The sequence below is a fragment of the Chlorocebus sabaeus genome, chromosome 1 (genome assembly GCF_047675955.1).
Source record: "Chlorocebus sabaeus isolate Y175 chromosome 1, mChlSab1.0.hap1, whole genome shotgun sequence".
NCBI lineage: Eukaryota > Metazoa > Chordata > Mammalia > Primates > Cercopithecidae > Chlorocebus > Chlorocebus sabaeus.
The window spans coordinates 84,902,125-86,055,557 of record NC_132904.1 but is presented as its reverse complement, the minus strand read 5'-3'; the positions used below and the strand labels follow the sequence as shown (position 1 = coordinate 86,055,557).

The 1,153,433-nt window shown below is 35.8% G+C and overlaps 3 protein-coding genes, 1 long non-coding RNA gene and 2 pseudogenes across 15 annotated transcripts; 4 read left to right on the top strand and 2 right to left on the bottom strand.

Annotated features, from left to right (window-relative positions):
- The first annotated feature begins 9,908 nt into the window (after positions 1 to 9,908).
- Positions 9,909 to 179,289, top strand: NOX4 (NADPH oxidase 4). Of its 8 annotated transcripts, none has more exons than XM_008020466.3 (18): positions 9,909 to 10,094; positions 10,728 to 10,823; positions 51,040 to 51,150; positions 52,768 to 52,852; positions 62,443 to 62,540; positions 65,964 to 65,991; positions 73,072 to 73,144; positions 77,833 to 77,913; positions 102,065 to 102,281; positions 104,222 to 104,386; positions 104,522 to 104,584; positions 131,686 to 131,746; positions 150,543 to 150,624; positions 163,496 to 163,615; positions 165,510 to 165,618; positions 168,181 to 168,249; positions 169,763 to 169,863; positions 178,905 to 179,289. In XM_008020466.3, exons 1-18 carry the CDS (start codon positions 10,038 to 10,040, stop codon positions 179,023 to 179,025), a joined length of 1,737 nt encoding a protein of 578 aa, XP_008018657.3. In that variant the 5' UTR covers positions 9,909 to 10,037; the 3' UTR covers positions 179,026 to 179,289. The 8 variants fall into 8 exon arrangements, with proteins under 8 accessions (XP_008018657.3, XP_037861293.2, XP_072876347.1 ...); XM_038005365.2 differs by having other exon boundaries at positions 169,766 to 169,863; positions 178,905 to 179,125; XM_073020246.1 differs by lacking the exon at positions 77,833 to 77,913.
- Positions 179,290 to 204,034: 24,745 nt separating this feature from the next.
- Positions 204,035 to 321,883, bottom strand: TYR (tyrosinase). The gene is made up of 5 exons (XM_008020465.3): positions 320,986 to 321,883; positions 309,428 to 309,644; positions 272,936 to 273,083; positions 213,080 to 213,261; positions 204,035 to 204,645 (listed from the first exon to the last, which is right to left on the bottom strand). The coding sequence occupies exons 1-5, from the start codon at positions 321,802 to 321,804 to the stop codon at positions 204,419 to 204,421; spliced, it is 1,593 nt and encodes a 530-aa protein (XP_008018656.2). The 5' UTR covers positions 321,805 to 321,883; the 3' UTR covers positions 204,035 to 204,418.
- On the top strand, positions 205,289 to 206,071 carry LOC119626531 (chromobox protein homolog 3 pseudogene; annotated as a pseudogene).
- Positions 321,884 to 442,375: 120,492 nt separating the features above from the next.
- On the top strand, positions 442,376 to 1,007,299 carry GRM5 (glutamate metabotropic receptor 5). 4 transcript variants are annotated; one of them, XM_008020459.3, is made up of 10 exons: positions 442,376 to 442,582; positions 460,147 to 461,007; positions 656,212 to 656,461; positions 860,126 to 860,361; positions 906,821 to 907,067; positions 913,296 to 913,464; positions 918,815 to 918,941; positions 943,271 to 944,210; positions 986,333 to 986,428; positions 1,002,131 to 1,007,299. In XM_008020459.3, the coding sequence occupies exons 2-10, from the start codon at positions 460,347 to 460,349 to the stop codon at positions 1,003,041 to 1,003,043; spliced, it is 3,639 nt and encodes a 1,212-aa protein (XP_008018650.1). In that variant the 5' UTR covers positions 442,376 to 442,582; positions 460,147 to 460,346; the 3' UTR covers positions 1,003,044 to 1,007,299. The 4 variants fall into 4 exon arrangements, with proteins under 4 accessions (XP_008018650.1, XP_008018654.1, XP_008018651.1 ...); XM_008020460.3 differs by lacking the exon at positions 442,376 to 442,582 and adding an exon at positions 444,558 to 444,744 and having other exon boundaries at positions 1,002,131 to 1,005,890; XM_008020463.3 differs by lacking the exon at positions 986,333 to 986,428.
- On the top strand, positions 891,448 to 892,475 carry LOC103248192 (small ribosomal subunit protein uS2-like; annotated as a pseudogene).
- A 79,046-nt stretch (positions 1,007,300 to 1,086,345) lies between the features above and the next one.
- On the bottom strand, positions 1,086,346 to 1,151,905 carry LOC140712627 (uncharacterized). 2 transcript variants are annotated; one of them, XR_012094358.1, is made up of 6 exons: positions 1,151,730 to 1,151,905; positions 1,144,356 to 1,144,469; positions 1,135,276 to 1,135,366; positions 1,119,466 to 1,119,553; positions 1,103,103 to 1,103,207; positions 1,101,192 to 1,102,376 (listed from the first exon to the last, which is right to left on the bottom strand). It is a non-coding gene; the product is annotated as an uncharacterized lncRNA (long non-coding RNA). The 2 variants fall into 2 exon arrangements; XR_012094359.1 differs by lacking the exons at positions 1,101,192 to 1,102,376; positions 1,103,103 to 1,103,207 and adding an exon at positions 1,086,346 to 1,087,400.
- Between the last annotated feature and the right edge of the window lie 1,528 nt (positions 1,151,906 to 1,153,433).

The following is a 1,153,433-nucleotide window of genomic DNA, read 5'->3' as shown; positions in this document are numbered from 1 at the left end:
GGGACAATCTAATATCATGCTGTCTGGGATATGGAAACAGTTAGCTTTTCTACCCTCTGAAATCTCAAATTAGGGGAATTTTATTCCATTAAATTGCAGATCACAGGCAGAGAGATTTTCCATTAGCAGAGCTTTATTTTCATTGCCATTTGCAAATGGGCCATTTCTTGCCTAACTTTATTTCATATCTCTTGTAACATTTTGCTGAAAGTTCCAAGTAGCAGCCAAAATGTACCAGAAATACGACATTAAAAAAGATCCTGTTTCCCTAGGGCTACAGCTTGGTAATAATGCAGTATGTTTCCAAGTTGCCACATGTTTTGTAATGGCATATCAAAGGTCATCACTGTCTAGCCTGCAGGTCCTTTCTACCTGCCACCTAATGTGCTAAACTAATGTCATGTATTTTGGTTTTTCTTATGGCAATGCCCCACTTCCAGGAACCAATTTCTATAATAATAGGCTATAATAAGTTAAGCAGCTATAACCTAAAATACAGTGCCTTGAATAAAGCAGTTTATTTCTCTCTCATAACAGTAAAGAAGTGAACCATATAAGTGGGTAGTTACAACTCATTTACAACGTCATCTAAATTTTTAATATCTTATTTCTTCATTATTCTTCAGATAATATCTTTCATTATCCTTCGTTGTCCTTAAATCATGCTTAAAGCATATTTCCAGCCTGTGAGAAAGCAGAAAAAGGAAAGTGTGGAAGAAATTTCCTTTGTAAAAGGACATACACATCTCTTCTGCTCACATCTCATTTGTAGAAACATGGTCAGTGTCTAATCGTGACTGAAAGAGAGGCTAAAACAAGTAATGGCTAGTTCACAGGTATAATCCAGCTGAAACTCAGGGTGTTTTGTTGCTAAATGAAAGAAGAGCAGAATGATGGAGAACTTGCAGGCTATGTGCTACTCCAGTGAAATTCCACTGATGTGAAGACATTTGGTTAACAAATAATTGCATCACCATGTAATAATTGAGCATATGTAAATTTTAACAAGGGACTATGAAAGACCACAGGAGGCATAGTGCTGCCTTCTGTAGGAGACTGAATCAAAAGGGTCTCCAGGTAAAAAATGGACAGAACTGAGAGAAAAAGTAAAAAGGAATAAGGTACAAAACTTTCTTCTTCACCAAAAATTTCAATAGTAGAAAAGAATGTAGAACCCTAAGATGCAAGATTATTCTCCTTTTAAATGTTTGATCTTACACAGTAATCTTTCAAAGATGTTGAATAGTCCTGATAAGCTAGGCTACATATAATAGAATATGTTACTTAGGGGAGTGAATTCTTAGGAGGAACAGTAATGAAATATGACAGGCATAACATCTAAAGTACAGATATTACATTCTATACCATGTAGGTAATTTACCTTTCTAATAGAATCTTATTCCTATAAAAGTTTTTCTCTCAATGTAACACAGTATTGAAGTCCAAGGTTAGAATGATAAATAATTAAGAGAGGTGCTCAAGTATTATTTTTTAAAAATTAAATATTCATTGATTAAATAATGAACCAGGCATTGTTCTTGGCCTTGGGGTTACAAAGATTAATTCCACAGTTTTTTTGACCTCCAGTTGTCTGATTCCCATGAGGAAGACAGATAAGCCAATGTATTATACAGTGTGATATGCACTAACATTAGAGACATTTAAGCTATTATATCGATATAAGAATGATCCGACTGTGAGAATGGAAACGAAGACAAAAAATACTGTGAAATTCCCAGTCTTAAATTTTTGGAGAGAAGGAAAGTTTGGCTGAAGGCTAAATTCCATGCTAGATTGTTGAGGAAGAAGACAAGACAAATGTGAAGTTTATTTGTTTATTTATTTATTTCTCTTATTCCTGAACTTCTTCTTTAACAAGTTCTAACCTAAAACATTTGCCACACTGTTGGCAATTAGAATATTTGATGAATGCTGAGTTTTCATTTTGAAAATAACCTAAACTGTTTTCACATGTTAGACAATTTATTTATTCATTTGTTCATTAAATATATTTTGAACACTTACTATGTGCCAGGATTTATGTAATGAAGAAAAATTTCTTGCTCTAATGCCAATACAGCCTCTAGTACACTGAGCTGCAGCCAAAGGACAAGGGGTGTAAGTAAGGAAATCTCTATTCCATGGCTCCTACAAAGTGGACTGCTTGCAAATGACCCATAGTAAACTGCTCAGGAAGCAACTAGCTGCAAATAACTAGCTACAAATGCCACTTGCAAGTGCACCCTCTATTGGAGAGGTGAAGAAACCTCACCGAGACAAGCCTTATACTGTAGTGCTTCATGAAGTTAGACATTATCAAAAGCCCATTGAACTTCTGATTCAAAAACTTTCTAGCATCTGGTGTGAAAAATTTCTCAAGACTTCAAAATAGGTCTGTGCTTCCAGAAGGTAGCTATCGGTGCTTTGCAAGAGGCAAGTGAAGACCTATCTAGTTGGCCTTTATTGAAGGCACAATCTTGTGTGGTATCCATGCCAAATATGTAACAACTATGCCAGAGGACATTCAACTAGCATGCCACAAACATAGAAAGCATGCTTGAGAATCCCCTGTGATGGGAAACATTTCATATCCCTCGACCCTCCTGCCAAATTTCTTCCTATAATTAGTCATTCTGAACATTATTTTTTTTCCCATGGGGTCAAAAGGCACCCAAATATATGCTTGCAAGTGGAAAAACAGGGTATAGAAATCAGTTATTTGCAGTTTTTCTATTTTCATTTGTATGTGAATTTTTAATATAAACGGGGATGTGAAGCATTAATGCAAGTCACCATACTTCGGTGAACAAGTTTCAACAATTCAACCTTATAGCAATTATAAATAAACCTGTTAAATTATTCTGGACATTTGGATTTGCATTGGGTTGGCGAGTAAATTTTTTACTGACAGCAACTAAATGATGTTTGTATACTTTTTATCATATACTAGATTCTTTTTACTATACTTTTCTAAGTTGTCCCACGTGCAAATACATGTTTTTAATGGTATCTGTCTTCTGTGCTGTTCCCACAGGTTTGTTATTAAAATACATTAAACAACAACAGAAACTTCTTTTCCTCAAAGTACTTGTAGTCTAGTTGGAGAAACAGCCTAGAAAATGAACCAACAAATGTGGTACAATAAATGCTCTGAGAGAGAGTGGCACGCAGTGGACACAAGAGGTTCCTGATGCAGCTGGGAAGAGTCTATGTGGGCCTCTAGCAGGAGAAGATACTGGTCTTGAGTTTGGAGACTAAGCAAGCATCTCCAGGTAAAGTGTGCCACGAAACAAGAAAAGCATGCACATAAATGAAAATGTGAGAAAACAGGATATGTTTGGGAAATAGAAAGAATTAAAGAAGTACAGAATATCATATTAGTGTAAAATAGAAAATGTCAGTGTGAAATAATTATTGGAAGAGAAGTCAGAAAATTTAGATTCTCCTACTGTCTTTCATTTCTTTCATTAAAACCATTACTGAGCCCCTACTGATGTTCCAAGCCCTGTGTGTGACTCTGGGAAAATAAGAATGAACAAAACAGATATGGGATTTGCCTTTGGGAAGTTAGCAATTTAGTCAGATATAGACAGATATAGATATTAATCAAATAATCTCATCAATAAATGTATAAATAAACACTTTCCAAGTGTGCAAAGGCACAGTAGCATGAAGGTGCTCAGTGAGCTCAAAGAGCTGAGAAAAAGGCTTTAATTTCCTTTCTATAACTAAAAGTTATGAGGCTTTCCAAAGCCTCTTTCAATTCCACTGTTTTTATGGCCGTAAAACTCATATTACTTAACAGGGGTTCTAATAGTTTGGGTTTAAGATTTTCATAATATATTCAGAAAGTAAAGTGAGACTATAAAAGTCCAATCATATTTCCTCAATACTTTAAAGTTGTTTGAAGATGCAACCAGAAAACATGAATTCAGGTATTAAGAATATTTTTTCAGACACTTCTGTTTAAAACTTTAAGAACAGTAACATTTCATACACGTACAGGAATTACTGTGTTAATAGCTGTGTTCAGGAAATGCCATGCAAGATAAAGCACAAATGATATCATAAACAATAGACACAACAGTCTTTTGAGAGTATGCACTGTCTTGGCAACACAAAGGCCTTCTGGTAAATCTCTACACACCTGGGATGACTGGGGAAAGTTGCCAACCACAGCTGCATTTGTGGCCTTAAATGTTAGAACTAAGAACAGGTAGAAGTCCTGGTTCAACAATGACTACATGAAGTGGAGGAAGGAGCAGGGGTATTCGCTCCTGGAAATCTACTACTTAATATCATGGTTACCATGGGCAAGGTAGTTCAAGTTAGTTACTGTCCATATGCCTCAGTTCTGTCACCTAAAATATTAGAATGAAGAAAATAGTGGCCTTACCTACCTTCCTACCTTATAGATTTGAGGAACAAATAAAGAAAAACAATAAGATGGTTGCTGTGAAATGACAGAGAGAAATAGAAAGAGAGGAGAGAGAGAGAGTTTCTTTGGAAGCTGAAGGCAGTCAGTATTTCTTACATTTATTTTGTAAAAAATGAATTTTGTTTAATAAACACAGAAGCAAATGGTATTTTTATGACTGTTGTTTTTAGTTTGCATTTTAAAAATTGTCCTAATTGCAGCAAAATTTGACTAGTCTGTGTTAGTTTCTATTTATTTTTTCTTTTTTTTTAAACAGCTCTATTGAGCTATCATTGGTATATGATTTTTTATATATTTAAGGTGTACAATTTGATGTTCTCCTATACATATATACTGTGAAATGATTACCATGGTTTTTTCTTTCTGAAATTTTATTGGTCTATGAAATCCGGAAATTTGGAAAAGTGTTTGATGCAGGGCAATTCTAAACAAAAAATCATTACTATTCAGTTTTATTTGACAAGCTTTCACTGATCATCTTCATTTTGAAATTCTTAAATAGCCTTCACATTTGTAACCCTTGTTTTCCAACAAAGTATGTGGTCCTTAAGGGCATAAGGACCTCTCCAACTTTTTCAGAATTTCTCAAGGAGCTAACCTAGCCATGTGGGTGCACGGTAGACATTCCTAAATGACTGAATCAGATGATGGTCTACACTTGTTTTTGTATAGAAATGAGAATGAGTCACTGTCTGGAACTTGTCCCCTGACTTGGGAATGTTAAGCCTTTGGACCACTTTTCCCTGGCTCCCTGGTGGGCCCTTCTTCCTTGCAAGGGCCTCAGGGACATGATGGAGTTTCCTTTTCTCTTTAATGTCCTTTTCGGTTACTCAGACCTCTAGAATTCTTTTACTCACTCTACAAGTTTATGCTGCATACTGGGATGGAGCTTTCCTAGGTTCCTCTTTTCTCTTCCTGAAAAAACACACAGGCTCTTTTTACGTTGAATTTTAATACTAATCCCTCCTGGTAATCAGACATGAAATAACAAAAATGGTAAACTATATCAAGTTATAATGGTTAAGAAATCTTACCGAATTCTATCAGGCCTGTTTCCTGGTCTATAATTTTTGACTTCTTGATGGAAATGCTAACTAGGAATCCCAAACATTTATTCTTCAAGGTGAATTTCTTCAGAAGTCTTATTCTAAGGCTAGCATATCCAATCAGAGAAAGAAAATTAAGATGATCTAGGTTAATTTAGGTGCTATCCTAGGCTAAATAATAGCCACCTAAAGATAACTTATCCTAATCCCAGGAACTTGTAAAGTTACCTTATAAGGAAAATGGAACTTTGCAGAAGTGATTACATTTAAGTATCCTGCATAGGGAGATTATCCTGCATTATCTGGGTGAACCCTGAATACAATCACAAGTGTCCTGGCAAGAGAGAGGCAGAGGTTGATTTGACACCCACACAGATTGAAGAGAAGGAGGCAATGTGACCACTGAGGCAGAGAGTAGAGTGATACAGCCACAAATCAAAGAATGTCAGCATCCACTAGAATCTGGAAGAGACCAGGAATACATTCTCTTTAACACATCAGAAAAGATGCTGCATTGGTCATGGTGGCTCATGCATGTAATCTCAAGACTTTGGGAGACTGAGTCTGGTGGATCACTTGAGCCCAGGAGTTCGAGACCAGCCTGGACAACATGGCAAAATCTTGTCATTACAAAAACAAAAAAAACAAAACCAAACAAACAAAAAACGAACAAACCAAAAATGAACCAGGCGTGGTGGTATGCACCTGTAGTCCCAGCTACACTGGAGGCTAAGGAGAGAGGATCACCTGAGCCTGGGTGGTCAAGGCTGCAGTGAGCTGTGATTGTACCACTGTATTCCAGCTTGGGTGACACAGAGAGATCTTGTCTCAAAAGAAGAAAAGAAAATATTGTGATGCGGTGAGCACCCTGATTTTGAACCAGTAATACTGATTTCAGACTTCTGACATTCAGAACTGTGAGACGATAAATTTCTGTTGTTTTAGCCCATGACGTCTGTAGTGATTTGTTAGCACAGCCATAGGAAACTAATAGAAAGGCCCACTTGTCTTAAATTCCTATCATTTAAACTGTGGGATTGGTAACATCCATTTTAAGGGGTTCTTGCCCCATTTCTTTACTTTTTCTGGTAATTGTCAAGCTGAGCAGAAACTATTTTTACATTATCAGAGTTACACTTGAGAAATTGGGATTTGAGAAAGGCACAAAAAGAAAGATGATATACTTAACCACTGTTCTTTCATCTAATAAACATTGTGTAAATTCCTACTATGTGTCAAGCTTTGTGCTAAGTCCTAGAATAAAAACGGAATAAGACCAGATTTTGTCCTTAAGAAGTTCAGTTGAGTAGGAGAATTAGACACACATATACATATAATTAAGTTAATTAGTGGAAAATGCAGTAATGATTATGTGCAAAGAGTATTGTATTTTTTCTCTTTTTTAACAGCTGTGCATTTCATATTTTGAAAAACACTGTCTACAAAGGAGTTTCTGTGTTTAAGTAATATATAATAGATCAAGAACAGTTCTAACCGCCAATCGGTTTTACAATTAACATAGGAAGATCAGTGTTATACCACTAGCTTACCATTATGTCAGCCAAAAATCAAAGGTATCTGTCATTTGAGTTTTTATCGTGAAGTCTGTTCCTGGCAAAAGTGTGATTTTCCTTATGATATTTTAAATACTGATGTAGCTGCAGAATGCTGTCCTCATTACTTTCAAGAGTGGCCTTTCCTAGTTTTGAAAATACAGCCACTATGTCATTAAACAATCTGGTTGGCCAGGCGTGGTGGCTCACGCCTGTAATCCCAGCACTTAGGGAGGCTGAGGCCGGTGGATCACCTGAGGTCAGGAGTTCAAGAGTAGTCTGTCCAATGTGGTGAAACCCCATCTCTATTAAAAATACACAAATTAGCTGGGCGGGTTGGCACATGCCTATAATCCCAGCTACTCTACTTGGGAGGTTGAGGTGGGAGAATTGCTTGAACCCAGGAGGCAGAAGTTGCAGTGAGCCGAGATTGTGACATTGCACTCCAGCCTGTGCAACAAGAGTGAAACTCCATCTAAAATAATAATAATAATAATAATAATAATAATAATAAAACAATCTGGCTTAGAGAAAATTGTATTGCAAAGAACCTCATTAACGAGAGTTCCTGCATAACAGGACACTAGCTCTGTCCCTTGGGGATGACTTGGAGTACTGTTTCCTGGTAAAGCAACATAAACAAACCTCAGGCCCCTTTTACAGAGTTATGAAATGATAGCCATAGTTAATAACCAACATTTATATAGGCATTCTATCATTTTACTAAAGAATTTTACAAAAGTACCTGATTATGGGTTGCTTTAACTGTAAGCAAACCCAGTTTCATTACCTCAAGCAAGTTTCTTCATTTCTTTTAGCTTCCATTTCTCTTTTTTTTTTTTTTTTCTTTTTAGACAGAGTCTCACTCTGTCGCCCAGACTGGAGTGCAGTGGTGTGATCTCAGCTCACTGCAACCTCCGCCACCCAGGTTCAAGTGATTCTTCTGCCTCAGCCTCCTGAGTAGGTGGGTCTACAGGCACCCACCACCACGCCCGACTACTTTGTGTATTTTTAGTAGAGACGGGGTTTCCCATATTGGCCAGGATGACCTCCATCTCCTGACCTCGTGATCCACCTGCCTCGGCCTCCCAAAGAGCTGGGATTACAGGTGTGAGCCACCGCACCTGGCAGTCCGTTTCTCATCTTTAAAGTGAGAGTGCTAACACACACATGGAGGGGCTACTATGAGAATGGAGTGAGATTTTGTATATGAAGTAGCAAAGGCAGAGCCTGGGACTTAGTAGGTACATTATTAAGAATTGGAGCCATTTTAAAAATCTTTTGTCTTTTTGTTATTTTTGCTGTTGTTCTGAAAGTCGCTTAGCTTTTAAAAATGGTCTCTTATTTTACTATTGTTGAATTGCTTCACGCTTCTCAACTCATGACAAGAACCTATTCTGCCAATGAACCTCCTGCCCCCATGTATTGAAATTAAACCTCAGGAGCACCAGTGCATCCCAGAATTTGACTTCCCTCCAGTGGTGAGACTCCTTGGGTTCTTTGTGTGCTCTTTCCCTGATCCTTTACGTGTCACATGGTTAAAAAGAACATAGTATTATTTATAAATAATATGCTCTCTAACTTTAGAAAGATTCAGGACAGCTTTCTGGATTTGGTCATGCATGAAACAAGAAAAACAGCCTATTAGAAAGTTGTATGAAGTCTATCAGGGACTTGATATGAATTCATTTTGATTTTTCAAACTATGGACTGCAATCAATCGGTTCATTAAATTAATTGGAATAAGTATATTGCATATAGTGAGAGTGGTAGTATTTTTTGAAATTTTAGTTTTAATTACATCCTATGGCCTATGTTGTAAGATTTTTTTTTTTAAGAGTTTAAAAGCCATTTGATTAGGCAACTAGTAGTAAACTTTTTCTGTCTCTCATTAGTTGTTAAATTTGGAAAAGTTTTTGGTTTAACAAACCTTTACTGGATATCTATTTTGCATTGGATATTTTTCTACATGAATGACATTTTTTTTCTCTCTCTCTTTTCTAATATTGATTTGTTGCAGTGTCGGATAGGTACCTGGGTCACCTCCACACCCTTCTCACTCTTCACTGGGCCTCTGGTACAAGATTGAGAGAATTCCTATTACTTACTAACAGACTGAGTAGTAAAACAAAAAGATTCCCAAATACAGTGAATCTAAGTTCCCCTAGAGCCCCTAAGAATGACATCAGCTTTAACCATTAATTCCCTGGGTTCTTCTTATTCAGTAATGTCTTAAAACCTTTTTATCAGTATGGGATGGGTGGGCAAGGGGATAAAGAAACTGGTGGCTAGTGGGAAGCCTTAGGTAAGTGCTATTCGGGGGGCTTTAGTTTGGGAGTGGGATAATTTGCTGAGGAAGGGTGGGAGAAATGTGAGCTAGTGCATAAAAGGCTGTTTCGGGATCAAATTTCGTTACCAAGGCTCTTTGAGATGAACTCTTTTGGGGGAAAACAACCAGTCCAAAAGAGCTGGATGTGTATGTGTGTGTGTATGTGTGTGTGTGTGTGTGTGTGTGTGTACGACGGGGCAGCGAGGGTCCCCACTTTAAGTATGAGTAGCATTGTTCACATGTTTGCCAGTATTTTGGAGCCTGGCAGGCCGGGCTAGAGGCTGCGGGGGACGCCTCCAAGTTCCCACCCGGGACATCCTGAACAGCAGCAGCCACAACAACAGGCTCGCCCGTAGACAAAGGGGCCGGCGCGGCGGAGCAGACTGGTGCAGCCTGGCCCTCGCGCTCGGAGCGCTGGGCGTCGGGGCAGCGGAGTGGGCAGAGCTGACCCGGTGCGGGTCGGAGTCAGGGCACCCGGAAAACCCGGCTCTGGGTAGCAGACCCCGCCCGGGCTGGCTCGGCGCCGGGTCTTCGGGCTTCCCCTCAGTCTTTGACCCTCGGTCCTCGCTCAGCGGCCCCGCAGGCCGTGCAACTGTAACCGCTGCCCCGGCCGCCGCCCGCTCCTTCTCGGGGCCGGCGGGCACAGAGCGCACCGCGGCGGGGCCGGCGGCATGGCTGTGTCCTGGAGGAGCTGGCTAGCCAACGAAGGGGTTAAACACCTCTGCCTGGTAGGATGGCGGGCTAGGCTCTCCGTGCGTTTTCTCTGTCCTGCAGCGATTTTGATTCATTCTCTGAGCGTGCACGGGTGGGAAGCTGGAAGTGGAAGTTTTGCCTTAATTCGAACATTCTCCACTAACAAAACTTTATGCTGGAGATAACAATGAACACTCCCCCACCTCGCGCCTGTCCCCAAAATGCATGAGAATTTTTCTGCACATTGTTGAGAGAGGAGATGTGGAGGAAGAGAGAAGAGGTCATTTTCAGTGAACACAGCTTTTCCTTTACCCTTTAAACATTTTTGCTTCCTTTGTTCTTTTCCCAGATTACTTCTGTTCGCTTGGGGTATGGTGATGTCATTAATTTCTTAATCTCATTTTGTATGGCAGGGGATAGCTGTAAATCATTTAGGAGGCCTATTTGCAACCCAAATGCTTAGTCTCAGGTGAAAGGGCCGGGTAAAGTCAGATTTGTTTTCCTCTGAGTGGTTTTCAGCTTGCTGGTTAATTGAAAATGCTTACTGCAGTTACTGGTTTAGGTTCCATTGAAAGCACCGTGGCCAAGAATTTACCTATGGTTTCTATTCATCAGGTAATAATTATTTTCAATTTTTGTTTTCTGTCTCTCATGTCTGATTGGTTTAGCTTATCTGGCTGTCCATGAATGTCCTACTTTTCTGGAAAACCTTCTTGCTGTATAACCAAGGGCCAGAGTATCACTACCTCCACCAGATGTTGGGGGTAAGTAAGTTGAACTTGGATGATCTGGTGGAATGGGTTTAACACTGGCAGACTTTGCTACAGGTTTGGTCAGTTCCATTCTTTAAAGAAATGTGCACTCTTCACTTTAGAAACATTCGTTGTTCTCTAAAGTGGTCACATTTTCTTGATTTATCATTTACGCTTGTACAAGTTAGAAAGACTGACTCTCTCAAGAACCAAAGGTTCACTTCTGCTGAAGTGAAACGAATGAACCTGCCAGACCAGGTTATTGGTGCCTTAAAAAAAATTGCTACTTATTGCCAGCTGCTAAGTATCCTGAAGGATCTGATTCACTAGAAGGACCAACCAATGACAAGCTTTTAATTTACTCTTATCAGTGCTTTTAGCCTGCTCATGAGCTTATCCAGAGGATTTCTGCACTGTTTGCTTTTACTGACAACTCTCACAAAGTGTGGGTCTAATGGGGTTATTCATTTCTGGGCAGTTCTCAGTACTTGTTTTGGGTTAGTGGCTGATGATATTCCAGAATTCTAGTATAATATGAGAAAGATACTGGGCAAAACATTTTTTCTGATTTATTTTATGTTAATATTTTTCTTTCTCTCTTTTCTATGATGTTTCTGATTTTATTCTTCCATTCCATCTCCTTCTTATTTGACTGCTTAACAGAAGATAGTGTCACTGAAGGCATATTGCTTTGTACAAGGAGATTGCATTTTGTTTTGTTTTGTTTTGTTTTGTTTTGAGACAGAGTCTTGCTGCAGTGCCCAGGCTGGAGTGCAATGGAGTGATCTCGGCTCACTGCAACCTCCATTTGCCTGGTTCAAGCAATTCTCCTGCCTCAGCCTTCTGAGTAGCTGGGACTACAGGCACATACCAGCATGCCTGGCTAATTTTTGTATTTTTAGTAGAGATGAGGTTTCACCATGTTGGTCAGGCTGCTCTAGAACTCCTGACCTCAAGTGATCCGCCTGCCTCAGCCTCCCAAAGTGCTGGAATTACAGGCGTGAGTCACCAAGCTCGGTTGAGATTGCATTTTCTAAGCAACAAGCAAAAAGTGTAAAACACTGCAAAAACTTAAGGAACCTGAAAAAATAGATTTTGCATTTTGGGGTCGGGGGAGAATAAAAAACACATTCTGCTTTTTTTTTTTTTTTTTTTTTTTCGTGGTTTCATGACTACTTAAAATTAAGATGAGTTCAGACAAATTCAGTGGAACCAGCTCTCCATTCTGTGCTTTACATGGACAGATCTTATTTATCTGTAATTCTCAGTACCCAGACTAGTGATTGGCACATATTAAGCCTGCAACAAGTTGCAGTTGAATTAATTAATTAATATTTATACAACAAAGTAATATCATAATCTGTTGATCACATACTTTATAAAGTTTAACTTCTAGGTTTTAAGCCAATGGGTTGGAAAAAAATAGTCTGTAAAGCTAAACCTATTTTATTGGTAACTCTTCAATTTGAATGTTTATTTCTTTCATCCACCCAATCCAGGAACTGTCTTGAAACCTATACTTTTCAGATTGGCACCCAGAGAGTAAAACCTAACTTTGCCCCTCAAGTTGCTTTACAATGTAATGGAAAAACCAACAAATAAATAATTGTAATTCAATAAACAAGTGAAGGTTTCTTCTAATAAACACATGACGTTTGATAACTTTTTAGTTTTGTTTTCTAGTATTTCCCCCTTAGGTGTAAGTTAATGAATAGGATGTTTTTCAGTGGAAGTTTTATCACATCTATTACATAACTTGATGAACAACTTGGAGAAAAGTCTTTAGATATACAATAGTAAAATTTGCTCTGGGTCATGAGGTATTTGTATTAATATAAAATCTAAGAATTGGAAATTTATTGCAATAACCTAGAAAGCCATAACTGATCTTTGGATTTTAGCTCTGTGACATAGTATAAACTAAAATAACATCTTATTTTTTTAAAAAATAATTGTTTTGGAAACCAACACTTTAATTTTTATGAACTTACTGTATAACAGAATTTCAAATTTATTTTGGTAATAAGTCAGATATGATTAAGATCACATACGCACAGAAACATAAACCAACAAATTTGGAAAACATTTAAAACTGTGTTTCACCTCTCTATCCCACTTCACTGCTCCTGCTTGAATGATAGGCTAATGAGCTTCAAGGACTGCTGGCACATAGGGCTTAATAAATATTGATCAAGGGAATGAAGAAAAAAATGACAAAAGGACCAAATAGAAGACTAGGAGCAAAAAGGATAAGAAACAGATTCAATAAAGGAGAAGTTGTCATAAGTTAGTTTTCATGAACACACAAGAATAATTATAGTGAACTGATATTTGAGCTATCTAGTAAGTATTCTTCATTTTACCAAGAATCACTGTGGAAAGGAATGGTCTTTCTATATGCTGAGAGATGAAATATGACCTATAAACTTTTCAGTAATTACCTGTTATGAACTTTCTAGTCATTAATTTATCTAAGCTATTTTGGAATAGGTATTTTCAGTCTGTATATTACTTTTAGTTGGAAAAGAAACTCCTACAGTTTTATAATTTATGAAATAGTGTTTAATTTTGTGTCCTAGGCTTATCTTTTCTAATCTTATAATGACTCTTGTATTATTTCATAGAGTAACAATTTGCAGGCACTTTTCAAATTGCAAGGAAATATAGTATAACAAAGAGATAGAATTAGTTTTTAAAGAAATATTGCTGACTCTCATGTCTTACATTTTTAATAACTATGTATTATGAACTTAGCATCTTAGGGTGGTGCATCTTAGAACTTTTCAAACACTTGGTCCCGCTGCTATAGACATGTGGGATTCCTGAAGAGAGTCTAGGTATAAGTCTCTTTTAGGTGGATTTTAGGTTTGTAAAAATCATGATGTTATCTCTGGAAATGTATTTCATTGTACCATTTAAAATGCAAATAGAAATAATACTTTCATTGCTGAACATTTTGGTAATAGCATTGACTATAAAGCTGCTATCATTCATCTGTGCAAGGTAAGGTAATAACAAAGTCGTACTAGTATTATAGGCAGGAAGGACCCACAGAGTGTGGTCCATTTATTGGAAGACACAGCCAATGAGAAGCAGTTAATTCTTGGTAACTGCTTGAAAATCTCTATTTTCTTTTAAGAATGACTTTTTATTCAAATGTTTATTTATACCTGTGATATGCCAGGAATTTTACAAATGTTTTGTTTAAGCTAGGAAACTGTTCTCTCTGTTTTACTTATGGGAAACATGGGCTGAGGAAGCTGTATGACTCACTCAAATCCCTTTGAATGGTCGGTGTAGGAGCTAGGATTTGAATACATCCCTGTCTGGCCTCTGCTTTTTGTCATACTACATAGCTTTTCTGAACAACTTCACTGGCCCTTCTCAAATACTTATACCACTGGTTAGTATTAATTTTTACCAGTACTGGCCAACAGAAATATTCAGCAAGTCATATATAGGTAATTTAAAGTTTTCCAGTAGCACATTAAAAAAGAAAAAAGAAACCAGTGACATTGATTTTAATAATACGTAGCCAACTAACCAGGCAGTAAAAGGGACATCGGGACATGGGTAGTCCTCTTGCTCCTCTTCTACTAAGCAGGAATTGTCAACAGATGTGAAGTTGTGGAACTACAAAAATCATTGGTTTGGGAGGCCATGGTGGGAGCATTGCTTGAAGTCAGGGGTTTCAGACTAGTCAGAGCAACAAGTGAGACCCCATCTTTACAAAAAAATACACATACACACATACACACACACTCACACACACACACACACATTAGCTGGGCGTCGTGGCACATGCATGTAATTGCAGCTACCTGGAAGGCTGAGGCAGGAGGACTGCTTGAGCTCAGGAGTTTTGAGGCTGCAGTGAGCTATGATTGGGTCACTGTACTCCAGTGGGGGTGACACAGCTTGACCCTTCCTCTAAAATAAATAAATAAGTAAATATTATTGGTATAGAAGTATAAAAATCTCCCTGGCTTCTGTCTCATCTTCTGACTTTTCTGGAGGTGAAAACCTTTGAGAATGAAGATGAAAGTACTTACTTCTCAGAACTAGAATATCCACTTTTATTTCAGGGTTACTATTCTCAGAATAAAATTAAAGACTAAAAAAATATATATGAATTGACAGAAAAAATAAGATCTTAATTGCTGGAAGATAAAATAACACGGGGATTAATATGTTTTATTGTGGCTTCTCATCACGATTATCTTTTCCCAGACTGGTCTGATCCAGACTGGAGGCAACATGGTCACGGCTGGTTTATGCCTGAATTAATGTGCTAGTCAGACTGTGCACTTCCTAGGAGATGTTTAATTGTGACATGTCATGAGTTTCGGAATCTTAAAATTAGCTAAGAGGAAAAAAAAAATCTATTGAGAGAAGCCAAAATGAACAAACAAGCAAACAAACAAACCAAACAATAGCCTGCTCCACTGCCCCATAGCAACCTTTTAAATAAGGGTAAATAAGGGATGTCATTGATTGCTTAAGATTAAATCTATTTTTCTTTATTTATTTTCAAGGAATGGAAAATGTAGTTGCTTGCACTTCATAGAAAGTAGTAACAGGTTGTGTTCAACTCTCAGAAATGTAGTTTTCTTTCTTTTTTTTTTGGAAATGCTGTGGCAGTTTAACTCAAAACATCATTTATAGGAGCTCCTGAATTCATGTTTACCTGTTTTGAGTTGCATTTTTTACATTTTAATAATTAAAGCATATCATGTAATTCCCATAAACATTTTAACTTGAAAGAAGAATGATTTTATGATATCAGAGTCAATGTGTCCTAGTTTTATATATATATACACACACACACACACATATTCAACATGTCTTAGTTATGTATACATATATTTTTTCCCTCCAAACTATTCAATTTCAAACTAGTTATTTTCATGGTGTCATGATGAGATTTTAATTTTAATTTTGCTTTTATTCACAAATATTGTTTTAGTTCTGCTGCATGATCATGAAGCTTTTTTTTTTTTTAAAAAAAAAAGAAAACAACTTTTATTGGAATGCCTATGCTCTCTGGAAGAAAGCTATGAGCATTCAGATTCTTTCTTTTTTTTATTATTATTTTTTTCTTATACTTTAAGTTCTAGGGTACATGTGCACAAAGTGCAGGTTTGTTACATATGTATACATGTGCATTCAGATTCTTTCTAGTGAAACACTGGGATTATCTTTCTTTAGTCAATCATTATCCATTAGAAACATTAACTAATTTACCCTCTCAAGAGTCCTAGAAGTTATATCATAACATTTTACAGAGACAGAAATCTGATGTCATGTGTATTTCTTAAGGTCAGAGGCTAGAGTCTCTGGACAAATGGACCTAGGACTTTAAGTCAACGTTGGTTTCACAGCTGGCCTGGGCAGCTTTAATTCTGCTGATAATTAATATATGGTCCCTGTTACTTTCAGAAAAGATTTGGTCATTAATTCCTAATTATACAGACCATAAAAGTAACTAGTTAGAGTTGCTCAGGCACATGTTATGATAACAATTCAGGGGACATGTTTAGACGAGTGTTATTTTGCTTGTTTTTATTCTTCACATTCTGCTATTTAAAAACAATTTTCTTCTTGTTTATTGGCAGAGGAAATGGGTTATATTTCTTTGATGAAATTATATTCTTTATCTATTTACAATAGACACTGATTCATAGACTTTTAGACTTGGAAGGGAACCTTGATATCTTTACTTAGATTACTTTTCATTTTCCAAAATGGAAAAATGAGATTGAAGTGATTTGTTCACTATCACCTACTGAATTAGTGACTTGTTCACTATTTAGTCTATTATTCTCCTTAGTCCAATATTAGCCTGCTATAATGAACAGCTGTATGAACACACACAAGAACATTTTAAACCCCACACTGTATGGACTACTCGCTTTACGTTTTAGATGAAATGATCCTTCAAAATGTTTAGCAATTTAAGAAGCTAGGGAAAATGATTGATTTACTCTCAAAATAAAATATATTTTTAGTATTATAGTTGTTTGAGACTTGTTGATAAATTGTGAAGCAATTATGAGACATTTTTATTTAACTTTTTTCTGATTTCACAATATTTATCAGAATTCTAAGGCTCAATATTTAACCTCGTTGTGATATATAGCTAAACGCCAACTGCATAATTCTCCTTTATCAATATCATCCCAAACAGCATAGAATTGGAAGTTAGAATGAATCTAAAAGATAGTCAAATCTTTATTTTTTAAGAAATAATATCAATAACAGATTGAGATCAGTGATAACTGGCTAATAGTAGACATTAGTCTAAGAGCTTTGCACTGATTAATTTACTTAATTCTCTCAGTCATAGTATGGAGGGCATGTTTTCAAGTTTTTGTTTTGTAGCTGAGAAATTGAGTTAGAGGGATTTTTTTTTTTTTTTTTTTTTTTTTTTGAGACGGAGTCTCGCTTTGTCGCCCAGGCTGCACAGTGGCCCTGTCTCGGCTCACTGCAAGCTCCGCCTCCCGGGTTCACGCCATTCTCCTGCCTCAGCCTCCCGAGTAGCTGGGACTACAGGCTCCCACCACCATGCCTGGCTAATTTTTTTGTGTGTTTAGTAGAGACGGGGTTTCACCCTGTTGGCCAGGATGGTCTCGATCTCCTGACCTTTTGATCCGCCCATCTCGGCCTGGATTACAGGCATCAGTCACCGTGCCTGGCCGAGTTAGAGGGGTTCTATAACTTGCTAGTGAGGGACAGAGGCAGGACTCTAGCCCAAAGATCCTGGTTCCGGAACTTGTATTCTTGTTTCATAAAATTTTAACTGACAAATGCAAATTGTATTTTTTGTGTACCACATGATATTTTGAAATATGTATATACTGTGAAACGGCTAAGTCGAGCTAATTACCATGTATATTACCTTACATGCTTACCTTTTTTTGTGATAAAAGCACAAAATCTACTGTCTTAGCAATTTTCAAGAATATATTGTTATAAACTATAGTTACCCTGTTGTACAATAGATCTCTTGAACTTATTCTTCCTGTCTATCTGAAATTTTGTATCCTTTGAATAACAGCTACCCAACCCCCTCCCATCCCCACCAGCTCCTGGTAACTACCATTCTACTCTCTACTTCCGTAAATTCAGTTACATTCTTTCTTAGATTCCACATATAAGTAACATTATGTGGTATTTGTCTTTCTGTGCCTGACTTATTTTACTTGATGTCCTTCAGGTTCATTAATGTTGTCACAAATGACAGGATTTCCTTCTTTTTTTGTAAAGCTGAGTCGTATCCCATTATGTATATATACCATGTTTTCCTTTTCCATTTTTATCTGTTGACGAAATTTGTATTCTGAGCCACTTGTGCTCTGTTGTCTCTTTGCAACATTAATATTAGGTTGAATCATATAGAATTGCCATTTTGGTAGATCAAAAACAAATATCAGCCATTGTATATGGCTCAACCTAGTAGCAACTGTTACCATTTATTGACTATATATCATGTGTCAGACACAGTTCTTGGCCCCTTACTTTTATAATCTCATTTAATCCTTATATTTAATTGAATCCTTGTAACAACTGTAGAAGATAGGAATTATTGCTTTTTACAGAATTGAGAAGCTTAGATTAGGAACTATTTGCTTTTTACAGAATTGAGAAACCGAGATTCTGAGTGGTTCGGTAACTTTCTGAGTAGTTAGGTTACATAGCTGACTAGTAGATAAGCCCAGGTTGAACCCACACCTGTCTGAAACTGAAGACCATGCTCTCAATCACTCTGCTTTCCAGGTGAAGTTCTGAAACAAGTAGTATTAGAACCTGGAATTCTCTACTCTTATCTAAGGTCCTTATACATTTTGCCATGGTGGCACTGAATATACTGTTTGTGTTTCCCTCTGTTTGCATGTTAGTGTGTTTTTGTATCTGCTAAGAAGTATTTGATCAGAAGTAAATGTAAGCATATATTCATTATTCTTATATATGCAGTGGACTTGTATAACTTATATTTGAGGTGGACTTGTATAACTAATACCTACTCTGTTAGTTTGCTAGGGCTGCCATAACAAACTACCACAGACTGGGTGGTTTAAAGGAAAGAAATTTCTTCATAGTTCTATAAGCTAGAAGTCCAAGATGAAGGTGTCAGCAGGGTTGGTTTCTTCTGAGGGCCTCTCTCCTTGGCTTATGGAGGACTCTCTTCTTCCAATGTTTTTGCATGGCCTTCCTTCTAGGTATCTGTCTTAATCTCTTCTTATGAGGGTACCAGTCATACTGGATTAGGGCCCATCCCAATGAACTCATTTAACCTTAATTACCCCTTTAAAGATTGTGTCCAAATATAGTCACATTGTGAGCTAAATTCAACTTGGTACACCTACCAACTTTGTCAGTCTTCCTCTGGAAGCTAAGCATGCATTTTGAGAAGTTAATTTGAAGTTAATGTAGTTTTTTTTTTCTCCTTAATTGTAGAAGCCCAGCTGGGCACTAGCATTCCAGAATGACATAGCACAAGGGTCCTTCCCAGGACCTTTTAGGAAGGTGTTGCAATGCTCCTCCTTAGAGGTTTGTCGAGCTTTATTCTTAGCCCCACCCTACAACTATTTTAAACATGCTCTTACACAACCCTTTATTCCCTCCATGACCTCGAAGAAGAAAATCAGGTGAATTAGCCCCTCTAAGGAGTAGCATCAATATTTTATTTTGATTTTTTAGATTTTGACATCAAGAGTATGAATTCAGGGAACTGACTCCCAGAAAAGGAAGTAGTGAATATTGAGGAACTACTTTACCTTGCACACCACTGAGGCCAATAATAGCAGCAGTTGTCGTAGCCCTAGTCCTAGTCATAGTTGTGTATACTTTCTTCTGGGCAACACTCAGCCTGGAGGGAGAGGAGCCTGTGGAACTGTGGACTGTTCTAGTCCATTTACCCGCTTTGATGGATGAATTTCATAGAGTTAAATGCTTTCTTTATGGACTCAGTGCAAAGCTGAATGTGGATTGTAGGTCCTCTAACTCCTGGTCGATGTTTCTTCATGTCCATCATGCTAAGCATTGTGTTTATCATAAAACTGATTTTAAAATTGCCTAGGTAATTCTGGAGAGAAAAATAATTATAATTTCTTACAGAAAAGGTCATGGGCTTTGGAGCTATATGGATATGAGTTTGAATTGTGGTTAAGCATTTCTCTCCATTTGTGATTTTGATATACTATTCTCTCAGCCTAGGTGTAAACCCTACTCATAAAATAGGGCTTAAGCCCTACTATTAGTTTAGATGGAACGATAGCATGAGAAAATACAGGTGAAGTGCTTAGCACTTGGTACATAGGCATTCAGCAAATTGGTAACTATTACTATAAATATTAAATAATGGTAACTAGTATTAATAGCATCAATACAATGAATAGGACCAAATGGTAATATTGTATATTGTGTATGTGGGGGGTGTGTGTGTGTATATATATACATATATATATGTTAAAAATAATTCAGAGACATAAAGATGGAAGGGATTTGCTGAGCATACAGATGCTGAGCATATGAGATGACATCTAGGACAGAGATTTACCCTTTGATCTATTATTTCACTGCTCACAAGGGTGCTTGATAAATGGATGTTTGATGATGAGGTTGTATGTTTGCTGGTCAGTAGGAACATGTTACCTTCAGTCCTTTGGTTGACTTTTGGCTGCCTCCCTGATCCTCTGGAGAGAGGAAGGCTATTTGCTGCAATTTGTTATTGGCACAAAGTTTGTGGCAATTTGGCTATGATTGCTGGGTGGAATTTTAGTTTGAGGTGGAACACATTTCATTCAACAAAACATTATTTAATAGTTTTTATTAAGCTTCACTGAATCTTGGAATTTTCAACAGATAAATAAGATAAATTAACTATCTCAGATTACCATAAATGTTAAAGAAAATTAAAATACATAATAATAATAGCTAAAGCTAGCTTCCATTGCAGTCTTTTCATGGGCCTAACATTGTGCCAAGTTCCTGTTATGTTCTTTGCTATAGTCTCCACTATCCTACAAGGTAGGTTCTATTCATAAGAGGAAGTTGAAGAACAGAATTTGTAAGCAATTTGCTTATTGATTATAAGTACCTAACATGAATCTATTATATACTAGGAGCTCTAAAAGTGTCAGTCGTCTTCTTTCCTCCCTCTGCTCTCATCCTTCACAGCCTCATAACATAAGTCACCTTGCTGTTTTATACCCCAGGAAAACATGATGGAAATATTCTATTCACCTCAGAATATTGTGCTGAGCATTATGACTTAACAGATAAGAAAGTAGTTTGAAGAATTAAGTTTCACAGATGTGAAAGATTGTTGTTATGTAGTGTTTCTGTCTCCTATCATTTCACAAAGCTTTTAAGGCTGCAGTCATGGTGCCATAACATTGCTCCCCTGGACATCATTAAGGAAAGTTTGGAGACAGGAATGAAACGTTTGTCTTCATGACAAAAAAAAAAAAAAAAAAAAAAGGCAGTCAACCCTTAGCATGCAATATGCTTTACCTTTGCAGTGTGACAGTTGAAGTAGGATCATGACAGTCTGTGACATATTGTAATTAATAGTATAACAAGTATATACAGTTGACTCTTTAACAGCAAAGATTTGAACTGCTCAGGTCCAGTTACATGCAGATTGTTTTCAACCAAATGTGGATTTGTAGGATGTGAAACCCAAACATACTAAGGACTGACTTTTTCTGGAGGCCAATTCCACGGGGCCCACTGGGGCACTTGAATAGGCACAGAATTTGGTGTATGCGGGGATCCTGGAACCAATCCCCCGCATATACCAATGGACGACTGAAAGAGCAAATTACATAGGTAGAGAGTGAGTCGGTGCGATTCCTAGAATTACATCCTATTGCAACTTTTTGATATAATAAAACTCAAGCAATGTGATAAAAAATGTCTAGTGAAAAGTAGTTTACTTTCAGTTCCAACAATGAGACTAAAGGAAAAGTAAACAAAGGAAAAGAAGGACTTTGTTCAATCAGTAGAAATTATGTTCATCTTTAGAAATTGGAAAGTTGAATTTGGCAATGGGTCTCATCTCTAAATGGAAACTATCAAAGGTTTTCATGGATATGGGAATCCATGAAAGGATTGTTCAAGGTCTCCCAACCCATATCAAGACTTTCGGAGGTCTGATATATTTTAAGGGAAGAAGACATGAGTGACACAACCAAAGTATAATTTTATATAGCTGAGAGTTTTTTTCTAATGGAGGCATTTTAACAATAGGGTATAATTAAGAAACGATTATATGGAATGCCTTTCTGATTATATCTCTTTTCTTTATGATTGAATTTTCAAATTGCAAATAATCTCATTAACGTGATCATAGAAAGCTCAGGTCTGGTGGGAGGATCTGGAGTGGTAGTGATCCAAACAAGTTTCTTTTATCCCCATGCTATCCTATACTTTTGATTCTCTTTGTAAGCTTACTTTTCTTCCAATATGCCTTCCTTTATGTGCTTTTCCTTTAGCATCTTATCCCGAATAAAATCCATGCTACTCCACCTTATATGAAAGCATAGATTTCCAAGAGGATGAAGATCTTATAAGGTGAGAAAGTTGTAGAACAAGAAAATAACCACCTATTGAGAATACTTAGGAGATAGGGTGATGAGAGTACTTTTATTTCTCACTGATTTTCCTTGGCCACATTTCATTTTTTTTTTTAAGATGAAACAAAACAGGATCTCATTATGTTGCCCAGGCTGGAGTGCAGTGGCTATTTACAGGCATGATCATAGTGCACTACAGTCTTAAACTCCTTGGCACAAGTGATTATTCCCTGGGGTTGGAGATTGACTTGGACTGTGTGAAACCCATCACAGAACTGTTTTACTATTTTGATTTTGTACATTTTTAGAAAATATTAGAGTGAAAAAGAATGAGTCAAATGTAAATCTTGGAAGAGTTATCAGCTCGAATATCAACTATGGTAGTATCTGTGAAAAGTTGAGAATATCAATGGGAGTGGCATGATATCATGAAAAGAACATGGATTTTGTGGTAAATTGATTTAAGTTGAAATCTCAACTTCAACTCTTAACAAATATAACTGTAAGTGATTTATTAAAACTTTGAAAGCCTCAGTTTTCCCAGTTTTCAATGGAGATTTATATTATTAATTGAGCCACATGAAAATTTCAATATAGAAACATTTTGACTTACAAAAATGACAATTTAGGATAACCTGCGTTTAGTTTAACATAGTTTGATCTAATATATCACTTACAAGATTTTTTTTTTTGGGGCGGCGCGGAAAGTGGCAGGGAAAGAAAGGAAAAGATTAACCAAGGTGAGGAATAAATGAGTGTAAGGCCCTCAGGAAGTGTTAATTCCCTTCATCCTATTGGCAGGTTATAGTAGACAAATTTATGACAATGCTAAGACTTATTTATTTCAGAAAACGTCTTTGGAGTTAAGAATGTTTTGAAGTTGAAATTTGTTTATAAACATTTGTTAATGATTATAAAATGATTATAAAAATTTCTAACAGCTGAAAGAAAATACCTTCTAGTTTAGAGCAAAGCATGCATTTTGAAGTGATACGAAAAAATATTTTGCCAATGACAGTCTATATTATTTTCTTAGTTAGAATTTCAAAAATATTTAAGCTCATGGGTAATTGCTTCCCAGTTGGCTATGGTTTCCACATTTTAGCTCCCCAATTCTTGGTCTTTTTAAAACCTTCTGTCAAGCAGCTCATACATTGAGACACGCCTGAAAAGGACCCATTTTATAGGACAGTAACAGTGAATTATTTCCATAAAAACAAAAAAAATTAAAAACTTTTTTGATACCAAGTACAGGATGTTTCAAATTAAACATATACCTCAATTCATAACACACTATCCTCATGGTTCTGTGCAAGGCTCCCTTTTACTTTCTTCATCATTCATTCATTTATTAATTTACCCATTTAATCATTCTCCATTATCCAATCCCACTCTCCCAGGGTTCCCCAGTCCCCAAGCCACAGACAGGGACTGGTTCCTGGCCCGTTAGGAACCGGGCCACACAGCAGGAGGTGAGCAGCTGGCAGGCAAGCAAAGCTTCATCTGTATTTACAGCGGCTCCCCATTGCTTGTATTACCACCTGAGCTCCACCTGCTGTCAGATCAGCTGCGGCATTAGATTCTCTTAGGAGCATGAACCTTATTGTGAACTGCACAGGAGGGATCTAGGTTGCAAGCTCCTTATGAAAATCTAATGCCTGATGATTTGTCACTGTCTCCCATCATCCCCTAGATAGGACCAGTTAGTTTCAGGCAAACAAGGTCAGGGCTCTCACTGATTTTACATTGTGGTGAGTTGTATAATTATTTCATTATATATTACAATGTAATAATAATAGAAATGAAGTACACAATAAATGTAATGCACTTAAATCATCTTGAAATCACCACTGCCCCCTCCACCAATCTGTGGAAAAATTGTCTTCCCCAAAACCAATCGCTGGTGCCAAAACGTTTGGGGACCACTGCATTCTCCTCCTTACAATAGCAGTCTTTCCAATGTGCTTGATGTTTATCCTTTTTTGGGTGTTTTATGTATATATATCTTCTAATTCACGAAAATGGCATTGGATCATAGGACTTATTTAGTTTCCTAATTTTTCTCATCTGGTATTATATTTTTGAAGTCTATTTATGTGGCTGTGTGCTTCTTTTGTTTCTTGCTTCCAACTGCTACATGGTATTCCATAGTTTACATCTACCACTTTTTATGTATCCATTCTTCCAGGCACGTAAACTCAGATTACCTCTAATTTCCTGCTGTTTCAAATAGCATCATCATTAATATAAAGGATACTGTTGTAATATAAATATTATATGGTAGTTTGTTGGTTTTGCCTACTAGATTTTCTTTAAGAAAGGAGCACAAATATGTTGTTCATTTTGCTAAAAAATAATATTTTTTAGTTGCTTGTTATAGCAGTTGAATTTAGTCAGATTAGGATAAATATGAAAATAATATCAACATATGGAATGAGTTTACAAATATTAAGATATTTGATTGTAATAACTAGTTTTCAGCAAGAAAACTAAAGTATATTGTGTGACATAAGGAATGAATGTAGTGAGTATTTTAAGTATGATTTAACTTCTATATATCTTTCTTATGAACTGCACATAATAGTAACCATTTAAACAACAAAATGCTATATATATATAATATTTAAATAAAAAATATAATAAAAATATATAAGAATAAAAAATATAAGAGAGAACATTAAAAGCATAGGTGCCAATAGTGGAATGGATTTTCTTAAAAAATAAGTAAATAAAAAAGTAGAAAACAACTCACCCTAACTGCCTGAACGGCAAAGTACAGTATAGTAGATAGGTTGTACCAACCCTAATGAGCAATCATAGATTAGGAAGGTTGTGAGATGGAATATGAGTGGAGATGTTTTGTTTTGTACATGGCAGGATATTAGGGTTTTTTAAATTAAAATTTTAATATGTGTTAAAATAATTTTTCCAAAATTGTTTGCTAAGTGTCTTAACAGCACACAAGAAAAGCAAGCCATAAGAAATATAGTATAGAAATATGGTATCACCAGGGAACCAGAGGTTAGATAATATTTAATGTGTGGGGTCGATTAGTAGTGTTAAAGGGTCAGAAATTTTTGTCCCTTATGCCCTCCCAGTGCCTCAATATTTCTTCCCTACATTACCTGGAACCCCTCTTATTTCTTAGATTGCTATAGTATAATATCAATTATTATAATTTTGTCTCTTCCCTTTTCCTATTCTATTCTGTCCTGTCCTGTCCCATCCTGTTCCATCTCATCCTAACCTATTCTGTTGAACCCTGCACTTTACATTAATATATCCTCATTTATCAAAAGTCTAAAGAAAATGGATCAGCAACTTAATACCCTTCTTCTGAAGGATTCCATCCTAAGCCATTAAATATTTTCAGGGTAATTTTTAAAAGTTGATCATGCATTTTCCAATATGAACATAATGCAAACCATTAGGGAAAAATGAAAAATGCACAAAAGTAGAAATGGAAAATTTTTAAATATTATCAATATTTGAGGACAATATCATTCTTCAAATTGTATTTTTAAGACTTGCCCACTTTATTTTCTTAAGAAAAATAATTTTTCTTATAACTGTTTTATATTTACTAGTTGTTTTCCTATTTATTAGAGAAAATAGAGGAAAAGAAAAAAATGTTATGTATATCATCACTCACACATAACCACCATTAACATTTTGGTGCATTTCCTCAGTACAATTTTTTTATTTTTTTATGTAGCAGTGTGATCATTCAGAATCAACAGTTTTGTTTCCTACTGTAAAATGTAGCATAAATATCACATTAGATTTATCTCTGTTATCACAATCTTGTTAATAATATTTTATTTATTTTTAATATTTCACTGAATAAATGGAACACAAAACTTAAACACTCCCATATTTCTGGAAATGTAACTGACTTCTGTTATTTTACCGACCTAGAAACTGCAATGAAAAACTTGATTATGCAGAATACCTCCTCTGTTTTCATATGTCCTTTGGATATGTTATTAGATTTTCAAAGTATATTAACTCATTTAATTTTTTTATTGTGAATTTGTACTGGTTATTTATCCATTTAATTCTTGGTACTTAATTATTAAAATATATTAAATTTCCAAAGAAATACCTGATTCTGTATATTAAACACTGATGATACAATAGAAAAAAAAATAGAAACTTCCCTCTACATCTTAGAAGTAACCACCTGAATCTCTTTCATTTGTGTTTATGCCTATATATCAATGCCTGTATATGTAGATACACATATATACATGTGCATATTATTAATTCAGTAATCTGGATGGATATTACTATCTCATTTCTATTATGTGAGGCTTATTTTATCTTTAACCACTTCATAGTGCACCATAATGCCATAATGTATACCATAATTTATTTTGCATTTCTCAATTGTTGGACAACTTTAATTTTTTTCCTTTTTTTTTTTTTTTTTGGATATTACAAATCATAGGGCAGTGAATATCCTTGTAGAAATTTACTTGTACAATTAGAAAAGTGTTTCTGTATGTCATTTTACTTTTTAAAGAAATTTCAAGATGTGATGTAGTGGTCTCACTTAATATTAGTTTTTTAGAGAAAAAAAGATTAAATTTGAATTGCATTTCCTTTGTCTTTGTAAAAACGTGGCACTGATGTTGTGAAACTTTTATTTGTAACATTTGCAAACTATGCGATGATTGTCAATTGGAGAAAAGGGGACTATAAATATATCATCTTACATTTCATTTAATTTATTAGGTTGGTGCAAAAGTAATTGTGGTTTTTGCCATGGAAAGTAAAAACTGCAATTGATTTTGCACCAAACTAAACATTATTTTCCCAACAACTGAACTAATGTGGTCCACTGCATGTTGGCCAGTTAAACTCTGTGAAGGGTTTGTCAGAAGAATCTAATGCTTTAACATGCATATATCAGGAAATGTAGGAAAATAGTCTGCACAAAATTATCCATTCATTTAGTCCATCTTAACTGAGTACCTACTGTGTTAGGTATTTTGGCTCTTTCTTTGCATCCAGAGTTCTTTCTCTTTGAATTGATAGCTTATTTTGGAGGCAGTGTTTTATTTTTTTCCCCAAGGAAAGACTGGATGAGTCGACTACATTCAAAAGTTGAAAGTAATAGTTAAAAGACGTGCCGAGTTAGCTAAGATTGCTAGTATTTTGAGGACAGAGATAGAATTTAAAAACAATTGTATAGATTCAATTAATAAGAGTTAATAAGAAACAGGATTGAGTTCAGGAGGATCAAAATAGACAATATGTTTAAGTAGGCTATGCTTAGCAGACATGAGAAAAAAATCTTTATATTGAATATCCTGTATTCACGATATGAGTTTTAATATATATCATTATGGATAGTCTGATTAAAATTCTAATCAATGAAGAGGTATCATTGCTATGTGTGTTTTCTCTCAATTTGTTTTTGTTTGTTCAGGCCACCAGTATATCTGTTTTGGCTTCTAATTTTCGGAGGAATGTTGAAAAATTAAACATGGTTTAAAGATAAAGAGCAATGAGACAACATTTTGGAATGATTGTGTTTGATGAGATGTAGCTGAGAGGTAACTAAACACTCAGTAATTGTGATCAGATGTGCTGGACCCATGATGTAGGAGACACAAAGCCTGTTTCAGCTATCTAGTCAACCATGCTCTGCAAAACACTTTCGACTTCTCCATGCCTTCTCCTGTGCACAGATAATTTCTGTAGAGGGAGGAAAATGTAAGAGTGATATAAAATCAAATGCTCTGTAACTTTTGAAACCTTGTTGTTGAGCCTTAGAAAAGTGTATAGAATAAGGGATGGGCATAAATATTGATAGGAATTTAATAGATGAACTAAAAAAATTTCCACTTCAATAATATTTTTCAGCCAACAAGGTAAAACCATTTTCACTTGGTCCATTTCTATAAGGAAAAGTGAAAGCAGTGTTTACTGTTGTATAAATTCTTCAACTCTAGGTTCTGGAGACAAGTGTCCTTGGTAGAGGTCACAGGTATTAATTGTGATTAAAATTTCATAATCCTTTTCACCTGGTGAACTGTTCACTAGACAATATTGTCTTTAGAAACCCCTGGCTGTGTTCATATGCAATTCTGAATCCCATTTATGTTGAACTTTAACTTTGCCAGACAGACACAGAGTCTAGAAGTAAATGTTTTCTGCCCTCTGTACTTTTGGCACAGGAAAGACAAGGTAGACAAAATTGGGGCAATAATATCATGTTATAATATTGCTTTCTTCTCTTTCTGTAATAGCTATGAGTCCTTCTGACTTGTAATAGCTTTTCTAGGGAAAAACCACATTCCCACTGAAAATGGAAGAATGTCAATTTTAGAAAGGGTAGATAAAAATGATGACATATAACAGAAAACATTTCAGTTAAGCATAAGGAAATCCGGATATAAAGTCAAGATGAATGATATATTTTTGGTAGCCCTTTTAGTTTTATGAAAAAAAATTACACAATTTTTTTTCTTTAGAATTGATAGCTTCTTTTGGGGACAGTATTAAGGGGGAAAAAAAAAAGCAGATTATACATGAGAAGATAGGTCAACTTGAGTCAAAAATTACATCATAGTTAAAAGTCTCCAGGGAAGCTAGTTGACAGAAATGAGCTAGGATCATTTGGAATGAGTTATAATTTATTATGCCATTAAGGTACATACATGAGCTTTTGGTTAAACCCCAGGAGCACTGAATTGGTAGTTTATTTTCAGAAATTTTTAAAAAGAAATGATTGCTTCAGTTATTGTTCATCATTTTCTGGTTACTCACGACATGTTTTTTATCATTCTTTTCATATGAAACCTTATCAAAATAACCTTATTAAAATAGGTAATAAAGGCCAGATGCAGTGGCTCATGCTTGTAAACTCAGCACTTAGGGAGGCCAAGGTGGGCAGATCACTTGAGGTCAGGAGTTCAAGACCAGCCTCACCAACTGGTGAAACCCTGTTTCTGCTAAAAATACAAGAAATTAGCAGGGTGTGGTGCTATGCACCTGTAATCCAAATTGCTCAGGGGGCTGAGGCAGAAGAATAGCTTGAACCTAGGAGGCGGAGGTTGCAGTGAGCCAAGATTGCTCCATTGCACTCCACTCTGGGTGACAGAGTCTATCTCAAAAAGCCAAACAAACAATCAAAAACAATCGAAAAAGGTAGGTAATCAGCTTTTTAACCAGTCCTTCACTGAAATGTCATTTTTTATTCTTAAGTGCAGTCTTGTTCCCATGGAATGCCTACTATATTCAAAATTTATATCTCCATTATAATTTATTAATGATATTAACGAAACATTTAAATTAGGACTACAGTTTTGACTTATATGCATAGGAAAAATATTTTTTTCTGATCTTCTGCCACAGATCTTTTGATTACTATATAGACAATAAAAATATGCTTACCGTAGCCTTGGAAAATTGTATAGCCTACTTTATGTGGTTTCTCTTTTTGTTCATATATCTGTCTCTTGACTATTTTTGTTGACTTTCATTGCTCAGAACATATTTTCCCCAAAGAGTACTTATTAGAAACAATTTTATTTATTAACAATCATGCATTTTTGAGATCCTCAAAGGTAAGAGGCAGTTTGGGCTTTGCCAGTTTCCTGTGCAGCCACTTGCTAGCTTTATGTGGGAGAAAAGGAGATAAATACATAAACCATTACAATAGAAAGAATTAAGTGCTCTAGGAGAGATATGGTGAAACGCAAAAAGGAAACACTGAGACAGATGCTCCAGATTTGTCTAAATGTATGTGAAAGGGAAATTTGGAGAGTTGTAAATGAGGGTGGAGATAGGGATATGGTCCCTAGCAAGCCATTACAGAGAAAGTGACACTGGGGTCACTTTCTTCTGTAACTGAAAGAATAATAAAGAGTCCATCTGGTAGTTATCATGGGGGTTGGAAGAAGTACAATGCCAATACAAATAGAAGGGATAGCAGCAGTCTGAGCTGTGGATCTGTAGTGTCAACTGAGATAGGTAGTAACAACTTGGGTTGGCTAATCTTCATAATGCATCTGGGAGCTAAACTGAGGCATAAAATGTAAAAGTATATGTAGCAAAGTAGCCTAATAGTATCATCAGTTAGGCCTGTTTACAGACTTGTAATATAAGTTGGGACAAAAAAAAAGGAGGTTGGAATAGATCATCTACACAGTCTCATGCAAAAGCTATAGTGGCCTTGAAAATTTTCTTTAATTGGGTGCTGTTCCAGAGGAAATCCCAGCCTCTGAAGTGGTGGGATAGAGAGTGGAGGGTGGAGGCAGAGCTGCTGAGCCTGAGAGACAGGATGGAAAGAGTATGTCCTGAGTTCTGATTCCAGATCTTAACTAGATTTCCTGGGTAATCACTTTTGGTATTCTCTTTTTCTAAAATAAGGGCATTGAAGGATCATCTCTTAGCCTCATTCATTCATCCACCATATATTTAGAGAACACATAGTAGTTGCCTAGAACTTTCTTTGACTTCTTTAGATAAGGTGAGTGAAATAAAGCTCAGTTTACATAACTGCAATGAAAATATCACTTTCCAAAGCTGTAGCTGGAAAGGTAGCCTGGAGATTTGCAGGAAGCCATGCCATAAGTTCACATAAATTCTGAAGCGAGTTTAAATGTGTGGATGACTAGGGACACCAGGATGATGATAATAACTTCTGTTGACTTCTTACTATATGTCAGGCACTGCATTAAATGGTATATATGCTCACTCAATACATACAATAACCCTTTGGGGTAGGTGTATTATTTTTTTTTCATTTTGCAGATGAGGAAAACAAGACTGAGATAAAGTCACATAGTTGCCTAAACCCACACAGCTAGTAAAGGGGCTTCATATTCAGGTTTGTCTGACTTCAAATTGTCCTATAAATCAGTGAGTGCTGATTTAGAGCCCCCACCCCGCTTGAGACCTCAGGAATAAGACCTTCAGAAGTGCAGTAGTAGAAAGTGGTTTATTTTAAAATAGCCCATCAGGTAATAACTATGTACAGTCCAATTTGGGAAGCCTTTGTCAAGATTTACATAAAATGAGAGGAAAATTTGTTGATTGGGTAACAGTATAAGCAACTGAAAGAGTAAGAAAGTGTAAAGATATGGAAAGAGCACTAGACAAGGTGTCCAAATTTGCAACTCTGTTTTGGGGAGCGATGCATTGCTAGAGAAGTGATACACATCATGGAGAGGAGACTTGGGTTCCCATTCTTGCAGCTTTACAAACTAGCAGTGTAAACAGAGGCAAAAAGAAGGTTGAACTCGATGACTTGTAAGGTGCCATGAAAGAACTACAGACTTTTTATTCTAAAGCACAAGAGAATTAGGCTTTGTATAGGCATTGTTTTGTTTGATTAAAATTTTCCTTGGGATAGAAGAGTCAATAAAATTGATCTCAATGAGCACACATTTACATATTTTTAGACAAACACCAATGCCAAATCAGAATTTTAAAATATTTTATCACTTTTAAGGTTTCATTATTTTAAATTTTATTTTCCTAATTGTTGAAGCACCCAGAAAAATGACCAATTATTCAAACTAACCTCTCTGGCCTTTTGAAATCCCTTTGAACAATACTTTAGTGTACATATTTACATGTAGAATATCATCTTATGTTCCCGTAATTTGTTGAGAAAATTCCCAGTTGAGAGCAACGTGTTCATTTGAAAGTTAATTTATCAAAACAGGTAGTTTGTGAGTCCTCTCTAGAGTCAGCTATTTCACAGGATTTGGTACATTTTAATAGCTTTGCCAAGAATTTGGATGAAAATGTGGAGAACATAAATGTAAAGCTTTCAGGCCTTGTGTGGTGGCTCACTCCTGTAATGCTAGCACTTTGAGAGGCTGAGGTTGGAGGATCACTTGAGGCCAGGAGTTTAAGACCAGCCTAGGCAAAATAGCCATACAAAAATAAAAGTAATTAGCCAGGTGTGGTAGCATGCACCTGTAGTCCCAGCTACTCTAGAGGCTGAGGTGGGAGAATCAGCTGAGCCCAGGAGTTCCAGGCTGCAGTGAACTATGATTACACCATTGGACTCCAACCTGAGTGGCAGAATGAGACTCTGTCTCTAAAAATAAATAAATAAATGACAATCAAATAAAATTTCCAGCTGAGGCAAAGATGAGAGGGAAAAATATAAGAATATAGGATTCACAAACAACATAATAGAAAAGGTTAATTCTTGCATTTATGTACCTTCTCTCACCCACTCCCATTTTTTCTTTTGAGTATAGGATAAAGGGATCATTGTTTAATGGGAAATTCATGTGAAGAAAATCTGTACGTTGGAAACTCGAGATGAGCCTTTATGTGACATACTTTCCCTGAAAGATAACACAATCTTAAAATTAGCAGATAACATCCCTAGTAACAGAGATGATAGTCTTCAGTACTGCCCTGTGCAATGAGCTTTTGTCAAGAATGTGCTGAATATTGGTGCACAAAGATGATGGAGTCTTAAAATTATATCAAGAATTGTAGAGGCAACTAATTGTATTTAGCATGGAGAAAGCAAGACTGGATTAGGAAATTATACCACTTTTATCTTGAGTTTTTGAATGTCTGTCTTAGGAAAATTATTATGTGGAGTAGCTCTGTGGGTGGAAGTTAGAGAGACACACATTTCATCGTAGTGTAAGAAAACAAAATAGAACAGTGGAACAGCCTGTTGTCCAGAAGAATTCAAACAGAGTGTAAATTACCTTTGGTTGGGGACTGTCAGAGAAGTAGTTTAGACAGTGGGTGGGAAGTATGATATGAGCTAGGCTCTTTCAGTTTTCCAGTTTTAGAATTATATGTTTTAGTATTTAGCAAAATAAATTTACTGGTAAGTAAAATATTTAGTCACAACAGAATCCCTTCTATATGTAACTCATACACAATTAACTTGAAATGTGGTCCTTGTTTCTAACAAAATTTTACTGGTGTGATGATTAACTACACGAAGTAAAGTAATTGCCAAAATTACTTCCTTACAATCTGTTGTCCACACTTCACTGAGAATAATCATCACCAAATACTAATCTCTTCATGCCACTTCCTGGCTTACAGCACAATCATTCTGTGCTATGGACTGAATATTTGTGTCCCCCCAAAATTCATACATTGAAATCCTCACCCTTAAGGCAATAGTATGAGGAGGTGGAGGCTTTGAGTGACTTGGTGATTAGGTCATGAAGGCAAAGCCCTCATGACTGGGATTAGTGTCTTTATAAAAGAGGCTTCAGAGCGCTAGTTAGCCATCATGTGAGGACGCCAGCAGAAGGCACTGTCTATGAGGAAGTGGGCCCTAACCAGGCCCTGAATCTGCCTTGATCTTGAAGTTTTAGAGAGAAATAAATGTTTGTTGTTTATAAGTCACCCTGTTTATGGTATTTTCTTAAAACATCCAGAGCAGACTGAGAGAGACGCTCTGAAAACAAAACAAAACAAAACAAAACAAAAAAAAAACCACAAGATAAAGACACGTTCTTTTTTTTTATTTTTTATTTTTTGAGACGAGTCTTGCTCTGTCGCCCAGGCTGGAGTGCCGCGTCGCGACCTTGGCTTACTGAAAGCTCCACCTACCGGTTTCACGCCATTCGCCTGTCTCAGCCTCCCGAGGAACTGGGACTACAGGCGCCCGCCACTAGGCCTTGCTAATTTTTTTGTGTTTTTTTTAGTAGAGATGGGGTTTCACCGTGTTAGCCAGGATGGTTTCGATCTCCTGACCTTGTGATCCTCCCACCTTGGCCTCCCAAAGTGCTGGGATTACAGGCGTGAACCACTGTGCCCGGCCAATAAAGACACATTCTTAATATAACCTGTAAAGTCTAGCATGTTCTGCCCTGACCAGCTTCTTCAGCTTTATGTTCCATCATCCTTCATTTCCAAACCAAACATATTGGCCTACTATTTATTTACTATATATGCACCATGTTTTCATTTGCTATACATCACTTCTCATGCTGCTTTTTCCCTGCATGGATGTCCTTATTTCTGGCTGACTTCTGGTTTTATTCTTCAGATCTCAGTTTCCTTTTTACTTTCCATTAATCAAGGAAGGCTTGCTGATCTTCCCATTTAGATCTGATTTCCTGTTACATGTATTCATACTCTGTTTCTCATTTATCACTGTTACAAATTGTATTTGCTTATCAAGTTATTTGATTAATGTATTTCCTCTACTAAAACATGAGCAGCCTAAGGGAAAGGGAATTTTATGTTTTTAGTTCACTATTGAACTCATAGTGTCCCAAATTATGTGCCAATCACAATAAATACGTGTTCAATTAATAATGTGAGTGGAACAGATAGCACGTACTTTAAAACACAGAAAAAAGTGTTTAGTGAAAGGATGTGATTCAGTGACCGTATGGCAATGAGTTAACTCCATATACTGTCTGCATTTTTCAGACTGTTTTTACTTTTCACAAAAGTCAACATAGTGAAACCCCGTCTCTACTAAAAAATACAAAAAAAATAGCCGGGCGAGGTGGCGGGCGCCTGTAGTCCCAGCTACTCGGGAGGCTGAGGCAGGAGATTGGGGAAAACCCGGGAGGCGGAGCTTGCAGTGAGCTGAGATCCGGCTACTGCACTCCAGCCTGGGCGACAGAGCGAGACCCCGTCTCAAAAAAAAAAAAAAAAAAAAAAAAAAAAAGCCGTAACAGGTAGGATTATTATGTTATATTTGTTTTATAGGTAAGGAAATTGTATCCCTCTCAATTAACTATTTCAAGATTAAAATTTATTAAGTAGAATATTTAAGATAAGAAACTGTTTGAGATTTTTTAAAAAAAATGTAGTTGGTATACCTAGATATTATGCTCTTCAATAACTTACTTTAAATGGCATTTAAAAATATTTTTCTATAGGATTGTCTTGGTTCACGCTGGTGTAACTAAATATCATAGACTAGGCAGCTTAAGCAACAAACATTTTTCTGTTGCTTGGGAAGTGCAACACTGAATCTACAGTGTCAATAGATTCAGGGTTTGATGAGGGCCCTCTTCCTTGTTTACAGATGGCTGCCTTTTTGCTGTATGCTAACCTGATGAGAGAAGGAGGGAGGGTACTCTGGCGTCCTCCTCTTCTTATAAGGGCATTAATCCTTTTGCTGTGCAGAAGCTCTTTAGTTTAATTGAATCCCATCAGAGTGAACAGACGACCTACAGAATGGGAGAAAATTTCTGCAGTCTATCCATCTGACAAAGGGCTAATATCCAGAATCTACAAAGAACTTAAACAAATTTACAAGAAAAAACAACCCCATCAAAAAGTGAGCAAAGGATATGAACAGACACTTCTCAAAAGAAGACTTTTATGCAGCTAACAGATACAGGAAAAAATGCTGATCATCACTGGTCATCAGAGAAATGCAAATCAAAACCACAATGAGATACAATCTCACACCAGTTAGAATGGCGATCATTAAAATGTCAGGAAACAACAGATGCTGGAGAGGATGTGGAGAAATAAAATGCTTTTAGACTGTTAGTGAGAGTGTAATTTAGTTCAACCATTGTGGAAGACAGTGTGGCGATTCCTCAAGGATCTAGAATAGAAACACCATTTGACCCAACAATCACATTACTGGGCATATACCCAAAGGATTATAAATCATTCTACTGTGAAGACACATGCACATGTATGTTTATTGCGCCACTGTTCACAATAGCAAAGACTTGGAACCAACCCAAATGCCCATCAGTGAGAGACTGGATTAAGAAAATGTGGCACATGAACAGAAAACCAAACACTGTACGTTCTCACTCATAGGTGGGAGCTGAACAATGAGAACACATGGACACAGGGAAGGGAACAATCACAAACGGGATTGTCGAGGAGTAGGGGGCTAGGGGAAGGATAGCATTAGGAGAAATACCTAATGTAGGTGATGGATTGATGGGTGCAGCAAACCACCATGGCACATGTATACCTATGTAACAAACCTACACGGTCTGCACTTGTAGCTCAGAACTTAAAATATAATAAATTTTTTTTAAAAAAATAAAGACATTAATCCTATCATGGGGACTCCATTCTCACGACTTCATATAATTTTGTATCAAAGGCTTTAACTCCAAATACCATCACATTGGCGACTAAGGCTTCAACAAATGAATTTTGGAGAGAAACAGCATTTAGTTCATAACAAAAACTAAACTATGTTTTATTTATATGTCCTCATTTAAAATCTATTTGTAGTTTTAAAAATTACATATGGAATCCTGAGTTAATTATGTATCTTAGACACCTTGACAGGTGGGACTTGAAATTTGAAAATAACACTTCCATCTAGTGACAACTAACCTGATTAAATTTAAAAACTCTGGAATAGCTGGGAAGGGTAAAACAAATCATTCACATAGAATGGACTGGACACATAACTTAGAGCAGTCATTTTTTAAAAAAATAAACACATGAGATAACTGATGCTTATGAAGCTTATGGATTAATAATGATCAAACAAAACAATCTGTTTAGCTAATAGAATATTGCCCATGTAGTAACTAGATAAAATGTTTTCTTATAATCTTGCCACTTTAAAATGTGTCCATCTCCATTTTCCTCACTCCACTGCTTCTGAATGAGAACATTTTGTACTCTGAAAACCTATTAAAAAGAAGTTTTCTTCTTAGTTTTAAAAACTAACTATATTCAGGAACAAACATGTATGAGAAAGTGGGTTGTTGGTAAAATTTCCAGTTGGATTTTGCAGAATCGTAAAGAAGTTGATGCTAAAATAAACTGTATTTATCCCAAGGGGATACTTAAAGCCACTTTGAATTAAATTACTGTGGAATTTAATATAAACACAATAATAAAACACTTCCAGACATGCAATACATAGTTAGACAATGAAGATATATACAGATTTTCTTTAAAGCATTGACTCTCAAAGGAAATATGGATGATTTATTTGTATCTCTCTTTTTTTTTTTTTTTTTTTTTTTGAGACGGAGTCTTGCTCTGTATCCCGGGCTGGACTGCAGTGGCCGGATCTCAGCTCACTGCAAGCTCCGCCTCCCGGGTTCACGCCATTCTCCTGCCTCAGCCTCCGGAGTAGCTGGGACTACAGGCGCCCGCCACCTCGCCCGGCTAGTTTTTTGTATTTTTAGTAGAGACGGGGTTTCACCGTGTTAGCCAGGATGGTCTCGATCTCCTGACCTCGTGATCCGCCCGTCTCGGCCTCCCAAAGTGCTGGGATTACAGGCTTGAGCCACCGCGCCCGGCCTTGTATCTCTTAATTCCTGAACTTTTGTGACAGATTTTTTTCTGATATATTTTAAATTAACTATTGTTTAGCTACATTAAAACTACAAATACAATTGTCATATACAATCCTTTGAATTAAAGTGTTCTTATCATATGCAAATGCCAGATCAAAAGAGATAATTATTCTATTTCTCTGGAACCCTATATAAACAAGAAAAACCTGTCACTCTCAAATGATAATTATTTTACTGATTGAGATAGAAAATTATATTTAACCTTCTTTAGATAGTCCAGAGAGTATTATGTCTATTTGTCCACTTACTGGTATATCCATTAAACTGTATCCCTAAGGTGTTCCAACTTAAGATGTAGAAATAGCCTAACTGGACATATTAATTACTTTTTATATCAGTCAATGAAAATTACTGCTTTCCTGAAAACACTATTTATTATCCTGTCTCCCTTTCAGGAACTGTATTTCATATGCTGACAATAAACACAAAGTTGACATTTTGCCAACAGTTAATTTGGAAATATCAAGTGCATGAACAAATTCAAGATAAGAAAAGCACCTGTCTTACACATATTCTTAGTCAGTGTCATTAAAATAGAGTTGTTTTGTGGCCTACTTCAGGAAATATATGCAGATATGACCCCATCCCTTGTTATATTTTTGTACACTGTTCATCTAAAAAGTGTGGATAGTACCAGACAACAACAGATGACAAGCTAGCAAGAATATGATTCAAACTTGTTGCCAAAAAATATTGCATCAATACCAAAGGGGACTGATTCTTTGAAAATTACATTGTGTCATGTGATTGTAATTAGCTTGTATGAAGCACAGCTGATCTCGGATGTAGAATTCAGTGGTAATCCAGAGAATAGTGTTCCTATTATTATTAATAGGAATTATTGCTATATGATAGGCATTAAATTAAACAATTTAGATACATAATTATTTTTATTTGTTTACATTAGACAGATATAATCTGATTACTAATATTCCTCAGTTCCTATCCCAATTTGTTAATTTAGGCATGATCCTGCTTTATTTTATGCAAATTACTTATGATATAATGAATATCTGTACATACAACTAGAATTAGAACATTATACATAATTTACATCTATATATTTGGTTATCTCATCATATATCTATATTTTTCTTCTCTCTTCTGGCAAGAGATTACCACTATTGTGAATTTTGAATTTCTCATTTCTTTGACATTGAAAAAATAGTTTTATTTTGCCTGTATATTTAATGTATTACTTGTTTTGATTGAGTTCCAACTTTTTATGTCTTGAGAAATCCAATGCTTATGCTAATGTCCAAAAGGTTAATATATTATGTTCTATTAAAAGTTTTGAATTTTGATTTTGATATTTAAGTTCTTAACTATTCAGGAACTAATGTTTTGGGGTGGTTTGAAACGAGGATGTTATGTGATTTTGTTTCTATATGATAACCAATTTTTTCCTTCATCGAATAGACTCTTTTCCCATTAATCTGACATGCCCTTTCTGTCACATATCATAGTTGATATATATATAGTTGTTTACGGGTCTTTGTTCCATTGGTCAGTTTATCTATCTATACACAAGAAACACATTCTGAATTACTGTAACTTTATAGTAAGTTCTATTATGTGAAGGCCAAATTATGTCTCCTTTTCTTTTAGTGTTTCACTTTGTTTCTGCTGTTTTGCATTTCTGCATACATTTTAAAGTCAGCTTGCCAAGTTTTATGAAGAAAACCTATTGGAGTTCGATTGGAGTTACACTGAGTTTGTAAATCAATTTTGAGAGATTGGCATCTTTACAGTATTAAATCTCCCTACATGAAACATGGTGTATTAGTTATCTACTTAGCCCTTCTCTTACGTTCCTTTAGTTCCTTGTTTTTACATGTGTCTTGTGGTTTTGTTTTTTTTGGTTAACTTTTTTACTAGACAGTTTACATTTTTTATTACTTTTATAAAATAAAATCTTTAAAATGTTTAAAAAAAATTTTGTTGCTGTTATATATTAATGCAGTTAGCTAGTTTTCTTTCATCCTTACTCTCCCTTGCTCCCTTTTTTCTTTTTTTAAAAATTCTTTCTTCCCAAAAGGGGCAGAATAAAACAAAGGTTTACTAAGGATTGCATTTATTGAATAGAAAACGTTTTAGAGGCATGTTACAAGTAGTTTGTGACTGAATTTCCTCACATAGTAGTATTATGTTCTCTCTTGGCAGATGAGTAATGCAAACATTAGAAAATTCAAATAATTTTTTCATAACTTGAAAGAGATAATAGTGGGATTTTACTGGTCAATTTTACTTTAAGATCTGTGACTTATAAGATGCTCTGTAACGAGGTTTTGTTCCCCTCATTTCACTTTCTTCTGCTCCATAATGTTAATATTGGATTTAAATATTTTCTTCTCATATTTTTTTAAACTTTTATTTTAGGATCAGTGGTACATGTGCAGGTTTACTATAGGATAAATTGTGTTTCATGGGGATTTAGTGTACAGATTATTTTTTTCACCCAAGTAATAAGCATAGTACCACATAGTTTGTTGAATGTCTCGCTTCTCCCACCCTCCACCCTCAAGTAGACCCATGTCTGTTGTTCCATTCTTTGCATTCCTATCTAGTCAATGTTTAGCTCTCAATTTGTAAGTGAGAACATGTGCTTGGTATTTGGTTTTCTGTTTTAGGATAATCACCTCCAGCCCCATTCATATTTCTTGCAAAGGACATGATCTTGTTTCTTTTTATGGCTGTGTAGTATTCCATGGTATATATATATATACCATATTTTCTTTATCTGGTCTGTCATTAATGAGCATTTAGGTTGATTCCATGTCTTCTCTTGTGAATAGTGCTGTGATGAATGTATGTGTGCATGCGTCTTTATGGTAGAATGATTTATATCCCTTTGGGTATATATTCAATCATGGGATTGCTGGATCAAATGAATGTTTGGTTTTAAGTTTGTTGAAAAATTGCAAAACTATTTTCCACAGGGGCTGATCTAATTCACATTCCCATGAACAGCATGTAAGTGTTCCCTTTTCTCTGCAACCTTCCCAGAATCTGTTATTTTTTGACTTTTTAATTATAGCCATTCTGACTGGTGTGAGATGGTATTTCATTGTGGTTTTGATTTACATTTCTCTAGTAATTAGTGATGTTGAATATTGTTTTCATATGCTTGTTGGCCACATATATGTCTTCTTTGGAAAAGTGTCTTTTTATGTTCTTAGCACACTTTTTAATGAGATTGTTTATTTTTTTTGCTTGTTAAGTTGTTTAAGTTTCTTACAGAATCTGTGTACTAGGTCTTTGTCATACGCATGGATTTCAAATGTTTTCATCCATTCTGTAGGTTGTCTGTTTATAGTTTCTTTTGTTGTGCAGAAGCTGCTTAGTTTAATTAGATCTTATTTGTCCATTTTTGGTTTTGTTGTAATTGCTTTTGTTGTCTTCATCAGAAATCTTTGCCAAGGTCTATGTCCTGAATGGTATTTTTCCTAGGTTATCCTCCAGGCTTTTTATAGTTTTAGGTTTTACATTTAAGTCTTTCATTCATCTCGAGTTAATTTTTATATTGCTTTACATTTAAGTCTTTCATTCATCTTGAGTTGATTTTTATATTGCTTTAAGAAAGGGGTCCAGATTAAATCTTTTGCAAATGGGTAGCCAGTTATCCTAGCACCATTTATATTGTTGCTAGGAGGATATAGTTGCAGTTATCCTAGCAACATTATTTCCTATTGATTGCTTTTGTTGATTTTATCAAAGATCAGATGGTTGTAGGTATGCAGCTTTATTTCTGGGCACTCTATTCTGTTCCATTAGACTGTGTGTATGTGTACCAGCACTATGCTGCTTTGGTTACTGTAGTCTTGTAGTATAATTTGAAGGCAGGTAATGTGAGCCCTCCAGCTTTGTTCTTTTGCTTGGTATTGCTTTGGCTATTTGGGGTCTTTTTTGGTTCCATATGAATTTAAAATAGTTTTTTTCTAATTCTGTGATGACTAGCATTGGTAGTTTGATAGGAATGGTATTGAATCTATAAATTGCTTTGGCCAGTATGGCCATTTTAACTATAATGATTCTTCCCATTTATGAACATGGAATTTTTTTCATTTGTTTGTGTTATTTCTGATTTCGTTCAGCAGTGTTTTATAATTCTCTTGCAGATGTCTTTTACTTACCTGGTTATTTGTATTTCTAGGTATTTTATTATTTTTGTGGATATTGTGAATGGGATTATGATTTTGATTTGGCCCTCAGCTTAAACATTGTTGGTGTATAGAAATGCTACTAATTTTTGTACCTTGATATTTTTATCTTTAAACTTTGCTGAAGTTGTTTATAAGATCTAGGAGCTTTGGGCAGAGATTATTGGATTTTCTAGCCATAGAATCATATCATCTGCAAACCAAGATCATTTGAATTCCTCTCTTCTTTATGGATGTCTTTATATTTTTCTCTTAGTTGTCTGCTCTGTCTAGGGCTTCCTGTATTTCCTGTATTATGTTCAATAGGAGTGGTGAGAGGAGAGAGGGCATCCTTGTCTTGTTTCCATTCTCAAGGGGAATGCTTACAGCTTTTCCCTTTTCAAAGTGATGTTGGCTGTGGGTTTGTCATAGATGGCTCTTATTATTTTGAGTTATGTTACTTCAATGCCTAGTTTGTTGAGGGTTTTTAACATGAAGCAATGTTGAATTTTACTCAAAGTCTTCTCTGCGTCTATTGAGATGATCATGGTTTTTTAATATTTAAGTTTATGTGATATATACCATTTATTGATTTGTGTATGTTGAAGCAACCTTTGTCTCAGGTATAAAGCCTACTTGATTGTGGTGAATTAACTTTTTGATTGCTGCTGGACTTGATTATTAATATTTTGGGGGGATTTTTGCTTCTATTTTCATCAAGGATATTGGCCTGAAGTTTTCTTTTTTCATAGTATCTCTGCCAGGTTTTGGTACCAGAATGATCCTGGTTTTGGTACCAGAATGAGTTAGAGGAAAGTCTTCTCATGTTTTTGGAATAATTTCAGTAGGAATGGTACTATCTCTTCTTTATACATCTGGTAGAATTTGGCTATGAATCTGTCTGGTCCTGGGTTTTCTCTGACTAGTAAGATTTTTATTATTGATTCAATTTTGGAACTTATTATTTGGTCTGTTCAGGGTATCAATTTCTTCCTGGTTCAATTTTGGAGGGTTTATGTTTCCAGAAATTTCTTCATTTATTTTAGGTTTCATAGTTTGTTTGCATAAAGATGCTCATAATAGTCTCTGAGTGTTTTTTGTACTTCTCTGAAGCCTGTGATAATGTTTCCTTTGTCATTTCTGATTGTGTTTATTTGGATCTTCTCTCTTTTTCTTTATTAGTCTAGCTAGCAGTCTATCAGTCTTATTTATTCTTTCAAAAAATCAATTTTGCCATTTGCTGAACTTTTGTATGATTTTTCCTCCTTCAGTTTCATTCAGTTCAGCTCTGATTTTGGTTATTTTTTGTTCCCCTAGCTGTGGTGTTAGGTTGTTAATTTGAACTCTTTCTAACTTTTTGATGTGGGTGCTTAGTGCTGTAAACTTCCTTTTCAACACTCCTTTAGCTGTGTCCCAGAGATTCTGGTATGTTGTATCTTTGTTCTTCTTAGTTTCAAAGAATTTCTTGATTTTTACCTTAATTTCATTGTTTACCCAAAAGTCATCCAGGAGCCGGTTATTTAATTTCCATGTAATTGTATGGTTTCAAGCAATCTTCTTAGTGTTGAGTTATATTTCTATTGCATTGTGGTCCAAGAGTGTGGTTGGTATGATTTTAGGTTTTTAAATTTTGCTGAAAATTGTTTTATGGCTGAGCATGTGGTCAATTTTAGAGTATATGCAATGTGCAGATAAGAAGATTGTATATTCACTTGTTTGGGGGTAGATTGTCCTGTAGATATCTGTTAGGTCCATTTGGTCAAGTGTCAAGATCATGTCTTGAATATCTTTGTTAGTTTTCTGACTCAAGGATATGCCTAATAATATTAGTGGGGTTTTGAAGTCTTCTGTTATTTTCGTGCAGTTATCTAAGTCTCTTCATAGGGCTCTAAGAACTTTTTTTATGAATCCGGGTGCTCCTGTGTTGAGTTCATATCTACTTAGAATAATTAGGTCTTCTTATTAAATTGAACCCTTTACCATTATATAATGCCCTTTTTTGTCTTTTTTGTTCATTGTTGGTTTAAAGTATGTTTTGTCAGAAACTAGAGTAGTAACCCTTGCTTTTTTCTGTTTTCTGTTTACTTGGTAGATTTTTTTCCATCCTTTTACTTTGAACCTATGAATGTCATTGCATGTCAGATGGGTCTGTTGAAGACAGCATTCAGTTGGCTCTTGTGTCTTTTTCCAGCTTGCCACTCTGTCTTTTAATTAAGGCATTTAGCCTGTTTACATTCAAGGTTATTACTGATATATGTGAATTTGTTCCTATCATCATGTTGTTAGCTGGTTATTATGCAGACTTTATTGTGTAGTTGCTTTATAGTGTCAATGGTCTACGTACTTAAGTTTGTTTTGCTGTGACTGGTAATGGTCTTTTGTCTTTATATTTAGCACTCCCTTCAGGATCTCTTATAAGGCAGGTCTTGTCGTTAGGAATTTCCTTAGCTATTGCTTGCCTGAAAAGTATCTTATTTCTCCTTTGTTTATGAAGTTTAGTTTGGCTGGATATGAAATTCTTGGTTGGGATTTTTTTCCTTAAGAATACTGAATATAGGCCCCCAATTTTGACTGTCTTGTAGGGTTTCTGTTCAAAGGTCTACTTTAGTCTGAAAGTATTCCCTTTGTTGTTTGATTTGCCCCTTCTCTCTAGCTGCCTTTAACAGTTTTTCTTTCATTTTGATCTTGCAGAATCTGATGACTGTGTTTTGGGGATGGTCATCTTGTATAGGATCTCACAGGGGTTCTCTGCATTTTCTGAATTTAGTGATAGCCTGTCTAGCAGAGTTGGGGAAATTTTCATGAATTATATCCTCAGACATGTTTTCCAGTTTGCTTACTCTCTCTCAGGGATGCCAGTCAGTAGATTTGGCCCTTTTACTTAATCCTATATTTCCTGGAGGTTTCATTCATTCTTTTTTCTTTATTTTTGTCTGAGTTAATTTGGTGAACTGACCTTCAAACTCTAACATTCTTTCCACAGCTTGGTGTATTCTGCTGTTAATACTTGTGATTGGATTATGAAATTCTAGTAGTGAGTTTTTTAGCTCTATCAGATCAGTTTGGTTCTTACTTAAAATGGTCATTTCATCTTTCAGTTCCTGCATCATTTTACTGTATTTCTTAGTTTCCTTTGATTTGGTTTCAATTTTCTCCTGAATCTCTATGATGTTTGTTTCTATCTATGTTCAGAATTATATTTCTGTCATGTTAGCCATTTCAGCCTAGTTAAGAACTATCGCTTGGGACCTAATGTGGTCATTTGGAAGTAAGAAGACACTCTAGATTTTTGAGTTGCCAGATTCATTCTCATCTATGTGGACTGATGTTCCTTTAGTCTTTGAAGTTACTGTTCTTTGGATGGAGTTTTTTACAATTTTATTTTCTTTGATGCCTTTGGAAGTTTGGTTGTGGTTTAAGGTAGGTTCAGTAGACTGACTTTATTTCTGGAAGGTTTTAGGGGGCCAAGGATCAGCTCAGCACTCCTGGACTGCATGGTTAACTCTGAGCAGCTGTACGAGGCCCCCAGCTTCAGTCTCTGGCCCTTTGAGGTTAGGAATCTGATTCACTGGGGGGCTCAGGTGTCCCAGTCTACTGGCCACAACTATACAAAGCTGGTGCTGGCAGGGTTCACTCCTGTAGGCTTGGGTGGTGCACTGGTGGGAGTGAGCCTGAAGTGGTCCTGTGTATGCTCATGCCTATGGCAGTGGCAGTGTGGCTGGTGCAAGGCGGTGGCAGAGGCAGAGTTGCCAGCGTCCATGTATGCATTTGTGCTGTTGGTGGTAGTGTAACAGGGCACTCCTGTGTCAGCAAGGGGTTAGATAGTGAGCTCTGGATCATCTGTAGTGGCACAGTGAGATGCATTCACACACATGTACTGGCTGGGTAAGGGAGGTGAGGTCTGCCCACATGGGGAGAGGGAGATTGTAGTGGGGCAAGGCTGCAGGTTGGCTAGTGTGCATTGTCAGGGGCTGGTCTACTGGAGTTCTTCAACAAACAGGCACAGTCTTCCAGTGAAGGAGCTATGATGATAATCCCTGGGAAGCAACTTGGTTGGGCATCGGAGGCTGTGCTTCAAGCAGGAACATACAGCCAGACTGTACCCAGGAGAGGCCAGCAGACAGGGGATGTGCAGTTTGAACTGGTCCCATCCCATTTGCAACACCACCGTGCTCTCCTTAGGTCCGACAGTCTCTCAAAGGCTGACATCACTTAGAAGGACATGGAGAGTCTTGGGGGATGGGCACCCTGGCCATGCTCCACTGCAACTGTTCCTGTGCCAAACCCTCTAGGCTCTGCATAGGCTGGAATCCTGTTTCTTCCACCTCTCTACCAACTCTCTCTGTCAGCTCAAGAGTCTGTAGGAGTTATAGGCTCTCTTGCTGCTGGGACTTTTGGAGGTTCCTAGTGAGGACAGACCACTCCTCACCTATTTAACTCACTCCTTCCCCAGGAGTTGCTGGGGTCCAGGAACGAGCCCCAGTGCTCAACAGCCCCCTACAGGGCTCCCAGCTTCCTCCCCAAGTTCAGCCCACTGTCTGTGTCCTCACTTCACCCACTCTCAATGCTTTCCTGCTGAAGATCTGCTCAGAGTTTGCTGGTCTTCCCCATATCCCTGTCTCTCAGTGTGAGATGTTCCTCCTGGCTGTATCTAGTCAGCCATCTTGGGTCTCGTCCTACTTTCTTTCAGACTAAGCCTTTAGTCTTTTCAAAATCTGTTAATAAAAATATTTGTGCATTTATATTTGTCAAAATATATGTATTCTAATTTATTATTTATTTCTATTCATCCATTCATTTATTCACACAAGACTTCTTTTTGAAGCTTGCTTAGATTTACCTTCTTGCATAATTTTAATTTTTAATTATTATAGTAATTGCATATATGTATAAAGTACACATGATATTTTGATACAAACATGCAATGTGTAGTAAGAGTAGTTGGCCTATCTATTACCTCAACCATTTATCATTTCTTTATGTTGGGAAAATTGTAATTCCACTCTTAGTTATTTTGGAATATACAGTAAATTATTGTTAACTGTAGTTGCCCTATTGTACTATCAAACAATAGATATTATTCCTTTTAATGGGTACTGAGTTCATGTACTCATTAACCATTGCCTCTTCCTCTCCCTACTTCCCGCTCCTCTTCTCAGTCTATTCTCTGTCTCCATGAGTTCAATTTCTTTTTTTTCAGCTCCCATATGTGTATTCACTCAGGATTTATTGATTGCCCAGTTTGATGTATAGAGTTGCCTATAGATTCTGGGAGTAAGAATAATATAACTAGGAATTTTCTTGAGATGCCTGCTTTTTGATATATATATGTGTGTGTGTGTGTGTGTATATGTGTGTGTATATATGTGTGTGTGTTTGTGTGTATATGTATATATATGACTTCATCTTCTTGATAACAGTGGGGAATTTTCAGTGACCACTTTGTAATATTTTCCATGATACTGCAAGCTGAGCAATTTAAAGTTATTGGTGGACATACAAGCTTTGTGAATAAAATAGCCACAAAGATTGTAAATATTTGAACTAACTTGAGAGTTGTAACCAAATAAAATGCTTATCAAAGCATGGTATCTGTGTTTAAAGATTCAGCTCAATTCAACAAACATTTACTGAATACCACCATTTTGTTAGGGCTGAGGATATATAGCTGTAAAAAAAAAAAAATAATGATGCTGCCTTTGAAAAACTTACTACCTGGGTGCAGGAAAAGAGTAGAAAGGAGGAGTAAGCCAGATCCTAGAGTTGAGAGGGAGTAGTAAGGAGAAATGAGGTACCTTTGGCGTTTCTGCTTCCCCATGGAATGTCCTTGTGATAATATATAAGAATGAAGGTAATACATAGAAAGTCAGAGAAGTTTGAGGTCTTATAAGACACAAACACATAAATTCATATTATCAACTAAAGAGGAAATGGTGCTGGCTAGGACTATAGGGGTAACTCGTGACTAAGTAATAAATAATGTAGTCATGCTTGATAGAAGATGAAACCCAAGACCTCTGTTTAACTAACATACTTTACTGGCAGCTAAGGATAATGTATATGGCTTACAGGAGCCATTGGAGTAGGCTTTTCTCATGTCTCTCAATTTAGTATTTATCCTTCCATATCCTTCAGTACATTTTTTGCCTTAGTTTTAACCCTGAGATGAAAAGAGTCGTAGAGTCCAGCGTACAGAATTCCTTTTCAAATAGTTTGACTTTGGACAAGGTATACAGCTTCTAAGATCCTTATACAAGTCATCTGTAAAATGAGTATAATAGTTCTTACTTCACAAGGGTTTTGAAAATATTTTCATTGATTCATTAAAAACACTTAGCCTAGTGACTGTTCTGTATTGGATGATAAAGAGATGGTAAACCTGTTTGTTATACCTTCCTATGTCAGCTTTCTATACATGAGATCTTTATTGTCCTTGCTTTGTTTTTTAGTTATGCCTAGACTATTTACTTTTGTATTTTTAATATAAAAATGGTATTTTTAAAGCTACATTTGGCCAGTAAGTTTTGAAATATGCAATTACATTTACTTGCTATAATTTAACGGTTGCCATTGTTTCATAACTTGTAAAGAGTACAGTTGGCTAAATAGCCTTAGGTAGTGGTGTTCAACGCAGGTGGTATATTAGAATCATCTGGAAAGCTTTAAAAAAAGTCCATGTTCAGGCACTACCCAAAGTCATTGAATCAGGATTTCTTGTTGTGGACCTAATTATTGTTATTTTGTAACAGCTCTTCATCTCTGATGTGGCAATAATAACATCTACTCAGCTTGTCAGGGTAGATCTGATGATTACATTAAAATATATTCAAAAGCAATTGATAAACAGATAATTGAAATAAAAATGTAGGGTAATATTAAAACATTTTAGAAATACTTACCCTGGTCTTGAGGGGTTTAACATTTACTTACAGAAAAAGGTTAAATCATAAAAAATTCAAGGTAACATGTCACACACTAAATGGAAGTAACAGAATAATTATGCTGGGAATCCCATCCTAATAATACTGTGTAGGCAATCCTTAATGTATATGAGGCTGTGACCTTGTCTAGTACTTCTCAAATATTTATACCTCAGTTTCCTTTAGTGATCAAAGAACAAGAACAATAACCTTATTGGGGCTGGAGAGGGTTACTAGGAGGGAAGTCTTATCTAGGATGGTTGTCTAAAACCATTTACCTCAAATGTTTGTTCATTCATCAAGTCATTCAACAAAATGTTTATTACCTAATATGTGCCTTCTGGACATTTTCTTTTTAAAGGCAATTTAGCAGCACGATAAAGTAGGGGATAATAGTATAAATGCTGGAGTCAGAATATCTGGGTTTGAGTTCTGGTTCCACAACTTTCTGATTGTCTTATGTTGGGTAAATTCTTAACTTCATTATGACTCAATATTCCTTTTCTTTTAAGAAGAAAGATAATATTGTTAATTACTTCCTAGGGTTGCAGAAAGAGGTTTAATGTATTAATAAGCATAAATTGATCCAAACTATGTGTGGCTAATAATAAGAAATAGGTGTGCTTTTGCTAACATCTCTGCGTTTTTATTCCATTATATTCTTCATTTGTTGTAGTATGAACATAATGCTTTCAGTGTGAACATATGAAGATAATGCTTTAAGTTAGCTATCACCAAATGAAAATGGTGCTTAAAATAATGGATATATCATCCTCCCAAGATATAGTCAAATATATGAATCTCAGTTTTTTCAAGGCACCATCTTGTTTAAGATTGGTCATTTTTAGCAACATGGATTATCTAGAGGATGTTATGCTAAGTGAAATAAGCCACGCAGAGAAAGACAAATACTGTATGGTCTCACTTACATTTTGAATCTAAAAGAGTTGAAATCGTAGAAGTAGAGAGTAGAATGGTGGTTACCAGAGGGTGGGGATGGGAGTGGACAGAGTATACAAAGTTTCGGTTAGAAGAAACAGGTCTGGTCATCGATTGCACAACATGGTGACTATAGTTAATAATAGTGTATCATATTTTTCAAAATAGCTAAGGGTGTATTTTAATTTTAATCTTTTTATTTTTTGAGACACGGTTTCGCCCTGTCACCCAGGCTGGACTCCAGTGGCATTATTAACATGACTCACTGCAACCTCAAGCTCCTGGGCTCAAGCAATCCTCCTGCCCCAGTCTCCAGAGTAACTGGGACTACGGGTGCATTACACCATGCCCGACTAAGAGTGGATTTTAAACATGCTTACCACATGACATGCACCTGTAGTCCTAACTACTCATAAGACTGAGGCAGGAGGATAACTTGAACCTAGGAGGAAAGGGCTACAGTAAGCGCATATGGCACCACTGCGCTCAGCCTGGAAGAAAAAGTGAGACCCTGCCTCAAAAAAATAAAATAAAATAAAATAAAATAAAATAAAATAAAATAAAATAAATAAATACATAAATTTATCACAAAGAAATGATAAGTGTTTTGGGGGATGTATATGTATAATAGCTTGATTTGATCATTTCATGATATATACATGTATTAAAACATCATATTGTACCCATACATATATAATTATTATTTGTCAATTAAAAACAAAATAAAAATTTTTAAAAAGATTAGAAAGAAGATTAGAGACATAATCAGGGAAGTACAGAAAGCAATGAGTGCACGTATACCAGTGGGTTCTTGCCTAGTTTCCGGTCAGGAAAGAACTCTAGAAGAGTCGTGCTTACTATGTGACCAGAAAGATGAATAGAGTTAGTGATAAGCAGAGCTTGGAAAAAAGCTGTGGTGTGTAAATGGGTGGGTTGTGTGGAGACTGAGAGTGTTCCAGAGAGAGAGAACACACATGAAAAACTTGCTTGAAAACTGACGTTATCAGTGAACAAAGGGTCCAACACCACATGCATGTGGAGGTGCAGTATATACAGAAACTCTCAAGACTCTTAACAGCCAGAACAGTGGGTTAGGGGCAGAACAAGAAATGGAGTTTCTGCGGGAACAGTGTTTACAGGTGATTGTAACATTATCGTTAATGCGAGGAGTACTAGGTCTTAAGGCAGTGCAGAACAGAAAGAAAACAGTTGTTCATAGGGGGTTTTAGTGAGAGGAAAAGGGAAGACTATTCAAGGCTCTTGAAGGAGTTGGTATTTGGCATGATTCTTAAAAGAGCAATAGGGTAAGACCTGTAGCTTGTAGAGCCAGGTCAAGGCGTTACTATTGTCCTTAACTGTGTGCTGACCTTGCCTTATTTGTTCAGCTAGGACTGTGTCTAAGCAGAGCCTCCGCATCTGTTCTTAACCTCAACTGCAGCCTTATCCTTTTACCCATGTGCCGAATACTCTTGGCTTTCCTCCGAGGATCACAGAAGGTAAGAAAAAACAGTCCTAGTTACAAATTCCAGCATAAAAATCAAGTGTAACAGTCGCATATTAGTTTGTTTAGTTTTCATAGTCTGACTTTTGGCTGGAGTGATTTCTTCTAAGATGATGGTAAAAGCCATGTCACCTGTCAAGTTGATCTGTGAATTATTCTGCAACACCAGATAAGGGCAGATGATAATCGTAATATTATTAACAGGTATTTCCAGCACTATGCTTAGTATTTCACATACACGCTGGCAAATACTTACAGGGATTCTGGAATCAGGTATTGTTAGTTTCATTTCACACACAAGAAACCTCAGGCATAGAGGCTTTGAGTAACTTCGAGACTAGTGAATGGCAGAGCTAAGGTCAATCCTAATTTGAGTTCTTTCCATTATGTCATGTCTCACTGAGATTCTGTATTTTCACTTAGCTAAATCTAGGTGAGCAAACTAGAGTCCTTTGGATTCTGAGCAATACACAAAATGATTGCTGGTGTTGGCAACAACTTATCTCTGCTTAACACACGTAGTCATTCTGAAGCGTGTAATAGGCTTGAGAAACATGTCTTGATTAAATAGTGATGTCATTTGTTATATGTAGTGTTGTAAAATGAAGTATGTAAGAAAACAGGAAAACACTTAGTCATTCTGCTAAAACTCAACAAAACTTCTTTTTTGTCTTTGTCTGTGTTTGTGTATATGTGTGACTGTGTGTGTATGCATCTTGATTCTTCTTCTGTAAGATTCACTAAGCAAGGCACCACTGGATAGATAATGATATTTTAAAAGGAGTTGTTAACTTGAGACCACTTTGATGTTCTATGAATTTAATATATGCAGATTTACTCTAGGAAAACTTCTCAACCCTTTCTACGTAATTATATTTAGAAACTCTTTCCTTTTAATGCAGTAATCTGTGAAAATAACTCTACGTTGCCTACCATTTAAACTGCTAAGTTTTGATCCCTGTGGTTGGCTACTGGCTTGGCTTGGAGAAAGAGAAGATAAGTGGCAGGGAATGACAAGTTCCCACCTAAGTCCCTCAGTATTAAATAATTCTTAAAGATTTGCCCCGAGTGTGAAACAGTCATTCAAAGGTGCTTGACATTTTAATTTGTTACAAGATCAAGCAGGCATTTCAAACTATAGATGAGATTGCTTCATTTTAAAATAATCTTATTTTTTGACTACAAAAAATAGATTTCCAAACTTAAACATTCCAGAAATATGCAAAATGATCAGAGAAAGTTTACTCTCATTTTATTCTGCCAGAACAACCACTAATGACAATTTGTGGAAAGTGCCTGCAGATACACTAACATATAATACCATTAATGTTGATCAATATAAGATCACTGTGTAGTTTATGTTTTGTAACTGTTTTTTACCTAACTATGTGTCTTAAACATCTTTCCATATCAATTATATAGCCTTCTCACATTTATTTTTAATGGTTTAGGTTTTCCATTAACTGGATAGATCCTAATTCATCTCACCAATTTTTGATTAATAGGCTTCTGACATATTTTAAAAATTTTGACATAATGAACAATGCTATCCTGAATAATTTTTATCACATTTGTTGCATTATTTTTATCATAGTAAATGATTTTTGTTTAGGTTCCAAGCAGGAGAACCAGGAGATTGTTGGATAAAAGCAGAACTTTCCATATTACCTGTGGTGTTACTATCTGTATTTTCTCAGGTGAGAAAGCCAAAGTTATTAAATAATTTGTTATAATTACACATTTAAAATGTAAACATTCCAGACATATGCAGAATTATCAGAGAAAGTTTTCCCTAATCATATTCTTCCGGAACAACCAGTGATGACAATTTGGGGTAACTGCCTGCAGATATATTAACATATAATGCCATTAATGTTGAACAACGTAAGATCGTAGCGTGGTTTGTGTTTTAAACCACACGTAAAATTATACATGGAAAATGTGTGATTTTATTGTTCTGTACATTATCTACTGTCAGCAACTTAATATTTTCTTATTAAATAGCTTAGCAGTTCTTTCCATGTTTTTAGAAAGGGCTGTCTATGGGGAACTACAGAAAATGGATGTGCGTTATGATTTTTACATTATGATATCCAAAAGCTGGCCCCAAAACTGATAATGACTATTTCCTGAAAGTAAGTAATTTCACTTAGAAATACTGGAAGAAACAGACTAAAAGTTTTCAGGTCTGAAAGTGATGATATGATATGAGTTTAAATGCATGAACCCTCTATTTTATTTGTTTATTTTTTTTGAAACAGGGTCTGACACTGTTGACCAGGCTGGAGTGCAGTGGTACAATCTTGGCTCACTGCAACCTCCACTTCCCAGGCTCAAGCCATCCTCCCAACTCAGCCTCCCGAGTAGCTGGGACTTCAGGCGTATGCCACCATGTCTGGCTAATTTTTGTATTTTTTGCAGAGGCGGGCTTTCACCATGTTGCCCAGGCTGGTCTCGAACTTCTGAGCTCAAGCAATTTGCCTGCCTCAGCCTCCCAAAGCACTGTGATTATAGGCAGGAGCCACCATGCCTGGCCAAATGAATGAAAATTAGAATGTGAAATACTCATTAGTAGATTAGGATTCCATCCCAAATTATATGTGATTGATGTTTCTTTGGTATTAATATTTGGTAGACAAACAAATGTCAAAATTTGCGAAGCTTTATCCTGCTCTTTTCTAAATTAAAAAATAAAGCAATGATCTTTGTATTATTATAAATCCTTTTAAAATACATTTTGATCCTGAGCTTTTAGATGATACTTTTCAAATTTTTGGAACAGAAAGTAAGAAACATAGTGATGAAGTACATGGACTCTGAGGAGTCCATGCATAGGTTCTATCCCCAGCTGCCCTTCTATTTTAATGTGTGATGTTACCTCTCTGATCCTCAACTTATTATTATTATTATTATTATACTTTATGTTCTAGGGTACATGTGCACAATGTGCAGGTTTGTTACATATGTATACATGTGCCTTGTTGGTGTGCTGCACCAATTAACTCGTCATTTACATTAGGTATATCTCCTAATGCTATCCCTCCCCTCTCCCCCCACTCCACAACAGGTCCCGGTGTGTGATGTTCCCCTTCCTGTGTCCGGGCGATCTCATTGTTCAATTCCCACCTATGAGTGAGAACATGCAGTGTTTGGTTTTCTGTTTTTGTGATAGTTTGCTGAGAATGATGGTTTCCAGCTACATCCATGTCCCTGCAAAGGACACAAACTCATCCTTCTTTATGGCTGTATAGTATTCCACGGTATATATGTGCCACATTTTCTTAATCCAGTCTGTCAGTGATGGACATTTGGGTTGGTTGCAAGTCTTTGCTATTGTGAATAGTGCTACAATAATCATACATGTGCATGTGTCTTTATAGCAGCATGATTTATAATCCTTTGGGTATATCCCCAGTAATGGGATGGCTGGGTCAAATGGTATTTCTAGTTCTAGATCCTTGAGGAATTGCCACACTGTCTTCCACAATGGTTGAACTAGTTTACAGTCCCATTAACAGTGTACAGTGTAAAAGTGTTCCTATTTCGGCCGGGCGCGGTGGCTCAAGCCTGTAATCCCAGCACTTTGGGAGGCCGAGACGGGCGGATCACGAGGTCAGGAGATCGAGACCATCCTGGCTAACACGGTGAAACCCCGTCTCTACTAAAAATACAAAAAACTAGCCGGGCGAGGTGGCGGGCGCCTGTAGTCCCAGCTACTCCGGAGGCTGAGGCAGGAGAATGGCGTAAACCCGGGAGGCGGAGCTTGCAGTGAGCTGAGATCCGGCCACTGCAGTCCAGCCCGGGATACAGAGCAAGACTCCGTCTCAAAAAAAAAAAAAAAAAAAAAAAAAGTGTTCCTATTTCTCCACATCTTCTCCAGCACCTGTTGTTTCCTGACTTTTGAATGATTGCCATTCTAACTTGTGTGAGATGATATCTCATTGTGGTTTTGATTTGCATTTCTCTGATGGCGAGTGATGATGAGCATTTTTTCATGTGTCTGTTGGCTGCATAAATGTCTTCTTTTGAGAATTGTCTGTTCATATCCTTTGCCCACTTTTTGATGGGTTGTTTGTTTTTTTCTTGTAAGTTTGATTGAGTTCTTTGTAGGTTCTGGATATTAGCCTTTTGTCAGATGAGTAGATTGCAAAATTTTTCTCCCATTCTGTAGGTTGCCTGTTCACTGTGGTGGTAGTCTCTCTTTTGCTGTGCAGAAGTTCTTTAGTTTAATTAGATCCCATTTGTCAATTTTGGCTTTTGTTGCCATTGTTTTTGGTATTTTAGACATGAAGTCCTTGCCCATGTCTATGTCCTGAATGGTATTGCCTAGGTTTTCTTCTAGGGTTTTTATGGTATTAGGTCTAACATTTAAGTATCTAATCCATCTTGAATTAATTTTTGTATAAGGAGTAAGGAAGGGATCCAGTTTCAACTTTATACATATGGCTAGGCAGTTTTCCCAGCACCATTTATTAAATAGGGAATCCTTTCCCCATTTCTTGTTTTTGTCAGGTTTGTCAAAGATCAGATGGTTGTAGATGTATGGTATTATTTCTGAGGGCTCTGTTCTTTTCCATTGGTCTATATCTCTGTTTAGGTATCAGTACCATGCTGTTTTGGTTACTGTAGCCTTGTAGTATAGTTTGAAGTCAGGTAGCATGATGCCTCCAGCTTTGTTCTTTTGACTTAGGGTTGTCTTGGCAATGCGGGCTCTTTTTTGGTTTCACATGGACTTTAAAGTAGTTTTTTTCCAATTCTGTGAAGAAAGTCATTGGTAGCTTAATGAGGATGGCATTGAATCTATAAATTACATTGGGAAGTATGGCCATTTTCCCAACATCGATTCCTCCTATCCATAAGCATGGAATCTTCTTCTACTTGTTTGTGAATTCTTTTATTTCACTGAGCAGTGGTTTGTAGTTCTCCTTGAAGAGGTCCTTCACATCCCTTGTAAGTTGGATTCCTAGGTATTTTATTCTCTTTGAAGCGATTGTGAATGGGAGTTCGTTCATGATTTGGCTCTATGTCTGTTATTGGTGTATAAGAATGTGTGTGATTTTTGCACATTGATTTTGTATCCTGATACTTTGCTGAAGTTGCTTATCATCTTGAGGAGATTTTGGGCTGAGACAATGGGGTTTTCTAAATATACAATCATGTCATCTGCAAACAGGGACAATTTGACTTCTTCCTTTCCTAACTGAATACCCTTTATTTCTTTCTCTTGCCTGATTGCCCTAGCCAGAACTTCCAACACTATGTTGAATAGGAATGGTGAGAGAAGGCATCAGTCTCGTGCCAGTTTTTAAGGGGACTGCTTCCAGTTTTTGCCCATTCAGTATGATATTGGCTGTGGGTTTGTCATAAATAGCTCTTATTATTTTGAGATACGTTCCATCAATACCGAATTTATTGAGAGTTTTTAGCATGAAGGGCTGTTGAATTTTGTCAAAGGCCTTTTTTGCATCTATTGAGATAATCATGTGGTTTTTGTCTTTGGTTCTGCTTATATGCTGGATTACATTTATTGATTTGAGTATGTTGAACCAGCCTTGCATCCCAGGAATGAAGTCTACTTGATCATGGTGGATAAGCTTTTTGATGTGCTACTGGAATCGGTTGGACAGTATTTTATTGAGGATTTTTGCATTGATGTTCATCAGGGATATTGGCCTAAATTCTCTTTTTTGTTGTGTCTCTGCCAGATATAGTATCAGGATGATGTTGGCCTCATAAAATGAGTTAGGGAGGATTCCCTCTTTTTCTGTTGATTGGAATAGTTTCAGAAGGAATGGTACGTGCTCCTCCTTGTACCTCTGGTAGAGTTCAGCTGTGAATCTGTCCGGTCCTGCACTTTTTTTGATTGGTAGGCTATTAATTATTGACTGAATTTCAGAGCCTCTTATTGATCTATTTAGGAATTCAACTTCTTCCTGGTTTAGTCTTGGGAGAGTGTATTTGTCCAGGAATTCATCTATTTCTTCTAGATTTTCTAGTTTGTTTGCATAGAGGTGTTTATATTATTCTCTGATGGTAGTTTGTATTTCTGTGGGATCGGTGGTGATATCCCCTTTATCATTTTTATTGCATCTATTTGAATCTTCTTCTTTTCTTCTTTATTAGTCTTGCTAGCGGTCTATCAATTTTGTTGATCTTTAAAAAGAAACAGCTCCTGCATTCGTTGATTTTTTTGAAGGGTTTTTTGTGTCTCCATCTCCTTCAGTTCTGCTCTGATCTTAGTTATTTCTTGCCTTCTGCTAGCTTTTGAATGTGTTTGCTCTTGCTTCTCTAGTTCTTTTAATTGTGATGTTAGGGTGTCAATTTTAGATCTTTCCTACTTTCTCTTGTATCCATTTAGTGCTATAAATTTCTCTCTGCAAACTACTTTAATTGTGTCCCAGAGATTCTGGTATGTTGTGTCTTTGTTCTCATTGGTTTCAAAGAACATCTTTATTTCTGCCTTCATTTCGTTGTGTACCCAGTAGTCACTCAGGAGCAGGTTGTTCAGTTTCCATGTAGTTGAGCGGTTTTGACTGAATTTCTTAGTCCTGAGTTCTAGTTTGATTGCACTGTGGTCTGAGAGACAGTTTGTTATAATTTCTGTTCTTTTACATTTGCTAAGGAGTGCTTTACTTCCAACTATGTGGTAAGTTTTGGAATAAGTGTGACGTGGTGCTGAGAAGAATGTATATTCTGTTGATTTGGGGTAGAGAGTTCTGTAGATGTCTCTTAGGTCCGCTTGGTGCAGAGTTGAGTTCAATTCCTGTTAACTTTCTGTCTCGTTGATCTGTCTCGTGTTGACAGTGGGGTATTAAAGTCTCCCATTATTATTGTGTGGGAGTCTAAGTCTCTTTGTAAGTCTCTGAGGACTTGCTTTATGAATCTGGGTTCTCCTGTATTGGGTGCATATATATTTAGGATAGTTATCTCTTCCTGTTGAATTGATCCCTTTACCACTATGTAATGGCCTTCTTTGTCTCTTTTGATCTTTGTTGGTTTAAAGTCTGTTTTATCAGAGACTAGGATTGCAACCCCTGCCGTTTTGATTGACAACAGGACTTACCTCACAGATTTAAGACTAAAATGAGAAAATGAATAGAAATTCTTAGGATAGAATTAGTAATTGTAATATATAATTGCAAGGGTTAATTATTTCAGAGGCATAGCATGGTATTTTCACCTGACCATTATTTGATGACATAGCTGTTTTGATAGTAGGGCCATTTTGACTCAGGAATGTTTTGATACAACTATTGCCAAGCAATTATTATACTTTTAGCTTTGTAAAAAATTGCCAAGCATTGTCAAAACAGGTAATTTCATTATTTTATCTCTGAATTTCTTCCAATTGATGGTTCCACCTCTGCAGGTGATATGTGGAGAGAGGTTGAGGGATAGGATTAGTACTTTAGTGAGGGTGAGATAAGGACCGAGGGTGTAGAAAGGGTTAGAGATAGATTAGGGAGAGGGAAAGTGAAAGGTCAGAAACAGAGGAGGATCAGGAAACCAGCGTATTCATGACTTGATTTGTTCTAAACTGTCATCATGTCCAAGTATTCTGGTTCTACTGGAGAGCAACCAAGTGACTGAGATAGCATGAACTTGTATTACAGAGGATTTGCATTCTGTCAGTCACTAGTGGTCTGACTTTCGCTATATTACCCTTCTTTACTTCAGATTTCTTATCTGTAAAATAGGGATGACTCTACTTACCATATTGTTTCATTTTGAGAATAAAATGAGAAAATCTGTGCAAAGTGCTTGGGCTAGCTGCTTCCTTGCTGCCTAAAATTAGAAGCCCCAAATTCTTTTGACCTAAGAGGTCCTTTAAAAAGGTGAATATATCCCTTAATGATGTATTTTCTATAGCTGTTACCTGTGACTTTTTTTTTCCAGAGAAATTCAGAAAGGATAGTAATTCTTCTACAGATGACTTTGCATTTTGTAACCATAGAGTATGTAGTTAATATATAAACTTTTAATTTAATATCAAAGAATTATTTTACTATACATTTGGGTATTGATGAAGCTATATGACATGGAGAGTTTAGTTTAAATAATATTTTATACCTGTGCCATTGTTGTGTCACACCTAAACATCCTTTGTTTTACTTCTTTGGAAACTTGTCCTTGCTTGTTACTTAACTCATTTTAGCTTCCTGTCCATTTTTTTTTCTCTTAAAATTTTTTTAAAGACAATTTTGCTGTAGGGCAGATTTAGGTTCACAGCAAAATTGAGAGGAATATATAGAGAGTTTTCATATATCATTTGTCCTCATGCATGTATAGCCTCCCCCATTATCAACATCCCGTGCCAGAGTGGTACAATTTTTTACAAACTTACATTATAAACTTACATGATAAACTTACATTAATTGACATATCATTATATCCTAAAGTTCATACTTTACATCAGTGTTCATAGTTGATGCTATACATTCTATGGGTTTGTACAAATGTGTAATGACCTGTACCCACCATTATTGTATCATGCAGAATAGTTCATTGCCCTAAAAATCCTCTGTGCTCTGCCTCTTTGTGACCCTCCTTTCCCATTAACCCCAGACAACCACTGATTTTCTTTTTTACTGCCTCTGTAATTCTGCCTTTTCTAGAATGTAATATAGTTGGACTAATGCAATATGTAGCCTTTTCAGATGGGGTTCTTTCACTTAGTAATATGAATTTAAGTTTCCTTTGTGTCTTTTCATGGCTTGAGAGTTCATCTTTTTATAGTGGTAAATAATATTCCCTTGTCTGGATGTACCACAGTTTTTTAATCTATTCTCCTATTGAAGGACATCTTGGTTGCTTCCAGATTTTGGCAATAATGAATAAAGCTACTGTAAACTTTAATGTGCATGTTTCTGTGTGGACATAGGTTTTTAGTTCCTTTGGGTAAATATCCAAGAGTGTGATTGCGAGATCATGGGATAAGAGTATGTGTAGTTTTTAAGAAACCACCAAACTCACTTCCAATGTTGTTGTGCCATTTTTTGCATCCCCCACCTACAGTGAATGAGAGTTTCTGTTGCTGTGCAATCTCACCAATATTTGGTGTTGTCAGTATTCTGGATTTTGGTCATTCTAATAGATACGTAGTGGTTACTCATCATTTTAATTTGCGTTTCTCTGATGGTATATAATGTGGATCATCTTTTCATATGCTTGTTTGCCATCTGTATATTTTCTTTGGTGAGGTATCTATTAAGATCTTTGGCCTATTTTTTAAATTGGGTTGTTTGTTTTCTTGTTATTGAATTTTAAGTGTTCTTTATATATTTTTATAGTAATCCTTTATCGATATGTCTTTTGCAAATGCTTTTTCCCAGTCTGTGGCTTATCTTCTCACAGTGTTCACACCGTCTTTTGCAAAGTTGAAATTTTAATTTTAAGGAAGTCCAGATTACTAATTCTTTCATTTATCATGTCTCTGACATTGTGTCTAAAAAGCCATCACCAAACCCAAAGTCATATAGACATTTTTCCTGTGTTTCCTTTGAGGAGTTTTATAGTTTTGCATTTTACATTTGGGTCTGTGATTCATTTTGAGTTAATTTTTGTGAAGAGTGTAAAGTCTATGTCTATATTTATTTATTTAAATGTGAACTCTTCCTTGTTTCGGCTCCATTTGTGACAAAGGCATTTTCTTCTTTGTATTGCCTTTGCTGTTTCGCCAAAGATAAATGGACTGTATTAGTGTGGGTGGATTTCTGGGCTCTCTATTCTGTTCAATTAATCTATTTTTCTTTTCTTTTGCTAATACCATACATTCTTAATTACTATAACTTCGTAGTAAGTCTGGACTCTTCCCCTACCTGTAACTTGATTACTTGAAGGACCTTATAAATCCTTTAAATAAACTTTTAGGCGTTTTAACATTCTAGTCCTCTCTCACTTTCATTTTTTTGTGAGTAACTTAGAACTCTAAGCCCTCTATATCTCATATTATGGGTTGTAGGAAATTATGGAGTTTCCTAGATTCCAGGTATGTCTTCTTTTGAATCATTGTACTACACATATTGTGAAGTGTAATGGTTTACTAAGCAATATCAGATCACTTATCTCATTAAGCCTTTCGCTTCTGTCACCATAATTTTACAGAGAAGTAAATTAAAGTCCCTGAAAGGCAAATAATATGGCCAAGATCACAAATTTTCCAGCGAGTTACCTGTTGTGCTTTTCAATACATTAAAATGTGGTGTTAATTCACACCTTATTTTGCTTACAAGCAAAGCTTGAGCAAGGGGGAAGGCGTGATGGGCCCGTGCACATCTCACTTTTCCTTCCTTACCCAGCCTCCTCAAGATAATTTTTGTTACCCTAGCTTTGCCAAAATGAGTTCATTTTCACATCTCTAGTAATTTCCCTAACACCGCTATTATTTCTGTGAGCTCTGAGTCAGCTGAGCACTTTGTTTACTGTGATTATTGTTTTCCTGAATTTTGTCCCATAAAGTGATTCCCAACACTTTTTCTGTTGGGTTAAGAATACTATGATTTAAATCTGTGGATTGTGAAAAATTTCCACTAGTTGAAAGTCTTTCAGTGGCCTATAATTTACCTTATGGGGTAGGAAAGTATGCAAGATACATATTAATAGCAGATTTGGAACTATGGAAGAGGTGAAAGATTTGGAATACCTAAAATATCAGGGAGGTGCTCAAGTAAATAAATAAATACCCATATCATTAGATGCATATTTATGTAAGAGTGTGTGTATGTGTGTTAGGGGGAGGATGGGTGTGTGTGTGTGTTAGGGGGAGGATGGGTGTGTGTGTGTGTGTTAGGGGGAGGATGGGTGTGTGTGTGTGTTAGGGGGAGGATGGGTGTGTGTGTGTGTGTTAGGGGGAGGATATGTGTGTGTGTGTGTTAGGGGGAGGATGGGTGTGTGTGTGTGTTAGGGGGAGGATGTGTGTGTGTGTTAGGGGGAGGATGTGTGTGTCTGTGTGTGATGGGGGAGGATGTGTGTGTGTGTGTGTGTTAGGGGGAGGATGTGTGTGTGTGTGTGTTAGGGGGAGGATGTGTTTGTGTGTGTGTGTGTGTGTGTGTGTGTCTCTTATCCCTGACTTACTAGGGTTGTTTCATTACAGCCTTTGAACATTTGGTAAACTATCTATAGTTAAGTTTTTTGTGTCTTTAAAACTTCACCTTTCCATGTAATATTTCATTACCCATATAGCTGTCAAAGTTTGACCCTGTATTTACTGAGGGGGAGGAAGAACTGAGTCCTTGACATGGAGCATATATGAAAATCCCACTAACTTGCTCCTGGTGTGATTCTGTAGGCGTGCATGTGGCTGCCCATCTGGTGAATGCCCTCAACTTCTCAGTGAATTACAGTGAAGATTTTGTTGAACTGAATGCAGCAAGATACCGAAATGAGGTGGGTGGTCTCTGTCTTCCCATTTTCCTTTCACTTGTCATGAGATGACTAATGAGGGTCTGTGATTTTTCCCTGAATATTTGTACCTTACTGCTCCTTTTGAGTGCTTTTAAAATGCAGTTGTCAAATTGAGCTTTATTCCTTTTCAATAGAAAATATAAGTAATTACTATTTCATAGTCTCTCCTGCTGAAAGTGGGAGTTATGTCTACTTTTTTATTCTGCAATGTTCAAATGGTTGCCACTCAGGTCTGCCTCTGACTCCCAGCAGCTTTTGTCTAATTCCTATCATTCAGTTGAGAGTGTCGACAGTGCCATTACAGGGTAAAAATACTTTATAACTCACATACTAGGTTTTGGGGAAAAGGAAATAAAAGTAGATTGATTATTTGTGAATCCTGGATAAATCAATTTATTTTACTTAAAAAAAATGTTAGTGAGTTTTCATGATTCATTCATTTAAAAACATTCCTCGAATTAGGTGATGTTAAATTCAATTCTGTAGCAGGCAATATCTGACATAGTGCTTTTCTCCATGTGAAGCCATCCATGAAATGAAATTACATGTGCAAGGTGCAGGCCAGAGCTTGATGAACAGCACATGCTCAACCAGTTAGGTCTCTGTTGGTTGATGCTCTCATACAGTCCTCAGGCTGCCTTTGCTTCACAATGCGAAGACTACATCAAAAACAAACTGTTTTGTGCCATTTAATCAGCATCCCCCCCCCCCTAATTTTCTTGTTCTGCAGACTAAGTTTGGTAGTGATTTATTAAAATTTTTTCTCATCTTCCCCACTCCTTTTTCTCCTCCACATATCACCAGAGTTTTCTAGGTTTAATACTGTTGTGATCATGTGCTTGACCTCCCCCTCAAAACAAAACTAATGAAAAAATAACAACAAATACAGAAACAAATCGCAAAACCAAAATAGCCAGCAACCTTTGATATAGCCCTTGTCTCTACTGGTATTTAAAAAAAATACCAACATGATCTAATTGGTCTTGGTTGGGAGACAGGCACTGATAATTTGTAAAAGTTTCCCAGGCTTGTAGAGTGCATCCAGCACTGAGAACCACTGAAAAATTCCAGCTCCTTAGCAGGCCAGTGACGGCTCTTCACATGTAATTATTTCACACCCAGCCTCCACTTCTCCCGATCTCACTCCCACCTGCTTCCCTTTCTCCTGCTGCCCGCTGCTCAAATCACTAGCTACTTGTTTTCTGCCTCTGTTACAACATTTTCTTTGTTTCTTTTTCTTCTTTTCTTTTCAGAATTCATGTCTTTAATAACTTTAATGGTTTTCTCATTTTAATGGAATAAACTTTGCTTAAGTTCCAATATTTTTAGTGATTTCAAGGTTTTCAGTTATTAAATTTATTTTCTTTGAAAAGTTATACATGCTCAATATAAAATATTTTAAAACTCTCAAGTAAACAAAGTTAAAAGTGAAAGCTTCTCCTCCAAAACAAGCCACAGTGTATTACATTTTTTTCTGATATTTTGAGTGACATTTTATGGTATATATTCCTTGGCAATTTACTTGTCTCCATAAATATACTTTTATAGCTTATTGTATCAAAATATCTTGATCTATCTCATTCTCTCCATATGACTATGCCATAATTTATTTTTAGTCTTTTTCTTATTCAGATATTTAGATTGATTCTAAGTTTTTGTTATGAACCACACTCCAATAAATGTATTTCTTTGTCCACTTCTACACAGATCTGTAGTTGTAGAATTTTGGTTTAAAGGGTTGCACATTTTTAGTTTTGATGGACAGTGCCAAATTTCTTTCTAAAAAGTCTTCTCCTTTTTTCACACTTCTAACTAATATTAGAATGCCTATTTCTACAACTCATCTCTGTTGTTTTTTTCCAATCTGATGGTTGAAAATGGCAACTCATTGTTTTAAGTTAGTATTTCCCCTGCCTTTATTTCTTCTTGTATTCCTTCTTTCGTGTCTTTCTTTTTGTTCTTCTCCCTCTTTTTAATAAATATGTATTTAGCATCTAACAGGTACAAGGCAATGCATTAGATGTAGATGAAAATAAGTGTGTGTATATATATACACACACATATTTAAATGTATACATAAATATATATGGCATATCTATTATATATAGATTGTATATTACATATTGCTGTATTGATAATTGATTATATATATTTTATATATATATGTATGTATATAAAATCAACACATACGTTATTTTGTGAACCGCTTTTGAAAAAGATGGTTTTGTGCCATATGCCCGATTGTTCTTGTTTTATGCTTTTACTCTGCATGGAAGGACTCACCCTCCAGCTTGTGACTGCTGCCCTTTCTTGATAGCCCAGCTAAATCTGCCTCACCTTGCCACTGTGAAAACATCTCTCACTCTCATGTTTCCTTTTCTTTCTCTAGCAATATTAATTGTTCCATCTTCTGGGTTTCCATAGGTATTTATTCACATTTCTATTCTTATGACTTTGTTCAGCCCATATTATATTTTTATAGGTTGTTTATACATTCAGTTTTCTTAGATCACCCTATAGCCATGTTTCTCATAGTTGGAATAGAAGTCAATTGAATTAAGCCAGGTGAGGAGCTATTCCTAGGCAAGTGGTCCTTATTCAAAGACCCCCAAATGACACTATATAAATTGTTTCCTTCTTAGTACATAGTCTGGCCTGACCCCTGATTCAATGGAGGCACAAAGAAAGGAATTCAAAAGCTTGTGAAATATTAAGCACCATGGGGATAAAAAATAAATTCACAAATCTAGTAGGGATTGGTTTTCCAGAAGGTAGAAGGGTGTTGACTATAACACATTAGAGCATAAGAGATGTAGTTTAAAGGAAATCATACAATATTATAACAATATTAATGTTTCATATTTCCAAGTAGCAGAAACTGATCTTTGTTTATCCTCACCACTTTTCACTATTTTTGAAACATAGAAAGCTCCCAATTAGTCTTCTTTGTATTGAGCTTACAATGTGCAAATCCCCTACATATTTTATTGGTTTTAATTCTATCTTCACATCTTGTGATGCAATTTCACAGTTTTGGTGAACAGAGTATATAATAATACCTTAACATCATGGCTAAGATATTGAGCTCAAAATGGTTAAAGGTAGGCTTAAAAATCAGTGCCACTAGCTTGTAGGTAACCATTAATAATAATTTCTAGGCCTTTTGAGTCATCCAGTATTTTGCCTCAGTTGGATAGATTTCTGTGAATTGGGTTTTTGCTTGTTGTAATCTCCTCTAGCATTGTGAAAATGTTATGAAACTTAATCGAGTCTTTCTCTCTTCCATTGGATAAACAGTATTTTACATGACAAATATATGGCTTGTAGATACTGCATACTCTTTATAGAGTTATATGTCATCAGTGCTTTAGTTTTTAATCACTTATTTTTTTTTCTTTTTCTCAGGATCCTAGAAAACTTCTCTTCACAACTGGTAAGTTGTTATTCTTAGCCTTTTCTTTAGATTTGGGAACATCTTTAAAAGTAGACATTATCGGGCTGGGCACGTTGGCTCATGCCTGTAATCCCTGCACTTTGGGAGGCCAAGGTGGGCGGATCACCTGAGGTCAGGAGCTCTAAATCAGCCTGATCAACATGATGAAACCCCATCTCTACTAAAAATACAAAAAATTAGCCGGGTGTGGTGGGTGGCGGGTGCCTGTAATCCCAGCTACTTAGGAGGCTGAGGCAGGAGAATCACTTGAACCCAGGAGGCAGAAATTGCAGTTAGCTGAGATCACGCCACTGCACTCCAGCCTGAGCGTGACAGAGCGAGACTCCATCTCAAAAAAAAAAAAAAAAAAAAGTTAGCCTTATCAAATTACATGACAATTAGATATATGTTACAAATATAACACATGAACAATTTGCATATAAGAATAAGTATTTGGAGCTAAAGGATAAGGTTGCAATGAGAACAGAGAGACAATGCAAACATTGGGGTGTGAATAAATGGAGATTAAAAATAAGCAAATACATTTCACTGTCATATAGTCTTCCTATCAAAACAAAATAACCGCATGCTTATTGAGGGCCTGCTTTGTGCCTGCTGCTGTGGCAAGTGCTGTAGGAGATAGTGCACGTTTAACAGGCTTCTGCCCTCAATGTATTGGAAAGGAAAAACAAGCACTATGGGTATCCATGGAGTTCTTATAATTCAGTCATTTAGTGCAACTTTTTATAATCTTAAAATCTACAACAAAGAGGAGAAACAGTCATTAAAATAAGTTCTTTCTTTGAAATATGTCTCCTATTTCATTTGTAATTTATTTTTCCTTTTCAAGCTTATTGTCCATGAAATCTCAGTCTAGACTAATAATCTGTTAAAGCACGTTTGAACATCTCAAAATTTCCCCTGATGTTAAACAATTTTTACTAAAATTCTTCTTTTTCCAAACCTTATATTTATAAAGATGAAAGAAGAAAGATGCATTTGGGGAATTTTTAGCACATATTTCAGGGCTAAGGATGATTGCAGAGTTGAGATGATCTATCATAAATTGTTGGCTGTAATACCCAATTAAGTATTAGAATTGCACATGGGACTGAGGCACATTACCCTGGCAAATGCATTGTTTTTCTTTTGAATCAATTTTATGATGAAAAATCGCAGTAATTCTAGTGCTTTCCCCATCCATGTCACAGCTATATGTTTGGATTTATAAGATACATTTTGCTTTTGTCTATAGATTTATAATACTTGCCACTCGCAATGTATTTCACAGTTTTCTCTTTAGAAACACAATTTAGTTTTGCTTATGACTTTGCTCATTGAAAACATGTTTTCATTTAGGCCTAAAGAATTGGATGAGGACACAAGTGCAGAAAAACAAAACCTTATGTATGAACCAATGTATTTTTTGGTTTACTGTTAATTTGTTTAAGAGAGAGAAAGAAAAACTTTGTTCAATATTATTTTCTGAAACATAAAGTTTAATTGAAGCCTTGGAACTTTTAAAATGCTTTGAAAAGTTTAGTTTACAAAGATACAAAATATTTGTTATGTGACTAAGATATCACATTAAGGCACTTAGTATAATTAATACTTCTTATAAGCAGATAATCTCACTACCTAGCATGCAACCCCATCATCCTATGTCCTTTCCCAGAGGTCCCCTTGAATGGTGTTGGACTTAGTAGAGAAGACACTTAATACAAATTTGCCAGGTCTACCTTAGTGTGTCTCTGGGAGAGACTTGGCAAAGTGTGTTACTAATCTTCTCAGGTATCTCGGGAGCTGCTGTCCTGTCACTACTGAACATCTCATCATACTCTTGAGCATACTATCTCGCTACTACCTGCCTTTTGTATTAGGTATTTATTGTAAGTAACCGAGAGATAATTTAAAGTATGTGACAGGGTGTGCACAGGTTATGTATAAATACTTGAGCATTTTCGAACTTTGGTATCTGTGAGGGGTCCTGGAACCAATCGCATGGATACTGAAGGATGACTGTAAAAATACTGTGTTGTAGAATAGTTTATTTCCTTACATATACTGTCTTTTCCACTTTTAGGTGAGCTTCTCTTGGGTTGGGGAGGGCTGCTTCTAGAGTATGCAGGGTCCTAGCTAAACATTTTTTTAATGGCCTCTGGCAATATAAACAATTTGACTCACCCAATTCAGCAAATTAGTACCATTTTGGTGGCCCACTCTCACATAATTTCAAGAAAGAAATACCATGCTGGCCGGCAGGAGGCATCCACTTCCCAGGTCATCAGCATAGAACTGGGCTCAGACACAGGGATCCCTAAGTGTAAATCTGGAGCTCCTAAGGCATTTGTTTGTCCCAACTGAAGAATAGCAGGTGAGAGTGCAAAGTAGAGTCTAAGGATGGTAATGGGATGAAAGACACCCTTTTCTATCAAGAACTTAATCTAACTTTGTATCACTAATACTGACTGAAACTATTCCACAGCCATCTCTGAATGTTCTCAGGCACAGCACCTAGGAAACATTAAGTTCCTGATGAAAGAAAGCATGTATGTTTTTAGGTGTTCTAGTGATAAAGAATATATATATAGAGAGAGACAGAGTCTCACCCTGTCGCCTGGGCTGGAGTGCAATGGCATGATCTCGGCTCACTGCAACCTCTGTCACCCGGGTTCAAGCGATTCTCCTGCCTCAGACTCCAAAGTAACTGGGATTACAAGTGCCCATCACCACACCTGGCTATTTTTTTGGACTTTTTTTTTTTGGTATAGGCGGGGTTTCACTATGTTGGCCAGGCTGGTCTTGAACTCCTGACCTCGTGATCTGCTCGCCTCAGCCTCCCAAAGTGCTCAGATTACAGGCGTAAGCCACTGCTCCCAGCTGATAAAGAATATTTTTATTAGTTAATAGATTTCATGGAGTTTAGTTTTTTTAATGTTATGTAGAGTCTTCTATCTCTGTGTGTTGAAATTTTTTTCATTGGAATGTAGTACTGACAAATTAAGATTGTCTTGTAGAAAATAAAGTCTTTGGCTATACAAGTGACGTAAAATATAGTGGCTAAACTTACTACATAAAAAATGTTAAAAACATTCCAATTAAGGATTTCTAAGGTAAGATTAATAGATTGAATTATTTAAACGTTCATTTAAAAATGCTTGCTACATATCTCCAAATTTGGTAGTACCTTTCATGGTGAGAATAAAATGGATAATATCTAATTTTAATTTTAAAAACCCTCATAAGCAAATATAATTATGTTTCCAATTATGTTAGGAAAATAGGATAATGAATAGATAATGGTATATTTCTGACCACACCTGGGTATGGATGAAAATAATCACTCAGGTTCATCTAGAAATTACAATGTCATGCAATTATTTATTTTAAAAGTGACTAATAAATTTAATATGCATAAATATAAAGCAATAAGAATAAACATGTACACATGTATTTTGCTAAGGAAACATGTATAGGTTTGGCTTCCTAACTTTGCCCAGTGAAATTAGACTAGCCCAGTGATTTCCAGCTGATGTTTTCAGACTCTTGGAATGTGTTGTAATAAGGCTAATGTATTGGGACTTAGCTGAGCTGTCAACCAACCCTAGCTTCGGGTGCCCTTTATTGTGCCCTGAGAGCACTCAGTGCTTAGCTCTCTTTGCAGCACTTAATGCCCTGTGTTGTAATTGCCTGCTTAACTTGTCTGTCTCCACCAGTGGACTGGGATTTTTTGTAGAGCAGAATTTATTTTATCTCTAGCATTTAACAGTACATTGTATATGCCTACAAACCGATCACTGAATGAATATAAGTCATTTGTTTGACTCTTTTATTTGATGCATAGATCTTCTTGCAACATCCCAGATAATAGGTTAGCCAGCCTCTGCTTGTTTGCTTCCAGTGGGCTTCTTAAGGTAGTTACCCCTGACTTTTTGACAACTCTGGTTTTAGTATACTTTTTTGCCCTTGCTAATTGTAAGTTCTTCTTCATTGATCTGAAATCTATTACTTGATAAATTATGCACTTTTGTCTTTTTTACTTTTGGGAAATAAGAAGGAAAAACAAATTCTTTAGATAAAAGAGATAACTTTATAAATCTGAAGGAACATAGAAAATGATCAGATTTATTCTCCTTAGTTTGCAGATGAGATTCAGTGAGATTGGAGTTTTGTCTGAGGGACAGTCACAAGAGTGTAATCCCAGATCATATACATCATTGGCTGGGTCTTCTGGGTCTTCTACTTTATCCTCAAATGACTAAAGTAAACTATTTGACCTCCTCTAAGTCTTTCCAAGATGTTTTCATGTTCTGACCTAAAAGAAATATTCTGGTCTAATAAGTTTAAGAAAATATTTAAGTTTAATCAGGTTTTTTAAATGTAATACTTCTCAGGGACTTTTATACATTAATGTACCCTGTGACTTTTTAAGGGATGGTTCTAGTATTTTTTAGTAATATAAATTAATATTTCAAGGAATTAATTTTCAAATAATACACTTTGGAAATTGTGGTTCTATTCTAAACATACTCCATTTTTCCAGGTGTTCTTTCGATGAAGTAATTTGCAGACATTCCATGACTAATCTTGGCATGTTCAGAACTATATAGGAAACTGTATGCAGACATAGAAGAACACTAATAAAGGCCCACTAAAATATTGGAAAAGCCCCTCTAACTATAATTTCACACTCTGTAGCCATCTGGGATTCTATCATTTAGTTATTCACTTGGTCAAATAAAGATTTTCTTTTTTAATACTTAAAAACAGTGAGATCAACGTCTTCTTTTTTCTCTCAAATTTATGAAATTATAATTGGAGTACACTAATTATACACATGTATACAATTTGGTTGGTTTTGATATATACATATATACACACATACACAATAGTGGAACTATCATCAAAAGTTAGATGATAAATATTTTTATTATCACAGAAAATTTTTGTGCTCTTTTATAATGTATCTTGCCCTCTACTCCTCCTAATAACTGATCTGCTTTCTGTCACTGAGGAATAGTATAAATTTTCTGGAATGTTATATACAAAGAATCATAGAGTTTGTACTTTTTCAGGGCTGGGGTGATTTAACTTCTTTTATTCATTCTAACAATTTTGTGGTTCATGTATATTGTTGCTTATCTATCAATAGTTTATGTTTTTTTATTGCTGATTAATTTTCCAGGTACAGATAAGTACCACAATTGTTTATTCATTAATCTGTTGATGAAGATCAGAGTTGTTTATAGACTTTGACTGTTAAAAATAAATAGCTATGAACATTCTTAAACAAGTCTTTGCATGGATATATGTTTGTTTCTTTTGGGTAAACATTTGGAAATGCAATGGCTGGGTTAATTTGCAGGCATGCTATTTTTCCAAAATAGTGTTTTTTTCATGCTGCTAGCTCTTTAGAGTGAACTAGACTAGTTATCTTGCTCATCTCTTACAACTAGGAAGTAAGCACTCACAGTAGGAAATGGAAAAATCAATGGGAAAGGAAGTACTCTGGGAAGGAAGTGCAGAGAAGAAATGATTTGGATTAGGTACATTAGGGAAGGGCACCTTTTATTAGGCTTCTAAAACTGTCTACTGGGAAAGTGAGGAGGTGCGAGTACTCAAGTGCTAAGAACCCATAGACTAATTTTCTTATTTTTCATGTAGTGCTTTATAAGTGAAATTTGTTTCTATTGTACTGAGATTTCGAATGTTGTTATTTTCCAGTGATTCTAACTCTGGAATCCTAATTACACACACCTGTGTTGCTCTTGCATTGTACCCAAGGTGTCTGCTTCTGCTGGTGGCTAATAGTCCATGACAGCCCTTCTCTTTCATAGTAGGTTTCTTGACAAGAAAATAAGCAGAGAAATGTCACTTTTCCGGATGGAATTGTCCCAATAGCTTTTCTTTGTAGTCTGATTTAAGATGATCTCAGATGGCTATTCAGGACTTATTGTTGCTTATGAGAGTAAACAAATGTAACTTATTAACAGTATATATAATTTTATAATAACACAATACTAAAGGAAACCATTGATACCTTAGCTGTTTAGGATATTGTTTTACAGTTAGCTATTCATTTTGGACATGCTATATATGCTAATGCTGGATTTGTAGCAATCTATCCTGTCATTATAATTTTGACAATATCTTTGCACATTTTCTTCTTTAAAAAAAAATGAAACTTTATGCCATAGCTGAAGCACGGATTTCAACATATTTTCATACTGAGAAGAAATATGTCTGCAAGTATTTTTAAAACATCAATATTGTAGTTTATTCTAGAAATCTACAATTTTTGTTCTGTGTTTTGTGGTTGTGAAAACACTTTAGGCTTTATTTTTTGTTTACAATTATGCTAGGTAGTGAAGTCTAAAAGCAGTTAATTGAAATTGAAACTGAAGGCACTACTTAGTCTCATAAGAGGAAGGAGAGCGTAAGGGAGATTTAGTACTATGGTGGCTAAAACCAAAACAGAAAGGGTGCTGAATGTTAACCCTGTCCTGTTGCATTAATTACTGATATTTAGTATACACCTCTAGAAGTAAGTACATATTTGCCATTCTGAGTAGAATATTTGGGAAATAAAAAAAGGAATCTTCTGTAAAATAGATAAAAGACCCTGATTTGTCTGAAAGACTTTGAAACTGTGCTGATTTTAATAAGTTCTGGTGTTCTGTTCTATACCACTGTAGAATGACTATAGTAAACAATAATGTGTTGTATACTTTCAAATAGCTAGAAGAAGGGCATTGAATGTTCCCAACACAAAGTAATAATAAATGTTTGAGATGATGGATGTATATTCTAATTACTCTGATCTGATCACTTTTACTTTATATGTATGGAAACATCACCATGTACTGCATAAATATGTACATTTATTATCTGTCAATTAAAAATGAGTTTAAAAAATAAAAAAGTAAAAGGCTTGTTTGAGGGAGAACATACATGTAGATATGGGATTTGAATTAGGCTTCCCACAGAACAGCATAGTATTTTGGATTCTAATGTAATCATTGTTTATACTTTTTTCTCACTATTATTTAAGTAAAAACGTACTTGTGTACATTTTTATAGTTCCTGGCCTGACAGGGGTCTGCATGGTAGTGGTGCTGTTCCTCATGATCACAGCCTCTACATATGCAATAAGGTAAGTGTCAGAGTCAATTATTTTGATGTTTATCTGTCAGGTTATTTAGAAAAAGTCTTGAGTAATCAAAGTGTTTAACCACTGTAGTGTCCTGGTTAATGGACTGTTCTGGGTAAGTAAGAGTGAAGTATAGCTGTTTCTATACATGACTTCTTGTTTCTGAAAATTCTCTTCGTATTAGCAGATTTTCTGGATTGGTAAGAAATTGTGTATGGAGATTGCATTTGATGACCAAAAGAAATACAGTTCTTCAGAATTTGAGTATCTTTCTGAAGGGTAGTGTATCTCTATGGGGCATGGGATTGAAAGCAATGTGTACAAACAGGGACCTTAGGAATTCCTAGGAATATGTGACTTAAAATTATTTTAAAGCTATTTTCCTGATATGAGTTTGTCTTGCTGTAAATTAACATGATGTTCTATACAAAACTTTGGAGAAATTTATTGTTGGTTTGCATCTGCTAAAATAACAAATTATCTGCATTCATATTGATTCTTATCGTTAAGAGATTTTGAGCAAAATCAGATGTACATTATCAGGAGCACTTTCACATGTCATTTCTGATGAACACATTTAATTTTTCAGAATATTTATAGTGTTGATGTTTCTGAATAAACTTTTTAGTTAAAGAAAGCAGAAAAAGGAATGTAACATGCATTTCCTCTAATCTTCAAAAATTTCCAATTGTTCTACTTGTTGAGATGTGAAATTCAATAGAAACACAGAAATATATCTATATATATGTATGTAAGCTTTGAAAATAATTGCCAAATAATATACTTAAATGAATCTGTCCTTATACTTTTTAACATTTGTGCACCCCCCCCCCAAATTTCACAAGTCTACTCACTACGCAAAGATTAATACTGTGCATATGTAGTATATTTTTATAGATTAAATCCTTCTTGCTCTTGTTCACTAATTCCCCTCCTCCTACCCCCAAATCATTTTTTCTCTCTTATATACCTATGTATTTTACCAAAACAGGACCATATTCGAATATTGCTTTTAATTTACTTTTTACCTAAATTTATATTATGAATGTTTTTTACATTAATAAATATTTTGTTATTATTCTCTTTACCGATGGCACAGCACATCGCCAAATAGGTCTTTATACATTATTTTCCCAGATCCATATTACTAAATGTTTTGGGTAGATTTGGGTTTTTTTTTTTTTTTTTTTTTTTTTTTTTTTTTTTTTTTGTATTTCAATTTTGAAACAAACACCCCCATCCATATGTCTTTGCATGCTTTTTCAATGATTTCCTAAGGAAAAATTCTTAGATGTAGAATAGCTGAGTCAAATTGTAAGAACACTTTTAAAGCTTTTCGTAAGAATGAAAACTTGGTTTACAGAAAGGCAACTCACTAACATTAGTATGTGAGGGTGCCAATTTTGTGGGGAGCAGTTTTATTTTATTTAGATAGAGGAATCATTAAAAACTTTTTTTTTTTCAATTTTAGGAGTTCTTGAAGGAAAATTAGAGCATCTGACATATTTATTTTAAAATCCTTGAGATACAGTTTTATCAAATGAAATGGAAAGATCAGCTTCTATTGTGAACTGAGATTTTGAATTTGCTCTCATAAGCAATTTAAGCACTTCTTAATCTTCAGAGGTTTTATGCTTTAAAACTTGTTTAAACAAGATTATAACACTTAGTTTGCTTTTCTGTAAGTATTATTGTTAGAATCATGATATTCTTAAATGAATCATGGAGACAGATATCTCTTTTATTTTACCTTTTCTTTTTACCAGTAAGAAACTAAAGCATTAGACAAATCAAGTGAATAAATAAGCCTGCAATGTTTGATTTCTGATAGTGAAATGTAGCCTCCTAATTCAAGGAGAGTTCAATATGGGTCAATCTATTAAAATAATTAATGTATCTTATTATCAGATGACAGGAATACATTTTCTCATCTCAATTGATTTTAAAATGGCAGTTACTAATATGAACTCAAATTTTGACTTAAAATACTCAGAGTAAATAAACTAAAAATTAAAATTATTTCCATTGTAGAATTAAAAAATATAAAAGCCAGAATTATGGTTATACTCAACAGTGAAATACTGGATGTATGCCTAAGAAAATCAGGAAAAAACCAGAAGTATTTTTAATTCTACCAATATTTACATACAGTAAAAAATGAAACATTTGGAATTATTAGAAAAAATGCAACAATAAATTATTTTCTTTATTTCCAGAAAAGTAGATATAATATCTACGTTTGGTAATTATTTTGGTAATTATTAGGTTTCTAAGAAAATTGAAGAGAATTATGGAAAAATTTGGTGTTAACACCAAGTAAAAGAGTTGAAAAAGGTAATTGAATATAAAACAAATATAAAAATAATCCTTCTGTCTGTTAACTATAATTAGTTTGAAAAAATGAATAAAATAAAAATAAACTACTCACAATTGCAGCAAAACATAGTATCTGGAGACAAAAGAAGTATGTTCACTGAGAGAAATATGTAGAGATTTAAATAAAGGCTGTATACTATAAAGATATAGTTCTTATTTATATTATGATTATTTTTTTGAGACAGGATCTTTCTCTCTCATCCAGGCTAGAATACTGTGGTAAGATTACAGCTCACTGAAGCCCCAACCTTGACTTCCTAGGCTCAAGTGATCCTCCCCCTTCAGCCTCCTTAGTAGTCAGGATCACGGGCACACACTACCTTGCCTAATTTTATTTTTATTTTATTTTACTTTTTTTTGTAAAGACAAGGTCTCAATATGTTGTCCAGGCTGGTCTCGAACACCTGGGCTCAAGTACTCCTTCCACCTCTGCCTCTTAAAGTGTTGGATTACAGGCATTAGCCACCATGCCTGACCCCTCGATTTATTTTATTTTATTTTATTTTATTTTATTTTATTTTATTTTATTTTATTTTGGGGTGTTGCAATTCAATAACATTCTCAGACAGGGTATTTTGTTTGTTTTTTTAATTTAGCAAAGTGATTCCAAAGTTTGTCTGGGGCACATCCAAGTACATATTTCAAAAGAGGAGTAAAAGGAGGGATGTGCCTTACTGAACATTAAAATGATTAAACTTCAGCAACTTAAAAGAGAGTGGGACTTACTTGCAAAAATGACCAACACATTGAACCAAGGGACAAAGTCAGTAAAAAGCCCTGAAAATGACCTTGCTATATATAAGAACCTGCTAGATAATAAAGGTGGCATTACAAGCTTATGAGGAAAGTCAAGTTTAATGTAGGTCTAATATGTGTAACAAATTACACATATTAATTTAAAATACTCTATATAAATGGGTAATGATTATGAACAGAAAGGTCACAGAAGAATTAAAAGTGAGTAACACACATATGAAATAATACCCCATCCTACTTATAATAAATAATGAAAACTTACAAAATTTGGTCTGAGTTTTGGGAAACAGGCATTCGTAGCCTACGGTTGGGTTTGTAATTAATAAATGTATTTTTAGAGGGCAATGGGCAGTGTGTATTAAAAGCATTAGAAAAGTGTATCCCTTAATCTTGCAATTCACATTATAATGGTTTGGATTTAAGAAAGGATCAGAGGGCCAAGCACGGTGGCTCACACCTGTAATCCCAGCACTTTGGGCGGCTGAGGCAGTTGGATCACGAGGTCAGGAGTTCGAGACCAGTCTGGCCGACATGGTGAAACCTTCTCTCTACTAAAAATACAAATATTAGCTGGGCATGGTGGCGAGCGCCTGTAATCCCAGCTACTCCGGAGGCTGAGGCAGGAAAATTGCTTGAAACTGGAAAGTGGAGGTTGCAGTGAGCTGAGATTGTACCACTGCACTCCACCTTGGGCAACAGAGCAAGACTGCATCTCGGAAAAAAAAAAAAAAAAAATTAAAAAAAAAATCAGAACTTTGTATATGTTACAAGGCATGGTAATGATATTGTTTATGATAGCAAATACTATGAGTAGAGTAAATGTAAAGCAATTGCCTGCTGCTTAAATAAGGGTTTCTCTAAGAGTCTATGGGAAGCATCATATTCATCTAGGAAGCTTTTGTAAATATTTTCCCTCTACTTCCAAGATTCTAATATATAAAATCCACCCTGGACATATGAAATAACTGTTACTCTTTTATTTTTCTCAAATGTTCTGTAGATTATGCTTGACATTCCCTGTCTTTTCAGTGTCTTTGTCCTCCCTCAGAGCAATAACATTGAGGTATCATTCTGGTTACACTGTCCAGGAAAAGAATATAACACTTTGGTCATGATTTATTTTAATTTCTCTCTTTTTGAGTTTCCCTTGAACTACTCTCAAAATATGTATTGAAAGAGGAGCATTGGTTATTTTGGAAATTATTTGAAAATTGACAATATTGATAAAATAATAGCCAAGGTACATATTAGCAGACTACTATCTGCTTCTTAGCCTTATATCATAAATCTTGAAAATAAATAGCTTATTTTTTTATTATTTCCATGTGTCTTTATTTGAAATACAAATAACTTACAAAATGTAAATTCTTACTCATATTTTTTGTCAGTTCTCTCTGTATGGTGTGTTAATACTTTGGTATTAGTAGATGAAAATCAGACATACTCATATTTTAGCTTTCTTAAATTGTGAGATATGTTTGAAAGTATACATGATATTTTGATATTTTTAGAAAGATGGAATCTAAAGTAGCATTAAAATGAATGTATTTGTTTTGCAGAGTTTCTAACTATGATATCTTCTGGTATACTCATAACCTCTTCTTTGTCTTCTACATGCTGCTGATGTTGCATGTTTCAGGGTAAGTTTACAAATATATGTATTTAAAACCATTTGTACCCTGAAATGGGGTAATGAAAGACAACTCTATAGGAAATTTCATAGGAAGTGTAAAAATGTCAAGAGTGGAAGAAATAGTTTCTCCACTATTGGGGATAGTGTCAAGAGTGGAACTGAGAATAGTGTCAAGAATGGAAGACGTAATTCTATTTTTAGCATAGCATATTGTAATGAAACCAGTATAAAGTATATTACCTTTAAAAGCAATAATTACCTCTCCCACAACCTTTTAGTTTCTAAATCTTCCTATGGATATATCTTAATATCTTCTAAAGGAAAAAATTTAAGAATGGAGAACATCAGGAATATATTTTAGTATTTGTATTTCCTGAAACTGTCCTGCTAAAGCAAGATTTATAACAATGGAATTTTCAGTTTTTCATTTTAAAAGTTCTACAGGAAGTAATACTTGCAGAGAGAGTCAAAGATTTAAAGTAACCAAAGAAAAGGATCTGTCAAAATCACCAAAGGAAAAAAAATTCATAAAGTGGAAAAATAATGTATCCTAAGCTTATTACAGAGTATACATAACATATTCTGAAAGTATGTGTATCCAAGCAGGATACTCAAAAGCATGGTGCTTAAAAGAATACATGAAGATAGATGAAGAAAATAATGTATTTTTGTACATGTGTATGTCTGTATGGCCACCAACAGTGAACGTGGTGGCTTTGGCGTGACATTCACACTTGCATGACATAATAGGTCTGGCAACAGGTTTACTTGGTTTAGCAGGATACAGGGAAGGACACACAGAATGTCAACAGGATAATGTCAGGTGCTTATTCAGTAGGAGTCCCTATAGTTGCTCAGGAAGCATTTATCCCCACTCCTTCATGTAGCAGCTCTGTTTTAAGATGAGGAACCCGTGTGGGTAGGCATGGTCTACCTTGCATTGGGTAAGGCTCATTCCTACTCCACAGGAACCTGTATCTTGGGAGCAGCATAAGTCCCCTCAAGGGATGCCCTTGGGATCAAGAACACACTGTACACAAGGAGGCTGAGGTCCGTGAGGCCCAAAATGGTTTCATAGTTCAATCACAGTCCTTTCTGTCCAGATGCATTTCACTGATAATAAACAATGTTGCTGTTAACACAGCTGACATTCCCTGTTTTTCTTAGCCTGAAATATTTCCAGGGAAACAGTTTGAAGAAAAGTTCAGACTTTTGTTTAGTTCCTTCTTCAGAATGTTTTATAATGTAATTTATCAGTACAGTGGGTCATTTACATTGATCAGATATTTATTTCAGGGTACATATTCAAAATGTTGCTTTGGATATTTTCCCCTGATTTTGGAGACTGCTGGTTAAGACAGCAGTATCAAATGGATTTACCCCATATGTCCTGGTTAGCTTTGTTCAGTACCAAGGTTCTAGAACACATAGTTGTAGAGCACTGGAAACATGGCCACACATTATAAATAATTCTCTGGAGCCTCAGGGCACCAAGAAAGCTCTTGGAAGAGAAGAGTCTGCTTTACATTCTGCTCTTTAAATGGAATTGGTTATCTGTCCAGGGCTATGCTCCTTAAGAGAAGTATGAATAACAAGACACTACTAATGATAATAAAAGTAATCTAAAATAGTTACATAATGCTTACTATATACTAAGTATAAATTCAAAATGCTTCAGATACTTTATGTTATTAAGTGCTCAGAATTTTATGAGAATAATATTGTTAAACCTCTTTCAGAGGTGGGAACACTAATGTTTAGAAAGATTAAGTAGCTTGTTGAAGTTTCCTTAACTGATGGATCCTAGATTCAAACCTAGGCATTCTGATTCAGAAACTCCTAAGTTTTTACGACAAGGCTCTATTTTTTTGGTGAAGTTGGTACTTCTGAGAATTTGATCTTAGTATTTGTTTAAATACCTTTATCTTGTCTTCTTTGAGATTGCGGTCTGTCTATTCATCTATGTATCTATATCAGATAGATATAGAAAAGAAAAATGCAGTCATTTATTAATATAATTATATATGCTTTTGCCTTTATGTTTTACTAAATTAAAACTCTGAAAAAAATCTATTTCTTTGTAAATCAAAATAGTGTCAATTTTTTTAAAGGATCAGCAGTTCAAACAGACTTCTTTTTAAAGAGGAGGATTACATTGAGAGTTCTTTACTTCTTTGGAAGTAAAAGGAATGCATATTTAAATTTTGATTTTACTTTTGTAGAACAAGGGCCACAGAGAGAAAGTGACTTTAATTTATACAGAAAAATAGTAGGTGTCTATAGGACTAATTATATATAATCAATCATTAAACTAAATTAATAAGTATTTATTTATTATAGGTAGTAATGAAGAAAGCAATTATTCTAATTTTGAATCATGTCATATAACCCATACATAATACAATAAGCATTCTACAGTGCACATTCTTTCCAGGAAATTTAATATTTAAAAAAGCAACATAGATATGCATCTAGTATGAGAAATGTTACTACTGATAACATTTTACAATTTTCTCAAAAAAATACTCTATATTGATGAAGAATTGGCTTATAATCAAGTCTATTTAAGTTATTTGTGCAAATGTTGGAAACAGACATATCTTTACTTCTGAAATACCTAGGTAACTTTGTTCTTCAACTTTTGGTTATCCAAATAAAGTACAGTTGTTCAAAGTAAATTTCTTGGATTTGTATTGAAATTTCTGTTCAACAGTATGCTTTAGGTCTGAACAGAAAATCACTATTTGCTTAGCATTAACTTCTGTGTCCATCAATGTGGTAAGTACCATAAGGTAAAGAAGAGCAATATATTGCATGATCTCTATTCATCCAGCATTGATCATTGACTTGGAATTTTGAAAAATCAATTGGAAAAGCTAGAAATATTATAAAACTGCATATTTTTAAAATGTAAACATTCATGTGTTATTTACATGAATACTAGCAATTCAGAGAATTATCAGTGTGGGCTAGAGATTTTAGAAAATAATAGGCTTAAAAGATGAGGTGATTAGACGTTGTTGACTGGTTTTCTACCTAAGCAGACTTTTACAGTAAGAGAAATTGCCTCATATGATTTTCTAAGGTCATTTTTTTCATAGAATCCTAAATTTTAGGGAAATTTAAAAGATAGCTTGATCAAACCTCTTTTAAGCTCCTCTACAATAATGTCTACTAAGTCAATGCCTAATTTTGAAGATGTCCATTCTGACTTAGGGAAAGTTCTAATTCTCACAGTGTTCTTTCTTTTTTGGTTGGAATTATTTTACCGTAATTTCTGTCTAGCTATTAAAAGTCTGTGATTCTAGAGGCCATGGAAGTTAAGTTGCCCACTTTCCTACATTCTATTCATCTGTTTCTTACATTGTGATATTTTAGATCTTAATTTTCTGAACTGTCTCTTTGAATATATTAACAATTAATATTAATTGAATGCTTCTCTTTTATCTTACTAACATTTGCTCTCATTAAATCCTCCTAACAACCTGTAAAATTATTATTATTATTGTTATTACTATTATTCTCAATGTTCAGCTGAGAAAACAGGAGCAGTGAGAGATGAGTTGATGAGGGTCGTGGCTAGTAAGTAGATTTCTAGTTTGAATCCAGGTATCAGATACCAAAACTGACATTCTTAACCACTAAGTTATGTGGCCCCCATTTGGCAACACTTCTTTGTATCCCTTTTAAAACTGTAAACCAAACTAAAAGTTCTTCGAGTATGTGATCTGATTTTGGCAGAGTGAAAGTCTCACTTTCTTGACTACAAATATTGTAATCAGTATTATTTAGGACCCAAATTTTTTGTTCCATGATTATCTGTGTCCTTGTCTTAACCTGGTTTTCATTTTTGTTGTGTATTTTAGCAATTCTCTTCATTTTTTATAAATAAATTTGTTGCATGCCACCCTGAAAAGATGACATTTCATGTACACTAAACTCAGATGTTTCTTTTTAGTTTTAAAATGCATCTTTAAAATACATTAATTTTCTTCTCCAAGATGTTAGTATAACGTAGAGATTAAAAGGGGATACATCACTTAATACCCGTATGAACTTGGCAGATAATTTGTCCTTGCTTTTTGTTAGCAATTAAATGGGATTAATAAAATCACTTATATCATAGTGTTGTCTTGGGTTTAAGTAAGGTAATGCAGCAAAGTAGGTAGAATATAGACATATGCAATAAATGTTAGCAAGAACAAATTATACCAGTACCAATACTAATAGCTTTGTAAGAATGACACTCCACATTTAACTTTGAAAAACCATATTTTTTGATAAAGACACAACACTTCTGAAAAGTCCAGATTTTCTTATTAGTAAAGTAATTTGATGAACATTTAGTGAAAACTGCTTAGCAGCTCAAAGGAATATTCCTTGATATGGCAACAATTATAATATTCTAAGGTCTCTAAAATTCTATTGATTTTTAGCAATAAAGGTTTATCTTTACAAAACAAGCCTTCCTCCTGAGGAATTTTTTGTTTTAATTTTTAATATACTTTTTTAGGAGGTTGCTGTTGGTGTACTGCATTAAAGATATTCAATTCCTAAGATACCTGGTGAAAATAAAGCAAAACAAAACCATTTCCTCTTTCCAAATATGTATAGAACTGGATATTTCTTTCCTCATTTTCTTTTGAAAAACTCATTAGAAGGAGATGCATACTGCTATTCTCGCTTACTGATAAAAAGGATATTGGAGGAAAATAAATTATGAATGTCACAGAGCCTCTGCTTAAGAGCCTAACCCAGCTCCTTTCAAAGAAATGTGGAGGGAATGCATTGTAAGTGAGATTTGGCACCTTAATGTCTGCAATCTTACCATAGTCAACACTCCCACTGGCTTTAGCTTGGAGAGTGCTGTGTGGGTGGTGATTGTATTTTAGGTCTTTCTTTGAGTGAGAGAGACTATAATGTGATAATTCTGGAAATGATAGAGGGGAAAGTCCTCCTCCAATGTTTGGATGGCAATGACAGCACATTAATAGTGTAAATATTTGTTGTGCTAGCTCTGCTGCTCTTCTCAGATCATTTTTATTATGTGAATGATACCTGAAGTATTCTTTTAAACAGAGCTCTTGCCGTTTGGTACTACTAGTTAGCAAGAGTTAATCATAGAGTATGATTTATATTCTACATGAATTTTTTTTTTTTTGAAATCTAAAAGGAGTATTTTTATGTGCCTGTTTTTAAAAACATTTATTCTTTATGCCAGGGGAACACAGTGGGCAGGCTTTGTCAACAGTGGCATTAATGAGCCCCAGGCAGTGTCACAGGCAGGTAGTTTAACAGGGAGCATCACAGGAGTTTAGACTCAAGATGTTAACCACGGTTAGAAAGATATTGTGGGGGTCGGCTTATTGTGCTGACTGGGAAATAACCTCCCTCTATTATGGCCTCGGGCCTCAGGAGGAGGATAGTAAGGAAATACTGTTAGGGGATAGAGATATTTATGCAATATAATGAAGCATTAAGAATTGCTGATTCTATTTGTTTATGTCCTCTTTTATTTCACTGAGCAGTGGTTTGTAGTTCTCCTTGAAGAGGTCCTTTACATCCCTTGTAAGTTGGATTCCTAGGTATTTTATTCTCTTTGAAGCAATTGTGAATGGAAGTTCATTCCTGATTTGGCTCTCTGTTTGTCTGTTACTGGTGTATAAGAATGCTTGTGATTTTTGCACATTGATTTTGTATCCTGAGACTTTGCTGAAGTTGCTTATCAGCTTAAGGAGATTTTGGGCTGAGACAATGGGGTTTTCTAAATATACAATCATGTCATCTGCAAACAGGGACAATTCTGGTAGAATTCAGCTGTGAATCCATCTGGTCCTGGGTATATACCCAAAAGATTATAAATCATGCTGCTCTAAAGACACATGCACACGTATATTTATTGCGGCACTATTCACAATAGCAAAGACTTGGAATCAACCCAAATGTCCATCAGTGACAGACTGGATTAAGCAAATGTGGCACATATACACCATGGAATACTATGCAACCATAAAAAAGGATGAGTTTGTGTCCTTTGTAGGGACATGGATGCTGCTGGAAACCATTATTCTCAGCAAACTATTGCAAGAACAGAAAACCAAACACCACATGTTCTCACTCATAGGTGGGAACTGAACAATGAGATCACTTGGACTCTGGAAGGGGAACATCACACACCAGGGCCTATCACAGGGAGGGGGGAGGGATTGCATTGAGAGTTATACCTGATGTAAATGACGAGTTGATGGGTGCAGACGAGTTGATGGGTGCAGCACACCAACATGGCACAAGTATACATATGTAACAAACCTGCACATTATGCCCATGTACCCTAGAACTTAAAGTATAATAAAAAAAAGAGAAAAAAAATAAAAAAAAATTAAATTAAATTAAAAAAAAAAAAAAAGAATTGCTGATTCCCAAGTATCTTCTCTTTTAGAAGCCACTTTCACAGAAGTCTTCCTTCACTCACACTGATGTGGTACAGGGAAAGGTTTGGTCATCTTACTACTGGTGGGAGGCACTTGCTCCTCTTAGAAACTCATATTACATTTCGAATGGAAGTCCCACTAGTTGTATTTTAAACAATCCTATTCTAGCACTGAGGGAGAAATTTTTTACTTTCCTCTACATTCTTTTCAGTTTCTCATTTCTTGCCTGCGTATTTGCATTGACTATGTAATTTGTTGTGGAAACCAGATACTTTCGAGAATGAATGGGGATGCTATTGATAATTCAGCATTGGCTATATAAAGACCAGGTCACATAGGCATCCTACCTATTCTGAGGCAGTGGGAGAAGTTTTAAGAGAGTTTTAATTCATGATTGGCTATATAAAGACCAGGTCATATAGGCATCTTACCTATTCTGAGGCAATGGGAGAAGTTTTAAGAGAGGCTAATGCACTATTTTAATGTAGACTTTGAGCTAGAGCCACAAAAGGAGTCCTTACCTTGAATAGGGGCTCTGCATGTGTATTTGAGAAACAGAACCCTCAAATAATACACACTGTAGGTTTGCCTAGCTTTGTCTCACTTTAGATTATTGTAATTAGATGTTCATTACCATGGTCATTAGAAGGCTGCGGATTTGGGTGTTCAGGACAGTGGTTAAAATCTTTTATAAACTCTCTGTCACTGATACAGATGACGTGTTCTAATACTTCCTAGATGCCTAGTTTCTAATGATTCTAGCATACTCGTTATCAGTTTGGTGCCCATTATTTCTACCATAAAATTCTACTTCTCCTTCCATAGGATAGGAGTTTTGAACGTGGCTACATAATCCCTAGGAATCATTGAATGGATTCAGGGATTCATTAATTGCTGAAATACATACACACATATATCTGCATATTTAAGTATATGTTTAATTTTGAGACACATATGTACATTTTTGTATAAAAGAAGGTTTCTCAACTTTCATTAGACACCCTAAAGTTTGTGTGGTAAAAAACAGTTTAAAAAAATATGTAACTGAAGTTTTTAAAGCTAGATTTTAACCAAAGAGCTATAATAGCTAATATCACATTGACACATTTTATATAGCCTGCTTAAGTTTTATTTAGAGTTAAAAACACTGGATTGTGGGAAAAATAAAAGCCACTGGGTCATTTTTTTTTCTCCCATGAAGGCTACTGGAAAGAGAACTTGTCAAATATAATGAACAACTTAATAATTGCATTATCATTTTAGAGGATAATAATTATACTATTCATAACAATTCCCTAGTTTGAGACATATTGAATATGTGACAGGGACTATTCTCAGCCCTTTATACACACACACACATGCACGCACGCACGTGCACACACAGACATTTGTTTTTTGTTTTTAATACACACAGTACTATAAGTTCTTCTATCATTTCTATTTTACAGATGGGGAGTTAAAACATAAAATATTAAATTAAAGTAACTGTCCAAAGCCACACAGCTAATTCCTGAAAAAACTAAGATTGAGCCCATGAAGTTTGACCCCTGAATTTAAGTTCTACCCTTTTCTTGAATTATTGAATTATTATTTTTTTTTCGAAAGCTTTATTGAGACAAAATTAAGATATCACAAAATCCATTGGTTCAAAGTGCACAATTCGATGGTTTTAATGCATTTTCATATTTTTCTAATGACTAATAATGTTGAGTATTTTTCCTGTGATTGTCAAATTTTTGTCTATCTTCTTTGGAGAAGTGCCTATTCAGATTCTTTGCTGCCTTTTTTTTTTTTTTTTTTTTTTTTATTATACTTTAAGTTCTAACAATGAGATCACTTGGACTCGGGAAGGGGAACATCACACACCGGGGCCTATCATGGGGAGGGGGGAGGGGGGGGATTGCATTGGGAGTTATACCTGATGTAAATGACGAGTTGATGGGTGCAGCACAGCAACATGGCACAAGAATTATTGAATTATTTATTCATCATTTAGAAAGTACCCTTGCTCATGAATGAAAAATATTTATGTCATGTAAAAATCTAGGATATATTTTTCTATTTATCTATGTAAGTTGGTGAGTATATATACATATATGTTTGCCTGTTTTGAATATAAAGTTCAGTTTTGATTCAGGTTACATAGAGTTCAAAGTTTTGAAGGTGAAATCTAACTAGCTCCGAGAAAATGGAGTAAGAAGAACATACCTTCTTTATGGTGCTGCCTTATACATGTTTCCTAAAATGTTTGACCTTGTTAAGATACATAATAATATAATAACTTTATAATATAATGTAATCACTTTATAATAAATCTAATAATAAAGTTATATTTACGTGATACTTTACTTGCCAGAATTCTTCCATGTAACCTGAAAATAACAGTGAAGAAGACTAGGATTTAGACTGGAGCAGATAAAAATGCTGTGGAAGAGATATTCTTATCAGTATTTTATTGCCAGAGTGTGTTTATAAAAGGATTAAGTCAAAACATAGCAAAGAAGGCAATGGGGAAAAGACATTATTCATCATATAGAAAAATCAATTAAGTCTACAGATTTTAAAAACCCATACCTTTTAGAATTTTGCCATGAATTTTCTCTAAATATTAGATTGCCCGTCAAGTTATTATTCAAATATGAGGGATGAATTTCATAATGGAATTCCAAAGTAAATACATTAACAAACTCGAGTAAGCATGCAATTTGTGAATTACCATAGTTTTGCTATCCCACACATTCTGATATTTTGACTTTAAATACAGTGAAATAAATGCCCTGTGTTATGATAGTGAAGAAACAGGATTGATTCCTAGAAAATCACTAAAGTAATCTTGGACAAATCAGTTTTCTAGAAATAAAGAAAAATAATTGTATTTCCCAGACCTATTAGAAGAAAAATATTAGCTATTGTACATAAAATTGACACTATGTACACACATATATATACACATATATTTTCATTGTTGTCTATATAATGTTCTCCATTTAAAAAACTTTTCTATTTTTAATTTTTGTGAATACATAGGTGTGTATGTTTATGGGATACATGAGATATTTTGATACAGCCATACAATGTGTAATGATAACATTTGCATAAATGAAATATTCATAATCTCAAATATTTATCTTCTCTTTGTGTTACATACAATCGAATTGTACTGTTTTCATCATTTTTTAATGTACAATACATTATCATTGACTGTAGTCATCTAATTATATTTTTGTAACCAATAACCATCCCCACTTCTCCTCATCTCATTCTCAGCCTCTGGTAATCATCATTCTACTCTCTATCTTCATGTGTTCAGTTTTCATTTTTAGCTCCCACCAATAAGTGAGAACATGTGAAGTTTGTCTTTCTGTGCCTTGATTATTTCACTTTATACAATAACCTCCAGTTCCACCCATGTCATTGAAAATGAGAGGATCTCCTTCTTTTTGTGGCTGAATAGTACACCATTTTTTTTAAATTTATTTATTATTATCATACTTTAAGTTCTAGGGTACATGTGCACAACGTGCAGGTTTGTTACATATGTATACTTGTGCCATGTTGGTGTGCTGCACCCATCAACTCGTCATTTACATCAGGTATAACTCCCAGTGCAATCCCTCCCCCCTCCCCCCTCCCCATGATAGGCCCTGGTGTGTGATGTTCCCCTTCCCGAGTCCAAGTGATCTCATTGTTCAGTTCCCACCTATGAGTGAGAACATGCGGTGTTTGGTTTTCTGTTCTTGTGATAGTTTGCTAAGAATGATGGTTTCCAGCTGCATCCATGTCCCTACAAAGGACACAAACTCATCCTTTTTTATGGTTGCATAGTATTCCATGGTGTATATGTGCCACATTTGCTTAATCCAATCTGTCACTGATGGACATTTGGGTTGATTCCAAGTCTTTGCTATTGTGAATAGTGCTGCAATAAACATACGTGTGCATTTGTCTTTATAGCAGCATAATTTATAATCCTTTGGGTATATACCCAGTAATGGGATTGCTGGGTCATATGGTACATCTAGTTCTAGATCCTTGAGGAATCGCCATACTGTTTTCCATAATGGTTGAACTAGTTTACAATCCCACCAACAGTGTAAAAGTGTTCCTATTTCTCCACATCCTCTCCAGCACCTGTTGTTTCCTGACTTTTGAATGATCGCCATTCTAACTGGTGTGAGATGGTATCTCATTGTGGTTTTGATTTGCATTTCTCTGATGGCCAGTGATGATGAGCATTTTTTCATGTGTCTGTTGGCTGTATGAATGTCTTCTTTTGAGAAATGTCTGTTCATATCCTTTGCCCACTTTTTGATGGGGTTGTTTTTTTCTTGTAAATTTGTTTGAGTTCTTTGTAGGTTCTGGATATTAGCCCTTTGTCAGATGAGTAGATTGCAAAAATGTTCTCCCATTCTGTAGGTTGCCTGTTCACTCTGATGGTAGTTTCTTTTGCTGTGCAGAAGCTCTTTAGTTTAATGAGATCCCATTTGTCAATTTTGGCTTTTGCTGCCGTTGCTTTTGGTGTTTTAGACATGAAGTCTTTGCCCATGCCTATTTCCTGAATGGTACTACCTAGGTTTTCCTCTAGGATTTTTATGGTATTAGGTCTAACATTTAAGTTTCTAATCCATCTTGAATTAATTTTCATATAAGGAGTAAGGAAAGGATCCAGTTTCAGCTTTCTACTTATGGCTAGCCAATTTTCCCAGCACCATTTATTAAATAGGGAATCCTTTCCCCATTTCTTGTTTCTCTCAGTTTTGTCAAAGATCAGATGGCTGTAGATGTGTGGTATTATTTCTGAGGACTCTGTTCTGTTCCATTGGTCTATATCTCTGTTTTGGTACCAGTACCATGCTGTTTTGGTTACTGTAGCCTTGTAGTATAGTTTGAAGTCAGGTAGCGTGATGCCTCCAGCTTTGTTCTTTTGACTTAGGATTGTCTTGGAGATGCGGGCTCTTTTTTGGTTCCATATGAACTTTAAAGCAGTTTTTTCCAATTCTGTGAAGAAGCTCATTGGTAGCTTGATGGGGATGGCATTGAATCTATAAATTACCTTGGGCAGTATGGCCATTTTCACGATATTGATTCTTCCTATCCATGAGCATGGTATGTTCTTCCATTTGTTTGTGTCCTCTTTTATTTCACTGAGCAGTGGTTTGTAGTTCTCCTTGAAGAGGTCCTTTACATCCCTTGTAAGTTGGATTCCTAGGTATTTTATTCTCTTTGAAGCCATTGTGAATGGAAGTTCATTCCTGATTTGGCTCTCTGTTTGTCTGTTACTGGTGTATAAGAATGCTTGTGATTTTTGCACATTGATTTTGTATCCTGAGACTTTGCTGAAGTTGCTTATCAGCTTAAGGAGATTTTGGGCTGAGACAATGGGTTTTTCTAAATATACAATCATGTCATCTGCAAACAGGGACAATTTGACTTCTTCTTTTCCTAACTGAATCCCCTTGATTTCTTTCTCTTGCCTGATTGCCCTAGCCAGAACTTCCAACACTATGTTGAATAGGAGTGGTGAGAGAGGGCATCCCTGTCTTGTGCCAGTTTTCAAAGGGAATTTTTCCAGTTTTTGCCCATTCAGTATGATATTGGCTGTGGGTTTGTCATAAATAGCTCTTATTATTTTGAGGTACGTTCCATTAATACCGAATTTATTGAGCGTTTTTAGCATGAAGGGCTGTTGAATTTTGTCAAAAACCTTTTCTGCATCTATTGAGATAATGATGTGGTTCTTGTCTTTGGTTCTGTTTATATGCTGGATTATGTTTATTGATTTGCGAATGTTGAACCAGCCTTGCATCCCAGGGATGAAGCCCACTTGATCATGGTGGATAAGCTTTTTGATGTGTTGCTGAATCCGGTTTGCCAGTATTTTATTGAGGATTTTTGCATCGATGTTCATCAGGGATATTGGAAACTGAACAACCTGCTGCTGAATGACTACTGGGTACATAATGAAATGAAAGCAGAAATAAAGATGTTCTTTGAAACCAATGAGAACAAAGATACAACATACCAGAATCTCTGGGACACATTTAAAGCAGTGTGTAGAGGGAAATTTATAGCATTAAATGCCCACAAGAGAAAGCAGGAATGATCTAAAATTGACACTCTAACATCGCAATTAAAAGAACTAGAGAAGCAAGAGCAAACACATTCGAAAGCTAGCAGAAGGCAAGAAATAACTAAGATCAGAGCAGAACTGAAGGAGATTGAGACACAAAAAACCCTCCAAAAAATCAATGAATCCAGGAGTTGGTTTTTTGAAAAGATCAACAAAATTGACAGACCACTAGCAAGACTAATAAAGAAGAAAAGAGAGAAGAATCAAATTGACGCAATTAAAAATGATAAAGGGGATATCACCACCGACCCCACAGAAATACAAACTACCATCAGAGAATACTATAAACACCTCTACGCAAATAAACTGGAAAATCTAGAAGAAATGGATAGTTTCCTGGACACTTACACTCTTCCAAGACTAAACCAGGAAGAAGTTGAATCCCTGAATAGACCAATAGCAGGCTCTGAAATTGAGGCAATAATTAATAGCCTACCAACCAAAAAAAGTCCAGGACCAGATGGATTCACAGCTGAATTCTACCAGAGGTACAAGGAGGAGTTGGTATCATTCCTTCTGAAACTATTCCAATCAATAGAAAAAGAGGGGATCCTCCCTAACTCATTTTATGAGGCCAACATCATCCTGATACCAAAGCCTGGCGGAGACACAACAAAAAAAAGAGAATTTTAGTACACCATTGTTATATGTAGCACATTTTCTTTATCCATTCATCTGTTGATGGACACTTAGATTGCTTCAAAATCTTGGCTATTGTGAATAGTGCTACAATAAATACGCAATTGCAGATATCTCTTCAAATACTGATTTCTTTTCTTTTGGGTATATACCTAGCAATGGGATTGCTGGGTCATATGTTAGTTCTGTTTTTAGTTTTTTGAGGAACCTCCAAACTTTTCTCCATAAGGGTTATACTAACTTACATTCCCACCAACAGTGTATGAGGGTTCCCTTTTCTCCACATTCTCATCAGTATTTGTTGTTGCCTGTGTTTTTAATATAAGTCATTTTAACTGTGGTGAGACAATATCACATTGTAGTTTTACTTTGCATTTATCTGATGATGTGTTGTTGAACAGCTTTTCATATACCTGTTTGCCATTTGTATGTCTTTTGAAAAATGTCAGTTTAGGTATTGTGCCTATTTTAAATCCAATTATTAGATTTTTTTCTTATAGAGCTGTTTGAGTTATTTATATATTTTGGTTATTAATTCCTTGTCAGATGGATAGTTTGGAAATATTTTCCTCCATTCTTTGGGTTAGATCTTTACTTTGTTGATTGTATCCTTTGCTGTGCAGAAGCTCTTTAACTTGTTGTAATTCCATTTGTCCATTTTTGCTTTGATTGTCTGTGCTTCTGGGATATTACTCAAGAAATCTTTGCCCAGTCCAGTCTCTTGTAGAGTTTCCCCAGTGTTTTCTTTTAGAGGTTTCATAGTTTCAGATCTTAGAGTAAGTCTTCAATCAATTTTATTTTTTTTAATTTAGGAAGAGATAGAGATCTAGTTTAATTCTTCTGCTATATTGTATTTCCATTATACATTTCAAAAAGTTTTAACATTTCCTCAGTAATTTCATCATTGACTCACTGGTTATCGGGAACACTGTAAAATTTCTGTGTATTTGTATAGTTTCCAAAATTCCTCTTATTGATTTCTAGTTCTATTCCATGGTGGTCAGGAAAGATGCTTGATATTATTTCAATTTTTTGAACATTTTGAGACTTTTTTGTTACCTAACATATGATTCTTGAGAATGACCTATGTGCTGAGGAGAAGAATGTGTGTTATGCAGTCACTGGATAAAATGTTCTGTAAATATTTATTAGGTCCATTTGATCTGTAGTGCAGATTAAGTCTGATGTTTATTTATTGATTTTCTGTCTGAAAGATCGGCCCAATGCTAAAAGTGGGATGTTGAAATCTCCAACTGTTGAAGATATTGAAGATATTGAAGTCTATCTCTCTCTTTAGCTCTAATAATATTTGCTTTACATTTTTGTGTGCTCCACTTTTGGGTGTAAAATATTTACAGTTGTTATATCATCTTGCTGAATTGACCCCTTTATCAAAATATGATTTTTTTTTGTCTCTTGTTACAGTTTTTGTCTTGAAATCTATTTTGTCTGATATTAAGTATAGCTTCTCCTCTTCCTTTTTGGTTTCCATTGGCATGGAATATGTTTTTCCATCTGTTTATTTTCAGTCTATGTGTATCTTCATAGGTGAAGTGTGTTTCCTGTAACCAGTAGATCATTGGGTCTTTTTGTTTCTCCGTTCAACCATTGTATGTCTTTTGATTGGACAGTTTAGTTTATTGACATTCGATGCCATTGCTGATAAGTATGGCCTTTCTCATGCCATTTTCTTGTTTGCTTTCTGATTGTTTTGTGGTCTTCTCTTTCTTCTTTTCTTCCATCCTGTCTTCCTTTTGGTGAAGGTGATTTTCTCTGGGGGTATGTCTTAATTTCTTCTTTTTCTATTTTTTGTGTATGTGTTGTGTGTTTTCTGATTTGTGGTTACAATGAGGCTTATAACTAATATAACCCACCTCAGGCCCACAGTGAGGTACTGCTTATGTTCATTCAAGGCCCAAGGGCTCCTCATTCAGCTTGTAGTGAATGCTTCCCAGCCTGGGACTTTTACTTCAGGATAATGCATTCCCCTCTTGCACAAGGAGGGTCAATAAATGTCATCTGAGAGCCAAGGCCTGGAATCACGGAACCCTGCTTGGTGCTCTACCCCACGGTGGCTGAATTGGTATGTAACCTGCAAGACAAGTCCCCTTCACTCTTCCCTCTCCTTTTCTCAAGCATAAGGAGTCCCTCTCCATAGCAATCACAGCTGGGAATTTGCTGGGTCACACCTAAAGCCAGAACATCTCTGAATCTCACCCAAGGCCCATGGCGAGTACTGCCTGGGTACCACTGCTGGTTATTCAAGGGCCAATGGCTCTTTAGTCAGATGATTAATCTTGCCAGGACTGGGTCCCTCTCTTCAAGGCAGCAAGTTTCTTTCTTGCCCAGGGCGTGTCTAGAAATGTCATTCAACAGTTAGGACCTGGAATCAGGGCCTCAGGCCTCTGCTGAGTGCCCTATCCTACTGTGGCTAAGCTGGTATCTAAGAGGCAGGACAAAGTCCTCTTTATTCATCCCTCTCCTCTCTTCAAGCAGAAGGAAGAGGTCTCTCCCAGAGTTGTGTTGTTTGGGCTTGGTAGAGAGGTGGTACAAGCACTCTCTTGGCTGCTCTGGCTAGAGTCTCACTGGGATGTGTGCCCCCCACATCACTGGCTGTGAGCCCTGCACAGCACCAGGACTTGCAAGGAATTTTTGTCCTTTAGACCTAGACTGCCTTTCAAGTTTATTTACAATCCCAGAGTACTTTAACCCAAAATGACAAGGCTTGCTGGGACTTAGGTTTTGACTACTGGAATGGGCAATTCCTTTTAGGCTAGGACTGGGTCTAAATGCTCCCTCTGTGGGCTCTGGCTGAGTACTTCCTGGTGTTGCTTTTCACTGTGGCGGGGCAACACTGAGTTCTCTTCTCCCTAACCTCCTTATGTATCTGTGAGTTCCAACCCAAAAAAGAAAAAGAAAATAGAACATTGTGCCATATCCTAGGTAAACTATAGTGGTTTTGGAGATAGGAGTGTTTATTACCCATCTTTATGCAGGGAATCCCTTTCACATATCACTCACTCAATATTTTCTGGATGAAGCTGAATTGCATTAATTAGTTTAATCTAGGAATGTGTTGTCCTTCTAGGCTCTTCCAATTTTCCTTAAGTATCAAAGCATTACAGATGACAATAAAGGATAATCTCTAAACTTGTTTAACTATAACCTGGACTGTCATTTTGTAACTACCATTTATATTTAGTCTTATCTAGGTAATTAGTTATTATGGCAACTAGTATATTGATTCCCATGTCAGAGGAATTAGCTTTTAAATCTTGACTATTTTGATTACATTGTAGACTGGCACAGTTTTGTTGGGGGTCTTTGTGTATCTCTGCGGCTAAAAATTCTGAAAGAAAAAATCCATGCCTATTATTATTATTATTATTATTTGAGACATGGTCTTTTTGTGTTGCTCAGGCTGGTCTCAAAAGTCTGGCCTCAAGTGATCCTCCCACCTCAACCTCTAAGTGCTGGGTTTACAGGCATGAGCCAGCATGCTCAGCCTCAGCTCTCCTGATTTGTTTTATTTCACTTTTTAGTTCTTCAATTTTTCACTTAAATAAATGAGGTGAAAAATATTATTGAATAATTAGATCTCTCTTAGATGGAATCCAAATTCTTCTCCTCCATAGTATTTACATATTTTCAATATGTTAATAAATACAATGTCCTACATAAAGTTTTTTTTTACTTTTATATCCTTTGTTTGCCAACTTCCAGTTTTGTTTGCCAACTTCCAATTTTTTGTTCATTGGATTTCTTCATTTCATGTAAAAAGTAGTATTTCTCTATAGTAATTATGGGCTAAGATCTTATGGTTTATTCACATTTGCTGATATTTTATGCTGTAAGCCAGTTGGTAGTAGGGATCGAGGTCATGTGATATTTTCTCCCATTAAAGATGCCTTATAGTTCTATAGTTTATATGTATATATGTCTACTGATATACTTAGATATAGCATATAGAGAACATTTTTATGTACATGAAGTCATTTATGCTATAAGTTGTATACATTAATGGATTTTTTTAAACTTCCAAACTGCAAGTTTATTTTTTACCCAATTTTGGAGACAGACATAGTGAACCTTAGACCAAATACTTTTTCAAATAATTTTTAATCTCAGCTTTTCTCCAGAGAATTTTTTTATATTAGCAAGTGTTTACAGCTGGAATTTTAAGGTGAGAAAGTTGGGGGAAAGGAGAAGGAAAAGGACTGTATTTATTTTAAGAAACATTTTCAGTACAGTACTGTTTTTCTGAAAAGTGAAATAATAATTTTATCCTCCACTGTCATTTTAGTAAAGCGTGAAAGCTGAGGAAATACTAAGAAGTAATGGATGCTTACTTTTTATTTTCTTTGCAAGGGGTCAAAGCTCTTCCCTTTATATACCTGTGAAGTAGAGAGGAACAGGTACAATTTCTCTTTCAGTTAAGGAAACTTAGGGGAATGACCTATTTTACTTCAGGTACTCAAGGAAGTTATAAATGTTGATTCTAAGCCCTTAAGACCCTAGGCTATACATTAGTCAGCTGCAGAGATATTGTGACAGAATCAGTCTCTTAATTTGGGGGGCCCACTGCAAAATGAAATGTGGGATTCTTTGATCAAAAAATTATTAAGCATTTGGAGATGATGACAACAGAGCAGTAAACCAATAGCAGGTTCTTTCTAAAGAGCAAGGTCCAGTGCACCTGCACAGATTACAAACACATGATGCTATCCCTGTCTTGTAAGCTTGGACAAGCCCACCGGTAAGAGCCAGACACAATTCCTGCTGTGGTTAAGCTGCAGATAGCAGTACTCTTAGCTATCAGAGGCAAGAGCCAGGAAATAAGGCAGAGGCAAGAACTCTGTTAGGCCAGATAAACAAAGTGGGGGTGGGAGTAAAAGCTTTGGTAGGGTGGGTACCCAGATGCTTAGGATTTCCTGAAGCACACTGGATTTTTAGTTTAGGAAAGCACTCTACTTCTAAATGCACCTAACAAGTAGACTTGACTCTCTTGATCATTGTCTGTTACTTAATGTTACTGTCTGTTACTTAATAACTGTCATGTTACTACATGCCATTTGCATGTATAGACCTCCTTTTTGAAGGTTGAAAATGAGCTCAAATATCTGTTAAAACCAGATGACCCCCCAATCACGTGTTTCAACAGCAATCACAACAAAAGTTGTTTATACATTTCTGGTCACTAAGTTAATCAACGAATATTTATTGAGCACTTATTGTAAGTTATAAGCACTGTTTTAGGCACTAGAAAAATAACAATGGAGCAGGATAAACCCTTGACTTTAAGAAGTGTACATTCTAGTGGAGTCCACAGAAGTTAGAGAACTGCAATAAATTTTAAAATATACAATTTGGTTTTTTTTTTTTTTTTAATTAAACTCTTTCTTTGTACTTGAAGCAAAGTAAAAATAGCTGCCAGAATCAATATATATTTTTTACCATAAAGAAAAAAAAAATCACATGATAGAATATTAGGAAAAATGTAGGTCCCTAGGGGACAAGAATTTTTTTCTCCTCCTTAAAAATAGATTAAAATACCACAAATGTAAAGGTCACATAAGTGATACTGCATTTGTGGAATATTTTTCACATGAAATTAAAGTAGGGATGATTCTGTGATTGTCCTTTTGTTAGGTGTGGTATTTTGTAATATTTATCTTTTGCCATAAAATCATGTTTTGATTGTCATAAAATCATGTTGTTACTTAGTAGGATTCATTTAACGTATTGTATTATTTTATGTAACTTTGTCACAGCTGGATATTAAAAACAAAGAAACAAACAGAAAGCAAAACAAACAAACAAAAAACACAGATGGGATAACTATAATGCCTCTTGAGGGAAACAAGGGGAAAAAAAGAAACCTATAACTTTGAAACATGGTTGAATGTTGATAGCACATGTTAAGATCCTTATGAGTGCAGAAACAATTTTGGAACCCCATAAAATCCTTTATTTCTCATGATAGGAGAACACTAGACATTTCACAGATACTTCAAAATTTCTCCTTGGAACATCATACAATGAAACTTAAAAAATTAATAATAAACACTTATATTTCCACATAGTCTGTGCAGCTCCTTTCCTCATCCCTCGCCCTGTCATTATAACTTGGCAAGACTCTCAGTTTACCATTCACAAATGTCTTTTTCCCTTCTTGTTTTTTGCTTTAAAATTATTTAGCATTTATTTATGAAAGCTACAACAAGACATACAAGAATGCTCTCTTTTTGATTCCTACATGCACTTGCTGTATTAAAACAAATTATGTGTTTATTGTTTGCTTTTAAAATCAATTCACTAGAAATGCATTAGAGATCTATTATGTGCAAGAAAGGTATTAGAGGGATGCTGAGGTTTGGCAGTGAGTGTGAATGTGTAAGGGATAAATGCATAAAATATGATCCCTTCTACTAATTCAGGAATAAACCAAGTACCTTTGTGCATCTGGCTTCCTCATATTGGAATGCCATTCTCCTATTCTCTAACCCCTGGAATCTCCACATCCTTCAGTTGCCTTCTTCTCTCTGAAGTCTTTCTGGAATTTTATAATCAAAGTTAATTACCCAGCTGTACTCTCAAGAGGTTATCATATGTTTATATGGCATTAATCATTTTGCCCTTTTTAATTATTGTTTTTTGTTTTATGTCTGATTTGACCCATTATATCTGTGCTGTGGCTATTCAATTTAAATTCAAGTGAAATAGTATTAAGAGTTCAGTTCTTCACCTGTACTAGCCACATTTCAATTGCTAAATAGTCCACTTTTCTCTAATAGTTACTATGTTGGTGATCAGAGACTTAGACCATTTCCACTATCACAGAAAGCTCTATTGGACAGTGCTACTCTAGATTGTGCATGCCTTTGAAGACAGTGACCATAATATTGAAACTAATAAGGTTCCAAAATTAATAAAATAATATGTCTAGAGAGGTATATTACAGTGGTGGTGTCGGACAAGAAGCAGGATCAAGATTGTTTGGCAAATAGACACAGAGCTTTGTGTTATCTTAGGTGGGTTCTGTTATATTTGAGAAGATTGCATTCTATTTTAAAGAAAGGCATGCATCTAAAATAAATAAAGATATCAGGAATTTAAAACACCATAAAAATCATATAGAACACATGCCTCAAATTTTAATAAATGTGGCCACAGTGAAGTAAATGCATTAGAGACATAATATCAGATTTTTTCTATCAATCCAAATACCCATAATATCTAGTCTACATTCCTATTCAATATTCTTTAGAAAAAGATTGTTGTAATGGCCTTCAAATGTAAGAATTCTAAGAAATTCTGCACTAATATCAAAGAAATGAGCACATTTATTCTTTACTCATACAATGAAAAATTAAGTTACTGCATTCAATTGAGCTTGAAAATAACACATAAAATTATTGGTTTGATAAAATATACTCCCTCCTTTTCTAAGTGTATAGCCATATAAAGCCATCCAATTTTGCTCAATATATACATTGGTTTTCAATTTAAAGATTGTCCATAAAGTAATATGAATATTCTGCAAGGGGAATAGGCCTGGTACAGAGGAAGGAGCATGGACTTTGGATTCAGACTAACTGGGCTTTCAGTCCCAGCTCTGCCACTGACTGACATTATTGTATTGGGAGATGTTTAAGTACTCCCAATCTAAGGCCACTGGACTTTACCATACAAGTTTTTTTACTGGTATATGGCCTTTCAATACTGAGTTAAAAACCTGCCTTCCAGTGAGCTTTCAGTACTCTCACCACCTAATTATAGCCAAATGACCTGGGATGTCATACTTGAGTTTTTTTGATGAATGATTTTTTTTTTTTTAATCATTGTCTGTCTTTGGATCTTATCCATATTTCTTTGGTGGCAACAGTTACAACTAAGCCAAAGTAATCTGAGCTCTCTATTCTGTTTGTTTTTGTGTTTTTATGTATATACCATCTTTTTTTTATTACTATAGTCTTGAAATAAAGTTTGAAATCTGAAAGTAAAGAAAGAAGACAAAGTAAGGACAGTTTTAATGGGTTTTAAAGACAGAGATAGCCTATGCTATGTAGCTTGAGTGTAGCTTAAAATAACACAAAGCTCTCAAAATTAAAAAGAATTTTAGAATAATATGTTCCACTTTATGTGCCAAGAACAGTACCACTGTTTGATTGGGCTGACCTGAAGAACTTTACTGTATAGTAACAACATTCACTACTCTAAGGACCTAGAGCATGGTAGAGTTATGTCCACTGGAATGTTATTATGCCAGGAGAATGGATTAACGACATTTATTTGCCTGGTGTTAGGCCCCTAAATTGTAAGCAGCCCCATTCCAACACACACACACACACACACACACACACACACACACACACACACACAAAATCTGACTTTTATTTATTTTGAACCCCTTTACAATGTCTACTTCTTTAACCATCTGATTTGCTTTGCATGACATAGGGGCGTGGAGTGAGCTAGGTAGGTTTCTGAATCCTATGCTTTGACTATACTTAATCTGTTACCTAAATGAAAGCGTTAGGTTTCTCATCTGTGTAATAGAAATAAAAATACTTACCTTGTATGATTATTTTGTTTTGAAGTTTAAATGAGAAGCAGATGTTCTAAAGGTTACTGATGTGACACTTTCTTAGCAAGTATTAATCTTCCTCCTTCCTTACCTTTCTCAGAGTTATGTTGTGAGGATTCAGTGAACTAATGGCATATATCATGAGAGGTGAAGGGCATAGAATTTGAATCAGCTCTGAATTCAAATCTTGACCTGCTACTTATCAGCTGTGTGACCCTGGGGTATTATTTCATCTTTTAAAATACTTTTATTTTTAAATTTTAAAACGGTAATAATAACCCTAGTTCATGCAGTTTTTGTGAGGATAATGTAAAATGTATATAAATTTCTCTGGGCTAGACCTGGTGTTTTAAACTGTATTAAAACACTACTCCAGTTACTATCTGTAGTTTCACTTATGTTCAGCTTCTTCGAAGATATCTTCCAAACTAGATCATGAGTTCCTGGAGTGTTAGGAACCAGATTTGACTTTGTTGAATTCTGAAGAACCATTGGCGTAGTGCTAAGTACATTATGCTCATGTCTGTTCAACTTTTGGCCAGTAGAATAAATGCTTGGGGTTTTTTCCCTACTTAACTGTCAGTCACTATCCTTCAGATGGTCAATAGGAACAAAAGGTTTGGCTAAATTATTAATGTAAAGACAGCTGAATCAAATTCATAGGCTGTCTAAGTATAATATCCCAGCAATTGTATTGTGTGACTAGAAACTTGTAAATGATTATTGACAAAAATTTGTCTCATATTGGTATAATATTTATCAATTTATCTCATACATAGGCAGTATCTACTGTATTGCTTTTTAAAAAAGTATGTGTGTGTGGTCTACTATTGTGTCATGTAATGCATGGCCCTGACATGTACTGAATGCTCCCTAATGACTTCATGATGACTAGTTTTAAGGAAGAAAATAAAATTTAAAAAAGGAAGTGAGCATAAGCAAAGAGGGAAGAAAGGAAAGTAATCAAGACGAGGAGATAGTGAATACCACCGGAGACTGGCTTGGTCATTGCTTTCCTAACCTTCAAATATGGATCTGTTAGTATAATTATGCAGTTTTTGTTTAAAAATACTATTTTTGTAAAAGCATCATAGCGATGACATACTTAAAAATATACTTTTTTTCTTTTCTTTTTTCTTTTTTTTTTTTTTTTTTTTTTTTTGAGGCAGAGTTTCACTCTTGTTGCCCAAACTGGAATGCAATGGCGCAATCTCAGGCTCACCGCAACCTCCGCCTCCTGGGTTCAAGCAATTCTCCTGCCTCAGCCTCCCAAGTAGCTGAGATTATAGGCATGCACCACCACACTCGGCTAATTGTGTATGTTTTTTAGTAGAAACAGGGTTTCTCCATATTGGTCAGGCTGGTCTCGAACTCCTGACCTCTGGTGATTAAGCTACTAAAATTAAGTATTTGGGAGCCTGAAGGATAATTTAAAAATCACGTACTGTAAGCCAACCAAGAACAGATAATCTTGAAAATAAATTTTTCCTCAATATTTTTTAAAATAATAAAATACACTGCAAAAATTTCAAGCATTTCCAAATCTTACTTTATCATGCAATATTTGCTTATGCAGCAGTGATCTTGTTGATGCTCTGTACAATCTGTCATTTTATGGATTATCCCTGTGAGGTAGATGCTAACCAGTTCTTGATAAGAGAGGCAGAACATAGAAAGTTGAATGGTTTGTCTTGGTTTCTAACAGAATAATAAACAATCAGAATAAGATTTTTATAGTGTGAGTTCTCCTGCATGATTTATCATTTTGAACTTTTTATGTGGTTCTGTCTATGGAGAAATTGAAAAGTGAGCAGATTTAGGGACTGATTGTTGTGTATACATTGTTTTCAGACCATAAGAGAGACAAAGTTCCAGTTCCAGTTATTTCTGTTTAACATTTCTCTGCAAATCAGCAAGTCTTGTTTTATCCAGGCTTGGCCAAGTTAAATATGATCCCTATATTTTTCCCTTATGTTTGGAGATCTAGCAAAATATTCATCATTACACTGTTTATTGAAGTGAAAACTTGTATGTGATTGTATGAATGCCTAATAGTCTTGAAGTAAAGGCCGTCAAATTCAGTAATGCTTGGAGAGACTACATGTATTCTTCTCTACCATATATTTATAGCATTTGTTTGCAGGGCCAACGTTTTTGTTTTAGTCCTATAGAAAAGAATTTCTTAAAATGTTTTAAGATTTTTCAATTTCTCCTTAACGTAATACATAAGCAACACTTTTTAGATAAAAGCTGTGTAAAGTTCGGAAAAGCAACAACAACAACAACAACAACAAACAATGTTATTTTCTTTTACCGTGTCCCCTGATCTCAAATCTTTTCATTTCTCTGTTTGTTTTAAATTTAATTTTAGAGGGCTGCTGAAGTATCAAACTAATTTAGATACCCACCCTCCCGGCTGCATCAATCTTAACCGAACCAGCTCTCAGAATATTTCCTTACCAGAATATTTCTCAGAACATTTTCATGAACCTTTCCCTGAAGAATTTTCAAAACCAGAAGAGTTTACCCAGAACACATTTGTGAAGATTTGTATGGAAGAGCCCAGATTCCAAGCTAATTTTCCACAGGTCAGATTAATTTTGTGTTTGATCTCCACAAAGTTTGTTTCCATTTGACTGATCAACATCACATATAAACGTGTTTTTCAAGCTATATATTCATGCATAATAGGATATTTCAGGATGTTTCAATAGTAAGTTAGTACCTATTATTCCATTACAGGTACCTGACAGTTCAATGCAAAAGATCTATAATATTAGAGGATATATAACATTTCTACTTAACTGACCATATGACCTTTGAATACAACAGCATTGGTGCTTGCAGTCAAGAGATGACAAATATTTTTCCCATCAGTTGAGAGAAACTGATTGAATAATAAAAATAGTAGTAAAAAAAATCTACTACTACTACCACAAATTATTATTTTATTGTATTATAATATTGTGTATAATATTGTAAATAGTAAATAGCAAAATCAATTTATTGAATGCTTAATATTATCTGCTAGGCAGTGTGCTAAAATGTCCTGTATGCCTAATACAGAACATTTATTAGACATACAGAATGTTTCTTACAATATTCACAATGACTGTTTGAAGTAATTAATATCATCCTCGATTTTCTGATGAAGAAATTGTGTTTACCTTGATCAAAGTCTCCAAACTAGTAAGTGGCAGAGCAAGCACGTAAACCCAAGTCTTTGACTAATATCCTTGCTCCTGGTAAATGTCCATAAGTATTCAGCAATTAGTTCAATAAGGGCCCCTATCTTCCTCTGTGCCTGTGGGAACTGCCCCCATGCAAATTACACCATTTATTCTTCATAAAAAGTGGAAGTAGGAAACAGTGATGTCAAATATCTCTATTAGGAAGAGAAGAAAGAGAAGTCAAAAGGTAGAATGAATTTGCAGATGACTTTGGAATAGTGTATTAGTCTTGTGTTTGTTATTATTAATAATAATCCTCTAGATCTCTATTAGCCTCTATAATTTTAGAACTTCTCTGAGTTTCACATAATATTCACAAATATTAGACAGGGCAGTTATGGTGACTCCCGTTTTGCTCACGTAGGACCTGATACTCAAAGGGTAAGTGATTGTCTCAAAGGTACGAGGCTGCTACATTGCAGACCTTGTCTTGCAATGCTACTCATAACACAGTGTGGGGTAAATGTTATTATATGCAGAAGAGGCATGATCTGTCTGCATGAAAGAAGGAAGATTTGAAACAACTAAAGTGAGACTTGAAAAAGTGACCATTAAGACAAGTTTTAGTTGGAGGCCTCAAAGGGATGAGAGAGATAAAGTGTGTAATTTTAGGAGAACGGTAAGCCCCACAGGCTTCTGCACTTCCCAAAGTTTGCACGTATCCTGGGATCAGGGTTAACCATGCAGCACATATTCAAAATTGTCATGGTTTCCAAATTATAAATATTATTTTATGTTCTTATTATATAGAAGTAAGTGGTAAACAACATGCCTAGAATAGTGCATTTTTAAACACATATACTATACATGTTTAACATATGTATACATATTATATGTATGTATCTTATGCATGTATTTTATGTACATTAAAAATCTAGGGTTTTCTTATTTAATAAACTTTAGACAGTTACTTTATTTCTAAAATTATCCCCAGGTTCATCTGAGATTGTTAACTCCCCTTTATTCTTTTATTAAATGTATTGTTTCTATGCCTACAGATATGTAATATATCTGTATATAGGTATAGGAAAGAATACACACTTATTTGTTCATGGTAGTTACATCCAGAGCGTGACATTGAGGGTAGGGTCTTGATATTACTTTCTGTTTTGTTTTATACTTTTGTTTGTTTGAATGATAGTGAGCATCTATTATTTTTTATTCATTTATTATGTTTTCTTATTTAATATACAAATTAAAATACTACTACCGTAATGCATGCAATAAGCAATTGGGCCGGGTGTAGATTTCTACAATATGAGTATTTCTTGAAGTATATTTTCAAAAATTTATCTTAGACTTGGCTTTGGATTTCTGGACCTTTGTGCCTGTACTGTGCCGAAAGACTTTACAGGTATATCCGGAGCAATAAGCCAGTCACCATCATTTCAGTCATAAGTCATCCCTCAGATGTCATGGAAATCCGAATGGTCAAAGAAAATTTTAAAGCAAGACCTGGTCAGGTGAGTCAGTGGTCAGTAACTTTTTAAATAGCCTTTATCCTTATGTAATTCTTGGAATTTAGCAAACATAGCATCATTGAGATAGTTGAAATTCTTAATTGGTCATTTAAAACTTATCTGTTTGTTGCTTTTTAGTATATTATTCTGCATTGTCCCAGTGTATCTGCATTAGAAAATCATCCATTTACCCTCACAATGGTAAGAAATGTATCTCTTGCTTTTTCACATTTGTAGGGTGCTATGCATCTTTTTCTTTTTTTGTGGGTCCTATCTCATTCTAAAAGGTATTCAAGGCTATCATAGTATTCTTGGTGTTTAAGTAAGCCATCTTTTTACAAGGAAAATAGTTATCTGCTCAAGAACTTAGTAACTATTCTTTATTATTTTTTGGCACCTTACATTTCAGGAAGTAATGAATTAAAGCATATTAAAGCTTGTTGATTCAAAATGTAGGCCAAGCACAATGACTCATGCCTGTAATCCCAGCACTTTGGGAGGTCAAGGCAGGAAGACCACTTGAGCCCAGGATTTCAAGATCAGCCTGAGCAACATAAGGAGACCCCATTTCTACAGTAAATTAAAAAAAAAAAAACAAAAACAAAAACAAAAAAAACCAGGTGTGGTGGTACACACCTGTAGTCCCAGCTACTAGGAAGGCTGAGGCAGGAGGATTGCTTGATCCCCCGTGTTTGAGGTTTCACTGAGCCTTGATCACACCACTGCTCTCCAGCCTGGGCAAGACAGTGAGACCTTGTCTCAAAAAAGAAATACATATATCTGTCTATATATATCTATATATGTCTATATATATATAGATATATATAATTTCTTGAATATTTACTTTTCTCCTCTTATGGAGTATTTTAATGTATATGGAAATCTAATATTTGCACAGTTTTCTTTAGAGATGCAATTTAGGGGAAATACAGATACTCTGGGTTGAGGTGGAAGCAATAAACAAAACAGGCAGTGTTTAGAAAAGGTAAATCTAGTGTAATGGGAGAGAGAATGGGAAGTAAAATTATCAAAATCAAATAGAGTAAATAATGGCATGTGTGTGGGGAGCATCTAGCTAAATAATGGAGACCATCAAATGTGATTAGCTAATCAGCATATCATTTAATATTATTATAAAAATAACATGAACTCATTATAAATATTTAGATAATTCACAGATATAAAATAAAATAGAGACTTAAAAAAATTTTCCCCACTTCCCAATCCTTTTCTCTACAGTTTGACATATATCTTTCCAGATATTTTTCCATATGCTTCTGCATACATGAGTTTCTAACATTTGTTTGCTGGATCATATTGTTTTGTAACTGGCTTCTTGCACTGACTACATATGATGGACATCCTCCCATGTTACTGTATGTGTCTCATTCATGTTAATGACTGTATAATATTCCACAGTAGGAAAGTACTGTAATTTATTTAATATTCTCATTGATGATGGATATTTGGACTTTATTCAATTTCTAAGAAAGATAATTGAGAACAGAGACCACATGTTTAAACGTATACCTAAGAAGGATAGCAAAACTATTACATATATGTTGTAAAACATGTTCCCATCTGTCTGCATCTATACATCCCATATATATGAAATTGGTAACATGAAAATAGAAGGGAATAATTGAAAAGGGAGAAAATATACAAGTAAGTTTGTCTTTACTTAAATAATTTAAGAAATTTGGCCTAATCCTGGGTTCATAAGAAATTTACTTCAGATTGCCCTGGCCAGAACTTCCAACACTATGTTGAATAGGAGTGGTGAGAGAGGGCATCCCTGCCTTATGCCAGTTTTCAAAGGGAATGCTTCCAGTTTTTGCCCATTCAGTATGATATTGGCTGTGGTTTTGTCATAAACAGCTTTTATTATTTTGAGATAGGTTCCATCAATACCTAGTTTATTGAGAGTTTTTAGCATGAAGGGCTGTTGAATTTTGTCAAAGGTCTTTTCTGTATCTATTGAGACAATCAAGTTGTTTTTGTCTTTGGTTCTGTTTATGTGGTGGATTATGTTTACTTATTTGCATATGTAGAACCAGCCGTGCATCCCAGGGATTAAGCCGACTTGATCTTGGTGGATAAGCTTTTTGATGTGCTGCTGGATTCAGTTTGACAGTAATTTATTGAGGATTTTCGCATCAATGTTCATCAGGGTATTGGTCTAAAATTCTCTTTTTTTGTTGTGTCTCTGCCAGGCTTTGGTATCAGGATGATACTGGCCTCATAAAATGAGTTAAGGGGAATTCCCTCTTTTTCTATTGATTGGAATAGTTTCAGAAGGAATGGTATCAGCTCCTCTTTGTACCTCTGGTAGAATTTGACTGTGAATCCTTCCAGTCCTGCACTTTTTTTGGTTGGTAAGCTATTAATTATTGCCTCAATTTCAGAGCCTGTTATTGGTCTATTCAGAGATTCAACTTCTTCCTGGTTTAGTCTTGGGAGGGTGTATGTGTCCAGGAATTTATCCATTTCTTCTAAATTTTCTAGTTTATTTGCATAGCGGTGTTTATAGTATTCTCTGATGGTAGTTTGTATTTCTGTGGGATCGGTGGTGATACCCCCTTTATCATTTTTTATTGCATCTATTTGATTCTTCTTCTTTTCTTCTTTATTAGTCTTGCTAGGGATCTATCAATTTTGTTGATCTTTAAAAAAAAAAAAACAGCTCCTGCATTCATTGATTTTTTGAAGGGTTTTTGGTGTCTCCGTCTCCTTCAGTTCTGCTCTGATCTTAGTTATTTCTTGCCTTCTGCTAGCTTTTGAATGTGTTTGCTCTTGCTTCTCTAGTTCTTTTAATTGTGATGTTGGGGTGTCAATTTTAAATCTTTCATGCTTTCTCTTGTGGGCATTTAGTGCTATAAATTTCCCTCTACACACTGCTTTAAATGTGTCCCAGAGATTCTGGTATGTTGTGTCTTTGTTCTTATTGGTTTCAAAGAACATCTTTATTTCTGCTTTCATTTCATTATTTACCCAGAAGTCATCCAGAAGCAGTTTATTCAGTGTCCATGTAGTTGTGCCGTTTGGAGTGAGTTTTTTAATCCTGAATTCTAGTTTGATTGCACTGTAGTCTGAGAGACAGTTTGTTGTGATTTCTGTTCTTATACATTTGCTGAGGAGTGCTTTACATCCAACTATGTGGTCAACTTTGGAATAAGTGTGATGTGGTGTGAGAAGAATGTATATTCTGTTGATTTGGGGTGGAGAGTTCTGTAGATACCTATTAGGTCCAGTTGGTACAGAGCTGAGTTCAATTCCAGAATATCCTTGTTAACCTTCTGTCTCATTGATCTCTGTAATATTGATAGTGGGGTGTTAAAGTCTCCCACTATTATCATGTGGGAGTCTAAGTCTCTATGTAGGTTTCTAAGGACTTGCTTTATGAATCTGGGTGCTCTTGTATTGGGTGCATATATATTTAGAATAGTTAGCTCTTCTTGTTGAATTGATCCCTTTACCATTATGTAATGGTCTTCTTTGTCGCTCTTGATCTTTGTTGGTTTAAAGTCTGTTTTATCAGAGACTAGGATTGCAATCGCTTGCTTTTTTTTTTTTTTTTCCTTTCCATTTGCTTGGTAGATCTTCCTCCATCCCTTTATTTTGAGCTCATGTGCATCTGTGCATGTGAGATGGGTGATCTCGCCCATGTGAGATGGGTCTCCTGAATACAGCACACTGATAGGTCTTGACTCTTTATCCAATTTGCCAGTCTGTGTCTTTTAATTGGGGCATTTAAAGGTATTCAGTTAGGAAAAGAGAAAGTCAAATTACCCTTTTTGCAGATGACGTGATTGTATATTGAGAAAACCCGATCATCTCAGCCCAAAATCGCCTTAAGCTGATAAGCAACTCCAGAAAAGTCTCAGGATACAGAATCCATGTGCAAAAATCACAAGCATTCCTATACACCAATTACAGACAAACAGCAAGCCGAATCATGAGTGAACTCCCATTCACAATTGGTGCAAAGAAAATAAAATACCTAGGAATCCAACTTACAACGGATGTGAAGGACCTCTTCAAAGAGAACTACAAAACCACTGCTCAACGAAATAAGAGAGGACACAAACAAATGGAAGAACATTCCATGCTCATGGATAGGAAGAATCAATATCATGAAAATGGCCATACTTCCCAAGGTAATTTATAGATTCAATGCCATCCCCATCAAGCTAACTATGACTTTCTTCACAGAATTGAAAAAACTACTTTAAAGTTCATATGGAACCATAAAAGAGCCTGTATTGCCAAGATAATCCTAAGCAAAAAGAACAAAGCTGGGGGCATCATGCTACCTGACTTCAAACTTTACTACCAGGCTACAGTAACCAAAACAGCGTGGTACTGGTACCAAAACAGAGATATAGACCAATGGAACAGAACAGAGGCCTCATAAATAACACCACACATCTACAACCATCTGATCTTTGACAAACTTGACAAAAAAAAGAAATGGGGAGAGGATTCCCTGTTTAATAAATGGTGCTGGGAAAACTGGCTAGTCATATGTAGAAAGCTGAAACTGGATCCCTTCCTTACACCTTATACAAAAATTAATTCCAGATGTATTACAGACTTAAATGTTAGACCTAAAACCTTAAAAACCCTAGAAGAAAACCTAGGCAATGCTATTCAGGCCATAGGCATGAGCAAGGACTTCATGACTAAAACACCAAAAGCAATGGCAACAAAAGCCAAAATTGACAAATGGGATCTAATTAAAGTAAAGAGCTTCTGCATGGCAAAAGAAACCACCATCAGAGTGAACAGGCAACCTACAGAATGGAAGAAAATTTTTACAATCTACCCATCTGACAAAAGGCTAATATCCAGAATCTACAAAGGACTTAAATTTACAGGAAAAAAATCAAACAACCCCAAGTGGGCAAAGCATATGAACAGACACTTGTCAAAAGAAGACATTTATGCAACCAACAGACACATGAAAAAATGCTCATCATCACTGGTCATCAGAGAAATGCAAATCAAAACCACAATGAGATAGTATCTCATACCAGTTAGAATGACAATAATTAAAAAGTCAGGAAACAATAGATGCTGGAGACGATGTGGAGAAATAGGAACACTTTTACACTGTTGGTGGAAGTGTAAACTACTTCAACCATTGTGGGAGACAGTGTGGCGATTCCTCAAGGATCTAGAACTAGAAATACCATTTGACCCAGCAATCCCATTACTGGGTATATACCCAAAGGATTACAAATCATGCTACTCTAAAGACACATGAACACATATGTTTATTGCGGCACTATTCACAATAGCAAAGACTTGGAACCAACCCAAATGTCCATCAATGATAGACTGGATTAAGAAAATGTGGCATATATACACCATGGAATACTATGCAGCCATAAAAAAGGATGAGTTCTTGTCCTTTGTAGGGACATAGATGAAGCTGGAAACCATCGTTCTGAGCAAACTATCACAAGACAGAAAAGCAAACACCACATGTTCTCACTTATAGGTGGGAATTGAACAATGAGAACACTTGGACACAGGGTGGGGAACATCACACACCAGGACCCTGTCGTGGGGTGGGGGGATGGGGGAGGGATAGCATTAGGAGAAATACCTAATGTAAATGACAAGTTAATCAGTTCAGCAAACCAACATGGCACATGTATACATATATAACAAACCTGCACGTTGTGCACGTGTACCCTAGAAATTAAAGTATAATAATAAAATAATTTTACTTTAGAAATTAACCTTCCCTTGTGTTGGCAACTTTATTTTGAAAATCATTTCTTCACCATAACATTAAATAGAAAATATAGAATAAGAAAAGAAATTAGTTGCTGAATGCAAGTACAGAGCAGCAAGAGTTTTTGTTGTTGTTGTTGTTTTTTAAACTATTTTTCAACTTAAAAAAGTAGAAAGAATAGTATAATGAACCCTTATGTATTCATAAAAAATATAGAGGTTAGTTTACTTTTTAGTATATACTCTATCACTGAAAACCTTTTTGCTATCTGAAAACAGTATATCAAAGAATTTTTCACCTATGTTCACACTGAAGAGAGGCTTCTAGATCTAATTTCTTTCAGCAGGCCCAGGCCCTTTTCACAAGGCAAAAGGAAAATACAAAAGAAGTAGTGTGTAGAGCTGGAAGAGCTTTAAGTAAGTCCCTTCTGTGGCCTGGCCTGCTTCTTAAGAGGTGTTTATGTTAACAGATGTGATAGCCCTGTGGCCAGCTTGAGGCAAAGATGGGAAGAAAGAAAAAGGAAGAACGGAATGTAGGTACAGACAAGAGAAAACGAACTGGTGGTAGGAGACAGTTAAGAAAGGGAAACTAAATTGTATGTGAAATAAAATAGTCATAACTATTCACATAAAGGGCAAGAACTTTAGAATTCAGTTCCAGCTCCCTCACTGGTTACTTCTGTGTCTGTGAGTGTATCTCTCAACCTTGCTAAGGCTGAGTTTCATCATCTGCAAAACAGTGCTAGTGATTCTTACCTGACAATATCAAAGGGGCATCTTTGATATTGTCAATATTAGTTTATAAAATAATGTGTATAAAACCCTTGGCATATCATTAGTGGTCAATACTTGGTAATACAGATATTATTATTACATCCATAATTTTAAAAGACCTGGTTTTAACTTGGTTATTGCTTTTATTTCTGAAATTACACTTTTTTTTGAGAAGCAAGTATAAGACATGAGCATGTGGCTTTTCAACTTGAAAATGAGAAACTGGGAATATGAAAGTAGTCCCAGTTATCTGAAAATCTGTCATGTGGGTGAAGGGTTTGATGTTTTCTTTTCCTTTGGGATCCCAATAGGCAGAAAGTTTTAGGAGAATACATTTTTATTTAACATAATAAAGACATTTATAACAATGAGACCAGTCTAGAAATTATGAAGAGCTATCTCACAAAAGTGTTTGCAAGGATATTTGTGCTAGATCAGGATTTTTCAATCATGGCAGTATTGACATTTTGGATCAGATAATTCTTTGATGGGATTTTGTCCTGTGTGTTATAGGATGTTTTGCAGCATCTTTAGCCTTAACCCACTAGAAACCAATAGTCCCCACTGTGACTACCAAAAGTGTCTCCAAATGTAGCCAGATGCCTTTTGAGGGGCAAAATTACCTACAGTTGTCAACCACCACATTAGATTAATAGTTGTCCAAAATAGCTTCCAGTTCTAAAGGGCTTCAGGATGTTGTTTCAGCAGCCACTGTGAGAAAGGAGAATTTAAGCACAATAGAGAATTTGAGGGATGGGAGTGCTTAGCCTGTGTTCTGACCAATCATATCAGTGAGAACAGCTCATTTTCAAATGATCTCTGTTATGAGGATTCTGCTAAAGTACTCATATAAACATCATTATCTAAAAACATATTTTGTTTATTCAACTAGAATCCTTTGTAGAATTCCATGAAAATTATTTTGGTTACCACGAGCTCCTGAATCTTTCATGTGATGTAGACCTTTGAAAGAGAATTTGATTATTTTTAAAACTCAGAATTCTTTTTTTTTTCACATTCACTGTCATCAGTGCCCAAATAACAGTTGGATATGAATCAAAAGGAAAAGTGGGATAGCAGTATAAAGATCTAACAAGTTCGTCAATAATTAAAATGACATGAGGATACCCTCATGTACTTGATATTTTTGTCATATAAATGAAAGGTTTGTTTTCTTCCCCTGTGGAATCTCAAAGTGTGGAAATAAGAACAGTACATTGTTCTTGGAGAACAAATATTGATTTAGTGACCACTTTGGGAAATAATAATGTTTGGGTTGATGGAAAAGACAAGAGAGCTTTTCCTCACCTCAAGGAAGCTCCATTAGTTATATGTGACTCTGGAGCCTCCCTGTGGGTTGCCTCCTACAGGAAAGGACATCTCACCCTGGGCCTTGACTCTTGTGGTGGCCCAGGGAGCCCTCATTACGAAGGCTCTGAGTCCACTGCAGGCTTGTTTCGGAAGATTCAGGTTCAGAAGTGCAAGAGATGAAGATAAAGAAGTTGGATGTCTACAGTCTATATCCATCATAGTTTTTCTTTTCTTACTTTTTCATTTAAGAAAAAAATTGCCTTATTTCTTCTGGTTCTGTAAGAATCTTTTACCAAAATGACAGAGAGGAGAAAAAGGGATAATTTTAGTAAAGCAGGTTATTGGAGACCACTTCTTCCATTCTTTCAAAAAAAGACTGTTCTCTGAAAATTATCACAGATAGAGGGGAGGGGGCATGTGAGGAAGGGAAGGGGAAGGGAAGGGGAAGGGAAAGGAAGGGGAAGGGAAAGGGAAGGGGAAGGGAAGGAAAGGGATTTTTCAGTGGGAAATGCTGCTTAATATATAGTTTAATATGCATAGTGCCTACTAATGTATTAGTGGTTTTGAGGAGTTCTTTAATATATAATCTCATTAATTTTTTTTCTTCTTTTTTTTTTTTTTTTTTTTTTTTTTTGAGACAAGGTCTGCCTCTGTCACCCAAGCTGGAGAGCAGTGGTGTGATCATGGTTCACTGCAGTTTGGACCCCTGGGCTTAGCTTCCTGAGTAGTTGGGACTACAGGCACATGTCACCATGTCTGGCTAAATTAAAAAAAAAAAAAATTATAGAGATAGGGCCTCTCTATCTTGCCCAGGCTAATCTCAAACTCCTAGCCTCAAGCCGTCCTCCTGCCTCAGCCTCCCAAAGTGCTGGGATTATAGGCATGAGCCACCCCATGCCACCAATCCCATTAAATTTTGTTCACTCATTAAGTTAATGCTTTCTCATCTTCCCACTTTTTGGTCTTATCCTGGGAACCAACCTCATTTTATTCCACATATTCACACCTTAAACTCCACCCATTCTCTTTGAGTTCTCTGGGAACTCTTACTCATCCTTCACATCTCATCATCATATCACTTCTGCTGAGCAGCCTTCGCTGACCCTCCCTATTAGATTAAGTTTCCTGACCTTTCCTTTTATGAGCAACCCATGTGCACTCTTCAACACAATCATTAAATTATTTGTTTAATTATTATCTGTTTAGACCATAGACCATAAGCTCCATGAGCCCTTTGAAAGCCCTTTGAAAGATGAATTCATAGCACAGTACCTGGCACATAGTCAATGCATATCTGTTGAAAGAGTAAAAACCACCTAATATAGAGTTCAGGACCTAGCTTGAAAGAGCTTTGTGGATAGAGATCCTCCTTCCCCCATCTCTTTATAGCACACTCTCCCTTAGAGGGTGCAACTACAGAAAAGGAAATTTGAAGGGATAAAGAAGAAAGGAGAAATACTTATTTCCAAAGTGGCTCTCATTTGGAGTAGACTGAGTCAGAATAGAGTATTTAATTAAAGTCTAATCTTTGAGGTCATGGTGCTTATTTCTCTCTAACAAAAGCAGAGGGGAAAATGTATCTATGGCAAAGGTCTTTAGAAAGAACCACCAAAGACAAATAGACACAATTTGTGGATTATATCTGGTCTATGACAAAATCATTTTTCACCTCACCTCCCTTATTCTCAGCACAAACAATAACAGAAAATTACTTACTCCTAATTCTATGCATATCTGACAAATGCTGTCAATATTTCTTTGTTTCACTTAGCACCTTGTAGATTGAAATAGACCTTGACTTTATAAGGTTAGGTTTTGCATTCACATTCATTCATATTCTAAACATCAGTTTCTGTATGTTTTACTTATGCCTTATTAAATCTCAATTCTAAATACTGTTTTCTTAAAACCACTCTATCTCATAGCTATTTTAAATTGTTACAATAATTGACTTTAAATAAAATTTTAAGGCAAAGAAATTATTTTTTTCAGACCATCTGTTTATCATGTACGCTTAGGAAATGGTTTATAGCTTTCCCAGATTTGGGAGGTTACAAGCTCGCTCATTTGTACTATCCCCCAAGGGAGTTTTTGTTTTCATAAGTGGAAAATAGGCAAACCTTGCTGCTGTCTAGACATGAATTTGGGTAAGGCAAATATTTCTAAGCTAAATTTTACATTATGCTATTATGGTAATTTACAGTCTTTTCCTGCCATTTCCTTCTTTGTCCAATTACTTCTATTTGGCACTTAGAAATGTAAAATGCATGCTTTCAAACATTTTCACTGCACAGTTGTCTTAAGAGTTCCCTTGAAGTAAAACAAAGCAATTTCCCATATGGTGATTCCCACTAAAAAGTGAGTATCACATCTTTGTCAAAGATAATAGCACCTACTAATTAAGTGCCTAAGAGGTTCTTTCACAGCTTTTGCAAATATTATATTATTTAATTCTTACTATATGCCTATGAGACATGTATTGTTAACTCGGTGATGCAGAAAAGAATGTGGCTCAGAGAGATTAAATAGCATGCCTAAAGTCAAACGTTTAGTTGAGGTAGAGATGAGATATAAACACAGACCTGTCTGGCTGAAGGCGTGTTATTAACTGTTCTGCACTGTCTCTTCTGCCACACTATCCGTCCATGCTGAGGACTTTCATATTTCTAACACTTTTCTTATTTTTGGACATCTATGTTGCTGGTGTCAGAAAACAAAAGTAAGTTTAAAATTACCATTTAGAACTGAGGTTTATTGAAAACACATATATGTGTTTTCTATAGTAATGTGAAAGCTTTGGATTGTCCATACTACTAAACTCTTTAATATTGTGAAGTGGTGACATTTGAATAAATCCCCCTGTTTTAAAAAGTCTAATACTTATTTTCATATACTGTGCCAGTTAGAAAGAATCAAACTGATAACATATACAGCTATTACAAAATCAGTAGTTTGAGTTTTAGCTCACTTTTTAAGATGGAGATTAAGTTTTTCACAGTGAAAGTACAAGTTCAAAGTGCCAAAGACAGGACACAGAAATACTATTTCTGTCAAGGTAAAGCTAAGCTTGAAGCACTGATTTTTTAGGAAGGCAAAGGTTAGAGTTTTGATTATTTAAAATGCTTCACTATTTTTCATACATGACATTGACTTCCCACACAAGAACGATATCCTAATTTGATGGGTTTTCCAAGGAAATTATGATTGTTTCTTGCTGTGGTACACTCATATTTTCTCATGGTAAAACCTCACACACGTTTGCTGCCAAGATTGATGAAAATTACAGGACTTTGTGTAGTATCAGATTGTGGATTTTGGAATACTACAGCTTGGGATGGAGACCTGTATGCTCTACTTTCTAATATTATGACTGTGGAGATGAAAATTAACATACTTAATCTTTGGTTTACTTCTTTATGAAAATGTAGTTAATGATAGCAACTTTTCCATGGAGTTACTCTGAATATTAATCAAAAACATATAATTAAGTGGTATGTGTGGTGCTTGGAATATAGTAAACCCTCCATAAATGGATTTAGTTATGGCTGTTTCAGATAATGACTGAGGGACCAAAGACATGGATTACATTAAGATTTTTTGTCTCATTTTTCAGTATGTAGTAACTGACTAAGCTTTGGCCACAGATTGATTTAGAAACAGTCATTTGGGGGGACTGATGACTTATTTGCCTTTTATGGTCTTCTAGCCTTAAGGATGAATGATATTTTAGGTTAGGTTTCCTTGGAAACAGGCTGGCAGGCATATTGCATACAGCAGATTTGTTGGGAAGTATGCTTAGGACAACAATCAATAACGATTAACTAAAAACGCAAGGCAGAACTTGAACTATGTGATACAAGTCCATAGAGGTCCCAGAAGATCTGATGGGAGCTCTGCAAATGAAATGATACCTTACAGTGGTTCTGTCTTGAATCCAGGGGGCCAAACCTTTGTAACCCCCAATTGACCAGTCATTGGATTTGATATACCTCCAGGGTGAGGCACTTAGACATAGGCAAGGAAACTTTGTTCTGTGGATAGCTATTCCTGGGGCAGGTCTCAGTAGTGAGCCCTCCCAGGCAACCTTTTCAGAACCTGGAAGAATAGTGAATGAGTGTGTTGATTCTGGAAGTTGGGCGGAGGGTGTGAAAGGAAAGTGTCTGAGCAGTGCAACACGGTGTCCATTAAGTAGCTTTTAAAAACATGGATGTTTTATGAGGTAATTCTCCATTTTTAAAACTAGAAATTAAATGTGATGTAAATCTAAATTCTAGTTTATCTACACTAATTAAACTTTAAAAATCTGTTGTCCAAACTACAAATTTATTTACATTTGAGAAGTCTAAAGCATAGAGTGTTGAAGTGACCAAAGTAACCAAAATAATACAATCAATAGCCGGAACCCATTTGTTGACTCTTCTCCCACTTTACACCTTTATTGATTTAAAACCTGTGCAGAATGTAACATTTTGTTCTTCAACTATGTAATGGATGTCTGCAAGTATTTTCCAGCTGTGCTCTGTGATTACCAAATTTAAGACTATCTACCAAATCAAATCCTTTATTAAGGTTTGCACTCACCTAATTTACCTGTATAAATTACAGATGATTGGAAAAAGTCCTAACTTATGAGAGCATGAAACCTAGTGCTTACTACAAAATGTAGCATATCTTCATATTTAGCTGAGGTAGACATTAATTTCATACTAATTTCATGGATTCTCAATTATGGAAATAATGCAGAATCTGCCTTTTAAATAGTAGTAATTAATCGATGTTTACATGAATACCTCTTTATTCTTCTGTTATTATTTTTATTCAGGAACAAACTGTCATGCGCGTCCATGTGAAGAGACCACCAAACAGACTTTGTGTGAGCAATAAAGCTGTTTAATCACCTGGGTGCAGGCGGGCTGAATCTGAAAAGAGAGTCAGCAAAGGGAGACAGGGATGGGGCTGTTTTATAGGATTTGGGTAGTTAGTGGAAAATTACAGTCAAAAGGGGTTGTTCTCTGGCGGGCAGGGGCTGGGGTCACAGGGTGCCCAGTGAGGGAGTTTTTGAGCCAGGAGAAGGAATTTCACAAGGTAATGTCATCAGTTAAGGCAGGAATCAGTCATTTTAACTTCTTCTGTGACTCTTCAGTTACTTCAGGCCATCTGGATGTACACATGCTGGCTTGGGCTCAGAGGCCTGACATTCTTGTCTTCTTGTATTAATAAGAAAAACAAAATGAAATAGTGGTAAAGTGTTTGGGTAGTGACAGTTTTTGGGTGGTAAGGAGAGAGAATGGACAATATTTCTCAGGGCTGCTTCGTGTGGAATTAGGGATGGCATGAAAACCTAGAGTGGGAGAGATGAAGCTGAAGGAAGATTTTGTGGTCGGGGGTGATAGTGTGGGGTTGTTAGAAGAAACATTTGTCGTATAGAATGATTGATGATGGCCTGGATATGGTTTTGTATGAATTGAGAAACTAAATGGAAGACACCAGATGCAAATAAGAGAAGGAGAAAAACAGGTATTAAAGGACTAACAATTGGGAGGACCCAGGACATCCAATTAGAGTGCCCAAGGGGGTTCAGCATAATTATTTGCTTGGTTGGCGAGTTTTTTGGGCTCTATCCTTGAGGGTTTTTTTACTTTTTTCTTTTTTTTTTTTTTAATGTTATCATACAGCAGGCCAGATTGATTTAGGTAAAAACAACGCTCTTCGTTTAAAAATACAGAGTCTTCTTTCTTTTTTTTTTTTTTTAGTAGTGAGTAAGTCAAGTCCTTGGCGATTTGGGATGAAAGAGAAATGCAAAGTCAGCAATGGTTTGTTAAAGAAGGATTAGAAATGGCTAGGAGAGAGTGAGTGAGATTGATAGTGTGGTGGAGATAGCTGGGGAGAGGTAGAGGGTGGCATAAGAATGGGAATGAGAATAAGAGTGCATATAAAAGTAAAGAATAGGACTTCATCAAGGTGAAGTGTACCCTGTCAGCAAAGATAATCTATCCACTTTATTATTATTGGAGTGTACCCTGTCAGCAAAGATCATCTATCCACTTTAAGAGAGACTTAAGGGTGGTGGTTTGAGGTAAAACCAGGAGATATCAGTTATGATGGTTTGAAGGAAAAGTGTAAACTGGCAGTGTAAACAAGGGCAGAATATTTCTGAGTAGTTGAGAATGGTGAATAGGAGTATGACTAGTCAGAAGATAGTAGGGAGGACAAGTTTTTGGGGTGCAGTTCAAATTGGGCTGGTGTCTGGAATGAGACTGGGGCCTAATAAAAAGGAGCATCCCTGCAGGAGCTCAAATGGGCTGTATCCTGTAGCATCCCAAGGACAGACCAGAATTCTGAGAAGGACAAGTGGTAAAAGTATTGTCCAGTCCTTTTTAAGTGAGGTGTGTTTTTAAAAGACCATTAGTCCATTTTACCTTTCCTGAAGACTGAGGATAGCAAGGAGTATGAAGGTTCCACTGAATACCAAGAGCCTGATAAACTGCTTGGGTGATTTGACTAATAAAGGCCAGTCCATTATCAGACTGTATAGAGGTGGGAAGGCCAAACCAAGGAATTACATCTGACAGAAGGGAAGAAATGACTATGATGGTCTTCTCAGACCCTGTGGGAAAAGCCTCTACCCATCCAGTGAAAGTATCTACACAGACCAAGAAGTATTTTAGTTTCCTGACACAGGGCATGTGAGTAAAGTCAATTTGCCAGTCCTGGGAAGGGACAAATCCCTGAGCTTGATGTGTAGGGAAGGGAGAGGGCCTGAACAATCCCTGAGGAGTAGTCAAATAGCAGATAGAACACTGAGAAGTGATTTCCTTGAGGATAGATTTCCATGATGGAAAGGAAATGAGAGGTTCTAAGAGGTGGGCTAGCAGCTTGTAACTTACATGGAAGAGGTTATGAAATGATGACGGAATAGAATGGACCTATGAGGCTGGAAGGAGATCCTTGGTCCAAGAACCATTTGCCTTGTGTGGGAAGAGATCGATAGGTGGAAGTTTCAGTTGGGGAGTAGGTGGGAGTGACCAATGAGAAGGAGAAAAACTTCCATGAGAGACAGAAATTGGAATGCTAGCTGCTTTTTAAGCTACCTTAACAGTGTAAGCGTTACCCTGAGTGATGGGATCTGATGCCTTTTGATGGCCCTTGCAGTGAATGACTCCAGCTTCCTTTGGAAGTAAAGCAGCCTTGAGAAGAATTTTTATTAAAGAGGCATTAAGGATGGAGGACCCTTGTTTAATGAGGAAAATTCTTTCTGCCCATATAACAGCATGGTGGTGCAGGATATGGAAGGCATATTTAGAGTCAGTATAGATATTGACACATAGTCACTTTGCAAGAGTGAGGGCTCGAGTTAAGGTAATGAGTTCGGCTTGCTAAGACATAGTGGAGGGGGCAGAGCAGTAGCCTCAAGGACAGATGTGGAAGATACTATGGCATAGCCTGCCTTTGCTAATGAGTGGCAATTAGGCCCAGTGGAATGGCCATCGATAAACCAAGTGTGACCAGGGTGAGGAACAGGAAAGAAGAAATATGGGGAAATGGAGTGAATGTCAGGTGGATCAGAGAGATACAGTCATGGGAATCAGGTGTGGTATCTGGAATAATGTGGGGGGCAGCCTAAATCAGTTAAGGTCAAGTAATTTGGACAGAAAGGCTGCAAGGTGTAGTCCTGGCTCTTGTGTAAGAATTCTGACTGCACAGTCCTGTAATTTGACTGTATGTAATGAAAAAGGGTTGGAATGAGTTAGGGAGAGCTAGTGTGGGAGCAGCTTTAGGGCTTTTTTTAAGACATGGAAAGGGAAGTGGGGAAAGTTTGATTTAGGATCTATGGAGTCACCTAGGTTTGCTTTTGTAATATAATAATGGTTTAGTATATAATGGTTTAGTCAGGATGTAAAACTAGGTATCCAAAGGCAGAAGTATCTAACCATGCATAGGAAGGAAAGGAGTTGTTGTTTAGTAGAAGGGGTTGGGGTTTGGGAGATTAGCCAGGCACGATCAGCAGGGAGAGTATGTGTGTTTTCATGAAAAATTATGCTGAGATAGGTAATGGATGAGGAAGAAATTTGGGCTTGACTGAAGTAATGGGGGCTGTCCGTGAAGCCTTGTGGCAGTACAACCCAGGTAATTTGCTGAGCCTGATGGGTGTCAGGGTCCATCCAAGTGTAAGCTAAGAGAGGCTGGGATGAAGGATGCAAAGGAATAGTAAAGAAAGCATGTTTGAGATCCAGAACAGGATAATGGGTTGTGGAGGGGTTGTGGAGGGAGGTATTGAGGATAAGAGAGTATGTGGGTTTGGCACCATGGAGTGGATAGGCAAAACAATTTAATTGATAAGGCATAGATCCTGAACTAACTTGTAAGATTCGTCCGGTTTTTTTTGGATAGGTAAAATAGAGAATTGTAAGGAGAGTTTATAGGCTTTAAAAGGCCATGCTGTAACAGGCGAGTGATTACAGGCTTTAATCCTTTTGAAGTGTGATGTTGGATGGGATATTGGTGTTGAACGGGTTAAGAGTGATCAGGTTTTTATGGGATGGTAAGGGGTGCATGATCAGTTGCCAAGGAGGGAGTAGCGGTATCCTATACTTGTGGATTAAGGTGGGGAAATAAAAGGGGAGGACGTGAAAGAGGCTTTGAACTAGGGAAAAGGGTGGCAATGAGGTGTGGCTATAGCCTAGGAATAGTCAGGGAAGTAGATCATTTAGTTAAAATGTCTCAACCTAATAAGAGAGCCGGGCAGGTGGGGATAACTAAAAGGAGTGCATAAAAGAATGTTGTCCATGTTGGCATCAGAGTTGGGGAATTTTAAGAGGTTTAGAAGCCTAGCCGTCAGTACCCACAACACTTATGGATGCAAGGGAAGCATGCCCTTGAAAAGAAGGTAATGTGGAGTGGGCAGCCTCCATACTGATCAAGAAGGGGATGGACTTACTTTCCACTGTAAGAGTTACCCAAAGCATCTGTGATGGTCCAGGAGGCTTCAGAGAAAATCAGGCAGTGTCAGTCTTCAGTCACTAAGCTGAGAAGACCTGGGAAGGAGTCAGGTAGAGGGCCTTGGGCCAGAGTTCCAGGGGCTCTGGAAGTGGCTGCTGGGCGAGTTGGACAGTCTGATTTGCAGTGGGTCCCACACAGATGGGACATGGCTTAGGAGGAATCGTGGACTGCAGGCATTCTTTGGCCCAGTGGCCAGATTTCTGGCACTTGAAGCAAGATCCTGGGGGAGGAGGTCCTGAAGGAATGCCTGACTGCTGTGGCTTAGGCATTTTGAAGTTCTTGTGTGCTGGAAAATGTGGCTGGGGTTTCTCTTATAGCAGAGGCAAGTAATTGCAACTCTTCTCTATTATTGTATACCTTGAAGGTGAGGTGGATTAATTCCTGTTGTAGGGTTTGAGGGCCTGATACTAATTTTGAAGTTTTTTATTAAGGTCAGGAGCTGACTGGGTGACAAAATGCATATTGAGAATAAGACGGCCTTCTGGCCCCTCTGGGTCTAGGGCAGTAAAGTGTCTAAGGGTTGTTGACAAACAGGTCATGAACTGAGCTGAGTTTTTATATTTGATGACAAAGAGCCTAAATGCTAACTGATTTGGGAGAGGCCGGATAAAGAAAAAGGAGCATTAACCTTGACTATGCTTTTAGCTCCAGCCAGCTCTTTAAGAGGAAATTACTGGGCAGGTGGGGGAGGGCTAGTCATAGAATGAAACTGTAAGCCACACTGGGTGTGAGGAGGGGAGGTGATAGAAGAATTATAGGGTAGGGGAGTGGAGACTGAGGAAGAATTGGAGCCTGATTAAGCCTGGTGGAGAGTGACCTGAGGAGGAGCAGACTGGGGAGCAGGGGAGAGGTCAAATGGGTCGGTAGAAAAGGAAGATTGAAAAGACTCAGTGATGCTTGGGGTTGGGACTGAGGGGGACAGGTGGGAGGGAAAAAAGGATTTGGGATGAATCACACTGGGAACAGAGACTAGGGAGGGACTGATATGTAAAAGAATGCCTGGATGTCAGGCACCTCAGACCATTTGCCCATTTTACAACAAGAATTATCTAGATCTCATATGATGGAGAAATTTAAAGTGCCATTTTCTGGCTATTTGGAATCATTGTCAAGTTTGTATTGGGGTCAGGCGGCATTGCAGAAGAAAATAAGGCATTTAGGTTTTAGGTCAAGTGTGAGTTGAAGAGGTTTTAAGTTCTTGAGAACACAGGCTAAGAGAGAATAAGGAGAAATGAAGGGTGGAAGGTTGCCTATAGTGAAGAAAGCAAGCCTAGAGAAAAGAGAAGGTAGAGACATGGAGAGAAGGGGTTGGGGGTACTTGCCCCCCAGGAAAGTGGTACTTGCCACTAAGGTGAAGGATCAAGGCAGGCATCCCCATGGTGATCAGACACCTCTGAAGTGTGGGTGAATAATCAGGCAGGCGTCCTCATAGTGATTAAACACCAAGGGAAGATTGTCTTCCTGAGTCAGTGACCGGCGCTGGAGCTTTGGGTTCGTGGATAAAACGTGTCTCCTCTGTCTCTACTGAAATTAAGAGAAGGGAGAGATTCAAGGGTGGCACCAAGATTGAAAGGAGAAAGAGGTTGAAGGATAGTGAGAGAGGCTGGAGAAGAGAGTAAAAAGAGGCCACTTACCCGTTTTAAAATTGGTGAGATATTCCTTGGACTGGTAGGTCTGAGGACCCGAGGTCATAGGTGGATCTTTCTCACAGAGCAGAGAACAGGAGGACAGGGGATTGATCTCCCGACGGGGAGGTCCCCCAATCTGAGTCATGGCACCAAATGTCATGTGCGCCTGTATGAAGAAACCACCAAACAGGCTTTGAATGAGCAATAAAGCTTTTTAATCACCTGGATGTGGGCTGAGTCTGAAAAGAGAGTCAAGGAAAGGAGATAGGGGTGGGGCCGTTTTATAGGATTTGGGTAGGTAATGGAAAATTACAGTCAAAGGAGGTTGTTCTCTGGCAAGCAGGGGTGGGGGGTCACAACGTGCTCAGTGGGGGAGGTTTTGAGCCAGGAGAAGGAATTTCACAAGGTAATATCATCAGTAAAAGCAGGAATCGGCCATTTTCACTTCTTTTGTGATTCTTCAGTTACTTCAGGCCATCTGGATGTATACGTGCAGGCTTAGGCTAAGAGGCCTGACATTAGCATGCAGGCTTGGACTCAAAGACCTGACACAAACATGCTTTCCTGACATCTGTATTCTAAGTTGTGTGATTCATTGTTTTTAAGCTTGAATAACCTGATTTCACATATTTTTCCGTGAGTCAGAGGCATGTCTAGCTGTTAGTTTGTTATTGTCTGTACTTTTACATAGCATGCCTGCACTAGCCATCATTTTTCTACTTTGTGTTTTTAATCTTTTAACCGGTCACTATGGGAATAGTTTTTCCAGTTTTCAGTGAAAACCAGGCAAAAATTGCTATGGATCTCACCAAGACTGGCAAAATTTTATTGCTATTGTTTATTTAATTTCATGGGTTTAAATGAAACCAGAAAGTCTGCAGCAGTTTTGATCTCTGGTCTTGCTCTCATCTATTTAAATCTTTAAAACTGCTTTGCTCTATGGTTTCATAATTTTATTGCTTGTCAAAAATCAGCTGGGATACATGATAGGTTAGCATGGCAACAATGTATCTTAACCATAGATGAAGCAAAGTGGTGAAAATTTCCAGAGATGATGATTAAGGTTCATGAAAAATTAATAGGACATCTGAGTTTCTTGAGACTTAAACATCATCTAATTGCTCTAGTTTGAGTTTTTTTCCAGGGGAAATGAAAATATTCCCTTAGTGTCTAATGAGAGTCTGCATGATAAGTATGAACTTTAGAAGGTTAATGTATTTCGAGTAAATCTATTGAATATCGAGCTTAATTTATTCAATCCTTATTTTTGGGTGCCTCTTTTTACCTAAGTACCAAAAGGAAATGATGAATAAAAGTTTTTTTCCTGACTCACATCCCTTCTAGCTACTGCTCCCTTTCTCAGCAATCCAGTTCCTTTCCTCTTATTCTCTTAAATCAACCAACATTTGCCCACAGCACACCATTAAAACATTTCCAGGTTCAGCAGTGACCATGTTATTGTTCAGTTTTCACTCTTCAATGGGCTTGACCAACAAGCAGTTCTTAGTACAGCTGGTCATTCACTTTACTGAAACACTTTTTCTACTTATCTGTTTTTCTCCACATTTTCTGGCTATTTTCACTCAGTCTATTTTTGTTGTTCCTTGTCATCCCCACAAGCTCTAAGTATTGGAACATACCAGTGTCCATTTCTTCAACCTCTTTTCCTCTCTAGCTGTACAGATTTCTCTGGTAGTCTCTCTCATCTTATTGATGCATTCATATGCTTTCCTGTCCCAGGTTTATATTCCTAGCCCAGATTTTAACTCTGTAATTCAGGTTCATGTATCCAGAACATTTAGGCCTTTGGCTTTTACTTTGATTGGTAAAGGAGTCGTGGGAGAGTGTGAGTGGAGAAATGACATGATATGGCTTGCTTTTCAACAGGGTCACTATGACTGCTGTGTTAAGAGTAGGTGATGGGAAGCAAGTGCAGAAGCAGGAGGTCCAGTTAGGAGCTGTTGCAGTCACACAGTTGAGGTATGATGATTTTTTTGACCAGGGTGGTGATAGTGGAAGTGGTGAGAAGTGGTCATATTCTGAATATATTTTAAAGTTAGAGTTCACAAAATGTATTCCATGGATTGTATATGTAATGTGAAAGGAAGTGAAGTCAAGGCTGACTCTAGGGTTTTTCTTCTAAGCAACTGGAATTTCATTAATTGAGATAGGGAAGATTGGGGTTGGAGAGGAGGTTCTGATGGAAATTTGTGCAACTCCACTTAGGAAGTGTTATTTTGAGATGACACTTAGAGTGCTTTCATTAAATATTTAATCAGTGAATGACTGGCATCTCAGCCCTGCCTTCCATGACCAGTTATTTCTATACATAGAGCCTTTGTATTTCACCCCTCCTTGTCTTTGGGTTTGTGGAGTAGTTGTTGCGTGGCTTGTGATCAAAGCAAAGTGAATCTGGGTATAAAATTACCCCATATACAGACACAAACAGATTTTTTCTTTTAAATGATGAACCCCGACTCTAACTTCCTTCTATTACACTGAGACCTGGGTTTTTCCAGTGTTGTGATCAAAAGATGGGTTTACTTCTCAAGGTAATCTCTGTTTGAAGGCAGTGGGACTTTGGCTTCATGTTTTGTTTGATCAGTTCCTAAACGGCCACCTCATCCACTTGTCACTTTTCAAAAATGTGTTGACATCTCTTTATTGTTCTTATCACTCCCCATGTTATTTTTGCCATTGTGGCATCTGTTTTTATATCTCTAAATTGTTATTTTAGTATTCTGTTTGCCTAAGGAACCTGAGATAAATGCACATGTTCAATCCAAGTTAATAACAATTCCACTTACATATTCTTCCAGAAACTTTCTTTTTAATATTGAATGTATTTTTCATTCAAATATACAATTTAACACTTTTTTCTTTCATATAAATGCAAAAACATTAAAGTTTTAATTTGTCAAAATGTTTACTGTCATGATGTTGCATTAATTGTGGAAGATTCGATACTCCACGTTATCTCCTCTCAGACATTTAGAACAAGTTTCAGTTGTGAAATTGCATGAGCTCCTAGCATAATACTCTCTGGAGTATTTTGGACACTAAATACATATTTCTTGAGTGAATAAATTAATTCTCAAAGAGCTGCCCACCTTTGACGTTTTTATTCATTCTCAGGTTAATTCTCCTATATTTTTCATCTACTATTTACTATTCAATTGATATTATAATATTTATTCAACTGATACCCTCTATGTGTAAGGTAATATGTAATAACGATTTAGAAAGAGTTCTTGATCTCAAGACATTTACAGTTTATTAATACAGAAAAAATAATGTAAAAATAAAGAGCTAGACTATAATAAGGAGCATAAGAGTCATACTAATAATCTAAGGGTTCGGGGAAGTGAGAATTTTCGTGGCAGGAAAAATCAGGATATCTTTATGAAATGATGGCTTTAAGATAAGCCTTGAAAAGTTGCTGGGATTCAACATAAGAAATGGAAAAGAAGTCACTCTAAATGAGTAGGCTAGTATGTGTGAAGATGAAGCGATGAGAAAATGTGTTAGTTGGTAAGTATTCGTTGAGCTCGATTAGAGTAAATAAAGGAGAAACTTGGAATATAAAGCCAGAAAGAATTTGAAACAGATGTGTTTGGCCATAGGCAATAGGACAGAAATAATATGGGTGTTTTTTCACAGGGGAATACAAAAGGTTAATCAATAGGAGATCGCTGTGATCGACGTTTTCTTTGGGAAGCCTGTTGAAAGGAAACGACAGGTGATTGAATGCTGGCAAGAGAAATAAGTGGTATCACTCAGAGAGATCTGAGTCTCTGAGGATATAGGTTCTATTTCCAGATATATGGGAATTAGAAGGAGAAGATAGTTTTGGAAGTATGAATAAGATAATAGTAATTTTAGGTACAGTAAATTTACAGTGAATTTCAGGTATAAATGTCTAACAGGCAGTAGAAAATATGAAACCAAGAACTTGGGAAGAAAGAGTTAAAAGAAAGACTTGACAAAAATGATTAAAGAACATCATATTATGTGATCACTTTCTCAGGTTTAACACATTCAGTTATTGAAAAGTTGCTATTTTGGAATCATTTTTTTAAATTTGTTTTTTATTATTATTGTACTTTAAGTTTTAGGGTACATGTGCATAACGTGCAGGTTTGTTACATATGTATACTTGTACCATGTTGGTGTGCTGCACCCATCAACTCGTCAGCACCCATCAACTCGTCATTTACATCAGGTATAACTCCCAATGCCATCCCTCTCCCCTCCCCTCTCCCCATGATAGGCCCCGGTGTGTGATGTTCCCCTTCCCAAGTCCAAGTGATCTCATTGTTCAGTTCCCACCTATGAGTGAGAACATGCGGTGTTTGGTTTTCTGTTCTTGTGATAGTTTGCTAAGAATGATGGTTTCCAGCTGCATCCATGTCCTCAAGGATCTAGAACTAGATGTACCATATGACCCAGCCATCATCCCATTGCTGGGTGTATACCCAAAGGATTACAAATCATGCTGCTATAAAGACACATGCACACGTATGTTTATTGCGGCACTATTCACAATAGCAAAGACTTGGAATCAACCCAAATGTCCATCAGTGACAGACTGGATTAAGAAAATGTGGCACATATACACCATGGAATACTATGCAGCCATAAAAAATGGAATAATTTTTTTATATTGAATAAATTCATATTTATTTAAAAATAATGTGCAGTGACATCATTTTTACATTTAATTCCCAAACATATGATAAGTTACAAACATATTTTTATATTTTGTGGAACTGTTATAAAATTAGTAGTCATTTGTGCACATTAAAAACCCAATGCCATAATGAATAAATAATTGGAAGGTAAAGGTTATACTTTCTCCAGGATATTAAAATACATATTTCTCCAGATCTGTTGTTACAGTCAAATTGTCACTTTTTATTTTTCTTACCCTTAGACTTCGGTGAATGTGTATTCTAGAATTTATATTAAGGACGACCTGATCCCAGCTTTATTTTTATGTCAAAGAAACTAAAGAGATTCAGCAACATTTTAATGTTTACAGTTAAATTAAAACTTCAAATTACCTAAAATTATTATCATAGCAAAGGCTTGTGATAAATTTTAAAGCATAGCTGTGTATGAAATGATTATGAGAGTTCTTGTTCTCTCTGTCTTCAATTATACTTCTATAGTTAGTATTCCGAAAATTTGATTATATAATCTCTTCAATGAGAAAAAAAAGCATAAATGTCTGTCTGTTTGTTTGTTTGTTTGTTTGTTTATTTATTTTGAGACAGAATCTCACTCTGTCACCCAGGCTGGAGTGCAGTGGTGCGATCTCAGCTTACTGCAACATCTGCCGCCCAAGTTCAAGCAATTCTCCTGCCTTAGCCTCCCAAGTAGCTGGGATTACTGGCACCTGCCACCGTGCCCAGCTAATTATTATTATTATTAATATTATTATTACTTTTTTTGAGACAGAGTCTTGCTCTGTCGCCCAGGCTGGAGTACAGTAGTGTGATCTCAGCTCACTGCAACCTCCACTTCCCAGTTTCACACCATTCTCCTGCTTCAGCCTCCTGAGTAGCTGGGACCACAGGTGCCCGCCACCACACCCGGCTAATTTTTTGTATTTTTAGTAGAGACAGGGTTTCACCATCTTGGTCAGGCTGGTGTTGAACTCCTGACCTCGTGGTTCACCCGCCCCGGCCTCCCAAAGTGCTGGGATTACAGACGTGAGCCACCACGCCCGGCCATCTTTTTATTTTAATATTAATATGTGCTTAACTACACATATTATTCTGTAACTTTTTTAACTGAAAAATTGCCATAAACATATCTTTTTATTCATGTTTTAGGACAAACAATAGAGCTATAGATATCGATACTTGTATTATTTCTTCCCTTTGCAACGTTTTCTAAAACAAAAAGACAGTGAGAAAACAATGAATCACCACAATGTTATCTAGCCAATATTAGTGAATCTGGATATTTTTTATGCAAAGATACTAAAATGTGATTCCAAGATCTTCATTCACGTTTTCAAACCACATATACTGAATTCATTCTTTATGTTATTCTTTGAAGCCTCCTTGCAAATATGAGGTCACATGCTTAAAGATTGTTAAAATCTGTTGTAGCGTGGAGAAGTGTCAGTGACTTATAAAGACCTCATTTCCAAGAGGTTGAGAGAAACAATATTTTGTTTTATCCATTCAAAACCAGACTGGCATTCAAAGATATTTTGATACCTTGGACTGGTACTTAGAAAAGAAAAGTTTACAGTCTCCTATGATACCCAATGAGATGTTAAACATTGTGTGTAATTACCTTTTACAATATCTGCTTTGAAAAAATTGAATAGAGACATTAATATTTGACAAAATATGTATTTTATTTTAGAATGCATCATGAGATTAACTCAAGCCACATGTACCCTCAGGCACACAAGGACAAACAATCTTTGCCTTCCATTCTGATATCTTCTTGGCTATAGATCATCTTTTCATAATTTGAGATATAGTTTACAGTGAAGGACATCCGGTGACATGTGGACAATCAGATTGGTAGCTCAGATCTCTGTTGGGTATCTTGCGTTCTGAGAGCTACAACTTTTATTACACAGAGACTCTGGCCAGCCTTCAGTAGTACATAGTAAAATCGTGGGTGGTTTTTGCAGATAATATTTTATTTGGAGGTTTGCTGATGACAAAACTGTATGCTTTCAGAGTTATTAAAAATCATAATGTGGGCTGGGTGTGGTAGCTCATGCCTGTAGTCTCAGCACTTTGGGAGGGTGAGGTGGATGGATCACATGAGGCCAAGAGTTTGAGACCAGCCTGGGCAATATAGTGAAACCCCAACTCTACTAAAAACACAAGAAAAATAGCTGGGCATGGTGGCACATGCCTGTAATCCCAGCTGTTTGGGAGGCTGAAGCAGGAAAACCATTTGAACCAGTGAGGCAGAGGTTGCAGTGAGTCGAGATCGAGCCACTGTACTCCAGCCTGGGTGACAGAGTGAGGCTCCATCTCAACAACAACAACAAAAGTTACAATGTAAATAAAACAATTAAGTACAGAGTCACACTTATAAATAAAACAATATAATTTTAATAATAAATATGTTTAAACAATGTCACTTAAAAATATTTCAATTTACTTTAATATTTTATACTACTGTTGGCAATAACAATCCTATAAGAAACACTGATTGTAAAGTAGTAGTTTGGACATTCCATGGTACGTTAATTCCAATCCTTGGACATAGATTATGTGCTTTTAGTTTGTTCATAATTTATTATGAATCAATGACAAATACCTACCTTTATATTTAGTGTTTTCACTGATTATTCAGGCTACCTTTCCTTTTTGCCTAATGAGTTGTTAACATAAGATATGGTACCTTTATCTTCATTTATTTCTCTCCTTATACCATCCCTAAATGACCTGCATTAACTAGTCAACGCAGTGAGCTCTGAAGTCTTGGACTTGCTCTATGTAACCCAATCACTAATCACAAGGTCCTTCCACTGCCGTTTTCTTCCACCTGTGCTATAACTTCAGCCTGTATTTCCTTTTAATTCATATTGTGGCATACCAATTCTACTAATGATCAACACATGCCTTTTTTCCTCCTATTTCATTTGATTTCTTACACAACTCTCACCCATTTTGTGTATCTTTGCTTTATAGAGACAGTGACCTGCAATAATTAAGAATTAACAGACCTGGATCCAAATTTTGTCTTGTCTTTTTATGGGGCAAGTCAACATTTTAAGCCTCAATTACTCAATTTTCTTATCTATAAAAGACAATTCTGTGAAGTTATTGTAGATTTTGAAAATAAATCACTTAACACTTCCCATGGCACATGGTACTTGATAAAAGCTGGGTAGTCACAGGCAGATAGATGGTCCCTTAACCATAGCCCTTAGTTTAGGTGCATCATTAGAATTCAGATTTTATGGACTTTAAAAGGTATGCATATTACGTATCATACTTAATATCTCCAACAGGATGTTAGTCAGCATGCTCAAATAAGTTGATAATTCTGTCGGACAATATTTATGTATGAGTTTTTACATAGAAATATTAGCCTCCCATTAATTCAAGTCAGATATTGTTACCAAATGAGTTATGAAAAAACCATTATTCAAATTTTAGAATTGAGGATAAGTGAGTAGGAATCCAGAAAACGAGAAGAAATTTTTCATTTTTGTTATTGTAAACTAAATTTTATTCTTTCATTTTGACTACCTGGATATTTTCTAGGTTTCCTAAATATAGGACTACAAGCACTTTTTTTACTTACACTTCTACAACTCATCCCCTTCCCCAGGTACCCTCACCACTCCAGATTTCTTCTGAGAATTAAGGGAGGGAATGAAATAGAGTTATTTCAGTAAAAGCATAATTGTTGGGCATGGAAAATCCATGTCATATTAAGAATTTTTTCTCTTTGGAATTTGTTAGGATAAGTATATAATATCTAGGGAGAAAAGGACACAAAAAAGCGTTAGTTTTTTTTCTTCCTTTGTGATTAAAAACTGGCGTTTCTTATATGTATTTTAACTTAGATGTTTTAGCAAGATTTATAGTTAAATAAAATACACTAGCAATTTTAACATGTGTAATTTATTGTTTTATGTAAGTATTTTGGGGTTTTAGAGGAATGTAAATTGTCTTATCGACCTGTTGACATTGATTCTTTTTCTTCCACTAATAAGGATCTATAGAGATTTTGGTCTGTTCCTTCCTATTATCTATTGATTTGGGGGATATGCCATCAGGATAAAAGTTGTAATTGAATTATAGTTTCATATTATGTAATTATTAATCACCATTGATTCTAGTATTTCTTTTTTAGTGTCCAACTGAAACCAAAGCAACATTTGGGGTTCATCTTAAAATAGTAGGAGACTGGACAGGTATGTAGGACATATAGTTTTAAGATACAGTCTTTGAAAATCATAGAATGTAATAATTTGAATGTGTTTTAGTATAACTACCAGCATGTATAGAGACGTGTATGTGTTTCAAGCTGTTCTCTTTTACTTATTTATTTATTTTTGGCTTGCACAGTTTTGACATCTATGTTTTCTCTTTTAAGATGCATTTTTGCAATCAGAATACCTTTGATATAAGTAATTATTAGTAATATATTGTTCAGTGTGCTTGCAAATCATAGACTTCTACCTACTTGTCAGACGTGCTGGCAATAGTGGGAATGCTGAAATGTGTTTTTAGAAAACATAAGTCAAAGTAATCAACACCTGATATTGAGATCACACAAATCTTCCAGTTCTTGCATGACATTTTTTGTGGTGTTCCTGTATATATAGAAATATCTTTGGAATAGATAATTTTAACAGCAGGCCTATTGGTGATACTTTACTTGTCTTCAGTAAATACTTTTTATTACCTGAGAGATGCATTGTAGTAAGAGCTCTGAGTAAATAAAAGAAACATTATTCACTCTTATATTAATATTTCCTTGACCCACCAGAATAATTGACAAGTGAGTACTCAGTAAATGTTGGCTTGTTGGTTGGTTATGTTGTTGTTGCAGGGAAGAATGCAGATATAAACATGAATGCAAAACTAAATTTAAATATTCTTATACTTAGGTGCTAAACAAGGAGTTGGTATGTAAAATCTGTAGGGAATCAGAAAAATGTAGATTAAATGTGGTCTAGGGCTGTAAGAGAAGCTTCACAGAAAAGACAGAATTTGAAATGAAGCTTAGAAGTCAGGTAAATGAAGAAAGATATAGGTAATTTAAGTGAAAGTCACAGTGTTGTCAAAAATCAGGAAAGGCAATGATTAAACTCTCTTTGGAAAGGGTGAATCCAATCAGCCTTTAATCAATTAAACAAAAGCAAAGTCAGTCAAACAAAATGAAGCAAAAACAAAGTCAATCAAACAAAAGCAAAGATTTTATTCTGGGTAGTAGTATAGAAAAGCCATGTAGGGCCAGCTTGGTGAAGATTATGAATGCCTCAGCAAAATATTAGAGTAACCAACTAAGGGACTTTAGGGAATTTTTGAAGCATTTGAAGCACTATGATGAAAATGGTATTAATTAGATTGCTAGTTGGACAGACTAAAATCAAGGGAAGACTTGAAGGTACTTAAAGGCAGAGGGGAAGGAGGCCGTGGAGAGGTGGGTATGGAAACTCGAAGTAATGAATTTGTGAACACAAGTTAAGAAGGTAGTATTAGAAGGAAGAACCTAATTTCTGTAAAAATCAGGGAAGGATAAGATAATAAGAAAGACATGTTTTGAAATGAGGAGAACAGTAGTTGATATAAGGAGGTTATTTCATATAGTTAAAAAATAATAGAAGTATGTATAAAATGTAATGTCTTTAGAAAGGGTAGCCAGTTTAGAATTGGAGACTTAAAAAAAAAAAAAGGAAGGAAATCTGCAACATAGGATTTAATGGGCAAACATCTAAACGAATTAAAAAGATATTTGAGCAGTAATGACTCATTCAAAGTAATGAAAAACCAGGCTTACATGGATAATTTTCAGATGGTAGCATTGAAAAAAGATCATGGTCATCCTCTGATAGATATACACTGGTGGAGTGTGAACATATGAATAATCGCAATATGCTCGATATCAGTTGATATAATCACAGTGGTTTTTTTTCCCCACTGTTCTGGAAATAAAGAATAAGGAAAATTCTTTTCTGATGAGAATCCAAATATAGTAGGAATTAAGTTCAGTCATGAATGGTAAATTGATAGAATCTATATCTGAAAGAAAACATACAATGAAAACATAGTTTAATTCATAAGATTAAGCAGAAACTCCTGATGGTTTATTATTAGCTATTGTTACCGAGTTTTTTCACAAAGTTATTTTCTATTACCAGTAGCTCATTAAAATAAATGATGTCTCACTATTTTATTCATCTCTATTAGGAACACTTAATAGTGTTAATTTTATCCTCTTTTTTTTAATGTACTATGCCACCGAGAGAAACAAGATCATTCTATTCAGAGAGTTCAGTTCCAGTCAGATGCTTTTCAATTAATAGACCTTCTTTGTTGTTGACTTGAAATATTTGTTGACTTGGAAAAAAACGTAAGCAGTCATGCAGAGAACACCTAAATAATCATGTCACTGTCGGACACTTTAGTTCAAAGAGATTTAGCTGCCTTACAATGAGACTACAATTATTGAAGGAAAAGTAGGAGCATTACCTTTGAAATCAAGAATCATTGGTTTTTATTCTAAAAGAATTGATTAAAACTTGGTATTAAGAGCAGTAGGTATAGGAAATACCAAAGAGATACCTAAGAGATTGAATATCAAAGGTTTATTTTTTAAAACCGACTGAGAGATATTTAATATGACTTTTAGTTGCTGAAATATGTTCTGCATTGGCAGCATACAGAGACTAAAGAACAGGTTTAAAATAGCTCCATAAATGATCTCTCCAAGACTAATAAACTATACCTAACTATAGAGTGCCGGAAGAGCAAGGGAAGCAACTATGCAGCACAAGACCAAGAAGCACCAAAGTCTCATAATTCTTGTCTAGATTTTCATTTTCACCAGACCTCTAGTTGCATCTCCTAAATATGTGGAAGACCTCTTAAGTTTAGAAGACCCTTAAAACATTTTAGACATGATTCAGCATTTTTTCTTGAAATGATTGTAGTAGAGTAGATGGGGTGGATAACCCAAGTCGATTTCTCTTTTAATTGAATTAATACCCCATTACTCTTCTAGAAGCAGCCATTCTTTCCAGTTTCAAACATATGGTCAGAGATTATTGACTTGATTATCATTTTAAGTGTACAGAAATGTTTTGTTACCTTCTTCATTACATATGATTAGTATTGATTAATGTCTGAGATAATGCTGTACCCTTGCTTATTTTGGTGGTCTAAATAGCCACTTATTCCACAGATGTTTGTGTTGTGCTACAACAGAATTAAATACATAACATCCACATGTAATTAATGTAAACTTTCTGCCATTGATCCCTTCAGCAGTTAATGAATTAGCAATAATTGTGAGTAAATATTCAATAAAGGACTTGTAGCATGCATCACATGACGTTTCTATGAATCTTGAGTATAAATTCCCATATTGTCTTCTGGAAAAGCTTTCTACAGTGAGAAGATATGGTTATCTTTGAGGATTAAAAATGAGAAGACAGGGTCATATGTTATTATGGATTTGCCTCAGTCACATAACATATTGACTACTCACAGTGAAGGTAATCTTAAATATACGTTTAGTTAAGGACTGGGCCACAAAAGAGTTGATAACTCTCTTATTTGTTTCTATATCACTGTAGAAGCCAGCCATGTTTCAGGCTTTATTCAGATTTCTCATGAAAAGATTAAAACAGAACATGTGTTATGTGTTTAAAGTATTTTTTTTTTTTATTTTTGGAAACTCCTTGTAAGTCAAATTATGACCACACTAAATTATATTGTTATTACTTTATTTTAACAACATATTTTAGGCCAATTACATCAATTGCCTTACACTAGATATCACTGTGAATGGCTTTTGGTTGCTGCAAAAAGCCAATAAATAAATAAATAAATAAATAAATAAATAAATAAATAAATCTTATTTGGATATATGGAATCTCACAGATTTTACATAATTCATATTCATACAATGTAAACTTTAAGGTTATAATATTCATCATCAACTGCTACATACCCAAAGGAGTGCCTGGAAGTACTCTTTTTGTTGTTACTATTGCCATGACTAGTGAATTACAATGATTAGTCATTTGTGGAAGATAATATTTAAACTATTAACTTTGGCTAATAATCAAATGTATGTTAAACAGCTACTATGTTCCAGACTGTTTATTAGTCACTGGAGATACAGCATTGAACAAAAGTGACTAAGTCTCTGCTCTTATAGAGATTGTGTTTTGGTCCATGGGGAGTTCATCATTGTTTTGGAGATGTTTTGGTGTGACTCTATCTCCTGCCATTTGGCCATGGTTTATAGATTGTAGTAGCCTCACTACTACCTATAGGGTACTACTATAGTATAGTATAGGATATAGTACTACTAGAGTAGTACCCTATGTCCTACCAGCCCCTGTGGATGGTAGTAGTTTTCTTCTACTCTCTGAATTTTTTCACCATCCTCAATTTGGCTTCTCACTTCTTCCCTCACTTGAGTCATTAGTTTCCTCTAATGAACTTCTTCCACTTAAATTATGCAGTCATGTTTCTGCCTGGATCTGCACTGTTACACAAGTTTAGAAAAGCTCTCTGAACAGAACCCCAAATCAAGAGGAGAAATACATAAGGGGTTGCATTTGCAGTGTACAGGGACTAAAGAACAGGTTTCAAATAGCTCCATAAATGAGATATTTTAAAAATATATGTCTTTAAAAAGTTTAAGAGATAATAAAAGTAAGAGAGTATTTTATATCTATAAAAATATATCTTTAAAAAGTTTGAGAGATAATAAAACTAAGAGAGGATGTGGAGCTGATAAATATAGATCAATCTGGCAGTGTGCTTGGGTTAGCTCCTAGGGCTTGAGAGGTGCTTGTCTTCCCACCTTTATGGTCAGTGAGGTCATGTCTGATAGCTTCCCATCACTCAGAGTGACGTAGTTATTCCACAGAAATTGACCAACATCATTCCCATGGTGTGAATATGTCCCCTATAATTCATATGTTGAAATTTAATCACCAATGTGATAATATTAAGAGGTGGGACTTTTAGGAGATGATTAAGTCATGAGAATAAAGCTGTCATGGATGAGATTAGTGCCTTCTGAAAGGGCTTGAGGGATTTGATTCACTCTCCTCTGCTCTTCTACCATGTGTGTTCCTTTACTTTTGTTCTTTTGCTATTCTGTTATGTAAGGACACAGCAATAAGGGACCATCTTAGAAGCAGAGAGCAGCATTTACCAGGCCTCAAAGCTGCTGGTGGCTTGATCTTGTACTTCCCAGCCTTTAGAACTGTGATAAATACATTTCTGTTGTTTATAAATTACCTAATTTGTGGTATTTTGTTATAGCAGCTCTCTAACAAAGACAATCATAAAGTAGGCCTTATATATTTATCTATTATTAGACCTGGCTATTAAACATTTGCCAGAATACCAATGGACAAATTCTAAGAAGTTTGTATGTAAAGCAAAATAAAGAAGTAAGTCAGCAGCTGAAAGGAGGAAATAAGGACAAGGATGATATAAATTAAAGTATATGATTATTTTATAATAATTATAACAATATACTAATTATATTATAATATATTTATACACGTATTTGAATGATGAGAATGAAATGGAGAGAGGAAGTTTTATATTGCTGGAGAGATGTGGGATATAGTTCCAGGGGCAAATAGAAGATGTCCAAGTTTCTGGGAGGAAAACTTGGGAGGCTTTCTGGGCCAAACTGAGTGTCAGAGATACATAGAACTTGCCTAGAGTGGGAGATTATTCCAGGAACAAAAAATAGTTTGAGTGGCTCAGAAGGGTGAAATAGCTTGGAATGTCAGGAAAATGCCATGCTATTGGGTGGCCTGGCTGGGGTGACATCCGAATATTAGGCCAAGGAAGAGCTTGTAGATCTTGCTATGAAACTTGGTCTTTTCCCGAAAGATGCTGGTGAAATATTGAGGAGTTTTAAACAGTAACTGAAATCAAATTTGACCTTTATATGGGTCACCCTGCCAGTGTTATATCAAACAGAAAGGAAGAGGACTAGGCTGGAGGCAAATACATCACATTAAAGATTTTTAATGTCAAGCAAATGGAAGACTTTATCTTTTGAGTTTTGGGAGAGGAGTGATCTATGGTTGCTGCAAGAAACCAATAAATAAATAAATAAATAGGACTGAACAATATACTGTTAGCTTCATAAAAATCATGTCATTAGGAAGATGCAAAGGAAAGGTTTGGAGATTGTACATATTGCTGTGAATTACTGAGTGCATTGGAGACCCAGTAAGTGGAGAGAGTTAGTGTACAAAAAGAGGTACATAGCAAATGAGCCTATTTCTAAATTCTTCCTGTTTCTACATTTCCCCAGAACTATGAGAATGATTGATTTTATAATGATCTGACTTGTGATTAGCAGTGGGAGATAAATGGCAAATACAGATGCAACTACCTATGTATATATCTAGATGGATCCGTGTCAGGATGAGGATAAACCTATTATATCTTAAAGTATATATACTTTGTATAATGAAATATTGTAGTTCTGGCCTCATGTGAGTCCATGTGGAAATCATTTAAGATAATGATGAAACTTAACATGGCTTATTTACTATCACAATATAATAAATCATTCAATGAATGTGAACTGGGCATAAATTCTACAGCCTCAGAAATCAAGGAAATTTTTTTATCAGGAAAATGAGAAGCACATTACATGTGTACTACAATTTAAATGCCTATCTGTTCTCAGGAAAGAGGATAAATTGTTTTTCCCTTGGTTTCTCATTTTATGAACATTAAATATATGCTGTCATGTTTTTAGTAGGGGATAGCTCACTTAAAATGCCACAGAAATATAAAAATTGCTTAGTAAATAAAGAATTCACTAGTCATTAAATTTTATTCATTCTAGCCATTTTACAAACCCAAACATAGAAGGAAATACCAAATTTTTGTTTTCTATTCAATTTTCACAATGTTCCTTTTTTTTTTTTTTTTTTTTTTTTTTTTTTCCGGTTTTTGGAGACAGGTCTTGCTCTGTCTCCCAGACTGGAGTTGATGTGGTCATGGCTCACTGCAGCCTTGACCTTCCAGGATCTATGGAAGGATCTATGGATCCTCACATGTCAGCCTCCTGAATAACTGGGACCACAGGCTCAGATCGCCATGCCTGGCTAATTTTTATATATTTTTGCAGAGGCAGGGTTTTGCCATGTTGCCCAGGCTAATCTGGAACTCCTTGGCTCAAGCGATCAGCCCACCTCAGCCTCCGAAACTGCTGTGACTACAGGAGTGATCTACTGTGCCTGGCCAAAATGTTACTTTTTAGTTTTGAAAATAAATTATACAATTGTTGGACCTGGAAGTAGAGTTATTATAGTAAAGTGATTTGTTTTTATGGATTGCTATATTTTTATTAGAATTGTTCTGTTCGTAAAAGTTGTTTAGAGTTTCTGTTATCCAGTATTTTCTACTTTATTTTACTATGTAACGTGCAAGAAAATAAGAATTATGAGGGATTTTCTTGGTAACATAATTTGTTAATCAATGTCAAAAAACATGACATAATGTACTGAATGGCTAAGAAGGCATATGTCAGTTTACCAAATGAGTCTAGTGTTAATGGACTAAGTAATTTCAAAGGAAGCAAAATGACAAGGATTTTGTGCCATTATAGTTATTATCAGGAATATTTTTAAGTATTCATTTTCTTGATACACTTGCTAATCATTTTATGTATTTGTTTGTTGTTTTTCCCTGATTCATAGTCTTGGTCTTTGGCCAAGACATCCTCTATTTAAGAACAGAGAAGACTCAACTACATGGCTGTATTCTATGGGCTTTAAAGGCCCGTATATTGCATGGCATTGATTTTATTTGCTCGGGTCTTTAGATTTGAACTTCATAAAACGTAAAAGAAAATCTCCTGTTTGTTTTTTTTTTGAGGGGGGGCAAGGAGGTTCTTGGTCTTGGATAAAATGGCCTGTTTTTTCTTGCATATACACCTAAGAGGTATTCAGTTTGTGCAGAAACTAGGAACTGAATTAGTATCGAGCTGTGTCTTGATCAGTTTGAGGTGTTTCTTCTGATGAAAGCCAACACTATTTTTAAAAAACACAGTTGATGTGACAAATGAAAATATAACAGTTTTCTTAAAAGGTGGATTGTAGAAAGCTTATTAGCAATAATGTGTTTATCCAAAAATGTCTCTGTTATTTGCCTTCACTTTCTTTGAAAGTGTTTTTTTTTCCACCCTCTTTCATTTTTTTATTATAGTTTAGCCTCTGTGGCAATAAAAGAGAATTTCTATTTTATAAGAAATCCAGTTCTAGGCATTGATTCATTGATGTATTTAGAGGCCAAGAAGTCTCTCTGTAGTTCTTTCAAAAACTGCTTTTGATTTTTTTTTAAATAGTGCGTTTAACAAATAAGAAGCAAAATAATGAGTATCACAAAATAGACTTTTATCACTCTGCTCCCCTGAAAATAAAAGGATTCATTAAATAATTTTCCTTTGTTTAATACTGTATTGTCTACCTTCAGACCTTACAGTATTTAAAAGTACCAGGTGTTGAGGCATGCAGATGGCATATGACCCTGCTAAGCTCTCTCTTATCCTGTAATCCTTAGGCAAGAAGAAAGTAAAAGGAGGGAGGGGAGAAAAGGGAGTACAGTATATTCTCAGGAGAGATAAGGCAGTATGATGGCAGTGGAAAGAACCCTGGACTGTGAGTGTTTTTGTTTTGTTTTTGTCTTTTGTTTAAGTATCTTTGCCTCTTTCTAGCCATGTGACCTTGAGACTATCAGTCAGCTGGTTGGTTTTTAGTTTCCTTGTCTACAACATAGCAAACTGAGGGAGTTGTTTCCTAATTTCTCAGTTCATTATTGCTGTAAAATGGTATAATTATTTTGAAATAAATAAATTATAAGATACAGATAATTCAATTCCACATAACGTGTGAATGATAGATAAATTTTGGTATAGTTCAGAAAATATTACAGGAATACTTTGGAGAATACATATCAAGTAGAGGATTTGTATGTTGCTTCTTTTGTTTTCCTATTGGTGTTCTTATTCATTCATTAGCTCTGGTTGTACATACATCTCATCTTCTGAAACTTACATGTATGGGTTTAGGGATTTTTTCCCCTTGTGTAAGACAGTATAAAAGTATGTTTTATGTATTACCTTGACATGGCCTTAATATTTGCAAAAAAAAGATAGTTTTATATAACCAGAGCATGAAACTGATAGGGTTTTTTCTTCTAGAATTATAAATCATTTTATTTTCTTCTAGAATTATAAATCATTTTCATTTGAATCCTAGAACCTTATGATACAAGATTTGCCTGCATATGTAATATATATAGGCAAATATGTATGTGTGTGTATATATGTGTGTGTGTGTATATATATGTAAGCATATATATACATAGAGAGAGAGAAAGAAAGAGAGAGAGAGAGAGAGAGAGAGAGAGACAGGGTCTCACTGTGTCACCTAGGCTGGTGTGCAGTAGCATAATCATAGCTCACTGAAGCCTCAAAATCCTGGGCTTGAGCAATTCTCTTGCCTCAGCTTCCCAAGTAGCGAGGACTACAGGTGTACACCACCACACTTGGCTAATTTTTTAAACTTTCTTGAAGAGCCAGGGTCTTGCTGTGTTGCTCAGGCTGGTCTCAAATCCCTGGCCTCAAGCTTTCATATATTGGGAATGTAGTCATGAGCCACCACACCTGGCCTGCCTATATCTTTAATAAGTTGCAACTGATTTCCTGGTTTATGTAAAGTAGTACTAATCTGAGTGCCTCTCATGTTGATTTGAAACCAATAGTTTAAATAGCAACTGTTGTTACTATTATAAATATTGTTACTGTTGAGTTACCATGTATTGCTATGTATTACCAAGTATTATTATTGAGTTACCATGGTAATAAAGAACATTTCCTTGTTTTAAACAAACTTTTCAGTAGGGAGATGTATGCTCCATATCTTTCTAGTTGGTATGGATGTACTCAAAGTCTCCTCTTTAATTCTTCTTTTTAGAAGTAATTTGTTTTTCTAAGATTAATATGCATATTTCTAAGGAAACTAAAACACCAAATTTTGACAAATGATTAATTTCTTTAAATACCTAGAAATAATGTGCTTCTTTCCCTTTTAAAATAATTTTGTAATTACATTCTAAATTATTTTCAAGTAGCTATAATGGCATTGAAGTTCTTTTGTTGTCTTGGCATTTTTGTGTGTGTGTTTAATAAATAGAGCTGCCTCAGTGATAATAATTTGTTTTATTCATAGTCTGTGACAAATAATAGGTACTCAATAAAATTTGTTAGATGAGTGAAAAAGTGAATAAAACGTTATTTAACTGATGAAGTTCTGATTATACAAAATATTGATTTTACTTTCAATTCTAAATTTTCTGTCATTATAGATTGGTGATATATATGTAACAAAGCAAAAATATTCAGCTTATTTAGTATGATGGCTCAAAAGGGCTTCCTTTGTTGGTTTGTTTTTTATAAAACCTCTCCACTTCTTTTGCTTTTTATTACCAGCATATCCAGGCTAAGTAGACCGTTCCTTTCCAAACTCTCAGAGCATACCTTTAGCACTTATTTACCTGTGGTGTTTGTATCTTTTGATAAAAAAATTTAGAATGTAATTACAAAATTATTTAAAAAGGGAAAGAAGCACATTATTTAGACCTCTTCTCTGCTAGACCTTTAGCCCACTAAGAACCTCACTTGGTGACTGACTTACAGTGCATGCTCAGAAATGTTACTGAGAAATTACTTATTTTAGATGTTCACATTTTGTGTTTGTATATTTAAATAGTAATTCCTAAATGTTGTGAGAAAAATCATTTGTACCATCTATTTCAAGCAGCATGTGTGTGTGTTTGTGTGTATTGTGTGTCTGCATTGGTGTGGTCTTTTCCTTGGGAGGTGGAGGAGGGGATAATACTCCAAGATCTACAATATGGGGAGTATGAATGACAACTACTCTTAAAGATATGTTCATGTGTGGTTATGTGCACATCCATGCCCTACATCTACTCTTTACACACACACACACACACACACACACACACATACACATCTACATCTACTCTTTAAATATATATATATATATACACACACATGTATAGATAGATGATTGGTAGATTTCTTTTAGATAAGTACTAAAAATTACAACTCAAACAAATCTAAAAATTAAAAATTCAAACAAGATATAGATAAAATAAAAAGCTGTTATATATTATTAGGAGCCATCAGGCAATATTTAACTGATAGAGTCCAGATGGGCATGATCAAGACGCTGGACAGCATGGCTAAAAGAGTAGTCAAAATGGATTGACAGTGACCACCTTTACATACCACAGAGGTGTTATTTATATAACATCTGGAAAGTTCTGGAAAGAGAGAAATGACTTATTGCTAATCTTTATTCTACTTAAACACATGCACATGCATCACATCCCATTGTAGTTGAGAACTTGGTAGAAGTTCTCAGTACAAAGTGGAGATCTATGAAGCACTTCTGTTGCAGGTTGGATTAGCTAGAAGCTCTGTGTGTGTGTGTGTGTGTGTGTGTGTGTGTGTGTGTGTATAACGTAAAATGCTTATTAGGGATCAATACCCATGACAGGAAAGAGAACAAAGAAAGAGAACAAAGAGGGTTTAGGTAAAGGAAGGATTTGAAACAAGGCAGGTTCAACAAAGCCCAGCCAAATTGGTGGGAAGATCTAGAGCAAATATTGCCCATCAGAGTTGCCTGCGTAGGGCTGAAATATCCTTGCCTTGTTCAGTCACTGGATGTGAGTTGCTCTGTTAGAAGTACTTGCTTTGCATCTGAGGCCGACCCTGATGGAACTGACAGCTGGAGATTGAACTGCACTCTCCACAGCTGGGCAACGAGTTCTTCACTGAAGAGGCACTTTGGGGATACTTCTCTGTATCAACTACATGACCCCTAGCTTATTTTCTTATTAATATTTAATTAAAAATAAAATCTCATGTGAATAGGAAATAGAGCAGGATCCTAGGACAGCAGGCATAAACCAGAATAGTCCCAGTGAAACAAAGACATGTGGCCCCGCTCCCTTTCAGTGACTTTAATAAGATTTCTTTTCATTCCTGGAACAAATATTCTTTTTTGTTTTGTTTTGTTTCAATAGTTTCTGAGGTAGAGGTAGTTTTTGGTTACATGGATAAATTCTTTAGTGGTGATTTTTGAGATTTTAGTGCACCCATCACCCAAGCAGTGTAGACTGTTTTCAGTATGTAGTTTTTTATCCCTCACCCCACTTCCAACACTTCCTCTCTGGAGTTCTCGAAGTTGATTATATCTTTCTTATGTCTTTGAGTCTGCAAAGGTTAGTTTAGCTCTCACTTATAAGTGAGAACACAGGATACTTAGTTTTCCATTTCTGAGTTACTTCACTTATAATAGTGGCCTCCAGCTCCCTCCAAGTTGCTGCCAAAGACATTATTTTGTTCCTTTTTATGGCTGAGTAGTATTCCATGTTGTATATATACCACATTTTCTTTATCTATTTGTTAGTCGATGGGCCCTTAGGTTGGTTCTATATCTTTATTGTTGTGAATTGTGCTGCTATAAACATGCATGTGCATGTGTCTTTTTCATGTAATGACTTCTTTTCCTTTGGGTAGATACCTAGTAGTGGGATTGCTGGATTGAATGGTTGTTTTGTTTTTAGTTCTTTAAGGAATGTCCATGTATTGTCCATAGTCATTATGCTAATTTACATTCCCATCAGCAGTGTAAAAGTGTTCCCTTTTCACCACATCCACACCAACATCTATTGTTTTTAGACTTTTTAATTACGGCCATTCTTGCAGTAGTAAGGTACCATTTCATTGTGATTTTAATTTGCATTTCCCTGATGATTAGTGATGTTGACCACTTTTTCATGTTTGTTAGCGGTTGTATGTCTTCTTTTGAAAAATGTCTGTTCATGTCCTTTATCCACTTTTCGATGGGATTATTTGTTTTTTTTTGTTGCTGATTTGTTTGAATTCCATGTAGATTCTGGAAACTAGTCCTTTGTCAGATGCAAAGTTTGAGAAAACAGGCAAATATTTTTTAAGTAACTCAAAGTTGAAAGGTGGCTTAAAGATCACTGAACCCATCTGACTCAGTTGACAGTTCAGAAAAGGAATTAAGAATAGAGGCAGACATAGGTCAAGAACTCAGGCTCTCTGACTACCAGTTGAGTGTTATTTATTTTATTTTTTCATTTTCCAAGATAAACTTTTTTCTGCTTTATTTAGGTATAATTGACAAGTAAAATTGTGCATTTTCAGGGAGTACATATCTCTTGTATACATATGCACTGTGAAGTGATTACCACACTCAAGCTAATTAACATATTCATCACCTTAAGTAGTTACCTTTCTTGTGTGTGGTAAGAATACTTAAGATTTACTTGGCAACAGTGTCTTTTCTCTTATGACCTGTTGCTGCTAAATAATGAAAACTGTATGAGTGAAGAAAGATTTGTCCCTTGGTATATCCTTTATCATGTATACTCTCTGATAATATGTCCTGCATTAAGAAGTAATCCTCAGCCTATATTGCCAAAAAGTGTGAAATAATATCAATATTATAATGCAATCATCTTACTGACCCTTTTTGGGGTACCAGGTACTGTCTGGTTCCTTGCAATATAACTTCTAATACTATTAATAGGTTACAATATACTAGGTGTTTTTAAAACGAAGGTAAACACTTAATAGAGTCTTAATCTTTAATGTCTCTTAAGGATTTCATTTTGGTGCCATTTTTAAAAAAATTAAAACTGGCAAATTAGTGTAATGTGAGCATTAAGGGAAAGATAAAAAAATTTACCTATTAATCACGAGGTCAGGAGATCGAGACCATCCTGGCTAACATGGTGAAACGCCGTCTCTACTAAGAATACAGAAAACTAGCCGGGCGAGGTGGCGGGCGCCTGTAGTCCCAGCTACGTGGGAGGCTGAGGCAGGAGAATGGCGTGAGCCTGGGAGGCGGAGCTTGCAGTGAGCTGAGATCCGGCCACTGCACTCTAGCCTGGGTGACAAAGCGAGACTCTGTCTCAAAAAAAAAAAAAAAAAATTAAAAAAAAAATAAAAAATAAAAAATAAAAATGTGAAGAACTTCTATTCAAGTACCTTTTCTTTAGGACAATCCTGCCTCCCTTAGAAGTGTTTTATATGACTTCTTTTATTGCTCTGAAAATCTAATACTCAAAACAGTTAAAATATTCATTTTTATAGAGGAGGTTATAGAGAGGCAGTTAGAGAAGATGGGTTACCTAAAGGAAAACAATGATTTGGAATTGGTAAAACCTGTTTGGGTCCCTCTAGCAAAGAATAACTCTTTCTTAGGTTACTGTCAAAAAAAAAAACAAAACAAAACAAAACTAAATAGGTGACAGTGATCACATCTCTAGATATAAAGGATCTTTAGGTTATACAAGAATAGCATTAATCAGTGTTACTTTTGTCTTTTACATATTTTTTTTCTTTCTTTTCTTTTTTTTTTTTTTGTAGTGGTAAGAGGTTTTATTTTCTTCTCATCCCAGGAATAGATTTGCATAATGCTAAATTGCCGTGAGCTGAAATCATGCCACTGCACTCCAGCCAGGGTGACAGAGCAAGACTCCATCTCCAAAAAAAAAAAAAAAAAAAAAAAAAAAAAAAAAAGGCCTACTGCTTTTTATTGTTATGTAAATCCTTATTGCATTTGGTATATTCTGCATATTGGGGTGGATTAGAGGTTAGTGATTTTCTGCAAAGGAGAACATGAAACACCTTGGCCACAAAAAGCTGTACATAAAAGTTTCAATTAGAATTGGAAAGAATATTTTATGTTTCTCATTTTTGTTTTCAAATAATTACGCATATTTTGTCACAGTTGATTAGCCAGAGAATGCAAAGTAATGTAACTGTGTGCAGTATGTCATCCAGGTCTAACAGTCTCATAATCTTTTTGTTGATTGAATGGGAGAAAGGAAGAGTGGGTGAAAGTCTACAAAAGCTTGTGTTAATTAAGATGTATCTCCTACTGGTAGAAAATCATGTTCAGACATTATCACATCGTTAGTCAGCTCATCACAGTACCACTTTGCAGAAAAGCTTTTTTTTTCCAGTGACTTTAATGAATTTCTTCTAAGAAGTCCTGTGAAAGTCCTGAGCTGTAGTATTTGGATAACTGTGCCATTTTCTTAAACAATTTGAGCCTGCTGAGAAAGTAGATCATCTGGTTTGACATTTTGCTGCAAAAGAAGTAGCATTAATATGTCTTTTTTTTTTTTTTTTACTTAACAAATAAAGCATCAAATTATTTTGGCCTTTTCCTCAGAATCAAATAGATAATAGGATGCTAATTAAATAATCGATAGGCAAAATCTGTGAAACTAAAGGACTAAATAATTATAAATAATTTTTCCATTTACTTGAACTTTGCTAAGAATAGATTGTTATCATTTATCTTTTTTTATAAAGAAATAAGTGAATAATCAATATACCTTTATGAGATAAAATTGTTCACATTTAATAATTTATTAATATAAAAATTAAATTTTTTAAAGACATGCTTTTGAAGTACTGCATATATTTTCTGTTTATGTGTATATGAACCCTTTCTTTTCTTTTCTTTTCTTTTTCTTTTTGAGATTAAGTTACATTCTCCTTGCCCAGGCTGGAGTGCAATGGCATGACCTCAACTCACTGCAACCTCTGCCTCCCAGGTTCAAGTGATTCTCCTGCCTCAGCCTCCTGAGTAGCTGGGATTACAGGCACCCACCACTACGCCCGGCTAACTTTTTGTATTTTTAGTAGAGACAGAGTTTCATCATGTTGGTCAGGCTGGTCTCAAACTCCTGACCTCAGGTGATCCACCTGCCTCAGCCTCCCAAAGTGCTGGGATTATAGGCGTGAGTCACCATGCCCTGTCTATGAACTCTTTTTGACAACCATGATAGCTATTCAAGATATGTTTGCTTGATATTCTTTGTATTTATGATAATCTGATTAAAGGATGTTCCAAATATAGGAACATTAGTTATAGATTTCCTTATAGCTTTATAAGTGACGTCTTTTATGCTGCTTTTGCTGTGTGTGTGTATGCATGCACACGTGTGCATCTGTGTATGTGTTTTTAGTCCTGTCAGCATGTCATCTGCAGAGATTCTTTTCTCCAGAATTATAGTCATACGTCCTTTACGGTTATGTAAAAAGAGAAAAACTTATCGCTGTGAAAAGGATGTCTTATATTATAGTTGTGTGTACTAAGAATTCTGATTTTTGTTTCCTTTTAACAAGTTTGGGAGAAATTCACTAAACTTTAATTTATACCATTGGTTTTCAAGGAATATCATAACACATATAGCTGTTTGATTTAACAGTTCTTTACTTGATATGTAAAGTTCTTGTTTGCTGTTGGGTTTTGGCTTGATTTTTCAAGACCCATTTTAGGAAAAGGCTCAGTGGGAAAAAAAATTGAAACGATAAAGCATTACACATTACTCATTTAATGAGTACCCCATAAATTGGCAAGTAGACTGAAAACCAAGAGTTATTATCATCAGAAAGTTTACTAGTCATTTGATTGAAAGAAATGTTAATTTTAAAAATTAAAAATAGTAAGATCAGCCCAAAATACCAGCCAATAATATAATTTAATATTTAAAAATATGAACTAATATTAAAGAGTATAATTGGAGAAAAACACATAGTATTTTTTGGGGATTTCTAGACTTCAGAGTATAAGCACATCTGTATTTGGATCTCATTAGTTCCTTCTCACCTATATTGTAAGAAATGTCAGAATTTTGAGAAGGGAAAAAAAAACAGTAGAAGCCAGTTATGTATCTCTGATTCAGTATGTTTTAGTAAATATGAAAATAAAATATACATTCTGCTTCTCAGTAAGCAAAGGCCACTTTGTGTCTGCCGTATTCCAAATAATTTAACATCTAACTATCCATAAACTAGGAAAGGGCAATGGTCATCAGGTGTATATTTTCATTATTTTGTGGAAAGGCTCACCTTCAGTTAGTGATGGATGTACTGCAGCAGAGGAGTGTTAGCTTTGCATACTATCTCAGCCTGATTGTGCGACTGTGTCAAGATGGGAGTATGGATCCATTTGCTGTTCATGGTTGATGTATGACCGTTTGGTCTCCTCTGGGAGTTATTATGATTAACCTTAACAAACAGTTTTCTCTGTTCAGTAAAATAGATGTTGGAAATATTTCTTCAACAAGTATTTATCCAGCACCTTAATTATGTGTCAGATAATGTTCTGTACCTTGGTGGCACAATACTTATCTACTAGAAGAAAGAGGGATAGAGAGATAAATACACATAACAGTAAAACATAGTGTGATAAATTCTGTGAAAGTGGAATCACAAGGTGTACGGGGAGTACACAGTCGGTCAAGCCTATTCCAAAGAGGGCAGGAGGAGAGAACAAAAAAGTAATGGAGGGATCAAGGAAGTCTTTCCATAGGTATGACTCTAGAGGTAATGCATATCTATTCCTGAAAATGTGCATACTCTATGCCATGCAGATAGCTATGCAGCATATTTCCAAGGTAACATCTAGGATTTTTTCCTTTGTCCTTCTTTGTTTTTTTCCTTTCTTTCTCCCTTCCTCTTCCCCCCTCCCTCCTATTTTCTCTCTTTTCTTCATTATGAATTCATATGCACTGAAGTTTACTAAATCAATTCTTAGCTCAGGATATGCAGTCATTATTGGTCTTTTCTTGGCTGTCATTCCTTCATTCATTTATTCATTTATGATATGACAATTACTACATATGAAACACTAACAGTTACTTAGGTTTACCCTTTTGCTTCTCTCCTATTTCATCCCCTACCTTTCCTAAAAGATAATCATTATTCTGAATTGTGCATGTCCTTCTTTTTTAATTGGTTTGTTTCATATATATCATACTTAAATAATACATTGCTTAGTTTTTTTTAACTCAATAAAAATTCTATTCTGTTATATGTAATCTGCTGGGATTTTATTTCATTCAAAATTATATTAATATGATTCATTATGTTTTTATTTGTAACTGAAATCATTCAGTTTCACTTCAGTTAATACTTCATTTTTTGAATAAGCACAAACGTCCATTCTGCCATGTCAGTGAGCAACTGAGCTGCTTCCATTTATGTTGTTCTATGAGCGGTGCTACTGTGAACATTCTCATACTTGCTAAGACACATGTGAAAGTTTCTGCAGGGTGTATCCCTGAAAGTGGAAATATTGGGCCACAGACTACACAAAAGTAAAACTTAAATGATAATGCCAAATTGTCTTCAAAAGCTATTGTACCAATTTGTACTCCCACCAGCAGCATATAAGAGCTTAGGTTGATCAACATCCTCTCCAACACTTGGTTTTGGGAGACTAATTTCTGTCAATTGAATGCTACATGACATAAATGCTAGTTAATGGTGTCTGGTTTTGATTCACATGGCACAGGTTACTAATGAGACTATGCATCTCTTAATATGTTGATTGGTCATGTATGTTTTCCCTAATGATGATAAGATTCAATGATAAGATTTCAATGATAAGATTTGATCATAAAGATATATGTTGCCATTAAGGAAAAAATATATTTTTATATTTATATATGAGAAATATGTATGTGTGAAATGTATATATTATATATATTTATAGGATAAATGTAACTATTTCAAATATTAATCCAGGCTTAATTTTATATATTTAAAATAAATATATGAATATGTGTTATCTGTATATCTATACCTATTTATCCTTAATGGCTACATATGTATTTATGATTAAAATATTATAATCTATCCATATATAGATATATACACATGCACACATACACTATATATATATATTAGTAATACATAAAATGGTGGGTAAATTTCTAATAAAGGATGGATATACAGTCAAAATGGCTAACAAAATAAACCAATAGGAAATACTTCCATTTTGAAATTATTTTCGTGACTTTTATCTTTTCACAGCTTGATGTTTATTTTTCTTTTGACAGAGCGATTTCGAGATTTACTACTGCCTCCATCTAGTCAAGACTCCGAAATTCTGCCCTTCATTCAATCTAGAAATTATCCCAAGTAAGCAAAAGGGGTTCACTGGGTTTTGATAAGGCAGTGGGTATAGGGCTGGGAGAGATTTGGGCAGGCAAAAACAAAATGTAATCTTTCTTCAGATTTCTGAAAATCCTGAATAACTTACCCTAACTAACTAAGACATCTTCTGCAGTATAATGTCTCAGGCTTCTTGAAGCTGGGTCATAGAAGAAAGACTTACTTTTAATTGCAACCCAACTTTGACTGAAGAGCTGCTGCACAGTGCGGACAACAGGCTGTGTGCATCTATGTCTGGTTCTTTTTCCTTGATGCTGTATCAACAGGGACAGTATTTCGTCGGTGATACTTCATCTGGTTTACTATTTACTATCCTTTAAACGCAAGGATTCATTTATATTGTAGCAAGTCATTTTCAAAATAACCACGGGCTAGATACGGCTTTTAACAATCTCTATATATTCTTATTTATCATATTGAAAACTGGGGAAGTGAAATCTTCTGATGCTTTGTTATATGAAGCAGACCTTTCCTTCTCATAGATGCCCCAAGCATACGTACTTGTTGAAGGAATATGCCTTCATCTTCCTGAAGGTTAAGGAAATACCAGGCCTCTTATAACACATTTCCTTCCCTAAAGACTGATGTATGCTGAATCTTGATCATTCCTATGGCATCTTGGGGCCTCCTCTATGAGTGTTTAGCTCTCTTTAATAGTTAGTGTGCAAAAGGCTAAAGAATAAATAAACTAATATCTGAAATAGAAAACAAACGCCATCAACTTAAAGGAGTAGAATTTGGTTTATACATATTTCATCTAATCACTATGCCAAATTCTTTGATTTCTTTGAGAGTTTTTTCAAATATTCGTAAACTTTGCTTTCTGGGGAAATTATTTTCCCTCTAATACTTAGCTTTGGTAATACTTAATTATGATCACAAAAATAAATATAGGATCCTAATTATAATACTTGTGTATTTTTTCAACTTTTAATCCAGGCTTAATTTTTAGCAATAAAGTTGCAATCCCCTGATAACACACACAAAGACATACATGTGCCTAATCAGCCTTGAATGCGTACTTTGGTCTATATGTACATGTTGACCAGGAGCATGAATGTGCCCAAAATAATTGATGCATGCCTATTTGTATTTTTACTTACAGTGGCTGATGGCAGAGGCTGATGATGCCTGCTTTTCTGCCTCTTAGGCTTACAGTTTGCCTAATGCCTTTGCTTGATATGGTAGTCATAGTAGTTTCCCAGGTGGTTATCTATTTACAGCTACAGGAATACCTCAGAAATATAGTGGGTTTGATTCTAGGCCACCGCAATAAAGTCAATACTGCAATAAAGCTGTCACACTTTCTTTTAGTTTCTCAGTGCACATAAAAGTAAATTTAACAATATTCTATAGCCTTTTAAGTTTGCAGTAGCCTAGATATGTCTAGAAATACTATGTACATCCGTTAATTAAAATATACTTTATTGTTAAAATTGCTTACAATCATCTGTGCCTTCATAAACTTTTTGCTGGTAGGGGATCTTTCCTCGATGTTGATGGTTGCTGACTGATTAGGAAGGTGGTTGTTAAAGGTTGGGGCACCTGTGGCAATTTCTTAGAATAAAACCATGAAGTTTATTGCATCAATTGGCTCTTCCTTTTACAAAAGATTTCTCTGTAGATTGTGATGCTGTTTGATGGCACTTTACCCACAGTATAACTTCTCTAAAAATTGAACTCAATCCTCTCAAACCCTGCTGTTGTGTTATCAAGAAAATTTATATGATATCCTAAATCTTTTGTTGTCATTTCAGCATTTTCATAGCTTCTTTACCAGGAGTAGATTTTATCTAAAAAAAACTACTTTCTTCCTGTAATCCTAGTACTTTGGGAAGCTGAGGCAGGTGGATCACTTGAGGGCAGGAGTTCAAGACCAGCCTGGCCAACATGGTGAAACCCGATCTCTACTAAAAGCATAAAAATTAGCCAGGTGTGGTGGCCCCCGCCTGTATTTCCAGCTATTTGGGAGGCTGAGGTGGGAGAATTGCTTGAACCCAGGAGGTAGAGGTTGCAGTGAGCTGAGATTGTGCCACTGTACTCCAGCCTCGGCAACAGAGTGAAACTCCAAAAACAGACAAACAAAAAACCAAAGAAAAAACTACTTTTTTTTTTTTTTGCTCATCCATAGTAAGCAACTTTTCATTTATTCAAATTATATCATGAGATTGCAGCAATTCAATCATATATTCAGGCTCCACTTGTAATTCTAGTTCTCTATTTACACTATGTCTGTAGTTGCTTCCTCCACTGAAGTCATGGACCCCTCAAAGTTAACCATGAGGGCTCAAATAAACTTCTTCTAAACTCCTATTAATTTTGGTAATATGACTTCCTCCCATGAGTCATGATGTTCTTAATAGCACCTAGAAAGTGAATAATTTTCAGGATGTTTTTAAATTTACATTGCCCAGATCTACCAGAGGCATCACTGTCCATGGTAGCTATAGCCTTATGAAAAGTATTTCTTAAATAATAACAATTGAAAGTCAGAATTTCTCTTTGATCCATGGATTGCAAGATGGATGTAATGTTAGCAGGCCTGCAAACAACATTCATCTTCATGTACATCTACATCATAGCTCTTGGTTGACTAGGTGCATTGTCAATGAGCAGTAATTTAAAAAATTTATTTGTATAAATTTATGTGGTACATACGTAATTTTGATCCATGGGTAGATTGTATAGTAGCCAAGTCAGGGCTTTTAGGGTATCCATCACTGGAATAACATACATTGTATCCATTAAGTAATTTCTCATTATTCACCTACTTCCTAGCCCCCTTGCAACCTTTCAAGTCTCCACTGTCTATCATTCCATACTCTACGTCCATGTGTACACATCATCTAGCTCCCTCTTTTAAGTGAGAACATTAAGTATTTGACTTTCTGTGTCTGAGTGATTTCATTCAGGGTAATGTCTCCAGTTTTATCCATATTGCTGCAAAAGTCATTATTTTGTTCTTTTTTGTTCCTGAATAGTATTTGATTATGTATATATACAGTATTTTCGTTATCCAGTCATCCATTGATGGACGCTTAGGTTGAATTCATTTCATTGTTATTGTTCTGGTGTGAGCTTTGCTCACTGCCTATGTGAGTAGTAACATTTTGGATAGAATCTTTTTTTTTTTTTTTTTTTTTCCTGGTGGGCTTACAATATTCAGTAAACCATGCTATCTATAAACAGACGTGTTTTCTTCTGGACTTTGTTCTTTTATTTATAGAGTACAAACAGAGGAGATTTAGCATAATTCTTATGGGCCTTAAGTTTTTCAGACTTTGTTCTTTTATTTATAGAGTACAAACAGGGTAGATTTAGCATAATTCTTATGGGCCTTAAGTTTTTCAGAATGGTAAATGAGCACTGCTTCAACTTAAAGTGACCAACTACATTAGTCCATAGACAAGAGTCATCCTATCTTTTGAAGCTCTGAAGCCAGGCATTGACTGCTCCTTTCCAACTGTGAACACCGTAGATGGCATCTACCACTTGATGGCTGTCTTGTCTACATTGAAAATCTGTTGTTTAGTGTAGTCACCTTCATCTATCATCTCAGCTAGATCTTCTGGATAATATGCTGTAGCTTCTCCATCAGCACTTGCTGCTTTGCTTTGAACTTTTATATTATAGAGATGGCTTCTTTTCTTAAGCCTCATGAACCAACCTATTCTAGCTTCAGACTTTTCTTTTGCAGCTTCCACATCTCTGTCAGCCTTCATGGAATTGAAAAGAGTTAGGGCCTTGTTCTGGATTAGTCTTTGGCTTAAGGGAATGTTGTGTTGTGGCTGGTTTAATCATCCAGACCACTAAAACTTTCTCCATATCGGCAATAAGGCTGTTTTGCTTTCTTATTATTCATATGTTCACTGAAATAGCACTTTTAATTTTCTTCAAAAACTTTTTCCCTTGCATTAGCAATTTGGCTCACTGTTTGACACAAGAAGCCTAACTTTATGCCTATCTCAGCTTTCAACATGCCTTCCTCACTAAGTTTAATCATGTCTAGTTTTTGATTGAAGTAAGAGACATGCAACTCTTCCTTTCACATGAAACTTAGAGGTCATTTTAGAGTTGTTAATTGGCCTAAATTCAATATTGTTTTGTCATAGGGAGTAGGATGGTCCCAGGTAAGGGAATGAGAAGGAGAAATGTTTGGTAGGTGCACTCAGAACACACACATTTGTTCATCATTGCAGATAACTGAACGTCAAAGAATTTGTAGCTTTGTAACTTAAAAAAAAATCTGTAAAGTTGAAATACAAGTCAAACAGTTAGAATGTATTTTATTCACAGCCACTGTTATGTATATCTACACTGAGATTTTTTCCTCATTTTTCTGGTTGAAATGTGATTTAAGACCTAAAATATGGGTTACAAAGCAACTTCCTTGCCCTATAAAATTACGCTGTGTCACAGAGTGGTATTTACAGATCATGACATAACCCACATAGATCATAACATCACTAGCATGGAGTCATTGTGCACTGGTTAGTGTAAGCTGTGGTATTTTGGATTTGGTCTGGGGTTTCTATTTAGTCAACATAGTGTCCCTATAATCTTTAACTTCCTGTTACCAAGAGACATCTAACAAATAATGAAATATGGAAATGTGTATCCTTTATTTAGGTGAAAAATATTCATGAAGAGAACTGACTGGGTCTGAAATGTATATGGATATATATATGTATGTTTAAGGGAAAGGCATTTAAAAAATATCACCTGCAATGGTGTTTGGAAACACTCTTCTAAAATATAAGAATGTTCATTAATCAATTTCTACATTTGTGAGCTCTTATTTGACCCATTGCCAAAGCCAGGGCATCCATTCTCATCAGGATGTAATTGTAGACATTGCTCCATGAAAATTCTCAGAGCATGAAGAGGTGTGACAGTTGTCAGAAAGAGAAAGATGAGTGGAAAGGAATTTAGAAAAGAATGTGCGTCTAATACAAAATGCATATTGTTGATTTATAGGTTGGAGGAAGCAAATGGAGATAAATAAACAAGTTTTATTGCTAATTAACTCTGAAGGACTTAAGTTCATGACATATGTAGACTAGAGAGTAGTTATAATCTATTTTTATCCTTGTAAATACAGCTTAGACATGTAAAATGGTTAAGTGCATCTGGTTTAATTTTATCCACAAATTACTTGCAACCATTTTGGCAATTAAACCAGCAAAACATGACCCAGTGGCTCTGGAAGTTTTAACCACAATGTATGTAAAAATATTGTGAAAATACAAGAATAAACTATTTCTACTTGGTTCTCATAAAGATCAAGTTCTCTGAGCTTCCTAATATCTGAACTGTTTAGAGAGGAATATCATTTATGACAAATTTTAGAGCTGTTCTTTTTTGACTTGGTTTGCTGCCAAAGAACAACCTTGATTGTTTGGACAATAAAAGCAATGTCCTAACTCAATCTCATTTCTAATGGGCTACGTAAAAATGACCTCAAATGGTGATTTTTGGTAATACCCTTAAACTGCAAAGCCTCAGATGACCTTTCCACAGTCTGTTCTCCGGCTTATCCTCCTTTCTCTTTCCTAGCCACGTTTTGAGTTCCTCTTCAATACATCATCCATCTTTAATAATTTCTGTTCAATCTGCATGTCTGTAATGTACTTGTCATCTGAGCCTGAGCCAAGTTCTTTTCTTTTCTTTTCTTTTCTTTTCTTTTCTTTTCTTTTTTAGATGGAATTTCGCTCTGTCGCCTAGGCTGGAGTGCAGTGGTGAGATCTCAGCTCACCGCAAGCTCTGCCTCCCATGTTCGAGCAATTCTTCTGCCTCAGCCTCCTGAGTAGAAGGGTTTACAGGCGTAAGCCACCACACCAGGCTAATTTTTGTATTTTTAGTAGAGACAAAGTTTTAGTAGAGACAAAGTTTCACCATAGTGGCTGGTCTTGAACTCCTGATCTGGTGATCTGCTCACCTTGGTCTCCCAAAATGCTGGGATTACAGGTGTGAGCCACTGTGCCTGGCCCAAGTTATTTTCATTTATAATAGTAACACATAATGAACACTACACAGGCCAGGAATTGTGCTTTATATGTATTATTAATTTAATTCTTACTATTCTTCTCTAAGTTAGGTAGTACTATTTCCCTAATTTTACAGATAAGAGAACTGAGATTAAAGAGGTAAATGCCCTACCCAAAGTCACATGGCAGAGCTGGGTCTCCAATCCAGATTTGTTTGGCCCCTCAAATAATACTTAACTTAGAAGTGGTTGGGTCATTGAGGGATTACTTCCAGGTGGCTGAAAACTGTGTATGTGTAGAGCATGTGTGTGCATGCATGTGCAACACACATGCACACACTTGGAGTCAAGGTATAAGTAGAAATATGGACAGGGACTAGAATACCTTCTGTTTTCTGAGGCAAGGTCTCATTCTGTCACCCAGGCTGTAGTGCAGCGGTGCAAGCACAGCCCACTGCAGCCTCAACATCCTAGGCTTAAGTGAACCTCCTGCCTTGGCCTCCAGTGTAGCTGGGACCACAGGTGTGTGCCACCAGGCCTGGCATATATATATAGATATAAAACTTTTTTTTTAGAGACATAGATTTCTTTCTTTCTTTCTTTCTTTTTTTTTTTTTTTTTTTTTGAGATAGAGTCTTATTCTGTTACCCAGGTTGGAGTGCAATGGCACGATCTCTACTCACTGCAACTTCTGCCTCCCAGATTCAAGCGATTCTCCTGCCTCAGCCTCCCAAGTAGCTAGGATTACAGATGCGTGCTACCACGCCCGGCTAATTTTTGTATTTTTAGTAGAGACAAAGTTTCACCATATTGGCCAGGCTAGTCTCGAACTCCTGTTTCAGGTGATCCACCTGCCTTGACCTCCCAAAGTGCTGAGATTGCAGGCATGAGCCACCACACCCGGCTGGAGACATAGGTCTTATCACATTGTTGTCAGAGGCCTGGTTTTTGTTGCACAGTCTGGTCTTGAACTCCTAGCCTCAAGCAGTCATCCCACCTAAGCCTCCCAAAGTATTGGATTACAGATATGAGCCACTGCATCTGGCCTGGACTGCCACTTAAATGACCTTGAACTTTGTTGTAAAGACAATGAAGACCCATGAAAGGATTTTAAGCCAAGCAGAAAGATAATTAGACTTACATTTTTATAGATTTTTCATGAAACTAGAGAGGTACATGAGGTACCACATGGGGCCAGTACACTAGCTTGTTGGCAATTTCATATTCAGGCAGGAAATGATAATGGATTCGTACTGTGGTAATAGTAATATGGAAGATCAGATAGGTCTAAGGGTGTTAGGAGGCAAGATTAACAGAATATGATGACTATTATGCAAGAAGGAGAGGAGGAGAGAGAGGGAGAAGGAAAGAGCTTTGGCTTTTTCACTTGAGTCACGTTCTCGTTTAAGTCCTCCATGATTGAGGGAGAGTGGTAATCTGAGCATCTTTATGTTGACTTGTTGTTCTATATTACAAATGATGATGATGGAGATACCTTCCTTCTAATGTTGCTTTGAGGAATGCCCAATGTGTGACACAATTGTTTCTTGTAAGTCTTTGTGATATTTAAAATCAGAAAGCACCTGGCCTCTTGAAAAAGTGAATTCTCATCACTATTCTCATTGTCAGCTCTGTTCTGCCATTTCTCAAAGCGATTGCTTGCCTCAGGGCAGGGGGAAAGGCTCTGTCATGTGGGCTGCTTTTATATATTCAATCCATTCTAAATCCTGTCAGAAGGGATGCATTGTCCTATCTGGTAGAGGTGGCTCTGGGTGATGTGCTCTGCTTGGATTAGTCAGGAAGGAGCCCTTTCTCTTGTGTGTCTGCCTATTTGTGGTAGTGGTTATTCCGATACAGTTTCTACAAGCACAATAATTCATAAGATTTTCCACAGTATACATATTGTCTTTCATAAAAGAATTACTATCTTTCATCTTCTAATCCTTACATTTAGACTTTCTTTTATATAGTATGTGAAATTCCAGTACTTGGATGGCAAGAGATCTAAAAGGTAGTATTCTGACTAGAGTGTGGAATGTAGTTATAAGAATGCCAAATGCTATTGATATTTGCAAAACTAGGCAAGTAGGATGTCCAAAGGATGCTGGTCCATCAGCAAGTAGTGGATCCCAACCCCTGGACTGGGATTCACAAGGCAAAACCCTGTCTTCAGGACTATAAAACTGAGGCACTGCTTAAATTGTAAAGATTTTGGCTCAGAGATGTAAGTCAAGAAGCTGTGTTAGTGCAAGGCTAATGAGCAAGCAATGAACAAGCCTTAGTGCTGACTGAGAGCACAACTCATTCCTGACTCAGATAAGAATTGGTTGAAGGATAGGGCCAAGCTGAGTCTATAACTGGAGGTTAGGTGGCCAAAATCACAGAACAAGTTGGGGAAGTAGCCACTTTCTGGAGATAGATTAAGCACAGGTGAGTCTCCATCTAGTGCCTTTGAGAGCCATTTACTTTCTTTGTCACCCTATCCTGTATTCAGCTGCCATACATCTTTTCACTCTTTAGTTTTGAGGTTTGAGAAATTTTTGTTGTTTATTTGGGGTTTGTTTTTTTATTTTTAAGCAGAAATTGTCAGTCAACAAAGTAGCCTAAAATCCTTCCTTTGTTAAAAATCTTATATTAAATGTAACAATTCGTAATGGTTATGAGAGAATAATTTTGATAGCATGATTATTTTATGGGGACTCCTTGCCAAAGAATTTTTATCCTTGCAGACTTTAAATTAATTAATTTGTAAGGCCTTGACTGAACTGAATCATTCAGAATTCCAAGAGATAAATGTCAGAGTTTTTTTTTTTTTTTTTTCAAATAATGTTGCTTTTATTTTAACATGAGATTGCATTAGATAATAATTACAAATTATTGTAAGTGAGATTGAGTTCTTGATTTGGCTCTCAGCTTGAATGTTACTGGTATACAGAAATGCTGCTAATTTTTGTACATTGACTTTGTATACTGAAACTACTGAAGTCATTTTTCAGTTCTCTTGGCAGAGTCTTTAGGGTTTTCTAGGTATAGAAGCAAATCATCATCAAAGAGAGACAGTATGACTTCTTTTCCTATTTGGATGCTTTTTCTTTCTTTCTCCTGCTTGACTGCTCTGGCTAGAATTTCCAGTGCTATGTTGAATAAGAGTGGTGAGAGCGGGCGCCCTTGTCTTGTTCTGGTTCTCAAGGGAAATGCACCCATCTTTTGCCATTTCAGGATGGTGTTGGTTGTGGGTTTGTCATAGATGGCTGTTATTATTTTGAGACATGTTCCTTATATGCCTAGTTTATTGAAGGTTTTTATCATAAAGGGATGTTGGATTTTATCGAAAACTTTTTCTGCATCTATTGAGATGAAAATAAGTTATTTGTTTTTATTTCTGTTTATGTGCAAAAACAAAATTAAACATTGGGTACACAGAGACATGAAAATGGGAACAATAGACACTGGGGAGGGAGAGGGGCAGGGATTGAAAAATTACCTACCTCTATTGAATGCTGCTGTACACTGTAGAGTACAGTATTGGTTGATTAAGCTTATGATCATGTGTCTGATTGGCAGCTGTGGCAGCTGCCTGGCATCATGAGAGACTATTGTACCAAATACCACTAGTCCAGAAAAGGGTCAAAATTCAAAATTTTGAGTACAGTTTCTACTGAGTACGTATTGTTTTCACTCCATCATAAAGTCAAAAAATTTTAAATCGAACTATCCTAAGTCAGGGACCCTCTGTAAAATCACCACCTGCACTAGCTCACTCCTTACCCTCCTTACCTGCTCTGTCAGCAACATCAGTATCTCCTGGGGGAATGGTGGAAACTACAAATGCTCAGACTTCTGAGTCAGTAAGACTCGGAATAGGGCCTAGCATTCTGTGTTTTAACAAGCCCTACAGGAAATTCTGATACACAGTAAAATTTGAAAACCATCAAGGGAGAACCATCACACACTTTAAACTCATTCCTTTTGTTTGTTGTTTCTACTGATATGATTACCTCCTGAGACTAGAATGGTCTAAAACTGCAATACCATCCTCTCTGGAGGAATAGTTAATCACACTCACTTTTTTCCTACATGAAGAGAGAATTGTTAGATGATAATTGTCCTGGAACCTTTTTTGTTTTTACCTTTATATAATACACCTCACCAAAATATTTGATAATTGTAATGATTATTATCTGATTATTAAAAAAATAGTAACTTTGAATCTAACTTTGGAGTTAGATTCAGAATGAATTTAGTAAAAGTCCTCCCCCCTTAATATAAGTGTGACCTTAAGAAAATTATTTAACCTTTTTGAGTTTTAGTTCCCAATGCAATAAAATAGGCATTATACTTTCCTATGAAATTTGTTGTGTGGATTAACAGTGAAGGTATACATAGAACATTCAGTACCAACCCTGGATTAAATGTTCGGTGAAGAGTATCCATTGTTATTATAACTTATTTTAGGTTTCTGAGGTAAGAATCTCAGGCATTTCTTGAAAAAGAAAATGTTTTTTGGACACTGAGTTTTACTCTGTCACCCAGGCAGGAGTGCAGTGGTGTGATCACAGCTCACTGCAGTCTCAACCTCCTGGACTTAAGCCATCCTCCTGCCTCAGCCTCCCTAGTACCTGGGATTACAAGCACTTGCCACCATGCCCAGCTAATACTTAAGACAAGGGTCTCATTATGTTGCTCAGGCTGGTCTCAAAATTCTGGCCCTAAGCAATTGTCCTGCCTCAGCCTCCAAAAGTGCTGGGATTACAGGTGTGAGCCACTACACTAGACCCTTGAAATTTTTTTATTAGTTAAAAGAACTGTTTAAAGTGACAGCCGATTAGAAAAGATTTTAAAAGGCAAATATTTTTCAAAACTTTACACTTATATGAACATTAAATGTTATAAATTACAAACCTTTACTTTTAATAATAATATAGTATTTATTATATTATTCTTAAATATCTAATATTTATCAGGTTCTCACTATGTTCAGGCACCATGTTAAAAGCTTTAACAAGTATATTTACATTCAGCCACATAAAATAGAAATGTAGCTTGAAACTCATTAATCTTAATGAAAGAATTAAATCAGTTTTTTAAAGTGTAAATACTGCTTTCAAGGGAAAAATTTAAATGTAAAATATGTTTATATATTTCTGAGGGGGTCAGAGAAGAAGATATCTCTTATTCTTAGAATTATCTTAGATCCACAATCCTTCATAAATGTTCTTTTCATTAGTTATCAACTAAAGTTTAAAAATGTGTCAAATTGATTTCATCTCTACTATGTTATAGCAAGACTTTAAAGAGTTGCCTGTAATTTCTACAATCTGGTTACATATGTTATGATAATAACAACATGGCATTCTTTTAAAGACCGTGTACTATGATAGGGAGAAAGTCACTGCTCATAAATGAAAGGCACTGTATTTCACACATTAATCAGATTAAATATGCAAAAAAAAGTGATTTAAGCAGTTTCAGTTTCCGTCTCCCTCAAAAAACTGGATGTCATGAAATAATAAATTACTAGTAATTTTATCTTCTTATTTTCTCCAAGAAAAGCAAAGTTTTCTCTCTCCTGGTACAAAAAAAAAAAAAAAAAAAAAAAAAAAGAAAGCATTTCAAATGAAAAACAACTAATTCTCTAAGGGCTTTAAAACCAAATTCCCACCTACATTTCCCAGCTCATAGGACTTAGCCCATTTCTTGCATCAATGCTGGGCCTCCCAGAAGGCCTGTCAGTATACTGTAGGCACTGATTGATGCCATTAACAAAATATATTTCTGATATTTGTGTGGCCCTCTATAATTCTTAGCACACTTTTTTTTTCTGTAGTATCACATCTTATTGACTCTTTTGTAGATGAAGGAAATCCAGTTTAGAGAGGACAAGTAACTTGTCTGATATCCCAACCCTAGTAAATGACTAGAACACTGAGTTCTAGTTGTCCTGTCCAGATTTATTTCAAACACCAAAGAGTAGCTTTGTGGGGAGTGGAGAGGGTGTGTGTGTGGGTGTGTAGCTCAGAAAGCAGACGAGTAGGAAGGAGGGGGCAGTGGCCAAAATATATTCACACAGCCAAAACAGTTGTAGGGAATTTGAGAAATGTACTGTTTTGGCTGGACATTTTGCTTCCCTGAATAAAATTAATTGTCTGTTACTAAGAAAGAATGGGAGGATGAATTATTATATGAACAATTAGCATTTCTATTGCATTAAGAAGGATTTCGCTATGCTCACTCACTCTCTCTCTCACACACACACACACACACTTGAATATATAAACATGAGCAGACTAATTAGAACTTCAGAGCTTCCTTTGTGACTGCTCTTTACAGCTAAATAACTATCAGTTTATAAGTAAAGTTCTATACTTATGAACAACCAGGCCAAGAGGAAGAACAGTGCCAAATTCTTTTCCTTACTCCTATTATTTTTCTGTTCACATAGTAAAGGTTTAAATAAGCATTTCTACTACTGCCATTGGAAAAAAATATTTTTTGAATTTAGACACAGTAAAGCAATTGTTATTTTATTTTAGTCCCATATAGTAATCTAATATGATCAGAGCTTTAACTTGTCCTTAGCTATCTGGCATGATCATATTTACATTACTCTATACTTTTAATTAATAGTTCCTCAAAAAAAGGCATACTGAGAAACAGATGTACTTGTTTTAATCTTGACAATTCATAAACAACATTTGTTATTCCTTTAGGCTGACCATTATGAGAATCAGTGAAATAAGGCCTGTCCTATAACAAAGTGTAGAGATTATATTCAGCGTGTTTATTATATGGTACAGAAAATTAATTTAACTTATTTTCATTTTTTCCCACCTTTGTCTGACTGCTCTACAGGCTGTATATTGATGGTCCTTTTGGAAGTCCGTTTGAGGAATCACTGAACTATGAGGTCAGCCTCTGTGTGGCTGGAGGCATTGGAGTAACTCCATTTGCATCAATACTCAACACCCTGCTGTATGTCATTTTGATCTATTTATTAACCCAAATAGAGAACTGCCAATATTTCAGACATCTCTCTTTTTAGTATAAAATAATTCCTTATTGAATTATTCTACTTGTTGATCAAGGACCTCCATTTACTGATTGAGGAGGGGAATAATTCAGTGATTCTCAACATGTGGTCTGTGACTCCCAGCATATTCTCTTGTAGAAAGATGTCGTATCACAGTTATGCACTCCTCTGTCCTTTTCCTCTGTTAGAAGTCATTCACCTCCATCCTTCATTTCTCTATATCCTCATCAGTGGTAAGTGGTTCTACTCATTCATTCAGTCAACAAATATTTTTGTGCACCCATCTGCCAATAGATCTTACAGGTATTGGAAAGACAGCAATTAATGAAAACAGAGTCCCTACCCTTAAAAAACTTACATTCAAATGGGGCAGGTAAAAAAGAAAGCAATGAGAAATATAAATAAAATTGTTTCAGAAAATATTACAATTATGACAAAAGGTAGACATTAATGGATATGGAAATAAAGGGCTGGGTTTATTGTCAAAGTATGGTCAGGCTTTTCTGAGATGACAACTGAACACATCATTCCTTCATTTATCACTTAGCAAATTTGCAACAGACTAAAGAAAAGTAGCTTCAAAGGTGAAATTGTGGCTGGGCACATTGGCTCACGCCTGTAATCCCAGCACTTTGGGAGGCTGAGGTGGGTGGATCGCTTGAGGCCAGGAGTTCAAGACCAGCCTGGCCAACATGGTGAAACCCTGTCTCTACTGACAACACAAAAATCAACCGGGCACGGTTGTGCACGCCTGTAATCCCAGCTACTCTGTAGGTCGAGGCATGAGAATCTCCTGAACCTGGGAGGAGGAGGTTGCAGTGAGTAGAGATGACACCACTGCACTCCAGCGTGGGTGACAGAGCAAGATTCTGCCAAAAAAAAAAAAAAAAAAAAAAAAAAAAAAAAAAAAAAAAAAAGGTGAAATTATCTGACCAGGAAATACTAAACTAAAACTTATTTTAATTTCAGGATTATAAGCAAAAGTTAATTGATCAATACTCTTCTGAAAACACAAAGCAAAATAGAAGTAGAAAGTTATTCTCAAATCTATTCCATTTACTTTTTTTTTTCAGAACCAAAAAGGAAATAATAAATTTAAGTGATGTGTTTGAATTATATTTTATTTCAGTTTTAAATACTAGATGTAAATTTGGTTGGTTCTTACAAAAATGATCATGCTCTAAGCTAGAAATAATTTGTTTCTGACAACACATTACAAGTTATTTGGTTACCTAATGTTATGAAAAAGGAAGACTATTTTCTTAACCTCAAGCCTACTTTTTATAAATGGGGATCCAAACTTGGAATTATGAGTTGCTGGAATGCATTACGTCGTACATTATTGTGAAATCTCTTTCTTTAATGATTTTTAAGAGGGGATAAACAACCAACTTTCTGGAATGGTTTGGCTCATTTTGCCAAAAAGCCAGGGCAAGACTGGATGACCTTTGGAGCCCTACTGAGTCTGTGATAGAATTCACTGAAAATTGAAAACTTTTTTTTTCTGAGATGCAAGGCCCGATATTATTCTGGTTCAATTTAGTTATGACCTTCAACTGGAAATGAATGATATGCATACTTGTGAATATTATTCACACTTAAATTCATTTAACACTTAAACACCTAAATTCATGAAGTATGTCATATCCTTGAGTCAATATATTACATATTAAATTCATTTAGGTCTCATGGTAAATGCTGTATCAGCTGCTAGAATGTAAATGACTGATTTTTATTGGTTGCTTACTAATGAAAAGTAAATTTTCAAAAATATAGGAATTCCTTAATATTTGCATTTGCCATCCTAATCACTATCATGTTATTTTAATTTTAAAGGGATGACTGGAAACCATACAAGCTCAGAAGACTATACTTTATTTGGGTATGCAGAGATATCCAGTCCTTCCGTTGGTTTGCAGACTTACTCTGTATGTTGCATAACAAGGTAACATTAGGGTTGTTTCTAGTTTTGCAATTTTTCAAATTAAAATAGTTATATCTTTTATATTACAAAAGCAATAAATGCTTGCCATAGATTAAACCATAGAAATTATGCAGATAAGTAGCAAGGAAATAAATAAGTCTCTTAAACATAAAATCTCAGAGATAATATCTCTTAGCAATTAGGCACACATCTTTTCAGATATGGATATTTGTGAGTATGCATATATATCTAATATATTTTAACATAGGAACATTCATTTCCTATGAAACATAGGGTGTTTCACATGGAAATGTATGCATATGGCTGAAGGTGATGAGGGAAGACAATGAGGGAACTACTGGAAGGCACCTGCTGTAACATCTTCCATCCTTTGTTCTGATAGCTCTTATCCTTGATTTGCCATCTTTAATACTTCAAATCACCAGACTTTTTGGTATACGATACAAAATCTCAACAATCCCCAAATTCTGTGTTTTATTTTTTGCAGAGATAAAGCAGGCATCTTTTCCTATCCGACCTGTAACATTTGACCTATTTATCTTTATTCAGATTATACGAGTGATACACATATGCGTCCTTGCTACAAATATTTCAAACAATTCTGATAAAGTAAAATCCTCTTTTACTACCTTCCCTACCTAATTTGTGTAAACAGAGGTAACTCTTAAGTGTTCTATAAATCCTATTGTACTATTTATATTGTTTATGCAAATTCCTTTATTAATTGATTACTATATCTTGACTATTTTTTGATATTAGTGCATATAGAGCTACCTTATTGTTTTCCCTGGTGCCAACAATTAGAGATGGTGGACCTACCTGATTCTTTTAGAGGATTTCATTGTATAGATATATCTAGTTTGCTGAACAATTCTCTAATGTTAGATACTTTTTTATTACAAAGAACGCTGAAATGGATATCATTATACATACCTCTTTGTGCACGTATTCACTCATTCAGTCATTCTATCATTCAGTGTATATTTATTTATTAACTGATTACTATCAATCTGAAACTACTCTAGGATCTGAAAAGTTATCAGGTGGCAAAATAAAATCAAGTTTCTGATCTCACGTGGTTTATATTCTAAGGGGGCAAGATAGACAACCACCAATAAATACATCGAGCATCAGGTTCTGAGATTTGGGTTAGGACAAAGGAAGGGAAAGTAGGAGTAAAGCAGCGTGAACAGTAGAGGGTGTGCTAATTTATATTGCATGTTCAGGAACACCCATCAAACAAAATGTTACAATGCCATTTGAGCAGACTTGGCTGAAGTGAATGAGCAGACTAAACACATATTATGGAGAAAAAAAAATCAAGATAGAGAAATCTAACTTCATAGGCAAGAACTCTGAGGCAGTAGTATACTTGGTGTCCTGGAAGAAGAGAAAGGAGATCTGTGTGGATGAAGCAGAGTAAGCAAGGGAAAGAATAGTAGGAGATGAAATTAGAGAGGTGGTGTCTGTGCTTTTCTGGGAAGAGGTGGATTACATAAAGGCCTCCAAACTTTTTGCAAAATAAATAAATAAATAAATAAATAAATAAATAAAAATTAAATAAATAAAAAGATTGGTTCTGGATATGTACCTAGAAGAATTAAAAGCAGGGAATTGGACAGATGTCCATAGAAGCATTATTCACAATAGCCAAAGGATGGAAACAACCCAAATATTCATCAGTAGATGACTGGATAAACAGATTATGATATACGCACACAATGTAATACTATTCAGCTCTAAAAAGGAAGGAAATTATGACATATACTATGTGGATGAACTTTGAAGACATAACGCTAAATGAAATAAGCCAGACGCAAAAGCACAAATATATTATGCTGTCACTTATAGGAGGTCCCTAGAGTAGTTTAATTTGCAAAGACAGGAAGTAGAATAGTCTCTACATATGCATCCTTGCTAAAAATATTTCAAATAATTCAGGTACAGTAAAATCCTCTCAGGTTGCCAAAGCTTTTGGGAAGGGGGAAATGAGGAGTTGTTGTTCCATATTTTTTGTAGACTATTTATTTTTGCAGGTATGTTTTACCTCTTGCATTTTTGTACAAGAGAAACCAGAGCCCATTGCTGAATAAGCAGAAGGCAGAAACAGGAAAAAGCGTCTGTTTTGTTTTGTATTTGCTATCATGCATAAGTTAAATCACTATTGTCTTTTTTTCTCAAGAAAATCATGTTCTTGATGAGTAAACTGGTACAATTTTGAGACTCTTAAGGAATAAAATAAGGAGTATTTCAGAAGGACTAATATTTAAGAATATTTGTATAGCATTTAGCATGCTAAATTTTGTATCTATGAAGATAACAGAAAATTATTCCCTACCACTACCACCATCAGACCTCATTCATACCAAGAGGCCAGATTATTGTTAGAATCTGTTATATATATTTGCATGTATGTGTGTGTGTGTGTATTCATTTTCTTACAGATATTGGTTATGATAAGCTAGGTTATGTTAAATTCTAAATCACATATGTTAGAATAGGAGAAAATCTGAGTATACCCACAGAATTTTAATAAGCCTATTCCTTTTTCTGTCCTCCCAGTTTTGGCAAGAGAACAGACCTGACTATGTTAACATCCAGCTGTACCTCAGTCAAACAGATGGGATACAGGTATGTGGTTGATGTTATCATAAATTAAACAAGCCTCTTGATAATAGATTTACTGTAGGAGCTGTGGTGGAAGAAAATTCCTGCAGGTGGTTTGAACAGAAGTTTCCTAGAGGAAGGCCTCCTTTGGAATATGTCCAGAAAAGTCATAGCTTGTCCTTGAAGTCAACCATATTATGCCTTCCATTTGTCCTTCTCACAGGGAGCTGGGGCAGACTCAAAAGGTCTGAGTCTACCCCTCCCCTCTTCACTATCACCTCAAGTTCTTCTAAAATTCAGACTACACATGAACAGCCTTGTGATTTCTTTTTATTGAGGGGATATTTTATGTGGAGAGAGAAGATGAGTTCATATACAATTAAGCTTATTTCTAGACAAGGGAAACTAAAAAATAATGACAACCGTCATGCATTATTTATTTACTCTTCTAGGCACTGTGCTAAGAATTTCACATATATTAGTTTATTAGTTTAAAACAGTCAAGCAGTAAATGATATTCCCATTTTGCAAATGATGAAACTGATATTTGAAGACAACATTGAAGAGCTGGACTGGTGTATAAATCTAGGCATGAATGCATTAACAAATTGTATTTTAGTACTTTTTGTCATACATTTTCACAATACTTCGAATACAAAATTTGAATGTTTGTCAGTTACCTCAAAACTAATCTAACCCTAATTTTTCCGGTCATATTTCTACCCTATCTGGTATGTAAAAAGTATTTCATTTTACTACTCTCACGAAGTAAGTCAATATCACTTTTCCTCCTGGTATTGCTATAATGAAGGTATGAAGCATAATTTGCATTTGGTTCTCAGTTTGCCTGCCTGGGATTCACATACTTCCTCCTTTCTCTGCAATTCACTCTGACTCTTCATATTGATTTAGATCTAATGCTCTGTTAATTGCAAACAGGAGCCCATTCACAGCCATTTATTGATAAACCCCATTTTGGAGTTCTGCTGTCTTGAGCTGTCTTGTCTAGGATCATTTCCCAAACGTATGATGATAATTTGTAGTATTTTACTTATATAATGAGCCAAATATGACAACTGTATTTGTGGTGCCAAAATACTTCAATGAAGTCTGTGTGCTGAGCCTTTTTGAGGGTGACCAATTAGAATTCATTCTTTGTCTTACATTGCAGTTCTTTAAAGATGAAACAACTAACTGAAGTCTAAGAAAATTAGCCATTTGTCAGAATGGCATTCAAGGAGATTAGTTCTAACAATTAATTCAATTGAAAATCAAGTTTTTGTACCTTTTTACCAGAATGGATTTTGTTTGTTTCTTTAAAAACAAACAAATGCAATTCAAGGAGATAATGGATTTTAAAAGAAAGTCGAAAGGAAATGATATTTTGAAATAATTGTACGTAATAGGTTGCCATTTGATACTTACATTCTTTATATCACAGCAATTTAGTGGGAAGTCACAGCACCAGCAGAAATGATGTTAGAGAACTAGGTTACTTAACTGAATCTCGAATAATGTGGTGCTTTCTTTTTGGCAGAAGATAATTGGAGAAAAATATCATGCACTGAATTCAAGACTGTTTATTGGACGTCCTCGGTGGAAACTTTTGTTTGATGAAATAGCAAAGTATAACAGAGGGTAAGTACTATACCTCAAAAGTTTGACATGTGGCTAATAAATTAATTAAAATATTTTCAAATAATTACATGAGGTTTAAAAATGAATTGGCAATGAGTTTACAAATGACAAATTCACTGAAACACTCTTTCACTATCAACAGAGGAAGTAAGGCAGGTGTCGTCCTACATTTTTGTGATTCCAAATAATTAAAGTTTGGCTTAGAAATAGTCTATAATGTATTTATGAACTAAACTTTCCTACCTGATTATACATTTGTAAAGACCTATCTTAAAAATGGGTATTCTCTCCCACAGCATATATCAGGTGATCCTAGGAAAAGTTTTCAAAATCATGTTTGCAAACAAAGAAATTTACAATTAGTTCTAGCAATGAATTCATTTAAAATCACATTTTTGGACCTTTTTTTACCAGAATGAATATGTTTTTTGTTTGTTTGTGTTAAAAAAAAGCTCTGCTTTGTAATATGCAGTCTTTAAACCTGGAATATTTCCAAACATATTATTTAGAAACTATAATTTTATAAATAATCTTGTTTTTATAGACTATGTGTCTATGATCTGAATAAATTATTATAGAAGGAAAGCTTTGATTTTAGGGCACAGACCAGTCAGCCCATTTGTCTTTTGTAAATTTATCATAGTGACAGCACTGATCTATACGAATTCTAAGAAGATACTGAAAACTATATAACCACTCACATATTTTTAGGTTTACATCTAAACAGTTTCATCATAAGTTTAAATGGTTCTAAAAGATGTGATTTCTAACATATTGCAGGTATTGACATTTTGTAATTAACATAATTTCTTCAAACATATCCACTGGAATCTAAATATAGCTAGATGATACCGTCATTTATTATAAAAATACATAAACTCTTCTTTTAGCAGTTGGATGTTTTACATCATTCTTTTTCTTTCATTGAAGTTGTATTTCTGTCCCATTAACCCATATAATTTTATCAAAATTCAATATATTTTTACATTTGAACTAATCATATTTTGATTGCTAACCTAATCCTAATCATACTTCTGCAACAATAATGTACATAAATTAAATATTTCATTTTAAAATTTCCTGTAATCATAAGACTCCAGTGTTAATTTTTACTTCTGGCTTATCATTACAATTACTTTATATAGTTGAACACTCTATAATTTTTAAAATATATTTTTATAAACATCAAAAGGATATATGATTATAAATGCACAGGCCAGCTTATTAAATGGATATTTTTTTAAAATCCAATTTAGGAATTCATGGATGAATATTATTTATTGAAGAAATCACTGGTTCAAGATGATCCCTATCTCTACCTTCAGAGATTTTGTTTTAGAAATTATAGAATGGAGCCTGGGAAGCAAAATATAAGAAGGAATAAAGTTACCCATGTGACTCAGATCACAGCCATGTTTAAACTTTTGTAGTATTACCCTTCCCTTGATGAAGTAGTTTTGGCATGAAGATGTAAGCGTGATTTACAAAGCAGAAGTTCTTTGTAATATTCAGAGTTGAAATTTAGAAAAAAACGATCAACCCACTTTTGGTTATTTTCCTCTCCCATCTTTCTCCAGTATCACCCATCTTAGATGTGATAATCTTGTCATACTCCTCTGTCTCTTGCTATGCTTACAAACATGTTCCTCTTTAATACCGTTTACTGACTTCTGACAAGAAATTTTTTGTTGATTTTCACTGTATATTGCTGAAAACTGATAGTTTCTTTGGCTGAATTCAGAAACCAAATCTCTAAAGAGCAGATTATTTGCAGATTGAAATAGATCGACGCTGTTGATTCCTACAGTTAATTCTCAAGAAGTCTCATTCGTTAGGCTGTTTATGTTTTAGAGCAGTGTGTGTGTGTGTGTGTGTGTGAGAGTGTGTGTGTGTGTGTGTGTGTGTGTATTTGGTAGTTTGTTCTTTTTCTGGAAAAAATGGAAAACTGGTTTAAGAAGAGCAAATGTGCACCATCTGCTGTTGACATTTTGTACAACACTTTGACTTTGTGTATTGGTTCTCAGCAGGGTGACTGAAATGTGTTAAACATTTTTTTGAAGGATTTTTTATGTAGCATGCTTAGGAAAAGAATGGTTCAACATTCTTAAGGTCTCTTAAACTGGACAAAGGCACTGCATAAATGAATGGTTTCGTTTAAGATGTAGCATTTTGATTAACCTCATGCACATAAATTACTGAAAACATATAGAGATAACAGTAGGAAAGACAGACATATACGTTAAGCTTTTTAAATATCATATGTTGGGCAATACTTTTTTGTATTTAATATATATATATTTTTTATTATCATACTTTAAGTTCTAGGGTACATGTGCACAACGTGCAGGTTTGTTACATATGTATACATATGCCATGTTGGTGTGCTGCACCCATTAACTCGTCATTTACATTAGGTATATCTCCTAATGCTATCCCTCCCCTCTCCCCTCTCCCCACGATAGGACCCGGTGTGTGATGTTCCCCTTCCTGTGTCCAAGTGATCTCATTGTTCAATTCCCACCTATGAGTGAGAACACGCGGTATTTGGTTTTCTGTTCTTGCAATAGTTTCCTGAGAATGATGGTTTCCAGCTGTATCCATGTCCCTACAAAGGGCATGAACTTATCCTTTTTTATGTCTGCATAGTATTCCATGGTGTATATGTGCCACATTTTCTTAATCCAGCCTGTCACTGATGGACATTTGGGTTGATTCCAAGTCTTTGCTATTGTGAATAGTGCCGCAATAAACATATGTGTGCATGTGTCTTTATAGCAGCATGACTTACAATCCTTTGGGTGTATCCCGAGTAATGGGATGGCTGGGTCAAATGGTATTTCTAGTTCTAGATCCTTGAGGAATCACCACACTGTTTTCCACAATGTTTGAACTAGTTTACAGTCCCACCAACAGTGTGAAAGTGTTCCTGTTTCTCCACATCCTCTCCAGCACCTGTTGTTTCCTGATTTTTTTAATGATTGCCATTCTAACTGGTGTGAGATGGTATCTCATTGTGGTTTTGATTTGCATTTCTCTGATGACAAGTGATGATGAGCATTTTTTCATGTGTCTGTTGGCTGTATGAATGTCTTCTTTTGAGAAGTGTCTGTTCATATCCTTGGGCAATACTTTTTAACTTTCAAAAAGTGATTATTTATTAAACCAGTGGGCATTAGTTTAGTATACTATGTAGAATACAAATTTAAATTGGATTAAACACTCCTGGCCCAGAGGTAATGATTGGTAACCCTTTGCTATGTATTCTTACAGAAGCTTTTGTAAGTTTGTGTGAGAGTATGTGTGTGTATTTATGAAAGTATATGTAAACATATATTTGTGTGTGTGTGTGCTATATATATTTAAAATTGAAACTTTAGTTTTCTAACAAAAATTGAATCTATGACAAGTAATTCTTCAGCTTACTTTGTTATTTATTTCTTTATTTATTCTTGGCTTTGCTAGGAAGAACCAAGTAACTTTTTAATGATGTATTTCTTTTGGTCGTGGACAATTTCTGTGTAATTGTACCTCAAAGTATTCTAGAGTATAAACAGACTAGGTTTAGTCTATCACGTTTACTCCTGTGACCCTGAGTCAAGTGACTCAATTCTCCTGGATCTGTAATGCAATGAGTGAATAAGCTCTCTGGAGTGATTAAGTTCTCATTATGTAAGATTCTATGTTTACAAATCTACATGAAAAAGCAAGTATGAACATTTATAGAATTAGTTTCTAATGTCTACCCCCAAACCACATTTTCTACTTAGTACCCGATTCTACCTCCACCCATTCCATCAAAGGTTATGTAGAGAGGTCTCTAGATAATTGTTGGATTGCAGCACTGTAATGCAAATTTAGTACAAATGAATTGCAAAGATTGCTTATAGAATTTGAAAAAAAAAAAAAAAGTAAGATTTCATTAAGTTAGTGAGAGTGACATTAGGGAATTCCTCAGATCACATACACACAAAGGCTATCAGAGTTAAGCTAGTTAATAATTGCAAAAGAAAATGTTAATAAAACCACAAAAATCATAGTATCCTGGGTGATTTAAAAATAATGATTTTTATTATTATTTATTTTATAATTAATACTTGATTTTATTATCAGGTATTTAAGAAATACCTTTAGGAAATCTGAAAAACTTGCCAAACTAGTTCTATAATTGCCCTGTCAAAGCCAAGCAAGAAAACAATGGTATCTTATTGCCATCATACCGTGTTGACAGAAAGTTTACACAAAGAAACAAAATGACCCAATTCTCTTTTTATTTTAATGGAAGCTACATTATGTTTCAATAGTAATTTAAATTTCATTAAGTATAAAATCATTTAGTTTTATATATTTTTATTTCTTTTGCCCACTTTAGGTTTGATTAGCTTTTTTAAAAAATTTTTACTAGTTTCTTAAAATGGAAACATAGGTCATTGATTTCAGACTGTTTTTCTTAATAAAAGTGTTTAATGCTACATGTTTTCCTCTAAACATCACTTTTGCTAACTCTTATACATTTTGACTTGTTTGTTTTCAGTTTCATCTTATTCAAATATGTTTTATTTTTATGTTGTTTTTTTCTTTGACCCATGGGTTATTTAGAAATGTTTTATTTCCAAATATGTAGAAATTTTCCAGGTATGTTTTTGTTCTTAATTTCTACTTAAATTGTGATTTGATCTAAAAATGAACTCCTTGTGATTCTAATCCTTTAAAATGTTGACACCTGTTTTATTGCCCAGAATATGTTCAGTCTTGGTGAATGTTCCATATGCACTTATAAATAATTGGTATTCCATTATTGTTAGATAAAGCATTCTATAAATGCCAATTAGTTCCAATAGGTTGATAGTGGTATTCAAGTTTTCAATATGCTTGCTGAATTTCTGTCTGCTTGTATTAATTACTGAGAGGAGAGTATTGAAATAATTAACTATAATTATGAATTTATCTGTCTTTGCGGTTCCATCAGTTTTTGCTTTATGTTGAAACTTTTTAGTTTCAGTGTTTAAATCATTTACATTCAATTTAATGAAAATACGGTTGGGTTGAAATCTAGCAGTTTACCATTGCTTTGTACTTATCTATTTGTTCTTTCTTTGTTTTATTTTCTTTTTTTACCTTGATTTGGGTTGAGTATTTTTTATTATTCCACGTTTTTTCTCTAATGTTAGCTATACCTCTGTATTTTTTTTTCCTTTTTAGTAATTGCTTCAGGTCGTTGGTTCCCAGCCTGGATTCCTCAGACCAGCATCAATTGGAATCTTGTTAGAAAAGCAAGTTCTTGAGCCCTATCCAAGATCTGCCAAATCAGAAACTGTAGGGATGGGGAGACCTACCTATTTGTGTTCTATGAAGTCTCTGAAATGATTCTGATGAAGCCAATTAGAGAAACATTCTTCTAAGTTTACAGTATACATCATTAGCTTATCACAGCCTATTTTATTTTTCATGTTTATGTTTATATTTATTTTTTAGAGACAGAGTATTGCTCTGTTGCCCAGGTCAGAGTGCAGTGACATGATCTTGGCTCACTGCAATCTTGAATTCCTGGGCTCAAGAGCTCTTCCAACCTCAGTCTCCTCAGTAACTGGAACTACAGTTGCATACCACCATGCTCAGCTAATTTTTAAAATGTATTGTAGAAATGGGATCTCACTCTGTTGGCCAGGCTGGTACTTTGAATAATATTATAACACTTCATGTACTTCCATTTTCTTCCATCCTTTTTGCTATTGTTGCATTCACCTTACATATACATATGTTATAATTCTCATTATTAGTATTTTTGTTTTAAACATCAAGCACGTATTAAAAAGATTAGAAATTAGACAAAATACATATTTTATATTTACTTACAGATTTTACTATTTTGCTGTTCTTCATTCTTTTGGTTAGGTTCAAATTTCCATCTAATTTTGTTTTCCTACTTCTTGAGTAGTTTTCTTTAGTGTACTTTATAGTACAGGTTTGTTGGCAATAAATTCTTTCAGCTTTTGTCTGTATAAAAAGTTTTTATTCCATCTTAATTTCTGAAAAATCATTTTTGTTTGGCATAAAATTTGATACATAATAGTTGATGTTTTATATTTTAGTACTTTGAAGATATCACTTCATTGCCTTCTGACTGCATAGTTTATGATAAGAAGTTCACGTTCATTCTTGTATTTCATTCTTATATTTTCTGTTGATGATTTGTAATGTGTCTTTTCCCCCAGTCTGTTTGGTTTTATGTTTTTTTTTTTGTCACTTGTTTTTAGCATTTTATTATCAATTGCCTTGGTATAGTTTCCTTTGTGTTTATTCTCCTTGAGATTTATGAGATCTTTTATTATTTATTTATTTCTTCTCCCTTGGTCTTCTCTCATGTTGGACTGCGGTTACATGTATTTTTGACTAGTTGGTGTTATCCCACGGACCACTGATGCTCTGTGCTTCTTCTTTCTTTTTCTTTCTTTCTTTCTTTTTCAGTTTTTGTTCTCTGTGGGTTTCAATTTGGATAGATTCTAATGCTGTTTCTTCAAGTTTACTTTTTCTTCAGCAATGTCTATTCTTTTATTAACTCATCTAGTGTATTTATCATTTCAGATATTGCATTCCATCTCGAGAACTTATGTTTGGGCCTTTAAAAAATATTCCATTTATTGTCTCATCGTGATTATGCTTTTCTTTGAATATACGAAGCCTGTATATCATCACTGTTTCAATGATCACGTCTATCATTCTGAGTCTGTTTCTGTTGAATGCTCTTTCTCCTTGAATTAGTTTGCTAGGGCTACCATAGCAATATACCACAGACTGGGTGGATTAAACAGCAGCAATTTATTTTCTCATAGTTCTGGGGGCTGGAAGTTTAAGATCAAGATGCAGGCAGGACTGGTTTCCTGAGATCTCTCTCCTTGACTTGCAGATGGCTACGTTCTTGATGCCTCTTCACATGGCTTTTTCTCTGCGTATGCACTTCCCTGGTGTCTCTTTTTGTGTTCAAATTACTTCTTATAAGTACACCATTCAGATTGGATTAGGGCCTACCCTAGTACCCTCATTTTAACTTAAATTGCCTCCTTAAAAGCCTTGTCTCTGAATGCAGTCACATCCTGAAGCACTGAGGGCTAGGACTTCAACCTACGGGTTTTGGAGGGGCACACTTCAGCCCATAACACTCTTAGTTATAGTTCATACTTTTTTGCTTTTCGAATTCCTGGTACTTTTTATTGATTTCTGTACATTTTAAAGTTTGAAATGTTTGGTGCCAAATTTTGATTTATTTATTTTAATAGTTTTGGACTTGTTCTGACATGCAGTTAAGTTACTCAGGTTCAGTTGTATCTTTACAAGGCTCACTTTTAAGATTTGTTAGTGGAGGTCCAGAGCAACCTTCGGTCCAAGCTTAATTTTACCAATATCCCCTCTACTCCTTGCAAATAAGGTGATAACCTTTCTGAGAATACAACCCATTGCCCTGTATTTATAGGACTTACTATTCTGGTGTGTGTGAATGTAAATTATTAGCAGTCCTGTGTAAACTCTGGCAATTATTTGTCCTGTTGATCTCTGATAGCTCTTTATCCACATTCATGAAGTTTCTTCTCATATATGAACAGATTATTAATCAAACAAAGACTTGAGGACTCTTCTCTCTTGATCTCCAAGGCGTCTTTCTGTAGATCTCCCTTCTCTTCCATATTCTGTTCCGCAAATTCCAGCTGTTTGGCCTCAGTGAACTCCGTTCTTTGTCTCCTCAGTGTAATCACCAGTCTTTGCTGGAGTTTCCCCTCTCTGTGCTGCAGCCAGTAGATTGCCTCCAGGCAATAAGCAAAGACAGTGACTGTGCTTAGTATGTTTTCTTCCCTTTTCAGGGATCATAGTTCCATGCTATCTAATAATAGCATATAATAAGTATATAACTATATAATATATGTAATATATAATATAATATATAATAATAGATATAGCTGTATAATAGGTATATAATAGTATACCTATTATTCAGTGTCTGAAAATACTTATTTCCTCTATTTGGTTTGCTTTTTTATAGATTTTTAATGTAAGAGGGTAGATCTGATCCCTATTACCCCATCGTGGCTCCAAGTAAAATTCTATTTTCACAGATTTTAGTTTCATTTTTCAAGGTAAAAAGTTTTAATAACTTTTTTTCAGTATTTACTATTAATTTTTGGTACCAGTTTTAATGGATTCAGTGTCTTTTGTTCAGCATGAGTTATTCTGAGATAATCAAGACATACTGGATTTTCCCAAGATATGAGATGAAATATTAATCATTTTGACGTCCTAGGAAGAATCAAATGCAAATCAAACTTGGGAAGAAGGTCAATTTGAAATATTATTTATTTCCTGGGATTTATTTAGTCTATCTGTTAGAGATATGTATTATTTAACTACTAAAATTTTATATTCGAGAATAATAAAAACTGCTTGGCATTTGTTACCATTATTGCAGTGCATAAATAAAAAAGAACTAGATGAATATGTTTTTTGTTTTGCTGTGAATATAAATTAGTTGCTTAAAAATACTATTTCAAATTGGTAATATCTTTTTTCTTTCCTTCCTTATTCATCACTGCTTTTGCAAATCCATGTAGGAATTTTAGATAACTATGTGTAAAGTGTACAATAAAAGAAGAATTTATGTTGCCTAGTGTGGACTGAACATCTATTCAGAGGTCAGCTGTTTAGCAATTGACATCTATCAATCGTTGCTCTTAATGAGGTTGCTGGTTTCACCAATGACAAGTCATGAAAAGACTAAGGCAAACTAATCAATCTCTGCCTGATAATAAGCATATTTGTGCTCATAGGTACATTCTTTGAATTACCCTAAATTCTAGAATGAAAAGTATGAGGTAAATAAAATATTTTCCTGGTTGACATTTTTATTTGGAAATAATTAGAAAGTTGTTTTCCATATGTAAAACAGCAAGAAATTGACTTTGTTAATACTTTAAACCATGCTAATAAAACATATTTCTTGTTACGTTCTGCCTAATTTTACACCTGATTTTCTATTTCCTCTTCTCTTGTTCTAGGAAAACAGTTGGTGTTTTCTGTTGTGGACCCAATTCACTATCCAAGACTCTTCATAAACTAAGTAACCAGAACAACTCATATGGGACAAGATTTGAATACAATAAAGAGTCTTTCAGTTGAAAACTTTTGCCATAAAGCAGGACTCTAAAGAAGGAATGAGTGCAATTTCTAAGACTTTGAAACTCAGCGGAATCAAACAGCTGTGTTATGCCAAAGAATAGTAAGGTTTTCTTATTTATGATTATTTAAAATGGAAATGTGAGAATGTGGCAAGATGACAGGTCACATTACATGTTTAATCTGGAAACAAAAGAGACCCTGAAGAATATTTGATGTGATGATTCACTTTTCAGTTCTCAAATTAAAAGAAAACTATTAGATGCACACTGTTGATTTTTATGGTGGATTCAAGAACTCCCTAGTGAGGAGCTGAACTTGCTCAATCTAAGGCTGATCGTCGTGTTCCTCTTTAAATTGTTTTTGGTTGAACAAATGCAAGATTGAACAAAATTAAAAATTCATTGAAGCTCAAATTCCATTTTCTATGTTGTGTATAAACAGAGTAGCTTTAATTTGCAAGCGCTGCAGGCAAATATATTAGATGTTTGAAAACACAGCACAAGACTCTGTATTGATACGGGTACTTTGTGTCAATATCTAATCGTCTCCACTACTTATGCTAATACCTCTATTTGATATCTGAAGACTGTATGCTAACTGAACCTTCCTCAAATGTTATTATAGTATCTGTTTTTATATATATTTTTCTTTTTATTCCTCTCTCCAGGGAAATATGCCTTCCCTTAGCATGCATTAGACATAACGATTTAATAGATCCCTTTCATCTTTATTTAATTTAACACTATTGCATGGTAATGAAAATATTCCTACTATAAATTATAAAGGGATATACATACTAATACCTTTTTCAGTATTTTTGTCTCTGTTATTGTTATTATTTTGTTTTGTTTTGTTTTTCCCAGGTAGAGTTTGTCTTAGGCTGTAGTCTCTTGGGATACTTAGTTAATTTGCACTTTGAGACCAAAGGACATCATGTCTGTCAGTAGGGACTGAATATAAGATTTATCTCCTTTGTCACACATTGGTTTATGATGGAGATATTGAAAGTCTAGCCATCTAGTCACATTCTTGATTAGTAAAACCTGTATTTTACCTTCTAAGTAAGAGGAAATATGATATCCTTATTCAAACTTAAGTTTAGAATCCAGAATATTACTGTTGCACTTTTTGGTATCCTGAGTTTCCATAGGGAGCTATTGGGTTTAAAGTCACTGTTAGAACTACACTGTGTGATCTTATAAACTTATGTTTCCTGGCTATCACATTCTTGGCTCAGAACAGTATTCCCCATTACTATCTTAAGAATTAAGGCATTCATGGCTCACGCCTGTAATCCCAACCCTTTGGGAGGCCAAGGCGGGTGGATCACGAGGTCAGAGTTTAAGACCAGCCAGACCAAGTTGGTGAAACCCCGTCTCTACTAAAAATACAAAAATTAGGTGGGTGTGGTGGTGGGTGCCTGTAATCCCAGCTACTCGGGAGACTGAGGCAGAGAATTGCTTGAACACGGGGGGCAGAAGTTGCAGTGAGCCAAGATTGTACTGCTGCACTCCAGCCTGGGTGACAGAGCAAGATTCCGTCTCAAAAAAAAAAAAAAAAAAAAAAAAAAAAAAAAAAAGAATTAAGGCATTCATACAATTTAGTGATTTTATTTAGTAGTCAGCTATCAATTGCTTTCAAATATAACACATTGTTGAAATCAGCAGTGTGACTTACCTTACCATTGTTAAAATGTTACACAAAACAACATGATAGATGCTACTGTCATTTTTTTGCTGTAATTCACCAATAACAATCAAGCATGCTAACCCATATGGAATGATATTTACTTGTAGATATTTCTTCCTCTCCTTGAAATTTTCCTTTCTGTGGAAAGCAGATGAATCCAAGAAAAGGATGGGAAATGTGGAATGCTCATGCAGATTTAGCTCTGAAGGCATATTTAATAACTAGTATGTCTTGACAACAGTTTTAGATTAAAAAGAATTTTCATGAAAACATTTAACAGAAAGAACTAGTAAAAAGAAACTTTGGGTTAGTCCAGGCTTAATGTGCAATACTGACTCTATACTGATCATAATTTATTTATGTGATTGTATTAAGGCACCTAATTTCAATAAAACAGGTAGAAGATTTTTCAAAAGAAAGATGATGTTTCAAAGTTGGTCTGCCATTCCAGATGAGCCTCCTCGCTTATTTAAGTTCCAGTAGGTGTTCAAATGTTAAATGTTAAACATAGGTCATCTTTGCTTCTGCAGGGTTTCATCTTGCATGTTTAAGAGAACTTTGCTTTATTTTGAGGGATTAATTCTCTGCGGATCATTCTTAAAATATAAGCCTTTAATCACTAATTTTGGTAGCAATAAATGTTAAAATTGAAATGGTGTCCTTGAAATTTCTATAAGCTCACTATAACTTTGGAACAAATAAAGCAGCAACATTTGTTCACAAGATGGTGCAAGTTTAAGAAAGACACTCTGCTTGTCAGGAATTAGCATTTGCGCCGGCTGTGGCTGTGGTGGCTCACACCTGTAATCCCAGCATTTTGAGAGGCTGAGGCGGGCAGATCGCTTGAGGTCAGGAGTTTAAGACCAACCTGGCCAACATGGTGAAACCCCATCTCTACTAAAAATACAAAAATTAGCCAGACATGGTGGCAGGTGCCTGTAGTCCCAACTACTCGGGAGGCTGAGGCACGAGAATCACTTGAACCAGGAAGGCGAGACGGAGGTTGCAGTGAGCCAAGATGACACCAATGCACTCCAACCCTGGCAACAGAGTGAGACTCTGACTCAAAAAAAAAAAAAAAAAAAAAAAAAAAAGAATTAGCATTTGAGTGCACAATAGCGTGAGAAGCCTTAGGAATTTGAGTTCTGGAACTATCAATGTTGTTGCAGGCTAATGGTGTGACTAAGTCAAATTACTTCTCATACATAGACTAAAATGTATCATTTCATTAATTTTTGGACAGTGTATCCTTTTGAGAATCTGATTAAAATGCTTAGTATGACATACAGCACATCCCTACAATTTTGGGGAACCTAGAAACACACTCCAAAAAGAAGCCCACCTGTTTAAGAACCTCTAAACAAAATGGCTATTGCTATATGTCTTTCTACTCATACACCTCTTTTCTTTTTCTTGTCTGTTTTTTTTTTATTTTCTTCCTGAGACAGGGTCTTCCAGCCACACTGGGATGCAGTGATGCGATCTCAGTTCACTGCAACCTCCACCTCCTGAACTCAGGTGATCCTCCCATCTCAGCCTACCAAGTAACTGGGACTACAGGCACAGGCCACCACACCTAGCCAATTTTTGTATTTTTAGTAGAGACAGGGTTTTCACAATGTTGACCAGGCTGGTCTCAAACTACTGGGCTTAAGTCATCTTCCTACCTTGGCCTCTCAAAGTGCTGGGATTACAGGTGTGAGCCACCACTCCTGGCCCAAACTACCAATTTCTATAGGATTATACCAAGACATGTATTTTGTGGACAAAAGCGTTCTCTTTATATGTTACCAAACAGATAATTCAGTAGGACTTTCCATCGGTTTTTAATCTTGCTGTATCACCTGATTTATGCAAGGGAAGGCTATCATTTTTACATATAAATAATTCTAAAAAACCATGATTCATACACACACACACACTCGTACATATATACTACATAAATCCATACATATACGTACATACATTTGGGACTTCATTTGCTTTTTTAAAAATTTCAAGTTAAAAGTGAAATGCTTGATAGTTCTTCATTCAGTGACTTTAAAATGCCAATTGGCTGACTATGGTAGTCTAGGCATTTAAAACAACAGCATAAAAGCAGTGTAGACAAGGAACAGGCTGAATCAATTTAATCTACACAGCCATGTGATTTATAAACCCACAAATCAGTGTTTACTTGGAGCATTCACAGCGGGTGATGGATTTAAATTATGAGTCATTGTTAAAGAGATTCACTGGCGGCAAATGGACTGTTGTCATTAATAGATAATGCTAGTGATGAAGAATATTCATTATATAAAAGAGAAGAAATTTTAAGAAAAAATGTTCTGTTTCTTAAGGATGGTTATACTAGCCAAAAAGTGAGTTTTCCAAACAAACCAAGGGGAAAATTTTTAAGTTGCTATTCACTTTAAGAAGTTTCCTTTTCTTGTGCTACCTAGGACTTTTTCCATACGCAGTTATATTACTGAAAATAAAATACTGAAAGTAGAAGTAGTCTTATTTTACATTTGGGAAAACTGAGGACCAAAATTGCTACAAGTCATCTATTAAGTTTGTAGCAGAGCTGAGCCTGGAATTCAATTTTTTTTTTTTTTTTTTTTTTTTTTTGAGATGGAATCTCACACTGTCACCCAGGATGGAGTGCAGTGGTGTGATCTCTGCTCATGCAAGCTCCGCCTTCCAGATCCACGCCATTCTCCTTCCTCTGCCTCCCGAGAAGCTGAGACTACAGGTGCCCACCACCACGCCTGGCTAATTTTTTGTATTTATTTATTTATTTTTAGTAGAGACAGGGTTTCACTGTGTTAGCCAGGATGGTCTCGATCTGCTGACCTTGTGATCTGCCCGCCTCAGCCTCCCAAAGTTTTGGGATTATAGGCGTGAGCCACTGCACCCGGCCTGGAGTTCAATTTTTTAAATCTCTTCTACTGAAAGGCTCTTCACCTCCCCATTACATCTTCATCTAATAAAAATATCTTGTACTGTGAGTTTGAATCTCCCTGTTAAACCCTATTTAGTGTCATGTGGAAAATAAGATACTGAGTGTTAATTCCAGATTTAGATTCAGAAAATTATACTCTTCTGACAAATCTATCTTCTTATTCTAAATGTGTTAGTCTTATATGTTTTGCCTAACATTTTCATATACCTGTTTTTAAGTATGATAATTGTGGTAAAGGGATTGTGTTCCCCAGAGTTTTGCATTGGAGAAATCTGTAATGTAGTTTCTAGGAAATGCTAATACTATAATTTTGAATTCAAGTTCATAGATGAAAATCATAACTTCACCAGGTTTCTAACCACCCAGGAAAAGCTGGTGTCAAAAGAAATAACTATTGTTCACTACTCACATGACCATAACTCACTTTTTGTCCAGGAGAAAAGAGTCAGCATTTTGTAAACTAGTGAGACAGGAAATAAATGAAATGAAACGTAATGAGATTGACATTTACTTCAGCCACCTCAGGACAATGAGAACTCACTGTTATTTCTCTTCTATATATCTTCTCTATTGTGCTAACTTTATTATTCTATTCTGTAAGACTCTTTATTCTATTCTATACTATTATATTCTTTATTCTCAAAGGACACAATTGCAGAGACTAGTTAAACTAAGTTTTCTAAAGAGAAAAAGCAGAAAACATCTAATAATTAGCAAATAGGGGTTTATTATAAGAGAAAAAAAAGGCCATGTGGATCTTTTATAAAAATTAGCAGAAAGTTTAATGTTGTTTACAACAGAGACCAACAACCTGATGCAAAGTGTTAAAAATCACATTTTGGAACTAGGAAGGGCAAGAAATGTCTCATAGGAGGAATAAAACTTGTCAGAGAAAGCAAAATCATTGAATACATCAGGACATAATAATGTTTTTCCTTTTATAACTCAAAAGATGCTCAAATACTTGGTAAACTGGCTATTTCTCTGGTTTGGAAGAATGTAAAAGAATGTGATGTTTGGCTAGATTTTAGGGAAACTTTCACATTTTCACTGACATTAGATTTTTAGCAAGAAGGTTTATCTTAGATTAAAATTATATCTAGGTTCTAGCTGCTGTTTGACCTAGAGAAGACCCCGACACTTAGATGAGAGCCAGCACTGCAAAATACTTTAATATGTATAGCAATAAAGAAGGCCAGGATGCCATGCACTGCTTTAGTCACATACACAATGCATTAAAATTCTGTCATTGCAAGGTCATATTTCACAACCCTTATCCTTCCACCCAGGGAATGAAAACCTTCTTAACAATTGCAGACATTGAGAAACACACATTAGCTCTGTTGTAACATAAAAGTATATATATTTACTTATATCAGCATATTCACTTGAACCTAGCATCAATTTTGTATGACTATGTAACTCATTTTAGTGGTGAGAAATATTCACAGTGCATCAAACAGGAGCTTTGCTTACTTGCTTAAAAATTTACTGCAGACAACACATTGGCTAAAGACAAAGCCATTAAATTTTCTAGGCTTTTGTCTGCAGCTGAACCTCAAAGGAATGTAAAATACCTTATTGCACGTGTGTTGGAACATGGCCTGGGACATACCCTACACTCTGTGATTAGATGTGCTGCACAGTTTATTCTTTAGGTCCCCAGGGACTAACAGGTTTAGGAAAATACAATCTCTTGAGTCAGCATGGCATCTTTAATGGCAGAACTGGGTGCCCACCAGGTGCAATTACACCTTTGTTTAAATAAAACAATTATCTGTTTACCGAAAGGCATTAGCAGGAGATTATATGTTTTTTCTCTTTTCATTAAAATTTGTTTTAAGGCCGGGCAAGGTGGCTCACACTTGTAATCCCAGTACTTTGGGAGGCCAAGGCAGGCAGATCACCTGAGGTCAGGAGTTTGAGACCAGCCTGGCCAACATGGTGAAACCCTGTCTCTACTAAAAACACAAAAGTCAGCCAGGCATGTTGGCGGGCACCTGTAATCTCAGCTATTCAGGAGACTGAGGCAAGACAATCCCTTGAACCTGGGAGGCGGAGGTTGCGGTGAGCCAAGATTGTGCCGTTGCACTCCTGCCTGGGGGACAGGAGCGAGACTTGGTCTCAAAAAATAAAAATACAATAAAAAATAAAAAATAAATTAAATTAGAGATGGGAAAAGTAGAAATCACTTTAAAAATTAAGCATACAATTGGATGACATGCTGTTCTACCCTGAGAGCGTGCCAGTGTTACTATTGTATTCAGCCACATTCAATGGTTATGAAGAAAACAGGCTTCTGAGAGAGAAATCAGAAAATTTGGAGCCTTCATCCATGAAATATATTAGACCACTTACGTAAAAATGGGAATAATATCTACCTCTGCTTAATTGACAGGGATATAGTGTGGCAAAAATGTGGAAGAGGGGAGGAGAAGTGTGGTGAAGAGAGAGATTTCCTAGGCAAATCTCCCTTAGTAGGCTTTTGGTAACAGAGTAAATATCAGACACTGTTGTAAGAAAGTAAAACTCAGACTTTTATGAGTTGCAGTCCATTGTACCTGAGAGATTGATTATTTAATTTTATTTTCTGGACAAGCAGGGAAACACCCACAGCAAACCAGCACCACTATCTGTCTTTGTTCCGCTCTCCACAAAGAAAGTCTTTTGTTAAATCTAGTATATGTTTTCTGAATTCCTCTCAGCTAGTTTTGGTCAGGCCCAGTGTGGCTAGAGACAGTTGTATTCACTTACGAAAATTAAGTTAAGAATTGCAGATGGTAGCATGAATTATCCCACTTATTTAGGATTTGATGGAGGAAAATTTCAGTGTTTATGAGATATTCTACTGAATTAAACTCAAGAGCCATGTCTTAGCACTAGAAATCCTTCTATTTACAAAAATTGCAAGACATTTTATCTGCTTTTTCTTTAGATGGGAATAAAGTAAATGTATAGCTTTCTTACTCTTACTGGAGATATTTTACATTGTGGGTTTTCCTCAAAGCTCATGGTATTTTCTAGATTTTTATATTTAAATAATGTGTGTATGTGCATGTGTGTATTTTTATGGTGGATTATAAAAAAAAATCTCTTGAGTGAAAATGAAATTCTAGAATAATGTGTAGCAACACCTTCCAGCTTTCATAGCATTCAACAATTTCAGGTTTGCAATTAGAGAAAGTATAGTCCTCCCATCCAAGTGTGAGATGCTCAGCAATCCAAGTTTGGCATTTGATCCTTGTTATCTAGTTAAATGGAAGTGTGGCATGATACAGCGCTGAAGAGAAAGCACTAAATCAAATTCAATATTCATAAATAATTGAAAATATGCATACATTTATATATAATTTTATTGCTCTAAAGTCATAGTATGTAGGAAAACTTTTATTGTTTTGGAACATGACACAGTGCTTACAATTGAAACAAATAAAACTTGTTCAAACATACTTAAAATCTCTTTTCATTGGGAATTATGCACTTTTGGCAATAATAATCAAGAATTTTCTCTAGGATTTTGACAACAGCATAGTGTTGTTTTCATCCTAAAGAAGGACCAGTCTTACATGTGAAGACAATAAAAAAGTAGTATTTAAGGACTGCTCCTTTGAAACACTTTGAAAATATTCTAATTTCCAAGCCACTCAACACTTTTGTGATTTTCCTTACAGCAGGACATGTAATTTGGAATGATAGAATTCTGATATTTAAATTTAACATGCTGGATTTGGGATTTGGGTTTTATTTTTGGTTTGTTTTTTGTTATTATTTTTAAATCTTGTAATTGCACCCAGTAAGATTGGAACATCAAATATTCATATAATTTTAAAATATTAAAATATCTATATATTTGCACAGAAAATTAATAAAATGTAATATGTTCATTACGAAGTTTAAATGTTGAGTTTTTATGTTTGATCATTGAGGAGTCAATTTTACCTAAACATTGAGTATATTGTACATATTTACACACATGTAAAAACTCCTGCTTACAGATTTTTGTTTATTTTATCCAGCACATCACAATCTCCCTTTTTTGAAATCTTCAAATTATGCAAAATAAAGAATAACAGTAAAGCTACTGTCAGATGTGCCTGACATTTCCTAAGGTAGGATATGAGCCATTTGCCATCAGCCCTGTCCTAGAGACCAGTGTTCTGATACCATCTGAAAACTGCTTTTCCCATCAGTAAAATGCAGATCAGACTTTTTTCTAAAAATGCTCTCTGAGAATCATTATATCTTGTGTTTCTATGTTGACCCTGACTCTCTGTAGAATTGATAATTTTATAGTGGATAGGATGAGTAAAAATGCTTCAGTATATATGACTGTGATCACTTTTAGGTCCTAAGATATGCCTAGGCTATACCAAGTTGAAATGCGTTCCTGCATCAGCAGTATGAAAATGTATTTGCTGACTGGGCGTGGTGGTTCATGACTGTAATCTCAGCGCTTTGGGAGGCTGAGGTGGGTGGATCACCTAAGGTCAGGCATTCAAGACCAGCCTGGCCAACATTGTGAAACCCGATCTCTACTAAAAATACAAAAATTAGCCAGGCATGGTGGTTCACGCTTGTAATCCCAGCTACTCAGGAGGCTGAGGCAGGAGAATCACTTGAACCTGGGAGGTGGAGGTTGCAGTGAGCTGAGACTGTGCCATTGCACTCCAGCCTGGGTGACAAGAGCAAAACTCCGTCTGAAAAAAAAAAAAAAGAAAAAAAGAAAGAAAACAAAAAGAAAATATATTTGCTTCAGAATACAAGACGTTATATTATTGATGTTTCTAAATCTATGCTCTTTACATTAAATTATTAGTCATTATTTTCTTTAAGAGTCATTCATGGATTAAATTAGATGCCACTGAGCTCTAACTTATATAGCTTTTAGAAGTAGTGACTTGTTTTGTAGGGTTTAAGCAGGTTACTTCATTATGTGGTACTGTATTTTTCTCAATCAATTCCTACCACGTTGCAGTCCTTCAAGTGATTTATTTTCAAAGAGTCTGCTTTCCTGAGATGGTGTCTTGCCCCCTGTATTTGTCCAAGCTGTCATACATTCTGTAATGGGCATTTCAACAGGTCAAGTTCAAATGCATTTAAAGGGCAAGATTAACAGTTGTGTGCTTGCATTTGCTATGTGCACTATTTGCTTTGTGTCACAATGGGGTCATGAGTACATGCTTTAATAGCACTAGTGTTGTAAAATTACTCATCAGCAGCAGCCAGCGAGAGAAGAACACAAAAGATAATTAAGGAAAAAAATATTTGAAGGATGCACAAATCAGTGAGTCATTGAAGCAAATCTCAATTCTGAAGACTAAAAGTTTCTATGAAATGCCTTCCCTTATTCGTATTGATTCACCTGTCAGAATGTGTTTGCTATGGCAAAAAAATATGAAAATATGTGACAGTAAAAGTTTCTCATCAGACTTTTTATTAGGCAAGAAAATCTCTGAGAAATCTTTTCAAGTAGCTTGTGTTGCAGAGGCCAAGTTTGTAGCTTGCTGATAAATGTGTAATCAACTGGGAGATGTAAGCATACATACCAGAATTGGCTTTGCATTTCAGATATAGACTCAACGTATTGTGTGAAAAAATACACTTAGAGTAACTACTAATTATGACAGATTTCAAATACACATGCATTTTGACAAGGTGATTTCTGAAATTAAATTTGTGTTTTATTTTGATAAAAGATAAATGGAGGTTTTGACTGGTAAATAAACTCAGATTTCAAGATTTTTAAATAGCAGTCCCTGTGCCTTGGTTTTCTCTTATAGCAATGGTAGGAAGTGATTCGTTTAGTTATTTATTTTAAATATCTAATGGGACACTTAGGAAATACTGAGGGCATAGTTACCTTGTACCTGTCTTCCAAAGCAGATTGAAACGAAATATCTAGTAATATATGTTATAACCATGTGGGCATTGTTAAGCCCTGTCTTTTGGGGCAGTTGCCCCTTCCCTCTAACCCATATCTGCCAGTCACAAGAAGAGTGCTTCAAATTAGAGCCAACAGACAGCCAGAGAGCCCTGAGAGCCACAGTTATACCCTGAAGTTGTACTATGACTACATCTTTTCTTTTGTTTTCTAATATAAACTCTTTTCCTCACCTATTTCCTTGAACCTAACTTTAAACTTGAACCTTGTTTTTCCCTGTTAGTTAATAACCCACCTACAGACTTTAAGACCCAAAGTTCAATGCCACACTTGGCAAAAGCCTATTTGTTTGGGTTTTTGGATTAATCCAAGCTCTGAGTTTGTCTGTTCCCAATTCAGTGCTTGAATTAGCCTATTATCCTTGATTCTGAGTTTTTCTCTGCCCCAGGACTCAGAGGAGTCATTGAGACACTGGCCCTTCCCAGTCACAGCCACTTCTGTGCCCATGGTTGCTATAGCTCCCTGACATACACAATGTGCTGCAGAACCCGGTGACTTTATGGTAGATAGAGGTTTTTTGTGTATCAAGTGATGTTTGAAGGGGAGTCAATTCTCATTATTTATGGTAGTTTTGTTCTATAAAGTTGCCACACAGACTGAATTAGTGAATAGCAAACCACTACTCTCAGATAGGTTGCCATGCGCCTCTGATCAAATTTCCATCAACCTTTTAGTATATAACATTATATATGTGTGTTTCTTTTTAAAGACACCTTATTTAATATATATTGTCGATTCATTAACATTGAACTCATCCCTGAACAAAGCCTATCTACTATATACATCTTTATCTATATCTATATCTAAATCTAATCCACAAGACAAGAAGACCGACTTTTTGTTTTATTCCGACAAAAGGCTTTAATTGGAGGTCCTTAGGAACACTAAACAAAACTTCACTTCACTTGGGGCTCAGCTGGGAATGTCAACCTGGAGAGACAAATGTTTGACTGCTCTGCTCATGACTGCAAATAACTATGAAAGTGCAGCAGGTATTAATTTGGGGGTCACAAAACTTTTTAGCAAGCAGGTGATTTGCAAATATGGAATCTGCATATAATGAGGCTTGGCAATATCTCTTTTTTCTGGGTGTGGTAAATGGGAAGGAAGATTCTGTGACTTTTTATATTTTTAGTTTTTATTCTTCACTTACTGGTTTTGAACCAACTTGGGCATTTCTGTAGGAGACAGAGATACTTTTCTATTTTGATTGGTCGGCTTTTATTATCATCCCTTCCTTTCTTCTGCCTTCAAGAATAGAGAAGAGAGGATAATAATTTGGACAGGGTGTGAAATTTTTATTGGTCCACATTTATTAAGGGCTATGATTCTTGAGTGTAAAGGATTATGCATATATCTGTGTGCAGAAAAAAAGTTAATATACCGGGCCTGAGACTGATATCCTTCTTAGAAAAGTGTGCTTGCAAGCTTGTCTCTTGGCTGGCATTTGGGAACTTGAAATTTCAGGACTATTCTCACTATCATAACTGATAACAATGACTGAATGTTACAAAACTTTTGTACAATTAATAAGGTTTATACAGAACACCTGCTTTTTTTCTGGGACTCTGGAATTGCAATAAGTGCTAGGCAAGACGCCTATGTGATCAACCTACAATACAAACCTTGGGCACTGAGTGTCTAAAAAACTTCCTTTGTAGACAACACTTCATGCAAGTCACAACTTGTTGCTAGAGGAATTAAGTGTATCCTGTGTGACTCCACTGAAGAGGCCTTTTGGAAGTTTGTGCCTGATTTCCCCTGGACTTCACCCCACACACTTTATCGCTTTGCTGCTTTTGCTTTGTATTCTTTCATTGTAGTAAATCATTGCTGTGAGTAAAACTATACTGAGAACTTGAGTATCCTTAGAGAATTAATAAACCTAGGTGATACTGGGTACCCCTGACACAATTTGCATGCCCCCTAGTACTTTGATCTCTCATTGTCTTTTGTTCCTGGGAGAAAAGTGGATGCAGGACCTTATCCCACATTCTCATTCTCTCTTCCATTTCTTCTATGCCATACATATGCTAGAATGTCAATGAGGTTGCTGTCATCTTTGTTGTGCTTCTTTTCTCTCCTTGCCTTCCTTTCTCAATTTGATAGACTAAGGGTGGTAAGTGCCCCAGATTTGGAGTCATTTTTTTCTAACCATTGAAAGTTTCACTTGAGACTATTGCTTAAGTCTTGTGCACCAACCTAGCTTTAGCAGAGAACCCCAAACTGGAGTTAGTCACTGACATCGCTGTTAATAGAACCTTCTCTCCCCTTTGCATATCGTTTACTGTATATTCCTCTGTCAGTTCCCTAACACAAAACAGAGGTGATTGGCAGAGCAGAATTAAAACATTATAATATCACCAAAGCCCTAATAATCCTGGCTTTTTTATCTCTTCCTTTTTCTTTTTGTTTTTTTTTTAAATTATTATTATACTTTAAGTTCTAGAGTACATGTGCACAATGTGCAGGTTTGTTACATATGTATACATGTGCCGTGTTGGTGTGCTGCACCCATTAACTCGTCATTTAATCAACCCAAATGTCTATCTCCTCCTTTTTCTACTCAACTCATCTCCTCCTGCCTTTTTCCAAAGTGGCTTGTGGTGGATGTCATCTGTGTTGGTAGAATTAGCTTTTCCAAAGTCGTCTTTCTTCTCTTAGTAATCTTTCTTGCATTCTTCAACCTATCTCATTTCATTGAATGTCATAATTCTAACCTTAACCTAGATAACAGGTTATATTCCTAGGAAAAATAGAATATACCTCATCAACTGTTCTTTATGATGGTTTTATACACCACCGGTGACCAGTTTTTCTTCCTGTCTTATTTTTTATTTTTTAATTCAGAATAAACAGTTTACCTGAGATAGCAATTTTAAGGTCAATACATGACACAGTGATGCTAATTCAATTGCTTGTCCAGGAGTTTTTAGGTTTCTGTCAAGATGACGGCTGATGATTTCTTTCAATTGACTTTATAGATTGGTATCTTTCCGGACCTGTTGAATTCCAAAACTGATCATCTAATGTGGTGGTTACAATTTCTTCTGAGACAAACTCTCTAAAATTTAAAGTCGTACTGCTTGAGTTAAAATCCTGCCTCCACCAATGTGAGCTCTGTTACCTTGCACGATGTTTTAAAAATGATTATCAGCTTTAGTATTTTTATCTATAGAATGAGGGTTACATGAGTCAATAATATATAAGGTGTCTAGGGTCACAAAGTAAATTCTAAATACTATTAATAACAATGATAATTTTACTAATTAGACAAAGATGAATTTGAAAGTCAAGGAAATAGTATGGATAGCAGGAAGGATGAGGTTGTAAAATCAAGAATGTGTGAATAAAAGTCCAGGTCTCTCTGTTTTACTAGTTGTGTGACTTTGGGAAGTTCTCTATTCTTCAAGTGTCCTCCTCATTAAAATTGAAATAACATACTCATGTCCAGGGTGTATATGACAACTACATGGCAATTATATAGTAATAGTGTTTGAATCATGTCTAACATAGAAAAGATAGAAAGGAATCTATTATAGTAATTATGAAAGAAATTGGACCAACCGGAAGAAATAAGGTAGTGAACTATAGATAGTTTGTTATTTTCTCTATATTATAAACTTATTTAGAAAAGTGTGTTTTTAAAATAGTTTTCAGAAGTGATTACATTTTCATTACAATTTCATGGGTATTTATCAGCTTGCCTGTCACCTCCAGTAAGTGTGCATTTCTTCAAAGTAGTACATGGTTTTATAGTCTTAATCATCATCTCACCCCTGGGTCCTAGCAACATTTCTGATTTTCAATAAGTTCTCAGTAACTGGTAAATTAAATTTAATTCTCATTGTGTTGTTATACCTAAAAGCCACGTCTAATAGGAAATATTGAGTATTGTTAGGGGTACTTAGAACCATAAAAATAATCTTAATAGTTTTCCTTGAAAATATTATAAAGAAAAACTAAAAGGAAACAATTATGTATATGATCAACACATTACTTTTTAGTACTTAGAAATTAGGTATTAGTCTAGTTAGAGAAAAGAACATTAGTTATTAGTCTAGTTAGAAAAAAAGGAAAAGTTAGGGAAAAAACAGACTTTCAAGTTGAATGTGAATTTTGATTTTTCCTCGCTATTATTTATGTTACTAAGTCCTCTTAATTTTCTCATTTTGAGGTTTCTCACATCTGTCCTTTTCTCCTTCCGTGGCCACCATCCTAGTTTTAAAGATAGTTTAACACCAGCTAGTTAATTCATTTTCTAGTATAGAGTAACATTAAATTCAAGACTACTAACATTAGACTACTAGCAATAAAAAATGTTTTTTCCATGTGTACTTGAAAACGTTTTTCATAAAAATTTTAGTATCTATAGCTCATGGTCTTCTTTTTTACTTAATGTCTGTGCCTACACTCAAAAATTTTTTAGACATCAACTAAGTATGTACCAAAATGAAGTTTTAGAAGATGCACACCCCGGTGACCTGTAGTTGTTTGAAGGGCAGGAGGGCTGGGTTTTTTTTTTTTTTCCCCCCTAGAAAAGCTACATTTTTACCAAAGGACACGAACTTAAAGTTCTCAACACACTCTTTTGATATTGGTCTTCAAACCTTGATTTAAGATGCACCAGTCATTTGAATAACCAGAAAGATCAGTTTAAATGTAATTACTTCCTTGATTTTTCCTTGATGCTACTACCAGGTACGTATACACACATCAAACAATCACACACACCTGGCAGTAAGCTATACCAACATGGTATGTTGGAAAATTTATCAACTTTGAGTTAAACCTTAGGTTTGGATCTCAATTTCATCGTGGCAGCATGACTTTGGGCATGCTACTAAGCCTCTTAGCATTATCAGTTTCCTTATCTTGCAAGTAATGATAATAATAAAGTCACAAAATTTTAGTGACAATGCAATGAGATCAAATATGTAAAATACCCAGATCTTGACATATATTATAAAATCCTCCCTAAGTATTAAGTCTATAAAATCTTTCATCTTCCATAACTCTTCTTCTATAGCCCTAAGCCAAATCTATCATATTTTTATAGCTTGGGAGTATAAATATTTATTATATTCTTCCTGGGCTGAAACCATCTTAAGGGCAGAACTTCTTTCTAGCTGCTTCTGTAGCCCCACATAGCCCGGTATTCTAATTTCAACTCATGTTTCATCCATTGATACCTGAAAAGATTTTTTTTCAACCAAGCTATTTTTATGAATTATTCCAGTGTTGCCTATTATTAATAACTTTTCTTTATGATCTATCATGTTATGGAAGGTCTGATGGAAATGTTCACCATCTGCATCTAAGAACATTGTCTTTTAGAGTCACTGGAAGATTGACCACATCAGAATGCCTTCAACTCATACTGAGGAGTTTTCTATAAGTAGTTCCCACTTCTCAGTGTCACTATGTTTACCAGTTTGGGTTCTCTATTTCGTTTTAGTTGAAGTATTACCTAGTTTAATGCAACCTGGACTTCTTTCAGAACTATAAGCAATCTTCACTTTTTGGAAGTCCTTGACATACTGCAGTGAGGGCTAGATCTTACTGTTTTTTAAGCATAAAGTATGTTTGTTCTGTTTTTACTTTTCTCTGTTTGCTTAGATTTAATTTTTGATGAGTTTCACTTTCATTATTCCATTTAATATTTATCCTATTCTTACTAGGGATCAGACATTGGGAATATAATTTCTCAAAATTAATGTAGAATTTGTCTTCATGAAATTTATTATCTAGTGGAAACGGATGCATTGAATTTACTTGCCAAAGTACTGAAAGTAAGGTGCAGAATAGCATGAAATAAAACTGGAAAGGCAGGCAGGGGCTAAAAAAGTAGGTCTTCATTGAGGATTTAGAATTTAACTGGAGAGAAATGTTAAGCTTCTGAAGTGTTATAAGCATCCTTTTAAATGGTCACTTTAATTGCTATGTGGATTAGAAGAAGGCAAGTGAGGGGGTTAGAATTAAGTCAAGTGGCTATTGCAGTAGTTTCAACAACAGAAGATTATGACTTAGTCTAGAACTGAAATAGAGAGATTGCTGTGATGTGACAGTGAGGGCATGTTAGAATGAAGTGGAGACATGCCAAAGTCATTGCATGTTTTAGGCAGAAATAGGACTACTGCAAATAGATTAGATGTGAGGGAAACTATATCAGAGAAGACTTCCAAGTTTATTTTGTGAGAAATAACCTGGGTACAGTTGCCATTTATTAAGCCGTGGAAGTTTGGAGGAGAAACTATTTTTTTTTCAATAATTTTAGGGGTACAGTAGTTTTTGGTTACATGGATAAATTGTGTAATGGTGAAGTCTGGGTTTTAAGTATACCTCTCACCCAAATAGTATACATTATACCCAACAGGTAACTTTGTTATCCCTCACCCTGTTGCCATCCTCCCACCTTCTGAGTTTCCAATGTCCATTATACCACTCTATATGCTTTTGCATAGCATATGGCTTAGCTCTCATTTATTAGTGAGAGCATATGGTATTTGGTTTGTTCCTGAGTTATTTCATATAAGATAATAACCTCCATCCATTTGCTACAGAAGACATTATTTCACTGGGAATTGATTTTTAGAATGATAGTAAGAGTTCACTTTTAGATGCGTTCAACTTTAATTCTTGTAGAATACTTAAGTAAATTTTAAAATGAGCAATTGGATATATCAATCAGAAGCTCTAAGGTGAAGCTTGGACTAGAGATGTAAGCTTGGGAGTCATCAACAATTCTGGAATTTTAGAAAAGAAGACTTAAGCAGGGAGTAGAATGGAAAGATGAGAGTGATAAAATCGTCCACGTGTAGTGGATGCTCTGCTGTATTGAACAGATTGTTCCTTAAGGACCACAGCATTTATTTCCCCCAGCTACTATTAGTGTTGGCTGCTGATTGCTCATAGCTGAGTCCCTCTTCAGGAACTGTGTTCACAGAAGGCAGTCTCTTACCTGAGTCTCTTGTCTGGGGCAGCTTATATGCAATGACTAGACAATGTGGAAAAACAAGTACTGAAGTTTCCTGCTTTGATGTGGGACAGTGCTAAAAGACCATCCCAGCTGCAGATAGCTGTCAGATCACCTGAGACTTCTGGGGAACCTGAAGACTACTGGTGCCAAAAGTAGTCTTAGAAAGAAGTCTCTAAAATAGGATTTTGCTGCTGGATAATTCACCAGTTAATTGGCAATGAAAACTCCATCACTAGTAGTAGTTGGAATATGGATAGCTCCTAGCATTCTATAGTGGGCAATTGTTAAAAACTTTACAGTATTAATTGATATGAGCTTATAGAAGAATTGAATGCACCTGTAACTAAAGCATATTTAGGGGTTTGGGAAGTTCAAAGGAAGTGGCTCTTGTTGAGTGCTATTGATACATTGATGCTGAAAAATGACAATGAAAGTTTAGGGATCACTAAAATGAATTGTAAACCCAAGGGATCTACAATTTAAGCTGAAATCTGGAGCTTAATCCATTGGAAAGTCTTTTAAAAAGGGGTTTGGCCTTTCTTTGTCAAAGAAACTCTCGCCTGTGCATTAGCTCATGTCCTTGAGGTTCCAGTTTCAGTCAGCTTATCTTCCCATCCTGTTTGTCCTACAAAATTCAGACTGGTTTAATCAACCCCTATAATTGTGTGAGGCAAATTTCTTATAAAAAGTTTATATGTATGCTTATATGTATGTTTATATGTTTGTACATATATTCATATTTCTCCTAGCTGCAGAGCTCCCTGAAGGGTTGGCTGAAGTTTCTATTACATTGCTTTTTCTCTTCCTTCCACTCCATACTTCTCTTAATCCATTAGCGATATTAGTTCTGCAAGCATTTTACCTTTTCTTCTTTTATTATTTCCTTTTTGATCTGAATTTTTATTTATTTATAATCATGGGATACAAGTGCAATTTTTGCTACGTTGACATATTTCATTGTGAAGTCAGAGCCTTCATTGCATCCATCACTGGAGCAATGTGCACTGTACCCACCAAGAAACCTGCCATTATCCACCCCCTCCCACTCCTCAACCCCGTGGATTCCTCATTGTCCATCATTCCAAACTCTGCGTCCATATGTACACATTATTTAGCTCCTACTTATGAGTGAGAACAAATTTTACAAACACTTTCTAAATACCACCTCCATGCAAACATCTGCCTTAGAGAACCCCAACTAAGAAAACATCAACGTCTAGAGACAGAAGAGTTGAATCTTTTGGAAATGCCAAGAAGGAAAAAGCGGAAAGGAAGAAAACACCAACAGGTGAGTTACTGCTCAGAAACCATAAGGAAAGAGTGTTTAAGTAGAAGAGAGAATCAAGTTAAATGAGTACCAAAAATGTCATCTAATTTGTCAATATGAACAGCTTTGGTGACCATGGTCAGAGAGGCAGAACAGAAAACAAACTGAAGTATGTTAAGTAGTCAGTAAGAGACATAGCACTAAATACCACAAATATAAATAGCCTTATTAAGAAGCTTGGCTATCGAAAGAAATAGGGCAAAAGCTGAGTGAAAACTCAGCTTTTTTAATTTTGGCATTTCTTGGTCAAAGAAACTCTCACCTGTGCATAACTCATTTTAGCTCATGTGCTATTAATGGAGAGTGATTTTCTTTTTTAAGTTAAGCATATCTGAATGCTGAAGTGTTTAGTACCCTACAATATGGGAAGGGTTGAAGACACGGGGAAGAATGAGGAAAACTAATGAAATAAAAACTCAAGAATTTCAGAAGGGTTGGGTTCCTAAGCTTACAAAGAGATAGGTGCTCCACAGGAAGGACACTTAATGGCAACAATGAGTGATATGGTTTGGCTGTGTCCCCACCTAAATCTCATCTTGAATTCCCACGTTTTGTGGGAGGGACTGGTGGGAGGTAATTGAATCATGGGGGCAGGTCTTTCCCATGCTGTTCTCGTGATAGTGAATAAGTCTCATGAGATCTGACGGCTTCATGTGGTGGAGATCCCCTGCACGAATTCTCTCTTCCTGCCGCCATCCATGTAAGATATGATTTGTTCCTCCCTGCCTTCTTCCAACATTGTGAGGCCTCCCCAGCCACATGCAACTGTGAGTCCAATTAAACCTCTTTCTTTTGTAAATTGCCAACTCTCGGGTATGTCTTTATCAGGAGTGTGAAAATTGACTAATACAGTAGGGAATAAAAAGAAGATGAATAAAACAAACATCTCGCAAGTGTGTAGATTTGCTGGCAGAAAAATATTTAAAATCCCACATTCCTTATTCATATAATTCAGTGTGTGTCTGTGTGTGTGTGTATATCTGTTACTGTATCTGTATCTACATATCTGCACCAAAGCACTTTATATCTTTAAAATAAACCGGTAAATCAATAGAATAACAAAAACCCTAATCAACTATTGTTGTCTCAAATGTTAAGGTGAAGTTCTCTTTCATGATTTTTTACCTACATTGATCTGTCTTCACCTAATCGGAATTTTTCTGATTTGGTTTATGCCAGGGGTCAGCAGACATTTTCAATCAAAGGCAAGTTAGTAAATACTGTAGGCTTTGGGCCATTTGGTTGCTATTGCAACTACTTAGCTCTACCATTGTAGCATTAAAACATCAATAGACGATAAGTAATGTAAATGAATGAGTTTCGTTGTGTTTCAATAAAGCTTCATTTACAAAAACAACTGGCAGGCAGGAGTTAGCCCATTAGCCATAGCTTGTAGGCACTTACCTTTGCTCATGTTATCATTTTGCTCAGATGATTGATCACCTCGTCTACCTGGTGAACTTCTGGGAATACAATTCAATTGTTAGCTTTTCTTTGAAATCTTCTATAGCTCCCCTGATGATATTGTACCCCTGCAGTATCAATTACATTACTTCAATAAGACATGGAATATTCCTTTATGATGGTATTTATAATTTTGCAATGATTTTCTCAGAGGCTTGTCTCTCAGAGTACTGTGATTTCACTGTGAATAGAGACTAAATCTTATTAACATTCGTATCTCTAGCAAAGTGCCAGGATAGAGTAGGTGTTCTATGAAGACTTGTTCCTTGAATAAATGAATGAATGATTTAAACTGAACCAACACTCTTTAGCTCAGAAGAGTTTATCCTGCTAGGGACTGTTGGCCTAGGATGTGCATTAGGTTCAAGCCCAGTACCACATCATAGGTGCTTTAATAGCCAACTTTTGTTTAGGAGCTAGAAGTCTGTTACTTCATTGATTAATATTTCTATGCCCCAAATGTTTCTCTGTCTTAAAAGTACATTTATCATAATATCATTTTATTACATAGGTACATTACTCTTCATGGTTTTGCAAAATTATTATTGAAAAACAAAATGTGTGGTTATATTTTTATCTTTCTTTCTTAAAACAGGTAACATGCTTGCTGAGTTAACATACTCTATGAGAACTTGTGAAATAATAATGAATATTTATGCACTACTGTAAAGTCTTTAGATTTACTCTTCAGGACATGTTGAGGAAAGTACTATTATTACATGCATTTTAACAATGATAAAACTGAGGCACACAGAGGTAAGACAACTCAAACAAGGTTATACAGCTAGTGAGAGATTGCACCAGGAATCAAATTCATAGAGTCTGACTTGAGATCCCACACATGTTAAAAATTTTCTCAAATCTTTAATGCACTTAGTATCACAGCCTATGCCATGTTAAATTCACATGAAGTTAAGGCTCTAACTTAAATAAGGCTCTTCAGTTCACCTTCAAAGAGAATTGCAGTATGTCTTCTTTCTTCTAAGTTCTTTACCTTTTAATTTTCTCATTTATTCTTTCTGTTGTCCTTTTTTTTAGACTCTTTTCTTTGCATTTTTAAGTCTACACAACCCTTTCCAAAAGTGCTGTGGCAGTCCATTAGAAGAGTTATAAAAGTATTCATGTGCTTTGACCCAGAGAACCTACTCCTGGAAAATAATTTAAAATAAATAAAGTGGTATATGAACCAAGATTTGCATTACAATATTAAACGAAACGATAACAACAAAAGCTAAATCAAAACTATTTAGTAGCAAGGAGTTGGTTATTACACTTCAACATAATTGAGTAAAATATAATGATTAAATTTATAATAAGAATCACCTAGAAATAACTAAACTCAAATCCAAGATAAATTACCTAAACTACTGAGCAGGCAGGTAAACTTGGGAAGGTGTTTACCCTATTTCAACCAGTTTCCTCCCTTGACAATATGAATAATACTTATTCTCATATTGGTAGCATGTAGATTATTAAATGAGTTAACATACATGAAAGTGCCTAGCACAGTTCTTTGAATATCACAACTACAGACTAAATTGTAACATCTTTGTTATTTTTAATTGAAAAACTAGAAGTCATAAGAATATGCCGTATAATCATGATTATGAAACATAAAAATTGGAAGATGAACATGAAGTCATAAGAATAATTTCTTACATTGCTATTAAGAAAAGAACTCATAAAACAAGAAAAACATGAACAATAAAAGTTTTGGTAAGGCTTTCTTTAAAAAAATACTTAAATTCTTCCCATATTGTTTTAAATAGCTAAACAATTTGAAAGCTCTTGAGGTCTAAATGATTTCCATAGCCAATTTTAATTTTCATTACATTGTACAAAATGGCAAATGATTTTCAAAATAAGCAATAAAAAGTTTATTAAGAAACAAAAACAAAACTCTTTTCACATTTGCATTTCAGCAGCTTTCAGAAGGCATCTAATCAGAGGGGGCATGGAACTTTGTTCTACTGGCATGCCCTCCGAAACAAGCGCACAATAGGTGGCTCCAGTAAGGCCCTTTTTAGGATGACAAAGAAACCCCACAAAATCAAAGCCTACACAAACAAGGAAAAAGCTAAAAACATCCGCCACTAATGCCAGTTGTTAGCCTGCTGGAGACACTGGCTGAAATGACTTGTGCCAATTGTAAATGTAATTTCTACAGATGGAGAATTATATATTTGACTTGTTGGAAAGGTTGGATACTAAAAATACATTTTTTTTTTTAACAAAACACAGAAAGATTAAAAAAGAGTGGCAGCTGCTTATTTCTATTTTTTTTTTTTCAGCAGAATGTGGCTTATAATGTAGCAATGGAAAATGATCAGAGCAGAAGCATAAAATGAAGCAATTTATAAAGGTCTCAGTAAAAAACAAAGCCATAGAATATAATGTTGATTATAATTTAATGGACCTGTCAGTTTGAAATATCAGTCATGTAATTTCTATGCCATACTGAGAAAATCATGGAATTAAAGTGATGATGATTTTATCATAGATGCTGCTTCTATACAAACAGACACCTCAAGCCTCTAGAGAAACAAAACGATGTTCTATATTGAGGTGCACTGATGGAGGGAATTACCTGTGAAAAAGGAAAAAAAAACACTTTATATGGCTCCCTCTCAGTAACAATGACAATTTCTTAAGTGGACTTTTATTCAAAATACGTTGCAAAAATGATTTAAACGTATGACCCCGGACTAAAATCTTGCCTTCAAATCAATCCTAGATTAGTGACCCACACATAGTTGTTTTGTGGTGTCCACAACACCTTGGCCCCTGTTAGGTAAGCCAGACCCACCCACACGTGTCATCTGTGGCTAAAAGTGCCCCCCAATCACTGTTATTCCTTCTTCAGAATCTTCTACTGACTATTGTGCAAATTTATTTTTCCATTCCTTCTTCTTCTTCATTTAAGTAGCTTCAATTCACATCTATAATTGACTCTAATCCTCAGACACCATTGTTAATGATCTGTTTGAAATCTGTTTTGCTGGTTATGTACTAAGTTGAGGATATACTCCCTGGTATTTATCGTTTCCTCCCACAGACTTCCACTGTGTCCATGTGTGCTGCTCCCCACTTCTTGCTAGATTTTCCTCCAGTCAGTATCAGAAATTAGACATGCTAGCTTAAGTCTGACAACTAATGGGAGTCAGAAGATGACTGCTGCTCTATTACCAAGTTTAGTAACTGTCAGGAATTTCTGATAATTAATACGATAACTTGAGAAATACTTGTAAATTTTTACTTATTGTAGATTATAAAATTAACCAAAATGTGTGGTTAGGACATGTGTGTTGTTAGGACCTGTGTAAAGTAGGATGATTTTTGCCTCTCTTTGAAATCTAAAATGGGACTAAATGAAAAGTAATCATTTGAAAATTATGTGGTCTTGATTTTAGGTTAGTCTTATACAGATATAGGTGTTTTCAAGAACTCAAATTTTTCAGCCAATTTATTTTTAAATGCATTTATAAAGTATCAGAATGTATGCTTCAGACCTTTTAGTAGTTACAGAATCTTGTGACTGAAAGGTACCCATAAAAACCCATGTGTCTCATCTTAACTACCTTCCCAGAGATGTAGGGCTCAGATGCCAGACCCAGAGAGGTTTCTAGGAGCCTGGATTGAGTAGGTCTGCCTTTAATATGCCACCAAGGGACAGAGAAAGTATGGTGTTCAAAGATGACACTGGAAACAAAAGCAGTCAAACTGAAATACTATTTGAAAATCCTAAGCAGACAAGCACAGCTAGGTATAAGGAAACTGAAGAGCTGGGAACACCTGGACAAAGTAAATAAATTTGGTTGGAAGGCTGGAAGAAAGAATGGTGAAACACTCTGAAATAATGTGGAAGAGTAATAGGGACTTTTTATAGAGCATGGTTAGCTTTGCTTTACAGTGGGGAGAGAGTTGGCAAGAACCCTGAGCCAATTTAAATGAATATAATATAGACTCACTGCTTAAATTTTCTCTATAGATTAGCCACCCAATCTAGTATGTGAAGACTTCCAGTGGTAACCACTTATTATTGTCCAAAGATGTCCATTTTGATTTTGGAACTCTGAGTATTGAAGTGTTTCCTCTTATTGAACTAAAATTGGGCCCACTATAAATTCTACCCACTGGTCCTTGACTTTTATGCTATACATAGCCATAATACAAATGTAATATCAATTGCACTTTCTTTTGGAAATCAATAGGGCCCCAAAATTTAAGTAGTAGGATTATCTGGACATCCTAATTTGAAATCTTAATAGGCAAGGAAAATGGAAATGAGTTATTTTACTAGAACTGCAGAAAGGCTGATATTCAGAGAGTTGTTCAAACTTCAAATGTTTGATTGAATTTTAAACTTTCTCTAATAAAATACTTTTAGAAGGTGAAAATATGTTAATATACTTATAATTATCATCATTAAAATATTTAATGGACACATCTTGAGACAGGCACTTAGCTGGATGTGTTGTAGAGGCTGGGCTCTTGTTCTCAGTGACCTTAAAAAATATCATCAGAGCTATGACAGGAAAGAGCTAAAGATTGTTTTCTATTTGAAGTCCATAATATATTTTGGAGCAGAAATGTAAAATATAGGGGAATATCATACTTTCTGAAGAAAAAAAATGTGTTTCTGAAGCCTAAAGGAGTCAGTTAATGTAGATTTGTCACTGTTTTATTAAAATAAAAAAGGAACCAATAAAACATATATATAAATAATCAGAAGGCAAAAATCAAAATTATTTCATTTTTGTAAAATAAGAGCACTTTAATTCACATACAAATAACAGTTCCTCATTACCAAATAGCATCCTTTCCTTAGACATGTCGGCTTAGGGGAAAATGTTAAAAGGGCTGAGTGAAAACAGCAAGACAAAGATAGGCGTGTTCTACCTGAGCTGGAAGAAGGGTACACTTTGTATTAGATTGCAATTTTGCAAATTGTCTTTACAGAAAAATACCAGCAGATATTCTGTGGGAACCTGGACATTACTTAGAGTGAGGTCACTCTAACTTTTGACCCTACTCTATTGCCTAAGCCTTTTATAAATGGCTCTGATACAACAAGTTGTGGTAATCCTCTTTCTCCATGAGGAGTGGCTGCTTTTCTTCAGCAAGCTGCTTTCTCTTGTGACCGCACAGCAAGCTCACAAGCCCTGCCAGCAAGGCAGTGAGGGCGGCTCCTACCATCGCAGCCCCAAGGAGCCATGACCAGATCCGACTGGCTTGTTCCAGATAGGACTTAATGTAGTCTTGAAAAGAGTCGGAGTCTGAAATAGAAAGACATCCCATTGTTTTTATTGTTACCACCATTGTTACAATCACCATCATTTTCAACCTTCACAGTCCTTTGAAGGCCAGCTCTACTACTTATTAGCTGTAAGAGCTTGGGAAAGTTATACCTGATACTCCAAAGCCTCAGTTTCTTCATCAGAAAAATAGGAAAATAATACCCCCATTGTTGAAACTTTTGCATTTTATAGATAACGTCCGCAAGTGATTCAGAGCCTGGTATAGAGTGTGTACTCAATTAAATGTTAGCTGTGATTTTTCCATCTTTTTCTGTAAAAGGATCTTGTAACTATTCCGATTATCAATAGAACAATGTTACATCATTAATCATTCACTAATCCAGTCTTTTAATTATTTGACAAACATTAATAGTAATGTTGGCAAATGCTCCGTAATCTTAGAAGCCTCCCAAGAACCCCAGGGCATTTGAACAATCTCTATATTCACAGAGGTCACAGTCAAATCTTGAAACAGATTTTGGCACATGGGGGTTGTCCCTCTTTACCAAGGCTTCGGTGGTGGGGGGAGCTCTTGGTTACCGGGCCTCAGGGGCACAGGAGCGGGCCCTGTGCCGCGGTACCCTGGAGCGCCCACACTCTGGGCCTTTGTTTCTCCTCGGAGATGCGCGGACCAAGAACCCTGCGCTCCCTGGTGGAGGACGGGGGCCTGGCCTTGATAGGCCTCAGGACGCTGAAAGTAAAGACTGGAGGGGCGGGGCTTGGGAGAGCCGATATCTGTATGAATAATGGCCCTTCAGGTCTGCCAAATCAAACCACCACCACCAAAACAAGCAAAAAAAAAAAAAAAAAAAAAAAAAAAAAAAAAAAACCTCAAAAGCCTTAAATGAAACTACATTGCAAAAAATAAAAACAAATGGGGGGGGGGGGGGAACAATGAAAAGGGTAAAAAAGTCGAAGAGGCAGAGCCTGAAGAATCTGTGGAAAAACTACTGGATCCAATTGTAGCAAAAGGGAAGGTGGAGCATTTCCTGAAGTGGAAAGGATGTCAGATGTTGACAGTACTTGGGAACCCGCAAAAAATTTAGATTGTCCAGAGCTAATTGAAACATTTCTTAATTCTCAAAAAGCTGGGGGGAGGGGGGGGAAGAAAAAGGTACAAAAATAAAGAAAGTCTTTATCTGACAGTGAATCTAATGACAGCAAATCAAAGAAGAAAAGAGATGCTGCCAACAAACCAAGAAGCTTCACCAGAGATCTTGATCCTGAAAGAATAGTTGGTGCCACAGGCAGCAGTGGAGAATGGATGTTTCTCCTGAAATGGGAATATTTACATCAGGCCTACTTGGTGCTAGCAAAAGAAGCAAATATGAAGTGTCTTGAAATTGTAATTGCTTTTTACAAAGAGAGAGTAAGTTGGCATTTTTGTCCAGATGATGAAGCTTAATTGTTTGTACTGCGAGAGAGATATATATAATATAAATATACACATAAATATATACACAAATCTGGGTCTTGGCTTTTAATTAACTAGTGTGGAAAAATAACTACATTCTAATGAAAATCAGTGTTGATATGTTCATTTTAAAAGTAGTATTGGGAGAGTTGGGTTTTTTTGGTGTGTGTGTGTGTGTGTATGTTTTCATCAATACCATTGGTTACTTTGAATAAATAAAAGCTTTCTGTAGTTGCTTCGTTTATTGTAAAAGAACATTTGATATCATGATGTATTATTTCCTCTGCATTAGAGAACAGCATTTCTAAATGTCGCGGAAAATTTCCATAGCCATTACTCAATCAGAACTTGCGTTCAGCCTAAGGACCATTCTGGGTTGTGTGTGTCTGTGTGTGTGTGTATGCATAAAATGCATGCATAAATGCCTTTTTGTGTTGTTTTTAAACATTCACCAAAACAAAAATCATGGGTAAGCACATGTTTTTGAGATGCCATCATTCTGAGCAACCTAAGAAATAAATCACATCAAATTAAATTCAAAATTTTCCTGAAGCCATACATTTCAAATGAAACAGATGATTCTATAATTAGTTGGACAATTTAAATGAATCATTTAAAAGCAGCCATATAAGAATCCCTATCTACACCCTTGGTCATATAAATGAACAGTCTGTTTGCAAAATTCCTAAAAGGAATAATTTTATTACTACCAACAACCTCCCCAACCAGATGTGGGGACTAGACAAATCCTGCTGTGTTTTAATTATCTAAACAAGACTTAGTTTAATGGACATTTAAATATTCCTCTAGCAAGACATTCCTTTACAAAAAGTTGAAATCCCTGTGCTATACTGACTAAAAGGTAATGATTCATGGTATGTCTAAGATGTGGCTTATAGGAACCCAATCAGATGGTTGGAGATTTGGCAGTTTAGAATCTGCTGCCATAAATGGATGAACAACTTTTATAATGTATTGACTTGGATATTTTTTCTTCACCTTAACTCATTCCTTACATGTAGACTCGGTCTTTTCAATATTCGATTTGCTGGTTCAGCAGAAACCAGGATAAACAATAACTTTGTAGTAATCAGAATGTTATCCAATTGTATATTGATTCCTTTATTGTAAATAAAGGTGAATAGTGTTGAATAGTTTTACATTACTTTAAAAAGCAACAACAGATTTTGACCACATATATTTTAAAAATAAATCTGAACAAGGAAAAGTCTTTAGCCTCCTGATTATTTATATTCCTTCAAACCACCATAAGAACATGGCACTGGGGAGAGACAGCATCCAATATGTTACTGGCTTAGCATTTCCTCTATTATCACACCCATCACATTATATTCCAGCTATCTATTACATGAATATAATTTTTTCTATTAAAATGGTTCCTTGAAGGCCAATAGTATGTTTTCATCATTGATATAATTCTAGAATCTGGTACAGTATCTGAAACACATGTGAGAGAATGAACATGTTTACTGAATGACTGAATGTGTTATTGTACCCAGAAGATATGGTGAAGGAATGTCCCTGAATGGCAGGTGTGGAATGAGAAGGGGAGACCTACACAAAGGATGTCACCCAGGTGAAAAATGTATAAATTGCCCATATTTCACTATGTTATGAGGTGGTATTTACAGTTCCTTTTAAAATTTGGTATAAACAGTGATGGGTGCTTTAAAATAAAAAAGATAAAAAGTCTTAATTCCAATAGAATTGGAATTAGGAATGTAGGAAAACAAATGTAATCATAGCATACTATTTGGTTGAATTGTAAATAATATTGTAGTAATATTGTAGTAGTGAAGACAAATACAATTCCTAGATGTGGATTTGCCCCCAAATATGATAATACTATACTAAGAAGATGAATGAAAGAACAGGGAAGCTGTAAGCGAGTTAAAATCATTATTTAAATGTGAGGAACTCTAGAGATAAACTTGATGAATTAACAGATAGTAATATTTGCCTATTATTTAGAAATACAGAGCAAAATAGCAGAATAAATAGCTAAAAGGGTTACAGTAGCTGATATAGGGGCATAAGTCTTTTGTTATAAGTCTTGGATCACTCTTTGGCTTGTAAAATAACATGCATATATTATTCAATAAAATTAAATTAATTAAAACATATGCTTAACACCTTATGTGTATGTGGGAAAAAAGTATAAGAAAAAGTACAATGGAGACTAAAACAACACAAGCGATCAATCTAACAATAAGATTATAGGTGATTTTTATTTTTGTTTTATTCTATTATTATTTTTCCAAAATAAAAAAATGAATGTCTTTTTACTGATACAAGTAGAAAGCATGCTACTAAAAGTACCTGAGGCAATTAATAGATGATATAACTATAGGAAATCCATCATCAGATAATGCATATTAAAAAAAACATACTGTTAGATAAGGATTACATAGATTAAACTTCCCTGTACATCAACAATTAACCTAAAAATAAATATAATGAAAAACAATCTCATTATCATAATCAACTACATATTTAAGGCACATAGCAGTTAAGGAGAAATGTTTAAATTTTATGTAAATATAACTATAGAATCTATTTAGGAGACTATAAGATTTGAGTAAATGAGGAAGTCTGTACTGAATATCTGTTCAGTAAGAGCAAATGGATTCTTTCTAACAAAACAATTCCTCTATAGACGTTGCTCTCTATAATGTATATAGAAGATACGTATGTAGAACATACACAGAAGATACTACAAATTTACTTTTTGACATAGCGGAAAGAAGAGGGTGCATCCGGGGCTTACCTTGCAGCAAGTCATGGCTATGTGACTCAAGTCTAGAGCAAAAATATATGTATAACTTTGGGGGAAGTTCCCTTAAAAAGAAAAAATATATCTTTGACCATTTACCTTTTCCTTTCTGACTAGCTATAATATAGATGGGTTGTTGGTGAACCCTCAGGGACTGTATAATCCAGGGTAAACCCTAGACCGTGAAAGTTACTGTTTTTAATATATATTAAAATTATTTTGAAAATGGGACTACAATACCTAGCTTAGATTGCTGTTAGTGGCTTCAACATAGTACATTTAAAACGTCCAAAAAAGTGAGGATACATAGAGGCTACATAATAAATATTTTCTTTTTTTTAAAGACTCGTCTCAAGTGTTTTCACAGCTTTTAAACACTATTTCTATGTCAGTCCTGTTCTCCAGCTTCTCTTATTATTGCTCCACTTCAATTCATTCCAAGTGGTCTCTATTTTTACTGTCACCAAGGGACTATCTTTGAAACACTTTTACTTCTCAACATCTTTAAACTAAAATTCAGACTTTCTTTCTAAGCTGCTTTTGAGCCCCAGTAGTGCACCTTTTTGTTCTTTCCCAATGTCATAATTTTTGAATCATCTTTCCCTATGTGAAGTCCTATTTTTCTTGTCATCCATTCTTTTCAGAATAATTATGTAGATTTTTGTTTTATGTGCTATCATTTCCAAAGTGCATTAACATGCCCATTTATTCACAAAACAAACACATGAAGTAGTTAGGGGCCGTTACTCTAATGAATTAGGACTCTGCCTGGGGCTATTAAACTAGACAATGTATATAGAGCCATTGGTACAATGTCTACCATATAGAAAACAACTTACAACTGCTGTTGATTCTTATCATGATAAAATAATAATTTCATCAATATTTCAACTAAATCAGCTTACAATAGGAGTTTTTCTTTCCAAACTTGCTTCAACTGCTGACTCAGCTCCATTCTCTCTTCTGGATTCTCAAACTAGTTTCTTTGTTGCCTTGTGACATTTGGCACAAATGTCCATTTATTATGATTATATCTATTTATATATATCTTACTTTTCAAGCTTGTCACAAACTCAAGAACAAGTATTATGTCTTACTTGCTTTATCTTTCATTCTTCTATTCATTTATTTAAAAAAATCACATATTCATTGAGATACACTACCTGTCAGGGGACACTCTGTGTCATTTACCTTTTCACCCTCAGCACCTGGCAAGTAAACAAATCATTTCAAGAGTAATGTTCTGATGAAGATACAAAGAGATCATGGAGAAGAGACCTCCCACATCTCTCCGTGAAGTCAGGGAAGGCACCAAGAAGACTGTCCTACTGAGTAAAAGAATGAGTTAGACTCTGAGCATATACTGTTGATGGCAATCCATCCCGGGCAGAAAGGAACAGCATGCGCAGAGGTGTACACATAGCCAAAAAGAGCTATTGAACAAATTCACAAATGATAGAAGTGTCATCAAATTCCATTGGCAGAATGGGGCACTGCAGTTACTATGAGCATTGTTTCTCCTTCTCATTTTTGAAACCAAATTTCCAGGTCTTTTGTAATGTATGGAAAGAAGGATGCTCTCAACAGAGAACTTTTCTGCTACCCAGAAAGCAAGATTACATTTATCAACAACATTGAGGACATAACCCTTCATTGCCAAAGCTTTTTGGCCTCACCTTGTAAATTAGTTATACATACAAGAAAATCACCTGCTACTCAATTTTCTAAAGAATCACTATATTCAATTATAAGAGAATGTTTTATAAATGGCAGACATCAGCTGCCCTTTTACAGAAATCACTTAAGTAATTATAAGAATGAGTACCTACTTGGATGATGAATAATAATCCCCTTGAACAAAATTATATCAAGACATTTAAAATAATTTTTTAGTAAGCTTAAAATTTAGCTATGAATAGAGATAAATTTTAAACTTCTTGAAAGTACAGCAGAACCAACAATATGGAAAAATTCATAAAACAGAAAATAGGCAATTGCTGTTACTTAGTTTAGCTATTTTGTTTTGTTTTGTTTTGTTTTGCTTTACTTTGTTTTTAGAGACGAGTCTTGCTGTGTTGCTCAAACTGGCCTCACATTCCTGGGTTTAAGTGAACCTCCTGTCTCAGCCTCCCAAGTATCTGCTGTTGTTTATTTTAGAGTCAAACTTCTCTAAAATTAACTTGGTAAATTCAAAGCTGTATGAAAATTACTCTAAAGCATTTCAAATAAATTTTGTTTATTTAAATTTAATTGGAAATAAATACCTTCAAGCCTCTAATATGACTCATTGAGCTTCTTTTCCCCTGGCTCATCCAGGCAATTTTGTTGCCTTTGTAGTAAAAAGTATTCATTTGTACACTTAGGGAAGGAACAAAGAGGTGGAGCATATGTGTAGAAGACAATATAGGGGATAAAGGGAACCCTTCTCTCTGTGCAGTGATGGAGTGATAAAGTTTTGGATTAAATATTTGACACTTACTAGCTTTGTAGTTTAAAATTAATCACTTTATCTTTCTGATTCTCAATTTACTTACCTGTAAAACAGAATAAAAATCACCCCTTCATAGGATTTTAAAAATTAGCTGAGTCAACAGTTTGTATGCTGATGTCCCTCACATTTGGATCTGAGGGCCAGACACCACTTTTGAGTTTCAGGCCTGTGTATCCAACTTCCCAAGAGACATTTACCTTGCCGTCCCATATAACTTCGTCTCACTGTATAACAAAACCATAAGCCTTCCTCCAAGTCTTTCTTTGCTCCTCTTGTTATTATATCAGTGAATTATTCTACCATTCATCAGTTTCATAGGCCAGAAAGCATAAAGCCATTCCTAATCTCCTTCATCTGGTATATAAATCATTTTCCAAGTTCTGTAAATTTTGCCTTCAAAATAATATCAAATTAATCATGCTTTCTATCTCCCTTCCTGCCACTACCACTGCAACTCAAACTACCTTTACCTCTTCCCTAGACTCTTATAATAGCATTTACACTGCCTTTCTATATGTGCTTTCCAACTGCTAAAATCTTTCTACACACTGAAGCTGCAATAATCTTTCGAAAATTCAAATTTGATTATAACCTGCTTAAAATTTATCAGTGGCTTGCATTATTCTAACAATATGGCCCAAACTCATAATCATGCCCTCCTTTTCAACTAGTTAATTCTACCTGTCATATTGATGTCATCTGAAATATCACTTCATTGACCCCTGGAGTTAGACATATCTCTACATAAATAAGTTTTTAAGCAAGCAGTTAAGATCTTTCCCTTCCATTGTAAACTTTATGAAGATAGAGACTATGTTGTTTACCATTGTATCCATTGTATCTAAGGCAATGTCTTGTTCAAAGTAGTTCTTCAATAAATGTGTGTGTAAAGAATAAACAACTCAGTGCAGACACATTAAAAAAACACCTGGCATGATAGAATACTTACAGTGTTTTAAAATACATATCCAAAAATGACCTGAGTATTAAGAGGTATGACATTTTTCTAGCAAACTTCACTTATATTAGTTAAGAGAAATGACACTTCATGATAAATATCACTTGCACTCAAATTGATTTATTGATTTCAGTCCATACTAGATAAAATGTGATGCTTAGAATGGAGAAGCTTGCGAGATAAAATCTGATCTTGGGGGTTTGGGGAAGAATAAAACCTAGGACAGATTCATACATAGAAAAAAATACTATGTAACTATGAGAAAGGCGTGAGTAAACATGACTATAAGTGTAAAATGATTTTTATATCTGAGAGTTTGACAAATGGAGAAATAGAGTCAGAATTCAGGCAGAAACAATAGTATATTCAAAAGCATGAACACAAGAAAGTCTAGCATGTTTTGGAAATGGAAACAGAGACTAAACCATAAAATCCTAAATGGAAAATCTTTGAAAAATAGTTACCAGTAAGCTCTCTTCTTTATGTACTGTGGTTTTCACAGAAGGAAGGGAAGACCTGTTACTTGAGACTTACAGGAAGCCCCTCCTCTTACCACACCTCCACCCTTTGCAAACTTCTCTGTTCTTAGTGATCTTAAGATTTTTATTGAACTGGTAATAAATTAAGGATTATAATGCACTTTCCTGATTTAAAGCATTCAGGAATAACATTGTAGAAGCATAAGGTTTTGTGCTATCTCAAAATAAATTGGTAACACTAGATTCAGCAATTCCTCTGAAAGAAAGTAAACTTTACCTGAATCTTGTAGGTAGCTATAGTCATAGCCCAGATCTTTGGATGAAATAAAGAAATCACCGTTTCTGTACAGTGGTATAAAAGGAACCATATAGGATTCCCGGTTATGTCCAATGGGTGCATTGGCTTCTGGATAAACTTCTTGAAGAGGATGGTGCCTTCGGAGCCACTGCTCAAAAATACTGCAGAGGAAAGGGTTATTCAGACTAAGAAACATATTGTGTATAAAAGACATATTTGAAAATTTTTAAAGTAAAGTAAGGCATATATTAAAATCTGGAGACATGGAAAGATATCTAATCTTTATACTTCAAAAATATTTCATAAAGTATCAGTTTATTCTTTCAGGCCTTGAAGAAGTTCACTCATTTAAAATAAATATTGAGGCTAGCTTTGAAACAATAATTTCTTAGGAGGTGAATAAAACTTACACATTGAGTTTTGAACCTTCAGAATGCTGCAAAATAAAGGTAACCATTGGTTGAGTAACAATCATAGTTACAAATTAAATATATTGCTTGTCCCAAAGAAAGACCAGAGAAAGAATATATAAAACCAAATTGGAAACAGTGCTGGAATTTGGTCACTTTTTTGTTTCTGGTGGGAGGCTTTCAACGATTTAAACATCCATGTTGTGATAGGTGAAGTGTGGGCTTAATGAGTCTTGATGGGAGACAGAGCTTACCTCCAATGATAATGGTTTAAATACTTGTACTTTGTTTCCCGGCTTTTTCTAAAGTTAGAGTATGACCATATGATAAATATTCTGCCAATCAGACATACTCATTCATGACTTTGAAACAGGAGATAGTAACACAAAGAAGCAGGGACAATCGGAAACCATCCTAGAAATGGGCAGTGGCAGTTGATACAACAATATTTAGTTTTCAGGGGCAGCAAAGCCAGATGTACCAGCAAAGGAATCCATTGCCCAAGAAGTGCCCTGTGTTCTATAGCATGGTTTTGGCAGCTGTCTTAGGTGATGCCCTTCTTGCTTATTCTCACCTGTTTCTGAATCTGATGCTCCATGATTTTGTGAGCTACCCAATAGCCTCTCAGCAAATTCTTTTCCTACTTAAATCAGGCAGAGTTAGTTTCTGCTTCACATAACTAAAAGCTTTGACTAGAACAAAAACTAAAAAGTTAAAGGATTGAAAAACTCCAGTAAGAATGGAGTAGAAACTCACGTTGTAGGATAATTTATAGGGGACCATTAACAATATGACAAAGAGAATGGCCTTGCATTGTCGAGTCCTGTGACGTACAAGAAGGAACACAAGAACTGGAGTTGGGGAACTCTCCTTGAGGCCTAGCTCTGTGTTTTCATCTGACTGTCTGACTCTAAGCAAATCATTGAACTTGGAGACTTAGCCTCCTCATCCCTAAAATAAGAGTAATAATATCTGTCCTACCTGTTTCCAATATGATAGTTTTTGTGAAAGTACTAAGTAAGTAAGCTATCGTTACTTAGCTGTACATTTTAAGCTAGCAGGTCAAAGGTCGGTACATGGTACAAAAGGTGGTATTGAAAAAGAAGTGATAATGCTTCAGATAAATTGAATACAATTTTAGAAAACCATTTTCAATATTTTGAAGCACAAAAACAAAGAGGACAAGGAAGCCAAATGGAAGAAATGGTGATCATTTTTTCCATGACGGAAAACAATTTTGTTTATTAGAGGATCTGAACTTGAAACACTACTTGTCGTCAAAGTTGGTTTTCAGTTGTGAATTTAGTGAGTAATTGGCAGTCCACTGAAAAACACTAAAAATCTGGTTCATGCATACCAAATACTTTCTAAATTAGTGCAATTATTAAATGAATATTTACTGAGTATCTACTGTAGGTCAACCTACACATAGACCTGTGTAAAAATCTGAGTTCTATAGGTTACGACAAGGAAGATTTGTAAAATTTTATAATCTGTTTGATCTTCTTTATTCTACAAAATGTGAGTTATGTTTATGCCATGAAGGTAATGTGAGCATTAATTAAAATAACACAAAATACACAGTTAAGTGCTTGCCAAATGGTAAGTAAAAGCTATTATCTTTCTCACAGCTCCTCTCTCCTCTTCTTCCCCCTCCTCAGTATTATGACTATACTGGAAACACTTTAAAATTGATGAGATATAGCATAAGCTGTAATAGAAATGCCAAAACCATGTATATGTGAGCAGTGCCTTTGGTGATGTTTATTTTTCTGATAGGCAAAAATGAGAAATTAGAAGATTTAAGATTAGTTTTTCTGTGCTTCACTTTCCTCAACACAAGAAATTAGAAACTGGCTTAACAAATAAACCCCAATTTCGTTAAAGTCCTATGATTTTATAAACTAGTCCTTTTGTTTTAACTTCTATGGTTTTCTTCTCTTCACAAAAGCAGTACTTTTTTGTTATATAAAAAAGAGAAAATATAAACAAAAAGGAAATCATATTACAAATAATTTTTAGCAGACATTTGTACTAAACTATGTATTTTCAATTGATAAATTAATTTTTTGAAATGAGAAGGAGGCTGTCTGATAATCCCTCCACCACCCCTGTCAAACTTCGACTAATTTTGGAATAGCCTGATATGCAATGAGCCACTAGATAAGGGCTTGAGGCAAAAATTGTACCTTTTGCCAATTGAGAAAAATTACTATTATAGTTCAATTTATAAATAATCTTGTTTCTGCCATGAAATAAAAATTATTTACCTAAGTAGGGCAAGGACATCAATTCTCAGAACCAAAAGATTCAATGGATGAAACCATTAATGTGCTCACCCACCTCATCAACCTTTTCAAATGAAGGTATTAATCTTGATTAAGTTCTTCACCAGTGACTCTCAACTTCAGTTAATTTCACCAAACCATGTCTAGAATAGCTCACATGGGAATACTAATGTTTAACTTAGATAATTACATTGACATTTAGGGAGGAGGGGGTAGTCATCATTTTAGCAAAACTTAATTTGAACTGAATCTAGATAGTTTTCTGAACATCTGAGCAACAGTGAAATTCACAACAGAAAAATTAGAAAAATGTAAAGATGACCACAGATGGAAATATGGAAAGATATGTTTTTTAAATGAAAGCTGGCATGGGAACTGTGATTTCAGGTCCGTAAAGACTCTGGTCACTCTTATCCTTAAAATAAGGAAAAAATAGACAAACTAATAATCAACAAATTTTCTTGGACCCATGAGAGAATTGAAGTTGTGGGTCAAACTGCCATACTCAAAAGTGGAGAGATGGGTTCATCCAGAGGCACATAGCTGAGATCTGCTTACCAGGGGCAGGAGCAGCTGGATTCCTAAAGTGGTAGAAACGCTGAAACACTTCCATGAATGACTGGAGACTGAGTCTAGACTAGTGATGATAGTGGGAAATTCCTGGGTGCTGTTGTCTTAAGGGAACTTTCACATGTTTGGGGCTTTACCTTCAGGAACTCCACCAGGTTTTCATGGTGAAGACCTCAGAAAGATACTCTCCTTATTCTATCACAGAGAGAAGGAGAGTGACCATTGTGAAATATGCCAAGGACATTATCCATATCAAAGCCCTATGATCCAGGGGAAATGGTTAGAGCCTTATCCCAGTTTCAGGAAGAGAATTCCTTTCAGTCCAGCCTCTTTCAGTTTTCCTGTCTCACCTAAGGGGAAGTAAATATAAGCCACAAGTGTCAGAGTTTCAAGGCAATAAATAGAAATACTGCAGCCAGGGAAGCAAATAGAGGGGCAGAGGGAAAAGAAGAAAAAGCTGTATTGTGAAGCCCCAATGCACTGGTCTACTAAAGGACTAAGATTTAATTAGAATATTTTGAACACTCTCCCTCCCTCATACTTTACCACCATCCAACAAAGCTTCAGTATAACAACAGTGGATTGCAGCTAAAAGAGCTGAAATACATAAACTATCTCTAAGGAAGAGTATGTAGGGGAACCTAAAACCAAGAATAGAGACAAAAACAAATACACTAGAGAAACTTGAGGCCTCTGATCTCAAAACCATAACAACTATGACAAACATTTAATCATTGTCCGACTCCTTGCCGGAATATCATAAATTTGTACACTAAAAGACCATTTACCTCAGTTTATCTTACCTAATAAAACCTATATGGCTTTTAATAAAAAATTACAAGGCATGGCAACAGAGAAGAAAAAAAATCTGAAGAGACAAAGCAATCATTAGAACCCAACTCAGATATGATATAGATTTTGGAACAATGAGACATGGAATCTGAAATAATTGTGAATAATATAAATTTTAAATAACTATACATAATATAAAATTAATACATTAGAATAACATTTCTAATAAAAAGGTAAATAATACACCAAAAAACCCATGAATAATGTAAGCAGAAAGATGGGAACTCTAAGAAAAAATCGAAAGAAAGGCTAGAAATCAAAAACACTCCAACGGTGTTGCATATATCACTAGCGTTGATATGGTCAAGAAAAGAATCAGTGAACTTGAGGCTAGGTTAGCAGAAACTTCCCAAACTGAAATGCAAAGAGAAATAATAAAAAATAATTAAGAATTGTGGGATAATTTCCAAAAAATGTAACATATGCATAATTGGAATTCCAAAAGAAGAAAAAGTAGGCAGAACAGAAGAAATATTCTCCAATAAAGAGAACTGTGGCTCCTTGAAGAAACTGCAGCCTCTAGGGCTGGAATAAGAAACATATAAGATGAATGCTGAGCATCTTGCAGTGCCATAAAGTAAGGATATGTTCAAAGAAACCACAGCCAAGAGGAGTCAACTGAAATCATTCCTAAAGGCTAAAACTGGAAGAGTTTGAGCCACAAAATAAAGCCATATAAAATAAATATAGAGGAGTCTATACAGATATAATCTATAAATATATAAGTTAATAAATGGAGAGAAATATATAAATCTATCATGTAAAAGAATTCAAATAATTATGTAGATACTCTGCCCTGAAGGTACTATATGTAACTCCCCACTCACTAAGTATGGGATGCACACAGTGACTTCTTTTCTAAGAGTACAGTATCAAAACATAGTGAAATCATTTAACAGTTTGAGAAAGTTGACCAACACTACCTCTGACAGGTAATCAAGGTTAACATTCACAATGGTAAGTTATGTTAATAGTGTGGCCCTTGTGGGGTGATAGAGGTGTGATAATTTCTCTCTACTCATCGTAAGGGTCATGGCCAACACTCCTATAACAAAAGACAGATTAACAAGAGAAAAGCATAATAATTTAATCAAAGTTTTATATGACATGGGAGACTTCAGACAAAAGAGACAAAGACCCAGGGAAAATTGTCTATTTTTATGCTTAGATTTTATGCTTATGGCCAGTGATGCAGAAATTTGACAGGACAAAAGAGTATGATCTAATGGTAATAGACTGAGAGAAACAATCCAGTGAGACCTATCTGTTTGTATTCTTTTTGACCTCTCTGTGCAGCAGTCCCTCCTCCTACATATAGGGCAGGACCTCAGAAATGAAGGTTTTATGATCTACTATCAAACAACATAGGTCAAAGTATTTCTTTATGGCCAGTTGCTACACAGAAAGATGAGAGAAGATGATAGTAATATTTTTAGGGTTTATGGCTTGTTTTGGAAAAGAAAGGTTCTAGTTTTCATGAACTTGGGGAAGAGGTTGTCTAGTTTCTATGGTTTCATTCCCAGGAGAAAGAAGGGACAGAGACTTTGCTTCTGAGGCCTTCCAATCTCCTTTACTTCAAAATACTCAGCATCCCAAGGCACCATACTTTGGGGTACATTTTGAGTCCTTATACACCTATGATATGATGTGAAGAGAACAGTGCTTTACCTCTATGGTTGTCAATCTCAAAACACATATCCCAGTTTAATCATGAGAAAAATATCAGACAAATATCAAATGTGGGACATTTTACAAAATACCTGAGCAGTACTCCTCAAAGTTGTGAAGGTCATCAAAAAACAAGGAAAGTCCGAAAAACTCTCATAGGCAAGAGGAACCTAAGGAGACAGGATGATTAAATATAATGTAGTATCCTGGGTGGGATCCTGGAGCAGAAGAAGATATTAGGTAACTACTAAGTAATCTAACTAAAGTATTGATCAGAAGTATGCAACAAATTCAAGGAACCAAAAATTGACCAATATGTCTATGGGGATCAAGGAGCAAATAGCTCCAGATGAGGCTAGGAAGGTGAACTGAGGCCAAATCATGAAGGGTAGCAGAGGCCATGTTAGGGAAATTTGTGTTTTTTTCGTAAGAGTGGTAAAAAATCACTGTTTGTATCTGGGATGGTGAATGATAACATGAACAGTTTATCATTGGTAAAAGACCAGACAGATTTCATTGCAAAGAAGGGACTGAGGAAGAGTAGGAGTTGGTGGATATGCAGGCATCAAGCGAGATAAATCAGTGAGAAAATTATGTCCAGGAAAAAAGATGACATCCAGAAGTCCAAGCAGTACAACTGAGAGGCCAGGTGCCACAGAAAATGCCTGATTTTCTGGCTTATGCTACTGAGCAAAGTGTTTGTATTACCAGATATATAAATCCCTGAAGAAGTGGAATATTAGGGGAGAATGTTAATGTCATGATTCTAGATGTGCTGTGCTGCAAGATGTTTTTGAGACATTTCAGTGGGGACGTCAGGTCATTAGCTAGATATCTGGGTCTGGATTTCAGAGTAAGATTAACTTTGGAAGCACAAATGGAGAACTCACCAACCTCTAGCTAATAACTGAAGCCATGGGAATAATGAGATAATGAAAATACAAGAGAATCTGGAGTTATTTTTCTTAGATGTCATCTTTCTGAAAGGCCAGGACAGATGATGTGACAATCACACTGTCTTTGAGAACTACAGCTTGAGATGCCTCCAGCCACTCAAATTTCTAGTCACTCAAAATTTATTGAATTGTAGTTGTATAATAGCAAGGCCAGTGCATTCCTATATTTTTTTTTGTTCTTTTTTTGTTTGTTTGTTTCTTCATGTAGTACTTGTTTTGAAGCAGTTACTTGTTAAAACAAATTTGTAATTTTTAAATGATAATAAACATTTCCATTTAAACTTAATCCAAGGCCTCAGTGTGCTCATTTATAGAAAGCGGATGGTACTATCCATTTTAATGTAGTTATGAGAACAAAAATAAGATGAGGAAGTGAAATGTCGAGTAACAATACTTCTGGATAAAATGAGAAAATATAAATGATTGACTCAGTTCTGAAAAAGCAGTAGTTTGTTTTCTTCCCTTCCAAACCCCTCATTTTACAGAGGCAAAATAAAATTTCAATCCAAAGGTCACAGTTAACGGTACAACCAATATTGGAATCAAGGGGTCTTGGCTACCACTCTGTTACTAATAATAGTAAATACCCTGTTCTCTGTGTGTTTACACAGGATGACAGGGGTGTTTCTGCAGATGCGAGTATGCATATGCTTTTACCAAAGTCTGATGTGTAGATTTTCTCTCTCTTGGAAGATGCTCTGCTTGACCTTCATCTTGAAATGTAAGCTGTTTATCCAACAGACACCTGCATTAATTAGCATTAAACACCTTAAGTGTTCCTTTTCTCAGAGGACTCAGGATTCACACTCTTTATACTCAAGGAGTAGCAATGAATACATTGCAAGATCAGGAAAGGATATGTATTAGCATAACAAATACAACGAAGGAGATAACGTGAAATCATACTTAAAAAAAAGGGCAGAGAGAAAGTAGTGAACAAAGTTGGTAAGGGACTGAGTTAACATGAGAACCCAGTTCTTCTGGTTGACCTATCTGGGCTTGTTTCTCTGACACTCCCATGTTCCCTATCTAGGTTTCTGTTCTTTCCTTCCTTTCTCTCCATGAGGAGGTTTCTGTTACTTTCTGACTAAGCTTTAAGCAATGTAGATGGAGGAGAATTTGTCAACAGGGTGGGAAAGGTACAGAAAACAGATGCTAGATTATCCATTAAACACACTCCTTATTTCAGAAATTCAGGATCACAATTACTCTTTTTTCTTTCACTGTGAGGGAACAAATCCAAATAGAGGCAGAGCATTGTTGTTTTCAAAGCAGGCACAAGTACATTGGGGGAATATTAATGCAGCCAACTAGCTGAAGAATAGCAGCTTTTTATCTTTTGCTTTCTCAGGGCCATGCACACAGTAGGTGCCACCTATTTACCCAATAATCTTGAGTTTATAATCTAACCCAGAAGACAAATTTAGCGATAAAGCAATTCCTATAAAATAAACTCTTAATGTATTGTTAAATGAAGTTTAGCTGAAAACTGTCTCCTACATATTTTAAGTTCAGCCTAAAGGTTTCTCTGTACATTGTGAACTATAATCTAAATGGACTTGTAAACAGACTATAGTCTATTCTTTCACCAATTACCGAGTTTTGTGTAATCAAAGGCTGCCAGCTGTTCAAAGCGTGTTCAAATAAGTCAAACACCAAACTATAACCAATCTGTTTCTGTACCTCACTTTCATTTTTTTAATATTATTTTTCTTTTTCTGCACATAAATCTTCTTCCACCATGTGGCTATGCTAGAGAATCTGAGCCTACTCTAGCTCAGGAAGCTACCTGATTTATGAATTGTTCTTTGCTCAATTAAACTCTTTTGAATTTAATTTGGCTAAAGTTTTCCTTTGAACGATATCTTGCTTACTATTTTATTGCTTCCATTTTACAGAAGAAAAAATTAAGTCAGAGTCTAAGAATTTGCCAATAGTAACTCAGCTAGAAAGCAGTAGGAAATCTGGGGTTCCATTTTATATTCCTGTGACTTTTATTATAACACCCAGCTGGCAGAGCTAGGACCAGAATCATGGTGCTCTGTTCCAAGTTTAATGCTTTTCCACTAACATGCAAAAAATTAGTAACTGGGAATTAAAACAGAAAGGTGGACAAGGCTTTCATGTTTTCTTCCAAGCATTAGCAGGCCTTTCAAAGCTATACACAGAAGTGAGAACTAGGCATCTTCTGATTTCACCTCACGTGACAAACAGACATTTGATTACAAAATCTCTCAGAGTATGTAAGAAAGGGTGACAGCATAGTTGTGAAACACTAACATCAGTAGTCTAAAGACATATGATTTATCCTTGTGGAATTGAAACCCTTTTTTATTCACAGGCCATGAGGACCTGTAGACCAGCACTGGCTTAGTAGGGCATGAGGTGGCAACAGATAAGTAGGTCAAAGAGAATGCCATGGACATGAGATTCTGGATCTGGGCCTAGACGTATCCATGATGACTAGCTTAGAATACCCTCCCAAAGAGGGCCACAGAGTACTTGGGAGGTGACTTTAAGAGTGCTGAAAGGGACCTAAACAGCTCATATCACAACAGGCAGTGAAAGTGAAGGGAGTTGGGGAAAGCAGTACAATATATCTTGTTATGAGCATGGGAAGAACCTGCCAGATGAACATACAAGAAGGGAAAGTCCAATTTCCACAATCACAAAGGCTTCTACAAGGCATCCTAACTTTACCCCTGGGATGTGGGAGCACGAAGAGAAGCCAGAAATACAAAACCTCCTCCTAAGAAACCTTGTTTCAAATTCCTGTTATTGGTTTTTGTGAGGCGAGAGGAGATAATCTCTGGAAGTTTCAGTTTGCTTTTCTGTAAAATATGGATAATAACAAACTGTAAAGAGCTGTGAGACATAAACGAGATGAGGTGTACAGTACACCAAGGACAGTGCCTAACATGCAGTGAGATTAGTTGTGGTCATTATACTTGCACAGAGAAGAAACCATTAGTTCTACAGCTTAATACAGGAGTCAATTTAATTTCCTCAGACAAGACATTTTATATATTTGCTATTCGGTCTCCCATCCAAGTACTAACGAGGCTAGACCCTGCTTAGCTTTCAAGAAATTGGTATGCCCATGGTATAGACATAGGCACATTTTTGCTATTTGTGAATTATGGTTTACCACAAACAAAAGAGATATCCTAAAAATTCAATAGGTCTGTGAATTTTGTTTCTTATTTTAAAATATAAACAGAGAATCATACAATATAAAGGCTAGCCTCACAGATTCTGGAGTTAGATGATTGTGATACTTAGTAATTCTGCAAACTGGGGCAAGCTACTTAACTTCATGTACTCCACTCTTCTTTTCAGTGAAGTGGGGATTATAACATATTATGAGCTAAACTGTATCCCTGTAAAATTCAAATGTTTAAGTCCTAACTCCTAATACTTCAGAATGTTACTTTATTTGGATATAAGATCTTTAAAGAGATAATTAAGTTGAAATGAAATCATTAGCATCGACCAGAATCCAATATGAATGAAGTCCTTAGAAGAAGAGGAAATTTGAGCATGGGCAGGGACAGAGAAGACTATGTGAAGATGCAGGAAAAAAGATGGCCATCTACAAGTCAAGGGAAGAAGTCTTAAAATAAACCAACCCTAGTGACACCTTGATCTCAGACTTTAATTTTCCAGAACTGTAAGACAAAAAAAATTCTGTTGCTTAAGCTACCCAGTCTGTGGCACAGGTATATCACATTTTATTACAATTCAATTTATTGCTTTATGCAGATATTACATTGTTTACAAATTGAAGGTTTGTGGCAACCCCACACTGCAGAAGTCTCTCAGTGACGTTTTTCCAACAGCATGTGTTCACGTCATGTCTCTGTCACAGTTTGGTAATTCTCACAATATTTCAAACTTTTTCAATATTACTAAATCTCTTATTATGATCTGTGATCAGTGATTTTTGATGTCACTCTTGTAATTGTTTTGGGGTGCCACAAACCACATCTGTATAAGATGGTGAAGTTTTGTGTATGTTCTGACTGCTCCACCTGCCAGCCGTCCTCCTTCCCTCCCACCTCCATCGCCAACAGTCCTTCTCTCTCTCTTCAGGCCTCCCTGTTCTCTGACACGTAGAAATACTGAAATTAGGTCAATTAATAACCCTACTGTGGCCTATAAATGTTCAGTTGAAAGGAATAGTCACACATCTCTCACTTTAAATCAAGAGGTAGGAATAATTACCTAGAGGTAGGAATAATATTAGATAAATATTAGAGGTAAAAATAATAATGAGGAAAGCATGTTCAAAGCCAACATAGACCAAAAGCTAGGCCTTTTATATGAAATGTAGTCAAGCTGTAAATGCAAAAGAAAAATTCTTGAAGGAAATCAAAAGTGCTACTCGTGAACACATAAATGATAAGAAAGTAAAACAGTCTTATTGCTGATATGGAGAAAGTTTTAGTGGTTTGGATAGAAGATCAAACCAGCTACAACCTTCTGTTAAGCTAAAGCCTAATCCAGAGCAAGGTCCCAGCTCTCTTCAATTCTGTGAGTCCTGAGAGCAGTGAGGAAGTTGAAGAAGAAGAGTTTGAAGCTGGCAGTGGTTCAAGAGATTTAAGAAAAGAGCCCATTTTCATAAAACGAAAGTGCCAGGTGAAGCAATAAGTTCTGATAGAAAAGCTGCGGCAAATTAACCAGAAAATCTTGCTAAGATAATAGATGAAAGTGACTACACTAAACAACCAATTTTCAAGGTAGACAAATTGGCTTCTATTGGAAGATGCCATGTAGGACTTTCTTTGCTAGAGAGAAGTCAATGCCTGGTTTTAAAGCTTCAAAGAATAGGCGAACTCTCTTGTTAGGAGCTAAAGCAGCTGGTGAGTTTAAGTTGAAACCAGTGCTTATTTAGTTGAAGACATTCCAAAAGTCCTAAGGCCATCAAAAATATTAAATTTAACTCTGCCTGTGCTCTTTAAATAGAAAAAGGTTTAGATGACAGCATATCTGTTTATACCATGATATACTGAATATTTCAAGTCCATTGTTGAGACTTACTTCTTAAAAAAAAAGATTTCATTCAAAATATTACTGCACGTTGACAAGGTCACCCAAGAGCACTGATGGAGATATACAAGGGGATGAATATTGCTTTCATTCCTACCTACACAACATCCATTTGGCTGCCCATGGATTAAGGAGTAATTTTGACTTTCAGTTGTTATTATTTAAGAAATACATTCTGTAGCTGACATACAGTGATTCCTCTGATGAATTTGTGCAAAATTAATAGAAAATCTTTTGGAAGGGATTAACTATTTAGATACAATCAAAAACATTATTTTTCATGGGAGGTAGTCAAAATATCAACATTATCAGAAGTGTGGAAGAAGTTGAATACAAACCACATGGATGACTTAGAGGGGGTTCAAGACTTCAATGGAGAAAGTTATTGCAGATGTGGGGGAAATTGCAAGAGAACTAGAATACAAGTGGAGCCTGAAGATAGAAACAAATTATTCAATCACATAATAAAATTTGAATGAATGAGGTGTTACATCTTATGGATGAGCAAAGAAAATGGTTTCTTGAGATGAGATTTATTTCTGGTGAAGATGCTCTGAACACTGTTGAAATGACAACAAAGTACTTAGAATATTCTATAAACTTATTTAATAAAGCTCCAGCAGGGTTTGAGAGGATTGACTCCATATTTGCAAGAAGTTCTACTGTGGGCAAAATGCTATCAAATAGCATCACATGCTACAAGAATACATTTTTTTGAAAGGAAGAGTCAATCAATGTAGCAAACTCTATTTTTTTTTCTTGTTTTAAGAAATTGTTGCATCTACTCCAAACTTTAACAGCCATCACCCTGATCTGTCAGCAACCATCAACCTGCTAGACCTACCAGAGGTCTGACCTACCAGAGAAAAGATCACAACTTGCTGAAGGTTCAGAATATTCTTAGCATTTTTTAGCATAAAGTATTTTTAATGTAAAGTATATACATTTTATTCTTAGGCGTAATGTTATTGCACCATAAACAAACTACAATATAGTGTAAATATAACTTTTTATATGCACTGGGAAATCAAAATATTAATGTGACTAACTTTATTAGAATGTTTGTTTTATTGTCATGGTCTGAAGCCAAACCTTCCATATCTTAGAGTTATGCTTGCACTGTATTATGGAAGCCCTAAGAAACAAATAGGTGATATTACTTACTACAAGGTATTATTTTTAGCATTAACTGAATTAATATATGTAAAATCAATTACAGTAATGTGTAGCGCAGAGAAGGGCCCTTCATGCCTTGGGAAACAAGAGAAAGAGGAGATAGTATCAGCTTGGATGAGGGATGAGTGGTGTCGGTCAAGGTGCCCCTTCGGTGACGCTTGAACTTAAGTTTTAAAAAATGAATAGTAGAGATCTGGGCAAAGTAATAAAAGGGGGAAAAAAAAAGCACTCTAGGAGTAGTAAAGCACAAGCATGAAGGAACAGAGGTATGCTTTTGGGACCCTGCAAGTAGATCAGATGGATTGAAAGGCAGGATATTATGTGGCTATCTGTGGGTTTATGTGGTTTAACCCAGATAATGTAGGTTTGCATGAAAGGTAATTAGTCAATATTAGTTTAAAAGCTGTGAGAAGCCATTGGAGGATTGTAAGCCATGAAGTGACATAATCGTGCCTAGTTAATGTACAATTCAATGGACCGACAGCTGAGTTTGGGGGCTCAAAGGGAGCAACGCAGTAGTAGATCCACAGCCTACTTCTACTGAGACCACTGGGAAAAACTTGGAAGCTCTATCTAGGTTTGAAATAACAGCGTCCCAGGAGCTCTATTTCCTCCTGGCTCCTGGCTAATGATGAAACACATTTGAGAGTATCTGGAAACTTTCACTGAAAAACAGCCCTTTTAAGAGAACTCGACACTCTAAGAGTAGAGATTGCCAGGAATAAATAGCTTCAAATGAAAATCCTGTTATACAGCTAATAAATTCAACTGGGGCCAATCTCAATTAATTTTAAGTGTATAGTCTAGAAGTTCTTAACTTAGTTGAGAAAAGGGGAAACAAACCCTTGGGGAATGAGTAAGGGAGTTAAAATCAGATTAAAATCACTTAAACTAATGATGAAACTTGGAGGAACTTAGTATAAGAACCAGAAAGTCCTAAAGAATTAAAAGTTTAAGAAAGAAAGGCAGTTTCAGTGTTTTTTTCTCTCCTTTCCCATAAACATTTAAGCATTTCATTAAGTAGCAGGCACCCTGCTATGAACTATTTAATGTGCACCCAGGATTGAGAGACACTGCATCAGACAGAAATTGCACTCAAATAAAATGAGCCAGGCTACACAAGGCACAGTAGTCAGGATGAATCTAGAAAAGGTCTCCTAAAGGGCCAGCCCCTCCAGACAATGCTGGGTGCAAATGAGAGGTCTGCTATTCACTTAGCTTTCAATAGGAATTACTGATGGACCCTCAAAGCCTCACCGCTCTTACCTCTGAAGTGGTGATAACAAAACTTACCTCTCTCCCTTCACTGAGTTGTCCATTTATTTATTCAATAAATATTCTATCATGTTAAGAATCATGACATGTCAGGCTCCAGTGATGTAGAAGCACAGTCCCTATCCTCACTGATCTCTCTCCATGTTGTGATAAATGCATACATATAGTGTTAAGGCAATGTAAATGATGCTTTTAAAGATGTGTATAAAGCCTGTGGGATTACAGCAGGAGCAGCTAACCAGATGGGGAAACGAGGAAGTGGTATTTAAATTGGATGAGTAAATTATGGGAAAGGTATCACATAGAATGTGTAGACCGACAGGGACCCTGGGCACTGATGTAATTGAAAAATAAAAGTGATCTGGTGTGGGATGCAATGTAGAGCAGTGCAGGATCTACAAGAAGTGAGCCCAGAAAGGTGGAGGTGGGTCACACTACGAAAGGCCTTATGCATATCAGGGTGGGGAGTCTGGGCTTGATCCCAAGGGTTAACTTGTACCTAAGTATTTTAGATAAGAAGTGACCATTCCTGGATTTTAATTTTGGAACTATAATTATAATGGATGTGTGTATTATATTAAATTATAATAAACCAAAATATAATACTTCTGTTTAGTGTAGATCATAGTATGCCAGGGGAGCGATAGTGACTAAGACAACTTCTACATATGACAAATAGCTATTACTTTTTTTTTTCTTTGCAATTCGGATATTAATTTATTACTTTTCTTTTTCTTTCTTTTTTATTATTATACTTTAAGTTCTAGGGTACATGTACACAGCATGCAGGTTTGTTACATATGTATACATGTGCCGTGTTGATGTGCTGCACCCATTAATTCGTCATTTACATTAGGTATATCTCCTAATGCTATCCCTACCCCCTACCCCCACCCCACGACAGGCCCTGATGTGTGATGTTCCCCACCCTGTGTCCAAGTATTCTCATTGTTTAGTTGCCGCCTATGAGTGAGAACATGCTGTGTTTGGTTTTCTGTCCTTGTGATAATTTGCTCAGAATGATGGTTTCTAGCTTCATCCATGTCTCTACAAAGGACATGAACTCATCCTTTTTATGGCTGCATAGTATTCCATGGTGTTTATGTGCCACATTTTCTTAATTCAGTCTATCATTCATGGATATTTAGGTTGGTTCCAAGTCTTTGCTATTGTGAATAGTGCCACAATAAACATATGTGTGCATGTGTGTTTATAGAAGCATGGTATATAATCCTTTGGGTATATACCCAGTAATGGGATGGTGGGGTCAAACGGTATTTCTACTTCTAGATCCTTGAAGAATCGCCACACTGTCTTCCACAATGGTTGAACTAGTTTACAGTCCCACCAACAGTGTAAAAGCATTCCTATTTCTCCATATCCTCTCCAGCACCTGTTGTTTCCTGACTTTTTAATGATCACCATTCTAACTGGTGTGATATGGTATCGCATTGTGGTTTTGATTTGCATTTCTCTGATGACTAGTGATGATGAGCATTTTTTCATGTGTCTGTTGGCTGCATAAATGTCTTCTTTTGAGAAATGTCTGTTCATATCTTTGCCCACTTTTTGATTGGTTTGTTTGATTATTTTCTTGTAAATTTGTTTAAGTTCTTTGTAGATTCTGGGTATTAGCCCTTTGTCAGATGGGTAGATTGTAAAAATTTTCTCCCATTCTGTAGGTTGCCTGTTCACTCTGATGCTAGTTTCTTTTGCTGTGCAGAAGCTCTTTAGTTTAATTAGATCCCATTTTTCAATTTTGGCTTTTGTTGTCATTGCTTTTGGTGTTTTAGACATGAAGTCCTTGCCCATGCCTATGGCCTGAATGGTATTGCCTAGGTTTTTTTTCTAGGGTTTTTATGGTTTTAGGTCTAATATTTAAGTCTTTAATCCATCTTGAATTAATTTTTGTATAATGTGTAAGGAAGGGATCCAGTTTCAGCTTTCTACATATGGATAGCCAGTTTTCCCAGCACCATTTATTAAATAGGGAATCCTTTCCCTATTGTTTGTTTTTGTCAGGTTTGTCAAATATCAGATGGTTGCAGAAGTGTGGTATTATTTCCGAGGGCTCTGTTCTGTTCCATTGGTCTATATCTCTGTGTTGGTACCAGTACTATGCTGTTTTGGTTACTGTAGCCTTGTAATACAGTTTGAAGTCAGGTAGCGTGATGTCTCCAGCTTTGTTCTTTTGGCTTAGGAATGCCTTGGCAATGAGGGCTTTTTTTGGTTCCATATGAACTTTAAAGTAGTTTTTTCCAATTCTGTGAAGAAAGTCATAGTTAGCTTGATGGGGATGGCATTGAATCTATAAATTACCTTGGGCAGTATGGACATTTTCACAACATTGATTCCTCCTATCCATGAGCATGGAATGTTCTTCCATTTGTTTGTGTCCTCTTTTATTTCATTGAGTAGTGGTTTGTAGTTCTCCTTGAAGAGGTCCTTCACATTCCTTGTAAGTTGGATTCCTAGGTATTTTATTCTCTTTGAAGCAATTGTGAATGTGAGTTCACTCATGATTCGGCTCTCTGTTTGTCTGTTTTTGGAGTATAGGAATGCTTGTGATTTTTGCACGTTGATTTTGTATCCTGAGATTTTGCTGAAGTTACTTATCAGCTTAAGGAGATTTTGGGTTGAGATGATGGGGTTTTCTAAGTATACAATCATGCCATCTGCAAACAGGGACAATCTGAATTCCTCTTTTCCTAATTGAATACCCTTTATTTCTTTCTCTTGCCTGATTGCCCTGGCTAGAACTTCCAACACTATGTTGAAAAGGAGGGGTGAGAGAGGGCATCCCTGTCTTGTGCCAGTTTACAAAGGCAATGCTTCCAGTTTTTGCCCATTCAGTATGATATTGGCTGTGGGTTTGTCACAAATAGCTCTTATTATTTTGAGATATGTCCCATGAATACCTAGTTTATTGAGAGTTTTTAGCATGAATGGCTGTTGGATTTTGTCAAAGACCTTTTCTGCATCTATTGAGATAATCATGTGGTTTTTGTCTTTGGTTCTGTTTATATGCTGGATTACGTTTATGATTTGTGTATGTGGAACCAGCCTTGCATCCCAGGGATGAAGCCAACTTGATCGTGGTGGATAAGATTTTTGATGTGCTGCTGGATTCGGTTTGCCAGTATTTTATTGAGGATTTTTGCATCAATGTTCATCAGGGATATTAGTCTAAAATTCTCTTCCAGGCTTTGGTATCAGGATGATGTTGGCCTCATAAAACGAGTTAGGGAGGATTCCCTCTTTTTCTATTGATTGGAATAGTTTCAGAAGGAATGGTACCAGCTCCTCCTTGTACCTCTGGTAGAATTGGGCTGTGAATCCATCTGGTCCTGGACTTTTTTTGCTTGGTAGGCTATTAATTATTGCCTTAATTTCAGAACCTGTTATTGGTCTATTCAGTGATTCACTTTCTTCCTGGTTTAGTCTTGGGAGGGTGTATGTGTCCAGAAATTTATCCATGTCTTCTAGATTTTCTAGTTTATTTGCATAGAGGTGTTTATAATATTCTCTGATGGTAGTTTGTATTTCTGTGAAATCGGTGGTGATATCCCCTTTATCATTTTTTATTGCATCTATTTGATTCTTCTCTCTTTTCTTCTTTATTAGTCTTGCTAGTTGTCTATCAATTTTGTTGATCTTTTAAAAAAATCAGCTCCTGCATTCATTGATTTTTTGAAGGGGTGTTTGTGTTTCTATCTCCTTCATTTCTGCTCTGATCTTAGTTATTTCTTACCTTCTGCTAGCTAGCTTTTGAATGTGTTTGCTCTTGCTTCTCTAGTTCTTTTAATTGTGATGTTAGGGTGTCAATTTTAGATCTTTTCTCCTTTCTCTTGTGGGCATTTAGTGCTATAAATTTCCCTGTACACACTGCTTTAAATGTGTCCCAGAGATTCTGGTATGTTGTGTATTTGTTCTCATTGGTTTCAAAGAACATCTTTATTTCTGTCTTCATTTTGTTATGTACCCAGCAGTCATTCAGGAGCAGGTTGTTCAGTTTCCATGTAGTTGTGCTGTTTTGAGTGAGTTTCTTAATCCTGAGTTCTAATTTGACTGCACTGTGGTCTGAGAGACAGTTTGTTATAATTTCTGTTCTTTTACATTTGCTAAGGAGTGCTTTACTTCACTATGTGGTCAATTTTGGAATAAGTGTGATGTGGTACTGAGAAGGGTATATAGTCTGTTGATTTGGGGTGGAGAGTTCTGTAGATGTCTACTAGGTCCGCTTGGTACAGAGCTGTGTTCAATTCCTGGATAACCTTGTTAATTTTCTGTCTTGTTGATCTGTCTAATGTTGACAGTGGAGTGTTAAAGTCTCCCATTATTATTGTGTGGGAGTTTAAGTCTCTTTGTAGGTCTCTAAGGACTTGCTTTATAAATCTGGGTGCTCCCGTATTGGGTGCATATATATTTAGGATAGTTAGCTCTTCTTGTTGAATTGATCCCTTTGCCATTGTGTAATGGCCTTCTTTGTCTCTTTTGATCTTTGTTGATTTAAAGTCTGTTTTATCAGAGACTAGGATTGCAACTCCTGCTTTATTTTTGTTTTCCATTTGCTTGGTAGATCTTCCTCCATCCCTTTATTTTGAGCCTATATGTGTCTCTGAACATGAGATAGGTCTCCTGAATACAGCACACTGATGGGTCTTGACTCTTTATCCAATTTACCATCTGTGTCTTTTAATTGGAGCATTTAGCCCATTTACATTTAAGGTTAATATTGTTATGTGTGAATTTGATCCTGTGATTATGATATTAGCTGGTTGTTTTGCTCATTAGTTGATGCAGTTTCTTCCTAGCATTGATGATCTTTACAATTTGGCATGTTTTGCAGTGGCTGGTACTGGTTGTTCCTTTCCACGTTTAGTGCTTCCTTCAGGAACTCTTGTAAGGCAGGCCTGGTGGTGACAAAATCTCTCAGCATTTGTTTGTCTGTAAAGGATTTTATTTTTCCTTCACTTATGAAGCTTAGTTTGGCTATATATGAAATTCTTTTCTTTAAGAATGTTGAATGTTGGCCTCCACTCTCTTCTGGCTTGTAGAGTTTCTGCTGAGAGATCTGCTGTTCATCTGATGGGCTTCCCTTTGTGGGTAACCCGACCTTTCTCTCTGGCTGCCCTTAGCATTGTTTCCATCATTTCCACTTTGGTTATTCTGACAATTGTGTGTCTTGGAGTTGCTCTTCTCGAGGAGTATCTTTGTGGCATTCTCTGTAATTCCTGAATTTGAATGTTGGCCTGCCTCGCTAGGTCAGTGAAATTCTCCTGGATAATATCCTGAAGAGTGTTTTTCAACTTAGTTCCATTCTGCCCCATCACTTTCAGGTACACCAATCAGACATAGATTTGGTCTTTTCACATAGTCCCATATTTCTTGGAGGCTTTGTTCATTTCTTTTTACTCTTTTTTCTCTAAACTTCTCTTCTCACTTCATTTCATTCATTTGATCTTCAATCACTGATACCCTTCCTTCCACTTGACTGAATCAGCTACTGAAGCTTGTGCATGCATCACGTAGTTCTCATGCCATAGTTTTCAGCTCCCTCAGGTCATGTAAGGACTTCTCTACACTGTTTATTCTAGTTAGTCATTCATCTAATCTTTTTTCCAAGCTTTTAGCTTCTCTGTGATGGTTTCGAACATCCTCCTTTAGCTTGGAGAAGTTCGTTATTACCCATAGTCTGAAGCCTTCTTCTCTCAACTTGTCAAAGTCATTCTCCATCCAGCTTTGTTCCATTGCTGGCGACAAGTTGAATTCTTTTAGAGAAGAGGTGCTCTGATTTTTAGAATTTTCAGCTTTTCTGCTCTGGTTGCTCCCCATCTTTGTAGTTTTATCTACCTTTGGTCTTTGATGAAGGCAATGTATTGATGGGGTTTTGGTGTGGATATCCTTTCTGTTTGTTAATTTTCCTTCTGACAGTCAGGACCCTCAAATGCAGGTTGGTTGGAGTTTGCTGGAGGTCCACTGCAGACCCTGTTTGCTTGGGTATCACCAGCGGAGGCTGCAGAACAGCAAATATTGCAGAATGGCAGATGTTGCTGCCTGATCCTTTCTCTGGAAGCTTCATCTCAGAGGGGCACCTGGCTGTATGAGGTGTTAGTCGGCCCCTACTGGGAGGTGTCTCCCAGTTAGGCTACTTGGGGGTCAGGGACCCACTTGAGGAGGCAGTCTGTCCAATCTCATATCTCACACTCCGTGCTGGGAGAACCACTACTCTTTTCAAAGCTGTCAGACAGGGACATTTAAGTCTGCAGAAGTTTCTTCTGCCTTTTGTTCAGCTATGTCCTGCCTCCAGAGGTGGAGTCTATAGAGGCAGACAGGCCTCCTTGTGCTGCTGTTGACTCCACCCAGTTCAAGCTTTCCAGCAGCTTTGTTTACCTACTCAATCCTCAGCAATTGTGGACTCCCCTCCCCCAGCCTCACTGCCGCTTTGCAGTTTGATCTAGACTGCTGTGCTAGTGTAGTGAGCAAGGCTCCATGGGTGTGTGACCCTCTGAGCCAGGGGCCAGATATAATCTCCTGGTGTGCCCTTTGCTAAGGCCTTTGGAAAAGCACAGTATGAGGGTGGGAGTGTCCTGATTTTCTAGGTTCCATCTGTCATGGCTTCCCTTTGCTAGGAAAGGGAATTCCCCAACCCCTTGTGCTTCCCAGGTGAGGTGATGCCCTGCCCTGCTCCGTGGGCTGCACCCATTGTCTGCAAAGCCCCAATGAGATGAACCTGGTACCTCAGTTGGAAAAGCAGAAATCACCCCTCTTCTGTGTTGCTCATGTTGGGAACTGCAGACTGGAACTGTTCCTATTCAGCCATCTTGGAACCTCTCCCTATTACTTTTCTTAAGATGGCTATGTTGCCTCTCTTTCTTCCAAAATATCTCTTCATTTAACATAAATTATTATCCTACTATTCTTCACTAGAATGATGCTTCTGAGGCTCATAGAATAATAAAAAATGACTGATTGCTTCAGTAATAATTTCAATTTTTTGGATGACAGTCATGCATCCAGTGCTATGCTGAGAATTTTGATATATATCATATCTAGTTTTCCAACAAAACTGCAAGAATTGTATTAGTAATGGTAGCAGTAGTGATAGTTAGCTCATATAACACTGTATACCAGGTATTATGCAAAGTACTTCACATATAGGAACTCATTTGATCCTCAAAACAACCATATGAGGTATTTTATATTTGTATTTTACAGATGAGAAAACTGGAGGACAAAAGGCATATAAAACTTGCCTAAGGTTACACAGCCAGTAAGTGTAAGTGGCAGAATCAAGATTTGAAACTTGCAGTCTAAATATGATAAGTGTTCTTAGCCTTAATGAGGTATTGTTTTATAAAAGTACTCCCATTAAAATACACATAAAAATAGGCAAACAAACAAACAGTGAGGGTTTAGGCAACTTTCTTCTATTTAGTTAGTAAATGGAGCAGTAGGAATCAAATATGAGTCTTTTGTACTTGGCACTTTCCAGGACACCAAGTGCTTCCAATTGTGTATTCTGCACATACACACACACACACACACACACACACAGTAAGCCTACATGACTTGCCCATTTTCTAAGTTAAACAGGAAAAAGAAAAACATTGAAAAAGGTCTTTGAGTAGAAAACTATGTGACATTTTACATTAGAAATAAAAACTTCATCTTTTCACTGCTACATCCATAGAAAAGAGAATAGTGCCTGTACACATTTGGTACTCAATAAATATTTGACAAATAACTATCCGAGAGGGTTTTCAGAATGTATCCCCTGGGAATCAGGAGAATATATTATGTGTTTCTTCAAAACATATTCAGAAAATAGATACTTACAAGCTATTACCACAGGCAAGTACAGGAAATGTTTATAATAAAATGAGACATCAAAAGCTTCAGAAAGCAGAGTCCTTCCCTTAAGGAATTTTCAGGGAAGAAAGCCATTTAAATCATTTATATCTATTTATCTCTTTGTATATCTTTAATAATTTATATCATTTTTATGTCTTCAGTCAAAGATCAAGAACCTGTATCTGATGGAGAAAGGTGTCTTCAAGTGCTGTAAAGTAAAAGTCATTATTCAAGGTAATAATAGTTAAGTAAGTTCAAAGTGAGCATATGTAGTACTTTCACATACCCAACACTCTTGTCATAGCAGACAATACTTTCTAGTTTCCAACATCCTCACTGAAATATTCCCAGTACTATATCCCTAAGCTGTAAGCATTGATTTTCAAGTGACATTAACAGCCTTACTGCTCTCCCCCAACTGTAGTAGATTTCACTTGATTCTGAGAATTACAGTGGAAGAGTTTATCATATATCTACTATCTGTACAGATGTAGAACTCCTTTATTTTGAATGACAAGTCTTCCCCCCAGACAAAAGAATATTATTCCTTTTGCCCTTTGTGCCCTTCAGACACAAACTCTAACACTTGTAACCTCCCCAGTAATTGACATGGTTTGGTAGGAATCCAGAGGAATTATTCTTTATGTAATAATATACATGATAATCTTCATGTAATAACCTACATGATAATCTGCATATGAACAGGCCAGGTTTCCACCTCTGCTTCAGAAAATGAGAAAAATGAGTGCTTAGTTTGGTGCTTATAGACTAAAAAAATAGTAGAAAAGTGGGCAGGCAAGAACAAAATAGCAAAAATCTATGGGTGTCAGTCTGAAGTATTTGAATTTATTTTGTATGTAATGTATATGCAATAGAAGACTATTGCCATTTGAAAAGTGGAATCGTGTGAAAAAAAAAGAGCTGTGTGAAAATAGAAAGAGTTACATGGAGGTGTTATGCAGAATGGATTTTTTTTGTTGGAGAGATTAGAGTCAGGGGACCAATACATAGGATGGGGCTAAATACCTATGGCCCATACTAAATGTAAGAAAAATCAGAGGTAATATCTGTAGATAAGACAAGAAAGCAAACAAAGTAAAAAAAATACATGAACACAGAGATGTCATCTAAAATAAGCAAAATTCTCTATGAATTCTCTATGAACTCAAATGCTTCCTTTCAAAGAACAGCAAATATTCTATGCATGAGTAAGAGTATTTATGATTTACAATTATAAAAATATACAGAACACCAATACACAAATAATTTATGTAATAATAACACTAGTATCATTGGCAATTTATATAAGAAAAAGCATGATGTGTTAAAGTCTAGCCTAATGAACAAAGAAGATAATGTAAAACATTCTTCAGAGAGCAAATTCAACTCAAGCTGACAACCTGACATCTTAATCACAACAAATGATCTGGACTGCTGGAAAAAAGGAGCCCAAGAAAAGATCGATCAAATGCTGGAAAACAGACTATTTTCTTTGCATTTTGCCCAAAACTAGTAGCTAGATATCCTCCCATGTACTTACCATTTATTTCCTTCTCCAGCCAAAATTTTTATTTACGTAATATTTCTTAGTTGTTTTTCCTTTTCTACTCTTCCAATCCTCTATTCCAATTGGAAAAATTGACAAACTAAAGTATGTCTTAAAAAAGCTAGTGATTGGAGCATCATTCAATCTGGAGTTAAAAATATTAATTGCCACTCTCAGGGAAGGAAAAATTGATTATTTTATTTTTATTAAATCTCCACTATGGAAAGGGAGATAACATGGAGGAAAGGATTTCTCTTTCTTGTGCTAATGAACAATTTGTGGAAGAGTGAGAGATTAGTGACACCCCCTCTGACAATGAACAAGTAACCAAGGTAGAACATCAACAGAGAAAACTCAGAAACATCTCAAGAAGACTCCAGAATACAAACCAAATGGACTTATGACTGTTAACATTTTGAAATTTCTATTAAAATCCCAAGTTGATTGCTTATTACCTATTTTCCCCAAGTGATTAGTAGTAAAATTCATGAAATGAGAAAGGCCCAGTTAAGAAAAATTAAGAGTAATAAGGAACTATGAAGACATATTTCACTCCACAGCCAAGTGGTGAAGGCAGAGGAATTCTGAGGGGTGGAGTGGTTGTGGTAACTCTATCAACAAGCTCCTCCTTGGGCCTGTCTGAGAAAGCTTATCCTTTTATCAAAGGTCAAAGGAGTAAACTCCTTGTTTGAAGGCTTTCCCCTACCCACTTATATATCCTTGGACAGTGAGAATTAATCATTGTTTTTATCTCCCATATCCCTGATGATTTGCTTGTTTACTTTTAAAAGCATCAGTGAGGGTTCAATTTATCATTTTTTGTTGTTGTGTCCAAAACATTTGAGAATCTGTAGTTGTCTAGAAGTGATTAGGTATAATCATTGAAAAAATATGAGTTTCTCAGAGGCCTGATCACCTAATGGACCTAGACTCAAAACTGACATAACTCAATAAAGCTTGAAAGAATTAAATATGCACTAAATACATAGATATCATTTACTGAGAAAAAAAAGAAAAGTGAACATATTTCCTTAAAGAAGTGGAAGAAAAATGGCACTTAAGAGAAGTGATTTTCCTTACAAGGGAGAGAGGAGAGTTCTTAGATATCTAAACAACATGTTAGACACTTCACAAATATTAGGGCCTGAAAGAACACTGCTCATGCATGTCCCTGCAAAGGACATGATCTCGTTTTTTTGTTTGGCTGCATAGTATTCCACGGTGTATATGTACCACATTTTCTTTATTCAGTCTATCATTGATGAGCACATAGGTTGATTCCATGTCTTTGCTATTGTGAATAGTGCTGCAATGAACATACGTGTGCATGGTTTTTTTATAATAGAACAATTTATATTCCTTTGGGTATATAACCAGTGATAGAATTGCTTGGTTGAATGGTATTTTTGTCTTTAGGTCTTCGAGAGGTTGCCACACTCTCTTCCACAATGATTAAACTAATTTATACTTAAACCAACAGTGTACAACAAACTCCCATGATGTAAGTTTACCTGTGTGACCAACCTGCACATGTACCCCTGAACTTAAAATAAAAGTTAAAAAAAGAAAGAATACTGTCATCTAATCTAAGAGTTGATAAATAAGTCACCTAGAGTCCATGAAACGTTTGAAGGCTTGCCACCCAAATGGACTTCAGAGACTTTACCGCAATCACCATTAGAGTAGTTCTACTTGTATCTGTATTACATGTTAAAATGACATTCAGTGTTGGAATTTTTTTAAAGAAGGGTTTCTGGATTTCCATTTCTGGATTGGCAGTGGGAGAAACTTCATGGATCTTCTTCTTTGCAAAACAAGCATAACTAGTAACAATTATGAAAAAATAATACTACCCCACTTAAAGTCCCTACAAGTTATTCTAAGGGTACACAGTAAATGCTGAAACATTTATTTAAGAAAGTCTACTAAAACAGAAAGAATAGTGAGACTCTGTGGCATTTGAATGATGAATGATGATCTTCTAACTTCCTCTCACTTGACAGAGATTGCGTTGAATTTATAGACTAACTTAGAAAGTATTGTCATGTTAATGATAGTTAAGTCTTCCAATCCGTGAACAAGAGATGTCTTCCTGTTATTTTATTCAGATCTTTATTCATTTCTTTCAATAATGTTTATAGTTTTCAGTACTTGTCCTAATTTGTACTGTTATTAAATTATTCCTAAGTATTCTATTCTTTCTGATATTATTGAAATTGTTTTCTTAATTTCCTTTTCAGTTCGTTTATTGCTAATGTTTAGAAATACAACTGATTTTTATATATTGATTTTGTATCTTGCAAGTTTTCTAAACTCATTCCAACTATTTATTTGTAGATTCTTTGGTTTAAGACAATATTATCTGCAGAAATCGTTTTAATTTTTCCTTTCCAGTATGGACAATTTTTGTTCTTTGTCTTGCTGAATGGCCCTGGCTTAAACCTTCAATACAATATTAAACAGAAGTAGCATAAGCAAACATCTTTACCTTGTTCTTTACATTAGGAAAATTATTTGAGTTTTTTTTTTTTTTTTTTTTTTAGTTTTTAACAAGTAAGTATGATGTTAGCTGTGGCTTTTTCATAGGTGTTCTTTATCAAAATGAGAAAGTTCTTTTTTATTCCTAGCTTGATGTATGTTTGTTTTTTAAATCATGAAAGATATTTTCTTTTTCTGTACCTACTGAGATGACCATGGGTTTTTATTTTCTTTTTTATATTAATATGGCATAATACATTTATTAATTTTAATATGTTGAGCCATCTTCGTATTCCTCAAATAAATCCAATTTGGCTTTGACATAAACATTTTTTATGCTTCTGGGCAGTTTTTCAGTATTTTGCTTAGAAATTTTTTCCATTTATATTTGCAAGTGTTATTGTTCTGTAGTTTTCTCTTGTGATGGTTTTGTCTGACTTTGTTCACAGCAAGGAACACTCCTCATAGAGCGAGTCAGGAAATGTTCCCTCCTATTCTACTTTTTTTGAAAGACTTTAATTGGTGTTCTTTAAACATGTGAGAAAATTAATTAATTAAACTATCTTGTCATGGGATTTTTATTGTTGACTTTTTTCTTTTTTTTTTGGATGAGTAGCTTGTATCTTTACTTATTACAGGTCTGTTTAGATTTCTATTTCTTCTTGAGTCTGTTTTGGTAATTTGTGTGTTTCTAGGAATTTATTTTATCTAGTTTATCTAGTATCAATTGCTGCTATACAATTATTTATAGTATTCCTTTTTAATTTTTTCTCCTGTAAAGACAGTAGTAATGTCCCTTCTTTCATTCCTGATTTTAGTAATTTGAATCTTTTTTTTTTCCCCCCTTGGCCAATCTAGTTAAATGTTTGTCATTTTTGTTGATCATTTTAAAGAATTAATGTTTGCTTTCATTGATTTTCTCTACTGTGTTTCTATTCTCTATTTTGTTTATTTCTACTCTAATCTTAACTATTTGTTTCTTCTTATTTTAGTTTGATATTTTATTTTCTTGTTTCTAAGGCTGGTGGTTATGTTATTAATTTGTGATATTTCCTTTATTAATGTAGTCATTAATAACCATAAATTTCAGGCCGGGGATGGTGGCTCATTCCTGTAATCCCAGCACTTTGGGAGACCAAGGCGGGCAGATTACCTGAGGTCAGGAGTTCAAGACCAGCCTGACCAACATGGTGAAACCCTTTCTCTACTAAAAATACAAAAATTAGCTGGGCATAGTGGCAGGTGCCTGTAATCCTAGCTACTCAGGAGGTTGAGGCAAGAGAATCACTTGGACCCAGGAGGTGGAGGTTGCAGTAAGCTGAGATCATGCCCTTGCACTCCAGCCTGCACAACAAGAGCAAGACTCCATCTCAAAAAGGAAAAGAAAAAAATGAAAATTCTCTCATTTCCACTTTTGCTGTTCTCCATGGCTTTGGTATGTTTTGTTTTTAATTTAATTCATCTCAAAGCATTTTCTAAATCTCTTGTGATTCTTTCTTTCATTCAACTATTATTTAGCAGTATGTTGCTTAATTTCCCCATATATTCATAAGTGTTTCAAATTTCTTTTTATTATTAGTTTCTATTGTTTTTCCATGTGGTTGGAGAATATACCTTGTATGATCTCAATCTTTTCAAAGTTTTAAGACTTGTTTTATGGTCTCACATGTAATTAATCCTGGAAAATACTCCATGTGCACTTGAGAAGAATGTGCACTCTGTTGTTGGGTAGAGTGTTCTATAAATGTCCGTTAGGTCTCATTGGCATATAGTATTGTGCAAGTTTTTCCTTGCTGATTTTTGGTCTAGTCCTATCCCTTATTGAAAGTGGGGTATTAAAAGGTCTCTATTATAGTTGACTTGCAAATGTTTCCCTTCAATTTTGTCAGTTTTTGCTTCATGTATTTTGTGGCTCTGTTGATAAGTGCATACATATTTATAATTCTTGTATCTTGTTCAGCAATTGACCTTTTTATCATTATATTATGTCTTCTTTTGTCTCTTGTTAAAATTTTTGCCTTAAAGTCTGTTTCGTCTGATATTAGTATACCTGTTCAAGTTCTCTTTTGAATATTTTTTACATAAAATATCCTTTTCTTTTCAACCTATCTGTGCATCTAATATGAGTCTCTTGTAGACAACATATATTGAGGTTATTTTAAAAAATCCAGTTAGCCAAATTGTGTCCTTTTATTGCAGAAATTAATCTACTTACATGTCATGTAATTGCTGATAAAATGTCATTATTCTTGACATTTTTCTATTTGTTTTCTATATATCTTATGTCTGTCTTTATTGTTCCTTAGTTCTTCCATTACTGCCTTCTTTTGTGTTAAATACATAATTCCTTCCCCAACCTTTTTGGTGCCAGGGGCTAGTTTCATGGAGTATAATTTTTTCATGGATGGAGATTGAATGGATGGTTTTGGGATGAAACTGTTCCATCTCAGATCATCAGGTGTTAGATTCTCATAAGGAGTGTGCAACCTAGATCCCTCACATGCCCACTTCACCTGCCGCTTAGCTGACAGGAGGCAGAGCTCAGGTTATACTCACTTCACCACTCACCTCCTGCTGTGTGGCCTAGTTCTTAACAGGCCACAGACCAGTAGCAGTCCATGGCCCAGGGGTTGGGGACCCCTGTTGTATGGCGCATGCTCTCATTTTTATGCTGTTATTGTCCTACATTTTATCTGTATACATTATATGCCCACCAACCTAGATTTATAATTATAGCCTTATATATTTTCTTTTAAATCAGATAGAAAAAGTAAGTTACAAACTAAAAGACTATTCATGTTGTCTTTTAAATTTATCTATGCAGTTATCTTTCACAGTGTTCTTTACTTTTTCTTGTGGATGAGTCACTGTTTAGTGTCCTTTCTTTTCAGCTTGAACTGCTTCCTTTAGCATGGTTGGAGGAAGTCTACCAGCAATGCAATCTCTCAGTTTTTCATTTATTGGGAAATTTCTTTATTTCTCTTTCATATTTGAAGAATAGTGTTGCCAGATATAGAAGTGTGGGGTCACAGTATTTTCTTTCAGCACTTTGAATATGCTAATCCTTTGTTTCCTGACCTTTATAGTTTCCGGTAAGAAATCAGTTCTCTCTTCTCTCCTTCTAGCACTTCTGTTACACATATGTTGATATAGTTAATGATGGTGCTCAGATCTCTTAGGTTTTGTTCATTTTTTAATTTTTTTTTTTTTTTTTTTTTTTTGCATTTTATTCTTCTAAGTGGCTAATCTCAGTGGAATGAGAAGTTCAAGTACTTGTCTAAGGTAATGAAACTGTCTAATAGTAGATGAGAAACTAGGGCACACATCCTTGGCTTAACCCAGTTATTTGCTCATTCCATTGAGTTAAAAGAAGATAAACTAAAAATATGCAAGCTCTTTTTAACCATCAAAGAATATCTACAAGTGGATAATTTTAGTTCTCAGAGAAAACATAGCACCTGGAAAATAACATGTCCAAAGTTACATGAATAGTAAATGGCAGGGCCGGGAATTACACCAATGTTCATCTGGTTCTTAAGCCCATAAACTCTAACTAAAAAGAATAATATAATTAAATACGAGGGAATAATTATTAATCAAAATTAAGATAGATTCAGTGTAACAATAGTGCTATGTATTTTGAAGAAATTACATATGGTTCTGTCATTATGCATTGATGATTGTCCAGCAGATACGCTGGGAAATTGGTAGAATGCCAGCTTGGAAGAAAAGATGTGGGGTCACAAGTAAGCTTTGCCTAAAATAGTATTCTGGTTTTAGGTAGGGTAAGCCCCTGAACAGGGGATCCAGGGGTCTAAAAATGAGCATTCAAGGAATTTTATGAACTCTGGTTTGACTTTGGCTTACTATTTTATTTCTTGGTCCTATTTCTTCCAACTTCTCATATATTTTTTTTAACCTAACTACATTAGCTACTTCAGTGTAGTAATATTTGATGTTATTTCCAAAGGGACCTAATTCAGTGTGAGATCTATTGTTCAGAACCAGGTGGTTGAGGTTATAGTTTTGGGGGATCTGCCTGCTTGGCATTACTTTCTCAGTGATAGAAGTTTAAATAGTGTCAACCTTTTGGGGAATAGACTAAAAAGAATAAAACCAAATACTAATGTTCTAGCCAAATATTCTACACAACAGGGCATAATTTGATTCTCAGTATGGGAAGGAAAGTGCTAAGCTTGCAAGGAAGATGTCTTGGCTGTGTAAAGAAGAGATTAGGAGAATGCTATAGTCATTGTGTTCTTAGAATTCATTTGTACTTACGTAAATGTTAGGAATTCTAGACCCATTCATTTTGGACATGAATGCAATGGTTCTTAACCCATTATAATACTGATGCCCAGACTTCCATATCTGTTAATTCAGAATTTCTGTGTTTGTGGCTTGCACATGGGTATTATTTAAAAAAACAAAACAAAACAAAAACAAAAAAAAAAAAAAAACAAAAAAAAACACCCTTTGATTCGTGCAGCAAGGATTGAGAAATACTTTTGCAATAGATTACCTATTCCGGTAGGTATGACTTAGAAAATGGATGAAACAGACATAATAACAACGTATCTCCAGCTGAGTGAGGCTGGCAAAGGCACTGGCTGCTCCCCACTCTGCTCTGAAGGACCGGTGTTTTATCAGAACCTCATAGTTGGTCTCTGGTATTAGATTTGGCACTGTATTGTGGGAATAGATAGGTCAGTCTTTGGAAGGAAGAAAGCCATATTGTTGAACCTATGCAAAGGCTTAGAAAACAGGCCAGTGCCTATTTACATTGTTTACAATTAAATGTACAATAAAAATACTTTGTTTTTCTTAAATTCATCCAATTTCTGTCCACTTGTCATTTTTGTTTCTTTATCATAATTTCATGGAAATTTTTTCCTGTATATTCTATGATGCACATTATCAAAAGTGTCAGAGAAGATGATCATAAATTCTCATTTTTTCTAATCTAACACCTAACTTAAAAATCTTTTCATACTTCACTCTGAGCCAGAAACAGCCCCAACTTATTTCATTTTTTTTTTTTTTTTTTTTTTTTTTTTTGCACATTTTCATTTGGCCAGATGTTGCCATATAGATAATAAGAGATTTCCTTTACTTTTCCTTTAAGGAAAAGTTGTTGCATCCATCAGGCTTCTAGCAAAAAAAATCAATTTTCTTTTTTGTTTTTGCCTGATTTGATATAGATAGCTAATATAGAAACACATATTTTCTCCTTCACCACCTTCAAGGTATCAGGTGTCATAATTCTTCAAGTTATAAATAGCTAAAAGAAACATAAAAAAAGTTTCTCGTCTGTGTTCAGATAGAATCCATTTGAGAAGAAAATTTTTCACCTTTCACCAGAGCAATCAATATACACCCCATTGTCATAATGCCATACCTTCAAAATGAATTTAAAGGCATAAAAATAAGTGCTGTGGAATCAATTGGCACAATCTTTTGGGACTTCGCACCAAAACACGATTGCACATTCTTAAGTTTTATGAAGAACATGATTTTTTTAAAAATCCTTATTCTCAAGGTACATTTGGGGTGTTGCTACATAGTAGTGCAGGAAATACTATATGCATGAAATTAAAGGCCTTCTTTGAGGAGTTTTTTTTTAGCATTTCTGTGTTCAGTAATTTAATGGAAGACTGCAGTAACCAAAGAAAGGTGAAAATCCCTCAGAATTCAAATTCTTTAGGAAAGAAAGTTTGAGTCATTTGATAGGTAAAGAGCCTTAGCCAGCCAAAATGCTGGCTGAGTGCAAATATAACATTTAATAGGTAGTAAAAAAAAAATAAAATGAAGTCTGCAGCAGCTATGCATCTTTTCTTTCCTGGTCCTTCTGTGTTTTCACATATAACCTAATTTGTGTCTGTCTGTGTGTATACATATACAGTATTTTTATATATTAACATTTCATGTGTCATTATTTCATATGTGTTATCAATGATATTTAATCTTATAATTCACTCTTTAGAGTACAGAATGTTTATGTAAATCATGACAAAATTTGAAGTTTATAAAACATCTCCCAGAGAGGGCTAATATGGCTATTAATCAGAAAGGAATAATTAATCAGAAATGGCTTTTGGGACTTTAGTTACATCTTTGTGGGAATAGGATGAGATAATCTTGGTTTGAAAAAATAGCATAAGTTTGTTATTGTGTGAAATTTAGCTATGTGTGGGAGGGTAAATGTGTATCAATGCCTGATAGACAAGAGGTGGACTGTGCCAGTTTTTAAGCTATTGTTTCCAGCCCCAATGATGTCCAACTATATTCCACTTTGGGATACTGGGGCTGAGAATGTGTAAGCTGCATTTCTCTTTTGCTAGTTGAATCCCTGCCAGACACCACACATAGGCTAGAACAGTAAAGGACTTGTTCCTTCTTGTTTATTTCAGTGACTGTTCTTGACCCTAAGAAGAGCAGTAGAGTCTAGCTTCCAGCTTTCTTATCAGCACACCCAGAATCAGCATTATCAGCATTCCCCTTAAGAAGTTTCAACATGCTTTAAGCCATATTCCCAATTCCCTAACACCCCTACATCCCTCTCTGCTCAAAAATCTGAGATCGAGTTCTGTAGAGCACTGGTATACTCCTAAGCTCTCAGTACCAATTCACTAAAGCCTCCTACTCAGGGGTTTGAATTCCTGCCCTGTGAGGCTCCTCCTCCAATATCAAGTGATATGAGATATCACTACTAAATAAACAATGTCCTCTTTTTGGAAATCTGAGTCCAGGTTTTCAAAGCCCTTCCCCAAATTACTAGATTCTAATATCTTTTACTACTTTATTATTTTTCCCCAGCCCTAGGAGTGGTACTGCTTCCTCCAGTGCCTATCTCTGTATTTTTTCAGTTTTTTTCACTTTTGAGTTTTCAGATTTCTATTTAAGCTATTATTTATTATTATATAAACAACTGACATTATTAAAACAACTAGCATTGTTTCTGTTTTTCTCTCATTGAATCTTGACTAATATGAAACACACACACACACACAAGTACACACACGTATCTCATTTTGTATAAAACTATAGAAAACATAGTTCTTAATAGCTTGTCAAATGTGAGTTAATGTGATTTTTTAAATACAAAGTTAAGAAAAACTTAGTAATGATAGAGTATACATTGAAGGCATATGACATAGGACAGTATCAGAAATACTTGATGTGTATTTAGAATTCATACATTTTACAGATGAAAACTTATGTTCACATATCCAAGTTACTCTAAAAATATTTGTAAGTTTTTCAATAACAAATATCGGATTTTAAATTAAAGTTTAAAATTATATTCTTGAGTTTTATTAGCAATATTTTAAGTGCTCATTAGCCACATGTGCAGATATAGGTCATTGTCTTTATTACTCATATTTCACCCTGATTCTATAGCAAACCATATGTAAAATTTTTTGAACAATATATGGCAGTTTAATGATGTCAAAGATGAGAACAGAAATAAAATGCCGCTGTTTAATTAAAATATGTGACTCATTTTGTCAGAAGATACTAGACTAGCAAGTAATATTAATAATACATATCAAAAAATACTGAAATATATAATGGAAAAACAATAGAGACAATCAATTAAACTAAAGCTGCCTCTTAGAAAAAGACAAATACAATGAATAAAGGTCTAATTAAGCTGGTTATAAAAAATTAGAAGAGACAAAAATTACCACTATCAAGAATGAATTAGAGGCATTACTACAGAACCTACAGATATCAAAAGGATAAGAAGTAGACATTATGAATTATTGTATGCCACTAATTTGACAATTTAAACAAAATGAACTACTTCTTTGAAAACTACAAACTATTAATGTTTATTCAAGAAGAAATAGATTGCTTGAATAACATTAAATTTATTAAACCAATTGAGTTTTAATTTTAAATCTTTTCTACAAGGAACATTTCTAATCTAGCTGACTTTATTGGTGAATTCTGCCAAACATTTAAGAAAGGAATATTGCCAATTAAATACAAACCCTTCTTAAAATTAAAAGAAGAAGGAACATTCATTTTATTTTATTTTATTTTATTTATTTTTCACTAGACAGGTCATCAAGACAGAAAGTCAACAGAAAAACAGTGGACTTAAACTGTACCCTAGAACAAATGGGCTTAAGAGAGACTTACACAACATTCTACCCAACAACCACAGAACATACATTCTCTTCATCAGCACATGGAACTTTCTCCAAGATAGATCATATGATAGGCCACAAAACTAATCTCAATAAATTTAAGAAAATTGAAATTATATCAAGTACTCTCTCAGACCACAGTGGAATAAAATTGGAAATCAACTCCAAAAGGAACCTTCAAAACCAGGCAAATACATGGAAATTAAATAAACTGATCCTGAATGATCATTGTATCAACAGTGAAATCAAGACGGAAATCTAAAATATTTTTTGAACTGAACAATAATAGTGACACGACCTATCAAAACCTCTGGAATGCAGCAAAGGTGGTGTTAAGAGGAAAGTTTACAACCTTTAATACCTACATCAAAAAGTCTGGAAAAGCACAAATAGACAATCTGAACAATAATAGTGACACGACCTATCAAAACCTCTGGAATGCAGCAAAGGTGGTGTTAAGAGGAAAGTTTACAACCTTTAATACCTACATCAAAAAGTCTGGAAAAGCACAAATAGACAATCTAAGGTCACACCTCAAGGAACTAGAGAAACAAGAACAAACCAAACCCAACCCCAGCAGAAGAAAGGAAATAACCAATATCACAGCAGGGCTAACTGAAATTGAAACAAAAGAAATGCAAAAGATAAATGAAACAAAAACCTGGTTCTTTGAAAAGATAAATAAAATTGATAAACCATTAGCAAGGTTAACCAAGAAAAGAAGATAGAAAATCCAAATAAGCTCAATTGAAAACAAAATGGGAGATACTACAGCTGATGCTACAGAAATACAAAAGATCATTCAAGGCTACTATGAACATCTTTATGCACATAAATTAGAAAACCTAGAGTAGATGGATAAATTCCTGGAAATATACAACCCTCCCAGACTAAATCAGGAAGAATTAGAAAGCCTGAACAGACCAATACCAAGCAGTGAGATTGAAATGCTAATAAAATTACCAACAACCAAAAAAAGGTCCTGGGCCAGACAGAGTCACAGCTGAATTCTATCAGATGTTCAAAGAATAATTGTTATGAATCCTGCTGACGCTATTCCACAAGATAGAGAGTGAATTCTCCCTAATCATTCTATGAAGACAGTATAACCCTAACACCCAAACCAGGAAAGAACATAACAATAACAACAAAAAACTACAGACCATTATCCCTGATGAACATAGATACAAAGATACTAAACAAAATACTAGCTAACTGAATCAAACAGCATTTCAAAAAGATAATCCACCATGATCAAGTGGGTTTCATACCAGGGATGCAGGGATAGTTTAACATACACAAGTCAATAAATGTGATATACCACACAAACACAATTAAAAGCAAAAAATCACATGATCATTTCAATAGACAGAAAAAATGTACTTGACAAAATCCAGCATCACTTTATGATTAAAACCTTCGTCAAAATTGGCATACATGGGACATGCCTCAATGTAATAAAAGCCATCTATGACAAGCCCACAGTCAATATAATACTGAAAGAGGAAAAGAGGAAAGCATTCCCTCTGAGAACTGGAACGAGACAAGGATGCCCACTCTCACCCTTCTATTCAACATAATACTGGAAGTCCTAGCCAGAGCAATCAGACAAGAGAAATAAATAAAGGGCATACAAATTGGTAAAGAGGAAGTCAAACTGTTGCTGTTTGCTGATAATAGGATCATATACCTAGAAAGCCCTGAACACTCTTCCAAAAAGCTCCTAGAATTCATAAATGAATTCAGCAAGGTTTTGTTATACAAAATTAATGTACACAAACCAGTAGCTCTGCTATACACCAACAGCAACCAAGTTGAGAATCAAATCAAGAATTTAGTCCCTTTTGCAATAGATGCAAGAATAAAATAAAATAAATCACTTAGAAATACACCTAACCAACAAGATGAAAGACCTCTAGAAGGAAAACTGCAAAACACTACTGAAAGAAATCATAGACAACACAAACAAATGGAAACACATTCCATGCTTGTGGATGGGTAGACTCGATATTGAAACATTCATTTTAAATGGTCACCATTACCTAGATACCAATACTTGGCAGGGCTGTGTGTTACCGGGAAATGAAGCATTATGTAAGAGCAGAACTCAACAATACTAAGTAAATACCTCAATAAAAACAGAGATTTGAAAAAAAAATCTTCAAGCAGTTAACATTTGTAGTTGGCAAATTCTTGTCACCTGTATGCAATGCTTATAGGCTAAGAAGTCTACTTTTGCAATAGGTGCTGACTTAACTATAAAGAAAGAGAGTAAAAGGATCTTCCATTGACAAGTAAAGAAACAGAACATAAGAATTAAGGGAAATTCTAATCCAGCTGAAATGAGTTAGAATGCTGAAGTTTAAATTTGGAAGTATGACTAATTTGCTTGCCATGTGAGAGAAGAAATAAAGTCATGTAATATAGAGCAATTAACCTAGATTTGGGATCAGAAGACTGTGGTTCAATTTACCACTTAACTACTTTGTACTTCAGAAGCACTTTTCCAAAACACTACTCAACTTATTTATTTTAAAAACAAATGACTGCAGGAGACTATTTCTATAATTAAATGAAATAATAAAGGAGTGTTTCCTAAATGTTGCTTTCCTTTTCATGCTGAAGCATGAAACTCCTTAAAATGATCCTCGAGGAGCCTCATTACATCCCCAATCTTATTCTCCTGTACAGTCTCCCTAGTTTACAATGGTCCAGTTATTCTAATCTATCTGTTCCTTGAAATTCTTAGTTTGTTTTAATTTCAGAGGTTTTGCACTTGCTTTTTCTAACTCAGTGCTTTGTTTAATTTCAAAACACAAAACTTACATGGAGTGCAAGCACCAGGTTTCTTATTTTTCAGGGAATTGTTTTTCTATCCAGGTCTTGAAGGCTAAAATCTTCCTTTGACTTGTAGTGGATTTTGTTTTTCTACTGTACTCATTCATGTATGATGCAGATTTCTAGGGTCTTTGATTTATGTGGACATTTTGGTCCTAGCCTTGGGTGGGCTGAAGTCTTTCATTTCTGCCCCATCATGGGCTTTAAAATTTTATCCCTTGGATTACTGAGACCAAAACCCCAACAGTGAAGGCAAGGTACAGGCCACCTTCCTAGCTCGGTACTCCTGTTTTTATTTATTTTTTCTTTCTGAAATCTGATTAGCCTTACTGTATAGAGAGATTGATATGCACGTAAAATACATTTTCCCATTATATTTTTCTGCCTTTGTACTGATCGTCTCAAGGGAATTTTCAGATTCTCATAGTTTAATATCTTGCTAGAACAGAAAGCCATATGTCAACTTTAAGAATTGCACATAAAATATCTTAAAAATAAATCAAATATCTTCCTTACTTATAGAACATGAAAAAATAGAAGGACATCGGAAATCAGAAAAGCCAATGTCCTCATTCTGTAGTGAGGATAAAAGGAAATATATGGGGATGGCATAACTAAGGGTGATGCAACTTAAGAGTGACACTACTACAATAAGGGCCTTTCTCAAGGCCTGCTTCCCTCACCTCCATACCTCAACACTGAGTACTAGAGTTAATTACATTTCAATGATTTAACTGATATGAGCAACTGTCTGATTAGTATCAAGGGACCTCACAGAACAGGGATCATTGAGGCTAAGGGATTTCAAAAATATTACTTCCATTCTCCAAAGCAATTGATTCCTGGTTTGGTAAAAGAAAACCCCACCATGTGAATCTTGCAGCTTGTTCTGGCTGTCTTATTTTAATCTGAGGTACAGGAACTGTGCTGCTTCTTTTTCTTTTGGGGAAGCACTTTTTCTTAAAAAACAAAAACAAAACTTTTTTCCTTTCAATAAATATGCTTTGTATGAGGACACAGCTATAGAAAACTTCTTTCAGCTGCCATTTCCCCTTTGGCTTTTTGAATTTAATAATATTTCTTTCCTGAGAATTCAACAGATTCTTATCCTCATTGTTATTCTAGATTATTGTGACATTTTGTACTTGACAAGATATATCTTGGGCATACTTTAGGATAAAAATAACATTTGTATTGTGCATGCATGCTATTACTTGTCCTCTGCTGTGGCAATTCGACATACAGAAATTTATTTTGATACTTCAGGAAACCCTTATGTCATCAAAATTACATTAATAAACAGTCATATGATAGATATGTTATGAATAATTTGGCAAAAGAGGTTTTCAAAATAGCATTTCTTATAGATATTTTATACATTGGTGAGTGTTCTTTAATTCATTTTTCCTTTGAGGAAAATCTGAGATAATTTCCCTACAGAATGATATCTTTTGGAATTAAAGCCATAGGTTTTATAGTACCTATTTAAACATTTCAGCATGCTTTAATGTTTTTTCTCTCATTTCTTCAGCAAATTTCACTTAAACTATAAATTCAGTCACCTGTATCTTAAAATTAAAAAAAAAAATCTTTCTAAAATACTTTTTTCTTAATTCTTGCTCCCTTCAAATGATTTGTTTTCTTATTTTTCTATTTTATCATCACAATTTTAAAAGCTAGGTCTGATTTAACATTTTCAACTACAAGTCTGTCATTATTCCCCTACAGTTTGACTTTCATTCTCACTACTTGTAACAGGCTGAATTGCTTCCCTGCAAAATTTGTATGTTGAAGTACTAATCCCAAGTACCTCAGAATGTGAGTGAATTTTATGGTAAAGTTTTTAAAGAGCTTATTAGGGTGAACTCTAATGCAATATGACTGGTATCTTTATATGAAGAGAAGGTTAGGACACAGACACACACAGAGAGAAGACCCTATGAAGACACAGCAAGAAGATGGCCATCTACAAGTCAAAGAGAGAGGCCTTAGAGGAAATTAACCCTGCAAACACCTTGATCTTGGATTTCTAGTTCCCAGAATTGTGAGAAAATAAATTTATGTTGTTTAAGCCACCTAGTCTGTGGTATTTTGTTATTGTTGCCCTAGCAAACTAATATACCACTCTACAAGTAATGTTTTTGATATGATTATCAGTTACTTCCTAATTGATACAATGACAGAACCAAAACACAGGGACTTTGAAGTAAGAGAGAAGTGAGTTAAAGTCTTAATTTTTGTCAATTAATAGCGCTAAAACTTGGAGCGAATTATTTAATCTTTCTTTGCCTCCGCCTTCAGTCTTTAAAAAAGGAAATAGTAAATATTCATTTTTAAGGATTAAAGAGAATGGTTATATGGAAATTCCTTATGTAATATCAAACAGATAATAATGAAACTCATGACACTATAGTTCTTTCCTGTTGTATAGACCAGCATGCTTCCTAAATTCAGACCACTGCTATATTTAATGACATAAATAATGGATGATTTGTCTAATATTGTTTTCTCTAACTTACACAAACTCTTCTTTTCTAATTCTTATTCTCCTAGTCAGCCCCCAGGCCCTTAAGAACTGATAACCTCCCTTCACAATTGAATAAGAAAATAGAAGTAACTAGATCAGTATATTCTAATTTTTCCAAGAACAATACATGCATCTGTACTCTATCCTCTGTCTCCATTCACGCATAAAGGAAGATTCCTCCCAACTCATGGCAAAGGCTCATCTCTCCACTGGGCTTTAGATTTCACATCTCAAATACCCTGCTATGGCAGTTTTTCATTTTTCTCCTCTGTCTCTTTCCCTGAATGTTTTAATTTTCAGCAACATATAATCATTCTCTAGTATGTATCCTCTCTCTTAAAAATAAAATCTCAAATCCTCCTTTTCCACTCACATCCCCTTTCCTGCTTTCCACTTAAAAATGCTCCTTTTTTGTGAAAACTTTTCAAAAGATTTGTTTAGAATCTGCTCCAGTCTGGCTCCTGAAACTTCCATTCTGCTGAAACTTTTCTGTTGCCAAGGGCATGAGCATCCTTGCATTTTCAGACCCAATAGATACTTTTCTCTCCCCATTTTATTGATCTCTTAAGAGCACTTGATTTATTTTTCCACTTTTTTTTGGTATATGGCTTTTGTGGCTTAATGTCCTTGTTTCCCTTCTTCCTCACTGGTCAATGACCCTCTGTCTTCTTTGCTGACTCATATGTATCGGCTCATCCTCTTAATGATGGGGTATGCCAGACTGCTTCCTTTTCTTCTGTATTTATACTCAATTCCAGGACCTCATTCATTCCATTGATTTTAAATAATGCTAAATAATTAAATTTTAAAAATTAAATGATTAAATAACATGAAGTGATTAAATAATGTTAAATAGATAAGGCTGAAACTACCAAATACATGTATATAAACTGGTTCTCTCTTTTTAGCCTGATAGTCCAAGATTCAACTGACTACTTGGCAGCCTCTTTTGGGTATCTATTTGCTCTATCCTAAAAAGACCTAAAGATGTTCAAAGACAACTTTAGTTTACTCTCTTTGCTAAATTTATTGCTTACCTGTCCTTTCTACTTCAGTAAACATCTCCACTCTTCTCTCTTATGCTTCTAATTATTGGAGTAATCCTTGATTCTTCTTTTTTCTTTATTTTTAAAATTATCATATCTATATTATCACATAGTCCATTAAAAAGTCCTGTTAGTTTTACCTCTGAAATACATGTGGTTCAGTTATTTTTTTCACAATAGCTCCATTGTCACCTCTGTGATTGAAATCACTATCATTTCTCATTTATACCAATGCAATAGAGTAATCCATGTCACTTTTGAAGTTTTCACTCTAGCAGTCCATTTGTCACAACAGCCAAGACAAGTTTTAAAAATGTCAATCTAAAAATTATTCCAGTACCTGGATTAAAATAATTTTAAGTCTTTCCTCTGTACTGTACTTAGGGCTCTGTTGATCTCTGTGGATGTCTTCAATATCATATTATGCCAAGTTCCTCTTATTTACCATATTTAGCTTTGCTAGTCTGCTTTCCAACCTTGAAACAAGACAAGCTCTTTTTTTTTGCCGTGGGGCCTTTGAATGTGTGCCTTCTGCTTCCTAAAAAAAACTTGTCCCAGAGGGTTTTCTGTGGCTATCTCTTTTCCATGGCCTCAGTGTCCCGTTACAGGTCATTTCCTCAGAGAAGCTGGCTACAAGTCGCCTATCTCAACTGGAACCTTCTCCCAAGTAATTCTTTATAAAATATTAGATATTGTATCTCATCATAGTGGTTAACTGAATTTTGTGCTTATTTATTTCTTGTCTGGTTTGCTTATGTTTCTCCTCACGGCAATGCAAATATTTTAATGGCAAGTTCCTTGTCTATCTAGTAATTGCGTGCTAAGAACATTGTTACATGTACTTTTACAATATCATACTAAAATCAAAGCTGTAACTTTAAATGGCTACAATATTAGCACCATTTTATGGCTGAGAAAAAGAAGGTCTAGAGAAGAATAAGCAGCTTGTCAGAGATTATGTAGCTAGATGTAGCAGCTTTGGGATTCAAAATGAGGCATGTCTGATGCTAAAATCTATGATCTTCATCACATGATTTACTGCCTCTTAGTCTTCTGATTTCTGGCCTTTTGATTTACTTTAGAGCCCTGTTCATCCCTTGAATCTGATATTTTGTGCTATTTCAGTGGGTCTGACCTTTGGCTTTCTAAATAATTATGATAAAAATCTATCCTACAGTCACGCTGCTTCTGTCTGCCTAAATATCCTCCTGCTATGTTAAGTATATTCCACACTGCACTGCCCCCAGGATCTCCTAATCTGCAGGAGAAGAAGTTGACACACTGTTACCTCTGCTTTGCAGAAAACTGTGTGCCTTTGGGCACATCATCTTCTCTGGGTCCCAATTTCGTTATTTGTAAAATAAACAATTTGAATTATGATCTTGAAATTCTCTTTCAGATTTCAGCAATAATGATGACAAGCCATGTTTCTTTATCCCCCTTCGTTTACGCTTTTTAAGTTATCAATATTTTAATTTAAGCAATTTAACTTTCCTAGTGCTAAAATACATTCATCCTACAAAGAGCAGCTACATTGTTGTAGGAACATGCTTTAGGTTGTTAGTAATAGTACATGATGTCTTCATCACTTGGATAGAAAGCAATTCAACTCTCTTAGATTAATATTTTACTCCACAACAAAATGTTATTGATAACCCAGTCGATGCCTGCCTGCCTGAGAGTTATCAATTACACAACACCTCATCTAATAAGTACGTAATGAATGTCTCCTATGTGCTGGTTCTACGCTAGGTGCCAAAAATGATCGACTCATAGATCCTGTCTGCAACGAACCCAAGATTTAGTGGGAGAGATAGACAAACCATGAGTCAATCTAACAAACGCAGAGTGGTTTAAGAGCTAAATCTAACAATAACATCAAAAAGAAAAACCGCTGTCAGAATATAGACAAGTATATCTGTAATGGTATAACTGCTCTTTGTTCTAGGGCATTAATTCTGCTTTAGAGAACAAATCAGGGAGCGGTTTTTAAAGCTGGTCACAATCCAACAGTGTGAAAAGAAACCCAGAAACAGACAGGTCCCCCTCTGCCATCCCATCTGATTGCTAGAATAGACTTGAAGACATTTTTCTGGTTTCCAAGCTTACCCACCCGCATAACCCTGAGATTTCTGCTTTTCTGAGCAAGCGTCAGCCTTGCAATCACCAGCAGGGAAGCAATCTGCTGTTCATTCCTGAAGCCCCGGGGACCTTCCTTGCTGCCGCCCTTCTGGTTGGGCTGTTTCTGGGCTGCCAAGTTGGCAAGGCATCTGGTCTGAGGGCATGTGGGTTAGGACAGTCTTCTTAGCAGGATGGCCCAGGGGAGGCTTGGGGAGTAGAGTAGAAGGGAAGCCTCACTGGAAAATACAGCCAACGTGTCACTCCAGAAGATGTAATTAATCTGTAGCTGAGGAGGGAGGCAGTCTAGCCATCCCTGGAATGTATTGTTTTAGATTTGCACCTAACCTAGATTCCTACACATTTAAGAGACACGCTATAGGAGAATCACTGAGGTGTTGCCAATACTGGAGAGCATTTAGAGTATAGTGAGTAAAGAACAAAAGCATTGAATATTTTTTAAGCCACTTATACTCTACTCTCTTTACAGGAGCTAGTCTTTGTTAATGCATGTTATAGTTTATAAAGTATAAACTCAGGTTCTTATGAGGAAAGTAGTGTTATTACTGCCCTTTTCTAAGTGAGGAAAATGAGGCTTGGAGATCAGCAACTTTCCTAAGATGACACAAAAGAAGCATGAAGCAGACCCAGGACATAATCACAGAACTTCTGACTCCAGGTCTCATGATCCTTCCACTATAGGATTCCTCTTTGCAGTTAGAATTTAGTATCTAGACTGTGAGCCCCTAGTGGTCGATGTCATGTCCTGCCTTTCATACCTCAGTCTCAGTTCCTAAGCCAGTGCCTGTCCAGTCAGGTTGACTCCTATGAGCCCCAGACACATCAGAGTATTTAAGAATCAGTTAAAACTGCTGGCCCAAGTTTCTGAGCATGCTAAATGGCAAATCTCCCCACCCTCCTATTTTGGCCCAGTGTTTGTTCCTCTTCAGATTCTTTTTTTTTTTTTTTTTTGAGATGGAGTCTCGCTCTGTCACCCAGGATAGAGTGCAGTGACCCGATCTCTGCTCATTGCAAGCTGTGCCTCCAGATTTCACGTCATTCTCCTGCCTCAGCCTCCCAAGTAGCTGGGACTACAGGCGCCCGCCACCAGCCACCATGCCCGGCTAATTTTTTATATTTTTAGTAGAGGATTTACTATGTTAACGAGGATGGTCTTGATCTCCTGACCTCGTGATCTGCCCACCTCGGCCTCCCAAAATGCTGGGATTACAGGTGTGAGCCACTGTACCCAGCCTATTCCTCTTCAGATTCGTCTTTTTTTTTTTTTTTAACTCTAAGAGATCATTTTTAATGCAATATGCAATTTACTGGAGAGACAGACTACTAACTGGTAGATGATTAGCGTCATAGAAGTTTTAAGCAGCAACAGGCAAGACTAGAGCTCACCACAATAGCAACAGGAGGTGACTATGAAATGATTACAATTGTGAAGTATATAGTACAGTTAATTTTTTGCAACTATGATTTAACATTGCATCCTTACATTTGTTTACATTTTCCTCAACTGCAAATGGCACCACGTATGGTCGATAAAATTTTTGTGCATGTGTTTTGATAAATCTTAATGTTTTATAATAGTATGTTATACATATACAATTTATATGATATCTTTTATGGTAGTAAATAAAAAATAGATTATTATCTACATAAATCTCATGTATTTTTGACATAACTTTTTTGATTTTTTTTTCCATTTCTTTTTTAATTTTTTTTTATTTTTTATTATTGTACTTTGAGTTCTAGGGTACATATGCATAATGTGCAGGTTTGTTACATATGTATACTTGTGCCATGTTGGTGTGCTGCACCCATCAACTCGTCAGCACCCATCAACTCGTCATTTACATCAGGTATAACTCCCAGTGCAATCCCTCCCCCCTCCCCCCTCCCCATGATAGGCCCCGGTGTGCGATGTTCCCCTTCCCAAGTCCAAGTGATCTCATTGTTCAGTTCCCACCTATGAGTGAGAACATGCGGTGTTTGGTTTTCCATTCTTGTGATAGTTTGCTAAGAATGATGGTTTCCAGCTGCATCCATGTCCCTACAAAGGACACAAACTCATCCTTTTTTATGGCTGCATAGTATTTCATGGTGTATATGTGCCACATTTTCTTAATCCAGTCTGTCACTGATGGACATTTGGGTTGATTCCAAGTCTTTGCTATTGTGAATAGTGCCGCAATAAACATACGTGTGCATGTGTCTTTATAGCAGCATGATTTATAATCCTTTGGGTATATACCCAGTAATGGGATGGCTGGGTCATATGGTACATCTAGTTCTAGATGCTTGAGGAATCGCCATACTGTTTTCCATAATGGTTGAACTAGTTTACAATCCCACCAACAGTGTTAAAGTGTTCCTATTTCTCCACATCCTCTCCAGCACCTGTTATTTCCTGACTTTTTAATGATCGCCATTCTAACTGGTGTGAGATGGTATCTCATTGTGGTTTTGATTTTGCATTTCTCTGATGGCCAGTGATGATGAGCATTTTTTCATGTGTCTGTTGGCTGTATGAATGTCTTCTTTTGAGAAATGTCTGTTCATATCCTATGCCCACTTTTTGATGGGGTTGTTTGTTTTTTTCTTGTAAATTTGTTTGAGTTCTTTGTAGGTTCTGGATATTAGCCCTTTGTCAGATGAGTAGATTGCAAAAATTTTCTCCCATTCTGTAGGTTGCCTGTTCACTCTGATGGTAGTTTCTTTTGCTGTGCAGAAGCTCTTTAGTTTAATGAGATCCCATTTGTCAATTTTGGCTTTTGCTGCCGTTGCTTTTGGTGTTTTAGACATGAAGTCTTTGCCCATGCCTATTTCCTGAATGGTACTACCTAGGTTTTCCTCTAGGATTTTTATGGTATTAGGTCTAACATTTAAGTCTCTAATCCATCTTGAATTAATTTTCGTATAAGGAGTAAGGAAAGGATCCAGTTTCAGCTTTCTACTTATGGCTAGCCAATTTTCCCAGCACCATTTATTAAATAGGGAATCCTTTTCCCATTTCTTGTTTCTCTCAGGTTTGTCAAAGATCAGATGGCTGTAGATGTGTGGTATTATTTCTGAGGACTCTGTTCTGTTCCATTGGTCTATATCTCTGTTTTGGTACCAGTACCATGCTGTTTTGGTTACTGTAGCCTTGTAGTATAGTTTGAAGTCAGGTAGCGTGATGCCTCCAGCTTTGTTCTTTTGACTTAGGATTGTCTTGGAGATGCGGGCTCTTTTTTGGTTCCATATGAACTTTAAAGCAGTTTTTTCCAATTCTGTGAAGAAACTCATTGGTAGCTTGATGGGGATGGCATTGAATCTATAAATAACCTTGGGCAGTATGGCCATTTTCACGATATTGATTCTTCCTATCCATGAGCATGGTATGTTCTTCCATTTATTTGTGTCCTCTTTTATTTCACTGAGTAGTGGTTTGTAGTTCTCCTTGAAGAGGTCCTTTACATCCCTTGTAAGTTGGATTCCTAGGTATTTTATTCTCTTTGAAGCAATTGTGAATGGAAGTTCATTCCTGATTTGGCTCTCTGTTTGTCTGTTACTGGTGTATAAGAATGCTTGTGATTTTTGCACATTAATTTTGTATCCTGAGACTTTGCTGAAGTTGCTTATCAGCTTAAGGAGATTTTGGGCTGAGACAATGGGGTTTTCTAAATATACAGTCATGTCATCTGCAAAGAGGGACAATTTGACTTCTTCTTTTCCTAACTGAATACCCTTGATTTCTTTCTCTTGCCTGATTGCCCTAGCCAGAACTTCCAACACTATGTTGAATAGGAGTGGTGAGAGAGGGCATCCCTGTCTTGTGCTAGTTTTCAAAGGGAATTTTTCCAGTTTTTGCCCATTCAGTATGATATTGGCTGTGGGTTTGTCATAAATAGCTCTTATTATTTTGAGGTACGTTCCATCAATACTGAATTTATTGAGAGTTTTTAGCATGAAGGGCTGTTGAATTTTGTCAAAAGCCTTTTCTGCATCTATTGAGATAATCATGTGGTTCTTGTCTTCGGTTCTGTTTATATGCTGGATTATGTTTATTGATTTGTGAATGTTGAACCAGCCTTGCATCCCAGGGATGAAGCCCACTTGATCATGGTGGATAAGCTTTTTGATGTGTTGCTGAATCCGGTTTGCCAGTATTTTATTGAGGATTTTTGCATCAATGTTCATCAGGGGTATTGGTCTAAAATTCTCTTTTTTTGTTGTGTCTCTGTCAGGCTTTGGTATCAGGATGATGTTGGCCTCATGAAATGAGTTAGGGAGGATTCCGTCTTTTTCTATTGTTTGGAATAGTTTCAGAAGGAATGGTACCAGCTCCTCCTTGTACCTCTGGTAGAATTCAGCTGTGAATCCATCTGGTCCTGGACTTTTTTTGGTTGGTAGGCTATTAATTATTGCCTCAATTTCAGAGCCTGCTATTGGTCTATTCAGGGATTCAACTTCTTCCTGGTTTAGTCTTGGAAGAGTATAAGTGTCCAGGAAATTATCCATTTCCTCTAGATTTTCTAGTTTATTTGCATAGAGGTGTTTATAGTATTCTCTGATGGTAGTTTGTATTTCTGTGGGGTCGGTGGTGATATCCCCTTTATCATTTTTTATTGCGTCGATTTGATTCTTCTCTCTTTTCTTCTTTATTAGTCTTGCTAGCGGTCTGTCAATTTTGTTGATCTTTTCAAAAAACCAACTCCTGGATTCATTGATTTTTTGGAGGGTTTTTTGTGTTTCTATCTCCTTCAGTTCTGCTCTGATCTTAGTTATTTCTTACCTTCTGCTAGCTTTCGAATGTGTTTGCTCTTGCTTCTCTAGTTCTTTTAACTGTAATGTTAGAGTGTCAATTTTAGATCTTTCCTGCTTTCTCTTGTGGGCATTTAGTGCTATAAATTTCCCTCTATACACTGCTTTAAATGTGTCCCAGAGATTCTGGTATGTTGTATCTTTGTTCTCATTGGTTTCAAAGAACATCTTTATTTCTGCCTTCATTTCGTTATGTACCCAGTAGTCATTCAGGAGCAGGTTGTTCGGTTTCCATGTAGTTGAGCGGGTTTGATTGAGTTTCTTAGTCCTGAGTTCTAGTTTGATTGCACTGTGGTCTGAGAGACAGTTTGTTATAATTTCTGTTCTTGTACATTTGCTGAGGAGTGCTTTACTTCCAATTATGTGGTCAATTTTGGAGTAAGTGTGATGTGGTGCTGAGAAGAATGTATATTCTGTTGATTTGGGGTGGAGAGTTCTATAGATGTCTATTAGGTCTGCTTGCTGCAGAGATGAGTTCAATTCCTGGATATCCTTGTTAACTTTCTGTCTCGTTGATCTGTCTAATGTTGACAGTGGAGTGTTAAAGTCTCCCATTATTATTGTATGGGAGTCTAAGTCTCTTTGTAATTCTCTAAGAACTTGCTTTATGAATCTGGGTGCTCCTGTATTGGGTGCATATATATTTAGGATAGTTAGCTCTTCCTGTTGAATTGATCCCTTTACCATTATGTAATGGCCTTCTTTGTCTCTTTCGATCTTTGATGGTTTAAAGTCTGTTTTATCAGAGACTAGTATTGCAATCCCTGCTTTTTTTTTCTTCTCCATTTGCTTGGTAAATCTTCCTCCATCCCTTTATTTTGAGCCTATGTATGTCTCTGCATGTGAGATGGGTCTCCTGAATACAGCAGACTGATGGGTCTTGACTCTTTATCCAGTTTGCCAGTCTGTGTCTTTTAATTAGAGCATTTAGTCCATTTACATTTAAGGTTAATATTGTTATGTGTGAATTTAATCCTGCCATTATGATATTAACTGGTTATTTTGCTCGTTAGTTGATGCAGTTTCTTCCTAGCCTTGATGGTCTTTACATTTTGGCATGTTTTTGCAATGGCTGGTACCAGTTGTTGCTTTCCATGTTTAGTGCTTCCTTCAGGATCTCTTGTAAGGCAGGCCTAGTGGTGACAAAATCTCTAAGCATTTGCTTATCTGTAAAGGATTTTATTTCTTCTTCACTTATGAAACTTAGTTTGGCTGGATATGAAATTCTGGGTCGAAAATTCTTTTCTTTAAGAAAGTTGAATATTGGCCCCCACTCTTTTCTGGCTTGAAGAGTTTCTGCCGAGAGATCTGCTGTTAGTCTGATGGGCTTCCCTTTGTGGGTAACCCGACCTTTCTCTCTGGCTGCCCTTAAGATTTTTTCCTTCATTTAGACTTTGGTGAATCTGGCATTTATGTGTCTTGGAGTTGCTCTTCTCGAGGAGTATCTTTGTGGCGTTCTCTGTATTTCCAGGATTTGAATGTTGGCCTGCCCTACTAGGTTGGGGAAGTTCTCCTGGATGATATCCTGAAGAGTGTTTTCCAACTTGGTTCCATTTTCCCCCTCACTTTCAGGCACCCCAATCAGACGTAGATTTGGTCTTTTTACATAATCCCATACTTCTTGCAGGCTTTGTTCATTTCTTTTTCTTCTTTTTTCTTTTGGTTTCTCTTCTCACTTCATTTCGTTCATTTGATCCTCAATCGCTGATACTCTTTCTTCCAGTTGATCGAGTCAGTTACTGAAGCTTGTGCATTTGTCACGTATTTCTTGTTTCATGGTTTTCATCTCTTTCATTTCGTTTATGACCTTCTCTGCATTAATTACTCTAGCCATCAATTCTTCCACTTTTTTTTCAAGATTTTTAGTTTCTTTGCGCTGGGTACGTAATTCCTCCTTTAGCTCTGAGAAGTTTGATGGACTGAAGCCTTCTTCTCTCATCTCGTCAAAGTCATTCTCTGTCCAGCTTTGATCCGTTGCTGGCGATGAGCTGCGCTCCTTTGCCGGGGGAGATGCGCTCTTATTTTTTGAATTTCCAGCTTTTCTGCCCTGCTTTTTCCCCATCTTTGTGGTTTTATCTGCCTCTGGTCTTTGATGATGATGGTGACGTACTGATGGGGGTTTTAGTGTAGGTGTCCTTCCTGTTTGATAGTTTTTCTTCTAAGAGTTAGGGCCCTCAGCTGTAGGTCTGTTGGAGATTGCTTGAGGTACACTCCAGACCCTGTTTGCCTGGGTGTCAGCAGCAGAGGCTGCAGAAGATAGAATATTGCTGAACAGCGAGTGTACCTGTCTGATTCTTGCTTTGGAAGCTTCCTCTCAGGGGTGTACTCCACCCTGTGAGGTGTGGGGTGTCAGACTGCCCCTAGTGGGAGATGTCTCCCAGTTAGGCTACTCAGGGGTCAGGGACCCACTTGAGCAGGCAGTCTGTCCCTTCTCAGATCTCAACCTCCGTGTTGGGAGATCCACTGCTCTCTTCAAAGCTGTCAGACAGAGTCGTTTGCATCTGCAGAGGTTTCTGCTGCGTTTGTTATTGTTTACTGTGCCCTGTCCCCAGAGGTGGAGTCTACAGAGACAGGCAGGTTTCCTTGAGCTGCTGTGAGCTCCACCCAGTTCGAGCTTCCCAGCTGCTTTGTTTACCTACTTAAGCCTCAGCAATGGTGGGCGCCCCTCCCCCAGCCTCACTGCTGCCTTGCTGATAGATCACAGACTGCTGTGCTAGCAATGAGGGATGCTCCATGGGCATGGGACCCTCCCGGCCAGGTGTGGGATATAATCTCCTGGTGTGCCCACGTGTGCAGTACTGGGGTGGGAGTTACCCGATTTTCCAGGTGTTGTGTGTCTCAGTTCCCCTGGCTAGGAAAAGGGATTCTCTTCCCCCTTGCGCTTCCCAGGTGAGGAGATGCCTCACCCTGCTTCAGCTCTCGCTGGTCGGGCTGCAGCAGCTGACCAGCACCGATTGTCCGGCACTCCCTAGTGAGATGAACCCAGTACCTCAGTTGAAAATGCAGAAATCACCGATCTTCTGTGTCGCTGGCACTGGGAGTTGGAGACTGGAGCTGTTCCTATTCGGCCATCTTGTTCCGCACCCCCCCCCCCAGATTCATCTTAATCCTCATTTCCCTGCCTGCCTGCCCTATCTGATCATGCTAAATTTTTTATCAACTTGTTTTGCTTGGAATGGCTCCTGCAGCAGTAACTGCACTGCTTGACTAGTGTTCGGAATAATCACTTATCCTGACAGTTCCTGCTTCCTTGTTGGAGGAAGAGTACACTTTCTTTGTCTATATCCAATACACACTTTCCTTGTATTAAGCCTCCATCTAAACCCTTTATGAAGCAGTATTTAGTACGGGTTACTTAACCTCTCTGAATTTCAGTCTATTCTTCTGTAAGTATTGATTGAATGAGTCAATTCATGTGATGCACTTAGAATTTGATGTGTAGTAAGCACAAAATAAACCCAGTTTTGTTTTTAGTTTTTTTGTAATGTTGTAACTATTGACTGTTTTCTTAAGTTTCTTTCAGCCACATATTTCTATACCTTTTTGTTTTGTTCTCTCTGTATTGACTGTTTTTACACGCAAATGTCACAAGTAAAAAATCTACTCATTCTTCATGGAACCACCAGTCATAAAATTGTATTCTGAACAACAGTATCAAACAGCTATTAATTGACTGTCTTATGCTAGACATAGTGGTAGGTGCTGCAGATTCAGGGGTTAAAGAGGACTACTCCTGTGGTCCCTATTCTTTGGTGCTCTTTTTCTCACTTCCAAATATCCCGTCCTGTTGAGCCACTATTACTGCAGAATTATATTTTGCTTTATGTTACTTAGTTGTTGACATATCTGCCCTGGGGGAAACTAGGTGGAGAATAATAGTATTTAGAGAGTACTTAATGTTAGTTGAATTAACAGATGAAGGAATGCGTATGTGCAAAGGTGTACTTGTTTTTTTTCTTTTTTTTTTTTCCTGTATAAACCATTCTTGAATGGGAATATGCAAAGAAGGAAATATTTCTAAAGCCCCTTTTTTGCTGTTCTGACATTTATCGAAGGTGCACCATCTATAATCAACCCTTTACTTTCTTCCTGAGGAAGCTATGCACATAAAAGCTTCCAATCAACTGCTAAAACATGGACAATGTGTAGCATAAGACACATACAAAAGTGAGACATGGATTTGCAAGAGTTAATTCCATGCAGAGAATTACCAAAAGGAGAATTTGAAGACCTGCAGAAATAAGGAGGAGCCATTGAATGCATGGTTCTTGCCATAAGCAGGCCATGCTAAGCTGAGAGGGCATTTCAGAAGCTGGAGCTGGACAAAGAGTAATACAGGTATGTCAGGAGAAATGCAGAACCTGGAGCTCAACTGCCTAGTAGAACTCTTTATTCAATCAATCTATGAGAGAGATAATTCTGGAAAATATGAGTCACCAGTAATTACTTTAATAAAAATACATAAAAGGAAACAAACACAATTTTAAGCAACTTTAAGAGTATAGGCAAATGATAACATATCCCTCTCTACCCTTTTGTATGTTTATTGCTTATTTATCTGTACAGTTTGGAAATAGGCTCTATTTTTGGTATTATTGCAAAAGTGTACATATCCATTGCAAACAAGTTTTAAAATTTGTAAAACACAGAGGAATAAAGTTTATGCATAATTCTACCAACCAGAGGTCCATTACCAACATTTTTATACCCTTCTCACCTCTATTAATAGATATATTTGCATTTGAATACACATGCATATGCTTTTGAAATGGAATATTATTAAATATCTTATTCTATAACCTTTCTTCCTTATTTAATAATAAATAATAAATATTTTAAAACCAACAATTATAAATACACATCATTTTAATGGTTATTGAATTTTCCATTGTATGCAAGAGTTCACTAAATGTATTTATAGTCTACTTTGAGAAACGACAGCAGAGAATATATTTCAACTACGTTTCTTAGCCAGTTTGCTAGTTAACACGCTGCAGTTGGACACTGTTAAACTTTATTAATCAAACTAAATATTGTGTGCTGGGAATTACCCTGAGCACAGAAAACTGCAGATACAAAGATGTGATAGATAAAATGAGAGATGAAATTATAATTCAAGATCTTGCTAAGTAAACTGGACAATTATAATTCATAATAATACAATTCTAATACAATGTCTTAAGCTTGGCATAAAAGGTCAACCCCCAAATTCTTGGAGACCCAAAAGACTGGAGTAAGGGCCTTACGGAAGTGGAGAAAGCGGTACTGACAAGGTGATGCTTGAACTACCTCTTGACTTATAAGTATAGGTGGAACTCCCAGTTTATGTACATTAACAAGCCTGTTTAGGAAAGATGCAGAAGCTGAAGTGTCTAGTGAGTGGCCCACACATGCTAAATAAGTATTTATTGAATTAATGTAGAATGACTAGATAAAATAATAAAACGGAATCTTCTAAAACATTAATACTAACACTACCCTGTAACATTTAGGTCAATTTATTGGGACCTCTAAGCCCCAATAAAGCACTGTATTCCTTTGCCATGCCCACTCTGGAATCATGTAAAACCTATAAACTTTTGAGAATAACATAATTTTTGAAGAATAGGTGTTCAAATTTTTGGAGAATGATAATTACTGTAACATCTTGTTATTCAGTATCAGCTAAATATTATTTAAAATACTCCCAACACCCTGACAAAGATGGTATCATGTGATATCCATTATATAGAGCAGAGACTCTGTGATTGAGTGCTTAACTGACTCATCTGAGTCGAGGTCTCTCTGACTCTTTAATTCATTACCACACTATGCTCCCTACTGTTTATAGAGAACATTTAGATTCATATCTTCTTTGATTTCTGTAACTTCTGGGTTGGTCAGGACCTCTTTAGAGACTCCCGTTTTAGCAATGGAGAAAAGTCTCAAAAAAGCTACATGATTTATCTGAACTCCCAGGGACACTAATTAACAGATTCTAAATGTAAAATAGTTTTCTTTCATTGGCCCACACTGCATTAACCACTCCTGACACATTGTTCTATATGGAAAAATTTCTGAAAATGCTAGTTGTCAGAACAGAACCCTCCAGTTAATCTCCAAGGTCCAAATGACCACCTTCACCAAAGTCCTTCCACACCAGTAGGTCTATATGCTACAAAGTCAGTAAAGAGGCCGGGCATGGTGGCTCAGGCCTATAATCCCAGCACTTTGGAAGGCCAAGGTGGGTGAGGAGTTTGAGACTAGCTTGGCCAACATGGTGAAACCCTGCCTCTACTGAAAAAACTATCCAAATTAGCTGGGCATGGTGGTGGGTGCTTGTAATCCCAGCTGCTCAGGAAGGTGAAGAAGGAGAATCACTTGAACCCAGGATGTGGAGGTTGCAGTGAGCTGAGATTAGACCACTGCACTCCAGTCTGAGCAACAGAGAAAGACTCTGTCTCAAAAAACAAAACAAACAAACAAACCAAAAAAACCCAAAAAACAAAGTCAATAAAGAGCCAAAGAAATCCCTTCTGAAATTTTATCCCGGACACTCATCTTTCTCTGAAATAATAACATATCTTTATCTTCTTCAGATATATCTACACCTGGGTCTTTCCATGCTCTTCACTATGCCAAAATATTTATAATATCATCTATGGCAGGACACACTGTAATGTGATTTAAATTCCTCAAAAAATCTGTGTTCAAAAGCTGGTTCATTTAAAGAATTCATTTAAAGAAAACTGAATTTTTTTCTCTTTATCTTCAGTTTTCTCATCTATAAACATGGACTGCAATACCTTACATAATTGTAATGAGACAATTTCACTATTATATTAATATGAAATATATATTACATATAATATATACTATAATATATATTATAGTAATATAACACATAATCTACTAAAATATATAATAGTAATATAACATATATAAAATATGATATTAATATATTAAATTATATTAACATCTATACAAATGAACTGCAATACTTTATATAATTGTAGTGATACAATTTTAGTTAATTGTAGTGAAAATTAAATGAAATAATATTGATAATAACTTAAGCTTTTGAGATTTTTGTTCACTGCTATAACCTTACTGCCTAGTATAGTGTCAGGAGCTCAATGAATATTTTCTAATTGAATTAATGAGTGAACAGATTCATTGAATTAATAAATGTGAATGAATGATTGAATAAAATATTTAAAGGGCTTAAATATTTATTGGACACATATCAGATTTCTTGACATTTTTCTAGGTCCTAGCAATCAAACTATGAACAAACTATATGTGATCCATGCAGAACTAATGGGGAACACTGTTAAGGAAACAGGCAAGTAAGCAGAGTACAGCATGATGAGGATGCACAGGGTAGTCAAGAGTACATACGAGGGTAATTTAAGTGTAGGAGGCAGACATTTCATCCTGAGGCAGGTCACATCTATAGAAGTAACATATGAAAAATTTCTGTCACAGGACCTGGAACTTAGTATGTTCTTAAATAGTTCTTCATACTTTCTACACCCTCTCCCTATCATCCAAGCTGAAGAGCATTGACAGACACCATCAGCTTTGCTTGATGACTGTTGTGGTGTTAGGGTGATTTAACAACCCAGATGCCCTTGTGTTTAGTTTTTCCCAAATCTTATATTTGTATAGAAACAGAATAAACAACTCTTCAACCTATTCTTTCTTTCAGAGTCTTCAGCCTCCTCAAACTTTTTAACCCTGTCTCCACGCCAGAGAGTGTTTTGTTTGTTTGTTTGTTTGTTTTTACAAACCTGAGAACAGCTTAGAGTTCCTTGTCAAACCTTAACCTGAATAGAAGAGAAAAATAATTTTAACTATAAATTGAACTTCTCTATTTGTAACTTACCTATTGATCATAACTAAAAGCATGATTAAGCTGTAACTAAAAATCCCAGTAAAGACCTGAAACTGTACTAATGTATTACTGTCATTTGTTCAAAAAGAGATTATCCAGTTGTAAAGTCCAGAAAGGAACTTAGAGATTTAGGGCAATTCACTCTTTTTAGAGACAATACTGCTGTATAAGAAACGAATGTTGAGACCTTAAAGCCATGAACAAACAACTGAATTAAAAAGAAACCATATGAAAAGGAATAACTTCTGAATAGCAAAAAAGTACCATTAAAACATTAAAACATTTAGTCATCACGCTGTACAACAGATCTCTTAATTTACTCTGTTTTTTTTTTTTTTTTCCTTTCTTCCTTTTTTTTTTAGATGGAATCTCGCTCTGTTGCCCAGGCTGGAGTGCAGGGGCACAATCTCAGCTCACTACAACCTTGGCCTCCCAGGTTCAAGCGATTCTGCTACCTCAGCCTCCTGAGTAGCTAGGATCACAAGCTCACACCACCATCCCTGGCTAAATTTTGTATTTTTAGTAGAGATGGGGTTTCACTGTGTTGCCTAGGGTGGTCTCGAACTCCTGAGCTCAGGCAATCCACCCATCCCAGCCTCCCAAAGTGCTAGAAGTATAGGCATGAGGCCCTTCGCCTGGCCTACTTCTTATACGTAACTGAAATTTTGTGTCATTTGACAAACTTCCCTCCAACCCACACCAGCACCAGACCTTGGTAACCATCCTCTACTCTCTAATTCTAGGAGTTTAAATTTTCTTTTGACTCCACAAATAAGTGAGATCATGCAGTTTCTGTCTTTGTGTGCCTGACTCATTTTATTTCACATACTGAACTCCAGGTTCATCCATGTTGTTGCAAATGAGAGGGTTTTCCTTTTTTATGGCTGAATAGTGTTCCATTGTGTATATATACCACATTTTCTTAATCCATCCATCGTTATCAATATTTGGGTTGGTTTTGTATCTTGCTTTATATGAATAATGTTACAATGAACTTGGAAGTTCAGATATATTTCCCTTTGGATATATGCCCAGGAGTGGAACTGCTGAATAATATGATAGTTTTATTTTTAAGAAACTGCTCTGTTTTCCCAAATGACTATATTAATTTACATTCCCATGAACAGTGTACAATTCCTTCCTTTTTTTTTTTTTTTTTGAAATGGAGTCTCACCCGGTCATTCAGGCTGGAGTGCAATGGCATGATTTTGGCTCACTGCAACCTCCACCTCCCAGGTTCAAGCAATTCTTGTGCCTCAGCCTCCCGAGTAGCTGGGATTACATGCATCTGCCACCACGCACGGCTACTTTTTGTATTTTTAGTAGAGACGGGGTATTACCATGTTGGCCAGGCTGGTCTCAAACTCCTGACCTCATGATCTGCCTGCCTTGGCCTCCCAAAGTCCCCCCCTTTTTTTTTTTAAACATAGTCTCTAACACTTCTTGTCTTTGCCTTTTTATTAATAACTGTTCTAAAAGGTGTGAGGTAATATTAATATTATCTCATTGTGGTTTTGATTTGTGTTTCCTGGTGATTAGTGATGTTGAGCATCTTTTCATGTACCTGTTGGACATTTGCATATCTTCTTTTTGAGAAATGTCTATTAACATCCTGTGCCCAATTTTTTAAATTAGTTTTTCTGTTTTCTAACTATTGAATTGAGTTTTTTATATAGTTTGAATACTAACCCTTTACCAGAGGCATGGTTTGCAAATATATTCTACTATTCTGTAGGTTGTCTGCCTATCATGTTAATTATTTTCTTGGCTGCGTGGAGATTTTTAGTTTGATGTAATCCCATTTGTCTATTTTTGTGTTTGCTGTCTATGTTTTGGGGCTCATATCCAAAAAAATCATTGCCCAGACCAAAGTCTTGGAGCTTTTACCGTATGCTTTCTTCTTGCAGTTCACAATTTCTAATCCCTATATTTAAGTCTTTAATTCACTTTGAATTGGTTTTGGATATAGTGTTAGATATGGGTCCAATTTCATTCTGCTGAATGTGGATATCCAATTGTCCCCAAATGACTAATTGCAGAGACTGTCATTCCCCATTGTTTTTGGCATCATCTTTGTCAAAATTATTGGATTGACTTATGGGCTCTCAATTCTGTTTCAATGAACAGTAAATTTGCTTTTATGCCATTACCATGCCATTATAATTACTATAGTTTGGTAGTATATTTTGAAATCAGGGAATGCAATGCTTTGTTCTTTTTGCTCAAAATTGTTTTGGCTATTCAGGCCCTTTTGTAGTTCCATATGAATTTGAAGACTGTTTTTCTATTTTTGTAAAGAATGTCTTGGTGTTTTGATAGGATTACATTGAATATGTAAATTTCTTTGGGTAGTATAGTCATTTTAACAACATTAACTTTTCTAATCTATGAATAGAGGATATCTTTTTATTTATTTTTGTGGTATATAGTTACTTATATCAATATTTTATAGTTTTCAGTGTACACGTCTTTCATTTTCTTGGATAAATTTACTCCTAAGTATTTTATTTTTTGATGCTGTTGTACATGGGGTTGTTTTCTTAGCTTCTTTTTCAGATAGTTCATTGTTAGTGTACAGAAACACTACCAATTTTTGTATGTTGCATTTGTATCTTGCAAGTTTACTTAATTTATCAGTTTTAACAGTTTTCCAGTGAATTCTCAGGCTTTTCTGTATATAAGGTCAGATCATCAGTAAACAGAAACAACATCCTCTTCCTTTCATATTTTGATACATTTTCTTTCTTTCTTTTATTTTTTTGCTTAATTGCTAATTGGGTAGAACTTTTAATACTATATTGAATGGAGGTGGCAAGAGTAGTCATACTTTATCTTTAGAGTTCACTGGGTAGTTCTAGAGATTAAAAATGGCAAAAAGTTACACCAAAAAGTGATATAAAAATGACTCTTTAAAAAGCGTTCAGTTTATCTTTCTGGTAACATTTTATTCCAGCACTATGCTTTTCTCTCTTATTTATGAGTATAGGTGGTTGTGATGTTGGTATTGGCACCAACATTTTGGTGTTCATACATGTTCTTAATACACTAATTTCTGAATAAAACTTAACATAGACTGTTACTTAATTCTCATTATATGAGAATTGCGACGAAGCCAATAAAAATCTGCCTAATGATTTTCCTGGATATTGGTCATTTTCTTATTTGATATTACGTCCATGTTCCTGTGGACATGAATGAAGAGAAGATGTTGATAAATTAAGTAAAATCCTTAATTCTCAGTTTCAGTTTCCTTATCTTTAAAACATGAAAAAAAGTCCTCTTATTTTTACCCAAGAGGATGATCGTATTATCTTAATGGCAGGTATTGATCTGTGCCCTTTATGCATTAACTATGGTGAGAAAATTACCATAGAGGGGACAAAGAACACTCCACAGCATTTGTCAGTCATGATTTGATGCTTTATTTTCTCCTTTCTTCTTGAAAAATTTCAAGAGTAGACAGCTGACCTTCCTCTGAACAGTTTCTTTTCTGCTATTATCACCTACAATTAAGTCTAAATCTTAATATGTCTAAGACATTACACATGTAATGGAAGAGGGTTAATAAGGGGAATAAAAGCTCCAAGAGCATTAAATCACATTAAATAGGATAGTTGGGCCACAGTGCACTCTGTCTGGAGAATTAACAATGTACTGTTCAGGCTGGTGGAAGAGATCAGTTTGTACTTCCTTATATGTGAGTGTGTTAGGTTCAAAAAGAGAAGAAATAATACAATTTCCAGAAGGAAAGATATATTGATGACAGATGTAGTAGGTTAGTGCCAGGCCCACATGGCCTTAAATTCCTATATCAGTTCTGTGTGTCCATCCCCCTGCTTTCTCATTTTTTGCTCTTAACCACTTTCTCCTGAAGCCTTTAGAAGGCTGCCCTTGGGTACTGGGGCCATATCTGGAATCAAGCTCCTAAGAGTTTTACATCCCCTACCTCAGGGCAACCTGTAGCCAATGGCTATTTAGCGTGGAAGTCCAAAGACTCATCTCTTTTTCTTCTGGTAGGACAAACTAGGGTATACTTTACATTCTACCAAGATCTAGTGGAGTCTGGGATTTCAATTGACATTGTACCCTTATTTTGCTTTTCTTTCTTTTCTATCTTGCCTAATCCACCTTCTTACTAATGTATCCTTATAAACACTTTCTTTATTATACATTTGCATGCAAATTCTTAGCCTAAGGTCTGTTTTGGGGACAACCTGAACATAGACAATAGACTACCATAACTTCTTAGCTTTTATTTAATAACTTAAATCACACTTGATAGGCACCCGCTATTTAAATCCAATGAGCACATACTTTATAAAGAAATATTAACCAACCTGTCAACAAATGCATGGTGAAGAAGGAAGATGGGATCGTTGGCAGATCCCTGTACCTGGGACATTGTTCCATTCATATAGATGTGCAAGGCATTGTGCATGCTGCTTTGAGAGGCATCTGCTATCCCAGTAAGTGGACTAGCAAATCCTGTTCAGTAAAAAAAAATGAAAAAAAAATTACTCTAATGACTGAAAACCCAAGTGATTATCCCATTTGATTTATAACTGTAACTTAAAGCCCAATTCAAAATATAAAATCAAAAATAAAATTCATTCCGCATTGAGACTCTTTACATTCTGGATACCCAATGTGTATTCAATAAATATTTGTAGAATTAAATGGCCTCAATTTGGGTAAAATAGACTGCTTAATCAGATAAAAGAGGCTGAGCCAGTTTGTGTTCCCTCCTGTTCCTTCTGCCTATAATTTCCGTTTCAATATGGACAAGTCATAGGAACATTTTATAATAAACAGCAGTCACTTTCACTTCAGTCTGTAACAACACCCACAGCAGATCTTTTCAGACTGTTATGTATCCCCTTGCTTTCCAGTTCTGGAGAATACTTTAAGTTTGGTTTCTGGTTCCAGAGAAAGCGTAAAATTGGTGACTTTTCACATTTCAATTCCTCTGTCACAGGAACATCTTTCATATCAGTTCATAATGTGTTTGATTTTACAAAACATTCATTTCAAAAAGAATCAGAACTCCAATAAATATTTCCGTTTATTACATCAGCATCAGTAATACTGGGGAAATTTTTAAGAAGAGCTATTATTTTCTAAATGTTGAGTATGCTAAATGTTTATTGTAACATATGTTCTTCAATCTTTACAGTAACTCTGTTGGTTAGAAATTATTATCCCTATTCAAAGAAAACTGAGGTTCAGAGAAGTTCTGAGTTTACCAAACTACCCAGGTAGAGTTGGGATTTTAATCCGTACCAATTAGACACTAAGATATGAGCTCTTGGAATTTTGTGTTCTCTCTCATATGCCCATTAACAAGAGGAAGAGGAAGGTGACTTTTTGTGCCCACTCAGGCAAAACTGAGCGTTAGGACCAGAAAAAGAAGTTTGAATAACAAAATTGAATTGTAAAGAGGAACCAAGTTGGGGGAACATAACAAAGGTCATTCAGAATTTAGAAATATCAAGCAAGCAGAAATTGTGAATAAGATTGTAATGTAAACCAGAGTTATAACAGAAACAGTGAAAAAAAATTAGGATTTAGGCAGGGAGGTTCTAGCTTTATTTCATACAAGTAGAACTATTTTATTGGCAGTATCTTCCTTATTAAATGTGCAGTTCTTAATTTTTGCATCACATGCCTTGTGCTCTCCCACTAATATGGCTCATAGTGTTTCTGCCCCTTCAGGTAGTGGTGTTTTTCCCTCCTTTTACCTCCTTTTGAACTTATTTTATTCATTCTGGGAGACCATATCAATCCGTGATCCCTCTGAAAGATTAGCCTAAGAACATGCATGTCCCTCTCCTTTATACAGTTTTGTCTATGACAACTTCTGTGAATATATATACACGACAATCTGTGTAGAGATTTTTCTAGATCTTGACCAATTTTATGTGACATTTCGAAAGATCTGACCAATTAAGTACCTCCATTTTTATAGAAATGGGAAAAAGGGCTTAGAGGGGGCAAAGAACTTGTCTAAGGTAAAATAACAAATTGGAGGTTAAGGTTAGAGCAGATACCTGTTTTAGTATAGAACTTATGCTGCTAAATACAATGGTTTACTTCCTTTGCTATGTAGCAATAAATCATGTCACTGAGGACAATGTTCTGCATAGAAGTTGTTTTCAAGATTTTATCTTTGAGTAGCACCAAATGAAAAATTTAAAACCGCTTACACTCTCACACTTTTTAAAGTAGGTCCCAAACTGATTTTTTAAATTTAAAATAATTTTAAATAATTTTTAAATTTTTTAATTTTTCATTGGTATTTAACAATTGTCGATATCTTTGGGGTTCATGTGATATTTTGATGCCTATAATGTACAAAGTATAATGATCATATCAGAGTAATCAGAATATCGATCACCTCAATCATTTATCTTTTCTTTGTGTCGGGAATCTTACGAAGCTTCTCTTCTAACTATTTAAAAATATACAATAAATTATTGTTAACTATAATTTTCCTACTGTACTATCAAATTGTTTTAATCGTAATCATAAATAGTTTCAGAGGATATAATACAAGGATATTGCAAACAGTGTCAATTTAAAATGAACATATATTATTACTTTCAAAAAATGTATCCACCATGATTGTTTGATACCATCATCCACATCAAAAACAACTTAAACTCTTCTTTGATAGTCTGTAACTTTCTGGAGTTACCTTTTTATACATGAACTTGTATTTGTATACTATTTGTCTACACAATTATATGTAAATGTTATATATGTTATGCTTAAATTATTTAAAACATATTAGTGATGATTAATGAGATGTTAGTCTAAGGATACAAAATTTTTGTTAGATAGGAGGAATAAGTTCAGGAGATCTATCACACAACATAGTGATTATAGTTAATAACAATGCATGGTATACTTAAAAATTGCTAAGAGAGTAGATTTTAAATGTTCTTACTACCCAAATAAGTATGTGAGGCAACAGATATTTTAAGTAGCTTGATTTAGCCATTTCCCAATGTATACATACATCAAAACATCATGTGATGCACCATAAATATATACAATTTTTATTTATAAATTTTAAAAAGGGAAAATAATAAGCAGCCTACCAAAATTCTCTGTAACAAAAATAGGTATATCAATTATATGCTAAATTTTAAAAAATAAATAACTGCCAGGAAACTTTGTTCTTATAAATAAGTAGATAAGGGTAAAGAAATTTTTTATACAAATTTTGCTTACTTTTTGGAACTCATTTGAGCTAAATAAGCTAATAATGATACAATCCAGCAAAAAATTAGTTTTTACAATTTGATCCATCAACTGACAACTCAAGCAAAACTTATTTGATAAAAGCAATTTCACAAATGATGAATTTATTTATAAACTACTCAACTCTTAAGAAGTTTGTTGCCTAGTAATTAAAGTTATACTTGTTGGCAAGACTAGCACAAATATTTTGGATTTCCCACTTGTCAAACACTCTGGAAGTTTTTCCCATTCTGGGAGCAGATTGTATTGCAAATGAATTCAGAATAGGTGGAAGATAGGCTCTTCTGAAACATCGGAGAAGGGAGATTTTGAAAGGAGAGTGGGTGAAGGAGAATCTTCAGGAGTCTTCTCAATAATTTGGAAAAGTATACTTGGAAGGATGAGCTACCCCTTAGAAAGTCTTTGGAACCTGCAGTAGTGTATCTATGCCACTTTGAAGATACTGCTGTAAAAAAGATTTTTAGAACTGAGTAGAACTTGGCTTAAATTCTATGTTACATACTGGAAGTATAATCTTTGTCAAGTTATTTATATTTTGGGGGCTTCAGTGGTAAGAGAGGAAGTAAATGATGTCCACTTATCAGTTGGTAGCAAGGATTAATTTTGATAGCAGGTATAAAAGCAACTAGTATACATCTGGTGCAAAGTGAATACTCCCTGAGTAGTAACTATTATTTCTCTAATCATGTTGCATGTGATAAATGGGTGCTGCTAACCAAGAATATGGTGCACTCCCAATGCAAAAGTGTATCTTTTGCTGCAACTCCACACCATTAGGTACCACTCTAGCATCATGCATCTCCCTCCTTCCTGAACTTAATTGTTCTGTAGAAACCTGGCTGCTGACTGCCCACATCCTGTGTCAGGTGTTCTTAGGTGTCTTAGGAACAAGAATGGACTTACATTTTAAGAGCGTTTTCAGCCAGGCTAGTATTTCATTATTCACTACTATACTGACCTGACAGATGTCACATTGAGAAAAGCCTCTAATATTATTAAGAGAAAAAAAAAAAAAACAGCTAAAGAAAAAGTACACAGAGTTTGTCAGAATACATTGTGATATGTGCTTAGAAATAACATAAAGCCCCAGGTTGAACCAAGATTCTTTTAATACATACCAGATTAATATAAACAGTTGTAAACAGTTTTATTATATTAACAATTTTAAATAAACTATGTATATATTGTCTCTTCAAATAGACTAGAAACACCTCAGAATTAGCGATCAAATTGTTTATTTTGATTTTTGATAATTGAAACCAGAGACTTGAACATCTTCATATTTAAAAGATAAACAAATATAAAATACTTCTCAATCTTTCACTTATGTATCCCACAGAGATTGGGAATAGGAGAGAGAATTTCCATAAAACCTACAAGGTAATTTTAGAGAGCTCTACTCTGGCACCTGTCAAGTGACAAAACAGAGAAAATGTTATGAATGACAAATAATCTAAAAATATGAAAAACTATTTTCTATTTTATCTTTTTAAAGAGTTCATTTTCTTGGTTGGTAAAGTCAACTTGAAAAAAAAAAGAAATAATTACTCCAACCTCAGTGGCTTCTCTGTCTGAGATTTGACTCTGTTTTGGAAGAATAAGTCAAAGAGGAAATTCTAGGTATCCCAAAATAGTGCCCATATATATCCAGCTTTTCAAATATCTTTCATGTAAATAATCTCATTTGAATCTCAGGGCTACTTGTGATATGAATATTATCACTACCTCAATTTTACAAATGTGAAAACTACGGTTTATAGAAGTTAAGTAACAAATAATTAAAGCTAGTAACTGGGGAATCAATGATCTGAACCATTGATTCCAATACCTGTGCTCCTGTTTGCATATACTGCTGGGTAGTGTCTGTACTGACTTACCCTTGGAAATTTCTTTGCACCATACCCCTGCAATGAATTTGTGGACTTGTCGGTTTTAGCTACCAAATTACAGCGAGGTGCAAAATGTGTTATTATCTCAACCTTGTCCAGGAATTCTTCATGGAAAGAAATTTTAATGAGCCAGTAGGGACATTGTTAGTCACAGATGCCAAAATAGCTTAATGTTCTTTGTGAAGGGCAGTAAGAGTTCCCCAAATTATGTTATGCATTAACATTTGCAAGTTACATTCCTATAGGAAATTAATAAACCCAGTTTCAGATCAATGGCAACAATAGAATTTTTTTTTTTTTTTTTTTTTTTTTGAGGTGGAGTCTCGCTCTGTTGCCTAGGCTGGAGTGCAGTGGCGCGATCTCAGCTTACTGAAACCTCCACCTCCCGGATTCAAGAGCTTCTCCTGCCTCAGACTCCAGAGTAGCTGGGATTACAGGCGGAAGCCACGTGCCCGGCTAATTTTTGTATTTTTAGTAGAGATGGGGATTCCCCATGTTGGCCACACTAGTCTCACTGACCTCAGGTGATCCACCCTCCCTGGCCTCCCAAAGTGCTGGGATTACAGGTGTGAGCCACTGTGCCTGGCCCCCAACAATAGAAAATTTCAACTAGTTGATCTCTTTTTGCTCTTTTCTTCCCTAATACCACTCTGAAAAGTTTATATTTGTTTCTTTTTAATATTGATGCTTATCTCTCATACCTGGAGATTCAGATATAACTGGTTTAGAATGGGACTCAGGCACTTGGAGTTTGAATACCATTCTGCGTCGTTCTAACATGTGACCAGGGTTGCACTGCACTAAATTAAGCTAAATTGATCTCCATTCTCTAAACCTGAGCCCATGCTTCAAAAACTTTACCTCTGAATATATGATTTCCTTGGTGTGAAATTTTCACCTTCTATATTCTGACACCAAAAATGTTTCTACCTTTAAAATCTTACACTATAAACTTATGCCTTCACATATTTTCTTACTGGTAACTCTTCCATGTTCCTTTGAAAATTAAGAAAATGAGCAACGACTTTGTAACAGTCACTGGCTAGGCATTGGCACATATATCACCTCATATAATTCCGTATTTTTCTGTTTAGGAAGATGAGTTACAGATGTTGCACTTTAATCACACCTGTTAAGAGTTTGAAATGTGAAAACGTGTGTAGTTAAATCTTCAGAAGAACAGAGCACATTGAATTTAGTGAATTTCATTTAAGTGCATTTTAACCTATTTTAACATTTCATAGTGTTTCAGAGATAGAACTGGAGAAAAGGAAATAAAAAGAAGATAGAAAATGTATATTAGTGCATCTGAAGATTTTTTTTTAAAGTGACTTTAGACCCACTGACTTATATTCCTCCAATTTACTCTCCTAAGGTGCAACTTAATTGAGGAATTAAGTACACAGCTACAAAAGGTTACGCACAATGGTTTTAGGAGGCTGTATTTGATGGCTGAATACTTTGAAAAGGCTTGTAATTTAAACTACTTACAGAAGAAATACACAACTGCAGATCAAAAAACATTTTTGGATCTAAGCAAGTCCCTAGATACACGAGAAGCGTTAACGTTCAACCAACTTCCGGTTTGCTCAACCGTGCTAGCTCTACAGCCATAAATGTAATTAATTAGCATTTTTGTTTATTAGAAAATACTTTTGACTCAGGAGATTTCTTTGATTATGAGGAATAGAGTAACGAAGCAAATGCAGTGGTGCATGAGTGTTTCATACTATGTAATTATTATAGCATAGCCCAGGGCACAAACACTACACATATTCTGTGGTTTTCAAAAATGTGGTCCCAGAGTCAGCAGCATCCCATGTAAACTTGTTACAAATACAAATCCTCTAGCCCTAACATTGAATCACTGAACAGAAAGTCAAGTGGGGACTCATCACGTGTGTTAACCAGTTCTCCAAGTGATTCTAATGCACAATAAGGTTCAAAAACAGCTGCTTTCATTCTTTTCGTTGTTTGCACAAAGACAATGATTAATCACAATGAATCATAAGTCATCTCTATAAATTCAATAAAGTTTTTTGTGTTATTAAGGTGTTTATTATTTTAAGTGGGTTTCTCTACTTGTTAATCTTGGGGTTTATGTTTTCTCTACTACTTAATTGCCTCTCTACAACAAAGATTACTGCTATTACTACACCTTCTATTCCTATGTGGTAGGTGCTAGAATGTGTTTCCTTAAGTTTTTATGGAACTTCATCTTCATAGTAACTCTGTTTTTTTTGTTTTGTTTTGTGTGTGTGTTTTGTTTTTTTGAGACGGAGTTTCGCTCTTGTTGCCCAGGCGCTGGAGTGCAGTGGCACGATCTCCGCTCACTGCAACCTCTGCCTCCCAGGTTCAAGCGATTTTCCTGCCTCAGTCTTCTGAGTAGCTGGGATTACAGGCACCTGCCACGCCCAGCTATCTTCATAGTAACTCTGCAAAGAAGTTACTATTTAACCAACTTTCAGGTGTTGAAACTAAGGCCCAAAGAGGATACGTGGTTTAGCTAAGATTATTCAGTAATGATATAGTTTGGATATGTGTCCTCGCCCAAATGTCATGTTGAAATGTAATCACCACTTTTGGAGGTGGGGCCTGGTGGGAGGTGATTTGATCATGGGGCAAATTTCTCATGAATAGTGTAGTACCATCCCGTTGATGCTGGTCTCACAATAGTGAATGAGTTCTCGCAAGATCTGGTGATTTAAAAGTGTGTGACACCTGCTACGCTTCACGCTGGCTCCTGCTCCGGCCATATAAGAGGCGTGCTCTTTTTGCCTGCTACCGTAATTAGAAGTTTCAGCCTCCGTAGAAGCCAGGCAGATGTTAGCACTATGCTTCCTGTACAGCCTACAGAACTGTGAGTAAATATGACCCTTTTTAAAAAAAATTACTCAGTCTGAGGTATTTCTTTAAAGCAATGTGAGAATGACCTAATACAAGCAGATAAGTAGCAGGGTCAGAATTTTGGCCAATTATCTGCCAAACTTCCAAGCTTTGCTCTTAATCATTCTGTTACATTTTTCAGTTAATATAAAGCCATTAGTTGCAATAAAATTTAAAATAGACAATAGATGTTCTGTTCCAGTTATGATAGTCTCTTTATTTCCCTTAATTCTTGTCATATCCATTGGAATAAAAAGCTGAAACCCAGCTTTTTCATAATGTACTTTCTTGGGTTAGAAAAGGCCCTATCATGGTGGTTCTTACTCTCTGGATGAAAACTTCATCAGCTTCCTATCACAGGACTCCAGGGCACATGGTCAACTGGATCAACCAGACTCCTATTTTAAGTATCAAAGAAGGCAAGAATTTTTGGCAGTGTCACCAAGATGTTGTATAAGACCAAATGCCCACATACTTTTGCCTAATTTTCATTCTTATCAAATTTAACTTTTTTACTAGATTGTAAGAATTTGTAGAAGGATATAATTTCATCCTAAAGGTTGCTTTTAAAAGCATTCTGTCAGGCTGGGCACGGTGGTTCATGCCTGTACTCCCAGCACTTTGGGAGGCCGAGACGGGTGGATCACTTGACATTAGGAGTTCAAAACCAGCCTGGCCAACATGGTTTCTCTACTAAAAATATAAAAATTAGCCGGGGGTGGTGGTACATGCCTGTAGTCCCAGCTACTCAGGAGGCTGAGGCAAGAGAATTGTTTGAACCTGGGAGACGGAGGTTGCAGTGAGCCGAGATCACAGCACCGCACTCCAGCCTGGGCAATAGAGTGAGATTGTCTCAAAAAAAAAAAAAAAAAAAAAATCATTATATCATTCTGCTGCTCTTTACACTTTGGATGTAAGTTTAATTTAAGATTAATATTTTCCTGAAACAATTTTTGTCCAGTTTGAGTCTCAAGTACTAGTCTATTATTTAGAATTTGGTTTCTATATTGGGCTTGAAAATTACAGTGTGTGCATCAGCATGCAAGACAGTCATTTTAAGGAACTTTTGCTATTGCAGTAAAAGGATGGTTCTAAGAAATTCACAAATACTGACTTATGTAATATTCACAACATATGAGGTAGGTATTGTGATTATCATCACTTTGTAAGTGAGGGACCTCAAGCAAGGGCAGGTTATTCTTACAAAAGTCATTTAACTAGTAAGTGATAGTGCTGGAATTTAAACCCAGGTAGTCCAACTCTTAACCACTTCTCTCTAACTGCATCTAAAACTTGGCTTTTCTATTTGGAACACTTGAGGACATGATCTCCCTTGCTAATGATCCAAGTTTTCTACCTGTTAGCTCTGTAACATTGTTAAGTTAGATACATTCTCAGAATCTCAGTTTCCTCATTTATAAATTGTGCTGACTAATAAATATGGCTTAAGACTTTTAAGAGGAATAATTAAGATAATGGATGTGAAAGGTGTTTAGAAAAGGAGGACTGTAGTGATGTTAACAGTTGTTATTAATTACAGAGGCTATCTGGTAATTTGTAAGCTTGTTTTGTAAAGATATAGGAAAGCATTTGTCAATTTTCCTTCTTTTCTTCTTTGTACTTCACTGAAACTGTTCCAGCTCATTCTTGGTGATATCAGATCAACAATAAAAACTTCTCTGACAAGAAATATTTGGTTAGGTTCCTTCATTTAATGACACTTATATTTGCCTCTTTTAATCATTTATTTTCTTTGGATTATAATGAGTTTTTCACAATCTAGTTCTTAAGTATATTAAGTTTCAAGAGGGCAGAATCTGTCATTATTTATTCCTAGTATATTGCAAAGTATCTGTACATAGTAGATACTCTGGAAATGATTTTAAATCAATAAATATGAGGCATATATTTCTCTTTCTAAAAAAAGGAGCTTTAGTTGCTGGCATAATTTTAAAATCAATTAAGTTAACTTTTGAAGATTCCCATAATGTTCTAAGGTTTATGTCTTTGAGTAAGATTGATGATGGCTTTGAATTTGACTCTTATGTTTTTATGTTATAGACTTTTCTCTCAATAGTCTCCTGATGGAATGATTAAGTGAATAGAGACAAAGCCCTGAACAACCTACATGAAAAATAGTTTTGGCATTGTTCAGCATGGACATCTACATCAGTAGATGTTAGGATAAAAGAGATAGGTGATTCTTCACTCTAAAAAAGTAGTTAATAGAAATAATTATTCACCCATAAAACATGGAATAAATTTTTGGGAAATACCATGGGGAAAGAAGAATATATAATGATTATGGAAAACAGAATAGCATGACCTTTTTCCGTGTGGTAGAAAATGGAATAACATTGGAAACTTTCAGAAAGAGTAGGGCAAGTAAGCAACGGTAAGAAAGAGAAAATTATCTATTCTTTCACAGTTAAGAATTGAGGCCTCAATGAAAATGAGGCATCCCAGGCCAGAACTAAAGTTCAGGAATTACTGGATCCTAGAGGGAAAAATAAAACAATGAGGAGACTCAGAAAGACCCAAGACATATCCGTTCACTGTGTTCAAAAAACCAATTTCCCTTAACTCCCGGATGCACAACCAACGTCACATTTATATGTGGCCCTGTGAATAAGTAGTGGTCAATAATATGTGGGCAGAAGGTAGGTGGGCCACTTCAAGGCTTGGCCCATATATTTCTCACAATTCTCCATACATCCTCATACTCTGTCTCCCAGGAAGATGGAGAAGATACGTCAGATAATTGGGGGACAGTAGACTCACTAACATAGCCATAGGAAAAGTCCAAATTGGACTTTGTATGAGCAAGAAATTCATTTTTATTGGATTAGACCATTAAGATTTTGGCATGCGTTTGTTACACTGCATAGCATTGCTTACTCTAATACGCTCCGCTTCCTAAGTGATTTAGTAATAAATGCTCACAATTTTAATAACTTAAAAGGTCTAGAGTTAGAGACTTGAACACTTCATTTCTACTGCATTTCTACTGTAGTAGAAACACTTATTTTTACTATGGAACTAATGTTTTACATGAAATTTAAAACAACACCATGACAGAACATTATGGTAAGAGTGCTTGATTTTTATTTCAAATATTTTACAAAACACGGGTAAAAGACTGTGGCAAAGACTTTTTTCACAAATACTATTTTTTTTCTCTTTTTCCTAATAAATAATCTAAATGTTGTTGGACACATGGCCACTGGTTCGAGATAACATCTTCCAGTTTAAGCTAAATGTTACCATGTCTGTTTGATCATGATAAACACTTCTAAATAATTCCTTTAAAGAAAAACAGTCACGCACTATTCTGCCCACTTTCACCCTTTCAATTAGGGTGAAAACATTAGGATGAAGATTAAGAGATGGAAGCTATGAGTTAAGGATGACAGAATTGCACTACTGGATCTTGAAGATCTAACTTCATGTCGATTCATAACAGCAAAATCAACTTCTGTTTCTTTAAAGGCATATTATTTGGGTTTTCTTTTTTCTTTTTTCTTTTTTTTTTTTTTTTTTTTTTTTTGCGGGGGAAGATGGAAGTCTCTCTCTGGACCTCCCGAATAGCTGAGACTACAGGAGTGCACCACCACGCCTACGTAATTTTTTGTATTTTTAGTAGAGATGGGGTTTCACCATGTTGCCCAGGCTGGTCTCAAACTCTAGAGCTCAGGCAATCAGTCAACCTCAGCCTTGGGTTTTCAATACCATAAAGTGAGCCCCACTTAATAGAAAGTGAAATAGGCTAATTCAGCAATATTCCATGAAATGAATGGCAGATAGAAACTCAGAAGGAACAATTTGAGCCACAGTTGCTTTTAGTGTACATACAGTAATATTTCTTACTCTGCTTAACTGCCATCCTTTAAGTGTATCACCTATAAATCTGATGCTTTTTCTTAGTGCATTTTCTTCTGTTTATTTGTACACTAAAGTCACAATTCCAGGTTCATAAGCTTTCACACCTTGTATTGGTAAGTGAAGTCACTCACTGCACAAAATCTGAATTTACTGCATGATGAAAAAGAAAAATAAATATGGTTTCAGTTAACATTATTGATGAAAGATACCAAAATCTTAGTATGTTGTATACATCCTAAAAATTATTTTATTCATTATAATGTAACAGAGGTTTTCTATATTTAACAAACATTATCTTAGTTGATACTTACATAAACAGAGATAGAACAGAAATACTATCTTTATAAATAAAAACCATGAGCTGTATGAAGTTAAATGACTTATGGAGGGTCTTGTGTCTTTAGTATTAATGATCTCTCTCCAAAAATGGTAGGATTCTCATGACATTTCTAAACATTTCTTAGTAACAGTATGAACACTATTTGATTGACAGGTGCACTCAAAGCCCAGACTTCACCACTGGGCAATATATCTGTGCAACACAATCACAGTTGTACCCCTAAATCTATAAAAAAATTTAAGTTAAAATAGATTATTTTAATGCATTGCTTAGTCTCAAATTTTTAAAGCGAATGGGATGTAGCCATTTATTTTTTGTCAAAGCAATAATTTTTATTTTATTTTTATTATACCTGGGTACATGTGCACAATGAGTAGGTTTGTTACATAGGTATACATGTGCCATGTTGGTTTGCTGCACCCATCAACTCATCATTTACATTAGGTATTTCTCCTAATGCTATCCCTCCCTCAGCCCCCCACCCCCAAACAGGGCCCGGTGTGTGATGTTCCCCTCCCTATGTCCATGTGTTCTCATTGTTCAGCTCCCACTTATGAGTGAGAATATGTGGTGATTGGTTTTCTGTCCTTGTGATATTTTGCTTAGAATGATGGTCTCCAGCTTCATCCTTGTTCCGGCAAAGCACATGAACTCATCATTTTCTATGGCTGCATAGTATTCCATGGTGTATATGTGCCACATATTCTTTATCAAGTCTATCATTGATGGTCACTTGGGTTGGTTCCAAGTATATGCTATTGTAAATAGTTCCGCAATAAACATATGTGTGCATGTGCCTTTTTTTTTTTTTTTTTTAGTAGCGTGATTTATAATCCTTTGGGTATACCCAGTAATGCGATGGCTGGGTCAAATGGTATTTCTAGTTCTAGATCCCTGAGGAATCGCCATACTGTCTTTCACAATGGTTGAACTAATTTACACTCCCACCAACAGTGTGAAAGAGTTCCTATTTCTCTACATCCTCTCTAGCATCTGTTGTTTTTGGACTTTTTAATGATTGCCATTCTAACTGGTGTGAGATGGTATCTCGTTGTGGTTTTGATTTGCATTTCTCTGATGACCAGGGATGATGAACATTTTTTTCATATGTCTGTTGGCTGCATTAAATGTCTTTTGAGAAGTGTCTGTTCATATCCTTTGCCAACTTTTTGATGGGGTTGTTTTTTTCTTGTAAATTTGTTTGAGTTCTTTATAGATTCTGGATATTAGCCCTTTGTCAGTTGGATAGATGGCAAAAATTTTCTCCCATTCTCTAGGTTGCTTGTTCACTCTGATGATATTTCTTTTGCTGCGCAGAACCTCTTTAGTTTAACTGGATTCCATTTGTGTATTTTGACTTCTGCTGTCATTGCTTTTGGTGTTTTAGTCATGAAGTCTTTGCCCATGCCTATATCCTGAATGGTATTGCCTAGGTTTTCTTCTAGGGTTTTTATGGTCTCAGGTCTTACATTTAAGTCTTTAATCCATCTTGAGCTAATTTTTGTGTAAGATGTAAGGAAGGGATACAGTTTCAGCTTTCTACATATGGCTAGCTAGTTTTCCCAACACCGTTTGTTAAATAGGGAATCCTTTCCTCATTGCTTGTTTTTGTCAGATTTGTCAAAGATCAGATGGTCGTAGATGTGTGGTGGTATTTCTGAGGCCTCTGTTCTGTTCCATTAGTCTATATATCTGTTTTGGTACCAGTATCATGTTGTTTTGGTTAGTGTAGCCTTGTAGCATAGTTTGAAGTCAGGTAGCATGATGCCTCCAGCTTCATTCTCTCTTGCTTAGGATTGTTTTGGCTATGCAGGCTCTTTTTTGGTTCCATATGATCTTTAAAGTAGTTTTTTCCAATTCTGTTAAAGTCAGTGGTAGCTTGATGGGGGATAGCATTGAATCTATAAATTATCTTGGGCAGTATGACGATTTTCACAATATTGATTCTTCCTATCCATGAGCATGAAAGGTTCTTCCATTTGTTTGTGTCCTCTTTTATTTTATTGAGCCGTGGTTTGTAGTTCTCCTCGAAGAGGTCCTTAACATCCCTTGTAAGTTGGATTCCTAGGTATTTTATTCTCTTTCTAGTAATTATGAATGGGAGTTCACTCATTATTTGGTTCTCTGTTTGTCTAATATTGGTGTATAAGAATGCTTGTGATTTTTGCATATTGATTTTGTATCCTGAGACTTTGCTGAAGTTGCTTATCAGCTTAAGGAGATTTTGCGCTGAGACAATGGGGTTTTCTAAATATAGAATCATGTCATCTGCAAACAGACAATTGGACTTCCTCCCTTCCTATTTCAATATCATACCCTTTATTTCTTTCTCTTGTCTGATTGCCCTGGCCAGAACTTCCAAAACTATGTTGAATAGGAGTGGTGAGAGAAGGGATCCTTATCTTGTGATGGTTTTCAAACGGAATGCTTCCAGTTTTTGCCCATTCAGTCTAATATTGGCTGTGGGTTTGTCATAAATAGCTCTTAATATTTTGAGATACGTTCCATCAATACCTAGTTTATTTAGAGTTTTTAGCATGAAAGGCTGTTAAATTTTGTTGAAGGCCTTTTCTGCATCTGTTGAGATAATTAAGTGGTTTTTGTGGTCGGTTCTGTTTATGTGATGGATTTACATTTATTGATTTGCATATATTGAACCAGCCTTGCATCCCAGGGATGAAGCCAACTTGATTGTGGTGGATAAGCTTTTTGATGTGCTGCTGGATTCAGCTTGCCAGTAATTTGAGGATTTTTGCATCAATGTTCATCAGGGATATTGGCCTAAAATTCTCTTTTTTTTGGTTGTGTCTCTGCCAGGCTTTGATATCAGGATGATGCTGGCCTCATAAAATGAGTTAAGAAGGATTCCCTCTTTTTCTATTGATTGGAATATTTTCAGAAGGAATGGTACTAGTTCCTCTTTGTACCTCTAATAGAATTTGGCTGTGAATCCATCTGGTCCTGGACTTTTTTTTGGTTGGTAGGCTATTTATTGCCTGAATTTCAGAACCTGTTATTGGTCTATTCAAAGATTTGACTTCTTCCTGGTTTAGTCTTGGGAGGGTGTATGTGTCCAGGAATTTATCCATTTCTTCTAGATTTTCTAGTTTATTTGTGTAGAGGTGTTTATAGTATTTTCTGATGGTAGTTCGCATTTCTGTGGGATTGGTGGCAATATCCCCTTTATCATTTTTTATTGCATTTATTTGATTCTTCTCTCTTTTCTCCTTGATTAGTCTTGCTAGCGGTCTATCAATTTTGTTGATGTTTTCAAAAAACCAGCTCCTGGATTCATTTATTTTTTTTTTTAAGGGTTTTTTTGTGTCTCTATCTCCTTCAGTTCTACTCTGATCTTAAGTTATTCCTTGTCTTCTGCTAGCATTTGAATTTGTTTGCTCTTGCTTCTCTAGTTTTTAATAGTGATGTTAGGGTGTCAATTTTAGATCTTTCCTGTTTTTTCTTGTGGACATTTAGTGCTATCAATTTCCGTCTGCACACTACTTTAAATGTGTCCCAGAGATTCTGGTACGTTGTGTCTGTTCTCGGTGGTTTCAAAGAACATCTTTATTTCTGACTTCATTTTGTTATTTACCCAGTACTCATTCAGGAGCAAGTTGTTCAGTTTCCATGTAGTTGGCAGTTTTCAGTGAGTTTCTTAATCCCGAGTTCCAGTTTGATTGCACTGTGGTCTGAGAGACAGTTGGTTGTGATTCTGTTCTTTTACATTTGTTGCGGAGTGTTTATTGATCAATTTTACAGTAAGTGTGATGTGGTGCCGAGAAGAATGTATATTCTGTTGATTTGGGGTGGAGAGTTCTGTAGATGTCTACTAGGTCTGCTTGGTTCAGAGCTGAGTTCAAGTCCTGGATATCCTTCTTGTTGATCTGTCTAATATTGACAGTGTGGTGTTAAAGTCTGCCACTATTACCATGTGGGAGTCTACGTCTCTTTGTAGGTCGCTAAGAACTTGCTGTATGAATCTGGGTGATCCTGTATTGGGTGCATATATATATTTAGGACAGTTAGCTCTTCTTGTTGAATTGATCCCATTTCCATTATGTACTGGCCTTCTTTTTTTCTTTTGCTTTGTTTGTTTAAAGTCTGTTTTATCAGAGACCAGGATTACAATCCCTGCTTTTTTTTTTTTTTTTTTTTTTTTTTTTTTTTTTTTTTTTTTTTTTTTTTTTGCTTTTCATTTGTTTGGTAGATCTTCTTCCATCACTTTATTTTGAAGCTATGTGTGTCTTGTCATGTGAGATCGGTCTCCTGAATACAGCACATTGATGTGTCTTGACTTTGCAATTTGCCAGTCTGTGTTTTTTAGGTGTGGCATTTAGCCCATTTACATTTAAGGTTAATATTGTTATGTATGAATATGATCTTGCCATCATGATGCTAGGTGGTTATTTTGCCCATTAATTGATACAGTTTCTTCATAGTGTAGACGGTCTTTACAATTTGGCGTGATTTTTCAGTGTCTGGTACTGACTGTTCTTTTCCATGTTTACTGCTTCCTTCAGGAGCTCTTGTAAGACAGGCCTAATGGTGACAAAATCTCAGCATTTGCTTATCTGTAAAGGATTTTATTTCTCCTTCACTTATGAAGCTTAGTTTGACTGGATATGAAATTCTAGGTTGAAAATTCTTTTCTTTAAGAATGTTGAATATTGACCCCCCACTCTCCTATGGCTTGCAGAGTTTCTGCCAAGAGATCCGTTGTTAGTCTGATGGGCTTACCTTTGTGGGTAACCCGACCTTTCTGGCTGCCCTTAACATTTTTTTCCTTCATTTCAGCCTTGGTGAATCTGACAATTATGTGTCTTGGGGTTGCTTTTCTCAAGGAGTATCTTTATGGTGTTCTCTGTATTTCCTGAATTTGAATGTTGGCCTGCCTTGCTAGGTTGGGGAAGTTCTTCTGGATAATATCCTGAAGAGTGTTTTCTAACTGGGTTCCATTCTCCGATCACTTTCAGGTATACCAATCAAACATAGGTTTGGTCTTTTCACATGGTCCCACACTTCTTGGAGGCTTTGTTTGTTTCTTTTCACTCTTTTTTCTCTCATCACATCTTCTTGCTTTATTTCATTAATTTGTTCTTCGATCACTGATATCCTTTCTTCTGGTTGATCGAATCCACTATTGAAGCTTGTGTATGTGTCATGAAGTTCTTGTACTGTGGTTTTCAGCTCCATCAGGTCATTTAAGCTCTTTTCTTCACCGGTTATTCTAGTTATCCATTCATCTAACCTTTTCTCAAAGTTTTTAGCTTTCTTGCGATGGGTTCAAACATCCTCTTTTAGCTTGGAGATGTTTGTTATTACCCACCTTCTGAAGCCTACTTCAGTCAACTCATCAAACTCATTTTCCATCCAGTTTTGTTCCCTTGCTGGTGACGAGCTGTGTTCCTTTGGAGGAGAAGAGGCATTCTGGTTTTTGGAATTTTCAGTCTTTCTGCTCTGGTTTCTCCCCGTCTTTGTGGTTTTATCTACCTTTGGTCTTTGATGTTGGTGACCTACAGATGGGGTTTTGGTTTGGATGTCCTGTTTTTTGTTGTTGATGCTATTCCTTTCTGTTAGTTTTCTTTCTAACAGGCCCCTCGGCTGTAGGTCTGGTGGAGTTTGCTTGACGTCCACTCCAGACCCTGTTTGCCTGGGTATCACCAACGGAGGCTACAGAACAGCAAATATTGCTGCCTGATCCTTCCTCTGGAAACTTTGTCCCAGAGGGGCACCTGCCTGTATGAGGTGTCTGTCAGCGCCTAATGGGAGGTGTCTCCCAGTCAAGCTACATGGGGTCAGGGACCCACTTGAGGAAGCCATCTGTCTGATGTCAAAGCTTGAACACTGCTCCAAGAGCCACTGCTCTCTTCAGAGCTGTCAAACAGGGACGTTTAATTCTGCATAAGATGTCTGATGTCTTTTGTTCAGATATGCCCTGCCCCCAAAGGTGGAACCTAGAGAGGCAGTAGGCCTTGCTGAGCTGTGGTGGGCTCAACCCAGTTCGAGCTTCCCTGCTGCTTTGTTTACACTGTGAGCACAGAATCACCTACTCAAGCCTCAGCAATGGTGGATACCCCTTGCCCTGCCAAGCTCCATCATGCCAGGTCAATTTTAGACTGCTGCTCCAGTGAGCGAGGCTCCATGGGCACGGGACCTGCTGAGCTGGGCATAGAGGGTCTGTTGGTTGCAAAGACTGTGGGAAAAATGCAGTATTTGGGCAAGAGGGTACTGTTCCTCCAGGTACAGTCACTCACAGCTTCCCTTGGCTAGGAAAGGGAAATCCCCCAACCCCTTGGGCTTCCCAGGTGAGGTGACACCCTGTCCTGCTTGGCTCGTCTTGTGTGGGCTGCACCCACTGTCCAACCAGTCCCAATGAGATGAACCACGTACCTCAATTGGAAATACAGAAATCACCCATCTTCTGCATTGATCTCCCTGGGAGCTATAGACCAGAGCTGTTCCTATTCTGTCATCTTGGAAACTCTCCCAAAGCAAGAATTTAAACTAAACTGAAAGTTGAGCAAAATGTCTTACGTTTGTTCTTACTTTACAATAACATAAATAGTGGCCATAAAAATTGATTGATATGGAAAATCTTTTTTTATATACTAAAAAACAAAAATAAAAAGCAACTGCTAATGCTGGTGGATAAATAAAAAAAAATAAGTATGTCTAAGAAGAATGATTACAAAGATCATTAGATATGTTTTAGAAGTACTTATACAATTAGAGATTTGGGTATATCATAGTGGCTAATATTATAATGCATATTTTAAGGAAATCTCTGTAAATGATCCATAGGTTCAGATGAATTGCATACAAATTATTGAGGAATTATTTTATTCTCTAGCACAATAATTATTCATCTCAAATTGGCAGGAAACAGAGTGATAATAGCTTACATTATACATTTTTGTATAATGTAAAATTTAGAATAAAATCTGTATTGGAAGTCCTCCCTAAGTCTTTTCTCACATATATTGATAACTGTTGATATTATCTTGGATGGTGTTACACATTGGTTCTCTTGATGTTTATGCATCAAGACAGTTCAATACATAAAAGTAAGTATTGCTCATTGCTTGACTGAAATAGGGTTCTTAATACTGCCTTTTATCTCATCTATCTATTTAAATGTAAATTTCAAATATTTGCCTTAACTTTGTCTTTTTAAAAACTTTTTATTTTGAGATAATTATGGAATTATATGCAGCTGTAAGAAATAATAGAGAGAAATCTGATGTGCTCTTTATTCAATTTCCCTCAATGGTAACCTTGAAAAAATATTATGTAATATAGTAGAATATCACAGCTAGGATATTGGCATTGAAAGGGTCAAGACACAGAATATTTACATTTTGAAGCAGTTTTGTATCTATTTTTGGAATAAATTTCACTTGTTTCAATGCATAAAATTCTTTTTATATACAGCTGAATTATATTCGTCAATATTTGGTTAAGAATTTTTACATCTGTCTACATGAGGGATATTGATCTGTCTCATTTTCTTGGCATTCTTTTATCTGGTTTTAATATCAAGGTAATACTAGATTTATAAAATGACTCAAAAAGTGTTTCCTTTTCTTCTACATTCTGAAACTGATTGTATAGAATTTGTGTTAATTTATTAAATTTCTGATTGATTCTCAAGGAAAACATTCTGTGCCTAAGGATAACTATTTTGGGAGATTTAAAATTACCAATTCAATTTCCTTTACATATATAGGGTTATTCAAATTGTCTATTTCTTATTAGATGAGTGGTATAGTTTGTGCTTTTTTAGGAATTAGTTCATTTCATCTAAATTGTCAAATGTTATGTACATAGAGTGCTCATAGTACTCTTTTATTACCCTTTTGATGTCTGCAAGATCTGTAGTGATATCCCCTGTTTGATTCTTGATATTGGTAATTTGTGTCTTTTCTCTTTTTTCCTTTGCAATCATGCTAATTTGTCAATTTTATTAATATTTCCAAAAACCAGGTGTTTGCTGTATTCATATCCTGTATTGATTCCTGTTAATTTCACTGCTTTCTGCTCCTATCTTTATTATTTCCTTCATTCTTTGTGCTTTAGTTTTATTTTGCTCTTCTAATTTCTAGAGTTTGAGTTTGTATTACTGACTTGAAACTTTGCCTCTTTCCACATGTGTGCATTTAGTACTATACTTTCCCCTCTAAGCACAATTTTATAGTATGTCTGACAAATTTTGGTAAGTTTGGTTTTTAATTTTACTTATTTAAATGTATTTTATTTTCCTTAAGTCTTTCTCTTTACTCCTTGGGTTATTTAGAAGTACTTTGTTTAGTTTCTACGTGTTTGAAGATCTTTCCATCATGTTATTGATTTCTAGTTTGATTCCATTATGGTAGGAGAACACAATCTGTATAATTCCAATCCTTTAAATTTGTTGATGTTTGCTTTATGGCTCAAGGGGCAGTCATATGTTTAGCATATGTTTTATCAGTACTTTAAATAAATGAGTATTTTTATTGTTATTGAATGGAATGTTCTATCAATGTTGAATAGATTCTTTTGACTGATGGTGTTAAGTTCTTCTGTATCACTGCAGATGTTTTGCCTAGTCCTATTGGTTAAAAAGAAGCATTGAATTCTCCAACTGTAATTGTGAATTTGTCTATTTCTTCCTGTTAGCTCTACTAGCTTTTGCTTCACATATTTTAAGGCTATTTGATGCCTACACATTTAGGATTGCTATGTCTTTTTAGTGGATTGACTCATTGATCTTGATAAAATGTGCCTCTCTTACTCCAATGATTGTTTTTTCTCTGAAGTCTAGTTTATTAGATATTAATATATCCACTTTCACTTTTTTTAAAATTTATTTTTTTAAATTATTATTATACTTTAAGTTCTAGGGTACATGTGCATAACGTGCAGGTTTGTTACATATGTATACTTGTGCCATGTTGCTGTGCTGCACCCATCAACTCGTCAGCACCAATCAACTCTTGTTTTGATTGTTTTATAATTTTTTTCCATCCTGTAACTTTCACAAATAATGTTATATCTAAAGTGAATTTCCTCTAGGCTGAATACAGTTGGGTTATTTAAAAATAAAATCTAATCTACCAATCTCTTACTTGGTATTTTTAGACCATTCACATTTAATATAAGTATCATATAATGTTATGGCTTAAACCAACTATTTTTTTTTCCTGTTCGTTACTTTTCTGAATTTTTTGGTTCATTTTTTATGTCTTCATTTGAGTTGCTTGAAAATTTTTACAAATTCCATTTTTATTAATAGTTTTTTAAAATATATTGTATCACTTTGTTGGTGATTTATCTAAGTATTATGTTATTTTTACATAATTTATCTCTGCTGGAATCCTTCAACTAGTTCAAATTAAGTGTAAAACCTTATTTGTCTTAAATATTTCTCTTATGTTCATTTAGATGAATGACATAAAATTTTATTTTTGTTTCAACCATCAAATCACAATTTAGAAAACTCAAAAGAAGTCTATTGAATTCCCTATATTTTTGCATAAGGAAGTTTTTTATTTTATCATTTCCCTTCTTTTAAAGAAACTTCTATTAACTTTTTTTTTCCAGGGCACGTCTGCTTGGTGGTGACAAACCTTTTCATTTTTCTTCATCTGAGGAGATCTTGATTTCTCCTTCATTACTGAATATTTTCCCTGGGCATAGAACACTGCATTAACAGTTCATTTTTTTCAGCATTTGAAAAATGTAGTGCCACCTTCTGGCCTCCATGGTGTCAAAGGAAAATCTGTCAGTCATTTTTTCCACAAAATCACTACTTTAAATATTTCTTTAGTTTTTAGAAATTTGTAGTGATATATTTTAATGTGGATTGCTATGGGATTTATTAAATTTGGGTTTAACTCAGCTTCTTGAATTTGCTGTTTCTTTTACTAAATTTGAGAAGTTTTCAGTCATTTCATTGAGTACTTTCTCAGAACTGCTTTTTCTCCTCTCTAGGATACTAATAACACAAATGTTCAATCATTTTCATGTAGTTATTCAAGTCTTTGAGCCTTTAAAATTTTTTTCCAATCTGTTTTCTGTTTTTCAGATTTGGTAATTTCTATTTTTCTGTCTTCCAGTTCACTGATTCTTTCTTTTATCCTCTTCATTCTGCTGTTGAACTTAGTATTGAGACTTTTACTTTGGTAACTGTATTTTTTAGTTCTAATTTTATTTTGTTCTTTGTGATATCTTCCATTTTCTCGATAAGTCATTCTATTTTTTAAAAATTTGTTTCAAGTATGTTTATAATTGTTCATTGAGGAATTCAAAAATGACTGTTTTGCCGGGTGCGGTGGCTCACGCCTGTTATCCCAGCACTTTGGGAGGTCGAGGTGGGCGGATTATGAGGTCAGGAAATCGAGACCATCCTGGCTAACAAGGTGAAACCCCGTCTCTGCTAAAAATACAAAACATTAGCCAGGCGTGGTGGCAGGCGCGTGTGTTCCCAGCTACTCCAGAGGCTGAGGCGGGAGAATGGCGTGAACCCAGGAGGCGGAGCTTGCAGTGAGCAGAGATTGCGCGCCACTGCACCCCAGCCTGGGCAACAGAGCCAGATTTCATCTCAATAAATAAATAAATAAATAAATAATAAAAATAAATGACTGTTTTAAAATCTGTTAACATGATACAAAAGTAATTGTAGTTTTTGCCATTCTGTTCAATGACAAAAACCACAATTACTTTTGCTCCAACCTATTATTTGAGATAATTTTAACATATCTGTTACTTCAGTGTTGCCATCTACTGTCTTTTTTTTTTTTAATTCAAGGATGTAACTTTTCTTGGTATGAAAAGGGATTATTATTATTATTATTTTGCAACATAGACATTTTGAGTATTTTATGAGACTTATTAAATCTTCTGTTTTATAAAAGTTTATAATCTCAACTGGGCACAGTGGCTCACACCTGTAATCCCAGCACTTTGGGAGGCCAAGGTGGGCTGAACACTTGAAGTCAGGATTTGGAGGTTAGCCAGGCCAACATATTAAAACTCTGTCTCTACTAAAAATACAAAAAATTAGCTGGGCTTGTGGGTGGGTGCCTATAATCCCAGCGACTCGGGAAACTGAGGCAGGGGAATCCCAGCTACTCTGGGAGGTGGAGGTTGCAGTGGGCCGAGATCACGCCACTGCACTCCAGCCTGGGCAACACAACAAAGACTCCATCTCAAAAAAACAAACAAACAAAATGTATAAGCTCCTGGCTTTCTCTGACCCAGCTCCAACAGAAGGGAAACGCTGTATTATTACTTTCAAGTAGCAATAGAAGTCCAAGTTCCCCACTGACGTGGCTCCCCACTAGGCCTCTTCTGGTGTCTTCCTTGCTAGGAGAGGTAAGAATACCTCATTACTTACTGCTCCTCAACTAGTTTCCCCTAATGCCATTGGGTGGCCTAATTACCACTAGACAGTGCTAGAAGACCTAACTCTCCAATAGGCCCCCTCTGACAACAATCCAGAAGGGAAGAAAAGATTCATCTTTTTACTGCCTAATAGGGATAGAATTGTAGGTCCTCCAAGTTGCCTCCATGTAAAGTAGAAGAGTGGTTAATTCCTCCCTGGTTGGAATGCAAACTGAGCCTTCTCTTACACCACCCTGAAAGGGTATTGAGGAGGCACCTTTTATAGCCTAGCAAGGGTGGAAATCTAGTCTCCCCAATCAACTTTTGCTGACTTGGGTGGGGATTGTGCATCAGTTTTTCTGTTTTTGAATTTGATGAAGTAGAGTGGTTACTGTTTAAAACTTGTCTGCACCTTTCTTTGTCCTGTGACTAGAGAGAGAAGGCTTTTGTTGGTGTTTTTTTCTGTTTTTGTTTTTTTGTTTTACTTTTGTTTGTATGTACCTTTAGGTGTTTCTAGGTTACAAGCTTCTTCAACTCCAAATCTTGAATATATGAGGAAAATAAAACCCAGGGGACTCACCATCATACCATGAGATCCCAATATTCCTAGTTGATCTGCCTTCTTCTCTCCACTATTTAGATTCTTTCTGCTTCTTTTATATACAATATCCAGAGACTGTGGTTGTATTTAGAGGGACTAATAGAGAAAAGTGTACCTACTTTACCTTCCCAGAAGTAGAATTCTGTGTTGTATGCTTTTGTTAGTTTATTTACGATTATGTTTCTGTTTGCCCACCAAAATTTCATTGTTTTCACACAAGAATTTCTTTTAGATACCCTCTCTGAGCAGCATGGTTAGTGTTGGGTCATATACCAGAGACAGGGTTGGGAGTTTATCAGAGTCCTGAGCTTTACTTTAGCAAGCTGAAGAAAGCTTTGTAGTGAAGTGGAATTTGTATCAGCCTTGGAGTCAGATGAACTTGGAATAGTAGACTTAACTGTGGTTATCAACCATGTGACTATCAAGTTCCCTATCTGTAAAATCAAGGCAAAACCTATCTCATGGTGCAGTTGCAAATTCAAATGATTTATTTGAAAATGTACAAGGCATCAGGTGCTCAACAACTACTAATTTTGTTTTCTTTGTTGCTCAGTTATAAAGTTGAGATGCAAGTATCTATTACTTTCTTACTTTAATATAGTCAAGCTCTTCAGATATCAAAGAAGTCTATTTATGTTATATGAATCAAAGGCTAATGATCAGACTTGCAAATTGAAAATAGGCCACTCTTTTTACACTAGAGATTTTACTGAACAGAAAAATCTTTTCATAGAAACAGCATCATTTTTTTCTGTCCTTGAGGTAAGACAAGCTTGCAATGAAGAGAAATATAAGCCATGAAATAGTTTTTATAGCCATATTTCTACAGTTGATTACAAAATCTGCTCCCCCACCATTACTTATTACATCATAAGAAAAGAAATGTGAATACAGTAACCAGCTATAGAGCAGAGCTGCCCTGTATGCCTGATCATAAAAATCACCTGAGGCATTTACTAAAATTAAAGTTTCCTAGGATCTAGTTATAGAGAGAGAGTGTGAGTGTGTGTGTGTATTATGAAAATACATTCTAGTTTTGGCCATGAAACATTATCAACATCAACATGTTAGGATTGCCAAATTGGCATATATGTAAAATATATGAACCAAGTGAACACTAATCACATCTGGAATCAATATATGTGCCAGATAATTTGTAACAGCCAATTAGATCAAGTTTGGGAAACACAATGACCTACTATTTACCATAAAATCTGCCTCATTTTCATAACTCAGTGTGCTTTTACTGTGGGATTTTCATTCTGTCCTTCAACTGTCCAAATACTAGAAGGTTATGTGTGGACCTCATTCTGTTGAAGGCCCTCAGGATGCACCCAATCCACTGTAGACAACCTCAACAGTCACCAGAGAGAGAAGCAAGGTGACCAGTGTACCATTGCAGGAAAACACCTTTTACCCTGCCCCCACAAAAATATGTGTGTGTGCATGTGTGCTCTTTGCATTGATAATAGGGTTTAATATATAAATAGAAATAATTGTGTGGAGATAATTTGTGTGTGTACACACACACACACACACACACACATATAAACATTATTATATGAGTCACTGTGGCTCACTGGAGGTCATAAACACCCCTACTTCCACTGCCAGACCTACTGAACCAAAACCTCTAGAGGAAAGGCCTGATAATGTACGTCATTAGCCACCATCTCTTTGGATTTAAATGTGTATTTACATATCAACATTCTTTGACATTTCATCCTGAAAATGCAGAATTATGTTTGAAATTAATAAGGTCTTCCTAGATGCCCTTATGTTTTAAAAAGAAATTATTCTACAATCCCAGGGTTTTCTTGGTTAGCAAAATGTAACCAACAGATCCCTTGAAGTCCCTGAAACTCTGAGTATTTGCAATGTCAAAACTATTTTCCTAATAATACTATGATGTGATTTGCCTTTTTCCGTGTTCACATTTGCACTGATGGTGCAAAAGCAATGGTGGGTAAACCTTCTGGTGTCTTAGCACGAATCAAGGTAGTGGCAACCAAGTGTACTGTAATTATTACATTCTTCACCAGCCATAGACTTGCAGTAAAACTGAATAAATGAATGCTAGTTTCACTTAATGTCCTTAATGAAGCAATACAATTTTTTTTTAAACTATCTTCTTTTATATGCTTCTTTATTTTTCTGTTTGACAGAATGGAACCTACATATATACTATTTATGCTGCATTTTGAAATACGTTCATCTAGGGAAAAAACACTTGTGCCATTATTTGTGTTGAGAGCTGAAATAATCATGTTTCCCACAGGAAATCATTTTGACTTGAATGTAGAATTCAGAGATAAACTGGCTATTTAGACAGGCATTTGGCAGACTTCTTATGTGAACAAAGCAAGTCTGTCACTTGAAAAAGTTAATGGTATTTTTTTTGCCAGTGCTACAATTTGAGTTTTCAAGCAAAAATTTAAATTAAGAAAAATTGATACCATCACTATGAGCTTGATAAAGTCTTCATACTTAAAGATATTTCTGATGAGATTGGTGGTGATATTAATAATGTCATTTTGAATATTGTATAATGAGATATTTTAACATTTGGAAGATTGTGTAACTCAGTATTTTACAAATGACCAATGCATGATATTATAAAATCACTAATGGGTAAAATACTCATTCATGATGCTAGACAGATCAACGGACTTTAATGTGGCAAGGACAAAAAGGTCATTTACATGATTTCAGATTTGACAGTGTAATTAAACTCTGAGAAAATTACCATTTGTGAAGTTTTAGTATCAAAAAGAAAGGATTCACAATTATCTGAAAGTGTTTTTAAAAATATTTCTCTGTATTCTGATTACATAGTTGTGTGAGGCTAGATTTTTCATCAAGTTCTTCAACAACCAAACAATAAATTATAATATATTCAATGTAGAAGTAGTCATAAAATCCAGATGTAGCCTGTTTGTAAAAATAAAAAGTAGTTTCATTCCACTTAGTATTTTAGAAATTATTATTAAAATTATATTATTTATACTATCATATAAGAAATTTATTTTTAAATTAATTAATACAAATATGCAAGATCTTTTCAGTTTTACAAATGAGAAGTAGTCATAAATATAACCCACATAAATAAAAGCTGGCAGAAATTTTTCATATATTGTAAGAGTTGTAAATGGATTCTGAAACCAAAACACTACAAATCATTAGTGTAGAAGAGTACAAAGCAGTCGTATGCTTGCATCAGACATTGTTAATTTATCTTTGATACCCTGAATTTAGGCCAGGCTTGGTGGCTCAAGCATTTTGGGAGTCTAAGGTGGTAGATCTCTTGAGGTCAGGAGTTTGAGACCAGCCCGGCCAATATGGAGAAATCCTATCTCTACTAACAATACAAAAAAAAATTAGTGAGGCACGATGGCACTCACCTGTAGTCTCAGCTACTCAGGAGGCTGTGGCTTGAGAATCCTTTGAACCCGGGAGGTGGAGGTTTCAGTAAGCCAAGATTGCGCCATTGCACTCCAGCCTGGGCTACAGAGCAAAACTCCTGAAGTCTTTTAAGTCATATTTGTTTAATAACTGCATAAAATAGAGTTATAAGTTTTGTTTGCAATATTTATTGCTAGTGTGTAGTGATATTTTTCCCAAGACTTATCCCAAGGAAGTGAGATGTCTGTATGTTTTAATGCCTGACTCTATACTTAGAAAAGAAGTATTATTTTGAGAATACTTAAATAAGTATATTTATTATATAAGAATACTTTATATTATATATAAGAATACTTAAATTACATATAATGCTTATATATAAGAATACTTAAATTATTTTGAGAATACTTAAAAAATAAGAAAAGTATTATTTTGCTTCATAAAGATCTTCTAGGACCCTCAAATGAATTCTTGGAAAATGAGATTATCCTTCTGTAAATAGCCATTTTCCACAGCAGTGAGTTCAAATCATGAAAAATTAAACAAAAGCTCTTTAGCATGGATAAATACACATTATGAAGACTGATAGCCTATGCTAAATTATAACAGAAGTTGAGAAGACTATTGAAGATTACAGAGAAGGTGGGAGGAGAAAAAGGGAAACATTTTTGTGTATGTAATAGGAGCTAGATGTACATAAATTATCATAGTAACCCAAACGTAATTATTGAACAAATTTTACAAATTAGGAAGTAGATGCCCAGAATTTTAGAACTGATACTGAAATCCAGTTCTATATGTCTTCAATATCATGTTTTCGTTGACTCTAAAGGGCTCTGCACTAATCTGGGGAGTTTCTTTCTCTCTTTCCAGTGAATCTTCCTAAGATGGTACTTGCCATAAGATAACACCTGCACCTTTTAATTCAGAGTGAAGATGACACACGGCTTACATAAATTCACTTTAACTTTCTCAGTATTCACATTTGGCAAGAACAACAAATTGCATGCCAGTATAACTAGAGGAGTAGAAGAAGGACTAAGTAGAAGAGTCAGTTTAAAATGTATAAATATATGGGGACAAATGCTGCTTTTTGTTTGTTTTATGTTTTTTGTTTTTTTTTTAACACAGCCCCAGCGATACCATTAGTGCACTTACTACTTAGAAGTTACTGAGTATCATGCAATAATACCCTCAAACTTTAAACTATTCTAAGTCCTCTCTGAAAGAAATAGAAAACAGTGACTTTCTACCACTCAGATGTCTCAACTATATCACTGGTTCTTAAGAACTCTGTTTCTGCAAAAATTAAAATGCCCCATAATCTTCAAATACTCATCATTTCTAGTAGGCTATCACTGCATGCTAACTAGAGGATTTCTAAAATAACCAGATGTGATAAACATATTCTGGTCCTCCCAACCTTCTGCTTTGGGAAATAAGATATTGATTAAGAATTTGACAGGAATTTTCATATGTAGTAATTACACTTGACTTGTGTGTGTGTGTGCACATGTGTGTGGGTGTGGATGTGTGTGTGAACCTATAACATAAATATTAACTCTTCCCTGAGAGCAGCTTCTGCCTTCAATAATTTAAAATATACATAAATATCTACAAAGATCTTATTCACAATAGAACATTCCCTATTTTGTTTCAGAATTTTAAAAACAGTAATGTTATTTTCTGATTAAAGAACTACATATAAAGCAAATCTACTTGGAAAACAATACAATTGTCACTTGTTGAATTCCCTTCATGTTATAGGAAAGGTTCTATTTGCTCTGAGAACTTGAAGAAAAGAGAAAAAAGTTACCTTTTGAGTGAAATAAGTGGAATGAGCTTATAATATAAGGACAGAGACTGTCTCCTAAATTTATTGGAATAATTACTTTGCTGAGAATGGTGCTTTAGTTTAATCAATGAAATATCCTAGGACTGTTATGAGGACAAAATAAGATAACATGTGAGAAGTATCAACGTCTGGCACATAGGAATTTTTATTGTTATTATCAGGATTATTGCCTGATCAGAATACCAATGTGGTTATCGAGGTGGTAAATCTGGGGGATTAAGTAAAACAGGCCCAGAAAGGTTTTCCTGGTCTGGATTAATCATCTTTCCAAACCTTCTGCCTCTCTCTGAGTCAGGGTACACCAAACTACTAAGTTTCTGATTCCCTCAGAATTAGTGAGGAATATACTAGGGAAGTAATTTAGCCTTCCAACTACTAGAATGTGTCACCCCATGTTAACTATCTCCTTGGCTACCCAGTTTACACAATTAGTGTCTAAGGAATTTGTTTTTTGAATCTGAGTGACTTTTATTTTATTTTATTTTATTTTATTTTATTTTATTTTATTTTATTTTATTTTGCTTGAACTAAGAAAGTCCATTTCTCAGGCAGGAAGACTGAAAACTAGATTACCTATGGAGGCTTCACTGTAGTTTCCCAGCTGGCTTTTCTCTGCAAATACACACACTATTCATGTTAAAATGTCATTAAAAAATGCAAAACTTCCACTGTTTCTCATTAAAGCTCAGAGCTCATTTACCACTTTCTAGATTGCTCCTTAAAAAAATCTTTGCATGTGAAGTGGTGAAATATTTCCTACTGAAGTGCTTGACAGTCACATTGAAATAAAAAGGACTGAAGGGCTGCAGAAAAAAATGTTAAGGTTCTAGAGAAGCATAATATCAGTTTTATAAGGGCTGTGACATGAAGAAAAATTACATTTTTAAATGATATATAACTTACTAGGACAAAAACAAGGACCAATTGTTAGAAATCAATCACAGATGTGTCAGAATCATCCTGAACATCCTGTTACTTTCCTTGCTGCCTTATAGCCAGTCACCAGAGCTTCTGATTCTATACACTAACCAACTCATCTTCATCCTCATTCTCACTACTTTAGATCTAGCCCTCATCATCCATGACTCCCCCAATAGCTCACTGACTATCTTTTTGCATTCTACTAATGCCACTAGCATCATATCTTTTGAAGAATATGTAGGATAATATCAATTTCCTGCTTAATAACCTATCACAACTACCCTTGTCGATGGCAATGTTTTCAAGACAAATTTTTCACATATACTTTTGAAGATATGAATGTTGTGGATTTTAAACATTAGGTTCTTATGGTGATGACAGCTAATGTTTAATGTAATACTAATGAATTTATAACTCTTTTAAAGTGAAGGTTTGAAAGAATCTTAGAATAAACTTCAGTTTCTTAATTTTCTAGGGATTTGTGAACATATTCCTAGAGGCCTATAATGTGTATTTTTTTCCTTCAAGAAGATTGAGAGACACCGGTATACATGGATTTTTCTAAACTCCTTACATCTCTTGTTATTTCCCACTACAAACTCAATATTCTAGCCACGTAGAACTTCTCATTTTTTGGTAACTCGTCTCACACTTTCACACCTCTACGTCATTGCATATGTTGTTCCCTCTGCTGGAAATGCCTCTCCTCCTCTTCTCTGCTCAGTGAGCAGTTAATGATATTTCAAGATCCAATTCTATTTCCACCTCCTTGGGAAATATTTCTGGTGTGTCTGGGTTCCTACCTCATTTTATATCAATTACTATTTTGTGTATTCCTTAGGTATTTGTGTGGTGTTTCTTCACTTGATGGTGAGCTTTTCAGTGAGATAAACTGTGCAAGTTATCTTTGTATTTTTTTGTACTTCCATAGTATACCATAATACCAGGTTCATGGATGGCTCTATTTAAGTTGAATGGAATTAGATTTTGGTTTATCCTAAAGAACTTCTTATTTTCCCTTGTGGGGTAGGTATTCCCTTGATGGGTCACATAGTGATGTTATCCCAGTGGGCATCTTAGCATAGTGTGGGATGTCAGACTGAATATACTGAAAAGTCTCTTCCAATAATAAGTTTCCATAGTCATAAATTGCATTTGTTAGAAAGGGGTGGTTTGAAACAATCCAAGATTGACTTGGCCCTACCTATGATTAATTTGATTTTACACTATTCTTGGTATATATAAGTTTTACAATGAAGGCAGCTTTCCTTTATTTATTATCAGTCTGTCAGCCAGTACTTAATGAGCACCTACTATAGGCAACCACTGTGCTCAGAGTTGGAAGTACACCATTAAACACCAACAAGTTGTTCCTTGTTCCTGTCTCCTTCTTCCCTTTTGGGTAACAGAAGATACCTTTGCTCCTGCTGTCACCTCATTTTTGAAACTTGCCCTGAAATCCTATCTGTCTCCAGAAACATTATTTATTTTTGGGTCTATCTTCATGAATCTTCTTTTCCATCCTCCCCTTTCCCTTATTTTTCCACTAAATGTAGGCCTTTATAATATGCTTTCTCAGAACTCAATGTATACTTACTTTGGTAAGCTAATTGCCAGAGAAGTTAATGATTGCTAACTAAGTTGTCAGCAACTAACCACAGCTTAACACAATAGTGTTGTGCCCTTTGTTGAAAAAAATGTTCTAAGTACCTTCCGTGTATTACATCATTTAATTATTCGAACCTTATACATTATTATGTTATCCGCATTTTACAGATGATAAAACTAAGACCCAGAGAAGTTAAATAACATACCCAAGGTCACACATCTAGGAAGTGGTTGAGCTAGGATCTAATCCTAATCAGTTTGATTACCTTTAATCAATTCATTGAACTTTCAGTTCCCATGTCCCACTCCCCAACAGTGCTATTAAAAAAAAAAAAATCTCTTGTAAACTCTGATATACAGGACATAATGGATAGGCAGAGATTTTCATGAGAGAAACTTTCTGTTTTAATGTGACAACTGACACTGCACAGGATTCCCTATTTAACCTAATCAGAAAACTGCTTATAATACAGACTCATTTGTATTTGCTTTATCTAGAAACATGAGGTTTTAATTTAGTTAATTAATTTATTTATTTTTGGAAAGAGTCTCACTCAGGCTGGAGTGCAGTGGCATGATCTAGGTTCACTGCAACCTCTGCCTCCTGGGTTCAAGTGATTCTCCTGCCTCAGCCTCCTGAGTAGCTGGGATTACAGACATGTGCCACCATGCCCAGCTAATTTTTGTATTTTTAGTAGAGATGGGGTTTCTGTATGTTGGCCAGGGTGGTCTCGAGCTCCGGACCTCAGGTGATCCACCTGCCTTGGCCTTCCAAAGTGCTGGGATCACAGGCGTGAGCCACCGTGCCCGGCCATGAAGTCTCTCTTATACAATTCACAAATTACACATCTTCACTATTTCAGCAATGAAATCTAAGAGGAAAGCTGAGGTTACTTAAATAACTTCCATAGACAAAAATACAACAGTTCCTTTGTCCTAGCAATGACTATGAATATTTTGTTCCATGGGAAGTGCATTATACACTTCTCACAAGACCAAGAAAAAAAAAGGAAGCAATAACTTTGAGGTTTAATCAAAAGCAACAATTCCATTTCGTGTGCAAGTATTGAGAGAGCAGGGTGTAATTGTGACATTTGACCTCTTCTCAAGTCCTATTGTCCTCACTGCTATATTCACTTGAGTAGTCCTTGTAGACCAAGACATCCCAAGACTCGATTCTATTTTGGAGAAGAAAACTCCCTGCCCTATTCATGTTGTGAGATAAAATGTGTCTCTCTGGTGACCAAAACTTGCTTCCAAATCTTGACCTTGAATTTCCTTCCAATGAAAGAAAACATTACTCCTTAGAGTCATGGCTAATTTCAGGCCTGGAGCATTGTAGGTACAAGATGCTCTAGAATAATTTACTTACCAGAGAGAGTGTGTGTTATAAAAAAATGTGTATATGAAATGGAGACATAAGAACAAGCTTGAAGGTGTACCATGGGCAAATTCTGGAACCATTGGCACACGAAGATAATTAAGCACATCAATGAGTTATATACCATTAAACAATGGAAAGCCTTTACTCTATACCATTATTAGATAGGTAGAGAGATAAATAAATAGAAAGAATGGAGGATTCTTGCTAATAGTAGAATCCTGAATATTGGCTAATAAATTTAAAAGAAGTGCTGAAGCTGAAAAATCATACATTTGTAGCCATCAATGGATGGCAACTGTAGGAGAAATTGTGATAAGAGGTGGTTTATTTACATAGTCTTAAAATGTCTCCATGTAGACAGTTTATTAAACAGAGGGAAGAAGTAATTATACAGTGGGAAAATTGAACCACATCTGGCGTAGGCAATCAAAATTAACATCTCCAACGTGAGACAGATAGTCATCATGTGCCTCCAGATGTGAGAGCATCTCAGAAAGATGCATAATGACCTATGTAGAATTTTGGTTAAAAGTGCATTATCTGGATCTAGTCATGAGGAACTATTAGATGCACTCAAAATGAAGAACATTCCATTAAAAAATGAGGAGGAAGAGGAGGAACTATATCCTCCAGAGCTGTCAATCACATAAAGACACATATGTACAGACTATGGAAATATTTCAGACTAAAGAACCATGAAAACTAAATGCTATGTGACCCTAGACTGGATTCTATTTTGGAGAAGAAAAATACTGAAAAGGATATTATTGTATCTATTTTTAAAAACTGAAATATATACAGTAGATTTGATACAAGCATTGTATCAATATAGAGTTTACTGAAGTTGAAAACTGTTCTGTGGCTATATGAGTCTATCCCTATCCTTAGGAAATACACACTAACATATTCAGGGGTAAAGAGTTAGTCTATGCAATTTACCCTCAAAATGGCTCAAACTGGGAGAGAGAGAAAGAGAGAATCAGGATAAAATGTCAGTTTGGGTAAAATATATATTCATGGTTTTTGTATTGCTTTTATTTTCACAATTCTGTAAGCTTAAAATTATTGCTGAATACAAATTTAAGGAAAAATAATTTTAAAATGTGTACCTACTAAAGAAAAGTTTTTCTTGGCAGCTCAGCTTAATGGTTTCTCACATTTTGCCTCATGACATGGACTTCATGCAACAAGGCATAGATAAGGTAAGTGGTGGGTTAGATAAAATATGAAGGATTCTAACTATTATTTATATATTCGGTTATCAGATACTTATTGAACACCTACGTGTGCCAGACAATATGCTATGTTGCGTCTTTTCTCACACACTTTGCCTACTAAAGTGTGTAAAACTAGAATAAATTATGGGAAAAAATAATTTACAAACATAAATTATTTGTAGTAGCAAATTATTTGCAGTAAATCTGCTGTTTCCTCCTTACCTGTGTGTATTAGACTCTCACTTGAAAACCACTGGCTGAGTTGACACATCTTGAGTCACTTTTTTTCTTTGACTTGAGACCCTAGACCACTGATGTTCCCCTGCCTTATTTCTGTGACCAACTCATGCTTCGTAATAATAAAATATATGCTTTTGTCACTCATGGCTGAAAACTTTGCCTGAAGAAACAGAAAAATACTCCAATTTCCTTAAAGATGTAGCTTCATTTTGCAACATCATTAATATCAGCATTCTGAGTACTATTGTTAATCCCTAAAGAGTCCAGTGGGTCACCCAATCCTCCCAGATTGTGACTTTGAAATTGCGTACTTTAGATTCGTTAAATAGGCTCTGAAATTCCCTGGTACTATGTCTTGCCTTCTTGTATCAAAAGACCAAACTGGTATTGTCCACTTCAAAGAAACTCTCAACCCACTATTGATCATCAGAGTGCGAAGGAAAGAACTTGGACTTTGGTACGTGATAAAGCTGGGTGCAGATTATCTCTGCCGCTTATTCAATGAGAAGCAATAACCAAAAGATGAATATCTCTGATAATGTTTCCTCCCTTAAAAGTGGGAATAATAAATGCAATCTTCCTTAGAGGATGGTTATAAGAAATTGAGTGAGATAATGCCATACAAAGTGTTTGACGTGGTGCTTTAGATATGGTTATTACTTTAAAAAGTTAATCATGAATATTACTGTAGAAGAATAAACCTAATTTCTGTTTACATAGCTGGAAAACAGAATTCATCTTTAGGATGAGACTCTCGTTGCTTAAATTGATTCTGGATGTAAGACCCTGAGACTATGGTTTTGAGTAAAACAAGGAAATGAACGAAAACAGTAAAACCGCTCTGCACAGTACAATAACAAAAGTTAGGGTGTAAAACAATGACAAAAAGAAATAAAAAAAGAACAAGTTAAGGAGAAAGGATTACAAAAGAGAGGAAAGTTTTTCTATGTGGTAAGGTGTTACAGGTCTTTAAGGAGGTGAGATGTCTAGTGTTAAATTTTGAGTTGTCTGCCTTGCCACAAGTCAGTGCCTATGTCTTCCCCAAACTCCTTAAATTTGTGACTTGAATGAGTGTTTTTGTTTTTGTTTTGTTGTGTTTGTTTGTAATTTTGTTTTCCTAATGCAAATTTATGAGAATGGAATGGGTTTCATGACTGGGTCAGCTATGAGCAGAGAAGAATGAACAGATGTTGAATGCAAAATGCAAGCAAGATGAAAGCATTTGTAGGAGAAATATTTAGGAGTTAGAAAAGATCATGAGATGTAATCTCTGACGAACAGAAAACTTAAGGAATAATGATATGGAGGCTTGACCTGTGTACTGTGTCCTTATTACAGTTAAATGAATGAACTTACCTCAAAGAACACAACTGCCTAGAATATTTTAAACAGAAGAAAACTAAAACATTAAAATGTAGGAAAATACTATCAGTCCATAGACTTATATCTGAAATTCTACAATACAAAATTGTTCTGGAAATGTAATTACTTTTTCTCTTTTAATGGAAAAAACTGACATCACTCACCATTAGGTTGCCTATTGCCTGTATTTATTCATAAGATGAATATATTCATATATTTCACTAAAGCGGCTGCTGCTGCTGCTGCTTCTGCTTCTGCTTCTGCCTCTTCTTCTTTCCTCATAGACTCTCACTTTGTTACTGAGGCTAGAATGCAGTGGCACAGTCATAGCTCACTGCAGCCTGAAACTCCTGAGTTCAAGTCATCAACCTGTCACAGCCTCCCAAGTAAACTGGGATTACAGGCATGAGCCACCATGCCTGACTCCTGAAGCTAAGATGTTGAATTATAAAGTGCTGACCAGTGTCAGCTAGGGTCATTGTCAATATAAGTATAGACAACACATATTCTTGGTCAACTCAGAAAATTCTGAATTCTCAAACACCTCCTCAGACTTTGGATAAGAGACTGTAAATACAAATTCAGAAAAAAAATTAAAAGTGAAAAGAAAAAGATTACCTTCCAGTGTATTTCTAAAGCTGAAATTGGCAGCTTTATCCATGGAACCAGATTCATACTGGGTCAAACTCAGGCAAAATTCTACGTCAGCTGAAGAGGGGAGCCTTGGGGTTCTGGATTTGTCATGGTTTCCAGGACTGCGCCGTAAAGGTCCCTCGGGCATTCCATTGCATAAAGACTGATGGCTGTTGTACTCCTCCAATCGGCTACAGATAATCTGTACAAAACACCCTCATGTTAAACAAATTGTCACCACCTCTGTGTCAGTAGAAGAAGGGTAGAAATGTTGGAATTTCTAATTACCATTGTTAGACTTCTCCTTAGGAGATTACCACAATTGTGTGTCTTTAATGACAGGGATATATTCTGAGAAATCCATCATTAGGTGACTTTGTCATTGTGTGAACATCATAGTCAGCGTACTTGCACAAACCTAGATTGTATAGCCTACTAAACATCTTGGCTGTATGGTAAAACCTATTGTTCCTGGGCTACAAACCTGTCCAGCACATTGCTGTACTGAACACTATAGACAACTGTAAGATAATGGCAAGTATTTGTTCATCTAAACCTATCTAAACATATAAAAGGTACAGTAAAAATACAGTATAAAATTATTTTTAAATGGCATACTTGTATATACATGACACTTACCATAAATGCACCTTGCAGGAGTAGAAGTCGCTTGGGTAAGTCAGTAAGGGAATAATGAGTGAATATAAAGGCCTAAGATACTACTTTATGGTACTGTAGATTTTATAAACACTATATATATAGGCTACATTAAATTTATAAAAATATTTTTCTTTTTTAATAATAAATTAAACTTAACTTCCTGTAACTTTTTTACTTAATTTTTTAAAACTTTTGGGGTCTTTTGATCATAGCACTTAGCTTAAAACACAAACACATTGTCCAACTGTAGGAAATATTTATATCTTTATAAGCTTCATGTTATTTAATTTTTTACTTATAAACATAATTGGAATTTTGTTAAAAACTAAGACACAAGCATATATACTAGCGTAGGCCTACACAAAGTCAAGATTGTCTATATCATTGTCTTCCACCTCCACATCTTGTCCCACTGGAAAATCTTCAGGGACAATAGCACACATGGCGCTGTCATCTCTGTGATAACAATGGCGTTTTCTGGAGCACCTCCTGGAGATCCTGCCTGAGGCTGTTTCACAGTTAACTTACTTTTTTATAAGTGGAAGAATCACATTCAAAAATAATGATAAAAATATAGAATAGTAAATACATAAACCAGGAACATAGTTGTTTATTATCATTATCAAGTATTATGTAATGTACATAATGGTATGTACTAGACTTTTACACAACTGGGATTTCAGTAGTTGTTTACACCAGCATCACCACGAAGACATGAGTAATGCATTATGTATAACATTATGACTGCTATGTCGTGACAGGAATTTTTCAGCTCCATTTATAGTAGTGTGGGACCACTGTCATATATGTGGTCCATCCTTGACAGAAATTCCATCGTGCGGCATATGACTACATTTTAAAATGTTGAAGGAATTAGCTTTTTAAGGTTTCAGAATGAGCCATGAAAGTTAAAACCTAGAACAGGATTCTAGTGTTGCATCTACCACTTAAGAAAATGATTTAACTGTCTAGACCTCATCTATCAAATGAAGATAACAATAACTACTTCACATAGTTATAGAAAATAAAATACTTATTAATTACCTATTATATATTAAGCACTGTGCCAAGTGCTGAGGCTAGGGTTGGTATCAATGGAGATAGTCATCTCTCTATACATAAGGCCCATAGCACATGGCATGACCGACAGAAAACAAACAGTAACTTTAAAAACATTAATCTATATTATATTTAGAATTTCAAGGACTAGAACTACTTTCTTTTTTTTTTTTTTTTTTTTTTTTTTTTTTTGAGACAGAGTCTCACTGTGTCACCCAGGCCGGAGTGCAGTGGCCGGATCTCAGCTCACTGCAAGCTCCGCCTCCCGGGTTCACGCCATTCTCCTGCCTCAGCCTCCCGAGTAGCTGGGACTACAGGCGCCGCCATCACGCCCGGCTAATTTTTTTGTATTTTTTTAGTAGAGTCGGGGTTTCACCGTGTTAGCCAGGATGGTCTCGATCTCCTGACCTCGTGATCCGCCCGTCTCGGCCTCCCAAAGTGCTGGGATTACAGGCTTGAGCCACCGCGCCCGGCCTACAATATATATATAACTTATATTTTTAACTTCTTCAACTTTTTAAAATAATAAAATATATATCATTTTACTGTCTCACCACACACACTTTCTAGACTTACTCCACTAGAAGGTAAGTTACATAAAGTACTCAAATTGCTAATATTTTTGTAAATTTTTAAATCAATGAATAAGGCAATATGGTATACATATTTAATCTTTATAAACATACGTGTTAGACGATAAACTCTACCAAAATAAAAACTGCATCCTGTTCACTATGTATTATTGAGTTATGGTATGGTGCCTGACACAAAGACATTTTAAGGCTTTGGTTTGAAATTCAATAACAATAAATCAATTATTGTATGAGAGGAGTTATCTTGATATTTCCATCTCATCAATGAGAAATCAGGCTTATAGAGGTTAAGTGACTTCATCAAACATATATAGTTTATAAAATTGGGGGAGTTAATATTTGAATATAGACTGTGTGATTAAAAACTCAAATCTTAACAACTATCTTAAATGAAACTTCCATTTCCTGGCTATTCCTTCCCACATAAAAGCACTCTAGTCATCTTCCTCTGTCATCTCTTGACCAATGAATTTGTTATGAACCTTCAAAGACTCCATATTATAAAATCCAATTATCCCTGCATGTCCTCATGTTAAAATAGCACTGGGCACAGTTGACCACTTTCACTTTCACAAAACACATTCCTCTGTCTTCCTCTATCTATTGATTTCTATGATCACATCCCCTTTGATTTTTGCCTTTCTCTCTTGCTGTTACTACTTGGTGTGTCCTACTAGCTCTTTCTCATCTATTTTACCTGTAAATATTGTGCTCTAGGCAGGACTGGCTATGCAATTTGCAGCACCAGGTAAATGTTGAGACCTTGGTTGCGGGTAGAGAAATCAATATTTACTTTCTCAATCTACAGGGAATAGATGGCCCACAGTCTCAGTCTACAGTGAATAGGTGACTCCTTAGGGATTGAAACCTCCATGCTAAGACTTGTTTGAGTAGGTGGGTAGATTAGTTCAGGCTGCCATAAGAAACTACTACAGACTGGGTGGCTTAAAGAGCAGACATTTCTTTTCTCAAAGTTCATGAGTTTGGAAGTCCAAGATCAAGCTGTCTGGTGAGGTCTCTCTTATGTCTTGCAGAGGAAACCTTTTCTCCATCTTCAGAAGGCTGTTTATGTATACATAAAGAAAGAGACAGCTCTGTCTTTTTCCTCTTCTTATGAGGACATCAGTACTATTGGATTAGGACCTCACTGTTATGACCTCACTTAACTTTAATTACTTCCTTAAAGCCCTACCTCCAAATACAGTCACATTGGGAATTAGGGATTCGACACACACGTTTTTGGGAGATGCAATTCAGTCCATGATGCTGAGTGAGAGGCCCATATGTATTCACCTGTGCACCATGCTAAGGCGCAGCCAGTCTAAGTAGAGAAGGCCTCCGTTTTACCCTGAACCAACAAATCATGGGACCAACACCCAACTTCACACCTCTTCTTGCTTGCACCAAGGAACCCACCAGGGTTGGAGAGTGACGTGGAATGTTGACCTCTTTCCTCCCACCAGTGGCCTTGGACAGAGGGTGAGGAAGTAGAAACTAGATGGGGCTGGTGGATGGGTTAGTGGTAGCCAAGACTCATCCAAGGAAAATAAAGAACAAAAGGTCTGCAGGACACATATGCACCAAGCATATGCTCCATTGTCCCTATAACTTCACTTATAAAGCACAAACTCAAAGATAAGATTAATAAGAATTTCAGCATCAAGACCACAGATCATTAAACCTTAAATGTGGGGTCTGCTTCTGAGCATGGAGCATCATGTGATGGCACTGTTTTTATATTGTCAACTCTACCTCCAAAACATCTCAAGTCAGGCAACCATTCTCCACATGCTCACATCCTGTGTGATCCTGCTGCTAAAGTCAGATGGTCTACTCTTCTCTGACACTGCCTGTTCTTCTCCATTCCATGACTCTGACTGTGGCTAAGCATGCCCACTTTTTGCCATGCATCTAATATCCTACCCATTCTTTAAGGCCAAGGCAAATAATTAGTAAAAAAAAACTGGCATTGTTGACTCTTACTTAAAAAGTAACTCAAAAGGGACTGACTCTGAATGTAAAAAAAATTCCAGAATCCTTCACCAAGTCATTTTTCTTATAGTTTCGTTTATATGTAGGCAGAAGAATAAACTATGATAAAAATGTATGACTACATAAGCCAAAAAGAGCTCTTAAGAAAAACATAAATTTTACCTTTTCTTAGTGTTACATAAATTAATGCATCACTTAAATTCATTGATACCTTACATTTAATAAAATAGAGTAATTAGGTAGTGAGAGAGAAATTCAAAGCAAAAGATGAAATTTAGGAGAGTCCACCCTGCCATCACTGACTGTCCACAACAGGTGCATGCTTCTGTGGGAGGCTTGGGACCACTAGGGAGATAACATTGTTCTTTACCCAACTTATACTTATTCATTTTCGTCTCTAATATACAATGATTATTATATCCCTTATAAAAATGCATCCTTCATGAAGACACATTTATTTTTAAATTGTTGTTTATTTCTTTACCCTCAGAATCTAGTTCAGTTTCCAGCACTCTGTAGATGTGCAATAAGTATTTGTTGGATGAATGAACAGAGTCAATGAATGAGCCAAAGAATCTCCTACAAAAAGTATGTGTTGAGTGCTCATTTTTCTCAGTCATGTTGTTGGTACCACCTCTACCATAGAATATATTTCTAGAACTTATTTTTGTAAACATATGTTGAGTCCCTACTCTGTCCTAGGCCACAAGGGAGCTATCTCTGTGTACACTAAAAATTGAAATTCTCACAACTACCCTGTGGATTTTTATGATTTTATCTCTATTTTCATGATGAGGATACTAAGCCAGACTGTGAAAGACTACAAAAGGCTAATGGGGTATAAAGTCCCATGTTATGATTTACTATTTTGTGAACAGTAGGTGAGGCACATAGAATAGTAATTTAAAGGTAAAATGTCTTACTGGTCAACTGTTTGCATCACATTTGAAAATAATCAAGACTATTTTATTGGTCCCCTATCCCACTGAATTTGCTATCTATAAGCATGTATAAACAAATTTAGTCATCTCAAATAGAATTGAATGGGCAGTCACCCACCATAGGTGGCTGCTACTGTGTTAGATAAGAAATGCTTAGAGAAGTTACTGTTAATTTTTGGTCACTAAGATCTAACTTATGAATTATGCATTGTGTGGTGGAGGAAAAATTGGGCTCCATAATGCAGGTAGATGTGACTTCAATTCTGGCTAGTTTTCTTACTAGTCATGGGGCAATGAACATGTTTTTTAGACTTGTTAAATCTCAATTTTTTAAAACTGTACTATGACATGATATATGAAAAGAAACTATTCAACAAATAATTTCTGGCTCAACGCTAGTTTCTAGTTTTCCTTATACTTCACAACATTCCTAAATCCTTTCATCTGTATGTAATTGAGAACTGGAACTGTTGACTGACTTGTCTTAGGAACATATGATGTTTGGAGTCAAAACCAAAGTACTAAAACACAAGTTCCCTGATTCCAAAGCAATACCCACTACATTTATTATGATGTGTTAATAGTTTAGGAATGGTTGAATGAAACTAACCTAACTTTTACATTGAATGTAGTATGTTGGATGCTTTTATAATTTTGATTAACTAGACACTACAAGTATATAGACTAAATCATTTTTATTCCTCTTTGAGTAATCTCAGGATATTTTCAAAAGATCCTGCTGCCTTAAAGACTCCTACAGCCGACTCAGTTAAATTAGAGAGGCTTGAATGAAACTATTTTTGCTGAAATGCCAACTGCCAAGTGACTAAGTGTTCAGATGACTGGAGGTATTACTAACGAGGAGGAAATCTACCCTGTTTCCAGAAATAATTTGAAAAACTCCAAACCTTAGTCTTTACACTGCATACAGGAAAGGAGGCAGGCTAGGAGAAATTGTTAGCATTGTGCTTATGATCATGAAGATTCTAGTCAAAGACCTGGTTTCCAATACTGACCCCATTAGTTACATGGCCTGGGGCAAGTTACTTAAGCTCTCTGAGTATTAAGTTTTTTCATCTGTAAATGGGAATTATACCTTTCTATCAATGATCAAATAATCTAACATGTATAAAGCACTTAGCAGAGTGCCAGGTGTAAAGTGTTTGATAATGACAGCTATTATAATTATTTTTGAAAACAAGACTATTGGGCAGGTCACCAAATTGTTTTTAACTTTGGGTGTATCACACTGTTTGAATATTCATTATTATAATATCTAACTTTGATATATCATTTAAAAATATATTATTTCCACACATGAAACTCAATATGTCAGATCCTAACAAGCCATATAAACACATTTTATTGAATCCCTTCACAGTAATTCTTTAACCTATATTCTAATTTTAGGGACAAAAATCGTCTCAGAATAATTAAGTAACTTGCTTAGGGTCTTGTAGCTAAGTAAGTATGGAAATTCACTCAAATTCATGCTAACGTGACTGAAAAGACTATACTCTTTGTACTACATTGTTCTGTTTTCCATTCCATTTAATCCTCCTATTAACACACACACAAAATAAGTACAGATGGTAATTCTACCTCATTTTTTTTCTCTTGGGAAAAAACAAAGGTCAAAGATTTTAAATAACCGGTCCATTGTCATCAACCAAATGGCAGGGGTAGAATTTGAACCTGGATGTTCTGATGATGACTGTGTTCTTTTTCTATTTCAACACAAGTGATTTATAACATATATAACATATGCTGGGGGAGGAGATCAAGTGTTCCAAGTCAAAGCAAAATGGGGAGATAGAAGAAAGAGATATATTAATGAGGAAGGTGAACCTAAATACTGTTTTCTTAAATTTAAAGAAATAACATAAACTGCCAGCTATTAAAAGCTTTTGGGAGCAATGATTTTGTTAGAGCATTAGAGGTTTATCTGGGGCAAAAAATGTAAACCATATGACATTCCACAAAATGTTTTTCGTAAAGGAAAAAGAGAAGCTGTTATTTCACTGAGCTGTTGTCATGGTTACCTAAAACCCATGACTCTCTGCTGAAATGTGACTTTTTTTCTTCCAACTGTTGGCTTCCATGTGATGTGCTTTTCACCTGATGAGTGAATTCCCTGGTCACAATTCGCTCATGTCTATCAGCTAGGAAATGTTTTTTGTCTTTGTTTCAGTTCATCATGACACCTATTCCTGATACCCCTTTTATTTTTATGGCTAGCTTATCTGTTGGTTGCATAACATTAGATCTAATCATGTTGAGCACCGGTAGTTTGTACTTAAATGTTAAGCAACCCTCCACCTCCAAATATAATGAACTATTTTAATTGATGACAAACATGGCCTCTACTTTAAAAGCTTTGGTCATTAAACAAATAAATGAGCAAACAAACAACAGACATGAATTAGGAACACAGTATTTCCAAATAAATTAGTTACCTGATTTTAACATATTTAATAGAAAACTCTGACCAATAAATATTAATTTCATTTAATTCACACTCAGCTATGTTGCAACTTGCTTCATCTTCTTTCTTGTATTCTTACTTTGCATGCACACACAGACATACATATGGAATGACCAGAGAGAACTACACAAAATATCTTATACCCAAATTTAAGTAAGTGGCTACTGTTGACATTGTTGTATCCTAGGCATTGGGAATCCAATGCTGTAAAAAACTGCAGTGTATGGTCCTAGAAATCTACCCATGCAGAGTTTAATATTTGATCTATGCTAGCACTGGAGCTAACATTTCTTTGATGTTAAATTTTGTTAAATTCAGCATGTATTTATAAAGCCTGTTACATGTATATATTATAGTCCTGTGTTCTGTGGATACAAAAATATTTAGAAATGATCTCTACGTTGGAGGAGCTGACAGGCTGGTAGATACAGACAGGCTTGAAAACCATTGCATGTAACGAAAAGTTACAAGTGCTATGATATAAATCTGTATAAAGTACAATGATAGCACAAAGGGGAGAGGGTCAACTCTACTAGAGTAACAGATGGATCAGTAAAAGTCTCAGAATATTTTCATTATGATATAAATTAAAAGGATTACATCACTGTGTCTGCCTATGTTGTCTCGGGCAGGAGAATTTTAAGGGAGTCAAAGTGTTTACATGTCAAATTATACATCTAGAAATTAGCGAGTTACTTGAACCCTTCTGAACCTAAATGGATCCTTATAAATAAGAAATAACACTGTTGACTTAAAAATCACTGCAGTCAGAGCCGCTTGGTTTTAGTCCTCAGATGTGTGACTTTGGACAATCATCCTACCATTTTAGACTTTTCTATAGTTTTTTAATAAAATGCAGACGCTACCCTAAATACCATTGAAGATCTCTCAGCTCAGAGTTAATAAATGCTATCAAATCTCTAAAATCTCAATTTTGGGGTCAAGTAAAATGATGTCTGAAACCAATAAAAAAAAAAGGGCTCTGTGTGAAAGATGAATCAGCATAGCTAATTTGGAAGGTCTTAATTAACTCAATCTAGAAAGTTTTTGATCTCATCTCACACAAAATAGTCTAGTTCTTAATTTAAGCATTCAATTTGGGCAAAGGCATTCAAATTAATGGTGTGTTTATTACAGAACCTGCATTTTTGTAAAGCGAAAGTAAAGAGATACCAAAACAATCTCCATATTCATTAACTCAATGATTCTCAGTGCTGGCTGCACATTAGAATCACAAAATGAGGGTTTAAAAATGCAAACACTTGAAGGCCCCGCATGATGGCTCAGGCCTGTAATCTCAGCACTTTGGGAGTCTGAGGAGGCAGATCACTTGAGGTCAAGAGTTAAAGACCAGCCAGGCCAACAGGGTGAAACCCCATCTCTACTAAAAGTACACAAAATTAGCTGAGCCTGGCGGTGGATCCCTGTAGTCCCAGCTACTAGGGAGACTGAGGCAGAAGAATCACTTGAACCTGGGAAGTAGACGTTGCAACGTGCGGGGATAGCGCCACTGCCAAAACAAAAACAAAACAAACACATCCAGACGCTTTTACACTTTTACAGCCTCAAGGAAGACCACCTGAATCTGAATTTCTGGCAAGAAATTAGGTGCCTTAAAATCTTGCAACAGTTTTTATTTTTTATCTTTAATGGTTTTTTGGAAGCTTCCTGGGTGATTTTGACATTGAAAACTCTGAATTAAATCAATGTTAAGCAATCAATCTTAACTTTTATAAGGACTTTATAACCAGAGAGGCTGTGTGAAGGAGTGGAAACAGCCAATGTGAGTGGGGTTTGACTGTCACCTCTGCCACTAATAATCTCTTGACACTACTAAAACACAGTAGGTGAGCAGCAAATGTTCATTCATTTCACCTTTCTTAAACTGTGATTTCCTTGTTTCCCTTCAATCATCGTCCTTCCACTCTGTTTTCTAATTTTATTTTTGAAACCTGTTTCTACACAGAATTTAATCATAGAACAAGGTTGAAGTTGATAATTGTAGCAATTTCAGTTCAGGGCTTACCCACTTGACACATTTTTTTTTTTCTAGAAAGTATTAAAATTGAACACATTCATGAAAAGAAAAAGGAAAAAGTTCCACTTGACAATAAGTAATTAGGAAAACAATACGCATATAGCCATGGATATCATCTTGTATTACACATCTCATGTAATTAAAAATCAATGTGTATCTATTAAGCTTTCCTGTGGATGTTGCAGTTTATTTTAGTAATTTAGACAGTCCTCCAACCTTTCTGGGTCAAGTTAAGCCACATAGTTAAACAAAGCATAACAACTGACTGAAAATCCCATGTCCAATCCTGGCAGTTTTTTTAAACAGGAACACAGGATATGAGAGCTAGATGAGAGTTTGCACATTATAGATTAAGGTAGGAGGTCTGAAAGCTCATTGAAATAGATTTTTTTTCCGAGCACATTTTTCTAGCCTTTCCTGCACAAAACCCATTACATTTGGTAAATAGCTGACTAATAACACCAAAAATTACACAGTGGCCATTTTTTAAATGAACTTCAATAGACTTCATTGGGATGGGGTACAAACTTGGTTCAGTGGAGAATGCGATCTACATTTCAAAACTGCAGATTGTGAGAAATTGAGTGCAAGATTCTTCTCATCTCATTCACATATTGGGCTTAATTTCATAGAGCATTGCTAGTCAAAAGTGCTGTATTAGAAAGTTTTGGAAGACAGACAGAAGAGAAGAGCTTTCCTTTAACATATGGTTTTAAATGATAAATAATTAAACACATATTTCTTTGGTTACCATTTGCCCCTAATTCAAAATGAAAAATTCAGAATAGATGAAATAGGAATTCAATTCCAAATAGTAATCCTTCATATTTTATCTAAAGTTTTCAAGGACTGAGAAAGAAAGCTAACTTCTAATGCAGCCTAAAGAAAAAGTGAGAAATGAACCAGATCCTTTAGCTAAAGATATCACAGCAGTTACATCCTTGGAAATAGGATACAGTGGTCATATAGCCAGATTATTAGAGAATAAATGATTTTTTTTTGCTTCTTATTAGCTGTATGATCTTATGCAAGTTACCTGATACCTTTATAACCTCTAAAATAGGGAAAGATTGATAAGAGCATGAAATGAACGAATGCACAAAAACACTTGCCACAGAGTTTACACATGCTAGACGTTCGATGAATATTAGCCATCTTCATTATTTACCTGTTTAAGCCTCGGGATCTTCATACTTTCAAAAATGAAGATCTAATCCAATAATTATTTCCCAAACATTCCTGATTAAAAGAATCAACATAGACCCTTAGTAAATTGTGCCTTCTCAGGACTATCTCCTGAAGATTCTGACCAATAAGTCTGGGATAGGGCCAGGAATTTGCATTTTTAATTTGTACACCATATGAATCCTGTTGTGAGCAATAATTTTATTTTTCAGAAACAGTGTATATCATTTTTTTAATCCTCCAAATATGCATTCATTCATTCATTTATTCAATTCACAAAACACATAATGTGCTATTGCCGTTTCTAAAGGCACCATACTATGTTCTGGGAAATACAATAATGAATCAAGTACTCTGTTCATTGCAGTTTAGAAACCTAGTAGAAGTTGTTAGACAAATAATTACAGAAATATCTAAAGTGTGCTATAAAGGAAAAATACAAGGTACACTGAGAGTTCTTAACAAGGCACCATTTCTATCCTTGATGGGGGCTGCAGTGGGGTGTTCAGAAGAGAAGTTTATATCCTGCCTGAAGAAGTGATTGTTAAGGTTCCTCCCTGCTCTGACATCATACATCCAGCACATCTTACCTGCCAAGAGGAGAAGAATGATGCTGGGCTGAGTAGGTTAGGATTTGCGGGGTGCTGACCTCCCATGTACTCATCTGTGCAAATGTCACACTTTTCTGCATCCCGCCAGTCCCAATATGGAATAGTGAAGTTTTCATCTCCTGTCAGCTTCTGGATTTCTTGTTCCCACCGCAACAAGAAGAGTCTATGCCAAGGCAGAAAAGCTGGTGCTTCATGGGCAAAATCGATGTCTCTCCAGATTTCAGATCCCCCAAGCAGTGCATCCATTGACACATAATAATGGATCCAGACAAAGAGGTCATAAATGTTGATATCACTAAACATGGGTGTTGACCCATTTTTCATTTGGCCATAGGTCCCTATAGGGATGACATAGTCTGAGCTGATGGTATGCTTTGCTAAAGTGAGGTAGGCAAAAAATTTATCCTTCTCTGGGGCACTCAAATCAAAGATGTTTCTTCTTACCAAGAGTCGTCTGTCTGTGCAGTTTGGTCCCCAAAAGCCAAACTTGCAGTTTCCACAGTCGAATCCCGTGAAGTTGCCAGAGCACTGGCAGGTCCTATTATAAAAGATGGAAGGCCACGACTCCCGGTCATCCACCCCTGTGAAGGGAAATTGAGGCCCAAGTGGTGCATTGGACAGAAGGATATTCTGGCAGGAACCTCTGCCTGAAAGTTGGCCACAGGGACTCCCGTCCCCGCTCCATGGTGGGCAGCATTCCTTCTCCATCAGGTTCTTAGAGGAGACACAGGCTCGAGGGAAATGGCCAGCGGAGGTCTGGAAACTCCACAGCAGGCAGTACAAAACAGCCAGGATCATTCTTCCTCTAGTCCTCACAAGGTCTGCTGAAACTGGCTAATTGGAGTCACAGACTTCTCTTTCCAGCTACTCCTACAGTGATTATCACATGTCTTGGCTGAGACCTATATAATACCACTCCCACCTCCAGCATCAAACACTTTTAGTCTTTATCTTAAGCTTTCATCCTCTGAACAGCACATGACTGACTTTTCTTTGGAATTGGCTCATATCCCACCAGTGGGATAGGTCTATGTTAAAGTGAAAAACTCTCTTCACCATTAATAGTTTAATTCTTATGGTTAGAATATTAACAATAAGATTAATAATAATAATGCCTGACCTAAGCAAACCCAGTTAATAGACTACAAAATTAATGATGATTTGAACTTGCAAATGAGAGGTAGTGTCAGGAATAGAGCTTCTCTTATTAACAAAGTTTAAGAAGTATTAAAGATTATGGGTTTTAGCTGGTTATTTCTCAGAGACCGTAAACAGGCTACAATATTTGAAGAACTCCATATGCAGAGAAAGATTGTCTTCAGAGTCCAGAGATAATTCCTTATATGTTATTGAATTTCAGTTCATTTATTTTATACAAAGTATCAGAAAAAAATCTTATACTTTTACCTGATAATCCTGATGCATTTTCTGACAACTCCTAAGGATAGCTCACTTTGATAGCTGGTTGATTTGCTTCATTGTGGGGATATCCCACGGCAAAGAGCGCACTCTCTCTCTCTCTGCTTCTCTCTCTCTGCATCTCTCTCTCTCTCCAATGCTGTAGCCATGTTGTTTTTCCTATAACTTCTAGAAATTAGGAATTTATTTGAAAATGTTTTTGCAATGTGTTTTGTGCAAAGAAATTCTCAATTAGTGAGTGAATGAAAAAGGAGAAATATATTTCTTCGCAAATATTTTTTGGTCATCTCAATTATTTCAAAAGTTCCTTCTCTGTGTATAGTGAGCTAGGGAAACTGAAATTCATGGCTAAAAATATAATTTAACTATGTTAGTTTTCAAATGAGTAGTATAGATAAGTAAATCAAACTTTTAATGGAAGAGATGTATTTGTGGGCTGATACTAGAAAGAATTGCATAATTTTAGATAATAATATGCAAGTGTTATCAAGGCAGTGCCCTTGATTAATACCTCAAGGAGTGGGCATAAGTTGGACAGACAATTCAGAATAGATACAACACCTGAGACAGGGGAAACGTGTAGAGATGGGAACTGTGTTTCATCTGTCGAGCTGGATCATTACACTCAGATAGGCCTCCACACATCACAGAAAATTAAACCTGGGGCCAATACACAGAGGGGCTTAAAGATTTAGTGGTTTGAACTAAAGTGAGCCCTTTTGTGAGCTGAAGAGTGACAAAATGAGAGTAGTCAAATCAAAGTTGCCCCTCTGAAGCTTCCTTCTTTGTCCTCCTCCAAACTTAAAGCTGGGTGGTCCACTGAAATTAATGAAAAAGGAAAAGAGGAGATCATTAGTGTTTGGGTCCTTAGCTGAAGCATTCTAGGAAAAGCCGTCACTATTTTGATGATGCCAGAGTGTCAGACTGTTCTGCTTTTTTCTCTTTTTGCTGGAGTTTTCCTCATTATTTAAAGAAAAAAAAAAAAAAAAGAAAAAAGTCACAGCTCCTCCAAACAACTTTTTTGAGACAGAGCAGGCTTTGCAGGTACATGGAGCAGTGTGTGGGTGAAAAGGAAGAGAAGTTTCCATGGAAATACTGCCTCTGGCTGGGATCAGGAAGTCATCACATGATCTCCACAAGGAGGCTTAATCTTTTCTCTCTTTCTTTCAGAGCCACAAAGAGATTAACACAAGACTTCTTGTCCCTGGGGAGCCTTGGTTCTGCATTACTTGTAACCACATGTGGCATTTCATAATTCTTTTCTATATACTCACAGACAGAATTCAACTTCTCATGTTCAATTTAATTAAGAATTTTGCCTTACACTTGCCCCACTATCAGGCTTCCAGTGAAATAACTTAGAAAGTCTTCATCATGCTCTTTAAGGGCTTTTGTGTCTGCTGTCCTGTCTATTTTTCATAATCTTTAGAGCCTGCTTAGAGGAATTACTAAAATGTACTTTGTCCTATTAATTTCCTTTACAGAGTTGATGTTCTTAAATAGACCTCTTTATTTGTCCCCAGTATAGGCCACTGTCTCCTCTGGCCTACATGTGTTGTAGTCTTCAGTCTTATTGCCAATCTTGGGTTCCTAAATATTAAATTCCATTTAGAGTGCTTTCTTCCTGACTCTAGATGTGCATTCTTTAGATATCTTCAGGTTGTAGGATTTGAAAGGGTCCTATCCTATTTTGGGAGATTATTGTATGACTTGACATGAAATTAGTGCAATGCTCTATAAAGTAGAATTAGGGGTTCAGTAAATACTCTTGAAGTATTTACTGAGCACCAACTATCAGACATGTGGAGAGATGGGAATGCTATGGTAAGCGCAACAAAAATCTCTATCACCATGAAGGATATTGTCTCTTAAAATACTATTTTAATTTTAGAAATTTGAAATAATATTTTAACTACATGTACTTTAAATAACTTTTTTTCTGGATTAAATTACTTTTTAAGTTGCTATAAGAGAAAATTAGAAATTAGGGAACAGGCAGAAGGACCTTTCTAGTCTCATGAGAGAAGGGATAGTCAGGGATAATTTTATGGGAAAAGTGACATTTCAAGTGACACTTGAGGGATCAGTAGAAGTCTGTTTGATGAAGGGGAGAAAAGTAGGAGTGTGAGCTTTCCAGGTAGAGAGAATAGCATGTTCAAAGTCTCCAAAGTGGAAGTAGGTTGGTATATTCAAGGGATTTAAGGACAGTTAAGGTGGCTGCAACCCCCAAAATGGTAGAAGTGTGATATAAGTATGAAGGTGCATGTATTGACCAGCTCATAGTCCATAAAGGCTTTGCAGCAAAATTTTAGATAATCATACATGAATTTAAAACTTGTCACTCAAGCTACTGAGGTGAGAACAGATGTGGGGTAGGGAGCTAGACTAAATGTAGAAATAACTGTTAGGAGATTATTGATATAAACCAGGCAAAAATGACATTGCTTAGACTAGAGTAATGATCTCTGGGATGGACATAAGTTAATGAATTTGAGAGATATGTAGGTGATAAATTCATGAGCAATAAGAAGCAAAGGGAAAGAAGATTTAGGGCTATATGCTAGGATTTTGGCTTGTGCCATTAACTAAAATAAGAAACAATAGAGGATAAACGTTTGTGGGAATTGAATATGGGCTCAATTTTAGATATGTTGAGTTTGAGTATAAACTAGCCACAATCACTGGTCCTCTTCTTCTGGTATTTGTATAGATTATTCACCCACTCACTGGTGTTAACCTGGTCGATCTTCCTCTTTTTCCTCACTCAGATCACTGGTATTTGCTCTTCTATTTGGTAGTAGTTTGAATCCATTTTCTGTCTTTGTTTCTCAGCCCTCCTTTCAATTACAATAGTAGCTACCATTTATTAAATACAACTAATATAATTATCTCAGTATCAAGAGCTACCATTTAAAGAAACAAATTTACTATGGAAATAAATATGCTGAAATCAGTAAAAAATAATATAACAAACTAGCATTTACTTACCTCCAAGTTTCAACATCCAGTATTTTTCTGCTTGTTTTGTTTCTATTAGTTTAAAAATTCTGGAATATTTTAAAACTCAGATAACATATTCTACCTCTAATTTAGGTATATATAGCTAACAAGAACATAAAAACAAAACCATGTATCTGATGCATAAAATACATCTCAAACAAAAAGAGAACAATAATTCTTTAATATCTGGTTTCAAATTTATGGTTAATTTAATTATCTCAAAAGTATTTTTGTCAAGATTCAAACAGGTATATACCTTGCATTTTGGTTGATCTAATTTATCAGTTTCTATTAATCTGTAAGTGTCCTTTTTTAAAAAAATGCAATTTATTTTTAGAGCAAACTGAGTTTTTGCCCTACAGAATTTCTCACATTTCAGGGTTAACATTTCAGGGTTAAATTTATCTCTATGAATTTAACATGCTCATTATCCTGTATTTTCTATTATTTTATACATTATCAATAATAATATCTTGCATTTTGTACAATTGGAATTAGATCTAGAGATTTTATTATATACAGGTTGAATTTTGTTATTGCTTTTGTTAACAATTACTTCACAGGCATTGTTATGTACTACCTACTTTGATTTACTAGAGAACATATTATCTGGTTTTCTCAGTATTTGTTTTTAAAATTGATCAGCAGCTTGAAGTGAGGTCAGATTGTCCTTTCAATTACATAATTCTTTAACAAATTTTTATATGGTTTTATTTTCACTGATAATTATATCCTACGTTTGGTATTTTATTAAAGCTTGCAAGAAAGGTTATTTTTTTTGTAAAGAATAACTTTCCTCGTTAACTATTTTGTTACCCTGTACAAGAAAAGTGGAATAAATGTTTGATTCTTGTCCTTCATTTTTCAATATTCAGAATAACAATGTGGCTCCCTAACAACCTCTAAATGTGATATATTTTTAACTATCGTGAAGACTTCTAAAGTTTTATGTATTTAGTACCTTTCTTTTGGGAGAGAAATTGTTGCATCTTTGTTTAATATTTTGCTAATTAGTGGATATTAGTCAGCCTACATTGTGATTTGTTGGTCAATGATCATCATGATTATGTTTGTGTGTGCATATGTGGAGTTCAAGAAAAAGTATGTAGCCATCAACTCTTTATATTTGAAGTTTAGACTCATTTGTTTGTTCAATAAATATTGAACATCTATTATTCCTAAGATCTTATAGTAAATACCTAGGGCATAAACAAATTGTATAAGTCACCAACCTTTAATTTGATGTTACAAAGTCAGAATCTCTGATGTAATATCCAAGGACTGCCCGTTGTTAGTCTCAGGCCCCATGACAAGAGAAAAGGGGGAAGAGAATTAGCATATATTTAAGATTTGTTCAGTAATTTCACTTATCACAACCTGAGTGTGCTCAACTCTACCACATGGGGCTATTTGGAGTTTTAAATAATTTAATAGATATTAAACATTCAATATAAGGTCTGACACATATTAAGCACTTAATAAATGTTCACCATTTTCATTAAAGACCATAAATTTGGTGCTGTTAGTGTTCATCACTATAATGCTCTCAATACTTCTGGCTATTTTTTGTCTAGAGAGCTAGGGAATAAGTATTTTATTGGATATAATTAAATATCATTGTTTTAAATTGGCCTCTCCTTTTCTCGTTAGCAACCTCAATTGCCTTTTTTTCTCCAATTAAAACCTTGTTCTTTAGGATATTGAACTTCTGCAATAACACTGAGATGTCATACTTCTATAGAATTCAGAAATTAGCACATGTTATTTCTCTTAACAAATAATGTTTTTCTCTTTTATTCCCTTGCATAATTTCTATACATACTGTAAGATACATCTCAGGTGTCATAGCTTCAAGAAAGCAATTTCTGATCTACAGCCCTTCTCTGAGGATAGGCTGGAGGACTATCTTGCATTTTCTCATTCTACTCTCAATTCACCTTTGTCATTGCACTCACCACAATGCATATAATCTACCGATGTTTCTCATGCCCTTTCTATATCATGAATCCTTTAAGAGTAAAAATGTGGTTTCACAACAAATGCCTAGAACGTTGCATGTTAAATGTATCTTTAGTAGATGGAGAATGGATGGATGAATGAATTAACAGTTCAATCTCTTCTTTTGTTTTCCTTACTTTATAAAATACATGTTCTAAAATATTTCAAACATGCAGAAAAATATAAACAATGAGCACCAATGAATTCATTACTTATTTAATACATTTTTAAATTTTAGAGTAATGGATGCACTTTTAAGATCACATAGTATCATTTTGGACACATGAAAAACAGAGCTAGAGGAGGAAGGGTAAAAGTATGAATGAGACTCGCCCTTATTTTGAATGAAGTGTCATGCAAGGCAGAACCCATCCATCCATTCAGCATAGAACAGAGAAGGTGAGAAGGCCCAATATGAGAAGAGACTCACAAAACAGAATTAGGGACGCATTATACCAGAACCTTGGTAAAGTCTAGCTCGAAGGAGGAGACTAGTGTTTATCTAGGATTTATTCAACTATCATTTTCATTCAACATTATTTATTATCCTCATTAACTATTTAGTTACCCTGAATGTCTACTTTGAGATAGGCATTTTGCATACATTTTTTTCTGATTAAATCTTCAAAACAAGAGTGTGAGGTGCATATTGTATCCCTTTATAGCTAAATAACCTGATGTTTATGCTTAAGATTAAGCAACTAGTACACTGCAGAGCCGTATCTTTCTGCATACTTCTATGTCGCACAGATATTCTATTTCATTGTGTTATCTTCCATGCTAATGTTAGTTTTACTTGCTGGTTGCATTTGACTATTCTAATCCAGCTTCTAGTTTTAGACTTCATACTTTTCATGTTCTATATTCTCATATCTGTTCTGAATGTCAGCTTTAGGTACTTGCCTACATTTTTGATAGGCTTCTAGAATACAGATGGGTCTTTAGCCACCCCTGCTCCAGTTTCAAAATGTTATTTTTAAGTGACATACAACCTCGGTCATGCACTAAAGCCCCTCCCAAAACTGATCCTCATAGTTTGTTGAAGTGTTAAGAAAGTTATGATCACCACAATGTTTAATGAATTATATTTTCTTTGCTTCAGTTGAACTGTCTATAATTATTTTAATGGTAGAGGGTATTGATCTCTGGGAAGCCAATTTCCTGATTCTGTATATTCTACTACATGCAGAACTAGTTTTGCTATCACTTAATGCATATACCACTTGTAATTAAATTCTATTAAAATTATTTAAATAGCGTTACCAAAGAGCAAAATATGCTTTACAAGAACAGCAAGAATAATCTAAGACACATTATAGAGAAAATGGGCTGGCAGGAAAATGTAACTGTAGAGTTGAAGAATGGCTGCTGAGAGCCAGCACAACCTCGGATGAATTCAGAACAGAACTAGCTGATGAACCAACATGTAGAACTAAAGTGTGTGACCTTCACAAGTTTAAAAAGCCCACTCGTTTTAATGTCAACAAACTGTGCAGATCCTCTAGCAGAAAGCACATGGCTTTCAATATTTATTGAACATAAATAATGACACCAACTGTCAGTAAAGGAATTTTATCTGAGAGCACAGAACATGATACCCCCAAAGGATGACTTCCTGGTGTGCTGAGTATTCTCAGCTGAAGGAGATTGAGAGTGCCACGAAAGCAAGAAGGTCTCTCTGCCCTTCCCCTGGCCTCTTTTCTCCCTTGAAGTGGGTCATAGAAACCAGAACTCCTCTTCCCAAAGCAAGCCATAAAACCTGGGAATGTCATTCTCTGACCTCCTTCCTTTTCCCCAGAGGACCTTCATGTGACAGGTGGGTCTTCAAGGGGAGCAGGCCTTGCTTGTTTAGATTATTCTTTACCCCAGAGGTCTAATTCTGAGCATTACAATATCTGTATCATAGAGATCATTAGACACTCAGGCACAATAGGAGTTGCTTAGGCATAGACAAAGGACAACAGGTTTTGAGTAGCCAATCAGAAATTGTGAATTGTGATAGGGACTCAGATTTGGGATAAAATAGTTTTATCTTTCGGAGTTTAAAATGTCTACCAAATTGGCAAAATTAACATACCTCCTATGATGGAAAGAAAATAATCTCAGTGCTTAAACTTCAAGTGATATCTTTTCAAATAGATGCACCAGATATTGTTATGCAAGTCAGTGGTCAAAAAGCATATTTACCTAAATAATCAATATCATGCTTATTTCTCACTCACTTTTCTCCAAATACATAAATTGCCAAACTAAGTTTGGATTTATAGAGATATTTACCTGTTAAGTTTAGCCTAAAACTGCCTCCTTACATATTTTAAGTTCAGCCTAAAGGTTTCTCTCTACAGATAAACTGAAACCTAACTGGATGTGTAAGCAGACTGTAATCGACTCTTATGCTAAACACCATGTTTTGGCCAATCAAAGGTGGACAACTCTTCAAACCGTGTTCAAATAAGGCAAATGCCAAGCTGTAACCAACTGAGTTGTGTCTGTATCTCACTTCCATTTCCCGTACTTCACTTTCCATTTTCTGTGGCTGCACTGGAGTTTCTGAGCCTCCTCTGGCTCAGGAGGCTACCTGATTCACTATTCATTCTTTGCTCAATAAAACTCTTAAGTATAATTTGCCTTAAATTTGTCTTTTAACATACCTGATGTCAACTTGTGTGCCTCCCTTAAAGTTCAGCCTGCCCTGTCTATCCTCCTAAGCTTATTTTATATGGCACTTAACCTGATGGCCTGTTGATTGCTCACAGGATTAATTTGCCCTGAAACATTCCTTTTCATCAGCTCACACTCTTATTTCTGAACAAATTTACATCCATTCTAGAAAACATTTATTTAGACACCCAGTATGAAGTACCACATCCAGAATTCAGATAAAATATGAGGCAGTGACTATTTTTAAGGTGTCACAACAATATGTATTACTTCCCTTCCTTCATTTAATCAAACATTGATTTAATGTTAATTTTTGTGCCAAGCAATGTGCATGACAACAGACGATAACAGTGACAAATAAGCCATGGTCCTTGTCCTGGAGTGGTTCACAGCCTGGTAAGGAAGTCAGAGAAATCAAGAGATAATTTCAGGACAGTTTATTAAGTGCATATTGTTCATAATATGGAATGTGGTATCAGTTAGGACCCTGGCAGGAAACAGCTGACACACTGAAGCTGTTTTTTTCAGAAGGGCTTAACAAAGAGACTATTTACAATTTTGGGAGTAGGGTTTAAAGAATCAAACAAGTGATCATGCAGTACCCTGGGCATGAGGGCAAGGGCAATGAAGAACTGGAACACAGAGAAGATCACTGTGTCGACTGAGCCAGCTGGCAGGAACTGTGGCTTACAGAAGGATGCAGACAACCACTGGCTACATGGCAGAGAGAGATTTGAGAACTAAATATCCTGACCTCAGAAGTCACTTTCTTCTGCCCTCTGATCTTCTAGTCATGCATCTCTGGGGATGAAACCACACTCAAGTCAGAGAAGCAATAAGCCCATTGATGCAGTTCTTACAAGTCAGCCTCTTGGGACCCAGAACAAGGTAGAGACAGGAGAAGAATAGGTCCAGGGGGCCAGAGGAATAATATCTAACACAAATGCTTACTCTATGCTTTTCATATCATGTTATTCATCTTTGCAACTACCTAGTATGAAATAGTTGTTTTAATTTTGCAAATGAAGAAAATGAGGTTCAGAAAACTTAAATGACTTACTCGAGGTCATGCGACTAGCAACTGATGGATTCAGGGTTCGAATTCACCAGTGTAGCTACATCTCCAGGTCTATGTATTGAGATTTATGTGCAGGAAATGATGGGACCACAAGAAAAACATGTAGCCCATATTATCTGCAAATGGGCCAAGGGAAGCAAGATTGCCATGAAAGACTTCCTAGGGGGAGATGATGTCTGAACTGAGCTTGAAAGAAGATTGGTATAAGAAAATAGAGAGGAAAAAAGGGACAGAAAGTGTTGCCCAGGTAAAGGGGGCAGCCAAATATAGAGATGACAAAATGCATTTAGGACTTCAAGTAGTTGATTGTGTTTGAAACAGAGAGGGCAGAAGTAACAAGAAAATATGACCTCTATAGTAGCATTGTGAAAAATTAACATAATTGAGGGACATTTAGGTGAGTTAAAGATTACATGGTTTATATCTCACAGTGTATAGGTATTAAGGTTCATAGCAACAAATGAATAGTATTATTTTGGGTGAAAATAAGGGAGATAGATTATTACAACAAAGACATAATGTGCTTATTACTGAAACCCATCTTTTTCACCATCGGCCCTCAATTTATCACTTTTGAGGCCTATGCCAACAATTTACAGAAGTTTTATTGTTATAAAATTTAAAACTCTTACTGCTGCATATGATATAATAATTTTGTGCCATTGATGTGGTTCACAGCTTCACAAATCCTGCGTATGTAAAAAAGTCAATCAATAATGCAAAGGCTACAAAGATATTATGAAGACTTATAGAAATTCTGTAATAGTACATTTGTTATAGTGTGGTCCCCATATCATTTACATATAAACTCTACTGCTTTTGTCAAACATGCCTCTCTTATCCAGTGGCCAAAAATATAGCCTTTTATCTACGGACATTCATGATACATAGAAATATCAAGCAAACAAACACAGAAAAAAATGGCCCTTGAAACAAAATAGATCATCATAAAAAACTAAAGTTTTGTCTTATATAAACCATTAACTTCATTCGTTCCTCATTTTCTCTTTAAATAAAATAGGGACAGTAAAATCACCTCATAGCATTACTGTTAGAATTAGATAATGTCTTCATAAAAGAAAGCTTCTGCATCCCAGATCCCCCAAATAGTCTATACATACACTTCACTTCATATTTTATACATCTTTCTGGAGGACATGCCATTACTTGACTTAGGAAGGACAGGGAAAACAAACAGATATGGTACTCTATTTCTTTGAAGAATGTCATTGGTATTTTGATGGGATTGGTAGTATTGACATTTTAACAACTGGAATATTATTATAATCCATGACATGGAATATCTTTCCAGTTTTTTGTGTTCTCTTCAATTTCTTTCATTGGTGTTTTATAGTTTTTTTGCAGAGTTATTTTAACTTCATAGGTTAAATTTGTTTCTCAATATTTTATATTTTTGTAGCTATTGTAAATGAAGTTGATATCTTGATTCTTTTTCAGATGTTCACTGTTTACATACATAAATGATACTGTTTTTGTATGTTGATTTGCTATATAGTCACCTTAGTGAATTCGTTTATAAGATCTAACAGTTTTTTAGTGGAGTCCTTAGGTTTTTCTAAATCTAACATCCTGTCGTCTTCAAACAAGAGAGATTGATTAATGGATTAAAAACAAATAGAAGAAATAAAATCTAGTGTTCCATAGTTCATCAGGGTGAATAGAGTTAATAACTATTATATATTTTAAAACAGCTAGAAGACAAAAATTTGAAAGTTCCTAGCATAAAGATAAATGTTTGGGATGATATATATCCCAATTTACCTGATATGATCATTACACATTATATGAATCTATCAAAATGTCACATGTACTCTGAAAACATTTACATCTATTATATATTAAAACAATTAAAAAATTTTAAAGATATGGAATCAAACTATATCCAGTTTTCTTCATATAGTAGTAATTCTAAAAAAAGGTAATGAGTATAAAAGAATACACAGAATTTTGAATTATGGACTCTTTTTACATCACCAATTGTATCAATTTATTAATAATTAGTAATCTATATTTGTGCTACTAAGATTCTATATCATAATATTTTTATTTTATATGCTAGGAAAACAGGGTAAGGGATTAAGAAACTTTTTCTTGATCCTTTGAGAATTTCATAGTTGTAACTAAATTCCCAGGCCTAGAATTCTCAATTCGTTTTTATCCCTTAATCCCCTAAGGATCTCACATTCGTAAAGTCTATTATATCATCAGATGAAAATTGCTACTGTACAGGAAGATATATTTATATAATGTGATCAATGGCACTGAGAAACAGAGAAAACTTGTTTCATGTCATAAGAAAGCAACTCTGATGCAGTGTGAACTTTTTGCCTTGTGTCAGTGTAGAAGAAGCTGGAGAGCAGACAAATGCCCTCACATCTCATTTATTTTATGATGGAGTTCTGGGGAAAGAGAAACGGGAAAAATACATCTACATTCACTGTCCGTCTATCCAGAGAAGCAGGAAATCTTACCTACATCATGTTATATACAACTTCAATTCCTTCCAATAGCTATAAAACCAACCTGCTTCCTATCTTTTACTCTGTCAAGAGATGATAGTTTATTATGAAAAATGAATATAAGAAGCACTGACAGCTTTCTGATATACTTTTATGCTAACTGTATGACTCAGTTTCACTTTGTTCAGGTGTTAACGATTAAATACAAAGCTTTAAAACAGGCTAAAGTGTACATAGGGTGAACTAAGGAAATCAGGGCTATTTCAGAATGACACAAAGGGAGGCTTTTCTTTGATTTGACAGCCTAGGACCTACCTCAAAGTTAGGCTAACTTGTCAAAGCTATTATTTAAAGGTTTTGAATTTTTCCATCCAAGAACTGGCTAGCAGACTTATTTCCTTTTTAAAAGTTATACAATCTTCTTTTAGTAGCTACATTAAGAATGCATAAGAGAAGATATCAGTTATAAGCTTATGATTATTAAACTCCTCGGAATTCATGTGATTCTTTCTTGTTCTAGATTATAAACATAGTATGTATTTACAGAAACATGATCTGGACAGAAAATTGATCCAGACTCTCACCATTTAAAATAAATTTAGCTTCTGGAAAAATATTTATATGTACATTAATTATTGAAAATAAGAAAGAAAAAAGTTATTGGTTCTGGAAATGAATTAAAAACCATTGCATTAATCTTTCAATCCGACAAACTTAGTTCATATGAGGTTAATAATCCAGATATAGACTCTTCATGTTGGGGTATGAGACTTTAATGTCCATGTAGGAGATTTGGTCCTAGGCATGTGAGAAAAGGAGAGCTGAAATAGAAAACCTTCTATAAACTTGGCAATGTAAAAAGGCTGCCCTTCCGGGAAGAGCTAGATGGGAAAAACACCCACCAGAACAGGAAAGTTACAGCTGCAAGTGATGGAAACTTTTATAGAGTCATAGAACCTGAGCTCACAATTTAAGAAGCATGTTGAGTTACAAGCAGAATAAATAAAATATACTGACTGGGCATGGTGGCTCACGCCTGTAATCCCAGCACTTTGGTAGACTGAGGCGGGTGGATCACGAGGTCAAGAGATCGAGATCATCCCTACCAACATGGTGAAACTCCGTCTCTAGTAAAAATACAAAGATTAGCTGAGCGTGGTGGCACGTGCCTGTAGTCCCAGCTACTCGGGAAGTTGAGGCAGGAGAATTGCTTGAACCCGGGAGGCGGAGGTTGAGATATATATACACACACATATATAAAATATATGTGTATATATATATAAAATATATGTGTATATATGGTTTTACTATAATAATTTAGCAGTATATATATCTTGCTAAATTTAATGTATATATATTTATATTTATTTATATACTTAATTTAGTATATATATAATTTAGCAAGATATATACACTGCTAAAATATTATAGTAATATTATATTACTATATTATATTACAATTAAATATTACAGTAATATAGTAAACCTAAATTAAACACAAGTCTTAGAAACCTCACAGAAAAAACAGATTATTCCTCCCCACCCCCAAATAAGACAATTAAACATATAATAAAGGAATATATCCAACGTACTAAGAAAAAATAGCATCAAAACAGAGATATCAAACAGAGAATTTCAGTTTAATGTATTATGATTTAAGAATGGAGTTAAATAAAGGTATTTGAGGGGAAAGGCTGCGAGTATTTACCATTCACAGCTTTTCAATGACAGAATGACTAAACCATGTACATGATTGTGGAGGAAAAAACTCAGAAACAACAGTGAGCAAAAATAACTAGTTAAAAACAACCTGTTTCCCCTTCCCTCATCTCCTAGCAACGAATCACTCTAAATTCTGCTTCTGTGAGGGTCTGAATATTTTAGGTACCTTATAAGAGGAATCATGCAACATTTTTCTTTCAGCAACTGGTTTATTTCATTTAGCATAATGTTCTTCAAGTTCATCCATGTTGCTGCAATTGGCAAGATTTGTTTCATTTTTAAGACTCAATGGTATGCCACTGTGTATATGTACCACATTTTCTTTATCTGTATATGGCTGATTTTATATCTTGACTATTATGGATAGTGCTGCAATAAACATGGGAGTACACATATGTCTTTAAGATACTAATTTCATTTCCTTTGTATATATATGATTGTTAGTAGTAGGATTGCTAGATTGTATGGTAGTTCTATTTTAACTTTTTGAGGAACTTCCATATTGTTTTTCATAATGGCAGTATCTTTCTACATTCTCAATGTTTCACTTATGCAATATAAAACAGTTTTAAAGATCTGGTATATAACATAGTGCCTACAGTTAATAATACAGTATTATACAGTTAAACATATATTAAAAGAGCAGATCTTAGATTAAGAATTTCTACCACAATAACAAAACAAGCACAGGCATACACACAAAGGGACATCAAGAAACTTCTGAAAGTGATGGATTTTTTTTTTTTTACCTTGATTGTGGTGATGGTATCCTGAGTGTGTATGAATATCTATCATCTTAAAATTGTATACATTAAACAGGTACAGTTTTTATTTTGTATCAGTAATATCTCAAAAAACTGTTTAAAAAGCAATTTTTAGTTTCACTGGCAGGAAAATGGTGAGTGCGTCCACTAGGCCTTCTTCAATTCTATGGTTTATCTATTAAAAATTCCTTGAAAGAATTGGAATGGTTCTCTTTGTAGTTTCCAGAATTCATCTGCTTTTTCCTATTTTTAATTTGATGTTCATGTTCATGGAAACCTAATAGAAAATTACATATTTATATTAAATTTTCTTATATAAATTTTAAAAATAACCAGATAAAAATCTGGGAAATACACTGACCATAAAAACAAGAGTGATGACAAATAATTTCAGTTGTTTAAAAATGATGTGAAATTAGAATATTATACGTAACACAGAAAATGACTTTAAACTAAAATTGTTAAGGATTAAAAAAGCCGTTATTACAGATAGAAGAACCAATTCATTTACCAGATAGCGAAACATTTTCTGAATTTGCATATACCTATTTATTGCCCCAATCTAGAATACAAACGTGAATATACCAAAAGGTTAAAAGTGTAGGAATAGAAAAAGAAAACCAGGAAATTATTAGCCAGGCTAAAGCAGTTATAACTTTATTATTATCACATAAAATAGTCTTTAAGCCAAAAATATTTATTAAAGATAAAATCATTATTTGACAAGAAAGGCAATAATTCTCTACCATACAAATTAAAGGCTATTAATATTCAGTAACATTTTATTTTATTTTATTTTTTTATTTTTATTTTTTTAAAATTTATTATTATTATACTTTTATACAAAATTTTAATTGTAGTGTTTCTGTTGTTTAATTCTAAATGTTTTACAATTTTGCACCAGAAATATGCAATTCCTTAAATATTTTTGCTCCTATCAACAAAGCCACAAAATTGAACATTGATATAGAAGTATCCTTAACTGTAGCACAAAATTTTAATGAATCTCTCAGAAAGTGATACACCAAACTTTGTTTAGTAAAATGTGGAACATTTTAATAAACAGCCATCAAGCTAGCAAAAAATTAAATATTAAAAAATACTGAATAAGCAAAATTATGCAGATGAGTTCTCTAGTCATATTGTAATAAAAGTATAAATTAATTACAAAAAGCCACAAACCACAAACTGCATATTTGTAAATGTATAAATTATAGAAGTAAAAATGTATCTCACCATATATTTATAATTGAAAAATATAAATTTTATATATCAGAACTTGGAAGATGAACAAAACGGCTTTTTGATAGGAACTCATAGCTCAAATACTATATATTACAAGAGAGGTAAAACTGTAAAATTTATTTTTTTAAATGTTAAATACAAAATGTTAGAGAAAAAAGAAAAACAGAACAAAAGAAAAAATAAATGTAAGATTAGTAATTTTTAACATATTTTAAAGGGAATATATTTTTGAGAACTGATAGGTTTCTGAGAAATTAAGCAAACCAAGAGAAAGCACAAATTAACTTATAAAAGCATTATAACTATAGATTCAGTGATCATTAAATAAAATCATAATAATTCTACCCAAAATTCTATGAATGAAATTGTAAATCTGAGATAAAATGTATATATTTCAGGGAAAATACAATTCACAATGTTGACTTACAAGAAATAGAGAATCTAAATAAACCAAAATTACTAAAGAAATTTAATCAGTATTAAAATGTCTATTTGAAAAAGTAACATTTCCTGATGGTTTTACAGTTGTATTTTGTCAAAATACCTAGGAACACGTATCCTCTATATTAATCTGTTACGGACAATAAAAATGGAAGACATCTCTGTAACTAATTATGTCAATCCAGTTTACTTTATTGCAAAACCAAATCAAGACAACAAGATAAAAGAAGACCGTAGGGGACTATCACTAATGGACTATCACTAATGCAAAAATCTCAATAAAATCAACAAACTAGCAAATAAAATTAGCAAAAAGAAGCCAAGAAATTAAAAAAAAAACCCACATGATCAACTAAGATTCATCTGTCACTCTTCTAGTTATGATATAAAATTGGAAAATTCATTAAGAGATTTTGGTTAAACCACATTTAATGTTACTTTCTGCTAAGGTTAAGCAAAAACACATGATAAAGGTGATTCTTAAGTGAATAAACACACAAGGACATGCCTAAAAGAAGAGGAGATCATACACGTCTGGGAAGGGGGGATGCATAGAGTGAATAGTAATGGTAGCAGTCCTGATCAAGCTGAACCCTACACTGGAAGAGTAGACAGCAACAAAGTTATGCAATATGCACTGCAGAAATTCTGAAAGGCTCAGGAATTGAACAGTGTACCTCTGGAATGGGTGTGGAGGGAAAACCAAAAACAACATGCTTATTTTAAAGTCTTTTTAAGATGCAGCTTGCTGCCCAATCAAACATCCCAGTTTCTGCAGAGGGTAGTGGCTCTCTCCATTACAATACATTGTCATCAGAAGCACAGACATACTCTCTAAGGAGGAACTCTGCAGTTTCTACATTCAAAGACATAAGACACAGTGGAAAGCTTTGAAAATAGAGGAACTGGAAAACGCTCCATTGACAGTTGAACTGCCAAACCTCAATCCTCATCCCCAACTTAGTTCCTAGATTTCTGGAAGCTGTTATTTATTTATTTATTTATTTATTTATTTATTTATTTTCCTGTTAGGGAAGATATCGGAAGTTTTTTTTATCTGAGAAGTCTGACCAGCTCTAGAAAACAAGTAACTATACAAATTACTAGTGGGGGTTCCCAGTGAAATCACTTCTTCAGACCTCTCCATGATTAAGCTTGTAGATTACAGTCTACAAGACTCTTCCAGGTGTCCACATTTACCAATGAACTTTAGTGATTTAAGTTTAAGTATGAGCAAACATCACCCAATTCCTGAAGAAATTTCCAACCAACATTAACAAAAAAAAAAAAAAAAAAAAAAAAGATGACAGAAACTAAAACCTAGATGCTACAAACAATAATTTATTTGGACAGAAACTCTTAGGTCAGAAGATTTCTCCATCAAAATCTAAAGAGCAGTATCCACTGACTTCAGACATTTGATTCTACAGGAAAGTATGAAGCCAGCCTCATTTTTATTTATTTACAGGTAAATTATTTTATCTGTTTGGATTCTTACAAATCTTCATCTCTTCATAGGAAGGAAACAAATTTCATAAAGATGTTGTAGGGGAGGGGAGGGACCAAGATGTCCAATCAGAAGCAGCTGCGGTCTGCCACACTCTTGGAGAGGAACGAAAGGGGCGAGTGAATACAGCACCTTCAACAGAAATATCCAGGTTCTTGCAATGGGACTAAATAAAGAAATAAGTTGCCCTCTGGAAAATGAAGAAAAGCAGGATGGGGCAATGACCCAGCCAGGAGAAACACAGAGCCAAAGGAACCCCCATGTCCAGCCAAGGGAAGTGGTAAGTGATTCAGCAATCCCAGGATATCATGGATCTTTGCAACCCATGGATCAGGAGATCCCCTTGTGAGCCCCTGCCACCAGAGCCTTGGGGCTGACACACAGAGCTGTGTGAAGTCTTGGCAGAGCAGCTGCTTAGGCATGCAGAGACCCAGTCAGCTTTACATATTCCAGGATCCCCAACAAAAGGTATCTGCAATTCAGGCAAGGTGGGAAGTCTGCACATACCCCTAGGAAGGGGGCAGAATCCAGGGAACAGAGCAGTGTTGGTCTGCGGGCCCCATTTCCACAGCCCCTCACAAGATAAGATCCACTGGCTTGGAATTCCAGCCTGCCACCAGCAACAGGGTGGAGCCTGCCTGAGACTGGCTGGAGCCCCTAAGGGAGGGGTGGGTGCCATCTCTGCTATTTGGTCGACTCATCCATTTCAGCCTGAGGGCTTTGGAGAGTCCAGATAATCTGGACAAGGAAAGGTCTCCCTCAGCAGCGCAGCACAGCACAGCAGCTTTGCCAGATTGTGGCCAGACTGCTTCTTTAAGCAGCACCCCAATCAATTCCTCCTCACTGGGCAGGACCTCTCAGCCAGGTTCTCCAACCATGCCTGCCCTCACCTATTATGGACAGAGCACTGATCTCTCCCTAGGATGAAGTGCCTGGGGTTGGGAAGACTATCACCTGGGTTGGTTAGATGACTCAGCCTTTCCAGCCTGTGAGCTTTGGACAGTCCAAGACAACAGGGCCAGAGACAAGCTGGGTCCTTCCAGCTGGGGTCTTTGACCACCCCCACTGATGTTCTACAGTGCTGACAAGGCTCTAATTTCTCCCTAGGACACAGTGCCTGAGGAGGAGGGCAGGCTACCACCTTGGCTATTTGGGTTTCTTAGCTGGTCCAGCCTGTGGGCCTTGGAGAGCCCAAACCAATTGGAGGCTGGAGGGGTCTCCAAGACAGCACAGCTACTCTACCAGAAAGCATCCAGACTGCTTCTTTAAGCAGGTCCCTGATTTTATTCCTCTTGACTGGGTGAGACCTCCCAACAGTGGTCTCCAGCCACACACTACAGGTGTGTTGGGGCCAACAAAATGTCAGTATCCACCTGGGATAAAGCTTCCAGAGGAAGGAACAAGCTTCCATCTTTGCTGTTTTGAAGACTTCACTGGTGATACCTCCAGGTATGGGAAAAACCTATGCAACTAGGGTCTGGAGTGGACCTCCAGTAAACTGCAGCAGCCCTACGGAAGAATGGTCAGAATGTTAGGAAAAAAAAAAAAAAAAAAAAAAAAAAAAACAGAAAACAGCAACAACAAGCCTCACAAAAACCCCAACCAAAGGTCAGCAACTACAAAGATCAAAGGTGGGTAAGCCCACAAAGATGAAAAAGAATCAATGCAAAAATGTTGAAAACTCAAAAAGCCAGAGTGCTGCTTTTCCTTCAGATGACTGCAACACATCTCCAGCAAGGGCTCAGAACTGGGCTGAGGCTGAGATAGCAGAAATGATAGAAGTAGGCTTCAGAAGGTGGGATAATAATAAACTTCACTTCACTGAGCTAAAGAAGCATATTGTAACCCAATACAAAGAAGCTAAGAATAATGATAAAACAATACAGGAGCTGACAGCCAAAATAGCTAGTTTAGAGAGGAGTATAACTGACTTGTTAGAGCTGTAAAACACTCTACAAGAACTTCACAGTGCAATCACAAATATTAACAGGAGAATAAAACAAGTGGAAAAAGGAATCTCAGACCTTGAAGACTATCTTTCTGAAATAAGACAAGCAGACAAGAATAGAGGGAAAAAAAAGAATAAGAAATGAACAAAACCTTGAGAGATATGGGATTATGTAGAGAGACTGAATCTATGACTGATTAGGGTACCTAAAAGAGATGAGGAGAATGGAGCCAAATTGGAAAACATACTTCAGAATATCATCCAGGAGAACTTCCCTAACCTGACAAGACAGGCCAACATTTAAATACAGGAAATGCAGAAACTCCAGTAAGATATTTCATGAGAAGTTTACCCTCAAGAAACATAATCATCAGATTCTCTAAGTTCAAAATGCATGGAAACACGTTAACGGTAGCCAGAGAGAAAGGTCAGGTCACCTACAAAAGGAAGCCCATCGGATTAACAGCAAACATCTCAGCAGAAACCCTACAAGCCAGGAGATATTGGGGACCAATATTCACCATTCTTTAGGAAATAATTTCCAACCCAGAATTTCATATCCAGCAAAACTAAGCTTCATATGCAAAGGAGATACAAGATGCTTTTCCAACAAGCAAATGCTGAGGGAATGCATTACCACCAGGCCTGCCTTGCAAGAATTCCTGAAGAAGGCACTTAATATAGAAAAGAAAAACCATTGCCAGCCACTACAAACGCATACTGAAATACACAGACCAGTGACACTATGAAGCAACCACATAAACAACCCTGCATCATAAGCAACTAGCATGATGAGGATAGGATCAAATTCACAATAGCAATACTAATCTTAAATATAAATGAGCTACATGCCCCAATTAGAAGACAGAGTGGTAAGCTTGATGAAGAACCAAGACCCATCAGTATGTGGTCTTCAAGAGACCCATCTTACATGTAAAGACACACATAGGTTCAAAAGAAAGGGATGGAGGAAAATTCACCAAGCAAATAGAAAATAGAAAAAGCAGAGTTTGCAATTCTAGTTTCTGACAAAAAAAGACTATAAGCCAACAAAGATGAAAAAAAAAAAAAAAAAGACAAAGAAGGGGCATTACATAATGGTAGTGTTCAACTCAACAAGAAGAGTTAATTATCCTAAATATATATGCAGCCAATACAGGATTACCCAGATTCATAAAGGAAGTTCTTAAAAACCTTCAAAGAGACTTAGAGCCCCACATAATAATAGTGGGAGACTTCAACACCCTGCTGATAATATTACATAGATCATCAAGACATAAAGATATTCAGGACCCCAACTCAGTTATGGATCAAGTGGACCTGATAGATATCTACAGAACTCTCCACCAAAAACCAACAGAATATACATTCTTTTTATCACAACATGGCACTTACTCTAAAATTGATAATCAGAAGTAAAACACTCCTCAGCAAATGCAAAAGAACTGAAATCATGTGTCTCAGACAACAGAGCAATCAAATTACAATTAAAGATTAAGAATTCACTCAAAACACACGACTACACGGATATTAAACAACCTTCTCCTGAATGACTCTTAGGTAAATAATGAAGTTAAGGCAGAAATAAAGAAGTTATTTGGAACTTATAAGAACAAAGAAACAATGTACCAGAATCTCTGTGATGCAGTGAAAGCAGTATTAACAGGGAAATTTATAGCACTAAATGCCAACATCAAAAAGCTAGAAATATCTCAAGTTAACAACCTGACAATAACACTAAAATGACTGGAGAACCAAGTGCAAACACACCCCAAAGCTAGGAGAAGACAAGAAAGAACCAAGATCAGAGCTGAACTGAAGGAGAGAGAGACACGAAAAATCCTTCAAAATATCAGCAAATCCAGAAACTGTTTTTTTGAAGAAATTGATAGACCCACTAGCTAAACTAATAAAGAAGAAAAGAGAAGATTCAAATAAACAGAATCATAAAAGATAATGGGGATATCACCACTGACCCCACAGAAATACGAACAACCATTAGAGAATACTAAAAACACCCCTATGCACATAAACTAGAAAATCTACAAGAAATGAATAAGTTTCTAGACACATACACCCTCCTAAGGCTGAATCAGGAAGAAATTGAATTCCTGAATAGAGACTAATATTGAGTTCTGAAATTGAGGCAGTAATAAATAGCCTAACAACCAAGAAAAGCCCGGAACCAGAAGATTCACAGCTTAATTCTACCAGAGGAACAAAGAAGAGCTAGTACCATTTCTAGGGAAACTATTCCAAAACATTGAAAAGGAGGGACTCCTGCCTAACTCATTCCATGAGTCCAGAATTATCGTGATACCAAAACCTGCAGGTGATACAACAACAACAAAAAACTTGAGGCCAATATTCCCAATGAACATCGATGCAGGAATTCTCAGTAAAATACTGGCAAACTGAATCCAGTAGCACATAAAAAATGTATTCACCATGATCAATTAGGCTTCATCTCTTGGAAGCAAGGTTGGTTCAACATGTAAATCAATAATTGTGATTCATCACATGAAGAAAATGAGTGACAAACCTGTTGATTATCTGAATAGACACAGAAAAGGCCTTTGATGAAATTCAACATCTCTTCATATTAAAAACTGTCAATAAACTAGGTATTGAAGGAATATACTTGAAAATAACAAGAGCCATACATGACAAACCCACAGCCAATATAATACTGAATGGGCAAAAGCTGGAAGCATTCCCCTTGAAAACTGGTACAAGACAATGATGCCCTCTCTCACCACTCCTATTTATTATAGTATCGGAAATTTTGGACAGGGAAATCAGGCAAGAGAAAGAAAAAAAGAGTACTCAAATAGGAAGAAAGGAAGTTGAACTGTCTTTGATTGCAGATGAGATGATCCTTTATCTAGATAACCCCATCATCTCAGCCCAAAACCTTCTTAAGCTGATAAACAACTTCAGCCGTGTCAGGATACAAAATCAATGTGCAAAAATTGCTAGCATTCTTATACACCAACAACAGGCAAGCTGAGAGCCAAATCATGAATGAACTCCCATTCACTGTTGCCTCAGAAAGAATAAAATACTTACAAATACAGCTAACAAGGGAAGTGAAGGATCCCTTCAAGGAGAATGACAAACCACTGCTCAAATAAATCAGAGATGACACACCAAAATGGAAAAACATTTCATGCTCACTGATATGAAGAATCAATATTGTTAAAATGGCCATACTAGCCAAAGCAATTTATAGATTTGGTGCTATTTGCATTAAAGCACTATTGACATTCTTTACTCAATTAGGAAGAAACTATTTTAAAATTTATATGAAACTAAAAAATAGCCCAAATAGCCAAGATAATCCAAAGCTAAAATAACAAAGCTGGACACATTACCCTACCCAATTTCAAACTATACTACAAGGCTACAGTAACCAAAACAGCATGGTACTAGTACAAGAACAGATACATAGATCAATGGAACAAAATAGAGAACTCAGAAATAAGACTGCCCACCCACAGCCATCTGATCTTCAATAAACCTGACAAAAACAGGAAAGGATTCCCTATGTAATAAGTGGTGCTGGGAGAATGGGCTAGCCATATGCAAAAAATTGAAACTGGACTCCTTCCTTATACCATATGCAAAAATCAACTCAAGATGGATTAAATGCTTAAATTTAAAACGAAAAATGATAAAAACCCTAGAAGAAACCCAGGTAATACCATTGAGGACATAGCCATGGGCAAAGATTTCATGAAAAAGACACCAATGACAATTGCAACAAAAGCAAAAATTGGCAAATGGGACACAATTAGAGTTTCTGCATAGCAAAACAAACTATCATCAGCATGAACAGACAACCTACAGAATGGAAGAAAATTTTGCAATCTATCCATCTGACAAAGGTCCAATATCAAACAGCTACAAGGAACTTAAAGAGATTTACAAGAAAAATTCGACCCCACTAAAAAGTGGGCAAAGGACATGAACAGATGCATCTCAAAATAAGATGTACATGTGGCCAAAAAGCATATTAAAAAAAGTTCAGCATCACTGATCATTAGAGAAATGCCAGTTAAAACCACAATGAGATACCATCTCACACCACTCAGAATGGTTATCATTAAGAAGTCAAAAAACAACAGACGGCGAGGTTGTGAAGAAAAAGGAAGGTTTTCACACTGTTGCTTGGAATGTTAGTTTAACCATTGTGGAAGACAGTGTAGCAATTTCTCAAAGACCTAGAGGCAGAAATACCATTTTACCCAGCATTCCCATTGATGGGTATATACCCAAAGTAATATAAATCATTCTGTTAGAAAGATAGATGCACGTATGTGTTCAACACAGCATTGTTCCCAATAACAAAGACATAGATTCATTCCAAATGCCCATCAATGATAGAATGGATAAAGAAAATGTGGTACATATACACCATGGAATACTATGCAGCCATAAAAAAAGGAATGAGATTATGTCTTTTGCAGGGACATGAATGGATCCAGAAGCCATTATCCTCAGCAAACTAATGCAGGAACAGAAAACCAAACATCACATATTCTCACTTATAAGTGGGAGCTGAATGATGAGAACTTGTGAACACATGGGGGAGAAAAACACACACTGGTCCTGTTGGAGGTTGGGTGGTGGGAGGAGGGAGAGCATCAGGAAATATAGCTAATGAATGCTGGGCTTAATACCTAGGTGATAGGATGTTCTGTGCAGCAAAGCATCATGGTACAAGTTTATGTAACTAAGTTTCATAACCTGCACATGTATTCCTGAAATCAAAAGTTGGAAATAATATAAAAGATGTTGTAAGATAAAGAAAAAATACTATTTTATATTTGCTAGAAGGCCTTTCGAGAAAATAAGGTAAAGATGGTTATTATGAAATCTTGCAATGTAATTTACTGTTTGCTGCCTCTTCATATATAGAGACACACAAACATATATATTTCAAAATTTGAGCATCAGCCTGTAGTTCATTTGATATAATACCATATCTGAAAGACTGTATACACAGTGGCTCTATTGTATTTGGGTAACAGATGCAAGTACTTGCCACCACTGAATATTTCCTTGGAATTGCTAAATCTTTATGGATATTTTCATATGAGGTATGCAGTGGTCATTTTACACATCAAACACAGCCTACATGAAGAGATGACTGCTCACGTAGAGATGGCTGTCCATTTCCTGTGTGACAAAATCCTTGTATCTCTGTATAGAATTATAAATCAAGACAAGGAATGTCTATTGTCTCCCCAACTTCTTTCATAAAAATAGGATTGTTCTACTTCAAAAGGTAATTCATGACCAGGACACGTGTTCGTGTATTTGTGTGTTTGTATATATATATATTTTTAAACAGCCCTATGTTTTAATGATCAGAGATTCTTAGCTCTTAGATGTCAGTGTCTATTTTAGAAGATGGTGTGAATATTTGTCTTTATCCATGTCCTTACAAATAAGTACCTTGGTGATAAGTTTAAGTGGCTGTGTCTGGAAGTGCTAGCCAAGTGACACTGTAAATGAGAAGTCTAATTTGGTGTTTAATAGAATTGGCAATTCTAAATTAAGTTGTCTTTTATGCTTCCTTACTAAAACTCTGTAACTCTCCAGAAGGAAAATGATTTAGAGTATTAGCCCATATAACATATTTATTTTTATGTACTGCTTTCAGACTCTGTTTGGCCCTAGGGGAATAATTATTAATATGATAGTAATTTACCTCCCAAAGAGATAGCAATCTGATGTGAGGACACCCATGTAGCCAATAAATCTAGTATAACTGAAAGGATCTATCATTGTTCTTAGCACAGACTAGCTTCACTTATGCTGACCTCAAGAATCAGTGAAAGATTTACCAGAATGAATAACTAGGGCCAAGTGTGGAAAGATGATTCTAAACAAAACGAAATGCTCCCATGTGCTTTAAGTGATGAGAATGTGTTTTCCCAGTAATTTTAACAGTTTTATTAAGATGTCTCATTTGAAATGTGTGGTTCAATGATTTTTAGTATAATCATAAATATATGCAACTATGACCATAATCAGTTTTAAAATATTTTTATCGCCTCAGAAAGAAATCCTAGACCCTTTAGCTATCAAACCCCTATACCTACCCTGCACTCCCAGCCATGTGCAACTACCAATACATGTTCTGTCTCTATAGATTTCCCTATGTACCTTTATAAAAGTGAAATCATATAACATGTGTAAATACTTTTATTAATAGTCATTCTGACTAATATGTAATCTTCTGGGACTGGCTTCTTCCAATTAGCAAAATATCTTCATTGAACAGTTACTGTATGACCCAGCAATTTCAATCCTAAGTATATATCTGATACCAATGAAAACATATTCACATGAAAATTTCTACATGTATGCTTATAGCAGCATTATTCATAATAGCCAAAAGGTAGAAACAACCCAATGTTCATCAAAAAACAAATGGAGAAATTAAATATACTATATCTGTATAATGGAATATTATTCAACTATAAAAATTCATGGCATGCTGATACATGTTACATGTTTCTTTATTGCATTCTGAAACAGTGAGGATAAAGAAACTGAAACAGGTTAGAATTGCAATTAGCACCAGCCCTTGTTGACCTGAACTTGCACTGTTGAGAGATATGCTGTCACTCTCCTTCCAAAATCTTCTCTGAAGTTTCTCAGATCATAGACCTGAGAAAATATAAGGCTATAAAATTGGCTGTGAGTCTGACTAGTTTACCGTGTTGAAGAGAGATGAAAGAAAAAAGTAATGGAAATAAATTTAAAAAACAACAATTCCAGAGGACAACTATCCATGACAATAGAGAAAACAAAAACTCTTCATTTAAGCTAGCTAGGCAAAAGTTCTTCCTATGCCCATACTATGAGAAGTCCTGTGGAGACCCAGAATAGAGAATGAAAACGGTAGTGGGTACAGTATGGGAAACAATAAAATTCCCTTCCTTATTCAATTGTCTGCTTCAAGTGTTTTAAACTTTTCAAGTTTTATATTATATTACATCTTTGTTAGTGCCATAACCCTGACTATTCATTTCTATGACACAATTAATATTTATCATTGTATTATTTTGTCACAAGGTTTAGAATTAAATTTGGTCTCTGTCATTTCTCTCTCATTTGTCTCTATCTTACTCTTTCTTGGTGAACTCTTTATTCTTATCGAGGTTAAAAGAGTTCATTGATTTCCATGTCCATTTTGAAGAACTTAATGACATATTCCTTTTGCATCCAAATTCCAACCTTATGTACCTCTCCTTTGACATTGTCAGTAAAAATTTTAGATGCAGATAATTTTTTGGAACAGTAAATGAAATTAAAGAAAATACATTCTATCACTCATTTTGTAGATCAATGAAAAACAGCCAAAAGAGGTGTAATAGCCAAGGCAGTCAGATAGAAGAAAACAAGCATCAGAACCAGTTGTCTTAACCCTTATTTAATGCTCTTAAAGCTCTTCATCTCCCACCTGTTGTAAGAAACTTCATAGACTTCAAGATATGAAGGCTTCAGAAATTGTCTGTCTCTAATCTATAAGCTGAGAACAATTTCTCCATGAATGTTTACTTAGGAAGCACTACAGAGCCCATTTGACTGAGATTTTTCTCCTACTCCATTTAGTAAATTATTAATGATCATTAATTTAGTTTGACTGCTATACCTGCAGTCCTTTCACCTCTTCCCAGAGATCCCTCAGCTCAACACTAGATGTTGGTCTGGCAGCGTTTTCATTGCATATGAAGTGGCTATTGTATCATCACACTCAACAAGTTTGTAACAACCTAGGTTTCAATTCAGAGTTGAATGTTAAAATGACTTAAAAAAAATGGAATACCCTTGAGTACCAATACCCTCCAAATCCCCTCTTCCTTCTTAATTCCTACCCTTTCACTGGTGCTTACTGTGAAAACACTATTCAAGTCAACATTTGTTTGTTGGATAAAAGCATCTGTTAAAAGCCTGGGAGAATAAGAAAAATGTTCAAGCGGTACTTGCTGGTAAGGAAGAGAGAGTAGATGTCTCTTTCCAAATTAACAGGAAAAAAAAATAAACCCTATTTTAGTTCCATGAGGTACAATGCTTACACCTGAATACAGAGATGACTGCAGAAGAATCACCTACAAACCATGGTAAAAATACAGATAAACAGGCTCCATTTTTCAGAAGTTCTGATTCAGGAGACTGAGGATGAAGTCAGAGAACTTTATTTTTTTTAAGTGCCCCCAGGCAATGCTGACACAAAGCCAGATTTGGAAATTAGTATCCTGTTGAATAACACTGGGGCTCAGGAATATGGGCAACAAAAAATATTTCAAACAGCACATCTAAAATATGAAAATACTTACATAAATACATTATATTCTTATGCTAGAGAATTTTAGAAATGAATAAGGAATGGATTCTGCTGCAAAGAGATTTACAAAAAATGTGAAGACAGGCATACAAGCAAATAATTATTAGTATTTGCATTAATGATAATTATAATTATTAGCATACATAATTATTATATATATAATTATTTAGGAGGTACAAATGCAGAGTTTTTACATGCATACATTGCATAGTGGTAAAGTCTGGATTTTTAGCATATCCATTAGTTAAATACTGTTTATTTTACTCAAAAGGTAGTATTTCATCCCTCACTCCTCTCTCACCCTCCTATCTTTGGGAGTTCTCAGTGTCCATTATTCCACTCTGTATGTACATGTGTACCCATTCTTTACCTCCCATTCATAAGTGAGAACATAGTATTTGACTTTCTGCTTCTGAGTGATTTCAGTTATAATGACCCCTAGCTCCATCCATGTTGCTGCAAAATACATGATTTTATTCTTTTTTATGGCTGAATAATATTCCATTATATATACACACACTGCATTTTTTTTTAAATCCAGTCCTCCATTGATAATTAGATTGATCCCATATCTTATAAATAGTGCTGCAATAAATATACAAGTGTTGGTATCTCTTTGATATAATTATTTCTTTCTCTTTGGGTATATATTCAGTAGTGGGATACCTGGATTGAATAGTAGTTCTGTTTTTAGTTCTTTGAGAAATCACCATACTGTCTTCTGTAAAGAATGTCCTATTTACTTTCCCACCAAAAGTGTACATGCGTTCATTTTCCTCTGCATCCTTGGCAGCATGCGTTGTTTTGATTTTTAAATAACAGTCATCCTGACTAGTGTAAGATGGTCTTTCATTGTGGTTTAATTTGTATTTCTCAGATTATTAGTGACATTGAGCATATTTTTCATGTATTTGTTGGTTTCTTGGATGTCTTCTTTTGAAAATTGTTAATGTCTTGTACACTTTTTCATAGGATTGTCTTTTTTGTATTGACCTGTTTGAGTTCCTTCTGGATTTTGGATACTAGTCCTTTTTTGTTTTGATGCATACTTTGCAAATATTTTCCTCATTTTTTGGGTTGTTTATTCTATTGATTATTTTTTGTCGTGCAGAAGCTTTTAAGCTTATTTCAATATTATTTGCCTATTTATGTTTTTGTTGCATTTGCTTCTGAAGAGTTGATCATAAATTCTTTGCCTTGACTAATGTCTAAAAAAGTTTTATTAGATTTTCTTCTAGAATTTTTATAATTTCAAGTCTTATATTTAAGTCTTTAATTCATCTTGAATTAATTTTTGTGTGTGATGAGAGGTATGGGTCCAGTTTCATTCTTTGGTATATGGCTATCCAATTTTCCAGCCCTCATTTATTGGATACGGTGTCCTTTCTCCAGTGCATCTTTTTTTCTCCCTTTGTCAAAGATTAGTTGATTTTAGGTATGTGGCTTTATTTCTGCATTCTCTCGTCTCTTCTATTGACCCATGTGTCTATTTTTATGCCAGTTTTATGCTCTTTGAGTTACAATAGCCTTGTAGTATTATTTTAAGTGGGGCAATGTGATGCCTCCCGCTTTGTTCTTTTTGCTCAGGATTTGTTTGTCTATTCAGGGTCTCTTTTTAGTTTCATATGAATATTACGATTGTTTTCTCTAATTGTGTGACAAAGGATGTTGAAAATTTGATGGGAATTATGTAAATATGTAGATTGCTTTGGGAAGTATGATCATTTTAATAATATTGATTTTTCTAGTCCATGAGCATGGGATGTTTTTCCACCCATTTGTGCCATCTATGATTTATTTCAACAGTAATTTATAGTGGTTTATAACTCTCCTGATAGAGATATTTCATCTCCTTGGTTAAATATGTTCCTAGGCAAATTTTTCTGTAGCTATTGTAAATGGGACTGCCTTGATTTGGTCTAAAGCCAGATTGTTAGAGCCAAATCAGGAATTAACTCCCATTCACAATTACTTTGAAGAGAATAAAATGCCTAGAAATACAGCTAAGAAGAACAGTGAGAACTACAAACCATTCTTCAAGGAGAACTATAAACCACTGCTCAAGGGAACCAGAGAAGACACAAAACAAATTTTAAAAAAAATTCTATGCTCATGGATAGGAAGTATCAATATCATGAAAATGACCATACTGCCCAAAGTAATTTAGAGATTCAATATTATTCTCATTAAACTACTATTGACATTCTTCACACAATTAGAAAAACTACTGTAAAATTCATATGGAACCAAAATAATAAAGGCTCATATAGCCAAGACAGTCTTAAGCAAAAAGAGCACAGCTGGAGGCACCATGCTACCAGACTTCAAATTACATTCTAAGGCTACCATAACCAAAACAGCATAGCACTCTTTGACAAACCTGACAAAAATAAGCAATGGGGGTAATAATTCCCTATTTAATAAATGGTGCTGGGAGAACTGGCTAGCCATAAGCAGAAAATTGAAACTGGACCCCTTCTTCACACCGTAAACAAAAATTAACTCAAGATGGATTAAAGACTTAAATGTAAAACCCAAAACTATAAAAACTCTAGAAGAAAATCCAGGCATTACCTTTCAGGACATAGGCACAGACAAAGATTTCATGATGAAATCACCAAAAGCAATTGCAATAAAAACAAAAATTGACAAATGGGATCTAATTAAAGAGCTCCTGCACAGCAAAGAAACTATCATCAGAGTCAAATCAGGCAACCTACAGAGTGGGATGCAATCCATCCATCTGACAAAGGTCTAATATCCGGAATCTACAAGGAACTAAAACAAATTTACAAGACAAAAACACCACCATTAAAAGGTGGGCAAAGTACATGAACAGACACTTCTTAAAAGAAGAAATTCAGGCAGCCAGCAAACATATGCCAAAAAGTTCAACATCACTGATCATTAGATAAATGGAAATCAAAACCACAGTGAGATACTATCTTATGCCAGTCAGAATGGTGATTATTAAAAAGTCAGGAAACAACAAATGCTGGTAGGTTGTGGATAAATAGGAAAACTTTTACACGGTTGGTGGGAATGTAAATTAGTTCAACCATAGTGGAAGATGGTGCAGTGATTCCTCAAAGACCTAGACACAGACTACCATTTGACCCATCTATCCCATCACTAGGTATATACCCAAAGGAATATAAATTATTCTATTACAAAGATACATGCACGCATATATTCACTGCAGCACTATTCACAATAGCAAAGACATGGAATCAACCCAAATGCTCATTAGTGATAGACTGGATAAAGAAAATGTGGCACATATACACCATAGAATACTATGCACTCATAAAAAAAGGAATGAGGTTATGTCCTTTGTAGTGACATGAATGGAGCTGGAAGCCATTATCCTCAGCAAACACACACAGGAACAGAAAATCAAACACTGCATATTCTCACTTATAAATGAGAACTGAATAAGGGGAACACATTGACACACGGAGGGAACAACATACACTTGGGCCTGTTGGGGTGGTGAGGGAGGGAGAGTATTAGGAAAAATAGCTAATGCATGCTGGGCTTGATATCTGGGTCATGGATGGATAGATGCAGCAAACCACCATGGCACACGTTTACCTATGTAACAAACCTGCATATCCTGCACATGTACCCTAGCGCTAAAAATAAAAATACTGCCTTGCAGTAGCACAAGGCAGCACAGGTTTTCCACATAACAAATGTGGAAGACTTTTAGAGACTATACATTTACATTAGGCTTTCCTGAAATATTTCTTTAGAAGATGTTCATCATGCTTAAATAGTTTGTATTCAAATAAAAAAGCCATGTTTTATCTACAAATTTCATTTTAAATGCATCTTCAGGTAATATGACCGTATTGGCTTACATAACGTGAATGAGGATTGAAGGAGGGGGATATGAAGGAAGAAGACTCAGTGCCTACTGCAGTGTGGTAGGCAAGTGGCAATAGGGTTTGAAAACCAATATTGAAGTAGAAGTGTAAAAGAAGCAGTTTACATAAGTAGTTGTAAGAAATGAATGAAAAATATGTTTTATGTGACTGAATTTTAGAAGAGAAGAATCCATCATGTAATCAATAAGTTTGCAATTTATTATTACAGAAGTATTACAGGTGCACTATAGATTATTGTAAAATATAGAACATGAATAATAAAAGAGGAGACAGTCACCCTAGACCCCTCGTGCTTTTTTTCTTTTGTATAGTTTTCTGGTTATTTTGCTTATTTTTTAAAAAATCATGGTCATATAATTTTTCTATCCTCCATTTCAAACATTACATGACATTTTTAATATTATAAAATCTATTTAGAAATACTAATGGCTAAATAGTAGTCCATAGTGGAAGTCTATCCAATTCTACTTGATATGGTAAACATCTGACAAATTCTATCATAAATTAGATATTCACATGGTTTCCATATTAGGCACATTATAAACAATACTACAAAAATATTTTTGTGCACAACCTTTTATTCATTCATATTTATAAGTTTTTTAATGGAGAGATGCTATAATGTCATGGTTAGATTTTATTTTTCGGGATACATATTAATAAAATACTTGCTAGAAACTGCCGTTACTGGCCTGTAACAGTAGCTTTTGGTATTATTCTTTTAAGGAATATTTGGTAACATTTAATACCAAGGTTTTGAGCCTAAGGACGAGGAAATTATAGTTCTTTTGGTGAATCTCTCAAAGTGTGGTAAACAGCCGATTTGAAGGAAAGAATGAGGTCAAAGAGTACTTCTAAATTGTATACATTAAGTGAAGAAAAAGTGGCAATGATTACAGCAAGGACTCTACCATTGAGAATAGGACTGGCTTTCCCAAGCATTAAAAGACAACAAACTTCCTGCTGTTTGCTTGTTTATACCTGCTGTGCCTCCCCTTTGAGATCAAACTGATAGTCCACTTGAAAACTGGATTTAAGATGTAATTATTAAATGCAACAATTTACATTTCTGGAAAGTAAGCACTTGCTTGAGAAAAATCGAGACTCTTATATAATTGACACCTTAAATTTTGCATGTCAAATATCTCCAGGGGCATCTGATGGCCTGAGTGGTGAGTTTGTAAATAAATTAGTTATAACCTGACCTGAGTGAAAGCTTTTTTTTTTTTTTTTTTTTTTTTTTTTTTGAAACAGTCTCGCTCTGTCACCCAGGCTGGAGCGCAGTGGTGCAATCTCTGCTCACTGCAACCTCTGCCTCCTGGGTTCAAGCAATTCTCCTGCCACAGCCTCCCAAGTAGCTGGGACTACAGGTGTGTGCCACCATGCCTGGCTAATTTTTGTATTTTTAGTAGAGACGGGGTTTCACTACATTGGCCAGGCTGGTCTCAAACTTCAGACCTCATGTGATCCGCCTGCCTTGGTCTCCCAAAGTGCTGGGTTTACAGGCATGAACAACCCTGTCCAGCTGCAAAATTAAATTAAATTCCTAAATTAAAATTTAAGGAAAACCAAATGATGATAAATTTGAGGAGCTATGCCATACAATAAAATAAATTTTAGACGACATGATGAGTTTGATGTAATAAATGAGTTAACAAATAACAAAAAGTCAAAAGCAAGTTGATGTGAATTTTATTGGCCCTAGTTTAGAAAAAATCATGTATTAATAAAAGCAAAGTAAGTAAATTTATATATAATTATTAAAAATATTAATTTCTCTAAACCAATGGGATCAGAGGATATAAATATATAATTCTATAAAACATAAAGGAAATGTAGTTAATTCACTAAAAGGCAAAAATCACATTTTCAACCTCACTAATAATCTCAAGTTATACAAATTATTATGTAGCTTCATTATAATTTTTTTATCTATCAAAAATATTTTTTAGAAAAGATAAACATTTTTTAAAAAGATAATGTTTATGAGAAGGTTGTGAAACAAGCTGTCTTAAATACTGCCTGAGGAAAGATATAATTTGTCTGAAATTACCGAAAACAATCTGTCAATTAGTATGACAATTGGTCCAAATACTGTTAAAGTCTCTCTAAAGGTATTAGTCATTTTTAGAAATAAGTTCTAGGAAAATAAGAGATGAAACTTATTTTAAATTTTTAGTGATTTCCTGAGACATGATTATGAGGCAATTCTGGTGACCACACTTTTAGGAGTCACTGTTTTAGAGAAAGTTTGTATTTCTACCTAAAGACATGTACAAGCTTCTTCACTACGATATTGTTTGTTGCAGATGTAAAAATTGTTACTAAAAATAAAATACCAACCATAAAAAGAAGGGTACTAGGTTGGAGTATAATTATAAAATATAACTCCGCTGTTAAGAAGAATGGACTAGGTCCTGAAACAATGTTGTGGAATCTTGAAGTGCACTGTGTCCTAAAAAAGTTTCAGAGGGATACATATTGTATGCTATTTATTTAGTTTTAAAAATCGTAAGATATTGTATATGATTTACAGGTACACAGTAGCAAATGTAAAATAAAATGACTTAGAGATAAGAATAAAATTCATGGCAATTTTGCCCCAAAGAAGGATTTCACATTAAGACTGGAAATGGAGGCAAAGACACTTAAACTTTATCCATAAATACTTCCTATTTTAAAATAGGATTTGAAGCAAATATATAAAATGAGCATTTTCAAAACTTGATGTTGGGAATAGGAGATTAATTTATCATTTCCAGTAATATTTAGCATCCATCTGTTACAAGCAGGCAGTTTTCTAGGTTCATACAATTCAGTTTAGATTCTAGCAGAGAGAGACAGTCAATAAACAAGTGACTGTAGTAACTAAACATCAGATGAGGATTAAGTACTATGGAGATAAAAGCAGAGTAACAGAAACAGAAAATTTAGAATGATGACCATAGGGAAAGAGTTATGTATTATTTAGGAGAATTAGGCTGTGACAGGGATATTTGAGAAAGGGAGAGGGAGCAAGCCCAGGAGCACTATGTAGAGGAATAGTACTTGCAAAGGGTTTGAGACTTGTATGTCTGAGGAAGAGCAAGGAGCCTCATATAATTTGGGTGGACTGATGGGGGGAGTGGAGGAGAAGGAGATGACATCAGGGAAGTAAGAAGTCATCAAGTTATTTTTATAATTAACTCTTTTAATCAAAATGTAGCACATACGGATATAAGCGAACAAATTGTAAGTGTTTGGATAGATGAGTTTTCCAAAAAAGGACATGGCTATAGGGACAAGATGGTCAACGAGACATAGCAAGGAAGCGCCACTCCCACTGAGACAGACCAAAATATCAAGTAAACCAACATTCTTTGAGCAGACCTCAAAGAGAAAACACCAAGAGTGGATAAAGAGGTACGGATTCTGAGGCTGCAGAGCGAGGAAGTTAGGAACACTGCACAGGATACCAGAATGTCTCCTAAAGAAGTGGTGAGCAAAGAGATTGATGGCCTAATTTTACCATGACCTTTTAGGATCCTAGATTTAAGGAGACCCTAGATCTCCCACGGACCTATGGACATTTGAGCTGGTAGCAGAATCTACCTGGAGAGTAGTCAGAATCAGGGCTTCAGCTGCTCTGGAGTCCAGGGGCATTTTTAATTTTTTTGGCATGAAGCAGCTCTGATGGAGCATAGCCATAAGTGCCCATCCCTCTTCATGTCTTTCTGAGATGCTCTAGCCCCAACTGACTGCCAGTTTGGAGATTTCTCAAAAAACTTTAAACAGAGCTACCATTCGACCCAGTAATCCAATTACTAGGTATATACCCCAAAGAAAACAAATTATTCTACCAAAAAGACACTTGTATGTTTATTGCAGCACTATTCACAATAGCAAAAACATGGAACCAACCACCTAGGTGCCTGTCAGTGGTGGACTGGATAAAGAACTGTGGTATATACTACATAGCCATAAAAAGGAATAAAATCATGTCCTTTGCAGCAACATGGATGTAGCTGGAGGCCATAATCCGAAACAAATTAATGTTAAAACAGAAAACCAAGCACTGTATCTTATCACTTTTACACGGGAGCTAAACATTGAGTACACATGGACATAAAGACGAGAATAATAGACACTACAGGACTACTGGGGGGAAGTAGAAGAGTGGAGCATAGATTGAAAAACTACCCATTGGGTACTATACTCACTACCTGGGCGATGAGATCTGTACCACAAACCTCAGCATTATGCCATATACCCATGTAACAAACCTGCATATATAAATGTGTGTGTGTGTATAATATATGTGTATATATGTATATATAGTACATATGTATATATGTATATATTATATATAGTGTTTACATGTATATATAGTGTATATATGCATATATATTGTGTGTGTGTATATATATGTATATGCCCTGTATCTAAAAGTTGAATTTTTTTTTTTTAATGAAAACTCATTAGTGTACCACTTGTAAAAGAGAGAGGGGAAGAAGGAGGGGGGGATGGTGTGATGGTTAATACTGAGTGTCAACTTGATTGGATGGAAGGATGCAATATGGATTCTGTGTCTGTGAGGGTGCTGCCAAAGGAGATTAACATTTGAGTCAGTGGGCTGGGGAAAGCAGACCCACCTTTAATCAGGTGGGCACCATCTAATCAGCCAGCAGTGACTATAAAGTAGGCAGAAAAATGTGGAGCTATGAGACAATGGGTCTAGCCTCGTAGCCTAAATCTTTCTCCTGTGCTGGGTGCTTCGTGCCCTCTAACATTGCACTCCAAGTTCTTCCGTTTTGGGACTCCGACTGCCTCTCTTTGTTCATCAGCTTGCAGACAGCCTATTGTAGGACCTTGTGATTGCGTAAGTTAGTACTTAATAAACTCTCTCTGTCTGTCTCTCTCTCTCTCTCTCTCTCTCTCTCTCTCTCTCTCTCTCTCTCTCTCTCTCCCCCCCCCTTCCCTCCCTCCCTTCCTTCCTTTCTTCTTTATTCTTCCTTCCATCCATCCATCCATCCATCCATCCATCCATCCATCCTATTAGTTCTGTCCCTCTAAGAGAACCCTGACTAATACCTATCGGGAGGGATAGAGGGGAAAAAAAGAGAAAGCGAGATTGAGAGCAGTGTGACACCTGAAATCTCCTTCTATGCCTCTTACCAGTCACTTATTACTATCCTCAGCACAGGTAACCACTATCCAAACACCATCAATTCATTTGGGCAGTTTTTGATGAGGTAGTTCTAGTTCATTCATTTTCATTATGTACGGCAATCAGACACGGGCGCGTGCACGCACACACACACACACGGACACACAATTTCTTCATTCTGCTCTTGCGGTTTTTATGTTCATTGTTTCATTTGAGGAGGAGAACATTTTCTAGTTTTTTACCATCGTGAATAGTGCTGTGATAAACATGGTTTTTGTGAACAAAAGGGGCACATTTCTGTTGGGAATATACCTGGGAATTACATTGCTGCAGCATATTGTTTACATATGCTTCAGTCCCACTTACTACTTCTATCAGCAGAATATGAGACTCCCAATAGCTTTACATTTTAACTTACACTGGAATTATTAATATTATTTAAGCCATGTTGGTTGGTATATAGTGGTATCTCATTGTGATCTTAATTTGCTTCCTTCTGATGGATGAAATTGAGCACTATTTTATGTTTATTGATAATTATGATATCTTCTTTTAAAAAGTAGATAGTCAAGTCGTTTCCTTTTTTTCCTTATTTGGTTTCCTTATTTTCCTTATATTCTTTGTATATCTTAAATGTGTTATTTGTCAGATATATGTGTAAGAAATATAGTTTCCTATCCTTCTACTTGTCCTTTTTACTCTCATAGGAATAATTTGTTGATCAGATAACTTTAAATTAATGTATTACAATTTATTGTTCATTTTCTTTATTAGTAGTACATTTTGTGACCCTTTACTAGATTATTACTTAACTCTAGACCACACTAATATTCTCCTGTATCATCATATAGAAGCTTTGCTGTTTTACATTTCACTTTTAAATTTAAAATCCACTTGGAATTGTAGTAAAGTAGGAATCAAAGTCTATTTTCTCTCATATGGTTATATAGAGAGAATATAATTCCATATAATTCGTTTAAAATGTCCTCTTTTCCTTTAATCATTTGCAGTGTATCTTTATCAAATATCAAGTGACCATCTATGTGAATCTTTTTCTGGACTTTTTAGTAAGTGCTAGGGGTCTGTTTAGCTTTTCTTGTACCAGTGTCACACTGTCATAATTAAAGTGTCTTTTTAGTAATCAACAAGAATTAAAATTTTTTCTTCACGTATGTCCTGGCTGTTCTTTGGGCTTTACATTCTCATATAAATTTTAGAATAATTTTGTCATTTTCTATAAGAAAACCAGCTGGAATGCTTTTCTGGGGATTATTTCAAATCTAGAGAACATTTGTAAATTGATAAATTTACAATTCTAAGTGTTTCTATCTATAAACAGAACATATTCATTGAAATACTCAATCTTAGTTATTTCAATCGTGTGTTATAGTTTTGTGTGTATGCAGCTTTGATTTATTCTTTACGTATATGTTGCCTTTTTACACTAACGTAAGTGTATTATTAAAAATAGCTTGCTCTATAGTCTTAAGGTATGTGTTTCCCTAAAATTAATATGTTCAAACGTAATCACCAATGCAATAGTATTAAGAGTAGGTCCTTTGGGGAGTGATTAAATCATTAGGTCTCTGTCTTCATGAATGGGATTAGTGCCTTTATTTTTTTTAATATATCCTTGTAAATGAGAGCAATCTTGCTCCTTCACCATGTGAGGACTAAAGAACAGGCACTCACTAGACACCAAGTTTGCTAGTGCCTTCGCCTTAGACTTCCCGGTCTCCAGAACTGTGAGAAATAAATTTCTAAATTTTTAAATAAATTACCCAGTCTCAGGTATTTAGTTATAGCAGCCTGAAGAGACTATGACAGTTTGTTTTTCTCTTTGCTGTCAACTATTATTTTAGTATTGCTCTTATATCCACTGATACTGATAAATTCAGTTATAATTATTTGTGTATTTTTTTGTAGTTTTCTAAATATATAATCGTTTTTCTATGAATAATGACATTTACACTACTTCTCATACAATTTTTATATTTTTATTTAACGTGCTGGCAAAGACTGCAGAGTGCAACCTATAAGCATTCATAATGGGTCTTCTTCACGGGGGAAAAGTTTGTACTGTATCACCATTCATTATGTTCTTCAATTTGATTAGACAGTTTTCATCAGGTTGGAGACATTTCCTTCTCATTCTAGTTTGCTAAGAGGTTTAGGGTTTCTTTTGTTAAAATGAATGCAGTTGTTACCTATTTTATCAAAATATCTTTCTGCTTCTATTGATTTTAATGTTTTTCTTCTCTTTTTTCTATTATTGTGATAAATGACATAGTTTACTTTTTAAAGTACTGATTATTGGGAGGCCAAGGTGGGTGAATCACCTGAGGTCAGGAGTTCGAGACCAGCCTGACCAACATGGAGAAACCCCATCTCTACTAAAAATACAAAAATTAGCCAGGCACATGCCTGTAATCCCAGCTACTCAGGAGGCTGAGGCAGGAGAGTTGCTTGAACCCAGGAGGCGAAGGTTGCGGTGAGCTGAGATTGCGCCATTGCACTCCATCCCAGGCAACAAGAGTGAAACTCCGTCTCATAAATAAATAAATAAATAAATAAATAAAGTAAAAAATAAAGCACAGATTATTTACATAGAGAAAAAATTACCTTTTAAAACTAAATAGTTTGCTGAAGTTTTAAGAACGTTCACAGCCATGTAATCATCACTATAAACAAGATTATTTTTATTACTGCTGGAAGTCTCCTCATATCCCTTTGTAGTGAGCACCCTCTATCACCCCACCAACCTTTAGGAATGGCGGCTTCTTTCAGTATAGTTTGTCTTTTCCAGAATGCCATATAATTTATTGTATAGTAATTATACATTAATCCATTCAAACCTGACTTTTCCACATAATATATTTTCAAGATCTATTTATGCTATGTATCAGCAATTCCTTATGGATGTAGAAAAATTGTTATTTACTGGTTGATGAATATGGAGTTGTTATTTTCTTATTATTATGAATAAAATTGCTGTAAACATTGAGGTACAGGTCTTTGTGTGGACACAACTTTTTATTACTCTTGGATAAAACAAGATTGGGATTGCTGGGCCATATGTTAAGTATTTGATTAAATTGGTTAAACTACTAATCTGTTTTCAAAACTGGCTGTGTGACTTTCCATTCCAACCAGAAGTATATAATATCTTTACAATTGTATTGAAATCCATAACCATGCTACACCCATCCCATACTGCTTTAATTGCTTTTTTCAAATGATGCCATGAAGTCATACAAGTTCTCCAAATTTATTCATATTTTTAAATTATTTTGACTATTTGAGGTCCTTTGTTTTCCCACTTAAGTTTTTAAATTGCCATTTTCTAAAAAGTCTAATGTAGTTTTGATTAAAATTATGTTGTGTGTATAGATAGATTTTGTGGGAATTGATTTATCATCTACACTGAGACTTTCAATTTGTGAACATGGTGCATAGTTCAGTTAACTTATTTTGGTTTTGATTTCTCCCTTCAATGTCTTATATTTTTCAGCACAAAAATTTTGTACATGTTTCTGTACACATTTTGTTAGATTTATCCATAAGGATTTTATGCATTTTAATACTATTTTGTGAATGATACTTTTATTATCCAAGTAATTTTTATATGTTGACTTTGTATTCTTTTTTTTCTCTCTCTCTCTCTCTTTTTTTTTTTTTTTTTTTTAAGGTGGAGTCTCACTCTGTTGCCCAGGCTGGACTGCAGTAGCGTGATCTTGACTCACTGAAATCTCCACCTCTTGGGTTCAAGCAATTCTGCCTCAGCCTCCCAAGTATCTGGGATTGCAGGCATCTACCACCATGCCTGGCTAATTTTTGTATTTTTAGTAGAGACAGGATTTCACCATGTTGGCCAGGCTGGTCTCGAACTCCTGACCTCGAGTGATCTGCCCACCTCAGCCTCCCAATGTACTGGGTCTACAGGTGTGAGCCACTGCTTCCAGCCTAACTTTTAATTAATATTTATAATTTTTGTGTTTCTTTGGAATTTTTGGTATGTTGTATCATGTCGTCTGGTAAAAAAAAGAGAAATTTTGTGACTTCCTTTCCAAGCAGTATGTCTTTACTCTCTCTGCTGTACTGGTTATAATAACCTGGCACAATCTCGAATATGAGTGGTGAGAGAAGAAATCATTGTCTTGTCCCTGATATTAGGGGCGAAACATTCCATCTTTGAAAATTAATTATGAAGTTAACTATAGGATTTTTGTAGATACACTTGATCAATTTTTGGAAGATTTCTTCTATTCCTAGTTTTAAAAAGGTTTTTTCTTATTGTGGTTATCATAAATGGATGTTGATTTTGTGAAATATTTACTTCTGCTTTGAGATAATCATATGATTTGCCCTTTCAGTCAGTGAGTATGGTGAATTATAATGTTTAATTTTTATTTTTTTTCAAACCATACATTCCTGGGATAAATTCTACTTTATGATGGTATTATACTTTTTGTATGTTACTGTATCTGATATGCTTATATTTGTTAGAAATTTTTGCATTCCTGTGATCTAAATATGATCATATACTTCATAGGCTCAATATTTTAAAATAAAATAAAGATAGAATCCTGGGCTAAATTTTGGCTCAGAATCTGGTATATGAAGCCATCACTTCACTTTAACAATATTAATAAAATGCATATATTATCAATTTACAGTTTAAATTTTTTATAAACATTATTTTATAATACCATCACAATAATCCTGCAGAAAAATATAATTTTCTTCATTTTTTTTAGATAAAGCAACTGAAATGGGGAAGATAAAATGCCTTGCCCAATTTCTTGCAATTTATTAAGTTCATTATTAGCACTTAGAGGTCTGCACTTTAATATAGCTATTATCCTGAAATATAAAGTGTCTACCTCCAAACTGATTTTCTGCTACCTCTTTGCAAACAGTTTGACTTTTAAGCTCCACTAGATATTGTGATGTAGATGGTTATTTTTGTGCTCCTAGTCACCCTGTTCTGTACCTTCCTTTTTGTCACTTCTTACCTCTGGTCCTGCAACCCTAGCTGTTTAGGGTCTGTATAATCTGCATACCAAGTCCTCCACACATACCCCAACACATCTCAGTCATCGCACCTGTTAGGCTTTTCATTCACAGCATCATGGAGAATTATATTTTATTGAATCTAAGATACCATTAGTTATTAGATGTACTGATTATAATCGAACCATTAATTTGTATACTGCTAAAAGAGAAAAATATTATTGCAAATGACACTGAAATATCTTCTTACCACATTCATTGTAATTCCACTAGAAGAAAATTCAAAATATGAAAAGATTGTTTCGATTATCTATTACTGTATAACAACCTACCCCCAACTGAGTATCTTAATACAAATAGATATAGAGATAGATATATAGATATAGATATAGATATATAGATATATCTTTCATGGTTCTATAGGTTGACTTGGCTAACCCGAGCCATTCTTTCTTGAGTTTTCTTAAGCATGTTTTTTCAATGATAGTAGTGATAGCAATAATTGGAGGAAACCAGGATAGGCATCCCATAGATGGCAGTTGATGCTACTACTGAAGGGGAGCTTAGCTGGAGCTGTTATAGAGATTGCTACACAAGACATTGCTATGTGTATAGGCTTCATACAACATGAAAACTGAGTTCAGAGAGGGAGCTTCCAAAGCATGTTTCAAGAAAGAGGAAGTAGAAGTTGTCAGCATAATTAAGGGCTGGATCTGTAACCAGCATAGCATTATTTCATTTAACATCTATTAATCAAGAAGTTACAGGGTCTCCTGATTCAAGTGCGTAGAGAAACATACTGCATTTTGATGGAAGTTTGGCAAGTACAAATATGTTATGCATAGAAATATGCCTTTTTGAGTTCACAAAAAATTGAAGTATATACATAATGTTGTTACTCGTGATTGCCTCTGGTTCTAGAATATTGAAAGAGCTAAAATTCTCTGTAGGATTAAACTTTAAAGGTTGGCATTGTAACAGATTTTTACTTTTTATGGTTTTCTTCATATTTTTGAGTACATTTTAAAGTGTATTAAAGAAATATGTTTTGAATCAAAATTGACTGACTGCCCTTTCCCTATTTTCCCAAGGCTCCTCAAAGGATAACAAAAGGGAATAACTACTACTGGAATAATTTATCTGGACATTCCTCAATTCTTCCTGTTTTTCTAAAAAAAAAAAAAAAATGTCCTTTAGAACACCACTGCTGTATTTTCTTCTTCACTCCTACACGGAAAAAACTCTTGTAATAAGAGGTTGCTTCTCTAAATCATAGTCCTCAAATTTTTTGTAAAGGAATAATTCTTGCAAAGATAAAGGAAGGCAATGGGACAAGTTAGGTTTAAACATTTTTTAATCTTTTGTATTATATGGGATGATGAGAAGAGACAGGAACTGTGGGAGTTTGGTTGTATTATTTTGCTATTTTAACATTAACTCTTAAGCAGTGAAATCTCTCCTTAGAAAGACTTTGTCCAGGCAAGGCCATGCATCAGTTAAAGTTCCTAAGATCTGCCAGACAAATGACTTCCACTTCTTTCTGCATTATATTTTCACCTAAGAATACCTTTATCCCTCAAAAGGCCACATCCATTAAAAAGGGAAGGGATGGTGTGGGTAACTATAACAGGAATACTATTGATTCCTAGTTAGTAGAAAACATAGTGATCATTATTTCTATGTGGACACTATAGGCATCAATAATTACTATTAAATTAACTTGAACTCTTCACATTTTTAGTAAAGCCCCTTTGGGTGAAGAATGGTAAATTGAAATGGAGACTTTTGCAGATTTCAAAATGAAGTCTCTGAGAGTTTGAAGATTGACATGCTCCAAATCTGTCATTGAGGACTTTGTAATTACTCTCTGTGAGTAATTTCATCTAAATACTCTCTCCTTGGACCACACTACCTTTTGAACTTCTATTCAAACATGCTATAACAGTAGACACTGGACAAATAAGAAATGGATTTTGCGGTGTTTACATTTAACTTCTTTCCTGATTTTCTGTGTGTCCATAAAACTTCAGGAGTGCCACTTATCTTTTTATAGATCAGATTGACACTGAGTAAGGTATACCTAGGGTTTCAGCCTGAGTCTGTTATGACAGGTAATAAATCACCTAAAACATCTTTTTGTATTTGATGAACAGCCAAAATCACTCTTATAGAAGCTGATGACAGAGATTATTTTTTTCTCTCAGTTAGCACAAGTTTTTACACTCACACCAATTTTAGAGTAGTTACTAGACTAATGACCCAATTCAATCAGATGCTTATGATATTTTTTGTCATCAGTTTTGTGATGATGAAGAGGATGAAATGTTAATAGTTCTGACATTTGTTTTTTCATATATTTTAATATACTAAAGAAAAAGTTCTCACCAATATTATGGAGACTTCTTTTACATTGTTTTCTGTTTGAAATAAGGGAGAAATTCAGTAACATTTATTAATAACATTTTTCTTCTAAATTCCCAGAATGTCACCACTAAGAAAAAGACATATTAGGTAAATATACAACAAATTTTTTAAACTTCAACTGGACCTTCGGTACTTCTATTTGTTTTTTTCCACAATAGATACTCGACACCTATCTCTTACACACTTTCTTCTTCTTGGCAGATAACCTGGTGTATTAGTTAAGGTTCTTCAGAAAGAGAGAAACAATATGATGTACACGTATGTGTTTTTATAAACACAAACACAGATCTGTATATATGTGTACCTGTATATACATATATGTGTGTGTGTGTGTGTGTATGTGTTTGTGTGTATTTATACACAGAATTAGCCAGAGTTAAAGTCCAAAGGCAGTCTACTTGTTGAATTCCTTCTTGCTCTGGTAGAATTCTAGATCAGTCTCTGTTCTACTAAGGCCTTCAACTGATTGTATGAGATTATGTAGGATAAACTGCATATTTAAAATTCACCAATCTCATCTCAAAAGCATCTTAATAGAAACATCCAGAATAATGTTTGACCAAATATATGGACACCATGGGCCAGGCAAATTAACACAAATTAGCCATCATACTTGGTGTCTTACTTTTCTAAAAACCTGCTGCTGCTTCAGAGGAAGGAGACTTTATACCCTTACCCCTCTTCTTTGATTTCTCTTATAACTTGGTCTTTCATCTGTCCCCCCAAACCCCACTTCTATCCCGTTATGACACCCTACTTCAGTCCTTTCAGTCTTCCCAGAAACTCATCAGGTCTCTCCATTGATAAACTTCCTCTTGACCTTTTCAGGGTTGCCCTCATTTCACAGTCCAACTCCCCATTTCTTGTGTTCTCTAATCTGACTGCACTTCCATTCAGCATAGGAAACAACTCTTACAGGTCAGCAGTAGGTTCCTAGTGGCTAGAACAATGAGTTTTTCTTTGTTCTCTTTCTTTGACATTTCTCTGTACCCTGGTCCTGTTATCTTCCTCTTCCCCATTGATTTTGGTTTTCTGTGGTTTTGTCATCCTCTAATCATTTTATCTATTTCTCCTTCACTTGTTTTTCTTCTCCCTGTCATCCCTTATGTAGATGTTTCTCAAGTTCTATTCTCTGTCTTTCCCTTTAATTTCTTTATTTTTTTTCTGCCTGGATAAATATCTAAATTTTTATGGTTTTAAATATCTACTTTAAAAAAAAAAGTGTTTCTAAATGTGTGTCTTCTCAATTATTTCATTCTCCTGTATTTTAGCTTCCTGATCTAAAAATCTTGGAGTTATATGTAAAAATTTTCATTTTCTCATTTTTCTCACTTAGACCAGTAAGCATTCCAGCAAGATCCTAACAAAGAAATACTTCGACTTGAGTCATTTCCTTCATCCTTAATGCCCAGCCATGATTTGAAACTTCATAATCTCTTCTCTGGTTATTTGGTAAGTCCCGCTGACCGTTCCCACCGCGAGTCTCTCTTTTTTGCATCTATTTCTGTAATTTGCTGGAGTCGTCTTTCTAAATATGTGCTTCTCCTTGGTCTGTAGTGATTTTTGTGATGTCTCTTCAAAATGTGGTCCATCCAACATAAGATTTATTTCTCTTTCAATTATTATTGCCATGTGATAAACCAATGCATGCTTAGTTTGTCATTTCTTAAATGAGAAAAATGAAACTTGAAAGACATAAGCCTGTGGTTGCTCTGATATCTGAAGATAGACCTGCAAATATGATTACAGTCCTGATTTTGATTTTTTGCTTATCATGCTGTTATACTAATTCAAACTAAGACAGCTTCTAAATAAACACACAAATAAGCAAATGCCATTGGCATCTGTCATGAGAAATGAGTGTTGAGTAAAGGCAGTGATAATTCAAAGAAGTAGTTGTCAGCCTGGCTAGATTATTAAAATCCCCACATGAGTTTAAAAAAACACTGATGCATAGGCATCACCAAAATCTCTGGAGGTGGGAATCTTACACCAGAATTTTTTTTAAGATCCCTAGTTGAGTCTAATCAAAAGCAGATTTCAGAACCAGCAGTTTCCCTTGCTATTTGAAGTGTACATATTTGAAAGTAGTCCACAGGATGTTATAAACACACATGTTTTTAAAAATCAAATTACTTAAAACATAACGGACGTGTTTAATTATTTACCTATGCAAATGTATGAATTTCTCTTAGGAGGAAGTATAGTATTCAGAATTGGCAAACTAACTTATTGCAGAATAGTTTCTTTGTTTCCCCCCCAGCTTTTTTGAAGTATGATTGACAAATAAAAATTGCATGCATTCACGATGTACAAACTGATGTTTTGAGATGCATATACATTGTGAAATAATTACCACAATACAGATAATTACCATATTCATTATCTCATATAGTTACCATTTGTGTGTATGTGGTGAGAATACCTAGATCTACTCTCAGCAAATTTCAAATATACAACACATTATTATTAGCTATAGCAATCATGGTGTACATTAGGCCTATGAAACTTATTTATCTTTAAATGAAACTTTGTGTCGTTTAACTAATATGTCCCCTTTTTCCTCACCCTGCAGCCACTAATAACCACCAATCTACTCTCCATTACTATGAGTTTGACTTCTTTATAAATTCCACATATAAGTGAGGGCATGTAATGTTTTCCTTTCTGTCAGGTTTATTTTACTTAACATGGTGTCCTCTAGGTTCCTCCATGTTGTCACAAAAGATAGGATTTCCTTTTTTAAAGCTGAATAATATTCAATTGAATAACATACACCATACTTTATCCATTCTGTTGTAGATGGGCTTTTGTCAATAATGCTGCTATGAACATTAGAGTGCAAACATCTCTTTGATACAGTTCTTTTATTCCCATGGCTATAAACTCAGAATTGGGATTGCTAAACCGCATGGTAGTGCTATTTTTATTTTTTTGAGGAAACCCCATACTGTTTTCTATAATGGCTATAAACAATTTACATTCTCATCAACAGTGTTAAAGAATTCCCCTTTCTCCACATTCACCAACACTTGCCTTTCGTTTTTTAAAAATAATAGCCATCATAACAGGTGTGAAGTAATAGCTCATTGCTGTTTTGATATGCATTTTCTTGATGATTAGTGATGTTGAACATTTGTATATAATATATACCTGTTGGTCATTTGTATGTCTTCTTTGAAAAATCATAGGTCCTTTGCCTATTTTAAAATTGTGTTTATTTATTATTCTTGATTTTGAGATGCATGTGTTCTCTAATATTTTGAATATTGGCTTTTTATCAGATATATGATTCACATTTTTTTCTCCCATTCTTTTGGTTGCCTTTTTGTTTTGTTGATTGTTTCCTTGGCTGTGCAAAGACTTTTAGTTTGCTGTAATTCCACTTATTCATTTTTGTGTTTGTCCCCTGTACATTTGGTGTAAAATTCAAAAAAGCATTGCCAAGACTTATGTTAAGGAGTTTGTCCTTATGTTTTCTTTTAGAAATTTTATTTTTTCAGGTCTTACTTTTAAGTCTTTAATTCATTATGAGTTGATTTTCTGTAAGATGTATTATAAGGGTCTAGTTTCAATCTTTTTCATGGGGACATCTAGTTTTTATGGTGTAATTTATAGAAGAGACTATTCTTTCCTTATTCTGTATTCCTTTTTTTTTTTTAATACTTTAAGTTCTAGGGTACATGTGCATAACGTGCAGGTTTGTTACATATGTATACTTGTGCCATGTTGGTGTGCTGCACCCATCAACTCGTCAGCACCCATCAACTCGTCATTTACATCAGGTATAACTCCCAGTGCAATCCCTCCCCCCTCCCCCCTCCCCATGATAGGCTCCGGTGTATGATGTTCCCCTTCCCAAGTCCAAGTGATCTCATTGTTCAGTTCCCACCTATGAGTGAGAACATGCGGTGTTTGGTTTTCTGTTCTTGCGATAGTTTGCTAAGAATGATGGTTACCAGCTGCATCCATGTCCCTACAAAGGACACAAACTCATCCTTTTTTATGGCTGCATCATATTCCATGGTGTATATGTGCCACATTTTCTTAATCCAGTCTGCCACTGATGGACATTTGAGTTGATTCCAAGTCTTTGCTATTGTGAATTGACTGTATATATGTGTGTTTATGTCTGGGTACTGGTTTGTTTTACGCAGAATTCTTTGGGACTAAAATGTTCCCCAGAACACTTTGATAAATATTGATGTAACAGTTTTTCTCATAGGAGCACTATTGGCATTTTGAATGTGATAGTTATGATGGTAGTTATTGCTAAGTACCTGCCCTACATGTTTCAGGAAGTTTAGCATTTCTGAACCGTGTTTAGTAAAATTCAGCAGTACTCCCCGGTGATTTCAATAATCAAACACACTTCTGTAAATTACCTAGCATTTTCAAGTCAGTGATGCCATCCAAGGTTGAGAACTATTTTGTAGCTGGTCACTAGGCACAAAGAACAGGAGATTAAGTTTGTCAATCGGGAATGTTATTCACTCCAACTCTCCGAGTCTAGATCTTCTCCATTGTCTTTGGCCTATTACATAAAGCCTTGAACTCTGCTGGTATCATAGCTAGATTTGTCAAAGACTCATTCAGAGCATTACAAAAAGCTAAAGAGGCCCAAAGTTGTCAGAGAGGTTCTGTCTTGTGCAAATATCATAAAACCTCATACCTCATGGGGACCATTGTACCAGTGACGTGGATGAGATTGTTTGGGCCAGAAAGACCTTGTGATTACATCAACTTTAGTTTGTCTTCCTCACATTTGAAACGGCCACCAGAGATATTTTTTCTTAAATCACTCATCATATTCTGTCATTCCTCTACTGAACATTCCTTTATTGGTTTTCGATTGCTAAAGATTAAGAGATTAAGATATAAATTCTTGTATGACATTTAAAATAACCATAGCATAATAACAAGTAGACTTCTTTACATACCTCAGCACCCTCACATGCATACGCCACCTCTCCATTTCTCCTTCTCTATCAATTCCAGTCACACAACCATTTTCTGACTGAATCTCATTATTTGTTAAACAAGACATATAGTTTACATCCCTAGCTTTTTGCTCTTATTACCTGGAATGGTCTTTTTAATTTGACAACCTGATGAAAATCCTACTTAATTTTTATAACTTCTTACAATTGTTACCTCCTCTGCATAAAGTTCTCCAACATTTCTATTTATCAGTCACTTTTCTGTTCATGGCTGCAGACACTATTAGACAACCTGCCATAGAAATCCACCTTAAAATCTACAAAGTGGTGCGTATGGTGGACGAAATCTTTTTCTTTTCTCTACATTGCTATCTGGGCTGTCAGAGGAGAGCACTTCTCTAGACAATGTGTCCTTTGGCATCATGCTAGAAGGCAGTTCCATCTTCTACGAATCTCTTTATTGCCCCTGCTCATAAGATAGAGTAGTTAATATAATTTGTGAAACTCAGATGTATAGTGAGCAATACTGGAAATACACTTTACCATTCTCCTTGCTCTGACCACCTCATAGATGAGTAGAAAGATCAATGGAAGGACTCTTCTCTGTTTTCTGCTTCCACGTGGTACAAACACTTGGGTCAAAGTCCTACAATTGCTTTCTAAAGGCAGGCCAAATATCCTCAATTAACCCACCCCTTATCTCTCTCTCTGTTTCTTTCTTTTTACCTGTCTCTATCCCTTCATCTGTTCTGTGTTTCTCTTTGTCTCCTTTCTCTTTTCCTATCTCTGTATGGGTTTTCTGTCAGTTTCTCTCCTTGTCTTCCTCTCTCCTTTTCCTGTAAGTAACTGGTAAATGTGGAAGATCTGAATTATTTGTATCTGGCAAAGTCAGCTCCTTCATTAGGTTGAGTGTTCCAGACTGTAAACATGGGTGAATATATAAGGATCCTATTTGATGTCTATCTAAACCACATTCTTCAATCCACTTTTACCATTAACACTGTGTGCTTTGGGGTTAGTAAGCATATGCTTTGCTGATTAAAGGGTTTTCACTTCATTTTTCTTTTCTTGTTTCTAGTTTTCCCATCAAATAGAACCAGTAGGACACCCTCCCTCCCACCTGATCTCCAGCATATTGGTGTATTGGTGGGAGGTGGTTGCAAAAAGTATTGAGAAAAAGGATGGTAGCAGCCATTTTGTGGTTATATTGATTCTGATTCTTCTAAAAATGCAGAATAAGAAAGTTTGAGTCTTTTAGAGAGCTACTATTACAAAGGAAACCAGATTCCATTTAAATAAGACTCTTTTTAGATTAGACCAAAAAAATTAAATATTGATTGGAGAAAGACACCACGGGGAGGAAGGCAGCCTCAGTAAGACTTGGTGTCTAGATGTGACATATTTGCAAATTTTTGAGTTTTGGAAGAATATAAATGCATTTGAGATTCTTTACATGCCTTTGTTTTTTTCTAATTCCCATTTTTCCAAAATACCATCCAGATGTCTTTGCTGTGGTCTTTTTAAAATGACAATCTAAACTCTTTTAAGTCCTAGTTTCTGAAAACAAAATCCTGCTTAGCATAATTTTTGAAAGTACTATAATTATTTTTGCATTTTTTTACAGAGAAAAAGCATGTGTAGTTGAAGAGATAATTTGTGATATCCATCTAAAGGTGCTGAAGGAGTCAGAGTTGTGCAGAGAAACTCAGATATTATTTGAGAGAAATTCTTTGGGTGGAGACTGAACATACTAAGATATTAAATGTTAAAAACTTCTGATTTGAATGTCTTTTGACTATAAAGAGTCAGTGATTTAATTTTTTTCCAGACTTAAATTTTCTTATTGAGAGGAGAGGTTTGATTTTTTTCCCTATGTGCTTTTTATGTTGCAAAAGTTATATTATTTTAAATACTATTTTTTTAATGGATTTGGGTGTAGGGGGCGTGGTCTCACTTTGTTGCTCAGGCTAGTGTCTAACTCCTGGCTTCATGCAATCCTCCTGCTTCGGACTCCTAATGTACTAGAATTACAGGTATGAACCACTGCACCTAGCTCTGGAATACTTTCATTCCACCTCATAGTGTTGGTTTTCCTATATCTTCTGACCAGACACACTGGACTACATGGCAAGGAAAATTTAAGACAAAAAATGAAATAATATATAACTAAAATCCCTTTATTGTCCATTTTAGACTCATCTTATTATAAACACTGAACCACCCATGCCTCATCCTAGGATAACACAAAGGCTTACTTGTAGTAGAGATTAGGAGACAACATGATAAAGGGAACTTCAGAACAACCATGATTTGTTGTTGGTCTTTTCACCAATGTATGTGTACACACACACACATACACACACGCATGCACTCCTGGTTGACCATAGATGTTGTCCTTGTCTATTGGGATGAAAGAACAATATTTGGGGAATGTTGAAGGTAAACTTTTGTCTAATATTCTCACTTTAGCTTGTCTGAAGAAATACTTAAGGAAATTTCTGTAATATCTTGCTATCCCACCTTTCCCCTTACTTTTCCTTTTAGCAATAAGAACAAATAATTGGACAGGTGAGAACTTGTCAATAGGCCATGTTTCCCCCACTGGTGGGTGCTCTGTATTCAGAAAGTCACTGCTCATGTAAGACATAGTCTCTTGTTTGAACTACATTATATTTGCTCTCCAGTGGCTACACATATTATCTGATCTTCTCCAATATACATTGCGTCCATGCAATTAACACACCATCAGAAAAAGACAGATCAATTCCCTGACCTGCCAGAATGTAACCTGTCATTCCCTCTCGCAATTTCGTGCATGAGCAGGTGCCTGACAAGGTAGATGAAGCTTGTGATATCAAACCGTGGTCCCTATCAGTATGCTTCAAGGTTTAGATTCAGGAGAGAGTAAGATGGTCCATTGTAATACTAATTTAAATCCATACTCTCTAATGCATCATTCCAGATATCCTAAATTTAGGGATAATTGAACATTTTCTTAACTGTTAATAAACTTATTCTTTGATCTCTCTTTAGACTGCATTTGTGTTTATTTTCCCCATTATTTGGAAACTAGATGAGAAGATGACTGAGGACAGGCTCTTGCTGTTCCATCTGTCTGTAATGATTATGTCCCAGATATCAGCTTACTCCATTTACTCATTCTGTCCTTTATTCATATGTCCTTTTATCTGACAATCCCTTCTCAATTTATATGATTATTTCTCTCTGGCTCCTTCTTATGTTCTAATTTTTCCCATAGCACTAATCATACTACCTAAAATTGTATTTTATATATATTTGATTATTATGTCTTCCTTTTTAAAATATGAATTTCAGGAATTCAGAATCTTGTATTTAGCTGTATCCACAAAGCCTAGACAAAGCATGATATATAGAAAACACCATATACATATTTTTTAGCTGAATGATCAAAAAGATAACCTTTCAATTATGTATCTGTCTGATACATCATCAATACTTAATATTTTGAATGTAAATGCAAAATGCTAATGCTCTCAATCATTTCAGGGAAATTTATTTAACAAAGTTTGTGGTTTAAAAATAATTCTCATTATTGAGGTTTTTTCCCCATGCATCTGATATAAGGAGAGCTACTGACTCATTTAATATGTTTTAACCTATACTTTGTAATGCTGTGCTAAATAGGAAGACCATATGTGTTCCCTACTCTCATAAATTTTACAGTCTAGCAAAACAGATAGCTCAAATAACTGTACCATAAAATGAACTTATGTGTAGGTAAAATGATACATTAAATATGCTTGTTCTAAAAAGTCTTTGGCCATCGCATCAGTATCCTTGGCTTTCTCTCCTCTCCTTCTATTTAACTTTCCTCTAATCCTATCTTTCAGTTCAGTTCTGTATGCAGTTTAACTGTCTTTTTTGACTGTCTACTCATGCCTTCAATGTCTCACCTTACATGCCAAGTGACTTTTGAAAAATGATTTCCTAAACACAGGTATATTAATTTAAGGAATTATTTGTCATCTCCCTCTGTGTTTTATCTGGTTCTTTTGGTTTTATAAGAAATTATAGAATTTCAGAGCTGGAAACCCTTACTGAACATCATAAGACTAGAACCACTTATCTTTGAAGCAGTCACATGTTTTCTGACTTGACCACAGGCCCTGTTCACTCAGCCTGAGTTGTCTGAGTGAATCATGGGGAAGGCTTTGATTCACTTTTCTGCCCTACTACCCTCTGAAGACTGTTACTTCCTCTATATTCTGGAGATGGAAAACTAAAGAAAATAAAATAAATGGAATACAAATTCTTATTTGTGTAAATTGTGATGCCAAGCACTCATATTTTCTCAACTAAGTCGCCTTTGCTTTGCTGAATTTTAGCAGCTATTTACTAGTGACAGCTCAAAATTTCTGTGTAGCTTGATTTTGGGAGCAGCAATCTGGTGGAAGGGTCGGTCAAGGCACTTTTAAATCTGAGTGTGCCTAGAAGGCACTCTTTTTTAAATTTAGGTTATATAATACAAATTTAAAAAGCAAGTAATACACCTTTTAAAATGCTTTTTTTTTTTTTTTTTGGTTTTATGTAAGATTTTAAAAATGTCAATGTGGCCAGGCATGGTGGCTCATGCCTGTAATCACAGCACTTTGGGAGGCCGAGGTGGGCAGATCATGAGGTCAGGAGATCGAGACCATCCTGGCTAACACTGTGAAACCCCGTCTCTATTAAAAATACAAAAGCAAAATTAGTCGGGTGTGGTGGCGGGTGCCTGTAGTCCCAGCTACTAGGGAGGCTGAGGCAGGAGAATGGCGTGAACCCAGGAGGCAGAGCTTGCAGTAAGCCTAGATGGCGCTACTGTACTCCAGCCTGAGCAAGAGTGCCAGATTCCGTCTCAAAAAAAAAGGAAAAGAAAAGTCAATGTGTTTATAAAATAGTACTACTTTATGAAACAATATTTGATTTCACCTTGGGATTTCATGTAGATTATTTAGGGGCAGGTGCTAAAACTCCCCACAGACTATTTCTAGGCCTTATCAATAACCAAGCAACTTAGTTGATTTGAAAATAGTTTGTTTTATACACAACAAATATATATATATGCTGCTTTTAACAAATATGTTTTAACACGTATATGCTCTTTTAAGTGGTATTTTAAAATAAATATGTACATATATACTGTTTGTTTTTTAATGACTTTTTTTGCAGTACCAATTATCAAAGCTTGAAAGCTAAGGGTATTCAAGATTTATATTATTTTTAAGTAACATTTTGTTAATGGGAAAGTCATCCATTATACGAGGATTCTTTTATTTCCTGCTTTCCCTCACTCCCTCCTTTCCTCCCTTCCTTTCCTTTTCCTTTTCCTTTCCTTCCTTTTGTTCTTTTCTTTCCTTTTGATTGAAAAATAATAGTTGTATACACTTATGAAGTACAATGTGATATTTTGATTTATGTATACATTGTAGATAAGATTCAATAAAGCTAATTAACTTACCTATCAACTCACAGACAGCATCATTTATTTGTGGTGACAATGTTAGAAATCTATTTCTTTAACAATTTAAAATTTGCAATATATAACTGCCGTCACTGTGTAGTACAATAGATCACTAAAAGTTAGTCCTCTAGTCTAATTACAACTTTGTATTCTTTCATCAGCATCTCCACTTTCGCTATCCCTTGGCCTCCCCTAACCCCTCCTCAGTCTCTGTTTTTATGATACCAGCATTTTTAGATTCTACATCTATGGGAGATTATAAGCAGTTATCTTTCTCTGCCTGCCTTATTTCTCTTTACATAATGTCCTCCAGTTCTATATATGTTGTTACAAATGACAGCATTTCCTTCTCTTTTTAAGGTTTATTATGTCCCATTGTGTGTATACCATATTTTCTTTATCCTTTCAATTGTTGATGGACACTTAAGTTACTCTCAAATCTTGGCTATTTTAAATAATGCTGAAATGAAAATGGAAGTGCAAATATCTTTTTACCATACTGATTTCAGTCTCCTTGGAAACATACTCATACATGGGTTTGCTGGATCATATGGTAATTATATTTTTAGTTTTTTGAGGAACCTACATGTATTCTCCAAAATGATTGTACTGATTTACATTTCCACCAACAGTGTACAAGAGTTCCTTTTCTCCACATCCTCATCAACACTTATACATCTTTTTTATAGTAGCCATTCTAGCAGATATGGGGTGATATCTCATTTTGGTTTTAGTTTGTGTTTCCAAAATAATTAGAGATGTTGAGCATTTTCTCATGACTCTGTTGGCCATTTGTATGTCCTCTTTTGATAAATGTATATTCAGATCCTTTGCCCATTATTAGTTTTTTTTTCTATTGAGTTATTTGAGTTCTTTATACATTTTGGATATTAGTTCCTTATCAGATATGTGGTCTGCAAATATTTTCTTCCAATCCATTGGTTGTCTCTCCACTCTGTTGTTTACTTTGCTATGCAGAAACATTTTAGTTTGATATAATCACATTTGTCTATTTTTGCTTTAGTTGCCTGTATTTTTCATGTTATATTTATGAAATCAGTGCCAAAAACAATGTCATGGAGATTTTCTCTGACTTTACTTCTGGTAGCTTTATAATTTCAGATCTTATGTTTAAGCATTTTTAAGAATTTTTTTCCATAAGTTATTGGGGTACAGGTGGTATCTGGTTGCATGAGTAAGTTCCTTAGCAGTGATTTGTGAGATTTTAGCGCACCCATCACCTGAGTGGTATACACTGCACCATATTTGTAGTTTTTTTATCCCTCCTTGCCTCCCACCATTCCCCCAAAGTCCACAAAGGCCATTGTATCACTTTATGACTTTGTATCCTTATAGCTTAGCTCTCACATATTAATGAGAACATATGATGTCTGGTTTTCTATTCCTGGGTTACTTCACTTAGAATAATAGTTTTCAGTCTCATTCAGGTTGCTGCAAATGCTGTTAATTCATTCCCTTTTATGGCTGACTACTATTTCATGGTATAAATATACTACAATTTCTTTATTCATTCGTTGATTGATGGGCATTTGGGTTGGTTCCATGATTTTGCAATCGTGAATTGTGCTGCTATAAACGTATGTGCAAGTATCTTTTTCATATAATGACTTCTTTTCCTCTGGGTAGATACCCAGAAGTGAGACTGCTGGATCAAATTTAAAATCCATTTTAAGTTTATTTTTGCATGTGGCATAATAGGAGGGCCCAACTGCATTTTTCTGTATGTGAATATCCAGTTGTCCCAACATAATTTATTGAAAAGACTGTCCTTTACCCATTGCGTGTTCTTGGCATCTTTGTCAAAAATCACTTGGCTGTAAATACTTGAATTTATTTCCAGGCCCTCTATCCTGCTTCATTGGTTGATGTGTCTACTTTTATGGCAGTACCATGTGTTTTGATTATAATCTATTATAATGTCTTAAAATAGCTTTATAATATATTTTGAAAAAAGATAGTATGATGCCTACAGCTTTACTCCTTTTGTTCAAAATTGCTTTGGCTATTCGTGGTTTTTCTGATTCCATACAAATTGTAGGTTTTTTTCTTTATTTCTGTGAAAAAATGATGTTGGAATTTTAATAGGGAATTTCATTGACTCTGTAGATAGCTTAGTTTGCATGGACATTTTAAGACTTTCTCCACTTTTATTCAACATAATACTAAAAGCTCTAGCCAGAATATTAGGAAAGGAAAGAAATAAATACAATTCATTCAGGAAGGAAAGAAGTAAAATTGTCTCTGTTTGCTGATGACATGACGTTATATACGTAGAACTCCACCAAAAAACTGTTAGAACTAATACATTTAAGTAAAGTTTCAGTTTACAAAATCAATATACAGAAATCAGTAGCATTTCTATAAAGTGACAACAAACTGTCTGAAAAATAAATTTTTTAAAAAATTTGATTTACAATAGCATCAAAAAATAAAATATGAAATTTAACCAAGGAGGTGAAGATTTATACACTGAAAACTATAAAATATTGATAAAAGAAGTGAAGAAGATACAAGTAAATGCAAAAATATCCTATGTTCATGAATTAAAATAATTAATACTGTTAAAATGTCCATAGTACCCCAAACAATTTACAGATTCATTAAACCAGTGATTTCTAACCTCAGATTCAAATGCACATGAATGGACTTCAGCAAAGAGAGGAATACCCAAAAATTTAAACAAAATTCACATGGATATGCACTTTATTGTAGAAAAGGCCTGTAATTCCGTAGAGGCATACTGGATTATACTAGTACGTATGAACTACATATGCTTAACCGAAATCCCCAATTCTGAAATCTTACTAAGATAGCAATTTATTTCTTCCTCACATAAAATTTCAGGGTAATACATAGCCTTACTTTCTGAAATGATCTCAGGTTCAGTTTTCTAATTTTTTTTCCCACCATCTTATGATGTTTATTGCTAGGTGGCACAAAAAAGATCAACATTCCAGCCAACATAGACATCCCATTCCTTTAAAGGCAAGTCTGAAAATTGTACCGTATTTTCAGTGAACTCCCAATTAATTAGAACTTAGAAATAAAATCTTCATTCTGGGTGGCCATGTGTTGAGGATAAAAGATTCTATTACAGTAGAGGAAGTAAATAATAGATATTAGGGACAGCTAGCCCTTTCTGGCACAAACATACATTGTAAAGTGCTTAGAGCAATACCTGGTAGATAATGAGTACCTATTAAATTTTAGCTATTTTAACCATGGATCTATGGTATAAAAACTAGAAAAATCTGGTAGTAGCAGAGAAGTCAAGATAATATGACTTATAAATTAATTGCCTCATGCAATATTGTCTTAGTTGTTTTATATGTAATTTGTTTACATTTTGAGTGGATTAAGATAAGCAAATCTAATAGATTTAAATTCATGCATATTTTTCCCTCAGAGCTTCATATACAATAATAGAATTGTTAGTTTACATAATTCCTATGAGCTAACTTGGATTTGTGATCATCGAAACAGCATTTTATCTGGTATGAGACTTCAGCCTTAGATATTATTCCCCTACATAGGAATATATATTCTAGATTTGAACTAAAAGAACAATTGTTCTATAGTGATTATCTTGTGCCACTCACACTCCATATTGTTCTATTCAATGCAAGAAAAAGGTTTCTGAATATTAAAAAGAAATCTCATGCCAAGTGAAATATATTTTTGTATATCTGAAGGCACAAGTATGGGATATAATATGTCAATATTTTTAAGCTATCTAAGAGTTAATATTATTACACAGATATTATTATTTATGTTAACTATTTCTACATGACAAATTTGGTAGCCAGACGTCCAATCAAGACTATGGAGCATCTTTGATTTTGAACTTTGTAAAACCTATTTATAAATGCCGTAGGAAACTAGATCCATTACTTTATACACCTGCCACATGCCTAGCACAAAACAGCATTACTATTTTCCTCATTTGGAATATTTAGAATTAAATATCATTTATTTTTTCCATCAAGATGGAAGGCAATGTGTTATAGTAAACATGACATATTAATTTAATATTTTTTATCAAGAGGATTCAAGTATTAGATTGGGAATTAGAATATGTGAGTTTTATTGTTCCCTTTTACTCCAAGAGCTAATATATATATTTTTAAAAATAATTTATAAGGGTTGGTTTCTAATTCTAATTCTATTTATAACTGTGTGGCCATGGAAGGGTGATCCAGATTTCCAATTCTATAATGTCAAAAAATCCAGTTCTAAAACAATCTAAGATTTATAATCCACACTTAATCTTTGGGGGTATTACTATGAAGGAAATACATATATTTTTTTTTAGGAAAAGGTATTGACCAAGACTTTTGCATTTCAGTTGTAAGTTACAGGAAAACAATTTGAAATAAATTATTAAAATTGGGGAGAAGTTTCTTGAAAGGCAACAAAAACATCTATCTTGAAGACACTTCATGACCAGATGAATCAGAGTGCTAGGTGCAGGAGATAACATGATCAGTCAGTCTTGGGCATATGTCCACTCTTGTGCTTGCAGTCCAAAGGGGAGCAGAAAATAAGAGTATTAGATGCCAACAGTAAAACTAAAATTAGTTTCTAAAATGCTTTTGATCAACAACTGCATCATTGATGTGAGTTATCTCCTCTTACAAGGGTAAACTTAGTGAACATTTGCAAATAGAAATACTTATGATATAATACAAATACATTAAGATTTTATATAGTATTTATGCATTTATGTGTTCTTATAAGTCTAGATAATTGTCCAAATAAAAACTCACACATTCATTTGCTAGGGCTGCCATAACAAATTCTAAGAGTTGAGTGGCTTAAAAGAAAAGAAATTGATCTTGTGATTCTGGTAGTAGAAGTCTGAAACCAAGAAGATGTGGTTGTCTCTTTCTGAAGCCTGTGAGGAAAGGCTCTGTTTAAGACCTTTCTCCTTAGCTCATTATGGCTGCCTTCATACTCACATGTCATTCTCCCTATACACATGTCTGTGTCAAAATGTACCTTTTTTTTTTTTTATAAGGACATCAATTATTTTGGATTAGGGTTCACTCAAATAATCTCATTTTAACATGATTACCTCTATAAAGACCTTATCTCCAAATAAAGTCATATTTTGAGACACTGCAATTTAGGAGTTCAACATATTAATTTGGTGTGGGGGGGTACAATTCTCCTCAGCAACTAGAATGAGAACACATTAAAAATTTCATTATTAATACATAAAGTTCAACCCTCTTTTTTCATACTCCACTCTTCACTTTACCGTTTCTAGTTAGTAGAAAATATACTATCTCTTTTTGCATGTCTTTCTCCCTTGAAATATACAGTTTATGAACCCTACCACTTATTCAGTCCAGAAGGGCTGGTCTGCATGGGAATACCTCAGAACCACAGGCTTAATGGATTTGATCTATTCCAGTAGTAGCCTTTTTTTTTTTTTTTCCTGGTGCCATTTCTTCCATCACTGACACATAATGTCATTGTTGTAAGAAGAACTCCCCCACCCACCACCCCCCTACCACACACACACATAGGTAGGATGTCCACATTGTCCACTACTCCAGTAGCTCCTCTACTAGTCAGGCAGGACTTACTCAGGTTATGGAAGGCAGGGCCAAAAAAAAAAAAAAAAGTTTTCCCCAAAGTGTTATGCTTGGTGGCCATATGGACAGTTAGTAGTAGTGGCCGTATGGACAGTTTGGTCTATCAAACTGACTGTCCTTGAGCAACTCATGCTGGTGCACAGCCCTCCACAGTCTGTGGCAATTCTTATTTGGAAAATATCCAGAGGTGCCCTCCCTGTGATTTCCAAAATCACGGTTTTTTACTTGGCATTATATGCTGAATGACTATTTCCATATCAGCCCCTCAAGACCAAAGTAACGAGAAACAGAGATTTTCAGCCTTTTTCACACATTTTTTTTTTTTTTTTTTTTTGGATACGTCTTTCTCCAAACCACACAGCTCTGGAAGTGAGCCTGATTCACCTGCCCAGACTATTCCAAATGAGTATCCCTTGGATGACCTTGATTTACTTTCTGCCAGCATTCCTCAGCCTGATTGACTTCAAGCCATGAGATCAGAGAGATTTTACTGAAATTGAGTCTCAAAAAGAGAAAGGTTGACCATAAATATATATACCTACAATATACCTGCAAAAACCAAGAATAAAACAAATTAAAGAAAGGTTGAAATCTAGGACCTGTATTTTTCTCTGAGGCTACTTGGTTTCTATGTAGATATTTTGACCCACTCATCAATTTTATGAAGTAAATAGACACTATCAATTAACCACCACAACTTACCAAAAACAATCTATTCCACACTTTTTTTGCTAGAGTGCCAAGGACCCTCTTTCGTTATGTGACCTTAGCTAGAGAAACAATCAAGAGATTTTCCCTAGAACAATAAGATGAAAAGGCCCACTCCATCAAACTTTAAAAAATATTTATAGAGATGACTTTCATACAAGTATACATTGAACACATTTCAAAATGTATTTAATTATCTGAGAGAGCCAGCAAAGGATAAAGCAGGTTCAAAGAACATTTGTACAGATTTTTGCAATCAGCCAGAAAATAAATGTATAAATAAATTTGCCAAGTTAAAATACAAAACTGGCTAATATCCTATATGCCAATTATACTATAACCTTTGGGGTTATCTTTTCTCCTATACAAAAATAATCTCAATTTTTTCTAAAAAAAAAAAAATTGCAACTTCAGAATTTTTTTTTAGTTTAATGAATTTACAATCTTTATAGAATCTATGAGTAGGGTCCTAATCAATAGCAAGGTAAATTTATGAGTACATTCACCTTAAAAATAAGAACGTTTAATTATGTGTTTTTTTAAGCAAATCATTTTTATATTATTTTTTGACTGGCTATATATGTTTGCAGTTTTTAAATACTCTTGGAAAATTTGGATAGGTCTATTAGTGCTTGAGTGTGGCACAGAAAAACATAAAATCATCTTTTTGTGTTGTTTCCATATTTTAGATATTTTTTCCTTAACTACTCTGAAGTTGTATAATGCCTGTCATAGCTTCATGAAAAAAATCAATCCTTAAAATTTTTTTCTCATAAAAAATTATTTTTTCTTCACCTGGCATTCAGGTGTTATATATGTTAATTATTACAAGCAACTAAGGCCTTAAAATTTATTATCCACTTGTATGATCACCTTCACTTTTAACAACATAGTGGACTATAAAAAAATAACAAATGAAAGAGGAAAAGTGACATCAAGATGGCACAGTAGGAGGCAATGTGCTCAAATTCCTGAACAACAAGAATTCTGTAGCCATCCACATTTAAAAGTCTCTCTGCAGTAGCCTTGGGATTTAGGTAGGAGTCTTGTGAAACCCTGGTAAAGCACAGGACCCAGGAAGACTGTTTTGAGAATGCAGAACAGCAACCAAGTTGCAGATCCACTGATGATGTTCTCAGGTTCAAACCCAGAATCAGTTCCATTCCCCAAAGGCTTTGGCTATAGCACCATTTGGCCCTGAGCCTACAACCAAAACCGTTTGCCAAGGGATCCAAAGGGAATCATGAACACCAGTGTCTCAGTAAGAAAAGATCATTTTCCTGCTGACCCTGATCTCTGCAGTGGACCTGAAACTTGTACTGTGGCTCAATTCCAGCCCAACCCACTTGAGGTTCCAGCTTAGAAGTGCTCACACCCTTGTGTGAGAGACTTTTCCGTATGCTTCAGCCAGAATCTGAGCCTCCATAAGGGGCTTACCAGCCCTCATCCCATAGCAGATCTTAAGCGAACCCAGTCTCACCTCTGGTACATCTGGTTGCAATCAGAAAACTATCCCACCTGTGCAGGGACCCACGAGGATATGTGCACCTGGCAGAGCTAATGAAACAGGCTCACCAACCTCTGTCTTACATCATATTCTGAGGGTGCCTTATTTTGGCTCCAGCTCCTCCCGCTATAATCCATGAACTATTCTGCCCGTGCAGGATCCTGCAGGGAAACACATGCCTGCCTTACTCAGTGAGATGGGCTTGACAGCCGTCATCCTACAGGAGGACCAAAAAAATCCCCTTTATCAGGTCCATTTTCTCCTGCTGCAGTGAGAGACCTATCTCACCAGTGCCAAGACCTCCTGAGAGACACACACCCATCTGAACCAAGGAGATGGACTCCCAAACTCCATTTTACAACAGATCACCAGGAGACCCAGCTCACCTCCAGCCTCATATGCTGCAGTCAGGAACCTCTCCTGCCTGTTTAAGGTGCTGCTGAGATACATGCAACCATCTGAGCCAAAGAGAAAGGCTCACAGTTAGCCATCCCACAGCAGATCCCAAAAGGGCCCTGTCTCAGCTCTGACCCTTTGTGCTGCATTTGGAGACCACTCTCACTGTTGGAGAGACATGCTAGGAGATGCATACCTATCTGAGCCAAGGAGATGGGTGCACCAACCTCTACCTGACAGCAGATTCTGAATGGGCCCTCATTCAGTTCCAAGCCCTTTCACTGCAACTGGTGAATTATCCCACCTCTGCAGGGAGCTTCAGTGAGATGTATGCCTGGCAGAGCCAATGAAACAAGTCACCAGCCTCTGTCTAATAGCAGATCCTGAGGGGGGCCCAATCCCTGCTCCAACCCGTTTCACTGCAGCTGAGGGACTACTCTGCCTCTGAAGAGTAGTGCTTGGGGGGTGCAACTGTCTGGGCCACTGGGAAAATCTCTGGCTCAAGTTTCTGGCCAGCTTTCCCACAAAGCCCAGGTGCCCCCACCTTGAGTATTCAGCAGGTCCATTTGGGCCAGAAAATCATGCTGATTACAGAGCCCATGTGAGACTTGTGGCAAACCTGTGCTTAGAGCACCAGAGCACCCTCGAGGGTTTAGATGGCTGCAGTGGTGACAGGTTCTGGTAACACAACAATCTGGTTAAAACCTGTAGAAGGCCAAATGAGAAGAATGAGCACAGCCAAAAGCAGATTTTGAAGGTTGGAATAAATATATAATCCCTTGAGGTGCATGCAATATCACATGTCAACAAGAATCAACATTAAAAGAAGTATGATGTCACTAAAGCATCAAAACAAGGCACCAGAGACTGACCCTCAATGAATGAGGATGTGTGATCTCTTAGAAAATAAAATCGAAGTAGCTGTTTTAAGGAAACTCAGTAAAATTCAAGTAAATGCAGAGAAATAGTCCAGAAACTCATCAGAGAAATTCAGTAGAGATAAATAATAAAAAACAGAATATTGGAGCTGAAAAAGACAATGAGCAAAATAAAAAATACAATAGAAACAATCAACAGTAAAGTCAAACAAATGAAAGAATCATTTAACTTGAACATAAGCTATTTGAAATTACATAAAGGAGAAGGAACAAAAGGGAACAAAGAAAGCTTACTGGATCTATAGGACAATATCAAAAACATAATAAGATAGAACTTTCCAAACATGGAAAAAGATATGAATATCCTGGTACAGGTAGGTCAAAGATCACCAATAAGATTCAACCTAAAGAAGACAACCCCAAGACATGTTATAATCAGACTCTCAAAGGTCAAAGACAAAGAGAGGATTCTGAAAGATGTGAAAGAAAAGAGGCAAATAAACATATAAGAGTGTTCAAATACACCTGGCAACAGACTTCTCAGCAGAAACTTTGCAGGCCAGGAGGAAGTGGGAACATATCCTTAGGGTGCTGAAACAAAGAAACAGAAAACACTGTCAACCACTAATACAGCACCTGGGAAAGCTATCTTCAGAAATAAAGTAGCAATAAATACCTTCCCACACAAACAAACTAAAGGTATTTATTACTATCAGACCTGTCTTACAAGTAATGTAAAAAAAAAAAAAAAAAAGAAAAGAAAGGTTGGGGCAATTCTCTAAACTGAAAAAAGGATGCTATCATGTAACAAGAAAAGTATACTTGAAGACATAATAGCCATTGGTAAAATAAGGTATATAGACAAAATATACTTACTTTAACACTTTACTAGTGTAATCATTGTTTGGAAAGCATATCTTTAGTATAAAGACTACATATACAACTACTTAAAAAGTATTTACATTAATTTGTTATGAAATAAGTAATATAAGAAAATATAAAATGTGTCAAAAATTTCAAAATCTTCAAAAATGAAGTTCAATATACATTTTTTGTTATGTGCTTTTCTTTGCATTCAAAGTTATCAGTTTAAAATAACTTGCTATGACAATAGAATGCTTTTTCTAAGCCTGATGGCAACCATAAAACAAACAGCTATAAAAGACACTAAAAATAAAAAGGGAGGAATTGAAACATACCATTTGAGAAAAAAACACTTATGTACAAGCAAAGATAATAAGGGAGAAAGAAAAGAAGAAAGGGTCTAGTAGAAGACAAGTAACAAAATGGCTGTAGTAAGTTCTTACCCATCAGTAGTTACCTTGAATAGAAATAGATTAAATTCTCCAATTAGAGGACATAGAATAGCTAAATTGATTTTTTAAAAATTATGTGCTGTCTACAAAAAACTTACTTCATCTGTTAAAAACATTGAGACTAAAAGTGGAGATGGAATAAGATATTCCATGCAAACAGAAACCAAAAGAAGGCAGAAGTAGCTATACTTGTATCAGATAAAATAGACTTTAAGTCGAAAACTGTAAAAAGAGACAAAGAAGGCCATTATGTAATGATGAAGGGGACATTATAGGGAAATGATTTAACAATTATAAATATGTATGCACTCCATATGAGAACACTTAAATATATACAGAAAATATTAATAGATCTAATGACAGAGTTAGACCACAATACAGGAATAATAGGGGATTTTAACACCTCATTTTAAGCAATAGACAGATCATTCAGAAAAAAATGTCAACAAAGATTAGTGTTAAACTACATTCTAAACACAACAGAACTAATAGACATTTAAAGAACTAATAGAGATTTAAAGAACATTCCATCCAAGAGCCTCTGAGCAGCACATGGAACATTCTACAGAATAGACCATGTTAGACCACAAAACAAGTCATACGGAAGTTTAAAAAATCAAATTGTATTAAGTATCCTTTCTGACCACAGTCGAATAAAGTTATAAATTAATAACAGGAAGAACTTTAGAATCTATACAAATACATGGAAATAACATGCTCTGCAATAACCAATAGCTCAATGAATAAATTAAGAAAATTAACAAAAAATTTTTGAGACAAAAAGGGAAACACAAAATAACAAAACCTATGGGATACAGCAAAAGTTCTAAACGTATAAATGACTAAAAACGTACAAATGATATGGTTTGTGTCCCCACCCAAATCTCTTCAATTCCTGCATGTTGTGGGAGGGACCCAGTGGGAGGTAACTGAATCATGGGGGCAGGTCTTTCCTGTGTGTGAAAGTGAGTAAGCCTCACAAGATCTGATGGTTGCTATAACAGGGAGTTTTCCAGCACAAGCTCTCTTTGCCTTATCCACATAAGATGTGAGTTGCTCCTCCTTGCCTTCTGCCACGATTGTGAGGCTTCCCCACTACGTGGAACTGTGAGTTCTCCACTAAACCTCTTTCCTTTGCAAAGTGCCCAGTCTGAGGTATCTTTATTAGCAGTATGAAAATGGACTAACACAATCAATGACACAACAAGTTGGTTGTTTGAAAAGATAAACAAAATTTACCAGCCTTCTGCTAAATTAAGGAAAAAAGAGAGAAGATCCAAATAAATAAAATCAGGAATGACAAAAGAGTCATTATAAATTATACCATGGAAATATAAAGAATCATGAGAGACTACTGTGAATATATATCAACAAATTGGAAAACCTGAATGAAGAAGGCAAATTCCTGGACACAACCAACTGACTAAGATTGTTATGAGGAACTGAATACCTGAACAAACCAATAAAGAGTGCCGAGATTGAATCAGTAATAGAAAAGTCTCCAATCAAAGGAAAGCTCAAGACCTAATTAATGGCTTCTCTGCTGAATTCCACCACACACCTAAAGAGGAATTAATACCAATCCTTCTCAAATTATTCCAAAAATCTGAAGGAGAGGGAATTATTCGAAATTAATTCTAATAGCCTAGCATTGTCCTGATAATCAAACCAGAAAAGAACACAACACAAAAAGAAAACTATAGGCCAATATCCCAATCCTCAACAAAATACCAGCAGACCAAATCTAACAGCATATCAAAAAGATTACTCCCCTCATAAAGTGGGATTCATCCCAGGGATGCAAGGATAGTTCAACAAATGTAAATTAATAACTATAATACATCATATTTACAGAATGAAGGACAAAAAAATCATATGACTATTTAATAGATAACGCATTTGATAACATTAAACATCCATTTCCTGATAAACACTCTCAACAAATTATGTATAGAAGGAACATACCTCAGCATAATAAACGACATATATGACAAATCCACAGCTAATATTATATAAGAAAAGGGAAAAGTTGAAAGCTTTTCTTGTCAAATCTGAAACAAGAAAATGTTGCTTACTTTCACCACATTAATTTAACAGAAAAATGGGAAGCCCAGCCAGACTGTTAAGCAAGAGAAATAAATAAAGGACATCCAAATTGGAAAGGAGGAAATCAAATTATTCCTGTTTGCAGATGACATAATTTTATATAGAGAAAAACCTAAAGACTGCACTAAAAAACTGTTAGAATGAGTAAACAAATTTAATAATGTAGAAGGATATAAAACCAAAATATAAATTTCAGTAGCTTTTCTATATGCTAATAGTGAACAATCTGACAAAAAAAAAAAAGCAATCCCATTACAATAGATATCAACAAAAATAAAACATATATAAAAATTTAATCAAGGAAGTAAAAGATCTCTATGATGGAAAGGTACAAAATATTGATGAAAGAAGTTGACACAAATAAATGAAAAAGATACCATGTTCATGAATTTGAAGAATTAATGTAGCTAAACTGTCCATACTTTCCAAAGCAATCTACAGTCACAAAACACCTAAGACATTCTTCACAGACACACAAAAAATCCTAAAATTTGTATGAAACAAAAATAACCTTGAATAGCTTAAGCAATTTTGAGAAAAAGGAACAAATTTGTAAGCATCACATGATCTGACTTCAAAATATAGTACAAAGCTATAGTAACCAAAACAGCATGATACCAGCATAAAAAGAGCAGCATAGAGAACCCAGAAATCCATGGATTTACAGCCAATTGATTTTTGACAAGAACAAGGATGGGGAAAGGACAGTCTCTTCAATAAATGGTTGTGAGAAAACTATATATCCACACACAAAAGGATGAAACTAGATGCCTATTACTCAGTACTTACAAAAATCAACTCAGAAAGGAGTAGACTTAAATGTAAGATCCTAAACTATGAAACTCTTAGAAGAAAAAATATACAGAAAACATTTATTTTGTGATATTGGTCTGGGCAAGATTTTTTTTATAAAACCTCAAAAGCACAGGCAACAAAATAAAAACAGACAAATGGAGTAATATTAAAAACCTCTGCAGAGAAAAGGAAAAAGTAAACAGTGAAGAAATAATCTACATTATCTACATAATGCGATAAAATATGCACAAACTATAAATCTGAAAAAGGTTAATATCTAGAATATGTAAGGGACTGAAACATTTCAATAGCAAAAAAAATCAAATAATGACTTAAAAAAGGCCAAAACATATGGATAGACATGTCACAAAAGAAGACATATAAATGGCCTACAAATATATTTAAAAATGTTCAACATTACTAATAATTAGGGAAGTATAAATCAAAACCACTGTGAGATATAATCTCAGTCCAGTTAGAATGATTGTTATTAAAATGACCAAAAAAATGACATGACTGTGGAGAAAGGGGAACTCTTGTATACTATTCGTGGGAATGTATATTCATACAGCCATTATGAAAAATAGTATGGAGGTTCACCCCAAAGTTAAAAATGGAACTAACATTTGATTTTGCAATCCCACTACTGGGCCTATAGCCAAAAGAAATGAAATTGGTTTGTCAAAGAGGTATCTGCTCATCTATGTTCATTTCAACAGTATTAAGAGCCGAAATATGTCATCAACCTAAGTGTCCATAAATGAATGAAAGGATAAATAAAATAGGATATATTTATACAATGAAATACTTTTAGCCATAAAAATAATGAAATGTTACCATTTGCAGCAACATGGGTGAGCCTGGAGGATATTATGTTAAGTGAAATAAACTAGGCACAGAAAAACAAATACCTCATTATCTTACTCATATGTGAAATCTAAAAAAGTAGAGAGTAGAATAATGGTGACCAGAGGCTGGGAAAGTAAAGGATATGGAAAGATAAGGAGATGTTGGTTAATGGGTACAAAGTAACAATTACGTAGGAGAAATAAGTTCTAGTGTTGCATTACCCAGTAGGGTGACTATAGTTAACAATAAAACACTGTATATTTCAAAATAGCTAAAAAAGGATTTTGAATGTTCTCACCAAAAAGAAATGATAAATGTCTAAGTTGATGTGTAATTAGCATATTTTTATGGGGTAGAGTGTGATGTTTTAGTACAAGTGTACATTGCACGGCATCAACAATATGTGATGTATGCCTATATTAAAACATACTGTACCCCACAAAATGTACAAGTACTATGTATAAATTTAAAATAAATAAAACTTTTTCAAGAGAAAAAAACTTAATTTCTCCTAAAGTGTGTGCTGAACACAAAAATATACCTATTTATCATGGTAGGAGTTTTATACAACAAATTGGTACGGTTGTTATTTAATGCCACCACTAATTCACTAAAGCATTAAGTAATTGGTCCTAATCACTAGACCTATAGGTGATAGAACAGGACCATCAACTCTGCTATCTAGGCCCCTAAGTCCACAATCTTTTCCCAAACCATCTCAAAAATACCTTCTTGATAATTCTCAGGAGAACTTACTAGAAGAGCTAAATTTAATGAGGTAATTATCAGGAGTTTGGTCAGAAAACTCTAATAGGATGAAAGTAAGTCTGTTTGAAATGACTAAATGAGCATGAAAGAATGCCAACTATTCTAATTCCATGTAATGGAAAAGCATTGTCTGCTTCTTTTGTGTTTTAAACTGCACAATAGATATGATAAATTTGAAAAACAAATGAAAAGAGATGCCCTTAGGGTCAGAGTTAGAGTCATTGCAACTGGTTTGAACGGATGATCAAAATTAAAAAAAAAAAAAAAAAAAAAAAAAAAAAAAGCTGGGAAGAGAGTGTTAATGAAAGAAGTACAGCATAAAGATGCAGGATAAATCTGGAGTCCTTGATTATAATCATACTCTACCACCAAATCTGCATGGCCATAGCAGATTAATGTGCTTCTGTAAGCTCCAATTCCTTATTGTGTAAGTTTAAAGTGTTGAGCTAGGTGGTCTCTAAGGCCTATTATAGCTTTAATATTCTTTGAACTCGTTTAGGAGTCAATAATAGAGGACTAACAATATATACACAGTAACATCATTTTCTTGCTTAAAAATTTTCAGTGACTCTCTATTGTAGTGTAGCACTGTCATTAAGAATTTGCTTAATTTCTCTGAGTTGTAATTTTCTTCAATTTTGTGAATATTTAAGATTATGTTTATAAAAGTATATCACAATACGTAGGAAATGGTAAGCATTCAATAAACACTGGCTATTGTTATTGACTGTAGGATTTAGTTAATTTTTTACATGACTTGAGTAATTCCCTTTGATCTGGGTTTTGTCTACTTAGCATTGTCTGTCACCATTTTTTGCCTTACATATCATACCGAAGAAACGCAAACTGCCTATAGTTCTCTTCTGTTCTTTCTTATGCCCTCTCAGGAATACTCATTTTTTTTTTTTTTCTGTAAGGGAAAAGAATAAATCTTTCATGAAATAAAGGGCATAGAAAATATATAAAAATGACCGTTCAAAGGCCCAAAGTGATCCTGGGTCTTTGTTTCTCATTCTTGACAAGTTAACATAAAATTTCTTGCATTGGTTTTCCTCTTTAGTCTAAAAATTTGGCCCATGAAGTTGTGTTGAGATGCCTGTTATTGTAAATATTTATGTGGCATTAAATAAAATCTTTGTAGCAAATACATATTATTTAATGACAATTTGCATGAAAAAACAACTCTTACAGTAATAATCTCTTGACACAAATTTTACAAATATTCTTGACTTCACTGACACTTTAATTATCAAGTGACATGTCTAGTCCCAAAGTAGAGAGTATGCATAATCAGTCAATTCACTTCACGTGTTGTCACGAATCTTAATACTGTACTCCACAACTTCAAAATTTGTCCTCTACCATTGTGGAGAGCAAGATAAAAAGTTTAATATACTTATCATTTAACATTTTGACTAATTTATTTTCTGGTGAATTTAAAACTTAAGGCAAATTTTTTGAAGAAGGATTTTTCATTTATTTTAACAGGGATACTGATATCAGCAATTAGATGTCTTTGACTTTTTCTGTCAGAATATCAATTTGCTTGATTTTACCTTTCATGGTCCATTTAATTTCATATTGAAAGATTTATTTTCTTGCCCCCCTACTACGCTGCTTCTTGTGGTGGTTGTGTCAAACAATCATCTATTTTTCTATTTCTGGACACCATAAGACTACAAAATTATTTATTTGGTTGATTGTTTGATGCTCCATCCCCCTTCAAGCCCCACCAAAATGATATGATGTAGCTTATAAGATTATTTAGATGTAGTGACTCTAGACTTGGAAACAGCATTTTTTTCCATAGAACTAAATTTCAAGAGGAATTTAATACATGGTTTATTTGAAATGAACAACAAAATATAAAATACAGACATACCTTGGAGATACTGCAGGTTTGGTTCCAGACAACCACAATAAAGAAAAAATCATATGAAAGTGAGTCACACATATTTTCTGGTTTTTCAGTGCATATACAATTATCTTTGTATGATACTGTAGTCTCTTAAGTGTTCAAGTCTTTAAAAAGTACATACGTTCATTAAAAATATTTCATAGCTAAAAATGCTAGTGATTATCTGGGCCTTCAGTGAGTCATAATTTTTTGCTGGTGAGAAGTTTTGCCTCGATATTGATGGCTGCTGACTAATCGTGGCAGTAGTTGCTGAAGTCTGGGGTAGCTGTGGCAATTTCTTAAAATAAGACAAAGAACTTTGCCACATTGATTGACTCTTCCTTTAACAAAAGAGTTCTCTGTAGCATGTGGTGCTGATTGATAGCATTTTACCCACAATAGAACATCCTTCAAAATTGGAGTCAATCCTCTCAAACCCTGTCCCTGCTTTACCGACTAAGTTTATGTAATTCTTTAAATCCTTTGTTCTCATTTCAACAATTTTCACAGTATCTTCACTGGGACTGAATTCCATCTCAAGAAACCACTTTCTTTGCTCATTCCCAAGAAGCAACTCCTTATCCATGTAAGTTTTATGACATTGTAGCAATTTAGTCACATCTTTAGACTCCACTTTTAATTCTATTTTTCTTCCTATTTCCATAACATATGCAGTTATTTCCTCCATTGAAGTCTTTAATCCCTCAAAGTCATCTATAAGGGTTACAGTTAACTTCTTCTGAACTCCTGTTAATAATGATATTTTAACATTCGCCCATGAATCACAGATGTTCTTAATGGCATCTAGAATGATGAATCCTTTTAGAAAGGTTCCAATTTACATTGCTTGGATAGCAGAAGAACTGCTATCTATGGCAGCTATAGCCTTATAATATGTATTTCTTAAATAATGACTTGTAGGTTGAAATTACTTCTTGATCCATGGGCTGAAGAATGGATGTTGTGTTATCAGGCATGAAAGCATTAATCTCCCTGTACATCTCCATCAGAGTTCTTGCTTGACTAGGTCCATTGTTGATGAGTAGTAATATTTAAAAAAATTTTTTTTTCTGAAGAGTAGGTTCCAATGGTGGGTTTAAAATATTCAGTAAACTATGCTATAAACAGATATTTTGTGATCTAGGTTTTGTTGTTCCACTTATAGGCACAGGCAGAGTGGATTTAGCATAATTCTTATGGGCGTAAGGGCCCTAGGATTTTTGGAATGTTAACAGAGCATCGGCTTCAACTTAAAGTCTCAGCTGTATTAGCCCCTAACAAGAGAATCCGCCTATCCTTTTAGCTTTTTAAATCAGGCATTGAATTTCACCTATTCTATTAGTTAGACCTTCTGAATATCTGAATAACTTGCTGCAGCTCCTGCATCAGCACTTTCTTCTTCACCTTACAATTCTATGTTATGGAGACACCTTCTTTCCTTAAACTCATGAACCAACTTCTAATAACTTCACACTTTCCTTCTGCAGCTTCTTCACCTCTCTCAGCCTTTGTAGAATCGAAGAGAGTTAGGACCTTTCTCTTGATTAGTCTTTGGCTTGAGGGAATGTTGTGACTGGTTTGGTCTTCTATTCAGATTACTAAAACTTTCTACATATCAGCCATAAGGCTGTTTTACTTTCTTATAATTCATATGTTCACTCATGTAACACTTTTAATTTATTTCAAGAAATTTTCCTCTGTATATGTAACTTTGTTAACAGTTTGGAATAACAGGCCTTTCTTTATTTATTGGCTTCATGCTTTCCTCACTAAGCTTAATCATTTGTAGCTTTTGATTTAAAGTGAGAGATGTGCAACTCTTTCTTTCATCTGAACACTTAGAGGCCCTTGTAGGATTATTAATTGGCTTATTTCAATACTGTTTTGTCTCAGGGAACAAGAAGTCCAAAGGGGAGGGAGAGTCCAGGGAAGGACTGCCTGGTGGAGCAGGCAGAACATACATACACAGCATTTATCAATTGAGTTCATGGTTTTATTCGGGCATGATTTGTGATGCTCTAAAACAGTAATGGTAGTATCAATATCACTGATCACAGATCATTGTAACAGATTCAATATTAATGAAAACATTTGAAATATTGTAAGGATTACCAAAACATGACATGAGATGGGAAAGAAGTATACGCTGTTGGAAAAATGCTGCCAATAGACTTGCTCTTTGCAAGGTTGTCACAAACCTTCAACTTGTTAAAACATACTCTCTCTCTCTCTCTCTCTCTCTCTCTCTCTCTCTATATATATATATATATATATATCTGTATAGATACAGATATATGGTACAATAAAGTAAAAAATGAGGTATGCCTGTACCTAACACCTTAATCTAAACCAACTATATTTCTGCCATGACACGTGTGAAACAAACCAATATTTCAGGAAAGAATCTCTCAGATTTTCTCTTTGCCTATCATTTGACTGACTTAGCCACTCCATTTTTGCTTGTTGTCAACTGAACAAGCAATTGTATCAACCATCAATGAATAAATAAAAGTTATTTTGAGAGGCAAATGTTTAGATTATCATACTCCTTCCATTTATATATCCCAAGAAATAAACTTGATAGGTTCCATGCTCCAAATTTTGTCTCAGCATTAAAGCACCAGCCTTGAATTTCATGTCCTGGATGCTCTTGCTGGGTAAAGCTGAACCACTGACAGTCATGCAATGATGTATAGAATCAAATAGTATTCAGGAAATACTTCAGTACTGACAGGACCATCAAACTTAAGATGAGTATTTATTTTGCGTCAAGTTATTTTATTGTCAAGTAATAAAATCACTTGATTGCTATTTTTCAGTATTTCTAAGAGGAAATCAGTGGACTCACATGGAGTGGAGTGAAGTGAAGGGAATAGATAAGATGTTAAATTTTGGACAAACTTGATAGCAGTATTCCAGGAGCAAATATAAACTTGAGAAGACATTCCTCTAAGTTGGTGATAAGAAGGCAAATCTTAGATACATGAGATGTATAAAAGTATGTGTTAATCTGAGTTGACAGAAAGTTCACAAGAATAGAGAAACAGGCAGAATAAAGTAGAATGCATAAAAATAGACACAAATTAATATGGAAGTCTATTGAGTACATGATAAAAATGGCATCTCAAATCACTGAGTCACAACTGACTTTTTTTAATAGATGATACTGGGACAATTAGTCATTTGGAATATAATTTTGATCCATCCTTTGCCCTGTCCTTAAGAATGTACTCTGAAAGGATCGGCAATGTAATAATAAAACATCACATCATGAAGGTAATGGAAGAAAGCAACAATTGTAAATGTTTTATTCCCCTTTAAATAAAACATGTTAAATTTCATTGCATTCCTCTTTAATATAGGTGTAGAGAATGGCATTCTAACTATGAGTCAAAATCCAGATACAATTTAAAGATTGATAAATTTGAATACACATGATTTCTAAAACCACTTTTCATGAACAAAAACAAAACCCACTACAAATAAAGTTAAAAGAATGACAAACTGGGAGAATACATTTGCAATATAAACACACACACACACACACATATGTATATATACATACATATAGGTGACAAATAACACAGGTTTGAACTGTGCAGGTCCATTTATATGTGTATTTTCATCTGCCTCTGCCACCACTGAGACAACAAGACCAACTTCTCCCTTCTCCTCAGCCTACTTTGTGTTGATAAAATTTGTGTAAGAAAAAAGAGACGTTAGAACACAGACACATGTCTGTTCATTTGCATGGAAAGAAATACAGGAAAAGTAAACAGAAAGTTTGATAATTTGGTTGTTTCCAGGTTTTGGCTAATAAGAATAAAGCTGTCGTGAAATTTTATATACAAATCTGTGGGTTTTTGCTTTTTTAAAAAATTTTTTAGGTGAATCCTACTAATCCAATGGCTAGAATGTATGGTATGCTTATGTTTAACTTTTGGAAAAATAGAAAAACTGGTTTTCTAGGAGATTATACATTTTATATTCCAATTTGCAGTGTATTAAAGTTCCATCCTGTCACCAACTCTTTGTGAAATGCATGTTTTGCAAATATTTTTTTCCAGTCAATGGATTTCTTCTTTCTCTTGTCTGATGGAGTCTTCTAAAGGGCAAAACTTTTAAACTTTTATAAAGACCTATTTATTCTTTTATGTTTTATGTTTTTATGTCCTATTAAAACACCTTTGTCAAATCCAAAATCGCCTATTGTTTAAATCTACATATTTGATGTTTTAGCTTTAGGTCTGTAATCTATTTTCAGTTAATTTTCATACATGCTATGAGGAAAGGTTTGAGATTTACTTTTTTATATATAGTTACTCAATAGTTTTGGGGCAACTTATTGAAAAGGTTATCTTTTCCCACATTGAATCACTTTAGTACTTTTGAACAAAAATCAGATGACCACCAGGCCTCCTTTGCAAGAGCTCCCAAAGGAAGCACTAAATATGGAAAGGAAATACCATTATCAGCCACTACAAAAACACACTGAAGTACACAGACCAATGACACTATGAAGCTACCACATAAACAACTCTACATCATAACCAAGTAGCATCATGATGACAGGATAAAATTCACACATAACAATAATAACCTCAAATGTAACTGGACTAAATGCCCCAATTAAAAAATGCAGAATGACAAACTGGATAAAGCACAAAGCGCCATCAGTATGCTGTATTCAAGAGACCCATCTCACATGCAAAGACATACATAGGTTCAAAATAAAGGGATAGAAGAAAATGTATGAGCAAATGAAAAAGAGAAAAAAAGGAGGAGTCACAATCCTAGTCTCTGACAAAACAGACTACTTGCTTTCCAAGACTTTGTGGAATCCTGAAGCATGGATTTTTATGCTACAGGAATAAATAAACATTTCTTGCTGGCAAAAATGTGTTGATTATAATGGTTCCTATTTTGATTAATAAAGATGTGTTTGAGCCTAGTTATAATGATTTGAAATTCATGGTTTGAAACCACAATTATGTTTGCACAAACCTAATATAATCAGTATTTTCCCCTTAAATGTTAAATAGAATTCACTAATGAAGTCTCCTGTTTTCTTTTGTGGGAAATTTACACACACACACACATACATACACACACACGTAAGTTATTTCTTTACTAAAATTTGAATTTGATTTTTTCAAAGTGGTTGAAATTAATAAATAACATGGAACTTTTACTTTTCAAAATATTTTCCTATTATTCCTTTAATGTTGATTTTTTCTCTCTCTCTCTCTGCAGTCTGGTAGGGGTTTATCAATTTTATTAATTTTCTCAAAATACTAGCTTTTGGTTTCTTTGATTTTCTATATTGTGTATCTGTTTTTTATTTTAATGATTTCTGCTTTTCATTATTTCCTTTTCAGTACTTATTATAGATTTAATTTGCTCAACTTCCCAAGTGTCCTGAGGCAAAAATAAAAAAGTCATTATCCGAGACTTTCCTTCTTATTTGACATAGACTTTACTTTTAATGCTTTACTTTTTCTCTGATTACTGCTTTAGTTGCATCTACAATTTTTGATTTGCCTTGTTTTTATTTTTTTCACTTAAAAACACTTTATAATTTCTATTTTTTATTTTTCTTTGAACCATGCATAAGTGTACAATTTAGTTTCCAAGTATTTGGTAATTTTCCAGCTATCTTTCTATTTTTATTGTTTAATTTCATTGTAGTCAAAAAATACACATTAAATAAGTTTGTTTTATGAACCAGAATATGGTCTAATTTTGTAATGTTTCTTATGTTTAAAATACTCATATTATGATGTTGGATGAAGAGTTGCATAAATGTCAAATACATCAGATAAGTTGACAGTGAGGTTAAAGTTCTACATATCTTTGCTAATTTTCCGTCTACTTATTCTGTGAAATATTGAGAGATGTGCTCAAATATATTTTTGGATGTATTCCTCCTTTTATTAGTATAAGATTATGCTGTTTTGTGAAGTTTTGCTGTTAGATGCATTATTATCTTGATGAATTGTTTGTAATTATAAAATTATTGTTATTTGTAATAATTTTTACTCTGAATTATACTTTGATATTAAGTTTGCCATTGTACCTTTCTTTTGATAGTGTTAGCACAATATATTATTTCCTATCATTTGATTTGTCTTTATAATTTTTTTTATTATGCTTCAAGTTCTAGGGTACATGCGCACAACATGCAGGTTTGTTACATATGTACACATGTGCCATGTTAGTGTGCTGCACCCATTAACTCGTCATTTACATTAGGTATATCTCCTAATGGGATCCCTCCCCTCTCCCTCCATCCCACAACAGGCCCCAGTGTGTGATGTTCCCCTTCCTGTGTCCAAGCGATCTCATTGTTCAATTTCCACCTATGAGTGAGAACATGTGGTGTTTGGTTTTCTGTTCTTGCGATAGTTTGCTGAGAATGATGGTTCCCAGTTGCATCCATGTCCCTACAAAGAACACGAACTCATCCTTATTTATGGCTGCATAGTATTCCATGGTGTATATGTGCCACATTTTCTTAATCCAGTCTGTCACTGATGGACATTTGGGTTTGTCTTTATAATTAAAGCAAATTTATTTTAGGCAGCACAGACCTTTGATAACATTCAACCTAATTTTTCCTTTTTGATTGGTGTTTACATCATTTATATTTTATATTATTACTAATATAGTTTGGATTACATCTCCCATCTTGCTATTTATTCCCATTTGTCTCATTTTTACTTTATCAACATTTTTCGCACTTTCTGCCTTATTTTAGATTAATTCAACATTTTTAACCATTTCACTTTATCTTCTTTGTTAGTTTATTAGTTTTTACCTATTAATAAAATATGAGTAGTTGTTCTTTAGGATTTATAGTCGTTCTTTTAGGATTTATAGTACGCATTTTTAAATTATTTAGTTATATACTCTATGTACACTGGTAACACCAGAGCACTTTATTCCTCCTCTCCAATTCTTTGTAATGTTGTTAATATAAATTTTATTTGGACATTTTTCAAAAACTCTATATAATACATTGCTATTGTTTTTGTATTGTCAATTATCTTCAAACATATTTTTAAAATAAAAAATATATTCATTAACATAATTGCCATCTGTGTTTTTTTTTTTTTCTTTCTGAAGGACTTCCCTTAAATTTTTTTTAGTGAAAACCTGCTGTTGAATTATTTCAACATTTTATATTTGAAAAACGCTTTATTTTATCTTCATTTTTGGTAGACCTATTCATTGGTCACAGAATTCTTAGGTGACTGTTTTGTTTGTTTCCAGAAGTTTCAGGATGTTGCTTCATTGTCTTCTGACAAGCTTTGTTTCTAACAATAAATAATTTCCTTGTCATTTCTATCTGTGTTTCTCGGTACAAAATATCTCCGTTTGATCTCTGGCTACCTTTAATATTTCTCTTTACCAATTTTTAATCAATTTGATTATAATGTATATTGGTCTTTATTTTTTCATGTATTTTAATGTCATTCTATGACCCCAATTATGCATAATATGAAGCAGAGTTAGTTTTTTCCATAACTCTCTGATGCTATTATTTTTTAACTACTTTTACCTAAGTATTTCATTTTAGACAGTTTCTTTTATTATGCATCAGTTTCACCAATATTTTTTCCCAGTGTGTCTATTCTCCTCCTTACCCTCCTCAGGATAATTTTCATCTCATGCAATTAGTTTTTATGTCTAGAAATTCAATTTTTCACTTTTCTGTCTTCTGTGCTTCTCTTTAAAGTGGTCATGGTTTTGCCTACTTTCTTTACCATATGGAATGTATTTTAATTCTTTTATGTTCTTGTTTACTAATTGTCACCTGTGTCTTTTTTGTTTTTATTGATTCATTTTTCTCCTTATTGTGGTCATATTTTTCTGCTTCCTTTACATCTCTTAACATTTTATTAGATGTCAGGCATTGTGGACTTTAAGCTTGATGAGTACTAGGTATTAGTTTCCTTAAATATTCTTGAGCTTTATTCTGTGGTTTCGCGGTGCAGTTCAATTTCTTAGGATCAGTTTTTTCCTTTGAAGACTGCTTTCTTAGGGTGGTCTGAAACAGTGCCATATTTTTCCACCCTACTCAGGTAATAGCCTCCTGAGTCCTCTACCTGATGCTTCATGAATTATGATGAACATTTTCGTCCTGTTTAGTGGGAACACAAACTGTATCTGGCCATTTGTGAGCTTCACAGCTTCTTCCTCTTGCCCATTTGTGGTGTTTCTTTCCTTGGTCTTGAGTAATTCCTCACACTCATGCACAGCCATTACTCAGTGGAAGATTCAGGTGGAACTCTGTAGATCTTGCCTGCTTTTTATGTACAGGCTGTAGCAAATTCCTGTAATTTTATGTCACCTTGGTATCCATTTTGAATATAAGTTTAACTTTTTCATACCTGAAGCAAGGCTTAGTTACTCTTAACACAATTTACACTTTTCTGCTTCTCCCCAGTTTTCATTATAAAAGACAAATACCTGCCGTATACAACCACATCTGGTGATCACATCCCTGTGGTATATAGAGATAACAATCTACTTGACTTGCCCCACTGACTCCCGCACCCCACATGGCCTGCACAGATACATCTTAGTGATCACCTCTTAGTTGTAGTATGACCCCACTGAATGCTTGTTCTAAACCCACGAATTCGAACTCTCCACAAGAGGGAGAGTAAATTAGTTCAACCATTGTGGAAGACAGTGTGGCAATTCCTCAAGGATCTAGAACTAGAAATACCTTTTGACCCAGCAATCCCATTACTGGGCATATAACCAAAGGATTATAAATCATTCTACAATAAAGACACATGCACACGTATGTTTATTGTGGCACTATTCACAATAGCAAAGACTTGGAGCCGACCCAAATGTCCATCATTGATAGACTGTATTAAGAAAATGTGGCACATAAACACCATGGAATACTATGCAGCCATAAAAAAGGATGAGTTTATGTCCTTTACAGGGACATGGATGAAGCTGGAAACCATCATTCTCAGCAAACTATTGCAAGGACAGAAAACCAAACACCACATGTTCTCACTCATAAGTGGGAGTTGAACAATGAGAACATATGGACCCAGGGTGGGGCATATCACACACGGGGGCCAGTCAGAGGGTGGGGGACTGGAGGAGGGATAGCATTAGGAGAAATACCTAACGTAAATGAGGAGTTGATGGGTGCAGCACACCAACATGGCACATGTATACATATGTAACAAACCTGAACATTGTGCACATGTACCCTAGAACTTAAAGTATATTAAAAAAAAAAAAAAGAAAAAGAACTATCCACAGGAAATTTCCTTGGGTAACACCCCAGACCCCTATAAAGGCCTTGGCCCATAGGTTCATCTCTTTTTCTGGCTCCTCACTTTTAGGTTGAGGGCATGGCCCCTGTGATCTTTCCATTGGCCCTTGTTGGTACTTCTCTTTTGTTGACCTATGAATAATAAATGACTTCTGCTATTTCATGTGTTTTTGTTCTGTTGCCTCCACTGTGTCTCACCTGACTGACCCACCTGGATCTAACTTTTCTCCTGGTCAAGGCTCTCCTAAAGAGTAGATATCTTGGTAGAAATAAACTGGACGAGGGAAAGAAAAGATATGCAAGTGTAACACATTTTGAGAGGAACACTTGGTTATGGGTCAGATACTTAGGCATTAGATTATTTGCCAGGATAAAAAAAAATGTGTCCCCTAAAAGGCTAACTGCAAACATCCAAAACCACATCCCTTAGATCCCCATGAGAGTAAAGCTACTGATGATAGTCACTATCCAGATAAACACTTCAATGCCAAATTAGAGCAAACAACAGTAGTTCCCTCCACTTCCACTCTATGCCACTCTCTTAGATCTGGTAACTGCCCCCCAGATTGTAGCCACCACAACCTCTTCATATTTCAATCCTGTCACTTTGATAGAGAGAATGAGTGCCAGGCTTTCTCAGGACTCCCATTCCCACACTAAAACCTGGACATTATCCAGAAAGCAAACTGGGACAATAGTAGGGCTAACCTTATAAGTTTCCCATCTTTTGGTGATTATCTGTCTTAAACAGTGGTTGGCAAACAATTGAAAACTGTTGTTTCTTATATTAGGCCCATTTTTTAAGTTGTTGAAGGTGAAAAGAAAAAATAGTCCCTGGTGTTCTATAATGGTCGTAAATGAAAAGTTAGCTGTATGGTTTAAACTAAGTTTCTCAACTTTCAATAGCTCTATCTCCTGGAATTATAAAATGAGGGATATTATCATTACCTTACAGTGTTATGGTGAGAATTAAATAATATTGACCTTGATATGGACATGGTATAATGTCTCTACTTTTTAAGAGTTTTATCAAATGTTAGTAGCTCTCTTCCACTCATTCTCCTTAATCAAAAATAAATTAGTGTAATTTGAATACGCAGTTTATCCCATAAGGTAACATAATTTGTTATTTTATGAGGAAGAAATAGAGGATAATATATCCCCTTAAAAGAATTGTCTGAAAAGTGTTGCAGCAGAAAATACTTTTTACTGTGTTTTATTAGATTAGGCTCACAGCTCCCGCCCTTCCCCCCGCAAATTTTATAGAAATCAAACAGAATTAACTTGCTGAATTAATTATCAGCATTTTTCACAATAGATATAAAACTGCTGCTCTCTCACACATGAAAACACTGAAGGCAGAGACTGTGACTATACCCACGTATAGTTGCCAGCCTCTAAGATGGACCTCATAGATCTTCCTTCTGATGCTTATCCCTTTCCTTAGTTGCCTCCAAAAATATATCAGGGCAGGTCTGTGTGTCCAATAGAATAAAGTGGAAATAAAGAAACGCCAGCTTGTGATTCTAGAGACCTTTCTGAAGTAACTTACTCTGGGAAAAGCCAACTGCCATTGTATGAGCAGCCATATGGAGAGGTCCATGTCACAGGGAGCTGAGGCCTCCCAGCAACCACTATGCAAATGACTTGATTGGCTCCTCCAGCCCCAGTCAAGCTTCCAGATGACTACAGCTTCAGCATATATTTGGCTGCAACCTCCTGAGTGATCTTGAGTCAGAATCACTAGCTACACTACTCTCAATTTCCTAATATTTGAAATTCTGTTAGATATTAAATGTTTAATAACTGAGTTTTGGAGTAATAGTTTATGCAGGCTAGATAAGTAATATTGATTCTGCTATTGCAATGTGGGTATGCTATCATAACAAATATCTAAAAACTTGAAAACTAGGAAGTGTTTACAACCTGAAATTATATTAAGAAGAGTGTTCATTGAAATGTTGAGCATGTGTTCTTTTCTTTCCTGCTACTTACAGTAAATGAGAAATGAGAGAATTAAACAAAAGGAAAGGCTAATATATGTGTAAAATGTTGAGATTTCATCGTTTTAAATTTTTAAGCTTACACAGGTAGCAAAAGATTTTTAAATTAAGACATGGCCTCTGAACAAAGAGTAAGGAAAATAAGGTCCAAAGATGCAGTAAATACCATGATTAAAAATTAGGTTTAGCTTAGATAATTTGAAGGTGGTCCTTCCAGATACACCTTTCTGTCAGGTAAAAGTCCTTCCAGTCAGATTGGGCTTCTAGGAAGGTTAGCTGTAGAGATCCAAGGTAAAGAAGGGCTTATCTTGGAGAGATTTGTGGGTGTGAATTTTACCTAATGGAATGAACTGTAAGAAGATTCACAAGAGATTGAAAAAGTTTTTAAGAGAATATATCAATAGAAACATTGCCAGCTTGGATGAAAAGGGACAGAAGGAGTACAAAATGAAAGGCCTTTGGGCCTGCTAGCAGGAAATAGGTTGAAAGGACTACTTACCTGCAAATACATACCACATCTCCTATAAAAGGAAGAGTGGTTCAGTGGAAATAAGAACCCAGAAGGGAAAGCCAAGGGCTATGACTTCTGGGCAGAAGCAAACTGACACTTAATTAAAGAACTTGCTACATTTTTCTAGTTGGATCTCAGAATTGCTAGAAACCCAGACTACTATGTGCCACTCATTTCCCTCTTTTATAGAAAAGGAATTGTAAATGTATATAGAAGTGCATGTTTCACATGTGGGAGGTATGCCTATCATTACAGCCAGAGGGCAGACTGTGGTAATAAGCGTGTAAGATACCCCCAACTAATCCCCACCTCCTAGTACTCACATCCTTGTGTATTTACTTCCCACATTCTATTATAGAAGGTCTGTGTGTCTGATACAATAAAACAGAAGAGACAAGGTGAGACTTTGGAATCTATAGGACATAAAAGACATTGAAAGTTTTCTTTCTCTCTCTTTCTCTCTCTCTCTCTCTGGAGGAAGCCACCTGTTATAAGCAAACCTATACAATTGATATTTGAATCGCATTCTCTAGCCCACGTCAAGCCTCCAGATGATGGCAGCTCCAGCTGACAGCTTGACTGTCATCTTTTGTGAGACCTTGAGTTCAAACCGTTCACAAATCTGTTCCAGGATCCCTGATCCTCATAAACTATTAATATGAACAAAATATGGATTTAAGCTGATATGTTTTGGGGGTATTTTACTCACCATAAATAGATAACTAATACACTACACGTCCAGAATAATGGTATGTGGTGAAACTGATCTGAGTATCACTCTGTCTTATTATCTCACCTGATAAAAATTGAAGTGGAAGGCAGGAAGTGTGGTTCACACCTGTAATCCCAGCACTTTGGGAGGTAGAGGTGGATGGATCACTTGAGGTCAGGAGTTCAAGACAAACCTGACAAACATGGTAAAAACCCGTCTCTACTAAAAATACAAAAATTAGCTGGGTGTGCTGGTGTGCGCTTGTGGTCCCAGCTACTTTCTGGGCGGGAGAATTGCTTGAACCTGGGAGGTAGGAGGTTGCAGTGAGTCAAGATCGCGCCACTGTACTCCAGCCTGGGTGAGAGTGAGACTCCATCTCAAAAAACAAAATAAATGGTAGAATCCATTATGATCACTAAACAACGGTAGCATCTAGACATGGTTTCTGCTACTTGATTTTCCCTGAGCTGTGTCTACAGAAGGACTGAAAGTACCTTGAACTGGTATGTTGTACAATGACTTATTGAAAACTTACTATGTTAACTTGGCTTTTACACTCCTTTGTTGTCATTCATACTTAGCACACATATAATTATTTATATTTCCCCAAAGTGTCATATTTTTAAACATCTTTATATATAATTTTTCCTTCATCTTATTACCTCCTTGTCTATCTGATAGCATTCTTATTCTCCATCAAGATGTTCTTCACATAATTTCTATAATGCCTTCCATACCACCCTAATGAACATCAATTCCTTCTTTTGCCTGTTAAAATGTGGCTTGAATATGATTCTTCTTAATAGTTATCCTAAAATATTTTTATATTCCCAGCCTCTTATACAGTAACATACACAGAATATGTTATTAAATATTTTATGGGTAAAGGAAATAATTAACAGATGAGGGAGTACCATGAGGACACCTGATGTATATTAAATATATAAGAAAAGCTCTGGAGTAAGGAGATATCATGTGCAACAAGATAGGGAAAATTATTATTACATTGTTTCTAAAAGGATCAGTACCTTATAAATTACAAGTACTTCATATACCACAAAGTCAGACTACTTAATTGTTTTACAAACTCTCAGATTCTATTATAAGAACCTAGTAGGCAGGATCCATGTCCATTATTAAGCTCCAGCATGCCACAGGTGTTTAGTAAATGTGTGCAGAGAAGTCACGAAGGGGGGAAAAGGGCTGTGTTTTTTATTTTGTAGATTATTAGTGAGAGTAGTTGAGTATAACAGTCATTGACTTACTGTATCGCTATTTCTATTTCCAAAAATCATAAATTACGTTTCATGACTAGCATATCTAGTCAAAAAAGGAGCCAAGCAATAGAACTAAGCCAAATGAAATTTCAGCTTCAGCATACTTTCTAAAATGGCACTGAGAGAGTTTAGGTAGCAAGTAGCAGGACCAGAGGAGAGGGGTTGCAGCTCACTTCTCAACACACATTTACTAAACACCTGTGGCATGCTGGAGCTTAATAATGGACATGGATCCTGCCTACTAGGTTCTTAGAATCGAATCTGAGAAACAAGAAAACGTGGTAAATCACTAATAGAATAAAGAATACAGTGCTATAAAAGATGTGGCAAATACATAGTAAATGAAAAGAGGAGAAAGAGAATTTGGAAGTGTGGTGGATCATGAAGGGCTTGATGTAGAAGGAGACATCTCAAATAGGCTCTAAAGGTTAGATGCCCAACCATATATTCCAGTCCTTATCTACTTTTTGTAAGAATCAGCATAGCACGGGATTAAAAACACCACATTTAGAGCCAGAAAGAACAGAGCTGCAATCTTGCTTTTCATTATTACTAATTATAGGACCTTGACTATATGATGTTGCTTTTCTGTGTCTCAATTTTATAATATGTAAAATGAGGATAATAATAATAGTGTCATCTCATTTTATTATAAGAGTTATGTAAAAATCTGTAGAAAAATATTACACAACCTGGCAAACAGGCAGCAAAAATGCATTGAAGTTATTATTATGGTTGTTGTTATTGTGATTTTAGCTACCTGGCGACCCACAGAGATGAACTGATCCCTTTACTCATTCTTACTGCCATGAAAAGGTGATACTTGAAGTTGGGGCAGTATTCATGTCACCATGTGAAACAGCAAAGAGAATAATATAATGTTGGCTCAGCTTTCATTGAACCTTTTAACCATACTGGCAGCACCTTTCTGCCAGAGTGCTTGTTATGTGAGAGCTGTAATCCATGTATCTTAAGTCAGCGTTTAACAGGCTTTCTTTACCTGCATCCCCAAACACTCCTAACTGATACATTGATCATCCAACAAGGCAATTTTAGAGTGAGTAAGACATAGCAGGCACTGTAAGACATTATATGATTTTGATAGGTAGAAGTAATTTCATGTTTGTTCTAGATGATAATATTTCAGAGACCCACTGGATCCCAGATTGAAAGAGAGGAAACCAAGAACTTCATACACTCAAACTGAAAGCCCATACCTTTCATTCCCCAAATATCCATGACCATGACAGAATCTGGGCTTCCTCATTCATAAGATGAAAGTAAAGAATAATACTTTATAGAACTGTTGGGAGAATCAAATACAATAGTCTATGAAAATTTTCTTTCATAGTACCTGGCAGTAGAAATTACTCATGAATTGGTATCCATTTACATTATTAAAGCAGAATGTTATTCTCTAGTGAATTTTCTTGAAAAAATTCTAAGTTATTTAATACGTAATAAATTAGGCACTTCATTTGAAGCATACATTCTTCCTGGATAGGGTTCAAATCTTCTCTTTATTTTTGGTCCTTTCCCCTCATCCCCAATACCACAACCAATCACAGCCCAACTCAGAGAATATACTTATTTTTTGTTTTGTTTTATAGAAACAGGATCTCACTATGCTGCCTGGGTTTGTCTGGAACTCCTAGCCTCAAATGATCCTCCTGTCTCAGCTCCCAAAATTCTGGGATTATAGGCGCGAGACACCACACCCAGTCACAGAAGACATGCTTATTGAAATGAACATTTTCAAACTAGCTGTAGGTACAGAACCATCATTATCTCTTTGCATATGGAGGCTGCTTCACATTTCCATTATATGGATGCAAATAAACTGAGAGTTGTTAAATAATTCTATAATACAATTTGTCCTTGGAAGTCAACATTTCTAAAAGCTAAATAGGAAAGCCTCACTTAAGCTTTTCCTTGACATATGCATTTGGTTTCTGGGTATAATGAAGAGAAACTTCCAAACTGTGAGATAATTTCATTGAAATAACTCATTTTGATTATAATTTAAGTGGTGATAATAAGGAAGAATCCTAAGTAACGGCTTTATTAGCATAATTTTTGGAAGTCTTGTTAACTCTATGTGACAGATTTGAATATAAATTAATGAATAATTTAGAGATAAAAAGTTTCTGCTATAAATTATATTTCCAGATTCTTGAAGTTATGAAGAATAACAATTAAGGTCACAGGCACTTGGATCAGATAGACCTATTCCCAGCCTGATTCTATTTCCCGTGGGATTTTGAGAAAAAAATTAATATATCTAAGCCTCATTGTTCATTTGTACAGTATTGATGATCATTGTATTTACTTAATAGAATTGTGATAATTAAATTAAAAATGTATGCGAAATGCATTAAATAAGGCTGGCATACAATAATTGCTCAATAAAAATTGACTAGTGATCTTGCGATTTGCAAGTATAATCTATTTCTCAGGCTCTCCCCACTTCTTAATTTCTGCATTGCATTAGCTTGAGCCCCACGTTCCATATTTGAATTTATCTCTAATATTGCTGACATTATGAGGAAGGTCAGTTCTCATAGTCAAGTTTCAATTTGGATTTCGGGTCTGCCGAACAATCATTCTTTGCTATTGTGGGAATTTTCCTTTATTACTTCCTGGTATTAATTCAAGTAAAACCAAATGTATTCCCCTAATTTTCTTATGTAACGAATTTAATCCTTATAAGACCCTATTGCCAAAGTAAGCACTAATGTTTACTTTTTTTTTTTTAAACAAACAACCCAAAACTCATTAATTCACTCTGCCAAACAACTGGGCCAATTCCACCTGGTCTCTATTCTTCCTCTACTTATCTGATAATAATGATACTAATGCTATCCACAACCTCCCTCCCCAACACAAACACATAAGAGAGTAGCGGGGACTGTGATTCAATGATAATGTTGATTTTTGCTTTCTTTTCTGCATTTTGAATGAAGAAAATGCAATTTTTTATAAGTTTTTATTGCCTTATATATGCACAAGTTTGAGTTGCAGTTAAACACTCATGTAAGACTAAAAGTACAGATTTTACTTTGTGAAGACCTGCTTTTGGCCTATTCTTAGGTTATAATTTAAGCAGACTAAATCATTTTCCAAGGGGAGCCCATTTGTTCAAGGAAGACCATATTTACAGTCAAAATTCATGTGTTCTTGTTATGACTTCAGTATCCTCATCTGTCCAAAGATAGAACTAGTATTTTATTTGTACGATAGGGTACTTATGATGGATAAGTTAGAAAATCAATGTTAGCATGCTTTGTAAGTTATAAAACAGAATACATGAGTTACACTGAATTGAATTAAGGCAACATGGCAGAAGAAAAGCAAACAAACAAACAAACCTGGGCTCTAAAATGAAAAGATCTCAGTGGCTGACTCAAACAAGACTTTTTACCTCCCTTTATTTCACTACTTCTCAGAAATGAGGCAAATGATAATAATTAAAATAATACCTTTTTACTGGTCTCTTATAAAAAACATTAAGAAAGATAAATGCTTTTCTTTTTTTTTTTCTTATTTTGTTTGTTTTTACAACATTGTTGGAAATAAAAAAAACCAAAAAACCTCAATACTTATTCCTTCTCTGTTTTACTTTTTTGGCTTTAGATGGTAAGAATATTGTGTGGCTTTCAACCCAGAATTCCTGTTAGTTTTGTTATGAGAGAGATGCCGGCAAATCTGCTGCAGTTGACAGGTGGCAGTGTCCTGGCCCTGAGGAACACAAGGGACAGTGCTGACCTCTGGCTTGGTTTGAACCAAGGGTCATGGGTGATGATCGTTTTAAGAAAATACTGCTTTCCTCTAATAGATTTTCAACTTTATCTGCTTGATATCACTCTCAGGGGACTGCTCAAAGTGTTCAATATGTGGGAGGCTTCCTGCTAGGGATGCCTCACAGAGGAGATATTATATCTGGTTTCTGTAGAGCACAAGGTAGAAATAAAATTTGTCATCCTGCTGCCCTTTTAAGAAAGAAGAACTGTAAAAATTCCCATTTGTGTTAATTACCTCTTATAATAAACTGATTAATTTTTGCACTAAAAATTGAATTTTGATAAGATACCAGGACTGTGCTAGTCCCTGGAATTGCAGCGATAAACCCCAGAGGAGGTCTTGGGTCCCACCTTCATGTTATTCCCAAATAAGGGAATGATCTGAGACTTCAGTTTTATATACCCAGTTTAAGCAAGGGACTTGAGATTAATAAATGTTTACTATGAAAAGAAAGAAAAGTAAGGTCTGAATTTTGAGATCCACGGTATGCTTAGAAGCCATTGTGTTCTTCATTGGGTGGAACTTAACAGGTATTGAATGGGTAGGAATGACAGGAGAGGAACCTGAAGAATAGACAGAGGCCATAGTAGAGTAGACATTCATATCATGGGATATACTTTAGGGATCTATATTATCTAAGGGCACTCGAATCGTCTCTGATACACTATACTCCCTATTTCTTCAAGGCATGTGAAATTCAAGAGCAGTCCCAGCTCTTATAAATAAGGTTCTTCTCAGGACATTGCTTTAGCCGAAACTCACCTCTTGACTGACTATATTAGTCATTTGTTTGAAGACAACCTCACTCTTCAGTAGGGGAAGACCTAGGCCAGCAGCAGCTCTTACTCTGCAACCCTCTGCTACCCTCTTCTGGTAATAGTCTGTCACTGCAATTAACCCTTCAAATCCAGGTGAATCTATTCTAAGCGTGGTTGGTAATGGTCAAATTAGGAAAAGCGACATGGGGCAGAAGACATAGCCAGATCCAGCTCCTGGCTCTAGAAAACCAAGTCCATTCGTGGAATTTGGCATCTTAAGGCTATGGCAAGAGACTTCAGATGTGGTGGGCCAGGCAGTCTGTATCAGCCACGGACGTGCTAAATTACTGTCATGCTTCCAGTAAGAGGGTAGGCATGTCAATAACAATGAAAATATTACTTTTCATTCAGCAATATTAGAAAGCACAAGCAGCAGCAGGTAGACCAGCACCTCCTTCTGTGGCCTTTCATTGTCTTCTTGTTTAAAATATCTTCAAATTTCTATGTCCATCTTGTTTCCCTTTTCTCTATAATATTCTTTTACCACCTAACATGATGTTTTTTTGAATTTTGTTAATTGAGTATGTTATTAAAAACTAAGCTCCAGGAAAACATGTTTTGTTTGTTTTTTCTTTTGTCACTACTATGTTCTCACTTATATTAGGACCTGACACCCACTAGTTGCCCAATCAATACTTTTAGAATAAAGAGATATCAATAGGAAACAACCCTCATTCATGGGGCTGTAGGTTTGAGACAATATCTGCATAATAAAAATACAGTGAGGTCTCCCAGTCCTGCTGCTTAGATAGTGAGAAAATGGGTTGCCAGAACTGAGCCCAAATATCATCAGAGTTTTGGAAAGTGTGATTGATGGGTTTGGGTAAAGTTCTCAAATGTTACAGAGCATAACAATAACCTGGGAGGCATATTTAGATGAAGATTCCTGAATCCCTACCTCCCCAAAGTATAATTCAGTAGATCTGGATTAAGGTTAAACATCTGGATTCTAAACAAGCACCCCCAAAATAATACAGAAGGCCCTCTGATGAAATTTTAAGGAAAACAAAATTAACCCATCATAGTTCAAGGTTAAAATTGTGTTTAGAAGTTAAGGGAGATTCTGCAGGTGGGAATTTTGCTTGTGAAAAAAAAGAATGGAGGCAGAAGGTGGAAACAAGTGAAGTCTAGGGGCATCAGATGATCATTGCACGCCCAATTTCAATGCTTAATAAATTGTACTTTCTGCAATTATATTCTCAAAGATTAGATTTTAGTATATAGCAAGTGATTCTGATACCAAAAGCCCAGAAGTCATACTTTAGAAATGCTGGCATGAAGGGAAGGGAAAATATTTTACCTTCTATTATGTATATGTGCCAGACACTGTGCCAAGAGACCTTTACACAGAGGTAAATATTATTAACATTATTTTACAGATGAAAAAACATGATAATCACACATGATATAACTCCCTGAGGACACACTGATAAAATAGAGGTGAACTGTGACTCAGATAAAAGGAGTCCTGAATCTGTTCCCTTAGGTTATTCTATTATGCACAATGATTGTCCTGCAGCACATACATAAAGGAGATTTATTGAATAGATAAATGTGAGGATGATTTAGTAAACAAATAATAAGTGATAGCATAGTGAACATTAAAATAGGTGAATGTGAGAAAGCCAATAGTGACCACATGGTATTCTGAACCAAGATGTTCATTTGAATCACTAATATAGTAATCTGATGTGATTAATCAATACTAGGTTTTATGAAATTCATATTTCTTCATTGACATATTTTGCAGATGAGGTCAAGTTTATTGGTGTTCAGTGTGCACAGAGGTACATACTCTTTAAAATTATTTAGTCACATAAATTTGTGACTAAATTTATTGTGACATACAGTGTCAATACACTGTATGTCACATACAGTGACATCCAGCTGTATATGGTTTTGTAACCCCTACCATAGTCAAGACATAGAATCTTCCCTGGTTTAATTTAGGAATTACTCTTCCCCAACCACTAGCTCTTACCAAAACGACAACAAAAAATCTGATTCTACCCTTAAAATTTCAACTTTATAACTTATCTTACAGATTCATCACTAATTATTTTATTTAATTATTCATCACTAATTATTCATCAATAATTATTTAGGGTATAACTTATCTTACAGATTCATCACTAATGATGCTACTGCAAACATTTTTAAAATTTTAATTTAAAATTGTTTCTTGCTAGTACCACAGCCTTGAAAGTTATTGCCGTCTTAAATTTGGTATGCTAAGCACCTCTTTTGACTTATCTTAATAACACCATGGATAGTATATATATATAAAAAACTACATCTTGTATGTTAACTTTATGTTCTGTGATTTTGTTAAACTGATTAGTTCTAGTAGCTTTTGAAAGGTATATTTTTGGGGAATTTTTACATAGACTATCATGTCATCTATAAATAAACACTCATTTATTCCTTTCAAATTCATATACATTGTCTTTATCTTGTCATATTGTTTTACTTATGATCTATCTCCAGTACAGTATTAAAGAGATTTAGAAAGAAAAAATATTTTTGACTTGTTTCTGATTTTCAAGAGATAAAACATTTATGCCTTCACTCTTAGGTGAGTTTTTTCATAGATACACTTTATTAGGCTGAGAAAATTCTTTTCAATTCTTACTGTGGTGAGAATTTTTATTACAAATAAATTTTGAATTTTTGTCAAATATTTGTGTAGATCGGTTGAGATAATTATTACTTATATTTTGTTCATATACTTAATTAAATTATTCTCCAATAATTTAATCTCCATTGACATAATGATGGATTTATAAAATTAAACCTACTTAATAATGATATCTTATGCTTTTGAAAATATATGGATGGATTCAATTTGCAATGGTGTACCAGGGAAATAGCCAAATTATAATCAAATTGACTTCAGAATAAGAAAAAAATGTGGTTATTATGTGATTATGATGGGTTAAATTCAATAAGAATATGTGATAATACACAATGGGTATGCAAAAAATAACAAGCTTCAAAATACAAAAAGCAATAGGTAATAGAATAAATAGACAATACACAATCATATTTGTGGAATTCTATGTTCCTCTCAAAATAATTGATAAAATAATTAGAAAAACATTTGTAAGGATACAGGAGATCTGCACTAAGCTATCAGCCAAGTTGACCTAATTGTTATTTATAGAACATTATAACCAAGAAAATATATAAAGCATTATTTCATATATGCACAGAGCACATCAAGATATATCATATCCTGGACCTATAAAAATATTAATAAATTGATAATCATATAAAGTATGCACATCAAACACAATGGAACTAAATCGAAATAAAGGAAAAAATGAGAAAATCTTCAAATATTTGGAAATGTAAGTAACACATGGGTAAGAAAGAAATCTCAAGGGAAATTTTAAAATATACATGAAATGGAAAGAAAAGTACAATATATTAAAATGCTAGATACAACTTAGAGATAAATTTATAGCAATAAATACTAATATTAGAGGGGGAATAAAGCAATGAATCAATGGCCTAAGGCTTCAATTTAAGGAACTAGAATAAGAGCAAATTAGACTCTAAATAAAGAGAGAGAAAAAAATAATAAATATAAGGGAATACATGAAATAGAAATTGGTACAAAAAGAATAGAAAACTAAAAACAATCAAGAAAAGGTGAAACTAAAAGCTGTTTCTTCAAAAAGATCAAAAAAATTAATACATATCTGTTCAAAAGGATCAATAAAAAATACAAATTACCAATATTAGGTACCAATATTAGGATAAAAAGGACTGCTTAGTCTTTATATATTTATAAAATATAGAAAATTTATATAAATATATAAATTTTATTAGCCTATTTATAAAATAGGCTGCTTTTTTAGTTGCATATATTAAAGGGACAATATATTATATGAAAAGGCAAAAAATCTAAATAGCCAAACAATTTTAATTTTTGTTATAGTAAAACACAAAACTGAATTCAATATTGCAACCACTTTTAAGTGTGTAGTCTAGCAGTGTTAACTATATGTACACTGTTGTGCAACAGATTTCTAGAATTTGTTTTTATTTTGCAAAACTGAAAATACATACCCATTTAACAACTCCTCGTTTCCCCTCCCCCAGCTTCTGGCAAACACCATTAAGAGTTTTACAACTTGAGCTATCTCATGTAAATTGAAACATGAAATATTTGTCTTTTGTGACTGGTTTATTTTACTTGGCATAATGTCCTCAAGGTTTATTCATGTCGTATGAGTGTGACAGGATTTCTTTCTTTCAATGCTTGAATATTCCATTGTTGATGAACATTGAGACAGCTGTCACCTCTTGGCTAATGTGGACACTGCTGCATAAACATTGGTGTGAAAATATGTATTCCAGCCCCAGTTATTATTTTGGGTACATACCCAGAAGTGAGATTGCTGGATTGTATGGTAGTTCTATTTTTAATTTTTTGAGGAACTTTCGTACTGTTTTCCAAAGTGCTGCTCCATTTTGCATGCCCACCAATACTATAAAAGAATCCAATTTCTCTGCATCCTTTTTGATACTTGTTATTTTCTGGTTTCTGTTTTTTATACTTACCATTCTAATCAGTATGAGGGGTAATCCATTGTGGTTTTGATTTGTATTTCCCTGATGATTAATGATGTTGAGCATCCTTTCCTATAATAATTGGCCATTTCTACATCTTTGGAAAATTTTTTAAAGTACTTTGCCTATTTTCACATCAAGTTATTTGTTTTGTTGTTGTCATTGTTACTGAATTGTAGGTGTTGTTTTTATATTCTAAATATTAACCCCTTATCAGATATGTGCTTTGTAAATATGTTTACATATTCCATAGGCTGCTTTTTTAGTTAGTTGATAGTTTTCTTTTGATAGACAAGTTTTAAAATTTGATGTAGTTCAATTTGTTAATTTTTTCTTTTGTTGCTGTGCTTTTAATGTAATTTCCAAGAAATTATGCCTAGTCCAATGTAATAAAGTTTTTTTCCTAAATTTTATTCTAGGAGTTTTATAGGTTCAAGTCTTATGTTTAGGTTTTTAATCCATTTTGAGTTAATTTTGGTACATTATATAAGGTAAGGGTTCAACTTCATTCTTTCATATGTAGATACCCAGTTTTTCTGATACCATTTGAACAAGAGAGTCTCCTTTTCACATTGTGTAACCTTGGTATCCTTTTCAAAGATCAATTGACCATATATGTAGGGGTTTATTTCTGGGCTCTCTATTCTGTTCCGTTGGTCTATATGTCAGTCTTTACAGCAATACCATGTTTTTGTTACTGTAGCTTTATGATATGTTTTGAAACCAGAAAGTATGAGATCTCTCGCTTTGTTTTTCTTTCTCAAGATTTTATTGGGTATTTGGGGTCCTTGGAATTCCATATGAATTTTAGGGTTTCTATTCTAAGAAAAAGGTGCTATTGGGATTTTAATAGGAATTGCATTGAACCTGTAGATAACTTTGGGTAGTATGAATATTTTAACAATAATGATTATTCTAATTCATGAACATTTCATTGTATTTGTTTACATCTTTAATTTTTTGATCAATATTTTGTAGTCTGTACTGTGCAAGTCTTTCACCTTCTTGGTTAGTTTATTCCTAAGTAATTTACTCTTTTTGGTACTATTGTGAACAAAATTGCTTTCTCAATATCCTTTTGTGAATTGTTCGTCATGAGTGTATGAAAACAAAACTTGTTTTTCATGTTGATTTTGTATCCTTCAACTTTGCTGAATTTATTAATTTTACTAAGTTTTTGTGGAATCTTTAGTATTCTACAAATAAGATTATTTCAACTATAAAGAGATATAATTTTTCCTTTTCCTTTCCAATTTGGATGGCTTTGATTTCATTTTCTTGCCTAATTGTTTCAGCTAGGACTTCCAGTACTACGTTGAACAGAAGTAACAAAAGTGGGCATCCTTGCCTTCTTTCTCATCTTGGAGCAATAGCTTTTTGTTTTAACTGTTGAGTATGATGTTTATTGTGGGCTTTTCCTAAATGGCCTTTATTGAGAAAATTTCCTTCTATTTTTATTTTGAGTGTTTTTATTATGAAAGTGTGCTGCATTTTGTAAAATGCTTTTTTTTTTTTTTTTTTTTAACATCACTAAGATGATCTGTGGTTCTTTTCCCCATTATTATGTCTCTCTCTCTTTTTTTTTTTTTTTTTTACAGTTTTTGAATTACAGTCTATATAATCTAATTTAAGAATTGTTGGTCCTGTTCACTTTTGGTTTCCATTTATTTGGATTATCTTTTTCCATCCCTTTACTTTCAGTCTACATGTATCTTCAGAGATGAAGTGAGTCTCCTGTAAGCAGCATAAAGTTGTGTCTTATTATATCCATTTAGTCGATCTATACCTTTTAATTGAAGAACTTAATCCATTTACTTTAATGTTATTATTTATCAGTAAAAACATATTCCTGCCATTTTGTTAATTATTTTCTGGTTCTTTCATAGGTAATTTATTCTATTTTTCCTCTCTTGTTGTTTTTGTCTGTGGTTTGGTGGTTATTTGTTGTGTTAAACTTTATTTTCCTTCTTATTTGTATATCTGTTGTAATTTTTTTCTTTATGAAGCTAAAAAAAGTCTTGTAGTTATAATAGACTATTTTTAACTAATAAAAATTTAACTTTGGCCACATAAAAATATCATAAAAATTTTCTTCCTCACACTCCACAGTTTATATTTTGTTGCCTTCATTTACATCTTTATCTACTGTGGGTTCCTTAGCCACTAATTGTAGCTGTTGTTTCTGACAATTTTGACTATAAACCATGATACTAGAGGAATACAAGATTTACCTGGCTCATTACAGCACTAGGGTATTCTGAGTTCGATTTTGAACTTATCTCTACTGGTGAGCTTTATACTTTCACATGTTTTCATGATAGTAACTACCATCCTTTCATTTTTGGTTGTAGTGCTCCCTTAAGCATTTTGTGTAAGACCAGTATAGTGGCAATGAATTTCCTAAGATTTTACTTGTCTAGGAAGATGTTTATTTCCCTTTCATTTTTGAAGACTAGCTTTGCTGAATATTCTTGAGTATTCTTGAGTACCATGTTTTTTCTTTTGCCAATTTGAATATATCTCTCTATTCTTTACCAGCCTGCAGTTTTATGCTTGTAGTAATCTGCTGACAGAGTAATAAGAATTTGCTGTTATGTAACTAGATGCTTTTCTCTTGCAGCTTCTGGAATTCTTTGTTTACAACTTTTAAAAAAAAAAGTTGTTTTTAATTGAAACATAGTTATATATATTTATGGGGTACAGAGTGATATTTTGATACATTAATACAATAGGTAGTGATCAAGTCAGGGTAATTAGCATATCCATCATCTCAAACATTTTTTGTATGTGTTGAGAAAATTCAACAACCTCTCTTTCAGCTATTTGACAAATGCAATAAATCATTATTAACTATAGTTACCTTATAGTGCTATAGAACCCAAGAACTTATTTCTCCTATCTACGTGTAACTTTATATGTATTAATCACCTCTCCCTATCCTCCTCTTTCTTTTACTTTTCTCAGCCTCTAATAACCATAATTCTATTTTCTACTTCTATGAGCACAACTTTACTGCAGCACTATTCACAATAGCCATGACATAAAATCAACCTAAGTGTCCATCAACAAATGAATATACAAAGAAAATGCTACACACAAACACACAATGGAACACTATATCTGGATACACACACACACACACAATGGAACACTATCCACCATAAAATGAATTAAATGTTGTAATTTGCAACAACATAAATGAGCCTGGATGATATTATGTTAAGTTAAATAAGTAAGACATAGAAAGACAAATACTGCATGTTTCACTCATGTGAGAACTAAACTTTGTCTTTGACAAATTACAGTTTGATTATAACATGGCTGAGAGAGAATCTTTTTACATTGAGTCTAATTGGGGAATTTTTAGTTTGTTAGATTTGGATGTCCATATCTCTCTCAAGTATTGGGAAGCTTTCAATCATTATTGTGTAAAATACATTTTCTGTGCCTCCTTCAATAATATGATGCTCTAAATATTTGTTCATGTAATGATGTTTCATAAGTTCTGTAGCCTCTCTTTATTCTCTTTTATTTCTATATTTTTCTGACTTTGTTATTTCAAAGGACTTGTTTCCAAGTTCAGCAATTCCTTCTTTTGTTTGAGCTAGTCTTTTGTTGAAACTCTCAATTGTGTTTTTTATTTCATTCACTGAATTATTCAGCTCTAAGATTTCTGCTTGGTTCTTTTATATGATACTTATCTTATTGTTGAACTTCTCATTCAAATCACGAATTATTTTATTGAATTCATTGAATTGTTTGTATTTTGTTGTATCCTGAGTTTCTGTAAGATCATTATTTTTTTCCTGTTAAGGTATTTCATAAATACTTCTTTTTTTTTTGGAATCTGCTTCAGAAAATTTATGTTCCTTTGGGGTGTCAAATTTCCTTGTCTTTTTATGTGTCTGGTGCCCATGGGTTGATATCTGCACATCTAGTAGAACAGTCATTTTTCCCCTATTTTATCAAGTACTTTTGTAAAGAAAGACTTTTCCCTGAAGATGGGTCCTACGATGTCAGTTGGGTATGGTGCATTGCATTTAGCTGTGGATGAATTCTGTAGTATGATCTCCATGCAGTTACTTCACTTGAAATCCTTGTCCATGATATCTGCTATTGTCTCTGTGGTCTAGACTATAGGAGTTTGTGATGGTGGTGGTGTGGTATTGCTTGAGGCTGTGTCTCTGGGCTGGTCATCATGTTGGGTGCATATGAGCACAATGTGCCAACAGGTTATGTGGTGGGCTCTCTGGGGGCCTGGGCTGTCACCACATTGACTGTTGGATTAGGCACAGGCATAGGCACAAGTCTTTTTCTTGAAATTGAGAGAAAACTGAGGTGTTGCCTGTAATCCCAGCACTTTGGGAGGCCAAGGCAGGCAGATCACGAGGTCAAGAGATCGAGACCATCCTGACCAACAGGGTGAAATGCCGTATCTACTAAAAATACAAAAATTAACTAGGCATGGTGGCACGTGCCTGTAATGCCAGCTACTCAGGAGACTGAGGCAGGAGAATTGCTTGAACCCGGGAGTTGGAGGTTGCAGTGAGTCGAGATCACTCTATTCTACTCCAGCCTGGTGACACAGTGAGACTCCATCTCAAAAAAAAAAAAAAAAAAAAAAAAAAAAAAAAAAAAAAAAAAAAAAAAAGGAGTGTCCCAGGAGAATCTCTAATTATGGACTTGTTTATGAAAAGAGCTTATTGGTATCTTATTAACTACCTGAGTAGTGGTGATTGAAAAACAAATTATCGATCGAGACCATCCTGGCTAACACGGTGAAATCTCGTCTCTACTAAAAAAATTCAAAAAACTAGCCGGGTGAGGTGGCGGGCGCCTCTAGTCCCAGCTACTCGGGAGGCTGAGGTAGGAGATTGATGTGAACCTGGGAGGCGGAGCTTGCAGTGAGCTGAGATCCGGCCACTGCTCTCCAGCCTGGGCCACAGGGCGAGACTCCATCTCAAACACACACACACACACACACACACACACACACACACACACACACAAATTATCTGGCCTGTCCGTCTGGGACATGGTGAGATTATTTTGGGGGGAGCTTGATCTAAAGTGTAGGCGTACATACGAAGATAGATATATTTGGTGTCTATGTTTGGTATAGACGTATATTAAATCTAGAGCCTTCTAGAGCAACCTAGGTCAGCAGAACCCTAAGATAAAAATATGGTGTCTGAAGAAAATGTGGTGGTGACCCTACAACATTTTAATTCTCTGATGATCTTGGAATTGCAGGAGCAGGCTCCAGTGTTCCAATAGCTCTGCATAAAGTTAATGAAAGTTAGCTGGGAGACATATTTTAGGAAGCATCCTAGTCAGCTAACTAGTCAAGCAATAAATTGCCCAACCTAGAGAAGTGGTTGACAGTATACATCTTTGGTGACATTGTTGAGGATCTTGGCTGTATTATATGAGTGGGCTCTTAAAGACAGAGATAACTAAACAAATCTGGATACCATCAGAAAACTAGGCTCATCAATAGTACAGAATCCAACATACCCCTGGAGGATCTGAGCATCAAATTGAGTAAGGTCAGGGGTATCTTCTCTATACTACCATATCAGCAGCCACAAAAGAGGATATCTTTTCTCTCATTTCTTCTTCTTTGCCTCAATGGTAAAGTAACTAGAAACTAGGATAGAGAGAAAACATGAAGGACGTTTAAAGGCAAAGTCATCTACTTCTTTTCCAGATGCTTAATTAGGGAAAATGTTCAAAGAATAGATCAACCATCTTTGTCCTCTTCTATTCTTCAAATTTCAAGTCTTTTCTGAATAGAATGGAGAGAATGACAATTCTGATATGAAAACTATGTTTTAAACTGAAATGAACTGTCTTAAGAACCCATTGTAAACAAAATAATTATGTTTTTTAACATAAGCTTCCCTGAAGGGTTCTGCCACCTTATTGGAGAGCAATAATTTTAAATAACACATTGGGAAGCATAACACATGAACAAGCAATAATTTTAATAAATATGTGTTTATATTAATACTTCAAATATTCGAGGTTCTCCAAGAAACCAATGGCACTATTTTATATTATTGTTTTCTGAGAAAAGTATGACCTTGAAGCTAAACTTTTGGATATGTATACTGAGAACTTTGAGGAGAATTAAATTATATGCAACTTAACTAAGCAGTTTAAACATGAAAAATGTATTAACCATAGTTCACTTAAATGGTTAAACCATAAAGGAGGACACAGAACACCTTGATTATACTTCTAAGGTGTTGGTATTAGATTGTTTCAGATAACTGTACCTGCATCTTATTTGTCCTGACAGGGCACAGATTATTCTTTGGCCTAGGTTGATAAACTGAACTTCACCTTTATTCACAGTATGACCTATTCCTTCAGCAGAGTCTAAACATTTTGCAGCAATATTTCAGTGCTGCTTACTTAAACATATTTCATAGTCTGAGTGCACTAAATCTCCCTTTTTAGTCCTTGCACTCATATTTCTTATCTGCAAAGGAACAAAATACTTGAGAAATCTATTTGGTCACCTTATTCTGATGATCTAGTCGTATGACCTGTTTTTCCATCGTCTCTCAGTAATTTAAAGGAAAGTCCCTATCCAAATAATCTGTCAGATAATTCCTAGACAAAATTTAGACATTTCATCTTTGATGACCACTAGGTAGAATCCCCCCTACTGTCATGTTGGTTTCATAAATATCAGTGTTCATGCTGTGTGTGGGCCGATTCAGAGCTTTCATACACCTACAGTTCTATGCTAAAAATAAGAGGAAATCATTTGTTTCCTAGGCAACAATTTCATGGAACATGTATAGTTCTCCTTTGAAGGTGTCCTAAATGGTGAAGTTTACTATTTGTAATATTAACATGTTCACTTAAAAAATACTATTAATGATGTGCTTTAACAATCATAGATTGCTAAATTAGGCAATGTTGACCAAGTTCAAACTTGTGCACAAGGAGGGCTAGGTGTTCTCTCTGTATAAACTCTATATAGAATGTATAAAAGAGGATAGGGAATAAGGACAGAAGAAAGGAAGAAAGGTAGGAAGGAAGAGAGAGAAAACAAGAGAGAAATAATCTACAAATAAACACCAAACCCATAGGAGGATTTTCAGATTAAAACAAAATGCTTAGTATGATGATTGGTAGGTATTATATGTCAAATCCATGGTAGCTTTTAAATTTTGTTAAAATAAAAACAATCATTCCTGTGTAAAATACTTAGGAAAGCACTCGTGTATCATGAAATACAAGCTCAGCGTATATTATAATCAGGCCAAAGATAACAATGAAGGCAAGACATTGATAGATCAGGAAAGGCAAATTCTTCTTTTGTTGGCTTAAGTTTATATTAATATGTACAGATATACAGCCTAGGTAAATTATACCCACGTTTGCAAACTACTTAGCACCTCCTATCTGGAAGGTTTTATATAGAGTATTTATATGCATTAACTCTTTAAATTCTGAGAACTCTAAAAGAAAGCTATCATTGTTGATATTTTAAAGATATGAAACAGATGCTCAGAGATTTTAAGTGATCATCTGAAGCTTGCACAACTAGTAAATCTAGGATCTAGAATTAAAATTAGGTCAGATCCTTGATGTTTAACTACACACTATTCCAGAGGTCCTCTGCTTTATTTTTTCCCGAGGAAAGTAGATCTAATATTTCCATAAAATCAAAAAGTAGCTAATAGAACTTGACAAAAGGATATTTAGATAAATCAAGCTATAATTTATCTAATAGAGAAAGGAATCAAAAACATCTGATGCCCCAGGCTATCAGTAGGACATAAGTCAAAATTATAAATTATTTTGTTACTGCTTTTTCTCCAGAGAATTTTGGAGCTAGGTTAAAAACACAGTTTGATAAATACATCTAATAGTGATTCATAGTATTATTATTTCAAACCTGGAAGTTTCCTGGACTCATACAGATACGTAAGAAACACATTTGCTACAGAATAAGTTCATTGAGTACTCCGGAGGAAAGCCATATCCTGTCGCTTTTACTTCTTCCTTCATCTCAAGTCTCTTTAAAAATAAGCCTCAGAAAATGATCCATTAAAACAAGACATGCGGGCCGGGCGCCGTGGCTCAAGCCTGTAATCCCAGCTCTTTGGGAGGCCAAGACGGGCGGATCACAAGGTCAGGAGATCGAGACCATTCTGGCTAACCCAGTGAAACCCCGTCTCTACTAAAAACTACAAAAAACTAGCCGGGCGAGGTGGCGGGCGCCTGTAGTCCCAGCTACTCCGGAGGCTGAGGCAGGAGAATGGCGTGAACCTGGGAGGTGGAGCTTGCAGTGAGCTGAGATCCGGCCACTGCACTCCAGCCTGGGCGACAGAGCGAGAATCCGTCTCAAAAAAAAAAAAAAAAAAAAAAAAAGACATGAAAAATAGCTCTTAAGTAAATTAAAACTTAACATTCAGCTAGTTGTATAAAACGGTAAAATTATTTCATCACATTTACAATAGGCTTTAGGCTTTCTTATTTTGATATTCTTACATATTTTACATGAAAAATCATAATAAATTTTAGTTGTCTTCTTGATTTATTTTTAAGGTGACAAAACCTAATTGTTCTTGTCAATTAAAAGCCTATTTTCTTTTATTTTTATAGAGTTGGGTGTCATCGTCCTACAGGTTGGTGACATTGTGAATGTTTTCAGTTAACAACTGGCTTGGACACAGGCATTCAACTAGTTCAACTTTTCCAGCTTATTCTCTTAGATAACAGAAGTAAATGTCTCAGTTTCCTTTGTCAGTTTAAACACAGACGATTAGAGTCATGCTGACAAATAAGATGCTCTGGGAGTTTCAGTTGATTCAATTCTGAAACTAAATATACTTTTGCTGAAATTGATTGAATATTTATGCCCTGTTAACAGTGGTTTGGCCACATTACTTTGTGTGAGGTATTATGAGGGCAAACACAGACCGAGAGAAAGAAACTTGAAAGAGTTATAGAGTTTTGTTACTCACAGTTCCCTAGGGAGAACACAGCATGCCATGCAGAGTCACTCAAGAGCAAATACGGGGACTGGTGTAAAATACACATACACAAATATATATATATACACATATGTGTGTATACATATACATGTAAACATGTATGTATGTGTGTATGTATATACACATACACATATGTATACATATACACATGCATGCATATATACATATACATGTGGATTTATATATGTGTATATGTATGTATATAAAAAATATATATGTAAAGTTATATAAAGTTTTCTTTGTTTCTATTTAAATTCTTTAGACCTCCTTCATTATTGTGAGAAATAATTCATTTTGTTAAGGGAACAAAGACAACCAGTTCCATTCTTCATTTTTCCTGTTACTGAGACTGAGCCAGCCAAACCAATATCCTTGCCATCTCTCACAAAAACCTTATGTCTTCTCTGTGCACATACAAATATCTCTCTGCTCTTTCCAATTCACATTTTGCTGCTCCTTCAGAAGGTAAAGAAAAATTTTGTGAAAAATTTTTTGTCCCTCTGATCTAGTAATTAGATCTGTAATTTATTACTCTGTGCCATTTGGATGGTATGCTTCACAATCCTCATATTGGAGCTTACTCAGAATAGACATGTAATAAGTATTTGTTGAATGGTTTCAACTCTGCTTCACGCAAGTGCCCTGTGGATACCTAATCATGAATATTTTGAGGGTAAAACCCTAACTGTATGGTTTGTCTCACATGCCTTAGTCCAATGATTACTTTAGTAAAGGATTGGACTTTACTAAAGTAGAGATGTAAAGGATAAGTAGGAAGGAGTCAGTAAATATTTTCACTTTACTTCAGTATTGTTCACCAAATTTCTAAATGTGATTTCCATTATTTGCTGACGTTCACATGATTATCTATTAGGTAAATCTACCTGGGGCATCAGATGGTTTTTAAATTTCAAAAAGTGACCCTAGAATGAAAACTAGAATGCTATACAGGAACACAATGTTGGTATTCTAAATTTCTTATTATTTCCAAAAATCTTTCATCCAAAGACTACATGTAATTATTTATTTGCCTTGTTTTATAGGAAATAGAAAAGAATTTTGGAAAAGTTAGCAATATCCATATTAGTGTTGTGCTGATGACTATAATATGCTAGTCCTGAAGTGGTTAAGTGTATAAATTTACAGTTGTTTCTCAAAGAAATATTTAAATAATTGAACATGTGCATTGTAATCAGTTACATCATATGTACTAATAGGGACTGTTGTTTATGATAGTCATTATGTGTGTCCTATAGGTACTCTTTTGAGATTCACATAAGATAATGAATGCGGAAGAGCCATGGAAAGGATTTACCATTAGGCAAATAACATGTTATATTTGTGACATTCTTTTCCAATTTTCCTGTTGTTTAACTGTAAAAACATAAGAATTTTAAAGTGTTTCAAGAGAATATTTTAATCATGGATCAAAGTTAAGCAGAAAAGAAAGAAGGAAGATAAAAGATAAAACTCCAAATAAGACAGTTTGAAAAAATAATCAGCAATGGATAACTTGGATTCTATTAAAGTTATGAATAGCAGAGTAAAATTGATTGGATAACTCAAAAATGTAAATATAACTAATGGCACTGAACATTTTAAAATGGTTAAAATGATACATTTTATGTTATGCATACCTTACCACAATATAAAAAAGATAACATGTTATCATTTTATATTTTTATATTTATATTTATGTTATGCATACCTTACCACAATATAAAAAAAAGATCACATTTTTATATTGTTGTATATTTTTATATTATGCGTACTTTACCATAAAAATATTTTAAAAGCTTAATAAACAGATTCTAGAAACATATTAAAAGTATAATAAATCATTACCAGCCACAGTTTTCCAGGAATAAAATAATGTTTTATTATTGGGTAACCTATTAACAAATTTCCCTAGGAATGATAAATCAAAATAATCTCAAAAAAATTTATAGAAATTATCAGAATTTAACATTTATTTTGCACATAATAGCAATAATTAGAGATGTCATGCTGATTGGAAAATAGCATTCTCATTAAAGCCAGAAACAAAACAAGGAAACTCTTTATTACCACCACTATACAGTATTGTCTGTGAGGTATAAGACAATACAATTAGATAAAGGAAAATAAGAGATATAAAAATTAGAAAGGGTATAAAATTATTCTCTGGAGATCTTGTAATTGTTTACTATAAAACAAAATTTTTTCAAAACTTTGTAGAGTCAAAAATATTTATAACGGATAAAATAATTAAGCTGAAAATTAATTTACAAAACCAATTAGTTTTAAGCAAAGAACACCACAAAAATATCATGAAGGTAAATTCCCATTTCAAATAAATGTTAAAAGGTAGTAAATATAACAAGCACAGGAGGACTCAATGAAGAAAATTTTAGAAGACAAAAGGGATACAAAGGAAGGTGTTGGGGAGTGCAAATAATGCTTTGAAATAAAAGGTGTTTAAATATGAAGACAGTGATTCTGCCTAAATTGTTTAACATTTAACACCATGTCAATCAAAATGCTTCGAGATTTATTCGGTAGCTTGGGGGGTAGGGAAACATAGATATATTTTCTTTTTTTGTAAAGTAAACAATCAGTAATAACCAGGAATTTTTTTAAAAAAATGAAAAGATACATACTGAGGAGAGAATAGCCTTATTAGATATTGTATTAGTCAAGGTTCTCTAGAGGGCAGAATTAATGGAATATATATATATGTACTATTATATATATTCTATATAAATTTCATATATATTCTATTATATATGTATACTTAATAAATTATATTTTTTTCTATTTCCTACAAAATTCTATTTCCTAAAAACAAGGCAAATAAGTAATTAGATGTAGTCTATATATATTATAGGAGTTTATTAAGTATTAACTCATATGATCACAGGGTCCCATGATAGGCCATCTGCAGGCTGAGGAGCAAGGAGAGCCATTCTGAGTTCCAAAACTAAAGAACAGAGTCTGATGTTCAAGGGCAGGAAGCATCCAGCACGAGAGAAAGATGTAGGCCAGGAGGCTAGGCAGTGTCTCATTTCACATTTTTCTGCCTGTTTATATTCTAGCCATGCTGTTAACTGATTACATTGTGCCCACCCAGATTAAGGGTGGGTCTGTCTTTCCCAGCCCACTGACTCAAATGTCAATCTCTTTTGGCAACACCCTCACAAACACACTCAGCATCAATGGTTTGTATCCTTCAGTCCGATCAAGTTGACACTCAGTATTAACCATCACAGATATTATATCAGAAAACTACAATAGTTTATACTGTATGATATGAACGAACAGATCAATGGACCAGAATATAAAGTCTAGAACAGTAGTGAGTAACTAGCACATTAGTAAAGTCTTAGCACTTTTAGGATGGAGAATTTTTTCAGATGCTCTCTGGTGCATCGCAGATGCTCTCTGGTGCATTGCAGGATTTAACAACATCCATGGCCTTTACCCAAAAATGCCAGTCTCTCTCCCTAGTTGTCGCAATCAAAAACATCGCCAGACACTGCCAAATGTCCCCAAAGGGGCAAAGTTGCCCTTATTGAAGACCTACTGATTTAAAAATTGATCCAAATGTAATTGGCTATTTATATACAATAAATATGACCTTCAAATTAGCAGAGAAAAAATAGATTAATTAATTATATGGTTGGTAAAAGTGGATAGAATTCTGGAATAAATAAAAATAGATCTATACCTCACACTTTAGAACAAAATAAATTCTGATAACTCACAGAATGAAATGGAAATAGATATGAAATATAAACTATAAAAGTCTTAGAAGAAAATAAACAATTTGATTATTCAAAATAATCTTTCTAAATAGGAATAAAACTCAGAAGTCATATTAGACAAGATTAAGTTTGATCCCTTAAAAATTTTTAAAAATCTCATTTTATCAACAAGATAAAGTCAAGAAATAAAGGGGAAACTAGAAAAATTTTAACTTGAATCACAAGGAGCTACTTTCCTTGTTGAGAAGACTATTACAAATCAATAAGGAAAACAGGATGAACTCAAAACAAAAACTAGCAAAGATTAGGAATGGTTGACAGAAAAATTATAGCTGGTTCTTAAGCATATGAAATAGTATTTTGACATAATCATAAAAAGAAATGCAAATTAAGATCATATTGATATATAATCTTTCTTATTTCCTTTTTGCCAAGATCACATGTGTGATGACATACTGCATTGGTGGATGTATGAGGAAGTAGCTGATCTTGAAAGATGGATACGTAGTTACTAGGAAAAGAAGGAGATAAAATTATGAGCATTTTAAATCCAAGTAATTCCTGCTGATGTGTAAATTAAAACAACTAAGGAAGGAATTTTGAAAATATATTTCAAAATAACAACTGCAAATACCATTTGGACATATTCTAGAACATATTCACAGGTGTGCAAAATTATATATTTAATAACAATATTTGTTATATTGATAATGTAAAAATTCTGAAATCAGCTTGTTTATAGGCACTGGTAAAACATTACAGTACATCACTTCAAAGGAATGCTGTACATTCATGAAACCACTATAGTTGTACTGAATGAAACCACTATAGTTGTATTGAAAAATAAAAAAATAAGATGTAGAACAGTGTGCTTAATGTGCGATACTCAATTTGTATAAAAATAAGGAACACATATACATTTCAGATACATCTGAAAGGATATAAGAAAATAGGAGGTATACTTACTTTTACTCATTAATGTATTATGTATTTTATATGGTATATCATGTGCATTTATAAGATATTCACAATGAGTAAATACAATTTTAAAATTCATTAAGGACATAGTGGCAAAACATCCACAGTCAGTACACAGGTATATCCTATGTGACTGCCTCTGTTGACTATTGAATGGAATTACCTATCACAGAATCATATGTCACCAATGGAGGTGTCACGATTTTATCCTGGGTTCAGCAGTAGGAAGGGACTGGCTAGAATTAGTTTTGGCATCTTAGACCTACCACTGGGCTACTTAAAAGGCAAATTAATCACAAGTATTGCAGGAGCATGGAAAACATGCACTACTTAAAAAAGATTTTCTGTTTTATACTTGCTATTTGAAAATAAATATTGAAGCATCTATCATGGGGATAAATCAAAATATTGTAGCACTTTTTGGAGCTTTTTAAAATACAACTTTAAATTTTCTTTTGAATTTTTATGGGGGTGGCCCGCCCTTCTTTCCTTCTTCTTTCCTCCTCCTTTCCTCCTCCTTTCCTTCTTTCTTTCTCTTTCTTTTTCTTTCTCTTTCTCTCTTTCCTTCCTTCCTTCCTTCCTTCCTTCCTTCCTTCCTTCCTTCCTTCCTTCCTTCTTTCTTCTCTCTTCTCTTCCTCTCTTTCTCTCTTTCTCTTCTTTCTTTCTTTCTTTCTTTCTTTCTTTCTTTCTTTCTTTCTTTCTTTCTTTCTTTCTTTCTTTCTTTCTTTCTATTTAGGACTATTATTCATCCTAAAATAAATCTGTCCTGTTGTTGGATACATCTCACTCATTACATAACATCTTTTTCCTACACCTTTATGTCACACTAACCATATACTATACACACTGCCGTTTCTTGCTAGGGTTGAATGTTATTATGAATCTCAGCACATCTTTCTCATAATGAAAATGGCATAACGTGGACCTGATCATTTCCACTAGAGGAAAACAGGTGTTTGCAACTCTTTAGGGCCCTTGAAGGTCACGCACTAGAATGCCTCCATTTTTCTGACTTTAGGGATCATCAGCCACCTCGATGCCATTGTTGTGTATGTACCAGGCTGCTTCTCAGAGATGGTGAGGCCCATTCGAACACAGTATAACTTTGCCGCCCTGTTTTGCCTACTGTGAGCAGAGATTCTGGTTGCATTTCTTCCTTGAAGGAAGCTCTACGACTTAGTTATTTTCCATAGTCCCTGTAAGTTTGACTCTTAACTGAGATAATCCCCAGTAGACCAATCATTAGACAAAATGAACCTAAAGCAGAGAGGATAAAGAATAAGGGAGTGAGAAGTTTTTCATTCATTTACTCTAAAAATATTATTACATGCTAACTCAGTATCAGGCATTGTGCTAAGTGTTAGAAATACTGAGATGGGTAAGGCTGAGTTGCTCTTCTTAGATACTCAAATATTATTAGGGTAACTTTCATCAAAATTAGTTTCAAAATTTCACAGAAACTGCCGGAGGCTTCATCTACTGATGTTTTCATGCATTTTAAAAACTTCATCAATGGCTACATCGTATTAGTCTGGGTGTTGCTTTTTGATGATGTTTCTTTGATATCTACTGTAATTAGTTACCACAGGATGTAGGCTCTTTGATTTCACAATTCAGCTTAAAGAGGAAAAAGGGCTTTTTCAAAACACCTGAAAGAGTTTTGCCACGGCCCTCCACTATAATCCCACTCTTCTATGTCAGTTATATATTTTTGACTTTCAGTATATGTAACTGCATACTGTATTGTGACTTTCTAACATTTGACCTCGAGATCTTAAATTTGTGTTTTGTGAATGCATCCAAAGTGCTTGTAATCTGCTCTTATGTAGCACCTGGACATAGTCTTGGCACTCATCAGATCATATTATCACTGTTTTCCCCATCAATGACTCGTAGTTAAATTTGAATTTCAGTAAAACAGCCTTATTTGTAGTGTAAGAATGTCCCATGAAATCTTTGGGACACAGAGTTATGCAATTTTCATTATGAATGTGTACATTAAAAAAATTCATTAATCTGAAATTCAGATTTAACAGCTTCCTGTATTTTGTATGAAAACTCTAAAGATGTATCATAGCCTGAAGATTCTATAATTTTATCTTTAAATAGCATTTAACAATAAAGGACATGATTTAGTCCATAGCAATCAGAATTTTAAAAAAGTAATCAACCTTTTTATCAAGTCCTGTAGTCTGGGTTATATTCTTATATCTATATCTACATACATATATAATTATATATGTGTGTGTATATATATGTATTATGTAAATATACATATAATCTGCTGTTAAGTTTTTTAACCACAAATCTGAATAGGTCTTCATTTCCATTTTTTTCTCATGAATTAATGGGTTATTGAAGTAAACGAAAGGCAACTTTAAGGATGTCAATTCATATATTCATTCAGTAAATATTAAGTGGCTAAAATGTGGCAGACATGTTCTAAGCAGAGATGGTGACATGATAGAAAAAATGATCATTCATAAAGATAAAATTGGCCATATGTTCATAGAAATAAAATGAAATTAAAATAAATAGTAAATGACTATATAGTGTGAAATTGGGTGATTATAGAAATTGGTAGAACTTTGGAACAAAATTGACCTGATTCATATTTTAAGATAGGGAATTTGTCAAGATACATGAATGAGGTAGAGATTATTAAGCTTACATCAGAAAGCCACTACTGTTTACTCTTTACATTAATTCAATGTATTATTTACTTTTTCTAATTGGAAATTGATTACTGTAATACAAGATATATAATTATCAAATAGAAAAATAATTAGGATAAAATTTTGAACCAATAATTATGGATTGGACAAAATTGAAAGCTCAAATTTAGACAGCACATGTTTCTGGTTGAATAGACCAAGGTTTCTAGGGAACTTTCTGAATTGTATTTTTCAGATTATTTAATGCAGGAGAGTCATATTTAAACTTCATTGCATATAAAAATCAAAAGCAGTTATTGGTTATTAACTTATCCCCCAGTAGCAAAACTTATGCTCCAAATATATTTCTGTTTTCTTGCTAGCTCTCAATTGGTTTACAGAGTCCATGTTTCCATGAAAGATAGAAATCTAAGTTTATAACCATTTACTCAGGAATAAATACAAGGCTATATTATTCTCTTTATATATCTCTAAATATTTAATTTATGGTGCTCAATACCTCTTATTTCTCTTCCTTGTAATGCACTATTGATAGTTTATTTATACCTAACTTGAAGGCATTTAAGTTACAGACAATTTTCCTTGGATTACTTCAGTAATGGAGAAAAGATTCTGAAAACAATTGATGAGAGAAAATCAATTTTTCTTATCATTTAAAAGGCTCATGAAAATAGTCACTATGGAAAGAAGACATGAGTCCATGGAACATCAAAAGATCAGAAGAGAGGTCTTGAGCTGAGACTCTTAGTCTGAAATTTGGAAATTTGACATAAATTTTAACCCTCATTTGATAACTTCCTTATAAATTATGAGGTTTATTTTAGATTACATAGTCCTTGGATTTTTAAATTTTTGCATAATTCTCTGTGGTATTTCCTTTCTTTTTTTCTTCCTTCTTACCTTCCTCTCTGTCTTCTTCCCACACTTCATTGTCACATTCTCTCTTTTTTCTTCTTTCCTTCCTCCCTCCTTCTCTCCCTCCCTCTCTCCCTTCCTCTCTCCCTCCCTGTCTCTCTCCCTCTCTCCCTCTCCCTCTCTCTCTCTCCCTCCCTCTCTCCCTCCCTCTCTCCCTCCCTCTCTCCCTCCCTCTCTCCCTCCCTCTCTCCCTCCTTCTCTCCCTTTCTTCTGTATCTGTATCTCCTTTTTAAATGTTTTTTCTCCTCTTTCTTCTTTTCCTGCCATTGTTTTCCATTGTTTTGAGTGACAGTGTGACATGTGAAAAGAAAGGAGATAACAGAAAACTCTCTTGGCTTTTCTACACCAAAATATTACTAAGAAGTGGGGAAAGTAATACATTCTATTAAAAAATAGAACTGAGAACAATAATTGGTAAATAGATTGCTTAAATATTCTAGGTAGTTCTGAGTAAACCCATAAATCTGTATGAGTTTAAATTTAAATTTTTTAAAATTTTAACATTTGCTTGAGGATATCGTTATATAGTTATATATGAATAAAACAGAAAAATGTGTAGTTGAAAATAATCATTAGCCACTGTATTTACAATTATATGAAATAATTTAGAAAACAATTTCAAGTAAAACAATTAAAAGCTAAGATTTTGTGTATAACATATGTGCAACTAGATTTTCAGAGCCTTGAGGTTACTGCTCTTTGTAACCTCTATACATATCACAGGGTGTAGCATATAACAACTGCTCAGTTAATATTTGCTTAAGAAGTACATGGATGCACAGAAGTACATATATATGAACAGTTGAAAACAAAATGCAAAAAATAAATATTCACTTAATTTTGAATTTACTGGACAATAAATATTTGTAATTCTATTTCTTTGTTTTTGCATAAAATATTGAATAAATTATCTTGTAATATTTTGAACACTGTAATTCCAATATATCTTTATATAATAAATTACTAATATGACTTCGCTTTTAAACATTTTTCTAGAAATGCAGTAATGTCTACTTGAGATTTTATAACAAAAATATTTTATTCTAGTATATGTGAATTAAGTATGTCAATATGCATAATTTACACAGTTTAAGAGTCAATGGGGAGGAGTGTTTACAGAGTTAGGATGCAGCATAAGATAACCGGAAATAGCACAAGTTTTGGGTTCTAGGATATGATTTTACATACTGGAGTTGTTATTTTAACATTGTATAGTAGGCAGGGTGTGGTGCCTCATATCTGTAATCTCAACATCTTGGGAGGCTGCGGTAGGAGAATCACTTGAGGTCAAGCATTCAAGAACAGCATGGGCAACAAAGCAAGACACCATCACTACAAAAAAATAAATAAAATTAGCCAGGTGTGGTGATTCACATATGTAGTCCTAGCTACTGGAGAGGCTGAGACAGGAGGATTTCTTAATCCTAGGAGTTCAAGGTTACAGTGAGCTATGATTTCCACTGCACAGCCTGAGCAACAGAATGAGAACCTGCATCTTAAAAATGTGGTAAGTGCTAACAACTTCACCTCTTTGGGTCTCGTCAGTTACTTCCCATAGTTGATATGAAGAATATTTGAGAGACATGTCTATTTCTGACATAAAGTATGCCTTAAAATTTTTACAAATCTGAAATGGGGGTATCCATTGGAAAAAAAAAAATTCTCGTTCTCAGAAAGGGTAAACAGTGCATTAATCATATAGAAGTTCATTTATTCTCATGTTGACAAATTGTGCTTTACTTGATAAAACGACACCTACAATCATATCTATGTCATTTGTGCCAAATTAATTTAAAATAAACACAAAGGGTGTAAAAAATACTGAAGAGTGGTTCTGAATCTTGGCAGTATATTAACACCATCTGTGAACTCTTTAAACATCCCTTGAGGCCTCACCTGATATCAAATAAGTCAGTGGTTTTAAAAGATCTCCCACGTGATTCTAACATGTAGCCAAAGTTCAGAATCCTTGCACTAAAAAGTCTATGTATCTGAACTCGTTGATGCTACTTTAGAATCTAGCTTGTGAAAATCTGGATTGATTGCTAGAACACATTAATTTATTCATTAAAAGTGTGTTTGTTAACCACTACATGCTAAACGCAATAGGCAGTACAGAGAATGCATACAATAAAATGCCTAAGAAGAGTTTGCATTATATAAGGCAACCTGATGAGGCAGGAACCTAATAAATAATTGCCATATAATATGATACATCTTACGCTAGGGCTTTTTAGCAAAGTTCTACGGTAGCTCAAAGAAATGATGTCCAGTCTTTCAAGGGAATTGAGCAGTGTTTCACTGGAGTTAATCTTGAAAGGTAAACATGGATTCATTAGAGGAAAAAAAGGAGATTAATATTAAATGTCTTTCAAAATGATAAAGAGTCATGATAAAAGGGAAAAAGGGGAATTAGAGATTCATGAGAACTTCTGTTCTTTCTGAATATTCTGAAGATATTCATTCCAACATAAGGCTTATAAAGCCCAGTGTTTCCTAGTTCCTGGGACTTGAATTATCAGGTTCAATTTGATGATAGGACTCATTTAAGTTGAATGATGACTGGATCTAAAGTGCTTACTAAATTATTATAAGCTAATAACTAACATTGTATGTTTGCTATTAGCAAGGCACTGTTCTAATGGCTTAGCAGGAGTTAACAGTTAATACTAACAATGGCTTTATGAAGTAGTTGTCTTTCTCTCTACTTATGAATAAATAAACTACGGTACAGAAAACTTAAATAGTCAATACACAACTAGTAAGCAACACAGCCAAGTGTCAAATCCATGCAGATTGGCTTCAGAAATCATGCTTTTACTCATGTGCTACAGAGTGTGTTAAATGCTCACCATGTACCAAGCTCTGCACTTTGCAAGTGTAACTAATTTAATCTTCACAACTAACTTATGGAACTAGCATTTTTCCCCCATTTTACAGATAAAAACGCTAAGAAAGAGAACTGAACGATTTACCTCTTCAACAAGCACATTGGCTCTTAGTCTATCCATCAATGTTTCTGATAGATCTGTGTGTCTAGCCCAGCTCAACATTCTTACTGAATCTTAAAGAAGTATAAAAAGCAAACATATAGTAACATAAAGAAGCACTCACCTCACCAATTTTCAGAATTCTGGCTTTCATTGCTTACTACATGATTTAAAATACTTACTGGCTTTAGCTCAATGAATTGCTTCTAGGAAATGTAACACTGAAAAACAACATAAATCTCCCAAATCACTAGAGTTACAGTGTGCTAAACATAACATTAGATTTCAGGTGGCTTAGAATCCTCAAGACTAAATGCATTATAAATAGTTGCAACAGCTATATCTAAGCCATTAAGGGCATAATTGTCTCTTATATATATAGTGAAACATTCCCAGGAATTCTATTAAGCAATGAGTCTGAGGTTCTGTTAGGAAGGATAAAAACTTCTGTATACCCTTACTTGTTCATTTACATGCAGTTTAGAATGCTGCTGCTGCTGCCATTTTACTTAACCTATTTTTTATTGTAAGTGAAAAATTTTACTATCTTTGCCAAAAATATTGATGAAGAATTACAACAAGACCTGGTCTCATAATTTAAATATATTTACAAAGAGATGAGCTCTACTAGACTAGAAAGTAGTTTTCAAATTTACAAGTATCTTAAAAAGTAGACTTTATGTCCCAGGCTATGTTTAGTGTATTGGCCATGCTAATGTGGGATGTAAATAATTGGAAATTAAAATAAACTAATCCTCATTCCCATCATCATCATCATCATCATCATCATCACCAAATGCCCTGTATCTGCCACATTTCAAGGACTGTATAATTGCTTCACATCTATTATTGTTTATCTTAGCAGCAATCTCTACATAGGTACTATTATTCACATTTTAAAGAAAGAAAACAAGAAATTTCCTATCAACACAAAAATAGAATTTAGAGAGGGATTTTATTTTGTTAAGTATGACCCTTTCTAGTAATCCAACACCATTATTCAAATTCTTGCCAACACATCACATTGTACTGGAACAAGAGAGTCATATTGTGAGGAAATGTGAGGAAAAAAAGGAACACGATTTGCTGAGACTTTATAGCACTTTTGATTTCCAGAGTGACTTTATGTATAACAAAGATAATTAGATATTTTTTACATTACCTTTTTGATTTTTCCATTTCCAGATAAGGAAAGAAGGTTCCAAGGTTCAGTAGGTTGTCCAAGTCCCCTACTCAAGAAAGAGCCAAAATTCAGTTTCCAAATGCAATCTGTTAGGACAGAAATCCCATGGACATTCTGCTACACCCTTGGATGAGTGTTCTATGTCTTCACCTGGGGTATAAGGGAAGTCCTTTGCCCTTTGTGATGAGACAGTTAAACATACACACACACACACACACACATTATATTTTGTGCACACAGAGTGAAGATGAATATCTCTGTGTTTGCCATACATGTGCCAAGAGTCTGCTTGGACAGAGGATTTCGTCTTGGAAAACACTGTCTAAAGGAGTTGTAGTTCCAAAGCACTAAAGGGCTAAAGACTTTTCTTACTGTATTTTTTACCAAGTATCATAACAAAAATTAATTCACAGGGTTACATTTCTAGGTCTGTCCTCCGTGAAGAATAGAAAGATGAATAAACATGGATTCATAAATAACAACTTGAGTTAAATTTCCATGGTTTGTCTAGATCTTAAATTGAAGCTTTATATAAGAGTGCATAATATAAAAAAGCTTCCTATTTTTGCTATAAAATCCTTGCTGAAGATATCGAGTTTTTAGGGACCATGTATATAAGGGTCTATATTATAGTACTATCATTTAGTAACAGCAGCAATAATAAAATTCTTTCTATGAACAGACTAAATTTCTTATATAATGATATAACTAAATATTTTCTGGTAAACCACTTTAGTCAATATGATAGGAGTATTTGTCATTTCCTTTTTCTGCATGGTTTTCGTTTTCCATTCTTAATAACATATATAATTGCCTCATTCACATCTAGAAAGTTGGCAGATTAAATTTAGTAAATAAAATTAGATAAAATTACCCTCATTTGGGAGTTGAACAAGCTGAGATATACTTAAGGTTTGTCAAGCTCTACTTCATTTACCCCGATGTCTTTTCAGTTTCTAAAGCTTGGCAAATGTTGTTCTGCCTCAGAGCTTCCACATATTGTTCCCTCTGCCTGTAAACCCCCTTAATTTTCTTCCCACTCTTTAATCAGCCACCCCTTGTTGATCACACCTCTTAACTCAAACAGAAATAGAGACATGTCACATATTTTGCATAATATACTTTTTAGGTCTTGATTTAATATTTCTGTCTTAGAATTATTTTTAATGTCCAATCAAAACAAGATACCAGTTCCCCTCCTCATGCCCTGTTATTCTTTATAACTGTACCTTGTTCTTCATTGTGTTTCCCAAAAATTGTGACCCATTAGTTAATTTATTAATGTATTCCTTACTTTAAGCCTCACAAGGACAGGAGATGAATTCTATTTCATACATCATTGCATCCCCAACACCTAGCCATTCCTGGTACATGATAGTTTAATAAGTATTTAATAAATGGCATGAATGAATAAATTTAAACATATATGCACTCACACACATATGTAATAACTTTAAGTTTTTTAAGGCCAAGCAAGTATATATTAATATTTTGTATATCATTCTATTATAGTGCTTTGTACAGTAACTGGCAAAAAATAATAGCAATAATAGATGTTTAATGAGTTCATTAAATTAATAAAAACATTCAGAAATTTTTAAGCCACTTGTAATCTTTTATTTAATGAGCTCAGATAACCACATACTTGCAAAACATTTAGAATTTTTATAACCCCCTTGAAGTCTAGAGCATGAGCTAGCTAAGTCTGAGAATCACAAGAGCAAAAACAATGTAAGAGGTGGGTAAGTGTGCCCATATTAGGAAAAGGTGCTGTCACTCAGTAGTCTTTCAGACCTCCTGCAAACATTCACATGATTTACCATCAGTGTTGCCAACTTGTACAATGAAGGGTAGCGTATAACAGCTATACCTCTATTATCATAAATATTCATTTAAATATTCTAAATATTTATTGAGAGGACTTAGGTTTTTACTCAGTGAAACCAGAAGTTACTGGAGGGATTTGATTTAAGATAAATTCTTTAAAAGATCACTCTGGATGCTGTGCTGAATATAGCCTGTACTAGTTTGGAATTTATCCCTGTAAGGCAGGTAAAAGTTGATAGTTGATGGATTCAACATGGTCTCTCTGAAGGTGGTTAGAAGTGGTAAGATTCTAGGATATATTTTAAAGGCAGAGCTAACAGTATTTCATGACAAATTATCACATATAAGAAAGGACAGAAATGGAGATTTCAAGTTTTAAGCTTTATGAATTCTGAGAATGAATGAGTTTTCCAGTCCTTTTTTTCTACTGTTCTACATAAGAATTGAAATATTTTGTTCATTAATAGCTCATCCTAAGGCAAAAGTTATACCTTTGAGCAATTTATAATCAGAACTTACTATTGGGATGTAAAATATTGTTTCTATATTCCTTTTAATTTTAGTTTTGCCTAATTCAGCACTTTACAATTAGGAGATGAAGCTATATTTTAAAATGTCACTGAGCAATTTTAAGATTATATAACAATGTTTTCCTTCTCATCTGAAAATTTTACTATTGCTCAACATGGAGAATGTCCTTCACATTTTAGCCTTTAGAACATAGGAAGTCGATATGTATTGGTAAGCAGGTATTACATTTATGGAGTGCTTTGTCATTTTTTTGACATGCTTTGACATGTCATGTCATCCCACTCTTGTCATAGAACTGGGAGACAGGTGAGAAGGAAATATGTGTAGGAAATTGAAGAGTTTAAGTGACTGAATGGCCAACATGGTAACTCCTTCTTTCCCATTCACTAATGTATTTTGATCCAGCTCCAACTGATGGAGAAAAACTGGGAGCTTGGAGTGCCCCATGCTCACTGAAAGCTAAATGTCTCATACAATGACCCAAATTTGACCTTATCTTTATTGTTAATGCCTCAGAATTGGATAAACAAATCACTTTATTCCTCGGACTTAATCACATCACCAGAATCATCTAGTCATGTTACCCTCCATTTTCTTGCGAACTCACAAAAAAATACAAAAAAAAAAAAAAAAAATTTTGTATTTCCTCACCTATGCCATCTTTCTATTTTCTCATCTATGCCATCTTTCTTGTTTTCTTGTTTTTTTTGTTTTTTGTTTTTTTTTTTTTTTTGAGACGGAGTCTCGCTCTGTTACCTAGGCTGGAGTGCAGTGCAGTGGCGTGATCTCGACTCACTGCAAGCTCCACCTCCTTGGTTCACGTGATTCTCCTGCCTCAGCCTCCCGAGTAGCTGGGACTACAGGCACCCGCCACCACGCCCGGCTAATTTTTTGTATTTTTAGTAGAGACGGTTTCACCGTGTTAGCCAGGATAGTCTTGATCTCCTGACGTAATGATCCGCCCGCCTCGGCCTCCCAAAGTGCTGGGATTACAGGGGTCAGCCACTGCGCCCTGCCACTTATTTTTTGTATGTTTGTTTGTTTAATTAAGGAAGCTCACTCACAGCTTTCCTGGCCTCTCTCCAAAGACTAAAACTTGTTTTGTGAATTGCAATCAAAGAAATACAAAAAGTAACAATGATCTCATCAGTAGACATGAAAATGCAAGAAGAAAGATGCCGTTGTAAAACTCAACAAGGTGTGGTGGTAGATAGATCTCTTTCTTTTTCTTGTTGTTAAATCCTGAAGCTATCAAACAATAACTTACCTTATTGACAAGGGTCTGGTGGAAAATCTAATGAGCATTAGTAATGAATGCATCAGCAATAAGCCCCTTGACTTTAGTGCACTCATCTTTTAATCTTTGACCCAGCTGCTGCAAGCACCTGGTTCCCAAAATTCAGTTAGGAAAATACAATGGAAATAATAATAATAATAATAATAATAATAATAATAATACTGCAATGTCTTTCTTTTCTTTAAGCCATGCAAGTAATTTATACCAATTCCTTTTCAGAGGCAGAAATGAAGTCTGTTTTTGTATTTAAAGATAATCTCAGCATATCTGACAATCCTGGGCAGTTATGGGGGTGGTGAAGGAAGGGAAGCAAAGTCGTTTGAGAAAGTAAAGACATTAAGACATTCAACTGCCAACGAAGAATAAATTTTAACGGATGTAGGAAGAATCGTTTGTAAGAAGTGCAGACAAATGCAAAATGGTATTATTAATAAGTAACATCATTAGAGGCCGTTCTTTCTAACCACTCACACCTCTGAATCATCACGGGGTTCCCTGACTTCCTAGCTCTCTCTACCCTCCAGCAGTGACGCCCCTTCTCCCAATCATTGTCAGGGATTTAAGTGCCATAGTCAAAGAGAACCTTATTATCTACCTGCTCCCCCAGCTTCTCTCTGAGTGACACACCACCCACGCCTCCCCCGCACAGCTTTCCTCCTCCCATGGCTCTCAGAAGGAATGTGAGGAGCAGGAGAGGGAGCCCAAGGCTACACTCGCCTGAACCCCAAAAAGACGAGGCTTTAAGACCCTTATTCACCCACTGAGTCTATGCCCTGGCGGTTCTGCCAACCCCCGCCGCGCGCTGCGGGAGTATAAGCCAGTCCTGCGCTGCGCTTCCAGCTGCGTCTGCCCGAGCGCGGCACGTGCTCCCGGCGCTGGCGCGAGAGAGCGAGCGCCACCGCCGCGGGCCCCGCAGCCGTTCTGCCTGCTGTCACCGCTGCCTCCATCGCCGACACTAGCGCTCCAGCTGCAGCCAAGGCCGCTACGAGAGCGCAGGAAGCCCTCGAGGAGCGGCTGCCTGGGGGCGCAAGGCTCAGGGCGCGCACCTGGTAAGCACAGCGCCTTTTTCTTTCTCTTAGCTGTAGTTACCACGGATATAGGATACCGCTGTAGCCCCTCCCCCAGTGCAGGGATGGAGAGCGATCAGGCGAGGGGCGGGAGCTGGGGCTAAAAAGACCCAGGAGGGCAGGTGGTGGGCAGGTGGAGGACTGGTGGAGCCAGGAACGCTAGGAGGTCCTGCAAGTTTAGAAAAGTCACCCTGCAAGGACGTGTGCTGTGTGAATCAGACATAAATTTAAGTCAGGAGCCTGGGCTACCGCGGCATCGCTCCAATGGGAGGTTTATGAAGATCATTTTGCTTTTATTTGCATAAGTGAGGGATTTAAGTGGGCTTGTTTCCATAGAAAACGAACTAAAAAAAAATCAGAGGAGGAAAAAATAAAGATCCGAGCCAAAGGATACGTTTGGATCTCTCTCTCTCTTTCTGTGTGTGTGTGTGTGTGTGTGTGTGTGTGTCTGTCATACCGATACATGTGCACGAAAGGCATGGATTTAGGAAGGGAGAGGGGCTCCTCTATCTTTGAGCCCATTAGGTGTTTGGGGGAGCTAATAAGAGCAGTTGCTGGTGCTTCACCCCAAAAAGAGGCAGAGAAGAAGGGACCCGATTGGGTGTAAATGTCAGTGTTCCATTTCTAAAAGGACTACAGTACTAGGAGGGAGAGGTTTTCTAGAACTGTGGGTCATGTAAAGATGGTACACCTGCAACTCTGGACCTATAAACTCAAGTTCATATACTCCCAGTGGAGCCGGGAAGACATGTTTACTCTTCGTGCCTGTATGGAACTTTGGCAGAGGATAATCACACACACACACACACACACACACACACACAGAGAGAGAGAGAGAGAGAGAGAGAGAGAGAATGAAATAATGAAATAAATGAATAGAGGGAAGAGAAGGGAGCTGAATATGACTGAATAGGCTGAGTGGGGTAGTAGAAAGAACAAGAACAGGGTGATCGGGTTTGGCATCACTGCGTTCATTCAGTTCTACCCTAGGTAGTTCCTGGACTAATCTCTAGAAAAACATGACCTTGAACAAGCCCCTTAACCTTCATGTACTCAGTTTCTCTACTGAACAATGTAGAGGATATTCTGCATTTGGGGACATGAAGGTCCCATGCAGTAGTGTTGATGTATGTGTTTGAAGATCTGCATACTAAGAAGTAAGAACGCTCATAAAATATGGATAAAGGAAGCTTCAGGGGATTCTTCCTCAAAGTACTAAAGGCAGTTGGCAAGATCCTGACTGTGCTGTCAGGATAATGCATGCTGAGAGGTCTCTGGAAATGACTGAGGAAAATCCGACCTCCAGCCTGCAGCTCAGTGAACTTGGAGTTCTGAGAGCTGTTTAGAAATGTTCAGATCCAGTCTAAAGTCATACGCTATTTTTAAGGTTAGCGTTGAGGAAGAAGGTTTGGTGGCAAGGAAAATAAGTGCCAATCCAGTTTAAAGGTTAGGTGGTCAGGGCAGCAAAAAGAAGGTTTTAAAGTAAAACATAAATGCAATGTAATCTGGGCAGAGGGGTTAGGAAGAAGAAGATAATGGATATTCCTCCTGAGACAAGGATGTCTATACTCCTAGGAGTCAACTGGGACTTACCATGTCCTTGACACTCCTTCCACCTGTCTGAGGAAGGCACAGGTGCCCTTTCTCACTCAATACAGGCTTATTCTTAGAATTTAGGGATCTGTATCCCAGGTGCTGAGATATGACGGTAAACATGTGAAAACTAAGTCCTGGGAGTGCCTCCAACTCCCTTGCCATGTGAGCATCTGTTTGCAGAGCTGGTCTACCCATCCAGATTCACCCAGGAGTCTGTGTTCCTAAAGGAACTCACTGTGCCACTTGGTGGCACCAAAAAGTTGCGCAAAGAACTCTGTTCTCTATAAATACAAACTACCACCCCTCCCTCCTCCGCTCTCTCCCCTTCCCCCCTTCCCCCCTTTCTCAGTAGCGGGGAGATTGCTGCACACGCCGCCCTCAGCTCGGCTGTTCTGCGCACGCTGAGCGGAGGGGATGAGCTTGAGATCATCTTGGGGGGGAAGCCGGGGACTGGAGAGGCCGGCTCTGCCCCGCTGATCCCTGTGGCCCAACTTTTCGGGGGGCTAGCTAGACCGAGTCTCACTGCTCGCTGCGCAGCCAACAGGGGGGTAAGCTTGCTAAGTGTCTGTGTGCCCAAATGTTCCCTGGCCAGAGAAGGATTTAGGATCTATAAGCTTGCTGAGTAGCTCATAGTTTTATTGGGGGAGGGGGACGCGGGTGGAGCGGGGGTGGCCAAAGCTGACAAGATTCAAGTCTACTCCATTTGCGAACAGCCTTAATTAAACCTGTTGGGGAAAAAGGCGCGAGCAATGGGGTGAAGGAGGGAAGAGCTGCAAGGGTTGAAAAGGGGATTCTGCATGCCTTCGCATCCGAGTTCCCGCTCTCTAAGGCCAGGTGCGCGTGGTTTCGAATGCAGAGTGTGCTCCCGCGAACCACCCGAGGGCTCGGAATTGTGAGAAGCAAAGGTGGAGAGGGAAAGAGGACAGAGAATTGCTTTTCAATAGATCGGTTAGCGGTCGCATCCTGGCGCCCGCTGCAGGAAGAGGGGGGACAGCGGGTGGTGCTGAAAGCACATCTCTCTCACTCAGGCTTTATTGCCTCTCTTTGAACACCAGCCTGAGCCCTCCCGCTCTTTCCTCTTCCATGAATTTGTCTTTCCCCTCGAACACAAAGCCAGCTAGTTATCCCACGGCGGGAGCATGATCAGCATGCCAACGAGGAAGCCCAGGCTACAGCGACTTAGGGAAGAAAACCCAGGGCAGGCCCTTGAGTGTGGAGGCTAGCCGGTGACCCGAGCCTAACATGCATTAGGACCTCTCCAGGGAAGTGACAGGTCCACCTGGAAGGCTCTTTCACCTGGTACTTGAATTTACAGCTGCCTTCATTTCCCTTCAGAGGAGTTGCTGTGTGGAAGGGAAATTTAGGAAAGGATAACAAGCGCTTGTGCTTATTTAGACACAATCTTGATGCTGCCTTAGTTGGACTGTAACATCGAGTAACCAGGCAGATAGGTTCTCCAACACTTTACTTTTCAATAAGCAATTGATACAGACCAGTGAAAAGGCAGCTTCTCCTTTTCACCTTCTTCTCCGTTCACTACATGGTATTTCATTGTTCAGAGTTTCTCAGAACAAAGCTAGAGCTAATTTGTGTCTCTAATGCTGGGCACTGGCCATTTGAAGCAGCCAAAGGTGCATTGACCAGGACTACGTGCAGCCCTTCCTCCAGTGGGACATAAGCAGGGGTTTTCTGTGGAAGCCGTAGTTGCATGACATTCTACTGTCAGCTATGGAGCGTTCAGGTATGCTACCTATTGTTAGGTGTGCTTTTTGCTGTTTTCTTTATGGAGTGCAGGGAGTTTTCTCCTTTAATTTCTCAGTTCCGTCAGTGTAATTACACATGTAAGAATCCATTGTGACTATTTCTGTCCTTTATGCATGTTTATTTCTATTTAAAAAGGCCATTGGTTTGGGACTTGAAAATACTGCATCCTGAACTCATTGGGTTAGTAGTATGTACCCCATCAATTTCCAGCCTTCTCCCCGTGAAACCTCGTCAGCACTCTGGACAGATCTTTCAAGCTTTCTTAGGAAAAAAATATACATAGCACTTCCTAAATGTCAGCTTCTCTTAAGAGAAAAAGCTTTCCCTAGTCATTTACACTCCACATGACAAAATATACAATCTAGATATTTTAATTGCACCCCCTAGAGGTTTGTGCTATCACATGGGAATGTTTTGGCTGTGGGCTATACACTCACAAAAAGCCCAAACTCTTCAATGTTCACTTATGAAAGAATATGTCGAGATTATTTGGGAGAGGAAGATGGTATTTGAATAATCCAAGTTTTTCACTTTACTTCCATAGGTAGACACAGACCTTTACTATCACTTTATAGTATACCTTATGGACATGATGACAAACACCCAGGGGGAAATTGAAAAATTCACTCATATCTATTTTATCCAAGCAGCACAAACTATCTAGACTTTGGGAATACTTGATTAACTACATACCATTTTTAGTTTGGGTTCTGATCATTAATGTTGTTGTGTTTCATGATAAAATGACTTATATCATTAAAGATGCTCACTTTTGTGACTAAAGCATTTTAATAATTCTACTTTTCTTATTTCTTTCCAAAACTCATTTAATATTTTATAGGAGTCTTACTATATTGTCTTTTACAGAATGATAATTTTAGTTAGAGAAACTAAATTAAGTGTCAATGAAAGGTAGGTGATACTACAAGTAGAAAATGTAAGATGAGGTTAATCATTAAAAATATTTTTTTGTATACCAATTTTATCCCAGGTTTTCTATCCTCATGGGATGAAGACAGAGCTACATCCAAATATTTTAACTTACACATACTTATTATATTATATATATGTACATGTGAGGTATTTTTATGTATATGTCTATAGATAGATCATGTATGAACCAACTTTATAAAATATTAGATACTACCTTTATATATGTTGATATATATATGTTATATGATAAAGCTGATTTGGTTTGTATCACGGTTGGATATATTGAAGATGTATTATTACAAAGCAGGAGGATTCTACAGTTTAGAAATATGTGTTATATTCATATTCAGAGAAATATTAATTCTACTCCTGATGCATCATTTAGTTGTCATTTTAGTCAGTGAATGAAGCTTAGGAGAACATAAGAAGACAGGAACATGAAAAGAAATATTTTTAATGTATGATGTATTTATATAACCCAAGAAAAGAAACTTCAATTTTGATGTTTGAATTTTCAATTATTTGTAAATCAGATAATATCTTGGTATTCCTTTATCTTAGTTGTTTAAAATGTGTTTCTAAAAAGCATTAAGGCATAGGCTTGCTTTCATTTCCTTTAAATCCATAGAAAGGAGATGAAAATCTATATTTTACCAGTCCAAATCATATTTTAACTATATATAACTTTTGTCAAAAGGGCCACCAGGCAAAAATCTTGGTGCAGACTCATCCCTGCTCTAATAACTACTATTTATTAAGCACATCAGGCATGATGCTAAGCACTAGGTATGTTATTTTATTTAATTATCATATCAACAATATAAGGCATTATTTGTTTTTCCTTTTCTGTTATAAAAACTAAGCTTTTTATTCTATTGTCAAAAAACAGTGCGTAGTTTATGCAGTGTTCTCTGTGGGTCAGACACTTTATTTGTGCAATTAATTATACTCATTCAGTAACATGTACTGCTATAACTCATCCCCCATTTTGAAAATAAGAAAACATATTTCATTCATATATATGTGTGTGTGTATATGTATATATGTATCTTTTACCATATATGTAAAAAGAGAGAAATAATGGGAACATATATACATATATATGCAGAAGAGAGAGATTTGATTTGTTTGGCACTAAAACTTACCCTGTTTCCATTGTATTGAGCTGCATTACTCTGTGATGTGGCTAAACACTAAACATCATGGGATTATTTTATTGTGGTTGCCAGTGAGTTGTGGTATGATTGGAAGTACAGGTCCTGGCTTCAAATTGCCTGAGTTTTAATCTCAGCTTTGTGGCTTACTACTTATGTGACCTTAGGCAAGTTACTTAAATTTATGTACCTCAGTTTCATTATTTTCAAATTGGGGGATGGATTATAGCAGTACATGGCATCGAGTGAATATGATGAATTAATTGCACAAATTAAAAAAAAAAAATAGGTGCAGAAAACCACCATGGCAGACATAGACATATGTAACAAACCTGCATGTTCTGCACATGTACCCTACATTTTTAGAAGAAATAAAGAGAAAAATAAATTAAATTAAAAAATAAAGTATCTGACCCATAGTGAACAGAGCATAAACTATCCTACCCAAGCCTTTGGATGTCCAGTTTTCTGCATTTCCTGTGTTATTACATTTAGTGTTCAACTAGCCTATGGATTGTGTTTTATTTTTATTTTATGACTTTAATGATAAAATGTAATACTGAAATAGATTAAATAACTTGTCCAATGTCCCATGGTACAAACAAAGGTGACAGAGCAGGTATATAAATCTAGGATCATCTGATTTCCAAACTTTTACTCTTATGATACTGACCTACAGCTTAGACACATATATCAATTTTTTTGAATTCTACTAATTTTGAGTCGGCAGCCCTTCCTCTACAAGGGAATGTGCAAATATTTATTTTTCTCATATATTCAAGAATATTTAAAAATGTGCAAATGCTTGAAGATAATCAAAAATCAAAATGATACATAATTGCTATCTCAAATATCTCCTTTTTTAGTCAGACTGTAGAAGAAGTGTAAAGGAAAGACATATGCAAAAATATATTTTATGCATATATGATTTTTATTGGTCTTGCAAATATATCAGATTCAAGAAAAACTCTCTAATGATTAGCTGTTCACAATAATTCTGGTTCAGGTCATGGGTTTTAAAATTTTGAGTGTAAATGTTCTGAGGAAAATGAAAACTTGTAATCACAATGATAATAGTGAGCACTTTAATAATGCAGCCTTCTTACAGTCATTATATTTTACAGAAGAATGATAAAAATACCTTTTAAAAAATGATTTGTCTAAATGCATAGTAATGTAGAATTATTCAAAGATATAGAAACAAATAATACACTATTATATCATTTGTTTAAAAATAAGTAAAATTTTAAAAATCAATGTGTAAATTACTTTATAAAGTTATCATTGTCTTGTTAAATTTATAATGAACTTTGCATTTCATATCAAAAGCAGCCTTTGAGTTTGGGAAGTATATTGTAGGATACTCTCCTCACATTCATTTCTTGTAATTTGTGATACTTAGAACTATGCATATTTAATGTAAGGCAATATAAACCTTGACTCTTACAGTTTAAATTTATCTTTCTCAAATTGAAATTTCTACCTTTTAAACAAGATAATACAGACAAATAACTACATAAACATTGAATAAGGAAGCCTATTTCAACCTTCTCTCCTTAGCATTATTTGGAAGTTTCAGGTAGAGGCTTTGTAAGACTGATGTGTCCTGATGATTGGCTCTTAGTTATGCTTTTCTTTCATGATTATGTCAACCTTGCCAGGATAACTTTAATGTAAATTAGTGTTTTTCAACTGGAACTGACTTTACATACAGGAGACATTTGCTAATATCTGAGGACATATTTGTTTATCAGAGCTGGCGGGGGGATGGCATTGTCATCTAGTGAATAGAAACCAGGGGTGCTGCTAAACAACCAACAGTGCACAAAAAACATCCACCCACAACAAAAGATTATCCAGTCCAAAATGTCAATAGTGCTTGGGTTGAGAAACTCTTATCTAAATGATGCTAGGAAACAGAGTTTCCAATATTTACTTGATTTGTTTGTATGCTTTCTGATGAATTTCTGGACATTACATAAGAATTTAATGGAAAGCAGGATCTCCAAAATGCTTTGCAACCAATGCATAAGGTTTGAATAATCAATTCATTTGTTTTTTGGGGGAGATCTCATGATTTGTTTATAAGTATGGGCTTTGGAGCCAAATGTAGTTAGATTCATGTCCTGATTCTGCCATTTATTATAGGTTTGATACTTTGGATAAGATTCTTGACCTCTAAACTTCAATTTCTAGAGGTAGTAACATAGGTAGTAAATATACCTACCTTACAGGGTTATTGTGAGACTTACATCAAATAATTATTATACATTATTTAGCAGAAAGAAGGCACTTGATAAATATTATCTGTTAATACATAAGTGGAAATCAAGTTATAGAAAGGTAAAATCACAGTCTCAAGCATTTGATGATAGGTAATATATAGAATAATGCTTTACAGTCTTCAGAGGTATACCCTTAATAACGAGAAATCAGCTGAAGGCTACAGGATGGGTAAAAGTGTAAAATCCCTGCTTTATAATTAAATTGACACTAGTTAACTGTGGATTGCATCATTTTTATTGCTTTGCTGCAGAAGGCTGTTCCAGGTCTTCATAGACTACTAAACCACTTGTTTAAATGATTTACAGTGATTTAGTGAGTTTTTTTCTACTGCCAGAACTTTTTAATTAATGGATAAAATTACAGATTTCATCTTTGTACAATAGTGTTTTATGGCCCTTTTTTTTGTTGAGGGGGTTTCAGTTAAAATGTGGCCTATGCTTTGTGGGGCTAAACAGTGGATGCTGCATTTTCTTGTTTACAAAGTCACAAATGTGTGATTGAGATAGTAATGACAATAGAACTTTGCTTAGACTACAGGGTTCTCTGTATCATTGCACCTCAGAATATCTCTTATCTATGGTATGCACTTATTTTCAGAAAAATATATCAGATGCGTTGATGGCATTTGCAATATTGACACCCCTGACTGTTTGTGATGAGGCCACTGAACAGGCAGAAGAAATCATTTTAGTGTTGAATCCTGAGCTGTGTGATTTGCTTGTGTGGAGATTAAGTTATATAAGAGACATCTGTGCCAGAAAGATGGTCAGTATTTTAGAAGATTGTTGAAAATAAAGGACAATGTGAGCTGTGAATCTGATTATATGGTAGATTGCAATTTATGGCAAAGTTTACCTATCAATATCTCTTTTTCATATTCATTTAGGATATAACATTAGAGTGTGTGGTTACCTGATGCAAAATACTTTTATATGTATTTAAAATATGTCTATTGTTTTCTATACTGTGCTAGTAATTAATTTACTATGCTAAGGACCCAGAAAAATAACACTGAATAAAGCATACTTCTGAAAATAAGTTGAGCTAATATACTGTATAATCAAACTATTAATACATTTACCCACCTTTTAGTGAATTAAATGTCACCATATTATTAGATTGTAGATCATAACATTTTAAAAGCTTTTTTTATCATTGCAAGAATTAATGCCTCCCTATTATCTATAGCATAAACCTGCCCCTTTATTTCTACTGACGTATTATCCCTACCATCTAAAAGCTATAAACTAAAGAAAATAATTTTTCTTTGAGACTTTGTTTCCTAATATAAGAAATAGGAGTTATTAGATATTTCTAGAAGTATCATTTTTAGGTAGATGTGAGATCAAGTATGAAAAAAGGGTCTTTACGTTGGAAATAAAGTATTATGGTATTTTTCTTTGTCTTTTCTTTTGCTAGGCACATGTTAAAATAATGAATGAATCTTGTGGTGAGATTGCACAGGAGAAATCTCACCACAAAAAGAAATGTCCTCACCCAGGAACTTATATAGAAGCAGGAGAGAGTAGGTCCTCACAGAAAGAATATTGGATAGTTCTCAGAATTGATTATGTTAATGAGACAGATCTGGGAGTGAATTTGATATCACCTTTTATACTCTACATTCATCAATTGTAAACTATGAGAAACGTTAATGCCAGAAATACCATCTTCAGATAATTGTGCTACAAAAATACTTTCAAAAGCAAGTAAAATGCAACATTATGATATTAAGACAAATCTATAAATAACTTTAATATCTAACAATAAGGAATAATTAAATATTGGTACACACACGTAATTGAATCCCATGAAACTGATAAAATTCAAGAAATGTTCTAAATGTGACTCCTGACTCTGCTACTACTCACTTGCTTGGGAATCCTGGCCAAGCCTCTGTACCTCTCTGAGCCTCAGTTCCTTTCTCTGTAAAATGTGCATACATAACTTATTTTACAGTTAGTATGACAACTAAATGTCATTTCATGTGAGACACTTAGCAAAATGAACAACACATGGTATGCTCTCTGTATATTTTAATTGTTGTTATAATTGTCCCCATCATTCAAATAAACTGATATGAAAGATATTTATGTTATACAGAGAAAATAAGAATACATCATGAAATTTCATATTAAATTTTTTTAATAAAAAATATATATGATTATAAGCTTAGAAAATTATATAAGCACTGATACCAAGTTGTAAACTATGATTAAAATTGTGTTTTGAGTGACATTTTGTTTACTTCAAGTCCCAAGTCTGCTATGAATCATTGGCTTTCCATGGATCTCAGTTAAATGGAATCATCTCCAGGGACCCTCTCTAATTTTATGATGCTATTTTCCTTAAACATCCTACAATATTAGCTTGATAATGAATACTGTGAGAAAGTATAAATAAAATTATCATGTGAGCTTGGATGATAGAGCAAACACTGCCAGGTGAGGGATATGGGAATAATTTAGGAAGGGACTATTTTTAAATATTAGCTCATTCAATACTCACTAAAACTCTTTGGGGTAGGTACTGCTGTCACTCCAATTGCCAATAAAGGCATGAGGCTCACAGAGGCTAAATACCTAAGGACACACTGCCAATAAATGGCTATGCCAGGATTCAAATTCAGGTCACTGGACTCCAAGCCCATGTTCTTAACAATTCTGCCATGAAGACCATTGGAACAACTGTATACCAGGAATTAGAATCAGCATGTGCAAAGCCACTGGAATAAAACAGTGTATACTTGAACAAGAGCCTAATTTAACTTGACTAGTAGGCTCCCAAGGAGGAATGGATGGAGGGAGATAAGGTCTCAAGGGAGAAAGGAGAAATTTAGAAAGCATATCCCTCAGTTCCAAATTAAAAATAATAATTAATAGTAAATATGTTGTATTACTATATTTATAAATTAGAAAACACAGATGAAGACAACAATAAAAGTACTGTATTTTTACTACCCAGAGAACACTCTATTAATGTCAATGTATATGTTTCCAGTCTTTATGTATGCATACATGCCCACCCATAATATTTCTTGAGAAAATCAAAGCATACTGTCCCTTTATTTCTGCATGATACAACATGACTACTTCACATTTTACTGCTTCTCTCCACTCACTTCACAAAAGGAAGTTTCTGTTCAAAAAATTGTTCAGTCTCCTTTGCTGATTTTTCCTTACCATTGAACCTTGGAATTCCCTGGGGCACAATCTCCGGCACTAGTTTATTTTCTCTTTCCACTTCCTAGGTGATTTAATCCAGTTTCATGGTTTACAAAAAGGACTTCTGTATACTCAGACCTTCCACATTTTATCTCCTATTCAGACCTCTCTTCAGAATTCAGCCCTTTACATCCACCTGCTCATTCAATGATCTCTTCTTGAGTTTCTAGTATCTGCAACTTGATATATCAAAATTGTACTTATGTTGTTTTGTTGTTTGCATCCACATCTTCGCCATAACATTCTCTACTGCAGCTGATGCAACTCCATCCTTTCAGTGTTCGGACTGAAAATCTTGGCATCCTCATTGATTTTTCTCTTTCTCCAACATCCCAAGTCAGCTCTAATAGCCGATCTGTTCATTCTACCTTCAAACTATATTCAGAATCCCAGCAGTTCTCACTACTTGCACTTACCATATCTTCAATCCAACCACTGTCATCTCTCACCTAAGTTAGTGCAAATTTCCTAATTGCTACTCGTTTTCTGCTTGTGTGTCCTTATTCTTGTTAAAATTTTAGGCAGAATGTGTTCCTCCTCTGTTAGAATCCTCCCAGGAAAACGTTCTCATGAAATGTCAAAGCCAAAGTCTTTTAAAGTCCAAATAGGCTCAACATCACCACATTATCTCTTGTTTTCCATGTCTTCCTTTCTCTGCATTTTAACTTTTCTACAGCCACACGAGCCTGTTTGCTACTCCTCAGCACACTAAACATAAGTCTGTCTTAGAGGCTTTGTATTTGTTTTATCCTTTACCTGGAATGTTGTTTTTCTAGAGATCTGCATGACTCATTCATTTAATTCTTTTGGCTATTTACTCAAATGTTATTTTTTCAGTTTATGCTTCTTTGGCCACATTACTCAAAATTTCATATATCTCTGGCACTTTCTATACTGCTTCACTGCATTTTGTTTTTTGCTTTTTAAACACTCGCCACCGTGTAGCACACAATATTTTACATATTTATTTTGTTTGTTGTCTGGCAAAATCCCTTAGAGTATGGGCTCCATAATGATTTGAATTTATATCTATTTTGTCCATAACTTGGTCCCTGGGGCATGAAAGGGTGTTGGTACAGAATAGTTACTCAATAAACATTTATAGGAAACACATGAGTAATGCTGATAGCTTTGATGTATTCCTTTCAGGTCTATTTGGAATTTATACTCCATGAATTGCTTGAATTTTGATTGCATATAAGATGACTTTCTATTTAGCCTTATAAAATCTGAGTAATAGCACAGTTCTTTCGCATTTCTATGTCATAATTTTTTTAAAGTATATTCCAGGTATCTAAGTTCATAGCTATTATGTGCCTCATCAGATTATAAAGCAATTACTGCAGTAATTGCAGTATAAAGCAGTAATTGCTTTATAATCTGAGAGCCGTAATTTGGGATGGATATCAGGGCAATGTAAATACACTTGTACTAGATAACCTATACACTGCACCTTCTGTGTTTCTATGTGCTGAATCATCTTTTCCCTGGAATGCTCTTTGCTGTATAGTTTGAAAGGCAACTCCTGTAAGATTCTATATCTCTGGGATGTTCAAATTGTGTCTGGGTGGCCCTTCTCATTTTCATGGACATTGGTAATATCTTTTATTTTTTTGGTAGGAAGGGGCTGTGAAGCAGCAAGGAATAGTTAAAACAATGTGTTATGAATCAACAGGCATAGGCGTAAATTCCAACTCCGTTATTTTCTAAGTGTTCAGCTAGTTTTTAACTTATCAAAACCTATTACATCATTTGTAAAATGAAGGTAATAATTCAGTTCAAACATCCCAAATTCAAAAATTGAAAATCTGAAATGCTCCAAAATTGCTGGATTTTTGAGTACCCGTGTGACACTCAAAGGAAATTCTTATTGGAATATTTCCAGTTTCAGATTTTAGGATTTGGAAAACGCTCAAGCAGTAAGTAAGTATAATGTAACTATTCTAAACTCTGAAAGATTCTGAAATCTGAATTTTGGTCCTAAGCATTTTATGTAGGGGTTTTCAGCCTGTACCTACATTTTAGGGCTGTTTTAAGGATTATTGGTATACATTTGCCACACTTACAGACACTCTCAAAGACATAGCCATTGTGTCAGAAATCTTCAGGGTATATAGAGTGTACATGGAATATAGTATCTTCCATGTGAATCAGATACATTTTTTTCTCTGAAATATGTAAGCCTTTTATATGTCTTTAAAAATAAAGTACCTAAAACATTTTCTTTTGGCCTCTCTGACATCACATACTCTCACTTTACCTTCTTTTTGGGTTGCCTCCTTTTCATAGCTGGCTTTTCCCAAACCTGGCCCCTCAGCAGAGCTTACTTTTTAGCTCTACCTTTGCAATATTTATACTTCCTCTCCAGGTGATTTCATGCGTTCTAAATATTTTATATATTGATGACCCTCAATTTACATCTCTAAACCAAAACTCTCCCCTGAGTCCAACCTTACATATTCACTTTCCTGTTTGACATCTTTACTTGGATACCTCCAAAGCATCTAAAATTTTGCATTTTCAAAAGATCATTAATTTTCTTCTGCCCCTCACCTGTTTATGTACTAGTCTATCCCATCTCTACTAATGCTGTCAAAATGCCCTAGGCTCTCAAACTAGAAGCCTAGGAGTAGACCCTGATTCCTCTCTCTACCTTACTACTCACATCTAGTCCATCAGCAAGTACTGTTGATTCAACTTGGAAAATATGTCTGACTGTGACCACTTCTCTTCATATCTACTGTCACCAGTCACAGAGAAGTCATCATCATTTCTTACTAGATTATTACAGGTTTCCTTATAAGATTTCTTCAATTGATTATCCAGAAAAATGAGCAGCCAGAATAATCCTTTCTAAGACTAAATTGTGCCAGTCATTTGCTTAAATCTCCTCAATGACTTTCTGTTGTACGTAACATTATTATTACTTTTTTTATCTTGAGACGGAGTCTCACTCTCTCACCCAGGCTGGAATGCAGTGGCACCATCTTGGCTCACTGCAGCCTCCTCCTCTCAGGTTCAAGCGATTCTCCTGCCTCAGCCTCCCAAGTAGCTGGGATTACAGGTGCGTACCACCACATCCAGCTAATTTTTCTATTTTTGGTAGAGACGGGGTTTCACCATGTTTGTCAGGGTGGTCTTGAACTCCTGACCTCAAGTGAACTGCCAGCCTCGGCCTCCCAATGTGCTGGGATTACAGGCATGAGCTACCATGCCTGGCCAACATTAAAAATTTTTGTAAGAGCCTACAACAACCTACATGGCCTGGACCTTTATTGTCTTTCCATCTTCACCTCGTATCACCATCCCTCCCATGTTCTTCATGTTCTAGTCATGTATTTTACATGACTGGCTTTTTTTCATTCTCCTGTTTCTTTTTCTTTTTTCTTGGAGATGGAGTCTTGCTCTGCCGCCTAGGCTGGAGTGTAGTGGCCTGATCTCTGCTCACTGCAAGCTCCGCCTCTCAGGTTCACGCCTTTCTCCTGCCTCAGGTTCCCGAGTAGCTGGGACTATCTTTTCTTTTGTTAACTTTAATTTTAAGTTCAGGGGTACATGTGCAGGTTTGTTACATAGATAAACTTGTGTCATGGGGATTTGTTGTACATATTATTTCATCACCCAGTTGTGAAGTCAAGTATCCACCAGTTATTTTTCCTGATCCTCTCTCTCCTCCCACGCTCCAGTAGGCCCCAGAGTATGTTGTTCCCCACGATGTGTACATGTGTTCTCATCATTCAGTTCTGACTTATGTGTGAGAACATGCAGTATTTGGTTTTCTGTCCCTGTGTTAATTTGCTAAGGTTAATGGCCTCCAGCTCCATCCATGTCCATGCAGAAAACATGATCTCATTTTTTATGGCAGTATAGTATTCCATGGTGTATATGTACCACATTTTCTTTATCCAGTCTATCACTGATGGGCATTTAGATTGATTTTATGTTTTTGCTATTGTGAATAGTGTTGCAATGAACATATGTGTGCATGTGTCTTTATAATAGAATGATTTATATTCCTTTGGGTATACACCCAGTAATGGGATTGCAGGGTTGAATAGTATTTCTGCGGTGGGAGTATAAATTAGTTCTATCATTGTGGAAGACAGTGTGGTGATTCCCCAAAGACCTAAAGACAGAAATACCATTTGATCTTTACTTTTCTTTGTATTCATCAGGTTTCAGCTAAAGTTACCCTTTAGAATGCCAATATGTAAGGCCCACAAGTATAGGGCGCTTGTATATTTTGCTTACTCTTGAATATTCAATTCCCAGGACAGAATAATAGCATATACATACTATAAATATTTGTTAAATGAGTTAATGAATAGATGAGGCATGTTAGGTGCTCAAAGAAAGATAATAATGATACTTACCAATGAATATTATTACACTTCTTTTTTACATTACTCTCTTTCACTAAATAGTTAATAATTTTTTGTTAAATGAAATAAGTAACAAATTTCACATAACTTCAAAAAGGCAATATTTTAGTGTTTTAATATATATACTGTATCTCAATATGTAGGGGTTTCATAAAACAACTTAAATGAATAAAATGCATGGGATTGATATTTCAGCTACACGAGCTGATGGGACACTAGGTCTCTCATATCACTTTTATGTTTTCACATAAAAAATGAGTCCTGTTTTGTTATTGGTTTACTCACTAACATTCTGATTTAATCAGAAATTGTGCTTTCTTTAACTTCAGATTTTTCTTTTTGTCTACAGTAGAATTCACATGACCGTGAGAATAATTATTTTAGATTTTGGGTCTAAGGAAAGTGAAAGAAAGATTTGGTAGTATTCAAATGACTTGCCAATGACAAAACTAACATTAGTCTTCATTTGTTCCTCCGTGTCTACAATGCCAACTTTCGTACCAAAACTATTTTTTTCTATATATTCCCAAATGTCTAGTTATTCTGCAACATCTGATTATTTGATGAAATATTAAAAATTTAAGCTTTTGTCGCTGTACAGGGGAAGCCTTTCTCTGTTGCCATAGGAAACAGTAGAAGGAAATAGTGAAAATGCTGGTAGGAGGGATTAGAAATATGATTCAAGTTATGTTCATTTTGTGTCTGGTCTTAAATTTTTGTAGATTTGACGACCTTTGAAACCATTAGTATTCTTGTAAAAGTGTGATATTTGCATACATTCCTGAAGAAACATCACCTGTTTTTGAAAGTCGGTGATTAAAAAGATAGTCACTTTAAAATAATTTGAGATCCTTGGCTGGCAAAGTTGATAACAAAATAAGTCTCTTACACAATTCCCCTAAGTGATCAAATCACTAATTTGTCAGTTATCTTTTACAAATTATGCTAGAATTTGCCATAGAAAATTTGAGACAAAATTTCTTTCTTCCCAGGAATTTAAATTGAAATAGATGATGACATTCACAGCTATACTAAATTTCTACCTGGCAGAATAGTTCCAAACATACATCCTTTTAGACTTTTGAGCCTTAGTGATTTGGAATCTTTTTCTGGATCAGGGCTAGAGGACTGATTACTGTGAATTTTATTACAAGACTCTGTAATTACTTTGAAGTCTCTCTGGAGGACCAAGTAGGTTGCCAGAGAATTTTCTGTCCTCACGACCTAGCCACAGAATGCCCTTGAAAATTTAATAACAAAAAGATGTCGTTTTGAATATATATATATATTCCCTGTTTAATTTATAAAGCATTTATTTAGTTGATATCTTGTATTGATTCACATAGGGGACAGCCTAGCACATAGTATCCCCATTTTTCAGGTGAGCAAATTCTGGTCCCGAGAGGTTAAACAGTTTACTAATACTTCTTAATAGAAGAACAGGGATTGAAATGTGAATATCATTTTCTCTAAAAAATGGTGCTAATTTGACACTTCCTTGCTGCCTATTTGGGGGACATTGTACTCTATAATTTCCAAACCTTTTCCTTTCTCTTCTACAGTTTGTTTAACATGAAACATCCACCTTTCTTCATTTGTTTTTGTTATATCTTCCACAATAATTAGACACAATACTTATTTATTCCTGGGAAAATTATTCAACTTGTTTGACATTGCATTTGGGGAGAGATTATGTGGGGTATTTTTGAAAAGATAATTTTATTTTTGTAATTGCATAATTAATTACATGTTCAATGCTAAATATATCAAAAGAAAAGAAAGCATAATGAAAATTTAACAAAGTTAGCCACACTTCCATTACCGAGAGATCACCAATGTTTAATATTTTGGGGTGCATACTTCTTGAAGTTTTCTGTTCCTGGTGTAGTTTTGCTTCTAGGATGCTCTGTCATCTCTGCCTGAGAGTACAGTACAGTTCTGACTGCGACACACAAGGTTTGGTTTTGTGTATTGCAGGTGAACAAATAAAGACTATTACTCTAAGCAAGGCAGAGTCAAGAAGCTACATCAGCTGCTTCATCAAATCATAAAGGAAGGAGACAAAGGAAAGTCAGAAACGTTTTTGAATTATTTTTTCTTTGTTATCTGCATCATTAAAATGTTTTTTTTGCTGACATGTATTATAGAACTTCCTCAAACTAGTTGCACTTATGTTTGTTAAAGAACCATGTTATTATTATTTTTTTCAGGTTTAGAAGATCGTGACCACATGGATCATCTAACTGAATGGTACATGGGGACACAATGGTCCTATAGAGAATACATGTGAATTGTTGGCTAATTTCTTGATTTGCGACTCAACATAGGACATCGCTTGTTCATATCTATCAGAACACTCCTGAATTTTCCCCACCATGCTATCTTTATTAGCTTGAACTCCTTCCCTAAAATGGTCCTTCTGTTGATCCTGTCAGTCTTACTTTTGAAAGAAGATGTCCGTGGGAGTGCACAGTCCAGTGAGAGGAGGGTGGTGGCTCACATGCCAGGTGACATCATTATTGGAGCTCTCTTTTCTGTTCATCACCAGCCTACTGTGGACAAAGTTCATGAGAGGAAGTGTGGGGCGGTCCGTGAACAGTATGGCATTCAGAGAGTGGAGGCCATGCTACATACCCTGGAAAGGATCAATTCAGACCCTACGCTCTTGCCCAACATCACACTGGGCTGTGAGATAAGGGATTCCTGCTGGCATTCGGCTGTGGCCCTAGAGCAGAGCATTGAGTTCATAAGAGATTCCCTCATTTCTTCAGAAGAGGAAGAGGGCTTGGTACGCTGTGTAGATGGTTCCTCCTCTTCCTTCCGCTCCAAGAAGCCCATAGTAGGGGTCATTGGGCCTGGCTCCAGTTCTGTAGCCATTCAGGTCCAGAACTTGCTCCAGCTTTTCAACATACCTCAGATTGCTTATTCGGCAACCAGTATGGATCTGAGCGACAAGACTCTGTTCAAATATTTCATGAGGGTTGTGCCTTCAGATGCTCAGCAGGCAAGGGCCATGGTGGACATAGTGAAGAGGTACAACTGGACCTATGTATCAGCTGTGCACACAGAAGGTAAGTTTTCTTTGCATACATCGAGTATCTATTATTATACACTCAACGGTTAAAATTTCAAGTTTGGGGAGACTAAACTATTCCTAATTATTTTGGATATTTTGAATTGTCCCAGTTATAACAGTACTATAAGAACAGACTGGATGACATATATCTAGAGAGACATAGACTTAAACTACAAGAGGGTGTATGTGGCTGATATTTGGTTAAATATAATTTTGTTTTAATTGTGAATTACATTATTTCCTTCTGCTATACTGATGCTGTATTATACTTCTGATATAATGATCTTTCTATATTCATTACTAGAGGTTTTTAAGCCTCTATATCTTCATTGTATACCTCATATTTTTGTCATTTCAAGATTGTTCTAGGTGCCTATTGTTTCTAATAGTTAAAGCAAGGTACACATAAATATACATTGCACTGAAGGTAGTAGCCAGCTCTAACCTAGGTATGTTGTTATAGAGAATTACCAAAAAGTTTAGTCTTACAGCTATTTTTTCAGAAGAATTCATGGTCAAATCCAAAATGGAGATAAATTAATTTTATCTTTGTGTAGAACATATTTGAGAAGTATAATTTTAAATAATTCAACATGTTTGCTTTAAAATGTATTGCTTCTTGATGCTCCAAGAATAGTGAGGAAAGAAAAATCTGACTGATGCTTTATAACAGTGAATAATAAGTAGCCCTTTGCTTTTTATGGTGTTTTAAAAATCATTTGTGTACATTATTTGTTAGTTCTTGACCAAGGCTGTTTGGAAAAAATTTGTTTTGACCTACAGAGTTTGTGACCCAAACGGGAAGACTTACTTGTTATGCAGCTCTTCTTCTAGAATAACAAAATGTATATATTAACACTATAGAGTACTGAAGAAGATACAAAATACTTTTTGTAAATCATCGAATTATTGTATTTGTTGAGATTTTTAAAATTCTGCATTAACATATCAATATAGTCCAAACATTTCAGTCCAGTAAAATGTGGAATTAAGTTACTAACTCCACTTCAGAGGTTAGGAATATATTTATGCAACACATATTATGCACAAATATATATGCAAGACAGTCCTGTGAAGGATAGCCCTTTGTTTTGTATATCACAGACTTCAATGGGATTTCAATCTGGCAAATGTAAGTATGCACAAATACTTATATAATCATAATTCAAGATGACACAATGTTACAAATCTGACTCTAAAGGAAATTGATGGGGAAAAAAATCACCTCCTGCTCGGTGGTTATGGGGGTCATGGTGGGAATCTTACAGAAGGAAATGGAATTTAACAGTTGAAATTTAACAAGAATAATACTGACAATTGGTGAAAATTAGCAGGGATGGCTTTCAGTGAACAGCATAAGAAAATATGAATAGGTGAGAAAGTAAAAATGTTTGAAAGGGCCAATTATAAAGGTATGTTTTGGTTTGCCTCAAATAAATCATACATTTTATTAGGGACTCCCTTCTAGCTTCAGAAAAGCAGGGTTTGGTCACGGTGTGGCAAATGCTAATTCAGTTGTGCTCCAAGGGAAACTCTTAGTCATGACCCTAGGCTTTTACTAGTTAAACTTGTTTTATCCTGAATTTACCCCAATAGCAATCTAATAACCTAATAAAATAAGTTATGATACATTCAAACAATGCATTAGCACATAGCTAATAAATAAATGAGACACTCTATTAGGTAATGATTACAATTTCCAAGATCATCTTAGGTGAAAAAAACAAGGTGCATTTCTGTATATATTACATTTTATTTTTTCTAAAAGGGTTTTTTATACAAACAATTTGATTGGATATTCATAGAATTGTTCTCAGAGAAGAGCAAAACTACTAAGAGTTGCTGCTTCTGAGAAGAAATCTAAGTTAAGAAATGAGGTGGAATATTTTATGCATAATTTTTATATACATACACTTTAAGCTCTATATTAAATACATAATTTACCTACTGAAATATAGCAATCACATGAAAACATTCTATTTGTGGGCAAACAAAAGACAATAGAAATTGCAATGCCAAATTAAGGCAAAATATTTAGGTTGTACCACCAGGATTCAGGAGAGAACAAACCTTGGAATTGGACATTCAAAGGCTGGAAGAAGTTCTTCTTTGCTTACTGTTTATGTGGTTGTGTCAAGAAATATTTATCTTGCTTTTATCCCAAGCAAGTATGTGGATAATGAGGTTATGTAGCGTTAAGGCTTATGATTTATCAGTATAAGAATGGCATGGTAGGAATTTTCACAAGGTGAAACTCACCTCCAGGATCAGAAAAATGAGAGTCAAACAGGATACAGCTTTGTTGGGTATGGTGGGAACTCTCCAAGATCATGCTTGTTTTTTTTGCCACTCGGTTTTTCAGAAAGTCTTGGTGGGATCTTCCATGAAATGATAGTGTCAGTTATCATCCAGTCTCTTTCTCTCACTGGGTTGAGGTGATTTTCTCTAGCATTAGGAGAATTAATCCCAGTACCTGATAATTTATCTTCATGTTCTTATAATTATTCTCCTTTGTTCCATTAATATTCTCTTTCTTGAAGAGTATGGAAATTTCCAAATGCTTTCACATGAACCATTAAGGTCTATGAAAAGATGTGATCCTATTTTCAAAAAATGTTTTTTTCTCCTAATTGCCTATGTATTTTATACTTAAACCTAACCATACTGTGTCACAGGTACCACAAGATGTTCCTTCAAGAAAGTGTATATCATTACAGAATTCCAGAGGAGTGTACAAGGAAAACTCGGTTTCAGTTTCAATGTTAATCTCTTACACTTGCTATTTCCTGTGATTTATGGCTTTAGTAGGCTGTGTGACTGGGTATTTATTTGTTTTATTACGCAGAATTTATGCCTAGAACTTCTAGGCAAAGAGATTCATAGTATAAAGCACAAGAAGAAAAAAAAGAAAGTATTTTTAAAGAGTAGATCAAACTAGCTCTTCAGCTTAGAAGAGGAAAGGAATATGCGATGACTCAGAACAAAAGTAAAATCACTTATTTTAATGGAGTCAGAACTTTGTCTGCACTAAGGAAATGTAAAGGGTCCTTCGCCTTAGTACTTTTGCAAACCTTGGTACATGTGTCCATGATGACACAGGATTGGTGGTGCTTGCTTGTTTAGCAGTGTGGCAGATTGCATTGATGACTTCCACTAATGGTTCCTCTGTATTCACATCATTTGCTTTTGACTCGATAATTCCCTTTTACTTTCATGTAGCACTGGCCTTCTGACTACTTTGACCGATAGCGCTTGGTTGACATGAGAACTTTCTTCCTAGTTTGTGTTGGAACCCTATCATCACTCTGTGAAGTATGAGAGCACCCAGGTTTTCCAAATGAGTGCATCTTAGACCAGTTGACCTCAAACATGTGAGAGCATGCAATGCAGATCAACAAAATTGCCTTCCCAACCCACAGCTAATTGCAATCACATAATTGAGCCCAGCTGAAACCCTCAACATTACCCAGCTGACTATTATTGTGAGCAATAAAAAATGCCTTCAGGATGGAGTTCAGTATAAACATATTCATCCCTCTCACTTTAGTCTCTAACTTCCCTCCTCCCAAATAAGATGCTACTGCTTAAACTTCAAAAGCAAAATGAAATAAATTACCATGTATTAATATTCTTGAAATTTGAATATGAAATAAAACATAATATATGTTGTGGGAAAGAAGGAATATTTAGAATGCTTTGCCCATACTTCTGTGGCTAGAGATGTGATAGTTCCCTTAAAGCCTGAATGTTTTAAATAGTTAAGCACTTGAATATATTTCATTATTATATTTTTTACCTTGGTCTAGTTCAACTTTATTGAGAAAAGTAATTATTGCATTGCGTTTTATACAAAAAAAATTATATTGTACTTTCTGGGTGATGGACAAGATTTCACACTTCACTAGTTTTCCTGACTTTCTTTGAAAATCTACAGTATATCCACAGGGCCTATTAGAGTGCCCATCATGTAATATAGGTGCTCAAAGACTATTTGCTGAATAGAAAAATTTGTGTTAGAAAAGTACATAGCTCACTATTTATGAATATATAGTATGTGGATAAATAGCAGGCACTTGTAAGTTTTTAGTTTTGCTTCTTTATAAAAATGAGATGTCAAAATGACTCCCTTGATTAATTGTAAAATCCTGTTCATGCTACACCTCATTTTTTGTTTTCACTGGTTCTTGAATTTATTATTTCTGTCTAATGACAGGAATGTTAATTTATTACAGCAAAAAAAAATCAGTGATGTTCTGGGGAGAAAAATGTACCAATAAATTTCACTGGTAGCATACATTAATAAAAATATTGTCTTCAGGTTAACCTAGAAATTGCAGTTTCAGGTTATGATATGACTTCCCATCAATTATTTACTTAAAAATGTGATAACAATCCAGCTTTGATTGAAGGAACTTCAGTGTGATTCATAGTCTATATGCTTGTTTGACTTCTAAAAAGTGGGAGTACACTTTTCCCATCTCAGCATTTCTACTAATTATCATTATATCAAGACAACAATTTAGCTGGGAAAAATAATAAATGCCACTGTGGAAGCTACTGAATAATTTTTTAAAGGACTTTATTTTGTTTCTCCAGGAGTTGAATAGTGCTGAGAGTTAAAACAAATTTTGGGATGATCATGGTAATAATAAAGACACATAAACTACTGTTCATTCCATAGAATGTTAACATTGGACAGGTCTCAGGCCAGCATTTAATCTTCTGTATTTTACGGTTAAGGAAACTAAGAAAGGTCACATATCTCTACCTTGCTTGTCAGATAATTAGTTGCAGAGTTGTGTCTTGGAACTCAAGATTTCTGTCCAGAACTTGGTTTCTAAAACATTGTTGGAGATTATTATGCAAGTTCCTGTGTGCCATTTTTCTACCTCTCCATTGCATTGTTTTATTCCTTCTCCCTTTATCTCAATGGCACCAATATTTCTAAACCACTGGCTGAAAGTGTTAATAACTATCTGAAATAGTAGAAGGGACCACAAATGAAGTAATTCATCTAAAAATTAGCCTTGACAGGAGATCCGCTTGAACCTGGGAGGCGGAGGTTGCAGTGAGTCAAGATGGCGCCATTACACTCCAGCCTGGGTGACAAAAGTGAAACTCTGTCTCAAAAAATAAAAATAAAAATTAGCCTTAAGAAATAGCATGCTCCCTTTGTTCTTGATCTGTAAATTAGATGAAATGCTCCTTTTCCTGGGTCATATTGAAGGTTTGCAGAAACTCTGAAAGATTTTCCTTTGGTCCACAAAACTTCTGAAAACTTGAGATCCCCAGAAATCTTTGAAATTATGGATTGATTGTATAATTGTATTGATTACCACTGACTTAACAATATATACAATTTAGAAGATGCAGAGACTTTTAGGGGGATTCTTTAGTAGGTTGGATCATGGATCCATAATCTGGGAAACACAGTGGGTAACTCTAATTGTAAAGAAACAATTTTTCATATTCACATATCACTGTCAGAAACTTTATTGCTAACAGTGAAAAAATTACAGATAGCCCTGGTTTAGAGTGTTTAGAGGGGCACTCCCTCCTCTTCCCTCCAGAAGGAATAGCCTATGGACTCAGTAAGTAATTTCTAAGAGAGTTATTGCCTCTTTCAGAGAAAAATATAGAGTCTGCTGACATATCCACATGTGTTTTGGGCAGTGTTTATATTGAGATTCATTTCTGATGATACAATTTCTGGCTTGGACTCTGGCTCACCTATAAGACACTAATTCCTGGGATAGCATCAACCTTCCTCTCTCTTAGGCACCATTGTTATCATCAATTGCTGAAAATACTAGAAAACTCCCACAGATACTCCATGTCCAGGATGAATAAGCTGAGGTAAAAGGAATTTTGTTTTCAGTGGATTTCACTGCACTGCTCCCCCATAATGTGTAAATATCTCTGGTGATTTGCAAATGTGGACACTTCTACAGTTCTAAATAATCAGATGCTTACCTAAATGTGAAGATCATATCTTAGTATGTAGCCTGTCAGTTATTCACTATTTACCCATCTTACGGATGGCAGTTGCATACAAATGCATGTTTTCCCTTGGTCACTCTTATTCCAGATGCCATTAAAACCTTTTAGCTTCCAGGTTGATAGTGTTCAGCCACTTCTGTTGAAGTCGCTTCTGCATAAGGAAAGCTGGGGAATGAGAGGGCATGCTGTGTGATGTTTATGTTCCAATGTACAGCTTGAAACACATAAAACACAGAATGAAAAGCAAATTATGCACAGTAAATTCTGCCCAACAAAACCCAAACAAGCATATAAGAGAAAGCAAGAATAAAGATCCTCAAAACTCTAGAGGGAGTATCTTGAGAATTTTTTTTCTTCCTTGCCTCCTCCTTTTCTTTCATTCCTTCCTTCCTTTATAACTTCTTACCTTCCTACCCTCCTTCCATTTTCTTTGTCTCTCTCGCTTTCTCTCTCTTTTTTTTTTGTTTGAGAGAGGGTCTCTCTCTATTGCCCAGGTGGAAGAAGAGTGGCATGGTCATAGCTCACTGCAGTCTCAACCTCTTGGTCTCAAACGATTCTCCTGGTTCAGCCTCCCAAGTATCTGGGACTATAAGAACATGTGACCACGTGTGAATAATTTTTAATTTTTAATTTTTTGTAGAGATGAGGCCTTACTGTATTTCCCAGGCTGGTCTCAAACTCCCACCTGCCTTGGCCTCCCAAAGTGCTGGGATTACAGGTGTGAGCTACCACAACTGACATTGTCTTTCTTTCTTATTTATCATTTTTCCTCATCTCCTTTAAACTAGAAGGTTTTTGTTTTGTTTTTTATTTTTGTTTTTGCAGGCTCTTCTGTAAGTCTTGTCATTATCCTGTTAATTTCATAGTGAGTAGATAAAATATGAAGATTACATTAATACTATCTTGGAGTTGGAAAAATAAAATGACTGTGCTAAAAGTAAGATAACTGACATGAGAACTAAGGATTTTACTCTGTGACTCCAAGAAAGTCACTTCAACTCCTTGCATCATTTTTTTTTAATACAGAAAGGCACTACAAAGGATGTTCTTTTAGATTTCTTCTAAGACTAAGCTTCTGTGACTTGCTATGCTCAAATTCCTGCAAACTACAGCTGGGCTACATTAAATGTTGGACATAGGGTGGGCAACATAATAAGGCTCTATCTCTACAAAAGGTAAAAAAAAAAAAAAAAAAGAAAAAAAAAAAGAAAAAAAAGAAAAGAAAAATTAGCTAGGCATGGTGGTGTGCACCTGTAGTCCCAGTTACTTGGGAGACTGGCAGGAGGATCACTTGAGGACAAGAGGTTGAGGCTGAAGTGAACCAAGTTTGCACCACTGTACTCAGCCTGGGTGACAGAGCAAGACCAGTATCAAATGCAACCAAGCAGGGCCTGTTCAAAGGAGAGTAGCCCAAATGGTTATGCAATTTGAAATTATATCCTCAGAGAATAAATTTAGTAGAGAGAAGACAAGGCATGGCAAGACCCTGACTGCTACCTTTAGGTATCTTGTATATTTACATATTTTGATTATTTAGATATTTGTAAATTCAGGTGGAAAACAGCTAGGTTCACTCTGTATGGGCAGCAGTTAACAGAGACAGCTAATTACTAAAATACAAGAGTAACAAAGTATGGTTTAATTAAAAAAGAATTTATATTAGCAGAACTGTTCAATAAAGGAATTGCCTCTCTTAGGAGGTAGTGAGTTAGATCTCTGTAACTCCTTATGCACAAACCTGGAATGGGCAATCACTTGGAGGACTCTGGAAAAATAGACTTAAACCTCAGTTGAGGAAAGAATGATATTGGACTGTTTGTTCTTTTGATAATTCCCAATGTTGACAATCAAATGCCATTGAGATCTTATTACTCTGTGAGTTGAAACATAATCACTATATATTTTCTTCCCTTCCCTTCCCTTTTCCTTTTCCTTTTCCTTTTCCTTTTCCTTTTCCTTTTCCTTTTCCGAGATGGAGCCTCACTTTATTGCCCAGGCTGGAGTGCAGTGGCACGATCTCGGCTCACTGCAACCTCCGCCTCCGAGGTTCAAGCAATTCTCCTGCCTCAGCCTCCTGAGTAGCTGGGATTACAGGTGCATGCCACCATACCCAGCTAATTTTTTGTAGTTTTAGTAGAGAGGGGATTTCACCATGTTAGCCAGGGTGTTCTTGATCTCCTAACCTCGTGATCTGCCTGCCTTGGCCTTCCAAAGTGCTGGGATTACAGGTGTGAGCCACCGCGCCTGACCACATATACTATACTTTAAATTTGGTTAGTTTGTTCATTTATTTCATAACACAGTCTGATAAAGTAGTCATTTTAGTAGAATGGACAAGGAAAGAGTGATTTTTTTCTGCAGCTAAAGTTAGTGGCAGAACAAGGATTTGGACCCAAGGCCAAGTCTTTTGAAAAAAATCTAAATCTCATTCCTTTACATTGGAGTAGGTGTGGCTCCAAGGAAAAGCAGAATGGACATCGCCTGGTTCTTTTTCCTTCCCTGGGAAACAACAACTACAAAAAACCCTATTTATTTCCCCACTGAGAGTATCTTTTGAGCATATTTTGGTGTCTTTTTATCTAGCTTTCAAAGCAGCACCTTTCCTTGCTCTCATGGAATGGGTTAATTATAGTGAAAAGAAAAGAGGCCTGTGGCAACAAGTTGACCTCATAAAAGACCTCTTTGTGAGTCTGATGATAAACACAGACTGTGCTTGGTTGTTTCTATTTACATCTCCATCACAGGCTCCACACTGTCCTTCAGATGCTGATAATAGCAGGAAGCAATATGGTACATAATTTTTTAAGAGCAGGAGGATATATTGTTAAATGATGTAGCCTTATATATGAAAGACAATTATTTGGAATTCATCAGGGCTGTGGGTTACGAAATCTCATTTTGGCACATTTGCAAATACTCCAGAAAGATTTATCAAACATTCAAATGTTGAATTGAGGAGATGTTTTGGCAAGAGGTGTAATAGTCAAATACATTTATTTTAGGGAACTTTGTAAAGTGATTTCAACCCAATGTTACATTTACACATTGATTTTCACACACACACACACACACACACACACATTCTAAAGAAAGAGATTATCTAATCCGTGTTTTTTCCTTTTATTCAAATAGTGGATTATAACTTATAAGTTATTTGTAAAACCAATTTAGAGGGTTGAAATCAGAATTTAATATAGAATACATTAAAATAGACTAGAGTAAAATATAAATATTAACATGTATTACATCATAGGTTAGATATTTTGTAAATTTCACTTTAGTTACACATAACCATAAATAGCCTGTGGGTTACCATTTAAAAGATATTTCTTCTATGTCTTGCAGCTAAAAAAATAAAATTTAAAACTGACTTACTCTACTTATATTTTTCATGATGTTCGTAAATACTTTTCTAGAGAAATGTAACCGATACACACGAATTTATTCTTCTGTGACAATGTCATTTAGTTTATATTTTATGGAGTGATGGGTTTTAGGTCTTATTTAAAACAAACAAAAACTTCATGGCAGCCATGGTAGGAAATGATAGAAGCATTGAACAACTATCTTATAGGGCAGATATTTTTATTTCAATTTGATAATAAGGAAATTAAATTTACTTATCCAAAGTCCCTCAACTAGCAAGACTGTTAATCAGTATTTGTACTCAAATTTGCCTGGGTTCATCCTACTACTTAATTGAGAATTATTTCAAAGGGTCAAAAATCAGATTCCAAAGATATATTTGCAACAAATTGTGAATTTAAGTTATTGCACAGTAGGTTACTCATTGAACAATTATACCAATTATGTAAATAATTGATATAATTTTGGTAAATGGTATATGCATCAAGATAGGACAATGGAGTGGATACTAGACAAGGAGGTCAGGAGAGTTTCTAGTCCTAGTTTTTATCAGTGATAAAGACAGTGTGGAAGCACTTTAATTTTTAATATCCCAATATAGTACACTAAGAAATAAATGCCAAAATATTATCATTTTGACATTATTTTGACATTAAACATTTACATTTAACAAATTAACATTTCTAACCCCCCCCCCTCCCCGACACACACACACAGACATACAGGTACAAGCACATAAAATATAATGTAAGGCATTTCTGCCATTTACAAGATAACTTTTTGGCTATATAAACTAGTCATAGTGCACCACATGTGCACTATGTGTAATAAGGCACAAGTTTAAATATATAAAGTAGCAATCTTCTTCCACTTTTCTCCAAGTGTCCCAAAAATTATATGAATAATTTCATTTGATATATAGTCAAGTCTAAAATTTAGACTTCTTTTGAGAATGAGAATCTTGGACCAAATACTATTTGTAAAATATAGTACGGTAATTTATAAGAGTGTGCTTTTAAAAGTATTATAAAAGTAGTTTGATGAAATGAGTAACCTACAGTGCAATAACTTAAATTCAGAGTTTCTTGCAAAAATATCTTTGGAATCTGTTTTTTGATCCTTTGAAATAATTCTCATTTAAGTAGTAGGATGAACCCAGGCCAATTTGAGTACAAATGCTGATTAATAGTCTTGCTAGTTGAGGGACGTTGGACAAGTAAATTTAATTTCCTCATTATCAAATTGAGATAAAAATACCTGCCCTATAAGATTGTTGTGAAAACGAAATATAAAGCACTTAGTATCAAGCTTGGCACATAGAAAACATTCAGTAAGTATCTTCTAAATTCTCCTGCCAAGAACCTGTCTTGCCTTATCTTGGCTTTGAAGAAAAAAACCATAAATGATGTTTCAATTCAGCTTTGCCCCGTTATAATTGAAAACATAATGGAATGGAGAATTGGTCAGGAAGGTTATCAATATATGTAGTGAGTGTTAGACTCTTACTAATTTTCCCTTTAGAAGGTAAGTTTGCAATTGCACAAAAAAAGATAGGGTGCTTATTGCTTTGGCATAAGTACAAATACACCCCACACTTTCCTCCTCCGATTGGTGATGTATGTTGAGAGGCATTATGCTGTGGTAAGATGAGCAAGGTCTGGACAATTCCAGAGCTGTGAACATGGTTATCTTTGATGTGCGTGGGTGAAGGAGATGAAACTAGAGGGGATTAAAGATGGAAACTGATTGCTATTATACTTTAAGTACTTTTGAATTCTTTTTACATTTTCAACAAGCATAAGCAACTTTTATAATGAAAAAAAAAAAGAAGTGCAAACAATAGATAGATAAATTCTTTGTAAATTTCAAATTGAACATGCTCATGCATCTTTACTAGTCCAACTAGAAACTTTGTTAATAGAAACAAGTTGTAGCACATTGAGATATGCCATGGGCCTGAGGTTAAAACCAAAAGAAAAAACATGGACCCTAGGAAATAAAACAGACAGATTACATTTAATTGCTACATTAGTTTGAAAACTAAATTAAATGCTCTTTCAGATTGTTGTAGTTCCAGTAATAACAATGAATATATAACTTATTTATCAAATGTTTATTTTCAGAAATTATAAAGGCTCTTTTATTCTATAAAGTGATATCTAGGTAGATTTTTGTGCTGTTATTAGTATATTATTAATACAACCTGAAAGTCAGTAGTCTCATTCATAGCTGCAATGAAAAGTAGATAGAATAAAAATAGAATAAAAAGATATTTCTGCATTCCTTTCCTCAAGAACAATAACAATATAAATATTTGTATTTTTAATGATTTATTCAGAAACTGTCTTCATATTGCTTTGGTTATATACCCTCTTTTCAACTGTTATATATTTGACCTTCACCAGATTTGGGTTAGGAATTCAATCCTTGCCTTTCCCTAATAAAGTTAGAGAGACATTTTTGTTAATGAAAAATAAGTTACTGAATTACATATGATAGCATTTTATCCTTCAGAGAATCTGAAAATATATAAGTTAAGTAAGACATACTGAAGTACATGTCAGTTTACTTTCAGTTTTATGGAATTAGTGCACATGTACCCTAGAACTTAAACTATAATAAAAAAAAAAAAAGAAAAAAGCTACAAATGATGTTGACAATATGTTTGTATGGAAATGATTTGATAAAACAGTAAATATGTGAAGACAAATATTGTACCATCTGGCTATATTATTTGTAATAAAATTGAATTTTATTGTTTGCAATTCTCAAATTAATACATTCATTAATTTCTTATGATTTTGATGATTGAGAATAATTGATATTTTTTGCTCAGAGGATACAAAAATATGCAAATAACCATAGATTCCATTATATATTATGTTAAAACTATAGGTTTTAATAAAATATATATGCTAAAAATCACAATACTTTAGGACTTTGTGTTTATATAAAATTGATAACAGCAAAGTCTCTTATACCTAATACATTGCCAAAAAAAAGAAGGGAGGGGTGCTTGGTGGTACTTTTACAAGATTTTGAACTTATAAAAATAACCAAAAACTTCTGCTTTGAGAGAATTTTTTGGACAAAATATAACTTTCAATGAAATACAGATATTTGTATTTCAATGCAAATATATAGTACATGAAAGCACACCCAATAGAGCTTGAGGTCCATGTGATACTACTACAAACAAATTGTTTTATTCATTAGTCTACAAATATTTATTGGGTAGATACTCTGTACTCAGCTCTGTGGTAGATACTGTGAAAAAAGTGACATGGAAGCACTTGCTAGTGAATGAGTTTTCTCAGATATATACCAAGCCACGGCTCCATAAAAATAGAACATTTCCCTTCATAGAATATGTTAATATGTAAGCAGAAACTCACAAAGCAATCTATATGGCAAGAGATGAATATGTATGGATAGCTTTGGTTGAAGTAAAAAAACAACAACAAAAAAAACCATTGTGTCGTGTTTTTGTTTAATACAATGTTATTTTATATCATTTAGAACACTGTAGATGGTGTAGTAATTCCTTTTTGTTTATGCTGTTGAATGGCTCTGATTCAGTGTGAAGATCATCAATACTGTTCCATTTGAGATAGGAAGTCTGAGTTGCATACCATTAATATCTTTTTTTTGTAAAAGAGTGAGATTTTAAATCTTCCACACTAACAGATATAGCATACAACTTTAAACAATAACCTATAAAATCCTTAATAAGTAATTAAGATATTCTCTGGTTTGTTTAACAACATTGAAATAATTTACTTTTAGGACTATTTGACCTCTCGTAATAATTGTCTAATTATCTGTGTGGAACTATGGAGAGACTTAAATAAACACTTTTTATATTTTAACCATGCTACATTTTTCTTAGTATAAATTTAACATTCTTTAACTGAATTGATTCATAATCTCAAATGTTTCTTGGTATCTGTCTCTTTTTTGAAATTCTCAATCTTATTTTTATTTCTGTTTTTTTCTGAGTCTTAACCTCTAACTTTTTCAATTCTTTTGAGTAATCAGTATCATTGATGGTTTGATTGAATTGTTTTCACTTATTTGGAATGTATCTTCTTTAAAGGAGACTGCATTATTTGTGACTTTAGAGATTAGTAATTTGAGTTTGTTTGGCTGGAAATTTTTCTCCTAGCTTCAAAACCTGTCACATACTTTTGCTTTTACCTTCAGTCTGTCAATACGTGGAAAATTAAAGCATACAATTTAAAAATTTTAAGAGGCTGAAGAGAGTATATCACTTGTGCCATTAACAGGAAAAAATGTCCTTTAGAAACAAAAAAAAGAAAAATTTAGAAATTCAAGATTTGATATGTGAAATACTAAAGTGGCCATGAGTGGAATTTTGTAGATTGCACACAATTTCTAACCATAGGCAACTCAAATAAATGTTAACCATTCCCAAGAAAGAGTAGAAATTAATGCTGAAGTAATACAGCCTGAATATGTAAAACTTTGTTACTGATCCTTTTATAAAATAAAAACAATTTAGTTTCGAGGTCAGTGGAAAGAGTGTTAATCTTGGAATTGCTTTGGCGACCATATTTTATTTTCCACTTTGGGATGACCTTGGGCAGCTCACTTAACCTTTATAAACACACAGATCCTCATTTGCAAGATGACAGATGGCTGTACCTGCACTTTCTGTACTAATGTTTTGTTATGATGGTCAGTTGAATAATCAGTTAATGCACTTTGTAAGTGTAAGGCTGCCTGATTAATTAATTATTAAATGAACACTCACTATGTGCCAAGATCTATGTACTTGGACTAGGCTTTTAAGTTTTCTTAAAAAATATTGAGCACAATACTTTGAAAATTAGGTTCTAATCAAAGACTTCATTAACTGTGTCTTTATAACAACAGAATCAGTGAGATTTTGACTGACTGGGAGAAGTTGTTAAACTCCTTTTTCACATTATATTTATGCTCCATCAGTAATTAGCAATATTAATAAAGTGTCAGATCTGGAAGGGACAGATCTGAGAGTTCTAACAGTGGGAGCACTGAAAAGTCATCAAGAAAGAGCGCAGACATTGAATTCAGATACACTTGGGTTTAAAGACCAGGTGTTGTCTTATTTGCTGGTCCATCACTATTTGCCGTGGAAATGAGGCAAGTTCCCTAAGCCTAAATTACCATATTTCAAAAAAGGGATGATTATCTATATTGTTGGCTCATAGGACAGTTGTGATCATTAATGTAGCGTAATACTTGGCACACAATAAGGGTTCAAAAATGTTATTTCCTGCTAGTATGTGTTCTTTTTCAACCTCCTCATTTTTAGAAAAGAAACTCAGGTCTAGGAAATTTAAGCAACTTGTCTAAGGTCACAGAGCTGGTGAGTAGGAGTGCTTGCACAGAACGAGACTCCTGGTGCCAGGGTACTGTTGGGAAAGTATGCTTAATATTCAGATAATATTTATTTTAAGGCACTCATTCTCACAACACAAGTATGTTTATTATAATTGAAATATATATGTATAAATATGATATACTTCTTTTGGTTTACTGTTTTTATCACTGTGTTTAAGGACATAGATCTAGAATCTATGGTTAAATAAACTAGAATTTGAGCAACTTATTTAACCTTTGTAAATCTCAGTTTCATCAATTGTAAAATGATTGATGCTGCTACTGGTAGAAAACAATTACCTGAAATTTAGCAGGTGTCCAGTCCATTTTCTGAGCACATTGCTTTCATTAATTTAAACCCAGTCACAGAAAATGAAAGTAATGGTAGACAAATGTCAAATATTTATGCAACTTAAATTATTTTTAAAACTATGCAATATTTATGGTGCGTAGTATATAACAGGCAGTCAATAAGTGCTATCTGTTAATACTATTTTTCTTCTTATGTATATTTTTGGCCTAGCCATGATTTCAAGTGTAACTTCTTGAGTCCTTTATTTGCATTTTGAATTATTCTCCTAATATTCTGGTGTCTGAGAACAACTTAAACTACATGTATAAAGTGAAAATAAGAATGATGCAAATAATATATTTTAAAACATACATGATTTCCAAATATAATTTAATAGCTAGATATTATTTCACATTTAGAAAACGAGAAAAATTTAAATCACTAATATTGCAACAGAAATAAAACTTTTTAACATTTTATCATTTCTAATTATGCACACTTTTAAAAATTAGCTACATACATAATATTGGATGTTTTCGTTAGCATTTTTTTTTACTCAGCATTGTAAGGAGCATATTTTCTCTTGTTATTCATACTTTTTATGAACATTGTTATTGATAGCATTATAATATCCTTTCTTCTCTCCACAACATTGCCAGTTTGGGAGCCCTCAGATTATTTTTTATTTTTCACAATTCCAAAAAGCACATAAAAGAACATAAATATGATATTTATCTCTGTATTTTTAAAAAATAAATAACAAAAACAAAAATAAGCAAACAGATTAAATTCTTGTACAACTTGAAAATATGTTAACAATTTTTAAGATTACTTATAACAGAAATAGTGTAAATTAAATAATTGCTGTCATAAAATGTTTAGGTAGTATAAAAACACTCGTGTTAATACTGGCTTAAGAAACAAACATTGTGCCTATCCCTTCCCATGGATAACCCACTTTAAGTTGCTTTTGAAATAAAGTTTTTGTCCTACAAAATAGAATTTTGAAGTTTTAAATAGATGTGTCCATGTATCCAGAATAAAATTTTTACGAAACTTTTATTAGACCTCATCTCTAAAGTAAATCATCCTTTAATCTTTCTTCAGTTCTACTCTTTACAAGTAATTTTTATTTCAACTCTTCCAATAATTATTTAAATCATCTAGTTGAGAAGTTTTTTCCTTCTGGACACATTTTATTTACATTTAAAATCACGCTTAGGTTTACTTCCACCAGGGACTAGTCAAATAAACATGTAAACTACAGGGGTTTTTCCATAGTATTAGAATATTTTACCTGTAATTCAGCATTCTTGAGTATAATAAGGCGTAAGATCATTGAATTTTGAATCAGATTATGTCCGGAATTGGTGGGTTCTTGGTCTTACTGACTTCAAGAATGAAGCCATGGACCTTCTCGGTGAGTTTTATAGTTCTTAAAGACGGTGTGTCCGGAGTTTGTTCCTTCAGACGTTCAGATGTGTCTGGAGCTTCTTCCTTCTGGTGGGTTCGTGCTCTCGCTGTCAAGAGTGAAGCTGCAGACCTTCCTGGTGAGTGTTACAGCTCTTAAAGGCAGCGCAAGCTGTTCCTTCCTCCTGGTGGGTTCGTGGTCTCACTGGCTTCAAGATTGAAGCTGCAGAACTTCGGGGTGAATGTTACAACTCATAGCAGAAAGGTGGACCCAAAAAATGAGCAGCAACAAGATTTATTGCAAAGAGCCAAAGAACAAAGCTTCCACGGTATGGAAAAGCACCCACCGGATTGCCACTGCTAACTTGGGCAGCCTGCTTTTGTTTCCTTATAGGCCCCACCCACATCCTGCTGATTGGTCCATTTTACAGAGAGTTGATTGGTCCACTTTACAGAGAGCTGATTGGTCCGTTTTGACAGAGTGCTGATTGGTGTGCTTACAATCCTTGAGCTAGACACAGAGTCACAGACTGCTAGTTAGCTAGATTACAGAGTTAGCTGGATACAGAGTACCAATTGGTGAATTTACAAACCCTGAGCTAGACACAGAGTACTGATTGGTGCGTTTACAATCCTTGAGCCAGACACAGAGTCACAGAGTGCTTGTCCTCCCAAATCCCCACTAGGTTAGCTAGATACATATTTACAAACCTTGAGCTAGACACAGAGTACTGATTGGTGTATTTACAAACCCTGAGCTAGATAGAGTGCTGATTGGTGCACATACGATCCTCTGGCTAGATACAAAAGTTCTCCAAGTCTCCATCCAGTTCAGGAGGGCCGCTGGCTTCACCAGGTGGATCCTGCACCAGAGCTGCAGACCCAGCTGCCCGCCAGTCCTGAGCCACCACTGCACTCCTCAGCCCTTGGGCTGTGATGGGACCTGGCACCATGGAGCAGGGGGCAGAGCCAGTCAGGGAGGTTCAGGCTGTGCAGAGCCCATGGCGGGGGGAGCTCAGATACGGAGGGCTGCAGGTCCTTAGCCCTGCCCGGCGGGGAAGCAGCTAAGGCCGCAGGGCTGGCACTGCTGGGGGACCCGGCGCAACCTACGCAGCTGGTGGCCAGGGTGCTAAGCCCCTCACTGCCCTGGGCCAGCAGTGCCAGCCAGCCACCCACTGAGCAGGCGGCTCTGCGCCCGCCTGAACTCACACCCGCCCGCGAGCGCAGCGCCGGTTCCCACCGGCGCCTCTCCCTCCACACCTCCCCTGAAGCAGAGGGAGAAGGCTCCTGCCTCAGTCAGCCCAGAGAGGAGCTCCCACGGTGCGGTGGCGGGCTAAAGGGCTCCTCAAGCGCTGCCAGAGTGGAAGCCGAGGCCGGAGGCCAAGGAGGCACTGAGAGTGAGGGCTGCTAGCACATTGTCACCTTTCAAGATCATCTGTTCCTAAGATTCTCAATTTTGAGAACATCATACAACCCATCTTAAGGACGTTGTTTTTATGTATTTTTAAAGAGTTGTTCTTTAAATATATGATTACTTTTATTGTTATTTTATTATCATAGCTAATACTAACTACTTAATATGTTCCAGCCAATGTGGTTCTATTTTATTTAGTCCTTACGATAATGCTATGAGTTAAGTACTTTTAATTACCATTTACCGGGTGAGGAAATAAAGGCACAAAGGCATTAAATAAAAGAATGTATTTATCAAAGTGCTTCCTGAGAAAGTCAACCTCACATGGCCTTATGATTATTTCTGTCTTGCTTTTTCTCCTTTTGCTGGAGAAAATACTTTCCCAGGATGGATGTTATTGATATTTTGAGATTACTGCAAAGCTCTGTAACCTCTGATAAGGCCAAAGAGACACAATATATTGTGTAAGAAATCATTTGGGCTCTCTTATAAAGGCCAATCATTCTGAAGACACTTTTATTGAAAAAGAATTTTACTGGAAGAATTAAGAAGGCAAATATCCAAGTTTTATCATTTAGGAAATACATTAGGGTCAGCGGATCAAAAAAATAAGTTTCATAATTGCACCCATTGTCATTGTATTATTTTGAAAAAAGATGAATTCTGGTTGATAGATTTTATACTAATGGCATGCTTTCTGTGTTGTTATTGGTGTTGTCTCTCTTTAAGAAAAAAGTAAGCAAGAATAACAAAGTATAACATTAGAACAGGAGTAAAAAATGTTGTGTAATGTAACATCTATAGCTTTGGTTGTCTCTTTTGTTGCTTCCCTTGGCATTGTTTCCCCAGCAACCCAGCATTCCTTAGTGTCTACTCCCCAGCTAACCACTGTACCGTGATTATTTAGCAAGGAAGTTTTGTAAACAATTTAGTGGGAAATATTGAATAAGAGATGTAAGGACTTTTTAATATAAGGCATTTAGGAAATAAAATATTTCAGCATGCCTCATCCTTACCATGCACAACTACAGTGACTTCTGTAAAATCCCATTAAGGATGCATCTGGAATAATCAAGTATACAGCATTCTGGTGTTAAGAAAACTCGAAGAAAGCCTCAGTAAACTCAATGCTTAAATTTTAACATGTGTAATGTTAATGTTCAGAGTGCTTGTGATAGAAAACTAGAAAAGTATTCTATAGATTTATTGAAATATATGCTATACGTATGTATGTGTGCTGCTATCAAATTATACCAGAATCTGAAGAACGAAGCACTAGTATTAAGGAGATTTCAGTTTTCTATCAACCTTCTCACTAAGGATGGTTAATTTATCTGACTTTGTTATATGTCACTAATTATCACAGCTTATTTCCTATTGTATTGAATGATTCTTCTAAATACTATACTGACAGAATAATCCAAAAAGTTTTTTTAACAGTGCTTCTACCAGATAACTTGTAGTTTTCCTTTTCTCCTTAACATGTTAAGCTTATTTGTATTACAAATTCTGTAATATTTTGTTTAGAAAAATGCCCATCAATGTTAGACTGGATAAGGAAAATGTGGTGCATATAAACCATGGAATACTATGAAGTCATAAAAAAAGATGAGCTCATGTCCTTTGTAGGGACATGGATGACACTGGAAACCATCATTCTCAGCAAACTAACGCAAGAACAGAAAACCAAACATTTCGTGCTCTCACACATAAGTGGGAGTTGATCAATGAGAACTAATGGACAGGGGGAGGAGAACAGGGAGGGCCTATCGGGGGGGTGGGAGGCTGGAGGAGGGATAGCACTAGGAGAAATACCTAATGTAGATGACGGATTGATGGGTGCAGCAAACCACCATGGCAAGTGTGTGTATACCTATGTAGCAAATCTTCATGTTCTGCACATGTACCCCAGAACTTAAAGTATAATTTAAAAAAAAGAAAAAGTTAACTTAATTTTCTATTACTAAAAAATTAAAATCAACCAACTCTTTTAGAGATGTACTAGGGCATCTTTCCTTTTTAAGATCATTACATTGTGTGTTTATTAAGGGTTACCAAACACTTTGGTCATGTGATATATGGCTAAAAATTATAGTACTTCAAATGTGTTTTGGGTTTTGTTCTTCTGACAAGGTCTTATTCTGTCGCCCAGGCTGAGTACAGTGGCATGATCGTGGCTCACGGCAGCCTCGACCTCTCAGGCTCAAGTGATCCTCCTATCTCAGCCTCTTTCTCAGTCCCTGAGCTGGAACTACAGGTGCACACCACCACTCCTGGCTAATTTTTTATTTTCATTTTTTGTAGAGACGAAGTCTCGCTATATTGCCAAGGCTGGTCTCAAACTCCTGGACACAAGTGATCCTCCTACCTTGGCCTCCCAAAGTGTTGGTATTACAGGCATGAGCCATCATGCCTGACAAAATTTGGTACTTAAATTGTTAAAAAAAAGATAATAAAAATTGTATTGGGATAAGTGATGCATGGATGTTAGTTATAATTAATGAGGATGCAGGCTTCTTGTAGTAAGGGGTTGTCTTTGTTTTGTGCTGCCATACCAGACTACCACAGACTGGATTATTTATAAACAGAAATGTATTGGCTCACAATTCTGTTGGCCAGGAAGTCCAGTATCAAGACGCTGGCAGATTTGATGATTCTGATTCTAAGATATTGCCTTGAATGCTATGTTGTCCTCCTGGAGGAAGAAATGCTTCATCTCACATGGCAGAAGATCCAAGGAAAAGAGGGCAAATGAGGTCTTAATTCATTCTTTTAAAATGACATTAATTCTAAAAATGAGGGGAGAGCCTTGATGGCCCCATCACCTCCCAAACTTACACCTGTTAACACCACCACAAGGGCACATTTCAACATGTGTTTTGGAGAGGATATTCGCACCATAGCAGTGATATTAAATTTTTGGGTGTTATTCATAGCAGTTGCCATAGTTCTGAGTACATGGAGGTCAAATAAATGCATACTGAATTATATTTATTTGATGTTGCATTTAAATATGTTCATATGTCCTAATGAAAACAGAAATGCTAAATAATATGGAAGTGTTTCTTTTCAAGATTCAGATGTCATGGTCTTATTTTGTAGACTAGACCAGGGTGACTAATTTATGAGAGATTGGTAAGTACTGCAACCCCAGGGTTAGAATTTTTTACTTAAAGTAGAAGTGTGAAAATCAGAAATTTTGTCATAAACTGATTTTATCTAATAAACCAAACTTCTTAGTCTTCCTTGTTTCAGTAGCCTGTTTGGCACTGTAACTTAGTAACTAATTCCTTCAGGCTTTGAAAAATATTTGAGTGAGTAAGAAAATGTAGGCCGGGCGCGGTGGCTCATGTCTGTAATCCCAGCACTTTGGGACACCAAAGAGGGAGGATCACAAAGCCAAGAGATTGAGGCCAGCCTGTCCAACATGGTGAAACCCTGCCCGTCTCTACTAAAAGTACAAAAATTTGCTGAGTGTGGGGGCATGCACCTGTAGTCCCAGTTATTGGGGAGGCTGAGGCAGGAGAATTGTTTGAACCCAGGAGGCGGAGGTTGCAGGAAGCCGAGATTGTGCCACTGCACTCCAGCCTGGCAACAGAGGGAGACTCTGTCTCAAAAAAGAGAGAGAGAGAGAGAAAGAAAAAGAAAATGTAATATGGCTTTGTCGGGGTAGCCAGTGAGCAAGCATCCAATACAAACGGGAGGGCAAAAAACTGGAAAGGAAAATTTGTCTCTGTCTCTTGAGAAGGTGGGATGAAGCCCTTTTCCTTCTGTCCCATGTACAATCACTTGGCCATTCCTTACTTCAACACCTCCACTTTGTCACATGGATTACTTAAAACATATGACTTCAATAGGATGTGAGATACTGTGAGAAGACAGAAATAACTAGTCATAAGACTAATTTTCCAGAGTGTCTTTCCCTGTTGCCCTATGGAGTTATCTTAAGAGTATTCCATTAAGGTAAAAAAAGAGTGATTAATTTAATGTATTCCTCTTCCTTCCTTCCTTCCAACGGGGCTTAGAACATGAGAAATAATCATAGATTGCACACACTGAATGAATCTCATGTGTTAGTATTTTCATATATGGAATCTCATTTTATTTCCACGTTGTCTTACAATGCAGAAATAATTGTCTTTTATAGGAACCAAGGATACTAAGGTATAGAGAAAATAAGTAATATTACAAAGTCACAGTAAACTTGAGACAAAATTTTATTTTAGATGTTTCTGATTCCAAAGACTCTTTCTGTTACACCATGCTATCTATAGTCAGTGTTCCAAATGCAGATGCTACAGAAGTGTAAATTGTCTATATGAAACCCTGACCCTCAATTCTACTCATGGAGGCAACTACTATTGGCAGTTTCACATTAAGTTTTCTAATTTTTCTCTATATTTTTTCCCCTTAAGTTTTACTTTAGGTTCAAGGGGTACATGTGCAGGTTTGTTACATAGGTAAATTGTTTGTTGTGGGTGTCTGGTGTACAGATTATTCTGTCACCCATGTAATGTGCATAGTACCCAGTGGATAGATTTTTATTATCTCCCTCCTCCTACCTTCCACCCTCAAGTAGTCCCCAGGGTCTATTGTTCCCTTCTTTGTGTCCATTTGCTTTCAATATTTAGCTCACACTTACAAGTGAGAACATGTGATATGTTTCTATTCTTGAGTTAATTTGCTGAGGAAAATGTGTGTTGCCAAAAAGGGCATGATTTTGTTCTTTTTATGGCTGTGTAGTATTTCACTGTGTATATGTACCACTCTTTTTTTTTAATCTAGTCCACAGTTGATGAGCATCTAAGTTGATTCTATGTGTTTGCTATTGTGAATAGTGCTGTGATGAACATATGCATGAATGTATCTTTATGGTAAAACAATTTACATTCCTTTGGTTGTATACCCCAGTAATAGGATGGCTGGGTTGAATGGTAGTACTGTTTTAGTACTTTGAGAAATCACCAAACTGTTTTTCACAGCAGCTAAACAAATTTATATCCCTAGCAGCAATGTAAAATGTTCTTTTTTCTCTGCAACCTTGCCAGCATAACTTCTCACAATCCATTTCTTTTCCTCCTTCCCTCTCTATTTCCATATCTTATTAAATCATATTTGAACAAAAATTAAGATTGATATTTGCATCTTCCTTTGTGACTTAATTTAAAAAACAATAATAATATATCATGAACACGTTTTGAATTCCATCTGATGCATTTTGTAAGCGTAGATCATTTCCAGGTTATTGTGTAGTTCCTATTATTATTATTATTTTATTTATTTTATTTTTTTTTTAATTTATTTATTATTATTATACTTTAAGTTGTAGGGTACATGTGCATAACGTGCAGGTTTGTTACATATGTATACTTGTGCCATGTTGGTGTGCTGCACCCATCAACTCGTCATTTACATCAGGTATAACTCCCAATGCAATCCCTCCCCCGTCCCCCCTCCCCCCTCCCCATGATAGGCCCCGGTGTGTGATGTTCGCCTTCCCGAGTCCAAGTGATCTCATTGTTCAGTTCCCACCTATGAGTGAGAACATGCGGTGTTTGGTTTTCTGTTCTTGTGATAGTTTGCTAAGAATGATGGTTTCCAGCTGCATCCATGTCCCTACAAAGGACACAAACTCATCCTTTTTTATGGCTGCATAGTATTCCATGGTGTATATGTGCCACATTTTCTTAATCCAATCTGTCACTGATGGACATTTGGGTTGATTCCAAGTCTTTGCTATTGTGAATAGTGCTGCAATAAACATACGTGTGCATGTGTCTTTATAGCAGCATAATTTATAATCCTTTGGGTATATACCCAGTAATGGGATGGCTGGGTCATATGGTACATCTAGTTCTAGATCCTTGAGGAATTGCCATACTGTTTTCCATAATGGTTGAACTAGTTTACAATCCCACCAACAGTGTAAAAGTGTTCCTATTTCTCCACATCCTCTCCAGCACCTGTTGTTTCCTGACTTTTTAATGATCACCATTCTAACTGGTGTGAGATGGTATCTCATTGTGGTTTTGATTTGCATTTCTCTGATGGCCAGTGATGATGAGCATTTTTTCATGTGTCTGTTGGCTGTATGAATGTCTTCTTTTGAGAAATGTCTGTTCATATCCTTTGCCCACTTTTTGATGGGGTTGTTTGTTTTTTTTCTTTTAAATTTGTTTGAGTTCTTTGTAGGTTCTGGATATTAGCCCTTTGTCAGATGAGTAGATTGCAAAAATTTTCTCCCATTCTGTAGGTTGCCTGTTCACTCTGATGGTAGTTTCTTTTGCTGTGCAGAAGCTCTTTAGTTTAATGAGATCCCATTTGTCAATTTTGGCTTTTGCTGCTGTTGCTTTTGGTGTTTTAGACATGAAGTCTTTGCCCATGCCTATGTCCTGAATGGTACTACCTAGGTTTTCCTCTAGGATTTTTATGGTATTAGGTCTAACATTTAAGTCTCTAATCCATCTTGAATTAATTTTCATATAAGGAGTAAGGAAAGGATCCAGTTTCAGCTTTCTATTTATGGCTAGCCAATTTTCCCAGCACCATTTATTAAATAGGGAATCCTTTCCCCATTTCTTGTTTCTCTCAGGTTTGTCAAAGATCAGATGGCTGTAGATGTGTGGTATTATTTCTGAGGACTCTGTTCTGTTCTATTGGTCTATATCTCTGTTTTGGTACCAGTACCATGCTGTTTTGGTTACTGTAGCCTTGTAGTACAGTTTGAAGTCAGGTAGCGTGATGCCTCCAGCTTTGTTCTTTTGACTTGGGATTGTCTTGGAGATGCGGGCTCTTTTTTGGTTCCATATGAACTTTAAAGCAGTTTTTTCCAATTCTGTGAAGAAGCTCATTGGTAGCTTGATGGGGATGGCATTGAATCTATAAATTACCTTGGGCAGTATGGCCATTTTCACGATATTGATTCTTCCTATCCATGAGCATGGTATGTTCTTCCATTTGTTTGTGTCCTCTTTTATTTCACTGAGCAGTGGTTTGTAGTTCTCCTTGAAGAGGTCCTTTACATCCCTTGTAAGTTGGATTCCTAGGTATTTTATTCTCTTTGAAGCCATTGTGAATGGAAGTTCATTCCTGATTTGGCTCTCTGTTTGTCTGTTACTGGTGTATAAGAATGCTTGTGATTTTTGCAGATGACATGATTGTATATTTAGAAAACCCCATTGTCTCAGCCCAAAATCTCCTTAGGCTGATAAGCAACTTCAGCAAAGTGTAGTTCCTATTATTGCAGGCTCCTTTTTAATTAAAGAGTGTAGAGTATATTGACTCTGTCTGCATTAACTTTTCTCATATTTTCACTCTCTCTGAAGTCTTTAGTAATCTGACCTATCTTTTCCTTTCCCTGTTGTCTCTTGTTGCCATCCTTAGCAACTTCCAAACACAAGTTTGCTGTCTATCTCAGCTACTGAGCTTACAATTTATTGTCAGTCACCAGGGCAAATCAAATCTGGTGATATCTCTTGAACAGAGTTAAGGTTGCTTCCTGGTAGTTAGAGACATAAATGGAGGTTTTCTCTTTGGTCTAGAAAAAGATGGTTCATAGTAATTTTTTCCTTATGCCAGTATTCCCACATCCTCACATTACAAGATACAGGAGGAAAATTGAAGCCAATATAACTCGAAGATGACTTTCTAGATTTCATTCTTACTACAACTAATTTTCAGCTTCTCCTGATAACTAACATTATATAGATTTGTGGCTCGAGGCAGATGTTAAGAGATAAACAAGTCTTTTTTAGTGGAAAAATTGCCTATTAGTGGTGTAGAGCTCATTTGATTACCCGTCCTTTGAGATATTCACCTGTTTAATAGTCAGTTATGGTTATTTAGGGAGTCTACTATGAAGAAAGGCTGGGCCAAGGTGTAGATAATTCGTTAGCAGAGTGTGAAGGTCCAATACTATATTGCAAGTCTTGATTCATACTTCAAGCTTATTGGCCAAGGTATTAGATTTGTTTTTTCCAGTAATACACACAACAGTTGAAAATATGTCATTGAAAGTTGAACAAAGTAGAAAATATTGTTTTCCCAATATTTTGGCCATAATATATTGTAATAGAATACAAATATTTTCTGTTGTTATGATCTTGAGATCGTTGAGCTAAAGAGGTGATATGATATGTGTAAACATCCCTGCCAGTACTTTATATTTAATAAGCTCTATCTCAATTGAAAAATTCTATTATTTGAAGCAAATTAAAAATGAATTTCATCTCAAAATAAGCTTCTTCATTAATCTGGTAGATGATCATAATTATTTTTGCTATGAAGATCCTGATATAAGAGTCTGAAATTAAAGGAGGCTGCAGATACCTTAATGTAGTGATGGTGTACTTGAAGGATCATTAGGCATACTCTCCTCAGTATCTCTGGCAAGGCAAGGCTAGCTCTCTGAGTCTGTATTTGTGTAATCTTTCAATGACTATCTTTGGGATTAAAAAAGATAATTGGTATCTGATGAATAACTGTATTATTTATTTATTAAGAGAGAGTCTCACTCTGTCCTCCAGGCTGGAGTGCAGTGGCAATATCAACTAATTGCAACCTCCGTCTCCCAGGTTCAAATGATAGTTCTGTCTCAGCCTCCTAGTACCTGGAATTACAGGTGTGGACAACCACACCTGACTAAATTTTGTATTTTTAGTACAGACGGGGTTTTACCATGTTGGCCAGGCTGGTCTTGAATTCCTGACTTCAGGTGATCCGCCTCCCAAAGGGCTGGGATTACAGGCATGAGCCACTGTACCTGGCCTCTAATGGACAACTTCAATATTAAGATCATTATTTTAACATTTTTATGTATTTATTTATTTAGAGATGAAGTCTCTCTCTGTCACCTAAGCTGGAGTGCAGTGGTGCAATGTTGGCTCACTGCAACCTCCGCCTCCCGGGTTCAAGCAATTCTCCTGCCTCAGCCTCCCAAGTACCTGGGACTGCAGACATGCGCCACTATGCCCGATTAATTTTCTTTCTTTCTTTCTTTTCCTTCTTTCTTTCTTTCCTTCCTTCCTTCCTTCCTTCCTTCCTTCCTTCCTTCCTTCCTTCCTTCCTTCCTTCCCCTCCCTCCCTCCCTTCCTTCCTTCCTTTCTTCCTTCCTTCCTTCCTTTCCCTCCCTCCCTCCCTCCCTCCCTCCCTCCCTCTCTCTCTCTCTTTCTCTTTCTTTCTCTCTCTCTCTCTCTCTCTCTCTCTCTCTTTCTTTCTTTCTTTCTTTCTTTCTTCTTTGTAGTTTTAGTAGAGATGGGATTTCGCTATGTTGGCCAGGCTGGTATTGAACTCCTGACCTCATGATCCACCTGCCTTGGCCTCCCAAAGTGCTGGGATTACAGGCGTAAGTCACAGCCACTGGCCTAAAACTTCTTAATTGACCCACTGTAAGGTAAAATATTAAGGAAATGACGAACATACATGGCTGGACAAAGAAAGACCTTGGTATATCTGGGACTAGAATTGTAATCTACTCTGTATCACTTTGAGACTACAGAGGTTCTAAGGACCTCAGCAGCTTTTAATCTCGGTTTGATAGCAATGCTCCATTGATTTAACATTATAATAGGTAGGATGAGTCTGGGAAGTATGGAGAATAGAGCAGAAGAAAAGTGTTCAGGGTCACGTCGTGTAAGATGGAAATCAGAGACAAAAGAAAGGGATAACAATATCCTCTGATGGTGTATGAAACATTCTTCATCATTATTCCAATGTTCTCCATGTACCCACACAATGAAAGCATGTGCGCATGCACACACATGCACACACACACATGCACACTTTGCATATACTTCATTCACGCCCCATAATAGTGCAGGAGGGTATGTGATACTGTAACTGGCCAAGTACATCACTGTTTGGAAAAATATCACTGTTTGGAAAAAAACATAGCTGGAAATATGCATGAAAATTACCTGGGAACGTGTTAGAAATACACGTTTTTGGGCCCCACCCCTGATTTTGTGAATCAGAAACTCTGGGGATGAGACATTTTAAACATATTTCCTACAAAGCATTTGCTCCTACATTTTCATTTTTAAATCTGAGACCTAGTTCAAAACCCATTTCCTGCTTGAACCCTCCTCTAGCCCCATGATAAGTGATCCACTTCTTGACATAGAAAACATTTCATACTGCACTTAGGGACCTTATAATGCACTGTTGTTTATTGCAGTTCTATTTGAGCACATTTTAACTCCCAGGCCAGACTAGTAAGGAAAGTAAAAAAGAGTAAGATACTCTTTATCTGTCTGTCTGTCTATGTCTATCTATGTCTGTCTGTCTGTCTGTCTGTCTATCTATCTATCTATCTATCTATCTATCTATCTATCTATCTATCCATCCATCCATCCATCCATCCATCTGAGATGGAGTCTCCCTCTGTCGCCCAAGCTGGAGTGCAGTGGCATGATCTCGACTCACCGCAACCTCCGCCTCCTAGGTTTAAGCAATTCTCCTGCCTCAGCCTCCTGAGTAGTTGGGATTACAGGCATGTGCCACCCCATCTGGCTAATTTATTTTTATTTTATTTTATTTTATTTTAATTTTTAGTAGAGAACAGGTTTCACCATATTGGCCAGGCTGGTCTCAAACTCCTGACCTTGTGATGCACCCACCTCGGCCTCCCAAAGTGCTGGAATTACAGACATGAGCCACCGCGCCCGGCCTATTCTTTTATTTTTAATCTTGCATAACTGCTACCTTGTAGTGGATCATATTTATATTTAAATAGTTGGTATATGATGAATATGGAGTAAAGATTCTATAATATCAAAATAGTTGAAATTATGGTTAGGGTGTATAGTGAATATTGTCTCCTTTAGGCTATAAAAACCAGCTTTTACAGGTATAGAAAGGAAATGCATGAAATGAGCACTTTCTAGAATCCAGGCATGTGTTTAGTTAAAATGTAAATGGAATAACTACTATAAACCAAGCCCCATGTGATATGCTGGGGAAAAATATTTCACCAGCCCCTCCCAGGACATCATCTATCACAAAACTCTGTTTTATTTTCTTAAGAACATTTGTCATCTCAAATTCTCATGTGGTTTAACTTGTTCTCTTGTTTATTGTCTTCCCCTTTCCCAAATCCATGAGATAGACTTTGTCCAATATATTAACAGCTGTACCCCAAATGTCAGGGGCAGCCTGGTACATAATATCCACAGAAGAAAATTACTTTTCAATGAGTAAATAACTTAAAGAGTGAGTAACATTGTGAGGAAGACATTCTAACCCCATCATAGACAAAGAAACTGAGACTCTGACAAGTCAAGTGACATGCCCAAAAAATGTAGAGCCTAGAGTTTAAGCTCAGTTTTTTCCAATTCTAAAAATTGCATTTCTTAACTCTACTGGCCATCTTCACATGATTTTTCCCCTTTAACATATCTGTCTCCAGTTTTTTCATGGGATCACAGGAATTTGAGCTGCAGTTTTTTAGTACTAACTGCCTGTACTTGAAAACTTCTCAAAATTGTATTGAACTGTGCAGTTAATCATTTTCTTGAGTTGAAATGAATACCACAACCTTGCATACCACCAGTTCTCCCAATAATTTTGGTATATATAGCCCCAGCTTTTAGAAACTTCCTTGAGAATCAAGGAAGCAGAAAGATAGGATTAAGGAAGCAGTTATCCAATGAGTTGCCAGTCCAGTGAGCTGACAGCAGGAACCTTGGCCATGGGCTGATTTTAAAGAGGCTTGTGCAGGTGATGGAGTGACCTTGTTAGTGATATTTTCTTTTTTATTTCTTCCTGCACATTTTGCTTTCTGTTTATGATATTGAGGGAAGCAGAGGACTTGTGAAGAACTTCATAAAAATTTTTCTTTTTGCCAGGACTCCAAATATCCACTGAATCCCTTCTGTTCTTTTTTTTTATTAGCTTCAAGAAACTGAGTATCAGACTGTTGCAATAAGAAATCCATTTAGTATTCACAAATAAAGTTGTATAAAGATAACTATGACCTGGAATTTAGATGGTGAAATGAGGTGGCTGTGGTCAAATGTATTATCTATCCTTCTTCGTGGAGACTCTCACAGGGAATTGGAAATGAAATAACCTTGGGTAACAGAATATCCTGGATTTGAGCCCTAATTCTGCCACCATTAGAAAACACTAATCTCATTAAGTCAGTTTTTTCTTTTTCCTGCCAAATAAGATTCATTGTGATTACATAGAAGGATATTTGAGAATTATGTGAGATAATGATTAATACAGCCCTTAGGATCATGCTTGGCACATAGTATATATTGCATAAATGTATGTCACACTTATTATTTTTAACATAGAATAATATGTAATGAATGGTCTCACAGGGATAATGGATCATTAATTCATCAAAAACTGGATAGGCATGAAGCTGGAATCGATGGTTCCTTTGGTTCTGTGTCTAGGCTGTGTAGACCAGATTATATGGGGGTTTTTAAGGGGACTACCTACTAGTGTAATTGAATGAGGACCATCATGGCCATCATTTGGCTTCGTTTTACTCCTCTAACAATGTTATCGTTTTAAGTCTCTGACTGTCAGCACCCATTGATCTTTAGTAATTCCAACAGTCTATCACTAAATTCTACTGTGGTCCACATTCTCAGTACGGACTTCTGCTATTTCTCCCATTACAGGAAAGATGATAACTTCGCTTAAGAATGTTTCCTGTAAGTGAGCATGCTCTGAACCTTCTGTGGTGGGAAATGGATGTGACATATTATTAATGTTGGATTGTTGCTTAAAATGCCTTTTGGTGCTATAAACATGAGATTGGAAGTCCAAACACCTGGGCTTAAATTCCAATTCTGCACTTACTATTTGGTGTTATCTGAGACTTTCACTACTGCACTATAAATAGAACCAGAAATGCTTAACTCACATGGTAATTATGTGGGTTAAATTCAATTAGATAAGGTATATTCAGTACCTGGAATAGTGAGAATTAACAATTGGTAATGCTTTGGCTTACCTCCGTATCCTTCCATAAACCATGCATGGCTGAACTCATCCTCTCCCTGCCCAGATTTTGCACTATTGAGATTATGAGGTACTTCCTAATGTTGCTGCAGCTGCAGCCCATAAAACAGAGCTCTTTGTGTGTGTATGTGTGAAGAAAATCATAATAAGAGGGGCCTCCAGAGCCATGTCACATCTCTCAGGCAGTACAGCCTCTTTCATTAAATCATATGAATGATTAAACCAAAGGTATCTGATTGGCCTCACTGTTTTATAGCAGAAACTTTTCTACAGGTTCTGGCATCAGGAAAAATCCTTCCACTCTGAAATTTGGGAAGTATTGAAGATGAAAGTGTATGTTTGTTGTGGTTGTTGCTGTTGTTGTTTTACAGAGTTTTGCTCTGTTGCCCAGGCTAGAGTGCAGTGGTGTGGTATTCTCGGCTCACTGCAGTCTCCACCTCCAGGGCTCAAGTGCTACTTGTGTCTCAGCCTCCTGGGTAGCTGGGATTACAGGCGCCCACCACCACGACCAGCTATTTTTTTTTTTTTTTTGTATTTTTAGTAGTAATGGGGTTTCAGCACATTGGTCAGGCTGGTCTTAAACTCATGACCTCAGGTGATCCACCCGCCTTGGCCTCTCAAAATGCTGAGATTACAAGTGTGAGCTACCCTGCCCAGCTGAAAGGGTTTGTTCTTGATATGACATTTTTCTGTACATAGCCTAGATAGTATGGAATGGTGAAAGAGAGTAACTTTACAGTGGAAAAAGCTGACAAACACTAATATCAGGTGATCCACTGTAACATAAACAATGATAAGAGTATGTTGGTAACACATACCCTCGATATGATGTAAATAAGAATGGCACTTTCTTCTGTGGTCTTTCTCCCCAAAACATACAACCCCAATGTAATCTGAGAGCAAACCATCAGACAAATCCCAATGGAAGGACATTCTACAAAATACCTGATTTGTGCTCCACAAAACTGTCAAGGTGGTCAAAAACAAGAAAAATATGACAATCAGTCATGGTTTTGAGGAGCCTAAGGAGGCACGACAACTAAATCTAGTGTGGTAACCTGGATGTGATCTCACACAAGGAAAAGGATACTAGGTAAACATTAAGGAAGTCTGAATTAACTATAGTTACTTCTATAACTATATTATTAACTTTAGTTAATAATAATGTATCAATATTCATTTATTCTTTGTGACAAATGAACCATATTAAAGCAAGATGTTAATAGGAAAATGTGGGTGTGCAGTATATAGGAGCTTTCTGTGCAATATTTACAATGGTTCTGTAAATCTACAACTATTCTGAAATGAAAAGTTTATTTTAAAATATTATTATTCTTATTTATCCTTCAAAATTCTGGGCACTCTTTTAGGAAGCCTAACCTTTAATGTAATCCCATAATCCCATAACTTCCCACTCTCCCCCATCACCATGCCTCTCCTCTCTAGTCCTTACTGTATTGTATGAGCATTTTTTCACAGAACTGAATGTTCTTCAAGGACAGGTCTTTAATTTCCGTATCCCAGTGCCTCTCACAGCATTTTGGATAGATAGTAGATAGATAAATATCCAAGACATAGTAGAATAAATTTTTTAAAATATTGAATAAATCAATGTTAGAACAAATAAATGCATTTTTTAATGAATTAGTAACTGAAGGGGCGGAAATACTAAGCCCAGCAAATGACATCAGCTGCCTTTGTACTGATATGATATTGAAAAGAACAATGATTGAGGGATCTCGCCACAGTACATTTCACATATTATTGCATCACTGATAGCATAATTACTGACAAGTGGCTTGTTTCTGAGGAGCAAGGCTCTATTCTGGGGATTGGATTTGGTACACATATACCTCTTGGTGTTAAGCACAACTATTTGGTCTATAGACACTGCATGTGCCCTGCATGTAAGCTTCATTCATTAAATCATTCAACAAATGTGTAATGGCAATGACAACAATACCCTTTATTAAATAATTATTATGTGTCATATATTGTGTTAGATACTGTATTGGATTGATTTCATCCATGCAACAAACCTGAAATTTAAATTATAATCCTATTTTTATAGATGAGGACATTGAGACAGGTAGTTTAAGTAGTTTTATTTAAAGAGCCTATCATGTGCCAACTAGTGGATATACAGCTGGGAGAGTAGGAGGCAAGCACTGGAGAAAGAGGTTCTAAGAAGTAAAAACAGAGTGCTAGTTATGGGTATATTGACCTAGACTTTTATCTAAATGCTTAGGTCACTTATGACTCTTTCTTTGTAGGAACTGAAAACCAAACATTCTGTAGATTTTCTTCTAAATCTCTTATTTTCCTTCTGGAATAGAAACTCTAAAGTGAGTACTCAACAAATAACAGGAAATGATGGTGCATCTGATACAGTGCTTGTGAGAAAAAGCATATTGTGTTAAAGGATTCAAGCTTGGAATCAGATACACTTGGACTGAAATCCCGGGTCAGCCATTAGTAGCTGTGTTACCTTGGCCAGTCAGCTTCTGCTTCCTTTTTTTATAAGTGGGAATTATCATTCTTCTCTTGAAAGGTTGTTGGAGAGATTAAGTCATAGGTATTAAGTACTTAGAGCAGAGTAGGTATTTATTTGGTAAATGGTAAGAGGCATTTTCATTACACCTCTGGAGAGGAGTAAAACACAGTAGCTGGTGGAAGGAGGAGGTGTGCTGAAGGCCAGCTTTCAATTTCTGTACATTATACTATGCCTTGTTTGAATTTTAACTTTGTTGAATGAGTTTGTCTCAAGAATGATGTTCTCAATAAAGTTTATTTTGAAGGGCATAAACTAGTATTAACAGAAGAGTCTACTTATCTTTTATTCATTGAGCATTGCTACAGACTAGAGTCATGGTAATACTCAGAAGTCCATTAGTTAAATCTTGATGGTCTGAGGGTCATACCAGAACAAGGATACACTGATGATTTTCTTATTTTTGATGGAGTCAAATGTTTGCTTACTTTATATATAGTCTCTTCTATAGTGACAGAATGTTGAAGTTTGAAATGACTTGAGAGCTCATCAAATTTATTCTGATATCTACCTCTGTGTAGTCATAAATGAGAGAATATAAAGAAAGCTTCTTGGTGTTAATGATAGTGCTAGCCTTGCTACTTGTATTTGGTAGTTAAAGTGTGTAGCTTTTCTTTCTACAAACAATTTAAAGTACTCTCCTCATGTGCTCCCATCAAAAATTTTATCTGTAGATGGCTATTATCCAGTTTGCTATGAAAAACTGAGTGGAAACAGTATTTACTTTAGGAAAGTATCTTCCTGACTGTTTTATCCCATCCCACTAGAGGTAGACCTTCGTATGCAAATACCAAATTTCAGGAGCCAATGTAGTCTTTATTGACTTGGCCTCACTAAACAAGCATGCCCACTAAAGTACACCCAGATGTGTGGAAACAGCCACATCAAAATGGCTTACTGTTATACTTGCTAATTGACAATAAGAAAAACGCTTGACTTCTCTGAATGCTAGTTTCATCCTTTTTCAAACAGGAGATAACAATTACTTTTCAGGGATACTTAAATAACTACAGACAGTGTATATAAACGATTATGCATTGGTTAGCAAATACCACCACCACAAAATATTGGAAATGCAATATTAATTTCTTTCTATAAGACTATTATTAAAGACAATAAGAATAGTGTTATTCAAAGTCCTTATATAAAGAAATGTCAGCATAAAAATTACATTTGAAACAAATTTTATGAAAATATCTCTCTATATGAAAAACCATTATTTCCATGCACATAATATGTACACATATGTATAATATATATATAATAAATGTGAAATATAAAATATGTACTATATATGTTATATGTTATAGATAAGCACAAATATGTTTTATGGTATATGTAAATATATATAATACATAACATATAGTTCTATATATTTTATAACATATTATTATGTATAGATATAATTTACATGTATTCAGTTAGTTTCACCTTAACACTAGAAAGCTCAGCACTAAAATAAATTTTTGAATATAGTGGTTTTTTCCCCCTAGATGACTGATATCTTCTTTTCCTTCCAACTGGATTTTTATTGTTTCAAAATCTGCAATCTACTCTACTAAAAACTACATTTGATCACTTTTAGAAACAGGGAGGACCTCAGTTGGCAAATGTATCATGCCTTCTAGATCAGGAGAGAAAACAAAAGCAATAAGGTTAAATGACATGCCCCCTATCTCGCATTGTTGGCTAATGGTAGAGTCAAGGTGAGAACAGCCAGGTGCTGCCTGGTATTCTTCCAAGCTGGTTTGTGTAATCACACTGAAAGGTGTAATGAGATATCATGAAGCTATTTTCTATCAAATAACTCTTATCCCTTTGGGAAGCTTTTCTAATGAAAAGTTCAATGTACATCCTCCAAAGTACTTGGCACACTTCCTGGGAAATGGTATTTAGTGCTACCTGGGCTTTTAAAATACACACAGAAGAAAGCGTTTGTGTCTGTATAGCTTTGGATTAAAAAATGAACTGGCCATTGCCTGATGAAGTATGAGGCCCCGAGATATCCACGCGTCCATGAGGGCAGACTCATATCCAGAATTTGTTTGTGTGTGAGTAGCTACATCTATTACCTAAGGAATATGTGTTTCAAAACACTGTCAACAGACACCCATTGATTTCTTCTCAGTCATGAGCACTGAGTGGCAGGAAGAAGCACAATAAAACAGCCAGCCAACAAATACCCTGCGAGTGCCACCAAAGTGATATCATTTGTTACTTCACAGTGAAGGGAAGCATAAGTAATGAAGGGTCTGCCTATACATTTTAAATTGTGTGATCTGGTGTCACTGACTTTTGTATGAACATTCATAGTTTATAAAATTATATAAGGTAGCAATCCTATGAAGTAGGTTTATGAAATTTTATGAGTGGGTGCTCATTTCACCAATAAAGGATTTGGAGTTCAGCCAGGCTAAGTGACCAGTCCAAGTTCAAATAAATATTAAGTTATGTGATATGTAAACTCACATCCTTTTGACACCTGTGCTCTTTCAGCAAAACCATGTTATATTGTGTTTCATATGATTCCATTGATTTATGTAAGCAGCAAGCTATGGTTCTAAATCGGGTTCTGGCCACCCTATGAATCAGCCCTAGTGAAAAATGGATGAGTGCAGCTCACTTGAATATGTGCAGTGGGCATTATGCCCACAAGAAGTAGGCAGGGCCAGAACCAAGCATTCAAGAGTAATTGAAGCAAAGCTTTTAAAATTTTTTAAAAAATTATTTTTAAGACGTTTTGTGGGTACAGAGTAGGTATATATATTTATGGGGTACATGAGATGTTTTGATACAGGCATGCAATATAAAATAAACACATCATAGAAAATGGGGCATCCATCCCTTCAAACATTTATCCTTGGAGTTACAAACAATTCAACTGCATTTTAAGTTATTTTAAAATATACAGTTAAGTTATTCTTGACTATAGTTACGCTGTTGTGCTATCAAATAGTAGGTCTTATTCGTTCTTTATATTTTGCTTTTGTACCCATTAATCATCTGTGCCTCCCCGTCCCAGCCCCCCACCTCCCTTCCCAGCCTCTGGTAACCATTTTTCTACTCTCTATGTATATTAGTTCAATTGAAAGAGGCAAAAAAAAGCCCTATTTTTAGGGGAAAATGAATTGAAGTAACAGCATTGAAACCAAGTTCAGGTTAGCTCAGCAAATTGTGTTTGTGCTTTTACGATGAGCCAGCACTGTTGACCAGTAACACAAATTCTGTTTTCTGTACCATGTGCTGTGATACAAACAGTCTTGGTATATCTCCATGATCTCTATGATTTTATTTCCTTAAGTAGGCTATATTTCTATTAAGAAATAAAGGTTGAGTCACTAGCAACGATTGTGAAAAGAAAAGGGAAGATAGTTGTAGTGTTGTATGTGTGATTATGTGTTTGTGTGTGTATTTGACACATGCAAAAGCATATATGTGTGTGTATATATATGTATGTTTTTGTGTATGTGTGTATACATGTGTGCACGTGATAATGGATATATTTGTGACTATGTAGCAAATATCTCCAGAATACTGACTTACTGATGTTGGGCACAGTGTCTTGTCTGAACTAGAATAAAAAATATAAGCCTTAAAGAGTCCAGTCTTTCTATACTTTTCAAATGTAATGTACTTTATAAGAATTGGGAAGTTACATGAATAAGTGTTACCTAATCTCTAACCACTAGGAATTCACTTCTAGTCATTGAGCAAGGCGCATGCTCAAATAATTTTAATAACCATCTGGTAGGATGTGATAAGTGCTGTAATAAGGTTAAAATTGTTAAGGGATCACAGAAGGAGGAGCATTGGATTTGGACTTGGGTTGTAAAAACCATTTCTCAGTAGAAATGACATTTCCCTGAACCCAGAATAATGAGCAGGGTGTTGATATGACAAGATAAGTAGCTTTGACAGTTTACAGCTATTTTTGCATCCAGAAGCAAAATAATTCTTCCCTGATAGTAGTATGGAGCAAGTCTGCCCTCATAGAGTAAAGATTTTGGAGTGCTTCAAAATACACAGAATTGTCAGGTGTGAGAGTGAGACTTGGGGCCTGAATTTGTATTATTCACTTCACTAACATGATTCTGACCAATATATGATGCTCCTAATGTGCAATGCAGAGGTCCGTAAACCAGCTTGATTCAAGCCATACATGGAGAATGAAGTAGTACCCTCCCTCTTCTGGTGCTTTTAAAACTATAAGATGAAAAAGAAGTTATTCCTTTCTTTCTAATATTCCCCTAAAGACCAAGAGTATTTGTGGACATTTGTTTTCTGTGGACCAAGTCAGGAACATGAGCAAGAAAAGCCTAAGTATTTCCTCTAAAATAGTAATTGACAAATACAAAAAAATAACACATATGTCTATCTTCCAATATTTGTCATCCATCGTATTAGACTTACAGAACTCTTACATGTAGCAAACAACATGCTATCTTAAAGTCTGATCTTAACTGTATTACAAAGGGAGTACCTATCGACTTTGTCCACAGGGACTTAGATTCAGTGAAATATGGCAAATAGATCATATAAAATTTGAAATGAAACAGCTAATGAATAATGAATGTTCTGTTGCTATTTTTGGGTAAGCGTCTGCAAACATATGTTTTTTGGGACTTTATAGGATGTTGATTTTATGCAAACTAGAAATTCTCTACCATCTGTAATAGGAAATGAGTTCTCTGTGCTATAGCTAATAATAGATAGAGCACTGAGTGAATTTTAGGAAACTATTCAAACAGTATGTAATGATTCCTTCACGTTGTTCTTTAGCATTGCTTTCTTGCTCTTTGATGATTTGGGCTGGCTAGAATGCTGACAAGCTGAAGCTCTTTTAATGTTAATGTTTGGTCAATGTAGGGCCTTGAAATATTGTTCAATTTTGGGTAAGCTTTGACTCTGTCTCCTTCTGTTCATTTGTTTCTTTTTCGTATTAGGACATTGGCTATCAAAGGTTTCTGTGCAGCAGTTCTTGATTCTCTTAGTAGATTTGATCCTAGAGAGAGAATAATGTATACATTCAATGTAGAGTCATAAGGTAATTATATTTTTTACATACCATACATTGTCCCAGAAAATACCCCTATTTGCAACAAGAAAGATCACCAAATAGGCTCTTTCACTGTGCTAGGTTAAATGGTTCAGACTCTGCTCACGGGAGCTTGATGTCAGAATTCACTGGATTAAGCCAGAATACTCTGACCTAAGGAGTACGAATCATCTTCCTCCTGCTAGGCACCTACTTCATTGGCATGAGGAATTCCTGCTACCCCTACAGATATTTATTTGCAAGTATTATATGCAGATGTATTTTACCTTCTTTTGCCCAAAGCTCCATTGTAACAAAAAGTCTACTCTTACTTTGCTGTTCATTTTTATCTTAAATTTCTTTTCCTCTGATTGTAGATTTTCTACTTCTAAATTATTTGCTTCTTCTTTTCTCTCTTCCATTCTTCACTCACTCCCTCCATTCTCTTGCTTTCCCACCCTTTATTTTTCTTTCATTGTAATTTTTTGATCATTATAAAAAATGTACCCATTAACCTATGCATTATTGTTATCAGAATGAGAGACAATGTAACTTGATACTTAATAGAACTAGCATTGGAATCAAGGTAATCTGAGGTCAAATCCAGACTTTCTTCCCTTAATCATTCTGTGAAATGATCAAAATTTTAATTCTCCTTAAATGCAAATTTATTCATCTACGAAAACATCTATGAAATAACATTGCTATAATGTAGATATAATTGAGAATAATAGCATCTATATAACAGCAATCCCATGAATATTACATAAAATAATGTATACAATATATTTAGCAGACTGCCTGGCCCCTAGTAATTCAGTTAATGGTCAAGATGCTGTAGGCTGCTTAATGGTTGGTGGTGGCAGAGATCAATTATTATGCTGTATCAAGTATATCATCCCATTTTCTTTGAAAGTACATTGCAGATTTCACGTAATCAGTGTTGGGATGCCACCATGAATGAAAAGGCAATTTTGTGCAAAGCTCTGGTTTTCAGTAATCAGTTAGGATTAATTCTTACATGTGGACAAGCTGAAGCATTCTGTAGCAGCTCCTGCCAACTTCTCTGTAATACAGACATTTTCAACTAGACACCACCGAACTAATAATGAAGATGTCATCTCTCTTATAAGTTATTCACATGATATTCACAACTGTTTTAGCCTGAACATCTTGATAAATAGATCTATTTGTTTTAAAATTGTTTTTTAAAACCCCTTCACCCTCAAAAAAATTCAAATTAATATTGTAATACCATGTTAAATAAGATTAAGAAACCTTCCTGTAAATTACTGAAAGTAAAGCTCATGCAGAATTACAGAAGTTGTAAAAGAAAAAAAAAAAAGAAAGAAAGAAAAAAAGGGCTAGTGCATTAGGAAAATTAAGCAGACACACTATGAACATTAGTTACAGCTAACTGAAGTTTTGTTTACTGAGGTTAGCAGATTCTAACTCACTGAATTTCCTTAGAAAATGGCCTCAGTTATCCTGGCACCATAAGTTATAAAGCAGCAGATATTATTTCTCTCTACAAATGGAACCACATTAAATTAAACATAACTTTTCTTATTACTCTTTTGGAAACCAAAGGAAGGAGTTACCTAGAGTCCATCAGGATGCCTCAGACCACTAAGGCTTCTCATTTTCTCATAATCATGTGCCATCCTCTGCAGATACTAGTTTTGCTTTTTCAAGCTCATGGTGTGGCTTAATACATATGGCACCATGACATGGTGAGTTGAGGGGGGAAAGGAAGGAAGAAACCTATGTTCTAATAACTATTCTCCCAGTATCTAGTGTATAGTTCTCCACAGTCACTTTGGCTCTCTGTGTTTCCACTTTGTCATCTACAAAGTTGTTTATATCAATAATTTTTAAACTTTTAACAATTATAACTCCCTTTAAGAATAACATGTCTATAATTTTGATTGGCATAAACATGAAATTTTCACAAAATACAGCTATATATCATTTTAACAATTCCGTGCCACCCTAAATCCCTTACAGTTGCATGAATTTTAGGATAAGGACCCTTATCTAGGTGGCCACATGATATCTTCATAATTCTGTGTTCCTTGGGCATTTAAATTCTTTCTCAAAAAGTTTATACTCATAGGGTCTGTTGGGAAGCAGGGGTTATGTATATTTTATACATTCTCTAGCTCTGAATTTGCTGTAAGATTTGATCAAGTTATAGTTTCTGTGGGCCATGTTTATAGGGCAGTGTAGTGATAAAATCTTAGACTTTGGAATCCAAAAGATCTCAGTGAAAATCTTCGTTGCTTCGTATATTCACACTCTAACTTTAAGGCAGAATACTCTATGGGCATGCTTTTATTGCATATAATCCTGAATAATAGGCCATGTCTTAAGACTTTGAAAATTCAATAATCATTTGCTCAATATTTGCCTCAATCCTTTGTAATGTGTATGCCCATATACATGTGTACATATATATATGTTCATATACATGTATACATATAATATATATGTCTGCATTATGTATAATATGTGTGTATATACATATATGGAGTTGTAGCTAATTGATGTTTCAATTTGAAGATATTTATTACAATTGTAAACATTTTGATTTTGTGTTTTTATGGCTTAGAGATCATTGCTCTTAGATCTTAAACACTTTTTGTATTCTGTACAATTTCATACGTACTTTATTATATTACTTAATGAATATAATGGCCATGGTTTGACTCCTAGTTTTCTCATCTGTTAACTTGATGATCTTGGGTAAATTCTTCTATTTCTCTGAGGTTAAATTTTCTCAATAGGCTGCTATTTGTCATTCAAAGAAAGTTAGGTCAATTAGTGATTAAAATAAAGCTGGATGTAAGTATGTAATTCTCAACTCCATAACTTTTTTCAAAATTGAAATTAGTTCATTAAACTTGAAAAGGTTAAGGAATACCTATTTAGGATAGTTAGCTCTTCCTGTTGAATTGATCCCTTTACCATTATGTAATGGCCTTCTTTGTCTCTTTTGATCTTTGATGGTTTAAAGTCTGTTTTATCAGAGACTAGTATTGCAACCCCCGCTTTTTTTTGTTCTCCATTTGCTTGGTAAATCTTCCTCCATCCCTTTATTTTGAGCCTATGTATGTCTCTGCGTGTGAGATGGGTCTCCTGAATACAGCAGACTGATGGGTCTTGACTCTTTATCCAGTTTGCCAGTCTGTGTCTTTTAATTGGAGCATTTAGTCCATTTACATTTAAGGTTAAGATTGTTATGTGTGAACTTGATCCTGCCATTATGATATTAACTGGTGATTTTGCTCGTTAGTTGATGCAGTTTCTTCCTAGCCTTGATGGTCTTTACATTTTGGCATGTTTTTGCAATGGCTGGTACTGGTTGTTCCTTTCCATGTTTCGTGCTTCCTTCAGGGTCTCTTGTAAGGCAGGCCTAGTGGTGACAAAATCTCTAAGCATTTGCTTATCTGTAAAGGATTTTATTTCTCCTTCACTTATGAAACTTAGTTTGGCTGGATATAAAATTCTGGGTTTGAAATTCTTTTCTTTAAGAATGTTGAATATTGGCCCCCACTCTCTTCTGGCTTGAAGAGTTTCTGCCAAGAGATCTGCTGTTAGTCTGATGGGCTTCCCTTTGTGGGTAACCCGACCTTTCTCTCTGGCTGCCCTTAAGATTTTTTTCCTTCATTTCAACTTTGGTGAATCTGGCAATTATGTGTCTTGGAGTTGCTCTTCTCGAGGAGTATCTTTGTGGCGTTCTCTGTATTTCCTGGATTTGAATGTTGGCCTGCCCTACTAGGTTGGGGAAGTTCTCCTGGATGATATCCTGAAGAGTGTTTTCCAACTTGGTTCCATTTTCCCCCTCACTTTCAGGCACCCCAATCAGACGTAGATTTGGTCTTTTTACATAATCCCATACTTCTTGCAGGCTTTGTTCATTTCTTTTTCTTCTTTTTTCTTTTGGTTTCTCTTCTCGCTTCATTTCATTCATTTGATCCTCAATCGCTGACATTCTTTCTTCCAGTTGATCGAGTCGGTTACTGAAGCTTGTGCATTTGTCACATATTTCTCGTGTCATGGTTTTCGTCTCTTTCATTTCGTTTATGAGCTTCTCTGCATGAATACCAAAGAAGGAAAAGAGGTATGAATAAAGTCTCTGTAATTACTTGATTTACAATTTAGTGACATTACATCTTGGTATGCTAATATGTCAACTTACCTTTATGTTAACAAATTCATTCATTGATACCCTTAAAATTAACTTATAAAACCTGTGCTTGTCTTATACAGCTTAAAGATTTTTTTTTTTTTTTTGAGGCGGAGTCTCGCTCTGTTGCCCAGGCTGGAGTGCAGTGGCGCGATCTTGGCTCACTGCAAGCTCCGCCTCCCGGGTTCACACCATTCTCCTGCCTCAGCCTCCCGAGTAGCTGGGACTACAGGCGCCCGCCACCTCGCCCGGCTAGTTTTTTGTATTTTTTAGTAGAGATGGGGTTTCACTGTGTTAGCCAGGATGGTCTCGATCTCCTGACCTCGTGATCCGCCCGTCTCGGCCTCCCAAAGTGCTGGGATTACAGGCTTGAGCCACCGCGCCCGGCAGCTTAAAGTTTTTTATTTTTATTTTTAGGGTGGAGGGGCAAAGAAGGAAGAGATGCATAAGGGGGATTAGACATTGATGTTACCTTTTATGAGGTGTGTAAAACAATAGGGCTAAAGGTAAATTAGGTTCCTAATTAGTTGTAAGCAAAAAGTTATCACTTGTCAGTTATTTTTTTAAAATTATGCTAAAATGCCCTTAATTAAGAAACAAACTAAAGAAATAACAGAGGCAAATCAAAATACAAGAATATTCTTTAAAAACTTACGCATATTTATTGTTCCATCTTCTAAACGTGATTTTTCTTGATTGTCTTTTACTGTAAATCATTACTTATGGGTGATAATCATATTTGTAGTGTACTGCGAAGAAACATTTTTCATGCATTTTAATTAGAAATAGCAGAATATATCAAGACAATAGAGTAGACCAAACTATTTTCTCCCACATAAGAAGTAATGAAATTTTATACTGGAGAGCTTAACCTTACGATGAAGCCAGTGACAACACGTTTGTGTTCTTTGAGTTCCGTTATAACAAACGGACTAATAATTAGTGAACTATCACTTACAGTTTTGGATATATACTATTATCAAAATCAAATTTATATGACCTTGATGTCTATATAAACGTAGCCATGAAGAATAACATTTGATGCATAAATACAGACTATGTAGTAAAACAGTTTTGCAGGAATAGTCCTTGTCTATATATAATGGAGAGAAAGAACATCAGAGGAAATGAATGACTTATGATAGAGATCTGAGCATTATTAAATTTAATTTTATTTTTAATACTTGCTCGATTATCCAGCTAACCATGTCTCTTATTTTCTTTAGTAAAGTAAACGGTTTCAAAGTAAACGTTATATATCCTTGAGTTTACATGTCAGCACTGCATATGAATTCTTTGCAGCATAGGTTCTCAAAGAAGAAATTTTGGTCCAAAGAGACTTTTTCTTCTCTATGCAACACTGTTTTTTTTAGTTTCCTTTTTAATCAAGACTCAAAAAAAAAAGAAACATGTAATTTTATTCCTTTTTTTTCCCCCCTCTTACAACAAAGATAGTTTCTTTCTGAGTATATACAATGGTATTGAAGTTTGGAATTCTAATTTTAAGTATTATTCAGGACTGTGTTTCTTTATTTGAAGTTATAGATGCATTAATATTGTGAGTGATTAAACAAGGAATGAAAGGTTGCCACTTTCACCATTCAAGTGAAGTTACTGATGACACAGCGTTAAACACAGGAAGATTAGAAAACTACAGAAACTGAGGATTCAGTCTTCATTCAGTACCTTCTTTTATTTCTCACCTTGATTTCATAAGAGTCTTCTAATTGCTCTCCCTGTCTTCACTTCATATTTGTAATGAATTTTGCATTCTGCCACCAGAGGTTCTTAAACATTGAGCTATTCATCATGCTCCTCTGCTGAAGTCCCTTTAATTCTTCCTCTTACACACTTGGATAAAACCCATGTGACCTAACAAGGTATAAAACAAATAAATCTTTATTACCTATCTAGTCTCTTTGTACTTCCCCAAGCATCATTCTTCTCCCTTCTCATCTTGCATCTATGCTGTATTTATAAAAACCCTAAATGTAAAATAACAGCAGAATGATAAGGGCAGTAATGAAAATCACTCTTGTTGATTGATTATTAACAATGTGACCAATCACTGGATTTGAAGTTTCATCTATTCCTCCACTCGAAAAATACCCCTGAACACAAGTATATGGTAATACTTGGCACTAAACTTAGCAGAGAGATATACTGGCATGAAAAGAACAGTGGTGTTATAATTCAAGAAAAAGCAAATATTCACTACTCTCCTGGAGTCACAGTCTGGTTGGAAGGATGCAAATTATCACTTAAACAAATGCAAAATTTTATCTTTGCTGTGTGCTAAAAAGTAAAGGAAGCAAGTCCTGGGAGATCCCGTGATGGGGGCATGTGGGCTAATAAATAAGGGTGGGATAGGCACACTTTATGCGAGATTTTAAAAACGATTTGAAATTGTGTAGGCAAAGTGGAAGAGAGACGAGGACAGGGTAAAGGTAATACGCAAAATGGAAAGAGCAGAAAGGGGCATGGATATGTGTAAACTCAAAGAAGGCTAAAGTGGCTGGTGCACAGAGAGTGGGGGAAGCAAGGCGTGAAAATGATTTTAGTGAGACAGGCAGGGGACAAATCATGGAAGATCTGTTAGCCCGACTTTAATAATTTGGTTTTAGGAGCAATGGGAAGTCATTGGGGGCTTTTAAGTGGGGATGTGACTGGATCTGGTATGCATTTAGGTTCTTCAGCCTGGATGGTGGAGAATGGGTTAGGAGCAGGGGTCCAGGTGGAAGCAGAGAGAGAGTTAGAGTTAATAACTAGGGTCCAAAAGAAAGGAAGACTCAGCTCATTTGGAAATAGTGGGTATAAAAAGAAATGCGTAACTTATCTCATTTAAGCCACACAACTATGCCAGAGTAGATCTTACAAATCCCAATTTGCAGATCAGTACATTGAAACTTGTATAAGTTATATCAATTTGCTTAGTCCCATGGCAGTATATGGCATAGCCAGGCCACAGAAACCAGGTTCTTTAATTCTAAACTACGTTCTCTTTCTACTATGCTGTTCTCTTTCCATATTCTGCAATGCTGTGCTTTTTACATGTTATAACATTTCATTGGCTGTTTTCTCAACTTGAAATACATTTCCATTGTATCAAATCCCTGGAAGCCTTCTTCAATGACTGCCCCTTTTTGCTTCCGGTCTCTGCTAATATCTGTCCTTTGTGCTTTCATAGCACATTATTTTTTCTTGTTGTTTTATTTTTTCTCTACTAGACTATGCACTCTTAAATACAAGGAACAGGGCTTTTATTTGTATAGTTCCAATGCCTAGTAAAATGACAAGAATATGGTAGGTGAGTAACAAAATTTAAATTAAATGAATGCTTGTGATAACAATCTACATCAAGCCCTCAAACATCCCCTAAATCCTTGGTACAACATTTCTGGTCAACGATCACTGAAGACATCCACCATTACGTTACTGATAATACATTACTGATCACCTCCTAAATGCCAGGCACAGATGTAAATACTTACTAATTTGCCATATTTAATACTCACACAATCTCTAAAAGTAGATATATCTATATTATAGATGAGGAAAAACTGAGTAACTTATCTAAAGTAACATACTCTAGAATTCAACATTAAAGGCATTCTGAATCCAGATATATTTGATGTAGATTATAATATATCCATTCCAATTACTATTACCTTTGGCCCTTTATAACTATCCATTGCTAGATGGAAAATTACACCTTGACTTTCCTGACCCTAGCTTGACAAATTGTATATTTTCTCCAAGTCAAGCAAACCTAATACAAGCAAGTGGTTCTTCCTGACTCCTGTTATTTCTGCTCTTTCCAATTCCTTCCCAATATGAAATGTATAGCCTGCTTTTAGTAGGTAATGTAATAAATTTGTCAGCTTCTGCTTAAATAAGGAGTCTTTCAACAAGCTCTGACAACTACTTCAAATTTCTTTCTTTCATACTTACATTTAAACACATAAAATTTAGTAAAATATTTTAAAAACCAGTTGCAGAATCTTACTTGTCAGCATAAATCCAAAGATAGATTTCATCTATGTAAGAGTTTTGCTAAGTTGGTCCTGCTCCCAGCTGTGAAATCCCACAGTCAGAGAAGTCAGTAATGTCCTAAGCCTAGAGGCAGTCTGGTCTGCCAAAATGCATTCCAGTTTTGGAGGTGGAATTATTGAGTTTTCAATTGCATGTAACCCATATGATATTTCTCCTGGCTTCAGAGTTCTTGATTAGACTGGGGAACCAAGAAGAGCTCTGTTTGAAGGACAATGTCTTTAAATAGAAGAGAGGCTTCTAGTCTCAAAAACATAAATATTTCATCTATTTGCATATGGGATTAAATAATTGTAGATTTAAGTTCATGTAATCAAATTCCCTTTCTCACCAACCTTACAAATTGTTTCCTCAGAAATGCTTTAGAAAGAGGAAAATAATTTTTAGTCACAAAGCTACATTTCAAATGTAGTTCTAAATGATTCCAGAGCCTAAATTCAGAACTATTTGGATCTTACCTTGTGCATGCCCACTTTCAACATCTTAGGACTGCTAAATTTTTTTGTTTTTGTTTCAGGTTAAGCATCCTCAAATTCCATAAGTTTGCCTTATATAATGTGCCCATATTTTGAACTCACCAGTAGTCCCCAATCCTGGTTAGTAAGAAAGTACTTTAAAGAAGAAAAGCCCTTTGATCCAAGTATAAGAGATTTTTGTAAGAGATAATCAAATCTATAATAATGTGAGAAGTTCAATATCACTTAAATTGCAGCATATAAATGCCAATATTAGAGACTTTTAAAATATTCTTTGCATTTAATCATCTACTACCAATAAAATCACAGGACAAACAATTTAAACTTGAGTGAAATGAAAAACCTACCTTAGACATCTCTCTTGGAATTTATCATGGAGGATAACAGATCATTTGGTCCAGCCTCTTGCATTTAAGAGGAAATTGTAATGTATTCGTTTGAAAACATAGCATTTAGTACCTATTAATATGCTAAGACCTCTGCTATTTGATTTATTTTTAATTATATCTCTTCAATACCCCAAACTCCAATCATTCTTTGATCTCAAAAGGACCTGCAACTCATTTTTCATCTTGCCTATCCTTCCGTGTTCATTATCCTTCTCAAGCTTTCACTCCTACCTTATTCAGCTTATATTTCCAGTTCAACTTTATAATCGCTTACTGGGATAACTTTATTTTCCCTTGTAAATGTATCTGCCACCATACTTGATTGGAGCAACTCCAGCTTTGGCTAATTCTACCTGTCTCCCTAATTTACACCTGTGCCTGGGCCACTGAACAGCGCTGGAGCAAACACAAAACACTACTGACTGGCTTTACTTAAATTTATTATCACAAACTTTATATGGCTTCAGTTTACCTCCGGCCAATACCACAACTAAATTTTATTAGTCTATTTACTCTCCCACTGTCCAAAATAATAATAATAAGTTGTTTAAATGGTCAAAGACAGTCAGCAGATTTCCTTTGAAATTCATCCTAGCTTTATAATTTAAAAAGAACTATTCAAAATTTGTCATTGATCTTTTAACACTTGGTTCAGTGTTATTCTTAGAGTTCTCCAGGCCATCTAGCCAGTCCTTCTTCCATGCTTTAAGAATCACCACTTTTTGCATTCATCTCAATGCATGTTATATTGTATTGCTTTAAAAAATTTTTTCTGTTTATTTCTCTTCCCCCATCATGCTGCTCTCTCTTTTAAATGACATTCCCTCGTTAGGTAATTAGATTCCTAAGGATAAGAGTTTTAAGGACTGTGCTGTGTTTTATTTGTTTTTATATCCCAGGGTTTTTCAGGAAGCCCGGCACTATATCCCATATTGTACTGCAGTTATCTGTTTGTTTGTAATACCTTCCTCTCACCCCAACTTCAATCTTTTCCTCCACAGTGAGACCTATGAGAGTAAGGCTTGTGTAGCATGTAGTTGACTCCACTGCTAGAATTATGCCTGGTACATTATAAATAGTAAGCAAGTGCTTGTTGAAAGCATAGCACAGCAAGAAAAACATAAGTTCTTCAAGTTCTTCCATTTAACATGTTTTTGCTGAGCATATATTCTGTGCTTGTCATGCGAAAAATTTTGGGGATAGTGCAGTGAACAAGAACACAAAAAAATTCCTATAAAGGAAATGTAAAGATGGACACTAAGAAAAGCAAATGAACCCTCAAATATGTTAGAGCAAGATAGGCTAGATTGGATATTAGATAAGATTCTCAGGGTGAGCCTTACTGAGAAGAGGACTTTACAGCAATGATCTGAAGGAGGTGAAGGTGCTCTCTAGATGGCTGTCTGCGGGGAAAGCATTCTGAGCAGTGGGAATAGTGCAGCATCCTTGGTAAAAATGGAAGCCTTTGGAGGGTTTTGAACAGAAGAGTGAGGTTCTCTGATTTATATTAAAATATATAAATACGTGAAAATACAGGAGAATATAATCAGTGGTAAAATGTTCTGCAATAGATTATTAAACACTCATCTGTGTTGGTTCTGTGCATTTTAGTAATAAGTGACCCAAACGAAGCAAAAGTTGCCCTTGTTGCAGATAACATATTTAGTAGATGAATAAATGAACTAATGAACTTGAATGACAGGTTGCCAAGGAAATAGCCTATCAGGATTCATTACAAAAGAGGCTTGTCTTTATGTGGGAATCAGGGACAACAAATCTAGTTATTAGCATTAGCAGCCTCTTATTTTTGAGTATTTATTTTTAGGAAACCAGAGCTCCCAAACAGGATTCTTCTGTGCACTTTACCTAATGTTCTGGAATAACAAGATCAATGCATACTCAGTTTGCTAAATACATCCACCAGCAATTTCCTTGATGCAAATAACTTATACCTTTTAATAAAAACATGTTAGCTCTTTGTTATGACTTTATTTAAAGCATAATCCTCTGGAATTATTAATTACCATTGACTTTGGCATCTTACATTTTTCTTAGCCTAGATACTGTTAGGAAAACATGCCAAAAATAGTTAAACTTGAAATAGAAATATGTTCAATCCAAGAATCTTAGAAGACAATATGAGCTCCAGGCACTCACTTTATGTCCTTCCACATGCCTTTTAAAATGTTGTTATCAACCATATTTCCAGCTCTCTAGGGAGAGAAAATAGCTCACATATAAGAAATGTAGGTGCTTTTTCTTTTAATATAAGTAAAAATTGCCCTTCAGTTAGAGCATTAAGAACAAATGAGATTTAGTATTTTTGTTTTAAAAATGACAGTGTGTTTAAAATATATGTACTTTGTTTTTGTTGACATAATTATGATTAATGTGATATGCAAGTCTTTAGATGACATTTTTAATAAGACAAGTTGCTGATGTTAGGACCGTTTTAAAGTAAACCCTTTATTTTGAGATAATTGTAGACTCACATGCAGTTGTGAGAAATACATAGAGAGGTCTCATATACTCTTTACCAGTGTTTCCTCCAATGGTAACCTTTTACAAAACTATGTACAAATATAGCCAGTGTAGTGACACTAATACAGTCAATAATAGAGCAGCACAACCACCACAAGGATCCCTCATGTTTTCTTTTTTATCGTAGCATTCACCTCCCTACCCACTACGTCCCTGACACAACCACTAACCTGTTCTTCATTTCTATAATTTTGTCATTTCAAGAATGTTCTATAAATGGAACTATACAAATAAGACCTTCCGGGTTTGGCTTTTTCACTTAGCATTATTCTCTGGTGATTTATATAGGTTGTTGGCTGTTATCAGTATCTCTATCCCCTGATATGGATATACCATCCATTGAAGTTTAAACATTGACCAGTCGAAGGATGCCTGATCTGATTCTGGTTTTTGATTATGACAAATAATTCTGCCATGAACATTCTAGCATTTTTTTGTGTGTGGAAGCAGAAGTTTTCATTTTCTAGCATAAATGCCCAGGAGAGTGACTGCCAGATTATATGATAGTGGAAAATGTAGTTTGGCAATTTTTTCCCCCCAAGAAACCTCAATATTGTCTCCTGGAGTGGTTAGGTTATTCTACATTTTCATGAATAATGTATAAATGACTGGTGGTAGTTTTATTTATTTATTTTTCATTTTAACCATCCTGCTAAGGTTATAGTGCTCTCTCACTGTGGTTTTAATTTGCATTTCCCTGGTGGCTAATAATGTTGGAATATTTTAATGTGCTTTTTTTTCATCAGTATATTCCCTTCAGTACTTTGTCCATATACTAATGTACATTCTTTTTAACCACTGAGTTTTAAGTCTTTCTATATTCTAGACAGTAATCCTTTGTTGAATATGTGGTTTGCAAATATTTTCTCCCAGTCTGTAGCTTATTTTTTGTTGGTTTTCTTTAATTCTTTTAGGGTCTTGTACAGAGCAGTTTTTAATTTTGTAGTTCTATTTATCATTTTTTCCTTTTATTAATCTTGTGTTTGGTGTCAAGTTTAAGACTCTTTGCGTAGTTCGAAGTCATGAAAACTTTCTTCTATTTTTTCCTAAAATTTTAAAATAATTTCAAGATGTACATTTAAGTCCATGATCCAGCTTCAATTATTTTCTGTATAAGACATGAGGTTTAGGTTGAGATTCTTGCCTTTTTTCTTTGCCCATTGATGATAACTTACTCCAATATCATTTGTTAAAGAGGCTATGAATTGAATTAATATCTTTGTCAAAAATCAGTTGGGCATATTTATGTGGTTTTCTGAGTTTTTTCGTTTTGTTCCATTGATCTGTGTCTACTCTTCTGCCAGCATAACACATTGTAGACTACTGTAATTATATAATAAACCTTGAAACCAGGTAGACTGACTTATTTTTCCTTTTCAAAATTGTTTAGCTAGTCTAGTTCCTTTACTTTTCCATATGTATTTTAGAATAATCTTGTCTATATCTAGAAAAAGCCTGTATACTTTGTAGATTTATACACCATTTTTTAGTGATTGTAAATGGTAGATAATTTTTTATTTTCAATGTCCACATGCTCATTGCTAGTATATAAAAATACATTTGATTGTTATGTTTATCATGAATACTGAAGCTTTGCTAAACTCACTTATCAGTTTTAGGAATATTTTTATAGATTCCTTGGGATTTTCTATGTAGACTATCATGCCATCTCGTAATAGAAACAGTTTTATTGTTTCATCTCTAATCTTTGTTTTACCTTTTATTTACTTTTATTGCCTGTTGCACTGGCTAGAACATCTAGTGCTATTTTGAATAATGGGAAGATTGGTCATCCTTGCCTTGTTCCTAATCTTAGGCTAAAGCATTTGGTCTTTCAACATGAAGTATAACGTTTACTGCTGGCTTTTTGGAGATGCTCTTTATCAGGCATCAAGCTGAGTAAATTCTCTCTCTTCCTATATTCCTGAGAGTTGGGTTTTTTAAATCAATGAATTTATGTTGAATTTTGTCAAATGGTATCTCTACATTCATTGATATGATCATGTCATATGGCATATTACATTGATTGATTTTCCAATATCATTCCAACTTGCATCCCTGGAATAAATATCACTTGGTCATGGTGTATAAGCTGCTGAATTCATTTTTATGTACTGCTGAATTCTACATAATAATATTTTGTTAACAATTTTTGTGGCTATATTTGCGAGGTAGTTTCTCCCTTCCTTCCCTCCCTCCCTCCCTCCCTCCCTCCCTCCCTCCCTTCCTTCCTTCCTTCCTTCCTTCCTTCCTTCCTTCCTTCCTTCCTTCCTTCCTTCCTTCCCTGGTCTCTTCCCCCATCTTTCTGTCTTTCTTTCTTTACTATTTTTCTTCTCTGTCACCTTCTCATATTTTTTCTCCTCCCGTCCCCTCTCATTTTTTTAATTAGTTTTCATACCAGGGAATACTTTCTTTGGTTTTGGTATCATTAATATACTATATTCTTAAAGAATATTGGGAAGTATTCCCTACTCTTCTCTTTTCTGTAAGAGATTGTATAAAATATATTTGAACTCTTCCTTAATGCTTGATAAATTTCTCCAGGGAAACCATCCTGGCCTAGAGATGACTTTTTTGAGTTTACATTATAAAGTCAATGTCATTAATAATTATAGGATGTTGAAGTTATCTATTTATATTTAAGTATTTGAGTAAATTGTAATTGTTTATACATTTCATGGAATTGATTAATTTCCTCAGAGTTGTCAAATACATGATTGTAGAGCTATCTGAAGTATTCCCTTATTATTCCTTTAGTATTTGAAGGCTCTGTATTGATGTTCCACATTTCACTCATGATGGCAGTAATTCATGAATTCATGTCCTCTCTCTCTCACTCGTTTTTCCAGTCTTCTTAGAGGATTGTCAATTTTACTGATTTTTTTTAAAAAGAAGTAACTTGATTTTCTCTACTTTTTGTTTTCAAGTTTATTAATTTTTGTTATATTTATTGTTTTTGTCTTTGTTTGCTTTGCATTTATTTTGCTCTTTTTTTGAGGTGGAAAGTAATACTACTGATTTAAGATTTTTCTCTCTTTTTCTTTTTTTCTTTTTTTAAATTTTGAGACAGAGTTTCACTCTTGTTGCCCAGGGTGGAGTACAGTGGCGCAATCTTGACTCACTGCAACCTCCAACTCCTGGGTTCAAGTGATTCTCCTCCCTCAGCCTCCCAAGTAGCTGGGATTACAGGTGCCTGCAGCAATGCCTGGCTAATATATATATATTTTTTTTTTTTTGTAGTTTTAGTAGAGATGGGGTTTCACCATGTTGGATAGGCTGGTCTTGAACTCCTGACCTCCGGTGATCCACCTGCCTTGGCCTCCCAAACTGCTGGGATTACAGGTTTAAGCCACTGTGTCCATCCAGATATTTTTCTTTTCTAGTAAAATCATTTAATGCTATTCATTTCTCAGCACTGTGTTAGCTGTGTTCCACAAATTTTGTTATATTGTCAACTTAGTTCAATGATTAAAAAAAAATTATCTTGATACTTCCTTTTTAGCCTATAGATTATTTAGCAGTGTATTGTTTAATATCTATGTGCTTGATATTTCTATTTTCTTGGTATCTTTCTGTTACTGATTCTGTTTTGATTCAATTGTGGTCAAACAACACATTCTGCATGATTTCAAGTCTTTCAAGTTTGTTGTGGTTTGTTTTCTATCTTAATGTATGTTCCAAAGGCATGTTAAAAACAAGAATGTACTCTTATGTTGGATGGAATGTTCTATAAATACCAATTAGATGTTTTACTAGATGTGTTTGTCTATATCCTCACTGATTTTACTTCTAGTTCTATCAGTTTTTGAGAGAGTGGTACAGAAGTTTTCCACTAAAATGTGGTTTTGTCCCTTTTTCTTTTAAATTTTATCAGCTTTTGCTTCACATAACTGGAAGATTTGTTGTTGGTTGCATATAACTTTAGGATTGGGTTGTCCTCTTTTTTATCATTCTATAGTATAATGATAGCCTGATGTTCATCATTCAAATGTGGCAAGTAATTAGTCACAGCCATATATAGTGTCAGAATTGTTATAACTTGATTTATGTTGCATGGTTTATGAAGCCCAGGTACACCAAATACCATTTCTTCTCTTCAGAAGTGCTCAGAGATATCCTTTGGAAGTTTATCAGTATTGTTGTTCTCATGGATTTCAGAGATAAAAACACAGCTGTAATCAAATTGTGTGTATAGAAAATGGGCCATTTTGTAGTAAAATTCTCCCACAGGGCTTATCATGCTGAGTTGAACTGTGAAACTAATACATTGAGTGATAATTAAAACAGTCCTAAAAAATGTGAAGCTGTAAGATTTCATACAAGCATACATTTACTTTGACTAGCAGCTATATACTATTGTTTCTCTGCTCTGTGAGGTTTTTCTTTTTCTTTTTCTTTCCTTCTTTGGTTATGGTTTTGATGACAATTTCTGAGAGAGATGTCAATTTCTGGAAAGTCTTTGGATGAAGGGTTCAGGTGAGGAAAGCAGCCGTATGGTTCTTCCCCCTTCCTTGACCAGAGCCCCAATATGTAATCATTCTTCTTATGCATTTACAGATATTTTATCATTTAGAATTTCAAGATTTGAGTTTTGCTGTGTACTCTTCACATGTTTGATACAACCTATATACTATTTTTCATTCCTATTATTAGAAATAAGAACTGATATTTAGAAAATGTCAAATGATTTGCATCCTACCGATTGCAGCAGCCATCCTAGTTGTCAAGTCCAGAGAATCTTTAATTGTCCTTGCCCAAGAATATGTTCTACAATATTAGTGCACACCACTTCAGTACCTTATACCATGTACCTCACCGGCCTTCTTTTTTTTCTTTTTCTTTTCTTTTTTTTTTTTTTGAGACGGAATCTTGCTCTGTCACCAGGCTAGAGTGTAGTGACATGATCTCAGCTCACTGCAACCTCTGCCTCCCAGGTTCAAGTCTCCGGCCTCAGACTCCCGAGTAACTGGGACTACAGGTGCCTGTAAACATGCCTGGCTAATTTTTTGTATTTTAGTAGAGATGGGGTTTCACCATGTTGGCCACGATGGTCTTGATCTCCTGACCTCGTGATCTACCTGCCTTGGCCTCCCAAAGTGCTGGGATTATAGGCGTGAGCCACTGTGCCCGGTCACTGGCCTTATTTTAACTCATATGTTCACCTTTGTTCTGTATAACCCATTCTTGGTGGATCTCTTATTTCATATCTTAATACATGTGGGTGCTATAATAACTGTCTCCTATTCTCTCCTCCAATTACTCTATGATTTTTAAAACTTAGTATCATCATTTTTCTGGGATTTTTTTCTAACCAGCCTCATGCTCACAACTTTCAAAGGTTAGAAGCTCTACAGTGAGACGATTTTCCTCATTTCTTTATCTCCAGGGTTTGATAATAATATATAGGTACATAATAAACATTCTTTAAATAATTTCATTTTAGTCATGGTTATGGAAAAGAATGAAAGCATAGGTAAATGTTCTGAGGATACACTAAGAGGCAAGCTATAGGTGAAGGATTCCCTAAAACAATTAAGATAACTAAAACCATAACATACAGTAACAGGGAAGCTCTATAGATATCAGTAGAACTTCACCCCACCAGTCCTTGGATCTTGATCTTATGGAACCTCATATGTACTTGAGACAATGATTTTGTAAAAAACCAAAACAAATTAAAAAAATTTCTGATATAACATAAATTAAAATCTTAATCTGAGTTAAATCCTAGTCATCCCAGGAACACCAACAAAGTGTTTTACTGTTTTGTTATATAATGTTTTAATTCAGTGGCTTTCAAAGAATGATCATGGCTAACTCTGGTGTCTCCAAGATTCTCTCAGAGGATTCACAATGTCTATATTATTGTCATATCAATACTTTGCAGCAATTGTAAAAAACCATTATAGATAATAATCAGCTAAAGTGATTAATAATAATAATAATAATAATGGGTTTTTGTGTCAGGAACCTTACCAGGTACTTAAAAATACTTTCTTTTTGTGAAAAATGCCATTGGAATTTTGATAGGGATTGCATTTAATGTGGATTGAAAATAGTTTTCCCAGAGAAATGATACTGCAACCAAATCTTTAAAAACATGGTAAGATTAAGAGAATTGGGCATGAGAATGGGATGGCAGACTTTATTCCTTTAGAGTGGCATTTATGGCTCTTGTGTATTTATTTCTTAGACTGGACCTGATATCAAAGGACTTAATAAATGATTAAGTGGAATGGAGTAAAATTGAGTACCAGATTGATGATACACATAATATTGTGATTAGAAAAAAAGTGAGTCAAATTATTAAAATGGCATTTTAAAAATATCATTGATAACAATATAAAATTTATTTCCATGGTTTTCCAGGTGTGTGTTCTTGAGATTTGAAGAAATTAAATGGAATGATTCTTTAGTATATGATGCCCTGGAAATTGAAAACATCCAAGTGCTCTCTCTCTGTTTCCCCACCAGTGCTGTAATTCAAATAAATACCTTTCTTTCTCCTATAGCTATAATAAACCATCTGAATGTTACATAGACTTTTAACCCTTTTTGATTAAAAATATATAGGTCTTACAAGTTTAAAGTGAATATCATTTAGTCTAATTTTATAATCTTTATTTAAATTTAGGAAGGCAACTTTCAGAATTAGGAGAATAAAGATATTGTTAATTAGCTGCATAATACACATTTTAGTCATATGTCACTTAACAGTGGAAATTCTTTCTGAAAAATGCAACATTAGGCAGTTTCATCCTGTGAACATCATAGAGTGTACTTACATAAACCTAGATGGGATAGTCTACCCTACACTTACTCTATGTGGTATGGCCTAGCTCCTAGGCTACAAATCTGTACAGCCGATTAGTGAAAACTGTAGGCAATTGTAATAAAATGATAAGTGTTTGCATACATAAACATAGAAAAGGTACAGTAAAAATACAATATAAAAGATAAAAAGTGGTACACCCGTATAGGACATTTACCATGAATGAAGCTTGAAAGATTAGAAGTTGCTCTGTCGAGTTGGTGAGTGGTAAGTGAATGTGAAGGCCTATGACATTACTGTATACTACTGTAGACTTTATAAACACGGTACACTTAGGCCATACTAAATTTATTAAAACTCCGTTTTTTCAATAATAAACTAGCTTACTGTAGCTTGTTTACTTTATAAACTTTAAGTTTTTGATTATCGTAATAACAGCTTAAAACACACACATTGTAGAGCTACACAAAACTATTTTCTTTATATCCCTTTTCTATAAGCTTTTTAATACCTTTACAAGTTTTTATTTTTACACTTTCTGTTAAAAACTAACATACAAACACACACATTAGCTTATGTCTACAATGAGTCAGGACCATAAATATCACTGTCTTCCACATCTTTTCTCACTGTAAAATCTTTGGGGGCAATAATATGCATTGGGCCATTACCTCCTATGGTAACAATGTCTTGTTCTGGAATACTTCCTGATGCATTGCCTGGGGCTGTTTTATAGGTAACTTTTTCCACAAGTAGAAGGAGTATACTCTAAAATAATGATAAAAAGTATAGAGTATATTATCAGAAGTACATAAATTAGTAACAGTGATTTATTGTCATTAACAAGTATTAGGTACTGTACATAACTGTATGTGTTAGATTTTATGAGATACTAAAAAAAAGACTTTTATGAGACTGGCAGCACAGGAGGTTTGTACACCAGCATCGCCACAAACACGAGTGATGAGTTGCACTATGACATTGTAATGACTGTGACATCACTAGGCAATAGGAATGTTTCAGCTTCATTATAATCTTACGGGATCACTTTGTGTATATGATTTGTTGTTGATCAAAACATTCTGGCAATAGGTGGAGCATAACTGTAGTTACTATGCACATGAACTCTTTAGGTGCCAATTAAGATAAATTTCTATATATCCTTCCCTCAGTTTTCCTTAATGATATTTTACGTCACCATTTGTCGAAACAATTGATATGATACTATTAACTACTACAGGTCAGGTGTTTTATATATATAATATATATAAAATAAATATATGTATAATAAAAATGTAAATATTATATATGTATATAATATATATTATACATATATATATATTTTTTTATACAGAATCTTGCTCTGTTGCCCAGGCTGGAGTGCAGTGGTGAGATCTTGGCTCACTGCAAGCCCCGCCTCCCGGGTTCACACCATTCTCCTAACTCAGCCTCCCAAGTTGCTGGGACTACAGGTGACCGCCACCACGCCTGGCTAATTTTTTGTGTTTTTTAATAGAGACAGGGTTTCATCATGTTAGCCAGGGTAGTCTCAATCTCCTGACCTCATGATCTACCCACCTTGGCCTCCCAAAGTGTTGGGATTACGGGAGTGAGCCACAGCACCCGGCCAGGTCATATCATTTTTATAAGGGATAAGCTACTAGAAAAAATAAGAACACTTTTATTTAATTAAAATAACCTTTTAGTAGTGCATTTCTTAGATCTTTCTTAGATTTTAGATATTTCACCAACATGAGGTAGTCGTTAAGTTGAGGACCTCAATAGTTCTCTCAGCTGCTAAATGTTCAGAAATCAAATTCACTAAGGACTCTTTTAATTTCATTAACAAACATTGCTTAGATATAATTTATTTATTGTTAACTAATCAGAATATATTTACCTAAATTTGAATCCTTATTTTTAGCCATTTAAATTGAGTAGGTAATAGAGATATGGTACTTCTGATTAATATTTCCAATATTTTCAGCTGTGTTTTTTCAATTATAAAACTAGGAGGCAATTCTAAAAATATGCACTGAAAAATTAGTCTGTGGATAGAAGTCTGCAAAATCCAACCTCCGCACACTAAGACTCTATTTCTCTCCCAATGATCATATCTTCAGAATCTCCCACATTTCTTTACTTCCAACGTTTAAAATTGTATAGATTTATTGGGTAAATAGCCCATGCAATAAAATGCCTTAGATTTCTAAGCTTTTTGCCCTGGTTAGGCCAATGTGGGGTCTTCAATAAGAATCTGGAAATTAGAAAGGACCATGACTTGAGAGCAGCAGTGTTAAAAAAGTATGTTAATATCCGTCTCACATGTCTGCTCAGTTACTCATTGATTTCAGCTCAAACCCCTCTTAGGAAGTGATTTTTTTTTCCACAAAAAAAAAAAAAAAAAAAAAAGGAGTATAAAGTGCTCCTCTCTCTACTGCAGCACAGGAAAGCCACAGACAGGAATTCACAGAAGCATCAGACCTAAGCACAGAGAAAGTCAGAACCCGAATATTAAAGAGATGAGGCAAAACGCAACTTTGGGCAAAGCTAAAGACTTTTCTACAAATAGTAAGATGGGCCCTGAATAAAAGCAAATGACATGGTATGCTCACAAAACAGATCAGCAATAATCAGACATCTCTAAAGAGTCTTGACGCAAATAAAATAGTCTCCTAGCAAGGATTAATATTTTTGTAATACCTGTAAGGTAATGACTTGGAAATTTATGTCAGACTCACAGAACATTTATCACTTGATGTGTGTATTAATATTTAAGTTAGAGAATAAATGTGCAGTTTCTTATTCCAGTAAATATTTGGTTCCAGTATTTCAAAAAATCATTTTGTTTACGTTTTGGAATCAAAAGTTCAATAAACTCTCCCAGCGTTTTGAAATCATGACGGTGAGACTAGTTAGATCCTCCATCACTTGAGAGGCTCCTATTGTTTTAAAAGACTGGTTTCTGTCAGTGTAAACTAATTACTCATCACAGGAGAATTCCAAGGCCCTAACTCTTCTTTCACCTGCCTGTGACTTTTGCATTATTCATTAGGTTTAGATTATTTAAGAGTTAATAGTAGCATCAGGAATAAAACTGCATTGCTGAACAAGAAGATGAAAAATTATGGCTCTTTGTGAAATGAATTTTTCTTAAAACTGGGACTGTTTGAAAGATGGTAAGAGATAAATGAAGGATTTTGATACACTCTATAGTATTTATGTCTTCTCTTACACAGTAAAGAGTGCAATCTTAAAGAAATATAAATTGAAGTTAGAAATCCTGTATTGAATCTCAGCTCTTCCATTCACTGGATGTATGTCTTTGACAAATTACCTACCCTGAGCATCAGTTACCTCATTAGCAAAATGGAGATAATAGATACTTATTAGAGGATGGGAGAATTCTATGACACAACGGAAAGCTTTTTCTATGTTTACTGGCACATGTAAGGTGCTCAAAATATTAACTGCTTTTTTTTTTTCTCTCCAACATCAACATTTTATTTTATCTTTTCAACATTTTTTAAATATAATTTCTTGACGTAAAAAATGCTATACATCAACCTTATCCAACCCATAGCCTTGTAAGCCACATGAGACTGGATGGATTTAAATGCCGCCCAACACAAATTCGTGAACTTTCTTAAGATATTATGTTTTTTTTTTCTTTCTTTTTTTTTTTTAGTTTATCTGCTATCGTTAATGTTAGTGTATTTGATGTGTGGCCCAAGACAATTCTTCTTCCAATGTGGCCCAGGGAAGCCAAAAGATTAGATACCCCTGCTGTACATAAATAATGGATACAACCTGATGAATTTGGAGGTAAATATACACCCAGGAAACCATCACCACAACCAATGCCATAAATATATCCATCATTTGCAAAAGTTTCTTCCAGTTTTCTTGTTTATTATTATTACTTTTTGTGATGGGACAATTAACATAAGATCTACCCTCTTTGCAAGTGTTTAAGTGTACAATACAGCATTAACTATAGGCACTATGTTTGTACAGTAAATACCTAGGATTTATTTATTGTGTATTTTAGAGCTGGCTAATTATGAGGAATATTGGCTACAAGTGGAGCAGAAACTTATCTACTACAAATGAAAATGTGCAGAATTTTCTGTATGATATCCAATAAAGTAGATGATATTCTTAAGGATGTATAAGCAGAAATGCTAAATGAAAAGGTAATAAAACAATTTTGTGCAAGATTGTTATGAGTTTATATGTGTTGACAAGGGAGGTGTGTTGATGTGCAAGAGAAAGTAATTGTTCTCTCTACCTATCTTTACCAGGGCATTTTGATGCCAAGTACCATTCATGTCAATTGTCATAAGAAGCACAGAATTTTGAGGGAATTCTAAGCAAGTTTCATCTGTCTTTCTCTCCATAGCAAGTGACTTCTCCTTGAATATCCATGGCAACAAAATATGAAAGCTTGAATTAAAATCTTAATCTTTCACTTGCAGAAATGTGCTTCTTACCTGCTGTGGTCATTTACTTTGAGGTAGTCTCAAATTCTTGCATATGACACCACTTCAAATATTCAAGACCTTCATAGCTAATAGCAAGTAGATAATACTTTTGAAATTTAAATTTCTGCATTGTGAATGGAACTTTATTTTTGTTAATGAGCTCAGTTTTTTAAAGACTTTGGCTCATGCCTGTAATCCCAACACTTTGGGAGGCTGAGGTGGGCGGATCACAAGGTCAGGAGATCGAAATCATCCTGGCTAGCACAGTGAAACCCTGTCTCTACAAAAAGTACAAAAATCAGCCGGGCATGTTGGGGTGTGCCTGTGGTCCCAGCTGCTCAGGAAGCTGAGGCAGGAGAATGGAGTGAACCTGAGAGGTGGAGCTTGCAGTGAGCCGAGAGAGATGGTGCCACTGCACTCTAGCCTGGGTGACAGAGCGAGACTCTGCCTCAAAATAAATAAATAAATAATACATACATACATACATAAAATAATATAAAAGAAAATGTTTTATGTTTAATCACCTGGGATGAAGTTCTCAAATTCATTTAAAAATGTTCCTTCATTTTCACAAAGACTTATTTTAATCTCTTCAAATAAATCTATTATTTGAGAATAAAGTCTTTCTAGACTCTAATTCTCCCCACATGAGAAATAGAATTTTATTTGATCTATTAGAAAATTAAAGTAAACTGAGAGTTTCTCCTCCAATATTGACTAGTTTATTAGGGATGAAATTATTCATTTTTTCTCTTTCCAACAGTATTATTTAAGGGTAACATGCTAAGTATGCAGGAAAAATCAGCATACCTAAGTATTTTTTTGTATTTATAGAAAAGCTTTGGAGGAAGTAAGTCTTCACTGCAGTGTAAAAGATCTTCCATTTTTATATCTGAAAAAAGTTTTGTGTGTGTGTCAGATCTACTGCTTAATTACAACCAGCACAATATAAAAACTTACTCCAGATGCTCAGTTCAGCAAACAATTATTGAGTGTTGCTTCTGTATATAATAGAGTGCTACTAATCCTAAAGAATACAATGTTGAAAAACCCAGTATCATCAACCTCCTCCTCAAATCAATTATGGGTAAAATTTACATAATAATAGCAATTAATTCATTTTTTTTTGCCAAGCCCTGTGTTCGGCACTTGGATTTTTAAATTTTCTTATAACAACCCCATGTATTAGATATTATTATCTCTATTTATTAGATAAAGAAACAAAGGCTTTGGAAGATAAGATTCAGGCTACCATAGTTCTATTTGAGAAATTCAAAAAGTGACATTGAAGAAAAGAAAGGAAATGGTAGATTTGCAAGATTCATGAGACCAAAGTACACTCCAGCCATCTCTCAATTTTTGTTCTAATTACTCTCACAGCCACAATTCGATTCTCTCCAACTTGGTCACAATTTTGTATCAGATTTTAAATATTCATTATATTTAATCAGTCAATATCTGCACACACTCATTGTAAGTATTTTAAGTTGTAATTACCTAGGAATCAATTTTTACTTTCCTCTTCTTGAGGTTAAAATCAATAATCATTAACTGGAATAATTTCACTTAAAGCATCATTAAATTTACCAAATTAACTAATCAAATAGGTGGAACCAACATAACAAATAAGCAATTTCACAAGCAGCCTTGTGCTAACTGCAACCTGAGTATTCATGTAAAAGTGTAAAACCAATGTCAGAGCATAGCTCTCTGTTCAAATGGAAGCTAGGCGCATAATATTCATAACATTATTTCATTCTTGTTATAGCCAAGGGAGGACACTATTATGATCTCCATTTTATACATGGGGAAACCAAGGCTAATGGAGGCACAATTCACTTATCAATGTTTGGCTTCAAATCCTAATATTTTACCTTATAGTATGTTGGAATCAAAATGAGACCAACATTGTCACTTTAACAGATGTGAAAATGAAACAAAATGTTATATAATACATGTAGATGGCAATGCTTCATAAACATTCATGCCCATATGAGTCAACTGAGGATAATGCTAAAAGGCAGTTTCTGATTCAGTAGATCTGGGTTGGAGCCTAGGATTTTACAGTTCCATCAAGCTCCCAGGTGATGCCAATGTTTCTGGCCCATGGGCCACATTGTGGATAAGAAGGTTTAATTTAGATCCTTGAGATATAACGAAGGGTGGTCCTAGGTGGGAAGCATCAGCATGATGTGAGTTTGTTAGAAATTCAAACTCACTGGCATCCTTTCAAACCCCTTGAATTAGAATATCTGGAAATAAGACCTGGAAATCTGTGTTTTAACAAGACTTCAAGATAATTTTTGTTCACACTACAGTTTGAGAAGCATTAATGTAAATTGCATATTGAATTTGTATTAGAAAAAGAAATTATGTCTTCTCACTCCCTTCCTCTATACCAGATTGTTTCTCCCAGTGCTGGAATTGGCTGCCATCATGGTTTATGAAACATCAAGATTTTATTCATAGTCCTCTTTCTTTATACTTTATATGACATATTTGAGAAATTTTATCTATTCACGAGCTTTAACTAGCACCTACCTGCAGAAGAATACCAAATGTACATCTCTTGTTCTAACTTCTCTTAGTTTAAGTCCTAAATGTCTAATTCTCAAATACATACTTATTTGCACAAGAATGTCCCACTGACACATCAAACTCCTTATGTCTAAAACAGCACTCATCAATTTTATGCAAGATGTCTTCTTAGTTATCTTCCTGTGTTTGATATTCCCATCCACTGCAATTATCTAAGATAGGGTCTTCAGAATGTTGATTGAATACTTCTTATGAATCACTTCTTAATCTAATTATTTACCAAGTTTTGTCTTTCCTATTTTTCTTTCTTGTATGTTCCTACTTACTTACCTCATTTAATGGGGTGAGAGAGAAGACATTAAAGAGATGAGAGATAAGAGATTTTTATAACAATTCCTGCTAAAACTTGGTATGGTTTTAGTGTAATACCATAAAATTGGGCACACCAAAGAAAATCTGTAGACAAAAAATCATGATAGAATGTAAAATTTACAAACCGAAACACAAATGATGGCCTAGGGTGTTAATTCTGAAATTATTCTATGTTGGGGACGATGCTCTAATAACTGACATATACTCACATGACTAATATAAACTTGGAATATAAGATTCATTAATTCATCCATTTATGATTTATACATACACCAATTAATATTATAAGCATTTATTGAACATATATTTAAAGCATTGTGCTAGGCTCTCTAAATACAGATTATCTGTCTATCTATCTATCTATCTATCTATCTATCTATCTATCTATCTATATTGCAGGGAGCTAACACTGTTAGCCAACTCAACAAGGTTTTTCGATCTTTTTCTCCATTTTCATATCAACTCAAGATGCTGGGAAAGCAAATGCCCACCTTCACAGCTTCCCTCACAGTTGGGTATAGTTCTGGCTACTGAGAGTTAAACAAATATTTTCTGGAGATACCTAAAACAACATCTCCTTTCTTGATAAAAAGACACAGGTTCAACTGGCATGAACCTTTATCATCTTTCTCTACTTTCTTTCTCATCTTGAAAACAAATATGATATCTGTAGATACTATAGCCACTTTAAAACTAGGAAATAACTAGCTTTAGGATAAAGGCCAACATCTCGGGAGGATAAAATAGTGGATATTTAGTGTCTGAATCCCTCTAGAAGGTGTTGATCTTCCTCCCATTTCATGTTACCCAGGCAATAGCTTTTAACCTTTACTTAATCTTCTAATTTTTAAAATTTTAAAAGCATTATTCAGTAATTTAAAATTTACATAAAAATTGAAAAAATATAGGGAGTTCTTGTATAACTTTCACCCACATTTCCTTGTTAACATTTCTCTTGTTTTGAAAAAGTTAGGAGTAAGTTTCCATTATGATACCCCATTACTCCTTGTATTAGTTTCCTGTGGCTGCATTAACAAATTGCAACAAACTTGGTGGCTTTAAACAACATAGATTCATTATTTTATAGTTCTGGAGACCAGAAATCCAAAATTAGCCTCATTGGATTGAAATCAGGGTATTTGCAGGATGGGGGTCTCCTCCAGAGAGAGATCTGTTCCTTGCTTCTTCAACTGATGTTGGTTATCAATGTTCTTTAGCTTGCCCCCATATTAACCCAATTTCTGCTTCCATCTTCACATTTTCTTTTCCTCTTCTATCTGGGTTAAGTGTCCCTTTGCCTCTCTCTGATAAGAGCACTTGTGGTAGTATTTTAGGGCCCACCTGAACAATCCAAGATAATCTTCCAGTCTCGAAATCATTACCTTACTCACATCTGCAAAGAACCTTATTTGTTATAAGACAAGGCTTAAACAGGTGTAGGTTTCAGAACCTGATACCTTTAGGGGCTATTATTCTTCTTACCACACCTCTTAATTCTCCAATATATATTTCCTATGCACAAGAACATTTTGCCACATAGGCCCAATGTATCCATCCAAATCAGTAAACAAGTATTGATGTAATATTATTTTCTAGTCCACAGACCCCACTTACATTTTCCCAGTTATCCCAGATGTACCCTTTATAGACCCACTAACCAATCCATAATCAGTACTTTCATTCATTGTTATATGTCTTTAATACCTTTCAATCTGGAATAGTTCCTTATTTTTTCTTTGTCTTTAAGGATCCTAACATTTTTAAAAATTAGCCATAGTTACTGTGTAGAATGTGACTCCATTTTTAATGTTTGTTATATTTAAGAATTTGTACGTTTTTGGCAAGAATACCACAGAAGTGATGCTGAGCTCTTCGCAGTGTGTATACAGAAGGTACACATGCTGATTTTGTTTCATTATTGATGATGGTAACATTTATTATTTAATTGTGTATTATTTAATTGTGCCTGTGAGATTTCTACACTAGAAAGTTAATAAGTATGTTATTAATAAATAATCAATATGCATTTATGGAAAGTTACTTTGAGACTATGTGAATACTCCATTTTTCATCAGTCTTTTACACACAATGATTTGGCATTCATTGATGAATTCTGCCTGAATCAGTTTTCACTGATGATTGTCAAGTGGTAATCTCTTAATTCCATAATTCTTTGTAGATTGGTTAGTTGGCATGGAAGAATTTCCTTCCAATTCCAGCACCACCCCCAATTTATATATGTATCCATTTATGTTAGTAAAATCTCATGAATTCTTATTTTACTCAAAATATTATAACTGGTCATTATTACTGTAAGAGTTAAAGAAAGGAAAGAAACACAAAAAGTGTCTCAACAGTCAAAGACAGATTTATTTTGAAGAATAAACCTGAGAGGGGCTTCTGGCCGCTTTCGGTCAGGAGTGCTGTCTTTTATAGACTAAGAGTATGTACTGATTTTGGGGTGAGGGAGCTTATTACAGACTTGAAATGTTTCTTGGTGGGGGAGAAGTTTAATGGGGCATTGGAATGTCTCTGGTTGGAGGGGAGGTTATCTCAGGGCTGGCATGTCTCTGATCGGGGAGAGGTTTATCTTACAGTTGGAATGTTTCTGATCGGAGATGTCATTTATGGTTTATGGTCATGCTGACCTTAGCCATTAGGCTGATGCCCTTTGGATTTAGGTGATTTTTGATCAAGGGGAACTTTAAGATGGCAGTGCTTGTCCAAGACGGCAATGCTCCTGCGTGGTCAATTATCACTCATTTCAGTTTGTCCCAGACTTGACTAGTGGAAGCTCCTTCAACTGGTTCTTATGTCTTTTGGACATGCCCCTAGATTACCTCTGGCACCACAGGATGTTCCCAGATCATCTTGTATTTTCCCTGCCTCAGCCCTGGAGTCAGGTACTTTTCTCCAGGAAGCTCTGACTCCTTAGTATCTAGAAACAAATAATGGGACACTGTATGCGCTCCTTGTGACTGCAGTGTAATTGCATGTATGTCCTCTAAAGAGAGTGAGATTTTAAAAAATCTATTTCTGCACTATTCACAGTGAAAAAGATATGGAATCAACTTAAGTGCCCATCAACAATAAATTGGATTTTTTAAAAAGTTGTACATATGTACCATGGAATACTATGCAACCGTAAAACATAAAATGATCATGCCCTTCACAGCAACATGGATGGAGCTGGATGCTATTATCCTAAGTGAACCAACACAGGAATAGAAAACTAAATGCCACAGGTTCTCACTTATAAGTGGCGGCTAAATATTAAGTACATATAAATGCAAAGAAGGAGACAACAGTCACTGGGGCCTACTTGAGGGTGGAGAGTGGGAGGAGGGTGAAGATAAACTATTAGGTTCTATGTTCATCTGAGCGTGAAATAATCTGTACACCAAACGCCTGCAGCACCCAATTTACCTATATAACAAACCCACACGTGTACCAGTGAACCTAAAATAAAAGTTAAAAACAATTAAATTTTAAAAAGCAAATTTATATGTACAAATAATATGCACATATGCATATATCTATATGTTTCTATATTTTATTTTAATTTTAACTGGAGCTCTATCATATTTGATCATTGTGCACACTGGTGCTTCTACTTGCATTCCAAAACTATCTCCTTTCCATATTCATAAGTTCTGTTTTCAAAAATGAGAAATATGTTTTCCACTACCCTAAATGAATTTCGTAATTTGTTCAATCCTGCCAATATTAACAAACTCCTTACCATGACAACAGAAAGCAGTGTCCTTCACTCACATGCATATTGGGTGTACCAGCTAAAAGGTGTACACAAAGGAAGGGGAGAAGTAGGGAAGGAAGAAGGTAAAAGAGGGCAGGAAGAAGGGTGAAGAAAAGGACATTTAGAAAGCACAACCCCAAAATTTAATTTCCCTGTATTAATATGCTGGTTCATAGCTGGGTCCCTACATGCCACTGACAACTGCCCACTTCCCACTGCCCACGTGTTGTGTACATCTGAAAGTTGAACTTCCAAAAAGGGAAAGAGAAAAAGGAAGAAAAATTGATCAGTTAGAACTGTTGATTCCAGATATGTGACACTCGTCATACCAATGTGTTGGCCCTACCAAAACATGCTGTTCCCTGTTCCCACTGGGCATGCCCACCCAAAGCTTGACTAATGTAGTAGTTTAATTATTTTCAGTTTAATGTTGCTGCTAGCTGTCCAAGATAAATCAGTGTTTCTTCTTCCTATGTACAGAGTAAGGCTCCATTTCACAGCTTCCTTTTTAGCTACTTCAGGCCAAATGATGATGTTTTAACCACTAGAATGCAAGTAGAAGTGATATGTGCAATTTCTGGACAAAGATATTTAAGAAAAAGCTATATCTCCTTCACCACCTCTTCACTCTTGCCTGATGGATGCAGATATCAGTGAAAAGCTAGGGGAAGCAGGGGCCATAGGATGGAAGAAGCAGGGCTTCATAAGTTATGCTATATGAAGCAGAGCCACCCAAGTTGAACTATTAGGTAGGTGAGAAAAAAGCATCCATTTATCTTGGAGCCACTATACCTCCTATGATCTATTTGTTACAGAAGCTTATTCAAGTTACACAAACTAACACAACATCTTTAACTAATATTATCTTTATAATATTATACCTGTTGAATAGTTATGCATAGTGCATTATGTGTATACCGAATAAGGTCACTTAATACAGGTTAGACATAGAAGAAAATCAAGAAATGCTTCTCACAGGACGTAATACCTACTTGAGTATTGGAAAAAATAAGCATTAATTAAACAGGCAGGAAATAAGATTATGTTCCTATTAGAGATAACAGCGTGTATAAAAGTAAGGCAAATGAGGCAGTGGATATTGTGTTTAAGGGAAGTCAAGTTTTTTGATATGACTATAACTCAAAATGTATGAAGACAGTCATGGAAAGATAAAGCTATATGTGTCATGCTGAATTTCTTTCTGTGCACGAAATTAATTTAGCATTTCAATGGAAAATACAAAGTATATACATATTCTTTCTTTTTGACATCAGTTTATTTCTTCCCTGTTAATGATGGTCTCATGTCTAAAGCAAAAGATGTAAAATAAGTTATCATACAGAATTCTTACTGCTATAAACATCCGAGCCTTGAAGAAGCTTTTAAGATGAAGCCATGTTAATAAACATTAACATCTTTATATCACATATTTGATAAAAGTTAAAAGTAATTTCAGCTCATTTGCTCTCCTCTATTTTGTTAGTACCCAGGAGCATTTTCTTAATAGGAGTTCCAGGAGATCACTGATTGGTTTCAGTAAAGGAATCACTAACATAAACATGTTATTTTGATGGGGAAATTAGATTTGATGTATTCCACAAGAAGCAGTTGGATCTTAATTTAGAGGGTAATTTGGTACCTAAAACTACCTGCAGAATGTTTAGTTTGGGGTATAAAAATACTGTCTCCAAGCATTGGGTAGTGTTTCTCACATGCTTGGAGACTTTCATCTTATTTTTCCAGCAAGTAAAAAAAATATATATATATATATTATGTTTTTGTAACATATGTTATATATATTATATATATATATATATAAAATCAGTGACAGAAAAAATATAACAATTTTTTAAAGCATAGGTGTTGTAGGTCATCTCATAGAATGCACAACTGATGGGAACAAAAGTTAAATGACTGAAATGCATTCTTATATTATCCACCTAGTTTTCTTCTCACCTGTTGTTCATTACTTCCATTCTGTATTCATTGCTGATTGCCCCTGTTCAGGCCCTTATTTCCTCCTATCTATGCTAAATAATGTCTTACTTTCAGGATTGTCCTTTGCTTTCTACAATACACCTTCCACACTGATGCTGAAGTTTTCTTTTAAAAAATCTAATCTTATTGTTACTACATCTAAAAACCCGATCCTGTCTATCCACAGCCAAGAGAAATAATTAAAGATTTCTTGTCATATCATCTAAGCCCTTTGATTATCTGACTCTTACCTACTTATTTTTTAGTTTATTTTTTATTTTTTAAGTATACAATTCAGTGGCTTTTTAGGGTATTTTCAAAGTTTGAAATTACTTGCACTAATATTAGAACATTGTTATCACCCTAAAAATAAAAACCTTCAACCCTTTGTTTTGTTTTTTATTTTTTAGAGACAGGGACTTATTCTGTCTCTCAGGCTATAGTACAGTGGTACATTTATGGTTCACTGCAGCCCCAAACTCCTGGCCTCAAGCGATCCTCCTGCCTTGGCCTCCTGAGTAGCTGGGACTAAGGTGCAAGTCACCACACCCAGCTAAGTTTTTTATTTTTATTTTTGGTAGAGATGAAGTCTCTCTTTGTTGCCCAGGCTGGTCTCAAGCTTCTGACTTTAAGTAATCCTCCAAAGTCGGCCTCCCAAACTGTTGGGATTACAGACATGACCCACCATGCTCAGCCCTTGAATCATTTAGCAGTGACTACCCCTAGTTCCTGGAAACCATTATTCTACTTTCCGTCTCTCTAGATTTCCCTATTCTGTACATTTCACATAAATTAAGTTATACAATATATTTCTGCCTGTTTAAACCCTCTCTCTGTAACTCCATCTTTCATATTCTTCCAGCTGACCAGATCTAATTGTAACATACTGTATTAATTTTAATTAGGATATAGATTGACTACTGTATTGGACATTCAAAATTAATGATTTTAGTATGACATGTATTTCTTTCTGTATAAGCCTGAGCCAGGCTTTTTCACATAAAATTCTTCATTAAATTTTCAGCAGTCCTAAATCTTTCTATTCTGTTGCTCCACCATCAGTAGACATCACATCCAAATTCTAATTCAAAGGAAGGGGAAGGTCTAACCATGACTCACCTGTAAATTTGATGGTCACTTTATTTTTGCTCTTAGGTGTAGTCTTCACTTTTTCCTTTTCTGTTGTATAATCCAATGGAGGACCTTGGTAGGTTAGGTATTTCCTTCCTCTTGGTCTGTCTTGGATGCATCTTCTATAGAAGCTGCCTTTTCTCTGTGCCTCTAGCCTCAGACAAATGGCCCATACCCTCATCACTCAGTTGTCAACATGCATCCATCAGCAGGGAGCTTTAGCTTTTGGACTCATCATATTATCTGTTGCTATGACTTGAAGATGCCCTCTGAAACTCATGTTGAAATTTAATCCCTAAAGAGTGTTGATAGGTAGGACCTTTAAAAGATAATTAGAGCACTGGGACTTTGCCCTCATGAATGGATTAATGCCATTATTGCAGGAGTAGTGTCCTTATAAAGAATTAGCTGAGCCCCTTTATTGCTTGCTCTCATGCATGCATTCTTGCATGTTAGCTGTAGGATTACATGGCAAAAACGACTTGCTAGAAGTGGGCCCCTTAGCTTCAGACTTCCCAGGTGCCAAAAGTATAAGAAATAAATTTCTGTTCACTATAATTTATCTATCTGTGGTTTTCTGTTATAGCAACAAACAATGGACTAAGATTTCCCTCTATCCCTATAAGTGGTAGGGGCATCATTTTGTTTTTATGCTTTAATAGATAAAATGCTCTTCAGAAGATTATATATATATATATAGATAGATAGATATTTGTGTATATATAGACACACATATATGCATGTATACATACACACACACACATATATATATATCTTTAGTGAGTTTTGATAGATTGTGGCTATTAAGGAATTCATTATGCTTGGCTTCTTGGATTGTCTGTCAATGTGTAAAAATGTCTTCTATAAAATATCATCTGATTGAAACACTTAGATTGGTATCAATTTTATTAGAAGTATTAAGCCTAATGGGTTGTATGACACTGAATTCCACACATACATTTTGCATTTCTCTTGGCCTAGCTGGATGGCCATATCTAGCTTTAAAAGATGGTGGAGAATACAATCTTTATTCTGGAAGGCCATACACACAGCTAAAGATTATGCTTCATGTTTATTCCATGAGAGGAAAATCACTCGATATTAAAGGAAAACCAGAATTATCTGCCATACTATGCTCCTTGGTCAGCCAAAATCATTTGTGTACACTCCTTCCACATAGAGAACGTATTCGTCTCATACCCAGGGGGGAAACTTCAAAGTCTCATTCAGGAAAGTCCATTGAAGTCCATAAACTTGAGGTTATGAGTATTCACATGTATTAGGTCTATCTATGATTCTTCATGATCCAGTGACCTACAACATACCCAAAATGCAGCGGTAGAGTAGGAACAGGATGACCACACTAAAATGTCCATCTGGCTTGTCAAATTTGTGGATATAGAGTTGCTCACAATTTTCCATTGTTATTTTTGTGTTTGTGAAGATATGTAATGATGTCCCTTGTTCAATTCCTGATGTTGGTATTTATGTCTTTTCTCTTTTTTGGTTGCCAGTATGACTAGAGTTTTATTTTTTTCTAAAAACACAGCTTTTTTTTTTTTTTTTCTTTAAACTGCTTTTCTGTTTTTAATTTCATTGATTTTTGCTCCCAGTTTTTCTATTTGCTTGTTTTGAGTTTGTCTCTTCATTCTCTAATTTGTTAAGCTAGAACTTGAGTATTGATTTAAGGTCTTTATTCTTTCATAAGCATTTAATGCTATACCTTTTTCTCTAAACATTTACCTGCATCTTATACATTTTCGTGTCTTATTTCCATTTTCATCCAGTTCTGTATTTTTACCTTGAGACTTCTTCTTTGACCTCTGGGTTACTTAGAAATGTGTTGTTTAATTTCCAAGTATTTAGAGGTTTCCCAGATATATTTATGTTATCTATTTCTATTTATGTTACGGTCTAATATACTTTGTATGATTTTTACTTTTGTAAATTTAAAGCCTGTTGAATTTCCCATTGTGTTCTGTCATGATGAAATTTTCACGTATGCTTGATGCATATTCTGCTGTTTTTCAGTCATCTATTGCATAAAATGTCACTTAGATCAAGTAGTAGCTAGTATTTTTCAGGTCTTCTGTAAGCTTCCTGACTTTTTATCTCCTTGTTCTGTGAATTACTGAGGAGTGTTGATCCAAATCCACTACAGTTGTGTGTTTGTATATGTCTCTGTTGTGTACAGGTTTTATGTATTTACGTATGTTGTTGGCTACATACCAAATTAAGATTTAAAAAATGCCTTCTTAGAGAAACGACCTGATTGTGTAGCTTTTTACTCCTGATAATATCCCTGGTTCTGAATTCTACCTTGTCTGATATTAATATTGCTACTCCAGCTTTCCTTTGATTGGTGTGTGTTCGTCAAATCTCTTTCCATCCTTTTACTTTAATCATACATACGGTATGATTATATATTTAGTGTAGTACAATGGACTGAATGTTTATGTCCACCCAAATTAATATGTTGAAATCCTAATCTCAATGTAATGGTATTTGGAGGTAGGGTTTTTAGAAGGAAATTAGGTCATGAGCATGGAGTTCATGATCTAATTCATGAATGGAATTAGTGCCCTTAGAAGAAAAGGCCAGAGAGTGAGCTCGCCCTCCTTCCTCCATGGGAGGATAGAATGGGAAGTCTCAACCTTGCAAGAGGGCTCTCACCAGAAATCAACAATACTGGCAACCTGATCTCATACTTCCAGCCTCCAGAACTGTGAAAAATAGATTTCTAAGGTTTATAAGCCACCCTGTCTAAGGTACTTTGTAAAAGTAACCTGAACTGAATAAAGCAAATAAGTTTCTCGTAGATAGAATGTAACTATGTGCCTTAGATTTTTATTCAGTCCAGCAATTTTGTAATTGGTGTGTTTATAACATTTATACAAAATACTATCACAGATGTATTTGGGTTATAATATATAGATCTTCTAGGTATATTGTATTTGCTTAATATGCTGTTTTATTGTTCTTTTTCTGACCACTTGAGTTAACTTAGCAACTTTTTAATGCAATTTTCACAGTTTTTCTTTTAGCACTTTAAATATGTCATTCTATTGTCTTTCAACTTGCACAGTTTCTGAGGAGAAGTCTTATATAATTTTATATAATTCTTTTTTTAATATACAAAAGTAGGCCAAGTCTATTGCTGAGAGTAGATATAATTCCTATTCTTATTTCATTGTATGTAATTTGACCTCATTCTTTGGCTATCTTGAAGAACTTCGCTCTGTCTTTGGTTCTCAGTAGCTTGAATATGATGTGCCAAGATATGGCACTTTTGATATTTATTGTGCTTTTTGTTCTTGGCTTCTTGGATACATACTTTGTTGTCAGTCAATAATTTTAGAAAATTACTATGTTTCACTTCTCCCTGTAGGTGTCTGTCTATTTGTTTATTGCTGGACACTTGGTTGTCCTGTGACCATAGCACTTAGACAGGCTCAATAAAATTTGTGAACTTGCTGTTTGTCTGGCTTTTTAAAAATGTGCATCGTCTAGTTCCCCAAACTACTGAGCAAAATATAGAATTTAAAATAGTTTTAAGTCTGGAGTGTCTAGTCTTCTAAGAAAAAAACCAAAACCAAAACCAAAACAAAAAAATCCTCTATATCCCTGGCTATTCTACTGTTACTCTCAGAAAAATAAAATGAAAGCTTTCTTTTGAGTCATCTAAAATAATGTGTTTGGATGGGAAGGCAACATCCTTAATTCGATTTTTGCTACTGTGGTGGCTCCAATGTCTGGCTAACAATTTTTAACTAAAAATGCTTGGTGCCATAGTCTTTTCTCCAGGTAAAGTACTTTTTCAGGGCTGCCTAATATTCTTTTTCAATCTGAGTTACAAAACCAGTTTACTCTTTGAATCTATAAGGCCTCAAATTATGACACTTTCAGTCAACTTAGATTACAAATTGCATGTAGAGAGTGTGTCCCTGCACTGTTTTGTAGAGTATCCAATCTGTGTAAACTAAATCTCCACCCCAGTGTCCTTCATCTCTTCTGGGCCTTTTCTAAAACATAAAATAAGAATAAGAATATTTCTAAACATTTCCTCTTAAGCATAGACTCTCACAGGAAGGAGTTTTCTTTCCAAGTATTAGGACAAGTTTCACCAAATATTGTCCATAATGTACTAGAGTTTTCAGCTTTCCAAGATGTGATATCTGTATCTTCACAGCCTCTCTTACTGTCTCAAAGAGAATGCCACATCTTTTATATTCTTTTAGTGAAACGTTCCATTGTATAGAATAAAGGTTTTCATACCATAAATCATTCAATTTAAGAAATTACAAGTGGTTTAAACAATATTAATAAAGTAAAAGCCAATGCTAGAAGAGGTTGGCCGGCACAGTATCATGGGGTCTAGAATTTTTCCATCCTATAATTCTGCCACCTCTACCAGGTTGCTTTATCTGCATGACTAAATAGCATAACTGTATTCCAGTCAGGAGGAAGATAAAAGGGATAGCAAGTTTATGATTTCTTCTCCTTTTGAAACATAACACAGATGTTGCAAACACTACTTCTGCTCACATTCAGTGATCAAAAGTAACATAAATGGCAATACCTAACTAACTGTATGGTTAGTTACTGAGGCTGAAAAAATAAATTTGATTCTGGGCAACTATTTTGCCTAGCTTTTAATTAGTAATTTTATTACTATTAGAAAGGCATAATAAATATTGGGGAATGACCAACAGTATGCCACATATACCCTGTTATTTAATGTAAATTTGTATCTGCTTTACCACTTCCCATTGTCTGAAATGTTTCCTTTGTTTTCCAATGTGTCAACTTATCTGTTTCTTTTAAGCCTGCATTTGTGTATCACCTCCTTTGGTAAGTTTTTTTGGTTTGTTTGTTTGTTTTGAGATGGAGTCTTGTTCTGTCACCAGGCTGGAGTGTGCAGTGGTGTGATCTCAGCTCACTGCAACCTCTGCCTCCTGGGTTCAAGCAGTTCTCCTGCCTCAGCCTCTCGAGTAGCTGGGACTACAGGCACGTGCCACCATGCCTGGTTAATTTTGTATTTTTAGTAGAGACAAGGTTTTACCATGTTGGTGAGGATGGTGTCTCTCTCTTGACCTCGTGATCTGCCCGCCTCGGCCTCCCAAAGTGCTGGAATTTCAGGTGTGAGGTACCATGCTGGACTGGTAAGCTTTTATTGAATTACTTCTCTCCATACAACAAAGATATTTTCTCCTTTGCCTCATATTAATTTTTTCTAGATTATTTGAATCAGACTGTAAGATACTGTAGGTTAGAGTATGTCTTACTCATTTTAGTATTCCTTGTATCTAGTAATGGTTTGCTACAAAGAAGATACTTAATAATGGTAATAAATGGATATAGTTTTAATAAATAGTTGAATAGGTTATGGAATGAATGGATAGATTTCAGGAATTATTAAATTAATAAATGAATGAATCAGTGACTATATGAATAAATCGACAGATTGGTAATGGTTTTAATATAGTTGAATGCATGAAGAAAGTGGTGGAATGGATGATGAGATAAGTAAATGGAAGGATTGAAGAATGGATACATAAATATAAGAACAAATGAGTGTGTGGATGAAAGAATGGATATTTGGAGGAAAGGTGGGTGGATGGTTAATCATTAAATTGATGGATAAACTGATGCATAAGTATATTGGTGAGTGCATGGTGAATGGATCCTACATACATATATACCTGAATTGACACTTCTGCCATATTGCACTGATTTGAGAGTTAGAATGGCCTGGATTTTTATGATACCTCTGCCATTGACTTTCTGAATTTTATGCACTATTTATGCATCTCAAGTTTATCTGTGCATCTCAGTTTCCTTGATTCTGAATTCATATTATAATAAATGCCTTGCAAGTTTTTGTGGGGATAAAATAAGACATTATATAATGTGACTGGCACAAAGTATGTGCTCCATAAACAGTAACTGCTATTACAGTCATCATTACCATCATCAAATTCTCAGCCAACTCTAATTTCCTACACAGCATTTCACTGATCACCGGGTGTACATGGAAATATATATGTAATCTTGGTTCTGCCTTCTAGGATCTCCTAGTATCTCTGGGCAGATAGTCCATATACATAAAAGGATTACCACCATTAAAATGAAGGGAATGCTCAATGCCAGATGACAAATTTGTGATAAAATTAAAAAGAAAAGGATCATGAATAGTCAAGTAAGTCTTGGAATGTTATGTTGAAGGTTGGGAAGTAAAGAAAGGAAGAATTTAATTAGCAGAGAGAAGGTGATAATATCTTACCCATACTTCTCATTAAATTGCAGATTATCTGAAGGATCTCAAAGGAAAAATGAATAAATAGCAAGAGTTCCATTTATCTGTGAGACAAATGAGGTCTCAAAACATTTGAATGAATGGCCCAAGGACAGACAGTGACTTTGACCCTGGCAGAGTTGCAAATGGCAGCCTCAATTCTTGGCTGCTGTGTCTCTTTGGGTTTGCCAGTGTTTTGAAAACAAGTGAAAAAAAAAAAAAAGAAAGAAAAGAAAAAAACTGTAACATTTTTTCTGAGGACAACTTGGCTATTTTGACAAAACACAAATCACCGGGAAGAACAGCTGAGCTGCTTGTATGTACATCACACCCATTTGCTTACCCACCTGTCTAGATGCTAAGAACAATATTCTAAAACAGTGAGTTCATATATGGCGCCTACTTTTGGTGTTCTCCTTTTACCCCACCTGGCTCCAGTCAAGCCTCCTTGATTTATTTCGGTTATTCTTGAAGAATTTCTCACCTAGAGATTCACAGGACCCCTAGGAACTATAAATTAAAGGGCCAGTGATATAATCTAGCAGTTACTTTAGGCCCCAAAGTCTAACACTATTGGATTGAAATCCAGACTCCACCAGTTATTAGCTATGTGTTCTTTAGTATATGCACTTCTTTCTGAACTTTTTTTCTATCAATATCATGGGAATGCTAATATCTGTTAAAAACCGCTTCTTCTAGAATATTTTTTATATAGTAATGGAATCAGAAATAATGGTTGACTTCACCTGAATTCATTTTTGGCTTACCGTTTATACTAAGAATAATACCTTAAGGTCATTTGGTTTCAGATCTGTGATGTTATTTTAGTGGACTCCTTTACTTCCATTTCTGTCAACTGCAACTCACTCTACTAGGTCACCAGCAGTGATGGGGAATCTAGGATAAATCAGCTCAAACATGTTCATCTCACACATCTTTCCAAGTTTCCTAAAATTTCTGGGTATTGTAAGCTTCTCCCAACTCATCTTGCTGCTTCCACACTTGCCCTGCTACTATCTGTTCTTAAGACTATCTAATGTGATTCTTTTAAATTAGATATTAGGTCTCTTGCACCAAGCATTAACCAGCATTCACTCAACTTTAGTTAGCAATGGATGTTCCTTCCTAGCAAATATTTGCCCTTGCCTAAAGGTGGTTTAGAAAGTCAAGCTGAAGAATTTCACAAAGCCCTTTTAATATTTAGCAATATCCTTTATGTGCATACTTCATAGTTTTGTGGGTTTTTTTTTTTGTGTGTGTGTGAGGATGACACAAGCTTATATAAAGTACTTAGAATAGGCCTGACACACAGTAATTGTAATATGTGTTAATTATTGGATGTCTCTGTTCTTTTTACAGCCTTCCAGTCATTCCCGAATTCGTTCATTCTAAATGTAATTCGACCTACATAATCAGTTCCCTACTACTTCTCTGACTGCATGCCTTTCACTTGCCCCATTCATCCATCTTACACTGGCCAAATGGTCTCTTTGCTCTTTCTCAAACACTCTAAGCACAAATCTGCCTCAGATCCTTTCCAAGTGCAATTTCCTCTGCTGAGAACATGCTTTACCCAGAGTCTGCATGGCTTGCTTCCTCCCTTCATCCAGATGTCTACTCAAATGTCATCTTATCAGCGATGCCTTTGCTAAACACCATATGTTAAACTGAGTTTAAAATGTTCTATGGAAAACAAGAAAAGAAAATCTTTCCAAATTCTAGCTGTATATATACTTTCTGCTGTCAAGAAGACTTTGTTTGCCTTCATGATTTATTCCATCTTGTCTTATCTAAACATAACAGATAGGAGTGTGATTTTTAGCAATACTCTGACCTCTTATCACATTTCCCTCTTCCTGGCTAGGCAGTGGTTCTAACCCAGAGCTCTTTGTCTCTGGCTGACTCTACTAAGGTCAATATCTGAACATTCTCTCAAATAAGTGGTGAAGCTGCTATGTGCAGCAGGGAAGGAAGGGTGTTACTGGTCTCCTATTTGTTCTTAAAATAGAGTATCTCAAAACTGCTTTAAAAAGAGCTCTAACTGTCTGACGATTAGTATATTTTTATCAATTTATACCTGTAGAACTGTGTTTACTTTAGAATTTGACATTTTAAAATCTAAAATGCAGATAAAATTAAAGTTATTTAGAAACAGTACATATATTAATGTATATAAAATTAATTATAATACATTTATATTTTTATGTTCAGCATCTGAACATTAAAAATGACAAACTGGATTATTATTAAAATTTACATAATATTATTAATTTCTTAGACATATCTGTGATGGAGTCACTGGTATTTTTATGAATATATTTTAACATGACAGCACAACTTTCTTTTGTAAATTTGCTACAATCATCTTAAAATTTATATTTTCAGTAACTAAAATTTAAATTGTTTACACATTCAATTGACATTTCCCTGAAGAGAAGAAATTACTAATATGTTATCCAAAGACACTTGGAGACTCAAAATCCTTTCACAGGTCCTGTGAGGTCAAAGCTATTTTTATATAATATTAGAATACTATATATCTCTATTTCTCATTCTTTTATGAATATACGAGAGAATTTTCTATAGCCTTTCTGACACATGGTATCACAGCATTTTAAATGTGATAGATATAAAAATCCAACTACTATGAAGTGTGACACTTTGCAAACTTTTTAACAATAAAATAAGAAAAAATGCCACCCTAGCCAGAACTTCCAACGCCATCCCCATTGAGCTACCAATGACTTTCTTCACAGAATTGGAAAAAACTGCTTTAAAGTTCATATGGAACCAAAAAAGATCTCGCATCGCCAAGACAATCCTAAGTCAAAAGAACAAAGCTGGAGGCATCACGCTACCTGACTTCAAACTGTGCTACAAGGCTACAGTAACCAAAACAGCATGGTACTGGTACCAAAACAGAGATATAGACCAATGGAACAGAACAGAGTCCTCAGAAATAATACCACACATCTACAGCCATCTGATCTTTGACAAAACTGACAAAAACCAGAAAAGGGGAAACAATTCCCTATTTAATAAATGGTGCTGGGAAAATTGGCTAGCCATAAGTAGAAAGCTGAAACTGGATCCTTTCCTTACTCCTTATATGAAAATTAATTCAAGATGGATTAGAGACTTAAATGTTAGACCTAAAACCATAAAAACACTAGAAGAAAACCTAGGTAATACCATTCAGGACATAGGCATGGGCAAGGACTTCATGTCTAAAACACCAAAAGCAACGGCAACAAAAGCCAAAATTGACAAATGGGATCTAATTAAACTGAAGAGGTTCTGCACAGCAAAAGAAACTACCATCAGAGTGAACAGGCAACCTACAGAATGGGAGAAAATTATTACAATCTACTCATCTGACAAAGGGCTAATATCCAGAGCCTACAAAAAACTCAAACAAATTTATGAGAATAAAACAAATGACCCCATCAAAAAGTGGGCAAAGGATATGAACAGACATTTTTCAAAAGAAGACATTCATACGGCCAACAGACACATGAAAAAATCCTCATCATCACTGGCCCTCAGATAAATGCAAACCAAAACCACAATGAGATACCATCTCACACCAGTCAGAATGACGATCATTAAGAAGTCAGGAAACAACAGGTGCTGGAGAGGATGTGGAGAAATAGGAACACTTTTACACCGTTGGTGGTATTATAAACTGGTTCAACCATTGTGGAAAACAGTGTGGCGATTCCTCAAGGATCTAGAACTAGAAATATCATATGACCCAGCCATCCTATTACTGGGTATATACCCAAAGGATTATAAATCATGCTGCTATAAAGACACATGCACACGTATGTTTATTGCAGCACTATTCCCAATAGCAAAGACTTGGAATCAACCCAAATGTCCATCAGTGACAGACTGGATTAAGAAAATGTGGCACATATATGCCATGGAATACTATGCAGCCATAAAAAAGGATGAGTTTGTGTCCTTTGTAGGGACATGGATGCAGCTGGAAACCATCATTCTCAGCAAACTATCGCAAGAACAGAAAACCAAACACCGCATGTTCTCACTCATAGGTGGGAATTGAACAAGGAGATCACTTGGATTCTGGAAGGGGAACATCACACACTGGGGCCTATTATGGGGAGCGGGGAGGGGGAAGGGATGGCATTGGGAGTTATACTTGATGTAAATGACAAGTTGATGGGTGCTGACGAGTTGATGGGTGCACCACACCAACATGTCACAAGTATACATATTGAAACAAACCTGCACATAAGTTATGCACATGTACCCTAGAAATTAACGTATAATAAAAAAGAAAAAGAAAAAAAATGCCACCCTTCACACTAAAAATATTTCTATATTTTCTATGGAAATATATAATTTTCAATAAAGTATTTGTGTTGGCCGGGCGCGGTGGCTCAAGCTTGTAATCCCAGCACTTTGGGAGGCCGAGACGGGCGGATCACGAGGTCAGGAGATCGAGACCATCCTGGCTAACCCGGTGAAACCCCGTCTCTACTAAAAAATACAAAAAACTAGCCGGGCAAGGTGGCAGGTGCCTGTAGTCCCAGCTACTCGGGAGGCTGAGGCAGGAGAATGGCGGAAACCCGGGAGGCGGAGCTTGCAGTGAGCCGAGTTCGTGCCACTGCACTCCAGCCTGGGCGACAGAGCAAAGACTCCGTCTCAAAAAAAAAAAAAAAAAAAAAAAAAAAAATTTGTGTTAACATGTAATAGGTTATTTAAAATCAATGAATATTTAAATTTGTTTTAGTTTTTAATATAGTAAATACCAGTAGATATTACCCACATAAACAAAAGTCATTTGGAGCATTCAATATTTCTTAGGAGTACAAAGGTGTTATGAAACTTAGAAAGTTTGAGGATTGCTGTTGTAAACTATAATGCTTTATGTTAAAATACTTTCATTGCAAATACTGATTTATCTAGTAGGTATCAGAACAAATTATGCTAAATGAAAGATGTCTTTAGTTATATTTTATATTGAAGTGTATGAATATTTAAGCCTAAGCCTTAGAGGAACAATCATTTTTATTCTTTTTAGAATATTTTCTTTGGCAGATATTTTATAAGACAAAATTTATAGAACAAGTTGTTTTTGTGATTCTTTTAATTATTTTGATAATTTTAGATGCTGAAAAATTCTATACCTTCTCAACTTCAATCTTTGGTAGTATAAAAAATATAAATTTCTAAAATTAAAAATAGAAGTTCTTAAAAAGATTCTACAATTTGAGATAGGATAAACACAATTATAGAATTTAAAAATTAGAACACTATGCACAGTTTGAGATTTCTAATCTTCCCTTTCTGCTTTTGTTGGATAAATTTGGATACTTTTTTTGTAAACTCTATTATCATTATTTTCAATTCTACTAACATTTTTAAAGACAGTATTTTTAGCACTCAAATTGTTGAACAGTTTCATCACAGACTCTCAACTGATTTTGAACAAAATGCAAACAAAATTTATATAACTTGTTTACCAAATTTATTCAACATCATAAAGGAAACTTAGATTTATGTAAAACTGACTCTTCAAAAGCTTAAATATTTCTAAATTCTGGCAGCAAATAAACAAAGAATATACTACCACATGCTGAAATTTTTCTTTTATTTTAAATTCAAAATCAGCTACATCACAAGTATTTTGAAGTTCAGTTATCCTTTGCTTATATACTTGTACTTTGGACAACTATAGCTTCTACTTAGACTGATAGAATATGATAGCTTATTTTGATATACTTATGAATTATATGCACATCACAATAAATTACAAGTATATTTCTGCTTCATAAACTTCTTTACATAGTAAGAACATTCTTTTACAATGGTACTATGTTTCACCCAAATTTACACTTTTATTTTCTTCACAAAAAATTATATTCCATGCTTATCTTTTAACTGAACTTATAATAGCATTCACATTATTGTCTGCTATTTTATCTTCAGTGAAAAAAAAAAAAGTTGTCATTGGAAAATTTATTCCATGAAGTACATTTAAAAAAATAAGTAGCATCTAGTGATTCTGCTATAAACTATATAATTAAACTGTTACAGTTAACCTATTTCACTATTACGTTATTTTTTCTTATATACACAAAAAATGCATATAAAAAATGAGAATAGTATATAAGAAAATATGCAAAATCAACACAGAACATAGTCATTTGATCGATATTAAAAATTATGTTTATGTAGTTTCTTCATCTACATGTGTTATATTGCCATCTCAGACACAGTGTTAAACTAATGAGTAACCTTTGAAACAGATGCTGAAATCTCCAGACTTATGGCATTAGGTTTTCACATGGTAAGGGATATGATTGAGACCTCCATGCTAGACGGTAAGAGTCAAAAAACCGTTGGATAAGTTTATATTATTCACAACTTCCTACATAAATGGAAGGTCAGGAAGTCTTTGCTTAAGCCATTGTGTAGAAGGGCTTTTCCAATGTTATCTTCTAGAACTTTTATAGTTTCAGGTCTTGATTTAAGTCCTTGATCCATCCTGAGTTGATTTTTGTATAAGGTGAGAGATGAGAATCCATTTTCATTTTCCTATATTTGGCTTGCCAATTATCCAAGCACCATTTGTTGAATAGGGTGTCCTTTCCCCACTTAATGTTTTTGTTTGCTTTGCTGAAGATCAGTTGGCTGTAAGTATTTGGATGTATTTCTGTGTTGTCTGTTCTGTTCCATTCACCTATTTGACTGTTTTTATACCCAGTACCATGCCATTTTGGTGAATATGACCTTCTACCCATCCATGAGCATGGGATGTGTTTCCATTAAAAACAAAGATAAATAGGTGGGGCGTAATTAAACTAAAGAGCTTCTGCACAACAAAAGGAACAGTCAACAGAGTAAACAGAAAACCCACAAAGTGGGAGAAAATCTTTACAATTTATACATCTGCCAAACACTGATATCCAGAATCTAGAGGGAACTCAAACAAGAAAAAAACAAGCAATCCCATCAAAAAGTAGGGTAAGGACATGAATAGCCAATCTCAAAAGAAGATATACAAATGAGCATAAAATGTATGAAAAGATGTGCAATATCACTAATGATCAGGAAAATCCAAATCTAAACCACAATGTGATACCACCTTACCCCTGCAAGATTGACCATAATCAAATAAAAAAAAAAAAAAAAAGAAAGAAAGAATGATAGATGTTGGTGTGGAGACGGTGAAAGGGAAATACTTCTATGTTGCTGATGGGAATGTAAACTGGAGCAACCACTATGAAAAACTCACAAATGGAAAAATATGGAACCAGCCCAAATGCCCAATAATCAGTAAGTGGATAAAGAAATTGTGGTACACATATATGATGGAATACTACTCAGCCACTTAAAGGAATGAATTAATGACATTTGCAGCAACCTGGATGGAACTGGGGACTATTATTCTAAGTTAATTAGCTCAGGGATGGAAAACCAAACATTGTATGTTCTCACTCATAAGTGGTAGCTAAGCTATGAGGATGCAAAGTCCTAAGAATGATACAATGGACTTTGGGGACTCAATGGAAAGGATGGGAGAGGGGTGAGAGATAAAAGATTAAATTGGGTTCAGTGTATACTCTTTGGGTAATGGGTACACCAAAGTCTCACAAATCACCACTAAAGAACTTATGTAACCAAATATCACCTGTTCCCCAAAAATCTTTGGAAATAAAAAGTTAAATAAATAAATAAATAAATAGAAGGTCAGTATTTAACTTTTCATTAAATGTGTACCTCTTTTTTTTTAGGACATTACTACTGAAAGGTTAATTTACAAAATAAACATGAATGCAGGTTTATCTCACAGATAAAAACACTGCAGTAAAAGAGTTCAAATTACCCTCTTACATTCATTGACAGACCGTCTTGACCTCTGCTTCCTAAACATATTTCACATATGCCTAATATATTCATTTTCCACTTTTCTCCTTTATGCAGTAGACTGGCTAGTACACCACGTACCAGATAGCATCAGCCTCTTTTCTTAACACCTCAGACTAGGAGTTACCTGTCCTTAGTCACTCATGTCAAAACACGCTGTTTTTTCAGCAAGTGTCATGCATGCTACCCTTGAAAAAAGGATGGTTAGTTATATTGTATCTCACAAGAGTTAGCCTGAAAGACAGGACTATTATCTCTCATATTTCACCACCTCTTAAAGTAAAAACATTGTTAACTGTATATTTATTTTATATTCTCTTAGATGAGATAATGGGCAAAGATGAAAGTACAAAGTAGAGATCTTCCAAAGCCATCCCAAATTCCTTTAATGCAGTTATTTTCCCCAAACAAGGAAGAAGTTTTGTTACTTCTCACATAGGTGAAAAAGATATTTAAAAGTGGATATAATGTCCAAAGCACGTAGTTGGCTCTGCTTTGAGATTAGTGCGGAACACAAGATGGGGTTTCACCATCTTGGCCAGGCTGGTCTTGAACTCCTGACCTCGTGATCCACAAACCTTGGCCTCCCAAAGTACTAGGATTACAGACATGAGCCACCATTCCCAGCCTACCCTTAATTTCTATATGAATAAACTGAGAGGGTAGGTCACCTTCTCAAAGACTGTGTAACTGTTAAAATATTCAAGCCTCAAAATCATGCTCTTTCCATTCGATCAAACTCTCTCAATTAATAAACAATCCCTAAATGAGTGCTTATCAGAAGATTGAAGAGTATTGTAGGATTAGTTCATGTTTTAAAATGATCTTCTCCCATGGAGACAATATTTTTTATTTTTACTTTAAATCATCTTCATTAATATTTCATTCATTTTAATATTTAAATCTTAATCATCTAGGAATAGATCTTATTTTTTAAATTCATTAAGAAAATTCTCATGCAGCAACATACACAGAAACCTAGTCAGGATAGCACTAATATACATAGAAATTATATTCATTCTTTCTGGTATGATCCAATAAGTTTTCCAGCAATAAATGAAATATATTAACTATTAATACTGTAATGGCAATGCAAATATTTATATGTCCATTTTCATTATAGCAAGTTGGTGAAAAAACAGGAACATACTTTCTTCTGTGATTTTATAATGATTTCTCAATCTCCATTACCAATCATTATATTATTTTAAGACATCCTCATTTTTTTCTTTTCTTCATCCCTGTTGTTTAGAACTAAGTTCAAGATCTTGTCCTCTGAGTCCTGGAACTGTTGAGATAACTTTACAACTTGTTTTCTCATTTGATGCTTCAGCACTCTAAAGTGTATTTCGTCACACACTGCTTTTTGTAAAATGGAAATATATACACATTCTGAACGTTTATGGGATCTCTTTGTCACGTTCTTTAGTCCCTTCTCCATCTGCCTTCTGCTTTACCATACTGTGCTGCTTACAATTCTCTTGAATATATTCTTCTGAGGATGTGTTCTTAATGTGAAACACCCATTCCTTTCTTAGTGATGTCACCTGGAAAATTCCTACTCATCTTTCAAGTCTTACTTTCAACAATCCTCCTCTGAGAAGGCTTCTCTAGCTTACTGTGACAGAATGAGGTCCCATCCTTTCATATTTGCATAGTATATTCTATTTTCCTTGTTCATAGCTCTTTTCACCTTGAACTGCAATTACTGATAATTACTGAGCACTTATTAAATTCCAAACAATGGACTAAATATTTTATGTATCTGCATATACTAGCTTTCTAAGTTCTCACAATAACCCAGTAAGGTATGTAATTTTAGTGTCTCCATTTTACAGATGAAGAAATAGGCTCAGATTGGTTGATCAAGCTGAGAACAAAATAGAAGTCATTGTACCTGAAGCTTTTCTTTTTAATGTATTACATGCCATGCCTCTCCTAGGAGACTATGAATTCTTGAGAATAGGAACAATGTAATATTTATATTCAATCTCTAGCCTAGCAGAGTGGCTAGCATATGATGTATGCTTAATAAACATTTCTTGAATAAATGAATAAAATACTTGCAACAAAATAATTTGCTTAATTAGAATCAGTGTACCATGATAAATATCACCTATCACTAAGATTTTAATGTTACTCTCTGAGTGCTCTACTTAGGAATTTTGTTAAGGGATTTGCATTCTGAACACTTTAGCTTTTACGTGCAAAGAGTGTGAAGGCAAAGTGTTAGGTGATTATTTATTCTGACAAAATTTTCAAGTGGAGGGGATTTCTGTGCCAATCTGCTACTCTAAGCTTTGCATTTTCAGATTCTCACTTGTGAGTAGTATCAGGAATGCCTGAATAGAGGTTTGAGTTTCTGATGCTGTTTTGTGAAACTGAGGATCTCGAGTTAGCAAGACAAAATCAGTTGAAATACAAATGCTGTTTCACAACTGGATTTTTTAAAAAATAATTTGTAACCAGCATTATTGAAGAAGCTATCTTATAAGGCAGGAACTTGAAAGAGTCAAATGGTCTTCAACTCATGTTGCATTCAGACTACTAACTAGTAACAAGGCTTTCAGATAAATATCTATTGTGCAAAGCATGAGATCAAGGTCAGAATTGCTAAGAAAATACTGAATAAGGAGTGATGAATTCTGATGAGAGAAAAGACTTTCTGTAGTGGGAGGCATTTGATCTAGGTGCTGAAAAATGTTAAAGTTTAGTAGGTGGACAGGTGGGAAGAGCACTCTAAACGAACAGAACTCCACACACAATGGAAAAGAAGCAAGAAAGTTCAGGATCCATTTGGGACAAAGACAGGAACAAGGTATGATCAGAGTGTAGATGAAATGTGAAGAAATTGGATAGAAAAAAATAAGCATTTTAAGCTAATGTAGAAGTTAAGAGTGGAGAAATAAATGTGAAAAATTATTTTCTGTATGCTGTGGAAATGCAGATTTTTTTGTTAATTTTATAGTTATATGAGTTTTATTATGTGTGCTTATATCAAGAGTTAATATACACGGTTGACAAAATTTACTAATTCTTAAAAGATTATAGTAAGACATATGTAATCATCATTAACTGTTACCATTGAACCTGAGTAATCACCATAAGATGTTTTAGTATCATGGTTTATACACATTAGTGATTAATGTATAACTCTAAGATATAAGCTGGACTGTTTGAAATATTTTATTTAGCAGATTGAAAAGAATTGCCTCCTCTCTTTTTATTCTTGAAGAATGATAATAGTAAATTCCTTCTGGTTCTGTAACTGAACAAGTTACTCACCTTCTCTTTGTTTTTGATTATGTCTGTATACAAACAATACAAAATGACTTGCTTGTTGGCTTTGTATTACCATTATTGATGCCCAGTGCCGGGGGGAGGGGGGAAACATGTGAAAGTGTTGGACAGGCCATAAATCATTATAGAAATTGTCCACATCATTTTTCAGGAACTTAGTAAATGGGAAAGTATCCCCATGTATTTCATTATTTTGGAAAGAAAAATAGATCTAAAATTCTTTTACAATCAGTCTTTTAAATTTTAATCTTTAGCCCTTGCCATTTCAGCCTTTCTCCATTCACCCATCCCAGCACCTGTTCCACCATGTACCATGCATACCACCGGGCTTTAAGGTTAGAACAGTTACAGCAAGCAGACTCAGCTTCCCAACAATGGTAACAAAATCAGCCAGGTGATTACAGGACAGACCAAAGGGGAATGACTATAGCTGTGCTGTCCACTACAGTAGCTACTAGCCACATGCGGTTTATTAAATTAAAATTAATTAAAATTAAATAAATTAAAAATTCAGTTTCTCTGTTGCACTAGCCACATTTCAAGTACTCAGTAGACACTGGTATCAGACAGCTTAGATTTATAGACCATTTCTGTCTCTGCAGAAAGTTCTACTGAGCAGTGCTGGGCTCTCATGTTAGACCTGATTATATTACTAAATTCTTAAACGTTTATCCTTTATTTAGTCTCTTTGGTCTTGTTTTTTTTTACACAACATGTGATAAGAATAATAACACTCACTTTACTTACCTTAGGGAGCACACAAACATTAAGTGAAAGCACCTTTTAGCATTCTCTAGAAGAACACTACAAAATGTCAGGTATCGCTGTATTATTTTTGGAGGACTCAAGGTTGAAGACAAGCTTTTGAATTCTTAACTAATTTTCTTTAAGATATGCAGCATTTCCATCTCAGATGGAACAGTTTTGATACGGTTGATGTAGAAGGCACTACATGACTGGTATTGTGGTTTCCTAACTCTTCCACTGGGAGGAAACAGCATTTTAGCTAACCTATGGACTTTACATTGAATAAAACTGCTGAGAAATGACCAGAATATGAACCTAATTTTAATGAAAGGACAACAGCAGGTTGGTAACCATTCTTTGAACAGTAATTTTATCTACACCATTTATGAACCAAAAGATTGACATGAAATATAACATGTTAACATAAAACGTAATATGTTCTTTCAGTAGTGTTTACAGAAGCTTATTCTTCGTGCTATGGTCAGAAGACATGCACATTTAGGTAAAATACATCTCTTAAAACCTCATAAGACAAGATGCTACATTACGAAAGTCATATACAAGTGACTGCTTGAAATACCTTTAACAGCATAAAGCATTCAATTGTATGATTCTTTCGTAATTTTTTTTTCTCCATTAAATGACATTTTGAGTTTTTTCCCAATAAATTATGTGATTCAGCAGCATGGATATTAGGATTAAGTATCCAGCATAGGCAATGTTGATATCATTGATACCAAGGAGATGTGCTTGTCTGATAGGGGCTGGCCACAGCGCCCCATGGAGCACTGTGGTAGTGCCTATGGCAAGGGCAGAGGAAACAAATGAGAGTGGAGGCTCATGTGGTTTTATAGTTTAGAAGAGGTCAGAATATGTGACTTTAAGGGGCCATCAGAGTGTGTATATTTGGCTTACATTTCTGCTTCATGTACCTTCTTTTACTTCTTTGAAGATACTGTCTTAAGAAAGAAAAAATATGATAAAGTAGGCTGTTGTAATTTAAAAAAAACAAATTAGTCATTCTCCAGGTATTGTTCTGAGAGCCTATTATCTGCCCAATTCTATGTTATGGGATTTTAATCTCCCGGCAGAGATGTGTGTATATGCGTGTAAGTGTGTGTAGATGTGTATATGCTACAATAAATGCATGAATTTTAAAAAAGTGGAATGTTGATATTTGTGTCTTGATCCTTTCTCTTTCCTCATAACCTCCAATCAGTAAACAATAAACAGGAGTCTTACAAATTGCAAGGTACTGTAATAGGCTGCAATAAATTTGATCTAGAACATCAGGGTTTTTATTTCACTATCTTTGCAGAAGGATAAATGAAGGTAATTCAGAAACATGATTGCTTTCTTCACTCTCTATTCATTTTATTCATTACACTAAAGATAATTTAACATTATAGAAAGTTTAGAAAACAGAGGGGAAAATCCTCCATTATCCATACACTCAAATATAATAACTATTACATTTTAATTTTTCTTACCATCTTCTCTATATTCCTTTTAGAAAATATTTTACAGATAAAAACAATTATGGGATAATGGATGGAAATTGACATCTGTTCCTGTTTTCTTTTCTCTTTTTTCTCATTTAAGAAATGGAAATGATTGCCCAAGGCTGAAAATATATTTTTGTGATTTATTTTTAAAATGGATACCCATTGTTTGATTTCCTCTATACATACATACTGAGAGAAAAATGAAACCACTGACATTATCAAAAACTCTGTGACTTGCCACATTAGCATTGCTGGGAATTTAAAAATTAAAAAAGTTCTCTTTCGGCTTTCACCTTTTTAACTTACTATGGAATTTACAAGAGGTAGTAGGAGGTACTGAGAAGTTAATGGTAGACATTTTTCTTTATGTTTTGGGATACGAATTTTGCATCAGAATATTCAACCAATATTCATTAAATGCATACCAATACCATTTACTCTACAATTTACCAGCAATGAGACAGTGGAAGAGGGAGAAAACCCCCGCTCTTGTGCTGCCTCCAGGCTAGTGTATAAGACATACAAATGAACAGGGATTACAATCCATCCAATGCTACTGAATGACAGTTGGAAGTTCAGAGAGCTATGTGGGCACATTAGCGAGTCCAGGAGGTCAGAAAAAGGTTTCAATGAGGAAACCTGAAAGATGTATTGGAGATTTTCAGAAAAGTGGCAGAGACTGGGTATCCCAGGAAATGGGGACAGGGTATGAGTTAGCTTAAAGAAAAAGCAGAGAACATGCTGCATTATATGTGAGTGTGTGTGTTTGTGTGTATGTGCATGTGGTGGAAGAGAGCGAGACTTTGCTGAGAGCTGACACCTGAGAAGTTGGCTGAGACATGAGTTATGTGGAGAAGAGTGGCAGGAACAGAACTGCATTTCAGAAAGATAATTCTCCCTGAAATGTCTTCTTTGTATCATAAACTAAACAGTGGCCAGAACAGTCAATATGGAGCAGTCAAAAGCAAATAGACTTAATGAAACCCATGCTTGAGAAGTGAAGTAATGCATAGTTTGTTTAATCATGTATAAATACACACTGCACACATACATACACATGCAGACAGACATCCAGGCCAGAATCAGTAACTACGATGACATTTACTGGGCACTTAATATGTGCCAACAATTGTACTTAAAATATCTTTAGCCTCACAACATCCTGGTACTATAGACATTGTTGTTTACAATTTATCGAAAGAAAACTGAGACTCAGAGGGGATAAGTTGCTACTGTCTCTCCTCTGTTAAATAGACAATATTTCTCTGACTAAAAACTCACACTGTGTCTACCATAGTATACTCTTTCTCTATTGAACTGTCAACCCAAGGGAATAATATGAGCCATTGTTGAGATTGATAAATTGGAAAAGCAAACACAAGATACATCTTATCATCCAACACAAAAAAGAGAGTCCAACAGGCTCAGTAGCAGACAGGTCATATAACCTACACACTTGCAAGGAGGCCCAGAGGTTCCTGGTATGCAAAAGTTCTTCCCCTTTAACTTCTCATACCTCCCAAAAGCTAATTTGTCAATATCCCATTTAACACCAAAACAATTTTCTTTTACTTCAACCTTAGTTCTTACCTCATTGTTCTTCAATAAAGCATTGTAAAAGCAGAGACTGTTCTGGAAATAGAATTGATTCTGGAAATGTTAACCACTGTCTTTCAGGTTTGAATTCAGCACAGTTTTTCCTGCATAGCAGAAATGAAATACACAGACTTCTACTCATTGCTTTAAAAACTAATGCATATACTCTCTTTCACACACAGACACACACACACACACACTAACCTGCCATTTGAGAAAAAGAAATTGTCAAGTGATTTTTCTCAGGTAAATAAATCCATTTTCTGGTTTTTAGTCTTGGTTTTTCCCAACACTGATGGTCTCAAAACCTGGAGTATAACTGCATTTGATTTATACATTTATACATTTACAATTTATCTTACAAGTAGTACCTCCCTTGATCCTAACGACAAACCTGTGAATTAGAATCACACTTGAATTTGGGTCAGACATGTGAGGCAAAAATTCTGTTCAATGATAACAATAAAACTGGTTTTGCTACAAAATAGCTTTTTGGGTAGCTATTCTCACAGCAAATAATGACAGAAGTAGAGCGTTTTCTTGTAATAAGGAGAGGATAATATTTTGGAATATCTGGGAGGACTCCCTGATAGCTTTTTAAAGTATTTTTTTTAATTTCTTAGTCTTGTACTTCTTTTTTGCCATTCTAATAATGAACTGCCACATGTCAAAGGATCTCACTTTATAAAACTTGTATTATTTTCAATAGTTGGCACATTATTTTCTAGTTCTGTTTTTTATTCTTATACATATTTTAGTGCAAAAAATTAAGAAGGTATTTCTGAGTGAAAACAAAAACTAAAATTTTCCCAGAGAATACCACTGGTAATTGTCTTGCTCTTTTTTACTTATTTCCCTCTCTGTGCATATGTTACACATACACACACACATACACACACACACACACACACACACTTGTCTCACAAATATCTCTTAATAGGCTCTATTTAGAAATATTTTCATTTACCTATTTTGTTTCAATCAACAGTACAGCATAGAACATATTCGTGGTATTTTTCTAAACACAGATATAAAATGTGAATGATAAAGAGTAGTTGTCTTTAACAGTGTCTAATAGATAATGAAGAAACTCGGCCAGGTGTGGTGGCTCACGCCTGTAATCCCAGCACTTTTGGAGGTTGAGGTAGGTGGATCACGAAGTCAGGAGATCAAGACCATCCTGGCTAATATGGTGAAACCCCGCCTCTACTAAAATACAAAAAAAAAAAAAAAAAGAAAAGAAAAGAAAAAATTAGCCAGGCATGGTGGCATGCACCTGTAGTCCCAGCTACTTGAGAGGTTGAGGCAGGAGAATCACTTGAGGCCCAGGAGGCAGAGGTTGCAGTGAGCTGAGATTGTGCCACCACACTCCAGCTTGGGTGACAGAGCAAGACCCCGTCTAAAAAATAAAAAAAATTAAATATTGATTACATTGATGTATATATTATTTTTGGCTCCTAAAATATTGTTTCTAATGATTATATTCTTATTGTATAGTATGGGTATTGAATAAAAGTTTTGCTATTTAAAAAATATTGCAATGAGTACCTTTGTAGATAACACTTTACATGCATTCATAATAATGTTAAAAATAATATATTTCAAGGATTTCCTTAAGTTTTGCTTTAACTTTCTTTAAAAGTCTATGCTTTATTATTTTTACATTTGGTATATTTTAACAACTAAACTCTTACTTCATAAGTTGCCTATGGAAAACTGTCTCAATCATTAATCTGGTCAAATACTTGAAGTGTTTCTTCAACTAGGATAATATTTCATGGGTTGTATGTTTTACGGTAAAATGTGTTCACTTAACAAATATTTATTTAGTGTACCTACTGTATTTCAAAATGACACACACTGGGTATGTAATGGGAATCAAGTAGAACAACGTATTGCCTTCATAAGAATTACAGTAATGAAAGAGACAAAATGAACAGGCAAGTGCAGTACAGGGTGAGGATTCTGTTGATGGAAGATATCTAGAGCTGTGGGAGCACAAAAGTAGAAGAGCACAACAATAAAGATTAAACAATTGAAAGAATGTGAGCTCATGGTGAACCAAAGTTGGTTCCCTTGGGACAACACCTGGACTAAAATCAGGGTTGGATACCTTAGGCACTGTACTTTTATTGTATAATCCTGCTCTTAGTGGTCAGAAATTGCTTTTCATCTAGGGGAGCAACTTCAGAGGACAATCAGAAAATCAAGTATCTGCACATCCACCTTCTAACTAGACAGTAAAGAGGAAGCAAAGCAAGCCATTCTGAGCTTCCTGTTTATTGGCGCACACAGTAATATCTTTCCAGATGTAAAATTAGGAAGTTATCATTTTTTGTTTCTCATCTGTTGCCTCTTCTAAACACAATTGCTCTTCAATTTTGCTCTTGTATTAATTTATTTGCACTTGCCTTTGATTGCTCTTCTTCCTTACTTCTATTACTTTCTTAGGTTCATATCTTACCCTTTTATTGTGCATTTTGAATTGTTTTCATAATTTATTTCTTTGGAATCTAATATTTGCACATAATAGAGCAATAGCTTTCTTGATTTCATATTTTCTTTTGGAAATTAGTCTATTTCTAAAAGTGAAAATTAAAAGGTTGTGTGCGTGTTAGCTGGACAGAATGCAGGAAAACCGAAATTATTTCCATGTACTAAAGACTCATAAAACTTCTAGGAACTTTATGAATTCTCAAACTTGAACCCTTACATTTAGCCAGGTTAGACCTAAGTTAACCGAGAAACATACTGCTTTCTTCTGTTAGGTGAATTTCATAAAGGTGTAAAAGAAGGACAAAATATGACCATTTCGTTTTTCAGTATCATTGGCAAAAATTTATTTCTAGCCATTGTGTAACAGTGGAAACTGAAAGCAGCAAGCCATCCTTGACCAAAGTAGTGAAACTGTAGCCACCTGTCTTTTGTGAACCACACTGGAAGCTCAATTAGAGAAACCTGCACCTGACTCAAACTGGTTTGAATACCAATATCTGATTCATTAATTGCAGAATAAAGTTCTTAATGCTTTTTAAAAAACTAATATGGGCAGTAAGAATGTTTATACCAGTAGTTTTCAAAATTAACATACAAAAAAAGCAGCTTTCTTGTTTTCTTTCATTTAAGGAAAGGACTGTCATACAGAAAGCCAACAGGTAAAATAGATAAAATTGGGACTTCTCTGGCTGAGATTAGGTTCGATTGTCCGAAGCTCCCCTCCCTTCTCCTCCACCTATCCTTTTGGCCTCCATTTTCCTGCCACTCTCCCAATCACCTCTGAGGCATTTCCATGGATTCTCGGTTTCTGCTGATGACATTTGAAAGCCAACGGCTGCACTCTCCTATTTGCCACTTCTGACTCCAGAGCTTGTTCTTACTTATTACAGTTGTTTCCAAGGGACATCTTTACACTGTGCAAATTATTTATATTATTAATAGTAGTTTGAGGAAAGATGATAAGACTTCTTGAACTTTAAACATAGTAGATATTTATTTATTGCTTTTCCTTTAGCTCTGAACAAGATTGTTCAATAAGGGGAGAGAAGCCCTGGTGACCCCTCTACCCCCACCCAATAAAGTGGATTATTTCTTCCAGTCATAATGGATTATATTATTTTATTAACCAACTAAATTTATACTAACAGATAAGTGGGTAGTTAGCAAATATAATACTTAAAGCCAGAGATGGTGTTTGGACAATAAGTTCACCAGGCAAAGAGTATGAAAGGGATATTAAAAAGAAAAAAAAAAGAAACTAACAATGCAAGGACACAATGGTAAAAAGAACACATTTTAGGTACCTAAACCTCCATGGTGTGTATTTATAAGTACAACATTTGAGTCAGGAGGTGAAGCTTGTGGGTGACTTTATTGTCCTAGTGAGGATTTTAAATTTATCTCTATGTGGAAGGCATTGGCAGGCAAGTAAATATGCTTTTTGGAAATGTTGTTTAAAGTAACTAGAGTTAACTCAGCAAATATTTCAACAGAAAAAAAAAATGAGCATACCAAAATAGAGATTTCTATAAACATTAACATGCAAGAACAGCAAAATATTAATGCAGGAGGTAGGATAAAATGGGGAAATTATTTAAGTCATGTGAGGCCTAGTAAGTGATACAGTAAACAGGAATCATTTTTTTTTTTCCCCCACAATTCTCATTACAACCTCTCCTTTACTTATACTATTAAAGGTTCGGTCTATAATATGTTTCCTAGTTCTTTGTTTAAAAAATTCAGTACGTTCAATTCATTTTTAAAGCCAAAAAGCTTTATACTGATAGACTTGTTAGATTCTTCAGTGAGTCTGCCTATGCAAAGATTTTCCCCATAGGTAAACATTCTCACTCTGATTAAAGCACAAAAAATAATAAAGCAGTCAGATAGAGAATGCTCCAGGAGATAATGTTTCATTGACTGGCAATCTGTCAGTAATGTGAATGCCATCCTGTTCTCATTTTCTCCCTGAACCCTGTAGGGAGGCCAGATTGAATAAGTAACCAACCCCCCCCCCAAAAAAAGAAAGAATTTCTGAAAATGTGAAAAACACAAGACATAATTTGGTCTCTAAAATAATTGATTACTTTGTATGGACAGATCCAGAAGAGATGACAGAAAATTTTTCAACTGTTTTTCCCCTTCACCCCTACTCTAGTAGTCCTCAGTTTCTATTATCGCCATCGTTATGTCCATGGCTACTCAATGTTTAGTTCCCACTTGTAAGTGAGAACATGCAATATTTGATTTTCTCTTCTTGCATTAATTTGCTTAGGATAATAGCATCTAGCTGCATCCACGATGCTGCAAAGAACATAATTTTAATGGGCACCTGGATTGATTCTCTGTCTTTGCTAGTGTGAATAGGACTGCAAAGAACATGCAAGTGCATATGTCTTTTTGGTAGAAAGATTTGTTTTGTTTTGGATATATACCTAGTAATGGGAGGGCTAGGTTGAATGTTAGCTCTGTTTAAAGTTCTTTGAGAAATCACCAAACTGCTTTCCACAGTGACTGAACTAATTTCCATTCTCACCAACAGTATATATAATAATTCCCTTTTCTCTGCAACTTTGCCAACATCTTTTGTTTTTTGACTTTTTTAATAGCAATTCTGACTGGTGTGAAATGACATCTCCTTATGATTTTGATTTGCATTTCTCTGAAGATTAGTGATGATATTTTTTTTTCCTGTTTGTTGACCTCTTGTATGTCTTCTTTTGAGAAGTGTCTATTAATGTTGTTCACACACTTTTTAATGAGGTTATTCATTTTTTGCTTGTTGAGTTGTTTAAATTCCTTACAGATTCTGGATACTAGACTTTTGTCAGATGCATAGTTTGTAGATATTTTCTTCCATTCTGACAGGCTGTCTGTTCACTTGGTTGATCATTTCTTTTGTTGTGCAGAAGCTCTTTTTTTTTTTTTTTTTTTTTTTTTTTTTAACTAGGTCTGACTTGTCAATTTTTGTTTTTGTTGCAATTGTTTTTAAGGACTTAGACATAAATTCTTTCCCAAGTTTGATGTCCAGAATAGTGTTTCCTAGGCTTTTTTCTAGGATCCTTACAGTTTGAGGTCTCACATTTAAATCTTTAAACCATCTTGGTTAATTTTTGAATATGGTGAAAGGTAGGAGTCCAGTTTCATTCTTTTGCATATGGCTAGCCAGCTGCTCCAAGCAACATTGATTGAATAGAGAGTCCTTACCTGATTGCTTATTTTTGTCAGTTTTCTTGAAGATTAGATGGCTATAGGTGTGCAGCTTTATTTCTGAGTTCTCTATTCTGTTCCATTGGTCTATCTCCCTGTGTTTGTACAAGTACCATGCTGTTTTGGTTACTGTAGCATTATAGTATAGTTTGAAGTTGGAAAATGTGATGTCTCTGGCTTTGTTCTTTTTGGTTAGAATTGCTTTAGGTATTCAGGCTCTTTTGTTTTGTTCCATATGAATGCTACAATACATTTTTTATTTCTGTGAAAAATAACATTGATAATTTGATAAGAGTAACACTGAATCTATAGATTGCTTTGAGCAGTATGTCCATTTTAATAATGTTTATTCTTTCAATTAATGAACATGAAAAGCTTTTTCATTTGTTTTGTGTCATCTATGATTTCTTTTAACAGTGTTTTGAAATAGTTGTCCCTGTAGAGGTCTTTCACCTCATTGGTTAGATGTATTCCTAGGCATTTTGTGTGTGTGTGTGTGTGTGTGTCTATTGTAAATGAAATAGCATTTTTGATTTGTATCTCAGCTTGAATGTTATTCCTGTGTAAAAATGTTACTGATTTTTGTACAGTGATTTTGTATCCTGAAACTTTACTGAATTTATTTACCTGTCCCAGGAGCCTTTTGATGGAGTCTTTATGGTTTTCTAGACATAGGATCATCTCATCCACAAAGAATAATGGTTTGACTTCTTATTTTTTATTAGGATGCCTTTTATTTTTCTCTCTTGCCTTATTGATCTGGCTAGCACTTCCATTCTATATTGAATATGATTGGTGAGACAGGGAATCCCTGTCTTGTTCTAGTTCTCTAGGGGGATATTTCCAGGCTTTACTGATTCAGTATGTTGTTGGCTGTGGTTTTGTTATAGATGGCTAATTGACAAATTCTAAGCATCCTAGTGAATTTCAGTCTTTGTTTTAAGCTCTTTGTAATCCAGTGTATTTTTTTATAAGCCACACACAACTATCTTTCTTTAAAAAATCAAGGAATCTGGAGATCTAATGTACTGCATAAGAACTATAGTTAATAAAATTGAGTCATAAACTGGAAATTTGCTAAAAGAATTACATAGATTTTAGGTAATTTTACCATACACACACAAAGGGTAACTATATGAGACGATGGATATGTTAATTAGTTTGAATATAGTGATCATTTTACTATGTAAATATATATCAAAATATGTTGTAAACTTGAAATATATTCAATAAAATAAAAGAATAATTTAGTAACTATTTAATTATTGCACTGTGACTCAAACACACACATGCACACACACAAAACTCCATTATGTTTCTCTCTTATGAACATTTATTGGTTCTCTAGCATCCAAACTCCTTAGTTTGTTGTCGGAAATTCCTTATAATCTGGCTGTATCTTTCTGGTTTCAAGTTTAGCCTGTTTGCTTCTACATCATTTATTCTTTTCAGAATAAAATTCTCATTTCCCCCTCCTAATAAAGTCCTCTCATGAGGTCACAGCAACAACCAACTTACCCTTCAAGAAGCGGCTCAAATGCATCTTGCTTTAGGCAACACAACTTTAGGATCATCTATTTTCTGCCAAACCCTTTTAAAGTGCCAAGCATTTGACATTGATTATTCACATTTACTATTCACAACTTCTTGAGATAAGGCTTGTAGTCTCCATTTCAGAAAAGAGAAACAAAACTGAGGGCCAAAACAGTTAAGAGTCTGTACTCGGTTGGTTGAACATGTAGTGAAAATGTGAATTTGTAGTATGGATGCCAAGACCCCAATATATGGACCTCTACATTGCATGCTGTAGTTTATTAGAACAAAAAGAGAGAGATATGGGTATATGAATGATAATGAAACCTATATGTTGAGGTAAAAGCAAATTCAATATTATTAAAATCAACTCCTGTTCTTTTGCTATTTCTCCTACATTAAAGCTACATTTTGTTGCTGGTGGGAAGGAAAGGGTAAAGTCCTACAAGGCATCAAGAGTTCCCACTTGAGAGCTTGGTGTACATCATTAACTGATAAGGAAATTACAGAAGAAGGCGAATTTTCAGGAGAGAACAATAAGCTTTGTTTTTGTTTTGGAATGTTATGAGTGAATAGTAGCAGTATGCTTTCAAAGATATGTACAACAGAAAATTAGCCATTACAGTCAAATCTAGACTTTCACATTTCACAATTAGCATTTCTATGTAGAAGAAATGGTGAAAATGATTATCTGAAAAAGATTATCTGATTGCTGCTAATCGTGAAGCTAATATATGGAAGAGAGACTTGGATAAATTTGTGATGATTTCTAGATGTCTGGGGAAATGTTCTGGGATACAATCTTCACAAATGAAAGTTATGTTTGATTAAATGACTACCACAAATTTTAAAACTGCATAGACATCAAAAGGAATTCCCTAATACATGACAGAAGACATAATATTGGTCTTAGAGTTCAGTAGTTATTTCCTAATGACATCTATATGAAGCCCTGTCAGGCAGAGTGCATCAGTTAATCTCTCAAAGCCTCAGAGTAATAACAGTTATTAATAACAACAGCAATAATGTACTCATATGGGGCCACTTGTCCTTGGTTTCCTAGGGTATTGTAAGGAATAAAGAAATTGTGCCATATTAGAACAATTGGAGTTGCTTGCTTGATAGCTGTATTGCTCAAAAATTTTTTGTCTGGGCTTCTACTTTGTATCCTATAGTTTATTAGAACAAAATTAAAATGATAGATCTGAGATAACAATGATGTTGAAACATATTTGTTGAGGTTCTATAAAAGCAAATAAAATATTGTTAAAAATCAATTCAACTCAAAACCTCAAAGTAATTTCAAACTTCAGTTGTGTCCCATTTTTTTTTTTTTTGAATTTTAACACTGTCATTTTACAGGGAAAATGATAAATCTAAGTCATCATATTATGAAATGTAAGTTCTTAAATGCTTTACTAAGCTGAAAAGTCTTCCCATAGGGCAATGGAATCACTGAAAGTATTCTTGGGTGAGAGGCTCATGTTTGATTTAGGAATATGTAATTTTAGGAGAACCTTTGAGTGCCATAAGACTAGAAACTGGTGTTGGCAGGAAGCAGGAAGCAGGAAGCCAGTCCTTAATGCAATTTTAATGCCCAGAAGAAGGAATGGATGTACTTATCTGGGATTTAGGATGAATGAGACTGGTCAAATAGTATTTCCTGCTGTTCTATTTGTTTTTACTTTGAAAAAGACAAATCACACTAGAAAAGTTGAAAGAGTGGTACAACTATATATCCCTCATGTATCATATATCATATGACAACTCATATATCCCTCACCAAACTCACCATTTTTTAACATCTTACCACACACTTCCCTTTTGCCAAATCATTTGAAAATACGCTATGAATGTCATATTTCATCAATAAATATTAAAATGTGTATCTTTTTGGAATGATAAAATTTTCTGACACAGCCTTAATTTACTAATTTAGCACAAGTCAACATTAATTTACTAATATCATTATACCCAGCCCATACAAATTTTCCCAGTTATCTAAAAGATGTCATTTATGGCAGTGTTTTATGTTTTGTCTTTGTGTTTCTGTGTTTTGTTTTTGTTTTTATGTCTAAAATCCAATTAAGGTGTATATATTTGCATTATTTCTTCATAGTCACCCTTGATGAAGCAACAGTCTTCATCACGTGAATTTTTGTGTGTAACATTGAACTATTTGAAAAGTCCTGTTTTTTTGTTCTACCAAATATCTTATAATGTAGAAAGGCCTTTTCTTATAGTATAGAATTTCTTATACTATAGAAATGCCACATATGTGGCATTATTTGGTTAAGATTCTGACCATCAAATATCTCCATTGTAAAGGAATTTTTAAACTTTGTAAAATTAAAATTGATATTATGTTCCCCAACATTTGTTAGGCCAATGTTTTAATGATCCCATGTAAGTCAATTATTACTATAGTTGTTCTACATTTACAGTTGGCATTCTTTTCTATATGGAAGCTTTTTCCCACCTTCCCTCCCCTCCCCTCCCCTCCCCTCCCCTCTTCTCCTCTCTTCTCCTCTCTTCTCTTCTCTTCTCTTGTCTTCTCTTCTTTTCTCTTCTCTTCTCCTCTTTCTCTCTCATTATTATGTATATGTGGGTTATTTCTTTAAGTTCAGATGTGTTATATTCCATTAGTTTCATGATTATTTTTGATATTCAGAGTTTTCCAATTTTGTTAATGGGGTTGCCTTTAAACTGGCCTCTGTTTTTTTCACATGTCCCCATTAGACTTTGGGCATTTCTTTATTTTCTGGCACATTAAGGTGCTTCAGGCTCTCCTTGTACTTTTTATTTCAGCCCCAGTCTGAAATAAGCCATTTCTCAAAAAAACTTTGTTTCTTATTAGTAGAAAATGACATTTAGATACAAAGATCTAAGTTTGGAGTGTTTGTTACCTCTTGCTTGTTTCATTGTGCTTTGGTCCTTTTGGAGATAGAGCTAGGTGAAACAAATGTGTGTGTGCTCTTAACACATTGTCACACATGAGTGCACTTGCAAGTGTGTTCATATTGATTGCCTCAAATGAAATTCAGCATTACAAGGTTGTTTCTCATCTTCTTCCATTTGATATTTGTATTTCTCTATTTCTATAGCAAATATTCTTATTTATCAAAATATATATGTTTAGATATTTTATTTCAGTATACTCAGAGTAGTTTCAGAATTGCATCACCAAGACCATTATCAGGAAATCAACTAATCAAATTTCAATATTTTTTCAGTTATTTTTATTTTTATGCTATACTTCCCATAGGTTTATAGTCAACATGCTGTATTTCAAAGTTACTTGAATTAATTTTTCCATATGTTACTATGTAATCAATTTTGCATAATATTAGGATTATCTGTATTTATTTTTTAAAATTTCAGAGTTTTATTTTTATATTAATTTTGAGCAGTAAGACACTGTTCAAAAGATAAAACTGTATAATGGGAGCTCTTTCTCCCATCACTATTCCCATTAAAAAGTCTTCTTTTCCCCAAACAAATGACAAAAGAAAAGAAAAAAAAACATTGCCCCTGGAGGCTGAATTGCTTTTAAAAGGTCTTCTAAAAAAAACATGAACCTGGGATGAGATCACACTATGTGAGATGATTTCAAATGTTTTCAAATCAGGAAAAAAATGGGCCACTTAAATAATGTTGCAAATAGATGCTAGAACACAAAGAAAGAAAATTAAAATTGGTTTCTCTTCAGAGTTATGGAATATATCACCTAAGGCCTGGGCACTAATAGAAGACTAAATCTGATGCATTTGGGCAGGCATATTTAATTTTGTGTTAAGAACCCTGAAGTTTAAAACTAGGCCATTAAGGTGTGAGAGAAATCAGTAAGCTTCATTGAATGATATTTGAGCAAGATAATACATAAATAAAAGACATTCTACAATCTGATTCCTTTTATTACTGAATTATTCACTCTTCATATTATATACTTTGATCTTTCAACTACTGCCACCCCAGCCTATATATAGTTATTTGCACATGGTCTGCTACTTCTCACTTCTGTACTTTTAGCCATTGCTTGCAATGCTCCTCTGACTTAATTTTTCAACTAGGAAGCTACTACTTCTTAATATAAGTTTTTTTAGCCATCAGGTACTACTTTCCCTTTTCTGTTTCTCAACATTTGTTTATTCATTATTTACTAAATGTCAGGTGTGCTCATATTGCTTCACCAAACATGTGCACACATACGTATTAGAATATTTTTATTCTAATAATATTAGACTATTTAATCTAGTTTTGTGTTTGCTTATCTGTTTTTAAAATGTAAGCTACTTGATTTAGGATAATGCTACTACATGAGGGTATCCAGTAAATATCATTAAAAGGCCAAGTGAGAATTACTAAAGAAGAATGATCATGATTTCTTCCTTCATTGTCCACATGTGCAGCTAAAATACACACATTACAACTTTTAAAAGTTATTTGCTTCAATTGTCCTGGTATCATTCGGCCTATTTTTCTTTAATGTTATCCCCAGGAGCCATGATAGGATAATATTGGTGTATCTGGTATGTTTGGGTTTCATGAAAATACAATTAATGTGGGCACCCTTATATTACTTGATTAAAAATTATTTTGCATTATAAAAATATTATTTTAAAGTAAGCACATCAGGCACCAAAGTTCCGGTGGTTAAAAACAAAATGAAATTGAGTAAACAATTCGGGCCTTCAGTGGTGACATTTAGAGAATGAAATTTGAATATATATTTGGTGATCTCAAGAGAAGAGAAATTATTTCAGATGTGCCAGAATAAAACAGAATTCTTGAGTCATCCACAGATGAATTAGTCATAAACTAAAAATATAGAATATGCAAAGAAAAAGGAAAATTATTGCAGAAGATAAAAAAATAGAGCAATTGTGAATTTAAAATATACTGCAATCAAGAACATTTTAGGCAAATATCAGTAGTGCAGAAAACAGTAAAAATTCACAGTTATGGAGAGAAAAGAGAATATGGACTAGAATCCATCCTGGAACATGTTAATGGAGACAGTTTGTTTGATACCATCTTGAAAGATGCAAACCTAATATAACTTAGGAAATCAAAAATATATGTAAGCTTTTCTAAAATTGGTGCTAATATATAGATGTAAAAACAATCCAATTTTAATATTCATTAAAAAACATTCAAATGATTGACCTACTTTTACTTGAACCCTGTTATGTGGAGGTGAGATAAGAAGACAGTGAGTAGATAAACAGTGTTTGTACAGAGGACCCAGTGTAATGAGAACGACTGGATTTGGTTCTACTACTTGCTAAATATGTAATTTTATACAAATTACTTGACTTCTCTGGGGTGTAGCTTCTTCTTAAAAGAAAATGAAGTAATACCTCATTAAAATATTGTGCGAATTAAATTAGAAAGTATATAAAAAGTGTTAGTACAATGTTTAACACTAAATACAGACACAAAAATTATCTTTTACTTTTTATTGCTGAATATCAGGCTCTGCCTCTTAAGTAAATTTTCTAAATAATGGATATTTAATCCTTCATATATGAAAAATCTAAAAGATGTCCTTACCATTTAAAATAACAATGTATTGTTTTAAAACACAAAAATCAAAATCATACTAAATACTTTCTTCTCTTCCTAAAAGGAGTAAAATGTGATAAGGCTAAGAGCTTCTTATCCAGCACACTTCTCATTGTAAATATTTGGTTCCTCCCAGCTTTATTGACATACAACTGACAAATAAAATTTTATGTATTTAGTGTATAACATGATGTTTTGATATATTGATGACATACATATACATTATGAAATGAATAAATCAAGTTAATTCACATATCCATCACCTCACATACTTAATCATTTTCCTTGTTGGTCATGAGAACATTTAAGATCTACTCTTAAAGCAATTTTCAAGTATATAATACATTATTTTCAACTCTGGGCACCATGCTCATTATGAATATTTGTAAACACATTTTATTTTAATTCAACTGTGCTGTCTAAAGTTATTGAATCATTACAACTGTTTGCCCCTTTAGAAAATGACGATGATTGTGTGAGATACAGTTTCATGCATTACTTCCTCTGTTTGCCCATGTACCCACTGACTTTGCTCAAAGACGTTAGTATGAGATTATAACAAACACCTCTTCTCATCCTCTGCTTCTATTCTGCAGTCAGCTTGGAGACCGGAGGACTGAATTTGCTTTAAAATTTGTCTATAAAATAAGAGATCCTTTACTGTATTTGAGGGCCTGGTGGGCTGTCTTGGAAAAGACATGCAGAGTCCAACAAATTTGTGTTACAGAATTTGTTTGGAAACACTTTGTTTCCTTCTAGTTAAAAGACTGTATTTTGTGTAAATATCCAGCCATGTGAATGCTGGATAAGAGAAACATTACTATAATTGTTCTCACTTGGTTCATATGTTATAATACTGCTGATAAATGAAGCTATGCAAATTGTCAGCAGAAAGAATGAAGGCTGTGTTGTCATTGTTTGTTTAGAAAATGAGAAATCTGTCAGACTTCAAAGTTATTATAAGTGTTGAAAGAAGACAAAGCAAAGATAAATACTGTATTATGTTATTAACTTCTCAAACTGTAAGATTTTGTATTCTATACAGAGAATATCATTACTAATGTCATTTACTATTTATTTGATTTTAAGTACCATAAACACAAGTATATGTGGTAGCATGTTTCATCCAAGAAATGATGAGAACATTTCCACATATTAAGGTCAAACCTAGTTGGTCCCTCTGAGCTCAAATTAAGCTCAATATTCACCTTTCTTAAAGATTCCAGACCCAAATGAACATGTTTTAGATCACTTTGAGTTTTAGTTTTTTAAAATCACTCTCAAAAATGTTACTTATTTGTTCTATAATAAATTGTAAATTATACCATAGCCAATATTGGAACTTCTCTTTCTTTAGGAATCTTCCAGTTCCTAATCTTTCCATCCTCCACTCCCTATACTTGAAAACCTAAAACAGCTAAACAAATACCATTAGTGTTCAAAGTGATTGCTATTTAATAAACTATGTCCAGGCTTTGCTCCTCTCTCAATGTTGGGCTGTTCAATTTTAATATTTCAATTGATCCAAACAAAACTAATGGAAAGGGTGAAGTGATTGGGCTTTTTCAGTACCCTTATATCTTGGTAATTGTTTATGAATAAATGGTTAATGATATTTTTATTAACATTCATAATGACTGTTTAAAGTTATACGTTTAAAAATATTATAGGTAGGTATTTTAAACTTAGCTTTTTATCCAATTCGTATTTCCATCCTTCATATCAAGTATTTTTCTTACCACGTGTCTTGTTTAGTTATATCAGTTTTCCTTGCTTTATGTTAAAAGATACTTTATTTCACATTGTTTTCCATGTTTTCACAGCTTTTCTTTATTTGACATAGTAGTAAAAATAGTAGTAAACAGAAGAAAGTATGAGAGATTGTAATGAGAAAAAACTTGATGACCCAGATAAATCTTTCTGCTATTGGCCTAATAGTCAAGCCTCTTTTTTCCTTTAGCAAATGTTTTTATTTGTTAAGTTTTCACTTAGGCTTAAAACAATATGGTCATCTGGCTAATAATAATACTCACCATACATTGACTTCTTGCCAATTCTAGGTCTTTGTTTAAATATTTATGTTGTTATTTTAAATCTCTTACAACCATCCTGCGAGGAAGGTGCTAGTCAGATTAGCAACCTAAATCTTAGGGAATTTAAATAACTTGACTAGTCACATAGCTGCTGGTGGCTGAGACAAGATTTGAGGGCAAGTCTTTCTGAAACACTTTTCACAACTGCCTGTAGTCTTGTACATGACTCCATTAATCATCAGCATCTCCTCTTGGCTCTCCATTAATAATTAGAAAAATGAACTGTGGGATTTACTTTGTAGAATAGTAAATGACAAAAACATTAAAATAGATTTATTCTTTATGTCATCTAAATGTTGTCAAAGGGATTAGAATTAGTTGGGATAGTATTTAATTTAATTTTTAATTAGTCTTACCCCAAATAAATACTATACTAATGAGGCAATCTTCTCTTTTCAGAAATCTTTGAATGTATCTTTTTAAAAAACTTTTAACAAAAAATATAATTAACAGGAAATAATATATGAACAACCTAAAATGTGTGGTTTATATGTGAAGGATATCCATCCTGTAAAATGTGCCTTCCTTTGAATGTCTTCAAAAAGAGTATTTTCCTTTTCATTTATCCATTGAAGGAGTGAGTCTGGAACATGAGTCTCATCCTGTGCCAACCTGCCTTTTGTTATAGTGAGGGACTTTTGACCATCACACTCTTCCTAATGGGGGAAATTCAAACCTTGCTCATGGATTTTCCTAAAGAAATCTATATTTAGAATCACAGTTGCTCATACTAACTAGAGCACTACCTTTGGACCTAAGCAAGCAAGATTGATCATTCCTTCTCTGTCCCTTTTGAGCAATGTAACTTTCTCAGCCTCATTTTCTTATATGCAAAATAGGAAGTCAGTAATTGGACGAGTGATAATTGTGTGTGTGTGTGTGTGTGTGTATTTTATACCACTGTATTTTTTTGTCTTCATCTATGTGATCGTTCTTCACTATTCTAGACCTTCTTGTCACCTTATACATTCCTTTTACTTTTGTCACTTTCTAACCTGAAAATTGACAGCCAACACATGCTTTGGAAGAGAATATGGGGTTGTGGAAAAAACTAAAATCAAGGTCTAAAAGTCTCAGCTCTGTCGTTAATGAAGTTGAAAGATTGGTGAAGTTACCTAATCCTTATATGTCCTAATTTTTCTCCCATGGTATGGGGACATTAGAAGTTTGATAGCAGATTTATAGTGTTGACATGAGAATTAAATGAAATTGCTAATCACAACAGTACCTAGCACAGTGCTTGGGACATAATAGGCCCACAGTAGGCAACTGACAGGTATTAATTTGCCCTTTCCTGTTCCTTCATGAAAGCTTTAGATCATAGAATTCAGCAAACCTGATTGTCTATTGGTGGCCTATTTCTATAGTCCAGTGTTTTTCTGACTTAACTTTCAACTCCTTTTAAAAGAAAAACATTTGCTTGAAATCCTACCACTAACTTACACATTTTTATTATAATAATATTTAAAATATAAAACCATTACAGTTTGAATTAGACACTAATATTTATAATGTATATTCAATTACAAGACCAGAGCAAATTTTCAAATAAGGTTTGAATACAATTAAAATCAAATAAAATTCAAATAAAATCATTAAGTTAATGTGATAGAGGATGTTATTTTTCTGAAATTAAATCACAGTGTACAACTGAATGTAGTACTGGATATACTTTTGCATTCATCATGCTTCTACCTCACCATGTTATATGATGACTTGAGTTTCTTTTCACTTAAATTATTAAAATTCTTTATTTCAGCATTGTGTCCTGGTATGATTTAACCTTCAGCTGGTGCAAATGCATCATTTAAATTTTGAATATGCCATTTGTGTTTTCCTGAAAAATAACATGACAAGTAGAGCAGCTTTGGGCACTAAAAGTGTGCAATACTTAGTTATTAGGTTATCATCCAGAAGATAAGAGCTATTAACCTTGTTAGGTTATCTTTGAAATCAATTGACAGTTTGACACATTCTTGGCGCTCATTGTGAACTCTGTTATCAAAGAATAGAGATCACAGCTTGAAAATCGTTCTGTATTAAAAGACCAATACAGGAATCAAGAAGAAAGCCTCTAGTAATTGTTTTGATGATGGTGACATTATTAAAATAGTAAAAATTAGAGAAGTGAGTGGTGTGGCAGTATAAAATGAAGATTTTTTGTTTGCTTTTTTTTTTTTTTTAAACTTTTATGATGTTGAACCCCTTTTAAAAGGAAAGAAAATTATCAGCAAGATAAAGACAGATCTTATTATCTGTCCTTAAAAGTCCTTTTCTTTTTGCTAATTTCTTAGGGTATGTTTTAATTTTAATAGGCCCAGGTCTGGTTCACTTTTATATTTCCTTCAGTGTCAACCATATGTAAGAGATGTTCCAAGCCCTTTACTGACGAAAGGAGTAATTTTATTCTCTGAAGAATATTTTAAAAGATACTTTATTTTTACCCCTTGGAGTGATTTAGGTTGCCTATGTGTAAGCAAATGAATTAATTAAATAACATTTTCAAACGTGTGATTTCTTGGTTTCATTGATTTCAATCTAGTGTAGCAGTAAGTAATGGATAGAATTAAGATAGTAAAAGTTGACTTATGCAAAATTATGTGGTGTTAGATTGATTTACGACTCAAACTAAATAGGTCTTAACAAGTAAGACTAAATTAAATATATGACATGGAGTGATAAATGAGAACACTGCTAAAAGTATTTAATTTTTTTAAAATTGAAGAAATATGTCCAAAGAGTAGTATATTCATGGATTTTGCGAGATAAGATAGAATAGATGAGCAGTTAAGAATGCTTTTAAGTTGGTATCAATACATCTGTTTGAAGTTTAGCAATGAACAGTAAGTCAGGAGAGTCCTGCTAATGTAGCAAAGACCTTTCACCAAGAGGAACTCCAGCTTATGTACTTTCACTTACACCTTCATTGCTGTTATTATTATTTTTAATTATGAGCCCTGCACTTAGTTAGATGTTACTTGAGGAGAAGGATAACACAATTCTGTTACACTGGCAAATCAAACATATGCTAACCAAAAAAAAAAAAAAAACCCAAAATATTTGAATTGCAGAGCTGAGGTATTTCCTGAAAACCTCTCAATTTTTTTGGAGTTTATTAAAAGATAGAAAATAATATAAAGTTTAAATGTTAATTACTTATGAGTGACCTTTCTGAATTGCCCGCTTGGAAGACTTTTCTCTGAGATGATTTAAAGAATCTCAGAGAGTGTGTTTTCCAAATAAAATTGATTTGTTAAAAGGTCATACACATGATTTAGAGATATGTGGGTCAAGGAAAGAAGATAACTAATTGCAAATTAAATGTTTACAGTTTAGATGGTCTTTAATGAAATCTTACCTGGTATTTTGGCAATATCAGGCATTAGAGACTTTATTTAATGAATCAACAGGGAACTAAAGCTTTCATGTAACACTGTTTTGTCTAGAGTGAATTTTAATTTGAAGTGAGCTAATGTGATATAGAAATATTGGCAACCTTGGAAAATGTCTACAGAACCCCTTATTTATAAAAAAAGTTTTAAATTACCAAAATATCATGTCCTAAATATAACAACTCTTAATATGTTGTTACATATATAGCTATTTATCTCTCTATGACCATTCTGTATTTCCATATATAAGCCTGCTTATTTTTTATGTATTTATATAACATCTTATTAATAACAGACACAACAGCAAATATAATAACTAAACTGGATTAAGTGCTCACTATATGCAAAGAATTATGCTAAGCATCATTACACATTATGAAAATTTCCACGTCACTAGCTAACTAAATATGTGCATGATACATTGTAAGTTTTGATAGCTGCATAGTGTCTTATTATATGATTATACCATAACTTATTTAGCCAATAAACTATTGTTAGGCATTCACGTTATTTCCAAATATTTGTATTTATAGATACTAACATAAGATTTTTTTAATAGTCAAGTATTTTATGCATCCAAATTTATTATGTCAGGATAAATTGTCAGAAGTATAATATCCAAACTAAAACATTTACATGTTCCTTTGAAATTTCATTATTTAGCTGTTGTATCAAAAGATAAAAAATAGAAAACAGGGAGGTTTTTGAAATGGATCGTTGAATTGTAAACTCAGTAATCCCATGCCGGTCTATACACCCAATAATACTTTGTGAGACTTCCTTCCCTACATCCTTGCTGACTCTGGTTTTATGTGTTTCAATCTTTGATGAGACTGGTCAGTCTTAAAGCCAGTCAGGTTTATTTTATTTATGGATGCGCTCAATTGCTACTCTTTCTCCTAATAGATGAGATCAAATATTAGGATATCTTAATTGATGAACCATGAAGTGTGTTTTCATGACATATATAATGTGTTACATATCAGAGATAGTAGGGAAGATATAAATAATACTATTATTTTAGTTCAAATGTGGACCATGAAAAAACTTCAAAAATATTTCAGCCCACTTTCTTCAGATACAGAAATAACAGATGGCAATATAAATAAGAAATAAGGTGAGATGTGATGTCATCCACAATAAAATAATTATCAGGTTATGACATAGAGCTGGTACAGAGGACAGAATAACAACAACAATAACTGCCATTTTCTCTCTTCTAGAGCCCTGTGTGGGGCTAGAAATTCACAAATGTCTTTCTTTGTCTTTGCTCATGATAATTCCTCAACGTGGTTTTCCAGCCCTGCTATTGGTTTCTTCTTTGCCTGTTTACATTGTACTTATCACTGGGACCCAGATCAAAGGCTAGGGTCTATTTGCAGCTTCCTTAATCTCTCTAATTAGGATTTTTATTTTTTTTTACTTTGGTTCTTTCAATATTCTTTCTCTATCTTTGTGTTCATTTTAATTCTGCATGGTTAAGTGTTGATAAAGTCATTTCTCTCATTTGTATACATATTCCTTAAAGTGGCATATATTTTACCCAATTGTGTAGCATAATCAAAACTCAGTATTACAGTGACTGGCAAAGTACATGAAATATTTGTTGAATGAGTAAGATAAAGTGTTTTATTTATAATGCTTTTCAGATAGCATATAGTATTTGAAACTCATTGGAGAATCACTAAAAATGACACTGAATTATTTCCAGGAAAAGTTTTAAGCTTTTCATTTGAAAATAGTCATGTATTTATAGCACATATAATAGCATTTTTTAAAACTCCCATTAAAAGAATGTCGTCCATTTTTATATACTTGTATATAAAATATAATTGTATAAAGCATGCTGTACATACTTTCCACATCTAGAAATAATAAAATCAGCAACTATAATCTCCCATTTTTTTTTAAGAAAACCCTACAACACTTCCCTTCATCTAGAATTGAAATGGTTTATATATCTATTTATTTTTGTTCTCTACCATTAAGAAGTTGGCAATATGAGGCCGAGTGTGATGGCTCATGCCTGTAACCCCAGCACTGAGGCAGGCCAAGGTGGGTGGACCATCTGAGGTCAGGAGTTTGAGACCAGTCTGGCCAACATAGTGAAACCCTATCTCTACTAAAAATACAAAAAATTAGTGGAGTGTGGTGGCAGATGCCTGTAATCCCAGCTGCTTGGGAGGCTGAGGCAGGAGAATTACTTGAACCTGGGAGGCAGAGGTGAGCTGAGATCTCACCATTGCACTCCAGCCTGGGCAACAAGAGCAAAATTCTGTCTCAAAAAAACAAAGGAGTTGACAATATGAGGTAAAGTTGTATTTGAGGGCCACATGATAAAAATTGCTTTCCTTTTTTCCTTGAATAATGCATCAGATTATTTACTTATTTATGTATTTATTAGAGATGGGATCTTACTCTGTTGCCCAGCCTGGAATACAGTGGTACACACACATTAAGACATCATATTGTGCTACTATTCAAAGGTATTTTGTTATCTTGTAAACTTAAGTTTATGTTTGTCAATGAGACCCACAAATTTTTCATTTTTAAAATAGGTAACAAATAATATCAAATTAAATGCATTTATTACTTTTTAGTGAAGCTCTATAAATGGCTTCTAATTAGATACAAATAGTTTGCTAAAGATGGGCCACAAAAAAATGAGAACAACTTTTCCCAGTTCATCTGGACGGAATCTCTATGTGCATAGTGATACATGTTTTATTCTCAAACACTTGGGTTTTGTTTCAACACGCCAAGGATCCTAGTTTGGCTATTTCCCAAGTTTGCTCTAAAGTAAGGCTATTGGATCAGACTGGTGTTTCAAAGAAATAAGTCAAAATGCACACAGTCAAATTTGTTAGGCAGAAAAAAGCTGTCATCTCTCCAAATGTTTTTTGGTGTCTATGTCTCTCAAGCTCAAAGAAAATAAGACATGCCAAAAAAAGGAGCATCTCTCTTAATGTAAGCAAAGAAAAGTGATAGATTCAACAATAATCTGTGCTGGGTGCAGTGACCTGTAATACCAATGGCTTGGGAGATGGAGGAGAAAGGATTGCTTGAGGACAAGAGATTGAGAACAGCCTGAGCAGCATAGTGAGACCCAGTGTTCACCAAAACTAAAAAAAAAAAAAAAAAAAAAAAAAAAATTAGTTCGGTTTAGTGATGAACGCCTGTAGTCCCAGCTACTCAGGAGGCTGAGGCAGGATGATTGCTCGAGCCTAGGAGCTGGAGGCTGCAATGAACTGTGTTTGTACTACTGTATGCCAGGCTGGGCAACAGAGTAAGATCCCATGTCTAATAAATACATAAATAAGTAAATAATCTGATGCGTTATTCAAGGAAAAATGTATAGATACATATATACATATATATGTGTATATACATACATATATATACATGTGTGTATATATACACATATATGTGTATATACATATACATATATACATACATATACACACATATATACATATATATGTGCGTGTGTATATATATACACATACTTTTACACATGCACACATATCCATATATATGGCATAAGTACAGACCTCTCTAAAAACCAATAAGGGAAAAAAATTTCATCCATATTTCTTACCATTTACTGCACTGATAACAAACAGTGTACGTTTTAAAACTATGTTGGTATATGTTACACAGAAACTTATAAATTAAAACAAAATCATAGACCCACATGTGGAATATTTCTAAAATATCTAAACATTACATTTACTGAGCTGGACACAGCTTACAATTGTTCGAACTAGTCCTTCCAATGTGTTTTGGCAAAACTTATAATTGTCATTTTACCAGTGATTGATTCAGAAAACATGTAGTGACCAAAAACTACAATAAATTTAAGGATATTTTCAAATGCTTTTGTGTTCTTGTAAATCACGGTGACGTCACCATTCATTATGAATTAATAGTACATATATATATGATAGATTGTCAATCTATAGATGAAGCTTGGTGCACTTACGGATTCACAGACTCACAACTACTCTGTGGAGTTTCAGTTAATTGCAACCTACAAGTGTGGAACCACAACGAAGTAACTGGGGCCCACAGTAACCACAGATGAAGTAACTGTGGCCCAGAGAAATGATTCACCTACAATTATATAACTGGTAAGCACCTTATTACAATTAAAACCCAAAATTCCTCAATGTTGGTCTTACATACTTTCCCCTACACCAAAATTTCTCATCAATTTTGTTGATGTCTCCGTTGAGAATCAGATGCTGTTACCCCAGGGAAATGCATATGTGCCCATCCATGTGAAATGCTGCACATAATCCTAAGAGGGTTCACAAACCTTTTAGGGTCTACTCATGAGCCCCTGGTAATAACACCTGCCGAAGCTACCACCTTAATTTCTATGTTAAAAACCAAGGAAAGAGTGGGCTACTGGGCCCTGGTTCTGAAGTTAAATGATTGGTGGAGCTTTTTAGATCATATTTTTTAAAGTATACTTTTCCCTCAGTTTTAACCTGGATCACTTGATCATCCCAATGTGCAAGTATTAATGGCTTTGAGCTATTAATAATGTTCTTAAAAATATTTTTAAGAAATCTGAATCTCACTGTTATTTCTTTAAAATTAATTGAACACACAAACAAGATAAAATAGAAAGTTAAAATCCTTCCTGTCTATGTTGGTGGCTTAACTTTGTGATGTTTTCAGTAGTAAAGCCAGTCTTTAGCTAGGAGTTCATAAATATTGAGAAGCATGATCTTCCTCCAGAGAAAGTGCTTACCAATTCGTGTGGATTCTGGTTGCCAAGAGACAAAGTTTAGTCCATTCAAATTAAGTTCAATGGTCAAAAAAATGCCAAATTTATGATAAAATGCTATCTTTTGTGGTAGAAAATGTTTATTTAAATTATTTAGGCCTTTAACATGCACTCTTCTTTTTAAATAATGACAAATGTGTGCAACTTTGAAATTGAGGGTTTTCTTTTACTTTTTCTTTCTTTTATCTTTTTCATTTGTTTGTTTCTCATTCACATTACAAATTCAAAATAATGATGCCAGACAGTCAAAAGAATCTAAGTCTGAGGTTTTACTTCTAGAATATATTCTTTCTGCTAGACATTCCAAAGGCTTTAATTTTCAATTCTGGGGTATTTGGCTATGTGTAAAAAGCCCTAGAAGAATTGAAAGAAGGCCAACAGGAGGAGGGAGCTTCCTGAAAAACTATATTGACTTCCTTCTTTTTGGTACACCTTTAGTTTTTGAGCATTCCTTTAAGTTCATCCAAACCACCCCAGGATAAAGAGGGTTTTCTTTATTTACGATGTGGTGAGGCTGACAACAAATTAGCATTGTATGCATTGAAGTTTTAATCTCCTGAAAAGAAAGGGACTACAAGAAAAGAAATTGGTCATAGCATTTTCCTGTGAATAGTTCAAACATGTAAATAGTTGAAATGTAAATATTTAATGTTAGTAAAATAGCTGAAATATAATTATCAAATAATTTATATAGTCAAAATAGATGGACTGGATTCACTCAATCATTGAACAAATATTTGCTGAGTAGCTCCCGCAGATGTAAAGAGCCATTCTAGGTGTGGGATAAACAATGAACAGAACACAGAACTGCCCTCATAGGGTTAACATTTTGGTGGCTCTTAGATTGATATCATTTAAGAAATAGATTTCTCTATGATTTAGAAGTCTGATTCCAATGGGGCGTACTGTAAGATCTGGGAAAACAAAAACAGTCATTTTCAAATAAAATTAATATAGATTTGTGGAGATACAGGTGAAAATTCTAGCTCCAATGAACCAAAAGTTGAGTTGCTAAATAGACAAAGTAGTCTTTAAGCAAATACAAAGGTATATGTGAAGATATAAAGACAAAGGATGGAAAGGTCAAGTTTTATATGAACACCATCAGTAGATATAAACTTAATACCTGGATGATATGTGTGGCTATCATTTTAAAGCAATAAGCACTTATTTTACCCATAAAATGATATCTTTTTAACATGCTAGTGGTAATCACAGTGGATTTGTACTACTTCTCAAAACTCACACTGTAGAACACAAAGTATAATTTGAAATTTGACATGAGAATAGCATCCAGGGGAGTCAGCCTGGTTTTTGACTTTAGAAGGATTTGGTTTTGAATACTGGCTCTGCAAACTGCTCCTTATGACCTTATCTGTAAGACACAGAAGTAGTTCATACATTGAGAGTTTAGAGAATCAAATGGGAAAAGGTGCAAGAGGCACCTAACATAGTGTTGTGCGTATAATAGCTAGTCAGTCAGTGGCTGGTCATTTGTATTTACAAGACCAGAATTTGGATTTCATGTGCTTGGTTTAATCCTGTGCTCCTTTGAGAATGCACCTAGCTGCCTCCAGATATAGTAAAGGGGAAAGTTTTAATGGGCAGTAAAAGAAGAAATATGCCTCACTATTTTTTTTCTTGCGGGGAGAGGGCCTGACTGTTTGAGTGTTGCTCTGTCCCCCAGGCTAGCGTGCAGTGGCACAATCTCGGCTCACTATAACCTCCGCCTTTCAGGTTCAAGCTATTCTCATGCCTGAGCCTCCAGAGGAGCTAGGATTACAAGCATGTATTACACCCAGGTAATTTTTTGGATTTTTAGTAGAGTTGGGGTTTTGTCACATGGGCCAGACTGGTCTTCAGCTCTTGGCCTCAAGTGATGTGCCTGCTTCGGCCTTCCAAATTGCTGGGATTATGGGCGTGAGCCACCACAGCACCGGGCCAGTGCCATATCTTAGAACGCTCCTGAGGTGTTTTGTGATTTTTAGGTAAGTGTTTAAACCCGTGTAACACATTACAATTGACTCAGTAAACTATTATCTATGCCTTGAAATTTGGATTAGGAATCCCTAATGGTGAATAAGGTTGTGTTGTAGGGATGCGATATGTCAAAGATCAGAGAGAACTACAGGGCAGGTCAGCAATTAAGTTGCTAATGGGGCCAAGCATAGTACAAAGTAAAGGTGGAGGATGAGGTGGGACTTTGGGAGATGAAACTAGTTTCTAAGGAAAAGGGAAAAAGTAAAATAAAGCAGCAAAAAGTACTCAGTATCTCTGATCCTTTCCTCAACTCTGAAAGAATAATAGCTCTTTTCTTGGGCACTAAAACCACATTGAGACTCAGTGGCCATTTTATAGGTGTCAGTTATTTTTATCATTATTATTTTTATTTAAATCATGATACTGTTGAGCTAATTAAATCCTTCCTGACTATCTTCAGACCAATTGATCACTTATTTGCTTTGGTATCTATCTATGTTTCAACAACATGTGTAGTTATATACAACTACATAATTTTAATAAAAACACACAATCCTTATAACTCTTCAGGTTTTTTCCTAGCTGAAGTAAAACATTTGTGAGATATTTATAGCCTCTCTCCCCCAAAATGATGTTTTAAAATTTATTTTTGTTGTGTATATTTAATATATACAAAATGATGTTTTGATAAACATACACATAGTGAAATGATTACTGTAGGTAAGCAAATTAGTATACACATCACTTTCCATAGGTAACTTTTGTGTGGTGAGAGTGCCTAAAATCTACTTTCTTATCAAATTTAATTATATAATATATATGTTATTAGCTATAGTTAATAATATTATAATGCTGTACATCATAATATTTGATATCTAAACTTATTCATTTTACATAGCTGCAAGTTTGTACATTTTTTACTTACATCTCTCCATTTTCTCTTCCTCTGTGTCCCTGGTAACTAGCGTTCTACTTTCTGTTTCCATGTATTTGACTATTTCTTAGAATCCCACATGTAAGTGAGATCATGCAGTATCTATTTTCCTGTGTCTGGCTTATTTAACTTAGCATAATGTCTTTCAGATTCATTATACTGTTGCAAATGGCAGGATTGCCTTCTTTGTCAAGGCTGAATAGTCTTCATTTGTATGTATTTATAAAATAACTATCCATTGATGGACACTTTTGTTTTCATACCATTGTTATTGTGAATGATGCTGCAATAAACATGGGAATGAAGATCTTTCTACAAGGTGCTGACTTCATTTCCTTTATGTAGATACCTAGCAGAGGTATTGCTGGTTTTATAGTAGTTATATTTTTAATTTTTTAAGAAAGCTACAAACTATTTTCCATAATGGTTGTACCAATTTACATTCTCAGAAACAGTTTGCAAGAGTTACCTATTCTCCCCACCCTGACTAACAGTGATTATTTCTTTTGTTTGTTTGTTTGTTTGTTTTGATAATAGCTATACTAAAAGGTGTGAGGTGATATCTCACTGTGGCTTTGATTTTCATTTCCCTGATGATTAGTGACATTAAACATCTTGGCATGTGTCTGTTGGCAATTTCTATGTCTTCCTTAGAAAAATGTCTTTTCAGGCCTTTTGCTCATTTTTAGTATTTATTTATTTTTCCCTTTAAATTTTTTAATTTTTTATGGGTATATAGTAAGTATATATATGAATACACATGTGAATATATATATTCATAGGGTACATGAGATATTCTGATATAGGGATACAATGCACAATAATCACATCAGAGTAAATGAGATATTCATCACCTCAGGCATTTATCTTTTCTTGGTGTTATGGGAATTCCAACTATACAATTTTTTTTATTTTAAAAGGTACAATAAATTGTTGAGTGTAGTCACCCTGCTATGCTATCAAATACTAGATCTTATTCATTCTATCTAACTATATTTTTGTACTTATTAACCATCTCCACTTTTCCTCGACTCCCCACTACTCTTCCCAGCTTCTGGTAACCATCATTCTACTCTCTACTCCATGAGTTCAAAATTATTTCAATTTTTTGCCCCTGCAAATGAGTGAGAACATTCATGTATTGATGGACACTTAGGTTTGCTTACAAATCTTGGTTATTTTCAGTAATGTTGCAATAAACATGGGAGTCTAGGTATCTCTTCAATGTACTGTTTTACTTCCTTTTGGGTACACACTTACCAAGAAAATTGCTGAATCATATGGTGGTTTTACTTGTAGTTTTCTGAGGACCTTCCATACTGTTCTCCATAGTGGCAGTAGTAATTTATATTCCCAGTTTTTTATATCCTTGCCAACATTTGTTATTACCTGTCTTTTGGATAAAAGTCACTTTAAATGGAGTGAGATGAAATTATATTGTGATTTTGATTTGCATTTCTCTGATGATCAGTGATATTGAGAAACTTTTCATTTACTCATTTGCCTTTTGTACATCTTCTTTTGAGGAATGTGTATTCAGACATTTTGCCCATTTTTAAATTGGATTATCAAATTTTTTTACTATTGAGTTGCTTGAGTGTCTTATATATTCTGGTTATTAATCCCTATCAGATGTAGAGTTTTCTAATATTTTTCCCATTCTATAGGTTGTTTCTTCACTTTGTTGATCATTTCCTTTGCTGTGAAGGAGATTTTTAACTTGATATGATCCCCTTTATCCATGTTTGCTTTAGTTGCTTGTGGTTTTGGGGTGTTGCTCAATAAATCTTTGCCCAAACTCATGCCTTAGAGCCTTTCTCAAACGTTTTCTTTTAGTAGTTTTGTAGTTTAAGGTTTCAGATTGTAGTCTTTAATCCATTTTGATTTGATTTTTGTATACAGCAAGAAAAACTCTAGTTTTATTCTTCTGCATATGGATACCCACTTTTCCAAACGCTGTTAATTTTAGAGACTGTCCTTTCCCTAATGTATTTTCTTGACTCTTTAGTCAAAAATTAGTTCACTGTTGATATGTGGATTTATTTCTGGGTTATCTATTTTGTTACATTGGTCTATGTGTCTGTTTTTGTGCCAGCACCATGCTATTTTGTTTATTGTAACTCTGTAGTATAACTGGAGGTAATGCCATTCCTCCAGTTTTGTTCCTTTTGCTCAGATAGCTTTCGGTGTTCTCAGTCTTTTGTGGTTGCACATAAATTTTAGGATACTTTTTTCTATTTGTGTGAAGAAGGTAAATGGTATTTTGATAGAAATTTCATTGAATCTCAGATTGCTTTGGGTGTTATGGGCATTTTAACAATGTTAATTCTTCCAATCCATGAACATAAAATATTTTCACCTTTTTTGTATCATCTTCAACATCTTGAATCAATGTTTTTTAGTTTTCATTGTGGATATCTTTCACTTTTTTGGTTAAGTTTATTCCTTAAGATTTTATTTTATTTGTAGCTAATGTAAATGGGATTACTTTCTTGATTTCTTTTTCATATTTTTCACTGTTGGTATATAGAAATATAATTTTTTTGTATTTTTATTTAGTATTCTGAAACTTTACTGAGTTTATTCTAAAAGGTTTTTGATGGCATCATTAGGAGTTTCTAAATATAAATTATCATCTACAAATGCAGATAATTTGATTTTTTGCTTTACAATTTAGATGACATTTACTTCTTTCTATTGTCTGATGGTTCTCACTAGGACTTCCAGAATTATGTTGAATAACAGTAGGGACAATAGGCATCCTTATCTTCTTCCAAATCTTAGATCCAAGGCTTTCAGTGTTTGTCTATTTAATAGGATAAATGACAGCTTTGGGTTTGTAATTAATGGCTTTGTTGTTGTTGTTGTTGTTGTTGTTGAGATATGTTCCTTCTAAGCCCTGTATTTTGAAGATTTTTACCATAAAAGAATGCTGAATTTTATCAAAGGCCTTTTCAGCATTGATTAAGATGATCATATTTTTATCCTTCATTCGGTTGACATGGTGTATCATATTGATTGATTTGTGTATGGTGAACCATCCTTGTATCCCTGGGATAAATTCCACTTGGTCATGGTGAATGATTTTTTTGGCAAAATTGTTTTTAATCACACTATTTTTAACACAATGAGATTTCACTTTATTAAAAAAAAACACAATGGTTTTTAAAGTGTGGAATATTAAGATATTTTCATGACTGAGGGTACAACAGATTCTATTAATTTGCTGATATCTCATTCACTAACAAGGAGGCCAGCTTTGAAAGCCATTATAACCTGCACATATATGTTTTTAAAAAATAAAAATAAGAATGCCATAAACTAATAGAGCACTTTGACAGTCAAAGTAGATTTGTTCCTATTTTCCATTGGGTAATGTGAGGTGAGGCAGGTATTGTCACTGGGCTCTCAGAAAATAAGGCTTGATAGGTGCAGCAAACCACCATGGCACATGTATATCTATGTAACAAACTGGCACGTTCTGCACATGTATCTCAGAACTTAAAGTAAAATGAGTGATGTTTTTAATGCATTGGTGAATTCGGTTTGCTAGTATGTTGTTGAGGATTTTTGCATCTATGTTTATCAGAGATATTGTCCTGTATTTTTTTTTTTTTTTATGTGTCTTTGTCCTATTTTGGTATCAGGATATTACTGGCCTCAAAGAATTAGTAGTACTTCCAATGAGTTTGGAAATATTCTCTCCTCCTCTATATATTGGAGCACTTTGAGTAGTATTTGTATTAGTTCCTCTAAAGTGTTTGGTTGAATTTAGTAATAAATCCAGTGGGCTGTGAGTCTTTTTTTTTTTTTTTTTTTTTTTTTTTTTTTTTTTTTTTTGGCTGGGAGACTTTTTCTTATGACTTTAATCTTCTTTCTTGTTATTAGTCTATTCAGGTTTTAGATTTCTTCATCATTTGATCCTGGTAAGTTGTATGTGTCTAGGAATTTACCTGTTTCCTCTAGGTTTTCCAATTTATTTGCATATAGTTGTTCATAGGAGTCTATAATGATCCTTTGGATTTCTGTGGTATCAGTTGTAATATCCCCCTTTTCATCTGATTTAAAAATTTTGACCTTCTCTCTTTTGTTTTTAGTCTGGCTAAAGGTTTGTTGATTTGTTTTATACTTTCAGAAAACCATCTTTTCATTTCATTGATTTTTTGTATTTTCCCCCGTTTGAATTTAATTTACTTCTGCACTGATCTGTATTATTTCTTTTTATCTACTAATTTTGAGTATGCCTTACCCTTGTTTTTCTAGTTATTTAAGATGTGTCATTAGGTTGTTTATTTAAAATGTATATGCTTTTTTAATGTAGGCACTTATTGGTATAAACTTTCCTTTTAACATTGCTTTTTCTGTATCCCATGGATTTTGGGATGTTGCATTTTCATTTTCATTGGTTTCATGAATTTTTAAAATTTTCTTTTTAATTTCTTCATGGGCCCACTGGTCATTCAGGAATATTTTGTTTAATTTCCACGTGTTTTTATAGTTTTCAAATTTCCTCTTGTTATTACTATCTAATGTTATTCTATTGTTCTCTGAGAAAACACTTGATATGATCTCATTTTCTTTCAATTTTGTGAGTCTTGTTTTGTGGCCTAACATATAGTCTATCCTTGAGCATGATGCATGTGCTAAGGAAAAGAATGTATATTCTTCAGTTGTTAAATAAAATATTCTGTAAATATCTATTAGATCCATTTGGTCTATAGTGCAGATTAAGTCTGATATTTCTTTATTGATTTCCTGTCTGGATAATCTCTCCACTCCTGCAAGTGGGGTGGTGAATTCTCCAGCTATTATTGTATTGGGATCTATCACTCTCTTTAGCTCTTATAACATGTGTTTTATATATCTGTGTTCTCTAGTGTTAGGCGCATATATATTTAAAATTGTTATATCCACTTGCTGAACTGACCCCTTTATCAATATGTAATGACATTCTTTGCCTCTTTTTGTAGTTATTGTCTTCAAATCTATTTTATCTGATATAAATATAGTTACTACTGCTGTACTTTGAATGTCATTGGCATAGGATATCTTTTTCCATCTGTTTTTTTTTTTTTTTTTTTTTTTCCGTGTATGTCTTTATAGGTGAGGTGTGTTTCTTGAAGGCAGCATATTGTTAGGTTTAGTTTTAATGCATTCAGCCACTCTACTTTTTTATTGGAGTGTTTAGTCTATTATATTTAATATTATTATTGATAAATAAGGACTTACTGCTACCACTTTGTTATTTGTTCTCTGGTTGTCTTGAGGTCTTCTCTTCCTTCTGTCCTTCCTGTCTTTTTGTGAAAGTGTTTTTCTCAAAACACTTTGAGAAATATTGTGAAAATATTTTGTATTTGTCTGTGTACTTATTTCCAGTCAGCTTTGTACTTTTGAATGATTTCTTATTTAATCTCTGTGTGTGTGTGTGTGTGTGTGTGTTTGTGTGTGTTTCTATTTTTTAGATTTTTTGATTTGAGGTTACCATGAGACTTGCAAATATCATAACTCATTACTTTAAACTTATGACTACTTAACTCTGATTGCAAAAACAAAGAAAAAACTAATAAAAACTCTATACTTTAACTTCATACTTCTTGTTCTTTAACTTTGTTGTTTCTATTTATATCTTCTTATACTATGTGTGTCTTTAAAAGTTGTTGGAGTTATTATTCAGACAGATTTGTCTTTTAGCCTTCCTACTCAAGATATGAGTAGTTTACACACCACAATTACAGTGTTATAATATTTTGTATTTGTCTGTGTACTTATTTCCAGTCAGCTTTGTACTCTTGAATGATTTCTTATTGCTCTTTAATATCGTTTTCTTTCAGATTAAAAAACTTCCTTTTGGACAGATCTGGTATGGATGAAATCCCTCAGGTTTTGTTTGCCTGGGGAATTTTTTATTTCTCCTTCATGTCTGCAGGATATTTTCACTGGATATACTATTCTTAGACAAAAGTTTTTTTGTTTGTTTGTTTGATTTGTTTTTGTTTTTGTTTTTGTTTTTCCTTCAGCACCTTAGATATGCCATGCCACTCTCTCCTGGCATGTAAGGTCAAGACTTTAAGTCTGCTGCCAGATGTATTGGTGATCCTTTGTATGTTATTTGTTTCTTGCTGCCTTTATGATCCTTTCTTTATTTTTGATGTTTGTGAGTTTGCTTATTAAATCTCCTGAGTTAGTCTTATTTGGGTTGAATCTTCTTAGTGTTCTATAACCTTGTGGTACCTACATATTGATATATTTCTGTAGGTTTGGAAAGTTCTCTGTTATTTTTTTCAATACACTTTCTACCCTAATCTCTCTTTCTATCTCCTTAAGCCAATAACTCTTTGATTTTCCCTTTTTGTGCTATTTTATAAATCTTGTAGGGATAGGCATGCTTCATTTTTTTTGTTATTGCTCTCCTCTGTCTGTTTTCAAATCGCCTGTTCAGGCGCACAAATTCTTTGTTCTCCTTCATCCATTCTGCTCTTGAGAAACTCTGATGCATTTTTCTGTTTGTCAGTTAATTATTCTGTTCCAGAATTTCTGCTTGAGTTTTCAAGATTATTTTTATCTCTTTGTTAAAATTATCTGGTGGAATTCTGAATTTCTTCTCTGTGATATATTGAATTTCATTGAGTTTCTTCAAAACAGCTATTTTGAGTTGTCTGAAAGGTCCCATAGCTCTGTCACTCCAGGATTGCTCATTGGTGCCTATTTAGTTTGGCAAAGTCATGTTTTCCTAGATGGTCTTAATGCTTTTGGATGTTTGTCAATGTCTGGACAAAACTAGTTTATTCTAATCGTTGCAGTCTGAGCTTATTTATACCCATAATTCTTGATAGGACTTTCTAAGTATTTAAAGGGAATTGAATGTTGTGATCTAAGTCTTTGGTCACTGTGTGCATTAGCAGGCACCCCAAACCCGGTAACACTTTAAGTCTTGCTGACTCATACAGGTGCCACCTTGGTGATCTTCAGTAAGATACAAGAGAATTCCCTGTATTACCAGGTAAAGTCTTGTTCTCTTCACTCACTTTCTCCCAAGCAAACAGTGTCTCTATTTCTCTTCGTACTGAGCTGCCTGAAGTTGGAGAAGGGGTGTTGCAAGCCCTCCTGTGACTACCATTGCTGGGACTCTTCTAGGTCACAGCTGAGGCTAGCACAGTACTGGGTCTTGCCCAAGGTCTGTGGTGACTACTATCTGGCTATGGCTGCTGTATATTCAATGCTCAAGGGCTCTTTAGTCAGAGGTAGTGAATCTTGTCAGGCCTGTGTCTTTCATTTCAGGGCTTCAGGTTCCCTTCTGGCCCAGGGTGAGTCTAGAAATGTCATCTGGGAGTTATGTCCTAGTATTGGGGTCCTTATGAATTAGCTTCATGCTTTATTGTACTATGGCTGAGCTGTTACCAAAGTTGCAAGACAAGGTTCTCTTTACTCTTCTCTCTCTTTTCATCAAGCTCGAGGAATCTCTCCCAGAATTGTGAGCTATGTTGCCAGAATTGGGGGAGGGATGACACTCCCTTTGCTGCTCCAGCTGGTTTCTTACTGAGTCACATGCACCCCAAGTCCACTGGCTCCAAGCCCAGCAAAGCAGCAAGACTGCCCAGGAATTACAGTCCTTGTGATCTAGGTACCCTTTCTAATTTATTTAGGATCTCAGGGCAATTTAACTCATGGTGGTGGTGCTAGTCATAGCTCAGGTTCCCACTCCTCAGATGTGCTATTTCCCTTTGGGTAGGGCTGGTTTAAATCCTTCCTCCTTGGAGGCTGGCTGAATTCCACCTTGCATTACTTTCCCCTGTGACAAGTCAGCACTGACTTCCAATGCAAAGTCTCAAAATCAATGCACTCTCCCTCTCCCAAGCATACAGATTCTCTGTCCTAGTACCTTGTGGTGCACTGGGGGATGGGGGAAGGATGATGTACGCAAATAAAGACTGTCTTTCCTACCTTCTTTCATGCCTGTTTCCTTGATATGAGGTTAAAGACATGCACTGTAATTGCCAACTTGATTTTTGGTTCTTATGAAGATGTTTTCTTGTGTAGACAGTTGTTCAATTTGATGTACCTACAAGGGAAACAATTGCTGGATGCTTCTCTTCAGCCATCTTGTTTCTCCTCCTGCCAAATGAATTTTTAAGAAGAATAAATGACACAGCCATTATTTACTTAATTCTCAAATTTATATTATTATTATCTTATCTTATTAAGAAATTTATTGTGATCATAACCTTTCAAGATAGTTTGACTATTCTGTGGTAGTTTTTGTTTTGTTTACTTAAGTTAAAACTTCATTTTCTTCAGAAGATAAAAGACTATTTGGCTGGCCTTCAGTTTTGTAGACAACCATGAGACTAAAAAACTGTTCTTAAGGAACATAATATCTGCACAACAAAACCTCTGATTTTTAAGCCTCTTCCTGACTGTCAGATCTGAAGTTAGAAGATGTTGATAGTGGTGCTTTGAAGATCCTCCAAAGAAACCTGTTTGCAGCCCATACATATTTGCAGATTATTTCCTAAGAACTGAAGAAATGGATTGTCAAATAACTGTTCAAGATCCAGGTCCAAAAGCCTGTTACATAAGTATTAATGGAATTTTAAATTAATTAATGCATTATATATTAATAGTATATCTTTGATTAGATAATGAGAGAATATATGACCTTTGCAAGAAAACTGAATTTAGTCTCAGATAGCTACAACAGCAGTAATAGAAACAAATACTCTCCATAATGGGGCAAGGGAGCAAGAACTTATCCCTTTCCCCTTATTTTCAATTGTTTACATTTCAGCTTTCCACAAATTTATTCTAATATGACCAAGATATCACCAGTTTGTGAATCAAACTTATGCTGCACGTTAAAAAAAAAAAGAAAAAAGTCTTACAATTCAACAACAAAAGATGGTTGCATTTTGTTTTATAAACCACCAATCTTGTTACTTCAGGAAAGCTCTATAGGGCAGTTTTACTTCTGGGGCACTACTTCACAGTATATTTATTAATGTTTTCTTTTCTACTCCTCCTCCTCTCTCTCCTCCTCCTTCACTAAATTTTCTCTTGCTCTCAGTATAATTAAAAATTAGATTTTTTTTTTTTATTCTACAAAGAGTAGGTGGAGGTAGTCAAACCTAGTGCTCAAAATAGTATAATTATTGATTATTCTATCTTCTGGAAAATGTGACCTTTTTGTTTTTGTGAAAGTTGCTAACAAAACCATTAAAAATCTTGTTAAGGAAACCTTAATTTTCTCACTATTTTCTTACCCATACCTGAATATTGAGGCAAATTGAAGATGATAATCACCTTTTTATTTTATTTTAGATAATTTTCCATGAATAATTCAATGAACAGTTTTCATTTGACTTTTAATTTTTTTCATAGTCCCCAGGAATATGCCAACATTTTTCTTTATGTTTAAGAAAAGAAGAAAAATACTGAATATGATTGCTAAGAAAAAGGAAAATTATTTTCTTGAGTCGAAAGTGGATATTGTTGATCTTTAATTCACTATGCAGTTATTCACACATTGTTTGCAGTAATCTGGTAAAGTACAGGATAAGACATGGATCTTACCTTCGGATTCAATGGAACAGAGAAACAGGGCAGCAAGGATATGTGCTGAGTCACAGAATAACCTTACCACCTGCTGCCACTGCCTTAGTCCAAGATGCCATGTCACCTCACCTGTCTTATTCCAACTGTTCTTGCTTCCTCTCCTGGATTCTGGCAGTGTCTTCTGAATATAGCAACCAAAGTGAACCTTCTAAATTAGGCCAGTCATGTTATTTAGCTGCTTAGAGGCCTTTGGTTTATATCTTTGATCTTTCACAAGAATATAAACTCCATTAGGATAGAGAATTTGATGTAATTGGTCACTACTATATCTCCAGTTCTTGGGAGAGAGAATGCTTGATGTATAGAATCTATTTCTTCATATTTTTAAATTAATGATATTCTGGAAGCATGATGTCTCAAAGATAGAAATTTGAGTACCCTCCGTCAGTCTTCAGAAGGTGATTGGAAATGTGGAAGGAGACCCTAGATCAGTGACTCTGTGAAGCAGAGAAAGTCAACTTCAGCCTTCTAGAGAAATGTCCAAAATGTATGCTAACTGGAGACGTTAAGAGACATATGACACCAACATGCTGAGTGATTTATCAGAGCGTTGGTAAGGCACAGAATTTACTGCATATGGTTCAAATAAAGATGATTCTATGAAAGGAATGTATATGGTATGTGATCAGGATTAAAGGAGCAGAAGCAGCAGGAAATCATTAATACCCACTAGGACTGAAGGAACAAGGAGATAAAATAGTATTGTGTGACCAGTGAGATATGGAACTGTAGGCCACATGCAGTGGCTCACACCTGTAATCCTAGCACTTTGGGAGGCCGAGATGTGTGCAAAACTTGAAGTCAGGAGTTCGAGACCAACCTGGCCAACATGGTGACACCCCATATCTACTAGGAACACAAAAATTAGCCAGGTGTGGTAGCACATATCAGTAATCTCAGCTATTTGGGAGGCTGAGACAGGAGGGTTGCTAGAATCTGGGAGCTGGAGGTTGGAGTGAGCCGAGGTTGTGCCACTGCACTCTAGCCTGGGTGACAAAGCACGATTCCACCAAAAAAAAAAAAAAAAAAAAAAAAAAAAAAGATATGGAATTGTAAAAGAGGGACCAACCAGTAGGAATTCTCATCAGAGGGGGATGCAGTTTCTACCACAGATGCAGTTCTGAGACGGGGAGGGGAAGGAAATATCCTGAATTCTCTCTTTTACATTGCCCTCCCCTATTGCCTTCCATTAACCCAGCAGGACGCCAAGCAGGAAGGGATCTCTACTGCTACCTTCTTCATGAATTGGCCTTCCTGGGCTCAGAGTAGGGTAGAGAAGTGTTGAGAGACTGGATCTTGAGGGGGTGAGAATAGAGAGGCACAGGAGATATCACCATGGGATATAATTATGCCTCTGATTTTCTCACTGATCAGACCACACCTAGAGCACTGGGCTCAGTTCTGGGCATTACCTTCTGACATGGTCCCTGACAAACAAACCTATTTAATACCAGTGATCATGAACAGATACGGTAGGAACTGAGGATATTAAGCTTGAGAATAGATGATTTAAGGATTATGCATAACTGGCTACATAATTTGCAAGGCCCACTGCAAAATAAAAATTGGGGGGCATTTGAAAAGTTAAGAATATTGCCGGGCGCGGTGGCTCAAGCCTGTAATCCCAGCACTTTGGGAGGCCGAGATGGGTGGATCACGAGGTCAGGAGATCAAGACCATCCTGGCTAACATGGTGAAACCCCATCTCTACTAAAAATACAAAAAAATTAGCCGGGCGTGGTGGCAGGCGCCTGTAGTCCCTGCTACTCGGGAGGCTGAGGCAGGAGAATGGCGTGAACCCAGGAGGCGGAGCTTGCAGTGAGCAGAGATAGTGCCACTGCACTCCAGCCTGGGCGACAGAGCAAGACTCTGCCTCAAAAAAAAAAAAAAAAAAAAAAAAAGAAAAGTTAAGAATATTAAAATAGCAACAGAGGAGGATTGAATCAAGCATATTGCTACTCAGATTCGCAATCCTATGTTCCATGCCCATGTATGTAGACCTGGGAATATGTCAGCCTCCATCAGGCATTTAAGGGACTGGCATGATGACAACAGGTCAATAGGTAAAGATTAGTCTGTGTCTTAAGATAGTAAAACTCACATCCAAGGAGGGAAATTTTATCAAGTGCTTTTGCTTTAAAATAAGATCAGCTGTTTCATAATGGAATATGCTTTCTATAACTGGAAAATCTTTAGGAGATACTATAGAAAGATTGAATGTTTGCAAGGATGTTGGACAAAATGACCATTATGGATGCTTTCAACTATAAAGATTGATAGAAATCTGACATTTAAAAAAATTATGAACTGAAACATTATTCTTCATTACGGACAGATTAACCTGAGCCCTCCCTCCCTCACCAACACACACACATGCATGCACATACTTATACAGTATATAATGATCTCCATGGCAAACGTGTGACAATGCAGAGAAAGAAATCAAATGCACAGAGGGCAATACAAGCCTTTACTTGTGCACTTTAGGAAGCCAAGACCAGATGAGAACCTTGTTTTCTAAATATTTCCATGAAATATGAGAGAATAAAATTCCTTAGTATAAGTCAGCCCCTTTAAGAAAGTAACAAATATCAGTTTGTTTGATGGCAGTAAATTGGAAAATGTTGCATTATCATTATTTTAGTTATACCAAAGTATGCACATTTTTAAAAATGTATTATCTTGATGGGATATACATATTAAAAAATAACATTGTGACTCGTTCTTCACAATCTCAACTTTTGAATGCTCTAATACTCTTCATTTGGTCCTTTTGGGAAGTTATACAGATACATGTTCCTCTGAACTTTGCCAATACTTACAGTATTGCACAATACTTATTTGTGACTTCTCATCAACACCCCAACTGGTTAGATGCTGTTATTTTTACTGGTTGTGGATTAAGAAATAAGTTCATACTTGGGGGGCAAAGAATTGTTACTGACTAGTTCATATTTCTAGGTTCCCCACCACCATTTCCAATAGAGGGACTTTTTCTTCTTCCCAAATAAAATTGTGCACAGATGCCAAATGCATAAGGCAAATGAAAGTAAAACCACTGTATTTAAAGTAAGCACAGTGAGCACAGAGCCCTACTAATTTAATTCCCCCTCATCTCCAATTTTAGCTTCTGAGGCAATACAAAGTGTAAACCAGTGATCTAGTTCAATGTCCTCAATTTACAAATGAAGAAACATAGCCAATAGAGGTTTAGTGACTTATTCAAAGTCAAACAGCTTATTAAAAGTAGAGTCAAGATTAAAACAAAGTCTCTGAACCCCAATGCTGTTTTCTATACACTACGCTACCTGGGTGGTACATGAATTAAATACACTACCCATCATATGGATAGAAAAGAATTTAGAATACTCCAACAGTGAGAGAAAGTGTCACTTTTGTGTACAAAAAATCTATATGCTTTCTCATTTGTTTGTTTTAATTTCACTTAGCTTATTTAATTATTCATTTTTTTCACAGGAAATGAACAGGAAACACAGGATAGATGAATAAATAGAAAATGATAAAGATACAGACAACACACAAGCTATGCAATTACAGTTGTGTGTAGGCGAAGGACTTGTTAAAAATGAATCTGTTCTCTTATGACTGCCCAGAGACTCCAGCTAGTTATCCTTATGCCTGAAGCAGAGCTTTACATACAGTGGGGAGTAGTCCCTTTTTAATTGTTTTTAAATGCTCTATGGTAAATATTTAATCTTTTTCATCTTTTGGGAACACGTGAATTGCATGGAAAAATCAAGAAGTGACTAGGAAAAAATATATTCTTATTTACAAAGCAACATTTTTTTTCCAAACATGACTGGATGCGTTCACTTGCTATTTTAGAGTATTTCAATAAAAGATTTAAACCTTAAAATTCAGGAGAACTTTAGATTTATGTTTTTGTTCCCATTCTCTAGCTACTGAAAAGAGAGAGAAACCAGCAATTTGAAAATATTTCTTGGATTTGGGATTGCGTATTTTAGGACTTTATCTGAAACAAACAAACAAAAATATGTTCTACATTTTGTGTTTTTTAAGTATTGAGCCCATTTATATGGCTATATATTTATGTGACTAGACATTTCACCTACTGAATTCTTGCTTGAAATATATTTTACATGTCTTTGATGGTTTATCATGTTCTTGCTTAAAACTGCTGCTGATTCAAACCATATAGGATATTTCTCTTTGTCTAACCATTTGACAATTTTAGACAGATATAGTCTAAACATATATGTTTGAGCATTGTTCAGGTTTTTGTCTAGTTTACTCCCTCTTCACAGTCTCAGCTAAAGAAAAAAAGCCAATCAAAACTATACCCACCACAATGTAAAATGATGTAACTGCTGTGGAAACCGTCTGGTGGTTCCACAAAAAGTTAAATGTAGAATTTACATATGAAACAAAAATTCCACTTCTAGGTATATACCCCAAAGTACTGAGAACAGAAATTCAAACAAATACTTGTATATCAATGTTCATAAAATCATTGCTTATGATAGCCAAATAAACTCAGTGTTCATCGTAGATAAATAGATGAACAAAATGTTGTCCTGTATGTTCATACAATGGCATATTTAGCCTTAAGGAATGAAGTCTGATATATGCCACAACATGGATAAACCCTGAAAACGCTCGACTAAAAGAAATAAACTAGATACACGAAAAAATTTTGTCTGATTTCAATTATATGAAATATCTGGAATAGATATGCTGATATAGATAGAAAGTAAAGACTACGAGGGACTGGGAAGGGGAAACTGGGGAGTGATTTCTTAATGGGGATGGAGTTTCCATCTGAGGTGAAGTGATTTTGGAAATAGTGCTGATAGTTACTTAGCACTATGAATGTATGTAATGCCACTGAATTTTACTCTTAAAATGGTTAACATGGAAACTTTGATTATATGTGTTTTACTACAATTTAAAAAAATAAAGTATATACTCATAATCTCTAGAGGAAAATCACAAATAGTAGGAAAAATCTTATTTGTCCTCAAAATGACTATTATTGTAGTAGGTGGGCTTCACGCTCCTGAACTTTGGGCACTAATATTAGATGAGAATGAATTTGTTATTATTGTGCTTCTCATTCTTGCTAGACACTGCTATGGTAACTGGGGTTACAGAGGTGAGTAAGAAAGGCACACCCTCTGCATCTTGGAGATACCAGTGAGTATGGCCAAGAAACAACAAGCAAACATAGAAAGAAGCAAATGTAAGTTATAAGTGCCATCATGGAAACAAGCAAGAGATGAAAATAGAAAGTATGTGTGTGTATGTGTGTGTGTGCCTGTGTGTGTGTGTGTGTGTATGTGTATGTGTGTGTGTACTGGTGAGGATGAAGAGGCTGGGAACATCCTGCTTTATTAAAAAGAAGCATGGGATTCAGAGTAAAAAAAAAAAAATAGACAAAAATTCAGAAAAAAAAAAAAAAGGCGGGGGGGATGGCAGTGTAGTCTGGCCATTCATTTACCTGGCAGTGGAAAGTAGAAAAGAAAGAATAATATGAACGTGTCTGAAGACACTTTTTACCTTAGACACCAGCGACTTTGAGGGAGGAAGTATGTGAGTAAGAACAAGATGCCAGTTTTGCTAATATACAACACGTACGATAAGTTTTAGATTGCTGTTAAATGTTGTTTGGCTAGAGAAATCCAGGATTAATAGAACCATGCTTTATAAATCATCTGTTTCCCACAAGGCTTCCAAGGCAATAATATACTCAAGGAACAAGGACAAATGAGAAATGAAAGTTCCACTTTAATTTTAGTTGGGGTAGTGACTGTAACTGCCAATTAAATGTTTTGAAAAATCTGGATTGAAGTACAATATATAAATTTGGACTCAACGTCTCCTAGAAAGGACTTCAGCTTCAAAGTCCAAGTCTTATCTCTAACAGGCTGCCAAGTTCAAAGTGATTAGGTTTCTGACCATCAAAGTACTAATACAAGGCAACTAAGAATGCTAGAATAATGGGTTTCCTTGCAGTATGGAAAGAAGGGGCCACCATACGCATATAGGTAAACTCATACTTTATAAATGTTACTCATTCACTAGACATTCTGAAATCTGAACAAACGGTTTAATATCTGCTCTTGGTGGGTGCAGTTTTAGGTTGAACTGAGATATTAAAAGGATTTTCACAAGCATATATTGAAGGAATCATAATTCGTGTCAGAGAAAGAAAATGACCCCAGACTTGAAGACTGTATTCCAATATAACTAGAAAATGAGGTACTTTGTTAAAATAAGGTATAATAGGATAAGAAGATGAAAATAGAACTTAAGGCCATACTACTTTTGAAAAACAGGCAAAAAATACCCTCTTATTTTTATGTTTTGAGCAGTCATTTTTAAGCTTGTGGAAAGATAGTTACCGAATCTGGGTTTAGGAAGATATATTCCGGGGGCTATATGTGAAAGAGGTGGTGCAGAGGAAAGAGACTCCTAGCAGAGATGGTAGTAAGCATGCAGTCATTACTTACCAAACCCAAGATGATCATTTTTATTCACATTACTAGAAAAAGAGACTAACAATTTTTTTCCATTATGTAAGAAATTATGATGAATCATGACCATTATTTTCAAAATATATCATGTGATCAGACTTTTCAGGAGCAATATTCCCTGTTACAGTTCCTAGATAGAAGACAGGGAAGAGCAGGTTTGCAAGATGGACAAAGTTGACAGGTATTTTCATGGCACATATAATTTTCTCAAATATGGAAAACATGATGTTTGTATTGAATGCTAAAATGTGGATAAGTATAGATAAGAAATATTGTCCCATATTTTCCCTCATTTTGATAACTATACTCAATATTTTAGGGCATATTCCCATATTTTCTGTGGAGTTGCTTTATAACCACTTTCTCCAGTATTGTCTTAGGCTGCATTTAGTCTCCTCAGATAATATTTTTTTCTAATAATGATGGGATTACGTGCAAATTATATAAATTACAACAGACAAAAAATTGTTTTTAAAGCTACCATTTATGAGCATCACCACTGCCAAATTTTCTGCTATGAGATTCTATAAATATATATGTGAATAAATAATTTTATTTAAATATTTAATAATTCCGAGGGACATTTCTGAATTACTAGTTTTCAAATTAAAACAATGAGGCATAGAGAGGTTAAATGACTTGACCACCTAGTAAACGACAAACCTGGGATCCAATCCTGCTTAATTCCAAAGCCCTGGTGTTCACGATTAAGTTATTCTGCTCTTCCACCTTGTAAATGGTAAAACCCTAAACAAATGTTCCATGTAATTATAATAATTTCTAATATTCACATGAGTAAATACAGCTGCAGAGAAATTGTGACATTTTAAAGTCATACAAATATTTAGTGAGAAGATAGAGCACTAGAAGCCTTCCAAACTGCTCTGTTTTGATAAAATAGCATTTTGTTCTATTTTCACAATTCTCTCTCTCTTCGTCTTATTCTCTCAGTCTTGCTCTCAGTTTCTATGTCCACTTGTGGAACTACTAGCAGGTTGGGAAAGAGTGGAGGCATGGAAGGCCAGAGGAGACTCCTGTGGTAACTTTGTGGGGCACTAGAGTGTGGCCAGCTGTGGCCTCCCAGCTGTTGGGAGGCTTTCAGGAAAACTCAGTGATGATTGCTACTAGCTAACATACACAGGATTGACATAACATTCCAGACAAGCCTCTAAGCACTTCACGAGTAATAATTTAATTTTCATAACCATCCCCATTATATAGATGAGGACATGTGGCCCTGAAAAGCCAAATAACCTACCTAAGGTGTTACTTCAGGCAAATAGAACATAGAACAACTACGAATTGAACTCGAGTATCTGCTTCCAAGCCAGGATTCTTTCCCTGTTAGCCAAACTGCCTCAAATCCTCAAAGTAACTCTTTTTATTATTATTATTATTATTATTATTATTATTATTATACTTTAAGTTCTAGGGTACATGTGCATAACGTGCAGGTTTGTTACATATGTATACTTGTGCTATGTTGCTGTGCTGCACCCATCAACTCGTCAGCACCCATCAACTCGTCATTTACATCAGGTATAACTCCCAATGCAATCCCTCCCCCCTCCCCCCGCTCCCCTCCCCATGATAGGCCCCGGTGTGTGATGTTCCCCTTCCCGAGTCCAAGTGATCTCATTGTTCAGTTCCCACCTATGAGTGAGAACATGCGGTGTTTGGTTTTCTGTTCTTGTGATAGTTTGCTAAGAATGATGGTTTCCAGCTGCATCCATGTCCCTACAAAGGACACAAACTCACCCTTTTTTATGGCTGCATAGTATTCCATGGTGTATATGTGCCACATTTTCTTAATCCAGTCTGTCACTGATGGACATTTGGGTTGATTCCAACAAATTTACAAGAAAAAAACAAACAGCCCCATCAAAAAGTGGGCAAAGGATATGAACAGACATTTCTCAAAAGAAGACATTCATACAGCCAACAGACACATGAAAAAATGTTCATCATCACTGGCCATCAAAGTAACTCTTTTTAACTGCTTAGAATAGCTAGGCAAAATATAACCTGTTACTAGCAGTACTAGATGTTCAAACTAGTAATTATTTAGCATTTTAAAAATTAATAATGGCAATTGATTAACTCCTTAATTAGCCTTTTCTGGCATGGACTCATTATCACTTTCAAATGTGGCATTCTGTTTTCATGCATATAATGGCTTCATGGAGTTCTCATTATTTACTCAGTTTTTAGCAGGGGAATATGACGTTTAGTAAGATTAAGTGACTTGCACAAGGTTACATTGCTCATATTTACTAAAACTCAAAATTTATGTCATATTTTCCAACTCTAAGTTGAGTATTACATTCTTTATACCATAATTGTGGTTATTTCTGACATAGAGAATTTCCTATATTTTGACATATATGTATTTTCTAAAAACTTACCAACATCTATTTATCATAGAAACGTAAGTTTGTTCCTGTCTGGAAAGTGAAATAGAAATGAAACAAGTGAAAACAGACAAAAATAATCCAAGGCTTTTGAACTTTTTTTCCTCCCAGATGAAGTAATTTCTTCTAAAATGGTACAAATATCTAAGTAAGTCATATAGTGAGATAATCTCAAGAAAACAACTCTCAGCTTTATGTATAAATGTCCTCAAAATTTGAGGAGGACTAATAAAGTAATAATGTATGTCTCACATCCTAGAAAAATCACTTGAGGAGCACTCTTGTTTTAGTTGCCCTCCATTGTGAGTCTTTCATCAAAATAGACCAATATAAATGCTGTAAACTTCCCAATGACAGAAACAAGAGTAGATGAAATTAATAAGCCAGTAACCATAAATGCTTTTGATTTACTTGTCAATTAATATCAATGGTGTTATCTGGCTAAGAGAGATGCTGTAAAATTCATTTGCATTTACAAAACAGGTTACCAATACAACTCAGCTTTTTCTTCTGTTATACACTAAGTAAATTTAAGGGTACTTAAATAAATTTGAATATAATTTTACAAAGTCCTTAACAGTTTTCAGATCTTGCCCTTTATTTGCTCTGGCTTCCCTCTTGTTTTATTCTCTAAAGAATTAAAGTATAATAGGATTTGAATGTGGAGAATGTGTATGTTTCTCTTCCTTGGCACCCACCAGTGCCTCCTGCCTTGCCACACTCCAGGGTTGATGTTCTCTAAAGTCACAGACTCTTATTTTGTTCATTTGCTCATCTCAGTGTCTGGCATTTAGTAGGTGGCTCAAAAATGCCTTTCAAAGTGAGTTTTGCAGAGAGATTGAAAGACATTTAAAGTCGGGTATCATTAAGACCATCTTCCAGGTGAACAAATCTAATAAGAAGTCCTACCCCATTTAATAAAGTAACCTTGGCCAGGCATGGTGGCTTATGCATGTAATCCCAACACTTTGGGAGGCTGAGGCAGACAGATTACTTGAGGTCAGGAATTCCAGACCAGCCTGACCAACATGGCGTAACACCATCTCTACTAAAAATACAAAAATTAGCCAGGTGTAATGGTGGGCACCTGTAATTCCAGCTACTCAGGAGGCTGACACAAGAATCGCTTCAACCTGGAGGCAGAGGCTGCAGTGAGCTGAGATTGCATTACTGCACTCCAGCCTGGGTGACAGAGCAAGACTCCATCTCAAAATAAGTAAATGAATAAATGAATGAATTAATGAATAAATAAATAAATAATAAAATATTATTGTCTTGTCCACGCAGGCCTATCTTTTGCTGCTTGGCAGGCTCCCGCTTTCTGACCCTTTGTCAATATGGCCCCATCGTTGGGAACATGTACTCAGAGATGGTTAATTTCCACATTCTTCCCTACCCCACCTTCTCTCCAGTGAGAATGTAAGGGTAATATTCTTTGCTCAAAAAGTTTCTGAAAGATAAACACATATTGTATAGACACAACTGAACTGAATCTTCTGATTGGATGAAGATGTATGACACATTCATGCCCCAAATTAAATTCACAATTCAGCAGCATAATCATGTATCAGTGAGAAACAACTTTTGACTAGATAATAAGAACTTCTGTTTATGAGATCTTTTATATTAACATAATTATCTTATATGTTTAATATTGCAGCCTGATAGTTCTCCTTTCCAATTCACATTTTTTCAATAAATAATTCTGCAGTGAATTGAATGGTATGCCCTACAATGATAAGTCCACATCCTAACTGTGTAAACCTGTGAATATGACCTTATTTGAAAGCACTATATACACAATATATACATATATTCCTGAGATAAAATGCATTGTGTGTAATGCATGCACATATATGATGGAATACATATATAATGGTTATGTAAGATACACATTCTATCTGTAGGTTTACATGAGTAATTTGAATCCCACACCTATAGTTCACAGACTCCTAGTATTCCACTGAAAAAGAAAGGGGAATATGCAAGCTAAAGCTATCTCCAGTGTTTAAAAGAAACCAAGGGATATAATATATTAATTGCAATAAGGTAGTACAGGTTGGTGGAAATCATACGTTCGTTTGCTCTTGACTAGAATGGTGACTCTAAGAGAGAATGACATTGGTTTGCTGCCACCAACTGGAAGTTGAGATTAAGGTTACTTATGGCTTTGAAAACATACGGTGGCATGAATTAATTATAAATAAATTATCTTTAGTTGAGAAAATGTGTTTAAAGTATGGGCTCCTGAAGGAAAATAAAATAAATAGTCAAAAGAACTCTAGGCAATGAAAACTTGACAAGTGGATCCATATATATACACACATACAAATTGACAATTGTGCATAAATCACAATGCATTTGTCTTAGTTTTCTCCTTTGTGAGGACAGTCTAGTTTTACTTCTTAACGCCTCATTATTCAACTCTCTGCCTTTCCTCGAACTTTATCTTTTTAATGCATCCTCTTCATCAGTTGGCTACTATACCCTTAATTATCTGAACCTATCTCGAGATGCTTTAATCATTTATTTCATTCTCAATGAAAGCATCTTTGATTCATTTCATAATGCTATTCCAAACCCTGAAATTCCTTCCATCTCACTTACCATGAAATCTATAGTTTTTACTTGGCCAACAATCCCTAAAAATCTGTTATGCCTTTTTAAATAAATATATGGAATGCAAGTATAATTTTGTTTTGTCTCTAAATTGCACAGTGGTAAAGTCAGCTATTTTAGGGTATTCATCACCCAAATAATGTACATTGTACCTGTTAAGTAATTGCTCATAATCCATGCTCCTTCCACTATTCAACCTTCCTAATCTCTATTACCCATCATTACACAATCGACATTCATGTGAACATGTTATTTTAGTTCCCATTTATAAGTGAGAATGTTGAATTTGTATTTCTGTGTCTGATTTGTTTTACTTAAGATAATGGCCTCTTGTTCCAGCCTCATTGCTGCAAAAGACATGATTTTGTTGTTTTTAATGGGTAAATAGTATTCCATTGTGTATATATATGCCACATTTTCTTTATCCAATAATCTTTTGATAGGCACTTAGGTTGATTCCATATTGTTTCTATTGTGAATAATGCTGTGATAAACATGCGAGCAGGCATCTTTGTGATATAATGATTTCTTTTCCTTTGGGCAGATAGTCAGGAGTGGAATTGCTGAATCAAATGGTAATTCTATTTTTAGTTCTTTGAGAAATCGCCATACTGTTTTCCATAAAGGTTGCACTAGTTTAAAAGTTTGTCACACTTTGATGCTCATCCTCTTCTCCTAACATTCTCCCTCTTAAATATCCTCTCATATCTCCTCTTTTACCAAATCAGTCCTTTTTCTTGGTTTTCTTTGATGATGACAGAAACCCTCTAGCCTCAGGGCCTTCGCATTTGCTTCACCCCTGTCCCAACCCAGAGAGTTACAGATCTATCCCTCTTTTCACTCAGGTGCATGAATAAATGTTATCATAAACAGAAGTCTGTCTCTGGCTACCTTATCTAAAGTAACACTTCCCTTGCTGTTGCTTGTCCTCTTACTCTGCTTCCTTTTTTTTTTTTTTTTCTTATTTTCCCTTTCTTCGCTTTTTTTTTTTTTTTTTTTTTTTTGAGATGGAGTCTTGGTCTGCCGCCCAGGGTTGGGTGCAGTGGCATGATCTTGGCTCACTGCAACCGCTGCCTCCTGGATTCAAGTGATTCTTCTGCCTCAGCCTCCCTAGTAGCTGGGACTACAGGTGTGTACCACCATGCCTGGCTAATTTTTGTATTTTTAGTAGAGACGGGTTTCACCATGTTGGCCAGGCTGGCCTGGAAATCCAGACCTCATGATCTGCCTGCTTTGGCATCCCAAAGTGCTGGGATTACAGGTGTGAACCACTACGTCTGGCCACTCTGCTTTATTTTCACACATATTTATTTTCCTGTTTGGTATCTTTCTCCCTTTGAGAGAATGTAAGCTCTAGAAAAACCAGGGAGCAACTTTGATGTGCTCTCTGCTACTCTCCCAAGTCTTAGAAATGGGTCTAGCACCAATAAATATTATCTGAATGAATAATTACATTCACTTTCTTACTCTTCATTTAACATTTGAGTACCTAATAACAATAATAATGGTTTTTGAATACTCAGTATGTGCTAGATACTATGCCAAGTGCTTTACATGGACCACTTTCATTTAATCCTCACAAAAACCTTTTGAAGTAAGTTGTTTGATCTTCTCTTCCCAGATAGAATGTGAGTCTGGGAGAAATTTTTAAATGTTCCCAAGTCCTCATGACTATTAAGTAGTAAAGGTAAGATTTAAACCTAGACATCCTAACTACAGATTCCAAGTTCTTCCACCCTAAGTTATACTGGCATTGTATCAGATTCAAAAGATAAACTCATTAAAAAAAAAAAAAAAAAAAAAAAAAAAAAAAAAAAAAAAAAAAACACTTTTCTCTGCCCTTAGGCAGTCTGCAGCCTAAGCGAGAAAGAGAAAGGCGGCATATAATCCAGTGGAATGAGTTGACACAAGGGGCATTTTGGGATCTTCTCAGAGGATCATCTAAATCATAATAAATAAGGAGAATTTAGCCATGCTAAGAAATGTGGAAAAGGACAGGAACCACACCCTAAAATGTGAACTACTTATACAATTCCAGAGTCATAGAAAAACCTGGCTCAATTATGAAATTTATTTTGGCTGTTTGCTTAAGAGATGGGAAAACAAAATTGAAGCATTTGGGTTTTTAGCCCTAAGTTTGAGATGCATTCAGAAGAGACGGCTTCAAAAATCTTAAGTAATTAAAAATAAACAACTCAGAAGAAATGAAAAGAAAATATCAGAGGCTATGGGAAGACTTCTGTTGAGAGCAATCAAGCAAATGATCACTTTTCAAAGGACAAAGAGTGGATGAGCCTCCCTCCTAAACTGAGGAATATTGCTGAAAAGTTAATGTGAAGACTTGGTGGCCAAATTCCCTGGCATTTTCAGAGCTCATTCACCATAATGCATAAACATGAAGGGACATAGCCTGGGTCTTTGATTTCCCTAGCTCTGCTGTGTTGCCATCACAGCAATTAGGGGAACATTCCAAGATGCTTCTGAGGTCAAAGAACATGAAGCTGGAAACGACTTCAGGAAATGTCTAAGAGATTAGAGTCAGAAAGAATTAGGTTGGAATTCTACCTCTGGTCTTTTCTAACATTTAAATTGTGTTTAGCTTACAATTATCTCAGATTTATCTAATATAAAAAGAGAAAGAAGGATATTCACTTTATAGGACTGTTGTGAGAACTAAGTGACTTAATGTATGTGAGGGGATATAACAACATCAGTCAATCAATAAATTTTAGCTATGATTTTATTATTATCTACCACAAACCATTTTTTTTTCCATTGATAAGGGATCTGACATACCAGAAAATGACTTGACCAAGCTCACACATGGATCTCACAAGTTACCCAATCCATCAGCATTCCTCTAGGGCTCTACCCACCTGTCCGCATCACCACCAGGTTATATGATTAAGTTCCATTAATCTGATAACCAGCCTAAAAGTTCTTTCTTATTTTAAGCCTCTGTTTACCATCTCCACAAAATCATGAACCTGCTTCACCTTCAACTAAATTTACAGAGATCACTTCAAATACGGGATCGAAGTTGTGGTTGGCAATACTAGGAATAACTCTAAAGTAAAAGAGCCTGTGTTTCATAAGGTGGTTTTAACAGCATCATTTTCTCAGAAAACCATCCCAAACAAGACTGGGTAAATGGCTTTTCTCTGTACTGTGGGACAGAGGCTTACCTCTATCTTAGTATTTATTCTTCTATCTACTGGAATTATCCATTTGGTGGCTCTTTTTATAATGTAAAAATAGAAACTAAGTCCTAGCCATCTGTGCATCTCTTGTTCATAGCACAATGTCTAATATATAGTAGATCTCTAAAATTTTATATAATTGAATGTTCATTTTATTACAATTAATTAATATGAGGTCCATACAGGAGGCCATTATACTATGTTTTAATAGCATCAGTATAATTACGACTGTGTAGATTTAGATACTCGAAATGATCATTTTAACCAACATGTTTTTTGGTATATAATATTTTCAGTTTTAGATAAAAATTCACATAGATTCTTTGTTTTTGTATCTGTTAAAATAGTCATCCACTTTACATATCTATATGTAAGCAGTGGTGTGTTTCAGTTTGTCACACTGACTTTCAAGAGTTGTATCCATCTGTTCCCAAATCTATGTTCAGTGATTTCACATTTGTGGCTTGAAACTGGTCATGGTAGGAGTGCTTATGCCATGGAAATCAACTAATGTTAGAAAGCAGAGATTTTTTTCTTCCTCAGGAACCAGGTTGTTATACATTTACCAGTACATCACTATACATATGGTTCTTAATACTATCCACTCTAGTCTGTGTAGTTCTGCATTTATGGTTTTTATTAATCTAAGGTAGAAGCTACATCTAATTTTCTGTCTCTGCTTCATTTTTTATGCCACCTGGGTACCCATAAATAGTTACCAGCAGAGTTGTTTATATATTTAGCAGACACTCATAAAATAAATAATTAATATGAGTCAGTCTCCATGTCTAACTAGTTATTCCTAATATATCTTTTAAAGTCTTATTACGTTTTATTAAATGAAGTAGGGAGGATCAGCTTTGTGAGTGGATCAAACTCAAATGTTGGTGGACTGGACAAAAATATATTGTGGAACTAGAAAACAATGTCTTACTAAAATTGTATATAAATGTAATCAGCTGACAAAACTTTTGCACTGCCTTATTTATGCAAAGAAATGTGGAAATAAGGCAGTTATTCATATTTTTCTTAAAAGATGTAAGGCTGAGATTGTTTTATACACATAAATGAAGTGTGGACTTATTCTCACTTCAGTTTTGTTTTCAGGATAATCCAAGATTATTTCAGGCCATTCTAGTATTATAAATAATTGTTTCAGTCCCCTAAATGCAGTTTAAATTTCAAACTGTAGGTTATTATTATAAAGTAATCTTTGGTGATAAATCAGTCCATTTCCTCTTCAGTTACTTAAGGGTGGAAATATTCAAGAAAAATGGATATGTTTTAAAATTACTGTTCTCAGTTCTTTCCCTCATAAATAATTAGTAAGTCTGCTAATTATTTTCTTCAAAATTATCCACTTCCTAATTATCCACTATTTTTTCTTCCAAATACAGTAAATGGGCAATAAATACATTTTATTGTAAAATGGTTATATTACTGTCCTATCCCAGGGTATATGAGATAAAATTCAACAGAAATTGATGGACGTCTAAATTTTAGCCAGCATATTTACTGATGAGACTTCTCCCTATACCCTCTCCCTGTCAGAATGCTCATGTTGCTCAAGATGAAATAGCCTAAGAGAGCAATAAATTATTTTGGCAGATATTCTGAAAGAAAGCTCCTGGGAAGCTGCTGTAGATGTCATTAGGATTTTAAAAATCTAAGTTTGTAGGCTAGTCAAAAAAATCTAAAGATCACAATTGGAAAACTAGGAAACTGACAAGTAACAATAATGAGAATGTACATAAACACATAACAAAAGCAAAATATGTATATCCCTTTGATTCATTTGAATACCACCTAAACTCTGATCCACTAAGAGAAATTCAGGTATAAAGGGCATTTTTGGTAAGCTCTAGGCATGTTCATACATCCATTTTTCCATTTACTCCTTTACTTGATAAGTAAATTATTAATTAGTAAACTAAGTTGTGTATCAATCTAAAAATTACTGCAACAGTTTCCAGTATCAAAATGGTAGCAAGCCAGATAGATAAATGGATATATAGTTCAAATATAATGTAACAAATAGAAAGAAAAATACATCATGTTTTGTGTGAACACCAAACGGACATAAATACCTGGGAGAAAAGGGAAAGTTTTATACACACACATACACAAACGTGTGTGTTTATGTGTGTGTGTATGTATGACATATATGACTGGATAACAGGGTGCCCATATATATTTTTGAGCACCTGTGATCCAGCAACTGCTATACTAGTTGGTTTTCCATAGTTTATTTCTTAATCTAGTTATTTTAATCTTTCAATTAATGCTACAGACAGTCAGTATTATTTGCATTCTCTTATATAAAGAAACTGAAGTTCTGGGAAATTAAGCAAACTGGTGTTTTGGTTGTATTGTGTTCCTGCCCCCAAAAAAGAGATGTGAAAGTCCAAATGCCCATTACCACAGAATGCGACCTTATTTTTAATAGGGACTTTACAGAGTCAATCGAGTTAAACATAATTATTACTATTATTAATTATTAATTATTGCTATTAATAATTATTAAGAGAGTTAAACATTATTAGTGTGGGCCCTTATTCAATATGACTGGTTTCCTTACAAAAGAGGGAAATTTGGATACAGAGATAGACATGCACAGAGAGAAGGCCATGTGAAGATGGAGGATTGGAGTGATGAATCCATAAGCCAAGGAAAACCAAAGATTGCTGTCAAACCCTCAGAAGCTGGAAATAGGCAAGGAAGAATTTCCCTACAAGTTTTAGAGGGGGCATGGTCCTGCAGTTTGTTCTTCTAGCCTCCAGAACTGTGAGACAGTATTTCTGTTGTTCTGAGACTCCTGTTTTATTGTATTTGTTATGGCCCCCCAAGGAAACAAAGTTGGTCAAACATGGGGCTAGTCAGTAGTGATTCACAATCATCCTTTCCTGGTTCCAAAGCTTACATGTTTTCTCCTTTACAAAGAAAATTATTTTCACCCAAACCTTTTAAGGATGAGTTAAAGCTTATAAGGTGGAAGGGAAAGGAAAGTGTCTCCTTTTATCGGAAAACTTTGTGAGTTCAGGCTAACTCTAAAGGCCCTCAACCTTAGCACTATTGACAGTTTGCTTTTTAGGTGGTCTTTCCTGTGCATTGTAGGATGTTAAACATAATCTCTGACTTCAACCTATTAGATGTCAGCAGCACCTCTTTCAGCTAAGACAGTAAAAAATGTCTCCAATTACCAAATGTCCCTCAGGAGGCAAAAATGATCCTCTGGAGAACCACTACCATCAGTAACTTGCTGATGTTCAAACAGTATTGCAAGCAAATTTATTTCATGCGTCATCTTACCTGATTAAGAGTAGTTGCCCAAACATGGTATTAAGAAGGAATCAGATTTTTTTGCAGATTAAAGAAAAAACATTTCGTTATGATTTTTTTGTGTCTGTTGTGGGCCCAGGAGGGGAAATATTGGGCTGTCCTTTATAAATTCTGACTTCTAGCTAGTAGTACTAGAGAGAAGAAAAGGGATGAACCCTATAAATATTTGTATCAAAATTTTAAGTTTGGTAAATGTCAGTTTATACAACTGCGTATTTTTTCTTGCCTGTTAAGAGTTTCAGAGGAGTTTGAATTTTCTTTTGCAGTTCCTCAACTTTGCCTTTTTTAGAAGGTTGATTTCTTCCAGACATAAAGGTTATTATTAAGGAATAATTTTTTAGGTTTAGCCACCCATAATTGAACTGATGTTTCATCCTGTGTTTCAGAACATTAGTTGGATAGTTCGTTTGATTAGGGTGTTTTGTCCTGGAGTTCAGGATCTGGGATGTTGCCCTTAAAAGGATCTGCAAGCCCAGACTTTTAACAAATTTTGCTCATTATGATGGTCAATTTTATGTATCAAGTTGACTGGATTACAGGGTGCTCAGATATTTGGCTGAACACTGTTTTTGGATATATCTCTGAGGATGTTCCTGGAGATTAGTATTTGAATCAGTAGTCTAAGAAAAGCAGACTGACCTTCCCGATGTATGTGGCCATCATCTAATCTTTTATGATGCCCAACAGAACAAAAGATAGGAAGGGAGGATTCACTCTCTCTGTTTGATTTGGGACACCATTCATTTCCTGTTCTCAGACTAGGACTCAAACCATTGGCCCTGTGGTTCTCAGAACTACACCACTGGTCTTCAGTCTCAAACTTGCAGATTATGGGATTTTTTTGCCTCCATAATTGTGTGAGCCAATGCCTTATAATAAATACACCTCTCTAACTAGCTAGCTAGCTAGCTAGCTAGATAGATAGATGATAGATAGATTCTCCTATTGCTTCTGTTTCTCTGTAGAACCATAAAATACTCTTATTTCCCACTCTGCCCCATCTCGACTCTTGTTTTTGATACTTGCTGTTATTTTTGATACTTGCTGTTGTTTTTGATACTTGTTATTGTTTTATTTCCTCCTTTTTTTCCTATCCCTTTCTACATATCTTCCTTTGGAAATCTTCGTTGTTATCTTCTTATTTATGATACAATGCCTTTCCCTTTTGGAATGTTCAGGAAAGTTTAAAATGCTTCTCTGAGAATTGCGTGATTTATGTACATCAGTGGTTACATGCACAAGTGTTGGAAACAGGCAAGCTTAGATTTGAGACGTGGCCTACCCTCTGCTAGATGTAGTTACTTCATCAAATTCATTAAATTCATCTATGAGATGTAGTTATTGTGTAAGTGATATATTTGTTGCAAAACTTTCATTACATATTACCTTCTATCTAATAGGCAGTTAATAATACAATTTGAATTGCCTTGTCCATTTCATTGCCTGGAGAACCTCCTTCAAAATTCTAATTCTATCCTAATGTTATTTTCTCAGTTCTAAAGCTGTTTCTTCGAAAATATTATAAAAACTAATCTTTTTTACTAGTAATACATACCATTTTAACTTCTACATCACAAGCACCTAGCATAGTGACTAACACTTAGGAACTGCAATAAATATCTGTTTAATTATATTTGATCACACAGACCTGAATTCTATAATAGATGTGAGATATATATTATTGCACAGTGTATGCCAATAAGCAGCAAATATTTTCATAGAAAAACCAATTTAAAATAGTTCACATGTTGACATTATTGTTTAAAAATAGCATCAATATTAAGAAACCAAATGATAATTACATGGTGGACTTGTTTCTTTCCATTTTTGCCTTTACAAGTGATCAGATTAGCTTATAGGAAAAAATAATGAATACCAATAGTAATAAACCCTTCAGAGTTTATTTTCACAATCCAATTATGATAGTTAATACTCATCACTGATTGTGCAAAATGTTTACTATATTATTCAATTATAATGGTTTAAAATATGATTATGATTATTGTTCACTCTTTACAGTTAAAGAGACAGTGTAATGTTAAGGGATGCACTCGAGGTCACAAAGCTACAAGTTGAGGTTGAAAATTCCAATCTGTCTACTGCCAAACTTACATTCATCATTCTTTATAACCTAACTAGGATGTGGGGTTACCTCCACTTTACTGATGAGGAAACTATTTCAAAAAGATTGTAATTATTTAATTATGTGTTACAAATCACTTTCCCCAATCCAAAACAATTGACTTCTACAATGAATAAATCAACTCAGTCTTTCTTTAATTAATTTAATTTTTTAGGTATTTTCTTAATTGTTTCAATAGGGCTTACAATATACATCTCAATTTATCAGTGTACTTCAAATTTACACTAACTTAATTCCAGATATATATATACACACACACATATATATATGTATATATGTTTGTATGTATATAGCTCCAGCTCCAGAGTTATCACGGTTGTCTACTCTCTTAGTCAGTTCAGGCTACTATAACAAAAATAGCACCACGTGGCTTCAAAAACAAATTAGTTTTTCTCACAGGCTGGAGCCTAGGAAGTCCAAGATTAAGGTGCCAACAAATCTGTTGTTTGGAAAGGCTTCACTTCCTGGTTTGTTGATGACAGTCTTCACATTGTATTCTCATGTAGGGGAGAGCAGAGAGAGAAAAAAATATATTCTTTCATTTCTCCTTTTATGAGGGCACTAATTCATTCATAAGTACTCTATCTTCATTACCTAATATTTTCCCCAAATCCCCATTTCTTAATACTCTCACTTTAGGGATAGGATTTTAACATATGAATTTGAGGGGAACACAAACAGGAGCAGGAACAATCAAGCAGTGAAGATAAAACTGATTCTGCCATTAAGTTCCAAGTTCAAGTACACAGCCAGATAAAAGTTCCAAAATTCTGAAAGTTAGTCCCTTGGAGGCACTAGAACACAGGTTAGAAAATTGCAGTGGTAGGACCAAAGAGAAAGTACCTTAGTGCCATGGACAGACCTCAAAATGAAGCAGCTGCATTGTCTGTGGTTTAAACCCAGGGTTCATTGTCACCTGCCAGGAAAATTTAGGACACAGACAAACACAAGGAGTACAGGAGCCAGGTTTAATAGGCAGAAGAGAAGAGAAAGAAAAACAGCTTTCTTTATGGAGAAAGGAGTTTCTGAGTGGAAAGGACTGGCTGGCAGCAAATGTGCTAACTTTTGTAGTCCAATTTGAGGTGGCAGTGTCTGATTTACTCAGGGCTTATAGATTGGTTCGATCAGGTATGATGGTTACACAATGCACAGGGAAGGCTGGTCTCCCCACCCTAATGTTATTATGCAAATGGGATGTCCAGTTGATCAGCACCATCTTATCTGCTCCTTACAGTACACATAGCTAACAGAGAAGGGAAAATGGAGCCGCCATCTTGAAAATGTCTAGTGCTTAATTTCTGCTGGCATTCACCCATGCAAGCTCCCAACTTGCTTGTCTGTGTCTGCAGGTCAACTTAACAGGCTACTTTTTGTTAGTAAATGATTTGGAACTGTGTTTCATTAAAAAGAAAAGCATTACCAAAGACTCTTATACCCTTGCTATCTGCCTAAGTGATTTCTTCTTAACTCCTCTATCATTCCTCTCTCTGGAGTGGTAACCCTATGTGCTGTTAAGGGATGTTGGATGATGACTCTTTCTGGCTACTTTCTGCTGAAAAGGGTCATCATGTGGGGAACATCAGCTAGGGCTCCTCTTGGGTCAATCTAAGGGTTCCTGGAAGAAAGATGCACCCATGTGTGGTTCAGTGTGAAGCTCCATTTGGAGTTTGATTGCTGTCAATCATTCCAATGGCTTGTGATACTGGTTTTCCTCCACCAGATGCCGCTGAAGTAACATACAAGTAATATACAAGTAACATTCTTTTTTGAATAAGTGGTATTGGATTTGGGTAGCTAGAGTAACTTTAGTGTTAACCTTGACTAAATCTTTTCTGCAATTATTAATTCCCTCATTACTTCTACAGACCATCTAAGACGTGCTTAAACTTGTCCTAACATCCTTCTTTTTAAACAACCAACTCTTATTTTTAGGACAAGTATTTACCATCCTTATAATCTTTTCATGACTTCCACAAACCATCTACAACATGCTCAAAGCTTCTGACTTCTCCTAAACATCCCTCTTTTAAACAACCAACTATTCTCTTTAGGACAAGTATTTGCCATACAAATTCCTTCCTTATGTAAAATATTTTTCCTTTATAACCTTCTTATAACCTTATATAGCCAGGGTGTGACATTACCAAACCTAATAAGAAGTTCTAGCAGATTCAATGATAGTAAAACTTTCATACTTCCTTTTTTTTTTTTTTTTTTTTTGTAACTGTTATCCCTGCTGTAAGGATAATAATTAAGCAAAATACTATAGCAATGGAAACTCTTTATCTGATGTTCCAGTTAGAAGGTGCTACTGTGTATAGCCCTACTGCAAATAGTAGAGTGAGTACAGCAATTTCTGCAAGTGTGGTGTAGTAGATAATTTTCATCTAAAATTGTACCTGCCAAGATGTAGAATTTCCCTTTGGGGAGTCTAAGAAGTTTCTTGGTTTCATTTTCCCAAACAAATAAACCTCCGGGTTATGGGCACCCTACTCACTTTTAATACCTGGCAGAATTTGCAGAATAATTGCCCAGAACTAGTGTATTTATCCAGATTCTCATGTTACCCGTTTCTTTTTGTTTCTTCCAAACTGCAGATCACCACTTGATTCACAAGAATAAACAGAGTTAGTCTAAAATGTAGGTAAAAAGCTTAAAAACAATTATTGTGACTAGGATTTAATGACAAATTTATGATAAACTTTGGAGCACAATTTCCCTCTCTGGTCCTCATCTTTAGTAAAAACAAATTATGATAAGACCATGTTGTTTGTAGAATAAACTTTAGCCTTATACTTGGCGTGAATATTTGCATAAAGTACAGCAAGAATAATTATCCCTACATAGGCCTTTTGGATTGGCTTTGATGGAACTCTATTCCACAAGGAATCTCAGATAAGACCTCTTCAAGCCAAGTTCAGCAATGGATTTTTATCCTCAAATACTTTACACTTAAGGTCCCAAGATAAACTTGGAGCTACTGGACCTGTTAGAAAGTGACAATCTTTACTGACCACATGTTAAGAAACCTGTCCAGAGACTGTGTAGACAAGATATGAGGCCAATCTTCCCCCCAAGATGTTTTTATCAGCTCTGCAAGTTGAGATTGACTCTTTAAAGGGGGAAGCATACACTTCCAGTCAAAGCTTTGATAAAATAACCAGTTTTTCTAATTGTGTCCTATTGCAAAAAAAAAAAAAGGATTCTTATGGCACTGATGCAAACTACTATATTGCCATAAGTTAAGATTACTCACAGATAGTTTCCGAATTCTAGAGGAACCGGGTAGAGAGAAACAAACATGCTCCAAATTTTGTTCACAAGAGTATAACTTACTCAATTATTAAAGGCTGTACATAGTTCAAAATAAGTTTCCTTGACTCTGAAAAACAAAACAAGGATCAGCAATATTCTAAGCAAAAGTCAAAAAGATTGCTTTAGCTTTCTGAGTAGAGTCCATATAGTCAACTCTTGCTTGATATTCATAAACATTTCAGTTCTTCATGAGTCCTGTACATCTTGTCCAGTATTACAGTCTTCAAAGTTATTGGAAACCTGCATTTGAGAACACCTGTTGAAGTCTTATAGCTTGATTATATCCCATCTTTTGAGAAGGAACACATCAAGATAACAATTGTCTGTAAGTGAAAAAATTTTCAGGGTAGTTACAATTAAAAACAGTACTGACAAAGAATTTTAGTTGTCTCCATGGTTTACAATAATTTTAACCTTGGTTATGATTGATAGTGTATACTGAGACATTAGAATTTTAGAAATCCCATAAAATTTTGGAACATATATTAGTATTATTCACAAAAATATAAGTTAAAGAAGATTGAGGGCTGGATGTGGTTGCTCATGCCTGTAATCCCAGCACTTTGGGAGGCCGAGGCAGGTGGATCATGAGTTCAGAAGATCGAGACCATCCTGGCTAACATGGTGAAACCCCGTCTCTACTAAAAATACAAAAAAATAGCTGGGCATGGTGGTGGGCATCTGTAGTCCCAGCTACTCAGGAGGCTGAGGCAGTAGAATGGCATGAACCTGGGAGGCAGAGTTTGCAGAGATTGTGCCACTGCACTCCAGCCTGGGTGACAGAGTGAGACTCTGTCTCAAAAAAAAAAAAAAAAAAAAAAAAAAAAAAAAAAAAAAAAAAAAAAAGATTGAAAAGATTGGACATCACTTTGGTAATTCCAATGTGATTAAACATGAGACTATTTTAAAACTTGAAATCAGGCCGGGCGTGGTGGCTCACGCCTGTAATCCCAGCACTTTGGGAGGCCGAGGCGGGTGGATCACGAGGTCAGGAGATCGAGACCATCCTGGCTAACACGGTGAAACCCTGTCTCTACTAAAAACACAAAAAATTAGCTGGGTGTGGTGGTGGGCGCCTGTAGTCCCAGCTACTTGGGAGGCTGAGGCAGGAGAATGGCGTGAATCCAGGAGGCAGTGGAGTTTGCAGTGAGCGGAGATGACGCCACTGCACTCCAGCCTGGGTGACAGAGCGAGACTCTGTCTCAAAAAAAAAAAAAAACTTGAAATTTGATTTTGGGATGTCTGTTAAATATTAGAGATTTAAAACAGTTGATGTTGTGAAACTGAATTCCAGATAGTTATAAATTATTTATTTTGCCAAAATAATGACTAAAAAGGCAAAAACATTTCATTAGCCTTTACTATTATATAAAAATCCTGCTCAAAGCCAAATTTTACCTTTGCATTAATTTGTTAATGTTAACCCCAATTTGATTAAATGACACCCTAAAGACAATTCCATCTAATCTTAACCAATTTGACCATGAGATGAAATCCTTACAAACGCTTTATAACCCATTTTGCTAAAGGGCAGATTAATGTCTTAAGATAGCCTTGCTGTGCTTTTATTTCAATGTTCAATTTATGAAAAGACCATCTTTCCACAACATGCTTAAACCTGTAGCTTTATCTTATCAAGTTTAAGATAATTCCTCATCCCTGGGCAATATTTACATTTCTATAGTTTCTTATAATCTTTTACTAAAAAACACATTTTACTGATTTTTACACCTTTCATTTAAAACGGTTTAGTGATCTCAAATACATGCTACACTGTTAACTCTTAGCAACTTTTACATTTGGTGAGAAACCTGGTTAGTAAGCAATTTTCATTATGTACCAGACATGGAGTCTAGGACCGAGACAGAAGTGTAGATAAGATCTGACTCTTTCCAGTATCTAACTCCATGTGTCCCAAGCCTTACATACCTGAAAATCAGGCAGAATACAACCTTGGAACAGTTAGCAAACCTAGTATCTGTTTTATGATTTAGACCCTCAATTTAGATTTTGATGACCGTTGCATTTTACTAATAATCCTTAAGATTATTTTTATTTCTTAAAAATTGAAGTCACATGAACTAAAACGTATTTGACTTAAGCACTTATTTTTTTAAACCAATTAGAGCTTTTATTATAGACGTTACACACAATGCATATATAGTGACACAAGCAGAAGACTCAGCACTTGTAAGATTTTTCATTTGTCAGTTTCTTAATTGGATTATTGGCTTCAGGGTGGAGCCTTTGGAGGAACTGGGCCAGGCAGCATGCATTTTTAGGGCCTAATGTGTAGGCACAGCTGAAGGCAAAGGCACATTCCCTAAAATGAAGTGTGCCAATTTATACTAGATTTTTGATCCCCTAAAGGAGGGAGATACTGTGGGAGAAAACAGTGCATTGGTTCTACCACGTATTTCATTGCAAGGCAACCCAAAGCCAATCAGCTTTATCCCTCATGGGAGTATCATCTCTCAGTCGGGGGTGGGGATGTTTCCATATCTTTCAGGTGGCCAAGAGCATGCTTCTCTGATTTATAACTACTATTTGCCATCCCTTAAAGCGTATTTCCTACCTACTTGTTACACATCAAAGCTCTCTCCTAATGTGAAGTATGTTGATACACCCGAAACTCAAAATGGTCAGTACACACAATGCAAAAGGAACAGAGCCTTTGATTTCGAGAGGGAAATATCTGCTCTTAATTCCTGGGGTTTCAAGAGGAAAAGAGAGGTTTTTTTTTTTCCCCACAATGTGGTCTGTGGCACCTCCTCTATTTTTCCCAAGGACTCCCATGGTATCAGAGGTTATCTTAGGGCCTCTCATGCATGCATTAAGAGTGGCAAGAAATAAAATGGAGAAAGATGATTTAGTTAACTGAGAAAAATTTAAAAAAAAAAATTTTCCAGAAAACAATATCCAAGAAGAGAAAAATATAAAGGCCTTTTAAATATATTTATTACTTGAATACCCAGTTTTAATTAAGCTGGGCACTCTTTAACAAAATCCCTTTCAATCCCCTGTTACTCAACTTTAGCTATGCCAAGCAGTTAAGATTTTCAGCTTTTGAACTTTACAAAAAGTAACCTCACAGATGAAAACAACAAGCCTTAATTATATTATGATGTAACAGTGAGTGTACAAGGTGTTTTTAAAGGGATAATAAGCAGCTTTTGAAACTGTCATTGCAAAATTGTGATTGAGACACTGAAAGAAATCTGATCAAAGAACTCTATTTTTTTCAGCCCCCAAGCTATTATTGTCCATCCCTGCGCGTAGGCTGAACCAACTTTGGGAGGCACCTGGTTTACAGTTTATACTCTAAAACAAAGATGATATCAGCCCCTTCTTAACATATACTTTCCTCTTGTCTGGGGATCAGACCAATAAACTAGCCACAAGGTTAAAATCCATGGCTTAGGAGTCACACAGCTGGAGGCTACAAGATTTTGACCCTCCCTTAACTGCTCTCAAGATTAGTACTTAAGATATTTTGTAAACTCTGCCCTCGATGGATCAGCTAGCAGCTCCCTGATTGATAAACTGGCTTATCTGATTTTGTGACCCTCACGCAGAAACTAACTTAGCACAAGAAGTCAGCAAACATTGTAATATGGCCGAAACTAAAACAAAGTATTGACACATGGTTACAGGTCATGTTCCCAAGGACAAGAAGCAAGATGGAGGCCTTTAGCCAAGTTTGTTAGTGATCATTTTGTTGGGCTGGCTTGAACAGCAGGCTTATGGGGTCCCAGGTCTGCATCCTAACCTAAAGTACCTTTTCTTTTGACAGAGCCATACAGAAAGACACACAAAGCACACCAGATTGTCTACAACTTAAGGCCAACCTCACAAATCCTTTCTCATTAATTAAAACTTTACAGAGAATATAAGCAGTGATCCTTATTTCTTTTACCAGTTTGCACAGAGAGAGAGAAGCCAAAAGACCAACTAATAAAAAATCTTTTACCCTTTTGCTGGCATGCCAGGCTTCTGGGTGTTTTTTCCCCCCAGCTTAACTCTAAGCCAAGCATTTTAAGGTTTGGGGAAATTAACTTCTCCCAGGTTGAATGAACATCATAAAAGGGCCATTTAAAACAGTGAAAAAAGGAAAAACACCATAGAAGAGTCTGGAGCTTCCAATTAGGGTTGTCAAGAGGCACTGCCTCTCTCTTCCTATTGGGAATGGTGTTTCCCCTATTTCTTCACTTTCTCTATCTTCTCTCTTCTCCTTTGGCCTACTATAGGAGACTTATTACTCATCTCAGAAATTCTCTGCTGCTTGCAGAGCTGTCTGTTTTAGCTGCAGTTAGGGTTTCGCTTAGGAGCAACATAACATCCCTCCGTGAGAGGTCAAATACTTGAGTTAAATTCTGGAAAACTTCTATATGCCTATCAGGGTCATTAGGAAATTGGCCCAAGTCTCCCTTTAATTGCCTGAGGTCCTCCAATGAGAAGGGAACTTGAGTCCTAGTGGCATCACCTCAATTATATAATTTCTGTGGGAGTAAGTGAGAAGGTGTTAGAATGGAAAATTTTGGAGATGGTGGAGGTGGAAGAGCTGGTGGCAAGGTTGGAGGTGGCCCCTGTTAAGGAGGACTGGAAGGGCTGGGACACCCAATAGGGACACTCAGATGGTTCCCCTGGAAGTTGCTTTTCTCATTTTGGGAAATTATTCTCTTTGGGCCTGCCTGATATAATTGCTAAAAGAGCTGGATTGATTTTGCAATGCTTGCAAAGATCTAGTAAAAAGGCTATGCCCTTGTACAAAGGAAAATGAGCTGCTTTTTTTTTTAAAGTCTCAGGTTAAGAGCAATCTCTGTGCCTCAGTATGCACTCTAGAGCAGTGCAGGCTGAATATGGCACCCATCTAGAAAGAGAAATGAGAAAAAGGCATCCCTTTAGTCTCCTTCGTTTTTGTGTGACAGAGAGTGGAGAGGAAGACAGTGGGGGCATTCCCCTTGCTGTATTCCCTCCATGGTTCCTGGGTCCTGGCACCTTGCTGAACGTGCCACTCATGGTTGCAGGTGTGACCACCAGCCATGGAACCAGAGGCACTTAGAGATTGGGATTTGTCACACTCACCCAAGTGGCTCTAGTCCTCTGCCTGTGATTTCCCTTTGACTTCCTAGACTTGTGTGACCTGTCTGGCCCCCTGAGAAATAGATCTCAAAACAAAAAACAAAAAACAAAACCTACATAATAGTTGGTCAAGGCCTCTTTAATGGAGGGGGCGTGCTAGATTGAAATCTATTCCTGCTATTATGGGCTGTCCTAAAGCATTTACCCTTAGAGAATGGTTCTGGTTAACTTCCGGACTTAAAATTCCCTTACTAATTAAGTACCATTCTAATTGGTGGCAGAATAGGTACATTAACAATGTAGGGACCAAATGGTCATTTTCCTGCTGATGAGACAGTATCAAGACTAACATTTGGTTCCGGAGGATATTTTAATCCTAGTTGTTGAAGGTAGAGTCTTCCTGTTAACAGAAGCAGCATAAAGCATGGTGTCTAGTAGAGGGATGTAAAAAGGGAGAGAATTGGTAAGCTAGAGTGTTTTGAAAGGACCAACAATGTGCCTCATGGAAAGATCCCTATTCCACTAGGTGGAGCTGTTGACCTTGAAATGCCATGTGCTCTTCAGACCAAGGGCAGAGAGATGCTCACTGTGGTGAGAGGAGACCCTCTGTTCCTTGAAAATCACAGAGATGCCTTCCCTTGAGCTGTATCCCTGGTTACTATGACATTCCCTGATCTTGCCAAACAAGATTACCTCCTTGAACTATAAAATTTCCCACACATTGCATACACAGAGAGGATTAAATAGATATGATGATCACAGACAGGAAAGGAGGAAATTATGATAAAAAGTTGGAGATCCTGTTGCCGACATCTCATCAGGGTAGTCAGGGGCTGGGGTCGGTCCAAATACCTCTGGATAACACCAGGGGTAACCCCGGCCAGAAATCCTCAGTTGAACTGGGACTTCTTCCAGCCCCATATAACAGCTAAGTTCTCTGTGAAAGGAAGCTGGTTTAAACAGGGCCAGTATGCCCAGTGACCCATGGGTACTGGGTGATGCTCCATGTTCTCCCTAGCAATCATGTCCCCCAAGTCTTGTAAGGCTGGCAGTCATGCTAATCATTTTAAATGGCTGAAAGGGGACCCATATTTGGTTTGATCTGGTTCTAAAATGGAAGCCAAAGGTCTCAGAATAAAAGGGCAGAGTTGGAGTCCGCTCCTCTATTCACCATCTCAATGAATGTTGTATGTTGTTATCCCGGACGAGCCCCAGTTATAAAGCAGCTACATCTGGGGTGTAAACCCAGGATTTGTCTTCACGCACCAAGAAAATTTATGACACAGACACACATGAGGAGTTTATAAGCAAAGGTTTAATAGGCAGAAGAGAAGAGAAAGAGAAACAGCTTTCTCTATAAAGAGGTCTCTGAGTGGAAAGGACTGACTGGTTACAAATACACTAAAATATTTAGTCCAGTTTGAGGAGGCAGTGTCTGATTTACGTAGGGCTCATAGATTGGTTTGATCAGGTATGATGTTTACATAGAGCGTGGAGAAGGCTGGTCACCCCACCCTAATCTTATTATGCAAATAGGCTTTTCAGTTGATCAGCACCATCTTGTCTGCTTTTTACAGTATACCTGACTGGCAGAGAAGGGAAGATGGAGCTGCCATCTTGAAAATGTCTAGTCCTTAGTTCCTACCAGCATTCACCTGTGCAAGCTCCCAGCTCGCTTGTCTTTATCTGCAGCTCAACATCCCAGGCTGCTTTTTGTTAGTAAATGATTTGGGATTGCTTTTCATTAAACAAAAGGCTTGACTGAGGATTCCCATACCCTTGCTATCTGCCTAAGTGATTTCTTCTTAACTTCCGTATCAAAGAAACTGGAGATTTTTTGATAAGAACTACAGATTGCCTCTCTAGTTTGGTTTGTTTTAAAGGCAGGTTATCTGTGGAAGCCTTATTTATATATTAATTTGTTTCTCTTACTGGATCTGAAAAACTTTTTAAGGAGGGATACTATGCTATATAATTACCTTTCTAAAGTCCCCTAAGTCACCAAAAAAAAAAAAAAAAATGGATAACTACCATAGAATTCAGAAATTTTACTAATGATGACTATAATTTAAAAACCAAAGTTCTCAATGGAGTTTTCTATAGAAGGATTTCTAATTAAAATGAAATTTAAGTGGAATAATCATAATACTTTTACTGAGTTGCCATTTGTTGTATCTTTTAAAAAATATGCTTCAGAGGATTTAATCTTGATTTGTATTTTTTTCTCTCTGCACATTGAGTTGTGGTTCAGTAGATGGAAGATCTAAAACATGACAATTATGTATTTAAACTGATTTAAGCTAGAGTCTAAAAAATAGAATAAAACAAGAATGGGATGTACCTCATTTTATAATATATATATGTATTCAGAAACATTTATAAATGCATAAATAAAATATTTTAAAAATGGCTTCTTTTCAGATCTTAGGAATGAGTAATTCAGTTAAGGAGGTAATGTGGAAATTTTGAAATATGGAAATACTATTCAATTTTAAGGACTTATATGGTATATTAGTCTGATCTCAAGCTGGTAATAAAGACATATCCAAGACTGGGTAATTTATAAGGAAAAAGGTTTGATGGACTCAAATTCACATGACTGGGGAAGCCTCAGAAGCATGGAGGAAAGCAAAGGAGGAGCAAAGTCATGTCTTACATAGCAGCAGGCAAGAGAGAGAGTATGTTCAGGGGAACTCTCCTTTATAAAACTATCAGCTCTCATGATTTATTCACTACCACAAGAATAGCATGGGAAAGATCTGCCCTCACGATTCAGTTACCTCCCATTGGGTTTCTCCTATGACACATGGGAATTATGGGAGCTATAATTAGAGATTTAGGTGGAGACGCAGCCAAACTATGTCATTCTACCCCTCATCCCTCCCAAATCACATGTACCTTTCACATTTCAAAACACAATCATACCTTCCCAACAGTCCCCAAAAGGTTTAACTCATTTCAGCACTAACTAACAAGCCCACAGTCCAAAGTCTCATCTGAGACAAGGCATGTTCCTTCCTCCTATGAGTCTGTAAAATCAAAAGCAAGTTACTTACTTCCTAGACACAATGGGGTACAGGCATTGGGTATACATCCCATTGAAAATGGAAGAAAATGCCAAAACAAAGGGACTAGCAGCTCCATGCAAGTCCAAAATCCAATAGAACCATCATTAAAGTTCCAAAATGATCTCCTCTGACTCCATGTCTCACATCCAAGTCATGCTGATGCAAGAGGTGGGTTCCCATGTCTTTGGGCAACTCCACCACTGTAACTTTGCAATGTAGAGCTCCTCTCTTGGCTGCTATCATGAGCTGGCATTGAGTATCTGTGGCTTTTCCAGGCACACAGTGCAAGCTGTAGGTGTATCTACCATTCTGGTGTCTGAAGGACAGTGGCCGTCTTCTCACAGTTCCACTAGGCAGTGCCCCAGTGGGGACTCTGTGTGGGGGCTCCAATCCCACATTTCCCTTCCATAGTGCCTATCAGAGGTTCTCCATGAGGGTCCTGACCCTGTAGAAAACTTCTGCCTGGACATCCAGGTATTTCCATACATCCTTTAAAATGTATGTGGGAGTTTCCAAACCTCAGTTCTTGACTTTTGTGCACCCAGAGTCCCAACACCATGTATAAGTTGCCAAGGCTTGGGTCTGCAGCTAAAACAGCTGGGATGCAAGGCACCATGTCCCGAGGCTGCATACAGCAGATGGGCCCTGGGCCCTGCCCATTAAACCATTTTTTTTCCTCTTCAGCCTCTAAGCCTGTGATGGGAGGGACTGCCATTATGGCCTCTGACAATACATTTTCCCCACTGTCTTGGTGATTAGTATTTGGTTCCTTGTTACTTATGCAAACTTCTTCAGCTGGCTTGAATTTCTCCCCAGAAAATTGGTTTTTCTTTCCTACTGCATCGTCAGGCTGAAATTTTTCCAAACTTTTATGCTCTGTCACCTCTTGAATACTTTGCTGCTTAGAAATTTCTTCCACCAGATTTCCCAAATTATCTCTCTGAAGTTGAAAATTCCACAGATCTCTAAAGCAGGGACAAAATGCCAACAGTCTCTTTGCATAGAGTGACCTATTTCCCAACAAGTTCCTCATCTCCATCTGAGACCACCTGAATGGGACTTCATTGTCCATATCACGATCAGCATTTTGGTCAAAGCCATTGAGCAAGTCTTTAGGAAGTTCCAGACTTTCCCACATCTTTCTGTCCTCTTCTGAGCCATCCAAACTGTTCTGATGTCTGCCTGTTACCCACTTCCAAAGTTGCTTCCATGTTTTTGAGTACCTTTACAGCAGTACCTCACTCAACCAGTACCAGTTTACTGTATTAGTCTGTTCTCACACTGCTAATAAAGACATACTCAAGACTGGATAATTTATAAAGGAAAGAGGTTTAATGAATTCAGAGTTGCGTGTGGCTGAGGAGGCCTCAAAATCATGGCAGAAGGCAAAAGAGGAGCAAAGTCATGTCTTACATATTGGCAGTCAGGAGAGAGAGCATGTGCAGGGAAACTCCCCTTTACAAAACCATCAGATCTTGTGAGACTTATTCACAGTCATGAGAACAGCATGGGAAAGACCGACCCTCATGATTCAATTACCTCCCACTGGGTCCTTCCCCATGACATGTGGGAATTATGGGGGCTACAATTTGAAATTTGAGTGGGAACACAGCCAAACCTTTTCATATGGAAATACAAAATAATAATAATAATAATAATAATAATAAACATGACAGCAGCTGTTTGATCTTGAATTCAGTGAAATTATTGAAATTATTAGCTATCCATAGGCTCAGGTATTTATTAATATAATAAATAAATTGTAGTCTCCACACAGTTTTACGAGAGGTGAAGTTCATTCTATCGATTCTTTATTTTTCTTTTAATTAATTATTTATTTACTTACTTACTTATTTTGATTCAGAGTCTCACTCTGTTGTCCAGGCTGGAGTGCAGTGGCAGAATCTTAGCTCATGGCAACCTCCACCTCCTGTGTTCAAGCGATTCTCCTTCCTCAGCCTCCCGCATAGCTGGGATTACAGACGCTACCACATCCAGCTAATTTTGTATTTTTAGCAGAGAAAGGGTTTCCCTGTGTTGACCAGGTTGGTCTCAAAGTCCTGAGCTCAAGTGATCTGCCCACCTTGGCATCCCAAAGTGCTGGGATTACAGCTGTGAGCCAACGTGTTCAATATTCCATCAATTCTGATTTCTATTTTCTATAGAAAATGACAAATTTCCAAGAACTCTAAAGCCTTAAGTAGTTTTATATAAATACTCATTATGCCATTGGATGCATTCTTAAGTAGGATATGATTTGTATTCAAGTTTTTTAAATAACTAGTTTGTAATTTTCACAGAACAATAAGGGTTTTTTTTTTTTTTTTTCCTGTTTTGTGTTTCACAAATCCTGAAAGTCTCCCACAGGAAATTGGAGTATTGAAGCTGAAGTTAGCAAGAGCAAAACAAATGGCCAGTATTTAAACGAGAATTAAGAAAGTCTAAGAGAACTGAGTTCATGTGACTTTCATCCTTTGTTACTACAGTCTCCATTTATACTTGAACTCAGTTTTCATCTTTTTGAAGAGTTACTGCTTTTCTTCTAGTGAAGAGAAAATAAATATGTGCTTGATTACTTGCTATTCCATACAACTGAAACCAAACTAACTTGGTTTTTAAGTTCTCAGATTCTTTTGATATCTTATAGTTTAATATCATTATTTTATCACAGAAGATGTTAATCTTTTGACGTCTGCCAAGTAGCTTTCTACAGTTAATAAATCCATAAAGTTCATCTCTTCTTGATCATCATAGTTGAAGAAATCAAGGTGACAGTTTTGGGTTTTTTTGTTTTGTTTTGTTTTGTTTTTTTGAGGCCTATTATGGTTGAGTGTGGTAGAATTTTTAGAGAATTTGTTTAAAATCATTATGATAGTCTCAAACTTTTCAAGTCTCAAAACCATTAAAAATTTAAGTTTTTAAAAGATTCCTTTAGAAATAAAATGAGATGGAGATAACACAGTCTTACTTCTAATAATATTTCTTTAAACTTGAAGGTCCCACTGAAAAATACATGTCACTTAATGTCCTTCCCCTGACTATATAAATCCTACTAAGGGACTAAATAAAATGCCACCTTCATTTAGGCTTTCCTGGAGTTCTTTAATGTAAGTGTTATTGCCTTTTACCATAATTCCTGTCATTTATTGAGGGTCAGTGTTGTGTCCTTCTTGCCCTATATTACTATTTAATTTCACAACAATTCTGTAAGATAGGTACAGTAATTTTCTTTCTTTCCCAGATAGTACACTGAGTCTTAAAGTAATTTGTGTAAAGTTACACGAATAGTATGTGCAGAAAGAGAATTGACCCCAATCCAGTAAGACTTTAAAAGTCTAGACACTTCCCATCACACTTAATTGTTTGTAACTCTCCTTTGTCAGTAAGTCGTGTTTCCTTTAAAACATTCTATTTACTTATGATTTCTAGATAGGATAACAAATTTTTGAAGCCACGTGTCTTGTCATGACCTAAGTCAAATGGTTTTGTAGGAAATACAATGGAACAGAGTCAGAAGACCTACTACCAAGTTCTTGCTCAGTAATAACTTTAAAACAATTCAGAAACTTCAAATTTAAAATGAGGAACGAATTGTATTCCAGGATTGTTGTTTAAATGTGAATATAAGGAAGGCTTTTTATAAAGTTAATTAAGTGTATGTTATTCATATATAGAAATATACCAATTTTTGATCCTATTCACGAAATAGCTGACCCATACATATTGTTACAATGAATGAATAATATGAAAGAGAAATATACAAAAATGTACAATTTTTACTCACTTTTTTCATATTACCATAATCTCTTCAATGAATATTTGCAATTTCATTTCATTTACTCATGTGCTCTGCCTAATATTTACACATTGCTTGGTCTTAATATTTTTGTTTCTGTTAAGACCTTCTTTTTTCTTTATTTCATGCTTCTTTTCTCTCTCTTCCCTGCCTCATAGAGTTCTTTGTTGGCAATCAACCAGCCAACAATTACATGCTGTCTATTTCATGCCTAGCATAAGACTTCTATTCTTGTCTAAGACTTGGCTGGCTCATGTCAAAATTCTCATACCTTCTCCTCTTCCATCTTTCATATTGAAATCTGAAGCATTTCTCCAGAAATTCCCTGTGTACCCAAACCACTTCATTAAAGGCTTATTCATTTTCTTCATTAAATACATGTATCTATTTCTCTATAAAAAGTCTAGTGTTTAGTTTTGTTTCCTCCCACCCCCACCTTTTATTCTCATGGAAATATTGAGTAATATTTAATAAAGACTGAAAAATTGCTGCAAAAAAAGAGTTGTGATTTCGGCTCTATAGGCAATCTGCTGAGAGCCTCACAGTACTAAAAGCAGATTATCTGATAATGCTTGCCATACTGATCATTTCATCTACCGAGGTAGATGAAAGGTAGATAAAATAAACGGGTAAAAATATTTACTCAGGAATTATTTCATATTAATTGAGGAAAAATATGTTCATATAAATATAGAAAGGTGATGAAAATCTTGAAAACATATGACTGACATTATAAAAGAAAGAAAGGGAAGGAGACTGGTGACAGGTAGATTTCTCACCAGTTTCTTTAATGTATGTGTTTTTCTTACATTTATTTATTACTCTCAGTTTCTCTTTTGAAATTTGCTATTGTCCATTGTTCATTTTTCTACTAGCATTGACATTTTTTATTATTAATATATCCATATCTAACTTAAAGACTTAAACTCTTTTATGGTATATCTATTTAAAATTTTCCCAGTTTTAGAAATGGAACTGTTTATTTTCTTGTTGTTGAGTACTAAGATTACTTTCTATATTTTGGATACAAGTCAGATCTGTGATTACCAGATACTTCTTCCCAGTCTGTTATTTTTAAGAGAGGAAAATGTTACATTTTAATTGATTTAATCTATTCACTTTGCACTCATAACCCCTTTTATTACACTTATATTTAGAGAGTCCTTCTCAATTAAATATTATACAAAAAAATTCCTCACATTTTATCTTTTATTTACCATTTCCATAGTACTTTTTATCCTGTAACTGACACCTAAGTTCATATACAAAAAATTCACTTTTTGAAAAAAATTTTATCTTTATTGCTTTTGACAAGTGTACACATTTTTATCACCAAAACTAGGTTCAGAAAAGTTTCAGAAAGTTGCCTAAATGTAGTTTGTACCAGTCTCTTTTATCTACTGCGAATGCTGATCTGATTTTTATTCCTATAGTTTTGTCTATTCCAGAAAGCCCTAAATGGAATCATACAGTATGAAACCTTTTGAATCTAATTTCTTTCACTTAGCATAATACATTTGGAATTTATCCAAGCCATTGCATGAATTACTAGTTTGTTCCTCTTTATTGTTGATGAGTATTCCATTGTATGGATGAACTACACTTTGTTAATTCATTCATGTTGGAAAAGACAGTCTCATGAGTACAGTCTTTCTCCTACTTAGTCACCTAATGGACTTTGGGTCTGGGATACTTTCTTATCAAGATAAAAAGAGTGCACACCACCTGTGCAGGGCTTATTGCCTTGTGTGAGAATATCTTTCTCCATTGCCAGCCTAGTATATGTCCCTTTGTTCTGTTTAAGCAAGTGTGTCAATTAGCACTTGGCCAGCTCCACTGCGGGGAGGGAATAGGGACCTTCTACGGCACTTGAGGAGTGTGCGTGGGCAATTACCCTGCATTCATTGCTGGGAGAGACCCCCTGGCCATGGGGTATTGAAAAGTATTCTCAGAATGAATTTTTCTCTGTTTCCTCTCTATGAGAGAATAAAGAGTTGTTCCATCCAGTGCTTGACTGTGTTGTGATTCCCATGATAACTCCAATACCAAAATGCAATGGGCAGAAATATTTGGAGTCCTCTCCAGGGATTGACAACTGGTGTATGGTGTTCTGCTTAATAATTCACCTATTGAAGAACATCTGTGCTTTTCTGCTTTTTCCAAATTTGACAATTTTATACACCTGGCATAAATAAATAAACATTGTGTAGATTTTCTGTGAACATAAATTGCTATTTCTCTTGGATGATTACAATACAATTGCTGAGTCATATGGTATATTTTATTTTCCCTTCCTTTCTTTCCTTCTTTCTTTCTTATTCTTTTTTTTTTCTTCCATAGAGTCTCTCTCTGTCACCTAGGCTAGAGTGCAGCAGCCACTATTTTGGCTCACTGCAACCTCTGCTTCCAGGGCTCAAGTGATCCTCCCACCTCAGCCTCCCAAGTTCCAAGTAGCTAAGACTGCAGGCATGTGCCACCATGCCAAGCTAATTTTCGTGGGTTTTTTTGGTTTTTTTTTTTTTTTTTTTTTTTCAGAAACAGGGTTTTATCATGTTGCCCAGGCTGGTCTCAAATTCCTGTGCCCAAGCCATACATCCATACATCTGCTTTGGCCTCCCAAAGTGCTGGGATTACAGTCATGATCCACTGTACCAGGCTGATATGTTATGTTTCTTAATGATAAACTGCCTTTATAATAATAATAATAATAATAATAATAAACTGCTTAATGAAACAGATAAATATTTCTCTTCCCCAGATATCTATACCATTTCGTATTCTCACCAGTAATGTATGAGAGTTGCCCTTGCTTCACATCTTTGCCAGCATTTAGTTTCTTTTTTTTTCACTTTAGTCTTTCTAATACTTGTGTGAAATTATCTAACTGTTTTTAATTTGCATTTTTCTAATGTCTAATGATGTAAATATTTTCATGTACTAATTTACCAGAGTAATTAGCATATTATTTACCTCAAACACTTGTCAAAATCTCTTCCTGCTACTTTGAAGTATATAATACCTTATTGTTGGCTATAGTCACACTACTGTGTAATAAAACACCTGAACTCATTCCTCCTATCTAACTGTAACTTTGTTCCATTTGACTGACTTCTCACCTCCACTCTTCCTTGCTACTCTTTCTAGCATCTGGTAACCACTATCCTACTCTCTACTTCTATGAGCTCAACTTATTAAGATTCCAAATATGATTGGTATCATGCATTATTAGGCCTTATGTGCTTGACTTCTTTAACTTAACATAATGTCCTCCAATTTCATCCATGCTGTCACAAATAACACAATTTCATACCTTTTTTATGACTGAATAGTATTCCATTGTGTTTATATGCCACATTTTTATCTGTGTTTAGGGAATCCCAAATCGTGACCATATATGTTAGTGAACTTAATAAATATTTGTGTTCTGACTGCTCCACCAACGGGCCAATCCACCTTGTGTGTCCTGCTCTTTGGGGCTTCCCTGTTGTCAGAGACAGAACAATATTTAAGTTAGGCCAATTAATCATTAACAATGGCTTCTAAATTTTCAAGTGGAAGAAAGAGTCACACACCTCTCACTTTAAATGAAAAGCTAGAAATGATTAAGCTTAGTGAGGAAGGTGTGTCAAAAGCCCAGATACACTGAAATCTAGGCCTCTTGTGCCAGTTAGTCAAGTTGTGAATGCAAGGAAAGAATTCTTGAAGAAAATTTAAAGCTACTCCAGTGAACACAAAAATTATAAGAATCTCTTACAGCCTTATTGCAGATACAGAGAAAGTTTTAGTGGTCTGGATCAAACCAGCCACCATGTTCACTTAAGCCAAAGTCTAATTAGCAGCAAAGCCTTTTAAGCTGATAAGTAACTTCAGCAAACTCTCGGGATACAAAATCCATGTGCAAAAATCACAAGCATTCTTATACACCAATAACAGACAAACAGAGAGTCAAATCATGAGTGAACTCTCATTCACAATTGCTTCAAAGGGAATAAAATATCTAGGAATCCAACTTACAAGGGATGTAAAGGACCTCTTCAAGGAGAACTACAAACCACTGCTCAGTGAAATAAAAGAGGACACAAACAAATGGAAGAACATTCCATGCTCATGGACAGGAAGAATCAATATTATGAAAATGATCATACTGCCCAAGGTAATTTATAGATTCAGTGCCCTCCCCATCAAGCTACCAATGAGTTTCTTCACAGAATTGGAAAAAGACTAAAGTTCATATGGAACCAAAAAAGAGCCCACATTGCCAAGACAATCCTAAGCCAAAAGAACAATGCTGAAAGCATCACGCTACCTGACTTCAAACTATACTGCAAGGCTACAGTAACCAAAACAGCATGGCACTGGTACCAAAACAGAGAAATAGACCAAAGTTCATATGGAACCAAAAAAGAGCCCACATTGCCAAGACAATCCTAAGCCAAAAGAACAATGCTGAAAGCATCACGCTACCTGACTTCAAACTATACTGCAAGGCTACAGTAACCAAAACAGCATGGCACTGGTACCAAAACAGAGATATAGACCAATGGAACAGAACAGAGCCCCCGGAAATAATACCACGCATCTACAACCATTTGATCTTTGACAAATCTGATAAAAACAAGAAATGGGGAAAGGATTCCCTATTTAATAAATGGTGCTGGGAAAACTGGCTACCCTTAAGTAGAAAGCTGAAACTGGATCCCTTCCTTACACCTTATACAAAACTTAATTCAAGATGGATCAAAGACTTAAATGTTAGCCCTAAAACCATAAAAACCCTAGAAGAAAACCTAAGCAATACCATTCAGGACAGAATCATGGGCAAAGACTTCATGTCTAAAACACCAAAAGCAATGGCAACAAGAGCCAAAATTGACAAATGGGATCTAATTAAACTAAAGAGTTTCTGCACAGCAGAAGAAACTACCATCAGAGTGAACAGGCAGCCTACAGAATGGGAGAGAATTTTTGCAATCTACTCATCTGACAAAGGGCTAATATTCAGAACTTACAAAGAACTCAAACAAATTTACAAGAAAAAAACAACCCCATCAAAAAGTGGGCAAAGGATATGAACAGACACTTCTCAGAAGAAGACATTTATGCAACCAACAGAAACATGAAAAAATGCTCATCATTACTGGCCATCAGAGAAATGCAAATCAAAACCATGATGAGATACCATCTCATATCAGTTAGAATGGTGATCATTAAAAAGTCAGGAAACAACAGGTACTGGAGGGGATGTGGAGAAATAGGAATACTTTTACTCTGTTGGTCGGACTGTAAACTAGTTCAACCATTGTGGAAGACAGTGCAGCGATTCCTCAAGGATCTAGAACTAGAAATACCATTTGACCCAGCCATCCCATGACTGGGTATTTACCCAAAGGATTATAAATCATGCTGCTATAAAGACACATACACATGTATGTTTATTGCGGCACTATTCACAATAGCAAAGACTAGGAACCGACCCAAATGTCCATCAGTGACAGACTGGATTAAGAAAATGTGGCACATATATACCATGGAATACTATGCAGCCATAAAAAAGGATGAGTTCGTGTCCTTTGTAGGGACATGGATGCAGCTGGAAACCATCATTCTCAGCAAACTATCACAAGAACAGAAAACCAAACACTGCACGTTCTCACTCAGAGGTGGGAATTGAACAATGAGAGAAGAACAAAAACCAAACACTGCACATTCTCACTCATAGGTGGGAATTGAACAATGAGATCACTTGAACACAGGAAGGGGAACATCACACACTGGGGCCTGTCGTGGGCTGGAGGGAGAGGGGAGGGATTGTATTAGGAGATATACCTAATATAAATTACAAGTTAATGGGCACAACACACCAACATGGCACATGTATATATGTGTAACAAATCTGCACGTTGTACACATGTACCCTAGAACTTAAAGTATAATAAAAAAAAATTTAAAAATAATTAATTTAAAAAATAGCAAAGCCTTGAATCTTTTCAACTGGCTCAAGGCTGAGAATGGTGAGGAAGCTTCAGAAAGAAAGATAGCAGCTAGCAGAGTTTGGTTAATGGAGTGTAAGGAAAGTAGTCATCTCTATAACCTGAAAGTGCAAGGTAAAGTAGCAAATACTATTGTAGAGGTTGCAGCAAGTCATTCAGATATAAGATAATTGATAAAAGTGGTTACACTAAGCAATACAGTTTCAATGTAGTCAAAGCAGAGTTATATTGGAAGAAGATGCTACCTAAGACTTTCGTGCTAGAGAGGAGAGGTGAATGCCTGCTTCAAGGCTTCAAAGGATAGGCTGACTCTCTTGTTAGAGATAATGTGGCTGGTGACCTTAAGTTGAAACCAGTGTTCTTTTATTGTTCCCAAAACCCCAAGGCCCTTAAGAGTTATGCTAAATCTACTCTGCCTGTGCTCTAAAAATGGAACAGCAAAGCCTGATTGACAGCATATCTGTTTATAGCGTGCGTTACTGAACATTTTAATTCCACTGTTAAGAACTACTCTTTTTTTTTTTTTTTTTTTTTTTTTTGAGACGGAGTCTCGCTCTGTTGCCCAGGATGGAGTGCAGTGGCCAGATCTCGGCTCACTGCAAGCTCGACCTCCCGGGTTCACGCCATTCTCCTGCCTCAGCGTCCTGAGTAGCTGGGACTACAGGCACCCGCCACCTCGCCCGGCTAGTTTTTTGTATTTTTTAGTAGAGATGGGGTTTCACCGTGTTAGCCAGGATGGTCTCGATCTCCTGACCTCGTGATCCACCCGTCTCAGCCTCCCAAAGTGCTGCGATTACAGGCTTGAGCCACCGCGCCCGGCCAAGAACTACTCTTAAGAAGAAAAGATTCCTTGCAAAATATTACTGCTTTATGACAATGCAACCAAGAGCTCTGATGAAATGTTACAAGGAGATTAATGTTGTTTTCATGCCTGCAAAGACAACATATATCCTGAAGCTCATGGATCAGGGAGAAATTTTGAATTTCAATTCTTATTACTTCAGAAATATATTTCATAAGTCTATAGCTGCCACACATTGTGATTCTTCTGATTAATCTATGCAAAGTAAATTGAAAATCTCTTTGAAAGGATTCAACATTCTAATTACCATTAAGAACATTAGTAATTAATGGGAGTGGGTCAGAATATCAATATTAACAGTAATTTGGAAAAAGTTGATTCCAGCCCTCATGGATGACTTTGAGGGGTTCGAGACCTCAGTGGAGGAAGTAATTACAGATGCGGTAGAAGAGTAAGAGAACCAGAGTTAGAAGGTGAGCCTGACAATATGAATTTATAGAATCTCATGATAAAACTTGAGTGGATTAGAAGTTGCTTCTAATAAATAAGCAAAGAAAGTGCTTTTCTGAGATGGAATCTGCTACAGCAAAGATGCTGTGAGCTTTGATGAAATGACAACGATTTAGACAATTACCTAAATCTAGTTGATAAAGCAACAGTGTTTAGGGTATTGACTCCTGACTTTTAAAAGCAGTTCTACTGTGGGTACAATGTTATTTAACAGCATTATATGCTACCAAGAAATCTTTCATGAAAAAAAAAAAAAAAAAAAAAAAAAAAACAGTCAATTCATGTGACAAACTTCATTGTTATTTTAAGAAATTGCCACAGCCACCCAAACATTCAGCAGCCATCGCGCTGATCAGTCAGCAACCATCAGTATCGAGACAAGATCCTCTATCAGCAAAAATATTATGCCTTGCTGAAGGCACAGATATTCATTAGCATGTTTTAGCAATAATGTATTTTAAAATTAAAGTATGTCCATTTTTTATACCTAATGTTATAGCACACTTCATAAACTACAGCGTGGTATTACAACTTTTATATGCACTGGAAAAGCAAAAATTTAAATTTTTAAGTTTTTAAAAATAAAAACTTTATTGTGATGTTTGTTTATTGTAATGGTCTGAAATCAAAATGGCAATGTCTCCCATGTATGCCTTTATATTCTTATATTAACCCCTTTTCAGGTGCATAGTTTGCAAATATATTCTCCCATTCTGCAGGTTGTCTCTTCACTTTGTTGATTTTTTCCCTTAGATGTGCAGAAGTTTTTGTTTGATATAATTCTCTTATTTGTCTACTTTTTCTTTTGATGACTGTGGTTTTCAGGTTTTATTGTAAAAACGTTTGTTCAGATCCATGTCATAAAGCATTTTTTTCCCTGTATTTTCTTCTAGTATCTCATAGTTTCAAGTCTTATGTTTAAGTCTTTAATCCAGTTTGAGTTGATTTTTGTAAGTGGTAAGAGACATGGTTATAGTGTCATTCTTCAACATATGAGTATCCAGTTTTCTCATCACCCTTTATTAAGGAGACTGTCCCTTCCTCAATGTGTGTTCTGATACCGTTGTAAAAAAGCAGTTGGCTGAAAATGCCTGGATTTGTTTCTGGGTTCTCTATTGTGTTCCATTGATCTATATGTCTGTTCTTTATGCAAATGCTATGCAAGCATGAGTTTGTGAGGATTCCTTGTACTTCCTTTTTTAAAATCATCTCAGAAAGATTGGTATTATTTCTTCTTTAAAAGCTTGATAGAATTATTTGGTAGTGAATATATCCAGTGCTGAACTTTCTGAATCAATATCATTACTAATTATCGGTCTGTTCAGGTGTTCAGATATTCTGTGTCTTCATTATTCAATCTTGGTAGGTTGTACATACCCATAAATTCAACCATTTCTTCTAGGTTTTAATTTGTTAAGGGTATAGTTGTTTATAAGAGTCTGTAATGATCCTTTGTATTTCTGTGGTATATTTATTTTTACTCTGTATTCTATTTATGCTCTGATTTTTATTATTTCTTTATTCTGTTACTAGTTTGGGGTTTATTTTGTTCTCATTTTTCTAGCTTTTAGAAATACAGCTTTTTCTTATTTCTTTGGAATCTTTCCACATTTTTGATACAAGTGTTTTTGCTATAAACTTTCCTATTATAACTTCTTTTCAGCATCGCATAGGATTTTGTATGTTGGGTTTCCATTTTCATTTGTATCATTATTCTTCAAAACATTTCTTCACAATTTCTTCATTACTCATTAGTTGCTCAGGAGCATGTTGCTTAATTTTCATGTATTTGTACATTTTCCAAGGTTCCTCATATTATTGATTCCTAGTTTTATTATATTTTGGTTAGAAAAGTTATCTGATATAATTTTAACATTTTTAAATATGATAAGACTATTTTTTTACTTCACATATGGTCTATCCTGGAGAATGGTCTATGTGCTGCTGAGAAAAATACATATTCTGAGGCCGTTACATGAATTTTTCTGTAAACGTTTGTTAGGTTTATTTGGTCTACAGTGTGGCTTAACTCTGTGAAGAAACTGGTATTTCACTATATCGGGATGATCTGTCCATTGCCAAAAGTGGGGTGTGGAAATCCACCACTATTATTGTACTGCAGTACAATCTCTTTAAGTCTATTAATGTTTTATTTGTATATTTAGGCACTCCTATGTTGAGAGCATGTATATGTATACTTGTTGTATCCTGTTGCTCTATTGATCCTTTTATCGTTGTGAATGTCTTGTCTTTTTACAGATTTTGGCTTAAACTCCATTTTGCCTGATATAAGTATAGCTACTCGTGCTTTATTTTAGTTTCCATTTGTGTGGAATATCTTTTTTGTTCCTTACTTCACTTTCAGTCTTCATGTGTCTTTATAGATGAAATGAGTTTCTTGTGTACAGCATATAGTTGGGTCTTTTTTTTTTTTTTAATTCATTCAGCCATTCTGTTTTATTTTGATTGAAGAATTTAATTCATTTACATTTAAGGTAATACATTATAGGTAAGGGGTTACTACTGTCATTTTGTTACTTGTTTTCCAGTTGATTTGTTGATCCTTTTTTCCTTTCTTATTTTACATTTTTTCTTTGTGATTGATTTTTTTCTAGTAATATGCTTTGATTCCTTGCTTTTTATTCAATGCGTCACAATTGCTGTGTTTTCCCTCTCCAAATTCCCAGAGATGCTCTCTGTCACTGCCAGGGTGAGGAAGGAGTGGTGTCAGCAATTCAGGTCTGTTTATTAAAATATCTTATTCTAGTTTCTATTTGTGTGAAATATATTTTTCATCCCTTACTTCCTTGCAGTGGGAGAGGGAATAATCTTTGTAGCTTTCTATTTGCCATCTTCTTCTGCCTCCCTCCCAATTTACATATTTTTAAATATTGCCTATCTCTTAACAATAATAGCTAATATATAAAAATATAGCAGTCTTGAAGGAGAAACAATTACAGCCTCACCTTAAATTATCATGAATTTACATTTTAGAAGGCTCACTTTAATAAAATGTAAAATTTTAATTTTTACTAATTCGCATCACTTCTTTCTATTATAATTTTAAGATGATTGAATTTATCTTATTACATTGTGTTAGTGCCTTGTTTCCTGCATCTTAATATGCTTCTTCCTTCGTGATTAATTTTATTTTGTATTACTCTGTGCATTTATGATAATATGATACCTTCTGAAACATGTAGCTTTCATTAGTCTCACAAAAATTTCCAAGAATACCTAAGTAATGCTTAATAATGTTAATTTGTTGTTCTTTGTCCATCTCATTTCTTTTCTCACTAAAAATTTAGGTTTTTCTATTAGTTGAATAATTGGATTTATAGGTTTCTATATGATATAATGGAAAGAGTGCTGGATAAATTTCAGCAGCCTGGTTTTTTTCCTAACATTTATTAGTTTTGTGACCTTCAGCATGTTACTGAATTCTATTGAACTTTTTTTTTCATCTGTTTATAGTGTATGATTATTTCGAACCTATTATCTCCTTTTTGTTATGGGGTTACAAGATATTTAAGAGTCTAGTAAATAACTTTAATAAGTTATGTAGTTTGAAATTACAGCAATTTGTTCAACACCTATACATTCCATTTCAGTACATACAGTATTTTATATAACTCTGAAGAATGAAAATATCACATGAATAAAATCTTCCTTAATATGCTAGGGTCTACCTTGCTAATATGGATTTACCTGACTTAGATGGATTCACTCCTTTCTTTCATTTCCATATACTAGAATTTGCATTCCATAAATATTCTTTTTACCTCCTATTTTTCATACTAACTTTGCACTCAAATCTGAATTATGCTCTGCTGCTTCACTAAGACAATGCTGCTGCAGGTCACTGACCACCGTGTCTTTCTGCCTTCCTTCAGTCCTAGTTATCTTTATTTGTATTATGGCATTTAACACTGTAGGGCACCTTTCCATTCTGGAATCATCATCTTTCTTAAATATATGTAGGTCTCCTCTATTTCCAGTGACTACTTTTCTTTCCTTCAGTAGGTTGAACAGGTTTGTGTATAAATGCCTAAGCTTCAATATTAGAACTGATTTTAAATTCTTATTCTGTGTCCCTTTAATAGTTATATGACTTTGAGTAAGTTGTTTCATCTCTCTGCTGTAGTTTCTTCATCTGGGAAATGAGGATAGTATTTCATTCCAGTCTCACTGGGTTGTTTTGAACATTCATTGAGATTATGTGCATAAAAGCTTACCCAAGTCTAACTCTCAATAATGTTAGATATCATTGACAAATTTTTTCAACATTTTTAAATTTTATTTTAAATTGACAGTAATTGCACAAATTCATGGAGTACATAGTGGTGTTTTCAATACATATAATGTATAGTGGTCACATCACACTAATTTTAGCGTACCCATCATCCAAACATTTAGCATTTCTTTGTATTGGGTGGGAGCATTCAATCTATTATTATTATTATTTTCAAACAACCTTTCTTCCCTTTAATCATTTATTTAATTCTGAGCAAAAGTTCTGTCATAAGCTCTCTGTTCTTTCTCTTCACTCAGTTTATTGACTTTACCTCTTATTTTTACATGTACACCCATATCATCCCCCACTGCCCAGACCTCTCATGAGAGCTCCATTATTAGGTTAATTTTTGAGTCCAAAATGTCATTTTGTAGATTCCTTGTGGTAATCCATGTGTCCACAATGGAACACAACATTCCCTGTCAAACATCAGCTTCTACTGCCTGGCTATCCTATTTCTTAGTTGGTTTATCAGACTACAAACTATGAAATCATTCTTAACTCTTTCTTTTTATGTATTACTTAGCCCTAGAAAAAATATGGTGCCAAACACAATGATTTCTTTGTAGAAGTGACTTTATGATTAACTCTTTCTTTGCTTTCTGTTGTCTGTGTCCTATTTAAAGTTCTTGTCATTTCACAATTGGATTTTTTTCAGTAGCTTCTCAATGGATCTCTCTCACACACCGTTCTTGCCTCCAGTCACCCTTGTGAACCTTTGCCAGCAAAATATTTTTAAATATAATTTTCATTCTATAACTTTCATGCTTGAGACAAAAACTGGCTTCATTACCTAGAGTATTATTAGGTTGCAACTCTGTCTGACTTGGGGACTTCTCTTTATCTTAGTGCTTTCTTCCATTGTTCACCCACATGGGCCCTATGATTCAGAAAAATCTAATGACAACAAAAAACATAATTTATATCCATATCTGTCACTCCACTCCCTATAAAGCTCTGTCCCATATCTACAATATCCTCTCATCTAGTGAAGCATTTCTTCTTTTCTACCCTTTCTTTGTAGCCTAACTAAAGTTCTAACTTCTCCCTAGAATTATTTATTCCCTTGTATTTTTTCTTACTTCTATTAGAAAGACAGGATGTTGTCACTGTAAGTGATGGAAATTAAAATCAAGCAAAAAGGAGAATCTACTTGTTTATGTAATTGTGAAAAACAGGGATATAGTAGGGGCCACTAAAAATTATAAGCAGGGATCTTATACTGACAGGTTCACTTCCTTATACCTATTAATTTCCCCTCTTTTTTGCGGAGGCATTGTTCTCTCTTTTCATTTCTTCATGAGGTTAGAACAATGGCTAATGACTGCTCTTGGCTCGTATTTTTGAGGAGAATAAAAATATTTTTCAAGCAATAAAGTGATTCTCTATTAGTTTGAGTTTGAAAAACATAAACAAAAGGCCCTATGAGCAGTTCAGGTAACATCTCACTCCTTTAAGCCAATAACTGAGGTTAGGGGATTGAAGAGTTATAAATCTAAAGTAAAATTATACTTTATTAAATATAAATAATTGTAACACTTTTAAAAATTCATGCCTTACAATTTATTAGTCAAGTGGATCATGTACACACATCAAATAAACAGAAAAACAGGGATCTATTTCCAGGAAAAGGGATTATGAACAGGCATTGCACTGCTGGAGTTCTTGGAAACTGGACAGGTACCATTTTTGCATCAATAATAATGAGTTTTTAATTAAACTTAAAGCATATCCATGATTATTTCCTTTTTCCATAACTACCTACACAATTTCATGAGCTCGTGACCCAGTGTAATCCTGAGTCCTTGAAATGTTTCTAAAACTGATTCACCCTTTCAGTGAAATAGGAATAGATAGGACTTTCATTTCTAGGATTTTTTCTCAGCCAGAAGTGTCCCCTGGAGGCTTGGGCAGAATTACAGATATCTTGAGATTAAAGGGAAAAAAAGGAGCCACATTGGCTGCTTCCATCTGCTTCAGAGCAAAACTTGGTATTCCTGTGTGTTAGGTAATCCCAAATGATTTTTACATTCTGGTGTCTCAAAGGTATGATTAAAGGATTAGTGTGGAGGGGAAACAGCAGACATTAGTGCAGCAGAGTTGAAAAAAGCCAATACTTTGGTACTATCCTGGGATTTCATCAGCAGCAAAATGAGGACAGGAGAATTAGACCATAAGTGATTTTATTAAAACACTAGGGTAATCCAATCAAGATGCTTTAGCTATTAAGTTCCCTGATTACAGAGGTTATGTCTGTTCTAATTTGCTTCGTGAGGTGCCTACATAGGCAATAGAGACAAGGACCATGATTTTAGGTACTAAGATGTTGTTACTTTGGAAAAACTACTGAATACTCAGTGCATCACCATATCTAATGAGAACTTTTAGTTTTGAATGTCTTGGAAGAATGCTTGGCAATAGCTGAATTAATGTTTGCTATGTATCTAACTGAGAAAATATAAGTTAGGAGCCATAGGTGTTAGTGAAATACGAAGAATAGATCGTTTTTATTCAGGAGTGTGTCATAGTTGTGACAAACACCAACAACTAAGAAGTTAGTAGCAAAATAAGAACTCATAAAAATGTGTGTGACTAATACTAAAAAATACTACTTTAGCCTTATTTATATATCAGTCTCCGATATAAGCACTTTCCATGCAGAATCTCATTTAATCCTCATAACCACCTTATGAAAATTTTATAGATGAGAAAACAAAGGCTTAGAGAGATTAGGTAACTTGTTCAAACATCCAAACTAGTAGATGTTAGAACCAGGATTTGAAATCAGCTTTGATTAATTCAAGTGAAGTTCAAGTTTCATCTAATTTCAGAGCCATTCTCATAAGAGCTCTTTATGATTGCCTACTGAGAAGAAGAAATTACGAGAGAGCTAAAACAGAAACTAAATTTTGCAAAGTGTCTATTCTGTGCCAGACTTTGGGTTGGTGATTGACCTACTGTATCTGATACGATTAAAGAAAATGAAGCTCAGAGACACTTAAATAACTTGTCTAAGGTCATGTATCTAGGAAATTGTAGATACAGGAATCAAACTCAGTCCATATATGGCAAAGGCCAATGCCCTTTCCAAGTATGATCTCTGTGATAATAAAATTAATTTCATCTTGTCTAAGGATTTGGGTAGTATCTGTGAATGCAAGTTTTGGTCAGCTGCAGAGGACTATATTAGTTAGCTTGAGCTGCTATAACAACAAATGCACAGACTCAGTGGTTCCTAAACAGCAGAAATATATTTCCTTTTAGTTTTAGAGGCTGGAAGTCCAAGATCAAGGTGTCAATAGGCTGTGTTCCTTCTGAGGATCTGTCTCCTTGGCTTGTAGATGCCATCTTCTCCTCGTGTCTTCACATGATACTGTGCATGTCTGTTTCCTAATCTCTTCTTATAAGGACCCCATTCAGCTAGATTATGGGCCACCCATATGATTTTTTTGCCTTAGTTTCCTTTTTAAAGACCTATATACACATACAGTCACATTCTGAGGTACATGGGGTTAGGATTGCAACATAGAAATTTTCTATGACACACAGTTTGGCCTATAGCAAAAGCCAACAATGCTCTGATATGACACTAAGAAGTTAATATAAACTTCTTATGACAAAAGACACAACAAAACATCCTAAAACTGAACAGCCCGTGTAGGATATAGTCTTTGTTTCCATTACTTTCTTTCAAGTTACCGTCATTTCTCATCTGGACGCCTGACTACATTAACCTCCAAACTACACTTCTTGCATTTTCTCATATTCAACCTCAAATGAAATAATAATTTTCCAGTAATTTGTAGATTCAATGCTATCCCCATCAAGCTACCTTTCTTCATAGAATTAGGAAAAAAAAACTACTTTAAATTTCATATGGAACCAAAAAAGAGCCCGTATAGCCAAGACAATCCTAAGCAAAAAGAACAACGCTGGAGCCATCACGCTACCTGACTCCAAACTATATGACAAGGCTACAGTAACCAAAACAGCATGGTACTCATATCAAAACAGTCATATAGACCAATGGAACAGAACAGAGCCCTCAGAAATAACACCACAAATCTACAACCACCTGATCTTTGACAAACCTGACAAAAACAAGCAATGGGGAAATGATACACTATTTAATAAATGGTGTTGGGAAAACTGGCTAGCCATAAGCAGAAAACTAAATCTGGTTCCCTTTCTTACACCTTTTACAAAAATAATTCATGATGGATTAAAGACTTAAATGTAATACCTAAAACCATAAAAGCCCTAGAAGAAAACCTAGGCAATACCATTCAGGACATAGGCATGGGCAAAAACTTCATGACTAAAACACCAACAGCAATGGTAACAAAAGCCAATATTGTATAGCATAATTCCAAAGATCATTATTTACTTTGTATTCCAGGGGAGTGTCAAACTCTACCAAATTACATTTAAAAGTGGCCCTGCATATTGTCAATGCTTCACTTCATGGTAAACATCCAAAATCAGGCCTTTGTTCACTTTTTGGTGCTTTTATGTATTTATTTTTATTATACTCTAAGTTCTGGGATACATGTGCAGAATGTGCAGGTTTGTTACATAAGTATATACATGCCATGGTAGTTTGCTGCACACATCAACCTGTCATCTACATTAGATATTTATCCTAATGCTATCCATCCCTAGCCCACAATCCCCCGACAGTCCCCAGTGTGTGATGTTCCCCTCCCTGGGTCCATGTGTTCTCATTGTTCAACTCCCACTTATGAGTGAGAACATGCAGTGTTTGGTTTTCTGTTCCTGTGTTAGTTTGCAGAGAATGATGGTTTCCAGCTTCATCCACGTCCCTGCAAAGGACAGGAACTCATCCTTTTTATGGCTGCATAGTATTCCATGGTGTATAAGTGCCACATTTTCTTTATCCAGTCTATTTTTGATGGGCATTTGGGTTGGTTCCAAGTCTTTGCTATTGTGAATAGTGCTGCAACATACGTATGCATGTATCTTTATAGTAGGATGATTTATAATCCTTTGGGTATATACCCAGTAATGGAATTGCTGGATTAAATGGTGTTTCTGGTTCTAGATCCTTGAGGAATCGCCACACTGTCTTCCACAATGGTTGAACTAATTTACACTCCCACCAACAGTGTAAAAGCGTTCCTTTATCTCCACATCCTCTCCAGCTTCTATTGTTTCCTGACTTTTTAATGATCATCTTTCTAACTGGCCTGAGATGGTATCTCATTGTGGTTTTGATTTGCATTACCCTAATGACTAGTGATGACGAGCTTTTTTTAATATGTTTGTTGGCTGCATAAATGTCTTCTTTTGTGAAATATCTGTTCATATGCTTCACCCATTTTTTGATGGGGTTGTTTTTTTCTTGTAAATTTGTTTAAGTTCCTTGTATATTCTGGATATTAGCCCTTTCTCAGAGGGCTAGATTGCAAAAATTTGCTCCCATTCTGTAGGTTTCCTTTTCACTCTGATGGTGGTTTCTTTTGCTGTGTAGAAGCTCTTTAGTTTAATTGGATACCATTTGTCAATTTTGGCTTGTGTTGCCATTGATTTTGGTGTTTTAGTCATGAAGTCTTTGCCCATGCCTATGTCCTGAATGGTATTTCCTAGGTTTTCTTCTAGGGTTTTTATGGTTTTAGGTATTACATTTAAGTCTTTAATCCATCATGAATTAATTTTTGTAAAAGGTGTAAGGAAGGGGTCCAGTTTTAGTTTTCTGTGTATGGCTAGCCAGTTTTCCCCAACACCATTTATTAAATAGTGTATCATTTCCCCATTGCTTGTTTTTGTCAGGTTTGTCAAAGATCAGGTGGTTGTAGATTTGTGGTGTTATTTCTGAGGCTTCTGTTCTGTTCCATTGGTCTATATAGCTGTTTTGATATGAGTACCATACTGTTTTGGTTACTGTAGCCTTGTCGTATAGTTTGAAGTCAGGTAGCGTGATGCCTCCAGCGTTGTTCTTTTTGCTTAGGATTGTCTTGGCTATACGGGCTCTTTTTTGGTTCCATATGAAATTTAAAGTAGTTTTTGTTTTTCTAATTCTATGAAGAAAGTCAATGGTAGCTTGTTGGGGATTGCATTGAATCTACAAATTACTTTGGGCAGTGTAGCCATTTTCATAATATTGGTTATTCTTATTCATGAGCATGGAATGTTTTTCTATTTGTGTCCTCTGTTATTTTTTTCGAGCAGTGGTTTGTAGTTCTCCTTGAAGAGTTCCTTCACATACCTTGTAAGGCTCATTCAACATACACAAATCAATAAATGTAATCCATCACATAATTAGAACCAATGACAAAAACCACGTGACTATCTCAATAGATGCAGAAAAGGCCTTTGATAAAATTCAACACCCCTTCACGCTAAAAACTCTTAATAAACTAGGTATGATGGAAAATATCTCAAAATAATGAGAGTTATTTATGACAAATCCACAACCAATATCATACTGAATGGGCAAAATCTGGAAGCAGTCCCTTTGAAATCCAGCACAAGACAAGGATGGCCTCTCTCACCATTCCTATTTAACATAGTGTTGGAAGTTCTGGCCAGGGCAAGCAGCCAAGTGAAAGAAATAAAGGGCATTCACATAGGAAGAAAGGAAGTCAAATTGTCTCTGTTTGCAGATGACATGATTGTATATTTAGTAAACCCTATCATCTCAGCCCGAAATCTCCTTATGCTGATAAGCAACTTCAGCAAAGTCAGGATACAAAATCAATGTGCAAAAATCACAAGCATTCCTACACAACAATAATAGACAAACGGAGAGCCAAATCATAAGTGAACTCCCATTCACAATTGCTACAAAGGTAATGAAATACTTAGGAATACAACTTTGTTCATTTTAAACTATGTCATTGTAATACTCTATTGTATCCTTCTTGAGCGCCACTCTATTCTCTTATCCTATTATTGCCAGTGTAGTCTTACTTGCAGTTTAGTTCATGTTACCTGCCTTCAGAAACCTCTTCTGTTGCACCTCTTTATGTATCAAGTTTAGGCCTCCCCCTTGTAATCTCAGCCTGCTTGCCCTCCCATCATATAGCCTCAACTGTAGGCAGACTGGAGCTTGACCACATAGTACCCACCTTAACCTGTCTGTGCTCTGTTTACTCCATCTAGAATGCCAAAGTCCACTCCTTCTGCAGGGTCAAATTTAAATTATACTTTATGAGCAGACCTTTTCCTAGTACAGAAAAACAGAAGTAATAATATTTTCCATTATATATCATTATACTTTCACCTCTATTGTATTGGATCTTTATAAAAAGGGAGTCTATTATAGCCAATTAAGTCAGTGGTCCCTTCAAAGTCATGGAGTAACTGAAAATATGACAGAGATCATTGACTAGAAGAATTTTAGGATATTTTATTGGCATAGTCCAGTGTTGTGCTGGAACCAGCTCATCTAGGCAATTGTAAGAGAAATGTTAAATTTTAAGAGTCCGTTGTTAGAAACAGTCATTATTAAACATGAAATTATATAAACAATGATTAAATAAACTATAAAAAATGAAAGTTAAATATCAGACAATTCTAATTCAGCATAATTCATTTTAATGTATTTTATAGTTTTCTATGCTCTTTAGACTATTTTCAGCTCTAGTATCTATGTGGTCAATATAATATATATGGATGTGTTGTTCCCCTCCCTGTGTTCCTATGTTCTCATCATTCAGTTCCCACTTATAAGAGATAACATGCGGTGTTTGGTTTTCTGTTCATTTACTATGGATAATGGCTTCCAGCTCAATCCATGTCCCTGCAAAAGGCATGATTTCATTCATTTTTATAGCTGCATAATATTCCATGGTGCATATGTACTATTTTTTAAAAATCTGGTCTATCATTGATGGACATTTGGGCTGATTCCATGTCTTTACTATTGTGAATAGTGCTGCAATGAACATACACATGCATGTATATTTATAATAGAATGATATATATTCCTTTGGGTATATACTCAGTAATGGGATTGCTGGGTCAAATGGCATTTCTGACTCTAGACCTTTAAGGAATTGCCATACCATCTTCCACAATGTTTGAAATAATTTACATTCCCACCAACAGTGTAAATGTGTTCCCATTTCTCCTCAACCTCGCCAGTCATCTGTTATTTCTTTATTTTTTAATAATCACCATCTGACTGGCATGAATTGGTGTCTCATTGCGGTTTTGATTTGTACTTCTCTAATGCAGTGATGTTGAGTTTTTTTTCACATATTTGTTGGCTACATAAATGTCTTCTTTTGAGAAGTGTCTGTTCATGGCCTTTGCCCACTTTTTAATAGGGTTGGTTTTTTTTGTTTTGTTTTGTTTTTTCTTGTAAATTTGTTTAAGTTTCATGTAGACTCTGGATATTAGAACATTGTCAGATGGATAGATTGTAAACATTTTCCCCGATTGTGTAGATGGTCTGTTTGCTCTAATGATAATTAGGAAGAGCATCAGGGAAAATAGCTAATGCATGCTGGGGTTAATACCTAGGTGATGAGTTGATAGGTGCAGCAAAAACCCATGACACAGGTTTACCTATGTAACAAACCTGCACATCCTGCACTTGTGTCCCAGAACTTAAAAAAAATGAAAAAATAAAATCTTCCCTGTAGATACAATACCAATACTATACAGTCCGTGACATACTAATTACCATATAGTAAAAAGACAAACATTAAAATTTATAATTAGAGTAATGTAACTAGTAGCACCATTGAAATATGCATAGTGGATATATCTGTTGACATTTATTCTATTTGAATTTAAAACTGAGGATTTTAGAGTGTTTGTGATTCATTTAAATAACAATAATAAATCCTCTGCATGGTAACAAATAACATTTTTATGAAAATGACTATATTTCCCTAAAAAACAATAAAGTTTACTAAGTGAAATAAACTAGTCACAAAAAGAAAAAATATATATATAACAAAACAATTTAGGAAGCAGGTCTAAAAATCCACTCTCTAGGGTTTCTTAGAATACATATAATTTTGTAATTGAGGAGACAAATTTACACAAAAAAGGTAAGCCGTTTCACAAAAACCATGTAAGTGATAAATCAAACAAATAGATTTTCAATCACTGTCTCCTCTATTGAAGGCACTTTTGACTAAGCTGTGTTATCCTTGATAATTTATCTTAGCCTAGCTTAGTGCTTTCATATCACAATAAATGCAGGGTAGCTTCAATACCAGAAGCTGCTATACACAGTGATTCATAGTAGATGCTCAGTAATTTACTTATGAAAAATTGCTGCTCATTTTCTAAAATTTATTTATTCAACAAATACTTAGGTTGCCTAGGCTCTAGAGATAAAGGGGGTAATTAACCCCTTTGTCCAACTGTCTCACAGTCTTTTATGGAGTAAGACAAATAAATAATTACAATAAAACATAAACAATATCCTATGACATTGGAGGGGAGTTGAGCAACGAGAGCACAGTGGAAGGTATCTGTTTAGAACTGTGGGCCAGGTGTGGTGGCTCATGCCTGTAATCCCAGCACTCACTCTCAGAGGTTGAGGCTTCCCAAAGCCTCCTGGGATTGCTTGAGCCCAGGAGTTCAAGACCAGCCTGGGCAATATGGAGAAATTTAGTCTACAGAAAATACAAAAAATTATCCGGGTGTAGTAGTATGTGCCTGTAGTCCCAGCTGATTGGGAGGCTGAGGTGGGAGGATCGCTTGAGCCTGGAAAGTTGAGGCTGCAGTGAGCCATGATTGTACCACTGCACTCCAGCCTGGGTGACAGGAATGAAACCTTGTCTCAGAATAAGCAACAACAACAATAACAATAAAAACTGAATTTAGAGAATTCTGTCACTTTCAGCCGAGTCTTGAAGGATAGGTAGGAATTAGCTAAATATAGGGTATTCCAGTAATAACAGAGATTGTGTAAAATTTAGAGATGTAAAAAAGCCTAGTGTATTTGATTTATATATTCTTTGGTATGGCTGGAGCATGTGCTATGTCTCAGGAAAAGGCAGTCAGTGAGGCTGGAGAGAAAAGTTAGGCAGCAGATCATAACAAGTTTGGATGCCATTAAATATCCTAAGAAGTTTGAATTCTCCCCTGAAATGTACAGTATCTAAATTTCTTTGCATGCCTAAAGTGGTACTGTCTAATAGAAATGTGATGCGGCTATATTTGTAATTTTAAGAAAAAGTAAAAATAAATGACATTAAATTTAATAATACATTTTATGCAACACAGTATATCAGAACTTTTATCATTTCAACATGTAATCCACATATTAATGGAATATTTTGCATTCTTTCTTTTATATTAAGTCTTTGAAATCTATTTTGTGTTTTACACTGATTGAACATCTCAATGTGGCAAGTGGCTATTAAACTGGACAGCACAAGTCTAAATTATAGAGGAAAGTCACCGAGGCTGTAATGCCTGAACACAGCATAGTTACCCACTCTTAAATGAGACTCAAAATTTGGCAACAACGATGGCACAGCCATTACACTACATTTTAATTCTTTCTTCTCATTTCTGAATCCAAAGTGAGTTCTGTGTTGAGACACCAAGTCCCTCCAAAGGGAATCTAGCTACGACAGAACCCAGACAGCACAGATCTATACTGGAGAAGGTGGTGGCAGACCAGGGAGCTGCTGTCAAAGAAGCGACTTTTTTTCAGCAAAAGCTGTCAAGCATGAAGAGTTTTGGCTATGTTGTAGAGGATTTTCTGCCTTCAGCTGGTGATGGGAGAATTTCTGCATTGTCATTAGATCCAGTTAGAATCGAGGATCATTGGTGACTAGTGAGCTATAGCAAGCAAAATAAGTAACTCACCAATCCACCCGACCCATTGACACACAGCTCCACACAGAATTTCGTCCTTTCTGTGGAAACGGAATTACTTTTAATGAGACAAGCACTGAAGGCTTCAGCTGTGAATTTGACAGTTTACAAAGAAAGCAGAAAGAAGTTGAATTCTGGAACCTTAGTGTGGGAATCTGGGTCATAGCTTCTGTCTCAAGTTTTTATTTTCCTCTAGGAAGAACAGCCAGAGGAAAAAAATGAGGAAGACTCCAACATTTTTAAGAAGATTGAAAAAGTGATTTTTTTCATTATGCAAATCTCAAACCATTTTAAAAAATAATAAGAACTTGAAATATTACCAAAAATTTAAGACAAAAATCACTGTTTTTGTCATTTTCTATGGTCCCTCTGAAGTTTCTCCCTCTTCGGCAATGATTTAGTTAAGTAACTAAATACAAGATAATATGGTACATCTACCTTCAAGAGCCCCCTCTTATTTTATAGGACTTTGTCCATAGAAAAGCTACAATTAAGCATTGTGTATTTTATAGAAAGGCTCTGGGATTTAAACACCATCTCTCAGCAACATGAGGATTGAATCATTTAGTGCTAAATCATATACATCTATAATATTTTGGAAATTAAGCAAAATACTTATATATTAAATAATATGTTTGCTGAGACAAATTCAATTCTGTAGCATTTGGAATTAGTTTCAAATGAAACATTTAGTAGCAGGCTTTTGGAAGAAACACAGGACTAAATTGAGCAATTTTCACGCAGTGTTTTAAGAATAACGATATATGGAAGGCAAAGAGCATGGGCTTTGAAATTTGACAGAATGAAGGTTGAAATTTCAGCTCTTCTATTTACTAGCTATCAGTTATTTGGCAAATTCTCTCAGCATCAGCACCTTATTTAGAAATGTAGGAAATAATAGCAAATTCATTAGGTTGGTTGGTTTTAATAATAACACATTTGAAGTAAATAGTGCAATAATTTGTTCATATTATTAACCTTTTACCAAATAATTTTACAGGATCTAGATAAATGTTGAGGATGGTGATGATGATGATTATAAAATATATCCTGTATTTAGTGCTTTCTCTGTTCCATGCTCTGGACCAAGTACTTTACCTAAAATAACCCCTTCTAAAAATGAGCAAACAAAACGTCTTGAATTTCCAGATTCTCTTCTAATCACCACCATACTCTTAGCTTTTGTTCACTGCCAAGTGTCTCAAAAAAGTTGTATAAATATATTGTCTTCACTTTTTTTACTCCCATTCACACAAGCCTACTCCTATGTATCTTCTACTATGTTGCCAGAATTAGTGGATTTTTTGTCACTACACATCTTACTTTAGTTTTCAACAGAGTAAATGTTAAAAAAAAGTAAAAACAGTTTATTTTCCTAATTTCCATAAGAATATATTATCTTGGTTTCCCTTCTCCTTCTCCTTGTCCTTCTCTTTCTCCTCCTTCTCTTCCTTCTTCTCCTCCTTCTCCTCCTCCTCCTCCTTCTCCTCCTCCTCCTTCTTCATTGTCTTTGTGAGCTATTCCTTCTCAATTAATGCACGCATATTTGAATTCTTTAGGGTATAACTCAGAGTTCTCTTTCCTTCACATCCTACATTTTATCTATTATTGTTTCTATCCATATTCTGAGGACTCCCAAATAGTTCCAACTCAGACTTCTATTCTCTTAGCCAGAATGTTCTTATTTAATTTCCTACTTGGCATTTCTACTGGGCTATTTCACAGAAATTTAAAAATTTCTTTTCAAATGTGGTTTCCTTTCCATTTTGTCTATATCAGTTCATTCAACCCAATTATATGAACTAGAGTTGCTGGAGGGAGTAGATACATGCTGAGAATCAACTTTTGATTCCAGAGCTCAGGAATCTACCAAACCAAATATGACACTCAAACTTGTTGTCCTTATGTATAGTGGTTAAAACTGTCATGTATTCTATAAATAATCTGATTTCCTGTTTTCTATCATATCTAAATTTATTTGGTCAACATATACCTTTGCTCTTAAGATCAAACTTCTTTCTCTAGCTCCATACTTGATAGCCAGAAGAAAAGTTCACCAACTCAGCATACCACTCAGTAAATCACTTGGCATGTACTTTTATGACAAGTACCTTTAAGACAATACTCAGTAACCCTGGCTAATATTCCTTTAAATAATGTTTTATACATATAGTTCAAAATCCATGAGGTGGGCTATGCATAGTTATAAACTTATAACATCTACATTTATTACATAATTATACTAGCAATTTGTTTTCTGCTTAATTTACTGTTGAAGAGTTCATCAAATGTTACTTAAATAATCCATTCCTAGAGTAATAACTAAAGCAAATTTTCTAAATGAGATCCTTCTTGTACTTCCAATAATAAACACCTTGGATGAGATTCAGTAATACTGTGCCTTATGCTTAATGTTGTGGTATATGGGTCGTGTTATAGAGAGACTCCAGGGCAGGATGAGAAATAATTGGGTCATTGTTCAAAACTTGGAAATCTGTTTGTTAGCAAAGTTTTCATATCCATGACATTTATAATTCAGGTACCTTGATGAAGGTGCATGATAATGATAACTTTTTATTCCAGTCCTTTGGCTTTAAAACTTTCACATTAATCATATGTCCAGGCACCTAAACACCTAAATCTCAATTATACAGAAATTTTTAGGAATATTTCTTGGGTCATTTAACTTCCTTCTTTCTTTCCATAAAAATATGTATACACATTTCTTGCATCATTTAACTTCTTTCTTTCTTGGCACAAAAATATGTATATACAATGTTTTTGTTGTGAACATAGAAATATCTGCCTTAAAGAACACTGTCTAGTAACAGGAGGTAAATATAAACAGATGAGTGTAATGTAGAGTTTAGAATGCTATATCCACTGCACATGTAGCTGTAGTGGGAAAAATGGCATCAAACAAAAGAACATCTTTATAAAACTATTAATAAAATAAGAAAAGGTGCTTCACTGTCAAGCTTTTCCCACTCCTGACCATTTTGGTTAATCACTAGTTTAAGCCACAACCCCCTCAATATGGGCAGTTTGGGTTAAGATCTCTTGATGGACACTTCTAATTCACGTTAAAGGACACGAAGTGGAGACGCACACTGCTTATACATATTTTTAGGGGATGATATCATACCAGACTAATGTCACAACTCACATGAGTTTACTTCACTAGTAGTTGTCAGTAAAATGAACTGTGTTTACAGTAGCAACAAGATATTAGTAGTTAAAGCCACTTGAAATATACTTTAAAATAATTATTTATATGGGAAATCTTAATTTCCTTGTCAGGAAAAGATAATTTGGACCAACTAAGATGGAAAATAAAGTTATATTGTAGAGGTTTTACTTATTCATTTTCTTTGCAAAGGTTTAGTATTTCCTGAAGTGAATACTTTCTGAAAAAGTATTTTCCACATTCTTTTAGCATCTGCTTGGTGATCTGCTTAGAAAACTGTATTTACTCTTCTCTTCCAAACTGTTTTGTGCCTATTTTTCTGTACCACTTTTCTGTACAAGAAATATGTAATGATGATATGTAGTTAAATAAATGCATTACCTACCTCTACGGGCTCACAGTTTTGGAAAGTAGGGTACGTAAATACATCCAAAATATAATGAATATATGCAATAGGCAACATATATAACATAGAATGTCTATTTTAATTTAAGCCTAATTTATTATAATACTTAGTACCTTAACTCATTTCCTGACTCTGAGACATTTTAGAAATCCCATGATAAGGCACATTATTTAAAGTGAGTTGTTTTCTAAGAAAAAAAAAATCAACATCATGGTTTATATTTTTAACCAAGTTTTGAACATCAAATAAATCAGGAGTATAATCAGCCTTGTTATGAAAGTGAAGGATCCACAATTATAAACTTTTTTAGCAGTTATAAATTACAGAGATTATAGAAATACTGTAATTAAACAATAGCACTATGGAGAAGATGTATTCTCCATCCTAAAGGAATCTAGGGAATTGAATCTGTACAACGTGGAAAAAGGTATTCCATGTAGAAAGAGCAGCATTAGTAAAAATAAATAAATGAGAATATGTGAGGTGTCTATGATACATATGAAAGAGAATAGTAAAAAGTATGAAACAAAAAATATTGGTTGGTAGGGTTTGGGAAAATGAAAAATAAGAGATAATAGAGGAAATAGTATACAAGCTTCTGTGCAGTGATTTGGGGTCTGATTTATGGAGAGAGAAGTAAGGATACTATGAAAAAGGGAAAAGTATCAGAGAAAACAAAATTATTTCTATCTTTTTACTATGATTATAATAGTTTGATTTTTATTCTAATGATAGTTTTCCCTAACATATGTGAAATTGATAAATTTAAACAATATATTTAATGGCTATTTTGCCAGAAAAACAAAATGTCTCACTAGGTACACCTCTTCTATGCTGTTGTACTTTATTATCTTTTAAAGTGACCACTGTAACACAGTTGTTAATGATATTGAATTCATACCATCTGAAATAGCACTTACCTATGGTTATAAATTACTTGTTAAAGTAGTTTATAATTACTCAGTGCCTTTTAACATACAGTTAAAATAAAAAAAATTTCTTAGGTTGGCAGAAAGTTTTTTATTTTAATTTAATTTAATTTAAAATATCCAGGGGGTTTATGTGTAGGTTTGTTACATGGATGTATGCCTTTTGGTGAATTTGGGGCTTGTAGTGTACCCATCGCCCAGGTGTGAACATTATACCAAATAAATAATTTTTAAACCCTTACTCTCTTCCTACACTCTTCCCTTTCGGGGTCCCCAGTTTCTATTACAGAAGAAAGTTTAAAAATTACTCTTTAACAAATCCTGTTTCCAACGTGTGCTTTATAGGGTCACTGTAGGCAGATACTTCCAGATCCCAGCTGATGCAATTCAGGTCAAATAGTATTAGTGAAAGCACTAGCTTTAAACAGTATTTGAGGTTGAATTATTAAAATCTGTTATGATCTGAGGGAAAAACTGGGGTCCTTGAGGAAAAAATACCAACATTTTGATTATTGTGCAACTCTGTTCATGTTTTAAGTGAAATATGTTATAATAGCTTATTAGAATGATGCCCACTAGACACAGTGTGGCAGTCCTGATTGCTAGTCACATAGTTGGACAATTATTTTAATCTGGAAATAGATGTTGATTATTTTGTACTGCTCATTCAATAATTTATTTCTATATTCAACATGTGTTAGTTATCTAACAGGTCTCAGTAGTGGTACAAAAGTGAATAATATACTGTTGTTGCAAATAACAGAATTTTTTCTTTTTAAACCCATTTTTTAGGGTTTTTAGGCTGACTAGTATTTCATTGTGTATATATACACCACATTTTTAAATTCATTTATCTATTGATGGATAGAACGTGGCTTTTGTAAATAATGCTACCATGAATGTGGGAGTGCAGTTAAAATTTGCTGGAAATGTAGCCAGAAGTAGGGGTGCTATATCATATGGTAATTCTATTTTTAGTTTTGTTGAGGAACTTCCATGAAGTTTATTAATGGGTGTACTAATTTACATTTCCACCAAGCGTAGAATATAGATAACTTCTATGAGTTTTATCCCTAAAACAGGATAAATTGATAAAGCAGAGAGAAGACAATTACTTTTAAAATTATCTGCATCAACTCTCTTCTTTCAGTGACTTTTAAGTATGCTAGTTTATTTTTTTCATTAAATGCATATTTTCACATTTTCAAAAGTCAAATAGTACACCAGGGCTTCAAGTGAAAAAAGTGTTTCAGTTTTTCATCCTTTTATTTTCACCTCCATATCTCTAATATGAATGTCTTTTTTAAAAATAGCTACTTTTAAATGACTATAGACATTATCTCTTACCTTGTACATCTTCTTATTCCTTCTTTTAATATAATTCATCACATTAGCTAACTCCTGATTATTTTAGCATCCAGTAATTTCCTTAATCACATATATTTTATTTTCTGTATATCTTGACTTCCAAATTGGGAGTGGATGATTTTAATGGCCTTCCTCTTCCCAACAACTTTCCCTGCATCTACCTCTCAGCCTTCATCTTCTTTCTCTTTAATTATCATTGTAAAAGTTGATGACAAATATATTTTATTGCATGATGAGTTTTTCCATTTGTCTATAGGTGGATTCTTAAAGTTGAAAATCAATGACTGACATTTGCATCATTATGCCTATAAGTAGTGTGAGCTATGAGTGAAGATATTGGCTATGATTACGTTTTCTCCAAAAAATTCCAAGTTATACACTCTCTGCTACCTAAAGAAGAACGTTCTATGGATTCCATCTTTCTTCTATTCATTGTTTACAATGAAGTCACGTGTTAGTTTCATATTTTATATCACAGCTTTCTTTCTCAGTTACTTGTTTCCCTCTGTTGGAAAAAGTAATTGTTGCTTCCTGAGCTTTTTCCTCATTCTACATATTACTTGAAAGGTGTTCTATTCTTTGAGAAGCCTGTAGACATTTTTTGCTGTGCTTTTTTCATTATTTTAAAATGTATAATTATAGAATACAGTGTTTCTATCAACTACCGGAAAGTCTCAACACTTCAGTCTTTTCCATTTTATTGGAAGACATATTCTCATTTGTCTCCTGGCTAACAAAGGATTTCTTTTGTTAAATCAAAATTATATTCCGTAAAATTTTTTATGTCACATATGTATTAAAACTGTTTCTTATTTAAATGTTTAAAGTAAACTTTCTTTCTTAGAGCAGTTTTTGATTCACTGCAAAATTGAGTGAAAATTTTTCATATACCCCCTGCCTTTTTTAATTTTAAAGAGTACAGCTTGAGATTTGCTCTGGGAAAATAATATTTTATTCTGCTAGTGTAAGCGTATTTTTTTTAGTCTAGTGTTCAGCCATAGTGCCATTTGCTCCACTGTTTGTTTTGGATGCTGCATTAAAGAGTAGCTAAACTCTGTCTAGAATATTCTTTATAATTTCAGTAGGTACAATTAATTGGGTTCAGGTGACCTACCATATAGTTTACATACATTGAATATAATATTAAAATATCTGAATATTAAGCAGTGTTACTTCAGAAAGCTGAGATTAAAAAGACTATATAAACTGAAGTCGAACTCAGGTTTCTCTAATGACAAAGTTCTCTCCACTATTTCAAGCTGCTTCTCTACAACATATTGTACAAACAAAAACAGTGTTAAAACTGTTAGGAACAAAATGCTAAGAAATCTGAATTTGCTAGGTGTCTTTTCTTGTTTAACAGTGAATGTATTGAGAATAAAAGTAAATGATGTGAAATTCTCAATAAATTCACATCACAATCACTATACCTAATTTCAAATTATTTATGCAAATGCCTCTGCATTAAATCAAAACATGAAATGCAAGACAATCTGTTGAAAAACGGAGTTAGCTAAAAATAAATCAAAGAATAATAGATTACTCATATTAGTGTAAAACTGATAGTAATTGAGGCCCATTGGCACATTTTTCAGAAAGTGCCCTTTAAACTTTGTTAATTGCAAAATAACTAGATTACCCACCTGCCATCATGACAGAGGTTTCTTGTTGCTTTTAATTCTGGAGAAGGAGGGAAAAGATGCAGCTGGCCCACCAGTATTTTTGGCTCAGGCTCAAGCTGACCTGCTCTGCTCTGCCCTTTGTAGTTTGTTCATGGAGACAAAACTTCACCAAAATCCACCCTCAAAGTTTATAGATTTCATTTGCAGCAAGGTACCTGTGGTATGGTAGCACCCACATCAGGACAGGAATCAGAGACATATGTTCAAACCAAGATCCTGACACCTACTATCTGTATTTGAACTTCAGTTGTATCAGCCAAGAGGAGATAACATTAACCTTTATCACAGAGTTGTAAGGAGCAGTGAGCTAGCATATGTAAACTGACTTTCCCAAAATCAAATTGTTGTGGAATTATTTTTATTGCAGTTATAGACATATAGTGAACCCTATGGGATTGAATGTTCAGTGCTCCTTATTAATTTGATATCTACTCATCCTGATGAGTTTCCAGTTCCTAGGTCAAGTTGATTTTTAGGTCAGTCACATCCTTATATGTTCTACAGCTTGGTTATCTTGTAATAGCCTCTTGTATTCTTCAAAACAACCCCCCTCATATATCTAATATTTTGAAAATTCAGAATATGAGCCCTGTATAAAATATATAGCCTTAAAATGTTCCAAAAATATCTAAAATTGGAGAATTATCACTTTCAAATAGAAAAAAGAAATGAGTATGTAACTAGAATTCTGAGACTCCTAAGAGTCAGCCTTAGACAAGTAGAGGGAGCAGAACCTATGCTATTAGATCTGTGAATGGAGTTCAGCCCTCCATTACTGCTAGAGTAACTCCAGGTAAATGCGGACCTAACTGCTTTATCTGTTTTCTGATCTATATATGGAATGGAACTCATAATATCTACATCAATATTTTATTGTGAGTGCTAAATTAGATCACATATATAAAGGTCCTGGTGTCCTGGCATATAACTGACTGTCAATATTAATCCCCTTTTCCATTCATTTTAAAAGACTACCATTAGTCCTTAGTCTCCAAATTTTGAAAAGGACTTTGAACTTTTTCATCCTTATCAATAACTACCCCATGTTTGTATAAGATAAAACTGTAAACGTTTTTCATAAGTTTACACATTCATCTGTGACAAGACTAAATCTTAATCAAGGATCTCAGTTTTTCAGTTAAGACCAAACCATAAATTCTCATGATTATAAATATATAATATACTGAATATTACATATAGTATAATACTTTTTAAAACATTTATATGGCAACATCTATACTATATAGACTACATGTATTACTCATACATACTATATCTTTAAATACAAAAATCTCAGTAGGATGAAATTATCATCAATGAAAAGCAAAGAGAAGTGAGATTGAATGCAAACAAAAAAATAGCTGATACATATCTCCATCAACTCATACTTAGAATAAGAGCTGTTTTTCAGTCATAAAAGGATGATGAATTGCTTACCCTTTTTATATTATTCTCTCCATCACAGTGAAAATATAAATGATGAATGCATGTATAATGTGGTTCAATTGTAATTTGCCCAAAATAAGCAATTCAGCAAAAGAGCAAAAACTGAAATTCAGTTCTTCAGGTTCCAAGTCCTGCACCATGACTTTCATGCTCCTAACACCTACATTCTGATTACACCCAATTAATGCAACAATCTCATTTCACTATCCCTCTGCTTATCTATGTTTTCACACAGGCAACTATGGAGAAAGTGGGATGGAAGCCTTCAAAGACATGTCAGCGAAGGAAGGGATTTGCATCGCCCACTCCTACAAAATCTACAGTAATGCAGGAGAGCAGAGCTTTGATAAGCTGCTGAAGAAGCTCACAAGTCACTTGCCTAAGGCCCGGGTGGTGGCCTGCTTCTGTGAGGGTATGACGGTGAGAGGTCTGCTGATGGCCATGAGGCGCCTGGGTCTAGCGGGAGAATTTCTGCTTCTGGGCAGGTGAGTGACAATAAGAAAATTTACATGGAGTTAATACCAGGAATTTGGCAGCACCAAAAGGTAGCTTTTAGTGTACAATAAAAAAAAATCTTTCAAAGCTTAATGTGTGCAGTGGAAATAGAGCTTAAATTTCATAACGCACCTGTGCCTGGAGAAAATCATGGAAAATAAGTAGACCCACCATGTGCTGATTAATAATAACAGGAATCAACAAATGAAGATGATGAATCTGTAAGTCCTAAAACACATGACTGTAAGGTAATGAAATGGATTTTTATATCCTTGAGTAATTCACTTGGAAAGTAAACATGTCTCAAACTCCTAGTTGCTTTTTTTTTCTCTCATATATATTTTTTTATTTAAGTTCTAGGGTACATGTGCACAACGTGCAGGTTTGTTACATATATATACTTGTGCCATGTTGGTGTGCTGCACCCATCAACTCGTCAGCACCCATCAACTCAACATTTATGTCAGGTATAACTCCCAATGCCATCTCTCCCCTCTACCCCCTCCCCAAAATAGGCCCCAGTGTGTGATGTTCCCCTTCCAGAGTCTAGGTTCAATTGTTCAATTGAAAAAGTCCAGATCTCATTGTTCAATTCCCACCTATGAGTAAGAACATGAGGTGTTTGGTTTTCTGTTCTTGCAATAGTTTGCTGAGAATGATGGTTTCCAGCTGCATCCATGTCCCTACAAAGGACATGAACTCATCGTTTCTTATGGCTGCATAGTATTCCATGGATATATGTGCCACATTTTCTTAATCCAGTCTGTCACTGATGGACATTTGGGTTGATTCCAAGTCTTTGCTATTGTGAATAGTGCCGCAATAAACATACGTGTGCATGTGTCTTTATAGCAGCATGATTTATAATCCTTTGGGTATATACCCAGTAACAGGATGGCTGGGTCAAATGGTATTTCTAGTTCTAGATCCTTGAGGATTCGCCATACTGTTTTCCACAATAGTTGAGCCAGCTTACAATCCTACCAACAGTGTAAAAGTGTTCCTATTTCTCCACATCCTCTCCAGCACCTGTTGTTTCCTGACTTTTTAATGATTGCCATTCTAACTGGTGTGAGATGGTATCTCATTGTGGTTTTGATTTGGATTTCTCTGATGGCCAGTGATGACGAGCACTTTTTCATGTGCCTGTTGGCTGTATGCATGTCCTCTTTTGAGAAATGTCTATTCATATCCTTTGCCCACTTTTTGATGGGGTTGTTTGTTTTTTTCTCATAAATTTGTTTGAGTTCTTTGTAGGTACTGGATATTAGCCCTTTGTCAGATGAGTAGATTGCAATAATTTTCTCCCACTTTGTAGGTTGCCTGTTCACTCTGATGGTAGTTTCTTTTGCTGTGCAGAAGCTCTTTAGTTTTATGAGATCCCATTTGTCAATTATGGCTTTTGTTGCCGTTGCTTTTGGTGTTTTAGACATGAAGTCCTTGCCCATGCCTATGTCCTGAATGGTACTACCTAGGTTTTCTTCTAGAGTTTTTATGGTTTTAGGTCTAACATTTAAGTCTCTAATCCATCTTGAATTAATTTTCATATAAGGAGTAAGGAAAGGATCCAGTTTCAGCTTTCTACTTATGGCTAGCCAATTTTCCCAGCACCATTTATTAAATAGGGAATCCTTTCCCCATGGCTTGTTTTTGTCAGGTTTGTCAAAGATCAGACGGCTGTAGGTGTGTGGTATTATTTCTGAGGGCTTTGTTCTGTTCCATTGGTCTATATCTCTGTTTTGGTACTAGTACCATGCTGTTTTGGTTACTGTAGCCTTGTAGTACAGTTTGAAGTCAGGTAGCGTGATGCCTCCAACTTCGTTCTTTTGACTTAGGATTGTCTTGGCAATGCGGGGTATTTTCATAGTTGCTTTTAAAACTGATTTTGAGAATGACTACATGAGTTTGGTTTGTAATGTAGAATCATATAATTTGGGATTTAGAAGTGAGGAATTGCTTTCAGAGCACATTTTTAAAGCATTAGAAAATGGGCTTGTTATTTTATATCACAAAAATGTCATTACCTTGCCTGGTCACCTACATTGCTTCTAGACAAGATACTAAAATATTAGCTTCCACAGAGATTGACTTGAATTACCTGGATAATTCACTTGATTGACACAACTCAGCCCATTCCCTGTTGTTGTGGCTGAATCAGTGTATTAGTCAAATTCTCCAGAGAAATAAAACCAAAAGTATATACATATATAAAAAATGCATATATGTATATATGTGTGTATATATTTATATATGTATATATATGATTTACAAGGAATTGGTTCATGTGATTAAAGAGGCTGAGAAGTCACAAGATCTGTATTTGGCAAGCTAAAGACCCAGGAGAGCCAATGTGTAGTTCCAATCCAAGTCGAAAGGTCTTAGAACCATGAGAGCTGATAATATTAAGTTCCAGTCTGAAAGCTGGTAGTCTTGCAATTCAAGATGAGCCAATGTTTCAGTCCAAGTCTGAAGGCTGAAAAAGACCAATGTCCATCTCATGCTGTCAGGCAAAAAACATTACCTCTTAGCCTTTTAATACTATTCAGGTCTTCAGTTGATTGTTTGAAGTCTATCCATATTAGAAAGGGCAATCTGCTTTACTCAGTCTACTGTTTCAAATATTAATCTCATCCAAAACACTCTCACAGACACAGGCAGAATAATGTTTGGTAAAATGTCTGGGCACCCATAGCCCAGGCACTAGACACATAAAATTACCTATCATCACTAGTAAGACAACACAATAGTTTTGAATGTGTGAATGAAGTGCACTTCTGAGATGGTAACACTAGAAGTTATAAGTGGTAGGGAAGCTGCTTCTTCATTGCATACCTTTAAAACATTATGTACAGTATATCTTTTTATTAACAGGTAGCCAATGTGAAGAACAGCAAAAACTTTAGAAACCACTGCATCTTTCTCAGGATTTCTGCCCCAGATAGAGAGCCAAGTCACTTGTTACTAACTTTTGATGGCTTATTAAGGGAAATGTACTTCCTTCATTTTCCAAATGCTTAACTGTCCTTCTGTGATCAGACTTAGCTCCAGCTAGGATACATTTTATGATAGCCATTTTATGTACCCAATTCTGTTCTGTCTGATCTGATGGCAATAGATTGATAGGGCTATTTTGGTATGAGGCCACACATCCTTCAATAAAAATGATATTGAGTGAGATTCCTTTTTTTATCAATGTCATACATTTTGTCAAAATCATCCCTAGTTGGCAGGAATGATGCATCAGTTAGTTTTATGCAACCCAGGAACATGCCAACTGCCAATATTCTCATACTGTATTCTGAAGTGCAGTGTTACTACAGCAGTAAAAAGATCAGAAAAGAAAAAAATCTGGCTTTAAGTAGTTCTGTTTTTCTGATAGGGAATAAAGAATTCCATGATTCCTATCTGCTCCATTTGCCAGCATTAGTAAGAAAAATCAGCAGCATTTGTTTTCAGTCATACGGTATATTTTCCAAAAAGCAAATGCCCTTTGATCCCATGTACACTAAGTAAATAGATTGGTTTTTACAATATTTGCCATTGTCCGTCTATGATTTTATTTCCAGAAGCATTGCAAAATTTTATATTTTGTGTATTTTAAAATTTATTTTGTATATGATAAACACAGAGTTCTTTCCATATAGTTTAATTCATGGAATACTAAATTTATAGCCTTTAGTTAGATTTTTTATCCCCCCATTAACTGGTTATGTAGTAATTCGACATTTACTTGAACATCAATTCATCTCACTTTTAAGCAGTTTTGTTAGGTCTTCTTTACTCCAAATTTAAAAAATATCTTCCTGTAGTTTCTGCCTCTTGGCCCATGTTTTGTTTTTGTTTTTGTTTTTGTTTTTCCTCTCTCTCTAAAAGTAACATGTGATATTCTTTCAAATATTTGGGAACAACAGTGTGGTCCTCAGTACTCTCCAACTTCTCTTTGAAATATCCCAACTTCTTCCAGCTATCTTAGTGAGATGGCACTGTGGGTGTTAATAAACTACTTATCAGAACCATTTATAGGATCATTTATCAAATACTTTGTGCCAATTACTGTGCTAAGCACTTTACATGTACTGTTTCATTTAACCATTAAGTTGACAAATGTTGAGTGTTTAGTATATGTTAAAGTGCTTGAAATAAATCAGTGAATAAAAGAAACAATAATTATTGCCCTTACGAAACTTACAGATAAGTTAGAGGGTCATATAAGTGTTACGAAAAAAATCTCACATCTAAGAACAACCTAAATATTAAGTACTATTGTATTTTATACACAAGAGCTCTAAGTAAGACTCAGTAAATATTGATGTGTGAAACAGAACAGAAAAGCAAAAGTTAATAGTTGTAAGAAAAAGTTTACATCTACTAACTCTAATTTTACAAATGAGGAAACTGATACCTCCAAAATTTGGATGACGTGCTTAAGGTCACCAATTACCCAACTACCATAACTTATAATCCAGTGTTCTTTTCTACTATTGTCTTCTATAGAGTAGAAACAGAGGGAAAGTTATTATTTGATAGCAAACCCTAGGTTCTACATAGAACCTGGGTTTATTTTTTATTTTATTGTAGATAATTCAAATTTTAATTTTAATTAGTATTTTATATCAATGTTACCTCCTAAAAATTTTTATTTAGTTCACCCTGTAACTTCTTTCAACATTCTAGTGTTATTTTATTTACATATATTCTGCAAACCTCTCTTTTTTCTCCTTCTCTTCCCCAAATCAAACTTGAATGAATGGCTTTAGGAACTAGAATTAAAAGCTATGTGTAAAAAAAATAAAAGGCTATATTTAGAGCCTACTAGAAGGTCCACATTTAATAGCTGTATTTACTTATAAATATCTCCAACTACCTTAGGTCAACCATGTTTAATAGGTCATTCAACTTAGGTGCTTGGCAGGACTAAGGCAACTCTGCTGCTGAGACAACTTCATCCATCAACACATCTTACCATCGGTGCTGCACATGGATAGAATGTTTGAATGATACAGACTTGGCCACTAGGTCTTTCTTTCCGTTTGAGCTGTGGGTAATCTGTCTCATTGCAAATAAAAATATCCTGTTCAGGTCCCTGAAATAGTCTTGCTAAACACTTTGGCTCTGACACCTGGCTGAGATCAATAATCTGAACACTAATGGCATTTCATAAGGGGCTTATTTTCTAGAATGAATACACTGTCTTAGTTCTGGATCTGGGAAAGAATTACTTGAAATATATTATATTATTTAAAAGTTAGAAATTTAAATAAGACTTGGAAACAAGAACTAGTTTTTAGCAAATTAACTACTGAAAGATAGTTTTATTTGATCTATAATTAACTTTATTTGAATAATTGGAGAATTTCCATTTTTTAATGCGATGACTATTACAAAGCCACAAAAAGGACATGTACTTAACTTTCAAAAATACTTGGGGATTATAAGTAGCATTTCTTAGTAAGAGGTCAATCTACATCAATATTTTTCAAAATGGAAATGATAAGACCTTACTGTAAGAAATAACTTTGCCAATGAAATTACAGTTTTTCTAGTCAAACTATCTTAGTAGCTATTCCACAGAGGTAGATATTATTCTTTATCTTTACATGTAGCTAGAATGTCTATTTCAAATTAAGTCATTTTCATACAAGTATGCAGGCATTCCTTGGAGAAAATGTGGGTTTGACTTCAGACCACCACAATAAAACGATATCACAATAAAAATCATACAAATTTTTTGTTTTCCCAATTCAGATAAAAAGTGGGCTGGGCGCTGTGGCTCACGCCTGTAATCCCAGCACTTTGGGAGGCAGAGGCGGGTGGATCACGAGGTCAAGAGATCAAGACCATCCTGGCTAACACGGTGAAACCCCATCTTTACTAAAAATGGAAAAAATTAGCCGGGCATGGTGGCGTGTGCCTGTAGTCCCAGCTACTCAGGAGGCTGAGGCAGGAGAATGACATCAACCCGGGAGGCACAGGTTGCAGTGAGCCGAGACTCTGCCACTGCACTCTAGCCTGGGTGACAGAGCGAGACTCTGTCTCAAAAAAGAAAAAAAAAAAAAGTATCTTTATACTATACTGTAGCCTAATAAGTGCACAGTAGAATTATATCTAAAAATATATAAAACTTAATTCAAACATACTTTATTGCTAAAAAAAAAAAGGCAAGCGGTCATCTGGGCCTTCAGTGGGTTAGATTCTTTGTGCTAGTTGAGGGTCTTGCCTCGATGTTGGTATCTGCTGACTGATTAGGGTGGCAATTGCTGAAGGTGGCGGTGGCTGTGGCAATTTCTTAAAATAAGACAACAATGAAGTTTGCCACATCAAATGAGCGTTCCTTTCACAAAAGGAAGTGGTATTTATCTGTAGCATGAAAGGTTGTTTGATGGCATTTTACCCGCGTTAGAATTGCTCTTAAAATTAGAGTCAGTCCTTTCAAATTCTGTCACTGCTTTATCTACTAAGTTTAGGTAACAGTCCAAATTCTTTGTTGTCTTTTCAACAATGTGATAGCAACTTCACCAGAGTATATTTCACCTGGTTTCTTTGCTGATCTATAAGAAGCAACTTCTCATCCATTTAAGATTTATCATGAGATTATAGGAGTTCAGTCCCATCTTTATACTCACTTTCTAATTCTAGTTCTCCTGCTCTTTCCACTACATCTTCAGTTACTTCCTTGACTGGAAGTACTGGAACACCTCAAAGTCATCCATGAGGGTTGGAATCACTTCTAAACTCCTGTTGTTGATATTTTGAGCTTCTCCCATGACTCATGAATGTTCTTAATGACACCTAGAATGGTGAATCCTTTCCAGAAGGTTTCCAACTTGCTTTGCTCATATCTGTCTGAGGGATTACCACCTATGACAATTATGCCTTATGAAATGTATTTTAGAAATAATAAGACATGAAAGTCAAAATTACTTGTTGATTCATATTCTGCAGAATGGATATTGTGTTAGTAGGCATGTAAGCAACATTAAACTCCATGTATGTCTCTATCAGATCTCTTGGCTGGCTGGGCACATTGTCAATTATTAGCAGTAGTACTTTGAAAGGATTTGTGTGTGTGTGTGTGTGTGTGTGTATAAGTAGCAATTCTCAAAAGTAAACTTAAAATATTCAGTAAACCATGCTGTAAAGAGATGTGTTGTCACCCAGGCTTTGCTTTTTCATTTTTAGAACACAGTCATAAATTTAGCATAATTCATAAGTTTCCTAGTCTTCTCAGAATGGAAATGAGTATTGGCTTCTACTTCAAGTCACCAGTTTTATTATCTACTCATAGAAGAGTTAGCCTGTCCTTTGACAATTTGAAGCAAGGCCTTAACTTCTCCTCTCTAGCTGAGAAAGTGTTAGATGGCATCTTCTTCCATAAAAAAAAAAAAAAAAAAAAAAAAAAAAAAAAAGGTTGTTTGGTCTACATTGAAAATATGTTGTTGAAGTTTCTCTACCAGTCTGCACTTGCTGCTTCACCCAGCACTTTTATGTTATAGAGACAATTTCCTTCCTTCAACCTCATGAAATAACCTATGCTAGCTTAACACATCTTCTGTAGCTTCCTCCCCTCTCTCAGCCTTTATAGGATTAAAGAGAGTTGAAGTCTTGCTCTTGATTAGAATTTTGGTTTACAAGAATGTTGTGGCTGACTTGATCTATCAAGACCATGAAAACTTTCTCCATATGAACAATAAGGCTGTTTCTGTTTCTTATCATTTCTGTATATTCACAACTTGGCTGATTTTGCAACAGGCCTAATTTTTGGCCTATATTTGCTTCCACCATACCTTCTTCATTAAGTATAATCATTTCTAGCTTTTAAAGTGAGAGACTTACAATTCTTCCTTTCACTTGAGCATTTAGCCATTGTAGGGCTATTGATTAGCCTAATTTCTATATTGTTGTGTCTTTAGGGATAGGGAGGCCTGCGGAGAGGGAGAGAGACAGAAGTACAGCCAGTGGGTGGGACCATCAGAACATACTACCCTCATTACTGTCTTATATGGGCACAGTTTGTGATTCCCCAAACCAATTACAACAGTAGTGTGTTCCTAATGCAAATAGATAATAAATGTCGAAGTGATGGATACTTTTATTACCCTGATTTGATCCTTATATATTATATACATTTATGGAAAATCACACTTTATGTCATAAATGTATATAATTATCATGTAAATTGAAATAATAATACAAGCAAAAAAGATCACTGATTGCAGATCACCATAACAGGTATAATAATAATGAAAAAGTTTGAAATATTGCAAGAATTAACAAAATTACACAAAATGAGACCATGCCATTGGAAAAATAGTGCCAATAAATGTGTAGGACAGAGTTGCCAACAAACCTTCAATTTCTAGAAAATGCAGTATCTGAGGAGTTACAATAAAATCAAGTGCATTAAAAAGGCATGTCCATAATTTTCTTCCACTGGGTCATTCAATGTCATCAATTTGTAGTATGGGATAAAAGTTAACAATAGGAATGATAGTACCTTTACTGAGGTCATTGGGAAATGTCAAATATGAAGTAGACAGCAGATCATGAGTTCAGTTTTGGATAAGTGGAGTTCAGATACATTTCTTTATTATTATTATTATACTTTAAGTTCTAGGGTACATGTGCACAACGTGCAGGTTTGTTACACATGTATACACGTGCCATGTTGGTGTGCTGCACCCATTAACTCATCATTTACATTAGGCATATCTCCTAATGATATCCCTCCCCACTCCCCACACCTCACAACAGGCCCCAGTGTGTGATGTTCCCCTTCCTGTGTCCAAGTGTTCTCATTGTTCAGTTCCCACCTATGAGTGAGAACATGCAGTATTTGGTTTTCTGTCCTTGTGATAGTTTGCTGAGAATGATGGTTTCCAGCTTCATCCATGTCACTACGAAGGACATGAACTCACAATTTTTTATGGTTGCATAGTATTCCATGGTGTATATGTGCCACATTTTGTTAATCCAGAGTTCAGGTACATTTCAAAGATAAAAGTAGTCTACTAGGTAGGAGAATATGTAAGTTGGGAGCTCAGAAGAGACATATAGGCTGTAAATAGAACTGAGAGAATCATCAGGATACTATCAAATCAAGGACGTATTTGTTAAAATTAAGAGAGGAATTCTAAGAAATTATCTTTGAGGGACCTCAGCATTTAGGTTGAAAAAAAAAAAAAAAGATGAATTCTAAATCAGAGACAGGAACAGGCAAATCCAGAGATGTAGATGGGAAACCAAGAGTGTTGTGTCATCCAAGCCAATGGAAGAGAGTATTTACAGGCAAGACCACAGGGCCAACTGAATTTAGGAGATCAAGTGAAGATAATACTGAAATGGCCATTTGGATTTATTGAGGTGGAGAGAATTGGCAATTTAACAAGGCATGGCTGAATAGAGTAATAAAAGCAGATTAACAAAGGAGTGGCTAAGAACTGAGTAGAAGGTGAAAAAATGAACCCATGACATATAAGCCAGTATTTTGGTAAGTTCAAGTAATAAGGAATGAAGAATGAAATCTACAGTTCACCCTTGAACAACATGAGTTTGAACTGTGCAGGTCTCCATATACAGATTTTTTTTTTCAATTGATATGTTGAAATTTATTTTTGAGATTTGCAATAATTTGGACAAACTCACAGACAAACTATGTTGCCTAGGATTATTTTTTAAAAATAAGAAAATATGTGTCATAAATGAGTATAATATTTACATATACTATTTTATCATTTACTACCATAAAATCTACACCAATCTATTATAAAAAGTTAAAATTTATCAAAACGTTTGTGCACACTTATGAGCCATTCCTGATTAAGAGGAAACAAAGTAAAGATTTACTATTAAATCATAACTACATAAAATTAACTGTAGTACATGTTGTACTACTGTAATAATTTCAAAGCCACCTCCTATTGATATTGCAATGATTTCAAGTATTGTGAGTATCTGCTTAAATCACAGTTTGAGGCTAATCATCTCCCTGTGAACAGTTCATTTCAGCAGTAAATCGCACATCACAGTAAAAAGCGATTGTTCCTGGTTATTGCATTTTTTTTTTAAATCGTGTCTCATGCAATACTGTGAACCTTAAATAACACCATGGGAACCAAAGTGTCAGTAGCGATGCTGGTAGTACTCCCAAGAAGAAGAGAAAAGTCATGATATCACAAGAAAAAGTTGAATTGCTTAATATGTACTGTATATTGAGATCTGCAGCTGCAGATGCCCTTCATTTCAAAATAAACAAATCCAGCATAAGGAAAGACCAATGTAATGAAAAAAAAAAGGAAACGTATGAAACCATCCCTGTGGTTACACCAGCAGGTGTGAAAACCTCACTGTTCTGGGGAAATACCTTTTTATGTAATTTTGAAAATGCAGCTTTTATGTAGGTGCAGGATTGAGTATAATAAAGGCATACATATAGAGTCTAATATTATTCAAGATGAAGCAGTCATTAAAGGATGACTTACTCAAAAGGAAGGTGAAGGATCTAAAGCTAGAGAATTTAATGCTAGCAAAAGATGGTTTGATAATTTTACAAAGATATTTGGCTTAAAAATTGTCAAGATAATGAGAAAAACAGCTTCTGTTGCCCAAGCAGCAGCAGACAAGTTCCAAAACACCATTAAGAAAACCACTGAGGAGAAGGAACATTTGCCAGAACAGGTTTTTAATGTGTGTCAAAGTGCTCTATTCTGTAAATAAAAACACCACAAAGAATAGGTATTAGTAAAGAAGAGAAGTGAACACTAGGAAGGAATAAGCTAACCCTCCTGTATTGTGATAAATACAGTCAGGTTTATTATGATCATGACTTCTCTTATCTACAAAGTTGCTCATCTCCTAGCATTGAAGGGAAAAGATGAGCATCAGCTACCAGTCTTTTGGTTGTACAAGAAGACCTGGACATTGAGAACTATTTTCCTTGATAGGTTCCATCAGCACTTTGTCCCTGAAGTCATGAAGTACCTGGCTTGTAAGGACTGCCTTATAAAGTTCCTTTGCTATTGAACAATGCCCCTTACCTCATGAGTTCAACATGGAAATATTAACTTGCCCCTAGACACAAAGTCTCTAATTCAGTCTCTAGATTAGGGGTCATAAGGACCATAAAAGCTCATTACACGGAGTACTCTATGGAAAGTATCATCAACGGTTTGAAGAGTATCCAAACAGAGACAACATCATGAAAGTCTGGAAAAATTATACCACTGAAGATACAATTGTTGTTATGGAAAAAAGCCCTGAAAGCCATCAAGCCTGATACAATAAATTCCTGCTGAAGAAAACTGTTTCCAGATGTTGTGTATCACTTCACAATATTTATGATAGAGCCAGTTAAGGAAATCATGAGATCATGGGTATGGAAAAAAAAAAGGTGGGGGTGAAGGGTTTCAGAATATGGATCTTGGAGAAATTCAAGAGCTAACAGACATCACACTACCAGAATTAACAGAAGATGATTTTGACAGAGATGAGTGCTTTTGGACCAGTGCCAGATGAGGAGGAAGATGATGTTGAAGTAGTGTCAGAAAGCAAATTGATATTAGATAATCTGGCAGGAAGATTTCAGTTATTCAAGACTGCTTTTAACTTATTTTATGACATGGTCCTTTCTATGATACAGGCATTGAAATTAAAGTTAATAGTGGAAGAAGGCTTGGTACTGTACAGAAACATTTTTAGAGAAATGGAAAAGAAAAAAAAGACAAATTACAATGCATTTCCTTTAATGTGTTAAGTTAAACCAAATGTGCTTGCCTCTCCTGTCTCCCATCTCATCCACTTCTTCTGCCACTGCCACTCCTGAAACAGCAAGACCAACCCCTTCCCTTCCTCTTCCCCGTCAGCCTACAGTGTGAAGACAATTAGGATGAAAACCTTTATGACGATCCACATCTACTTCATGAATAGTAAATATATATTTTTCTTCCCTATGAGTTTCTTGATAACATTTCTTCATCTTGCTTACTTTATTATAAGAATACGGTATATAATGCATACAACATACAAAAATATGTGTTAATCAACTGATTATGTTATTTGTAAGGATTTGGGTCAACAGTAGGTCATTAGTAGCTAAGATTTAGGAGAGTCAAAAGTTAGGCCAGGCACGGTGGCTCAAGCCTGTAATCCCAGCACTTTGGGAGGCCGAGACGGGTGGATCACGAGGTCAGGAGATTGAGACCATCCTGGCTAACACGGTGAAACCCTGTCTCTACTAAAAAGTACAAAAAACTAGCCAGGCGAAGTGGCAGGCGCCTGTAGTCCCAGCTACGCGGGAGGCTGAGGCAGGAGAATGGCATAAACCCTGGAGGCGGAGCTTGCAGTGAGCTGAGATCCGGCTACTGCACGCCAGCCTGGGCAACACAGTAAGACTCCGTCTCAAAAAAAAAAAAAAAAAAACAAAGTTATATGTAGATATTTGACTGTGTAGCATGATGTTGCCTCTAACTCCTGCATTGTTCAAGGACTGACTGTATATTTTAAGCGAAAATAAGGTAAAGAGAGATTTTTTAACATTAACGTTTTATTTATCTCCAAAGATGTAATTTATGTTCATGAAAAATAATTTAAATGGTGAACAAAATGTATAGTGAAAAGCACTTGTATTTCTATGTCGATTCATGGTATTATTAAATCATTTGCTATTTGATAATATTATGAATGAAAATTGCATCATAATGTTTTAATTTGTAGTTTTAAAATTAAGAGTAAGATAGTAAATATTTTCGTATGTCAAGTGACATGTATCTCTATGTCCTAAAAGCTACGTATCCATGTACTAAAATCATTTTTTTTTTTGTTTAGTTTTCCGTATTGATTTCTTTTTTTTTTTTTTTTTTTTTTTTTTTTTTTTTTTTTTTGAGACAGAGTCTCTTTCTGTTGTTGCCCAGGCTGGAGTGCAGTGGCACGATTTCGGCTCACTGCAAGCTCTGCCTCCCGGGTTCACGCCATTCTCCTGCCTCAGCCTCCCGAGTAGCTGGGACTATAGGTGTCCACCACCACGCCCAGCTAATTTTTTTTTTTTTTTTTTTTTTTTTTTTTTTTGTATTCTTAGTAGAGAAGAGATTTCACCGTGTTAGCCAGGATGATCTCAATCTCCTGACCTCGTGATCCGCCCGCCTTGGTCTCCCAAAGTGCTGGGATTACAGGCATGAGTCATCGTGCCCAGCCTCCTTATTGATTTCTAAAAACTTTATAAATTAAGGAAGGTAGCTCATTGGAATATGTTGAAAATATTTTACTCTTGTCATTTAATTTGGACTTTATTATCTTCAGACAATACCAAGCTTTATAATTTTTAGATTTTTAAAATTTATGATATATAGTATCTGTATCTTGCATGAAAAGTCAGTTGTTTACTTAATTGGTTAATTTTGGTATCCAGGTAGGATAGGTAATTTAATTAATGAAAAGTGGGTTATGAATAGTATAAAATTCATAAAAATGTGGGAATTGGTGGCATTTAAAGTCCAGGTAGAGGAAAACAACTGAGAAGATGTACTACAGAACCAGAACTGAAATTTAAAAATGTGTTGGGGCATATACAGCTTAAATGTTTAGAAATAGAAAAATCACTTGATGGTCTTTCTTCCTACATTTGGAGGCAAGTGGGGAAGGAAGTTTGTGTGCGTATATGTGTTTGTGTGGAGCATAAGGGGTGTGACAGTGGGTTGAGAAACAGTTGAGATTGGAAACCAGGAAAACTATACTGCTAATAAGTGGTTTCATTTATTATTTTTTAAAGATATTACTCCATCTGTTATGAACGATGAAAAGAGAAAGATTTCATTAAACCGTAATGCAAGATATTTGTAAAATAAGACCAAATTTAACATTTGTAACTGTAGAGTCACATAAAGTAGTATATTAAATTCTCACTGTTAGGGATTTAAAGGTTCATTAAATAATAGCCCTTTTCTCAAATTAAATACCAGCAAGAAGTCATGGAGTTAGTATATATTAGCTAAATGAAAACCAAATCTTTGATCTGTGACCAAATATTCTTCTCCATCCCCACAGTCACAGACAGGGCTGCACAATGACAGGACTTGCCTGCTTTAATAGATAGCTTTCAGAAGCACAAGAGAAAAATTCTTAGGCTCAGAGAACAGACTGCTCCATACAAAGAAGAGATGGAGTCACACACACTCAACTCCTCCAGTTTCACCAGACACGTGAGTCACTATCCCCAGAAGAGATAGTAGGAAGATGGTGGAATGAAGCTGTGTGTTTACCTTCGATGCTTTTCCCTCCTGGAGCATCAAAGTCCCCCTCAAACACCCCTATTAAAATGTAAAGAATGACATATTTCTTTTATTTTTCACAAGTCCCTTCTGAAGTGAATAATATTAACCTAACTTTACAGATGAAGAATCCGAAACTCAGAGACGTTACTTGTCTTTTTTTTTTTTTTTTTTTTTTTTTTGAGACGGAGTCTCACTCTGTCTCCCAGGCTGGAGTACAGTGGCACAATCTCAGCTCACTATAAGCTCCGCCTACCAGGTTCACGCTATTCTCCTGCCTGAGCCTCCTGAGTAGTTGGAACTACAGGCACCCGGCTGTTTTTTGGTATTTTTAGTAGTAGGGGTTTCACCATGTTAGCCAGGATGGTCTCGATCTTATGACCTCGTGATCCGCCCGCCTCGGCCTCCCAAAGTGCTGGAATTACAGGCATGAGTCACCGCGCCCGGCCGACGTTACTTATGTCTTTAAAGGCAACTCTGCTTGCTAGATAAACAGCTGAAATTTAAATAATAGCAGTTGCCTTGGGAGGTGCTGTAGGTCTGACAACTGAAAATGAATAGAGGCCTTTGATGTTATTGGATGAAGAAGTATTCCTATGTCCAGGATGAAACCAACCCAGGACTTTGAAGCCCTCTTCTAATACTAGAGCTTGTGCTTTAAAGTAATCTGCATCTCAAAGTGTCCTGGTGGCTTTGAGATTCACTGCACTGCGAACATTTGTTTAGATAAATATTTTTAAAATGTTGATGATAATAATCACTTTTTATAGTGTGATCTTTATTTAGCAAGCACTGTTCTAAGTGGTTGATCTTCATGTATTAATTTATTGACTTTTTATAGCAATTCTATTTGTAAGCTATTATTATTAACTTAATTTTATAGCTGAAGAAACCGAGACACAGAGAGACAACTAATTTGCTCAAGGTCCCACAGGCAATAAATGGCAGTGAGAATATTAGAAGGTAACCTGTATCCTAAACCATTCTGGAAAACCATCTCTGGATCTTTGATAATCCTCAATTTCAGTAATAAATTTTGTCCTTACAGTATAAGATGATATATCTTTCTCTATTTTCAAGAGAGATAATTTAAACAAAGGAAAATATAGAATTAAAGATGATTCTGAAAATATTTCTTTTTTAAAAAAGATAAGATTAAGAAACCAGAAGCAATTATACTTTCTGTAATCAAGAAAATTTAATAAGTAGATGGACTATTCAAACTGCACTTTCATTTTCCCAGGAAACTAAACTTTTTGATGAAACTTTAGTTTTTAGTAAACAGGAAAGTTTGAAGTTGCTTTATAAGTGTGTGTAAACATCGGCAGACAATCAAAGACAAACAGTATTATTCTGTGCTGAACTCAGGTCAAAAACATTTGCTCTTTACTGTTTTCTAGATTTCTTTTTCTTTTCTTTTCTTTTTCTTTCTTTTTTTTTTTTTTTGAGACAGAGTCTCACTCTATCACTCAAGCTGGAGTGCAGTGGCAGTATGTCAAGTCACTGCAGTCTCTGTCTCCTGGCTTCAAGCAATTCTTCATCCTTAGCCTCCCAAGTAGCTGTGATTACAGGCAGTCACCACCATGCCCAGCTAATTTTTGTATATTTTTTAGTAGAGATAGGGTTTTGCCATTTTGGCCAGGTCCGTTCAAACTCCTGACTTCAAGTGACCTCAGCTTCCCAAAGTGCTGAGATTACAGACATTAGCCACCACACCTATCCCATTTTCTAGAAGATTGACATGATTTGGTAGAATTAACAGAAGATGTGAACTATCATACATATATATACACACACACACACACACATTTATATACACATATATACATGTGTCTATTTCTATTAGTTGGTGGGCATTGTGATAAATCATACTAAAAACAGTGACTGATTAACTGAGGCCCATCAGCTGAATTCTGTTTTTGTAAGATAGTTTCATTGAAACACAGTTGCATTCATTGACATAATGTCTATGGCTGCTTTGGGGCTATAATTGCAGAACTGAACAGTTTTAATAGAAATCATATGTCCCATAGAGCCTGAAATATTTAACATCTGACCCTTTACAGGAGAGGTTTGCTACCTGATCCAGAGTTTTTTCATCTGTGAAGATGAATATGCTTACATACATAGCAGTATTAAGGTTAAGTTTTCAATGTTATTCAAAAGTAGTCATGTTTTGCACATAAACTCCACTTTTTTTCCAATTCTTCTTGAGGTTTAAGGGCTTCTGATGGGTTATGAGATCAGAGAGTCTTAGGAGTGTTTGTTGGAGTTGAGGGTACAGGCTTGAATGCTGTGATTCTCAGTGGAGAGGAGACCCAGAACAAAGGAGCTTTCTTTGACTTCAGCATCCTGGAACATAATATTCAAAACAGTTGCAACAGGCAGTGCATTTGAACTACCTCCTCATTCAACCCTAAGTGATTTAATTTTACCTAAAATAAAAGAATGTGCTAAGTTTAATAAGAAAGGTACTCTTTGGGTATAAATATTAGTCTTTTTAATATAGTTATTTTTACACCTCTCATTTGCTAAATTGTTTCAATAGTATGGATTAAAAATGCTTCTTTCTTTTTTTCCTCATCCCATCGTCCCCACTTTCCTCAGAGTTGTTTTTTCTGTAAAACAAATTTAATTGTGTCATCCTTCTGCAAAATGATCTTAGTTGACTCCCCTTTGCCATCATATTCCACTCCATAATTTGGCATATACTATATGGCCTAAAATCTGCCAATCTCTTCCTATTATACTCAGAGGTGAGATTTAAAATATTTAACAACTAGTAAGATGTGGATCCAATCAAAACAAATGCAAGTCATAACCAATGGGTTAATTCATGCTAATGCATACCAGCCAAATATCAGAACTGACACACTTCTGCACCTTCCCACTGCTATATCTTCACCTATTCTATCTCAAAATGCTTACAATTCTCTGAACATCTCTAGCTTACAGTGTAGCCTACACTATTTTCTCCCTGGAATTACTTCCGTTCTTTTACCTATATACTCAGGTTTATTATCAGGTTTATCAAGTAAGACATTTCCCGGCAGTTTGGAAGACATCCTGAACTCCAGTAGGACTTCCACAGACCGCTTAAAAAATCCCTGTGACTTTTCACTTTTATTTTCCTGTTTTCTTCTTTTTCCTCTTACACTAGAATATAAACTTGAAAGTGTGGGTAAAGGTTTATAAATCTTCATACCTTTCATATCTAACACATTATAGGTATTTTAGAATGGCTGAAACTGCAGGGGAAAGAAAAACAAACTGGCAGTTATAGAGACAGAGAAAAACGATTTTCTTTAACTACAGTCATACTAAGTAAAAGGCAGGATTTTCAAACCTAAAAGTGAAAAAGCAGACTAAATGTTTATGTTTCTCTGCAAGGAAGCCAGCTAAAAGTCTCCTGGTGGAGAACAGGGGTGACTCCCTAGGACACCCATCCCATGAGTTTATGACAGGTCTATTTCATAACTTTTCTTATAGAATGGTGAATTTCTGGCCTTTGCAAAATACATCTGAAGAAATTAGCACTTTCTATGAGGCTTTAAACATGCATTCAACTAATCAATCACTTGCAACAGAAAAAGTCAAATTGTTAGTAAAGTGTAAAGACAAGGAAGACCAGATACATTCTTGGACACATGTCTGTGCTGTTTTAAAGGAAGCCTTCGTAGGTTTTATTTCCTTACAAAGGCAGGGAAAACAGATTTAGTTTCTTCAGTACTCTGACTTCATATTATTAGACTTGCCAGCTAATAAAGTGAATATTGATTAGATATTATTCGGTCATTAGTTAAGAATATTTTAAAGCTTTATTGTTTTTAAATAGCTTATCAAAACATGAATGCAAGTCTTTATGCTTCAAGACGATTTATAGAGATTCTCTCAATTTACCTTTTTGTACACACTAAAATCTGTTTTCTTACTCAATTTTACTTTAAAAAAAATATTTGGCAATTTTTATTTTACAAAAAGTGATTTTTTAAATCGCTTTTGTCATGGGTACATATTTGTACGTATTTATGGGGTATGCATGATTTTTTTTTTTCAGTCATAGAATGTGTAATGATCATGTTAGGGTTAAGGTATTTAAGGTATCCATCACCTCAAGTATTTATCATTTCTATGTGTTGGGAACATTCTAAGTTCTTGCTTATAGCTATTTTAGAACAAACAATATATTTTTGTTAATGATAATCTACTTAGCTAACAAACATTAGAATGTTTTTCTTCTATCTAATTGTATGTTTGCACCCATTAACAAACCTCTCTTATTTATGCTCTACCCATGTACACACCCTTCTCAGCCTCAGGTATCTACTTCCATGTGAAAACCTTTTTTTTTTTGGTCCCACATATATGAGTGAGAACATGTGATATTTGTCTTTCTGTGCCTGGCTTATTTAACTTAACATAATGAATACCAGTTTCATCCATGTTGCTAAAAATGAAATGATTTCATTATTTGTTATGCCCTAATAGTATTTCATTGTGTTTATATATACCACATTTCTTATCAATTAATCCACTGATGGATACTTCCACTTATTTCATATCTTGCTTTTGTGAATAGTGCTGTAATAAACCTGGAGGTGCAGATATCTCTTTGATCTACTGATTTCCTTTTCTTCATATACATACCTAGTATTGGAATTGCTGGATCATACGATAGTTTCATTTTTTCTTTTTTGAGAAACCTTTATGCTGTTTTCCATAGCGTCTGTATAAATTTACATTTTTTACCAACATTGTATAAGAGTTCCCTTTTCTTTGCATCCTGGCTGGCGTCTTTTATTTTTTGTCTTTTTAATAATAGCCATTCTAACTGGGATGATGAGACCTCACTGTGGTTTTGACTTACATTTCCCTGGTGCTTATTGATGTGGAGCATTCCTTCATGTACCTGTCAGCCATTTATACATCTTTGAGAAATGTCTATTCATGACTTTTGCTCACTTTTTCATGTAATTATTTGTATTTTTTTGGCGGGCGTGGGGCTGGGAGTTCATTGTTGTTGTTGTTGTTGTTGTTGTTTAGCTGTTAAGTTCCTTGTATATGCTGAATGTTACTATCTTGTCAGATGAAACATTGTGCAAATATTTTCTTCCATTCAACAGGTTATCTCTTCACTGTGTTGATTATTTTCTTCACTATGCAGAAGCTTTTTAGTTTAAAACAATCCCGTTTGTTTATTTTTGTTTTTGTTGTCTGTGCTTTTTAGGTCTTAGCTATAAAATCTTTGCCTAGACCAATATCTTTAAGTGTTTCCTGTATGTTTTCTTTTAGTACTCTTATAGTTTGGAGTCTCACTTTGAGTCTTTAATCCATTTTAAGATGATTTTTGTATATCATGAGAGATAGGAGTCCTGTTTCTTTCTTCTGCATATGGATATCCAGTATTCCCAGCACTATTTATTGAAAAGGATGTTCTTTCCTCAATGAATATTCTTCACACTTTTCCCAAAAATCATTTGGATATAAAACACATGGATTTACTTCTGGGTTCTCTATTCTGTTCCATAGGTCTATGTACCATTTTTCATATCATGCCATATTGTTTTGGTCACTATATTCTTGTAATATATGTTAAAGTCAGATAGTGTGATATCTCCAGCTTTGTTGTTATTACTTAGGATTGCTTTGGTTTTTCAGACTCTTTTTTGATTCCATAAAAATTTTAAGATTTTTTTTTCTTTTCCTGTGAAGAATATTATTGGTATTTTCATAGGAATTACATGGAATCTGTAAATTGCTTTGAGCAGTATGGTCATTGTAACAATGTTCATTCTTTCAGTCTATGAATATGTGATGTCTCCATATTCAATTAAGTTCTCTTAAATTTCTTTCATCAGAATTTTGTAGTTTTCTATGTAAAGGTCTTTCACTTCCTTGGCTAAGTATACTTCTAGATATTTTATTTTTTTATAGTCAGTGTAATTGGGATTGCCTTCTTTATTTTCTTCTCAGCAGTTCATTATTGATGTATAGAAATGCTACTGGTATTTTAGTTTTAATTTTGTATCCTGCAACTTTACTGAATTTATCAGATCTACAAGGTTTTGGGTACAGTCTTTAAATTCTTCTAGATATGTAAGATCATGTCCTCTACAAATTATTTAGTATCTGTGGTACTGATTGGGTGGGGCACTTTGGCTCTGAGTGTGTGCAGCAGTGTAGTCTTTATGATTTGTTTGGGTATAGGCAGTGTCAGGATAGTCTGTGATTTCCTTGGTAGCTTAGAGTACAATTGGTAGTGAAGGCTGTAGTGATATTTTGCTGGAGACAGGAACATCCACTGAGATAGTCCTCAGGCCCCAGTGGTGGCAATGGCAGGCTAAATGTGCCTGGGTCTCACCAAACACAGCATTCACTGGCACCAATGTTAACGGGCTCAGGCTAGCTGATTCTTTGGCCTCCAGGCAGCTTGCCCAGGTGCTGGTAGTGGGAGCTTTGCATTGGGCAGGTGGGCAGGTCCTCAGGTCCCTAAGCAGTGGGTGTGGTGTTGGTGATGAGAGTAGCAGTGGCAGAACAATCCTTTGGATCCCAAGCAGTCCAAGTTGGTGTTGTCAGTGGCTGCAATAGCGTGCCCACAGTTGGTGTGTGTAGACAGATGCCAGCTGTGGTGGTAGTGGCAATTTTGGTGGACTCATCCTCAGCACCATGAGAGGTGGTAGATGGGGCAGAGTGATCTCCAAACCCCCAGATGCCAAGTGGCATGCTCAGGCACTGGGGGAGGGATACTTGAATGGGGTGTGACTGTCCTCAGGTACCACAGAGGTACATGCTGATGCTGGCTGTGGTAGGCATGAGTTGAGTGATGCTCAGACTCCTGGCAGAATGCTTGGTTAGGGAGGCAGTGGCTGCACTGTGGCCCTGCTTCTGGGAATGGTGGAGTTACTTTCAGTGGCAGAAGCCATAGGCAGGAGGCTGGGAGTTCAAGCTTTACCTCCAAGTGGTGGCTGTGAGATAACCTTTCTTCATGGCACTTTTAAATGCGTGATGGCCCTGCTACTTGTGGCAGTTGGGGTTGCTGCCAATGGCTTGTACTTTAGCATTGGCTACAGCATCTGACAGCAGCGTCCATCTGTGAGCAGGGGATGTCAGTTTTACTCCAGGAATAAGGAGACACAGGATACAGACTGGTGGTGACTGGACTCTCAAAATGGTGTCTCACTGTAGTTGTTTAGGGCTTGAGGTGTACGTGGGATCCAGCGCGATATGGTTTGGCTGTGTCCCCACCCAGATCTCATCTTGAATTCCCACGTGTTGTGGGATGGACCCAGTGGGAGGTAATTGAATCATGGGGGGAAGGTCTTTCCCATGCTGTTCTCATGATAGTAAGTCTCATGAGATCTGATGGTTATTATAATGGGGAGTTTTCCTGCACAAGCTCTCTCTTTGCCTGCTGTCATCCATGTGAGATGTGACTTGCTCTTCCTTGCCTACCTTCCTGATTGTGAGGTCTTCCCAGGCGCATGGAACTGTAAAATCCAATTAAACCACTTCCTTTTGTAAATTGCCCAGTCTTGGGTATATCTGTATCAGCAGCATAAAAACGGATGAATACACAGAGTGACCTCCCTTTCTGGAGCCATGCTGTCAGAGCTGTCTCCAGGTAGCTCTCTCTGTTAGTCTCACAGCCAGTGTGGATGGAATGGATCTGGTAAGTATTGTAGGAATCCGTGGTGGGGATATGGACCATTAGGGGTCACTCACTTACTTTTCCCCCACATTGGGAAGTCTCTCCTGGCTCCTGGCAGAGAAGGCTGTCTCACTTCCCTCTCCTTTCTGCCTTAGGTGTTTTCTGTTACTCCTCTGTTGAATTCCCGCATTCTTTCTAAGGCAATACATTCAAAGTATGATTATTCATTTGCTTGGAATTTTTTTAGTTTTGTTTTTGTTTTGTGGAGAGGGTAAGTACCAGATACCTCCAGTCAACCATTTTGAAGCCTGTCTCTCTTACTTTTATTTGAAATATATTTTTACAGATACTATATTGCTGTAACAGAATTCCAGAAGAATACTTTCCAAAATCCAATCCCTAAATCAAATCTTTGTTTTCATTTGCCTTTTCCTCTTTGATGCTTTGCAATGTGTCCATTCATCCTTTTTAACGTGTAGCATTAATATAAGTAGACATTATGCTAGTGCATATATATTTTTAATTTTTCCATTATCTCTTTTGTATTTTTCTTTCCATTATCTCTTTTTGTTTTTGTGGTTTTGTTCGTTTTTCCTTTTGTCTACCTTCTCCTCTCCCTTCTTCCTGTCTCTTCTTACTTTCTCCCAGGTAACCAATGTGAATATGGACATTCTCTTCCTCACATTTCTCTTTGGATTTATAATCATTGACATCCAGATTTCCCCCCAATGTATACTTTGGTTCTAGGATTCTGTTATGCTAAATTTGCCATTTTTTGCCTGTACATAATCAAATACATATTTAAAAGTTATTTTATAGCTTCTTTACTCCCCTTTTTGATCCAAAAAATTTCTCTGAAAACTGGCAAAGTTTTGTTTTCTTGTTTTGTACCTTTATTCATTTAATCCAACTACATTTTTTTAAATTAAAATCTGTGCAGTGAGAGGTCCAGTATTCTTTTCTTTGAGACAGATGATCAGATGTGCCTGCATTATTTAGTAAATAAAAAATTATTTCCCACTGAAATAACATTTCTTCACATTTCATTAAAATTGTGCATATTTTAAATTATATATTTTCTGTATACTATTGTATCATTTTAGATACTCTCTTTGGTACTATTGTTTTATTTATCTTTTCTTTTGTAGCAGCATAGTAAGTGGATGTTTGCTTGTTTGTTTGTTTGTTTTTGAGACCAAGTCTCACTCTGTTGCCCAGGCTGGAGTGCAGTGGCGCAATCTCAGCTCACTGCAACCTCCACCTCCCAGGTTCAAGCAATTCTCCTGCCTCAGCCTCCCTAACAGCCGGGATTACAAGCATGTGCTACTGTAACCCGCCAATTTGTGTATTTTTAGTAGAGACAGGGTTTTGCCACATTGGCCAGGCTGGTCTCAGACTCCTGGCCTCAAATGATCTGCCTACCTTGGCCTCCCAAAGTTTTGGAATTATAGGCATGAACCACCAAGACTGGCCAACATAGTGTTTTGATTACACTGTTTTTCTATTATACTTAATACTTGTAAGTCATGCCACTCTAATCATTTTTAGTTTTCATATACTAATTTTGTTTTTCTCTTAAATATTGTTGGTCTTTAAGAATTTTTTCAGATTATTTTTCTAATTATAAAATTAAATTTTTAAATAATAATATTTAGAGGGCTGAAATTTTAATGATATTAAATATTCTAACAAAAAAGAGAAGGCCTTTTATTCAGATTTTTACATTCTGCCATAAAGACAGATTGCTTTATAAATATTTTGTGTTTTCTTGAATTATTACCACCCTTTATAATTTTGTATATTTTTGATTTCTATTTGTTGCTAATAATGAGAAAAGTCACTTGATGTTTGTATAATTAAAAATTCTTATTTAATATTTGTAGTTTTCTCCAGAAGTTTTGGATTTTATAGATGCACAATAATTTTATTAACACAAAATATCTGACGCAATTTATCTCCAATCCTTATACTGGTGATATTATTTTCTTGATTTATTACATTCACTAAAATTTTTAAATCACTGGTGTGTAATAATTGTGATAACAAGTATCCTTTTCTACACTTTTTATGGGATTGGTTTGTTATTTTACTATTTAGAAATAACATTTTGTATTTTTGTCTTCATCAATTTATGTATTTTCTTCTTCTTATATTGTCCTGTCATGATCCTGGGTTCTCATCTTTCCAGTTCCAAATAAACACTTTGAAGAAAAATACATACATGCCCAAATTAGAACAAATAAGATTGGATGAGTATTATAATCCTAAGTTGTGAATGTACAATTACCTCTATGTCAAGGAACACTAAACTATTATATCTGGATTCTGGTTTAGATGGTAACAGAAGTATACAAGTTTATCTTTTTTCTCATCTAAAAATCCATCTAATTTATTTGTCATTTACAGTAAAACCCACAGTCTTACACTATGTTACCAGATTAACACATACCTCTTCTGCCTTTCCCATCCATGTCCTATTGCTCCTCTCCTGTCTCACTTCACTTCAGCCACAGTGGTCTTCCTGCTGTTCCTAGTCTCACTTCCACCTCAGGGCCTTTGTACTTACTGTTCTCTTTGCCTGAAACAATATTCCCCCATATATCAACATTGCTAGATTTGTCATGTAAAATCTTCTCTCAGATGTCACCTTCTCATTGAAACTTCTCTGACCATCATTTAAACATAAAACATACTCAACCATTGATAGTCTTTACCCCCCACCCACTTTATTTTTGTTAATAATATGTATTACCTTATAATATGTAGCATAATTGCTACAAAATTTATTATGTATTTGGTTTATTGTGTCTCTAGTCTATGCTAGAAGGTAAGCTCCATGAGGAAAGGGATTTTGTTTATTTACTGCTCTATCCTATGTCACTATAAAGAATACCTGGTACAAAATAAGCACCTAATGAAGTAAATAAGCTGAAGAAATATTAATCCATATTTTAGTAGATAGGAGTTTTTAAAGTTTCTCATTTAGAATCTTGGAATCATCTGAGATCAAAATAGTAGGTCTGGGAGAAGAAGCAGGATTCAAACAACCAGCCAACTAAGTAGTTTTATGTTCTGATACAAAATAAGCACAGTCAGCTGTTCAAAGAGTGTTACGGTGAAATGAAAATGGTGTAAGTAGGGGAACTAGCTGACTTCATTTGTCCTAAAGCAAAGTTTACATAGCAAGAAGAGCATAACATATTTGTAGAAAACTAAAAACTAAAAGATCTAGAAATCTCCATGAAATAGGAGGTCTAGAAATCTCTGTGAAATATGAGTATGCATGTAAGGATGTGTGATTAGACATCCAGAAAGATGAAGTGTGCTGGAAGATTAAGGGAGGAAAATGTAACGTTGCTGATGTGGAGTAGTGCCAAATGAGGTCCAGCAGGTGATCCTAGGAGAGGGTGATGGAATTACAGGAGAGGTGAATGGCATTGCCCTAGCACATTGATTAAATTACTTACGTAGGTCTTGCATTTGAAGTTATTTACATAGAGGTTTGTAAACAACTGGTGTTCAGATGTCCTCATTTCTCAAGCAAAGTAAATACATTTGTCATTTGTACAAATTGTTTATTCAGCCAGAGAAGACAGTGCTGCTTAAAAACAAATACTCCATTACAAATAAACCTCTTGCTTCCTACAATAAAATCTTGCTCTAATGATATGCCAAAAAAACTTTTAAGATGTATTTATATTTAATATGGCATCTCAAGAGATTGTTATAGCCTGACACTTCCACTTTTCCATTTTTGAATTTTCTGTAGCAGGCTGGATTATGTAGCAAAACAACTGAAAAAGTTGGTGATTACCCCTCCTATGGGAAAATTTTATTTCTAAAAGTCTACGTAGTCTTGTGATTTTTAAGTAGATAAAGGGAATTTTTTTCAGCTTAGAATCTGTTGCTATGCATTCTGAGGCAATATTGTAACTGTAACAGTACTAATTCCTTATATTTATTAGTGCTTTAATGATTAAAAAATGCTTTCTATGGGCACTATGCCATTTAATCCTTCTTGTCCAGTAAATATATGACAGTCACTAGTGACAATATGTCCAGATGGTGGAAAACGGACATCAGTTACCCAAATACACATTATACTAGTGGCTACTAAATGCTGGTCCTTTGGCCCTTGGAAGACTTTAATGAAATTTTCAAAGGTCCAAAATAAAAAATAAATAAATAAAATAAATATATATATAATTATTTGTACATACATGTGTGTCTGTGTATTTGTAGTTGATGATGGCCTTTATTTTAAAAATGATTTTTCATCACTTATTCCTACAGAACTTAAGGTCTAAGAAAAATAGCAAATATGTACTAAATATTTAATACTTAATTTTGGTAAGTACAATGAAGAAACTATCTTTTTTATTTTGGTTAGTAAAATACTCTTTCTTGTATTAGATGACAGTAATTTATGGTAATTTGTTATGCTTAAAAATTGCTAAAACTGAAAATTGAACTGTCAATACTCTGTTGGCCTCACATTACTTTGACGTCATAATGGTCTCTGAGAACTACCATTCAAGGCCTCCCCCAGTTGTTCATATACCTTTAAGGATATTATTCTAGAGGAAAAGTGATGACTTTAAAAACCATCTTAACACCTAGAGTGAGATTCATCATTTTCTTTTATATAAAAACAATTACTTCTTCCTACATAACCCAGTGACTGTCCAAAAAAATATAATACTTTTTTTTTTTTTTCCTAACTTAGATCATAGAGTTTGGTTCATGTTTATAGTAATGTTTGGGTATGCCTTGTGTTAATGGGTGAAATGAATTAAGGAGGACTGGAAATATTACAGAAAACATGTAGTGTTATTTGCACTAAAACCCAAGCCACCTTAATTGCTTTGAGCGTTCCTTCAGAAATAGGCAAACAGTGATAATCTCTCTTGTGGTTAGAGCCGGTATTTGCCCCAATTTATTTTAATTCTAAAAGCTATAATCATTTGAGTCCTGCTTGTCTTTCCACTTTCATATTTTGGGAGATTTATTCATATTTAAACACAAAGCAGCTCTCCAGCATTAGTTGTACCCCACTTGTGATTTGTGTTGTCAATGTCTTTTACAAGAGAGACCCACACTGTATGTCAAATATCTATTCCCTCATCTTGATAAAAGTCATAGAATATGTTGATTTGCTGATTTAAGACATAACTCATTTCTCATTATAATGAAGATGGTAGAGTGGCAAGTAGGGCAAGTAAGACTGCCTCTGGTATTTCTGAGCAGATTGGGCTAATGCAAATATAGCACCCCTAGAGGAAGAACTGAAGGCAACTGATACTATGGACGAAATAACAAAATTGTTTCAATCTTATTTGAGTGGTGTTCACAAAAACAATATAAATCAACAAAGAAAAAATTCAGCCGTACTTAAGAAAATAACCAACCTTAACTCAGGAAAAAAAAAGGGGGGGCGGGGTTCAGGATCCAGTGTAATTGATTTTATCCTGTTAACTGAAATAACTGTGATGATCCTTAACATAAATTAAATAGCCATCAGATAGATAATAAAAATAAAGACTTCCACATGAGAAAGTAAAAAAAAAGAAAACATGGTAGACGACGGCACTAAGAAATGTGCAGGGTACTTAGTTGCAAACTTCATGCTTAGTGAAGTTTTCACATAAGCTCATAAATATTAACTCATCTATGTTAGATATCTAAAATTACAACACATGTTCAGATTTACAAATGTGACTATGCATGTAGTATATGTTACTCTGAAAATGAACATGCAATACAAAATATGACTCATAAAGATAGTAGTTAAGAAACCTAAGTTTGCCATATACATATGCATGCCCGTCTACACACACACATACCCATATGTAGGTACTGGTAAATTATTTAGAGCAGGGGTCTCCAATCCCTAGGCCAAGGGCCAGTACAGGTCTGTGGCCTGTTAGGAACCAGGCAACACAGCAGGAAGTGAGCAGTGGGCAAGTGAGCATTACTACCTGAGCTGTGCCTCCTGTCAGATCAGTGGTAACATTATATTCTCATAGAAGCACAAACCCTATTATTAACTGCAGATGCAAGAAATCTAGGTTGCATACTACTTATGAGAATGTAATGCCTAATAATCTGAGGTGGAATAGTTTCACCCTGAGACCACTCCCCTGCCCCACCCCACTGTCCTGTGGAAAAATTGTCTTCCACGAAACTGGTCCCTGGTGCCAGTAAGGTTAGAGGCTACCGATTTACAGCTTTCTAAATAAACCACAGTGCTTGTGTACAGAGTGGTGGGAAGGAAAGCAATTCATATAGAGATTCCAAGGAATAAAAGAATCTTTCCATGTAATCTAGCTCTGGTAGTCCCTTATATGTTCATCAAATACTGCTAATATCCTCAGTCCTTCTCCCCCGCCAACAGAAAATTATGTGAAGCCCACAAAAGCCAATCAGAACACCTTCCAATAATGACAACAGATTGAACACTGACATTTAATTTCAGGGTTTTTTTTTCCTTAATGCTTCCAAATAGAATAAAGAAATGTTGCCCTTAAATCTTACAAAGACCAAAACAATGCAAGAAGAGATGGCAGCAACATAAATTTTAAAATAGACAAGTGATAACTAATTTATGAAGAAAGCCAAATTCTCAGTCAAGGAGTAATCCAATATGCAATATAGAACCCTCCAAAAGCTCAGAAATCTGTGATAGCAGTTCCTTCTGGAAGCTGGAATGATGGTAGGACCACAAGAAGCAAGAATAATTAAAAGTTTGTTTAAGCAATAAGCATCCCCAGAATCCCATCTAATTGGCCAAAGAGTTGAAATTTATCCAAAGTACAAGGTGAAAAAGAGGATCTCCGGATTGAAGGTCCCAACACTAGGTGAGAGGCAAGGCACTATACTGAAATGTGGAAATAAGAAAACTTTTACAAACTAAATGTTGACAGCCCAAGTTCTGTTCTCCATTTGGGATCATAGAATGCAGGTAGCCAGGACTTTCTCTCTAAGCAAGAGAGTGGGAGTATCTTCTTCCCTGAGACCCATGAAACCAGCTCTACATCAGTGATAAGCCAGTGAGCATCCTAGATTTTACTTCCTGATGTAAAATCTACAATAGACAGGCCCCACTCACAGACACAGTCTCTAGTCTTGTTTTGGAAATCGCCTAACATTAATTATGAAGAGACCATTGCACATCACTAGGACATCTGAGGAAAACTTCTAACACTGAAGACAGAGCACAAAGCCAATAAACTTAAATTACTGAAGGATATAGAAACTCTTCAGGGAGATAGAAAGTTAAAGAACTAATAGTAATATCCTCAAACACAAAACAAAAGATACTGCATCCTTAAAAGTGGAAGGAAATGCTGTACAAAGGAATGTAATAAGTTCTTAAAATGAAAGCTTATATAACAAATAAAACATCTAATAGAAGGGTATGAAGAAACAAATTGAGGAAATATCTAAAAATGTAAAACAGAAAGGCAAAGGAACAGTTAGAGGAGAGAAAACACAAGAAAACTGGAGAACTGCTCTGGGATTTCCCAGCATTTGAATAAGAAAAACTTGCAAAAGAATAGACAAAATGAATTGAATAAATTATTAAAATCATGTTTTAAGAAAAATCCTCAGAACTGAAGAACATGAATTTCAAGATTGAAATAACCGCTTTAATTACTCAGTGGTTGAAAACTGTTGAGTTACGTTTTAGTCACACTTCAAAAAACTGGAGAGAAAAAAAAGATATCTCAAGTTTCCAGAGAGAAATCAGGGGACAAAAGGGGAGAGAAAGAGGGAGGGAGAGAAGAGGGAAGGGAGAGGGAGAGGGAGAGGGGGAGAGAGAGAGAGAGAGAGAGAGAGAGAGAGAGAGAGAGAGAGAGAGAGAGAGAGAGAGAGAGAGAGAGAGAGAGAGAGAAAGAAAGAGAGAAAGAGAGAATATGGATTGAAAGGTTGAAAAGATTGGCAATCAATATCACTGAGAAAAAATAAAGACTTAAAGGGAAAGATGTACCATATTCAGGAACTGAAAGAGTCAATATTCTTAAGAAGGTAATTGTATTCCAGCCCTGTCTGCTGCCACACTTTCACATCTTTTATCAGCTGAATTGAATTTGTTTGAGTTCTTAAAATATGCCAAGCTTTTCTCTGCCTCCGTATTTGCACATGCTATTCTTTTAATTGGAATGATCTTCTTACAGTTTTTAGCTGAGCTAATTCCTACTCATCCATCAAATATCAGTGTAGATGTCACTTCCTCAGTGAAGTCTTCCCTTGCTACCTAAAATAACTTCACTTCTTTTGCATGATTGCTTATTATCCTGCATCTTAAAATCATTGCCTTTATGTAATTTGTAATTAAACATTATCTGGCATTTTTATCTATATATCTATCTTATTTGCAAGATCATAAGCTCGACTATGTATAACACAGTGGCTATAACACAATAGGTCGATATTAAAGTTGCATCATCCTGTACAGAAATTATTCATCTAATTAATTCTCTTTCCAACTAAGATATAAATTCCAGAGGATATATATCTATTTCTTTACCATTGTATTCTCAGTGTCTGGCACTTAGCAGTTGCTCAGAAAATATATGGTATATGAAGTCACTTAAACGATTTGATCTAAGCAATAATCTGGGAGAGTAATCATCTCTTCTCAATTCAAAAATAATTTATAAAAACTTCCACTGAAATGATTTTCCATGAAAGAGTCATCAAAAAGAATTAAGCATAAGCTGCTTCACGATAAAATGTAAGTAGGAAATTGGAACTCCAGTATTCAATAATTCATTCATCACCGAGAGTGTATTGAGGGCCTAGCTCTTGTCTCTCATCAAAAAGGGACAAATGAGTTCTTGAGTTGAGGGTGTTTTTCAAGTTTTAATTTTCTGTGACTAGAGGAGACTCTGGAAACATAGGTTCGAAATTTGAAGTGATTTATTTTCCAGATAAAACTGTATCCTGAAAGCAGTAGAATTATAGAAGATTTCAAGCAGGGGGAATTCAGGAGCAAGTTTTGTATCTAAAGGATCACTCCAGGAGTAATATGGAAGTGATTCCAAAGGAAAATCAGACTAGAGCTTGGGAATATTAACTGACCTATCATTGCAGTAGTCTAGAAAAGAGCTGCTCAGGATTGAAAGCAAAGTAGTATTGGAGAAGGAACAGAGAAACTAAGCACATGGCTTACACGTCATGGAGGATGGTGGCAGGGAAAGCTGAGTTGCTCTTTGTCTGGAAATATTTTAGAACTATGACCCTTCCTCCTCCTACCTTAGACCCCTGTTTTTCTGTTTATTTGTTTGTTTGTTTGCCCCTCAAGCAAATGTCCAAAGATGCAGAGGACAAAAAATAAGGGAGTTATGAACAATCCTTTTAATAGAAAACAGGAGGCCAGTGAATGGAATAAGCCCAAATTCTCTGCTTTCACTTTTCTCTTTTTAGTGGTTTGCTTTCAGAAACTTAGAACAGCTCTTTCAAATAGATTCTCAGGACAGATAGTTAATTATCTCATTATCTATGGCCATTTTAACACTGATGTAGAGACCTTTCAGGAATTCAACTGAGGTCATTGATTATTACCTTGGCTTACAAACTTCCTGGCTTCAGTGATGTGTATCTGTAGGCAGCACCCTCCATTTGTATGTATTTCTAAAATGATATCTTATACATCAGAATAAAAATAATTTTGCTTTCCTTGTATGAGGCTATATTTTCTAGTGCCCCCAAATAAAATCACTTTCAACAGGAATAAATTTTGTGCTTTTGTTGGCTTATGCAAATTTTAGAAAAGCTATTTTTAGTGCTCACTATATTTTCTACTTGTATTATATGTTTAGTAATCCATGCCTCCAAAGGACACACTTAGAAATACTTCATTCTGTTTCATAGCAGAAAGTGGGATGGTAACAAAGCAAGACATAGGGAAGTAACATTTGGAGTGAGACATTTACTAAATATTTTGTGTATGTTATTTCCTTTAATTTTCATCACAAATTGGCAAATTAAAAAATGTTTTATGCATTTCTATAGCAATTCAATGCTAGCAATTCAATGCTCTGAGAGGCAAAGCTATTTGCCCAAGATTTCAGGGTTAATAACTGTAAAAGCCAGGTTCATCATAGTTTTTCAAATTATAAAGTGTTTTTTTCTAATACTTCTCTGCAAAGATCAGCAAACCAGTGAACACCGTGTTTTCAAAAGGTACGGGGTTCGAAAAGAATAACAATAATAGAAAAATAATAATACTGATCGTATTTACAATATTTACATTGGCTTTTTTTTTTTTTTTTTTTTGGAGATGGAGTCTTGCTCTGTCGCCCAGGAGGCTGGAGTGCCATGGTGCCATCTCAGCTCATTGCAAGCTCCACCTCCTGGGTTCACACCATTCTCCTGCCTCAGCCTCCTGAGTAGCTCGGATTACAGGTGTGCACCACCAAGCCCATCTAATTTTTTTTTTATTTATTTTTTTTTTTTGTATTTTTTAGTAGAGACAGGGTTTCACCATGTTAGCCAGAATGGTCTCAATCTCCGATCTTCTGTCCTCGTGATCCGCCTGCCTTGGCCTCCCAAAGTACTAGGATTATAAGCATGTACATTGGCTTATTTTAAAAAATTAATCTGCTATGATTTGAATATGTCCCCCAAAGTTCATGTGTGGGAAACTTAATCCCCAGTACAACAGTGTTTAGAGGGAGGACTTTAAGAGGTGATTAGGTCGTGAGGGCTTTGAGCTCATGAATAGATTAACTATATTACGATGGAAATGGGTTACTTATGGCAGGAGTGGGCTCCTGGTAAAAAGATGAGTTCAGTCCCTTTCCTTTCTCTCTTGCACACATATTTGCTTGCCTTTTTGTCTTCCAAGATGGGATAAAGCAGCAAGAAGGCACTTGCCGTGTATGGGCCCTTCAACCTTAGACTACCCAGCCTCCAGAACTGTAAGAAACAAATCTGTGTTCTTATTAAACCACCCATTTTCAGGTATTCTGTTACAGCAACACAAAATCAACTAAGACAAAGTCCTTAAAAAGGAATTAAGTGATCCACAGTAACCCACATGTATTTGCTAAGGATGATTTAAGAAAAAGTAAACTTATTTTCATTTTTAACAAGAATTAATGACAAATCATGATGTTGCCATTAACAACATGAATTCTTTCATTTTTGTTTCAAAAAAATGACTATTGAGAGAATAAACTTAGCAAGATATCTTGGAAAAATCTGTGCAGTTATTGTCTAAGGTTATATAAATACGTGAGTTTAGATTAATTGATAGCAGCTACATGTTAATATAGACTGATTCATTTTTTAAATAATGTTTAATAAGAGCAACTGAAAAATATTATTCAGTAGCATATCTACTGCACAATCTAGACAAATATGTAAATGTATATAGTCATTTTCAGTTGATAAAATATCTTCCTATTTTGATACATTTTCTCTGCTCCAGAGGAGAAAGCTGGAGTTTACAGTGTTATGTGATTTGGCCAAGGTCACAAGCTCAGAAATGATGGCATCAAGCCTCAAACTTATTTATTTTGATTCCAAGACCTATGCTCTTTCCACTCTATTAGGACTGCCTTTCTCTCTTTGGAAACATTCTTATTAGTGATTTGTATGAAGTCATGAAAATGTTGCTTTTGAAATTTGTCCTTCATGTAGAGCTGGAAGTTTAAACCAATGTGACTAATTATAGGATAAGAATTGGAAGGAAAAAATCCTTTCTGATGGAAAAACAGGACATATTCTAGAAAGTTGAAATTTATTAAGGACAAGCATAAATTCTCATAATAGATTCAATTAATGGATTCAATGACTTGGGGGGGTCCTGTCCAACTATAACAACTTTTGGAGTCTAGAAAATAATGAATGCTGTCTTTTTTTATTTCCCTTTGCATACAATTGAAATCTGCATTTACTTTTAATATCTTCTGCTGATTTCATTGAATATTTTTATAAACTGTGATTTAGAGACATATGTTTATTAGTCAGCTTTGTTCTACAAATGAACTACTTTATTAGAGCTACTTTCAGAATAATAATTTGAATCACAGAAATGAATAATGCCTTCTGCAAATATAATAAATATATTGCTCTACTATCACTTGCAAAGCAATAATTTCTATGTAATAAGTGTTTAATAATAAGAAAATTATACAAGTATCAAAGCAGTCCTACATTTATAAATCTAATCTTGCTACTAGAAAGAACATGACTTATTGGCATATTAAAGATGTATTCATCATTCTACTTCTCCAAGTTTACTGAATAAAATAATTTTTCTTATAGAGCCAAAAGGCAGCATACTATCATATATATAGTTTTAATATATAGGTTGGGCAATACTTTTGCACAGAATGGAGGCATTTGAGGAATGTCACAGGCTGATTATTTTTGTCATAATCATGATACAACGTATTGCTGAATAAAGCCAGGAATAATGGTGGCAAGTAAACCAAATGTGGTATCCCAACTAAGACATAGAATTTCATCTGCCCTCCAAGACATTGTAAAAATCAGGCTGTCACAGATCCTTTAGCCAGTTCATTAATTTTCATTTTTCTTTTTTTTATAATAGAAGTAGATTTATAGTTTCATATGTTTATATTTTATAAACTATCTTTTCATACCATAAAGGAACTAAGGTTTAGATTAATTTAAGTAAGAAAATGTTAGCAATCAACTCTCTCAGCATGTAATAAGTATTCTGTGAGTACTTACTGCTTCTAAGTTATAATGACTATAGAAATGAAAGAAACAGACTTAGGGAAGCAGTGTAACATGTTGGCTGAAAATATAGACTTCAAAGGTTAACAGACCTCAGTTCAGTTCTTAACACTGTGGATTATAAGCATGAAATCTCAGCCAAGTTACTTAGTTTATTTAAACCTCATTTTTCTCATGCATAATGATGATTATAAATTAATCTCACATTTTTGTAGTAAACAGAGAAGATGTTTAAAGGACTTAATATATGGCTACCATAATGGTAGGACACAATAATTTAATAAATAACTCAGTATTATTATATTTCCCTCAAGGAGCTTTCAGTTTGTTTTCTAACACATTCAGAGTGATTTTGAATTTTTGTATGTTGATTGGTTGGTAGGTGATAAAAATACCTTATACTAGTTGATACTATTTTTATAAACCTTAGTCAAAGAAATTAGAAATCAATGCAAAAATTTGAGTATGGTTAAATATTAACACTTTTTGAGTTGATATCACTTGATGACATAAAATCGGAAAGTAATTTTTCAGGGTTTGGGAATTGTATCAAGTACAGCTGAAAATTGGATAAGTCCACAAGTTCAAACAAAGAAGTCTAGTGGAAAAATAATCAATAGAAAAAAAAAAGAAATTTAAGTTCTGTAATATCTAATATTAGAATTTCCTAAATCAAAAGGGTATTTTATGCACCGTTTACATGTAAACAGTGGCAAAATAAGCAAACATATAAAATTATTTGTTTAAAATATCTATATGTGTTTCTACTATCCAAACCAATTTGAAGATATGTTACCACTAATCAACTATATGAGCCAAATTTTGTTCTCTTCACAGTGTGTGTGTGTGTGTGTGTGTGTGTGTGTATGTTTCAGTTATCTGTTTCTGCCAGAATGAATTATGAAGGACCTTTTCTATTTCATTTAAATTATCAAAATTGTGGACATAAAATTGTTTGCAGTGTTTTTTTTTTATGATCCATTTAATATTATATAATTTGTAGCAATATGTTCTCTAAAATCTCATATTGGTTATTAGATTTGTGCCCTTTCTTTCTTTCTTTCTTTTTTTTTTTTTTTTTTTGGACCAATATGGATAGAGATTTATCAGTTGTATTGATTTTTCTGATAACTAGCTTTTTTGTTTCACTGATTTTTTAAAATTGTTTTTCTGTGTTCTCCTTCATTGATCTTTGCTTTGATTTTCATTTTCTATTTTCTGCTTATTTTTATCTTCATTTGTTCTGTGTCCTTTTTTTTTTTTTTTTTTTTTTTTTTTTTGAGACAAAGTCTTGCCCTGTTGCCCAGGCTGGAGTGCAGTGGCATGTGATCTCAGCTCACCACAACCTCTGGCTCCAGGGTTCAAGTGATTCTCCTGCCTCAGTCTCCCAAGTAGCTGGGACTACAAGTGCATGCCACCACCTCCGGCTAATTTTTGTATTTTTAGTAGAGACGGGGTTTCACAAGTTGGCCAGGCTGGTCTCAAACTCCTGACCTCGTGATCCACCCACCTAAGCCTCCCAAAGTGCTAGAATTACAGACATAAGCTACTGCACACAGCCTGTTTCCAATTTCTTAAGGTAGGGGCTGAAGCCTCTGATTTGTGACCTTTTTCTCTGGTTTGAATGTTTATTCCCCAAATATTTAATGTTGAAATTTGATTTCAATATTGGAGGTGGGGCCTAATGACAGGTATGTGGGTCATGGGAACAGATTTCACGTGAATAGATTAATGCCCACTGTCAGAGGTGAGTGAGTTCTCACTCTGTTAGTTCCCACAAGTGGAGTTGTTAAAAAGAGCCTAACACCTCCCTTCTTTCTTTGTTTCCTCTATCACCATGTGATCTTTGCACATACAAGCTTCCCTTCTGTTATTTTCCACTATAAGTGAAATCAGCCTGAGGCCCTGACCAGATGCAGATGACCAATCTTGAACCTTCTAGACCTCAAAATTATGGGCCAAATTAAACTTTTTGCTTTATAAACTACCCAGTCTCTAGTGTTCTGTTATAGCAACACAAAATCAATTAAGAACCTTCTTTCTTTTCTAATATAGCATATAATGCCCTAAATTGATAACTCACATATTTTGATATGTTGTGTTTTATTTGTATTTACTTCAAAATACCTTCTGATTTTCATTTTGATTTTTGTCCTTGACACAGGAGTTATTATAAATTTTTTTATTTAGTTTCCAAATATTGAAGATTTTTCAGATATCCTTCTGGTATTGATTTATAATTTAATTCTATTGTGGCCAAAAGTATACATTGTATAACTTGAATTGTTTTAAATTTATTAAAGCTTGTTTTATGGCTTAGAATATGGTTCATATTGGTAAGTGTTTTGTGTGTCCTTGAAAAGAATGTATATGCTGCCATTGTTTGGTGGCATATTCTATAAATTTTAGTTAGGCCTTGTTGAGTGATGAATTGTTCAAGTCTACTATGTTCTTATTTTTCAGTTGACTTGTTTTGTCAAGTTATTGAGAGAGGGGCATTTAAATTTTGACTGTGGTTGTGAATTCTTTTTATTTTTATAGTTTATTAATTTTTGCTTTATGTATTTTACAGACCTGTTATTAGGTGCTTATATCATTAGGATTTTTCTACTACTTAATGAATTGACACTTTGATCCATGGTAATGTTTATTTCAATTCTGGGAATATTTCAATTAATTGTTATTGTTTTTCATTATTGGTTGTTTATTCCCATTATTCTGTATGCCTGGTAGCTTATTTAAATTGGAATTCAGATATTGTAAATTTTACTTTGGTGATTGTTATATTCTTTTTATCCTTATGAATCTCTTCAACTTTGTTCTGGGATGCATTTCAGTTAGTTGGAAGAAGCTTGTTCTTTACTGTTACTATTTTATAATTTGTTAGGTAGGATTGCAGCTGTGTTTAGTATATATATATATAGAAACATTCTCCACTACAGAGGCAATAGCCTTCTGAGTACTCTATTGTGTCTGTGAATTATAAGACTTTCTACTTAGATTTATGGGTACAGGCACTAATCCAGGTCCTGTGTGTATACTGAGTACTGTTCAATCCAATACTTTCAGACTGTATGTTTTACAGGCTCTAATGGTTAACTCACATTCAGGTACTGATAAATTACCTTCTGAATACTCATAAAAGGCCCTCTGTGAATTGTCAGAGTCCTCTTCTCCAGTCCTCTATCTTGTAGATGTTAGAAGCCTTTGTGTCCTCAGACTCCTATTGCAATGACCTGGAAATTCCCTCATGGCTATGGGTTAAGGCAGTTATAGGGTTCATCTTGTTTGTTTCTCATTTCTCAGGGATTACTCTCCTACATTGTTCAATATTGTATTTCTTGAAAACTACTATATATTTTGTCCAGTTTTTTAATTGTTTCACATAGGATGGTATATCTGATTTCTGTTGAAACATTATAGTCAGAAGTCAGAGTCCAATAGTATTAATTTTGGAATAATTTAGTAATTAAAAGTACTATTACATCCAACAAGCAACTGGAATTTAGAAAACTAAGTCTTTTTATCATTTGAATTAATGGTTAATCAGGGAAAGCATTATTGTAAAAATTGTTTTTAGGATATACAGGTGGAGTCAAATGAGATGAAATGAAAACAGAATATTTCTTTTCTAAAAAGTTATGAGTCACTTTATTCAGTATTGTACATTCCTACCCAAGCCTGAAATTCTCTAGATGATTCAACATTTTGCATGAATCTTTTTATGTTGTATGTAAAAATGTATGCATACTCAACTGTGTATCTGAATTTGCCTAATTTCTAGAGATACCATAGATCAGTACAAAAGGTTCATAGTCTGTTTCACTTCCTCATGAAACTGTTGTGATATAAAACTATGGCTTTTTGAGATATGTTTAGAAAACTTGCACTGGAAGAAGCTGGGAAAACTAAAAGTCATTCCACTAATATAAGCCTCAAAATGTTTCAAGCATATGGCAGAATTTTCATTGGTAGTTTTAAAAATGAGTTATAGAAAATTGAAGTAAAATAGATGGTGGTAGAATAAGTCGGACTCAGGCTGACTTTGAAGTGGTACTCAAGGCATACTGATTGAAACATCTTGGCAAACCTGGTGAGAGAACTAAAAAGTCCCAGCCTGGGGTGCTCCCCCTTGTGCTGTTCCATTAATCATTCATGCACTTAGCAGACAGCATTTAGTACCCCCTACCTGCAAGTCACAGTGATACAAACATGAATAAAATGTGAGCAACTTGTTGGAAGACTAAAAGACGGTGTTTAAAAGATTTATTTATGATACAAACCTGGTAAGAATCGCCAATTTCTTTTGCAAGAAATTTAAAATTTTGGAGGACATTAGAATACTAAAGCAATGTACTGAAATGCACAAAGAAAGAGAAATTAATAAAAAGAGATAAAAATCTTCCCCTGGAGTTAAAACAAAAATCAAATATAAATATATGAAATTCAGGAGAGTGATAGGGAGGTAAGACAGAAAGATCAGGATTTACCAGAATTTAGGTGAGAAAAGCTATCAAATATGAATGAAACAAGCATAGACAGAGATTGAGACGCCTTTATTTAAGTAATTTTCTAGCTGTGAAAACTATGTTCAAAACATTTAAAATATTTGTTTCCATTCCCCCACATGCAAAATTGGGTGTTTAGTATTATAGCTTCAAAAAGAATATTTTAATTCCTGGAACTTAAAGTTTTCTGTGTTAAAACCTGGATTTGGGGAAAAAATGTAATTTTGTCTTTCACGATGAAAGGTTTTCATAGGTTTCTTTACATTTCATTATAATAAACTTTAAGGCAGAGAGACAGTGTCAGCCATATTTACATCAACAGTAAGAGTTTGTTGATTAAAAAATATTTTTATCTCTTCCACTTACTGAACAATGCAGAACAAATAACATCTCCTGGTCTTAGCTGCTTTATATAACAAATGCATTAGAAAAAAATTGAGTCAAAAGACCTGGTTCAGAACCATCTCTTCCATTTCTTGGGCAATCCTAAGCAAATAATTTAACATTTCCAGGTCTTGATTGCTTTATCTCTATGATAAATGCATTAGACAAGATCCTCTCCAACTGGAACATTCTGTAGTTCTAAGATTCTTATTCAGACATAACCAAGCAGCTCTCACAAATATAGTTTTTGCAGTTGATGTATCACATATAATTATCTCAAATTTGTGGGGCCTCTTCAGAGCCTCATCGCTAAAATGGCTTTTCCTGCTGTGCTAACTTCAATATATATGAATATTGGGATAATTTCTCTTGGATATTTATGAAATTATTGAAATATAGTATTTACTTCAGCAGCAAATGGTTAATATTGAATGTAGGTTATCATTTCAATAATGTACCCTTCAGAATTATAAAACAGAACTTCTGAAGCAAGGGAAATTAACTTCACCTTCCTCTTGTTACCACTTGAAGGCAGGAACATTAACAATATCACCAAAGTGGCCCAGAGTGTACTCGTTTAATGTAAGTCTTGTATAACTGACCTAATTCTACCCTCTACACTCTAGAGAAAAGTCTTTTTGGGGAAGAGTATGTCATTTCTGGCTGTTATCCCTGATAGGTGCTGTAAATTTGTACCACTGGGCTACGGGTAAATTGGCACAAGGTACCCCTGGAAGGGGACAGGCATGGGACCTGGAAGGGTAGGGTATGATTGGAGAAGGAAGGAAATCACCATATACTGTGTGCCTGTGGTATGCTTTATATAAGATATCTCAATACATACAACAATACATAATTTTATATCATTACTTCCCATTTTGTCATACATATAGTTTGTCCTATAGGTATTAAATCATAGAGACAGTTCTCTCTAATTTTGAGAATTCATTCTACTTTCATTCTACAGAGTGGACCCAATCTGCAAAATGCTCTAAGGCTGATATCAGACCAAAAAAAAAAAAAATGTTCTTCTCTAGTTCTAAGAGAGACCTGCTGGAATATTTTGTTCTGTGTCTAAAAGGACGCAGGATCATAATTTTTCTATGGCACAGAATAGTAGAGAATACTGTGGATTCTACAAAAGGCCTTTGTTATAAAATATTCAAACTGAGTTTCTGTTTCCTGATTCAGATTCCCAAAGTCCTTCTTTCCTTGTATTTTAGATTTCATATCCCGTTTTTAATGCTCTATAGCTCTTTTCTCCAATCTGTCACAAAGTCTATCAAAATGTGTTCAGAATGTTTTCCAAAACAATCTTCTGTTATTTGTCCTCAAAGGCACCAGCTTAATCTCTGTCCTGCTAGAAACATATTTGAATACTTGAATTATTGTCCTTCTAAGTGATCCACCCCCAGTGTTTTTAAGGCATAGCGTCTTGAGAATGGGAAGAAAAAAAAAAAAAAGGTGTCTCAGAATAATGGCTTTTCCATAGAAGGGAACCTTGAATATTAGAGCTGAGATAATCTTTGCCCAAACCTTATCTAATAGAATCTGTATTCTTTTTCCCTAAGATGCTCTTGTTCCCATTTTACAGATGAATAAACTGTTAACTTGTTAATAGCACAACCAGATTTCCTAATTCCAGTTATGTTTCTCTTAAAGAGTCACATAATTTTTTGAACTCTTTGAGCACAAGGAGATTATCTGGCAATACTGACTTCCTCTTTGGACATAGATGGCAATAAATAGATTAAAAAAAAAACCTCTTTTTTTATTCAATGATCCTGGTTGGCATTGGTTATCTTCATACTGACATATATATTCATACTTCACAATTAATTTAACTTTGAACATTTAATATGATAAAATATCAATGACTGACACAAATACAACTTCTCAATAAAAGTTGTTTCCCTTCCTCCTATGTTGCATGTTTGTTGGAGCAACCAGCAGGATTTATTCTGCCTGTTGATGCCTTCTGCAGGATGCTTACTCTAACAGCTCCCTGACTGGTCTTCAGTATCTACTGTCTTCCTAATTTAATCTCTGCCTTGCTGGGCCCCACCATACCTTGTTAATCTTATTTATGAGAATTTACTTTTTCTCAGCTGTTTCTTCATGTGATATTTATGTAGCTACAGATGTTTGTACAGAATTGATACTTGAAAAAGACTCATTCCCATGTTTTATTTTTGCTAATGCCACCAGAGACTAATCCTCTTTTACTCCTCTTCAAATACACATCGTTCAAGAGCCAGCCCAAGTTTTTCTAATCAAAGCTTTACTCAGCTATCCAAACCTAATTATTACCGGATTTTATGGATCTCAATGTTACTGCCATACATAGCAACCTTCCATTAACTCAAACTTGCTAATCTAGGCTGCAGTTTTTCCAAACCATTTTACTCTTCAATCTTTCTCATACTTAGGACCTAATCTCCAAAAACGAAAGTCATCATATTAGATGTGTAATCAAAGCACAGAAGTCCTACTGTAACAGCTTTCCAAGTTTCTGTCCTCAGTAGTAGAGGCCTCTCTAGCTTTTATTTCTTATAAAGGAAAGTCTCTGAGTAGGGCAGTCAGATAAAATATGAGACACACAATTAAATTCAAATATCAGGTTTAAGAAACACATTTGTTTAGTATCAGCTGTCCCTAAGATTGCATGGGATATTATGCTAAGTTAACTGATTTTCTAAAATTCAAATTTAAGAGATATTTGAGATTTTTGTTTGCTAAATCTGGCAACCCTATCACTGAGGAATCTCCTCAACCTTTTTTTTTTTTTTTTTGACATATTAACTTCATTATACCTGGTCTCAGTTCATCTGGATTGAGTGTCCTTATATGATGTCATATCTTACATGTCTTTAATGCTGCCTTGTTTTCAAAGTACATATATCATTTTATTTCTTCCCCCAAATTCCCCAAGTACCAGTTATTAACTTGGTTGTTTAATATCACTGGGCTTTCATTTTCTAGAATATAACAAAGTTAATCATGCCTACTTGATGAATAGTAAAAATAATAATCTTTACAAAGATTAAATGAGATGAACTAAATAAAGCAAAGTGCCTGGCTGACCAAAAGAAACAAATGACCAAGTGAATCTATATAACCTCTAGACTCTTCTGCCACCATCCTAATTGACTTGCTTACAACTGAAAAGCCAATACATGATGAAGCTGAGAGCTTAAACTTGACTAAACTGGATACAGTTGTGAGCTTATTAGAATAAGCCTCTAACTTGCCCATTAGAGGGGAAGGAAGTCTGATGAAACATAAGAAAATACAGTGACTTATCACCTCCTTTCCTCCAGCTGGATATTCCCCTATCTCCACGATGAGACTATTTTTCAATTAATTCATCCATTATAAGAAATATATGAGATAATGTTTTGTTCTTAATTTGAATCAGTTGCTCTTGTTTTTTTTCTCAGTAACTTGTGAATTAAAAAAGAAATGTTTTTAAAGAGTCTAAGGTTAAACTAATTAACATTCTCCACACAGAAACAAACACGTTATTAAAAGATGAAGGAAGTGAATTGTCAGTCTATGCCCATTCTTCCCCATGGATATACAAGAATGTTGATTAGTGGAACATGGATGTGAATAAATGGCAACAACTGTCTCTCATAAATCTCTGTGAAATGTGAAAAATAAAAATATATCCTGGAAAGCACAATTAATTCATGTTCAGTGATCATATTTCATGGTACATGATTATTATTCATGAATATGGAATGAGCAGAATTCAGAGATTTCTGCCAAGCCAGGAGTTCATCTAGGAAGACTAAGAGATTGAAAAAGAGAAGCTGTAATTTTGGCGCCATTTTTATTATCTTTCTTGCAATAATATTTTGGATTCCAATATAATATAATGACACTGAGAAGTGTTATATGTTATGGTCACTATGTTAAAATGTGGTTTTGAGAAATTCTCACCTCTTAATAAAGTCTATGTAAATTGACTTTTTCACTTCACAAAAGTGGTTTTTCACAAATCAATGCTATTTGACAATAAAGATCCATGCCATTCTCTGCTTATCTGTTCCTGTATAGTGGAAATATTAAAAACAATAATCTAAATGCAAACACATAGTTGTAATATTCTTTCTATTTATTTCTTTGACCATCTGTAAATTATTTTAAATATACAGTTTACATGGTAAATACACACCCTGTGTGCTGCAACTAAAATTCTATGACTGTAAAGGACATATATACAGTATCTAAGGACAGCCAGATTTTCTTATATCATGCTATTATAGTTAGAGATTAGGAAATAAAGACATTTCAAAACTTACATTCTCATGGAAAATTCAAATATGAGATATGAAGTAACAAGGCTTAAATACATATGTCTGTGCATTCCATATATATATATACACACACACACACATACACTATGTAAAATATCTCTTCTATAAATAATTGCCAGTATGTAATATATATGCCATCACATACACAATTATTAAATAGTAGATATTATGCAGTGTCATCAGTAAACACCTTATTATAGATTAACCAGTATCTAGAAATTTATAAATGAATATTCTATCAAAGCATATGCTACAAAGTGTCCAATATGCCTATTTTGGGATTAAAATTATTCTATAAATGAAAATACTGAGAAATAAATGTTCTAAAGTGCTATAAAAACTGTATGGCAAATGAGAGGCAGCTTGTTAATTGACTAGTAGGTATAACTCAATTTCTCTTAGCACGTTTTTATTCAAATTGTATAAAACAAGTTATTTGAATTTTGCAATTCATTAATTTCAGATGCCTAAAAAATAGCAGTTTATATGAAGAAAGTCTCCTGCCTGCACTCTGTTTTCTGAAACACTAAATGCAATTTGAATATCAGAGCTCTCTTTTGGTGACAGACTTGCTTAACAGACTGATGACCAGTGACAACTTGTCATTTGAAAGATTCTCGAAAAGATGGCATATCATCAATTGCTCGACTCACAGGGCCCAGCAGTGAGTGCTTACCAAGTGGTTCCTTTACTTATTCACCCACCGACACCAGTCTAGTTTCAATCTTAATTGTTCCCCATTTGAGCAAAATTCTCCTAATCAGTTTCACTTTTTCTTTTCTTTCTTTCTTTCTTTTTTTTTTTATTATACTTTAAATTCTAGGGTACATATGCACAACCTGCAGGTTTGTTACATAGGTATATATGTGCCATGTTGGTGTGCTGCACCCATTAACTCATCATTAACATTAGCTGTATCTCCTAATGCTATCCCTCCCCTGTCCCCATAATAGGACCCGGTTTGTGATGCTCCCCTTCCTGTGTCCAAGTGATCTCATTGTTCAATTCCCACCTATGAGTGAGAACATGCGGTGTTTGGTTTTCTGTTCTTGTGAGAGTTTGCTGAGAATGATGGTTTCCAGCTGCACCCATGTCCCTACAAAGGACACGAACTCATCCTTTTTTATGGCTGCATAGTATTCCATGGTGTACAGGTGCCACATTTTCTTAAGCCAGTCTGTCACTGATGGACATTTGGGTTGATTCCAAGTCTTTGCTATTGTGAATAGTGCTGCAATAAACATACATGTCCATATGTCTTTATAGCAGCATGACTTATAATCCTTTGGGTATACCCCCAGTAATGGACCCCCAGTAAAGGACTCATCCTTTTTTATGGCTTCAGTGTATTCCATGGTGTATATGTGCCACATTTTCTTAATCCAGCCTGTCACTGATGGACATTTGGGTTGATTCCAAGTCTTTGCTATTGTGAATAGTGCCGCAATAAACATATGTGTGCATGTGTCTTTATAGCAGCATGATTTATAATCCTTTGGGTGTATCCCAAGTAGTGGGATGGCTGGGTCAAATGGTATTTCTAGTTCTAGATCCTAGAAGAATCGCCACACTGTTTTCCACAATGGTTGAACTAGTTTACAGTCCCACCAACAGTGTAGAAGTGTTCCTATTTCTCCACATCCTCTCCAGCACCTGTTGTTTCCTGATTTTTTAATGATTGCCATTCTAACTGGTGTGAGATGGTATCTCATTGTGGTTTTGATTTGCATTTCGCTGATGGCGAGTGATGATGAGCATTTATTCATGTGTCTGTTGGCTGTATAAATGTCTTCTTTTGAGAAGTGTCTGTTCATCTCCTTTGCCCACTTTTTGGTGGGGTTGTTTGTTTTTTTTCTTGTAAATTTGACTGAGTTCTTCATAGGTTCTGGATATTAACCCTTTGTCAGATGAGTAGATTCCAAAATTTTCTCCCATTCTGTAGGTTGCTTGTTCACTCTGATGGTAGTTTCTTTTGCTGTGCAGAAGGTCTTTAGTTTAATTAGATCCCATTTGTCAATTTTGACTTTTGTTGCCATTGCTTTTGATGTTTTAGACATGAAGTCCTTGCCCATGCCTATGTCCTGAATGGTATTACCTAGGTTTTCTTCTAGGGTTTTTATGGTTTTAGGTCTAACATTTAAGTCTCTAATCCATCTTGAATTAATTTTCATATAAGGAGTAAGGAAAGGATCCAGTTTCAGCTTTCTACTTATGGCTAGCCAATTTTCCCAGCACCATTTATTAAATAGGGAATCCTTTCCCCATTTCTTGTTTCTCTCAGGTTTGTCAAAGATCACATGGCTGTAGATGTGTGGTATTATTTCTGAGGACTCTGTTCTGTTCCATTGGTCTGTATCTCTGTTTTGGTACCAGTGCCATGCTGTTTTGGTTACAGTAGCCATGTAGTATATTTTGAAGTCAGGTAGCATGATGCTTCCAGCTTTGTTCTTTTGGCTTAGGATTGTCTTGGCAATGCGGGGTCTTTTTTGGTTCCATATGAACTTTAAAGCAGTTTTTTCCAATTCTGTGAAGAAACTCATTGGTAGCTTAATGGGGATGGCATTGAATCTATAAATTACCTTGGGCAGTATGACCATTTTCACGATATTGATTCTTCCTATCCATGAGCACGGTATGTTCTTCCATTTGTTTGTGTCCTCTTTTATTTCACTGAGCAGTGGTTTGTAGTTTCCCTTGAAGAGGTCCTTTACATCCCTTGTAAGTTGGATTCCTAGGTATTTTATTCTCTTTGAAGCTATTGTGAATGGGAGTTCATTCATGATTTGGCTCTCTGTTTGTCTGTAACTGGTGTATAAGAATGCTTGTGATTTTTGCACATTGATTTTTTTCTCCTGAGACTTTGCTGAAGTTGCTTATCAGCTTAAGGAGATATTGGGTTGAGACAATGGGGTTTTCTAAATATACAATCATGTCATCTTCAAACAGGGATAATTTGACATCATCTTTTCCTAACTGAATATCCTTTATTTCTTTCTCTTGCCTGATTGCCCTAGCCAGAACTTCCAACACTATGTTGAATAGGAGTGGTGAGAGAGGGCATCCCTATCTTGTGCCAGTTTTCAAAGGGAATGCTTCCAGTTTTTTTCACATTCAGTATGATATTGGCTGTGGGTTTGTCATAAATAACTTATTATTTTGAGGTGCGTTCCATCAATAACGAATTTACTGAGAGTTTTTAGCATGAAGGGCTGTTGAATTTTGTCAAAGGGCTTTTCTGCCTCTATTGAGATAATCATGTGGTTTTTGTCTTTGGTTCTGTTTATATGCTGGATTATGTTTATTGATTTGTGTATGTTGAACCAGCCTTGCATCCCAGGATGAAGCCCACTTGATCATGCTGGATAAGCTTTTTGATGTGCTGCTGGATTCGTTTTGCCAGTATTTTATTGAGGATTTTTGCATCGATATTCATCATGGATATTGGTCTAAAATTCTCTTTTTTTTGTTGTATCTCTGTCAGGCTTTGGTATCAGGATGATGTTGTCCTCGTAAAATGAGTTAGGGAGGATTACCTCTTTTTCTATTGATTGGAATAGTTTCAGGAGGAATGGTACCAACTCCTCCTTGGGCCTCTGGTAGAATTTGGCTGTGAATCCATCTGGTCCTGGACTTTTTTTGTTTGGTAGGCTATTAATTATTGCCTCAATTTTAGAGCCTGTATGGTCTATTCAGGGATTCAACTTCTTCCTGGTTTAGTCTTAGAAGAGTGTAAGTGTCCAGGAAATTATCCATTTCTTCTAGGTTTTCTAATTTATTTGCATAGAGGTGTTTATAGTATTGTCTGATGGTAGTTTGTATTTCTATGGGGTCGGTGGTGATATCCCCTTTATCATTTTTTATTGCATCTAGTTGATTCTTCTCTCTTTTTTTCTTTATTAGTCTTGCTAGTGGTCTATCAATTTTGTTGATCTTTTCAAAAAACCAGCTCCTGCATTCATTGATTTTTTGGAGGGCTTTTTGTGTCTCTATCTCTTTGAGTTCTGCTCTGATCTTAGTTATTTCTTGCCTTCTGCTAGCTTTCGAATGTGTTTGCTCTTGCTTCTCTAGTTCTTTAATTGTGATGTTAGGGTGTCAATTTTAGATCTTTCCTGCTTTCTCTTGTGGGCATTTAGTGCTATAAATTTCCCTCTACACACTGCTTTAAATGTGTCCCAGAGATTCTGGTATGTTGTATCTTTGTTCTCATTGGTTTCAATGAACATCTTTATTTCTGCCTTCATTTCGTTATGTACGCAGTAGATATTCAGGAGCAGGTTGTTCAGTTTCCATGTAGTTGAGTGGTTTTGATTGAGTTTCTTAGTCCTGAGTTCTAGTTTGATTGCACTGTGGTCTGAGAGACAGTTTGTTATAATTTCTGTTGTTTTACCTTGGCTGAGGAGTGCTTTACTTCCAACTATGTGGTCAATTTTGGAATAAGTACGATGTGGTGCTGAGAAGAATGTATATTCTGTTGATTTGTGGTGGAGAGTTCTGTAGATGTCTATTCGGTCTGCTTGGTACAGAGTTGAGTTCAATTCCTGGATATCCTTGTTAACTTTCTCTCTCGTTGATCTTTCTAATGTTGACAGTGGGGTGTTGAAGTCTCCCATTATTATTGTATGGGAGTCTAAGTCTCTTTGTAAGTCTCTAAGGACTTGCTTTATGAATCTGGGTGCTCCTGTATTGGGTGCATATATATTTAGGATAGTTAGCTGTTCCTGATGAATTGATCCGTTTACCATTATGTAGTGGCCTTCCTTGTCTCTTTTGATCTTTGATGGTTTAAAGTCTGTTTTATCAGAGACTAGAACTGCAACCCTTGCTTTTTTTTTGTTTTCCATTTGCCTGGTAGATCTTCCTCCATCCCTTTATTTTGAGCCTATGTGTGTATCTGTGTGTGAGACGGGTCTCCTGAATACAGCAAACTGATGGATCTTGACTCTTTATCCACTTTGACAGTCTGTGTCTTTTAATTGGACCATTTAGTCCATTTACATTTAAGGTTGATATTGTTATGTGTGAACTTGATCCTGTCATTATGATATTAGCTGGTTATTGTGCTCGCTAGTTCATGCAGTTTCTTCCTAGCATCGATGGACTTTACATTTTGACATGTTTTTGCAATGGCTGGTACCTGTTGTTCCTTTCCATGTTTAGTGCTTCCTTCAGGATCTCTTGTAGGGCAGGCCTGGTGGTGACAAAATCTCTAAGCATTTGCTTGTCTGTAAAGGATTTTATTTCTCCTTCAGTTATGAAACTTAGTTTGGCTGGATATGAAATTCTGGGTTTAAAATTCTTTTCTTTAAGAATGTTGAATATTGGTCCCCACTCTCTTCTGGCTTAGAGAGTTTCTGCTGAGAGGTTTGCTGTTAGTCTAATGGACTTCCCTTTGTGTGTAACCCGACCTTTTTCTCTGGCTGCCCTTAACATTTTTTCCTTCATTTCAACTTTGGTGAATCTGACAATTATGTGTCTTGGAGTTGCTCTTCTCAAGGAGTATCTTGGTGGCGTTCTCTGTATTTCCTGAATTTGGATGTTGGCCTGCCTTACTAGGTTGGGGAAGTTCTCCTGGATGATATACTGTAGAGTGTTTTCCAACTTGGTTCCATTTTCCCCGTCACTTTCAGGCACACCAATCAGACGTAGATTTGGTCTTTTCACATAATCTCATACTTCTTGGAGTCTTTGTTCATTTCTTTTTACTCTTTTTTCTCCACACTTGTCGCTTCATTTCATTCATTTGATCCTCAATCACTGATACTCTTTCTTCCAGTTGATCAAGTTGGTTACTGAAGCTTATGCATTTGTCACGTATTTCTTGTGTTATGGTTTTCATCTCTGTCAGTTCTTTTAAGGTCTTTTCTGCATTGATTATTCTAGTTATCCATCCATTCTTTTGTCAAGGGTTTTAGTTTATTTGCGCTGGTTACATAGTTCCTCCTTTAGCTCTGAGAAAGTTGATCGACTGAAACCTTCTTCTTTCAGCTCGTCAAAGTCATTCTCCGTCCAGTTTTGATCCGTTGCTAGCGATGAACTGTGTTCCTTTGGAGGGGGAGATGCGCTCTGATTTTTTGAATTTCCAGCTTTTCTGCACTGCTTTTTCCCCATCTTTGTGGTTTTATCTGCCTTTGGTCTTTGATGATGGTGTCGTACTGATGGGATTTTGGTGTGGATGTCCTTTCTGTTAGTTTTCCTTCTAACAGTCAGGACGCTCAGCTGTAGGTCTGTTGGAGTTTGCTTGAGGTCCACTCCAGACCCTGTTTACCTAAGTATCAGGAGCGGAGGCTGCAAAAGATAGGATATTGCTGAACAGCGAGTTTTGCTGTCTGATTTTTGCTCTGGAAGCTTCACCTCAGGAGTGTACCCCACTGTGTGAGGTGTGAGGTGTCAGTCTGCACCTAGTGGGGGATGTCTCCCAGTTAGGCTACTCAGGGGTCAGGGACCCACTTGAGCAGGACGTCTGTCCGTTCTCAGATCTCAACCTCCATGCTGGGAGATCCACTGCTCTCTTCAAAGCTGTCAGACAGGGGCAGTTACCTCTGCTGAGGTTTCTGCTTTTTGTTTAGCTATGCCCTGTCCCCAGAGGAGGAGTCTACAGAGTCAGGCTGGCCTCCTTGAGCTGCAGTGGGCTCCACCCAATTCAAGCTTCCAGGTGGTTTTGCTTACCCATTTAAGCCTCAGCAATGGCAGCACCCCTCCCCCAGCCTCGCTGCCACCTTGCAGTTAGATCTCAGACTGCTGTGCTAGCAATGAGGGAGGCTCTGTGGGCGTGGGACCCTCTGGGTCAAGTGTGGGATATATAATCTCCTAGTGTGCCACTTGCTAAGACCCTTGGTAAAGCACAGTATTAGGGTGGGAGTTACCCAATTTTCCAGGTGTTGTGTGTCTCAGTTTCCCTTGGCTAGGAAAAGGGATTCCCTTTCCCCTTGCACTTCCCAGGTGAGGCGATGCCTCACCCTGCTTCAGCTCTCCCTGGTCAGGCTGCACCAGCTGACCAGCACCGATTGTCCAGCACTCCCCAGTGAGATGAACCCAATATCTCAGTTGAAAATGCAGAAATCACCCGTCTTCTGTGTCACTCGCGCTGGGAGTTGGAGGCTGGAGCTGTTCCTATTCGGCCATCTTGGGCACACCCACTTTTTCTTTTCTCTTCAGATTTTAAAATAACTTTCCCATTGTAGATAGGATAAGCTTTCTAAAATAAAATAAAGTGACAAGATTTTATTGAATGGACATTACAGGCTAGGGACAGAGTTGAGTCTAGTGTAGGTTTGTACGTAGGGTACAAATTCAGTAATATGCTTCATCTGAGAGGATTCCAAAGATCCCCTTTTTAAGGTTGCCTGAAGGTTTAAGACAGCTTTTAAACATTTTCTGAAATTCTGACATTTTCCATCCATTCATTTATTCAATAAGCATTTTTTAATACTATCTATGTCAAGGTTTATGGTAGACAATGCAGATATAGAGGTAAAAAGGCAGTGCCTTACCATCAGGAGATGTAGAGTCCAGTGAGAAATCCATGTCAACAGATAATTTGTAAAACATAATATAAAATGCAAATACAGCCTAGGGAAAGTAAAACCTTGTTTTGCCTGGGTAGGTTAGGGAAGACTTCACAGAAGAAGCAATGTTTGAATCAAGTCTTAAAAGAAGATAATCATTGTCTTGAAGTTCTCTTTTAAAATTTAAGCAATATCTTACAGTTTGGGGGTAAAGAAATGAAGATGTGGAGAGGTAACAATACTATCTGGGGACCAATTAGTGTATCAGAACCTTAACACATTGAAAAAATACAAGTATAAAAAGATAGGGAAAGTTTCACAGGACACCAAAAAGATACCCTACAATACTGTATGCCCACGCAGTTCCCAGGATGAGGGTGTTGAAGGGAATAAAAAACACCAGAGATTAGCTTGATCTAATCCATAATTAGGTATAAATCTAGCCCCATGTAAAGTAAACTCAGTATTGTCAGCCACAGAGCTATCCTCTCTAGCACTAGTCAATTCCTGAAAGCTAGTTATTTTCACAGTTGAGATCAACTGCCTAAAATATTCTATATTACTTCTTTGGCTCTAGAACTTGATTAACTACAGGCAGAAACCGAAGGAATTAGAACTCATTTGTTAATAATTAAATTAACCATTAAAATTGACGATTAATGGAATAATTAAAATGAATTAAGTCAATATTGAAACATCTAGTGTATTTCTTCTAGAGGATTTAAAATAAAAAGGACACACCATATGTTTAATAAATTCTTGCTAAATAAATGATTGAGAATTTCTGGAATTTCTGAAACTACAGACTGCAAAATTTATGGATTATTTTAGAAAAACAGACATTTTCATGCTCTCCTCCTCCCTGTGGACCTACCGAATCAGAATCTCTGTGGATGAATCTTGGCTTGCATATGTTTAATAGAGGTCCATAGATGATTTTGGTCAGCACTTCTAGTTAAGAACCACAAAGTTTTTTCTTTATATTGTGCAGATGAGAAAACTAATGTCCAAAGGGATAAAGTACATTGTTCAGTGCCATGCAACTAGTAGATGCAGAATTGGGATTTGAATTATTATCTTCCCTTTCCAGTGTTGTTGGCAGTACTTGACAGCTGTCTCTGGAAGAGTCTGACCCTAGAGGTCTGGGGCAGAGTGGCGAGTCAAAGTTAGTTATAGAAATAGAAGCCCTAATATGTCAGTGTCAAGGAAGAAAATAAAGGGAAGATCCTACACCCAAAAGTTCAGATAATTGTCAATTAGGGGGAAAAATTCAGAGAGATATATTTATTCATGAGATTGATGGGTTCCCTTACTGAGAAAACATTATTAAGTACATATTATGTGCTAATCACTGAGAACAAGAGGAAGGAGAAGACAAAACATGAACCAGAAGACATACTCTCTAAATCTTTAGAATTTTTAAAAGAATGATTAGAACAGTGAAGATTCATAAATCAATACTGTTCCATTTACATTGAAATTTCTTTTTGCTTTGTATTAGTAAAGCTATGAAGATGGTTAAACTGCTCTTTTTTTTTTTTTTTTGAAACCAACATTTAACATATCAAGAATCAGTATTTTCTGTTTTTAATAAGTATACAGGTCGGGCATGGTGGCTCACACCTGTAATCCCAGCACTTTGGGAAGCCAAGGCAGGTGGATCACAAGGTCAAGAGATCGAGACCATCCTAGCCAACATGGTGAAACCCCATCTCTACTAAAAATACAAAAATTAGTCAGGCGTGGTGGCATGTGCCTGTAATCCCAGTTATTCAGGAAGCTGAGGCAGAAGAATCACTTGAACCCGGGAGGTGGAGGTTGCAGTGAGCTGGGATTATGCCACTGCACTCCAGCCTGGCAACAGAGTGTCTCAAAATTAATTAATTAATTAATTAATTAAGATAAAATAAGTATACAGAGAAATATCAGCACTCATGAGTTGATGCATGTGAAAGTTGATACAGCAGAAACTCTGGCTCCAGCTCTTTTAACAAACTGTCTACTAGGGTTGCAACAATCCCTCCAACACATGCATTTACAGGAAATAGTCTGTATAAAAATCACTGAATTTATTACAATTAAACTTTTGGCATAAGACTTCTCTTTTTTTAGTTTTTTAATTTATATAAATTTAAAGATATAAGTGCATTTTTTACATGAATATATTGTGTAGTGAAGTCTGGGCTTTTAGTGTAACTATCACCTAATAAGGTACATTGTACCCATTAAGTAATTTCTCATACCTCATCCCCTCCCACCCCACTATGCTTCTGAATCTCCAATGTCTATTATGTCCCACTGTATGTCCATGTGTACATGTCACTTAGCTCCCACTTATAAGTGAGAACCTACAGTATTTGACTTTGTTTCTGAGTTGTTTCATTTATGATAATGACCTCAAGTTTCATTCATGTTTCTGCAAAAGACATGATTTTATTCTTTTAAGGGCAGAATACTATGTATATACTATAAATTGTATATATACATTTTCTTTATTCAATTATCTGTTGATGGATACTTAGGTTGATTTTATGTCTTTGCTATGTAGAACTTCTGATTTTTGTGAGCTGAGTTGGACCTCATAGAGTCTTAAAGCCTACACCAAAAGAAGTGTTTTTATTAGTTCTTTGTCTTTATGTGCCTTCTCTTAAATGTTGATCCATGACCTCTTATCACTGTCACTGCAAGATTTGAAAGCAAGCATAAAATCAAAGAAACCCAGGAAAAAGTAGAATATTTCTTCCTAAAACTTAAGAGAGATATCCCAAAGCATTTCTCCACATCTCCCTCCCCCACGCTTGTTTCTGCTTGGTGCAGAGAAAGTGTTTCTGGCAGCTTAGGAATATTCCTGACCCTTATTGCATCATCCACATGGATGTAACCAGAAAAGAGTTAACCTCTGTTCAGCATACTAAATTCTCTGACTCCTGACGCCAAGGCCTATATAAGCTTTTCTCCTCATAGAGGTTATAAAATTTGATAATATATAACTAGTAAATAGCAAGACTAGAAGTGAAATTCAAACTTAAATGGAGAAATGTGTGCCTTTGAAGCAAATGTGCCTATCATTTCACTATACTTACTATCACTGTAAAAGAAATCAAATATTCTATCATGTGGGTTTCTCACCTATGCCTCACTCTCACCTATGCCTCCCCCGTTGTCCTCTTACAATTTATGTTTGTGGGTTTTGTTAAGATTCAGTTATTCCTTAATTTGATGCCAATAACCCTTGCATGGATGATTATTTACAAGTAGATATATTTGTCTCAAATAACTAAATTGTTCTGTGCAGTTCTAGCAGACTGCTGGCAATATGGAATTTGACATTTACAATGTCTCCTATACTAGAAGGAACCCAGAAGCACGAACCATGCTAGGCTGGTGCAAATTACTTTTGAGAATGTCTCTCAAAAAGTAATTACATTACTTTTAATGGCAAAACTGCAATTACTTTTGTACCAATTTAATAGTAATTTATAGCTTCAGTGAGACACAGATAAAAATCTCACATCTGGAGACATATAGGAACAAATCCTTTGGATCTCAGTACCTACATGGCAATGTAGTTTTCTTATTCCCCACCAGCAATTATTTATACATTTTAGGAGAAAATTTTGGAATTTAAAATCTCTACAATTTATGGAATCCCCAAATCTGTGGATGTATCACTCAAAAGCCAAAGGTTTAATGGTATGCCTCTGGGCTGTCATTACCCCAGTACAATATAGCTAATGACTTTGGATTTCTTTTAAAACATACCTGAAGCATATAGCATATATCAGTAGAAACAATCATATATATTTTATTTTACTATAGCGGGCATTGTATTTGAATGGTATGCCCTGAAAAAGCTAGACCCTGTTTAAAAGTCCCCCACACATATTCCTTCTATTCATGTAATAATTTGCTATTAATAAAATTGCTGTTACATTTATCACAATTGATCCTCATTGCCACACTGGAAAGTAGCCTAGTAGGTATGATTTCTCCCAACTTATGAATAAGGAATGTGTTGATCAGGGCAATTGAAGGTGTTGTCATTGCCATTAGGAACTGATAGAGGAGGGACTTAAATCCAGGTCTCAACTATCAGAACTTGCTGTTTCCATCATATCATAATGTCCCTTGGCCAGTCCATTGAGAGTGCCTCTCCTTCTAGTGAATCTAATGAACAGAATAAAACAATCATTCATTCATTTATGAAATATTTGCTGAGTACCTGCTATATTTTGTGCAATGCAATTGGCACTAAGGATTTAAGGTAAACACAATATGATTCTTGTCCTTCAGGAACACAAAATTTACTGCTGGAAATAGATAAGCAAAATTTTTGATATTGTTTTGCAAGTAATCCAGTAGATTTTTTAAAAAATTACTGTAGAACCATGAAAGAATTACATAATTCTGCCTGTGATTGTCAGAAAAGGCATTGCTATGATAATCTCCCTTTGTTGAGAAAATTACATAGCCCACAAAAACAGTAGTGTTTTGGCTTGAGAGTCCTAGATAAGAACTATACTAGGCTAGGAATCAGGAGATTTGACATCATAGAACTAATTTTTAGAGCAACTTTGGCAATTTGCCCCCCTTTTAAGCCTCAATTTCTTTATCTGTGAAATGCAATAATCAAGCTAAATGATAGGTAAATTGCCCGCCAGCCCCCAGTTTTGTTTGTTTATTTATTTATTTATTTTTTACTTTTATCACAGATGTGCATAAACTCCATGTGGGGCTGTTTCAGAAATTGCTTCTTAGATTTTCTTTCAAGTTAGGACCTCATTCATGATGTTGGTTTCTCTTTTCACTGGGAGGTTGATTCTCATTTCCATTGCCTATTGGCCCACAGAGTCTGTTGTTTGCCAGGAAGTCTGGGATCAAAGCCCAGACTGTTTCAATTGGGATTATTGATATGTGCTTTACTGCATTATCCAGTATTTAGTTTGAGCTGAGAACTTTCTAAACTATGAATGCCATTTTCATTTCTGTAGGTGAAGGATAAGAAAAAGGAAAAATATTCTGACTTCTATTATCGTAGAACTGCTGTGACCATGGATACACAAAATAGCTAATGTTGCTCCAGGGAAACTCAAGATTGGGGACCGTATATATCCATATTTAAACTTAGGCTGAAAGCATATCTAGTTTCCATTAAAGATGATGAGTGTGTTATTTTAACTTGGGGATATCTTTATGAGTTTCTACTTCTTTGTATTATTCAATTTCATTCTCTACTTTTCCATATTATCCATAACTCCACTGCCTTGAAAATAAAACATAATTTGTTCATATGCTTCAAAAATTTCCATACACTCATATATCTATATCAAAATGTATCACTTGTATAGTAATGTGCATAATTCTCTTGAAGTATACATATATAGATAGTTACAAAAAATGATATTAATACTATATGTACTATTTCATGGTCCCTAACTTAAATATAGTTGATAAATTGCTATGTTAAATGGTTAGCTTTAAATCTTCATTTTTAATGTGTTTAATCTTTTTTAAGGTTCTGCCATAAGTTATTTAGAAAATTAATGCAAATCTAATTTTCATAATTATAAGCAGCAATTCAATGAAAATTCTCATATAAAAATATGTGAACACTTTCTTAGTAGCTTTTAAGAGCAATTTCTAAAAGTGCCATATACTTTTTTAAGTTAAAGGCCATGTACTTTTTAGAACTCTTTATGCGTATTATAAAATTTCCCTTAAAAAGCGTAAGGAGTTTCTGTTTTTCACATCTTAACTAACATTGGATACTAAACAGAGGTTTATTTTATGAAAACAGAAGCTCTTATTTTTACTTTATACCTTTTTAATTTAATATACATATAGAGCTATCTTAGGACAGGTGCCAAGGTTGCATGTTTTACTCCTTTTGAGTCTTCCCTGGTTTGTCATATAAAATAGGTTTCACTTTTGCAGTTTTTTGGTGTTTTCATTAGGTAGTGAAGAGTAGAGAAACACTCATGACTGACTCAGTGTCAGGAATTTCAATCCCAGCTTTCTCTCAAACACTCCTATCCGCAAAACAACAACTATGCCCGTGATAAATAACTTTTTACAGCACCACAGGCTTTCCAAAAACATACATATTTATTCCCTCTTTATTTTTCACACCAATGTTGTTAAACCTGGGGAAAACACATAACTTTTAAACTTAATGATGTGAGATGAAGATGGTTGTTTGTTGTTCTGCCTTGATTGCTGCCCCACATTCACCAGCTTTTCATTTATTCACCAGCTTTTCATTTAAGACTTTTGCTTAAAATAAGCCTTGGACAATTGCCTTGATGTACTGTAAGGTCCCATTTATTCATTCTACAGAAGCGTTTTCTGTGTAATATACTGAACTTAAGGTCAAGAATTTCCAGCACCAAATACAGTGCTTTACACATAGTAAATATTTAATAAAAGTTTTGGGATTGACAGATGAAAGATTAATTGGACCTAGTGCCTGCCCTCAAGGTATTTTTCAGAAAATTGGAGAGTATAGCAGAAAAAAAATTGAACGATATTGTCATATGCAATGATAAGGCAGATTGAAATCAGAGCTAAATATCACTCGACACTGATTTAGGTGGAAGGGGAACATGTAGTCTCAGAAAGATAATTTCCATCAGAAATTGATACTTGACCAGGGACTTAAAGAACAAAGAGGAGTTTGCTATTTGTTCAGACACAGGAGAAAGAGCAGACAGGAGAGCATGAGGTTCTGGTCAATGAGAGAGAAGCATGGGATAAAGGAAACATTATAATATGCATGGAAGAAAAAATCAGCATGGTATTTTACCATGTGCCATGATAGTCATGACATATTAAGGGTTATTATTTTCTATGTTTATTCTTAGCTCCCCAACTAAATATAAAGGGAGGTGAGGCAAGAGAGAAAAAGAGAGAGAGGAAGAGATCAAGATCCATAATGCTTTTTTTTTTTTTCAACAACAGCAATTCATGAAACTGTTTAAACAGATGCAGTAAATAATATTTTCAAAATCTATATAGAAATAATCAGAAACCCATCTTAAGTATCTTATACCAAAATAGGATCCTATATTGTGACAGGTAAGAGAATCCAACAAATTTAGAACCTATCTTAAAAAGCAAAAGGAAGAAGAGATTATTAGTATTTTAAAATTAGTGTTGCTGGACTTACTAAATTCTAATTTCTGCTGCTTATAGTGTCTTAGTATCATCTTAAGCAAATTTGAACAATTTAATGGTAAGATTATTTGTGCTATTGCTTAGGCCATTTGAGATATGCTTATTATACCTGGCATTTTCTCAGGATTTTTTTTTAACTGAGTTTATAATTAAAAACCCAATCTTGGCCAGGTAAGGTGGCTCATGCCTGTAATCCCAGCACTTTGGTAGGCCAAGGTGGGCAGATCATGAGGTCAGGAGATCGAGACCATCCTGGCTAACATAGTGAATCCCCGCCTCTACTAAAAATACAAAAAATTAGCCAAGCGTGGTGGTGGGCGCCTGCAGTCCCAGCTACTTGAGAGACTGAGGCAGGTGAATGGCATGAGCCCGGGAGGTGGAGCTTGCAGTGAGTCGAAATCGTGCCACTGCACTCCAACCTGAGGACAGAGCAAGACTCCATCTCAAAAAACAAAACAAAACAAAAACAATCTTGGGCCAGGTGCGGTGGCTCACGCCTATAATCCCAGCACTTTGGGAGGCCAAGGCAGGCGGATCAGGAGGTCAGGAATTCAAGAGCAGCCTGACCAACATGGTGAAATCCCGTCTCTACTAAAAATACAAAAATTAGCCAGGCGTGGTGGTGCATGCCTGTAAACCCAGCTACTTGGGAGGTTGAGGCAGGAGAATCACTTGAACCCAGGAGACAGAGATTGCAGTGAGTCGAGATTGTGCCACTGCACTCCAGCCTGGGTGACAGAGTGAGACTCCGTCTCTAAAACAAAAACAAAAACAAAAACAACAAGTAAAAAATTCCAGTCTTCTCATGTTGAACACTAAATTTTGCAGAGATGGCATCCATGTTTGTACAGTCTCAGAAACTAATTTGGTATACATTAATTCAACAGCAAACCTTTCCTGTTTGTCCACTCTGTAAAGAAATTATCCAGGTTCTAAGAGTATAATAAAACTATGCTTGTATACACACACGTGTGTGTATACTTTCACCTAGGTAATCACAAGAAGAAATACAGGCACCTGTTTCTTTCCACATCTTCCCTAGAGAGCAATATTGTTTCATGATCTTCACAAAAGTCAACTTGTGACAAAGAAGAATTATGTAAAGATCCTAAGATCTCAAGAGCATTTTTATCGGTTTATCAAGTTCAAATCATTTTAGCCTATTTATAAGACATACATAATATAGGACCCATGGCAGATGTGACCTCCCATTCTTAATGAAAATCAGTTATGAAAAAATCATGGCACTTAAAAAATAGTTGCATTCCTTACCATTTGTTCCTGGCTTTTTTATCATCATAAATTTTCATAGAAGTAACCATACAGAATTGAAGTCATATATTATGTTCTGATCTAATCTTCACTAAGTCGTATGGGGAGGGTCATAGGTATATTTTAAATTATGTCTTCTGTAAAATTTAAAAGAAAAGGTACTTCCTATAAAAATTTAATTCACTTATTCAGCATACATTATTAAGCAACTTTTATTCCAAATAGCATACTAGGACCCAGAAGTATGATATTACTTAAGATAGTAACTTTTCTATTAAAAAAGTGTTTAATGGTTATTTGAAATTGATGATTCATAGTAACAAAAATATAACAGAAACCAAGTTGCTGGAAACAATTCAAATACTGACCTTGCTTTGTTTTCATTAGCCAACCACATGACTGATTTCCTTGAAACACATTGTATCCATGGATCTTGTCTCTCCGACTACTTATTTTTAATTAGGTCGGAAATGCAAGTGGTCCTGAAGATCAGTAATAGTGTTTATGCTAGCAGTAATAGTACACTAGGCAATTTAATTATATCCTTCAGAAGACTTTTCTGGACTAATTAGTTGAACCCATTTTCTCTTAGTAATTCATTGTAGTCCATTTCAAATTACTAATACGTTTCATTTAAAAAGTAACAATCCAGAGGATTCGCTAATTGTTTTTCTTTTTTACCAAGAAAGCTTCTAAAATGTCTCTCCAGGACTCTCCTACACAATAGGGACATATGCAACTATTAAACCCCTTGTTTTCTCAGGCTAAGGGACCCGCTGTGATACCCACATTGGCAATAGAGCAAAATGGTTATGAACATAGGCTGAATTCCGGAACACAGTTCAGCTGCTCAATAGAGAAATGATATTTGGCAAATTACACAGTCTCTTTAAGCCTTCATTTATGCTTTTGTAAAATGGAGAATGCTAATAATATCTCATTGATAGGGTTATCATGATATGTTGAACACTCATCACAGAAGCTTGCATTTTAAAAAATCTGTTCAATATTGTAGGTATTATTATTGATCTTATTAATGGTAATTAGTTATTTCTAATGGCTTCACAGATATCTTCGAATAGAAAGCAATCCTTTCACTATTACATTTGCCCTTCCCTAGTATACGATTCATCCTAGTAGACTATCTTTGTTCATGGTCAACTTATTTTCTCTTTTCTTCCAACTGCACAGTCCACTTCAAGCCTTTCCTTTTATGATGTGCTTGAGATAGTCACAACACTGCTTCTTGGCCTTGGGTAGCCACCATTATGTAGCATGGAGTTCATTGGGCTGCAAATCTGAAACTGGATCAGAATCTGTAACCAGCTGGATAACTTTGGCCAAGTCGCCTGCCCCTCTCTGGGATACAGTTTTCTCTTGCTAATTAAAAACACTTTCAGTTCCATATGCCCTAATATTTGTAGAATTTCTAAATATAGAGATCTCAGTCCTCAATATAGTCTCATTTTCATATAAGGGGAATTCTACCATTTTTCCACATGTTCTAGCTCTGATTGTGAAAATACTCCTGTTTGTTCTTATCTGAAATTTCTGTAAGGTCTACTTCCTACATTTTGGTCTTTCATTGGAGGCACACAGTGGAAATTCTTTCTTATGTAATAGATCATGAAGGATGGTTATCACACCACATCAGAGATCTTTGGGCTTTACAGCCATAGCTATGTTAGCTTTTTTTTTTTTTTTTTTTTTTGCACTAACTGATCTCATGAAGAACATTGGATGCTACGTGTAACCCATCTAGGAGGAAGATTTATTATGAAATGTACTATTTGGCCTAGTTCTTTATCCAAGCAGACAAAGTAAGCATAATGACCCTCCAGTAACAGGATATGATGCTTCATCTTAATGCTCGTTCATCATCACCTTCTTTATTGCTCAGCTTTGAAGCTATTTAATATCAAACACATATACTTTATTTTTAAATTCCATTAAACTTACCTCCATGATGCTCCTCACATCCATGCCCATGGACTCACCTTACTTTATGTTCTTAACATGTCAACTGGAATAGATTTCTAGCTGATCACCTTGCCTCCAGTGTTTCCACCTTGATTCATCCTCTAGATGTCTAACAGAATATTAAAAAAAAAAAAAAAAAAAAAAAACAGAATTAATTCAAAGTCTGTGGTCTTACTGTAACCCAATTTTCCAGGCTGACTACACTCTTACAGATGTGCCAGGGAATTTTAAGCCATGGTAAATAATTCAGATTGATAAGAACAAAAAGTGTCCACAGAATGGTGTTACACAGGAAAGTGAAATAACTCATATTATTAGAAACATTTTAATTTAGTGCAAATAGTGGCTTTAATATGGGGTAAGATTAGAGAGGCAGGTAGACCATTCAGGAAGTTATTGCACTAGTCCAGGTGAGAGATGCTGTTCCCCTAAAGTAGAAGAGTGGAGACGGGAATGCTTAAGAACAGGTATGTTCCAGATGTATTGAGGATTCCAAACCATTATATTAATTATCTCTCACCTTCAATCCCAGCATTTTGGGAGGCTAAAGGCTGAGGCAGGAAGATTGCTTTAGGTCAGGAGTTCAAGACCAGCCTGAGAAATGTAAAGAGATCCTTGTCTATATATAAAATTAGCCAGGCACAGTGGTGTGTGCCTGTAGTCCCAGCTACTCAGGAGGCTGAGACAGGAGGACCACATGAGCCCAGCAGGTTGAAGTGGCACTGAGCTGTGATCATAACACTACAACTTAGCCAGGGTGACACAGCAAGACTCTGTCTCTACAAAAAAAAAAAAAAAAAAAAAAAAAAAAAAAAAAAATCTTCTCTCTTCTTTACTTTCCCAACTTATCCCTGCTTCTTTCAGATCCTCGTTTCTTACTTAACTTCTTGAGTGCTTCCTGACTCCAATATTGGCCCTCCCGGTAGGTTTGTTCTGAAACTATTATAGTTCTGAAAAATTATGTAATGATTATATCATAAAATATAGGCTTTACTGAGATTCCCAGAAACACATCTTAATTTTTATATCCACATTAGGAATGTTATTCTTAGATCTAATTAAAATTCTTCCCAATACTATTATTTCTACTTCTGTGTCTTATAAAAAGAAGAGCCTTCCTCAGAATATGCAAAAATATACTGTACTTTAAATACCAGATTGACACTACAGTTCTACCATCAATGAGTTATTCCCATGTTTTTTAACCTGAGGTCCAGAAATACCTAGTAGTCCTTAGATGTTCACTATAAAATCCATGAATTCTCTCCATTTATATGTCAAATTTTAACATATGTGTAAATCTGGAAAGCCCATTGCTTACACCACAGGTTAAAATTAATTGGGACAATAAAAAAAAATATAGTTCATATATATGCTTTCTTGTTCCTATAGAAATCCCTATCTTAGGTTTAAGTTTGGGCTAGATTATATATTTAAGTGCTGTTGTGCTTTCAGTTAGGATTGATATGAGTTATTCAGTTAGGTGTCAACTGCTCTGTAATATGTATCGTCAATTTGGAGATAAGAGTCTGAACAGAAGGGTATAATCTGTAACTATGAGAATGAATGGTGAACATAAACATGAGGCTGGTGCTATACTCTAAATAGCGTCAGAAATAGATCACGACGATGCATATTACAAGGCCCATCTTACATGATTAACACTTTGTAATTTTTAAATATTTTTCAAACATACATGCAGATATTCTAAGTCTATGTAAACATAAATGGTTATGGTATGATTTCATTAAAAAACACAAATAATTGGTTTAAGAAAAGATAATTTAAATAGCAGTATTTCACCATCAGAACCATGTCTTATAGTGTTCGTACCCCTTCCCAAATACCACAGTATGTTGGGTGGGACACACAATATATTGAGTTTATAGAAAAATTCCCATATTTAAGATAACTTTTTTACAATGGAGAAGTAAGTTGCAGCTTTATCAAACCAATCTCTAGAAATATCCCCTAGTTGTAATGTTATTATCATTTCTTTGATACCAGAAATATTAGGAGTCCTGTCAAAAACATGTTCTGCTTTTTGAACACAGTATGTTAATGGCAACTCATAGAAAGAGTAGTTTTCTCGGTCACCACATTACCACACATGTTTAGCTTTTTTTTTTTTTTTTCTATTTAGAGATTGAGCACCAAAAATGCTAATTCTGGCCTATAAATAGCCCAAATTAGAATAATAGAACAAATGTCTTAAGTTCCTCATGACTGATATTGCCCAGGTAAGATTCATACATACAGACTCATCTATGCATGAAATGGACTCTTTCTAGAGCAATATCTATGAGATATTTTCAGGCCCCCACTAAGAAAACAGGGCTATTAATTTTAGTGTAAGGCCCAACTTTCTAATGCCACTACAATAATTTTTTTAAAAAACTAGGTTGTTGGTAATAAAATTGGGTGCTGAGATGAAACAACCCAAAGAGTGGGTCTTATTCCTGGGATTCCATATTCTATCTAACATGCTCTCCTAACTTTCTTTGGTCTCCAAACATGTTCTGCTACCTAGCTTTTACATTGACCTAGGTAGTACGCTGATCAATGCCATAAAATCCATTTTACTCTTTTTTCAGCTAAGCTAAAATGGGATGTTACAAATTATTGAATAAGAAATTAGTGACATAAAAGCCCAGAGAAAACCAAATGTATTTACAGAGTACAAGGTAAACACTGATTAAATGAAAGAATATAAAACTCTAACTAGAAGTCAAACATGAATCAGAATGGATTTCATTTCAATCCTGATTATGCCACAAACTCGTATGCTTTTAAAATATTGATATAGTGTCTTAAAATAATTTAAATGTCCTTTATTTAATAGTACTTTCCCCATATACTTCAATATATATTGTAATGTTAGTCATTTGCTATGTATTCATATTTTATATTCTAGAACATATAATAGAAACAAAAAGGGCTGTCCTTGTCCAAGTTATCAATGAAATTTCCATTTATTGAGTCCTTATTATGTGTCAGGAAACTTGCATCTATTAGTTTTCTAATCAAGGGAATTTGGAAGTGGGTGATAGTATTTGTTCAACATTAGCAATAGCAGCTCAGCATTTGCTGGGAGTTCCAGTCTTTATGTGTGGAGTTGAGAACAGAGACTAAACAAGACAAAGTTGCTCTTCTCAAGCATCTTATTATGTTTTCCTAAACATATGTTTTCAACTCACAATTCTCTCCTAATGTATTCACCTGCATATTCCGTTGCTTATATGACATTTCCAGTGCATTTTTCACAGGCATCTCAAACTCAGCCATTGCATTATCTTACCATTGACACTTCCTCCTGTCCTCCTCTTGGCTTAAGTCTTTAAAAAAATAAGAGTAGATATAATCTTCTCTTACAACTTTATGTCTAAATTTTAATTAAGGAATAAATCCCATTTATTCTAATGGTTTTACTTCTTTCCTATGTGTTCATTCCTCTGCGTTCACACTGCCACTGTTTGCAGACTTTTATAATCTCTTATCATTCCCATTGTTTAGTATTTTCTGCTTCCATTTCCCCTCCTGTGCTTGCAAATCATCTGCCACATTGCTGCCAGTGATCTTTCTAAAATTTAATTCTAACTGTTATAAATTTCCAGAGGCTCCCCATTACCTACAAGATAAAGTTCAAATTATTTGTCATTGCATTTAAAGCCCATCATACACTAGCTGTTGCCTTCTTCTCTAAATTTATCTTCTGCTGTGTTCATTTTTACTCCTAAGTGCTCCAGATTTCCTTTCCAAATACAGTATATCATGATATTTCCTACTTTCAAACCATTACCTCTGTTGCCTAAGATACTCTACCCCTGTCTTTGTTCCTCACTTGTACTTCATGGTTTCTCTCTCTCTTCCATTCTAGGCAGCCTGTCCTCTCCTACTATCCTGTGAGTTGATCTATATATCACATACACCGAACCTCATATATTTATTTTTTAAATTAGTTATTATATCTTCTCTCCTAATACTATTCTATATATTAAAAGAGAAGAATTTCATGCAGCATCTAAAGTTGTAAATCTCATATGGTAAAATTTTTCATAGAACAAATATTTCCAGCCAAGGTTGCTGTTACAGAGTATCTTCAAAGTTAATTCATGCATAGTTTTAAAAAATTAATTTGCTTATTCAGCAAATATAAGTAAGACAGAATTATGTTACTCAAATAGTTCAAAATTTCATGGGGAAAACAAACACAAAGATTGATAAACACAGTGCAGTGTGATGTTTTGTGTTTGTAAATAATATGACTCATACATTATGAATGAATTAATGGGTAGATAGAGAAAATATTGATTTAGAGTAAAAATAGCATACAAGATATGGGAGAATACTTAGAAGTTGCTTGTATGGGCCAGGTGCAGTGGCTCATGCCTGTAATCCCAGCACTTTGGGAGGCCAAGGCAGGTGGATCAACTGAAGTCAGGAATTGAAGGTCAGTCTGGCCAACATGGTGAATCCTGTCTCTATTAAAAATACAAAAATTCACCAGGCATGGTGTTGCATCCCTGTAATCTCCCAGCTCCCAGCTGGAGACTGAGACAGGAGAACTGCTTGAACCCGGGAGGCGAAGGTTGCAGTAAGCAGAGATTGTGCCACTGCCCTCCAGCCTGGGCGACAGAGTGAGACTCCATATCAAAAAAAAAAAAAAAAAAAAAAAAAAAGAAGAAGAAGTCGCTTTGTATATTGTAGATGGTCAATAAATATTTGTTGAATTTTGGGAAGCTGCAAGTACATTAATATTGGTACAGCATATAATTTACCATAAGAATAAGTGGAAGGAAAGGTCATTTGGACTGGTTAGCTTCATATTCACTAGCTATTCTGTAGGCTTTGGAATGCCACTGGTGTGTGCTTTGAGGAGTTAGAAAATTTCCCTTGCATTTTTAATATGGTACTACAAGGGAATAATCAAGAGGCTTCTACCATTCTAAAAGATAAGTTTCATTAAAAGGTTTTAGAAATGTTTATACATTCTCTGAGTATTAAAAACATCAAAAATGGCTAAATATAGTGTACTTGAACAAAAATGTTCAATTTATGACAAAAATGAAAATCATTGTACATTGGCAGGTACATTAACTTATAGAGAAACCTTACTGAAATAATTCATTCTTAAATTTTCACCTAAAGTTTTTTCTTTTTTTTTTTTTTTTTTTGCTTTTATGTTATTTAAATTGAGCTTGGCCCCCCAGACCTTGATAATTAATCTCATCACCCACAATTTCCTTCCTGCTAAAGGTATTATCCTCTACTTTGTGGATTGCCATTCACCTGTCACTCACAGATTAAATCATTATAGGTAAAAGGAACTCTAACAATTATTTCACTCATATCTAGATGCTGGAACTGGACACCAGGGAAGAACTAACTTTCTTAAGTTTATATCTGGGTCTGGTTTAGAATATGATTCTCCTAATTTTAACCTAGTGAACTGTCCTGTAACTATATTAACTTTATTGGTCCAAAAAGATCTTAGCATTTCTTCCAGGATTACTCACCTTCCTTAAGAATACATTCCCCAAGAGGACAATGAGAACATTGCTGCCCTCTAAAATAACAATGGTTCATCATAAAGGAGGCACAGAATCTCTATCAAAATATCAATTGAGGAGGCTTTCATCCTTCACTTAGGATTTCACACGTTTTCTTGTGTATGAAAAGTTTTATCTAACTACTCACGTCTTCCACTTAATGTATTTTGGAAAATAGATTTCCATATACAATTTAATAGCCCCCTTTCTAGTTTCCCTAGCAACTGACAGAATTTTGAAAACAGCATAGTTGATTTAAACAGAATTGGAAATTAAGAAGCATTTATGTTTTAAACTAATTCCATCAGATAGTCACATTTCTAAATATCTCAAATATTTTAACATATTTTTAGTAATTTATCCTTACTACTTTTAGAGCCAAATTGGACTATGTTTCTATTCTCAATTAGAAGAGATGTCATGTGAAATATATACCCTGTGGAATAAAATATAAAATGATAATTTCAATACTTTTGGTGAATGGAATTATTGGATAACAATATGATTTGCCTGTTCATAAATATTCTTCCCACCATCCCATTTTTTTTCCATGTGCTTTAACACCTCACATGGCCCCTGGCTTCCTCTGACTCTATTCCCACTGTCTTCCAATCCCTCTCAGGATCCCTGAGTCTAAAATTCTTCATATTTCCTCTTACAATATTACTATTATGATTGATCTTCTTTGTTTCTTCTAAAAATACACCACCTAGCTTATTGTGTTATATCCAAGGCGCTCATCAGGTCTGTTTTCAAAATGAAGTAAAATATTTTTGAAAAGTTATTCTGGAATTAACCATTTATATGTGATGGCCTGTTCTGATCTAAGGAGCAAAGAAGAATAAGGAGATGTTCCTCCCAAAGCCAGAGTGCCCAACATGTCTAGCTGGTAAGCCCAGCAGTATATAAAGAGAGTTGTCTTTTAGGGCAACATTTATAAAAGTACCATTTTGCCAACTACTAACCTAGGGATGAACACAGTAAAATATCTTCCCTTGGGAAATTCATTGTATAATGATGAAGACAGGCATAGATCCAGCCTATGAATTGACCTGCCTATATGACATCTCCGCTTGGATATCACACAGGCCTTTCAAACTTAACACATCCAGAAAGAAACCAAATTTCTATCCCTTTTCTTCCATTCATTTCCCTACATTCTCTATCTCAATAAATGATATTATTTTATTACCAAAGCCAGAAAATGAAGAGTTGTTTTTCCTCTCTGTCTCTTTTCTTTACCTCCTAAATGTAATCCAACACCTAATGATCTATCCTTAAAGTCAATCTTAAACATATCCATATATCACCATCATTTATATTCTTAACTCAAATCATGACATCTCACCTGGATGGCTAGAAGAACCTTCTATTATTCCAGTTCCATTCCTTATTTTTTTTTGTTTTTTTGTTTTTTTGGTTTTTTTGAGGTGGAGTCTCGCTCTGTTGCCTGGGCTGGAGTGCAGTGGCTGGATCTCAGCTCACTGCAAGCTCCGCCTCGCCCAGCTAGTTTTTTGTATTTTTTTAGTAGAGACGAGGTTTCACCGTGTTAGCCAGGATGGTCTCGATCTCCTGACCTCGTGATCCGCCCGTCTCGGCCTCCCAAAGTGCTGGGATTACAGGCTTGAGCCACCGTGCCCAGCCTCCAGTTCCATTCTTGTCACAGTCCTATTCACGCACTACACGGGATCTTTAAAAGAGAAGACTCTTTAAAATCTATAGGAAATCATGCCATTTCCCTAATTAAAATCATTTGATACTTTCCAAAAACTCTTCAAATAAATCCAAATGCCTTATCATGTCTTCTACAATCTTGTAGGGTGTGGCCTCCACCAATAACCCTGCTCATTCCACTATCTTCCACATCGTCCCCTTTTTAATTTTTGTGATATAAATGAACTTCATTTCTTTCCTGCCTTGGATATTTTTTAATACTTACTCCATTCTCTGCTTTGAATCATACTGACCTCTGCTCACCAACTCTATAAATGAGTGCTTCTTGGATATCGGATCTCAGCTCACCTCTTCAGAGAGGCATTTTCTGATTGTCCTGGTTTAAAAGACACACACACATCATATCATATCATATCATATCATATCATATCGTATCATCATATCATATTTTTAAAGATGTCTGCTTGTTTCATTCATTCTATTAACTCAATCTGTAATTAGTACTTTTTATTTACTTATTTACTTGTATATTGTCAGTCTTTTCCACCTAACAGCCATCTTCAAAGGGCATCTGAAACATATAAAAACTTACTATGTATTTTGAATAATACATACATTATTTCAGTTTTAAATCTTTCTACAAACATTTGTAGATTGCCTCTTATGTGCCAGAAGCTCTTCTTGTCCCAGAGTACAGCAATGAGCAAAACAAACAGAAGCCCCTGCCTTCATGAAGCTCATATTTAAGTGGAAAGACAAAAGGGGATCGATAATAGACACAGAAAGTTATGTAATGTAAAAAAAATAAATAAAGCAGGAAAGGGGCATTAAAATACTCTCTGTGGGAATGATGTTTTAAAATAAGGTAGTCAGGAATGTCCTTACTGAGAAGATGATATCTGAGAAGACTTAAAGATGGGACAGAGGAAGCCATGCTGGTACCTATGGAAAGAGCTCTCCAGGCTGAGGGCACAGCAAGAACAAAAGCTCAGAAGTATAACATGTTCCACACATTACAGAAGTAGTAAAGAGTCTAGTTGACTGAGATGAGTTGAAGGAAATGAGTTCAAAAAGCTAAAGAGAGTAGATTGGTTAATGTAAGAACTATAAGCACTTTGACTTTTGGAAGCTTTTAGAGGATTTGCGATGTTAGCTAATTATAGCAAGACATGGCAAAGCAATGCATTAAGGATTCTGTGAGCCCAAAGGTACCACCTCAAATTCATTCTGAGTAGTGCAAGGGAGTAACATCAACAATGACTTCTTGGAAAAAATTATAGCTGAGATGAAATGACTCTTACCTGTCAAATTCCTATTCATATTCAGAACACATGTCCAGTGTTACCTCCATCACCTGCTGCTACATCTTATGAATGGTTCCATTTCATTATGCTGTATGTTCAGACTACAACTCTCTTTGTACTAGGGACCATATCATATTCATGTACCTGGCACAGTGTATGGCAAATATTTGATGTCTCTTGGACATATGAGTATAAAAGCAGAGAACAGAAAATATATGCTTCCCTTTGGTAGTTCTGAACTAGCAGATTTTTACACTAAATGAATGGGGATACTATCTAATGTGTCAATATATGAATAGGTAACATTTATTGTCTTTGGAACATGAGCAAAGCAGGAAAGTGCTCTTGCACATCAAAATATCAGCTTGTTTTCTTTCCAGTAGTTAACTTTCCACCCTGCCTGAAGATAAATGGTGCACAGTCACTACTATTGTTGCTAACCGTGTCAAAAATGGCAACATATGGATACTCTCTTAACTTCTTTTATTATAGAATGTTCAATAAAAATTTGAGGCTTCACTTCATCAGTCACAACAAACTTTTCCTAAATACTTGTTATTTGCAAATACCATAGTAGAAATGACTAATTGTGTCAAAGAACTGAATGCTTTGACTGCATAATGTGTCTCTGAGGATAATACATCATTTTCCATGATGTTTTTAACATCGTAAGTATACAAATATTCTTAGATATGATTGTTCATCTGCCTAATTATTTTAACTATAGATGTTTTGAGGTCATAAGTAATAGGACAAAAATCTTTATTTCATCTTTTCCAATTTATTTTTTGAACAACTTAAGTCCATTTCTTCTTGCTTTATTCATCTCCAAATCAAGTTTTGGTACAAACTAACCTTTCTTCTTTAAAACGTAAAAAAAGCATTTGGAGAGGAAGATCATGCCCACTATATTTAGAAATTTACCAGAATAACTACCAAAACAGAAAGAATGAAATTCTGCCAAAGTATGTGATTTGTTCTCAAAACTATTTATTTGAAGGCCATTAATTGTAAGGGAACTTAATTGCAATTTTAATGTTACTAAGTAACCAAATGCTTACTGTGGGATCATTTCAGTTGAGATAGAAAGATAATCCCCTACACTTCACCTCCACTGACAATCCTCTGCAGAATACACTTGGAATATTTTAAGATGTCTGTTTAATTCTGGTAATTGAAATGTTCTGAGGTTTTAGTGTGTTAGTTAACATAGTGTGCTAAACTGAATATAAAATTTTATACCATAACATCTCTTGAGAATGGTTTCAAAATGTTGGCTAAATTCAGGTCTTTGTCCATGATTTATATGTCATATAGAGAGCTGTAAATATATTTCATGATAAATTTACAGGAAGAAATTATATGATGGATAGAACAGTTAAACATTTGAAACCTGTGACCAGAGATTAACATTCCCAAAGACGGGCAGCCCTGTATCTGCTAATCGGGTTTATGGACTTGCCTTGTATTTTGTAATTCTATAGGGAGACATGAAATCCTGCATTTATGGAATCATGTTTTAAAAGCCTTCATTTCCTAATCCCTCAGTTACCGTCATTTATAAAATGAATAATTTCTACCCATTACAACACAGTGTTTATTCAATAGAATGGGAAGGGATAGAATACACTGATGAAGAACACAGGTTTTGCAGTCTGTGTTCTAGCCAGTCAAAATCTAACACAACTCTTCAACATTAGGTCCTTTACTTAGCCTCATGAGCCTTATTTTATTCCTTTATATTAAGTGGTGGGTGATACATATCACAGAAAATTACTTCCATGATTAAATATGATTTTTATTCAAAGCACTTAGTGTAATATGTGGCACACAAGTATGTGTAAACTCAGTGAGAAGAGTGTATTGATCAGTTCGTCCTACAGTGGGCATGTAAGTGGAGAATAGGAAAAGTGTGCTTCATACTGGTATTTCTAAACTAGCAGATTTTCACTCTAAGACATTGGAAATCTCATCTAATGGATCAGTATATAATTAGGTCACATTGCATTGTCTTTGACATCTCAGCAGAATATGAGGCTGCTGCTTAACACAAACAAGATATATGCTTGTTTTATTTCCAGTAGTTATTTTCTCACCTACCTGCTACTAAAAGATTTCCTAGAGGAAAGAATATGGAAGATAAATTATGGTCACAGTGGTATAGTGGTAAATGTATAAAAATTGAGATTGATTTTTAGCATATGAGAAACCGGGAATAAATTAATGTAACCGGTTCCTGCAAGCTGGTATGAGGCTGTCATCAGTGCTCCACCAATAAGGGGGAATTATTTTTTCTTCTGTGTATAGAAGGACTCACTGCTAGCAGATTTATGGGATCAAAAGATGGAATGTGTTTCCTATGTGCCAGTGTGTAAGATGCTTTGCAAGTACTAACCTATATAATCCTCCTAAAACCCTGAAAAGTAGGTGTTTCCATTCAGTTTGATAAGAGAACCAATGCTAAGATGTCTTCTAAGTGCATACAAAAAAGTAAGACACAGAAGTGCCCTTTTGAGTTGTTAATATATCATCTGCTGCCTCAGTCACATGAATGTTCTAGCATCCAAGAAGAGTATGGGTAGAGTTGCTTCATTTTCCAGAGTGAGAGAGGGAGAAAACAAAACATTTGAATTAAAAGTCAAACTCTTGGAAAGTCATGGTTATTGTTTAATTGACCTAACTATACAATATGTTTGCTGCTCAAACTATGACAGTTGCTTCTATTGTTTCCCTTGTCTTTGCATTTATTCCAATTACAGCTCTGACACACCTACCTACCTGCATTATTATTTTTTTCTTATTAGTGTGCTAGTACCTTTAAATTTTTAAATAGCTACCTTGTATGATAAATAGATAACATCTAGAGTGATAATATATTTCACAGCAGTTCAGTCATAATGTATATGGACAATGAAGAAGATACCCAAAATTTAATGTTCAATTGTTTACAGGATTCTAAAGATTCAGGTCTGACTGTAATTAATACCTCATTTGAACACAAGTCCTTTATGTTGAGTTTGATTTGAAGATGTCCCAAAATTACTGTAAGAGGGGATAGTTAAACTTCTAACATTACAGAAAAATGTTTTCTCTCCCTCTTAAAAGTGTAGACACAAACAAGATGTTTAGGAAATAATTGATTTAAATACCACCAGTTAGCATAGTAATGTAGAGTCCAGCCTTTAAGTTGGGTGGACTTTAGTTCTGGATCTAGTTTTGCCACAATCTAGCATGGTGATCCTTGGCAAATAGCTTAATCTACCAACTTCTATTGTCATCTGTCAGAAGGAAACAATATTAATTTTAATACATTGTTGCCAGGATAAAAATAAATAATATCTATAAAGGGCTTAGCACTCTGCTTGATATATATAGTGAGTGGTCCATGAATGAGTTCAGCCATTATCACTATTGATGTTTCCTCTGAAACCTGCCAGAACAACTGCCAGTCAGCTCTGGATCATGTCAATTGACATTTTAATTATTTGGGCATTATATTCACAAAGACCATTTTTCTTCCATAACATGGTGAAACCTAAAGCTTTCCAAAATTCAGAGAACAGAGACTTAAAGCTTCATTTATAACAGGGACAATCTTAAATAAGGCAATACATATAAGGTGATATGGAAGTGTATGGCAAAAGAAAATATGTAATTAGTAAAAAGTAGCCATTGATATGGTTTAACTGTGTCCCCACCCAAATCTCATCATGAATTCCCATGTGTTGTGGGAGGGACCCCGTGGGAGGTGATTGAATCACAGGGTCAGGTCTTTGCTGTGCTTTTCTTGTGACAGTGAATAAGTCTCATGGGATCTGATGGTTTTAAAAATGGGAGTTTCCCTGCACAAGCTCTCTCTGCCTGCTGTCACCCATGTAAGATGTGACTTGCTCCTCCTTGCCTTCCACCATTATTGTAAGGCTTCCCTAGCCACGTGGAACTGTAAGTCCATTAAACCTCTTTCTTTTGTACATTGCCCAGTCTCAAGTACATCTTTTTCAGCAGTGTGAAAACAGACTAATACAGTAAATACAGCAATTATTATTGTTATTATTATCACTGCTACTTCTAGAAGAATTTTCATTTTCTTATTAGAAATTCATGTTTCCCTTTAAAAGCTTTTGTAAAAAATTAGACTTAATAATATGCATATTAATAAATACCATGTAATACAGTAACAAAATCTGTAGAGAATCCAAATTATGATAAAAATTATAATTTTATGAATCACAATACTTTTCAATTAATAAATGCAAAATTTATACCCAAGAAGGGTAGCATGTGAGGGATGCTTGGAAATCAAGTCTGTGAATTCAATACTGTGTTAATGTGATTCTCAGTCACCTGCTGTCATGCAGCAATGCTGTGGGCAGCCCCATTGCTTGTAATTCTGCTCAGCATGGGATCTCAGCTTTGTTGGCTTGTGAGTTTCAACAGGTGTCATTTAGCAAAGAGGTGATTTCATCCATGATGCTAGTTTCCCTGTGGGGGCCTGAGGAGTTTGTGTTCAGCACCTTAATGTCTTCCTGCTTTGTTCATGCTTAGCAGGAATCCAGGAACTCTTCAAAAAGTCACAGAGCAGCAGAACAAGCTAACTACTTGCCTTACAAATGGATCTTGTTGGATGCAACCAGGGAACCATTTGTGAGAATCAAATGTATGATGACTGGAATCATAGTCAGGAAAATCAGCCTGCCGGGAAATTCTGAGCAAAGGACTGCACCATGCCTTTGCCTCCTTTAACTGTACATCCAGACATAAATATGAGGATAGAGGTCTGAATACAGTAGTTTGGGTTCTGAATATATCTGTGAACAAATGAAAGATGTGTACCTGTATAATAAGGATGCTTGAATGTATCTTGTGAGGTCCATCTCAATTAATGTAGTGTTTCCAGCTCTTTGCTGCTGATTCTCAGAGCATATTTTAATGCTCTTTAGAGTCAGACATGCCCAGTTATGATAATCACATACATGCCTCTTGCAGATGTTGAATTTTCTCTTCCTCTTCATTCTTATTTTCTTTAACCACCTCCACTCCCACATGCTCTTCAAAATAAGCCTCTGCACAAAAGGATACACCAAATATACACACACATACACACACACACACACACACACACACATATGTATATATATATCACAGCTTGGTTGCTTCTCTATTGTCTAATTTATGTGTTTTTCCAGCTCTGTATGCCATATGTACAGTTACTAAGAAAGACTAGGATCAGCCTGAGGTTATTTTCAATAAGTTTAAAGATTTCTTAGTGGAAAAAAAAGGCATGTTTAATGACTACAGAAATGAAATGTGTGAATAGATCAAAGGAGGATGCAAATTTGTCTCACACTTGAGAGCTGTTCCCCTTGGTAATGGGAATTTGCTTCTGAGAAGTTATGTTGAACACTTTTCCTATAGGAAAAATACACAGGGTCTGGCATGGTGGCCCGTGACTGTAATTCCAGCACTTTGGGAGGCTGATGTAGGGGGCCAGGAGTTTGAAACCAGCCTGGGCAACATAGTGAGACTCCCATCTTTACAACATCTTTAAATAAAATAATAAATAAATATACAGATACCCCTGAAATGTAAATAAATATTTGCCAACTTTCATGGACATTTTGTATGTACCCTCACATATATTACCTGAATTAACTTTCATCTGTATATTACCTGATTTACTTTTATCTGTAAAACTCTGGAGGGTTTAATACTATGATTATCCCCACTTTTCAATTGAGAAGACTGATTCACCCACAAGCTAAGGTACTCTCCCAACATCATGAAACTTAAAGGCAGCTTGGTCAGCCTCATATAGAGAGGCTAAGAAGAGGAGTGTTAATTCATGACTATAAACTTATGCTCTCAACATTCTATAATGGGATTTAGAAATAAATGAGTAATCACTTGTTGCATTTATAAATATTTTAGAAATTTTCAAAGATGCCCCAATGGAAGTAATACAGGAAATTGTTTATTAGAAAAAAAGCAGCACAGTGTTGTATAAAGCAGCCCAGCATAATATTTAAGGGCATTCCAGCAGGGAAGAAGCTATTAAGGATATGATTGCACAATTAATTGTTATCATTGTAAGTGCCACAAAGAAAACAGGATACCATGAGAGCCTATTAAAAGAAGACCTCCTCATCTGTGCAGGTCAGGAACGGATTCTACAGAAGAGTTAAGATCTGAAAAATCAGCCAGACTTAGCCAGAGAAAGAGGGCATGGGGAGAACATTCCAGGCACAGGGCATAGCTCTCAATTCTGAGGAGATTTAAGAAAAACAAAATGACTGGAACATAGTGAACAAGATGGAGATGGGGCACTAATCCAGCAAAAAGGAATGGGACCAGTGACTAGGGCAGTTGCCATGACAAAGAACAGCGGAAGGATGCAAGAAACATCGTGGAGTTGGAATTCACAGACCTTAGCAACAGTGTTGATGTACGAGGTGAAAATGGATCATTTGAATCAAATGATTTGTGGTACTTGCTTTTTGGTGACTAAGAATCCAAATAAGGAAAAATTTTAGCTGCAGTGTAGAACTTAGGAGGGAGGAGCGGCAGTTCCAAGGGTGATGAATCTCCTGTATAGCTCTGTGTGTGGGTAGGTATGAGGGTGTGTGTGTGAGTATATTAATTTCTTTAATTCTGAAATTAGAAAACTTTGATGTCATTTCCTCTTGTTTCTGAAAGAGCACAGAACAAAATTCTGTTATTGAAATTTTCAGATAATTGGGGGTTTGCTAAACAGCAGGAAAACTAAGCACTTATCTAGACTCAACGGTGCTCCTTCCCCCTTAACTTCTGTTGCACTATGATCCTCTAAACCCAGCAGAGTCTGATGTATTCCAGGCACCAGAGGAAAAAAATATGATAGATGCTTATTTTCTTTAGAGCAAATATTACCATGCTAGGTTCTGCCAGATGAAGAATTGAAGGAATATCAACTTCTTACTAATCCCAAACAGCTGTGAAATGCTAAATAATCCTTACAGAGTTCCTATCAACAGCTGTAGCAGCTTAGACAAACATTTTATGTGTTCAGAAGCAGTTGAGAACAGTGGAGAGAACACAAGCTTTAGATCAAGAACCCCATTTAAATACTGTGTTTACCACATTCTGATTAATGTGCTTGCTTAAACAAATCGCTCTCTGAGCATCAGGTTCTTCATCTTTAAAAGATTTTTGTGAGAATTAAGCTCACTCAATAATAAATATTGTAAGCTATTTATCATACAATTTTAGCACTGGTCTACATGGCATAAGCTCTCAATAAATGGTAGCTCATTTTATTTAACCCAGAAGGGCAGTGGGCCAAGATCTTCCTTGAGTAGAAAACAATGAAAATATTATGTAAAATAAATTTGAACTTCATGAAGTCTAAGTGAAAATTTTCTTAGTGATAGATAACTTGAAAGAATTCCTCTCCCCAGTTCAATAGAGAAACATTTTTGTTTAAAAATATCCAGATCACTTGAAAACTGGCATTGATCATAAGATCTCTGGGCCATAGGTTCTTTCTTTATATTAAAAGCAAATTAGACTAGACCAATGTTGCCTGATAAAACTACAGTGTGAGAGGACTCAAATATAAGCCAATTTATAGTTTTAAGTATTTTAATAACAACATAAAAACGAAGAGCAGTGGGCATTCCAAGATGGCTGAATAGGAACAGCTCTGATCTGTATCTCCCAGCGTAATTGATGCAGAAGACAGATGATTTCTGCATTTCCAACTGAGGTAACTAGTTCATCTCACTGGGACTGCTTGGACAGTGGGTGCAGCCCACAGAGGGTGAGCCAAAGTATGGCAGGGCATTGCCTCACGCAGGAAGTACAAGGGGTCAGTGGATTTCCCTTTCCTAGCCAAGGGAAGCTGTGACAGACTATGTAGAAAAATGGGACACTCTCACCCAAATACTGAGCTTTTCCCAAGGTCTTAGCAACTGGCAAATGAAGTGATTCTCTCCCGTGCCTGGCTCAGCAAGTTGTACACCCAAGGAGCGCTTGCTGACTGCTAGCACAGCAATCTGAGATCATCTGCGAGGTGCCAGCCTGGCTGGGGGAGGGGCGTCCACCATTGCTGAGGCTTGAGTAGGTAAACAAAGTGACCAGGCAAGCCCCAACAGGGCGGAGCCCACCACAACTTAACAAGGCCTACTGCCTCTAGACTCCACCTCTGTGGGCAGGGCATAGTTGAACAAAAAGCAGCAGACAATTTCTGCAGACTTAAATGTCCCTGTGTGACACCTCTGAAGAGAGTGGCGGTTATCCCACCATGACATTTTAGCTCTGAGAATGGACAGACTGCCTCCTTAAGTGGATCCCTGAATGCTGTGTAGCCTAACTGGGAGATACTTCCAAGTAGGGGTTGACAGACACCTCATATAGGTGGCTGCTCCTCTGGGACGAAGCTTCCAGAGGAAGGATCAGGCAGCAATATTTGCTGTTCTGCAATATTAACTGATCTGCAGCCTCCACCGGTGATACCCAGGCAAACAGGGTAGGGAGTGAAACTCCAGCAAACTCCAACAGACCTGCAGCTGAGGGACCTGCAGCTGAGGGACCTGACTGTTAGAAAGAAACTAACAAACAGAAAGGAATAGCATCAACATCAACAAAAAGGTAATCAACACCAAAACCCCATCTGTAGGTCACCAACATCAAAGACCAAAGGTAGATAAAACCACAAAGATGGGGAGAAACCAGAGCATAAAACATTAAAATTCTAAAAATCAGACTGCCTCTTCTCCTCCAAAGGATCACAACTCCTCTCCAGCAACAGAACAAAGCTGGATGGAGAATGACTTTGACGAGTTGACAGAAGTAGGCTGCAGAAGGTTGGTAATAACAAACTTTTCTGAGTTAAAGAAGGATGTTGAACCCATCACAAGGAAGCTAAAAACCTTGAAAAAAGATAAGACGAATGGCTAACTAGAATAAACAGCATAGAGAAGACCTTAAATGACCTGATGGAACTGAAAACCGTGGCACGAGAACTACGTGTTGCATGCAGAGGCTTCAATAGCTGATTCAATCAGGTGGAAAAAGGGTATCAGTGATTGAAGATCAAATTAATGAAATAAACTAAGAAGACAAGGTTAGAGAAGAAAGAGTAAAAAGAAATGAACTCTCCAAGAAATATGGGACTATGTGAAAAGACCAAATCTACGTTTGATTGGTGTAACTGAAAGTGATAAGGAGAATGGAACCAAGTTGGAAAACACTCTTCAGGATATTATCCAGGAGAACTTCTCCAACCTAGCAAGGCAGGCCAACATTCAAATTCAGGAAATACAGAGAACACTACAAAGATACTCCTCAAGAATAGCAACCCCAAGACACATAATTGTCAGATTTGCCAAGGTTGAAATGAAGGAAAGAGTTAAGGGCAGACTGAGAGAAAGGTCAAGTTACCCACAAAGGGAAGCCCATCACACTAACAGCAGATCTCTCAGCAGAAACCCTACAAGCCCGAAGAGAGTGGGGGCCAATATTCAACGTTCTTAAAGAAAAGAATTTTCAACCCAGAATTTCATATCCAGCCAAACTAAGCTTCATAAGTGAAGGAGAAGTAAAATCCTTTACAGAGAAGCAAATGCTGAGAGATACTGTCACCATCAGGCCTGCCCTACAAGAGATCCTGAAGGAGGCACTAAACATGGAAAGAAGTAACTGATATGAGCCACTGCAAAAACATGCCAAATTGTAAAGACCATCAATGCTAGGAAGAAACTGCATCAATTAATGAACAAAATAACCAACTAACATCATAATGACAGAATCAAATTCACACATAACAATATTAACCTTAAATGTAAATGGGCTAAATAACCCAATTAAAAGATACAGAATGGCTAGTTGAAGAACGAGTCAAAACCATCAGTGTGCTATATTCAGGAGACCCATCTCACATGCAAAGACACACATAGGCTCAAAATAAAGGGATGGAGGAAGATCTACCAAGCAAATGGAAAGAAAAAAAACAAAACAAAACAAAACAAAACCGGAGTTGCAATCCTATTCTATGATAAAATAGACTTAAACCAACAAAGATCAAAAGGGACAGAGGCAGTCATTACATAATGGTAAAGGGATCCATTCAACAAGAAGAGCTAACTATCCTAAATATATATGCACCCAATACAAGAGTGCCCAGATTTGTACAACAAGTCCTTAGAGACCAACAAAGAGACTTAGACTCCCACACAATAATAATGGGAGACTTTAACACCCCACTGCCTATTAGATCAACAAGACAGAAGGTTAACAAAGATATCCAGGACATGAACTCAGCTCTGAAACAAGCAGACCTAATAGACTTCTACAGAACTCTCTACCCCAAATCAACAGAATACACCTTCTTAGCACCACAATGCACTTATTCTAAGATTGATCACATAATTGGAAGGAAATCCCTCCTCAGCAAATGTAAAATAACAGAAATCACAACAAACTGTCTCTCAGACCACAGTACAATCAAATTAGGACTCAGGATTTAAGAAACTCACTCAAAACCACTCAACTACATGGAAACTGAACAACTTGCTCCTGAATGACTACTGGGTAATTAACAAAATGAAGGCAGAAATAAAGATGTTCTTTGAAACCAGTGAGAACAAAGACACAACATACCAGAATCTCTGGGGCACATTTAAAGCAGTGTATAGGGGGAAATTTATAGCACTAAATGCCCACAAGAGAAAGCAGGAAAGATCTAAAATTGACACCCTAACATCACAATTAAAAGAACTAGAGAAGTAAGAGCAAACGCATTCAAAAGCTAGCAGAAGGCAAGAAATAACTAAGATCAGAGTGGAACTGAAAGAGAGAGACACAAAAAACCCTTCAAAAAATCAATGAATCCAGGAGCTGGTTTTTTGAAAAGATCAACAAAATTGATAGACTACTAGCAAGACTAATTAATAAAGGAGAAGAGAAGAATCAAATAGATACAATAAAAACTGATAAAGGGTGTATCACCACAGATCCCACAGAAATACAAAGTACCATCAGAGAATGCTACAAACACTTCTATGCAAATAAACTAGAAAATCTAGAAGAAATGGATAAATTCCTGGACACATATACCCTCCCAAGACTAATCCAGGAAGAAGTTGAATCTCTGAATAGACCAATAACAGGCTCTGAAATTGAGGCAATAATTAATAGCCTACCAACCGGAAAAAGTCCAGGACCAGATTCACAGCCAAATTCTACCAGAAGTACAAAGAGGAGCTGGTATCATTCCTTCTGAAACTATTCCAATCAATAGAAAAAGAGGAAATCCCCCCTAACTCATTTTATGACGCCAGCATCATTCTGATATCAAAGCCTGGCAGAGACACAACAAAAAAAGAGAATTATAGACCACTATCCCTGATGAACATCAATGCAAAAATCCTTAATATAATACTGGCAAACCGAATCCAGCAGCAGATCAAAAAGCTTATCCACCACAATCAAGTGGGCTTCAACCCTGGGATGCAAGGCTGGTTCAACATACGCAATAAATGTAATCCATCACATAAACAGAACCAAAGACAAAAACCACATGATTATCTCAATAGATGCAGAAAAGGCCTTTGACCAAAATTCAACAGCCCTTCATGCTAAAAACTCTCAATAAACTAGGTATTAATGGGACATATCTCAAAATTAATAAGAGCTATTTATGACAAACCCTCAGCCAATATCATACTGAATGGGCAAAAACTGGAAGCATTCCCTTTGAAAACTGGCACAAGACAAGGATGCCCTCTCTCACCACTCCTATTCAATATAGTGTTGGAAGTTCTGGCTAGGGCAATCAGGCAAGAGAAAGAAATAAAGGGTATTCAATTAGGAAATGATGAAGTCAAATTGTCCCTGTTTGCAGATGACATGATTGTATGTTTAGAAAACCCCATCATCTCAGCCCAGAATCTCCTTAATCTGATAAGCAACTTCAGCAAAGTCTTGGGATACAAGATCAATGTGCAAAAATCACAAGCATTCCTATACACCATTAACAGAAAAACAGAGAGCCAAATCATGAGTGAACTCCAATTCACAATTGCTACAAAGAGAATAAAATACCTAGGAATCCAACTCACAAGGCATGCGAAAGACCTCTTCAAGGAGAACTACAGCTCAATGAAATAAAATAGGACACAAACAACTGGAAAAACATTCCATGCTCATGGATAGGAAGAATCAATATCATGAAAATGGCCATACTGCCCAAGGTAATTTATAGATTCTATGTCATCCCCATCATGCTACCAATGACTTTCTTCACAGAATTGGAAAAAACTGCTTTAAAGTTCATATGGAACCAAAAAAGAGCCCACATTGCCAAGACAATCCTAAGCCAAAAGAATAAAGCTGGAGGCATCACGCTACCTGACTTCAAACTATACTACAAGGCTACAGGAACCAGAACAGCACGGTACTGGTACAAAAACAGACATAGACCAATGGAACAGCACAAAGGCCTCAGAAATAACACCACATATCTACAACCATCTGATATTTGAGAAACCTGGCAAAAACAAGAAGTGGGGAAAGGATTCCCTATTTAATAAATGGTACTGGGAAAACTGGCTAGCCATATGTAGAAAGCTGAAACTGGATCCCTTCCTTACACCTTATACAAAAATTAATTCAAGATGGATTAAATACATAAATGTTAGACCTAAAACCATAAAAACCCTAGAAGAAAACCTAGGCAACACCATTCAGGACGTAGGCATGGGCAAGGACTCTGTGATTAAAACATCAAAGGCAATGGCAACAAAAGCCAAAATAGACAGATGGGATCTAATTATACTAAAGAGCTTCTGCACGGCAAAGTAAACTACCATCAGGGTGAACAGGCAACCTACAGAATGGGAGAAAATTTTTGCAATCTATATCTATATTAAGCTGAACATGAGTTCTTATTGTTGTCTCCAAGTCTAAACAATTACCATGTGGATCAATCTCACCTCCTTACCTTGCCAATCCACAAATTCCCACTCCAGAAGTGGAAAACCCGGACTTAGACTGAGCCACTCCTGGCTTCTTTTTTCCTCAGCTTGCATATGGCCTATTGTGGGACTTTACCTTTTGATCCTGTGAGCCAATTCTCCTAAATAAACTCCCTTTCATATATACATATATCCTATCAGTTCTGTCCCTCTGGAGAACCCTAATACAAGCATGTCTTAATTCCTGCTAGTGACATTCAAGGGGCCAGAAGCTACCATACTGGACACGCCAGGGCTAGGCGATTCTAAAAATATTTCCTTGTCTGTCTGTGCTATTAGCTACATATTAAGACATCTGTTTTCTGATTTTATCAAATATTATTTTTCTTAAGCACATGGGTTTGCCATGTAGTAAGGGATACATGTCTGATTTAACTGACTAAAAAATGAGGAAAATGCATTTAAATTGCTTGGCTACTGCTGAGTGGCAATATGGTCATATCTGTCCAGGAATCCATTCTGATGCTAAGTGACAAATGCCCCTTTGTTATTCTACTTCAAACTGAATACGTTATCACATGATTATATTTAAATTAATGTTCTGACAAATTCTAGTAATATATGTGTCATAAAACATTTAAATCATTAGATACCCCCAAATTGTAACCCATATCAATTTCTGTCAAGAATACATTCTTTTCTGGAAGCATATTCCTGTTACTCCTTTCATGTGATAAAATTCTGTTCAGTCTTGGTGACACATACCATCCATCACATAGTAATAAAACAAATATATAACCAAGCCAACAATTTCTGCTTTCCACAAGGTTAAAACAGGAACTATTTAGCTGTATCATCAATTAACCAAAAGCAACATTTGTTCAATTGATTTTCCACGAATCAACTTCATTTTTAAGAACAGTTTTAGATTCACTAAAAAATTGAGCTTATAGTACAAAGAATTCCTACATTACCTCTCTTTCCTCTGACATATGCAGAGTTTACTCCATTATTAAAATGTTACATTAGTATATTTGTTAAAATTAATGAAACAATATCAATACATAATTATTTATTAAGAGAATAATCATTTATTAAGAAGTCCATAGTTTATTAAGATTCCCTTTGTTTTTATCTAATGCCTTTTTCTGTTCTGGGATCACATCCAGTATACCATATTACATTTAATTATCCAGATTCCTTAGGTTCCTCTTGACCATAATAGTTTTCATACCTTATTTACTTTCAATTACCTTGAAAGTTTTGATGAGTATAGGTCAAGTATTTTTTAGAATGTCTCCAAATTGAGATTTGTCTCATGGGTAATTGGGGTTATAGGTTTTAGAGAAGTAAATCACAGAGGTAAAGTACTATTTTAATCACATCATATCCAGGGTGTATACTATCAGCAAGATTTATAACTGTTAGTATTGACCTTGATCATGACTGAAGTAGTGTTTGCCAGGTTTCTCCACTGTAAATTTACTATTTCCCCCCCCCACTTCCATACTTTACTCTTTAGAAGGAAGTCACTCTGCACAGTTCCTACTTTTTTTTTTTTTTTTTTTTGAGGCGGAGTCTTGCTCTGTCGCCCAGGCTGGAGTGCAGTGGCACTATCTCGGCTCACTGCAAGCTCCGCCTCCTGGGTTCACGCCATTCTCCTGCCTCAGCCTCCCGAGTAGCTGGGACTACAGGCGCCTGCCACCACGCCCGGCTAATTTTTTTTTTTTGTATTTTTAGTAGAGATGGGGTTTCACCGTGTTAGCCAGGATGGTCTCGATCTCCTGACCTCGTGATCCACCCACCTCGGCCTCCCAAAGTGCTGGGATTACAGGCTTGAGCCACCGCGCCCGGCCCAGTTCCTACTTAGCAGTGGAGAGTTTTGCTCTCCCTCCTTTAGGATGAAGTGTTTACATAATTTATTTGGAATTCTTATGCATGATTGATTATTGCCCTCCATTTATTAATTTATTTGATTTTTTATTCAAATCAGTCTGGACTTGGAGATGTTAATTTTATACTTAGAATTAAAATCCGACACTTTATTTTGCTGCTCAAATTGTCCATCTTTGTCCACTAGGAGTTCTTTCAGTTGATTCGTGTGCCTTTTTGACATGCTGCCATCAATGTATTTTGTTCTTGCTGTTGCTGTTATGTTGTTTTGTGAGGGCTTCCTTACCTAGTGGTACTACAACATGCTCCAGGCTCATCTTTTATATTTCCTGCAGCTTAACCAGCCATTTCTCCAAGCAGCACTGGTTCCTTTCATTGGAGAATAATAATAGAAATCAAGATCTGGATCTGGGTGTTACTTATACTCATTACTACAGTGCCATTTCTTTTAGACACTTAAAGTTGGCAAAACAAAGAAATAATGTGTGTATAATGACCTGGATATATACACATGTCCATAAATATCTCTACATATAACCATGTATATCTATATTAAGTTGAACATGAGTTCTTATTGTTGTCTCCAAGTCTAAACAATTACCATGTGGATTAATCTCACCTCCTTACCTTGCCAATCCACAAATTCCCACTCCAGAACTGGAAAACCTGGCTGCCACCATGAGCTATTCATTTGCTTTCTTGCTTGATTGAGGAATATTTGTATATCAGAATCAGAATTGTTACCCCATATCCCTATGGGAAACAAATTTATTGACTAGAGCACAGTACTTATATGCAGTTTCTTTAGGCTAGTCTTACAGATTCCACTCGTTTCTGAAGTTAACTTAGACCAGCAACTCCTTGGTAAGGCTATTTTATTCATGCAGGTTTGAAGGGAAGCATAAAACAACAAAATTTTATTCTGTTACATTTCTGGAGTCCAATGTATAAAGTGAAGCTGTTGTCTGGGCTACATACCTTCTGGAGCCTTCACAGGGAAATCTGTTTTTCAGCTTCCAGAGGCTGTCTGTATCCTTTGGTCCATCTTCAATAACTCCTTCACATCACCACTTCACATGGTCTTTTCTTCACATCATGCCAACTTCTGTCATCCCATCTCTCTCCCCATTCACTCTCTTGTCTCCTTCATATAAGAACCAGTGTGATGACCTTTAAGGTGTGGATCTTTTTAAATTATCTCTTTTTTTTTCAATTTTTATATGTGGTTTATACATATAACAAAAATGTATCATATTCAACATTGTTAAGTGTTATGCTTCATTGGTATTAAATTCATAATATTGTGCAAACATTACCACCATCTATCCCCATAACTCTTTTTATCTTGTAAAAGTGAACTTCTATACCTATTAAACAGTAACCATCCATTCTCTCCTCCCACCAGCCTCTGGCAATCACCATTCTACTTTTTGTCTTTATAATTTTGACTACTCAAAGTACCTAATATAAATGGAATTATGCAGCATTTGTCTTTTCTGTGATTGGATTACTTCATTTAACATTATCTCCTCAAAGTCATCCATGTTATAGCATGTGAAAGAAATTCCTTCCTTTTTAAGATTTAATAATATTTCATTGTATGCATATATTATGTTTTCTTATCCATTCATCCATCAGTGGGTACTGGGGTTGCTTTCACATTTTAGCTATGGTGAATAATACACTTTGAACACGAGTGTAAACATTATCTCTTTGATATCTTGCTTTCAACATTTTGGGTATATACCCAGAAGTGAAATTTCTGGATCATATGGAAATTATATTTCTAATTTTTTAAGGATCCATCATACTGTTTGCCACAGCAGCTATACTATTTCATACTTCTATAAACAGCATACAAGGGTTCCAATTTCCCTACACTCTTACCAACACTTGTTATTTTTTCTTTTTATACTGTTGCAATCCTATTGGGTGTAAGGTAGTATCTCATAGTTTTGACCTGAATGTCCCTAATGATTAACTCTGTTAAGCATCTTTAATTTTTATTTAGGTTCTGGGGTACATGTGCAGGTTTTTTAATGTAGGCAAACTGGGTTTTATGGGGATTTGGTGCACAGATTATCTTGCCACCCAGGTAATAAGCATAGCATCCAGGTAATAAGCATAGAATCTAGTAGGTATTTATTCTGATCCTCTCCCTCCTCCTACCATCCACCCTCAAGTAGGTCCCAGTGTCTGTTGTTTGCCTCCTAGTATCCATGTGTTCTCGTTGTTTAGCTCACACTTGTAAGTAGCAGTATTTGGTTTTCTGTTCCTGTATTAATTTGCTTAGGATAATGGCCTCCAGCTTCATACATGTTGATGTAAAGGACATTACTTTATTCTTTTGTATGGCTGCATAGTATTCCCTGGTGTACATGTACCACATTTTCTTTATCCAGTTGACCATTGATGGGCATTGAGGTTGATTACACATCCTTGCTATTGTGAATAGTGCTGCAATGAATATACACATGCATGTGTTTTTATAGTAGAACAATTTACATTCTTTTGAGGATATGCCTAATAATGTGATTTCTGGATTGAATGGCAATTCTGTTTTAGTTCTTTGAGGAATTGACACACTGCTTTTCACAATGGCTGAATTACACTGCCACTAGTAGTGTATAAGTGTTCCCTTTTCTCTGCAACTTCACCAGCATCTTTTATTTTTTGAATTTTATGTAATAGCCATTCTCGGCTAGGAACTGTCGCTCAGGCCTCTAATCCCAGCATACTAGGAGGCTAAAGATGGGGTTGCAGTGAACCATGATTATGACACTGAACTCCAGCTGTGTCAAACAAGAGGAAAAAGTTAAATAGCCATTCTGACTGGGGTGAGATGGTATCTCACTGAGTTTTGTATTTGCATTTCTCTAACAATTAGTGATGTTGAACATCTCATGTACTCGTTGGTCACATGTATGTCTTCTTTTGAAAAGTATCTGTTCACATCCATTGCCCATTTTTAATGGGGTTGTTTGGTTTTTGCTTGTGAATTTGTTTAACTTCCTTTTAGATACTGGATATTAGACCTTTGTCAGATACATAGTTTGCAACTATTTTCTTCCATTCTGTAGGTTGTCTGTTTACTCTGTTAATAGTTTCTTTTGCTCTGTAGATGCTATTTAGTTTAATTAGAATTGTCAGTTTTTATTTCTGTTGCAATTGCTTTTGGCATCTTTGGTCATGAAATCTTTGCCTGGTCCTATGTCCAGAATGCTATTGCCTAGGTTATCTTCCAGGATTTTTATAGTTTTGGGTTTTACATTGAAGTATTTGATCCATTTTGATTTGATTTTTGTGTGTGGTGTAAAGTAGGGGTCTAGTTTCAATGTTCTGCATATGGCTAGCCAGCTATCCCAGTACCATTAACTGAATAGAGTTCATTCCCCATTGCTTCTTTTGCTAGGTTTGTCAATGATCAGATAGTTGTAGGTGTGCGACATTATTTCTGGGCTCTCTATTCCATTCCATTTGTCTATTTGTCTATTTGTCTGTTTGTGTACCAGTACCATGCTGTTTTGGTTATGGGAGCCCTGTAGTATATTTTGTAGTCAGGTAATGTGATGTCTCCAGCTTTGTACTTTTTGCTGATGATTGCCTTAGCTGTTTGAGCTCTTTTGTGGCTTCATATAAATTATAAAATGGTTTTATCTAGTCATGTGAAGAATATCATTGGTAGTTTGATAGGAATGGCATTTAATCTACTAATTGCTTTGGGAACTATGGCCATTTTAATAATATTGATTCTTCCTATCCATGAGCATCTTTTCATGTGTGTATTGGCAATTCATATACCTTCATTGGGTAAATGTCTATTCAAGCTCTTTGCCTTTTTTTGAATCAGATTGCTTTTGTTGTTGAGTTTTAGTACTTCTGTATATTTTCTGGATATAAGTCCCTTATATATATAAGTTGCAAACATTTTCTCCCATTCTGTTTTCTCCCATTTTCTCCCATTTTCTCCCATTTCTCCCATTTCTCCCATTCTCTCCATTTCCTTTTTATTCTGTTGATAGTGTCTTTGTATACCCAATTTTAAAACATAATCCTGGAGTCAAATTTGTCTATTTTTTATTATTGTTGTGCCTTTGATGTTATATCCAACAAATCATTCCCAAATACAGTGCCATGAAGCATTTTCACTACATTTTTTTTCTTTGAATTGTATAATTTAAAAATTATATTTAGGTCTTTCATCCACTTGAGTCAATTTTTGTATATGGTGTTAAGTAAGGGTTCAACCTTATTCTTTTGTGTGTGGATATCCAGTTATCCAAGCATCATTTGTTGAAGACTGCCATTTTCCCTTCTGAATGGTCTTGACACCCTTCTCAAAAACCATTTGACTATATATGTGAAAAATTGTTTCTGGGCTCTCTGTTCTATTCCATTAACCTAGATGCTAAATCCACACTGTTATGATTACTGTTGCTTTGTAGTAAGTTTTAAACTGGAAAGTGTGAAACCTTCCACTTTGTTTTTTGTTTTTGTGTTTGTTTTTTCAAATTGTCTTGGCTATTTGAGCTCATTTGAAATTCCACATTAATTTTAGGAAAAGTTTGAGAAGTATTGGTGTTAGTTTTTCCTTAAACAGTTAGGAGAATACACTCATGAAGCTATCAGACCCAGGGCTTTTCTTTGTGGGGAGATTTTTTTTTTTTGTTTCCCAGGGCTTTTCTTTTTTGGGAGACATTTTGCTTACAGACTCAATATCCTTACTACTTACAGGTCTATTCAGATACTCTATTTCTTTGTGATTTAGTCTCAGAAGTTTTGTATTTGTAAGAATTTGCTCATTTCATCTAGGTTATCTAAATAGTTAGTGTACAATTATTCATAATATTCTTTTATAATCCTTTATATTTCCCTAGAATTGTTCATCATGTCTCCACTTTTATTTCTGACTTCAGTAATTGAGTCTTCTCTCTTTTTGTTTGTCCATCTACCTAAAAGTTTATCAATTTTGTTGATCTTTTGAAAGAACCAAGTTTGGTTTTATTGATTTTCTCTATAATTTTTCTAGTCTCTATTACTTTTCTGTTTAAGTTATATGTGCTCTAATCTTCATTATTTCCTTCCTTCTTCTATCTTTTGGTTTAGTTTGTTTTTATTCTAGTATCTTAGTTGTAAAGTTAGGTTGCTGATTTGAATTTTTCTAAATTTTTAATATAAGTGTTTATAGCTATAAATTTCCTCCTTAGCACTGCTTTTGCCGCATCCCGTAAGTCTTGGTATATTGTGTTTTCATTTTCATTCATCTTTAAGTATTTTCTAATTGCCCTTGTGATTTCTTTTTATTGATTCATTTATTGTTTAAGAATGTTATTTATTTCCCACAACTTTGTAAGTTTTACATTTTTACACCTGTTACTGATTTCTAATTTCACTCTTTTGTAGTCAGAGAAAATAACTTTGTATGACATCTATAAAAAAAATCTATTGAGACTTAATTTGTGGTAAAAATATGTATGTTTTATTCTGGAAGATGTTCCATATGCACATGAAAGGAATGTCTATGTTGTTTTGTTGGGTAGAGTGTTCTTCTGTATATGTCTGCTACATCTAGTTGGTTTATTGTGTTGTCTTTATTTCCTTCCTATCTTTTGTCTTGTTGTTCTAATCATTATTAAGAATGAGGTGTTGAAGTCTGCAACCATTATAGTAAAACTATTCTCTCTTTAAATCTGTTCATTTTTGCTTCATATATTTTTATTGTTCTTATGTATGTAGATTATATCTTATTGTTATAGTGAACATATTTTCTCAATATGTGGCACCCTTCTTGTCTCATGTAACACTTTTAAATTTAAAGTCTCTTTTTTCTAACAGTAATATAGTAATGTTTTCTATTTTTTTGTTTGTTTTTGCACAGCATATCTTTTTTCATTCTTTGACTTTCAGTCTATTTGTACCTTTGAATCTCAGTGAGTCTCTAGTAGACAACACAGATTTGGATCAATTGTTTTGTTCATTTTGCCAATCTCTGTCCTTTAATTGGAGAAATTAATCTATTTACATTTAAGGCAATAAATGATAAGGAGTGACTTATCCTGTCATTTTGCTATTTCTTTTCTATATGCCCTGTAACTGATTACAGTTACTGCATTAATATCTTCCTTTGGGTTTATCTGATTTTTTTATTGGGGCAAATTTTATTTTTGTATATACTCTACAGCTATTTTATTTGTGGTTACCATGGGGATTACATTTAACATCTTATACTTTTAACACCGTAATTTGAATTTATACCTATTTAACTTTAATAACTTTAATAACATATAGAGATTCTATTCTTTTAACAACTCTGTCCTCACCTCTTTAAGATGTTGATTTTACCATTACAATTTTACCCATTGTGAGCCCAAACGCATATACTAATAATACTTTAAACATATTTGCCTTATAAATTATGAGGAAAATAAAATGTGGATTTACTAACCAAAGTTAATCCTAGCTTTAAACTAGTAATTTTAAAGTATTTGATTGTGTAATTTAGTCATGTAGAAAACAAGAAGTGGCATTGTAAACCATTGTTACCATGGTACTAATTTTTATGATTGCGGACATATTTACCTCTAGTGACATTGTTATATCTTCTTATGGTTTTGAGTTATCATCTAGTGTCCCTTAATTTAACCCTACAGGACTCCCTCAAGGCCTATTTCATGTAAAAAAGATTTAGTGCTAATTAATTCCTTCAGCTTTTATTTGTCTCAGAATTTCTTAATATCTCCCTCACTTTTTTAACTTTTATTTTAGGTTCAGGGGTACATGTGCAGGTTTGCTATATAGGTAAACTTGTGTCACGGGGGTTTGTTGTACAAATTATTTTGTCACCCAGGTATTAAACCTAGTACTCATCAGTTATTTTTCCTGATCCTCTCCCTCCTTTCCCGCTGCACCCCCGGTAGTGTCCCATGTCTGTTATTCTCCTCTATGTGCCCATGTGTTCTCATCAGTTAGCTCCCACTTGTAATTGAGAACATGCAGTATTTGGTTTTCTGTTCCTGTGTTAGTTTGCTAAGGATAATGACCTCCAGTCAATTCCATGTTCCTGCAAAAGATGTGACCTCATTCTTTTATATGACTGCATAGTACTCCATGGTGCATACGTACCACATTTTCTTTACCAGTCTACCTACCACTGATGGGCATTTAGGTTGACTCCATGTCTTTACTATTATGAACAACTTATATGTGCATGTGTCTTTATGATAGCACAATTTATATTCATTTGACTAGATACCAAATAATGAAATTGCTTCGTCAAATGATACTTCTGCTTTTAGCTCTTTGAGGAAGCACCACACTGCTCTCCACAATAGTTGAACTAGTTTACACACCCACCAACAGTGTATAAGTTTTCCCTTTTCTGAGGAACCTTGCCAGCCTCTTTCATTTTTTGACTTTTTAATAATAGTCATTCTGAGTGATGTGAGATAGTATCTCATTGTAGTTTTGATTTGCATTTCTCTAGTGATCAGTGACACTGAATGTTTTTTCTTATGCTTGCTGGCTGCAAATATGTATTATTTTGAAAAGTGTTCATGTACTTTGTCCACATTTTAATGCGGTTGTTTGCTTTTTACTTGTAGATTTAAGTTCCTTATAGATGCTGGATATTAGACCTTTGTCGATTGCACAGATTGCAAAATTTTCTCCCATTCTGTTGGTTATTGGTTTACTCTGTTGATAGTTTCTTTTGCTGTGCAGAAGCTCTTAAGTTTAATTAGATCTCATTTGTCAGGTTTTGATTTTGCTGCAATTGCTTTTGGTGTCTTTGTCATAAAATCTTTGCCCATTCTTGTGTCTAGAATGGTATTGAATAGGTTGTACTCCAGGGTTTTTGGGGTTTTACATTCAAGTATTTAATCCATCTCGAGTTGATTTTTGTATATGGTTTAAGAAAGGGGAACAGTTTGAATCTTCTGCATATGGCTAGCCAGCTATCCCAGTATCATTAATAGAATAGAGGGTCCTTTCTCCATTGTTTTTTTTCTTTTTTTTGTCAGCTTTATCAAAGATCAGATGGTTGTAAGTGTGGCATTATTTCTGGGTCCTCTATTATGTTCTATTGATCTATGTGTCTGTGTACCAGTACCATGCTTTTTTGGTTACCGTAGTCCTGTAGTATAGTTTGAAGTCAGGTAGTGTGATGTCTCTGGCTTTGTTCCTTTTCCTTAGAATTGCCATGGCTACTGGGGCTTTTTGGTTCCAGATTAATTTTAAAATAATTATGAATTTTAAAATAGATTTTTTCTAATTCTGTGAAGAATATCATTGATAGTTTGATAGGAATAGCATTGAATCTACAAATTACTTTAGGCAGTCTGGTCATTTTAATGATGTTGATTCTTTTTATTCATCAACATTGAATGATTTTTCATTTGTTTGTGTCATCTCTGATTTCTTTGAGCAGTGTTTTGTAATTCTCCTTGTAGAGATCTTTCACATACCTGGTTAGCTATATTCCTAGATATTTTATTCTTAAGTGAGAAGTTGTGAATGGGAATGTGTTTCTCATTTGGCTCTTGGTTTGATGGTTGTTGGTGTATAGGAATGCTAGTGACATTTAATGTTGGTTTTGTAGCCTAAAATTTTGATGAAGTTGTTTATCAGCTTAAGGGGCTGTTGGACCAAGACCATGGGGTTTTCTAGGTATAGAATCATGTCATCTGCACACAGGGATAGTTTGACTTCTTCTCTTCCTACTTGGATGCCCTTTATTTCTTTCTGTTGCCTGATTTCTCTGGCCAGGACTTCCAGTACTATGGTGAATAGGAGTGGTGAGAGAGGGCATCCTCATCTTGTGCTGATTTTCAAAGCAAATGCTTCCAGCTTTTACCCAGTCAGTATGATGTTGGCTGTGGGTTTGTCATAGATGACTCTTATTGTTTTATGTTCCTTCAATAACTAGTCTATTAAGGGTTTTTAACATGAAGCAGTATTGCATTTTTTGAAAGACTTTTCTAAATCTATTGAAATAATCATGCAGTTTTTGTCTTTAGTGCTGTTTATGTGATTCATCATATTTATTGATTTGCATTCCTTGAACCAAGCTTGCAGCCCAGAAATAAAGCCTACTTGATCATGATGGACAAGCTTTTTGATGAGCTGCTGGATTTGATTTGCTGGATTTGGATTTTGTTGAGGATTTTTGCCTCAATGTTCATGAAGGGTATTGGCCTGAAGTTTTCTTTTTTTGTTGTATCTCTGTGAGATTTTGGTATCGAGATGATGCTGGCTTCGTAGAATGAGTTAGGCAGGATTCCCTCCTCAATTTTTTGAAATAGTTTCAGTAGAAATGATACTAGATCTTTTTTGTACATCTGGTAGAATTTGGCTGTGAATCCATGTGGTCCTGATAATTCTTTTGGTTGGTAGGCTATTTATAACTGATTCAATTTCAGAGCTTGCTATTGGTCTGTTCAGGGATTCAATTCATTCCTGGTTCAGTCTTAGCAGAGTGCATGTATCCAAGAATTTATCCATTTCTTCTAGATTTTCTAGTTTGTGTGCATAGAGGCATTCACAATATTTCTGGTGTTATTTGCATTTCTGTGGCATCCATGGTAAACTCACCTTTGTCATTTCTAATTTTATTTATTTAGATCTTCTCTCTTCTTTATTAGTCTAGCTAGTGGTCTATCTTATAATATTTCTGAAAAAACCAACTCCCAAATTCATTGATCTTTTGAATGTTTATTTCTTTCTTAATTTCCTTCAGTTCAGCTCTGATGTTAGTTATTTCTTGTCTTCTGCTAGCTTTGGGGTTGGTTTGCTATTGATTCTCTAGTTATTTTAGTTTTGATGTTAGGTTGTTAAATTGAAATCTTTCCTTTTTGATGTGGGCATTTAGTGCTATAAATTTCATTCTTAACATTGCCTTAGTTATGTTTCAGAAATTCTGGTATGTTGCATCTTTGTTCCCATTAGTTTCAAATAACTTCTTGATTTCTGCCTTAATTTCATTATTTACCCCAAAGTCATTTGGGAGCAGATTATTCAATTTCCATGTAATTGCATGGTTTTGAGTGAATTTCTTAGTCTTGATTTTGAATTTGATTCTGTTGTGGTCTGAGAGAGTAGTTGTTATAATTTCAGTTATTTTGCATTTGCTGAGGGGTGTTTTATATCTGATTATGTGGTCAGTTTTAGAATATGTACCATGTGCCAATCAAAGAATATATATTCCTTTGTTTTGGGGTGAAGAGTTCCGTAGATGTCTGTCAGGTCTATTTGATTCAGTGCTGATTTTAGATCCTGGATATCTTTGTTAATTTTCTGCCTCAATGAGCTGTCTAATACTGTCAGTGAGGTGTTGAAATCTCCCACTATTATTGTGTGGAACTCTAAGTCCCTTTGTAGGTCCCTAAGAACTTGCTTTATGAATCAGGCTGCTCTTGTATTTAGTGCATATATATTTAGGACAGTTAGCTCTTCTTGTTGAATTGAACCCTTTACCATTACATAATTTCCCTTCTTTGGTCTTTTTGATGTTTGTTGGTTTAAATTCTATTTTGTCTGAAATTAGGATTGCAATGCCTTTTTTTTTTTTTTTTTTTTTTTTTTTTCTGTTTTCTGTTTGCTTGGTAGATTTTTCTTGATCCCCTAATTTTGAACCTTCGTATGTCATTGTCTGTGAGATGGGTCTCTTGATATATTGAGTCTTGCTTCTTAATCCAGCTTGCCACCCTGTGTCTTTAATTGGGGCATTTAGCCCATTTACATCCAAGATGAGTTTTGATATGTGTGGATTTGATCTTGTCATCATGTTAGCTGGTTATTATGTAGACTTGTTTGTGTGGTTGCTTTTTAGTGTCACTGGTCTGTGTACTGCAGTGTGTTTTTGTAGTGGATGGTAATGATGTTTCTGTTCCATATTTAGTTCTTCCTTCGGGAGTTGTAAGGTAGGTTTGGTGGTAACAGGTTCCCTCAGTATTTGCTTGTGTGAAAAGAATCTTATTTCTCCTTCATGTATGAAGCTTAGTTTGGCCAGATATGAAATTCTGGGTTTGAATTTCTTTTCTATAAGAATATTGGCTCCAATATCTTCTGGCTTGTAAGGTTTCTGCTGAGAGGTCTACTGTTAGCATGATGGATTTCCCTTTGTAAGTGACCTGAGCTTTCTCTCTAGCTGCCACTAATATTTATTCTTTCAGTTTGACCTTGGAGATTCTGATGATTATGTGTCTTGGGGATGATCTTCTTGTGAAGAATCTTACTGGAGTTCTCTGCATTTCCTGAATATAAATATTTGCCTCTCTGGCTAGGTTGTAAAAGTTCTCATGAATGATATCCTGAAATATGCTTTCCAAGTTGATTACATTCTCCCCAACACTTTCAAGGACACCAGTGAGTCTTATATTTGGTCTCTTTACATAATCTCATATTTTTCTGAAGTTTTTTTTTTTTGTTCCTTTTTATTCTTTTTTCTCTATTCTTCTCTGACTGTCTTATTTCAGAAAGCCAGTCTTAAAGCTCTGAGGTTCTTTCTTCAGCATGATCTATTTTGCTTATTACTTGATAATACTTACAATTGCATTATGAAATTCTTGTAGTGTGTTTTCCAGGTCTATTGAGTTGGTTACATACTTTTCTATGCTGGCCATTTTGTCTGTCAACTCATGCATCATTTTACTGTGATTCTTAGCTACCTTGGATTGGGCTTCAATGTACTACTGCCTCTCAATGATCTTCATTCCTACCCAGTTCCAAATACTACTGTCATTTCAGACATCTCAGCCTGATTGAGAACCTTTGCTGGAGAGGTAGTGCAGTGATTTGGAGGAAAGAAGGCACTCTGCCTTTCTGAGTTAGAGTTCTCGTGCTTGTTCTTTCTCATCTTTGTAAGCTGGTGTTCCTTCAATCTTTGAAGTTGCTGTCCTTTGGATGGGTTTTTGTTTCTTTTATCTTATTTGTTGACTTTGAGGATTTGATTGTGGTATAACGTGGGTTCAGTTGACTGACATCATTTCTGGAAGATTTTAGCGGGGCAAGGTGCAGCTTCCAACTCCTGGACTGTGCACTCAAACTCTAGGGGACTTGAGAGTCGGACTTTCCTCTCTGGCTCCTCAAGGTTAGAAACCAACTACACTGGGTGGGCGGTGGGGGAAACCATGGTGTTCTTGGACCACTGGTCTGTAAACTTCAATGGGAGGTGCCAGACAAAGCATTTTGAAGGGTGACAGCAGCAGGATCCATTCTTGTTCACATGTGCCAGTGGTAGAGGTAGCATGGGGTGCACACTCATTGACTGTAGCAGGGTGCTAGTGGGTGCCAAGGTTGCTGCCTCTGTATGGCATTCATAGCAGTGGTGGAGACAGCATGACTGGAGGAGGGCATCTGTTATTTTTGACTGTGTGTGTGTTTCCACTGGTGGTGGTGTTAGCACGGCGGTGGGACATTAGTGGGGGTGGGACACTGGTGGACACAGGTCTATGTGCACCCTCTGTGGCTGCTCAGAGCAGGCAGGGGTGGTTCCAGCATTATCCATACTAGTTTCACTCTAATGGCAGTGTTGTTGCAGGAGCACAGCATTGGTGGGGGTGAGGCTGGCAGGCTCTGTGTTCACAAAGGCTCCAACTGCAATGACAGTGGGGTAGGGGAAATGTGGTGGAGTGCACTTCGCCAGCAGCAGAGGCATGGCAGAGTGCACTGCACACATGTGCTAACAGAACAGGGAATGCAAAAATCTACCTGCATCACGTGCACTGGCAAAATGATGTGGAGGGTGGCTGCAGTCCCAAGGGAAGTGGTAGTGTATCACCTGAACTTTCAATTTTTTTTTTTTTTTTTTTTTTTTTGAGACGGAGTCTCGCTCTGTCACCCAGGCTGGAGTGCAGTGGCCACATCTCCGCTCACTTCAAGCTCCGCCTCGCAGGTTTATGCCATTCTCCTGCCTCAGCCTCCCGAGTAGCTGGGACTGCAGGCGCCCGCCACCTCACCCGGCTAGTTTTTTGTATTTTTTAGTAGAGACGGGGTTTCACTGTGTTAGCCAGGATGGTCTCGATCTCCTGACCTCGTGATCCGTCCGTCTTGGCCTCCCAAAGTGCTGGGATTACAGGCTTGAGCCACCGCGCCCGGCTTCAGCTGAACTTTCAAAGGACATTTTTGCCAGATATGGAATTCTTGTTTGATAGATTGTTTTTTTTTCTTCGACTGCTTTGAATGTATATTTTTCCCAGCTCCTCGCTTCAAATATTTCTGGATGAAAAATCTGTTCATGTTATTTTTGAGGACCCCTTGTATGTGATGAGCCACTTATTTCTGATTGTTTTCAAGATTTTCTCTTTGTTTTTGTCTTTAAAAAGTTTGATTTTAATGTATCTTAGTTTAAGTTTCTTTGAGTTCCATTTACCTGGAGTTCATTGAGCTTCCTAGATATTTATATTCATGTCTTTCTTCAAATGTGTGAAGTTTTCAGCCATTTGTTCTTCAAATATTCTCTGTCATCCTTTCTCTTATTCTTCTGGGACTGCTACAGTACCTAGGTTGTCCTATTTGATATTGTCCTACAGATAGGTCCCTTAGTCTCTTTTTACTTTTCCCCTACTTTTTTTCTTTTTGTTCCTCAGACTCAATAATTTCCATTGTCCTGTCTTCAATTTTGCTGATTTTAATATATAATATACAATGTATAATTTACAGTTTATATAACATAAAGTTATAGTTTATAATTTAGAGTTTATATAACATAGTTGCTATATAATTTTCTATATGTATTCATTTACATTTTATAGAAACAAAAAATCATAGTAATATATGAGACATCTTAATACTACTTTATATTTTTTATAAAATCTTGTCATGCTGATGTCTTATGTCTTATTTTATAACTACAAATGCCATGTGAATAACTGCCTAGTGAACTCTTGCTGACTGAGCATGACAGCACAGATGCAGAAAATGAAAAGATCTGAGACCCAAAAGTCTTGAATTATAATGTAGACCCTTCTACTGGTTTTCTGTCTTTGGATGAGAGTATTTCTCTGGGTTCTAGTTTGTTATCTGTAAATTTGAGTATTGGAATACATGATTTATATGATCTCTTCCATTTATGACCATTCATGACTAGTATTTCTTTATTCTAAATGACAATTTTATTCAAGATGAAACTGGAATAACATGAAACCGAGTCAGACTGTTAGAATGCTAAAGTAAGGCTGTTTCCATGTCTACTGGAGGCAAACATTTATAAATCTGTGTATTTTCATAGATCACCAATCCCTAGATGGGTAGAATGTAGAGACAGAAAATGGCTGCTAGGAGCAGATACAAATAAGTGAATATAAGCCTTGTTCATGGTGAGGACAATCAGTCCCAACCTCTGTTATGTAGAGTCATAAATTTTATGGCTTTTGTTTTAGTAAGAAATTTAGGGAAAACAACACTGGGCCTGTAGTTAGAAAACCTGGCACAGTATCCTACTTTTGGCATCCATTTATTGCGTGATTCTGTGTAAATCCTCACATTCCCTAAGGTACAAATTCCTCACCTTGGCAATAAAAGTGCCAGATTCAATATTCTCAGGGGCAGCTTCTAAATTCAAAGTTATTTAATTCTCTCTTTGGAGGCAAATGGGTACTGTTAATGTCAGAACTACTTAAAGATCATAGAGGCCGTCTTCAGGCATAGAAAAAAATTGCTGTGTCTCTAACTCATGAACTGTCTAGGCATACTACAATTTCATAAATTATTTTAATTATATTTGTCTTACAGGGGTGGATATAGAGAGTTTGCACCAAAATCATGCTAACATCTGTTATTGCAATATAAATATAAAATGAAAATATTGATTTTCTGGGTATTTAACATTTGCATTGTGATAGGACACTTTTCACTTAAAGAAATTCATTTTTTCCTACCATATGATTAAAAACTCTTTCTAACCTACACAGATATGGTAGATCTCATCGTTAAACCATAACTTTACATGAAAAAAATTAATCTGGTTAAGTTCATGTTAATAATGACTAAGTTGTTCTACTTTATGTTTTTTCCCATTTCAGATATATTAATTTATGGCATCTTGTACCAACTTCTCTGAGACTCTGTTTTCTGAAACTATTGGGAGAAGCTAGTTACAATTTGAGCTCTTGAGAATCCCCAAGCTCTTGTCTTTGATGATGTATCTTCTATTTCCAAATGCCTTATTGAAACATCTAAACACACATTTGCTTCAGTTTCTTATAAGGATTGTTAATCCATTATATTTCTCTAGTGTTTAGCAGGATTACGGAGTGTTCTTCAATGTAATATTTCATTTGAATCTCAGTAATTCTGTAGAGACAGTGGGGATTATATATCTGTTTTGCATGTGAGGAGAGCAAGGTCTACAGAAGTGTTGTAAAATTGTTCAGAGCTGCATAGCCTATGAGTGATGACCCAAAAATAAGCTGAAGTGTTTAGGAGCACCTAGGCAGAGCACAGAGACAATTGATTTGGAGAACAGACCGACCCCAACTGTAGTATAACTGCAGAATTTGATGTCAGACTTTGGCAAGTTATATTTTGAGTTCCCCATCTTTGAATTTAGGGGAAGATAAAAAAGTGGAAGAATATGATGATGATGGTTAATATGTATGAACACAGATACATACAGACCCTCACATATGCACTTAAAATTCTCAAAAAAAATTAACACCCAATAGTTGTAGATTTTCTATAGAAAATATAGGAATTGATAAGGATATATCTAGGAGTGTAATGACTGCCTTTGAGAATCTCAGATATATATTAAAATGCCTACCTGTTAGTATTGGTTCCCTTCTATTGTGGCAGAATATTCAATGATGTTTTCCTGCCACACTTTATAATAGAGTCAATATACCTACATTATAATGAATAATTAATTTTCTTCTTCAACTTTCATTTTAAGTTCAGGAGTACAGGTGCAGGATGGACAGATTCGTTATATAGGTAAACATGTGCCATGGTGATTTGCTGTACAGATCATCCTATCACCTAGGTAATAAGCCTCGCATCCATTAGCAATCCCTTCACCAACTTCTCCAGCATTCCCTGACAGGACCCAGTGTGTGTTGTTCCCCTCCCAGCTCCCATTTATAAGTGAGAACAAGTGATATTTGGTTTTCTGTTCCTGCGTTAGTTTCCTGAGGATAATGGTTTCCGAATCCAACCATGTCCCTGCAAAGGACATGATCTTGTTACTTGTTGTGCCTGCATAGTATTCCATGGTCTATGATATGGTTTGGTTCTGTGTCCCCACCCAAATCTCATCTTGTAGTTCCCATATTTCCCATGTGTTGTGGGAGGGACCCAGAGGGAGATAATTGAATCATGGGGGCAGGTCTTTCCTGTGCTGTTCTTGTGATAGTGAATAAGTCTCATGAGATCTGATGTTTTTAAAAACAGGAGTTTCCCTGCTCAAGCTCTTTTTTCTTGTCTGCTGCCATGTAAGATGTGCCTTTCATCTTCTGCCATAATTGTGAGGCCTCCTCAGCCACATGGAACTGTGAGTCCAATAAATCTTTTTCTTTTGTAAATTGCTCAGTCCCAATATCTTTATCATCAGTGTGAAAATTGACTAATACAGTGTATATGAAACACATTTTCTATATCCAGCCTATCATTGATGGGGAATTAGGTTGACTCCATGTCTTTGCTACTGTGAATAGTGCTTCAGTGAACATATGCGTGCATGTATCTTTATAATAGAATGATTTATATTCCATTCAGTATGTATCCAGTAATGGGATTGCTGGGTCAAATGATATTTCTGCCTCTAGGTCTTTATGGAATTGCCACACTGTCTTCCACAATGGTTGAACTAGTCTACATTTCTACCAACAGTGTAAAAGTGTTCCTTTTTCTCCATGATCTCACCATCATCTGTTGTTTTTTGACTTTTCAATAATCGCCATACTGACTGGTGTGAGATGGTATCTCATTGTGGTTTTGATTTACATTTATCTAATAATCAGTAATGTTGAGCTTTTTTCATATGTTTATTGGCCACATGTTTGTGTTCTTTTGAGAAATGTCTGTTCATGTCCTTTGCCCAGTTTTTGATGGGGTTGTTTTTTCTCATAAATCTGTTTAAGTTCCTTGTAGAATCTGCATATGAGATTTTTGTCAGATCAATAGATTGCAGAAATTTTCCCCCAGTCTGCAGGCTGTCTGTTCAGTATGACAGTTTATTTTGCTCTGAAGAAGCTCTTTAGTTTAATTAAATGCCATTTGTCAATTTTTGCTTTTGTTGCAATTGCTTTTGGTGATTTCATCATGAAGTATTTGCCCATGCCTCTGTCCTGAATGGTATTGCCTAGATGTTCTTCTAGGGTTTTTACAGTTTTGGGTTTTACACTTAATTCTTTAATCCATCTTGAATTAAGTTTTGTATATGGTGTAAGAAAGGGGTCCAGTTTCAATTTTCTGGATATGGCTAACCAGTTCTCCAAGCACCATTTAGTAAATAAGAAATCTTTTCACCATTACCCTTTTTTGTCAGGTTTGTCAAAGATCAGACAGTTGTAGGTGTGCAGTCTTATTTCTGAGTTTTCTCTTCTGTTCCATTGGTTTATGTGTCTTTTCTTGGACCAGTAGTATGCTGTTTTGGTTACTGTACCCTTGTATTATAGTTTGAAGTCAGGTAGCATGATGCCTTCAGCTTTGTTCTTTTCACACTATCTTTTTGCACTGTCTTGCCCATTTGGGCTGTTTTTGGTTTCATATGAAATTTAAAATATTTTTTCTAATTCTGTGAAAAATGGCAAAGGTAGTTTAATGGGAATATCATTGAATCCATAAATTACTTTGGGTAGTATGGCCATTTTCACAATATTAATTATTCCTATCCATGAACATGTAATATTTCTCCATTTGTTTGTGTCCTTTATGATTTATTTGAGCAGTATTTTGTAGTTCTCCTTGAAGAGGTCCTTCACTTCCCATGTTAACTGTATTACTAGGTATTTTATTCTTTTTGTAGCAATTGTGAATGGGAGTTCATTCATGATTTGGCTTCTGGCTTGCCTGTTGTTGGTATATATGAATGCTAGCAATTTTTGCACTTTGATTTTATATCCTGAGACTTTGCTGAAGCTGCTTCTCACCTCTCACCTTAATAAACTTTTGTACTGAGCTTATGGGGTTGTCTATATATAGGATCACATCATCTGCAAACAAAGATAGTTTGACTTTCTCTCTTCTTATTTGAATACCGTTTCTTTCTTTCTCTTGCCTGATTGCCCGGGCCAGAACTTTCAATACTGTGTTTAATAGGAGGTGTGAGAGAGGGCATCATTGTCTTGTGTCAGTTTTCAAGGGAAATGCCTCCAGCTTTTGCCTATTCAGTATGATATTGACTGTAGATTTATCATATATGACTCTTATTATTTTGAAGTATGTTCCTTCAATACCTAGTTTATTGAGAGTTTTCAATATGAAGGGATGTTGGATTTTATCATAGGTCTTTTCTGCATCTATTTGGATAATCATGTGGTTTTTGTCTTTAGTTCTGTTTATGTGATGAATTACATTTATTGATTTGCTTATGTTGAAACAACCTTGCATCCTGAGAATAAAGCGAACTTGATCATGGTAGGTAAGCTTTTCGATGTGCTGCTGGATTCAGTCTGCCAGTATTCTATTCAGAATTTTTGCATTCATGTTCAACAAGGATATTGGCCTGAAGTTTGCTTTGTTGTTGTATCTCTGCCAGGTTTTGGTATCAGGATGATGCTGGCCTCATGTAATGACTTAAGGGGGAGTCACTCCCTTTCAATTGTTTGGAATAGTTTCAGTAGAAATAGTACCAGCTCTTCTTTGTACCTCTGGTAGAATTCAGCTGTGAATCTGTCTGGTCCTAAGAATTTGTTGGTTGGTAGGCTATTTACTACTGCCTCAATTTCGGAACTCATTATTAGTCTATTCAGGGATTCAGTTTCTCCCTGGTTCAGTCTTGAGAGGGTGTATGTGTCCAGAAATGTATCACTTTCTTCTAGATTTTCTAGTTTATGTTCATAGAAGTGTTTCTAATATTCTCTGATGGTTGTTTAAATTCCTATGGGGTCAGTGGTAATACGCACCTTATCCTTTCTGATTATATTTATTTGATTCTTCTCTTTTTCCTTCTTTTTAATCTAGCTAGTGGTCTATTTTATTAAATTTTTCAAAAGAACAATTCCTGGATTTGTTCATTTTTTGAAGGGTTTTGCATGTCTCTATTTCCTGTATTTCCACTCTGATCTTGTTTTTTTCTTGTCTTCTGCTATCTTTGGGGTTTGTTTCCTCTTGTTTCTCTAGTTCTTTTAGTTGAGATGTAAAGTTTCTAACTTGTGATCTTTCTAGCTTTTTGATGTGGGCATTTATTGCTATAAATTTCCCTCTTAACCATGCCTTACAGCATCCCAGAGATGCCTCTTTATACTCATTAGTTTCAATGAACATTTTGATGTCTGACTTAATTTCATTATTTACCCAAGAGTCATTCTGGAACAGGTTGTTCAATTTTCATGTAGGTGTGTTTTCAGTGAATTTCTTAATCTTGAGTTCTAATTTGTGCTGTGGTCTGAGAGACTGTTTGTTATTATTTAAGTTCTTTTGCATTTGCTGAGGAGTGTTTTACTCCCAATTATGAGATCAATTTTAAAGTGATGTGTGGTGGTAAGAATGTATATTCTATTTAATTTGGGTGGAGAATTCTGTAGATATCTATCAGGGCCACTTGATCCAGAGCTAAGGTTTAGGTCCTGCATATCTTTGTTAATCTTCTATCCCAATGATCTAATATTGTCAGTGGGCTGTTAAAGTTTCCCATTATTATTATGTGGGAGTCTAAGTCTCTTTGTAGGTCTCTAAGAACTTGCTTTATGAATCTGGGTGCTTTTGCATTGGGTGCATATATATTTAGGATAGTTAGCTCTTATTGTTGAATTGAAGACTATCATTATGTAATGCCCTTATTTGTCTTTTTTGATCTTTGTTGGTTAAAATCTGTTTTGTCAGAAACTAGGATTGCAACCACTGCTTTTTTCTGTTTTCTATTTTCTTGGTATCCCTTTTCCTCCGTCCTTTTATTTTGAGCCTATGTGTGTCTTTGCGTGTGAGATGGGTCTCTTAAAGACAGCATTATGATGGGTCTTGGCTCTTCATCCAGCTTGTCATTCTGTGTCTTTTAATTGGGTCATTAGCCTATTTACATTTAAGGTTAGTATTGTTATATGTTAATTTGATTCTATCGTCATTATGCTAGCTGGTTATTTTTCAGACTTGTTTGTGTGGTTCCTTCACAGTGTCACCGGTCTGTGTACTTCAGCATGTTTTTGTAGTGGCTGGTAACGGTTTTTCCTTTTCATATTTAGTGCTTCCTTCAGGAGCTCTTGCAAGGCAGGCCTGATGGTGAAGAATTCCCTCAGCATTTTCTTGTCTCAAAAAAAAAAACTTCTCCTTACTTATAAAGTTTAGTTTGTCCAGATATGAAACTCTGGGTGGGAATTTCTTTTCTTTAAGAATGTTGAATATTGGCCCCAATTTCTTCTGGCTTGTAGGGTTTCTGCTGAGAGGTCCACTGTTAGTCTGATAGGTTTTCCTTTGTAAGTGACCTGGCCTTTCTCTCTGGCTGTCCTTAACATTTTTTCTTCCATTTCAAACTTTGAGAATCTAATAATCATGTGTCTATGGCTTGACCTTTTTGTGGAGTATCTTACTTGGTTTCTCTGTATTTCCTGAATTTGAATGTTGGCTTGCCTTGCTAGGTTGGGGAAGTTCTCAGGAAAGATACCATGAAGTATGTTTTCCCACTTTGTTCCATTTTCCCTGCCTCTTTTTGGTGCCCCAATCTGTCATAAGTTTAGTTTCTTTACATAATCCCATATTTCTCAGAGGTTTTATTAATTTATTTTAATTCTTTTTTATCTAATCTTGTCTAATTTCAGAAAGATAGTTTTCAAGGTCTGAGATTCTTTCCTCCACTTGGTCTATCCTGCTATTGATACTCGTGAGTGCCTTGTGAAGTTCTCTTGTGTTTTTCATCTCCATTATGTCAGTTATGTTTCTCTCTAAACTGGCCATTGTGGCTATCAACTCCTTTATTGTTTTATCATTTTTTCCTTCTTAGTATTGGGTTACAACATGCTGCTTTAGTTCAGTGAAGTGCTTTATTACCCACCTTTTGAAGCCTACTTCTGCCAGTTTAGCCATCTCAGCCTCATTCCAGTTCTGGGTCCTTACTGGAGAGGTGTTGTAGTCATTTAGAGGAGAACAGGTACTCTGGCTTTTTGAGATTTCAGCATTTTTGTGTTGATTCTTTCTCATCTTTGTGGGCTTATCTACCTTTGATCTTTGAGGTTGCTGACCTTTGAATGGGGTTTCTGTGGGGTTGTTTTGTTGATGTTGTTGTTGTTTTCTTTTTGGTTGTTTTTAACTATCAGGCCACTGTACTGTAGGGTTGCTGTGGTTTGCTAGGGATTCACTCCAGGACCCAGTTGCCTCAGTTTTTCCCATACCTGGAGGTATCACCAGTGAAGGCTGTGAAACCTCAAAGATGGCAGCTAGTGTCTTTTCTGGAAGCTTGGTCCCAGGGGGGTACTGACCTGTTGCCAGCCTGCATTCATCTGTAGGATATGGCTGGAGACCCCCGTTTGAAAGTCTCACTCAGTCAGGAGGAATGAGATCAGGACCTGCCCAGAGAAGCAGTCTGGATGCTTTTTGGTAGAGCAGGTACACTGCATTGGGGTGAACCCTTTCTCATCCTGACCACTTACGTTCTCCACAGCCTGCAGGCTGGAGCAACTGACTCAACTGAACCACAGAGATGATGGCTATCCTTCCCCTTGAGAACTCAGACCCATCTCAGGAAGACCTCAACCCACTGCTGTTGGCTGCCTGGGATTCCAAGCCAGTGATTCTTAACTTGTGAGGTGCTGCTGAAGTAGGGCCTGCAGAACAATACTGCTTGGCTCCCTGGATTAAGCTCCCTTCCTAGGTGTGTGTGTGGGTGGCTTTCACACCTTGCTAGGAATCCCAGGGCTGGAGTATGTAAAACTCCCAGTCTCTGTGTGTGCCTGAGTGACTGCTCTGCCGAGACTCCACACAACTCTGTTTATCAGACCCAAGGCCCTGGTGGGGATCACTTCTTAGGGGATCATTTGCTCTATGGGTTGTAAAGATCCATGGGAGAGGTGTGGTTTCCTGGGCAGGGTTGTACAATCACTCACCACTTCCCTTGACTGGGGATGGTGGTTCCTTTGGCTCCCTGCCACTCTAGGGTGGACCATGCTTCAGCCCATGCTTCAGCCCTGGCTTTTCTTCCTTCTTGGTGGGTCAGGTTGTTTGCTGAGTCAGTCCCAATGCAAGAACCTGGATATTTCAGTCAAAGGAGCTAAATTCACTCGCCCTTTTATATTCCTCTCCATGAGTGATGCAGACCACAGCTGCTTCTAATTGGCCTTCTTGGGTCAATGAGTAATTAATTTTAATAAAAAATAACACAAATCAGTTTCTAAGCAGAAGGTGGTCAAACAATTATTAAAATGTTATTTCTGTATGTTTTTAGTCAATTATTCTGTATCACTCCTTGTTTTGTTATGTAATCTTTTTTTTTTTTTTTTTCCTGGATAGCCAGTTAGACAAACTGCACTCACTTTTTCACTTTTTCTTATCACAAAATCTGAAAAATAAAGTATGTATATTCTAGTGAATTTTTCTTATCTACCTGCACGTTAGATATGGTAGAACTGCTTGACGCCTTTCCATTTTAAGGAAATCACTCTGTAATCCTTATACTTTACGGTGTATAGCTGTCATCTAGAGAGGTTTTTAAAATTTAGAGGTACATGTCCAGCCCAGAGTTCGGAAATATTCTAGTGGGGTCTAGTGATCTGGTAGTTTGACAGGAACATAAGTAAGAAGCTTCATGTTTATCTAAATTCAGGCATTTATCTTGGTTCTACATCTACTCCAAGTCTTAGGTCAGTTTCAGTCATAATCTGTTTATCTCTGATGCTTAAGTCTAAGGAATGTGTTACCCAGCTTGTTATGCTGTATTCACATTGACATGGTGAAAACCACATGCATATGAAAAAATCATTAGAGTTTTGTGGAAAACAGTTTGAAATTGTCCTCTAACATGAGCTGTGCTTTTGAAAATAGTTTTGAAGCCTTTACTCTTCACTACCAGGAAATGGGAAACCAGGTTGAGAGCCTTTGGTTTTAATGAGAAACAGAAGATGATTAGAAATGGAATATTATCTCATTAAAATAATTGGATAGCAGGGTGTCTTCCTTATGCAATGACAATATTATACTCTACTCACAGTATACTTACTTTGTGAATCTTGTTCATTTCAAAGTAAAAAATAATATATAACATTTTTAAAAATTCTGTTTAAATTGGATATTCTCTATACCTGAAAGTTTCAGAAAGAAACATAAGGTCTAAACAATATGCTTCATTGATTTCTGGATTTTTATGGTTAGGTTTCTTGACCCCATTAAATTTTGATATTGACAACAGCAGCCATACTTCTTTATTCTCAACTTCTTATGTGCTACTTTTTTTCTGCTTACAACCATCTTTGATGTGTGAATATATAGGAAATAGCTATTCTAGCATATTAACAGTCTCTGTATTGGGCTATAGCATGAAGTCAGAAACTCGTATAATTTATTTTCATTTAATAAGCAGTTAGTATATGATGAATGCAGGTGAAAATATATCAGCTCATATTACTGGAAAAAGATGTTGGCTTAAGCTTATTTTTTTTTGTCTCCAGAATCACTGAGTCCAAATTGAAACCCATTTCTGTCTCAAGAAAATAAATTGTTCACTATAGTCTCCAGTATAGGAATAATTTGTTTGTATATGATATCTGGGACTAATTCAGCACAAATGTGAAACTTACTAGGCTAGAATCACACTAAACAAAGATACCTTATGCACCATCCCTGTTGTCAAGCATGTTATTGCCCAGTAGAAGGAAAAAGAAAAATTAAAGGGGAAAAACTACTTTATAGTGTTGTAGAAGTTATTACGGAAGTCTATATATATTTCAGAGGAAACACACACAGAAAAATGTATTATTAACCCAGCCATAGTTGTGGGAGTGAGAATAATGTGGGATATTGTGGGAAGATAATGTGGGAGTAAGAATAATGATATAGTAATAATAATAATAATAATTGTGAGTTAATGAAGCATATCATTTAGACCTTATGTTTCTTTCTGAAACTTTCAGGTATAGAGAATATCTGATTTAAACAGAATTTTTGAAAATTTTATATATATTTTTTTACTTTGAAATGAACAAGATAATAATGATAATAATGATTCCTAGAGAGACAACACCTGAGTTAAGCTGTTTGTTGGACTGTGTTAAAGAGGTCAAGGAGGAGCAGATGGATTCTAAGAGTTATCATCCACGGATAATTCAAGGATGATTAGCAAAGTTTGGAACCAAAGGGGGCCATAATGATCAACATTTATTGTGTGCTTATTACATGCCAGGAACTTAAAGAATTATCTCTTCTAATTTTTACTGAAGCTTCTGAGATATGTGATATTAGGTTCATTTTAAAGATGAGGGAACCAAGACAGAGAAACTAAATAATATTCCCGAGGTCACTTAAGTAGTAGATGGGGCTTTTCAGAAATGTCTACTTCTTGAATGCCTCAGGAATTTCTCAGCATGAGCAGAAAGTGATTGAATAAAACAGCTGAGGTGGATTGGCTGCTAGAGGCTCTATCACAAGAGCAGCCCCTCTCACAGATATCACTATTGAAATTTCCTCTGCCAACGATCTGCGAGGTCCGATACTGGGTGTTGGAATTAAATAGATACTTAAGTTTTCCATCTTTTTGGAGATACAAGACTGGTACAGAAAAGAACCATAGAAGTTGGAAGTTAGAAAATATGAAAAAAAAAAAAAAACCCAATAGAAGTTACAAGATCTACAAGGCCAAGGTCCAAATGAACTGCTCAGCCTGAGAATGTTATAGAAATCCAGTGAAGAGTAAAGAATATCAGCCTGGGCATGGTGACTCATGCCTGTAATCCCAGCACTTGGGGATACTGAGGCAGGTGTATAGCTTGATCTCAGGAGTTTAAGACCAGCCTGGGAACAATGGTGAAACACTGTCTCTACAAAAAAATACAATATTAGCTAGGTGGGGGGCACGTGCCTGTAGTGCCATCTCCTTGGGAGGCTGAGGTGGGTGGATGGATTGAGCCTACGATGTTGAGGTTGCAGTGAACTGTGATTATACCACTGCACTCCAGCCTGGGTGATAGAACAGAACAAGATCCTGTCCCAGTAAATAAAAGAAAAAGAAAAAGGAAAAGAAAAATTAAACACTAGAAGAGGTGAGTGGTAGAGAGAAAGTAAAAGCTTTGGGTGATCATAACCCTGGGTTTAAAATCTGGCTTTTCCATTTCTTGACTATATAACTTGTGAAGTCACTTAACAATTCTATGGCATATTTATTTTTTATCTGTAAAATATAATAATTATAATTGAGTATGAATGAAAATAGCATACAGACAGGCATATACTCTCTTCAATCAATGTCGGTCATCATTATTAGTCAATGTACTCTACTAGACTTCCTTATTTCTGAGAAAGCATATAGATACATATTTTGGAGTACATAGGACTTACCTCAACCTTAAACTCAATGTTTCCCAAATGTTTTCACTTTTTAAATGGCTCTCGGTTATTATTTTTGAGATTCTCGAAAGTACCTCTGATAGAGTTGGTATGGGTTGATTCCTGAGTCAGGATTGGATTCTAATACTAGAGCAGTGCTGGTTCACCAAATGAGCCACCTTTATTTCCCTTTTAGAAAGGCAGCATAGTGCAGTAGAACATGCCCTACCATTTCTGCTGTGAAGTCTTTAATTTCCTAAAGCATGACCTGAGACCAGGGACACCTACCTTTCAAGGTTCACGTAGGGATTGAAAGGTGGGGTATGTGAAAGGCATAGAAATGTATATTTTCATACCATAGATGCTCAATACTTATTCCTTTCTTTCTCTTCCATTCCCCACTCCTGGGCTTCAGTTACAAAAGCTATAACATAAAGGGGCAAGGTTTTTTGATTTCTGAAGTCCCCACTAGCCTGTTATCCAATGGCTGCTGAATATCTACTTAAAGCAAAGGTGACCTTGTCATAAATAATGGTTTGCTGCACAGAATGTCTAGCTGTTAATGTCTCCCTGTCTGTTTGTAATGTATCGCTATTAGGCATCAGCATAATTTTTTTCCTGTCATTTTTTTCCCTCTGGCCTTTCATTAATATTATTCACTTGAAAATACTTAATGTAAATCAATTGCTCTCATTTGGCTTTCCACCACAAGAAGATGCAAAGTTATTTATATAACTATGGTCCTAGATTTTTAAATTTAGGCCTTAGGAATGGGATGTATATGATTAATCTGCCTTTAAAATTATGATATAGGATGGAACTTTACTAGTATGCTTCTTATATTAACTTCACAAATTTGTGGACAGCTGCCTTGTTCAGCAACCTTAGTATCATTTCAATATTTTCTTGAAACAGCTTTGAATTTTGCTTTTGATGTTTGCCTAACCAGTCAATACAAGCTTCATTACCATTGGCAATTAACCGCAATTCCTTCTAGCATGTATAGCCAAATCTGTATGTGTGGTCAATCATCTAGAGCTAATTAGAAGTATCTGCTGCTTATGAGGGGCTACAATCTGCCATTTTGGGTTACTGATTAATTGTGGAAAATTGTTGTTAGGTTTCTGATAGGATGCAATGTGATTTTATTTGCCTCAAATATCCTCCAGCCAGGCTGTTTGGGTCACTGATAATTTGGATCCTGGTAAAAATGGCCTAAGGCTTATCCTGAGGCTTTGTAATCATATCTCTTTCACTGGCACTGAATCCTGCAAGCCCATTCAGCCTGTGAGAGCCCACAGAAGAAAAGATACAATGCCTTCTATGAGGAGGTTGCTATTGAGGACCATTTTGGAAAAGGCCTGGCTCTGTCATTTCCAATCACCCTAAACTCATTTGGCATGAGAAGTAAAGTGTGGATGTCCTAGGGGTTTGGAAACTGAGATTGAGATAAAGTTCCATTATACTCAGGTTATGAAAATATCATCCGCCCACCACTTTCCCCTTCCCCCTAGAATCTTGTACTAGTAAAACCTGAACATAACATGAGGTCTATTGTGTACCCAGTACGGTACCAAGTAGTAGCAGCTTGAGTGGATATTTTCTCTTGATATTTTCCTCAGAGCTTTATACATTTACTTGCCTACTGGATTCTTACAGAAGAAATGGGATGGTCCATCACCCTTTTCCCTTAAAACTGTGGGTCCTGCTGTCATAGCCCATGTAAGAACAGACATGGAGTTTGTATAAAACAGGGCTAAACAGCAATTCTGTTGAAAGGAGAGCCTAGGAGAGTTTCCCTGAAGGTATATTTTCAGAGCAAGCTCGCTGTTTTGAAATGCATGTTTTCAGGGTTGACAGAATTTGTATGTGGGGGGGGCTATATCCTCTCTAATACTAGTCATTGATGCTACTTCTGCATGAAGAGGAGCTGACTGGAGCTTCCTCCTCATCTTGTTTCTGCTTCATCTATTCTGACTGGGGTAAGGGGACTTAGATGGTAGAGCCTACCAACACTCTGTAGAAGCAGTTCTGTAATTACATCTACAATTCTGAGATGGCATCAGTATTCCCAAATGGGTTAGTTAAAAATGCATTCCTCACACCCACAGATTCTCAAATGGAAAGCCTGCGGTAAGGACAAAAATATGCCTTTTCTTCAAACTGCCGAAGAGAAACTAAGATAGGTGTTCCAGAGCGGTCGTACTTTGAAAGACTTTCTCTGTGTAACATGATTTCTCCCTCTCCTCTTAGCCTCTTCATAGAAAGGAACAATAAATACCTGGAGAGTTACCAAGGGAGGATATTAGACTCCCAGTTGCTAAGTATCAGCTGTCCCTTGGTTAGCAAATTATAGGAGGTGGTATTATGGAAAGAACTTTGGATAAGAAATCTGGATTCCAGATTTGACTCCACTCCTTAGTGTTATCGTCTCTAGCCATTAACGTAAATTTCCTGCCATCTTAAGTTTCCTTTTCTGGAAAATAATAATTTTGATAATATTATTCCTGCTTATTTCAGAAAATTGTATTGAGGATCAAACAAGATAATGGCTATGAAATTGCTTCATAAAGTATTATGCAAATATAGATAATTATTATTACACCTTTCTAGAATTAGAAATGATCAGAGATTGAACTCCATGACCGCCTAGATCTTCTGCAGCTCTAATCCCTATTATTAGGGAAGGGGTTACACAAATGTCATTCAATGTCATGCTTTTACAGCTATTTAAGGGTCTATAAATATCTGTGGCACAGCCTAACCTTCCTTCCACTTCACCGCAGCTGAACATGCTAATCAGATGGCAGTGGGGGTGGTTTCATTGAATTTCTTTTACTGGGGTAGTTATCTTGCTGGGCCACTTCCATATTGTTTTCATTGTGTTTGCTTTTATAACAGCCAATTGTTCCTGTTGGTGCTTGTCTACATTTCTCTGCCTCCATTATCCTCAAGGGTAGATCTATTTCCTCCAGGAAATTCTCTCTTAATCCTCCCACCCACATACATCACCAGAACTTTGAGCCGCTACTGCTTTCTATGTGTACTCTGTACTTTTTAGAGAACTACCTTACTCGAAAATAAATTACTTGATAGTATAGATTAATATAGCATATTATAGATTATATCTTGTATATATTATTGGAGAACTACCTCACTAGAAAATAAATTACTTGATGGTATAGATTAATGTAGTATAGTATAGGATATGTCTTGGTCGTGGTCTATTTGCACATTTGCATGGCACACAGTATGTGTTTGATAAGGAGTGAATGCATGAATGTAAGAATAAATGTCAAAGGAACCCCATGTATAGGCTCAAATATTTACAGTTTTTGAATTGGAACTGTAAAGACTTTCCTGGCAGGAGCAATAAGAATGTCAGAATTCTCAGCCCCATCGAATGAAGTTTAGCAAGAAGTCTAATCACTCTAGGCCTAACCCTGGGAGTGAGGTTACTGTGTTGCTACACCTACCAGAAGCAGGGGGCTTGAAGTTGCACAGTTTCCAAGTTGTAATATTTCATTCTTCCTACTGTACTGGTCCAGTTGCAAAACTGAATTTTTGCTTCATTTCTGTACTCTATAGTTTACCTGATTATCTTCATGGTATTCCAGACCAGTAATGTAACTGGTCCCAACTAGCCACACTGATATTTGTTATTTTCATCATAAATATTATTTAATTACCTACCACTGAACTCCTCTTAAGCAGTGGTTGCTGCCTAGTTTCCCAACTCTTGGTCTGCCTTCTATATTGACTAATTAATTGCTACAGGTATATCTGTTCTTCTATCCTGAACCCATAGTATACAATCTTAATCTATTATAGCAATGAATATTCTTAAGACAGTACTGCAGGAAGATATCACCAACAGACACCATTTGGTCTATGATGGGACCGTATTCTGGTATATCTCAGATTCTCCACCATCCTCTCTAGGACTTACCTCTGTGGCTAGATAATCTTCCTCTAACCTGCCAAGTCCTTTACTCATGGAAACAAATTCTACTTAATTCTAGCTTCCTTCACTACCTCCTGGTGCCGTGATGCTGACATCTGAGCATGCCTTGTGCACATACTGGCCTTGGTTGAAGATGTGCTAATAACAAGAGAGAGAAAAATTACTTCTGATTCTCACAAAGCCTTATTAGATTAAATTTATTATTTTTGTTAAAAGCATGGACTCTAGAGCCAGATTGCTGAGGTCCTAATCTCAACTCTGTCACTTACTGGTGGAGCAACGTGGGAAGGTTACCTAATTCCCCTGTGTCTCAGCTTCCTCATCTTTGAAATGAATGTGGTAATACTACCATCTTCTTAGGGTTACTATGACAATTAATAGTTGAAACAAGTGGAACATTGAGAACAGTACCCAACTGAATCTTAAACATATATCCTCTAAAAATATATGTCTGCTCCAAGATATATTTCATAGTCTTATTAAAATATTAGTTAAACAAACATCCATAACTCAATAATAAGAAAGGTAAATAACCAAATACAAGAAATAAGGGAGGCAATAGAAAGCTATTATTCCCCATGGCAGAATTTGAATTAGTGAGTACAGAAAAAGTTAAGAAGATAGAAAAAAATTATCCTGTGGTAAACACCAAAATAATAGTTTCAGTAATCAATAAATGCTAAAATTAGTGTGTGGAAGTAACAAGAAGTAGGATATTTTCATATTCTGAAAGTATCATTCTACAATGTACTTAGCCATTACAAAGTAAAAATAGTAACCTTATAGTGGAGAAACTTGATAAAAATAATGTTAGCCAAGTGATCTAATTGAACACTAACATAATGAGACAAATCAATATCATGAACTTCTTTGTATAATGTCCCGAGAAGGCTCAAAATAACTTCTGTTGTGTTCTTTCTATAAGTGCCTAATCTACGTATTAAATATAATCAGGAGTAATACGGACCAAACCAAATTGTGCTATATTCTATAAAACAATTAGCCAGTGTATTAGTCCATTCTCACACTGCTATAAACAACTGCCCAAGACTGGGTAATTTATAATGGAAAGAGGTTTAATTGACTCAGAGTTCTACACGGCTGGGGAGACCTCAGGAAAATGACAATCATGATGTAAGTAGAAGCAAGTACCTTCTTCACAAGGTGGCAGAAAAGATAAGTGTGAGCCAAGGAGGAACTTGCCAAACACTTATAAAACCATCCAGTCTCATGAGAATTCACTCGTGATCACGAGAACAACATGGGAGAACCCATCCCCATAATTCAAACACTTTCCACCCTCCACATGTGGGGATTACAATTCAAGATGAGATTTTGGTAGGGACACAAAGCCTAACTGTATCAACCAATGTTCTTCAAAAGTCACAGTCATCAAAAACAAAGAAAGGCTGAAAATCTGTCCTAAATTAATATAAATGTAAGGTGATATAATAAGTAAATGGAGTATATGATCCAGAATAAGATTTTCACCTATAGAAGTCTTTAGTGGGGCAATTATAAACTTTGAAAAAGGTCAATGGATTAGTTAATAGCTTAGAAATGGTGTTCCCTGGTTGAAAAACTGTACTAGTTTATGTAATATGTCAACATTTGGTGAATTTGAGTGAAGAATGCATAAGAATTATGCATTAGTGATATTTTTATAAGTCTTGTTTACCATATGCCAAGGAGAATAGTAGTTCTAGTTCTATGAAGGTTACAGAAAGCAAACATAAGGTTTATAAGTCCAAGTGCTTATAGCCTCGTAAAGGATATAAAATGACAATGTAAACAATGCTATGTGCTATGAAATATGTAATTTTAATTTTATGAAAATTTTGGAAATATAGAAATTTATTCTAATGGAAAGTGAAAAATATACTTCATGAACAAGGCAGCATTTGAGCCACACATTGAATGACATCTGGAATTGGAGCATGTAAATATAGAGGAAGAAGAGAGTGTAAGAAATGCATGACCAAGAGCCAAGAGCAGTTGATTTCAATGAAAGGTTCAGGACTGGAGCATTGGGTATTTGTAGAAGGCTAGCTGGGCATGAGTATTGAGATTTCATTAGGGAGAGTGTTGAAAGCAATGACAAAATGTCATAATTTCATTCAGTAGTCTGTAAGAAGCCATGGAAGCTTTTTGGGCAGGATAATGTCAAGATTGGTAAGCAGAGATGTATAAGAGTGATTGTGTTAGATGAGGTGGAAGGAAGGATCAGGGCATATCCATTGACCACTTTATTTTATTCAAACATTCAACATTAAGAGAAGAAGAAGTATTCCACAGGTATTTGTGTTGCTTGCTTAACTGTTCATGTTTAAATGGACTGATTAAGAATCATGAACTCAGGGCTCTTCACATTTGCAGAAGCAAATGGTGGAATTAAAGAGACCTCTTAATACATTTTCTACCCAGCTGTTCCTACAATAGATAGGACAGTTTTAAATAAAGGCTTGGATGTGCATACATATTTACTTATAATAAAAATCAGAAAATACAACATTTCAAGTACAATTCTGTAATCTGAAGACAACATTTTCTGTGGTTCTGACCATTGATTTTTCCATAACATTTATTATTTATTTATTGAATAAATGTTGAAACGTGTTTAAGTTACCAGTTTATATTATCTTTTTTCATTCTATTCTGCCATATAATAAAAATAGATTTTATAATTGTGCTAAAGTACAAATAATAAAATGATAACATAAAATACAGAAACATTTCAAAAAATTCCTGTGATTTCAATCATTTAACCAGACTCAAACTGTCTTGCTTCAAAAATACTCTCTGAATAAATGAATTTTTAAAATCTATTTTCACTAGATGAAATTTCACAACTGTCTTTATTCTAGTTTATTCATTTTCACATGTATCTTTCAAAAACACTGTAATCATGAATTGTATATTTGTTGGAAAGGTTCATGAACATGATAATTATAGGATTGTATAACTGTTCTCATTTACAAAGTTTTCCAAATATAACTTGATGACATTTAAAAAGTTATTTTAAAGCTAAATTTCAGTTTGTCTTTTAAATCTGTTTAAAATGATCATGTATCTTGTAGTATAGATAGATGTGAAAGAAGATTAGATGTGATAAAAATCTATGGCCAAGATGAGCCTGCTTAAAATCATGACAAGCTCCTTTCCTTCCTTTTTATTTTCCAAATATGTGATGAAAAAATATCACAAAATGTTCTGTACAAGCCTCTCATGTAACTATTTTGTTGTTGTCTCCATACTGGCATGCCAGTACAGAGGACAGATCACTATACTTGGGCTTTAAAAATCAATAATTATTGTTCCATTCATAAGCATTATGGACTCTCTGAGGTTCAATTTTCTTATTTTTTGAAGCAAGAAATGGCCTATAAAAACTTAGCCCATAAAAGATGTTTAATACATGTTATGTGGTCCTGAATTTCATTACTTTTAATCAACATTTAAGTGTTCATTGAATACCTACTGGATTAAAGCACCAAGCCTCCCAGAGAAAAAATGCTTTTCTTGACTTCAACATAGCTGTGGAGGCTAGACATGCAGGGACAATTCAACTCTTACCTCTGCCTATGAAAAGATTGAGACCTAGATGTGTGCCCTGATAGCATCATACTGTTAAAGGAGGCATCCACAATGAAATCTGTGTCTAAGCATAAGAAACAGTAACTTATGAGAATATATCATCTTCATCGAAGACATGAAATCTTTTCACAGCATGAGCTTTAAGTTTCAGGTACACCTAGGTCTCAACACAGTATGTGTGATTCAGTTTTTCTTTCTTCCTCAAGTGACCTTCTTTTTCCTAATCCTAGATTCTATAATCAATTTGTCTAGGTACCTTACTGGTCTAGCATTTCATCTGATCTATCCACTGCAAGAATTTCCTAGATGAAGCGACAGACTGGGAGGCTGTGTGACAAGGCTGCAGAGGCACAGCATGGGAACTTTAGCAAAGGGGTCAGACCTTTCCAACACTCTTCTTGTCAAACTGAGCTGCCTCATTTTTAGTATATTGATAAACAATTCAGTGTCTCTAGTACAATGGCTACTGATACCATGAAAGTGGCACTTTAATCTTGTCATGGTGTATTATAGTATTTTCATGCAAGGGATTACATGGCAGAGAATCAGTGAATTATACTGAATCCCCTTCAATTCCCATCCTGCAGGGAAATGTGCCTGAGTATACCAGCTGGAGGCAACATGAAAAATGCCAGCAAAGCAGGACCCCATACCCCTCACACTCACATGTTTGTAACAAAGTTGGAAAGGAAGTCAGGGAACATTAACTCTACTATGTAATAAGAGACATTTCTTCGTCGAGAAAATAGCCTTTTTAGTAAAGGGGGGGCTCCAAAATTCAGTTGCTGATATCAATCTGCCCTGTTTTTGAGTTGACTGAGATAACCATATCTAGCCACTTGCAAAGAGATACAAAAATTTGGGAGAAAACAAGCCTCCAGGACCTTCAGAACTTCACACATTAAAACACAAAGATCCTGCAAAAGTCAGTTTTGGTTTCCAAAAATAAAGTTAATTTCATGTTAACATTAGGAATATGTTACTTTCAGGAAAGTTTTTTTAGGTTTGTTGCGTTTCTGTGTACTTGAGGCTGACCTTATATTTTGTAAAATGTTAAAACTGAAATTATCATTAGAAATCATAGTGTTTAATCCCTTTAACTGAGACTAAAAGAGGTGAACAGATTTTTCTAAGGACATAAATAGGTTGACCACAAATGATTGTCTAAATGATTGTCTAAATGACCACAAATGGTTGTCTAACTTTGAGAGCGCTCAGGAGTGTTGTAACTCTGGGAGAACAATCATAAGAGAAAATGTCACAGGAAAACTAGGCAATATGGCTATTTCAGCATAGAAATAATTAATAATTATGTCTTTTGAATTCAGTTATCAATTACATGAGTATACCACCTCATGACCTTGGGAAAGAGCCTGTGGCTGGCTGTGCGTGTACTGTATCAGTAGTGTGAAGGACAGTATTAACCCAGTGTCTCCTGGACAGTCTGACATTTTGACATGATGACTTCGCAGATTTGAGACTAAAATGAAAGGATGTTGAATTATTTTCCAGTTATAAATTAATGCAAAGACAGAATGCACAGACAGATGTCAATGCAAGTGTGTGGCATTGTTCCTGTGTATACCCTGGGGCTGCCTACCTGCCCAGGATATCAGGCTTGAAGGCAGCAGACCCATTTCAGATCCTGTTTACCAGTCAGTGGGAAGGAAGCCCCAACCTACTTCCAGGATTTCCTTTGCTCAGAGACTGAGGACTAAGCTCACTCCTGGGCAAGTTATTATTGCAGATTGCTATGTGGAGAGAAAGTTGACAAAGACAATAGCAACAGGAACAAACGAAGTTTTACCATTGTGAAACCAAACAAGGTAATGGGCACAGAAAATATTTACACTGAAAACTTGTTTTATTTCATTTTTCAGCAAAATGAATGCCAGCAAAGCTACATTTTTTAGACAAAATTTACTGACCACAGAGTGCCAGAGAATTTGAGAGATTTCATTTCACTGTTAAAGTAACAGTTATCTTTGGACAAATGAAGGAAAAGCCCATGAGACAGGAGTGAGAATGTGGTGAATATCATCACTTTAAAAAATAAAACTAAAGTTAATGTATTTCTCTGAGTTATATAAGATGATTTCATTAAGAATGAATAACTCAAGTGTTAGAAAAGCAGGAGTAGCTTAAGATATTTTATTTTTTAAAGTAGTTTATTTTTAATTGTAAAAATCAAATGTGCAATCTAAATAAGATGAAATTAGTTTATGAGTAGATTAGAGAACTTATTTTAATATGTTATGATCTAATTAAAATACTAATTTAGCAAACCCAGAATCCATCTATGATGTCTCAGCACAGCCATCTGGTTACCAAATATTGTTGACTCCATCTCTAGAATCCATTTCCAATTTTCCATATTCATTGTCAATAACAGACACTTAATAAATCCATAATCAGTTGTCTTTGTTTAACATTTACTGTACCAAGTATTATGTTTTGAAGAAAAATGATACACAGAACTTTGTTACTAGCATCTGTGACAGAAAGAAAATGATGAAAATATTCTCTAATCTAAAAAGTTACAAAGTTACAGCATGTTAAGTAAGTGTAACCAAGAGAATTTACTATTTTGCAAGAAAAAAATTAAAATAGAAGATATTTGGATCAACTTATGTTGCAACTGTTTCCTGAACTTCAGTCATTCATTTATTGGAAATAATTGGCCATGGTGAATAATGTTGCAAAAAACATGGAAGGGTGGGTCTCTCTGAGATCTTCATTACAATGCTTTTAGATATATATCCAGAAGTAGGATTGTTGAATTATATGGTATTTCTGTTTTTCATAGCTACTATACCATTTTACATTCCTCCCAACAGTATACAAGGGGTCTAATTTCTCCACATTTTTGCCAAAACTTATCTTTTTTTAAAATAATAATCTTAACAGGTATGAGATGATATCTTATTGTAGTTTTGATTTGCATAGCTCTGTAATTTGTGATACGGAGGGTCCTTTCATATACCTATTGGCCATTAGTGTGCCTTCTTTGGAGAAAGGTTTATTTGCTTGTCTTTTATTTGGATTATTTGATTTTTTGCTACTGAATTGTAGGAATTCCCCCACTAAGTGAAAAAACACCAATTTTATAAATATAAATTATAAAAATACATGACTATTGAAATAAAAACATTCACCAATAATGACCTAAAATAATCTTGTATATTCCCAGCATCCCTTTTGCCATACTTTGGTAAATACTGTTTATGGTCTTAGAAATGCCAGGCAAGCAGACAGCAGGAAACTAGTGATCTAGAATCAGCAAGAAACCTCTAAGGTAAGGGTGGGATTGGTCATAGGCCCTCTTTTCCCCTACTTTTCTCTTACTACTGCATTTTGTTTCCATGAATGCCAATTGCCTTTCTCTAAAGTTTATTAAAGTCCTCGCACTCCCCTAGGACAATAAACAGTTGCAAGAATAAAATTTGCACACATTCTTGAGAAGTTTCTCTACTACTGTATAACATAGAGAAGCAGAGAAAATGTCTGTGGACCTGTGAGTCAACTGTCAGAAATCTTAATATGTAACCACAAAGATTGCTATTTTAGGCTTCTTAATTTTCACTTGTTAATGTGTCTAAAACTATCATAGCTTAAATAATAGCTTGCAATTGCTGAAAACAGAAAATCTCATAGAAAAATCACTGGGTTCTCAAGGTATACCATAGTAAGACAACTCCTAGCCTCCAACATGCTTAAATTGAAAAGAGATAATTCAGAGTCCGGAATATGGGTTCCATCCCTCACAATGCATAGTCTGAGGAGTATTTGATTTCACTGAGTCTCATATTTCAAGTATGTATAATGGAAAAATTATTTCTTATCTCAACCTGTATATTTTTATCAGGATTTCCAGAACCTTCTCAAACAGATATGAGAATGATAAATATTTTAACTTATTCAATGACTGACTCTTTTTAACTGGCAGCAGTTATACTCAAGATATTATCTTAGATGCTGGGAATAAACAGCTAAGCTGAATGTGTTTCTACTTTCAAAAAGTTTCTAATCTAGTGAGGAGAATAATGTATCAATACTCAGAGAAACTACACATTATAGTACAAGGTAAGGCTCTATCCTATAGAAAATGAATTTTTCCATTTGCTGTTATAATTATTGATAAACAGATTTATTGGTTCATGTCTATGAAATTCATTTAGCAAGATCAATAGATTGTGTTATAATAAAAGTACTAAGGAAATTCATAAATTAACAGAAAATGCACTGAAGAAATCATTGCTTTGAAAATTTTCTTTGGCCACAATCTTAATTTAAGGCATCTATTGGTGCCACCCAGTCCTGGAAAACTATAGCCAGGACAGGACATCCACAGTCTCTAGGGCAGAATGATTTCTATCTACTTAGAGGGGTGGGCAGGGGACAGTCAAGTGGATGGAAGGAGATCTTGTAATCTGAGCCAATAAAATTTTGCATAGTAAAGAGGATTTTTCACTCCACTAACCCTGAATCAGAAATCTCTTTATCTTCTTTCTTCATATATTCTGAGTATTTTTCACTTTAAGTCATATTCTCTGAACCGCAGGTAAAGAAACTTTGATATCAGAAATATCTTAAATTTATAATCCTTTTCATTAAATTCAAGTGTCCTTATCTGCAAAATAAGGTGATTTTATTTACAAGTTGTTATGAACGTGCGACAAGGTAACATTGACAAAGTCCCTCGTGCCCAGCACAGTATGTGGCACATCATAGAAGCTCATCAAATGTCAGTTCCTTCCTCAGAGTCAAGGTTAATTATATCTTGTTTTTGAATATTGCAATTTTTGTTTTATATATTTATGACATTTATTAATAACATTACAACTCAACTTACTCCTTTGGACGTAGGTTCACTGGTTCATTCATTCAAAAACCATTAATTGATACGTCCATGGACTAGCCACTGGATTAGATTCTTGAAGTGTAGAAATTAATGAAGTAATCTTGCCTTTGGGGAATTTTCAGTCAAACAGGAGACTACTTTTCAACAATTGGTTTTAGTTTAGTTTGCTAAGTGCTATGATAGAGACATGTACAGTGTGTAGTGAGACTCAGTGAAATGAGTGGTCATATTTGGTGCTAGGCAGGGATGTTTCAAAGAGGAATTGGATGAATAATTATTGTCTCAATTAGTGAAAAGGGCACTAGAATGTAATCCAAGAGACTCCGGACAAATCTTACTTTTGTGGTCATTTTCGCGAGGCATCACTTATACTGAGAGCATTGATTCAATGGTCTTAGGTCAGCTTAGCCTGCAGCTGGAACATACTTTTTTTATAGCCTAGAAGGAATAAATTCTGATAGCTGTTCAGAAAGTCAGAAAATTCATTTTTAAATAAACTATTAGGTTATCTAGGATGAACAAAATGGATGCTGTGATTGTTTCAGTAAACTACTCTTGAGCAAATCTGACCCATCTTAATACTGGTTTACCTTGATCATTCAGTTAATTTCTGTAAATATAGGTCATGTGGCCACTCTATTCCAAGCACATTGTAAGGCACTGGGGATATTGCAGTTAACAACAACAACAAATCCCATCAATAATGTCACTCCTAGTCTCAAGAGTGATAGGAAGATAAACCAAAATATTCCAATGACGTTAGTGTAACTGGGCAAGTGATTCAATTTCTTCCATTAAATATTTGTTGAACATTTGTACTATGATGTAGGACTACAGAGTGATGTGAAAGCATAGAGATATAATTGGCCTGCATGGTGTTCAAAGAAGGCTTCTTGAAGGAGGTGACATCTAAGATGTATCAAAAAAAAATCAAAGGTGGTTTGTCAGGCAACGGGAGTGCACCTTTCAAGCAGTAGAATTATACTAAACAATGCCACGAGGCTACAAAACAGCATGATGCCTGTGGGTAGTAGGAAGCAGTTCAACATTACTAGAGACTCAGGTGTAAGTAGAAGTGGCGAATTATGAAGCTGGAGAAGTGGGCAGGAATTATGTCATGAAAACCTTGTCCATATGATAAGTGTGTATCATAAAGGACTTTATCAGCTTTCTGGAGCCATTAAAAAAATGGCAATTTTTGTGAATAATAGAAGTTTCTGATTTCAGTAGTGCATTAATAAATTGCTCTTAATTCATAGTAACTACTATCCAGAATGATAATATTTATGTTTTTTATTATACTTTATGTTCTGGGATACATGTGCAGAACATGCAGGTGACATAGGTGTACATGTGCCATAGTGGTTTGTTGCACCCATCAACCCATCTACTACATTAGGTATTTTTTCTAATGCTATTCCTCCCCTAGCCCCCCACTCCCTGACAGGCCCTGGTGTATGATGTTCCCCTCCCTGTGTCCATGTGTTCTCATTGTTCAACTTCTATTTATAAGTGAGAACATGTGGTGCTTGGTTTTCTGTTCGTGTGTTAGGTTGCTGAGAATAATGGTTTTCAGCTTCATCCATGTCTCTGCAAAGGACATGAACTCATCCTTTTTTGTGGCTTCATAGTATTCCATGCTGTGTATGTGCCACATTTTCCTTATGGAGTCTATCATTGATGAACATTTTAATTGGTTCCAAGTCTTTGCTATTATGAACAGTGCTGCAATAAACATACATGTGCATGTGTCATTATAGAATGATTTATAATCCTTTGGGTATATACCCAGTAATGGGATTGCTGGGTTAAATGGTATTTCTGGCACTAAATCCTTGAGGAATTGCCACACTGTCTTCCACAATGGTTGAACTAATTTACACTCCCACCAACAGTGTGAAAGTGTTCTTATTTCTCCACATCCTCTCCAGCATCTGTTTCCTGACTTTTTAATGACTGCCATTCTAACTGGCATGAGATGGTATCTCATTGTGGCTTTCTTTTGCATTTCTCTAATGACCAGTGATGATGAGCTTTTTTATATGTTTGTTGGCCACATAAATGTCTTCTGAGAAGTGTCTGTTCATATCCTTCACACACTTTTTCATGGGGTTGTCTTTTTCTTGTAAATTTGTTTAAGTTCGTTGTAGATTCTGGATATTAGTCCTTTGTCAGGTAGATAGACTGCAAAAACTTTCTCCCATTCTATAGGTTTCCTGTTCACTCTGATTATAGTTTCTTTTGCTGTGCTCTTTAGTTTAATTACATCCAATTTGTCAATTTTGGCTTTTGTTGCCATTGCTTTTGGTGTTTTAGTCATGAAGGCTTTGCCCTTACCTATGTCCTGAATGGTATTGCCTAGGTTCTCTTGTAGGGCTTTTATGGCTTTACGTCTTACATTTAAATCTTTAACGCATCTTGAGTTAATTTTTGTATAAAGTGTAAGGAAGGGGTCCAGTTTTAGTTTTCTGCATATGGCTAGCCAGTTTTCCCAACACCATTTATTAAATAGGGGATCTTTCCCCATTGCTTACTTTTGTCAGGTTTGTCAAAGATCAGATGGCTGTAGATGTGTGGTGGTATTTCTGAGGCCTCTGTTCTGTTCCATTGGTCTATTTATCTGTAGCCTTGTAGTGTAGCTCGAAGTCAGGTAGCATGATGCCTCCAGCTTTGTTCTTTTTGTTTAGGATTGTCTTGGCTATATGGGCTCTTCTTTGGTTCCATATGAATTTTAAAGTAGGTTTTACTAATTCTGTGAAAAAAGTCAGTGGTAGCTTGATGGGGATGGCATTGAATCTATAAATTACTTTGAGAAATATGGCCATTTTCACAATATAATTCTTCCTATCCATTAGCATTTACAGTTTTTCCATTTGTTTGTGTCCTCCTATTTTATTGAGCAGTAGTTTGTAGTTCTCCTTGAAGAGGTCCTTCACGTCCCTTGTAAGTTGGATTCCTAGGTACTTTATTCCCTTTGTAGCAATTGTGAGTGGGACTTCATTCATGATTTGGCTCTCTGCTTGTCTCTTATTGGTGTATAGGAATGCTTGTGATTTTTCCACATTGATTTTGTATCCTGAGATTTTGCTGAAGTTGCTTATCAGCTTAAGGAGATTTTGGGCTGTGATGATGGGGTTTTCTAAAGATACAATCATGCCATCTGCAAACCGAGACAATTTCACTTCCTCCCTTTCTATTTGAATACACTTTATTTCTTTTTCTTGCCTGATTGCCGTAGCCAGAACTTCCAATACTACGTTGAATAGGAGTGGTGAGAGAGGGCATCCTAGTCTTGTGTCAGTTTCAAAGGGAATACTTCCAGCTTTTGCCCATTCAGTGTGATATTGGCTGTGAGTGTGTCATAAATAGCTCTTATTATTTTGAGATATGTTCCATCAATACCTAGTTTATTGAGAGTTTTTAGCATGAAGGGGTGTTGAATTTTATCGAAGGCCTTTTCTGCATGTGGTTTTTGTCACTGGTTCTGTTTATGTGATGGATTGTGTTTATTGATTTGCATATGTTGAACCAGACTTACGTCCCAGGGATGAAGCTGACTTGATACTGATGGATAAGCTTTTTGATGTGCTGCTGAATTAGTTTTGCCAGTATTTCATTGAGGATTTTCATGTTGATGTTCCCCAGGGTTTTTCTTTTTTTGTTGTGTTTCTGCCAGGGTTTGGTATGAAGATGATGCTGGCCTCATAAAATGAGTTAGAGAGGAGTCCCTCTTTTTCTATTGTTTGGAATAGTTTCAGAAGGAATGTTACCAGCTCCTCTGTGTACCTCTAGTAGAATTTGGTTGTGAATCTATCTAGTCCTGGGCTATTTTTGGTTAGGCTATTAATTACGGCCCCAATTTGTTATTGGTCTCTTCAGGGATTTGAACTCTTCCTTGTTTAGTCTTGGGAGGGTGTATGTGTCCAGGAATTTATCCACTTCTTCTAGATTTTCTAGTTTATTTCCATAGAGGTGTTTATAGTATTCTCTGATGGTAGTTTGTATTTCTGTGGGATTAGTGGCGATATCCCATTTATCATTTTCTACTGAGTTTACTTGATTCTTCTCTCTTTTCTTGTTTATTGGTCTGGCTAGTAGTCTATTTTGTTAATCTTTTCAGAAAACCAGCTCCTGGATTCATTGACTTTTTGAAGGGCTTTTCATGTCTCTATCTCCTTTAGTTTGGTTCTGATCTCAGTTATTTCTTGTCTTCTACTAGCTGTTGAATTTGTTTGCTCTTGCTTTTCTAGTTCTTTCAATTGTAATGTTAAGGTGTCAATTTTGGATCTTTCCTGTTTTCTCCTGTGGGCATTTAGTAAATTTCCCTCTAAACACTGCTTTAGCTGTGGCCCAGAGATTCTAGTACATTGTGTCTTTGTTCTCATTGATTTCAAACAACGTATTTATTTCTGCCTTAATTTTGTTATTTACCCAGTAGTCATTCAGGAGCAGGTTGTTCAGTTTCCATATAGTTGTGTGGTTTTGAGTGAGTTTCTTAATCCTGAGTTCTAATGCACTGTGATCTGAGAGACTGTTTGCTATGATTTCCATTCTTTTGCATTTGCTGAAGTATGTTTCACTTCCAATTATGTGATCAGTTTTAGAATAAGTGTGATGTGGTGCTAAGAAGAATGTATATTCTGTTGATTTGGGGAGAAGAGTTCTGTAGATGTCTATTGGGTCCACTTGGTCCAGAGCTGAGTACAAGTCCTCAATATCCTTGTTAATTTTCTGTCTTATTGATCTGTCTAATATTGACAGTAGAGTGTTAAAGTCTCCCACTATTACTGTGTTTGAGTCTAAGTCTCTTTTTAGGTCTCTTAGAACTTTCTTTATGAATCTTGGTGCTTCTGTATTGGGTGCATATATGTTTAGGATAGTTAGCTCTTCTTGTTGCATTGATCTCTTTACCATTATATAATGCCCTTCTTTGTCTTTTTTGATCTTTGTTGGTTTAAAGTCTGTTTTATCAGAGACTAGGATTGCAACCCATGCTTTTTGCTTTCCATTTGCTTGGTAGATCTTCCTCCATCCCTTTATTTTGAGCCTTTGCATGTGAGATGGGTCTCCTGAATACAGCACACCAATGGGTCTTGACTCTTTGTTCAATTTGCCAAATTACATCTTTTAATTGGGGCATTTAGCCCATTTACATTTAAGGCTAATATTGTTATGTGTGAATTTAATCCTGTCACTATGATGCTAGCTGGTTATTTTGCCCATTAGCTGATGCAGTTACTTCTTAGTATTGATGGTCTTTACAATTTGGTATGTTTTTGCAGTGGCCAGTACCAGTTTTTCCTTGCCATATTTAGTGTTTTCCTTGCCATATTTAGTGCTTTCTTCAGGAGATCTTGTAAGGCAGGCCTGGTGGTGACAACATCTTTCAGCATTTTCTTGTCTGTAAAGGATTTTATTTCTCCTTCACTTATGAAGCTTAGTTTGGCTGGATATGAAATTCTGAGTTGACAATTCTTTTAATAATGTTGAATATTGGCCCCCATGATCTTCTGGATTGTAGAGTTTCTGCTGAGAGATCTGCTGTTAGTCTGATGAGATTCCCTTTGTAGGTAATCTGACCTTTCTCTCTGACTGCTCTTACCTTGGTGAGACTGACAAATATGTGTCTTGGAATTGCTTTTCTCGAGGAGTATCTTTGTGGTGTTTTTTGTATTTCCTGAATTTGAATGTTGGCCTCTCTTGCTAGGTTGGAGAAGTTCTCCTGGATAATATCCTGAAGAATGTTTTCCAACTTGGTTTCATTCTCCTCATCACTTTCAGGTACACCAATCAAACATAGGTTTGGTCTTTTCACATAGTCCCATATTTATTGAAGGCTTTGTTCATTCTTTTTCATTCTTTCTTCTCTAATCTTGTCTTCACACTTTATTTCATTAAGTTGATCTTCAATCTCTGATATCCTTTCGTCTGCTTAATTGATTAAACTATTGATACTTGTGTATGTTTCATGAGGTTCTTGTGCTGTGTTTTTCAGCTCCATCAGGTCATTTATGTTCTCTCTTTACTAGTTATTCTAGTTAGCAATTCCTCTCACCTTTTTTCAAGGTTCTTAGCTTCCTTACATTGGGTTAGAACATGCTCCTTTAGCTCGGAGGAGTTTGTTACTACTCACCTTCTGAAGCCTACTTCTGTCAATTCATCAAACTCATTCTCCATCCAGTTTTATTTCCTTGCTGGCAAGGCATTGTGATCCTTTGGAGGAGAAGAGGCGGTCTGGTTCTTGGAATATTCAACCTTTCTGCACTGTTTTTTCTCATCTTCGTGGATTTATCTACCTTTGGTCTTTGATGTTGGTGATCTTCTGATGGCATATTTTGTGGACATCCTTTTTGTTGATGTTGATGCTATTCCTTTCTGTTTGTTAGTTTTCCTTCTAACAGTCAGGCCCCTCTGCGGCAGGTCTTCTACAGTTTGCCAGAGGTCCACTCCAGACCCTGTTTGCCTAGGTATCATCAGCAGAGCCTGCAGAACAGCAAAAATTGCTGCCTGTTTCTTCCTATGGAAGCTTCATCCCATAGGGGTACCTACCAGATGCCAGCTGGAACTCTCCTATATGAGGTGTCTATTGACCCCTGATGGGAGGTGTCTCCCAGTTCAGAGGCATGGGGGTTGGGGACCTATTTGAGGAGTCAGTCTGCCCCTTAGCAGAGCCTGAGTGCTGTGCTGGGAGATCTACTGCTCTCTTCAGAGCTGGCAGGCAGGAACATTTAAGTCTGCTGAAGCTGCACCCACAGTCACTGCTTCCCCCAAGTGTTCTGTCCCAAGGAGATGAGAGTTTGATCTATAAGCCCTGAATGGGGCTGCTGCCTTTCTTTCAGAGATGCCCTGACCAGTGAGGAGGAATCTAGAGAGGCAGTCTGGCTACAGCAGCTTTGCTGAGCTGCGGTGGGCCCTGCCCAGTTCAAACTTCCTGGCAACTTTGTTTACACTGTGAGGAGAAAACCACCTACTCAAGCCTTGGTAATGGTGGATGCCACTTTCTTCACCAAGCTTGAGCATCCCAGGTCGACTTCAGACTGCTGTGCTGGCGGCAAGAATTTTAACCCAGTGTATCTTAGCTTGCTGGGCTCCATGAGGGTGGGGTCCACTTGGTTCCCTGGCTTGAGTGAATGGTTCTGTATCATGGCGTCCAGGTACCACTGGAGTATGAAAAAAAAAAAAAAAAAAAAAAAAATCCTGCAGCTAGCTTGCTGTCTGCCCAAACAATCACCCAGTTTTGTGCTTGAAACCCAGTACCCTGGTGGTGTAGGCACCTGAGAGAATCTCCTGGTCTGCAGGTTGTGAAAAGTGTAGTATCTGGGCCAGAATCCACCATTTCTCATAGCACAGCCCTAGCCTCCTTTGGCTAGGGGAGGGAGTTCCCCAACCCCTTGTACTTCCCAGGTGAGGTGATGCCCCACCCTGCTTCACCTCTCCCTCCACAGGCTGCATGTACTGTCTAACCAGTCCCAGTGAGATGAGCAAGGTACCTCAGTTGGAAATGCAGAAATCACCCAACTTCTGCATTGATCTCAATGGGAGCTGCAGACCAGAGCTGTTCCTATTTGGCCATCTTGCCAGCCATCTATGTTTGTTATTATCCATCCATTCATTCAATAAGTACTTATTAATATATTACAATGCCCCATCACTATTACTGGTCCAAAGAATAAACTAGTGAGTAAAATAGATGCAACCCTACCATCACAGAGCATACTATCTAGAGAAGAAGATAAATATCAAGTTGATAACTGTGCAATAACACCATGGAGGGCACAGTTAGGAGTAAGTATGGAGTACTGGGAAGCAAGTAACTTTAGGGCACAATGTAAGCAGAGTGCCAGGGATGTCCTCCTGAGAAAAGGTCAGTGAAGAGGAGACCTGAAGAAAGAATATGATTTTAACAGGTGAAGATGGGGTAGGAAAGAAGATACGTTTCCACTGTAAGGGATGGTATGTGCTTACCATCCCATACAAGGGATGGCAGATTAGTAACAAAACACTCATGTGGAATGAGAAGGCAGCCAATAGAGATGAGTTAAACTAAGCAGGAAAGAAAATTGTCAAAGACGGATCTGGAGGAATAGGTAGTTATGAGCACATGTAAGTCCTCATAGATTAAGGATTTGAACTATCTCCTAAGAGAGTTTAGATTTGGATTTGCATTTTTAAAGGGCATTCTCAGTACCTATTGAGTATAATGTTCACTATTTAGGTAATAGGTATACAAATAGAAGCCCAATCCCCAGCAGTACACAAAATTTAAGAAGTAAAAAATAAATAAATAAAAAGGGCATCCTGGCTGCCAAGTGAACAAAGAGCTTAAAGTGATACTACAAGAGTAAGCATGAGGTTAGAGGGTCCTGATACCTGGCTAAGATAAGGATCATGCTAGGAGCTATGAAGAGTGATGGAGTGAGTACACAAAGGTTGACACTGCTGTTCAAAACCTCAACAATAAGGGCAAGGAATGTTCCCATAGTGAAAGGTTGTTATCTAGTTGCTTGAGTGTTCAGAGGTTTCCCACATCTTTTGTAGCACTCATGTAGCTTAATGACCTCTTCCATAGTAACAACCATTTGTTTGAGAGACAAGCAAGAAAAAAGCATGGAGCAATAGGAAGTCTCATTCATTGCTTGTGGAAATTGGAAATTGTATAGCCACTTTGGAATACAAACAGTTTCCTACATAACAAAAGGTACTGTTACCACACAATCAAGCAATCATGCCCCTTTGCATTTTACAAGTTGAGTTGAAAACTTATGCCCACACAAAAACCTACAGATAAGTATGTATTCATAAATTTATTCATAATTGCCAAAACTTGGAAGCAACCAAGATGTCCTTCAGTGGGTGAATGGTATAAACTGTGGCACATTCATGCAATAGAATAGTAGTCAGTGATAAAAAGAAATGAGCTATCACACTATGAAAAAAACAGGGAGGAGCCTTGAGAGCATATTGCTACGAGAAAAAAAAAAAAAGCCAATATGAAAAGACTACATACTGTATTATTCTTAATATATGACATTCCCAATAAAGAAAAACTATGGAAACAGTAAAAATATTAGTGGTTGACAGGGGTTTCAAGGGAGAGGGAGCAGGAGAAGAAGAATTAATGGGTAGGGCACAGGGGACTTTTAGGACAGTGAAACTATTCTATATGAGGCTATACTGGTGGGTACATGTCATTATAAATTTGTCAAAAGCCATAAAATGTACAACACAGAGTGAACCCTAAAGTAAACTATGGACTTCAGTCAATAATAATGTATCGATATTGGTTCATCAATTGTAACAACTATTCTATAATAATACAAGATGTTAATATTAGGGGAAACTGGGGATGAGGCGGTATATGGGAAATCTGTATTTTCTGATTATTATCTTTATAAACATAAAACTATGCTTAAAAATTAAAGTCTATTTATTTAAAAAAATTATAGCATAGCCATGAATTGCTGGAAAACCCAAACAAAACAGACCATTTTGTCATACAGTAAAAAGTGGTATATTTCTAGCTTTTTGTCCAGGTATCTCCCTTGTCTTAGTGCATGAAGATTGATAGTGCCAGACCCTCCTGGACAAATCTGAGAGATCTAGGAAGTAGAGCAGTTGCACTGAGATTTCTGCATGTTATGGCTTCTGAAATACACAAAAGTTATCATAAAGTAATTCCTCTCCCTTTGGAGTTCTCTGCTCAACACTTAGAGAAGTGTGGAAAAGGCAGTCACAGCAAGGGCCCTGAGGCAGGCTGGAGTTGTGTCAGAAAGCTCAGCATATTCCCTAAGAAGCTACAAATGTTTAGAGGCAGATTTCACACCAGATCATCAGGACATCCTTACAGTGATACCAACTCATTTTTCCACAATTTTAGAGGAGTGGTTTAACAGTATAATTCTGCCATTCCACCCTCCAATAAAGGCCAAAACCAGAGAAAGGTAAAAACATCATGCCAAATATGGTTGCAGGCTAAATGCACAGGTGTTAATTGTTAGTAATCCTCAGCCAGGCAATGAAATTTTGACCAAATGTGAACCAAGAGAATATTCCATTATTTGATATTTCCTTCTCACTGCTTTGCTAATTAATTTAGAAATGTGAATTGACCAAATACCCAGTGTCGGGCCATGTGTTCAGTTTGTGAAAATTAGATATCACTAGTCATTTAGTCACACCTTACATCCCCAGTCTGTTTTTCTGGAAAGAAATTAGGAAGTAATGAGGTATATCTTCATAAAAGTGAACAGTCTTTCAAATACGCGTCCAGCACTGTGGAGAACAAAAGCTGTCTTTTCCTTTGTCAATTTCTTTTCACACATTTGATGATTTTGGTAAAAGAGGATGTTCTCATCTATATTCACCTTGGAGGCATAAAAACTTCATTACTGAAAGTGAGTTCATAGATAGGATGTTTTTCACTCATTTCTAACCATCAGTGACAAGATGGAGACTTACCCAAATGGCACAAAATCAAGTTATGGATGTGCATTTGTAACAGTATGAATCTGGAGAGGTTTATTCCTGTTTGCAATCATTATTAACATTTATATTAACAGTATAAGCATGCATGATTAAAGTCACTTATGAAAGATAATGCTATGCACAGTAATATTAGACTGTGTTTTTGTAACCACCAGATACTTGGTAAATATTTGAAATTAAGAAGAGTGGTCCAACTTTTGTACAGTTTGCAGTGCTATATTCTTCAGTTAATAGAATCAATAAAATATGAAATAGTGCATTCTTAGTTCAAATTTTCCAATGATGTGGGGGTGGCTTCAATGACAAGATGCTACCTCTTCCAGGGACCTTTCTTAACCTCTCTTAACCTTAACCCACCAAAGAAGATTGAACTTCTAGAAAGGAGAAAAATTAGTTGCCCTTTTCATGGTGAAAACATTCACTGTTATAGCCAACCATTGTTGAGTGTGCTTTGTGTCCACCATCGTGATGTTAAATGTTTACATGTATTGTCTCATTTAATCTCCCTAAGAATCCTATTTTAAGGTTCTATTATTACCAACTTTTTTGCACCTAGGGAGAATAAATTTCAGGAAGGTTAAAGAACGTACTTAAAATCACGCAAGTGGTGAAGTGGTAGAGCCAGGATTTGAAGCCACATATAGAAATGCTACATGATGGCTATCCCACACTAACCACTGTGTGTTTTTAAATTATGAAAAAACGCATCTGAGGTATTGAGAACCTTACTGGATTTTGTTGATCTCGATAGGGACTGGTTTTGTGTCAAGCAGTATAAACTTAATATAGGCACACACATGCACACACACACAGAGTAATGATTTTCCTACAAACCTGTGTGAGTCTGTCCACATAAATGGCTTATGCATAGGGCACATAACTATTTTCATGGAGATTAGACAGATGCTCTCCAATATTATTTTTAACTTTTTCTAAAATGCGTTGAGTTCATTTTGGATAAGCTGGATATGTCTCCCTATTACAGAGAAAAAAAAAATGGCCAGTGGCTGTTTTTTTTCTGCATTAAGAGTATTTTCAGTTAAAACTGTTTTGACTATGATTTGTGGGGTAAAACTTCATAGCCTTCACCCAGTCGGTGTGAAAGGCAGGATCCTGAACAGGATTTTAAGGTAAAAGGCAGGCTCGCAGGCAGCTCCTCTCTCAAGTTACCTTGTACCAGAGGCTGAGAGTGGCTTCTTAGCAGATTATTTACATATAATAAAATGATGCTCACTCCCACCTTCACTTAATTGTCTTCTAGGGAAAACATATCTGCACTCAGCCATAAGTATAAACGCTTTCCACTCAAAGCTTTTTCCAGAGTATTATCTAAAAAGTTCACAACCACTCACTTATTGTCAAAACGATATTAAAAAAAGGGCTTAGATGGTGTATAGTAGAGACATTACAGTTTTTCCTGTCTTCCATGCATATCTCTGTGATTTTGTACATGACATGGATTTATTCAACAACTATCAATTGGATACCTCCAAAATGCCAGGTTCTGTTTAAGGTTCTAGGGATATAGCAGTGAACAAAATAGAAACATATATATGTCTTCATGGAACTTATATTTTAGGGAAGAGAGTCAAGCAATAATGAGCTTCTACACAACAAAAGACACTATTAACAGAGTAAACAGACAAGCTACAGAATGGGAGAAAGTTTTTGCAAACTATGCATCTGACAAAGGTCTAATACCCAGCATCTATAAGGAACTTAAACAAATGTACAAGGAAAAGACAAACAACTCTATTAAAAAGTGGGCAAAGGACATGAACAGGCATTTTTCAAAAGAAGACATGTGTGCAGCCAACAATCATATGATAAAATGCCCAACATCACCAATCATTAGAGAAATGCAGATCAAAACCACAATGAGATACCATCTCATGCCAATCAGAAAGGTTATTATTAAAGTTGAGAACCAATAGATGCTGGTGAGGTTGGGGAGAAAAGGGAACCCTTATACACTGTTGGTGGGAGTGTAAATTATTAGTTCAGCCATTGTGGAATGCAGTGTGGCAATTCCTCAGAGACCTAAAGACAGAAATACCATTTGATGCAGTAATCTCGTTACTGGGTATATACCCCCCAAATATGTAAATTATTCTGTTATAAAGACACATGCACATGTGCATTCACTGCAGCACTATTTGCAATAGAAAAGACATGGGATCAACCTAAATGCCCATCATGATAGACTGGACGAAGAAAATGTGATATATATACATCATGGAATTATATCCAGCGACAAAAAAGGATGAGACCATGTCCTTTGCAAGGACATGGGTAGAGTTGGAGGCCATTATCCTTAGCAAACTAACACAGGTAAAGAAAACCAAATACTGCATGTTCTCACTTATAAATGGCAGCTAAATGATGAGAACACATGGAGACAGGGAAGGGAACAACATACACTGGGCCTTTCAGAGGGTGGAGGGTAAGAGGAGGTAGAGGGTCAGTAGAAATACTGCATGTTCTCACTCACAGGTGGGAATTGAACAATGAGAACACTTGGACACAGGAAGAGGAACATCACACACCAGGGCCTGTTGTGGGGTTGGGGGAGGGATAGCATTAGGAGATATACCTAATGTGAATGACAAGTTAATGGGTGCAGCACACCAACATGGCACATGTATACATATGTAACAAACCTGCACATTGTGCACATGTACCCCAGAACATAAAGTATAATAATAAAAAAAAAAAAACTAATGAGTATCAGGCTTAATATCTGGGTGATGAAATAATCTATACAACAAATCCCTATGACACAAGTTTATCTATATAAGAAACCTGCACTTGTACCCCTGAACTTAAACTAAAAGTTAAAAAAAAAAGTATATCAGATGATAATAAACACTAAGGAGAAAAATATAAGAGGGAAGGGGAATAGTGCTTGACAAGGGATAGCATGAGGCAATTTTAGACAGGGTGGCCAAACATGGTTCACTGAGAATAATAAGGAGAAGACAAAACATTTAATCAAAAGTCAATTTCTCAGTGAGGTCTTTTATAGAATCTGTGACTTCTTTGAGAAAGGATTCCACATGCATGTTCAGTTGTTAGCCAATGTATACCATGAGTTAAGCCTTCAGTCTACAAAGGTGATTTAGACCTTGTGCTTTCAGTCACATTATAGAAAATTATAGAAAAATTGCATGCTGAATATGTAGATATAGAAACAAAAATCAAAATGGAAACTAGAAAGATAGAGAAGTGAACTGAGCCTAAGAGGAATTCAGGGAGGCTTTAGAAAAGAGGCAGTCTTTGAACAAAGGATTAAAAGATGATAATGGCTAATAATAATATCTCAACTTTATTTTTCTGTCAGAGAAATTTTAATAAAATATGTTTCCTCCTCTTTTGATTTTAAATTATATAAGTAATATATGAATACACCCACATTTGCACTGTAAAACTTTGAAACAGAAAGCATAGTGTAAATGTGAATATTATACACCACTCTTTTAATTCTACTGTCTCTAAAGCCTGGATCATCTAATCACTTTGTTATACTGAAAATAGAGGGAGGAGTAGGTGAAAGAAAATCACTTATTTGCTCTACAAATATACATTTAAAAAGGCTTACTGTATCATGAGTACTGTGTTAGGAAAATTGGATACCAGAGTTAAGATGATAAGACCTTTGCCCTCAAAAACATTATAGTTTTGTGATTCCAGGCAAATGGAATCACATATATAGGAATTGGCTTGTGAAAGAATATAGTACCTTCAAGTGATATGGTAAAATTAGAAAGTAGAATATATCTTACAGAGAGTTTTAAGAATTAATTCTGGAAAGGTAGCCAGGGGTTAGATTATAAAGGATCTTGTATCATAACTCAGCCATTTGGATTTTTAAAATATTTTCTATGATAAGCCTGTCAAAATTATAAGCAAAAGAATTATATTTTGCATTTTCATAGTTCTGTTGCCTAAATAAAAGCCTTCTCATTATTTTGATGTATTTCCTTATAATCCTACTACATTAATAGATTATATTTTAATTATTAGTATGTCATTATCTTTCTAACTATAAATAGTTATTATAGAATATATGACAACAGAGATGTTTTGAGCAGAACACAAGAGTACATGTATAATTCAACCATTTAGTGAAACATGTGAATGTTTCAATGTATTTCCTTGAAATATTTTCCTAAATATGTATATACATTTCCTTGATATGTGTCATACACACTTACTCTTGTGCTATGGACATTTTCTCATGCCTTTAAATGTTATTCAGAAATCTAATTAAATAGTTATAGAATGATATTCTGCTATATGAAAAGATTTATTTACTTAGAGCTAATTAAGTGATGTATTTCAAAAGATGGGCTGAAGCGTTAAACCAAACTAGGCCTTGCATTATATTTACTAGCAGGATGTATAAAGGAATTCAATCTTTGTAAAATTTAATTTCTTCATCAGTAAAATGGAGATAAAAAGAGATCTAGTATATAGGGTTTTTATGAAAATCAAATAAAATATGGAAAGTGTTTCAAAAGTCTAATGCTTAGAAGACAATAACCATTCAATAAATAATGTTAGCCACGACGATCATTAACAATATTAACAAATGTCATTTATCTGTAATAAAATATTAACAACTGTTTGCCTATGTTTTAGTGTTTATAAAACAACCCTAGCCTACACAAAGACTAACAAATGACTTTTTTAAAACGTATCACTCTCAATGGCCATAAATTGATTCTTTGTAATGAAGAGAACTGATTCCTATTTAAGTGGCTTTGTCTAGAGAAGGTGATTTGTACTGAGTTTCTTTTTTCTAAAGAAGGAAAACAGTTGCATTCTTTAGCTTTGCTAACAAGGTATAGACATATATGATAATTTACTATCTTACTGAGAGAAAAGCTATTGGAAATACAAGCAACTGGGATGGCTTATTCTTCATAATTAAAGTACCTTGAGTTAGTTAGCCACACTTGAACTAAAGTGCAAAGCAAACCAAATAAAATAGTGGAGCATTCTAGGCCTTAGAAAAAAATGAGTGAATTTATGGTCACTAAGGCATATGCTAGAATCAAAACCATCATGGTGATTTTTCTAAGTGACAGTTAAGAGAGAATGGTAAGTACTTCTCAACTCAGCCTGAAGTTTAGACCATGACTTTCACATAATCATGGGTTAAATATAACTGAGTCTCAGTTTCCCTACTGGAAAGTGAGATTAATGTCACTAATGTCACCTGCCTCAGTGGGTAAATCTAAGCATTAAATGGTGTAACATGCAAGCTACTTTATAGTATTTGGTACAGTATGGGTGCTCAAGAAATACTAGTCCCCCCCTGATTTCATTTATTATATTTGTATCTTAACGCTGTTGACTAGCACTCTGAAAGCATTAAGCAGTCAATACAAATTACCCACACACTACATAGAATGCCAAGGGAATGCAGCTTCATTTGTCTTATTTAAAACCTCCTTTGCGTAGTCCTCATTGGGGCCAATTCAATCTCCTTTCTAACTGCTGATCAAATGTGTGTGCTTTCCTATCTCAGTCCTCAGCCTAGTCACCCACCCACCACCCCAATAATAATCATCGCTTAAGCAAAAATTCACTGACAGTTCACTATGTGCAATACACCATGCTAAATGCCCTCATTTAAACCTTCCTGGCCTACTCTTTTGTACTCTTCACTAGCCCTCCAACATAATCCATGCTATTTCCTATCAAGTACCCTAGGGAATCTACATCTGTCCTAAACCAATTAGAATTTGGGCTGGTGCTAGCCCAAGCTGCCCGTGATCTTCCAGACCAAACTCTCCTCCTTACGAACTCTCATCCTTTTTTTGCCTTAATGCTCTGTTGGCAGAAACATACATTTCTTTTTTCTCCCGATTTTTGTGAGAAAGTTCTGTAATGATAGAAAGTCATAGAATTCAAAAGCTGGAAGGGATTCTAGCATGCATCTAATTCAGTGTTTCCTAAATGTGGCTGTGCATCAGAATGATCTGGGGCTCTTGATAAAAATAGAAATTCCCAGACCCAAACCCAGATAGTCTAATTCTGTTCTTTCAGCAAACACCATGGGTTATTCTTATATACAACCAGGTTTTAAAAGCACTGATTTGATTCTTCTTTCCACCGAAAATAAAACTGAGCAAATTCAGGCAGGAATTGTCTGTTTTCTCCACTATGTCTTCCTTTTCTAATACTGCATACCCAAAGCAGGAAAACATAGTTGGCACACAGTAAATACCTGTTGAAATGAAAATGAAATCATAGTACATCCTCAGCATTACTTATTTGTGTGATTATGTTTTCTCATCCTTGTTCCAAAAAAAGGATTTGAGGTAGCTGATAAAGATTCATGTAAAATCTCTCTCTATTCTCCTGATCAGGAGGGGAGGATTTCTTTGTAAAATAATCTGGGGGTGGGGGGAGGGCAGCAGCTCTGCCTGCTTCATAGATAACTTACAAATCAGTAACATCCACCTTATTGAGAATTATATAGTTTATATTTTCATGAAAAAAATGCCATCAGGGAGGGGTATTAAAATATAGTTGAAAAATCATGTCTTGCAGTCAGACAGACCTGCATCCCAATCTGAGTTTTCTCACTTCCCACATGCAACATGCCTAGCCCATGGTCTCTCTGCAGGTCATTCCTGAGAAATGTACTTAACTGTTCTTTACTACTATTTCTTCAGCTACAAGATTCAATTCAATTACTCTTTTTCACAAATACTAATTGAGCATCTACTATAGTATGTAACAGGTACTATTTTAAGCACTGACAACAACCACTGCCCTAGCAATACTCTTATTTACAAGCCATAATTATGTCTACTTCAGAGAATTTTTGTGAAGGCAAAATATACATAAAAACCTTGTATATTTGCAGTCATTCAATAAATGTTAATTCCCTTCCCCACTTTTCATTCTCATCTAAGTGATATACAGACCTCAAAATATCTTTGTGAAAATAATTCTATGTCCCTTTTGAAATATATTCTAATTCTGAAGAAAAGTCAGTCAGAGGTTAGGGTCCAAAATAGGTTTTTGGCCTGTATCTAGGCACTCATTTTTCATGCAGTGCTAGTGGAACTTACAGTATCATTTGGGATTTTTCACATTGACTTGTCCTCAGGAAGAACAAGCAGTTTGCATCTTCACAGTGTTCTGGATGCAGCTGTACTACAGATGAACTCAATATGCATCACAGGCAACATGAGTCCAGACTAATTCTGATGAGCATGAAGCTCCTTTCACAAGTGTGTTTAAGGGCTTTATGAAGTGACTGTAAATGTACCTACAAGCAACAGAGGCAAATGCATTACCATCTAGGAAATAAACAAACTGCAACTATATCTCAAAGAAGAGATTATAGGGATTTAGAGGACTGTCCAGATTTGTAATACTATATGGTTATACCTGTAAACTATAATATATGCTCTAGGTTTCCATCACTTTTTTAAGAATGTCTCTACCACAATAATTTTCCTCCATTTTTACCATGAATGAACACAATGCTTTCCCAAAGATGGATGTAGGTGTCATATTTTGCAGCTGGCCTGTCTGCTGATCCCTCTACCCACCACCTTTATGCATGCCTGACATCAGGGATGCCTTTACTACTCACTGAGAAACTTTCCTACTCCTCCCCTTTCACCTACCACTGCCTTAACGGGCCCTGAAAGCCCAGTACATGGCCTGTATCCTTTAGAAAGAAAACCACAGCCTCCTGTATCCTGTTGTGACTTCCCCACCTTCTAAGTTTCTTCAGAAGTTATTCTCTATGCCACTTTGTCACTAGTTAACTGAAATAACAAAACAAAATCCTAAAGTATATATCAAATTAAAATCAAAAGTTATGAAAGCTAAAATCTATGTTCTTTGCACAGAAAAACATCCACCTATTTGAACTCTAAAAATTCTTGATAAGTTAATTATAGCCCATAATATTCATAAGTCTTAAAATTTTACAAAGTGTGAATCTTGTTTCTGCAGAGTCATTGAAAAACATTTTGCTCTCAGTTGAAAGCAAAATATATGGTTTTCTTAATTTCAAGAAGAACAATCAAAAATTGGGGAAATTCCTAGAGATAATTGGACTATTTTTTTCTTTTGTAGCATCTTAATCATTTAGGCCCCCAAATGAATTTAAATCTCCTAGAATGTCCCATCATCAGAGAGTACCCGTATGTGCTAGCAGGGACCAACAGAAACACACATACTTCCCACTGGAGAAAAAGACTGTTTTTCTTTCTATGATGTCTGCAACATCATATTCATGCCTGTGACATTCTAATCTTTGAGTGTACAAGAAAACATGCCTCCACCTCGGGAGAGTAAAACAAGATGGATAAATATTCTTCATATAACAGCATCATTTCTGTCTGTCACTATGTAGCAGGTATAGAGAGATCTGTTTCTTTGTGTGTCCTTCCTAATAATAAACAACTAGTCAGCATTAGTTCAGCACCTATTGCATGGCATATGCTGTATTAAAGCTTTATAATTACCAAACTTGTTTCATCTTCATAGAACCATTAAATGGTAGATATAATTACTATCCATATTTTACACATGATGGAAATGGAGGTATGGAGAGACATCACGTTATCTACCCAAAGGTCTTACTCAGTATCTGCACTGCACTGTAATAAGCCATGAACATCCCTAGGAAAGAGCAAATTTTATTACTTTTTATTTAGAGACCCCTTAGCTAACACACCACCTGGCTTTTAATACATGATTAATAAATATTTGGGTTTTCTTTAACTAAATGTTCAATGTGACTCAGAGGCACAGTATAGCAGTATGCTTTCTGGTATGCCATTGCAAGCTGTGAATATTCCAAAATTTTGCCATAAACCTACTAATATTTACCCAAGTCTAGAAGGGAATAGAAGACAGTTATTCCTTTTTCTAAACTGGAGCCTACCTACACTTGGCATAGCCCCTGGCCTTGACCAAACGCAAGAAACCTCACTGAATACCAACGATACCACATAGGAAAAAGAACGTATATTTGTAAAATACAGTAAACAGAAAAATAATAACTTTGGCTTTTACATTATTCTTTATACTATTCATAGCATGTTCACAGATAAAATTGCATCTGATTCTAATGTCATTGTTGAGATGGTGGCAAGGCAAGTTATTACTCTGAATTCACAAGTAGCCAAACTGACAACTATTCAATGTTTAGGAAACAACTCTCCAACTATCAATGACACGGCCCACATCTCCTGACTCCTCGTCTATTTTCTGTGTGGTTTTATGGGCATCAAACTATGAACAATATTCATTATAAGACTATTTTAACCCTAAGATGACTAAGTTGCCTTTGCTATAATTTAAGAATCCAACTTACTTCCATGCAAGTAAGATGTTAAGATGATCACCTTGGTTATGCACTTTCAGACTCAATTTCACAGAGAAGCCCCAGGCTGTCATCACACTTTCAGTGCAGGACGAAATAAATAAAACTCCAATGAGACCACTAAAAGCATATGTTAAATAAGACATCATTTCTCTAACCAAACAATAACAAGCACCCTAGACTGCAGAGAATGTTGGATCTAACAAGCTCCTACAAGATGTAGATCATCTCTGCTTGTAGGACGTACATGGGATGTCCTGGAGACAGGGGTACTTCAGAAATGGTGATTCAAATATTCAACCAAAGTAATGGACTTCAGAGCAATCACACAATATGTTAATTTTTAACAAAATATATTACTGAATCTCAGTACCTTTTTGAAAAAGCCAAGTTATATCTTGTTATTTATAGAATTATTTATACAGGGCAAGAGAGAAGGATTTTAGACTTGCAAGAAAAGTTCTCCTCTGTCCTCCAGTAATTACTTCTATACCTTCTGTCACTGTGCTTTATATATTCATTCATCAAACACTGTCTGAGAAAAAACTCATATGCTTAATGGGTTCCTGAGATGCAAAATGAACGAGACATAACGCTTGCCTTAAAGGAATTCACAGTGTAGGAGAGTGGTTAGGGAAAGTGTAGATTACCATTATTAGACTTTCTGTTTTGATGTGGAATCTCTCTCTCTGAGTTCTCACATTGACTAGTTATATGATTTTTTTGGGAAAAGTCTCTAAATTTGTGTTCCTGATTCTTTGAAATGTCAATAATCTGAGTCAGGAAAGGAAGCATTTTTGTAGTGCCTACTATTTGCCAGACACTGTTTTACATGCTTTCAATGTATTATTGCATTTATCCTTTCAATAATCCCAATCGATAGTTACTGTTGTTATTCCTGTTTTATAGATGAGGAAATTGAGAGATGATATGACTTAATTATGGTTATTTAGCTAACAAGTGTTTGGTACAGGCCATCAACTCAAGCAAGCAGAGTGGAGAAGTACGTGTCAGCATGAGAACCATGGGTGCTAGAAAGCAAAGGATTTTGAGGTTAGAAGCTTCTCTTTGCTATTTGATTAGACATATTCCTTTAGAAAGAATGCCCCTTTCATTTGTTCCTCCAGACCCACTCTCCCTTTTTCCTTGTCCTGGCCAGTGCCTTGGGAGCTGACACAAGTGGATCACGGCATCAATAGGCTATTTTGCCTTTGACTGCAGTAGAATTCAGTCAGTGGAAGGTACCAGCAAGAGGATAGATGGAGGAAGGCAAGTGAGGTCAGAATATTTATGACTTTGTTGAGTTTCCTTCCTGTGGGATTGTCTGTGTTCCTTTCACAAACTCTGCTGTCAGAGCCCTTCCTCATTCAAACTTTTCTATCCCTGGTTCTCGTTAAGGCCATTGCTTCCTCCCATTATCACTTTGTTTTAGGGTTGGTAACTAGACCCCAATGGTGCACTATTACTAGTGATTCCATTGCACCTTTATAAACAGTCCCTTAATTCATCCTCCTCAAATTCCCTGAATTATTTTAACCTGAGTGTGCCATCTGTTCCCTCCAGGGAATGAGATAAATCCCAGTTTCATAAAGCACTAAATGATCAGCATTCCTGGTCTCAACTCACCCTTTATACTCTAATTGTTCTACTTCATTTTTCAGCATTACTGTCACATGAGCCTTTTTAAATCCTCAAACTTGGATGCACCTTCTTTTTGTAGAGATTTTACATATCCTGTTTCTTCTACCTGGAATGCACCTTCTCAGTATCACTGCTCCCTTCACCCCAACAAACACGCATGCATGCATACACATACTCAACAGACCTACCTGCCACATATAATAGATCTCAATATTTTTCAAGTTAATTCACAGAATTAAAAGCCAGAGACTGCCCTCTTCAAATTTTTCTTGAACAGTTTTTATCCTTTAGAGTCCTATTATTATGGAGCCATTTATAGTAGCATATTTTCCTAACACATATTCTGTGAGAGTGGAAAACTGAGTTCTGAGTAACTTAAGTGACTTCTTTTAAAAAACTTAAGTAGTAAGTGACAGCACCATGATTTAATCCCAGGACTGCTTGAATTCATGCCTGTTGGGCTCTCCCTAGTGAGGCAGGCCCAAGCAACACTGTTCTGCATGCTGCTCAACAAAGGTTTTCTGTCAGGCCCTAAAAATACAAGGGGCTTCAATAAAACATTTAACGGATGTGGTGGAGACTATTTTTTTCCAGACATTTCTTTTTCTATTTTGTTGTCAATATGTTCTTTCCACCCACTACTTTTATGAAACCAAACAAAGCAACACTTTCTGTGGTATATACAATTGCAATTTTGCAAGTGCTTTATTTTTGAACAGATGAAGGAATAATGGCTATCTTCAGGGAAGCTTATTTGAAACCTCTTAGATTGCAGTGAGGCACAATAATGAGAAACATTAGCTCAGGTAATTCAGCTCCTGGGGTAGTTTAATTTGAAACAATTGAAGTTGTGAATGAGAATACCCAGCATTTTCCCTCTGGTTTGTGGAGAGAGAACCAAAGGGGCCTTCGACAGGAAGCTGGAAGAGGCAGCTTGGTAGGCAGCAGAGCTTTGACTTGCTTTATTTCCAACTTCCTCCTGCCAACTCCAGTGGCACAGTTGTTTCCTATTGAGAACAGATTCTGTTTGTTCAGTGCATGTTTGTGAAGAGAGAGATTTTCAGACACTCAGATATAATGGAGCATTCACACATTCAAAACTCCGCTAAATTTGCCCCCAGGGCACATGGAGATGATGCCAGAAGCACAAGCTTGCCCGGAAATGATGATGGAAATACAGCCTCTGTTGACTTAGGGTGAGTCCAGGCAAACAGCCCAGCCACCCAGTGCCACAGATTCATGTCTAGAGCATGCTGGCTCCTGCTCTGACCCCTCAGGATGACACTGAGGTGACCTCCTCTCCACAGCATTTCGTTGATTAATTCACTTCAGAGAAGTGGGTTGGGATTCGATTTCTGATAAGTCTCTTCCTCATTTTGCTCCTCAATGTCGTTGCCTACTTTCTTCCATACCAGTGACCCAGTGAAATCTATGGATATTGCAAATCAAGTCATCCCAGATCCTTGCTTAAAGGATTTCCTATTCTTCAGAAAAAAAAGTCTGGATCACTTACCCTGGCTCTCCACGATCTGCCCTCCAACTCACCTTTTAGCCTCATGGTTCATCCCCTCATTCTCCCCTCATGCTGCTGCTGCTGCTGCTGCTGCACAGAATGCTTCATGGGCCCTGAACATGATCCCTTACACGGCTATGTCTTTGCACATGCCACTCCCTTTCTTGCCAATTTCCTCCTCCCTTGGTCCCTATCACTAAGCAACTCCTCCTTTGGAGTGCTTTCTCTGAGGTCTGTTTCTCCTGCGCTCCAAGAGCACCAGAAGTCCAGGGACTTCTCTCCAAAATAGTACTTCCCATTTTCATCTTTACAAGGTGGCATCAAATATAAGGCACATTTCACATAAATGTGAAAATATGAAAAAAAAATAGGCAAACCAGACTGACTAAATATGGCATTATAATTTTCTGTTTACTTGCTTCTGCTATTAGGCCTTTTGCAGACAAGTGTTTAATCACTCACTTCTGTAACTTAGTTCCTACCACAGTGTCTGGTTCATATTAGGCCCTTAGGAATTTTTTTTCCAATAAGCAAAAGAGATATTATGGGTGATGAACCAGGTGGTATCTGTAGAGTATTCAGATATGATCCAATATAGAATTAGGAAAGCAAGTCTTTACTACTCCTAAAATATTGGGAGCTGGATATAGAAAAAGCTAATTTTCCTATACAAATTTTAAATGCATTTAGAAAAAGTAAATTACTTACTAAACCCTGAATGTTTGAGGCTTAGTGTGGGAGGAACTTTTACATACATTGTCTAATGTGATTGTCACTAAATCCCTGGTGTAGATGTGGTCTTAAATGTTTAGAGATGGAAACAATCTCAGAAAAGGAAAATGGTTTATAAGGTCAAACTACATGTTAAGCGACAGAGACACAATTCAAACACAATACTCATACCTCAAAGTCTTTAGTCGTTATATTATGTTGCTTTCCTTCTTCCCTATTCCTCTCAATATTTCCCAAAATGTGAGATGTCTCTAAAAGAGATTCATAAAAAGAAAAAGCACTAAATCCACTGAATCTCATGCTGACAAAATTATTCCGTTTTATGCAGCCTTTTAGATCAACTCAAGGAGACAGTCTCCCTTTGGTGCTGGGACACATTTACTTACAAAAATGTGCTAAGGTATTTTCACAATAAAAGGGGAGCAAACCTGGGACTCAACATGTTCGCAAGCAGGAGTATCTGCTTAATCACTGTTTTCTTGTCATCATATTTATTTTTAGGCTATCTTCTATTTATGATAAGCTAAATGGCAATTTTGCTCCTACATTTATAGTAGTAACATAGTGTTTTCTTTAAACATATTTAATTTTTCAAATATGGAATATAAAGAAAACTCTGAGGAAAATTGTAGTGCAGATGGTTCTCAAATAAGGTAAAATCCATGAAGGTGATAAAAGAAAGACCATAGTCTGAAAAATCAAAACTGCCTTCCAGTGATGGTAACAGAGTAATTATAAGTTTGTAGGCTACCTGATCTTTCTTTGATCTATCACTATTTAATGCTCTTCACTCAATAAAGGAGTATGGTTTTAATGATATAATATGAGATTAGTTAAAGGCACAAATAATTTTCAAATCTTGTACTGCTAAATGTCCTGTCTCTCAGATGGAAAGTAACACTTTTCATTAGCTGGCCACAGTCATCCCTAGGTATCTACAGAGGATTGGTTCCAGGACTCCTACAGTTACTGAAATCCATAGATGATGAAGCCCCTCAAGCCCCTCATATAAAATGATGTAATATTTGCATATAACCTACACACATCCTCCTGTCTCCTTTAAATTTGATGATTTAAACCTCAAAATTATATTATCTGCTGGAGGCCCCGTGGCATAGAAATTTGAAGTGATGACCGACACACTCAGTCAGATGCAGAGAAAAATATATGGACAGGTGTCATATATGAGAGAAGCGGAGTAGTTATGGATAGGGAGACATCTCTATCTTCCCTCATGTGGTGGAAAAGAGAAGAATGCCTTTACATTTACAGTGACACTGTCCATTAATTTAACTAGGATATGCTTATATAGAACCTACCAAATCCCAGGCACTGGCCTAAGTGTTTTTAGATATTAACTTAATTCACAAAATTTCTATATGTGATAGGTACTGTAATATTTTACAGATAAAGAAACAGAAGCACAGTTAAGTAATTCATCCAAGATCACACAGCCAATGGGAGGAGTGAACCCCATACACTCAAGTACCAATACCACACTCTTAATCACTAAGCCAGGATCAATCTGATTATCCACAAGTGTTCTCCTGGAGGGACTCAGAAATGAGTTGTGCAGAGCAATGCAGAATCATTCCTTGGACTACTTCCAGCAGAAATAAGATGGAGAGAGAAGGTTCTTCTTCACTAATCCTCAAACATTGCAATATGTGTACATGTCAATCAGCAATAAACTTAAATATAAGATCACCGATTTCATGAACTTTTCCTCAACAACACCATTCATTTATCATTTTAACTAAGTACCATCTCCTTTAACAAGAGACTGATTCCATTCACAATTACTAATTCTTACACTAAGCTACAAGCAAAAGTGTAGATGTTGAATTACAAGCATTCATATCTTGGAGAATTTGTACAATCTGACTCACAAAATAATTTAAAAAAATACTTAAAGGCAGAACATTTTCTGTATTATTTCTGAAAGGGTTTGGTTAAAAAGGCATGAGAAAAATCACCTTAGAAAGCAGTTTTAAAAATAAGGTGACCATCCATCCAGGTTTTTACCTATCATCACAGGAAAATTATTAATAGCACCTTCCAAAATTCCCCAGGTTAGGTGATAAATTATATCACAATACTAATAAAAGAACATTTCATGTTAGGGACTTCACTCTCCAGTGTGGTGGAGGATAGTAATACAGAGATAAAAGACATATTTGCTACCTTCAAGGATCTCACAGACTGGATTTTACTCTGCTTTAAGGGAGATACTTAAATAGAAAATTACAATATCGTGCAATAAATGCCAGAACACAGATGTTGAAACAATGTGCTTGGGTAGTAGAGAAGGGGCCCTAAATCTTGAGTGAGGAAGAGTAAGGGCTTAGGGACTGCTTCCAGGAGCAGTAACACAACTGGACCTTCAAAAATCACAGATATTGATCAGTACTTGAAGATCTGATGGAAGATAAACATTCAAAAGAGAAGGACAACAAGTGAACTTTGATGGGTTATGTAAGGCAGGTAATAACACATACTCATCAAAAGCACAGGATTTGGAAACAGAATGTCAGATTTTGAATCCCAAGACTATGAAATTCTAGCTGTGTGTCTTTGGGAAGTTAGTGAATCTCTTGGAGTCTTAGTTTCTTCAATGGTACAATGGAGAATAGTGATAATCTAACACATAGGGTTGTGGTGAGGCCTCAGTAAATTAACACATTTAAGCACTCTAAAAAGTGTGTGATACATAGTAAGTGCTTTAATAGATTGGTTTAATAAGTTTGATATATGTATTGTGAATGTCATAAGTTGAGAGATGGAGACAGATTCTTGGGTGACATACCCAAGGAGTTTGCACTTGATTCTAAGGGAAATAATTATTGAAGGGGAGAGACACATAGAGGAGTGATAAGATCAGATTGGATTTTTTAAAGGTTAATCATTCTTGGCAAGTGTGGGGAGGATGGAATAGAGACGAGATTAGCAGAAAGCAGAGAGAAAAGATGTTGCAGTCGATGATGAATGGCAGCAAGGAAGGAGGAAAAAAAAAAAAAACAACCCTGCTCTACTCAGGAAACATTTTAGGCAGCACCACCTAGCTTCATGTCAAAACATTCACCTTCATCATGCTACAGTGCATCCTCACCACAAAAGCTAATTAACCAAAATAAGGTGTGGGGATGAAATGTGGGTCTTCAAAACAGTGATACTTTTAGCATTTGTTTTTAAAAGATACATTTAGAGGTGACTGAATGTAAAAGCCAGAAAATGCCTAAAGGAATGGTCTAGTCCAGTGGTTCTCCAGCCTGGCTGCCATTAAATTCTCTTGGGGAGATTTTGCAAATTACCAATCCCGAGTACCCATACTTTGTGAATTAAGTAAGGGTCCCTGGGAGTGCAGCTCAAGCACTGCTGAGTCTTCAAGCTCGTCAGGTGATTCTCATGTGCTTCCAGGCTGAGGAACCCCCATTGATCTCATCCAACCCCACACTGTACAGAGTAGAAAGTGAGCCTCAGATATTCTACTCTTTTATGATATGGGTAATTACTGTGTTAACTGTCTTACCGATAACACATGTAGTTTCTTACATACTTATAACAAGATTAGAACCTCTTGAACATTTGATATAAAATCATATGTTTATGCTGATGCAAGAGATGGTGAGATAAGAGATGAAAGGAAAATTACAAAACAAAGGAAAAGTAGAGGGAAAGAGTTTATGCAAACAATATGAAGTGAGACCATGTATTCATTTCACAGACCAAGGGAAGACAAAGCTTATTGTCATAGGAAAAACTAGCTTCCTTCCAGAGTGAATGGGGAAATGGTAGTTAGGAGAGAACAGAAAAGTATAGAGTGAAGAAGAGGAAGAAAAAAAAATCCTCCATGAAAGCAAAGGGCTGTGACTAATTTGTTCATTTTCCATCCTCAGCACCAAGGACAGCACTTTGCAAATAGACTAGTCCCATGTTTTATTTAAGGTCTGAATAGAAGGAAGAAAGGCAGGCGTGGAGAGGGCAAAAGGATCAAGCAGTTATTCATCTGCTTTTTCTCCTTGGTCCATTAAATCTGGCTGAACAGTCTCAGAGATGAGAAAATAATTTTCAAAATGTTCAGTTCCTCTTATATGCTAGGCTTATTTTTCTGGCAGAAATGGCTTTGAATTTCTTCAGCAGAGGAATTACCAATGGTTCTCATCCTAGGTTTGATGTTCTATGTAGCCATGACTTTTACTGATGCTCTGTGTGTAAGAGTGTGGTCTCAATGGAGAGTAAGTTCTGGTTTTAAAATCAGGCCCTGTTCCTTACCACCTGACTTGGGGCAAGATCCTTCAATGCTTTTAGCATTAGTTTTCTTAAAATGGGTACCGCTATGGGTTATTGTTTCTGTTTCCCTCACATTCATATATTGATAACCTAAGCCCTAGTGTGATGGTATTTGGAGGTGAGCTTTTGGAAGATAAAGAGGATTACACTATGTCGTGAAAGTAGGACCTCATAATGAGATTAATGCCCTTATAGAAAGAGACAAGACGTCTCCTTTCCTCCATAGGCATGCACCACAAAAGGGCCATCTGAAGATGTAGTGAGAAGACAGGTGCCTGTCAGTAAACCAGGAAGCAGGCCCTCACCAAACACCGAAGCTACTAGGGCCTTAATTGTGGACTTCCTCACCTCCAGTACTATGAGAAATTAATGTCTGTTGTTCAAAAAGCCCAGTCCCTAGTATTTTGGCAAAGCAGCCCAAACTGACTAAGATAGGTATATTCCAGGTGTTGGAAGTGTTGATGAGGTTGACACACATGAATTTATTAGGACCTTAACATATTGTCAGTGCTTATAAATGTTAGGCCTTGTATTGTGGTACTACATTTATTGTCTTATTATTTTAATGATTATAGTTTGATCCATCCCATTTCACACTGATGAGAACAAAAAACCAGGATGTGGGAAACCACACAGTTAGGAGTTGGTAGGGGTATATTCCATTTTATTTGTTGTATTTGTTTTGTTCTCATGCTGCTATAAAGAACTGCCAGAAACATGGTAAGTTATAAAGGAAAGAAGTTTAATTGACTCATGGTTCTGCAGGGCTAGGGAGGCCTCAGGAAAATTACAATCATGGCAGAAGCATCCTTCTTCACATGGTGGCAGGAAGGGGAAGTGCCCAGCAAAAGAAGGAAAAACCCCTTACAAAACCGTGAGATCTCATGAGAATACTCACTGATTATCACATGAAAAGCATGAGGGTAACTGCCCCTATTATTCAATTACCTCCCACCAGGTCCCTCTCACAACATGTGGGGATTATGAGACCCACAATTCAAGGTGAGATTTGGATGAGGACATAGACCCAACCCATATTGCTCGTCCTTTGCCCAAGCTTTTGTTTCAAACTCAAAACTCCTAATTGAACTAGGTTTGGTTTGGCCCATATTCCCATTGTGATCACAGATTGGGGATAAAGTGTTTTAAGGTAACATGAGATGTCTATATACCATCCCTCAGGTGTCCAGTACTATCCCAATGTGACAAGTTTCTTTGCAAAAGATTGCAATTATCATTCTTTAGAGTATAGTAAAATAAATAGGAACTACTGTGACTGAAAAGAGAATTCTTCTTTCTTTAAATACTTGTCTTAGTGATCTTGATTATTCCATGGGGGTATAGAGGATTTACAACACGGGACAGAAAGGGGTTATCTGGGGAGAGGACCCAGCCCTTTCTCCAGGTTACACACATCTACCAATGCTTTAGAGTTTATATATAACAAGATTTTAGGCTGGATTCTTCATTTTGGATTGCCCATTTTGAGAAAATATTTGCTAATTAAGTCAAAAATTATATGATATCCCCCAATTTAAAGCATGCTTCAGTATTAGTTTGCTAGGCCGACCTAACAGATTATCACAGATTGAATGTCTTAAACAACAGAAATTTATTTTTCTATAGTTCTGAAGGTTAGAAGTCTATGATCAAGTTGGTTAGCAGGGTTGGTTGGTTTCTGCTGATGCCTCTCCCATTGACCTACAGATGGTTGACCTCAAGCTGCCTACTCATGTGGCTGTCCCTCTGTGCATGGTGCCCCTGGTGGATATTTCTCCTCTTATAAGGACATCAGTTATATTGGATTATGGCCACACAAAACAGCCTCATTTCGACTTAATCACCTCTTTATATACTTATCTCTATATATTATTACATTCTAAGGTCCTGGAGGTTGGGCTTCAACATATGAATTTTGGGCAGTCACATTTCAGTCCATAACACCTTATCAATGAGTCTTCAATGGATCATATGATTGTGATCATATGAAACGGTCCTAAAATATCTTTCATATTACTGTCAACTACCTTCCCAGAGAGCCAAGTAAACACCAAACATTTAGGAGTAGCTGAATTTCTTTTTGGGATCATAACAAATATAGGGGTTTGATTGGACAGTAATTTTGGTGACACCTGTGAGAAATGAGCAAAGCAGGACTGGAAAGAAAGAGAAGCCGCACTGTGAGGCAGTTGCAACAGAGATCTTTCACTGATCATTTGAAATTCCTGAGCTGGATAACCTTGCAGAGTAGTCCCAGTTTAAGGTATTTATTCCTTTTTGTACTTCCGTATTGGAAGAATGCTACCACAGATGGGGAATACCTCAGATAAGGCAGATTCCTTATATCTATCACAGGCTATATGGTAGATACAGTTACTTCATAGTAACTACATAGCAAGTAAACTAAAAATAAAATCCTGAATTAATGTCCCCTGGACTAACAGGACACCAGCCAACCTTAAAAACTGAATTCCCTACTGTAATGGGAAGGGAGGTCAAATATGACTCATTTTATCCCTTCCTTTTTGGACTTTAGACACAACAGCAGGCCAGCATTGATTTTAGAATGGATATCATGAGACTAACAAAAGACATTCTTTGTGATAATAAGATGCCAAATTATAAACATGACCTAATTCTATGCCAGACAAGAGTTAAGTCACATAACCCTACTGGTCATGCTGACCCAGTGCATTGGTTAACAGCCTTCCTTGTCTTAACCTAAACATTCCTTTATGCTCAATCCAAGTTTTTAGAAAAGTTTTACTCCTGTAACCAATTGCAAATTAAAGAACATATTTATGACCTGTAAGCCCCTGCTTCAAGATATTCTACCATTTTGGGCCAAACCAATGTAACCTCCATGTATTGATTTATGACTGTCTATAACTTCTACTTCCCTAAAATGTATAAAACAGAATCATGACCTAACTGTCTCTACTAGAAATAGCTGCTCCAAGATTCTGGTTGGTTTCTTTTCCAGGGAAAATATACAAAAGCAAGTTGGTGGAACAAACTACAGGTCCCACCTCTGAAGCTGACCTTGAGTCTCCAGATTTTGCTATTGGTATTATCTCCGGTGCATTCTGAAGTTCCCTGACTTCCTAGAACCCTTGACTATGCTTGTCTTGATCGCTTACCTAATTGTGATCCAGAATGTCATCCCTGAGGGGTCTGACTTCCTGATCACCACATCCTTCTTAGTCCATGACCACTGTACTTGTCAATTTTCTGTCAAGATACGGCAAGGAGGTACCAAAAGACACCCCAGTGATTATACTCTTCCCTGTCATTGTAAAAACTGTGTATCTGCAGCCCCACCACTCTCTGTCAAGATGGTGGTTTCTTTCCTTGCTTATTGACTTCTTCATTCAAGAAGCCTACAGAGGCTGAGTGGCAACTAAATCTAAAAGGTTACTGGGAAACTCACTGTGTTCCTTGCTGGAGGCGTTCTCTCCTTGGGAAGCAGGACCTCTGGAGCCACAGAATCCAGATTTGTAGGGATGAAAAGCACAGAAAACCCAAATGGGACATGTGGAGTGATGGTTAAGTAGGACCACTCATATATCGATTGCCTTGTTGCTGCACAAATGTATGCTGCCTATTAGGGACACAGAAGCACTTCATTGGTTACAGCTGTTTATTTCATCTTATAAAATGGCACCCCCTCCTTGCAGGGCATTGTACCTAAGTGAATATCTCAGTTGTACCTTCAAGAGCCTGCCCCATTGCTGTATATGTCTAGCAGCTTCTGGTAGGTGCCAAATGTGTAGGACCAGTCAGTCCCATCCACATGTGACCACTGTCACACCTCCTTGGCTAGTCTGTGAGTTCCTTTGTCTAGTGCAACATTATACAGGATGCCATGGTGGTAGATTACTCTATGAGCTGCCATAGTGGTTCTAGCTGAGACCCTGTGAAAAGGAAAGGTAAATCTTTACATGGAAAATATTTCGATTTCAGTCAGAGTAAGTTATTTGCCCTTTCAAAGTAGAAGTACAATGCAGACAACATGCCACCAAATAGCTGGTTGGTCTCCTTGAGCAGTTGTGCCATACTGGGGACCCAGCTGTTTCTATTGCTTCTAGGTTGTATTTTTGAAAGTGGCAGTAACTATATCAGTTCTGAAGAATGAGATCCCATGCTTTCGGATCCATGCATCACCCGTAGCTACTCTCTTCTTGAGCCCATACTGCTAGCAATGGGATGCCTGATAACAGAGGATGGCTAATATTAAATAGTTGTTTGATGTCTCCTGATAAACTTTGTAATAGATGCTCTCTGATAAACTTTAACATGAAATACAAAGATCTTCACAGTCTGGCCACTCCCATAGGTTCATATACATACCTTTTCCGCAGTCTTTCTGGTTGATCCTGATTACCTTTTATCTATTTTATTTGCAAGCCTCTCCCTAATCAATCAGCCAAGCCATTCAACTCTGTCCAATAATTCATACTTATTCACTTTAGGTCACTTCCCACGTGGAAGGATTTCCTGTTACCATTATCTTTCAGGACTCCCCTGAGGTCTATGGCATAGAATGCTTCCAACTGCACACTGTCTTCCCCAAATCTCTTTTGCTATAAACATACACAGAACTTGTTCATTCTTGAATCAAGCTTACTTTTTGTCTTCTCTGACATCGAGTCATAGAAGACTTCTCATGCAGCCACAGGTGTTAGCTCTGGGAGAAATGCTGACGTAACAGTATTTAAATCAGTATTTAAGTGAATGGCATTAAACCTGGACTCTCTGCTCATGCAGCAAATTAGTATCCACTAGTCTTGCTCATGCTTGATCCACATATACAACATTTACACTTATAATGAAATTCTACTACCCCCTCCAGACTTGTCTCTATTTGAAGTAAGAGGCAGCTTTTGTACTCGTACAAAAGCTTTGTTGAAAGCAGGCTGCCCCCATGGAACGGGAGTGCCTAGGGTAAGGCAGTTTCCTAGCTGCTCTTAGATGATGGAGATGCCCAGAGAGAGACTCAGCTGTGAGTTGTCAGCAATCAACACTCCTGGCAGCCAAAGGAAGGATTGCCTTGTTCCTGAAGAGAAATCTTTATGTCACCTCACAGCTTCTACTGCACACATTTTAAGGATTATAAGAAAGAGATAAGGCCTAGGAAATGGGAGAAGTTTGGAAACTCTAAAGCCTGCTTGGGATCTGATTCCATGATGAGTTTTTCATTCATATACTTTTTAAGAAAATGCCATAGTGAAAAGTTAGGTTCAAAGCCTCTGTCTCTACATACAAGTCTAAGTCACTTTCACAGCTGACCCGTGTAAAGAATGTGAATATAGAACACATTGTCATTCCCAAATTTCTTAGAGGCCATGAGTGAGAATGACCCTTAGAGAATAACTAATACAACTTGTTTTGTTTCTCTTTTTGTCAGAATGGGAGACTAATGCAGACTTATTTGTTTTCTGTCTCAGTTTTCTGCATCTGTAAACTTGAAATAGCAATAGTCCTTACTCATAGGTTGTAACCACTTGTAGAATCTGAGACCATATAGCTAGAGAGTGTGTGGAAAGGGCATTTGATCTCAAGGAAAATGGTTGTAAATCCTCAACTTTGTTCAATCCAACATACATTCATAATTTCTACTTTCACAAATACGCTTCATGAAGGAGACCATTTTTTTCATTCATTCAGCCTGGACATATTGATGTCTTGTCTGATCCAGGAACAATGCCAACACCTGAAAATTTGACCATTAAGAATACTTCCTTTCACTGAGCCTGCAGTCTAACTGGAAAGATTCAAATTCATCAAATTATTAACAAGGAAATAAAAACATATTGCCACACTGGGGACTCAGATGTTGGCTCTGTTGCTTCTAGGCAGACCCTTTGATGGTGACAGTAATGAGATCAAATCTGGAGAATAAGATCCCATGCTACTGGATCTATACATAACCAATAACTACTCTCTTCTGAGCCCATTATGCTAGCAATGTAACAAGTGCTCTGAAAGAGAGGATATGGTTTCATGAATTTGCATAATAGTGGAAGTAATGGAAGATTTTGCTAAAGTAATATGTACAGCATATATGAAGCATTAAGAGAGTGAATTTGTAGAAAAAAGTGTTTTTAAGTATTTCAGGCAGAGGAAACAATACATGCTGAGAAGCTTTTGTAGAAGAGGACATGACACACATAAAGAATAAAAAGGTTATTCTAGCTGGAATAGAACAAACAGGAGCATGGCATAAAGAGAATCTGCAGGACAAACAGGGCCAGATCATATAGGGTCATGTTCAGAACTTTTGTCTTTACCCTGAGAGAAATGAGAAACCACTTTTTATTCAGGGGAGTTAATAATCAGATCTGCATTTTTAAAAGTTTCCCTTGCTACCCCGTGGAGAATGGATTGGCAGAGGACAAGTCTGAATGACAGTAAAGAATTTTGAGTCTATTGCCGTTTTCCTGATGAAACATGACGACGGCATGGATTAACTGTGCTAGCAGAGCTGGAGAAAAGTAGATGGATTTTAACAGAATTTAGTCAGTAAAATTGACAACACTTGATACTAGATTACATATGAGAAAGAAGATGTCCAGGATGACTCTCTGGATTTTTGGTTAGCACAATTGAATGGAAGTAGTGCCAAGATATAAACATTAAAGTATTCTCAGGCAAAATGTGATTATATATTTAACGAGTTCACTTGCATACAAAGAGAAATCTATTACTTTAGAACTTTTGTCAGTATTATGATCCTTGATTTTTGAATTGTGTATTCTTTAGGAAATTTAAAAAAGTTACAAAACCTCTGTCTAGACAAAAGCACTTTCCTAATCACTCACAATTGTGCATGTATTTTATGGGTCTGCTTCATTCAAGTAAGTTTCATATCACATGGCATTTATGTAGTCCATGCATCTGAGGCTAGGAAACCACTAAATCTTTATAATGTGTACCTTGTGGCTGCACTTGTACGTTGTAGTATACAAAGTTGGAAGCTAAAGAACATGATTTGCATTGCTGCTACAGGTATCCATTTATAGTATTTTATTGTTGGTTAACAAATGAGTATTGAGTGAGCACTTGCAAAGCTCTATCCTAATCTTTGGAAGGAATTGCAAAACATCCTCTGGGAACCCATACAAAAGCGCATCAATCCTAATCACAGAACCAAACACAAGGGTCGCCATGGCACTACTGTCAGGAAAAAGTGCTTCAGAGAAAAACTGCCTTCTGTCAGCTGCTCTTCACATTTATGGCTTTGTGTGACCTTAGGGGAAAATAAAAATTTTCCTTCCCCAAGGAAAGAGTCATTTGGATGCAGCTGCATTTGAAAGAGAATTGCTGACTTAGAATCTGATTCCATGATGAACATTTTATAAAAATACTATATATAGCAATCATATACACTACATACCGTGTACACATGAGACATAAATTATATGCCAAATCAGCTCTTGTGCCAATCTGGAAATACTGAAAAAAGGATATGTGCTTAAATTGCAGCTGGCAGGCTTAGAAAGAAAAAACTTTTAAAGGAAAATCACATACACAGTGATATAGCATCACCTTCTCCAAAAATTCTTTTAAAATTACATAATCATTTGATACTAAATTTAATTAGTCTTTTTTGCAGTTTAGTGATAAGTTAACAAAGATTTCTTCCATTTCTCTTCATTTCTCTTATTCAAAGCTAATAAAACCAAATATATGTTGAGGGTTTACTACATGCCAAATACTGGGTTAGCACTTTACATTATGTCATTTAATCTTTACTAGCATTCTGTGAGATAGGTAGCATTATAAAACCCATTCTGCTGAAAAATAAACTAGAGTCAGAAACGTCACATAATTTTCCCAGCAGGGCTTCATTATCAAATATCAAATGTCATAATCCAGCTGTCTCTGACTTGGAAATCCCAATTATTATTATTTTTTTTTTTTTTTTTTTTTTTTTTTTTTTTTTTTGAGATGGAGTCTCGCTCTGTCGCCTGAGCTGGAGTGCAGTGGCCAGATCTCAGCTCACTGCAAGCTCCGCCTCCCGGGTTCACGCCATTCTCCTGCCTCAGCCTCCGGAGTAGCTGGGACTACAGGCGCCCGCCAACCACGCCCGGCTAGCTTTTTGTATTTTTTAGTAGAGACGGGATTTCACCGTGTTAGCCAGGATGGTCTCGATCTCCTGACCTCGTGATCCGCCCGTCTCGGCCTCCCAAAGTGCTGGGATTACAGAAATCCCAATTATTATCTTGCAGATGACCACTTCACCTAAACCACACATCCCACCAAGGTGGACATAATGATTATTTAATGTTCAAATCACATGTCAATCTTAACCACGGAAGGGAGGCAGGGAAGTGCTGGGTAGAGAAGGGTGGAGCCTGTGTCAGGGACCCTGAAGGGTGGAGAGAAGGGTGGAGCCTGAAGGGTGGGGTCCCTCACACAGGCTCCACCCTCGGGCCTGTGCCTATAGACCTAAGTGATAACAGGCACTCCTGTTTTTGTGCTCAAATGTTGCATTTTCTAAGACCACTCTGGCCTGCCACGCCCCCATTCTGTGCCCATAAAAAACCTGAAACCCTAGCAGGCACAGACACAAGCAGCTGGACATGGAGAGGAGCAGAAAAGCACACCCACAGACAGACACCAGCAGATGCTGGCAGACCATCAACAGTGAAATTCAGTCAGGAGCAGTGGGAGGAGAGCCCCACCACTGGGCGCAGGACTCCAGGGAAAGAATACCTCCCCACTCCATCCCTCTTCTGGCCTCCCCATCCATCTCACTGACAGCTAATAAAACTTTGTACCTATCCTCCAAGCCCATGTGTGACCCAATTTTTTTGGTACACTAGGGCGAGAACCCAGGATACAGAAAACCTTCTGTCTTTGTGGTAAGGCAGAGGGTCTAATTGAGTTGATTCACACAAGTCACCTGAAGAGGGCAAACCTGAAAGAGCAAACTATAATACATGCCCACTGAGGTTTTGGGAGCTGTGAACACTCAACCCCAGACGATGCCGATGGGGTGGGAGCCCATAAACGCTCCACACGACCTACACTTCTGCATGCTTCCCCTAGGGCTTCCAGCAACAGAGCATAGAAAAAGCAAGCCACACCCCCCTGTCTCGCTCTGGGAGGGGGATAAGGGAACAACACTCCCGTTTCAATAACACAACTACCAAAAATAGGTGTTGATTCCTTGAAAACTCAGTTACAAATATTATTTCAGGACCACTGTATTTGGAAGGTATAGAAAAGCCCCAGAAAATATTCAAATATAAAAGTGAATTTAATCTAAGTCATCTTATTAGACTCATATGAATGTTTCTTTGGCAATGGGAAAGATAAAATTACTTGGGATCTAGAGAACTTAGTCAAAAAAAGTCATAGTTATTTCCTAAAAATACTGACCTGAAGCCATTCAAAGCAGTAATATCACACAAAGTAGAAACGTACCTTTGTGTGAAAAGTTCTTTTTAGTGAATTTCAGTATTTTGCCTTACAAAGCAAGTAGGACAGCTCCACTATATAAATAATGGAAGTATATACTTGGAAGATGGCAGGGTTAAGAAATGATCAAGCAAACTTTTTTTTCCCCCAACATCTAAGAACTGCACATTATAAAACATAAACTTATTTCTACATGTTATGTAATTATCTCTAGAGGTTATTAAATTTCAGAGACAACTCCTTTTGGTCTCCTTCTGAAAATATATTTGATGGAAATGAAGAGACATGCTAGCTCTTTGCTATTTTCTTTCTCTCTCCTATCCATGGGGATATGTTACATAATCAGACACTTAATTTACAAATTAATTTTGGGATTTTAAGTTTCATTAAATGATCTATTTCCTTTTAATTTATCAGCTTGGTGAGATCAAATTCTTGTGTATTGTGTTTTTCTTGAAGTGAACTGTACCTTTTCCACACAGTTAGGTCTCCTATATTGCTATTATATATCAGTACAGGAGGAGAGTCGTATGGATTGTGGGGACAGGAGAGAGCAATCTTACATGGGCAGCCCATCCATACGGAGAGGTGAGCCCAGTCTCCCAGTATCGTGATGGGTGGGTAAGTCTGCCTATTTTCAGGGGTCACTTTCAGCAAGCCCACATGACATTAGACTAAGCTCCCAGCCTAGTGTCATCAGTATTTATGGTGAATACTTTTTTCCTCCACCTTTTGTTTCTCAACATTTTCAGAATCAGACAGGAATGAGGGAGACAATTTGAGAGCCTGCCCAGAATCTCAGGTTCCACTTCCTTGAAAGACTTTTCCCAGGCCCCTAGTCAGAAATCACCTTTCCCTTTCACATCTGACATCCTTGTCAGATGTCATACCTAGAGAGCTGTGAATAAATCCTCTCAATTATTCCATAGCTTTTGACCCACACACATAACTTATCTCTCTTGCATCAGTCATTAAATTGGTACAAGGCCATGTTTTATACGGTTAAGTTCAGAGCTCATGTAAGAGTAGGTGCTTCATTGGGGAATTTAAAAATGCTTCCACTTGAAGATCTGTTTTTCACTTAGTCATCTTCTTCAAAAGTTATCTGTGTAGTAGGTGCCCTTTAGCATCCTAGCATATACATATACAAGAGGAATAATTAATCTGTCCCCAGAGTACCATGTAATCAATAGCCTAACGTGATACTGCAGTCATAAGTAATCGTATCTATATAATAAAAGAAAAACACCCATAACATTGATCTCTAAATAACCAAGAAAGTGCATTCCTAAATCATCTTCATCTGTATGGTCGTGATAGTTTTATGATTGTCCAATCATGCATTTAAAAGCATCTGGGGCCCTGAAGAATTATAGATACCATTTTTTGGTTCAGTTTAATGCTTGTTCAAGCTCATTAGCATGGTCTCATAAAAAAATAGTTCTCTAAGAAGGATGGAGCTGGAAATGAAGTTATGCCTGCTGTTCTTTCTACCTGTATTCCCCTTTGGTAGTCTTCATTTAAATTCACACCACATCACTTACACTTCATCACATCCTTGCATTCACCTCTACATTTTGTTGTGTGTTATTCATTGTACCTTCCTATCTTGCTCTCTCCTGTCCCCATAATCCATACCACTCTCTTCCTGTACTGATATCTAATAGCAATATAGGAGACCTAAGTGTGTGTAAAAGGCACAGTTCACTTCAAGAAAAACCACAATACACAGGGATTTGATCTTACCAAGTTGATAAATTAAAAGGAAATAGACCATTTAATAAAACTTAAAATTCCAAAATTAATTTGTAAAGTAAGTGTGTGGTTATGCAACATATTCCCGTGTTCAATCACTCTGGTGGTTAGATATTATTGCAGTTATGTATTGAGTTCTGTGAAATGGGTACTATTATCTCCAACTTGCAGATTAGAAAACCAGGCCAGAGCATTTAGGTGACTTATTCAGATCAAGAAAGAGTCAAGATTAAACCATGTCTATTTTACTCCAAAAATAGTGTTCTTAATCATGACAATTTTCTAGCTCCTCAAGACTTGCGTATAAAGTTCACATTTATCTTTTACCCAGCCTGAGATGCCCTTCCTTCCCTCTCACCATCAAGATCCTATCATGCATTAAGAATGTGTTTTTCCCACACCTAACATTTCATTCCTTAGAAGGAGATCAATTAATGTGGCTCTATGGTTTTCTCAGAGGAGGAGGAGTCACTTATTTGGTAAGTTTCAAAAGAATAACCAGGCTCAGCTCATCTTTACCGTATTTCCTTGGCGATTGATAACTGTTAGAGAAAGAGCTGTCCTGGGGTTCTAAGTCTTACATGGGCAGCCCATCCATATGGAGAGGTGATCCCAGTCTCCCAGTACCGTGATGGGTAAGTCTGCCTATTTTCAGGGGTCAGTTTCAGCAAGCCCACTTGACATTAGACTAAGCTCCCAGCCTAGTGTCATCAGTATTTATGGTGAGTACTTTTTTTCCTCCACCTTTTGTTTCTCAACATTTTCAGAATCAGACGGGAATGAGGGAGACTGTTTGAGAGTCTGCCCAGAATCTCAGGTTCTGCTTCCTTAAAAGGTTTTTCATAGACCCTCAGTCAGAAATCACCTTTCCCTTTCCTATCTTCTCACTACTTTGTATTTCCATACTAGCCTTTATACATGTTCATTTATATTAGTGGAAAATTCTACAACTATCTATATGAAACTGCAGAAGCTCAGAACTGTTTTTCTTACCCATTTATAAGTGCTTCTCTCATAGGACCTAACATAGTGTTTTATAGACAGCAGGACCTCAAAAACATGTTTGTTTAATTGAATTGAATTGTTTCTATGCTATGTAATCTTCATGTTAGCTTTAACTTTTTTTTTTTTCCATTTATACTTTCCTTAATTCTGCAGTCTGTTAAGAGCCGTAGGAAATAGAAACTCCATTTTCTCCTCTCTGCAGTAGACCACTCAGTGCGTGATTCAGGCACAGTGGAGAAGCTATAAAATTGCCGGTCTTCTGACTGACAGTGAGCCAGTTAACTGTTCCCACTAGGAGAATTGCCTGTTTGTTTCTCCTCATGTTGACTCTGATTACTCAGCCTGTGCAGGCCTCCAGGATGGAGGCATGGAGGGTGGCCCTGAAATTAAGAGAAGGAACTTCGAGTCTCAGAAGTGGCAATACCCCCATGTTTGAAGCTGTGACATCTTCGGGAGTAGCTGGGAGCCAGCTGCCATTAAGTTTATTTTAGGCATGAGGAAACCTAGCATTTTTAACAGAAAATGGAGTCTTGTTGCATATCTTACAGTTTTATTCCAAATGAATATAAGCATGACAGTGTTTCTGAAGCAATGAATTTAATACCTAGCATTTTAAGAGCATGCGCTTATTGCCGAAGCACTAATTAAGTTTTACAGATGAGAGACTAAGTGACTCACTAGAGGTGACAGAGAGCATCAGTGATAGGACTTTCGGATGTCACAAGGGTCTGTGGGGGGTTGGAGTCTGTTCATTCAGCATTATTCTTTATTTGAAACTATTCTGTAGCTAGTCATAATCTAGTTCATTCATTTACTCACTCATTCATCCATTCATGTATCTATGCATTAAAACATTCAATAAGCTTTTATTGGGCACTTGCTCTGTACAAAATCCAATACAAATTACTAAAGACAGAGATCATTGTCTTTAGTAGCAATGATCATTGTTGTTTCTGCCTTTAAGGAGCTCACAATGAATGACAGATCAGAAAATGAATTGGCATAGTACCTAGTGATAAAGGCTACAATAAGGTAAGAGAGCTAGGAAAGGATAAAAGAGGGGTTCTAACCATCCTGGGGTCTAGAACAGTCTCTTAAAAATATGAGGTTTGAGCTGAACATTGAGACTTTAGCAGGGATTAACAAGAAACAGAAGAAAATGGTGTGCAGCTTCCAGTGTTTCTGGGGCAGAATATTTCTCTGGAGAGAGGTATAGTAGATTAGGAGAACTGAGCACCAGCTAAGGCCAGATTTTGAAGAAGCCCATAGGCCATGCTAAGTGAGTATTTTGGACTTTCCTGCTGCTCACAGGGAGCTGCTTCAAAGGGGAGGATCATGTCATAAAATTTACATTATAAAAAGTTTATTGTAGAACCAGATTGTCGATTGTTGTAGTATTCCTTGTCTAATAGGAGAAGACCACTGTTTAAGGGATTTTTATGGTAGAATGATAGAACAGAATCCTAATTAAATGCTTGGTTTTGGGAATTTTAGGATAAACCCTAAAATTCCAGCTTAAACACGTGGGTGGGTGGTAGCATCTATAGCAGTGTTAGAAAATACAAAATGAAAGCAGACGTTGAGATTGAAGTCTGTAAAATTCCCAGATCGCAGAGAGCAGACATAGTAAAGAGAAAGTGAGAAGTGTGATCAGGAGGTATAAAATACTCAATGATATAGATATATTGGTTAAAACTATGGATGTAGGTGAAATCTTTGCTATATCCAACCATATTTCTAATTGCTTTGCCTGCATAGATTGTGATTTTTACTTTTAATAAGAAGGTCACTTTCAGTTTATTCTACATGGCTGAATGAAGTAACTATTATTTTTTGAAATACCACACACCAAAATTTTGACACATTTATACCTTATTCTCAGGAATATGGGAAAATGACTACATGGATAAATACAATAATTAAATTATGTAAAAATGTGACCCTTTCTCCAGTGATCAAGAAAAAAATAAAACTATGGTTATGGCAGAAAAAGTGTTTGATTCAAGCCCCTATTTAACTTTATTAGAAATATACTATCCTCCCCTACACCACCTTTTGTGCTGCTCTGCTCATCCAGCTCCCTTCCCAGCCCATCACTCTGCAATTTAAAGGGCTTAACGTTAGTTTCCACCCTCTCTTCAAGTGTCAGTGGCAACTTATTTAGAGAAGACCTTAAAGGCCGGGAGCCTCTTTGTGCTCTACAAACTTCACATATCAGACGAAAAAATTGATCCATAGGCTGGTTTTGAATTGCTTCTCATCCAAACTCTACCTATTTAGGTTCCATCTAAAGAGTTAAACCAAACCACTGAGCAGAAAGATGAATAAACAGGTGATGTTGAAATTGAATGTGGATTCCACAATGATAGAATTTCCTTTTAATTCTCAGTGCTGCTTGTACCTCTGGCCAAGAAACCTTGTATGGCCCCTTCTCACTGCCATCCTCAACCTGATTTATAATAAAAGAGCACTTTCCATACCACATCAGAACAGCTTTTATCTCTCTCTGTGACTGAAGTGACAGATCTTTGAGGGGAGGGAGCTTGTCATTCATTTGAGGCACCTCCACACCTAGTGTGACATCAAATCCAAAACAGGCACTCTCAGCAGTTTTCAGAATTTAGTTATTTACCTATCAATGCCAAATTATGATGATCCTTAGGAATTAGGAACTGTTTTTAATAAATTATAATTCATTTCAGAACTCATTATTTTTAAAAAGATAAAGCAACATGAATAAAAATATCACTAGGGAGTTGTGCATAATATCCTATTTTAATGAATGAATCTATTTCATGATATTACTTTCTTTGTTCAATGTTTATAATCCACTTTTCCATAATGATGCAGTTTCTTTTCTCCCAAAAAGCAAATGGATTTCTGTTCAAAAACAAAATGTGGACAATTAAGTCAGAATCAAATATTCTTAGTCATATATCTGAAATTCAGGGTAAAGCGAGTTTCTCATATAGTAAAACCATTTCTGTAATAAAAAGTTGATTTAATCATAAAGCAGAAAATAATAACACTGTGATGCCTCTGTTATATATGCTCAGTTGTATTCTTATGTATCTGAGTTAAAAATTTGACTACCAGATAAGAATCATCTCCGTGTTACTTGACATTTTCACAGATTTTTTATCAGCGTCTCTCTTGCTGTTTTATGTATTTGTTTTTATGTTATTTACCCAGTTGGAGAACAAGCTCCTAAAGGACAGTTTATTTTGATTCCCCACCTATGACAATGTCTGGCATAAGGAAGGAACTTTAAACATGTCTCTTTGATAAAGGACAAAACAAACAAACAAAAAAAACACTTTTGTTTTGTTTTGTTTTTGTTTTTGTTTTAGAATAAAGAGATCAGTCCTGTTTATACCTCCCTGGCTTAGTCTTAGATAGTGTCTGTTGATTATTTGTATCACTATGCTCCACAGCCAAGTCTCTGACTTCTTGCCAAGAACAGTGCACAGGTAGAAAGTCAGTGAAGGTCATGAACTGACATCAGACACCAGAAGGCATAGGCGTGACCTCAAAACTGAGCAGGTAGAAGGAAAACGAGCTGGGGTTCAGAAAGTGATCTGATAAAGCTGAATCTGGATGAAAGGGAAAACAACAGTGTCTGAGGGACTGTCTAATATCAGTACCTAGAGAGGTTAATGAGTGACAAATGAAGAAAATTAGCCAGTTTATTTGCAGTATACAAGTTCCTCACACCAAAACCACACAAGCCCAGAATAAGGCATGCTTTCTTAGTATTTATTATTGTTCCTTTCACCTATAACTTACTTTCATAACCTCAATTCTTCTGCCATTTCTGTATGGTTTATACATCTTAGTTATTCTCTAAGAAGTCTTCACACCTCAAAACTATGTTGGGAACGCTTTCTATAAGGTCATATTGTTCTTTGTGCTGCCAAACCCATCATAGTGTCTGTAAATAGTTCATTCAGGGGGATGTGTTTTACCCATTTTTCTGAAAGTTGAACTTATTCCCAATAGCTAGAGCTTAACACAGTGCCTAAAACAGAGCAAGTATTTGATAAATATTTGTTGAATGAAATAAGGAGGCATGTTTTGTTCTTACAAATGAGAAGTAAACCATTATTAAAACATTGAGTAGCCTATTCAGCACCACAGTTAGCAGTATCTGCTATTTATTTATTCAACAAATATTTATCAAGTTCCCAGGTACTGTACTAGAGTCTGTGAGTACTATATTATTAATTTTTTTAATCTTACAATGACCCCTTTCATTTTGTGTCTGTTTTATATGGGTGTTTTCAGTATTTTCACCTTAATGATAATAAATGTGTAGATTTGGTTCTTTTGTCTCACATTTTGCAGCTAATGAAAGCATGTCTCATGGAGGTTAACTAACTGTTCCAGGTCTAATCGTCTAAGAAGATGAGGTGCTAGAATCAAACCCAGGTCTCTCTGATCCAAAGACAATTATTTCCCTACTATGCAACTATGAATATTTATTTATAATATAATTTCCTATTTTTTTGAGCAAATAGATTGTGTTCCTCTTTGATGCCTTTGACAATAGTGAATACATATTCGGATGATTTTGTTTCCCTTGGAACTTCTCTATATAACTAAAAAAATTCTCAGGACTAGTGAAAAATTTTCTAGCTAGATCTCTCTATGTACCTTAATTACTTTTCATTAGGCTATATTTAATTAGGAAAGTAAATAGGCTTTATTAAAATTTAAGAAATCCAACTTTGTCAATATTTTATGGACGCTATTGAATTTTGTACTGAAATCCACAGTGTATTTTTCTGAGTTCTTATCTGGACTTCATAGGGCCAAAGCATCAGAAAATTAGTTTTTTTATTGTCCATTTGCACTTACAGTTGTAAATATCCTCAGATACCCCAATAGTGGGAATAACATGATTTAATATTAAGCACAGTTAAGGAAAATTGAAAGAGATTATGTAATAACTAGTTGTTAAAATGTGAACTACATTTTATCCACTATTCAGTGCCTTCAGGACATCTATTTAAACTGATTCTGCATTTAAATATTTAGTATTCACGTCCATTACTTAAGGAAGATCTTTATAGAGCTTCACTTTTACACGACTATAATCACACTTGTCACCTGCTCGCCTCACTTTGTCCAAGACCTTTCCAAAGTGCCCAAGCTTCTTGACCTCTTAGTGTGAATGGATATTTATATGCGAAATCTGTGAATGTGTGTATGTGAATACATGTCGTGAAGGAAAGCAAAAGATTAAAAATTAAATCAAGGTTAAAATTAAATATTTGGGACTTCAGAAAAAGCTGCATTAGGGCGGGAGGAAGATTCCAATTGTAACAGTTCTAAATTTGATTCTCAATACTATCACTATCTCATAACCTTAGTTAAAATGTCTGAAGGGTCTTGACCCTTACTTTTCTCATATAGAGTTTAGTAATACAAATAGTTTATTAGCAGGAGAACTCAGATGAGTTAATTATATAATGTTGCTGACAGAGGTTTTGTAAATATAAAGTACCATACAGAGGTATATATAGCATTGAAAATTACCATTTTTCCTAGTGCAACTATGTAGAAATAGGTTTAGATGCAGAGCATGTATAATTCATTTTCCTCCATCATGTAGGCATATGTGGAGAATATATATATATCTATATATATAAAAAATGTGTGTGTGTGTCTGAGTGTGACTATACATATGTATGTGTGTATATATATTATATATTTTTTATGTTTTTATATATTTTTATTTTTAGATATATAATATAAAATATATGTATAATTTATATGATTTATATATATTCATATATTCATATATTATATTATTATAATATAATTTAATTTAATTAATATAATTTAACATAATTTTAATATGAATATATAAAGTATATATATTTAATATAATTTTATATAAAATATATAATATATGAAAATATTTGTATATAAAATTTATATATATATAATAAATATAAATATATGAATATATATTTATTTTTATATATGTTTTATATTTCTTATATTTATATATTTATAATACATATATAAAAGTATTTCTTTTTTGAGACAAAGTCTCACTCTGTCACCCAGCCCGGAGTGCGGTGGCACAATTTCTGCTTACTGAAAACTCCACCTCCTGGGTTCATGCCATTCTCCTGCCTCAGCCTCTCGAGTAGCTGGGACTACAGGCAGCCGCCACCATGCCTGGCTAATTTTTGTATTTTTTTTTAGTAGAGATGGGGTTTGACCATGTTAACCAGGATGGTCTCCATCTCCTGACCTTGTGATCCACCCACCTCAGCCTCTCAAAGTGCTGGGATTACAGGCGTGAGCCACCACTCCTGGCCCAAATGTATTTTTTATGATTAACTTCTGAATGATTTTCCTACTGTCAGAGAATGTGAATCTAGAGTTGTACCAGAGCCTATTTTAAATGGTAGGGTGGGATGAAGGAAGGCTTTGGGGAGGAAATAGCCAAATGAATAAATATAGGCCAGATGAAATGCTGGGAGTAGTCAGGGCTTGGGAAAGGAAATAACATTTCCAGTCAGCCTGAATGGAACTCTCAGATGAAACTGTTCTCTGTGGGTTTAGTAGAGGAGATAAATCTTAAAACTGTAATAGGAGGCAAAATCTGGTCAGTGCCATGAGTCTGTATTAGTCTGTTTTCATGCTGCTGATAAAGATATACCCGAGACTGGAAGGAAAAAGAGGTTCCCCATGGCTGGGGAGGCCTCAGCATCATGGCAGGAGGTGAAAGGCATTTCTTACATGGCAGCCACAAGAGAAAATGAGGAAGAGGCAAAAGCGGAAACCCCTCATAAAACCATCAGATCTTATGAGATTTATTCACTACCATGAGAACAACATAAGGGAAACTGCCCCCATGATTCAAATTATCTCCCATCAGTTCCCTCCCACAAAATATGGGAATTATGGGAGTACAATTCAAGATGATATTTGGGTTGGAGACACAGAGCCAAACGATATCATTCTGCCCCTGGCCCCTCAAAATCTTTTGCCTTCACATTTCAAAATCAAGCATGATTTCCCAACAGTCACCTAATGTCTTAATTCATTTCAGCATTAACCCCAAAGTCCACAGTTCAAAGCTTCATCTAAGATAAGGCAAGTCCCTTCCACCTATGAGCCTGTAAAATCAAAATCAAGCTAATTATTTCCTAGTTACAATTTGGGTACAGGTATTGAGTAACACATCCATTCCAAATGGGAGAAATTGTCCAAAACAAAGTGGTTACAGGGCCAATGCAAGTCCAAAATCCAGCAGGGCAAATTTTAAAGGTCCAAAATGATCTCCTTTGACCTCAGGTCTCACATTCAGGTCACACTGATGCAAGAAGTGGACTCCCATGGCCTTGGGCAGCTCCACCCCCTGTTGCTTTGCAGGGTACAGCCTCCCTCCTGGCTGGTTTCATGGGGTAGTGTTGAGTGTCTGCAGCTTTTCCAGGGAGACAATGCAAGTCCACTAGGCAGAGCCCCAGTCAGGACTCTGTGTGGGGGCTCCAACCCCAAATTTCCCTTCTGCACTGTCCTAGCAGAGGTTCTCCATGAACACCCCAATCCCGCAGTAAACTTCTGCCTGGGCATCCAGGCATTTCTATACATCTTCTGAAATCTAGGCAGAGATTCCCAAACCCCAATTCTTGACTTCTGTGCACCTGCAGGCTCAACACCACATGGAAGCTGCCAAGACTTGGGGGTTGCACCCTCTGAAGTCACAGCCCAAGCTATACTTTGACCACTTTTAGTCATGGCTGAGACACAGGGCACCAAGTCGTTAGCCTGCACACAGCACTGGGACCCTGGGCCATGAAGACCTCTCACATGTCCTGGAGATATTTTCCCCATTGTCTTGGGGATTAACATTTGGATCCTTGTTACTTATGCGAATTTGTGCAACTGGCTTGAATTTCTCTTTAGAAAATGAGTTTTTCTTTTCTATCACATTATCAGGCTGCAAATTTTCTGAACTTTTATGCTGTGTTTCCCTTATAAAACTGAATGCTTTTAACAGCACCCAAGTCACCTTTCAATGCTTTGCTGCTTAGAAATTTCTTCTGCCAGATACCCTAAATCATCTCTCTCAACTTCAAAGTTCCACAAATCTCTAGGGCAGGAGCAAAATGCTACCAGTCTCTTTGCTAAAACATAACAGGAATCACCTTTGCTCAGTTCCCAACAAGTTCCTCATCTCCATCTGAGATCCCCTCAGCCAGGACTTTATTGTCTACATCGCTATCAGGCTCTTGGTCAAAGCCATTCAGCAAGTCCCAGGAAGTTCCAAACTTTCCTACATTTTCTTGTCTTCTTCTGAGCCCTCCAAACTGTTCCAACTTTTGCCTGTTACCCAGTTCCAAAGCTGCTTCCACATGTTTGGATGTCTTTTCATTAACATCCCACTCTTGGTACCAATTTATTGTAATTAGTCTGTTTTCATGCTGCTGATAAAGACATACCCAAAACTGGGAAGAAAAGAGAATTAATTGGACTTACAGTTCCATGTGGCTGGGGAGGCCTCCGAATCATGGCAGGAGGCAAAAGGCACTTCTTACATGGCAGTCACAAGAAAAAAATGAGGAAGATACAAAAGCAGAAACCCTTGATAAAACCATCAGACCTCATGAGACTTATTTACTACCACTAGAACGGTACTGGGGGAACTGCCCCATGATTCAAATTATCTCCCACCAGGTCTCTCCCAAAACACGTAGAATTATGGGAGTACAATTCAAGATGAGATTTGGGTGGGGACACAGAGCCAAACTATATTGGAGTCTATGCCTCTAAACCTTGCTTCAGCACCAGGCCCTTCCACCTCAGTTGTGTTTCTACCATGCCTTCTTCAAGCCAGAAACCTTAAGCTCACCCTTTTCCTCTCTCTATTTATAAGTCTGCACATCCAATGCAACAGCAAATTATATTGCGTTTACCTTCAAAATGTATCACTAACATTTGCACCCCTCAATTCCAAGCTATCTTCATCCCTTACCTGGATTAGCACTTTAGATTCCCAATCGATTTCCCTAATTTCATTTTAGATCCTCTCTAGTACATCTTCCACAGAGCACCTAGAATAAACTTTAAGCATAAATTAATCACATAATTCCCTTGCTTAAAACATTCCAATAGTTTCATATCACATTTAGAATAAAATGATTTACAAATCAAATGTGATTGGGTTCCTCTCTACCTATTCAAAGTAATCTCTTACTAGTCTCCCTTTGGCACATTATGCTCCAGCCCCAGTGTTCTTCCTTCTATTCTTAGAACATACTAATGCTTATTTCTGCACCAAAGCCTCTTTATTCATTGTGTCTTCTTCCCAGAACATTGTTTTCATAGACCTCCATATGACTCTTCTAAATTTTTTGGTCTTAATTCAAATGCCATCATCTCAGAATGCAATTTCCTTACCAGTCTAGCTGCAGTGCCACAATCCCCTCCAGCATTATTATCTACTCCATTGCATTTTACTGTTTTATTTCAGCATATATTGCTATGTAAATATATTATCTATGTGTATGTGTGTATTTGTTTTTTCTTCTAAATTCTCTAACAAAAGCTCCATAAGAATAAACACCCTTCTTATCTCTTATCATATATTGCCAGCACCTAGACATGTGTCTGATACATATTAGCACTTATCAAATATTTTTAGCTGTTATTTTTTCCTATATAATAAATTTACATTTATCTAAATAGATGTTGAATTTTACACAAGAGCAGAAAGAGTTCCTTTTAAACTATCAACTATAAATTAATTTATGCAGTAAACTAATTTCCAAATAAGGGTTTTCAAAATATTCTGAGGGAATATTAGTGAGTTTTGAAGACAATGAGAACTGACAGATTCATCTGATAATTCCATGCATAGCTTATCACATTATACCCAGAAAATCATTAACATGCTTTAGCCTAGCAGAAGGAAAATAAATTCATAAATAAAATCAACAGGTGCAATATAAAATGCTAAAGTAATAGAAAGTGACTGTGTGCATAGTTTACATGATGTACCATTAGGCAGTGTTTTTGCTGGTGACAGCATAGTGGGAATGACTTTTTGGAGAAGGAATAGAGTGCAAACCAAGTAATCAGGAAACATCAGGGATTCACAAACACCCATACCCCATGGGGGCATTGACAATACCATTAACGAACCACGGTGTGAAATTAATGCACTGCCTGGTGGGGACAATGATCCCCTGAGACCTGCCTGTGGTGGCACTGTAGCTATGACTCATTGTCAGCAACTATTAGAAGGAAAAGTGCCTTGAAAAATAGGATAGAAATGTTATTAATAACATAACACTGATATAAGCTGGGAGGGAAGTGTCTGGTTTTCTGTTATAAGAAATTAACTACTTAAAGTTGTATGAAATTGACGTAAAATGTTTAATATGAAATAGTTGCCTAAAATGTCAGCTGATTAATTAAAAAAAAAAAACTATTCGATTTAAACACCAGTAAGCTATTGAGCACCCATAATGAGCCAGACATTGTGGGAAATACAAAGAAAAAAAAAAGAATGAAGGTGAAGAGAAAGGGAAGAAGGGAGAAAGGAGGAAAAAAATCGGTATTTTTAAATTCATACAGATCAGAAATTAGCTGTAGCATACACAGGTAAACACCTAAATATATCCTGTCTTACTATGACTAGAGAGAACAGAATTAACAGAAATATAAACAAAGCATCATAGGCAGATATATGAAAAATAAATTCATTATTGAGAGAAGGGAAGATTGGGTAACTGTCAAAAAGTAATTAATGCCAGAATGTATCCTTGAAGGATAAGTAGGATTTAAACAGAAAAAAAAAACAGTTTCAGTTGTTGAGTAACTGATATTCTGGTGGTATTTGTCCTATAGCTAAGTAGATAGGTATCTCACTGTCCTGTGTATTACTGATATACATGGTTATATTCAACAACATAACCTGATTATAGCCACTGTTTGCTTTTTCCTGTTTTGAATTGTAAGCTCGGCACTTTAATTAAAATCATTATTCCCCAAGGCTAGGTAGTTGCTAAATGTTTATATTATATTCACAAGAAAGTTGCATGATGCTGCTTTACATCTCACAGGCCCTGCCTCCTTAGTTCATCCACCTTCCTGGTGTCCTAAATAGGCATATACTGATACATAGAGAGTAGATGAGTCTGGAGCTCAAGCAGAGAGGTCTGGCCTGGATACAATAAATTTCAGAATCAATATCAATAGAGATGATTGTCAAATCCATAGGGAAGTAAGTTATCTATTGGAGGCCCTGACTCTCAGTTAATTAAAATCAGTTTATTGGATTTAAATCAAACAGTAATCATAATTTTTAAATTGTACTACAAATATGGTAATCTTGCTGTCCTATGTGAACACTATATTTTTCATAGCTAAATGTGTGGTAGTATAGTCGGTGGCTACAATTTGGATCATTTAATGAGTAGGACAAGGAATAACCATGAAAATGGTTTTCCACTTTCACCAAAAAAAGAGCATACACATGAATAACAAAAAGAGGGCTGGGCACCGTGACTCACACCTGTAATCTCAGCACTTTGGGAGGCCGAGATGGGGGATCATGAGGTCAGGAGGTCAAGACCAGCGTGGCCAACATGGTGAAACCACGTCTCTACTAAAAATACAAAAATTAACCGGATGTGGTGGTGGGCACCTGTAATCCCAGCTACTCAGGAGGTTGAGGTAGGAGAATCACTTGAACCCAGGACGGGAGGTTGCAGTGAGCCGAGATCACGTCACTGCACTCCAGCCTGGGTGACACAGTGAGACTCCATCTCAAAAAAAAAAAAAAAAAAAAAAAAAAAAAAGAAGAAGAAGAAAAGAAGAAGAACTCAACCTCTTGAGTTTGTGAACAGTAGGGGAAATATGATCCAGAAATGAAAATAAGGATTCAGAGGAGTAGTTCCAAAACAAATAGCACTGGGATACACAAGCTAAGAGAAGAAGAAATTTCAAAAAGAAAGGGCTCAAGAGAAGTCAAAGAGAAAAAAGTACATTGCAAAAAAGAATGTTAGCATTTAACAAAGCAATTTTGTAGGAAGTTTTGAAGAGAAGATGACTTTCAGAAGGCAAGGAATTGACAAAGGAATAGAAGTATAAAATGTGGTCCATTAATACAAGTTTGAAAGTAAACAGAAAGAAAGAAATGTAATATAACTCAGGAGGGGATGAGAGTAAATTAAGACTTCTTTAAAAAAAAAAAAAAATGTTGAGAATTGTGTAAATTTGAATGTCCTGGAAAGGGTGAAATGGTGAAATTCAATGACAAAAAATGAAATGCTGACAAGAGTTCTGAGAGCAAATCCATACATGTGTCTTGAAGGGAAAAATCTGAGGTCTAGAGACAATGAAGACATTGACTCTGAGACATAGAATGAGTCATGAGGATATCTTACAAAAAACACAGAATATTGCATACTTCCTACTGTAATTGTCTCTCATCTATACTTCTCGGCTACCTTTCTCACATAGTATTTGACGCTGTGATGAATTACAGGGTGGATCTCATATTGTTACTCCTCCTTTGCCATATTCCTTATGTGATTCTTTCAGAGTGCTTTTCAGACCATCAGGAAGGCCTTAGAAGGAAAATGATAAGGGTGATGTAATAGAAGGTGGGATGTAGACATGATGAAAAATCAAGGTGTGAAATATTAGTTTGATGTTGAGAATGTCACAGAATTAACCCTCAGATTATGAGCACAATATCAGAAGGATAGATTGCATTTGGTGTAAGAGAATTAGTAGTTCAATAATCGAAGTTGTATCAACTCTCAGGCATTTTTGTCTTGTTTGTTTTTATTAAACAGATTAAGAAGATGAAGAATAAGGAAGGTGAAACTAAGGTATAAGAGAAAGTATATTCATAAATAAAATGGTGCCTTATTTAAAATAGATTTGTTGACCATGTGGTCAAGCTTTTGTCTTACTGAATTTAATTAATATAAATCAAGTATGGTGAAGCTAAGGGACAGCAACAGAGATATTGCTGAGAATAATGGCACATGCTGTTCAACTATTCACCTTCCAGAATTGCCAAATTCAATCTAGCTTCCTCTTAGCTTCTAAATTAAAGGGACTCATAAAAGTATTTGAACCCCAGGATATTATCATATGTGAAGCTAACTTTGAGTCACCTTTCCAGCAATATGAGGCAATAAAATCCAGATAGATTGATAGATAGATAATAGATAGATTGAATATATATATATATATATATATATATATATATACTGCAAGCAAAAGAGGCTTGACTCATAGTTCTCAGATTCATATTTTCTATGTAAAATATTTGAAATTCTAAAGTAGTATATATCTCTACTTGAATATCAGAAGGTGACTATACTTAAAATAAATCTCATAATCTTGTTCCCAAAGCTAGTTATTCTCTGTATTCTTTTTCTTAATGGTTGTTTAAGCAAGAAATTTAGAAGTCATATAATCCTCTGAGAATTCCGTAGCTCCATTCCTCAGTATTTCTTAAATTTCCTCACTCTTTCCCATCTCCACTGCCATGATCCAAACTGCAGTGACCTATCTCCTGAATCATTGCAACTGAAACTTAATTTGCAATTGCATCTTCCACTTTTGCCTCTGTACTCTAATTTTTCATATTGCAACTAGTATATAGAAAGTTGTTTCTAAAATATAAATCTGATCCTCTCATTGCCTATTTACAACACTTCATGTATTTTCATTGCTCTTGGGACGAAAACTAAACTCTTTAAAATGGCCTGTGATTTCCATATGATATGAAGTTGTCTTGTGCCACTATCCTCCTCATTCTCTGTACTGGCCTTCTTTCATTTTTGTTTAAATGAGTCAAGCTTCTTTTTACAACAGAGCTTCAAATGGGATACTTTTTCTTCCTGGGATATTAATTTACCTGGCTAATTATTACTGGCATATTTCTTCACCTAGTTAATTACCACTCATCTTTGGAGCTGAGATTAAATGTTCACTATTCATGGAATTCTTCCTATCCTCAGAGTAGATAAAATCAGTTTCTTCATTATGTTTCTTTACATTGTGGTCAATTTGTAATGAAAAAAATATCATTTACATTTGGCATTGGCATTTTTCTTCACTCTTATGGCATCAAAAATATATTTAGTGGGTATTTTGTTCCTAAGTTCAATGACTGGCATACAGGATATGCTAAATAAATGCCAGTTGAATAGATGAAAGAATAAATGAGAAAATTTTGGAGGAGAAAGAATGAGCTAATTGCTAAGCTGTGTTGAAAGGTTGATAATCAGTACTGATGGTGAGCAGATGAAAGAAGTAATGATGTGGATGGTGTGGTCCAGATAATGGACAAGTAAGGTGAAGTTCAAGATGGACTAGACCAGTTGAAAATGCAACATGACTGGGGGCCATGGCTCACATCCATAATCCCAGTGCTTCAGGAGGCCAAGGCAAGAGGATTGCTTGGACCCAGGAGTTCAAGACCAGCCTGGGTAACATAGAAGGACCCCATCTTTACAAAAAAAATTAACAATTAGCTGAATATGGTGGCACACACCTGTAGGTCTAGCTACTCTGGAGACTGCAATGGGAGAATCACTTAAGGCTGGGAGTTTGAGGCTGCAGTGAACTATGATTATGCTACTGCACTCCAGCCTGGGAGACAGAGTAAGACACTGACTCAAAAAAAAAAAAAGAAAGAAAAAAGAAAAAAGAAAAAAAATCAGAACTTAAAAATAAGTAAAAGTGCATCACATTTGTAATCTTAATTCCATATTCTTTTATATATTGTGATTTTAATTTGTTAAGCCAATTTTCAATACCATCTATTAATTCTAACATTTTAAAATGTGTACAGCACAATTGTTGGTAACTAATTATCTGAATGTAATAACAACATTCCAAGTATTGTGATAATATGCATTATCAAGCTAAAAATTTGCCAATTTCTAATATTCAATAAGATGTCTCTTTCTTATAATTAAATGTTTAATGTAGCAAATCAAATTGAAAGATGCATCCTCATGATCAATGAGAAACTGATAATCACATCTCAATTTAATACCTCCTTATAACATTTAATATTTTTGTCATTGATGTAAATAATAGAAAATCCATTGTAGATTGGCTTCGGCATTAAAGAGGATTTATTAGTTTATGTCATTAAAAAGTTCAAAGTGGTCAGGCTTAAAGTATAGGGTGATCAGGTTTCTGGCTCCATTTCTTTGTAATTCTCCATATTTCAACTTCATTCTTGGGCTAATTTTTCTTGTTGTAGAAGAATTGTGGTAGCAGTCACCAGCCTTACAACCTCATATACTACTGTCCAGTGAGAGAAAGAGAATATCTGTGTCCCACAGTTCCCAGAAAAGGTTCTGACTAGGCTAAGAGAAATCTAAGTGCTAAACAGATTGACTAAGGTTACCTAAACTAATAATAACTAAAGCAAAGAGAAGAATTACTCTGGTTGACAGAGACAAGTCCGGACCCTCTAGAGTTAAAATATGAATTTACTACAGGAGAGCACAGGAGTGAATATTGGAAGAAAAACATTACCCATTATATTACAATTCAGGACTTCTAGATAATACTGTAAATGTACAACTCAGTAAAAGTTATTACAAGTTGTATATATATCTTCTAGTCACATAAATGAATATAGTAAAATTCACTTTACTGGACATTAACAAATACAAATATGAAATTATAGGTGGCCCATCTAAGAAGTGTAGAGTTCTTAATTAGTTTACCATACAACCTTTCATCCTGTTACTCTAACCACACTTCCACAGATTTCAAGTAGTTTTCAAGCACTTAGGTAATCAGATTATATTTTTATTTCTCATATAATTAGCTGTTCTACAAATTCAGATCAATTATTGAGTTATTTCAACAAAATGACTTTTTCTTGTCCCCATTTGACCACAGGCATTAAATGCAATACCTTGCACATGGTAAGTGCTACATAAAAAGGTGTTAATTAAATGAATGAACTAAATTCAAGTTTTGAAGATGCATTAACTTATCAAGAGTATAAATTTTCACTTTAAAAGTATTTTCATTATATAGCATCTTGAAAACAATGGAGTATTTGAAATAAGGGACTCATAGTATCTCATACACTTATTCATTCCAAAATTTATCAACACAATTGAAAATCTGAAAGGCATTGTGCTAGGCAATAAGTAATTATTCTTCATTTGATAGTTTCTATAGCATCTTGTGCATATTTAAATCATTGTATTTATAATGTTTAAATTGTCATTAATTTAATAAATAATTATTCAATGTTTACCATTTACCAAGCACTGGAATATAAATACATTGAAGATACAATCCCTGCCCCCAAGGAACTTCAAGTATGTTTGGGGTGGTGGTGGAGGTAGAGGTGAATAAAGAATGACTTATTTGTCATTGTGTCTCAAATGACAGCATAGGCATATAATAGGTGCCTGATAAATACTTGTTACCCTTACAAATAATGCATGAAAAATTGAATAAACAATGTCCTTTGAAGAACTTTACAACACAGTTTCTCTGGAAGTGCTGAGAGTGGGGCTCCAATCAATCATGGTTATAAAATCAATCAATTAGGAGAATAAAACACTGAAACTATACTGAATTGTTTGAGAGTTATAATAAAATGCAAGACATTAAATTATCTTTTATAGAATGATGGTAACTTCCCTAAAGGATAAAATACTTTGATTTTCCTAATGATCCCTCTTGCTGAGTTCTTTATTATAGCTAGCCTTAGGGTTTTTATCCAAGAGTTCATGAAACCAGAGCCACAGTTGCCAGCATTGGATATTTATCACTCTACAAATACTGTGATTCTCTTACATGTGAGAATGCTTAGACTCTCAATATGGCCATCTGTTATTTCTGTACTTCCATATTCAGTCCCATGTTTAACCTTCTACATGGCCACATTGGACTCCCAATTCTTCCTTGTTGCTGATTCAACAAACATTTATAGACTGACTATTATATGTCAAAATCTTTGACTCTGTGTGAGAAACATGGGACAATGAGTCCAAGATTTTGGGTTAGGATGACGTGACAGAAGTCCAAACAGGCAACTAACTAGGGAGAAAACTCAGTCTAAGTCTTGTCTTGTCTTTAAAGCTTGCTCTCACTACTTTTATTCCTGTAAATACCCTTACAGTTCAACTCCTCTTAATGTGTACATTATAATACTTGCCATTTGCTTATATATAGCTTCGGGTTGTTCTAAGTTGTTTTCTATATCAAAATGTTATCAACCCAAAATACTCTAATTTTCTTGAAGACAGAACAGACTCATACTTCCTTGAATCTAAATCTCAGCATAACCTCCAAAGATCCTTACTCATTTAAATTACCAGCATATCTTTCTCTTCCTTCTTATAATAGTCTTTCTTCCCTAACAATTGCCTCACTCCATCCATTTCCTCAATATTAAAGACACCTTCTTTATTGACAAACAATGAATCCAGTGAAGTACTAGGACAATGGAATAAAATAGTTTCTTGAAAAAGAGAAGCATGTAACAATTAAAATTACAATGTGATTCACGCTAAGGCAGAATTAAGCACACAGTGTTTAAGATACAAAACTGCTCTTTCCCACATGTAGGATCACAGAAGACTTAGAATAAAAGGCACCTGAAATGGGGTTAGAAAAACAGCCAGAATATAGGAAAATGAAAAGAAAAAACATTCGACTAAGTGAACATGAAGTGAGCATTGATACCATAGTAGGGATGATTAATAAAAAATGTGATATCTTGAGGGCACCTACAGTAATGTGGCATACAGAAAGAAAAGGGGAATGAGAAGAGAGACTACTGAGAAATTACAGTATCATAAAGGATCTTATGTGCCTCCTCAAGGAGTTTGGTCTTTATTTAAAGGCAACGAGAACCAAAATAAAATGTTTAAGCAGAGATGTAATGTTATTAATTTGTTTTAGAAATCTCATTGATAACAGCAAAGGGAGAAGAGTAGCACCTAGTTCAAGTGAGAGATAATAAGGTTCAAAATAAAGCCATCACTGAGACAGTCAAGGGAAAAAAATAGCTTCCCAAGATGCTAAGTCAATGGAATCATCATGACTTTGTCTCTGGAAGGAGCAGATCCCTAGTAAGAAAGAGTGACACTGCCCCAAACCCACAATCCTTGTTTGAACAATTAGAGGAACAATGGTAGCATTCATCTAGAGATACACCACAGAAGGGCAATAATTTCTATTGGGGAAATTCACAGTACTGATATTTTAGGCCAGTTTTATTGGAGGTTTCTCTCGATCAAGCTAATAGGTGTTGAATATTTTGATCTAGAGCACAGGAAGCATAACAAGGCTAAAGATAGATATGTAGAAGTAATTAGATGTAAATGGTAATTGGAGTCATAGGATAAAATCCAAAAGGGAAACTATATAAATGTGCAATTGAAAAATATCAAAGACAAAGCTCTAGGAAACATTAATATCTAAAGTTGGCATGTAGGAAGAGAGACTCACCTGGAGGATAGAGAAGAAGAAAACAGGGAGGCAAGAGGAGTGTTAGGATCATTTGATACTATAAAGCCATGGGATGAGAGATTTTCCAGGAGAAAGTAGTCAACCATCTCAAATGCAGCAAAGGTCAGTGACTCCCAACATTCCCTCTCACACCCAAATACAACCCTGAGTGGTTCTTCACTTTACTCTGACATTTCTTAGATCCAACCTACAAATGAGATGTGTTGATTCTTCCCTCGTACTTGTCTGAATCCTCTCAGTGCTTCTCTATATATAGGTCTAAGCTTCACCCTCACATCTGCTTGTTCCAAACACAACCTACAACAGAAATGCTTGGTAATTATACTCTACAGTATTTTCTTTCCCCCAAATAGTGTCGCATCCCCGGTCTAAAATTACAGATACTGAACTATGAACCATTTGGCACTGCCCATTTCTCTACGCTTCTCTCATAGCCTGGGTTCATGTTTTCTACTCAACACATCTCCCTAAATAGATTTTTGTCTCTTTCTGTCTCTGAGATATGACTTATGCTCTAAATGGACATTCAAGTATGAACAGCCAGTACATTTAAACCATTTGGGGGCAATACAAACTAGAAAAGAAATTTTGACAGACTAAAAAAGTATAATAAATGAATTTCTCAATTGCTCGTAACATGCAGCATCCCCATTGGGTGATCACATTCCCTTTACCAGTTCTACCAAATATAGATTTATTGATAATATCTGAATTAAATATCTCTGGTCAGACTTCTGTTCATTTCGTATTATATGTGTAACTGCATTTGCGACATATTCACCTGATTGTTTCACAAGCATTTCAAAGTTAACATATTTAAAACTAAACTTCCCCGAGAAACATATTTGTCTTTAGTAAATGGTACTAATCACTCAAATCAGAGAATTCAGTGTCATTCTAGATTTGTTTTCCTTCCTCATACTCCATAGAATATTATTCACAAAACCCTGCCTCTTTGGCCTCATAAATACAGTATTTCTTACTTCAGTTCCTAATTTTCCATCCTATAATCACTTCCTTGTTTCAGATCATCACTTCTCACCTGACTTATGGCAATGGCCTCCTAATAAGTACTTGAAAATGGAAAAGCTTTAAATTCATTTGCAAAGAAGAGTCATCTCTAAAAATAGTATAAATTAGACTGTGTCATGTTCATATTTTAAATTTCTGTGAAAATTAAGTGGCTGGAATTTTCCCTACATAAAAACAAATGTGGATACAGGCCTCTTTGCTTTTGTTCATGATATTTGCAGTGCTGCAAATGCCATCTCCATTTTTATATCTGACAATTTTGAAAAAACTTCAAGACTCAATACAGTAACTTCTCTGTCTTGATTACCACTGTATTCTCAGCATATAATAAACTGCTTCATATATAACAGGCACTTAATACATATTTGCTGATTGATTTATTCTGTCTCAATCATGTCCATTTTACTTTTTAGTACCTTTCAGTTTTTCCAGTTATCAGCAATGTCTTTTTATTATTGCTGTAATTATGTATTATATAAATACGGCCTAGAATTTTATATTTCACTTCAAACATTTGTTTCCTGGACCATAGTGTTTGCTCCAATCAGATTTGAGTAAAAATATTTCTGCTGTATTCAACAAGAGAGTTTTCTCAAAATTATCCTTACTTTTGTACATTTCACCAATTGTCAACTCTTTGACACTTTAGATTTGAGACCAGATATCAACTTATAAAAAATAAAATAACTTTTCCTCAAGACATGGGCCCAATTTTTCATGTCTCATTTTGTATAGGTCTTTGTTATATATATTATTCAACTGTATTTAAATTATACTTTTCTGTAGTCTTTCCTTCTTCAAGTCTTTCTTTCTTCCAGTCGTCCTCCAGAGTATAAGCTTGATTTAGGACAGATATGTTTGTCATCAAATTTGACTTAGGCTTGGAACATAGTAGATGCTTAATAAATGTTGATGTACTTGGACTGTACTAATTTGGTCCACTATTTTCAGATTCCAAAAGGATTTTATAAGAATTATAAATTTCAATATTTAAGTCTAAATATGGGTAATGCAACTTCATGTTAGCTATAATCAGTTTTATTATGATATCACTGGATTTTTTAAAAAGTGGTGGCCAAGGACTCCAAGATATTCTTAAAGATGCCTGAGCATTTTAAGACTCCTAAGAATGAAATGAATTAATGATGAATCTCCTTTACGCAGAATTTGCTGCTGAAATTTTACAAATCGGCATTATAAATTTCTTGACTAATCAGTTTTAAGTTTCTTGTTTAAATAAAAATATTTAACACATTATAATATACAATCAAAAGAGCACAGAAACCATGAATGTGTAGTACATTGAATTTGCATGAAGTTAACAAGCTCATTTAAACACTAACCAGATCCAGAAATAAAATTTTACCATTGCTCCACAGTGAGCAAGGTCCCAACATTCCAACTTGCTCATTCCAAGTCTAACACACTCTTCAAAAGGAACCAATGTTTTAACTTCTAATATTCTGGGTTATTGTATTCAAAATTTTATGTAAGTGGAATATGTATAATCTTCTCCTTTCCATATATTTTCTTTTTTTTTTCTTTTCTTTTTTTTTGAGACGGAGTCTCGCTCTGTTGCCCAGGCTGGAGTGTAGTGGCCGGATCTCAGCTCACTGCAAGCTCCGCCTCCCGGGTTTACGCCATTCTCCTGCCTCAGCCTCCCGAGTAGCTGGGACCACAGGCGCCCTCCACCTCGCCCGGCTAGTTTTTTTTTTTTTTTTTTTTTTTTTTTTTTGTAGTTTTTTAGTAGAGATGGGGTTTCACTGTGTTCGCCAGGATGATCTCGATCTCCTGACCTCGTGATCCACCCGTCTTGGCCTCCCAAAGTGCTGGGATTACAGGCTTGAACCACCACGCCCGGCCCATATATTTTCTTTAACTTGGTATTATATTTATTATATTATTCATTTTCCTTCATGTAACAGTAGTTTGTTCATTTTCATTGCTGTCTACTACTGTATTGTATAAATAAACTGCAATTCATTATCCTTTCCACTGGCAATGAACATTTTGGTTGTTATTAATATGAGACTATTTCAAATAGTGCTACTGTGAATGTAAGAGCTGAAGAAAGAGGAAAGAAACACTAAACACAGCTGGCAGTTAAAGACAGGTTTACTTTAGACAAAACCTGAGAGGTGCTCCTAGCCAATTTCGGTCAGGAGCACTTTCTCTTACAGACTAAGAGTGTATATTGGTTTTAGGGTGAGCGGACTTACTGCAAGCTTGGAATGTTTATGTGTGTGGGGAAGTTTATGGCAAGGTTGGAATCTTTCTGGGAGGAGAAGAGGTTATCTTGGGGCAGACATCTTTCTGGCCTGGAGGGGGGTTATCTAGGGTCTAGCATGTCTCTGCTTCAGGAGGATTTTGTAATGTGTCTTGTTGGAGACGTTATCTGTGGTTTATGGTCATGCTGACCTTAGCCATTAAGTTGATGCTCTTTGGATTTAGATGGCTTTTTATTAAGGCGAACTTTAGAATGAGGGGCTTGTCCAAGATGGCAGTGCTCCTGCTCTGCCAGTGAACGTTCTTCTGTATGCATTTTGGTGTGTATTTAATAGCATTTCTGTTAGGAATATAATTAGGGCCAGAATTACTGGGTTATATTGTATGCTTATATTCAGTTGTAGTAGATATGCCAAATAGTTTTCCAATGCAGTTGTACCAACCTATACTCTTAAAATCAGTGATTGAGAATTGCAGTTGCTTTTCATTTTATACTGCACTATTCTATCGTTTTTAACTTTTTGCCATTCTGTTCTGTGAGTAGTGCTATTCATAGCTTGTATTCTCCTAATGATTAAAGTTAACCACTTTAAAAACATTCACTGGTCATTTCAAATCCTATTTTGTGAGGTGTGAAGTGTTCAAGCTTCCTGACCACTTACTTTTCTATAGGATTTTCTATTTTTACATTAAATTATAGAAATTATTTATATACTTTAAATATGAGTCCTTTTCAGACTATCTTTTTGCCTATCTAACTATCATTTTGGTATCTGTCATCTGTATACACAACACACACACACTACAAGATCCCCTAATTTGTGGCCTACCTTTTTACTCAATTAGTGGTGTCTTTCGATGAAAATAAACTGTTAGTCATATTATGGATACCTTTAACAATTTTGACTTTAATAGTTCTTTCTATGCCCTTGTTGAGAAATCTTTCCTATCCTATGATGAAAATATCTCCTTTTGTTATTATCTAGAAGATTTATTATTTTATCATTCCTATTTAGGTCCACAATCTACCTTGAATTTTGATTTTTGTAAATGGTGTGGATTAAGTATCAAGACTCTTTTTTCATAAAGACATATGATTCACCTAGAATCTTTTTTATTAGAACATTTTTTCCTACTTCTTTGCAGTGTTGCCTTTGTTAGAAATTAAGTCTCTCTATGCATGTGGGACTCTGTTCTATTGGTCTACTTAACTATTTCTACAAATTATGTAGAAGTTTCTAAAACCCTAATACCTAATAGTATATTTTTTCAAATAAACTTTGTTCTTTATTAAGGTTATCATGGCTATTTTTGAACTTTTACATTTCCCTACAAATTTTAGAATCTACTTATAAATACCCTCTCCACCTAAACCCCACCAAGGAAAACTCACTGGAATATTGATTGAGATTACAATCCATCTATGATCAACTTTAAGAGAATTAACTGTACATTATTCATTCATGCAATTTATGAATACAGTATAACTCTTTATCAAGTAAAATCTCCCATAATTTATCTTACATACATGAATAGAACTTGCACATATTATTTAGGTTTATTTCTTTGTATTAAGTGTTCTTTAAGTAGTATATTTAAATTTTTAATTTGTATTTGTTTTGGATATACAGAAATTAAATGTATTTATATATGCCAAACTAGTACACATCAAATATTCTAAATTCCTTTGTTATTTGTAATAGTGTATCTGTAGCATATCTACAGATTATTTCAGATCTTCTAGGTAAATAATTGCATTATTCTTGACTAATGACAGTTTACTCCTTTTTTATTTATTTTCTTTCCTTATTGAACTTGCTGGAACATTCAATAAAATATTAGGAAAAAGTAGTGAGTGAAGACATCTTTCACTTATGCTGGATATCAGGAAGAAACATTTCAACATTTTACTGTTGTGTTATCTTCACTGTAAAGACTGGCACAGATTAAGGAAGTTATCTTTTTTAGTTAGGTTGCTAAGGACATTTTATCAGAATGACGTTGAATTTGTCACGTTTTCTTTAATTTATTGACTGCATTATGTTGTTAATGTGGTAAATTAAGCTGACCAGCTTTAGAAAATTAAAATAAATTTATATGTATATGCCACATTTTCTTTATCCATTCATCCACTAATAAACATTTAGGGTGTATCTACATCTTGATTGTTGTGAACAATGCTGCAATGAACATGAGGGTGTATATATCTCTTCAAAATCCTGATTTTCATTATTTTGGATGAATACCCAGAAATAGGATTATTGGATCATATGGTAATTCAATTTTTAATATTTTGAGGAAGCTACATATTGTTTTCCATAGTGGTTGCACCATTTTGCTATGGATAAACTGTGAGAACACTATGCTAAGTGAAACAGCATAATGTCTGTCAGTCACAGGCAAACAAATACTTCATGATTCAACTTATAAGATATGACTAAAATAGTGAAATTGATAAAAGCATAAACTGAATTGTGGTTGCCAGGGGCTGGGAGGATAAGGGAAATGGGGAGCTGCTATTCAAGAAATATGAAGTTTCAGTTCTACAAGATGAATAAGTTCTAATGATCTGCTGTGCAATACTGTGCTTATAGTTAACAATATTGTACTGTACAGTGAAAAATTTATTAAGACAGACCTCTTGTTACCTGTTTTTACCACAATAATAACAATAATAATTTTTTATTCCTGGGGTATACCAAATTTGAATGAGTATTAGCATTTCTATACATTGCTAGACACACTTTCCTAATATGGTATGTGAGATTTTTCACTGATATTTATAAGAGTTTGGCCTACATTTTGTCTTTCTTTTGAAATAATTTTAATATTTAGATATTACTGTTTTTCTGGACTTATAAAATGAAGTTTTCCTCTTTGCTTTTTCCTGAAAAATATTGTTGAGTATTGGTGTTATTTCTCGTCCAAAGGTGTAGAATAATTTGTTAGTGAAGTTGGTGGGCCAGACTCTGTGTGTGTGTGTGTGTGTGTGTGTGTGTGTGTGTGTGTGTGTGTGTTTCTGGGGATGTTTTAAATAAACTTCCATTGATTTAAGAGAAATAAAATTATTCTGTTTTTATATTATGTTTGTTTCTGTTTCATAAGTTAATACTTATGTAGGGATTTATCTATTTTATCTAAATTTTCAAATTTATTTCCATAATATATTTCACAATATTCTTTTTGGCTGCCCATTTACAATTACTTTTTAGTATATAACTTGTGCATTTCTCATTTTTTTATTATTGTTGCCAAGTGTTCATAAATGTTCATCAGTTTTATTAGTCTTTCCAAAGAATCAATCTTGACTTTAACATTTCTTTCTTTTTCTTTTTCTTTTTTTAAATTTTATTATTTTTTTTTAACATACAGTCTCCCTCTGTCACCCAGGCTGGAGTGCAGTAGCACAATCTCGGCTCACTGCAGCCTCTGCCTTCCAGGTTCAAGTGATTTTCCTGCCTCAGCTTCCCGAGAAGCTGGAACTATAGGCGCCTGCCACCACATCCAGCTAATTTTGTGGGTTTTTTTAGTGCAGACGGGGTTTCACCGTATTGGCCAGGCTAGTCTTGAACTCCTGATCTTGTGATCTGCCTTCATCGGCCTCCCAAAGTGCTGGGATTACAGGTGTGAGTCACCATGCCCAGCCTTTTTTTTCTACTATACTTTTTTTAAGCAATTCTCTATAAATTTTTATTTTTCCATGACCTCTAGCTTTTGGGGGGTTTAATGTGCTTCCTTTTCTCACTTCTTGTATTTTACTTTCAATAACTTTGCCTTTAATTTTTAGCAGCTTTACTATGATAAGCCTGGGTGTGAATTACTTCATATTCATTTTGCTTGGAGTCATCATACTTATTAATCTGTGTTTCAGTGTGTTTCATACTGGTTGCACATTTGGTTTTGCAAATACTCCATCATTATCTCTTCAAATATGATTTCTACTCTATTCTCTTTTTCTCTTCTCCCCCTGGAAAACTAACTATCTGAATTAGATATTTTCATCATATTTTATACTTTTCTATATTCAAAAATTGTGTTTTTCCATGTTTCAGTCTGGATATTTTCTATTCCTTTAAGATTTCTAAACTTCATTTTGGTTGTGTTTATTCTGCTGAAGCTGACACATCCATTGAGTTCTTAATTTAAATTTTTAAATGTTTAGATTCTTAAATTTCTCTTTATTTTAAATTACTGCTTTCAACTTAATTCTCTGACTTTTCATCTATTCTCTTAAATATATTATTCATATTTGTATTTAAATTCACTCTATTGATTCTAATGATTGGGATGGGATTGATTTCATTGACTGTTTTTCCTGGTTTTCAATCATTTCATTCTTTTTCTTTAATGCTTTATATGCCTGTCCATTTACTACTGAAATGATAGACAAACATGTATAAAAATTGTAGAGGTAATCTAAGGCTACATCTGGTTGTATGTACATCCAGAGAGAATTTGCTGTTGCTTTTTTATAGCAGTTAGAAGAGAGGAAGACCATTTTAAGCCAGCTTGATAGTGAGAGTATTTGAAGCAGTTTCCATTTTTGTTGGAGCCCGTCACTTTCCAGTTCGTCTTTACAACTAAAATATAGCCTCTAATGATCCCAAATAAAAACTCAAAGTGGTTTCTATATGCAATGGTTTGTTTGCTCTCAATAAAACTCAGGCTGAAATTTGATCCCCACTGTGGTGGTGTTAGGTGGGGCCTAGTGGGAGATGTTTGGGTTATGTGGGCAGATCCCTCATCGATGGCTTGTTGCTCCTCTCTCATCGTGAGTGAGTTCTCACTCTTGAGAGACTGGATTGGTTCTCATGGGAATGGATTAGTTCCGGGAAGAGTGAGTGATTATAAAGTGAGAACACCTCTCAAGTTTCCCCTCTTTGCATGTATTCCACTTCCTTTTCCACCTTGTTGTGATACAGCACAAAAGCCCTCACCAGAAGCCAGAGGCATGCCCTTGAACTTCATAGCCTGCCAAATAAAAGTAGAATAAACCTGTTTTCTTTATAAATTACCCAGTTGGGGGCATTCTCTTATAAACAACAGGAAATGGACTAATGGACAAGTGCAATTCTTTTTTCTTCAGTTCAGTATGACTGCCTAAAGCTCTTCTCATCTTTCCAATATCGTAGCCACTTCTGAGCTTTTCAGCAAATGCCTACAAATTAGCAAAGGGTTCAAGGGAGAAAATAGTATCTGCTTCAGATATCTGTGCTTCTCTTCCCTCCCAGATATTCACTGATAAGATTTTAAATGTCATATTAGCCCAGAACTCAAAAATGTTCAGAGCTCACCTAGCGCTTTTGTCCCAACTTCTTAGCTTCTTATCAATGAGTTCAACTTCAATGAATTGTCACATACTTCAAAGGGAAAGTCTTTCCTCGGTCCATTTTTTTTTTCTCTCCAGGATCATGGTCCCCTCAGTACTGGCTGACTAGACAGCTTTCTGACCACTTAAACAAATTTTTAAAAAAATTATTCAAATTATTCAGCTTTTCTAGTTGTTTTCAGAGGAGGGTTTGCCTAATCTATCACAGGCAAATGTGGAAGTAGCTATTGAGTTTCTATTATGTGACTTAAAATTTAAGTCTACTTGGATTAGTTATTGGGCATATGATACCTAAATTTTTCAGGAACTTAGGTTTTGACTTTTGTTTCGCCTCTTGTACAATGATTATTTCTAAAATTTAATCTGAATCCCAGTATAATTTTTGATTATTTACTCTTCTTCTATAGTTATAAGTTTTATTTGGAAACCATATTAAATAAATGTGAGAAGTTCACAATAGACTTGGTTTCCCTGAGTGTCATGGGGATATTTTGTCAAGGAAAAACATGTTGCCTCAAAGTGAAATGTGAATAAAAATGAGTCCATTCTGTGTTTATGTACAGAAATCAAGGTCTCTTAAGCATCTTCTAATCGGTCTTTTCCATGTTATTAGAGAGACTCTTACTAACAATAACAGAGCACTGAACAATACAGAGAGAGACATTTTATCAGAATATTAATTTAATGGTTTAAGGCAGTTCTCTATTTGACAATTCAAGTAGAAGGGAAAAAAAGAAAGAAAGTCCAAGAGGGGTGTGTGTGTGTGTGTGTAGAAATTAAATTAGCTCTTCTATCTACATTTTAATGTATATAACTTTGGACATAGATTTGTATTAAAGATCACATTTCATACATTGTTCTAGTTCAGTTTTAATGTCTAGATTTAGACAGAGTGGGTTTAAATCTTGTGTGACCCTGGGCAATTTGCTGCTTTTCAAGCTACAGTTTCCTCATGTGGAATGTGAATATGTAAAATTATGTACTTCAATTTCATACATATAGTCTTTCCTTAGCATCTGTGGGATTGATTCCAAGACCCTCTGTGGAATCTAAAATTTGTGGATGCTCAAGTCACTTTTATAATAGCTCAAATCATTATCATATAGTATTTGCATTTAGCCTACATACATACTCTTGTATACTTTAAATAATCCCTACATTACTTATAATACCTAATACAATGAAAATGCTATGTGAGGCTGGACGTTGTGGCTCACACCTGTAATCCCAGCACTTTGGGAGGCCGAGGAAGGTGGATCACCTGAGGTCAGGAGTTTGAGACCAGCCTGGCCAACATGATGAAACCCCGTCACAAATAAAAATACAAAAATTAGCCGGGCATGGTGGTGTGCACCTGTAGTCCCAGCTTCAGAGGAGCCTGAGGCAGGAGAATTGCTTGAACCCGGGAGGCAGAAGTTGCAGTGAGCCGAGATCATGCCATTGCATTCCAGCCTGGGCAACAAAGCAAGATTCCATCTTTAAAAAAAAAAGAAATAAGAAAAGAAAATGCTATGTGAATAATTGCTGTACTCTATTGTTTAGGAATAATGACAAGAGAAAAAAAGTTTGTACATGTTCAGTACAGATACAACCATCCATTTTTTTTTTATCTGAGTTGATTAATTCCACACATGTGGAACCCAGGGATATGGAGGGCCAACTGTATATATAATACTTAGCAGAATATAAACATAAGCATATATTGCTTAGGACAATGCTTGGCAGGAAAAAAACACTATATACATTAGCATAGTTATCATTCAAGTAATTTTTTTCATTTGCCTGACTCTAAGGTTGAAGGGAATGATAATTTTTCTTCTCTTTATTCCTTATATGCAGCACTCTGTAGAGAACTTAGCAAGTGCAACGTTACTTGTTAGATTTTGCTAAATGAATCAGTAATGTTAAATAATGCAGGAAGTTTGAGGAAAGTATGAGGAAAATATAGATTTGAAATTATGAAGTCCCTAGTGACCTGTTATGATATAAAAGGAAATAAAACAAACTGGGAGGTGAGATTTATATTCATTGATATCATCTTGAAGCCTGCCTTATTGCTTAGAATTTAATAGGTGTTCAATAAAAAATTACTGATTTAATATGGCACTTAGCACTGTGCAATCACCTTGATTTTGCTCTCAAAGGCTGTTTGGCCTTCATAAAAGAGGCAATTAAGAAGAGAAATATTTTTGAAAAGGTGAGTGTTGGCCAGGCGTGGTGGCTCACACCTATAATCCCAGCACTTTGGGAGGCCGAGACAGGCGGATCACAAGGTCAGGAGATCGAGACCATGGTGAAACCCCGTCTCTACTAAAAATACAAAAAATTAACTGGTCGTGGTGGCAGGCGCCTGTAGTACCAGCTACTCAGGAGGCTGAGGCAGGAGAATGGCATGAACTCAAGAGGTGGAGCTTGTAGTGACCTGAGATTGCACCACTGGCCTCCAGCCTGGGTGACAGAGCGAGACTTGGTCTCAAAAAAGAAAAAAAAAAATGTGAGTGTTATCCTAGCACAGTCATGTAACAGAAAACTCTAAGCACTCTAAGCACTAGTCCCACTGATGAAAGTTTACAAGCTTAACAGAAGGAATTAGTCAAATTCAGTGGAAGACGGGTTTATAGCATGAAAACTGGAAGATCATCCTAAGAAAGGAAACTTTATAAAAAAACAGAAAAGGTTATATAAAGCTGTGGATACAATAGCTCATTCAAAGTGTTTTCTCTGTTGAAACGGATCATTTTGCTTACTAAGTTGTTGCACATTTTATACAATAGCCTCAATTTTTGCATTTCTCCAACTGGCTATAATATGATGAGAGAAACAAAAGATTAGGTAACACACAACGTAATCAATCTATTTATGAATATGTTTATCAGCTTCTCCTCTTTAAAGGATGTGTATGATGAGGAAGCATCCCTGGAGCCACAAGACATTAAACCAAAGGACATTAAGCCTGCTATCCTAGAACCAAAATCAAGACAGGATGGATATTCCAACTATTCTAATAGGTTTCTCTTACTATCTATTATTTTCTATAATCCCCATGTCTTTGTCAGTCAGTCTTTACTGACCACACCCAGAATTAGGTCAGACCACCTAAGATTTTATCTCTTCAAATATTAACAGGCATTGGCCTTCTGACTGAAGAAATGCAGAATAGAGGTGGGAACTTGATATTGTTGTGTAACAAATTATAACAAAATTAGCAGCTTAAAGCAAACTGTATGTATTATTTCATACTTTCTGGATGTCAGGGGACTGTGTATGGCAACTGGGTTCTCTGCTCTGGGTCAAACAGGCTGTAGTCAGGGTATTGGTGAACTGCATTTCTTTTTGGAGGCTTTGTGGGAGAATCTGCTTCCAAATACATTCAAGTTTTTGGCTGAATTTGGTGGTCTGTGGGTGTATGCTTGAGTCTTCTTCTGGTGCTGGTTGTTTGCTGGAGGCCATACTCATTTCTGAGAGGCCACCTGCATTCCATTCCCTGTAGCTCCCTCCATCAGGAAAGCCAACAATGGAGATTCTCCTCCAGCTCTCTCATGTCAAGTCCCTATCATTTGAATCTTTGTTATCAGAAATAACCAGTCCGTTTCAGGACTCACCTAGTTAGATCAGATTCATAGAGGGTAGTATCCCTATTTTAAAGTCAGCTTGTTTGGAACCTAAAATACATCTTTAAAATCGTTCCAGAGAAGCACTTATCCAGATGAGTGTTTGATTGAATAACTAAGACAGGTGTGTATATCCCAAAGATCAGAGATCTTGGTTGCCATTTTAGAATCTTACCTACACATTTTCAGATTACAATCTGATCCCTGTTTTCCAATACATGTCAGTCACTTAAATAAAATTCATCAAGACACAGTTCTCTGCTGTCATTACTGTATGTCATTACTTAGCAGGTTTATGAAGTATGAAATGTGCTGGAGTTTTGGAATTTGCAAGATCTGAGTTTATATCCCCTCTACATTTGCCGTGGGGTTTTGAGTAGGTTATTTAATCCCTCAGATTTCCTTAGTTATAAAGTTATTTCATCCTTCAGTTTCCTCAGATGTAAAAACTAGCGCTAATAATTATCTCTAAGGCCTGCAGAACTTTAGAAAAAGCCATACAATGAAAATTACCTTATGGTATACAGTTGACAAATTTCAAGTTCCTGACTTTTTCCCTTCTTTTGAATGTTCTAATATCACTCCTCCAATCTACCTCTACTTACTTTTTATGAATCCTTTGAGATGAGAAATATTGAGATTTATACACCTCAGAAATAAGTTGATTTTCAGTTGATAACATTATCTTTTTCTCAACAGTTCTAAATTTTGATTCTTTTTGGAATTAATTCATTGGTGTTGGCTGGGGTATATTCATAAGAACCTTAATTTAAAATTTCAAAGCCAGGCATAGTGGCAAAGGCCTGTAGTCCTAGCTACTCCCGAGGCTGAGGTGTGATGACTGCTTGAACCTAGGAGTTTGAATCCATCCCGGGCAACACAGTGAGACTGTATCTAATAAATAAATAAAATAAAACAAAATAGAGTCTCAATATTTTTCCTTGATTTTCACTAGTGTATAGAGATTTGAGACTTCCTGCTCTTCCTGGGGTGCAGGGAGCAATATTATACGAAAACAGCCTAGTAGTCAGTAGACTCCCACTATTAGAATTTTTAAAAATCCAAAAATATCTGTTAAAATGCTATTGGTAAGAGATTTGGCAGGATGATGATTACATGTGGGTAGAACAGCAGTTTCCATAATAATTATGTGGGTTGCAAACAGATTTTGAAAAAAAATACTGAGATGCAGCCTAATGAATACACTCATTAACCTTAATAACATCAGGTAGATAATGGAGAGGACCATTCTGCAGGGGGGAATCAACTCAGCCTTTCAGAGTCATTTTATAAGGCACATTTGACAGTGTTGTTTTCGCAATTAACAAATGAGTAGATGTAGTTATCTGAAAAGAAATCTGTGTTATTTGAAGTTTTCCTTTTAAAACCTAATTTTTAAACAAGTTATATTAAACATTTCTTGAGTATTTGGTATGTACTGAACATTATAATAAGCATTAAGGATACAAAGATGTGCAAAGTATAAAATTTATAGTCTACTTTGGGGGAGCAAAAATAAATGTAGCTATCTTTAATACAATGACAATTGCAAAACTAAAAGCATCATGTTACCTCTAGGAGAGCAGAAATCTTGCCTTCCTTGTTCACCACTATATCCACACATTTAGATTAGTTACACAATACTTGTTCAGTGAATAAAGCAATGAATGTCACTGTATTTTAGAAGCAGAGCAGAAGGAACCATTAAGCCCAGAGGAGCTTTTTGATAAGTTGCATTCAAGCTAAATCTGTCTGCTTGATGAATTACATTTTATCAAATCAGAAAACATGTGAGGAGTTAAAAGAATGGCACTCTGTGCAGAAGGAATAGCATACTCAAAGGCTTAGGAATGTGAAACTATAACATATCTAGGGAATAAGAATCAATGTTCTATGTCTCCGATGAACAGAATATGTGAGGTTTGTCTCAGCAGTACCAGTTTCATCATGATAAGCATAACTAATGATTTCAGTGGGCAAGAATAACTGTGTGGGCCTAGCATGCCCCACACATAGTAACATTTCCTGACACAAGTTTAATGACCACTAACTTCTAGGAATATTCATTCAGATTCCAACATTTTTAGACTGGTATTGCTCTTTTGGGTACAGAATGTACTTAGGTTGTTTGCCTATGGCAGGTAGCACCATGGGATGCCTTCCTAAAATCTCCATGGAGTTGTAGTGTTAATAAATAACCATGTTGCCATTTGAGAGTTCAACTAGTGAAATCTATACCTATTGTATATAATTAGTCTGCCATATAAATAAATCAAGAGATTATAAATGTAAGAATTAAGAACTTGGAAATATCCAGAATACTAATTGAGGTGATCAGAGAATAATCTTAGGGAGGCAAGACAGGAATGTAATTTTCAGTAAATAATTCAGTGACTGGAAATCTAATGATTTCTACTGTTTATGGAAAGATTGAATAAAAAGGAAAGGGAATGTTTAATTTGAAGGATAAATGAGAAAAACGCAATGGACTGGAAGCTGGCAATGCCCCTTCAGGCAGGTCATGCCTAATGGACTGTTTACTCCTTGAGGGCATGGCCTGGAACCTACCAGTGTCTGGCACAGAGGAGGCGTTCAAATGTTTAGTGAATTAATACATTGAAATGAGTAAAACATTGAGACTGTTATTAAAGGATCATTTAATGCAATTTTCAGTGCTGTGTGTATTTTTCTGTTTTCCATAGCAATAACTTATAACATATATTGATAGGAAATGAAGAAAGAAAGAAGTAAAAAATTGTATTGTCTGCATTTTATGGGTTTATATTTCATTAACGGAGATAGATTTTTAAATTATTTAGCATTGCTGCCCTAACATTCCATAATCCTTAGACTTTTTTCTTCATAATTGTCTAAGATTTATTTTTACATATTCCTGTTAGCATATAGAACTCAAGAGCTTTCACACTCTAGCAAAAATAGATTGTGATATTAAGCCTATTGGTTGTTAAATCCTACCATAATTATTTTATAACTATTGGTCTGCTTTATATTTCATAAATTTAATATAATGAATGATAGAAATAATTATAAAGTTAAAATACTTTTAGTATAAGCATACAATGGTATAAGGTATAAATCTTTACAGATGTATAATTACCATTGTTTCTCATATTTTTGAGTGCCAACAGCTATTGCACTGCATGCAAAAACATACATACAATAAAAAAGAGTAGGTTAATATACTGGAACCACAGGTAAGAACAATGTTAACTTGCATTTTTAACATTCAAACCAGTTGCATATGGAGATAATATGTAGAAATCCAGGAGAAACAGAAATGTGAGAGATCATATAAAGATAAATCTGAACATCACAGATCCCAACTCATATTCATTTTCTTCCTTTTTCACACAAAACCTGTTCTCTTCACTTACTGTGCAGCCTAGGACATGGAGCTACATGCAATGTTGTTATTCTCCTCCCACAAACCATTAAAATGCTCCTTTACCTTCTATGCCCCACAAGTTCAGAGGTTCTACCTTAAGATTCCTTATAAATAGGGCTCTTCATTCTTACTGCCACTCCCTTAATTCAATTCTCCATTGGCTTCATTGACCATTGCAACATATTTTCTAACTTGATTCCCTAACCTTCATCTCCAACAGCTCTGATCTGTCATGTAAGCTTTTAGCAGAGTTCATCTACTTCTCATCATGTCTTTGTATCATTTCCCACTTTAAAAGCCATCACTGGCTCCCCACTACCTGCATGACAAAGTTGGAAATCTTTAGGATGGCACAAAAGAAGATTCACAACTGATTCTCTTCAGCTCACCCTCTCATTACTTCTCTGACCTGTGCACCCTACATAGATGCAATGCTCCGTATTCACTATTCCTTGATTAACATTTTTTTTCAATATATAGAAAACAATATTTCAAAATGCTGGTATCGCTCTATTGTCCACACTTTTCAAACTTAGTTCAAATCTTATCTCCCTAAGAAGTGTTGGTCAATTATTTATTGATCTGCTCTCCCACTGCTTTTAGCACATGCCCATAATAATCATTTGTATGTGGTCACTTATTTATGTCTGTCCTCCTTTCTCATCTCTCCACTAGACTTGTGAACTGCTGGAGCATAGTCTCTAAAACCTATTTAACTCATGTTTCTTCTCAGTTTCAATACGATTTCAACACATAGTTGAAATTGTCAGTTGCATTTTCTTCAAAATATTCACTGCTCCTCTCCATAGGAAAAACCGTTGATGCCTGTCCCATTCAAGTCAGGTTTAGCCATGTGATTTGTTCAGTCAGTGAAATGTGAGCAGAAATAACATGTGCCACTTTTAAGCAGAATCTTAAGAACCATTGTATGATTCCCCTATCATATCTGTTTTTCCTTCTACAATAGCAGTCCCCAACGTTTTTGGCACCAGGGACTGGTTTCATGGATGAAACTGTTCCATCTTATAAGGAGCTTACAACCTAGCTCACTCACATGTACAGTTCGCTATAGGATTCACCATCCTATGATAATCTAATGTCTCTGCATTAGATCTAACAGGCGACAGAGCTCAGGAGGTAATGCTCACTCACCCAGGGCTCACCTCCTACTGTGCAGCCAGGTTCCTAACAGGCCACGGACAGGTACTGGTCTGAAACCTGGGGTTTGGGGACTCCTGCTCTACAAGATTTGTATGTCCCAGAAACACACTATTCTTTTAGATTTGAAATTCAAAATGAAGATGACATAGAACAGAGTTATAGGCCATCTGCAGTGAATATAAAGGCTGAAATAAACCTCTTTTCTATACCAGTGAGATACTGGGACTATTGATTGTGACAAAATAATTTAGTCTAAGATTATTTTCTAATAAATGTTGAAGAAAAGAAGGACAGTTATAGAGACCTAGGAAAAAAAAGTAGCAGGGTAATTCAAGAGTCAATTTTGTTTTAAACAAGAACTGTCTGTTGAAAATGAAGAAAAATTAAGCTTTCATGAGTTTCTCATTATGAGAAATCATAGGAATTAGGGTTGAAAGGAGAAAGGGGAAGAGTAGATTGTAGAGAAAGAGAGTATATTTTTGGTAATGCAATCTTGGGAAAAAAGTGAAAGTAAATTCTTGCTAGATTAGCATGCCCTTAAGATGTCTGCAGGGAATATTTAAAGGATCTAAGTATCTGCTAGTGAGGTGTTTTGAGAATCCAGTACATATGTACAAAGAATCCTCCTTTAGTTAAGCCAAGCTAAGTAAGTTAAGAATGCTTTTTCTATTTTAAATGTTCAAGTTATTCTGCTTCCATAGCCAAAGAAAGGCTACAAACCTGACTAAAAAAAAATCCAGATTAAGATTATATATAATTACAGCCAATTTTTATTATGCACAGTAATGTTCTATAAACATACAGCAAACAGTAAATTAGTGAATAATGACCATTACTCCTAGAGGAAATACAAGCTTAGGTTGCTGTGAGTCTTTAGTCACAACATGTTCATCAACTAGTCAAAACATAACCTTGCTTTATGTGTGTTCTTATTTAAAGACACCTTATTTAATATATATTGTTGACTCACTAACATTGAACTTGCAGTAACAACACTTTATTCATGCATCTTTTTTAACATATGTATTGTCTATATACAGTTATCCCTAGTCCCTTGATATTTGCAGAGCATTGGTTCCAGAACACTTCCTCCCCTTACCCCACTAATACCAAAATCTAAAGATGCTCAGGTCTCTTGTATCAGGTAGCTTAGTTTTTACTTGTAACCTGTACACATCCTCCATTATACTTTAAATCATCTCTAGATTAATTATTATCCCTAATATACATGTTATATAAATAGTTATTGTACTGTCTTGGTTTTTATTTGTATTTTTTATTATTCCAAATATTTTCAATTAATTATTGATGAAATCTGTGAATATGGAACCCACAGTTATGAAGGGCTGACTGTATTTTCTATGTATATTACAGCCATCTTATGTTTAGAAACCCTAGATAACACATCAGGCTTTATTCTTGGAGGCCAAGTTAAACAGTAAAATCACCAATAACACAAACCTGCAAAAGATGGCACTAAATAGATACTGAAAAGGATACTTTTTTTGTAGTATGAGAACTGAAACAAGAAAGCAGAGAGTTACCCTTTTCAACCTCAGATGGGGACGTGCACTTCAGTAGTCTCAAATGTGTGCCACTCTCTGCATGCCCATGAACGACTGCAAAAATGCCACCAATATTGATTCTGGTATTGCAAATAAACTTCAGCAAGCAGTTAAATTTGTAAATACAGAACCTGTAAATAATGATGACCAACTGTATATTCAAACAACTGGAAAGAAAAGAATAAAATGGGCCGGGCGCGGTGGCTCAAGCCTGTAATCCCAGCACTTTGGGAGGCCGAGACGGGCGGATCACGAGGTCAGGAGATCGAGACCATCCTGGCTAACACAGTGAAACCCCGTCTCTACTAAAAAATACAAAAAAAAAATAGCCGGGCAAGGTGGCGGGCGCCTGTAGTCCCAGCTACTCGGGAGGCTGAGGCAGGAGAATGGCGAAAACTCAGGAGGCGGAGCTTGCAGTGAGCTGAGATCCGGCCACTGCATTCCAGCCTGGGCGACAGAGCAAGACTCCGTCTCAAAAAAAAAAAATAAATAAATAAAAATAAAAATAAAAAAGAAAAGAATAAAATGGATTATGAGTTGGACAAAATGCCCACCAGTGAGAAGAGGGAGAAATTGAATGGGTGGACAAATAATAAATCTAGTAAAGTGACTTAAATGTGGTGGATTTTTAGTAAATGTTAGTTTCCTTCCCTATCTTTATCCCTGTTTTCTCTTGCTTTGGTAAAATATATGTCACCCAGTACTAGAATATTGAAGGTCCACTCTATCAAAGTAATAGAAAGCTTTAGGTGGTAGAAAGGTTTTTTCTTTGCATTTCATTTTACTGCTCAATTTATTGCATCATACTTAGAGATGCCCTATCATCTTAATGCAAATATTAAAAACATAATTATAAAAAATGTTAATATTTAATAAGCTAAAGTCAATACACCACCCTCTAATTTAGCCAGTGTTAAACTGTTTTTTGGGGAATCAACATAGCAGATATTATCCAAAAATTTTAAATAGCATGACCCTGTTTTGTCACATAGATATTGGGATTTTCTGTTTCTATACTATCTCCTTTATGATTTATATTTTGCTGTTAATTGGCAACATCTGAAACAAAAATTATTTTAAACTCACAACTCTAACTTGTAAGACTAATAATAAAACATCATAGTTTTCTAAATTATTAAACTTACAGAAAAGATAAATACCTCAAAAAAAAAAAAAAAAAAAAGAGAAAGTACATGATGAGAAATGAGTAAACTATCACTCTCATCCTGACAGTTTTCTTTTATGGAAATATCACTTGCAAAAAAGTTTATCAAGACAAACTTTTTACAATCCCTGTTAAATTCAATGAATGAACTGTGAAGGGTAAATTGGAGCCATTATAAACTTACATTTCTTATGTAATATTCATAATCATAGTGTTACATAAGAGCGAGCTAATGTTAAAAGGAGCAATTTAAATTCCCACTTCCTTGGAGAATGGGGCTCTTCTTGACAAACAGCTTCCTGTCCCATTTGCAACACGCCCATGCAGCTCCTTGAGTGCCAATGAGACCCACACTCTCATCTCAGTGATATAATAAACCCTCCAAAACAGAGGAGAAAATGAGGCAAACAAGCCTACTTCATTTCATCTTGTCAGCTTTAAATAAAATCTTCTGGAGCTGAAAATGGGAAACTTGAGGGAAGATAATGTGTGAAGTAACCAAATTCAACACTGGGACAAAACATACTACATTACTATTTTTTTTTCTTGATCTGCCACAAAAGTTTTTGAAATTTCACTATAGGTAATTTTTAATGAAATATCTTTTTGCCAAGGAGGACTTAGAGAAAAAAAAAGTGTTATTTTTGTTTGGTTTTTCCCTTCTCTCCACCCACTGATGCCCTAGCTAATATCTCAAGTCACCTCAAGCCCTTATGATATCTTAATGAGTAATATATGACCTTTGGAATAACTCACAATTATTAATATTTATATCAAAGTTGGTACAGCAGAGCATACTGGAAAAAGTGCATGCTTTCTGTATAATTTAAATTAATTACTTACATAATACTTTCTTGGCACTGACTTTTTATGCAAAATATTGGACCATGCTTTCTGCATAGTAAAAAAAATGTTTAGGGCAAAAATGCAATGAAAGGAAAGTAAAAATAAATTAACATTCTGTTAAATGGAAATATTTGAATATCACTGAGGTAAGCAGTGATTGGTAGTGTAAATCTCTTCCCACGTCCTCTCCCTAGTACCCACTGCCCCTACCCCCAGCTCACCTCCTAACACTTTTTCCTGCTTTGCATTTAGGAGGCTCTAGTCTGTTCTTCCCCTTAGATCTCTCTATATTCCTTCTCTTCTCTCTTTGAGGTTACTCGTGATTTAGTCAAATTGTCCCTTTCCTCATACTTCTTTAATGAGCACTTGCACTTCTTCCAGGGAAAGATAGTACCACTGGATTTCAGCAGACATACAGCACAAACTGTGTATATCCGATCCGTGGCAGTGAAGAAGGACAAGTCAGTTTCCTTCTTCCTTAGATGCCCTAGGGTGTATCCAAATTTTATACAAACATCTTTTCATGCCTTTTGTTTTTATTTCCAATACTATATTTCATGTATTTTCCAAATCATTGTAGAAGACTTTTTTCTTATTCTGTTATACTTTCCTCTAGCATTATAATATGAACCTTCTGATTTCAAATCCTTTTATCTTAAAATTCCTAAATAACTTTGAGTGATCAGTGCATAGAATGATAGTTATGTTGAGAAGTATGATCCCTTCACCACTTTTGATGGCACACTGTTCAGAAGTTCTTTTGGGCACTCTAATATAAAATGTGATTTCAGATGTACATTTTTAATGTATTTTAGAAATTCCATAGGAAAGAGTGTATGGACTATGGACTACAAAGATTTCAGTTTGAGGCTTGGCAAATCAACATATAATAGAGTAACCATAATCAGCAAACGGTTTTTTAAACCTATTATTCACTTGTAAAATTCGAACAAAAATGTTGTCTCACAGGATGATTAATATTAGACATGTTGGATGATATTTTTTATTCTTATTTTATTATCATTATAATTACTATTATAAAGCCAAAGAAAATAATGTATTCAAAGTTAACTTGACCTGGCTATTAAATGTCAATTAAAAATATGAATGATGATATTATGCAGCTTCCATGTGTATACTATATTTTGCAACCAGTAAAATTCTGCCAGAATCTTCAGGTTATTCTCTGCAGTTTAAGGTAAGTGAAATTAGTTCCTTTTAGCACTCTTAGACCCAAAGTTTCCATGGTGTTATTGCACTTTTTATTCTAACAAGCTGCTATATCAATAATCACCTCGGTGTAATATTGGACCATCATGTGGCCTAAGGTTTCCATTTAATGACTAATCTCGTCAAAAGGAAAGCAAATTGATTCATTTGCTTAGGAGATGTCTGTTCTAAGCTGAGGGGTTTTTTATTTCCCCACAGTGATGGCTGGGCTGACAGGTATGATGTGACAGATGGATATCAGCGAGAAGCTGTTGGTGGCATCACAATCAAGCTCCAGTCTCCCGATGTCAAGTGGTTTGATGATTATTATCTGAAGCTCCGGCCAGAAACAAACCATCGAAACCCTTGGTTTCAAGAATTTTGGCAGCATCGTTTTCAGTGCCGACTGGAAGGGTTTCCACAGGAGAACAGCAAATACAACAAGACTTGTGATAGTAAGCAGATTTATTGTTTCATTTAAAATGCATAAGGCTAAGGCTCCAATTTAAGTAAACCATGTCATGGGGATAGTGTCTGTAATTTGTTAGAGGGGAGGACTCTTACATAAGTAGAGTGGATATTACCACTTACGGTGACAAACGGGTTTTAGTCTCATTAGGAAGAACGTATCAGAGCAAGTATTTAGTGATATTTTATGTGATTAGATCATTTATATTTGTATCATTCAAAAAATTGAATGTATTTCCATAAGGCATTGTGCTAAAAAGATCACATGAACTCCAGAATGGAACTATTTCTGACATCCTTGAATACAGTGACTACATTCTGCCCATTTCTTTTATCCAGAGTAGTTAGCACAGTGGAAGCAGAGAGTAACGGTTTCATATATGTACAAAGAATGAATAAATGAGTGTTGAAGGACAGATTGAGTTACTACTTCCATCAAAAACCATAAAATAGTACCATGTATTTGCTATATATAATTGTGTTGTTTCAGGAAACGTAACCTAAGTAGAGCCATTCATTCAAACATTCAACAAATACTTATAAGAGACTAAGAATGGACCAAATTTTGCTTTAGTTGTCAGGATATCAAGATGGAGAAAGCTAGTTCCTGCCCTCAAATGTTTACTGTCTTGGAAGGGAGATAGTAATGCCAACAAAAATTGCAATTGAACATTATAAATGATAAGATAACTAAGGGTTTAACATAAGGGTGTGGGTTAATATTATTTGTAACATGTCCAAAAAGAATCTAGATTCTAATAACCAGGTAGAGTCAGCATATACTACATCTATCTATATCTATACCTATACCTATATCTATATGTATATCTACATCATCTATCTATCAAACATCTGTGCCTGCAAAGGTTAACGTTTGTAAAACTTGATAAAGGATTTTTTTTTGGAACTGACTTATCCTACATTGTGTAAGAAGAAACCTATATGCATTTGCATAGGAGGAAAATGCAAATTGAACATAAAACATGTTCAAATTTTTGAATGATATAAATAGTAATAAATTATCTAAAATCTTACTAGAGTAAATACTTGCTCTGATATGTTTTTGTTAGTTTGTGGTATAGGTGTCTTTATCCATGATGCTGGAACACCAGAATTCAGTGAGGGAGTGGGCTTGAAATCCTGGTCCATTACCCAATTCTAGTCCACAGAGAGGTTGTGACATACCAGCAACAAAGTGATAAAAACAGAAACAATGTAGTGAGTTATTCATAAAGCTTTCTCCCTCTGAAGTCATGTTCATCCTATGTTTCTGTTATCAGTTTGTTCTTTTGGGAAATGATGGAGATAGCTAAGGTTGGCTTGTGATTTTTTTAAAAATGTAATTGCTTCATAAAACAAGAACCCAGCAATCCCATATCAGTTCCTATTTGGGTAGAAGGGGAAGGGAGGAATACTGGAGTGTGGGTCAATGAAATACACTGGTCAATGAAATCCAGAAATGATTGCAACAGCGTGAGAATATGTGTGCTTCTCTCCCACTTCAGATCCTTCTTACTCTGCCCCAAATCCTCAAATGCTTACTCATTTCCTTTGTTTTCATTTTTTATGGCAAAATATGTGAGAAACAAAAGCATTGCCACTTATGGCTCATAATTTCAAATTTGTAGCTAATTTCATATTTCAACAGTTCTATCTAGTTTCTGAAGAAAGCAGATTTCTTTCCTCTCTTGAGGGAGCATATATCCTTCTACGGTCTATTCTATGTTTGTGTACTTACTACTATGTATAGCTTCATTGGAGGAGTTCTGTAAGGTAAGGAGTAGCTATGATCTAACCTTTAGTTCTTCTTTGGTAGGAATTAGTGACAACGCTAACCAGTATATTTAAGAGAATTTTTCCAGTTGACCTGCACCCTCTTTCTTTATTAATGTCTTCTTTTCTCACTGTTTTGTTTTTTTTTAATCTGAAATGCCTCTTCTTGAAAATAGTCATTTGTTTCTCTGACTATTTACTTGAAGTTCTGCTTAAATATAGTCTTGAAAACTTTGATTTCCATGAAAATATCATTTCTATGGAAACCATTCTGTAAAATCCTCCCTTGACCTTGCTGCTGTAGCTCTCTGTCTCTCATGTGAGCACTTTGGTGTGATCTCTCTGCTCAGAATCTGTTCTTTACTGCAGTCATAGAAAGCACCACTTAGTCCTCCCACTTGGAATCTCATCTGACAACAGATGTCATTTGGTACATAGGCATGGACACTTTATATGTACTACCTCTGTTATTCTTCTTAATGAGGGATGTATAATATTATCCTCATTTTGAAGATGACATGGCATGATTTAGAGAGACAAAATAAGTTCCTCCAGTCATATAACTATTAAGAATTATAATTTAAAATTGAACTCAGATTTGTCTAGAGTTTAGCCAATAGACTAAACAAATCAAATATAACAGATTGAAAATAACCATCAAATCTGCATTATATAATAGTCAATATATAGATCAAAGATACAAGGAAAAATAATTCTTAGAATTATATATGCCTTACTATGAAATGCAATAAAAGATACTCAAATATTCACTACCCGCTACTTTTGACCCTAGTTTCTTATGTAATCCAATGTCAATTGAACATTTTCTTCCTACCATGTATGAGAGTTTAAGTTGGTCCACACCTGTGTTAATATCTGTTTTTTTCTTTTGTGTTTTTGACAATCTGTGAGTATGTAGTTCTATCATATGGTGATTTCAATTGACTTTTTCTTGATGTATTTCAAAGTTAAGCTCCTTTTCATATGTTTTTGGAAAGTTGGTATCCTCTTTTGTATCTGTTCAAGACTTTTGAACATTTATTTGAATTTATTATCTTTTTAATATCTATTGTAAGAATTCCTCATATAGTATGGATATGAGTCCTTTGTCAGCTATATGTATTGTAAAATTGCCAAAACGGAAGTTTGACTTTTTTATTACCTTACTATATCTCTCATTTACTACTTGTTTTCTTTTTGTCCAATTTATTATTTAGTTCTTTATTCCTCCATCTTTTCTGCTTTGTTTTGTATTAATCAATAATTTTTGTTATTCTCTTTCTCTTAACATTTTTCTTTCATCTCTTTGTATAAGTTATTTGTAGTTTTCAATAGAAATTACCAAATGAGTCCTTAGTTTAATACAGAATATTCTAAGTTAGTTCTTATCACATTCAAGAAGCTTGCAAATATTTAAATCTATATACCCCTTCAGAATTTTTTTTGCAATTGCCATATAGTTTACTTTTACATGTACTCTATATACCACAGGACTCTGTTATGACTATAGTCATAGATGATCAATAGTTTTATATTTATTGAGGCAATTGTTCTTCATCCCTTCTTGTACTTCCATGCTTCCATCTATAATTCTTTCAGCCCAAGGAAATTCCTTTAGTATTTCTTGCATATGCAGATTTACTGCCAGGAAGTTGTATTAGCATATATTTTTCTTAGAACATTTGTATTTCACCTTTTATTTTTAAAAACTATTTTCACTGAGTGTAGCATTTTATATTGGCAGGTTTTCTTTTGTTCACTTGTTCTTATGTTTTTCTTTAAAAATGTCATTTCATTTTCTTCCAGATTTTGTGATTTCATAGAGAAGTTAGCCATCATTCTTAATGTGCTTCCCCTGGTGGCAATATAGCAAATAAAATTCAAGAATTTTTAAATTATATATATACAATATATATGTAATATGTTATATATGTAATACATTATATATTATATAATATATAATGTAATATATATTAATTATATAATTGTACATAATATATAATAATATAAATAAAATATGTAATAAAATATATAACATATAAAAAATATAATATATATTATATTATATTATTTTTATTATATATATTTTATATTTTAATGACATGATGAACTTTGGTGTAATTTCCTTTGTATATTTACTTTCTTAGGGTTTCCAGAGCTCCTCAAGCCTATAGAATAAAGAATTGCATCAGATTAAAAATTTCGCCTTAAACATTCCTTCTGCTGTTTTTCTCTCTCCACTCCTACTACCCAGTTACACCTCTGTTAAGTCATTTGACCATGTCACACATATGACTTATTCTCTGTATAGTCTTTTCTTTTTTCTATGATTCAGAAAGAAAATTTGGCCTATATCTTGAGGAAAAGACCAACTAAAGTATGAGGAGTCTCCATTCCTCAAGTGAGCTTTTCTTGCAAATATTACAAAACAATGAGAGATTTAAATCTCCCTCTTGAAAATCTTCAGCCTCTTATGTAGCCCACAGAATCAGCAAGTGAATCATGGGAGAAAATGGTTACCATGCTTTTAGGGCTCCTGGAATTTATAAAGTGTCATTTTAATAACCAAAAGCATTACTGGTTCTTCTTTTTTTAAGGAGTGTCTTATACTGGGTTGAATTACCACTTGCTACCCCTTCCTCAATTCATGTCTTTTGCCAGAACCTCAAAGTATGATCTTCTTTAGAAATAGGCTCATTCCAAGTATAACTAATAAGGATGAAGTCATACTGTAGTAGGGTACGTCCCTAATTCAGTATGATAGATGTCTTTATAAAAAGAGGAGAAGAGACATAGAGACAGAGAGAAACACAAGGAGGACACCATGGGATGACACAGGCAGAGACTGGATTGATGCGGGAGTAAGCCAGGGAATATCAAAGATTGATGGTCATCACCAGAAGTTAGGAAGAATTCTACCTAGAGTCTCAGAGGGAGTATGTCATTGCTGATACCTGATTTCAGACTTCTAGCCTCTAGAACTGGGAGAAAATAAATTTCTACTGTGTTAAGCCACCCAATTTGTGGTTTCTTGTAATGGCAACCTTAGAAAATTAACATTCCTTCATTTAAACCAAGAGAGATCCTCAAACTGAATTCTGCAGTCAGAACTTGCAAGTATCCTAGGCAACAAAGGAAGCTGATGACACCCTGCTTCTTTGCTGCTCTCCTCTTTGTGTTATTTCATTTTGTCTTTATTGCTTCTATATATCTTCAGTGCCTGTAAGATTTTTGACTTTTGCATTTCTTTCACCTTTTCAAGTATGCAATAAAGGAATTTTCATTTGTTTCCTTCTCCATCCTACTGAACACCAGTTCTTCCTCTACTCTTTATTCTTAGTTATTGCTACTCTTGAAATCCTAATGCTGTTATATAAATAAAGCCCATCACTTATAACATCTAAAGTGTTTGTAGCCTTGTGAATTTTTGTTTTCCTTCTGAGCATTTAAAAACTTAAATCAAAATATTACTATGGCCCTTAAATATTTTAACTATATGGTATTGAGTCCAGAAATATATACTATTAACAATGAGCCTGATTTCAGTATGTCTTATTTAAATTGCACAATTATGAAAATCTTAAATTATAAATTGAATTTAATAATAAATTAAAAGAAGTTTTAAGAGTATAATTTTTCTCTAATTATACATTTAACAGTAACAAAGTAAGCTACAAAGAATTAAGTTAAAACTGTTTCTTAATAACTATGCTATTCCATTTTTTAAGGATGATTTCCTTTACAGACATACTGTTACTTGCTTACATTCATTGTCTTTTCTGTAACTTCTCCCTGTCATCTCTAGTAGTTTCCAGAGGTGTCACTTAAGACAACAGACATTCTCACCTAAATTTCCTAAAAGCATCTCAAACTTAAACATCTAAAATTAATTTCATTATAACTTCTATAACCACCACCTCAAACTTTAGGTTCCTCCTTTTTATAGCCCCAGTTGAAGTACATGATATACTCATCCATGCTGTATCTCAAGGTGCAGGAGTGAGTAGTCCTCACTGCTTCCATCTGCACAGCCAACCAGTGACAGAATAGTGTTTGTTCTACTGTTTCACCATTTTATACTTCTGTTCCCTGTTTTTCATTGTTACCTGAGTCTCTGTACTACTGTTTTCAGTATAATTTTATTATCCCTTAAATATTAGAACCCCCTTATCTAATGTTTTTGATAACACCTTTTCCCTTATCCATTTGATGCTAAAAATTAGTTTCAAAGGTCTTCACCTAAAAAGCAAATCTCATCAATGTTACTCCCATTCTTCAAGATTGTCCTCGATTCTCCAGTGTCAACAAAAGGAAGCCAAACTCTGCCTCAGTCAAAACTCTTCAAATTGGTCATTTATATTCTTTATGCCTCATCTTCTACTTCTTAAACCCATGAAATCTGTGTTCTAGCCATTTCACAATTGTGATCTTTCATTTTAAAACTGCATGCCCAGTTAAGCTCCTGTGCTTCTGTACATGCTAAATCTTGCTCAGTGAAAAGTCCACTGCAAGACATTTATCAGTTCCAATGAATTTACATTCTCATGGTTTCTAATCGCTCCAGTTTTCTGTTCTTACTTTAACTTTAATTTTTTCATTTTCACCTCATTTACCTTTTGTCTTCTTTTTGCTATAAGGGAACCCAGACACTGAGCACAAATATACTTCCCCGTTTTTTGTTCCCCCAAGTAATTACTCACACAACCATCTACATGTGTACCAAACTACTATTAATAAAATGAAGATTAAATGAATGGGTTCTAGAGCAATGTAAAAGTACATTGGCAATGAGGTTTCTCTGGGTTGAAGCAATGTCATTTATTGATTCAGTGGTGGTTATCAGGGTGTGTTTATCTTAACAATTCATGTACCATTGTGGTTTTTGAACTTCTCTACATTAACGCTTTACTGTAGTGTTTAGCTTAACAACCACTGTGCCATAACAGTGACCAAAATAAATTTCTTTCTGTGTAACGTTTCCCCATAGTGCTCTCCTGCACACACTCCCACTCCCCTACAAGCTTTTTGCCACTATGGTGCTTCTCTCCCTTTTTTTCTCTGTAATCTTTCCCTTATCTCTTCTCAGCATTTCTACACATCAACACAAGTTTCTGTCCACTTCATGTGTAGAGCTATTTAGCTGTTTGTTTGTTTCCTTGTATTCTTCAAAAATTCTACCCTTGGACAGAGATGCTCACCTTTTGAACTCAAAACTGCTTTGGGATAAAGTTACTTTGCCACACAGAAAGTAATTTACTGAAGAAAGAAAAATGATACCATCCACAGAGGCTGAAGTAACTACAGTCAATAGAAGTTTTTCTTGCTGTATTACATCAACAAATAAGTAGAATTTATCATATTGTTAGACCAGCATGCAAACATTTTATATTCATCTTTCTCTGTTAAATTATAAATGTCTCAAGGAAAGGAGCCATCTTTATCATCTCTGTTTTCCAAACCCTTATCACAATGCCTTGAATATAAGGCACGCATTTTATAAATGTTGTTAGATAAATGCTACTTTATTTCTCATAGTGTTAAAAAGCTAGAGGACCTAGGACGACAGTCCCTGATTTGTGGGCTGCAGGGACTGTGGGTCACTGTAGATACTTTGCCTGGGTCTAAAATCCTCATATAACTGAGCATTGTTCATGGACTGAAGTATGCCTTGCATATTCTTGTGTGTATGTACAAGCTGTTGCAGTTACAAAATTATAAATTAAGAATTACTGAAATCATAGTTTTTTTGGCCATTATATGTTCACTAAAGTAAAGGTACTAAAAGTACAAATAATAGTTGTAGAATGTGCACAAGTTTTTTCACATTCAAAGGGTTTTTTATATTCAAAAAGGTTGGTCTCACTATCTTAGAAGTGTTTCTTCTTCTCTTAAAGTAAGTCTCAATCTAGAGTTGTCTACAATCTCTCTGATGAATATGTCTCACTAGTTTTTGAAGTGGGTTAATTAGAGGATATTTCCTTATGCATCAGAATGTTATCTTCTGCCATCTTTTATGCCCTTTGAAATGTTCATTAATGGCTTAGCCAAAGCTCAGAACACTTGAGCATCTCTCAAACTGAAAATATGACTGGGGAAAATAAAAAAGTCTACTGAAAGAAAATAAGTGCTTGGGAGAGAGTAGCTAGAATGCAGGAATAGTACTTTAAGAGCCAAATAAAATGAAATTAAACAACTGCTACAGCTAACACCAGATTTGAGGTTCCTCATCCTTGCACCACATTAACGTTTTCAAGATTGTATTTGGAGAGAGCAGTAATCTAGTGTGAGAAAAGGATTCCGTGGTTACATTTTTGGGGATTATCCCCTATTCATATTTTAGAGATTCAATGTATATCAACATGTTAGAAAATGATAACATTTATTATAAATTATAAATTATAAATTCTTCACAGCAGAGTTTGTCACAAAGGAAATTAAATATATATAATATTACAATAGTATATGTGTGTATATATACACACACAAACACACACACCTAAATATAAAAATCTTGTTAGATAAAGGCCACCTTATCTCTCATAGTGTTAAAAAGCTAGAGAACCTAGGACCGCAGTCCCCAATCTGTGGGCTGCAGGCACACACACACATTAGATCTATATAGTTATATATATAGTTATATATATTATGTTACAAACAATATATATTATATATAATATACAATATATAATGTACATGTATAATAATATATATATAAGACGTGTGTGTGTGTGTGTTTATTTGTCCACAGTTTCTGGCTCACAATTCCCAGAGCCTTTGTTATAGACTTTTGTTATAATATTAGGGCCTTCTAGGCCTCAGAAGTAGGCCTCAGAGTTAGACCTCAAAACTAAAAATATACTCTACTCTTCCGTTGTCTTTCTAGCTTGGAGCAAGTCATAAAGAAATTGTCTGACCTACTTCATCTTATTGTAGATCATAAGATCTTCTTTTCAAAAGGGATCCTATTCCATATCCTAGAGGAAGGAATGCCACACAGAAAGGCTGATATAGCTTGGATATTTGTTCCTGCTCGAACATCATCTTTAATTGTAATCCCCAGTGTTAGATGTGGTCTGGTGAGATGTGATTAGATCGTGGGGGATGTGTTCTCATGAACAGTTTAGCACCATCCCCTTGATGCTGTTCTTGCAATAGTGAGTGAGTTCTCACCAGATCTAGTTGTTGTAAAGCGTGGCACCTTACCTCTACCCTACTCTATCTTTTTCTCCTGCTCTGGCCATATGATGTGCCCGCTCTCGCTCTGCCTTCTGCCATGAGTAAAAGCTTCTTGAGACCTCCCCAGCAGCAGGTGCCAGTGCTATGCTTCCTGCACAGACTGCAGAACCATGAGCCAATTAAACATTTTTTTCTTATAAAGTACCCAGTCTTAGGTCTTTCTTTATAGCAATGTAAAAATGACCTAACACAGGAAATTGGTTATCAAGGAGTGGGACATTGCTATAAAGATAACTTAAAATGCGGAAGTACACTTGGAATTTGGTAATGAGCAGAGGTCAAAAGAGTTTGGGGGTCTCAGAAAAAGACAGGAAGATAAGGGAAAGTTTAGAACTTCTTAGAGACTAGTTAAATGTCAGTGACCAAAATGATGATAGTGATATGGACAGTGAAATTCAGGCTGATAAAGTCTTAGGTGGAAATTAGGAACTTACTGGGAACTCGTGAAAAAGTCATCCTTGTCATGCCTTAGCAAAGAGTTTGGCTTATTTTGTTCATGCCCTAGAGATCTGTGAAAGTTTGAACTAAAGAGTGATGATTTACAGTATCTTGCTGAGGAAATTTCTAAGCAGCAAAGAGTTCAAGATGTAGCTTTACTGCTTCTATCGGTCTCTGCTCAGATGTGAGAGCAAATAAATTACCTAAAATTGGAACTTATATTTAAAAAAGAAGAGCATAAACTTTGGAAAAAATTGCAGTCTGACTATGTTGCAGAGAAAGAGATCTTTTTCAGGTGATAAATTGAAGCAGGCTGTGAAACAACCACTTGCTAGAGATATTTACCTACCTAAAAGGGAACCAAGTGCTACCCAAGATAATGGGGGAAAGGCCTCTTAGGCATTTCAGAGGCTCTTGTAGCAGCCACTTCCATCGCAGGCCCAGAGGCCTAGGATGGAAGAATGCTTTTGTGTGCCTAGTCCAGGACCTTGCTGCCCTGTGCAGCCTCAAAACATTATTACCCACATCCAGGCCACCCAAGCTCTCGCTGTGGCTCAAAGGAGAACATGTACATCTCGGACTGCCACTTTGGAAATGGAAATCATAAGCCTTGGTGGCTTTTCCACATGGTGTTAAGCCTGCAGGCACGCAGACTACAAGAGTGAAGAATGCCTGACAGCCTCTACCAAGATTTCAGAAGCTATATGAGACAAACTGGGTGCCAAAGCAGAAGCCTGGTGCAGGGTTGGAGCCCCAACAGAGAACCACTACCGGGGCAGAGTGGAGAGGAAATCTGGGATTGGAGACCCCACAATTGGAGACCCCACAAAGAGTCCCCACCAGGGAACTGCCTAGTGCAACTGTGAGAAGGGGGCCACCATCATCCAGACCCCAGAATGGTAGATCCACTGGCAACTTGCACCTTTCATTTGGAAAAGTCACAGGCACTCAGCTGCAACCCATGAGAGTAGCCACATGGATTGCACCTTGCAAAGTCACAGGTGCAGAGTTGCCCAAGGCTGGGGAAGCCCACCCCTTGCACCCACATGCCCTGGAAGTGGGACATGGAGGCAAGGAAGATTATTTTAGAGCTTTAAGATTTAATAACTCCCCTACTGGGTTTCAAACTTGAATGGGTCCTGTAGCCCCTTTCTTTTGGCTAATTTCTCCCTTTTGGAATGGGAATGTTTACCCAATGCCTAAACCCCCATTGTATCTTGGGAGTAAATAACTTGATTTTACAGGTTTATAGGTGTAAGTGACTTGCCTGGTCTGAGATGAGATATTGGACTTGGGACTGTTGATTGAGTTGATGCAGGAATTAGTTAATACTTTGGGGGACTATTGAGAAGAAGTGATTGTGTTTTGCAATGTGAGAATAAGAGACTTGAGGGGCCAGGGGCAGAATAATATATTTTGGTAATATGTCGTCTCTAAATCTCATGTCAAATTATAATCCCTAGTGTTGGAGGTGGGGCTTGGTGGTAGGTGATCAGATTTTCTAATGAATGATTTAGCACCATTCCCTCCGTGCTGTTCTCATGACAGTGAGTGAGTTCTCACAGCATCTAGTTGTTGTAAAGTGTGGCACTTGTCCCACCCTCCACTCTCTCTCTTGCTCTTGCTCCGGCGTGTGATGTGCCTGATCCTGCCTCACCTTCCACCATGAGTAAAAGTTTCCTGAGGCCTCCCCAGAAGCACATGTTTGTACTATACTTCCTGTACAGCATGCAGAACTGTGAGTCAATTAAACTTCTTTTCTTTCTTACTAAGTTCCCGGTCTCAAGTATTCCTTTATAGCAATGCAAGAACCTCCAACACAGAAGCCAAGAAGAATCTACACTTTTTGTCTAATCATATTTTTACAGTATTGTCAGTCATTCCCAATTAATGGCATCTCTGTAAATTACAAAGAGAGAGGGTTCAGATAGACTCCCAATAACTGAACTAATGGGGGTTCCTGAGGATGATGCACCCAGGGAAAGCATGGAAGCTCCACACCCCTTCCCCTATACCTCACTGTATACATCTCGTCACGTGTATCTTTGTAATATCTTTTATAATAAACTGGTAAATGTAAGTTTCTATGAGTTTTGTGAGCCACTCTAGCAAATCAACTGAACCCAACGAGAGGTCATGTGAACTTTACCTTCAAGCCAGTTGGTCACAATTTCTGGAGGCCCAGACTTATTACTGGTGGGAAGAGGGAGGGTGGTCTTGTGAGGTTAATGGAGGCTTCTCCATTAACCTATGGGATCTGATGCCATCTCCAGGTAGATAGTATCAGAATTTAATTGGAGGACACTCATCTGGTGTTTGCTGCAGAACTAATTGCTTGCTTACTCATGGAGAAAACCCCACACGTGGTCACAGAAGCCTTCTATGATGATTGTTGTTAAGTGAGAGAACAGAAAAAGTACCGTTTGAGTTTTTACTCTCAGAACTCTGAATTCACATTATTATTTAACACTGATCAGCACCATACTTTAGGAAAGACTGTACTAGAACAATAATAACAGACATTGAAGAAAAATATTGATCACATGATACTAGTGCATGTAGTAAATATCCCGATCAGAAGCCCATTTGTGTCTTCATATCAGACAAAATTAATTAGAATTTCATGTGACATTATTGGCTTAATATCCATTCTTGAATTATTTATATTTTGATATGCTTCATTGCCAAAAAAATAAAAGTTTGTCTATGCTGGAGTCAGCATTAAGGAAATAGAATATAAAGCCATATCAAAGCCCCAGATATGAAAGTTCTGAGAGAAATAATTTTACATATTTCTTAAATTCCAGAGTTTAAGAAATGATTGTAATTATCCACTCGAGTGTTTAGTGCAGGCAGTTTTCAATGATGAATATCCACTGTCAAAAAATACTCAATGAGATCCCAGAAGCAAGTTCTTAATTTAGAAAGACCAATTTTCTACAAACTCCTAAGGCACTAGAATTTGAACCTAAGGTATGTTAAAGATACGTAAGACACACCAAATTGAGACCTGATAAGCTTGTTGAAAAACACAAAAAATTAGCTGGGCATGGTGGCACGCACCCATAGTCCCAGCTACTCGGGAGGCTGAGGCAGGAGAATGGCGTGAACCCAGCAGGTGGAGCTTGCAGTGAGCAGAGATCACACCACTGCACTCCAGCCTGGGCAACAGTGTGAGATTCCATCTCAAAAAAAAAAAAAAAAAAAAAAAAAGAACTTTCAAGATTATCATGAGGCTTAAGTATGATTATGTATGGGAAAATGGCTGCTTCTTTTGAAGATGAAGTAATAAAAATGGAATTTACTCTCCTGCTTGAAATAACAACAGCAGCAAAACCAGACAAAATTCAAAAAACAAGTTTGCAAGACACTGGACCTCAAACAATGAAGACAATTATTCTCAAGAGACAAGAAATAAAAGATGTGACCCTTCTGATGTGAGAAAATGGAATTGAGTTCAGAGAGATCAACGAAGCTAGAGTTTGTAGAGCACAGAAACAGAGAGGAGAGAACAGCGTGAAGAGAGAATCCTGGGGACATGTAGAGGTTCCCTCCTGAGCATTCAGCTTAGTATTGATCAAACATGCATGACCTGGGAAAAAACCACTTAAAACAGAATACTGTTCCCAGCAATCATATGGTAAAGGAGTCAGACTGGAAAAACATATAGTGCAGATACCTCAAACAATATTTTAAGGACATATTCTAGCATTAAATATTAGGAAAAAAAGACACGAACCAATGGCCACAGCTTCCACCTCAAGAAATTTGTAAAAGAAAAGCAAATTAACCACAAAGTAAGTAGATAAAAGGAAATAATAGATCAGAGTGAAAATCAGTGAAACTGGAGATAGAAACACAACAGAGAAAATTCAATAAAACTAAAGCCTGTTTCTTTTAAATGATCAATCAAATTGAAAAACCAAATTGATCAGAAAAAAAGAAAAGAGAATACAAATTACTAATATCAGGAATGGGTGAGGCAACATCACTACAGGTTTTATAGATATGAAAAAGAAAATAAAGAAATACTATGAACAACTTTATGACTTAATTTAGCTAAAATGAAAAAAAATTCCTTGAAATTAACATTCTACCAATGTTCACTGGATGATAAAGAGAAAATATGAATGATCCTATATTTGTTAAATTGAATTTATAGTTTAAAATTTTCCCACAAAGAAAACTCTAGGCCCAGATTGGTTTCACTGGTGAACTGCTGTCAAACATTTAAGGAAGAACAGATATCAATTCTATGTAAACTCTACCAGAAAAGTAAACAAATAGAAATACTTCCTAATTCAATAAATGAAGATAGAATTACTGATACCAAAACCAGACCAAAATATCCCATGGAAAACCAAACAAACAAACAAACAAAAAACTATACACCAATATACCTCATATAGACCTCATGAATATTGATGTAAATATATTAAACAAAATTTTTTAAATCAAATCTAATAATACATTTAAAAAGTATAACATATTATGACCAAGTAGTGTTTATCTTGAAATGTAAGGTTGGCTTAATATTCAAAAATTGATCCATGAAATTTATTATATTAACATATAACATTTTAATGAGAAAACCTATTATAATAATTTTTTATGAAATGATTCACAAACTAATAATAGACAGAAACTTTTTTTTTTTTTTTTGAGACAGCGTCTCGCTCTGTTGCCCAGGCTGTAGTGCAGTGGCACAAGCTCAGCTCTCTGCAACCTCACCTCCCAAGTTCAGTCAATTATCCTGCCTCAGCCTCCGAGTATCTGGGATTACAGGGGCATACCACCACACCCAGATAATTTTTACATTTTTAGTAGAGACAGTGTTTTACCATGTTGGCCAGACTGGCCTCGAACTCCTGACCTCAAGTGATCCACCCACCTTGGCCTCCCAAAGGGCTGGGATTACAAGCGTGAGCCAGTGTGCCTGGCAGAAACTTTTTCAATCTACTAAAAATATTTTTCCGTATGGTCAGGGAAGGAAGTTGGCTTTCAACTCTATACATTCTAGTCAGTGAAATAAGTCAAGAAAAAAAAAATGATATCCAGATTTTAAAGAATGAAGTAAAACTCTATTAATAGATGACATAATTGTCTTTCTAGAAAAGCAATGGTGTTTACAAGCTAAGTTCTAGTGAGTTTATTACATTTTTGTAATAGAAGATATGAATTATACAAAAATGAATTGTATTTCTATATAATAGTAGTAAACAATTAGAAATTAAAATTTTAATACATTAGTATCATTTACTGGACATCCACATGTGGAAAAATAAAATTGGACCCTTACTTCACACCATATACGAAAATCAACTCAACATGAATTAAAGGCTTAAAAATAAGACCTAGAAACATAAAACTACTGGAAGAAAACACACGGGAAAATCTTCTTGATAGTGGACTGGACGATGATTTTTGAGGGGCATTATGACCCCAAATGCATAGCAACAAAAACAAAAACAGACAAGGAATTTAATCAAACTACAAAGCTTCTGCAAAGCAAAGGAAACAATCAACAGAGTGAAAAGACAACCTAAGGAATGGAAGAAAATATTTGCAACCATGTATCTGATAAAATTCAAAACATAAAATGAATGGAAACAACTCAATAGCAAAATTAAAACATACACACATAAATCTAAAATCTGGACTAAGGATTTGAATACACGTTTCTCAAAAGAAGATATACAAATGTCCAACGGATATATGAAAGGTGCTAAACACTGCTAGTCATTAGATAAATGTAAATCAAAACCACAATGAGATATCATCTCACACCTGTTAGAATGGCTACTATCAAAAAGATGAAAGAAACGACATGTTGGCAAGGATGCAGAGTAAAAGGGACCCTGTATACTGTTGGTAGAAATGTAAATTGGTACAACCATTATGGAAAGGATGGAAGTTCCTAAAAATATTAAAAATAAAACTACCTTATGATACAGCAATCCTATTTCTGGATATATATCCAAAGGAAATGAAACTGATATATCAAAGCGGTATCTGTACCCAACACTCATCACAGCATTAGTTGCAATAGCCAAGAGGTGGAAATAATCTAAATGTCAAAAGATAAGCTTTATAACAAATGCTACTGAAAAATTTGTATATCCACATGTCCTTCCTACCCACCAAAATTCAGTCTATTCCTTGCAACGTAGAGTCCTGTGCTACATAACGATTCAGTAAATGATAGTCCACATACACAACAATGTTCTCATAATATTATAATGGCACTGAAAAATTATTGTTGCCTAGTGATGTCATGGTGCAGCACATTACTCATATGTGTGGTGATGCTGATGTAAATAAACCCAGTGCACTGCCAGTTGCATGAAAGTATGGTACATACAATTATGAATACAACATAATTTTTTAAATAATAACGTTTATGTATTTACTATGCTATATTTTTATCATTACTTGGGAGTGTACTCTTTATACTTACAGGAAACAAAAAGTTAACTGTAAAACATCCTCAGGCAAGTCCTTCAGGAGGTGTTCCAGAAAGTATTGTTATCATAGGAGATAACAGCTCCATGTGTTATTGCCCCTGAAGACCGTCCAGTAGGATGAGATGCAGAGGTGGTAGACAGTGATAATGATGATACTGACCCTGTGCACGCCTAGGCTAATGTGTGTATGTATCTCAAATTTTAACAAAAACATTTAAAAAATAATAGGAAAAGATTATGTAATAAGAATATAAAGAAGAAAATATTTTTGTGCAGTTATACAATGTGCTTGTGTTTTAAGCTATGTGTTATTACAAAAGAGTTGAATAAAGTAAAAGTTTATAAAGTAAATGTTACAGCAAACTACGGTTAATTTGCAGAAAAAATAATATTTGTTATAAATTTAGTGTAGCCTAAGGATATATTGTTTATAAAGTCATAGTGGCATACAGTAATGTCCTAGTCCATCACATGCCCTCACCACTCACTCACTGACTTGCCCAGAACAACTCCCAGTCCTGCAAGCTCTATTCATGGCAAGTATCCTGTAGAAGTATACCATTTTAAAACTTTTTATGTCATACTTCTACTGAACTCTGTCTATATTTAGATATACAAATACTTAAACTTTTGTATAATTGCCCACAGTATTTGGTACAGTAAAATGCTGTACAGGTTTGTAGCTTAGGAGAAACCAACTATATCATATAGTCTATGTGTGTAGTAGGTTGTGCATAACCACCCTCTAAGAGGTTCAAACAGTGATGAAATTGCCTAACTGCACCTTTCTCAGAATATATTCTTGTCATTAAGTGATGTATGAATGTATATAAAAACTAACTAAAAATCAATTTTAGCTAGTTATGGTGGTTTGTGCTTGTCATCTCAGCACTTTGGAAGGCCAAGCCAGGAGAATCATTATAGGCCAGGAGTTCAAGACCAGACTAGGCAACAAAGCGAAACTCCCCCCTGCCTTTTTACAAAAAATAATTTAAAAAATTTAGTCAGGTAATCGGGTACAGTAGTGCCTGCCTGTAGTCCCAGCTACTCGGGAGGCTAAGGCAGGATTGCTTGAGCCCAGGAGTTCAGCACTGTAGTAAGCTATGATTGCACCACTGTACTCCACCCTGAGTAACAGAGCAAGAACCCATCTCAAAAAATGAAAATTATAGATATAAATGTGAAACCTAAAATTACAAAATATCTATAAGAAAACATGAAAAACCATCCATGACCTTATGTTAGAAAAGGTTTCTTATATGTTACAGCAAAACACAATGAGTAGAAGAAAAAATGACTGTGTTGGACTTCATCAAAATTAAAAATTAAAAACACTTGCTCTTTAAAAGACTTTAAAGATTGGAAGAATTTGTATATAATTTACCTACATTTGGGATAAATGAGAAATTCTTTAAAAATAATAACAATGCAGTTTTTAAAATGAGCAAAATGAAAAGCCATTTCTTTTATTTTTAATTTTTGTGGTTTATGTGTTTATAGGATACATGACCCAATAAGTGTACAGTGGTATCTTATTGTGGTATAAATGTTCACTTTCCTAATGATTAGTGATATTGAGCATCTCCTATATCTATCTGCCACCCATACATCTTCTTTGATGAACTATTCAAAATATGCTTGTTCAAAATATTGATGAACAGTTATTTCGTCAAAGAAGATATAAGGATTGCAGATAAGTACAGGAGAAGATGCTCAATATGATTAATCATTAGGAAAACAAAAATTTATACCACAATAAGATACCATTATGTACTTATTAGTATGGATAAAATTATAAAGCCTGGTCATATCAACTGTTGGGAAGAATGTGGAGGAACACATATTCTCGTGTACTTCTGGTGAGAATATAAAATGCTGTAACCATTTCAGAAAATAGTTTGACAGTTTCTTAAAAAGTTAAACATACAGCCACCATTTGGTGCAGCCATTCTACTCCTATATATTTAAGGAATAGTGTTCAAAATGACCTTATTTGTAATAGCTCAAACTCCAAAAAACCTAAATATTCACCAACAGGTTAAAGAATATACAAACTGTGATATATTCATATAATGGAATATTAATTCTCAACATAAAGGAATGACTAATTAATATACCCAACAACACAGCAAAAATCAAAGTAATTATGAGTCCAGGTAGCCAGAAAAACCAAAGCAGGAGGATCACTTGGGGCCAGGAGCTCGAGATCAAACTGGGTAACATAGGGAGACCCCGTCTCCACAAAAAAATAGAAACATTGGCCAGGTGTGATGGCACATACCTGTAGTCCTAGCTGCTTGGGGATCTGAGGCAGCAGGATCACTTAAGCCTACAGTGAGCTAGGATTGCACCACTGCACTCCAGCCAAGATGAAGGAGTTCGATCCCGTCAAAAAAAAAAAAAAAAAAAAAAAAAGTACATACTGTGGGATTCAATCTTATGAAACTTTAGAAAATGCGAAGTAATCTAGAGTGACAGAAAGCAAATCAATGGTTGCCTGGGGATGGGAACAGGGAGTGATGTATTACAAAGGTGCAGGAGGAACCTCATGGAGGTGATGGATATGTTAAGTATCTTGATTTTTGTGTAGTTTCATGAGAGTATACATATGTGAAAACTTATCAAAGTGTTCAGTTTCAATATGAGCAGTTTATGTCAATAGTACTTTAATAAAGCTGTTCAGAAATGTTTAAGGACAAACATCTATTTGTCCTTTTATACATATATATCTATAAAACATAAAATAATCATCTGCCAGACTTATTTCTCAGGTTTCAAAGAATTCTAGCAAATAACCAAGTCCCTTATCTCTCATATATTTTGTGATTTTGATGTCTGTAACCAAATGGAAATCTACTTTACAAAAGGATGTTTTTCTCCTCCTGCTTTTAATACCTAAGCTTGTCCCTTTTGAGCTGCTCAGTGAATCATTCTCTCACAGTCTCTCAGATGGCTCAGGTAAGCCATGCTGTGAAATGCACAGGAGTGAGAGCTTTGGAGTGATCACCTACGTTAAATTCAGCTCACCATTCACTCACTCTGTAACCAGGGACCAGTTACTTAGCCTTACCTTCTTCATTTCTACAATTCAGACAATAATTATATTTTAGAGTCACCATGGGGATAAAATGGTATGATACAGGTAAAGATCCTATAAAAGGAGCTCAAGAAAAGTTACATTAAAACTTTACACTTACAATCGATTGTGCTTTAGAAAATATTTGCATTTAGGTTACTGTGGAAAAGAAATACAAAGTGTGGTATTAGTAAATATATTTCCCAATAATATCTAGGCTAGGAATGATGATTTACAGCATATTACTAGAATATAACATTTAATGTAAAAACAAAAAACAGATGTTTCCTCTGCCTATTCATAACCTTATTCTTCATATTCCTGTATGTGTTTTAGTGTGGTATACCTGTCTTATACAAGGTGCCATTCTCTAAGATATTATAAAAAACTAACTTTAATTTCAATTTTATGGCTGAGTGTCAAATGCTATATATGAGTTTACCCACATCACCATGACAAGTATGTGGGAAGGTTTTTGCCACAGTCCTCATGGTTGGCCTAGTGTTTTGACATTTTAGTAATTGCCAGTGTCACAACCTTTAAAAATTACAGAGAACTGACACCTAGTCCAGATGGCTGCTAAATAAAGAAGCTGCTGTCCCCACAGCTGTGACGTGGTACTGAAGACAGGAGAGCCTTCTATCAAAGATACGGTCACTGAGAAATGATATGAAAGATCTTGACTTATAAAATATAATAACTGGCTGGGTGCAATGGCTCATGCCTATGATCCCAGCACTTTGGGAGGCCGAGGTGGGCAAATCACCTGAAATCGGGAGTTCAAGACCAACCTGACCAACATGGAGAAACCTCGTCTCTACTAAAAATACAAAATTAGCCAGTTGTGGTGGTGCATGCCTATAATCCCAAATACTTGGGACACTGAGGCAGGAGAATGGCTTGAACCTGGGAGGCAGAGGTTGCAGTGAGCCAAGATCAAGCCATTGCACTCCAGCCTGGGCAACAAGAGTGAAACTCCATCACAATGTGTGTGTATGTGTGTGTGTGTGTGTGTGTGTGTGTGTGTGTGTGTGTGTGTGTGTGTGTATTACATTAGTAAATTATTATTAAGCCCTTTGCAATACTGGGCAACCCTGGAGTGGAATACAAGGAAAATATATGATCTAGTACTTAACTTCAGGGTCTCTACATTCTGCTAAGGAATAAAAGATACACTAAAAGATTAAAACTAGACGAGTCATTTTCCCTTCAGCAAATACTTATTGAATAACTACTATATATCATTAGGCATTTTAGATACTAGAGTTACAGAAGTAAATAAAACAGACAAAAAGTCTTGCCTTCATGGAACATAAATTCCTGTTAGGGGAGATAGAGTAAAACAAAATAGATAAGTGAAATATATATTGTATTAGATGGTGATAATTGCTAGAAGAAAAATAAAGCAGGGAGATAGGATTTAGAGTGTTCGGGAGGGTGCACCTTACTGAATTTTGTATAAAACCCAGAAAGTGAGGAAGGAGTGACCCAAGTTGTTAAGGGAGATGATGATTTCAGGAGAAGGAAATTACAGGAATAAAGCTTGGAGAGGTGTGGGAACTGTCATAGGTAAGGAAACAGATGGGAGACCAATGTGGCTGGAGCAAAGTAAGTTGGGGAAACAAGTAGAAGATGATGTCAAAGAGGTCACAGAAGGTGAGATCTTGGAAAGCTGTGTGGGCCACTGTGCTGACTTTGGCTTTTATTCAACTGAGACATGAAGCCACTAGAGGACTTAGACAAAGACAGGACTTGAACTGGCCTTTTTTGTAACAGATAACGTTGACTGCCACAGAGCTGTAAACAGATTGTCTGGTTATCAAGCATCACGGGAATGTGTAACTCAAAGAGTAAGTCATGCACGTCTGTGGATAGGAGAAATCAAATCAGGTCAGAGTATCCAAGGGCAATTGGAGGAGACAGCATGGGGATACTGTGGGTAAGTGGGGTGGTATGGGTAAGTGGCCAAGTAGACAGAATAGCCTGAGGAAATAGGGAAGTGTAGCTGGAGTAGAAGAGTCCATCATGAAGAGGTTTTCTATTTGTCCATCCTCAATAAAGAAGGCATTCTAATTCACAAAACCCTCTACCTCTGGAGGGGGTCTCAGAATTTGCCTGCCATGTTCACAGACAGAAATGGATTAGGAAGATTAAAGCAGAAAAGACACTATACATAAGCAGAGATAAAGTGGGATAGGTAAGGTGCAGTCAGACTATAAATATGTTTGATGCATAGCTGACATATTTGAGTTTGAGAATGAATAGCAATGCAAAGTTGTTGGGTATTACTGAGCATAGCCCTGCCATGGAATTCTACCAAAGAAGGTCTGGTCATTTGAAGGAATTTTATGTTAAAAGAATTTTCACACTACCAATAGTCCCAGTACAAATGCGTTTTCAGGGTCCTTCTTCCAGAATAATAACCATCAGATCCAGATATCAAATTCCTTCAGGTGCTGGAGCTTTGGTATGGCAAAGATAGGTTAGATGTTCAGCAAATCCATTTCCTTTTCCTGAGCACATAGGAAAGCACCATTTGCAAACCTACTTTGCAGTACCTGACTATAATTGGTCGACAGAATATGAGCTAAGGTGATGTGTGCTACTTAAAGGCCTGCGTTCTAAAAATACACAAAAGACCCTGGTCTCAATCTCCCTCCTACATTCATGTGACTAGAAAAAAAGGGATCCAAAGTTGGCAAAATCATGCATTAGAAAGAGCTTGGCTCCCTGAGTCACTTAAAAGAGTCAGGAGCACTTCACAATCTATATTAGATTGTGATATAAGCAAAAAATAAACTTTTATTGTATTAAGCTACTGGTTACTTGAGTCTATTGTCATAGCAACTATTGTTAATTATCATGACTTGATATACCTTTCTCCTGTTCATGATGGACAGCAGCAGGCCTTTGTCATGATATGTAAATGCCAGTCTACACCAAAGTGACTACAAGAATTAAAGGATCCATCTGTTACCATAGTGATTCCCACTGACCCTGCCAATTCAATTTATTTTGGAATAGATCCAGGATATTTGAGCTGTTGCTTGCAAAACATTTTACTGATCAGCTCAAGGGTTCATGACTATCAGAGCAGACATTAAATATAACCTAACTGGCACATGATTTCTTTTCAATGAAGTATTGATACAAATTCAAGGCATGAATTAAATTTCTTTCATATATTCTTTATCAAATTACCACTTTTTAACATCCATTAAGCAAGATCCTGAATTAGTTTTAAGAGTTACAAGAGAAGAGGCCAAGAATAGTTAGTGGTTAATCTCTTCCATCTTATAATTTATCTGGGAATACCTTCAATACAAGATTATACATAATAAGTAGAAAATAGTTGAAATGTGATTTAATGTGGTTCTAGGCATTAGAGAAGTAGAGAATTCATGCATCTGGGGAAATCAGGGATTAATGACATACCTAGTCTTTGAATTGAATCCTGAAGTTTGGTTGGGCTGTGAGACAAGGAGTTGGAGGCAGAGTATTTCAAGCTTAAACAGCTTGGCAAACTGAATAATGGAGTTGAGAAAATACATGTCCTACTCAGTGTCACAGATTATAACAAATAAGACTGAGAATTTAAGTTTGAAAAGATTTTTCAAATCATGCATGTTGAACCATGATTTGGGGAATTTTCTTCTATATCTTAATTGTTGAAGATTTTTGAAGAAAATGATGTAATCAAAAGCCAAATTTAAAAAGGTTAATCTGACAGTATAATTCAGAGTTTGTTGGGTGAGGGAGAGATTACCTTTATTTTATTAAGCTGATGGGAATTTGAGGGTGTCATAGAAGTTATTGTTAGGTGACAGAAGAATGAGGTAAACTTGGTGATCCTCTGCAGGGTTGAAGGAAAGGGGGAAGGCAAGGGTGACTTATAGGATTCAATTTTAGGTGATTGAGAAAATTTTGTAAATAAAGAAATAGGGAAAGGGGCAAGATTGCGGTAGAGAAGGTGAGTTCTGCTTAAAATATTTCAAATTTGAAGTGTACACATGTCGCTGTTGTACAGGCAATTAGGAGGAGTATGACTGACATCTTAATGACATGCAGTGGTAATGAAGAATCCCTGATGCAAAATTACTAAGAGTGAATAGAAAGCTAGAAACTGTCCCTAATGTGCATCTTTCAGATAGTAATTACAGGAAGAGCTGGGTCCATCAGACCTAAAAAATGTTCCACAAAGAAATGTAAGGTAAACTCATGTATCCCGTATTCATAAATGTGGTAATGTGATTAAATTGATTGATTTGTGAGTGGTGGGTTTATGGAAATGAAAAGTTATGCACATTGAAGACATCACAGTAAAGTGGTTTTGCACAAGCTTTGGCATTTGACAGGCTAGATTTATATCCTGGCTCTGCCACTTAATAGCTCTATGACACTGGACAAATTGCTTAAACTCTCTTTCTTCACTTTCTGCAGTTGTAAATTTGGGATAATATTAAATGCCTAGCAGATAGAAATCTTATGAGAAGAACATGGAATAGTACCTATGAAGCATTTAACATAGTGTTAAGTCAGCTTGGGCTGCCATAAGAAAATAACATAGACACAGTGGCTTAAACAACATTTTTTTTTCACAGTGCTGGAGGCTGGAAGCCTGAGATCAGGATGTGAACATAGTTGGATTCTGGTGAGGTCTCATTTTCTGACTTACAGATAGCCTACTTCTTGCTATGTGCACACTTGGCAGAAAGGGAGAGAAATTCAAGGCATGAATCAAATTTTTTTCATATCTTCTTTATCAAGTCACTGGTATCTTTTCTTTTAAGGACATTAACCCTATCATGAACAGGCTACCCTCATTATCTCATCTAAACCTAATTACTTCCCAAAACCTCATCTCCAAATACCATCACACTTGGAATTAGAGTTTCTTCAACATATTGGGGGTATTTGAGGGGACACAATTTAGTCCATAATACATAGTCTCTAGCATTTAGTAAAACTCAATAAATTACAACATTATTAGGCATATTTCTTCTGCACTTTTTTCTAGCAATTTCACAGAGCCGCGAATCACAACACTTCCGAACACATAAAAGAATGTAAATCTAAGAAAGAATTCAACCAAAAATTACATTGTATGGAGAAATGAAACTCAAATAAATTGAAGTCAGAAATCTCTATGAGTCACAGTGGAGAGGTTTGTGCATTTATAAACTAAGTGCAAACTCTCATTGCCAGAAGGTTTCCGATTAGACTACTTTATATATTCTGCTTTAATTGGCATGTTTTACATCTGTGAAATTCTAGCAAAATATAAAAGCAACATTTAAGAATGTTTTATGATCTAAAACCTCTTATCTATACTATAGATATGTAATCCATGGCATTATACAAAGCTGTGTTTAGCAGTAGTGCTTCTCTGCCATTTTCTGTCTCTGTAACCTTAGGCAAGTTGTTAAATCTCTCTATATTTGGTGTAACCTGTAAAGGCTGCTCTCAATTTACAAAATTGTTGGAAGAATTGGCCAAGAAGTATGTCTGTGAAAGTTTAGTGTGAGGTAATCTGGTAAAAAAAATAATAATAATAAGCTAGTCACTTAAGACCTGCTCTGTATATGTGACATTTCTTAGAACTCACTGCCTGTTACCTCTGAATTCTACCTGGAATTTTTGTGTTTTGCCTAGACTGTGGCACAGGAGAAATCATTATAGCTTTCTCCTTTGACCCAAGCTACAAATTCTCTCTTCTTTTCTAGGAAGAGTTTGAATTTGTGTTATCGCTCTTTGTTTGCTTGATTTTTTGTTGTTTTTATTTTCATTTCTTTTTCAACTCTTATTTTAGAATTAGGGGTACGTGCACACATTCGTTACAAAGGTATATTACATGATGTTGAGGTTTGGAGTATGGTTAGACCCATCACCCAGGAAGTGAGCACAGTACCCAACAGGTAGTTCTTCAGCCCTTGCCCCTCTCCCTCTCTCTCCAATTAAACATTCCCTCTAGGTTACAGAATCTTAAGAGTAAATTGCATGGCCTTTTCATGCCCACAATTCTATACGATAATTTTGGTACGATGCTGGTGCTTAATAATTTTTAATATGAATGTCGAATTGTGACCCATGAAGAAGAAAATCCATCCAATACTTCTTTTCTAAGGATTTTTCCTTAGAAAAATTACTCTTTGTGTAACAATTTGGCTAGATTCCAGGATACTTCCACCTGTGATAGAGTGCAGAGGTACTATGGATTCAAAGTCAGGGACACTGGTATAGCCTTTTCTCTCTTTCCTCATACACTTTTGCTATGGAAGTAAGTTGAAGTAGGGCACATTCTTATCTGGAGGCAAGCCTGGCCATTTTGTTCCCTGTTCTCTGAGTGAGGTAGAAATCCTGGCTCTCTGGATCTTTGGCACCCTTGAGTTCTTTAGCCTGTTCCCTGTAGAGCTGCCAAATCTTACTAGTGTAAGATTTGCATCTGAGGCTGAGGAATAGATTCCTTTGATATAAAATTTAGGTTTACTTCATTCCAAATGACCATGGTTTGAATAATAAAGCATTTTAATTTCACATATGAGGTACAGTCATTGTTTGGCAAGACTGTATCACATAAGTAAACCTCATGCAAAACAGTAGCTATAGTTTTATACAATTCTGTATTCCTAGATCCCCTAGCAATAACACCATCTTAGTTGTATCAATATCTTACCTCTGTTTCTAACACAGGGGAAAATTAAGTCTGAAACATAGTAAATAACTTCAAAGGGTTTTTTAAAAAAAATCCTGAATAACCAGGTATTATTGAGTATCACATGGAAAAATTTAGAAAGCAAAACTGATGTTTTAATTGATTGTCTAAGAAGCACATAGCAAATTTTCTGCAATAAGGGTTCCCTTGATGCCTGAATTTTTAATTTTTATTCTTTACAGTTAGGGTCTTGCTCTGTTGCCCAAGCTGAAGTGCAGTGGTGCCATCATAACTCACTGCAACCTCAAACTGCTGGGCTCAAGAGAGCCTCCCATCTTGGTCCCCCAAAGCACTGGGATTAGAAGCATAAGAAACCATACCCAGCCTGAAATTTTTACTTTCTTATTTCAGTTTCCCTCTTGTCATTGTTCCTTCCTCCCATGTTTCTCATTCTCTTTGGAGTATGTACATAAGTACGTCCATAAGGCATGGCCCAGGGTTTTCTCTTATCCTCTCAGGCAATATTTAATTAAGCTTATTCAGCAGACAAGAGAGGGAAGAAAATTCATCTGGTGATTCTTTCTCTATGCAGAATTACTAGATTCAAATAGTCACAGATAATTGGAAGGTATTCTTCCTTGTGAAATCAGGTTCCAGGGTGCGAGGCATATGCTATTCCAGATCAGGAGAAGCCAGTAGTGAACTGAATTTGACGTTTGCATTTTCTTTCTTAAATAATTTGGCTCAAAAACTTTTGGTCCATGGTTTGACTTTAATATAAAGTTAAATAATTTAATTCTCTTGGACTGTAGGCCTTCATACAAGCCCATCAAACACTGAAGAGAGCCAAGCCACTCATTATTATGAAAATCAATAGTTGAATTGGAACTTAAATAATTAGTAAATATGTATCCAGTTGATTGCAGGTTGCTTTTCCAAACAACATTTTGACTCATGCCAGTGGTTTCGTTGCGATCACTAAAAACCAATTTTAGTTTGACTTTTTTAAGACAAATAAATGACATAAACAGTATTGGTTTTTAAAAAATATTGCCCACCCCCACCACCCGGATGTACTGGTAGCTGGAAGACCAAGTTTGGAAAGTTGGCCCAGGTCCATAGGCTTCCAGGAAGCAGGAAACAGCTTTTAGCAATTTGGCCAGAGTATGACTACATTTGCACCCTATCACGAACATGATTGCAAATAAAAACTGATCATTCTTTTGCTTTACTTAGCTTTCTCCAGATTCCTGGAATACAGCTGCCAATTTACTGAGCCTGGGTTACATTCCCATTGCTTGGCAGTCAAGTAAAAGGAACACAGGAGAATAAAAGCTACTTCAATTTCCCAAATGAAAACATAATACAGTTTTCCATAATCTAGGTAAAATAAGAGGTCCATCAAAATTAGAAAAGCGATTTGTATTTTATGAAGCCCAATCATGAAGATTTCTATAGCTTAATTTGATAATTGAGGACAATATAAGTGGTCTCAGGCCGGGCACGGTGGCTCATGCCTGTAATGCCAGCATTTTGGGAGGCTGAGGCCGGCGGGTCACCTGAGGTCAGGAGTTCGAGACCAGACTGGCCAACATAGTGAAACCCTGTCTCTACTAAAAATATGAAAAATTAGCCAGGCATGGTGGTGGGCACCATAATCCCACCTACTCGGGAGGCTGAGGCAGGAGAATCACTTGAACCTGGGAGGCGGAGGTTGCAGTAAGCTGAGATTGCGCCACTGCACTCCATGCTGGGTGACAAGAGCGAAACTCTGTCTTGAAAAAATAAAAAATAAGTGATCTTATTATCATCATCATAATTAACACTTAACAAGCAGTTGCTTGCTAGGTTCTATTCTTATCCACACTTTCCCTATACTATCTCATTTTATGCTCCCATCAAATTTTATGACACAATTACTATTAGTGTCCTTTTAACAAAAATCCAATAATGTTTAGAGAGAGTAAATAACTTGCCCAGGATTATCTAATTAAACTAAAGAGTTTCTGCACAGCAAAAGAAACTACCATCAGAGTGAACAGGCAACCTACAGAATGGGAGAAATTTTTACAATCTACCCATCTAACAAAGGGCTAATATCCAGAATCTACAAAGAACTTAAACAAATTTAAAAGAAAAAATCAAACAACCCCATCAAAAAGTGGGCAAAGGATATGAACAGACACTTCTCAAAGGAAGACATTTATGCAGCCAACAGTCACATTAAAAAATGCTCATCATCACTGGCCATCAGAGAAATGCAAATCAAAACCACAATGAGATACCATCTCACACCAGTTAGAATGGAAATCATTAAAAAGTCAGGAAACAACAGGTACTGAAGAGGATGTGGAGAAATAGGAACACTTTTACACTGTTGGTGAGAGTGTAAACGAGTTCAACCATTGTGAAAGACAGTGTGGCGACTCCTCAAGGATCTAGAACTAGAAATACCATTTGACTCAGCCATCCCATTACTGGGCATATACCCAAAGGATTATAAATCATGCTGCTATAAAGACACATGCACATGTATGTTTATAGCATCGCTATTCACAATACCAAAGACTTGGAACCAACCCAAATGTCCATCAATAATAGACTGGATTAAGAAAATGTGGCACATATATATACCATGGAATACTATGCAGCCATAAAAAAGGATGAGTTCATGTCCTTTGTAGGGACACGGATGAAGCTAAAAACCATCATTCTGAGCAAACTATTGCAAGGACGGAAAACCAAACACTGCATGTTCTCACTCATAGGTGGGAATTGAACAATGAGAACACTTGGACACAGGGTGGGGAACATCACACACTGGGTCCTGTCATGGGGTTGGGGGAGTGGGGAGGGATAGCATTAGGAGATATGCCTAATGTAAATGACGAGTTAACCAGTACAGCACAGCAACATGGCACATGTATACATATGTAACAAACCTGCACGTTGTGCACACGTACCCTACAACTTAAAGTATAATCATAATAATAAATAAATCATTAAAAGAAATAAAGAAAAAAAAAGAAATGTAGTAGATTTTCTTGAATAAAAATAAATAAATAAATAAATAAATAAATAAATAAATAAATAAATAAATAAAACTTGCCCAGGATTACACAACTAGTAAGTGGAAAAATAGTTTCAAACCTAGGTTATATGACTCCAAATAAGCTAAACCATATGCATATGCATGAGACTAATTCTTCTACTGCAATTTTATGGATATTAGGACACACTAGATTCTTAAGAAATATTTACTGCAATCTCTGTTAACTGGAAAACCCTGGCACACAGTTGGTGCTCCATACATACTCACTGAATAAATAAATGCATATATATCAGGTTTTGATTAAAAGATCAAATGTCAGAAGGCAGGTGTCTGCCGCCCCCACCCCTTCCTCGTAGCTCCCTCCAGCATGCAGCTCTTGAGCTATGTGCTGAGCTGTGTGATCCCATAAATCAAAGGAATTCAAGTCTGGGTTATAGTGAAATAAATGTGTATTCATAATGGTAAGGTGGATAGTGTATTTAAGCAATTTCTTATCTTTGTTACTTCTTTTTAAACATGATAATAATTTAGAAAATGTTCCTTTTAGGTATACTGCAGAAGTTTAGGTATACTGCAGATGGCATAGTCGAAAGAGTCAGATTGAACTGTGTTTGAAATTCTCCCCAACTATGTTTTAGCTTTATGTCATTTAACATTTTATTCTAACTCTTGGAGCTCAAATGTTCTCATCTAAGCAAGGGTAGAAAATGATGCTTAGCTTATGTGTTTGCTGTGAGGGCTACATGAGGTCATAAGTGTAGAGCACCTAGAATGTAGCACCTGTGGGATACTTTCCTCTCCTATCTCTTCTTTAGTGGCTACCTTTGAAATATTTCAGAGTAAAATGGCTTATAGAAAATAATTATTGTCATGGTTGAAAATAACATTGTGATTTTAAAGGAATATCTATACCTTACAAAATTTGTACCATTGGTACAATAGCCACTACACTCAGAAGAGGGAGCTTCATAAAATACTTTTTGATAAAAATGATTCAATATTAAACATTTTATACAGATCTACTTCCTACCCTAATCAAATCTCTTGTATTAGAGATGATGATTAATCTCCCACGTGTGCAATTTGTGAACTCTGCATTTTCTGGTTCAATTCTTTGTAGAAGGTTTACATACTGCAATGTAATTCGTTTTTGCAATTTTCTACTTCATTTCAATTACAGTGCTTATTATAAGAGATGGAATTCTCATTTAGCATGCTCATTATTTTTAATTAGAAATAAAATCTTAAAGGAACTTACATTTTTTGCATCTCATTGTCAGAAGCATAAACTCTAGAACACTGTGTGAATAAATAAGCACAGTAATTCTCAAATTTTCAAAGATGGAGTGTGTTAATTATAGAAATATACTAATAGTGATCTTGTGCATATAAATTGTACTAGATGTATAATAACAACAGCAAGTTTCTAATTATTTGGTACCTGTTGTGGGGTCATAACTTCCATATGTATTATCTATAATTCTCACAACTCTAAAAGAAAGTAGTATTTTCCTTCTTTTCAAAGTGAGGGAGCCCTGAAAAAAGAATCATTTTCAATTCTACCTGGGAAACGCTATCAAGGATTCATCGTAGTGACCACTAGATTGTGTTTTAATGTATGACAAAAAGCTAATTGGACAAAAATGGGAAAGCCACATCTTCAGGAAACATTACAAAACACAGTTTAAATATAACTCATGGAAAAGAATGGTGGCGATGAAGATAGACAGGGCCAAGTGGGAAAAGTCTGGTCTAGGAGTTTGGTCTTAGTATAGTAAGAAGACTTTAATGCTATGGTTTTTGCCACACAATCTTTTAAATAATATCATAACCATTAGCCTTCATGCCCCTGTGGAATTCTCCTTTCATTTACATACCATATGGAAGTTCTGCAAAATACTGTAATGTGAATGAGAGATATGGTATCTAAAATAACATAGTCATCAGAGGGCTGCCAACCGGCTGTTCATGGTGAATCATTTAAATTTAAAATTTGGTGTTCTGCACGTAGAAGTGTGCAATCCCTGTTGAATTTTTGAAGCTCCCTGAAGAAGCCTCATCTTTCTGCAGCTGCTGTGTTCATTTGCATTTCAATATGAGCATTCAGAGGTCAACTGCCTGTATTTCGGGCACAATTATAAACTGGAGATGCTGCAAATATTCGGAACTGGTGTCTCTACAGGCATGTGGATACAGCTCTGGGTTTCCAGTATTGCCACGCTGCCTGACAAAGAATAGGCAGTATAGTGTTAGGCACAGGATGAATGATTTATGTGATGTCATCAGTTACTCCAGCCCTTTCATAGAATATTTTTTCTTCCCTAGAACGCTAGTCATCACCTAAGCCCTAAATCAATAGCTAGTCATTTGTTTTATTAAACTTGATCTGCTTTCCGCGCTACCTACAGAGGGGTCCATACAGCATTGTTCTGGATTCCCATCGTAACTTAAAGGGAAACTTTCACAATGTCCAGAGCCCTTGATGTCCTGCAAATGAAGGAGGAGGATGTTCTTCTTGCGGCAGGAACCCACTTAGGTGGCACTAATCTTGACTTCCAGATGGAACAGTACATCTATAAAAGTGATGGCATCTACATCATAAATCTGAAGAGGACCTGGGAGAAGCTTCTGCTGGCGGCTCATGCCATTGTTGCCATTGAAAACCCTGCTGATGTCAGTGTTATATCCTTCAGGAAAACTGGCCAGAGGGCCGTGCTGAAGTTTGCTGCTGCCACTGGAGCCACTCCAATTGCTGGCCGCTTCACTCCTGGAACCTTCACTAACCAGATCCAGGCAGCCTTCCAGGAGCCACGGCTTCTTGTGGTTACTGACCCCAGGGCTGACCACCAGCCTGTCATGGAGGTATCTTATGTTAACCTACCTACCATTGCTCTATGTAACACAGATTCTGTGCTATGTGGACATTACCATCCCATGCAACAATAAGGGAGCTCACTCAGTGGGTTTGATGTGGTGGATGCTGGCTCGGGAAGTTCTGTGCATGCATGGCACCATTTCCCATGAACACCCATGGGAGGTCATGCCTGATCTCTACTTCTACAGAGATCCTGAAGAGATTGAAAAAGAAGAGCAGGCTGCTGCTGAAAAGGCAGTGACCAAGGAGGAATTTCAGGGTGAATGGACTGCTCCAGCTCCTGAGATCACTACTACTCAGCCTGAGGTTTCAGACTGGTCTGAAGGTGCACAGGTGCCCTCTGTGCCTATTCAGCAGTTCCCTACTGAAGACTGGAGTGCTCAGCCTGCCACAGAAGATTGGTGTGCAGCTCCCATTGCTCAGGCCACTGAATGGGTAGGAGCAACAACTGAATGGTCTTAAGCTGTTCTTGCACGGGCTCTTAAGCAACATGGAAAAATGGTTGATGGAAAATAAACATCAGTTTCTATGCACCTTCATTTCTCTGCTGGGCCCACTTTCTGTTAGATTCCATACAGTAAGTCTATTCCACCTTCAACCATCATAAGTATGATCCACTGTTATATTACTGACAATGTTGAACAGTGTTCTGGGTGCTGGAAATACAATGATAAACAAGATCAATGTGCGTCTGATCCATATAGGGCTGATTTTCTACTCTGAAGTAATCTCTGAATCCCATGATATGTTTAGAGGCTTTTGCACAGAATAGGCATTTAGCAAATGCAAAATGAAGAAATGGATTGCCTAGTCTAAGCCATGGTGTTAAAAACTATGGAAGATCCAAGATAAACATGACAAATGTTAGCCTTCAGGGAGTTCCTACTCTGTGGTGGGCACAGACAAGCACATAGAAAATTCTAATGCATGGCAGAGAGTATTGTGTGTTGTAATAGAGATATAAACACATTTCTGTGGGAGCATATAATGACAAAAGATTAATTCTGGCTTGGAGGGATGTCCTGCCCTTCTGTCACAGCAGAAAAAAAATATGGTATCATCCACTGTGCATAACTGAAATCCATTTGCCATATGCATAAAGAATGAGTAGATTCACAAAATAAATGAGAGTAGGGAGAATTTGATTTACTGCAGTTTTCTTTTTCATTGCAATAATATGTTATCCAATAGTATTTTCCAGATTTTATAATCATCTTCCAAGAAAATACTTGGATCCCTTCCCTTATATCTTCCTTCCTTTTACTATCCTTCCCTTACTAATCGGTACAGAAGAAACTGTGAGGACAATCTGAAAGTATTTTAGTACCTAGAATAAGAACTAACACAAAGAATTAACTCAAGATTTTTTTAAAAAAATAAACTGCTGCTTGTTTTATTACTCTATAGTCTTGAGTTAATTTGCCAAAAGCATTCTTAAACAATGGTTCCTTAGGCTCACATAATGAAAATAACACTATTCAAGAAATTAGGAGGCAAGTATTCTGAGGCTAGCTTCTACTAACTAAAGGTATGACTTTAGGTAAGTCCTCTTGGTCTTATTTTCCTTATCTGTAATATTAGTTTATTGAACCAGATTAGAAGGTCACAATCTTGGATGAGACAGGGTCCAGAGCATTTGCCATGTGAGAAAATGGAGCCAGTGTTGTCACATCTTCTGATTATCAAGAGAATCCACAAAGCTAGATATTAATGTGAAATTTCCATAAAACGGCATTTAGGCCAAATAAAACATATCTAAAGGCCAAATTCAGCCCAAGGGCTTCCTTTCTTCAGCTTGTAGAGTAGATGCTCTCTGAAATCTCTTGTATCTCAGACATTCTTTGATTCTGCACTGTTAAGACAGTCTGATTTTCCTTTGTTTAACAGCTACTAGGCTTCAAAGTTCTGGTTTCCCAGATGAATTAAAGAACATGTTTTGAGGAACTGTAAAGTTAAATTGTAATCACAAATTGGAGAGTTGTAGTTTCTGCTAATCCTCTTGGAGGCTTCTGATTTGTTTAAACAATATGAAAATTAGGAAAGAATGTTAAGTGGTCTAACTCAAGGATCTAGTTTAGAATAAAGAAAAAAAGAAGGAAGAGCAGCCCTTTCCTGCTTCCATTTCCTCTCTACATGCTGCTGTGAGGCCGATCTAGCCAGAGAGTACCTGGTAAGTCTGCTTGGTATAGAACCTCATGGCTAGGTTAATCCTGGCTCACAGCAGACCCTAAAAAATAATCGTTGAACGAAGTAAATACTACTGAATGAAGTCCCATTCTTTGGTGGACTATCATGCCAACTAATTAACATACCTACCATTTACTGGATAAGAAAAGAACTTTGAATAAAACAAAGCATTTTATTATGTGCATTTAAGACTTTAAAGTTTGCCTAATAAGATGAAACTCCTTTGGTCCCCACAAGCTTCTACCACTGAGCTCATACATTATATGGTGAATTTTTTTTTTTGAGGACACAGCTTCATCTTACTTAAGTTTCTGTCAGCAGCATCCAGCACAGTGTCTGACATGCAGTAAGTACTCAATAAATGTCTTTTTAATCAATGACTTAATCTCTGAATGAGTCAACTAATAAATTATTTAATGAGCCGGAATTTCTCTCTAGGGCCAAAGCAGCAAGAACAAAGAATTGAATATAACTCAATGAGTTCTACTAAATCATTAAAGAAAGATGGTATCAACAGTCTGAATTTAGAAATGAAAAGCCAGAAGATTAGTAAAAGTTTCTGGGCTCTTTACATCACTCCCAAATAATTGTATACAGTTGCCATATTCTGGACATTTCAAATATAATGTTATGAAATTTTGGGTGCTATTTAAATCTAATGGAGAATACTGTTTTTTGTTTGTTTTGTTTTGTTTTGTTTTTAAGTATAGGCAAACAACCTCATTAGTCTGTAAGTTCCCACTTACCTACTTACCTTCTTATGCTGCACCTTCAACTCTCAGTTTTCAAAGCCTTTGCAGTGCTATCAAAGTTTATCAAACATATGCCTCATCGAGTTGTCAGTCTTTAGCCCTGGACATTGTTCCATTCCATAGTTTAGTTCTCAAAAGGTTGGTATGCTGACCAGAGTCAAATCAATGCCTGTACAACTTAGGGGGAAACTAAGAATTCATACTCAATGCTATAGAACCACTTTCTTAGCACTCCCCACCTCCCTGCCCTTACTGTCTCCCTGTCCCACTCCAGGTTCCAGCCTCTCCTCCGGCTAGAGATCTGAGACTTTAATTTTTACCTCTGCCTCTCACTTTCTGTTCCTGAGATCACCCTGCCATGGGAACCAAGTGGGGAAAGGCTAGAGAAAGGAACAAACCAACAGAGAATTTCCTCCCCCCCTCCCCACACACACTCTCTTGGGATATAGTTCCTTTGGTCACAGAGAAGGGTTTCCATCCTTAGGGTTAAAAGCATCCACCCAGACACTTTTGCCTTTGCCACCACCACTTGCTATCACCTTGCCAGGGTTACCTGGGAGCTTGAATAGAAGAAAACAAAAAAACAAAAATACAACTTTCTCCACTCTCTCTAATTTTTAGGGTGCCATTTTCTATTCCTCAGATTGGAAATAAAGAACTTTTCTTGGAGCTTTTTCTGCTTGCATCTGGTGCACAGTTTCATGATTTGGCTGCTTTTGAGTCTAAATCTGAAGATATTAGGGGGAAAAAATCCAAGAAACTCATGCATGATTCAGTGATGTTTTGAGTTCTGTTATTTTTCCCCAATCCAGTTATTACTACTTATTTTTCAGAGTTTTCGACTAGCTTCTCCAGCTCCGTCCAGGATTTTTAGCTGTATTCAGTGGGAGAATCAGAGTGTGCTTATTCCATCTTGATTGGACCAAAATTTTTCCCATGTAGTTTTATTAGATGGTGAAAATACATGAGATTGCTTGATGGGATTGTCTGGTCCACCTAACAGATCCTGCTGTAAATTGGCATTGCTATGTTTAGTTTTGTTTAAACAAGTGCTCTTCTACAAAGGAATGCTTTCTGTCTGGTAAACTGACTTGACAATCTGAGAATGAGACTTGTTATTTGATCACACTCCTTGAGGCACCCTGTCATCCCTTTGGCCTCATTCATGTACTTAACATATATTAATAGAGCCAATTGTGTGTCAGGTGCTATGCTAGGCACAAGGACTACATCTGTGAAAAACACAGAATCCTTGTCTCTAGGGAGCCCACAGTGTCCTGGAAATCAGTGATAGATCACCACCAATGTTACAAGACAGCAAAACTGAGCCTTAGATCCAGGTTAGAGATAGTTATGTAAACAGGCAATTTTTGTATTGAATGTTTAATATGTGATAAAAGTCAGTACCGGTATTATAGGGAAACAGAACAGAATCATAATTATGTATTAGTGATTTCTCACTTCTCAATTAATGACACTCTAATCTGTCTACTTACTTAACTGAATACTTGGACGCATCCTTCATTATTTTTCCTAACACTCCACATCCTATCTTTTAGTACATTCTATTCTCTATGCTTTCAAAATATATTCAGAATCCTGCCCTAGACCAAGCTACCATAATCTCTTAGCATTCTGTCACAGTATTTCCTGCGTTTCCCCATTTTCCCACTCTTGTTCTATTTTCCATGCAGCAAAGTAAAAAAAAAAATATTAATGAAAATCAGATAGTAATGTTTTTCTGGTAAAAAAAAAAAAAAAAAACACTCCAAAGCACTACCTCATCCAACCCCTTTCTCTCTTGCCTCATATCCTACTTCTCTTCCCCTTATTATGCTTCAGCATTTCTTTTATTCCTCAAAGAACATATTAGGCATATTTGCACTGGCTAATGCCTCTGGCAACATACTTTTCCCAGATCTTTATATTTTGAATGTGAAGAAATAAATCATATTATTATTAACAAAACTTGGGTCAGGGATGAGGTAACATAAATCAATTTATTTTATCAAATGCTTTGTTAGTATAAACTTGTTTAAGTATCATCTAAATTTGCTAGATACTATTTTTAAAACCATCTTTTTCAGGCACAGAGAGGTTAACTAACTTGCTAGTAACAGTGAACAGAAGAAAATGGCAGAACTATGATTATAACCTTCTGTCTACTTCCAGAATCTGTGCTCTTATATGCTATGCTCTGCTGTTCTTAATAGTTGAGAGGCATTCTCTACACAAAGTGCGATGTCATCTTGCACATTCACCCCCTTCAGCCTTGTGTGGAATTATGGGGGGAGTGGAGATAGTTGGGGACCTAAACCTACAGAGATAAGAGGCAAGAGAATTCCCCAATTTACCAATATATTCACCACATCTATAATATTGAGACTAACGTATTAACAAATGTCTCTTGTAAATGTGGATACCAACCACCCCTGGCCCCAATTAAAAAAAAAAAAAGCTAAGCTTGCCAGCTATTCACAGTAACTTTGATTTTTTTTTTTTTTTTAAGTTTCTTAATCTATAGTGGAAATAGCCCCTAGCTCATTGAGTTTTATGAGATTAAAGCATTTTGTAAAGTCCTGATTTTGTTAGCACACATTTCAATGGAGCTCTCTCAGCTACCTGAAGGAGGTGAAAGGTCAGCCATGTGCTTCTTTCTCTGGTGGAGGAAGAAGGCTGGAAAGTAGGTGAAATGGCACAGGCAGAATTTAAACTTGGATTTCTATGAACTGAACTCCTGATGCCTCATGAATGCTAAAACAAATTTTGATTTCTTTCTGCAAAATATATAAGCATCAAAATGACTTAATAAGAAATTAATTACAAAAGTTAAACTTCTATTTGTTCTCTTCTGGTATTTTGTTGGTTTTCCAATTATTGTTAATTTTTTATTATTATTTTGATGGGGAGGAATCTGCAATCACTTAGGCCTTTGGGTGATTAGGAAAAAATAGTCACCAGGTACTTCTGCAAGATCCTAATGCCACTCAAATAGGCCAGTTGTTTCCAGATGCTCAATAATAACAAATGATTTAACAAACTGTGAACAAACATGTGCATCCATCAGTTTTTAAGCTCTTGCTTTGATCGGCCCCTTCTGTACATATCTGGGCCCAGGTCTTGCACAGTGCTAGCAGGCATTATCTGAGAGAACAGACGCATGGAACTGTATAGGAAAAATTCAATATTGTTACCATTTGTTTTCCCTAAGTTTATCTCTTATTTAGAATAATTTTTTGAAAGGTGATACAGGGTTTCTTCTTTCCAAAGAATAACAATATAGTATAACAAGAAAACTAGTCATGACATTAGAAGTTTCTGTCTACTTTTGAGTTTTACTCTCAGAAAACTAGTCATGACAGTAGAAGTTTCTGTCTACTTTTGAGTTTTCTAACTTGAGTTTTTGAGTGACCACAGGAAATCGACTTCATTTGTCTACAGCTCAGTTTCTTCATATATACAGTGTGGATAATTTCTGCTGTCCATGTCTATCTTGCAGTGTTGAGGCACATAACAGATAAATGCAAAATTATGCTGAAAAGTGCCAAACAAATGCAAATTGTCAATATTTTCCCCATTCAATTCAATAAACAGTATAGTAACCATGCCCTAAACACTGTGATTTAATTTACAAATTAAAAAGGCTCAAATTTGCCTTTGTGCCAGTTGCTGTCTATTGTGGAAAAGGCATAAATAAAAATCAGAAAAAAAAAGCTAAACAGTGATTGCCTGAGAGTCTAATGGGTATCACATCAGGTGAGACTTTTCACTTACTTTTATACTCTAAAGTCTTGACCAGAAATATATAGTTACTAAAGGTTAGTATGATTTACATTTTGATATAGTTACTACTTATGAAGCATCTTGTTCCAGGCTCTGTGTGAGATACTTATGAGTTTTCTATGACATTTAATTCTCATATCATCCTTGTAAAATGAGGGTCATCATTTAGCAGATGATTAAACTGAATGTTAAGTAACTGAAGTAACCTGTCCAAGTCACAGAGCCAGGAAGACACAGAACAGGATTCAAACATAGATCTCCATACCCTGTTCATAAGAGAGAAAAATAAAAGAATGATACTCAAACCAACACCTTTTATAACAGTCAGAAAAACATGTACTGCTGTACTCTGATAGTGGTTGGGAGGCTGAGTTGCAGAACATGGCTTAGGGTCAAGATAAAGCACCTAAGTGTGGCCTCAGAGATTGCCACTGAATACCCAGTCTTCTGGAAATAGAATCAATCAAGTGAGTAAACTCTTCTTTACTTAGCATGTTAAATAGGGAAAGGTAGGTATAAGACTGACCTAGGAAATGAATGTTTCCAACTCTGCTCCCCTAAAGTAATCCCACAATTCTATAATAAGGAATATAGAGTGTCAGAGAGAGGTCTAGAGAAAATGATCCAGAGTTCAAAGTGCAACTTAATTTTAATATCTGCAATCATGGTGGTCTTCATGAAGGAAGTGTTCTTGGATCCTTTAAAAATGGTTAGCAGCTAATAGCACAATAACAGGATCAAATTCTCACATATCAATTTATATCCTGAGTGTAAATGGGCTAATGTCCCCACTTCAAAGGCATAAAATGGCAAGTTGGATAGAGAAGTAAGACCCAACTGTCTGCTAACTTCAAGAGACCTGTCTCAAGTAAAAAAACCCACAGGCTAAAACTAAAGACATGGAGAAAGATCTATCAGGCAAATGGAAAACAAAAAACTGCAGGGGTAGCTTTTCTTGTATAAAACAGACATTAAACCAACGATAATTTTTAAAAAGACAACATACATATTGTATAATGGTAAGAGTTACAATACAAACAAGAAGACTCAACTATCCTAAATGAATATGTACCCAACATTGGAGTACCCAGATTCATAAAACAGGTTTTTAGATATCTATGAAGAGATTTAGGAAGCTACACAATAATCTTGGGGAACTTCAACACCCGACTGACAATGTCAGATGTATCATCAGGGCATAAAAGTAATGAAGATATGTTGGACTTAAACTCGACACTTGACCAATTGGAGCTAGTTACACATCTACAGAACACTCCATCCAAAACCAACAGAATATATGTTCTTCTCATCTGCACATGGCACATAATTCTAAGATGAGCATGTGCTCAGGAATAAAGCAAGTCCAAGCAAATTCAAAGAAATTGACATCATACCCAACATGCCCTCAGACCACAACAAAATAAAAATTAAAAATCATTACTAAGAAAATCTATCAAAACCATACAGTTACATGGAAATTCAACCATATGCTCCTGAATGACTCTGGGATAAAAAATGAAATTAAAGCAGAAATAAAAAAATTCTTTGAAACTAACGAAAACAGAGGCATAACATACCAAAATCTTTGGGACATAGCTAAAGCATTGTTAGGAGGAAAGTTTATAGCACTAAATACCTACATCAGAAAGTTAGAATCATCTCAAATTAACAACCTAACATCACACCTAGGAAAGGAAGAGGAACTAGAAAAACAAAAGCAAAACAACATCAAAGCTAGGAGAAGCTAAGAAATAATCAAAATCAGAACTGAAATGATTGAAATTGAGATGTGAAAATCCATACAAAACATCGATGAACACAAAAGTTTGTTTTTTGGAAGATTAAAGAAGATTGATAGGCTGCTAGCTGGGTTAGTAAAGAAAAAAAGAGAAGATCCAAATAAACACAATTAGAAATGACAAAGGTGACATTACAACTGACCCCACAGACATACAAAATATCCTCAGAGGCTATTATGAACATCACTATGCACACAAACAAGAAAACCTAGGAGAAATAGGTAAATTTCTGAAAACACCCAGACTCTCAAGATTAAACCAGGAAGAAATGAAAATTCTGAACAGATCAATAACAAATTGTGAAATTGAATCAGAAATAAAAAGCCTACCAGCCGAAAAAAGTCCTGGGCCCAATAGAATCAAAGCCAAATTCTACCAGATGTTCAAAGAAGAGCTAGTATCAGTCCTACTAAAATTATTCCAAAAATACAAGGAGGAGATACGCCTCCCTAACTCATTCTACAAAGCCAGCATCATCCTGATATCAAAGCCTGGCAGAGACACAACAATAAAAGAAAACAACAGGCTCATATTCCTGATAAACATATATGCAAAAATCCTCAGAAAATACTAGCAAACAGAATTCAGAAGCACATGAAAATGTTAATTAACCACCATCAAGTAGGCTTTATTCCTAGGAGTCATGGTTAGTTTAACATATGCAAATCAATAAATGTGATTTACCACAACAACAGAAGTAACAAAAACCACACGATCACCTCAATAAATGCAGAAAAAGCCTTTCCATAAAATTCAACATCACTTCATGTTAAAAACTCTGAACAAGTTAGGCAACAAAGGAACATACATCAAAATAATAAGAGCCATCTATGACAAATCCACAGCCAACATACTGAACAGGCAAAAGCTGAAAGTATTCCCTCTGAGAATTGGAACAAGACAAGAATATCCACTCTCTTCATTTGTATTCAATGTAGTACTGGAAGTCCTAGGCAGAACAATCAGGCAAGAGACAGAAATAAAAGGCATCCAAATAGGAAGAGACGAAGTCAAGCTACTTCTCTTTGCAGACGATATGAATCTATACCAAGAAAACCCCATAGATTGCACCAGAAGGCTTCTAGAACTGATAAACAACTTCAGCAAAGTTTCAGGATACAAAATCAATGTACAAAAATCAGTAGCATTTTTATAAACCAATAATGTCCAAGCTCAGAGCAAAATCAAGAACACAATCTCATTTAAAATAGCCAAAAAAGAAAAAAAGTAATAAGGAATAACTAGGAATACTACTTACCAAGGAAGTGAAAAATCTCTATAAGCATTACAGAACACTGCTGAAAGAAATCAGAGATGACATAAACAAATGGAAAAATATCCTATGCCCATAGTTAGGAAGAATCAATATTGTTAAAATGGCAATACCACTCAAAGTAATTTACAGATACACTGCTATTCCTACCAAACTTTCATTTTTCACAGAATTAGAAAAATTTATCCTAAAATTTATATAGAACCAAAAAGACCTCAAATCAAGCAAAACGAACAAAGCCAGAGGCATCACACTACCCAACTTGAAACTATACTACAAGACTACAGCAACCAAAACAGCATGGTACTGGTAGAAAAACACAAACACATAGGCCAGAGAAACAGAATATAGAACCCAGAAACAAAGCCACATACTTATACTCAACTAATATTCAACAGTCAATAACAACAAACAATGGGGAAAGGACTTCCTATCCAATAAATGGTGTTGGGATCACTGGCTATCTGTGTACAGAAGATTGAAATTAGACTCCTACCAGTCACCATATGCAAAAATTAACTCAAGATGGATTAAAGACTTAAATGTAAGACCTAAAACTCTAAAAACCCTAGAAGAAATCCTAAGAAATACCATCCTGAACATTAGCCTTAGCAAATAATTTATGACTAAATTCCCCAAAGCAATTGCAACAAAAACAAAAATTGATGCATAGGACCTAATTAAGCAAAGGGCTTCTGCACAGCAAAGGAAACTATCAGCGGAGTAAATAGACAACCCACAGAATTGGGGAAAATATTTGTAAACTATGTATCCAACAATGGTCTAATATCCAGAATGTGTAAAGAACTTAAATCAGCAGAAAAAACACAGTCCCATTTAAAAATGGGCAAATAATATGAACAGACATGAATCCCACTACTGAGTGTATATGCAAGGGAAAAACATTCATTCTATGAAAAAGATGCATCCCCTTATATGTTCATCACAATGCTGTTCACAATAGCAAATACATGGAATCAACCATCAGTGGTGGACTGGATAAAGAATATGTGGTACATATACACCATGAAATACTACACAGCCATAAAACAGAATAAAACCATGTCCTTTGCTGCAACATGGATCAAGCTCAAAATTCAAAAACTGAGTGAACTAATGCAGGAATAGAAAACCAAAAACTACGTTCTCATTTATAAGTGAGAGCTAAACATTGAATACACATGGACATAAATACGGAAATAACAGACACTGGAGACTGTTTGAAGAGGAAGGGTGGTAGGGAGCTATGGTTTGGAAGGCTACCTATCAGGTACTATGGTCACTACCTTGGTGACAGGATCATTTATACACCAATCCTCAGCAACACAATTTTCTCATGTAACAAACCTGCACATTTACCCCTGAACCTAAATAAAAGTAGGAGGAAGAAAATGGTTGGAACTAGTGTTAGTATAGGATTAGGGAGAAAAAGTAAAATAGAAGGGTAGTCTAGAGAAGACAGTTTGTTAATTTAATTCATTCACCAAATATTTATTGGTGGCCAAGTGTGTGCCAGACATTGTTCTAGGCACGGAGTAGAGAACAAAAAAGAAAGTATCAGGGCCGGACGCGGTGGCTCATGCCTGTAATCCCAGCACTTTGGGAGGCTAAGGAGGGCCAATCATGAGGTCAGGAGATCAAGACCATCCTGGCTAAAATGGTGAAACCCCGTCTCTACTAAAAATACAAAAAAATTTAGTGGGGCATGGTGGCAGGAGCCCGTAGTCCCAGTGCATGAACCCGGGAGGCAGAGCTTGCAGTGAATCAAGATCGCGCCACTGCACTCCAGCCTGGGTGATGGAGTGAGACTCCATGTCAAAACAAAAACAAAAACAGAAACAAACAAACCAAAAAAACTCCCTGTTTTTGTAGAGCTTATATTTTAGTGAGTAGTGTTTGAGATAGCCAATAAGCAAGATAATAAGATAAATCTATAAAATATGTTAGGTATTGGTAAGGTGAAAATAATGTCACAAAAGAAAATAGGGAGTATTGGTGGGGGGAGGTAGAGATGCAATTTAGACAGGATATCCAGAGAAGGTCTCACAGAGAGGATGATGCCTAAGTAAAGTCATAAATTGGGAAGGAAACATGCTCTGTGACTTGTGAAGCAAGCTCACTATGCACTGGTTACCAACTTGTGTGACAGAACATACTCATATGCAAGTTATGTGAAATGGGTTTATTACTTACAGATAGGCAGTAAAAAACATCAGAAGCCTAGGACTCATTGTGAGCTGCTCCCCCAAGGCTCAGAAAGCTGCCTAGGGTGGATGGAGTCTCAGCTGCATGTAACCCACTTGCATAGCAGACAAGGGACCCTGGAAAGCAGCCTGCACTGGGTGTTATATCCTGGGGTCACATGACTTCCTTTGCTAAATCTTTGAAGGACATTCTGTTCTGGTGAGACTGAAACAGAGCCTAGGCTCTTCTAGCCAGTCTCTCTCTATCTCAGTAAATTACATTATCAGACCATCATACAGTTACTGTTGAGAACTACAAGCAAGAAAGGGAGGAAAACCTGGTCAGTCCAAGGCCATTTGGAGAACTGTCCTGCACAAATCTTGTGGGTAGAGCATTCCAGGTAGAAGACTCAGCAATTACAAGGGCTCAGAGGCAGGGGCATGCCTAGCATATTTGAAGATGTGGGAGAAGGTCAGTGTGTCTAGGGTGGAATAATTTATGGGAAGAATATTAAGAGATTGAGTCAAAGGAAAAGGGGGTGAAATACCACGAGGCAGGCTTCTGTATGTCTTTGAAGGCCATTGTAAGGACTTTGGCTTTTACTTTTAGTAATAAGAAAAAAGTCACTGGGAAGTTTGATCAGAGGATTGTTGTGATCTGACTTCTATTTAGGGGAATTATTATGGCTATTGTGCTAAAAACAGGCTGGAGTGCAAGGAAGATGGGCAAAAGGAGAAAGGAGGAAATCAGTTAGAAGACTATTGCTATAATCTAGACAGGAGAGGATACATACTGAGTCTGGTAGAAGTAGATTAGTGCTAAGTAGTCTAATTCCAGATATATTTTGAAGATAAATAAGAGTTGTGAAGGTATGAAGGAAAAAGAGGAGTCAAAAGTGATTCAAAAGTGTTTGACTTGGCAACTAGAATAATGGAATTTCCAGCAGTGTGAAGTAAAATGTGGAAATATGAATCCAGTCTGTGTGAGGAATGAAATTGTAAGATTTGCCTAGAGCGTAGCCTGGGACCATTGTCTAGTCCTGAGATGGAAGCAGGATTTCCATCTTATATTATGTCAGAATGAACTATGCCAGTTTCTCTAGGGAGACTCTCTACTGGGGAAATTTAAGGTGTCAGTATTTGGGCCAGCAATCAAGATGGAGATAATAGGCCTCTACAATTTGGGAAGCCATAAAGCACCATACTATCTTTGGAGAGTTGTTGTTGTTGTTTGTTGTTGTTGGGGAAAAAAAAAAAAACTTTCTTAAAGGAAACATTTCTTCCAAAATGATAAGCTCTGGCTGTACCTCAGCATTTTCTTTCACCTTTTTTTTTTTTTTTTTTTTTTTTTGGAGACTGACTGACTTTCCCTCTTGTTGCCCAGGCTGGAGTGCAATGGTGCCATCTCGGCTCACTGAAACCTGCACCTCCCAGGTTCAAGCAATTCTCCTGCCTCAGCCTCCTGAGTAGCTGGGATTAAAGGCACCTGACACCACACACAGCTAATTTTGTGTTTTTAGTAGAGACGGGGTTTCACCATGTTGGCCAGGCTGTTCTTGAACTCCTGACCTAAAGTGATCCACTCGCCTCAGCCTCCCAAAGTATTGGGATTACAGGCGTGAGCCACTGCGCCTAGCCAAAATGCAGCAATCTTAACATGGCTTAATCATCTCTGCCTTCCTCTACTATTTCAGCTCTCTCCTTTCTCCTACCTTCTACTCTCTGTGCTGGTCATTGATTTCCTTAAGGTCTCCCAAACATAGCATGCTCTATCTTATCTGTTATTCTTTAAAAATGCTTGGACCACTCTTTCTCCTCCTTCATCTGATTGATACTTAGCCTAAAGCTCAGCTTCAGAGAGCTTCCAGGTCTGATTCACTATTCAGTCCCGTTTCAGCCCTTATCAAAACACATGGTAATTGCCTGCTTAGATAGATGCTCATCTGCCCTCTAGACTTTAAGTAAATGAGAGCAAGAATCACATCTGTCTTGTTCAGCATGATGTCCCTCACTCAGAGAAAGTTCTAAGCAGTTAGAAATAACAGGCACTAAGTCCATATTTGTCAAATCAATCATCAATAACAAACTTTAGTTCCTGTAGTTCCTTAGTTCCCAAGAACCTTCTATTGGAATGGATATATCTCACTCCTTTGGGCCTCTATAGATTTTACCTCCACATGTTTTACACATTTATTATCTTCTACCTTTCACTGTATTTGCATAATTTATCTCCGTTATTGGACAAGTTTCTTATGTACAAGCTCCATGTTCAAATCTTCTTTTTTTCCCGAGATGATAAATTACACAGCTTTTTGCATATTCTGACTCTAATAAATGTTTACTGAATTAATTAATGAATTAAAGGAGTTTAAATGTTATATTTTATAACTTTCAAATAGGCCAGTTTATAGAGAGCATATGCTTTGAGATTAGAAGTACTGGGTGATAAATCTAAATAGGTAAATTTATATCGATGGTGGAATATCACCAGGTAAGAGAACATAATAGTTTAGAAACTGGAGGTTTGTTGAGGATTTCTGAACCAAAAAGGTATATTATCACAGCTGATACTAATGAAATGAATCTGTCCTTAAGATACATTTTGTGTTACAGAAATACAATTCTATCCTGCATTCATACTTAGAGTTTGGTTATGCAAGAAAGTGGATCTTGCTACTGTTGGTGATTCAGAACTTCTTTCAGAGTTTTGGAAGAAAAACCTGAATACAGAAGATATTAGACCCATTATGTTGGTACTGTTTCTCAGTATTACCCATGGTTCTAACTCTGATAAATTTGCTCCAGTGCATTCTCTGATTACAGGCAACCCATTATTCAGTACCCAGGAATATCGCGAGAGTAGATTTGTATCTCAAAGCTATGCTTAATTTGTTTCCCAACAGGTTCTCTGACTCTGAAAACACATCATGTTCAGGATTCCAAAATGGGATTTGTGATCAACGCCATCTATTCGATGGCCTATGGGCTCCACAACATGCAGATGTCCCTCTGCCCAGGCTATGCAGGTCTCTGTGATGCAATGAAGCCAATTGATGGACGGAAACTTTTGGAGTCCCTGATGAAAACCAATTTTACTGGGGTTTCTGGAGATACGATCCTGTTCGACGAGAATGGAGACTCTCCAGGAAGGTATTGTTACGATTCTCCTCTAGACAGTAGAGACTGAACAACAGCCAACACTTGATCCTGAAATGTCTCTTTCTCTCCTTTGTGGTTAATCTAGGATTCCTGGTCATGTTTCCCCTTCCCTGACATCCCAAATGAGCAAAGATAGAGAGAGAAGAAGCCCCATTTCCTGTGGCCAGGAAAAAAGCATTGGTGCTGATGTCCAAAATGTGCTTTGGGAATTATCACATTTCAAACACCTAAACTAAGAGACAGGAACCTCACATGATCATAGATAAATAAAAATCATCTCTGTGGTTTCTCTGTACATGCTTGTCATGTTATTCCCTGTATTCGGCTATTTTCTTGTGCAATGGAACTATTCTGAAATAGGAACAATTTGATTTCTGGTAATCCAGAAATGGGGCTGAGGTTCTGTTCTGTTGTTTGCTGTACCTACAGCAAGTGAGTTATAAGTCATATTTTATTTTATTATTCTCCAGCTGGATCACTTTCTTCCTTGTTAAGGACTAAATTGTTTTTTTCTCTGAAATTTTACCATTCATTATTTATAGAGGAACTTGAAGAACATAAACTCATAATTCTAGGTCAGTACCCAGAGAAATCACTAAGTACCCAGAACTTACCAGAATTCACATTTATCTTCTACTGCAAATTCTTAAATGACTCGACACAGTCATTTAAGACTTGCAGACACTTTTAACCTATAAGGAATCATGCCATTGAAATGATATTTTGAGTTGTAGCAGGGTTGAGTCTTCACTCAGCCTTGTATCCAAACAATAGGGTCCTTTGGTCTCTCAGTGCTTTTCTAGCAATAGTTCATACTTAACAACTGTGCTTGGAAAGCTGTCTATACACTCTGTTCGTAGTTGACCCTGCCAAGAGGTTTCATAAATCCTCAACAACTCACACCACATGTGCCCACACATTCTGTCAGCAACCTTGGTTTAGCACACTTCTATATTCTATATTCTAAGATGAGCTGGAGCTTATCCCAAATGCAGCTGTTACTATTTCACATGCCAGACTTATAAGTAATAGCTAGTTTCAGGTCATACAGCCAAGTGAAAAACCTAGGTTTCTTTTTTCTGTTCTACAGACTTGAAGAATATTGCTATAACTAGGCTGTTTGCCAAAATAAGCTGACTTTTCACGTGTTGTTTTCTACTTTTTGGCTCTTCCGCATATCCATGAAGGAAAAAATACAAGCATTTTCTCAGGGCCAAACAAAACTTCACAGTTGTAAATCTTTTACGGGCAGGTTGACCAATGAGTTCAGTCTTTAGGCTCAGGTCAAGGCATGGGCCCAGATATCTGCACATGAATTTATTATTCCCATGGGCATCTCTAGAGTACTGACATCAGCTTGGGACTTGTTGATAGAATTTGATGACTGTAGCTCCACCAATTCAAGAGTTTTTATGTCAGGTACCCAAACCCATTCCACAAACCAGGAAGGGAGGAGATGCCTCAGAAGGTCCAGCTCTATTCCAATGGGAAACCTTGATGGATCAGGCAGAACATGGCTGCCTTATTCATAATCCTTCAAATATGTTGTAAGGGGTTCTTAATCTTTATTGGAACAATCATGCCTTCAAGACTCAGACAAAATTTATAGATATTCTTCCAAGAACAACGTACTTAAAATTTTGCAAACAATTTCTGGGAATTCAGGATTCCTTTGAATCTATCCTTGCACTACTAGGTTTGAGTATAACATTAACCCATTAATAAATTATCAGAGTTGGCCTCTAAGGGCATGAAGCAGACTCAGGAAAAGGTGATTTACCACCTTTTGTTTCTCGAAATAATCCATTTACATAACTAGCATATATTGAGTGTGTGTTCTGAGCCAAACACTAAGCCAAGTGCTCTACTTTTTAATCCTATGAGGTCAGTAATGTTACCATTCTTTTTTCCAGCTACAAAAAAAAAAAAAACAAAAACAAAAACAAAACAAATCTTACAAAAGTTCAATGACTTGCCCAAAAATACAGTCTAGTAAATGATGGAGTCAAAATTTTAACTCAGTCTCCTGGGCTTCAACTTCTAACCTGATACAACAGCTTGCCAATTAATCAACCAGGATCAAAATTTTAAAAACACTATATTCTGAGAAAATTTATTTGTAGACATTAGTTTGTTATTTTTGTGGAGTAAAAGCATCCTGCCAGATCAAAGGTATTCCCGGCTGAGTGAGAAACCAAAGGATCCTGGGATGATTAAGGAATCCTCTAGAGTTAAAGAGTTAAAAGAGGAGGATCCTAAACAGAGGAAGCTGAAAGAGATAGCAACTCACTCTGGCACACACTTGCAGATTGTTAGATTTTTCCTGGTAAAAAACCTGTGTCATAGAAAGAAAGCGACATGCCCAAGGTTGTATAGTCAATTAAATAACAGGGCAAGGACATATGCAAATCTCATGCACAATCATCAAGTAAAAATTTACCTTCATTTTTTTTTCTTATATTACATTTGAAATGGTTCAATGCATTAATATGTAGTATAAAAGTGTTCCATTGTTAGGTGCCATTCATATTTTTGGTCTAACTAACTCTGTGATCTCTCTTTACTCTGTGATTATCCAACCCCAAAGGCACAGATCATTGTAATTGCTTTGTTGTATAGGCCAGGGCTTGGGAGTATCTATTATGCCAACCCACAGATAATTTAGCACGCATTTAAGACTTTTTTTTTTTTTTTTAGGAAAAGCACTTTAGCATTGGAATTACAGATAGAAAGAGCCTTAGGATCCACATAAATGTAATACTCTGCAATCGTCTCCAAATGATTTTTCACTTTTCTCTAACAACAACCCTGTTTAAGCCCCTTGAATAAACCCCTCATTATCATCTGAAGACAATCTTCTCTAATTTTCAGAGTTATAGCCATTTAGAAAGTTCCTTATTTCTGTTCAATTAAACCCTGACTTTCTCTAGTTTACCTTAAGTGCTTTAATAGAACTTTTTGTTGTTGTTACTGTAATATCTTTTGTTTATTTTGATTTTGAGCAATATATAAAATTTATTTTTAAAATTATTTAGAATATTCTAGGTTTACATTGTGGCCAGTTAAGGAAGAGCAGACATGAGGAGGTAAAGAGTAAGGGGAAGGAAGGGACAGATATTAAATCAGATAAATTACATATACAAACACACTATGCTGAGAAAAACTTTTCAGAAGCAGAGAAATATAGAAACCAAGAGGTGCAATGAGAAAGAAAGGCGGGGGAAGGGGAGGGGAGAGGAAAGCGGAGGGGGAGAGGGAGAAGGAAAGAAAGGAGGAGGGAGGAGGAGGAAGAAGGATGAAGAGGAGGGAGGAGGAGGAAGAGGAGGGAGGAGGAGGAAGAGGAGGGAGGAGGAGGAGGATTGAGGAAGAAGAGGAGGGGAAGATAAATGGGAGGAAGGGGATGGGAAGGAGAAAAAAGAAACTGAGCTGGAGATTCACATTAAAGTGTCTTGTGATTGGAATGACACACTAATCTTTGCTTCTGACACTGAATATGTGCAAGTTGGATCTTTACTAAAGGCATCAAAAACAAAGAGCACACAGAATTACTGTGTTTGTTTGTTTGTTTGTTTGTTTGTTTGTTTTTGAGAGGGAGCCTCTCTCTGTTGCCAGGGCTGGGGTGCCCTGGCGAGATCTCGGCTCACTGCAAGCTCCGCCTCCCGGGTTTATGCCATTCTCCTGCCTCAGCCGCTGGGACTACAGGTGCCTGCCACCACGCCTGGCTCATTTTTTGTATTTTTAGTAGAGATGGGGTTCCAAGTGTTAACCAGGATGGTCTCGATCTCCTGACCTCGTAATTGGCCCGCCTTGGCCTCCGAAAGTGCTGGGATTACAGGTGTGAGCCAGTGCACCCGGCCTACTGTTATCTTTTTGGGAAACAAAATACAGTCTTCTAGATTGAATCATGGCTAAAGATTGCAGGAAGTCATTATGTTTTTTGATTCTTACCTTAAAGTTACATAAGAATATGTTTTAAACATTCACTTTATTTTCCTTTGATGGAGAATAAAAGCTATATTCTATCTCTGAAAATTAAAAGGGCTCATACCAATTCACAAGTGAAGGGGAGAATATTCTTTTGTGAAGACATATTCTCATCTATTTCTTTTTTTAATGTACTAAAAAAAGATTTTTAAAGCAATGTTCTATTTTCACAGCTTTAGCCGTGAGTGATAATATCTCTTTGTGTTTGCCTTGTATTAAGAAACAATGACCAGAAATCTAAAGGCTAATTCCAAAGGGAGAGTTCATTGTCTCTAATGTAACTATAACAAGTTTATCGAGTTGAACTGAAATTAAGGTTTAACTTCCCTGAAAACAAGTTCCCTGTCAAATGTGACATTTTCCACTCTATAGATTTTTCATGTTTATTTTTCAAAAACTGGATCCCTTTACTTTTTACCATTTGTTTTACATAAAACAAAGAGGCATGGATATAGAGATAAAAGCCTTACAATATAAATTGGTTCAAATTTTTACAATATTTAAGCAAGGAAAATATGGTCTCTTAGCTCTACCCAGGATTTGGAGCAGTCTAATAAGGAAGAAGGAACTGCAGATTTGAAATCTAAAGGCTTAGTTTAGGTCCTGGCTCTGACGCTTATGTACTCTGTAATCTGTACTAATTAACCTCACTGAGTTTCAGTCCTTTATCTGTAAAATTAACAGTGTGAACTAAACTTTTCGGACTTAAGAATTGCTAGAAATGGATTTGACAGCTCAGTTTTGAGCGAGGAATAACACCCACATATTTCTTCAAATTATCAGCAGCAAAGAAATAAGTCTGACACTGACATTTCTCTTTCTCCCATCCTAGAATCTTCAAAGGTTATTTGCTCATAGAAAGTCACCCTTTGAATACTCAAAGCTCATATATTTGAAGTAGCCAATGACATAATACAAGAGTTCTTTTTACCTCAGTGCTCTGTGTTCTAATATCTCAACTCATTGCATGAACTGAGGCCATGGGATAATTGTGACCAAGAGGGAAGGAAAGTATCCTATAAATTGGTAGTTTTGATTTAGAAGTAGAATTTAGACCAAATTGTTGCTGACTGACAACACTAAAGGAAAATCCTCAGGTTACTGAACAACCAACAAAACAAGAATGAGGTAATATTCTGAAGCAAAAAAACCTACAGTAAAAATTGTGATTTGGAGTGAAAACAGAATGGCATCATTTTATAACATAAGTTTCAATAGATGCCAGTTTTGTTCTGAGTATTTCTGTACAGAACATTGGTTTGAGTATAGTAATCTCATCACTTGAATCCAAAAGCTAGAACATTTTCCATTCATATCAGTTTCCAGATAGCTACACATGCTGAGATAGGAGGCTGGAGGAGGCATTTATATGTCTATCTGTCAGTACTGTAAGTCCTGAGGGGGTAAACAGTATAAAATACTATGTGAGCACAGTGTGTGCCTGAGACATACGTGTAGAAACTGAGATAGTGGTAATATTGCTTATCCAATATCCTCAAATTGGAAAATTGTTTCAGAGATTCTTCTCTAGAAATGAGCTTACTTATAAGAAAAGGCTTGTAAGTAAGCACATTGATATTCTCTTTTTACATTTATATCCACATACTCAAAAAACAATAGTTAGCAAAGGCTGAGAACTCACAAGGAACTACTCTTTTCCAGCATTTTTACATTGCATGAGGTGTTTTAGAAGCTATTTTCAAACTTTTTGAAACTTCACTCTCAAAATTATCTTTGTACAATGAATTTAGCCATTGATAATGGACAAAGTAAGAAAGGTAAAATGAGGCCCTCTGTAAATTACCTCTATATCTCCTAAAGCTGAAAATAAGATGAAAGATTTACCAAATTTCTCACTTGGTTAGTAAACGGAAGTTTTATCATTTTACTTGAATACAGACAAAAATCTGTCTATCTTTTGTAGAAGTCTAACAGTAGTACTTGTCTAAACTTCTTGAAGTTATTTTGAAACTGTCTTTCATCCTGCTGAGGTCAAGTCACCTTCTCACATGGGATTACTTTCTATTTCAGGTGTAAGCTTGAAAGTACGGAAATGGTCTCTGCAAAGAAAGTGAAATGGACAGATTATTTTTGTTATTCTAAGTGTACTGTCATGGAAAATTCCAGTGTTACTTATATGACAGTAGACACATTTTTGGGAATAAAATGTATTGCCTTTTCAAAGCTGAATATTTACGTCTTAAGCTGCATAATTATCATATTCTTATTCCTAAGGTATGAAATAATGAATTTCAAGGAAATGGGAAAAGATTATTTTGATTATATCAACGTTGGAAGTTGGGACAATGGAGAATTAAAAATGGATGATGATGAAGTATGGTCCAAGAAAAGCAACATCATCAGATCTGTGTGCAGTGAACCATGTGAGAAAGGCCAGATCAAGGTAAAATGGAATTAATGTTTCTTTCATTTTTGTTGTAAATTCAACAGTGTTAATTATCATTGGCTATTTTTTCAACTTTTAGACACTTATTTTACTTTTTATATTGTAAGCTTCTAATGTGAGAAATTCTCACTCATTCCTTGTGAAATCCCATGTGCAACTCACAATAGTCTTAGTAGTTGGTTTGATTGAACCAGTTGATGAATCATGTTTGCCCACACCTTTTCTGCTCATACAAACCTTTCAAGACATGACTTCCTGGAAATAAAGTTTACAGTTAGAAAAGACACTAATTCAAATTTATTTAATAAATATTCATCAAATGTTTATTAATATAATAGTTAATATTGATGAGGCAAAAATAAATGAGACACCCTTAATTGTCAGAAGATTTACAGTCTGTGTGAGAAAAATATGGACACAGATAAGCAATATTATGTAAAATGTGATGACTTCATTAAGAAAGAAAAGAAGAGGGCTATATCAGTTTGTACAAAAGGGACAGAGATATTTCTTCTGAATAAGATGTCAAACTTTGGACCATAAAAATGAGTATGATTTCAGGGAGAGAACACTTACATAGAAAGAACAGTAAAAGAAAAGGGACAAAAGTGGTAATTGAAGACTGTCTAGCACAAATAAATAATCTAGAGTGCATTGCTCTAAATGGTTATTATAAAAGAGAAAGTTGAAATAAGTTGAACCCAGATTTGTGGAGAGTTTTGAACATCATACTAAATACATTGAACTTAATTTTTATTAAACAGGAGTCAGAGAATAATTTTGATCAAGATGTTGGCATAAGTTGAGCAGTGGTAAGGAAAATGAATAAATAGATTTATAAAACAAGAAAGAAGAGACAAGTTAGAAGCATGCTGTGATAGTGGTAACAAGGCCTTGAATTGGGGAAGAAACAGTGAGAATGAAAAGGGGCCAGAAGATATATTTGGAGAAAACATTACAGATGTAGATTCAATCAGGCTGACTACCAATTTGATGTTGAGTTGTGGAAGATAAAGAAGTCAACACAATCAACTGCAATTCTAAGTGTCAGTAAATAAAAAGTGGCATTGCCAGGAATAGAAAAATAGGGGTGGCTTTAGAGAAAAGGTGATTGGTTAGTTTGGGGGCATGTTGGTTTTGATATAGCCATCCAGTGATTAAAAGTTTGGTCTAGAGCAATGAAAAATAAGGCTAAGCATACAGATTTAGGAATTGATTGAATAGAGTTAAAGTTGAAGCTATTACAATAGATAAAATTGCAGAACCTAAAAGCGTAAATAAAAAATAAATATGGACCAAGAATATACCTTAGAGAATTTCTGCTTTCAAAGTGTAAAAAAGGAGGAAGAGGTAGAGGCTGAGAAGCAACAGGTACAAAGAGAGAGATGACCAGAGAGCACACTGTCACGTAAGATGGTAGTCAGCAGAAGAAAAAGGTCAAAGAAGAGGAACAATGAGGAAAAGACATGAAAATTGAGGGTTCACCCTTCATCTGGGCCTGCTAGATTGAACAGAATGTAATGATAATTGAGTATCAAGATAAATGGATAAAGAAAATACAGTATATCTACATAATAGAATACTATTCAATCATAAAAAAGAATGAAATCCTGTCATTCACAGCAATGTAGAAGGAACTGGAGAACAGAATGTTAAGTGAAATAAGCCAGAGACAGAAAATTAAACGTCATGTGTTCTCACTTATATGTGCAAGATAAAAAAAAAGTTGATCTCACAAAAGTAAAAATTAGAACAGAGCGTACTAGAGGGTAGGAAAGGAAGGAGGAAGAGAGGGATAGGGAGAGCTTTGTCTAAAGAAGCAAAACCACAGCTAGATAGGAGGAATAAATTCTAGTGTTCTTTAGCACTGTAGGATGAATATAATTAAAAGTATTCTATAGTTTCAAATAGCTAGGAGGAGGATACTGAACATTCCTAACATGAAGAAATAATAAATATCTGAGATGATGACTATGCTAATTACCCTGATCTGGTCACTATACATTATGTGTATCAAAATATCACTATGTAACCCATAAATATGTACAATTATTATGTGTCAATTGAAAAAATAAAAAGTATAAGAAAAAGAAATATGTGACAAAAAGCATGTAAGGGATAATTTGGTAATTTAAGGACATTAAAAAATTACTCTTAGGCTAAAAAAGATGTGGCCACACTTACAGGAAATAAAAATTCATGAAGAGAAGACAAAGATATAATAAAAAGGGGGTGACAGCAGCTACTGTGTGCAATGCTGTAGGGAAAAATGATATCAAAATAATTTATTTGCTCATCAAACAGTTCTTAAAGTACTACCATACCACATTTCAGGTAGTGTATTCCTAGAGCCACTGGAGTTGGTCTTTTCAATCAACCTTATCTTCACTCTGTTTAGAAGACATTTCATATGTTTTTTCATCTGTCATTAAGACTGAAACTGAAATATTTTAATATTGATAGTAAGGCCCTCAAAGGGTAGGTCTGAAGATTTGGAAAGCATGAGACCAGAAATAAGAAAGATAAGGTAAAAGAAGATAAAAATAAATGTATTAATATATGCTAAATGGCTCAAAATATTAGATATCTGACATTTTCTGTATGTCTTGTTATGGTATACAGCAAGAGCTGGTAAACTATAGCCCACAGACTAAATCATATTTTTAATACTGGTTATTTTGTAACAATATTTGCTTCGACCTTTTTTAAAAATCCTAAACTCCATTTTCCTAACCAGATGTCATTTTTACTCTATTAAAATATACAATGCATAAGATTTTCTTAATATGGTTTAAGGTTGTAACTGAGGAATTTAATTCATGATATCAACATCTCATGGCATTGTTCGGAGTTTGTAAACTTAGTTTCCATGAAAGGGTTTAGTCTAGTAAATGTTCAGAGATATTATACATTGTTATTCATAAAGAAAGCACTGCTGACTGGGTGCAGTGGCTCATGAGTATAATCTCAACAATTTGGGAGACTGAGATGGGAGAATCCCTTGAGCTCAGGAGTTCAAGATCAGCCTAGGAAACTTAGTGAGACCCTATCTCTTTAAAAAAATAGGAAACAAAAATAATTGAGCATGGTGGCACACATCTGTAGTCCCAGCTACTCAGGAAGCTGAGGTGGGAGGCTCTCTTGGGCAGGGGAGGTCAAGGCTGCAGTGAGCCAAGATGGCGCCACTGCACTCCCAGCCTAGGTAACAATGCAAGACTGCCTCAAAAAATAAAATAAATAAAAAAGAAAACACCACTGCTTCCAGGATCTTGAAAGAGAATTGTCACTACCTCGTGTTCAAAATAAATGTGAAACATAACATAAAATGTGAAAACAGAACATAAAATGTGAAAACATAAAACAAGTTCTAAATGATCAGAGGAAAACATATTAAGTTATCACTATTGATTTAAAAAGAGATTATAATATTGGAATTCTTCTTGGAAAAAGGCATGAACTTATTTTAATTTCAGGTGTTTACCTGAAATTCACAAACCAATGAAAACTGAACCATAAGAAATCAAAGTATTTCAGTGGGGGGAAATGCAGCTGCTTTTAATTGCTAATCCCTGCTAAGGTCTGCTAAGGTCTGAAAGACACTCCTTCAGCTTTGCAATATGCCTGTTTGCATTACAAAATCTAATAATTGTTCAAGGATAGTTTTGCCAAGTGTGGTATACCTTGAAAATGAAATTCTTCATTTCTATATATGGACATTATGTGCAAATTATTAATGAAATGGGTAACATTATTAGAGTGTTCTACACTTTACAAATCACTGTGTTGTTTTATTTAATCCTAAGGTAATCCTATAAGGTAGATATTATTATCGTAAAAGCAATAGGTCCAGTTAAAAGAAACTGAGCATTGGCTGGAGGACTGCTCAAGGATGCACAACTACTTAGTGGCTATAAATAAGACTAGAACCCTGGTGCTACTTGATTCCCAAGCCAGTACTCTTTCCCCTGCATCTTTCAAAATATCACGCAGTCTAATCTTCCAATAAGACTCAGTATTTATAAGCATGAGCATTTGAAGTTCAACATACATTGTTTGATCCCTCATTTACCCTAACATGCTATGTGAGCTAACTCAACTCCAGTTTTCTCCCCTAAGAAAATGAAAAAATAAACCAGTCACTTCATACAGAGCTGTTCTAATGCTTTAATGGAATAACAGTATGGGACAAGTACTAAAGAGCCTGGAAATAGTCGATACTATTATGAAGAATACTTTAATCAGGTCTAAGGAGCAATTTTGCCTCACTTATTTACTTACTTTAGGGAAAAGCTATTTTAGGCCCTTTTGCCATTATTCCCTGCTTGTATTGTTGTAGTTTTAAGAGTCACTAGAAGAAATACTACAAAAATGTAAAAAACAGTTGTCAGCTTACAATTATATTTGGTATCTAGCTGATGTTATTATCAAAGGTCATTACTAGAGTCAGCATCTCAGACTAGAAATATAAAGTGTAATTATTACTGTGTCTGGTCATTGCTGAATATTAACCACGGTTTTAATTATTTAAAAGAACATTTAATGAATGCTGTCTATTCCAGAGAGGTTTTTCATGCACCAATGGTGGGGAAGAAAAGATACATCTATTTCAAAAGAATAACGTCTTTGACTCTTTCAACTGTTAAATTATTTCAATTATTTTCCATTACCTTAAAAAAGTCAAATAGATTAAGAGGTATATAATAGTCTGAATGACCTCATCTACCTTCAAACAAAACAAAGCTACCAAAATAGGAAAGAATGGGCTGAATTGTTGAATCAGACTTTTAGTAGAAAGAGATCAAGAGATCATCTCCAGGAAAATCTTAATCTTGTGCTTTCTTCTACCCAATACAAATTCCTAATTATATTTATCAATATGGATAGATTTTAGAAGATTAGGAAATATACAATGTTTTTTGCTCACAATTATTCAACTAATGGGGGGAAGGAAGCTAAGGTAAATCCAGAGAGCAGAAGTTCTTAACTTGAGGAAAGGAGAAGTAGAGCAGATCCTGGGGTGAATTCAGTTATGTATATGTATATATGAGCACAAGCACAGGTACTTAATTAAATACACGTTTCCAAGGCTAATTATCCAAAGACTTGCATTTAATTTAAGGCCTTATCCTGCCACCAGCTAACTTTATGATGTTGGACTTGTTTAAACTCAGCCTTACTTTCTTTAATTATAAATTAAGAATATTAAAAATTATACTGCTTATCTGATAACATTTAAAATGATGTATGCGAAAGGCCTTTCTGCTTTGCAAAACAGCACATTGGAATATAGAATTGTTGGATTTTTATCTATGCAAAAAAATATCTAAATTTCAAATATTTGCCTTAGGTGATCCGAAAGGGAGAAGTCAGCTGTTGTTGGACCTGTACACCTTGTAAGGAGAATGAGTATGTCTTTGATGAGTATACATGCAAGGCATGCCAGCTGGGGTCTTGGCCCACTGATGATCTCACAGGTAATCTGTCACAATCTCAGCACATATAAATAAACTGCAAAAAGACGCAGACGTGGGAGAGGGGGGTCACATCCCCAAGTATTACTCATCTTGGGTAGTCTTATTTATGGAACAAATAATTTCCTTGGGAACACAAGCTTCCCAAAGTTTGAGCTATGTTTTAAAATCCTGAAATCTCTGGGAGAGATGTGCCTATATGTCCGTGTTCACTCCAAAATTAGATCAGAATTCCTAGCTTGTCTACTGGTCTTTCTTCCCTCATCCCCAGGACATTCCCAGAAGTTCCTAAATAGGGTCCCAGTTATATGTGTATTTCAGGTGAAGAGAAAGAAGTTTTAGCCAGGAAGTGATGAAAATATGTCATGACATATCCAAGAACAAAAAGGTAGCACTGAATTGGGCAGAATGTCATCTAAAGTTCTTTTCTTCTCTTGTTTTTATTAATTGAAATCAGGAGTCTCCAACTAATAAGTTTTCAAGTATTGTTGGCACAGGGCAAGACTTGATTTTACTTGTTTATTGTTTTACTTTTTTGTTTTGTTTTGGCTTTTGGTTCCTTCTGCCAACAGATGTTAAAGACTATGTCATCGTGTACTCCAGTCTATATTTCATAGTCTTTTCTAATTTTTATAATATATAAACAGAATATGATTCCTTTCATACTGTCTTCCAATTTTTCTTCAATAAACATTTATTAAATGCACTCATGCTTATTTGCCTACCACTAAAATAAAAATATAGAAAAATACTACCTCTGTCTTAACGAAGTTCACAGATTAATAAAGGAGGCAAAAAATTAAAAATATGATTACAATATAATAAGAGGACATAGATTTATAGACATGGGAGAATGAGGAGGGCACCCATAAACTGAGTATGCAAGAAAAAGAGCAAAAAAGCCTTGCAGGCACAGAGCCCCCCATGTGGTATGTCAGGTTGTCTAGTGGTTTTAGAATTCAGATGGGTTTAGCACAAAACTTCTAGAGGCTAGAAGATCATAAGATCATCAGTGTTAGACTCCATCCCTCCCAGGACAAATGATTTTATTCATAGTAGTTGTATTCAGTTATTTCAAAAGTCTGGTTAATAAAAATTCCATCATCCTGGGTCTTTCAAGACAGCTCACCATTTTTTGGTGATTGGTATGTATACAGAAGACTTTTTCTTTTCTCAAAAAAAAAAAAATCCGATTTAATAAAACATCCAAGTGCCTTTTGATCACATTTGAATCTTCTTTTTGCCATTACACTATGAGCTTTCTGATATTCTTATTCATCCTGTTTTCCCCAGAGCTGACTCAGTGCTAAACACAAAGCCTTCAATAAATTTTGTTGAATAGACGATCTATCGTGTGCCTATGTGCAAACACACAGTAAAAATGCCAAAAAGAAAAAAAAAAAAATTCTGTGATTGGTTTTCTTGAAGAAGGGTGAGGAGCAGTATTCCTATCTTTTCCTTATACTATTTATTTACATGTTTTTCTACTTTTAAACTAGATTATGGTGAAAATGAAAAACTGTCTTGCAACGTCAACTAATTTGCATGGCTAAGCACCTTGTAAATGAATATGTAGATGTAACTTTCTGTCTCATGTTCTGTAAGACTATGATATTGAGAACACAGTCTGTTCTTTCATTATTTCAGCAGATATTTTATTATTACTATTTTCATTATAATATTAGATACTTGAGAAATTGAGGTGAAAAAACAGCAATGCTTCCTGTGTCACTTGTTCCCTATATTCTAGTCCTTAAACATCTTACCATCTTGTGGGGAAAGAGACATAAAACAACACAGGCACATAGCTAGTCAGCTCTTTGTTTGCTAATGGTCTATTTGTGTGCCTCACTGACAAATTGTATATGAAGTCAAAGAACAGGAGTAAAAACATGGAAATATCAGAGAGGTCATAATTTAAATTTGTGGTCATATAATTTCTCTCTGAAGAAGTAAAAATTAACTGAGACCTAAATGATAAATATAAATATTTAGCAAATAATAACTAAGAAGAGATTAAGTCTGGGGTAACAGCACATGTGAATGTCTGTATATCGGTAAACAGGTAGGAGAACAGTGTCAGAAGAGGTCAAAAAAGTAGCAGGGGCAAGAACCTATGCAGCCTAGGAGAACATGTTCAGGGTTTGAGTGTTTTATTATTAAGACAATGAGACATCACTGCAGGAATTTTAGTATAAGAAAAAATACATTATTATAAATATATTTTTAAAATATTATTCTGGTTACTGTTACCAAGAATAATTTGGGGAGGGATAGAAAGTAGAAACAGGAAGACAAGTTGGGTAGTTGCAGACAAGAATTCTTAATGTCTAAATAGTGCATTGGAAGATTTGAGATATGCTTTTGGGTAAAATCAACGAGACATACAGATTAATTGGATGCTGAAGGTGTTAAGGAAGTTGCCAAATTTTCTTTTTTGAAGGCTAAAAAAATAGATTATTTCATAAAGATCAAAACTTTAGTTGTAGAAAATATCAGACATGTCTTTGAGATTTTCAAGTGCTAGTTGATTAATTTAACAAATTTAGGCCTTAGCTTGTGCCAGAAAATGTAATTTGGATTGAGAATACAAAGATGTAGTCTAAGTTCCTAAGAAATGTATAATCTTGCAAAAGAAAAGCATGTAACCAGGTAATAACAGTGTTCTTGGTGCTATAGGTGAGGAGTAAACAAAGTATTTTGGAAGGGTGGGGGTGCCAAACTAACCCTGGAGAATCTGGGAAAGTTTAATCTTGAAACATGCGTTGAAGCTCACTTTACAAAAAAAAAAAAAAAAAAGTGAAGAAGATATACTGTGTGTTATCTCAAAAATGTCCTTCTACAGTGTGAAGACAAATCCAAATCCTTGCATTGTTAATTCCATCTCATCCCTCTTTCCAATCAACTTTCTTGAGTAATAAATCTTTCTTTTATCTTCCTCACTCTTGATTTATCAAAGCAATTTGCCTCCTACCCTTACCATGCTATCATAAATATTTCAGCTGAAGATGTCTGCAGTCACCACATGGCCAAACTAATAGTCCCTTGTCAGTCCTTATTTTATAAACATTTCTGTTCAATTTAATGGGCTTGATGCTGCACAGTCTCCTGAAGTTTTCTCCTCTGCCAGCCATATGATAACAGAAGTTTCTCTTACCTACCTAAACACCACTTCTGGGTGTTTTTGTTTTTGCTGTTGTTGCTGTTGCCTCTTCCACTTAATCTAGATAATAAAATATTGAAGTTTCCCAGGATTTCATCACTAGCTCATTGTGCTTTTCCCCCTACACAGTCTCTCCAAATAATGTCATCTACTTTGATGGTTTTAATTATTACCTGCATGCTGTCAATTCCCAGTAGAACAGCTCACACTGTGTATTTTCCTGAGTTTCAGGATCATGAATCTAAGTGCTCACTGGATTAGTCCTCACTAACCACGTTATTTCAGTTCAGTGTATCCAAACCTTATCATTTCACCATTGTGCACCTTTACTAATTAACTGTAAACTTGCTTTTCTATTCCCTGGGTGGATATGGCCACCCATATCCAGTCACTTATCTACCCTAATGGTTTGAATTACTAAATATTCCTAACCACCTTTCCTCCTCTCCTAGTACAACTCTTCACTCAACTAGGTCCTCATCATCTCATATTTAAATATTGCAGTAACTTTCCAATTTATTTCCTTGTCCCTAGATTTATGCCACATGCCTCTTAATCCACTTTTGGTCTTGCTATTTTTTTTCAGGGAGAATTCTGATCTTTTTTTAATGGCAGGAATTGCACAGTTTATTATTTTGAGACAATTGTTGCAGACATATTTAAAATTTTCTAAGCAAGGTGCTTTTAACAACAAAAATTTTTAAAGTTGGAAAGAGCCAATAACTTGGATCACAGCTGACACAGAATTCCCAATTAAAGTGGATTCCATTATCTCCCTAGATTTTGCAAACAATGCTTTGTCTAACACTTCTTTAAAACAACAAAAGAGACAGCAAGCTGAAATTTTTTCCAAGCACACAGGAAATGGTGTCATCACACTACTTGAAGAAGGTGCTGAAGGGAGAAGATGATCTTGCTATTGAATATTGTATCCAAAATACAGATCTGCCTTTTTTTTTTTTCCTCGCTGGTGTAGGAGAAAGTAATTATCTTTTCTTCCCAGCCTAGGTTTATGGATGAAGTCCTTGGAACAAGACACAAACTAACAAGAGAAAAGCACATACATTTATTTAATATAAGTTTTACATAGGGAAAGGAAAACAAACAGGAAAACTTGTGTATTTTTATGCTAGGTTTGATAGAGAAGTGGTAAGTCATTGCGGAATATGATTGGATTATAAAAGCATGATCTAATGATAGTTAGCTGGGGAGAACTCAGCTATTCCTGTTTGTTCAGATTGCTGTCAGTGACCTTGCATTTTTAGAGATATACAGATGTTCACTTCCTCTGGGTACAGAGAGAGCACCTGTCAAATGAGAGTTTTATGACCTGCTTCAGGAGAGAACGTTGCGGGGAAGGTGAGAGTTACCTTCCTGCTTCTGCTGTTTTCTCAAATGCCAAGGTGCCATACTTTGGGGTAGTATGTCCTGAATCCCATCACTCAAAACTTACCACTGGTTTTATAACTCTATATGGTATATTCCAAGCTTTCAACATGACATACAAAATGTCCTCTCTTTCCCAGCCTCCTATGATCTTTCTAGTTTCAATCACCACTGCTTTCCATCTTTCATTTTATATTCTGTTGTCAAAGACTGCTCATAATTCTCATCCACAGAGAATGCTATTTTATTCCTCCCTATCTGTATATATATATTGTCTTCTCTACCTGGAATATGCTTACCCCTCTTTCTTTACTCGAGTAACTCCCACTTACCCTCCCTTACTCTGCTCAGGTGTTATTTTCTCTATGAAGCCTTCTTTGATATACGTAGACTGCTAAGTTTCCTAACAAATTCTGCTTCCCCCTTTAAATCACTTTGCAACCTAGATTTTAATGATCCGTATATATATCTGCCACTCCTACTGAAATGTTAGTCTCTCATGGACATAGCTGTCTCTTAAACATATTTGTAATCTCAGCACCTAATATAATGCCTGACATAGAGTAAGCTTTCAGTAAATATGTGTCAACCTCCAGTAAAATGATGGAGAGTGTTACAAATGAAGATTAAGGTAGGTATTAAGGCCAGCCTGTGAGTAAAGCCTTTAACAAGTTTGAAATTTATCCTATAGACAGTGTGGGGCTAATGGAGGTTTTCAAACAGAAGAATAAAATGATTTGTCTCTGGCTAGATGCATACATGTGAGTGTGTGTATGTGTCAGTGGGGGTCTGGGTGGGGGACAAATGCCAAACCTAGAAAAGTCTTTGTGTTGATATTATGTGAAGTTTAACCTTTAACTAGAATCTGCAGCACTTTTCCAAAGAGCCTATAGCTGTGTGCAAGCCCACCTCAGTGACTCTGATTCAAAGTAACACATCACTCGGAATTGCTAGCTAGAATGTCCTGATGGCTTCAGCTATTCCAAAGCCTGCCACAGAAAGGCTTGGGGCTAGCTTTAGGAAACACTGCAAGCCTTTCTTCTATGCACTTGGCTTATAGTTACCTTACTTTAACCTATAATGTGACAGCTCAAGTTACCTTTGGGTCAGTGCCTTCATTGTGATAATAACAACCAGTACATATATAATGCTTTCTATGTGACAGGAACTGTTTGCAGCATCTTGGAAATGTTATTTCATTTTATGCCAACACAATCCTATAAGATTATTAGCATGGCTAAGAGATCTCCTATAAGATTATTAGCATGGCTAAGAAATCTGAGCCCACCTAGAATTAAACAATTGTTCAGAAAACAAAGTAGCAATCAACTGACATTAATGTCTACCTATATATTTAGCCATATACTATTTGTATGTGTATATATTTTTTTCATAGGAAAATATCCTAAATGAAGGCTACCTAATGTTAAGATGTTTACAGGTGGTAGGATTACAAGTTCCTTTTTTAACACATAAATATGTGTGTGTGTGTGTGTGTGTGTGTGTGTGTAAACATGTATGCAGAGCGTTGAATATTATGAGAATGTATCATCATCAATAAAGTCATTAAAATGTTGTAAGCCAGCCATATTCTCAATAGCAGTCATAAATTCTTAGGAACCAGTAACCAGGAATTAGGTAGAGAAATAAAGACAATCTGGTATGAAAACCAAGAAGACATGAGAGAAATGAGAAATAAATGGAGGATGAGGTCAGAACATAGGCCATGTCCCCAATTCAACTTATTTTCATTGAGGACAGCAAGCAGTTATTCTTTGTCTTATAATTAACAGGTACCTATGCTAGCAGTGAATAGGATAAAGAAGATCTCTGCCCTCATGGAGATTATTTTCCCAAATATTGACAAGTAATAATAATAAGATACTGAGTACTGACAACAGAGAAGACCAGAATGGTGTGAGAGCCCATAACAGTAAAAGCTAACTTAGGTGATATTTAAAATTGCCTCTTCAATGAATTGTGGGAGTGCAAAAATTGGAGTAATGATGGGAGCTGGCCAAACTAAAATGAAAGAGAAGAGTGTTGTGGACACAGAACATAGGAACTAAAATGGAACTGACACTATAAGGGAGAAATGAGACAAGAAAGCAAAGGCCACCTTTTGGGGAGCCTTGTAAACTATGGTAAATATTTTAAAGTTTATCTTAAGGGAAATTGTAAAACATTTATTCATCCATTCAGTCATCTAGTCATTCATTCAATAAAAGTATATCCAGCACTTTCACTGTTCCAGGTGCAGGGGAGGAAATATATATATTTCCCTCTACCCATCTTAGGTTCATTGGCTGGGGCCCGGGTAACTAAAGACAGATTAACAAAAGAAAAGCATACGTATTTATTTAATACAAGTTTTATGTAACACTGGAGCCTTCATAAAGACCTAAATCAGCAGTTAAACCTGGCTGTTTCTCTGCTAGGTTTGATGTAAAATGAAGAGTTGTAGAGAAAGGAGATAGGACAAAGGACATGAGTAAACTCAGGTAAACTTAGCAAGGCCTGTTCCTTCAGATTCCTCTGAGATAAGGATGCTCCTTTGCTCCAGGTCTAAGGAGGCCACCTCTTACATGAGGGTCTTATGACCTGCCTCAGGGGTGTAGGGTGTGAGAAGGACATAAAGTCTTTCCACACCTGCTGTTTCTCAAACTCCTTCAGCTTAAAATACTCGATATGCCAAAGTGCCATATTTTGGAGTAGAGTGTTGTGAACCCCATCTCAGGCAATGTTCTAAATGCTGAAAATATTTCTATGAACAAAACTGATAAAACTATCTGGTCTTATAATGTTTACATTCCAGTGGAGAGAATAGTTTTAAGCAAGGTGATTATCTCCAGGAATATTCAAAAATTAAATATGAAAGAAACTGTGCTGGGTGCAGTGGTTCATGCCTATAATCCCAACACTTTGGGAGGCTGCATTGGGTGGATTACCTGAGGTCAGGAGTTCGAGACCATCCTGGCCAACATGGCAAAACCTTGTCTCTACTTAAAATACAAAAAATTAGCCAGCCACGGTGGTGCACGCCTGTAATCCCAGCTACTCAGGTGGCTGCAGCAGGAGAATCGCTTGAAGCTGGGAAACCTGGGAGGCAGAGGTTGCAGTGAGTGGAGATCACACTACTGCACTGCAGACTGGGCGACAGAGCGAGACTCTATCTCAGAAAAAAGAAAAGAAAAGAAAAGAAAAGAAAATGCAATCATGATGGAGTGCTTTATAAATATTATTTACATAGTCACAATGTGAAGAATAGATATTGTATAAAAACATGAAAAGGAAGGATACAGATTTCAGAATAGCAGTATCATCTAGTAAGAGAAGAAAGGGAGTTAGATGGCAGTTACAAAACAGGTTTTAATTATGGCTTGTGTGTGTGTGTGTGTGTGTGTGTGTGTGTGTGTGTGTGTATAATTTGAAACATATATGACAAAATATTAACTTTTTAAATATAGACTTTATTTGTTCCATACCATTTATACTTTTCTCAGCATATTTAAAAATTTTATAATTTAAATGATTCCATACTATTTGAGCTATTCAAATATTTAACACTAAAAGATAAGATTTTAAAACATAAGACTAAGTTGGGAATTATTAAAAGAAGATAAGAGTAAGGAAATTTTGCAAAAATCAATGTGAATCTACCAGTGGTTTGGATAAGGACAATGTAGTGTGAATCAAAAGCAACAAAGATTTGATTAGGAATTAAAATCAATAGAACAAGGTAATTAGTTCTCTGAGAAAAGTGTGGTCTGGTTTAAGAAAGAAAGGAGAAAAAGTAATGAAAGGCAACAATTTGAGCTAGACATTCAGAGAATTATCTAAAAAGCCTTTGCCAAGACGCTTTTTCTGGGACACCATTCCCTGCCACATATCTGCAAAAATTGTCCTAGAAAGAATCTTTAATTTGTTTTTTATCAAAGAATTTAGGAGGAGATATAAGTAGTAAGAGCTCTAAAGATCTTAGGTCCCCAGTCCAAAGCCACAGATATACTTCCAGGTGGGACTTAACAGACGCTGCCAACCTTCCAATAAACTAAGTAAAAGGAAAGAGCAAAAATATTGTGTCTTTCAAGAAGTAACCAGGTGGGAAGCCTTATGACAGGAAGTTAGCATTATCTCCTGCTTTTCAATCATAAAAGAAATATATCTTACGTAAGTTCAAAGCTGTAAAACGCTTCCATTTTATTCCTTCCAAGGCAATACGTGTCAACAGCTTAATGTCAATAGGGACATTCTCTAGGAAGTTCCTTTGGTTCCCTGAGTTACCTAATTGCTTTGGAGGTTGGAACATTTGTCTCTTCACTTAAGAGGAAAAAAGCCACAGAGTTACACAAAGAGATGTTGGTGAGAATAAAGAAGGGAGCAGAGGATGAACTCCAAGAGGTGAAACCACTGGCAGGTTTTATAACTCCCACATTTGAATTGCTCTCTTTTTACAAATGTGCATTTCATTTGTATTCCTCAACTTGTCCTACTTTTCTTGGGACTTTTTTTTTTAACCTTTTAATAAATAAGCACATTAAATAAAAACATGGAGAGGATTACTTTTCATTTCCGATTATTATAACTATCTTAAGCATTATCTTTTTGAATCCTTTAAGGTAGATATTATTATTCTACAGTTGAATGAAACAAAACTCAGGAACATTCTATACATGGACAAGATCACAAAATTGGTGGAAAAGAAATCCTAGGTGCTATGATTCTGGGATTTTTATGCTATACTACCTGTCTCCCTCCACAATCACATTTTAGAGCCCCGTATTTTCAGAAAATTATAGAAGGGAAAAAAAATCAGCTTCAAGCTGGTCATATGTTAATTATCTCCAGGCTGCTCTAATAGTTTTTATTCCAAATGTGCTTAAAACGTGCTGGCTATTTAACTATTATAATTAAACTTAGATGAGGAAAGGAGGGAATTAAATATTATTTGTTTCTGATTCTTTAGGGGAAATTTCTTATGAGTTTAGATGAGAAACAAGTTTAGTTTATTATTACAATTGTAATAAATAGTTCTTGTTAATTGAAACTGGAATAAGTTTTCAGAATTCTGCTATCTAGCTTCTTGGTTTCTAGGTTAGATAGTAATCTGAACAGGAGCATATACTATACAGCTGGCTATCTATCATTCATTAATTCATTCAGCAAAAGATATTTTATCAGGTTCCTACTCTTTTTTTTTTTTTAACACTGTGCTAAGTTCTGATGATACAAATATAAATGGAAGATACCTAACCTTAAATAATTGCATTAAATTATACATATAATACACATAATAATTAAACCACATACCAAATGCAGTGGTGGCAAAAAGGATGAAATTATTCATTAGCAAATATTTGAGTTCCAACTAGGTGCCAAACATAGCACTAGATCCGGTACTGGGCACACCGTAGTGATCGAGCCCCAGTTCCTACTCTCAAGTATCCCAGAGCCTAGACCAGAGACACATGCAAAATAAAGAGGCAATTTCAATATATTAAGTATCCCTGCCATAGCATAGGAACCAATTTAATGTTTGTATAATGAAGGAATAAAAGACAGGGGAGGAAATGTGGAAATGAATGAAGGAAGGAAAGAAAGTGCTAGGATGGAGTAAATGTCGATGAGAGGAAATTAACCAGGTCTTGGAAGTTCAGAGGTAGCTTCTGGGTGGAAAGGGAATTTATGTATGTGAAAACAAGATGCTAACCAGGTAAAACCGAAATGAATTTTCAGGCAGAAAAAAAGACCATAAGGAATGATACATGTCATATCTAAGGAATGTGTGTGTGTCTCAAAATACTTTTTCCAATATAATATTCAGAGCAAGTACACCACCATTTCAGGGTCGCTTTTTCATCAAAGCCTCTATTATGGGAACGAACCTTTCCTAAATACTAAACATAATGGTGATCAGCTGTAAAAGAAAGTGACTGTTTTGTTTAACAATAGAATTACCAGGTCTCTAAGCACTTTTTAGGTTTCCCTAGATAAGTTCACTACATTATACACTCAACAGTACAATCTAAGGAAGTCGAATTTATGGCAAATGTAGTGTAACAAAGTACAGCTGAGAATTTGGCCTGCATACAATACCAATCTGCAACAATTCATCTTTATTTTCTTCTAAGAGTGTAGTGGTTTAAATCAAAAAGTATTGGAGTCAAACATGCCCATGTTCAAAGTCACACTCCATCAGTGACTCATTGTGTGTGACTTAAAGCACGGAAATTTTTATCTGTGAGTGTCAGCTTTCTCTTCCATAAAATCGAGATAACAGTAGTAACTAGTTCATAAGATTATTAGAGCAATCTTATAGCATACAAATAGTTTAGTGCCCATTAACTGTTCAAGAATACTATTATCACTCCACTGTTAATAAAGTTGTTAAAATATAGTAATGAAAAATGAATAGAGAGATAGATGGATTGCTTTAAGAATGAATGAACAAGAAAATTTGGGGAAAGTTTTAACCTGTGTTTATTTAAATTTATTGATTTATTTATTGAGACAGAGTCTGGCTTTCTCGCCCAGGCTGGAGTGCAGTGGCACAGTCTCAGCTCACTGCAATCTCCACCTCCCAGGTTGAAACAATTCTCCAGCCTCAGCCTCCCAAGTGGCTGTGACTACAGGCGAGTGCCACCACGCCAGCTAATTTTTTGTATTTTTAGTAGAGACGGGGTTTCACCATATTAGGCCACCTCGGCCTCCCAAAGTGCTGGGATTACAAGCGTGAGCCACTGCGCCCAGCCTAACATGTGTTTATTAAATGTCTTCTACATTTGAAAGTAAGATCCTTTTAAGTCAATGACTGTCTAGCCCAATTAATGGCAGAGAGTAGGCAATTTTTATTTGTTGAACTAAGCTTACTGTTATAAACATCTCTTTTAACTTCACTTAGATTAGCTTATTAGCCCTTCTGATTCTAAATGAATAAATTATAGAAGTTTAATGGTGACTTGGAAATCCCAGAAAGCCATAAGCTGTGACAACACTAAAGGGCACCTGCCATTTGTTTTTTTATCTTATCATTGTCCCTGATAAAAAAGGTTTCTAGTTTCACTGATCACTTCATTATACACTTTTGATATTTTCCTCCACTGGCAAAATTAAACATAAAAAAATTAACCTTCCCAAAAAGAATCTAGCATCTATTGCCACTGATATTTTTACATTTATGTGTTTTAAATAAAATGAAGGCTATTGTGTTGGAGTGCTCCAGAGCTCAGTCTTCATCCTCTTTTCTGTCTACACTTGCTTCATTGGTGATCACATCGTTTTATTCATGCCATTAAATATCATCTATACAATAAACATTTGATGTTAAGTATCTTGTCCAGATCTCTCACCTAATCTCCAGACTTAAATATTCCATTGTCTACTTGACATATTGATTTGAATGTCTAATAGATATCTTAAATTCTACACTTCCATCACTGAAATCCAGGTCTTTACCTTCTTGATCTCCCAGGCTGCTTTATCCTTACTATTACACTTCATCTGATGATAAACACATTCTTTCATTAGGTAAGACCAGTAACTTTGGAGTTAATCTGCTGATGTCTTGCACATCCATTAGTGAGTAAAGAAATCCCATTGGCTCCTCCTTCATATCGCAAATTCCACCACTTATTACTACCTCCAGTAACTGTGCCTAACAATCATCATTAATCATCTTCCTGCTGAAATAACCTCCTAACTTTTCACCTTGATTCTACCTTTGCCCCTACTTACAGTCTCTCCTCTACATTCCAGGCAGAGATATCTTTTTAGAAAATAAGCCAGGTCATGTTACTCCATTGTATAAGAATCTACACTGATTTTCCATTTCATTCAAAGTAAAAGCCAAAGTACTTACAAATTCCTGTTTTGTATGACCTGGTCCTTTGTTATGTGTCTGACCTACTTTTCCCTTCACTTCATCTGGTCTTCCTCCCAACACATTGGTCCTTTTGTTCTTCCATTTAAAGATCAGAAAGGCTCTTATCCCAGGGTAATTTCCCTAGCAGTTATCTGCCTGGAAGGCTTCATTGCAGATAACCACATGACTATTACTCTTTCCTTCCTCAAGTCCTTGCTCAAATGTCTACCCTGAGCAACCTGTTTAATACTACAAACTAACACCCCTCATATTCAGTTATACCTCTTCTTTTCTCTACCTTCTATATCACCTCATACTATTTTATATTGTTTATGTACTAATGTATTTTTGCTGAACATATACTGTTGATCCTTCAGCTAGGATATAAGCCAAAATACAGTAACTTTTGTATATTTTCCTCATTTGAGAATACAAAGCTCCTAGAACATAGTAGATATTCAACGAATATTCACTAAAGAAATGAATACAGGATGGAAGAAAGGAAAGAAATCCCCCATGTATTGAGTACCTGTCACCTATCAGTATAGGAAGTTTGTATTCTATCACCTAATCCTCCTGACACCTCAAAAAGGTTAGGATCCCTACTAGCTACCCATAAAAATTAAAATAATAAAAATAAACTTTAAAAAAGGTTGGAATCATGATTTCTATTTTACAGAAAACTGAGTTTGCAAATAGAAAATGTCCGTGCTCATGATCACTCACTAAGTAGCAGAGTAAGGCTCAGACCCTGTTCCATCTTTCTTTTCCTTGAGATGCTGCTACAGGAAATACGGAAGTGACTGTGAATCACTGGATTCTTTCTAACAGGATCTCTAAATTGCAGTGAAAAATTGTGTGCACTGTTTTTGTTTTCAAACAATAAGCTTGATAAAGTTGTTTCAGTTAACACTAAAAACAACAATGTTGTGTTTTGGTTCTTTTAAAATGAGACACCAGGGCTTACACATTGATAAATTCTAAAATGCCTTTTTACTCTTCCAATTTCTCAATGTTCATTAACTTCTAATAATTAATAATTTTTTTCCTACAAGATAAGTCAAAAAGACAGTGTATTTAAACTTGTAAACACCACTGACTAAAGAAGAAAAAAAGTGCTGAAAGCCTCTCTCTTAATGGAACTTATCAAAACAGGTCCCAGAAAAGAACATAAACCAGTTTTCATCTTGCCAGAAACCACTCAATGAAAAATGTTCACCATGTTCTTCTTTACAATGATAAATTTGTGGTCTGACCAAAACAATGGCATTGTGGTCAAAAACCATTCTGATATGGCCAGACTGAAGACAATAATGTGGTTTCGTTGATTTCAGTTTTTGGTCAATGTAGCTTACCCAAAATAAATTATCACATTTTCCCCTTAGAACATAAAACATTATGATACAGTGCTAACTACTGCATTATCTAACCTACTTGGAAAAATGCTTCATAAAGCATTGATATATTATATGAGTAAAATGAAGCAGATAAATTCCTCCTATCTTGACACCTCTTAAAAATCACATTAATTGAAGTGATGAAAACTTCAAAGCATTATGGGCTGCCTTGTACTTACAATTTAAGACAACAGAATATCATTTACTTGGGACAATATATACCTAAACAAGCTAGAAAGAGAAAATAGCCTGGCTTTTCCCCAGAATAATATAGGATAATCTAATAAAACAGATAGGCACTTTAGCAGATGCTGAGTCACACCATTTTGTGTATACACTTCTCCATTTCCTCTTTCTCTCACTTCATAATTATTATGCCACTGTTCAAGTTATTTTATATGGTCCTCACACTAATCCTTGATATCACTTCCCTCCTAGAGCTTTTGCTGATTTCCCATCTGAACTATCAGCAACAATTCCTAAAGACATTGTAATTCTCTTGTGATACATTACTAGGCTGTAGCGTTTTTTCCTCTGCATATCTGATTTTTGATTTTGGCTGTTTCCTTTACATTTCTTCTGCTTTTCTCTATGTCTGTGTTTCTCTTTCTATGGTTCCTTTCAAATGCTCTTTAGTTCCAGTGGAAAATAGTTTCCTTAACTGAAAATAGATGAAATAATGGTCCCTATCTCATGAGAACCTTGTAGGTGTTAAAGAAGGTAATAAGAATAAAGTGTTCAACACAATGCCTGGCAGAGTAAAGTCACAGAGCCTGAGCATTTGGTAAATACGTTATTTTAAAGGAACAAATAATTACCTTTCTATCACCATAGTGTGGACCAAGTGCTATGAATGGTGTAGGTGCTCAAGAGAGAAATGTAGCTGTGCTGTGTGAACAATGTTCGATCTCTTTAATGGGTGGGATGAGGCATTAATCTTTCCCCTTGTACACTTTTCTTACATGTGTGCACGTTGTCCCCATATTTTCTTTCTGTAATAAACATGAGCATTTGAGTTAGTTAAATGTATGCCCATAGCTCAATTGGAGACTACTTACAATATTATGATACTGAAAATTTAGGAACAAATAGGCTTGGGAAGAGAAAGGGGAGTTAAAATCTTTGGCAGAATATGCATACAATTTTGCAGACTTCCTTAGTAAAGGTAATGTAATTTGAGGTCTTAGAACAGTCCTGGTATGCCTCAAAGGAAAAGAAAATCAAGGGTATATGGGAACACAGAAGGAATATAGTGGGGCCTGGAGAGTGGTTGCAAAATTCTGAATCATAAAATCAGAAAGCTATTGAACATTTGGATGGAAGACCAGCTACAGGAGGAAAGTGCTTTTTAGTATGCAGCTTATTTGCAAAATAAGCAATTTTATGAGTCTGACTAAAACTGTAGGAAAGGGATCTTGACAAGGGTCTGGCAAGCTAGCAAAGGTAAATAGAAATGAATCGTAAAACCCAAATTATAGCTCCTATTACGTGTGTAAAATTCCACTGATACTCTATAGGTTTTAAAATGATGAGTTTAGTATTTTATTTCAATAAAATACAAAAACAACTGTAAGCATTTTATAAATTTATTTCTAAGAAATCGTTTCACTGACCTTTTTCAGGTCATTCGTCTTTAATTTCTCGTCTGTGAATTCTTCTACAAGGGTTTCTCCAGATTAAAACCCTAATTATAGATAAGAGAAGTCTGTGTTATTTTCATTTCATGTATGAAAAACTTGAGACACAGAGTAAAAGGCTCGTATTAGTAGGAAATATTTGTGTGCAAACTGAAAATGAAGTGTATGTCTCCTTATTCTTTACTTGCCCTCTTCTTTGTTAATCACGCGTTCATTCATTCAACTTATTTAACTGCCTATTGTGTGCCAGGTACTAGGACTAGCACTAGAAATACAACAATAAGCAAAGAAACAGTCTCCTGCTCTCAAATTGCTCAATCTACCATATCAAAGAGACAATACTAATACACAATTAGTATGAATGCAAGTGCTATGACGGGTACAGGCCCAGGGAGCTGTTTGACCACATGAAAGGAACCTGTCAGTCAGGCTCAGGCAATCAGAAAAGTCGTAATCATTAAAGAGAATCTGGAAAATAGAAGAATAAGGAGAAGTTAGCTAGTGAAAAGGGACAGGAGAAAAGTAGAAAGAGAGGGAATTGTTCCAGTTAGCACAGCTTATTATTTAAATTCACATGCTGCGTTTTTCCATTCTTATTCATGTGTGGTATGACCGGAAGTCATATTTTTCAAAGCTATTCCCTACAAATGTGCATCTGTGATCACATTTCCCTTTAGTACTCTGCAGTACTATTAAATCATTCTTTATGTCTTAATTATAAAAGAAATCTTTGCACACAATTTCAAATTCCTCTATAAAATATAACCAATAAAACAAAACAGAAATAAAAACTATAACTCTGAATTTTCAGCTCTGTGAAGGAATTCTATTATGGGAATCTAAAACGAGATGTATAATAAACCTTGAAGGATGGGGAATAGGCTAGGTCCAGTGACAAATGGATGGCTATGAGTCTACTCTGTAGCAAAGTTGGGAATGTCCCATGAATGATCATTCACAACATGTTCTATGCTTAGAAAACTTTAGGAACCCAAGAAAAACAACTGATCAATCAGTGTCTCCGGCCAGCAACTCTCAGGACACATAGCCCAGAATGAAAATCTTGCTGAAGGGTTTGAACCAATGAGATTTCTCAAGAGGAAGAATGGATTTATGTTAAGATAAAGCTATCAAATATTTATGCCACAACTAGCCCCACCTTGCCCATGTAGACATTGTTAATTAATCATGATTCTGTTTCCTACTAAATAGACTCAGGACTTCTTTCAGAGGAGTAATTGACCAAGTTGCCTCCCCTGATGTAGCAAAGATAAAATTAATAAAATAACTAAATAAGTTAGTAGATAACCACAGAGTTTTAATCTCAGTCCCAGAAAGTTAACATATCTAATTAAACTTCATAGTGCCCCCTCTGAAGAATAGCAATAATGATATTTACCTCATTTTTTATAGTGAAGATTACATGAAATTTCTGGGATAGCACCTGACACATAGTAAGCATTCAATAAATGTTAGTCTCTTTTGGGGTTTTTTTTGGTTTTTTTTTGTTTGTTTTTTGTTTTTTGATACTGACATAAAGAGGAATATGGCAGCTTCCTATTGGGGCAGTTACCAATAAAACTTGCCTAACACCTTGGATAAAGACTATATTTTTATTGGAGAAAGCGATCATGCCATGTTTTGTTTCATGCTAAGGTAATGGTAAAAATCAATCAACTATAGAATATGCCTTCCTTGAAGAAAACTTGGGAACTTTTCTATTTTTTTCCTATCCTAAACTAAAAAAAAAAAAAAAAAAAAAAAGAAAAACAAAAGTTACGATTAACAACCTTCTTAAGAAAAGTACATCTATCTAACCTTAATAGTTGGATGGCACTTTTTAAAGAATGACTTTACTGGTTACTGTCTCATTCTTTCCTCTATACATACTTCCCAGATCCAATGAATTACTCAAAATTTAGATTAATCAATCAGTCATTAAAAATGTCCCAAATGACTAGTCAGCATGAGGAATATTTCTTTTTCTCTGAGATGGAGTCTCACTCTGTCACCCAGGCTGGAGTGCAGTGGTGCGATCTCGACTCACTGCAACCTCCATCTCCCGGGTTCAAGTGATTCTCCTGCCTCAGTCTCCCAAGAAGCTGGGACTACAGGTACCTGCCACCATGCCCGGTTAATTTTTATATTTTTAGTAGAGATGGAGTTTCACCATATTGGCCAGGTTTGTCTTGAACTTCTGACCTTGTGATCCGCCTGCCTCAGCCTCCCAAAGTGCTGGGATTACAGGTGTGAGCCACCACACCTGCCCACAAGGAATATTTCTAACATGAAACATGTCACATCCCTAGGCGGAAGTAAGTTTTTGAGCTGCTTATCTAGTTTTGCCTTCTTTGGGTTCCAGAAACTAGACTCAAATTCAGGTGTAGTGAACTGATTTTAGACTTCTATCTAAAACAGTACATAATAGTTCTGTGACTTGGGACTTCTAAAGGCAACACAAACATTTTTTGAGAATGACTTATCCATGCCCTAGAATTAGAATTCTGTATTTAATTGTATAGAAAATATATTAATTTATGAATTGCTGTATTAACCACATGAGTGAGGCACTATGCTCAGTACTGAGGACCCATTTGTGTGCAAAAGAGACAAACTCCCTATCATCAGGGTGCTTCTAGTCAAGTAGAGAAGACAGACTTTAATGATATAATCAATCAAACTCCCCCTACCACAAAATGGATTATAAATACAGTCAGTGCTACAGAGAGAAATGAGTTTCCTCAATGTCTCACGTCACACACAGACACCCATCACTTCAAATTCTCTGAATTATGGAAGTGATGAAAAACCTTAGCTCAGGCTAAATAAAGAAAAAATATTAAAGGATCAGGGATATGAACACTACAGAAAGAATTCTGATTCTGTATCACCCTGCGATCCCGGTTCAACATCCATGAGATCCAAATCCAGAGAGGTAAAGAAAGAAGGAAAGGCAAAAAGATGACGTATTGGTTAAATAGATGGGAAGCAGGCATGATATTGTTAGTTACCAGTTAACACCTTGTACTCTGGGCAGATCTATGCTCGCATATCAAAGGGGAAACCCACAACAGCCCCTTGTCAGTTCTGTATCCCCGTATTAGTTCTAATAGATCCGTTTTTTATAATCTATCTTATATCTTCCCTCTGATTGTATGCCTGAAATGACCTAACCAGCAGCTGAGGGCACATACATCTTATTCTCAGAGATTCTAAGTAGCAATTTCTTTTATCCAAAATATACAGGAATGTAGGAGCTTGGTAAGGAGCTCCTGTTGAGCCCAACTTACAGAACATCAGGCATCTCTCCCTGAAGAAACACTAGGAACAGGGTTTGAATAATGCAGCAGTCTAGAAACTAGTAACTACAGGAATATTAATACTGCAAAACTAACAACCAAACACTAAGCATGAGTGCCAGCTGTAAATGAGCAGTCACATCATTTTAAGGGGTCCAGAAAATCAGTAGATCATCCATTCTGCTATTAGACTTATGGGAAACACATTAGTGAAGTAATAGAATGAATGTGGACAATATAGTTTTGGCAGCTCACTTTCCCTCTTTAAAAAAAGAAAAACTTGTATTTTCAATGTATGTCAGTTCAAACTATGAAACGATGGATTATACAAGAGAACCACAGACTTATGAATCAAGTATAAAAGGGAAGAAAAATGAAAAGTGAATAGCTACCTAAATAGATGTTATCAGAAAATGGACCGCAGTTTTCTAATCCATGTTTCAACTGCACTTCTAGAAAATAATATAATATTGTGCATTTTCTGAGAACCAGAGAAACTGCAATATGCTTGTTAGGAAGGAATTTCACTCACATGATCAAGATTATTTAATTTAAAATATAATAAATATGCTAAATTGATTAAACTCATAATAAAACTATACATTATATGCACTTTAGACTCTTAGGTATCCTCTAGATACACTTCCAGTAACTTGCCATTACAGTAAGGTTGAAACAAGGATAAAAAATAAAACCATTGATGGTAAAAATGCCCAGTGATTAGAAGAAAATAAGGAAGTTAGGAACAATAAATACACAGATATTTGTACAACAGTGCACATAGTAGGGGTAGTTATCACTGAGAATTTAAATTTATATCATAATAAGGTTAGCATTATTCCAAGATTCTGAGATTTGGAAGACTTTGTTTCATGTTAGAAAGTACAACATTCCTTATTCAAAAGAAATAAATCTAATACTAGTGAAGGAAAAAAAACCATAATTATCTAATATCAGAAGAGACACCTGTGGACCTGAAACTTGAAGCTTCGTGCAAGCTATTTGGATAAGAATTTTAAAAAGTAAAACAAAACTGATATTGTTAGAGGGGACTGTGGTGGGCCATCCACTTAACACTTTCCTTTGGCTTCTGATACACTTCCTTCCTTCTGTCTGATGTTACATCTTCCCTGACATATTATCTCTCTCTCTCATTCCTTAGTATTGGTGTTACACCAGACTGCTAGGCTCCGCTCTCATCCACATCTAAGAATTTCCTCATCACTTGTGTTTATTTCCATGTCTCTTATTTTCAGCTTTTATAAACAGATGATTCCTAAAGCTGTAACTTCCACACTGATAGCTTGTCAAAGCTCACTAGGTCAGACTCAGCACAAACAGCATGCTCAAACTGGAACTAGATATCATTCCCATGAAATGTGACCCTTTGCTTCCTAAGACCTCATCTTAGTTAATAGTACTGCTATCAGCTACAAAGCCTTTCTTCTTGATTCTTCTATCTTCTTCATAATTTCTTTCAATTCCAGTTCTGAAATATCTTTACCAACTAATTGTTTTCTCTAGTACAGTGACTTAGTTTTTGCTTTTATCATCCCTGTCTCCTTGTGATAGTCTTCTGACTGATTTCTTCATTTCCAGTCTCCACTTGCCATCACAACTTTCTGCCTTTTCAATCTATCTCCCCACCGCCACCACCAGTCCTACCCTTGAGACGATATATTTTATAAAAAGCCTTAAGTAAAGTTAGGATGATTACGTCTTGGAGTTAGCATATAAAGCATTTGCACAATGGGTAAGAATTTGGCTTGATAATCTCTAAGGTTGAATTGCAAACCAAGCACTAAAGACTAATAGAGCATCACTGAAGTTGCTTATTCAAAATAAGTTTCGTTTGCCCCACCACAATGTACTGACTCAAAATCTTCTGAGTTTAGACTCGTGAGTTATAGTTTTGTATGCTTCCCAAGTGATTGTGATACACATCCATTTTTTGGAAACCCTAAGATCTTATTCAATCCTAAGATTCAGTGATTATAACCCTTTAATCAGAGTCCAATTTGCTATTCTTAGAGAATAGTTACAACAGTATTTTTTTGCAATGGTGGCATCAAACTAAATGTAAGACTTTCTAAATGGTTTACATTAAATAACAGAAACATTCATTTAAATATATAAATTCTGATAGATTTGTGAAAATAATTACATCACATTAGAGGCAAGCCTCATGTACATTTTTAACACATATATCTAGAGTTTTCTTTAGTTTCACACAGATGTTAATTAGCTGAACATGAAGAGTTCAAAAATATATCTGATAAAAATAGTAGTAAATGTTATTCTATGCAAAGTATTTATAAATTAAACTGCTAATTACATTAAGATGAAAACAATTAAGATTTAGCAGAACAGTAGGAAAAAATAGGGTAAAACTGAAGTGTTTTATTACTTTTTCCAGCTCATTCTTTTTTTACCTAAAAGATTCCTGCCCTATATACAAACATAACATTTCTTATATAAGTAAATTGCTATAGACATTAGTAGCTTATGACCTAGCAGTAGAAACAGACCTCTATATGTTTAATAAATTTTATTGTTAAATCATTGCTATAAATGAACTATTATGAAATAATAAAGATAGGAATGGGATAGGCACAGTGGTTCATGCCTGTAATCCCAGCACTTTGAGAGGCCAAAGCAGGTGGATCACTCGAGGCAAGGAGTTCGACCAGCCTGGCCAACATGGTGAAACCCCGTCTCTACTAAAAATACAAAAACATTAGCTGGGCGTACCTATGATCCCAGCTAGTCAGGCGGCTGAGGCACAAGAATCACCTGAACTCAGGAGGCAGAGGTTGCAATGAGCCGAGATCACACCACTGCACTCTAGCCTGGGCAACAAAGCAAGGCTATGTCTCAAAAAATATATATTTATATATATATGTATATACACATATATATGTATATATATGATTAATACTTTCTTTTGTAAAATAGCCTCTCCAAGGAGCAAACTTGTAAATATAAGCCTAAACTCTATGGCATACTAAAGTATCAGAGGTTGAATTCCAACTGTATAGGAAGCACATGGGAATGTAGATGACTATAAATATGGATATAGGCATATTAATTAGCAATGAGATATGTATTTTTATATTTAATGAGGTCATATAACACAACTGTTTCGTATTTAGTTGTATTTAGTCTGAGTTATCCACAATTTTTTAAAATTTAAAGCCCTTTGTTTCGATATTAAATGCACAATTATTTAGAGTAAGAATACATTTTCCCATAGAAACATTTTGCAAAGTGTGCTGAGAATCCCAGGCTAGCTCATAACTCCTATTAAACCCATTATGACTTTAATTGTAGTACTAACAGTACTTTCCGAAATGTGAGATCTTAAAGCAAAGCAGCAGCAGGGCAGAAATAAGGGGAAGAATTCCCTTCCCTTCCATTTCCCCTTCCCCTTCCCCTCCCTTTCCCCTTCCCTTCTCCTTCCTTCCCCCTTCCCCTCCATTCCCTTTCCCCTTCCCCTTCCACTTCTCTTTCCCTTCCTTCTTCCTTTCCCTTCCCTTTTCACAACGAAGCTACCCTTAGGAATATTTTGAAAGAACTACATGCTTCCTTGCTGTCATTACCTGTTGTTGCCTCCCCTGCCTCCCAGTAAACATTGATATTCAAAGCCACTGACTGCAACACCCTTTATCATGGGCTAGGACAAGTTAATAGGAAACTTTACTCCTTATCAATAAGGATTTGGTTTCCCTGCATAGATCAAGAAAATAAATAAATAAAGGAAGCTTAAACAAAGAAGATGTGGATATACATAGTCCACAGGTAGTGGGGGGTCCATGGTTCTCAGGGAGTGGAGCCCCATCTATTTATCTCTTCCAAATCCAGAACACATGTTCTGTCCTTCAAGTTACCTTAAAGTCCAAAACAACTGCTGGAGCTCTAGCCATCAGGTTTATATGCCAGACAGCAGAAGAAGAAAGTAAATAAGGGAAAAATGTTACTTTCTACCATGAGTCACTTTCCTTTTAGGAATCCTCTGTTTACATGTTATTGGCTAAAACCTACTACTCATATGCCACATCTCACAGCAATGATTGACGCAAAATGTAGTATTGTAACTGATGCCTTTACCATCGCAAATGAAATTAGAGGTCTGTTGCTGAGAATGAAGGGGAGAATAGATATTGACATGAAATTAGTCATTTCTGCTATATTCCTCAAATGTCCAATGCTCCAGATTACTTGCCTCCTTTCCTACTTACTCAGTGAAGCTATCTCAATTCTATTTTCTTTAAAAGTCTAAGTGACAAGAATGATCCTCCTAGAACAATGGTTCTCAACTTTGGTTGCACATTAGAGGCACTTACAGTATTGTTAAAAAATTCTGATGCCCAGGTAACACTCAGACAAATTAAGTCAGAAGCTCAACCAATGGGACACCCAGGTCTCAGGATTTTATATATATGTGTGTGTGTGTATGTGTGTATGTGTGTATGTCTGTGTGTGTGTGTGTATATTCTTGGTGATTCTAGTGTGTAGCCAACTTTGAGAACCACTGTCCTAAAAAATTGTAAAGGACAGATAATCCAAATGATGCTGTATTCTATCGCTGTTTTTCTGCTATATAATCAAGAAATAATTTAAAAACTGCATGTCATAAGTAAGGAATGATTTTGAGAGTGGTGCACTTCTCTTGCGTGCCAATTGTTTGCCTTTGGGGTCAGTTTTCTTATAAAAATGAATATCCTCCTTTTTTTTTTTTTTTAACAGAATCCTGTAAAACTTCTAAACCACACGATTCTCTGAAATGTCTTTTACTAGTGTTGGTCATATTTCAGACCTTTTTCACTTTTCACACACTCCCACATCCATTCAAACACTTTATATGGCTCTAAAATAAGTCTTAAATGTGTCCACACCTTTATCTCATCCAAAACCCACATAGCAATCAAAGAAATGTTTAAGACACACACACACACACACACACACACACACACACCCCTGATCCTGTCATTGCTCTACATAGATCCTCAGAATAACTTCCTACTGATCTAGGACTGTCTAAACTCCAAGATCCCCTTCCTGCCTACCTCCCAGCCTCATCTTAGGCCACTTGTTGCACTATCACACAGTGGCTTCCTTTCATGCCTCTCTTCCTTACAGTTAACATAGTCTAACTGTAAGTTTGCCAAGCCCATGAAATTCCCAGCTCCATCAAACCAATACATTTATTTGCTAATTCCTATTGTAGGAGGTCTTTGCTGCTTCCAGAGACTGCTTAGAACCCATATTATAACTCTTCATAAACCTTATCACAGTTACAATTGTTTAAAAGGCCATTGATTTTTTTTATGAGGGCAGGAAACATGTTCTTCATTATTTCTTCTCAGAACCTAGAATAGTTCCTATCGCAGACCAGTATGTGTTCAGTATTATCATCATTAAAATTTTCTGAATAAATACATAAAACAATGAGTAGCATGAGATTCTGAAATTAGAAAAGTAGATGGGGAACAAACTGAAATGATCATAAACAGTTGCTTGTAACTTAGGGATATGTGACCCAAGTCAACATCTCTTCCTCCTTTACAATATGTGTTTGTGTCTCTGCAGGTTGTGATTTGATTCCAGTACAGTATCTTCGATGGGGTGACCCTGAACCCATTGCAGCTGTGGTGTTTGCCTGCCTTGGCCTCCTAGCCACCCTGTTTGTTACTGTAGTCTTCATCATTTACCGGGATACACCAGTAGTCAAGTCCTCGAGCAGGGAACTCTGCTACATTATCCTTGCTGGCATCTGCCTGGGCTACTTATGTACCTTCTGCCTCATTGCAAAGCCCAAACAGATTTACTGCTACCTTCAGAGAATTGGCATTGGTCTGTCCCCAGCCATGAGCTACTCAGCCCTTGTAACGAAGACCAACCGTATTGCAAGGATCCTGGCTGGCAGCAAGAAGAAGATCTGTACCAAAAAGCCCAGATTCATGAGTGCCTGTGCCCAGCTAGTGATTGCTTTCATTCTCATATGCATCCAGTTGGGCATCATTGTTGCCCTCTTTATAATGGAGCCTCCTGACATAATGCATGACTACCCAAGCATTCGAGAAGTCTACCTGATCTGTAACACCACCAACTTAGGAGTTGTCACTCCACTTGGATACAATGGATTGTTGATTTTGAGCTGCACCTTCTATGCATTCAAGACCAGAAATGTTCCAGCTAACTTCAACGAGGCCAAGTATATCGCCTTCACAATGTACACAACCTGCATTATATGGCTAGCTTTTGTACCAATCTACTTTGGCAGCAACTACAAAATCATCACCATGTGTTTCTCGGTCAGCCTCAGTGCCACAGTGGCCCTAGGCTGCATGTTTGTGCCGAAGGTGTACATCATCCTGGCCAAACCAGAGAGAAATGTGCGCAGCGCCTTCACCACATCTACTGTGGTGCGCATGCATGTAGGGGATGGCAAGTCATCCTCCGCAGCCAGCAGATCCAGCAGCCTAGTCAACCTGTGGAAGAGAAGGGGCTCCTCTGGGGAAACCTTAAGGTAAAAGTTGTGGGGGCTTAGAGGGGCGCTGGCCCCTACAGCTGAAGCAGAGGCATGTGTTTCCTGGGTCTTTTAAATGGGAGAAATCTGAGTAAATGAAACCATGGGAGGCAGGGTGCCTTAGGGCATGGACCTTCTCATAAAATGGTATTTATGGGGTTAATGGGATGTGGGTCAAGTTACTTAGGCCAAGTCTAGAAACAGGGAGTCAAAATCTCTAATAAAGCAGAGTTACAGCATATGGGGAGTAAGGTTGAGAGGTGAGACAGAGCAGAGTTAGGTCACAAAGCCAAGGCAAGGGCCCTTGAGTTCTGAGGGGACAGAGTTACATTGTGGGTTAAATTCTAGCTCACCAGAACAGAGTCAAAATATATTACTAACAAAGATTATACTGAGAGCAGAATGCCAAGAACTCTACACATCGGACTGCACTTGCATGAGCCTAAACCTATTCAAGCCAGAAGAGTGCTTAAATGCCCATCCAATAGAGGCACAAGAATGTAAGATTTATATTTTAGTTCTTAATGGGCAAGATGAAATCTTTGGGAGATGTCTAAGCAGCTGAAAAGGACAAAACAACTAAATGACTTTGCATATTAAAACAACTAGTTTCCCAGTTCTTTTTTGTGTGTAGTCTCATCTCACTCCAAGTTCAATATCACAGGTAGTAGTTATTCGACCATTTCAATCTGAAAAGAATCTAGAGCCAAAAGCCAATGATTTCCCCCCATGTTAGGAACTTCCTTATGTGATAAATGATCCCAAAGCACTTCAAAAGACAAGGTCATGTTATCAGTGGCTTGGGAAAAATGTTGAAGTACCAAAAAGGTAACACCGATTGTTGATAATTGGGACTAAAGATCACCTCTATTTAAGAAGTACACATCAAAAGAGCTGGTCAAGACATCAGTCCTGCTAACTCTTCTGAAATTTAACAGTATTTCTAAAACCTAGATAAATAAATGGAAGATACGTAGCTTTCAAATGGAAGCTACATATCTAAATAACATTGCTTGAACTATTCTCCTATACCATCACTTAGCCTGCATAAAGTCCTACTTTTCTGTCAGCCCTAAATCTTCAAAGCATGACTTACTATGATGGTAAAGATACTGTCTGCTGAGGTTTGAAAATAACTCAGAGGAGAGTTGAATTTTATCCACGAGGTCCAATTCGTTTACATTATTAACTTGTACCCTTACCTCTTTCAACTCTTTTCTACTTGCTTTACACTTCTCATCTCTTTCTACGTACATTGTACAAGACATTCAATTAAACTGTAGTTCGTGTCTTCTTCTTCAATAAATCCTGGCTATGTCACAGTCTGTACACAGCAGGCCTTTCATATATCTAACCTGCTGGCCTATTTTCCAGCTGCCTTCCTGACTCCTCTACAAACCATTCTTTTTCTGAAATTTCTGCAAGATCAGCCTTTCCATTTGGCTAAGAAAATTTATTTTTCAAACTTTTGTTTTATCAGCTTTTCTTCAAGTCCAATCTGTAAACAGAATCTCCCAGGAAAGACGAGTATATAAAACAAGCATATTGATGGAGGGAGAGAATTGTGAGTCTATGTCTGAGCACCTAAAAAACTCACTAGAGAAAGCTCCTTAGGGAGACAGCATGGGAGTGGTGGCAGAGAACACTGGCCTCGCCAGATTGTTTTGGGTTTGAACACCACCACTGCTACTTCCTCTCTCTGTACGTTATTTTTACCATCTGACAAACTGGATTGTAAAAAGTGAAGGAGATGATATGTATAAAGGCTGGCACATAGTAGGCACTTTAATGAAGGTAGCACAATATAGTGCTAGAGAGCACTAGGATTAAATACCGGCAGCATGACTTACCAAGTGCAGAACCTTAGGCCAATTCACTTAACCTCTCTATGTCTTGATTTCTTCCTCTGAAAAATGGAGATAAAGAAATGCATACTTCATGGACTGGTTGTGAGAACTGAATCAGTTAACATGTGTATAGTGTCTGCCACACAGTAAGCACTTCTTTAGTATTTGATTAACTTAAGTATTTGATTAACTAAGTTAACCACTGTCAGTCTTCTTTGACTCATGAAAGTTACTGTACCAAATACACAATCTAGATGATCTTAATAACAAAGAGAGCATTATAAACGGCAGCACGAACCTATGGAGACATTGATTATACAGTCTGAGTTTTCCAGGGCATCTTGATCTTTATGTTGTCCAGCTCCTTGCCATTCTGTATAGCACATCCTATATTCCAATTTAAGCAGAGCAAGCTCCTTAGGGGTGGAGGTCTTCTTTATCTTGCTCATCACTGTGCCTCCAATACCTACCTCTACCTTGAAGGGTGCTTGGCACATAGAAGTGCTCAATAATGATTTTTGATATGTTTGTTGAATGAATTTGGGATGGTAGCAATGTGGTAGGTACTTTTTTGCTTGTCTTCAAATGTGCACACTCTTACTGCCTAGTTGTCCTATTAACTTTTATAAGATTAAGACAACAGTGCCCTACATTACAGATATCTCTCTCACTCCTGTGGTCATCAATCTCTGCTCTAGAATTGGATCACTGATCCCATGCTTTGCTATAGTTATAATGTTTCTCTAGTAATGTTCAATAAATATTTTAAACTATTTTGTTTCTAATTTAATAAACAAAGGGACAAACAAAAGCAACAAATTTTACTGATAGTGCCAACCACTAGAAAACGGAAATTCTAAAGATTTTTGTTGCAATGTTTTAACTTGTTTTTCCTACAGGGCCATGTAGTTTTTTACAGTTTTGCAATTTGTGCATTTAGATGTTAGAATCTGAAAGACGGTAAGAAGAGACCTTTGGCAAGTGTTTGGTCTTCTTTCTGCAATCTTGGCAAATCTTGGTCTGTCTATGTGATTATGGCTGAGACAGGCTATAGTCTGATTATATGGAGACTCCTTTTATTGCCATCAACCCGAATATTCAAGCTAGAACCTACTTTTGATATGGATAAGAAAAAGGCGCAGGGAAAGCTGTAATTCTTTGTATCACATGCATCTGATATCTGCTCTCCTTTTTAACCCACAGTCATTAGAAAGAGATGCAAACTAAAATTTTTTTCCTCTATAGCTTCGGTGAGCTCCAAAACTAAATAATTCTTCTCTGTGATACAAAATCAAGATGTTCAGCACATTTATTACATCGTAGGATATAGATATAGCCTTTTATGCAGGGATTCAGCTCCCATTTGATAATTAGTTTATAAAAGCCAGTGTATAACACATGGTTTGCCACACTTCAACTTAACTAATGGGAAACAAATAAATTCAGGTGTTTCTAATATTTTTACATGTTCTTCCAAATCACTTCCATGAGTTGTGCTTCTCAGGCGTGAAAATTTTAATATGCCATTGAGCCCACCTCTTGGGATGTCAGGTGGGCTTAAATAGGTAAATTAAATCTCTGGATGTAGGTCTTTGGTGGAGAAGCATCTACCATACTGGGCCCAGCCCTGTTCTGCTGTCCTCTGTCTGGTGTATGAAGAAACAGGCTACTATAATCTGAGACTGGGTATGCCCTCTATTTCTGGATGGGGTCTGTGTGTGTCCCTTCCACATGGAATGGCAGATGATAAAGGCTCTCTATCTTAAAAAGGATACTAATTGTGTACCTCAAAGTGAAGAATATCATAATATCTATGGTTATGGTAACTATGTCTCTGAAAGTTAGGACAGGCTCCTGGAAAGGTGTATGTACAGAGATGGAAAATGCAAAGACAGCATACTAGTTTAGAATTCTGGCTTTGGAACCACACCTGGATTTCAATTCAGCTATGAATTTGAATAAGGTACTTTTGTCTGTTTTCTCAACTGTAAAATGGTAGATAATAATTCCTATTTTGAGTAGTAAATGAGGTAATATGCATTAAGTGTATAGTACCAGCATGTAGAAAGTATTCAATAAATGCTACCTCGACCTTTTAGAATTGTGTCTGCAAGTAGTAGAAAGCCTATTTTCAAACACTTAGACTCTTTGGGGTTCATTTTACTCGTGTTATAAAAATTGTGGAGGGGGATTGCTTCAGGTTTTGGTTCAGTGATGCAAAGGCAAACACGTCTGCCATTCTCTAGGCCTTTTACTAATGATTGTAATATAGTTGTCATGGTTCCACACATTGTGTACTTTCATTAGGGAAAACAAAAGTCTTCTCAGAGTCCCATAAGAATTGCCCTTGTGTCACACTGACCCAAACTATCTAATATAACAGAATATGGAAGTGGAAAGAGAAAAGGGGGTGTCAGGTGTTCGTTAGACAATCCAGTGCACAGTGCCTAAAATGTTAGCACCTAGTAGTAGTCACGGTGGTAGTTGTCATAGAAGGAAGAGCAGTGGAACAGAGAAGAGGGAAAAGAAGAGGAAAGAAGATGAAGTAGAGCATGAAGTAGGAGATTGGAAAAAAGTTTCAAATCAGAGTAGTCCCTCAAAATGGTTCCTTTATTACCTACCTATTATGTTCTGCCACCTTACAGAACTTTTCATATGTATAACTAGTCTAACATTTCTAATTGTCACAAAATACTGCAAGTTGAAGCAACAATCCTCCCATTTTTCAGATGAGGAATTTGAGGTCCTGCACGGTGAGAAGACTTGCCTACTGTCTCATGACTAAGAGTAATGTAGCAGTTTTTAAATTAAGGTCTTAGCTGATGATTACTAGAGCTGAGCATATATGGACTGTTTTCTTTGGAAAATTAGTGTATTCTTTGAAAAATTAAATAGCTCCATGAAAAAGAAATTATTTGGTCAAAAAGGTGCCAAAATTCTATTCTCTTATTGGAGATAAACACTGAGAAATCTTGCACTGTAGAAACCTATCATCCATTTGTTGACTTTTTCTAATCATTTTGCAAATGTATACACAAGACCATTTTTTTTCCAAGTAAACCTCCTAACATTCTGAAGAACTGATGCTCCAAAGAACTTACTTTGGAGAACATCATCATAGACCCAAAAGAAGACATGTTTATGGGGCCTGAAGAGTAGTTCGTATCTTTAGTGAGAAGGGGGCTAGACGAAGCAAATTTCCACCTCTCATCATGGAGAAAGAATCACTTTGAGCTCTCTGAGCACCTAAGGAGATAACAGAGGTAATTCTAACAGATCCAGCAATTTTCTGCGAAGTTAAATTAGCTCAACCTAGAGCACAAATAGAAAAGTGCTCGGAGTCAGTCATTCAATTCACAGAAATAGCAAAGGGAGATTTTTATTTAAATGGAAATGAGTCACTACAGATTTTTTTATATGGAAACATGCTATTTATGCCATCAATGTATAGAGGTCCCTGTGATTAACATTTTGGATCTAGACACTAATTTCCAGCACAACATGGTGCAGCATCAAATCATTGTCAAGCAGATAATGCGAGGCTTCCGTTTAAGGCTTTCGCTTCAGCTGCAAATTGACAAATGAACACAAGGCCAGTTCTGACCTAAATAAAGCATTGAATCTGATGAATCTAAAGTTCTAGCTCTGCAAGATTCAGAATTTCCAGGCACATGGAACTGAGGTTCTAAAATGCAACGGGCCTTTCATGGCTAAATTGATGACAGAGACCTATAGCTCAAAGTTACAAATTTTCTCAGAAGGCAAAACCCTCCCTTGGGATTCTAGTCAGGTGGCAGAATCATTAGTGTTGCCTCCACCTTTAACTGAAATTTAGAAACTGCCATTTGTCACTTCTGTTTTAATTAACTAATTAAGTTTGCTTTAATTAGCATTGTCATGAGGGCCCACTTTGGCTGTCTGCTAAAACAACTGCTGGTCTCCCCACATTCACTGGCCAAATTACAATATGCCTAGAAAACTGGTTCATTTGTGTGAATTCCAATATACTTCAATTGTTTTCAGAGCTTTCATCATTTCCAATGGCTTTTATATTCTTCAGGCATTATTAGTCTGCATGAAGTGATGTTCATGCTATTTCTCTTTCCTTAGAGTCCTCCACCTTTTCCTTCTATCCCTCCAGATCCTACTCATCTTCCAAGGCTAGGACACCTCAATCAGACCCTATCAGATTTACCCAGCTCACAGATTTTCCCTCATCTGGACTCTTGAAGCATTTATTATGTATATCATACATTTCACACATATCCCTCACCCTTTATTCACTTGTTATTTATTCACAGACATTGACTGAGGACTGAGCAATACCACCACTGTGCTAGGCCCTTGGGATATAGGGTTTGTTTTGTGTACATAAGTAACATTTTCACAACTATATAATGCTGTCTTCGGTGCATTTATATCTCCCTTGGTGCCTAGCACAGTGCTTGCCCAGCAGTGATTAATAAAGAACATATAGAAGGACAGGTGGATTAGAGATCTGTTGGGCAGCACCTCATGGCACTCACACTGCCTTCAGAGTGAACAAGATTACTCACTTTGTTGACTTGATGGCCAGATTTTATCTGAGAATGCTTTGTCCTAAAAATATAAGAAAAAAAATGCTTTCTTTCTAAAATCAACTTTTTTTTGTTTGTTTTAAATCAAGCTTCCATTGAATGCCTACTCAGCAGCATCAATAACTGTTCCAGATCCTAGCGATACAGAGATAGATAAAAAACAATCTTTGAGAAGCCCTCAGTCTCCCAAGGAAGGCAGGATTAGAAACAGTAAGTTCAATAAAGCAATACAGTGCCATGATAGAGGCCTACAGAGAAACAGAGGGACCCAAAGGTAGAAGGAGTAAATTCTGTCAGGAATTAGAAATAATGTTTAAAAGATACTAATTCAAACAAGAGAAACTATCTAAGTGTTTTAAACCCTGTTTAGAAGACTTCAGAGCTTCTCCACTGAGTAGGACAGGATAGAGCCATATTTCTTTTGCATAATAGGAAAGACCCTTGCTAATCTGACTCCTTCACCCTTGCCTAGCCTTGCTTCTGGCCACCCCCTGCCTGACTTTCCACACTGATCCTTATGCAATTTCCTTGCTCTAGGGCCTCTAGAGAGGCAGCTACTTTAGTATGAAATACACCTACCCCACCTCACCCCCAACTCTCACTTGGCCAACTCATACTCATCGTAGATATCAATTCTTCTGGAAAGTCTGTCCTGGCCCTCTGAGACTGCATTCAGTTCCCCACCTTATGATCCAAATGAACCACGTGCTTCTCGCTAGAGCATTTATCATCCCATGTTAGAATTGTCTGTTTAATTGAAATACTTCTTTACACCATCATCTCTAGTCCTGCCACACACACACACACACACACACACACACACACTATACCATGAACTTATTAAAGAGAGAAGCTGTATCTTACTCATTTTCTGTATCATTTGCACCCTGCACAGTGCCAATCACATACTCAATAATCAAAAAATATTTGTTAAATGAATGAATACATGGATAAATAACTAATGATGGCTCAGCTGCACTGGCGTTTGCCAGTGAACAAGAAAAGGTTGAAGCTAGGGAGTAATTATATTTATTGAGTACTTGCTAACTGCTAGGCACTGCTCTAAACCCCTTAAATGTAATGAATCTTTTTATATCCAAAACAATCTATGGGGTAGGCATTATTACCTCATTTATTGTACACATGAGGAAACTGAGGCAAACAGAAGCTAATTTACTTCCCTATTTAGACAGTAAGTAGAAGAGGAAGGATTAGAATAAAAGGAAGCTAGCTTCATAGCCCACTCAGGTAACTGTTAAGCTGTGTTCTCCATTCCAGTCCTTAGGACAAACATGGCGGCTCTAACTGAGAAAAAACTGAGATTAATGAGTGAGGAGTAGAACTTCCTGCCAAGGAATTTCCTTGAAAACTGCTCCCTGATCTTTACTGCACTGCATACTTTTGATTCCATCATATCGTGAATGAACCATGAACCTAATTTGATTGTGAATAGAGTACACCAAAGTCTCTGAGATAAAAGTTAACCCTTAAGAACTGCCTGAAATTTGGTGGTGATTTTCATATATCTATATAGATTTTGTTTATGAGAATAAAATCTGACTGACTTATTATTTATAATTTTTTACAGGAATTATGAAGATACACTACTTTTTTTGTACATTTTTAGTTACAAAGTTATTAGCTTTTTATAAACCACATTTTAAATCTGCTTCTGTTTACTAATTTTTCCCTCCAAGAAGTCCCACAAACTTATAAAATAGAGCTTTATAAATATACTTTGAGAATTATGCTGTTTTGTTGTTGTGTTTTTTTTGTTTATTGTTTGTTTTATATTTTGAGACAAAGTCTCACTCTGTTGCCAGGCTGTAGTGCAGTGGCGCGACCTCAGCTCACTGCAACCTCCACCTCCTGGTTTCAAGCGATTCTCCTGCCTCAGCCTCCAAAGCTGCTGGGACTACAGATGCCCGCCACCACACCCAGCTAATTTTTGTATTTTTAGTAGAGACGGGGTTTCATCATGTTGTCCAGCATGGTCTCGATCTCTTGACCTCGTGATCTGCCCTCCAGCGGGTCAATGTTTGAAGTCATCTAACCCTTTCCCACTCTCTCCCCTTAGAACAAAATTACAGGAGTGCAGCCTGTGAAATCTCAATAGCAGAAATTGCAACCCTTTTCCAAATCCCACCTGTCCCTTAGCACAATAGCATTCAACAGTTGCTTACTTTGGATAATAACACTGAATGAGGAACTGCAGAAACGCTGACTGGAATGACAGCTCCCAAAAACAGTGAGAACAGCAAGCTGGGATTGGCCATGGTTCGAATGTGGGGCTGTATTTACAAACTCACCTGGCCATAAATCGCCAAGCGCTGAATCACAAACACTGATATAATTACTTTTCTTTGGAGGGAGTGCCTAATCTGAAGTGAAATTTCATGAAATAGGCAAAGGATCCTTATGCTTCCCAGCTTGGTTTAGTCCAGAGTAATTCAACCAGTGTCTTTAGAATAATCATTATACACTGGGTACATTGCTGAGTTCTGGGAGAATAAAGATAAACAAGACACAAAATCTGCCCTTTGGAGAAGGTCACAGAGTAGTGAGGAAGATCAATTCATACACAAATCAATGTTTTAGAGTATGAAGTGATGAGGGAAAAAAATGCACAGAGAAATCAGAAGTCACTGAAAAGTGAACTGAGTCCAATTGGAAGGTTTCTGGAAAGGTGACACTTGAGTTGAATCTCAAAGGAGAATCTCATTAGGAGAAATACCTAATGTAGGTGATGGGTTGATAGGTGCAGCAAACCACCATGGCACGTGTATACCTATGTAACAAACCTGCACGTTCTGCACATGTACCCCAGAACTTAAAGTATTTAAGAAAAAAAAAAAAAAGATGATTAAACCACATGAAAACCGTGGAATACACTGTACTGGGAAACAACAGGAGCAACAGCCCAGAAGTATGAAACAACATGGTGTGTGCAGGGAATCACAAGCATGTAAAATGTGTGTCAGCAGGTAACAGGAAATGAGGCTGACAGGGAAGAGGCAGAGGAGGATCCTCTATTGTTTCCTTATAAGCTTAGCCTCAAGGAACCATCAGCCAACCACCTTCCAGCTCTCCCAATTTCCTTTCAATTCCCTCTTTTCCCTTCTTAACACCCACTTTAGACATCCAATTCCATAATACTTATGGCTACCTCCCCAGCACCAACCTGATGTTTCCACATGCCATACACAATCAAAACTTCCCCTCCTCTCTGCTAGATAACAGATAAATTAATCTGTGCTATGATGATAAGAATAATGGCTTGCTTCATTCTTTATGCAGTAAACACTTACTGAGCAACTACTTTATGACAGATACTGTGTTAAGTACTTTTATCTGTTATCTCATTGGATCTTCACATAGTATTTTAAAATAGAAACTATCATCGCCTATCCATATATAAAGAAAAATTAGTAACGGAAGCACATAGAGGCCTAGCAGCCTTTAGTTAGTGAACTGATAGGTGGTAGAACCAAAATTTAGGATTCAAAAGCAGGTCTATATGTCTTCAAAGCTCTTTCTCATTCCAACATTGCTTTACTGGTGGATTTATTTAATCACGCATGTATCTCATTCTTGTTACTGTTGATAAATAAGGTCATGATGAATGTATTTCTGCCACACATTTTGACACAGATTTTTAGTCTCAGAGAAATAACCCTAAAGGCAACATTTTTTGTGTGTATTTTTCTTTTTGGGTATATAGGCAAATCAGTCCAAGTGACCCTCACGGAACAAGGTAGCTGTCGGTGTCTCTCATGTCATAACTTGATAGAAGTAATGTGGTATAGGGAAGTGAGCTGTCTCAGCGAAGACATGCATTCTAATCCTGACTTTGACATTTACAAGCCAGGACCCTAGACTAAGCACTTAAGTCCTCAGAGCCTCTAGAAAATAAGAACAAAAATATTTATTTCACCCTGTATTGTGCTCAAAGGGCCACTGTGAACATAATACAGAAAGTATCCCACAGGGCCACACATGGTGGCTCACGCCTGTAATCCTAGCACTTTGGGAGGCTGAGGTGGGCAGATCACGAGGTCAGGAGTTTAAGACCAACCTGACCAACATGGTGAAACTCCGTCTCTACTAAAAATACAAAAATTAGCTGGGCATGGTGGTGGGCACCTGTAATCCCAGCTACTTGGGAGGCTGAGTAAGGAGAATCGCTTAAACCCAGGAAGCAGAGATTGAAGTGAGCCAAGATCGCACCATTGCACTCCAGCCTAGGTGACAGAGCAAGACCCCATCTCAAAAAAAAAAAAAAAAAAAAAAAAAAAGAATGTGTCCCACAGTTCAGATCCATGAAATGTGAGTTTTCTTTTCGCTAATCTTGGGGTCACCTCATGACCCCACCTAATAGACAATCCTGGTGAGATAATCTAAGAGTAGGTTACATGACTTTATTCTTTAGAAAGCTACTGACATGGAAATATTTGACTTCAGGAATCCTGCCTGAATTACTAGGAAATCATTGCTCTATCCTGGGGATCCATGGCGCTTCAAATTTTTATTACATCCCTCAGTGACAAGTTAATAAGTTTCTGCTTAACTGCTTTTCTAGAAGTCAAACTTTCCTCAGGGTTTAAGGGCGGTTTGTGAGTTTTAGTCATCTCTCTCATTCCTGTTGTGGTTTGGCAGTGCATTTACGGTTCTTCATAAGAAATATGATTTTTAACTTGGCCCAGAACATGTGGATCCATCTGCACTTAATTACGTAGAAACTAAATGATGAATCACTGCAATAAATTTTATGCATCACATAATATGAAGCTGTATTTGGTGAGGCATGTGTGTGCTCATGTTTTTCATGTATATTTAGTCAAAAAGTTTAAAAAAAATTGAAGAAAATAGTCACAGCATCTCTCAGGTGCTTAAGCTTTCTGCCTAGCCTTGCTCCGTGGCATCACGACAGCACATTCTGGATAAAAGAAGTTGCCAGAGTGCGTGACTCCCTCTCTGCTGAGTTAAAATGGCACAGTCAGAAATACAAACTAATAATGCTGTTTTCTTTCATTTATGTGACTTTTTAGTTTGAGAAAAAAGAGAAACCATAACTTGGTAAACAAACATAAATCTGTCATTGGCCAAGCTCTTCCAAAACAAACAGTAACTGAAAAGCAAAAAGCATGGTGAATATAATGAGGCTCCTAGTGAAAAGAATAATTACAACCAGCATTTGTTAAGTCGCAGTCACATGAGACACTTTTCCATGTGTTTTGCATACTACTATTTTATGGAGTAAGCCTTCCCAACCCAGAGTTTCTGATTCAGTTGATCTGGGGTAGGGCCAGAGATATTGCTTTGCTAAGGAGCTTCCAAGCAATGACAACATTCCTGGGTTAGGAATCACAATATAGATTCACTTTGAGAACCATGGACTTACATATTCTAAGCTCACAACAGTGATATGAGTCAAATATTATTATTATTAACCCTGTTTTAAAAGTGAGAAACTTGAAGCTGAGAGAGGTTAAGTGATTTAAGATTACATAGCTGGTAAGGGACACAAATGGTCCTGAAATCCAAGGTTGTCTGAGTCCAAACAGCATGTTCTTTCCACAGTACCATGACTGGTAAGCTTTCAAGAGGATATGTCAAGTGGGTAATTGTTCCCTCCTTCCTGTTTGCTCCATATTCAAACTTTTGTTTTGCAGATTCATTAAACTCTAGGACATTGCTGGCCCACCTGAGGGTAAGATAATAACACTGTTATTGTAAGAGGCTTGCTATTGGTTGGGTTATTAAGCATAATCTCCACTCTGCCCATCTGGCAAATTCCATAGCAGTCTCAGAGATTTATGCTAAAAGTGTTCATCCAGCTTCTCCACTTCTAGCTGAGGGGAACACCTTTTCACCTCACTAGAAGACAATGTCCAATCCAAAAGACTATTTGCCATTCCTCTACATTCAGGTCCAAACAAACAACTGCATCAGTGCCAGATGCAGGAACACAGTTAATTAACAGGGAATTAGAAAAGAATTTGGGATATAAGTTGGCTAGTATCTCAGCATAACCATATAGAATTGCTGTAAAAACAAAAGCTAAATTAAACAAAAAAATCTTATTACATCTTCAATAGCATGAATAAAACGAGGGACGTAATAGGATAGAATAACATCAACCTGGAAGTCCTCTTTAGTAGCCAGATGATGGCCCCCAAACATGGTCACATGATATTCCCTGGAACCTATGAATATGTTATCTTACATAGCAAAAGGGACTTTCAGGTGCAATTATGTTAAGGAAAGATGATCCTGGCTTATCCAGTGGGCCCAATGTGATCACAAAGGTATTACAAGAGGGAAGCCAGGTGCCAGAGTCAGAGAGACATTTGAAAGTGCTACTCTGCTAGTTTTGAATGTGGAGGAAGGGTATAGAAGCCAAGGAATGCAAGCAGCCTCTAGAAGCTGAAAAATACAAGGAAATGAATTGTCCCCTACAGCCTCCAGAAAGGAATGTAGCCCTACTGACACCATGATTTTAACTCAGTGAAAGCCATTTCGGCCTTATGATCTCCAGAACTGTAAGATAATAATTTCTTTTGCCTTAAAGCTACTAAATTTGTGGTCAACTTTTAAAGCAGCAACAGAAAAGTAATACACCCTTCATAAGATCTGGAACCCAGATGAATGATCCTTTCCTAACCACAACACTCCTTAAAAGGTAGACTATCTTGAATTACGCAAAGGGAGAGGAGATTTTGGTCTTCCCTACCCAAAACTCCTGTGAGGTTTCATGACATCTTACAAGGTTTTACTGTGGTCATACGTATCACACAGAAAGTCACTGTATTTTTCCCCCAACACACATCTTCTACCAGAGATCATCTGTCATGGTAACACAAGGGGTAAAAATGAGAGCAAGCCCTACCAATTCCACCTACTTATATTCCTCAGGGATAAACAAGCTGCTGCTGTGCTATGCCATCCATCTTAACTTTCCCCTGTGCTGTGGCCTGTTCATTTTACTCTGGATCCCGCTGGAGTCTTGATTAGAAGACGAAGAGAGCAGGACCACACTTGGCCCATTAGTGAGAGTCAGGCTAACCAGACAGTGTGCTTTGACTCAGGCGGATACATTATGACAGTGCAGAAAAGGCACAGAAGGAACATCAGAGGAAAATGAGAGGGAACAGGAGCTCTGAGTGAACTGTGGGCACATCTCTCAGGAACTATCCAGCCACTGGATACAGCTGAGTGTGCAGCTTATTGCTGGAGAACGGACCAGAACAAAAGTAGACTTTTCTCGTCCATGCACAAAGCTAGGGCCTGCTGGCATAGCAAAACAAGAACCAAATGTTCTAGCCCAAATGGACTAGCAAGCACTTTTCCCTTTCATTGATTAACTAATGAAAACACAAAAAAAATTGATTTCATCATTCACTCACAACAGAAGTCCAACTTCAGAACTTGTTTTAATCTAAAGAATGTTTAAAACGTCTGATGGTACTTGAGGAAAACCGAGCAAATTGACTTTAGTGAAAAACCAAAAAGAAAAGACACGTTAGCAGAATACTAATGTGCTGAACTGCAGCTAAGCAGATGTAGACTTCTGATGTCTTGGCTGTCTTTTTCACCTTCAAACTCCAAATCCCTACATCAAAGCACATGTTATCTAATTTCCCCTTGGAAATTTTTAGAGGCTTTTGTTTAATTGCATTCACTGTACAGACACTGCTTTGTGACTGTATCTCCAGGGAGAATAGTGCCAGACAGACTACGAGTTGTGGGCTGAAAGGAGCAGACAGTCTTAACACTCCGGGGCATTTCTGACCATCCTCAGTAATGCTAGAGAAGAATCAGACCTTGTGTGTCAACAGTCTATGGACTCCTTTTCCTCCTCCTTTTCTTCCCCCCTCAACCCCTAACCTGGCCCGCAGCAGTCAGCCGATCAGGTCCCTTTCCTGGCCATTAAGTGGCAGGCAAAGTTCTTTGGGCAATTCCAGTGAGAGAGCCTTTCTGCCCAAAACGCACTCAGCTTGTGAAGCAATAATCAAAGACTACCACTGTGGGTTTGCACAGAGAGCTCAATGTAAGCAGCAGAGACAAACTTTTGCAGAAGCAATGGTAACAGTAGAGGTGCTGATTCCCAGATGGACCAACTGAAGAAGATTCCTAATACAAATTTCTAAATTTCATCTCTTGGTTTGCTGATTATCATTGATATCACATTTCCATACCCATAAAAATGATATAACAGTCCAGTCATGATGGCTTATGCTTATAATCCTAGCACGTTGGGAGACCAATATGAAATAATCACTTGAGGCCAAGATCAAGACCCGCCTACATGACATAGCAAGACCCCATCGCTACAAAAAAATTAAACAAAATAACTTGATGTGGCGACAGATAGCTATCATACCAGTTACTCAGGAGGCTGAGGTGGGAGAATCACTTGAGCCCAGGAGTTTGAGGCAACAGTGAGCTATGGTCATGCCACTGCACTACAACCTGGGCAACAAAGATCCTGACTCAAAAAAAAAAAAAAAAAGTGACATTTAAAAGTTGGAAAACATCAATTGTTTCCTAGAATGTTGATGCTAGATTTTAAAAACATATACCTCACATACCATAGGAGGAGCCTTGCCTCAATATCCTCCTACCACCCACTTTTGACAGTGAAAATGCCTTTACAATTCAATGAGTTCTGCTTCCAGTGTTTATTCTTCAGAGTCAAACTACCATGATCTTCCATTGATTGGTGATGTACCATGTGCCCATGTGTACTATCTGTTTAATCTAATTCACTTCTTACAATAACCCTGTAAGAAAAGTTTATTAGACCCCTATACTGATGAGGACACTGAAGTGTGGAGAGGGAAAGAAACTTGCCCAAGGCAGTGAGTAGCTAAACTAAGGTTTGAATTCAACCGTTGAGGTTAATGAACTTTAGCTCTAAAATCTACTAAAATGTATCAATTTCTCTAAAGCTTGACCTTCTGAATAAGAATTGAATCTGCCTTGTCATGTGCTTCCTCGCCCCATTTCTGGAGGGGAAAAAGGAATTGTGAAGAGGCATGTAGCCTTTTACTAGCAGGGAAAATTAATATGTCAGAGTCTGCAACATTTTACACCTAAGTAAGTTCTCAATGCAAGTATGAAGAGATTGAGGTCTGCTGGTGGGAGGTAGATGAGAAAAGAGACCGAGAATGAAGTCAGGCTGTTTTTGCAACTATTACAGGATTTAAAGTCAAGTTCTTGGACACTCCAGCTAAAGTCTAAATAGGCAGAACCCACAGAAGGGAAAGTGGAGTGTAAGATGTGGAAAGGGGATAATAGGGGCTAATGATAACTTTCAATGAGCATTTATGATGTAGCAGGTACTACTGTCAGTACCACATGGACATTCATTGAACCATTAAAACAACCCCATGAGACAGGTAACATTACTATTCCCATTTTATAAATAAGGAAGTTGAGACATGTGAAATTGAGACTGACAGTAGCAGGTACTACTGTCAGTACCACATAGATATTCACTGAACCATTAAAACAACCCCATGAGACAGGTAACATTAGTATCCCCATTTTATAAATAAGGAAATTGAGACATGTGAGGTTAAATAAATTGCCCAAGGACAAATATCTGGAAAAGAGTGAACTTTAAATTCAAATATAAGCAGTTTGTCTCTACAGTCCATTAGCTTAGCTACCAGAAATTATAAACACTAAGATTGTATTTGAAAGTTTGGTAAATAATTTGTAGGAATCAATGAAAGGTCAGTATTGAGAAAGACATTTGGGAAATAATCATCATTACAACTTGATTTCAGTTAGGAATCTTCCTATTTAACCCTCTTGATAAACTGCATAAATGACTGTCCATTTCCCTGTTTTCTTTTGTTATTTCCCCACTCCTTTATCAGCTTCTCTTTCTGGAAGACTTAAAGCCACTGTCTGAAGTACTCCTCTGTATTATAATCCAGTCAATGTCTAAAGACAATTTGGTTTGGTCATGAAAGCAAGTGTACACAAGAAGCACATTTAAGTTTCTTAGCTGAAATATCTGCATAATGCAAGCAGGGCTGACTTGAACTAACTTGGTACAAGGAGTTGGATATGTGTGTCTTAAAGACAGATCCAGATGAAGTACATGGTTTCATTTGATCAGTTTTATTTTTATTTCCTTTCTTCAAATGAAGACTACTTCTAAAGTTGTTGTGGAACATATATTTTAGAAAGTAGTCAGGTACAGTTGAATTTCATCAGCTATTTCTCAAGTATCTACCTAGTAGAAATACTTAAGTCAATTTTTAGAATTAAGCATACTTGACAATCTGGATAATTTTAATGTTTAAATCAGGTCATCAGAAAAAAATATTATGTTGACCAAGAAATTAAGTAATTATTTTATCATCACTTCTCCAGAGCTTGATTGAAGTTTCTTCTTCTTCTTCTGTTTCCTCTCTGGATAAAATCTGTAATTTCAACTAATTGCCCAAACCTATGTCATCCTTAACATTTTACTTGCTCTGACCCTTCACATCCAATCAGTCACTTCTCCTACTAATTTTACCTTATCTTTTGCATTTTTACTGATATCTTCATGGATCAGGTCTTCATAACCTATTGTCTGAACTGCTGATATAATGTTCTAAATCTCTCTTATTGATCCACCACCCTGTCCCAGCAGCTACCAGAGTAATCTTCCTAAAGTGAAAATGTAATCACACTATTCAATACTCAAATTGATTTCAAGGGGTGTACATGCCTTATAATATAAAAATCTAGAACTCTTTCAAATGGCTCACAAAGCCTTAATGACCTGACCCTTGATGACTTGGCCTTCCCAACCTTGGATCCATCTACCAGTCTGCTACATCAAGCCCCTAGAACCCCACCACCAGTGCGCCTCCAAGCAACTTCCAAATACATACTATAACACAGTGCCAAACTGCAAATAGTTCCCAATTACAACAATCCTTGGACATTTCTTTTGTTGTTGTTTGGTTTTTGAGTTTTTTGTTTTTTTTTTTTTTCTTCTTTGAGACAGGGTATGGCTCTGTCTCCCAGGCTGGAGTGCAGTGGCATAAACAACATTCATCACCTGGGCTAACGTGATCCTCACAAATAACTGAAACCACAGGTGCATGCCACCACACCTGGCTAATTTTTGTATTTTTTGTAGAGACCAAGCATTACCATGTTAACTTGGTTTTGAACCCATGAGCTCAAGAAATCCACCCTCCTTAGTCTCCCAAATTGCTGGGGTTACAGGCATGAGCAACTGTGCCAGGCACCCTTGGCAATTTCTTTGGTATTCTTGCTGACTCTACTAATGCCTGAATTTATCTCCCTTTCTATTACCTAGAAAATGCCTTCTTACTCTCCAGTTCCTAATCCGAATGTTTTACTTATTTTATCAACTGTATTTCCATTAGATTCTCTGGATCTCCTATAAAACTCATCAGGTTGTATTGTACCATTGATTTGTATGTTCTTCCCCTGTGCTTGACTGTAAATTTCTTGTAGACATTGCCTTCTTTCTCTCCACCCTCAGCAACTAATTTGGTGCTTGTTTTTAGCAAGTTATCTGATAAATATGTGCTGGGTGACCAGCAAAGATTCACTTCTCTAGTCTCTGGTGAAGGCTTAGCTCCTCCCTTAATGTGAATCAACACTCAATAGTAGTTCATTTTCCAAGAGAGTAAGTCAACTTTCCAAGTGGTCCACTAGTGCCTAGTAATATACTTTTAAACTATATTAATGTCTCTCACTGGAGATGTAGAAGGTAAATGCTAAGAAAAATTTATATCCGGCAGGTGGTAATGTTATAAATGATATATTTTAGTGTTTTATTTTGAGGGAAGAAATGCTTTGTAGTGATTAATTAAATGGTTTGGCTCTGTAATAATTGAAGTATATTTGTGGAGCTATTAAAGACTATGTCTGGATAATTTTGATGAATTGCATCTAAAACACCCCCTTTGTATAATGAATTGATATTTTTGAGTGCTGTGATTACAGCAGATTTTTTTAATTTGCATGTGATGTTAGTGGCCTCATTTGTTACTACTTAAATTTGATTGAAATGTTTTTGATTTATTGCTATAAATTTTCTGAATGGTGAGGTAAACTAAGCAGTTTTATTTTCAAAATTCTGCCTCAAGAAATGGTCCTTTTATTTACATTAGTCTTGCTTAGAAGTGGTCTTGATGCACCATATCTGGTGCATGCAAATCATATTTCCTTCAGAACATAACATTTTATATCAGAGAAAAGTATGCCTCAAGTATAATTCTGTGAGTTAACAGCTCTCTTCTCCCAAGTAGCATTCCTTTGGTAAAGATGAAAGAAATAAACAAGAGAAAGATAGGAATATCCTTTTCTCTAGCCCTTTGACTACAATAAGTTTTCTACCTTTTCTCAGTCATTTAGACACACTTTTTTGGTCTTATCTCCTATGTCCCAACTCCTTCCCCTTCCCACCCTCAGCAAGGCATTTTGTAGTTCTAATATTTTCATTAGTTGGTAGGCATAGGGATATATCTGGTAGCTGGTTAAAAAATAAAACATATTTATCAAATTCCTTCAAAGTACTGTGTGCTATTACATATTATATCTTATTTCATTGTACAATAGCCTTGCAAAATAAAAAGTATACTAATTTTTATACTTGTGAAAGTTGAGGCTCAGAGAGGTGAAATAATTTTTTAAACCTGTATGCTCAGCTTGTTATTGGGCTGATGTGAATCCATGACTGCCAGCCTACTCCTTGTGCTCTTCACACTATGCCTTATTATAGCCTCCATTATTCTTTAACTGAAAAATATTTGCCTGTTGGTCTGAAAAGAGGGAATCAGGTATAGAATTTCAACTCTCAAGTGATCTATTAAAGGAACTCATAGAGGAAATAGCCTTGAGTACTAGAATAATGGGAGTGTTTGAGTTGCTTATATAGGGAAGGCATTCCAGCAAGAGATAACAGCAGGCACAAAGATACGGTTTGGGGCTACTTGAGGCAGTCTCCCATCTCCTAACTGAGGGTATTCCCTAAGGTCAATCTGTGGTCCTTGAGTTCTGTCTACTTTTGTTCTCTTCTTTGGAGAACTCAACCATCCCATCATTACACTTTCAATTCTCAAGTATTAGTCTTCCTTGAGCTCTGTTTGTGAGTCTACAAATGATAACTAGATAGTTCCACTTTCATACCTGGGATCACCTCAACCTCAACACATCCAAAACTCATTTTTTATATCAAATAAATCTATTTGTAATAGTTTCTTTCTTCTCAGGTTTCTATTAAATGCAACAAATTTTTCTACTTCCCACTCTGAAAATGTAATCATGTTTAATGTTTCCTATTCCTCAGTTTACCCATTTTTAATCAGAAGTTAGATAAAATTTTTTAATGTATTGATTTTGTATCCTCATTTTAATTTCCACAATTGCTATACAATTGAATATCATATGTCTATACATTTGAATTAATAGAAGAATGAGAAACCAATACATCTGACCAACTAATAAATATTCAATACCTCCCCATTTTTGTTGAAAAGTACACTACTGGCAATGCTTCATAGTATCTTCAGCTTGCTCTTCTTACCTTTTCAATTTAACCTTATGCTTCTCCTCAGCATTAATCTTCTGCATAAACCAAGCTGCCTCACCACTCAAATTGTTCTTGTACATTGCTGTTTCTACAAAATAAATTCATTGAATTTACATAAATTCATTTACATGAATTTCATTAGCTTACACCTTGAACTTATCAAGCTTATACCATGTATAAAGTCTTTCCTCACTATCTAGTCTACAGAAGTTTAAACACATAGGGTCCATATTAAGACTTTACCATTCACTGAAATGGCTATGATTTTTTATATATATATATATATGTATATACACATACACATATATATACACACATGTATACACACATATATACACACATATATATACATATGTATAAATTTTCTTCCCTTTAGGAAGATGTGTTTTTTATATATATACACATATATATGTACATATATACATAGATATATATAAATATAGATATTTATATCACACATATATATGTGTGTGTATATATATATATAAAACACATCTTCCTAAAAGGAAGAAAACTCCATTTAGCCAAATTCCAAGCCAACTGCAACAAAAATTTTAATATATATACGTAATCAACATAAAGCAAAGCAAAAGTCATTGTAACAGAGGACAATTCTGGGGAACTTTAGCTATAATTTAATATCTTGACTTTATTCATTAGCACATTCAGTAACTATTCATTAAGAATATGCTGTGTGCCAGCAACTGTTCTATGCTTTGAGGGTAAAATGATGAACAACCTAAAATCTCAACCCTGAAAGAACTTCAACTATAGTCAGAGAGAATGCCAATAAAACATACACAAATACATAGTATTGATTGCCATAAAGAAAAGAGAAGCAAGATGAGGTATTAAGTGAAATTGATTTGGGACTAATTTTAGATATGTTTAGATATAATGTCATGAACAGCCTTCTGAATAAGTTGAAGAGAAAGAAGAATGAAGCAAGAAAATAAGACACACACAGTTCTGGGAGGTGGAGGTACATGTCCCAAGCAAAGAAAGCAACAACCAAAAAGATCTTAAGGCAGGAAACAGATTTTCATTTTAGGGGACTAGCAAAAACTCCATTGTGATTAAAGTAAAATGAGACAAGGAGAGAATGGCAGGAGAAAAATGTGGACTGGTATTTTGGGATCAGACTAGCTGAGGTATAGATTTTGTATATTGTCCTGAATGTGATAGGAAGCTTCAGAAGTTTTGAGAAGAGGAATTACATCGTAAGATTAATATGTTTAAGAAATCTTTCTGGTTTCTGTAGATAGAATAAAATTTAGAGTGACTAGAAGAGAAGAGGGAAATTAGATGTCCATTGCAACAGGATAGGTGAGAAATCACGATGGTTTCAACTAGAATGTATAATGATGAAACTTAATAATAGATTGAATGTTGCATATAAAGAAAAGAGAATACTTAAAGACGAGTGCTAGACTTTACCTTTGTGAATGGAGGATTTGGACCTGTGTAATTCAACCTTGAGGGGAAGAGCTTTGAAGGGTAAAATCGATAACTAAGTTTGGACATGTTTATATCATGTCCTATGAGCTCAAAGGAAATGTTCAGGCTGGAGAATAAAATAAAAGGGTGGGGAGGGGGAGCCAACTGCATTTGATAACAATAGACTAAATTAAAAATAATTTGGATTGGGGGTGGGTAAGGTAAAAGAGAATAGGTTTGAAGAAATATGTGTTTTTGGAACTATTACATTTAAAATTTCTAAGAGACATCTAAGTGAACAAGTCCAGGAACCTGCTAGAAAACTGGACCAATAATTAGGAGAGTTTGGGGTTTGTTTGGAAGCATGATTTGGAAGAACCAAGGACAGAGCCCAGAGACTAAATAAAGAAAGCCCAAGAACTGAGACCCAGATACAAGCGATAGCATGACAGGAAAAAAAGTGTTTCAAAGATGAATGAGTAGTCAATAGTTCCAGCTGCAGATGAGTCAGGTTAGATTGAGTTAAGAGTAATCATTGGGTATGGAAACCAGATGTTGGTTGAGGGTTTAGCAAAAAGCAATTTCAGGCCCCATCTCTTTGAGGAAGTTTGTCTCCCAAAGGCCCAGGCAAAGACGTAAATCAATGTTCATTCATCAAATAGAACATTCTTATTAGTTGGCTACTGAATTCTATAGTGTAAACCTTGATATAATGTGCAAACTATCAAGATGTGGGTTTGATACTCATCATGAAGGATCTCATTGGTACCAAGAGCACTAAGACCCTGTGATAGCCTCTTCCAGCCTCCTCTTGTGATGGGTTTCAGTTCTTGATAGACTTGTTTGCTTGCTTATGACCAAGTTTAATGTTCCTAAATCAACTGCATTATATAGCCATACATTTTATACTGGGGACTGTAGGAGCAGGCAAAGGAGCGCTGAGGCTTGGCACACTGTCATGACACTCCTACACTAGGACTGTGTTGCCAAGTGCAGATCCAACTGGGCCCTGAGAAGTGTGTGATGAACAAGGCCCCATAGAGGGCAGCAGAGCCTCACAGGAGTGGGGAGAAAGCCCAAAACAGAGGTTAGTGGGGAGTTTCACTCAAGGAGACACAAGGGGGCAATGCACACATTTATGGAGAATGAAGTTAAGCTTTGTGAATTAAAGGAAGTCCATAATACAAGGAGTAGAAAAGTCTTAAGATGTGAACCAGGCAGGAAACACAAGGCTGAGCTAGGAAAGAAAAGAATGATCAGAAGTCAGTCACAGGAAAGCAAGGCTGTCTGCTCAGTGAATGTTATTACCCAAGCAATCATAATAAATAGGTACCCTTTCACCATTTTCCTACTCTGTTTTGTGTTGCTATAACAGAATACCACAGACTGGGTAACATTATTTAAAATGAAATTTATTTCTCATAGTTCTGAAGACTGGGAAATCCAAGACCACGGCACCAGCATCTGGTGAGGGTCATTCCGTTGCGGAAGGGCAAGACAGCATGTGTATGTGTATGTGTGTGTGAGAGAGAGAGAGAGACAGAGTGAGAACAAATGGGAGACAAACTTATCTTTTTACCAGGAGCCCACTCCCCCAGTAACTAACCCACTCCCATAATAACAGTATTAATCCATTCGTGAGGGCAGAGCCCTCACAATAATCACCCCCAAATACCCCACCTCTTAATACTATTACAATGCCAATTAAGTTTTCAACGCATGAACTTTTGATGACATATTGAAGCTATAGCAACCCTGTTGTCTGCTATGGGCTAGATGATAGGTTAGGCACTGGAGATATAAAAATGAATAAAATACCATCCTTCCCCCCAGATAACTTTTCTCTTCATAATAAATTCAGAGTCATAAAGAAATAACGTTAGTAAAGAGGTATAGGTAACTTGATCCTCTGTAGGGGACACTGTGGGTGTACAAAATGGGAAATAATTATGAGAGAGGACAGGAAAGGCCTCAAAAAAAAAAAAAAAAAAAAGGATAGCATGATGGTATGGGTCCTGGTTATGGGGTTTTTGTTTTCCTCTTCTCTGATTTCTCTGTCTTCCCTGAAATATTTTTCTTTCTCATTTATTTATTCTCTCATTCAGCACTTTTTAAAAATTATTGAGTCTTGCCAGGTCCCACTCACTGTTGTGGGCACTGGGATACATACATGGTCCCTGCCTTCAGAAACCTTCTGCTATTTTATTTGTGGTGAATGTGACAGTTACAAGCAAGGCAGTCAGCTTGTACCTGTTTGTTTCCTCCAATGACACATTCTACACCCTGCTGTCTTTCTAGGCTTGAAGGAGAAAGCTTAAACCTTCAGCTCTACAAGGCCCCGTGTCAGAAAGAAAGGTAACAGATAAAGAATATCATGTCTTTTCACTTAATCAGCTCTTGTCACGCAGTTAACAAATAGTTGTTGTGCACAGTGTGCCAAGCTTATGCCTGTCAGGCCAGGGTAAGTTCAAATTCCACCATGTCATCTTCCATTTTAGTTCTAGGAGTTTTATGTTTTCATTCTAGGACACCTAGGTATTATTATCTTTTTTCAGATGAAGTCTTACTCTGTCGCCCAGGCTGGAGTGCAGTAGCCCAGTCTCAGCTTACTGCAACCTCCACTTCATGGGCTCAGGTGATTCTCCTGCCTTAACCTCCTTTGTAGCTAGGATTACAGGTATGTGCCACCATGCCTAGCTAATTATGTATTTTTAGTAGAGATGGGATTTCACCATGTTGGCCAGGCTAGTCTTGAACTCCTGACCTCAGGTGATCCACCAGCCTCGTCCTCCCAAAGTGCTGAGAGTACAGACATAAGCCACCATGCCCGGCAGGTGTTATTATCTTTACCATGAGTTTAGTGTTCCCTATTTTTTTGTCTATGACAACTGATGTTTATCATCCCCATTGGATTCTAAGCTCCTTGAGTTGAGAGGCTGTGAAATGTATTTTCTGGATGTCAAGTAGAAAACTAAGAACTATGTCACGTATCTAGAAAATACACAATATGTGTCTAAGTATACTATTTACAAACAGAAGAACCTAGCTTTGAATTCCAACATCAACATTTAGAAACTTTGTGACCTATAGATCTCTTTTAAATAGGATCATCAATACCCCTCCCCAGGGTTGTAAAGAGACAATGTTTGAAACAATGTTTAAAAAGCTGTGAGTGTAGTGCCTGTTAATAGGCTTGCTCTTCCTCTTTCTCTTCTTTATTCTTTGCCCTCTACTTGATTTTTTTGTTTTAGTTTTTTTTCTTTTTAGTCATTCCTTTGGTAATTGTGGTTATTTTCTCTAATCCGGTGTTCTACAATACAAGCCTCAGTGTTCAACAGCCCAAATGTGAGGCCTGGCTTTGCCTCATCTAACTGTGTGACTTTCAGCAAGCTACCTAGCCACTCTGTGCCTCAGTTTTTTGTTTGTTTGTTTGTTTTTTTAATCGGTGAAAGGGGGATAATAATAGTACATATGTCATAGTGTCTGTATTACTTTGCTCTCACACTTCTGTAAAGACACTACACAAGACTGGGTAATTTATAAAGGAAAGAGGTTTAATTGACTCACCATTCCACATGGCTGGGGAGGCTTCAGGAAACTTCTGATCATGGCCAAATGTTAAGCAGGCACCTTCTTCACAAAGAAGCAGGAAAGATAAGAGAAAGCAAAGCGGGAAGAACCACTAATAAAACCTTTAGATATCACAAGAACTCACTCACTATCATGAGAAGAGCACGGGGGAAACTCCCCCTCATGATCCAAATCACCTCCCTCCCTCCACACATGGAGATTACAGGTCCCTCCCTTGACATGTGAGAATTACAATTCGAGATGAGATTTGAGTGGGGACAGAGAACCAAACCATGTAAGTGTCTTAGTGAAATTAAATGCTAAAATCTACATAAAACATCAATCCTGTAAATTACATAGTATTTCTTCCATTATTCAAATAGAAAATTTGAGAAAATGTTATCTAAGTTATTCATAACAATATAGCTAGTAAGTGGTATTGCTGAGAATCAAATCCATGTTAATTAACTCCAAATCCAGTACACTTAATTACCATAATATATTGCCCATCTCAGGCAAACTAAAGCCTAGTCAAGTTAGACAAATCTGAAGAGCTATGGTATATCTATCTAGATGTATGTTTATATAGGTATATGTGTGTGATTGTGTGTATATACATGTGTCTGTGTCTACATATTTATATATGCTTATATACGTGTGTGTGCATATATAGAGGATACTACTTAACTTCATGCATTAGCTTATCACACTCTGACATGATAAACTCCTAATAACTATAATAGATCACAATGAAACTCCTAACTTAGTACCTAGCAAATACTAAGTACTTAAGAAACATCAGTAAATGTTTCTTTGGGTATTTTGCATTGTGAAATTAAAACAATCTCACTTTCCTTTATTGTGATAGACACTTGACAGTGTGGAAATCTGCTTGGAAATGACAAAATTAGGAAATCCATCTGTTGTAATCATGTGTGATTATAATTAACCATAAAACGTTATCCTAAAACCAGGAGAAATATAATTACCTTTATTAAAATCATACTCTTAAGACAACGTGATGGGGCCAGTCGCAGTGGCTCACCCCTGTAATCCCAGCACTTTGGGAGGCTGAGGCGGGCAGATCATGAGGTCAGGAGATTGAGACCATCCTGGCTAACATGGTGAAACCCCATCTCTACTAAAAATACAAAAAAATTAGCCAGGCGTGGTGGTGGGCGCCTGTAGTCCCAGCTACTCAGGAGGCCGAGGCAGGAGAATGGCGTGAACCCAGGAGTCAGAGCTTGCAGTGAGCTGAGATCACGCCGCTGCACTCCAGCCTGGGTGACAGAGTGAGACTCTGTCTCAAAAAAATAAAATAAATAAAAATTAAAATTAAAATTACAAAAAAAGGCAATGTGTTGAAGAATAGAGGAAGTGGAAAGGTAATCTCTAGTCAAAGGTAATCACAAGTCACAGACTTGTGATTTTAGTTCCCTCCTCCCAGTGTCATGAAGTGGAGATGATTCTTTTGATGGCTATGTAAGTGCACAACTTATACTAGCTACCTGTAATTGCATGCCCAGGACTTTCCGGAACTGCTTCTCTCTCTCTAGGTATCATTCCCACTCTTGGGCAGCTGCAACTATCAAAAGTAAGCATGATTCCCCTCCCTTCAGTCTTCACCCCTCACACATATATAGGCAAAAAAAAATCCCAATCTCCTTCCTCCCCATCTCATCTTGTTCTTGTGAAAATCGTTATTTTAAATCCTGAAATAAATGGGAACTAAGCTTCTTGGCAAAATGTGGAAAGCTTTTTTTGTTTCTAAGTAGTCCAAAGACAAAGGAATGAAAAAAAAAAAAGGACAAGTTTTATGCATTGAGTTAGGACAGGAGGGGTTAAAAGGGCAACAAAGGTAAAGGAAGAAGGCCAGAGGAAGAAAGAGGGTGGCAAACAGAATGCTTTAGTTGAGACAAGAACTGGTGAATGAACTTTTGTGTAGGATAGAAGGGGGAGGCTCGTTTTGATGTAGTTAGGTTTAGATAAATATTACTGCTTTGCCTTTGATAAATGTCCCTGCTTTTACCATTTCACTTGTTGGGTTGCTGCTCTATACTAGGCAGCAACCTAGTATAGAGACGTACCTGTGTACCCGTAAAGTTTACAGTGTAGTGAGAAAGACAGTTACTAAACTAGTAGGCAGATATTTAATTATAATTTGTAATAATTGGTATGAAGGAAGAGAATAGGCCCTACTACAGATTAACAAGGGAGACAGCCTGAGATGAAGTAAAGAGAAGAGCATCATTTTTCTCTATATCATTTTCAAATCCAGCCTAAATTGCAGCAGCATAAATTAGGGAATGTGGGAGCAGACAGATCTCCCACATTCTACCACTGGAGGTAGGTCCAGATGGAGGTAAGAAAATCAAAGTTGCATTAACCTAAAAGAATGAATGGATATTATATTGGTTATGTCTCATAAAACGAAGCACTATTTCATACGTATTAGGGAGCATGTGGAGAAAACAGGAAGTATTTTGTATCAGAGCTATCTGGGAAAAGCCTGCCTGGTTATAGAAGTTATTAGTACAGAAAAAAATGATAGATATGAAAGCAACATTATGAAACAACTACTACTAAAATCAGGCATTTTACATGAATTATCTTACCTGATCCTGAATATTTCCATTTTATGTATGGGGAAACTGTAACTCAGAAAGCATAATCGACCCTATGAACATAAACACAGTTAGCTTATGATTCCCTTATGGGCCAAAGGCAAACTCTGGTAAACAGGTAGATCCAGGCTTTGTGAAACCTAAAGTTCCTTCTACTTGGGGAGCTTTATTTAAGAAAAAGATTACAAAATGTGAATATAGAAATAGAAACAGGGCCTTGCCAGGGGCATCCGTGAGTGAGGGACTCTGATACTGCATCAGCTTTAGAAAAATCTACTTCCATCGAGCACTACTGAGGTTTAAGCTCCATCAGTCCCCAGACTGAGAAAATCAAGTGGCTGGTGCAAATTGTAACCAAAGTTAGCATCACAGAGGAATCAGTCTTCCTGTCCAAAAGGGTAGAAAGGGCTCAAGTAAACGCAGAGGCAGTGGCTCAAGTCAAGGAGATTATGGGAAAAAAAATGATAAGGTTTGAAAAATAGTACAGTTGCCTGTATCCCTTAAGCCATTTAAAGACAGAAGTAGGTTTAACAAATGGCACAGCTACTGTTTGTAGCCAGCATTTTAGTGAGAAGCAATTTACCTCACAATTGTGACCAATTGACCAATCTAGTAACCTGAGCAAGTCACTTAATCTCCTGTGTCCTAGTTCTTCATTTGTAAAGTAGGAATAATAATAATAGCACCTAACTCAAAAGACTGTTGTAATGGTTAAATCAGTAAATTCAAGGACTCAGAATTGTGTATGGAATATTCCAAGTGCTCAGTAAACGATGGCTCTGATTATATTTATTATCTAGCTTCATCTGACTTCACAGCATTTCTAGTTGTTCATGTATAAAACTGTAAGGAAAAATCCCTGTTGGAAAACTACCCATCTCTCTTTAGAAATAATAAGTTATTTGTCTGAAAATTCCTCAGTCCTATAAGATAGAAACTAGCAACTTTTAATTAATGCTATAATGAAATGTTTCCTATGGAGACCCTTCTTATAACATTTTATTCCTCCTTGAAAAGTTTTCCCTATTGAGGATGTCATATAAGCTTGTAAAGCACCTTCAGATTGGTTTTAAAATCTGTATCTTCCTGAATTTCTATTGATTGTGCAACAAATAGTAATGTTGACGGAAAGTACACAATAAAATGGCAATGACTTATGATGATTCATATCTGAAAACAAGCTCTCATCATAAGTAGGATTAAAATACATCCTTTGGGAATTCTTCAGAAGCTAAATGAAAGGCTTTACTCAATACAAAATTTAACACATTTCCATAATATTGCTATGCTGTAATTTATTAAACTATTCTCCAGTGGTTGGTTTGTTCTTGTTTTGTTGAGGGTTTTTATTTTTTTTTTCTGTTTTCTATAACATTGAAGGAAAAAAATCTTTGTGCAGAAACCTTTGCGCTTATGTTGAATTGTTTCCTTAGAATAAATTCCTAGAATTACTGAGTCAGTACAGTTGATTTTTTACTTTTTAATTCCTTATTTGCATTGCTCCCCCACTTTTCAGCTTTTACTTTTCTGTTATTTTCATAGAACACAGTGAATTATGTTACCTGGCAATTTCTCAAATCATTTTGCAACTTATGTTCACTTTGCCATTAGTTTCTGGAGCTAGTAATCATGCTCAATTTTTGTTTTTAATCTGATTTATCTGAATGAATCAAGTTGACATTTCAAGTCTGGGCAAAAGATGTTTTTCTGCGCATGGAGACCACAAGATCTGATGGAGTATCTAGTAAATCATTCCAATATATTTACATATATAGATACATAAAAGATTGAGAGATGATACTGAAGAAAGGAATTACTTTGCAATAGTACTGCATAATATTGATCTTTTTACATTTGGCTTCACTCTTTCCCTCTAACCCAAAGATCCGTAATGACTTCCCTTCTGTCTTCATCTAGAATTTTCCTCTGATCAATTTGACTTGGAAGGCTGACTTGGGCTTTCCTTCAGCTCTCTTTGTAACACTTTGAAGTTGTTAAAATATTCTACCACCTCGTCCCTGTCTGTCTTCTGCTATCACACTGTATCCCACACATCGAAACTGATTGTCAGGTCTTCTCAGTGATGCCTCTTTTACAGCCTTCAGATTTTTGGCGTATTTCTGTCTAGGAAAACTCCAGCCAGAGAAATGCCAATCTGTTTGCATGTTAGCAAGGGGCCCAGAGGGTGATTTATCCCACTTGACCATTATGTAATCAAATTTGACCTTTTAAAAAATAAGCGTATATTGTGCTCAAAGCCTATCTCCACTAAGTATACACTATTAACTTCATGCACAACCTTTTCAGTCCCTGCAATGTGCCATCAGATTATTTAAATTAGGGGTTTTTAAGCATAAAATGAAGAAAAAAGTAAGTTGTTAATAAAGAGCATGAGATTTGGAGGTAAAACATCTGGTTTCTAGTGGCACTTCTGAGACTTACTAGCTGTGGGGTCTTGACCAAATTGTGAAGCTTTCTGAGTGACAGTTTCCTTATCTGCTGGATGGGGATAATTACATTGCTGAGTTTGTTAAGAAAATTAAATGATATAGGGAAAGTTTTTCTATAATAATGTGAATGCTATTCAAAAGTATATTACACCATAGTTTCTCTCTTCACTTTATGACTGCCAAGATCCAAATTTAGGATGGTCCTAAAAGGAATGTGGCAATAAATCTGTAGAATAAGATGCAATGTGCAATATTCTACCTCATATATTTTCCCTAAGATGTTTTAAAATTATAAACTGTGTTTCTGGGTGATCGCTAAAGATATCATCTAGGGGTAGATGTTTGATCCAAATTTCGCCTGAGGTCGAAAAGCTGAGGTCTTGGCTGGTGTTCAAGGAACCAACATGGGAACAGAATTGAATGTGCTCAAAGCTATTATAAAGCTTTGTGTTGGTACAAAGGGGAAGTGGATACAATAACTACAGCAAAGTCAAGATTAAAAACTAAAGTCAGAAAAATTCTGTCTGAAGCCAGAGAGGCAAAGGGAAAGAGAGAGATAAGAAATAAAAACTGGCTCCAAAATTTGCTATAATTGGTCTCAAAGAAGATGGTGCCTGAAAAGGAATTCCAAAATCATCATTGAGTTGAGGCAGGACTATTTGTATATGGATCTGTCACTGACTAATAAGGAATAAGCAAATAAGCACACTGAGGTTCATTTTCTTTTTTGTGTGTGTGACACTTTCTTATTCAAATTACACAAAAGATAATTGAAAACAACTTTTATTAAATATGTATAAGCCCATGCCAGTTCTTCAATATATGTGAACAAAAGCATTTTCAGAGTAGTTATAAGGCTTCAATGCTATGAACCGAATCATTTCCCATTACTTAATCAGTTTAAGAATGTAACGCTAAACCCACAGTAACTAGTTATGACTGTAACTAGCATAGCTTTCAGGAAATGAACAAGCGCATTTGTTCCATGATTATAAGGACCAATTGTTTAGGCTTTCTCTAAGTGTGGATTATTGAGAAAACAATCGATCTCTCTCTTTTTTGCTACTTCCAAATCTAACTTATTAACTCTCACACTTTTTTTTATATAAATAGTACATACAGAAAGGAGCATTATTTAAAAGAACACAAACATCTAAGTAAAACGAAAGTATTTGTTAGTAGTAATTTCTTTAGATTCATCATATATACACACACACATGCATACACACACAGAGAGAGACACACAGAATTTACAAGCAGTTAAACCTAAGTAAATGCTATAAACAATTTCAGAAATTCTTAGACTCGGTTTTGGGAGAAAAACTAATGAAACCAAGTACAGTGGATAGGAGGATTTCAGCCTCAGAAAATCTATAACCTAACTCAAAGTGGCTTAAATGATAAGCAAATTAATCTCACATAAAAAGAATTTCTGACACTAAAAAGGCTAATTCAATAGCTCAAAGGACACAATGGCACAAGGACCTACTTTGACCTTTCCAGTCTACCACTGAATCACTGGACCACAGTTTTTGAAATGTTGACTTAGCTTCTCTCGTGCATGCCATATGGTTGGAGCATTGTCAGGTATCAGATCCAGAACACTGTCCACAGAAAAAAGAGACTATGTTTTCCAGTGTTTTATTAGTACTAAAGAAATTGTTCTCAGAAGTCTCCAGAAGACTCTCTCCCATGATCATTGGCTAAAACTGATGAGTAAAGTGACAAGTGAATCTGATAATTACTATTATAATCTTAGTCGAATCAGTGTCTACATCCTGAAGGTAAGGATGGGATGGCTTGTTAAGAAGAATGTGACAATGCAAAGGAAAGGCAAATATTTTAAAAAATAAGTATCTTCCATATAACTGTATTAGTTGGTCTTCATGCTGCTGACAAAGACATACCCGAGACTGAGCAATTTACAAAAGAAAGCGGTTTAACTGGATTTACAGTTCCACATGACTGGGGAAGCCTCACAATCATGGCAGAAGGCAAGGAGAAGCAAGTCCCATCTTACAGGGATGGTGGCAGGCAAAGAGAGAATGATAGCCAAGCAAAACAAGTTTCCCCTTATCAAACCATCAGCTCTCGTGAGCCTTACTCACTACCAGGAGAACAGCATGGGGGAAACTGCTCCCATGATTCAATTACCTCCCACAAGGTCCCTCTCACAACACGTGGGAATTATGGGAGTACAACTGAAGATAACATTTGGGTGGGGAAACAGAGCCAAACTATATTATTCTGCCCTAGCCCCTCCCAAATCTCATAACTTCACATTTCAAAACCAATCATGCCTTCCTGACAGTCCCCTAAAGTCTCAAATTATTTCAACATTAACTCAAAAGTGCACAGTCCAAAGTCTCATCCAAGACAAGGCAAGTCCTTTCCACCTATGAGCCTGTAAAATCAAAAGCAAGTTAGTTACTTCCTAGATAAAATGGGTATACAGGAATTAGGTAAATGCTGCCATTCCAAATGGGAGAAATTGGCCAAAACAAAGGGGCAACAGGTCCCATGGAAGTCCAAAATCCACCAGGGTAGTCAAATCTTAAACTTCCAAACTAATATCCTTTGACTTCATGTCTCACATCCAGGTCATGCTAATGCAAGAGGTGGCCTCCCATGGTCTTAGGCAGCTCTGCCTCTGTGGCTTTGAAGGGTACAGCCTCCCTCCCAGCTGCTTTCACAGACTGGTGTTGAGTGTCTGCCCTTTTTCCAGGCGCATGGTACAAGTCGTCAGTGGATCTACCATTCTGGAATCTGGAGGACAGCAGCCCTCTTCTTACAGCTCCACTAGGCAGTGCCCCAGTAGGGACTCTGTGAGGACTCCAACTCCGCATTTCCCTTCTGCACTGCGCTAGCAGAGGTTCTCCATGAAAGCCCCACCCCTGCAACAAACTTCTGCCTGGACATCAGACATTTTCATACATCTTCTGAAATCTAGGTGGAGGTTCCTGAACCTCAGTTCTTGACTTCTGAGTACCCACAGGCTCAACACCACATGGAAGCTGCCAAGACTTTGGGCTTGCATCCTCTAAAGCCAAAAATCTGAGTTCTATGTTGACCCATTTCAGCCATAACTAGAGTGACTGGGATGCAGGGCACCAAATCCCTAGGCTACACACAGCTCAGGAACCTTTTTCCTCCTAAGCCTCCAGATCTGTGATGGAAGGGGCTGCCTGAAGACCTCTGGTGTGTTCTGGAGACATTTTCCAGGGATTAACATTTGACTCCTCATTATTTCTGCAAATTTCTTGGTTTATAATTTAATTCTACTTTTTGTCAGTCATTCACGCATACCCTCATTCAATAAATATTATTACCTATAATATCATAGGCACTGGGAAGATAGCAGTGAAGCATGCAGTACAGAACCCATGCCTTCATAGAGCTTGCATTCTATCACAGATTCCACTGGGGGAAAACAGAGAATAAATAAAATAAATAAGTAAAATATAAATTATTTCAGGTAAGTGTTCCTGATAAAAGCAGGAAATGGTAACAGAAAGAGTAGAGTGGTAGTTGCCTTTTTAAATAGGGTGGTCATGGCAGGATGTATTGAGAAAGTGATATTTAGGCAAAAATTTGAAAGAACTAAACTTTGAGGATATTTTTAAGGAAAGCATTAAAGGCAGAGGAAATGGCCAAAGTAAAGACACTGTGCTGGGAGGATATCTGGTGTCTTCAAGCAACAAGAAGATCATTGTAGATGAAGCAATGTGAGCAAGGGAGAAAAAGTGAGTTTGGGGATCAGAGAGATAGTCAGGGAGTGGGAGGTAAGTGTAGGGACTTGTAAAACATAATAAAAAAATTCATAATTTACTGAGAGAAATGGGTAGCAGCATTTTGAGCAGAGGAATGATATGGAAAGATTTCTATTTTGACAGGATATTCTGCCTGCTGGGTGGAGGGTGGGATGGATTTGGTCAGGGTTGGGGAAATTTATAATGGACAAAGCAGAACAGTTTAAGAAACTATTATAATTTTAAAAGGTATTGGTGGCTTGGGCCAGGGTAATAAATATTGGTGAGAAATGGTCAGATTTTAGGTATGTTTTGCAGATGGAGCCTGCAGTATGTGCTGACTGATTACAATGTACAAGTGAAAAAGTCTGTTCTTTCCTCCTTTTTTCTTGTTATCTTTTTTTTTATTATTATTATACTTTAAGTTCTAGGGTACATGTGCATAACGTGCAGGTTTGTTACATATGTATACTTGTGCCATGTTGGTGTGCTGCACCCATCAACTCGTCAGCACCCATAAACTCATCATTTACATCAGGTATAACTCCCAATGCAATCCCTCCCCCCTCCCCCCACTCATGATAGGCCCCGGTGTGTGATGTTCCCCTTCTCGAGTCCAAGTGATCTCATTGTTCAGTTCCCACCTATAAGTGAGAACATGCAGTGTTTGGTTTTCTGTTCTTGCAATAGTTTGCTGAGAACGATGGTTTCTAGCTGTACCTATGTCCCTACAAAGGACACAAACTCATCCATTTTTATGGCTGCATAGTATTCCATGGTGTATATGTGCCACATTTTCTTAATCCAGTCTGTCACTGATGGACATTTGGGTTGATTCAATTACTTTATCTTAAAACTCTCTACATGAGTTACCATTTTCCATAAACATCTTTAATATTTTCCATCTTCCTTGATCTTTTGACCAACTCGTACAGAATGTCTTCGGTTTGTATTTATTATTAAAAACAAAACAAATAACAGCAAAGCCCGTTGGAGATTTGATAATCCCTAAAGTTACAATTTCACTTTGTTCATTTATTCATGGAGGTATCCCCTCAGAAAATGTTGGTTGAGAGCTTATATAATGCAGGCACTACGTTTAGGGTTATTCACGTGGTCATTTTTCTTTAAGTCTCTGGATTTCCATGTTTTTGCTCAAGCTTAGTCTTAAAACTCTGCCATATTTTCTGCAATTTTGGTATGAAAATCCCTTATAGGATTTTCTATAACATTCATAGTGACTTGTCATATGACTATAGTTCAAATGTCCCTCACTCAATAACTTTTACTATTTTTTGCACTTTCTTGGCCAAAAAGGCTCTTCCTCCCATATCGTTTTTCTCTGCTCATACCATACTTCTATTCTAAATAATAGAAAGTAGTTGAGGAAAGAGAGAATTTAAATTTGCTTTGTAAATGGGATGCATCTATATTGGTTTAAATGAGAGGCTTCCTTGAAGAACACGCTCCTACCCACTTACTCCCCAGCCTTACCCTCCTGCCTCATTATTGTCCATTCCATATTGAGTTACTAAAATTTACACAAAAGACATATGTGAAATATGCAACATTTTCCAACTCCCTTTCACAGACTTCTTAGAGAAATCATGCTGTGTTTTTGCTATGAATAGTTTAAAGCATTATAGCATAAAGTAAAATAGGTATACTGTGGTTTCTACACATATAAGAAAATATCTCCCTGTGGTTTTCACTAAGCTGAATGACAACTAGCTTAGGAATGGAAAACGAGCTTAAGTGCTCACAAGGCTTAGCACAATGCTCCTTCAAGGGGTAGACTGTGGGGCATAGTAGATGTCAGTGTGAGAGAGAAAGTGGCAAAAGAAAATTATTTTTTAAGACAATTTTATCTATTGGAAAGAACAAAACCTGGAGCAGGATAAGCCTATGAAAAACTGGAGTAAGGGAAATGTGCCTGGGGTGCCTTTAGCTTTCTCATTTACTGTGTTTTTTCCCCTCCATTCTTGAACTCTCTAGGAAGCTTAGGCTCTTTCCCCACTCATTTTTAACCAAATATGCTCTCACAGAGTCTGCAATATCTATCAGAAAACATGTCTCGAAATATGCCATGGGATATTTATTCACAATAGCATTTGCATCTTGAGTGTCCTCACTCGTAGAGGATGGAAAACATTTGCTCCTTGGCATCAGGGAAAGATGAGGGAAGAATTCATCAATGGAACCTTCCTAGCATCTCATATATTGTAGCACATTTGTAAATTCGACTTCTATATATTGCTCTTTGCTTCATCCACTGACCTTGCCCTTCCAAACCATATAGAGGCCCTGTCTATAATTCCTGTTTAATGATAAACCTCCCTTCTTATTCAACCTCTATCACTAAACATTCCGTTATTATTGTTTTCTTAAACCAAAACCCAGTTCCCTCCAAAGGACATTTCTACCCCTGTATCTCTCTCAAGTAAAGTTACTTATTCTTCTATATCACGTGTTTCACAGGACACAGAGATGGAGGTCAGCAACTCAACGCTGCTTCCAGACATATTTCACACCCTTACATACAAAAATGTGAAAATTAAAACTGATTCAATTGAGACTCATGGAATGTAGTTATCCCTCTATCTTTTAGCTTCATTTATAACTATTATTTACTGTCAACTTCTGGGTAAAGTATTGTCCATCCCAAGCCCTGCTATCATTCTGAGTGAATTTAGTGTTTGTGTAAAGGACAGATGAGTACCAAACTTCTTTTTTCCCCCAGTTCTAACACATTTTAATGTTCCTATTACTGGTCCCTTACTCAGACTTGATGAGCCTCACATAAGGCATCATTATTTCCAATACCAAAATCTCTCCTTTTCTGCCAGCTTCAGGTATAATTCTCCATCTATCTGCTATTTCACCTAATATACACATATATTATTTAAACTTGTTTATTTTCTTCTAGTCTTTCACTTCATTCTGTACTCATTTATGCATTCTGAATCGCATAGCCAATATAGAAATTTCAGTAATCCAATATTCAGTAGATATTGATAGGAAAGAGGAATTGAGGTGAAGAAATGAAATTTTTGATCCAAATAATAATGGAAAATCACATTTACTATCCAATCCTAAGTTATTCTTACCTACATATCTTTTAGATTTACCAGATGAACATGAGCTCTTGTAGAACTGAGTACAGAGGAGCTAGAACTTCCTTGACAAAGAAGGTACAAGAAGAAGAACAAGAAAAATCTTTAGAGAAGATAACCAAATCTTACTTCAGAATAAGACATTCTGACATTTATTAAATCTATTGTTAGAGTTTTTCATGCCAAGCTTCTGGCCTATAAAGTGTCAAAGCTGTATTGAGCATAAATCTAGAAATCTAGAGTTTATAAGAAGACTTATAAGTTTATAAGATTGAAGAACCTTGAACTCCATGTCTAGCACATAAAAGGCACTCAGCAAATTTTTTATTTCAGTAAATGTTTTAAGGGAATACTTAGATTAACAGTGTTATAAAAGTTTTTGGACAGGTAGAATGAGCATGGCTATTCACCTCTTCTTTCCACTGTCTACACAGTTTTCCTGTTCTGAGTCTTTTCAACTATTCTCATTGTATTTGTAACCATCGGTATGCTAAGAGCTCCCCTGTGTATAACAATCCTCTAACCTCCAAATGTTTATACTCATGTGTCTACTGAATATGTCCACTTGGATGTCCCACCAGTATCTCAAATCAAATATTCCAAAATGAAGCTTTTTATTTCCTTCCCCAAATACATTCCTTCTCTTGTATTTTCTTAACTCAGTTAATTGCACTATCCAACACAGTAACTGGGGTAGCATTCTATACTTCTCCCAATTATGCTCATCATCCAATAAATCCTACTCATTTTTGCCTCCTAAATAGTCTTGAAACTGTACTCTATTTTTCATCTGCATTATCACTACCCTAAGCATTAGCTTATCATCTCTCACATGCATAATTGTAGTAGTATTTCTCTATCTCTAGTTTTGTTCCTTCAAGTCCATTGCATTTTATCTAAATGTCAACTCTGATCCTGTTTTGTCTAGCGTAAAGATTCCACAATGACATCTCATAATCAACTAGTAAATTCATCATTTTTATATACTTCTCCATCTGCTTTCCCCTTTGACCTCCTCTTATTTTATACTTCTTACAATAAAAATTACTAAACAGTGTTTCCCAGTATATACCATGCTGCTAAACTTCTCTACATGTTTGCACTTGATTTTCTCTCCTATGCCTAACTCATCTTTTCACGGTGCATGTCTACTCATTTTTTCAGATTTGTCTTACATATCATATCTCACTAAAGTATTCTCTGCCAATCTAGTATGGGTTAAGTAGCCCTTCTTGTGTTTGTTTCTATAATAAAACTTCTTACACTCTTTGGAAATTATCTGTTTACATTTCATCTTCTCAATCAAGACTGTGACCGTATCAGTAACATAGTCACCCATGTGCTCCTTATCACAGTGCCCAGCACATGGACTATTCAGTAAATGGTTTTGAATGATGTAAACTAAACCTGCATGGTACAGACATAGGGACCTAAGTGAAGTAACAAAATTTAAAGTCCTATCACTAGATCCTCCACTGCTTGTGCTTGATAACTCTGCTACTTATTTGCAAAATGGGGACAAGAAGAGAAAAGGTAAATAATAAACTTTTGTAATTTTGTTTTTAAACATAGTAACATTGTCACTTACAGAGGAAAAAATAATGGAAATAGCATGAGCTTTAGAATCAGAGAAACCTGATTTTTAACCTTGGGCTCCCTGCTCTTAAACCACATGATGTTGGGCTTACTGACACTGATCCTCAGCGTCGGCCTCTTCAGAATGAGAATAATAGCAGCTGCTTTATACAGTTGTTTTAATAATTTACAGTAGTGTACAGCAAACAGCCTGACATGCTCAATATTTTGTCATTATTACTTTTTATTATAACTTTGAATATAACTATAGTAAATTAAACATTTCATTTGAAAAGTGAGCTAATACTTGCAAAGCACTTAAAACAGTGCCTCGCAAGTATGAGTGTATGTGTGTTTTAGTGTCTGATATATAAATTTATTATGTAAAAGAAATGAAATTTTAAAATTGATATTTCATGAACTGTAAATGCTGAAAAGCTTAAACTATTTTTAATTGACAATTCCATACTTCTAAAACAAACTCAACTGGAAAAAAAATGTTGAGTTTTGAAACTCAACAGTTGAGACTGTTAAAGCTATTAGTAACTTTGAATAGCAAATTACTGGTAAATGGGATAATGAGTAAGTGAATGAATGAATAAAAACTTGGTCTATTTAAATATCTGGTGAATATAATTACAGGTACAGACAGGCAAGAAGGGTCCTATCTGAAAGCAATGATGAGTTTTCCATTCTGCATTAATGCCATTTTCAGCTTGCATTGAATATTAAAACTGCTTGAAAGTTCTAAAAAGTCTAAGATATTGCTCACATTTTTAAAATGAGTTTTTTTACTATTGTTTGTTTTGAAATTTTCTTTTTTATATGCCAGTGAACGTTTTTACCAAAAGCAGTTAGGTTTTTTGTTTTTTGTCATTTCTATTGTTTTTCTAAACTTTTAGGTTCAGGGGTGTATGTGCAGATTTGTTTTATAGGTAAGTCATGTGTCACAGGGGTATAATGTGCAGGTTATTTCATCACCCAGCTAATAAGTATAGTACCTAGTAGGTAGTTTTTTGATCCTCACTCTCCTCCCACCCTCCACCCTCAAGGAGGCCCCAGTGTCTATTTTTCCCTTTGTGTCCATACATATTCAATGTTAAGCTCCCATTTATAAATGAAAACATGATGTACTTGGTTTTCTGTTTCTCCATTAGTTTGGTTAGGATAATGCCCTCCTCTGCTATTCATGTGTAAAGGACATGATCTCATTCCTTTTATGACTGCATAGTATTCTATGATGTATATGTACCACATTTTCTTTATCCAGTTTACCGTTGATGGGCATTTAGGTTGATTCCATGACTTTGTTATAGTGAATAGTGCTGCAGTGAATATACACATGGATGTGTCTTTATGGTAGACAGATTTATATTCCTTTAGGTATTTGCCCAGTAATGGGATTTCTGGGTCAAATGGTAGTTCTGTTTTAAGTTCTTTGAGAAACTGCCAAGCTGATTTCCACTGTGACTGAACTCATTTCCATTCCCACCAGCAGTGTGTAAGCATTCCTTTTCTTCACAGAGGTTAGAGTTTGATAGAATAGGATGCTTAGGATCATTCCATATTTCATAAACAGAGGTCACCTGGCAGTGTGTGTGTGGTCATGAGCGAAAGAGAGAGAAGAGCTTATAAGCATGAAGCCTGTAGGTTTCTTAACTCATCTGTGAAATATTTAATGATTAATTCACAATTAGCCTAACAGAAGATATTCAAAAATATGTTAAGGATCCCTTAGTAAGGAACTGAATGACCACCAATAATTTATTATTCTATCAATATTCTTTTAATCTGAGCTGTAGAGCAGTATTTTGGTTGAACAACCCAATTCACAAATAAGCACAAAATACTTTGCATTGAAACATGGAGCATCATTTGGCCATTGGTATTTCTAAGGTATTTTCTTTGGTAAAATTAAGTCTACTAAATCTAGCTTGGTCTGATGATTTACCTCCTTTAACAAAGTCCCAAAGTTCTTTTCCTCTCTTCTTTATGCCTACATCTAAAGTTACTTGTGTATGTATTTCTTCTTTCCTTCCTTCTCCTACTGTTATGTAACTTCTATCAGGCAGGGCCTGCAGATTACGTATCTTTACATCTGTAGTGCAAAGTCTATTACCTAGGATTTAATAAATGCTCAACTAATGTCCACTAAATAGGTAATCCATTAAATTTATTTTGCTTGATACAATAAGCCATTTTTCTTCAAATACTAGATACTTTAAACATTTTAGAAGGGAAAATGTTAAGGGGAAGGCCTCTGCCCCAGGATCAATAATGATGATGACTTTGTTACATTTTGTTTTATTTTATATTACTTTTGAAACAGCAGGAAAATAAACTAAAAAGAATGTGATTGTACTGAGGTAAATAAGTCTTATAATCGTAATTCCCTTTATCATAGCCTATTGGCAGGAAGGTGGATGAAGTGGTATCATACCAGGCTCTAGCTTAGTGAAAAGGTGATAAAACCTTAAGAGCGTTGGACCCCTGAAAGCTCCACTGGTGGTTATTCTCTACTGATGAGGCTTGTGACTTTCATGAAGTCAGTTAAGTAAATCTAGCTTCCTCATCTGGCAAATGGAAATAGCAGTTCTTTTTTAACAACCTCACAGATTCAAACCAATGAGTAAAAGAGGTTATTTCTGTGAAATCATGTTAGTTCAAAAAACTGTCATTGAGGTACAAGAACTCATCTTGATGCACCATGTAGAAGAGTAATGTTGGGAATCTCATAACTCATTTTAGATGAACTATCTGGTATCTTCAAAGGGCGGTGAATTGCCAGTTATAATACAAAAGCTGTCTGAGCCACACTCTAATAATGGAGGCATCCCAATACTGACAGTCAAACTTCTGCTTAATGGTTATAGAAACTTTTCATATCCAAAGAACGTGTCTTCTCTGTTATTACCAGTGTCTAACAACATCCAGAACGGTATCACTCAATGAGGGTTTGTTCAAGATAATAATTAGCTTAAAAACTTGATAATGGAAGGCAACACATTATAATGGCTAAAGTGTGGGCTCTAAACTTAGATTCCCTGTATTCAAAATCCAGCCCAACCACTTACTTAATTAACTAATCTTTGATTCATTTACTTAACCTCTATAATCTTAGGCTTCTTCATCAGTAAAATGAAAATAACAAAGCCTCTGGACCAGGGCTGTTGCCAGGATACAATTTAGGTAAAGTTCTAGGATAATGTCTGGCACATGGTAAGCACTGAATAGATTCTAATGTATTGATTGATATTCTAATGTATTGATTGATATTCATCTTTTTCAAAGATGCTAGAAATTGCACACCTTTTACCATTCACTATTAAATGTGACACATTCACAGTTTAATAGTCACTGTGAAAGAATGTGTTACATGTGGTTTAACCAAAAAGTAACAACGTCATCCCTGAGGTTGTCCATATGCCATCACATTCATCTAATAAGTACCAAAGGTTGGTCATTGCATTGAGAAGCAGGAACCCCTGTTTTGACACAGGGCGACCATCTCCACAGTCACGGCCCTTCCTCAGCCTGGCAGTTAAGCACACAATCACGTCTTTTTTGCTTTCTGTTTGCTCCTGTCCTTGTTCATGCTTACCAGGTACAAAGACAGGAGACTGGCTCAGCACAAGTCGGAAATAGAGTGTTTCACCCCCAAAGGGAGTATGGGGAATGGTGGGAGAGCAACAATGAGCAGGTAAGCAAACTATGAGTGGCCTGAGGTGGTGTGAAATAAATGTATGCAAGCTAGAGGAACAGGTGGCTCCCTGGTCTGGGTCCTCACTCAACTGTGCAACCCATACAGTGTGTCCAACCTGGGCTACTACTGGTTTTCTGTGTGTGTTTGATTTGCAAAACCTATGACGTCCTCATGTGTAGTAATGGGAGCCTCCTGTCCCAGATGCTGCTGTTTCCCAGGGTTGTGCGCTTTGCATGTCTGAAGCCTTAGCTCACAGTCAGTCCTCCTCTGGAGATTTTAACTTATTGGTCAAACGGTTCTGGAGTTTGCAAAGTGGAAGAGATTGGAGGAAATTCATATTTCAGGACTATCCAATCACTTAATAAAATAAATGCAAAAGCTTAGAACTGGTTTTAAGGAAAGGACTACAATTGAGGGAAGCCTCCAGCCCCTGATCCTGGACAAGCCTGGAAATTAATATGACTTACTTTGAATGTAACATCATCTCACAGCCAAGGGCAAATGCCTTTCCAAACTAGTGGACTGTAGAGATAAGTGGCTTTTCTCGCACTGAAATCAGGAAAGCTAATCCTCCTCTAGCTACCATAGCTTTGCATCTCCTTTACTTCCTTGTGTTTGGTGATGAACATTCTCTGTTGCTGTGCTATGCATGTTCCTTTATACTAGGCACTCCCGATTGAGTTGTACCTAGTAAACCGGAGTATTTGGAACTATAAACATTAACTAAGCTGTGTTGCATGAAATAAACGTGCTTTATTGCATGGGACTTGGTTTTAAGAAAAGGGCCCTGGGGCCGGGCGCGGTGGCTGACGCCTGTAATCCCAGCACTTTGGGAGGCCGAGGCGGGAGGATCAGCTGAGGTCAGGAGTTCAAGAACAGCCTGCCCAACGTGGTGAAACCCTGTCTCTACTAAATACACAAACATTAGCCAGCCATGGTGGCACATGCTTGTAATTCCAGCTACTCAGGAGACTGAGTCTGGAGGACTGCTTGAACCCGGCAGCGGAGGTTGCAGTGAGTTGATATCGCGCTATTGCACTCCTGCCTGGGCAACGAGAGTGAAAACTCTGTCTCAAAAAAAAAAAAAAAAAAAAAAAAAAAAAAGAAAGAAAGAAAGAAAGAAAAAAAAAAGTAAAAGCAAAAGAATAAAGAAAAGGGCCCTGGAGACAAAGACAGTCAAGATTGACATTAAACAGTTTCAGAATGTTGAAAGAGCCTTGAGTTGAGGAGTCACTTGCCATGACTTAACTCTTCACTTCTAATTTGTTGTGACATTTCCCAATCCATCTGTGGTGTAGAGGTATGGAAGGAAAACTTTTGCATATCATCCTGGATTAGAGAAAAGGAAAAAATCCAATAAGTAGAGTGTGTGCATATGCGTGTGCATGTGCTGAGAGCAGAGCTTGAGACCTAACTACATAACAAGAAGATAATCTTGTTGAAATTTCACCACAAACATTGTGTTTGCTTCCTCAGTGGTGGGCTCCTTCCTGTTTTCAAAATAATGACTAAATTTTTCCAAGACCCACCATATTGCACAACTGCTGGAGGACTATTCACCTTGCAGTCTATGAAAATGGTGCCCAGAACTGTTCAGCATATAGTCTGAGCAATCATTCATAATAGCCCTGGCCAAGGGCTTGGCCAACTTTGTCTATGACTCTCAGAGACAATGCAATGATAGTATGTGTACATGTGTAGGCATATATGTGTGCACATTGGTGTATCTGATGGCCATATGCCCACAATCCCTTTATACAGCTACCTTTGGATCTCAGTGCATCTGCAAAATGAGTCTCAGAGGATCATTTTGTGGGAGTGACTCAACAGAATGCTATTGGGGTTCCTATTTTCATTCCACTTAGATATAACAAAGTAGCACAATTCCTATCCTTGAAAATTAGGCAGACGGCACCATAGTAAGCCGGACAAGGTGAAAGTGACTTCACTAAATGAGTGCTCAAGGGCTCTTCCCAGAGTGCCTTCTAATTTGAGGTCTAAAACTAGAGTTCCCAAACCTGGCAAACTTAGCTGACTATCAAACAGACTGAGGCAAAATATTGGGCAATACAACTTAGGAATCTAAGTTGTAACAAGTTTCCTAGGTCATCTCAATGAAGCCAGTGCATGAACTGATATTTAGAGTAATCCATTCATGTAGGAGATGACATGGAGCTGTTTGTGGCAAGCATTTGGTCTCAATTATGCCATGCGATACTCTTAGCAGTGTTTAGTCAATACTTGAGCTGTAGATATGATCATCCCAGAAATTAGATTTGCTCAAGGCTGTCTTGATTGAGAATGAGGGGAAAGGGACAGAGAGGGTAGTGCACAGAGAGTAGGAGATCCCAGATAAACACACCAGGCTTCCTTGGGTCAGGTCCAGATTTACAAAGGTAGTCACTTGATGAATCTCCAGCAAGAATGGTCTGAGTTTCTCTACAACAGCAAAATATCATTTAATTTTTGTTTCCTCGCTTGTTTGGATATAGCTAAGGTAATTGAAAGGCTTATTACATTGATATATCCTAGTGGAGCAGAGGGGAATAATGCATGCAACAATAAATATGATTGTGTTAGATCATCCACCTCAGCCACACAGATGAGCAGAGTTAATTGGGAACAAATGATCTTCCCTTCCTAATATCTCTTTCTTCGCATTTCTTTAGCACCATATAAAAACTGACACACACACACACACAGAGAGAGAGAGAGAGAGAGAGAGAGAGAGAGAGAGAGAGAGAGAGAGAAAGGAAAGACCTGTCATGCTTAAGCTTTCCCTTAGGGAGTAGAAAAGGCCTAGAGACATATGAAAAGAGAGGCCAAAATTCACAAGGTCTTGGTATCTTTTTTTCCAACTTCATATTTGTTCACATAAATATAGACACACATGCCTGCACACACATAATATTTATCCAGGAAAAATAAGTTTAAAATGAACATTAAGAAAAAAGATGTCAGAGAGGAGATAACTGTGATGGAAACAGTTTCTAAGTAAGGGGTTGGAGTAGTTAATCCAAATTTGCTTACTCAGGAATTGAATGGAAGGGCTGGAGAAAGGTTAACTCTACGTACTTGAGACTTTCATAGGTACTTTTAGTGTCAACTAATAAGGTCTTTCTTTGTAATTCATCCCTACTCCACCCTCTATTGCTTCCAGGAGTCAAAGCCAAGCATCACATTTACTCTGCAAACATCTGGGACTCTTCTGTGGCCATGATTGAATAACTAGTTCCAGGGAGGGGTTAAGGAGAGCTCAAACAACCACAGAAAACCAAGAGTGTCACTCTGCATCTCATTTGCCTGTTTTCTATAATGAAGCTGTAGAATGGACAGTACTCCATTAATTCATGCCTAAGATGATTATCTCAGAGCCAAGTTGCCTTGTGGGGAAAGAAAGCAGTTCACAATGTTTACAGTTGAAGCAGAGCAAAGCACTATTTTCTGATCTGTAACATTAGCAGGGCCTTAGACAGATGCTCCCTTACTTCTGCCCTCCTCCCTCAACCCTCATGCTGGGAAAGGAATGAGAATATAATATGTAACCATAACACACTAGCTTCCCGAAATATACTGCTGTTTTCCCTTTATGTGAAGAGGTTTTTTTTTTTATCTTTATGTCTGAATATAGTATAACTTGTCATCTTTTCATATTTTCACAGTGGACAGTCTAAGTGTGATTCAGAGCAGAATCCTCCTGATTGCAGGAGAAGTGAAAGAGAGTCCTAAACAGGGAGGTGGCTCTAAGAACTGAAATTATCTAAACCCTGTTACCGTGTGAGTTCCTAGCAAGATGGTCCAGCCTCAGGAATGACTAAAACCTCAACACTGAATGTTATCATATTCTGTCTCAGCAGGGGCATGGCATTGGAGTACTTGGAATCTGCTTACTTGCCTTTTTTTTTTTTTTTTTTTTTTTAAGACAGAGTCTGCAGTGTCACCTAGGCTGGAGTGCAATGGTGCGATCTTGGCTCACTGCAACTTCTGCCTCCCAGGTTCAAGTGATTCTCCTGCCTCAGACTCCTGAGCAGCTGGGATTACAGGTGCCCGCCACCACACCTGGCTAATTTTTTGTATTTTTAGTAGAGACGGGGTTTCACTATGTTGGCCAGGCTGGTCTTGAACTCCTGACCTTGTGATCCACCCACCTAGGCCTCTCAAAATGCTGGGATTACAGGCGTGAGCCACCACTCCCGGCTGGAATCTGCTTTCTGATGTGCTCATGTTGTAGCACTTGTAGGAGACTTGAAGACATTCTGAGCCTCCTACTCTCTCTTTGAGGAAGGGCTCCCTCAGTCAAATGAAATACACAGATCTCTAGTCCCACTCTAGTGCTGGAAGGAAGGAGGGTGGTGTGGGGTTTTCTTTGAACAAAGAGAGAATTATTATTATTACTCTTTTGTGATATAAGCTACGTGAACTATTAACTTTCAATTGAGTCACTGATTTTTCACCTGTGATACGCAGCATCTAATTTTAGTAAGTATAAATGTTTAATAAAGCCTTAGAGAATTTGGTAATAGTCATGTCATAATAGTCCTTGTTAAACGAGTAGGACCTCAGATAGCCCCAAATATAATGTCTTGTGTTAGTATTGCCTTTCATTCATTCAACTATTTCTTCCTCCAGGTAAAGCTCATTTATTAAGCACCTATTATGAACCAAACACTCAAAAGACTCTAGAGATAAATGGATGACCAAGATATGACTAATGCCCTTGAAAATCTGCAGTCTATTGAGAAACAGTCGGAAAAACAGATAACTACAATGCAATATAAAACCCCTGTAACACAGGAGATTTCATGCCTCAGATTAAGTCCCCATTTCTTATCGTATGCTATAGTTTATACCAGTACAAACAGAAGTAATAGAACACCACATAATAACAGATCTAATTTGAGTATTCAGAAAGTATAAGGCATATAGTTATATAATTTAAAATCCATAGATAAGAGAAAGATTCTGCCTTTCCAGTACAGACAATAGAAGCCAGCTGGTTTTTGAGAATAGATTATAATTTCTATAATAATCTTCACTTTATCTCCAAAGTCAATTCCATATTAATATTCTAACATATTCTAAAAAATAAGAAAAAGAAGAATTAGTAACACTGCTATGATTACCATGTATCACACACTATATATATTAAGTCCCTTCATGGAGGGTCTGCATTAAGTTCTCCCAAGAACATATAAAGAAGGTATAATTTTTTTCTTTCCATGCTACACACAGGAAAATGAGGATCAGGGAAATAAAATAACATGCAGAGCAATCTCATGAAAAATCTAAAATCAAAGGAACTTCAATAAACTGGTTCTGGCACTAACCAGTGTGTGACCTCAAAGGCCATTTCAACTCTTTAATCTCCATTTTCTATAAACTTCGGATTATAATATAGCACTTATCTTACGATGATGCTGTGAAAATCAAATGGAATTATATAAGTACAACACTTAGCATATTGCCTGACACACAATAGGCTTTCAATAAATGTTAGCATGTGCTTTTACTATCCAAGGCCACCCAGTTTAGAAAGGTTGTTTTTTATGTATTTACTATTTCGTCTTGTCTTTCTCTACCCTGCCACCATGGTTGTTTGCTCAAAAATCAATTCTGGAAAAGTAAGTAAAACAAAATCTAATGATAACAAAAGAATAAATTCAATGATATAATTTCCCTGTTTTAAAATTCATGTTCTCCCACGTTTACCCATAAAAGCAGCCAACATTTATTGAGTACTTAGATACATGAGACACTGTGTCAAAGGCTTTATCTGCATGATTGCTCATTTAATCTTTTTTATAAAAAAATTGGTAAAGCCCATATTAGAGCCCAACTCAGTCTGATTCTGCAGTTCACACACTAAAATCACCATGTTATCAGCCACACAGGAAAAAAATACAAACTCATGCACTCAGAATACAAGGTTCTTCATAAACTAACCCTAATCTAACTATATGACCATTATTCCTTCTGTTTCTGTACGTATGTTCTCCTTTCCAGACATCCCAGATATCATACAATTCTCCAAACATGCTGACTATTTTCTACAACAGCACATCTTAAGACTTAATGCTGTGTTTCTATCTGGATTATCCTTCATTTCTCTTTCTATCCATCTTCTTCCAGGGAGAAGGTACTCCCATTCCTGCTCTACCAAGCAAACCTACTCAGGTTTCAAAACCCAACTCTAATGTCCATTCTTCCTTGATGTTTTTAAAAGTCTTAGTCTAGCTAAACTCTACCCAACTTCATAATTCTAATGTATTTTACCTTTACATCTGATATTGTATACTATCCGGTTGCCTGTGTCTTCTCATTAAACTTGAGGTTTTTAAGGCCACAAAACAAAAATGTATTGTTCACTTTTACATCTTCAGTACTCAACAGTGTGAAGAGTCTATTGGTTCAATCAACCACTTAATAAAAGCCCGGAAAATTTTTGCATAAGTAGGTAGCATTGTTTTAGGGACCATGGGGAGTTTGGGGAAGTATAAAATAATCTCCACCCTAAAGGAAATGACAATCTTAATAAAGAAATAAAACTCACTCTGATGGAACCTGCAAGAGCAATAGTCTACATTAACATTTTAAATCTGTGGTACCAATAATAGACCAAGATTTGGATGGTGGTCAGGATTGGAGGGAAGCAGGGACCAAGTTGTGCCTTACAATAATGGAGTCAACACATATGCATGTATGCCCTTCTTGGAAATTCTCAGTGAATAGTTACATAAAAAGTTGACAAATTCATCAGAAATTAGTTTAATTTGTTTAATTTATTTGACCCTGAAACTATTTATTCATGAACCATCTATTGTCATTCTTAGTTTCTATACCATTTGCCAATTAATTTTATTAAAAAATTAATCAAAAAACATAGCATAAAAATTATGTATGAAGAGTACCTTATAATAATCCTTGAAATCTTATTATAAGCATTTTCCCAGATAAATCTTTATAAGACCAGCAAAACTAAAAGAATTAGCTAATGTTTGGTGACTGGAATAGAAATTTACTAGCCTTATTAAGTACCACAAATATTAACCAGATTTCTAATTATCTTTGCCTATTTTTCTGAAAGAATCACTAACTACTCAGAGTATGTTCTATTTTTATATTAAATTGAACATATTCTACATTTATATTATTAAACTGAACAGTCTCTGTTCTTAGCCTGTAAAAAATGTAATACGTAAACGTAACAGGAATATTTGAATTCTATGATTCTCTCATCTCAGTTTCTGCTCAATTCTCTTCTTATCTAATACTCTTTTTACTGAATAAAAGGAGGAGCTGGTCAAAGCCTTGTGTGAGGCTGCTGTCCTTGCCTGTGAAAAACATTTTGTAAATAGACATATATATGTACACACACATATCTATATGCACACATTTATGCACAAATGTATAGTTTTTGTAGATAATTCAGTAGTTATATACAATATATATGCATATATTTTATTTGAAACAATAATTTGCTAGCTTATGATTTTCTATAAAAAGGAAAAAAGAAATCAAAATCATTTCTAATGGAATATGCCAAGCCAAAATGGGAACAGCCTGACATGTAGTCATCAAGTACAAACTTGTATGCTCTAGAAAGGGAAGTGAATTTTAAGGGACACTTTCTACATTTAGTCTCCCCTAAAGATATGGATAAAATCTTGGAATTGTGTCCAACTAATCTTATTGGCATATTCCCATTATGTATAATGGTAATATTGAAAGGTAGACGCAAGTTACTCAGCAAAGCTGAGTGCTCTGAAATTTTAAATTAATCATTTTATCTAATCTCATGTTTAATGAGTTAGTTTGAATTGATTCTTCAACACAAACATTATTTGTTATTAATCATTTTTAAAAACTTTTTTTGCCACTGTGTCTCACATGCCTTCAAAGCACACTATACTTTTACACACGCTGCCTTCCATTCTCCTACAATCAGTAGCTTATCAAAAATCTTGGCTTTACCAAGATGTTTATACCTTAAGTATTTTCGACTTTTATGCACACAAGTTCTTTGAATCTCTCTAATCCTCAATTTTGTAGTCAATTTAATAGCATGCATATGACAACACATATGCACAGATATTTTTAAAGATTAAAAGAATTTAAATGAGGGGATCAGAAACGTGTGTGTGTGTGTGTGTGTGTGTGTGTGTCTATACAGAAGCCAATATATTACAATTGTAAGAAAAAAGTAAACATTAATCAGGAATAACTGTATGTTTGTGTACCCAATTAATTTCCTAAGGGTCCAGAGAAAGGAAAGATTTCTATTGTCTGTGAGGAACCAAGATTGACACTAAGCAAAATAATGGTGTCCATGGTAGATTTAAATTTGTTTTAATAGTGCAAAGATATAGTGCTCAGCATCCCAAGAATTCCACAGGAAATGGGACTAGAACTGACTGATATTAGTGACTTATATCTGTGGCATGTGCCCATTTTATCCAATTAAAAAAAAAAAAAACCATGATAACCAAGAAACTTCCTTCTTAAACCAAGAGACTTCACCAGACAATAAACATATTGGTGGTGAATCTGCACCCAGGATTCAAGCCTCATAACTAACATACCCTTCATAGATCAGATTTAAGTCACAAGCTTCAGTTGGGGTGCTCTATGACAGAAAGGAATCTTTTGCCTAAACAGAAATTATTTTCCCAGAAACCATTCTAAACATCCTGGGACAACTTTTATCTTACAGTCCCTCAGGATTTATCTCAGCAATGTTGATGCAGAGCTTTAGAATTTATCAGGTTATTTTATGGGCAAAACCTGGGGCATTGCCTTCTTGGATGCTCCACAAGGGTATGTCTTGTTAGCCCCTTGGTTCATGTGTGTATCTTGGCACTCAGCACAGAGACAATGGGAATGACTCTGGATTTGGCGTCTGATTTGGGACACTGTCCTGCCATTTACTTTTACTTGGGCAACTGAGTTAAGTTCCATAAGCCTCATTTCTCATATCTACAGTGAAGGTTAATAATACCTGTCTGTCTCAAACATTCAAGATCATATAGTTCACTTTATTTCACTAACACTCCTCTGCACTACTCTGTACCATACACCATATTAAGCACAGGAGATACATGTAGCATCTGCCCTTGGAATGCTCTAGGTTTAGTGTGGGAACAGATTGTAAATAAGTAATTAAAAATACTATTTGATAAACGCTACCCTAGACAGCTGTTATGAAGGTAAAATATGATGACATAGCTGAAACCACCTTGTGAGCTGAAAAGTTCTGTTACAATGGAAACTATTATCATTCCAGGATTCTCCTCCTCTTCGCCACCAATCCCAATTCCATGTTTTATTCAAGGTTTAAATGAAGCTGAATTCTTCCACAAAGTCTTCCCGACTGCAGCAGCTTCTAGACACAAAACAGCTGTGTCTGGTTTTGCTCTCTATTTACTAGATTATAATTGAGCTTTATAGTAATTGTTGGAAAAATTGTTTCCTGCTTTGAAAGAAAAGTACAAAAATCTAAAATTCTTTCTAATCTTTGTTAAAGCATCTCAGCTAAGACCTAGAACTTAAATGTCAGAATGAAGAGCAGTTTAGTGGGATTTTTTATTTTTTTAGTTGACACTTAATAATTGTACACATTTATAGGATACGGAATGTTTCCTTACATGTATCCCAAGTCTAATAACAAAATCAGGGTAATTAGTATAGTGATGACCACAAACATTTATCATTTCTTTGTGTTGTGAACATTCAAAATCCTTTCTTCTAGCTTCTTGAAAATATACAATAAATTACAGTTAACTATATTCACCCTACAGTGCTATAGGACACCAGAGATCATTCCTCCTATCCAGCTATAATTTTGTATGACTTTACCAACTAATACCAGTTAGAGTAGTTTAGTTTTGAGGCTGAGTCCAGGTAACAGAATTGTAGATCAAAATAAATAGTTTGATTTGAGAAGGAAATATCTGTGATGACTCAACACAATTCCAATGCTTGGCACAAGCTCCCATGTCATATTCTCCTTTGTTAAGGTGCTTGCTCTTTAGGAGGACTCAGGGGAAGTAGCAACTGTACTAGTACCATTAAGCTCTTTAATAACCCACCGTGAAAGAACATGTAGCTTCTGAAAAGGCTTCCTGTTGCTGTTAAACCAAAGACTAGTTAAGAGAGGATTGAGTGATTCTCCTCCCACCAGGAATTTATTAGGGATTAAATGCCTGGTAAGAGAGATTATCTGGGGGAATTATCATGGAAACATGCAACCACTGCTACTTAAGAGAGAGGTGAAAATCCACGTCACTTAGGGCTGTTGGAGGAGTTTCATGGGATTAGGCATGTAGAATTACTTTCCTTTCCATATATGCAATACATGTATTAATTGAGATTCACTTATCCATGCTATTTTAACATCCCCAAGCTTTAAGGCCTCGTTAATACCCACTTTATTTGCAAATCCTTCCTGGAAACTTCTTTTGTCAGTGAACAACTTTTTCTCTGAATTCTTCTAATCCTGATAAGAAAAATCCAAAAGTTTTTTTTTTTCCACAGTAGTTTTCATATCAGTACATTCCTTTCCATCCTCATTTTTGTCACACTTGTGAATACCTTAACACTGTATTCCTGTATTGAATTATAAATTCCATAGACTTTTTTGATGGTCAAACTCTTTTGTCCCCTTATTAATGTTTGCTTCCTAATGATGGTGTGCCATTGGCAGAATACTGTAATATCTGCAGATTTGAGCAGAGGAATAGAGAAACTGGGTGAGGACACTGACATGACATTCAGAGCCTGCTTGAAAATGAATAAATTCGCTAAGTGTCTGATATGGAAGGGAAAAAGAGGAAAAATAAACCTCTGAGAATAAAGATAGAAAGTGCCATTTTGGCAGACCCAAAATGTAAACAAAAACTAATGAAACAAATAAACAAAAAACTTAATCCTGAAATAACATTTTTGATAAGCTTTTTGTTTTTCAGAAATAAAGAACAAATAATTATAACAGAGAGAACATTAGATGACATCATATTATATTTTGCAAAAGGGTTAAATGGTGCCTGGAAGAGAGCAAGAAGTTACTTTTGGCCCCCTCCTCAGATGTGGCAGATCATTTCATCTTGTCCCTTTCTCCTCCATTCTTCTTTCCCTCTTCTTTTCTAATGTCTAAAATATTCAGTGAGGGAAGGTGACATGCCATAAACGGGTAAAGAAAAGTTTCCTTTCATTTTTCTTACTTCAGTCCCTAAGGACAAACATATAATATGGATGCTGAAAAAAAATCTCAGCCTAAACGATAAATACATCATCTTAGTTCAACCGAATAGAAGATTTAATGTTAATGAATAACCCCTCGCATTTGCAGAAGGGCTGTGCTCTATAAAGTACCCTCATATGTATTATCCTTTTGTTTTTTCCCAGACATCATGCAAGGTGGGCAGTTTCTTTCTTTCTATTCTTTTTTTTTTTTTTCCAATAAAGAAAGAAGCTCAAAGGTGGCAAGTGAATTGCTCAACATCATTCTGAGTCAGATCCTAGACTGAGAATCTGGGTCCTTTCTCTTTTCCACTATCACTACTGCCTCGATAAGATTTCACCACTGAGCAATTTCACTAAGACAGATATGAGTTCTAAAGAAGTAATTATTTTGCGATTTTCATGGCAGATATCAAGCTTTGTATTTTCATATTTAATGAAAATTTTAAATATGTAGATATTGAGTACTATTGATTAAAGGGAGGTATATAAGAAGTAAAAATAGATCCATAAGGCAAAATAGTTTCATTAACATTGAATTATTTTAAAAACTTAATTCTAACAGAAAAACAATTCTGTATAAATTTTAAAAATGAATTGTATTTTATCTACTCAATTATTGGCCCAAGAATATTACTGAGCACCTACCATGTTCTAAACAATGCATGGGTACTACTGGGCATATAGGAAAGAACAAACCCTCTGTCTGTGCCTTCATAATGTCCCACCAAGCAGTTGAGATAGACATATAGCAAAGAATTATTATATGCCTTAATGCAGGGACTGTAGGAATCTAGCCTAGCAGGGTCAGGAAAGCTTTCTTTAAGACAAGACAATTAAGGTAAAATAAAATAAGAAAACAAGAGGATACGCTTAAGCAAAAAGGATGAGAGGATGTAGCACAATGCAAAAGCATTTGAGGAAGAAGGTTAATTTGGAATTTAATGGGGTAGAGGTGATCACCCATGGAGACAGTTTAGGGTGTGAAAAGAGGCCACGGATCATGGAACTCCAATATTTATTGCAGTTGGTCAGGTAAAAAAGAAAGAACCTGAAAGGTTTTATGGCTTACTACATATTTTATTTTGCACTGAATTCTCTGTTCCTTAAACCAGGGTTCAAAATGGCATTGAGTATACCTTTTATTTTCTGAAATGTTGTATTCACATAAAATACAAAAACTGAACATCCTTAGACACCTTCTCTTTACCAGCTCTTTTCACCTACATTGTCTCACTTAATCTCAAAACAACCTTAACCAAATGAGACACTGTCTGCTTCTCACTGAGGCTTAAAAAGATTATTCCTTTCCAAATATCCAGGATGGCAGAACCAGAATATTTTAGAATCTGTATTCCATTGCAGCTTCCAAGACACCCCACAGTGGCCTTGTTAACTAAAAAATCCTATTAATCCATCAAATGTTTATTAAGATCATGCTGAGTGTCACTGAACAAGATAGATAAGATCTGTGTCTTCATGGAATGTACATTCTACTAATAAACAGAATAATGTCATGAGTAGGGAGTTTTTGTTTGTTTGTTTCTTAAGAGTTCTCATTTACTTCAGAGAAAAAAAAAACTTTCATATTCAAAAGAATGAAATGAAGTACTCACATTTGGACTCCATTTCTCCGGTTGTCTGGTGTTTCCTGTGTCCACTTTCACTGTTATTCAGATGGTCTGGTGCTCTTTCTCCCTTATGGCCATGGGCACTGTAAGCAAAGGCACGGCCAGGAAAAAGATGTCAATACTTTGTACAGAATTGGTTGATTAGGATGGTTCCTTCATCACACACTCACCTAGAGGTTTTGCAACATGCTATCATGTTTTGGGTCATAGCTACAGGGGATTCCAAAGACTGTTACTGCTAACACCCAAAGTTATATTCCATCATGTTCAACTAAAGGCATTCGAGAGAGAGAAAAAAAAAAACTTTTTAAAAGCTAGTGTTTGCAAAACCTCTCTGTACTAGGAGCAAGAGTGTCCCTAGGGTGAAAGTTGGTGGAATAAATCCAGCTAGTCTTCTGATTTCAAGCCCATGCTTTGTATTAAAAGGGGACTTAGTGACCTGGAAGAATAATTGTACCTTTCAAAACACCTGTTTCTTATCCTTCTGTTAGGAGAAAGGGTGTAGTTGGCAACCATCCTCCCAATCAAATCCTGTAAATAAACTGGCCCATTTCTTCTCTGCCGTGTTCCAGAAGTTAGTAGACACCTGGGGAAAAGAAATGTAATACACGCAAGTCAGGCTAATGCAAAATTGAAAAATAAACCCCGAAACTACTAGAAAGGAACACCAACTGTTTGGCAATGCCCCCTCTGCTACTGTGGATGCACAGCAACCTCCAAACCTGGAAATGATTCATTTATCTTTTCCAGGAAGGGCGGGGTAGGATGGAAGTAGCTCATATTCCTAGATTCTGAAGGACATGAAACTACAATACATTGGATAGATTACATGGAAAGAAATTTCACAGGAAAGAGCGGAGAAAGAAAGACCATGAAGTAGAAAGGGAACAGATAAAGAAATGGGAAGCAGTGTGGAAAGAGGCAAAAAGCATGTCATTAAAGGAGCTGCAGAAATGTCAGACTGTTACCAAGGGAGTGGGTTTCTCAGACAGAGTAGATCCTGCAGGGCCAGTCAGGCAGCCTCAAGGCTGGTGGATTCCAAATGAGGTACAGGCCCCAGCCCCTCAAAGGCAAGCCAGCCCTCCAGTAAGGGGGACCAAGGGGAGCGATGGGGATCTAGAAAAAAAGGATGGCTTTCTGCCAGAGTTTCTCAGTTTCTGAAAGAATCTGAGAAACAAAGTGCTTCAGAATTACTTCGGGAGCAGAAGAACAGAGTGCTTGTCAAAAGCATAGGTCCGTGGAAGCCAATCCAGACAATCAGACTCTCCTGAGGTCACATCTTATATCTTTGACAAATGCCGTAGGTGAGTCTTATGCAGAATTTAGTTTAATAAGCATAGGCTGTGATGATAAAACTGCAGTCTTCAACTTCTTTTGTTGTCAGGCTGCTCAAGGCTCTCTGTTGGTCACAGCCCCTTGAACAGAGCTGTCTTGACTGACAATAACAGACCCCCTAGTAACAGAGATCTTGGATTACTTTGTGATGGGAAATTACACCAGAATCTCTTCATATAACATTCCTGGCCAGGCGCAGTGGCTCACGACTGTAATCCTATCACTTTAGGAGGCCAAAGCAGGTTGATCACTTGAGGTCAGGAGTTCTAGAACAGTCTTACCAACATGGTGAAACCCGGTCTCTACTGAAAATACAAAATTAGCTAGGCATGGGGGTGCATGCCTATAATCCCAGCTACTTGGGAGGCTGAGGCAGGAGATTCGCTTGAATCCAGGAGGCCAAGGTTGCAGTGAGCTGAGATGGTGCCACTGCACTTCAGCCTGGGCAACAAGAGCAAAACACCGTCTAAAAAATAAAAACTAAAAAATAAATTATTGAGTGTCAGGCCACATTCTCCGACCTTTGTAAAGTTCCTGAAACAAGGTCTGCAGCTTCAGAAGCTACTGTGTCAGCCTTTAGTGGTAAGGAGAGTACTAGGGCACTGAGGCCGAGGCACCAATCAGATCTTGAGAGTGGCTTTCAGACCCCACGGTGGAAGCACAAAGGCGAAAGAAGGAGAAAGGCCTTTAAAAAACTTGTCAGTCCCACAATATTCACTAGGATCCTAATTCGAGATCGCTCTGCTAAGTGCTGAAGGCATTATACAGCACTCTCATTGAACTGTTATTCAAGTATAGAACTCAAAATAAATTTGTGAGGTGAATTTCTATGAAGTAAAGAAGTTCTCATTAGAAACGTGTGTTCATTAAATTTTTATTTTCCAGCAGGTAAGGCAACCTAAGGAAAACTATGTTCAAAATTAGGGGTTCAGACAGGAAACCCTAGTTATATATACACCAAACTCCAGAATAAAGGCTGAACCGGAACCACTCTCTACCTCCTGGTAATCCCTGACTCTCTTACCCCTTCCCTCCTCTCTGATGATTGTTGGTGAGTTTAGGTCCTAGTGGTAATGTTTCCCTTCGAGGTCACTAACTCTAGGAAGCCCCTGTCCTGTACCAGGCACTTCTGCACACAGCCGGGACACTGCAAGCCCTTGCATCTGTGTGCTGCTGCACTCACAGGTGGGCTCAGAACTCCCGCAAAATCCTAGTAAACACTCCTTCATCCAAAGGGGACAAGTATCCCCTTTGACACATTTTCCTGATAATGATAAACTGAAGGCCTGATACAGAAAGCAGCCTTTAACTCAAAACAAGCAAATGAAAGCCACTTCCAAGGTCTCTTTCCATGATGTCCTTTTGATGCTGTGTTTCCTGAAAGAATGAGAAAAGTCCTCCCCAGTTCGGGGCCCATGAGCAACCACCATTGGGGAAGCGGCATCCAAGCCCCTTGGACATCTCGCTGAGTCACCTTTCCTCTCCCTTCTCTCCTCAGCTCGAATGGAAAATCTGTCACGTGGGCCCAGAACGAGAAGAGCAGCCGGGGGCAGCACCTGTGGCAGCGCCTGTCCATCCACATCAACAAGAAGGAAAACCCCAACCAAACGGCCGTCATCAAGCCCTTCCCCAAGAGCACGGAGAGCCGCGGCCTGGGCGCTGGCGCTGGCGCAGGCGGGAGCGCGGGAGGTATGGGGGCCACGGGCGGTGCGGGCTGCGCAGGCGCCAGCCCTGGCGGGCCCGAGCCCCCAGACGCCGGCCCCAAGGGGCTGTATGATGTGGCCGAGACCGAGGAGCACTTCCCGGCGCCCACGCGGCCGCGCTCACCATCGCCCATCAGCACGCTGAGCCACCGCGCGGGCTCGGCCAGCCGCACGGACGACGACGTGCCGTCGCTGCATTCGGAGCCGGCTGCGCGCAGCAGCTCCTCGCAGGGCTCACTCATGGAGCAGATCAGCAGTGTGGTCACCCGCTTCACGGCCAACATCAGCGAGCTCAACTCCATGATGCTGTCCACCGCGGCCCCCAGCCCCGGCGTGGGCGCCCCACTCTGCTCGTCGTACCTGATCCCCAAAGAGATCCAGCTGCCCACAACCATGACGACCTTCGCGGAAATCCAGCCTCTGCCAGCCATCGAGGTCACGGGCGGCGCGCAGCCCGCGGCGGGGGCTCAGGCGGCTGGGGACGCGGCCCGGGAGAGCCCGGCAGCTGGGCCCGAGGCTGCGGCCGCCAAGCCAGACCTGGAGGAGTTGGTGGCTCTCACCCCGCCGTCCCCCTTCAGAGACTCGGTGGACTCGGGGAGCACAACCCCCAACTCGCCAGTGTCGGAGTCGGCCCTCTGTATCCCGTCGTCTCCCAAATATGACACTCTTATCATAAGAGATTACACTCAGAGCTCCTCGTCGTTGTGAATGTCCCTGGAAAGCGCACCGGCCTGCGCGTGCGGAGCAGAGCCCCCCGTGTTCACACACACAGTGGCAAGCATAGTCGCCTGGTTACGGCCCAGGGGGAAGATGCCAAGCGCACCCCTTGATGGAAACACGAGATCAATAGTGCTATCTCACGACAACCGACGAAGACACCGACGACAAATCTTTTGGCAGATTTTCTTCTAGTGGCCTTAGAAAACATGGGCTTTTAAGAAACACGGCTGATATCTTTGAGGGCTGACAAGGCGTCTGTTCAAACAGTTCCATACCAAGTGCTTTGCTCTAGGAAAGCAGTGCGTGTGAAACAGCGTAACGGAGGGTGAAGAGCATAGTTAATAAGCAACTGTAAAAAGTTTTATTTGTTTACTTTAATTCTTTTCCCAGAAGAGTCTTTGATTCACCAAACATGAATGTACATTTTCTAACAAACTCAAAATCTGGGACCAAAACATCAACTTTTCTCTTTCTTTTTTTCTTTTTGTTTTTTCTTTCCTGTAAAGACCTTGAAAAGCAGTAACATGGGTCCAGTATTTACTGAGGCGTTGTGAATGTGTCCCATGCATAACACACGACTGGATAGTGAGTGCTGCGCTAATGTACTACGTAGGGCTTCTACGAGAGATTTTCCTCTCCAATTGGGTTGTGAAATACTCTTCCAAAAGCCTGCATCGGGGATTCCACCTACTTATTTCAGATTCACCTCCATTAACCAAGAAAACCAGTGGAAGATTTCTTGACTATTTCACCATGTTGCCAATCAATACTGGAGTAGCAAAAAAATATTTTCTGGAATACTGTTTTGTAATTCCCTCACTGGGGTGCATTGTAGCTGGAAATTCTCTTTATAATCATTATTGAGCTCCAGCCTGGCTATCTCTTTCAAGAAACATGGCCACTCCTCTTTAGGAATGCTGTTCCGTTTGCATTGCCAACTAAAATATTAAAATATGCATTGGGGCTTCTTCATTCCTTTATTTTGAGAACCTGATGCACAAAGAGCTCCTTTGTTCTTTTTGAGTCCCACCACTGGAAGAGTGGTCCATAGACCCCATGAAGACATTGTCACGATTTGAGAGACTGTTGTTGAAAGGATTAACACAATCTTAATACACTGAAAATTGTAAACTGTGTCAAGTCAGCTTAGTGGAGATTTAGTTATGCCAGTGAACAGTGATTTTAACTATTCTTGGCTGCTTAAACAGGGCAGCTATGAACTATGACAAATGTAGATTTTTCAAAGCAATACAAAATACTAAAAAAGAGGAACCTTAATGAATATTAACCACACAGTCTTTCTTAGCCATTCCAAAAAGAGGCAAAGCAATTCTTATTTTCTTTTTTTAAATAATGATTAATATTATTTTGTGCACTTCATACTGTCACTTTTTAAAACTGCAGAAAAGAGATTTAGAGGTATAATAGAAACAAGTGTGCTTTGATAGTCTCAAATAGGTAGAATTCATAGTTCAAGACCTGAATCCACTGTCATCTTTTTCTTCCTCCCATTGCAGCTATCCTCAGGTACCAAATGTTTTGATTTTTAAATAAGGATAGTAATAAATGGAGGAGGTGTCCTATAAATTCAAAGTTCAGTTGACCCAGCCTTATACTTAAGATAGCCTTATGAAAAATATATGCTGTGAGGCAGAAGTATATTTTGGCAGAGAGAAAAATAAATAAAACTTTTTCTTTTAACTCAATATCCTTATTTTGGTAAGTAATTTTTTTTTTATTTCGCATCTACTTAAAAGAAACTAAACTGAGAAATAGAAGTCAGTCCATTGGCATAATTTATCATTCTTTACTTTAAAAAATTCTAATAAATATTGTGCTTGAGTTTTCTTTTCTGCTATTTGTTCTTACTTGCAACTTTAAGTCAAACCTCCCAATACAAAACATTAAAAGCTAACATTCATGTACTAAAGTATTAATTTACAAGAAATCGAACCTCCCATGCTAGATTTGAAAATAACATCATCACAGCACCCTGATCCCAAATATTATAACGAGGCTTTTAAAATGTAAGTGAAATCCAGCTAAGTTTCATGGTTTCATTAAAAGCTAATGTCTGCCTCTACCTGAAAAACAAATGGAAATCTTTTGAAGTATTAATACCCTTTGGATCCTTATAAAAACGATGGCATTCACCTGAGGATTCCTATCTTGACTTCTTAGGTATTAAAAACCTTTCTCGATATGCTCTACATTTTAAAATTTGTTTCATAAAATCCTTATGTTGATTTTCATTTTATTCTCAAGTACAATACGTTTCACTCTAGACCAATAGAAGAACATGTTTAAACTTTGTTCATGGTCAAATTCATTTTCTGTGTTTTAGTAACATGGCTCTTAAGTACACTACCTTATAAAAAAACTACATTTGAAATTAAATTTAATGCAAGTAAATTGCCATCTGATAATTCCACATGCTATCATAATCAACTGTAATAATAAAAATGATTTATCCAATTAGAAGAAAACAAGATATATTTTTCTCTGTATTTCTACAACTTTTGCCACTTCATTGACTACATTGTATATTGGACATCAGATTATTAGTAATGCATTCTTGAGATCTTTTATTTTGGAATGATGCTAACTCTGTCTCTTTGCCAATTCTAATACCAGGTTCCAAGTAATAACTCTACAGTACAAAGAGAACTGAATATTCATTCTAGGGCTATAGGATATGAACTTCACAATTCATTTGGGTACATTCTCATTGAATTTCCTTCAAAACAATCTGTTCCTGGTGCCCAGTGATAATTCAGTCGGGACCAGCATGACTAAAAGGAAGGGGATATGCTAAGGCTCAGCAAAGTGACCCTAAAGGAGAGATATGTCCCAGGATGGAAAGAAGAAGATGTGGTTTAACCAAGTTATACTGACTAATCTAATCAGTCCATTCGTCCTTCTATTTTGGGAAAGGAGAGGGGACAGCCTAAGAAGAACATATCTGCATTGGGAAGAACCATCTTTCCGGGCTAGGGATGGGGAACAGAAAGGGAGTATGGAAAGAAAAATTATAAGAGATTTGACTGAAGCAAGGAAAAAAAAGCAAATCCCCAAATGTGCTAATCCTTGAAAGTAACTATCTTTCCCAAACTACTGCTGTTACCAGCAAGTGATCAGGAAGACTAGGAGCTATTTCTGACTGTAAATGAATTGTATAATGGCTCTGCTGCAGTTCTGTGACTTCCAAGCCAGGAATTAAATGCTCTTTTTAAGAATAACAAAAAACAAAAGCATTTCCTATGGTAGTCTCCCAGTAAAATGTACATGTTTTGGAGACTTCAAAGGTATTATATGAGTTCACATTTAGCAACAGCTTATTAATAACCCTCAAGCTGTCAGAATCTCTATAGTTACCATTTACAATTTTATACTGTGAAAAAATACAGATCAGTGAAAGCATAAAGATAAATCAGAATTCACTTTGAAGAGGGCCTGAGGCCTGGGAGAGTCTCTACTGTCTATTGAAGAATGAGGCATGTATAAAATAGTTGGTTGAATTTCACTGATCTTCCCAATGTGAACAAATATACTATGTATATTGTGTGTATTTCTAGAAATCAATGGCAGCTGCTGATGGTGTTGTAATTAGAAATCTATATAGATTATAGATGTTTTAGAAAGATGGTGCCAATCCTAAAAGATTTGTGTGGGCTAAAAGTGCTTGTACTTACTTTTTTCTGCACTTATAACTGATTTGGTTTTAAAATTGTGTGCGTGTATCTGTTCTTTCTCTGTTGTGGCAGCTTGTACTATTAAAATAATAGAGAATGTTAAATTATTTTGATGTGAATTGCAAATGATTTTTTTTCATAAAGTTTAACATTTTTATCAGCATTGTTTTGCTTTGTACTTGTATAAATATGTTTTATTTTAGCACTTCAAAATATACTTGCCTGTTTCTCAGTTGTCTAAATCATGTTGTACTTGGTGTTTGTGAAGCCAGTTACTTTTCAAAAAACATTAAAAAAAACTGTAATATGATTTTAAGATTATTCCCCTCAAATGTTTAGAATGTTGTCTTAATAATGTTTTCTAAGATGAAAATAGCCATGATACTCATTAATCTTGAATACTGGATGATCTATACATTGGAATTATGGGGTTTACAAAGTAAGCAGTGGACTATAGATTTAAATGAAAATATAAACCAACCACTAATCAACCAGAGATGTTGTCCCCAAAGACATCTACAAACAACTGTCACATAAAGAACTACTTTTTTAAAAAAAGGAATGTAGGAAATATGCATTACTTGTCTAGACATACAAATTATAGAAATAGTTTCATAATTATCTGTGTTGATAGAGGTAACATCACAGAGATAAAATAGATTATTTGTGTGTGTATAGATGTGTGTCTACAAACACACATTTATATAGACATTTGACTTTTGAGTCCATCTACATGTGTGTCTCTGTGTATATGTGTGTTTATGTGTATATGTATGTGCATATTACATAATTTTTCCAGAAAAAAAAAACTTTTTCCTTTGACTGATTCTTAAGCAAATATACATTCCCTGGACACAAATTAGTGAAAAACTAACAGCAGAATATAAAGTAGATGTTTGATGTATGGAAGAGAAAAACAAGGTATATTTAAAAATATATTTGCTCTATGCTTCTGACATTGTATTAAATCCATAATGAAAGATATACATATGTAGATACATATATTATTATACAAAACATGTTTGATCTTAACAAAGAAAACCATTTTATCTGTTCTGTTAGACTCTTCCCTTCAGTATCTTTTATTCTAAAGTGATATGAATGGTAATATGTTCATATAAAATTGAGGATGAAGTGACATTTACAAACCAGGTATAGGAAATTACCTTCTAAAAATCAGAAGAGCCTTATCAGACTCCATCAAATTATGGAAGGCCATTTAAAACCAGCAGATGCAATAGAAATAGCATTGAATTAAAAGCCAAGATCTCTTACCCTGTCACCAACTGACTTTGGATAAATCACTCTGATTTCCCTACAACTTGCTCCTCTTTAAATGCAGAACTGAGTTACAATAACCTGTGAAGTTCTATCATTTCAACATTCCTGATAAATGCTCAATAGTAGCTATTATTAGTGGCAATGTAGTATTTAATATACAGTTAATATTCAGCAGGAAGCTTAAATTTGTTATATCAATGTTATTTGTGGAGCTTAACAAGTTCCGCACAACTTAAAGCATATATCCTGGAGGAAACCTGTTGAGGTTTGAACTCATATGCAACCTTGGAATTGTCTATCAAGGACAACTTAGCAAATTGATATTGAACACCACAGAAAGAATGCTTTCCCTCTGTTATAATTTCTGCTGAATGTTGGCCAAGTTTTTGGTTATGCTATACATGAATTATCAGTTTTAGAACATAAACAATTTTCAAATATTTACTTTGTATGATAGCTAGGCAGATAGGTAGGTAAATAAATAGATAGGCAGAATTATATTAATGAAATTATCTCCTTAAGCAAAAGCTTAGTATTTACATTTTCTCTCACAGTATTTTGAAATTTAGAATCAATTATTACATCTCACTTTGTTTATTAGTTTTAAGTTATTATGTTAGTAAATAAGTTCTATGAGGAGAATGTTTAAACTCATCTTCTCCAGTCATTCTTAGAATCCTGAACCAAAAGTTTCCAGGAACACTGAACCTCCACTAGAATAAATATTTTAAATTACTGTTACACCAGAACAAAGACATTTCTTTTTGCCAGGACATAAGTCTCTTTGAGTTATGATCTATTTACAGGATAGCTATGCGATATACATATCAGATACTTTGGCTTATTTATGTATAGCTTGTATTTTTATTCACTGATGTAAAAAATATTTTCATACTATCAGATTTCTATGAGATAGATGTTATATTATAAATTATACAAATTATATGTCCATGAAAGCCACATAAAATTGGCTTTTCTGAACTGCTGAATAGTAATAGATGATTCATAAAAGTTATTAGAGTCTTAAGAGTTTGAAAAATGTAATAACTCCAAGTTAAATGGCTATCTTCACTTCAGAACTTACCAATTTATAGTATTCCAATATCCATTACCTTTGCTAATGAAGCTGTCTCCTCAGAGTAGAGTTTCATGAAAAGTATTTTGGAAATGCTATGATATAAAAGTTATAATTTATATACACTTTTTCTTTTAGTTTTCAAAATTCATTGCCATTTCCATGATGATCTCCTTAGGCCTTTAGAGAAGTAAACACAGATTGACAGAGTTACAACATTATCTTCAGGAGCCATTTTATTGAACCATCGGAAGCCTTACTCAATTTTATTATTCATTCTCTTCCCATTTTTTGATTTCTTAGGCCTCTGTCAGCACATTTACTTTACTTTAATGGGTCAAGCTGAGGGAGTTCTTTTACAATTTATGTTCTTTCATTTTGGTTCAAAACGTTGGGTAGTTTCCTTAACTTCAACATCCTCAGATGAAGCAATATGTGAGATACAGCATTAATAGATGTTGCCTAACCAGTGAAATGTATTCCAAAAGCAGTAGAAGTCTATCAGCATATTATCTAGAAGCTATTTTTAGAAACTCTTTCTAATTTAAAAACATAAGAGCAAAACTACATGAACACATCTATAACACATACCACATAAATGCATTTCTACTCTTGCGTATTTAAGATAATGACTTTAGCCCTTTACTTCCCTATGTGTGTGGTACTCTCTATCACATATTTTCTGAAGAGTTTAAATCCCATCATTAGCCCTAGTAATTCATCTTATTCTTCAAAGAGTCATGAAACAATCTAAATGTATACAGAGAAAAAAAGATCTTGTTTTGGGAAGACAAGTACCCACTCTAATAACCCGAGACAACTTAGCGACAAAATCAGGAGAACATCCTAGCTAGTTCTATCCAGCCTGTATGAAAGAAGTCAGTGGAAATGCTCTTGTATTCTTTGTCTGGCTATAACAAAAAGCACCAAAGTTGGTCGGGTGACTCATCCCTATTAATCCCAGTACTTTGGGAGGCCAAGGCAGGCAGATTACTTGAGCCCAGAGATTCAAGTTCAGCCTCGGCCACATGGTGAAACCCTGCCTCTACATTAATTACAAAACTTAGCTGAGCTGAGATCATGTAACTCTGTCTCAAAAGCAACAACAACAACAACAACAACAACAAATTAGAAAGAATGAAAGAAAAAGACATACACAAAAGTCAATTCCTAAAGAATAAGACTACGATACAACCATTTACAACCATTTTTGATTGACAAAGCACAGGTCAGGAGTGCAAGAAACATGTGAGTGATGACCACAGGGCCAACAAACAGACTTAAATGCCCAAATAAATTAAAGAAAGTTAAGAAGCACTCAGAAAAAGAATAATGCAACCATGTTCTTAAGTGATGGTATTTGCTGAACCAGCACTATCAGTTAACCATTTCTGATCTTTACAAAGCATTTAAAGGAGCAAATGATAAACAAAGGCAGTTGTAAGAATATTAATGTCCAATAAGAAATAATTCAAACTAAAAGCCATTAAAAGGATTAAAAGAAATATTTAAAATTGATAAAAATCTACACAGAAGATAGAACAGTGATGAACCTGTATGTGCTTAAAAATAGGGCTTCAAAACCTATAAAACGAAGATTATTGGAAACACAAGAGGAAAAAAAAAATCTAAAATCACAATGACTCACTTTAATATATTTAACTTGCAAATACGTCAAGAAACCAAAAGAAAAAAAAAATCTATGTAATTAAGTAACATAAATAGCAAGAATAATCAAACAAATCTACTTAGAGGTTTGTTCCTATTAACAGAGGACAGACATTCTCTTTATCATCATTAAAATATTCATAAATATTAACCTTGGATTAAACCAGAAAGAAAATTTAAACAAATTCCAGGAAACAAAAATTAAACAGGCTACATTCACTGACTAAAAGATAAGAAATCTTAAATTTAAAACAAAAGTTTTCCAAAAGAAATATGTTCACTTACAATCTCTCTTTAAAGATAGCTTTCTGGAATGAAGAGAAAAACTTAACTAAAATCACATCCTGTTTATAAATGAACATCGGTGACAATTCTGTATATTAAAATCTGTAGAACAGCCAAAGAGTACTCAAAAAATGTTTTATCATAAATGTATGTTTTTAAGAAGACTGAAAACAAATTAAACATTCAACTGAAGATGTTGTAAAATAAATAATAAAAAGTAAATACAATACAAATAATTCATATTGAACAAATCAAAATAATACAAGCAAACATTTTAAAAAATTAAAAGTAACCATTAAAACCAAAGGCATCGACTGGATAAAGAAAATGTGGCACATATACACCATGGAATATTATGCAGCCATAAAAAGGATGAGTTCATGTCCTTTGCAAGGATATAGATGACACTGGAAACCATCATTCTCAGCAAACTATCACAAGAACAGAAAACCAAACACACTCATAAGTGGAAGCTGAATAATGAGATCACATTGACGGAGGGAGGGAAACATCACACACCAGGGCCTGTCAGGAGGTGGGGGACCAGGAGAGGGATAACATTAGGAGAAACACCTAATGTAGATGATGGGTTGATAGGTGCAGCAAACCACCATGGCCTGTGTATACCTATGTAACAAACCTGCACGTTCTGCACATGTACCCCAGAACTTAAAATATAATAAAAATAATTAAAAAGGTTAGACCCAAGTAACCGTGATAGCTCTCCTCCACTTTTGATGGAAATAAAATTAGGGCAAACAATTTTGGTCTTCTGAAATAAACATTATAAAAACTAAAACAAAATGAAATAGTGTCCAAACACAATTAAGGCTCAGTAATAATAGTTCAGTGTGAGAAAAATTATTGATGTTATTTATCACATGAAAATACACAAGTACCTCAATAGATTTGGAAGGGAAAAAACAAATTTGACACAATTTTTGAAAAAGTCATCTATTTGAAAAGACCCACATGTTAACATTCATCAAATCTAATTGAGTAAAAGAAAACACAAACAAAATTAGTAATAAAAAATATATACATAGAAATATAGACATATCAAATTTCTAAGTAGAACTTTGTGCTAACACATTTGAAAATACAGGTAAGATTAATATTATTCTTAAAAAATATAATTACCAAACTGAAATAAAAGTAAAAAAACAACCTGGACCATAATGATAGCATATTGTAAAAGAGAATATAAAATATCTTACTCTAAAAAATATAAGCCTAAATGTTTTACAGGTAAATTACACCATAACATATAAATATAGAAGATGAAAATATATAGAAATATTTATAGCTTATTCATGAGGCTTTCATAACTTTGGTACACAAATCAGACAAAGATGGAAACACAAGGAAATTATAGTCAAATCTCATTAAATCAAATTTCATTTGATCAAATATATATCATTATTTTAAAAAATACTAAATATTTATATATAACACTATAAAACCTAACAAACTATTAAATACTTTAAAAGGAGTATATTTTGCCCTCAGATTGTAAGTTTTATTCAAAACTAGAAAAATCTACTAATATGGCTTACTCCATTAACATATTAAAAATAAAATGTAATATATAACAAAAACATTTGATAAAATACAACACTAATCTCTGATTAAAACAAAATAAATTAGCAACTAAAAATAAAAGAAAATTTTCTGAAGGTAGAAAAAATTCAGAAACCTATAGAAAATATAATACTAGCAACAAAATATTAGAAGAATTCCCATTAAATCAGGTATAAAAGAAGTATGTCGTATATGCACAATTTCTAAAGTGAATATGTAAGCTTTGTCCAAAACAGGTCATTTTTGAGAGTTAAATAAAATGTTAGTGATATTTCGAAAACAGATTTACCTGGGAAAACTGCTTATATATGGACTCTTTTGAATAAACTAGGGCATAAGCCCACTTTAACTTATTACTATTCAGTAAGTATTTAACCTTTTAGATAAAATTCTATGAAGTGCCTAGCATAGCATGGAATATACAGTATGATTTTTGAATGCTAGCTGCTTTAGTAGTAATAGCACTAGTGGTCGTAGTAGTGGTGGTAATAGTAGCAGGGTTACATGTTTAGCTCTAACTAATAAAATATTTAAAATATAAAACATAAAACACAAGTGACAATATTCCCATGCAAAATTAATTATTGCTGCTTATATTCTTGTGTATATATGTATCTTTCCCTAACAATTGAAACACACAAAAAATACTAATCACTCATATTGTTGCAACAAATATCAGAAATAAATATAAGAAATCAGTTGATATAGCCATTTACAACCAAATTAGATTAAATGAAAAAGTAAATGAAATTATTTCTGCTTCGTAAGTAATGAAAATACATAAAGAATACTCAATTACAAAAAAAAAATGGGAGATACTCTGGCAAAGGCCTCGTGTTTGAATCAAAATACTTAAAACTGGAGAGACAGAAAAAAAAGAAATGTTAGAAGAATATAAACTATATTATATATGACTTTGGTGAAGAGACTTCTTCAGTTCTGGAGCCCCTTTCATTCAGGTAAGCCCCCTTCTGTCCATCTTTTTTCTTTTATAAGTTGAAAAAACGGTCATACTTAGATAATTGTTACCAAAAATTTCAGTTATTCTAAAACCTTAATGCCATTAAGGCAGTATAAATATACATTTTAACTTTTTTTTTTTTTATTGTGGTAAGAACATTTAACATGAGATCTATCTTTGTAAATATTTTTAACTACACAATACATTACTGTTAACTATAGACACAATGTTTTATAGCAGATCTCTACAATTTACTCAACTGCATAACTGAAACTTTGTACCCTTTGATTAGCAGCTCCTCCTTTCCCTCTAACCCTTGCTCCTGGCAACCACCATTCTACTCTTTTAGCCTATGAGTTTGACTGTCTTAGACACCTCATATAAGTAGAATCATGCAGCATTCATCCTTCCATGACTGGCTTATTTCACTCAGCATAATTTCTTCCAGGTTCATCCATGTTGTCACATATGAAAGATTTCTTTTTTAAAATAGTATTATTGCCGTATATTACAATAATAATCCATTGTATGTATATACCTTATTCATACACTGATGGGCATTTAGGTTGCTTCCACATCCAAGCTATTGTGAATAATTAAATATATATATAGATAGATATAGATATATAGATATAGATAACTATATTTATATAACCAAACTGGTTATTTTATATATACTCCTTAATTTATATGATTAAATATAATATACTCCTGATTTGGTTATATTTATATAATGAAACCAGCAATTTGGTGGAACTGAAGTACAGAGATCTTATAACATCTCTCTCTCTTTCTCTCTCTCTATATATATTATATATATAGATATGTGTAGATATATATCTATATTTATATAAATATATATATACACACACATATACACATGCACATATCCACATATATCAATGACTAAAGATAATATAGGAGCAAATCTTATGTAATATGTAATTGTTATATATATAGATCAAAAACAAATTTTTAAGCTTAAAGTTACTTCTTATAATCATTACTACCTAAAAATTATGACCTTTTTAATCGTAAGGGATGTTGTGAGATTACATATCTCTATGAAAGGAGTTCACTAATCAAAGACTGAATAATACATTTTTTATATTATCCCTATAGTTAATTTTAGCTTAAAAAATCACTGAACTTTTTAATAGTAATGGAAGCTTTAAGTTATATCTACCTGAGCAATAATGTTTCACAAGTGAGAAAGGGACATTCCATGTCGTAGTTGAGATAAACTTGATCAATAAATACCTCAATCCTAGCTCTGGCTCAAAGGCAAAGTACAGAGCCAGTTTCACTAATACTCTTACTGCAAACTACCCCATTAAACTTGGGGAGTCAACAACACTCTTAAGCAAGCTATTTGTTAGTATGATACACTCCAAACTATTTCTTCTTGAAAAGTAATGCAGCTGGTCAGCAGAAGACCTGGGATTCAAAACTATCTCAGACTCCAAGATCCATCAATCATTCTAGCACATCTTATATTATGAGACATAAATAAGATGCTCCCCTCCAAAACACCCCACATCTGAGTCCTACGCCTCATTCTATAGCCAGGAAAGAGATAGGACCTTAAGGAGAAGAGCAAGCATAAGTGTTCTGGGGTTCACCGAGCATAGAGCAGGACAAAATGGTGGTATTTCATCCAGCAGAACACAGAGCACTTTGCCTTGGGGCATGCCATCACCTGAAGGAAAGGAGCCATTGCAACAACTAAGAGGCACCCAAACTAGTCGTTGAGGGTTATCTAGGGAAGTTTTCTGGAGAAGGTGATGCTGGAGGTAGGATCTGAGGGACTACTACCCACAGGATATTCCGGACAGTAGAAACAGCATGCACAAAGACATGAGTGTGAAATGCAAGTGTCTGTAATAAACAAACAGTGGTTTAGTGGCACTGAAGTACAGAGTTCTTATAAGTAAGTATTTGGAAAATAGCAAATACAGGTTAAAAAAAATTGTAAGGGCTTATATGCTTCACCAAGAAAGTTAGACTTTATCTTTAAAGTGATAGGGAGACTTCAAAGGGTTTTAAGAGTAGATTGGAATGTGCAGTTTTTTTTTCTAAAATATGATTTTGGTAGTCATGAAAACAAAGAAATAGTGGATGAGAAGCCAGGCCAATGTAGATGATAATCTACTGGACTTAGGAACTAATGAGAGCAAGAATTGTGAAGATGGTGAAGAAGCAGTGAACTCAGAAAGTTTTCTGAATGAGGATTAATATAAATTGATATAAAGAGTGAGATGGAGTGGTCCAGGATACCAACAGCTGTCTTTTGACTACCAGAGAATAGCATCAATTGCTGAGCTGAGGAGAAGGTTTGTGATGAGTTCTATACTGGATTACAGAGTTGAGATGACTGTAAAACTACAGTCAACATGTACAGTAAACAGTGGATAAAGGGAGTAGATCTCAGGAAAAGGAAAGAGAATGAGCAAGAATCAGACAGAACACCCAAAATGGTCATTGAAAATGTGTTAATGAATACATTAAATTTACAAAGACAGGAGCAGGGTTAGGAAACTAACTAGGGATTAGCGGAACTATTGTTAGTAGCCCTGAAGGGGTAAGGGAAGAATTTACTTAATGGATATGAGCTGCAGCTATAGGAGAGGGCCACCTAAAGGCACTGTGGTCTTGGGACTGGAAAATGTCATATTCTTTGTCTTCAGAGTTGCCCTCACATCTCATATGGGCTGCCTAGAAGTATGGCAGTTGAGTGCATGAGATATGCTTACCCAGGAGAGGGTAGTCATTAAACTCTCATAGCTTGTCCCTTGTATCAGCCTAGGAGACTGCCCATTGCCAACACTTTAATCAGTCACTTTTGGATCAATGCATTATTATATGTTTTAAGTAACACTGACAACTGTATGTCTATGTAATCCTAATTTCCTGATAACCAGGAAAATCAGTGTATTAGTCTATTCTCACACTGCTACAAATAAATACCTAAGACTGGGTAATTTATAAAGAAAAGGGGTTGAACTGACTGATGGTTCTGCAGACTGTACAGGAAGCATGGTTAGGGAGGTCTCAGGAAACTTACAATCAATGGCGGAAGGCAAGGGGGAAGCAGGCTCATTTTACATGACTGGAGCAGGAGAAAGAGAGAGAAGGGGGAAGTGTTGCACACTTTTAAGTGACCAGATCTCACAATAACTTACTATCACAACAGCACCGAAGGAAGGGGAAATCGACAACCATGATCCAATCACTTCCCAACAGGTCCCACCTCCAACATTGGGGATTACAATTTGACATGAGATTTGGGGGGGACACAGACCCAAACCATATCTGTAAAACCTGTAAATCATTAAAATTAGAAAAGACCATGGAGACCACCTACCACAGCTTATCATTTCCATATCTCGGAATAGTCATGTAACTAGAAACTAACACTGTGATGGGGACACATGAAACCAGAGAATAAGCACAATTATAAATTAAGGCATTCATTGTATATTAAACTTATATATATATATACACACATAAAAAAACTAGCATTGTGCTTAGCAATATTGTGTCTGGATATGTATTTGTTTCATTGTCTTGTCTTTTTTAGTTAGAGATGAGGTTGCAGAGAGTATTGCTGATTTGCCCAATGCCACCATTAATTCATAAAAAAGTCAGGACCAGGAAGAAGGATTGAGCATCTGCTATGAGCCTGTAATTCGAAATGGAAGACATGAAATGTCATTTATCTCATGCAAAAGCCATTGTGGATTAGACTGCAGCCCATTTCCTGGCTCTTATTCTAAAGACTTTCTGCTCCAGCATGTTGTTTCTCTTTGGTTTGACACCCTGCTTGCTCAATGTACAACTGCATTAGCTGCCAATGGCAGAAAAGCCCACGGAGACTTTTACATCTAATTTGCCCTCTTGCTGTAGCCTTTCTCCTGCTTGCCATGCTGACAGGTGGCTTGAAAACCATAAATGGATAGGATTCTAGAGAGGCGGAACAGAGCAGCTGGCAAGCCAAGGTCAGGATGACACTCAAGTTCAAATGATTCTACAAAATTGGAATCAGAATTCGAAATCTTTCTTCCTTCCAAATTCTTTCCTGGAGAAAGTAATTCAGGATGGTCCCAAATAAGTTCTCACTTTTTTAAAATAAAGAATATCATGTGCTCATGCAGTCGCCAATTTGGAAACATTTGCAGCAAAGGAGTGAGACAGGGTATAGAGCAGCATTTCTCTAAGCATTCTCCAGAGATGAGTCTTCTGAGACTTCTGGCTCAGAAGCCCTGGCCAAGAGATTATAGCCACTGCTAACATCATCCATCTGTGTGGACAATATGCTAAAAATCCATTCTTCCAACTCTAAGTGAAAATGGTTGCTTTTCAAGATTATACCTTTCTTTCCCTACTCAGTCCACTTTGATTAACTTATTTTAACTCAATCTCACCATCACATGCCCCTCTGCTGCTCAGGAAGGACACACATAGCATCACAAGGGGCATTCACAGTGCTATAACTGCATTCCTCTGAATGCAGTTATCTGAACCAGGCAAACAAGTCAATGTAAATTCTCCTTGCCATGCATCTAGCCTTGACTGAAGTGACAAGCTCTATTTGGACAGAGAATGCACAGAGAGGTAGAAGGGGAAAGGAAGGGCTCAGCAAGATTTTAGGTAGCATTATTATTATTATTATTATTATTATTATTATTGAGACAGAGTCTTGCCCTGTTGCCCACACTGGAGTGCAATGGCACAATCTCGGCTCACTGCAACCTCCACCTCCCAGGTTCAAATGATTCTCCTGCCTCAGCCTCCCAAATAGCTGGAACTGCATGTGCCCGCCAACATGCCCAGCTAATTTTTGTATTTTTAGTAGAGATGGGGTTTCAATATGTTGGCCCAGGGGGTCTCAAACTCCTGACCTCATGATCCACCCTCGTGGGCCTCCCAAAGTGCTGGGATTACAGGTGTGAGCCACCATGTCCAGCCAGTAGCATTTTTATTTTAAGGTTTTAAATAGGTTTATGAATTCTAGTCAAAATTATTGGCAAAGGAAATAAAGAGAAGGTTGATCTAGGTTTTCCAGAGGACTTAAAATGGGAAGGTTCATACGAAAAGCAATGGACTTGTAATCTCCCCAGGTCTACTTCTTACTAACATTCTCAGAATCCTTACCAGTTGGAAGTCATTCTTTGCAAGATAAATAGCGGCTGAAGCAAAATAATGCTTATGATCAATGTTATATGTTAGTTGTTAATTATTATTAATCTCCATTATAATGAGCTCCAGTCTAACTAGCATTTGCATTAGCTTTTTGTTAGGAATGTGATCATATATCCAGTATGTTTGAATGCTAAAACTTGAACTAGATCTTCTAACTTCTGTCCTGATGTAAGAACTACCTTCACAATACCACATTTCCTCCTCCTTTTTATTAAACTCTGCTATAACACAGCATTTGTAAAGGAAGTTGCCACTTTCAGGTCACAAAATAACATGGCTAAGTGTGTTTGTTTCTTAGAGAAGCACAGTCATGCAGTTTAGCATTCTTCTTTCCCTTCACCTTGTGTCTGCATCTCCACAAGAATGATATTAAATGACAGCTGCTTTGGTTACGTAGGTTGGAATATAAGAAAATAGTGTGAAAGTAGAAATACTTTTATTTTGAATAAATATTCAAGCAATAACAAATTAAAAGGCGAACAGACAGACAGTGACCTAGATTTGGTTTCAACAGACCTGGGTCAAAATTGGAGTCCATTACTAACCAGCTGTGAGATCTTAGGCCACATAATTGAATTTCCCTGAATCATAACTCTATTTTCTGTAAAATGAAGAAGATAATTGTGTCCAGCCTATTTCAGTGTTGCTTTGAAGTTAAAATAATTTTATAATGTGTATAAATGCCTTGGTAATTATAAAGGACTATGAAAAATACTAGCTGTTAGCTGTGATACTAAGCACTAAAATATTGAAATGTTTCTGTTCAATCTTCTGTCAACTTGATTCTAGTTGCTTAGTCAAAATCTAACCTTGACTTCATTTTTCCTTTCTTCCTTTTTCATGTCTTCATAGCTCTCATTTAATATCAAAATATGTGCAGAATTATGCAAATTTACTGAATTTATTTATTAGTTCTAAGAGTTTTTTGGTGGAGTCTTGAGGGTTTTCTACATATAAGATCAGGTTATCTGTAAACAGGGACAATTTTACTTTCTCCTTTTCAGTTTGGATGCCTTTCTTTCTTTCTCTTGCCTAATTGTTATGGCTAGGACTTCTAGTACTATGTTGAATAGAAGTGGTAAAAGTGGGCATCTTTGTCTTGTTTTTGACCTTAGAGTAGAAGCTTTTAACTTTTGCTTATTCAGTGTAATGTTAACTATGGATTTATCATACATGCCCCTTATTATGTTGAGGTACATATCTTCTATGTCTAATTTGTTGAGAATTTTTATCATGAAAGGATGGGATTTTGTCAAATGATTTTTGTCTATTGAAATGATCGTATGGCTTTTGTCTTTCTTACTGTTAATGTGGCATATCACATTTATTGATTTGCATATATGGAATTATCCTTGCATCCCTGGGATGAATCCCACTGGATCATAGTAAATGATCTTTTCAATGTGCTGTTGGATTTGGTTTGATAGTATCTTGTTGAGAATTTTGCATGTAAGTTTCATCAGAGATATTGGTCTATACTTTTCTTCCTTCGTTGTGTCTTTGTCTGGTTCTGGAATCAGGGTAATTCTGGCCTTGTAAAATGAGCTTGGAAATATTCCTCCCTCTTCAGTTTTATGGAATAGTTTGAGGAGAATTGGTATTAGTCCTTCTTTAAATGTTTGATAGAATTTTGAAGTAAAGCCATCAGGTCCTGGACTTTTCTCTGATGGAAGACTTTTAATTACGGATTCAATTATCTCACTCATTATTAGTCTGTTTAGATTTTTTTATTTCTTCATAATTTTATCTTGATAGTTTTCATGTATCCTGATATTTATCCATTTTTTCTATATTATGAAATTAGTTGTTCATATTAGTCTTTTATGTTTCCTTATATTTCTGTGTTAACAGTTGTAATGTCTCCTTTTTACCTTTAATTTTATTTGAGTGTTTTCTCTTTTTTTCTTAGTCTAGCTAAAGGTTGGTGGATTCTGTTTATCTTTTCAAAATATCAGCTCATCATTTCTATTATTTTTTGAAGGATTTTTAGTTTCTATTTTGTTTTTTCTGCTCTGAGTTTTATTATTTCCTTCCTTCTACCAATTTAGGGCTTAGTTTGTTCTTGTTTTGCTAGTTCCTTGTGGTATATCATTAGGTTGTTTATTAGAAGCCTTTCTTCTTTTTGAGGTAGGTGTTTGTCACTAGAAACTTCTTAGAACTACTTTTGCGATGCCTCATGGTTTTGGGTATGATGTGTTTCTATTCTTGTTTTTCATGGGAGTTTTTTGTTTATTTTCCCCTGGGTTTCCTCATTGAACCATTGATTATGATCCAGCAATCCTAATACTGTATATCTCCAAAGGAAATGAAATCAGTATGCCAAAGATAAATCTACACTCCCATGTTTATTGCAGCCCTGTTTATAATAGCCAAGATATGGAATCAACCTAAGTGGTTAAAAATGGATGAATGGATAAAGGAAATGTGGCATATATACATAATGGAATATTACTCTATCATATAAAGTAGTAAAATCCTGTCATTTGTAAAAACATGGATGAACCTAGAGGGCATCATGTTAAGTAAAATAAATAAGCCAGACACAGAAAGACAAACACCACATGATCTCATTCATATGTGAAACCTAGGGGGGAAAGTTGATAACAGAAGTAGAAAGTAGAAAAAGGAGAGGTTGTTCAATGGGAATAAGGTTGTAATTAGGTAAGCAGAATACATTCTGGTGTTCTACTATGCAGCAGGATGACCATAGTTAACACTAAGGTGCTATATACTACAAAACAGCTAGAAGAAAGGCTTTTGAATGTTCTTACCACAAATAAATGCTAAATGCATGAGGTGATGCATATGCTAAGTACCCTAATTTGATCATTATACAAGATATAAAATCTATAGAAACATCAAATTGTACCTCAAAAATAGGCACGATTCCAATCTCAATTAAATATGTGTGTGTGTATACAGAACCAGAAAGCTTCACACCAATTTACTCCCAGCTGATTCAAAATACTATTGACTTTTGTCTGAATTTCAGCAATAGCTTTTTAAAGGGTCTCTTTGCTTCCACTTTGCCTCCTTGCCCGTTTCCCCAGTGTATTTTCAATATGATAGCCAGAATGATTTATCTAAAATGTAAGTCAGATCGAGACACTCTTTTGCTCAAAAGCTTCCTAGACTTTTAAGACAGTGAAAGCCAAAACTTTTACAATAACCTCCAAGAGCCTTTATTTCTTTAAAGCTGTCTAGCTAATGAATCAGAACATATGTGTCAACACAACTCCTGGTCTCTGAAGACTACCTAAGAAAAAATGAAACCATTTACCTTCATCTCCGACAGGGCTTGACCCAATCTCAAGCCAGTTCCCTTTCTGCTGTTGTTTCCTTGCTTCTTTACAAAATTTGGCTTCAAACTAGGATCTCCAAGATTCAGAAACCAACTTTTCAATATAAGTGCCACCTGGCATTCAAGTGCAATTCTCCAAAAGTTAGGGGAATCAACTGACAGTCAAGTCAAGAGAGGAAACAATGCTGACTGTTATTCTAAACCCCAAAGAGACCATTCTACAATGTTAGGCCTTTATGTCTATGTACACAGTGTTCACTTTGCCCTAACTGCTTTTTCTCATCAAACTCCTACCCACTATTTAAGGCCGAGTTTAGATGTCACTGCCTTCCTGGATCCTCAACTAATCCATCCAGTCAATTGTGGTTGTTCCTTCCTCTACCCCTCACCCCCATAATTTGTCTTTCCAGTTTAGTCTCTAAGTTACTTTCCACACATCTTAACTGACTGGGTATGTCTGCTAAGTACTGATGGATTATCACTCCTTGAAGACAAAGTTAGTAAGTGTTGCTCACTATAATACTTCTTTTTCCAAGCAAGTAGAAAGTAGGTCCTTCAGAATTTAAGGATGGAAGCTGAAGGAGATGGAAGAAGGCAATAGTTTGCTGCAGGGTAAAGTACCCTTTCAGAGAGATCTGGGCTGTCCCTTTCACATCTCCTTCCTTCTCCCTGTCACGTCAATGTATTGACTCCATTAGGATGTTGAAGTCGTAAGCTGACTGGGTGTGATGCCCATGCCTGTAATCCCAGCACTTTGGGAGGTGGAAGCAGGAGGGTCATCTGAAGCCAGGAGCTTGACCAGACTGGAAAATATGGCGAAACTCTGTCTCTACTAAAAAATTTAAAATTAGCTGGGCATGATGTCATGTGCCTCTAGTCCCAGCTCCTCAGCAGGCTAATGCAGGAGGATCTCTTGAGCACAGAACTTTGAGGCTGCAGTAGCTATGATCACCTTACTGTATAGTCCAGCTGAAATGACAGAGCAAGATCCTGTCTCAAAAAAGAAAAAAGAACATTGTAAACTAGCCTAATGATTCCCAAAAACAGATTTAAAAGAATTCTTCAGCACAATCATCTGGGGCAAAATTTAAAAACATAAGTTTCTAAGCTACTTCTCTGGAAGTCTCCAGAAATTTGGATTAAGTGGATCTGACCAACCGCCTAGGTATATGACATAGGATTAAATGATCAGCAAATTTTAGAAATAATTTGCTTAAAGCTAATTTTAATAAAATTTAATAATTTTAAGAGAAGACAGAGGCTTAGATGATGGGGGAAAAATCAAAAGAAAAAATGATATAGAAAGTATCACCTCAATATAGTACACAAAAGATGATGCAATTTCCAGTTTAAGGTCGTTTTATTTTATTTGTTTTGTCATTATATTCACTAATAACCCTCAAATAAAATTTTGAGTTATGCTTAGGTCAGCATCATAGAATGAATATCTGGGCAAAAGATTACGGTATCCTTTCCTTTAGAAGATATGCTTCTCAGTGTAAATTAATAATTGACATCCTGGTAACCATACATCAATCTCCATGTACTTGTTTGCTGTGAGTTTGTTCTGGGAGACACATTCACAACCATATATCAACAAAATCAGCTTTCTGAACCTGTAAACCTCCAGGTCTTGAGAGGATCAAGTATATGTTTACCCTATTAAAGACCTATATATTAGCCTCTAGTAAATACTCCACTACTTTTTTCTCATTCATATTTAGTTAATACATGAGAAATGAAATGTAGAGGGGGTCTGGAGTCCTAGACATAAGTTTTGACTCTGTGACTGATTTGCTTTGTAATATTTGTCAACAGCAATGATCATTTATGTATTATATCATTATGTTTCATAGATTGCCCTTGCCATCTTACACACATCATCCTGTTTAATTATCCTACCAACCCTGCAAAAAAGAAGTAATGTATGGTAGCTATTTCCATATTCCTCCACATTAGCAATTCTCTCATTCATCCTTAGAAAGAGAATCCCAATTTCATTAAAGGGTATTGATGCAGAGAATATATACAAAATAACTGGAGCTCTAACAGCTGCCTTGGACTGTAGGGTGATTTTAAGTATAGAAGTCACTTGCTAAGGATGCAGAATAGGAATAACTCGGATTCCTGATGATAGCAGAAGCCACTATACCTTCCCTGGCTTTTCTGCCTCTGTAAGTTTTTTATGTAAGAAGGAAATATGCCACTGTTATTTTGGGTTTTCTTTGTATATTCCAAACATAACACAAACTGCCACAGAATTGGATTTATTTTAAATTGAGGAAACAAGGTATAGACAGATTATGTAACTTAAGATCACACAGCTAGCATGTACTGAGCAGCAGTGCTTGGCCTGGCAATACTATTCCAAAACCAAAATTCTTTATCATGTTTTATGACCTCAAAAAAGATAATAATGCCTTTTATGCTTTATGTTTTGTACAGAAGAAAACTTGTATCTACTGACACTTTTTTTTGTGTCAGGCATTGTGTTAGCTATTGTCACAAGGATATACATTGCGTTGTGTATCATTTAATCTCAAGATTCCCTGCGTCTAAAATTTAAGTGATATCTAAAAAATTAGATATAAAATATCTCTTTTAATCTCTGTGAAACTAAAACCAAAAACCTTTTTGTACAATCTAGCAGGGAACACTTGTCAATATGTAGCCAAACATTGACTAACAGATTTTCTCCAAGTTAGGCCAGCTCCACCAGAGAAAATGATCTCTTCAACTTTGATAAACCCTCATATACAAGATGCAGAACAAGTGAACATCACACTCGTTCTCTTCTTCTGATTCCCTTTCAAAGTCACTCATACACTGTAAGTGTAATTATTAGAACCTTAAGACACATTAGAAACAGGATAAAAGAAAACAGAAGTAACTAGCTCTCCTATCCGGGGAAGAGATGAAACAAGAGAGAGAAAGTTTTGTTCTCCAAAACAGCAATTCCACATTATGAGGTTATATAAAGAAACACACACACTCACATATACACCACTCATCACACACACACACACACACAGAGAGAGAGAGAGAGAGAAAGGGGGGTGGTTGGTGGAGGAACACATAAAAACAGAGCAAGCAAAAACAAAAATTAGAACATTTTGGAGGGAAGGGTTCCAGATGGCTGACTAGATGCAGCCAGGATGAGCCTCTGCCACAACGATGAACCAAAATATCAGTAAATATTCACACTTTGAAAAGATTTTTTGAAAGAGAACACTGAAATTCAACAGACAGGCAACAGAAGACACCATGAGTGAAGAGAGAGGGAGCAGGGCTGCCTGCTCAGCATTGCCGGGTGCCAGGACCAGCCTCCAGACCTGGACCCTGATCCAAGGAAGGGATAAGTGAAGAAACCTCAGGGCATAACATTCCTGCCATAGACCTCTGAGATCCTAACTACAGGAGAGTTTCATGACCCGTGTAGACCTTTAGACTGGCAGACAAAACTCGCTGGTGGCCACACAGAGGCACTGCTCAAACTCATGTGGAGCCCAAAAGGCTTCCATGCCTAGGCAGCTGCGGTAAAGCTCAACTATGGACTTCCATCCACCAAGGCTCTGTGTCCTGCTTCTGCACCTATCATTGTCTACTGGACTCAGGAGTCAGCAAGCCTGGGCAATCCCACGTGCCCCAAAGACAGGCTCACTACCATTGCTGCAGGACATACGTGCATCAAACCACATGCCCCATGACTTCGAGTTCCTCCCAAGACTGCCGGCCTGACCGTTCCTGCAGGGGGTGTGGGGTCGGGGGGGCACGGGGAAGGCATAGCATAACCATTGCCCGACTCGAGTTCTTTGTTGGTGGACTGGGGGCAGTTCACTCTTTCCTATCATAGCCAGCTCCTAAGGCCAAGAAATCAGAGTCTAAATCTGCTGGCCTAGTCCTAGTTCCCCAAGACTTGAGAGCACACAGTGCTGGGGCATGGAGATGATATGTGTGATATGATTTGAGTCAGGGAGGAACCCCCACCCCCCCCCCGCCCCCGACGTCAGAACAAAGTGAAAAGTGTAGCAAAGGTTCATGTAGTGGCACGGGAGATGGGTGCCCCTCCCTTCATAAGGCTAGACTGGGAAGGGTGAGGCCTGATAGCCATGCTGTTCAAGGGAGTCTCACAGCCCAGAACACCTGGAATGACTAAGTGATCTGAATGCAGATAACTTGAGGCTAGCCTAACCATTTTGGCCTGCTGTCAGCAGCAGAATGTTAGAGGGAGACCTGCTGCACCAGGGGTGTGGGAACTGGGCCAGTTCCACTGCTGCCTGCTGGGCTGAAAACCCCAGGCCACACAACTTGCCTTAAGCAGACTCTGTGGTACAGGAGAAGGCACCTCAGCCCCTTGGCCCCAGCTGCCTGAGAGTGTGCCTAGAGCCCTGCCAGGATTGGGGCTTGTGCTCACCTCAGAGAGCATGGTCACAGGTTTGCCCGTCCCAGCCCCACCCAGATTTGCTTCGTCCAGCTGCCTGGGTGGCAGAGCACAGGACAGGAACCCCTGGAAACCCCAGGGTCCAGCCCATTGCCCAGGATATTCTCGTACTTCCCCTCATTAACAAAGGTCAAGTAAAATTTCCACTGCCACCACAACTACCTCCCGCCTGCAAGTGCCACCTGTTGGCCAGAAGGTCAACTTAAATGTCTCATCACAACTTCTGCTAACACCATTATACAGCACTCAGGCAGCTCATACTTGAAAGTGCCACCTACAGGCCAGTAGAGTGAACTGCAAAAGCCAATATAATTCCTGCTGACACACATGCACAGCATTGAAGAATAAAGTTCCAGTGACCTCCACCTCCCATCTCTGTAAGAGACAACAAGCCAGCTCACACATGCAGTGCACTGTTGCTACAATCTACAAACAACCAGCATTTGAGAAAACCACTACATGAAGGCTATCTAAACCAAGGAATTTATACAGATCTTTGGCCCCCTAAAAACACAAGAAACAAAGAAAAATAATGCTACTCGACATACACAACAGCCACATACTCAAAGTGGAAAAAAATTTCATCCAAATGAATGTAAATTCACAGCTTCTCTGGAAAGAATTTTGACAATGGCTATTTTCCCAAGAATTAACACAAAAAATTATATGGAAATATGTTCATAGTCTTATTATTTACTGTGTGACCTTTGGCTTTCTCTTAAAAATAAAAGCCACTTTTAAATTATAACACTTAATTCCTATTAAAATAGTAATTTAACAAAGTGTATGACAGGTTTTCTTGCCTTCCACAAATGATTTAGTAATACTAGACTCATCAGAGGAAACATGAAGTTTCCCAAAGGTACTACCTGTAGCTGCTCTAAATTCTTTAGAATGTGAATATTCTCATATGATGACTAGGACAAGTGTCTCTCTCATTCATTCATTCATGCATTAATTCATTCAACAGATGGTTTATGATTGCCTACTATGTGTAAGGTACAGTGCTAGGCACTAATGATGCAATAGTGAAAAGAAACATGTAGTTGTCACTCTCTTGGGCCATCTAACCCAGGAGTAAAGATAAATCAAATAATTACACAAACAAATATGAAAGCTGCAAATGTAAAGATATGTTTTGAATATCAGCTGTCAGTCAGGGAACAGACAACATAAAAAACAAGCTAATAACAAATTTTTATTTTATTGTGAACTTAACAGAAATTTTATTTTCACAAATTTTACAGTCTTGGTTTTAACTATGCCATGATATACTTGAAAACCTCTTATACTCAGCTAATGAATGAACCTTCACCTTGGCTTTCTTGTTCTCTCTTCAAACATTTGAAAATTTGTAAAAATCTCGGGACTTGTTCCTCATAAGCCACAAGAGTTTATCCTACAATCAGTATTTCTCCCAAGATTGACCTATCTGGAAATTAAGGTTTTAACTGCCTTTAGTGCTATAAGATCAGGATTTGTTATATTTAGGGCTATATCCTCTGCACTCAGTATCTACTATATAGTGAGTGCCCAATACATCATTCTTTATTGATTGAACTACTGGGATGGTTTGTTTAGAAGAAGTAAAAGGAGTTTCTTAGAAAGTGATGCATGACCTTGCCTACTTGTGAGAACCACCGGGCGAACTTAAAAAATAAATAAAATCCTTGTTGTTCTTTCTTGGCAATTGTGAAAAGGAATAACCAGCATAATTTTTGATAGTACCCACTGTCACTCTCAAAGTGTACCAATTTGGTTGGTAAATTATGTGCTTTCCCTATGTATATAAGAATACAATAGAAGTCAAAGATGGGTGTCGTTGGATGTACCTCTACCATACACAGACTTTGGAGTCAGACAAACCTATATTCCCATCCCTGCTCTTCTACTTACTAGTGGTACCATGAGTTAAGAAAAAAAAAATCTTACTTAAACTGGCATCTTTGGCAAGTTACTTTACCTCCCAAAGACTCAGTTTCATCAACTACAAATGGAAATAATACTGGTTTCTTACTAATACGGCTATAGTGATTATTAATAATGTGGAAAGAATGTTGGTATGGCACAGAATAAAGAACAGGTGAATAAAATGGTTTCTCCCCAATACATACATGGAGTGGGTTCCCAACACTCTTTTTCCCTTAAGTTATGAAATGAGATCCACACCCTTGAAGGGGACATAGATAATGGTTTGCACATGACACGCTTAATGACTTGTGGGAAAATACTTTCATCTCACATCACGATTTTGTTCAACATATCTGGATTATAGTTTCTTTCCAAATAGCTGTTGACTTGAAGGATGACACACGCACAAAGCCTTCTCATGTTATTCAGGAGGAAACAAGATAATTTAAACGGTCCAATTTTTACCTCTTTGTAGCTTTCTTTTGTGATTTGTTTGGAGGTGTTAAAAGGGCCAAATCCCTCAGTTGTAGCCTTTCAATAAATGTCAGTTTACATTATCTGTGAGATGAACTCTACCTCTTATACAATGTCTGTAAGTTGTGCAGCCTACCAGTGAGAAAACAAAAGACAGCAAGAAAAATGGGATGTGCTAGGAACATCTTTCTTCCCAAGTCCTGCCCTCCTCAATCTGCCTAAACATTCTGCAAGGATTATTTCTTGTGAGACAAAGTCTTTGATTCAGGCTTATGGAATAAGTAGGATTGTGATAGGCAGGAAAGATTCCAGAGGGAACAAAGATATCAAGATACAGAAGGACTGGACGGATTTAAGAAAAGTGAAGAATCAGTCTAGTGAAGGTAGAGTGTAAGTGATGTCAAGGATAAATTGGGAAATGAGAACTGAATGCTGTACGGGGTCCAGATCATGGAGAGCTTTGAACTCTAGAATGAGATTAGATGCTATTCTCTAATTAGAGTTTGTGGGGAATAGGAGAGCATATTTTCTACTTGAAATGGACAGCTCTTATTCAGATACGGCAGATCAACTCCATTCTGCAATGTAGTCGAGAGCCTATTATCATTTACTTTGGGAGCAGTGTAAAAGACAGCTAGAGAGGTGGGCCACATATGATGAAATGAGGATATATAGGACAGAGCAGTAGCAGGGGTGCCCAGTGCAAGAATCAGTAGGACTTAGTGACTCATTAGATACAGAAAACTAAGGGAAAAAAGAAGTCAGATGACTGTGATTTTCAAGTTGAATTGCTTGGAAAATGATGATGTCCTAAAACACTTTAGTTGTAGACCATTTTGACCTAATGTAAGCCTCAAATGGGCATTTATTATAAGCAGAGTAACAGCTAATAGTCATTGAGCATTTACATTGCCAGGAACTATTAAGAATACATTATAGCTATTATCTTATTTACCTTATCTTCATAGTACTAGTAAGGTAGGTACTATTTTCATATGAGCAGAGTATTTTCATATCACCAGAGGTTTAACCAAAGTCGCATAGCTGTTAAGGAAGAGGCATAGGATTTGAATTCAAATAGCCCAGTCCAGAGTGTTCTTAATCAGTAGCCAACATTACCTCCCCATGGTTAACATTTGCCTCGCGAAATACCAAACCCTTAAAAGGAATGTAGCCGCCCTTTAGGAAGGAATGAAAAGAAAAATAGGAAAACGGGTGGCAAATAAAGCAGTATTCAGCTTGGATCTCTCAGTTCTGCCTCACCAGCCACCTGGTGGAGTATGGCAACCAGAAGAACATGGCAACCCAGAGTTCCTGAGCTTACATAGTTGAGTAGTAGCCCCTATGGGTTTCTCACTCTTTTTATCTCGGTTTCATCCTTATTTATACTCTTATTCTCTATCCAATGCCAAATCCCTAGCAAAGGAATTGTGACTGAAGTGTGAGTAGATGCCCAACTTGGTCCAGTCATTAGGGTCTAAGGTCCCCACTAACACAGCTACTGAAGGGATCATCTCTGATATAAGAGGCAGTTATTCTTTGGCAATGAATGTAAATTGCACAGTCTACCCAACTTTTTATCATCAAACATCCTTGGACTTGAAATTTAAAAGCTAAACTTAGATTTGTGTTATACAACTACCATTAACAAGTCACTTGTACTCACTGGGTCTTGATTTCCTCAAAAATAAGATACTCATAATTATCCTTGCACAGTCTACCCCACAGGGTGACTGTGAGGGCCAAATGGGATAACTACTAGTACTTCTAGTACAGCTCAAACTCATAAAGTGCTTATCAGGCATAAGTACTATTTTAAGGGTTTTATATATTACTGACATTAACTCTCTGCTTGACCCTATGATACAGATGCCAATTTTTTTTTATTATTATTATACTTTAAGTTCTAGGGTACATGTGCATAATGTGCAGGTTTGTTACATATGTATACTTGTGCCATGTTGGTGTGCTGCACCCATCAACTCGTCAGCACCCATCAACTCGTCATTTACATCAGGTATAACTCCCAATGCAATCCCTCCCCCCTCCTCCCTCCCCATGATAGGCCCTGGTGTGTGATGTTCCCCTTCCCGAGTCCAAGTGATCTCAATGTTCAGTTCCCACCTATGAGTGAGAACATGCAGTGTTTGGTTTTCTGTTCTTGTGATAGTTTGCTAAGAATGATGGTTTCCAGCTGCATCCATGTCCCTACAGATGCCAATTTATTACCACTTCACAAAAGAAGAAACTGGGAATCAGAGAAGATAAGAAAATGTGCCCAAGCTCACACGGTTGTAATCAACACACTATGAAACATAGCTTTTGAGTCTATGTTTTCAACCACTCCTTACATGGGTATGAAAAGACCTAGTAACCTACAAAACACTATCCAAATATGAGAAATTGTTACTACTGTCAACCACTGCATTTAACAGCAAAAACAATGTTTAATCTAATCAAATGAAATATGATTGGGCGTTTGGATTTTTGTTCCTACAAGATTTTAGTACACTGGTTTGGCTCTATTCCAGTCTTTGTAGGGAAGATACATATTAATTTTGTCTTTAATTTGCTTCATGGGAGTCTTTCGGAAAACATTTGGTTTGGTTCTCATGACAAATATATTGAAGGCTTCATGATAAATTAATTTGTTGCATTCATTTGGTTTTGTGGCTCATGAAATTTGTGTAATTTATTGCTACCTTGGGATGACAGTTTCACTCAGTTCTAGTTCCAAAGTAAGGTTCTTTAGAAAAAGAAAAAGAAAAGGAAAGCGTGAGAAAAACGGTGAGAGTGGCTGAGTCAAAGAACAAAAAGCCAAAAGATCTAGGCAGAGGGCCAGGGAAGGGAAGAAAATCTCGGTCACTCCCCAAAGGAGTATGTTCTCTAGGAAGAGATGTTAATAAGTAAAGCTTTATTAATAGCTTAGAAAAAAAATGAAGGGAGGTGTGGTTAGAATATGTTGGGGTTCAAAAAATGTCAGTACAGGATATTTAGTATAGCTGGGCATTCTAGGAGCTGGGGCTAGAAACCTTAGTAAAGGGCAAGAGTCTTCACCAGGAGGCCCACCATTTTTGTAACTCAGTAATTGTGTGTGCAACAAATTTACCTCTTTTTTTCCTACTTCCAGCTAATTCAGCTTATCAATATAGGTAAACCAAATGCAAATTGCAGGTTATCTTTTTGCAGCAGTTGAGATAGCCAAACTTTGATCCAGGTGTTTGCTTGGGTCTGTTAACTACAAGGGAAGATTCAAGGTGCCTACAGTGTTTACTCAGCCACAACTATGTGCAAGGGTATTATAGGAGAAGAGAGTATGGCCTGGGTAGATGTACCAAACTATCTAATATCATTCACTAGTCCTGACTAATTGTGGACTTACGAAAAAGATACAACATAGCCCAGGGTAGGCAGTTTTTCTTCACAAAGTTTGAGCTCCCTTTTGAAACATCAGACTGTCCAACTAAACAATAAAACATATAAAACTAAAAGAGAAATTGGCGTCTAATGAAACACTTCATGGTACTGTAAAGATAGCCAGTGCTATACAAACTCAGAGAAAAATGAGTAGCATAGAAGAAGGTTCCCTGGAGAGCTTGAATGTCATCTGGGCCTGGAAAGATTGCTGTTTGGACTGGGATGAGTAAAGGCCATTCCATATAGGAAAGAGTACAAAGGGGAGATTTGATTCAGATTTATATTAACTGAAACTCTCTTATGTGCCAGATCTCGTAGTTGAATGTGCTTGAGTGCTCCATAAGTTCCTGACAAATGAATAGATGAAGAATCTGCATAAATAAGAGAGATATATTAAATAAGAGTAGAAGATAGAAAATTGAGATGGGACCATATTACAGAGGAGCTTGGAAGCCAGGTGATGGACCTTCAGAAACAAAACTATTAAAGGAGCTTAAATTAAGAAATGTTATAATAAAATTGACACTTAAAGATGAATTGAGCTGAAATGTACAGCCAGGAGGCACTAAAGACAGCCAGAAGAATATGGCCACAGACTAGGTGTGAATTATTGAGGACCTGGTCCAAGTTTTTGGTAGAGCAAAGAGAGAAAAACTGACATGAATGATTGTCTTAGTCCACTTAGGCTGCTATAAAAAAATTCCTTAGATGTAGTAACTTATAAATAACAGAAATGTGTGGCTCAAAGTTCTAGAGACTGAAGAGTCCAAGATCAAGATGCCAGCAGAACAGTGTCTGGTCAGGGCTTGGTCTCTGCTTCCTAGAGAGCACCTTTTTTGTTTATCCTCACATACTACAAGAGGCAAACAAGCTCTGTTGAGCCTCTTTTATCAGGGCAATGATCTCATTTATGAGGACTCTAACATGAGCTAATCACCTCTCAAAGCCCCCACTGCTGAATATTATTGCATTGGGGATTGGGTTTCAACATGTGAATTTTGGTAACATACAAACATTCAGATCATAGAAACGATGTCCTAAAGGGAAAAGACAGAAGAGAATAAATAAGTGGTATTTTTGAATTCTTCATGCTGGAGCTAGAGGTGATGTATAAGTTAGGGAAATTGGGAAAAGAGTATATTTGAGCATCTTCCTAAATGTGATGTGATGATGATAGCAAGTAGTAAACTCTTACACCCCTCATTATAACTCTACGAATGACACAGTCAGGCCATTCATTTTCTTGTCCTTTTCTATTTTTTCCCTTTCTCATTTATTACACCTGATTTTGAAAGGACACCAAGAAATAGGTCTTAATGTCAAGCTTCCTCATGTCTTCAGTGAATGACGAATCTGTACTTGGCAGTCATTGTTAAGAAAAGAATGATTGTCTCCAAATTGAAAAGCACTCCAGTATGGCACATAACAGCTTAAAGATGAATTGAACATGATTCCCCTAGAACACATGATTATTTTATTGGCACAGTGTTTTACTAACTGGGGCTTCTTTCAACAGAAACTGCCACACTAGTTAATGGCCCTGGCTGAGCAGGTGAGAGAAATGGGGAACAATGCCCAGTTACCTAGGATGAATGCCAGTCTTATTTCACCCCACATCAAGGGAAGCAATTGCTTGTATGTTTTTCACCTACAGAGTAAGCTGTGCTCTGAGACTAGAGCACCAGGGACATATATCCTGATTACAGCAGAAAAGCTCACGTGGACCAAATGACTTAAAAAAAAAAAAAGTGTGTGTTTGTGTGTGTGTGTGTGTGCATTATTCATTCTAAAAGTACTATTCTTCTCTCCTAAGAAACAAGAAACATTTTCCCCTCTTAAGCCTCTTTATTTCACCAGAGGAGAAGACTGCAATACTCTATTCCTTTTGGTCCCTGTTTTAAAACTCTTGGTGTCTTTTTTTTTCTCCCATGAGAAGCTTGAGTGTCTTCATAAAGAGCCTGACCCAGAAAAACTGTGCCAGAGGCAGCATCTGGGAGACAACAAGGGATTTGTGTTAGGATTTTCCATGCAGTTCACTGTCAGTGGCTTTTTTTTTTTTTTAACCTTTTGAGCAGAATAGCTTTAATCCAAACAGAACTGGGAAAGCATGACAGCTGAGCTGTGGTTGATACTCAATAAATCTGATTGAAAGATGGGAAATTTAATCCTGCTGATGTCAAATTTCTATATTATTCCTCTCATTATGGATTTTGGGTCCATAAAGTCAAAGCAGGTTGGGGGATGGCTTATTTTTTATTTTACATTAAAGCCTCACTCAGATTCAACTTCATTGTTGCAGTGAAACAAGAACCTCCATGATGCTCTCTCCATCTTCAGGTGTTCTCCAATCTTAATCCATCCTCGGTGCCCGCATTAACTGAAAGTCTGCTTAACAGCTCAGCAGGCCCTAAAACACAAAATCTGAACTTTGCCATTTAAGAACTTCCATAACCCTACCCCAGTCTACATCTTAACTCTACCTGTCCTCAGCACACAAGCTGTATCTCACTACCTCTCTGTACTTCATCATCTTCTTCTTGATACCTGGACAACCCTTGCCTTTTGATTCCAAACATTTACATTTAATCTTTATTTTAAAATCCAAAGTGTGGAGATGAGGGAATGGGAAGAGTTAGCATTTACTACCCGCTAAATACTATGCCATTAATATATATTTGATATAATTACCCTACGTAATCTTTCCAATACCACAATGTTGGCATTATGATACTCATTTGAGAAAAAAAGGTAGATGAGGCTCATTGAGTTTAAGTGACTTTTCCTTGATAGAATAGTCAAGATTTGAAACCAATTTATCCAAAGCTTCAACTCCTATTCTCCGTGACGCTGCTTATTTGACTTTTGTTAGCCTGTGCCCAGGATCAGCAGGATCAGCTCTCTCACCTGGCTCTGCTGGTGGTTGCTGACTGCACGCTGACTTTCCTCTGCACCGCTGCACTCCTTCCTCAGCAAACTCGTTGAACCCAGAGTCTCTGCAGAAAAATCCTTTTTGCTTAGACTCCCTATAGAAGTTTTAGAGCCTTCTCTTCTTGCCAGTATCCCCAGTCTTCCAAATGAGGTCATTCTTACTACTTCCTGGGTTTGTGCTCTTTCAAAGGCCAACCAGGAGGCCCCAAACTAAAACATACCTAACAGTATTTTTTAAAGTTAATAGCCAATTAGTGTTAATTTCATGTAGCATCAAGCACATGGTTTTCTAACAACTTTCTCTTAAATATAATAAATACAGAAGAGAGTACATACCAGAAGAGTAAGCTGAACACAGATGAAACCAACACACAGAAGGGCCCCTTGTGCTTCCTTTCTGCCTCTCCCAAAGACTAACCACTCTCCTTACTTCTAACATCCTAGATGGGATGTGCCTTTTTCTACGCTTTCTATAAATGGAATAATACAATTTATACTATTTGTATCTGGCTTGTCACTCAATATTATGTTTGGAAAATTCATCCATATGGTTGCAGCACTTGTAGATTGATCACTCTTATTGCTGTTTAGTTTTGTACTCTCTTGATTTGCTTGGTTACTCTCAGAAATTATGAAAATGACTCACTTCCAAAAGTTAGAATTCCACATAAACAATGTATTAAGGGAAAAGAAGCCTTTATAAAAGTATATAACTTGTTAGGATTTATAGGTCATTTGATCCAATATTTTTCAAACATTTTTGCATCCAACCCTTAGTAGTGGTGCAACCACAGACAAGTCAACTGACCTTATCTGTAAAATAGAGATGATACCTACTCCAGAGAGTTGCTACCCAGATTACATGATGTGATATTTGTACAAATGTCCAGCAGTATGCCTGAAAAACAGTAAGGACTCAAGTGTTTTTTATAATTTAATTTGAATAGCTAATTGTGTTTCTACGACCCACCTGAAGCAAGACTCGTGGCCATTACTGTAAACTAGCAATCAAAAGCTGGGGGGCCACATGGATGTTTTTATACAGATGATTGCTCCTCATTTCTGAACACCTGGGTTCTATTATTAACCTCCCCTCTTCCTAACTAAAGTACTTTAAGGCTTAACCTTTTTAGCCTCAATTGTCTCATCGGTTAAATGAGGATATTATATGTTTGTGTGTGTGCTCTTGTGTATGTGTGTATATATATGTAAGTATACTTACACACCTCATGGGATTGTTGTGGTAACATACTGTAGTCAGAAGTAGTTTGTATCTTTATAGCAGCATGATTTATAATCCTTTGGGTATATACCCAGTAATGGGATGGCTGGGTCATATGGTACTTCTAGTTCTAGATCCTTGAGGAATCGCCATACAGTTTTCCATAAGGGTTGAACTAGTTTACAATCCCACCAACAGTGTAAAAGTGTTCCTATTTCTCCACATCCTCTCCAGCACCTGTTGTTTCCTGACTTTTTAATGATTGTCATTCTAACTGGTGTGAGATGGCATCTCATTGTGGTTTTGATTTGCATTTCTCTGATGGCCAGTGATGATGAGCATTTTTTCATGTGTCTGTTGGCTGTATGAATGTCTTCTTTTGAGAAATGTCTATTTATATCCTTTGCCCACTTTTTGATGGAGTTGTTTGTTTTTTTCTTGTAAATTTGTTTGAGTTCTTTGTAGGTTCTGGATATTAGCCCTTTGTCTGATGAGTAGATTGCAAAAATTTTCTCCCATTCTGTAGGTTGCCTGGTCACTCTGATGGTAGTTTCTTTTGCTGTGCAGAAGCTCTTTGTTTAATTAGATCCCATTTGTCAATTTTGGCTTTTGTTGTCATTGCTTTTGGTGTTTTGAACATGAAGAATAAATCATGCTGCTATAAAGACACATGAACACATATATTTATTGCGGCACTATTCACAATAGCAAAGACTTGGAATCAACCAAATGTCCATCAATGACAGACTGAATTAAGAAAATGTGGCACATGTACACCATGGAATACTATGCAGCCATAAAAAAGGATGAGTCTGTGTCCTTTGTAGGGACATGGATGCAGCTGGAAACCATCATTCTCAACAAACTATCACAAGAACAGAAAACCAAACACCGCATGTTCTCACTCATAGGTGGGAACTGAACAATGAGATCACCTGGACTCGGGAACGGGAACATCACACACCGGGGCCTATTATGGGGAAGGGGGAGGGGGGAGGGATTGCATTGGGAGTTATACCTGATGTAAATGACGAGTTGATGGGTGCTGACGAGTTGATGGGTGCAGCACACCAACATGGCACAAGTATACATATGTAACAAACCTGCACGTTATGCACATGAACCCTAGAACTTAAAGTGTAATAAATAAAAAAAAAATAAAAATTTAAAAAAGAAATACTTTGTAAAATAAAATATTTTAAAGTCTAAATGATTGGTATTGCTATAGACAGGACCATGAACCACCTATCAGTTTTCATATCACAATTATCATAGAGAAAAAGCATCATGATATGACTTAGGAGAGAAGTGAAGAGGTTTTAATTAGATTCTTAATAGCTACACATTGTGGAGAATCTACAATAGATCAGTCACTGCCAAACACTTTACAGACACATACACTGACTTCCTAATTCCTCACAATGACCAGGATTCAGCATTACTCTCTTTCTCACATGAGGAAATTCAGGTTCAAATAAGTTAAGCATATTATCTAAGGTCACTTGGTAATGGGTAAGACCAAGGCACAAGCCCAAGTTTGTCTGACTCCAAGGCCCGTGCTCTTGTCACCACATGGCACTGCCTCAGCAATGTGAAATAACAGATGCTGCCCAAATTAAAACTACATGGAGTTATGATTAGCACATTGGCATGGGCTCTTAAGTGGGTGGGACAGATGCTGAAACTAGGCAGAAGTTGTACCAACTGATGGGAACCAGGACAAACAATCAAAGAACATGCTTGTGAAAAAAATCTGTTGCTCTCAGAATGTTAAAACATTTTTGTTTAAATAGAATCCTCATGTCCTTGTTATGAGAAACAGTCAGAGATTTATAGTAAAATATTCTCAGTGAGTCAATCAGGAATGCTGTTAAAAGTTACAGTGTGCCTGGTTCTGGGAAGACTCCAGAGGTATAATGTGACCTTTAAGGAATTTATTAAGTGTGATCCTTCAGTCCATTGATGTCCGTTTTGGCCATACTTTTAAATTACTTATAAACATGTCACACAGATTATTAAAGGAAGCACACAGGAAACTTTCAATCTTCTTGGGTAATATGATCATAGAATACCTCAGGGAAAAAATACAGATGTTTTATTTGGAAATTGTGTTATTTCTTTTTTTAATAGGAGTAGAACTACAGTAATTTTGTTAATTTACCTAAGGTTCAATTTGAAAGGAGCAGAGAAACTAGTCAGTTCTGTCCTTCCTGAAAATGCCAAGAAGTCCTTCCTGAAAATACCATCAAAATGGACATTTTTAAAAAATGACAGGGATCCTCTAATATAATCTGTGTTGTATCTCCCAAGTAAATATTTGAAGGAAGTCATTTCCTATCCTTTTCCAAATATTAATTCAGCCATTTTGTGTTTTTTTCTAATCACAAACATAATGTATTCTTGTAATAAATATTTTAAATGATGTCAAAAATGATGTAGAAAAAAATGTCATTACCCAGATGTGAACCTTGTTAGAACTTAGATGAACATTCTTCTGCAGATATCTCTTCTCTGTCTCTATTTTGTTTTTTCCTCTCTCTTGCACACCTCTCACACATCTGTGCATATGCATAATCTTACATAAATGAAATCAAACACATTGAACATTTTATTAATCATCTTTTAACATTTCCATAGATATTTTTTTCCAAGGTTTCTATCATCATGTTTAGTGGCTGCTTAGCATTTTATATTATGGATAAGGCAGATTGATAGTATTGAATAAATATCCTGGAATCAGAGACAGTAGTTTCTGTCAATTCATAACAAGTCCCTTTCTCTCATAAGATCTTAAATTCCTTACTTGTAAAAGAAGGTGACTGAAGTAGGTGATTTACTTAACACCAGCATTCTACAGAGGAGTATTGTATATCTATATAGAAATATTCTATATCGTAAATGGAATTATTCTTTCCAGTTTCATGTGCTCCATCTTCCCTATACCCTAGAATTACTTACATATAGTACTATAAATGAGGCACTATGATAACACAAGAAGAGAGAGCAAGAGATTACTTAATTTAAAATTCAAAATATGTTTGTGGAGGAGGGCTTTAAAAGAGGAACTTGATTTTGAGGAACCAGTAGCACCGAACATGTGGTATGACATAGAAAAGGCATTCCAAAGCAGGGAACAGCACTGATACAAGGTACTGAGGTAGGACAGAGCACTTTATCAGATGAGACTGATCCAAGGGCTACTTGAAGGAAAGTGACAATAGATGGTTGGGATCACATTATAAAGGAAAGGCATACATTGGAGGAATTTTGAGGGAAGGAAGGAAAGGGGTAGGTAATGAGAGTTTCTGAAGGAAGGAAGATAAAATAAGAGCAAGAGGATTTTTTTTCCTTCCCTTCCCTCCCTTTACCCCCTTTTCCCTTTTTGAGTGGTTTGGAAAGGGAGAGTTACTAGATGCAGAAAGACCATTTGGGCTACTAACAAACCCGAATCATGTTGGTAGTACTACAATGGGCAGGCAGCGGGAGGCAACACAATGCACTCACTAAGACCCTTTAGGACCAGAGTACCTGGTTTTGAATCCTTTCTCAGGGTTAAATAGCTTTGTGGCCCCAGAGAGTTACTTGATTAGATATGTTAATGTTTGTATATACTGAGCACTATGCATGTTTGATTAAAATATTATAAAGATGTGATGAATGCAACAGACATTTCACAGATAAAATCAGTGGGACATTTAGAGGAAAGCTTTGATGCTGTGAGACAAACAAAGTAAAGACTCCCGGTTACTAAGAAGCAGCAGAAAGAGAGCTGAGGAACAAAGTGGCAGCAGGTTTGCACAGGGAGACTGACTGGTGTCAGGTTCATGCTAGGTGGATTTTGAGGTACAAAAAGGAAATTTGCAAAAAAAAAAAAAAAATTTATATATATATATATATATGCAACTGAGGATTTGAAACAGAACATGGAACTCAGGAACCCAAGTAGAGGTACAGATTTTGGAATCATGAGCTTCACATATCATTTGGAGTGACTGTTAGGTTCAGATGTGATAAGGTGATAATTCTAGGATCACAAGATATATCACATGCATTTATCATTAATATATGTAATATGTGCATAGAAAATTATAATTTTAACATTGGTCCTGTAAAACAGAAATCCATTTGTAATAAAACTAAAATTCTGTTATTACCTCCAAGTAAACATTGATGATACTATATTTCTGACACCCAGTCTGTTAATATAAATTCCAAATGATGATTTTTTTCAACAGAGCTGCATAAAACAGTGACAAATCATCTACTTAATGAGCCCAAAGCAATTAAGACACAAATACATTGGAGAATCCCATTGCATTTAATCATCAGAAAAATAATAAACAAAAATGTACTCTGATGAAATAATTTTTATTTATTTATTTATTTAGTCTTTATCTTTTATTATTATTATTATACTTTAAGTTCTAGGGTACATGTGCATAATGTGCAGGTTTGTTACATATGTATACTTGTGCCATGTTGGTGTACTGCACCCATCAACTCGTCAGCACCCATCAACTCGTCATTTATATCAGGTATAACTCCCAGTGCAATCCCTCCCCCCTCCCCCCTCCCCATAATAGGCCCTGGTGCCTGATGTTCCCCTTCTCGAGTCCAAGTGACCTCATTGTTCAGTTCCCACCTATGAGTGAGAACACGCGGTGTTTGGTTTTCTGTTCTTGCGATAGTTTGTTGAGAATGATGGTTTCCAGCTGCATCTATGTCCCTACAAAGGACACAAACTCATCCTTTTTTATGGCTGCATAGTTTTCCATGGTGTATATGTGCCACATTTTCTTAATTCAGTCTGTCATTGATGGACATTTAGGTTGATTTCAAGTCTTTGCTATTGTGAATAGCACCACAATAAACATATGTGTGCATGTGTCTTTATAGCAGCATGATTTATAATCCTTTGGGTATATACCCAGGAATGGGATGTCTGGGTCATATGGTACTTCTAGTTCTAGATCCTTGAGGAATTGCCATACTGTTGTCCATAATGATTGAACTAGTTTATAATCCCACCAACAGTATAAAAGTATTCCTATCTCTCCACATCCTCTCCAGCACTTGTTGTTTCCTGACTTTTTAATGATTGCCATTCTAACTAGTGTGAGATAGTATCTCATTGTGGTTTTCATTTGCATTTCTCTGATGGCCAGTGATGACGAGCAATTTTTCATGTGTCTGTTGGCTGTATGCATGTCTTCTTTTCAGAAATGTCTGTTATATCCTTTGCCCACTTTTTGATGGGGTTGTTTTTTTCTTGTAAATTTGTTTGAGTTATTTGTAGGTTCTGGATATTAGCCCTTTGTCTGATGAGTAGATTGCAAAAATTTTCTCCCATTCTGTAGGTTGCCTGGTCACTCTGATGGTAGTTTCTTTTGCTGTGCAGAAGCTCTTTAGTTTAATTAGATCCCATTTGTCAATTTTGGCTTTTGTTGCCATTGCTTTTGGTGTTTTAGACATGAAGTTCTTGCCCATGCCTATATCCTGTATGGTATTACCTAGGTTTTCTTCTAGGGTTTTTATGGTTTTAGGTCTAACATTTAAGTTTCTAATCCATCTTGAATTAATTTTCGTATAAGGAGTAAGGAAAGGATCCAGTTTCAGCTTTCTACTAATGGCTAGCCAATTTTCCCAGCACCATTTATTAAATAGGGAATCCTTTCCCCATTTCTTGTTTTTCTCAGGCTTGTCAAAGATCAGATGGCTGTAGATCTGTGGTATTATTTCTGAGGACTTGGTTCTGTTCCATTGGTCTATATCTCTGTTTTGGTACCAGTACCATGCTGTTTCGGTTACTGCAGCCTTGTAGTATAGTTTGAAGTCAGGTAGCGTGATGCCTCCAGCTTTGTTCTTTTGACTTGGGATGTCTTGGCAATGCGGGCTCTTTCTTGGTTCCATATGAACTTTAAAGCAGTTTTTTCCAATTCTGTGAAGAAACTCATTGGTAGCTTGATGGGGATGGCATTGAATCTATAAATAACCTTGGGCAGTATGGCCATTTTCTCGATGTTGATTCTTCCTATCCATGAGCATGGTATGTTCTTCCATTTGTTTGTATCCTCTTTTATTTCACTGAGCAGTGGTTTGTAGTTCTCCTTGAAGAGGTCCTTTACAGCCCTTGTAAGTTGGATTCCTAGGTATTCTCTTTGGATTCCTAGGATTCTCTAGGATTCCTAGGTATTTATTCTCTTTGAAGCAATTGTGAATGGGAGTTTACTCATGATTTGGCTCTCTGTTTGTCTGTTACTGGTGTATAAGAATGCTTGTGATTTTTGCACATTAATTTTGTATCCTGAGACTTTGCTGAAGTTGCTTCAGGAGATTTTGGGCTAAGATGATGGGGTTTTCCAAATATACAATTATGTCATCTGCAAACATGGAAAATTTGACTTCTTCTTTTCCTAACTGAATACCTTTGATTTCTTTCTCTTGCCTGATTGCCATAGCCAGAACTTCCAACACTATGTTGAATAGGAGTGGTGAGAGAGGGCATCCCTGTCTTGTGCCAGTTTTCAAAGGGATGCTTCCAGTTTTTGCCCATTCAGTATGATATTGGCTGTGGGTTCGTCATAAATAGCTCTTATTATTTTGAGATATGTTCCATCAATACCGAATTTATTGAGAGTTTTTAGCATGAAGGGCTGTTGAATTTTGTCAAAGGCCTTTTCTGCATCTATTGAGATAATCATGTGGTTCTTGTCTTTGGTTCTGTTTATATGCTGGATTCCGTTTATTAATTTGCATATGTTGAACCAGCCTTGCATCCCAGGGATGAAGCCCACTTGATCATGGTGGATAAGCTTTTTGACGTGCTGCTGGATTCAGTTTGCCAGTATTTTATGGAGGATTTTTGCATCGATATTCATCAGGGATATGGGTCTAAAATTCTCTTTTTTTGTTGTGTCTCTGCCAGGCTTTGGTATCAGGATGATGTTGGCCTCATAAAATGAGTTAGGGAGGATTCCCTCTTTTTCTATTGATTGGAATAATTTCAGAAGGAACGGTACCAGCTCCTCCTTGTACCTCTGGTGGAATTCAGCTGTGAATCCATCTGGTCCTGGACTTTTTTTGGTTAGTAGGCTATTAATTATTGCCTCAATTTCAGAGCCTGCTATTGGTCTATTCAGGGATTCAACTTCTTCCTGGTTTAGTCTTGGGAGAGTGTAAGTGTCCAAGAAATTATCCATTTCTTCTAGATTTTCTAGTTTATTTGTGTAGAGGTGTTTATAGTGTTCTCTGATGGTAGTTTGTATTTCTGTGGGGTCGGTGGTGATATCCCCTTTATCATTTTTTATTGCATTTATTTGATTCTTCTCTCTTTTCTTATTAGTCTTGCTAGCGGTCTATCAATGTTTTTGATATTTTCAAAAAATCAACTCTGGATTCATTGATTTTTTGGAGGGTTTTTTGTGTCTCTATCTCCTTCAGTTCTGCTCTGATCTTAGTTATTTCTTGCCTTCTGCTAGCTTTTGAATGTGTTTGCTCTTGCTTCTCTAGTTTTTTTAATTGTGATCTTAGGGTATCAATTTTAGATCTTTCCAGCTTTCTCTTGTGGGCATTTAGTGCTATAAATTTCCCTCTACACACTGCTTTAAATGTGTCCCAGAGATTCTGGTATGTTGTATCTTTGTTCTCATTGGTTTCAAAGAACATCTTTATTTCTGCCTTCGTTTCATTATGTACCCAGTAGTCATTCAGGAGCAGGTTGTTCAGTTTCCATGTAGTTGAGCGGTTTTGATTGAGTTTCTTAGTCCTGAGTTCTAGTTTGATTGCACTGTGGTATGAGAGACAGTTTGTTACAATTTCTGTCTTGCACATTTGCTGAGAAGTGTTTTACTTCCAATTATGCAGTCAATTTTGGAGTAAGTGCGATGTGGTGCTGAGAAGAATGTATATTCTGTGATTTGGGGTGGAGAGTTCTGTAGATGTCTATTAGGTCCGCTTGGTGCAGAGATGAGTTCGATTCCTGGATATTCTTGTTAACTTTCTGTCTCGTTGATCTGTCTAATGTTGACAGTGGGGTGTTGAAGTCTCCCATTATTATTGTATGGGAGTCTAAGTCTCTTTGTAAGTCTCTAAGGACTTGTGTATGAATCTGGGTGCTCCTGTATTGAGGATAGTTAGCTCTTCCTGTTGAATTGATCCCTTTCCCATTATGTAATGGCCTTGTCTCTTTTGATCTTTGATGGTTTAAAGTCTGTTTTATCAGAGACTAGGATTGCAACCCCTGCTTTTTGTTGTTCTCCATTTGCTTGGTAGATCTTCCTCCATCCCTTTATTTTGAGCCTATGTGTGTCTCTGCATGTGAGATGGGTCTCCTGAATACAGTAAACTGATGGGTTTTGACTCTTTATCCAGTTTGCCAGTCTGTGTCTTTTATTTGGAGCATTTAGTCCATTTACATTTAAGGTTAATATTGTTATGTGTGAACTTGATTCTGTCATTATGATATTAATTGGTTATTTTGCTCGTTACTTGATGTAGTTTCTTCCTAGCCTCGACGGTCTTTACATTTTGGCATGTTTTTGCAATGGCTGCTACCGGTCGTTCCTTTCCATGTTTAGTGCTTCCTTCAAGGTCTCTTGTTAGGCAGGCCTGGTGGTGACAAAATCTCTAAGCATTTGCTTATCTGTAAAGGATTTTATTTCTCCTTCACTTTTGAAACTTACTTTGGCTGGATATGAAATTCTGGGTTGAAAATTCTTTTCTTTAAGAGTGTTGAATATTGGCCCCCACTCTCTTCTGGCTTGTAGAGTTTCTGCCGAGAGATCTGCTGTTAGTCTGATAAGCTTCCGTTTGTGGGTAACCCGACCTTTCTCTCTGGCTGCCCTTAACATTTTTTCCTTCATTTCAACTTTGGTGAATCTGACAATTATGTGTCTTGGAGTTGCTCTTCTCAAGGAGTATCTTTGTGACATTCTCTGTATTTCCTGAATTTAATGTTGGCCTGCCTTACTAAGTTGGGGAAGGTATCCTGAAGAGTGTTTTTCAACTTGGTTCCATTTTCCCCCTCACTTTCAGGCACCCCAATCAGATGTAGATTTGGTCTTTTCACATAATCCCATACTTCTTGCAGGCTTTGTTCATTTCTTTTTCCTCTTTTTTCTTTAGACTTCTCTTCTCACTTCATTTCATTCATTTGATCCTCAATCGCTGATACTCTTTCTTCCAGTTGATCATCAGTTACTGAAGCTTGTGCATTTCTCACGTATTTTTCGTGTCATGGTTTTTATCTCTGTCAGTTCGTTTATGGCCTTCTCTGCATTGATTATTCTAGTTATCCATTCTTCCATTCTTTTTTCAAGATTTTTAGTTTCTTTGCGCTAGGTACGTAATTCCTCCTTTAGCTCTGAGAAGTTTGATGGACTGAAGCCTTCATCTCTCATCTCGTCAAAGTCATGCCCCCTCCAGCTTTAATCCATTGCTGGCGATGAACTGTGTTCCTTTGGAGGGGGAGATGTGCTCTTATTTTTTGAATTTCCAGCTTTTCTGCCCTGCTTTTTTCCCCATCTTTGTGATTTTATCTGCCTCTGGTCCTTGATGATGGTGACGTACTGATGGGGTTTTGGTGTAGGTGTCCTTCCTGTTTGTTAGTTTTCCTTCTAACAGTCAGGACCTTCAGCTGTAGGTCTGTTGGAGATTGCTTGAGGTCCACTCCAGACCCTGTTTGCCTGGGTATCAGCAGCAGAGGCTGCAGAAGATAGAATATTGCTGAACAGCGAATGTTCCTGTCTGGTTCTTGCTTTGGAAGCTTCGTCTCAGGGGTATACCCGACCGTGTGAGGTGTGGGGTGTCAGTCTGCCCCTAGTGGGGGATGTCTCCCAGTTAGGCTACTCAGGGGTCAGGGACCCACTTGAGCAGGCAGTCTGTCCGTTCTCAGATCTCAACCTCCGTGTTGGGAGATCCACTGCTCTCTTCAAAGCTGTCAGACAGGGTCATTTGTGCATGCAGAAGTTTCTGCTGCTTTTTCTTTTGTTTAGCTGTGCCCTGTCCCCAGAGGCAGAGTCTACAGAGACAGGCAGGCCTACTTGAGCTTCTGTGGGCTCCACCCAGTTCGAGCTTCCCAGCGACTTTGTTTACCTACTTAAGCCTCAACAATGGCGGGTGCCCTTCCCCCAGCCTGGCTGCTGCCTTGCAGTTAGATAGCAGACTGCTGTGCTAGCAATGAGGGAGGCTCCGTGGGCATGGGACCCTCTTGGCCAGGTGTGGGATATAATCTCCTCATGTGCCATTTGCTAAGACCCTTGGTAAAGTGCAGTATTGAGTTGGGAGTTACCCGATTTTCCAGGTGTTGTGTGTCTCAGTTCCCCTGGGTAGGAAAAGGGATTCCCTTCCCCCTTGCACTTCCCAGGTGAGGCGATGCCTCACCCTGCTTCAGCTCTCGCTGGTCGGGCTGCAGCAGCTGACCAGCACCAATTGCCCGGCACTCCCTGGTGAGATTAACCGGTACCTCAGTTGAAAATGTAGAAATCAGCTGTCTTCTGTGTTGCTCGCACTGGGAGCTGGAGACTGGAGCTGTTCCTATTCGGCCATCTTGCTCCCGAAATAAATTTTATAAATCAATTATAATTTAATTTTCTGAACATATTTTGAAAGCCACAGATCTCTGATATGACATGGTTATAGGTTAATTGTTAAGTACTGACAGAATTAGAGGAAAATAATGGAAAAAGTACTTGGCCAGGATTTAGAAAAACTGGGTTTTTTTGGTGCTCTTCAACTGTTTTTATGACTTCGGTTAAATCATTATGCTTTCCTGAACCTCAATTTCCTTATTTATCAAATTCCACTAAAATATCTTTTCTGATACTATGATGAAAATAAGAAAGATACTGCAAGTAGAAATTACAGTAGTCCTCCCTTACTGGTGATTATGGGTTTTTTATGGTTTCAGTTACCCTTGGTCAACCTCAGTTCATACTAAATGGAAATACTAAATGGAATACTCCACAATTCCCTTCTAAATGGAATCCTAAATGGAACACTCTATTTACTAAATGCAATATACTAAATGGAATACTAAATGGAAAGCTCCAGAAATAAACAATTCATACATGTTAAGTTACACACTGTTCTGAGTAGAGTGATGAATGAAATTTTACACCGCCCTGCTCCATATCACCTGCGATGTAAATCAAACCTATCAGGATGTCCACACTCTGTATACTATCTGACCATTAGTACCTTAGTCAACTTGGTTTTCAGATAGAAAAACATAGTATATGTAGATTTCAGTGGCTTCAGGCATCCACCAGGGTTTTGAAATGAATTCCCTGAGGATACTGTGTTTTAAAGTCTGCTGAACAGTTTTGCTAGCTAACACACACAGGTACCAGTTGAGACTGGTTGTTGGCATTTGTGGCAAAGAGAGTGGCCCTAAGTGCCAAGAAATCCCATCACAGTTTCCTTATCACTTTGATGTGTTTAACTTATCATGTACCATAGTCTGGACCTCAGCTTTGCAGGCTCAGCACAAGGAGGACAGGCCCATTTCTCAGTGGTAGATTCTAATATACAACTGAATAAAATGGGAAAAAAACCAAACTTTCAATGTTCTAATCTATAACAAGATATAATAATCCGAGAATTTGATACTTAAAATAGAAATCCCATCACTTTTTCTCTCTTCTGACAAACTTTCATGAGAAGGAAGATGCTGTGTTATTTAAAATATGAAATTAAAGATGTAAGGAATTACAGTTGGTCCTCTAAATCTAAGGGTTCTGTATCCACAGATACAACCAACTGCAGTTATTTGGGGAAAAAAAAAACAATAAAAATAACAATACAACTTTAAAAATAATACAACTTTTAAAAATACTGTATAAACTATTTGCATAGCATTTGCATTGTATTAGGTGTTAGAAACCATCTAGAGATGATTTAAACTATATAGGAAGATATGGATAGTTCATATGAAAATACTATACCATTGTTTATAAGGGACTTGAGTATCTGTGGATTTTCGTATCCATGAGGGTTCCTAGAACCATTCCTCCATGATACTAAGGGATGACTGTACATACAATCAGAAGTGTCACTGCATGATACTATACGCCAATCTGTTGTAGGCGCCTCATAATAGAGGAGGTCTTGTCTTGGTGTAAGACTTCTACTTCCTCAGATGGCTAGATGGCTGTGGCCCAAATCTCACATCTGTGATTTTACTTTTCTAACCTTTAGTGATAGAACAAACACCATTATAAGAGCTCATCTTTGCAATCATAGTTTACTGTAGCCTTGAACTCCTGGGTTCAAGTGATCCTCCAGCCTCAGCCTCCTGAGTAGCTGGAACTACAGTCCAACTAATGTTTTATTTTTACTTTTAAGGGAATGAGGTCTTGCTATATTGTGCAGGATGGTCTGAAACTCCTCACTTCAAGTGATCTTCCCATCTTAGCCTCCCAAGTAGCTGGGATTACAGACATGAGCTACTATGCCCAGCTAGACCATTTTTAATATGTATCTGAGTCAGGATTATCCAAAAAAGCAAAACCAATAGGGAAATATATATATATTTACATATAAATACATATAAAGAACTTTATATGTAAGATCTTTTTATATATTTATATATATTATAGATAGAAAATAGTAAATACATAAAAATATATATAATATATAATATATATGTATTTATAGAGTTTTTATATAAAGATATATAAAAATGTTTATGTATATATGTAGATACAGATATATATATCTTAATATATATAAATATCTTTAAAAGTATATGAGTAATTATTGAGACTGAGAAGTCCCAAATCTGCTCTCTTTAAGCTGGGGACCCAGGAAAGCCTTTGTTGTAGCTCCAGTCCACACTAGAAGGCCTGGGGTCTAGGGGAACCCATAGTGTAAAGTCCCCATCCAAATCCAATGACTGGAAACCAGGACCACCAAAGTCAGAGAGCAGGAAAAGATACATGTCCCAACTTAAGTAAAGAGAGCAAATTTGCCTTTCCTCCACCTTTTTGTTCTATTCAAGCCCTCAACAGATTAGATAATGCCCACCTGCATTGGTAAGTGCAGATCTTTACCCAGTCTATGCCTAGACTCAAATGCTAACGTCTTCTGGAAAGATCTCCACAGACAAACCCAAGAATCATGCTTTATCAGCCATATGCTTTAAAACTTAACGACTAATACCCTACTATTGACCAAAACCCTTACTGATAACATAAACACTGATTAACTCATATTTGTATGTTATATGTATTATATACTATATACTAACAATAAAGAAGGCTAGAGGAAAAAGGTTATTAAGAAAATCATAAGGAAGAGAAAATACATTTTTAGTACTGTACTGTATTAATCAATATCGTAAGTTCATGTCTTCTGCTTACAAAATGAATCATCTGTCTGAAGTGGCCGCCAACTGCAGCTGGCAACCCAGTCAAGTTAACATGTAAAATTAGCCATCATAACAATTGTTATAATATTCTCTGCATCTTCTAGATTTTAAGGTTTTTGTCAAAAAATTGCACATAATATTCTTATATGTGTTTGCTTCAATTTCATGAGGAAATATGTCTCTGGATATACAGTTGACCGACCCTTGAACAACATGGGTTTAAATTGTGCTGTCCACTTAGAGGCAGACGTTTAAATAAATACATTGAAGGGGTTTTTAAATATTTGTGAGAATTTGTAAAAACTTACAGATGAAACATGTAGCCTAGAAATATTGAAAATATTAAGGACAAATGATGTATGTCATGAATGTGCACAATATATGTAGATACTAGTCTACTTTATCGTTTACTACCATTACATATACACAAATCTATTATAAAAAGTTAAAATTTATCAAAACACACACACGACCACTCACAGACCATATATGTCACCATTTGCAGTTCACAGAAATGTAAACAAATGTAAAGATGCAGTATTAAATCATAACTGCATAAAATTAACTACAACACATACTGTACCAGTGTAATAATTTCATAGTTATCTCCTGTTGCTATTGCAGTGAGCCTGTGTCCTGGGTATTCACTTAAAATGCCATGTGACACTAGTCATCTCCACATAAGCATCTTGTCTCTCCAGTAAATTACCTATCACAGTAAAGACTGATCTCTTGCAGTTCTCATGAATTTTTCATTATGTTTATTGCAATATTGTAAATGCTGAATAACCCCATGGGGCTCAACAACATGCCACTAATGAAGTTAGAACTCCTAAGAAGCAAAGAAAAGTCATGGCATACAATGAAAGTCGAATTGCTTGTTACATACCGTAGAGTAAGGTCTGCAGCTGCAGTCGGCAGCCACTTCAGACAGATGATTCATCTTGGAAACAGATTACATAAACTTATGGTTTTGACTAATAGAGTACTAAAAATGTATTTTCTCTTCCTTATGATTTTCTCTAGATTACTTTATTGTAAGTATACAGTATATAATATATATAACACACAGAATATGGGTTAACGAGTATTTACCTTATCAGCAAGGTTTCTGGTTAATAGTAGGGTATTAGTAGTTAAGGTTTTTGGGGTATCAAAAGTTATACATGGATTTTCAAGTGTGCAAGATTTCGGTGCCGCTAACCCCCACATTGTTCAAGGGTCAGCTATATATATTTTTTCTCATTCCTAATTTCAACTTTTTTTTTCTCTGTTTTGCTTAAGCTTTATGTATTTTATTTATTTTCAAATGACTTCAAAATTCATTTTTCTAATATATTTATTTTTAATTCTGTTAATTTGAAAAGTTATTGATTATGCTACTTATATTTTGGATGATTTTTAATCGCTTTATCTTCTAAATTAGTGTTATACATATTAGATTTCTTAATTTTAGTCTTTTTATTATTTAATAATGAAGATATTAAAAGTATACATTTTTGGCCAGGTGTGGTGACTCATACCTCAACCCCAGTATTTTGGGAGATCAAGCCAGGTGGATTGCTTGAGCCCAGGAGTTCAAGGCCAGCCTGGGTAACGTGGCAAAACCTGTCTCTACCAAAAGAAAAAAGAAGTAGCTGGATGTAGTGGCTTGCACCTGTATTCCCAGCTACTCAAGAGGCTGAGGCAGCAGATTGAGCCCCTGAGGTCCAGGCTGCATTAGCTGTGATCAAGCAGCTGTGCTCCAGCCTGGGTGACAAACAGAGGCCCTGTCTCAAAAAATAATAAGAAAATAAAATTATGCATTTTTTCTGTTAATTGCTTTAGCTGTGTCCCATAGGTTTGGTTTGAAGTGTTCACATTTTGTCTTTTCATAGGAATTAAGTAATTCGATTTTTCTCTTCCATGTTCTAAAGGTTACAAGTACTTATGTTATTTTATTATTTATTTCTAATATGTTGGCTTTCTATCAGAGAATGTTTTTTCTACTTTTAAAAAAATTAAATATGTTTTATAGCTAAGTACATGACTACATATATTAGTTATATTAATATGTAAAAATGTATATGTTCTCTTGAAAGGATGAAATGAAGCATCTGTAATGTGCTAGTTACTTCTATGAGTACTGCAGAAAAAGCAGAGAACACAACAGATAAATGTCTGACTCTAAGGATCTTACATTATAATTTACAGAAAACCACAATAATATATAATAAATAAAGACAACATGTATTAACTTAGAAGGTGATAAGTTGTGTGGTATTAGAAATATTTAATAACTGGTAGAGATATAGAAAATTCTAAGTCTAAAACATCAAACTTTATTCTCCAAGTCAAATACTCAATGATACAAGTTGTAGGAATAATTATCTATTAGATCATTCTTGTAATTTCAAAATAATTAGTTTATTTTAGAAATTGGTGGTGGGTGTCTTTTGATTGATTCAGCTGTAAGATAAATGCCTTTTTCTGTGTCATATTTTGACAGATTTTAACAGAGAGCACCACATTTGTATTTTTAATGAATACTTTCATTAAAGGTGCAACCTCATCAAGTTAAAAAAAAAAAAGGTCTCTCAACAAAGATAACATTGTTCATAGCACTGAGTATCTCTTAAACAATAATTACATTCAAAATGTTTTTATACTCTTTTTGTATTACCTGAGAGTTTAATATATTCAGTCTCAAACTATAGTGAACAAAACAGTGTGACACCAGCATGAAAAATAGACACTCAGATGATTGGAGCAGAATAAAGAACCCAAAAATAAATCCACACATCCAAAGTCAACTCATTTTCAACAAAGGTGCCAAGAACATACATTGGAGAAAGGACAGCCTTTTCAATAAATGGTGCTAGGAAAACTGGATATTCAAATGCAGAAGAATGAAACTAGACCCCTATGTCTTGCCACATTTAAAAAAAATGAATTAAAGACTTACATCTAACTTTTGAAACTGAAACTTTTAGAAGACAACAACATTAGGGAAACATTCCAGGACACTGGTCTGGGAAAAGATTTCTTGAGTAAGACCTCAAAAGCAAAAATGGATAGAAGGGATTCACATCAAGCTAAAACACTTCTGCACAGCAAAGGAAACAATCAACAAAGTGAAGAGACAACTCACAGAATGGAAGAAAATATTTGCAAACTACCCATCTGACAAGGGATTAACAATCAGGACATATAAGAAGCTCAAACAACTTAATAGGAAAAAGTAATCTGATCACAAAAAGGGCAAAATCTGAATAGACACTTCTCAAAATAAGACATATCAATTGCAAACAGATATGTAAAAGTGCTTGACATTACTAATCATCAAAGAAATGCAAATTGAGACTACAATGAGATATCATCTCACTCCAGTTAAAACGACTTTTATCCAAAAGACAGGCAATAACAGATGCTGATGAGGATATGGAGAAAGGGGAACCCTCATACACTGTTGATAGGAATGTAATTTAATACAGTAAGTATGAAGAACAGTATAGGGGCTCCTCAAGAAAAACTAAAAATAGAACTACCATATCACCCAGCAATCCCATACCTTGATATATATTCCAAAGAAAGGAAGACGATATATCAAAGAGGTATCTGCACTCTCATGTTTATTCCAGCACTATTCACTATATAGCCAAGATATGGAAGCAACCTGTGTCCATCCGTAGGTAAATGGATAAAGAAAATGTGGCATAGCTACACAATGGAATATTATTCAGCCATTAAGAAAATGAAATACTGTCATTTGCAACATGGATAAAACTGGAGGACATAATGTTAAATGAGATAAGCCAGGTAGAGAAAGACAAATATTGCACATTCCTGCTAATAAATAAATAAAGCTAAAAAAAAAATTGAACTCAGAGAGAGAGTAAAATGGTAGTTACTAGAGGCTGGAAAGGGTTGTAGGGAGAGAGGGAGAAAATAGGGATGGTTAAAGGGTACAAAAATGCAGTTAGATAGAAGAAATAAGATCTCGTATTTGGTAGCATAATAGGGAGATTACAATCAACATTAACTTATTGTTATATTTTCAAATAACGGAATGAGTGGAATTGGAAAGTTCCTAACATAAAGAAATGATAAATCCTTGGAGGTGATAGATATCCCAATTATCCTGATTTGATCATAACACATTGTATGCTTGTATCAAAATATCACAGGTACCCCCAAAATAGGGTATAATTTGACAAAAGCATACCCTATTTTGGGGATACATGTGATGTTTTGATACAAGCATACAATGTGTTATGTGTCCATAATTTAAAATAACAAATTAAAAACATATATGTTCAATCTCTCTACTTTTTACTAAATGAGGAAAATCATTTATTAGATTTTGTTAAGTATTTACTAGAATGTCATTTCATTATCTTGATTTTATTACTATTTTTGTACTGCTAATTCATGGTGCCTTGCACACATCATTGTGCCAAATTTCAGGACTCAATAAATTGAAAGGAATGGAAAATTTTATTTTGACTTTCATTTTTATCATCTTACAACAAGCACGTTTTCATATAACTTGTTAGGCAATCTAAGCCTTTAGAATTGTTACTCTGTTTTGCTTCAAGGAGTATATTATGCTTCTTCATTTCTAGTTTCACTCTCTTTTACGAATTCTTTGTTTTATACATTCAATTACTTGAACTGTTTATCAAATTAATCTAATCTATCAGCTTCATTAGTGATACGTCTTTTAAAAAAGGAAAGGGAATACTGCCATCTCTGTTAAATATATAAGTTAGAAAAACTAAACCTAGCTAAAAATTTAATTTTCAAATATTTAATGATTTCCATTGTGTTACTTCCATTAAGGTAAATATCTAAGACCTCATGCAATTTACAAACCATTTCTGCAGCTAGAACACAAAAGCTGCCAATTTGGCTGTAATAAATGTTCTTCCAATTTACAATTTCTAATTCCTCAGACATACTATTTAATTCTCCTTGATATTTATATGTTGACTAGAAGTAAATATAAAATTTACTGAGAAAATATAATTTTAAAATGATTAAAATGACTTACCTAATTATTGCATCGTCCAGAGGAACTTTTATTTGGAGACAGTACCAATGAAACCATCAAAAAATGTTCAAAATTTTGCTGAAACTCTAGTCTTTCTTTAGTATTATATTTTGCCATCTGCATGAAGATTTAATAGTTTTCAAAGTTCTCAGTAATCCCTCTTTTCTCAGTAATGAATAATAAAACTAGATATATTAGTTTATATAATGTCTCTAACAGTCCACGAGATCAGCATAAACCATAAAAATAATTCAGTCATGAATTCTACATTTCAAGTAAATTTTTTAGATGAGTAAAACTGTTGAACAGTTGAAACATTGTTGATGATTGAATTTTTAAAATATTTTTGAAACACAATACACAGAAAAGTGCACAAATTATAAATTATCACAACAGAATGATGTTACTGACATTTTTTGGAAGTCTTCCCTGACTCTCCAACATGAAACAGAAACTCCAACCTCAACGTCCCCCAAGAATCCTGTTTCATTTTTCTCTATGACACTCACTGCCATCTGACACAGAATGTATTTCCTTGTTTATTTGCTTAGGTTCTTAAAATTGCCATCTAAGTCTACCTGCTTCTAGTCATACTGTCTTGGTTCTTATGCTCTCAGAACATTTTACCAGTTCGGTACTGAAACAGTCACACTGCTTTTTTTTGTTGTCTTTATAAATTAAGATACTTTCATATCATTTGGTAACTAATAGAATTGTAATTGTGCTAAACAGCAAGATTAATAACAAAAAGTATGATATTTATTTCATTGGTTTACACTGATTGTTTTAGAATGCCAAAGAATACCACTGGGGCATTAGATTGCTATCACGGTAGCATCTGCCAAACAGTCATGTTTCTGTCTTAGAGTGGGCCTGAGTTATGGTCAGTCACAAGGCTAATCACAAGGCTAATCTGAGTATTGTTTATGAAACACTTTGTGCTATAGAGGAAGCACTGTTTTATCATTTTCCTCCAATTATATTGTGACTAATACTTCTGCATTTCAATGAATCTTCTAAATCTATGGGAGAAAAACGTACATCAACAATGAACCAAAGTCTAGAATCTTTTTTGATAGAGTGCAAAGGTCAGAAAAGTCTGGAATATTGACAATGTAGAAGAGTCAAAAGAAACCAAATTGATTATTTCAACCAAAATTTATCAATGAGTGACATATTATTGCTTGTAACATAAAGGTTTGATGAAAATGACACTAGAAAATTGTAACACAAAGCCTAAATGCTTGAGGTGATAGATACCTCATTTCCCCTGTGTGATGTGATTATTACATATTGTATGCATGTATCAAAATATTCCATATACCTCATAAATATATATGCCTACTATATGCCCATAAAAACTAAAATGTAAAGTTAAAAAGAAATATTTGTCATTAATAATTGAAAGTGCTAGGTATTTACATATTTCTATCAGAATGGTACTCATGTTCTGCCTTAAGTTCATGGTTCAAATAAAGAATATATGCAGTTTTCAATGAGGAAAATCTCTTAAAAGACTGTGAAACAATTTCAAGTAATAAAGCAATTAAAAATAAAAATTTGGGAATTATCCTTAATCAGAGTATTTATAAAGAAACAAAATATATGTAAAGAATCATCTATACTAGCATTTTCACACAAAATACTTAACATTTCGAAGATACTAATATAGATATGAACATACTGCAACCCACATTAATAGTTTTGGTATTCTATTCTGAATTTTGTTTACTTAAATTTAAATCTGCTTTTTGATTTAGTATTTTTAAGTAGTAAAATACAAAAATAGAGAACAGTACATAAAACATACATTTAAAGCATAATAAAGAATTATAAATTAAGGATATCTAGGTCAAGATATATACAATTGTCAGCATACCAGAGTCTTCACCTATATTTTCTGATCATATTAATTTTCCTTAGCCCTAGAGTTAACTGAAATCCTGGCTTTTATGGAAAACTTTAAATGTTCTAGTTGTTTTTATTTGCTCCAGTTTTTACTTTTGCAATGATAGCAAACCACCCTACACTTAGGGGCATAGAACAATAGGCATTTTGTTATGTTCATGGATTCTGAGGGGCAGGAATTAAGAAAGGACAAAAAAAGAACAGGGTAACCCCTACTTTATAATATATGGGGGTTTCAACTGGAAAGACTCAGAGCATGGGGTGACTTGAAAATTGGAAACTGAAATATCTAAGACCTATTCATTCACATTTCTGATTATTTATGCTGGCTATCTGCTGGGACATTCACAGGCCCGTTTTGCCAGAACACTTATACATACTCTCTTCATATGATTACTTGGACTGTCTCAAAGCATGTCAGCTGGGTTCCAAAAGTAAATGTCCCAAGAGAAGTAGGTAGAAGCTATATTGCTTTTTATAACCTTGCCTAGAGAGCGTCACTTCAGCCACAATGACAAGCCAACCTAGAATCAAGGAGAAGCAACATCTCTCAATGGAAGGAACCTCAGAATTATGTTGTAAGAATATCACGTGTGATGTAATGCAGCCATCATTTGAAGATACAATCTGCCATAATCCCTTCACTGATCACAACAATTAACCTATTTCCCATATGCAAAACATACACATCCTCTCTTGCCAAGACCCTCAAGTCATCCCATTACTGCATTAGCTTAAAGCCCAGGATTTTATCATCTTAATAAGGTCCACATATGGATTAGACTCTTCAGGTGTCATTCGTCAGTTTTAATTCTTCAAGTATTGTTGTTTTTTATTGAAAACCAGTGATCTAAAAAGACAAGTTGTCTGCCACTTTTGCATCAACATGCAATGGCATAGGATAACTATTACAAAAACTCCTTTTCAGAAAAGAGGAAAACAGGAGACACAGAAGAGTTACCACTCCATAGAAATTCTGAAATCACACGTTGCTTCTTCCTATTAGCCTTCAGTACCACTACTTGGAAGACTTTTTCTAGGGCTCTTAGTTCTACCTCTGAATCATACTCCTTTTACATAATACATCACCTGTGTTTGTAACTGAGAAGTTTCCTCAGCCTGACTACTGGAAATTGGAATATGAAGCTCCAAAGGCCTTTTTCTTTCATTTTGTACTCTCTTTCTAAAAGGATGAAGAAGGGAAAGGAAGGGAAGGGAAGGGGAGGGAGGGGAGGGGAGGGGAGGGGGAAAGAAAGAAAGAAAGAGAGAGAAAGAGAAAGGGAAAGGGAAAGGAAAGGAAAGGAAGAAAGAAAGGAAGAAAAAGAAAGAGAGAAAGAAAGAAAAAGAAAGAGAAAGAGAGAAAGAGAGAGAGAGAGAAAGAAAGAAAGAAAGAAAGAAAGAAAGAAAGAAAGAAAGAAAGAAAGAAAGAAAGAAAGAAAGAAAGAAAGAAAGAAAGAAAGAGAGAGAAAGAGTGTGTGTGTTGTGGATTTCCTGTGTGTCAGTTTAGTGAACATATAAGTCATATCATCAGACAAAATCCATATCTAAAAAAACTCTTTGAGATAAGCTCTTCTCCACCTTATCATGCCATAAGACCTCTATCAGACAATGCCTTTATAATTTTTAGAAACACTATTGGAGAAGATCTTCAAGGCATCCCATTCAGAGGGTCTACCTGTCTGAAAGGTTCTACAGGATATCACCTTGCATCATTTTGTGGTCTTCACAAACGATCCCGCAGCTCTACCCTAATTCTGATATTTAATTAGAACCCATTTCTTAAACTCAGAATTGCTTGATTTTTGGAGAAGTTGGAAATGAGATACAGTTACATTTTTGAACTATGCAAATCCTAGCTCATTAAGACTTGGATTTTTTTTTTTTTTTAAGCTCATTTCTCTTTGCTCACATTTCTCAAGGCAGTGAGAGAAAACCCAGTGGCACTTTGGACAGTCTTCCTAGAATCCTCCTCAGCTAGATCATCAAATTCATTAGGTGTGTATCTCATTTTCCCTATTGCCACAGGTGACAGTGTTGTTAAACTTTTCCACTCCTAAATAACAAGGGTCCCCTTTCCTCCAGCTACCAATAAAATGTTATTTGCCTTCAGGCCTTCATTGATAGCCTCCTCAAAACTCTATTGTCTTCATGAACCCTCTTTTAAAAGCTCTTTTGGCTTTTGCCTGGTGCCCAGTCTCAAAGTCAATGATAACTACTTAGGTTTTTGTTATGGCAGCACCGAACTTCTGGTACCCAAATCTCTCTCCATTACTCTTTTTCTGTATAACAGATGACCTCAAACTTAGTGACAAAAAACAACCATTATTTTATTATACTCATGGATTTATATACTGAACAGAGAGTAAAATGGAAGGAATAAAACCAAGTATATCAGTCGTTACAGCAAATGTGAGATGGGTCTCATTAGAATACACAGCAGTGGGGAAAGGACATTTTTTGATAAATTGGGAAATTCAGAAAGGGTATAGTAGGGACAGATTTTTTCTAGTCTATGATGCCTGGGGCTTCCGATGGAAGAGTCAATGACTAGGGATGTCTCAGTAACTGAGATCTGGAATCTGAATGTTTACTCACTCACATCTGGATTTTACTGGTCATGTGGTAGGACCTCATACCTACATATGACTACCTAGAAATGATCACTGAATATTGCTGATTAGGCTTTCTCATACTCAGTGACTGAGTTCCAAGGGTGAAAGTTCCAAGAGAATAAAGAAGAAGCTGTGTCACCTTTTCTGATCTACCCTCAGAGGTCAAATAGCATTGCACAGTTGTCACAGCCAAACCAGTTTCAGAGGAGAAAATATAAATGTCACCTATCTATAGGATATATGTAGTATTGTAGGAAGAGCATGAATGATGAAAAATATTTTTGTGGCTATCTTTGGAAAATATAATCATTGACAATAGTATTTCCAAACTAAATGTACCATAATTTTAACAATCGAATCTGATAGGAAGCCAGCAGAAAGAGGCGATACATATAAACTATAGAATTTGAGAAGAGTTTACTACAGATCGTTTACAATCACTTGATAGGAGTATGGGAATATTATGAGAGATAATGCATTATCCAGGTCACAGTAGTGTTTCCATCCTTAAGTCTGAAAAACACACCTGGTTTTGAATCATACCATATGCATTATGTCTTGTTCCTATTTTTCAAAAATATGTTTGCAAAATTTGTTCATGTTCTTGCATGCAACTCAAGTTTATTCATTCTCATTATTATATACAATTCTGTTTTATGAAAACAGCACAATTTATTTATCTACTTTCCTGTTGAACATTTTCTTACTTTACTCCTTTTTTTTTTTTTAAAGTTGTGATAATTGTGAACAATGCCATTCTAAACATTCTTGGTGTATCTTAGTGCTTTAGGATATATACCAGGAGTGGGATGACTGAATCATAGATCATGTGTATCTTCAGCTTTACTAGATCATCCAGTGTAATTGAAATAATTTACACTACTACAAACTGAAATTAGAATATATTTTTATCCACATCTTTGATAATATATAGTATTGTCAGAATATTTTTATTATTCAGGCATCGTTTGGCTTAATTTTTTCTGATTACTAATAAGATTCTGTATTTTTAAATGTTTATTAGTCATTTGAATTTCCTATTTATAGACATTAACAGAACAAATCTTCTACTTAATTTTCTATTTAGTTTCCTATCTTATTATTTTTTCAGATGTCTTCATACATTCTGGGTACAAGTTTTTTGCCAGTTATACAAGTTGCAAATATCTCTACGTCTTTTTCACTTTCCTTAAAGTGGCAACATTTCCCCCTATGGTTAATTTTTCCCTTCTCTCCTTATGCAGAATAATAATAATACTTAATTTTTTAAATCTTGACCTACCACTAGGTCATAATGATATTTTCTTATGTAATCTTCCGAAAGCATTATAATCTTCCTTTTTACATGTAAGTCTACAAACTATCTAAAGTTAGTATATTTGTTCCATAAGTGGTAAGCATCTAATTTTACTTATTTATTGATGAATATTCAATTGTCTAAAAGAATCTATCAAAAATATATGTATTTTTCCCATTGCTCTGTATTTTAATGAGACCCATTGCACATTTGCTGTAGCAACTGATATACTTGGTTTTATTCTTTCTATTTTACTGTATGTTCACTATGTAAGTTTTTCTTATTTGCTTTTCCAATTTAATTCAATTATAGTAGGTTTCCATTCACAATTTTTCTGTTTATATTACGGAAGATTTGCATTATCTGAAACAACTATTACTCTCTATTTCCTGAAACTTAAATACCGATCTCTATAAATCTATGATTTAACTATTATTTTTAAAAAATACCAACAATCTTCTTCACTTGCATTCCATATTCCCCTTGACTTATTTCCAATTGTATTAGGATAAATACTCTGTATTAGAATAAACACTGTAATGTATTTACTGTCCTAAGCTTTATCCTATTCCCTGGATAAAAAGTTTAGAAAGCTTTAACATTTCTACCTTGTTTACTACTTTCTGAATACCTATATTTCTTAAGATAATTTGGAAATTTTAAGGACAAGTGATTATCAAATTTCCCTTAGAGTATACCTATATTTGACTATATTAGTTTAAGAGTCATTCTTTAAGTTTGCTCTTATCCATTACCAGGCTACAATTATCCATTTACATACATCCTTACATGGAACTAAAGAATGAAAGAGAAATTGATTCATTGCTCACCACCTCATTTTCTCCTGTAACTCACTGGTCTGTTCTATTTATTGCCTCATTAGAACTCTTTAAACAATATTTTTTATTAAATAGATATATTCTGCAAATCTTTCAATATCTCCAAATTATTTCCTTTTATTCTGACATACAATGTTTTAATTGTGCATGAGTCTAGTGTAGCAGTCCCTTTGTCATCTAAAAATACTATTCTTCATATTCTCGATTCTACCACTTCAGACGAAGTGTCTAACACACTCCAGTGCTACTTTTTTTAATTTTGTAAGTGACTTTGTTTTTTATATCATAAAACTTTAAATTTTTATCTTTACTCTTAGAGTTCACATATTTTACCAGAATATGTGTATGTGCATATCTTTATTTCATCAGTCTTGCCAGGAACTTGATGAGGATTTTAAATTTGAAGATTTAAATGTTGAGAGATTTTCTTCTACCATTTACTTAATCATTACCTCTCTTATATCAGCTGCTTTTTCTCTTATAAGTACTATTGGTAGCAAGTTAAATCCTTTGGTTTTTTTCTTCCAAGTCCTTTATCTTTTTTTTCGTTACTGCCATCTCCTTATATTGTATATTTGGACATATTTTCCCCTTGATCTTCTAAAATACTAATCACTGTCTCAAAGTGTCCACTTCTTCTCTTCATCTAATTTTTAAATTTGAAAAATTAATTTTTGGAACCAGAAATATGTGTATGTACTATAGGTGAATTTCCATACAGGCTCTTTTTTTGTTTTTAACTTCAAGTTACCAGTGGTGTCCTGTATCAATTGTATTTTGCTACAAATTTCCCAGTCTGAGCATTTTACTTTTCATCTTCTATTTGGCTTTTGGCTCCCATGAGTGTGCGATTTATAGTTATTTAGCTACTCATGGTTAAATCTTGAGCTCAAATACAGCAGAAGCAAAATAAGCATGGTCACATTATATTAGGCTTTACTCTCTGGACCAATATTACCTAACTTACCAATTTGTCAGTTGTCTGCTAACGCACTAGGGAGAAGACTCTCTGCTTCACAGTATGCACTTAGAGGAAAATTCCAGGACTCCCTCACCCTTCTGAGTAGAGAGATCTTAGCTACCTGTTCAGATTCCCATGTGTTCAGCTGGTGAGAAAGGGAAGCAAATATGTATTCACCTTAATATTTGTAAAGTTCAGCACCATCTTTTCTTTAATAGATCATAAATCTCTACAGAATAAGTTTTTTTAAAAAACCTATAGCACTCTGACTGACGTTTAATTCTGGACTGTTCACTGTTGATCACTAGGCTGATTTATGGCCCTACACCAACACTGTCTGTTCTCAATGGTAGATATGAAGATCTTTACTGAATACTCTAGGCCCTGTTTGAAAGTTCCAGCATTTGTTACCCAGGAAATGTGACAGATGATTCATTAGGGTACAAATTTATTAGCTTAGTTTCACAAATGGCTTCAACAACATTTACTTTTCGGCTAACCTAGTGAACTCCGTGTAAAAGGAGAGAAAGAGGAAGAAGCTCTGGACACAGAGGTACGCAACAGAACAGACCAACATTCAGGAAAACAAAAGAAAGACAAAAAATTCATGTGATCTAGGAGTTAAGGATTTGCATAAGCTTAGAGTAGAAATTCTTATTAGAGAATACAGCAGCCAAGCAAGAGAATGAGGGGTTCGACCTAATGCATCACCCATAAAAATAAAAATTAGTGTTGTAAGTATAAAAATAAAAGCAAGATTAAAATGCTAAAGCGTTTCAGAAGTAATAAATTGCTTTCATAGAGAATATAGGTGGAAAAGTCTTGGGAAGTCTTCATAGAAAGATGGTTGTATTAGTTTCCTGTTGCTGCTGTAATAAATCATCAGAAACTTCATAGTTTAAAAACAACACAAATGTATTGTCCTACACCTCTGGAGATGAGAAATCTGACATGGTTTTACTGGGATAAAATCATGATGTTGGCAGAGCTGTCTTCCTTCTGGAGACAGTAGGGGAGATTCTATTTATTTATCTTTTACAGCATATAGAGGCCATCTGTATTCCTTAGTTTGTGGTCCCTTCTTTCACCTTCGAAGTCAGCAGGGCAACATCTTCTGATATCTCCCTGATTCTTACAGTCTTGCCTCCCTCTTATAAGAACACCATTATTACACTGGGACTAACTAGATAATATGGGAATTTTTTCTCTTCTCAATGTGTTTAGCTTAATCAAATCAGCAAAGTCCCTTTTCTCATGTAAGGGAACATATTCACAGGTTTTGGGAATTAAGAGATAGACATATCTGGGGACCATTATTCTGCCTATGACAATCTACACTCTGGCCCCCAAAGCTTCACATTCATCCCATGTGCAGGTTAAAACACACCCATGCCAATATCAACATAGGTCTCAATCCACCACAGCGTCAACTCAAAGTCTAAAATTTCATCTAAATGTCAGTTAAAATGTCCCAAATCTTATAAACTAAATCATCTAAGTCAGGTATGGATGAGATCCTGGGCATAATCACCTACAAGCATATTTCTCTCTTTTTAAAAATTTTTTAATTTTTAATTATTATTGATTACATAGTAGGTATATATATTTATAGGATATATAGCTAGTTTGATACAGGCATACAATGTGTTGTACTCACATCAGGGTAAACAAGGTATCTATCACCTCAAGCATTTATCCTTTCTTTGGGTCACAAACGATCCAATTACACTTTTTCAGTTTCAGAAATGCACGATAAATTTTTGTAGACTATAGTCAGTCTGTTGTGCTATCAATGACTAGATTTTATTCATTCTATCTCACCATATTTTTGTATCCATTAACCATCCACCCACCTCCCATTACTCTTCTCAGCCTCTGGAAAACATTGTTCTACTCTCTAGCTCCATTAGTTCAATTGTTTTAATTTTTACCTCTCAAAAATAAGTGAGAACATGCAAAGTATGTCTTTTTGTGCCTTGCTTATTTCACTTAACATATTGACTTCCTGTTTTATCCATGATATTGAAAATGACAGGACCTCATTCTTTTTTATGCCTGAATAATACTCCGTTGTGTATATGTGCCACATCTTCTTTATCCATTTGTCTGCTGATGCACACTCAGGTTGCTTCCAAATCTTGGCTATCGTTAATAATACCACAATAAAGACAGAGTGCAGACAGCTCTTTGATATACTGATTTCCTTTATTTGGGGTATATACTTAGCAGTGGAGTTGCTGGATCATACAGTAGCTCTATTTTTGGTTTTTTGAGGAAACTCAAACTGTTCCATAGGGGTTGTACTAATTTACATCTCCACCAACAGTGCACAAGGGCTCCCTTTTCTCCATATCTTTGCCACTATTTCTTATTGCCTGTCTTTTGAATAAAAGCTTTTTTAACTGGAGTGAGATGATATCTCATTGTAGTTTTTACTTAAATTTCTCTTACTCTATTAACTTGTGAAGCCCAAAACACAAGTTATCTTTCCCCAAAATAGAACAGAACAGAAAAATGGGAGAAGGAAAAAAAAAGTCACTGGTCCCAAGAAATGTGGAAATACAACTGAACAAATTTCTTTAAGATTTAAAGTGTGGGAATAATCCTATGTGGTTTTTGTTAGGTTTTCAAGGGAAGGCAAGGGTTAAAGACACACAGACACACACACACACACACACACACACATGCACACACACAGAAAGAGGGCAGCTTAACAGCAAATGTGGGCGTTATGCCCAGCATAAAACCTACAGAAGTGGGGAACCAGCCTAATGTCAGATCTCACCACAGCTTACAGGCTGGAACAATTTACAGGTATGGGTGGGAGGGTTCTGAGCAGTATGGCTTGCTTCCTGGCAAGATATTGATAAGATGTTCCCATAATGAGGCAGTTCTGGCTCTGGTTCCAGCGGAATGTCATCGTGGTGTTCCTTGGACCTTTGTCCAGCAAGATATGATAGGGATGTTTCTTTAGTTGGGCCTCTGGCTACCTTGCAGTCAGATGGTCAGGCAGGATGTTTCTCAAGGCCTGAATCCCCATGAAACGTTTCCCTCTGACCAAGGTCTGCAAAAGAGCAGGCAGCTTACAACATGGTGAACAGTTTGGGCTAACAGTTTTCAGCTCTGCCCTCTGAGCTTCCAGCTCTGCCCCGATGTCATCATTTCCTTTTTCATGAAGGGTAGCATGTGTTTGCAGCAAAAGCATTTTCTCAGCCTGTTTCTTATTGTAGAATTTGGGGAGTATAATAGCCTTCTTGTATTTTGTCTTCCTTCTGTCTTTTTCAGTTCAAGCTAGCAGTGTTTCTGATGATAAAACATTTTTTAAATCCTTGTGGGACTCTCATGTATGTCTCAGAAATTCACTCCATTAGACGAGGGGCTCACCCCACAGTTCTTTCCTATATAATTCCATCTCTATTCCTGACTTCCGCTTATATGGCTGAGGGGATCCATAAGTCACATTCCCAGTCTCTTCCAAGAGCCTACCATGTGACTGAATACTCTGACTTTTTTATCCTTCCAAACAACTAGCAAAAAGTTGATCATCGATCTGCACTCCCTTGGTATTCCAGAGCGTGCTTCCCTGCCTCCCCCACTTTTTTTTTTTCTTTTTTTAAGTATGCTTTCCTGACAGAGAATCTCATAATTTCAGCATCTTTTACAATTTGGATAGGCTGAGAAGTTTCCAAATAATAAAGTTCTGATTCCTCTTTCCTAAAAGTTATTCTCTCAAGCTATTTCTTTTCTCTCTTACTTTACTAAGCAACAAAAAGAAACTGGGTCACATCATCAATACTTAACCTGGAAATTGATCTCAGTAAGTAACCAGTTTCATTACTTGCAAGTTCTGCTTTCCATGTAACTATAGGACACAATTCAGCCCAGCTTTCTGCCACTGTAGAACAATGTTCTCTTTTCCTCTAGTTTTGAGGAACAAGTCCCTCATTTTCTTCTGGCCCCTCACTAGCAGCACTTTTAATGTCATTTTTCTACCAACAATCTGTTTATGATGTTCTCAAAGACAATATAGGCTTTCACTACTGTGCTTCTTACTTCCTTCTGAGTCCATAATCGCAGAGTAGTCAATATCCATATTTATACCTACAGTCTATTTAAGGCAATCTAGGTTTTTGCTATCACGCCCCTCAAAATTCTTCCATCTTCTGCCCAATGCCCAATTCCAAAATCACTTCCACATTTTCGGTATTTACATAGCAACATCCCATTTATAGATACCAAAATTTATACTTGTTTCTTATTGCTGCTGTAGCAAATTATTTTTAAAAACAACACAATTTTTTTATCTTACAGTTCTGAATATTTTGAAATCAAGTTTCCAAATATATGGGTACTGTGGTTTGGCCTAGTTGGCATGTAAAATTGACCATCACACATAATAAGAGATTTCAGGGATTAGGAAATGAACATCTTTGTAGAGTCATTATTTTGTGTACCAGAGTGATGGTCTAAAAATGTGAAGAATAAAAGGAGTAAAATTAGCAGACAAAGTGACATGAAGGGGAATGTGAGGTATAAATAGAGTTGTAGAAAGGCATTTCAAACAGATATAATTTGCAACGGTGTGGAAGGGATAGATAGGAATATAGATCTCAAAAATGTGGCAAGAAACATAGCTGTAGAGATGGCCAAATTATACACATAAGGGGTTCATCTTCATAAAGGACTTTGATTTTTACCCCAAAGTGAATACTTAGGATGGATGATGAGAATACTTGTACTAAGTCATTGATGAGTTTAAGTAGGAAAAGATGATCTCATCATTGTGTTTAAGACAGACCATTCTGGTGCCAGTGAAAAGTCCTGACTTCTGTGGAGAACTATTGAGGATAAGGAAAAGACAAACAGGGACTGAACCAATACTGTAGCAATGGAACTGAGGGAAGGAGCTCAAGGCATACTCAATAAGACTTGGTGATTGATTAAAGATGATAAATCACTAAAAATATGCCTACAAGCATTTGAAAGATTATGTTCCTGTCTAAGACAGAAGTGTTATTATAAGGACAATTGACTGTATTATTAAAGACAATGTAGGCATCTGGCAATGTTTTGTTAGAGTGATATTTGATTATAATCTAGAAAAATGTCATGGTTGATTGGTAGGAAATGGTGGTTTCTCATTACTAAAATGTCTCAAGGGAATTTTAAAGAGTCTGTAGTTAAAGGACCTCTCTTTGGTAGTCCCAAGGCAAGAGTAGAAAGCAGCATTTAATGAGGAGACTAAGAATAAAATGGAAGCTAGAGAAGTCTCCCACCTTATAAGAGAGATGAAATGAGGGGGAAACTCATGGTTAAGATTAAAAATCTTAATAATAATGACAACTTATATTAAGCATGTTGTCAGGCTCCAGCAAAAAAAAAAAGTATACATTTATGGTTTAATCTTCATATATACCTGGTATAGCATATATTTGCCATGAGTATTGCCATATTAATGATGAAGTGATTGAAGTTTAGAAACCTGACATCTTACCCAAAGTCACACAGTGGAGACAGACAAGTTCAAACTCAGACCTCTAAGACTCCAAAAACTGTTCTCTTAAGGAAAGAGCGGCAGGTTCCATCTCTCTTTATTGACAGTCTTATTTGGTATAAGCATGGACCAAATAGCAGCTATGGTGTAATATACAAGATGCACATTACAAAAAAGGGAACAACAGACACCAGGACATACTTAAGAGTGAAGGGTGGGAAGAGAGTGAGGATAGAAAACCTACCTATTGGGTACTATGCTTATTAACTGGGTGACAAAATAATCTGTACACCAAACCACCATAAAGTACAGTTTGCATGTATAATAAACCTACACCTGTACCTCTGAAACTAAAACAAAAACAACTGTACAGCCAAGAGACTCAGAGTTGCTACTCCAAATGCCCAGTGGTTAGCTGTGTGACACTGAGCAACCCTTGACTCTCTCTGTCCAAGTTTCCTCATCTGGAAATTAGGTCTATGTTTTCTACCCACCAACCAACGAACCAGTACAACAAATTCAATTCTTTAGGCTTTTGTGATTATTCTTTTCACCATTCTCCTCTGTAGGAGTCTAGGGCTCAGATTCCCCTTCTTCTTGTCCTACATTCCACATCCCACCTGGTAGATGGTGACACTGATGCTGAAGTATGATTTGATTTGCAAACTATCAGACACAGGACCTCTAAAGTCCCTTCTTGATCATAAAGTCTACTAACGAGCTGCAGCTGATAATACTTCCTTTTTTTTGAATTTGTAAGTATATTTGTCTGTGAAAAAGAAATTCTATACTGAGAGACTTTTGAAGCTGCATTTCATTTTGTACAAATGAGAAATTTCACTGAAAGAAAATGATAAGGCTGGGGAGAAATTGTATCTGTGGGAGAGGTTAAAGAAATACTAAAGTGTCTTGGCAATGGCATGTAAAAAACATAGAATCCTTCCAGAACTTTGGGACACCTTCATACTCTGAAATCAGCTATAGAGAATGGATAAAAGAAGTCTTCCTGGAGTGAACCCAGACAAAGCAATTTGATGTTCACAAAGCTCTTTAGTCCCGAATTCCCCAAAAAACATATTGTTTATTTGACTTAGAAATTTAATTTAACAACAACTGCCAGTTACATGGAAGTAGCAGGTGGACTTTTAAAGGTAAACAGTGCAGTACAGAAACTATTACGTGTGGGAATCATACTGTGACTAGCTAAAAAGCAGTATCTTCCCTCAGTAGAAGTGTATGACAGGGTTTGGTACTGTTAAAACAACTGAAGTTCCACATAATTGGGAAATTGCCTCTTTTGCACAGTCCATTAGACACTCACTTGGCTGTACTTAATGGAAGAGGCTGATGAAAGCCACAAAAGTGTCACTGGGGTGACATTCCATTTAAAGTCACCCCAACCAGACATTGTGAGCTTTCCAAGGGGAGGTGTAAGCACCAGGCTGGAAGCAGGCGGGACGATAGCACAAAACAACTTGGGAGAGAGCTCTACAGTCCAGTGACTGAGGGATGAGGCTCTATGGGTGAGCAGAATCTTCGCTGCTTGTAGACGAACTTTGTGTCCCTCTCACAAGACCTTTCTAAGCTCTGCCTGCTCCCTAGAGAAAGAGCTCAGAACGTGATAACAATGCATACTTTTATTTGATTGAGAATTTATGTAAGCAAAAATAAGGAGTAGAAAGAAAAACAAAGGCCCTGTATAATGGCATGAAAACTAAATTAGAAAACAGGAGAACGACTGTATTTGTGGCCCCTGACAATCTTAGCCTCTATTTTGTCATCAGTGAATGAATGGCCTTAGATGATGTCAAAGTTAGCTTTTACGGTTTATTTCTGTGAATTAATAATTGTTTATTTTAGTTGAAGAGAAGAATTTAAGGAAAAAAAAAAACAACAAGAGAAAATGCAAATAAATTAGTAGGTCTTTCTAAGAAGTAAAAGGGAAAATTGGCCTAAGTTGATTATGATGATTGTTGATAACAGGACATTCTAACTACTGACTGACCTCTTTTAAAAATAAATAAATAAATTTAAGGGGTACAAGTGCAGTTTTGTTACATGGATATATTGTGTAGTAGTGAAGTCTAGACTTCTAGTGTAGCCATCACCTGAATAATGTACATTACACTCATTAAATAATTTCTCATCCCTTAGCCTCCTCCCACCTTCCCACCCTTCCTAATCCATAGTCTATTATTTCACACTTTATGTCCTTGTATGCACATTTTTTAGCTCCCACTTGAATTTGATTCCCTATCTCCATTATGTTATCTGTTCATCACCTATACATTGTCTCAGCCATTAAAAAACTTCCCCGTGGATTGCCCTGCCTCTATTCTTATCACTTTCCAATTTGTTTCCATATGCAGTCAGAGACATATTTTCCAAAATACAATTCTGTTCATGTTGCTCCCTTGTTTACAAATCATAAATAGTTCACTGTTGGCCTCAAAACAAAATTAAAACTCCGTAGCATGCTGCATAATGCATTTTGTGATATGGCCCTAAGGGAGTGCCACTCACAGTTGCAGGACTACAGAACAAGCCTCAGAGGACTGAGGTGTTCTCAGAAAGTGTTCTTGGGACAGAGAACAGGAGTCATATATTAAAAGAGGTGCACAGAAACTAGCAGGAATGCATAACATCAAATTTGAAGGGTGGAGAACAAAAGTCTAAGGCCCAGAAGTAAATTCAAAAAGTCTGAAGCAGAACAAACAGAAATGGTGCAAAGACTGGGTAAAGGAAACACTTTGGACAAAGATAAAGGTGGAGTTCTTCATAAACTTGCTGCCCTAGTGTCTTCTAGGGGACAGGAGCGATGATGTAAAGGAGCCAGGAGGACTGGAGACTGCACCCCTTTCCAGCATCAACTCTTGCCACTTGCCTTCATCTACGCTGTCCTCCAGCCATGCTCAACTCCTCTGTGGTCACTGAAAAATACTTCAGGCTCTTTCACATGACTTTACCCATGCCTTCCCACTCTGGAATACACATCTTTCTTCTGCCTAATAAACTCTTATTCAATCTTTAAGACTTGGCATAGATTTTAAACACTGAATAGACCCTTCCAGAGGCCCTGAAATAGTTCATTGTTCTTTCCCTGTGTCTCCACAGGAACTTTTACATACCTAAAGGGTATCAAATAGTATATACCATTATTGTTTGTTAATGTGGCCATATCCACACCAGATTGTGAGTTTCTGGAGGATAAAGACATGCCTTATTCAATCATTAAGTGTAGGAGAGATTGACAGACTAAGATCCATTAAAGATAGACATCTTTCTCATAAATGAACTTGAGGAATTAAAATAGAGCTCTACATTAAGTAGTATTATTTTTCTGACTTCAAGTGACCTTAGGAAACATTTTATTCCGATTAAAAATATGTATACCAAAAATATTATTTCTGCCTACCCATAAGAGGGACACCTGTAAGGGCTAATATCCAAAATCTACAAAGAACTTAAACAGATTTACAAGAAAAAGACAACCCCATTCAAAACTGGCAAAGGATATGACCAGATACTTCTCAAAATAAGACATTTGTGCAGCAAACAAACATGAAAAAAAGCTCATCATCACTGGTCATTAGAGAAATGCAAATCAAAACCACAATGAGATACCATCTCACACCAGTTAGAATGGCGATCACTAAAAAGTCAAGAAACAACAGATGCTGGAGAGGATGTTGAGAAATAGAAACACTTTTACACTGTTGGTAGGAGTGTAAATTAGTTCAACCATTGTGGAAGACAGTGTGGTGATTCCTCAAGGATCTAGAACTAGAAATGCCATTTCACCCAGCAATCCCATTACTGGGTATATACTCAAAGGATTATAAATCATTCTATATATTATATATAATATACAATATATAATATATACAAAATATATACACACATATATATATACATATACACTCATACATATATATACGCACACACACATACATATATATATATATATATATGAACTGGAGATCAAAATACTAGAAATGTGGGCTAAATAGTAACTTGCTTTAGGCATCACATAGAGTTTAAAAGTTGGTTTTCGGCTGCCCCCCAGAGCAAGATGACGTAAGCTGCCTAGTCTGTCTTCCTGTGAGTTTTCCATTGGCAGCATAGGGGGGATAAACAGTAAAGAGAGCTGGAGTTGGGTCGGGCACTGCTTATATCACACCAACACTTCCCTTTGCATGAGAGGCTACATATCTAGAAAGCTGGATTTGGGGAGAGAAAGCATTTGGAAAGACATGAATATCAAAAATCCTAAAGTTGATAGGTTTTTCATTGCTCCATTATCTTTCTGGGATGAGAAAAACACTTTGCTATAAAAACAAGAATTCAATTTAAGTAAATTCAATTCTGCAAATGTATATTAGGTTTCTACTGGGATAAAAGGTCCTATGCTAAGTTGAGGAAAATCTCAACTTGAACATGAAAAGACAATCAAAAGACATAGAGATAAATCAGATGTTGAAATTATTTAACACAGATATTAAAGCACATATAACAAAAATAAGAACATTACAAATAGTCCTATAACAATTAAAAATAGAAATATTACCAAAGAAATAATATATATATAAAAAGAACATTTTAAAACTGAAAGATACAAAAACAAACAAAAAAAAGTGTTCACTACTCTTAACATATGAATAGTATTCAAAATTCTAGCCAGAATATGGTAAGAAAAATGAATAAACAGCACATAAATTGAAAAGGAAGAAATAGTACTATCCTTATTCACAGAAGACATGAGTGTCTACGTAGCAAATCCCAAGCAATCTACCAAAAAATTTTTTAAATAATGAGCAAGTTCACCAAGTTTGCAGGATACAAAATCAACTCACAAAAGTTAATTGCATTTCTACATACTAGCAAAATTAAAAACAAAATGGCATTTACAAATGTTCCAAAGAAAATGAAGTAGTTAGGTATAAATATAAAAACTTTGTACAAGATCTATGTGATAAAAAATAAAATACTAATGAAAGAAATAAAAGATGACCTAAACAAATGAAGAGACATACTGTATTTATGGATCAAAAGACTGAAAACAAAGATATGAATTCTCCCCAAATTGATCCATAGGTTTAATAAAGTTTCTATTAAAATCCCACTAAGAATTTTTGTGAATATAGACAAAATTATTATAAAACATATACAGAAGTTAAAGGACCTAGAATAGCTAAAACAATTTTGAAAAAGAAGAATAAAGTGAAAGGAATCACCCTACCTAATGTTAGAACTTATTACACAACTACAGTAATGAAGACAATGTAATTTTGTCAAAGGAATAGGCATATAATTCAATAGAACACAACAAAGAGCTCAGAAAGAGCCCCACACAAATATTATCAACTGATTTTTCATAAAGGTCCAAGAGCTAATTCAATGGAGCAATTATAATCTTCAAAAAAACGGTGCCAGATTAATTAATACAGATTGAGGGGGGAAAAAACACCTCGATTTAAACAAGAAAGAAAAGAAGAAAACATAGGCGAAAATCTTTAGGACCTAATACAATATAAAGAGTTTCTATTCTTTTTTTTTTTTTTTAGACGGAGTCTCGCTCTGTCGCCCAGGCTGGAGCGCAGTGGCACGTCTCGGCTCACTACAAGCTCCGCCTCCTGGGTTCACGCCATTCTCCTGCCTCAGCCTCCTGAGTAGCTGGGACTACAGGCACCCGCCACCACACCCAGCTACGTTTTTGTATTTTTTTTAGTAGAGACGGGATTTCACTGTGTTAGTCAGGATGATCTCAATCTCCTGACCTCGTGATCCGCCCGCCTCGGTCTGCCAAAGTGCTGGGATTACAGACGTAAGCCTCCGAGCCCGGCCCTAGACTTCCCATTCTTAACACAAAACCATGCTCCATAAAACGTAAAACTGATCTTTTTTTTAAGTAAAAACTTTTTATCTGCAGAAGACCCTGTGAAGGAGATAAAAAGACAGTAAGATTCAGGCTGAGAGAAGACACTTACAAACCACATATCCAACAAAAGGAATAGAATCTAGAAGATGTAAAATAACTCAAAACACAACAGTAAAAAATTACAGAATTCAACTAGAAAATGAGCAATAGACATGAATAGATGGTAATAAGCATATAAAAAGATGTTCAACATCTTTAGCCATTAAGACAAATTAAAACTGCAGTGAGAAAACACCAGACATCTCTCAGAATGACTAAAATGAAAACTTAACGATAACAAGAAATCCTGATGATGCAGAGAAACTGGATCATTGGTACAATGCTGGTGGGAATATAAACTGGTACAAACGGTCTGGAAGAATAAGGCAGTATCTTATAAAACTAGGTGAAAGGTACATGAGATTTCCTGGACTTTTTTATTTTATTTTATTTTATTTTTGCAATCTCCTGTAAGTTTATTACTACAAAGAAAAAACATTTAAAATATATATTTACTGTTATCTTCTGTGTGATCATGTTTAAACATTCTTAATTGACTTCCTATTATGGAAAATGAGGATTTTAACTTTCTTTCATTCTTCCTTTCCCTTCATCCCTCTCTTCCCCCATTATAGTTATTATGATAATTGGTTAAATCTGTGTTTAGTATTTGTATGATTACAGTATTATAAATATTATTCACTGATGAAACAGGTAGCCTATTATTACTACGTTTCTTTTCTTGAATAAATTCCTACTTACACTGATGCTAAAATCTCCTCTTCTTCCAATTTGTTTAGAGTAAATATATAGCTATGCCTTAGCCCTACTTTTTCAACAACTATACACAATTTCATACACAGAACACCTGTCAGATAGCCAATTCCATTTCCCCCTCAGAGACTTTGCTGAGATTCCCTGTCCTGTACTTTGCTCCGGATGCTGGTCTACATAAGTCCTGCTGCATGGTGGAAGACCTGGAAGTTCTGTCATTATTCTGGGAATTCTTCTCACTTGTTTCTTGTGTTTGGTTCCCTGCTTCCTCAATTCAATGTTGTCTTGTCTTGGTTAATTCCATTTTTTTGGTTTTTTGTTTTTGTTTTTGTTTTGGTGGTGCACATATCTAGGAGCTTCCTGAGAAGACATGTATGCAAACAAATATTTTATGTGGCTGAAACTATTTTAAATTTACCTTATACCCAATTGATCATTGGGCTGGGCATATGATTCTACACTGAAAAAAAATTCTTCTAAAAATTTAGATTAGTACAGAATAAAAAATTAATGCATTTATCTACAACTTTTTATTCTTAAAGAATCTTAAATTTTATACATCTTAATCTTTATATATACTGTTTTTTTACTAACTAGATCAATTTCAAATAAATCTTTATCATTGTAAATTTATGATTATTTCTTTTGGTGAATTCTCAGTGGGCCTTTTCCACCAGGAAACTCCTAAGAATTTTTCTTGTATCATTTCTTTGACAATTTCCTTCCTTTCATTTCCTGCTCCTTTTGTTCCCAAAATCCTTTGGTTAAACAACACCTTCTAAACTAATGCCCTAAATTTTATTTCTTCTTCTTCTTTTTTTTTTTTCCTCTTGAGACAGAGTCTCGCTCTGTCACCCAAGCTGGAGTTCAATGGCGCAATCTTGGCTCACTGCAAGCTCCGCCTCCCAGGTTCACGCCATTCTACCTTCTTAGCGTCCTGAGTAGCTGGGACTACAGGTGCCCACCACCACACCCGGCTAATTCTTTGTATTTTTAGTACAGATGGGGTTTCACTGTGTTAGCCAGGATGGTCTCGATCTCCTGACCTTGTGATCCTCCTGCCTCAGCTTCCCAAAGTGCTGAGAGTACAGGTGTGAGCCACAGCACCTGGCCTTTCTTCTATTTTTATCTCTGCCTTTTTTGCTGCACTTTGTGGATGATTTTATTGACTTTATATTCTAAACATTTTACATTTTTAAAAATTTTGAGGTCGGACATCGTGGCTCATGCCTGTAATCCCAGCACTTTGGGAGGCTGAGGTGGGCGGATCACAAGGTCAGGAGATTGAGACCATCCTGGCTAACTCAGTGAAACCCTATCTCTACTAAAAATACAAAAAAAAAAAAAAAAAAAAAAAAAAAAAAAAAAAAAAAATTAGCTGGGTGTGGTGGCGGGCACCTGTAATCCCAGCTACTCAGGAGGCTGAGGCAGGAGAATGGAGTGAATGCGGGAGGTGAAGCTTGCAATGAGCCGAGATCGCGCCACTGCACTCCAGCCTGGGCGACAGAGTGAGAACCCATCTCAAAAAAAAAAATTAAAAAAAAAAAGATTGAATACCATATTTTAGTTTCTGATAATTTTCTTGCTTTCTGATTGTTTTTTAAAGCACCTGGATTACATCTCATCAATACAATATCTTCCCTTATCTCTGTGGCTATACATTATAATCTCTTTCATGTTTTATTCTACTAATTGGATTGTCTGTGATTTTTCTAAGTCTCTCTTCTCTGTTTGCTTTATTTCTGTCTTTCATTTTAGGTATGCCCCACAATGTTCACTGATTGTTTCTTATTTGTATTTAAAAGTGAAACCCTAAAGAACTTGTTGAAAGTTCTGTGCTTATATTCAGGGCTTCTTAACTGATATATATCACTCTAAACTGACCAGGAAGTATTTTAGACTTTTTTTGTACTTCTCCAAATTTCAGTATATGTATTCCTCTTCTCTAAATCAGTTTTGTTTTCTTTCACTTTTCCTCCAGAGGAGAATCCTTTAAACTTCTATCAGGGGATATAAGCCCAGCTACCAACATTTTGAAGCTAGTTGAACAAATGGATCTGGGATGGGAAATCTTACCTTCAATGTAGACTTTAACCTAATCCCCTGATATGCTTTGGATGTTTGCCCCCTCCAAATCTCACGTTGAAATGTTACCGCCAATGTTGGGGGTTGAGACCTAGTGGTAAATATTGTAGAATGGGGGTGGATCCCTCATGAATGGCTTAGCACCATCCCCTTGGTGATGAGTTCTTGCCCAGCTCACACATAACCTGTTTAATAGAGTGTGCCACATCCTCCCTCTCTTTCTTGCTCCTACTCTCACCATGTGATATGCCTGCCTCCCGCTTCACCTTCCACCATGATTGTAAGCTTCCTGAGGCCCTTACCAAAAGCTGAACAGATACGGGCACCATGCTTCCTGTACAACCTGAAGAGCCACGAGCCAAATAAACCTCTTTTCTTTATAAATTACTCAGCCACAAGTATGTCTTAATAGGAATACAAAATGTGACCAATACATACTGCTTTAAGTACAGCGCTTTACTGTTTTGTTGAGTGTCCCCAAATCCATAGCCTCTCTCAGTCTCTCAAGAAAATGTATCTCCAGTTTTTGTCACTCATAAAGGAGTGGGCTAAGTCCTCCTGTGAAGACTTTAAAATAGTCCTTCAATTGTCAGCCCAGCCAGAAATCTCAAGAATTTTTTTAACTTGGAAAAGAAAAAGAAGAATGCAATTATTAACTCACTTCCTATGATGTCTCTGATACTATGTTGCCACCATATTTATATTATCTTATTTAATCTTCCACATCTTATAAGATATATTATTCCTATTTTACAGAAGAGGAAACTGAAGCTCAAGTGGCTAATGAAGTCTCTCAGCATCACACAACCAGTAAGAGTTTAACATAATTTATTAATAATAAATTTGATATAATGCATTATTGGGTTCTTTACTCTTTTATCAAAGTTTGTGTAAAAGTTCCAAGGTGGGCACCAGAGTATTAGGAATATCCTTGTGTATCAGCCAATATGGATGGTTTCTTAGATGTTCATGGACCTGACACACATGATCCTGCCTTGCTGCTTCCCTAGGGCACAGGCATCTTTTCTAAGTTGGGTAATGGCAATGGCTGCCATATGGATAGCATACAGCTATCCTTAGTGGCTCCACACAGGCATATGCTCTATGGGCCTGAAAATACTCTGGAGGGTGAATCATAATGGGACATGAGAACTTGCTGTTTTCAGAACCCATCAACCTTTATCTCTTTCCCAGGCTAAGGAAATCTCTCAAAAGTATTTATATCACTGCCATCTCTACCTTTCAGGGACATGAATAGCATAATCTCTGTAAGTTTAAGTCTTTTACAGAAAAATAAAGAAGAGTGATGATCTAAGAAGCTTGTTTCTCACTCTAGAGAAAATGATGAGGCAATGACTTAGCCTGATCAAATATTTTTTGGAATCGGAGATGAAAAAAAAAGGTAAACAAAACAATTTAATATCTGATCAGTTATTCTGACATACACATACTACTTTTAAATATCTGGTCATTTCAGCAAACTCTCTGTATGACACCACCACTGGTTTTTAAAATTATGTCTTTTTGTTGTTGGTTGAGGCCACTTGCAACTAAACAACGTGAATTGCTTTTTTTTTTTTTTTTCCCTCAGAGTTTTGCTATTTCTCTAGTAGACTTCCCTTCCAGATGTCTTATGATGCTGTGTCATGACTGTTTTTTTCCCGAATTTCTTGAAATCTGATTCTTAAACTTCAGGCTATGCTTACTCTTTCCTGCTCTCGCTGTTACAAACTAGCAACATATGGCAGCTTTCTACTCACAGGCCAATCTCTTTCACTTCACTATATGTTTAGGCCTCAAGTGTCAGTTCCCCCTAGATACTTTCTCTTCCTCAGGAACAAAGTTATCAAAAAGTCAAGAATCTCTTACCCTTTTAGCTGAAGGAGTGTTTTCGCAGAGGCTGTGGGATTGGCTTTGTGTGCTTCTTTGGTTGGTGTATGGCAGATGCACCTGACTGCAATAACAGCATATCCTGAGAATGACCCTATGGTCTAAGAAGAATGTGTGTTCAGAGTTTTGAGCTAAGGAATCTCGGAGGGGCCAACCTGGACATTTATACCTTATGTATGAGGAATATCTGAACCCTCAGTCCATTCCATAGAATACAGGCCATACAGAAGATCGAGGCCCTTTTTATGGGCTTAAAGATTGACAGGTGGAGGTTGCTAAGGCGTGGGGGGTACTAAGTGAAAATACTATATAAACTTCATACTTTTTACAAGCGGTTGCAGTTCTCCTGTCCAGCGTGCTACTACTGGACCACCTTGCATGTAAGTTCCCTCAATAAGACCTATGTCTTATTCACTGGCTCTAGTTCTCTTCCTTGGCCTCTTAAACATGATACTGTCTCTACTGAAGTAAATATGGGTTGAGCATGATAGTTGGGACATGTTGCTCATTTCTTTCATAGGTCTCTGCTGCTTGTATGTACAGTCACTGTGATGTCACCTCTGTTCCTCTTCTATCCCCATGAAAATGGACTCTAAAATCTAAAGATTTCCACAGTATACACACTTTGATATACAGTAGAACTCTGCCTCCCTGTAAGGTACATGGATGGGCTTTGGTCAAGGATAGGCTGGGGTGGATATTCAGGCCTACATGACTCAGCAAGTTTGAAGCACAGGTGCACACCTCCATCTGTTATATCACCTTTTTAAGTTCATACTTGACTCTGAGCCACTATTGCCTATAAAGGTATAATTGCCCTGCTAATGCTGTACAGGAGCTCTTGGGGGCTCCACTCAGTTCAACATGGATCTTGTCCTGGTGCCCAGAGAGAAGGCCAAAGGTGTCCCCTCTTGCAGATGCAGAGGGGAGCCACAGCGTGGCTTACACTGGTGCCAGAGATAGAGTTAAGCTACTGACCCTGAAGGCAAGGGAGAGCCAGCGGTGCAGCTGCAGGCATGAGGGTGGCAGGAGCCATAGAGTCAGAGCAGAGAGCCAAGACAGAGGTGCACACTGTAAAGAGCTAGTGTAAGTAAGCTGTTTTGTTTGCTTGTTTGTTTTTTTTTTTTTTTTTTTTTGAGATGCAGTCTCGCTCTGTCACCAGGCTGGAGTGCAGTGTCGCGATCTTGGCTCACTGCAAGCTCCGCCTCCCGGGTCACGCCATTCTCCTGCCTCAGCCTCCTGAGTAGCTGGGACTACAGGCGCCCACCACCACGCCCAGCTAATTTTTTGTATTTTTTAATAGAGACGGGGTTTCACCATGGTCTCGATCTCCTGACCTTGGGATCCGCCCGCCTCAGCCTCCCAAAGTGCTGGGATTACAGGCGTGAGCCACCGCGCCCGGCGTAAGCTGTTGATGAGAGCTGCTACTGAATAAAACCATATTCACCTGCTTACAGCCCCCTAAGTGCTCTTTCTGCCCACCGCCTACTCCCCTCAGACCACAGCATGGGCTGGACCTGGACCCCAGGATCTGACAATTGACAATGTGGATGGGAAGAGGTGAGCAGGTCTTCAGTCCCTGAAGGCTCCCCGGTCAGTTATGAGGCTGCAGCATGAGCTGTGGTACCTGGTGGCAGCGGTGCTGCTTGGATGGACCCCAGTGGAAACATGAATGACAGTGGATGGGTCTCCTGGGAGTGTGGAGAAGGCGCTGTAGCACCTGGAAGTGCACAGCATCGAGAAGCAGCATGCCTTTACAAGCAGTCAGATGGCCATTTGTGACTGCACTGTAGGGCGTTCATGCCCAGTCCTTGCAGGACGCAGCACGGGGAGGAGGAAGAACTTCCATTGCAAGCTTACCCAGTGATCCACCTGGAAATAGAGCATGAGCAGCTGTCAGGCCCCAAGGGTGGGCCAGAGACGCCCCCCTACTCTGGTGGAACACCTTACCTTTGGTGCCTGTGTCCCCGCTAAGTGGTGGGAGTTAAGCAAGTAATGTCGGCAGTCACGTACAGACTTAATGCCAGTCATGTGGAAGAAGGATATTGCTGCGCGGCCCAGTCCTGCCCTAGTGTTCCAGTTCAAAGAGTACCTGCTGCAGTTAGCGGGAGTGTAAAGCCTTATCTGTTTGATAAAAGAACTGGTCGAGATGCACGGCTTGTGGGAGGCACCAGACAAACAGTTACCTTTGGACTTGGCAATCTGCTGGTCCCTGAACCTGGATAAATTTCCAGGCAGAGCTGCATTTATTAATGGCTATGAAGACCAGTGAGTGACAGTGAAAACCTGTGTCTTTGCATCTTGGCATGGGCCGCTTAGCTCTCCATGTATGCGCTGTGTATGTCTCTCCCATACCTGCACGCATTCTGGTGCTGAATGTTTTGCATGGTTTGGCCACTGTGATGTCTGTCACAGGCTTGATAGACCATTTGACAACAGAATAGGGACAGTCCACCGAGAGCCAGGAACAGTTTGCCTTCATGGGAGGGCAACAATGAACTTTCACAGTGTTGCTGCAGGGCTATTGTATAGCCCCAACATATGTTGTGATTTTGTTAATAATGTAATGTTAACCTCTGATTCTCTTGCAGGCTGAAAACTGGCAGTGTCCTCTCTTGCCTGGAATTAGGATGATGAGGCTAAGACACCCTTTCTGTGTAGTCAATCAAGGGTGCCCATTTAGACTAGATTTACATCTAACCACAGATAGTTTTGGCTAGGGCATATAGCAGTGCATGGAGTGATTGGAAGTGCCAGTGGGCTGTTAGTCTCAGCTGTAGAAGGCAGTTGAACTCTGGTGTTCCTTAATAAACAAGCAGTAATGGCAGGATGGGTGTGTTCCTTGGTAACCAGCCCCTGGACTGGGAAAGCAATTAGTGACTGCATATGCTGCCCTTCGGGCCCATAAGAGCGTGGCAGGACGGGTTACAGTCATCATGCAGACAACTTACCCTTTAGCTGGATGGGTGCATTCATGGGTAATGAGTCCCTGGACAGGGATAGCACAGATATCCACTTTAATGAAGTAGGGTGCCTACTTAAAGCAGCAGAGTATGCCAAGTATAAGTCCCTTAGCAGCAGAGTTACAAGAGGTTTCAGGGCCTGCAGTCCTAATACAAGATAATGCCATGTGGCCTGAGGTACCCTTAGACCCTGAGCCTTCACCATTAGGAAGGGCGACCCCCATTCCTAATAGAGCATGGTACACTGCTGGGTCTAGCTGGGGTGCTACTGCTCCCTGGACTGCTGGTGCAGCCCAGTCTAGTACTGACACCATATGGTTTAAAACCAGGTATAGGCAAAGTTGCCAATAAGCTAAACTCAGGGAAATGCGGATGGTAATCACCAAGGAGGTGACACTTGTGGTAATCTGCGCCAACAGCTGGGCAGTTTATCAAAGTTTGTATATGTAATGGGCCTGCATGCCCAGAAGCTTATGTAGTATCAGGCCTATGTGCCCAAAGCTTATGTGTCTGTCCTATATATATGTACTGGGCCTGTGTGCACAAAGCTTATATGCATAACCTGTGTGTCCAAAACCTATGTCTCCCTCGGCCTAGGGGGTGGAGTGTAAGGTGCATGGATGTGCTTTGGTCAAGGATAGGCCAAGGCAGATATCCAGGCCTGCATGACTCAGCTAGTTTGACACACAGGTGCACACCTCCATTTGTTACATAACCTGTTTGTATCAGTTCATACTTGGCTCTGAGCCACTATTGTCTGTAAAAGGTATAATTGCCCTGCTAACACTGTACAGGGGCTCTTGGGGCTCAGCTTGACTCAACATGGCTCTTGTGCAAGCTCTGGTGCCCAGAGAGAGAGAGAAAGTTATCCATCTTGCAGACAGAGGAGAGCCACAGCATGGCTTGCACTGGTGCACAGGGAGGGAAAGATTAAGCTGCTAACCCTGAAGGCAAGGGACAGCCAGCCCAGTGGTGCAGCAGCTGCAGGCATGGGGGCAGCAGAAGCCACAGAATTGGAGTAGATGGCCAAGATAAAGATGCACAGTGTAAAGAGCTAGTGTACGTAAGTTTCTAATGAGAGCTGCTGCTGAATAAAACCATATTCGCCTGACTATGTCCCCCTCCACCCTCCCGCACCCCACCCCCAGACCCCCGAGTGTTCTTCTTCCTGCCCATCCACTCTCTCCCCTCGGACCGCAGCATGGGCTGGACCTGGACGTTGGGATCTGATACTCCCACACTACAAAAATGTACGTTTTTGGAAAGAACTTAAACCACCATTTTCCAATTTTGAGCTTCAACCCAGAAAGTCTCAGTAATTTTAATAAATTAGTATTGATTGCCTGATGTGCTAATCTCAATTTCACATGTGAATATGAACATATACCCTTTCTAGTCTTTATTTTTTTTTAGAATTATAAAATACTTGATATTTTTGTCTTTACATTACTCTGTATCTTAAAGTATTTTCTCTCACCCTCTCCCTAGTTTAGTGTTGTTAATTGACAAAAAAAAAAAAAAACTATCTAGTAGGCCATACATTCTCAAAACTCATAATGCATAAGGAGCACCTGTAAAGCTAATTTACAGATGTTAACTCAGTGTCTTCCAAACCCCTTTTCCTGCTGAGCTCAGTAAGTTGGTGATAAGGCCCAAGAATTGGTATTCTGCAGACCTCATATTGAGAAGAGCTATTACAGACAAGCAAGTGTCCCCCACTTTAGTGAACTGAGCTATGTTATCCAGGTTTCATCATTCCAATATCTCAGGCCATTGTCCAGAAACTCAAATGATTGCCAATACCATCTGGGGAGCCAAATGTTCAACTCCACAATCATTTTTCTCTTTTAAAGTCTTCTGGTTAGGAGGAAATGTTGAACATACCACCTGGGATCTGTAGTGTCTTTACTTCCTTCAACTTTCTACCCAAACCTCAGAAAGCATTATATTTTCAAATGCCACCAAGTCAGAAAGAGCAAGAAATGGTTAACTGTTTTGCCAAAACTTATCCTTCCCCTATACAATACATGCTTTGGAAAAATAGGACATCTCGTGAAAGATAAAGATATTTACATTCATTTTCATCTAAATCAATCAGTAGAAAGTTACTCATCACTGATAACGGGTCCCTGCTTCCTATGTTCAAAGGCAAGACGTATTTTAACCAAAATTATTTGAAAATTATTCTTACTAGAGCATGTGTTTCCCAAGATCTAATTTATCTCAATCTAAATCAAGTGCAATTTTGACACCAGGAAACATTTGGCCAAGTTTGGAGACATTTGTGTTTGTCATGAGGGAGGAATGAGGGAGCTACTGGTATCTAGTGAGCAGAGACCAAGGATGTTGCTATACACATTACAACGTACAAGACACCTCCCCACCCTGCCAAAGAACAGGAAATAAATGTAAATAGTGCCCAGATTGAGAAATCCTGCTGCATATAAAACAAGCATCATACCTACCATGAATACCCAATAACTACTATATGCTATCCATTTGTATTCTTCTTAAATATATACGTCATTAGATCAGTGTCATAACTTTTCAAAATTCACTCTGATGACTCGGCGTTTGGCTTTCTTATATAACTTTCTATTCCATACATTACTTTTATTTATTTTTTCTGTATTAAAGGCATTATCGTGAACACCTGTGTTTTTGTAGCTCCAGCAACTCTTTAGCGGAACAGCATCTCAGCTGCTGCATGTGATTCCTATGAGTCAGCCAATCATGAACTCCCAATAACTCTAAACACATGGGTGACAACAGGGTCCAGTGCTAAGCTGATCTGCCTTTTCCTGCTGGGAATGACATAAGTGAAGATACATAAGAGTACAAGAGCTTTGTAACTAAGTTATCCAGTGGTACTCTAAAGAGAAGGGTCACACATTTCTGCTGCTACAAGCTGCACTGAATTCTTCATCTTTTAATTACTCATATTTTCACTTTTTGTTTGTTCATCATCATTAAAGACTGATACATGTTGCTAGTAGCCAAAGAACATGAAACATGAGAGAATAAACTTTTTTTTTTTTTTTTTTTTTTTTTTTGCCTCGCACTGTCTCCCAGGCTGGAGTGCAGTGGTGCAATCTCGGATCACTGCAACCTCAGCCTCCTGGGTTCAAGCACCTCTACCTCAGCCTCCTGAGTAGCTGGGATTACAGGCAACCACCATCACGCCCAGTTAATTTTTGTATTTTAGTAGAGATGGGGTTTCACCATATTGTCCAGGCTAGCCTTGAACTCCTTACCTCAAGCAATCCGCCAGCCTCAGTCTCCCGAAGTGCTGGTTTTACAGGCGTGAGCCACCACACTTGGCGGGATAAACATTTCTTTATTGTTGATCTGTTGACACAGAGAAGAGATATTCTCCCAGCTGCTTCACTTCTTCCTTTTGTAAGAAACTAGCTTGAATGCATTCACAGTTAGTTGGAACTTACCTCTGGTGAGGAAAACAGTATGCATCCCTTGAAGTTCTGAAGCCCTTGCCTGAGCCCACTCAATAAACAGAATATTTTACAGCAGTGCTACTTAAAAGGCGGTCTGCCTTCCAGGAGTACCTGTAGCTTATTAGAAATGCAGATTATGGAACTCACATGACTGCAGGTCTCAAATTTCAGCCGGTATAAAAATCACCTGGAAGGCTTGTTAAACGAGGAGCCCTAGCTTGCCCCCGCAAAGATTCAGCAGGTCTCATATGGGGCCCAAGAATTTTCTCTCCGGTTCCAAGGGAGTACTGCTATTGCTGTTGTTCTTCACACCACATTTAAAACAGCTCTGTGAGAACATGTCACTTTTTCTCCTTTTTAATCTTTATTTTATCTGACATAAAGCTCAGTTGCTCCAGTTGCAAATAAAAGAAACCCACCTCAAACTGACTTAAATAACAAAGGGAACTTATTTCCTGATACAAATTGCAATTTAGAGGTTTGAGGGTTTCAGCTGTAGCCCAATTATATTGCCAACTGCCTGGTTCCTTCCAAGTAAATGACCTCTTTTTGAATATAGCTGAAAACTGTGTAGCTGTCAGATCTGGTGTAGATGTGTTTACTAAAGTGGTCACTATTCAAATTTATCTTTAACCATATCCATATAGCATTTTTAGCGCACTGTAGGCCTTCAATGAATAATAAATACAGATCTCTGTTGTTCCTTCTTTGAATATGCTGTTGTCTCCCTGGAAAATAATTTTTTATCTACTCATATATCCCTTCCTTGTATCACAATAACTTCCAAATGTCAAGAACCCTTACATGCTAGGTAGAGAATAGATAACAAAACAGCCATAGTACCTGCTTTAAAAAGCTTTAATAACTTTCTAAGAAGCTTTCCTAACTTCCTACCCTTACTCCCATTCCCTAAACCAACTTAGAAACATTTTCTAGTGCCATCCTTCCTCTTATACTATGTACCCCATTATATTGTATATAAAAAGTAAATAGAAAAACACGAATAAGTATAAAGTGTAACAGATCCAATAAAGTAGAAAGAGATGACTGGGGGAATGTGACAATGGGGATATAACAGCCATGGGGATTTTGTAACTTACATCAGGATCCTCTTAAATGATCTTATTTGGATACTCTCATTTTGAAGTGTGAAACACACAGGGTAATAAACATTGGGAAAGCATAAAAAATCCCATAAAAGAAATTACATTATGTTTTATTAAATCAGAGTTTAAAAATAATCTGATTATGTCTTGAAAAATCAATAACATTGTATTTTTTTAAAATAATACTCTTCTGCCTTGGAATATTATATTTTTCCACATAAGCAGAAAAAAATAAAGCCATGAGGGTGTGTATTGGAGATGTCTGCAGTTGAGTCAATCCTGTAAAGAGTACAGAGTTGATTTATAACTCCATTTGATCCATTTGCTTTACTGATGGTCTTTTCTCTTTCAATCCAGCATGGTAAAGATCTGTCAAAGAAAACAAATGACTCAGACTCCATGTGCTGTGTCGGTGTACAGTTTATCTGTCGTCCTTCATGTTCTTCCCTTATGCACATCTGACAATGTCTCTCAAGGTTAGCAAAAGAGTGAGCATACACTGCTGAGCAAATTGGAAATAAAACTAGAAATGTTTTTTGGAGAAAGTGCAGCAAAGAAGCCATCTCCTGCCTCCTGCCCCAATTGACGATGTCTTTAAGATTTTCCTTTTTGTCTTCTTCATCTCTCAACTCATTAACTTTGTCATTGGCATAGCCAAGATGACTTTGTTCTTTTATCTTTCTTTCTTTCTTCTTTTTTTTGGTTGGAGATGGGGTTACACTTTGTTGCCTAGGCTAGAGTGCAGTGGTGTGATCAGAGCTCACACCACTCACACTACTGGGCAGTAGTCCTACAGAGGCTGAGGCTCAAATGATCCTCCCACTTCAGCTGCTGGAGTAGCTAGGACTACAGGGATGCATACCAGGTTCAGCTAATTTGGTTTTTATTTTTTGTAGAGACGAGATCTGGCTGTGTTGCCCAGGCTGATCTTCAATGCCTGGCCTGAAGTGATCTCTTCACATTAGCCTCCCAAAGTGCCGGGATTACATGTTAGAGCCACCATGCTCAGCCCAAGATGACTTTTTATGGTTGAATTTTCATGTTTCTGTAAACAATAATGATGGTAATGGTGATCTGGTGGCTTTGTCAAAGGTCAAGAAAGTTCCAGGACTGTTGAGTAAGAAACCACGTGTCTTGTTTGGGTCATTCACGGCTGACAGATGGGCAAACCACAAGCAAAGGAAATGAAAAAGACATCTGCTGGGAAATTCTGTAAAAGAGAGGATCAATTTTTTTGTGGGATAAAGCATTCTTACAATTTTGGACACCTCACTAAGAAAAGAGGAACATAAAGTAACAAAGAAATTGTATGAAAAGTGTTTATAAAATGAAGAAAAGAAATGGGAAAAAAATTGCAAATATAAAAGTGCTGATGGATACCACAAACATCACAAAATTCAGAAAAATAACAATATTCATATTAATAAACTCTATCTTCTTTTGCATTATGTAACCCCAATTGTAGATGCTATAGGGCACTTTTAAATATAGAAAATAAGTCTGGCCCTGCAGATTCACATCATGATACTAGGTAAACTGCATGGTAAGCAGTTAAGAATAGAACTAACAGTCATTGCTATACTTAACCATTACTTAGCTATTCACAAAAAGACTGCAAAGTTCATAAACTCTCACTAAACCCAAATAAAATGTATTCCCATTTCGATTTCCCCTTCTCTATATCCTAAAGTTGCCACAGGCTACTCTAATGTTCCCCTTACAGGAGGCAGAGCATGCCAAGGGGTTGCAGTGGAAAGGGGCAACAGATGGAAATGATGTGGTTAAAATGTATTACAATTGCATCTTTTACAAAAGCATAGAAATAAGTTGATGATGATTCTGGAAGAGGACCTGGAAGGAGCTCCAGCAGGTGAGGAGTCCTGAGGCTTAAGATTCGTCAGCTTTATAGTAAATCCAACCGATGTACTAGGCATATGTATCGAGGAACTTGACTACAGAAATTCAGTAAATGTTTTGAGAACCTGTACTAGACAAATTGGGGGGATTTATGATACACAGGGTACGGTGGAAGGGAACCGATTTATTTATACTTTCATCTTGGGATTTTTATCTATGTGAATATATTACCTGTTCAAAAAATAAGTAAATATTTTTAAATAGAAATTTTAAAAGAAACCAATGAGACATGGTTCCTATTCCCAGCTTTGATAAGCTTTCTCAAATTGCGCAGGGTTGAAAGAAGTAAAAATAACAGAGAGGTTCAAGAACCCTCAGGAATGAACCAAGATAAATGAGAATACCTATGAGAATATCTATATCTGTGAGAATATCTATGAAACTATTGGAGCATTCAATTCAGACTTAATTCTGAGCAGAAGGGAAGAAGAATGAAACACATAGAGTAGAAGAGTGGGCAGGCAGAGCCATTGTGGCATTAGAAGCTTGGTCCAGTCACAAAAGTCCATTTATAAACTCTGGTGCAGAATGAGGGTCAAGCCATCTCGGATGCTAAGTAGGAATTCAGAAACTGGAAGGCCAGGCAAGGCCCAGTTGAATGGGCTGGACCAACGTGACCAGAGGGGGAAGTCTGCCTTTAAGCAAACTCTCACATGCCCCTGCTTACCACGCACTCACTAAACAAGCCAAGTGGTCCATTATTTGTTTTGTCTAGGAGGTAGCCTCACACCATAGGTGTGTGACAAACTTCCTCCCTTAGCCCTTTATGAGCCCCTGACCTACACTTATGTGAACGTAATAAAATAATTGTCATTTTAAGCTGCTACAGTTGGACAATTTGTTATACAGCACAGTAGCCAGAACACTATACGTCATCCATTTATTTTCAAAGCAAGATACTAAGAATGTTGAGTATAAATTATTTTGAACCAAGTTAGAATATTTTTGTCCAAAGATCTTGAGGAATTCCCTTAGTGTGTTATGACATGTTGTTAGATGAGTGGATAGATAAGTAACACAACCCTCAGAGAGTAGCAGTTGCTGTAACCTCCAAGAAGCAGAGTGTATGCCAGTCCTCCTGTACAACTGCATTCGAACCATGCTGAGCTCCCAGGGCCTCGGCAGCCTTGCTGTGCCCTCTTACCTCTAACCTATGTGCGTGCTATCCCTTTTGCCAGGAAGTGTGCTTTCTCCTTTCTCCTACAGCTCCTTGTGTACTATTTCCTTTCTTCTACGTTTCATTCCTTTGATCACTTCTGTCCTCTCATCACCACCTTCTTCATCTAAATCTACTTGGCACCACTTCCTCTAGCAAACATTCTGTATCCAGCTCCACACAGGGTAAGTGCGTTTAGCTTCTCTAATGTTATAGCCCCCTGCTTTTCTCTTTGTGAGCAATCACCACTTGCATGTTAACTGCCTATCTGCGTATCTCTTTCACAAAATTATAATATCCCTGAGGATAGGGGCAAAGTCTATTTTATTGTGGTACCACCAAAGCTCTAACATGCACCTAGAATTTAGCTCATAGTGTGTGCTCAATATTTACTGACTAAAAGGATGAATGAACTATAATGTGTCCTTTAATACTGCAGGGATTCACTTAAGTGACCCTTTACCACACTTCATTTTTTTGTTAGTATGCAGCATTATGGACTAAATATTTGTGTGTTCCTCTCCCAGTCACCCCACTACAAATTCACACGTTGAAATCCTAACCTTCAATGCAATGGTGTTGAAAGTTATGGCCTTTGAGAGATAATTAGATTATGAGGGGGGCCCCCTTAAATGGGATTAGCCCCCTTATAAAAAAAGATGCCAGAGAGTTCTCTTGCTCTTTCTACAATCGGAATATACAAAAAGAAGTCAGCAGTCTGCAACCAGAAGAGGGTCCTCTCCAGAATCTGATCATGCTGGCACTCTGATGTTGGACTTTCAGCCTTCAAAAAACTGTGAAAAATAAATTTTTATTTAAATGATATAGTTTATAGCATCTTGTTATAACACCCCAAGCTAAGACAGTGTATATTGGCCAAATGGGACTGAACCATTATTTCATTCTCAGAGAAGAGGAGAAACCATTCTGTGAACCAATACCAAGACTTGGGCCAGTGAAAGCCACTGGATAATCTTTACATTGACCTGGTTCCTGATATTTTATGACCAACAATAATGGGCCAATAATAAAGCGATACCCCCAATTCTGTTGGAAGTAGTATAACTTCAGAGGGATCTGCCCACACCCTCTTTCAGGATGCTTTTAAATTAAGCCTAGGCCAGTGTGGGCCATGCCCTGCCCATCTCCACAATTTAATCCTTCAGGTGGCTGTGGTAAAGGAGAAGTTCTGCCCTACAAAAGCATGGCCACGCTGACTCTGATTGAGGCTAGGCAAGGCTGTGCAGCAGCATGGGAAGGATGCAATCCTTAGTCAAACTACCTGGTCCAATTTTTGCTCAGAAACATATTTCCCATGGACTGAGGAAGCTGTACTCATTGATTGCTATGGTCTGAATGTTTGTGTCCTCTCCAAATTCATAGGTTAAAACTTAGTCACCAAAGTAATGGTGTTGGTAGGTGGGACATTCTGGAGGTGATTAAGCCATAAGGGTAGAACCCCAGGGAATGGGATTTGTTCCCCTATAAAAGAGGCCCAAGTGAGCTCTTTCAATTCTTCCATCATCTGAGGTCACCACGAAAAGGCATCATCTATGAACCAGGTAATGGGTACTTACTAGGCACCAACTCTGCTGCTACCTTGATCGTGAACTCCTTAACTTCTAGAACGATGAGAAATCAAGTTCTGTTGCTTCTAAACTACCCAGTTTATTACATTTTGTTATAGCCTGAAAACAGATGAAAAAAATGATAAAATGAAGAAAATGGTCATAGCTACATCACTAGAATGTTCTTGAGATACATTAGCTGATAAATGGTTAAAATGTAAAGACTTAATGAGGTATGGATAAGACATGGTAAAAACATTAGTAAAGGATGAAGGACATGATCTCTATTAATACAGAAAATAAGTGGCTCAGCCATTTACCTATAGCCTTGAGCCAGTCACTTTATCATCTTTGCACCTTTCTGCTCAAATGCAAAATGGAGGTAAAAGTTGTATCTACCTACATATGTTAATAAATGTAAAATGCTTAACCCAGAACCTAGCATGCACTAAATTTTCCTTAAAGATGACTGAAACACTGGTATGTATTCTTAAACGCCCTTTGAAAGTTTAGGAAGGTTTTCTTTGTTTGTAAGAATTAAAGGAGGCTTCATGATGAAGGAGGTATGTTGTCTGTGTTTTGTTTTATTTTATTTTATTTTATTATTTTATTTAGTTAGTTATTTACTGTGTGAGACAGCCTCACTCTGTTGTCCAGGCTGCAGTGCAGTGGTGCGAGCTCAGCTCACTGCAACTTCCGCCTCCCGGATTCAAGTGATTCTCCTGCCTCAGCCTCCCGAGTAGCTGGAATTACAGGAGTGTACCACCACGCACAGCTAATTTTTGTATTTTTAGTAGAGACAGGTGTCACCATGCTGGCCATGCTGGTCTTAAACTCCTGGCTTCAAGTGATCTGCCCGACCTGGTCTCCCAAAGTGTTGAGATTACAGGCGTGAGCCACCATGCCCAGCCTGTTGTCTTTGTTTTAAAAAGTAGGTTGCATTTGTACATAGAAAGACGAGGAGAAAAATCTAGGAAATTTTTTCTAACCTAGAGAATTAAACAGGTACACATTGCCGGCCGGCACTATGGAATATGGTAGACAAGAAGCAATAGGGGTGGAGGGGAGAGAGAGGTAATCTGAAGACTTCTGGTCAGTCCAACCCTTCGCATTTCATAGACTGGGACACATAGAGGCAATATAGAAACTGAACCAGACCCTTTATTCTAGAGAAATTTCCAGTAGATAATTAAAATTCAGTTTTTACTGCTTGGTCTAGTCTGTTAAAAAAAAAAAAAAAACAGTTTTGAAATTGTTCATCAAATGATCTGCTCCAATTAATACAGAAATCCTATCCACCTTTTTGACTTTTCTACTCCACCCACATCCCCCCAACCCAGGTCAATTTCAGCCACTCCAAACAAAAAAAACTAGCTGATAGAAGAGTGTAACCCAAACAAATTATTAACAACAGCAGCAACAACAATAAGATAAATGCTTATTGCATATCCCAATAGGCTTAACCAGCATTAAAATGATAAAGAAAACCTCATTCTATTTCATTGTCTATAGTTCTACTCTAAAAACAAAATCTGATAAAGATAAGAAATTTTTTTTAGAAAGTCAGTAAACAAACAAACAAAAATGTTCCCTGGAGTGTATTAGAGTGTTTACCACTGGGAGAGAGCTGTCCTCTGAAGAATAAAGGCAAATTGCTGGCTTTTCTGAGCCTCATTGATGGAGAGAGAGAGGAAGAATTAAGACAGCTGCTCTTGTCTTAGTTGGACAAGCTGCTAACAGGAAACTGTGGGTGGTATGTCTGCTGAGTATGACTTCTCAGAAAAGCGGTTCCTCCAGTTTTCAGGTTCCTGGAGGCCACATGACAGGTTACTTCCTAGCAGTCATTCTGAAGACTTTGGGGTCAAGAGCAGCTCTGGTCCCCTATCCCTACTGCTATCTTACATTTCCTGTGCTTTGGGGCTTTTCACCTAATAACTGATTGTCCTTTGAGTAAAAACACACTCTCCCAAATGCCAAATATATTTTAGTGATGAACCAGTGCAGGAATGGCCCTTTGAAACTTAGAAGAGTTCTCACTGAAAAACAGTACATTCTTATGACTTTAACCTAGGGTCTTCTATGCTGATTCAGCTTAAATCCTCTGTTACCTCATTGTGGAAAACTCACTTTTGTAGAGTTCCTCTAACTTTCTGCAAAAGCTTTAAATATTTGTTGTTTTTAGTCCTCCTTGTCCATGGAGTCTGACTATGAAAATGGAAAGAATCTTAGGGATTTTTAAGGTAGTCTAGCACCTTAGTATAGTCCAGATTTGACTTCCCCAAGCAACGTAGTTCAGAGAGTTCTTCAAATAAATGATGCTATGATCCTATCTGGGCATTGCCCCAGGAGACAAGTGTCAGAGGTCCCTCAGACTTCTGGACCCAGGCTCTTTGCACTTACTGCAAAGCCTTACTGTCTCCAGAACACTTCCTTTCTGCTCTCCCTCTCCATCTTGTATTAGGATTCTCTTATTCCTACCAACATCCTATCTCCTTCATGCCCATCAAGTCTTGCTAGTAGGAAGGCTGAGATCAGTCATTTATGGCTCAGTTTGAATTTGAATCCCTATATTCACTGTAAGGAAGGAGAAGATTTGCTCCTGACTTGGATAATTTTAGATTCTTCTTATTTATATGGCCAAGAAGAGAAGTTTAAGAGGAAGCCTCAAAATTAAACCACAAAAGCATTTGCTCACTTGGCCCAAACATAAGGCCAATACTGAATATGGTGAAACATGGGCTGGAGAGAGTTGGAAAATCCTCTCCTCCCTATGCCCTGGGTCCCTCCTCAGCAGGGACAGCCAAGTTGTTTCCAGCTGACAGCAAACCAGTCCTGACACCCTGTTCTCATGACACACTCAGGCCCTTCACTGTTTCTGTTCATTCCTGACTATCTTTATGCCAGTTGGAAATCCTGCTGCCGCAGAAACTAAAAATGACTCAAAAGTACTCCCTCTCTTTCTTCCAAAAGGGTGTCTCTGCACAGCCTGTTCTGTGACCATCACATGACTCCACATTTGCTCATCTGTTCTTATCTGCCATTAAGTCCTGTAGGTCTTTCTCTGGAATCCTCTCCCTAACTCATTGCTCTTTCTCGTCTTTCCACAGCCTGGTTCTGAGACAGAGGGTGGGAATTTCTCACCCCAAATGCCTCATCTGGGCTTGCAGAAGTTAGTCCAAAGACAGATTATGAAATCTTCATTGCCAGTTCTTGGCCTTCCCATCCCCTTTGAGACCCTTCTTCCAGTGGGAAAATTATACAGGCACAATATGTACGCATACAAGTATTCTCTTATGTGAGTTTTGGTGTTACTAATTTAGCCACACAGTATGACCTAAGAAGGACAGGAATTAAGCCCTAAATATTTCCTCATCATCTGTAAAATATTTTTCTCCATTCCCAATATAATGTCCTAGTTCAGGCCTTCATCATTTTTTTTTTTTACCTGAAACTGGTTTCCTGAGCAGTCTCCGTGCTTCTCACCTGCCTTTAGCCTCTTCTTTCTCCATATGTCACACTACCACTGCTGTAATTTACCAAAAATGCAAGTATGACTATTAGTGAATCCCCTGATTAAATGCCTTAGCACCTGTAGGATACAATTTAAGACGCCTAGCATGACATTCTACTTCCTCGGGAGTTGTCTCCTGCTCTACCCCAAGGTGCACTTCAGGCAACAGGAACTGTATACACCTGATAGTGCTTCTTGACCACTCCATGCTGAGCCTCTACTTCTCCTGGATCCTCCTCCTAGAATGACATTCCCTTGGTTCTTTCCTGCAAAATTTATATTCATCTCCATTCTGGCATCATTTAATTCTGAAAAAAAAAATTTTTACATAGACCCATAACATCCTACATGTAATTCCTTTATAATATTTGCCACTTCATATTTTTATTAAAATGTTTTGTTATTTTTCTATTCACAAAGTACATTTATAGCAGATTATTTGAAAAATACAGAATAATATCAAAAAAGACAAAGGAAATTATTCAGAGAGAAATATACTAACATTTTGAGGTATATTTTCCAATGTTTGGTTCTATGTATATAGTCACATTTCTCTCTCTCTTGTTCTCTTTCACAGAACACGCCTATATAAACACAAATGTAGGTATGCCAAATCTTATATATTTTGCAACTACTTTTATATTTTACTTAAAAATATGAGTGTTGTTAGCCTTAAGCTTAAGGGAGTAAGCTCTTGGAGGAACAAGTGGGTGTGTGTGTGTGTGTGTGTGTGTGTGTAGGTATGTGCGTGAGAGAATGTGTAAGACAAACACATAAAAACATCCAGCTGAGTGAATAGTATATAATAGACTCTAATTATTCATTGAACTAATTTATTAACAACAGTGAAAGAGACACGGGAGAAAGAAAGAATATGGGATAAGCTGGAGCACATGGAAGGTAAAAAGAGATGAAGAGAAGACAGCCCACCATTTGGAAAGTATTTATGACTTTTAAAGTTTTTATGTACCCTATAGTTGATCCTCACAATAGCCTTCTATTTTATTTTATTTTATTATTTTATTTTATTTTACTTTTAATAGAGACAGGGTATTACTATGTTGCCAAGGCTGGTGTTGAGCTTCTGGGTTTAAGTAATTATTCTGCCTTGCCATCCCAAACTGCTGGGATTACAGGCACGAACCACTGTGCCTGGCCACGATTGTCTTCTGAAGTAGCTAAAGGAATTTTTTGCAAATCAGGAAAGTGAAACTCAGAGAGGTTAAGTGACTTGCCCTAGGTTGTGCACTTTATAAGTGGCCGAACTAGTTTTTCAAATTCATAAATTATGTATTTACATTACTTTACACAGCTTCTGGGGAAAAAAAGGCAGCAACATGATCCCTACCGAGGTCTGGGAGCCTGAAGTGGTATCCACACTGCCTGGCCTGGTACCTGGCATAGGGTACTAAAACAGTGATTGTCGAGCACAACTAAAAAGCAGAAGAGAGAAAGAACAAACAGTAGACAATAGTGAGTATACAGGGTAAGACACCACAATCCACTTTTCTCTATCCTCACCATGCTTGTTTGATCTGAGCCTCCTAAATGATCTGCCTCCTGCCATTCAACACCCTTTTCATCCATCTTCCATAAACACAAATTGATCATGACAAATGATGTATCGGTTCCCTTTACTCTTGGGAAAATATTCAGAATATTCTCCTAGCTTAAAATGTTCTTCATGATGGAACACTTCTTTTCCATCTTGATTTCTCGTTTTTCTTTCTCTTGTTCATGTCACTCAGGCATATTCAACACCTCTAAATCCCCAAAAGTGCTGAAACATTCTTTTCCCTGCTCTTCCTGGATAATTGTTATTTTGATAATTTTTTTTTACTAATTGTTATTACTTTTCTATTGCTGTGTAACAAATTACCACAAATGTAGCAGTTTTTACCAGCATGAATTTATCTCACAATTTCTATAGGTTAGAAGTCTGGCACAGTGTGGTTGGTTTATCTTGTCAAGGTCTCATTAGACTAAAATCCAGGTAGTATCCAGGACTACAGCTCTCATCTGGGGCTTATGGTCTTCTTCTACACTCACTGGATATTGGCAGAATTCAGTGCCTCATGGTTGTGGGACTGTGGTCCCTGTTTCCTTGCTGTATGGTCCTCTTTCTCTTCAAGCCAACAATGGTGCCTTGATAATCCTTGTGCTTTGACTCTGATTTCCGCTTCTGCCTTCTGTTTTAAGGATTCATGTGATTACATTAGGCACATCTGGATAATCAAAGATACTCTCTCAATTTTAAGGTCAATTGCTTTGTAACATTACATCTACAAAATCTTTTTGCCATTTAATGTAACCTATTCATGGACATAAACACTAGAGAGTGAAGTCCATGGGGAGCCAACATTCTGCCTGTCACAATTATAGCATCAAATTTGGCTTAGGGGCCCTTGTTACAAAATTCATGCTCATTTATTTCTCTGCCTCCATTTCTAGAGTATAAGTTTCATGATATCAGTGACTATGTCTACCGCACAAATCTGATGTGTTGGAGCTGGCTAGTACTAGCTAACAAGTGCCTATTATTAAATTTTCAGGAATTTTTTAATCTGTTTGTTAAACATAGCTATTATTTAAAAAACAAATTATATTCTCAAAAGGTAATAAATGTTCTAATTCATTACCTGTTTATTCTCATAGTGTTTACTATGATGTATTCTCTTGAAGTTATTTTCCCTGATTCAGTCTCTATGGTGGAAATACTATCTGTTGATGGATTACTGCACATCTTTTCAACTTCCTGTTCAGTGCCATTATTAGGTTGGTGCAAAAGTAATTGCAGTTTTTGCCATTACAGTACATTATGTTGGTAGCTTGAAATTGACAATATTGGGTGTATTTATACCAAATAAATCAGCACCACTAGTTGACATCTTGATGTATTATTTATTTGATTGTTTAGACTTAAGAAAATGATGGTGAAAATATTAACAGCACAGATTAAGCTTAAAGCAGGTCATGTCTATAGTCATTACACAAAAACTTAAAGAAATATTATTCTTCCAGTATCTAAAACCTATGATTCAGCAAAGAAGCAGGTCACGATATTGACAAACAAAGGAAGTTACAACTTACTGCCTGATTTTACTTTAATCTTAGTTATTAAAACAAAAAAAAATCAAGTAACATTCTTATGTGAACTATATTCATTCATCAGATACAACCATAGCTTGGCTAAAAATACAATAGTTTAGCAAAAAAAAAAAAAAAAAAAAAAACAATTCTATGGAAACAAAACGGCTACATTAAATTTAAAATAAAGAGTAAATTGTACACTATACATTCTTTACATCAATGTTTTATATTAAAAAGTATATGTTTATGTATATGTACATAAACATACATTTTTATACCATCATGAAAGGTTTACCAGCCTGCCACTGAATGCACTGAATATACCCCTAGAGCTCATCACAATGCTTAGCACATATGGAGTACTCAGTAAATGTTTAATGAATGAATAAATAGAAGCCATGGTCTACATAATTGACCAGAGAACACAAGCTGGGTGGAAAGGCAATAGAGGCCAGAAAAGAAGCAACAGTTTGAGGAAGTTGGGAGGATTCCAAGAACTAGAGGTCAATTGAGAATTTCTATAAGATTCTACAGAAGTTATAAAGTAGGAGACCAAAAAATAATTAAAGGAGCTCTGACAAGACAAAGCATCTTAGGAATTAGAGAAAGCTAGGAACTAATCACGTGCAAGGCCCTGTGCTGTTAGTCCACTTTGAGTTAATACTTTATAGTCCTCACAAAACCTTCATTTATCCTCATTTTATAGGCAAAGAAACTAGGTAATTAAGGTTAATCAACTTGCCCAGACTCAGTCAGCTAGTAGAGGGTAGAGGCCAGATCCAAAGTCTGTACTCTTGAGGGCTACACCAAATGGAAGTGGGAACAAGGCTATGAGGAGTTGTAATGCAAGAACTTACTACTCACAGTGTGTTCTGAGGAACACAAGAGGGGGTTTTTGTTAGAATGTTGATTTTCAAGTCCTACCCCAGATCTACTGAATCAAATTTGTCTTTTTTTTTTTTTCTGTCTTTTACAAGATATACTGGAAATGCCTATGCACCTTGACTTTGAAAACCACTAGTTTAGGAGGCAGTTGTATCAGCAGGTAACCACATTGCAGATGGTCACTAAAGTCAAAGAAGTCAAGAAGTACTATAACGTATATTGTAAGACTGAACTTGCCCAAGTAAAGTGAGGGTGCTCCTTCTAGCATGTGGCATATTAAAATCACCTAGACACCTTTGTAAAATACCAAGGCATTAGTAAATTTAAAGTGACTCCGATATATAACCAAGGTTGAGAACTTATCAGAAGCACCACATTAGCCATGCCATTTCTCTCAGATGTGAACAGTAGCCCCTACTTATCAAAACAAACAACGAAGCAAATGTCTGTGGATCTGACTTGAGAGGCTGAAGCATCTCCTCCCCAGGATATAATCACTCTTATGCCTCACAGTGGTTTTCTAGCCTTGCTCTTTACGCAATAACCCTGCCTTCCAACCCCCGAAACAGACTGGCTTATAGGATTTCACATTTCATGTGCCCTTCACCGGGCACTCCCTCTTTTCTCCTTGCCACCAGGCCACATCCTTTCCTTCCACCAGCCCACATTTATTTCCAGACCTAAAATGATTCCTTAATGTCATTTTTTATTCTGTCAGCCTTTTATTCTGCTCACATGACATCATACCACTCACCAGGATTAAACTGTACCAAAGATCCTTGGAAACAAATTCTACAAAATAAATAGAATTTAGGGAGGGTACACAGTTCTGTTTGTTCAAATCAAGTATTCTCCTTAAAAAAAAAAAAAAAAAAAAAGCCACTAAAGCTAGTTTCCTCTATCTGGATCCTCTGCTGTGCAGTAATAATACAAGGCCCACAAAAGAGGGCTGTGTTTCTTCCCACATGCACTGCTTTTTCTCCAGTAATAGATTGTATTCTGGTTGACTGCCAGGCAACAATAGTCGACTCATGCTGGTCGGCTCTCAACACAGGTCTCTGAAGAAGAGGAGGAAAAGGGCAAATTGATGCTTCTAGTTTTCTCTCAATAATCCCTCCCCAGGGCTCAGGTTCACATGTGGACTTCTGTTACCAACCTTGTTTGATCTCTTTAAAGAGGTCCCTTGTCTCCATTTGGATGACATGAAGACTCATAAGAACAGCAATAGAAATGCTTAAGAGCTTCTTGTCACATGATAAACAGTCTGATTAGATCTTCTGGTTTAGTGACTTCCTCTTCGCTCTCACCAGCTACTGAAAGTGTGGCCAGTCACTTTGATTGGGGATGTAATTGATTCTTTGGACTTTGCTCCATTCTTAACAGTATTCCAATACTGTAACTAGATAGTGGGCTGTATAGACTGAAAAATGGTTTTGCTAAGCGTAATCGGAATTGTTTCCAGGTTATCCCTTCATTGTAAGAATTCACTAAGGCATGCAAACCAATTTCATTTATTTCCTCTTCTGTTTCTCAGAAAAGGGCCTTTTTTAGCAGGGTAGTGGTGGGGAGGATGGTGATAGCTTATATAAATTCCAGAAAACAAGGGATGGAGATGAAAGATGTTTAAAACAAGCAAATCAAAACAGTCTCTAAGAAGGAAGTCAAGTAAAATTCTTTTTGACATTTGAAAAGCTTTAGTTCTGATTTACACCCACACTTGTACTCTGTTACTTAAAATTCCCTGTGTTTAGCTTATACCTTCTAGGAACATAGATACTCATCTCCATTCATTGATTCATACATACATACATTTAATCACTATTTTATTCATTTATTCAGTAACATTTATTGGATATTTGATAGAAACAAAGGGTTCATTATAAACAAAAATAAGACATGTTCCCCAACCTCAAGTAGCTCAGAATCTAAAGGAGCAGATAATTTCTAAATTGTCTAAAACTTATACAGGTGCTAAAATGTAAATCTCTGGAAAATACAGTGGGAATGCAGCAAATATCATGATCAACTCTGTAGGGGCAGCAGTAGCAGGGTGGAATTTTTTTCTTAGTAAAGAAAGAAGAAAATTCCAGAAAAGAAATTTTAAAAAAGAGCTTCAGAACCAATTTTCTATAATCAAAATAGAGGTGCTCAGATTTTGTCTAGTGCTATCTTTTATATGAAACTCATATGTCAATTGAGGTAAGCTTTCTGCTTAAGCTAAGGCTACTCAGAACCCCCAGGCCATAGTCAAAGCCTTTTCTAAGAGTTCTATGAATCTCTGGAGGATCTGGGTTTCTATTGTTACTTCTAGTTCTGAGCTCCTGCTCCCATAAATCAGTTCTATTTATGAATTATTTTATCTTCCTTGAATGTTGGCCCTGACTTACACCACTTACACTCAGATATGGACTTTCAGGTTTTTTCCTTGATCTTAAAAAATATCAACAATAAGATCATGCCAGTATGGTGCTTGTAACTGTAACATCAGTGTAGGGAGCAAAGAACCGAATCCCTGTGTGAACCAATCCTCTATTTGAAATAATCCACCCCTTGTCTTTTGTCCACCCAGGCACACTGGTGTCACGTGCTCTTTCTTCATCTCAGTGGCTTCTCTCTTTCTCTTCCCTATGATCTTTTTTAAAGTGGGCTTCCAGGATTGCTCCTAGCAACTCTAAACGCTTTTCATGCCATGCTGAGTAATGCAGTACTCACCAGCTCCAATCCCAAAAGTCAGCTCAAGGACATTTTTGCTTATTCAAAGTTCTCTGGTGTTTAAGCAATCCTGGGAACAAAGTACCTTTGTTCCCAGAAGAACTGCTTCTGCTATGAACAGACACTTCTCAAAAGACAACCATGCGTCCCACAAACATATGAAACAAAGCTCATTAACACTGGTCATTAGAGAAATGCAAATCAAAACCACAATGAGATGCCATCTCATGCCAACTAAAATGATGATTATTAAAATTCAGTAAAAAACAGATGCTGACAAGGATGTGGAGAAATAGGAGTGCTTTTAGACTGTTGATGGGAGTGTAAATTAGTTTAACCGTTGTGAAAGAGAGTGTGATGATTCCTCAAAGATCTAGATACCATTTGACCCAGCAATCCCAATACTGGGTATATAACCAAAGGATTATAAATCATTCCATTATAAAGACACATGCACAAGTATGTTTATTGCAGCACTATTTACAATAGCAAGGACTTGGAACCAACCCAAATGCCCACCAATGATAGATTGGATAAAAAAAATTTGGCACATATACACCCTGGAATAGTATGCAATCATAAAAAAGAATGAGTTCATGTCATTTGCAGGGACATAGACAAAGCTGGAAGCCATCATTCTCAGCAAACTAACACAAGAAAAGAAAACAAAATATCACATGTTCCCACTCATAAGTGGGAGTTGAACAATGAGAACACGTGGACACAGGCAGGGGAGCATCACACACTGGAGCCTGTTGGAGGGTGGGGGGAAAGAGGAGGGAGAGCATTAGGACAAATACCTAATGCATGCGGGGCTGAAAACCTAGATGATGGGTTGATAGGTACAGCAAACCACCATGACACATAAATACCTATGTAACAAACCTGCACATTCTGCACATGTATCCCAGAACTAAAACAAACAAACAAAAAAAACAAACAAAAAAAAACAGGACGCTTCTAATACCATCTACTTTTCTTAAAAAGTGCTTATCAATTTCTTCCAAGCAACATTACAGTCAATACTCTTCATATTTGAGGATGATGTTACTATTCATCAAAACCCCTTTTGGCCGGGCGTGGTGGCTCGTGCCTGTAATCCCAGTACTTTGGGAGTCCAAGGTGGGCAGATCATGAGGTCAAGAGATTGAGACAATCCTGGCCAACATGGTGAAACCCCGTCTCTGCTAAAAATACAAAAATTAGCTGGGTGTGGTGGTGGATGCCTGTAATCTCAGCTACTTGAGAGGCTGAGGCAGGAGAATGGGGTGAACCTGGGAGGCAGAGGTTGTAGTAAGCCGAGATCATGCCACTGAACTCCAGCCTGGTGACAGAGGAAGACTCCATCTAAAAAAAAGAAAAAGAAAAAGAAAAGAAACACACACACACACACACACACACACTTTCTTTTCTTCCTACTTTTGTTCTGGTGTTCTTTGGAGATGGTTTGGAAGAAATCCAGTTCCATTACTGTAGATCTATGCCTCACTTTGAACTCTAAACATTGTTAATCTGATCATGGTTTTGTTAAATCTGGATGTCTTAAGTTTCTAAAAACCCCAGACACCCCAGGAACAAGTATTACTCACAAACTATGGTATTAAAAATGAGCCACTGTCTCTGAGTTCATTTACTTGTTCTATAAACATCAATCATGTACCATGCATTAAGTTAATCTTTGTTCTGCTCTAGAAGAGCTCACAGTCTAACCAAATACAAATTCCAAAAAAGCTTTAAGGAAAGACAACATCTTTGGAAGTCATTAATAGCCTCTCAAGGGGATGGCTTTAATGGGCAATCGTTTTTGGGGGCCTATTTCCCATTCATTAGTTAAAACATTGATCCTATGTTTTGCCATTGTGCCTCATACTTGTTCTATCTCCTGTGATATAATTGGCAGTAATTTAGGAACATCCTCTGAAAAGAAAAAAAATTTGTAGAAATGTAGGTTATAAGACTCTTTCCCCCAAATTGTGACTTATAAATTCCTCTTTTATATACTCATAGGGCCTAGAACATTATATAGTATGTTATAATTATAATTGTTACATTATATTATAATAGTGCAATTACCTGTCTGTCGCCTCCCCTAGAAGTGAGCCCCTGGGGCAGGTTATGATTTATCCAAATTCAGTTCCTAGTGTAGTGTTTGAAATTGTCAGTGTACTCACAGAAGACCTGGGAAAGAAAAGGAAAAGGAAGGGAGGGAGAAAGTAAGGATGATGACTATCATTAGTGTGAGTCAGATTATTCTGCACAGTTGCTTCTATTTGGCACCTGGGAGGCTCCCCGTTCAAAGGTGTGGTCAGTCTTACACAGAATTTGCAGATGGCTCAGCACAAGGACCTCAGCTGTCAGCTAAATCAGGATGAATATTTTGTAAAAACTGGGATTAAATGCCTTCTGTTAGATTGGGCAAATAATACTGAAGTCTTGTTAATATTTAATGTTAAATTCTATGACCTGATACTCCATAAATATCATAGCTGCTAGAAACAATACTGAGATTCTAACCTTAGGTTTTGTTTTGTTTTTAAATTTAAAATGTTATCGATTTGTCATATCTTAGTGCTGAATTTTGTGCCTGCAAAATTCAGATGTTGAAGCCCTAACCCCAGTACCTCAGAATGTAACTGTATTTGGAGATAGGAACTTTGAAGAGGTGATTAAAGTAAAATGTTGTCAGGGTGGGCCCTAATCCAATCTGACTGGTGTTCTTATAAGAATTGGAAATTTAGACAAATGAAGAGACGCCAGGTGTGTGCATGCAGAGGAAACACCAAGGGAGTAGTCAATGAGAAGGCAGCTATCTTCATGCCAAGAAAACAAGCCTCAGAAGAAACCAAACTTGCTGACATGTTGATCTTGAGCTTCTCGTCTTTAGAACTATGAAAACAAGGCTGGGCCTGGTGGCTCACACCTGTAATCCCAGCATTTTGAGAGGCTGAGGCTGGTGGATCACCTGAGGTCAGGAGTTCGAGACCAGCCTGCCCAACATGGTGAAACCTTGTCTTTACTAAAAATACAAATTTTAGCCAGGCTTGGTGGCAGGCACCTGTAATCCCAGCTACTTGGGAGGCTGAGGCAGAAGAATTACTTGAATCCAGGAAGCGGAGGTTGCAGTGAGCTGAGATCACACTACTACACTCCAGCCTGGGCAACAACAGCGAAACAAAAACATGAAAACAATTCATTTCTGTTGTCTCAGCCACCAGCCTGTGCTATTTGGTTATGACAGCCCTAAAAAACTAATACACTTAGCATTGATCTCAAGCTATAATCATTGAGACTAATCCTGGCTCTTCCACTATCCAGCAATTACTTTTTAAAATTAAATTAAAAATTTAACTTAAAAAGTTGAATGAATATCCATCATGGATGACACTACTAAAAAACAAAAAAACAAACGAAGAAAACAAAAACACAAAAACGAATAAATAAATGAATGGCATGAGTTACAAAGTACAAAGATCTAAAAAAAAAATGGAAGTTAAAATTGAAAAGAAGTCTACCTGTATGGTCCTGGATAAATCTCTTATCTTAGGAGGCTCTGAGTTGTCTCTTTTCTAAAATAAGTGAGATCATGAGAGGAAGAAAGAGGCCCTCATTGCTGGGGAGTCCTTACCGTACTCAGCTCCCCACCACACTGAGAATCTCCCCTCCTCACAGTTTCCATGCAGAACCCCTGAAGAGGGAGGGGCCTAGGGAGCCCCTCCTTGTCATGAACCATCAATAAAGTCCACTGTGCTCAGCCAAAAAAAAAAAAAGTAAAAATATAAGAAGACCTTAGAATCAACAGATGGCACATGTTTGCCTCGACTTAAAGATATGATTAGAAACCAACATTGTTAGTCTGAGAGAAAAGTTGCAAATCTATAATGCAATTGTATTTTATCACAATAGGCTAGGTTGTATCACATTTAAAAACAACGTCCAAATCTCAGCATCCAAAAAACAATTGATTTATTTCTCTTTTTCATTGTAAATTTCAAGTCAGTGCAGCTCATACTAGTCACTCAGGCATCCATGCTGATAATGGTTTAATCTTCAACAATTACTTTGCCAGAGAAAGAGATGGGGGCAAATTAATCATGGCTCTTAAAATTTCTGCTCAGAAGGAGCCATATGCCACTTTCATTCAGATTTCATGAGGAAAAGTAAAGCACATGAGTATGCCTAACATCAAAGTGAGTGGGAGTCCAATTTTTCTATGTGATGGAAAGGACAGGAATGAAATATTTGTCAATAGACTGCTGATGATTGCCAGCCAAACTGGTGAAGGATGCTCACAAAATTTGATTGTGTTTATGGGTGAACATAATTTGGAAATCTCAATCTATTAAACCTAGGAAACTCTGCTTTAAACTTGAAAGAGTTAATTTAACCACAAGAACGAGGAGACGGAGAAGGAGGAGGAGAGTTCTCTCTTATATTAATAAATAAATTCATGAAGTTCTTTACCTCAGGAGTTGCTACAGAGTAAAAAATGCTTCAGAAAAAGTCTAAATTAGTACATGAAATTGACTCCATGTCAACTGAGAATTAAAAATTTTAAGATATCTCAACATCCCTAGTAGCTGAATCACTCAGTTGTTTTTTTATTTGTTGTTTTGGTTGGTTGGTTGGTTGGTTAGTTTTGTAAACAAGGAAGCTTGGTACTAACACACTGTGCTAATTTAGTGGTGACAACTAATTACTGGTTATCCATGAAAACAAATATGATGTGTCTTGAAATTTGAGTTTTCTGTTAGCCCATGGTTTATCCATTCAATCTGTGATAGAAGACAGTCCACTTTGTAGCCTAAAATACAATGGAGGTAAAAAATCCAGGGAAGCCACCCTCATCATTGTTTAGTATATAAATTGCTCTGAATGCCTATCAACTGCAGTCTCTCTGCTAGGCACTTTTCATACACTACCAAATGTACTCTCCTCCTCAACCTAGACATGTAAAGTGCAGTGATCCTGAACTGTTCTCAAAGGCTTGTGGGTCACGATTCATGGACATGCGACATGAAACCATCCTCTCTCCTGGAAAAAATTAAGTTTGTTCAAGCCACTTGTGGCTCTAATCTCGAATACAGTATCAAAACCTTTCCCAGTGATTACTTAGATAGGTAACAAAGAAATATTATAAAAGCATAAAGTCATCTTGCCCTTTTGAATTACTGATAAAATCATGTCCATGAACTATGAACTTGGGCAGACTTCTTTTAGTTTCCAATCCTCATCCTTAGAGAGGGAGGTGATCTTTTTAATAAGTCTTTGAAAAAAATTTTAAACTCTCAAGCAAAAGAATGCCCAAAAAACATAAACAGGGAATATATGTATGTATACACACAGACACAGACACACACACACACACACACACAGACACACACACACATTTATCTTGAAATCCAAACTTAAACCACTTATCTTACAAAAAGAAAAAAAAATAATAATTAATTTGTGTGACAAAGGAAAGAGAGTCTCTTCTGCTCATTGTTGAAGAGCCCTGGAACAAGTGTTATTGGTTCAATGTTACAGATGAAGAAAACGAGGTTAAGTCATTAACACAAAATCCAAAACTGATCTTTATTCACTTTCACTTTCTGAATCCCCATCTCCCTTTTTACTACTTTCTATCCACCTCAAATGCCTGCCTTTTCCTTCTCGCTGCCATAATTTCTGAATCCAGGATCAGGGAAGTCCCCAATGAGCTGCATTCTCAAGAAATACTGATGCACACCTCCCCACCCTCAGGCTTTTCCCAGACCCTTCATTTATTTCCTAAGAGGTTCTGACAGACTTTTATTTATTAATGTTTGTATCAGGGTTTATATTTTAAAACAAAATTTGAGATGGTGATTGCTTTTGATGAAACAAGGAATTCTTCGTGTTTGGACCAAGGAACTTCAATTGGAAAGAAATGGGAGTGAAGGCTTTTCTGGTGTCCTTGAAATCATACTACTACACTATCAGCCCTCACTGAGGGATGACTTTACTCTGATTCTTCTAATTCAGATATCAGAAATCTACTATTCAAAGATGATTACCCTTGAGAAAGACTCTTAAATTAGGAAATTTAAACCAAAAGAAGAGTTTTCAATAATATATGGCATGCAGGGAATGATTTCAGACACTTAATCCAACCACAGTGTTTAAAAGCAGAGAAAATCCATGAATACTCCTGCTGTCATCGGCTCAGAGATGAGTCATCTACTTTCTTTGTTTTTTTTTCTGTCAGTCATTTAGCCTGTGGCTCTCCTCTAATTAAAACTCCCACAGATGTTTCCAGACTGGCTATTGCAGTCTTCCGTCACAGCTCACTGAATCTCCACATTGTATATAATATGATCTCTTTTAGTTGGTGCTCAGAAGCATTTGAACACAAGACTGGCACAAGGATAATCAGAACTGATCAGAGGCAAATCTGTAGCTAAAGATGTTGTATCCAAAGGAAATCGATGCCTACCAAAATTTCCCCTACGCTTCAGTTAAAGAAAGACAGGAAAACAAATAGAGAAGCTACTTTCCAGCAAGTTTTGATCCTGCCCTCATTTTCCCATGGCTATGTGGCACAGCAGCAAACACTTCAGTTGAATTTCCTTGTTGGTACTTGTCTGATCTCTTTTATTTTTCCCCAGTGTTGCAACTTGATTACCTAAGCCTCATCAATCCACTTAAACAAGCATAAATGGGAATTTCCACCAAACACATTTCCAAAGAATATCCAATATTGGTCATTGAAGTGAACTATCTAATATATGAAAAATGAAGCAGCTGTGAATTATCTAATGTATGAAAAACACTAGTTAACCCCTTTCACTATCGTCACCCTTCTATTCTAGCCTTTTAATGTTCAGAGAGATATTTAGAATATCCCCCTTTTCTGAGAGCTCTATGTACATGTAAAAAGCTAAATCAAATAGATGAGTCTAGTAACTAAATGTGATCGGCAATGGGACTTTTTTCTGCAGCTCCCCATTAGATGTCTGGGCTCTAGAGACTACAAGTTGACCCATAGCTTAACAAATTTCCATAGAAATTTACTATGAGCCACTGCGATGTATCATGGATACACGGATACAAAGGAGAAAAAAAAGTCTTAGTTCCTGCCCTTATGTTTTTCACTGTCTCTCTTCACAGGAAGAGAGAAGTAAGAAGTAAAATAACTTGTAACTGTACTGGCGACTCTAGAAGGCAAACACTTTGCCAAGTGATATTAATAATAATCCTTAGAGAGAAACATGAAATGAACTGGTGCTTCTATGATGTTGATAATGTTGTGATTTTTTTTTAATGTAGGCATGTTCAGTTTGTGCTTTTATGTGCCCTTTATGCACTTCTATATGGATTTTGCATGTATTCTGTATTTCTATACTCTTTATGCATTACTTTAATTTTAAAAATGCTTTAAAATCCCTTACATGAATTTCATATATTTAGCTCTAAATCCAGCATTGTTTCCCAACACCATCTTAGTGATATATTTACTACTTACCTAAGCATGTTTTTAGACAAGGGGGGATAAAAACAAATGAACAGAAACCAAAACGATGTTTCCTTACTTAAGTGATACAGTGTGCCATGCACTGATCAGGCATTAGGCCTTGAAAGCCATAGTGAAGGAAAGAAGTGTCTTGGCCATGATAGCTCTCAAACTGAGACTTAGGGCTGGCTGTGCTGTGCTTTCAGGCACAGCGTTCAGGGTGTGAAGGAGTGAGGAAAGAAAAAAGAATCTGAAGACATCTAGGTGAAATATGCTCTTTCCATTTAATTACTAGCCCACACCATTTACTATTATTTTCTGCCCATCTGTTTCACATATTCTGCCCACCTGGACAGCCCAAGAGAGCATTCAAATTTCCCAAGCAGTTCTAGGCTCTTCCATTCTCACTGCTGCTCTGTGCATTTCAATCTTTCAGGTCAGCATCAAGCTGTGTGAGGAATCACCAAGCAGCCTCCCACATCTCCAAGCAGCTATCGCGTGGTAAACACAAATCTATAGGCCAGGCTAGGTAATGCCCCACATCAATAAAACTAAGAGTCAACTATCTCCTATTATAGAAACTATGGAAAGGCTAGTGAACTCCTCATTAACCTTTTAAGTAATCCCAGTCAGCACTACCATCCTTAGTGCTGCAAGTTGACCCACAGCTCAATACATTTAAAACTAAAGAGTAAAGACAAAAATCATAACCAGCTTTTATTGTTTAAGATAAAATGGTAACCTTCATGTATTTTAGGAGATGATAAAATACTTTCCTTCAGTCTTATCCTTTTCATTCCATCTCCCTCCCTATCTCCTTACCTCCCTGTCCCAGCCATCTCCTCTGCTCCTGATTGCTATGTCACTGTTAATAACGCTGTGGTCCCTCGGACTATTCAGTGACAGTGCTTTTATTGTACTCATCTTGCCTGCACACCGCCTAACACAGTGCTCAAATCAGTCACTCAATAAATATGGGTTAAATAATGAAGAAAAAATATGAAGACCAAATTATATGAAATTAAGTATATTCCCTAAAACATAAGAATTTAGTCTGCTAGAAACTTAGAGCCCAGTATAAAATGTTAGAAATGTAAATAATCTTATATCTCCTTTAATATAACCCCCTTGTTTAACAAGTGAGAATGCAGATACCCAGAAAAGTCAGAGACAGCTGGGAAAAAGCCTCCCTCGAGGAATCACACTAGGTTCACCACCCCAGGAGCAGTCTTTTCTGATTAACTTCCCATTCTCATCACTTGAAGTTTTGGTATTGCCTCAGCCAGCTACCAAAAATGTTCTCATAATTTTTTTCCCTCTGATTTGCTTTTTGTCAGTTAAGTAACTTATGTTTTGCTTTGTTTTGTTTCATGAGTCAGACTCCTCTCAATAACCATAGTGACCTTTTCTTAACCTTCCAGCTATTTCTCATTTGTTTTAAACATTCTCTAAATTGCCTACATTCAACTGTTTATTCATGTTTAAGAAAGAACGCTGTTAAAAACTGTGTCTATTAAAAGAGGGGTTGGAAGCCCTATCCCCAAATGTGACGTGAGTTAATGGAGAAGAAGGAAAAAGGGAAGTGTCCCAGGCTGGTGAGGAAACTCACCAGAGCCTGGAGGATGCCAAGCATTCTCTTACATGAGTTTTGGTGTTACTAATTTAGCCAAGTCAGACAGGACACACACAGGAAATCCTGATAAGCAGCCCCCAAAGACATTTTTTGCAAAATAATAAAAATAAATGAATGAGAGGGCTCATCTGGAACATCTTTCCAAAATGTAAGCAATGTAAAAGTGAAACAAGGTCTCAAGCTGGTAAATTCATTCAAATATTTATTTCTTCAACTAACATTTAGAAAGCATGTTTACTTTTACTAAATCTCATACCAGACAACTGGGTTATAGTAGAAAGAAATCAACCCTCTCTTCAAGGAGTTTAGGTTAAAGGAACAAAGATAAAATTTCCCAAAAGTATTGATGTTGAGCAAGGGTCTAGGTTTATTTCAAACTGTCAATAAGAGTACTAGCCTCAAAGAAAGCTGGTTCAAATCTTGCTTCTGCAAAGTATCTTTATAGTAAAAACCAAAATAAACAAAAATGACAAAAAATTCTTAACTTGATAAGAGTGTTAGTGTAGGTACTAGAAAGGAATGTCTGCTAAGTTTTTGATCTATTTACAAGATTTTAAGTTTGTAATACTATCATACATGTATCAGCTTTGTAGGCTAAACTCTAACTTCACTGATTGGGATGTTAATCAGAAATATTTCTAATTGGTAAAGAACAATTCTTAAAGTATCAAAAAGAATTAATGTTTTGCTCAGGTTTGAGACATTTGTTTCTTTCTCGCTACCTAAAATTTCTCCTATTAGATGGTGAGACATATATAATGAAATTAGAACATATATTGTCTATCATGAATACAGATAGTGACTGAAGCTTTTCGTGACTGATAAGAATTATTAGTAAAAGTGAAAAAATGACAGTATAAAGTGTTCAATGTTTGTTTCATCATGTTATAAAGATACATAATCAGTGTCCTCACTGGGAGAATGTCAATGGTTTTCTGTTCTTTGCCACAACTTAGATGGACTATTCTCTCAACGAACATATTCTCTTCACTCTTGACTCTCATACTCAGGTATTATTTTCATCAGATATTATTTTACTCTGCTAGTGGTGAAAAGTACTGCGTAGTCAGAGAGACGTGGTTTTAATATCTGCCCCACCCACCACTTAACCAGGTTTGGATATTGGAAAGCTATTTAAACTTTCTGAACATCAGTTTCCCCATTTCTAAAATGGAAATAATTTCCCATCAAATAGAATTGTTTGAAAGTTACAAAAGATATGGTATATAATGTATTACTCTTACAAAGTAAGCATTCAATAAATTACAATTACTTTAATTATATCATCATTATCATTATCATCACCACCACCATCACCATCACTACCACGATCATCACCACCACCATCAGCAGCATCAGCATCATCATCATCATCATCATCTTTTTCAGCCACTGTGAGTGTTCTCTGCCCATCGCATGAAGACTACATCAAAGAATCTTAGATTTGATTATTTGCTTCAAAACTTAGTAGCTTTGAAATGAGGGGAAATTATTTAATGTTCTCATTTGAATTTCTCATCTATAAAATTGGGATAAAGAAAGAACTACATCACTGTGTTTAGTGACGACTAATTTAAATAATATGAGTGAAGTGTCTACTATTGTATGGAGTAGGTTCTCACTAAATGACATTTCCTTTACACAATATTGGCATTACATTTGTTGATTTATAAGTGTCACTGATGTGAGGCAGTCCCCTAGGACCTGCTCATCCCTGGAGAAGGTGATCAAATCACATTATAGATCCTGCAAAACTGCAGACAAGAATCAGGGTCTCTAATTAAGATTCATTCATTTAAGAAGCTCCATCCCATGAAATAATGTGTTTCTGGTTTAAACCAAGTGTAAATATATTAAAAATAAATGAAAATGACAGTATGTATATATAGTAACTGAGTTCCATGTGCATGCCTAAGAGGGTAAAAGATAATGGTCAGAAAATTCCTGTGAATAGAGTCAAGGGGAGAGTTTCATTTGAGGTCCAGTTGGCTGCTAATTCCAAGACTCATTTCTCACGAGTACCCAACCTCCTTCACCAATTCCCTGGCTCAGTCCCACGCCCTGTGCATGGCTCCAGCCATTATGAACTACCTGCTATTTTCTGATTATTTTGTGATCCTGCATTTCAATTTCTCTGTACCCTCTAGTCCCTCTATCACAAGTGGCTCTAGACCCCTTTCACTTACCTTTCTTCTCTACCTACATACCTTTTACAACTCAGGTGAAATATCAACTTCCTCTAAAAACACTTTCTTCCTTCATTCCATTAATCGTCTTCCTCTGTTTCTTTGGCCTCTATCTTGACCTTTACTATTGACATCCCATGCAACATATTTTATTCTGCAACTTTCTAAGCATGAGAACTATTTTGGTGTAGGCTCTTGGTCTTATTTGTCCATTTATAATTTTGTTGGTTCTTCAAGGTGCAGTTCAGCTCAAATAACACAGCTCCACTGACACTTACCTATGAGAAACTTTTCTAAAATAACCAGATATCCAGGCTTTAGACTTGATTTTCTATCCCAGGTCTTCCATTTATTAATTTGCATCTTTGATTGGTCACTCACAGACTTCAAGTTTCTTTTTTAAAAACTTTCATAAGTAAAATAAAGATATGGCATTTATCTTACTGAATAATTGTAAATGGCCAAAACAACATGTAGTGCAAAGTATCTAGTGTCTAATAGATGCTCAAAACTCCTAATAATTATTTCTATTCTTCTCAGAATGTTTTTGGCATTTTTATTGTACCAATTATTTCAAATATTATACCACATTTTGCCTTATATTATTAGTGTCTATGCATTTGTCCTCTCCTTGTCATTGGATTTTAGATTATGCTCAGATGTTCTTTCTTAAGCATGTGTCTCTGCATGCATATATGTGTGTTTGTTAGAAGAATTTATCCATGGCATAAACCCAATAAATGTGCACTGAGGTTCTCATCAGTAAAGAAGGTGGTGTCAAGATTTAAACTAAGGTAGGTAAACATGAGAAACACACAAGCATCCAAGAATCCTATATAAACAAGCACAAAATATATCTCAGTAAACATTAACATACTATATGAACTATAGAATGTTACACAAGCACTAAGAATTGTTATTAGGAGTAGGATAAAATTTGAGTTAAAATTGTGCCTGTTCTACAGTTACCATTAAGACTTCATTTCGTAACTTCTTCCATTGCTTTATTTCTGTAAGAAGTGAGAAAGGATGACTTCCTGATGAGGGAAACTAAGCTGAAGGGTCAATTTTCACCAAGAAATGTGATAGAACCACACACAATTCTGTAACTATTCTTTCCTAAACACTGCAGGGAAGCTGTAGGCATATCTGGTGTAAGGAAACAGAGAGAGACTGAAGCATGTGACCAATTATTCATGTATACTAGAGAGAAAGTTGATTTTTGTCAAGTTCTAAATTTGAGGGTACACAGCAAAAAAAAGAGAAAGTGGTCTTAAAATATTTTTTGTATTTCAGATACACAGATTTTTTCCATCCCACAGGAAACTGACAAAAATAAATACACCAAACTGTTTCCCTGTATGGTAGTTTCCTCTTATCTGTGGTTTCTCCTTCTGTGGTTTTAGTTGCTTATGACCAACTGCTGTCCAAAAATATTAAATGAAAATTCCAGAAATAAACAATTCATAAGTTTAAATTGTGCACTGTCCTGAGTAGTGTGATGAATCAGGGGCTGTTCCACTCTGCCCTACCCAGGGCATGAATCATCCCTTGTCGAGTGTTATCCACATTTTATTTGCTTCCTACCCATTATCAGATCCACTGTCACAGTATCAGGTTATCAGATCCACTGTCACAGTATCACAGTGTTTGTGTTCAAGTAACCCTTATTTTACTTAATAATACACAACTAATAATAACTTTATTAGTTATTGTCAATCTCTTATGGCACCTAATTTATAAATTAAACTTTACCACAAGTATGTATGTATAGGTAAAAACATAGTATATGTAAGGTTCAGTAATATCTATGACTTTAGGCATTTAATGAGGATCTTGGAACATATCCCCCAGAGAGGAAAGGGAACTGTTGTATATAAGATTCACCTTTGTATTAGTATTAAGATCTTGTTCCCAAATTCATTTCTCAGGAAGTTGAATTTTAGCCTCGAAGTTGTTGATCCTTGTGTGTTTCTAAGAAACTAAATGTTACCAAGTAGAATTAAGAATTGGGACTAAAATAATGAATAAAGACAACTAAATATATTTCATGCCCTCATTTTTTTTTTTTTTTTTTGAGGAGGCCTTGAAGTTAAAAGTTGCTTTTTTAAATAAAAGAGTTGGTGTTATGACCTTAGTTGAAAATACTTCTATCATTGCCATTTTACTCTGCAGAGCATTAAACTAACATGGAATCTAGGTTGCTTCTAATTATATAAAGATGGGAATAGACAGAGCCTTTTCACGTTTGGAGCTCTCCTGCCTGCTCTAGGGACTTCTATTTAAATAAAATGCAAGAATATTTGTGTTAGTCCATTTGTGTTGCTATAAAGGAATACCTGAGGCTGGATAATATATAAAGAAAACAGATTAAATTGGCTGAAGGTTTTGCAGGCTCTACAAGCATGGCTCCATCATTTGCTTCCAGTAAGAGCCTCAGGAAGCTTACAATTATGGCAGAAGGCAAAGGGGAGCAGGAACATCACATGGTAAGGGAGGGAGCAAAAGAGAGGGAGAGGGGAGGGGTCAAATGCTCATAAGTGCGTTCACGGGAGAACGCACAGTGAGAACTCACTCATTGTTGCAAAAAGGGCACCAAGTCATTCATGAAGGATCTGTCCCATGACTCAAACACCTTCCACCAGGCCCCACCTCCAACACTGGGAATTACATTTAATCATGAGACTTGGAGGGGGTGCACATCCAAACAATATCAGTATTCAAAAATGTTTATTTCTTAAATTAAATTTTAAAATATTCTAATAATCAACCCTAACACATCTAGGGCAAAATGCATCTGCAGAGTACTCCCTCTTTACATATATAAACTCTCATTTCTTCAATAATAATGGCATATGAAACACCTACTATATGTGAGGTACAGTACTAGTTACTTTACAGATTATACCTGTTGGTCTGAGTGCAATTCCCCATCTCCCTCTCTCACTGGACACACAGACACACACACATATACCAATAAAAATTCTGGAACCAACACTCTTAGAAAAGATGTGGCCAGCTAAATCTACCATGCTGTTTTTCTTAATTATGTCCCAATATGGTTTGTCTGTGTCCCCACCCAAATCTCGTCTTGAATTGTAGCTCCCACAATTCCCATATGTCATGGAAGGGATGCAGTGGGAGGTTATTGAATCATGAGAGAGGGTCTTTCTTGTGCTATATTTATGTTAGTGAATAAGTCTCATGATATTTGATGGTTTTATAAAGAGGGGTTCCCCTGCACAAGCTCTCTCTCTCTTTGCCTGCCACCATCCACGTAGACGTGACTTGCTCCTCCTTGCCTTCCACCCTGATTGCGAGGCCTCCCCAGCCATGTGGAACTCTAAATCCATGAAGCCTCTTTTTCTTCCCAGTCTCAGTTATGTCTTTATCAGCAGTGTGAAAATGGACTAAAACAGTAAGTTGGTACCAGTAGAGTGGGACATTACTGAAAAGATACCCAAAAATGTAGAAGCACCTTCAGAACTGCAGAGGCAGAGGCAGAGATTGGAGGTTTGGAGGGATCAGAATAAAACAGAAAAATGTGAGAAAGTTTGGAACTCCCTAGAGACTTGTTGAATGTCTTTGACAAAAATGCTGACAGTGATATGAACAATAAGTTTCAGGCTGAGGTGGTCTCAGATGGAGATCAGGAACTTGTTGGAAACTAGAGCAAAGGTGACTCTTGTTATGTTCTAGCAAAGAGACTGCAGCATTTTGCCCCTGCCTTAGAGATCTGTGGAACTTTGAACTTGAGAGAGATGATTTAGGGTATCTAGCAGAAGAAATTTATAAGCAGCAAAGCATTGAAGTCGTGACTTGGGTGCTGTTAAAGGCATTCCATAAGGGAAGTAGAGCATAAAAGTTTGAGAAATTTGCAGCCCTACAGTGCGATAGAAAAGAAAATCCCTTTTTCTGAGAAGAAATTCAAGCTCACTACAGAAATTTGCATAAGTAATGAGGAGCAAATGTTAATCCCCAAGACAATGGGGAAAGTGTCCGAGGTCATGTCAGAAGTCTTCTCGGCAATCCCTGCCATCACAAGCTGGAGGCCCTAGGAGGCAAAAGTGGTTTCCTGGGCCAGGCCCAGGGTCCCCGTGCTGTGTGCAGTCTAGGGACTTTGTGCCCTATGTCTCAGCTGCTTCAGCCGTGGCTGAAAGGGGCCAATGTAGAACTCAGATCATGGCTTCAGAGGGTGCAAGCCCCAAGCCTTGGCAGCTTCGACGTAGTGTTGAGCCTATGAGTGCACAGAAGTCAAGAAGTGAGGTTTGGGAACCTCTGCCTAGATTTTAGAGGATGTACTGAAATGCCTGGCCGGCCAGGCAGAAGTTTGCTGCAGGGGTAGGGCCATCATGGAGAACCTCTCCTAGGATAGTGCAGAAGGGAAAGGGCAATGTGGGGTCGCAAGCCCCACACAGAGTCCCTAATGGGTAACCACCTAGGGGAGCTATGAGAAGAAGGCCATTGACCTCCAAACCCAGGAATGATAGATACACCTACAGCTTGTACCGTGTGCCTGGAGAAGCCACAGACACTCAACACCAGCCTGTGAAAGCAACCAGGAGGGAGGCTGTACCCTGCAAAGTCACAGAGGTAGAGCTGTCCAAGACGAGGAGAACCCACCTTTTGCATCAGTGTGACTGGGAGGTGAGACATGGGGTCAAAGGAGATCATTACAGAGCTCTAAGATTTAACTGCCCCACTGGATTTCAGACTTCCATGGGGCCTGTAGCCCCTTTGTTTTGGCCAATTACTCCCATTTGGAAAGGCTGTGTTTAACCAATACGTGTACTCCCATTGTATCTAGGAAGTAACTAGCTTGCTTTTGATTTTACGGGCTCATAGGTGGAAAGGACTTGCCTTATCTCAGATGAAACTTTGAACTGTGGACTTTTGAATTAATGCAAAAGTCAAAAGTTGGGGGACTGTTAGGAAAGCATGATTGATTTTAAAATGTGAAGACTTGAGATTTTGGAGGGGCTGTGGTGGAATTATATGGTTTGGCTGTGTCCCCACGCAAATCTCATTTTGAATTGTAACTCCCACATTTCCCACATGTAGTGGAAAGGATACAGTGGGAGGTAATTGAATCATGGAGGTGGTCTTTCTCATGCTGGTCTCATGATAATAAATAAGTCTCACAATATCTGATGGTTTTATACAGAGCAGTTCCCCTGTCCAAGCTCTCTCTCTTTGCCTGCCACCATCCATGTAAGATGTGACTTGCTTCTCCTTGCCTTCCACCATGATTGTGAGGCCTCCCCAGCCATGTGGAACTGTAATTATCGGCAGTGTGAAAACGGACTAATATATGTCCTAAGATGTAAAACTCTTTGTTCAAATGTGCTTTTAGGTACTTAATTACTCTCATCCATCTCCTCATTCATCTTCCCATACAAACATCCATCTAATAATTGAAGCTTTTTAAAAGTATGCACACAGTACTTGCTGTGAGCTAGGCACTTCCCTGTGGGATGCAAAACATATATGGCTCCTTTTCTCAGAGAACTTGCAATTGGATAGAGGAGATAGACACAAATCAATTGTTACTTAAATACTTAAATAATTATATATTAAAACATGAGCTATTGTATCTCTAAGAATGGTTAGGAGTTTGTTAAATGGGAAATGTCAGGAAGAGAATTCCAGGAAGGAGCTCTCAAATTGCATAAAGGTGAACAACATTGAACAAGGTGTGAGCCTTGGTGAAACTGAAGGAGGGCTAGTGGGGCAGGAATATAGTAAGTTGAGGTAAAGGTAGAAGGAAGCAGTAACCAGGTCATGGAGGAACCACTATGTCTGAGCAGTTTTTAGGCCTTTTGGAGGAACCAAAATATCCGTTAGTAGTTTTAGACATACTTCATTGACCTGTCCTCTGCCTCCAATGTGGATACACTCCTCACTCCACTCAAGCTACAGTTCCTTCTGCTACTCTGGCCCTACCATAAGGACATCCTCTTCATCCAATTCCTACTCCAGCACCCTGTGCTGGGCCACCTCACTCACTCTTGGCCTCTGAGACCATCACCGTAGCATCGTCCTATAAAGATGCCTACCCATCCCCTTTGGGCTTTGCCTCCCACTCTATGTCACTATGGTTGTCCTCCCAGGACAGACACCTACAATATGCTCCACGTAATGTTTTTGGACTGAATGACTTATGAAAGAAAAAAATAAAAGAAATAAAATAAAGAGAAAAGAAATGAAGTAAAGCATGGAGGAAAAGAAGAAAAATAAGAGCATTTTTAAAAGATGAGAAAAAATGTAGGCTTTGGGAAAACAATACTAAAATCATATGTTTTAAAGAGACCCTAAAAAGTACCCAGTTTAGTCATCCCTAAATCTGGCAAAATATTGGAATTACCTGGAGGACTTTTAAAAATTAAAAATCATGAATGACCTGATGGAGTGGGTGTTATTCAACCTCTGATAACCTATTAATGATGCATTCTAGTGCAAATGTTTTCAGTCTCCCCTATGCAGGACACTGCAGTTGCCTTGAACTTCAAGAGACTCGTGTGTGTGTGTGTGTGTGTGTGTGTGTGTAAGTGGGAAGAGTGTGGGAAGGGGTACATCTAATAAAATCTCTCCACTTCCACTGCAATCAGGGCAAAATAGAACTCCGAATATATTTTCTGTACTTATCATTCATGCAGTATTTTATTAGAAGGCTTTTCTGTTTTAAAACAGTGTGAAAGTATTGCACTACAGTATTTGGGTTCCCTTAATCACACATAGAAGATAAAAAGGAAACTAGAGAGTCTCACTGCATTTGGTCTTCACTATAATGAAGGCAAATTCTGAAAATATTCACAGATCTTTCTTGAAATACAAGTATTCTTCAGTGCAACAGAGATTACTCCAATTTGCCAATCTCCTTTAATAGTGTATATAATAATATCTATCATTTAATAATAGTTTAAACCTACCTAGTAATAACTTTAATTATTTTATAGAAAGGGACAATTCAAAAAACTCATTTATGAAGAAAACACCTGACATTTTGAAAACACAAATATTTACAAAAGATTTGCTAGATAAATTATGACAAACATTGTAGCTATAGTTACTTTTTGATCACTGGGCAGATTAAATACAAATACATAGGAGATTTTTCAGATCACAAGGACATTCATTTGTTACCTGTTTATCATGAGCTCTCAGCGGGTTCAGCGCCATGCAAAATAATTAAAAAATGGTCAACTCTCTAAAGAAGGAGTTCATATTCTATCTGAAAAGACACAAAGAAGATAAAAAATAATGCAATGATATTTGTACAAGTATAAAGATAAAGAGAGAGGGTTCTATGGAGCCCATAAAAGGGCATATAAGCCAGTGTGGGAGTTTTAGATAAGGCTTTCTATAGGAGGTGAGGTTTGAGTTACAAAGCTTATTCCCACTGATTGTTTTAAAACTGCCTTTTGATGTGGCCTGGATGAACTTCAGCCTGTAAAGTTGCCTTTGTTGCATTAACCTCAATGCAAGATCATCTAACAAGCTCTATGCCTTATTTAGATAAGCATTAGTGGTCAGGTTTTTTAATCTGGTCATCATTTACTCCTTCCACACCTCATTTAATAAGCATGAATAGTTTTGTTTTTGTTTTTGTATTTTTTCATGTCTGTTTATTACAAATATTTGGGAGCTTTCCTGTTATGGGAGAAGGTAGAAAAGATTTGAAGTTAGTCTAGATTTTAGAATTGGATCCTCCACTTGTTAGTAACTTGACCTTGGCAATCCATGTAAATCTTTACAGTTGCTTCATTTGTAAAACTGACATAAACATATCTTTCTAGTTAGTTGTGTATCACAGAATTAAGCAATATATGATCATGTCTTTATTATGTTTAATATGTTTTATAGATGTTAAAACTCTTTGATAATGAAGTGCATACTTTCTCTCTCTCTCTTTGTGCTTTTTTTTTTTTTTTTTTTTTTTTGAGACGGAGTCACACTGTCGCCTAGGCTGGAGTGCAGTAGAGCGATCTTGGCTCACTGCAACCTCCATCTCCTGGGTTCAAGCAATTCTCTGCCTCAGCCTCCTGAGTAGCTGGGATTACAGGCGCCTGCCACACCACACTCAGCTAAGTTTTGTATTTTCAGTAGAGACAAGGTTTACCGTCTTGGCCCGGTTGGTCTTGAACTCTTGACCTTGTAAGCCATCCACCTCGGCCTCCCAAAGTGCTGAGATTATTAGGCATGAGCCACCGCGCCCGGCCAAGTGCATACTTTCATCATTTTAAAATGATGAACTTTTTTCTCAAAATGATGACAAGCTGGTTCTAAGTAGTAGTATAATGCATCTGTCCTGGCAAAGTCATAAGTAGTCAATCTATCCAAATGTTATTTACAAAGGTAATACAAATCTAGTATGCTTTTTATATGAGAAGTGTGAGAGCTGAGCCAATATAAATAAACTAATCAATCATCATTTTATGAGTTTGAAAATGTGTAAATCATTCCAAGCTAGAGGAAATCAGAGAAAGCTTCATGGATGAGTAACATTTGTTCTGTAAGGTAGATATATTTCCAACAAATGGAACTGTATAAGAAAGAAATAGGGATAGAGTAAGATGTTTTTGGTTGTTAGCAAATTCTCATTGGAACACAGTTAATAGAAGCATAGATATTTACATATGAACTAGGGTCTGAGCTGTACTGCTAGGTCAAGAAGTTTAGATTTTGTGCAAATGATAATATAATAGCATATTTAAATAACTGAGTGACAGACTTAAACCTGAAACTTAGAGGAATTAAAATTATTCTTGTAAGAGATTCGGGGAGAAGAGAATAACTGTGGGGTTAGATAAAATTGTCAAATGCAGACTACCTACTAAAATCTACTTTTAAAATATTGTTCACTCATTCAATAAACTTATATTGAGGATCTCTTATATTCCAGGAAAGATGTAGGTTAATTCCTTCTTATCAACTTGTTTCATATGATTTCCTAGTTTATGGGTATTATTTTAAAAATAAAAATGACTGCCCATATCTTGATTTCTAAATACCATTCTACACGAAATGAAATGAGCACTCATCGGAGAAATGGCTGGCTCAAGGGCTGGAGCAGGGAAACTGCAAGATGAATGTAGAACATCTTTTAGTAACAGAAAGTATGAAGAGTCTAAAGAATGATAGAGCTTGTCATAGGACACAGGGGCCAGCTCTAGTGGTTCCCTTGGGCAAACCTAGAAGAATTAGAACATTGCCAGGCCCAGTGGCTCATGCTTGTAATTCCAGCACTTTGGGAGGCTGAGGCGGGTGGATCACCTGAGGTCGAGTGCAAGACCAGCCTGACCAATATGGAGAAACCTCGTCTCTACTAAAAATACAAAATTAGCCGGGCATCGTGGTGGGTACCTGTAATCCCAGCTACTTGGGAGGCTGAGGCAGGATAATCACTTCAACCCAGAAGGTGGAGGTTGCAGTGAGCCGAGATCACGCCATTGCACTCCAACCTGGGCAACAAGAGCGAAACTCCGTCTTAATTTAAAAAAAAAAAAAAGGACATTAAAATAATGATAGCAAAGGATTATGGCCCTCAAATAAAGAATTCTTAAGTTCACACTGATATAAATGAAATACATAAATATATAAATTTAAACAATGGAAAGTTTTTCCTCCCAGTGGATAAGGAAATGGATAAGGAAATATGAAATTAGAAAATTACAAGTTGTCAACCATCATAATAATTGATTCAGGCAAAATGTGTCAATACATGCTAAAGCTAGTGGGTAAAAGTTTGAGGAAATATAGGATATTTACAAATATACAAAGTATTTCCCCATGGCAACATTATGTAAAAAGTGGAAAAACTGAAATTTTCAGTACAGAAATGTAGCAATCAAGGAATAAAAGTTAACATCACAAGTAATGTATTTATAGATGCCATATGCCATGTTGATACACAGAGACATATGAAAAACCCAAATTGAGAGATAACTACAATTAAATGACCTATATTCTTCAAAAAAATTTCAAGATAAGCCAATTAGGATATAAAGAGCTGAAATATCACATCACTTTCACTCAAGCAATGAGAAAAAGTAGAAAAAAATCTACAAATTGTAATTATATTTGAGCCAATCAGAGAACTGAGATCACAAAGCAATCAAGGAAATGGAATCCTAAGGAGTGATGGGTTCCTGATGAGAGATGGAACATGTGAAATATGTCACATTTGGCAGCACACAGAAGAAAGAGATGATCACTATAAAAGCAGTTAGAAGAATACAACTGATATTTTAGTAAATTTCTAAAAGCTAGATGTAGATCAGTGTGAGTTTAATATCCTGGGAGTCCTAGATACATGGGAAGCACATTCTTTCTCACTAGTTTGTTTGTTTGTTTGTTTCACTGCCCCTTGCAGAGCAGGGATACCCCACAGGCAGTGTGACCAGAGTTTCGCTCTTGTTGCCCAGGCTGGAGTGCAATGGCGCGTTCTGGGCCTACTGCAACTTCCACTTCCCCGGTTCAAGCGATTCTCCTGCTTCAGCCTCCCAAGTAGCTGGGATTACAGGCATGCGTCATCATGCCCGGCTAATTTTGTATTTTTAGTAGAGAATGAGTTTTTCCATGTTGGTCAGGCTGGTCTCGAACTCCCGACCTCAAGTGATCCACCTGCCTCAGCCTCCCAAAGTGCTGGAATTACAGGCGTGAGCCACTGCGACTGGCCTCACTAGTTGTTTTCCATGTGCATCCATCGCGTGTTCATGAGAAAGACTGGGGACGGGGACAGAGACCTGAAAGAACTGCATTAATGAAATGGGATGCTGGACCTGGCTAGGTGAGTGGGTGGAGGAGGAGCACTTGGAGAAGCTCATTTTGTGCTCTAGGCCCGGCATGAGTATAAGGTGGGGATTGACCGCCAGTTGGGAATAGAAAGGAATGCTGAGGCTTCTGTGAACAGAGGCTATGTAATTCTGAAGTTACAAAAGGAGAGCCAAGAAAACTCTGCTTCTGCCTTACTCTCAGTTAGAAACATCACCAGTCTATCACTAAGGGATGGGCAAGGGCGCAGAGAGAAACCACCGATGTGGTTTAGGAGTACAGGCCTACAGAAAGCCAACAGTGGAACAGGAATTCTAAGAGAAAGCCTCTAGTACTCTAGGCCATGCATTAAGCACAAGATAGTGGTGATTTGCACTAAAGGAATTTGAAGTCTGTGGTACAGAGAAGGAAACTAGCGACCAAAAAGCCTAAAACCAGCTCAGCGACAGACTAGATTTACTCAACCCTTCCCTTCAAATTGCCTGATAGAAGAAACAACTGAAAACTTCCAGGCATAAATTTTAGTCACCTAGTCTCAGTTTTATTCATCTAGTTTCAATTTCTTTCTTTTACTAACAATGTCTGACATTTATCTAAACATTATGGAACACATAAAGCAGGTAAAAGGACATATATTCAAGAAAGAAAATAATGAAGAGAAGCAGACATGGAGACACCTCAGAGGTTGACAGTAGGACAGGGAGCTTAAAACAATAATGACTAATATGCTGAAGGAATCGGGTAGTGGAAAAGGTGAATCCATTCATGAAAAGATGGGAGAAATTCAGAAGGAAGGAGAGAGTTTAAAAAGAGTCAAGTGGAAATGCTGAAAATAAAAACACAATATCAGAAATGAAGAATTACTTCAACAGACTTTTCAGCAGAATAGTCAGAGAAATGGAAAACAGCAATAACCTCGAACCTAATGAAAACACAAAGAAGAAAAAAAGAGCTAAAAGGCAAACAGAAGCATAGAAGAGTTGTGAAACAGGACAAAATCATTTAATATACACTTACTTGGAATCTCAGGTGGAGAAGAAAGAATGAAGCAGAAGAAATATTTGAAGAGATAAAGGTCAAGACTTTTTCAAATATAATGAAAGATAATAAACCAGAGTTCCTGAAGCGTCAGAGAAACCTAAGCAGCAGGACAAATTTATTTTAAAGAGATTTCAATTATATATTAAAGAAATTTTAAAAGGGAATTAAATCTGTTCTATACACCCACATTGTAAATTATATTTTAAAGGCAACTACATTTTAAAGACATTTAAAAAACTAAAGTCTGTTATATTTACCCACATTATTACTGTGTCCAAATGTGTGTGTGTCTATGCATGTGCATGAGTGTGTCTGCATGTTTTCCTTCAGAAGTTCATCTGATATCATGCTCAGTTTGCCAGATATTGCTGTAACATCTCTTTTCATGCAAATGGGCTGGCAATAATTTATCTCAGTTTTTGTCGTCTGAGAAGCATATTGCTTTCTTATTTGCAAGATGTTTTCACAGGGCATCATTGTAGGTGGAGAGTTGCTATTTCTGTGTTTGGTTTTCATGTGTCAAATAAGCAACTTTATTGTCTTCTGTCTGGCATGGTTTCAGAAGCGAAGTCTGCTATTTCATATCTTTGCTTCCTGGTAGAAGTTGCTTCTTTTCTCTTTGATTGACTTCAAGATTTTCCCTTTACCTTTGTTTTCTTAATCATTTGACTACGAAGAGCTAGAGTTTTTCTTCATAATTATCCTGAAACTCTGAAATTAATATATCAGATAACACATCCCATTTATTTTTTGAGGCCAGTATTAGTCTAGTAGCAAAACAAGATACTCTTAAAAAAACAAAAATGATTAATATTAATAATGTAAAAAAATGAGCAAGTCAAATCAAAAATACATTTTAAGAAAGGAAAATATATCATGAACAAATAAGGGATTACTATAGAATTCAAAGTTTGGGGCCCGGTGTAGTGGCTCATGCCTATAATCCCAGCACTTTGGGAGGTTGAGGCCGGTGAATCACCTGAGGTCAGGAGTTCGAGATCAGCCTGGCCAACATGACGAAACCCCATGTCTACTAAAAATACAAAAATTAGCCGGGCATGGTGGTGCGTCCCTGTAATCCTGGCTACTCAGGAGGCTAAGGCAGTAGAACCAGGAAGCAGAGGTTGCAGTAAGCCCAGATGGCACCACTGCACTCTAGCCTGAATGACAGTGTGAGACTCTGTCTCAAAAATGAAAAAAAAAAAAAAAAAGAAAGAATTCAAGTTTCGTTTATTATTTGAAATCATCAATCAGTAATTTCTATACTATTATTGGACTAAATAAGAAAAGCCATAAGATAATTTCATTAAATGCAGAAATAACAATTGACAAAATTCAACATACCTTTAAGATAAAAAAAAAAAAACAACAAAAAAAACAAAAAAAAAAACAAGTAAAGTAGATAAATGGCTATATAGGTTATTTATTTATTCCTGGTGAACTTTGTTACTTTGTTCTTTTAAAGAATCGTTCACTTAATCTATGTGGTGAAGTTTTTGACATAAAGCTGTTCAAAATATTTTCTTATATTCTGTTAAATTTAGAACAATATATAGTTATGCTTCCTCCTGCCCTTTCATTTCTGACATTAGTAAAATGTGCTATCTCTAGCTGTTAGAGATTTACCAAATGTGTTGAATTTTGACAAGAAGCAGTTGTTGGTTTCACTAGTTTTTTCTATTGATTTTCCAATTTAGTTTTATTCATTTATTTTCTTGTCTTTATTATTTGTTTCCATTTCTTACTTTGGGTTTACTTTGTTCTTCTTCTGTTAGTTTATTTTAGACAGCATTATTGAGGTATAATTGATATATAATAAAATGTGTGTATTTAATGTATACAATTTATGAGTTTTGACATAGCATATGCTCATGAAACCATCATCACAATCAACGTAATGCACATATCCACCATTTCCAAAAGTTTCCTATGTCCCATTGTTTTATTGTTTGTTTGTGGGTTTCCTTTTTGTGATAAAAACACTTAACATAAACTTTACCCTCAACAATTTTTCAGTGCATAATATAGTATTGTTAACTATAACTATTATGCTATAGGGCAGATCTCTAGAACTAATTCATCTTGCTTAACAAAAACCTTATATCAATTGAACAACAAGTTCACAACTCCCTGTCCCCCTGCTCCCTGGTAACCACTATTCTATTACTTGCTTTTGAGTTTGACTATTTTAGGTACCTCGCATGAGTGAAATCATGTAGTATTTATCTTTCTGTGACTAGTTTATTTCACTTAGCATACTGTCCTTCAAGGTCATCCATGTTGTGGTAAATGGCAGAATTTTCTTCTTTTTTAAGACTTAATAATATTCTATTGTATGCAAAAAAATCACAAATTTTTAAATATCCATTCATCTTTCAATAGATATTTCAGTTGCTTCCATAATTTAGCTATTGTGAATGATGTAATAAATACAGGAGTACAAATATTTCTTAGAGATCTTTATTTCAGTTCTTTGGAGTATATGCCCAGAAGTGGGATTGCTAAATTACATGGTAGTTTTATTTTCAATGTTTTGAAGAACCTCCCTACTGTGTTCCATAGCAGCTGCATTATTTTACTTTCTCACCAACAGTGTTAAAAGGTTCCAAGTATTACACATTCTCACCAAAATTGAACTTTTGTTTGTTTGGTGGTATGAGGTGATATCTCATTTCAGTTTTATTTGTATTTCCTTGGTTGTTAGTGATGCTGAGCATCTATTCAGATAACTGCTGACCATTTGTATGCCTCTATCAGTAAAAATATCTATTCAGGTTTTTGACCATATTTTAATTAAGTCGTACTTTTTTGCTATTGAGTTGTAGTAGTTCCTTATATATTTTATATACTAACTCCTTATAAGATACATGGCTTGCAAATATTTTCTCTCCTTCTGTAGGTCTCCTTTTTACTCTGTTGATTGTTTCCTTTCTTGTGCAGACAATTTTTTGTTTCATATAGTCCCACGTGTCTATTTTTGCTTGTATTTCTTGTGCTTTTGGTGTCATAGCCAGGAATCATTGTCAGGACCAATGCCATGGAGCTTTCTCCCCGTGTTTTCTTTCAGGAGTTACACAGTTTCATGTCTTACATTTAAGTCTTTACTCCATTTTTAGTTTACTTTTGTGTATAGTGTAAGATAGGGAGCCTATTTCATTCTTTTACTTGTTGACACCCAGTTTTCCCAACACAATTCGTTAAAAAGACTATCTTTTCTCCATTGTGTATTATTGGTACTCTTTCAAATATCTGTTAACCACATATGTGTGAGTTTAATTCTTGGCTCTACATTCTATTCAATTGGTCTATGTATCTGTCTGTATGTCAGTACCATAGCGTTTTAATTACTGTAGCTGTGTAATATATTTTGAAATCAGAAAGTATGATAACTCTAGCTTTATTCTTTCTGCTCCAGGGTAGTTTGGCTATTCTGGGTCTTTATGGTTCCATATGAATTTTAGAATTGTCTTTTCTATTTCCCTAGCAAAAGCCATTAGGATTTTGATGGCAATAGCATGAAATCTACAGATTGCTTTGGGTAGAATGGGCATTTTAACAATATTTAGTCTTCCAATCCATAAACATGGGATGTGTTCCCATTTGTTTGTGCCTTTAATCTCTTTCATTAATACTTTGTTGTTTTCTGTGTATAAGTCTTTCACTTCCTTGGTTAAGTTTATTCCTAATTATTTTATTATTTTTGATGCTATCATAAATGAGATAGTTTTCCTAATTTTCTTTTTGGATAGTTCATTGTTACTGCCTAAAAATGTTACTGAGTTTTGTAGGTTAATTCTGCAACTTTACTGAGTTCATTTATTGGTTTTAACAGTTTTTTGGTGGTCTTTATGATTTTCTACATATAAGATCATATGATATGCATATGATCTCCATTATTAGTTCATTAGCTACAACTTTAAGTTTTTTAGTAGCTGTTCTGAAGATTATAATAAACATTTATAACAGTACCACAGAGTATTAGAGAAACTATATGAAAGTATACTGCTGTAAATTTCTTACATTGTATGTGAATTACAAAAACATTATTTACAGATTAATCATGATAAAGATACATACTATAAACCTTAGTGCTACCATTAAGCACTAGCAACACAGGTACTGCTTAGTCCTATGAATGTTATCTAGTTTCCTCTGTTTTGACAATTTTGAGACCAGCACCCCAGTCCTACTCTGCTAATATGCAATATTCTATATATATTGTTTCGTGTTGATATTGCTATGGACTCAATTGTGCCTCTCAATTACAATGTTGAAGTTCTAATTCCCAATATGATGGTAGTTACAGATGGAACCTTTGGCAGGTAATTAGGATTAGATTAGTTTATGAGGGTAAGGTCTTTGTGATTAGATTAGTGCCCTTATAAAAAGAGAAAGAAATCTCTCCCTTTCTCTCTCTTCATCCTCATGCACACAAAGAAGTTATGTGAGCACACAGCCAGATGGTCATCACCTACAAGCCAAGAGAAGAGGCCACAGAATGAAACCTACCTTGTCAGCACCTTAATCTTGGACTTCCCACCCTACAGAACTGTAAGAAATAAATTTTTGTTGCTTAAGCCACCCATCTACGATATTTTGTTATGGGAGACTAATATAGGTATTAACAGAAATCTTCTTAAATGAATGGAATTACACTTTACAGAAAATCTCTCCATGTTACACAGGGCTAAATAGAGATGAATGTAAGAACCTTCCTTATGTCATTTGCCAATAACTACAGAGAATAATGTTAAGGAAAAAATACTAGTACATGTAAAATTAGCAAAAGATTTTTAAACATTAAAATAATAAAGAAAGCTATTTAACACAAGCATAAACCAGTGGGCTTCAAGTTTAGGGGCATGCAAATAAAACTGGCTACAGGAATTACATGTGTAATGTTGCGCTAACATTCTGTATGGTAGTATAGAGAAAGAAACTCCATTATTAGAATTTAATGTTGCTGATGATTTAGAAGAATAAGAATTTATATTTTATTTATGCTTCCTACAGTACTTAGCATAGCATTCTGCATATTTTAACTGCTCATTAATATGTTAATTCCATTTAATTTTATTCCTTTTGATTACATATTGCTTTCACCTTGTAATCTTTTTTAAAAGGCAAAACACTGCATTACAATATGAGAATATAGAACAATAAAATGAGAACACACTTAAGATAACAGACCTTGGATGGATTCCATTGTGGAGAATGTAAGGTCATTTCACTTCTTTGGAGTTCTGTTTCATTTTCAGGAAAACAACAGGGTTGGCAAGGTGATCCTGTAACCTCATGCATTTATTCATTAAATGACACTGTTTTTTGAGTACCTATTTTATTACAAACATTAAACTAGGCACATATAATAAATCTCTGGCTTCATGAAACTTTATGAAACTAGCTTTATTTAGATTTTTTTTCCTTTTTTTTTTTTTTTTTTTTGAGAAAGAGTCTTGCTCTGTCACCCAGGCTGGACAGGCTACAATGCAGTGGCACGATCACAGGTCACTTCAGTCTCAACCTCCCAGGAACAAACCATCGTATCGCCTCAGCCCTCCGGTAGCTAGGACTACAGGTGCATGCTACTATACTCAGCTATTTTTTTCTGCATATTTTTTAGACAGGGTTTTACCTTTTGCTTAGGCTGGTCTTGAACTCTTCAGCTCAAGTGATCCATCTGCCTCAGCCTCTCAAAGTGCTAAGATTAGAGGTGTTAGCCGTCATTTCTGGCCAGAATTTTTAGAATTATTATTTCATCCCATTGCATCATCAGAAACCTTAGCATCTTGCAATACAGTGTATGTTGGGAGGAAATGATTATGGTGTATAGGGTACTGTGAAGTAGAGGCTGGAAAGCTGAAAATCACATTATCCCGATTCCTTTGAAGCTGAGATTCTGGATATGCTTATGTTTCACCAATCAGATGCACAAGCATGAAATCTGAATTTAAATTGTTTTAAGTAGAGAGAAAGGCCAGGTGTGAGACCTCTATTTTGCTGGTGTGGGTCACAACAAAACACAGAGGTTATGAAACTTTCTGTAGCAGCAGCTTCTCAATTCAACAGTCAGATTCCTGATTATGATCGAAAGAGCAAAACCCTTAGAGACACAGTTCTGTTATATGGATTTCTAAGTGATTTTTGGAAGTTCTACCTAAAAGTCTGTTATTTCATTTATGCCCCAAATTCTGTTAGTGATTTAGCACACATTTATAAATTTCTTTCTGCTAGAATTATCTATATAGAGTCAGTACTCTGCAACCAAACACTGGCTGACAGAAACGACTAATAAAAGAGAAAATATACTTGGGAATAACTGCATAATAGTCCAAGTCAAAAGTTTCCTGGCTGATCTGAAATTATTAGTGAACTGAGAGATGTTTGCATAAGTGTTTAAGAATAATGGATTTCTTTTCAGTAGGACTTCTGAACATTTTTAAATGGTTAATTTATGTTTTAAATCACACTGCTACAGCATTTCCCCCAATGTATTTGACCAGGAAATTAACCGTTCATTTCAGGGAAAATCTATTATCAGCTGGAGAAACACAGAGTTTGAGACATTGGTCTCACGTATTGCCCAGCAGTCTCAGCCAACAACCTTTGCTTTTGTTCCAAGTCTGTTTGTTCCAAGCAATCTATTTAGACTTTTATTTTCCATACATCTTGTTGTCATGCTATAGTAAGTAGTTTTCTAAATAGGAATATCAATCTCCAGCCAATTTAAAACACTGTACATTCTTTCATTAGAAGTTGATGACATTAGTTGCTTGAACAAATGGATTCCTTTTGAGCCTGGATAAAATAATAAAAATTAGATGAAAAGGCAAAACCAGTTTATTTCAAGAGCTGACAGAAATAAAAGGGAAAATAATGAGAAGATAAATAGATTTTGTCTTTATTTTCCAATTTTTGAGTAGATTTAAATGAGTTTAATGGGGGTAAGACTTGTAAAAGTCAGAAGGAACTCTGAATATGTTTGAGGTGAGAAAATATTTAACTACTAGAAAATCTTGGGCACTGAGATCATCCTTAGCTATACAAAATTAATGACATCATTGTGTAATGTGCTAAGTACTATCATTTTCTAGAGTAAAGAGAAAAGTTATTTTAGCCTACAGTGGTAAGGAAAGTAATTGCAGAAGATATGATGTTAAATTTCTAGTTGGCTTATTACAGCTAGAGTTGATTTCTAGGTAGAGTGGAATGTAAACAAGATGACTGAGGGTGGTTCAGTGTGATTGCAGACCTGCATATAATTTCTGCAGATCTAATGAATTCTGAAAAGCATAATCAAGTCTCACTACTTGACTATGTATCATAATGTAAATCAAATGCTTAGAAAAGGGAAATAATATCCATGTCAGTATTATGATTAATTATCATGAACAAACTTAGATAATATTGTTACCATTACAAACTTATAAAATGTTAGAATTAAAAAGAATTTTTGAAACTATGTTATTCAAATCCTATACCCATCTTTCCACCTAAAATTTAGTTTGGTTCAAAAGAAGAGGGAAAAAATGGTAGCTATATTAGGCTAACTTGGCCACAATAAAAAATTTTAAAAAATAGGCTAAAAAATACTCAAAGAAATAAGGGCTAAATATTTCCCAAAGGTGGCAAAAGACACAAACCTACATATTTAAAAAGCTGAACAAACCGCAAAGATGAACATTGTATAATAGAAGCTGTTGATGTCCTGCCCATATTCTCTTTGCTACCCATTGCCCTGACCCCTCCGCTTGCTGGAAGTAGTAATGTTGTCTGCCACCCACAGTTTCTCCCTTCTGTAAAGAATTGTCCTTGGTCATTGGCAGCCTTGTTGCTCAGGAAGTCTGCTAATCTCACTGTCTGTCCTTCCCTTGGACCTTGGCAAAAAAAAAAACAAAAAAACAAAAAAACAAAAAAAAAACAATGACTGATGCAGGAGTACAAAAGGCCACTACCTTACTCCAAGGGGTTATTTACACTGTACTAGACTTTTCTCCAGAGATTCTGTGAAATTAGAATGAAGCTAGTCTCAGTCTGAGGCAACACTTTGTTAGCTTTTTTCCCATGCCCATCTTGCTGTCTCTACTCACCTCCTCAAAAGAATATGGAGAATAGCCAGAATTGTATTAATGGAGTGGTAGGATGCTAACTACAATAGTCAGGGAAACCCTCCTGGGGATACAATGCTTAGGCTTCCATATGAATGAAAAGAAACTCAGGAGCAAGAAGACAATGGATTGGGGGAAACTATCATGTTCAAGAAACAGAAAACAACAACAACAACAGTGTTGTTGAAAAACAGTGAGTAAGAGGGAAAGCTAAAGGAGTTATGATCAGAGAGGTGATCAGAAGCCACATAGACCATGGTAGGAAATATATATATATAATGTGTGTATATATGTGTGTATATATGTGTGTGTATATATATGTATATGTATATATGTGCATATGCATATATACACACATACATATATATACACACACACACATACATATATTTAAAAATACATTGCCTGCTCCGTGAGGATGGAATTTAGAAAAGCAGTAGATGAAGTACAAAGACCAGTTAGGATGCTAATATAATAGTCCAAATGGCTTGGATGCACATAGACATGCTACAAAAGGAAAGATTCAGGATATACTTGGGTGGTACAAATGATGTCACTTGCTGCTGCGTTGGGCATGGGGAGTAAATAGAAGAAAGCGATCGAAAACAACTCCTAAGTTTTTGGCTTGAGAAACTCCTAAGTTTTAACTTGAGCTCACTTATCTGAGCAGATAATGGTAACTTTTACTGAGATGAGGGAGATTATGGGAGAAATACATTTGCTGAAGGTGGATGAGAGTTAACAGTTCTTTTTTGGAAATGATAAAGTTGAAATGCCTATTATTATTCAAAGTGAAAATGTCATGAATTTAGTTGTGTATGCAAGTCTGGAGCTCACGAAAGATGTCCAGATGGAAATTTGGAAGACATCAGCATACAAGTAGTACTTAAAATCCTAGAACTGGAGGATATTTTCTACAGGAAAAAATGTAAGAAAGCAACAGAAAGAAATCTGAGACTCGACCCTAAAGTACATCAACAATTAGAGGTTGAACAGGATAATTTAAGCCAGAAAAGGAGACAGAATGAAGTCTCAGTGAGGCAGAAAAAGAAATGTGTGGTGTTAAGGAAAGCAGAATAAATAAATGTTTCAAGAAAGCAGGAGTGACTGCTGGTCAAGAGTTCCTAATAGACTATGTCAACGGCAGAGAAGTAACCACTATACTTGTTGTCTTGACTAGAGCTGATTGAGGGTAGTAGTGGGAACAAAGACCAGGGTAGCAGTATGTTGAGGAGGGAGTGAGGTGGGTGGCGAGTGGCGGAGAGACAGGAAGTCAAAGAGGTTTATTTGTGCTTCTTTTTATGTAACTACTAGAGAGTCTAAATAACAAAGCAAATAATTTAATAAAGAGTAAAATAGCTGATGAGGGAGACAGAAACACACTAAGATCAGAGGATTTGTGAAAAGAAAAAAGAATGGAATCAAGAGCTAAAGAAGAGAAGGGGCCTTCAAAGAAATAGCATCTCATCTCCCATAACAAAAGGGAAATAATAATAATCTCTAAATCATCCTTGCTAATATGTAAAATTACCATGCATTTTTGTATATTGGCCTCATCAATCTTTTTTATTTTTATGTTTCAGTTTGAATAATTTCTATGGACATCTTCCAGTTTACTTTTTTTCTCAGCTGCATTCAATCTGATTATAAATATTCAATATTCTTTACCTTATCATGTTTTTTAAAAAAATTTCTAGCAATTCCACTTGATTGTATTTATTGTTTCTATCACTATGCTGAAATTCATCTCTTTATGCATGTCATTCTCCTTTTTCTTTAGGTCCTTTTTTACATTAATCATAATTATTTAAATACTCCTGTCAGAGAGTTTCAACTATAGTTTCAGCTATCAGACTCAACTCTGAATATTATTTTTCTTGCTTTTTTTTTTTTTTTTTTGACAGAATCTTACTCTGTTACCCAGGCTGGAGTGCAGTGGTGCGATCTCGGCTCACTGCAAGCTCCACCTCCCAGGTTCACGCCATTCTCCTGCCTCATCCTACCAAGTAGCTGGGACTACCGGCACCCGCCACTACGCCCGGCTAATTTTTTGTATTTTTTAGTACAGATGGGGTTTCACTGTGTTAGCCAGGATGGTCTCGATCTCCTGACCCCCTGATCTGGCCACCTCGGCCTCCCAGAGTGCTGGGATTCTTGCTTCTTATTCTTGACAATGGGGTCATTCTTTCTTGCTTTTGTGGGCACAGAATATAATTGTTACTGAGTATTGGTAATTGTGTGTGGAAAAACAGTAGATACAAAAGGAAATAGTATTTATGCTTGGAAATGCGTGTACCTCTACTTCTGAGTTGAGTCAATATAGTTAGTAGTTAGGGTAGATTTGGTAATTGCTTTTGCTATTGTTACCTGAAGTGTACCACACACTTCCAATTCCTCCAGTGATGGGATATCTACATTGTGCTTAGAGTGGTTCCTTGGGTACCAGAACGTTGTTTTTTTTTTGTTTTTTTTTTTTCCCCCAGTATTCCTGATCCATCCCCTGCTTTCAGTCATTCTCTACCACAGAGAGACTCTCTTGTCACCCTTTGTCCTGGTCCCAGTTGGTAGACTATTATTGCTGGTTACTCAGTTTGAAGCTCTTGGAGAGAAGATGAGATTCTTGGCTCTTCTGACCCAGTCTCAGTCTTAGGCAGATTGTATACACCTGGGCCTTGAAGCTTTGACTTTTCAGCATTCCTGCTTCTCTTTTCCTCCTGGATCCTGCACATACTCCAGTTGTAGCAGACTTCTGCTTTGTATCAGTCCAGGAACGTGGGCCCAAAAGTTTTCTTTCAATTTTCCAAGAGGCAGAGATATTTTAATTCTACCCTTCTCCCAGAAGGAATGGGTCTTTTTCTGGGTCCTGGAGAAATAAGATTTTCCTACCTTTTATGTTATCACATTCATGTAAACAGAGGACCTTTGTCTGGCCCTTGATGTTGGAGGAGTTGTTGCCTCTTCCTCAGTGGCTTAGTAATTTGTTTTATTTGAGACATGCATCCAGAGAAGTGAATGGTCATTTCCAACTTACCCCAGTGGCGATCAGTCACTATCTGCTCATCCACACACTGGTGCCACCAAGGGTCCTGTGTCCAGTCTTCTGCATGAACACCTCTGGAAGCCTGTGGAAAAGTACATGTGAGTTAGGGTAAACTCCTTTTGTGTTTAGGTTCTCAGGGTCATGAATAAGCTATCCTACACATTGCTTTAAAGAATTTGGTAACATTGTAGCTGATTTTTAACATTGTACTTGCTTTTAGGACAGCAATATTTTTTCCTCTTATGTTCTGTCAGAAATGAAATAGTTCTTTTGTCCCATCCCTTCTCAGAGTAGTATGCCATTCATTGGAATTCAGTTGGTTTGCCTTGCAATATCAGCTCTCTTTATGATTTCAAAAATATTTTTATGATTTGGTAGATTGTCTTTTTCTCATTGTTAAGAAAGGAAAGACATTTTCTTGTCACATTCTACATCTGAAGCAGAAATGGACGTCCTCATCTACTAATTTTAGCATCAGTTGGTAATTCTTGCCTGAAAATTATTATTTTTGAGGTCACACATTTTTCTAATTTCATTATCATTTCCACATTTATTAATTGACATTCAAAAGCTTGTGCTTTGAAAAAATACAGGTGAAAAAGGACTGTGGGAGTATCCACAAGCAATAAGGGTACCCCACACTACATTTCCTGAACTGTATGAACTGTGAAATATTTTCCAGAAAATTCTAGTAAGTTTTCTTAATTCTGCCTCTTAATCAACATATAATTAAATTCCACAATCATTATTTCAGGGTTTACTAACTGCCTAACATTGAATTATGGACCACGCTAAGTTCTATTGATACAAAAGAAGATGATCTATTGTCTGTTCTCAAAAATAGTTAACCTTTACTCAACATTTACCATGTCTCAGGAACTCTTCTAAATGATTAGTAAGAATTGCTTTACTTAATCCTCACAACAATCCTATGTGTTGTGTACTTATTACTTTTTTCATTTGTAGTACATTCAACCACAGTAGAGATTCATAAAAATTAGGTAGTCTGTGAGAGACAAAGTTGAGATATAAACCCAGGCAATCTGATTCTAGAACCAGTGCTACTATGCTCCACTGCCTCTAAGTGTGGTGGAGTTAAATGGGCTTAAGACCTCTTCTCAGTCAGATCTGGGTTCTAACCTTGGGAACAGCGTTTACTATACGTGTGGCATATGGTCAGTTTCTGTTCCTCTCTCTTTAGTTTTTTTTTTAAATCTGAAAAATAGGGAATATAATACCAAGGTTCTTAAGCTAGTCTAACAATTAAAGGAGAGTACGTACAGAATGCTAAAGAAAATCTAGTACTGTGTCTGACATAGTAACTCAATCCTTAGTTCTCTTTTATTTCCTTTTTCATGAAGGCTCTCAATCTGGTACAAATAAAATATGTTTCAGTGTGGCAGTGCTATGCCAAGAGATGTGTAAAGTACTCTTCCAATGCAGAATAATTAGTTCTTCTCAACTGGAGAGGAGGTTAGAGAGAGGTTCACAGGGCAAATGAGCCTGCAGTGTCATAAAATGCATGGCATAACCTGTCTACTTGAAAAGGAATGACAGTAATCAAAATTTAATGCCAACTTCCTTTTAGTCTTCTGAAAATACTCCACTCACATTAGCAGATATAGCTACTACACGATTCTTCAAGATAATTTTTAAAAGCAGTAGACTTTTGGAGGAGAAATATTTTTTCCACAAACTTGTGGGTTCTGACTCTGGACTTTGCTCTCTGCTGTCTATAGTAACACTGAGAAGACTTTTTTTCACCTCCAATTGTGTAGTCTTAAGAAACTAATAGATGGCATTCATGTCCCCTTGAGGCATTTGTTTTTTAATCTTGCAGAACATCTCCAGTTTTCTAAGCTAATCTTCCTATTCTGCAAAGTTTATTCATTCCAGAGACATTCACTGTCATTCTAGGCTATAAGAAAGGTGTTGAAGATACAGTAGTGAGAGTTACTAAATTCCCTGCTCCAAAGGCACGTGCAGCTAGAGAGAAGATAGACAAGAGAAGAGATGTTTTCTCAGGGTGCTGTAGATTACAAACTCTTCTTCCTCCAAGTCTCCATCTCTAGAAAAACACCAGTAAAATATGAGCAAGCCTCACACTTCAGTCACATTTGACAATGTGCGTAAAATTATTGGACAATAAAAAAGAACGGAGCAACATTACAGTGAAATTATATCTCCTTTATCTGGCACTGAGATTATTCTTGCCTCTGGTTTAGAAAAAGCTGCAGAATCAGAAAAACAAATGGGCCTAATCCTCCAGAGAAAATGAAGAACTTGGAGGCAGGAGAGAGCAAAGCTAGCTGGTTCAGAGTCAGTTTCGATGAGAATATCAACTATTTGATGCAATCTGAACCTGAGACTAACATATTTCCTGTTCTCATGATCAAGTGAAGTTTCCTCTCTTGAGAAAATCTCTTTTTTAGGCACTCCTATGATTCAACTGACTGAATCCTTTAAGGACTCAATATTAATCAATTGGGTTCTTTAACCAGTAGCTGTCAGTGTAATTTGAAGAGTTCAATAGAATTACTTCAATCATTCTTGCTCCATCCACATTATGTTCTTTCGTTCTCTTTCTTTCTCTCTCTCTCTCTTTTTTTTTTTTTTTGACAGAGTCTTGCTCTGTTGCCCAGGCTAGAGGGCAATGGCACAATCTTGACTCACCGCAACCTCTGCCTCCCAGGGTCAAGCGATTCTCCTGCGTCAGCCTCCCGAGTAGCTCGGATGACAGGTTTGTGCCACCACACCTGGCTAATTTTTTGTATTTTTAATATAGATGGGGTTTCACCATGTTGGCCAGGCGGGTCTTGAACTCCTGACCTCAAGTGATCTATCAGTCTCAGCCTTTCAAAGTCCTGAGATTACAGACATGAGCCACCATGCCTGGCCCATTCGCATTATTTTCATTTTCATTTTTTTTTATTTTATTGTACTTAAGAGAGATGAAAACACCTTGGCATAGAATTTCCTATGAGAGGTAATGGTGGAGTTGGGGGAGAAATTCTTCCCCATTTAAAAAATTCTACACACTCTACATCCTTTACACATAAAAAAAAGGGGTCATTGACACATGATCAATAGTTTTCCTGTTTTGCACGCTTACGACCAAAGGCCCACATTTATAAGATGCCCAGCCAAGGTTAGCAGTTCATTCTGTGACCACAGATTAGGATTTTTCTCAATGCACAGCAAAGGAACCTCTGCAGGCACCAAATTTTGGAAACACTAAGTCCTTACTCACCAAAATCATTATTAACCAACCCAGAGCCCTGGACAACCAAGCTACCTTATCCTCAAAGTTTTGAAATTAGGAGAGATGTCAGTCCCTCAATTTGTCCAAAGAAAAATAAAGTTTCATGTCAGAAGGAAGATGTCCTTTAAGGGGAAGATAATGATAGAGCCAGCTCTTTCAATATTTCTTTTTAAGTAGACTCAGGAGAAAGAGGTTGGTCCCATAACCCAGAGACATACGTGCCTCTCTCAGCCTCAGAGCTAAAGAAGGAGATTGTACTTGTCCTTCCGAATTATGCTAACTTTGCACAAGAAAATAGTGTCATGGCTTCCACAAACCATAGATTTCTGAAGGTACTCAGAGGGAGAGAGCTAGGTTAATTTTAGAATTTTTATTTAAAAACTAATAGAAGTAAATGTCTTTGTCATAATATGTGTGTGGGGGAAGGGATGGTAGTAGGGAAACACTACAACCTAGTACTAGGCTATAAGATCTGTGCTCTTGATTTCCAACTGTGGTTGCAAGAACTGTGTTGATTTTCTCTTGCTTCCTTGTTTGCAAAGGTTGCAACCTTACATGCTACACATGGTATTAGCACCACACTCTAACCAACTGAGCTAACTGGCCTCCAACAATACGTGTGATAAATGCACGTCCAACTTCTAACTAAACGAATGTTTGACTGAATAGTTTTGCTTTTTAAACTCTGTAGACATTTGATGCGCCTCTTAGTTACTTCATCAGTGTCATATACGGCTCATTAAAAGTCATTTTTATTCAATAAAAATATATAAAATATGTACTTGGTACAGGGATTGTGCTAGACCTCTTTTGAGAAGGGGGTATAGAGATAAATATGAATTGCATATATAGATATAGATCGTGAGATAAATGGAGATAAAATGACATGGAAATGATGGAGAGGAAAGTGTCATTGTTGCCAAGTGAGTTGGATAAGAGAGAACCTCAGGATTAGAATTGACTCTGGAAGGATGGGTAGAATTTGAACTTGAGAGATGGAATATTGCAACCAGAAAGAAGAGTCTGAGTAGGAACATGGCCCATGAGGATCAGGCATAGGTTTGAAGGGAAATATTGAAAATAGGTTGCAGGTCCCGGAATACTGAGCAAAAGGCCTGTATTTACCTACCACTGAGAATTACAGTTACACTCATTATTGAACAACTTGGCTCTATAAAATATGCTGACTACCTTTCTGAGTTTAGTTCTCTTTGTCTGAAATTCTTTCCCATCTTCCCACCTCCATCACTATCCCTGGTCACTTTTTTCTACTTCATTTTTGACCATTATTTGGATATCAGCGTAAATATCACTTCCTCAAGGAGACTTCTTTAATCCATCTGATGAAGTTAGAGCTTTTTAAAATAATTATGCACAATGCCCTATGATTTTCCTGCAGAGCAGATATGAAATTTTAATTACATAATCTTTTGTTTAATTATTATTTTCCCTGCTAGATGGTAAGCTTCAGGAAGGCAGAAATAATTTTCATCTTATTTAATTCTATATCCTCAGTGTCTAGCAAACTATCTGGTTTATAATGGGTGTTCAGTAAGTATTTCTGGAACAAATGACAAACTAAGTGAAGATATAAAGATAGTTAGCAATATGATATGCTGAAAGTAGGGAAGATAAATACTTTAGGGTTCACAAAAGCATAGGGGTGAGCAATATGACAGTACTGTTTTCAATCAGGGTTTAGCTGACAGAGAAGTCTTTAAAGTATGTGCTATGCCAAGTCTTGTAATATACATTTGAGGTGGCACCACTAATATAAACAACAAAATAATAGCTCCATATATCAAGGGCTTATTGGATGCCAGGTTGCCAGGTTATACATGCATTACTTCATGCAGAGATGAGTAAGACATGATACCAGCAATTCATCATTGATAGGGGAAAATGATAATGAGTAATGCAAATAATTAACTTTAATGTGTAAACATTGTCTCTAAGATAGAAGTAATTACTGGGAGTTTCAGAAAACAGAGGGCGTGGGAGAAATTAATTTTGCCTATGGGAATCAAGGAGGAATTCAAAGAGGTAACATTAAGTTAGGCCTTGAGTACAGCAGTTAGATAAGGACAGAGAGGTGTAATTAAAGGTACTATTGAGAAACCTGTGTGAAAAACGACATGAAAGTTTAAAAGTGCTTGTCAAAGTTCAGGAAAGAATGAGTAATGTGTTGTAAGAGGAAAGTGAATGGGAAGTAGTGCAAAATAAAGGTGGAAAAAGTAAACTGGGGCCAGATTGTGAAGGTCTTGGCATAAGAAGCTAAGGAGTTTGGACTTGACGGTATTCTGAAAACAGTGTGGAGACTTCTAAAGTCTTTTTTTTTTAATTAAGAGAAAGACAAGTGAGATCAAATGTATAGTTTAGAAAGACTGCTTCTTTTGATCCAAGACCTGAGAAAAGCTTAAAAGAGATCTCTATCAGCAAAAGGTTGCACTTGATTAGCAACTCCTGTAGGTGTCCATGCAGAATGAATACCATGTGATCTTGGCATTGAAAGTCAGCTGATTCTACACCTATCATTCACCCACACTTCTGCACAAACATTGCAACTACCCTTAGCAACACCATTCCAAATTGAGATTAAATGTACAGTCATGTATCCTCTCCCTTTCTTATATTGGCGTAGTCAACATCCCAATGTTCACAATTGTTTATGAAGTATTTATGTCTATTTTTCCTAGAAAATTGTAAAATCTTAAAAGGTAGAATACAAGTTTTGCATAATTTGAATCCTGGCTAAGGTCTAGTGAGTGTAAAATAAGAAATTAATATATTTATATAGATTTTTTAATTTCATGAAGAAAATATGCTTTTACAATATACAAGCAACACTTCAGTGTATAAACCCACCCTCTAGTGAAAACCACCAATGGCACTTAGTTTTATATATTATCATATATCTTTATGCATAGACAAATCCACATGCACAAACTTTTTATTTTTCCTTTTGGAAAATGGATTTACTATACTATGTATATTTTTGACTATATAATTATTTTTTCACTTAGACTGTCACGGATAGCTTTTCAAATCAGTATTGGAAGATCTAACATACACTTTTAAAAATAACTGTACAAAACGGCATAGTATGAACATATGATAATTTAACTTCTTTTTTATTAATGATTATTTAAGGTATTTAATTGGTTTCTAATTATTAGTTCTCACAAATTATGCTGACATAATTATTATTTGAGTTCTTGAACACTTTCAAGTATTTTTGTACTACAAGTTACCGACATCAGTACTGCTAAGTCGAAATACACATGCTTTTTCAATACATTTTTTCAAATTATTTTCTAAAAGGAGTATATAAGTTTGTACCACTATAAAAGGTTTATTGAACTGCCTATTTTCTCAAACCAGTGCTGTTTGGCACAGAAGCCACTAGCCATATGTAGCTACTTAAATTTAAATTTAAAAAAATTAAAAATTCAATTTTTAGTAACATTGGCAATATTTATTTATTTCCATATAGGATCTCGCTCTGTCACCCAGGCTCTGGAGTGACGTGGCATGATCATGGCTCACTGCAGCTTAAGGGATCCTCCCGCCTTAGCATTCAGAGTAGTTGGAGCTACAGGTGCCTGCTGCCACACCTAGCTAATTTTTTTGTTTTGTTTTAGAGACAAGGTCACTGTGTTGCCCAGGCTGGTTTCACACTCCTGACCTAAAGCAATCATCCCACCTGGGCCTCCCAAAATGCTGGGATTACAGTTGTAATCCCACCACACTTAGCTGGCAATATTTTAACTGACCAATAGCCACATGTAGTTTTTGGTCACGATAATGAACACCACAGATACAGAAAGTTCCATCATCACAGAAAGTTCTATTGGACAGTGCTACCTCAAATTATGGTTAACATTGGTTGTTATGAATCTTTATGAATCTTTTACGTTTTGGGCAATATAAAATTTTTCTTTTTTTTCTTTTTTTTTTCTTTTTTTTTTTTTTTAGAGACAGAGTCTTGTTATATTGCTTAGGCTGCTTAGGCTGGCTTCAAACTCCTGGGCTCAAGTGATCCTCCCACTTCAGCATCTCAAATAACTGGGACTGCAGGATCCAACACTGCAGCAGCAATATGGTACATTTATCAAGGCCTCATTTTAATTTTGGTTCTTATTCAAACTGTAAGCATTCTTAAAGTGTTTATTGATTATTTCTATTTCTTCTCATGTTAAGTGGCTGTTCATATTCTTTCTTCATGTTCCATAGGATTGCTTGGCATTTATTATTAATATGCAAGACAAATATATATCACCTGACTCAATGTATCTATGAGGTAGCAGAGCAAAACACAATTTAAATAACTTTCCTGTGACATTGTTTGACCCATAAAAAGAGTTTGAACTATAATAAGCAATTGCTCACAAAGAAATGCCTCATAATAAATTATAAATTATGTATCTTTTCACCAAAACAATTTTCCAAATTTTGTAGTTTGTCAACACTTGATTAATACATTTGAGATTATTAGCTGAAACCAATAAAACCACTTTTCTTGATAAAGAATTGAATATATCTAGTTCATCTTAAATAAACTCAACTTTATTCCTGGTTTTTCTGACCTAGAGAGGCTTTACTGAATTGAGAGACAGACTGCATTAGGTTCTCCAATGTTTGAAAAAGTGATTTACAATAAAAATGAGATTGTAAAGCCCTCTCCCCCAAAACATAAAAAAGCGTACTTCTGTATGCTGTAGATGTAAAAATGTAGAAGAAATCAAAATGTAAATGAGGATTTTCATGCTTTTAGTTTTAATGATTATAATTTAGGGCTAAGAATTTACTAGCAGCTGGCTGGAAGACAGAAACAATAGCAATTTCAATGTTTCTGTAGCACGTTATAATTCCCCAAAAATCTTCACACAAATCACTCTTTGCGCAAAAATAAATGAACAACAACAATGAAGTTGGGAGAAAACTTGAAAATGCAGAGTTGGAAGGTTAAAGGTTTAGGTTATAGGAGTCAGAAAAGCCTGTTTTGGAATCTTAGAAGCTTTCTTGGTACTGGCCAAAGCTTTTCTTGGTGCTGGCCAAAGTCAATGTACCACGAAAGGGAGGTTTGCTCAGATTGGCCCTGATGGTGCACAACAGAGGCATTGTCACCCAGGATGTCACTGGGCAGCTCAGAAAGTAATGGGGTCTGAAGGCTAGAAATAGACCCTGAGAACTGGGGCACAACCCATGGAAATTGGGGGAAATGAGAAATGAGTTAACGTCTGAGAGTAATTCCAAATATAGGGATTAGAAAGAATGGACTAGATAACCCAAGATGGATGCTCTAAAGGTTTTTTGACCTGTAAAATAATGATGATGATGATGACGATGATGATTATGATGAGTGATGATGATAGCCACCTTTGCTAAGTAATTGTATTTAATCTTCACAATGATTTGTTATTCAAAAAACCTAATGTTCACTTTGACAAAACTGGCTCAGAGGTGTAATAAGTTACCAAAGCCTAATCACAAGCAGACCTATAATTCTAACTCAAATCTTTTAACTTAAAATTTTATGCTCACAACCTCTCCTATCCTTGGGGAAGTGAAATAGTCTGAGGATCCGTCTCTATCTTTAGGTGCAACTGAAATGAGTGACAAGAATGTTTTTTAATAAATGAATGTGTACAGGTTGAACTTCAAGATTCCAGATATTGCAGGGAAGCAGTTTTGAACTCTCTTTGGTGGATTGTGTTTGTGTAAGGAATAGAAGCTTCTCTTTAGGGGTGATCTTATCACTACACAATGTCAAAGATAAATATATTTTCAGCCTCTGCATTAAACTCACCTTGCCACCTCTTTGTCTTTGCTCCCCTCACATCAAGTGCCTCAGCAGCCTGTGATTCTGTGATTTTATAATCTCTCTGGTTTCAACCAAAATGGAAAAAGTAATCTTAGGTACCTATGAAGGAAGAAGAACAACATGATCTCACCTAAGAAGGACTGAGGCTATTCAGTAATGAAAATCAAGAAAAACCTGCAACAGAGAGTTCATCCCTGTATTGGGGGTGTGGTGGGAGTCTCACAGTGAGATGGCATCACCAGTTCGTGTTGCCCAATACCCTTGCTAAGAGTGTCTCTTAGTAAGAGTCTCTGATATGAACGTAATATTTTATTTTCTTTGAATTCTCTCAGATATAACTTTGAGATAAGGATATGTATCTGACTGGAGTTGTCGGAAGATTAAATGTGATGATTATGTAAGCATTAATGAAGTTCCTGAATTGAAAGAGGCAATAATAAGAGGAGACTTTTTGAAGTGATGGTGAGTCATTTCCTCCCTATAAAATATTTCTGAATTCTCTTTTCTCACTGCAAAAATAAGGATACTAGTACTGCACTGTTACTGTGACAATTAAAGGAGATACAAATGCAAAGTGCTTGGCTTATAGGAGGTACACAAGAAGCAGAAGGTATTAACATAGCTGTTTCTTCACCAGGGTCTGTGTAGTAAGAGGATTCATAGGAAACATCTCTGGGACCCCATCCCCAATTTTCTTCTTAGCATCCTCAATGATTTATGTGTAGATACTAACAACTCACTAGATTACAGATCCATTAAAGGGGAAAGGTGTACATATCCCAAATGCCCAACTATAGGGGAATAATTATATATATTTTGAGGCTTCTCTTTGATGGCATATTCAGTGTAATTAATCTAAATTCAGATAATAAAATATTATGTTACACAAAATAATAGTAGGCATAAGTTCTATGTAACAACAATGTAAACAAATATATGTACACAGATAAAGTCTGTTAACTCTATAAGAGCAGAAGCATTAGTGTGGGTGTATGGCTGGGGTTGGGGAGGGTGTTAGCTCTGTGAGACTAGGGACATGTGTATGTGTGTATAAGAGTGTACTTGCCTATGCATTGCAGCATTGCAGTTTTCCAGTAGGGTGCATGGCACAGATATATTAGTCAAATAATATATGAAGTGGGGGAAAAGGAACATAGAAAAACAAAACAGTTCTCTTAAATAAATTAGAGTTTAAATTTTGCTTTAAAATTTGTCTGTACTGAATTTACAATATGAAAAGCGGGCAATAAAAATCGTAGCTTCCTAGAATACCAGAGAAAGTTATCACTTGGAACACAGAGGTACATACATGTTACCTTCCCTCCTACCCCACCTCAAAGCAACCATTGTTAAGAGTTTTCTGGTTTTCTGAGACTTTTTAAAAATATATATACAAACATAAAATTACAGATATTCTCTTACCAGATAACCTCTGTTGCACATCATGTATTTTGGTCATCTTTCTATATTCGTGTTTAAAGCTCTTATTCTTTTCTTGACAACTCCATAAATATTCCATAGTATGTGTTTTTGTTTTTGTTTTGAGATGGAGTCTTGCTCTGTTGCCCAGGCTGGAGTGCAATGGTACAATCTTGGCTCACTGCAACCTCTGCCTCCTGGGTTCAAGCAATTTTCCTGTCTCAGTTTCCCAAGTAGCTGGGATTACAGGTGCACACCACCACGCCTCCCTAATTTTGGTATTTTTAGTAGAGATGGGGTTTCACCATGCTGGCCAGGCTGGTCATGAACTCCCAACCTCAGGCGATCCACCCGCATCAGTCTCCCAAAGTGCTGGAATTACAGACCTGAGCCACCATGACTGGCCAACAGTATGTGTTTTCCTTAATTTTCTTAAACATTTGCATATTACTCATTATTTATGATTATAAGAATGATATTATTATTTTACTTTTTTTCTTTTAATAGAGTTCTGCTCTTGTGGCCCAGGCTGGAGTGTAATGGTGCTATCTCTGCTCACTGCAACCTCCGCCTCCTGGGTTCAAGCTATTCTCCTGCCTCAGCCTCCCGAGTAGCTGGGATTACAGGCATGCGTCACTATGCCCAACTAATTTCTGTATTTTTAGTAGAGATGGGTTTTCACAGTGTTGGCCAGGCTGGTCTTGAACTCCTGACCTCAGCCACCCAAAGTACTGGGATTACAGGCGTGAGCCACTGCGCCCAACCTGTAATTAACTTTTATCCATGGAATTGTAGAGTCAAAGCACTATATGAACTTAAAATTTTGATCAACATTGACAAACGGCTCGTCTGGAAATGCTATTTCTATTATTGTACCCATCAATAGGATAGCAAAGTGTCTATTTTCACACATCTTCATCCAAACTGGATATGACATATCTGTTACATTTTTATCATTCTTATAGGTAAAATTAATCAATATTCTAATACGCATCTTGAAGTACTGATCAGGATTATTTTATTTCATTTAAACTACTAATTTGTATATCTGGCTCATTTTTCTATTGGGTTTTTTTCTTTTCTTTTTTCTTCGAGACGGGATCTCGCTCTGTCACCCAGACTGGAGTGCAGTGGTGCGATCTCCGCTGACTGCAAGCTCTGCCTCCCGGGTTCACGCCATTCTCCGAGCCCGCCACCATGCCCGGCTAATTTTTTGTATTTTTAGCAGAGACGGGGTTTAACCGTGTTAGGCAGGATGGTCTCCATCTCCTAACCTGTGAACTGTCCGCTTTGGCCTCCGAAAGTGCTACGATTACAAACGTGAGCCACCGCGCCCAGCCGGTTTTTTTTTTCTTTATTAGTAAAGAATATGTGCTTGTTCAAAAGGAAGTCTGAAATGCAATCACTAAAGACCCTCGTTAAATTTAAGGTTTTTTTTCCCTGGGAGAAGCAAATCATTTACCGCTAGGGAGAGTAGAAAAACCCTGACTAGGAGCAGAAAGAGTGAGAATTCAAAGTCGGCAATTATTTCTGGAGCTGGCTTTGCCCTTCTTCTTTGCTCAAATGCGGAGAAGGCCTTCTGTTCATGAAAACAGACATCTTAGCCAAACACCAGAGTTAAAAATTAGGGCTCTCAATTTTCCACTGGGGAGGGCGGGTTCTGCCTGTGCTTGAGATACTTCACCTTAAGAAACAAACATTAGTTCATCCACTCAACAGGTAATTTGCTAGTTAATGAGGTTACAGCAGTATAAAACAGATGTGGTCAGTGCCACTTAATGGTGAGGAGGAAAACAATTCTCCTCCCTGTCTTCAGTGGAGGTTTAGGGATAGGGACTGGTGGATGATTAGGGGTGAAGGTAAACAAGGATGAATATACAGACTGATGCATTTTGAGAAACATCGGAATGGAGTGAGAAAGAAGATACAAGGCTGGTGAACATGTGTTTGGGTTATTATTTAACAAACATAATGGTAAAACATTAAATTATTCTCTTACTGGGTAATTGTTTGTTACTAATTATTTAGCAAAGTTAATAACTGAAAACTATTCCTACATTTTTTTTTTCTTATTTGGTTAAGTTTTCTTTCAGTAAAACCTCCTTCGCTATCCTCACCCCATTTGAGAGATACTGAATTTGCATTCAATAAGTATATACTTCTGATAGCAGTATTATTCTATTTAGCTATATTAACTTGTTGGGGGGGAAAAAAAGCAGTGGATGCTTTGTGCTTTCCATGTTTGAATAAGCCCATTTCTGTCTATTTCTAAAAATGTCAAATGTTTTTAAATGTTTTACGGATACCCATTTAAAATACATTTTTAAATTGTAAAACTGTGATATTAGGATATCAAAACTAAAAAAATAAACATAGTCAAATTCTCTACTTTTAGGGAAAAGAAAGCATGACTCAAAAGTTTTAAAATACTTCCCCCTATGAAAACATTCTGTTCCTCCCTTTCACACCCTTCGTTTGTACAAGAAAAGATGAAGCGAGGGAGAAAAAGAAATGGAAATTAACACTGAGTTTAGGTGGCATATGTATTCCGACAGGGCATATGAGGGTTTTATCAGCAGCTACAGAAACCACTTCCTCTCTTCAGTGTTAGTTTACTAATCCCTTGAAGCTTGACTGCACCTTCCACTCTTCACGTTCTGTAGCCACTCACCTCCTCTCACATCCCACATTACACCTCTATGTGCTATGGGATCCATCTAGGCAGCAGTTACTCTTATTTCAAAACAAGGATGTTAAAAATTACTTTACTCATCAACAAGTGAAAGATCATGCCTTGTGGCTTTGTGAGCTGTGCCACACGGCTTAGCTTCTTGACCCCAAAGCTTTCCCTAAAGTAAGAGATATTTGCTTACTATAAATGCTTCTTGAGTTGCTACGGGGTAATTTGCAAAGAGGAAGCAGAGGCTCAGGATAATGCTAGATTTTTCATGTCTTGGTATATAGGGATCTTTCCTTTTATGTTTATAAAATTAAAAATTGGGTGCATTCAGTATATGGCATACTGACAGAGCATAGGAACTGGACACTGACCAAGGTTTGAATGGTGACACTGCTATTTACAAGCTGTAGACACTCTACAAGATAAGTAACTTGCAGATTATTATACTATCTATCTCAGGGTTTATGGGGATTATATTTTTAAGGTAATTCAAAATATCTGAAATAGCAGGTGTTTGATAAAAGTAGTTTTCTCTCCTTTCTTCTGAAATTCAAATAACCAAATTTCACATCGCTGGAATTTTGGTAAATCTTTATACAGGGGAATTATCACTCCTGAATCTCATTCACAATTATACAATATTCTTTCTTGGTTATTCTAATCTACATTTTACTAGCACAGAAAAATTAAGTCAAAGACTCAGTAAGAAAAAGTGGTTTTCCCCAAGTCACCAGCTAGTTAATGGTAGAGTGTGGCCTGACATCAGTTTTCACGACTCCGAGGTAGGAAATGCCAAAAACAGTCTTTCAAAGATGGTTTGCAGTAGTCCTTCCCATATTTTCATTTTAAATTATTAAAACAAAAATAGTTTGTCAATGACAACTTCCATTTTCCCCAACTTGGTAGTACTACCTTTATAGTTAGATGCTAAATAACATATATTTTGATTAAATAGCTCTGAATTATCTTATATAACTTCTATTTTATTAATAGCAACAGGGTCTATTAATATGCACATATGAAAGTCATGCATGAATAGAAGACACACTACTGGTTAATATGTGTCTTTGATGCGTTTTGCTTCCTCCACTCCATAAATCAACTTCACATGGTCTGAATTTGGAAAACCTGGATATAAAGTTCTTCCTTGGTTACTGTTTTTTGCTTGCTACTCTTTTCCTCTCAAAAGAACTATGAATGTCTTGAAGGTCAGGAGAGCAGATTCTTAGAAAAAATATGAAGAAGACCAAGGTTTTTTATTTTTCTATGTTTCTCCTTTCCTTTTTTCTCAATCTCTGGAAACCTCCCACACTTGAGGGCCCAGGGCCCTCCTGCTGTGCTGTTCTCTCTGGGCTTTATCTAAATTAAAATCTTTTAACCACTTTCTCTAGTATCACTAAGGGATTGTGTGGTAAAAATAATCTTAGCTAACTTTGAAGTTAGAAGTGATTTTTTAAATTGTATTAGTGGAGAGGTCATAATGTAGGCATATTTTGTTACAGTTCTCAGAAGTGTTTGCATTTTAACCAGAGGCAATTAAATTCAAAAAATATTTATTGAAGCCTATTCTCAACCTGAGTAGCGTCAATTACAGGACCTTCCTGCCATGCCCACCTCGTAGAAACATGCTTAGGAAGGCAGACAAATAAATAAATTAAATGAAGCATGCAGTCAATATGGTGATGAAACCAGGTACAGTGTGTAGCTGTTGTACAGAAGAAAGAACAGGAAAGACTTTCTCAACGATCCAAAGGAATTCATCATAAAAGTGAAATTTCAGACATCAGTGATAAACTAGTAGAAAAATTGCTACCCGTAAGCTAAATTTCACTGTTTTGTCACATTGAAACGTTATGCAAACAAAATAGAAACTTTCATGCCTCTTTGCCAAATTCTTCCCTCTGCCTAAGGCACCCTACCTAAGTCAGTTTCTCTTTTTCTGTCTCTCTTTCATCTTCTCCTTCTCTCTCTCTCTTGCTCACTAGCTCTCATTCTCACTCTGCTCTTACTGTAAAAACAAAACATGTGCAACCATCACAGACTAGCTATAACCTCTCCTCCTTAGATTCAAATCTCTTACTTGCCTTTAGAAGAATTAGAAGAATGGTTCCCTTCTTCATGCTCTCCTCAAACTGTATTTAAAACTCACAGCCTTTATCATATTCTGTGTATTAAGTCACTACCACTCAGTTTAGTAGTAATAAACTTTCACCTTTCTGTTATAAATCTTACAGTTTACAAAGTACTTTCATATATATCATCACATGTGATCCTGACAACAGCTCTTTAAGGTGGGAATTATCTTTGTTTTATTATGAGAATATCTAAACCTCAGATAAATTACCCAAGATAATACATTTAGTAAGCGGCTGCCAAAGTTAGGTCTTCTGACGCTAAAGTGATTTCCCTAATGTAATTTTGAGACAATATTCTTTGCACAACATCTTACAAATTGAGAACATCATACTGGATCTGAATGGAGAAAATAATAAGCTACATATTCTTAAACTTTATAGTTTCTTTGCCTCTTATGTTTAACTATCCAGTAATTTTTATTTACCACACTTTTTTAACATTTCTCTTCAAAACTGCAAGTTCTGTTTTTGTTCCAGAAATACTCTGTGGAATTAACATGTGCATAGAGTCAAACTACTTGAATTTTATTTTATATATTTACAAAGGTCTTTCTGTGCATAATGTATTGGATCACTTGACTCAAGGAATTAAACAATACACTGTTAATATTATGACTGGGAAATTTCCTTTAAATAATTTTAATTATTCACTCAATTGTGGGTTTGCGTTTTTGCCCCTGCTACATGGAATAACTACATCATATAATTTAAAGTAGATTCAAGTTTAGACAGAGTATGTCTTGAGCTGTTATTTAATAGAAACGGCTCTGAGAAGTTGCTACATCTAACTAGTGTCAGAAATTTTCCTAGGTTAGCTAACACTTATGAGGCAGGAAGAAACTTGAGTCACTATGTAGCCAACTGTCCATTTTCCCCACAATAATGAATGTCATGTGCTCATTATAGTAACCCTTTCTAAAACACTAAAAAATATTTACAGTAAAAAAAATAATAATAATAAAAGCTAAAAAAAAAAAAATAGGGCTTTGGACAGGCATTTCTCCATGGCATTTCTGTTGATCTTGTGTTAGGTTATCTTTTCAAGGTTGTTCCCATAGCAAAGAGCTTCTTTGAAACTAGAAATAGTGTCTCCTTACAGGTCAAAGGACAGATTTATTTGCTCACCAGGACAGCGAAGATGAGATGTTTCCATCTTCTTTCTGGAGACATTCCAACATAATCAAGATATTGTCTTTTCCAGAGGAGAGGTGGATAGGTTCGCCAGAAATCCCTATACAAAATTAGGATATCCTCATCTGAGATTTCGTCAATCGTAACAGAGAATCATGGAATGATTATTATTTACCTGGACCCATGTCTGCCTTGCCCCCTCCTTCTCTCTTTTAGTATTATTAAATAAATATTTTCTCCTATTATTATGAACTCCATGTACAGATTTTTATTAGCTGCAAATATTTCCTCATTTACACAAACCATAATTTTTTGCTCACCCCTATATAATTTTCATTTTTCTCTACTATAAATATACATTAATAAACATCATTGCTCTTAATTTTGTCTGTATATTACATGATTTTTAATAGGATAGCTGTGCAGATGTGAAATTATCTAAAAAAATGCTAAAAAGATTATTTGAGATTCTTATTTCATTTTACCAAAATGCTTTCCAAAATATTTGAACCATGTTGTGTTCTCCCTAGGCATGTCACAATGTGTTTTCATAACTATAATCTTTCACTTCTTCTTCACCACTCATGGTTTTAGCTATTCTGGATTATTCACACTTCCTCAAATTTCTATAGACCTATTCAACATGTTCTTTCCTTGACTTTAAATGCTGTTGGCATACACAACTCTTACCCTGCAGAGCTCAGCCTATCACTTTCTCAGAGAGTTCTCTGACTTCCTAAACTACCATTCATTATCATTATGATACTGACACATATCTTTGTGATACTCATCCCACAGGTAACTGAGGTTTTATTTCTGGCTTAAATTTAAGCTCCATGAGAGCAAAGGTCTCATCTGCCATGTTCATTGCTGACTCCCTGCTGCTAACACAGCTTAGCATGGAGTAAGTAAATATGCACTTGTATGAATGAATGAATCTTTCTTGAAAAAGTGAATTTTTTTCAATGTTCACAAAATCTAGTGAGATAGGCATGGCAATTATCCCTAATTTGACCTGTAATGAATCACAGAAATAGTTTGATCTTCTCAATGTCCAAATGAGTTGGTGACAGAGATATAATTATAAGCCAGGTTTCTTGGCTCCTAGCAGATACTTTTTCCAATATATGTTTCAGATATTCTGAGTATTTCTGTGATTTAAAATGACAGTTTTGTGCAAATTGAGTTCTAGGGAGAATCATAGAGATTCTCTAAATATTTATTGTCTATGTGTCTATAGCGATATCTAATAATACCCCGATCAATAATTTTTCTACTAATGGATTCAATTTAACAAAATCAGAAATTATAACCACAGAGGGAATAGTTTGTTTTTTCAGCCTTCTAGGGAACCATGTTAAACTTAGTTCAGAAAATTAGATGATAATTTCGTTTTGACTTTCAGACATGTCATGTGAATCACACGCAGATGAGTTTTCCTTAATTAACTCTTGCAATTATGCAACAGGTTTGTTGCTTACAACTTTTAAATTTTCTAAAGAAAAATCAAGAAAGACAGTCCAGCATGGGACACTAATTTTTAATTACTCCTCCTCATTCAGGTTCTAAGCAACTAGAAAGTTCAACTTGTGATAATGTTTCTATATCCTTTTATGAGGGAAAAATGATAAGTTGACATTTAAAATGTTTTAAAAGCATCTCAGTATATGACACGTTGTGGTATAACGGTATAATGAA

Excerpts from the sequence above, each read along its gene's own strand:
- NOX4 (XM_008020466.3), top strand. The coding sequence starts at position 10,038 with ATGGCTGTGTCCTGGAGGAGCTGGCTAGCCAACGAAGGGGTTAAACAC. Across the intron at positions 104,585-131,685 it reads ATCCATTTACCCTCACAATG|TGTCCAACTGAAACCAAAGC; the intron begins GTAAGAAATGTA and ends TTTCTTTTTTAG. Across the intron at positions 165,619-168,180 it reads TCTGTATGTTGCATAACAAG|TTTTGGCAAGAGAACAGACC; the intron begins GTAACATTAGGG and ends CTGTCCTCCCAG.
- TYR (XM_008020465.3), bottom strand. The coding sequence starts at position 321,804 with ATGATCCTGGCTGTTTTGTACTGCCTGCTGTGGAGTTTCCAGACCTCC. Across the intron at positions 309,645-320,985 it reads CATTCTTCTCCTCTTGGCAG|ATTATCTGTAGCCGATTGGA; the intron begins GTAAGATGTGCT and ends TGTTTTGTACAG. Across the intron at positions 213,262-272,935 it reads CACCATGCATTTGTTGACAG|TATTTTTGAGCAGTGGCTCC; the intron begins GTTGGTTAATAT and ends TTTCCTCTGCAG.
- GRM5 (XM_008020459.3), top strand. The coding sequence starts at position 460,347 with ATGGTCCTTCTGTTGATCCTGTCAGTCTTACTTTTGAAAGAAGATGTC. Across the intron at positions 860,362-906,820 it reads ATACAACAAGACTTGTGATA|GTTCTCTGACTCTGAAAACA; the intron begins GTAAGCAGATTT and ends GTTTCCCAACAG. Across the intron at positions 913,465-918,814 it reads GTGAGAAAGGCCAGATCAAG|GTGATCCGAAAGGGAGAAGT; the intron begins GTAAAATGGAAT and ends TATTTGCCTTAG.